Source organism: Typopeltis vanoorti, chromosome 21, assembly GCF_054136105.1.
Source record: "Typopeltis vanoorti isolate ZY-2024b chromosome 21, IOZ_Tvanoo_1.0, whole genome shotgun sequence".
Lineage (NCBI taxonomy): Eukaryota > Metazoa > Arthropoda > Arachnida > Uropygi > Thelyphonidae > Typopeltis > Typopeltis vanoorti.
Window position 1 is genome coordinate 347,513 of NC_143569.1, and position 966,036 is coordinate 1,313,548.

The 966,036-nt window shown below is 35.6% G+C and overlaps 1 protein-coding gene across 6 annotated transcripts; it reads left to right on the plus strand.

Annotated features, from left to right (window-relative positions):
- The first annotated feature begins 223,378 nt into the window (after positions 1-223,378).
- On the plus strand, positions 223,379-924,248 carry LOC150094596 (uncharacterized). Of its 6 annotated transcripts, XM_090411625.1 has the most exons (25): positions 223,380-223,567; positions 331,402-331,451; positions 380,930-381,077; positions 424,594-424,701; positions 434,818-434,987; positions 454,358-454,452; positions 483,450-483,539; positions 522,369-522,456; positions 568,461-568,667; positions 575,565-575,694; positions 584,589-584,701; positions 609,946-610,093; positions 634,161-635,244; positions 665,398-665,490; positions 702,988-703,203; positions 723,154-723,825; positions 747,837-748,400; positions 770,721-770,930; positions 790,180-790,608; positions 809,263-809,488; positions 842,813-843,056; positions 843,171-843,276; positions 876,832-876,955; positions 906,180-906,286; positions 921,297-924,248. In XM_090411625.1, exons 4-25 carry the CDS (start codon positions 424,634-424,636, stop codon positions 921,369-921,371), a joined length of 5,259 nt encoding a protein of 1,752 aa, XP_090267751.1. In that variant the 5' UTR covers positions 223,380-223,567; positions 331,402-331,451; positions 380,930-381,077; positions 424,594-424,633; the 3' UTR covers positions 921,372-924,248. The 6 variants fall into 6 exon arrangements, with proteins under 6 accessions (XP_090267755.1, XP_090267754.1, XP_090267751.1 ...); XM_090411624.1 differs by lacking the exon at positions 380,930-381,077; XM_090411626.1 differs by lacking the exons at positions 223,380-223,567; positions 331,402-331,451 and adding an exon at positions 361,168-361,224.
- Positions 924,249-966,036: the final 41,788 nt, after the last annotated feature.

The following is a 966,036-nucleotide window of genomic DNA, read 5'->3' on the forward strand; positions in this document are numbered from 1 at the left end:
AGATGTGAACTGTCAATTCTGTTTTTCTATACGGTGGTTTTTCCCTTTCCTTCTTCATCATTATGATTAATCAAATTCCCTCCAGAAAAGAAACAAGGCTTTCTCCTTGCTGTGAAGGAGGAGTGGAGTAGTTTGCTTCAAGCACTTCTAAATCACTTGGTGGCAAGCATGGTACGACGTTGTGAGAGCTGCATCGCAGTTCGGGGTAGATATATTCCATACTGAAATGTCTCTCCTCATACTTTTCAAGAACTATACATTAATTCCTTAACTACGTTATTAGAAAATTTGTAACTTTTTGCCTATAACATATTGCAATTTAATTTGTCCAACCTTTTTAACACAATTTAATCAAACCAGTATTCGGTTTGATTGCGTATGCAATGGTTTGTCACCTATATCTCAGAGGTAATTTCTGATCGACACCAAACTTGACAGATTTGTTCGGACTCTCTCGGGACAGAAAGAAGTGGAAAGAGTTCATTCGGCCTCATCATCATCCACATACTGTAGATGCTGGAAGAGAGAAGAAGAGAATTTCTGATCTAAGAGTGGCGGGGGGGGGTCAAATTCAGCGGAAAGCTACACTGTTGATTGTTCACCAGTATTTTCTGGTCCACAATAGGGAATGCTTTGGTTAAATCTAACAATATAGATTAAATATAGTTCACTTTACGAAGAAATGTTTTTTATTTTATAATAATCTGATCATGATTTTATTTTATTTTATTTATTTTAAAATCCGTATTGATTTGAGGAGATGATATTGCATTTCTGTTGTATTTTGTTCTGGATTAATTTTGTAATCTGGCGTGCATTATTCCTTCTAGAGTTTTTACGATGTCAAGTTATTTTGCAATGGAGATGTAGTTTTGTAGATCATTTCTTTTATCTGTTTGTAGAAATGTCTAATTACTCCTGTTCTTATTTTGAAGTAACCATACTCGTATCTAATATTCTCTTGATTAGTTTCAAAAGTACTGGATATAATTTGCCAAAGTTTGTTACATGGGTGTTGTCTGCTCCTTGGTAGGAGTAGATAACATCCATGTAACATCTTCATTCGAGCTGCAGACAATTTGCTTCCGATTGTGGCGAGTGATTTTATATTACGCATCTCCAGGAGATTTCTTTTGCGTAGTATGATGTTGTTTACAAAGTTATTGTTGGTGAATTCTGCTAGAAGTTTGGGTTCCATGTTCCAGTCGAAATTTTCTGTGACAGGTGTCTTGCAGGGATGCTTAAATTTCTGTTAATACGCTCGCTGCCACTCATTTATATAATATCCACAGGTTGTTAAGAATGCTAGAATGACGCTGTCGCCGCATTCCTTACTTATCCTCATGATTCGACCGCCCACGCCAGAATTAGTAGGTAGCATAGGTACATGAACTTTACAACGTTTAAAAGCGTTTAAGATTCGACACGAATACACTAATAACACACACGAATACCGATTTGACGCTTTAAAGCGTCATTGATACTGAATTTGTTAAGCAAGTCGTTGAGTGTCAACCAAATTTGTTTCACGCTGCTGCCTGCTTAGAATTTCTGGACGTACTGGAGTAGTTTCGCTTAGAGGGAGCATACTTTAGTTATTAGCTGGTTTCTTGACAATATATGTGTCTGTAATCTTCGCGTAAGGTGTTTTTAAAAACATATTCCACATATTCTTCTTGACGATGATGCTGTTTGGTATATCATTATTTATTGGTTAATATCGGTTTGCTTTTTTTCAGACATTTTCTTGACATTTTTGTATATCTGTTAAAACTTTAAATAATCCGTTAATTATCATCCAAACTGGGTAGACTTCACCGGTCTGCGTTTTAATGAATCACCTGCGATGTTCTTGACAATGATGGGTCGGGTTCATTTTATAGGTCCCGTTGCTTGTGTTAAATGGATCAAATGGCACTGGTGCTTTGGAGAGCGAGAGGGACGAGTTAATTATCCGCAATTTGGTTTGTTTTTACTCATCATCTGTATGGGTAGCAAGCGTTCATATGATTATATGTGATTATATTATTATATTTTTATTGTATACTTGATTTTCAGAGTGAGTTCCTTAGTATATCCCATCTTGTTGGAGAGCTCATTGAAAAGTTAATATTATACTGTCATATTGTATCAAGGTCGGATTATATCATTATTTGCAGCTGCAGAGGAGATAAAGTCCAACGTATTGATATTAAAATCTCCAATTGGAATAAAGTACCCTACTTTGTACGTGGTGATGCCGTTTATCCGTGTTTTTAGTTTAAAATTATGTCGGTTTGTGTCACAAGGAGTTCAAAGTTTTATTTTTATTCATCTTTTAGGAGTGATTTCCAACATTAGTGTTTCGGAGTGTTCGAAGATGGTCAGGATTTCAATGACATTCAATCGTTCCTTTTCGAAGACCATAATACCGCCCCCTCTTTTGTGTCGCCCACATCGGGTATAACATAGAAGATTGTTCAACACTGGTTTCTATAAATTATGAAACAAAGAGAAAATTCACGAGAACTTTAAAAGTGTATGATGAATTATTATGCAATTAGATGAAAAACAGTATGCTATGAGAAGTGAAAGAAACACCCACAACACTTGTAAATAAATAGCTTACTTCGGTAACAAATGGGTACATGATGAAAATAGTCAAAATGATATTGTCAATAAGGAATGTGGTCACCCATCACACTAATACGGCGCTCACAACGATGTTTCAAAATGTTTATTATTGTGTCCAGGAGCTCAGATTTCGAAACATTTTGGAGTATAGTTACATTCTTTATGCTCCACTCAGAATTTCAGTCAAATGAATTAAAATCAGTAAAATTAAAAATTAGGTTGTTGCGTTGGGGGGAAAGTGAAAGAATGATTTTTCCTTCGACATCATGGCATCGTACGAATTGTTTCCATAAATCTTACTACTGTATATGGAATTTACTTACTTCGTCGTCGTGGTCGTCGTCTGAGCAATTCAGGTATAGGCTTTTTATGTCTTGTTCTGCTCTGCAGATGAAGACATAAAATCTTGGACGTCCGGGGTCCCTTCTTCCTGTAGGTTTATATTTATATGCTAATTTGGGATCCTATTGTTATTCATCCTTTCTATGTATTGTAGCCAATTTTATTGATATTCTTCTATATCTTGTATGATGATTTTTGTACCTAATCGTTCTCTTATTTCTGTGTTTTTCTTTTCACCTAATCTAGTGAGTCCAAGGAGAGGTCTTAGAAACTTCATCTGTGCTGCTTCTAGTCTTTGTTTGAGAATCCAAGTTTCACTTACAAATTTGAGAGATGGTTTAGCGGTCATGTTATGTAATCTTAATAGCGATTCTTTAGTCATTTGTTTTCTAAAATTTCTTTTAATCATGCCATTCATTCTATTGTAAATTTGTAGTCTTGTTTCCAATTCTAAATCAGTGTTGTATTGCGAGATTATATTTCCTAAGTATTTGAATTCTGTAACTTGTTCCATTATTTTATTGTTAAGCATAATTTTGACTTTTGGAATGGTGTTTCCACACATTGCCATAGCTTTCATTTTTGTTTCAGAGATTTTCGTTTTAAATTTTTTTGCTATTTCATTTAGATTAGGTTAATTGCAATTTGGAGTTTATCTTCTGAATTTGAAATTAGTATTTGATCATCTGCGTAAAGTATTGTACTTATCTGTATATTATTTGTTAGCTTAACTCCATCTTTGGCAGTTGTTTTCCATTCTTTTAGGATTATGCGTTATATAAATGTTGAATAGGATTGGGAATAAGCCACAACCTTGTCTTACTCCTTTATTTATAGTTATAGGTTCTGTTAATGTTCCATCTGTAAATGTGATGCTGCAATTTTTGTTTCTCTGTATAGACTTTTTATTGCATTAATTAATTGAGGGGGTATTTTATCATCTTGTAATATTTTCCAGAGTAGATTTCTGTTCAAGTTATCATACGCCTTTTCGTAGTCAATAAACAAGAAAAGTGAGCAGATTAAAATCTTTATTTTTTTTATGATCTGTTGCATTGTGAAAGAGGCATCGTCCCCTCTTCTAAAACCACACTGTTCTTCTTCTAAATAATTTTCTGTATATTTAATTAGTCTGTTCTTTAAAATTTTTGCATATAGTTTAGATGCTGTTATTAAGAGAGTAATGCCCCTGTACTTTCCACATTTGTCCTTGGGACCTTTCTGTGAATGTTTGTGTTTATTACTGCTGCAGTTTCCCATTCTTTTGGGATATTTTGATAGTTCCAGATATTATTGAAGAGTTTAAGTAGATTTTCTTTAAAGCTGTTGTCTGCACATTTAAAGAGCCCAACGCATATTCCATCCAGGCCCAGGCTTTTTCTATTTCTTGAGTTTTTAAATTCTTTTTCTAATTCTTCCATTGCTATTTCTTCTGTACTTTCCTGTGTATTGATATCTTCAATTTTGTGAGTTTTGTCATTGTTTTGTATTTCTTGTTTTTCATTCCACAATGTTTTGTAGTGTTATATCCAATTCGCTTTGGAAATCAGCTTATTTCTTAATTGGTCATTTTCTGCTGTTTGTAGTTGCTTGAAAATTTTAAAACCTATGCTTTGTGGTCCAGTGATATCCTTCTCTAATGATTTCATATATTTACTCCAATCTTCTCTGCGTATACTTCTGGAAAGCTTTCTGACTCCAGCCCGTAGTTTCTTATATTCTATATTATCAGCAGTGTTTTCACTCTGCAGATAGATTTTAAAACCCCAGTTTTTCCTTTCGGTTAATTCCTTTAAGTCATCATTCCAAGTTCTGAGCCATTTTTTGTTTTTCCTCGATTTATATCCTAAACTTTCTTCTGCTGCTTTTAGTATGGTTTCCTTTATATTTTTCCAGTGAGTTTCAATATTGTTTGTGGTTGGTTTTATTTTATCTCTTATTCTGCTTTTACATAAGTTTCTGATACCTATTCAACCGATTTCGTCTAGTTATTTGTTGTTGATTGTTTTGCCTAGTTCGTCTAGAAAGTAATATTTCAAAGAGTGAACTTAATGGTGAGAAGTAAATGGAAAGATCCAATTAAGAATCAGATAGTTTGTTGATCTTTATTTTAATTGCTGAAAATATAAATTCTTTCTTCAATGATCATTGCACTAATTCTTACAAATCATATCTTTCAAGAAGTACCTGTTAATTACAATATACCTTCTGCTTCCTTATGAATTATGTATGAGTTATGTATAATTGTACAAACTTATATGTATATTTATATACGTCTTATTTTTTAATATCATTTATACATACACACACACCACACATGACAAAATGCAAAACCAATAGAACACCAGTGCCTTGTGTGAGCAGTTAAGAGCAGTTTTCTTAAGAAGAAAAAGTAACCTGTCGATATGTTTAATGCACAGCTGTAAGTTGAAAGTTCTTGGAGGTATGAGTTTCCTCATGCCTGTTTCCTCATATGAGTTTCCTCTGTTGAGTGGATCGACTATCCGCACAACGGAGATGGAGTTAAAGAGAAGGATGAAAAGCTGCTATTCAAATTTGAAGTTAAGCTGTGCGTGTGTGTGTGGGGGGGGGGTAAGATTTTCTCTTGGATGGAGTGGTGAGATTCTCCTTCCCAATTCTACATTATTGAATTTTTGTAAGAATTAAATTGCTTTCAAAACAAAAAGGAACATTTTATCTAGAAGAGCAATAGAGAGAACTAAGGCTCGAAGAAAATAAACTGAAGTAAATGCAATTTTTTAAAAATGTGTTTCCGTATTTTTTTCTATATTGTTTAATTAAACTGCTCGCAAGAGTTTGTTGAGTGATAGATGCTCTTCCCTTTCGCTGCTAGAGGTTAGTTATTACCACGAATAACTTTTTTTTTTCAGTGACATACATTTGCACACTCCGTAAAGTATGTCCAAAGAAGTAGCTTACTCTTCTCTTTAGAACTAGTCCTGCAGAGAATTTGTCTCAAAAGGTGATTTAATATAGCTAATTAAAATTCTGTTTACTTTCGTTATTTCCTTAAGTCATTTAAATCGCTTAAAGTGAAAGTGCTAATAGATCTTCCTTTAGGGATTAGTGAAAAGTCATTTAGGTAAGTGTGTCTCTCAAGGGACAGCAATTAACTTATTATTACTCTTGGATGAACATTAAACAACACAGTTAATATTTGCTACTTTTAATAGCATTTCAGGATAGGTAAACAACTTCTTTTGTTAATTCATCTTTGAGTAATCCGCAAAGTAAAATAATACATAGCAGCGCAACTCACTGTCATCACAAACTCCATTCCGATTAATTCAGTTTGTGACTCTTCTTTGTCACAATACTTGTCACTGCTTGGAATGAGTCAACGCACACCACCATGATGCCAATTTTAATAAGATGTAGGCCCTCCTTTCGCTGCAATGAATGCAACAATCCTAAGGAGCATAGTTTCCATAAGCGTAAGATAGCGATCACTGGAAATTTTGATTTCCATTGATCGCATGTCCGATTACACATGTAGGCGTGTAATGAGATCCTAGATTGTCGTGGGGCGAATGTCCCTAAACTTCACCCGACGCTCCACTTCAACCCACAGATGTTCAATAGGTTGAGAGGAGGGCTCTTTAGAAGCCAGTCAAGTGTGGTGACGTTCACATTCACAAACCATATTCACAAACCACGCAGTTTCAGCAGCAGCCTTATGACACGGTGCATTGTCCTGCTGAAGGAGACATCCCATAGAAACGGCACAAAGCAGGAAGCATTGTATTGTCCAGAATATTCCGATACCTCTTGGAGTTCAATGTTCATGTCACCACAAACAGAAGTCAGAGTCCAACCGAGATAAAACAGGACCATACCATCACAACACCACCGCCGAATTTCATAGCTGCGTTATGCATTCTGGTAAGAGACGTTCACTGTGAATCCAACACACCTTCACTCATTCATCTGCTCTTCAGAGGGTGTAGCGTATTTCGTCGCTCAATAACACAGCGTTTAAAAGCTTCAATCACACTGTACACGCTCTTTGCACCACTGAAGACGACATTGCATGTTGATTCGAGTAATATGGAGTTTGCATATTGCAGTGCTACTGTAGAGACTCGTTGTGAGGATAGATTCGTGTCACAGGCGAAGTCCGGAACTCCGCATTTAACGTGTCGGACGATGAATGAGAATTTTTCATATAAATATTTTTTATATTTAAAAAACAAAATCAGCTAATTCCTTTTTGTGAGTAGGCGAGGTCATTTTAGCCCTATCTAACTTTTGGAGACTGAGTGGACAGTTGAGTCTTCACTTTTAGCCAATCAAAGATAGGCTAAAAGGCTATCACTAATTAATCGGTACGCAATGAAGAAGGCGGTTAATGAGTGCCGCCATCTCGTGGTTTCTAACCCTAACACAATATTTTTAATGCCTGAAAATAGTGTGGTTTCGACGGCTGATTTTCTTGAGTTTTTATATTTTATATATAAAAATTTTATATATTTTCTTTCGTAGAACCTTCGGTCATATTCGATCAGTGTGGTGCAGGCACCCACTGCGGGTAGCACTTGCAGATGACTCCCTACGCATCTATCTCCGTATGGTATCACTAATTATTGATCTAAGATGGCCCAATTTTCCAACAATTTGCCAAACAGATAGGACTCGGACATGGCATCCTATCACAACGCCTCTTTCAAACTCTGTCATTTCCCTTCTCGAACGCGAACAGAGTTGAACTGACTTGTGAGCATCATATCCCTCCAATTTATATCAAACAAACGCATATGACTTGTTACCTGACACGACGCTCCTTGCCCATTGGGGGGTGTCCATTGACTTCTTTCCAAGCAGCGTACTTTCGTGGTTAAACATATATCAGGATATTCATCAAGAATAATCGTTGTTTTGATTTTTTTTTCACTTGATTCGATAGAATTCACTTGATTTATTTAACTTGATAATTATTTCACTTGATTAACCCTTTGGAAAAACGGGAATTTTTGATATCGGTGTTCATGGCCCACTGTGAGGAACTATATTTCCGTGAGTGCAATTCAAAATATTCAGGGCAATCTCATGATGTATACTCGTACTTTAAATTTAATAAAGTCGTCCCAATTTAGTGATCCTGTAGAATAGTTGTTAAGATGTCCAGCATTTGTTTTTTTTTTTTTGGCTTTACATATCTGATTTCGAATCTCGTCCTGAAAAACAAGGGCGTTTCATAAAAAACTGAGTTATTTGAACACACGGACTTAGCACTTGATATTAGCTGATTATTAGAATTAATATTAATATGTCTTAGTTGCTCGTGTAATTATAACCTACTTAACCCTGTTGAGTTGGGCATCTCCACACCAATGCATCATCAAATTCAGCAGGTAACACGTCTGTTCAAAATTAAATTAGTCATTAGTTCGGTGCATAATTTTCAGTAATCAGTTAAATTGTGATTATTTAGATGTAAAGCATTATTTATACTTATAACCAATCTCTGCCATATTCTATGTACAATCGTACAGTGTTAGTTGTGCTATTAATATATCTCTCACCTTTTTGAGGTATAGCCTGTTTGTAGGAATAGAAGATATGTTTCAAATAGAGAAATACTAATTAGATCTACAGACTACGTGCTTTCATTTCCGGCGAAATACAACCAGCTTGCTTATCAGAGGCCCGAAGTGGACAGCATCCATGTTTGGCCTTATGAGCAAGGGCTACGGTTTCTATTTCTCTCTCTCATCTCCCATTCGGTGATGGTGACACCCTTCCAAGATCCAAAATTAAGTGTGGGAACTAACTCCTTCTCTCATTCAATGACCTAACAGTAAAACGGTTCTGCAGGTCGGGCAATATTTATATATTGCCCGACGTACGAAATTAAATGGTAATATCGGAACAAGAAGCTTCCCAACTGACGGTGTCAGATCATGCCTCGAAGTATTCCCATTACGTATTATGTAGTATTCGGGGGAGGGGGGATCGAGACTATACGTAAACTGGGATTCGTTTTTGTGGCCGATATGTTTGAGAGTGTCTTTCACTTCGCGCGCGCGCGCGCGCGCGCGTGTGTGTGTGTGTGTGATCGCGCTGTGTATAATCATGCAAAAAAATTTCTAATAATCATATGTATGTAATTTATCTGAGACATTATCATATTATTATTATTATTATTATCCATTATTCAAAAATTCCGTGTAATCTTCATTGTTAATATTAGATGAACACGTGTCGTAAATTTATATGCAAAAAAGTATTATTATCAAAATTTTAATTGAAATGCAATGTAGAAAATAAATCACACATATGCAGTACTCACTGCTGAATTTTGTAAAAATTACAAGCTCGAATGTCATTAAAGATGATTATTGAAATTGTGTAAAAAAGATTTCAGAGATCAATGTAATTTTTATAATCTTTAAATTTTGTAATTTCTCTAATTTATAATGTAATTATTACATATATGCAAACAAAATAAAGTGTTAAAAAATTCTTATTATTCTTATTATTATTATCATTATTACAACGCCAGAAGGCGCTGTGTAGGCAGACAGATGCACGTATGCTGTTATCGCTGCTCCCGTTTTTATAGGTTTAAAGTGGCTTAAACTCATGTTTTTAATTTGAAAGTGCTACTACTTAATTCTTCTAGTTACGCTGAAGACAGAGACGTTTAAATCATCAAAATCGGCTAAGTAATATCCGAATTTCCAGTGCTGAAAGTCATAAAGTGAACTGCTGTCACCAGCCAAAAAGGACGTCGCCATTTTAAAAGGCGCACTACAATCGCTAACGGGAAGAAAGTCTAAAGGTCACCGAGACAGTGAAGGTCAAGCACAATGAGCTGTAACAAGTGCAATAACCATTAAGCGACAAAGGGGACCAGCCGCATTGTTCTGGATGTGGCAAAATACAACATTTCGAATGTTCAGGGATCTCAGAAAGCACGTGGAAAGCAAAAGGAGCAGTGAAGTGGACCGAATGGCGGTGTCTTCAATGCCGTGAGAAAATGAAGAATAAAGACATCAAAGAAAAGCAACGACGCACACCAAGGTAAGCCGCTTCCTGATCCTAAATTACAGATAACATTGATTCATTTAAACTCATGGTTAAAGACTTGCTAAATATACACATGGAACAAATCAACAAAATATTTGAGGAGTATGAACGTTACATACAGTTCAAATACGTGACCTCTGAAGAAATGTTAGGAACAGTGCGAGAAATAAAGACAAAATTAACGGTAGCGATAGAAACGCAAGAAACACTCAAACGCGAAAATGAAGAACTAAGGAAAGAGGTAAACAAACTCAAGTGTCAAATGGAGCACATGCTACATAAAGGAAAGATAAAAAGAACTTCAAATTGAGGGAATAACAAAAGAAAAGTAGAAGATTTAAGCAACATAATGCAACTTATCGGCAGCAAAATTGGCATTCAAGTCGCAACCACAGACATTGTCTCTGTTAACCGAGGTCCACAAAAAAAAGAGAGACCGCTACCAATCTACGCTAGTTTTACCAGCAGAGGTCTGAGAAACTCTCAAGAAAACAAGGCCGACAACATCGATTCTAACTGACAAGAAACTCCCAACTCCAATCTATATAACTGAACACTGGATTCCATACTTTAAAAATCATTTATACCAAGTTAGGAGGACAAAAACAGAGAAAAACTACAAGTTTCTGTGGACTAAGGATTCACAGATATTTATGAATAAGAATGAAAACACTGGAGTTTATATAATTGAAGGAGAATCCGACCTACACAGTCTACCAATATAAAACACTAACTCTTCACATCTATAAGAACAAAATTAGAAATCACTTAAAAACTATATAATGGAGATCTCAAATATAAGCGAACATATTTAGTCAGACAATATAAACTTCAAGGTCTTTCTTTGGCTCCTTGAAGAAATTGTCAGACAACATTTCCACCAATGCCGACTTCACTATCGTGCACACAAATATAAGAAGTATAAAAAACACTGGCTTACATTGATAACACTGCTCAACTACACCATGACAAAGATAGATGCGCTAATATTGTTCGAAGTTGCAATAAACGACACAGAAATCAACGCATGCAACATTAGTAATTACCAAACCTACAACTTATGTAGACCAAACAAAAGGGAAGGAGGCATCGTGGCATTTATCAAAGAAAAATACAATGTGAGTGAAAAACAAACTCATTTCGAGCATGCGGAAACACTAATTTTGGAAATCACAAATAGCCAAAAATGTAGTATCAAATACACAATAAACATAATATACAGACCCCCAGGTAATAATCCACTCTGCTTTCTTCATGAGTTAGAAGCAGGGCTAAGCGATATCGAACCGCGTACAACACATAGGCTCATTCTATTAGGAGACATTAATATAAATACTCTTGACCAGGTTATGCTATACTGACTTAGTATATCAAGGTACAGTGGTTGAAAAAGCCAGTATGGCATAAACCCTATCATTAACTCACCAACAAGAGAGGAAATATTCCACAATTCATTAACGCAATCATGCATTGATCATATCAACATACGGGCTCCAATCCATACATATACATCATCAGTAATTAACGTCAAAAGAGCCGATTACTAATTTGTCTCAACTTCGTTTTATTACGTTACGTACCCCCCCCCCCGCCTCTCACCACCACAAAAGTCGACGAAACTAGATCATATTAAAGAGCATTGTCAATAACCATGTAAAAAATACAGACTGCCATTGCCTACTTAAAAAAAAATGAACCTGTAACATTATATGAAAATTTTCAACTAAAGTTCACAGAAATATACAAAAAAGCAACAAAGCCTACACAAACAAGGCGACAAACAGACAACAATCCATGGATAAATGATGATATACTAAATAGTATTACTGTAAAAGAAAATCTATGGAAAAAAATAAAAAATCACCCAGTAACACACATTTACAAACCTTATACAAAAACAAATGAAATCAACTAACAACAGAAATTCGTACGACAAAAAGACACTACTACTTCCCAAAATTATTGAATATAAGGGCAACACGAAGCAAACATGGGCTACACTCAACGAATTAGTAACGAGAAAAAAGAAAACTTCAGCACAAGATTTTATTGCAAAAAGCTTCAGGCAGGACACAAAGCAAGAGGAACTAGCAGACTAATTCAACCGTGCCTTCACAAACAATATCAAACAACTCAAAAAAGACAATTTAAAACGATCAACAAAAACCTGCCGACACAAAGTCAACAACAAACTATATATTTTCCCCCCGTAACAAAACAGGAATTGAAAGAACCACTCTTTCAATTAAGACACTTATAACACACCTTATAACATACTATGAACAAATAAATCCAATACTTTTGAGACTCGTGAACATAATATTCGAGACTAGCATTATTCCACAACAACTAAAAACTGCAATAATTACGCCAATTTGCAAGCATGGTAAAAGAAACGACACTCAGAACCACAGATCAGTAGCTACCCTACCAGTCATTCCAAAAATTCTAGAAAAAATAACACACACCAGACTACAGAACTATTTACATAAGTATAACATCATCTCACAAAACCAATATGGCTTTCAGAAAACAAAAAGTGCCATCACTTTATTAGAAGACATCGCCAACGCAATAAACAAAGCTCTTGGCAAAAACAAGTACTCGCCAAACTATACTCAATAGATATAAGAAGAACACTGCATGCCTGATTCAGGAACAACCTCACAAACAGAACACAAGTAACAAAAATAGGTACATGTCACAGCAGGGGTATACAAATAAAACACGGTGTCCTTAAAGGCGCCATATTATCACCCAATGTATTCAACATGTACATTAACGATGTTCATATCATGGCCATAAGAAGTCATATATTTCAGTACGCAGACGACTCCGCACTACTAGCAATCCACACAGATATCAACACGGCACTCTCCAAAGCACAACAAGACCATAATGAAATCACAACATACTTCTACCAAAACGCAATTGTAATGAACGGCACCAAAACACAGATGTTGATAATACACAACCCAAGAATCATACGCCCTGCATCACTATCGATACATTGTCACACATACCACTGCATTAACAACAAAAATACCTGCCAATGTCCGAAATCAAACCTGCAACACATGCGAAATTCCTTGGTCTCTATACAGATTCCCACCTTAAATGGACAAAACATATAAAATACCTACATATCAAACTCCGGATCATCGCAGCAAAACTCTTCCAAGAAAAAGACATTATTCCATCCAACATAAAAAAAAAACTCCTATGTCACGCTATCTGCGAATCCCTACTCAGATACAAACACATCAAACAGCCACCTAACAAAATTAGAAATATTACATAGGAAAATTGCGTCAACAGCGATTTGGACACTTCATACAAACCAATATCCGACCAGCACATGGCCACACACAGAATCCTGAGCATTAAAAACCTGAAACACTACATAACGTTAATAAAGAATTATTTCAACATCACCTATCGAAACAACAGAGACACATTTCGTATAACACGACCTACAACAACTCATCCCTTCAACAACTCATAGTTCTTTTGTGAGATCACATCAGATACCCACGCAACTCAACAACCCACCAAGAAATTTAAAACACATAGATAACTACAGAACATTAAAACAAGTACTCTCGAAAATATACCAACAAAGTTAAGAAACCATTGACACTAATATACACATCACAAAACACCAGTATCCAATGCCTTCATCCCATCCATAAACAGTAACAACAACATAAATAGTGAAGGCTAATCCCACTCTTTCATTAAAAGCTAACCCAAGCTTCGAAGTAGGTTGGATTAATGCGCTTCATTCATCTACATTTAATCCTCATAATCAAGACTGCAGATTATGTAACAAAACAGTCAGTAAGGGTAAAATAATAATGAAGATACTGTTATTAACACTGTTATTAATATTCATTGCCAATCACGCGATATCACGTGATTGGTACGGAACGGCCGATCACGAGTTATCGCGTAGACGTCGCTAACTAAATAAAAAAAATTTGGCCACCACACGAAATTCCAATTTTCAGCTTGGCAATGAACGTGTTAAAAGAAATTATTATTATTATTATTATTATTATTATTATTATTATTATTATTATTATTATTATAGAATCTTCGCTTTATATGTACCAGAATTTCAGAATCAACCTGACAAAGTAAATCCAAAGCAAGAGAGGAAAGAAGGTGTCTATACTGCAGAGAGAACAAAGAAACGCTGCAACCCACGGCGTAACTGATTATATTTCAGGCAGAATCAGACAATGAACTGAACAGACAAACATTTCAATTCCGTAAATTTATTACTAGAAAATGGTTTAGAGAATATAAAACATAACTTAGTAGATCTAGTCCAAGAACTCTTTGATAAACAGAACGAACAAATAACAAAAATGATTAACGAATATCAGGATTTTGTTAAATATAATAATTCAACAGTCGAAGAATTTTTGCAAACGGTAAAATACATTAAAATCATCATTAACGTACAATCAGCATTGACAGGCAACACAATTTGATGAAAGAGACATCCGAACTCCGTCAACAACTTAATTCCCTAAAACTAAAATACGAACTTTTAAATCAGCAACAACAACATTAAGAAGATCTTGTCATAAACAATCTTCCTAACACTGCACCTACAGAAAATCTCAGAAATGTAGTTTTTAAAGGTAGTCCTCGCAATTGACATCCCCCTACAGCATTACGACATTCAATAAATCGAATTCCCAGGAAGAACAAAACACAAGGATTGCCAGGACCGGCACCAGTCATAGTTCGTCTAACAAGCAAGTTCACAAGAGACAATCTCATAAAAGCCAGCAGACTGAAAAAACCGGCTGCCAAGGGCTTAAACTCATCGCAAGAGAATACACCAATCTTTCTATCTGAGTATTTAACATCATTCAATCAGGATCTGCTGAACCAAGCAAGAAAAGCAAACCCAGAAAAAATTATCAATTTTTCTGGATCAGAGACAGCAAGATATTCTTGAGGAAGTCACAAACTTCAAAATCGATACAAATCAAAAGCTCGGAAGACATAAATATGCTGCCAGAGTGAAACAAAAGACTCCTAATTAGTTCAAAAAGAAGACCGCAACACGACCAAAATGAATGTGAAAAATCAGACAGATTTGATACAACCAGAAAATATCAGCAGCAATACGTTTGATTCACTTAATGCATGGAAACAACACAGTAAAAACCTTGTATAACACAGTAAAAACGAGAAGACTCTCCTCTCCATCTTGTATATTAACATCAGAAGCATCTGAAAACGTTGGTTAATGTTAGAGACTTATCTGAAGAATTACAAGGGAGTTTTACATATATTTGTCCTAACAGAAGTATTATCAGTTATTAAACGAAGCGACTGCTTTCAAAATTCCAAGCTTCCAACATTATAGATAATGCCGCCAAACAAAAATAGGGGCTGGAATATTAATATTTATCGAACATAAATTAATAGTAAAAGAAACTGTTTATCAGTTTCATGCTGAAACCTTTCGCATCGAAATCATAAATACAACCAATTGGCAGCATCCCATATTATTAAATGCTATTTACCACCAAACTTAATAATATATAATAAAATGATATTACCACCATAAAATAATAATATACACTACATATATACATCACAAAACATAACAAAATTTTTGCTCGAACTCAACTGCTGGCTTTCGTGCCAAGAATTATGGTCCACCGAATACCTAATGATAATCGGCGACGTAAATATAAATATTGCAAACGAAAACCAGAACAACACTGCACAATACCTAGACACGCTATCCTTGTATAACCCAATACCAACAATAACATCATGTACTAGATAAGAAATATTCGGAAATACTATCATTGCTTCCTGCCTAGATCTTATAAACATCCGAGCACCAACAGTTACACTGCATCAGTCATAAAGTGCAAAGAAGCAGACCATGACTTCACTGCTCTAAACCTGTACAGTAAGAAAATATCCAATATCCATGCAATGCTCCACATATGAAAAGCAACAAAAAAACAAACAATAATAGACGACGAAATGTTCAACCAGGAAATTTTAAAAAAAAATCGACTGCGAACACATGACATCACCAGATTCAACAGATATCTTATACAATAACATTAAACTCGAACTGAAGGAAATATATAGAAAGACTGCAAAGAAAGTCAGAATTCGTTAAAAACAAGTTAAAATTTTTGGATAATACAAAACGCAGTTCTAGATATACACAAAGAGGATATTCAATGGAAACAAGTGAAGCGATATGCAAATAATATAGCTTAAAAACCGAATAGAAGATACCAAGGAATCGCTTTACAACGCAAGGAAGAAATGCAAAAAAAAAAAACCTCTGCACAAAGCAACATCAAACATACCTGGCATCTCATGAAGGAGGTGTTAGATGGTGCTCCCAATACCAACTCATCTGAAACCATAAAACAACGTTTCATGAAAGACGCAAAATCTATTCAACAACTAGCAAATGAGTTTAACCAATACTTTTCAGACTCCATCCAAGAACTGAACAGAAATATATCTCCAATCACAAAACATGATCCCCCACTTGGACCCCAATCAAAACAGACATTATGGTTCCTAACCATAAAATAAGTAGAACTTCTCTCTATAATACATCAAATCAAACCAAACAAAGGCTCTAAAATAAACCACCTACAAAATAAACTCGGATCAATAATTGGCGAAGTCTACAGGTTAAAAGACATAGTTCCCACACGCCTAAAATCACTAATATACAAAGCGCTATGCCAAAATTTACTAAGACACGCTATAACAACGTATGCTTTCTGTGCACCCTACATAATAAATAAATTAATGTCATTACAGTACAAAATGATAAAACCGATCTTTTGGGAATAAAGAGACAATACCGGCTTTATATACACAGCAATATCAGAATACATAACACTGACAGCAAAACACTTATGTCACTATGCAGCTATACTAAAAGATTATTTCGATGACAACTACAGGACATCCAGAAATACAAAGAGTATAACAAGACCAAAGACAACTAATTATATCACATATACGAGGGTGGTTTGAAACGTTCTCGGCTTAACGATAAAAATACGAATTTATAATTTCCAAATTATTTTTATTTTTCGACATAATCTTGCTTAAGACTAATACATTTATTCCAGCGATGCTCCAGCGCCATTATCCCGTCCCTGTAGTGGTTCTCAGTAAGATTTGCAAAATACCCCTCTAGAGATGCAATCACCTCTTGATTCGTAGAAAAACGCTGACCACTGAGGAAGAGTTTCAGTTTTGGGAAGAAATAGAAGTCAGAGGGAGCCAAATGTGGGGAATAAGGTGAATGTTCCAACAATTCTTAGTGCAGATCCCTTAATTTTCCCTTTGCCTAAACACCTTTGTGGGCAGGTGCATTGTCCTGATGAAAGATGATTTTTTTTTCTTCTGGAAACTGAGATTTTTCTCACGAATTTTTTCGTCTAGTCTGGTTAAAAGATCGGAATAATATTTCCGGTTATTGTAGCTCAGTGGATACGGCATTTGCACCCCACGGCGCTTGACCGAATGAAGGGAGATTTGCTTTCCAATCTACTCGGAGACTCAAGGAAATTTTCTAAGCCTTTTTTCGACCGGTTCCCGAGTTAGTCGATCTGTGGCACGGGAAAGCGGGTTTTTTCTCCAGGAAATTCAGGTTTTCGTCCCGTAAACTCAAGAAAATCGACCGTAGAACCCACACTATTTTCAGACATTAAAAAATTATTGTGTTAGGATAAGGGACCACGAGATGGCGCCACTTGTTGAGCCGTCTCTCTCTCTCTCCACTGAGTGCCGTAACTAGTGATAGCCTTAATCAGTGATAACTATCTCTGATTGGCTACCAGTGGAGATTGAACTGCCCATGCGGTCTCCAAAAGTTAGATAGGGCTAAATGGCCTCGCCTACTTCCTATAAGAAAACAAAAAGGCGTTAGCTGATTTTGAATTTTTTGATTTGGTTATTGTTTTACATTTTTCAAGATAATTAATAAGCTAAATGCCTTTAGCATCCCAAAACACCGATGCCATGATCTTTCTTGCTGATAGAACCGACCTTGTCTTCTTGGGAACTGAACAACAGACTTCTGTCTACTGTTTTAACTGCTGTTTGGATTCTGGTGTGTAATGGTGAATCCAAGTCTCATCAATTTTAATAAATCGATGCACAAAATCAGTTTTATTCTTGTTAAAATGCTCCAAGCACTGTTCAGAGATTTTCATGCGAGTGCCTTTTTGATCCGCTGTGATAAAACTTTATCATTTGCAATTCTTCATGTAAAATATATCCTACACGTTCTTTTGAAATGCCTATAGTCTCAGCAGTTTCATGCACTTTGATTCGCTTGTCATCCAATACCATATCGTGTACTTGATCAATGTTTTCTGGTGTTGTTATAATTTTGGACATCATTCATATGGATCATCTTTAAGGTGGTATGGCCAAGTTTAAACTCGCCAACCCGTTTCTTAATCGTCGAAAACGAAGGAGAAGAGTGCCCATAAACTTTTATGAACTTCGATTGAATTTCGTTTGGCGTTAAACCTTCTTTTACAAAGAATTTTATACCTAGACTATACTCAATTTTATCCATTTCAAGGGATACAGACAACACTTTTTCTTCAGACAGCTGTATAAAACAAACTACTTGATAGAATGACTTGCAATTTCACATGGATGCTCATGACATTACATACGGATTAAAACATCTTGCCGATACTGTTGACCTCTATGGTCGAGGCCGAGAAATTTTCAGACCACCCTCTTAAATATAATAATCACTACGGAAAGGCCACACGAAACTTCTACATCCCAGACAAAAAAAAAAAAAATCAGCTAACGTCTTTTTATTCTCGTATACGGGAGTAGGCGAGGCCATTTAGCCCTATCTAACTTTTGGAGACTGAGTGGGCAGTTCAATCTCCACTGGTACCAATCGGAGATAGATGGCCCAATGCTATCACTAATTAAGCGGTACACAGTGAAGAGAGACGGCTCAAATGTGCCGCCATCTCGTGGTCCCTAACCTTAACACAATATATTTAATGTCTGAAAATAATGTGGGTTCTACGGTCGATTTTCTTGAGTTTACGGGACGAAAACCCGAGTTTCCGGGAGGAAAAACCCGCTTGCCTGTGCCAGAGATCGACTAGCTCGGGAACCGGTCGAAAAATGGCTTAGAAAAATTTCCTCTAGTCGGCGACTAGATTTGAACCACCACATCCTTTCTTCGTGCGGTCAAGCGCTGTAGAGTGCAAACGTCACTTCTACTGAGCTACACAGGCTCTACATCCCAGACATGCTAAATAAATTAGCAATTGAATACAGGAAACTTACAAACTATAATAGCCTGAAAAGAGCCCTAAGGACATACTATGAACACGAAACACGCACCCTACACACCATACAAACGTAATGAAACACGATATATTAGTTCAGGATTTTCAGTTCAGCAACGCATCAGGACATTCCAAATTATCGCTTGTGTGTGTGTGTGTGTGTGTGTGTGTGTGTGTGTGTGTGTGTGTGTGTGTGTGTGTGTGTGTGTGTGTGTGTGTGTGTGTGTGTGTGTGTGTGTGTGTGTGTGTGTGTGTGTGTGTGTGTGTGTGTGTGTGTGTGTGTGTGTGTGTGTGTGTGTGTGTGTGTGTGTGTGTGTGTGTGTGTGTGTGTGTGTGTGTGTGTGTGTGTGTGTGTGTGTGTGTGTGTGTGTGTGTGTGTGTGTGTGTGTGTGAATTTTTCAATATGGCTGTATGGATATCAGACCTATCAAAGATCAGCCTACTTCCCAACACTGCAATCAAACCAATAAATAATTACTAACTGATATCATCCTCAGATAAACTTAATAAGCAAGTTTCGAAGATGAAAGCTGAGAAATTTCATCTCAACCATGATCAACAAAAAAGGAAAAAAATCCTTATATTACATTTAAGTGCTGTAGTTAAAGCGCTTAAGTACATTAAATCAAAATTGTAAATATATATAACTCATTGTTATTTTCTAAATATTGTAAATAAATCAATGTTATTCAACCTCAACTATAAATTACCAACTACATTAACTATTATTGATACATTACACAGAAAAAAAAGGAAAAACATATACTGATTACACACATTGAATATATATGTTTAAAAAATATATGTAATCAATGTATGTAAGGTTTATATGTATGGTATGTATCAAATGTAATCAAATGCATGTATGTATGTAATGTAATTGTATGTAATGTATGTAATGTAATCATATGTAATTTAGATATGTAATCACCATATGTAATCATAATTTTAATTAAAAAATATTGTATGTATGTGGTGATTTATCTGAGGCAATAGAATATTAAAAAAAATCAAAAAAAAAAAAACAGAAACTCTGAACTCAAGTCAAGTTTGAATCTGAAAATACTTCAGGCACAAACTTGACTTACCTGCTTGTTTGCTTACTCGAAAAATAGGATTAAAACCAAGTTTATAAAATTGCTTGGTATCTTTAACGTATAGTATACCCAAGGTAAAACTATCTACAGCTTTCTCTCATCTTGAGATTTTTATTTAATAAGGTCAAAGCACCTTGTGGCAACTTGTAATCAAATTTATAAGTTCTGCATTACTTCAACTTTGGCATCTCAGGGTCTGGCTCCCAGTGATGAGATCTCAATAAAGGTCGAAACCATTCTGGATAGTGGCCCTTCCCTTAATGCATAGTATCATACACGTCTTTGCATTATTGGAGAAGATGTGCTTTGCATTATTGGAGATACTAAGGAAAGTGATCAGAGCTTACTCCATGTTTATCACGAGTTGGATCACACCTGGAAATACTTCAGGCGCAAACTTGACTTACCTGTTTGTTTTCTTACTTGGGAAATAGGATTAAAACCAAGTTTATAAAATTGTTTGATATCTTTAACGTATTGTACACCCAAGGTAAAAAAACTTGCTATATATATACTAAAACTATAAATAATAATTCAAACTCATGTGAACTCTCTAATCAATTAAGTTGCAGAATTATTTGAAAAAAACACACTGCATAATTTACCGAAAATTTCAACCAATATGAAGAATTTATTAAATTTAATAAGCGTTCTATAGACGATGTATTACAGACTGTTAGGGAAATTAAAAACAGCATTAAACAGCTAAAGGAAAGACAGCATAATTTAATTAAAGAGAGAACGGAACTACTGCAGGAAATGAATTATTTTAAACAACATTACGAACTCCTAAATGATCTCATAGATGGAACATTTAAAAGAAAATGCAAGACAACTAAGCCAGAAAATTGGCGCTCCCATAAAATCAAAAGATATCCAGTCAGTACATCGATTACCTCAAAAAAAAAAAAAAGGAACAGTGAAGGGTTTTCCCGACCTTCTCCCATCTTGGGACGATTCACTAACAGCTCAACAAACAACCTTATAAAGCTAGCAATGTTAAAAAAGCAATAGTCAAGGATCTGAATGAAACTCACGATAGTAACCCAATATACTTGTCTAAATGCTAAACATCATATTATCAGAACTACTTTTACAATACAAGGGAAAGTAAACACAGAAATAAAATACTAGTTTATATGGATAAAAGACAGCAAAATATTAAATACAAAGACATAAAATGCAAATCCAATCCAAATAAAATCGGTAGAAGATCTCAACAAGCTGTCACATTAAAAGGAACACTGATGAGTCATAAAGAAAGGAACAACTTAACCTACATGGACGCAGACCAAGCACATGTAATCACCCTGGAACATGACAGTTGTCCTATTCTGAACTCGATAACAGGGTGTAAACAAGTGACTGTCCCATAAAAGGACTCTGTATTCTTCATATCAACATCAGGAGAATTCAAAAATAGTAGCCGTCCCTGCAAGCTTATCTGAAGGAAGATATAGACGACATAGATATTTTAATACTAACAGAGATATCCACAACAAAGAGAGGCAACAATCTGCCGAATGCCAAACTTTCAAAAATACAAACACGTGACTACCCCAGACAAACTAAACGAGGCGGTCCTATAATAATATTTAGCAAACATAAATTAGAAATAACAGAAGTAAACTATAAATTAGAATTTGCAGAAAACATATGCATCGAAGTTAAAACTATTAAACAAGAGAACTCCTTGATATTAAACACAATATACAGACCAATTTAAGCACCACAGAATTTCTAGCTGAATTAACCAGATGGCTTTCTGCCATGGAAAAACGCGCCTCAGAATACCTGATAATAATAGATGACATGAATATAAACACACTGGGAACATAAATAACAACACAGCACAATACCTATTCCTCTTATCAGATTACAATATAATCCCATCTATACTGTCATATACATGAGAAGAGATAGTCGAAAACACAATCAGTATATCCTTTATTGACCACATAAATATACAGGCTCCTTCAAACAGCTATGCAGCTGCCGTCATAACGTACAGACAGACCATTATGTCACATCATTACAGTTACATACTGAACAAGAACTCTTAATTAAAACTCAATGAGACTATAAAACAGTATAATAGCATCCTAAACGAAACTATAGTAAACGACAAAATCAGAAAAACAGACTGGGTGCAGATAGCATCTTTACACTGTTCTGATGGTGTATATGCTAATCTTGAATTTACATTTAATGAACTATATAACAAAGCATTAACAAAAGTAAATTTATGCTGCCAAACTAGAACTAGACGGAATCCATGTATAACAGACAATATGTTAATAGACATATAAGGAAAAGATACCCTGTGGAAATAACTTAAGAGGTCACCTAACAATACCGTTTTACAAGCTGAATACGAAAGAAAACGAAATCTTATAACAACACTGATTAGAACTGCAAAAGAAACTATTATAGAAACAAATTAGCAACAGCTTCGAACAACATAAAGGAAACCTGGCACCTGATCAATGAAATGCTGAACAACACTCACAAAACCACTGCCTCAGAAATAATAAAACACAGATTTGCATGCGAGCCTAAATCCCTCAAACAATTGGCAAACAACTTTAATCAGCATTTCGCGAACTATGTTAAAAAACTGCAGGAAATATTCTCCTCTCATATAAAGAAATATTCTCCACTAGGAGACTATTTCTAGGACTAGGAGAATACTCAATGTGGTTCCCTACAGTAACAAAAGAAGAACACTCACTTGAAATTCATCAAATTAACCCTAACAGAGGACCAGGAATAGAAGGAATCTGAACAAAAGATTCAACTAACCCATGTCCAGTTATACCAAAGTTAAATAAAATCTTCGAAACAGGGCACATAACCGAAACACTAAAGACTGTATTAATCACTCCCATACATAAAAATGGAAAAGAAACATAAGTAATTAGACCCAACCGCACACTGTCTGAAATCAACCAAATCATGGAGTACCTCGTATATCTCAAACTTCCCACACACACTGAAAAAACCCAAATCATCTTAAAAACTCAATATGGTTTTCAAAAAAAAAAAAAAAATTAATTAACAGCAACACTCCTGGAAGATTTCAGAGACGTAAGAAACGCTGCTAAACATAGAATAGTATTGTTCGTTTTATTACACTAACAAAAGCGTTGACAAACTACCACACAAAACCTAATTAAACACACCAACATAAGAGAGTGGTCTCAAACGTCCTCTACGATAGATGCCAACACTATCGACAAGATTTTTTTCTACGTTGGTATATTTGTCATAAGCACCCGTGTGAATTTGCAAGTCATTCTATCAAGTAGTTTGTTTTATACAGCTGTCTAAAGCAAAAGTGTTGTATGTATCCCTTGAATTGGAAAAAATTGCGTATCGTGCGGTTAAAAATTCTTTGTAAAAGGTTTAGCGCAAAAAAATTCAATCGAAGCTCATAAAAGTTTGTGGACATTCTTCTGCTTCATTTACGACAGTTAAGCCTTGAAGATGATCCACGTGAAGGAGGCCAAAAAGTGTAGCAACACCAGAAATCATTGGTCAAGTGCACGATATATTATTGGATGACCAGCGAGTCAAAGTGCCAGAAATTGCTGAGACTATAGGCATTTCAAAAGAACGTGTAGCATATATTTTTCATGAAGAATTGCATATGAAAAAGCTTTGCCCAAGATGGGTCCGAGTTTGCTCACAGCAGATCATAAAACGCACTTGCATGAAAATCTCTGAACAGTGTTTGGAGAGTTTTAACAAGAATAAAACTGATTTTGGACGTCCATTTATTACTACGGATGTGAGTTGAATTCACCATTACACACCAGAATCCAGAGGCCGGTTGTTCAGCTCCAAAGAAAACAAAGTTGGTTCCATCAGCAGGAAAGGTCATGGCTTCGGTGTTTCGGGATGCTAAAGGCATTTTTTTATTAATTATCTTGAGGAGGGTAAAACAATAACCGGGGAATATTATTCCTATCATTTATCCAGACTAGACGTAAAACATTCGTGAAAAAAGACCCGGTTTGCAGAAGAAAAAAAGTCATATTTTATCAGGACAATGCACTTTCCCACAAAACACCTTGTCCCTTGACCCTATTCCCCAGATTTGGCTCCCCCCTGACTTTTATCTCTTCTCGAAACTAAAACCCTTCCTCGCTGGTCAGCGTTTTTCTTCGAATCAAGAGATGCTTGCAGCTCTAGAGTGGTATTTTGCAAATCTTACTGAGAACCACTACAGCGACAGGATAATTGCGCTGGACCATCGCTTAAACAAATGTATTAGACTTAAGGGAGATTATGTTGAAAAATAAAAAATTATTTTGAAATTATAAATTCTTTTTTTCATTGGTAAAGTATATATATATACTTTAATGTTGCTTTAGAGATGGCTTTTCCCTCTATGTTCTCGAAGAAAATGTTGGCCGACAGGGTGTGCCCATAGCTAGTCCTCTTTTCTGTTTATAAATATTCTCTTCAAACATAAAATACCATGAATTAAAACATTAAAACATAGAATATGGCTCCGCTATGTGGACGATATATTCCTTATTTGGCAGCATGGTGCAGAGAATCTTTCTTAATCATTTAAACAACTTCCGCTAAGACATAAAATTTACCGTCGAGATTGAAGAATATGGTTCCCTTTCATTTCTTGACATTAAAAACTTACTAAGATGTCTGATTTTTTTAAAAAACTCAATCTTCAGGAAATCAACTCACACAAATAGATACCTACATGCATCCTCACATCACTATCCTGCACAAAAGTCAGGTATCATTTCCACATTGGCTCGCCGTGCACGCTCAGCTTTGTCCAATCAAGAACTAAAAAATGAACTAAAATATCTAGAAAGGCCTTTATTAAATAATGGATACTCTTCCAAAAACATTAAGAGGCAACTATACCAGCGCCCTCGAAACAACACAGAGATTCCTAGCAACCACAGCGGTTATATTTCTTTACCGTACATCAGCTCGCTCTCCCGGAAACTAGGAAGAATTTTGAAAAATTTAATAGTAAAACTTGTTTTTTAACACTTCCAAAACTAAGGTCAGTTCTAAGCCACTCAAAACAAGCTCATAACCAATTTCATTTCCCTGGTGTATATAAAATAATATGTGATTGCGGGTGGCCATACTATGGCCAGACTGAGAAGTCAATCGTCCTGTGGCTAGAGGAGAATGAGAGAGACATTTCATACAATACAATCAGAGCACGCGGACTCTCAAGTCACATCTTATTCTCAGTGAACACAAACTATGAAGGCCGCCAACACGAAATAGATTGGAATGCAACATCAAACTTTTATATTTGTCACGATGAAGTGGAACGTCGCATAGTGGAATTCAAAGAAATCATCTTAGACTCTTCTCACATCAACAGCAACCTCAGTTATAGTCTACCTGACTCGCATAGTTCTGCCATTAGATACTGGCGTACGCGTGAACTAACTCGCTCGCATATGAACAACAATAGAACTACAGCACAGACTATAACGACAATTCAAACTTAACTTCAGTTTACAAGTCTATTATTATAATGGCAGTGTTTTTAGGGTTTTTTCATTTGCTTTTCATGAAACATGTTGTGAGCCTCATTAAATTAACTTGTCTGTTTTCTCGGTTTCAGTTAGTCAAGAAAAAAAACACAAACATATCTACTCACCGAGGAAATATAACTGATGATCATCATATTTCTCATGACAAGGATACATCCCAACTTACAAAGCTTATCAGAAAACCACCAGAAGCTTTGGACTGTTCATCAACAGGCTTGTCTTTTTAAAACGCTGTAAGTCCTTTTCAATCATTCCAAAATTCCTAGAATTCAAGGAATTCATCACAACGGATAGAGTGCGTAGAATTTATAAAAAATCAAAGTTAAAACTTTTATCAGAACGAATCAGTGACACGAAAAGAAACTTAGCATATCTGTTTAGGAAAAAAACTCACTTTGGAAACCGTTTAGCAGTATCTTTAGACCCCGTATCGTGATGCAGCATAAAAGAGATAAGAACGCGCCGGGCTTCAAGAACTCAGGACATCAATAAATATAAGCTAATTAGAAAATTTAATTCGCATAGATTAACACAAGAACGATTCGCACCTAATAAACATCATAAAGACCTTAAACAATTAGTAAAACCCTTGGTCCTGAAGAAGGGCATATTCTCTCAAAAGGTCTTAATTTTGTTTCTTCACCAAAATCCATCCCTAGAGAATTACTTCTTACGAAGATAGAAAAAAGCTAGCTCACTGTTTCCTACAGCAGACGCAAATTTACTTTGTATCGAGGCAATATTTGCGATTAACAATCGCAAAACCCCCAATCGACAACATTTCTCCTGGACTACCTATCAAAAATGCAAGGGCAATACTAAACAAAACAGTTCATCGCGAAAAAATCCTGCCATTATTAGAATCAGATACCTATTCTGAACTAGATAGAGACCCAACGAGAGAGAGATACATAATTGAACAAACAATCTCCTTAAGACGACAACGGAATTTCCAAGAAACACACGTCTTTCTCTTCGGTCTTTACATCCACTTATTCCAAGATTATACGACCTTACAAAGGTACACAAAGCAAATTGTCCGCTCAGGCCAGTAGTGGATAGTATCGATTCACACACATAAAAATTATCAAAATATTTAGTATCCTCCTTAAAAGGGTCTAGTAGGAAAATCTTCCTCTTACATTAAAAATTCAACGGACTTCGTTTCTAAAATTAAAGATATAAAGCTCAAGAATTCTGATATTATGGCGAGCTTTGATGTTTTAGCACTTTTTACAAACGTTCCACCGCAAGATGCGCTCAACATTTTAAAACACAAGATCTCTAAAAAGTTTTTTGTTCTTCTTTCACACTGTGCAAATTCGGGATATTTTAAGTTTGAAGAGAAAATTTATAAACAGAATAAAGGACTAGCTATAAGCAGTCCCCTGTCTCCAACACTGGCCAACATTTACTTCGAGGAAAAGGCCATCTCTAAAGCAACATTAAAACCTAGAACATGGCTCCACTATGTGGACGATATATAAATACAGAATTTACAAATAATCTCCAAAGAAAACATAAATGGCAAAATGTGAAAAAATTATCGATATGCGGTGAAGCGCTAGGGGTTAGCAACTACTGTGTCAGGAAATGAAGGAACACAAGAATGACAGAGGAGATTTGAAACAATTGCAGAAATTATAGAACATAAATTAAATAATTTTTTTGAACAAATTACAGAAACTGCTCAAAAGAGCGACCGCCAACATTGATGCCGGCTTCACACCTTCGACGTAGTGATTGGCATACTCTGGCGAAAACACAAAGCATTTCTCGTACAGCGGTAGCGGCAATAGAAATCCTGCCAAAAGGTCCTCATTGGAATCGATGGGGCTATCGTAGATCAGGCTTTTCATATGGCCCCACAGGAAAAAGTCCAGACATGAGAGATCGGGCGATCGTGGCGGCCAAGCGATGGTACCACCCCGACCAACCCATCGTCCTGGAAATGTTGCATCCATGGCGTTCTGCACATCCACGCTGAAATGTGATGGAGCTCCGTCGTGTTGGAACCACATACGTGTTTGAATGTTTGCAGGAACTGGGTTCAGTAATTCTGGCATGACCTCTTGTACAAATACGAGGTACGTTCTCCCATTCAGTCGTGCTGGCAGAAGGTATGGGACAATCAAATGGTCATGTAGGATTCCAGCCCAAACATTTATGGAGAAACGCCACTGGTACGAATATGGACATGTGGCGTGCTGATTTCTGCTCACCCACACATGATAATATGGGTGCTCGCGTGCTACATTCGGGACGATCTGCAACCTACGTAGATTTCCTCTGTAACACGTGGCGTCCTCACACTCCTTGGACGCCCTGTATCCTGCATGCCGCTGACAAAGGAGCCCATTTCGCACAGATACAAGTGCAATCGCTGAAGGTTTTACGAACAGGCACGCGTGTGGTCGGAAAGCACTCTTTGAGCTTCCTTCGCCTTCCCGTCCGCAGTTCCGTAAATGAAATGCATCTCAGCCTTCTCCTGATTTGTGAAAGAATCTATCTTTTTTTTTGCACTCCGCGGTAGAAAAAACGACGACTGCAAAAACCAGTGCTTATAAGTGATCACTGGAAAGCGCCCTCTAGCGCTTCACCGCTTGAGTTCGGACCATGCATTGTATGACTAAAATTGCTTGTTTCGGTGTGTTCTCTCATCCCTTAAAGTTTGGCCCAAGAATTCTGAATCACCCTGTATAAAAGCATTCCTTTATTATTATTACTATTGAACTGTGAGTTGTATTACTGCACTGTGTATTGAATGGAATGCACATTCATGCCCATCCATATGTGAATACGATGGATAAAAATTTAATTAGTTTGAAAAAAATGTATTTACATTTATAAAGAATTAAGTACTCTGCTTTTGTTCTGAATATTTGTACTTTATAGAAAATTTGTCTCATTGTACTTACTTAATCCTCTTCTTCAACCTTTTTTATGGTGTCGAGGTTTTTCCAACTGTTCCAACGGTTTCCAACAGCAACCGTAACTCGAGGATAACGTGGTTATCACTGTGCCTCTCGGTGTGTCCTTTCTCTCTAGATGCGGATGTTCATTCAGGGATGGTTTGCCTGTTCTGGGTACGCCAACGAAAAGTCGAGTTTCCGAGTGAAAAAAAATTCCTACATCTGTATGAGACCGAGTAACTCACCTTTCGTCGAAAGAGGGAAGATAAAGGTTCCTCACGTCATTGAAGGGATCGATCCCAGTTCTTTCCACCCACAGGGTTTCGTCTATATCGACTGAGCTACGGAAACTCTGTCTCATTCTATATATATGTAAATACGCTATATGATAATAAACCTTGTCATTGTCAAAAATAATTGTTGCTGTTGTTGTTGTTGTTGTTGGAATCAAAGTTGGAATAGCTATATAAACTACCTACACACCAAGCTTAGGATAATAGCAAGCAAACTACACCGATTAAAAGACATTGTCCCGACACACATAAAAATACTAATCTGTAAAGAATTATATGAAACATTTTAAGATATGCAATCACATCATATGCATTCTGCGCAGACTACAGACTAAACAGGCTACAATGGTTGCAAGATAAAATTGTAAAACTGATATTCTGGGAATAACCCACTCTTATGCAGGAAGCACGGACAAAGCACAAAATATTTAAGGTGAAACACTTATGCCACTACACAGTCATGTTAAAACATTACTACAGCCCAACATATAGAGTAACCAGAACAACATATCAAATAACAAGACCACAGTCAACAAACTACATTACATATAAGTACAACAATCACTACGGCAAAGCCATCCGAAACGTCTACGTGCCTGACATGATAAACAAACTGCCGTTCGACGACAGAAACCTAGGAACATACAGAGAGCTGAAACAGGCGCTATATAAATATTATAGCGAGAATGAAAATTAGAGAAATTTCTATTTCTCTCTCTCTCTCTCTTTCTCTCTCTCTCTCTCTCTCTCTCTCTCTCTCTCTCTCTCACACACACACACACACACAACCTATGACAAACCCCTCTCAAAAAACACCACTACAAGGACACAGACAAACATATATAAAAGACAAACAGTATATATATATATATATATAAATATGTAGAAAGTATTTTTACCTTGGGTATAATTATGTTAAAGATACCAAGCAATTTTAAACCTGGTTTTACTCCATTTTTCCCAAGCAAGCAAACAGACAAAAATGTCAAGTTTGCGCCTGCAAGTGATGCAAGACTAGCTGATCCTACAGGTAGTGCAAGACCAAGGCAACTCGTGGTAGAGGTGGAACAAGCTCCGATCACTAATCTTAATATTTACCCTTAATGCCAAAACACATCTCCAAGAAGGGGATGTATGATGTTTTGCATTGAAGGCAAGGGGCCACTACCCATTGTGGCCCCTTGCCTTCATATATATATATATATATATATATATATATATATATATATATATATATATATATATATATATATATATATATATATATATATATATATATATATATATATACATCATCATCATCATCGTCATCACTGTCATTGGTCATTAGCTTCATTGCTATCGAACAGACGCTCAGTTTTCTCTATAACTACTGGAATTGAACTAAATGAAATGTTAATTTATGATTAACATTTCTATTTATATTTCTGTATCAATTTTCATATTTACATTTATATTTTTATATATACATATATTAACACTATACAGTATAATTCACATAAGATCAGTATTTATGTTAGATTACAAGGAATGGAAGGTGATTTTATTTGCAAATTTAATTAATTCTGTTTTGACACTGGCCACTTGTCTCCGGAAGTGATAACGTGTGGTATTAACGGCATCCGGATGGAGTCCAATAGCTGACAGTAGTAAAGTATGTGGTCAACAGTCTGCTGAAGATGTGGACTGCAGATGCATGATGGTGATTCTAGGATATGGAATGGTGTGTTTTTTCAGCAGGAGTCTGCTTTATGATGCTTGGCAAGATTTCTTTTGTTGATCGTTTTTTTGATGTTTTCTATTCTTCCCACATGTCTAAGCTTTTCTCTTCTGCAAGTGGCTTTATAGCAGATTTCGAGAACTTTTGGTAACTTGTTTCTAGCCGTTCATTTCTAGTTGCTTCTTTAGCCAACTGATCCGCTCTCTCGTTTCTTGCTATTCCAGTATGCACGTTCACCCAGCAGAACTTGATTTTCCATCCCTCTAGAGTGGGATGGGAAAGTTTCGAACCAGATTTCTTGTCTGTTCTATTAATGCAATGTGGTTAGTCTGGTTTTTTATACCATCTATAGTGCTTCTACTGGCACTGTAAATTGTTGCTGTCTTTTAATGAGAGGTGTTAAGTTCTAATTCCTGGAGATACGTAAGTGACGGAAATATAGCAAGTTGTTCTGCTTGATTGTTGGAACAGAGAGGATGCAGCCTAGAGCAGCGTCGTTGTATGATGGACTATCTGTTGTATGCAGTGAAAGAACAACCAACGTTCCCTTCGGTTTTGCTTCCGTCAGTGTTTATTTGGAATTCGTCACTTTCAGAGCTTTCTTTCTCATTAATATTTGTTTTCTTTGCTGTGTAAGGCCACTTACTGTAGTTAAGCGGACGTTCGTAGCAAAGAAAACAAAGATTACAAAGAAACAAAGAAACAAAGAAAACAAAGAAAACAAAGAAAACAGATAATTCTTGTATTTTCAGGCAGATCGGTGTTAGAGCTGCACTCAAGCTGCCTCGAAAGATATTGTTTCTGTATCATTTAATTATCCGTATGGCTATAAGACGTTCAACTATTTAGTTTTTGTCTGTTTATCTTTGATTTTAGTGTATGTTTCCAGGCAGGTGCAGCATAAGATATGGTAGGATAGCTCCGGTATAGCTTGTTTTCAGCGCTCGTTGGCCTAATCCCTACTTTATCCTTGCCGACTTAGCTAGGAGGTTTACTATTGTTATTATTATTATTACAGGCGTCTCCAGGGAGTCCTTAGACTCATCGAGGGAGTCCCTAAACATCGTGTCCACACAACTATACGACATTCTCACAGTATCTATCATACCTTGCCTTGAACTCACTCACCGTCATAGCACCTACAACAGACTCTGGCAGCTTATTCCACTCATTTACCACTCTAAAAGTAAAGAACCCAGTTCTAACACCCCTGCTAACCACACTCTTGCCCAGCTTCCATAGGTGTCCCCTAGTTCTCCCACCGCCAGTCCTGATCTCAAAAATATCCTCTAAATTAATCCTATAGAAACCCTTTAGCAATTTGAATGTCTCAATCATATCTCCCCTTTTCCGCTTATCAACTAATTTCTGCAACCCACAAATCTTCAACCTGTTCTCATATGGTTCATTCCATAGACCCGCTATCATCAAAGTCACTCGCCTCTGGATCCTCTCCACCTCCTCCCCATCAAGAAGGAACCTAGGTGACCAAATCTGGGCACAGTAGTCGAGATGAGGTCTTATCAAGGCTCGGTACAGAGGTACAATAACTTGCTTGTCTCTGCTCGTCAAGGTATTTTTGAACAACCAAGTGAGTTGATGAGCTGATTTAGCTACTTTTGCAATGTGCCCCCTAAACTTCATCGCCCTATCCACTATTTGTAAGCTTATTTCGGTAATATATGAGATGTGCTTAGTGAAGGTAAAGTTTTCGTGCATTGTGACTCCTAGGTATTTTAGCTCACTGGCTACCTCGAGAACTTCTACGTTTAGGAAGACTGTTACAGGTTGTTTTGATTTTTTGCGTGAGATGTGTAGGACTTTAGATTTGGTGCTATTGAAGGTAACTTTTTTCTCGCGTGCCCACTCTGCAATTTTAAAGAGTTCTTCGTTGGCCGTTACTTCTAACTGTAAGCCGTCGCCTCCCCGAATCATTATCAACGCATCATTGGCGAAGGCTATGATTTTGGTTTCAGTAGAGAAAGGAAGTCTTAAGAGCGAGTCATACTGGATGTTCCAGAAACCTGGCCATAGCATAAAACTTGCGGGCAGCCTTGTCTGACTTCCTTCGCTACAGTTGTGGTTTTTAATGTCATAGTTGCTCTTCTGTCTGAAAAATAATTTTTTGTAAGGTAGAGTAAGTTTTTAGGGCATTTTAAATCTATTAATTGATTGATTATGGCTGGCCACCACGCAGCATCGAAGGCTTCTTGTACATTGAGTGAGATCAGTAGTACGTTTTTTTTGCTTTATACTATCTATTGCGTCTACTGTGCTGGAGCGAGGTCTGAATGCATATTGATTGCTGCTTAATAGGTTTCTTGAGTAGACATATTGCATTATTCGATTTATTAGAGGTTTTTCTATTTCCTTTCCAGCAACATTTCTGAGGCTGATTGTTCTGTATTTGTTAATTTCGTCGGATGTTTCTTTTCCTGGATTGATTATGGGTATAATTTTTGGGTGTTTCCATATTGAAGGAAATCTTTATCTTTTTAGGCATTTGTTGTAAACTGTTGTTTTGAATTCGTGGTCAAAACAAAAAACCTAGCCACCTACAGGTGGCTAGGTTTTTGTCTAAGCTGTTGTTCGCTTTTCAAATTAAAGTGATGTTCTGAGATTAAGCATGATAATTCTCTTTTTATTGCTTTTATAAATTTCTCTAGGTTGGTTTTATTGGTGAAGTATTCGATGTTAATGCCATGGTTTGTGTTGTCTATTCCGTTTAAATTTTTGTTACTGACGATGAAACTTATTATGCGATGATCAGAACAGCTTTCCTCTTCTTCGTATTTCCATTCAGAAATCCGTGGTAAAATAGCGCTCTTTACCATTGTTAGACCGATGAAGCTGCTTCCTCTGGTATTTTCGAATGATGGAGTGTTACAATAGTCGTTTAGTATGTGCAGGGAATTTGATGCTATGAACGCTTCCAAATTTTTCCCTGTATTGTTTGTGTTTTCGATAAACCATAATACCGAATGGGCGTTGCTATCTATTCCAAGTATTAGGCCGTGGTTGGTGGTAAAAATCCCGATGTTGTTCATTTTTTCTAAGTCGTGTTTTATGTCTGTGTGATAGTCGAGATACATACTCGCAGCAAAAGTTTTAATTCCTCTGTACATGATTTCAATAAGTACCGAGTCCTCGTTGCTGTGCTGAGTAATAAACATTGCCTCGCCTTCAGAGTTTACCATGAGTATTGCAGTTCTCTTTTTTTCTGATCCTTTGGAAAATATTTATAATTACTTGGAAAGCTGCATATTTTGTTGGTAGTGTTGTAGGGTTCTTGTATTAATGCTAGTCCTATATTTTTTCTATTTATGAGTTCTGTTAAGTTATTTACAGCCTTTATGGAGCGTTGAAGCTTTATTTGAAGGCATGCCAGGGATGTAGTAGTGCTGTTTTGCTAGCTCGTGTGTGTGTGTGTGTGTGTGTGTGTGTGTGAAATTAATTTATTGAGAAATTTATGCAATATGCAACTTTACTTCCTTGAAATTCAGAAAATGAATTATATTATTTTCAATTGCTTCATAATAAACATCTACATACATAGAAAATTTAAAATAATGGAAATATTAAGAATATTACGTAAGGTCAAACCTTTAAAGCAATTCTAAGATGACAGTTAATTTCGACGGAAAATGTCTTGCTTGTTCAGATTTCGCCGTTCTTATCTTTTAGTAAATATTTCTTGTCTGTACAATTGGTCTTTCCAGATTCCCAATAGAGTGTGTGTGTGCAGCATCTACTAATAATTGTCTGGACACCCCTGTTATTTGAAGTTATGGAACATTCCAGGTTTGTTAATAACATAATACCGGGTTGCAGAAAGCAGTATTTCATCTTAGCAGTAGAGCCTCCATAGCTCAGTTGGTATAGACGAAACCCTTTGGTCGGAAAGACCTGCGTTCTATTCTCGTCAGTGCCGTGAGGAAACTTTATCTGTCTCTTTCGACGAAAGGTGAGTTAGCCGGTCTCATATTCAGGAAATTCAGGAAACTCGGGGTTTTCGTCCCGCAGAGCAGGCAAACTGGCCGAGTGATCACACACAAATACTAAAGAGACAGCCATGGGCCTGATTCGCCAGATATATATACCGGTTCCGAGCCTGGATAAAAATGGGGAGGATAAATATTGTACCATACTTCGCAGTAAAAGGGATCTCACGGCCGTTGTATCATCATACGCTAAAAAGGAATAAAAATCGTAGCAGTTGAATACAGGCGGTAAGGAAACGACGTGAATTCAGTGACTTCGAGAGAGATATCATTGTGGGCTGCCACAGTGGTAGCATGTCCATACGTGTCATTGCCGCCCACATGGACCATCCAGCATGAACAGTTTGCGATGTGATCAACAAATGGACACGTTCTAGTATCACTAGTGCAGGAGAACACCAAGGACGGTCGCCGAAAATGAATGACTGGGACAGGAATGTGTCAAAATATGTAGCCAAAAACAGGCCACAATCGGCACAGACCATCCATGATGAATTGCAGAGTGCCAGTAACACCATAGCAAACATTAACACTGTATGAAAAGAACTCCATTTATTGGGAACTCCATTTACTTCATAATCGTTTACTGGGTTTTCACGGAAGAGCAGCGGCATACAAGCCGAAGATCACAACAACGAATAAGGCGGCTCGTCTTCTTCTCAGCTTTCAAGGATGCCCTCTTGTCCATTCCCTAAGCTAAATAAGATAAAAATTCCATCAATTTAAATCCTGTATGACTCATTCAGAAGTATATAAGTCCCACTCATATTATGCCTATTTTTCCTGTTTGCTAGTATCTGTAGCCTACAAATTCGCAATCTATCTTCATAATCCGTAATCCACAATCTTGATATCATTATTACCACTCTCCTATGCATATCTCCAATGAATCAGAATCATAACGGAAACCAAAAGAATAGACCTGCGCACAATAGTCCAAGTGATGTCTTATCAAGACATTGTAAAGAGTAGCAAAATGACATTCTTATCTTTACATGTGAAAGTTCGCTTCGGCAGTGAGTTGTTTTTGCAATCTTTCCTGAACTTCAGCTTTCTCTCTAATAACACTCCAGGATCTCTAGCCTGATTAGTTTCTTCTAGCATAATCCCACCAATATAATATTATATTTGATATCAAAGCACATTAAAATGACTTTACTTTTACTAACATTGAACTTATATCAGTTTGCCTTTGCCCACAAGTATAGGTTATTCAAATCATTCTGCATGAACTACATATGTGCTGCATCCCTGATTATTCTACGTATATTTTCATCATCACCACCAATAGTTGTATGTCGCCAATTAAATCCTTCCCAATGTCATTAATATACAGACTGAATAACAATGGACCAAGAACTTTTCCTTGTAGTACACGATTGATTACTTTACATTTTGCAGACTCAGATCGCTCGTATCCAACTTTTGATATCTCTCAGTCAGCCATCCTCTTTTCCACGCTAATATTTTCTAATACAAACCGATATTCTCCAATTTATGCAACAGTCTTCCATGCTGTATTCTGCAAAGCCTTAGCAAAATCCAAAAGTATTGCAATGTATACATTCCCCTTTATGTAAAACGATGGTAACATTATAAAGAATGTAAGCAAATTGCTAAAACATTACCTTCCCTTAGTAAACTCATGCTGTTCATCGAAGAGAAGAGATTCTCTGTCAACCCATTTCTGAATGCGATTCCTAACTAACTTTCCCAAAATCTTTTCCGCCATTCCTGAGATAGTGATTGGCAGATAGCTAGATATATCGGCCGCACCAGCCTTCTGCAATAGTTTAAGGAACAGTCTGGTCAAAGGAGTTCAACTGAATACTCTTTTAGCTCCCGTGCTGTATCCCATCAATTGCGATTGCTGAATTCTTATTCACTTTCTACAACAGCTGTAATACGTCCTCGTCATATATCTGAATTTCTACATCCACTGAAGAGGTAGCAGTGAGCTCAAATATTGCATAGTCTAGGTTGATAGCTTTTAGGAAAATGAGTATTGATTAGTTGAACAAACTCTTCTGCATCTGTCATCACCCTCACAATACCTGCATACAATGGAGTTATTCTTTCGTATTAATTATTTTTTATAAGCCGCATATTTACAGAATTCTTTGCTGCTATATTTACCTTGCAAAGTCAATTTATTTTTATATTCAGAGTTAGCTTTCCGTAAACAGTTGTGACTTGTGTCTCTTCTGGCCTGCTGCTTATAAATTTCATAACGGACATCACACACGGTATTCTTTCCACGTCATCCATTTCTTACGAATCTCTTGCTTAATAAGATTGCACATCCGTTTGATTCCTACTCTATTTCTTCGAACTCTCGGGACACATTCTGATATTGCATCATGTAAGTATTTTGCAAATGTTTCCCATGCACTATCGATATTCTTCCCATCCAGCAACCAATCCTATTCCAGTGAACTCAGTATTCTCCTCAGTTGGTCATAATTTTCTGCTTTGTAGTTCATCATGTAACCTTTTCTGACTGGAACATTTATTAACTTAGTCACTCCCTAAGAGAGTACCGCATGATCACCGTTATAACCAGAGGTAGAGTAGTTACGTCTTTAACAGAAACGCCCTCTGACACTATAATGAAATCTAACACTCATTTACCTCGAGTTCCTTCTATCACTTGCTCCTAAGTTGCCTCGCAACAGCTCAATAAATTCAATTTGATTCTTCCGGTGAGATTTTACTGCTACATAATCAATATTTGAATAATTAAAGCCTCCCCCCATTATGATTACTGATTACTCTTTTTCGCGCCCATCGTCTTTATTTGGTGACGTATTTCTTCATCACTAGCAACCGAGCCATCAGGTCTGTAGCAACATCCCACTATGTAATTGATCTTATTAGATTCCACCTCACATCAGATGGCTTCAAATCACAGCCACATAAAATACTGTTAGTAGTAGTACTACAATCATAGGTGCCAACTCTAATTGGATTCAAGTCATCTGATATCATTAGCAGCACGACCCTCCTCTCCTATCATTCCTAAAAATAGTGTACCATTTACACACGATACAAGTTAGTATATCTGTTTCTGATATCGAGGTCTCACTAATGCGTACCATCTGAGGTCCCAGCATATTGAGCAAGGCAACAAATTGTACCTTTTTGTTTCTGATACTCCTAACATTCATGTCTAGACATAATGAGCTACCTTTCAAGCTCATTATGTCTAGACTTGACATTTTGACATTTTTTATTCATAAGGACTTTTTTTACGTTTTCTGACTTGTTGTTCTTCGGTTTCGAAATATATAGGTATTTGTAGAAGATTAGAAAGTTCTTAGCGGTTAATTTTGTTTATTAGAATCTATTCTTTCGGTATTCTTCCATTATTTGAATTGCATTTTCGTAAATTTTTTTTTTCAGCAATTTAATATCGGTTCTTATATATTGTAATGGTCTGCTCGTTGGATTTATTACACTTGATTATATAGTATTCATTTTAGAAAATTATGGACTTTACAACCGTGTTATAAATAACTCTTTTAATATCCCGACGTTTCGATCTTCATATTAAGATCATCATCTGGAGCCTATCCAAATATACAGGACAAGCTGAGTTACATTACATGCAGTAAGCTACAGAAACAATGAATTGATCACAAGTTATTCTACTGGCATGACCTCTAGCGGAAAAAAAAAAGAAAAAAGAAAAAAAAAATATAAACTTTATTAAAAGTTTATTATAAGTTTATTAAAAGAGTTATTTATAACACGGTTGTAAAGTCCATAATTTTCTAAAATGAATGCTGATCACCGTGTAACACTAAAAGAAAGGATGGTTGTATAGTACTACACTATACTACTGCAAACAAATTACAATTTCAGTTATATTTTTCTAGTGAATACGCATCAATCCTGGTTAGTGAACCATCTGCTCCATTTAAATCTTTATTGTCTTTAAAATAAACGAATGCATTATATAATTCACTCAACTGATATCCAGTTGGTCATACTGCTTCGATCAGTTATTCTCACAGTGTGTCCGAAATCTTTTCAGTGTCAATTTTTTTTTTTTTTTTGGGGGGGGGAGGGTTATATAGGTCATCTATCCGTTTATGCAACAAAAATTATATAACTGCTGGATTTCACTCAAAAATAAAACTGGTTCTAAACTACTCTTAGCTGAATGATTTACGAGTAAATGTAATAAATGAAAGGAACATAAAATGCAGGGGGATTTAAATTTAGTAGATGTCTTTGAAATCCATTATTTTTGCTTTGCATAGTAGATCGGAATGCTCATAGCTCCGAGCTTGCACATCATCTAAATTTATATTGAAATTGTGCAGCTCTATAACAATAACAATTTCCTATTGTCACACAATGAATAAACTTTCCCACATGAGTGTCACTATGTAGAAAACATCACGTCAATTTCCCACAACGTTGGGAAAACATTCTCTAGAGCAACAGCGCGAAAGGTTCGTATTTTTCAGTTTATTTAATTTCTGCATGTTAGATTCAGAAATACAATATTGTAAATAATATTTCAGTCAAATAAAATTGTTAAATGAACAACTAATGGTGTCCGTGATGTGTTATGCAAATTAAGAAAATCACCTCTATGTTTTGAAGTCACAGTGAATTCACACACAATTTATTTATTTATTTATTTTGCTCAGTTATTCTGCTTAGAATTATAATAAAGAATTATAATAAATTATAATACTGAATATGTTATATATTCAGTTGAAATAAGAATAAATAATTATTTACTTGTGTTTGAAAAATACCTAATATAATAAATGAGTTATATATATATATATATATATATATATATATATATCACTACTATGAAATTAATCCCGGGAACGAAATAAAGCCGCAAACTTTAAAGTGAAATACAGAGAAACAACCAATCAGATTGAAAAAAAAAAATATATATATATATATATATATATATATGTCAAAAGCCCGCATCGAGTGCTGTGAATTTCAGGTTGCAAAACCAAAATTTGAGAAATATTGTTCTATCCGAAATACAAATTTCTTCAGGAAATAAAGTTAAGTCTTCATTATAAAGAAATTTATAATGCAAGTCATTTTCGTATTTTAACTGAACCTTACTTCTGATAGTATACTTTTCATGTTAAATCCTCTGCTACAAATTCCAAACAAGATACTTATCTGAGAGAACAATAGTCAATTCTGTCTAACGGAAATGAGTCAAACAAGGCACCTGATACCTTTCATTCTTTGCATTTGCGCATACTTGATGGTAAACTGTTGGCTCTCCTGTAAAATCATAGTTAAACTTGTTTGCGAAGTTGTGTTAATTTCACCCTGTGGTTAAATTAGATTTTCAAATGTGGTGTGCTGTTTTGTGTATCCCGAAAAGTTAAAAAAAAAAAAAACATGAGCGAATCCAAAACCATTTGGAATTTTTCTTTCTTCAAGAAAATAGCAAGAGAGGGAGACAAATCTTCTGAAATATTTCTAGTTAATTATAGGTTGTTATTTTGATTGTGAATATATTTGTATATAATATTTCAGTCGAGCAAATGTGTATTTGCAAACTTAAATGAACAATTAAGGTATCGTTCATGTGTTCTCCATATTTAGGAATATTTATTCTGCTTAGAATTTCTAACTGAGATGTCAACAAATTTTCAGATATCACTAGTGTTATTGATGTTCAATTCTTTTGGATAAGGGGTCAAATTTATTTCCTAAAGAAATTTGTATTTCTGATGGAATTATTGTAAGATATGCAATGACAAAATAACCATGTAACCAGAAAGAATTACCTGAAAGATTTAAAAACAGAATAAAAAAACAATTAAAATATAAGCGTTAATTTTACTACAGTAATAATTTCCACCTTCAGAAATTAATAAACTTTCGCAGATGTGTATGGCATATGCAAGTGTTGGGAAACATCCATTAGCGTGGGAAATCACACCTTTGAACAAGATCGCTAATGTTACAATAAGAGTAAGGAACAAAACTAGAATGGTTTTTTCACTTTATTTAATTTATGTATGTTAGATTCATAAATACAATATTGTAAATAATATTTCAGTCAAATAAAATGTGTAAACTTAAATGAACAATTTAGGGTGTCATTGATGTGTTATGCAATTTAAGTAAGACCACATATATTATATTATTTTTTTTTCTTTTTAAGTCACAGTGAATTCACATGCAATTTATTTATTTATTTTGCTCAGTTATTTTGGTTAGAATATGTATTAAACTAAATTTTAAAAGTAAAATAGAGAAAAACAACCAATCACTTTGAAAAAAAAAAAAATATATATATATATATATATATATATATAACCATATCAAAAGTCTGCATCGAGAGATGCGAATTTTCGGGAGGGAGAATATTAGTCATGAAAAGACAGGTTAAGTTTTACGCTCACCTAAACATATGAGACTATAGTGATATTAATTATCACTATAGTCTAAAGTTTTAAATGTTTGGAAGTTCGTAATGTTTGGAACTTTGCAACATAGAAATGAACAAAGTATACTACAGAGCTAATATTCATTTGAAATAATAAGAAATAAGTATTTATTTCTTCAGGCAAAAGAATTTTCTAAAAAGAAATCGCTAACGGTGAATTCCAAACCCAAACACCGTAAGTCACACATACCCACGACAAAAAGGAGTTTCCATTGAAATCTATGATGTCACTTTGGACAGAACCATGGGGAAAAAACATAGCCATGAGCCACAGTGCGAATGAAATTAACGAACGAACAGAAACCTAAAGGAACATTGTCAACTACATTTTCAGGTTACAGTAATTTCGTTCTTTCAGCCCTTGTGTTTGTGTGTATTGTGCTGTGAATATATGGTTATAATTCAATTATTTTGGAATATCTATTTGCATTCAGAAGTTCGTAGTTCCAAGAAGAGTCATTCTGGAGAGAAAGTAAGTTAATCTAAGTTATCATTAGAATTTTTTCTAGACCACATACAAACGTTTTTGTAAACCATTTAAATCTCCGTTTATTTTTTTTAAAAATGTCATTTGGTTTTTCATTCAAAAAAGAACTAATTTTTATCTCTAAAGGCTGATGCCATCTCCTGACTCTAAACTAAAATTTCCAATAGCCAAAACCTTCTGTAATAAAGATAACATTAATTAGAAAAGTAATGAACTTTAAGTTCTTAAAAGTTTACATAAATCAAAATATTCGGATGAGTTATGTATATGGGAAAAATAGTGTGTGTAGTTGAGGGGATGAGGGGACACCTGTGACAGCCAGTAATTAATTATTTTAGAAATGTGAACATGAAACAAAAAAAAATTGTGTGTGTGTTTGAGGACAACTATGATAGCCTGTAATTAATTATTCAGAAAAGGTATAAATGCTGCCGCCATCTCTTCACTCTAAACTAAAAAGTCCCATACTCAACAACAGGAATGAAATTCTACAAACCTATATTGGAAAATTCGTGCTGTCACCTATAGACAAATATTTCCCAACACTTCCACAATCGAACCAAAGATCCCAACACGTGACCACAGAATTACATACTCTAACCAACACTCAAACCAAACACAAAACGTGACGATAATAATGGATGGGTGTCACCCTGGGAAATTCCAAGGATTACATACTCGATCTTATCTCTAACCATCACCCACAATGCCATACGAGAACAAAACCACACATATGTGTCAGTGATGTCACTGATACATATGTTCCCCAGAAAAATTACAAACATTCTAAACTCATGACGTCACGTATTCTTATCTCTAATATCAACCACAATTCCATACGCGAACCAAAACACAAGACGTGTTGTCAATAACACATTTTCCCACAGGGAAATTCAAAAAATTCCACACTCAGTTCCACACACAATAACGTTAATGATCTTATCATCCAATGACGTCACGATTCCTTATCTTATCTTGATCTTGATCTGGTTATTAGTGCCCCATACACAGATTCGAGACCCTTCGACACTTCTGCGCATGACAACAGGAGGAAAATCCATTCCGATAATAGGGTAATCAGTTTGTATTGTGGGATAAGCTGTTTATTATTACACGTCGGAAAATTAACTTCTCTTTTATGATCATTGTAGTTAACTATGTTGCTTGTATAACAGTAGGGAAATTTTACCTGTAAAGCACGTGATTTTGAGTGTTGGAGACCAATTCGTATACCCTTCATTTCTTTCTCCCCTTCAGCATGAATCGACTATTCCTGGCAAGACGCCAAGCAGAGATCTACAAACTGTGGGCGAACTATACTACTGTAATCGATATAGTATGGCAGGTCAGGTTGCAAGTAGGCTCCAGTCAAGAACATGTACGCTGATATCTGGACAAACTGGAAAGACATATGGGACTAGAACGCCTGTATCCCGAACGCCTGTATTCTGCGTCATCCATAGCTCATATTGCAGCACACGTCCGCGCGGTTAGCCTAGTGACAATGCGCTTCGCAACCATATGCCTGGGGAAGGGGTGTCCTAGGTTCGATTCCAATCGACGACACGAGGAGCTTAAGGATCTTCTTCAGCCATAGCCAAGTTAGCCGATCTTGGGCGTGTACAGCAGTGTTTTTTTCACCAGTTTATCTGGCGGTTTTCATCCCACAAGCAGACAAACCGGTCTTGTAAACACACGTGGATTACAGTCAGGAACACTGACCCAGCCATAGGTCTGATTCGTCAGCTATGCCGGTTCCAGAGAAGGGATAAAATTTGGGGGGGACTGAGATGGTGCCGTACCTCCCCGTAAAGGGAACTCACGGCAGTATATCATCATACGATTATTATTATTATTATTATTATTATTATTATTATTATTAAAGGGCGCTTTAGCAGCAAGCAGTCGCAAGCACGCTATTTCGATGCTCCCATATTTTAAGTTGCAAAGTAGATCTTTTCTTGTGAATTAAAATTTAAAGTACATCAGTGAACTCCGTTCTTCAAGACGAACATATAGATGTAAAAACTGTAAGTATCTGTTAAGTAATAAGTAAAATATAAGTATTCAAAGTTCGAAGTATACGTTGGTCAACTACGCGAGAAGAGAACAAAGGAGGACGCCATATTAGAAAATACAGCAAGATCGTCAAACAAGAAATATGAAGTGCTACAAATGCCAAGAAGACCTAACGGGGGAAGAAAACCACGTAACATGTAGGAACTGCCAAAGAAACATGCATTTTTTATGTTCAGCATTGTCCGAGACTACTTGGCAGCGAAAATCAAACAAGAATCGTGAACAAAGGAACGAGGCCTTCGACCGCAGGCGGAAAACAGCCAACGCAGAAAACAACCGCAGGCAGTAAACAGCTGTCAACTACAGAGGGAATTAAAAACAAAGAAAACAACAACGGAAACAAAGGTGAGCCATCTTTAAATGCATTACTTGAAAACAGATTACAAAACCTAAAAGACTGTTTAATCGATTTTGTTGGAGAACTATTTAAAAAACATACCGCACAAATTACAGAAAAATTTAACCAATACGAGGCATTTATTAAATTTAATAATAACTTGATAGAAGATATATTACAGACCGTTAGAGAAATTAAAAACTGCGTCAAAGAGCTAACTGAAAGACAGCATAATTTAATTAAAGAGACAACGGACCTACGGCAAGAACAAAACTCTCTAAAGCAACAGTATGAGCTCTCAAACCAACAGCAGCACAAAAATGACCTCTTCATAAATGGTCTCCCAGAAATAGCTACGGAACCTCTAAGAGACACTGTAATACAACTAAGCCAAAAAATCGGCTCTCCCATTGAATCAAGAGACATCTAGTCAGTGCATCGATTACCACAAAAAAGGAAATGAGAAAATAATACCCATCCTTCTCCCGTCGTAGTGCGACTCACCAACAGCCTAACAAAAACTACACTTATAAAAGCTAGCAGGATTAAAAATCCAGTAGTAAAGGATCTGAAAGGAGACCACGAAAATACCCCAATATACTTGTCTGAATACCTTACTCCACACTATCAGAAAATATTCTTCCAAGCAAGGAAAGTAACAACAGAAAACAATTACCAGTTTATATGGATAAGAGACAGCAAAATATTCCTTAGAAAGACACAAGACTCAAAATCAATCGAAATAAAATCCGTAGATGACCTCAACAGGCTGTCACATTGAAAGGAATATTGACAACTCGTAAAGAAGGACCAGCACCCCAACCAACATGAATGCACACCATCAAGCAGACGTAATCACCCCAGAACATGATAATTGCCACATTCTGAAATCAATATCAGAATGGAAACAACTGACAATCCCCAAAAAAGGACTATCTATTCTCCACATCAACATCAGAAGCATTTAAAAATACTGGCTGACCCTGCAAGCTTATCTGAAGGAAGATATAGACGAAATAGACATTTTAATACTGACTGAAGTATCTACAACAAACGAAGAGGCATCCTCCTACCAAATGCCACACTTCCAACAACACAAACACTGCAGACAAACAAAACGAGGCGATGGTATAATAATATTTACCAAACATAAACTAGAAGTAACAGAAATAAACTATAAATTAGAACACGCAGAAAACATATGCATCGAAATTAAAAACATCAAACAAGAAAACTCCCTGATATTAAACGCAATATACAGACCACCCAACTTAAGCACCACAAAATTCCTAGAAGAACTAAACAGATGGCTTTCAGCCACGAAAGTAGGCACCTCAAAATACTTGATAATAATAGGAGACATTAATATAAACATTAGGAACATAAATAACAACACAGAACAATACCAAGACCTATTATCGGCATATAACATAACCCCATCCATACAGTCGTATACACGAGAAGAGATAGTCGGAAACGCAACAACCTCAACCTGCATTGATCATATAAATATAAGGGCCCCTCCAAACAGTCACACAGCAGCCGTCATAACATGCAAACTAGCAGACCATTTTTTCACCGCATTGTAGTTACACACTGAACCAGAACCCATAAAAATCACTGAGACTACAAAACAGTATCATAGCATTGTAAACGAAGCAATAGTGAACGATGAAATCAGAAAAACAGACTGGATGCAGATAGCATCTTTAGACTCTGCTGAAGCTGTATATAATAATCTTAAACTTGCATTTAACAAAATATACAACAAAGCATTAACAAAAATAAAAATACGCCCCCAAACGAAACAAAATCCATGGATAACAGACAACATACTAACACAAATACAAAGAAAAGATGCCCTATGGAAACAACTTAAGAAGTCACCGAACAATATCGCTTTAAAAGCTGAATACAAAAGAAAACGGAATCTCCTAACAACCCAGATTCGAATGGCAAAAATAAACTATTACAGCAACAAATTAACAACAGCACAGAATGACATAAAGGAAACCTGGCACCTGATTAATGAAATACTGGACAATATACACAGAACCAGTGCCACAGAAACAATAAAACACAGCTTTGCCTGCGACCCCAAATCCCTCAAACAGTGGCAAACAACTTTAATCAGCACTTCTTGAACTCTGTCCAAAAGCTACAAGAAACAACCTTTCCTCACACATACGAACATTCTCCACTAGGTCCACGAGCAACCCAGTCGATGTGGTTCCCCACAGTAACAAAAGAAGAACTATCACTGGCAATTCAACAAATTAATCCTAACAAAGGACCGGGGATAGACGGAATCAGACCAAAAGACATCAAGAAACACTCAACCGACCTACTTCCAGTTATACAAAAACTGTTAAATAAAATCTTCGAAACGGGACACATACCTGAAACACTGAAGACTGCATTAATCACACCCATACACAAACAGGGAAAAAGAAATATAATAAGTAATTACAGACCTATCGCCACGCTGCATGTAATCAACCAAATCATGGAGCGCATTGTACATCAGAAACTCTCCACATACGTTGAAAAATTTCAAATCATACCCAAAACACAATATGGCTTTCAAAAAAATAAAGGAACAGCAACACTCCTGGAAGATTTCACAGATCTAATAAACGCTGCATTGGATAAAAACAGAATAACATTAGTGGTATTCATTGACCTAACAAAAGCATTTGACACACTAACACATAAAACCTTGTTAACGAAACTTACCCATATCGGAATTGAAGGTCGCCTACTCCAGTGGTTTAAAGCATACACGAAAAACAGAAAGCACATCACACGTATAGGATCAGCACACAGCAAAGAGGTACATGTAACCTGTGGAGTACCGCAAGGAGCTGTCGTATCTCCCATTCTATTTAACATATACACACACGACATAAGCCAACTCCCCCTAAAAAGTAAAATCTTTCAGTATGCAGACGACACTGCCATAGTATCCATTCACAACACTGCAAAAATCGCTTACGAAAATATGCAACACGACATCAATCAGATCACTAACTGGTTAAATGAAAACGGCATATATATAAACCCTGGAAAAACAGAGCTAATGATATTCAAAAACCCCCAAACCGTGCCTATAGAAACTAAATATCTCACTATCAAACATTCATCCTCCTATACACAAAGTGCAGAACCTAAAATCACAACCATCACACAGGTGAAAACAACACGCTACCTTGGACTTCACTTCGATGCAGATCAAAGTTGGAATAGCCATACAAACTACCTACATACCAAGCTTAGGATAATAGCAAGCAAACTATACAGGTTAAAAGACATTGCCCCAACCCACATAAAAATACTAATCTATAAAGCATTATGTGAAAACATTTTAAGATATGCAATCACATCATACGCATTCTGCGCAGACTACAGACTTAACAGGCTACAATGGTTGCAAGATAAAATGATAAAACTGATATTCTGGGAACAACCCACTCTTATGCAGGAAGCATGGACAAAACACAAAATATTTAAGGTGAAACACTTACGCCACTACACAGTCATGTTAAAACACTACTACAGCCCAACATATAGAGTAACCAGAACAACATATCAAATAACAAGACCACAGTCAACAAACTACATAACATATAAGTACAACAATCAAACGGCAAAGCCATCCGAAACTTCTACGTACCTGACATGATAAACAAACTGCCGTTCGACAACAGAAACCTAGGAACATACAGAGAGCTGAAACAGGCACTGTATAAATATTATAGCGAGAATGAAAATTAGAGCAATTCCTGTTTCTCTCTCCCCCACCACACATACACACACACACACAAACCTACGACAACCCCCCCCCCTCAAAAAATTATCACTACAAGAACACAAAGAAACAAACACACCATGTCTAAATCCAACCCTATTTGCACAAAAAAAAAAAAAGAAAGTTAAACTGTAATAGCAGTCGAAGTCTTTCAAGCACATACCAACAAACAGTAAAATCAACACCTGGCTTGTGACCACTGTAGGAACACAACCATGAAACCATCACCATCTGTCATCTATTATCTTCCTCAGATAAGCTCTGCTAAGCTTCGAGGAAGAAAATTACTAACTTGCAAGTATCTGTTATACACACTTGTAATGCGTTATAAATATTATATACATATAATTACTACAGCAACTATGTATGCAATTCATCTGAGACATAAAAAAAAAAAAAAAAAAATTCTGTATAATCCTTACTGTAAATACTGTAAATATTATTATTGTATGTAACTTATACTGAGACAATAAAATGGAAAAAAAAATTATTATTTTTATTATTATTGTAGCACACAGATATTTCATAAAAAATGGACAAGATACAAATGTGCTAATGTACTCGTTTCAAATGAGAGTCGTTTTAGTCTTTTCTCTGATTCCAGACGATATTTGATCTGACTTGAAAGTGGTACTGCTTACCTTGCGAGAATATTCTTGAAAGGAATAGATACAGCAGTGCTGGGGTCAAGGTGTGGGGGTGGCATTATACTTAATAGACACACCAAACTACAAGTGCCCAGAAAAGGGACTGTGATTTGTGAACGATATTGAAACTAAAATTTTTAATGTCCTGTTCGTTTGTTCCGTGGTGCTGTGTGCGAAGAATTCAATTTTATGGATGACAATGCGACACCACTTGATACCGGAGCAGGGGAGATATTTCTAGAGACCGAGGTTATTAATCGAATCGAGTGGCCAGCACGTCTTCCTATTGCTTCTCAAGCGTGTACTATGTGGTTGAGATCTGAGGTGCTGAAAATTCGCCTCTGGAAAACAAACAAGGCCTTATCCTTCTTCTGAAGGAGGAGTGGGCTAGCTTTCCTCAAGAATTCGTAAATCATTTGTTGTGAGAGCTGCATCGCTGTTCGGGATGGACATATTCCATACTGCAATGTCTCCCCGCATACGCTTCGGCAAGCGAATCTCTTATCATTTTTGTGAAACTGAAGTGCTTGAAAAATTATCATTTAACAACAGACTCTAAACCAAACTATCTTTGCTCCTTATCTTTTATTAGTAAATACCTGTTCCTCTCTAAGGAAAATTGCAACAATCGTTTTCAGTTGCCCACGAATAAAAACCCCATTAATGTGACATAAACAACAGGGGGAAAATAGATTATTTAATCTTTATCGTTTATGGTAACTTCATTCACGAAACGAACGTTGATTAATATCACGTTTCATACAAAGAAAACATTGGAAAATTTTATAGCACAATTCGGTCCCAAGTAACGGCACTGTATTTTGATATTTGATAAGACAAATTCGACTTCATATAAAAATGATTTTTGCGTTCGTTATAATTGCTATAAAGACATTTCATTTAATATTTTTTAAAATTTTTATGGCATTTATACAACGTTTCGTTTTACTAACCAAAGATTGAAAATCTACAATGCATTACTATCAAAAATTAGTGCCGCAAATGAGATAAGAATCAATTTACGTGTTCAAGTTACTTCATATATTTGTTTAATCCTTACTCGATTAACTAAAGTTCAAGTAAGGGTCAAGAAATCCTGCTCTAAAGAATAACCATGGGAATTTTTCAAACCATTTCTAGCTTCTAACAAGTAGTTATAGTTGTTTGACAATAAAATCGTATTGTATTCTCAATTATGTAAACGATGAATATATTCCATATAATCATCGTTTTCCATATAGTAATCCATATATACGAACCAGTATAGTATTTCATATATTCGAACCCATATAGTTTTCCATATATTCGAACCCATATAGTATTCCATATATTTGAACCCATATAGTATTCCATATATTCGAACCCATATAATATTCCATATATTCGAACCCATATAGTATTCAATATATTTGAACCCATATAGTATTCCATATATTCGAACCCATATGGTATTCCATATATTCGAAACCATATAGTTTTCCAAATATTTGAACACATATAATATTACATATATTCCAAGCCTTATAGTATTCCATATATTCGAACCCATATAGTTTTCCATATATTCGAACCAATATAGTTTTCTATATATTCGAACCAATATAGCATTCCATATATTCGAACCCATATAGTTTTCCATATATTCGAACCAGTATAATATTCCAAAAAATCAAACCCATATAGTTTACCATATATTCGAATGCATATAGTTTTCCATATATTCGAACCCATATAGTATTCCATATATTCGAATCCATATAGTTTTCCATATATTGGAATCCATATAGTATTCCATACATTCGAATCCATAGAGTTTTACATATAATATTACATATATTCGAACCCATTTAGTTTTCCATATAGTATTCCATATATTCGAACCCATATAGTTTTCCATATATTCGAACCCATATAGTATTCAATATATTCGAACCGATATGGTTACATATATTCAAACCCATATAATATTCCATATATTTGAACCCGTATAGTTTTTGATATAGTATTCCATATATCCGAACCCATATAGTTTTCCATATATTCGAATCTATATAGTATTCCATATATTCGAACCCATATAGTATTCCATATAATCAAACCCATATAGTTTTCCATATATTCGAACCCATATAGTTTTCCTTGTATTCGAACCCATATAGCATTCCATATATTCGAACCCATATAGTTTTCCCTATATTCGAACACATATAGTATTCCATATATTCGAATCCATATAGTTTTCCATATATTGGAATTCATATAGTATTCCATATATTCGAATCCATAGAGATTTACTTATAATATTCCATATATTCTAACCCATATAGATTTTGATAGAGTATTCCATATATTCCAACCCATATAGTTTTCCATATATTCGAACCCATATAGTTTTCCATATATTCGAACCCATATAGCATTCCATATATTCGAACCCATATAGTTTTCCATATATTCGAACCCATATAGCATTCCATATATTCGAACCCATATAGTTTACCCTATATTCGAACTCTTATAGTTTTCTATATAATCGAACCAGTATAATATTCCAAAAAATCGAACCCATATAGTTCACCTTATATTCCAACGCATATAGTTTTCCATATATTCGAACCCATATAGTATTCCATATATTAGAACCCATATAGCATTCCATATATTCGAACCCATATAGTATTCCACATAAACGAACCCATATAGTTTTCCATATATTCGAACCCATATAGTATTCCATATATTCGAACCCATATAGTTTCCCTATATTCGTACTCATATAGTTTTAAATATATTCGAACCAGTATAATATTCCAAAAAATCGAACCCATATAGTTTTCCATATATTCGAACCCATATAGTATTCCATATATTTGAACCCATAGAGTTTTCCATATATTCCAACCCATATAGCATTCCATATATTCGAAACCATATAGTTTTCCCTATATTCGAACTCATATAGTTTTCTATATATTCGAACCAGTATAATATTCCAAAAAATCGAACTCATATAGTTTTCTATATATTCGAACCAGTATAATATTCCAAAAAATCGAACCCATATAGTTTACCATATATTCGAACGCATATAGTTTTCCATATATTCGAACCCATATAGCATTCCATATATTCTAACCCATATAGATTCCCTATATTCAAACTCATATAGTTTTCAATATATTCGAACCAGTATAATATTCCAAAAAATCGAACCCATATAGTTTTCCATATATTCGAACCCATATAGTATTCCATATATTCCAACCCATATAGCATCATATATTCGAAACCATATAGTATTCCATATATTCGAACTCATATAGTTTTCTATATATTCGAACCAGTATAATATTCCAAAAAATCGAACTCATATAGTTTTCTATATATTCGAACCAGTATAATATTCCAAAAAATCGAACCCATATAGTTTACCATATATTCGAACGCATATAGTTTTCCATATATTCGAACCCATCTAGTATTCCATATATTCGAATCCATATAGTTTTCCATATATTCGAACCCATATAGTATTCCATATATTCGAACCCATATAGTATTCCATATATTTGAAACCATATAGTATTCCATATATTCGAACCCATATAGCATTCTATATAATCGAACCCATATAGTTTTCCATATATTCGAACCCATATAGTATTCCATATAATCGAACCCATATAGCATTCCATATATTCGAACCCATATAGTTTACCCTATATTCGAACTCTTATAGTTTTCTATATAATCGAACCAGTATAAAATTCCAAAAAATCGAACCCATATAGTTCACCTTATATTCGAACGCACATAGTTTTCCATATATTCGAACCCATATAGTATTCCATATAATAGAACCCATATAGCATTCCATATATTCGAACCCATATAGTATTCCATATATTCGAACCCATATACTATTCCATATAATCGAACCTATATACTTTTCCATATATTCGAACCCATATAGCATTCTATATATTCGAAACCATATATTATTCCATATATTTGAACCCATATAGTTTTCCATATATTCGAACCCATATAGCATTCCATATATCCAAAACCCTATTGTTTTCCATATATTCGAACCCATATAGCATTCCATATATTTGAACCCATATAGTTTGCCCTATATTCGAACTCATATAGTTTTCTATATATTCGAACCCATATAGTATTCCATATATTCGAACCCATATAGTTTTCCATATATTCCAACCCATATAGCATTCCATATATACGAAACCATATAGTTTTCCCTATATTCGAACTCATAGTTTTCTATATATTCGAACCAGTATAATATTCCAAAAAATCGAACCCATATAGTTTACCATATATTCGAATGCATATAGTTTTCCATATATTCGAACCCATCTAGTATTCCATACAATCGAACCCATATAGTTTTCCATATATTCGACCCATATAGCATTCCATATATTCGAACCCATATAGTTTTCCATATATTCGAACCCATCTAGTATTCCATATTATCGAACCCATATAGTTTTCCATATATTCGAACCCATATAGCATTCCATATATTCGAACCCATATAGTTTTCCCTATATTCGAACTCATATAGTTTTCTATATATTCGAACCAGTATAATATTCCAAAAAATCGAACTCATATAGTTTTATATATATTCGGAACCATATAGTATTTCATATTTTCGAACCCATATACCATTCCATATATTCGAACCAATATAGTTTTCCATATATTCGAACCCATATAGCATTCCATATATTCGAACCATATAGTTTCCCTATATTCGAACTCATATTGTTTTCTATATATTCGAGTACCAGTATAATATTCCAAAAAATCGAACTCATATAGTTTTCTATATATTCGAAACCATATAGTATTTCATATTTTCGAACCCATATGGCATTCCATATATTCGAACCCATATAGTTTTCCATATATTCGAACCCATATCGCATTCCTTATATTCGAACCCATATAATTTTCCCTATATTCGAACTCATATAGTTTTCTATATATTCGAACCAGTATAATATTCCAAAAAATCGAACCCATATAGTTTTCCATATATTCGAACCCATATAGTATTCCATATATTCGAACCCATATAGTTTTCCATATATTCGAACCCATATAGCCTTCCATATATTCGAACCATATAGTTTCCCTATATTCGAACTCATATAGTTTTCTATATATTCGAACCAGTATAATATTCCAAAAAATCGAACTCATATAGTTTTCTATATATTCGAAACCATATAGTATTTCATATTTTCGAACCCATATAGCATTCCATATATTCGAACCCATATAGTTTTCCATATATTCGAACTCATATAGTTTTCTATATATTCGAACCAGTATAATATTCCAAAAAATCGAACTCATATAGTTTTCTATATATTCGAAACCATATAGTATTTCATATTTTCGAACCCATATAGCATTCCATATATTCGAACCCATGTAGTTTTCCATATATTCGAACCCATATAGCATTCCATATATTCGAACCATATAGTTTCCCTATATTCGAACTCATATTGTTTTCTATATATTCGAACCAGTATAATATTCCAAAAAATCTTACTCATATAGTTTTCCATATATTCGAAATCATATAGTATTTCATATTTTCGAACCCATATAGCATTCCATATATTCGAACCCATATAGTTTTCCATATATTCGAACCCGTATAGTTTTCCATATATTCGAACCATATAGCATTCCATATATTCGAAACATATAGATTCCCTATATTCGAACTCATATAGTTTTCTCTATATTCGAACCAGTATAATATTCCAAAAAATCGAACTCATATAGTTTTCTCTATATTCGAACCAGTATAATATTCCAAAAAATCGAACTCATATAGTATTCTATATATTCGAACCAGTATAATATTCCAAAATTCAAACCGATATAATTTACCATATATTCGAACGCATATAGTTTTCCATATATTCGAAACCATATAGTATTCTGTATATTCGAATCCATATAGTTTTCCATATATTCGAACCCATATAGTATTACATATATTCGAATCCATATAGTTTTTCATATATTCGAACCAATATAGCATTCCATATATTCGAACCCATATAGTTTTCCATATATTCGAACCCATATAGCATTCCATATATTCAAACGAATATAGTTTTCCCTATATTCGAACTCATATAGTTTTCTATATATTCGAACCAGTATAATATTCCAAAAAATCAATCCGATATAGTTTACCATATATTCGAACGCATATAGTTTTCCACATATTCGTATCCATATAGTATTTCATATATTCGAATCCATATGGTTTTCCATATATTGGAATCCATATAGTATTCCATATATTCGAATCTATAGAGTTTTACATATAATATTCCGTATATTCGAACCCATATAGTTTTCCATATAGTATTCCATATATTCGAACCCATATAGTTTTCCATATATTCGAACCCATATAGTTTTCCATATATTCGAACCCATATAATATTCCATATATTCGAACCCATATAGTATTCAATATATTCGAACCCATATTGTTTTCCATATATTCAAACCCATATAATATTCCATATATTTGAACCCATATAATATTCCATATATTTGAACCCGTATAGTTCGAATAGTATTCCATCTATTCGAACCCATATTTTATTCCATATATTCGAACCCTTATAGTTTTCCATGTATTCGAACCCGTATAGTATTCCATATATTCGAACCCATATAGTATTCCATATATTCGAACCTATATAGTATTCCATATATTCGAACCCTATAGTATTACATATATTCTAACAAATATAGTTTTCCATATATTCCAACTCATTGATAATTTTCTATATATTCGAACCCGTATAGTATTCCATATATTCGATTCCATATAGTTTTCCATATATTCGAACCCATATAACATTCCATATATTTGAACCCATATACTTTTCCATATATTCCAACCCACATAGCATTCCATATATTCGAACCCATATAGTTTTCCCTATATTCGAACTCATATAGTTTTCTATATATTCGAACCAGTATAATATTCCAAAAAATCGAACTTATATAGTTTTCTATATATTCGAACTTATATAGTTTTCTATATATTCGAACCAGTATAATATTCCAAAAAATTTAACTCATATAATTTTCTATATATTCGAACCCATATAATATTCCATATATTCGAACCCATATAGCATTCCATATATTCGAACCCATATAGTTTTCCCTATATTCGAACTCATATAGTTTTCTATATATTCGAACCAGTATAATATTCCAAAAAATCGAACCCATATAGTTTACCACTTATTCGAACTCATATAGTTTTCCAAATATTCGAACCCATATAGTATTCCATATATTCGAATCCATATAGTCTTCATATATTCAAACCCATATAGTATTCCATATATTCGAATCCATATAGTTTTCCATATAATATTCCATATATTCGAACCCATATAGTTTTCCATATAGTATTCCATATATTCGAACCCATATAGTTTTAAATATTCCATATTCCATATATGCGAACCCATATAGTTTTCCATATATTCGAAACCGTATAGCATTTCATATATTCGAACCCATATAGTTTTCCATATATTCGAACCCATATAGTATTCGATATATTGGAACGCATATAGTTTTCCATATAGTATTCCATATATTCGAACCCGCAGACCTTTGGTTGGGTAGCTACAGCAATATTTACACAGCTAACCCGTTGATAATTTCAAAAACATAAAAGATAAACTATGAAACATAAAGCATAAAAAATAAAAGAGTTTTTTTTGTCTTTCAAAGATTGAAGGGGTAATTTAAAGAAAATAAATTATCTGTTTTAGAAAGAATAATTCGATCAAGCTGATGGTTGATAAATAGTAAGCGATCGCTAATGAAACAAACTTGTATCATTTCCCAATATATTGAAATCTACAATTGTCTGTTCACGACAATTGTAATGACAAATCTATAAGGAGCAGAATGGTAATTGCGAAATCTGAATTCTATCTACGGAATTCTATGTTAAAGGAAGGCTCCTGTCAAAGAACGTTCGAGCAATTTAAATAACAAAATGAATGAATATCTGAAAGATGGAATATCTCAAAGGCAAGTAGCTAGATTACTATAATGTGCTCAAAGTACTGTATCTGACATTTATAAAAACTATCGTTCAATTAATAGTGTATAAAGCATGCCTCCAAATTGATGTTCACGTGACACCTCATGCGGACAACACAGAAAACTGGCATAACTTGCGAAGACCATTCGACATCCAAACAAGTTAATTCTCCATGGTCGACCGTACAGTAGAAAATGAGATGAAATCTCTAGGATTTCACTTTTGCAAAGCAAAAACTAAATCTTTTTTGATAAAGCAACACAAAAAAAGCGAATTTCCAATGTATAAAATTCATGTAAATTGGGAATTTGATGACTGGAAAAAAAATCATTTTTGGTGACGAATTTCGAATTTGCCTTGGAACCGGTGATAATAATGGCATCTTTGTATGGAGAAGAGTTGGTGAAAAGTTCTTCGATGAGAGCATTATCCCAAGGTTGAATTTTCAACCGCATTTACCCTTGGGGTTTTGTATGACATCAGAAGATGTTAAAAAACTATGTATCGTGTTACTCACAGTCAACTCTGAAGTCTACGAAGAAACTTTAGGCCATTTTTTGGTTCCTAGTATCGAAAAATGGTTCCGGGATTCCAATGACTTCATTTTTCAAGATGATAATGCATCTTATCACAGAAGCAGAAGAATTAAGAATAACTGCGAACCAATGGAAATATTCCAATTAAAACTATGATTTGGCCTTCTATTAGCCTCTACCTTAATCCGATTGAAAATGTTTGGAATATTTTAAACGAAAAATTGATAACAAAAGGCCCACAATTGTCGTCGAATTACGTCAAGCAATCACGGAAAGCTGGAGTGAAATTCTGCCAACTGACTGTCAAGACATAAAGGACTGAAGACATAAAGGACTGGTGTTGAATGCGGTTACAGAAACTGCAGCACTCTGCACTGGACAAAGGAAGGTGGAAGAAGATAGTGAAGGAGACATCGGACACCGACGGGCAGTATAACCATGGTTCATATTGATAATGGAGAATTTCTGGTAAAAGGTAACTATAAAATATTTTTGGAAATAAATTTTATTTCTTTGTTAATCGTATTTATATTCCTAACTAAACAAATTCATGTATTGGGGAAAAATAAATCCTATTATTATTATTATTATTGTTGTTGTTGTTGTTGTTGTTGTTGTTGTTGTTGTACCGGACAACTCCAAGGAGTCGACAGACTCATCGAGGGAGGCCATAACATCATGTCAAGAACAACTATTCGACATTGACACAGTATCTATCATACCTTGCCTTGAACTCATTCACGGTCGTAGCACCCACAACAGACTCTGGAAGCTTATTCCACTCATTCACCACTCTCCAAGTAAAAAACCTAGCTCTAACACCCTTGTCAGCCACGCTCTTGCCCACTTCCATGCATGGCCCCTAGTCCTCCCACCACCAGTCATATTTTCAAAAATATCTTCTGGATCAATCTTGTAGAAACCCTTCAGTAATTTGAATGTCTCAATCATATCACCCCTCCTTCGCCTATCGTCCAATCTCTGCAACCCACAAATCTTCAACCTATTCTCATAAGGTTCATTCCACAGACCTTCTATCATTTGGTCACTCGTCTCTGGATCCTCTCCACTTCCTCCCCATCACGAAGAAACCCTGGTGCCCATAACTGGGCACAGTAGTCCAGATGGGGTCTTATCAAGGCTCGATACAGAAGAACAACAACTTGTTTGTCACTGCATGTTAAAGTATTTTTCAGAAGCCAAGTGATTTGATGAGCTGATTTAGTCACTTTTGCAATTTGCCCCCTAAACTTCAATTCCCTATCCACCAACACTCCCAAATCCCTGGCCTCATCAATCTCCTAGAGTACGGTTCCACCGATGCGATATACTGCTGCTATTCTTTTCATCCCAAAGTGCGTAACCTTACACTTTGCCACATTAAACTGACATCCATTTCCCGTAGCCTAGTCCTCCAAACTATCCAAATCATCCTGTAACATTTTGACATCCTGTGCATTCACAATTGCTCTACCCAACTTTGCATCATCAGCAAACAAATGAACACTTCCTCTGAAATCCTTTCCTATATCATTGATGAACAAATTGAAAAGCAGTGGTCCAAGAACAGAGCCCTGTGGTACACCACTAGTCACATGCCGTCTTTTAGACTCCACTCCTGCATAAACCACTCTCTGGTATCTCTTCTTCAACCACCCTCCTATCCATCTTACCAACTCTATATCTATCCCCATCTGCTCCAGTTTACTGATTATGGTTCCATGTGGTATCCTGTAAAAGGCCTTGGCAAGGTCCAGTAGTATCACTGTAAACCCATTACCCCAATCCAGTTCAGCCGTCACTGTGTTATAGAACGTGAGCAAGTTACTGAGGCATGATCTACCCTTCACGAAACCATGTTGTCCCCCATACAATATCCCATTTTCATATATTCAATCCTGTATTCTTTTCTTGACTAATTTCTCTAAGACCTTGACAATGATTCCTGATATGCTAATCGGTCGGTAATTTACAACAGCAGTCTTGGAACCACCTTTATGCAGTGGAACTATTTTCCCCTCTTTCCACCCCCTCGGGACTAACCCAGACCCGAGACTCAAATTAAACAAAATGGTCAAGGTTAACTGACCATTCTTTAGCTGCTTCTCGTACGGCACGAGCTGGTATACCATCCAATCCCACGGATGTATTGACATTGAGGTTATGCAATAGACTACTCACCTCCACTTCATTCACCACAATTTCCGTATAATCTATTGGTTTATTCGTTTCTGCAATGTCACCACCTGGATGATATATACTTGCAAAGTGCTCACTCAGTAACCCAACTATATCAACTGATTCAGTTACCTCCCTACCATCGGCATTCTTTAAAATCATTCTGCCATGTACATTTTTCCTTTTACTTGGAAAAATATCTAAAAAACTGTTTAATATTCTCTTTTGCCTACATGGCCAATGTTCTTTCTTAATCCTTTTTTGTTTTTCTTACCACACTCGTTACCCTTCTGGCTTGCGCTTTATACCGTTCATGTGCCTGCCGGTCACCTTTCTCCTTAAATTCCACCAATAGTTGTTTCTTTTTTTGCAGCTCAAGCTTAATGGTGTTATTCATCCATTTAACTCCTACTTGATTTATTATTCGGACTCTCGGTATACAGTCAGCCATTGCTTCATGCAAACACTTCTTAACTGCCTCCCATGCACTATCAACTTCTAGACCTTGCAGTTGTACATACCATTGCACTGAACTAATCAAACTCCTAAGCTTGTCATACTTTCCAGCCCGATTATTCCACATGTACCCTGTCTTAATTGAAAATTCCACACCTTTATCCGCCTCCCAAGTCAAGACCCTATGATCACTCTCACCAATTGGTGGCAATATGGTCATATTTGTTACAGCCAAATCCTCAGATGTAATTACTAGGTCAAGCACTCTCTGACCTAGTATTTTCCATTACATGCTGTGGCAGATAGTTATCCCTTAATAACCGCATAAAATCCAATTTCTTCCTCCCGTGTGTCCTCTCCTCACTCCAATCAATGCGACCATAGTTGAAATCTCCCATAATAATTACCCTCCTTCCACTCATTTCTTCTATTTGCTTGTGCATACTGTCACCACCATCTTTTCCATCACCTGGTTTATAGAAGCACTCAATTGTATATTTAGTTCTGCTAGCCACAATCTCACACCAAATGGCCTCAAATGTGCTCTTTTCTCTATCCTGCAATTCAACTTCTATTCTCCTTGGCTGTAGCTCATCAGCTATCATCAACAATACTCCTCCCCCCATTTTATTCTCTCTGTCATTCCTGAACACACTATGCCCATCACATTCAATCCCACTAGCTATATCATCTACAGTCAGCCATGATTCACTAATACCAATAACCTATGGTCTGGAAGTGCCAACCATGGCCCAAAACTCTTCCTTCTTGTTCCTAATATTCCTAGCATTAGTGTACATGAATTTAAGACCCCCATTAGCCCTAACCCTACCTTGATGCCTTTTATTAACTATCCCACTCTGATTTGTTGTTGTTATTCGCTCGGGCATATTATATTCATTCATACATTCAACTGCCTCCCTAAGGACTGTATATCTACCCCCCCCCTTAATAAATCTAGTTTCCCTGAATTTGCACATCCACTACATGCAGCAACACTTTCTCAAGTCTCCTTACACCGTAACCATTTAAATGCAAGCCATCCATCTTATATAGATCCTTACGCCCATCGAACTCACTCCACACATCCACAAATTCCACACCACTCGTCATACATAACCCACGCATAAAGTCATTCGCAATTATGGTCCTCCTTTTAAATATTTCACTGTCATACCGTGGCAAAAGACTAATCATTCTAACTCTCTCACTCTTTTCTTTTGCTACCTCAAACAATTCATTCAGGTCTTCTATCATTTCCATTTTATCTCCTTTCAAATCATTCGTACCTGCCACAACCATCATTTCTTTCACCCTTTCCTTTTGCTCTCTAATAGACTCAGTTACCTCCTTTATGGTCGCACCAGGTTGGTACGATTTTGTCAAATCCTCTACTAACACACCTCGTACTAACGAGTCTCCATACAGCACTCTATCCTTCATTTTGTTCATGTTCACACTCATACGCGTATTTTTCCTGTCATACTTTTTATTATTGGCTGGTTCATTCAGTCGACCTTCGCTCATACGCTCTAGCTGCTGTTTTGCCCTTTGTATCGCACCATTCAACAACCGATCTCACTCACTGCATCTCTCTCATCTTTTTTATTCTCTGTAAAACCATTAATACTATCATTCACACTTTCTACATTCACTCTCTCACAATTCTCTGGTACAACCTCTCCGATTCTTGTCTATTTTCCTATTTATGTCCCTATTTTTATGTCCCTATTCCTAGAAAATGTCCCTATTTTCTTCATTCTGAAGTTTGACAAAAATATCACACTCACGATCCGAAATACACTTCAATTCCTCATTCTCCCTATATTTTCTACACACATTCACTCCTTTATTATCATCTAACCACACTCTGACCGCACTCCGCAAAGTGTACATTTCGCAGATAGTACACTGAATCATCTCCTTTACATTACCGTTCTTGAAAGAAGATGGCGAACCATCATTATTGGCCGCCATTTTCCTTCGTACTGAAGCCATACTAGTAACGTATTTTATCAAATTATAAATTATAAACACCAAAAACACACAAACAGACGCACTAACAAAGCAAGGCAAACAAAACTACGCAATATTAAAGTAAATTTATCAACGATAACTGAAAATAACGCTTATCTTATCAGGAGCTTTCACGAACACTACACACTACGAATCCCTCTAGCGGCGACTTCAATATATTATTATTATTATTATTATTATTATTATTATTATTATTATTATTATTATTATTATTATTATTATTATTAAGAGAGACCTCCAGTGAGTCAGAGACTCATCGAGGGAGGCCACATACTACACACACTAGCTATCATACTTATTCTTGAATTCATTCCCACTGCTTGCACTCACAAGATCCAATAGCAATCCATTCCAATCACGCACCACCCTCTGAGAGAAAATTCTAGCCCTAATACCCTTCTTGGTGGCCTTCATTCTTAGCTTCCAAGGATGCCCTCTTGTTCTTTCCCGATCCTCCATAAATTGAAAAATCCCATCGATTAAAATCCTGTATGACCCTTTCAGCAGTTTGTAAGTCTCAATCATATCACCCCTCTTTCTCCTGTTTGCTTGTGTCTGCAGTCTACAAATTCTCAATCTGTCTTCATAATCAGTATTCCACAATCCTGATATCAATTTTAACACACTCTCCTTTGTACTCTCTTAAATATATCAGAATCACAACGGAAACAGGAGACCAGTAAAGAGGCAAAGTAGCATTCTTATGTGTGTGTGTGTGTGTGTGTGTGTGTGTGTGTGTGTGTGTGTGTGTGTGTGTGTGTGTGTGTGTGTGTGTATTCTTGATCTTCTACTCGGTTGAAATGATACATTTTAAAGAATAAATTTTAAATGACTTTAAACCGAGAAAAAATATTATATTTTAATGATAATGATGCAACTAGTTTCAGACTTTTACAGCCTTCTTCAGGTGTCCACTAAAGGTAGAACACAGTAATAAAAAATAGAAGTTAAAAAAAAATGAGAATTACAGGCAAAAATGCAAAAATTACAGGCATGAAACATTTTTATGCAACCAACAATAGCACGTTAGATAGAATGATTTGAAACATACAACGTTTTTTGTGTCAGTTATGTATTGCATTTTTGCCTGTAATTCTCAGTTTTTTAACTTCAATTTTTTATTACTGTGTTCTACCATTAGTGGACACCTGAAGAAGGCTGTAAAAGGCTGAAACTAGTTGCATCATTATCATTAAAAAATAATATTTTTTCTCGGTTTAAAGTCATTTAAAATTTATCCTTTAAAATATATATATATATGCCAGTGTTGTAGTCGTTGATCGGATACTTTTTTTTCAGGATTGTATTCATGAATCTGAGAATTACTAAATAACTTACTAATAAATAAATTACAATAACTGAAGGCAATGAAAAATCGCTTTTTATAATTTTGATGTTCTTTGATGCGTTTCCTGAACAGTTGGATGCGATTGTTGGGAAAAACAGTGTGTTTTTCCAAAGAACGCGCTTCAGCTGTTTATGTCTGTTAGTTGAGTAGATTGAGAGCTTACATTCCATTCAGCAGTGAAGAGTTACCCAAGCCATTCTAACAGCTGCTTCGAATTCGACTATTGGTAGCGGATATTTGTGAATGCGAATGCCTTTTTGAGGTAGATGAGTTTCATCGTCCACTGTGACACCACCAAATTGCAAACCGAAAGCTTAATTATCTGAGAGAAAGAATGGCTTTTCTCACAGGAAAATTAGGATATTCATCCCTCAATACACCAACAACGAACACTCGCAACTGAAAGACATCTGTCTCCTGGTACTGATATTTCGATAAACTGAACACCATTGTCTTCACTTTTTTTTCAACCGATGTTATATCGGATGTATTACATTCCAAGATTTTGCTAGTCTGGATTTTGAAATCCCAGAGTATTTTAGCTTTTTCACTCTCAATCACTTTCTGGTGAACTTTATGCTTCCAATAGTCTTTAGATACTTTAAACTCGTACTTTTTACATAAATGCCAGTGGATTTTCTTAGCTACATTATCATGCCTTTTACGATACTCAGATCGTGCGGTTTTGCTGCACTCACTTATAACATGGTTTATCGTTTCTTCCTCTTCTTTGCACAATCTACATTTACTGTCTTCTCGAATTTTTTGTATTTTTGAATTCATAACGTTTGTTTTAATGGCCTGTTCTTGTGCTGCAAAAATTACCGATTCCGTTTCTTTCTTTAGTGCTCCATTTCTCAATCATTGCCAGGTGAAGTTGCTGTCAGCGCTGTCCTCTATGCTGTGATGGTATTTTCCATAAAATGCTTTATTTTTCCATCTTTCAGTTCTCACTTTTATTTGGTTGGTTTTGTATTCCAATTTTGTCTCCATGGGTTTAAATAAACCCTCTTTCCTTACCTCAATTAGAAAATTTTCCGTTGTTTGCTGCAGGTAATCATTGAAATTTCTTTTTTCTTCTTCAATAACTTGCTTCACTTGTAATAATCCTCTACCTCCTTTTTTGCGTGATAGATATAGCCTATTAATGTCACTGAGAAGATTGAGGGCATGGTACATTGTCGTTAATTTTCGAGTTTTTCGGTCTAAATCCTCCACCTCTATCTGGGTCAATTCAACAATGCCTGCTGAATATCTCAGAACAGGTATGGCCTAGGTGATAACTGATTTTATCAAATTTCCAGCATAAAGCATTGACTTAAAGAGTTTCCTTAGTCGCATCATGTATTCTGCTTGAGTTTTTTCTTTGATCATATTGAGCAGAATTTCTGATGCATCTAAAATTCGCAATTTGTTGCTATCTTCGAATTTTATTGCCTAGATTTTTTCACCATTGAGCAGCTCGATTTCGTTCAGATCTTCAAACTTTCCTGTTGTTATTCCAGCAATTGCGCACCTAAAATCGATTGATATATCTTGGGTTTTGAGGAGATGACCGGTGCAGTTTGTTTAAAAAAAAGGGGGTTAAAATATTATATATTATAAAATATTATATTCGATATAGAATATAATATTAAATTATATTCTCTAAGAAAATAATAAAATAGTAATGATGAATAAAGAGTCTTAAAAAACAATCCTATAAATCTTTTTGAAGCATACTCATCTGTTGTTATATTTAGATGAGCAGCGGATGCAAGTCGTATTCGACTTCTGAAGGATGCCAGTGGTCGGCAGACCACAGTTAGAAAGCACTAAAGGAAATTGAAATTGGGTTGAGTTATTTTGAATCAAGGTCGAAGCAACTGGCCTAAAATCACTGCGTGTAATTTCCTGTTTTCCTATTCGGTTCGCTTGTTTTTCGCAAGAAAAACCCAACTTTCTGGGAAGAAAATATCTTCCATCCTCGTATGATGGAAGGTAGCCTGTCTCGCTGCGCGGCTTAATAAGGGCGCTCGTTCAGCCATATTGCGGTATGCACCATCGCAACGCTAACAATTCCTGTTAGCGTAGTAAGTACGGAAAGAAATTCTTCCAAGATTAAACTGATTAAAAATTATTTGCGAACAGCAATGACTCAAGAAAGATTGGTCGGTCTAGCAACTATATCGATAGCGGACATAGCTTATAATTTAAATTTAGAAGAGCTTATAAACAGTTTCATTATGTGATATCCTTGTAGAGCAACATTTAATTAATATTATTATGTAATCGTTTTGCATTAATGTTTCTCTTGTAAATAATAAAAACAAAATAGTAATGGGAAATTTTCTTATATTTTTGTGTTATAATCCATCAGGGGTGATATTTAATTGTTTGCCTCAGGGCGCGATTTAATCTGGCGACTTCTCTGGACACCTCTCAGGAGTACAAGTAATTGAGGAAGGGCCGTTGCTCTACAACTCACCGTCTCCACCACTTCATCCACCAACTACGCAGAATGCCATGCACTGTACTTATTTTTGTCTGTATGCGGGATGAAAAACTCGAGTTTCCATGATAAAAACTCTGCAGCCAAGGTATGAGATGGACCTAACTCAGCTTTAGTTGAAAAAGCTCATATAAAGTTCCTCTATCACGACTAGAATCGAACTCAGATCATTTCCTATCGAAAAGCGCAATTCCGCCATGTGTGTATGCGTATATTCAAGAATGTGTATGTGCATAATACCTAGAAGAGAATGGTCCGTTTTTACTAATGCGAAGTTATATCATAAAACCCGTTTACTCACTGATAATTTTGTTTATACTTCTGCTTCTTTGACAATCAAAAATTAATAGTTTGTTTTTAGAGAAATGAAATTTCTAATAAAAACATTCGAGATTCATTGGTGTGCTTGTTTTAGAAATTTGCTAACAGTTAGGATTCTATGACAACTAATTTAACTCATAACAGTGTTCTCGGACCTTTCTTGTCAACAACAGCATCTGGATGGAAATTCAGACATTCACATAATAAATGGCGTTTAAGTAGTACATGTAAATGAGGGAAAGAAAAGTGAAACGTCATTGCTAATAAATAAATAACACCTGTAATGTAATGGCAGAAAAATCATGAGTTTGCTGATAAAAGATTTCAAAAAGTATATTTTCCCTCAAGTTGTGCCAATATTAATTACAGTTTATTTATATTAAATTTAAACTTTTACAAGAAAACATTGTGCATTCTATCAAACAGTTAAATTTTAAAAGCTGAATATCTGAATTGTTTTTACTCATTCCATGTTTTGAAATGTGTGCTTCTATCATTTTCAGTCAAGCGACTAATTATATATTATGTGTTTGGCGCACTAGATTTACTCTGTCACCACTACCTCCCACGGTTCTCCCCGTACAAACAATGTAGGCATCCTGTACTTGTAATTCATATCTGAACTACAACCGTTCTTGAAGGTAATAAACAATGTGCGCTGCCGTTTGCTTTTACAGACCGCAAAGTGGGGGATATAATGTTTATTCTCATTATTTCTGGGCCGTAGTGTTATTCTCTTTGCTTCTAAGTTCTTAGCGGAACACTTCTGCTACGTAAACTGAACGTAGGTATTCGAATCACTTATCTGTTCGCAGTTTTTGCTTTTTTGAAATTCAGTTTTTTTTTTTTTAAATTCCTTATTAGGTTACTTTTAAGTCAAATTAATTCTTGTTCTTCTTCGTATCATGGATTTTGGGCCAATTCGTCTTTTCCGGGCCCACCCATGCCACCGCTTTCTTTGTCTTCTCATTCTTCTCTCTCTCTCTCTCTCTCTCTCTCTCTCTCTCTCTCTCTCTCTCTCTCTCTCTCTCTCTCTTTTCATTTATTTTATATCCGTATAGTATTTTTGGCAGTCTACTATTGTCCATTCGATTTATATGTTCTAATAATTTTTGTTTATATTTACTTATATAGAACTTAATTGATTTTATATTCAGAGACTGAAAAAGTTCTTCATTCATATGGTCTCACTTGGTATATCTAGCTCTTTTCCTGAGAAATTTCATTGGCGTTCTTTGAATCCGTTTTTCATTCTTCTTTTATATGGTCAGTGTTTCACTTCCATGTAATAAACTTGACTTAGATAGAACATGATATACTCTGATTCTGGTGTGTTTTTATCTCAAGGATGGCTTATAAAATATATTAATGAATATGCCATTTACTTTAACGAAATGTCTATTTTTTTATCTTCATTCGCATCCCAGGTATCTGCAAGTATTCACGTGCTCTAATATTTTCTTATCTATCACTATTTTAGTTCTTATTATTATTTATTTCCTTTGAAAGCCATTATTTTTGTCTTTACTTGGATATTCCCATATTATACTGTTCTGAAATTTCATTTAATGAACATACTGAAAACTCTGTAGATCATCTTCTGATATAGCTAATACAATTTGATTCTTTGAAGTTATTAGTCTCTATATACAAGTAGCTCAGACGTGAATATATTTCATGCGCAAAACTTTGTGTTGCTTACTTGGAAAAATGATTAAAACCAAGTATAAAACATCTTTAACGCATTACTTCAACCTTGCTATCTCTCCCGGGTCTGGCTCCCACTGATGTACTTTTGTGCAGAAGTGGTCCCTTTCCTTGAGATATGAGAGGCTGTGCTTGGGGTAGGTTTTTGCCTGTCTCTGTCTGGTGGCGGGGTGAGCCTGTCACTGAGTGGAACAACACTGAATTGGACTATCCTTCGGTCACTAGTAGGGAGTGGTCTGGGGGATCGCTTAATTTTTAGAGCGGTCTTTACTTAAATACACCTCAATAAACCAGCTGGTAGCTTGAGGAATATGAGGAATAGCCCCGGAATATGAGCTGTTCTGCTTGGTGGTAGGGTGAGCCTGTCACTGAGCAGAGGCACCGCCCAGTTAAATCATCCTTCAGGTCGCTTAAACAGGGAAACCGGTCCGAGTAGTGACCCTTTCCATCATGCACGCCCGAAAGGGGATGTGCTTTGCATTATGGGATACATACTAAGCAGGGGCGCGCCAGCCATATGTGCATTGTGTGCGACGCACACAGGCACCAGGATAGTAAAAGTTCCAAAGATTTCGTATGATATTTTAAATAAAGTGAATTTTTTCAGCAAAATACTGCAGTCTTCATCTATGAATCTCCAACTTGCTTTAGATGCATTGAATGATCTAAATCAATTTTTAAATGATCATAGGTCTGATGAAACTTTCAAAGAAATTCAAGAGCCAATGCTAGTCTTGAAATTCACGCTTGCTCTTGTTATCGTTCAGGGAGTGAGAGGCGTGATTGAAGTCTAATTAGCAGAGTAATGAATTACTGACCATTTAAAACTATATATTTAGAAATTTATGTACATTTAATCATACAAATAAAACATTTATTTTACAAATGATATTCTATCTTTTTCAATTTAGCTACTTGAATGCAAATTCTACCCTACGGTTCTTCTTTATGAACTGGTCAATAACATCGTCATAAAAAGTTAGTTGTAACTTAATTTTCTCAAGCAACACGCATACTTGTAAAGTCTGGCTGAGGCTCACTAGCTAGAGCTACTTTGACTGCATGTGGCCTTGTGTTTAAGACGACGTGAAGGGAGCGGAAATGGTTATGCGCGAGCATGAAATCACAGTACTGCAGCGAGGACCCGGAAGCTCCTACAACCGAGCAAGCCAAGGTAGCTTTGACTAGACGAGCAAGCATCGGCCTTCGATACACAACTCAATTATTATTGCCCGGAAAGCTTAAGACGCCTTCTGTCTACGAAAATAAAAGCCAAAATGGAATGCTTATAAATGCATGCATTTATTAACAAATAAATATTACTTCTCTCTCAATTAATGAGCTTGCATAACAAGCATGGAGAATTCGCCACTGAAGAAATTGTGAAAAGCTAAAATTAATTGCAGCAAAATTTGACGCAGAATCTGTATTTTTGTAGTAGTAACACCACTAAGGCGATGTAAAAAGACAACACAATTTGATTACGAACATGAAAATGAAAATATAGTACATCCTGAAATTTCATTTAAAGTAATTTTTTTTCTCTGTATAATAGATCAAATATTACAATCATTGAAGGAAATATTTACTTTATTAAAAGAACATAAGAATTCCTTTCAGCTTTTGTATTTGTTAAGTACTTCACGAAATAAAGAATATTTATTATCTTGTTGTAAAAAGTTACGACAAAAATTAACACATGAGTATCATTCAGACATTCACACAGATAATTTATGCGAAGACATTTTACACTGTCAACCATTTATTTCCAATTTTAAAAACGATATATATCAGATAATCCAGTATATTTACTGAATTATCTAATAATTCAGTAAATATACTGAATTTCTCTTCGGATTCTTTTGTCATTACCGGTATCTGTAGCATCTGCGGAATAGTCCTTTCTGAACTTAAAATTATTAAAAACTACTTGCGCTCTACATTGGTACAAGACAGACTTTCAAATCTTGCCATTATATCAGAAGAGTCAGATATTTTGGATCAACTTGATATACATGATATTATTCGAGAATTTTCATTAATGAAAACTAGAAAAGTTCAATTCACTAAGTGATTTTTCTTTCTGTTCAGATATTTATTTAACTATTTCTTGACCCAATAATGTTTAATATGTTCCTACTTTATATACTTGTAAGTTACTATTATTTATTTATATTATTATTTATTTACTTTATTTTTTTTTTCAAAATTATTTTTGTTGTTTCTGTACCCTTCTTGTATGTTTATTGTTTATATATATTTTGTTTTTGTAATTTCTGCTTTTTGTTCAATAAACTTATAATTAATATATTTCGTTTTAACTGACTGATACGTCAGTTAAAACGAAAATAAAGTGATTTTTTATTCGGGAGAGGGGTATAGGGGCGCCAACTAAAGTTTTGCACACAGGCGCCTGACACTACTGGCGCGCCCCTGATACTAAGGCGAGTGATATGCAGTCATTAGCCTCTCTATACCAGTAGCTCAGACGTGAATATATTTCACGCTCAAAACTTTGTTTTGCTTACATGGGAAAAAACCAAGTATAGGGCATTGCTGCTCGCGATCCTTAAGCTATACGTGTCCCCTAGGCAGTAGCGCACTCAGGATTTAATCTTGGGGGTCGAGCGCTCAGGATTTAGGGGCCGAGTTGAGTAGACGTTTTGCGAATACACATCGCATACGACCTATAACTGAGCATCTGCAGTGATCGCTAATTCGTAAGTAGTACACAACATAAATAAAAAAAAATGAATTTTAATTAGGAAAAGATTTTTGGAAATTTTTCTAGTGTTTTTTCCTTTTCTTTGGGGGATGCCCGAGCCCCTTGCCCCCCCCCCCCCTGGGTGCGCCACTGCCCCTAGGTGGTGCTAAATGAGCAACAGCAATAGGCAGCCAGTCCATCCGAAGGATCTCCTGACCAAATTCATGATGTCTACCGAATATATAAACCAAATATAAAATTTCTTGGTGTCTTTAACGCATAATAAATCAATGGTAAAAAAAAAAATTCTATATATGTATATTAAAAAGCTGAGGTGATAGGATACATTCATGTCGTACTCCTCTTGACATGTCCTTTTATTCTGGTATTTGTTCTAATTTGACTGCTATTCTATTTCCTGTGTATATTTCGTGAATAAGCTGTAAGAGCTTTTTAATATATTTAGATTGGCAAAATCTTAAATAGGTTTCTCTATTAATTTTCTCAAAGGGTTTTCAATAATCAATGAAGGCCGCGTCTGTATTTCGTTTAGAAATTTTCTCTTCGCTTTTCAATTAAGGTTTTTAGAGCGAAAATTGAGTCTGTGCAAGATATGTCTTCCGGAATCCATTCTGTTATTCTGGTAGTTTGATCTCCACAATACTGGTTAGCTTCATTTTTAATATTCCAGCATATAGCAGAATAATTCTACCATAATTATAGCAGTCAGCTTTGCTTCTCTTTTTTTTTTTTTTTAATAAACGGAATAACCAGTGTTTTTCTCTAAGACTTTGGAGTTTTGTAGTTGCAAACAAACTAAGGTACACATTGTATATAACGCATCACATTAAATGCATAGTATCTCATAATTTTTACAGACTATCTAATGCACCGGTATATATAAGAATTTGATGCAGAATTTGCTGGGAATGATAAGTATAAAAATATCCTTGACAAATAACATCTACACAACACAATACTAAAGAAATCTGTATTTTTAATATTAATGCAGTTAATAACCTAATTTAATCTTTCTCGGCGTCCAGCATATAAAAATATACCTTTATAGCATACTGATCTTCTTACATTGAAATAAACATTGGATTAGCTTTGTTGGGCCAGCACCGTACCCTCAGGCAACGTTATCCACTATTCCAGATACCTGAGGCACAAAAAAGTATTCTGCAGTGACATTTCACATTCCCAGCATCAAGAATATTTCTGAGCTCTTACAGCAGAGCTCAGAAATAAAAATCGAGAGATCCTTTAAAAGAGAGGATTAAGATTATTTCATGAATCAATAAATGACGCTCAAACATTGCTTACTTTTATTTAGATAAGTACTAATAGAGTTCAGAGTAGTTTCCTAATTGTCCATTTAAATATATACATCAGTGGCATCGAGTTCCCACTTAGGTTGGGTGTGCTATCGTGTGGCTTATGCAAACCGCGCTACAAAATTTCCACCATTTTAACAGCATTATTGAATTTTTATCAATATATCGATGTATGAAAGTTTTAAGAGTGCATAGCGCTCATCTTAATTAATTACATATTAATTGTAGAATAACTTTAATTACTTTAACTTTTCAATTAACTGTAGCCAAATCTGCGTGGAGTGGGGGTCAATGTGTTTGTTTGAAGATATATTATGAGTTATGTTATATTATATTATGTTATCTTATTTATAATATAAGTAATATAAACTAGATAATACAATATCTGGTTAGTGTATATTTCGCTTCGTTATCTAAGAATTTTCTTTTGTTTATTGAGACTCAATATACATTTTACGCAATAATAGGATACATAATGTCCGATCATTATAGGAATTATCCGCACTTTCTGGAATGTTACCATGCATTATTTTATTTTTTATTTATAGTGTCAGTGGCTGTTCTGTGTTTTCAATAATGGAAGACAGCTCAGACATGTTAGTATTTTGTTGTAGATCAATAACTTCTTATAATACACAGAAATATTCATTTTTATTCTGGAATATATAAATTTTTACTACTTCTGTTTTGTCCGAAGACTACAATGAAAATGTCCATATACCATTAGAGAAACTTTCCAACTTCAACAGATGTTATAGTGCACAAGCCAGAAAAACGGTGGCTTTGTTTAACACTAAATACAGTAAAAAGACATTTGTGTACTATATCTAGGAACAATTAGTGTAATTAGATACAACTCGAACGACACACTTAATTCTCCCCAGAATATCCTGCATGCACACAAACAGAACACGTTTATTGTAGCAATAAACATAGCTAGGCATTTGCCCTAACATTCGCTTTCAATTTTCAGTTGTAGCTGAAAATTGTGTAACAGCTGTATATAATAATCATTGGATATAGAAAGCGCTCAATTTATGAAAAGCAAACATGTAACTTGAAATCAGTTTGAATTGCATTTCAGATATTCGATGTCATCCAGATACTTAAATGCTAATTTTAGATATAAAATTTTCCCTAAAATAGTTGCAACTAATATACCAAAAAATTTGTGAAAATGCGACCGCTCGACAGCGGAAGCCGCATACATCCGCTAAAAGCTAGTACCCGCCAGCGAAAAAAGGAACGGCAGACACCCAGGTGCGAACGTGACGTGTTAATATAATTTTAAACACGGAAAGCATACACAAAGGGTTTAAATTTCGTGATGAGATCAGATTATCATTGGCAAATACTAGAGTGAGACAAGGATAATTAAAAATTTTTAATAAGATTTTTAAATACAGCCATATAATATTCACAGAAATCGGAAAAAGTAATCACTTGGGGAAATTATTATTTTTCCGGATTGAAAATAATAATTTCTGCCAAGAAGGGCTGAAAGAATTCGTTTTACTTATTTATACACAAGTTCGAATCTCCTGTTTTTCTTAGGAATTGTGTTTAGCGCTTCATCATAAAATGAAGTTTTTTACTTCAGTTCCAACATCCAATGCATTTTTCAATAGCGATTAAGCTTAGACCGCACAGCCTTTCCTGTGTTTGTGTTCCTCTATAACACATATGTATTCTCTTCATCAATGGCGGGACCAGGGGGGGGCCTTTCCCCCCCAAAGAAAAAGGAAAAAAACACCAGAAAATCTTCCAAAAATCTTTTCCTAATTAAAATTCATTTTGTAAAAATGTATGCTGTATCGTGTCTTCTATTTCTATACTACTTATGAATTAGTGATCATTGCAGATGCTTAGTCATAGGTCGTATGCGATGCGTAGTGTGTATTCTCAATCGTCTACTCAACTCACTCCCCTCCCCAAGATTAAATCCTGAGTGCGCTACTGTGTGAATATATGTAAATATAAAAAGAAAAAAAAATATGAGAATTTCTTTATTGTTTAACACAAAATATCAAGATTCAGATTTTTTCCAATACATTGAATTTTTTTTTTTTTTTAAATGAAATATTTTGCAGCAAATACGTTTAAATCTTTCGAAATTTGGTATAGGTCATCTGTGACAGATTCATGAGGTTTGTTAAGCTGTATTCCCAGCGACGTTGGAACACTTTGGCAATGGGGAAGTTGCCAAGGGCTCCAGTGACATGCTGTGTTACCAAGTGTGTTACATTGCAACTGTCTAACTATATATATTACGAGTAGTTAGGAATTTGTCTGGAGAGATAAAAGTCTAGCTACGCTGCCGAGTATTCCACACACTCAGATAATCTAATATCGCAACTACTGGAATGATTCATTTCGAATGAATGATAATCTCAGCTGTGCAGTGTAATATTATTAATGGTTGAAGAAAATGGGAGGTCCGGATGGTGGTTAACAATTTGCTAAATTCAACTATGAAACGCAGTCGTTTTAATACAGTATCATAGGTTTCAGAAGTTAACTCTGCTATACATAGAAGCAGTGGTGAGCTATGGAAATTTTAACAAAGGGCTTGCATCGTCGAGCAAAAAAAAAGCCTTATTTCACACAAAAACTTATTAATACAGCTTGTGTACAAATTCCAATCAATAAAGTATGAGAGGACAATCAACCTCTGAAGGCTACCATTTTTAAACAAATATTTCATGATCTAAACATTGTTAATTTATCTCACATAAGAAAAACATTATTTAACTATCAAAATATAATAAGAATGAAATCTTTTATAATCTTTTATTAAACATTTGACTGGCTACTGGTTTACCATACGATTGGCTACTAGAAGAGAGAAGGGTAAAGATAGCGCATGCGCTTATTTTATTATCAAACATGGGCGCATTCGTTATAGAGGAGTTGAAAAATAATTCCAAATAATCTATACACTGCCGAATAGACTAATTTTTGTTAGGTTACCGTATGAGTTTGTCGCTTAATATATTTCAAAAAAAATTTTTTTGAAAAAATAAAAAAGTAAACAAGAAAAACAAGGGGCTCGCAAATTTGAGAAAAATTTAACAAAGGGCTCGCGCGAGCCCCTTATCGCTCACCACTGCATAGAAGTGATCGGTTATAATCAATGTTTATTACCGGTCACTTCTATACATAGAAGTGACCGGTAATAAACATTGATTATACAGACAGAGCTTACGAGAATACAATCTTCGGCACTGATCGAAGTTACCTTAGCTTCCTCTACTCAAAAGAACACCTAAAATAACTTGAGAGCTTATGGGGATTGAATTTTCGTAAACTCTCAGGTCAAATTTAGGAAACTTTCATAGTTTCTACAAATATTCGTTTTGAACTCATGTTGTATCTTTAATATCCATTATTTCTATGTAATTTATTACACCATTTCTTGACTTGACATTTTTCATTTACCTTTTAAAATGGCGCCATAATTCTAATTTTTTCATTTTTTTTTATCCCAACGTATGATAGATCATATGGATTCATTCAAGTGCAAACAATCCGGAGCAATCCCCGACCATTTCAGCTGCACGAAAAAAAAAAAAAAAGAAAAGAAAAGAAAAACTATTTTCCTATAGTGATTACTGTGAATATAACTTGCGTGTTGCTCCTTATTAATGTAGTGCATTCATCGGCATGCTTTTAAAGCAGTATGCCCTAAAAATCAGCAATTTTTGAAGAGTTATTTTATTGATCTGTTGCAATATACAGGGATTATAAAAAATTAAGATATTTCAGAAAGGAAGTGCATCGGTACCATAGCATGATCATTGGAGCCTTTGAAAAATTCGTAGCTATGAGCCTTATTTCAGTGTCCCATTTTCAATAAAATATCGTGCTAGTGGCACCCTTCTGACACCAGCCCAACCATTGCATTCCTACCTCTGCATAACGATATATCTCTTAGCCTTAATGGGAAAACGTTTCTACTATAACAGTCGAAATTTCTCATGGTAGTACGTGTGATATAACAGAAGTTAACTAAATAATTTTGTTACGAAGGATGAACATTGATTTATTTGCCAAGCAACTTTCGTTTACAGTAGCTTGACTTTAGTTACTGTTAAATTAGAACTTTGTTTGAAAAAAGAAATCGCAAACAACACTTAAGTCAGCATGGTGAATACATTGCAGCGAAATGAATAACCAGTGTGAAGGAAGTTTGGTTTTACAATTTGAAGTGCCATGGTGTTTTTATAAAAGTGGAATGCTCAAAACAACATTTGCTTATACCAGAGCTTCCTAAACTGTGGGCCGGGCCACCTTGGGGGCAGTAAAATAATGAAAACAAATTTAAAATGTTTTAAGACTAAGTAGTTCTTTTTTTATTTTAAAAGAAACGTATTCAATTTTTATTATTTCTTTTTTGTTATTTTTTATATTTTAATGGAAAAAATTAAACATTGGTGTTGGTTCACAAATTTTGCTTCCTGCCTATTTCGGCACTTAAGGAATATTATTATTATTATTATTATTATTATTATTATTATTATTATTATTATTATTATAACGGTGTCTCCGTGGAGTCAAAAGACTCATCTCGGGAAACCCCACATTGACACACTAACCATTATTTACACAATACTTATTATACTTCTCCTTAAATTCATTCACAGATGAAGCATTCACAACCACCTCTGGCAACGCATTCCATCCCTTCAGAACTCCCCCCCCCCCTCAAGTAAAAAATCTAGTCCTGACACACTCTTACATAATCTCCAGGAATGGCCCCTCGTTCTCTCCCTTCCTGTACTGGTCTTAAAAATGTCATCAGTATCAATCCTGTAAAAGCCCTTTAATAATTTATATGCCTCTATCATATCTCCTCTCCTACGTCTATCAGCTAGTTTTTGGAGCCTACAGATCTTCAATTTATCCTCATAGGGAACATCCCACAGACCTGCAACAATCTTTGTAACTTACCTCTGAATCCTCTCCACCATTTCTTCATCACCAAGAAATCTCCTTAAATTCATTCACAGATGAAGCATTCACAACCACCTCTGGCAACGCATTCCATCAATTCAGAACTCCCCCTCAAGTAAAAAATCTAGTCCTGACACACTCTTACATAATCTCCAGGAATGGCCCCTCGTTCTCTCCCTTCCTGTACTGGTCTTAAAAATGTCATCAGTATCAATCCTGTAAAAGCCCTTTAATAATTTATATGCTTCTAACATATCTCCTCTCCTATGTCTATCAGCTAGTTTTTGGAGCCTACAGATCTTCAATCTATCCTCGTAGGGAACATCCCACAGACCTGCAACAATCTTTGTAACTTACCTCTGAATCCTCTCCACCATTTCTTCATCACCAAGAAATCCAGGTGAACAGATCTGTGCACAAATGCGGTGTTATTAATGTCTTATAAAATGGAACAATAATTTCCATATTAGTGTGTTCTTCAAAAACCATGTAATTTGATGTGATGTTTTGGCAATCTTTGCAATATGCCCTTTAAACATAAGTTCTCTGTCCACAATAACTCCCAAGTCCCTTGCCTTCTCAACTTCTTGCAGTTCAGTTGCGTTAATATAGTAAACAGCATGTGATCTCATCCTCTTGCAGTGCATTACCTTACACTTAGCCACGTTAAACTGACAGCCATTTACCATAGTCCATACCGTCAGCCTATTTAAGTCATCCTGCAAGATATCTAAATCATCTGAATTGACTATCGCTCTTCCTAATTTTGCATCATCAGCAAACAAGTGGATATTTCCTTTCAAAGTATTCCCAATATCATTGATGTACTACAAATTAAACAATAGAGGACCAAGCACTGAGCCTTGAGGTACACCATTACTCACTTGCCTTCTCCTCCGTAAACCACTCTTTGATATCTACCCATCAGCCATCCTCTAATCCAAATCACCAGCTTCGAATCCATACCCATTTGATCTAATTTATGCAACAGAGTTCCTTGTGGAATCACTGAGTAAGGATTTCCTTTATCCAACTCTACTGTTACTTTATTATAGAAAGTAAGCAAGTTACTGAGGCAAGACCTACCTTTCACAAAACCATGTTGCCCTTTATAAAGTATCATAGTGCTGTCCAGTGATGGATTCTAATTTTTACCAATTTCTCTAAAATCTTAACCACCACTCGAGATGTATTGATTGGTCTATAATTTGCAACCTCAGTCTTGGAGCCTCCCTTGGGCAGTGGAACTATTTTCCCCTCTTTCCACTCTATTGGTACTTTACCAGAACTGAGATTTAAAATAAACAGCCTGGTTAGAGGAGGTGCTAATTCTCTTGCGCATTCTCGTAACACATGGGCCGATATGCCATCTAACCCAATGGCAGTGTTAGCATTAAGGTTCTGTAATATGTTAAGCACCTCTATTTCGTCTATCTCTAGACTCTCATCAATCAATAACACATTTGACACTGCCCTATCACAACCAAGATGGTACACTTTAGCAAACTGATTACTAAGCAACTCAACTATTTGATTTGCTTCTGTAATTTCCCTACCAACACTTTTTAAAGTAATCTTTCCATGGCTATTCTTCCTTTTACTTGCCACATAGCGAAAGAACTCCTTAGCGTGTCTTTTGGATTCATCAGCTAGCTTCCTCTCATATACAGGTTATATGAGAGGAGGCCTGTACCTTGTACTGCTCATGGGAACGCTCATCACCTTTTCTTTGTACTTCCTCCACAACCTTTTCTTTATCTTCAACTCCTTCTTAATAATATTATTCATCCATCTTCCTCTTACTCGATTTCTCCTTCTGACTCTGGGAATACAATCTTAAAGAGCTTTCTTTAAATACTCCTTGACAATCTCACGCACGATCAACATCTCCCCTTCAAATTCTCATGCCATAGCACTGCTGAAAGCTGATTTCTCAGCTTGTCATAATTACCAGCCTTGTAATTCCACGTATACCCCTTCTTAACAGAATATTCAGCACATCTTACAATCTCCCAGGTTAAGACCACATGATCGCTTTCCCCAAGTGGAGACAGTGTAACTAAATTACTTATTGATATGCTCTCCGATTTATGACCAGATCTAACACTCTAGAATCTCTTGTCCCTTCCATGACATGCTGTCTGAGGTAGCTATCTCTTAACAACTGTATAAACTCCATTTCCTTCGTTCCTTGTGACCATTCCTTCTTTCACACTATGTCCCCAAAGTTAAAATCCCCCATAATAATTACTCGACCTTCACTCATCTTGCTAATTTGCCAACACATACTATCTACATTCTTCCTTATATACCCCTTTGATTATAGCAACAGCCGATTACATAGTTCGCCTTGTTGATCTCTATCTCACACCAAACAGCATCGAATGAACTGACCTCTACATACCTGTCACCTTGAGGCACTTCTACCTTTTCTTTTTTTTTTTTTTTTGGATTTAACGCTTCGTCTATCATTAGTAAAACTCCTCCCCCCCCCATTCTGTCATCTCTGCCCTGCCTGAAAATACTGTACCCCTTACATTCAATCCCTATAACTATATCATTCTTAGTTAACCAAGTCTCACTAATTCCTATAATTTTTGGTCAAGTTGTACTAAGTAATGACAAAAATTCTTCGCACTTATTCCGAATATTTCGAGCATTAGTATACATGTGCTTATTCATATAAGTTTCATTTCAAAGGTATTTGAAATGAAACTTAGCATGAGTTGCATAAGAAGCAAAAAAAAAGCTTACAAACGCAAAATCTTGAATATAAATACAATAAATATTATAATAATATATATCTGCATTATTACGATGTTTTGATGGGGTGCGTGAAATATTTTAATTCTTCCAAAGGGGTCCTTTACATCCATAAGTTTGGGAAGCACTGGCTTATACCGAGAGCAGGGGTGGGGAAGAAAGAAAAAAGAAGACCGTGTAATTGCTTGATGTGATAGCCAGAAAAAAGAAAACATCACAGAAATAAAGTGAACAGGAAGTTAGATAGCTCAAACGTAACAACTGCCGATACTCCTGTGATTCATTTACCATAATTTATCATTTTAGTTACATTTAAAATTATCGTGAATTTTTATTTTTTTTAATTTAAATTTTTTAAAAATTTAATTGAAGCCTTTGGCTCTTCATATAATTAGTATTCCTCCCCCCTCTAACTCTTTAGAAGAGCAGAGTTGACACTATCATCTGCTTACTACAATATATACAGAGTATATATGTTAATTCTAATCATTTTGAACTTCATTGCCTTTTAAAATTTGAAATGCATTTAAATTTTTTTTTTAATTTTCTGAAAGAGTACAACAATTATTATTTATTATTTTATATTTTTTGAATGGGAGGGGATTTAGAATTTTCCATTTGATTGAAAGGATGTAAGTTATGTACAGTTCAAGAAAACAACGTCTTTCCATTAGAAGCAGACTAAATGCAGCAAGTCAAACTACCGTTTTTTATTTATAGTTTGTTCTGATAAATATTTCTCTCTGCTTTGGGAATCTTCTAACAGATAAATTCTTTTGTTTGTTTGTGAGAAAGGCATTATGGCGAAAATATTATTTATTACTTTTTATTTATTATTTTTATGTTTTTTTAAACTGATGTAACCAAAAAGCTTTAGTGATTATGTTTTAATTTAACGATAACGCTAGAAGCATTTATAGGCCCCGAGATTAGTGACTTGGGGCCAATAATCCTTCAAGTTATTATTATCATTACAGTAATGCCAGTCTTATGACGTTTCGCTTTATAAAGATCCGATTACGACGCTTTTCAATTATAACCAGGGTTCATTTATACGATGAGGGGAGGGGGATTCTGATGAACATCCACAAGAAAAATCAATTAATTATTTGGTTTCTTAGATATCCTAAAAGAAAAAGAACAAATTATCACAATTTGATGAAACATGCGGTTAGAGGATTTTAAAATATGTTCTTTCTTGTGGTTATATCGGTTTCTTTAATTTAATATCATTTTTGTTCTAGGTGATTATCAAAATGTTCCATCCTCCCCACCATATGCAGCAGTAGCTCATACGACGGTGTTTTAGCAACGAGCGGCTCCTGTGAAACAATCGCTGCGCGCTTCCGTGGCTGTTCCTTTTCAACATTCATTGCTTGTTACCAGTAGCGCACTCAGGATTTAATCTTGGGGGGGGGGGGGGAGAATTGAGGAGGCGATTTGAGAATACACACTATGCATCGCATATGACCGATGACTTAGCATCTTTCCTTTTTCTTTGGGGGACAGGCTTCTGAGTGCGGCACTGCTTGTTACATCTCTTTGGGTTTGGGTGTTTCGTTGGCTGTGAATTGTAAACTGTTTATACTAATTATTTTCTTGTCACAGCTTTGATAAAATTTCAAGTATGGTTGTTATTGCTTCCAGTGAAAAGAAGTCGCGTTACATTGCCTACTAAGAATAAAATAATTAAATTTGCTGAGAATGGTGTATCGTAGTGAGGTCATAGGCTAAACTTATTTGGCACTACTGTTGTCAGATTTGTTAAAAACAAATGTAAAGTTCTTAGTCGAGTGGGAAAAAAGCCACTCGACAAGTATTACAGTAAACGTGACAATCTTTTTAACTAAATGAGAAAACCTTTAATGATGCAGATTGGAATGTAAACAGGTCAACGTGTTCCTTTTAGCCATGCGATTCAGAATTAAGATTTATGTTTCCGAAAGTTATTCTAAATATCTCTTTTGCGTAACTGACGTAAACAAATGCTTTATTCACGTCATTTACGCACATATATGACTACCTAAAACGTTATTTAGCCATTCCATACATTCTGATAAAAAAAAAAAAAAGGCAGTGATTCACTATTCGATGAAATTCACTATACGGAAGTGGTCTGGAACCTAACGTGTCGTGCGACAGGATATGCATGTATTGTTATTCTTATTATTATTAGACCTCCCCGGAGTCAACGACTCATATCGGGAGACCCTCCATTACACACACACAGCTCATCATATTGTGGCTTGAATGCATCACTGTCTTCACACCCACTACACTTCAAGGCAACACATTCCAACCACCCTCAAACTCACCACGTAAAAAAAACAGTCCTTACTCATTTACTCACGATCTTTTTATACAACGTTCAGGGATGGCCTCTTGTTCTTCCCCGACTCCACCCATTCTATGAAAAATATGATACTCATTATTCCGATAATTATCCCTTAATTACTTAAATATCTCTATGACGTGTCCCCCCCCCCGTCCACTAGACTCTACAATGTCCCTCAATCTGTCTTCATGCTCCACATTCCAGAGACCAGAAACCACCATTAGTCAATCGTCTTTGAATCTTTTACAACATATCTTCATCCATTTGAAAATCAAGTAAAAAATCTTGGCATAGTAATCCGCATGAGGTCTGAATAAAACTTTATAGAATGGAGTCAATACATCTTTACCCCTATATATCAGTATTCTTGGCATCAGTGCCAGAATGCGCTGGGCAATCCTTACAATATTAGCGAAATATCTTCGACATTTCAGATCCTTATCCACTAACATCACCGATGTTGGTGGATAAGGATTTGAAATATTGCATTTCCTCTACGTTCTCTAAGATATCTCCCCACCATTCTATATTCTGCTTCTCATTTGTGCCTCTCATACTTTTAAATCTTGAGAGGGTGTGCGGAATATTTCTGATAACCAGCGTGAAGGAATTGAGGTAGAACCTAGTAACTTATACGTTATTCTACATATTCCTCACGAACTGTTATACATTTGTTACAACGATGCAGCCATTTCGAATCCTCTGTTAAAAAAGCTTTCCCTTTTTTGCACAAACCAGTCCTCAGCTGCAGATATGAATTCATATTTGTAAATTTTGTTCCTCTCAAGTTTTTTTTTTTTTTTTTTTTTTTTTTTTGAGAATTAGAAATAGTCAGATGGATCCGACTCTACCGAAGGTGCAAAACGTGCATTTTCACGGGGCGTCAAATTTTGGGGGCGCAAAACTGGCCTGTGTTATATCGGTGTCTCAAGATACCCAACTATCAATTGTTGGTTATACTGGAAACACAGTCCCCTAAATTTTCACAGAATGTTTGGTTCATCTCAGTTGCAGACTTTTCTTGCAGAACGAAAATCCTGATGGCCCGAACCTCTGTGTCTTCGAATTTCTTCAAAACCACTAACATGTTTTCTTACATATCCTAAATGAAAAACAATAATTATTACGATTTCAGGAAACATAAGTGTTAAAGGGTTTTAAGATATGGTCTTCCTTGTGGTTTATATCGGATACTTTAACATCATTTTTATCAGAACTTTTCAGTCCCCCCTCGTACAGCTTGTACTTTCAACTGGTCCTTTCACCATACCACTAGTGACTTCCTCTTCTGAGGTATCACAAAGACACATGTTGATATATCAACAAGTCCTTCATGCTGATTGATATCGAGTTTACTGAATTCCTCATGTATACCTCCAACTCACTTACCATCAGTGTTCCTCCTCCCTCCCCACTGACCTCAAGTTCTGTAGGATGTTATTTTCACGAGGATGAAATACCTTTATGAAATATTCATTTAACATCTCAACTATATCAGCCTCAGTGGATATTATTCACTGCAACCAGCATACCCCGCAAAAAAATGGCTTTACGAACGAAGTCGGATAAATAGTAGTTTACCATATATAAGTGACCTGAAAGATACTGTATATCCCTCTCAAAACCAAAAAAAAAATTGAACATACATCTTCACCCCGCATACCTTATAATTCGTTTTTCGGTGAACTGTATTTTCTATGAATTGTTGTTTTTCGATCAATTGCATTTCGATGAATTGTGTTTTCGATTAACTGCTGATCGGTGAATTGCTTTTTCAGGGAATTGCCTTTCGAGGAATTGCTTTTTCGATTAACTGTTGTTCGATGAACTGATTTTCGATGAATTGTTTATTCGGTGAATTGCTTTTTCGATAAATTGTCGTTCGATGAATTGCATTCGATGAATTGTCTTTCGGTTAACTGTTTTTCGGTGAAATCTCCGGATACCCCACCTTGCACGTGGGAAAATGCCTCGGACGTGGGGTTGACCTTCTGCAAGGCAAATATAATAATAATAGTATTACTATTATAATAGTAATATAATAGTATTACTAATAGCAAATAGTAAATATATAATAGTAAATAGTATAATAATAGTAAATATGATAGTAATACGTCAATTATATATTTGTAAATATTCTGTATATGTAAAGGGGATAATAAACTTTGTCAAAAAAAAAATATATATATATATAATATTCTATACGAAACCGAAAATTTAATATCTGAATAGTTTTCATGTAAATAGCCATAAAGTCGTAAGTGCGAGCCTACACAGCTCAGTCGGGTTCCACAAAGTCTTTGGTTGAAATAATTAGGTGCAAATCCCGTCTAAATGAGAAGAATCTTTTTCGGGACTTTCAGTTGAAGATGAGTTAGTCAGTCACATACGAAGGCACCCAAAATTATATACTTAGACATATAAGCACCTTATTCTAATATCATTCTTACGAAAACCAAGGATACTCAGTTCTTGAGCCTTTAGGGTATGTATGTATCGCATATTTTAGGGGTTAGATGTTAAGAATGTAAGGAGTTATTTAAACTAAACATATTTGGTCGTTTATAATTAAAATACAATTTTATTTAATGCTGACCATAAAAACAAACTTACATTATAGCCTACCAGTTTCGCCAGCAGACTGTCTGGCTTTTGGCTTTTTTCAAGGCGTTTATGAAAAGACATAAAAACTAGTAAATGCAAATTGAAAGGAACATAAAAAACGTTGTAAACCAACTAGTAGCTAAGGTTACACGTTCGCGTGACAGAGAGGACATTGTTCTTATTGATTATCACGCATGCGTGTTTGTTGTAAACGTGTAATGTGATTACTGGCTAGCTGTAGTTCAGCTTGATTAAGAGAGAGGATAAGATTTTTCCACGAACTGTTTAGAATTGCACTCTGATTTCTGTTGAGGTTCCCGCCGGTTATTGACACTATTGTGGCTTCCTTGAATAAACGATGTCTGTAGTGCCAGAAAGTTTATATCAGAAGAGGAGGATACTCAGACTGAACTCTTTAATCATATTCCATTGGTTTTCAATATTATTCTGACTATTTATGTTTTCTGGAATGTTATGATCAGTTGCCTCTTGGTATCCTGTCTTTACTTCTTTACTCTTTAATTTTTCAAGGTTCCATCTTATTGGTTTGTATCTTCGGATTTGTTTCCTATGTTTCAGTTCTGTTTTCATTAAGACAAGGTTATGGTCACTACTAATGTCGGCACCTGGCTGTGTTTGCAATTTTTTATTTAATTTCTGTATCTTTCCTTGACCAATATATAATCTATTTGATATCTATTTGAATCCCCAGGCGCTTTCCAGGTGTATCTTCTTCCTTTTGGAACTTGAAATGGTGTATTTGCTATAACTAACTATTTTTGTGTACAAAATTCTATTAATTGCTTACCTCTTTCATTCCTACGTCCAAAACCAAATCTTCCTGAAACATTATCATTGCTCTCTTCTCCCACTATACCATTCCAATCTCCCATTATTATTGTATTGTCTCTGTCTTTAAATCTGCTCCAGATTTCTTCTATTTGTTCAAATGTCTTCTATTTCTTCATCCCTATGTTGTGATTTTGGCATGTAGACCATTATAATATTGAGGTTTACTGGTTCATTTCGAATGCTTATCGCCATGATTCTGTCACTATAGTTAATTATTGTAGTGATTAATTTTCCAACGTTTTTATGAAGCATTATTGCAACACCTTACTCGCCCTTCTTTTGTCCTGAATATATTATCCGAAATTCTATACTCCAGAAATCACCCTGTCCCTCCCATCTCGTCTCACTAATGCCCAGAATGTATATTTTAAGTCTTTCCATTTCTTTTTTCGCATTTTCTATTTTACCTGGTTCTAGCAGTGTTCTTGCATTCCATGTTCCAATATTCAGCTTATTTCGTGTCTTCATTTTTGAATAAGTGCCAGGATTTCGTTGGCTGTTGACCTGAGAAGCCCGGTTACTTCTCCTGCAGGGCATGACTCCTTCAGTGAAGGCTCCATCGCCAATCTTGATTTCATTTTTAACTTTCATTGCTACTTTTACTTGGGAATGTAATGTGGTGGTGTCCCCTTGCCTTTCACATCGCAGTATTGTAACATGTATGCTACAGGAGGTTGATACAAGTAGCGCTGCTGCCCATTACTATAACTATTAGTGGTTAGTTGAAAGAGGGGGAAACACCCCTAGCCCTCGAGTGCTCTAATATCTTCAGGAAGAATGGAGGACCTCCTCCTGAGGTTAGTAAGCAAGAAAAGAGACAGACAGAAAGTTTTAAGTAAAGAATCCTCATTAGGAAGAATGTTAGTATGAGGGCAGAAGCAGGAAGTGGAAGAGTTAGAGAAAAGTATGACCAAAAGCTTTGAAATAGATCATACTTAGCTCTGGGACCCTGGGTTAGCCAAGCCCGTGCCTGCAAGTTGCAAGCCCCAATGGGATATATAACCCGTGTGGTTAGTGTACAGAAATGATGCGCTAAGCCGGAAGAGATACTTCTGTTGTGGTTTACATCACCAACATGTTCTTTTTGTCTGATTTCTCAACTCCGTGAAGTTTGTCCTATGTAGGCAAGACCACAGGAGCAGGGAATATAATATACTCCTGGATATTTGTAGAAAGGTACGTTATCTTTTGGGGATCTTAAAACTTGTCTGATGCTGGTGGTTGGTTTGAAGACCACTCTGATGTTGTAGGCTCTTAGTATTCTTGCTATTTAATAAGACATTGACTTGATGAAAGGGATCACTACAGTAGAAATGTGCTGGGAGTGTGATTCTTCTTGTCTGGTGTTGTCACTGTATAGATATTTTTTATGATTTTTGAGGATATCAGTTTTGTGATAATGTGTTGGCTATTAGTGAGAGTTCAGTCTGAGTATCCTCCTCTTCTGATATAAACTTTCTGGCCCTATATTTCAACATGTGGATAATGCTCAGTTTGTGTGTCTTGTGATGGTTTGAAGTATAATGAAGATATCTTCCAGCATTTGTGGGCTTTCTGTAAATAGATAATTTGACACCGTTTGATTGTTTCTTTATCAAAATGTCTAAAAAATGCAGTTGGTTGTTGTTTTCCACTTCCAGAGTGAATTTTATTTTGTTATGTATTGAGTTGATTTTATCCACAAACGATTTTAGGTTTTCTAGGCTGTCTTGCCATATAATGAAGATATCGTCAACATATTTCCACCATGTAGATGGTCTGGGGGAGATTGTGGAGAGAATTTCTTTTTCAAGTTTTTTCCATGAAACGGTCTGCACAAGATGGCGATAGTGGTCTTCCCATTGCTAGGCCTTCTAATTATTGGTATATGGTGTTGTTAACCTTGAAGAAATTAGATTGAAGGCAGTGTCTAAACATCTGTGCAATGTCTAGAGGAAAAAGATCATCTTGGATGATGTTTATTACCTCTTCTACTGGTACATTGGTAAAAAGGGACACAACATCTAGATTGGCTAGCATGTCTGTTGGTGCAATCTTAATGACTTGGTGTTTATTTACAAAATCTTGACTATTCTTGATATAGGATTTTGTTGATCTTATTTTATAATTTAATAAGTTTGCAAGATTCTTTGCCAAAATGTAGGTTGGTGATAATCTTCCATCAACGATTGGACTGAGAGGTATATCCTGTTTATGTATTTTAGGTGTCCCATATAGTCTTGGAGTGATAGGATGTGGGGAGTTTAGTGTTCTCTTCACTTCTTCTGGCCAAAAGTTGCAATTTCTGATTAGTCGGTTTCTTTCATTATGATTTTTTATTGTGGGGTCTCTGTCTAGGATCTTATAAGTGGAGTTGTCTGAAAGTAAAACGTTTAACTTATCATAATAATCTTTAGAGTTAAGGATAACTGTAGAATTTCCCTTATAAGCCTTTGTAATAATGATATCTTTGTTTTTCTTCAAGTTGCGAATTGCCTTTCTATCATAAGGAGACGTGTTGAGAACAGGTTGTTTGGCTTTGGCTAGGATTATCGTACTTTTGAATCTAATAGTGTTGGCTACGTTTTGCGATAGTGGATATAGGCCTCTTTTCAATTCCACACATGAAATCGATTTTAGGAATGTGTTTCGGCGTAATCGAAAAGTTTAAACCTTTTTTCAGAATGTCAGATTCATTTTTTGTGAGACTATGACGTCACAAATTAAAAATCAGTTTGTCGTCCGGGAGGTTGTTTTGTGTCTGATATTTTTTCTTGCAAAGTTCATTGAATTTTCAAATTTGTCCTGATAAAGTTTGAAAGTATTTTCATAACTGCGTTGTATCATTTGATCTAATTGATTCCATATGGTATATTCTAAATTGTTAGAAATTTCATCAAAGAACTTACGGCAATTAATATCACTTTTATTTAGTTCGTATTTCGTGTGTTGAATCCTTTCTCTTACAAGCGCCAATGAAGTGCGTAGATACAATTTTTTATCTGATATAGAGTTGATATGACCTCTGACTATGAGGAACTTTGGAATGATGGAGAATTCTGCAACGTTTAAGGAACGTTAGGTGGTTCAAACGTTTGGCCTTTCTGCATTTTTCTCTTTCCTTACACCGAACTTTGTGCTTCATTGAACTGTTTAAACTAAACATATTTGGTCGTTTATAATTAAAATACAATTTTATTTAATGCTGACTATAAAAAGAAACTTATATTATAGCCTACCAGTTTCCCCAACAGAATGTCTGACTTTTTCAAGGCGTTTATGAAAAGACATGAAAACTAGTAAATGCAAATTGAAAGGAACATAAAAAACGTTGTAAACCAACTAGTAGCTAAGTGATAATGAATAAGAACAATAAGTCCTCTCTGTTAGCGTGACAGAGAGGACTTATTGTTCTTATTCATTATCACGCATGCGTGTTTTTTTGTAAACGTGTAATGTGATTACTGGCTAGCTGTAGTTCAGCTTGATTAAGAGAGAGGATAAGGTTTTTCCACGAACTGTTTAGAATTACACCCTGATTTCTGTTGAGGTTTCCGCCGGTCATTGACACTATTGTGGCTTCCTTGAATAAACGATGTCTGTAGTCGTCATCGAGATATGGCATGGAGCTGTTTTGCCACTCTATCGTGTGGTTAGACGTACAGAAATGATGCGCTAAGCCGAAAGAGATACTTCTGCTGTGGTTTACATCACCAACATGTTCTTTTTGTCTGATTTCTAAACTCCGTGAAGTTTGTCCTATGTAAGCAAGACCACAGGAGCAGGGAATGTAATATACTCCTGGATAATTGCAGAAAGGTACTTTATCTTTTGGAGATCCTGAAACTTGTCTGATGCTGGTGGTTGGTTTGAAGACCACTCTGATCTTGTAGGCTCTTAGTATTCTTGCTATTTGATAAGAAACTGACTCGATGAAAGTGATCACTACAGTAGAAATGTGCTGGGAGTGTGATTCTTCTTGTCTGGGGTTGACACTGTATAGATATTTTTTATGATATTTTGAGGATATCCATTTTGTGATAATGTGTTGGCTATTAGTGAGAGTTCAGTTTGAGTATCCTCCTCTTCTGATATAAACTTTCTGGCACTACAGAAATCGTTTATTCAAGGAAGCCACAATAGTGTCAATAACCGGCGGAAACCTCAACAGAAATCAGGGTGTAATTCTAAACAGCTCGTGGAAAAAACCTTATCCTCTCTCTCTTAATCAAGCTGAACTATAGCTAGCCAGTAATCACATTACACGTTTACAACAAACACGCATGCGTGATAATGAATAAGAATAATAAGTCCTCTTTGTTACGCGAACGTGTAACAGAGAGGACTTAGCTGCTAGTTGGTTTACAACGTTTTTTATGTTCCTTTCAATTGGCATTTACAAGTTTTTATGTGTTTTCATAACTGCCTTTTTCAAGGCATTTATGAAAACACATAAAAACTTGTAAATGGCGAAACTGGTAGGCTATAATGTAAGTTTGTTTTTATGGTCAGCATTAAATAAAATTGTATTTTAATGCAAAGAATTGCAAATGTCTGTTTTCACGAACGATTACTATTGACTGTAAAACCATGCGGAAGGAACATAACACTCTGCAACAGGAAGAGAGTGGGATGAATCCTAATTGCCTTCTGAAGGGAGTCGATAATTTTTGAAAAGACCAGAAGTGTGATCCTACGAATATCAACTACAACAACCATAAATTCTTATATCCAAATCATTCTGCAGTTGGGTTCTGATAGTGTTGTTAATTTGAATGCTAATAAATTCACCCTCTGTTATTCTTACATACATACATACATATATCTTCAGGGCCCACTCTTCCTAATTGGGCTGTGGGGAAAACAGCTGCAAGAGGAACTTCCAATGGTCACGATCCTCTGCCACCAAGCTCAGGTGTTATGGTGGGATTCCCAAACGTGTCCACCCAAGGTTTTGGATATAATCTATCCAGCGAGTCCTTGGCCTTCCACGTGGCCTCCCACCCTCTGGCTTGGCAAAGAGGGCCTGCTGAGGGAGCCCCTCTTGTGGCATTCTGACCAGGTGCCCGTACCAACGTAACTGTGATCTCTCAACACAGAGAAGCAGCGGTTGAGTATTGAGGGTTGAGGGTTTCCCGAATTGCAGAGCTTCTGACTTTGTCGAGTTTTGTCAGCCCTGCAACTCCTCGAAGGAACCTCATTTCAGCCGCTTGGATTCGTGTCCGCATTCTTTCGGTCATTACCCAACTCTCATGACCATAGGTGAGGATGGGGACATAGACTGTAATGAAGACAGCCAGCTTTGCCTTCTGGCTTAACTCCCGCTTCAATACTACCGAACGGCCAAGCTCCTGCAATATTGAGCTTGCTAAGCCAATTCGAGTATCTAGCTCTACGTCCCATTTTTCATCATTCGTGAATATGGACCCAAGGTATTTAAACTTCTCCACCTGTCTCATTGGGTCTCCACTTACATTTAGAGTGCAATGGGATGGTTGTCTTGAGACCACAAATGTTTCAGTTTTGGCCATACTGATCTTCATTCCGGCGTCTGCACAAGCAGCTACAAACCTATCCAAGGTCCGCTGGATAGGTTTGTGGAAGAGCTAAGCAGAACTAGGTCATCTGCAAAAAGCAGACGTCCAATGCTACATTTTCCAATTATGACACACTCACTGCCTCGGCTGTGCCTATCAATCCAGTCCATAAATATTATGAAAAAGAGGGGTGACAGAACACACCCTTGGCGGAGTCCAACGGAGACTGTGAAAGGTTCAGACTTTGTGCTGTTCACCCTGACACAAAACTCTTGGCATTCATACAGGGACTTGATGACAGCTAATAGTTGACCATCCACTCCATACTCCTGTACTACTTGCCAAAGCTTATCCCGAGGAACCCGGTCATATGCCTTCTCCAAGTCCACAAAACATGTGTAGACATTCTTGGCATATTCCCAAGATTTCTCAAAGACTTGCCTTAAAGTGAAGATTTGGTCAGTTGTGCTTCTACCAGGACGAAAGCCACATTGTTCTTCCTGGAACTTTGACTCAACTATGCTCCTGCATCGTCTTTCCAAGCACTTAGCATACACTTTCCCAGGCAGGCTGTGCAGAGAGATGCCACGATAGTTACTGCAATCCTTCTGGTCTCCCTTCTTAAAGACTGGTATTATTATGCCTGTCTGCTATTACTTTGGTGCTCGCCCAGATATCCAAGCAGCCTGACACACTCGAGTCAGCCAGAGAACACCGTCTCGATTTAAGGCTTTTAGCATTTCGGGCCGAATTTCATCATCACCAGCAGCCTTGCCCGATTTTAGCGATTTTGTTGCTAAATGGACCTCTTCTGCTGTGAGACTAGTCATTGCCCCGATCTGCACCTCTTGGATGTCCACAACTGCTGGGCCACCCGGGTTAAGAACTCTCAAAGTATTCCCTCCATCTGTGGAGGATATCCTTCTCGGTTGTTAAAAGTGCACCATCAGAGGCCTTAATTGCCCTTGCTGTGCACGATTTCCTCACTCGAAGGCGGCGGATGGTCTGCCAGAATACTTTGTTTGCATTTGCATAAGATGAGTCTAATCTTTCTCCAAAGGATTCCCAAGCCTTCTGCTTTGCTGTCTTTACTGCCTTAGCAGCAGCTTTTCGTGCCTCAGCATACCGCAAACGCATCTCAGGTGACCTGACTCTAAGCCATATTAGGTAGGACTCCTTTTTTGCCCGGACAGTTTTTCGGACTTCTTGGTTCCACCAAGGTGTCCTTTTCTCACTGCCCGTTGCCATGCCGAGCCGCTTTCTGCTACACCGAGAGAGAGTGCAGAGGCAGTGACAGCTGTTCTGAACAGCTTCCATTCCTCCTCAACATCTGCAGTATGCTTGGGAATCTCTTTGAACCTGGAAGAAATGTCATCTGCAAAATTCTTCCTCACAGCCTCATTTTCCAATGTCTCCCATTTCACGCGGTAGTTGCTTAGGCCTACCAGCGTTGATGGTAGCATCTGGTTTCTGAAGCCATAGAGTGCACACAACAAGGTGGTGGTGAGTTGGCAATTCTTCCCCTCTTCTCACACGAATGTCCAACACTGAGGAGAATAGGTCTGCTGAGACTTTAAAGAAGTCAATCAGACACCTTTGTTCTAGTGTATCCCTGTACCAGGTATACTTATGGACTTCTCGGTGCTGGAAGAAGGTATCCATTATGGACAAGCTGTTAGTACAGCAGAAGTCCAATAATTTCAACCCATTCGCGTTAAGGTCAGGGGCACCGTTCCTCCCAACCACACCCCTCCATGTCTGGTCATCTGTTCCAACATGTGCATTGAAGTCACCCATTAGCAGGACTGATTCCATGTCTGCCACCCTGTCAAAAGCAGCATCCACTTCCTCTAGGAAGGCAGAGTATTCTGACTCCAAATTAGGTTATTCTTTGCAAAAGTAAATTACAGATTTTTTTAGCCTTGCTTTTCACAAGATCTAAATTTCTGGTTGAGATCATTTTTTACGATTAAAGAATATCCTAACCTCGAAGCTACATACATATTACAAGTATCGCTTTCTTGAAGATCTAAATATACAAGATTTTCACTTTCGCTCAAGGCATTCTCTCAGAGGATAATAACTTTATGCAAATCAAAAATATATAAACCATTGAATACCGTTCTCACATTTTGGGCGGGGCCTTGAGGTGCCTTATAATACACGACTCAGTAAAAGAAGAAAACAATTTGATTGATTGATCACCAATTCGCTCTACTCTGTTTCATACAGACGTTCATTTTCTGTTGTCTGTATTTTCTACATATATTTCCATCTACAGTATACTGTTAATGAAAATTAGCATCGATAATTCCTTCACTCTCTTCTATCTCTGTTTAAACAACGACTGTAGAACGATGTACCTCCGTAATTTCAATAAAAGGGGTGATGCTCGTTTAGAAACGAATAAGGATATGTGTTTCGCAAACTAGTGAGAGTAGAGTTATCTCTCAAAGGCAACTTTATTTTATATCATGAACATAGAAAAGGAGAACGAAATGCAAATAAGACCGAATGCCGAATTGTTACCTAAGAAAGAACTAAGGAATTAAGCAAGTGTGTCCTTTAGATTTAATCTTATTTAATATATTTAGTTTAAATAATAGTAAATGGAATAAAAATAGTCAAATATTTATTAAATTTTCCTCTAATTCGAGTTTAAAAACATTGGATTTCTCAGATGACTCGGAAATAATAATTGATTATAAAGATATATTTCAGAAAGGTGTTTTAAACCTAAAAATAACAGATGCAGATTTAAAATGAAACTGTTGAACATCCAGATCCGACTTCAATCTGTTAAACATTCAATCGGTTTACTTATTTAAGAATCTTGACTTCGTAATGAAGACAAAACGATACAAATATGACCAGGATCAAACAAACAAGATTAAATTATTATTATTATTATTATTATTATTATTATTATTATTATTATTATTATTATTACGTGACATCTCCAGAGAGTCTAGGGACTCATCGCGGGAGGATACCCTACTTCGCTAAATGCATTTTACCCTTTCCACTGATACTTAATTCTCCTTCTAGAACACTACTATCAACTCTATCTATCTCCCATCATCATAACCACCAACAGTATTTTTTGTCTGTAATTTAAGTGTACTCTGAAGGTCGATTTGTCTGTACGCGGGATGAAAAACCTGAGTTTCATGGAGGGAAAAACCTTGCTACCTCCGTATGAGATCGGCTAACTCACCTTCAATTGAAAAAGCCCATATATGAATTCCCCTCGTCACGACGAGAACGCAGGTCTTTTCCAATCGAAGGATGCAATGTTCAACTGTTCCGCGATTGCGCTACGGAGGCACATATGAACTTATAATACATTTTCCAACGTTATGAAAGTGAAATCTGGACAATACAACAAAAAAAGTAAGCAAACATTAATTGCAGCTAAAATAAAATTTATAAGAAAATATGAAATTTATTCTGTTGATCCTAAAATGAAGAAATAATTAAAAAAAATTAAAGGAAAAAAAAGAAAAGAAATCGGTTTTTTATTAAGATTTACGGTGGAAGCAACTCGAGAAATTGGGTGTAAAACATAAAAAAAATGCGAAATGTATGATATCACATAAATAGACTTCAATATATTCGACTGAAAGATAAGACAAGATCACTTTTGAATGATAGCTTTCATTCTGGACCTACCTAAAACCTTAATTTAAGATGATGCGAATGATTTTATGTTCTAGGAATTTGAAAAAAAAACTAATGTTATTCTGTAATTTGAGCATACTCCACACACCAGTTGAAGGCGTACAGATATTCCTCAGTGATTCATTTAGCGAACTGAAGTCAATCGAACAAAATTATATTTTAAAGTTGTATTTATCCTTGCTTACTCGTTTCTATCTTGAAAGCTGTTGAGTTTTAAAAATTCTCTCTTTTGAAGGACAAAGTTATTTTCAAATGTTTCCCACGTGTCATTCTCGTAAGCTTGTTCTGAAGAAAATGTTTTCTGTATTCCTACTAAGAAAACATTAAAGTAAGTGTTGCGCTCATATAGCTTCATTCTGTTACTATCCTTGCGTGATTGCTGTTGTAAACAGCGATCCTCTTTCTCTGTTGCTATGGTAACAGAGATGTCATAGCAGTTTTCGAAGGCTTCCAAGATTCCGCTTTTTTTTTTTTTTTCTTTCTTTTTACTTTCAGGTTTCTTTGCTTTTTCTTTATTTATTACCCATTTCTTCTTTCATTATAAAGGAAGTATTTAATGTAGGGAAATAGATGAGTTTCTAGTCACGTTATGCTATAACCCCCTTCTTGTAAGAACCTACTTTAAACCCTTTCTTACACACGCACGCACGCACACACACACACACACACACACACACACACACACACACACACACACACACACACACACACACACACACACACTGGTGTCGAGACTATCAGGTGAAAAGACGAGCAGTCAGAAAACTCCTGAGAGATCTTGTAATTTTGGTGATTTATCAAGTATTTTCTTAGATTTAATTGTGTATTTTTGGTATATTATTGTACTACAGCATTTTATAACATAATTGTGGAAATGTTATTAGTTTTTACTACTCTTAATAATGGCACCGAAAATGCGTAGCAACAAAGCATTGTCTGAAGTTCAAGTTATTATTACTGAGGACAGCGTTTGTTCTCAATAACAAAAGAACTGCTGCAGTGTTGATGATAATTTATCTGTGGATAAGTTAACATTAGAAATATCTCGATTAAAAGAAATTATTAGAAAATCGATCAGAGAATTGGAAAAGGTGGAAAAATGTTTGACTGAACTTACGATAAGAAAAAGGATCGGAGCAAGAACAGGCAGGAAACTATTGAACTTCGTAATCATAATATTAATAACAACAAGGTAAGTCAGTTAAAATCTAAAAAACAGAGGTGATATGGTATGATGACTCGATCTTAAAATTTATGCTTTCCGGGGGAATCACCACTTATAGTTTCTCGGGAGCAAAAAGTAAAATATGACAAATGTAATTGAAAACCAAAAACGAAATGTAAAAGAGATGCTGGTAGTGACAAATACAGTATGAGAGAATATATGAAAGGTCTGTTTGAAGAAGCGAGAAAGAAATGTGAGAGAGTAAAAATTGTAGGTTTGCTTCCCAGATACGACAGTAATCAGTTAAGAAGGAGAGCGATGATAGAAAATGCTATCACGCGCAGGCAGCGTACAAGAAATGGATGCCATCGGTAGCTGAAAAGTAGTGTCTTGAAATGGAAAAAAGATGCTAACTTTTTAGAGGAAGCAATTAATGGATATGTTTGTGAAGAAAAGACTAAAGATAAATGTCAAATTGTGTGTATGTGTGTATATGAAAGAGAGAGAGAGAGAGAGAGATGGTCCTGTTCGTCCCCATCAAGAGAAGGGGATTATTGGAGTATTATTGTGTATTATTGAGAGTAAAAGCAGATAAATTGAAAAAAGGAAGACTGTATTCTGATATCAGTAAAACTATGTTATACTCACATTGAACAGCATGCAACTCGGTTTAAGGCACTAGTTGTAGAAAATCTTGAAGGTTGGATGTTTTTAGATGTGTGGCGTGTATTTGAGGACAGAAAAACCTTGTATAAGAAGGATGGACTGCACTTAAATTCATTTGGCATCAAGAGCCTGGAGAAATCGCTTCTTGGCATGACGAGCTAATGCAGAAAGTCAGAGAATCTAGATCATCAAGGGAGAAATGGGAAAGATGTGTGTAAAAGTTCAGCGATGGTATGCAAACGTAATAAAAATATGAATGTCTTTGAACATGATTGTGTATTTGGCGAAGGGGTGGAAAAATATGCTTTGGGTTCGAATCTTTTAAGTATCTCTAGGAAAGGAAAAGAGAAAATTCTAGAACAAGACCAAATAGATTGCATATCTAATTATAAGAATAGGCTACGTGGTAATTTATTATGACAATACACAAATGCCAGGAGCATCAGAAACAAAGAGGTTGAGTTCGTTGTTTTATTGAATAATTTTATGACCCATGGTTGTTGGCATTAGTGAAACCTGGCTATCAGAATCGGATATGGTAAGTGGGATCGAGTGTAATGGGTATACTATTTTTAAGAATGACAGAAGAGACAGGAGAGAAGGAGAAGTACTACTAATGATATCAGATGGCATAAGTACAGTTAGGGTAGAAACACAAGAAAACAACTATGTAACAATGTCCCATTTAGCGGTGAGTTTGAGTCTATCTGGTGTGAAGTGGAGGTTAACAGAATGAAATATATGGTGCGGTGTTGCTGCAGACATGGCCGCTCAGTTGCAGGGGACGAAGAAATGCATCGCCAATTTAGCCTCATACCAAACGAATGATAATTATGGGTGACTTTAATTTTCCAGACATTGTTGAATTGTTGCAAGATAACTTTCTCAAGCAGCATGTGAAAGAAGGAACTCGAGGTCAAAGGTATTGGATTTGCTCATAGCGTGAGAAGGGGTCTCTGTTTAGAATATGGCTATGTTACCAACAATTGCTGACAGTGATGATGCTGTGCTTTATTGGGAAGTATCTAACTGTACTGATGCTCAGATTAAAACAGGTTACATGCTGAACTACGAAGCTCGAAATTATGATCAGCTGAGGAGAATACTATCTTTGATCCCATGGTATCAGATACTGAATGGAAAAATTGTCAGCAATGCAAGGAAATCTTTGAAAAGTTGCTTAAATGAGTCTATATCTGAATGTATCCCAAATATTCGAAGAATAAATAAGTTGGGAGTTAAATGGATGTGCAACCTCATTAGGAAAGAGTTCCCCAAGAAGAAGATGATGTGGCAAGAACATCGTCAGAATTAGAGTGATAGGAGATATGAAATATATGCAGCTAAGACTAGAAAAGTAAAAACTAAATAGGTGCATGAAAAGAAATTGGCATGCAAGCTAAAGGCAATCGAAAAGAATTTTATCGCTATGCTTCAAACAAATGAAAGAAATAATGTTAAAGAATAACTTTATTGAATGCAGATGGTACTCGAGTGAAGGATGCTAATGATATTGTTGAGTTAATGAGTGCTCACTTGGCTAAGATATATCAACGAGGTGTAAGTAACATGTGCACAGTGCTACTACTACATTGGATGAAGAGTTAGAGATGAATGAAAATGAGGCTGAGGAGCTGTTATAACCTGGATAAGAATTTGTCCATAGGAACAGATGGAATTTTGCTAAAGGAATGTTCAGCCGAATTGGCTGGGCCTTTCACACGTTAGTATAACGTGTGAAATGGAATGGAAGGAATGTATGATAGTTCCATTATACAAGGATGGTGCAAAAAATGATGTGGTAAACTACCGATCTATCATTATCTTTAGTGTGGTAGTGAAGAACTTAGAGAAGTTGATAAGAACTCGCATAGAGAAATGGGTAGAGGAAATTATTCAGACCATATTCTGCAAGGAACATCATGGGTTTGCTAAAGGTGGTGTTTTAGCAATTTGCTCATATTTTATAACAATGTTACGGGTGAGTTGGATAAAGGGAATGGATACACTATGATAATGTTGGATTTCTCTAAGGCATCTGACAGGATACCACAAGAAAGGCTCATTTATAAACTGAGAATATAGGATTGGAATATAAATGCTTGACTTGAATCAGGGAATGATTGACAGATACATATCAAAAAGTGGTATACAGTAGATGTGAATCTTCCAGATTTAAGGTGACCAGTGGTGTACTGCAGGATTCAGTCCTTGGACGATTATTGTTCAATCTATACATTAATGACATCAATCAGGGTCTAACAGCAAATGTGAAATTGTTTGCGATAATGCAAAGATAGGCAGGGCAATCAGGAATGCTACTGATATTTAGCACTTAAAAAAATATTTAAATAGGCTGGAAATTTGGGCAAACTAAAATGCTATCAGTTTAATATTAGCAAGTATAAAGTTATTCAGATGATATGATTAAGAGTTCCACGGGCATATTATATTAGCGGGGGTATAGTATAAGAAACTAAGGAGGTAAGGGATCTTTGGGTATTGGTTGATAGGAATTTGAAATTCAAAGGTCACATAATAAAAGTTGAGAATACAACTATTAGGATAATTGCGATGTTGAAGGAAACTTTGTCATGTAAGGATAAGGAAGTCATTTTGCCTCTTTATAAAGCTTTGATAAGAACACATCTGGATTATTGGTCAGATTTGGTCTCCTGGTTCCAATAGGATAAAAATGCTGTGAAAAGGGTACAAAGAAGAGTTACAAAGATTATATCCGATTATAGGATTTAGATTATGAGGACAGATTGCTAGTATGCAGATTCCTGACTCTGTGAACAGGAGAAAGACGGGTGATATGATCGAGGTCTATAAACTTTTGAATGGGTGTTATAGCATTTCAAGTGATGAAATTTTTCGTTATATGGAAGGCGTGGAGAGAACACGGGGGCATCCATAGAAGTTAAGGTTGTGCACAGTCAAGAAAAGTGTAAGAGCTAGGTTTATCTCCCAGAAAGCAGTGAGTGAGTGGAATGATTTACTTTTAGGGACAGTGAGTGCATCTATTGTGAATGAACTTAAGAGAAGGTATGACAGCTGCTTTGGGTGATTTATAGCCTCCCTCCTTGACTCCCTGGAGGTAATAATAATAATAATAATAATTTAACATTTTATTATTTCTCAGATAAATTACATATATTACATGAACACAATTGTGCATGACAGATACTTGCATGTACATAATGTTTTTTAAATAATAATAATAATTATAATTCTTAATATTAACAATGATGATTATTACAGATGTTTTTTGCATTTTTACACTCTAAATATACAATAACAATGGATATAATTACTCTATATAATAATGTATTACTTTTATAATAATTTTTGTTTCTATTATCATTATACAGAGTATTTACATATTGAGACATGTTACATTTTCTGCTCTGTACAAATTCTGTACGCAGTGTTTAAAGTACCTTATTTCTTTTTAATATTTTTTCTTTAAATATAAAAATACCTATATTTTTTTTCATATCAGTATCATCATTTATTATTATACACAGTATTGTCATATACATTACAATAATTTGCAGTCTATGATTATGAGAATAGGATGAATGAGGTGGGCTATTCTCCCCCTACTTCGAAGCTAGGGTTAGATTTTATGAAGGGAGTAGGATTAGCCTTCACTATTTATGTTGCTTGGTACTGTATATAGAGGATTGCAAGCGTTGGATGCTCATGATTTGTCATGTGTACATAAGGTTTAATGCTATATTAACTGTATTGGTATATTTTCCAGAGTTCGTGTTTTAATGTTCTGTAGTTGTCTATGTGTTTTAAATTTCTTGTTAGGTTGTTAGCGTGGATATCTGATGTGATCTCACAAAAGAACTGTATGAGTTGTTGAAGGGTCTAGGGATGCAAAGAGTTATTGTGGGTCGTGTCATGCGATATGTGTCTCTGTTTTTTTTTACGATAGACAATGTTGAACTAATTTCTTAGTAACATTAGGCACTGTTTCAGATTTTTAATACTCAGGATTCTGTTTCGCCATAAGTGTTTCGGATATTACCTATTGTGTATAAGGTCTCCAAATCTCTGTTGACACGATTTTCTTGTGTAATATTTCTAATTTTGTTAGGGGCTGTTTGATGTGTTTGCGTAGACCATTATAACCGTATCTGAGTAGGGATTCGCAGATACCGTGTTATGGGATTTTTTTCATGTTAGATGGAATAATGTCTTTTACTTGGAAGAGTTTTGCTGCGATGATCCGAAGTTTGGTGTGTAGGTATTCTATATGTTTTGTCCATTTAAGATGGCAATCTACGTAAAGACCAAGGTCTTTTGAATGTGCTACGGGTTTGATTTCGGGACATTGGCAGGTATTTTTGTTGTTAATGCAACGGTACGTGTGACAGTGTAACGATAGTGGTGCGGGGCGCGAATTCTCGGATTATGTATTATTAACATCTGTGTCTTGGTGACGTTAATTATAATTAGTTTTGGTAGAAGTATGTTGTGATTTCATTTAGGTCTTGTTGCGCTTTGGGGAGAGCCGTGTTGATGTCTGTGTGAATCTCTAGTAGCGGGTGACATCTGCGTAGTGAAATATTTGACTTCGTGTTTGCAGATTATGAACATCGTTAACGTACAGGATGGCCCATGAAAAACTTTCCCTCTTTGGATGCATCTGTAACTAAAACCAATAAACGAAATGAGACGAAATTTTATATTGAAACTTTTGAGGGCATGGGGAGATGATTTCCGCAAAAAAAAAAGATTTAGTACCAAAAACTAGCCGATAGGGGAAATTTTGGCGCTGACGGGGCCGAAAACAAGCGGTTAATTACATTAATGGGACGGAATTAGTTGTGTTCTCCTACCAAGATCTTGGCTGACTAGCTATCCGTCATGCTTGTAAGTGAACACAGTTGAGCCTGGGATGGATTTCCGTGGTGGGCTGGCAACCTACGACACGGTCAAAAACCCTGATGGAACTGATATAGATGGCAGTGCCAATATTTCGGTGAAGTCCGGAGGGCAATACCCAGGAAGTCTTAGTATCATGCCTCCGTGTGGAATTCCCCCCTGGGAAACATGGTGTCGTAATGATCCATGGCAAAGTTGATACTAAGCAAAGAGCTGGCAGAAAGCTATAAAGTGCATCTCCCAAGACGTTATGTGGCCAGCGTGGGAGATGTTAGGACTGCAATAATATCTGCTGTTTCATCATTGGCGGAAGAATTCATATATCAACGGCCATGTGAAACAACTGGCAGGCGGAAGATTCTGAATACAGATCAATGGCTGACAGAGTGAGCCTAGTTAGCTGGCTATTGCAGACGTGGAGGAGATCAGGACCTCACCACGTTACTATCCTCTATTCTATAGTCGGCCATGAAGAAACGGAAATATTTTACAAGTATGCTTTGGAAGTTGGAACCCCTGCAACGTCCCAAGCTGTAAATAGTTACAGGGAAGAAGACATTGAAACTGTGATTAAAACGAGAGCTGCAAGTGCATTCTATGATGATGTCAACTTAAATCCGAAAGGAAGGTTGGCATCTGATATTCCTCGTTTGAAAACAAGAAACAGAGTCTTGAAAATTGGAACTTGAACGTGAGAACATTATTCTCACGTTCACGAGTGACGCGGCTGCCGCTCACACCGTCGATAAAATGGAATAATAACATTTCGACGGTGTAAGCGACAGCCGCGTCATTCGTTCCAGCTGGATATGTGGCGCATTACAATGATAATAATAATAATAATAATTAAACTAAAACAACAACTTGCGGGAGTCACAGAAATTAATGTAGATTGAACTTACAGGAAATAATGTTTTATTCATCAGAATCAGAGTTCCCTGGACCACATATACGATTTTCAATGTGCTGACATTTCTTGTGTACAACGCTGAGGCAAGATAGGATGCATATTGAGCACAATTCGTCAGTCATTCGAATAACTGCCTGAACATTCCCAATCCCTTTTTAAGTGGAATTAGTGACGCCGCTGTCACGTACGCACAATAAAATTTGCATAATCCTTTTTTACCTGCGTTTACTGACAAAATATTTGAGTGCTTTCTGCTCCGCCAGCACCAAAATTTCCCTTACCAGCGAATTTTTGTTTTCTCGGAATTCATCCCCCCATGTCTTCGAAAGTCTCAATATAAAATGTGGTCTCATTCCGTGTATTAGTTTTAGCTACAGATACCTCCAAAGAGGGAAAGTTAATTTATGGCCATCCTGTATATCTTGAATAGAGTAAGTGATAATATGGTGCCTTGTAGGAGACTTTGTTTTAATTGTATACCCTGGCTGTAACTAGAGCCTATTTTTGTTGCTTGTGTTCTGTTTAAGAGATATTTCATGAACCAGGTATGCAGTGTTCCACTTATCCCGATTGAGTTTAGTTTAGTCAGTAGTATGTTATTTTCAAGTGTATCAAAAAGTTTGGTTAACTCAATCAGTATAAGCACGGCGTACTTGTTTTTATCAAGGACTTTGTTTATGGCATCCGCGATGTTTTCTAATAAAGTGATGGTGCTTTTTTTATTTTCTGAAAGCCGTATGGGGAGATGGTTTTGTGAGATAATATTGTACTTCAGTAAATAGTTCTGTAGTCTATTGTTTATTATTTTGTCTAGAATTTTTGAAATGACGGGTAAGTAAGCTATTGGTCTGTAGTTCTGTGTATCATTTGTTTTACCATGTTTGTAAATTGGTGTAATTATCGCAGTTTTTATTTGTTGTAGAATAATGCCAGTGTCGAAAATCATGTTCGCGAGTCTCAAAAGTATTGGATTTATTTGTTCAAACCTGGTTAAAAGGTCTATGAGTCTTATTTTGTCTATTCCTGGAGTCGTCTTTGGTTCTAGCTGTCAAAGTGCTTCCTTCAGTTCCTGTTTTGTTACAGGTGGGAAGCACATAGTTTGCCGTTCACTTGGTGTTGGTAATTTTTTGTTTATCTTTGGTAGGTTATCTTTTTTGAGTTGTGTGATATTGTTTGCGAATGAGTGGTTGAATGAATCTGCTAGTTCTGCATAGTTTATATTCTGCCGAAGTTTTTTGCAATAAAATCTTGTGCTGAAGTTTTCTTTTTCAAGTTTGTAATTCGTTAAGGGTAGCCCATGTTTGCTTCATACTGTGATTTTATTCTGTAAATTATTGGAAGTAGTAGTAGTGTCTTTTTACCATACTAATATTTGTTGTTAGTTGTTAGTACATTGTAGACAGCACCATTCGGTCCGTATGCTTTCTGAGATCCCAGAGCATTGGTAATGTCTTCGTCCACATCCAGAGCAATGCTCTCCTTTCCCTTCGTCGCTTAATGGCTATTGCACTTGTTACAGCTCATTGTGCTTGACCTTTGATGTCTCAGTGACTTTTGGATTTTTTTTCCCTTTAACAACTGTAGTGCGACTTTTAAAATGGTGACGTCCTTTGCTGGTTGGTGACAGCAATTCACTTCTGACTTTCAGCACGCAAATTTGGATATTACTTAGCCGATTTCGATAAATTAAACGTCCCTGTTTTCGGTGTAACAACTAGAATTAAATAGCACCACTTTCAAATTAAAAATGTGAGTTGAAACCACTTTAGCCTCGTGCATCCGTTTGCCTCTACACAGTGTCCTCTGTACGGTTTTTTTTCTCAATTAAATTACATACATTATATGAAGACAATTATGCATAACAAATACTTTCTCGTACATAAAGTTTTTTTTTTTTTTAAATAATAACAATAACTGTTTACAACACATATTATTATAATATTCATTACGATGATTATTACAGATGTTTCTTTGCAATTTCACACTCTATATATACAATATCAATGGATATAATCACTCTATATTGCATATTTTTGTTACAGTTATTACATACATTTCATTACATATGATACATTACATACATTACTTACATATGATACTTACATTACATACTTTGGTTTACATGTGATACATCTTGGATGAGAACAAATTTCTCTGCTTTCATCCTCGGAGCTTATATGCAAGCTTATCTGAGGATGACACCAGTTAGTTATTATTTTTTGTTTTTTCTTTTTGCTGTGTTGGGAAGCTACGAAATCTATGATTGAGAAATTCGCGCGCGCGCACTCACTCGCTCACTCACTCACTCACTCACTCACTCACTCACACACACACACACACACACACACACACACACAATAACTAGGAATGTATTAATGCGTCGCTGAGCTAGAAGCCTGAACGAATACATTGTGTTTCATTAAGTTTGTATAGTATTTTGAGTGCGTGTTTCTTGTTCATACTACTTCCTTAGAGCTCTTTTCAGTTCTATTGTAGTTTGTAAGGTTTCTGTATTCAAAAAGAAATTTGTTTATCATGTCTGGGATGTAGAAGTTTCGCGTGGCCTTTCCGAAGTGATTATTGTATTTATATGTGATTTAATTAGAAGTCTGAGATCTTGTTATACGGTATGTATTTCTGGCTGTCCTGTAGTTGGTATCGAAATAAAGTTTTAGCAAAGCTGCATAGTGACATAAATGTTTTGCTGTCAGTATTTTGTATTCTGATATTGCAATGTATATAAGGTCGTTATTTTCTCTTTGTTCCCAAAAGATAAGTTTTGTCATTTTGTACTGTAGCTACATTAATCCATTTAATTTGTAGGGTGCATAGAAAACATACGTTGTTATAGCGTATCTTGGTATACTTTGGCATAGTGATTTGTATATTAGTGTTTTTAGGCGTATGGGAACTATGTCTTTTAACCTGTGGAGTTTGCAACTTACTTATTGTTTGGAGTTTGTTGTGTGGATGGTTTATCTGGCTATTCCAATTCATATCTGCATCGAAGTAAATTCCAAGGTATCGTATTGTTCCAACCTGTGTGAATGTAGTGGTTTTGCTGTTCTGTGAGTTTTTTATGTTGGAAAGTGGATGTTGGATGGTTATATATTTGTTATCAACTGGTCGAGTCAGTGGATTTCTGAATATCATTAATTTTGTCTTTTCTGAGTTTAGGTGTATGGAGTTTTTCGTGAGCCAGTCTATGATCAGATTTATGTCATGTTGCATGTTTGTTTGGGTTATGCTTGCGTTATTATGGATGGATATTATTGCCGTATCATCTGCGTATTGGAATATCTTACCTTTGAGTGGTAGCTGATTAATATCGTGCGTGTAAATGTTGAATAGAGTTGGGGAGAGTACATCTCCCTGTGGCACTCCACAGGTTACTGGTAGCTCTCTGCTTCGGTTTGACTCGATACGTGTGATATGTTTTCTATTTTGAAGGTAGTTTGTAAACCACCTGGGCAGAGGCCCGTCTATTCCAACATGCCTCAGCTTTTCTAACAAGGTTTGATGTGTAAGTGTATCGAATGCTTTAGTTAGATCAATAAAGACTACCATGGCAATTTTGCTTTTGTCTAAGGCGGTATTAATTACATCTGTAAAGTCTTCCAAGAGAGATGTTGTGCCCTTATTTTTCTGAAAACCATGTTGTGTTTTGGGGATAAATGGAAAGATCTCAGTGTATGCTGTGAGTTTTTTTAGTATGATCCGCTCCATAATTTGATTGATAATTGGTAATGTTGCTATGGGTCTGTAATTGCTGATTAAATTTCTTTTTCCATGTTTGTATATGGGTGTGATTATGACGGTCTTTAGCATACTTGGTATCTGTCCTGTTTTAAATATTTTATTTATTAATTTTAATAGGATAGAACTTAAAATAGTTGCATGTTGCTTGATATCCTTAGGTCTGGGCCTTTCTTTGGTTTGATTTGATGTATTGGGAGAGAAGTTCTGCTTCTTTTATGGTTGTGAACCATAATGTCTGTTATGATTGTGGTCCAAGTGGAAGGTCTCGTTTTGTGATTGGGGGAATATTTCTGTGCAGTTCTTGGATGGAGTCTGCAAAGTATTGGTTCAAGTCATTTGCTAGTTGTTGGATAGGTTTTGCGTCTTTCATGAAGCTGTGTTTTATGGTTTCGGAGTCGGTGGTGTTGGGAACAAAATCTAGCATCTCATTGATCAGATACCAGGTTTGTTTCATGTAGTTTTGTGCAGAGGTTAGTTTGTCTCTGTATTAGCTTCTTTTTGCATTTCTGATTTGTGTTGTAAGGCGATTCCTTTTTATCTTATATTCAGTTTTTAAAGCTGTGTTATTTGGATATCGCTTTAATTCTTTCCATAAAGCATCCTTTCTGTGTATTTCTAGGAGTAAGTTTTGTGTTATCGAAGGATTTTGTGTTGTTTTTAAACGAATTCTGACTTTCTCTGTAACTTTCTTATATATTTCCTCCAGTGTGAGTTTAATGTTGTTGTATAAGATATCTGCTGAATCTGATACCAGGTGTTCCCAGTCTGTTTTTCTTATATCGTGGTTGACTATTTCTTTCTATTAGTGTTTTCTGTAGCTATTATTATTATTATTATACAATAATAATAATAATAATAATAATAATAATAATAATAATAATAATAATAATTTATTTTTTTTATTTTTTTTATATTTTTTCATTGTTCTTTCAAATATTTACATATGTACAATGATCATGTATTCAGTATATTATTTTACAAGGTTCAGCACTTTGTGCTACATATAATGAGATTTATATAGTAATGATGTAACAGTTTTTTTTTAATAACAATCATAATAATAATTTACAATTATATTGTTCAGAGTTACATAAATTGTATAATATTACATGTTGTAGTTTACTATTTTTTTTTTTCAAGTTTGAAAAGGTGTGATTATACAACAGTATTTACACATATGGAATCTAAATATTATATTTCCTTATTCTCACAAACACACAGTGTAAACTCATGATTTACATTTAAAAGATTTTTTTTATTACATTGCATACATTTTTTACAGTTATTATATACATTACATACATTTGATTACATATGATACATTACTTACATTTGTTTAAATGTGATACTTACATTACGTACATTTGTTTACATATATTACATACATTACATACTTTGGTTTTCATGTGATACGTACATTACATGCATTTGGTTACATATGATACATCTTGTATGAGAACTATTTTCTTTTCTTTCATCCTCGAAGCTTATATGTAAGATTATCTGAGGATGACACCAGTTGGTTATTATGTATTGTTTGTTTTTTTTTTTTGCTGTGTTGGGAAGCTACAAATTCTATGATTGAGAAATTCGCGCTGCGCGCGCACGCACGCGCACGCACACACACACACACACACACACACACACACACACACACACACACACACACACACACACACACACACACACACACACACACACACACACACACACACACACACACACACAATATAACACTTGGAATGTGTTGATGCATCGCTGAACTGGAAGCCTGATCGAATATATTGCGTTTCATTAAGTTGTATGGTATTTTGGGTGCGTGTTTTAAGGTTTCTGTATTCAAAAGGTAATTTGTTTATCATGTCTGGGATGTAGAAGTTTCGCGTGGTCTTTCCGTAGTGATTATTGTATTTATATGTGATATAATTAGTAGTCTGAGATCTTGTTATACGGTATGTATTTCTAACTGTCCTGTAGTTGGCATCGAAATAATGTTTTACCAAAGCTGCATAGTGATATAAATGTATAATAATAATAATTTTTTTTTTTAAACATTTTATTATGTCTCAGTTCTCAGTATAAATTACATACAACAATAATATTTACAATATTTACAATAAGGTTTATACAGAATTTTTGAATTTAGAATATAATAATAATAATAATAATAATAATAATAATAATTTTTTTTTTATAAACGACTTATTTGTTTTTACAATGAAAACGATAAGGTTTACTATCACACAGAGTATCTGCACACACACAATGAAAAACATATTCTCTTTTCTGTACAGTACGAAAATTCGATATACAAAATGCAGAGTACATTTTATAAATATGAATATACATTTTTTTAAACTAGCTAAATATGGATTGGCACCAATGTGCACACAATTCACGATACAATGCAGTAATGCAGCATACACACACAGTTCAATAATAATAATAATAATTTTTTTTTTTACATTTTATTATGTCTCAGTATAAGTTACGTACAATAATAATATTTACAGTATTTACAATAAGGATTATACAGAATTTTTTTTTTTTATGTCTCAGATGAATTGCATACATAGTTGCTGTAGTAATTATATGTATATAATATTTATAACGCATTACAAGTGTGTATAGCAGATACTTGCAAGTTAGTAATTTTCTTCCTCGAAGCTTAGCAGAGCTTATCTGAGGAAGATAATAGATGACAGAGGGTGGTGGTTTCATGTTTGTGTTCCTATACTGGTCACAAGCCAGGTGTTGATTTTACTGTTTGTTGGTACGTGCTTGAAAGACTTCGACTGGTATTACAGTTTAATAATAATAATAATAATAATAATAATATTTTTAACACAGTTTATTATCTTTCAAAGAAATTACATGAGTGTAGGGTACGTTTTGTTACATGTTATTAAAATTATTATCATTAGAAGAATGTAATATTACAATTAATGTTAAAATAAATAGCAATCCTAACAAAACATTTTACTGTTACAGTTTTACATTAAAACAGTTAAACAGCTGTTTTTGCATTTTGTCATTTTCATTTTAAATTTACAATTCATTTTTATTCACAATCCACATTAACAATTTCTTTTTTATTAACATACAATAGGTAATGCCATATGCATTCATTTTACGTTTCACAATAACTATTAAAATAAAAAAATCGACAGCAAAAATGAACAGTGAGACTGTTTTTTACAATTTTACAACTTTACAATTCTGTATTAACCATGTGTATAATTTGGTACACGACTGCGGTGACCATACGTCCTTTATTTAAGAGGACAGTCCTTTATTTCACTGCTCTGTCCTTTAGATTTATTTATTTTTTTAAATGGCCATTTTATCCTTTATTTTGTGAATTCAAATAGTAAATTGAATATTGAGGCAAGCACATGGTGCATAGAAACATGAAACTGTCATTCTACTGACACTCTCTAGCTACATGGCATATATAGTTGCATACTCCTACCACAGCTTCTACACTACACACACTGTGTATGTAGTGTAGAAGCTGTTGTTGGAGTAAGTGGATGTAAATATGTATCTTTTAAAGACATTTAAAAAATTGTTGAATAATGTCTTCCTGGATCTAATGTCCCCTCACCCCTGAACGAGTATTTTCATTAGTGAACAATTTCTGAGCAGGTTAGTGGCTGTTGTATACAGTTTGATGAAAAACATTTATTAAAAAAAAGTTCATTCTTGTGAAAAGTATCGAAATTAAATTTTTTCTAAGTAAATAATATGATTGTTTAAAATCCTTACGTATATGCTTATATTTTATAATAAATGTCATAAAGCTTTTTAGTTTTAGTGAAACAATAAACTTAACCTGCTTTTTTATTATGAAACAATTTCTGATTTGTCCTTTATTTTCTCCAAAACATATGGTTACTATAATCACTTTACTTTCACTTATCATTACCTCTCAGAGAATGACATATATTTTATAATATTTAAGCAACAGTGCTATTATTTCTTACGTTATACTTTTCACTTTTGATATCTTTATAATGCATAATGTAGAATTCATGTAACAGAATAGTAACGATCACAGTAATCGGTTACAAATAGAATTTACAGTTACACAAGGTAGATAATATATATATACAGGGTGTTCGGGATAAATTTGACATATTTATAATTAATTATATTTTTCCGTAAGTTACATGTATTAACACACACTTCTCTTCATTTAAAAGTTTGGACCCTTCTTCATTCATATACAAGATGTCAGAAAGGATGGATAGCTGGAACCCACCTGAATCATGGAAGAGAATAACTCGTATTGTGTTAGGGTTAGGGACCACGAGATGGCGGCACTTACTAGCCGTCTTCACTGCGTATCAATTAATTAGTAATAGTCTTAGGCCAGCTATCTCTGATTGGCTACCAGTGCAGATTGAACTGCCCACTGAGTCTCCAAAAGTTAAATAGGGTGAACCCCTTGCGTACCCCTTATGCGAAAACAAAAAGGCGTTAGCTGATGGGGTTTTTTTTTTTTTTTTGAATATTTCTTCATCTATTGGAGAGTTTATGATAGGATGGTTTATGTTGTACTGGCTTTTAATATCCAGGTGTTAGTGGTTGAAGAAGCAAGATCAAAAGTATTTATGTTAATTTCTTCTATTAGGATGAGGCTATATTCTTAATATTCTATATTCTATATGTTCAATGTCACTTAGCAATGATTCTAATTCATGTAGAAAGCTGAGTAGATTATTATCTGTGTCTGTATATTATGTTTATTGTGTATTTGATGCTATGTTTGTCACTATTTGTGACTTTCAAAATTAATGTTTCCTCATGTTTGAAACGAGTTTGTTTTTTGGTCACACTGTATTTGTCTTTGATAAATGTAACGATGCCACCTCCTCTTTTGTTTGGTCTACATAAGTTGTAGGTCTTGTAATATCAATGTTGTATGCATAATTTTCTGTGTCGTTTATGGCAACTTCTCAGTATTAGTACATCTATGTTTGTTAAAGTGTAGTTGAGGAGTGTTATCAATGTAAGCCAGTGTTTCTTTATACTTCTTATTTTTGTGTGTGGCAGTGAAGTCGGTATTGGTGGAAATGTTGTCTGTCCATTTCTCCAAAGAGTCAAAGACTTTGAAGTTTATGTTGTCTGACTGGATATGTTCGCTTAGATTTGAGATCCCCATGATATGGTTTTTAAAGTAATTTTAAATCGATATAAATAAATCAAGTGGATATTAAATCCAGCATCATTTCAACGCCGAATGTAGAAACTATGAAAGTTTTGTACGAAATTTGACTAGAGAGCTTACGGGAATACACGCGCCGACATTTACGAGTCGCCATAGCATGGACCTTTTAGAAAATATGATCACTTTGCTCAAGCATCCATATACAGGTAACCCTCGTATAATGAGGATGTTAGGTTCCATAGAAATGCCGCGTTATATAAATCTCGTTATGCGAGATTTATATAATCACATACAAAGGGTAGGGCTATGTTCCGAAATCGTTTTTTTTTTTTTTATTATATAAACAACAATGACATATCCAACAAAAAAATATTTTTATTTAATTTAGGTAATTCATGTAAGTTAAGGAAACTAACTATGAAATAAATACATAGTATAAAATTATGAAAATTACAAATTGCAATAAAGCTTCATTGCACATAATGCATAAATGTTTTAGGCAAAATAAAGTGCATATTTTAATATTTCATAGCACGAGGATTTGAGGATCGGTTAATAAACTGGTTTTGTCATGTAATCACCCGATGCATTACTACAAAAGAGTAGAGTAATTCTATCTTTGGAAACTTTGAATCCAGGAGCTGATCTTTCATTTTTTGGAAATATAGGTGCGTTTTGGCATATTTTTCCAATATAACCCGGATTCATCCGCATTGAACACCAGGTCTGCATTATAAATGTTTATAAACTTTAAGAGTTTTTTGTTTAATAAGATTTCCATCCAAAGGAATTTTCTTTTGAGTGCATCTTCTTTCCAAATCATTAGAGATTTCTTCATTTTTCTCTTAGAAAATTGCGTACAGGAGCAACGAGCTTTGCACTTACCGCAATAAACACTTTGTCGGATTTCATGTTCATTTCGTTTGATTGTTTGAATTGTTGATTCATTTAAATTCAAAGTCCTTACTACAACTGGTTTTTCTCCATTTTTCAACCGATCCATGATTTTAATTTTTTTTCTTCGAGAGAAATTTTCTTCGAGACGAATTTTCTTTGCAATATTCATTTTTTCCCTTTCAATGCAATTTGTGGCCATTACTATAAAAATAATTTTTTTACATAAAAAAGCATTACATATTCATTATGTATGTAACTCACCAGAAAATAAAGTGCTCAGCTTGAGATCACACACTTATGATTTTTAATGCGCTTTCCTGACAGACAACGAAGACAATTTTCAACAATGAACGCTTTATACAGTATACAATTGACGTACATGCGTGCTAAAGGGTGTTTCCCTTAATATAAATTTGTTACTAACTACCTGCGCGATAAGGGCAGACACAAATTTAACGAAGATAAAATTAAATTTTTAAGTCGCGTGGTGAAAAATATATGAAAAGATAAAGGGTTACTACAATTTCTGGACTGTTTTTTTGTCAAAACACAGTCCAAATATTTTGTTGAACAAGGGTTACTACAATTTCTAGACCGCGTTATATCGAAACCGCGTTGTATAAGTACTACTGCATTATACGAGGGTTACCTGTATTCGCCTTTTATTGGTCCATTTTGATAAGATTTCACTGACGTTTAAGTCTTTGGTATGGCATTGATAAGGTTTCAATAAAAGGTGAAAATAGACACTTGGGCAAATCGATCATGTCTTCTATAGGGTTGTTGCTATGGTGACTCTTAAATGCCCGAGTGTATTCCCGTAAGCTCTCTGGTGAAATTTAGTACGAAACTTTCATAGTTTCTATATTCGGCTTCGAAATAATGCTGGATTTAATGTCCACTTGATTTTTTTATATAATTTTGCATCAACTGAACTGAAGCCTTTTGGCTCTTTATTTTAGTAAGTAATTTTAAATTTTTTTTCTAAAGGATGTGGAGAGTCATGTATTATATTGGTAGGCTGTGTAGGTCAGATTCTCTTGTAATTATATAAATTAGAGTGTTTTCGTTCTGTCTCATAAATATCTGTGAATCCTTAGTCTCCAAGAACTTGCAGTTTTTCTCTGTTTTAGTTTTCCTTGCTTGGTATAAAAGATTTTTAAAGTATGGAGTCCAGTGTTCAGACATATAAATTGGTGTTGGGAGTTTCTTGTCAGTTAGGATCGATGTTGTCGGCATTGTTTTCTTGCTTGCTACAAGAATCCGGTCTCTCAGACTTCTGCTGGTAAAACGAGCAATGATTGGTTGTGGTCTTTCCTTGGTTTTTTGTGGCCCTCGGTTAATAGAGAGACGATGTTTGTGCCTCTGACTGGAATGCCAATTTTGTTTCCAATGTTGTTCCAATTTTCTTAAGAAACGTAGTGAAACTATGTTTCTTAAGTCATATGTCTTTTCCTTTGGTATTCCCTCTATTTGAAGTTATTTTTTTCGTTCTTTTTGTAGTTTGTGTTCGATTTGGCATTTCAGGGTGTTTACCTCTTTCCGTAATTCTTTTCATTTTTGCGTTTGAAGTTTTCTTGTGCTTCTAACGCTACCGTTAATTTTGTCTTTATGTGTCGCACAGTTCCTAACATTTCTCTAATTGTCTCGTTATTGTACTGTAGGTAATGTTCATACTCCTCGAAATTTTTTGTTAATTGTTCCATGTATGTATTTAGCAAGGCTTTCGTCATAAGTTTGAATGAATCTAAGTTATCTGTAATCTTAGTATCAGGAAAGTACTTATCTTGGTGTGCATTGTTGCTTTTTCTTGGTGTCTGTTCTTTGTTCTTCATTTTCTCACAGCATGGTGAACAATGCCATTCGGTTTGTTTCGTAGACCAACTTTGCTTTCCACGTGGTTTCCAAAATCCTGAAGTACTCGTAATGTAGGTTTCTATCGTATCCAGAACAATGTGGAAAAATTTGTATCATATCTAGAAAATGATATATACAAAATAAGACCCAATGCGTACAAAATACTAAAACACATGAATGCAGATATAAAAGAAACTGCAAATATAAACTGTGAAATAGATGTAAAAGAATTCTTGGATTACTTTACAGATCTTTGGACAGATAATACTGACATCAGTACACCAGATAATTACACCAGAAACTTACAAAATATCTTAAATGATATGATAATAATGAAAGAATTAAAGGAATAAATAAAATAAAATAAAATTAAAATTAAAATTAAAATTAAACTTTTTATTTTCATTTCTAAAATAAAAAATGATAAATCAGCAGGAGAAGACGGGATAAACTCCGAACTGTATAAATTTGCTGGAAAAAAATTTCATCAAAGATTACTAAAATTTTTAAATCAAATATATACAAGTGGACAAATACCAATAGAATAGAATACAAGCATAGTAATACCTATATTTAAAAAATGAGATAAAACGAAACTTACTACCCAGAGGTATTAGTTTATTGAATACATGCTACAAAATATATAGCAGAATACGTAATGAAATACTAAAAATATACAGTGAAAAAATATTATTAGAATGTCAAAATGGATTTAGAAAAGGACGCTCTACAATGGATACAGCTTTCTGTTTAAAACTACTTATAGAAAAAAGAAGAGAAGTTAATTTGGAAACTCATCTTTTGTTTATAGATTACGAAAAAGCATTTGACAAAGTAAAAAGATATATACTGTTTGATATATTACAAAGAATAAATATACCTAATATTTTACTACATGCAATATTGAATATATATGTATAAAGATAATGAAATAAAAATAAAATTACATGAAACGTTTGTCTGAAAAACAATCTGTAAACTAAGGAGTAAGACAGGGATGCCCTCTGCCTCCAACACTTTTCAATATTTACAGTACATTAATGAAATATTAATACAGTGGAACACCATAAACAATCAAGGTATAGAAATTTCCCGGAATAACAAAATAAATAAGCTATTATTTGTAGATGATCAGGTAATAATATCAGATAAGGAAGACAATTTACAAAGAGCAATATATAATTTAAACATTATAGTAGAACAGCTTGGAATGAAAATTTCCATACATAAAACTAAAACAATGGCATTTTGTGGACAAATTCCAGTTAGAAGCAAAATAGTTATTAATAATAAAATAATAGAACAGGAAAATACTTTCAGTTATTTTGGATGTGAAATATCATATGCAGGAGAAAAAGACATAAAATTAAAAACATCAAAATTTTTACAGATATAGGCCTGATAAATAGAACACTCAACCCAAATATAGTACAAAGAGAAACGCGCTTGAAAATATACAATACTTTAGCAGTGTCCACATTATTATATGGCAGTGAAATTTGGGCAATAAACAAACAAGATCAACAAAGAATAAAAACAAGTGAAATGTGATTTATGAGAAGAACTGCAAAATACACATTATTAGATCAAAAAAGGAACGAAGACATTTTAAAATAACTAAAAACAAAATCAATAGAAGAAAAACTAAACAATTATAAACCAAAATGGATTGAACATGTAAATCGAATGGCCAACCCCCGACATCCTAAACAATTACTAATTGTCGGGTGTTGGCTACTAATTGTTTAGGATGTCGGGTGTTGGCCATTGTGGTTATGATGGTGGTTTCCGAGATCCTGGAGCACTCGTAATGTAGCTTTCTATCGCCTCCAGAGCAATATGGCCCGTTTTCTTCGTCACTTAACGACTTGATACACTTGTTACAGAATAATTTGATTAGTAACCTTCGATGTCGATGACCTTTGGACTCTTTTACCTTGAGCAACTGTAGCGTATTTGTTAAAATGGCAACATCCTTTGTTCTTTGTTCGTTAGTGATCACAATTCTCTTTGTCTAAGACTTTCAGCATAGAAATTTTGGATTCTACTTAGCCGATTTCGATTAATTATATTTTCATATCTATTTTCAGAAAGTCAAGTACAATTCCTTTTGTGACACTTTTAAATTAAAAACTTTAATTAAAACCACTTTAAAACTATAAAAACTGGAACAGCGATATCTGCGTGCTTGCAAAGAGTTCTCATGAGATTCAGCTGTGTAATTATGCGCTGTGAGTAATAATAATCTTGGATCTTGGATGAGATGTAATTTCTCAACCTTCATCCTCGAAGCTTATTTCTTATGGTTATCTGAGGATGACACCAGTTAGTTATTATGTATTGGTTTGTTTGCTCTGTTAGGAAGTAGACTGGTGTTTAATAGCTTTGATTTCTACTGCAGCTGTTGATAATAATAATTTTTTATTGATTTCCAAAATATTTACACATATAAAATAAGCATCTTGAGTGACATTCCAACTTATAGTTTTTACAAAATTCAGCACTCAGTTCTGCATTTAAGTTTAATTTTAGATGTTGGATTTAAATAAAAATTTAAATGATATATTTTTATTGCTAAATTATGTATTTACAACACATGTTCTTCTATTATTCACAATGAATATTATACTGAATTTTTTGTATAATGAATAACTAATCTCATAATAGTAATAATAATAATATTATTAATAATTTTTTGACAATGACAGGGTTTATTATCATACATTGTTATTATCATATCACACACACACACACACACACACACACACACACACACACACACACACACACACACACATATATATATGTGTGTGTGTGTGAGAGAGAGAGAGAGAGAGAGAGAGAGAGAGAGAGAGAGAGAGAGAGAGAGAGAGAGAGGGGAGAAAGAGTAATTTCCCTCTCATTTTCAGTCTCGCTATACTATCTATACAGCGCCTTTTAAGCTCTCTGTATGTCCCTAAGTTTCTGTCGTCGAATGGCAGTTTGTTTATCATGTTAAGTATGAAGAAGTTTCAGGCGACTTTACCGTATGGATTATTATACTTGTATGTTATGTGGTTAGTTCACTGTGGTCTTGTTACCTCATACGTTGGTCTGGTTACTCTGTAGTTTGGACTGAAGAAATGTTTTAGAATATCTGTGTAGTGGCATATGTGTTTCACCTTAAATATTTTGTGTTCTGTCCTTGCTGCCCGTATTAGTGTAAGCTGTTCACTTTGTTCCCAGAATTTATTATTATTTTATTACTATTATATTACTATTATTTTATCATTGCTCCAAGTGTCTTGGAGCAATGTCTTTTAATCGATATAGTTTGATTGGTATTATTCTAGTTTCTTGTGTACGTAGTTTGTGTGGTTATTCCAACTTCGATCAGCATCGAAGTGAAGTACGATATAACATCTTGTTTACGCCTCTATGATGGTTGTCGTTTTAGGATCAGCGCTTTGTGCAGAGGAGGTTGTATATCGGATATTGAGATACTTTATTTTTTTACTTTATTGAGATATATATATATATATATATATATATATATATGACATTTTCAGTTAGCCAGTTATTCATTTGATTGATGTCGTATTGCATATTTGCAATACGACATCAATGTCATCTATTTTAATGTCATCTCAAAATGAAATCATAACCCTCATGTTCTCCAATAGTGAAAACGCCTGAATAATTATTAAAGATTGATAATGTCGTGATGCCAGAAATGTATTTCGCTTGATGGCTCTTGACATAATGCCTTTGTGAAAGAATCCAAAAAATTGTAGGTCATTTGAATTTTTTTTTTTTTTTTTTGTTTAACTTGACTTATTTTTGTTATTAGATTTATTATAATAAATTAAATTATAAAAATAACCGATTATTTGGTGTTTATCTATTTGAAAAAGTCTACAGCCATTATAGAGCTTTCTAGTAAGAAAGCTCGATGATAACTTTCATATTAAATAGTAACCATAATTTGGTCAGGAAATGCGTAATTTGTTTAAATTAATTTCGTTCTTGATTCAGATAGATAGCTAATATAAAAACATTTTAAGCATTAATGTACGCGTTGTACTCATTCATTTCAACCTCCTACTGAGCTTTCTTTCCGATTGAATCTCTGTACTTGCCTTTAGTCTTCTCAGTAGCAACAGAAGGCGGAAACATGAAAAAAATCTAGAAGCAGTTCTTAGGTGTCCTGTTCCGCGTCCCTGAGCGGGAGGAGTAATATGCGTACTCGTACCCTGGGGTAAAAATCGTGATGGAATAGCAGCTGTTATGAACTGCCGATTGGCTGCTCGACTGGTTTGGGAAGGTAGCTGGAAGCATCAGACAGTTTTGTAGGACTAAACCAACATCCGAGGTATGTCAGTAGGGCTGCTGTTTTACAGGGGTGAAGGGTTGGAGAGGGAGGGAAAGAAAAGACGCTACTTTAGGTACCACTTCACTTCAGTCATTTGGTTTCCTACTCTGCCCAATCCGAAGGTCGGGAAGCGAACTTGACCGCTACTAGAAACTTCCGCATTCCGGACACATCTTGTCAAGATTAGGTTTGAGTCATCGATTCGTTGAAATGCTGAGATTTATATATATATATATATATATATATACAGGGTGTTCGGGATAAATTTGACATATTTATAATTAATTATATTTTTCCGTAAGTTACATGTATTAACACACACTTCTCTTCATTTAAAAGTTTGGACCCTTCTTCATTCATATACAAGATGTCAGAAAGGATGGATAGCTGGAACCCACCTGAATCATGGAAGAGAATAACTTGTATCATGATGATTCGTGCCCGCCATCAAAATAAGGATATTACGACTGCTGCCCAATGCTCCCTGAATACAGTAAAAACAATCAGGCATGAACTAGAGACTTGCAATGGTGACTACGAGGATGTAGCAAGAAGAAAGATCCCTAGCAGACGATCTGATTGCGTTCGTACAGCAGAATTCCTCGCAAATCTGCAGGAACAGGTGTTGAAGAACCCTGGCATTGGAATTCGGGCTTTGTTCGTGGAGTTGCAAACTGTAGTCAAGCCCTGGATAACAAGGGTAGCCAATGGTAGGCCGTATGTATGGCAGCAGGATTCGGCCCCTTGCCACACCTCTGGGAAAAGTCAAAAATGGTTGTCTGAAAATTTCTACGACTTCACCAGTCCAAATGTTTGGCCTCCAAACTCCCCAGACCTTAACCCCATGGATTATTTTGTATGGGGCGCAGTTGAAAAAGACACCAATCGCACTTCCAGTAATACAAAAGCCCAGTTAATGGATAAAATTAAAACAGTTTTTGCGGCCCTTCCCAGGGAGACTGTAGCATCAGCTTGTTCGAGGTTCCGAAGCAGAATTGAAGCTGTGATCGATGCTAATGGTGGTTATTTTGAGTAAATCTTGTTGATAGTATTGTAATTAACTCTGCCTGTAATGTTTTTTTGTCAATTCATTAAATTTAATAGATACAAAGAAGATTTTCGTTTTCCTTACGAAACTGTCAAATTTATCCCGAACACCCTGTATATATTTGTTATAATTCTCGGGATTTTAGTCAGTTTATATTAAAAATGAACATATATCCCAACCCTAGTTAATAGTAGTAGTCATACATTATATATATATCCAAAGAAAGATAGTAATTTAGTTCATATTATATTTTTTTTTCCTTTATATATATATATATATATATATATATCTTCAGAAAATTAATGAAAGATCAATGGTGGTTAATGATCACCTGGAGCGTGAGATTAATTTCTTATGAAACCTCAGAGCAAACCTATTTTTTTTGTTGCTCCCGTTCACGAAAGGTTATTTGCAAACCTATAGTATATTTTGTATAACATGGATGGTATAAAGACCCTTTTTCTATTTTTTAAAATTAATTTTTTGTATAGTCCGAAAACCTTGCTCTAGAGATCACATAATGAACTTTTTCAGGACCTAAGCGGGGAGATGGTGTCACACCGGACAACGAAATTCATGTCTCACCTGAAGACAACCACAAACATCCAATTCCAACCGGAGCCTGTTGGCGAGAGAGCTAGTACGCTAACCGCCCGTTAGCGTACTAGCTCTTTGGCATTTTTTGGCAAAACATCTGATGAATTCTTGTTATAAAATTGCAACCTCCATATTATTTTATATTACTTAACATCAAGTTAAGTAATATAATGTCACAATTTAATGTAATAATGACTTGTGTTTTACTTAAGCAGCAGATGTGTCATCTGTTCTCTAGTCGAGGATATAAGGTGCAGCTTTTTTCCTGCCTCTTCTTTCACACACACACACACACACACACACACACACACACACACACACACACACACACACACACACACACACACACACACACACACACACACACACACACACACACACACACACACACACACACACACACACACACACACACACACACAGAGAGAGAGAGAGAGAGAGAGAGAGGGAGAATTATCATCATAATATCATTGAAAGATTAAGCACAAAGCAGACTTCCTGTAATCTTTTCTTTCTTGAGCTCCTACATAGCAGATGACCGAAGCAATTCGCCGCATAACATCGTGCGTTGTTGTGAAGACTTTGCAACTTCTTGGAAACCTTGGTTTTACTCCCTTCTAGACATGAAATCCTGACCATTATAAATAGCTGTTATATTGTTTTTTTTTTTTTTTTTTTCAACTGAAAGTAAAATAGACGATCTCATACAAACATTGTGTTTCGACCGATTCCTGGTATTTCACCAGAAAGACATCAAAAGTATCATGAGTAACTTAGATACCGTGAAGACTTTTGTTCTAAAAACTTTTTTATTAACACTAACAGACACCCTATATATCACCTCTATAATCTTTCGCACTCACCGGCATCTAACTTTCAGCAAGGAAATAAGTCAATATTCTGTCTATTCAAAAAAAAAAAAAAATTAAAAGGAGAGAGGAAATGAACTAAGGTCCTATGACAATTTGATACTGCTAATTTTCTCTCTTGTCCTTGTCCTTCACCACGTATCATGCTGAATATTTTCCTTTCTTCAGATTTCTACATCAATACTGGATTACTCAAGGACTCTGTTATTACACCCACACTCTTTCTCCTATTGATAAATAACCTTATCTCACTATTCTAAAATCCCATCCATAATTCTACTGATAATACGCTAGTCTGCTCTTCTTTTTTCATTTAACATAAAGTGCTCAGTTATGGTTCTGCATTATCCCAGACGATCTTCCATAATCAATGCCCAAAACTCTGGTACCATCATAATTTAGTAGGGTAAGTAAAGGCAATCTTGTTCATTTCCATGTTCAATTTTAATTCGGTGCTACTTTCAATTAGTAGAATCCTGTCTTATTTATGCAAGAAATATCCCATGTCCTCTCCCCTCAAATTTGATAACTCAGATCACACAAAAGACCTAATCTCTATTCTTGAACTTACTGACATCTCTAACCTCTCTCTAGACATAAGCAAACGACACCTTCAAAAAAAGGTGTCGTTTCCGCTCTAAAAATTCTTGTGTAGCAGAGGCTGTTCCCTTCAAACTGATGAACATCTCTCACAGATTCCTTACAGCACCCACCTTTCTCAGACTTTCTGTTTTAGTCTTATGACTTTTATATGATCTTTTATGACTGCTGTACGATTTTATAAGTTCCTTGGTATTTTGCTCGTTATTAAGAAGTTTTTAATCAGGTAATGTTATACTAGCACAGTATATCAAGACGGTCTAGTAAATGAGGAAGTTAGATATAGGGAATTTCTATTGCGATAATTTCTATTAATAGAATTCTGTCTTATTTACTCAAGAAAGATCCCACGTCACCGTTATTCACCTTTTGGTAACTATATATTGTGTTAATAATATGTTTAAAACTTTGTTTAGTGCTAGCATTGATTATAATAATAATAGTAACAATAATAATAATAATAGTAAGTGCAGTATATTAGATATATATTTCTTATTTTGTTTGCATCTTTCGAAGCCTATGTATGGCTTATGTGAAGATGAATAAGTATATAATCAAGTCACGTTTTCTTTCGTTTTTTTTTGTTGTTTTTGTTTTTGTTTTCTACTTTAAGGTTATGAAGTTCGATTCATCATGCTGTACGGAAGCTATGTAAGAGGTCAATGTAGCAGGTCTGGTACATAGAAATGACAGGATACTTTTCCATATGCATTAGTATAATCAATTGTAAGGTTATATGTTGAGGTCATATTTGATATGGAAATCTTATTGTTGTTTGGTATTTTCTGGAAAAGTAATGTCGTAGCGTGAATAATGTAATGTCTAAGATTTATTACAGGCAGAAGTCGCTTCTTTCTGTAAATATAGTACATTTAATATTTCCTTTCTGAAGATGTTCTAGGTGTCACTAGAGTACGTAATTAGACTACTAATAGTTTTAAACTAGATACCCTTTAGTTTATATGTTTAATGCTAATATTTATTTGTTATCATGTCGTACACGTTCTGGTATATAAGGTATTGTCGTTATTACCTTACAAATACATTTACTAATCAGATAGTAATCAGAATTGTGTAATACATTTATTACACAATTCTGATTATATTTATTTTATTTTTAATATACGTAATTATAGTAATTATAGTAAGTGCAGTATATTAGCCGTATATTTCTTATTTCTCTTAAATCTCTCGTAGCCTGTGTATGCCTTACGAGGGGGGAGGGGCGGGGACTGGAAAGTTCTGATAGTTACCTAGAACAAAAATTAATTTATTTTTTGTCTTCTTATATATCCTCACATAAAAAGAACGAATTATTACAATTCGATGAAACATAAGAGTTAACGGGTTATATAAGGGGTTCTTGTGGTTATATCAGTTCTTTTAATAGCATTTATATTCTAGATGTTTATCAGATTTTTTCAGATCCCCTCGTATGTGAAAATGAATAAGTATTAATTAGGATAAATTACTTTTGTTTTAATGTAAGGCATTGTTATTGCTGCGTGTTGAGTATAGGGACACCGCAAGTCACTCTTTAGGGCAGTATACAAGTTCGGTTCTTCATACCCTATAGACAGCCTGTCTTGTAATGCGTTTAGTTTTTCAATTAAGTATTGCAGTGCAGAACCAGATATGGTTCTGCACCACATAACTGGAACTGGATAACTGGAACCATATCTGGTTCTGGAACCAGATATGCTTCCAGACATGAGATATGGCATACCTTGCTATGTCATATCTCAGTATAGACTCACCTAGGGATTTATAGATGATTTCCCTAGTATTTAATAAGTTACTAAGCACAATCTTTTTGACATACTCTTTTTTCTTTGTTAGTTTAGGTGGAATTTATGCTTTCTTCCTCGAAACTACTGCAGAGCTTATCTCAGGAAGATAATAGATGGCAGTAATTTTGTGATTTTGTTTCAATTTTGTTTCGCGAGCCAGGTGTAGATTTAATTGTTTATATGCATGTGCTTGGGAATTTATTTAAGAAGAGATATATATATGTAAGATAGATATATACACATATAAACATCTAAAATAAACATCTAGAATATATATATATATATATATATATATATATATATTAGGATATTAGGATAACCAAGCAATTTTATATGCTTGGTTATTTTAGCTCCTAATCCCAAGTATGCAAACAATTAAGTTTGCGCCTGAAACAAAGTTCAAGTCTAAAGATGGTACAACACCAGGGCAACTCATTGTAAAGGTGGTTAAAGCTTTGATCACTATTCTTAGTATTTTCCCATAATGTAAAGCACATCTCACTAGAAGATGTAATGCATTATGGGTGGGGTCACTACCCAGACCGGTTTACATTATGGGAAAATACTAAGAATAGTGATCAAAGCTTTAACCACCTTTACAATGAGTTGCCCTGGTGTTGTACCATCTTTAGACTTGAACTTTGTTTCAGGTGCAAACTTAATTGTTTGCATACTTGAGAAATATACCCAAGTTAAAAATTTATTCCCATATATATATATATATATATATATATATATATATATATATATATGTATGTATGTATGTATATATATATATATGTATGTATATATATATGTATATATATATATATATATATATATATATATATATATATATATATATATATATACATATATTTATATATATACTGTATATATTACATATATCTTCTTAAATAAGTCCCCAAGCATATACATATAAACAGTTAAATCTACACCTGGCTCACGACGTTTATTGAAATAAAATCAGTTGAAATAATATATATATATATATATATATATATATTTAAAAAATAGATTTAATGACTTAAACCCAAATAACTAATAAAGTTTTAATGAGAATAATACAACTAGTTTCGGCTTATAACAGCCTTCATCAGGTATTCATTAAAGGAAGAGAATAGTAATAAACATTAAAGAATCTAAAAAACTGTGAATTACAGTTAAAAATTGCAACACATAATTGAAACAAAAAGCGTTGTATTTTTTAAGTTGTTCTAATTGGCGCGCTATTGTTTATTTCGTGTGTGCGTGCAGGTTCTCGTGAACGCCAATATTGATAACTGCAGTATGGCTATCCAGGATGTTATAACTTAAATTGCTGTTTACGTGTTCGGGATTCAGGATGATTTCCCTGGATTCTACAATTTTTCTTTCGAACTCATCACCACAGCGAAAGATATTTTCTGATCTATCCCAGCAAACGAAGTGACTTTGGAGATCATCATTAGGATTGTTTGAAAAAAAGAACATGACTGCACGTGATCTTTTATAGGAGATGTCTTTCTTATGCTCCTCTATACGTTGTTCAATATATTTGTTGGTTTGTTCCAAATAAGGGATATTGCAATCGCACCATAATTTATATACACCTGGATATTTTAGGTTGTGATGAATAGGTTTTGAATGGCTGATAAGAGAACGGATTTTTGGAAGTGTGGTGAATGTCCTGATGTTGTACTTTTTAACGCCCTTAGCCAGTTTGTTAGAGACTGTGCTAATGTTTGGGATGGAGATGCTACCTTTAAAATTATTATTAGTTTCTGTGGTGTACTGCCTAGGAGGATCCAGAAGAAATTTCTTAATCGTTTTTTGGGAGTACACACATTTTGTTTAAGGATAAGAGAGAGGTGATTTATTTCTTTTTGGAGTTCATCTGGTTCATTCAAAAGAGAGCGTGGTCTGTGTCCTAAGGTAGATATAGTTCCAAGCTTCTGTGGTGGGAAATGATGAGAATGATTATGTAGATATCTATTGGTATGAGTAGGTTTCCTGTATATAGAGATTTTTAATCTTTCAGAACATTGTGTAATCATTACATCCAGGAATGGTAAGGAGTTATTTTGTTCTAGATCAGCAGCAAATTTTATATTAGGATGTGGTTTGTTAAGATGATGAAGAAAATCGATGAGAGATGTGCGTCCGTGACTCCATATAATGAAAATATCATCAACATAACGTTTCCAAAGTTTTGATTTAAATGAGAAGGAAGATATAGCTTTCGTTTCAAAATCTTCTAGGAAAATGTTAGCTAGAACTGGGGACAATGGGTTGCCCATTACTAGGCCTTGTTTTTGTTGGTAAATGGAGTCTCGATATCTAAAGTAACCAGAATGAATGCAATGTTTTAATAAAGCAAACATTTTTTTGGATAATTTTTCCTTTATTAATGTAAGGACCTTGTCTGTAGGAATGTTAGTAAATAAAGAGACAATGTCAAAACTTGCTATAATGTAATTTATATTAATGGAAATATCTTTGATATGAGAAACAAAATCTGTGATGTTTTTGATGAATGATGAAGATTTATTGGAGAAGCATTTGAGGTGCTTTGCTAGATATTTTGAAAGATTGTAAGTAGGTGAATCAATTTCTTCCACGATTGGGCGAAGAGGGGTGTTTTTCTTATGTATCTTAGGAACTCCATAAATGCGTGGTATAAGAGGATGTAGAGAGCGTAAAGAAAGGCGAACATTATGAGGAAGTTCACTCGTAGTCTTTAACAAGTTTGTACGGTTTTGTAATTCTCTTGTAGGATCTTCCTGAAGAATTGAATAAGTCATATTGTCTTCAAGTAATTGAAGCATTTTGCTGTGATAATCTTCAGAGTTGAGGACGACCGTGGAATTGCCTTTATATGCAGGTAAAATAACAATGTTATTATTCTTTTTAAGTTTTTTAGGGCTTGTCTTTCAGCAGGAGAAATATGATCTGTTGGAGGTTTAGCATTATTGATAATGAAAATCGATTCAATACGGAGAAGTTTCGCTAAATGATTAGGAATGAGCGAACTTGCTTTTTCTATTTTTGTAAGAAGAGATTCTTTAGGGATAAATTTTGGTGAAGGAATGAAATTGAGACCTTTGCTTAGAATATCTTTTTCCACATCTTTTAGAGAGGGCTACACGGTCAGAGAGCTCCCGAAAGCTAAGTATAATATTGAGTGAAAATTAGAATATAGGTTTAAATCATAACGTAATATTGTCCACACGGACTAACACTGATTGTGCACTGTTTAAATTTTTTGAAAAAAGGGTGTAGGGTTGGATTTGGATGAGGCATGTTTGTGTGCTTGTAAATGGTTTGTTTGAGAGGCAGCTTGTTATAGGTTTGTGTGTGTGTAGGTGGAAAAGAGAGAGAGAGAGAGAGAGAGAAATTTCCCTCCAATTTTCAGTCTGGCTATGATATTTATATAACGGCTGTTTCAGCTCTCTGTAGGTCCCTAAGTTTCTGTCATCGAATGATAGTTTGTTTATCATGTCAGGTATGTAGAAACTTAGGGTGGCTCTCCATTGTGATTGTTAAACTAATGTTATGTAGTTTGTTGAGTGTGGTCTTATTGTTTGAATGTTGTTCTGGTTACTCTGTAGATTGGACTGAAGCAATGTTTTAGCATAACTTTGTAGTGGAATAAGTGTTTCACCTTAAATATTTTGTGTTTGTCCTTTCTTCCCATATAACTGTGGGCTGTTCTCTTTGTCCCCAGAATATCGGTTATGCCGTTTTATTTTGGAACGATTAAAATCTGATAAGTTTGTAGTCTGCGCAGAATGCATATGATGTAATCTTAAAATGTTTTCGCACAATGCTTTACATATTGGTATTTTATGCTTGTCGGAGCAATGTCTTTTCATCGATATAGTTTGCTTGATATTATCCTGAGTTTGTTGTGTAGGCAATTTGTATGGTGATTCCAACTTTGATCAGCGATCAAGTGAAGTACGAGATAGCGTGTTGTTTTCACCTGTGTGATGGTTGTGTTTTTAGGATCAGCACTTTGTGTGTATATGAGGGTGAACGTCGGATAATGAGATATTTAATTTCTATGAGTATGTCATGGGGTTTTGAATGTCAATAGCTTTGTTTTTTTCAGTGTTTATATATATGCCGTTTTCAGTTCGCCAGTCAGTGATTTGATTGATGTCATATTGCATAATTGTGTTAGCGATATTTGCATTGTTAAAGGATAGTCCAGCCGTGTCGGCTGCGTATTGGAAGGTTTTCCTTTTACGGATGCCTGTTGGAAGATTTCCAGAAGTGGTTCAATGCATACATACTCCGATATGTGTTAGTTTGTTCAACAAGATTGTGTGTGTTACTGCGTCAAACGCTATTGTTAGGTCTATAAAACCTATTAACACTATTCTGTTTTTATCTAACGACGGTTTGTAAGGCATGAAATATTCCAGCAGGTTTGCTGTTCGTTTATTTTTTTTTGAAAACCATATTGTTTTGGGGATGATTTGGAATTTTTCAATGTAAGAGGAGTGTTTGTGATACACAATGTATCACAAACTATATGGCGATGGGTCTGTAATTACTTATATGTTTCTTTTTCCATGTTTATATATAGGAATGATTAATGCAGCCTTTATTGTTTCAGGTATGTGCTCCGTTGTTTCGAAGATTTTATTTAACAGTTTTATTATAACTGGACAGGTTAGTTTTTTTTTGGTCTGATTCCGTCTATCCTGATCCTTTGTTGGGGTTAATTTGATGAAATGCAAGTGACAGTTTTTTTCTCACTGTGGGGAACACATTGATGCTGTTGCTGGGAGTCCTAGTCGAGAATTTTTTTTTTTTTTTTGTGTGGGGGGAGAGAATATTTCCTGCAGTTTTTGGAGAGAGGCAGTGTTATTATTAGTTTCTGTGCAGTTGTTTTGTGTATATTGTCCAGAATTTCATTAATCAGCTGCCAGGTTTCCTTATGTCGTTCTGAGCTGTTGTTAATTTGTTTCTATAATAGTTTCTTTTTGCAGTTCTATTCTGTTTTGTTAAGAGATTCTCTTTTCTTTTGTATTCAGCTTGTAAAACAGTATTGTGAGGTGACCTCTTAAGTTGTTTAAATAGAGCATCTTTTCTTTATATGTCTATTAAAATGTTATCTGTCATCCATGGATTCCGTATGGTTTTGGCTCATATTTTTATTTTTGTTAATGATTTGTTATATATTTTATTAAATGTAAGTTTAAGATTAGTATATACATCATCAGCAAAGTCTAAAGATACTATCTGCATCCAGTCTGTTTTTCTGATTTCGTCATTTACTATAGTTTCGTTCATGATGCTATTATAGTATTTTATAGTCTCAGTGAGTTTTAAGGCTTTTGGTTCACTATGAAACTATAGTGCGGTGACATAATGGTCTGCCAGTTTGTATGTTACGACGGCTGCTGTATACCTCTTTGGAGGGGCCCGTATATTTATGTGGTTAATAGAGGATGAGGTGATTGTATTTTCGACTATCTCTTCTCATGTATACAATTGCATGGATGGAATTATGTTATATGCTGATTAAAGGTCTAAGTATTGTACTGTGTCGTTATGTTCATAATGTTTATATTCATGTCTTCTAATATTATCAGGTATTCTGAGACGCCTTCTTCAGTGGCAGAAAGTCATCTCTTTAATTCATCTAGAAATTGTGTGGTGCTTAAATTGGGTGGTTTGCATAATGCGTTTAATATCAAGGAGTTCTCTTATTTGATATTTTTAATTTTGATGCATATATTTTCTGCAAATTCTAATTTATAGTTTATTTGTATTAGTTCAATTTATGTTTGCTAAATATTATTGTAGCACCGCCTCGTTTAGTTTGTCTCCTTTATTTATGTTTTTGAAAGTTTCACTTTTGGTAGATGCTTACCGGTTCTTTTGTTGTGAATATTTCTGCTAGTATTAAAATGTCTACGTTGTCTATATCTTCCTTCAGATAAGCTTGCAGGGTCAGTCAGCAATTTGAATGGTCAAGATATTAATATGAAGAAATAGATAGTCCTATTTTGCGGTCGAGTTTAGAACGTGACAAATGTCATATTCGGTTAAGGGATTGTAACGTTAAAGTTAATTGTACTGATTCGAAAATGAACATTAATTGATTTAACTGTGCTAATCCCATTTACATCGAAGCTAGGGTTTGCGTTTATGAATAGAGTGGGATTGGCATACACCAATTATATTGTTTGTTTGTTTGCTTGCTTTTTGGATGGAATGTAGACGTTGAAGACTGGTGATTTATGAAATGCATATAGGTGAGAATGCTATATTAACTGTGCTGGTATAGCTTGCAAAGTTCATGTTTTACTGTTCTGTAATTCTCTATGTGTTTTATTTGTGGTAGGTTGTTGAGTAGTGAGCACGTGGATATCTGGACAAGCTGTGGCACGACGTCTGGGAATGCTTGGCCTATATTCCGAAGGCCTATATTCTATATCCCTTTACCCACAGCTTATAGCAGGAATTGTTTCCAATGCTCCTGTATTCTTGAAAATTTAACAACACACCAATGGGCTAATGTACTCTTTACAAATGAGAGTCGTCGTAGACTTTATTCCATTCTAGGTGACACTTGATCTGGCTTGAAAATGGCACAGCACATTGAGAGAATGTTCTTGAATAGGATGGACAGAGAGCAGCTGGGGGTTATAGTATGGGGAGATATTATGCTTAATGGAGGAATAGTGCTACAAGTACTGCATAAAAGGACTATGAGTGGGGAACGATATTGCAACGAAGTTCGTCAACGTCACGTTCGATTGTTTCGTGGTGTTGTAGGAGAAGAATTCATTTTTATTGATGGCATTGCCGCACCACATCGTACACGAGCAGTGGAGATACTTCTGGAGACCGAGGATATTATGGCCAGCGCGCTCCCCAAATCTTGTGTCCATAGAACACATTTGCGTCGCAATAGGGAGAGGCATTGCTGCTCGAAATTCCTCTCTAGAAAACGAACAAGGTCTTCTCCTTGCTATGAAGGAGAAGTGGGTCAGTTTGCCGAACTCCTGACTCACGGTGCCAAGCATGACACCACGTTGTGAGAGATGCATCGCAGTTTAGAGTGGGCATATTCCATACTAAAATGTCTCTCAGCATAGTTTTCTGTAAGCAGTGTACATTAATTCCTTAACAATGCTTAGGAAATGTGTAACTTTTGCCAAGAAGGTTTTGCAATTTTATAAGATATACACATTTTATTGTAATATAATTTATTGCAAGCATGGTAATCAATTAATGTCCACGTTTAGCAGTAGTCATGAAATTTATTTTCGTGTACAGGTAAAATTGTCTCCTTTTTATGGGATAAGATTAATAACAGATGTTGTCATATTGGGTGGGAAGCCATGGCTATTAACTTCGACGTATATTTTGTAGTGGTTATATCCAAGTTGTTCCCAGAAGGACTATTAACATTCGGTGGTGAGCCCGCCTGTGCCAGGAAATTTATCTTTTGTTAAAGAGGTGCAGGCAGTTATCATATCGGTACCGTGATGGAGAGTTCACTCTTATGCCGCATTGCTGGTAGGAATCGTTCCACATCAGAAAGAATTATATCAGTGGCATCCATGGATGTTGGGTATATTCGTACTGTAGTGCAGCAAGGCACATAAGATGATTTCTTCTATCTTCTATTATGCTTCCACTATCTGTTATTATAGCAGAAATAGTGGTGCATTCTTGTTGGCGTTTTTCCTGTAAAAGAAATACTCTGTGAGTGCATCTGCAAAGTTAATGTGGCTGCGTTGTTCTCTTATTAGCTTCTTATTAGTATTAACTCTTACAGAGTGCTCTAGATGTGAGCGTATGGTAACTTCTAGGGATTGGTATTCCTCAGAGTTCGGATGATGTAATTGCTATTACTGTTGCAGATTATTCAGAACTATATTTTTATTCAAATTCCTCTGGTGATCATAATTTTCAGTAAATACCCTGACTTTAGCCTTAAAGAATGACCACCAGTCAGAAATTGGTTAGGAAATAGGAATGACTCGGATGAGAATTGCAATAGACTTGTTGGAGGTTTTGAGATAATCTGTGTCCTGTAGTAGGCTGTTATATAAGATCTGATATGCTCCTCCTTTGTGTGTTCAGTGTGTCCAAGGATGCAGATGATCAGAAAGAGAGAATCATGGTCAGATGAATGAGATGAATGACATGTGACACTTCTTATGAATGGTATTGTGTGCATGAATGCATAGTGTTTATCGAGCCATCACTGGTATAGGGCTCTGTTAGCTTTGTTACCTTTGGCCCACCAGAAGAACATTTTTCATATAGGTACAGGTGTCTGAAGATATCATTCAGCTCGTTTTCATTGCTTACATCCTGGAGAAGCCGAGTATGTGAGAGTCGATGTTCCTGGCATCGATGTCTGTCCATTGCCACTTCCAGAGTACAGTTGAAATTCCCTTCCAGTATGAGATGGTCCTCATTGACTTTGATGATCTGGTTTTGTACGAATCTTCACTGCAAGCTGTTCTTTTTCTGGTATGCATACATTAATTATATGTATTTTCTGTCCAGTCTGAGTTGATGATTACATATAATGCCACTCAGGAAAAGTATCGATTATTCCTAATTTTAGGGTGCTTTTTTATGAATTTGAATGATTCCATCTCCTGACCCATGAAGTTGTATGGAAGGACAGTGGTCCATGGTATATGACTAGTTTTTCCAGTGCTGATCTGAAGCTTTACTGGTGGAATGGAGGTGAGTTTCCTGTAGCCTAACTCTTTCTGGCCGGTGGGCTAGGATATTCTGCAGGACAAGCCTGTTTCGCAGTGGTGTGGCATATCCTGTACCATTTAGTGAGAGAAGGTTTACTGAGGTGCTCATTATTTTATGGTTTATTTTGTTTGATGGAGTAATCCTCATTTACTTTTGAGACAGTTACTCTGTCGCTGGAATTCAAGCCGGTAGATCATGTAATATATTCTTTTCCTGAGATTGAGTGATGAAGATGAGCTGGGTAATAAGGCCACTGATATCAGCGGTGTAGTCGTATGCTCTCAGCAGTTTTTGTGAAGAGCCTCGAACTTTCTTAAGAAAGCTCTGAAGCTACTCATTTGTAATGGGCCTTCAATGAGAGGAAGACCTACATTTTCAGTTTCATCTTCATCATCTGAGGACTCAAGAAGGGCGATCACTTCATCCCCCCTACAGATTGTTGAGAGGATTTCGCAATGCTTAGAGGCAAAGATTCTCTGTTGTAACTGCGCTGGTTCATCTTTGGCTGTTTTTCTGCTTTTGTTTCTTCTTCCTCTTCGTTGTTTTTTACGTGAGTTTGTTACACACTTGTCTGTTTCCTATTTCCTTTTCTCTAGGATGGCTTTTGGACGATATTTGTGTGTGTGTGTGTGTGTGTGTGTGTGTGTGTGTGTGTGTGTGTGTGTGTGTGTGTGTGTGTGTGTGTGTGTGTGTGTGTGTGTGTGTGTGTGTGTGTGTGCGTGCGTGCGTGCGTGCGTGCGTGCGTGCGTGCGTGCGTGCGTGAGGGAGGGAGGGAGTGCGGGCGGGCGTGCTTGTGTGTGTGTATGTGTGCCCATTGCAGAATCCAGAATGCAGATGAAATACCCTGCCAGTATGAGGTTGCTCTCATTAACTCTGTGAAGTAATTTTAAACGAACTCCAGTACCTACGCTGCAAGCTTCTCATACAGTGGTATATATATATATATATATATATATATATATATATATATATATATACCCTTCATAATGCGTACCACATTTCATCCATCTCGTGCAGACCAGGATTCCATCATTCTAAGCATCTGCATCTCTGGTCACATTGGACACAAATGAGCATTCTGGATGTTTAATAACAGATAACTATAGGAGAGAGAATATATCAAACCTGCGAAAACTATATCACTACTTTCGTCAGAAACATACCTACTTCCTAACCAGTTTCTGATTGGTAGAGATTCTTTAAGACTAAAGTCAGGGTGTCTACTCAGAGGCATAGTAACCATTTGGTTTTTCTTATCACAGAACAGGCAAACCGGCCCCGAGAACACACACAGATTACAGTCACGAATATTGCCTTTAGGGGATGCAGCAGAGGAGTGATGAACCGGCTACATTAATTCGTCGTAAGCCATTCATTGGGCGGGGGGGGGGGTCAGCCAGTCCTCTGAGACGGATGAGAAGGACAAGATAGTAACCAGAGGAATCTCAAACTCAATAGACATTCAGTCTTAAATAATCTACAACAACAACAGCAATTACATCGTCCAGACTATTAGGAATACTAGTCCCTGGAAGCTACAATACGTTCACATCTAGAGCACTTTGCACGAAGAACTCTAATAAGAGCACGACACAGGCGCATTAGCATTTCACAGACTCATCTACAAAACATTACTTTTCACTCGAAAAACGCCAAACGTAGTGTACCACCATTTCTGCTATTACAACAAATAGTGGAAGCATTATAGTAAATCATGAAAGAATCTTATGTTCCTTGCAATAGTGTATATTCTAATACCAAGCTGACCCAACATCCATCGATACCACTGATATAATTTTCTCTGACGTGAAAAAGCTCTCACCCGCGATGCAGCTTAAGATAGGGCTTGCCATTACGCTACACGATTTGACAACTGCATGCCCTTCTTTACCAAAAGATAAATATCCTCACATAGACGGGATCAACTCTGGATATTACTAGTCTTTCTGGGAACAGCTTGAACCTATCCTCTACAGAATATATCAAAGCAATACCAATGACTACCCACCTAATATGACATCATCTTTATTTAAGCTTATCCTAAAGAAAGCAGACTCTACAAAATTAGAAAACTCGCGACCCATCTCCATTATAAACACCGACTGCAAAATAATATCAAAAGCCATTGCCAACAAACTTAAACCTGCGTTGAACGAAACAATAGATAACCACCAGAGCTATTCTATCCCAGACGGTCCATCCACGAATACCTACACCGCATAAGGGATCTGATAAGCATAGCTAAAAGCAACAATGAAACCATGAGTTTTGTAACACTAGGCCAAAACAAGCTTTTGACTAGCAATCCCAAACTATTCAGTTGGATAGTTTGGGATGTTTAATGGCAGTTTAATTGAAAGCCTTAGATCTGACTCAGGCATCATTCAAGCTGTTAAGATTTTATATGCTAAAACACATTTTTGCTTGAAAATAAACAACTGGTTCTCCATATCTATACCACACAGTTGCAATATTAAACAAGACTGTCCACTTTCCGGTCCTCTTTACACAATTCACACGAAGCCCTTTATTCGCAGACTAAACATGTCGCTTCTGGCATCCTCTCCTAAACTCTTTTACCAAGCAATAACCTGACAGCACATGCTTATGATGTTACAAACAAGGGTTTCTATAACATACAAACATCATACCAACAATATCAGTAGCCTTAAGAGCCAATCTAAATGCACATAAAACCACAGGAGTGTGGTATGAAAAATTGAAAAACCTAAGCGACACCCTTATGTCTCTCACTGCTCTGCAGAGGGGAAACGAATTCTAGGGAGTTGGCCAGGAAACAGGTCCTCTAACGTGGATAACAACTGGGAAACACTTATTAAACGTTTCATGCAAGTTTTAGGAAAGTGGGTAACAATAAGAGTCTCAGCCGCCACAAGAGGGAGAGCAATTATTGTTAATAGCTACCAGTGTAATTTCGCATATACTAAAGATTCTCACTTCGCTAGTGTAATTTAACAAAACAAATACACTCAAACATCTTCATATCGGAATCACACATGGTTCGATGCTTATTCCCTTTTCTTAATGTCTCACACCCAGATACATTGTTAAAGTACATTTATATGGTTCCGACAACTCTTGAAATGTGAGTTATATTTTTCGGTGGAACATACTGCGCTTCTGCGTTTAGGTACTTTTCTAGTGGGGTATTTTCGATTGCGAAAATTACTATTCCGTTGTCTCGGGAAACGCGATTGGTTAGTTGTAGGTTTGTACGCGCCGTAGTATTAATTCGCGCGGAGGTATTAGATACAATGTTGGCATAAGAGAGATATTTTGTTTTTATTTAACTTCATAAAATATACATTGGAAGATAGGTAACAAAAGCGACCATTTGCAGATTATAAGAATATAAATTACAAAGTAAAAAAAATGGGTTTTTCCTTTCGGTCATACAACAGAAAGGAGACAAAAGATACATAAGTGGCAAAGAGAATTTATCTTTTTAGTGTTTCTGTAAGTATGCTGACTCTGTTGATCCTGTCAGTGTGTGATGAAGTTCTGTATTTTTCCACTGCTGTAGAGCATCTCTGTAGAAATGAGGTAATTTAGGAGGTGATGGCACAGAACTGGCCATTCGGAGAATTGTGGAAAGTGTAAGTCCCCTGGTGGATGATTTCATGATGTAATCGAAAGTGGTTACATAAGTATGATTGGACTGAAGTGCCTTTAGGAGAAAAATTATCCTGAATGATCTAATCTTGTTTTCAAGGGAAATCAGGCCTTGACCTCCCTTATTCAGCGGCTTACAGAGTTCAGAGTATGTTGTCCAGTTTATCGTTCCAGAGGAAACGTGTGATTGTTTTTGTGTGAAACGTTTTTGTAAATCATTATTTGTGTGAAACTTTTGAATATGATGGAGAAAGTCTTCAGGGGTGTGAGTACTTTGAGGGTATGCCATAGCACACTCGCAGCCATCTGGTTGATTATTAGTACTCTTCCTCTAAGTGAAGACATTGAACGAATGCTGTTCCATTTTCCTAGTGTCTGTTTAAATCGGTTGTCAGCTCTGTCCAGTTCAGTGTATTATATATTCTGGTCTTGTCAAGGTGTACACCTAAGTATAATTGTCGTTCATTTGACCAGGTATATTCAATCGGAGAATCAGTTTTAGCCTTCCATCTGCCTCACCATAAGCCAGTGGTTTTCGCTGAGTTTAATTTGGCCCTGAGGCTTGTGCATATAATGTGTGTGCTTCATCGGTTATTGTCACTTCTTTGTCATTTCGGATTATTACGGTGACGTCATCGGCATGTGCTGATAGGCTTATTTTTAGATGTGGTTCTGTTATGGTGGTTAGTTTGGAGATCATGTACTCTTGTATTCAATTCGTGTGTCGTGTACTCTTGCTGCTGTTAACCTCTGCTCTGCTCTTTTTAAATTTTAGTTGTTTCGAGTGTAGGTCCTGAAGTCGAGATATTAGTTCCGAGATTCTTATGGTGTATTTAAGGCTATAGTTAATTTGTAGGGGAGCGTCGGATGGCGTATAAAAGATGACAGCTGTTTCATGGTTAGGGGACCCTCAGTGTGGGGAAGTTCCTCTTCTAAGTCGTAATGAGGGAGTACAGTTTCCTAATCGTCTGGGAACTCTGTTCTCCTTGGCTGGCTGCAGGTGATGACAGACTATTTTGAGTAGTTTCTTCTATGGAATGAGGTTCTGAATTAGTGGGACGCTGATTTGGTGATTCTAGTTGTTGTATCAGGGGATTGCTTATAATTAATTCATCCTGGTAGTCCTGTTAGGAGGGTCCATGTTTTCATGCTTTTTTTTTATTGTTGCTTGCTGAGACTTTGTTATCAGAGCTTTGGATCTCATTACTTGGCAGACGTTCAAGAGCGACGTGAACCTTGTCTTTTCCAGTTGGGGATTTTCTTGGTTCTGAAATTCGTGATGGAGAGAGGATTTTTGGTTTACTTTTTCCTATGCTTTTATTTTCTTCATGTACGATGTTATTCTGTCCAACTGGTTTGCTATTCTGGGCTGGAACATTTTTTGATGAATCGTATCTTTGGAAATATAGGGGCAGTGTTTCCTAATGTGACCCTCCTCATGACAGAAGTGCGGTGATGAGAAAGAAGTAGAAAGTGTAGGTGATTCCATTTATTTCCGTGTTGATTAATTTTGGTAGGTTGTGTAGTGCGTTATTGTTTGGAAAGTGCATTAATGCCTGTCTTCAAAAGCTTTTGACATGGAAGAATTCGGACTTCTTCATGGCTGCTGACAATGTGCGTATTTTTCCTGTGACAGAACTGTATCTTGATAAAATGGATCTGATGAGCAAATGAGGAATTTAAGGGGAACGTTTGATACTGTTACTTTTGTCGGGGCCAGTGCTGTGTGGGCTGCTTCGAAGTGATAATCGCCGATATCGACGCCTTTTGCAGTTCCGTTTGTGCCCGTTAGATGTGGCTGAAATACACCTGCACACTGGCAGCATGTGCAGGTGTATTTCCGTCAGTTGTATAACTGACGATTTCGAGCATCAGTGATATTTTTTGTGGCCAATTTTAGCGATCGCCGTCAGATACTCTTCTAGTGGGATGTTCTCTTTGGTGGAGAAAATAAAAATTCCATTTTCTTGGGAAATGACGTTGGTGACAGTGGTAGTTATTTTTGCGTTAATTGGTCTACTGCTAGCTGATGTGGCATTCGTGTGTTAGATCAGTGTTTTGGGGAACGATAGGATATTTCCATTAGATACAATATTAGCATAAGATTTTGAATTGACTGACCTGTTTTCTCTGTCTATAGCTTCTTCCTTCTGGGTCTGAAGTCGTGGCGAAGGATTACCTGCCATGACAACTGCACATTCCTGTACCGCTGCTGACTCAGCAAAGTAATGGCATAAGAGAGAGAGAGATTTTTATTTTATTTTTTATTTATTTATTTATTTATTTTATTGTGAACATAACAATCTTATGTACAGGATTAACCGGTTTTTGGTTCTCTGCAGTCAGGCAGAGAGGTTACATGCTCGTACTCTTGTTGAGGTATGTTACATCGAAGTCACTTATAAGGCGAATTACATTTTTTTTTTTTTTTAGATTAAAGCCATTAAGAGTTATTTTAACATGACACTGTATAAGAACATAAATGTGGAAGAACATAGGAGTTACTATAGCACAATATTATCTATTTACATGAGAGTGCCAGCTGATTAATTTTCGCACTGTTAAGCACAACAATCCTTCTTCCCCTTTCTTTCTTTCTTTGGGGGGGGGGGATGGTGTTACTCTATGCTGAAAAGTGGATTATAATGCAGTCGCCCTGCTCGGCCAGGAGTTGATTCCGTGGATTCCAGTCTTGCTGGAAAAGATCTAAGGTGTTGTTTTGCCTATGGTGGTGATGCTCGTGTAGGATCCGACTTCTCACCTTTTGTTTGAAGGCTGCAAGGAGTTGGTCAGTTGCCTCTCTGTGTGAAGTTGGTGTGCTGTCTGGTCTTGTATGTCTGAGGTAGAAGTTGTACATTACCGCTTTCGCTGTGATGAAGAGGTAATTGCAGAATGAATGGTTATTTGACTCCGCATGGACGAGATTGAAATATTCCTCTTCAGTATGAAGACTACCACAGGTGAGAGCTGCCGTTTCCCGAGACAAACTGATTAATTGGGTGTTGACTGGACATTCCAAGTAGATATGCCGGACTGTTCCTAATTGGTAGCAGAACAGGCAGTTATCTGAGACGTTTGAGTTAAATTTTCGTAATATAATAGGAGTGGGTAATACATTGTGCCACATTCTCCACTGCGTCATCTGCGTCAGGTTTGGCGCCTAAATTTCTGATTCACCGATAACTCCCATGAGTTATCGGTTTTTATCAGAAAAATAGGCGCCAGATCTTCTGAGTTGAGAGGGCTAAGCCCCACTTCCGTTATGCTATCAGGCATAGCGGCTTGAAAAGCGGCCTTTAAGTGTCTATCTGCTCAGACTCATTCCCATATTCCAGGTTTTCGAGCGATTCTGGAAAGCGACAGGTGAGGCTTGGAGAAAGAATGTCACCCAAGATCCTCACGCTCCATGGAGGAAAGAAAACTCTTTCTGAGTGATCGGGCTTCTTACCATCGTGTTATAGAAGATGAGTTCCATGAGGATTTCAGGTAGGGATGCTGTCTTCACTGTGTGCTGGAGGTTTAGCTTCTTCCATCGTCGAAGAGCATCTTTGTAGAAGTTTGTTAAATTTAATGGCACTTGAGCTGTTGTCATTCTTAAGGTTGTAGAGAGAGAGAGAGACCTCTAGTGGCAGAAGTGAAAATATATATTCAGTGGTGCATTTGTGTGATATTTCTTGTTGTAGAGCATTAAGGAGAAATCGAGCGGGAACGTTGTTATCCTGTTGTCAATGGAGGTCAAATTTTGTCCTCCATCTTTGAGAGAAGTACTTAGCTTGGAGTAGGAAAGCCAGTTTGTTTTGTTCCATATGAATCGATAGATGGTTGACTTTATTTGTTTGATGAATTGCACTGGTGGCGTAAGAATCTTTAGTGTATGCCAAAGGATACTGGTGGCTATTTGGTTAACGATTATTGTTCTCCCTCTTGTGGAGGCAGAGGCTCGTATTGCTGCCCACTTTCCTAGTACTTGCTTGAAACGTTTGTTTAGTGTTTCCCAGTTCTTATCCACTTAAGAGGGCGTGTTTCCTAGGTAAATCCCCAGGTATTTGTTTCCCTCTGCGGACCAGGTACCAGACATTGGGGAATCGGTTCGGTTTTTCCATTTGCCACACCACAGTCCTGTGGTTTTATGTGTGTTTAGTTTCGCTCCTGAGGCTGCCTGATATTGTTGGTATGCCATTTGTATGTTATGGAAGTCCTCTTCTTTGCGGGCTATGATTGTAACATCATCAGCATATGCTGTCAGGGTTATGGTTTGGTAGGGAAGTTTAGGGCGGCATGCCCTAAGCAGCATGCTGAGTCTACACGAAAAGGGTTTAATGGCAATTGTGTAAAGAGGACCGGTGAGTGGACAGCCTTGTTTAATACCTCTGCTGTATGGTGCAGTTATGGTAAGCCTGTTGTTTATTTTCATGCAAAACTGTGCCTTGGCATACAACATCTTAATAGAGTGAATGATGCCTGAGCCAAGCCAAATGCTTTCAAGTAGTTGAAGAGGTAAAGGTGTTCAACGCGGTCGAAAGCTTTTTCTTGGTCTAGTGTTACAAGACCCATTGTTTCACTGTTGTTGTTCGATATGCTTATGAGATCTCTTATGAGGTGTAAGCTTTCGTGGATAGATCTTCCAGGGATGGAATAGCTCTGATGCCAATTTATTATTTAGCTCAGAGGGGGTTTAAGTTTTTTAGCAATGGCTTTTGATATAATTTTGCAGTCGGTGTTCGTGATAGAGATGGATCTCCAGTTTCCTAGTTTCATCACGTTTCCTTTCTTTGGAATGAGTTTAATAACTGATGTTGTCATATTGAGTGGAAAGCCATTGGTATTCGCGTCGACAAAAACTCTGTAGAGAATAGGTCCAAGCTGTTCCCAGAAGGACTGGTAAAATTCAGTGGTGAGTCTGTCTATGCCAGGAGATTTATCTTTAGGTTATGGTGTTTAGGTTATGGAGGTGCAGGCAGTTTTCAGATCGTGTAACGTGATGGGGAGTTCTGTGTTACTCCTTGTTGTTGGTGAGAGTCTTTTCACATCGGAGAGAATTATATTCCTGGCCTCCATAGATATTGAGTTGGCTTGGTACAAATTTTTGTAGTACTGCAAGGCATATAAGAGGATTTCGTCATGATTTTCTATGATGTTTCCACTATCTGTTTTAATAGCAGATATAGTGGTGCAGTCTTGTTGGCGTTTTTCTAGTGAGAATAAATACTTTGTGGGGGCATCTGCGAAGTATAAGTAACACATGATACATTTTCTTTTTTAAAAAAATACTCGAAACGTTAGATTTTGATAAATATCCATGACTGTTTTTGTTACTGCTGTAATGAAGTTTTTGTTTGTTTCATCAGGTGCCGATTATGTAACGCCGTCGAAGCTTGAGTTGAGCTTATCTGAGGGAGATATTAGATGGCAGTGGTTTTGTTCAAAAGCCAAGGAAGAACACTATTTCTGAAGATTATTACCGCAAATTCAGAAAAATCACCTTGTGGAAATTTGTTTAACTGACGATTTCGAGCAGAAATCGGTGACCCATCAAATTTAAATTTTCGAATTGCTCTAAATGTAATATGTAATTTGTAATATGCATATATTAAATGTTATTGAATTATTATATTTTATATCATGATATTCATTTTATATAGTAATATTATGATATTATTTCATTATATATAGTAATATTCAATATTACTATTGAATCGTGAGGTATTTTTAACAATATGCTTGATGTATATTGTTACATCGTAAGATTCTTATCTTAATATGAATTGATACAATCATTACTTCAAATTTTGCTCATTTTAAATAAAGTTTATAAAAGGCTAAGAACCTTTTTAAAGACTTCGTATCACTTGCCTTGGTATGTATCCCATAATGCAAAGCATACCCCCTTTCGAACGTGTATAATGGGAAGGGCCACTACCCAGACGGTTTCGACCTTTAGTGAGGTCTCTTCAGTGGGAGCCAGACAAGTGAGAGATACCAAGGTTGAAGTAATGCAGAATTCATAGATACCTCATATACATGTACAAGTAGCTCAGACGCGAATATATTTCACGCGAAAAATTTTGTTTTGCTTACTTGTGGAAAGGATTTAATCCAAATATATAAAATTTCTTGGTATCTTTAACATATACACACTTTATAGCATATCAGTGGCATGAAGTGCAGATAAAGATTGAGAGAGAAGAAATCTATTGGCATTTTTCTTATATAGACAGATAGATAGATTACATAGATTTATTTTAAAGATAACAATCTTATGTACAGGATTAACTGGTTTTAGTTCTCTGCAGTCAGGCAGAGTGGTTACATGCTCTTTGATTGTTGAGATAAATTACATAAGAATAACAGTTGTTATGAGATGCTATTGCATTCTTCATACCAATAATAGTTATTATTACATGATACTACAACTTACACGAAAATAATAAGACAATATTACAAGCGAAGATTTTTTTCCTCTGGGTCTTATAAAAACCTAGCAAAGAGACATGATCAAATATTTCTTTGAGTTGAATATCTGATTGCAACTCTATACATTCCATTTGAATATTCGAAGGTAATATATTTATGTGGGCTGAAAATGGAGTCGCAAATATAGAAAAAAATGATAATTTCTTCTGAAGAGTGAGAAAATGAAAATCGTCAGTATTTCACCTCGATTTGATAAAAATGAATCAAGGACTATGATGGCGAACGATTCGATGCGTAGACTGTGTAGAAGGAATGGATGTTAGTTTTTGGATGGGTGGAGTGACTTTGAGGAAAGATTCGATTTATATAAAAGGGGCGGTCTACACCTGAATGTGTTTGGTATCAGGAGTTTAGTATCAGAAAAAGAAACACTAATAACTGGTATGAGACCTAACACAAAGTCGGAGAAACTAAATTATTAATGGAGCAATGGTGAGAATGTGAGTGTGTTTCTCAACCTACGGCTGTAATAGATATCAGGCCTATCAAACATCAGCCTTCTTCCCAACACACCAATCAAACCAATAAATAATAACTAACCGGTGTTATACTCAGATAAGCTTAATAAAAAAACCCTGAAAAATTATATCTCAACTAAGATCAACAAAAAAGGAAAAAATCTCCATATATTACATTTAAGTGCTGTAGTTATAGCGCTTAAAAACATTAAATCAAAAATTGTAAATATATGTAAACTCATTGTTATTGTTATAAATGCTGTATAACAAGCAATGTTATTCAACCGCAACTATAAATGATCAACTACAGTAACTATTATTAATACATTATACAGGGGGAGGAAAGGAAAATTTGTACGAATTTCATTGTAACAAAAAAAAAAAGCAGAACTATATCTGTTGTGAATATATAATCACAATATGTAATCATAATTTTAATAATAAAAAAGATTGAATTAAAAAATATGTAATAAATATACGTATCGTATGTAATCAAATGTATTTATGTATGTATATATGTATCATATGTAATCACAATATATAATCATATTTTTAATAATAATATTATTATTATTATTATTATTATTATTATTATTATTATTATTATTATTATTATTATTATTATTATTATTATTATTATAAAAAATAAGAAAATAATGAAAAAAAATTATTATTATTATTATTATTATTCGCTGTTCACAAGATCGTGTTTAGCCAACGTATCGAAATGTATAAAATTATTTGCCAAAACTTGAGTTTCATTGCAAACGTTGTTATGGTTTGAAACAAAGCACAGATAAGTTGATTTTCACCTTGAATTCGCATGTTTAACTCATTTAAATGAGTTGTTGAATCCACCAAAAATGCTAAATCTGCGAGCCATTCTTTATCTTCAAGTTCTGGTACAAATTTTCATTTTGATACCATAAATGATTTGATTTCATCTCTCAAATCATAAAATATCTTCCGCATTTTATCCACTTAGCCACCTTATTTCATTAAAGTAAATGATGTCCCTATAATCAGCATCGATACTCTTAAAGAACTCATGGAATTGACAATGATTCAGTCCCTTGGACCTTATGAAATTCACAACTTTGATGACGATTTGCATGACATTATTCGTTTTTAAGGTTTTCGCGCATAAATTTTCTTGTTGTACGATGCAGTGATATTCACCAAATATGACCTGCCGGCGGCAATTGCGTCATCTTCTATTAACTTTATAAGTCCAGCTTTTTTACCAATGATCCCCTGGCCGCCATCATTAGCTATTCCAGATATGTGGGCAAAGGTTAATGGAAATGGCTTCAATGTAATTTTTACTGCTTCATACGAATCAAGAGATTTAGTTGTGTCTTTTAATGGCACCGAAGAAGCATTTCTTTAGTAACATTATATTCGTTATCAATACCTCTAATAAAAATGGCAAGTTGAGCCATATCTGTAGCATTGGTACTTTCACCAAGAGCCAAAACATAAAATTTGAAATTGGCAGTTTTACTCTTCAAATCTCTTTCGATACATTTCCCTATTTCTTCAATTCTTTATCTTCAAGTTTTTTTATCCGCCTAGCTATAGTTTCGTGAGACAAAATGATTTTAGAAAAATCAGCCTTTTTATCAGGACAAATTATATCTGCGACGCTTTCCATACATTGTTTAATAAACTCACCATCAGTGAATGGTTTTGATTTTTTTGTAATCACACTTTCTACCACATAAATAGCTTTTATAATAGAGTCTGTTTGAGTTGTAGCTTCCTTGAAAATAAATTTGTTGAGATGACAGACTTTCTTTTAGTTCTTCTATTTTGTCTTTACGAAACATTCCTTGATATACAGAGAATTTGGCAGCATGCTTTTGTGTATAATGTCTTTTCAAATTATAATCTTTGAAAACTGACACAGTTTCCAAACAAATCAAGTATAGTGCCTTGTTATTGTTTTTTTTATTATGTATTTATTTATTATTTTTTCTTTCTTTCTTTTTTTTTTTTTTTTTTTGAGACGACCTTGAATGCATGCTTGGGTAAAAAGAATTAATAATTAAATAACCATTTATTTTTATAGTATTAGGGATGTTATAAATGTAATTATAAGCAAAAAATCATGAGCAAAAAACTATTTAATAAATTTTTGTACTATACCACAGCTGCTAAAAATTATTTTAACTTATTAAATTATTTCATGAAATAACACAAGAAGCTCAAATTTAATAATTAAAAACGAACACCTATATATATAGTTTTACTGACAAAATTGCCCTTCTTCATAGAAACACGCACGTGCAAGTAAAAGTAAGTTGTAATATCACTATCGGTAATCTCTGCGTCTTACTAGCCAAGTCGCACAAGCGCATGTAACGTCTGATACACGCCGGTTTCGATTTCACTGACTGTGTGTGTGTGTGTGTGTGTGTGTGTGTGTGTGTGTGTCGGTGGCGCAGGAGGAGACGTTAGCATTGCACTGCACCGTTTCCTACACGTCGTTCTGTTGTCACCCACGCTGTCCGCGCTCGAGCACCGCGCAATAGTCATGGATATATTGCTAAAAATCACATAATAATGTTAAAATTTAACATAATCACATAATAATGTTAAAATTTAACATAATCACATAATAATGTTAAAGCTTATTAGCTCTTTATATTTAAGTTAAAATTTAAGATCTTATTGGGCCGCATTACTAACAGTCCATGGCTGCGGGTTAGACACCCCTGGTCTAGGGTGTTGTTCTGCCTGTGGTGATGATGCTCATGTAGGATACGACTTTTCACCTTTTGTTCGAAGGTTGCAAGAAGATTGTCAGCAGCCGTTTGCTGTGAAAATGTTCTGCTGTTTGTCCCCGTGTGTCGAAGATAGAAACTTTATATTATTGTTTTTGAAGTGATGAATAGGTAGAAGCACATCGAATGGGATTTTGACTCTGCATGGACAAGATTAAGATACTCATCTTCTATGTGAAGGAAAACCGCAGGTTAAGGCTGCAGTTTCCCGAGAGGAACGGATTAAATGGATGTTGATGGGGCATTTTAAGTAGACATGCCCGACTGTTCCTGTTCGCTAACAGAAGAGACAGATAACTGAAATATCAGGGTTGAATTTCCATGATATAGTTGCAGTAGGTAGTGCATTGTGCCACATTCTCCACTGAATATATGGGCCGGGTTTGGTGGCTCTTGTGCGATATGGTAGGTCCCAGTGAAATGGTGTTTGGCAGGATGATGCAGGATTTTCCAATGAAGTGCTTTGTTGGAATGTTGTAATAGAGTGCTGTAGATTTTGTTTATATTGCAGGGTGTAAGTTTCTGCCAGGAATTGTTCGTTTTTATAAGAAAGAGAGGCACTGAATCTTCTGCGTCAGGAGGACCGAGCCCCTCTTCCGTTAGGCAATCAGGCATAGCAGCTTGAAAAGCAAATTCCACAGTGTGTATCTACTCCGCCTGATTTCTATTCCACGTTTGTGAGTGATTTTAGAAAGTGCCAGGTAAGGCTTGGAGAAAGAATGTTACCCAAAACCCTCTGCCTCGCCAGCTCCATGGGAGAAAGAAAATTTCTCCCTGGGTGATGGGGTTCTTTACCATTGTGTTGTGGAATATGGTTTCCATGAGAATTTCAGCAAGGGATGCTGTCTTCATTGTGTGCTGGAGGTTTATCTTCTTCCAACTTTGTTAGGCTCACCGGCAAGTTCGCTCTTGTCATTCTTAAGGTTGTGGATAAAGCGATCTCTAGTGGCAGAACCGAGAATGTATTCCATGTTTGTGTGCCATTTGCTGTTGTAGGGTATTAAGTAAAAAGCGAGGACGGATCGTTGTTATACTGTGGTCAATGGCAGTCAAGTTTTGTCCTCCTTCTTTAAGATGTGTACTTGGCTTGGGGTAGGAAAGACTGTTTTGTTCCACATGAATCGATAGATGGTTGACTGCTGTATCTGTTTGATAATTTGCACTGGTGGTGTGAGAATCTTTAGTGAATGCCAAAGGGCAATGGTGGCTATTTGGTTAACAGTTATTGCTCTCTCTCTCTCTCTCTCTCTCTCTCTCTCTCTCTCTCTCTCTCTCTCTCTCTCTCTCTCTCTCTCTCTCTCTCTCTCTCTCTCTCTCTTGTAGAGTTTGAGGCACGTATTGCTGCCTATGGGTAAATTCCCAGGTATTTGTTTCTCTATGCGGACGAGTGACCAGACATTGGGAAATAGGTTTGTTTCTGCATTGGCGCATTTCAGTCGTGTGGTTTAGTGTGCTTTTAGCTCCTGAGGCTGCTTGGTATTTTTGGCATGCTGCTTGTATGTAAAAATATCCTGTTCTTTGAGGGCTATAACTGATAGAATGATGCCTGAGCCAAAGCCGACGTATTGCAAGACCCATTGTTTCAGTGTTGTGTTTAGGTATGCTTTTCAGATTCCTTATGTAGTGTAGGTTTTCGTGGATAGATCGTCTAGGGATAGGATAGCTCTGGTGCCTATCTATTATTTCGTTCAGCGCGGTTTTAATGTCTTTATTGGCAATGACTTTTGATATTATTTTACAGTCGGTGTTTATAATGCCGAAGGGTCGCTAGTTTCCTAATTTTGTAGCGTCTCCTTTCTTTGGGATAAGATTAATAACAGTTGTTTTCATATTGGGACATATATTCTGTAGAGCAGTGTTTCTCAAACTTCAGATATCCGCGTACCCCTTCTTAAATTTTCATTATTACCAAGTACCGACTAATTAATTATTTAAAAAATAAATTCATTCATTAATGAAAAATAAATAAAAAATTAATTAGTTAAAATTAATAAATTAATATAAAATATGAATTAAAATTAAATATCTATTTTATTTGAATTTATATGTTCATGTAAACAAAAAATATGATTTATTTTTAACTTTTGGTTCTCTAGAGATGTCAGAAGACACACTTTTATCAATTTCATTTGATCCAGATGCAATATCAACGTTTTCTTGTTGCTTACAGCTACTTGTATTTGCTATATTGCTCTCTTTTGGGGGTTTTATAAATCCATGATTTCTTGTTCTACTTTTACGCCATATCAAGATTCGTCGGTTATTTAGTGCAGACTGAACCTGGACTCGTCACTAAAACGTACACGAGCCCAATCCTCATTCGTCCAATTGTGGTGTTTCTGTGCCCAAATTATTGGGGCTCTTTTGTGATTTCCAGTAAGTGAAATGCAAACCATTGGTCATCGAGCATATAAACCTATGGCATGAAGATTACTTCGTACTGTCTGTGTTGATACCAGCCTCTGAGGCAAGTTCGTTTCGAAGTTGTGTTGCGTTAAATGTTCGATTTCTTCTGACAAGTAATGACAAAAACTGATCGTCTCTTGGAGTTTTTGTAGATGAGCGACCATGACCTTGTCTTCGGCAAACATTTCCCGTCTCCAGAAAGCGATTACCAAGTCTCGAAATTAAGCTTTGAGATACACGACACGCTTGAGCGAAAATTTGCTGAGTTTGTCCAGCTTCTAATCAACCAATGGTTCCAAGCCATGAATTCCGCTATATCTGCCATTTTTAACAAAATAATGGGTGGTAGGTGACAAAAGTATACAATTGAAGCGATAATTATGCACTGTAGAAATGAGCGCAAGAAGCCACGCTTTTATACCCACTAATACGGCTAAGGCACGTTTCGCCAAGGTATTAACATTATGTTCTATTATTTTTATAACTTTATAATTTACAAGAAAACCAAAACATCCCTAATTGTTTTGAACAATATACAGTATATATATATATATATATATATATATATTCATCTATAAAATTGAAAGCATTGTATATTTTAAAACATATGCATTCATATTTCATGCTCTCTTAACAATAACAGTGCGAATATTTTTTTTGTGTGTTTATATTTGATTTTAGGACAATTGCATTCAATACGGAAAAGGAATTTAAATTACTTCATTTTTTTTTTTTTTTCATCTATACCGAGAGTAAATTTTTCGCATTTTTCTCTCATTCGAAGGAAAAGAGATCTCACACAAGGAAAGTTATTCATCAAAGATTGAAATAAATGTCCGACCATTGGCATTACTGCTTAGCATTAGACAATAGTTAGCTGCCTTTGGCTGCTAGACAGCTAGCAACCTTTGCATGCCTGATCGCCGATTGATGATGTCTCTGGTTCCCAACAAAACTCTTTGAGTTCCAAATCTTTCTAACCAAATGGCTTCGAGGGAACCAATTGCGCTACAAGGCTCTGTGTAATCATTACGATATGTAAATTTTGATCATGATATATTTTCTTCAGTGTTTTATATCTCTTAAAGAGGAGATGGCGGTGGCTGTTGTATGGAATCTCAGTATAACTTTAAAGAGAAAGTAATAAATATTGAAATTGATTAAACTGAAAATACAATGATATCAACACAGAATTATAGAGAGAGAGAGAGAGAGAGTTAATGAGCATCATCCAAAATGCTCATTAACATATCTAACAGTAATTGTTTCATTGAACTATTATGACAAACAAATGACTGATTGGCTTATATATGCAAAAAGACCTCCCGTCATACCTCATTACTCACTGTATTCCTCATCAAATAGTAGAATCCATTTAAATATCTAATCCTGCAACTTCTACTTCACACCATACATTTTCAAATCTATTAGTCCACCCTCATTTAACCCTGAGTAGGCACAACGCGTCTATCTTTTATAATTATCGCAACACCTCGATTTCAACCTTGTGAAATATTTTCAGCTTCTTTTCTACCATCAGTCACATTTCATTAATATCAAGCTCATGAAATAATTCCTTTTGTTTCTAATGCTCGTATCATCCGTGTATAATAAAAGCAGCAGCTGCCAGTATTCCTACTTACCACACGCTGTTATTCTCCACATTTTCCACTCTGTGGCTGAAACCGTATATCAACCTGTCACCAGTCATAGCCTCTACATTAAGTCATCTCTGCAGTCTCCAGCTCTGCATCTTTTGACTCAATGTATTCACTGTGTCTTCTGACTTAATGTAGTCACTTGTTCACAGAACAACAATGTTTTTTTGCATATATTTCTCTCTTCTACCATTAAGTGCATTCAAGACATCCAAATTCCAAATTCCAAAGTAAATCCAGATATCGTCTCTCTCTCTCTCTCTCTCTCTCTCTGTCTGTCTAATATTGCTACGAAATCTGGATTCACTCTACCTCTGGTCATTATTCCTACTCATTATCTCACACTCCTTCTGATCTATCTGCATTGCCAGTGTATAAGAGAAACTTTGATTCCCCTAGATGAGAACTCCTCTATCATTCTGTTCTGTATAGTCGAATCACTTATTTTCTATACATTATACTTCTCACAGCTTTACTCATTCCTCCGACAGCGGATTTCCATACTCTTTACTTTCTCTGATCTTATCACTTTGTTGCTATTAGCATTTCTCTCCTACTATTCTGCTCTTCACACTTTCTGCTCTCTCTCTCTCTCTCTCTCTCTATCTATCTATCTATCTATCTGATATCTCTCTTACCCTGTTCACTTTCTCAGCTATCCAATTTCAATACAAAGAATTTCTTTTCCAAGTCCAATTTCACTTTGTAATGTCAGAAACTCGTTTTAATGAAATCAGAAATTAATGATATCAGAAACTTGACATCATTAATTTCTTCAGAACTTTCAGTTTCACCTTCTGTTTATGTTTACCCTACATTCATCCCAACCGACACTCGTATTCATCTTCATTCTGCACCAACTCCTCAACAGGCTTACATCACACACACACACACACACACACACACACACACACACACACACACACACACACACACACACACACACACACACACACACACACACACACACACACACACACACACACACACACACACACACACACACACACACAAATATCTTTCTTCATTAATTATCATGTTTTTTTAATGCTAGAAGCAAACAGGAAATAGATAGAATATTCAGTATAATTTCTGAATTCCATGTTCTTGAGTACAAAACTAAGTGTTCTCTAAACGGTGTTTAGCGCACATGATTCACTTAAGAGTCTCTAAACTTAGGCTCATTGGAAAGGAAGAAACCAATTACGATTATCTGATAACATACTTTCATTTCTAATTTAAAGGGATGATTATTTATTGAGTATTATTTTCCACTTAGCAATTGGTGCAATTACTTTAGCAAATCTAGTTTTCACTTATGATTATTATCTGTACCAAAATTCTAAGAAATGAACCAAAAAAGAAAGAAAGAAAGATAGATAGAAAGAAAGAAAAATCAGATAAATCAGTAAGGTACTATCTTCTTATAGGGGAGAGAGAATGGGGCAGCAGATTATAAACTTAAGGTGAGGTGTAATGTTTATCCAAAATTGGTGGAGGGTTCATTGAAGTAAATTTAAATAAAATTTCAACTGATCAAAAGCTTTCATTAAAAATTGTTAAAATTTGACGCTGTATGAGCTACTGACAACTGTCCTGTTACAAAGAATATACCGCTGCAGATGTTTTGTTGTACTGTACATTGTCAGCATTTTTTTTAAAACTAAATAATCATTGTTAAAATACATGATACACCGCTTTGCAATGAAACACAAATATGATCAGTTGATATATCTATCTTCAGATGTGTTCAATTACTTTATACGTAGGAAAGTATCCTCACAAATTTATGACATCAATGAAATATAAATTAAACAGAGGTAAATGCAATTCGATGGCTGAACAATGTGCTTGTTTTACAGTCGGGTTCATATAATTCGTGGCTATGAATGCCTCATTTGCGTATATTAAAGCACGTGTGCTTTTCATGATGCCGTTCGTAAGCGTCAACTTACGAACGGCATCATGAAATCAGCTGGCATCCGGCTGTTTTTTTTTTTTAATGTTCAGTAACTCTCAGAGGATTTTTTCTAATTTTATTCTGTTTTGCATTTTTATTTATTTTTTACATAGTCCGAATTCTTAATTTTTTGCATACAAGTTTTTAAAGCTATTTCAGATCTCTCTCTCTCTCTCTCTCTCTCTCTCTCTATCTCTCACACACACACACACACACACACACATACACACACACGCACACACACACGCTGGCGGATAAGCTAACCACTCCGGATAGCACTTCTGTATCATAGATGGAATCATTATTTCCCTGAGATTTATATTACCACTCAGATCTAATAATTTCATTATTCCTATAATTTTATGAAAAGGAAATGAAATTTCTTTTTTCATACGATATCAATTTTGGTTAGAATTGTAGAAAATTTCCTGCTTATTTTCCAATTTTAATTCATAATGAGAAGCAGGAAAAGAGGAAAAATATATGAGAAGTTGTTAAACTTATTTTAATAAATTTGTACAATATGGAGAAAGTTTCACTTATCTAATTAATGCAATATTATGCGTAATATTTTCAGGATTTTTTCAATTTTATCATAACGTGGAAGTGGGCTGTCGGTAAAGATTTTTATCTCCATTCAAATGTAGAGAAGCGATATGTAACAGCTATTTGCTGTGAAGTATGCTATCAAAAGATTATGAAACAGGAGAAAGAAAATTCTTCCTTGTTTCCGGTTCAATACATGGAAGTTGAACAAATCTACCCATGCAGTATTTTTGTGACATGAAATAACTTAGATATTTAATTAATGGTTACGCATTACACTGATTCTGCTGACATTCCTCTGCAGTGTTCTTCTGTGGAGAAATGTGAATACATCCTTCAAGAAATAAGTCCAGTCTGTCGGCTAACGACAATCGCATAAAAATTGAACAGCAAAGATGTTCCGTTCTCGTCTCCTTGGCAACTTCTACGTAATGAAGTAACAAGCTGTTTGTTTTCTGCCTCTTTGGGTTTATATATTTACAGATGAGCCTATCCCTTTTGCATCCCACACAGTTTAATGAGCTCGTTTGTTTTCAGCATTTCTCCACATAACGTTGCATGAGGTTCCTGCATAGCAACAACGTAGTACGCAAACAAGCGTGCAAAACGATGTTTACCCACATTCATGTATATTTTAAAGTTTTTGACGGAGTAAAAATGGATGCTTCAAAGATAGATAGATAGAGAGAGAGAGAGAGAGAGAGAGAGAAACAGACAGACAGAAAGCCAGACAGAGAAGAGAAACATCCTGAGACATTTTGACCATAACGAAAAGTATGTAATTTCTTTACATGTTAACACTGGATTTTTATTAATATTTGAGTGGTCATATACAATTTTTAGAAATTAAAAATGTTAAAATAAATGTTGCGAATATTAATGTTTTGAAATAATATTCAAATAATCAAATATTCGTTAATAACAGTTCAAACTCGAAATATTCATGTGTGCACTCTTTGAGCTACGAAATAAAGCCATTTCAGTTTTAATTAATCACACTAAAATTACTTACGTTTTGGAAACCAGTTCTGTTGTACTTGGTACCGAGCGAGATTTACCATTCTACTTATAAAGATGTTTTCTACTCTAATAAATGAATATATTTCTTAGTATGACACTGCTATGAGTGTGTTATGTCTTGAAAGAGATGGGAAACTGTACTCACTAGAATGAATAACTTTTACTGACATTTTTATAAGCAATACGAGTATACTAATGTGATTGAGTGCTTAATACGTTGCTTTGCGCTATACAGCTCTTAAAGCTTGTTTTTGTGATCATTTTTAATAATACTCATACAAAATTACCTCCGTATATTCTTCGACTATAATTAATTTGGGTCTTACTCTGAAATATTGGCATTGTAGCCAATAGTGCGGGGTAGACCCAAAATTCCATAGAATTTGAAATAACTAGATTTCCTTACGGAAACAGGTGTATGAGCACTTGAAAGTGCAAAATCCATCCTAGAAACATTTTTGTCTTTTAAGGGCGTGTGTTCTCTGGATCGTTTTTGTTAACTGAGATAAAATTCAAGTTTCTAACAGAAAATGCATATATTTTACTGGTAATCAGCAACATTTATTCCATTTAAAGTTTCTACTTGCTAGCCATCTTCCTTCTTACAGTGGGCGTAGCTTACCTTCTTAAAACGGCGTTTGTTTGTACTATATCTCACTCTAAATATGACTTAAGGTTCATACAGCTGTATACCTTAAGTCATATTTAAATATGCAAATGGCAACTAACTTTTTCTTAGCATTTCAGAAGTAATGAAAATGATCATAATCTGAAACTTTCACAAATTAACTATCGAGTAGAAGAAATCAGTCTTCTATGATACTAGTCCTCAGCCTGCTATAAGTTCATTATAATTATAATTAGATGTTGAGTAGGTTACCGTACATTAGTAATGTACGATAATTTTTCAGTTCATTTGTACCTATTTTTTTTTTCGATGTGATTCTCATTAAAAGATATTGTGCCACAGGATGCCAGGAGTGCTCCTGCAGCCATCATCAGTAACTACTAAATAAATTTATTTATTCTTCTTCCCGCGTTATTCGTTATTCTTCTTCCCACATACCTTGTTATGTGGGAAGAAGAACAATGGAATAATACTTTCTGTATTTCAACCAGAATATGTATTTTAAAAAAAAAAAGTATTTTCTTCCAAAATTCTGAATTTGTTATTTCAAGCACACATTAAAACAGGAATTGTTTTATATACTGTGTGTGTATGTATCTGTGTGTGACGTAAACATTCATTTATATATCAAATATACATATTAATTCTCCATTTACTGTTTTTGATTTAAAGCACAGATTTATAAACTAAATTTGAATGAAAAATAATATTTTACAGTTGTAAATTTCGTGTTGTATTTTCTGCTACCAGAAGATGGTTACGATACCAACCTAAGTGATGCATTTCTATAGAAGCAAGACGAATTTACTACATTATTAAAGAAGAAAAAAAAGGGGGGGGATGATAAATTGCTACAGTGATTGCCATGATTTAACTAGTTCGCTGGATAGTAACGTTTTTGTTAATATGATTTTATCAAGTCATATTTAAAACTGCAAAAGAGTAACCCACTTTTTCTTAATATACGATATAATGCAGTCAAATAGAATTTAAGGTGTTATTCGCGAATATCTATTGAATCCATGACAGACGAGAAAAACTGAGAAATACTGTTCCAGATTAAAATAAACTACCGTGTTATTAAGTCACTCGGTTTGCTATTGAGTTTGGTTCGCATAGCTACGCTTACGACGTCACACTCATCTTATCAGTGAGCTAAAAATAAATGCGCATGGCAGAGGTATCAAAGGTATGCACTGTTTGTTTTCCTACTCAACTTCAATAACTTCTTGAGTATTTTTCATTTCTTCGCCACCATCGGAATTTCTTCTGGCCTAAAATAGCTACGTAAGAAGAAATTTGTAGGTTCGACTTTTTTCCAGTATAACGTGGCTGAAATGTATGTGATGTGATCACGAGTTTTAGTATGTGCCTTTGGAGAGAGAGCTGTCCTATTTCCTATTTTCCTCTTGGCCACAAACAGTGAATCATAGGAAATATCTTCAGGGGTGTAATGTCCATAGTTTTGTGACTTTTCATTTCCGTTTCGAATTTAATGCTCTGTACAAATCAATTTTATGGAATTCCATTAGTTGATTTATTGCATCTTGATTTTCAGTTCGGTGTATTTATGAAATGCATACTAAAATAAGGGGAAAATCGTTTGTGCATACCAATGAGAATTACAAATTCCTGAATATGTAAATATTAAATTCCAGAAACTTAATCTTTTTTAGAATAATTTCGTCTGTCCAGAACATGAGTTTGTCCAGTAATCTAAATTTTTGAATCATTTTATTAGGTAAAAATAATCGAAGTGGGTCGATATAATAGAATATGGTATGAAATTATGTTAAGTATGAGTAAATAAACTATCTGCATTACATAAATCAACGACTAAAGAAAATTTATTAAAAAAAGTAAATAAGATCGTAATAGCATTCTGTTTTATTTATTTTGTTTTTATTCTTGTCTTGGATGAAGATTTATTAAAATCCGCTATTTGTAATCCTTGCAAAAATTAATTGGACATGAATTTTCGTTTCAATCTCTGACGTATGCTAATTTGACAATATCATAAAATGTAATAAAATCATATGACTCTGGTAGAATTAAATATAACTGATGTTTAACATCTACGCCAAAATGTGTTCAAATAATTAATTTTAAACATTCTGAGCACTTTGTATTTAGGCTATCAAATAAAATTTATCAAACCATCTCCTTTTGCTTTAACCATTTGAGTGGCAAAATAAAGCGAAACAAAAGTTAAATATTTATTTTCTATAAATAAACCAAAACAGTGCCTGGTTGATCCATGTCACTGTAAATGAATATTATTAAAAAAAAAAAAAGTCCGAACCTTATTTTTATATGTCAGGTATCATTTCTTTACTAGGTAAGTACAGTAGTTAAACATAAAAATTGATGGAAATTGACGAAGCTAGGCATCTGGGAGTTATGGTTGATATGGAACTGAAGTTCAGAGGTCATATTTCAAAATTTGCAAAACAGTTCAGAAGATCTCTTGGATACTCCAAAATACACTGACTAATAGAGACAGAAAAGTCGTTATTCCTCTTTTTAAGACTGTTATATCTGGACTATTGTGTTTAGCATTGATCACCTGGGTTTCTTGGAGATGTAAAGGTGGTTGAGGATTCAAAGGCGAGTATCCAAGATGGTGTGGGGCCTGTGGAATGTTTCGTATGAGAATTTGTGTATTCCAAAAATTGGCAGATAGAAGGAAGAGAGGTGACATGATAGAAGCATTCAAGCTGCTAAAAACATTTTATAGAATGGAGTTAGAATAATTTATTCAGTATATATCAGGTGATGACAGAACAAGAGGGCATCAGTTTCAGTTAGCAAGAATGTGAGATTCAGGTTTTTTTCTACAAGGATGATGTGAATGAGTTTCCCGACATGGCTGTCCGTTCTCGGTGGATCAGTTTAAGGAGAGGTATTATGGGTGCTGTGTTAATAATGGTTAGGTTCTTATTGCCATGGTGAATTTGGTTACATTGTGGGAGGCATGATAGGTATACTGTGAACGATGTTTCTGGGCCTCCCACGATGAGTCATATAATTATAATGATAATTATAAGAATTAAATAAATTTTCCATTACTCAGTCATTTCCCATCCACATACTCCCGAGACAATATTTATTCTTCCCTTTTCAACAACTATTATCCCATTTTATATCTAAGTTGCAAGGTTTTCATGATGCCAAGTAGCAGATCGATCACAGAATACACTCACATAACAGGCATAGCATTTTGGACTCAATGGCCTTAGTAGTGGCTTGTTCCGTTATTCTTACCACTATCCGTTTCTTTACCAGTGTCTCTCTAGTTGTCATTATTGATGTGAAATGTCCATAATTCAACGATGCTCAAATTTATTCCTCCTTTCAATCACCAAATTGTTTATTATCATTTTATTAGTAATATTGCATTCACTGATCCCTATATAACTTAACAAAGCCTCTCTAATTTTCACCCCAACAACAACTCTCATTTCTCTAACATCTCACATTCAGTCATTCTCTAATCAACAACCTAGTGTTTGCTAACAAATAATTTCTGCTATCCTCAAACTGAACAACATTTTGCCCTATATACATGTGTGTGTGTGTGTGTGTGTGTGTGTGTGTGTGTGTGTGTGTGTGTGTGTGTGTGTGTGTGTGTGTGTGTGTGTGTGTGTGTGTGTGTGTGTGTGTGTGTGTGTGCATCCCAGCATATGAATGAATTTTTGATCCAGTAGTGAAACATCAGACCTATCAAACATCTGCTTACTTCCAGCACACCAATCAAACTAATAACTAACCGGTGTCATCCTCAGATAATCTTTCTAGAAAGCTTCGAAGATGTTACATCTCAACCGGGATCAACACAAGAAAAAAAAGAAAGAAAGAAAGAAATCCATTCATTACATTTAAATGCTGTAGTTACAGCGCTACCGGGTCTGGACAATTCATCGGTGGAAAATTGATCGCCGACAATTCATCGCCGAGAAAATTCATCACGGAGGCTATTTATCGCGAGGAAAATTCATCGTGTAGACTATTCTCTCCGGAAAAATAATCGTGGGTGAACATAATCGTACGAAAATTCTCGCTGATATATGTGGGAAAAAATATATATATTTTAAAAATATTTTTTAAAAAATTTAAGAAATATTTAAAAAATGTAGAAATATTTTATATATTATTTAATATTTCGATTATATTTAGCTTTTTGAAAATTTTATTCGGTATAAAGTTATTCATCGCGGATATATTTAAAAAAAAAAAAGAAATATTTTCCATATCAGAAATAATTTTTTTTTAAATATTTTTTAAAAATTAAGAAATATTTTTAAAATAATTAAAAAAATATTTTTAAAAATTTAAGAAATATTTTAGAAATAGCCTGCCTGGTTGGGCGAGTGGAATAGCGTATCCGCTCTCCAGCCAAAAAGGCTGTGGGTTCGAATCCCGCCGTGGGCATGGATGTTTGTGATTGTCTGTGGAAATACCAGTAGTGGTCGGCAGTAGATGGCTTCCCAACAGCGATATAGTCGGCAAATTCTTAATATATGCTATAACGAAAGTCAATATCCAAACCTTTCTTTGAGGATCTGATCTTTAGATTACATATAGGATATATTTAGATTATATGTATATTGTATCTAGATTACATTTAGTTATAATATACCTAAAGCTGGTTGCGCTGAACGTAAACAAACAATCGATACATAATTGAGATTTCGGTTTTTAAAATTAAAGCAGTTTTAGTTGCTTTAGCTTATTACTGAATAAAATCTTGCATTCTATTAATCTATAAGGAAATCACAAAGTGAAAATCAGATGCCATTCAAATACTTCGAGTGAAAACACACTCGAAGTATTTGAATGACACTCTCAAAATATGGACAACTAGAACGGTTCTAGTTTATATTTGTAATATGAATGCAGTCAACGGACAGTTATGTGTATTTTGGAAATTTTGGAATTATTAATCTAATTTCCAAAAAAAATATCAAACTTTCCGCTTAATTATAAGAACTGTATTGTAGATGGTTTGTTATTCTAACTATATCGTTGTCTTTGATGTCACTTGCAAATTACAACAACGGTTTGTCGAACTGAACAACTCGCCATTGAGATTTGTGCGAGAGCCTTTTTTTTATAGGTAGATCATTGCTACTGAGAATAAAGTGAACACAGAGAAAGTTTAGTGAGGACAAGGATGCTGCAAGGCAAAGGGGAGTGGGGTATCACTTTTAATTTAATGATGTTGTGGCTACATAAGGAAATATCTTACACCAAGCAGACGAAAGAGTTATGTTTGTAACAATAATCATGAAAGCTGATTATCAGCAGCACTAATCAATCAATAACAGCAGTTGCACACAACTTATTGAAAGGCTGTAGTTTATAAGGCATATTTCTTCGCAAAATTAAATATAACGAAAACAGATTTTTAATTAAATGAAAATTCAGAAATATTTTTTATTTAACATTTGAAATAAAAAGTAAATAAACAATATAAAATAAATACGGAAACTTGGAAAACTTTTTTTTTACCTCTCTTCATCCTACAACATAAGAAACATTTTGAGCAAGATAGCCTGCAAAAATGGCCAAGGATTCAAGAAAAGGAGAGAAATTATGACTTTTCTATTCCTAATATTAAATTAAATTAAATTTAATTTAAATTAAAACTGAAGTGTTTCGAATGAGGGCAGTGTATCAAAGGGCAGTTTATTTTAAAAGCAAATTAATAGAATTATTCAAAAATATTAAATTTTTCTTCTTTTTAAGTGGTAAATGAATTTCATATCCCGGTGTGTGACCACCGCCTCACTGTGGAACAAAAAGTGCTCCTGCTTTGCAGAAATGGCAAATCAAATTAGTTCTGCTTTTAAAGCTTCTGCGTTGTTTTTTCAATATTAGTAAAACTATTCCAGCTGATGTGTCACATTCTGTCTCTCTCCCCCCCCCCCCCCTCTCTCTCTCTCTCTCTCTCTCTCTCTCTCTCTTTGAGTAAAATTCGCATACGAGACATGAAGTAAGAGGTGAAACCGCTGGTAAAAAGCTGTTGAAGAATTCTTCTGGTGTTCTGGATAAATAACAGGATCTGAATAAATTCAATTTTCATAAGTTGTACTGGTATAATTAATCATCTACTGTATATAGCGCTTTGTCTCGCTGTTTTTGTAGATGCTGTGGATCTTCAAGGATCCACCTTCGGTCTTCCTGCACAAGAGAAAGTTTTCAGCTGTTTACCTTTCAGTAAAAATAAAATTTCTTAAGAAATATCTGTTTAAATATTGAGGATTACAATACCTTTAACTTAGATGTCAGTTCATTCTCTTATCTCCATTTATTTGCTTGTTTTGCAGCGAACCTGTTTATTAAGATGTTATCAGTTAGCATGACTCAATTGTAGATTATCACTTCCATTGCCAGACCAAAAAAAAAAGCTCCTTCAATATAATAGAGACAATATTTCGAACGTCTCAGCTGTTTTTTTAAAGGAGTCCATGAAGAAATTTTGTATAACGGACATCCGTCATAAATTTTTAAAATATCTGCAAATTTTTAATCAAAAGAACGATACCTAATCTTAGTGAGTGATTAAAAGTAATTTCAAGTAGTTTAATTACCGATATCTATTTTATTTTTTATTAAAGGCGGTATATCATCTTTAATATATGTCGCCATATTAATTGTAAGATGTTGTAAAATATCTACAAGTCCCTCATCCTGTATTATAAGGGGTACCGGAAAGTAATCAATTATTTTTAATAGGTCATTTTCAGCTGATTGTTTCTTCTTAAATAACACATAAATTATTAAATTTGATTTTTATTTAAATATTAGCATTACTTTTATATTTAAAAAATCTATTCTTTTTAATTTTAGATTATTTTTTTTAATATGACGGACTTTAAAGTTGAAGAGCACCATTTACGTCATTGTATGCTGTTTTTGTTTCACCAAGGAAAGAATGCTATCGAGGATATCAAAATCATTTTCTCAACTTTTGGAGACGTATTGAAGGTTAACAAATCTCAGCGATGGTTTAGGAGATTTGCAGAAAAAAATTTTGATCTCTCTGATCTGAAAGACCTCTTACTCTAGATGACGATGCTCTTAAGACTCTCGTTGAATCAGATCCAAAATAAACCATACAAGAATTAGCAGAGAAACTTAATTCATCATGGTCAACTGCCCAAGAGCACTTATATAAGAGTGGCAAGGTTCTTAAACAGGGTGTATGGGTACCGCACGAACTGTCAGAAAACAATAAAGCACAGAGACGGGCGATTTGCTATTAATTGTTGACCAGATAACAAAATGACCCCTTTTTGGAACGAGTCGTAACTGGAGACGAAAAATGGGTGAAGAATAATAAACGCAAAAAACAGTGGCTTTCTCCAAATCAAACTCCAATTCCAACACCTAAAGATGGACTTCATCCACAAAAGTTCTGTTGTGCGTTTGTGGAATATTCATGGAATTATTCATTACGAACTCATGGAACAAGGTAAGACTATCACAGCAGCGATCTACTGTGAACAATTAGAGCGACTACATCAAGCACTGTTAATCAAACGTCCTGCACTTGTCAATCGAAAAGGGGTAATTTCGCAGCAAGATAATGCAAAACCACATTCTGCAAGAATGACTCAAGAAAAAATTAGGCTGTTAGGATGGGAACTTCTACCACATCTTCCATATTTGCCAGATATTGTCCCTAGTGACTATCACTTATTCAGGTCCTTAGAACACAGCATAAGAAATAAAACCTTCCGTTCGCAAGATGATGTCCAAAGGAGTTTGATATCATTTTTTGGCTCCAAAGAAAAAACGTTTTTCAAAAAAGAATTCTAAACTTAGTAGATTGTTGGAATAAGGTTATAATTAACGATGGCGATTATAGAATTGAATAATGTTAATTTGTTCTTTAATAAAATTCATATTAAAAATGTAGTTCAAAAAATTGATTACTTTCCGGTCCCCCTTATATATCATTAGGAAAATGATCATTTCGAAAAATGATTCGAAATAATTGTTTAGCCAGTTACTGCGCTTTGATCTGATATTTTAAGTATTTTGTTTCAACAAATGGAATGGGATGAAACGGAACAGGAAAAAATATCCTTTCCAGTTCAATACCTTCCTGTTCTAATATATATTGTGTGTTCAGTTTATTAGCCATAATTCGAAGCTGCTGCTGAGACTCAGACTATGCTGATGATGAATGCACAAGGAAACGCAAATGTTGATGGTTAATCATTTAGAACATAGATGGCCAACAGCAGGCCCGCGGGCCTGCTGGTGGCTGTCTATGTTCTAAATGATTAACAATCAACATGCGGCCCCTAACGTGATTTTGTGCTACCCGAGGCAGACTAAAAACTATATTAAATTATATGTATTATCAATTCAGCTATTAGTTTGGACCGCATATTTTCTGATTGATATACTAGTTATATTCATTATTTCTGATGACGGAAACAATTTATATTCTCAACACGGAATCAAAATTGCTTTAAAAAGATTACTGAATTTATAAAATTTACTGCTTCTCTGTGCGAGTTGAAGTAGTGGGAGTGGTAGATTTCTATGCGCTCCAGAGTAACGCATTATTGATAGTCACTTGCTCTGTTCTGGTTACAGTGATCAGTTTCACAGTTAACAGTGTTATTGTTGCAGTTTGCGTCCCCTGGTCAGTTACTTCAACCTTTGTGTACTATGAGTAAGAAACTTAACGAGGCGTTTTGGTAACGAACCGGCTTGGAATAAGGATTCGAGAAGAAAATTATCGAAAACAAAAAAAAGCAGAAATGAACCTGTTGGAATATAGCTACCTGGAATGTAAGTATCCACCACAAAATCATAGAACTGGACCAAGTATTAGAAGAAAGAAATATAAAAATAGCAGTAATTACAGAATCTAAAAAAAGCAGAGAGGAACAGACGAAACTGATAATTACATCTATATATACAGTGGGGTAAAAGCAGAAGAGAGAGCTAAATCTGGTGTAATGATCTTTCTACATAAATCTCTTAGAAACAATATAATCCATTACACCTTTTGGAGCGATAGAATAATAGAAATGAGACTTAAAATGAACAGTGGCTATATGAGAGTAATTGGAACTTACGCACCTGAAGAAGGAAAAGAGGAGGACTCAGAAAACTTTTACACCCAACTGCAGAACATATTAAACAAGATCGATTCTAATGATCACATTTTAGTAATAGGAGACTTAAACGCAAGAATTGGCAATAAACCATGTAAACCAAACATAGGACCTATCCGAGAACTTAACTCGAATAGAAATGGAAATAGATTAAGAGATTTTACTATAAGCAATAACCGTAAAATAATGAACACCTTCTTCAAACATAAAGACACAAGAAGCATTATTGATGACATAATCAACAATATCAAAATGTCAAAAATTATAATAGATACAAGAGTATACAGAGGATCAAATCATATCGTTGCCTTTTAATCGGAAAAACGAAATGGGAACCAAGATAGAAAACAACAAAAAAGTAAAAGGAAAATAGAAATTTTGAATCTTTCAAAGTTAGACTTTTGGATGACAATAGCATTAAAGACTTGAACCAAAAATTAATAAAGAACTGGATGACAAGTATAAAACAAAATCAGAACACAGAAGAAGAATAGTCCAACCTAAAAACCTAAAGCTGCAAAAGAAAGTTTAGAAAGAAAGAAAAAGTGGAAAAGAAAAGGAGGCCTTAGTGACTGGATGATAAAATTAAATGCATTATTGAGGAAATGAAGAAAAAAAGCATATAAAAACTGGCTCAACCTAAAAACAATAGAATCAAAAATCGAATACAACAGAAAAAAAAATAATAGCAAAAGTAGCATGCAGGAGAATAAACCGAAGCAGATGGAACAATTTTGTAACAAAATTAGAGAGAGACTGTACACTCAAAAGACCTAATACATATAAAATCCTCAAAGATCTAAGCAATGAAATTAGAGAAAAAGCAGGTATTAATTACCTGCTTTTTCTCTAATTTCATTGCTTAAAATTAATACCATTAAAATAAAAACATGGCAAAATTACTACCAAGATCTGTGATATGATGAAAACATTCAATACAGCAAACTACCCTTTGTAAACATCTCTGATAACTTGAAAAACAACACTCTAGAAGAATTAACCCAAAGAAAAATAGGAAAGGCTCCAAGAGGAGACAATATAAACTTGGAACTTATCAAATATGCAGGACTTGAATTCTCACTCAGGTTACTTAACTTTTATGATATGATCTGGAAAGAAGGAAAATTTCAACAAGATTGGACCAAAGCAATAGTTATCCCCATTTATAAAAAAGGACACAAATCTGATTGTAACAATTATCGTGGAATCAGCTTACTTAGTAATAAAGTAAGCTGATTATGCAAAAATCTTAGCATATAAACTTAAACGTATAGTAGATCCAAAATTAATAGAAGAACAAAATGGATTCAGAAACGGCAGGTCCTCTTGCATAGATTCTGCATTTACATTAAAATTATTAATTGAAAAACACAGCGAAATAAATATAGAAACACACATAGCTTTTATATTCATCAAAGCATTTGAGGAAATTATCATAGAAAAACTATGGGAAATCCTAGAAGAATATGATATACCAAACCAACACTTTAGAGCCTTATAATATACAGGGTGTTCTTGAATTTATGGCCCAAACGTAAGGGGATGGTAGTACACACCGAAACCAGCAATATTCGTCATAGAATATACGACCGTAAACGCAGGGAAGAGTCGGAAATGAAGGACAGACACAGGTTTCCAGAGTGACATTTATTGGAGATCATTACAACAAATGCTCAAAATCCGCCCACCAACGTTGATACACGCAGCACAACGGTGGAATAGTGATTGGCGTACCTTCTCGTAAACACCGTGCTTGTCAGGCACATCGCCGGCTGATACGGACAGTCGGGCATCTGCGCCCCCTACCGGCACCGGGCTGCATTTGCAGCCGCATATTCTATGACGAATATTGCTGGTTTCAGTGTGTACTCCCATCCCCTCACGTTTGGGCCATGAATTCAAGGACACCCTGTATATCAAGATAATAAAATATCTGTGAATTTTATTATCTTGATAATTCAACATCAAGCTGGAAACCAATAAATAGAGGAGTACGTCAGGGTTGCCCTCTCTCACCGGTTTCATTTAATATGTACATAGATAAAATTATAAAAAAATGGAAGATAACTAATGAAGGAGGATTCAAGATAAACCGTAACACCAGATTAGCTACTCTTCTTTTTGCTGATGACCAAATAATCCTTGGAAACAATGAAGATGAACTACAAAAATCGTTATACAGTTTAAATAATCTGATTAAAACATATTTTATGGAAATATCAACAGACAAAACAAAAGTCATGGCCTTCAAAGGTGCTAATCTAATAAGAAGCAAAATAGTAATAAACAACAAAATAATAGAGCAAGTAAATACATTCAAATATTTAGGTTACACAATGTCATATGAAAATGAAGCTGATATAGAACCAAATATATCAAGCTTTTTTAAAAGCATTATAAAAAAAAATTTTAAACCCAATTATGTACAAAAACACACAAATAAGAATCTACAATACAATAGTTAAACCAACCTTACTTTATGGTAGTGAGATATGGACAATAAAAAAAGCAGATGAAAGAAGAATTGAATCATCCGAAATGAAATTTCTGCCAGAACTGAAGGAGTCACAATAATGGACAAAATGAAAAGCAACGAAATCAGAAAAAAATTTGGAATTCCAACCTCCCTAAATGAAACAGTTATTTGCTCTAGAGAAAAATGGAAAGAACACATACTGAGAATGAATAGAAACAGAATACCTAAACAAATTTTAAATTACCACCCAAAAGGTACTCGATGCAGAGGAAAAACCCTTAAAAAGATGGAATTGAGTCCGAAACTGGCCACTTCTTGGCCTATAAGCCGGAAAGAAAGAAGAAGAAGAAGAGTGAGAACCGTGAAAATCTGTGCAGAAACAGGTCATTTCAGGAGAAATGGGAAAATGAATTTCTGTTTATAAACAATAACGACAACAAACCACAGTGCCTTGTGTGTTTGCAAATATTGTCTGTGCACAAGGAACATAATCGCAAATGCCGATACATACAGCATCATGCCGCTAAATACCAAGAATACGTTGGACAAGTACGTACTAAAATTGTACGTACTTTGAAGAAAAAGGTTAGTGCTCGGACATTTTTACTAAACCAACATCAATACAAAAAAGCTCACTCTTGGCATCGTTTGTTGTAAGCGCAGAGATACCAAAAGCAGAAAAAATCATTATCTGATTTTTTTGCTTTTGATTTATTTTGAATTATCTGATTTATTTGTGAATTTGTAAAACACTGTTCTGTGAAAATGGCACGTGTATTTGGGGAAGATAAAATTTCCAGTGAGTTTGAAAGCGTCCCACTATCAAAACAAACTGTAACAAAAAGAGTCGAGGAAATAGGTTCTCACATATGAAATAAATTAAAAAGTGTTATTACAGATTCAGCTTACTTCTCATTGGCTCTGGATGAATCAACTGACATAAAAGATACAGCTCAACTTCTAATTTTCATTCGAACTGTTTCCAAAGACTGTTATTAATGAAGAGCTATTAGCATTAGGGTTATTGCATAACACAGCCAAAGATCAAGACATTTATGATGCAGTTATGAAGGTTGTAAATGGTAGTAGTGACATCAACAATCTCACAGCTATTGCGACAGATGGCGCCAAATCAATGCGTGGTACTCAAACAGGCATAGTTGGCTTATTAAGAAAGGCTGGAATCAATTGCCCTGTATTACACTGCATTATACATCAGGAGGCTTCGTGTGGTAAAATTCTGGAGACAGAGGATATTATGAAAACTGTAGTGAAGTGTGTGAATCTAATTAAGGGAGAAAATCGGGCCTTGACACACCGCAAGTTTCTTTCCTTTCTAACAGAAATGGAGGAAGAATTTGACGATTTAGTATTGTATACAGAAGTACGTTGACTAAGCAGAGGGAACTGTTTGAAACGGTTTTTTGCTTTGAGAAAAGAAATAAAACCGTTTTTTAGAGGAACACGAGAAGACAAACAAATAACTAATAAATAAATCACAAAACTATGTGATCCTCATTTTAACAGCTTACTTGCCTTTCTAACAGACATCACACATCACATGAATAAACTCAACGTGACGTTACAGGGACGTAACCAAACAATCTCAGATTTAGTTGGACACCTAGATGGGTTCATAAGTCGACTGAAGACTTTTAAATTCACCCTAGTCAGAGGAAACTTGGTATATTTCCCTTCCTGCAGGGTGTTGATGGAGGAGAACCATGACATTGACTTCAAGTTTTCCGTGCCAATGTTAGACCAACTTTTGGAGCAATTCAGTAAGCGATTTTCTAACTTCAGTTTCATGAGGTCACAACTGACATTATTTAAGAACCCAATGAAATGTGACATTTCAAAGAAGCATGACACTATTCAATTGGAGTTGTGTGACCTTCAAAGTGACCTCTTTTTCCAGTCAAGGGTGGAGATAGGCATTGACTTTTGGAAACCGGTACCAAGGGAAAAATATTCCTGCATTGAGTGATTTCAGCTTGAGAATTGTATCTATGTTTGGATGCACATTCATATGTGAATGCACTTTCTCAACTATGAGGGTGGTTAAATCGTCACAAAGAAGCCGACTGACTGATGACCAACTTCAGGATTTGTTACGAATATCGTCATCATCGTTGAAAATTGACTTTGATGAACTTGTTGCCGCATATGAACGCCCACAGTATTCTCATTAAGTTGTGTTTATATTGTTCTCCCATTAGTAAAATGATTTAATAAATATAGTAATTCAATACATATAACTATTGCCTTGAAAAAATGCAGAGTTTATTTTTATTTAAGTTCTGTCTAAAAGTGTGCTGCCCTTGACGCTACCACTCACCATATATTGGCCCTCATATAGAATGAAGTTGGCCACGGCTGATTTAGAAGTTTAGCATTGAACTATTTTCATTTTGTACTCTGCGAAATGCAAATTACGCAGTATTATCCGAGAAAGCATTTGGTATTTTATTATTTATCTTCTGGAGATATTCCTGAATGAACACCATATATGTTTGCTGTCATTTTTACTGCATGAATAATATTGTCCTAAGACTCTGTGAAACAAAATGTAATGTTAAAAACTGCTTTAGTTGTTTATATTTACAATTTGGTATCTAGCATTTAAATAACTTATAAAAACAATTTAAGGCAATGCTTCCTGTTCGAACCACTTCACTTTCTTTTATTGAACGTTAATATGAGATATTGTATTAATACTTAACAGGATTTAACTAAACTCTTATAAAGATAGGAAATAATAATAATAATAATAATAATAATAATAATAATAATAATAATAATAATAATAATAATAATAAACTAAGCGCTGGATTACAATTAATAAGACACTACATAATAATTATGTACAAATATATGAAACATTTAACAATTATCTGTACAATGTATGCTATAATCAGAGCTTCACCAATGTATTTTGGAAATTAAATAAACTATAATTGTTAAGAAATTAAAAAATGAATTTTGTCGTTTCGATTTTTTTATGCCAGGGTAATTCTAGAAAACAATGAAATCTGTAAATAATTTAAATGTCAAAGTTGTTCCTCAACCAACACTTCTACACTAACTCACTACATATGAATGAGAATGCAGTAAATGAAGACAAAACATTCGCTGATGAATTGATTGATTGATGATTTTTCATAGCCAGAGAAATCTGTCAAGCAATATTAGAAATGCATTAATCAAATGGCTCAAAGAATTGATAACCTCCATGTATTGTCACTTGTGGTACAGATACCACAGATATCTGTATCTGTATTTCTCACTTCTGCTAATGAAACGTGAAGCTTTAGAACTAGCCTAAAAACTATTATGTGTCCAATAAGGTAGATATCAATCTATAAAGAAATATGAAATGCGCATAGCAAACTGCAATTTTTTCTTTCAGTATCCTTTTAATTATTCCACGGAATTTCTGAAATTTATTCATTTTTTTCACCTAAGGCTTTGCCTTATAGATGCAACCTAAATAATAAAATGTTATCTGTTCCATTATTTTATTTTCTGTGACTATTTTTTAATTTAATATGATCTCGACATTTAAATGTCATTCCACATAGAGCATCGCAGTGCATTGATAACGGTTCTTCTGGTTAACTGGATACCTTGTTTTATTGTTATTTTTCATACGTTTATCATTTCATCAATAGGTATATACTGTATATATGACCGACAAAATCAGTTTAGGAATAAGCTAACGAAGAATTTAAAGATTTCTCAAAAGAAAACAAATCATAGCATATTGGGTGCAAAAAAACGTCTTAGAAGATAAAATATAGAACGACTAACGCCTTTTAATTTAGTTTAAAAATTTAATTTAATTGAATTTGGAAACAGTTTGCCTCCAAATTTAATTCATGTATCTTTTCAATAATTTTTTTGAAAACATAAATATCATCTCTAAGTTATCTTACGTTTCAAACCTTTGTTCTTTTGAGAGCAGAGTGCAATATTTCAAAGCATTTTATTTAAATTTTACTGTATATTTTGCAACCTGTATTTCATAAGCTTATTCCTCTAAAATTTCGGCAGTCATATCTGTCTTCATTCTCAAATATAGATATAACCTTAGCTTTTAAGCAATATAATGGAGCTTCACATTTCCGCCAACAGTTATTTATTGACGTTAAGAATCTCTCTCTCTCAGATTCTCCATCAAACTTCCAAAACTCTGTATTTATTTATGTGTTCGGTGGATACCTGCTAGAGTTGCAGAGTACAAGAGATTTGTAGGAGCAATCATATCAACTGCGAAAAAATATATCCCTAGAGGTTACATACCAAGAAAATGAACATACCAAGAAAGTTAAGAAAGAACTTAGAGCTTTAAAAATAAATGCCCTGCTTTCTCACAATATGCCTCAATCTTCGGACGATTAACTGAACAGACAAAAAATACAGGTGAGTCTTTAATTTGAATTGCATAAATTTATTACTAGAAAAAGGTTTAGAGAATATAAAAGCCAGCTTAGTAGATCTTGTCCAAGAACCTTTGTTAAACAGAACAAACAAATAACAAAAAATGAGAGAATATGAAGAGTTTGTTAAATATAATAATTCAACAGTCGAAGAAGTCTTACAAACGATAAAAGACATTAAAATCAGCATTAATGTACACTAACTGACGAGCAACACAAATTGATGAAAGATATACCCGGACTTCGTCAAGAACGTAATTCCCTAAAACTACAATACGAACTTCTGAATCAACAACAACATAAAGTAGATCTTGTCATAAACGGTCTTCCTGGAACTGCATCCACAGAAAATCTCAGAGACGTAGTTTTAAAGTTAGGCCATGCAATTGACATCCCCCTACAGTATAATGATATTCAGACCATAAATCGGATTCCCAGGAAGAACAAAAAAAACAAGTTTTTTTTGCAACGACCCACACCAGTCATAGTTGTCTGACAAGCAAGTCCACAACAGGCAATCTCACAAACGCCAGCACTCTGAAAAAAACAGTTGCCAAGGACTTAAACGCATCGTTAGACAATACACCAATCTTTCTATCTGAGTATTTAACATCATTCAATCAGAATCTGTTGTACCAAGCAAGAAAAGCAAAAAAATTAAAAAATATATCAATTTTGTTTTGTGAATCAAAGACGGCAAGATATTCTTGAGAAAGTCAAAAACTTCAAAGTCGATACAAATAAAAAGATCGTAAGACATAGATAGACTGCCAGAGTGAAACAAAAGACTCCTAATTAGTTCAGAAAGAAGAGCACAACACAACAAATATGAATGTGAACCATCAGATAGATGTAATTACACCAGAATACATCAGTAATTGTACTTTTGACCCGCTTGATGCATGGAAAAAACACACAGTACAAGCGAGAGGACTTCCTTGTGCTTGCTTGTGCTTGGTTATTCTTACAGGCTTATCTGAGGAATTACACCGGTGTTATTGATATATTGGTCTTAACAGAAGTATCCATTACTAATGACGAAGCGACTGCTTTCCAAATTCCAGGCTTCCAACAACATAGATCATGCTGCCAAACAAAAAGAGGGGGTGGAATGTTAACATTTATCGAACATAAATTAAGAGTAAAAGAAATTATCTATCAGTTTGAGCATGAAACCCTTTGCATCGAAATCATTAATACCACCAATAGACAGCATCCCATAATACTAAATGCTATTTACAGGCCACCAAACTTAAACATGATAAAATTCTTGCACGAACTCAATTGCTGGCTTTCACACCAAGAAATATGCTCAACCGAATACCTAATGATAATCGGCGACTTAAACATAAATAATCCAAACGAAAACCAGAACAACACTGTACAATACCTAGACACGCTATCCATGTATAACCTAATACCAACAATAACATCATGTACTAGGAAAAATTCTAGAATATTTCCGAAATATTCGGAAATACTATCACTGCTTCCCATCTAGATCATATAAACATTCGAGCACCGCCAAACAGTTACACTGCATTAGTCATAAAGTGCAACGTAGCAGATCATTACTTGACGGCTCTAAACCTGCACACTAAGACAATATTCATGCAATGTCCCACAGAAGAAAAGCAACACAAAACAATAATAGTTTTGTGTTGCTATTATATATAAACCGACTGGAAGCACATGGCATCAGATTCAGCAGATATCTTATACAACAACATTAAACGCACACTGGAGGAAATATATAAGAAAGCTGCAAAGAAAGTCAGAATTCGTTCAAGAACAACACAAAATTCTTGGATAACAGAAAACTTAATCCTAGAAATACACAGAAAGGACGCTTTATGGAAAGAATTAAAGCGATATCCAAATAACACAGCTTTAAAAACTGAATATAAGATAAAACGAATTCGCTTTACAACACAAATAAGAAATGCAAAAAGAAATTACTACAGAGACAAATTAACCTGTGCACAAAATAACATGAAACAAAACTAGCATCTGATGAACGACATGCTAGATTGTGCTCCCAACAGCACCGCCTCTGAAACCATAAGACAGAGCTTCATGAAAGACGCAAAACCTATCCAACAACTAACAAATGACTAACTAATACTTTGCAACCCCTATCCAAGAACTGCACAGAAATATTTCCCCAATCACAAAACGTGATCCTCCACTTGGACCACAATGAAAACAGACATTATGGTTCCCAACCATAATGTCTGTTTTGATTAAAACATAAAAAAAAGAAGCAGAGGTTCTCTCTGAACGACATCAAATCAAACCAAACAAACGCCCAGGAATTGATGGTATAAGACTTAAGATATCAAGCAATATGCAACTAGTTTAGGCCCTATAGTAGTAAAATTAATAAATAAAATATTTAAAACAGGACAGATACCAAATATGCTAAAGACCGCCATAATCACACCCACATACAAACATGGAAAAAGAAATTTAATCAGCAATTACAGACCCATAGCAACACTACCAATTATCAATCAAATTATGGAGCGGAACATACTGAAGAAACTCACAGCATATACAGAGAACTTTCATATTATCCCCAAAACACAATACGTTTTCAGAAAAAAAAGGGCACAACATCTTTCTTGGAAGACTTTACAGATGCAATTAATACCGCCTTAGACAAAAGCAAAATTGTCATGGTAGTCTTTACTGATCTAACTAAAGCATTTGATACACTCACACATCAAGCCTTATTAGAAAAGCTGAGGCATGTTGGAATAGACGGGCCTCTGCACAGGTGGTTTACAAACTACCTTCAAAATAGAAAGCATATCACACGTATCGGGTCAAACCGAAGTAGACAGCTACCAGTAACCTGTGGAGTTCCACAGGGAGCTGTACTCTCCCCAACACTATTCAACATTTATACGCACGATATTAATCAGCTACGTCTCACAGGTAAGATCTTCCATACGCAGACGATAGTTATAATATTCATTCATAATAACGCAAGCATAGCCCAAACAAATATGCAACATGACTCACCAAAAACTCCATACACCTAAACTCAGATAAAACAAAATTAATGGTATTCAGAAATCCACTGACTCGACCAGTATATAAGAATTATATAACCATTCAACATCCACTCTCCAACACAAAAAACACACAGAACAGTAAAACCACTACAATCACTCAGATTGAAACAATACGATACCTTGGAATTTACTTCGATGCAGTTATGAACTGGAATAGTCACATAAGTCATCTACACAACAAACACCGATCAATAACTAGCAACCTCTACAGGTTAAAAGACATAGTTCCCACACGCCTAAAAACACTAATATACAAAGCACTATGACAAATTATACTAAGATACGCTATAAGAACATGTGCCTTCTGTGCACCCTAAAAACTAAATAGTTTAATGTCATTACAATACAAAATGATAAAACTGATATTTTGGGAACAAAGAGACAATATCGACTTTATATACACTGCAATGTCAGAACACAAATCACTGAGAGCAAAACACTTATGTCACTATGCATCTTTGCTAAAACATTATTTCGATGCCAAATACAGGCAGTCAGAAATACATACTGTATAACAACTAATCAGACAACAGTCAGACAAGTAATTATATCATATATAAATACAATAATCACTATGGAAAGGACATGCAATACTTCTACATCCGAGACATGATAAACAAATTACCTTTTAATACAGAAACCTTACAAACTATAATAGCCTGAAAAGAGCTCTAAGGACATACTATGAACAAGAAACGCCATCCTACATACCATAAAAACTTAATGAAAAGCAATATATTCGTTCAGTCTTCCAGTTCAGCGATCATCAAGTCATTCCAAATAATCTCTGTGTGTGTGCTTGCGTGCGTGCGTGCGTGGCGCGATTTTCTCATTAAATGGCTGCAGTGGAAATCAAACCTATTAAACATCAGTCTACTTCCCAACACAGCAAACAAACCAATAAATAATAACTAACTGGTGTCATCCACAGATAAGCTTAATAAATAAACTTCGAGGATGAAAACTAAGAAATTAAATCTCATCTAAGATCAATAAAAAAAGAAAAGAAAATCCAAATCCATATATCATTCAAATTTAAGTGCTGTAATTACAGCACTTAAATATACTAAAAACCAAAATAGTAAATACAGGAGGTCCTCGTGTTACGTCGGAGATCCGTTCCTACAGACCGATGTAAGGCGATTTTCGATGCAAGTCAGAATTACCATAGCCTAAGTTACTTACCTAACCTAAAACACTCTAAAGTCTCCTTTTCGTGAAGTAACATGGGGCTAATTGGGATACAGTGTTGATGCTGGTTTTCCAGCCAAAGAACAAGAAGCCTTTCCATCCCAATCATGAACCTCCTGGTTTTTTTCGTAATTACAGTCGATTTCATGAGCGCCAATCCTTTCACGTGTTCAAGGATGCGAACTTCATCCTTGATAATAGTCCCGACTGTGGTATGACTTAAGTTCAATGGGCAGCCGATGTTTTTTTTGCGTTTCTCCCTTTTTTCCCTTTTAATAATGTCTAATTTCACTTCTAATGTAATGGCTTTTCTTTTCTTCGACACACTGCCATCGTCTGCCTTACGTTTGGGAGCCATGTTGAAGGGTAAAAAGTCACAAAAAAAACCAGACACAAAAGTGAGAGAACAGATGTAAACAAAGCACGCGGTACCCAAAGAGTGTATGCTGGGATCCAAGCGATGCCACCTCTCCCAAACAAACGCCGAGTAACAGCTTATTCTTCCTCCGTGCTCACAAACATGTTCGCCCGGGGGTTTGAATTTTACGCGGTGCTGCTTCAAGTCGAAATTTATTTTTTAAATTATGGGATTACCGCCATAAAGTCGAAACGACGGATGTCGAGGACCCCTATATATATCACTCATTGTTAAATGAATAAATGCTGTATTATTATTATTAATACATTATACAAGAGAAAAAGAAAGAAAAGAAAGAAAAAAAACTGTACGAATTTCATTGTTCCAAAAAAAAAAGGAAGAAACGGAATTAACCCTGTTGTAAATATGTAATCACAATATGTAATCATAATTTTAATAATATAAAAGGATTGAATTTTTTTTAAGAGAAATATGTAATCAAATATGTATCATATGTAATCAAATGTATGTAATCAAATATATTACATACATTTGATTACATATGTTATGTTATGTTACATGCATTTGATTGCATATTGTCATATGCAATCAAAAATGCATGTTATGTATGTATCATATGTAATGAAATGTAATTACTATCTCGCTAATCCGAACTAATAAAAACCGTGCGCGTTCGGATTAGCGAAAAGTTCGGATTATCGAATTTTCTCCCAAGAGACAACAATAACTAGACAAAACTAAACTAGCGTTTAAGACAAAATAATCAGATTTTAATGGTGCATCAATTTAATTCTGTAAATAAATGAAGTAACTGATAGAAAAAAGCTATTGTACTGTAATGTAAAACAAAAAAATAATACAGTACACCAGTTTATTTTAGTAAAAAATTCAATTTGCACGTACCTGTACTATATTGAGGATTCTAATTTAATAAAATTGCACAGTTCAGTACATAACTTAATTTGTGTAAAAAATATCGCTTTTCTCTTCGAGTTCTTCATCGTCATCATCGTCTTCTAATTCATTCTTGAGCGTCATATTTATAATTTCAGCTTCTGATTTGATTTCGAATTCACTTTCGGTTCTATCTGTAATTCATTCCGCAACATCTGTTTGTGAAATTTCATCATCTGGATTTATATTTTTAACCAAATTAAGCATGTTTTGAATTTCCTCTTTTTGTGTATATTTGTGATTCATGCCTACAATACAGTACGTACTGTACAGTATAAAAAAGCAAACGTGAACACACAATACATCAAAATAAACCTCCAGTATAACCGTACAATCGATAGTATGAAACAAAATTATTGTACTGTAGTAATAATATTTAATAATTATTAAATAAAAATAATAGTACACAAAATAATAATACGTAATAAATAAAACTTTTTTTCTTTCACATCGCAGTTCGGATTACTGGAGGGTTCGGAGTAAAGAGGTTCGGATTAGCGAGATAACACTCTAATGTATGCATCATATGTAATCAAATGCGTGTAATGTATGTATCATATATAAACAAATGTATGTAATATATGTATCATATATAAACAAATGTATGTAATGTATGTATCATATGTAAGAAAAAAAATTTATTATAAAAAAATTATTATTATTATAAAAAAGTATTATTATTATCATTATTATTGAGACAGTCCCTCCCTCGATGAGTCTCTGACTCCAGGGAGTAAGATACTCATCGAGGGAGGCCATTTACCACACGCACCAGCTATCATACTTATCCTAGAATTCATTCACAATGCTTGCACTCGCAACATCCAATGGCAATCCATTCCAATCATGCACCACCCTTTCTTGATTAACTTGATGGACCTTTCAGGATTTCTACACGATTGCAGGTCACAAAGATGCCTGCAACGATCTCGATTTTGAGCCTCTCTCTCTTCCATGTTATACCCATAGATTTCACTAGTGGATCTTCCCGTATTGTAGGGGTCTTCCTGGTTTTCTCTTTATTCTTGGTTGCTAATTGAGTATTCTATATGTCCATCTGTTATCGCTGAGTCTGACTATGTGGCCTGCCCATTACATCTTGCTTTCGTATACTACAGTTATCACATCTTTTATGCCTGATCTCTTTCTTAGTTCTATGTTTCTAACATGTTCCATTTTGCTGATGTTACAAATCCTGCGTTTTATTGCACGCTGAGTTATTCTGAGAGTCTCTTCTCCTTTTTTTTCATTGTTCCATGTTTCTGATCCTTATCTGAGTGATGGAAGAATGTCACTATTAAATAGTTTTGCCTTCGTAGAGATGTCAAGATTTGGATGAGTAAGTGTTTCTTTTAATCTGTTGAATGATAGCCATGCAGCTTTCTTTCTTTTTACTAGTTCTTCAGATAAATCCTTATTCACTTTTATTGTTTGTCCTAAGTAATTGTAGGAGTTAACTTGTTCTATAGGGATGTTATTAATACATAGGCAACTGTTACTGTGTAGATGTTTTTAGTCCATTTTGTTTTTTTCTAGATTCTTTTCTAATAGCCTATATTACTGCTGTTTGTGTATATTTTTTACCCATTTCTTCTAAGTCATTGGGGTTGTGGGGCATCAGTACTACATCATCGGCAAACATAAGGATTTGTAGTTTTTCACCAGCTATGCTTATTCCTCCGTTTAGGTCTGTTCCTTTTTTTTTTTCACAATGTATTCTAAAGTGCAGGTAAAATTTGTGGAGATCACATCGCTTAGGCGGATCCCCCCTCTCTTTATATTTATATTTATAGGTTGATCAAATAGGGTTGTTTGTGTGGTCTGATTTTTGTTAATTTCTTTTATCATGTAAATAGAGTCCACATTTATTTTCAGTAAGGCACTGATGACTGCATTGTCTTCTATGGTGCCAAATGCTTTTTTAAAATCAATAAAGAGGAAACATAGAAGGATTCGGTATTCTCTGCATTTTTCTGTTAGTTGTGAAATGACCTGGATATGATCTATTGTGGAGAAGCCTCTTTTGAATCCTGTCTGCTCTCTACTGGAGTTGTCTTCGAGAGTGTTTTGGATTCTGTTCAGTATTACTCTGTTCATGATTTTATATATGTGAGAGAGTAGACAGATTGGATAGTTTTTTTTTTGTCTTCCAAGTTCCCTTTTTGAATACAAGTATGGTTTTTGAGGCCTTCTATTACTCTGGAATCTTTCTTTCTTTGAAGCACCACATGAATCTGGCAGCCAAGGCTTTGAAAATAATTGGTCCACATTGTTGGATTTCTTCAGTCTTAACTTGATCAAGTCCTGAGGCTTTACCTTTATTCATTTTCTTGAGGGCACGTTCTATTTCTTCTGGAAGTGCACCTGATATATTGCTTAGTTTTGGAATGATAGATTCTGAGACCTGGCACTTAGTTGCATAAAGATCATTATAAAAATTCTGCACAATTTCTTCCATCCTTTTTTATTAATATGTTTCTCTCCATTTCGATCCTGTAAAGCATATGGAATTGACTGTTTAAAATTAAAGTCTTTCTCTATTTTTGTATTCTAGCTTAATCCCACCAATATAATTCTCTATTTTTTTCAGGCTAGTTTTTGCCTGAGCTGCTTCTCTTAGTTTAGGTATCCTGAAAGCTTTGTAGTCTCCTGGAATTATTTTCCATAGTAACTTACAGATAATTCTAGAAAATGTTCTTCAGATTTCTTTAGTTCTTTTCTCTTTTTCAGTAGTTCTATAGTTTGAGGTGAGAGTCGTTCTCTTTTGTTCGGTTTCACATGAAAATTTCTGATTTTTCTTGCACTCGTTGAATTTATTAATAAAGTCAATATAGTCATCATTTATGTAACAGTTCTTAATAGTCCATTCGGTCTTTTCTATGTACTTCCTGAACTTGTGGTAGTCTATTTGTTTAGGTTGTCTTTTGTGGTTTGATGTTGCCCTGATATGTTGTTCTTTTTTGTGGTCTATCCTCTGAGGAGTCTGCGGTCAGAATCTATATTGAAGTATGTTTCGCCTATTGTACCAACATTTTGTACCAGTCCTTTACAGTCTGTTAAAATATAGTCAGTTTAATATTTTATGTTTACATTCGCTGATTGCCAAGTCTCTCTCCTCTTCTATTTCTTTCTCCCAGGCCATTTCGCTCTATAAACTTTTCGTTTTTTTTCCGCGTCCTATTTTGGCATTGAAGTCTCCACCAATGAATGTGTAAGTTGACTTGTAATTTAATGCCTGTTCAGGATTCATGTAAAAATTTTCTATTTCTTGATTATCAGCTACAGATGTTGGAGCGTCGCAGGATATTAATTTTATTGTTATATTGTTCTCTATTCCAATTAGGAGGACACCTATTCTTTCAGATATGATGTTACAAGAAAGGATCGACTTGGTGAGCTTAGATTTAACAATGAAGCCCACTCCACCGTGGCTGTCATTGCTTGAGGATGGTCCAAGGATTATCTTTGAGCCATAATACCATCTTGCTATCAGTTCTTTCAATCTTTTTGTTTCATTCACTAGCAGATATCTAAGTTGATATCGGTTAGTTCTTTTTTCTGATTAATAGATCCATTCTGTAGTCACTTGCCAAAGTTCGAGTAGTGAGGTATTGCGGGTACCGATTGCCATTTTCAAAGATCTAAGAGGCGGCCTGCCTTCATCTGGGAGATTCCTAGCATCCCTCGCCTCACTCGGTGCTTTACCGCCGCTGTAGAAAGGTGGGTGTGGGCTGCGCAGGACTCGGGGCTGTTTCTGTTGTTGGGGTTGTGGCATCTTTAGTGTAGTCACATACACACTTCTCCTGACTAGGGTTCTGAATTGTTCGCCAGAGCTCTGTTAATGGTGTTGGGTTCAGGTCCCATAATGGTAAGGATTCCCCACACCCCCATGATACAACACGAGGAGATAGAGTTGGACTTTGCACCACCCATTCTATGAGAGAAAAATCTAGCCCTCACCCTCTTCTTAGCGGCATTCATTCTTAGAAAGGCCCTCTTGTTCTTTCCCCGCCCTCAATAAATTGAAAAATTCCATCAATTGAAATCCTGTATCACCCTTTCAGAAGTTTGTAAGTCTCAATTATATCACCCTCTTTCTGCTGTTTGCTGGTGTCTGCAGTTTACGAATTCTCAATCTGTCTTCATAATCAGTGTTCTACAATCCTGATATCAATTTTAACTCTCTCTCTCTCTCTCTCTCTCTCTCTCTCTCTCTCTCTCTCTCTCTCTCTCTCTCTCTCTCTCTCTCTCTCTCTTCAGTATATAACGATCACAACGGAAACCAGAAGACCAGACCTGCGCACAATAGTCCAAGTGAGGTCTTATCAAGGCCTTGTAAAGAGGCAAAATGACATCCTTATCTTTACATGGGAACATTCGTTTCAGCATTGCAATTATCTTTTGAGTTGTATTAGCAATCTTTGCTACATGGCCCCTGAACTTCAACTTCCTATCTACTAGCACTCCAAGATCCCTAAACTAATCAGTTTCTTCTAGCATAATCCCACCAATATAATACAACAATGGATATCTAATCACGCCGAAGTGAATGACTTTACATTTAAAGATATTAAACTGACATCCATTTTCCCATGCCCACAGTTCCAGCCTATTGAAACCATTCTGCAAGTACAGCATATTAGCAGCATTCCTGATTACCCTACTTATCTATGCATCATCAGAAAATAGCTGTATGTCGCTTGTCAAATCCTTCCGAATATCATTAATGTATAGATTGAATAACGGTGGACCAAGCACTGATGCTTGTCGTACACCACTGGTTGCCTTAAATCTTGCAGACTCACATTCTCATATACCACTTTTTCATATCTGTCAGTCAGTCAGTCATCCTCTTATTCATGCTAATATTCTCTAATCCCAATCTATATTATTCTTCAATTTATGCAAGAGTTTACGATGCTGTATTCCGTGAGAAACCTAAGCAAAGTCCAAAAGTATCATGGTATATGCATTCCCCTCGACTAGTTCAATGGTAACATGTTATAAAATGTGAGCAAGTTGCTAACGGATGATCTTCCCTTGGTAAGCTAATGTTGATCATTGCAAAGTAGAGATTCATTGTCAACACATTTCTGAATGTGCGCCTTAACCATTTTTTTTCAAAATCTTCACCACCACCACCACCACTGATAAGATACTAATTGATCAATAGTTGGATAGATTGGTCTTTGCACCACCCTTATGCAATGGAATTACCGTGAATTCTGTTCCATTCCTGCCGAATTTTCCCTGTTCTGAGACTCATATTAAACAGCCTGGTAAAAGTAATAGCCAGTTCAGCTGAACACTCTTTTAGCACACACGTGCTGATATCGAATCAGTCGCTATTGCCGAATTCTTATTCAGTTTGTGCAACATCTCTAACACCTCGTTCTCATACACCTGAATTTCTTCATTCAGTGAAGAGGTAGCAGTGAGCTCAATGTCGCGTCCACCAGACTGATAGCTTTTAACAAAATCGGCACTCCTTAGTTGAGCATCCTCTTCTAAATGCAGCTGGGGTGAGGGTTACATCACCCCCATCTGCATTTAGAAGAGTTATTCTTTCATATTCGTTCTTTCCTTTACTTGCAATATATCGATAGAATTCTTGTAGGTTGTCTTTAGCTTGCAGAATCAGTTTCCTTTCATACTTAGACTTCGCTTTCCGTACAACAGTTGTAACTATTCTAGCCTGCTACATGTAATTTTCATAATACACATCATCCTTATGCACACCCTATTCCTTCTTCATCATCCTCTTCCTTAATAAGATTACACATCTATTTAACTACTTTTCTATTTATTCTTCAAACTCTTGGGACACATTCTGATATCGCATCATTAAAGTATTGATTAAATGCTTCCTATGCACTGTCGATATTCTTCCCATCCATCAACCGATCCCATTCCACTGAACTCAGTATATTCCTCAGTTGTTTATAATTTCTTTGTAGTTAAACATGTAACCTTTTCTGAATGTAACATTCATAAACTTAGTTACTTCCGAAGTGAGTATTATTTTACTGAGTTTTAACCTCCACTAGTTTCGCGATGCACAGCAGTACATTTCATGAGGAGAATGATTTAAAAAAAAAGGAGCCACATGCGATATTATGGTGGTTAGCGACGCAATGAGAAAAGTGTTACAGATATAGATGCATCTGAGTTTTTATGAAAGATTACGAAACCTGCTGTAGGATCATCGTTTGCTTCTTGTTACAATCATTTCGTTTTATAACATTTCCGATGACTTTGAATTCTCTGTAGAAGAAATTATAGTCACCGAAGTATGTCTTTTTCTTTGCTATGTACGTGCATACATAGTCAATGAAGTACAATAAATACCGTAGCAACGTACCTTTTTGTACGCTGCCAATAGTATTTGATCATTTCTATTTGCACTGATGGTTCTGATTTTTTTTTTCTGATATCCTCCTTGATATGTACTGACGCGTATCTCTCCAGACCGATTTGTTTGTACACAGCACATAACATGAAAAAATGATTTGCATTTTCTCGTTTTTTTAAATGGTGATTAAGTGCACTGCTTGGAAAGAAGTAAACGGACACTCCATGGATAAGATGCATTGAACAAAAATCTGCTCAAAAACATAAACGTTACATGTTAAAGCTGCTGCAGTTACAACAGCAGCTTTAACATGAACATGACTTGGACATCACCACCACACTTAACTGGTATCCACAGGGCCCTAATCTTAACCGTATATTAAACATCTGTGGAATGAACTGGAGCGTCGGGTAAGGTCAAAGCGCGTACACTTCACAACAGTCCAGGACCTCATTACATGCCTACAGGAAGAATGAATTCCCATCGATCGGTATCGTACGATTGTTAAAAGCAGGGCCGGCGGAAGTGGGCATGCAGACGTCGCTACGATGGGGGCACCGCAACCAGGGAACGGTTCATAAGTTAATTTTTAAGAAACAAAATTTTTATCATAAAAACAAAAAAAATTCTTAGAATGATCAATATTAAAATAAATGAGGCCGGATACACCGAATAAAAATTTTAAAAAAAATTGTATATTGCCGCCTCTTTGATCAGCCTGCTGTTTACAATTTTGCAGCGAGAGCAGGCTAAACTTGCCTGCAGTATGTGTGTGTCTACTGCAGTCAATGTAAAGTGAAACGGTGAACAGTTTTTATGCGCAGAACCGAATTTTTGTACAAAACATTTGTTGCTAGTTAACCAGTCATATGGTACGCATCTCAGTAGGCTACTGACAGTAGCGCAGTGCGGACTATTATTTCGTCTCTGTGTCGTGTTGTGTAATAATTTCTTGTGGGAATAAAATAGAAATGGAATCAAAAATTTAAAAAAAGTTATCCGGTGCAAAAAATCATAAGAGTCACGCTGCAAAAGAAGCAGATATTAAGAAACATACTGGGGTTCTTAATAAATTTGCTAAAATATTAAAATATTCTGATGCAGATTGTAACCAACTCGATACATCAGAAATCAGAGTTGAAGAACCGTGCACATCATCCAGTTTGCATGAAAGTACTATTGCACTATTGAACAAGATAATTGAACATGATTTAAGTGAAAAATAGTTAGGATTTAGTCAACTACAACAAGATTTAGTTGTAGTTGACCACGAAACTAACACATTGTTAGTCTGTGAATTTAGAAGATCCAGGTGAACGGGGAAATATTGATGAAAAATTACGAGTTGTTTTAATTGAAATGGGACCTGTTCAAAATAAAAATATAATATATCCCATAGATACATATCGTCGTAAATTTGGCGACACGTATTATAATAGAAAAATGGAAAACGGGAGCTCGTGCCAAGAACATGGCTCATTTATTCCGAAACTTTAAATTCTGTTTTTTGCTTTTGTTGCAAACTTGTCGCACCTACTGAATCAACTGAATCACCCACTGAGTCTTATAGAAGGTTATAACGATTGGAGAAATGTAAGTACAACTTTACATAGACATGAGACTTGTTTAACTCACTTGAAAAATTTCTTAAAATGGAAGGAACTTGATAAAAATTTTAAAAAACAAAACTACTATTGATTTCCAGACTCAAAGCATGTATGAAATGGCTTGATTGAAATTATAAAATTCATTGGTAGCCGAAATTTAGCTTTTTGCGGATCATCTGATAAATTATATGAAAGAAATAATAGCAAGTTTTTAAAATTAGTCGAACTATTTGGGAAGTTTGATCCCGTTATGGAAATTCATGTTGAAAGGGCCCTACAACGAAACAATAGAGTACACTATTTGAGTAAAGACAGTCAAAATGAAATATTGGAAACTTTAAGTAACGCAATCAGGGATACAATTTTATGATCAATTCTAAAATCTAAATATTTTTCCATAATTTTAGACTGCACACCTGATGCAAGTAAAACAGAACAAATGACCATTATTATTCGCTTTGTTTCCTGTGACAATGGAATTGTCAAGATCAGGGAAAACGTTTTAGGTTTTGCAGATATATCAGATTCCACAGGACGTGGTTTATGTGCAACAATAATGGAACAACTGGAAAAATGGAACATTCCCATTGAAGACATGTGAGGTCAAGGTTTTGAACAATGGGCAAATATGGGCTCCAAAATTTGCTTTTTAACAAAAATCCTCTAGCTTTTTATGTGCCATGTGCTGCTCATACTCTAAATTTAATCATTAACGATGCAGCCAAAGTGAATGCAGATGCAATTAGTTTCTTTGCAATTATTCAAGAAATATACAATTCTTTTCATTCTCTTACAAACGTTGGGCAATCCTTTTAAAGTTCGTAAAAAAAATTAACATTGAAACATCCATCAGAAACGCAATGGGATAGTAAAATTAATGCAATCCGCCCTCTACGATATCAGTTAGGAGAAATTTATGATGCACTTTTTAAAATTTTAAATAATGAAAATTTTAATAAAGAAACTCAGCATGAAGCACAAGCATTATGTGCTAAAATAAAGGACTACAAATTTATTTGCTCTCTTATAACTTGGTATGATTTACTTAACAGAATAAATCCTGTGAGTAAAATGCTTCAAGACAAAAATATGAACATTATACTTGCTTTAGAATCTATCGAAAATTTTAAAATATTCTTACAAGAGTATCGATCAGATACAAATTTTAAAGAAGTTCTAAAAACGGCAAAATAACTGAGTAAAGAGGTGAATGGAGAAACAAGAATTTAAAACTGGTATGGAAGTTCGACGACGAAAGAGGACACGACAATTTGACTACGAGCATCATGACGAAACGCCACAATCGCCAGAAGATAAATTTAGAGTGAATGTGTTTTATACACTTCTAGACGTTGCAATGTGTTCGTTAATAGAACGTTTTGAACAACTAAAAGATATGATAATTTCAATTTCATGTATAGATTGCTACAAATTAATAACGAAGATTTACGAAAAATTTGTGACGATTTAGAGATTCTCTCGAAGGACTGCGACAATAAAAACGTAAATGCAATAGAACTATATGACAAGTTATGTGCTTTCCGGGATATTTTTCGGATGGATAATTTAAATATTCAAAAGCCCTTTCGATATTCTTAATTTTATTGTGTCCAATAATTTATCTTTCCCTAACTTTTCAATTGCTTTAAGAATACTATTAACCTTAACTGTTAGTGTAGCGAGCGGTGAACGTTCCTTTTCCAAGTTGAAATTGATTAAAACCTACTTAAGAAAAAGTATGTCACAAAAAAGGTTTGTTAGTTTGGCGTTAATAGCTATTGAAAATGATATATGTGCGGAATTAGACGTTAAGACCATTATTTCTAATTTTGTGAATATGAAATCAAAAACCTTAAAATTTTAATTAAAAAAATTTCAAGTATATTTATGTAATTTAATTTATTTTCTGTTATTCTGTAAAGATATTACTTTTCGAATACCTATATTAAATGTTCTAATTATTTCTGAATTCTTTTATTATTTTCTCATCTATCTTGAGTTTCTCTTAATTTCCTAAAACATAGCTCCACTTACAAAAATTATTATAAATTACTAAGAATTTAGTAACTTGTAAAATGCAAGAATTTTTTAAACTTTAGTTCAAATAAATTTTAACTTTAATTAAAATTCATTTTAATTTTGTTAGCGATTCGGGTCGGTGAGAAGGCTATAATCCCTGTTGTGAAGTGGCTTTATCAAAATTTGCTTTAACTTTTGAGAATTTTTTGAATATACGGGTTTTTAACGATTATTCTGTTTAGTCAACACTCCCTGTTCGTTACATTTAGCGAACCAACGTGTGGCTGTTCTGTCAAAATTTATTTAAGAAATTTCAAATAATTTAAATTTTTATTATCGTAAAAGAACCACACACTCCCGGATCGTTACAGGGGCGCTTAGATAGAAATTGCATGCGGGCGTCAAAGACCCTAGCGCCGGCTCTGGTTAAAAGTATGCCCCGTAGGATTGCTGGAGTCATTGCAGCGAAATTTTCTGTTTGTTCTTCACACTATGGTATCCAATGACTTCTTTCCAAGGCGATGTACTTTTTGGAAGACGAAAGAGACTTAATATATGTTAATATATTGTTGAAGTAATATATTTAATATGTCGTCAATTAAAATTGTGGTTTAACATTATAAACCAAGGGATCGCATCATTTTCTTTATATATGACGAGGATGTTTGCTTCAGGTGCAAATATTTCATATTCATACCCTTTACTGAACATTAACTCACGGCGAGTTCGAATCTTGCTTCTGAGATTTCTGTGGACGCGGAATGAAGAAGGTTTAAGTCCGATATAAAAAATAATTGTTAACCAGTTATTTTTTTAGTCTGAATCTCTACCAGTTTCCCGTACATTATACAGTAGTGTACTTCATAAGAAGAGTGAAATAAAAAATATATATATATACAATGGCTAAGTTAAATAACAACCAAATTAATAGTAAAATCAACGTAGCATATTTGAAAAGAATAACAATGGTAGGAAATAAGCACTATTCACTTTGTATTATGTCGGCTCAGAGTGTCCGAGATCTGAATACGCTAGGATTGTGATGAAAGTTAAGCAAACCTGATGTAGAATGATATCTTATTTCTGTTATTACGATGATTTAATTTTTTAAACATTTCTGTCGACGTAGGCCATTTTTATACACTACCATAGTACCTGCTGATTTGTGTTTATGTTTTTTGTGTTCGGATATGTATATCTATATGTCCTGAACTCTTCTGTTTGTCCTACACAGTAAAACGTGATCTTCACGTGAAATGTGTTCTTGTTTTTGTTTTCTTAAAGTGGCGAATAGGGAGAATTTGGAATCGAAGGAGACTTTAGATCTTCTTTAGCGGGAAGAAAGCAAATTTTATTCTTTTTTAGTCCACTATCTTCTTTAATATATTGTCCATGACATCAGAGAACCTTATAAAAGAGATAAAAATAACAAATGTATAGAAGAGTGGTATCGTTCCCTTACATTTGGTCTGCTAATATCAAATACGAGGAATAAAAGTTGCTGTCTTCCCATATCTCAACTCTCCTTTGATTTCCGAAACCTCCCTATTCCCTCCCCCCCCCAAAAAAAAAACAAGATCATTTGGATTTTTTTTTTCTTTTCTTTTTAAGTAAAAAATGGAGAGGTTTTTATTGGATGGGGGGGGGTTATATTGTATACAAGATTCTTTTTTCATGTGGAATTTGCTATATGAGACAAACAGGCCGGTCAAGGGTGTAACGCATTTTAAAACACATCAAGACCATGAAGGGAATGGGGAGAAAGAAAACATAAACCAGGACTAGGAGTATAGATACAAAACATCGGTCTCTACAGCAACGTATAAAAGAGGATTGGCCTACATTGACTACAATTTCTTTATCAGGGATTCGCAGAGTTATCAGAAATGTTTAAGAAAGATCCATCTCAAATTATAAAAATCAAGTGGATATTAGATCCAGCATTATATCAAAGCCGAATGTAGAAACTATGGAAGTTTTTTGATTTTTGCATCGCCGACTGAAGCCTTTTGGCTCTTTATTTTAGTAAATACTTTTACGCACCGACTGAGAGTTCGCTTACGAAAAATACAAGTCTCCGACGTTTCACATTCCTTATTATTAAAAGAGAGGTTTTGCTCTCTTATGGTTTCTGCCTGGTCTCTGAAGAGAACCAACCAGTTCGAAACAGCTCGCAGGCCAGTGAAACCTTATCAAAAAAATGGACCAAATTAGAAATCGAATATATGAACGCCTGGGCAGCGTTCATGTTTTCTAATGTAGTCCGCGCTAGGGCCAGGCGACTCGTAAGTGCCGGTGGGTGTATTCCCGTAAGCTCTCTGGTCAACTTTCGAAACTTCCATCGTTTCTACATTCGGCTTTGAAATAATGCCGGATCTAATATCTACTTGATTTTTATAATTTTTGCACCACCGAACTGAAGCCTTTTGGCTCTTTATTTTAGTAAAAAGATCCATCTCAATATAATGAGAAACAATGAATGATTCTACAATCCTTTATCACGTTGAAGTCATAATAAACTTAAATGGCGCAGCTGACTACTGTCAGTCTTTTTTCAAATATTCTATGTTATTGTTGCCATTGATTTCTTTGTTACTTAATTCAGGCATTGTATTTTTTTTATTTCACTTTAATTAAAATAATTCGTCAACAAACGACAATAATTTGCTGTCGCGTAAAATTTATACTAGACTTGAACAGATGAAAAACTAATTTTGATGAAAATTATCGATAGGAAGTTAGTAATAATGCAAACGTTTCATGTAGTGCAATCTTAGTATCCTCTATTATGATGAATTATTTTACTTATTTTTACTTTATTTGTTTATGTTATTTGTGTTCGAATTTATTTGTTTGTTCGTTATTTCTTTATTCATGGAATGCACATCTTCGTATATTAGATTTAAAGCTGATTACAACCACTCTAGATCATGATTCCAATCGTGTTTTTACTTATGGGCAGCACGGAGCAGAATGAAGCGCTAATAGATGTGATGTGCCACCCTGGGAACATTTTTGTTTACTGTCTAACAACTTTCCTAATACCTTTCCAGAAAAGAGAGAAAATAGATGCATTTGTAAATATGCATACGAATGAATGAATGAATGAATGAATTCGATGGGAATTCATTCTTCCTGTAGGCATGTAATGAGGTCCTGGACTGTTGTGAAGTGTACGCGCCTTGACCTTACCCGACGCTCCAGTTCATTCCACAGATGTTTAATACAGTTAAGATTAGGGCCCTGTGGATACCAGATAAGTGTGGTGGTGATGTCCAAGTCATGTTCATGTTAAAGCTGCTGTTGTAACTGCAGCAGCTTTAACATGTAACGTCTATGTTTTTGTGCAGATTTTTGTTCAATGCATCTTATCCATGGAGTGTCCGTTTACTTCTTTCCAAGCAGTGCACTTAATCACCATTTAAAAAAACGAGAAAATGCAAATCATTTTTTCATGTTATGTGCTGTGTACAAACAAATCGGTCTGGAGAGATGCGCGTCAGAACATATCAAGGAGGATATTAGAAAAAAAAAATCAGAACCTATGACAATATAGGTCTTGACACCTCTGTGGGCAAACTGTGGCTCCCAAAGGTACACTATGCGGCTCCCAAGACAATATTGGTTTTCATTGCCATTTTTCCCAAACTTTTGTATTAATACTCTATAGTAGTATAGTATGTAACAATATTAGAATATTTTATTTTGTAAATGCTTTAAAGATAAGCAAAAAACAGTTATTTGGAAACTTTAATGTTTTAGCTTTTAAATGGTACCGGTCAAAAGTTTTAACATGGATTTTATTATCGTATTTGGTTGGTAAAAAGTGTTTCGACATTTGATGGAGAAATGAGACATTGTGTGTCGCTCCCGCCAAAATTAGTTCCAAAAGTGACTACTATGATCGCTGCATTACTAACCGCCTCCGTTGCCTGGACTCTGCGTTATTACTCTTCTTGCAGTACAAAGTTACGCGCTTGTGGTGGTAGCGGAACATAATTAGTGCAGTGCAGTGTAGATAAGTACTTTTCTGATTAATAAATACTTAAGATTGATTTTAATGAACTTTATAAAACCCTTGTTTAAAATGACTGAGCAACAGAAGTGTATACAACGGAAATACGAACGAGAAAAGAGTGTTTAACCAACAATGAGAGGACGATTTTGCTTTTACTGTTAAGGGTGAAAAAGCTCTGCTGCTCTTGAACATTCGAAAATCTATGAAAACTATTATATGTGGCTCGCATTAGCGAAGAACTTGCCCTCCCCTACAATATACAGTGCAGTGTGTGAAGAAGTGGTAGGAGAGAAGTAAGGTATCAGTTAATGTGTATCTGGAAAAGCTCAGGATTGTAATCATTGAAATGAGGCATATTGGATGAAGGAGAATGATAAAAAGTTGGTTCGATAAGTTTAGACTTGAACTTTATATGGATGCTAACTAGAAGGCAGCTGTTTGTGTTCGTAGCTGACTAGAGAAAAATGGGAGAATGGTAGTGACCAGTTCAGTAGAACAGAGTTAGTGGAAATACTTATAGAAAAGACATAATGTAACAACAGAGCGTTTATGGGAATGGCAACTGGAGAGAGGCAGTGAGAGGGAAGTTATCTTATTAAACAAATAGCACTCTTCCGAATACAATCAAGCATTCGAAACGAGGTTTTAGATGCGCCATCCCAAATGTGAGAACAAGATTCAAAGGTCTAGAGGAAATGAGTTGACCAAAATACCAATTTTTGGAGGCTGAAGAGGTTTGGTTTATTTGCGTCAGGATTATGAATGTCAACAAAGAAGAGAAAACTAATCTTTGTTGTCAAGTAAATATTATAAAAGTGAGGAGGAGCGATTGTTGGTCTTTCTTCGAGTAGATAAGATATCATTGCATGCATTAAAATTCACTACATTACTCTCATCCCTGGTGATAATGGAAAGATGATCGGCGGCATTGGTTAAAGAAGATTCTAAAAAATTAATCACCTGAAAACTCTAAGATTCTGTAAATGAAGAAGATGAACGGAAAATGTGTCACCTTTAAAGCTCTGATTAGGACTGAATGTCAGAGAGAGAGAGAGAGAGAGAGAGAATCATTGATCTATAGAAGGAAGAGCATACATGAAAGCACTGAGCCCTAAGGCACTCCATCCTTGGCTCAAACGTTTTATGAAATTAAACAATTTACCCTGGCCTGCAGTGGACAACCGCAGAAGAAGCTGGCTAACCACTAACAAAGGACAGGAAGTATATCATAATTTTATGTTATTCTTCCTATTAAGGCATCAATGCAAACTCGACCACATGCCTTGGAAATAGCAAGAGCGACCACTTGATTTTCTCCAAAAATGTACATGGCTTGTGTCCAGAGGTGAGTAAGGTGAACTAATATGACTGTAGTGGAATGGGAATAGAGGAATCCATATTGTGGATCACTAAATAATGGGTGAGCCTCCAAGGGGTGAAGAAGTTAGCTGTTGATAATCCTTCCCATTATTTTTGAGAGTGCTGAAATCAAACAATAGGGTGATTGTTTAATGGTTGACTTTCATCTCCCTTACTGGATAATCGCTCACTTTCGAGCTCTTCAGTAGATGCCAGATGAGCATCACATCTTTTAATTTACAAGCGTTTAGTTCTACTGGAGAAATACTACCAGGAGTAGAAGACTTGTTAGTATCAAGGCTACTGTCGCTTGTGGAATACTAAAAGGAGATGTGATTTGATCATCTAAAGAGGTTCGGTGAAAAGACTCAGCCAAGAGGCTTACCCTTATCTTGGACAGGTTACAATTGTTCCATCAGGACATAGGAAAGAGGTGGAAACATGAAAGAGCAGAAGTTGTGTCCCACACAGCCTTGGCGACGAATTAAAAGGCTCCACTGTTATTTGCCCAGGAGTCAATCTTAGTGCATTTAGCCCATAACACGTCTACTTTAGATCTGGATAATATTTTTGCAATTGTTACTTGCTGTAGTAAGTTGAGAGGCTGAAGTTGTTGCCTTGAACAGTTGGACGTATGCTGAATTTTTGGCTTGGACTATTTCAACACAATTATTGGAGAACCAGCACTTGATCAAGGGTCAGGGGGTTTTGAGTGGAGTGGGAAATAAAGGCACTGATGGCACAGAGAAAGAGAGAGGGGGGGGGGGAATTTATTAAATTTCAATTTCGTTTTAATTTTTAATTTTCCATATCATTTTCCACCTTTAATAAAAAAAATACAATTTACGTTATTATTGAACAAATTAAATAACGACAATTGGATTATTAATTTATTCACCTGTATCATCAGCGCGTATCTGAGAGTAAACTTCAGTTGGAAATGGTTTTGTGTACTCTACCTAGTTAAACTGAATTCATTAAATGAAAGAAACTGAATTTGAGGAATGCATGCATGCCTTGTATCTCAGATATGTGATCCGACGTCTATGTAATAATCGTAAACAACTTCTCGAATTTTGTTCTTGAACTCTTCTAGTGAAATTATTTTTGAGACTCTCATTCTCATCTCATTTTGATGCTCTCATTAGATAACACGCGAGGAAAAATATAATATGGCCATGAAATTGGTTCTTTTCTATTTAACTGCCCATTCGAAAATGATAAATGATATCAAACTTGGAAAGAACGCGATATGTCAAAAAAAAAAGTGCTGATTGTTATTTCTCTCCGGAGAAAACAGGCTTAGCACTTTTTTCTCCTTGAGTACATTGCACAATACATTCGCTGTCGAGAATTCTACCTGTTACATGACTACGAATATTTCTGTGATTCAGCAAATCTTCATTTAATTTTCGGTATGGAGACCACATGTTTAGAAATCTGTGGTTTCATAACCGGAAATTAAATGAAAATTCTGCCTGTTTGTATTCACTGAAATACGAAAATCTGGTTAGACAAAAAAATACTCTGTTGAGAAAATTATTCTTTTCTTTCTTTTTTTCATACATAACTGTAGCAATTCAAAACAGACTGGAGTTATACTTCATTCTTTTTGGAAGTACATTTTGGACATTGTACTGTCAAACTTGCGCAGATCCATAAAAAATGACTCACAAACGTGCTCGACGATTTCTTGAAATGATTGGCTGTGAGAAACGTGAGTCCTGTAGACGTGGGTCCCAGGTTCTTAATTTCTTTCAAGAGATTATAGCACTGTTTTGTAAACTTATGATCAGATAGATATGTCTGAAAGATGTGCCTTAATTCTCTTTCTCATATCACCGACTTGGACTTTCCATACCATAAAACATTTTCTTTCTTTCATTGTTGTCATTTTGACCACTAATTACAGTGGAATGTGAACAATTGAGTCGGGCTTAATAACTTTAACAGTTCGGCATGAAAAACATGTGCATTTAAAATACTGACATTTTTGTGGAAGCCCTTGTATTTCAAAGTCAATTAATGTGAATTTAGAGTAAGGATTAAAAATCAAATCAAATAAATAAATCTATAATATCTCACTATCCTCGATTTTACTAAACGAAGCTAGCCTAATCGCCACCGAGCAACATAATGCTCAGTGACTATTATTCTGCCCATAATCCTCAACTTTGGTAGTCACAGTAAAAAAAAAAAAAAGAAGAATTTTATTATTGCAAATATTTCTGTCAGTAACTAACGGGTCATTATCAGTATATCAGCATAATCACAAGAACTAAGAACATAATCAACTAGAACAAAGCTTTATTCTAAATTCATCTTGTTATCATGCTGATACACCAATGATGGCCCGTTAGTTTCTGGATGACATATTTGCTATAATAAAATTATTATTCTTTATTCTTGTGAATACGTGTGCCTAATAATCATCTACGGAAAATAACTACGTTAGTAGTAGGGTAGCCACTAATAACCAGATCAAGATCAAGATAAGATAAGGAATCGTGACGTGATTGGTTGTTCATCTGATGACGTCATTGTGTGTGTGTGTGGCTCATGGGTTTGGAATGTTTGGAATGTTTCCCTGGGGGTATATGTGATGGTTTCAGTTCTTATATTTTGGTTCACGTATGGAATTATGGGTGATGGTAGAGATAGGGACTCATGTTGTGATTGGTGGGACACTTTTAACCAGATCAAGATAAGATAAGGAATCGTGACGTGAATGTTTGTTGTTATCAGATGAAGATAAGTGACATCATTTGTTAGTTGTAAATAAGTGACGTTATTGTTTTGAATGGAAAGGAAGACATATTAGTGGATAAGGAATCGTGTCGTGATTGGTGGGACACATTTAACCAGACCGAGATCAAGATAAGATAAGATAAGGAACCGTGACATGGATGTGTGTTATTATAGAGTTTGAAATGTTTGGACTTTCTCTGGGGTCCCCCATTCTGTCAGGGTCATCACGTGGTGTGTTGGGTTCGCGTAGAGTATTGTGGGTGATATTTAGAGATAAGAATCGTGATGTTATGTGTTTGGAACTTTCTGGGGAACATATGTCGCTCTGTAATATCACATGGTGTTTTGGTTTGCCTATGGTATTGTGGGCGATGTTTTTGAGATAAGATATCTTAGAATTTTCCCACGGTGACAAACACATCCATCATTCTTGTCAAGTTTTGTCTTTGGTTGTATATTGATGGCTATACTAATTTTCCAATTCATTTTGGGGTATTTCTTTTCTGTTAAAGAGTGGGAATTCTTAGAGTAGATTCGTGATGGCGGCAGTGATTAGGCTTTTCTGAATAATTTAATTCTATGCTGGTGTCACTCAAACACACACTCTTTTTTTTTACATAGCTCATACATATTTTATTCTATATCCATATTCTAAAGACTATGGGAATTCTTAGAGTATAGTAGAGTCTAGTGGCGCCAGCGTTTAGGCTTTTCTGAATAATTTAATAATATGCTGGTGTTGTGTCCCTATTTACGATTATTAAACTTTCCTTTTCTCCTTTCAAGAGAATCTCTATATTTTCTTTAATCAAAACTTGACTATGCACGAGATATAACAAAATTCAAATATTTAACCTTTTTCTCCCTTTAGTGTCCCTAATATTTATATTATACTGCACCTTTCAGGACATTTAGTTTAAGATATATAAATCGAAAACAAGGACCAAAATACAAAAATATGTCTGAGCGTGAAACGATTAAGCAATCATGACCCTCTATCTCGTAACTTAACACATTAATTTCCCACATGATTAGGTTCATACGTTATTCAAGTGGTGCATTAGGCAGCAATTTCAGACAACTGTATTATTAGTGAACAAAAGTTTATTCAAAATCTCAAACATGGTACAACTCAATTTCTATTATATAAAACACAATTCAATACTAAGAATAAAAATTACAAAATTACGCAAGCAAAATACAAGTATTGGGCAAAATCCTATATGGGAATTCGCGATCATGCCATCATAACAGACTTTATACATATAAATATACACATATAATCCTGGAACAAATTAACACTTTACTTAACCTTATACTACTCAGAATGCTCTATATTGCTGTAATACCATGGACATTAATGTTTATTTTCAGTTTACCTTATCTGACTTACAAAACAAAACAATATAGGTTAAACTATCCTTTCGCTATACCCATACATGCATTTGACCTTCAAGACGCTCTCATATGAGATACCATGCACATACATAAATCTCTAGCACATGAATGCTTATCAAATAATATAAACTAGTTTACTCTCATTCTACTCTGATTTTGTACTAAAGTCCTAGTATATCTTCTACTGTCCAGTAATTAACAATGATTGCAACTACATGCAATTTCAATTGATACAAGATTTTATAGTACCGTTCTAGGACGAACCCTGGTTTTCACGATCTATACCTTTCGTGCTTGAATAAAGGACACACACAGGATCTTCTATTCTATCATTATGGAACTCATCACGTTGGTACGGATTTCTGTATGGATTTTCTTTCCCTCGATACGAGTACTGGATGATGAGATATTTAGACAATTCCTTCCTTCTTGTAACTATACGGCGTTCCTCGCCTCTTGCAATAGGAATACCGTATCGAATTCCCGCACACTTTGTTTCCTTGTTGCTTCAGACGGAGATAACTCCTATGCCATCACTCAGGAAAACCCGTGTTACCTATACGAATATTTCGTGAAGAAACTGTGAGGGAAAAAAAAGCCTTGTGGGAGGATTCCTAACCCTTTTACCTGCCTGGCCCCTATCAGAACCTTCTTCAATTTCTTTCCCCCCCCTACTGGAGTCGATCTCACTCACCAATTAAAGTCGTGATTTTCTGCCCAAAACATGCTACGGTTCCTTACACGTGACTCTCACATGACGACGTCTCACTTCGGGAGTTGACCTTGAGCAAACGTCATTTGTTTTAAGCTAGCCTCTATACTAAATTAATCTCCTTTTTAGGTTTTACTTGAATATTTTAATTTCCTTTTTTAAGTGTTAAACTAACCTCTCACATAGAAATTCTTATCGCTAATCTTCTTTGTCTTACTTAACTTATTTTTTCCATATCCTTTTTTCTTTTTTGTAATAAGAATCCCTTTTTTATTCTTTAGTTAAACAAGCAATTTCTGCTATAATTAATTTTCTTGGATGCAAGCATATTTTCTGTCTTTAAATATCTTGTATTAGCTACTTACATAGGATTTTATATTTTTATTTTCTTGTTACACCATGATAACTGAAATTTTTAATTCTTGGTTATCAGGGTGTAACACTGGTGTCCCTCAAACACACACTTTCTTTTCCATAGCTCATACATATTATATTCTATATTCATATTCTAAAGATTATAGGAATTCTTTCTAGAAATTCTAATGATAATTTAAATTACTTACAGTCGTTCCAGAATGGCTCTTCTAAGTGCGAATATTCCAAAAAAGATATTCCAAAATAGTTGAATTTTATATCCACAGCACAACACAAACGCTCACACAGAACAATATTTCTGTAAATAACCAGAAAATATAGTTGACTACATCGTTTAGATTTCCACCCGTTTGGTTCCGTTCGTTTTCTTCAAGATGACTCATTAATTTTCGGTTTTACTTTTCGACCTCTATCACACTATGGAACTGTTTGTATTTATCGCATCCTGTAATATATGAGTTGCAGTATTGTTCAAAAAGTATAATTTTCCCACAGTTGGATGTTTCTGAAACACTTACATATGACTAAGTGATTAGCATTCACATGATTGTGATGACACATATCCTAAAATTATTCATTCCTGATTAAGGATTTTATACACTTATTGTTTTCAAGTAGATGGTAGTTTGTTTGTTTACATTTTGTGTACCTAGGAAACTGGAATTTATTTCAAATGAATATTAGCTCTGTAATATATATATAATTTGTTAATTTCTATATTACCTTTTATTTGACTGTAATATTATTAACAAAATGTATTTACTGAATCTAACATATGGAAATTAAATAAAGTGAAAAATACAGTATTTTTTTTCTTATTCTTCTACTTTAACATTTGCTCTGATGTTCATAGTGTATGATTTGCCACTGGTGCTTACATGTAATTCATGTGATTTTTCTCCATGTGACATTTTAAAATAAGTTGAACTATGGTTTTTACATAATTCAAATAAATAAAACTCATTTCCGTTAGTACCAATTGACTGTTGTCCTCTCAGGCCAACATTTATTTCACAGTAGGGATATATATATATATATATATATATATATATATATATATATATATATATGTTAAAGATACCAAGCAATTTTAAACCTGGTTTTACTCCATTTCCCAAAATTGCTTGGTATCTTTAACATATTTATACCCAAGGTAAAAATATACTTTCTACATATATATATATATATATATATATTTTAACACAATTATTATATTAGATATTCTTTCCAATACAAATAAATAATTATTTATTCTTATTTCAAATGAAAATTAGCCCAGAAAGAAAGAAAGAAAGAAAGAAAATAAAAACAGTTATGGTCATACTTAAATTTGTATAACACATAAACGACACCCAATTTGTTCATTTAAATTTACACATTTTATTTGAATGAAATATTATTAACAAATTGTATTTACTGAATCTAACATACAGAAATTAAATAAAGTGAAAAAGACATAACTAGATAAAAATAATTCCTTTTCAAGGAACACCTATGAAATTGTTCATAAAAATTTTGTAAATGAATTTTGACAATGAACATTACCTACAAAGAATTTTAATCAATAAGATATTTGATGCATAATACTACAAATAACAAAGTAACATAAATCTTCTTTAATAAGTCAGTTTAATAAAAATTAGTATTTTCGGCGTTCACTGAATATATGTTTTTTCTTCTGAAACTACATCTAATACAAGTTATAGATGTATACTCTGGGGGAACCCCTACAAGTTTTGCGTATACAACATTTGATGAAAAAGACTGATGGCAATTGTCTCTTACAAAGCTGTTCTGGATTTTTGAATTGTTGATGATTTTTTACATTGGAATGAATACACACACACACACACACACACACACACACACACACACACACACACACACACACACACACACACACACACACACACACATATATATAACATTATATATATAAAAAATATATTCCATGGGTCAATGTGTGTGTGTGTGTGTGTGTGTGTGTGTGTGTGTGTGTGTGTGTGTGTGTGTGTGTGTGTGTGTGTGTGTGTGTGTGTGTGTGTGTGTGTGTGTGTGTGTGTGTGTGTTTTGAAAATAAGGAGTTGAGGATTTTCTGGGGGGGGAGGGAAATGAAAACAGAATTATTTCACTCATGATATGGAAGTCAATTTTGTTGAATGAAATCTTGGTACAACATTAGCTTTTTTGTGTATAGTTTTGCATTTGCGTAATTTATTGTATTATATTATATTTTGCTGTATTTTATGTTTTTGTTGCTTTTTTGTGGAAGATATTTTTATATTAGTGACCCTAGTATTTGTTTAAATAATGGTTTTTCTCTCGCTGTTGTGGTCATTGATACAAGAACCATCTTATTTCATTTGTTTTCAAATAACGAGTAAGGTCTAGATGTAATTTACTTTTGAAACGTAACTAAAATGACCTGCGTAAATTTGCAGTTTTCTCTGGCAATGTAATAAATCTCCAAGAAGCATCAATCAAAGTTTACCATTCTGTGAATTCCATTCACTATTCATTCACATCGGTAAATGTTTGACTCGACGAAATGCTCTTATCCAAAGGCTAAAAGCAATTTCTGCTTTCATTCCCCAGTGGTAATTTAGCTTCTCTTTGACTTATGACCTTTAAAGGAAGTGAAAAGTATCGCGTAGCACCATATTGAGGAACCGCTGTGATAGTGTTGTTTCCGGTTATTCGACGACCTTCAACCTTCGAATTCGCTGAAATTTTCACGTAGAGCTCAGCGTTCAAATGACATGAGGTTCCACCACAGAGATTATAGAAGTTATGCAAGGAAGCCAAACGAGTGAGATAATGAAAGTCATAACAATAAAAGTAGAAAACTGATCCGCTCACATGATAGGTCGTTTAATGACCTTGTGACCAGAGAAAAGTGGGAACATCGATACATACATTTGACGGCATATTTATTCCGGTCTCGTGCTACCTTTTGGACATCAGATAGGATCACAATCACGTGGATGTCCTTTGTACTTTAGGATAGATTACATTTCAATCTCATGCACTTCAGACTGCCCAAGGTTTTCACAACAGGTGTTTATCGAGAGTCGTGTAGATTCAGCAGCAGAAAAGTAACCCAGAACAGAAGCTTGTTCTCTAATGATGAGCGATAAACGAAAATAAAAGAATTTACGTAATATCAAAAAATTCACACCTAAATATGTCCAAGTTGATATGTTTCAAGGGGATTTAAATTACGATAAACCTTAAAACTCTGAACACTACAATTCGGTGTGAAAATACAGCGCAATCTACTCTTTCATAAATTACTGAATTTCTGTATTTCTTATCCCCTCCTTAATTCTGATAGAAAAAGTATGTAATAGGTACTATTTTTATTTTAAAAATCCGTGGGTCAAAAGTTAGAGCGCAGTTTATGAAACGTCAATCCATTTTTAGCTTATGAATTGCACATCATTTTGTTTTTCCCGCTTTTGCAGTACAATTTTTCCTGCTTTCATTCGAATTCTTAGGAATGACAAATATACGAGTTTAAGAAGTTCGAATCAAACCTTCCTATCAAAACACATTTTTAGAGAAATTGTTCCTAAAACATTTCTCATCTAAATATTGTGAATTATTTTGTTTCTATGTAAGATTTTAGCGTATTTCTTTGCTGCCTGGATGAAACATTGGATAAATTCGGGATGCTTTGAATTAACAATACCAAACATCAATAAGAGTGACATAGCGAGCAATATACTTCCAATTCTGACCAATATTTATATTCACACAAGCTAAGATTATAGACAAGAAATACTGATTTTTTTTTAATATGAAGCTAAGCCAACAGTAATCCCTTTAGGATTTAGATAAAACTGGAACATTGACCGTTTTCTCAATGTAAACGTATCGAAATTAGAAAGATGAAATCTTTGTTGTTAGAAAAGCACATAAAGAGATATCTTTATTCTGACTTACAGCACCATAACCTTCAGAAGACATAATTTCAATTATTGAAGGATAGTACGGGGGGATGGCACTTTGAATCAGATCAAGATCAGGATAAGATAAGGATTAGTGACATCATGAGTATGGAATGCTTGGAATTTCTCTGGGGACGCATCTCTCTGTGACGTCTTTAGAGATAAGATAAGGATCATATCTCTCTGTCACCTCACGTTGCATCTTTGGGTTTGAGTATGGAATTCTGGGTAATTTTTTGCGTATCGAATTGTGAGTGGTGGTTAGAGATAAGCTAGAGTATGGAATCCTTGGTGACACATCCGTGAATGACGTCATGTTGGATCTTTGGTTCGAGTATCGAATTCTGGGTGATGTTTAGAGTATGGAATGTATGGAATTTCTGTGGGGGGCATCCGTCATTTACGTCATGTTGTGTCTTTGGTTCGAGTGTAAAATTGTGGGTAATGGTCAGAGCGTGGAATTCTGGGTGATGGTTAGAGTATGGAATTCTGACAAGACTGAGACCTTGATAAGATAAGAATTAAATAAATGACATGATGTTGTGTCTTTGGTTCGAGTGTAGAATTGTGGATAATGGCCAGAGCATGGAATTCTGGGATGTAAAAGTATTTGTCAGGGACGTGAGTTGACCTTTTTGTATGCATGTGGCATTATGGATAAGGATTTGGGATTGGAATTCTGGGAGGACATTTGGTCAAATGTTGGGATCTTTGGCTCGATTGTGGAACTATGGGAAAATATTTATCAATAGATAGCAGTAGACCTTTTCTAAAATAATTAACTACTGGATATGAGTAGTGTCCCCCCACCCTTAAACACAAACACACACAAAAACACACATTTTTTCTACTTTCACGTCTTTCCTGTCAATAGATAGCACACCACTAGATATCATTGGTGTCCTCTCACCCACAAACACACACACACACACACACACTTTTTTGTTTTCTTTCACGTTTTTCTTGTCAATAGATAGCAGCAGACATTTTCTAAAATAATTAAAGACTGGATATCAGTGATATCCCCTGCACCCCTTCTCAAATACACACACACACACTTTTTTTTTTTCTTTCATGTTCACGTTTTCTAAAATAATTAATTACTGGAATCTCAGGTTTACTGCTTCTATGTCATGTCTAAGATCTTAAAAACTTCATTACTTTTATAATTAAATGTTAACTTTGTTAGAAATTCTAAGCAGAATATATTCTTAAATATGGAGAACACATCAGCGACACCTAAATTTGTTCATTTAAGTTTACAAATACACATTTATTTGACAAAAATATTATTTACAAGCATATTCACAATGAAAAATTCAAACGTGTAATTACCTTCAAATATTTCACAGGATTTGTCTCTTGTTATTTTCCTGAAGTGGAAAGGAGACGAATTGCAGTAAATAAACTGAAAATGGACACGTTTCTCGTTCCTTATAGGTTTCTGTCCAATTTCACGTCATTAAATTGAAGTGGAAAGGAGACGTTATTGTCATGTGTGTGTGTGTGTGTGTGTGTGTGTGTGTGTGTGTGTGTGTGTGTGTGTGTGTGTGTGTGTGTGTGTGTGTGTGTGTGTGTGTGTGTGTGTGTGTGTGTGTGTTGCGTGCGTGCGTGCGTGCGCGTGCACACATGGGTTCTGTGAGTGTTTTATTATTATTTTTTTTTTTTTAGTGGTTGCTTATGGGTAATGGTTTCAGTATGGAATTCTGGGTGATGTTTCGAGTATGGAATGTTTGGAATATCCATGGGGAGACCATCCATCTTTGACATCATGTTGTGTCCTTGGTTTGAGTGTGGAATTCTGGGTAATGGTTTGCGTATGGCATTGTTGGTGATGATTAGATATAAGATAATCATAAGTGATGTTATTGAGCTGATGATGGTTAGAGTATGGAATCCTTGGAATTTCCCTGGGGACCCATCCATCACTGACATCACGTTGTGTCTTTAGTTCGAGTGTGGAATTGTGGGTAAAGGTTCGAGTATGGAATTCTGGGTGATGGTTAGAGTATAGAATTCTGACAAGATAAGAATTAGACAAGTGACGTCACGTTGTGTCTTTGGTTCGAGTGTGGAATTCTGGGTGATGGTTAGAGTATGGAATTCTGGGGAATGGTTAGAGTCAGTGGCGTATCTACAACTTTTGCCACCTGGGGCAGTCCCTGAGTTTGCCACCCTTCTCAATATACACCAAAAATACAACAAAAAAGTCAAAAAGACATATATCATTTCTGACAATCTGAGACTTAGTCAGCATCACCAGTGGTCAGACTGGTTGACGTGTTCTCCCCAGCTCCCTAATCGCCGTAAACTCTCAAACGCACAGCAATATGATAGATTTGTTTAAATCTAGACTCTAGACCAGGGGTGGGCGTCTCTTTAAAGGGTGCATGCCAAAATCGCAAAACCTTTGATGCAAAATTTTCTCAAATGCCAACCGAAATTTTGGGGAACATATTATTATTTGGTATCTTTTACGTATTGGGAAGACCTTTTCAAATAATCAAAAATCACACTAGAATGGTAAAATCAAAGAATATTGTAAGAGTGATTATTGTAAGTCATGTGACATTGAAAATGTAAAAATTAGTGACGGAATTTTTACTTAAAAGTCCTATCCTGTTATCAAAGGGTGCCTGTTTGAGTCGATTTTATAAACTCTTTGATTCAGTGCTACAGTTTTTAGAAAACAAGGGTGATTCTTTATAAGCCAACTTGATTAATTTCAAAAGTGACAGCTTATTTGACCGACTTGTGCATGAATATTTTTATTTGTATTTAAGTGTAATTCTAGCTGCCATATGAAGCCGCACAATTTAACCACGCTACCCTCCAAGACGTCTACGTCAAGGTTATCATGGATGCAAAGTACATATTAAAATTGTAATACTATTGATATTACATGGAAATATACGATGGATACTAAGCTTATGAGGATGCGTATTTGATGCATAATGGCGAGTTACTTGGTTAAAGACACAATTTTTAACATCAGCAAGAGTAAACAATAACACTGATTTCTTTTTATATAAAGAGCAATCAGATATAAGTTTTTTCAAGTTTTTCAAATATATTACAGTGCAGAATCTCATAATCGTTTTACTTGACTAAAGCACAATAAAATAAAATTAAATTAAAGATATAATTTTTTACCTGTTAATCCCTTACGAGTAATACATAAAAATTTCAGACAAAATAAATATTGAATATTTATATTCAATATTTAGCATCAATGATGCTAAATATTGAATTGAAGCCTCACTCATGCTAAATATTATTTAGCATCAATTAGGCTTCTGCTGCTGCTGCATCACTAATGAAAGATAATTTATATCAGGTTTATATTTTGTAATCTGTAGAGGTATACATGCGCTAAAAGTTTCATCTGTAAGGCTACTCCTGTTACGAGACTTAACAAGGTTCATTAGTGAGAACAATGATTCACAAGAATATGTAGATTCAAAAATAGATAATAATGCTGTTGCAAGGGTTTTTAAACATACAAAAGTTTCGGGAATAGCATTCCAAGTCCTTAATACAACTTTTTCCGCACTTTTATCTCTTACTCCCGTCTCTAGTCGCTCCTTTTCAATATTTTCCAAGTCAACTCTGAGTTCAACAAATTTCTGCCTCCAAATTGAACTACTTTCAAAATCAATCAATTGCATTTCAAAATCATCTATATTTATCCACGAAAACATCTGCAAGTTTATTTGAAGATGTTTTCGTGTCCTGTAGTTTGAGGTTCAAGTCATTTAAATGTTCGTAAAAATCTGCAAAAAACATCAGTTTACAAACCCATACGATGTCATACATTTCTTTATACACATTTGTTGATTAGTCAAAAAGAGATTTATCTCATCCAGGCATTCAACAAATAGTTTCTGAACAAGACCTCGACTAAGCCAACGAACATTGTTGTACATTATTACTCCTTTGTACACCGAATCCACCTCATTCAATAGATTCTGAAATTGTCTTTTATTCGAAGCACGAATATGCAGAAATATAATTAACAACCTTGGTTACTGTTTGAATCACTTCGTGAAGTGCCTTTAGACCAGAGTTTGCACATTAATTCTCCTCATGTAGGATGCAATGAAAACCTATCAGTGGATGACCAACATATTTTGCAAATAGATTTACAAATACTGCTTCCTTACCAATATTGCTGGGTGCACCATCTGTTGTGATGGATACCATATTTGAAATATCAGTTTGTCGAATAGATAATTCGTTCATAACTGCTTTACATATTTCAACCGCGCTGATACGCTCAGGTAGTGTTACAAGGTTAATCCTCTCTTCGCATACTTCCTACAAAACCGAGCAACGATTGCCAGCCTAGCTGATGATGCGCTCATCAATTCAAATAGAAAAGAACTTACACGAAGCCAAATCTTTTGTTAATTGTTCTACTGTATTCCTTTCCAACTTAAGTATTCTATCCTTAATTGTTTTTCTATTCACAGACAATTATTTAATGCACTGAATAATTTTTACCTTTTCTGAAAGAATGTCAAAAGGAAAGGAGCACATTCTAGCCATACTTTAATATACTCCCAATCACTGAGTGGTTTTCCATGTTGGGCAATAACTTTTGAAACCTCAAAACTAGCAGCAACTAAGTTGAAACTAGGCTTACCAAAAATAAATTTCATCAACGTATCGGACTGTTTTTTTGTCTTGCTCAGTTCACGAGAAATTAATTCTCTTTGTTCTTGCTCACTTTTATTACTTAATTTTTTATGAACACTTTCAAAATGTCTCTTTACAGAAGAAGTCATACAAACAACTGATTCGGAACATAAAATGCATAATGCTTTATTATCTTTCTCAATCACGCCAAATTTTTCAGTCCAGTATTCTTTAAATTGTCTAACGCCCTTTTCATTTGAATGTCTATGTTTCTTTGCTGGTGGTTGTGAAATTCTGCTCAATGTGGACAGAGACATATATTCACTGACAAAAATTATAACTTGGACTCGGAAAATCTCATCGTAATCGCTCTCTGCATATACTGACCAAGTTTAAGCAAACCAAAAATTACTACAATTATAAGCCCACCTACACACATGCAAATGAAAGAGAAGAGTACGCATGCAATCTAATCACGTGCAGATAGCACTTCGTAATCCTGAATATTGATAATACATACTTTAAAAATAACTTAATGTATTTACTCGAATATAACTCGTCCTCTCGTATAACCCCACCCCTGATTTTACTGTACAAAAAAAGAAATGGAAAAGTTTCGCGTATCCCTCGCACAGAAAAAAAAAAAAAGTTTAAACACGTTTCAGGACGATAGTAACTCGCTTCCCATGGTAAACCACACGCTTTCCCCAGTAGCCAATAGTGACTGCAGACACAAGTAAAAACAGGTCGTTTTATTGTTTCACTGAATAGGTACAGAGACATTTGCAGTCTGTGTAATATATTTCTCAACAAATAGCGCAATTAGCGACAACTGGGATAAAAATGGCACTAACTAATGAATCACATGTCCCCTTCCCACAGAAACTATGCTATTTAGACTCAAGCAAAACCATATGTTGCACCGGCAAACACGGTATCTAACTAAAAACTAGATGTGTGGGAATCTGTCCCCCCCAGCTCAAGTGCAAGGCAGTAATAAATATAAATGGGAAGTGTTAAAATTCGTAAACGTGTTAAAACTAAGAAATATATAATGAATATTTTTATGGCAGTTTCAGATATTGAATTTGGTTGAAGAGAATTAGCATTTCAATTAAAAAATTGTCGGCTTACTTTTATGTTTGACTCACACGATCTTTTGTTAATACCGCACCAATCATATGCACTTCTTCATAGCTGCTCTATCTTTACTCGCCTAGTACCATAGCTGTCTGTTCATTAGTCATTCGCGAAGGATTGTTCATTAAGTATCTCAAGTCTTGTAAATTACTGGTAATTTTTGCTTGAAATAATGGGAAAGAAGATGACACTATTCAGGTAGAATGCACACAAGGAAACTGCTCGCTAGGCAGGAAATAACAATAGCAATCGTGGTGCGAGATATATGCGGGGTTTTTAGGGAAAAAAAACTGAAAACTTTAGTTTCCGACATTTCCCACATATATTCCTCACCACATGATTTTTAGCAATAATTTTTCGGGAAAAAGTGCGAGTTATATACGAGAAAATACGGTGTTAACGGCAATGTAAAGGAAATTTGCTTTTATATCTAATAAGTTAAACATATTAATTGACAATAAATACTTCCAATCTATATTTTAATGACGCACAATTTAATAAAATCCAAATCCACATATATACACACTTCAGAAAACGGATACGTTCTTTACGAAACACGAAAAGATATATCAAATGGTGGTAAAGGAGTCACGCCACGTCTGGCTGCCTGAAGAATGGCAACAACTGAACTGAACGAAACTTGCACATCAGTATATCGCGGAGATATATTGATGGCTTGGAAATAGGATCTTTGTTTCTTATTTTCTTATTACTTATTATTACTAAAACAGTTGGTAGGGTTTGCTTCTTTATTGCATTTTTATTTAGTATCGCTGTACTTAATAAAATTGTATTATATTAATGTAAAATATACAAGTCAGCGAAGATGTTTGAAATGTAATTATTTATTTAATTATTTTTTAAGGTGAGCCCTGGGTTGAGTGCTGGAAAAAAGTCGTTGGCGTGCCACGTTTGGCATGATATATCAATTCATAATTTTATCCCTTAATACAATTCTTGCATTAACAACCAAATAGGAGTAAGAGTAAAAGGAGTGGGGATGGAATGTCACTGTCGTCCCTGTCTGTTCTTATCAAATGTAGATATAAAATATCACACACACTAAAATTATCAAATCGTACTGCCATGTGTTATCACTAATGTCAAATTAATGCAGCGAATGAAAGGAAAAAAAGTGGGGAAAACTGATATCTAGTAATGAATTATTTTGCTTTTAAAATGAAAACACTAATCATCTCCTTCAAATAAGTGAATTCGATTGTGAATTGCTCAGAGAGTTAAAACTTACTGATGCCAAAGAAAAATATGGCAGGTCTAAAGTATAAACTTTGGAAGTTGTAACAAAGAAATTAAGTTGAAAATTATAGTACCAGACCTAATGTTCAGTTGAAATAATAATAAATAATTATTTGTAAAAATTTTTTTCGGAAAAAATATGTAACATAATAACTGAGTTTAAAAACAAAAAATCACTGCTGTGAAATTAATGCTGGGAATGGGAAAAAATACCCATAATGACACACTCGAACAAAATAAACTCATCTCACTTGTCAAAATTCCATACCCTAACTATCACCCAGAATTCCATACTCGTACCTGTACCCACAATTCCACACTTGGACCAAAGACACAATGTGATGTCAGTGACGGATGTATCCCCAGCGAAATTCCAAGGATCCCATACTCTAACCATCATCAGCTCAATGACATCACTTATCCTTATCTTATCTCTAACCATCACCCACAATGCCATATGCAATCCATTGCCCAGAATTCCACACTCAAAACAAAGACACGACATGATGTAAATGATGGATGGTCCCCCCCCCCCCACGGAAATTCCAAACATTCCATACTCTAAACATTACCCAGAATTCTGTACTATAACCATTACCCATAAGCTACCACTGAAAACAAACAAAAACAAAACACTCACACAACTCATGCACACACACACACAGGAAGTCACACATACCCACGACAATAATGTCCCCTTTCCACTTCCACTCAATGACGTCACATTGGACAGAAACCTATAAGGAACAAGAATCATGTGCATTTTCAGTTTATTTACTGCAATTCATTCTTACAGGCTGCAGATCGTCTTGTGTGTTGTACTGTAAAAATGTTGTACTGTACTGTTTTGTGTACCCCATAAAGTAAAAAAAAAAAATGAGCGAACCCAAAACCCTTTGAAAATTTTCTTTTCTTCAGGAAAATAGCAAGAGACAAATCTTGTGAAATATTTGTAGGTAATTACATGTTTGAATTTTTCATTGAAAATATGCTTGTAAATAATATTTCAGTCAAACCAATGTGTATTTGTAAACTTAAATGAACAAATTTAGGTGTCACTGATGTGTTCTCCATATTTAAGAATATTTATTCTGCTTAGAATTTCTAATAAAGTTAACATTTAATTATAAAAGTAATGAAGTTTTTAAGATCGTAAATATGACATAGAAGCAGTAAACCTGAGATTCCAGTAATTAATTATTTTAGAAAATGTGATCATGAAAGAAAAAATGTGCATGCATGTATATGAGGGAGATACCACTGATGTCCGGTAGTTAATTATTTTAGAAAATGTCTACTGCTATCTATTGACAAGAAAAACGTGAAAGAAAGAAAAAATTTGTGTGTTTGTGTGTTTGGGGGGGGGGGGCACCGCTGATATCCAGAAGTTAATTATTTTAGAAAATGTCTACTGCTATCAGTTGATAAATATTTTCCCATATTGAAAAAGAGAGCCAAAAGGCTTCACTTTGTCAATGCAAAATTATTCAAATTAAGTGGATATTGAATCCAACATTGTTTCATATCCGAATATATAGAAACTACAAGAGTTTCATGCCGAATATAGAGACTATACAAGTTTTGGCGGATACAAGCGTAAGCCAACCTTTCATGACGAACAACTCGTAGTAAAGGTGGAGCAAGTTCCGATCATTGTCCTTAGTATTTTCCCATAATGTAAAACACATCTCTTGGAGATGGCATGATGTTATACATTATGGGGGGAGGTCACCACCCAGACCGGTTTCGACCTTTTTTGAGGTTTCGTCAGTGGGAGCTAGACCAAGAATACTCAGGATGAAGTGATACAGAACTTGTACTTTAAGAGTTGCTAAAAAAGGTGTCACATTACAAAAGGTACCAAAAATTACTGAAAAAAGAGCCAAAAGGCTTCACTTTGGCAATGCAAAAATATTCAAATTAAGTGGATATTGAATCCAACATTATTTCATAGCCGAATATATAGAAACCACAAGAGTTTCATGCCAAATATAGATACTATAAAAGTTTCGGCGGATTCAAGCGTACGTCAACCTTTCATGATGGGCAACTCTTATCTTATCTTGATCTTGATCTGTTTCAAAGTGCCACCCATACTACCGAGTATGGACCACCTTATTGATGAGGAGAATTAGGCAAAGAGCTCAAATTCTTTACTAATACATTTCTAGAAATCATCGTAGCAACGGAAAATGTTGTTAGACTTGTGTCATAAAACTATATGGCTAAGGTTTTCTTCATTAGAATTGGCTGAGAACAGAACATGACTAGACAGAGCACTAGCTCGCATCCTCCCGTAATTGACGTCTTTCTTATGTTCTTTAATGCGTAACTCAATCGATTTCTCTGTTTGGCCAAAGTATGGTATATCACAGTTGCACCAAATCTGGTAAACACCGGGATATAATAACATTTCCCGTTGCTACGATGAATTAGAAAGGAAAATAATAGAATCAAAAGAAATCATTCTCAACCCCCTACATCTTAACAACAACCTGAGTTACAACCTTTCAGAGTGTCCATTGTGCTACGATCCAATACTGGCGTTCACGAGATGCCACGCGCCCAACAATGAAGCCAACAAGAGAACAGTTTTGAATGTACAGTCAAAATCTCACATCAATTTGAAGAAGAAAAAAAAAAATATATATATATATATATATATATATATATATATATATATATATATATATATATATGTTAAGGATAATGTAATAAATCCGATTATTATTAATAGTTACCAGCTATTATTAATACAAACCAAACCTTATTATATGATTATATTGTTGTCCGGTTAAAAACAAATTACTTAGTTTTGCAGGAAAGACCTCTGTGGCACTTGGAATTACAAAGGATTCCTGACTTTTTTACATTTGCAGCGATTTGAGTTACAATAGACTGTACAATTGCAATATTGGAAACCTCTTTTATTATTATTATTATTATTATTATTATTATTATTATTATTATTATTATTATTATATCAAATACACAATAAACACAATATACAGACCCCCAGATAATAATCCACTCAGTTTTCTTCAAGAGTTAGAAACATGGCTAAGCGGCATCGAACCGCGTACAACACACAGGCCATCCTAATAGGAGACATTAACATAAATACTCTTGACCACGCTTCTTCAACCACTAACATATCTTGATATATTAAGTCAGTACAACATAAACCCCACCATTAACTCCCCAACAAGAGAAGAAATACTCAATAACTCACTAACACAATCATGCATTGATCATATTAACATACGGGCTCCCATCCATACATATACATCATCAGTAATTAACGTAAAAATTGCCGATCACTACTTTGTCTCAACTTCGTTTTATTACGTTTCCTACCTCCCTCCCACCACCACAAAAGTCTACAAAACTCGATCATACTAAAGAGCATGTCGATAACCAAGTAAAAAATACAGACTGGAATTCCCTACTTAAAATAAACGATCCTGTAACATTATACGAAAATTTTCAACTAAAGTTCACAGAAATATACAAAAAAGCAACAAAACCTACACAAACGAGGCGACAAACAGACAACAATCCATGGATAAATGACGACATACTAAATACTATTACTGAAAAAGAAAATCTATGGAAAAAACTTAAAAAGTCACCCAGTAACACACATTTACAAACCTTATACAAAAACACAAGAAATAAACTAACAACAAAAATTCGTAGGGCAAAAAGACGCTACTACTTCCAAAAATTCATGGAATATAACGACAGCATTAAGCAAACATGGGCTACACTCAACGAATTAGTAACCCGAAAAAAGAAAACTTCAGCACAAGATTTTATAGCAAAAAGCTTCGGTCAGGACACAAACCAAGAGGAACTAGCAGACTCATTCAACCATGCTTTCACAAACAACATCACAGAATTCAAAAAAGACAAACTACCAACGATCAACAAAAAACTACCGACACAAAGTCAACAACAAACGATGTATTTTCCACCCATAACAAAAGAGGAACTGAAAGAAGCACTCCTAAAACTAAAACCAAAGACCACTCCAGGAATAGACAAAAGAAGACTCACAGACCTTATAACACACTTTGAGCAAATAAATCCAATACTTTTGAAACTCGTGAACATAATATTCGACAACAACTAAAAACTGCAGTAATTACGCCAATATACAAACATGGCAAAAGAAACGATACTCAGAACTACAGACCAATAGCTACACTACCAGTCATCTCAAAAATCCTAGAAAAAATAACACACACCAGACTACAGAACTATTTAGAGAAGCACAACATCATCTCACAAAACCAATACCACTTTCAGAAAACAAAAAGCACCATTACTTTATTAGAAGACATCGCCAACACAATAAACAAAGCTCTCGACAAAAACAAATACGCCGTCCTTATACTGCTGGACCTCACCAAAGCATTTGACACACTTGAACATGACATACCACTCACCAAACTATACTCAATAGGTATAAGAGGAACACTGCATACATGGTTCAAAAACTACCTCTCAAACAGAACACAAGTAACAAAAATAGGTACATGTCACAGTCAGAGTATACAAGTAAAACACGGTGTACCTCAAGGTGCCATATTATCACCCACTCTATTCAACATATACATTAACGATGTTCATAACATATCCATAAGAAGTCAAATATTTCAATACGCAGATGACACTGCACTACTAGCAATCCACACAGACATTAACGCAGCTCTCTGCAAAGCACAACAAGACCTAAACGAAATCACAGCATACTTCCACCAAAATGTAATTCTAATTAACGGAACCAAAACACAGATGCTGATAATACACAACCCAAGAATCATACGCCCCACATCACTATCGATACATTGTCACACATACCGCTGCATTAACAACAAAAATACCTGCCAATGTTCCGAAATCAAACCTGTAACACACGCAAAATACCTCGGTCTGTATATTGATTCCCACCTTAAATGGACGAAACATATAGAATACCTACACACCAAACTCCGGATCATCGCAACAAAACTCTTCCAAGTTAAAGATATTATTCCACCCAACATAAAAAAACTCCTATATCACGGTATCTGCTAATCCCTACTCAGATACTGTACAACAGTCTATGCAAATACAACAAACAGCCACCTAACAAAATTAGAAACACTACACAGGAAAATCGTGTCAACAGTGATCTGGACACCTTACACGCAACAACCAATATCCGACAAGCACATGGCGATACACAGAATTCTGAGCATTAAAAACCTGAAACACTACATGACATTAAAAGGAATTACTTCAACATCACCTATCGAAACAACAGAGACACATATCGTATAACACGACCTACAACAACTCTCTACATCCTCACACCCTTCAACAACTCATACGGTTCTTTTGTGAGATCACATCAGATACGCACGCAACTCAACAACCTACTAAGAAAGTTAAAACACGTAGATAACTACAGAACATTAAAAAACGAACTCTTGAAAATATACCAACAGAGTTAAGAAACCATTAACACTAATATACACATCACAAATCATTAGCATCCAATGCCTACATCCCATACATAAACAGTGGCAACAACACAAATAGTGAAGGCTAAATCCCATCCCACTCCCTTCATAAAAGCTAACCGAAGCTTCGAAGTAGGTGGGATTCACTTGCCTCACTCATCTACAAGTAATCCTTATAAGCAAATGCAGAAATTTGTATGTGTAATCATTCTTTCTCAAACTTAAAAAAATAAAATAAAATAAAAATAAAATAAAAAAATTAAAAAAAACTATACAAAAAATTCTCTATAATCTTCATTGTTAATATTAGAAGAACATGTGTTGTAAATACATAATATAAAGGCGAAAAAGTATTATTAAAAAATTTTTAATTGAAATCGAATGTAGGAATTGCAGCAATTAGTGCTGAACTCTGTAAAATTATACGATGCAATGTCACACAAGATGTTTATTGTATGTATAAATATTTTAGCAATCAATAAAATATATTTTTAAAAAATTATTATTATTATTATTATTATTATTATTATTATTATTATTATTATTATTATTATTATTATTATTATTATTATTATTATTATTATATGTTAACATTAGTAATTAATATTAATATGTTGTAAATACATAATATAGAGGCAAAAAAGTATTATTAAAAATTTTACTTGAAATCCAATGTAGAAAATGCAGCACTTAATGCTGAATTCTGTAAAATTATAAGGTGCAATGTCACACAAGATGTTTATTGTATGTATAAATATTTTAGCAATCAATAAAAATAAAAAAAAATATTATCATTAAAAATATTATTATTATTATTATTATTATCACGGACAACTCCAAGGAGTCCTTAGACTCATCGAGGGAGGCCCTAAACATCACTTCAAGAACAACTATTCAACTTCCACACAGTATCTCTCATATTTGAACTCATTTACAGCCTTGAACTCATTTACAGTCATGGCACCCACAACAAACTCTAGCAATTTATTCCACTCATTCACCACTCTCCAAGTAAAAACCTAGTTCTAACACCTTTGATAACCACACTCTTGCCCAGTTCCCATGGATGGCCCCTAGTCCCACTGCAAAATATCCTCTGAATTAATCTTATAGAAACCCTTCAGTAATTTGAATGTCTCAATCATATCAGACCCTGTTCCGTCTATCAACCAATTTCTGCAACCCACAAATCTTCAACCTGTTCTCATAAGGTTCATGCCATAGACCTGCTATCATCTTGATCACTCGCCTCTGGATCCTCTCTACCTCCTCCTCATCAACAATAAATCCTGGGGCCCAGATCTGAGCACAGAAGTCAAGATGGGGTCTTATAAGGCTCGATACAGAGGAACAATAACTTGCTTGTCTCTGCTCGTCAAGATATTCTTCAGTAACTAAGTGATTTGATGAGCTGATTTAGCCACTTTTGCAATGTGCTCCCCCCCCCCCAAACTTCAATTCCCTATCCACCAACACTTCCAAATCCCTGGCCTCGTCAATCTCCTGGAGTACAATTCCACAAATGTGGTATATTCTTTTCGTTTTTATTTCGTAAACTAATCTTTTCACCTCAATAACCTTACACTTTGCCACATTAAATTGACATTAATTCTCCTTATCCCAGTCCTCCATTCTATCCAAATCATCCTGCAAACTTTTGACATCATGTGCATTCACTATTGCTCTACCCAACTTTGCATCATCAGCAAACAAATGAACAGTTCCTCTGAGATCCTTTCCGATATCGTTAATGAACAAATTAAATCGTAGTGGTCCAAGAACAGAACCATGTGGCACGCCACTAGTCACAGGCCGTCTTTTGGACTCTACTCCTGAAAAAACTACTCTCTGATATCTCTCCATCAACCACCCTCCTATCCATCTCACCAACCTTATATCCATCCCCATATGCTGCAGTTTACTGATTAGAATTCTATGTGGTATCCTGTCAAAGGCCTTAGCAAGGTCCAGTAGAATCACTGCAAATCCATTACCCTTATCCAGTTCAGCTATCACTGTGTTATAAAACGTGAGCAAGTTACTGAGGCATGATCTACCCTTCACAAAACCATGCTGTCCCCCATACAGTATCCCGTTATCATCTATCCATTTCTGTATTTTTCTCTTGACTACTTTCTCCAAAACCTTGAAAACGACTCCTGATATGCTGATCGGTCGGTAATTTGCAACAACAGATTACAGACCGATCAGCACTGCATAAAGGAGGTAGGTTCCAACAACAACTTGGAACCTCCTTTATGCAGTAGTACTATTTTTCCCTCTTTCCTCCCCCTCGGGACTAACCCAGACCCGAGACTCAAATTAAACAAAATGGTCAAGAGCACTGACAATTCTTTTTCCGCTTCACGTAAGACCCGATATACCGATGACTGGTAAACCATCCGATCCCACAGATGTATTCACATTAAATTATTAAACCTTGACTAAATTAGAATTCTTTCAGGCACATTCTCTTAGACTTATCTCAATATCAGGAGCTTCATTAACTGAAATAAATGTTTCCTTACAAACGGTAAATTCTTTCCTCGGTTTATAAATATGGTTTAAAATACCATATTTTGTACCTATTTATATAGGTTTTCATTCTCAATAGAAATTATAACAGCTATAATATTTCGGTTATCGGTCTTAGCCGTATCTGCGTTTGGAATTCTTATCCGAACATTTTTTCCTACATTTGCAATTGGAAATTTAGTCATTGAAAGTCATAACATTTTTTCAGCTTGCTTTTTAAGTGACTGCTTAGCAGATTTTTTCTAGATTCTGTGATTTCATTGAGTGAAAAAGAAGTACTTTTCTTACTTTTGTCATTATTTTCTAATTCAACATTGGTTCTATATATTTTATTTTTTTTTGTCGATCGTTCCTGTTTCAGAAAGTTGTTTTCCTTCGATTTGACTAACACTCTTATTTCTGTTTTTATTTGGATCTCCAACAGATAAGTTTTCACTCGTCTCATCTACTTCCACTTCCACATTGCCACCGTTCTCTGTCCTAATACCGCTTTCGCTCTCTGAGATTATCTTCTGAATTCAACATGCTTATTAGTTTGATCTTTTAATATCATCTCAAGATCTTCTTCACTCGTGATCAGGGCCGGCCATCTCGGGGAAGCGATGGATGCAATGCACCCGATCAAGTGGGCACAGTCGGTACACATTTGCGGAAACGTATTTTTTTATTTTTTTTACTTCTTGTAATTTTTGCTTATAACTAAAGGGATTTCATCGACAGGATTTTAGGGCCCCGGTAATAATAATATCTCTGTTGTTCTCTATTATATTAGGGTTTTTGCTTAACCCTTTTGATGCGTTTATGCAGTGTATAAAAATTAACAAACACGATTTCATGTTTACCCTAAAATGCCTGATTCATCATTAGTTTTTTTCTGATCTGTTACACATTTATATCATTTGGCTCGTTATCGAAACCGTTGAAAAAATATTTATTATATTCTTTATATATGGTTAGTCTAGAGCAGGGGTGGACAACCCTTAACGTGCCTGCCAAACGCGGCACGCCAAGGACTTTTTTTCCGGCACGCAACCCAGGTCTCATCTTAAAAAATAATTAAATAAAAAAATACATTTCAAACATCTTCGCTGACACATATTTTAGCTTAATATAATACAATTTTATTAAGTACAGCTATACCAAATAAAAATGCAATAATTAATTAAACTCTACCCACTGTTTCATAATAGTAAGTAATAAGAAAATTAGAAAGTTAGAAATTAGAAATAAGAAAATAAATGATCCTGGTTTGTGGCCAAATATTATAACTGATAAATTTAGATTATTTTGTGTTAAAACGGGACCTAAACAACGTCATCAAAACGCATTCGTTAAGAATGTTGAAGGTAGATCATTTTCTACATCGTACTATTTAAAAAAAAATGCCAAATGGTGAAACTCGGCTTCGCAGCTGGTTAGTTTACTCAGAAGCTCAAGACTCAGTATTTTGCTTTTGTTGTGTATTATTTTCCAAAAGAAGAGGAAAAGATCAATCAACACGATTTACATATGGTTTTAATAAATGGAGCAAACTGCCATCTGTAATTCGATATCATGAGTTTTCTGTTGGTGACTTTAATTCTTTTATTGCTTGGCAAGCATTATTAAAAAGGCTTAATTTATGTTCGACTGTTGACAGAAAAAATCAAATTAATATAAATAAAGAAACGGGACGTCTAAAATTACTATTCCAAAGAATTGTAGATGTAATTCTATTTTTAGCAAGTAATAATCTATCATTTCGAGATCCCATGAAAAAATAGGAATGCCGAATAATGGAAATTTTTTAAGTTTAATAGAATTATTAAGTAAATATGATCCTGTGCTAATGGATCATGTAAACAGAATTAAAAATATGAAAAAAATAATTGTTCATCATTTGGCGCATAGATTTCAAGAGGAAATTATTGCTGCGTTAGGTAATGAAGTCCTTAATAAAATTAAAGACGATATAAAAGCAGCCATATATTACAGTATCCAAATGGATTGTACTCCTGATATTTCTTCAATAATTTCTCAAACTTCAATAATTATTAGATATGTAAATTTTGTAGACAAAAAATTAATTATAAATGAGTCATTTATAGGATTTATTGAAGTAACTGATGTGACTGGTGAAGGACTAGCAAATTCGCTTTTAAAAAGAATAGGTGAGCTTGATTTAGATATTATGAATTGTAGAGGGCAAGAATACGATAACGGTAGCAATATGAAGGGAACATATAAAGGCGTACAATCTAGAATAATTAGTTTAAACCCTCATGCAATTTATGTACCTTGCTTATCACATACTTTTAATTTGATAATTTGTGATGCTGCTTCCAGTAGTATATATTGTAAAAAAAATTTTCGAAATATTGCAACGTTTATACTGCGTATTTTCTGCATCTACAAAAAGGTGGGAAATTATACAAAAGTAAATATTATACAGATGTAAATATTAACCATTATGTGATACTCGATGGGAAACCAAAACAGACGCAGTCAAAGCAGTGTATACACAGTTTGAACAAACTTATAATGCCTTAGAAGAATTTATTGGTGCAATTAACGATAACACAGCAGTATCCGAAGCTAAAAGTCTACTAGATTCATTACAAGAAATGCCATTTATTTTAAGCTTATCGGTATGGTTTACAATATTGTCAAAACTTAATAGTATCAACAAACTATTTCAAGCAAAAACAATTGTTCTTGACTCTACTTTTAATTTAGTGAATAAAATTAAAAATGAAATCCAAAACTTAAGATCAAATGATAATAAAATGATAGCACGAAACTTGAATATTTCCGAAAACTCCCCTGAAAAATTATTTTCGAACTAGCAGAAGATGAAGTTTTACTAAACCCTGGCCAGAGGAATTTAGATGTCACTTTTTCAATTTCTTGTGATTGACACTGTTATTGTACAAATAGATGAGAGATTTAAAAATATACCCAATGTTATTTCTTCTTTTTAATTAATCACTGATATAAAAACATTAGAAAAAAATGAACTAGAAAACCGCTCAAGGGATTTTGTAAAATATTATAGTAAAGATGTAAATGAAGACTTAATCCAGGAAGTTGATTTGTTACGAGAATTGATCTTGGACCAAAAAAAAATGTAAATACCGCGCAAGACATATTGCAATATATATTAAATAATAGTTATAATGAACTATTTCCAAATGTGCTAACTGTATTGAAAATTTTCTTTACGTTACCAGTTACTATAGCAAGTGCAGAGCGTTCTTTTAGCAAATTAAAATTGATAAAGAATTATCTTCGGTCAAGTATGTGCGAAGAACGCTTAAATGCACTTGCTATATTAAGCATCGAAAAGGAAATTGCCAAAAATTGTAATTTTTCGGAAATGATTAATGACATAGCAAAAAAAAAAAAAAAAAAAAAAAATCGCATATTTAAATAAATTAATTTTTTTATCACTTTAAACAATAATTAATTGTCAATAGTTTTTGTGCGCTAGTTGGTGAGCCAGATTACTTTTGTTTGTGTTAAATATTTATTTATTTTAATACTTTTGTTTTGTGTTCAGTAAACTTATGTTAATCTGTTATATTTCGAATGTTTTTTTTGTTTTTTTTTTTTCCTGTGCCAAAATCATTTGCAGGTAAGAGGTTTTGCAATACGTTTATTTCGAATCGTTTAATTTTTACCTTTGAAAAATATTTTAGGGCCCCAAAAGATTTCTTGCACTCGGGTCCCGTTATATAGAAGGTCGGCCCCGCTCGTGATTTCTAACAAGGTATCGACTGGTAAGGTTTTCAAACCTACCTTAACTTTCAGCCAAACATAGCTTCACAGGGACTGCGATCTATTCCAGAGTGATGGGCTCTTTTTTCATAAATTGAATAATTTTTTTCCCTTCCGACCATTTTCTTGTTTTATTTGTTTCAAGCCATGTGGATAACATTTTTTCAATGTCTTGGTATTATTACATTTACCATCGATAGTTGGGAAGTATTAATAATTACCGGTTCATGTGATTAATTCTCGTAAATTATTTACTTTAACCTCGTTATTTGGTTTGTATTAATAATAGCCGGTAATTATTAATAAAAACCGATTAATTACTTGGACCGTAACACACACACAGAGAGAGAGAGAGAGAGAGAGAATATCAAGAATTAAAATAACATAACAGAATTAAATTCAAGAAATGAATTTCATTACTCTTGTTGAGGAATGGCTCCATTAGGCGCCCCTAACTTTCACCTCTGCGCTTAATGCTCATATGATAACCACCGCGAGGAAGAATATTGTATATTGAATAAGATAGGGATTGGGGAAAGGGGGGGCCCTTTCTTTACAGCACGAGGGACAAAGGAGTAAGAAGGAAACGAGTTGAATCAGTTACTACATGGGAACGGGGGGGGGGGGTGATGAGGTTGTGAAGTAAGATATTTTCTCCCCTATCCTAGTTACCTTATTGTAGAGACTGTTTGCCGTCAGGTTCGACGACAGGTGGACACTCTCTCACGACTGGACTGTTACCCTGAAACACCCAACCTCCTTCGTAACTTTCGCATCCTGCTTAACCGTACAGACAGCTAACTGCTAGCGAACCCCTGCGTCCCTCACAGACCTGCTAAAAGACACAGGAAGCCTACGCTCTGTAACGTCACATCAGGTTCTGGCACTCTGCCAAACACTGTCTTGCCACCCCTGGAGGGTAGGAAAGAAATGTGGGACAAGGTACGTCCCGTTTAGCCTTCACTGAGGGTGTTTGTATATATGTAAGCAGCTGTTGTGTCGCTGTGAGGTGTGCACTATGACGTCACTCTTCATACGAAGAAGGCAATGGATGCATATGACATGACTGCAGCAAATGAAGGTCCATAGTGCTTTCTTTCTTAAGTTAAAATGCAATCTACGTATTGTTCACATAAATGATTTATTGAACTATGCTCTTGATAAATTTTCATTTTTATTTAATATTTTTTTATACCGCAACCAGTTCAACGTTGCAAGTTGTTTCGTCCTACAAGAACCTGAACATAGCATAGACCTACTCCGACGGTTATAGAAACTTATGTCGCAAACGTGTTTACTGCATAATTAACTGTTTAAGATATCACAGAGTTAACCGTGTTTACTTCCATATACCGATATATTTTATTTATTTATTTACGTAGGAAATTCTTTTATTGCGCGATGGGTTACTTTTGTGACCGTCAGTTAAGTCTACAAATATTTTTAAAAATCCCTTTAACGTGTTATCCAGCCTTTGGCTGTAGTTATTTAGAGAATAATTTATGATCCACCAGTAGCGTATCGAATTATATAATAAATGAGAAATATGCGAAAAGTGAAGAAAATAAATATTTTCGTTAATTTTAATTACGTATAATTAAACTGAACGCGAAACTACAACTACAGTATGTCAACTACTCACAAACAAGTCTTCTCTTCATTTAATATAAGCAAATATGAAATTAATATTCGATGGAGAAAATGTTTCACCTGCCAAGCAACTTCGCCGTATAAATTCAGTTTATGGTAGGATAAGGCAGTTTATTCTGTCTCTCACAGCCTTCTGTTTCTATTAATTTTCTGGTTCTCGGGAAGGTTTATCTGTTTGCTTAGCCTGAAATAAACTCTTTGTTTCCGGGAAGGACAAAGTCTTTCACCTACCTATGACAGCGGTTAACTCACCTTTTGCTGATGAAATCCATATGAAAGTGGCTGTAATCTGTAACGGATTCGAAGCTTGGTTCTTTCCGAATAAACACCACGGTACAGTGGGGTACTGTTCCAATGAATCATTATTTCAATAATTTATTAGAGAGGAGGGACCAATAATTTAACTGTAAGTTCTGCTTCGATAATGTCTCTAAAGAAATTCTGTGTATATATATACAAATACAAGCATCAATTATTGCTTGATTAACAAAACTTGATTAACAAAACGTTTCCTAACAAAACTTAAGGCGTTATCCCTTTCATCAACTTGTGTAAGATTATATATGCCTTAACAACAGTTGGAATTTCACATGGCATGGAATCTGGATTCAACCCTCCACACACACACACACACTACCCGGAAAGTTAATGAACTGAGTTCAGTGAATGAATCAGCTACTGAATTGTGGATGCAGAGAAAGAGAGAGAAAGAATGTGGCCAAGGATTTATGAGTCTACATACAAACATTTTGATGAAAGCATCCACACAGTTACTTTAAACCAATGGTTCTTAAACTTTTTTTTTTTTTTTGTCTGCGGAATTCTACATAAAAATGTTTTAGAGGAAAAATAGTGCGAGTTCCATGGAATAAAAAAAAAAAAAATTTAATAAAATAAAATAAATAAAACTTTTTTTCTCAGAGAACCCCTATGAACATTTTCATAAAAACAACTATCGGAAATTATGACAATGACCGGTTACATATTTAATTTAAAATATTTAAAACACTTCAGTTGTTTTAAAAATAAATCTACCTTAGGCTGTTAACTCATATCGGTAAATAAATTTAAAAATAATTACAGTAATATTATTACTTTTATTGTGCCAGAATAAAAAAAAAAAAAAAAGTGAGTCGCGCCTTCTAGCAACGATAACTTCGCACACGCTAGATAGTTCTCCCCATTAACTTTTTTTTTTTTTTTTTTAGAAACTACATCTAATATAAGTTACAAATGTTTGCATACTATGTGGAACCCTGGAGTTCCGCGAGACACAGTTCAAGAAACACTGCTTTAGGCTTTTGTTGACTGCACTCGGGCGCCAGGCGTTAAATTTTGCTTTCACAACGGACTGTTTTTTTTTTTTAATGTCTTCATTCATGTTGTAGCAAATAGAATATATGCGATTATAGTTATTATTATCATGTAAAACTTTTATACGGATTCAGAATCCTAAACTAATAAATGTCTCAACCTTTTCGGTGCATTTTTATATAATATCAAGATACTATGGAAAGGATACTGGAAAATTGCTCAAAAACTTGTTTCCATTAAGCGATTTTAAAATTTTAAATTATTGCTTTTAGCAAAGAATTTTAATACCAAATTATTAGAAGTCTTTATTAAAGTGAATTTTATATTTATATGTGAAATATTGAATTTAAACAGAACTGAAATGTGTTGACAAATTTTAGTGCAGAAAATAATTATATATATATATATATTACTTTCGTTTTTCAAGCGTAGAAGCTTAGTCTTAGAGGTAACCAATAATCGAGTTTAAAGCGAAAATACAGAATTGTTACAGCTTATAATAGGCCTGCCTAGCCAGCCGGCCTGGTTGGTTAGCGTATCCGCTGTCCAGCCGAAAGGCTGCGGGTTCGAATCTCGCTGTGGGCACGGATGTTTGTGGAAGTGGTGGTGGCCGGCGGTAGATGGTGCTGGTGCAGTTGCGGTTAGTTGGTGGATTGTATAGTGGAGACACAGCTGTAGAGCAGGTGCCCCCCCCCCCCTCGATGAGTCTTTGGACTCCCTGGAGGTGTCAAATAATAATAGTAATAATAATCAGGTTGGGCGAAATGAAGTTACAGAAATTATTTAACAATTTATTAATTTTAGCATACAATTTTTAGTGCCTCAAAGAAGAAAAAAAGTATTGTCTTTCTTCTAAACTTCTATTGCCTATTTCGGAAATTTGAAAAATCGTAATAATTAAAACCACTTATATGTGCATAACAACCTCTTATTACCTACTCCTCCAATGTACTCAAATTTTCTAGTGGCGAAATATATCAATGAAGTAATCAGTGTTTCTCCCATATTTGCTTCTTGTAGGAAATACTTTTAAAATATATCTATTGGCAGAAAAAATAAAATAACTTCAAATAGCAAGAACGACAGGAACGTAAATGACACAGAAAAAACGTAATTTTACCATGCTTTTATGAAGTGGGAAGTAAGATTTACGTTGGACATCATTTATTACTGTTAAAATCACTCAAAAGTAATTATGTTTAATTCATATCCATATGAACTCACGGTTTCTCGTTCTTAAAGAGCCGGATGGGTTATCATGTATTCAGTTCAGAATTTTACATCCAGAACACTTTTATTTTTAAATTCCTCAAGACAAAGCGAAGTTAGTTTTCCATGTTTTTTGCTATCCCGAAGTCATTACATGCAACAGGTTCTAGCGCGGTGTGTAAAATCCCGTTTAATGAAATCGTCATTTCTCTGCACCTATGCTGTCACGTGAGAACTCAGGATACCTTCAGTGGGGTTACTGCAGTAGATGACGTTTTGACGACCGACATGTGCCAGTTCTCTTCGCGGGCTTGCGGCAACGTGAATTTCATCCGCGTGAAAGATAGCACAAGCCGAGCAGCAACAGAGCGAGGGCAACACGCCAGCTTACTTCAAGGTCGGTTGCCAAGGTGATTGACCATGTTGTCAAGGTTAGTGGGGAGCTACGCAGCTTCGTACTACTCCATATGAAGCAATGTTTGGAAGCTGTTCCCGTGCCGATTGGTCGACTTCTGTCGCGAGCTTTATAGCGGTTCGTATTCGTGCGTGCGTGTTTGTGTCAACCCGGTGAAGTTCTTTTCTTAAACCACGAAACTAGATGATTGTCGTCTCTTGCATGGTGCGAAAGAAGATCTGGTAATTATGTTGTTGACGTCGTTTGCACGTTTCAGTTTTCGATGGACTTCAAAGTGGTATTGTAAACATCATTAAGGATACCATATTAGGAGGACAAAATATCGTCTCTGAACAGGCACCCGACATTTTGCGGTAAGAAGGCTCTGTTAATTATGTATATAGTTATTTCAAAATTATTCCACTACTACGTAAAGTATAAGCAAGAACATACTTATATAGAGAACGGTTTTGTTGAATAGGTCGATACAAGTTGACTGGTAAACGATAATTATTTTCTTAATCTACTTTTCTGTAGTATAGTCCGCATGAAATCTGCGAAAGTCAACTGCAGCTATGTTTTAATATACAGAAAAATAGCATCTTTCAGATCGCCAGTTTTTTTATTATTCCAACACACGTGAGTCGGAGTGTGTATGTGTTGACCTACAAGACCGAAATTTCAAGTTTGAGCTACTATGCTTTAAATCTAAATTCCTGACTTAGCTTATGCGATTCGAAAGCGTCAAAAATTCTGATGAGTCCGAATTCTAGCAAATAGTAATGTACTAATAAAAAAGTAATCTGTGGTACTTATTAGATCCATGACTTGACAAGAATCCTAGGTTTTCTTAACCATAGCAAGAACATCACTTGTATTCGCCTGCTTTGCGAAAACCCCAGGTTCCGGGAATAAAACCCTTCTTCCTACGTATGAGACTGGCAACTGATATGATCTGATGAAAGTTCTTCGCGTCTTCGACGGGATTTGAACCCTTGTCTTTCCGACCAAAGGATGTCATCGAACGAAACGACTGAGCCACAACGATTCTCGATGTAACGTAACTTGGTGTGGTTCAAAAGTTGTTGTTATTCATAAACAAAATGTGCGAATGGTGAGATTTTATGAGTTACTTATGCGTTTTTTATTTATTATTGCTATTTTTTTTAATTGTTGTTTTGTTGGGTTGACTGAACTGGTCAAATACAGATTAACTTAGTTGGTTCTGTATCTACTACTAATATCTTTAATGTCTGAAGAGGAATTAGGGAGTTAAGTTGCCAATTTAGTTTCATAATCAGCTGTATTTATGAGAAGCGTTTCAAGCCATTTATAAGTTGGTAAAATGGCTTTCTTTTTAAGCTGTGATAGTACTTTATTTTGCAATAATAGCATTTGGCAGCAATGTATACCCGAGATCATTTGCATTATTTCTTTACTTCTGTCTGGTTATGAGTGTCATATAATCCTGCACTCTGATAATATGGAGGTGCACCATCTTGTTGAAAAAACACCTGTGCATCTCTAAACATGTTTCTGATATTTGGTGCAGCATAATCTCTCAATATTTCGTGATAATTTTCACCATTAACAGGACCATTGAATCCATAAGGTTTCAATGGTCCTGTATTAAATAATTAAATAATTACCTCATTGTGAAAAAAAATTGTCTATCTCTTAGCTTTAAAAGGTGATGAAGAAAATTCAAACTGTGAATGTTGTTCGTGAGATATAAAATTTTAAAGTGTTTGTACATAATTTAGAAAACCCCTTTGTGTGTGTGTGTGTGTGTGCGTGCGTGTGTGTGTATGTGTGTGTGTGTGTGTGTGTGTGTGTGTGTGTGTGTGTGTGTGTGTGTGTGTGTGTGTGTGTGTGTGTGTGTGTGTGTGTGTGTGTGTGTGTGTGTGTGTGATTTTTTTTCGATTTCGGATTCTTTTTTGTAACACAACACACAGGGAGAGGGGTGCGGGAGGTACCGGCCTATTTACTGCACCAAGAAATAGAATGTGTTGTTTGATTTTCAAAACAGTTAGGAATGATAAGGTTATCCCTTGTTAATCTATTAAGATTAATCATGTTTACAAATTCTTCATGACACAACTAAAATTTAAAAAAAAAAAATGGGTTAATCGTAACAGATAAAAAAAAAAAAACACCTAATGAAATCTAACGAAGAAGATAGTAGCTTTTCATGGCTACCATAAATTAATCATTCCACTATGACCCTCAATAGATGGAATACAATCAGTAGATGGAAAAAGTAAGTCTCGGACTTACTTTTTTGCCAAAACACTTAAACCCACCTCAATAGAATCGTATGACACATACTAAATGATATATCAAATATTTCACATTTACACCAGAAGCCTTCGCAATAAAGTATATCTATCTATTAGATACTCTAATTATTCTAGATACTTTCCTTATTTAACAATGTGATAGTAGTTGAACTTTTCTTTCACATTGAAAAACTATTTATTCCTAGACATTTTCAGTCAAAGAATTACAGTAGCTACAATATAGCTTAGCAATGGACATTCCCCTGTCTCCACCGGGGAATGTCCAGATTTTCATTGTGCAGATATCCAATCTGCACAATGAAAGAAAAAACTTTGTCTTAATACAGCTTAAAGATTTGCTGGAAACTGTAGAAAACACAGTCAGTCGCTAGGAAAGATCATGAACCGTGAACTAAATAATTTTCTCCGCTTCCTCAACACTATGATGAAACCATATTATTTACAATGGAAATTGGACATTTAAAAAATAAAAAATATCGATTTTTAGATGTTTTGATTAACAAAAACCCAAAAGGTCGTATATGCCTTTAGGCATATACGACCTATGCCTTTATATGCCTATAATAAACCTACCTATATAGATTTTGCATCTTCATGCTAAAACTCTATACTATCTACATAAAACTTGCATAATTAATACTCTAAAACCAATAATTTTGAATCTTAAGAGGTGACATTAAAATGAAGAAACAGCTAGATCAATTATTCTTTAATGGTTATCCTAAGAAAGCAATTTATAAACTGATGTATATAGAAAGGTCTAACACGTTCAAGCACAGGTGTTCGGGAAATTTTTCGGGGAAAAAAAAACAACTCTCACATGACTCAAAATTAAGAAAACAAAAATACAAATCAGTCTTAAAGCAAGATACTTTAAGACTGATTTCATTTGATTAATATATATTCTAAAGATTGATTTAACTTTAGAATCTATTCTAAAGTTAAATCAATGCAATTTAATCAAAATCAACAATTAATAATAAAACAACATAATTCTATATACATTATGCTTTATAATTCTTTGTTTTAGAAGTCTGGTCTTGTGCTTTTTTTGCTTACGATTAGATTCATAGTATCCACAGTCAAAGAATTACAGTATGCATTAAACACAATTTGTTATAGACAGTCTTTAGTTATCACATCAGAGTATTGTGGCCATATATTATACACAACTAAATCATATTATAAAATGATATTATCAAAACTATATAGAAAACTAAATCATATTATATATATAGATGTGCTTTGCATTAAGGGTAAATATTAAGATTAGTGATCAGAGCTTATTCTACTTTTACCATGAGTTGCCTTGGTCTTGCACTACGTGCAGGGTCAGCTAGACTTGCAACACTTGCAGGCGCAAACTTAACTTGTTTGTCTGTTTGCTTACTTGGGAAATTGGAGTAAAACCAAGTTTAAAATAGCTTGGTAACTTTAACATTTATTATACCCAAGGTAAAATACTTTCTATATTTATATCTCCTCCTGAGATTTTTATTTAATAATTAAAACACCTTATGGTAACTTGTTCTGCTAAAATACTTATAAGCTCTGTATTACTAAAATCTTGGTATTTCTAGCCTGGCTCCCACTGATGAGACCTCAATAAAGGTCGAAACCGGTCTGGGTAGTGGCCCCCTTGCCTTTAATGCAAAGCATCATATATCTCCTCCAGGAGATGTGCTTTGCATTAAGGGTAAATATTAAGATTAGTGATCAGAGCTTATTCTATTTTTACCATGAGTTGCCTTGGTCTTGCATTACGTGCAGGGTCAGCTAGACTTGCAACACTTGCAGGCACAAACTTGACTTGTTTGTCTGTTTGCTTACTTTAATCAGTACCTGTTTTTCCTCTTCTGACAAGTGATCATTGAAATCAGTAAAATGCAAAGAGTAGACGAGTTTTGCTATTTTTATAAAGCCTTTTCAACCCTACTAGCTAAAGAAAGAGCGAAACTGATGATCTTGATATTTTTAACAAAATTAATATTAATAATCGTTTGGTGTGCATAAATATTAACGACATTGGTACCATATATTCAAATTAACAAATGCTCTTCTCCTCATATACAATCTGGTAAGTTGAACAGTTATGCTATTCGCTATTCAATGAAACGACTCCTGCTCGGGGCTCTTAAGGGGACTTTAACCTAAATACTTCTCTCCGTCATGAAGTAGTAGTTGAGCGTGGGCTGAAAATCGTGATATTTTCCTCGAACTGCTTTATAACTGTCACTTGTGAACACTCAAGAATGAAGTAGAAAAGGAAAAATTCGAAAAAGACTAGAAAATCTAAATAGAAAAGTAGAGATCAAAATTAATATATGCTGTCGAATTTTAGTAATCTAATTAGAATTACATATATATATATATATATATATATATATATTAAAATTCTTGAATGATATTTCATTTGAGAACAGACTTCATCAGGTGTAAGCGAAAAAGGATATAAAAAATATCAGAGAGAACCATACAAGTAATGGATTTCTACACAGCAGAACGTATAAAACAACGTATAAAATAACTTTTAAATGGAAGAAAAAACTCGGGTTGTAGCAACATTGCCATGCGTGAGTGTAAGGTCTCGTGATTTCCTCCAATATTGAATAGCAGAGCTGTGAAAGTCTGGCTAACTATAGCTCAGGTTGCTATTGATATGGACGGAATCGAGAACGATTTCCTTAGATTCTAGAATCCGTCTCTCTAATTCGTCATAACATCTGTGATCGTTGTTAGTTAAATCCCAGCGTATTTGATGTTGGAGGCTTCTTCATTAGAGTCTGCCGAAAATAACACGTGGCTGGACAAGGCGCTGGCCCGAGTTCTGTTGTAGGAAATGTCTCTTTGATGCTCTACTAGACGGAGTCGATGGATTTTTCCGTTTGACCGTAGTATGGTTTAGAGCAGTCGCAGAGAACTCCGTAGACACCAGGATTTGGGGATTATTATGTCTATCCTTTGGACGGCTTAAGATTGAGCAGAGTTTGTGTAAAGTAGTGAAAAAAAGTTTGATATTGTATTTCCTTAAAATTTTTGCTAAAACTGGGGATAGAGAACTTATGGAAGGTAAGGAAATGCAGGCTTTGGAATTAGTTGTATCCTAATTGTGTTGTTGATGTTGACGGTTAAACAGTATTCTATTTATAGTACTCCTAGAGTATCCATTGTTTTTGAATGTGTGTATTATAAAGAGAAAGCCAGACTTCTGAAGTGAATGAAAGTAACATCTTTCTTAATTCAAGATGGGTAGATTGGAAGGATACCTATGCGTAATAAAGATGTGCACATACATACATTACATAAATTATATACAGCATACATTATAATGTGCAACATATTTTTCCGGCATGAAGAAAACTGTCCCGCAGTTGAAATTCGCGAATAATGTCGTTAGCAAGAACAGGTGACAGAACTATTCACAACACAGCAAATTTCAGACAATTGTTGACAAATCTATTCATCAGTTCATCTGGTATCTTGGATGGTCGAAAAATGCTTCCACCACAAAAGTGGCGGAACTTTAGCATATTAGACCAGCTATATTAAAATTAAAAGTATTTTATAGAAAACCTTTCGAAAATATTTAAAAATAAATATCTCAATTCATGAAACGAACAAATACCAAAGAAATAAATGTTTTGTTTAAATCTCTCTCTCTCTCTCTCTCTCTCTCTCTCTCTCTCTCTCTCTCTCTCTCTCTCTCTCTCTCTCTCTCTCTCTTTCATGTCCTGTTTTCTCTTTTTAATGCTCTTGGGTGCTTGCTTTTCTTTGTGATGATAATACCACTCTTTTATTAACATCTCGGAGGACTCTGTTCCTGAATTATAATATTAAATTAAGGGGATAAAAATCCCTTATTATTTTACAGCCAGTATCCGAAACTCTGAGATCGAAAACTACGATCTACGAGTTTCATGCCGAAGAACTATCGGCGAATCCAAGCGTAAGTGACCACTTGGTCAGTACAACACCTAGGCAACTTGAAGCAAAGGTGGAGCAAGCTCCCTCACTATCCTTGATATTTTCTCATAATATGAAAACACAGCTCCTAGGAGATGCAATACTGCTTTACATTATGAGGAGTGGTTAGTACCCTTATTTTTCACTTTTTTCACTTAAACTTTGATATCATCCAGGTCTACCTACTCACTGATGAGACCTCAAAAAAGGTTGAAACCGGTCTGGGTAGTGATGAGCTGTGTTTTCACATTATGAGAAAATATCAAGGATAGTGAGGGAACTTGCTCCACCTTTGCTTCGAGTTGCCTTGGTGTTGTACTAACCAAGTGGCCACTTACGCTTGGATTCGCCGATAGTTCTTCGGCATGAAGCACGTAGATCGTAGTTTTCGATCTTAGAGTTTCGCATACTGGATATAAAATAATAAGGGATTTTTATACCCTTCATTTAACTAACTTCGCCAGAAAATATAGCCGTTTGGCTTTTCATCTTAATTATGAATTATAATATGTTAAAAAATATAAGAAACGAGTAAGTATTTGTGTTTGCATTGTTAGAAGTAGAAAGCAAACACACACAGATTGTTGGCCAAATGATTAGCATACCCGCAATCCGATGAACAGGCAACAGGTTCTAAATTCCACAGTGAGCATGACTGTGTGATTGTCTTTAGGCGGGAGATGTATTTCTTCGCCGGTGGAAGACCAGTGCTCTGCTTTATTGAAACCTGACGCGGTTGAGAAAGTTCCATGCTTGGTCTCTACAGCAGGGTTTCTGGACTATGTAAAAAATAGCTTAAAATACTTCATCTCTCATCTTTCTTTTACCCTCTTTTACCTTGCGGTATCGAAGGTTTATTAATCATCGGACCTCAAACCGTTCACAGTGGTCAGCCCTACGCCCAGGTGTACCCTATGTCCATAGTGTTGAGTTCTCAAGGCCGGTTTGCCTGCTTGGTGGGATGAAAAACCCCAGGATAAACTGGGGGGAAACCATGCTGTCCACGCCCAAGACCGGCTAACTTGGCTATGGTTGAGGAGGATCCTTCAGCTCCTCACGTCACCGAGGGAATCGAACCTAGGACACTCCTTCCCTAGGCATACGCGAGGACGCTTAAAATATAAAAGCTATATATAAGAAATAGAAAAATCCTTAGCCCAACCATGATACCAAATGTACTATAGATTTGTAAATAACTTTCCACAGGTGAGAGCAATATAATATATATATATATATATATATATATATATATATATATATATATATATATATATATATATATATATATATATGTATGTATGTATGTATGAAAATTAAAAAAGTTTGAATGATATATATGCGAATCTTCATTACGCATAGGTATCCTTCCGATCTGTTCATCTTGAATTAAGAAAAATGTTACTTCCATTCACTTCTCAAGTCTGGTTTTCTCTTTACATACCTGGAGGCGTTATAAATGTGCACATTTATAATCGCCAAAAATGAATTTTTTTTTCCCTGAGTACTTAACTGAAACAGTTCTTCCGGTAAAGTTTTTCCAGTTTCTGAAACTGCGTCAGATATTTATTTAAGGACTAAAGGATTGTGCGCTCGAATAAATATCGCTGAAAAATTCAACCTGAAAGTCTGAAGGCAAGTTAATCAATTTTAATATGGAAGTGTTTCTTTCTCCGAAAACTGAACAAAGTAGACAGAGAATCAACGCATTACTCACCAATGAGTGCATTTGATGATGTTGAGAAGACAAGCATTGTACAGTATAAAGAAAAGTCCGTGTTTTTTATTTATGTTTTAATTTTATTTTTATTTATGCGATAATTATCATAAATTATTTCAGTATTCAGAACACATTACTCAAGCATTGAAATTGTTGAGCAACATTAATAAAAGGGAGTTATGTTGGCTGTTATCTTCAGGATTACATACTCGATAAATAGTTATATTACTATTGTAATATTTTGAATGTATTAGAAAATACTCTTCATCGAACGTTTAGAAATGAACAAAAAAAAATCACGTTTTGACTATTTCCACGTGTCAGCTAGGCATTTCCTCTTTCCATCTTCTGCTTTTTTTTCTTTTATTATTATTATTATTATTATATTCTTCCTATGGCAGTAATGAATTTCAGACTACCAAACATCAGCCTACTTCCAGCACAGCAATCAAACCAATAATAATAACTAACCGGTGACATCCTCAGATAAGCTTACTAAAAGGCTTCGAGGATGTAAGTCAAGACATTGCATCTCAACCAAGATCAACACAAAGAAGAAAAAAGAAAGAAAAAGAAAAAAAATCCATTTATTACATTTAAGTGATGTAGTACAGCACTTAAATACATTAAAGCAAAAATTGTAAATATATGTAATTTATTGTTATAGTATAAATACTATAAATTGTAATCTTATTCAACCGGAAAAATTTCTATGAAATTTTGCTATTAAAAAAAGTTTTGTAAATACATAATAATATATAATAGTCATAATAATCTATTATTATTATCTGTATGATAATAATAGAAAAAATTATTATATAGAAAAATAATACCTAATGTTATAGTGTAAAAATGCATAACAAATCTGTAATAATCATCATTATCAATATTATAATAATATATGTTGCAAACAATTTTTTTTTTTTCACAACTGTGTTCATGTAATGTATCATAAATTGTCGTAAAAAAAAATAAAAATAAAAAATAAAAATAAATTATTATTATTATTATTATTATTATTATTATTATTATTATTTAAAAATCAGTATGTACGTGCAGGTAGCTGTTATGCACAACTGTGTTCATGTAATGTATCATAAATATTATATACAAATAAAAAGTTTCGGATTATTAAAAAAAAAACATTATTCCTAAATGTGGTTAGAATACTTCCTCCTTTATGCTTATCCATGGATCGACACTACACCATGCAGGTATTCGAAACCAAATCTGATGGAACAAGTTGGTTAATCCTTATTTCCCAAGTGTCGTATGTCTGTGTATTGCATCTGCTCTTCAGGCCAGTATGCCCGTTTTTTTATGGATGAAAAACCCTCCACCTCCGTATTATGACTGATATCTGGAATTAGCAATGCCAATTTCTCTAGGCCATCGGTTCCCAACCGGTGGTACTCGTACCCCCGGGAGTACGTGCTGGGCGGTCAGGGGTTCACGAAAAATAATCACTGATGGTGGAAAAACAAGTAAAAAAAAAATCAGCTTTTTATTCCCGTATAGGGAGTAGGCTAGGCGTTTTAGCCCTAACTAACTTTTGGAGACTGAGTGGGCAATTCATTTTCCACTGGTAGCTAATCAGAGATAGCTGGCCGAAGGCTATATTACTAATTAAGCAGCCTGCAGTGAGGATACGGCACAACAACAAAAAGTGCCGCCATATCACGGTCCCTAACGCTAACACAATATTAACAAGTATAGTAAACAAAATGAAAAACGTTAGTTATTATTGTGTCAGTGCTGACACGCGTGTCATAGGTTCGCCATCACTGATATAACCCGTCGCCAAGTACTTCTCAACACGTGTCCGCAGCTACGAGTCTACGAGTACACCCACACCGGGAGATAGTAAAAAGGCGCATGCCTCAGGTACTACACAGAAGAAAAGGAAATACTGTGAAGATATATTAAATATGGGTTTTCATTTGTATGGGATGATGACTGTTCTAACCCTTTGTGTGTTGTGTGTGGGGAAGTATTATCCAGCATTAATTCCTCTATACTCATGCGACATTTAGAAACTAAATATCCTATGTATAAAAACAAAGAAATACATTATTTTCAGCGCTTAGAAAAGCGTCCAAATGTAACTTCATACATGACGTCAGGAAAGAAACATAATGAGAATGCAGTTGAGGCTTCTTACCGTATTGCTTATCGCATAGCTAAATGTGGTAAAAACCACACTATAGCTGAAGATTTAATTTCTCCTTGTATTAAGGATGCCGTTTTTTGTATGTTTGGGGAAGAACATATCCGCAAAATCGACACTATTTCTTTTTCAAACAATACAATTTCTCGAAGAATTTAGGATATCTCTGACGATGTTAACGCTACAGTAGTAGATAGAACCGAAAAGAAAAAAAAAAGTAAATTCGTTTCCATCCAGCTTGATGAAAGCGTAGATGTTGCTGATTTATCTATTTTGCTCGTCATCGTGAAGTACTTGACAGAAAATGAAATTGAGGAAACCTGTTGCTTTGTTACCCATTGACAGAGCATACCACAAGGTTATTTCATTGAAAAGAACATTAGTTGGTCGAATTATCGTGGTGTATGCACTGACGGAGCCAAGTCTATGTCAGGTTGTTTTATAGGCCTACGCGGCCGAGTTAAAGAAGTAGCTCCCCATGTACCATGGAGTCACTGCTGCATTCATAGACAAGCTCTTGCATCCAAGCCTCTTCCTAGTGAACTGAAAGACGTTCTTTATGAGGGTGTAAAAATTGTAAATTTTATTAAGTCACAACCACGAAACTCCAGATTGTTTAAAGCGCTGAAATTGAGGAAAAATTAACAGCATTCACAGAACATTACTTTTGCATACGGATGTAAGGTGGTTATCTCGTGGTAAAATACTTACACGGCTGTGTTGAACTTAGACATGAAGTCCAGGTTTTTTTGAAGACCATCGTTTCGTCTTGCTCCATAGTTTCATGACAGTGATTGGCTTCAAAGTCTTGTATATTTATCAGATATTTTTCTAGAAATATACGAACTTCAAAACAGCTCAATCACTATATTCAAAGAAACCGACAAAACTGAGTCAATGATTTAAAAAAATGGACTTTTGAAAAGCGTGTATTGCACGAATGAAAAGCGTGTCATTCTCAGATAAGGTCTGCACAACCTTATCTGAGAATGACTTGCACCTATCCCAAAACGTGAAAGAGAATATTTTATGTCATTTGGAAGGTCTCAAAGTGTCCTTCATAAGTACTTCCCTCAAAGTGGAAAAGAAAACAATTGGATTGCAGATCCTTACAATGAAGAATTTTTCAAAGAAACTAAACTATCAATCAATGAAAAAGAGAAGTTAATCGAACTTTCAACCGATTCTTTAAATTCTGATTTTAAAAGAAAGCATCTTCTAGCCTTCTGGGTAGATGTCAGTAAGGAATACGAACAGCTCAGTGAGAAGACATCAAATACCTCTTGCCATTTACTAATACAGAACTAGTGGAAAGAGCTTTTTCTTCTTACACCTTCATAAAAAATAAGTACCGAAACAAGTTTAATGCAAGTTTGGATTTAAGACTGTATCTTGCATCTTTTGAGCCTGATTTCAAGAAACTAAGTGCATCAAAGCAAGCTCGACGATCTCACCAACAATGTTTCAATCGGCTAGTGATCTATATACCAATTATTATTGACCTTTCAGATAACACAAATAAATATTATTAATAATAATAAATCAAAACTTTGTTAAATACTTGATAATCATTATCAATGTTTAACATGAAGCTATACTTATTTCTGTGTTACGAATATTGTAAAATTATATCTGTGGTTTGTATCTTTAGTGTAGTAATTTTCCTTTCCCAACTCATTACCTCATTTCCACTATTTTACATTAAGATAGGCACTGAACAAAAGTGTCAGTATTTAAAAACAGCTATTTTAAAAACAAGGGGTACAATTTATAGAAATGGGTTTAAAAGGGGTACATAAGTGGATTTAATTTTTCATTTAGCGTATGGCTCACACATGAAAAGGTACATTACATTAATCCTTAATATATATGGACATAGTAATAGACATATGTACAATAAGAAGACATGATACAGTCATAAAAGAAACACTCAAGAATAGGCTACAACTGAATGTCTAGGTTGATTATCCAGTCGACTGCACTTGGTGTAGCATGGATGAAGTCTGACAGGTTTCCACTGTATGCACGTAGGACACATTCTACTATAATATGATTAATTGTCTGGCGGGGTGATCCACAGTCGCACCTGGGTGAGGCAATCATGCCCCATTTGTAAAGGAAGTCTGCACATCTGCCATGATTGGTGCGGATTCGGTTAAGGGCAGAGCAAGTATTCCGCGGTAGGTCAAAACCCGAAGGTATCCGTGTTGGGTCCACTAATTCATGGAAGATCCCTGTTGAAGTGTTACACCAGGACTCTTTCCACTTCTCCTTCATGCGGAAGCTTGTCTTTGCAAGATTTTTTGCTGTTAAGATTGGAGGGTGCCTTGACTTTAGCCTATTTATTTCTAGGGGTGGGATGTCTTCATGGATTGGAAGATTTTGGATTTCCATGATTTTACTGCATTCATGTAGAAGAAAGTTGGATCTGCGGAGGTGTGGAGGTGGGATGTTGCTTAACACTGGGAGCCAGTAGGTTGGGGTTGATTTTACAGTTCCAGAAATAAGGCGCATAGTGGTGTTAAGCTGGGCATCAACCAAATACACATGAGCACTGTTCAGCGATACGGGTGAGCAGTATTCAGCTGTAGAGTAAACGAGGCCAAGAGCAGTGCAGCGAAGCGTTGTTGCTGAGGCACCCCAAGTTGTTCCACGTAGTTTTTGCAGTATATTGTTTCTTGTTTTTAGCTTGGATGCTGTGTTAATGAGATGTGGTTTAAAAGATAGTGTTCTATCTAGAGTGACACCCAGATATTTCGGGAATCTGTTGTAGTGTAGCAGTTTGTGGTTGAAGTAGACCATGAGTTCTTTGTTAGCCTCGTTATTGTTCAGGTGGAAGCATGAAACTTGTGTTTTGTTAGGATTCGAGCGCAATCTCTATTTGCTAAAGTATTCATCTAGGACTGCAAGGTCGTTTGTTAGTATATCTTCCATTGTAGTAAAATTGGTGTGTCTGGTGGCTAGAGCAATGTCATCAGCATAGCAAAACTTCTTAGAGGCTGTATGAGGCATATCTGCGATGTATAAGTTAAAAAGGAGGGGAGCCAGAACTGACCCTTGTGGTAATCCATTATCCACTGTTCTTTGTTTGCTTTTGTTCTCGTCCATACGCACTTGGAACAGGTGGTTGCTTAGCATGTTATCCATTAGTTTTGCATGGGACTGCACGGAGCAACTTGCACACTGCGCCATGCCTCCAGAACTGTGTCATAAGCTGCGGTAAGATCTACAAAAGCTACAGCTGTTTTCCGGCATTGTTGGTAGCCTGCCTCTATATGTGTGGTGAGTGACAGAACCTGATCACAGCAGCTTCGTTTATGTCTGAATCCGGCCTGTTCCACTGGGACTTGTTCTATTATCTTAGGGGCAATTCTATTAAGGATGAGCCTTTCTAGGAGCTCATAACAGGTGCTAAGCAGGGCAATTGTTCGGTAGTTTTCTGGTTTGTTGTTTGGTTTTTCCTGGTTTTAAGATAGGGATAATTTTTGTCCTCTTAAACTGTTTTGGAAGTCTATCAGTCTGGAGGTTGTCAGAGAAAAAGCAAGCCAACCACTGTCGAGCTTTTTGGCCTGTCTTCAGCAGGAAATAATCAGGATGAATTCCATCGAAACCTGGAGCCTTTCCTGGTTTCATATCCATTAGAGCAGTGTTAATATCTTCAAGAGTAAAGGGCCGTGAGTATAGAGGGTCTGATGGTCTGTTATTTTTCAAATATGTAAGTTCTCTTTTTATTTGAAAAGTGTGTTGTTTGTCCTTGCTGGTATATCTTGACGTGTTGACAATATGTGATGCATATTGGTTAGGAAAAATAGCCGATTGTTCCCGGACAGTTAGGGTGCTACTACCTAAAAAAATCGAGAAGTGGAAATGGATTCTTCTGTCGGTTGGTGTCAAGGCTGTGAATGAGTTCATCTGCAATGTTAGGATCGCCACACTCTAGATATTCTACATAAGTGGAAAAAGGTTGGGAACCACTGCTCTAGGCCTACCCTCTTGCGGTACTAAATGTGTTAAAAGTGTATAGCCTTTCGTGGGTAGAATTCATTTTAAAAGCATATGACTTTATATCATGCTTTCATAGCCTCTTGGATATTAATTCATTTGCCTCGCGATTTATCCTTAAATCCATCATTGTCCTGAACAAATGTGTTGATAATCTATTCTAATGGTAACTGCAAACTATCCATTAGGACAATAAAGAAAGGAAAAACATTCTCGATGCAAAAAATAGTACTGTTCTATAATGCCAATGCACACATACCAGCTACTAAATTAGAAAACCTTTATGCAGATGAATGTAAACATCACTTACGCAGTATATATTGCAAAATTGTTGGTCACATGAGTCACCACGTGTTCTATTTAACAATGCTTCTGTCAGACGCTGAAGAACTTCATTGCAATATCGTTCACAGGTAGTAGTCCCTTTTTCCAGCACTTGTATTCGGTGGGTCACTAAGCATAATGCATCCTAACACCATTACCTCAGATCAACGTTTCTATTCCTTTCAAGAACATTCTCGCGATGGTAAGCAGTACCACTTTCATGGAATATGTGTCGTCTAGAATCGGGTGAAAGACTAAAACGACCCTCATCTGGAAAGAATACATTGTATTCTTTATATTATATTATATAAGCCCATCGGTGTGTTGTCCAATTTTTATGAATACAGCACCACTGAAAACGTGCTCTACGATGAGCTGTGGATAAAGTAATGCAGACTACAGGCCTTCGGGCATATAGGCATACTTGTTGTCGACGCTGCCACAGTTTGTCGATATCCGCGTATATGTTCTTGAATGGAGCCGACTTGCAAGCTGACCTTCTGTGGTGCGTCGATTACTCTTTACTCTTATAACCAAAACTCTGTCTTCATGCTCCATAGTAGAGTGAGGGCGATCTCTTATCAGACGTGTGGAACACATTCCATTGTTCAAAACGCTGCTCCGATTTCGAATACAACACTGTGAGATTCCAAATTCTCCGAGGTAATTCTCCAGTATTTCTGCGGCCCTTTTCAAGCTTTCCAATAATTCTTCGGCGTGCGAAATCATCTAGATGATGTCTTTAAGGCATTACATGGAATCCAAGTTTGCACCTTTATTCTTTCAAGATAAGAGCTTCCCTCAAACACAATTCGATGAGGGCAGCTCTAATATCTATATTATCTTTTCTGCCTATATATGTAATATCTTTTTATCTTTATTCTAATTCGCTGTACCAGCTTTCTCTCTCGTAACCTATCTCATTTACTCTACTGTGTACTATGTTTATCTACCCTTCGCACTACGAGTCTTATGTCTAAGATACTAGAAAATTTATTTAATTTAGACTGCGCCACTAATATCATTTAATTAGCATAAAACTCAATAATATGGCCGGCAGATTTCTCTCTCTCTCTAACACAAATTCCTTCAATAAAACTTTACACAAACAGTCGTGTTCTATTCTTTTACTTAACTTTACGCTTCGGCTATCTCACTTAGTTTCCCGCTCACAAGTCCATTTGTTTAGGAACTGTGCAGTTGTAAAAATAAACAATTTGGCAGCACTCCTTTAACAAAAAATTCAAAACACATTTTATTTACATTACTATGGAATATACATGAATTAGACAATAGGGAAATTGCTTCTCTATCCATCTATAAAAATTCTTTAGCACAGATTAGAACCTTTTAATTCAACATTAATTAATCTCTTTAACTCAAAAACCTATTAATTCTCAGCTTACAAATTCATCTTATTAAACTCCTAGTTTACTTGCAAAGAGTTATTTTTACAAATTTGATATCAATTTTCAACATGCCAATCGATTCTCTTAAGGCCACTTCTTATCACCATTAAACAAAAATCTTAAACGTCCTTCTATAACAACTATAAGAGGGAATATACAAATGCATGTAATTTACAAAGGCTCTGTATCGCACATTCAGTCAAAAGTCTTTCACTAAAAGTTCTATGGCAATTCTTTCATCTCAGATCTCGAGCTTCCTTCAAGAAATTTGGCTTCAGTAGTATCTCATTGGAAAAATAGCGGGCTGTAAACAGCGACCTGTGGTACTCATACAGCTCATACATACACAACTCATGCATAAAGAACAAAATGTTGTTCTCCCAGGGCGAAAAGAAAAACTTCCGAGCGAAGCTGCTGCGGGTAATTTACATGGCTTTTTCTCCTCTGCTTTGGCTTGCCGAAAATGGTTGCCTGGATGACTGCAGTCTCAAGTAGCTTGAACTCCTGCCTCTAAGAAACTGTAATTGCCGCAACTGTCAACCGGGATCCCTCTCTGGCCTAGAAGCTTTTCTCCAGCAATTGAAACTTCTCCTTTCGGCAACTCGAAGCTCTCTCTCTAGAATGGAACCGGGAAGCCCCTCTCTGGCAACTGCTGGAAGCGGGGAGCTCCATCTGTGGATGGCCTCTGGAAACCCTCTCTCTGGCCTAGAAGTTGTCTCTCTCTAGCGACATCTCGAATCGGGAAGCTCCCTATGCTTGGCTCTCTCCCTTTTTATTATGCCTTCTCTGAGATCTTGCATGAAGTTTATAACCCCCAAAGAACTTAGCATGACTCTTTCATCTTCTTTCAAGTTCGGTCCGCTTTCTGTTTTCCTCCGCTTTCTTTTGATTATAAGTTGCCGGCCATCAGAATGTTGTTTGAACCTTTCTGACTGACTTCGGAGGTGTTTACGCGCAGAGCTTGTAAGTGTTTCTCATACACAAAAAAATCATAAACGACCTTTCTTATGCCGTCATGTAGAGCTATTACATAAAGTTCCGGCAGCAAAACATTGCCTTGTTTTTTAACACTCTGAAATATTCTTATTAAAGGAGTATATACAGTTAACTTTCAAAGGGTTGTTTACAAAAATATCTAGTACAAAATATACAGAGACAAACAAGTTATTTTTACAACATTCTCATGGGACTTGACCTCTGTAAAAAATCGATGTAAAGCGCTTTCGTATTTTTAAGCTAAATCGAGATTTTACACAGCCTTTTGCCTTTTACCCTATTGAGTGCTACCTGATCCCTTTGCCCGGGATTCAAAAACTTGAACTTGTACCCATTTTATACTCGAAATCGTCAATTATACAAATTACCCCAAGCTGATTTGTCTGAATTTGCGGTTGTAATCTTCAGAAATATTGTTCGTCCTTAAGTTTTGGACACCAGTCTATTTATATTAAATCAAATTGGAAATAAAACTTGGAGTTCATAAATGCTTATGAAATTGAAGTATTCGTTTCAATCCTCAGTCGCGCCTCGTCATCTATCTTAAGTTAAGAACATTGTACTAGAGTCAAATTTGAGAGTTTTGTTAAACAATTTAACGTGCATATTTTTCTCAGTAATTTGCCATAACTATCTACGTTGCAACCTTTGTAACTGGATTTCCAGCTTTCTCTCCATTCTTTCATTGCGTCTGTGGGTGGCTTCCTCTCTTCGAGCCTCTCCACCTCTGCTGGAGTGCTTAGGGCGCTGTTCTATCGTTATATCCACTAATATTCCTATTTACAGATTTGCTGATGACAGTACGCTTTTATCCCAACATTCGGAAACCCTGCAATACCCAAACACGCAAAGCTTCAAGATCATCTTCAACTAGTTCCTAAACATTGATTTTCATACCATCCTTCAAGTGTAAAGATAACTTGGTAACGATGATGGCCAGAGGAGATAGAAAAAATTGATAGATAGATAATCTCTGTGTCACTGACTCACTTGAACTGTATCGCACAGACACACCGTTTCAGCCAGTGTCTTTTCTACGAGTATTTCCATGCACTTGACTCTATTCAATTGGTATCCATGATTTCTCCAGTTCCCGCTGGTCGCGTTAAAACACAAGAATCTCTAGTCCAATGTTCCCTTTCATTAAAACTACGGACTTCCTCCTTCTTTTCTTCCTCTTTTATTCCACCTACTTCTGTACTCTGGAATGGTTTCGATCATGAAGTGTCCCCCAAACAACTACAACTTACAACCCTTCAAGAAAATATGTCGATAAGTTTGTAGTATTGGTATTTTTCTTATCTGCACCATACATGGGAAATGATGTTATATAGGACATTACACTTCTTGTTTATGGGTTTGATACATAACAAAGCGAAAAGCTCCTATTTCATTATGAGATACACATACGTCATCGAATTAGAAACATTATTTAATAACGCGTTGAACATCTTTTAGTCCAAATTACAGCACATATGCAGTTTTACATATGTCTCATCTACGTCTACAACATACCAGACATTCACACACTCCTTTAATTGGCTCACATTTGACGGAAGAGGACTTTGCTCCCGATCTGTTTTTCTAACATGTTTTTCATACATTCTCAATGGAGTTCAGATCCGGGGTTTGTGGTGCCAGAAAGATGGTGGAAGTCGCTGTCATGCTCGCTGAACAACTGCTGAACAATTCTTGAGCGATGGAGAGTATCATTGTCATCCATGAAACAACGGTCATCTGCTGGAAAATAAGTTAACATTGCAGGATGGACTTGATCGGCAACAATGTTCAGATGTTCCTTGGAGGACACCCGACTTTCCAGCAATATCGGTGGGCCCGTTTTGTACCAACAGAACATGTCCCACACCATGACAGCACCTCCATACCCTTGAGCTGTTTGCAAGGCAAGCTAGGTCCATTGCTTCATGCTCCCAGCAAACATACAGACTATCATTGGTACAGAATAAGGTTAACTCGTCGAACGACATGACTTTTTTTTCCACTGTCAGGTCACGATGTTTCTGCGCCACTGTAGATGAACTTTCCAGTTCTTCGCAGAAATCAATGGTTTCCTTATGGACATGCGGCTGTCAGGACTAATCCTCTTCAATTCTCTATGCACAGTTCGCTGAAAAGGGTCGGGAACAGATGCTTGACTAAATGCTGTGATCAATTGTGATCTGTTTTTCCGTACAGACCTTTACAGACGACGGCAATCTCGTTCCTGACTGACTCTCTTAGGACCAGGGTTGCGCCTCTTAGATACGCAAATGGGTTATTTTTCCACTGATTAAACACCCAGGATATCTCACCTTTTTAGAAACCAGTCAGTTCTGCTGTTTTCAAAATCGTGGTTCCAGCCAAACGAGCACTCACAATAAGTCCTTTTTCGAACTCCGTAGGATCCTTTGTTTTTCCCATTGTGAAAAACACAATTTCCAATTACTGACATTCTTAAATAGTTGCCTAGAACATTTGGTGAGGCAGTTGACCACGTATTTGCATATACGGTCCGTAAGTGACCTTTACATATATTCTGCATAAAAGCTTCTAATTCAGTGGCCGGTATGTGTATGCATGTTTAAACAGGAGGAGGAGGATGCAGAGCAGTTTTATAATTTGAAGTAAATTATAAAGATGTTTTATTTTATTAGCTATATATTATATTATCCACTGCTGCCATAAAAAAAATAATAATAATTACTGCTGTTGGAATTAGAAACGAAGACCCAGAAAGATGAATGGTAAAATGTTCTTGGTTAAATTTAACTCCACTTCACCATCTTTTACGACTACTTGTATAACGTATTCGCGACTGCGGAGAGAGGCCACTTCTTCCCTTCGGTTCGAAAAGACTTTAGTTCGAACTCCCATCTTGAAAGTGAGGAACGATATAAGAATTTTACATCCAACGGTAAATTACTCGATTTCATATGGAGGTGATAGGGTTTTTCCTCGAGGAAGCTGCTTTTTTTTCTTTCTTTCTTTCTCCTTCTAAATAGGCAAACCAGCCAGAAAAACACACTTATTTAAGGGACGTGTTCTCAGGACTTCAGATTTTTCCGACTGTAGTTCCAACTACTATCGCTTTTCATAATGCTTCCGTGTGAAATGTGTTCAAAATTTTCACAATATTTCCTCCGCAATTAAAAACGGTAATCCAATGCTTCCTAGAGGAAGTTGCAAGTTTATTGGTTACGCAAATCTTTGATGGCATCATAAACAGTTACACTGGTTTATTTAATTTAGTTTCTATGTTTTTATTATCATTCCGTATTTGGATAATCGACACTAATCTATCGTAAACAGACTGTTATAAACTTATGTTTTACCCTTCCTATTTCCTATTAAAAGTAATCATTACTGTATTTCGAATCTCTGTAGCAACTTTGGACGTTCTCATTGATTGATTTTGTTCTTAGTAATATGAAGAATTAATTGATATTGTGCTGTGTGTGAGTGGTCTATGCTTGCTTTTGACTAAATGCGCAATTTTTTTTTATCATACTTTTCTTAATTGATTGCTTGATACTGAATTGAAGGCAAGTTATTGTTCAAGTGCTGGCGCAGTAGAGTCGCAATTAATTGAAACGGTGCGCGAAGAATGTAGAGAAATGAACGTGAAGAAAACAGATAAACGAAAATATCAGTTAACGCAAATATACTGCATTGGATAGTGCATAATGAAAACATATACTTTCCTGTGTTTGCATATGAAGTCTATTAAACCAAACAAATGCATATGAAACTAAAAAAAATCGTCATGAACTAACCATTTTGAAACTCAAAAGATTAGATGAAATGGTTTGGTGGGAATCATTTTGGGTGAATTTTTGGATTTTTCACTTCGAATAAAATTAAATATCATATAATATTCCGTTAATTTAAAAGATCTGACTACTGTTGGTAAAAAAAAAAGGTATTCACAATGTCATCTCCATTTAGAAGTTAAATTACTGAATAGAGATGAGAGAAAATACAGCATATATAAGAAAAGAGGAGAAAAGACAGACAGACAGACAGACAGACAGAGAGAGAGAGAGAGAGAGATGATGCAAAAAATTAATGAAACTTTTTACTTAATTTGGTAAAATAATTTGTACATAATCAGTATGGAACTGTGTATAAAACTCCCAACATACTTCGCTTTTTCATTTACTTTATTTGATCCATTTTTATTCAGTAAGTTATAAATGTATTAGTAATTAATCAACACGAAAACCCATACGAAAACGTTTGATCATTTCTACATTCGTCTGCAACATAATAATCAGTTGCATAATGATGTGGTGATATGAGTGTGACAACATAATTACCATGTCCAAAAACAAAAAAAAAGTCATATCCAAAATACATGCTTGCAAACACACACACACACACGCACACACACACACACACACACACACACACACACACACACACACACACACACACACACACACACACACATTCTGGAGTATACGAATGTGTCTACGTTTCTGAAGGTTCAAGGCTGGCAACTCTTATCATTTATTCTTGATAACCGGTTGCCCTCATATGCAGCCAATTGCTGCCCATTAATCTTTAAACTGGGGTAGCGTCTACCCTAGTTCTAAGCTGATGCAGTGGATGAGCTGACTGAGGTTCGCCTTCCTTAATCTAATCATAGACATCACTTCCGCCTTCAGTTTGTAACAGCAGCGATGGGCTATGTCTATGCATCAACTCCTTCATGCAAACACAACAAATAATTTTAGTCATAAATAAAAGAAAAAAGTATGATTATATTAAATGCGATAAGCCATTAATACATTTAATTTATTGTATGCTCACATTTTTAAGTTTGTATTTAATGTCTTATATTCATATTTCAAAATCAGCCTGATTGCGAATAAATAAAACAAATTTGATACATCATTAGCTCCTTAAGCAGGAACCATAAATGTCAAAGAGATTTCCATCAAACCCAAGGGATTCAGAAGCTTCAATTTAAAATGAGTTGGGCCTTCTATAGGTCCAACTGCTAGCCATAGGTCCAAAAAAGTTTTCATTGAGTTTTTCCACATACAGAATTGGAAAATCATTATATTTCTCTGAGTAATACATATCCATATCCATTAATATTAAGAGGCCGAGTGGTATTTATTTCTCACACTACCCCTGCGTATGTAGTATGGATATTTGGCTTTAAAACACTATGCTTATCAGAATGCCTTTTCTTAAATGCATTTCTGTTATTTTTAACAGAATCTAAAGTAATACGGATACCTTACGTCAATAAAAGAATTACTATTTACTGCTATCACATTTATCGCCCTATGTTGTTTCACAGACATCTCCAATATGAATTGAATTGGACAGAATCGCGAACATATAATAGAAACGAAATCAGTAATGCGAATTAATGTGTGAGGCAGAGAACATTTTCAGTCGGTTGCAATAAAGCACTTTAGATTTGAATGAATCTAGAACTCAGAACCTTTTCAGGACTTTTCAGTTGAAGTGAGTAAGCTGGTTTGGAGCTTACTCACTTCAACTGATAGACAGAATTTTAATTCCGGAAACTCTGGTTTTTCACTCTATGACACACTGGCCAGACGAATACGAGGAGGGTCTGAAAAGCTCAGATAAACACCTTCAACAAAAATTATATTAAATTTGTATTTATAATATGTATTCGTATTTGTATTTGTAATAATTTGTTCTTTTTCTCTCTTGTGATTACATCAGCTGCTTTAATATCATTTTTGTTCTAGGCGTTTATGAGAACTTTCCAGACTCCCCTCCCTCGTAAAAGCAGTCTTCGCATGAAATGTATTTTTGTATGTAAAAATATATTCAGGTATAATACAGCCACCTTATCCTAAAAATGTCATGCCAAATCGAACAATACCATACGTGGTAAGTCGGAAACTAACGACCTATAATTACTGGGGATTTATTATTATTATTATTATTATTATTATTATTATTATTATTATTATTATTATTATTATTATTATTATTATTCACATAACTGATGCACAGTCAAAACATTTAAACAACAATTTTACTGGTGATACAGAACAATTCAGATTCCACCCAAGAATCTACGAATAGTCCGTTAGGTAGCGTCGTAAAATATGGACTGTTCCAAGTAATGCTGTTTTTTGCAGGTCATATGGGATCACTTCATTGATGTTTAATTGCTGTAATAGTTGGATAGCTTCTTTGAAGTTGCACCAAGCGCACTGATAACTTTTGGGATGATTTTGGTGTGTTTAAACCACAGCCGCCCAACTTCGATTGCCAGATCTCTATATTTAGTACTTTGTACCAAACCTGTCGATGTTCGATAATTGTGATGTCAGGTCTGTTGTGTTCCAAATCCCGATCAGTTTGTATTCTAAAGTCCCAGAGAATTTTTGCTGTTTCGTTTTCCAATACTGTCTCTATTTTATGCCACCAGTTATCAGAAGTAGGAAAGCCATATTTTTTGCATACATGCCAATGAATTATTTAGCCCACTTGATCATGGCGGTATTTATAGCCAGTTTGAGCCATCTTGCTGTAGGCACTGATTAGATGTTCTACAGTCTCATCTTTCTGATCGCATAATCTGCATTTGCTCTTATTATTGATGTTCAAAATTTTTGCTTTGATTGCATTAGTTTAATGTCTGTTCTTGAGCTGCTAGAATTAATCCTGTTTCTTTTTTTTTTTAATATATCCATATTGTAGCCATTGCCACGTCAATTCTGCCCTCAGTATCTCGAAGGAATTGGCCATGTAAGGGTTTATTTTTCCAGCGCACATATCTGTTCTTTTGTCGTTCCTTTTTGTAATTGGATTTCTTTCCTGTTGCTTTTAGAAAGCGTCCTTGTGTAATTGCGTGAAGCATTGGCTCAGAGCGTTGTTGTTGTTGTTGTTGTTGTACAAGCGTTTTAAAACAATTAATGTGTAAGCTAGCGTTATATTGCCTTACACTAATGGAAGTCAGCAATGGATTAGTAGTAAAGACAAGATGAGTTAAAGTGACATTTTTCATTAATCGAACCTGTTAAAATTAGGGTGATGTAATGATGCCTCACAGCTATTTTTAAAGCTTTTCCTTTATAAATCTGCTTCTATGTAAGGTGGTCTTCTTCAAAAGGAAGAAAACATAGTTTCCTTGTTATTTTTATACTGTTTCTTCGCGATAACAGAGGAGGATCCTCCAAATGGACCACAATATGATAGACCACAAAAGCATGGAATCTGGTACACATCTAGAAAGTCCAAGAGGAGAAGATTTTCTTTATGGACAAAATACAAGTGGAAACTTTGAGAAGAGGACGAAATTGATATTTGAATAAGTGGCGTGAGAATTTGCGATACTCGTATGTTGACTTAATCCTTTGACGGTAACAGATGCAAATACAATTAATTTATTTTCGAGACGAAGAAATTGGATTCCTGTAACTGTTGATTCATGGTTTCAATAAAGTCATATTTTGACATCGTTGATGGCTGGAAAATTCCCGAAGTGAACAGTTTTCGGCGTTGGACTGCGTTAATCTTTTGACATGTGTATGGGGCTTTAATATAGATCCTGTCCAAATCGCGAAGTTTTTATTAACATATTAAATTCAACATATAACGGATTAGTATTCTTTTTGGATGTTTCATGGAAAGAAAATTTGTTGCTCGTTGAATTGTGAAGAACGAATTCTCATTTCTATGGTGTTATCCCCTACATCAGTCATTATCATAGTCCTCATTAACTTTACACAACATTACGCAATGTTCTGTCTTGCAAGCACCTTCCAGTCATCGCCAACTGATAGCAATGTTTACTAGTAAGTCTCATAGTATGCTGTTTACTAGTAAGTCTCAAAGTATGCTGTTTACTAGTAAGTCTCAGAGTCGATCTCACGCTACAAGAGGTTACAGTGTTTAAGAAGAAGAAACAAAAGGTTGATCTCCTTTTGCAATATGCAAAGAGCTATTAAAATATTTTCAATTTACTTTTAATTTTTTAAAAATTAAATTTTCAATTTAATTTTTAATTCATCACAGATGTTTCAGCATCCGTGATGAATTTAAAAAAAATCCTTCAATAGTAAATTATTTTGCTATTTGGTTTTGTTTCAGTTCGATAAAAGGAAATTTGTGTGTGTGTGTGTGTGTGTGTGTGTGTGTGTGTGTGTGTGTGTGTGTGTGTGTGTGTGTGTGTGTGTGTGTGTGTGTGTGTGTGTGTGTGTGTGTGTGTGTGTGTGTGTGTGTGTGTGTGTGTGTGTGTGTGTGTGTGTGTGAGAGAGAGAGAGAGAGAGACTTCTGACTTGGGTTGTGTACCATCTTGAGATTTCTTCTTCGGTTACATGAACATGGAATACAGGATTCCCCTATTTTCATATGAGATTTCTATGAACCCTTCATTCATAATTTAACGATAATTTGTATTATTTATTTATTCCTCTGTTGATTCGTATCATACTTGCATGGATGTCAGAAAAGACAGGAAGTGAGGAATTGTTCATTCAGTAACGTAGATGCTTTTTGTAAGGAACTGGCTAAAATTCCGTTTAGAACAAAAAAGAACCTTTATATGGACTTGATAACTACACTAAGCAGGTTTCATATGATGTGTGAAACTGTTAACTCACTTGCAGTGGAAGTGATATTCTCTCTGTGTTTCTTCTCGCAAAAGGACAAACAGTCCAGAAGAACACATGTATTTTATATAATGTACCAGACTCTGCTTTAGTTGTTCAGCTATAATTCAAAATGGCATCTTCATAAGAGGGGTTTTAGCGCATGATTACCAACTTGCATGGCTTGCAAAATAGCTCCATTTTATTTGTAATGTCTATCATTTGCATGTGTTTCGTTCATTTTGCCTGTTTTGCAAGAAGAAGCCTTTGTCACACACACGCGCGCGCGCGCGCGTATACCCAAACCACTCAAACACAGCTATAATCATTTGTATAATCATAAGGACTTGACAACTATAATGAGCAAGCAGGTATCATATGGTAGTGTGAACATTGCTAAATTAACAATCTGGTGTAATCAAAATCTATGTTATTATTGTTGTTTCAATAAAATTTAAATTCAATAATTAAAATTAGACTTCAAACAAAACGTGGTTTCGCATTAGCAAACAGAAGGATGTTGATTCATTTTGTATATAAATGACAAGGCTGATGATAATGATTATTGATGTTTTTGATACGTTATCTTTCACATTTATTATTTTTATATGTTACTTTTGAAAACAGTTCCTTGATATTGGCGCAGTAATAATAATAGAACTTTACCTTAGTTTGTTTAATAGTTGTTAAAATGATCCAGCCTAAAGGCAAATTAATTTCTAAAAATGGAACAATATATATCACAACGTCAGTGTTTGTTGTTACACTGGTACTGTGATAAGCGTTTTCAATAAAAACAATGGTTGTATAAACTGAGAAAGAAACTCGTTACAGTGTTTAGTATTGAAAGAAAACATGCCATTCGTACTGGCTGTCACTGTACGCATCTTTCTTGATCTGCCGAATATAATTTACTTTATCTCCCAATAATTGTCCGAACACCCCGATTATTTGAAGTTACGAAACATTCCCGGTTTGTTAATAACATAAAAACAGGTGTGCAGATAGTATGAAGCAGTATTTCATCGTAGCAGTTGAATACAGATGGTATATCAACACGACATGAACTCACTGACTTCGAGATGGGATCTCACATTGGTGTGTCCATACGTGCCATTGCCGCCCAACTGGAGCATCCAAAAATCAACGTTTGACGATGTGATCAGCAAATGGAGATGTTCTGGCATCACCAGTGGTGGACAACACCTCAAACGGCCACCGAAAATGAATGACAGGAACACGATGGTGTTAAAACGGATGGAACGCAAAAACCGGCTACAAAAATCGGTTTTTGCGTGCTATGACTCATCACGGATGGTCTGTACAAAAAGAACTCCAGTTACTGGATTTCCACGGAAATGCAGTGGCACACAAGCCGAACATCACAACAATAAACAAAGCATCTTGTCTGGACCGGTGCAAAGAGCGTGTGAACTGGATAACTGACCACTGAAAAACAGTACTCTGCAGCGATGAACCAAGGTTTAATTGTTTCCAATCTGATGGCAGGGTCTAGGTGAACACAGCCTAGTGAACGCTTGTTACTACAATGTATTGAACTCACAGTAAAGTTTGGTGGTGGAGGAGTAGTGGTGTAGAGTACATTCAGCTCGTTTGGAGTAGAAGCCCTGGTCATTGTCCTTAGTTCCCTGAAGGAGCAGCTACCTTGATATTCTGAATAATCAAATGCTGCTTACATTGTGGAGTTTTTATGGAACGGACCCGTGTTACTATCAATACGACAATGCCATGTCACAAAGTTGCAGCTATTATGGAATGGTATGAAGAGATTGGGTGCTAATGTACTGCCCTTGCCTGAGCAGAGATTTGACCTCAACCCCATCGAACACCCGTGGAACGAACTGGAGCGGTGATGGTCCAGAGCAGCACGTCCTCGATCTATCCCTGAACTCAGTGCTCCCTGAACTCCCTGAACTCAGTGCCTCCATTTCTCCACTAAAGTGGAGAAATGGAGGCAGATTCCAATTGCCTGGTTGCACATTGGTGGAAAGCTCTCTTCAAAGAGTGCTGAAAGTGATCAAAGCCAAAGGTGGATGTACCCGATATTAGGGTTAACTTGCTGGTATTAATTGTAAATTGCTCAAGTTTCCGGACTGTTGTTGGTAGAGAGTGTATTTCCTATATCATATCGTTTGAGGAGCTTGAGGATCTTCCTCAGCCATAGCCAAGTTAGTCGGTCTTGGGCGTGGACAGCAGAGTTTTTTCCACCAGTTTATCTGGGGTTTGTCATCCCGCAAGCAGGCAACCCGGCCCCGTGAACACACAGATATACAGCCAAGAATACTTACAGGCATAGGGGTGACCATCCTATCCTCGTACTTCGGTTACGAAATCCAAGCATCCTTGGAAGGTTGTGGGCTTTAAAGACCTGTTAAAGCCATTGGGATAGGATAACGAATGATGAGCATAAAGAAACAGTTATCAGCTTTTCAAAACGGAATGGCACTTGGATATCATTTTGGGAAAAGGTCCGCAGCAATTAATCATTTTCAAATTAATAGTTCGTAACGCCTTAGCCTCGGATACTACTGAGAGGCCCAAAATATTAAATGAAGAGCCAACTCTACTTGACAAAGCTTATTAAATAGAGAATCTGTGCTTGGAGATGAGAGTAGCCACATGTTGTTATTGTTTATTTTGGATTACCGCGGAAGCAACTAAGGCTATGAACCCAGTGTATTGTGTCTGTAAAATGCGTTTGTTTTTCTGTCTGGTTTGCGGGATGAGAATGCCAAGTTTCCAGGAAGAATAGCAGGGATATTCTCCCTATGAGACTGGCTAACTTCGCTTTCGGATGAAAACCCTTATAAAATGGTTTTCACCTGAAAACGTTTCGTATCCTGGAGAAGGAGATTCGAACCAGTGTTTCCAACCAAAAGTTGCAACTGATTGAGCTACGAATGCTCATAGGCATAAGCATAATCACTAATATTAGTAGTGTTTCTACGATAGAGAGAACTTTATATCGCATTTTTGGCAAAAGCGCTCATGCTCAAAGTCTTGTTAACAACAGTGAATAATCTTTGGTTTGGAAAAGGAATACAAAACTTCGACTGTAAAGAAAGAAATTCCCCCCCCACACACACACACACAAATTATAACATCAGGTCTTAGTGCAATGCCTAAACTATTAGCTGTCAACATATACTTACCACTTCACTGTGACATATATATATATATATATATCCTTGCCATACAGTGACAACCACTGTAGAATTATGACGAATTCTGATTATTTTATGTGTTCTAACTTGCGTGTTTGGCTGAAGACCAGGAAGCACGCCAATAAATTAATACAAGGATTTATATTGAAGCGTGTAGAATCTAATGACATTTCTGAAGATTCCTAGATTTTTATTTCTCATAATACTAGGGTGAGAGTTCTGATTCATGCGATAAAACGGTGTTTCTCTCGCGAGGAGTTTTGCGGATCAAGAAGAGTACATGTGATGACAGAGCTATGACCTCACTGCTCTGATATTTTATATCTCTAGATTGCTTTCCAATGCGATGTTCAATAGATTTCTCAGTTTGCAATAGTATGGTATCTCTATCTCGCATTCCCATCTCATTTCCTAAAACTCCTGAATATTTAAGAGTTGTTTAGAGTCTTATGGATCGAAGTGGTCTCATCTTGATGAAAGGAGTAAATACTAAGTTAAGGGGATAATAAATCCCTCATTATTTTAAAGCCGAATAAGAAACTCAAAGATCGAAATCTATGAGTTTCATGCCGAAGAACTTCCGGCGAGTCCAAGCGTAAGTCAACACCTGGTAGTACAACACTAGGGCAACTAGGAGCAAAGGTGGAGCAAGATCGGATCACTATCCTTAATATTTTCTCATAATGTAAAATTCAGCTCCTAGGAGATGTATTACTGTTTTACATTATGAGGAAGGTCACTACCCAGACCGGTTTCAACCTTTATTGAGGTCTCATCAGTGAGTAGGTAGACCTGGAATACCAAAGTTTAAGTGAACCGAACTTACATACTTTACTAAAGTATGTAAGTTCGTAAGTTCGTTTATAAAGTATGTAAGTATTTCTTAAAATTCTAAGGAATTTTACGAAAATAGAGCTATTATAGGGAAAAGTAATAAAACTTCAAAAGTCTTCAGAAAGTATGCTCATTGTAAGCATTTTGTAAAAGTGTGTTTTTCATTAACCTGGAGATCTTTGGACAATTTTTCCTCTTTTTCATCATCATCATCAAAGAAGACTAGCTCTTGCCTCCAGTGTTGAAATAATGCCCAATTTTTGATATTTTTAATGAAGAAACAGGATTCAGATTCTGTCAGTATGGGTTCAATTTCTAAATATAAAGACTTTTAATCAAATAGAGTCTTTAGTTAGATTTACATCCAAAAACGGAGCGAACCATTGGACACGAATTCATAGGTAAATTTTATGTTAGGATGTTGGATGCTGAGATAGCCAATGAAAGCAAAAAGTGATAGTTGTTCGTGGCTCCAGATTAAGAAAATATCGTCTGCATATTTATTCCATATTTTAGGTTTGAGATAGTATCGTTTCAGGACCTTTCTGAAATGTTTCCATATAAAGATTTTAACAGAAGAAATCGGACTGCTCTTGAGTAATCCTGAGTTTTCTTTATATACTTACATATATGTAATCATTGTATTAAATACGGCAAGAAGATAAGATTCAGTGTTTGAAACTATAATTTACCCCTGATTTTCTGGGGTAAATTATCTTGTAATACTAGGAATATAGCCAGCCAAGGGAATGGGTCCGAGGCTACATTGTGATTCGTCTGTGAATTTAGCGCTCTTGTAAAATCAGTGATTTTTTTATCTGTTTTATTGTATTTTTCCCTTAGAAAATTAGTATTTTATAGTATATTAGTCTAGATTTTCGTGTTTTTAGTGGATTGTAACATATTTTTGATAAGATATTGCAGTATCAAATAAAGTTTACATTCGCTCCGAAAAAGCACAAGATATGTAACGCTAAGAAGAGCAGAGAAGTCGAGGCTAAGAAAGCGTGTCCCGCTAAGGAGGATAACCAGGAAGTTATGGAAAATGAACTAATCTCCAAAATAGCGAAGTTAAAGCAGATTATTAGAGAGACAACGCGGGAAAATAGAGAAAGTCGAGCGACGCTTGAATGAACATAGCGAGTAAAAGAAAATTTAGCAGCAAATCAAGAAACAACAAAGCATGGAATCAGGTAAGTTAGAAAGGAACGAAAATCAGCTAAGGAACTTCAGTATAGAAAGGAGGATATTACATGGAAACTCACTTAATGCGAATTCGATATGCGCGATTGAGTGAAATGTTACTATTTCCCGCTTCAAGTGAGTGATTAATCAGTTAACGCGATTTTTTACATTATGCGAAATTTTTTGTCCCCAATTCTGCAGTGCACAGAAAAGCTGGAAGTCATTAAGAGACATGAAAGTGGCATTAATAATACAATGATTGCGCGAGACCTGGGATACAGCGAGTCTACATTTGGACTGTATTAAATAAGAGCAAAGAATACAAAGAACAAGGAAAAGTTGCTCCTGCTTCTTTAAGCATGCAGATCACCCGAAAAAGAAGCGCCATTTAATTTTCGAGATGGAGCGTCTTCTATCTGGATTGAGGATTATAAACAAAAAAGAACACTCTAAGTACATGGAATATTCAGGCAAAAGCTCTCAATATTTTTATCTCATTGAAAGAAACCAAATTTCAAGAGGAATATGAAAGCTTTACTGTGAGTTTAGCATGGTTTGAACCGTTTTCAAAATCGAGCTGAACTGCATAACGTAAGAATAATTGGGGAATCTGCTAGTTCTGATAAGGACTCTGTGTCCAAGTTTCCTGAAGAATTGTAAAGATAATTCAAGAAGGGTGATTATGACGATCTGCAAATATTCGACGTCGACGAAACTGGTCTCTTTTGGAAGCGTATGCCAACATAAACTTTTCTAGCTAAAATTGAAGCATCTCAACCAGGATACAAAGTAACTAAAGATCGTCTTACGCTTTTATTAGGATGCAATGCAAAAGGCGACTTTACACTCAAACCTATGTTAGTTTATCGTACGCGTTATCCAATATGTAACATTATTGAAGAAATCAGCAGAATTGGAACAAAAAACTTGGATTTAATGAACTTGATAATGAAGATGTGAGAAACTTGCTCGATTCCCATTCAGAACAGTTAAGCGAAAATGTTCTCCTTCAACAAGAAGAACAGCGTGCATATGAAGAATAATATAAGGAGCGCGAACAAGAAGAGAATGTTACGACTAAGAAGCTAACTGCAAAAGAACTTGAGCTACTTTTCAATCACATTGAGCATGCTAAGGAAAATGTGTTTGGTGCTGATCCTGATATGGAACGAAGCTTCGAAGTCTGCCGAAATCTTGATAAAGCGATCCCCAGTTACCTCAAATTGCATGACAAGATGAAAAAGTTGATTACTATCTTTACTTTTTTTTTTTTTGTAAAAAAGTAGCTTGGTCAAATGTTTAGACATTAAATAAAAATTTAGGCAATTGATTTTATTAACTTTGATTATTTTATCCTCTAAAATAGCTCATGCTGCAGTTTTTTTCAAATTTACGCTAACTGATGGATGAATTATAATTATTCCTATTGTTTATTGTATTCACTTAACGCGATTTCGCTTAGCACGCATTTATTGATGGATTGATTAATCGCGTTAAGTGAATTTTCCTGTATTTCGTATAGTGAGTCTTGCATAAACATGTTATTGATGCGCGAGTTATATCTTCATGTTTTCCCGGAGCAAAAATGAAAAACATTGCACATGCAATTCCAAAACAGAAAAGAAAATTTAACGAAATCATAGTTGTATGATACCAACAACTTAGCAAGCGATAAGTCAAGTAAGAGAGAAGATATGAAAAGATTGTTTGGAAGAAGCGAGAGTGAAGAGTGAGAAAGTAAAAATCATAAGTGTGTCACCTCGCTATGATAAAAATGAATTAAAATGAAGGGCTATGATAGCAAAAATGATTCGATGCCTAGGCTGTGTAGAAGGAATGGATGCGAGATTTTTGGATGTGTGGAGTGGGTTTCGAGGATGATTGGATTTGTATAAGAGGAACGGGTATAAGAGGATTTGTATAAGATTAAATGCGCTTTGTATCAAGATTCCTGAAAAACTAATAACTGGTATCAGACCTAACAAAGAGAGCCAGGGAAACTAAATTATAATGTGAGGAATGATGAGAACATAATTGTAAGAGCGATACTGTTATGTAACAGAGTCAATGACGATTGACATATAATCATCGAAATAATTACGAGAAGAGAACGATTTCAACTTTGGGTTAGGCCAGTTCGGACCCATCAAAATATATCTACACATACTAATCTACCAATAACTGTCCAGACACTTTAGCAATTTACAATTAATACCAGCAGACGAACCGTAATATCCGGTATGCCCACTTTCGACTTTGATCACCTCCTGCACCCTTTGAAGGAGGCTTTGCACCAATATGCGTAGACAAGTGGAATTTGTCTCCATTCCTCATCAAAGCAGCACTGAGTTCAGTAACAGATCGAAGACGTGCTGCTCTAGACCTCAGCAGCCACGATAATTTTTCCCACAAGTGTTCGATGGGGTGAGGTCAGAACTCTGGTAATGCCAAGGCAGTGGTTTAACACCCATCTCTTCATACCATTCCATAACAACTGCAGCTTTGTGGCATGGCATTGTCATCATGATAGTAACACGAGTCCGTTCCGCTACGAATGTGACAGTCCACGATGACTCTCTCGAAGCCATTCAATGGTATGGCAATACGAACTGAACCGAGTTCAGTTCGTATTGCCATACCATCTGTATTACACTGCTATGATGAAATACTGCTTCTTGCTATCTGTGCATTAGTTTTCTTTTTTTTTTTTTTGTTATTATGAAATCTGGAATGTTCCATAACTTCAAATAACAGGAGTGTCTGGACAATTATTGGTAGATAGTGTATAAGGCATTAGAGAAAAAAAGAAATCTGCAGTTGTCCAACTGTGATATGCAGACTACTAGGTCTGCACACGAATACTAGGAGTATTAGAAACAACGGGGTAGACGTTGTTGCCTTGCACAATAAGTTGGGACCTCAGATTGTAGACTTTAGTTTGATTTGTGTATCAGAATCAGACACAGCAATTTGTATCGATTGTAAAGGGTACACTGTTTTTAGGAATAATAGAGAGGATAGAACATGAAGGGAGATGCTGCTAATAAAATCGGATGACTTCAAACCTGTTAGCGTTGAGACCTCCGATTGTAACACTAGTAACAGTATTTCAAGTGGCTATTTCTCATCCTGAGATTTTTATTTAATAAGGTCAAAGTACCTTATGATAACTTGTTTTGGTAAAATATTTATGAGCTCTGTATTACTTAAACCTTGGTATTTCTAAGCCTGGCTCCCACTGATGATACCTCAATAAAGGTTGAAACCGGTCTGGGTAGTGGCCCCTTGCCTTTAATGCATAGCATCTATACATCTCCTCAAGGAGATGTGCTTTGCATTAAGGGTAAATACTAAGAATAGTGATCAGATCTTATTCCACCTTTAAGAGGAGTTGCCTAAGACCTGCACTACTTGCAGGCGCAAACTTGACTTACTTGTCTGTTTGCTTACTTGGGAAATGGATTAAAAGCAAGTATATATTTACATTCATATAAAATAGCTTGGTATCTTTAACGTAAAAAAACTTTCTACATATATATATATATATATATATATTCTGGTGTTATTGCATCTGTCTTGATGCTTCACATTCATTTTTATTGTGGTCTTCTTTTTGACCTAATTAGGGGACTTTTTTTTTAACTGTGGCAGCCTTTCTATGTCTTCTGAGCTTTTAATTTGTATCGGCTTCGAAGTTTGTGACTTTTTAAAGAATATCTTGTCATCTCTGATCCACGAAAATTGGTGATTTTTTTCTGTTTTTTCTTTTCTTGCTTGGTACACCAGATTCTGTTTGAATGGTGTTAAATATTCGGATAGGAAGACTGGTGTGTTGTCTTGCAGGTCGTGGCAAGCCTTGTATTTTGCTCTTCCCAGGAATCCGATTTACTATCTGAATGTCGTTAAGCTGTAGGGGGATATCAATTGCATGGTTTAATTTTAAAACTACGTCTCTGAGGTTTTCTGTAGGTGCAGTTTCTGGAAGACCATTTGTGACAAGATCTTTATGTTGTTGCTGATTTAAAAGTTCGTATTGTAGTTTTGGATGTCTCTTTATTTGTTTGATTATTTGTTTGTCAGATTATTTGTTTGTCAAAGAGTTCTTGTAGAAAATCTACTAATCTGGCTTTTATAGTCTCTAGACCGTTTTCTATTAGTATATTTAAAGAGTTGAAATTATAGGACTCACCTGCATTTTTTTTCTCTGTTCAGTTCGTCGTCTGATTTTGCCTCCGGTATAATCGGCTGTGTCGTAGGTGGGTGCCTTAGGTGCGTTTCTTTGTTCCTCCTCCAAAGTACACAATTCTATTCCTCGCGTGTTGCATTGGATTTACATTGCCAGGTTGTTTCTGAAAAGCCGGCAATTTTAAGTGTAGAATCCTACTGCATTTCGTGCAGGTTATTTGATTTCCGTCGGACGATAAATCCTCCAGGCATTTGATACACTTCATGACTCACGTTTCTACCCTTGAGCAATTGTGGCGTGATTCTAAAGATGGCGACGTCCTTTGTTCTTCGCTCGTTGTTGACTGTGGTCCTCTCTGTCCACTTTTCAACACTTCAAAATTTGTTTTTTTCTGAACCGATTTCGGTGAATTTTATATCACTGTCTTCGGCGTGACAAGTAGAGTTACTTGGGAACACTTTCACATTAAAAATAGGAGTTGGAACCACTTTAAAACTATAAAAAACGGGATCAGCGATATCACCGTACGCCCATCCGTATGTATACACAGCGCCCTCTATCAATAATAATAATAATAATAATAATAATAATAATAATAATTTCAGCCACGTTTTATTATCTTTCAAAGAAATTACATGAGTGTAGGGTACATTTTGTTACATGCTCTTAAAATTATCATTAGGACAATGTAATAGTATAATTAATGTTAAAATTAGTAGTAATCCTAACAAAAACAACTTATAGTTACAGTGTTACATTAAAACAGTTAAAAGCTATTTTTGCGTTTTGTCATTTACATTTTAATTTTACAATTTATTTTTATGCACAATTCACATTACAATTACTTTTTGTTAACATGTAATAGATAATGTTAAATGCAATCATTTCACTTTTCACAATAATAATTTTAAAAAAAACGACAGCAACAATGAACCCTTACAGCTTTACAACTTTTCATTTTTCATTTGACAAAGTCAAATAAATAAAAAAAAAAAAGGGGAAATACGGCTATTTACATTTAGGCTATTCACATATTACATTTTCGATTTAGTACAGAATGTTATATAATAATAATAACAATAACAATAATTATAATTATTATTATCATCCTTATTATTATCGGTTAAGGTATTGTGACTTGGAAGTTAATTGTAGTGATTGGCTAATGAGGATTATTTGATTAAGCCGTGGTAATCCCGCCTACTAAAAGTGAACCGAAGCTACGGTTCGCTTTTATGAATAATAATAATAATATACAAAGTGATCAAAATCAAAGTATCAATGTTTAAAGCTTTGTGGAACGCCAATGCTGCGACTCTTTGCAAGAATACAATGTGCGTCATGCGGAAGCGATATCTGAGAAGAAAAAAAAAGTTATTCCAGAATTCACCACTAGAGGGTGTTTAAATACCAAGTGCATGGTATTTCCATATCACTCAACTCGTCAGGTGCCATAAGTGTTTATAGAGATGGACACAGTATTTTCCCTTCATTCTGATTGTTGATATCGTCCACAGTGATAACACTGACCTTGCTCATGAAGCTGCATTACCCAAACAATGTACTACCCAACAACAACATTGCTGCACTCCGCGAATTTTGTCACCTGAACACATGTTGACGAGGTCCACTATCTCCATGTGTTCTAGCGGACGTCGCAGACCAGTGATTTCACAACAAGTAAATGAAGTTGCATGATGGATTCCCTCCACATATCGGTCAATCCGCACAGTAGGTTCTTCGAGAACATTTCCTGACACTAAAGTGATCAACTGTGCGTTTCTCACTGAATGGCCTCCTCGTCCATCTGATATGACCTCCTGTGACTTCTGGCTCTGAGGATTTCTCAAAAACAGAGTTTATCGGGATCATCCCTCATACTGCAGTATGTTCACAACATCAATCATTCCCGACCAGCTGCGTTCTGCCGTTCAACAATTGTGTAAAGGATGCAGTTTGTGGCATACCGCGAATAGTAGCAGATTGAACAGTACAGCCCTTGAATGATTAATGGAAGTAAATAAAAATGTGTTATTTATGCTTGTGTCGCTTTTCTCCTTCTTAAACATGCAGAAAAATTACTGCATCTGTGCATCATACGGTGCTCCGGTGGTGAATTTTTGAACTACTTTTTTTTCTCAAATGTCGCAAAAACGTATTCCTGCAAAGTTTTGCACCATTTGGATCAATGGGTGGCGCTCCACAAGGCCTTAAACAGAGAAACTTTAATTTTGATCACCCTGTATATATAATGACTGAAAAAGTACACCTTTAGACAACAACTGGTCTCAAACGTCAAATGCACTCTAGACAATTTACGTAACACCAACAAGGGCTTCATAATGTCGAGTAAGTACAATTAATTCAGCAACTGAAAACACCTAGGATTTCACGAATTCAGATCATCAAAAGTCGGTTTAAAGAAATTTAATGTGGAATTATTGTCTGCTAACAGTACCATTAATTATTGAACGGAGAAAATAATAATAATATTTTTAGCGTGATTATGTTAATAGTGGAATATTTCACACACACACACACACACACACACACACACACACACACACACACACACACACACACACACACACACACACACACACACACACACATAAAAAAAAAGATCAGTATCAGGAACACGTCTTCTACTACTAATTATTATTGAATATTTATACAATGAATTACTGAATAATTCAATAATTATTGAACATTTAAATTACATTCTAAATTTAAATGTTTTAATAAAAAATAATACTTCATGGTTTGCAATAATATGGGCTGCTGGATTAGAAATCTTTATGTAGATGTCTGTAAACGTTACTTATGCAGCTGTGCAAAATACTTGGTCACTTGCATCACTATGTTTTCTTGGTAACTGTTTAAGAATGCTGCAGGTTAGTAATCGTTCAATAGTGTTGATCACAATGGAAAAAACAAAGCATCCTTCAGATTTCGATATAGGACCTATTGGGGGTTCTCTTATCTTATATTTCACGATTCTGAAAACAGAAGAGTTGATTGGCTTCTCAAAAGGTGAGATATAACGGGTGTTTAATCAGTGGAAAAATAACCCAACTGCTGTCTAAGAGGCGTAAATGTGGTATTAAGACAGTCCGTCATAATGGAGATCATCATTCTCTGAGAAGGCCTGTACGAACAGAATTCCCTTGTGCAGCAATTGACCGAAGCTGAATGAAGGCTGTTCCCCCCCCCCCCTCACACACACACACACCTGTATCTCTGCGAACTATGCGCAGGGAATTGGTATTGGTAGTCACTAAAGGAGGTCCAACACGGTATTAAATAAAAGTTTCTAATTCCGTGGCCAGTATGTGTATTTTGAAGACATTTACCAAGTAGCTGAAATCGAAACTTTTTCTTTCTCCTCTTCTTCTTCTTATTATTTTGTGTATTTTCGAAGACTTTGATTAACTCTGGATAGTCGAGTACTTACATTCTTGATACAATCTTAGTACGCACGATCGAATTCCCTCAGTATGCATTGGCCGCTTGACCTCAAAAAATACACAAAGCACGTTTTTAAAAAATGCTACATTTAAATAATAGAACTTAAAAAGAACTTGAAACCTCAACTAATTATTTCATTTACATATTATTAAGTCAGGTCGAATTAACAGCTATCCGTGAAAATTCAGTGATGTTTCGTATGCGATCCTCATGATGCAGTTGGCAGTTACCAAGTTAATCTCCATAGCTTAGTCAGTTTCGACGATACCCTTTAGTTGGAAATACCTGGGTTCGAATCGCGTCTAGAACCTTGGGGATTTTCATATGAAAGTGAGCTAGCCGGCCTCATACGGTTGTGGAAGGGTTTTTGTCCCGGAAAATTGGGTGTTTCATCTTGGAAAACAGGTGAATCGGACAGAAGAGTACACGCAATATACAAACATAAGAAAGTATGGATTTAACCACTCTGTTCTATCGGATTTCGTTTCAAAACTTTGCTTTTCGAAAAAAAAAAAAAAACGATTTTGTTTAAAACAAAGATAAATACTTTGATAGAATAGACTATGAACAGAAACAAACTGCCAACCTATTTGGCCGAATGATTAGTATGACCGTTCTTTAACCAACAAGCTCGAAGTCCGAATCATTTTATTGCCATGGATGTCTGTGAATGTCTTCAGGTTGGTGATGAATTTCATCGCCCGATCTTTTTATTGAAGGCTTTAAGTGCTTGAATAAGTTCCATGTTTTGTCATTAGAACAGGTTTTTAGTATTATATAAAAACAATTAAAATATTTTAAAATACTATTAGCCCAACTTGCAGTAGATTAGTATTATATTTACAACCTTTTTTTAGGTGGGAGTCTTATATAAAACATAGCCGATTTCTGCTTCCACTGAACACTTTTAAACAAAATTATTGTTTTATTATTATTTAATAATTAAACTAAATAATGTAAGAAGTGTATCAGATGCACAAAGTATACCAGTTGATATTATTTGTACCAAGCGTAATATTATACTCAGTAAACCAAGCGTGCTTAGCACACACACCTTACTTTAACTAAATTGCAGTACTTCCTTTTGCTGATGCTAGGTCATTCCTTAATCTCTCTCTTCTTAAACAATTATTAATTACTTTTCTATTTTTAATTTTGGGAAATTTTCTATTAATTTAAAACACTGAATTTGAAACGTTGAAAATGACAGTTTACCAAGATGCAGGGAATGTTTTTAAGTAAGAAGTGGAACAATAAAACTGCCACATTTTGAGGGAGAAAAAAACAAAACATATCTCCAGTACTTTATTCAGATTTTAAACACAAATGTGATGATTTCTGCACATTTCCGTTATTATTTAAATTATTTCTCAGCTAATGCCAGCTAATGCTGCATTTCTTATTACAGATGATTGTAAACTCTCTCTCTCTCTCTCTCTCTCTCTCTCTCTCTCTCTCTCTCTCTCTCTCTCTCTCTCTCTCTCTCTCTCTCTCTCTCTCTCTCTCTCTCTCACAAACACACACACAGAGAAAGAGAGAGAGAGAGAGAGAGAGAGAGAGAGAGAGAATCAGAAGTACGAAATGTGGAATAAAAATGATATAACATTAATAATAAAGAATGAATCAGACATCAGGCATGTCAACAGGAACTTCGTCTTCCTGTTATCTAGAGCACTGACCAAAACAAACTGCTAGTAATCTCTGATTCTATCCTTAAACGGTCACTGAAGTCATCTTGTCTTCTCAGCGTATTGTGAATTATTTCTGCTGTTATTATATTGCCAAGACCACATTTATTTTGCTAATAACAAATAGTCAAGAAATATGGGAAAGAAATATGAATCAAGAAATATAAAGGGAACTACAATAATATGTCTATATAAACTTCTTTTCAAGAAAAAAAAATATATACGATAAGGTACAAAGAAAAAACTGTTCTAAACACCACATCTGTATACAGGGCCGTCTAAACAAGTATGAGCACCCTGGGCTAAAAAAAATTGGCGCCTTAATCACATTGGTTTGAGCAATAATTCAATAATACATATAATTAATTAAATAACTTTCATTGCAAAAAAAAATATTTTAAAATATATCGACATTGCACAGTTTTATTTAATTCAACAATATTTATAATATAATAAAGGTAGTTTATTTGTATTTATAAAAATACAGTACACACAATAGAAGAAAGTTAGTCGGCTCTTAAGCGCTCTTGATTCAATGGCGTCCATGGGCTATAACCCAATTAGCTCAATGGATAAGGAGGCTCTGTCTGTATAGCGCAAATGGTACCTCATACAGACTAACATATAACTGATCCATGAGATTTGAGTTATAAGAAGATAATGTGATGCTAAATCGGGTATAAGCGTCTCTCTACAATTATTTATAATCTACAGTATCTGGACTGCATCATTATAGGACGTGCTATTAAATCCGATATTCAAATACAATATGTTAAGCTTATTTCTTTACTTTACGCAGATGACACAATGTTCTTTAATAAACTGCAGTAACTCTTCGAGTACCTCTTTAACCATATTACATCTGGTATAACAATCACAAGATTAGCAGGAAACAATGTGCCTAAGTTAATAATAAATTATTTCGACACAATTTTCGTTGAAGATTGTAAAATAAATATGGGATATACAATGGAGTAAGTGTGGCTGATATGGCGGAATCTAAATTTAAATAATCTTTTTCTAAATTAACACAAGGTGAAATACATCTTTTCACAACTAAATTAATTTTCCTTAATTGTAAGACTCACTGGAGTATATATGTCAGGCCCGGCTGGTGGCGTGTGCGAAGTGTACAATATACACAGGCGCCCGCAGAAGAAAAGGAGCCTAAAAGATGTCAAAAAATATGAGATAAGAGTTTAAACGAACAACGAATGGTGCAGAATGGTACATATAATTATGAATGTACGTCGTCTTCCGTTCGGGCCCCTTCAGATCTTCCCGGAAACGACAAATAAATTCTGAAATTGTATCCTGGACCCGATTATATCACTGTAATTTTTGATTAAAATTTACGAAAATATACCTAATATAGTTCTTATTTATTTTTTTTTTGATATATCATAAATCAACTTATGATTAATTGTTGAGTTCCGTGTAAAAAAAAAAATGTATAAACAGGACTAATCCGTAGGTAACATTATACTGTAAAGCGGTTTTCATTTTTTTTTTTCATTTCCTGTTCGTTTTATTCACACTTTATTCGAAAAAAAACTTTTTTGGAACATTAATCGCACACACAAGAAAAATACTAGGCTTAAAACACCTCACGTATAAATGGTAGGCTAAGTACTTAATAAGTAGGAGATTCTGAAATTAAGAACTGAGTAATAATTAGTAGTATTAAAAACTGGGTAATAATTAATAGCATTATCAAGAACTGAATAATAATTATTAGTATTGGTGTTATTACGTATTTCTATAACTTCAGAGGCCAATTATATTCTTGATAATAAAAACAATATTAGTCACAGCAGTTTTTAAATTTGTCTTTTTGTCAGCATTTATTCCACTTTTTCATATATATGAGTTTACCTTTTTAACGAGATATCTACCCATTTAGTTAAGTTTCAAAAAGTCAGAAAGCAGTTGTAAATGGTTGAGCAATGTGACGCAAGTAGTTGTCTGAGAAGACAAAGGTTCCCACCATTCTCCTTTTCATTTCACTCTGATTGGCTCAATTTCCCAGAGGACTTTATGAAATATAAACACAACTGTATCCCATATTTGATTGATTAAACAATGGGACTGTGTGCAAAGCCTAAATTTCTCTATGCACCGTTAAAAAAAAAGAAAGTTAGTTAAATTCAAATATCGATTTCGATCAATTTAATTTCACTTTCGTTTTACTATAGTTAGGCCGAATTTTTCTGAAGACCGGAAGTAATGTCAGAAACAGAAAGTTCCGAATTTTGTAGAAGAAAATAGTTGAGTGATGAGATCTATTGGCGTACGCCTTCAATTTTCTACAATTCGGCTAAATTGTAGTTTTATGCTCTCCTCTTACATAGATAAACTACCTAAGAAAAAACTGAATTCTTTATTTGACTCAAATCAGTTGAAGATGTAGAGGTGTCTGCGAAAGAGCTAGAGATGAAAACTAACAATAAAACTGACCCTTCCTTGCAATACACAATAAATTTAGAAAATTTATGTGTCAGTATGATTTTATCGAATAAAAACAGGGAATCGATAATATTTCATTTAAAACAGGAACAAGTCGAATTCTGGTTTTAATTATTCATGTAATAAGAGTAGTCAGAGATATATTATTATTATTATTATTATTATTATTATTATTATTATTATTATTATTATTATTATTATTATTATTATTATTCCGGGCAACTCCAAGGAGTCTACAGACTCATCGAGGAAGGCCCTAGCATTATGTCAAGAACAACTATTCGACATTCACACAGTATCTATCATACCTCGCCTTGAACTCATTCACGGTCGTAGCACCCACAACAGACTCTGGCAGCTTATTCCACTCATTCACCACTCTCCAAGTAAAAAACCTAGCTCTAACACCTCTGCTAACCACATTCTTGCCCAGCTTCCATGTATGGCTCCTAGTCCTCCCACCACCAGTCCTATTCTCAAAAATATCTTCTTGATTAATCTTATATAAACCCTTCAGTAATTTGAATGTCTCGATTCATATCACCCCTTTCCCGCCTATCGACCAATTTTTGTAACCCACAAATCTTCAACCTGTTATCCTAAGGTTCATTCCACAGACCTGCTATCATCTTGGTCACTCGTCTCTGGATCCTCTCCACCACCTCCCCATCAAGAAGAAACCCTGGCGCCATATCTGGGCACAGTAGTCTATATGGGGTCTTATCAAAGCTCGATACAGAGGAACAATAACTTGTTTGTCTCTGCTTGTTAAAAGTATTTTTCAGAAGCCAAGTGATTTGATGAGCTGATTTAGCCGCTTTTGCAATGTGTCCCCTAAACTTCAATTCCCTATCCACCAACACTCCCAAATCCCTGGCCTCATCAATCTCCTGGAGTACAGTTCCACCAATGTGATATACTGCTGCTATTCTTTTCACCCCAAAATGCATCACCTTACACTTTGCCACATTAAATTGACATCCATTTTCCCTAGCCCAGTCCTCCAAACTATCCAAATCATCCTGTAAAATTTTGACATCCTGTGCACTCACAATTGCTCTACTCAACTTTGCATCATCAACAAACAAGTGAACACTTCCTCTCAGATCCTTTCCTATATCATTGATGAACAAATTGAAAAGTAGTGGTCCAAGAACAGAGCCCTGCGGCACTCCACTAGTCACAAGCCGACTTTTGGACTCAACTCCTGAATAAACTACTCTCTGGTATCTCTCCATCAACCACCCTCCTATCCATCTCACCAACCCTATATCCATCCCATCTGCTCCAGTTTACTGATTAGAGTTCAATATGGTATCCTGTCAAAGGCCTTTGCAAGGTCCAGTAGAATCACTGTAAACCCATTACCCCTATCCAGTTCAGCCGTCACTGTGTTATAAAACGTGAGCAAGTTACTGAGGCATGATCTACCCTTCACAAAATCATGTTGTCCCCCATACAATATCCCATTTTCATCTATCCAATCCTGTATTCTTTTCTTGACTAATTTCTCCAAGACCTTGACAACGATTCCTGATATGCTAATCGGTCGGTAATTTACAACAGCAGTCTTGGAACCTCCTTTATGCAGTGGAACTATTTTCCCCTCTTTCCACCCCCTCGGGACTAACTAACCTAGACCCGAGGCTCAAATTAAACAAAATGGTCAAGAGCACTGACAATTCTTTAGCCGCTTCACGTACGACACGAGCTAGTATACCATCCAATCCCACAGATGTATTAACATTGAGGTTATGCAATAGACTACTCACCTCCACTTCATTCACCACAATTCCCGTATAATCTATTGGTTCATTCATTTCTGCAATGTCACCACCTGGATGATATATTCTTGCAAAGTGCTCACTCATTAACTCAACTATATCAACTGACTCAGTTACCTCCCTACCATCGGCATTCTTTAAAATCATTCTGCCATATACATTTTTCCTTTTACTTGCAACATATCGAAAAAACTGTTTAGGATTCTCTTTAGCCTGCATTGCCAAGGTTCTTTCGTAATCCTTTTTTGCTTTTCTTACCACACTCGTTACCCTTCTGGCCTGCGCTTTATACCGTTCATGTGCCTGCCGGTCACCTTTCTCCTTAAATTCCCTTCATAGTTGTTTCTTTTTTTGCAGCTCAAGCTTAATGGTGTTATTCATCCATTTAACTCCTACTTGATTTATTATTCGGACTCTAGGTATACAGTCAGCCATTGCTTCATGCAAACACTTCTTAACTGCCTCCCATGCACTATCAACTTCTAGACCTTGCAGTTGTACATACCATGGCACAGAACTAATCAAACTCCTAAGCTTGTCATACTTACCAGCCCGATAATTCCACATGTACCCTGTCTTAATTGTAAATTCCACACCTTTGGCCACCTCCTAAGTCAAGACCCTATGATCACTCCCGCCAATCGGTGGCAATGTGGTCATATTTGTTACAGCCAAATCCTCAGATGCAATTACTAGGTCAAACACTCTCTGACCCCCTAGTATTTTCCATTACATGCTGTCGCAGATAGTTATCCCTTAATAATCGCATAAAATCCAATTCCTTCCTCCCGTGTGTCCTCTCCTCACTCCAATCAATGCGACCATAGTTGAAATCTCCCATAATAATTACCCTTCTTCCACTCATTTCTTCTATTTGGTTGTGCATACTATCTCCACCATCTTTTCCATCACCTGGTCTATAGCAGCGCCCAATTGTATATCATGTTCTGCTAGCCACAATCTCACACCAAATGGCCTCAAATGTGCTCTTTTCTCTATCCAGCAATTCAACGTTTATTCTCCTTGACTGCAGCTCATCAGCTATCATCAATAATACCCCCCCCCATTTTATTCTTCCTGTCATTCCTGAACACACTATACCCATCACATTCAATCCCACTAGCTATATCATCTACAGTCAGCCCTGATTCACTAATGCCAATAAACTGTGGTCTGGAAGTGCCAATCATGGCCAAAAATTCTTCCTTCTTGTTCCTAATACTCCTAGCATTAGTGTACATGAATTTCAGACCCCTCCCCCATTAGCCACATCCCTACCTTGATGTCTTATACTAACTATCCCATTCTGATTTGTTGTCCTTATTCGCTCGGGCATATTATACTCATTCATACACTCAACTGCCTCCCTAAGGTCTGCATATCTACTCCCCCCCCCCTTAATAAATCTAGTTTCCCTAATTCTGCACATCCACTTCATTAAACAACACTTTTTCAACTCTCCTTACACTGAATCCATTCAAATTCAAGCCATCCATCTTATATAGATCCTTTCGCCCATCGAACTCGCTCCACACATCCACAAATTCCACACCACTCGTCATACATAACCCACGCATACAGTCATTTGCAATTATGTCCCTTCTTTTAAACACTTCACTGTCATACCGCGGTAAAAGACTAATCATCCTAACTCTCTCACTCTTTTCTTTTGCTACCTCAAACAATTCATTCAGGTCATCTATCATTTATTTTATCTCCTTTGAAATCATTCGTAACTGCCACAACAATCATTTCTTTCACCCTTTCCTTTTGCTCTCTAATAGACTCAGTTACACCCCTGATGGTCGCACCGTCACTTCCACAGATCTTCTACATTATCCGTCACTTCTACATAGTATATACTATGTAGAAGTGACGGATAAATCACCGCAGAAAATCTTATTATATAAAAATTAAATAAGTTTCGTTTGAGATGGATACAAATCCGTTTCCATGGCAACGCAACGTTCATCTTACCTAAGCAGTCAGCGTACTTGTTTCATGGTAATAGGTGGGGTTGGTAATTCAGTGGTAAGGCGTAAGCTATTACTTTAAAAGGTTCTATTTTAGGATGCAACTTGTAGCACTTATTTTCTTAAACTGCATTGAAATGAAGAGTGAAATGAGCGATATATCTTCACTCTGTGTACAGATATATACTACTCATTTCGCTCATTTTATTCTTTATTATTCTCTATTTTGCTATAAAAGGATGGTTTTCATGTTACAGAAAACACAAAAGCGAGCGCTAGCGCGTGCATACACAAACATGGGTTCTCTATTTAGGTAATTTCTGTTTATCTGTTTAAATATATATATGTATGTAAATTAGTTTTTTTTTTACCTTGAGTAATGTATTAGGGTTACTAAGTAATTTTATAAACTTAGTTATTTTACTCCTAATCCCGAGTAAGCAAACAGTTAAGTTTGCGCTTGAACGTAGTTCAAGTCTAAAAGTGGTGCAACTCATAGTAAAGGTGGGAAATTTTCTGAATATATATATTTTTTTTTTTTTTTCATTTTTTTCAAAATTATAATATCAATTTCATCATTAAGACTACTGATGATGATAATGGATTCACTACATGTTGAAGAACAAAAACCTCCTTTGAGTATCCATGAGTACGAAGTTATAGTTGTCGCTGACTAAAAGAGCAAAATTGCATTATGAATAGACCTTTTCTTTCTGAGTAGTCAAAGCTATAAAATAAAATAAAAAGATAACTCAACGCTAATTATCTTTGCATTATCATCATTGGCATGCTATCTGTCTCAAAAATGGCTACTGCATTTTTCTCTCTAATAGACAACGATGAAATCTTAAATGCATGAGTTGCTATTGTGACTTATCTTCTGGCAAAACCAGTAGGCCTCTTTAATAGCTTCAGGTGAGAAGACAAGAACGAATGGTTTTGAATCATTAACAGTCTTAACACAGAACTCTAGAGTCATAAAAGCTTCCAAAATAACGGTTAATTACTAGTCTTCTCAAATATCTGCCTTCGGGAATAAAGAGCCGTCCGTGACATAAGGATAACTCCTGTAAAGAAACTAGTGTGGTTAACAGCATATTTCTAGTGAATTTTTCTTTAGAATCTTACCTCGTTTATTCTTCTCGACGAAATCCTAACAATTATTGCGTAGTCAAGTATCAGATAACTAACTGCATTTAAGATACCCAACCAGAAGAGTTCGCAGGTTTTCATGTGAAAAGTGAATTCAGCACTAAACCATTGAATGCAATTAGGCTTACCAGACTTGTTTGCTATTATATATATATATATATATATATATATAATAGCAAAGAGAGAGAGAAAAAGTTTTTTACCTTGGATTTCTTATACGTTAAAGATACCAAGAAATTGTATACTTGGTTTTAATCCTTTTCCCAAGGAAGAAACAATGTTTTGCGCATGAAATATATTCACGTCTGAGCTACTTGTGTATAGAGGCTAATGACTTCACATCCCTTGCCTTAGTATATGTGTCCCATATGTATCCCATAATGCAAAGCAACCCTCCCTTTCGGACGTGTATATTGCAATGCATAATGGGAAGGGACACTACCCAGACCGGTTTCGATCTTTATTGAGGTCTCATCAGTGGGATCCAAACCTTGGTATCTCTCCAGGGTTTGGATCCCATATATCTCATATATAAGTAGACAAAAGGTGTCATATATATCTCATATATAAGTAGACCTTGTTAAAAAAAAACCTTGTTAAAACCAAGTATAAACCCAAGGTAAAAAACTTTCTACATCTTTCCCTCCTCCAGAGATTTTTATTAACACTGATGGGACCTCAATACAGGTCGAAACTAGTCTCGGTAGTGTCCCTTTCTATTATGCATTGCATTATACACGTTCGAAAGGAGGTATGCTTTGCATTATGGGATAAATACTAAGGCAAGGGATGTGAAATCATTAGCCTCTATATACAAGTAGCTCAGACTTGAATATATTTCATGTACAAAACATTGCTTTGCTTCCGTGGAAAAAGGATTATATATATATATAATCCGGTGCTAAGCATGGTACGACGTTGTGAGAGCTGCTTCACACTTCGGGGTGGACATGTTCCATACTGAAATTTTTCTTTGCATAGTTTTCTGTAAGCACCGTACATTAAATCCTTAACTCCGTCCTTAGGAAATTTGTAACTTTTGCCACAAATGTATCGCAATTTATAACATATATTTTGTGTAAATAATTTATTAGCATGCTTGCAATAAATGCATGTCCACATTTGACTGCATTCAAAATGTAAAAATGTAGTTCGTCCTTTGCTTTTGGACACAATTGTATATGGAGTTAAATCATGTATAACTTATGAAGCCTTAAATTTCTAAATTCGAGCCATCAAAATATTGGAGTAAACAATTAATTAATAAAATTAATTCGTTCTTCGTAAACCTGAATTCATACTTCATAAACCTGAATTTGTATTTCATAAATATAAACCACATATCATCATAATTATATGGAATAGGATTTTTAATTTCTCGGACCCTCTTGGAAATTTTAATATATAATTAAAATGTCCGCGAAATATTTCAACCTAGTTGTGGTCAAAATTGCGTTTTAATTACATTTCTAATACTGAGTGAGACCAGTTTTAGCCTGAATGACAGCAACTACCCTTTGGGGTATACTTTCAACCAATTTCTGATACATTGTAAGAGGAATATTCTTCTATTTCTCGCACGAAGATACTTCAATTGCGGTGCTGATGACGACCGCTGTAGTCTGGAGCGAATTTGCGGCGTTCTAATTCATCCCAAAGATGTTCGATACAGTTGTGACCTGGACTCTGAACTGGCCAGGCCAACACTTCAATGTTCTTTTGTGGAAACCATTCTCACACACACACACAGTGCAGTATGGCATGGAGCATTGTCGTGCTGAAACATTCAAGGATCAATGCTGAATACTTTTACAGAGTCGGAAGCATGCTGTTATTGCAGATGTCCAGGTAGCTATCAGATGTGATGTTTTGGCTATGTGAAAACACCCTCATCATTACAGAACCTCCACCAAACTTGGCAGTTGGAATGATGCAGTCCTGCAAAACCGTTCTCAGGTAATCTCCAGATCCAGCGACGACCATACGAGTGAAACATTTGAAAGCGTCATTCGTCGCTGCACAAAATGATTTTTAAATCATCTACGGTCGCACAGTCAGAGACAGCAGTCCAAACGGCGTTTGGCATTGAGGGAAGGTGATGTATGGCTTGTTCGCAGCAGCTCCGCCATGATAACCTAAAGCATGTAGCTCTTTGCGAATAATTCTAGTACTGACAGAATGACATTTTCCTGCATCATTTTCCCGGTCGACTGCGAAGTCGGCCATTGAAGGCGTGCGAGATGCTGTTACATACAGAGACAGAGCTCGTCGATCGGTTGCATTCCAGGGCATTTCCTGCTGTGATAGCACTGTGAACGTTGCATCTACGAATGGCATAAGCAACGGTAGATTTGGGTATACACTGAGATGGATATCAATGACACGAACAGAAAGACTTCTGATGTGACACCCCAACTACATCCCACGTTGGAAGTCTGTCCGTTCAGCTGAACATGGCATCTTGACATTGAGTACAGTACAAAACATGCGGCACATTCCACCTTTTATTACCGTACTTACGCAGACACTCCCTAAATATATAGTAGTATCCGAAATTTGCAATGCACGTAAGGTGTCCACATACTTTTGTCAACATAATGTGTGTGTGCCTGTATGGTATATATATATATATATATATATATATATATATATATATATATATACCATATATATATATATATATATGGTATATTTATATACCATAATTATATATATATATATAATTCTGCTGCCATATACTCAGCTAGGTCGTGCTTGGAGGGGTTGAAAGAGTAATAGCAAGGCCACGATGACAGGAGACTGCTTGCTCTCTGTATGATTGTCGTGTCCAAAGGTCCATCTTCTCTTACTGCTATGAAAACAAATCTCTCTCAAGAAAACTAACTCAAGAAATAAGCCAATAGACAAACACACCAGGATGCCTAAAAGAAAAGATCATTTTCACATCCATGTTACTAGCGTTCATGACATAAAATCCAACAAACAACGATATCCCTCATCACGTGCAGACTTCCAGAACCAGGTCTTATACTTTTGACAGAAACCCAAATTGCAGGTATTAACTATGGCGCCCACCTTCAATGTCCAAATTAAACACTTCATGATTCGGTTCGCCACTAAGATGTCCCGATGAATCAGGAAGTGTATACTTTCGACATGACAGCTGAGATCTGACACTGCCTCTGCCAGAGAATCCATAATAATTTCTTTTTTTCTTTTTTTTTTTGACCTATTCTTGCTCAGAGTTTCCCTGTCCCATTCAGTAACATTCATCTGCTATATTTACTGCTCTCCAAATTCCGAAAACCATTTCAACCTCATATTCACGAAGCCCAACCTTCTACAATCCAGTTATTATCTAAATCGTGATGTCATCTTTCTAGGTGATCTTAATGTCCACAACCAACCGGCTCCCTTTTCCAACATTGCTGACCACGATGAAAGTGCTGCGAAAATTATCAATATAAGCAACGACCCAACGCAAATCATACATTTAGTCATCAGAATTCTTGCTAACCTCAAAAATTTGCAGAACAGATATACCATGATGATAGAACATGGCATCCTATCACAACACCTCTTTTAATTCTGTTAGTTCCCTTCTCGCAGCCATTTACCTGGAGACAGGTGCACTAACTTGGAGCATCATATTCCTCTAAATTATACCGACTACAAACATGTGACTCGTTATGTGGCACGATGCACCTTATCCATGGGATGTCAGTTGACTTCTTTCCAAGCATTGTACTTAACCACCATTCAGAAAACCAGAGGATACAAATCATTTGTTTATGTTAGGTGCGTGTACAAACATTCGGTCTAGAGAGAAACGCGTGTCAGAACACATTAAGGAAGATATTTAGAAAATAATCAGCACCACCAGTGCAATACAAGGATCAAATACTATGTCAGCGTACAAAAATGTACGCTGCCATAGCATTTTATCATACTACATTGACTATGTATGTACGTACATACATAGCAAAGAAGTTCATGGCACCACAAACATAGGTCCGAGGCCAAACCAGGCAAAACAGACCATACCTTCATAGTGCCACTTCCTAATTTCATAGTTGGGTTTACGCACTCTTACCAGAGTGCGTAACCCCAACCTTTCATAAAGAGCAATGCACTAAATATATGCTTTTATAAATCTTGTTCATGGTTCCAAAGTACATTGGAGGAGAACAAATATCTTATCATTTTAACGCTTCCTTTTATATCTTATGTCTCTTTCATTCCTACTGTCCTGAGTTAACACACCTCCTAAATATTTAAAACTTGAAACTTTAAGTATTATTTCACTGTTCAGCTAGATCTTAGCAAAGACTGCTGGGTTTCTACTGGTGACTAGAACTTTGGTTTGAATAGTATTTATAGTCATAGTAATTAAAAAAAAAAAATTCTCTCTATAACCTCCAACACATTTCGAAGTTTTTTTCTGAATCGGCATTACTACAATGTCATCTGGAAATTTTATCCGGGATACGCTATGGTCATTGATGAGTATATTGGACACTATTTCTATTTTTATTTCATTCATAGATACAGATGAAAAGAAAGCACAGACGATATAATTTTGCTATTCTTATTACCCAACAGCTAAAACTTCTTAACTCCAGTACGTGAGCGCGCGCACACATACACAAACAAATGCACTGTCTAGTTTTAGCATTGTATCATGGCAGCTTCCTCCACATTGAATATTTCTGTAGTATACGTACCCTTATTTTCATCGACAATATACGTAAGCAGTAAATGCCGTCAGGAGACTGAACACGCCGAGCTTTGTGCCTATTTAGGTCAAGGCCAGTAATAGTTCCAGGAATATTAGAAGTCTCAGTTTTTCTCACAGTTCGCTGAGATGGGATGTGGGGATCGAGAATTTCACACTTTACTTCACACAGGTGACTGTTATTCCTTTATTCAAGAATCGCTTCTTCTACGTCAAAATCTGCTGCCCTTAAAAAAGAAAAAAATTTAAGTACTGCCACTGCGTGCATTCGCAAGGTATATTTTGGTGAAATGCCCATGTTGCTTATTGAATAACAGTTGCAACAAATGTCATGTTTTAATCTGCTGTGCTTCGTCTCTCTAAGAACTTTATTTCTAGAATCGGACCATATAATTCGCATATGTGGGTGAAATGAAATAAAAATAAGAGATGGTTTTTTCTTACGCTTATTTCAATTAAAGTAAAATAATTCACAAGCAATTAAGTTTTTTTTTTTTTTTTTAAAAAAAAAAGTCTGTCAAATAAAGACACCAAAAACAACGCAGTTCTGCTTGACTGACATAATATAGGCAATTACTGGGAACCTGATATATTTAGGAGTATAATAATAATAATAATAATAATAATAATAATAATAATAATAATAATAATAATAATACTTTTTAATTGAATTCAAAAATATTTACATATGTACAATAATCATCTTGAGTGATATTTCAACATGTTATTTTACAAAGTACTAAGTGCTACAGATTATCGTTCATATTCCACATTAGATTTCTATAACAAAAACAAAAACAATTTCATAATTTTTTATTAAAATTATGATTATATATTATGCGTTTACAACATGTATTGTTCTGGTTCTTAAAATGAAATTCATACAATTTTTTCACTTTTTATTTTGTATAATGTATTAATAATAGTTATTGTAATTTACAGTTGCGGTTGAATAAGATTACATTTTAACAGTATTTATACAATAACAATAAATTATATATATTTACAATATTTGCTTTAATGTATTTATGCGTTGTAACTACATCACTTAAATGTAATAAATGTATTGTTTTTCTTTGTGTTGATCTCTGTTTAGATGTCTCAGCTTGCATCATCGAAGCTTTTATTAATCTTATCTGAGGATGGCACCGGTTAGTTATTGTTTATTGGTTTGATTGCTGTGTTGGAAGTAGGCTGACGTTTGATAGATCTGATATTCACTACATTCTCTGTATATGTTGCAAGTTTCCTTAATACAATCCGCTTCATAATTTCATTGATAATTGGTAGTGTTGTTATGGGTCTATAATTATTCATTTAATATAATTTAATAAAATTATTCATTAAATTTCTTTTTCCATGTTTGTATATGAGTGTGATTATGGCAGTCATACTTGTTATTTGTCTGGTTTTAAATATTTTATTTATTCATTTTAGTAGGATCGGGCCAAGGCTAGTTGCATCTTGCTTGATATCCTTAGGTCTTATACCATCAATTCTTGGGCCTTTGTTTGGTTTGATTTGATGTATTGCAGAGAGAAGTTCTGATTCTTTTATGCTTGGGAACCATAATGTCTGTTTTGATTGTGGTTCGTGTGGAGGATCACGTTTTGTGATTGAATTCGTAATTTGTTTCTCTGTAGTTCTCAGATGGAATCTACAAAGTATTGGTTAAAGTCATTTATTGGTTGTTGGATAGATTTGGCGTCTTTCATTAAGCTGTGTTTTATGGTTTCAGAGGATGGTGATATTGGTGGTATTGGGCGCACTATCTAGCATCTCGTTGATCAGATGCCAGGTTTGTTTCATGTTATTAATTGAGGAGGTTAATTTGTCTTTGTATTAGGTTTTTTTTTTTTTTTTGCATTTATTATTTGCGTTGTAAAGCGATTCTTTGTGATCTTATATTCGGTTTTTAAAGCTACGTTATTTGGATATCGCTTTAATTGTTTCCATAGGATGTCCTTTCTGTGTGTATCTAGGATTCTGATTTGTGCTATCCAAGGATTTTGGCTTGTTTTTGAAAGAATCCTGACTTTCTTTGCAGCTTATTTATATATTTCCGGTATGAAGTTAATGTTATTGTTGTGGTATAGGTATCTATTCAATCTCGTGACGCCAGTTTCAAGTCGACTTTTCTGATTTCGTGGTTGACTATTTCTTCGTCTATTAATAAACTATACTGGATTTTGTGTGATTACTCTTCATATCAGAAGTCCCATGAAGATTGAGACTTGCAAATTTCTGAAAGGGTCATACAGGATTTCAGTTGATGGAGTTTTTCAATTTTTCAATATATTTCCGTCACAAGGGCAATGATCATATCTATAATCACCGCTTTATGATATGGTGTAGATCAAAATTTCCTTTCTACACTTTGTCGCTTCATTTCCTGCCTTTATTGTCCTCCAGCCAATTCTGATAATTACTCTGACATCTTTCGTTATTTATCTCTGAATCGTGATTTGCTACAATTCAAATGTCCAAACAGTGAGATCATCCTCATCGATCACTCTACAACGCTCACAACTCAAAACTGGCTTCCCTTCTCTAATTCCACCGATTAACTTGGAAGGGATGTGTTGTATTTGCCGTTAGTAATGCTTTAACACAAACTATTCATCCGTATACCAGGATACAGGATAATCCTCACCAACTTCCCAATTCCCTGGATTGTTGCTTAACCAGCTCTTCCTCAAGTCTGTTGTAGATGTAAGCTCTCATCTTTGTGTCATACAATTCTCATAATGCTTTATTTTCTAATCTATGCTTTATTTTTCGTAGAATGTTTTTTACCAAGACATTCTCAGTCGTATACTTTAGCACAACAACGTTACCAAAAGGGATGGCCTCCGAGATTTTGTGTCCTCTCCATTGTCCGAATAAAGCTTCCACTCTCCTAATCCAAACAATACTCTCACGGCTAACTGAAATTATCCTTACTGGAATTTCGGATCTTCGTTTACCTAAAATACCCGATTACTGTCATAGCTTTGGTATTCTACTATTCAACAAGTTTTCTTTGCCAAAGCATACAAAGTAAAAAATTCGGCATATCTCATTCAAATGTCAACAAATCTAACTACTTTGAAAGGGTTAGATGTAAATAGCTTGCTTCCTTTGCAAACCTCATTCGAGCCGCTTGTTTCCTCTCCAAGGTTTTCTGTTGTTGTTATTGCTGCTGCTGCTGTTGTTGCAGTTCAGCTTTTTCCGCACTTTTATCTCTCTCATACAAATGTTACTATTGGAACACTATCCGAAAATTGGGCTTCCCATAAGCATCATTCATTACTTTTAGCTCTTGTGCAGAAACTAAAAGAAAATCACTCACACGCACAATATACCAAGGAATGCGTAACGCACGCTTACTCTGATTTTTCGGCAGAAAGATGAAAAAATCCTTAATACTTTTGATACTAAGAACTTTCCTAGTTCATCTGATATCTTTCCCTCCATATGTGCTAGAATTTGTTTTTCCAGAATTATCATCTGTACAACTTGACATACTTTGTCTTTGCATTTATCTAACAGCATTAGAAGCACACCGGTATTCAGTACATTTAGAAATACGGGGGTGTGCGATAAATCACTTTAGAAGGTAAGACCATTGGTCTCCCCCTTTGTTTTCGTGAAAACAAAGCAGAGGGTATCAACAGCCAGCTGCTTTTCAACTTGGAGGTCCGTCAGTTCATCTGTGGGTACCAAACGTTTCCTCCAGAGTAGTCCATCTTAAAAACACTTTTCTCCCGGATGTTGAGGCACCACTCCCATAGATTGTTAGAAGTAATTTATGAGTATAATCTTCTAGAATACTTTCCAAGCATTCAATAACATTTTTCGTTCCATGCCAGTTATGATGCTGCATTAGCACTTAAAGAGCTAATTAGACTACCTCCTTTCAATAAATAAATAATAAATAGGCGTATGTAGAAGAAAATATAACGTCACTGTTGATTTTGGGTTTCAGGTAAATTTGTACTGGTTGTCCGGTTTCTTAGTTTGTCTTTTTCTTTTTTCCATCTGCTAATGATCCCTGCTTAATAAACTACATGAGTATGAACTTCAAAAAGTATAATAAATTTTTATAATAAATTGGACACGATTAAAATTGCCGTTCTTTTGATAGAGCGTAATACACTCTCTGTCCAAAAAGAAACCGAACTTTTCGAAAATAGAAGAAACTAGTGGCGCCACCTGTTATATCTTTTTGTTGTCGAAAGCGGCAAACTTCATTAGTGTTGTATCAACTGTTTAGGACATTTGTTTCATTAGAAGCCTAGTTATAGTCCAAGAAGAGTGATATTGTGTTTTGACGAACGGTCGATCGTCACGATATTCATGCCGTACGCGACGAATTCTCGCTATCAATCGCTTCAAAACTTCGAGATAAAATTCATCATTGACCTAGGCGGAACGAATTCTCGACTTCTCCAAACGACTTTTTTGCGGATGCCCCTTTTTTGCGGATGAAAGACCACCAGTCTCCACTCAGCACTTTGGCCCTTTGTTTCGAGCTCATACTCAAAACACCACGTTTCGTCAGCAGTAACGATCGTTTCAAGGAAGTTTGAGCCCTTAAGAGCGGCTATTTGCAGCTATTTGCTACAAATATCCAAGTAGTAGTCATCTTACTGCGTGCAATAGGTATTGAAGGTCTCCTTGCTGCATGCAATAAAACTGCTTTTTAGCTTGTTTTGAAGTGTTTGCGAAAAAGAGCTAGCTGTCGGCTTGTGAACGTCATTCATTTCTTGAAAAAAAAAGTACTTTAAAAGATAGTTTCATTCCTTTTTTTTAATTAGATTCAATTTTGAGTTAGATTTTAGATTGAATTATGGTTTTGTTGATAAGTTCATCATTTCTTTAATTTGATGGCGGTTCTCATCCTCATCCGAAGCAGGTGGTTTATTCAATATCATAATATTTTGTGTCGATGGTGAACAGATATTGAAATGCTGAGCGAGTAAAGCACTGGTATTAGGGAAGATTTCGAATTTTGGGGAATAATATGAAATGTTCATTTTTCATAGAAAATTAGAAAATCCTGATACATTAGCGAAACAGAAGTAACAATATGAAGTAAGAACATCAGCTATATGAATTTTTGGGTGCATCCAAATCGCTGATACCCCCAAAAATTCATATAGCTGATGTCAATCGCTTCAAAATTCATATAGCTGATCAATTTGTGTCGATGGTGAACAGATATTGAAATGCTGAGCGAGTAAAGCACTGGTATTAGGGAAGATTTCAAATTTTGGGGAATAATATGAAATGTTCATTTTTCATAGAAAATTAGAAAATCCTGATACATTAGCGAAACAGAAGTAACAATATGAAGTAAGAACATCAGCTATATGAATTTTTGGGTGCATCCAAATCGCTGATATCCCCAAAACCATCGACCAGTGCTTTCCCTGAAGTCATTAATCAAATAAAAGTAGATAGATTGTATTCGCTAAGAGTAATCCATAACAGATGACTTTTCTTTAAGAAAAGTAGGTTTTATGTTGCTATATAAACATGGAAACAAGATATACATGATATCAAAGTGCTCATCATTTGCACTAAGCTAATAACTTTATACATCGTTAATCGCTATATAAATTATCGCACTATATATCGCTGCAGCGATAACCCAGAACTTATCCATGCCATATTTTCTTAAATATTTTAATTTATTTGATGATGTGTATTATCTACTGGAGTTTTCTCCTTCCTAATTTGTGTTCTCAAACTGACTCAATCAGAAAGATTTTCCATGGTACTTTTTCAAGTCTCTTCAGATGCTTGATAAGAAGGTCTTACATCAAACAATAGAAATAATTCTCACTAACAGTAGAAACAGAAGCGCCTTCGTAGCTCAGTCGGATGAATGATAGCATTACGTCTTTTCATTCGTAATAAAAGAGATTTTTTTTAAAGCGAAATCAAATTTATCTGGTCTTCTATAAAGATGGTAGGGGATATGATTCTAGCGGATATATATCGTTTCTGTTCATCCTACAAACAGCAACAAACCATCCTGAGTACATGCACTTGTCTAACATAGGTACGTATGATCTTACTGCAAGTGCAGGATGGTGGTTAGGAATAAGGAACAGGAGACATAAATCAGTGTTGGAATTACCTAGGGAGGATGTCAGTTAGGAAATATCGAGATATGGGAATAAATTAGGAACTTAACTTAGAGACTGTAAGAAGGACTAGAGTAGAAACATGCCTAGTTAGAGATCAAAGGAATCAGATCCAGACCCAAATTCTGCTACTCCAGAATTAGCATTTCTCCAGCACACAAACCAGCCAATATTAAAACTAAGTTATATCTCTTTGAAAAATCAAACCGATGACGATTTTGAACACCATGCTTTTAAATTCTGGAGTAATCTGCGCTATACGTTTGAGTAGTTCTAATAGCCTAGAGATAATGTATTTGTTGAGATTTCTAGTTCGTATTCTTGAAATTTGGATAATCGAATACGCTTTAAATGCTATAGATTACTTAGATTCTCTAATGAAAATACAATTCTACTTTGCTCAAAAATCTTTTGCCTCGAACTATGATTGTTAAAAAAAATGCATTTAAATTTAACATTCTATTAGTCAATGTCAGCAGACAGGAATTGTTTGTAAGCGGTGTTACAATAGCTCGTTTATATTTTATCAATAAAACTATATTTATTATGTGGGTCTCTTCGAGGTGTGTAGATGTTGAAATATCAATAACTTTCGCTTTATTAATGACAACGTTCTTCTGGGCACAAACTCCCATGTGCTAGTTATTAACTATATGTATCAATGTCAAATAGGCATTAAGAAATTGCTGTGTACGAATCAAATGTAGGGATAATGTAAGGCAAAAGTAAGGCATACATGCACACCTAATAGAAGAAAGATTACTTTGTGATATTAGAAAACTCTAGGTACTAAACGTTATTTATTTATTTTCTTCGTTTAGTGAGAAACCTAATTGGTTTGCTTATTGAAGGTGTGAGATAGATAAGCATTTTTAAAACATAGAGCAGAGTTTCCTGCTTTTTCTTTCCATCTTTTCAACATTGTGATTTAAATGAGCTGATATAATCATAGAATAATATCATCTAGATCATTGGTTCCCAAAATTCACACCTCAGTGAAAACTTAGTAGCCGTTTAATAAAAATAACGGCTAGTAAGTTTTTGGGACACAAATACTAAGTACTGTAGTTTGAACTATCCTCAATGACATGAACTGTTAGGTATTATTCTTTTGGCCTAGAGGCTCTGTGAAAAAATTAATGATACACCAGTGGCGAATTCTCCATGCTTGCTATGTTTACTGCGCAAGCTCATTAATTGAAAAAGAAGTAATATTTATTTGTTAATAAATGCATGCATTTATAAGCATTCCATTTAGGCTTTTATTTTTGTAGACAGAAGAGGTCTTAAGCTTGTGCGGCAATAATTGAGCTTTGCGTTGTGTATCGAAGGCCGATGCTTGCTCGTCTAGTCAAAGCTACCTTGGCTTGCTCGGTTGTAGGAGCTTCCGTGTCCTCGCTGCGGCACTGTGATTTCATGCGCGCGCATAACTATTTCCGCTCCCTTCACATCGTCTTAAACACAAGGTCGTACGCAGTCAAAGTAGCTCTAGCCAGTGAGTTTCAGCCAGCCTTTACAAGTGTGCGTGTTGCTTGGGAAAATTAAGTTACAACCAACTTTTTATGACGATGTTATTGACCAGTTCATAAAGAAGAACCGTAGGATAGAATTTGTATTCAAGTAGTTAAATTGAAAAAGATAGAATATCATTTGTAAAACAAATATTGTATTTGTATAATTAAATGTACATAAATTTCTAAATACAGGTAACCCTCGTTTAACGCGGATGTTAGGGTCCACAAAAATGCCGCGTTATATAAATCGCGTTATGCGAGACTCAGATCACATAGAAAAAGTAGGGTTAGGTTCCGAAATCGTTTTTTTTTTTTTTAAGATTATATAAACAATGACATATTCAACAAAAAATATTTTTATTTAATTCAGGTAATTCATGTAAGTTAAGGAAACAAATAAACTATGAAAGAAATACATAGTATAAAATTATAAAAAAAAATTAAATTGTACGTAAACTTCATTGCACATAATACATAAATGTTTTAGGCAAAATAAAATAAAGTGTATATTTTAATCGTCATCACTCTCTTCAAAACTAACATTTCGTAGATGTCTTTGTTTACGATTGGCCGGACGACGTCATCACGTGAAATCTCTTGGACATCATTTGTATAATTCTCATTGCATACTTCGGTTGGCTTAGTTATCAAAAAGTCAGTAATAAGATCTTGCTTACCACTATGTTGCAATTTTTTATTAAGTTCATAATACGGAGCTAAACAAATATTCAATTGTCTCGTGAATTTTCCGGAGCGCTCCATTGAGAGATCATTATCCATAAAATAACTTTCTTGCCAAGTTCAATCCTTCTGCTAATTTCTTTAAACTGAATTCTTTAACGGATTCATCACAATCAAAATTTTCGGCAGAACTTTCTCCGCCATTTGGTTCGACGTCATCTATTAATTGTACCAGTTCCTCCTGGTTTAAATCTATCAATTAATTCACTAATTTCGTTTTCAACCATATCGCAAAAGTGCTCTAAATGGCCATTACTATAAAAATATTTTTTTTACATAAAAAAACATTACATATCGTATGTAACTCATCAAAAAATAAAGTACTCAGCTTGAGATTAACACACTTATGATTTTTAATGTGCTTTCTTGGTAGAAAGCGAAGATAATTTTCAACAAAAAATACTTTATGCGGTAAACAATTGAGGTACATGCCGTGCTAAGGGGTATTTCCCCTAATATAAATCATCATTTATAACTGTACTTATAACTATATAACTTATAACTTATAACTTATAATTATATACTTATAACTACATGCGCGATACGGACAGACGCTAATTTAATGAAGATAAAATTTGTTTTTTAAGTCGTGCGTTGAATAATATATGAAAAGATAAAGGGTTACTACAGTCTGTAGACCGTCTTATATCGAAACCGCGTTGTATAAGTAGTTATATGAGGGTTACCTGTATATAGTTTTAAATGGTCAGTAATTCATTATTCCGCTAATCAGACTTCAATCACACCTCTCACTCCCTGAATGATAACAAAAGCAAGCGTGAATTTCAAGACCAGCATTCGCCCCTGTGATACACTCAGGGCGCCGTGAACAGAAAAGTTTGGAAACGTCTGTTCTAGATTTTAAACGGGACTAAAACTAGTGTCTCATCAGGTGCAAACTCTATTTTGTCACACTTCCAACTATCAGGAATGGAAATGAGAGATTAAGAGAAGTGTGTGGGAAACACTGTGCTGAATTGAAGGAATGTCAATATTTTCTCAGTGTAGCAGAAAAAACAAAAACTTACGAGAGTTTTACGACTTCACACAGAAGCTGTACATAATTTCACATTAAAGAATCCCTTTCTACTCTCATTAATCATCTCCTCACATTAAGCAAGAAGAGTACATTCTTCTGAGACACTTGTTCTTGAAAAGAAATGAATTTAAGTTTCGTTAAGTAATCGGGAAACTTTTTAGACTAGTTAACGACGATAAGTTCCTTCACAAATTTCCATTTCTGCTGACTGTCTAACTGCTTGCGATCACATTCAATTGAAAGACGAAGGTATATGAATTTCTTTTTGCCCTTAGTTTAATCTCAAAGATAAATTATTCAAATACAAATGCATCTCAAATATCGGCTTCGTCAGTCAGACCAGCATTCATTTACACATACACATATACTAGTCTTATTTATTTTTTTTTTTTTGTCTGTTAAATACGCATAATATATTCTAACAATTCAAGTCAGCGACTTCCATTCTCTCTCTCTCTCTCTCTCTCTCTCTCTCTCTCTCTTATCGCAGTTTCTTCGAGACTAGAAATCGGCTTACTATGTAATGCCAGTTCTTTTTGCTAAATTTTTCTGTCATTATTTTAATGGTCACAGTACTAATATTACTATGTTTTCTCCCATGTAATTTCCTTACAATAATAAATAATAGCAAGGAAATTTTTTTGTCATTATAGTTTCTTTGAAGTTTCTTCAATTGCTGTTATCCAGTGTAGCTACACACACACACACACACACACACACATGCACTCGCGCGCGCGCGCACGTTTAACAACTTACAACAAACAGTCAAATACAGTTTTTCCTATGATTATTATTACTAAAATGAATATACTCGTTTTATTGAAATAACAGTATTGCAAACGATAATTGCTTTCAAAATTATATTCTAATGAAACTTTACACAACCAATCAGAATTCTATATTGCTTTTAACCATAAACAAAAAATATCTACAATGAAATATCATGCCGGCTGTGGAATCGCTTTGTTTAAACAAAGCGCCGATGTTTTCTTCACGAAATTCAAACTCAACTTAATTGAAATGAAGATAGGCGCCATCAACAGGAGAATTATCAAGAAAAGAAGTCGAAATGGCAAGAGAACCACAACAGTACATTTGGAAATTCGTGTGACTTAGACGATGAAAAAGACTAAAACAGGTTAAATGATTTTAAATAAATACAGAATGCTATTTTCGAGCAGTAGTGATGAGGAAAACGTAAGAGTATACCTGTCATTCAATACTAAATCTGAAGGTAAACTTCTTAATTTGCAGGCAATTTCAAATAGTTTTTGCGCGCAAATTTCAAAATGGAGAAATTAGACAATGAATTTTTTTTTCTATGGTCCTACTGAAGGCTTCACGAAGAATTGCAGAAATTTCTTTGAATCGTTACAGAATGCAGCTGACATAAAGAAAACAAAAATGCAAGTCCTTGTTTAAGATTAAATAACGAGGTAAGAAATGAATCCCAAGCATACAGGAATGTTTTAAGAAAATTTGGAAAAATGAGCAAAGTTAACAATAACGGTAAGTGCTGGCTGGACTTCTGTTCAGGACATGACTAGTAATCATTAATTTGCGCACCATATTTCAAAATAAAGTGCACAAAACTCTTATTATTGAGAATTATATATGCATATTAGTTCAGGATATAAAGAGTGTGCAGTGAATTTGAAATATGCAGTGAAATAAAAAATAAGAAGAATATCATATAGAAAAGACAAGCATGTAAGAAAGTTTAAAAACAAATTAATGTTAGCTTATGAAGTGAATTGCACATGTTCGGTTCATGTTTTCAAGACTTAGAAAAGGTAGCATATCCAAAGTTCTATCAAGTAAGGCAGGCTGAGTGAATCCAGAAAAAAATATAAGAATATAAGAGAAGTAAGAAAGGTTTAAAACAAAACATAAAGTGAGGATGTTGGTAATGTATTTTTCAATCTATTGAAAAAGCTTCGAAAATAGTAGACCAAAGAGTATTGTAAAAGTAACCTAAATGTCTAAAGCAATTTCTTTGAAAAATTATTAAATTAGATAAGCAGTGACAGAACTGTAGTCTGAAATAATTAAGAGGAATGCAATCAGGAGTACATATATATCAATGTGTGAGGTAGAAAAACACCTAAACTGCGGAAAGGTAGCCGGAGTAGATAATATCAGTGCCAAAATGCTCAAATATGGAGGGATGAATGTTTTACTTTGGCTACATTGCAGAATTCAGAAGGTCGAATTCCAAATAACTGAAAGGGAGCTGTTATGGTTCCCAACTGTAAACAGGGAGATAAGACTGAGGTGAGAATTACAGATAAATTCTACTGAGAGTGTTTAAGTAAGATTTATGCAAGAATATCTGAGAAGTAGCTAAGAAAAACTGAAGTAAAACTTGAGGAACAAAATGATGTGTTCAATCCAAATAGGGATTGACTGACTGATGCAGTTAGAATTGTTCTAGAAGTCATAAATATATGATCTAGCAAGTTTGGAGTTTATTTATTCGTATGGGGTTCCCCCGATCCTCCACTGTCCCTTGGGACTGGTTGAGCTCTCCTAGTGAGGGATTAAGCATGCATTTTATGATTGTAGATCCATGTGTGTTCATGGGCCGGTTTGCCTATTCTGAGTGACGAAAAACCCGAGTTTCTGGGTGAAAAAACCTCTACCTCCGTATGAGACCAGCTAACTCACCTTTAGTCGAAAGAGACCAGATTCCTCACGTCATGGACGGGAATCTAACCCAGTTCTTTCGACCAAAGGGCTTCGTCTATACCGACCGAGTTACAGAGGCTCTAAGATTGAAGTGCTAACAAGAGACGGACTAATTTTTAGGAAAATTATTAATAAAAGGTAGTAATAATATAAACTTAATCGTATAGTTCTGTTATAGTGTTCTGCACACTTCTTGAGGATAAATATAAGGAATTTGATTATAATGATTGCATATGGAGAAAAGATTGTTCTAGAATAGCGATACCAATGACAATGATGATATAAAAAGAGGAGAACTAAAAAAAGGAAAATGTTATTTAACAAAAACACTCCTCGCAACTAATTTATTTATTTTTAAAAAAAATGTACCTCTTACATCAATTTACTTTAGAGTATGATGAACTGCTCACTACAGAGCAACATATATCGGATGGAATATCCTTGTCTATTCATGGATTCATTTAACTCGATGCTTTTTCTTGCATTAATTAAATTTTTTCCTTAAGATCTTATGTTAACGAAACTTTTCTTTCATCTAGCAGCTGCTTTGAACTGTTTGATTTCTCTCAGAGACCAGGCAGAAAGCTTAATAGGACAAAATCTCCTCAAAACTGCAACCATTCAGAAAGTTTTATTTAAGATCTTACAGCTGTAGGTCAGTGAAACTTTAACGAAGCACACTAATAGAGAAGGAATATATGGGCTTCTGGTCAAAGTCCACCTTATTTTAAATAATGCAATATCTAGACAACTCCAGCTTTGAAGGTTATGGTCTCATAAACTGTTTGTTGCCTATGAAAATTTATATTTTCAATATATCCTGCTAAAATTAATGGATATTTAAGTCTTGTTTGAACAATATTGCTTAGCTAATTGAAGTATTAGACTCTTTTGGCAGTGCATAGTCATTCCCCTCTACTTCTGAGTGCTTTCCTTCAAAGACTTAATAAGTGCATGCTCGAAGGGCATATTTATCTTGGAGGACCCGAAAATTATTTTTGGTTCTCTTGATAGCTTACGAGAAAACTCTCAAACTCCCTGTTCTAGAGAGAGAGAGAGAGAGAGAGAGAGAAAGTAGTACTGATTCCTTTCTCTAGAATTAGTATAATTTGTCCAGAATGTTGGAAGTTCAATATTTTGAAATGTAAAAGATTAGCAAACTTTTCACCTGTCATAACCGATTTAAAAAAAAAAAAATTGCGAACTATCGAGATCAGTTGAGAAAAATGTAATATCTTGGAAACTACCTATATAAAAGGACTGCAACCGGAAATTAAATGTCAGTGTACAGTGTTTGTCTTTTCCACCATTCCACGAAACAATCGGTCATAGAAAAAAATACGTAGTCATCGCTACTTTTAATGAAGTAGAAGTCACCTCATATGGAAACAGGTTGACTTGAAATTAGTACAGTTAACTGTTGCTTAAAAATGAAAGAGTAAACGAACAAGAAAATATGTTTTTAGTTACTGATGAAAGTAAATTTTAGCACGTGCTGACTTACTTAGCCTCTGTTTTCTGACATATAATTTTTTCCTTCGGATTACGCTAAATTTCCGGTAGATTCGTTAACTGGTAGATCATTTTCATCATCTAGTGGCACACTATCGTTATGTTTATTGAAAGGCTGAAATATCTTGAGGTGCCACGTTTGTTGTCCAGAGCAGAATTTTAATATTTAACTCACGTTTCCCGGATTCACCCTCAGTGCTATTGTCTCTCAGGTTTACAAACCTTTGTGCGTGGAAATGTCATAAAAATATCATATAAGTCCAGTAAATAATATTTTTTCCATGTGAAGATATCTAATTTAAGGATAAGACATTTATGGAAATTAAGTAATAAAAAAATCCACAACTAGAGTCTGCATAAATTCATTGGCTAAGGCTTCTGGAACTCGAACCTACAGTATGCAAGCTGCAGAGCCATGATAATCTCCAATCAGCCAATTAAACTGATGGTAGGAATGCTTCAGGTAATGAGATGTTGCTGCCTTAAAAGGCCGCGGCCGTTCATTCTTTCTCAATATATTGTATTTAGACGCTGTCGCACGTGCAAGGAACCTGGCACACTTCGCTACACCTCCGATTATTTCTTGAACTCTCTTCTTTTGGATACACTCTTGTAGTCTGACCATCCTTCTCGCATATTATAAATACCAGGGGCTCAAAGCATAGTGACAAAGCTTTTATTGTCTACGTAGTTTGTTACCAGGACTGATTGTACGTGGCAGTTTCAGGATACATTATCAATATGCAAATAATATAACAGAATCAGAATCTGCAGTGAAAACGAGAAAAAGAACATGAGAAAGTGTGCTAATGTCATACAACATTTTGTTTATAACGTCAATGGGCTATTGGATAAGGGGCGCAAAACGGTTCATGATAGTCGCTGCTATCTTAGCGTAACATTCAGAAGTCACTCAATCCCATAGAGAAAAAAAAAGTGTCGAAACTAGTATAGTATCCTCATTCCACCCATTTCTCATTAGTCAATTTAATGCAGATTGCCATTTGTCTGCTGCATTCCGTTAGGAGTAAGTATTTTATGTCTCTAGAACTGCGTGTTCAAGGGACCAGTTTACGCGTTCCGAGGGACGAAAAACTTTATCTCCGTATGAGACGCTTTACTCACCATTTGATTGAAAATAATTGATGAAAATTCCTAATATTACAGACGGGATTCGAATCCACGTCTAACCACTCAAAGGGCTCATCTATACCAACTAAGCTATGGAGATCCTGGTGTCCTCATTAACAAAGTTTAAATAGACAAATACGTTACCCAAATATTCGTAAGGCTTGAGGCTATTTGGGAGGGTTGATTTCAGGTTTTCCTAAATAATCAAACTTCAAGGTGTCCTTATTTGGAAAACCTTGCATTTAAATTCTTTCATAGAAGTTGGAACAATGTTATCCTGTTCAACAAAGATTGAGATTACTGGGCTAAGACGAAAAGACTTCTTTTCTGAAAAAGATATAGAAGTTGGAGAGTATTAACAACAGCACCATTGGTAAACCGTTTACACTGGAGTTCGTGGGAAATGTTTTGTGTATTCGTTAATTCCTGCTAAGCATCCATGTATAATAAGATACTTCATCATAATCATCATCATCATCGTCATTCTTTCAGGAATTTAGGTCCAATGGTCTGTCAATCCATCATTCCATCATCGTCATTCTTTCAGGAATTTAGGTCCAATGGTCTGTCAATCCATCATTCCATCAATCAATCCATCATTCCCCTTGGTCGTCGCTGACCTTTACGTCCTTCAACTGGATGGATCGGAGAATCTTTTGGGTGGTCTTGAACTGTCTGTTCTTACAATATGTTCACTCCATTTCTTTCATATTCATATACTTTGTCTAATACTGAGTCTGATTTTAGTTCTTTATATATTTCTGTTTTTTTTTTTTTTTTTTTTTTTTTTTTTGTCCCGGAGTAGCCTGCTGTCCTTCGTAGGTATTTCATTTCTTCAGTTTCAATTCTTTCTTCTGCAGTTTTTAGGTCTTTCCAAAACTTTATGAACTCCTATTCTTGTATGCTTTTGAACTTGGTTTGGTGTGAAAATATTAATGATCATCCCGGTTATCTTGCATTTGAAGTTTCGAAATTTTGATACCAATGTCAGCTTCATTTGTATATGATACAGCACATCCAAGGTATTTAAATCAGTAAATTTATTCTAAAATTTTATTTTCAATTATGATTTTACTTCTAACTGGAGATGGTCCTTTAAAAGCCATAATTTTGTTTCCTCTGTTGATATTTGCATTCCAAATTCTTTAGCAATTATGTTTAAGGAGTTTATTGATCTCTGGAGTTCATCTTCACTTCTTGCTATAAGACATACGACAAATAAATAAATAAACTATTATTGATTTTCGCGCGTGATGTGTATATACTTTTACAAAACTTATCTCTACTAGGATAGAAACCTAGCATGATATTTTAAGTTAATGAATTAAATAGCTGCCTAATAACAGAAGGCTCGAATCATTTCTAACGAGGAGGTGATACCGGTCGCTAACACAAAAGATGACCAGTAGCTCAATTTCATACATTAAAATAACAACAAAATGGACAAAAATATAGAGGGAAAAAAAAAAAATATAGATATATATATATATATATATATATAATTTTCTCTCGGTAATAGTCATTAAACCTTTTTTATATATTCCAACCGAGTAAAAATGAATTTTGAAAAAAAAAAAAATATATATATATATATATAATGGAATTAATTAGCTTTATTAAAAGATGCCCAAGTATAACATAATATAACAATAACCAACCATTTGGGGAACTCTACGTGACGATTACGGAAAACCGGCTCCTTTAGTAAGAATCAAGTATTATTATTATTATTATTCCTGACACCTCTAAGGAGTCCGAAGACTCATCGCGGGAGGACACCTACAACTGTCTCAACCACTACATTGAACCTCTATTACGAATCATCTCCATCAACGCCATCTGCCGCCCTCCTCCACCACTACCACAACTAGTATTTTTTGTCTGTAAATTGCGTGTGTTCTGAAGGGCCGATTTGTCTGTATTCGGGATATAAAACCCGAGTTACCGGGAGAAAAAAAACCTGCTACCCCCGTATGAGATCGGCTAACTCACCTTCGATTGAAAATCGTCCAGATAAAGATTCCCCCCGTCGCGAAGAGAATTGAACTTAGGCCTAGTAAAATCGAAGAGTGCAATGTACCGTCGTTCTTCCAATTGCGCTGTGGAGGCGCTTAGTATGACGGATGCGGTTCATATAGTATTCAAATATGCTTTGTTATTTAATGAAATTTACATTTTCAATATCTCAGTATGCTTGCTATATAAACCTTTACAACCAATTTTTATAAATTGAAATTTCTTTCATTTTTATGTTTATATGTTTCATTAATATGTTTACTGCTGGCGCGAGTTGCACGTTATAGAGAATAAAAGAAAACACTGCATGCACTCGTCAATTGGAAAAGACCCCAGTTCGATTCTCGTCGTGACACGAGGAAACTTTCTGGGCTTTTTCAGCTGAAAGTGAATTAGCGATCTCATATGGAATTAGCAGTTTTTGTTCTCCAGAAAGTCGAGTTTTTCATCCAGCATAGGGAAATCAGCCTGAAAATTAGCATAATTTACAGAGGAAAAAAAATTTAAGGAATCGGTAAACAATGAAATTACCTATTTTGCCGAAAGTAGACAGCGACTATTCTCTTTAAGCAAAGAAAAATTTCGATTATAAGGAAATAGCGGGACATAAAGCTGCTTTAAAACTGCTTACGAAAACTGAGAAAGAGCCCTTGAAAATCTGTATTCAAAATTTTATCTCATGAAAAATTGACAACAGTTAAGATATGGTCAAAGACCATCTGTCTTTTCATGATTTTGAATCATAGATTAACCTACAAGAATTAAAGCTTGCATTAATGTCTTAAATCATATTAATGAGAAAATTAGAAAAAAATTGCTTATGTCAAACAGTAAAATTTCATTGATGAATTGACCACTTTGAGAAGCCAAACAACTTTGATTGCGTACATTCTCACTTGTATATTGGAGAGTGGGATGAGCTCAACCATAAATTTGTTTTTGGACTTGATCGAACACGAAAGTATTATTGTTACAAAAGTTATATCGATTCTTTGTTCGACTGTCTGCAATTCGTGCGATATGACGGAATACTACTTAAAATTTCATTAACTTTATGTTACTTGATTATGCAGCCTTAATGATGGGTAGCAAAAGTACAGTTACCGAACTAATGAAGAAAAAAATCGCCTCATTAATGGTATTGATGGTATTGTATGGTATGATATGGTATATTATTAATGGTATGATATTGACGATAGAGTGAAATCAATTGCAGAGATATCGATAGATTTAAAGCATGTAGTGATAAATTTTATATCATGTATAGTGAGTCGCCACAAAATCCTAGAGAACTGAAAGTGTGCACAAATTAGTCTGTTATTAAATTATTAAAAATGATGAAAATTTTAAGCATATGATGGTTAGCATCGAGTTTTCGATCTGTTTCGACTGTTTGGAATAACGATGACGCGTTAGTTAATCATTTTTAAGAAGCAAATAATGATTCAAATTGAGACCAAACAAAAGAAGCATATATGAAGGACTACGAAAAATATATGAAAGCATACATGAAAAAATTACAACTACAAATTTTATATTAGATTTAAGTTTAATTGACGATGCTCATTAAATTCTTAAATTATTATAAACACGTCAAAACTTGAGTTTCGATATAGATTTGTACAAGACGAATAAGTAATAGAGATTATTTTACAACGTTTCATGAAAAAAGACAAATGGTTCAGAGACAGCATTAAAAAAGATGTTCCCAAAGCTGCCGAAAATCTACAATTTCAAGAGATTCATTTCACCTGGATGATTAAAGAAATTATTCTTCAATCGATCCAAAACTTTCTACAGAAGTTACACTCAACAAAAAGCACCTACTTGATAGTAAAAATGCTGAGTTAGCAGCCTCTACTCGAGCACTCGGTAACAGTGAAGTCAGAATATTATCAGTTACACTTCATTTAAATGAAAGAGATACTACTTGTGGATTTCATAAATACCTAATTGAAAACATGGTTTAAGAAAGATTAAAGATTTAATGAACTCTTTTGATGACGGTATCAATTTCAACAAGTGAATGTGAATTCTTCTCTATTACACACATCACGTGTACATTCAGCAATGTACACATTACGGATTAAGGAATGAAATCGGCATATTGTGACTGAGGAGAATTTAATAAAACTTTGGAATTAAAAAAAATAACCTATATATTTTACTTATTTTTCTTATACTTCTAAAAAAAATTTATGCTGAATAAACTGTGTTATTGTATGTTATATACCTCATTCGTTATTCTTATTTCAAAAACGTCATCACACAATGAACTAACAATATTAGTCTTTTTTTTTCTTATCTCATATCATTTTTTGGTCTCATATCTTTAATTTTTAATTTACGAAATTAAAAATATAATTTGATTTACCAATTTTAATTTAGAAAATTAAAAATTTTATTCAATTTATAAAATTAAATCACAAACTTAAGTTTTTTTTAAAAATATATTTTCTTTTTTAATGCAGAAAATAAACTCGGACTATTATAAGCACTGCTTACCACAACTGCGTTACAAAACACACATATCAGTGGAATATGACTTTTTACTCCTACTACTAGGATTCTAAAGATAATATTCGCAACATACAGTAAAGATGGTCTGGGTGATATTCCGCATTGGATTCATTTTGCTCCTTTAGTTTAAATATAAAAATATACAGTATAAACAAGTTTTTATGTTGTTGAGAGCCCTACGGTAATCATCTGTTTTTGGCTACGGTTCATTTATGATTATACCACGAATCGTGATTGAAATTATATCAGTGAAATAAAAGCATCCGTCTCAATTACTAATACAAAATAGCGATATCAAAGACCTCCCTTGGAAGTCTAAATTTAAATTAGACATCTAGCAGATGTTTAATTTAAATTAAAGATAAATAAAATAAATGTTTCGAACGATTTGTCTTTAATTTCAACCTTGAAATTAAGGATAAATCGTTTGAAAAATAATAATAAAATTGCAGATGTGAAAGAGCAATGAATACAACCTGCGATATAAAGTACGATGTGAAGTAATGAATAAAAACCAAGATATAGAAGAAAATAATATTTAAAACTCAAGAGAATGAGTTAAGAATAAGAATAAGCTAAGATATGAAAGTACATAAAAGAATTAAAAAGTTGAAAAAGAATACATTATGGGAAAGTAATAAAATGAAATCAAGTATGCTCAATTTTGACCCAAAAGTCAACGACTAGTATTAAATTAATCATTTTATCAATCTTACGGGGTGAAAGCATTTCGGATTCAGCCGTCCTCAGAAAATGTGAGAGAAAAAAATGTTCGAAAGAAAGAAGCGCTCCCTATATAGTTTTTATTTTTGGATCACTTGGAGTAAAATCTACGAACATAACCTCAACCCTCCCACATAGTATTTCATTTTACTGCCGTTATATTGATGATGTCTTGTGTATTGGGGAAAACCAGTATTTTAGCCATTCTAACTCCCTGGCAATAACTTTACTAGTAGATTAAGCTTTACCATTGAACACGAGCAATTTATAAGCGCGTATAAATACAACCCTGTTCCTTAATATTTAAACAGGGAGAAAAACCTCTTGAAATAGATTTTTCTAAATCGATTATAACCTGATCAATTCATTAATTAATCATTTCAATCCATTAGCTAACATAAGAAATGCCAACTTTCAAAACAAAATAAATAGATTTTGTAATAAAATCTTAAAATTCGTATATATACAAAACCTCTATGAAGCTTTGAAATATATATTCAAATATACAGATTGTAAGGTAATTTTTAATAGACACCTTAAATTACTAATCAAGAAATATCCCAACATTACAATGTTGGTTTATTGCAATTCAATTTACAATGATCCTACTATCATATGTTAAGATTCGCATCTATATGAGTACTTTCATGACTGCCGAATTCCAGTTCCAGAAAATCTCTACTAAATTACAATAAATAGTAATCCCAAATTGGCGCTCATGTTATTGAAGACAACCATGTTCCACAAAATAAGAAGGTCAGTAATCCTTGACTTTCAAAACAATGAAACTAAACGATGAATATCTGAATCGGTAATTATCAAAACAAATCATAACACCATTAACGTTCATTGCCTTACATCATTTCAGATGTCTGGCAGCCCCATTACATAAAAATGAATCAAAACTCAGAACTAACGAGAATACTCCATGCCTATTGATGAAAACTACACATAGGGAGCGCTTCTTTCTTTCTAACTTTTTTTTCTTTTTTTTCTCACATTTCTGAGAAGGACACCTTAAATTTAATATCGTGATTACTTTCATACTGGTCCAATTCTTGTCCAAAATTTGCGTACACGTTCTTTTCTTTTATTACTTTCCCTTAATTCATTCTTTTTAACTTTCTAATTCTCCGTTCGTACTTTCCTTACTTTCATATAAAGGATTTTATACATTCCTTTATGTGTTGAATTGTATTCCTTATCTTCGGTTATTCAGTTTTTATTTTATTTTATTTTTAAGCACCTTGAGATCTTATTCTTTACAAAAACCATGGATTTTATCTATTATTTCTATAATTTTCTTTTTAAGTATTACTTTATATCCCCTGTCTTTCTCCTTATTTTTCTTACCAGCGTAGTTCGCAGAGTACCCGCTATCCAACTTAAAGTTGCGGATTGGAATCCCACCGAGAACATGAACGTTTGTGATTGTCATTAGGTGGGAGATAAATTTTATTACCCGGTGCCAGGCCACTCTCCCCCTCCTGTTTTTGGAGGCGTAAATCATATCAACCCCTTTTTCTCCTGTTTGCTAGTGTCTGCGGTCTACAAATTCTCAATCTGTCTTCATAATCAGTATTCCACAATCCTGATATCATTTTTAACACTCTCTTTTGCACTCACTCCACTGAATCACCATGGAAACTAAAAGACTACTCCTGCACGGAAAAGTCCAAGTGAGGTCTCAAGCCCTTGTAAAGAGGCAAAATCACTTCCTTATCTTTACATTTCAAGGTTCGTCTCAGCATTGCAATTATTCTCTGAGTTATATTTACAATTTTTGCTATATGACCCTTGAAATTCGACTTCATGTCTACTAGAACTCCACGATCCAAGCCTAATACTTCGAGCATAATCTCACCAATGTAATACTAGATTGGACATCTAATCACACCATAGTGCATGTCCTTTACTTATATGACCTTACATTTATTAACATTGAAATGATAACCATTTTCACATGCCTACCATTCCAGCCTATTGAAATTATTCTGGAAGTACTGCACATCAGCAGCACTCCTGATTACCTTGTCTATCTTTGCGTCATCAGTAAATGGCTGTATGTCTGTCAAATTCTTCCCAATGTCATTAATATAGATATAGAATAACAGTAAATCAAGGTCTGATCCTTGTGATACACCACTGGTTACTTTAAATTTTGCAGACTCGCATCCCAAATGTAACAATTTTTGATATCTATCACTAAGCCATCCTCTTATCCATGCTAATATTTTATAATCCAAATCCATATTCTGTCAAAAGCCTTAGCAAAATCCAAAAGCATCATATCATCAGCAAAATATCATATCATAATCACGCTATATATATATATATATTTATATATATGCATGGAGGTTCATCTACTCGGTTGTTAAACATATTTTTAAAAAGAATTGAATGACAAAAACCGAGAAAAAAGGAAAAAGGTTTAATAGTATCACACGACTAGTTTCGGATTTTTTACAGCCTTCTTAGGCTATATCTATCACGCAAAATAGGAGGTAGAGGATTATTACAAATGAAGCAAGTTATTGAAGAAGAAAAACGAAATTTGAATGATTACCTGCAGCAAAAAACGGAAAAATTTCAAATTGAGGTAAGGAAAGAGGGTTTATTTAAACCCATGGAGACAAAATTAGAATACAAAACCAACCAAGTAAAAGTGAGAACTGAAAGGTGGAAAAATAAGGCATTACATGGAAAATACCTTCACAGCATAGAGATCAACGCTGACAGCAACTTGATCTGGCAATGGTTGAGAAATGGAGCACTAAAGAAAGAAACAGAATCGGTAATTTTTGCAGCACAAGAACAGGCCATTAAAACCAACGTTATGAAGGCAAAAATACAAAAAAATTCAAGAAGACGGTAAATGTAGATTGTGCAAAGAAAAGGAAGAAACGGTAGACCACATTAGAAGTGGATGCAGCAAAATCGCACAAATTGAGTACCGTAAAAGGCATGATAACGTAGCTAAGACAATCCACTAGCATTTATGTAAAAAGTATGGGTTTGAAGTATCTAAAGACTATTGGAAGCATAAAGTTCACCAGAAAGTGGTTGAGAATGAAAAAGCTAAAATACCCTGGAATTTAAAAATCCAGACTGACAAAAGCTTGGAATGTAATACACCCGTATTAATAATAATACACCCGGTTGAAAAAAATGAAAACAAGGGTGTTAAGTTTATCAAAATATCAGTACCAGGAGATAGTCGGATTGACAGCAAAGAAAATGAAAAAATTACAAAATATCGATTTGCAAATCGAAGTTGAACGAATCTGGCAAAAAGAAAACGAAAGTTGTTCCCATAATAGGTGCTTTAGGCGCCATTCCTAAAGCATTGAAAAAACATCTAGAAGCACTCGAGTTAGATGGATTAAAAATTGGGCAGCCGAAAAGGCCGCTTTGTTCGGCACAGCTTTTATTTTCAGAAAGTATTTCCACAACTCATAGGCCCTTGGGTAGGACTCGAATTAGTGGAATATAACCAGCCTTTTCTTAAGACTGAGGAAGCAAATCAGGCTTTGATGAATATTATATATATATATTAACACCTAAAGTTTGGAAACGTTATGTGGATGACATTTTTCTCATTTGGAGCCATGGACATGATTCCCTAGTGGATTTCCTGAAACATCATAATAGTCGACATCCAAGTATAAAGTTCATAGCAGAGCTTGAAACTGATAGTTCCCTGCCTTTCCTAGATGTGAAACTGACCCGGTCTTCTCATAAACTTAAAATTTCGATGTACAGAAAGCCTACACATACCATCAGATATCTTCATAGTCAGTCCCATCACTTCCCTCCCCAAAAACTTGGAATAATTTCTACCTTGGGACATAGAGCTCGCTCTCTTCTTGATGACCCAAATGAACTTCAAAAAGAAATCAACTATCTCAAAACTACTTTCGTACTTAAAGGATATTCTAAAAGAATTATTGAAAAATTCCTTCTTAATCCTCTTAGTCATCACACAGAAGAAATAAATACATTTAAAGGCAATATATCTATTCCTTACATAAGTTCAGTTTCACAAAAATTAGCCAAGGTTCTAAAAAAATACAATATCAGAACTTTGTTCACTCCACTTCCAAAAATCCCCTCCCAAAACCATGTCTATATATATGAACCAAAACCATATATATATATATATATATATATATATATATATATATATATATATATATATATATATATATATATATATATATATAGCAGAAAACGGGACATTCATTAGATCATCAACACTTTCCCATATTTCCTATTCTAATTAATATGGGCAAAAAAGTTAGAAATTTATAGAAAAGTATGTATACAGTAAAGACTTGTCTATATTTTATATGTAATATAAAAACTTGCCGACCACGTCAGCTCACAGTTCAAGCAGGCAAAATAGATGAAACTCAGAAAACAAAAACAGCAACTCATGACAAATGACAACGTTCAATTGGATTAGTTGACACAACACAACCAACCACAGCTATTGATTTCTAGGAGCTATTTAGCGGAAATCGACAAACTTCCAGCACGAAAAAAGTGTTTTATACCAAGCTACTACAACATTTAAAATGTTACGTTCTTTTTAGAAAAAGGAAGTGTTGAGTTCTATTGTTGTTGTTATTATGTTATTTGAAATTAGAGTTGGAGCATTTAAGGCTATGAAGCCAGTTGTTAAGTGCGTGTGTTCTTCTCTTCCTCTGACCGGTTTGCCTGTTTTGTTGGATTAAAAAAAACTGAGTTTCGAGGAGGAAACGCCTATTATAAGAATTCATTCTTGCGCATAAAGAATCATACAAAACCTAAAAACGTACAGCAAAAAGAAATAAGCTGGAGATGTGCAAGATTTAGCAATGACTTACCACAAAACATCGTCAAGTTAATTTGTAAATAGTCGTGAATGTGTACAAAAGACATGCGCAAATCACATGAGTTTAGATGGAAGTGAAAGAAAATGAAATATAGGGAGTGAGTAGTAACATTCAAAGGGAGCTCAAATTCGACATGAATAATTATTCATATTCTAGGCGCAACTCCTGTAAAGTTCTGATTGAAGAGTCTATAAGGTTCGAAGAATTACCGAGAACAGTATATGAAGTTATAACAGAAAACAGAACAGAGAACAGAGTTGATATCACTACCTTCCATAACTTCCTTGTGACGGAAAGTAGTGATACCAACTCCGCTGTGAGTAAATGAAAAGGAGCTCTCAGAGAAAATAAAAAATTCTTTACTTTCCCTGATTACATTAATCATAGTTTAATAGGTTATCTGAAATACTATATTCCAATGAAGTTCCAATTGAAATTGAAACAACATTTGGATACCATTGAATTAACTTTGACACGAACGTAATTTAATATTTCATCCATGAGTGTTTGGTTGGCGGAGTCAGGTAAGATAATGTATCCTAGTGTTAAACAAGAAAAGATATGACAGACTGTTAAAAACGTAAAGAACATAAAATAATATTTAAAATAATTAATAATAACTTAGGATTCACATAGCAAAGTGTGATATTGTAATTAATAATTACATTTACTGATTCTGTGTGTTGTATCATAATCTCATATGTTGTAGATAAGGACTTTAAGTGAAAACTTAATGTGCGATTTAATGCTATCGGTAAGATATTTTGAATTGAGTTTAATTCCTAATGTATTCTAATCCTGCTACAATTAAGTATAAACTTTCTAAATGTTAGATGAAAAATGTATTATAAATATTAATTTATTTCCTTTATTGCTAGTTAAGTTGTTTCCAACATATATTGTGAATATTGTTTTGTTTTATTAAATTGTTATTGTTCTTGTATACTTGTGTCAGTTCTGCAATTTGAAAAAGTCACCTCACTATTTGCTACTAAATAAAAGAAAATCGGTTATTAATAATCAGGAGAGGCATCTGTTTCCATACCACACAGTGCACATTAAGTTTACGACTCCCCCCCCCCCCCCAGTGGTTAGACCTGCTACCATCCTATCTGCTAAGAGCAATAAGAGGTTTAAGAATTAAGATCATTAACAGCAATCTTGATTTGCTAAGATGTTACCAAAAAACATTCCTGATGTTTGGCTCTTAAAACATAATAAATTCTTGCAGTTCTATCAGATGTTTTAGCGGTGGATCACAAATATCTTGTTTCACCAGCACCAAAGATGCAAGATGGTACTGGGATCCATTTTCTCCATGAAGATACATTTGCTGTAATTTTCCTTTAACCACTCTTAGATTACATGTGCTATCTTTACGTTGTTGAAAGTGTTAATCTAATGCACCGTAAATGGTAAAAATGGATAAGTATATTTGTTCGGAAATGATGTTCGAAAACATCATTCATTACTGCTTCTTCACATGCTGCAACCAAACATGTTATATCCACAGCTTCGTGTTGCCATACAAATATTCCGAGAACATGATTATAATATGCGGCATTATTAACAAGATCGAGAATTCAACACTCTCTACGACTTTTCTCCATTCCACTTGATTTGATTGGGTAGGAGTGGTATCATCAATGACTCTTTTCTACAGTATGCCATTCTGGAGCATATCTGACGCAGTCTGCCGTTAGGTGAGCAACAAATGGCTAAATAAATGACAAAACTCCAGCAGAGTTCCTAGTTGTGCTGTTATCACTTGTAGAATATCTATTATACTTACGATCCTGTCAGTCCTTCGTCTGCCTCTCAATATCGATCAGGTGTTTTCAGAGAATCCGAAAATTGACTTCAAGTTGTTTTCTTTTCATCACACGATTCTTGGTATATGTGAAATATTTGGCATGCGCATTTTGTCGTGGCATTGTTTTTGAGGTCTTCATACCGCTCTGCATGGAGCCTCGGTTGGTCACGTGACATCGGTAAGAATTTCCAGTGAAACTAGAAAACTAGTGATGTCTACTATATACTACAGTGAAACACGAAACGTGGTTTTCATTCTGTATCGCGCTTTTGAATTGCATTTGTCCAAAGATAACATTTCCTGTAATTAATCGAAATGTGATAGCGATTAGATTTCTGTTTTTTATTAGATTTCTCTTTTATGGGCTGACTTACCACTCTAGCCTTTCTGACATACCATCGATAGCTTTCTCAGCATCCAAAAATTTTAGTGTTCTCTTCCATTTAAGACATTACTTATTGCCTGTACCCATCCTAATATATCATAATATGTATAAATCGCAAACCAGCTAAACCTTCACATAATGTTTTTACATTTGAGATGATGCACCAAACCTTCTGCAAGAATGCTTGAAGCTATGCAGAAGAGGATGGGTCCACTTAAGAGATGAAAATCTCTCTCACAGATTTCCTCTAATCATTTTCTCATTAAGCCGAGTTTGTGAATAATGACTTTTCTACATTGTGTAGGGTAAATTTAGGCAAATTTAACTTCTCATCTTATTTCATTCCATCTATCATTATTCTTTGAAGGAACCTTCCCTACACCGTTTTCCTGAAGATCTCATGCTGTACAAAGAATACATTAACAGATTCCTTCTTTCCCCCCGATCATTTTCCATGTACTTGTTATTGTCGCTGTTGCTGTTGTTTAATTACGGCAGAAGAACGATGGTTAATAAGACAGTGACGAATGTCTTCTAATTCGGTTGCCTGTTTTTCAGGGCGAAAAACCCCAGATTCTTGGTTAGAGGAAAGATCCAATTTTATCCATACGAGACCGACTAACTCACTCATTTGAAGAATTTGAACCCAGGTCTTTCAGAAAGTACGGCATATCAATGATGACTGAGCTACCGAGGCCACACATACTGCTCGACAGAATTAACGAAACAATCAGTAAATTCAATGAAGCGGGACAAAATTTGTTATGTTAGTGGTATACAAGAGAAAATGACGAAATGAAGATACAGCGAGAAAAGTCGGATAGGTATAAGGGACATTATATAGGAATTACTAAAAAGATCACTCTACAAAACTCGGCAAAATATGATCGAAAATATGGTCATATATGATCAATACGGCATATGATCTCCAGTAATGGCTAAGCAGGCCTGACAGGGGTGGACCATGGTCTATATAAGGACGTCTATGAGATTCTGTGGTAATAAATCCTTTTCTTTCACCAGAACACGTTGGCTATCGGCATGAATCCGACACTGAAGGGCATCCCACAACACGTTAAATTGGATTTAAGTCTATTGATCGTGTTGGCCACAGTAATCGTTGGATACTTAAGTTTCATGATATTCCTCCACCGCTTGAGCTCTGTGGGCAATGACACTGTCATATATGAAAAAGAAAATCTGGGCGAACCGCACCACCCTTAAAGAGTCGCCGATAGGATTCGAGTATCTGTTCTAGGTACTTCTTGACGGTTACGGTGTTCCGTTTAAAAAATAACATAAAAGAAAAGAAAAGAAAAAATGACAACTACGAGTTCTACATGTGGAATATTCCAAGAAACGTGTTTACATGAATGATAAGAAATTCAGTTTTCCACATTTAAATATAATACTGCAGATATATTTCCTTTCCTGAAGTTCCGTAACAGCATATTTGCCCTTAGGAGAATCTTAAATTAGCAAGCGGTTTAACTTCAGTCACTCGGAACTTATGCTCACCTTCTTGTATTACTTGTCTAACTCCCTGTGTTCTTGTCTGGATCTTATCAGGTTCACCAGCTGCATATGGCCCCAAGTTCGTCACCAATACCTTACAGCAGTGCTAAGTGGAAGGTCTGTCCTTACCCTTGACCGCGAATCAAGTTTGGTTAAGGCACTGTTGCTGGGCGGAGCTCACGCTGCTACTTATTACCGGATCCGGAAGTCTGCGTTTTTGTCTGTTTTTATATTGCTGAGTGACCTACTAAAGTCTCAACAGCAGCTGAAGAGAAAATGTCTCTCTCCCTCTTTCCCCTTTGCAGGTCACGGTGACTGATAGCTTCAAATATCGGTCACTGGGGAGTAGCAGAACGTGTAGTGCATTAGCGGTAGGAGCCGACAGAGAGGAAATGAAAGTTACGAGAAAATGGAGGTATAACAACTAAGGAAATGCTAAGCAGAAACCTGCAGATAAAAAAAATAATAAAATAATAAAATAGAATAAAAAAAGCTGTGAAAAAGAGTGTAAACAAGGTTATAAATGAAATGAATTCTTGAAGTGATGCAGTACGGGGAAAATAATTTGTAATAAACGGAAGGTGAAAATCGCAGTATGAAAACAGTAACACAACTGCTCTTTTTCTCACCACGATCAAAGCAATAAAGCAAGTATTCCTTATTTATTTAACTTGCACCCTTATGGGGCGCTTGTTCTTAATTAGTAACAATATATATGCAGTTTATATATATATATATATGCAGTTTATATATATATATATATATATATATATATATATATATATATATATATATATATATATATATATATATATATATATATATATCAGGAATGGGAAAATGAAAATAAGTAAGTAAATTCCTCTTCCAGTTCAAGTTTAAGAATTTTAGAAATACCGATTTCGGTTTTGATATTTCAGTTTTTTTTATATTTTTCAATTCAATTTTTTGAATCAATTTTAGTTTCAATTCGTGTTTCAGTTCCAAGTCCACTTTTTCAGATTTATATATATATATATATATATAAAGAGAGAGAGAGAGAGAGAGAGAGAGAGAGAGAGAGAGAGAGAGAGAGAGAGAGAGAGAGAGAGAGACCTCAAACTTTTATGCCGAAAAGCAGCATTACATTCTACTCTTTGATGATTGATCCCATGAAAATCAGTGACCAAATCTTACAGAGGAAGAAGAAATGATATTCGGCTAGTGTTGTAAATATAGGTTTATTTCTCTATTTCGGTTTAAATCGTATTTTTATCGATATAAATTTGCATTCGAGTTTTTTATTTTTTTTTTCATTATTTAAGTTCGAGAAAAATATCGATTTTATCAATTAATCGATTCAGTTTTCCATCTTCAATGCACACACACACACACACACACACACACACACACACACACACACACACACACACACACACACACACACACACACACACACACACACACACACACACACACACACTTTTGTTCATCAATTTGCTTCTGCGATACACAAGCAAATTGATAAACAATAAAATATTCATAATTTCTTTCATATTTCTTGAAGTATCCATATTTTATGATTCCTACCGAAACTTGGCGAACGGTCGTATACCATTATAACTCTCTCAGAAATTTCAGTATTTTTAGCATAACGATCACTTTTGAAACAATTAATGAAGAAGATTTAAATATAGCTATTTCATTCTTCTTTATTAATGGTTTTCTGCCCTCTGCTATAGTCTTGTAAAAACTCATTATTCAAAATCACAATAGGGTATGTTTGTCGTGAAACATCAATCTCTTGCTAAAGTGAAAAATTTTACAGATGGAATAATAGAGCTGAGTATCTTTTTCGTTGACCTCATTTTTGTTCATAAAATTTAAAATAGGTCAAATGAAAATTGGCTTTCGAGTCGTTAACGTATCCATTCTCCAATCAGCAAACTGCGAGCATGGATGTTTGCGATTGTCGGTGGGAGATGAATTTCATTGCCGGCTGAGAGACCACCGTCTTGCTTATTGCAGGCCTGAAGTATCTCGTAAAAGTTTCCATGTCTGGTCTAGAGCAGGGCTTCTGGACTAGATAAAAAATGAATAAAAATACAAAAAATATATATAATAATTTTAAAAATAGAAAAAAATCCTTACCCATGGTAAAAATGGTATACGTTTAGAAACTTTTGTGTATGTGGTAGTAACATAAAAATAAAAACATGAATATTGTAAACAAATTAAGAACATTTTCGTTATCTTTCGCAATTTTCCTTATCTTCGTGAAATTTTCTACCTTCCGAGCAGTAAAATTTTATTTTATCCTTGAGAATGTTTGTTTCTTCCCTTCAATCTTGATACAGTCAGTTTTAAAATTTAATCCTCAGTATCATATGAGATAATAAATGTTTCTATTTACACATAGTTTGCAATTCGAATTTTCTGTATAATATTCAATATTTCAGCCATCCAACGAATTATATCAATAAAAATTTAGTTTTTAATATTCATTACCACCATCATCATGCGTATCAAGGATTTAGGCCTAGCGTGGCCTGTTCCCTTAGAAGCCATCGCTGAATCGTTTAAGAGGACGTCCTGGTTTTCTTTTTCCTAATGGCTTGTACTTTAAGGCTTGTTTTGGTAATATCTCTGTTTTCATTCTTTGAACGTGTTCCATCCATTTATGTTTATATTTTTTAATTTTTTCTATTACTGATAATTTCTTCCTTTCTTTTGTGATCAAATAGGGTATACTTTGCAGTTTTTCTCAAAAACTTCATTTCTGCTGTTATTAATCTTTGTTTGTCTTTTAATTTTTAATATTGAATTTAGCAATGCATGTTTTTATTTTTTTTTGTTTTGTTTATTTGTTTGTTTGTTTGTTTCTTTTTAACTTGTTATTGTTTACAATGACTGGCCTCACGTTTAGAGTATTTCGAAGAAAATAATATTTTTGGAGATGATACGAGTTCAAAAGAGGTTAAAAGTGACTAAATCACTTCAAAATGCATGACTGAAAAGTATGATTATTTTGATATATAGCCTTTAAGATAATTGATGTCGATTAAATATAAAATTTTCTCTGATTTTTAATAATGTTTCAAAATGCAATAACTTTGAATTTCTGAATTAAAACTAAACTGAAGAAAATTGAATCGTTACAGTTTATGACGATTTCGGCCTTTTTTTTTTTTTTTTTTTAATAAAAAATTTTCAGTGATTGATTACATCCCATTTTCTTGGATATCCCAATATATTTCGTTGACTATTATAACACAATATTTTATTAGTTAAATGTTAACTTCTTTCACGACGAAAGTTGTCATTTGCACTAATTCATTAGATCGCTGTTCTTATCGATCCTTCATTAGTAATTCAGTTTTTCGTTGCTTATTTAAGCTTTTCAACTGAAACAAAGTCAGCCAGTCTCACACGGAAGTAACAAGATATTTCTTTTGGAAACTCGATTTTTTTTCTCCAACAAAACACTCTAAACAGCCAGAGAACAGCCGCAGTTAAGCGACAAAAATAACACTTCCGAAATAAATATAGAGAGTATAGTGTAGAATGGTCACTTAAGGTAGATTAAACTAGTTGGGAACAGTGGTTGTGTGAGTAGCCTCTCATAATGAAACACAGGACTTTATGGATGTGCCATGCAATCATATTAATCATAACATGCGCTTATACTGTGAAAATGGAATTTCATTCAATAGCAGCGCTAGGCTACCCGAAGAAAGACCACTATAGGTTCGATTGGAAACTAGTCGATTCTAATTCAACTATTGAAACCTTTTTAAGACCATTCTTTTGCCGGCTTCAGAGTTAATCTATGTTTGGTATATGCAAGAAGAGATTTTTCTCACGGAAACTCGGTAGAAATTGCCATATCTCAAAATAATAAATAAATAAATAAAATCGATAATAGAACTAACACTATTACAGACAATAACAGGGATAGTAGGAGTTTGGGCTACAAGATAGAGGAGGTTCTTTATCGTCTCTCTCTCTCTCTCTCTCTCTCTCTCTCTCTCTCTAGGCCTTGTTCACTGATAGCTTGAGCTCACTAGTCTCCTCACGTCAGCCTTAACCATACGATTAAGACTGCCTACCTACCTATCTTCAAAAAGTTTTCAGCGCTCAAGCAGACCCCCCCCCACTCCATATCAGAAATAAATTGTGTTAGATCATTTCTTATTTTATTTCTTTATAATTAGAATAACATTAAGGCTTCCACAACACAAAACAGGGCTGAGTTTGATCCTCGTCATGACGAGCGGAATCTTTATATGGTATTCTTGGGTTGACTGTGGCTTAGATGGGTTTTCTGGAGAAAAATTTCGGTTAGTCATATGGCAAATCGGTCAGAAAATACACTCAGTTAACAGATAAAATTATTATTAGTGGGTAGATTAATGGATGGTGATGCAGTGTATAAGTGGTGTAGACGGCTGTGTAGCACGGAATACCCTCCGTCGTGAACTCCCTCGTGTTATGTAATAATAATTATTATTATTGTTTAAAAATTAATTAGATATGCACTAGTGTAAGCATGTAAACTGTCTACCAATAATTGTCCGGACGCTTTAGTAATTTATAATTGATACCGCCAGAAGAATCCTAATATCGGGTATGTCCACCTTTGGCTTTGATCACCTCCTGCTACCTTGGAGGGAGGCTTTCACCAATGTGCAACAGACATAGGGTGGAATTTGTGTCCATTCCTCCATCATAGCAGCACTCATTTCAGCGACAGATCGAGACGTGCTGCTCTGGACGACCTCAATCGCCGCTCGAATTCGTCCCACAGGTGTTTAAATGGGGTTGAGGTCAAGACTCTGCTCAGGCCAGGACAGTCTTTAACACCCATTTCTTCATATCATTCCATAACGGCTGCAGCTTTGTGATATGGGACATTGTCCTGGCCTGAGGAGAGTCCTGACCTCAACTCCATTGAACACCTGTGGGACGAGTAGTAACACGAGTACGTGCCATAAAAAACTTTACAGTATAGGCAGCACCTGATTATCCAGAATATCAAGGCAATATCATAGAACCATGGGCAAAGACCAGTGGTCCCACTCCAAACCAGCTGAATGCACCCCACAACATTACTCATTCACCACCAAACTTTATTGTGGGTACAGTACACTGTGGTAACAACCATTCACTAGACTGCTTCCACACCCTGTCATCAGACTGGAAACAGGCGAACCTTGAATCAGAGTACCGTTTTCCATTGGTCAATTGTATAATTCACACACTCTTTGTATCAGGTCAGACGAGCTGCCCTGTTCGTTGTTTTGATATTTGGCTTGTGTGCCACTGCTCTTCCGTGGAAACGCAGTAAATGGAGTTCTTTTCGTAGAGTATCAGTACTCACCATGATGTTACTGGCGCTCTGGAACTCATCACAAATGGTCTGTGCCGAGCTTTTGCGTGCTACCCGTTTTAACACCCGCCTGTCCCTGTCAGTCATTTTCGGCGGCCGTCCTGAATGTTTTCCTACACTAGTCATGCAGAACGTCTCCCTCTGTTGATCACATCGCCAACTATTGATTTTGGATGTTCCAGTTGAGCGGCAATTGTTTTTATGTTGTTAAGAAACCTGGAATGTTTCATAATTTCAAATATCAGGGGTAGCCAGACAATTATTGGTATATAGTGTATTTATCGATTTCTACATTTTTCACTTTTATAATACTAACTTTTCAAATGTTGGCCATATCGCAGTGTGTTACATTTCTAATGTGTTTTGTTGGTCGTTTGCCTATTCACAGAGCTAATAGGGAAGAAAAACGAGATTAAATGAGAGAAAAATGAGAGAAAAAAAAAGAACGAGAAACGTGATTCTATACAAATCTGCGAATTTTCACAGTATTTTTTTATATTTTTTTCCATCACCAACCTTTTACTGAGCATATACTGAGCTGATTAGTTTATCTTTCCATCTATGTTTTGACTGCAGATTTTATTTGGCTGATTTGAAGATTATATTGCCATAACATCATTCAAATGTGTATTTAGGCTTAACTTCTAAATTTAAATTCTAAATCTTGTAAATCGAAATGACACAATTCATCATCGAGTTGAAGTTTTTATATTTTACGGAGCCAATGCTTAACATTCATTGTCTGCTTTTATTATTGTATCTCAATATAAGAAATTTCTAGGCAAATAGGCACGATTATTGCTAACGATGACTTCTACATATTCACAGCAACATTGTAATAAAATAAAAAAAAAAATCTGTGAATTGATATGATTTTTATAATTTTCAGATGTTTTACATTTCGTAATACATATTAGCTCTTCTCTTCAATTGTTGATTATATTACAGTGTAAAAAGGATATCCGACTGTATTTTGCTGATCGCTTGCATATTGCGCACAGTCCCTTTGGGAGAAATATTGGTATAGCCAGTTACGAAACTGCACTTGCAGGAGTAAAAAAGAAAAAAGAAAGAGAACTTTTGAATTTTTGGAGGGAAAACTGCAAAAAGTCAGTTAAGAAAAATTCATTTTAGATTTTTTGCAACCAATGCTTAATTCTAATTTCATGAATTTTTTTTATTTTTAAAATTAATAAATTAGCAAATTAAATATATACATATAGCGTTTTTTTTTTCTTTTTTGAGAAAACTGATATCATCATCAGTAGTAGTATGGTAGGCGCTTTTGACAAAATGCTTCCGGTGGGCGTGGCTTCCTGACGTCATTGTGTGCATGGTTTCATGGATCTGGAATGTTTGGAATTTCCCTGTGGGCATATGTGTCACTGGCTTCAGCTCTTGTGCTTTGGTTCGCATATGGCATTATGGGTGATGGTTGAGATAAGGATTCGTGTTGTTATTGGTGGTGCAATTCTGACAAGATGAAGATCAAGATAAGATAAGGAAACGTGACGTGATTGGTTGATGACGTCATTGTGTGCGTGGCTTCTTGGGTGTGGAATGTTTGGAATTTCCCTGTGGGCATATGTGACACTGGCTTCAGTTCTTGTGTTTTGGTTCACATATGGGATTATGGGTGATGGTAGAGATAAGGATTCGTGTTGTAATAGGTGGTGCAATTCTGACAAGATGAAGATCAAGATAAGATAAGGAATGGTGACGTGTGTGTGTGTTGTTATGAGATGTAGATAAGTGACGTCATTTGTTATTTGTAAATAAGTGACATTGTTGTTTTGAATGGAAAGGATGATATTAGTGGATAAGAAATCGTGTCGTGATTGGTGGGACACTTTAAACAAGATCAAGATCAAGATAAGATAAGGAATCGTGATGTGAATGTTTGTTATGAGATGTAGATAAGTGACGTCATTTGTTAGTTGTAAATAAGTGACGTTATTGTTTTGAATGGAAAGGGAAATATATTAGTGTATAAGTAATCGTGTTGTCATTGGTGGACACTTCTGACAAGATCAAGTTCAAGATAAGATAAGGAATCGTGACGTGAATGTTTGTTGTTATTGAGTTTGGAATGTTTGGAATTTCGCTGGGCCCCTTCTGTCAGTAACATCACGTGATGTTTTTGGTTCGTTTTTTGCCTTGTGGGTGATATTTAGAGATAAGAATCGTGACGTTTTGTGTTTGGAAATTCACAGTTTCGAGCTTTTCTGAATAATTTAATTATATGCTATGTCACTCAAACATACAGTTTTTTTTTCACTTCTTCTATAGATGGTTGTACTAATTTTCCAATACATTTTGGGGTATTTCTTTACTATTAAAGGGTGGGAATTCTTAGAGAAAGTCGTGATGGCTGCCGTGTTTCGAGTTTTCTGAATAATTTATTATACTGGTGTCCCTTAAAACACACACACACACACACACACACACACACACACACACACACACACACACACACACACACACACACACACACACACACACACAAGACATGAAAAGTTGCTAATGTGTCCATGTTGATACTCTAATATACTCTGTGATTATTCTTATGAAAACAAAAAAAAAAACCCGTTCAGTTTTAGAATTACGTTTACTAAAAACATACGACCAATGATTATTGTATTACAATTATCAATTGTTATGTTTAAGTTAAAAATTCACTTACATTTCTTTCCAGAATGAGAACATCTTAGTACTACCTAGGTTTTCTGAATATTCCAAATTGTTGATTAACATATATTCACAGAACACAAACACAAGTCTGAAAAGACATTTCACTTTTTCATTATAGGTTACTGTGGCTAACATATATTCACACCACAAAACACACAAAACATAGGAGTTGAAAGATATTTCTGTAAATAACCAGAAAAGCTAGTGGACTACTTAATTTACTTTAGTATCCGATTGGTTCTCTGTATTAAATCTTTCCCACTTTCCCAACCTTGGTGGGAAAGTCTATGCGCTGTTTTGTTTAGTGTAAGTGTTATTTCCGGTTTCGAATTCCGACTGCTGTTAGAGTATGGAATTCTGACAAGTGAAATTATTATTATTTTTTTTTTTTCAAACTGATTGGTTATTTTCTGTATTTTACTTTTAAAGGTCATATTCTAACAGAATAACTGAGCAGGATTAATAAATATATAAAGTATATGTGAATTTATTTTCCAACACTGAATATTTCTCATTAAGTCTTATCTTAAACTTGCCCAAGCTTGGTGGGAAAGTCTATGCGCCGTTTTGTTTAGGGTAAGTGTTATTTCCGGTTTTGAATTCCGATTGCTATTAGAGTGTGGAATTCAGACAAGTGAAATTTTTATTATTATTTTTTTTTTTTCAAATTGATCGGTTATTTTCTGTATTTTACTTTTAAAGGTCATATTCTAACAGAATAACTGAGCAAAATTAATTCTGAATATTCTAAATTGTTGATTATTAACATATATTCACAGAACACAATTATAAGTCTGAAAATTGCAGTTCACTTTTTCATTATAGGTTACTGCGGCTAACATATATTCACACCACAAAACACACAAAACATAGGAGTTGAAAGATATTTCTGTAAATAAACAGAAAAGCTAGTGGACTACTTAATTTACTTTAGTATCCGATTGGTTCTCTGTATTAAATCTTTCCCACTGTTGCCCAACCTTGGTGGGAAAGTCTATGCAGCGTTTTGTTTAGAGCAAGTGTTATTCCTGGTTTCGAATTCCGATTGCTGTTAGAGTATGGAATTCTGACAAGTGAAATTATTATTTTTTTTTTTTTCAAATTGATTAGTTATTTTCTGTATTTTACTTTTAAAGGTCATATTCTAACAGAATAACTGAGCAAAATTAAAAAATATATATAAAGTGTATGTGAATTTATTTTCCAACACTGTATATTTCTCATTAAGTCTTATCTTAAATATATCTCACTTATCCGCTCGCTGTTTGTTGTACGTAGGTGAGAAATCATGTGTTTTGGTTCGAACTCTTGGTTTCCGTTGGGAAATTACCAATATAACTATTAATTTTACCTTCGATTCCTTGTGCTTTTAACCTATTTCTGTAAGTGGAATTTATTTATTTTATTTATTTTTTTCTTTAGCATTAGTAAATTTTAAGTAACTGATATGAGACAAACAAGGTATTGAACTCTCTGCAGCGTTTTTCTACAGCAATCTTTTTAAGAGTTTTGTAACATGTTGTTGGTTTTAAATATCTAATTAAAAAAAACTCTCTGGTTACTTTGTGGCATGAAATTTCACAAGGAAAAAAAAAAGAAAAAAAAGTTATTCTCCTTCTTAAAGTTGTATATAACACATCAACGACACTCAAGTGTTCATTTAAATTTACACATTTTATTTGAATAATATATTTTTTACAAATTGTATTAACTGAATCTAACAATACAGAAAATAAATAAATAAACTGAAAAATACATCAAAGGTTCTTCCCAGACCTGTGGAATTGCCATCATATGGTTTTTGACAATGTGCTCTCATCTGAAAGTTAATTTTTCGTTTGGCGTTCGTTGGGAATTTATTACTGTAGTAAAATTAAGGGTTGTGTATTTATTTCTTTGAAACCAATACATATACTTCTGAGAATTATTAAAAGCACAGAATCTTTCGTTATGTTTCCAAAAGCATTTAAAAGAACACATTATGTTTTCACGTTTTGGGCATCCAATTTCATTTAAATCAAGAACAGGCCTCCCTATTAACTTCGTTAATGTTTTTGATTTTTCTCTTCCTTTGGCAAGTAATATATGATATTTGCATGTTGATTCTATCATCCAATCTCTTAGTTTGTCCAAAGCTAGTGAACCAATTTCCCACTTCAGCTGATGGTTATATTTTATTAACCAAGAATTCTGTTTTTTAACTCTTTCAGGTAATTCTTTCCAACTGCAAGGTGATTTTGTCACTGCATATCTTACACTAATTCCATCAGAAATACAAATTTCTTTAGGAAATAAATTTGAACTCTTATTCAAAAAAATTGTACATCAGTTATCCCAATGATAACTGAAAATTCGTATTTTTCACCCACTGTCGATTTTTCATAATCGTTTTCCTTCATTCTTCTTCTTCGATTACTTCATATGGCACCACAAATAAATAGTTATTTATTATTATTTCACTGATTATTAGCTCTGATCGTATACTTTATGGTAACTTTCGTTTACCAAATTCTAAACAATTAGAACTTTTCACAAAAAACTTTCAAAGAATTTGTGGCTCACCCATTATTTTTGCATTACCAAACACAAATCACAAAACAGCAGCTGCAGTGGATGAACGATTACCTTAAGTCCAAAGTCACTCGACTTTATGGTATTTTCTTATAGTACTGTTTACACTTACCAACCCCTACCCTGACCGTTCCTTCAAAAATGAACCTTTTGCACAGATGACTCAACGACATGTTTTCACATTGTGTTGGATATACTGTTGGTGTGTTTTTATCTTACTTTGTGTAGGGAAAGGTAAAATTTGTATATTTGTTATCTGTAGAGTACAAACATTTTCTCTATGCCAAACTTTAAAGAAGAGTTAAAGTCACATTTTGTTGGTTTAATTAGGTGCTTCTCTCTTTCTCTCTCTCTCTCTCTGTAAAATAACCAAATTCTAACAGTTCGGATTTTCGATTATGGGAACGATTTGTTTTCAGATAACTCAAATAATGTCAATAGCTAGCATTAGACAATTTCTAAAATAATCAATACATGGATATTCGTTTTCAACACTTTTTTTTCCTGTCATGGCATTAATTTCACAGTTGTGATTTTTTTAAAATAATTAAACAGAATTGCATTAAGATATAAAGTTGTGGATTTAAATATCAAGATCTAATCAGAATAACTGAGTAAAAATTCACAGTGGAAAAACACAACAACAAAAACACACATCTTTGTTCATTTAAGTTTACAAATGCACATTTTATTTTGCTGAAATACTATTTACAAGTATATTCACTGAAAAAAATTCGAAACATGTAATTACCTAAAAATATTTCACAATATTTAGTTTAGACTCTTAACATTTTCCAAAGAGTTCAATGAATATTTCTAGAAGTTGAAAGAGAAAAGTAATTAAGGAATTCATAGTTAATATTTTTCTTTATTTAACTCTCCTCTACTGATATATACGCAGTCCAGTGAAAATATTATCACGACCAAGGTAATTTAATAATCGTCCTATCACTTCCCCAGGTGGCACTTCTATCTCAATGACAGCCACACTTCATGAAATGAGAGCTGTGTGTGTGTGTGTGTGTGTGTGTGTGTGTGTGTGTGTGTGTGTGTGTGTGTGTGTGTGTGTGTGTGTGTGTGTGTGTGTGTGTGTGTGTGTGTGTGTGTGTGTGTGTGTGTGTGTGTGTATGTGTGTGTGTGTGCGTGTGTGTGTGTGTGTGTGTGACGTAATGCACATTCCAGACGAGATCTGAGGGACTCGCACCAGGCTTTGAAAGGTGAAAGAGTAGTTGAAATCGGGTTAATATTCTCCAAAGTTAAAGGATACAGGAGAGAACGGCAGTCGCTGAGTCAATCGTAGGCACCTACTCTTCATCAATACCCGTAGTAAACGCTTGTTGTCTCACCTTGTGCGAATCCATCGACAACAACAACAAACAAATGAAAACAAAATGCTAATGAACGTCTGAACTATAGAATTTAATGAAAGAATAAATGGCACCGTTTCGCAGACCAGGGTGCAAAGCATTTTCCTTTGAACAGGTCCCCGAAGGAGGCAGGATACCTATGTTTAACTTAATCATTGATGACTAAATTTTGAAAGTTTTTTTTCTGTTGGATAGATTATAAATTAAAGATGCCAAGAAATTATATTCTTGGTTTAATTCTTTATACAAGTGAAAGTAAACAAAGTTTGCGCGTGAAGATTCACGACTGTGTTACTTGTATATAGAGGGTAATGATTTCACATTAATTGCCTTAGTATCCTATAATGTAAAGCACATATCCATTCGGAAATGTACAATGCTATACATTATGGGAAGGGCCACTATTTAGACTGATTTCTCACTTTGTTCAGGTCTCGTCAGTGGAAGCCAGACCCAGAAAAGATACCACGGTTGAAGTAAAAATTAAATTAAGAATACAATTTCTTGGAAGTTAAAATACTTTCAACAATTTTCTATAATCCATAGCATTATAATAATAAGGCCGTACACCTTTTCACAATTTGTATGTTAGAAATATATGATATCTGCGTTATCTGGGTTTGACTGGAAACAGCACACACACACACACATGCATGCATGGGTGATTTTCTTGTACGTTGCCAAAGCATTCCACAAAATATGGCACAACGGGCTTAATTTCCATTAGGAATGGTCAAACTTACCAAATCGTACCTCAACTATTTCAAACTATAGGGAAATTAGATCGTCTGAACGCAACATTACTGCAGCGTTCCCCATGGGTCACAGCTATCTCCTCTGCTCTTTGCTATCTATGTGGCTGACATCCCACGCACTGTTGCCACCACAATGGCTCTAAACGCAGATGATACTGAACAAGTGTTTACGAAAATAGCTTAAAACGTTTATTTTCGATTATCTGTAAAAGAAATATTTTCGAATAGCATTTAACGCACCATGAAGCCTATATCACTGAGATTAAAGCTTTCATAGGCGAAAAGACTGCAAAATTCTTTGCAAATGCTGCTACAGTTCGCCCACAGTTTGTAGATTTCTGCTTGGCATCTTGTCAAGAATAGTTGATTCATGCTGAAGGGGAGAAAGAAATGAAGGACGTACGAATTGGTCGCCAACTAGCGAAATCACGTGCTTTATAGGTAAAATTTTCCAACTGTTATACAAGCAACATAGTTAACTATAATGATCGTAAAAGAGAAGTTAATTTTCCGAAGTGTAATAATAAACAACTCATTCCACAATACAGACTGATTACCCTATTATCGGAATGGATTCTCCTCCTGTTGACATGGGTAGAAGTGTCGAAGGGTCTCGAATCTGTGGGCGTACTATATCCGCCATTACCCACTAATCAACCAAGGGTTAGACTACAGTGAGCATGATCCTGTAAAATACAAAAGTCCTAAAACCATACTGTACAGGTAAGTTTTTAAAATCCACAGCCAGAAATCCGAAATGGGTGAGTCAAAGGCCAAATAATATTCCGAACCTGGTTTATCTCGGGACACATATCCGAAAACCGTACAAAACACGTTTTTTAAGTATGTATATTATTTCTGGGAAACTCCCACGTTTTTTAAGGGCAAAGAGAAAAAACTCAGTCGTAGTCAATAGCTCTTAATGGGCGAGCCAAGTGCTCAATAATATTATTCCTTAACGCAGAAATTATTATTATTATTATTATTACGTCACACCTCCAGGGTGTCCAAAGACTCATCGAGGGAGGGCACCTACTCCAACTCTATCTCCACCAACTACAACCAACTGCAACTACTGTCATCATCTACACCAACGCCATCTACCGCCCACCATCACCACTAGTATTTTCACAGCCAATTACTAACATTCATGCCCACGGCGGTATTCGAACCACAGCCTTTTAGCTAGAGAGCGGATACGCTATCCACTCGACCAACCAGGCCGGCAAATTTTGTTACAAATTCCAAAAAGGGATAAAGGATCACATGTCCAATCAATCCATTGTGTCAGAACAGTTACCAGCCAGCCTTAGTATCTGAAGTTTATTGCGAATTCGTTATCTGGTCGGGACTTACTATTTTGACTTAAGTTGATACTTGATTCGAGATTAGGTGAGAGAGCGTCTCTGGTTATTCACATATTCACATCACATTGTGGTGTGAGTCTCTCTTGGATTAGTTTTTGGATTTTGGATCGTGATTCAACATTCTATTGACTCTCCAGCCTTCGGATATAGGTAAGTATCCTTTTTTGCTTTTCTCCCCTTTAATTATTTCCGCCAGAGCGGGAGCGAATGAAGGATCTGAACTGGAGCCGTAGAGTATGAACAGCAAGTCAGCCACAAAAAAAAAAAAAAGGCGCAAGGACACAGATAATGAAAACACGGAAATGTCCATCGATTCAGCGACCACCAAAAGGGAAATAATCCCCTCCCGTCATACTGCGAGAGAAGGTACAGTGGACCATACAACCTCAGCTCTGAAATTCTGTAACATATTCAGCAGGCTAAAAACACCAATGGCATCCGCATTCAACTAGACACCGACTACCGCGCAATCACCAAATTCGTTGATGAAAAAAGAGTCCCATACCACACCGTCGCCTTAAAAAGCAAAAAATAAAAAATAAATAAATAAATAAACTGAATATGGTGCTGTGTGGTTTCACTGAATCAGTAATAATCGTTGGTTACAACCTAGCAAATTAAGTGCTCTCAGTAAAGACCATCGCGAGATCTTAGACCTCACTACTGTCTGCGACCTGGTTATCAAGCGAAAATCTCTGTGCAGAAGGGTATTCAATGGGCAGTTCCACCGCTGCTAAAATTTTGACCATTTGGAGAGCTGTTTTAAAGCCAAGTTTCGTTGCGCCATGTTCGGGGAAATCAGGGAACGACTAAATTACACCTACTAACTACAAAGGATGCAAAGAATACCCGATTTCAAAGACACTGGGAAAACCAACTCAGGCCTAACTTGACAACAAGACAAAAGGGAAAAAAAAAAATACCGCACATCCAACCACAAAAAATTGGAAGACGCAACAAACTCTGCGTGGCCACAATCCTCATATGCGGAGATGGTGCAGTCTAAAAAAGCAACAAAACAGGAACCTCAGCAACCCAATGGGCCCGATAAAACTGCCGAAGTCCAAAGCCATTCTGGCAGTCATTATTACTGGACATTACAAATCCAGTCAAGAAGCAACAAATTTGTGAGACAAATGCAGACAATTCTCACGCTAATCAATGATGGTTAATGAACATAGAAGACCTTATTCCATTGAAATTGTTTTCTGGATTCAGGCCTAGGATACAAAATACATGAGCTTTAAGAATTCATGATGCCGACCTAATCCTGCTAAACGAAACTTATCTTTGCTCAGTCGACAATCCAAAGCTCAGAAGCTACGTTTTATATCGCAACGACAAGCCCAACGCCTACGGATGTAGAACGGGCATATTTATCAAATGCAACATTGAGCACAGTGAAATGTTGCGTTTGATAAATATGCAACAGTGAGCACAACATTGAACACAGAGAAATCAAGAAACCCTCAGTCACTAACATTTTGATCATTGGTGTTGAAATCCAGACAGCCAATGTTGGTAACCTGTAAATCTGCTGTATGTACAACTAAACTAACAAACGGTACTTGAAATCGACTAAGCGGAGATGATAAACCTCAACAGAGCAGTGCAAGTAGCAGGCGTCTTAAGCGACAAACAGACCCAGCATGGAACAGCAGGACCACTAATTGGGAGGTTAAATGCTCAACGATTTCGCTACCACAAGGAATGTCGTAGTTTTTGTACTACTAGATCACACAGATTATAGCACGGCAGACGCCCCGACATTGTAGGCATCGCCATATTCCGAAACGTCGCTTACCAATGCAGGCTGAATTGACGAAGTCGATCTCAGTTCAGACCACAATTCAAACCACAGTGCTACTTCGCTTAGGCCTGAAACTGGAAAATACTGTGACTAGCTATCAACAATCTACTGGGGAAAGCTACCTAACACACTGCTCAAGTTCATAGGACCAGTCCCAAATATAAAATCTAAAGAGATGATTAATACTTCAATAAACAACCTGGAAGAACAGTTAAATAGCATTCCAAGCTGTTTCCTCTACAGTACCACGCTCAAACATCGGCCGCATCCGAGAGGAAATCACGAATCTCATCGTGATTCGTGATTTACAGGGCTCTGGTCCCTGAAAACCGATAAACCCTCAACGTAGCCACCCGACACGCACTGAGGGTCCATCGGAACAAGCAGTGGAAAACAAACACTGCTGTCTCTAAACATCCACTGTACAACAAATCGTGAGAGTCGTGAAACACAATCCAATGAGCTTTCTCTCCTACCTAGGAAAACTTGCCGAATGGCTGATACTCACAAGACTGCAAAACATCGCGACCGAAAATAATCTCATACCTTATGAGCACTTAGTCTTCCGCGAGAGTCGCTCTCCATTGTACAACCAATCAATCGAGTTGTGGAGCACATCAGTGTGAGATACAACTGAAAATAGAACACCAGTGCCGTCTGTCTTGAAGTTGAAAAGACATTCGACAAGGTCTGGCATAGAGGGATACATATAAACTAATCGACGTCAACCTCCCGTTAGGCCTGATCTGCCTTATTGATTCCTATCTTGAGGATCAGAAGCTTCGTGTGAAACTGCAGACAGATCATCCGAACACAGGATTACAGCAATAGTTCCTCAGGGCTCCATACCGAAATATCTCCATACATCTTTATTCTTCGATATCTATATGGCCGACATCCCCTACATGGGCACCACAACAGTGGCTCTATACGCAGACGATACCGCAATACTGACCAGATCCCTAAGGTCGAGATTGGTAACAGAAAAGCTGCAGACCTCTCTCAGAATTACAGCAGTGGTTTATAAGATGGCGCATCTACGCAGAAAAGAGTATCCTTTTCACAAGCAAACTGACACACCCCCGAAGGCAAGGTCATCATGTTTGATACCTCCTTTCCTTGGCAGCCCATCGCCAAATACTTATGGATACAATTAAACAAAGGACTTCGCTTTGCATCCCATGTAGATTACGCCTGCTCAAAAGCAAACAAAGCAGTAGGACTACCTTGCCACTGATCCGTCGGCTCGGCACGGAAGTCATACTGCTCTTAAACAAAACGATGATCAGAAGTGCACCCGCATGAAGTTCAGCGCTCCATGGTTCATGAGGAATGCACAGCTTTAAGGCGAAGCTCATATCCCAAACATCGCAACCTTTCCGTGCGAAATGGCCGCAAACTTTTATTGCGAATGTAGCAATCCACTCTAACCCATTAATCTGCCAGGCAGTGTACTACGACGAATATGTCTTCAAGACAAACGCCCCAAAACTATACTGCGCAGGTAAGTGCGAAATACACTGCTAATCAGCCCACAATGGGCGAGTCAAATACTCACTAAATAAACCTAATTTGCAATTTCCTTATCTTTCAGAAAAAGATTAAAGGATAAATAACCAAAAGTAGAGTCCATCTCGTCAGAAGCGATAACTGTAACCTTGATATCTCTTCTGGCTTTGGCTCACACTGATAGTAGCTTCTTTCCAGGAGATAGAGAGATTCTGCTCGGTGGCGAGTTTCTGCCTGCCACCAGTGTCAGGCAGAAACTCGTCACCGCTAAGCTTCCTGTCCTGCAGCGATTCACATCAGGTATTCAGTAATGAGTTTAGTAGTGATCCTTTAAGGTTGCTCAGTGAGATTTACGCCTGCTCAAAAGTGATGTTGTAGATCACTCATGATTTCTGAACAGGTATCTTCGCATTTTAACATACCTCAAAATTTGGCTAGTTTGTGTAGACCACCCACATTATACAATATTCACCATGGAAGTAAAATTATGCTTATTTTTACTATGAGAGGATTATAAATGATTAAATCCTTTTAGTTTACTATGGTCTTATGGTCAATTGCAGTGTTCACTAGAGAATAGCCTCAGGTAGAGAAACCCTACTGAAGGAGGTTAACTCAGATAAGGCTAATCATCTGCGTATCAGTCATCTTTGCGCATTAGTTTCAATTGGGCTTTTGGATGGTCAGCTGCATCAGACTGGTGAGAAAGGAAAAACGATAGCCTTTGAGTACATGATGATATAAAAGGGCTGAGAACTTTTTCGCTAACTCATCCTATCCATGTGTCTTTTTTCCCTCCTAATACTATGAGGTTCGCTTACACTTATTGACTACTCTAGTCCTATGATGAACACCTTTTTCGCCTTAAAATGTTTTAACTGTATGCAACTCGGACATATCACCAATCAATATTTCAAACCCTGTCGGAAATGCTAAAGTTCTGAATATCACATTACTACCTGTTCTTTTAAAACTTTCTCCGAAAGCGTAGAGGCACTGGTAGAGCCAATTAGATCAGTAACAGTGTATATATATATATATCGCAGAGGCATCAAGGAAAGTTCCCATATCTTCCGCTTTAGTCTACTAAAGATTGGCCTTTCAAACAAACTATACTTGGTAAAATCACAGAAAAATACGCTACAAAATCAGCCAGAAATTATTCCAAAACTGCAGGAGCCACTTTCCTAGTCAAATAAATGATGGAACAACATTAGTTAAAATTAACAGTAATGAATATAGTATAACAACTGAACAGATACAACACCAAATACAAACAAATGAATTGGTCAAGGAGAAACCGGAAAAGAAACAAAAAAAACAGTAAGCCCTGTGAAAGAACTTAAAATGCAAAAAAGATCATCAAAAAGAAAATATGAATTAATAAAAAACTTGAGGATAAACAAAAATAAAAATTAAAAGATCAACTAAAAAAAGGAACAAAATCAAAAAGGAGAAGAAATGATGAAAAATGTAAAGATGAAGGTGATTGTGGAGCGTCAAATGAAGAGTCCTCAGACTCAAAGGAGCAGTGCCGTCTCTATGGTATATGGCGCCCCCTATGCCAGTTTGTGGCGCCACTAGGTCAATTTTATCAACGCATTGTAAGACAAGACAGGCATCATAAAATTCTTTATTGTTAAAAGCAGTTTATAGTTATTGCCAAAAAAATGAGTATAGAGCATTTGGGGGGAGGCACTGCTCGTGCCACCAACGCTTCGATTCTCTGGTCCTCTTTAATACTATTACTTTTTTTTTTACGATGTTGGCGCCCCAAAGCCATTCGCCCCCCTACACCGGTGCCTCTTGTGCCTAAGCCTAGAGCCTGCCCTGCAAAAGAGTGTATGCACTATGAGGAACCATCTCATGCTAATAAAGGAAAAGCTACAGTAAGTTTTCATGGAAGTTTTCTCAGGACGTTTATCATTTATATGAAAAGAAATAACTAGCTTCCAAATCAAGAATGGTAGCAATGAAATTGAAATAATGGTAAGTGTCTATAAAAACTAGAAAAGAATTTACAGTAAGCAGGCTACACGATTGCTCCTTCGCAGAGTGAAGACTTCATCAGGTTCCTGCCAAATCTAGAAGTTAAAGACTTACCAGTAACACTTCACTTATTCTTGTCCTTCCCCACTCCCCGGGTCATTCTGTATATCCAAAGGGATCCAGAAGGGAAAATCTTGACAACAGACTGAAAATACTGTGGATGTGCAATAAGGCTTATAAATATTCACGCTCCATCGAACAGAACAATCAGACGAAAATTCTTCCAGAAATTTCAGCCAAATTATACGGTGCCCACTATATCATAGCAGCTGGAGATTGGAATTGTATTGAAAATCCCACATTAGACAAAATAGGAAAACACTCCAGAAACGGAAAAGTGGGATATGTCTTGCCAATTCTCAACTATCAGACATATGGAAAATTCGCAATTCTAATCTCTAGGCTTACACGTACGAGTACATGATCACTGAATTGATACCGGGGTACCCGTCTTGATTGAATTTATATCTCTTTTTCCTTAAAATAGGGTAATTCAGATAAAACATCTTGATATCAACATATCAGATCATAATCTAGTTCTACTTAAATACCGCTGCATCAAACAAGTAGAGATCAGTTCCAGATCATGGAGACTTCCACCAAATTTCCTATTGGTCTTTTCAACCAAACTCCAGACACTCTGTTCAAACTGGAATAATGTTACTTTTGAACTGGGATACGTGGTTAAAATTCAAACAAGCAGTAAAACAGAATATGTTTAAATGGGGAAAGGGGCGAGCTTTTCTCAAAAGAAAAAGGTTAAAGACACCTTTTTAAAGAGAGAAACTGGTTCATAGCAAACTAAAGCAGTGGTATAGAATGCAGCAACATCATTAGAAATATCAATATAGAGATGGAATTGGAAAGACAGAAACAAGTGGAAGAAAGAAATTTTAACATAAGAATACAGCATCACTTAGCAGATAACCTTTCAACTGTATTTTTCAATAGACAGTTCACCCAGTTCCGCAAAGAAAAGACTATTACCCAAATCAGCCTGGATGGTGAAGATATATCCACCATTCAAGATATCCTTGACTCCTTTCAAAAACATTATAAAAATTTCTTTGAAAAAGTACTGTAGGTAATTATAACTATTTGAACATTAATGGCTTTCTGTCCATATCCAACTCGACAGATCCATTATAGCATTTGAAGTTATCACAACTTATAAAGAATGCCAGACAAGGAAATTCCTATGACCTCATGGTCTAGGAATATAACTTCACCACTAGGCCTGTGATTTTATTTTTACCATTCTAGTTATACTGTTTAATTATTTTCGCTCTACAGGTCACACGACAAGTGAATTTGTAGCAAGCCATATTCCAAAACATAATAGAGATCATATCTTAATTAACAACTGGAAGCCTAATTCTCTATCTAATACTGACTACAAGATATTTTTTCCGCATTATCACTAACATGCTCAAAGTAGGAATGAGATAGATGATTAAAAGCACACAGGTGTATGGAGTTCCAGACCAACCAGTAGAATTTCATCTGTTTCTGCTATGCGATTTACTCCTCCTAGTTTATATGAAAAATCTACCAGCGCAGTGCTATCTGTAGACCTTATTCAACATTAGATAATGTCCGGCATCCTTTTCTGTTCAACATTCTCCAGCAATGTGGGCAAAAGGCTACTATCTCTTATTAAAGGGGACCTATGTCAATTGATCAACCTGCCTCCTAGTTAATGGGTTTATATCAGATCCAGTCAAAATTCAAACAGAAGTCAAGCAAGGTTGTCCTCTTAATCCAGTGCATTTTGCATTGGTTCTTGAACCGTTCTTGAATGAAATCGGCAATATACGTGCTGTGTGGAAAATAACAGTTCTCTCAACAATGAAGGAAAATAGATATTAGAATATTCCGAGGATGTAGTATGTACTTCTTTGAGGGATAATCATTCCAGATACATCTTTATTTTGGTACTTTAATTCAATGGATGCTGATGTTGACAGGACAAAATTAAAAGTGTTTGGAAAGTGGGATCTCAGAAGCATTCCCTTTGGACTAATCCCTAAGAGAGAACCTCTTACTATATTTGGAATTCCCCTCTCCACCTACTCAAAGTTCTTTGGCAACTAATATACAAAAACATTGAAACCTTAGAGACTGGAAAATTGGGCCACTTTCCTTTTCTTCTAAAGCTATAGTATTTAAAACCATAATTTTCCCTTCTTAGTTGTACATAATAAATGTTACGGATATTAGAGGAAAAGCAATTATATAGTAAACCTTTGCAATATTTTTGGTCAAGCAAGTACCAAGAAGTTGAAAAAGAATGCCTTCAACTATCAAAGATCTATGGAGGCTTCCAGTGTTAAAATTCTACTATTTATGCAATACCGCTTCAAAAATCCATAAAATGTGGCAGACTAATCACATGTGCAGACTTTCTCCAATACTACCAGTAGTTTCATCCACCCCCGTTTGGAGTAAATAATTATAAAGATTGGAAAGCTGAGATTGTTCCTGAATACTATAACATTCTGTGCTCTAAGATTGCTTCAAAGTTCTGGCATTGACATCTTTTCCAGTAATAAAATTTATACCAAGCAAAACTTGGTATAAAGAAATCTTAAACCTGTTTTGCCACGAACTTCCACCGTTGGGTATTGACAATAATACTTTGTTTCATGACTTACTCTAACAGGCAGGATCTTGTTTGGAGAATTTCATAGTGACCTCCAAAATTGCATAGTATCAAATGGAGATACTTTAACATAGAAGATCAAGTCTAGCGGATTGGAAACAGTAGAACATGAATTCTACAGCTGCCCTCTTGCCCTGAGTATTGGAACAGATTATGTAATATGTTAAGCATTTCATTGTTTACAACAGAACACATTCTTTTTTTTTTCTTTTCTTTTCTTTTTTTTTTTTTTTTTGAAGTAACCCCAGCAATGGAAAGATATTTTTGATTTTTACAATTAATAAATTAAAATGCCATTTATAGAAAGTTAGGCAAAACATGGATTTTAAATTTAGCGATATAACATATAAATGCTTTACAACATTGTATTATTGTTCAGTCAGAATATTTTTGTATTTAGAAAGAAGCATTCTAGAAGATACCAAATTTTTGGCTACGCGGTGTAGAACACCCACGTTATGCAATAAAAACAAAGGGGAGATGAAATTCTGTATATTTTTACTATGAGAGGTTTTTAAAATGATTCGATCCCCAGCAATTGACCATAAGCCCACAGTTTACTGTGGAGTTATGGTCATTTGCTGGGGATGACTGGAGAGCAGTTCTTAGGCAGAGAAGGCCAACTCAAAGAGGTTAACTTAGATAATGCTAACCACCTGATATCAGTCACCTTTGAGTTTTTGTTTATATTAATCTTTTGGTTGTTCAGCTGCAATGAGACTGGTGAAAAAGAAAAAAAAAAACGATAGCCTTTCAGTACATAATGATATAAAACAGCTGAGGCCTCTTTTTCTATCTCTAATACTATCAATCTCTCTTTTTAGTCTCACGATATTATCAGGCTCTCTTGCATCCTATACTAACTGCGCTAGACCTGTGATGGACACCCTTTCCGTAATGCATAGCATTACTCACATCCGAGAGGGGAGGGTGTGCTTTGCATTATGGAATATTAAGGCAATTGATGGGAAGTCATTTGCCTCTGTATACAAGTAGTCTAGTCGTGAAGATACTTCACGCACAAACTTTGTTTGCTTCGATAAGGGATGTATTAAACCAAGAATATAATCTTGTTATCGTTAATTTATTGTTGACAAGGTTTGCAGTTTGTCGTATTTGGACCAGTACGGATTTGAAAAAAATAAAAAATAAAAAATTCGAATGAATCTTGTTTCCAGCTGTCATTTGTACCGTAGAATTAGTAGAATGTATAATGAAAACCTGGGAAGAAGAATCACTTCAATATCATAGTCCAGCAGAAAAAGGAAGGGGACGCAGAGTTATGGTATGGAGAATGTTTTTCTGCAAATTCTTCGGGAGCCCTGATTCCCATATCCCATACTCTGAATGGTAATTCAACAAAGATTTGCAACAGTCACTTGACAAGGTTTCAACAGAAAGAAAACATTTAGTTAAGATAAAAAGCCAAATGGCTAGTTTTCTGGCACCTTAATACAGAAAATAAGGGGATAAACATCCTTTGTTGTTTTATAGCCAGTAAGCGAAACTAAAGATCGATAACTACGATCTATAAGTTTCATGCCGAAAAACTATCGGCGAAGGCAATTCGAAGTAAAGGTGGAGCAAGCTCCCTCACTATTCTTGATATTTTCTCATAATGTAAAACACAGCTCCTAGGAGATGTAATACTGTCATTACATTATGAGGAGAGGTCACTACCCAGACCGGTTTCAACCTTTTTTGAGGTCTCAGTGAGTAGGTAGACCTGGAAGATATCAAAGCTTAGTGAAAAGAACTTCCATACCTTCACTATACGAATACCATAAAGGTGTAATTATATTTTAGTTAAGATAAAAAGCCAAATGGCTAGTTTTCTGGCACCTTAATATAGAAAATAAGGAGATAAACATTCTTTTTCGGCATGAAACTTATAGATCGTAGTTATCGATCTTTAGTTTCGCTTACTGGCTATAAAACAACAAAGGATGTTTATCCCCTTATTTTCTAGAAAGAAAACATCAAAAAGGCTACAATTTTCCAAAACAACAACAACAAAAAAAATATATATATATCTATACAGTATATATATATATATATATATATATACATACAGTATATGTATGTAGAAAGTATTTTACCTTGGGTATAATAAATGTTAAAGATACCAAGCTTAAGCAAACTGACTTGGGAAATGGAGTAAATTTTTGTATTTAGAAAGAAGCATTCTAGAAGATACCAAATTTTTGGCTACGAGGTGTAGAACACCCACGTTATGCAATAAAAACGAAGGGCAGATGAAATTCTGTATATTTTTACTATGAGAGGTTTTTAAAATGATTCGATCCCCAGCAATTGACCATGTTAGACAAACTATATGTTAGATATATAGATATATGTTAGACAAACAAGTCAAGTTTGCGCCTGCAAGTGTTGCAAGTCTAGCTGACCCTACAGGTAGTGCAAGACCAAGGCAACTCATAGTAAAAGTAGGATAAGTTCTGATCACTAATCTTAATATTTACCTTTAATTCCAAAACACATCTCCTAGAGGAGATGTATGATGTTTTGTATTAAAGGCAAGGGAGGCCACTACCCAGACCGGTTTCGACCTTTATTGAGGTCTCATCAGTGGGAGCCAGGCTAGAAATACCAAGATTATAGTAATACAGAGCTTATAAGTATTTTACCAGAACAAATTACCATAAGGTGTTTTAACCTTATTAAATAAAAATCTCAGGAGGAGATATAGATGTAGAAAGTAGTTTACCTTGGGTATAATAAATGTTAAAGATACCAAGCTATTTTAAACCTGGTTTTACTCCATTTCCCAAGTATTCTACTTTTACCATGAGTTGCCTTGGTCTTGCACTACCTGTAGGATCAGCTAGACTTGCAACACTTGCAGGCGTAAACTTGACTTGTTTGTCTGTTTGCTTACTTGGGAAATGGAGTAAAACCAGATTTAAAATAGATTGGTATCTTTAACATTTATTATACCCAAGGTAAAATACTTTCTATTTATATCTCCTCCTGAGATTTTTATTTAATAAGGTTAAAACACCTTATGGTAACTTGTTCTGGTAAAATATTTATAAGCTCTGTATTACTAAAATCTTGGTATTTCTAGCCTAGCTCCCACTGATGAGACCTCAATAAAGGTCGATACCGGTCTGGGTTTCAAACTCAAACTTCTAACATCCATGTGTGCTATGATGAGCTCGAAAGAAAGATTGTCGAATCTAGAGAAATTTCTCTAGATTCTTCTCATATCAACAACAGCCTAAGTTTCAATCTCTCTGACTCACACGTTGCCTCTGTTCAATATTGGCGCACTCGCGACAGCGCGTAGTATATGTTTGTTTGGAAATCAAGCTCGCATTTTGTTTTCAAACACGCTACTGTCGTTTTGTACTTGTTCTGTTATTACAATTTTAAGTCTCTGTAATTCTTTATATATTTCTTTGATTGTGATACCTGAAGATGTTGATCTATTCAACGAAATTTATCTTTTTAAATATACCATGTCATCTTTTTATCTCTCGGTAACAGTCATTAAAGTGGTTTGAATATATAAACACACATGCGGTTAGCTTAATGGCTGTGCGATTCTCAACCACATGCGTGGGGAAGGAGTGTCCAGGTTCGAGTCCCGTCAGTGACGTGAGGTGCTCAAGGATCTTCCTCAGCCATAGCCAAGTTAGCCGGTCTTGGGCACGGGCAGTACTGCTTTTTCATCCCGCAAGCAGATAAACCGGCCCCGTGAACACACACGGACTATAGTCATGAATACCTCCAATAGGAAGGATGCAGCAGAGGAGTGGCGTGCCTGCTGCGTTATTTCGCAGTGACCCAACCCGTTTGAATCAGATGGAAGGGATATATATATATATATATATTAGGGGTTACCAAGTCATTTTATGAGCTTGGTTATTTAACTCCTAATCCCAAGTATGCAAACAATTAAGTTTGCGCCTGAAACATAGTTCAAGTCTAAATATGGTACAACACCAGGGCAACTCATTGTAAAAGTGGTTAAAGCTCTGATCACTATTCTTAGTATTTTCCCATAATGTAAAGCACATCTCACTTAAAGATGTATATTGCAATACATTATGGGTGGGGGTCACTACCCAGACTGGTTTCAACCTTTTTTGTGGTCTCCTCAGGTATCAACTTTACCTATAGAAGTTGCAACAAGGTGTTTTTATTTTTAATAAGAATCTCTGGGGGAGATTATAGATGTAATTAATTACATCTATATCTATATTTATCATCTATATCTCTCACCAATGTAATTAAAAATTAATTACACACACACACACACACACACACACACACACACATATATATAGTAGTGTTGTAGTGCTAAAATAATGTTTGTTTACAGAAGAAAAAAGTTGACTGAAAATGTTGGAGTTCTTCGCCAAGAAATCGAATCGTGTAGCCCACCCATCCTGAAAATAACTAAGGAAACTACAAGTGTTCTGATTTTTCTATAAGAGAAGTGTTCACCACATGCTTCCCTTGATGAATCAATCATGTTTTCTTCAGTTTGCCACTGAATGTACAAGGTTTGATCCTTGTATTTGAAGACAAGAATCAAGTCGTTATTTTATTTTCTTGAATGTTTGTAGTATACAGTTCACTTCTTATAGTTGTTGGACTCTGATTATTTTTTAAAACTTTCTACGCACTTTTCTTTTAAATATGATGTTCAGTTTTATCCTGCTCAAGACAAAATGTTGATCACTTCTTATTTTAAATACCCATATATACTTATGTGTGAAGATATCGCTATCAACAACAATAACAGACTCGATGAGACTTTTCTTATTTCTTGTATCTTCTCTGTTTGTGAAATTTTGCACAACGTTACTAGCACAAGGTAACGACTAGTCCATGTTATGAACAGAAATCTAGTAGGTACTTATCGTATTATCAGTTTTTCTGCTCTCTCCTAATTTTCCCAAATCATTTCTGTATTTCTAGTATCCATTTCCCACTCTGCTGTTTAGAGCTCAAGAATGACCAACTTTTCATTTTTCTTTGTGTCAGCTGCCTTCTCTAATTACTGGTAAAATTCCTTCATTTCTAAGTTTCTTTCCTATCAGTAGTTTCTTTTCGTTTAGTTTTTATTGCATTTAAGTTTCTATCTTAACTTTTTCACTCTTTTGAATTTGTTCCTGTAATAATGTTCTCCCCCCCCCCTCTCTCTCTCTCTCTCTCTCTCTCTCTCTCTCTCTCACACACACACACACACACACACACACACACACACAGCCTAAAATTCTTTTTAAAAAAATAATTTTAGCTGTTGAAAAGATTATAATCTAAATTTTTTTCTAATGCTCCAATTTATAAACAGGGTTGCCTGCTGAGAAGATACTGATGCCTCTGTCGGTGGACTGTGCTTCTGTAAGTTAATTTCATCTAATTTTATACTATTTTTTTTAAGTAGAAACGTGGAGGTGTGAATAATAGCATTCATTATTTCTGATTCAGCGATCGTGCGATAGAACAAATGTCTAATGTGTTCAGTCCCTTTAACTTCCTCGTGTTTTGTGTTTGTGCGAGGATTCGGGAAGACAAAATATCTTTATGTACTATCTACCATTCCTGCACTAATGCAACCGTTTTTATCTATGAATAACTTCGGTTAGTGACTTGGTAGTTGGTTAATAGACAAGAAAGACAATAAGAAGCCATATTCTTCTATAATTATTCCCTATTCAAGTAGCATTGCGTTCTCATTCTGCAAGGTTCGATATTTGTTCTAAATGGATCACTTTTATCATAACATTTTCGAAAAGTTAAATTTTCGGTGAATTGTTTTTTCTATGAATTACATTTTCGACAAATTGTCGTTCGATGAATTGTCTTTCGATTAATTGCCTTTTCGATGAATCCGCCGGATACCGATGTTTAGGTACATAGAACGTGTTTTATTGATACATTTCTTGGTTTTCCTTTCGGTCTGACAAGAGCAATTCTGCTATTTATAGGTTTAAAATTCGTCACATATCTTTTGGCAGTTTTATGAATAAAAAAAAACGAACTCATTCTCCTCCTAGTTGTGTTCCTAAATAAAGCAAAATGTTTTCCTCATTTGTAACAAATTGACCTGCCTGTGGCCAGCTGCTCTCACAAACCAATGATGGCGTAAGAATTCATATTGTAGTAGCTTGAGTTAACCACTTTTCTGAAGTGTTCTGATATTCCAAGTACCAACCATAAAATTTCTCCTGAGGAATTGAAAATGAGGACTTCGCCACCCAGAAGGTGGCGAAGTCCGCATTTCTCCGACCAACGACCGAGCCAGCATAGAATGCCGTAAGACTGTCTCCATACTACGATATGGGTAGATATAGACAGGTGGCGCCCATCATCTCCTCTCCTGTCTTTAGCCTATTTGGCAAGGCAAATACTTAGGAGAGAAGACAGACGCCCACTTCATTAGAGATGAAAGAAAATAACAAAATAGGAAAGATTCACTCTCAGCCCTCGAATACTCTAAATAGCATGGGGGGGGGGGGAGGAAGGATACATGAAGTAAGGCATGATCCAGCATCAGGTATCTTACGTTCGCCACATCGCCAGAGCGAGCCCTTGACTGCATACGCCAAGACTGCTTGTTTTTTTCAGCCGGAGTCTACTTGGCAAGAATTCTTTTGTTGTTGTTCCGTTTTATGATGTTTTCTATTCCCCTGCCAGTATTTTTATAGCAGATTTCGAGTACTTTTGGTAACTTGTTTCTAGCCGCTTCTTTAGCCAACTGATCCGCTCTCGTTTCCTGTTATCCCAGTATGCGCGTTCACCCAACAGAACTTGATTTCCCCTCCCTCTACAGTGAGATTCCAAATCAGATTTCTTGTCTGTTCTATTAATGCTATTTGGTTGTTCTGATTTTTTATGCCGTCTATAGTGTTTTTACTATCACTGTAAATTGTTGTCGTCCTTTGATGAGAGGTGTTGAGTTCTAATTCTCGGAGATATGTAAGTGAATGAACTATGGCAAGTTGTTCTGCTTGGTTGTGGAACATAGAGAATGCAGTCTGGGGCAGCGTTCTTGTATAAAGCCTGTTATATGCAATGAAAGAAGCAGACGTTCCCTCCGGTTTTGCTTTCGTCAGTGTATATATGGAATTCGTCACTTTCTGAGCTTTCCTTTTCCTTAATGTATGTTCTCTTTGCTGGGCGGGGCCACCATTTTCGTTATATCTTCCTGAAGTGACTTCATGCGTAAGAGAGAAGAGAATTTGTGTATTTTCAGGCAGATCGGTGTTAGAGCTGCAATAACGCATGCTGCCTCGAAAGATATTGTCCTGTATCCTTTAATTAAACGTATGGCTATAAGGAGTTGAACTCTGTTTAGCTTTTGTCAGTTTTTCTTTGATTTTAGTGAATTTTCCATCATAAGATATTAATAGCAGTACAGCTCCGGTATATATTGTTTTCAGCGCTCGTTGGCCTAATCCCTACTTAATCCTTATCGACTTTGCTAGAGGGTTTACAATTTGTAAGCTTTTTTCGGCAACATATGATATGCGCTTGGTGATGATAAATTTGTTATCTATTTTACTCCTAGGTATTTTAGCTTACTGGCTACCTCGAGAACTTCCCCATTTAGGAAAACCGTTACAGGTTGTTTTGATTTTTTACGTGAGATACGGAGCACTCTAGACTTGATGTTATTGAAGGTAACTTTCTTCTCGCGTGCTCACTCTACAATTTTAAAGGGTTCTTCGTTGGCTGTTACTTCTAACTGTAAGCCTTCACGTCCCCGAATCATTATCATCGGCGAAAGCTATGACTTTTGTTTCCGTAGTGAAAGGAAGTCTTAAAAGCGAGTCGTACTGGATGTTCCAGAAGCCTGGTCCACAGCAGGAGCCTTGCGGGCCGCCTCTTTTGAATTCTTTCGTTACAACTGTGGTTTTTAATGTCATGGTTACTCTTCTGTCTGAAAAATAATTTTTTGTAACATAGAGTACATTTTTTGTACATTTTAATTCTCTTAAGTGATTGATTATGGCTGGCCAACACGCAGCATCGAAGGCTCCTTGTACTTCGCGTGAGATCAGTAGTACGTCTTTTTTTTGCTGTAGACCAACTATTTTCAACCCGTGTGCCGCGAGGGGTCTTCAGGTGTGCCGCGAGATTTATGAAAACAAATTACCGTATAAGACGCACCGGTGTATAGAACACCCCCATTTTTTGTACACATTTTTCAGGAAAAAAAAAAAACTTTATCACTGATTATTATAATGAATTTACAGTATTTCAAATATAAAGTAACAAGTAGGTCTACTTTCAATAAATACCTAATCTAACTAGGAAAGAGTACCCATCTTTTAATCGTCAAAACCCAGAAATTCATCTCCAGAGCTAAATGAAGAGATACTTGAAACCTCTTCTAAATCAGAATCTGAGTCCTCATACAACAAATTGTCCTCTGTACCATCCAGTGCATTACTAATTCCAGACTTCTTAAATGATTTAACCACTGTCTCAGTTTTCACAGCATCCCATGAAGCTTTGGAATGGTGTGAAACTCACAAACAAACTTGCGAAACGCTAGGCCTCTTCCTTCTTCCTGATGGCGTGACCACAAAATCTGAAGACTGCATACAGCTGTTCCACTTCTCCTTCATAAATCCCTTAAATGGTTTATTAATACAGACATCTAAAGGTTGAAGCTGACTAGTTAGACCTCCTGGAATTACAGCTAATTGAGTTTTTTCAATTCCTTGAGTTTATTTGTAACATCGTCTGTTCTGTGAGAACGAAACTGATCCCATATTAGCATGGCAGGCTTCTTCAACAGTCCACCAAGGCGCCTAGACCAAATTTTATCTATCCATAACTTCATTTCTCCTCCATCCATCCAGCCTTTTGCGTGAACATGTACAAACACTCCTTTAAGCAGTTTTTCTTTGGGTAGAGTCTTCCTTTTAAAAATCAATAGTGGCAGCACAGCAGGATAAAACAACCGTGTAGTTAACTTAAACCGCTTACTGGCTGAAAAACAATAAGGGATTTTTATCCTCTTAACTTATATCAACCTCGCCAGAAAAAAATAGCCGTTTTGGCTTTTCATCTTAGTTATACTATGTTATAATATAATATAGTGACACACCTTTCGGTCAATCGTATAGCAAAAGTATGTAAGTTTTCTTCACTTAAACTCTGATATTCTAGGTCTAGCTACTCACTGATGAGACCTCAAAAAAGGTTGAAACCGGTCTGGGTAGTGACCTCTCCTCATAATGTAAAACAGTACTACATCTCTTAAGAGCTGTGTGTTTTACATTATGAGAAAATATCAAGAACAGTGAGGGATCTTGCTCCACCTTTGCAACGAGTTGCGGTGGTGTGGCACTACCAAGTGGTCACTTACGCTTGGATACGCTGACAGTTCGTCGGCATGAAACGTTACAGATCGTAGTTTTCGATCTTAGTTTCGCTTACTGGCTGAAAAACAATAAGGGATTTTTATCCTCTTAACTTAAACCGTGTAGTGAGTTTTTTCGTGCTCCGAAGTTTTAATAGTAACACTTTTAGTGCCCTTTGAATCTACAGTTTTGTTTGAGGGCACATCAAAAGTCAGCGGAACCTCGTCCATGTTTCCTATTTGCGCAAGTTCAAAATTTTCTCGTTTCCTTGCGTTAATGACGAATCGATGAAATTCAATCATTTTTTCTTCATATTCAGCTGGAATCTTTTGTGATATTTTTGTTTTAGTCCGCATACATAGCTGGTTTCTCTTCATGAATATTGAACACCATGATGTTGATCCAGTAAAGTTGGTGATCCCTCTGTTAGTGGCCATCGCTTTCGCTTGATGAATAATCATTTTTGTAGACACTGAAAGTCCCGCTTTTCTGCGGTCTAAAATCCAAGAATTCAGTTCTGCCTCAAGTTCTGGCCATTTTGCACTTCCACTTCATAGGTTATGTTTACTGTGAGTTGCTTTTTTTAATCCTCTTCCTGATTCTGCCAAGTTCTTATCTCTTTCTCAGTTGGGGGTGTTCCGAAATGCCTCTCTGCCGCCCTGTTTCCGTGTTCTTTAGCATACGCAATCACACGTAGCTTGTATGCAATATTGTAACAATGCCGACGTTTTTAGCCATAATTTGCCAAGAAATTTAGAGAAAATTTAACAGCAGAAATTTATCACCGTTCACAACTGCGATGACAGCGCATGCGCATCCACTGAACTCTACATCAGTGTTTCTCAAAGTGTGGTACGCGTACCCCCTGGGGTACGTGAAAGGTGTTCAGGGGGGTCAGTGGCAATTTTCGGCTATGCATCATTTACGCAAGAATAAAATTCAATGTATCCGTGAAGATCGAGATCGTAAAACGTTATTTTACCGACCGTGCAATATGTTTCTCAACAAACAGTGCAATTAGAGACAACTGGGATAAAAACGGCACTAACTAATAAATCGCATGTCTCCCTCCCACAGAAAATGCTGTATGACTCAAGCAAAACCTTATGTTGCAGGTGCAACATATGGTTTTGTTTGAGTGAACGTGTCAAAACGAAGAAATATATAGTGAATGTGTTTCAGATATTATATAAGGAATTCGGTTGAAGAGATTAGCATCTCAACTCAACTGTCGGCTTGTCTTTGTCATTTAGTAGCACGATCTTTTGTTAATACCGCATTAATCATATGAACGCGGATGTCTGAAGTTGGAGAAACACTGCTCTACGTAACTGGAATGCTCTCTCACACACACACACAGCGCAAGGAAGCAATAAAGAAATCGTGTAACTCGGAACAGAGAAGATTTCCGGAAATGAAAATAATAAAAAACTGAGTATCGGTGTATAAGACGCACCCTGTTTTTCAGACATATTGTCAAAGAAAAAAAAGTGCGTCTTATACGCCGGCAAATACGGGTAATTGAAAGACATAATGTCGTAATTTGCACATTTATTTATTAGTGTCTGGTCTTCCCTCTTCTTGTGTGTGTAAATCAATTAAAATATGCCTAATTTTGCCAGATCATCAAAAAAATTAAAAGAATATATTTTTAGTGTGCCGCAGAATTTTAATAATTAGTCTAGGTGTGCTGTGTTATGAAAAATATTGAAAATCACTGCTGTAGACTGTCTTCTGCGAACTCTTTAACATCTGTAATTGTGTCTACTGTGTTATAAATCTATTGAGGTATAAATGCATATTGATTGCTACTTAACAGGTTTCTTGAGTAGACATAGTGCATTATTCGGTTTATTAGAAGCTTTTCTAGCACCTTACCAGCAACGTTTATGAGACTGATTGGCCTGAATTGCTCATTTAGTCAAATGTTTCTTTTCCTAGTTTAAAAAGCTCTAAATTTATGGGTATAATTTTAGAGCATTTCCGTTCTAAAGGAAAGCGCCTTCTTTTTAAGCATTCGTTGTAAATGCTTACAGCGAATATTTACTAAAATATTTACTAAAATAAAGAGCCAAAAGGCTTCAGTTCGGTGATGCAAAAAAAATAACAGAGAGCTCACGGGAATGCACTTGCCGGCATTTACGAATTGCCCTAGCTGGACCTTATAGGAGACATGATCGCTATATCCACAGCGAGTGTATTCCCATAAGCTCTCTGGTCAAATTTCATACGAAATTTTATAGTTTCTCTATTTGGCTTATAAATTAAGTGGATTTAATATCCACTTGATTTTTGTAATTTTTGCATCGCCGAACTAAAGCCTTTTGGCTCCTTGTTTTAGTAAATACTTTTACGCACCGACCGAGAGTTCGCTTAGGAAAAATAAACCTCTCCGACGTGTCATGTTCCTTAGTATTGAAAGAGAGTTTTTCCTCTCTTAAGGTTTTTTCCCAGTGAGGGGGGGGCGGCTTAAGATTTCGGGGGGAGGCTAAGATTTCGGGGGGGTTGCCTTGAGAGAGCAATTTGAGTCTAGTGGAAAGTGTTTCCGGCGTGGCCCGTGTGGAGTTTTGTAGGTGGATGCTTTTCCCTGGAATATGAGCGGTTCTGTTCAGTGAAGTTGGACGATTGTTCGGTCACTCATATGGAGTGGTCCGGGGGATCGCCTAATTTTAGAGAGGGCTTTATTTAAGTATCTGCCTGGTCTCTGAAGAAGCTAAGCTGTTCTATGCTAATCCCATTTAAGTGATGTTCTGTGATTAGGCGTGCGCGCGCGCGCGTGTGTGTGTGTGTGTGACCCACATACTCAATGTAATCAATATGAAAGTGTCCTTAATTTTTATTCAATCCCTAATTTAATACAAAATTTGCATTAAAAATCAGAGTAAATCTTTTGTCTTTTTAGCTAATAAATAAAACCGATTTTTTTTTTTCGTTTCCGAGAAATGATGAAAACTTGCCATTGCATATACACTCTACCGAAATAAATATCGGGACAAGATATTATTTAGAGAAATCGAAATTGAACTCTCTCTATAAGTAATATTGAAACAGCCTTTCCGTTGGTTCTAATACCATTTTCTATCCTCCCAGGTATACTCTCTACCAATTTCTGATAATAAGACGGGTTCATGAAATCGTTTTGAACTATTCATTCTTCAAAATTATATACCCTGGTTCGAATTCATGTATCCTTGTTTGAGGTATAAAATTGCCCTGATTCTCACTTGATATTTCATTCCTTCCTATTTGGTTGGAATTCGGACCCTTCAGGCCACACAAGTTTGCTTAATAATCCTGCCTACAACTGATATAAATATGAAAGTAATCTTTTATCATTGTCATGGCTTGGTCAGTGATATAGCATCCATCACGCAGGATACCTGTTCGGGGGAAAGGAGACCCTCAAATGATGGTGCCTCTCTTTTTTTCTTCATTTTTTTTCGCATGTTTTCTTGCCGAAAGTCTTGTCGTCGTGTTTGGCATGCGGCTCAGTGTCTACACATCCTGATAAAAAAAGATGTGTGCACACAGAGACAAAGGTGATCCTCATTACCAAGACCAACTATTCAGCTTGGTTACAAATGTTCTTGGTACACAGTGTCTCCTTTTCAATGGTCTATAGGACAAGAGCTTCATGCTTGGTCTGAACATAACATACCATCGAGAGTAGTTCTGGCACTCCAATTCAGAATTCATTTATTGCTGCAGATAGTAAGCGTCCTTATGTAGCCTTATAGTGTCTGAGCACTGAATTAATCTTCCTTTGCGTATACCGGCATCTCCAAATTTATCAGACGAGCTAATAAGGCCACAACCATAGTTGAAAACATTATATACTATCAAAAGACACAAAAAAGTAAGAAATAGAAACAGAAAATATCAGAGATATCTGCCAATATGCCATAATTTCTTTCAAATTATTCAACAGGTGAGTGGAAAATTAGTTAAAGAACTCCATTCTGGTGATATTTAGGTTAAAAAAAACGAAAACACTATTAAGTCAACTACTTTGGTGCCTCATCTATTTGGAAAATATCAATTAGGATGGTAATTAAAAAATACCACCTTACGTGTGATAGGCCTAAACTTCTAATATCCGTAAAAGCAGGATATAATTTTAAACTGCTGTCTAAGGCTATACATTTTAGATCTCGAAAATATGGTCATTTTCACATTGCTATTCATGACTGACGTTCATGTCTGTCTGCCAGCAGTAAATAGCCTGAAACTTAAAACCCGTTAATTCAGATTTTAGTTTCATTTTAGTTTAAAAAAAAAAAGCATCATCTACGATGAATACCCTCCAGTCTGATCTCGAGCACGTGAAACGTGAAGACTTACAACAAGAATAACAACAAAACCTCTAGTAAAAAATCATCTTACGCATCGAAAGATGGCTTTCCATTGCATAACAGCAAAACAGACAGACCCAAATTCGGATAACTGTCCAACCTCTTCACAACTTCGGTGTTCCTGAATGCTATGGTATTGTTTGCTTTTTTTTTTTTTTTCATTAGAACGTATCATTTCTGCTAATTGTTATGGCCAGGAAAAAAATGATTAATCAAAATAATAAATAAATAAATAGTACTGAAAGAAAAAAAGCGCCTTGCCACATCCAGTTTCCAAACACCTCCTAAGGGGGAAAATACATACGCGTACGCATATTTTTCTGAGGAGGAAGATGTGGATACTGGATGTACACACCACACTTCCCCAAAAAGGAAAACTGGAAGGTTGGCTAAAGCAAGATTTCATAAAATGAATATCGGAATTACAGCAACTGATATAACCACAAGAAAGAACATAAAACCATATCCTAAAACCATTTAACCTCCCACTTTCATCAAATTGTAATAATTTGTAATTTTTCTTTTAGCATATATAAGAAGACATGTCAGAAGTTTTGAAAAAATTCGAGAATTACGAGAACTTCCTTTTCAGCACACAGGATAGCAATATCACGATATTCTATTTTTCAATTTATTCCACTTAAAGAATTGTTTCCTGGCTTCACGTGATTCCTAAAATTAAATACAATATACTAATGTTTCATGAAGCATTTGGTATATTGTGTGCTTCGACGTGTAAACATTGCATTCGCGATAATAACCCCGGTGAGCTATCACTAATACGGACACCTTTGAGTCCTTTATACAGACGTAACATGGTGCAGCAAGTTCTTTACGTTTCAGTGGTTTTAAACCATCCAGAAAGCGAGGCAGGGTGTGCACTGAGGCAATAGCACCCAGACATCAGTGATTGTGTCAACCAATCCAATTAAACGTTGTCATTTTTCACGAGTTTCTGTTTTTGTTTTCTGAGTTTCATCTGTTTCGCGTGCGTGAAGTGTGAACTGACTTGTTTAGGACACCTATATAGACAAGTTTTTAATATATAATTTTCTATAAACAATTTATAACGCTTTAGCCAATATTTACAATGGGAAACAGTGTTGACGATCTACACTGTTTCCCGTTTTCTGTCAGAACTCACGCAGATTTTATGATTAAGTCGAAGGAGCTTGGAACTTGTGTATAAATAAGAAAAACGAATTATTTCAGCCTTTCTTTAGTTCAATCAGGAAAATTAATTTCCCAAGTGATTGCTTTTTTGGCTTTCTGTGCGTATTATATGGCTGTATTTAAAAATTGTATCAAAATTCAAATTATTCGTGTCTCATTCTAATATTCGTAAATGATAATCTAATCTCACCAAGAAGCGTGAACCTATTGTGCTTCTCACATAAGCGGAGGCATGAAGCATAGCAACTGTTCATCTGATATTTATGCTTTCCACATTTAAACTTATATTAATTCATAACGTATTCAAAGTCATCGTATACCATTAATTGCAATGGACTAATTACTATGCACTCTTAAAAGTTTGTTATATCAATAAAACTGCAATCATACCGTCAAACTGGCGTGAATTTTATAACGTGAGTTGCATAAGCCACACGACAACACACCCAACCTAAATGGCCACCAATCCACTGATATATATATATATATATATATAATTTATTTATTTAACTTGATAAAATATACATTAGAAAATAGGTAACAAAAGGACTATTTACATATTATAAGACAGTATATATATATTACAGTGAAAGAAAGATTTTCCTTTCAGATATACAATCTTCTTCTTCTACTACGCGTTATTCCCGCTTCCCATGCAGGGTCCGCGTGTTACTTTAGATGCGACTTCTTGTTAGTACTACTCCCAACCGACCCGTCGCCTGGTCTGCCGCTGGGGGGGGGGGGGATATATTTTTGACTGTAGAGGCGTATGTTCATAGGGCCGGTTTGCCTGTTTGCGGGATGAAAAACGCCAGATAAACTGGCGGAAAAAACCCTACTGACCACGCCCAAGACCGGCTAACTTGGCTATGCCTGAGGAAGATCCTCAAATTCCTCATGTCTACAACGGGAATCGAACCTGGGACACTTCTTCCCCAGGCATATGGTTGCGAAGCGCAAAGCCACTAGGCTAACCGCGCGGTTCTTTCGGATATACAATAGAAAATGCAATAAATGAGTCAACATTACATTTCAGTTTCACTCTTAGTTAACGTTCAGATGAAGTGTATTGTCGTCGGCAATCCAGAACAGGGTACCAGTTGGATTCTACTCCTCTAGCTTGTTTTGTATTTTCCGACATGAGGGTTTGTGCCGATTCGGCGATGGATGAATGCTGGTTATTTCTTGTGTGTTTTAGGTAGAAGCTGTGTCTGTTCTCTTCTGTATGGGCTAAATTCCAGTAGTCTTCTTGGCTATGTGAGTAGTTACAGGTGCTAGAGGCAGTATTCAGGACATAGGTGATCATCGCTTTGTTTGCAGGACACAGATCTGTTTCTTTGAGCTGAAATTTGTAGAGCTTAGAAGGAGTTGGCAAGATGTTATGCCATAGTCTCCACTGTATGTCGGAATTTGGTTTGGCACACTTCGATTTATATGGAAGATCCCGCTGAAAACTGAGTGGCATGTGCAGCCTTGTAGATGAGAGAGTTAAGGGTGAATCTACGAAGGACGAAGTTGGAGGTGCTGACATGAGGAAGTGGTATATTTTCTTGTAGTTTGAGGAAAGAATTGGAAGTGAGGCTTCAGATGATACAAGATGAAATATCGGCTCCGAGCAGTTTCTAGAAGGAATACGGACTCCCTGAGGTGTAGCGATATCTGGATAGGTTTTTATAATAGCAGCTTACATCTGTTAATATTACTGTAAATTTGGGTTCTTCATTGGTAGGCTTGTGAATGTTTTCCACTTTAGGGTCTGCATCAGGAGGTCCCTATGATTCTTATTCCTGCCCAGTTCCATGTAGGGAAAAGAAAGGGCTGGTCAGTTGGATGACCATTTAAACAATCGATGAATCTCTTAGAAATGTGTAACCGACTATAGATTCAAAATGAAGAATTATGTTATGTAATATATAATATTTTGAAATCACGCTATATTAAGATAACTTTATTCAATAATTGTGAAACTTGCAGTTCATGGAGAATGGATTACCCATCTTCTACTTAATTTTTGAGGCGAGGCGAGTTACAATGTTGAACAATTAGTGGTAAAAGGGTGTGGAAAGGATTAAAAATCTCGAATAATAGAATAATAAAAGATTAGCTTATTTTGATTTTTTCAATATTATTATTATTATTATTATTATTATTATTATTATTATTCACAGTCAAAACAAGATATCATTTAAACAACAATTTTACTGGTGATATAGAACAATTCAGATTCCACCCAAGAATCTAAGAAAACTCTGATATGTAGCGTCGTAAAATATGGACTGATCCAAGTAATGCTAGTTTTCTTTGTAGATCATATGGGGTCACTTCGTTTACCACATTTACTTCAGTTCATTTACTACAATAAAACATCGTTGATGTTTAATTGTAGTAAATAGTTGGATAGCTTATTAGAAATTGCACCAAGTGCACTGATAACATTGGGATGACTTTGGTGTGTACCATAGCCGGCCAACTTCGATTGCCAGATCTCGATATTTAATCATTTTTTCCCATTTTTTTTTGCTCTTAATGTTATGCTAACACAGTGTTAGCAACTAACACTGTGTGCTGCGATATCAATAATTCAAACCTGACTGTTTCCTTTATACTGATGGTTGTGATGATTTTTAATCACAGCATTTGCGTCTAAGTGGAGTTATTTGAGCTTAGATTTATGTAAAGCTTTTAATGGTGGTAATATTATAGGGTCATTTATTGAGTTCATATGTTCCAATATCCCTGACTTCATTTACACTGTACTTCTGTGAAAACATTCTGAAGTGTGTCGTCAGCTTGATGCTTACTGAGTTGAATTGTAAACTTTGATATAGCTGAGTTGCTGTTACTGGAGTTGTTGGTTTATTACGTAACTCTTGCAGCTCAAGTTCAGTAAATATTTTGTTACGGAAAATTAAATTATTTTCGTCCATAAGTCTTTGTTCTGTTATTGCAGATTGTGGGAATTTTTGTTTCCAAATTAAATGCATACGCTTTCTAAAACCCCGTTTTTCTAATTTGATCTGTAAAAACATTTCATAACTTCTCTGTTTTCTTCTACGGTATATTTGGTTTCTTCCAGTCTCTTTTCATCTTCCTGCCTTGATCGCCCAGGAAGGAGAGCGGGGTCGTATAGCCCCCCCCTTGTCCCCTGATGCCCAGGATCCCCAACATCTGATGCAGTCCTTAATGATCCTGGCGTCGATTGATCCAGTATAGATTTCTTCTTACATTTCATCTTTACAATGGGGATGGAACACTGTTAATCTGACTCCTCAGTTGAGACCTGTCTGACAAGGGTGTCCCTGCTGGCAGCTATGCTACCGCCAGAAGAGCTCTCAACATCAGGAAAGAGCAAGTCCCACCGCCGCGACAGGACGTGTTCCTTAGGGGATTATTATTATTATTATTATTATTATTATTATTATTATTATTATTATTATTATTATTATTATACTCCATTAATGATATTCAGAAATCCACTGACTCCACCTGTTTATAACAAATATATAACCATCCAACATCCACTTTCCAACATAAAAAACACACAGAACAGCAAAACCACTACAATCACTCAGGTTGAAACAATACGACACCTTGGAATTTACTTCGATGCAGATATGAACTGGAATAGCCACATAAACCATCTACACAACAAACTCTGAACAATAACTAGCAAACTCTACAGGTTAAAATACATAGTTCCCACATGCCTAAAAACACTAATATACAAAGCACTATGCCAAAATATACTAAGATACTCTATAACAACATATGCTTTCTGTGCACCCTATAAACTAAATAGATTAATGTCGCTACAGTACAAAATGATAAAACTGATCTTTTGGGAACAAAGAGACAATAACGACTTTATATACACTACAATGTCAGAACACAAAATACTGACAGCAAAACATTTATGTCACTATGCAGCTTTGCTAAAACATTATTTCGATGCCAACTACAGGACAGTCAGAAATACATACCATATAACAAGACCTCAGACAACTAATTATATCACATATAAATACAATAATCACTACGGAAAGGCCACGCGAAACTTCTACATCCCAGTCATGATAAACAAATTACCTTTTGAATACAGAAATCTTACAACCTACAATAGCCTGAAAAGAGCTCAAAGGATATTCTATGAACAAGAAACACGCACCCAGAATACCATACAAACGCAATGAAACACAATATATTCGTTCAGGCTTCCAGTTCAGCGACGCATCAAGACATTCCAAGTTGTTGTTGTGTGTGTGTGTGTGTGTGTGTGTGTGTGTGTGTGTGTGTGTGTGTGTGTGTGTGTGTGTGTGTGTGTGTGTGTGTGTGTGTGTGTGTGTGTGTGTGTGTGTGTGTGTGTGTGTGTGTGTGTGTGTGTGTGTGTGTGTGTGTGTGTGTGTGTGTGTGCATGCGCGTGTGAATTTCTCAATCAACGGCTGCAGTGGAAATCAAGCCAATTAAACATAGATTTGATTTCATAGCTTCCCAACACAGCAAATAAATCAATAAATAATAACTGGTGTCATCCTCAGATAAGTTCACAAATAAGCTTCGAGAATGAAAGCTGAGAAAATACATCTCATCTCATCCAAGATAAAAAAATAAATAAATAAATGTATCATGTGTAATTAAATGCATGTAATGTACGTATCACATGTAAACAAATGTATGTAATGTTGTATCATATGTAATGATAAATATGTAATGTATGTATCATATGCTATAATTTATTATAATTATTATTGCGAAAAAATTATTATTATTATTATCAGAATACATGAATGTATCAAACGTAAAGAAATGTATGTAATGTTGTATCATACGAAAACAAATGTAAGTAATGTTGTTTCATATAATCAAAACTATGTAATGTATGTAAAAAAAAATTATTATTATTATCTGAAACTGCCAGGGAGGCAAGTACCATCGAGGGAGGCTGTAAATAACCAAACTAGCTATCATACCTTCCCGTAAATTCATTCACACTTCCCTTAAATTAATTCACTCACTACTCCTGAAGGCAAACTATTCCACCCACTTACTGCTCTCTGGGAGGAAAAAACCTAGCTCTTATCCATTTCTTGACTGTGAACAAACTTAACTTCCATGGATGCCCCCGTGTTCTCTCCCCACCTTCCATATAACGAAAAATTTCATCAGATGATATCCTATAACACCCATTCAAAAGTTTATAGCCTCTATCATATTACCCATTTTTCGCCTGCTAACCAGAGTCTGCAATCCACATACTCGCAATTTGTCCTCCTAATCTAAATCCCATAAGCCAGATATAATCTTTATAACTCTTTTTTGCACTCTTTCCACAGCTTCTTTATCCCCTTGGAACCCGGGAGACCAAATCTATGCATAATAATCCAGGTATGGTCTTATCAAAGCCTTATAAAGAGGCAAAATGACTTCCTTATCCTTACATGTCAAGGTTCGCTTCAACGTTGCAATTATCCTCTGAGTTGTATTTGCAAATTTTGATATGTGACCTTTGAACTTCAAATTCCTATCTACCAATACGCCAAGATCCCTATCCTCCTCAGTTTCTTGTAACCTATCCACACTAATCTAATATGTCGCTGGAACTCTAATCACCCCAAAATGATGTAGCTATCTCCTGATGATTTTCTGTTACTGGAGTTGTTGGTTTATTATATAACTCTTGCAACTCGAGTTCAGTAAATATTTTGTTACGGAAAATGAAATTCTTTTGGTCCATAAGTCTTTGTTCTGTTATTGCAGATTCTGAGAATTTTTTTTTCCAAATTAAATGCATACGCTTTCTGAAACCTCGTTTTTGGGGTGTTGATCTGTAAAAACATTTTCATAACTTCTCTGTTTTCTTCTACAGTCCATTATTTTACGTTTGGTTTCTTCCAGTCGCTTTTCAGCTTCTGCCCTGATTGCCCAGCAAGGAGAGCTGTGTCCTGTAGCCCACTTGTCGCCTGATGCCCAGGATCCCCAACATCTGACGCAGTCCTTGATGACCCGGGCGGCGACTGATTCGGTATAGATCTCTTCTTCCTTTTCACCATTAAGATGGGGGAGAGGGAATAGAACACTGTTAGTCTGGCTCCTCAGATGAGACCTGTCTGACAAGGATGGCCCTGCTGGCAGCTATGAAACCGCCAGAATAGCTCTCAACATCACTGAAGCATGCAAGCCCCACCGCCAAGGCCGTATTCCTTCGCGGAGTTATTATTATTATTATTATTATTATTATTATTATTATTATTATTATTATTATTATTATCATTATCATTATTATTATTATTATTATTATTATTATTATTATTATTATTATTATTATTATTATTATTATTATTATTATTATTATTATTATTATTATTATTATTATTATTATTATTATTATTATATTTGGTAAAACATAATAATTTAGCAGTTATAGAAGTGTTGCAAACGGTAAAAGACATTAAAATGAGCTTTAACGCACTAAATGACAGGCAACACAATTTGATGAAAGAGACATCAAGAACTTCATTCTCTAAAACTACAATGCGAACGTTTAAATCAGCAACAACATAAAGAAGATCTTGTCATAAACGGTCTTCCTGAAACTGCACCTACAGAAAACCTCAGAGACGTGATTTTAAAATTAGGCCATGTAATTGATATCCCCCTACAGCTTAACGACATTCAGACCGTAAATCGGATTCCTAGGAAGAGCAAAAACCAAGGCTTGCCACGAACCGCACCAGTCATAATTCGTCTTAAGAGCAAGTCCACAAGAGACAATCTCATAAAAGCCAGCAGGCAGAAAAAAACCAGTTGCCAAGGACTTGAACGCACAGCAAGACAATACACCGATCTTCCTATCCGAATATTTAACACCTTTCAACCAGAATCTGTTGTACAAAGCAAGAAAAGCAAAAATGGAAAAAAATTACCAATTTTTGTGGACCAGAGATGCCAAGATATTCTTAAGGAAGTCACAAACTTCAAAGCCGATACAAATTAAAAGCACAGAAGACAGAAAGGCTGCCACTGTGAAAAAAAAAAGCCTCCTAATTAGTTCAAAAAGAAGCCCACAATAAAAAAAGAACGTGAACCGTCAAGACAGATGCAATAACACAGGATATATCGGCAATTTCACTTTGATCCGACCTTTCAGATCATTCATTTGACCTCCCAAAGATCTGCCTACTTCCAACACAGCAACCAAATCAATAAGAAATATATGTATAAAACCAGTATCACCCTCAGATAAGCTAATTACAAAGCTTCGAGGGTGCAGTTGAGTTACATCCCAGTAGTAGTATTTATCTAACATTATTTTACTTAACATTCTGTAATGAATACTAGTAGTAAACAGAAAATGTGATAGTAATACTTCAGTTATATATTTAAATTTAAAATTATATATTTAATTTACATTTAAAAAAATATATTATTATGTAAACTGCAACATAAGTAATATTGTTTAACTTGAGAGTTATTAAGTGTAAATATTACTATGATTATTATTAATGGTAATAATACACGCTTTTTACTCTTGTGTCAATGAGAAATTCTGCAAATGATAATGATATTACGAGTGATTATAATTTTTACTGAACCATTTTGGAGGAAAAAGTTGCATTGTTGCCTAAATTTTAGTATATTCATGTAATTATTTGAGAGATAATAAACTATTATTATTAAAAAAAAAAAAATAAAAAATACAAAAAAGCAACAAAGCCTACAAAAACTAGACGACAAGCAGACAACAATCCATGGATAAATGACACATACTAAATAGTATTACTGTAAAAGAAAGTCTATGGAAAAATCTCAAAAAGGCAACCAATAGCACACATTTACAAACGTTATACAAAAACACAAGAAATCAACTAATAACAAAAATTCGTAGGGGAAAAAGACACTACTACTTCCAAAAATTCATGGAATATAACGACAACACGAAGCAAACATGGGCTACACTCGACGAATTAGTAACTCGAAAAAACAAAACTTCAGCACAAGATTTTATTGCAAAAAAGCTTCGGTCAGACACAAACCAAGAGGAACCAACAAACTCAATCAATCATGCCTTCACAAACAATATCACACAACGCAAAAAAGACAAACCACCAACGGTCAACAAAAAACTACCGACACAAAGTCAACAAAACTATGTATTTTCCACCCGTAACAAAACAGGAACTGAAAGAATCACTCTTCCAACTAAAACCAAAGACCATTCCCGGAATAGAAAAAATAAGACTCACAGACCTTATAACACACTTTGAACAAATAAATCCAATACTTTTGAGACTCGAGAACATAATATTCGACACTGGCATTATTCCACAACAACTAAAAACTGCAATTTACAAAAATGGTAAAAGAAACGATACACAAAACTACAGACCAATAGCTATCCTACAGTCATTTCAAAAATTCTAGAAAATAACACACACCAGACTACAGAACTATTTGCAGAAGTACAACATCATCTCACAAAACCAATACGCCTTTCAGAAAACAAAAAGCACCATCACTTTATTAGAAGACATCGCCGACACAATAAACAAAGTTCTCGACAAAAACAGGTATGCCGTCTTTATACTGATTGACTTAACCAAAGCATTTGGTACACTTGAACATGACATACTACTCACCAAACTATACTCAATAGGTATAAGAGGAACACTGCATACATGGTTCAAGAACTACCTTTCAAACAGAACAAAAGTAACAAAAATAGGTACAAGTCACAGCCGGGGAATACAAATTAAACACGGTGTTCCTCAAGGTGTCATATTATCACCCACTCTATTCAATATATACATTGACTATGTTCATAACCTGGTCATAATAAGTCAAATATTTCAGTACGCAGATGACACCGCACCACTAGCAATCCACACAGACATCAACACGGCTCTCTCCAAAATACAAGAAGACCTAAATGAAATCACAACCTATTTCTACCAAAACATAATTGTGATCAACGCCATCAAAACACAGATGTTGATAATACACAACCCAAGAATCACACTTCCTGCACCACTATCGATTCACTGTCGCACATACCGCTGTATTAACAACAAAAATACCTGCCAATGTCCCGACATCAAACCTGTAACACATGCAAAATACCTTGGTCTCTACATAGATTGCAACCATAAGAGGTTGTGAATGGGTGGAATGCTTTGCCAGAGTGAATGCTTCAACTGTGAATGAATTTAAGGAGAGGTATGACAGGTATTGTGTAAATAATGGTCAGTGTGTCAATGTTGGTTTCCGTGATGAGTCTTTTGACTCCATGGAGACACCTTTAAAATAATAATAATAATAATAATAATAATAATAATAATAATGTATGGGATGTAGGCATTGGATGCTGGTTATTTGTGATGTGCATATTAGTGTTAATGGTATATTAACTTTCTTAGTATATTTTCCAGAGTTCGTGTTTTAATGTTCTGTAGCTATCTATGTGTTTTAAATTTCTGTGTTTATGATTTGTAACTCTGTTGTTTCGATAGGTGATGTTGAAACAATTTCTTGTACCTACACACCAAACTCTGGATCATCGCAGCAAAACTCTTCCAAGTTAAAGACATTATTCCACCCAACATAAAAAAAACTCCTATATCACTATATCTGCGAATCCCTACTCAGATACTGTACAACAGTTTATGCAAACACATCAAACAGCTACCTAACAAAATTAGAAACATTACATAGGAAAATTGTATCGACAGTGATTTGGACATCTTACACGCAACAACCAATATCCGACCAGCATATGGCGACACACAGAATCCTGAGCATTAAAAACCTGAAACACTACATAACATTAACAAGGAATTGCTTCAACATCACCTATCGAAACAACAGAGATACAAATCGTATAACACGACCTTCAACAACCCTCTACATCCCTACACCCTTCAACAACTCATACGGTTCTTTTGTGAGATCACACCAGATATCCACACAACTCAACAACTACCAAGAAATTTAAAACACATAGATAGCTACAGAACATTAAAACACGAACTCTGGAAAATATACTAAGAAAGTTAATATACCATTAACACTAATATGCACATCACAAATAACCAGCATCCAATGCCTTCATACCATACATTATTATTATTATTATTATTATTATTTTAAAGGTGTCTCCATGGAGTCAAAAGACTCATCACGGAAACCCAACATTGACACACTACCCATTATTTACACAATACCTGTCATATCTCTCCTTAAATTCATTCACAGTTGAAGCATTCACAAATACCTCTGGCAAAGCATTCCCCATTCACAACCCTCCAAGTATAAAATCTAGTCCTAATACCCTTGTTAACCACACTCTTACACAATCTCCAGGGATGGCTCCTCGTTCTCTCACTTCCTGCACTGGTCTTAAAAATATCATCAGTATCAATCCTGTAAAATCCCTTTAACAATTTAAATACCTCTATCATATCTCCTATCCTACGTCTATCAGCTAGTTTTTGGGGCCCACAGATCATCAATCTATCCGTATAGGGATAGACTGATCTGAATCCCACATACCTGCAACAATCTTTTTAACCCGCCTCTGAATCCTCTCCACCACTTCCGCATCACCAAGAAATCCTGGCGAGCAGATCTGTGCACAATAGTCTAAATGCGGACTTATTAATGCCTTATAGAATGGAACAATAACCTCCCTATCCCTGCTTGTTAGTGTGTTCCTCAACAATTTGATGTGATGTTTTGGCAATATTTGCATTATATGCCCTTTAAACGTAAGGTCTCTGTCCACAATAACTCCCAAGTCTCTTTTCTCATCAACTTCTTGCAGTTCAGTTCCGTTAATATAGTAAACAGCATGCGATGTCATCCTCCAAAAGTGCATCACCTTACACTTAGCCACGTGGAACTGACAGTCATTTACCTTAGTCCATACCGTCAGCCTATTTAAGTCATCCTGTAAGATATTTACATCATCAGCAAACAAGTCGATATTTCCATTCAAGGTATTTCCAATATCACTGATGTACAAATTAAACAATAGAGGACCAAGCACTGAGCCCTGAGGTACACCACTAGGCACTTGCCTTTTCCTGGACTCAGCTACTCTGTAAACCACTCTTTGATATCTGTCCACCAGCTATCCTTTAATCCAAATCACCATCTTCGGATCCATACCCATTTGCTCTAATTTATGTAACAGAGTTCCATGTGGAATCCTGTCAAAAGCCTTTGCTAAGTCAAGCAGTATCACTGAGTAAGGATTTCCTTTATCCAACTCCACTGTTACTTTATTATAGAAAGTAAGCAAATTACTTAGGCAAGACCTACCCTTCATAAAACCATGTTGCCCCTTATAAAGTATCATATTGCTGTCCACCAAGTCCTGAATTCTAATTTTTACCAATTTCTCCAAAATCTTAACTACCACTCCAGGTATATTGATTGGTCTATAATTTGCAACCTCAGTCTTAGAGCCACCCTTGTGCAATGGAACTACATAATCAGTAACAACAACATAAAGTAACAACAGTAACAATAACAACAACATTGTTACATAAACAGTAACAACAACATAAAGAGTGAAGGCCAATCCCATTCTCTTCATAAAAGCTAACCCAAGCTTCGAAGCAGGTTGGATTAAATTGCCTCACCCATCTGCACGTAATCCTTACAATCAAAGAATGCAGATTATGTAACAAACATTCAGTAAAATGTATAACAATAATAAAGACACTGATATTAAAAAAAATATATTATTATTATTATTATTATTATTATTATTATTATTATTATTATTATTATTATTATTATTATTATTATTATTATTATTATTATTATTATTATTATTATTATTATTATATTGCTTATATGCATTATGCTTATGTCACTTAATAATCGTTTTATGATTATATTAAGAAACTTAAGTGACTTTTCTTGTGACTCCTACCCAGAAGAGCTTGCAACCTATAATACCTTGGATCAGTGAGTTGACTAAGAATTTTGAAATTTATTTTTTAAAATAAACCCTGAACATTGCTATTCAGGATAAACGTGGAACTCTTTCAGGCCATCTGGGACCATGGTTTGACACCAAGTAATGAATTTCTTCTCCAACCTAAAAATATTCACATCTATGCCAAAGCGTGAGGTAAACCTGTAGTCTGTTGGTTATCCAGTAGGTACAGTTCACTGGGCCAGTAACAGTATACAGAAATGGCATAATCCTAAACAAAAATAGTTTTTTTCTATTTTATTTATTTTATGTAAAACTAATTTTACATAAAAATTTATAATTTATTGCAGACATCATGTGAGTGTGAGAATATCATCTGATCAAATTCCTGACCATGTGAAATCAAGAAGCGTACAGGATAGTATAATAATATGAACATAACAACTTGACATTTTTGCTAATTTCCTATTGTATTTTCATCCAAATTAATCCGCTAACTATCAGGACTTTAGTATTATCCAATCCCATATTTCGCTTCCATTTTTCTTCGAAGAAGCAATTATATTACCTCAATTGCTTTAGTATTCCAATTAAACTACAGGTTCACTCCTGAACGGTTCCCCACAACAAACGTGCTATCTCACTGAATTAATACAGGCCCAAAGGCACATGAATCATACACAACAACTCGCAAATTCGTAGCACAATTGCTGATTTAGAGTGGATGTATATGAATAACTCAGAAATGTTCACTCTAATCAAAAATTTCTAGTCAGTAACATCGCATTCTACAAGAAATTTATTTTTCAATGGTCTCTGCCCTCTCTCTCTCTCTCTCTCTCTCTCTCTCTCTTCCTCCCATAATTGCCAGAAAAGGTTGGTAGAACCTCTGCTACTAATGGCTCATGCAACAAGTTAAACAAGTTTGAGCGTGTTTAGTAGTTGGAAGGGGACAATCGTTCGATGCTATTGGCACACTCTCCCTCGATGAGTCTTTGGACTCCCTGGAGGTGTCAAATATTAATAATAATAATAATAAAATTAATAATAATTAAACAAATTATTAATGCAAACATTTATTTGGCTAATGCAGTATTTTACGTAACGAATTGTAAGGGGAATCATCCATATCATTCCCGATGATTATGGGAATCCATATGATTCCCATATTCCCTCCAGATGAGGGAATATGGGAATCGCCCATATTTCCTCATCTTTGAGGGAATACGGGCGACTTTATTGTCGATAGGATTGAAACAGCCTTCCTGTATCCCCCCCTCCCATCGCCAGTAGTGTTACCTAGTGGTACATTGCTGGTGCTTAAGACAAAAGAAGCCCCAGAGATGAATCACAGGTAACATGAAGCTAATGTCTCAAACAAGGCGTCCAAGGGTACTAAGCCTCCTGGACCACTTACAGCAACTATGATGAATACAAAACTTAAAACTTTCCATGTCGATCGTCGCCCGGATAACAAAGATAGTGTTGCTTGTTTGGGTGGAGGGCAAACATCGAAAAATAAGTTAGAATCCCCTGAACAACACTCTCTCTCTCTCAAGATATGTTCCATAAACGTAGCACTATCTAAATCCAAAGCCGAAGTCATCCGCAAAATAGCCAAAGACAAAGCAGTTGACACCTTGGCTCTCCAGGAAACCCATGTGCCTGACACAGCCCTCAATAGACTTAAGATCCCATCCCTAATTCTCGTGTCTTATAACTGCCATCCTAAGCATGGCCTGGGAACCTACAACCGGCCTGGCCTCAAGGGCATAACCTAATGTGTACCTGATGCAGAATACTCCATAGATATTAAAGTTCAAAATACCACAATCTGCAATGTCTACAAACCACCATCGCAATCCAGGCCTGATTAGATGGACTGGCCACCAACTCCTCCTATCTATGTTGGTGACTTCAACTCTCATGACACCATGTGGAGCTGTTCCTCTAACAACCAGGATGGTAATAATCTAGTTAACTGGATTGATACATATAACCTGTATTTGATTTACAATACCGAGAAGGAAGGCATTTTCCATTCAGCCGGATGAAACAGAACCTACACCCCAGATCTGTACATAGTCTCTAAAGACTCTGAAAACCACCCTCTTGCAACAATCAGAACCATCCTCAACAGATTCCCTAATAGTCAGCATTGCCCTGCACTAATGGATACAGGCACATCAGCAGAACACCAATCGCTAGATGGAACCTTCGCAAATCCAACTTGAATGCATTTCAGAAACAAATCGAGCAAACCATTAGAGCAATTCCACCCACTCCTAATTGCTATCCAAGATTTGTTAAACTAATCAAAACTGCAGTTAAAGCCTATATTCCTAGAGGCTATATTCCTCTGTATTCCTATATTCCTATATTCCTCAGTTTCTCAAAGTCCATGCTGGAGTAGAGAAACTGAGGAACTTTTAGCCAAATATGAAGTGACTGAAGACCCAACTGTTGCTAAGGAGCTCATAGCAACGCTGGCTAAAAACAGAAAGGAAAGATGGATCTCAACCATTCATGAACTCGATTTCACCACATCACTTCTGAGAAAATTAGGAGCAGAACCAACAACACACAAAACAACAGAGATAACTCCTGATCAAATGGCTAATAATTTATTGAAAATCTCCAAGATACGTCAAAGCTCTATCAGCAAAATTACTGTGCAATCCTCCATCAGACAAATCCTGAAGATGGGGCCCAAACTTCCTGAACTTGTATATCCAGTATCTCGGGAACAGGTACAGGTAGCCTTAAAATTCATCAAGAATGGCATGACTGCAGGAGTGGATGGTGTCCTCCCTGATTTTCTAAAACATCTCGGTGAACAAGGCCAAACATGGCTGGCTGCTCTTTCTCAGAAATTATAATGATGGAAAATTACCAAATCTGTGGTTGGAAGCAAAAATAATTGTCGTGCCCAAACCAGGGAAAGATCCAAATGATGTGAAAGATCTCCTTGCTTTGCTCCACCTTTAAGCTCTTTGAAAGAATTCTCCTTAAAAGAATTTCACCACTCATCGAAAGAGCACTCCCAATTGAACAAGCTGGCTTCAGGCCGGGAAGAAGCTGCTGTGACCAGATTCTGGCCCTGACAACACAGATTAAAGCAGGCTTCCAGAAAAAAATTAAATCTGGAGCCACTTTCATTGACCTAAATCAGCTTATGACACAGTCTGGATCAGGGGCCACCTCATAAAGCTAGAAAATATTATTAGGTTCAAAAAACTTTCCAGATTTTTGAACCCATGCTCTCCAACAGAAAGATCTGGGTCCATATTGGCAGAAAAAAAGAGCAGGTCCAGATTCCTTCACTATGGCCTTCCACAGAGTTCTGTGTTATCCCCTTTACTTTTTAAGATCTATGTGTATGACTTACCACATACCAGCTCAAGCAAGTATATGTACGCTGATGACCTAGCGATCCTACATCAATCTACCCCCCCCCTTTGCCAACCTGGAATCAAACTTGAACACAGACCTGAACATCCTGGAAGAGTACTTCAAGCAGTGGTACTTGAAGCAAAGTCCAACAAAAACTGTGTCTGCAGTATTTCACATGCAGACACCTGAACAATGCATAGGCGAATCGACACCTCAACCTTTCTTTCTCTGGGAAAATGGTAGAACACGAGCCTTACCCAAAATACCTTGGAGTGAGCCTGTACAGAAGCCTAACCTATAAAAGGCACATCACCAACATGTTCAACAAAATTAAAACGAGAAACAATATCATTTCAAGGCTTGCTGGAACAACCTGGGGTTGTGGTGCAGAAGTCCTAAGGTCTTCTGCACTAGCCCTCACATTTTCTGCAGCAGAATACTGTGCCCCTTTCTGGGAAAGAAGTACACACATGCTAACATTATAGACACCCAGATAAACTCCCATGCACAAAATTAGTGGGACAGTGAGAAGCACCCCTCTCTCCTCGCTGCCTGTCCTATCTAACATTGCTTCACCAAACATACGGAGAAGACAAGCCTCGATTAAAGAATTTAATAAAGCAAAGGGTAACCCACTCTTACCCTTGAACCAGACGCTCATAAATCTACATAGTCTTCGCCTAACATCTAAAAAGCCTTTCTGGTCCATGGATGAACTCTCTTCAGCTGCCCTGCCATCAACACCTGACATATGGAGAGAATACTGGTCCAACAATCTCCCAACAAACGGCTTCCTGGTAGAAGATTCCTGTGCTCTGTAGCCTGGCTTTGCTCTTCCTAGGAGGATTTGGTCATCAATCAACAGGATCAGAACTAACTAGGGCAGATGTGGCTACCTACTACAAAATGGGGGCTGTTAGACCACCCTTATTGTGATTGTTCTCCCGTGGCTCAGACGATTACTCATATTGTGAAAGACTGCCCACGGCTCCAATTTCACGGTGGTAGACTACAGGATATCCACAAAGTGACGGATGCGGCCTTGGATTGATTTTCCAGACTGGACATTGACCTGCAGCTGTTCTGTATTCCTTTTGCCATAAGAATAAATAAATAAATAAATTGCCAGAATGTTGCCGTTGGTTATAAAATCGTTTCTAAAATTCTTCACAGATAAGTGATCGCTGAACTTCTCTACTTCTTCATGATTTTCCTCTTCCAAGAAGATTGCTATTTCGTCTTCTCTTAATTCGTAAACACGTTGTAAACTTTTTCCCCGTGATAACAATCTAGTCTCGCAGTAAAATATTAACGCTGAATGTTCTGCTCCAGCCATGTCACTTGATTTTAAGGGTCTCATTTTTATATTCCCCGCGATTATAATTGTTGCACAATGCTTAGACTAGGACTCATTTCCTTTGCAGCAAGAGCTTCTCTGTGAGTCATGCAATGTGTCAAAATACATTGTGGGGAATTTTTCTCGCGCAAGGGCTTGTAAACTTTTAAACCTTCCGGACAAAACTCGAGTACCATCAGTGCAAATTCCAACACAATTTTTCCACTGTATTATGTTTGCCTTACATATAAAATCGTCCAATATTTTGAATAATTAAGGTGCTGTGACTCTTCTTTCTATTGTTTTACAGAATAATAACTTTCAACTTCTGATAATCCATCGCAAAATCGCACATGAGCAATTAAATGGCAATCCTAGTTGCTATTTGTTGCCTAGTCAAGCTGAATTGAGAATGATTGGTCACAAAGATTCGACAAACGTTGCTGCATATCTTCACACATATCACCAATTCGCTGAGCAAAAGTACCATTTGATAGAGGTATGCACTGCACTGTATTTGTTCAGTAAAACTTTCTCCAAGCATAGTTTTCACAATATCGATAGCAGCTGGCAGAATTAGGTCTTCTCAAATAGTGTGGGGATGTATGCACCTATTTATTTTATATGCAAGTTTGTAGGAAGCTAGTAAAGCTTCTTCATTTATAAACAAAGGTTTTTTATTGCTAGATTTTTACTTTTCAAAACATGTCAGTTTGGCAGCAAAGACCTCTCGAGGTCTCTGGCAGCAAACATACTCCTCATGAAGTGTTTTTAAATGTCTTTTAAGTTTATTCGGTTTAATGCTATCAGCCGCCAAAATTTTCGAACGAATAACACACAGTGGTCTTTCTTCATTATTTACCTCAGTCTTTGTAAAACTGAAATCTAAATATTTTCCTGCATACTTTCTTGATTTTACTTTCAGAGTGAGCCTGGTTGGTCGAGTGGTTAGCGAATCCGCTCTCCAGCCAAAAAGCTGGAGAGCGAATCCCGCGTGGGCATGGCTGTTTGTGATTGTTTGTGAAAATACTAGTAGTGGCGATGGGCAGTAGATGGCGTTGGTGTAGATGATGGTAGTTGCTGGTTGGTGAATTGGGTAGTGGAGATAGCTGTAGAGTTTGTGACCTCCATCGATGAGTCTTAGGACTCCGTGGAGATGTCATGTAACAATAATAATAATTATAATTATAATAGGGGTCCGACAGGGATGTCCCCTCTCAGCAACTCTTTTTAATAAGTAATTAAATGAAATAATAATAAAATGGAATAAAAATTTACATCAAGGAATTAAACCTTCTCCTACAGTAAACTTAAACAATCTCCTCTTTGCCGACGACCAAATAATAATTACAAATTCTGAAGATAAACTACAGAAAGCTATTTTAGATCTAAATGAGATATCCAAAGATTATGGTATGATAATATCAACAGAAAAATCAAAAACTATGGCCTTTAAAGGACAAGATCCAGCAAGAACTAAAATAGTAATAGATAACAAGATCTTAGAACAGGTGAATTCATTTACCTACCTAGGATATACGATCACATATGAAAATGAAAAAGATACAAACGTAAAAATTGCAAAATATTTTAAAATAATAGGTGTAATTAACTCTATATTTAAACCAAACCTAGTTCAAAAACAAACCAGACTAAAAGTATACAATACATTAGCCCTACCAGTCTTAATGTATGGAAGCGAAATCTGGACAATTAAACAAAAAGACAAACAAAGATTAACAACAGCAGAAATGAAGTTTATGAGAAAAACTGCAAAGTATACCCTGTTTGATCACAAAAGAAATGAAGAAATTATGAAATAATTAAACTAAGAACCAGTAATAGAAAAAATTAAAAAATATAAACATAAATGGATGGAACACGTTCAAAGAATGAAAACAGAAATATTACCAAAACAAGCCATTAGGAAAAAGAATACCAGGACGTCCTCTTAAACGATTCAACGATGACTTCTGAGGTCAGAACAGCCCATGCTAGGCCTAAATCCTTGATATGCATGATGATGATGATAATTATAATAATATTCTGTGAACTTGAATTTGTTGACATCGACGCTTCACATTCGTCAAATGGCCCTGCTTGCGTCCAATTAAAAATTTAGCCATTTTTCTCCAAAAGATTATTTTTATACCTTGTATCACAGTCATTGCGAATAGGAGTAAAATAACTTCCGACCATCGACTTCTCAATGTTGGTCACTGTGGCAGTGTTACTGCCGTCCTGCCATTTCAAGCCTTATTTATATTCGTAGATATACTTCCAGGACATTCGAGACTTTCCGTGATGAAATTGGAAAGTTTCCTAAAGGCTGATACAATTCAACGGTCTGTGCAGTGATGCCAAATCTATATAATTTTCGAAAGATTTGATGATGTATTTAAATTTCTATGAATATTTAAACATTTTAATTAATTCCCAGTTTTTTTTTTTTGATAACTTTCATGGGTTTTGTCAGTGTCTCAACACAAGAATTGCAAGGGGGGGGGGGCGCTACAAAAACTAATTGGTGCACACATGAGTCTCCATAGCTCAGTTAGTATATACGAAACCCTTTGGTCAGAAATACCTGGGTTCGATTCCCGTCAATGACGTAAGGAACCTTTATCTGGTCTCTTTTGACTAAAGGTGAGTTAGCCGGTCTCATACGGATGTGGGGGGGGTTAACCCAGAAACTCGGATTTTTCGTCTCCAGAAATGTCTGACCGGCCCCCGTGAACACATGCTTCTGCAGACATAGGACACCTTCAGGAATAAGGAGTAACCAATCTATTCGGTAGGATTTCGGTTCCGAATACGTACACGGTAAAATGTGTAGGTATACGCTAGAGCGTAAATTAGGATAGGATAAGAGAGGATAGGGGCACACATGAAAGAAGGTTGAGAAACACTGACTTAAAGCTTTAAGAGACCATCTCAGCTGAAGATGAATTTTCTGGTCTCATACGGCTGTGGAAGGGTTTCATCCTTGGAAGCGTGCTTGTTTATTATTATTATCATCATCATCACACAGACCAAATGGCCGAAGAATACATGTATTTAGCATACATAGTATAACCTATCATAAGTAGATAGGACCGACCTTCCTATCATATAACATTAATTTGGTTTTCAGAAAGCCAAGTTATTTCGCGGTGACAGGCAATCGAGCTAATAAGTCAAATGGTAAATAATTTCATGCATATTTATTTTTAAAAATTGTAAAACAAAAAAACAAAAAAACAAAAAAAAAAAGAAAACTGTTTCTGAAGTACATTCAAATGCATATTTTGAATTAATTGATGAAAAGTATTGATTTTATTGCAACAACACTTTTAACTAACTTTTCTGCACCACTATTTTATTGGAATCCTTAATTCTTATTTCTTTTTTTTTATTATTATTTTCGTCTCTACATCATTTGGACAAATTTGCGCAAATCTTTACATGCTGTTTATCGCTTGTAATGACAGTAATTCGGAAGTTCAACGTGCTTACGATCGCTTAGTTGTGTCTGGATAATACACTAGTGTACCTCCATCTTGAGTCTGCCTTTACGAGTGCGTAATGGGTGGGTTGTGGATTTCGTTATTTGCCTCGTTACCGACAGGTACTATTTTAGATTTCAGTATTATTGTTGCTTAAATGAACTTTCCTAACAAGAGTGGAATCTATTTTAAGGCATTTGAATCTTTGATTTTTAGCAAAAAGTGTTTAAAAATCGTCAAACCGGGCTATTGAGTAATAAGTTGAACGCCAGTGTGAGGTTCGGGCCGCACGCTGTGTACGTGTATACTTCGAGGCCGGACCAATGGGAAAATGCCATTACCGCGGTCCCAAACATGACGTCGCCATGTTCCTTGGACTACAAGTTGCTGTAATTTAGCATTACTTTTACATTATCCAAATTGTTCGCGTCGATATTATTTTACAGTTTGTTAGTCAAGTAGTAGAAGTATATGTATACATATATACACATACATTTATTTATTTATATTCGCAACCTAAAATCAGTTGACGATGAAATCACTAGGTACATTTTTAAAGCGCAGCCGGATAGTTAAATTGCTTTCAGCCTCCGGTGTTTCAAGTTCTGCAATTATAACGTAGGATTCTCTTAAAGAAATACTATCGACATGATTTTTCATGTAATTGCAAGTCCATCATATTATGCGGGTGCTTATCAGCTCAACATACGATAAATAAATTATATCAGGATTAGTGTTGAACTTTTGGGACATATGTATGCTAATATCAAAACGATATAGTGCTACCAAGAAAATTGTAGCTAGCAATTTTGTGTATAATTTCACAAAATACATTGTGATATTGTCGTTCGGCCTTCACAGAATATGGGTGGCGTGTTTAGCTACCCACACATTTTATTAACGCTTAGCTTTCTTGCCTATTCGGTTCATGCTAAATTATACAGTTCATATATTCTGTATATTTCATGCCGAGTTATCCCTTCCCTCGCCAACATTTAATCATCTGGTTTTTTAGGTTGTATAGTTGCACGAAAGCAGCATGGGACAGATGAATGTACACAGTTTGGGAATTAATGTACAGTAGTTCTAAATGTTTTTCAAATTGAAAGTGCTGGTTAAAAAAAAAAAAAAAAAAAACGTCGTTTGTTTTTCCTTCCCCTCCATTTGTTATGCTTGTTTCTTTCGTATTTAGTGAATATTTTTATTTTATTTTTTAAATTAAGTCATTATTAAGGTACCTCATAAGGTATTATGAGGGATATGCAAATGAAACCAAAGCATCAATTTAAGAACTATACCTAGATCATCAGATAAAGGAGCCTTCCTTCTGGCAAGGGCAGTAACGTTGTGTGTGTGTGCGTGTGTATATATATATATCAGTGCATTTTAATTTACTATTAGTGATATTGTATTAACATAAGAATCGTACATCGATTTCAGAGGAAGTTCTTTATTGGGGGGGGGGGGAAGGAGTGACTGTTTATCCTTAAGTTAAATTACAATTTATCCAAATTAGAACCCTTTGCAATTTACAAGCTGAAAAGCGAACAAGTTTATCTGAATTTTTTTGCAGTTGCCTTTGGTTAACTTCTGTTTCACTTTGTGCTTGCATTTGTTAGCTGAGTAAATGGCTTATCCTTTAATTTTCTGTGCTGGAGTGTCTTAAGCACCTTTCTTTTTCCTCTTCTCTGTATGATGTGACAGTTGATTCATTTGTAAACACTATACTCCTTTCAGAACCAGTGTAACATATAAATAAATATTTACAATAACTTTTTTTTTAAATTCTGATTTCCACATTTTATTTTATTTTATTTTTCCATATGGGGAAAAAATAAATCTGTCATTCATTTCCCAATAAAGCTTGATCTCTGTTTTGCATGAAAAGAATCCACAGTGCCAAATTCCTTTTTTTGAATTTTAAATTATTATTGTGAATAAGCAGGTTTAGTCTTGCTATAATGAGAACTTCATGTTTCTCTAGGTGTAACAATACTACGTTGTTCCCATCTCAAAACATCAGACCTTTCTCTCTTACTCCAGAAATTGCTTTTCATTTAAACATCTGCTTAACCTTGCAAATCTAATACCTCAAGTCTGCTATAGTATGCTACTGCTGCAGATAAGCTGTTGAAACATTAAAAAGATCTGTCATTTGAGGGATAGCAGTTAGATCAATTAATAATTCCTCTCTCTTACCAACTGTCCTTTATTTGTATGCAAGATGTTCTTGTGTTTCTACTTTTGATTCCTGTATAAACATTCATTCCATACTTGCAGCTATACTTGCTCGTCTCTCAAATCTTGTTAAAATTCAAGCAGCATCAGTTTTCAGTTCAGGTTATTACCAGAGACCACCAGAAAGTTGGGGACTTACATATATACATACACATATATATATTATAATTCATATTTACTCGGTGAAAATGATATGAAAATTAAAAAGTTTGAATGACTAAACACCGAGAATAGTAAAGAATGGGATTTAATAGGAACACTACTAGTTTCGTTGATAAAACAACTTCTTCAGGTGTTAAACTACAAAGAATTATATACACAAAAAACTACAGAAACATTACATAATAACGACAACAGATCTATTATAAACTGTAGTATACACCTTAAACTGGATTACGTGCTATAGTTCCAGCTGTATGTAACTGCATGTGAGAGATATCGCGAGAGTGCCAGTACTGGATAGCAGAAATGTGCGTATCAGATAAATTGTAGCTGAGGCTATAATAAGCGAGCTAGCGCTCTCTCCAGCCATGTCCTTTTCTCAATAAACTCCAACAAAGGCTGACAACATCTTATAGACTGGTCTCAAACTTCAAACATAAGTGTTATAATGAACTTGAGAGACGTATTCTTGAATCCAAAGAAATTTCATTCGATTCAACCCACCTGAATAATAGCTTCAGCTACAATTTATCTGATATACACATTTCTGCTATCCAGTACTGGTGCTCTCGCGATATTTCTCACATGCAGTTACATACAGCTGGAACTATAGCACATAATCCAGTTTAAACTGTACTACAGTTTATAATAGATCTGTTGTCGTTATTATGTAATGTTTCTGTAGTTTTTTGTGTATATAATTTTTTGTAGTTGGACACCTGAAGAAGTTGTTTTATCAACGAAACTAGTAGTGTTCTTATTAAATCCCACACACACACACACACACACACATATATATATATGCCCCCGCACATGAGAGGTCCACAACCTGTAATATGTCAGGTGCATGGACTGTGAGGGAAGCCACATCGCCCATACCAGCCTATATAATTCTTGCAAGCTTCTTGTCTCATGAAAAACGTTCTCAACACTTTTCCAAGCACATTTGAAGATGTGACATTTGACTTCATTTGGAAGACCTGGGTTTGAATCTTGCGTATGATTCACGTGAGGTACTCTTTCCTTCTCAATAACTTGCTGATAACCTTCCTCACATTCTTCTGTGATTTTGTGAGAACAAAATCATTTGTTCCCACAACTAGTAGCTCTAGTTTGTTTACTTTTCATATATAAACATCAGTCACTCCTGTGGAAGACAGACCTTGTGAGACCTCTCATTACTTTAATAATGGAGTTAGTTAATCTCACATGGAATAGCTTGATTTTCATCCAGGTAAACAGGCTGGAGATTAGATGCACTTAACAGACATAATATGCTGGCCTCATTGCTTCAATTACTTTGTTCATAATTTCAACTGCCTCCACTTGATAGATTTTTCAAGAACCTACAATCTGTAAGCATTAGAAACCAATAGCTTTTCTGGATGATCCCTCTCCTGTGAAATTGCTGTGTTATTGATTTGGAGAATTTGCAAATGGGAATGCAATGCAAGAAAAAAAATCTTGTAAACTTGCCAACAAAGTAAAGTAGAAATTTGGGAAGTTTTGATATGCTAGCAATTGAACTATGAAATGGAAAAGTTAGTCTGCTAACAAACTCATTTCAGAAGACCAAATTTTCATTTATATCTTGTTTGAAAAAAAAAAATCAAAATATAAATATATCAGAAATAAGGGTGCCAAGTTTGTGTCATTGAAATCAGGATGGGTTATTGGTATAAGCAATACACTAGTAACTGAAGTTAGTATGCAGATAGGACTGGAATAATATAGTTGTGCTGGAAAATAGGAAGGAAACAATGCAGTTTGGAGGGTGGGAGAAGGGCATAGCACTGTTAAGTGAGAGCAGAGATATTTATATTATTCAGGATGAAAGTGGAAAATGAGAATACATATATGATTGCTTTAAGGCTGAGAATGTAAAGTGAGCATGAAATGTTTAGATGAATTAGTCAGAGTAAAATGAGGGGATATTAATTTTTGGATTACCTTTTAGAAATGTAATTATGAGAACAAGATAAGTTATGGAAGAAGAGAGAATTTCTAGATATCTGATTGATAACTACCTTAGTCATCATGTGATGTAAGCAAGAAGATGTTTTTGTGTGTCTATGAGGTTATCATCAGATTTGGTGATAACCTCATAGAATTGTGAATTGGTCATAAACTTTAATAATTAATATTGAAATGCGTGAGGTACTGCTGTTGAGGCAGAGCAAAATACGGCTTTGGTGAAGAGGTAATATATGGATATATAAGGGACGGGCAATTATAGAATGGGCTGTCAATTACCTGTATCAATACTATGAAAAAGATAGATTTATAAGAGGACATACAACCAAGAGTCAGATAAAGAAAGATGGTAGGAGTGAAATTAGGAACTAGTGTGACAGTGTTTTGGAAGAGATCTAAGATGACAGGTGCATGAAAGATATAAAATTCAGGCTAGTAAATTGACAAGTATGCTTAGGAAAGAAAAAACACTTATACAGTGTTTTTTCATTTGACGTTTTCCTACAGTTTTGACACTGTAGGAAAATGTCAAAACTACCTAAGGAAATCAAAAGATTGCAGAAGGGTGACACTAGTGGAAGTGTGGTGATGGCAGAGTGACCATGTCATAGGATGTGGTGGATTGATTCAATAAGGACACTCATATAAATGATGCTATACTCTACTTCTACTACTACTACTTGTGTTTCAAGAAGTAGTAAAAGTGAGTGTATAGTTATTGAGGTATTGAGTACATTAGATTAATGAGGCTATGGGATTGGATGAATTGGGTTTTTGGGAATGTCCAGAAGAGCTCATTGTGCCCTATTAAACTTAGATGTTTAATCTGTCTTGTAATGGGGAGAATTAAAAAATAATGGAAAATATAACAAAATAGGTCCTTTGTATGAAAATGAGAGACATGCTTTCAATGATTGAACCATTTGTACATGTGCAGTTGTTATGATTAACAGTAATGGAGAAATATGTTAATAATGGAGTACAGGTTTTTGTTGGCATTCTGTATAATTGATAGCACAGTTGGAAAGGCTCAGTCTTGCTTTGTTAGTACTCTGTTTGCATTTTATGAGAAAGTTAAGAATATTCTTGATAAGAGAAATTCCACTTGTATACATTAATATTTTTGAAATTTATATAGACATCTAACAATTGCTGCATGAGTTGGTCTATAAGGGGTTAGGGGAGATAGAGATCGATTGTAGATTAGTCACGGTTAGGACGTTGGTTGGTTTATTGAGTTTGTCGCTGAAAAAGAGAGTAATCAGTGGCATGCCACAGGATTCTGTGCTTGGCCACTATTGTTCAGTTTATTTGGTAATAACATGAATTTACAAGAGGAAAATCAGTTGTTTGCTTTTGATGCAAAATAAGAAAGTATAACAATTAATATTGATACAAAGTATATTCAGAATGATTGAAATAATTTTTAACTTCAATAGATGTATGAGATTGTTATTACAATATTAATAAACTTTTGATAAGAACACTAATTGATCAAACCACACATGGACTTTAACTGCAGATTTGATCAGAAAGTCAGTTTTTTTTTATTTTATTATTATTAGTCACCTTCATGGAGTCCAAAGACTCATCGAGGGAGGGTATCTACTCTACAACTCTGCTTCCAGCACTCACAATCCACCAACTGACCACAACTACACCAACGCCATCTGCTGACCACCACCACTAATATTTCCACAGACAGTCACCAACATCCATGCCCATGGCGGGATTCGAACCCGCAGCTTCTTGACTGGAGAGCGGACACGCTAACCACTCGGCCATCCACTAATCCAATATCCAAACCTATATGTTGCAACATAAAACCAACTTGTCATTTTGGCACCCTGTCAAATGCCTTTGCAAAATCTAAAATGACTATGTATTATTCTGGTAAAAGGACCAGATTACTAACACATCCATGCTGGCCTGCATAAATAATATTGCCCCCATCTTTCCTATTCTGTATTTGAGTTTATACCAGTTTCTTCAAAATCTTAACAACTACAAACTGAAGAAATACAAACTGACCTACAGTTAGATACTTCCATTCTATCACCTTTATGTGTTGGAACTATCTTACCCTCCTTCCACTCTCTATAGCTTCCCCCATTACAAAATTCTCATTAAACAATCAGGATAAAACAAGTGGTGAAATTCTATTTTGACCCCCCCCCTCTGTCGTAATTGCATTTAGTGTATTCAATATTTGGAATACATCCACTTCTTACATTTCACCACTCCTTAACCCTATAGGAATAAAGCTTGTCTACCAGGATGGAACAGTCTAATAAAGTGATCTTTAAATAGCTTAACCACGTCATCTGCATTGGTCATCTGAGACTCTTCTCCATCTAGCAAGGTAATCTGTCCACAATCATTTTTACCCTCCCACTTGCCACATAGCAAAAAAAAAAAAAAAAAAAAAAAAGAAAAGAAAAGAAAAAGAGGATTTTCCTTGTGCAGTGCTAATCTCTTGAATTTTAATTTTCCCTTCTTTACTATACTAGTTACATTCTCAGTCTGAGCCTTATATTTCTCATGGAATTTTCCACCTCTCTTTATATGCCTTCCATAATCTCTTTTTCATCTGCATTCCCTCTGTAGTTTCTCTAGTTATCCATTTGACTGCAAATCACTTTTATCTTTTTAATTTGGGTATACATTCTGCCATTGTTCAAAATTATTTTTCTTAAATATCTCCCATACTACTGACCTCTCTTCCTTAATGTACTTTCATCCATTGTACTGCTACAAGCTGGTTTCAAAGTCTATGTTAGTTTCGTGCTTTATAATTCGACATACATTCCTTCTGTTTTGATATTTCCACGTCTTCTATTCATCCTCCAAGACAGGACTACATGTTCATTCTCACCAGCCGGAGCTAGCATGACATCTGGTGCTTTGACCAAATCCAAACTTGTAGATCCTCGTGTTCCCACCACCACCACATGTTGCCTAAGGCAGTTGTCCCTCAAGAAATCCAAAAATTCATTTCTTCTTCTTCCTAACATGGAATTTAGGCCAAGTGGCCTGTTCCGGCCTCATGCCATCTCTTTCTTGGTCTTCCAATTCTTCTTTTTCCACTTATTTTGTATCTGTATAATATTTTTGGTAGTCTGCTGTTGTCCATTCGATTTAAATATTCTAGTCATTTTTGTTTATACTGTCTTATATAGTAATTAATTGGTTTTATTTTCAGGGATTGTTAGATTTCTTCATTTGTTTTGTGGTCCTACTTGGTATATCCAGCTGTTTTTCTGAGAAACTTCATTTCTGCTGTTTGAATTCATTTTTCATCTTTCCTTTTTATGACCCATGTTTCACTTCCGTATAGTAGAGTTGGTTTTGACAAGACATTATATGGTCTAATTCTAGTGTGTTTTTGTACTAGGGATGGTTTAACTATATTATTTATTATGCCATTTACTTTGACAAAATTTGATAATTTAGTGTTTATGCCTTTTTCTTCTTCATATGATAGATCACATTCCAAGTATCTGAAAGTGTTTACTTGTTCTAGTATTTTATTATCTATCACTATTTTACTTCTTATTGGGTTTTCTCCTTTGAATGCCATTATTTTTGTTTTTTTTCTTTAGATATTGTCATTATATTGTTTTGAGATATCATTTAATGATTTTAATGATCTTTGTGAATAATCTTCTGATGTAGCTAATACTATTTGATCATCTGCAAATAGTAGTGAATCTGTCTTCATTTGCAGGGTCATTTGTATACCAAATGGGTTATACTGTTTCCAGATTGTTATAATTTTATTTATATATATATTGAAAAGTAGAGGTGAGAGGGGTACATCCTTGTTGTACTCCTCTTGATATATCTTTCCATTCTGAGATGTGTTTTAATTTAACTGCTATTTTATTTTCTGTATATATTTCTTGAATGGATTGTAAAAGTTGGTTTGGTATGTTTAAATCAGTTAATATTTTAAACAATTTTTGTCTACTAATTTTGTCAAAAGCTTTCTCATAATCAATAAATGCCATGTGTGTTTCTTTTTGAAATTCTCTTTTCTATTAATAATTTTAAAGTAAAAATTGGATCTATGTAGGATCGGCCTTTTCAGAAACCATTTTGTTCTTCTAGTAGTTTGTCCTCTTATTTTCATTTCATAAAAATTCATTTCCTTTAGTACTGAATGCTGTCTCATCTTTTCAGTTTATATTTGCTGTAGTTGAAGAGCTATGCTACGATCTGCACTGATTTGTTTATTAGGGTTCCTTTAGTATCTGCTGGCAGTGATATCACAAAGATTCAAGGATTGCACAGAAAAGTCAGAAGAGCCATCAGGCAGGATAATGAAAAGTTTTATTCTACTAAATGTGAGGAGATAGAGTTCCAGATGAGGAAACATAATTATAAAAAGATGTTCCATTTAGTTAATGACCTTAAATAGATTTAAACCCAAATTCAATGTCATCAAAGACAGGAATGGCGTAGTACTAACAGTAGTACTAAAGAAGAACTGGAAATCAAAATCAGATGGGAATAATACTGTGAGGAACTGTACAAAGAGGATGAAGAAAATTTGGAGGAGCCCTCTCACCAGGAAAATTTCAATTTAGAACCTCCTCCACTCAGGCATTATGTTGAAAGAACAGTTAAACAGCTTAATATCAATATGGCCCCTGGTGCAGATGCAATCCCAGCAGATTAATTAAGGCTACAGAGGATGGAGCAATAAGAGTGTTTCATAGATTGCTTACAGAGATAGGATCATGGCCTAGAAACTGGAAGAAGTCTGTTTTCATACCACTACATAAGAAGGGAGATATGAAGGATTGCAAGAACTATTAGTTTAATATCTCATGCAAACAAGATTTTATTAAAGATCATTCTAAATAGGATGGCCAAAGTTGAGGCAGAGATGCATGAGGAACAAGTAGGTTTTAGGAAAGGTAAGGATACCAGAGATCAGATCCTTTGCCTTAGACACATCATAGAAAAGTATGAAGTATTTAGACTCACTATGATAATGTGTTTCAAAGACTATTCTAAAGGTTTTAATTGTGTTCAGCCATGTGAAACTGTTGGAAATAATGAAAAATATGGATTTTCCTCAGCACACTATAAGGCTAATAGCTAACTTGTACATTAAGCAAGAGGCTATGGTAAGAACAAATGTTGAATTAACTGATTGCCTTCAGGTTGAAAAGGGAGTTATACAATGATGTCTACTTCCTCCTCCTCATTTGTGTAGTATCTATGCTGAGGACATGATGCATGTAGTATTGGATTAACTAGACAGGAATTAGGATGGGTGGTAGATTGATGAGTAATCTGAGGTATGCTGATAATACAGTACTCCTCTGTAATGACAAAGAAGAACTAGGACAAATTCTTGACAGTTAACAAGATCAGTAAGAACAGAGGACTTTAGCTTGATCCTAGCAAGACAGAGATTTCAAAGGAAATACAGACAGGGAAGCTCCTGAGAAACAAGTGTATCTTAATGGAGAAAGAACTGAGGAAGTCTGCAAGTTCAAGTACCTAGGATCCATTATTAATGTGAAGAATTGCTGTTCAGAAGACATTAGAAGAAGATTAGGAATGTCTCGAACAACAGTCGGAGACGTGTCTAAAATCTGGAAGGATGGATCTATCTCATCAGGAGCAAAGTTGAGGATTTTGGATGCAGCTGTTTTTCTAACAGCAACTTATGGTGAGACTTGAAACCTAAAAGTCTGATAGGAAAAGGATAGCTGCATTTGAGATGTGGTGTTACAGAAGGCTGTTGAGTGAAATGAATGAAAGCTAGAAAGGATCGATAGAACTTTTAGGCTAGTTATGGATATTGACAGAAGAAAGTTGAAATACTTTAGACACATTGATAAGGTGGAAGGACTTCTCAGAACAGTAATAGATTGTAAAGTTCTTGGAAAAAGAGGAAGGGGAAAATCGTCAGTGAGATAGATGGATGGATGGTGTCTCTGGTGCAACTGACCTCCAGAAAAGCAAACAACAGGACCATGTGGCGAGGACTGGTGTGTGGCACATCACAGAGCATCTGAGTGACCATACAGCATCTGCTGATGTCCAATGAACAGATGGATGGCAGTGATCTGTTAATGCATTTCAGAACTAAGTTAAAAATTTTTGTAGCTATACTATCTCCTTGTTTTAATCCTTGAGTTATTTGATAGGGATCTCTTAAATCATTTTGTATTTTAGCCTGTGCTTCTGAATTTTCCATTGTTAATCTTGTCTGGTATTCCAAAGTGTATCATAATCACATATAAATTTTTCTCTATTAATGCTATAATATGCTTTTCGGAAATCATCCAAAATCTGGTTAATTTTTCTAATAAATAATTGTTTAATTTGTACACTATCTACCAATAATTGTCCAGACACCTCTGTTAATCAATTATGGAGCATTCCAGTTTTCCTACTATCTGGGAAACCTGGAATAGCAGGAGCATTCTTACTATCTGTACACCAGTGTTTAATACATAAGAACTAGTGTACAGATAGTAGGAGCAGTATTTTATCATAGCAGTTGAATACAGGTGGTATGCAACAAAATGTGAACTCATTAACTTTGAGAGAGGTGTCATCGTGGGCTGTCACATTCGTGGCATGTCCATACATGCCATCACTGCTCAGCGGAGCATCACAATCAATGGTTGGCAATATGATCAACAAATGGCGATGTTCTGGCATTACTAGTGTAGGAAAACACTCAAACTGGCTACAATCAGCACAGACCATTTGTGATGAGTTCCAGAGTGCCAGTAAAACAGACCCTGTGATAAGTTCCAGTAATGCCATGGTGAGCACTAATACTGTACAAAAAGAGCTCCATTATTCATAGAAAATCAGTGGCACACAATCCAAACATCACAACAATGAACAAGGCATCTCGTCTGACCCGGTACAAATAGCATGAGAACTATACAATTGACCAATGGAAAATGGTACTCTGGAGCAATGAATCAAGATTCACCTGTTTCCAGTTTGGTTGCAGGATGTGGAAGCAGCCTGTTGAATTCTTGTTACCACAGTGTGTTGTACTCACAGTAAAGTGGATTGCATTCAGCTGGTTTGGAGTGGGACCACTGGTCGTTCCCCATGGCTCCATGAAGGCAGCTCAGTACCTTGATATTCTGAATAATCAGTTGCTGCCTACACTGTAGAGTTTTTATGGAACGGACCCGTGTTACTATCAAGACGACAATGCCCCATGCCACAAGCTGCAGCCATTATGGAATGATATGAAGAGTGGCCTACACAGAGTCCTGACCTCAACCCCATCGAACATCTGTGAGATGAATTCGAGCAGTGATTGTGTTCCAGAGCAGCACATCCTCTGGCACTGAACTCAGTGCTGCTTTGATAGAGGAATGGAGAAAAATTCCACCTGATGTCTGCTGCACATTGGTGAAAAGCCTCCCTCAAAGGGTACAGGAGGTGATCAAAGCCGAAGGCAGACATACCCAGTATTAGGGTTCACATAGTGTTATAATTGATACCACCATGTGGTATTAGGGTTCACATGGTGGTATCAATTATAAGTTGTTAAAGTGTCCGGACAATTATTGGTAGATAGCGTATGTTATGCGATCGGTTGTAGAGTTTCCTTTCGTGAAATCTGCTTGGTAGACACTAGTAATTTTCTGCATATATAGGTTTAATCTGTTCTTTAAAATAGAAATAAATACTTTGTATGTAAACCTTTTTGTTATTCTTTTTATGTATTGGGCAGATCAGCATCTTTCTCCATTCTTTTTGTATTTGTTCTTTCTTTCTTCCGTATGGTTAAAATTCATATATTTTGTCTTATAATTTTTCCTCTGGCTTTTCTTTCTCCTAATGCTGTCAGGCTATCCTGTACTCCTATACTAACTACTCTGGATAGTGGCCCTTCCCATAATTCATAGCATTATACATGTCTACAAGGAAACATGCATTGTATTATGGGATACCATAATACAATGCATGTATTATGGTATCCATATGGTAGCCCAGTCATGAAGTGACTTCATGCACAAACTTTGTTTGTTTACACTTGGATAAAGGATGGAATGAAGAATATAATTTCTTGACAATTTTAATTTTTACATTATGCTTAATCGATGCACCGAGCTATAAGTGCTGGAAAAAGGGGACTATGACTGGTGAACAATATTGCAACAGAGCTCTTCAATTTGATTGTTCCGTGGTACTGTAGCATACAATTCATTTTTATGGATGACATTGTCACACCACATCATACATGATCAGTGGAGATACTTCTAGACACCGAGAATATTAATCAATTCGAGTGGCCAGCACTCGCCCCAGATCTCAACTCCATAGAATACGTTTGGGATACGTTAGGATTGCTGCTCAAAATTCCTCTCCAGAAAACAAGTCTATATCCATTCTCTGAAGGAGGAGTGTGCCAGTTTGCCTTAAGTATTCCTGAATTATGTACTTAGTGCTAAGCATGGCACAACATTGTGAGAGCTGCATCACAGTTTGGGGTGACACATTCGATACTGAAATGTCACCACATAGTTTTCTATAAGCACTATACATTAATTCCTTAACTGCGGCCTTAGGAAATTTGTAACTTTTGCCAAAAGTGTGTTGCAATTTAATTTGTATGAAATTTATAACACATTTTTTATCCCTTTAACATTTTTTGTGTAATATAATTTATTAGTATGCTGGCAAGAAATTTATATCCACACATTTGGCTGTTGTGATGAAAATATTTTCATATTCAGGTAAAAATGTAGTTTGTCCCTAGCTTTTGGACACAAGTGTACTACTTTGTAATGAGTGTTTAAAGGCAACTAATCTTTTATGTATATAGTGAACTATTTGTTTGATGCTTATGGCAGCTCTTTACTGCACAGATTGTGTAATTTATGAACTGTATAGGGTGCTGTTGTTTAAGAAATATTTTAGATATTTTATTTCTATTTAGAGCCATAATAATCGTTATTCCAGGCATTTATGATTTGAATTAAAATGACAATTTTTTTAATATTTTAAGGATGATAAGGGGTAAATTGAATATAATATCTGATATTTTTGGTTTCTGGTGGATTTTAGTTCTAACATGTCGGTTTGTTTTGGTAAGAGTTAAATTTAGAAAATTTAAACAGATCTTTCTTGTCTGTATACAATGTTGAAAAAAAAATTAATCTGATTGTAACAATTTATCTAATAATTGTGATAGTCATAGTTTTTTCCAATACACTGGACATCATCTATGTATCTTTCATAAAGTGTGATATCTGTTGGAAGAGTTAGTATGTTCTCTTGAAAAAGCAAGAAGAATTTCAAAGATTAGAGGAGCAGACCAAAGAATCAGAATTTCCTGCTGAATTGTTAAATATGGTGTCTATACATTTGGAGTATTCCCTACCCCAAAGTTCTCAAGAAATGTTTGATCCATTAACAGCAGTATAGTTTAATGTCCACTCACTGCTCATCAGATCACCACAGTCTTTCATACTGACATTCATGCTGCTTGCATTTTGTATATATGAATATAACATGCATGTCTTCCAATCTGATGTTCATTTGTTTCTCCTCAACTTTGTCCTTCCATATCACCATGTAATTAGTTGAACTGTGTGCGGGATTAACATTAAAAAGGGTGTGGGAGCAAATAGACTGAATGTTCTGCATTGGTTTGCTTGCAAACACATTTTATCTGATCCGGAACAAATTTACCCAGAAACTTAAGATTAAACTAGAATTCAAATAAATGTTTTGATCTTTGTGATATGTCACTGGCATATCACAAAGTGGTAAAAAAAAAACTGGCAGTTGTAAGGCATACTGTATGCATTATAACTGCACATAAAATAGCAGAATAGGTATGTGTAATGGTTAAAATACATGTTGAGACAGAAAAAAAAAATAATTTAAAAGGGTTTGTGATGTGAAAAGATGAAACTAATGCATCAAATAACATGCCATTCTCTGTATTTCAGTGTCTAAAATATTAAATCTATGAAATCAGTTTTATTCTTCTCTGTGTACATTTGTTGTGCTTGATGTCAATGGCATTTATCTTTCAATTGCAATAGTTTGATGCAGGAATCATTGTCTTTAGTTCAGTGCAATGCTTGGTCACTTCTCTTCAGGCACCTGACACAGTGGTCCTAATTTTTTCTGCTATTTTACAAAGAAACTTGTGGATAATTCTGAAAAGCAAAGAGCAACAACCAAACCTTGCATACTAATATTTGGATAGCATATGTGCTGCAGACTGCTGGAAAAAAAACTTCAGAATGACCTGATTGGTGCTATAGATGGAATCAGAGACTATAAAGGTGGTATGAAAGCTAAATGTGTCGATAATTATTTTGAAAAAAGTATTAAATGAAGTCCTGTGGAAATCATGAGTATGTAATTGAATGCTAGAGGTGAAAATTCCATTAGAAACCTTAAAAAAGCAAATTTAATAATTTTATTAAATTTTACGATAAAACTGAATGTAGGAATTTCATTTCCAAATATTCCAGAAAATATTTTAGAGTAAAGCTAAGAAAAATCATTTAAGAGAAAATTGAAATGAACTGGCTCTAGGCTAAATGCAGGTTGCCGACACCATATTTTTTAATATGGTGTCAGTTAAGTCAAGAAATCATGGGAATATGATAATGCTCTTTAAGTTTTGTTGATAAGGTGCCAAGAGAAATGCTATTCAAAATACTAAATCCATGTAGATAGAGCTTTGTACAGAGCAGGGTCCAGCTTATAAGTCAACAGAATTGAAAGAATTGCAGAAGATGGTTAGGTGTAAGCCATAGTTATATGCTGTTTCTGCCATTATTTATAATATATATGGACCATGTTATTAATTACACTGATATTACCTGAAATCCAGGAAAAGACATTAGATTTGATATCAGATTATGCATATTGATTTACTCTCTGCTGATGATATGTTCATTAAACATGCTCCAAGTTCAAGAGTTTTTAACCAAATTAAATAATGTCATAGATGTACTTTATAATGACAAAAACTATGAAAATAGGTAGGATGAGAGAAAATGTCAACTGCAATTTTATCACATTTGTAGAATAAGTTATTACACATCTGAGCTATTTAGGTTCAAATTTCATTCTGGTTGTGAAAATTGACAATACATATTGCCAATGAACTATACAAATTGATAATAGAATAAGTAATTACAGCTGGTTAGGGTTGGAAGCCAGTTGATTGCATTTATGCATAACAAGAAATCAGCCAGACTACTAAGCAGTGTACAAGGTAGTATTCAAATTGTTTTTAACATGCGATCTACAGTTAGTCAAAAGACTTATTGTGGAAAGATGTGGTTATTTCAGTGTTCATCAAACTATGCCTCAGCTGCTACTCTCAAAGCGAAAAAAGAAAAACAGTTCTCGCTAATGTAAATTAAAGATACCAAAAAATTATATACTTGGTTTAATTCTTTATCCAAGTGTAAGCAAACAAAGTTTGCACCTGAAGTATTTTCAGGACTGGGGCAACTTGTATATAGAAGCTATATTAATTTTTCATTATCTTTAATTTGTTGGCCCAGTGGTTGTGGATATCCAAGAGGTGCAGATCGGGGCGATGACTAATCTCACAGCAGAAAAGGTATATTTAGCAATTTTATTGCTAAAATTGGGCAAGGCTGCTGGTGATGATGAAATTTGGCCTGAAATACTAAAAGCCTTAAATCGAGATGGTGTTCTCTGGCTGACTTGAGTGTGTCAGGCTGCTTGGATATCTGGACGAGCACCAAAGCAATGGCAGACAGGCATAATAATACCAGTCTTCAAGAAGGGAGACCAGAGGGATTGCAGCAACTATTGTGGCATCTCACTTCTCAGCCTGTCTGGGAAAGTGTATTTTAGGTGCATGTGGTATTCCTTCCATATCATCCTTTTCTTACGAATCTCTTGCTTAATAATATTATACATCCATTTGACTCCTACCCTGTTTATTCTTTGAACTCTCGGGACACATTCAAATATAGCATCATTTAAGTATTGTTTAAATGCTTCCCATCACTGTCGATATTCTTCCTATCCATCAACCAATCTCATTTCACTGAACTCAGTATACTCCTCGATTGGTAATAATTTGCTGCTTTGTAGTTCAGCATGTAACTTTTTCTGAATGGAACATTCATAAATTTAGTCACTTCCCGAGTGAGTACCGCACGTTCGCTGTCACCAACTGGAGACAGAATAATTACATCTTTAACTGAAATGCCCTCTCACAATCTAATCAAATCTAACACTCTTTGACCGTGAGTTCCTTCTGTCACATGCTGCTTGAGAAAGTTGTTCTGCAACAGCTCAATAAATGCATTTTCATTTTATCATGAGATTCTGCTGCTATCCAATGAATATTTGGATAATTAAAGTGTCCTGTTATGATTCTTTTTTCGTGCTCATCTTGTCTATTTGGTGATGCATTTCTTCATCACTAGCAACTGATCCATCAGGTCTGTAACAACAGCCCACTGTGTAATTTGATCTTATTGGATTCAAGTTATCCAATATCATTAGCAGCATGTCCCCCCCCCCTCTCTCTCTCACTCTCTCTCTTATCTTCTCTATCCTTCCTAAAAATGGTATACCCTTTATACTCGATATCAATCAGTATGTCTGATTCTGATAGCCAGGTCTCACTAGTGCTTGCAACCTGAGGTCCCAACATATTGACTAAGGCAACAAACTATCTCTGGTTCCGATACTGCTATCATTCATGTACAGACATAATAATCTACCTGCGTATTATTTTTCCATGAAGGATTAAACTTCTTCTTTTCTTTCAGTATTCTTTTAAAATTTGTTTTAATTGCGGACAGCTGAATTCTATTATCAGAGTGGCATCCAACTAACTTCAAACTCACTACATTTCATGTGGTGAGTTTGAAGCCATCTGGTGTGAGGTGGAATCCAACAAGATCAATTACATAGTGGGGTGTTGTTACAGACCTGATGGATCAATTGCTAGTGATGAAGAAATGCATCACCAATTTCTCTGTATTTTTTTTTGTTGTTGCAGTGTAAAGTGAAAATCTGCTTTCACACAAATATGTGATACTGAACAGTAACAAACAACAAATTGCCTTTTTGAATCAATTTGGATATTTTATTAAGTCACAACTCGTTTAATGAAACTTCATTAAATTTAATTTTTATTTGACTGTTTGATGTTAGGTCGATGAGATTTTTATGTTCTGAAGTAGAGTTCCTCTGGTTTTTCTTTCATACTGAAAGGACTGAAACCCAATAGTTACAGGCTATAGGAAAGTATTCATTTAATGCCGCATTTGTTGATTTGAGATGACAAATAATTTCTTTTCAAATTTCCTCATCAATTTCACAGTTCGATTCCTCTTAAAAGTCTAAAAGTTGGAAATGGATTCATATTATTTTTTTTTTATAGCCATAGTCCTGTATTGTAACTTTCGTAAATGAAATTAATTTATCTTTTGTTTTGAAAATAATTACATTATTTCTTTGAAGGGAGAGAGAAAGATCATTCAATTTTTTTAAACTTTATTTAAATAAATATTTCATACATATTTTAAACTATTAATTAGAACTCAAAAACTAATTTTGTGGAACCACAAATTTTACTCGGAACCCTAGTACAGCTTACAATATGAGGTCTAGGACCTCAGTATAAGAGCAGCACGCAGACTACAGTCATCAAACATACAGGCTATCTTTGTGAAGCCTTCTGTGCACAGTGGAAACATCTACCAGTGTTCCTGTAGCTGATGCAAGGTCAGATCATAGCTGATTTTGGGTAGCACTCCTGTTTCGGCAAGCAGATAATCATAGATATCGTTCACCTAACAATTTAAGCTTGAAGCCTTTCTTCATTGTATCTCTGGGATGCTGTTTGGAATTGGTTCCACATGAAACCATCTGACTGCCTTCGCCTAACTTTGGCAGCGAAAGGAACCCTCTGGCCTCTACTCTTACTGTGACTGGCCACCTGACTTCATCAGTTAAATGATGGGTTTTGCAGTGATATCCAACAACTACCCAAATAGTATTGTGTAAGCTAGTTGGAATTAGGCACACGTTGTTTACTGAATTTATTGTTGAGATGTAGTTTCTTTACGTAGAACAGAATTTCCAGACTCTGTAGATATATTAAGAATCATATGCCACAAATCTTCATTAAGGATATTAGATAGGCCTGATTCCAAAGTAGAAATTTCAAGGATGATATGAGAAAGTTCTGTCTTGGAGTGTCATAATCGATTTAATATGAGACATGACTTGCCTTGGGATAAAGTTTTAAGCAGCACATCAAATTTAAGATTTCTTTAAGTAGGAATAATATTAGTGTTACTGAATTTTTTAAAAAAAGTTGTAAATATAGCCTGTTTGTCTTCTAGCTCTTCTTAATCCTATGAATGATTTTAATAACTTTTTCAAGAGATAACTGTGTGTTGTTCAATATCAACCCTACATTACCTTCAAGAAATGCAACAAATCAAATCTAGCAGAACGATTACTAATACTAGCCATTAAAATGAGTCAATCCAAATTACTACATATTACATATGTAGTAATTTGGATTGACACCAAATTACTACATAAATATGAGTGAGACACTCATATTTATGGAAACATATTTAAAGAACGTTCCAAATTGCATCAGCCCAAATCTTGACCTTCATGGACTTTCACCAGAAATCTGGAAAATTATTAAGAACTATACTGTTTAATTCTATAAATTTTTTGACATGCACACACTTCATTTGATCCTAATAGGAGAAGAGAGATTCCATTCTCCATATACCTTCATTGTTATTTAATTTTTTAAAAAATTTCCAACTATATTACACACTAGATGATCCACGATATATGTATTGAAATATTTATAGTTAATATATATTAATTAAATAATTTTTTCATCTGTGTACATGTAATTTTAGAATAATGTTAAGACTTAAATGCTTGATGGAATTCATGTTGGAGAGTGTTAGTGTGTGTGTGTGGGGGGGGGGGGCACACCTGCTCTATCATACCCAGCATCAGCATGCTTCTTAGGATGTATATCAAATGTTGAACGATGACATCTAGTTTTCTTTCCTTATGTTCATTTATCTTTTGTTATTATAATCTGTTTAAATAGTTTTATACATTAATAATTCATCACAATTTGTTTGTAAATGTGATGCTTTGCCACCTCTCTCTCCTGGAAAGAGTCCGACAATGTCCCCTCCATTTCCAGTATTTTACTGAAATTCTTTTATGACTTCTCCATTCGGAATGTTGCGAATGATCTCTTTATTGCTGGTCGTATTGTATGTTTTGTCATTCACTGAAAAAGAAATGAGAGCGGTTGTACCATTTGTGTTCTTCTATGAGTGTCTCCAGTATTAAAAAAAAAAAAAAAAGAAAGAAAAAAGTTTGAACAGTCGTTGCTTTAAAATATTAAAGTTTTGTTTTAACTTTCCTTTTTTATTTTTTCAGATGTTTGGGATAATTCTTCACTATGGCTCCAAGTTTTCATCAGTCTTTTGAAGAAAGTATCCAGATTGTGAAGTGTCATGACAAATTTGAAAATACTGCTGAAGTAATTCATACACTGAAATCATTATGGCTGCAATTCTCCAACAAGGTAAAATATTTTGAAGCTGTTTAAAGAAGTCCAATGAAAATATTGCAGGTATGCCATGAGCTAGAAAACTAGATCAGTGTGAAGTGATTAACGGTGACCATATTATTGGAATTCTTTCACAAAAATGTTCTTGCCAAGTATTTAAGAAAGATTTTCAAAGGAATCATCCAAATGTAACCTTGTTGTAACTTGCAAGGCAGTAAAATCTCTTGGAGTAGTGATCTAGCTCAGAGTTGATGCATGACTTATTAAAAAAAAAAAAAAAAAATCACTTGAGTTTATAGAATGCTATCATTCAAAATTCTTTGTTTGACAGAGTTGTTTGTATTGATAGGATGATTAAATGGACAAATAAATCAGCAGCTTGTTTATTCTCCAGAGAATCACTGTGGAATATGTTGAATATTTCATGCATTCTACAGACAAGAATTTGGTGTAAATAGTCATGTCTCTCTCCCTCCTTTGCCATTACTAAAAACAAAAAAAAATGGTAAGGGGGAGGGCTTTGGAAAGAAATGAATTGACCTTGTAGAGAATCTGGAACCTATCAGGAGACAAAAAAGTACTTCAACCCAATTGAGACTTTTAGTCAACAGGGTAGCGGTGGTCTTACACTGGTTGCTCTAACTTAACTTCATATACCAGCTAAAGCTATATTGACATCTGTGATGAAGTAAAATTTGAATTCACAATCTGTTAGTTGAAGAGCAAAGATGCTATCCACTTAGCCAAATCAGGTTGACACATTTGTGCTAATCTTGTCAAGCTTTTAGAGATGATTATGTTGGCAACTTTGCTGATGCATAAACCATAAGATGTAGTCATGTTGAAATTGAATGACAAATTGGACAATCACTGAAAAATTTACATTTAATAAACAGTGATAAATATAACTAAAATATTATTATTGCATTCATGATGATGATAATGTGATACTAATATATATTTCATTCAAAATGTAGTTTAAAGAAGAAACTTGCATAAGAGCATTAAATTTTATTTTTGAAAGTACTATGATGTACATATGCCTTAAAACACTTAATATTCTTCTTGAGCTAACTAAGAAAGATTGCGTGTCTTGTGGCACCTAATTAGGCTGAAGCTTGAAATGCTAATGAAACTGATGTTCATATTATCACCTTCTGGGTTGTGTATGCTGAACTTTGAAGTTTGTTTGGTCTGCTGCACTTTTTGAAGGAACCTGTGCAGCAAGAATCATGGTATGTATATGTCCCCCCCTCAGAGGAAAGGCCAAGCCTCTATGGTGTTAATGCCTCCATAGCATAGATGGGGAGGACATTGCATTTGCCCTCCATTTAAAAAGACTTGACTTGAGTATAACTTGAGTCATTCTATAAGACAAGTAACCTTTATAAGAGTTTTCATCTGAAGGTGAATTAGATCCCATACTGAGGTGGAGATTTTTCATACTACAAAACAGCAAGCTGGTGGCATGACTCACAACACAATTAGACATAATAAACTGGTCCCATATTCCAAACAGTCTAGTCCTGTGTGTAGTAATAGATCCTACTACTTAGTAGATGAGTTTTGTTGCTGAAGTAACACAAATCCACTTTGCTATATAGCGTGCTTATACTGTCATTTTGTTTTGGTTTAAGCCACTAATACAGAATACAATATAATTGGCTAAATCCCAAATTGCCAGCCCATCTTCATTCATTCAGTATTCACATAGTTTCTTACTAATGGGGAAGTGCACTACAGGTGGGTGATGATTGAGCATTAGGTGAAGCTCTTGTTGATTCTCAGCATTCTTAAAAGAAAGCTGTGTAGAGTTCTTTTCCCAGTTATCTAGTTCTGATCAACAAATTGTACATTAATCACTTAATTTTCCAGATTCACTTAGGAAATATACATGATGGTTTCAGTTTCAACCTTAGTAATGCCCCATTTCTATATATATATATATCTGTCATTTCCAGTAGTGTATAACTGTTCCTCAAAACCATATAATCAAAATTCAGATATTAGTTTTTTGATCACTACTCATCTCATTTTTCCAAATTAGGCTTTTTCATTTTATCTTAGAAGTGGGATTTGTGCATAAGTTTCATCTGTCATTCCTTGCTATTTAAATTGTAGTGCTGTAACCTGTGTCCTGGTGCAGTATGACCTTTATTGTCTTTCTACCATAAAAATCAAATCAAAATCAAACTGGCAATCAGCTGTCAAAAAACCTCCAAGAAATCCAAAAATAGAAAGCAAAAAGAAAATTTGATTTTTATCATTTTGTGTTTTTCCCTTTAGAAAATCAGTGTTTTATGGTATATTAGTGTAGATTTTCATGTTTTTAGAGTATTTAGTATAATGGTATTTATCATCATCAAATTCCTGACATATATGAAAATTTTACATCATTACCAACTTCCTACCTACAATTTTCCTCCAAATCAATCTATTACCTGTCAAGGCTTCAGCATTGTCAGATCTTATATTTCTATCTTCTAAGGCACTTTTTACCATATCAATCCACCTATATCTTGGTCTTCCTCTGGATCTTTTTTTTTGCCAACTGGCAGAAAACGCTTGTTTTGCTAATCTTTCCTCGCCCATTCTGTTTAAGTGACCACCTGAGATTAGCTCTGGTAATGCATTCCGGGATGTTGACAATGCCAAGTTCTTTCCTAATATCCTTGTTTTTAATGTGATATTGCCACTGATGCCATCTTTTCATGCCCCTAATCTTTCTCTTGACTCATATCTGCAATCTCTAGTCTTTGGTCAAGTGTTTTATTTCTAACCCAGCTCTCAGATCCATAAGTTAAAATTGGTTTGAACAAACACTGTCTTGTATACAGCTAATTTAGTGTTTTGACTAATTTCTCTCTTATTCCATATAAATTTATTCAGTTGACTTCCTACCATACCAGATTCTGTTGTCTATTTCCATATTTAATTTACCATCTTCACTAAAAATCGTGCCTAAGTAGCTGGAATGTTTTACTTGTTCTATAGGTTCTCCATTTACCATGCAGTTGATATTTTCAATGCTTCTGCCTATTTTCATTGTCTGTCTTTTTAATGCTGACCTTCATACCATATCTAATACAGCAGTTATTCAGTTTAGTCAGGGAATGTTCCAGACTTGTAGGGGATTTATTTAGAAGTATAACATCGTCCACATAAAGCAGAGAACTGAGATTAACATCTCCAATTTTGATATCAGGTTTAATACCACTTTCCTTCATAATGTGATCCATATAGATATTGACATCCTTGTCTGACACCAGATCATATGTACATCCTTGTCTGACACCAGATTTAACATTAAACCCCCTTCCTGTACTTCCTTCAATTCTAACTGCTGACTTACAACTCACATAAAGACTAATTATTGCTTGATATAATATCCCATTAACACCATATAACTGTAGCGTTTTGAATAACCTCTCTCTCTTGGCACCTTGTCATTATGCCTTTTCTAGATCTAAAAAACATAAATACAGATTCTTGTTATATTCCCATGATTTCTCAACTATCTGTCATAAAGTGAAAATCTGATCCTGACAGCCTCTATTTGGCCTGAATCCAGCTTGTTCTTCACCAAGCTTCTCTTCCCCAATCCTTGTCAACCGTTTCTCAAGTATACTTGTTTCTTACCAGGAACACTCAGTAATGAAATACTTCTGTAATTCTCACATTCAGTTTTATTTCCCTTTTAATATATGGGTACTATGAGAGCTCTACTTCAATCATCTGGAATTCGTCCCTCTGTCCAGGCCTTCTGAACCATGCAGTGCAGTCACTGTAAGACTCTTATACCTCCATGCTTGAGCATTTCTGGTCAAACATCGTCTACTCCAGCTGCCTTTCCACATTTCAGGCTTTTGATGGCTTTTTCCATGTATTCCTGACTGCAAACCTGGTCAGTGTTTTTACCACTGTGCTGTTATCACTGCTTGTTTCAGTTAGCAATTTTTCAAAGTAATTACTCCATGCTTCAAGGATATCTTTTTCTCCTGTTTTCATGTCCCTTTATCATCTCTAATTCCTTTTACAGCACTCTTTCCTCCATTATTCTAGTATTTAGTCAACGTATTTTTATTAGGATATTTCAAAATTAAGTACAGTTTAAAATGCACAAGAATGTTGAGGAGGATATTGAAAATGATTTAACCTCTAATATTGCAAAGATAAAGCAGATTATTAGTCAGATGGTGCAGGAATTACAAAAAGTCAAGCAGCATATGAAAGAACAGGAAGAAAATTAAGCAGCAAAATAAGAAACAAGGTACAGAATTCAGAAAGTTAGTGAGTAATGAAAATCAAGGAAGTAACTTTAATTGTAAAAAAAAAAAAAAAAAGATATTTGGTATTGTGGTATATACCATACCATAAAATATCATAAAACATACTATTGATGAGCAGGTTATAATTTCAAGTTTTCTTGGAGCAACAATTAAAAATATAGCACATGTATTTGGAAAACAGAAAAGCAAAGCAAAAGAGATCGTAATTCTAGTAAGTATGAACAACTTCACTAGTGATGAGCCCAGTATGAGAGAGAGAGAATATGAAAGGGTTTTTGGAAGTATCGAGAGAAGAGTGAGAAAGTGAAAATTGTATATTACGTAGATATGATAGAAATGAATTAAGAAGTAAAGGCTATGATGGCAAACAATTTGATGCATAGGCTGTGTAGAAGGAATGGATGTGAGTTTTTAGATGTGTGGAGAATCTGTGTGTAAATGTTATGTAATGCATTAATGATAGGAATGGGCATTATCATGAAAATTATTATAGAAATGGAACAATTTTGTATTCATCTGGTTTGGACCTATCAAACTTGTGCAAAGATGTCAGCATAAATAAAACAGTTGATAGTTGCCCAACTATGTTACACAGACTGCAGACAAGAGTATACAAAAAAAAGCATGCAGTAACTTATGTATGTACACAAATGCTAGGAGTAATAGAAACAATTGGGTAGAGTTTGTTGACCTGGTCAGTAGATTGGGATCTCAGTGAAACCTGACTATCAGGCATAGACATACTAACTGGTATCGAATGTAAAGAGTATAGAGGATGGAATAGGAGATGCGGGCATGCTGCCGATGATACTGGATGACTTGAATTCAGTTAGCATTGAGACCTGTGACTCAATACTAGTACTAGTAACATATAATATAATATAATACTAGTAACAGTTTTTCATGTGACAGTTAGTTTGAAGCCATCTGGTGAAGTAGAGTCTAACAAGATCAAATACATAGTGGGATGTTGTTACAGACCTAGTGGATTGGTTGCTAGTGATGAAGAAATGCATTGCCAAATAAAGACGATGGGTACAAAAATGCTTAATCATAATAGGGGGGACTTTAATTATCTAAACATTGATTGGGTAGCAGTTAAATCTCCTAAGAAGAATGAAACTGAATTTATTGAGCTTCTTCAAGCAGCCTATGACAGAAGGAAGTCAGAGAGTGTTCAATTTGATTATAGTGTCAGAAGAGATTTCAGTTAAAGACTTGACTATTCTGCCTCTGGGTCTTGGCAGTGATCAAGCAGTACTCATTTGGAAGTGGCTAAGTTTATGAATGTTTCATTCGGAAAAGGTTACATACTGAACTACAAAGCAGGAAATTATGACCAACTGAGGAGTCTGCTGGATTCTGTGTGAGAGTATTGGTTGTTGGATGGAAAGAATATCAACAGTGCATAGGAATAATTTAAAAAATACCTTAAATGATGCAATATTACAATGTGTTCCTAGAGCTCGATGAATAAGATAGAAATGGAATAGATGTATAATCTTATTAACCGAGAGATTCAAAAGAAAAGGATGATGATGTATGTGGATGGAATACTGTGTGCATAAGTAAGATGGCAATTATGAAAATTATAAAGACCAGGCCAGAAGAGTCACAACAGTTGTATGGAAAGTGCAAAAAGAAACTTGCAGTGCAAGCTAAAGACAACCCTAAAGAATTTTATCGTTATGCTGCAACTAAAGAAATAATGAGTATGAAAGAATAACTACTGAATGCAGATGATGCGAGGGATGCAGAAGAGATTGTTCAACTAATGAGTGCCCATTCTGCTGCACACACAACTCTGTGTATGAAGTGGCATTAGAGCTGTTGCACAAACTGAATTAAGAATTCAGCAGTAGGAACTGACAAGATATCAACACCGATGCTAAAAGTGTGTTCAGCTGAACTGGCTTTCCCTTTGACCATGCTACATAATTTGAGTCTGAGAACAGGAAGGATTCTGCAGGAGCAGAAAGAATCTATAGTAATCCCATTACACAAGGCTGGTGCAAAGACTGATATATCCAACTATTAATCTATATCTGGACTGGTGGTGATGATTTTGGAGTTGATAAGGATGCACATTCAGAAATGGGTTGATAGAGAATCTCTACTTTTCAATGAGTTTACTAAGTTAAGCAACTTGCTCATATCTAATCACAATGTTACCATTGAGTTAGATGAGGGGAATGGATTTACCTTGATATTTTTGGATTTTGCTAAGACTTTTTGACAGAATACAGAATGGATGACTGTTGCATAAATTTAAGAATATGGGATTGGATTATAAAATATTAGTATTGATAGCCGACTAACATCAAAAAGTTGTATGTAGGGAATGTGAGTCTGCAGGATTTAAGGTAACCAGTGGTGTGTCATAAGGATCATTTCTTGGTCCATCGTTATTGAATCTGTACATTAATGACATTAGGAAGGATTTGACAGGTGACATACAGCTGTATGCTGATGATGAAAGATAGGTAGGGTAAACAGGAATGCAGCTGATATGTAGTACTTACAGAATGATTTGAATAGGATCGAATTGTGGGCATATTAAAATCGCTGTCAGTTCAGTGTTAGTAAATATAAAGTCATCCACTTTCATTGTGATTAAATATCCAGTGTCATATTATATTGGTGGGATTATGCTAGAAGAAACTGATTAGGCTAAGGATCTAGGAGTTTTAGTAGATAGGAATTTGAAGTTCAAGGGCCATATATCAAAGACTGCAAATACAACTCAGAGGTTAATTGCAATGGAGAAACAAACTCTGATGTGTAAAGATAAGGAAGTCATTGTGCCTCTTTACAAGACCTCACTTGAACTATTTTGCACTGTCTGGTCTTCTGGTTTATGTGGTGATTCTGATACAGTTGCCAAAAGTGCAAAGGAGAGTGTTAAAAATTTGATCAGGATTGTGGAATAATGATTATAAAGACAGATTGAGAATTTCTAGACTGGAGACACTAGTAAACAAGAGAAAGAGGGGTGATATGATTGAGACTTGGAAACTTCTGGAAGGGTCATACTGGATTTCAGTAGTTGGAATTTTTCACTTTATTGAGAGTGGGGAAAAGACGAGAGTTAAAGATGAATGGTGTCAAGAAGTGGGTGGGAGCTAGATTTTTCTTTCATAGAGTGGTGCGTGATTGGAATGGATTGCCATTGGAAGTTGTGTGTGCAAGTAGTGTGAATGAATTCAAAATAAGTATGGCAGCTGGTGTTGGTAGTATGTGGCCTCTCTCAATTAGTTCCTGACTCCCTGAAGGTCTCTTAATAATAATTCACTCAGCTTCTGGTTTTCTGCTTTTTCACCAGAAAACCAGAAGAATTCTATAGTGCAGACAAGTCCTCATGCTATAATGAACTCCCCCACTCCCAGTTGTACTCCAGAATTAATGCCTATTCTGTATTGTTTGTAAAATCTTATATACTCATCTAGTCCCATTCCTACAGCATGGAAACAGTCTTACATTCATCTCATTTCAAAAAAAAAAAAAACGGAGATAAAATTCAGCCTTCAACCTATTATTCTATCATCTTTACCATCTGGAGATTGACCAGAAAATCAGTGACTACAAGTATAGATTCTGCCACTCTTTCTCTATCTTTGAATACCATGGAATAGATTGCTGAAATTCTGGTCCTTGATATTTGCAGTGTTTGAATGTCTGGCATTGAAGCCTATTTACCAAACTGTCATATGGTCTGGTTTGCTAATTTTTTTGCTGGTTGTTCACTATGTGCAATGGTGGACTTCCACATATCACCACCAATACTGTAGTGAATACTCTGGAGTGTCATACATTCATCCACAGGATTTCTTTTATAAATAAATTACTTTCTTTTACTGACTTCAGATCTTATCCATAAACTTGCTGATGATAATGCACTCCATTCCTCTTCATATGATGAATGTTGTATGGCTTAAACTTTGAGTGTGAGGGAAACTTAGTGAAATTCGTTGCTACTAAAATGCTGTTGTGTCTTATGCAAGAAAGATCACATCATTTCTCTCTATCTTTGAAAACACAGATCTCACAGGTATTTTTTTTTTTTTTTTTTTCGTATCACTACTTTGAAGCTGTATGGTTACTACCTGTGCAAATTCATCCAGCCATATTGTTGTCACATTTGATATGAAATACCAAAACCGTGATTAATGATTGGATTCACTCTCTCATAGATGTACTCTCTCACCTTATGCATTTCCCCTGAGCATTGTTTTCATTATATTGCTGAATGGGAAACCTTTCCCCCTTCAAAAAAAAAAAAAAAAATATCTTTCTTGCATTTTCCTCCAAGCTCTTGAAAACATATTCATCTTCATTTGATCACTGGCTTCTAGTCTTCATCATCCTTTCACAGACTATCTTTAAGCCTACCAAACCAAATTCTTGCCATCCTCTTTCATTCCATTCTGCCACTATCCTTCGTGGCTGTTTTCTTGACACTTTTTCTCAAGACATACAGTCTTCAACTGTTAAAGAAATGGATTGGTTTTCCTTCTTTGCACACATACAATATTCATTCATGTATTATTGGTGTGAGACAGATGTTTCACATTTAGACACAGTAATGTTGTTTCATATAAACTTCATACATGCCATTATAGGACAGTTTCTTGCAATCTCTGTCATGACATATATTCTGTATTTGGTTGGTATTTTTGTGCTGCATGAAAAACCAAAGTTTGCAGAAGAAAAACAATGTTATTTCTTATTGAATTTTAATATGCTTGGAAACCAATAAAATTCATCAACTTGTTTATATATGTTATAATTCATTAGAGTTTAATATATGACCTTTTATTTGCCCAACTTTTTTAGGATAGTATTTATTCTAGGTGAAGTGTGGTCTTCTACAGAAATTCCAACAATATCTGGTTGTTCAGTATTCATCTCTCTTAAAATATTCTCTATTGACTAGTCACTTGATGATGAGCTGTTAGCTGCTAGTTCATGATCCACTGATCACTTGGGAGATAAATGGATTTCATTATGAGCTGAATAACTGATGGCATGTATCGACTACTGTGTATAATATCATGAGGTATATACATTCTGTGTATGTTTTACTGCAATAACTAGCATTTTCACCACTAAATATGGGAATTAAACACATAACAGGACTACTGCTACTTGTTTCATAGTGATTTCTTTTGTAATTCCTTAAGAAGTCTTCATAAATTTGAACAAAGTCAAGTTGACATTTTTATATGAATTTTGTTTTAGAGATTTAACTGGTCTCTCCTTAGAAAATAGGAATGTAAACTGCAGTGTTAGCAGTCATAATGTAAACTTCTCAGTTTTTCGATGGATGTATATTAATGTTAAACATCTTAGCTGTCATTTTTTGTGCATAATTCCTATATAACTGGTGTAAATTGCTCTGAAGATGCTTGAGAGATTGCAGTAAGATCTGAAATAGAGCATAAGATATTAAATATTAATGTAAAGTGATGATCGACACATACACTTGTGAACATGTACCTCTTGAAATTTCACTTTTATGCATTGAGTCCTTTGTTTACCTTATTTGCTTGGTGAGCAAATAAAGATTCTCCCCCTTCCTCTGTTTTTTCTTTTAAGAAGAAAAGAAGGCTGTTTTTCATAGTTATCTTAATATATTGGTAACATTCACCAAAGCTGAGACAGATTTTTTGTCTGTTATCTTTGCAGAATACTTCGTGTACTTGGAGAACTATTTTCTAACTTTTGTTAGAAGCTTAATTGAGAAAGAGCATTCTTCAAAAAGGATTACGTTTAGTGTAAGAAAATCAGCAAAGGTGTAAATGTTCATTTCATGTGTGCAAAAAATGTTACAGCATTTTATATAATGCCTACATGGTCAAAGGATTTTTATCCTGCCAAACTACATTTAGTGGTGCTTCCATCATAAAGAACCCCGATCAGACTAGGGACAGTTTTATTTTTATTATTAAGAGACCTCCAGGAACTCGCAGAGAGAGATCGCATGTCACATGCACCAGCTGTCATACCTTTTCTTGAATTCATTTACACTACCTGCACTCACTACTCACACAGATAATCCATTCCGGTCACACATCACTCTATGAGAGAAAAATCTAGCTCTCACCCCTTGCTGCATTTATTCTCAACTTCCATGGCTATTCTCTCTCCATCATTTATAAAATGAAAGCATTCATTTATTAGTATCATGTATGACTCTTTCAAAAGTTTGTAAGTCTCAATCAATATCACCCCTCTTTTTCCTGTTTGCACAAGTTCTCAATCTCTCTTAATAATCTGTATTCCATACTCCTGATACCATGACTCTCCTTGGCTCTCTCCACTGTTTTAACATCACTATGGAGACCAGACTTACACACAATAGTCTGAGGTCATATCAAGGCCTTGTAAAAAGGTAAAATGACCTCCTTATCATTACATTGTCAGTATTTTTCAGCTTGGCAATTGTTCTCTGAGTTGCATTTGCAATCTTTGTTATATTGGCCCTTGGACTTCAACTCCCTATCTACTAAAACTCTCAGTTCCCTAGCCTGATCAGTTTCTTCTAACATAATCCCACCAATATAATATGACATTGGATGTCTCATTACACCAAAGTGCATAATTTTACATTTATTGACATTGAACTCAGTCATTTTCACATCCCCATAATTCCAGCTTATTCAGATCATTCTATCTGCTGATGATGCAACCTATCATTGCATCATCAGCAGATAGCTATATATCACCTGTCAAATCCTTCCCATTGTCATTAATGTAAAGACTGAGTAACAAGACCAAGGACTGAACCCTCTGGTGCAACACTGGTCACCTTAAATTTTGCAGGTCACATCCACCCCCCCCTTTTTTTTTTTTTATATATATATATATATATATTTATCTGACCAACACCCAAGAGGTCACAAGACTTATAGCAGATCAGTGCCATTTGTGGATAAGAAGAAAAGAGAAATCTGTTCACATTTTCTTTGAAACTGACCTGGCATCACTCTTTTCCTCGAACTCCTGCATAGACGACCAAGGGGAATCGCCTCCTACCATACCAGAATCCAAGCAACTATAATCCTACTGTATGTAGTTTTTTTACAAGATGAAATCAGATAACTACTAAATAACTTGGATATTCAAAACCCTTCTAGCCTCAATGGCATCTTTCCAATTGTTCACAAGCATTTTGTCTCCAGAGTTAACACCCTGCATTATCACTACAGTTCTATTATACATATCTGGTACTTATCACAATGCATGGAAACAATCATATCAATTCTATTCCAAGAAAAGATAGAAATTTACTGACCAAATGCCATCATTTGGTCCTCTCCAGAAGAATGGAGAAAGCCAATAGCCAACTCCTCCACTACTTAGAGGCTCACCAATTAATCAGCAACCACCAGTACTGATTCTGCCAATTGAGATCCACAGTTCATCCACCACTGGACACATGCCATGGAAAGGTTTGGAGAAACTTGTGCTGTCACCCTTGACATTTCCAAAGCTTTTGACCAAGTGTGGCATCATGGCCTGCTTAACAAATTGCCACCACACTTTGGTCTCCCTATCACCCTCTGTAATTGGTTAGCCAGCTTTCTCTCATTCTCTTCGAGTTATGGTAGATGGCCCTCTCTTCAAGTGTTACCCTCAATGCTGGAATGCCTCAAGGGTCTGTTCTCTTACCTACTCTTTTTCTCCTGTTTAAATGTCATACTCACAATTCATCATCATCATCATCATCACGAATCATGGGCTCACTGCCCGTTGATGTCTGATGCCTGTTTCACTATCTTCTTCCACCTTTCTTTGTCCAGTGCACAGTGTCGCAGTTTTTGTACACCCATTCCACACCAGTCTTTTATATTGTCTATCCATTCTCTGTATGGTCTACCTCTTCTGTTTAAACCATCCAAAATAACAAACATAAATGTCTTTATCTTCCGGTCCTCACTCATTCTACAAATGTGTCCAAATAATTGCAGCTTCCGTTTTATAATCTTCTGCATTAGATTCTGTTTTGGTTGTATCTTCTGATAGAGCTCTTCATTGGTGATTTTCTGTACCCATCCTATTCTTAGAATCTTCCTGTAACAAGTTCTTTCAAATGACAAAATTCTTTTTCTTGATTCCTTATTTATTACCCACGTTTCAGATCCGTACAGTATACCGCTGAAGATGCATGTTTCCAATACTCTTAGTTTTGTTTGCAGACTGATCACTTTACTTTTCCAGATGTTATCCATGGCCTTCAGATTTGTTCTTCCCTTTGCAATCCTGATCTTTGTTTCTTTTTTACAGTCCAAGTCATATGCCAGTTTACTTCCCAAATATGTGAATTGTTCTACATTTTCTATATCAGTTCCATCCACTTGTATCTTTTGTTTCATGTTCTTCTCTCCAAATACCATTGTCTTTGTTTTTTTCAAAGTTCATAACAAGTCCCAATCTCTTCCCTTCCTCATTTAACAGTTTCAGTGTTTTTTGTAGTTCTCTTTCGTCTTCTTCAATAATAACAATGTCATCTGCAAATCTCAGATTGTTAATTCTCATTCCGTGTACAGATATTCCTTTGGCATCTTCTTTCATTTTGTCCATTGCTCTTTCTAAATGTGCGATGAAAATGCTTGGTGATATTGGGTCTCCCTGTCTAGTACCTCTGCTTGTTTTAAACCATTTCCCCAAATCATCACCTATTCTTACTGCTGCAACTGCATTCTGGTAAACATCTTTTAATATAGCTATTAGTTTTTTATCAATTCCATAGGATTCCAGAACTGCTAATGTCACTTTCTGGTCAATACTGTCAAATGCTTTCTGAAAATCAACAAAGCAAGTATATATGTTTTTGTTTTTTCTCCTAGCTTTCTCTGCTATTAACCTCATTGTCAAAATCTGTTGAATTGTAGTTCTATCCTTCCTAAATCCTGCTTGCTCGTCTGCAAGGTATGCTTCCAATTGTGTTCTCAATCTTTCTGTCAATATGATCATCATCACTTTACCAAGGTGTCTTATCAAGGCAATTGTTCTATAATTTTTACATTCTAGCTTATTTCCTTTCTTGTATAATATTACTAATATTGCTTTCACCCACTCCTCTGGCATTTTCCCTTCTTTCCATACCATATTGCATAGTTGGTGCATTTCTATAACCATACTTTCACCACCATATTTAATAATTTCTCCAGTAATGTTATCGTTACCAGGACTCTTGTTGTGTTTTAGCCGTCTTATTGCTTTTTCTACCTCTCCTCCTAAAATGTCCATATCATGCTCATTACCTGGTGGTGATATCTGCTTCAGTTCTTCAGTGAGTTTCCCAATGCTATCTGAATCTAGTTTTTCTTCATATAACTCACTACAGTATCTTGTCCATCGCTGTACTATTTTTTCTTTATTCATCAATACTTTGCCCTTTTCATCTTTAATTGTGGTCTGTTTTGGTTGCCACTTTCTATTAATGGTTCTGATCATTTTGTATACCTCCCATGTTTTATGCTCTCCATAGTACTGTTCTATATTGTTGCATTGGGCTTCTAACCATTTCATTTTATCCATTCTGACTGCTTTTTTCACCTCATTACACTTCTATATTGCTCTTCTATTTGTTCTGATGTATCCCTTCTTATCTTCAACATTCTTTTCTTCTGTACTAACTTCAGTGTTTCTTGTGTAATCCATTTCTTCTTGATCTTCTCTTCTTCTGGTACTGTTTCTTCAACTGCATCTTCTGTCGCCTTCATTACTCTTTTCACTCTTAAATTCGAGTTTTTTTCTTTCTCCACACTTTTAAGTTTTTTTTGCTAACACTGTTCTGTACCTTCTTCTTATTTCTGCTTCACTTATTCGTGCTGTATCTCTTCTATTCTGATGTTGGGGTTTACATTTCGTTTTCAATTTCATCTTGATGTTTGCAATCACTAAACTATGGTCCGAGTCTATATCTGCTCCTTGAAAAGTTCGACATTGCTGTACTGATGTTATCCATCTTCTTTTAATCATAATCATATCGCTCATGTTTTTGGTTTTCCCATCATTTGATCCACGTCCATTTTCTACACTCCTTTTGTTGGAATCTTGTATTACAGATCATCATCTCATGGTCCACGGCAAATTCTAAAAATTTTTCACCTCGTTCATTTCTTTCTCCACAACCATATTTTCCAATGACTTTTTCCCAACCATCATTATCTATTCCAACTTTGGCATTCCAATCTCCTTCAATAATTAGCACATCTTGCTTTGGTATTGTTTCTATTGTCTCTGTCAGATCTTTGCAGAATAAGTCAATATCCTCATCTGTGCTGTCAGATGTGGGTGCATATATCTGGACTATTGATATGTTGAATGGCTTTGCCTGAAATCTTGCTACTATGATTCGTTCATTTACTGGTTTGTAGCCTAACATTGCCTCTCGAGCTGTTTTGCTGAGAAGGAAGCCAACTCCTGCTTCGTGCATGGTGTCATGTCCTGACCATATTACTTCGCATCCATTGATCTCTCCAGATGATGTCCATCTCATCTCTGCCAATCCTAGTATATCCCACCGATATCTCTTCATTTCCTCACGAAGTAGTTCTAATTTTCCTGACATCCAGAGTGTCCGCACATTCCACGTTCCTACTGATAACAGTTCTGTTAGTTTTCAGTTTCTGTTTCCTTTCAGTATCCCACTTTTCGATCCAACCCCGATCGCTCGATTGGTATCGCAGGCCTTGTTTATCCAGGCGACGCCCGAGCCAGCATGTTGTAGCTGTTGGTTGTATAGGCATCAGATAACAATTGTGTTTTTTCTTTACGGTCAGAGCATCGACACTCATCTGACCGACCCTCCTCCTTTATCCAGGCTTGGGACTGGCATGAGACCCCTAAGGATCCCATGGCGGAGTTATACTCACAATTGCCATTACTTTAATCATTCATCCTATCCACATCTTTGCAGAAAATAGTACTGTCTACTCATTTGACAAACCATGGCAGTACTCTGACATCCCAGGCTACATGATCCATCTACAACCAGTGCCTTAAACATTGATCTACTTACTTTCCTTCAATTGAGCAAAGACAATTTTGTCATGTTCGTTGCTGCCAAAACAGTCTTGCCTTTTCTCTTGCAAAAGAGATCTTAGCTCACTTACTGTTACTTTCAGTAATACACAAATCACCAGACGAGATCAGATCTCTCTGCTTGGACTAATGTTTACCTTCAGTCTCTCCTGACATAAACACATCACGTCAATAGCCTCCTGGGCATTCTTTCATGCAAGAGACTATTTTACATGAAACCAACTCTTAACTATATACAAATCCCAAATCTGCCCTTTGCTTAGAATGTTTGGAGTGGTATGTCTAAGACTTCCCTTAAAATTTTTGATGCTGTCCAAAAGCAAGCAATTAGGCTCATTGATGATCCCTGTCTTACAGATTCACTTCAGCCTCTATCTCACAGATGCAGTGTTTTAGCACTGTTTCTGTTCTACAGGTACTTCCATAGTCACTGCTCCAGTGAATTGGCAACTATCATTCCTCCACTTTCTGTTGCACCTGTTAATATGAGAGCAGCAGCTGCCCAGCATCCCTTTACTGTACAGCTGCAAACACACTGAACCTGCTTCTCCACATTCTCTTTGAACAGCCTTCGTGAATTATTGCCAAACAACTTACAACCTGCAGCTCTTCAAAGAAACATCAATAAACATTTATCTCAGTCCTCATCTATATCCCACACATGACACTGATGTGTTTATCGGTCTTCCGATCTCTCATGTAGGGATTCAGTATTTAAAAAAAAGAGAGAGAGAGAGAGCTCGTTTGACATTCTTTGGGGAAGGCAGAGTGGAGAAAGCTGTTCCAAAGAAGAGAAATAGATGGAATAATATTATATAAAGAGAAGGCAGTGAAGTTGGTTAGTTTTAAGATGGAATGTAAAAGGGTATTGGTTATCAGTAGCTCTTGTTCTAATGATTTTGGAGGAATAATAGTGGCCAATTCAGCAGAGCATTGTCCATGAAAGTATCTCTAGAAGAGGCGCAAAGCAGAAAATGAACATCTGTGAGAGGATATGTGAAAGAGAGAGAGATCATTATTTAACTGGATTTCCTTCTTCAAAATCCTCTCTAGGATTTTTTTGTTTAACCACCCCAAATATGAGAGCCATATTCTGTGTTTTTGCCGGATTTGGGATTTGTATAGAGTTAGCAGCTGTGAAGGTGTGAAGTAGTTCAAAAAAGTATACCAGATACTTTGTAGTATCTTTGTAGTGTTTGTAGAACCTATAGCAGAAATGTGTTTGCGCCAAGAAAGGTTTTACATATAGGTCAGTCCAAGAAGAGAATATGATCATGTTTGGTTATCTAGGTATTATTGAAGGTAAGGGAGAGGTATACGAGCTCTTTCTTGCAAGAGATTAGACAGGCCTGAGTTTTGGGGCATTGAAGGTTGTCCTTGTTCAATTGGGTTTTAGCTGGGAGACCAGAGTTCAGGCCATTGGTCATGGTGGACCTTGAGGATTATCATACTTGAGCACTACAAGGTTTGTCAAATGAAAAGGAGAAATGGAGTATGCTGTCATCAGCAAAGCTACGGATAGGGCTTGCAAGTCTGTGAGAGCAAGGCATTTATATACAAGAGGAACAGAGTTGGCGAGAGAACAGAATCCTGGGGTACTCCTACATTTTTGGGAAATCTGAGGAGAGGAAACTGTCTGCCATTATTCATAGTGAGTGGCTAGTGAGAAAGTTAGCAATCCAATTGCATAGTGTGGATGGCAGTTTGCTACAGACCCCCTGCCCCCCCCCCCCTCATGTCAATCTCAATCAAATGTCTTTGAAATGTTTAGGGCAACCACATGAGTTTCTCCGCATTTTATCATGGCCTGAATGCAGAGGTGTAGCTCTGCTACTGTAAATTGTGATGGTGGAATCCGTACTGCTGGTCACTGATTAGTTAGTTGGTCTCTGGGTAGTACAAGAATTGGTTGTTGATGACCTCCCCCCCCCTTAAATTTAGAATTAACATAAGTGAGAGCAGTTGTATGGTACTTCGTTGGTTGACTTTAATCACCTTTCTTTTGGATGGGTTGGATGTGGGCATGTTCCATATTGGGTAGATGCTAGTTGAATAGGATAGATTGAAGAGCAATACAAGATAAATGTTGGTTCAGGGACACAAGATTTTAATGCAATAGGTGGGATACCATCAGGACCAGATGTTTTCTCTGTGTTTATGTAATTGAGGATGCTTCAGATTTCTTTCTAGTAGAAGTTTATGAATGATGTGGAGGAAACTTTGCCAAGGTCATTAATGCAGGAATTGAAAGAGAAGACTAATACCAGTAAGTCATGGCCTTGCCTTTGCAAGGCATGGCCTGTAGTCACCTCACCTAAGTGAGGTGACTACAATACCATTCGGATATGAGAGCAGTGGAAACTTGGGTGTGCGAAAGTTGTGGCCTTGCAAGGGACCAGAAGGCATGACTACCTTCAGGTGTGCAGCATTTGGCCTTTTCAAAGTCTGATTTGAATTTGATGATTCTTTTGAAACTGTTGTGAGCTGTTAATATAGGTGGAGTGAGCAGCTGGAATTTTGGTCTTGAGCCATTTGTGGTGTGCAGAGATTTTTCACTCTACAGTGTTAGCACACTTTTTTTGAAAACCAAGGCTTGAGTGGTGGCTGTGAATTTGAAGTGGAATAATGGATGAATGCCTTCATTCCTGTGAAGATGATTTCTGTTATTTAGTCTAAGCAGGTCTGTGGATCAGGAGAGCTGAAGCAATATTTAGATCATGGAAGGAAGAATAGAAGTCACATAGGTCATCCTATTTGGCGCTCAGTGGTAAAAGACATGGACAGAACTGATAGTGAAGGTTGTTCTGCGGCAAAATAGACTTGTATGAGTTTGTGATTGGAGTTACCAAGAGAAGAACTGACATCCGCATACTTGGAAGTGGAGTTTGTTAGGAAGAGAACAAGTGTTTTGAAGATTGGAAGGGGGTTGTCAGGTATCCTGGTAGGGAGATTGATAATCTGTGATAGGATGCTGCTAATGCAGTCATATACTACTTTTTGATATGTCAGTCAGTCAGCCATCTTATTCATGATAAAACATAAGCCAGTTCCATATTTTCCAGTTTATGTAATAGTCTTCCATGCTGTTTCCTGTCAAAAGCATTAGCAAAATCCAAAAGTATCATGGTGTATCCATTCCTTTGTCTAACTCATTTGAGACGTTATAAAATGTAAGCAAGTTACTCAAACATGACCTTCCCTTAGTAAACCCATGTTGTTCATGGCAAAGTATACATTTCTTGATCCATCCATTTCCATATGTCAGCTCTTATCAGATTTTCCAGAATCTTCACTACCATTCCAGAAATACTGATAGGCCGATAGTTTACACCTTTGTGCAGTGAAATTATCATACATTCTTTACATTCCTATGAAATCTTCCTTCTTCTGAGATTAATATAGTCTGTTCAAAGGAACAGCCAGTTCAGCTGAACACTTGTAGTATCTGTGCTGATATCCTATCAGTCCTTATTGCTGTTTACTGATAAATGGAACAAAAATCCTTTAAAAAATTTACCAGTAATTCGATGTTTTCTTGGTAAATCCAAAACATTTTTAATGTATATTGTAATAATATTTTTGTTGACTAATTTTCTAAAATACGGTTCCTTGTTGGTCTAAATTGCTGTAACGTGAATGAGTCTTGTGGCTGTGTATCCACATTCTTGTGTTAGCAGTCCATTGCTTTGCATTTAATTTAACTTTGTGGTACTCATAACTCACAGAGTTAACAGATTCATGCCAAGCTGTGACTCATATGAATTGCATATCAGGAGTAACTTTACCATATAGTATAGCATGTCCCTTCTGCATCGGGCAGGCACATTTAAAAAAAAAAAAAAAAAAAAAAAAAAAAAAAATGTAGCAAGTTAGTTGCAATTCTTGTTTTTATAAGTAGTTTTAGAAAAATCCCAGATGTGACATTTTCTCAAGCCAGAAAAGGACAGAAAACTATATTTGCTCTCTTGAAAACTGCATTATATAAAATTTGTTTCTACATTTATTGAAGTGTGTATGAATAAATAAATTTCTCTTATTAATTACTTTGAAATAGGTTGTTAGGACATAATACTTAATTTAGTGCTGCAGTAAAATTGTTTTGCTTGCATTAGTGGGGGATGTTTTTCTGGTCATTTTCATTTCACCACAATGCTATCAATATATACAGGCGCTTTTTATTTTGAGTTAGTTGAAATATACCAACCAAATACAGTTGACCTTTCAACAACATGGATTTGAACTGCATGGGCCCACTTATTTGTGGATATTATTCAATAGTTATATTGCAAAGGAGAATTGTGACAATTTTTAAAAAAAAATCGCAAACGAACCCACATATCTTAGGAATAGCAAAAAAAATTAAGAAACAGTTAGGTATGTTATGAATGCATAAAATATATGCATTCATAACATCATCATCATCATCATCAAATTCCTGCCATGTACCCTCAAGGGGTGTACAGGATATGACAGTACTACATGAAAAAATTACATCATTACTAACTTCCTATCTACAATTTTCCTCCAAATCAGTCTGTTACTTGTCAAGACTCCAACATTATCAGATCTTATATTTCTATCGTCTAAGGCACTTTGTACCGTATCAATCCACCTATATCTTGGTCTTCCTCTGGGTCGTTTTCCTGCCAACCTGGAAGAGAACACTTGTTTTGCTAATCTTTCCTCTCCCATTCTATTTAAGTGACCATACCATCTGAGATTAGCTCTGCTAACGCATTCCTGGATGCTGACAATGTCAAGTTCTTTCCTAATATCCTCATTTTTAATATGATATTACCATTGATGCCATCTGTTCACGCCTCTAATCTTTCTCAGGACTCTCATATCTGCGGTCTCTAGTCTTTGGTCAAGTGTTTTACTTCTGACCCAGCTCTCAGATCCATAAGTTAAAATTGGTTTGAACACAGTCTTGTATACAGCTAATTTAGTGTTCCGACTAATTTCTTTCTTATTCCATATGAATTTATTCAATTGACTTCCCACGATACCAGCTTTGCTGATTCTGTTGTCTATTTCTATATTTAGTTTACCATCTTCAGTAAAAATTGTGCCTAAGTAGCTGAAATGTTTTACTTGTTCCACAGGTTCTCCATTCACAACACAGTTGACATTTTCAATGATTCTGCCTATTTTCATTGTCTTTGTCTTTTTATTGCTGACCTTTATACCATATCTATTACAACAGCTATTCAATTTAGTCAGAGAATCTTGCAGACTTGTAGCGGATTTATTTAGAAGTATAACATCATCCGCATAAAGCAAAGAGCTGACATTAACATCTCCAATTTTGATATCAGGTTTAATACCACATTCCTTCATAATGTGATCCATATAGATAATGAATAACAGAGGGGATAATGTACATCCTTGTCTCACACCAGATTTAATATTAAACCATCTTCCTGTACTTCTTTCAATTCTAACTGCTGACTCACAACTCAAATAAAGACTAAGTATTGCTTGATATAATGCCCCATTGACACCATATAACTGCAGCGTATTGAATAGCTTCTCTCTTGGCACCTTGTCATATGCCTTTTCCAAATCGACAAAACTTAAATACAGATCTTTGTTATATTCCCATGCTTTCTCGACTATTTGTCGTAAAGTGAAGATCTGATCGTGACAGCCTCTATTTGGCCTGAATCCAGCTTGTTCTTCACCAAGCTTTTCTTCCACAATTCTTCTCAACCGTTTCTCAAGTATACTTGCATAGATCTTGCCAGGAACACTCAGTAGGGAAATACCTCTGTAATTCTCACATTCAGTTTTATTTCCCTTTTTATATATGGGTACTATGAGAGCTCTACTCCAATCATCGGGAATTCGTCCCTCTGTCCAGGCTTTCTGAACTATGCAGTGCAGCCACTGTAAGACTCTTATACCACCATACTTCAGCATTTCTGGTCGAATATCATCTACTCCTGCTGCCTTTCCACATTTCAAGCCTTTGATGGCTTTTTCTACTTCAAGTATGGATATGTATTCCTGACTGCATGCCTGGTCAGTGTTTTTTATCACTGTGCTGTCATCACTGCTTGTTTCATTTAGCAGTTTTTCAAAGTAATTACTCCATACTTCAAGGATATCTTTTTCTCCTGTTTTCATTTCACCTTTATCATCTCTAATTCCTTTTACAGCACTCTTTCCTCCATTCCTAAGCTTCTTCAACAACCTCCAGAATATTTTGCCACCTTCTTGATATTTATTTTCTATATTCTTGCCAAAGTCCTCCCATGACTTTTGTTTAGCTAGTTTTACACACTGTTTAGCTTTCTTACATTTGTCTCTGTATTCTGTAAGAGTAAAAGCTGACTTATTTGCCAGGAACTTTTGATATGCTTTCTTCTTTTCCTTCACTGCCTCTTTAACTTCCTGTGTCCACCAGGGAGTTCTGATTTTTTTATCTTTGCACACAACCTCACCACATGCCTCTCTGGCAGAATCAATCAATGTTTTCTTCAGAGTTTGCCACTGAATCTCCAAGGTTTGATTCCTGTTCTCAAACTCTTTCATTTTCTTTTCAATAATATTTCTGTATTTTAGTCTACAGTTTACATCTGAGAGCTGCTCAACTTTTATTTGCTTTAAAACTTTCTTACATGTTATTCTTTTCAATATGAAATTCAATTTTATCCTGCTCAAGACTAAATAGTGATCACTTCCAATTTCAAATCCTCTGTACACTCTGGTGTCTTGCACCAGGGAGAAAACATCACTATCAACAATAACATAGTCAATGAGACTTTTCTTATTCCTAGCCTCTTCTCTCCATGTGAATTTGTGCACATTTTTATGTTGGAACATGGTGTTAGTAATAACCAGTCCATGTCCTGAGCAGAAATCCAACAGATATTTGCCATTATTATTAGCTTTGCTCTTTTCTCCAAATTTTCCCAAAATATTTTTGTATGTCTCACAATCATTTCCTACTCTACTATTTAGATCTCCAACAAGGACCAACTTTTCCTTTTTCATTGTGTCAGTTGCTTTTTCTAAACCCTCAAAAAATTCCTCCACTTCTACCTTAGTAGAACCTTCTGTGGGACCATAGGCACAAATAAGTCTCATTGTCCAGTTCCCCATTCTCATATTTGCCCACATTACTCTACTTGAGACTGACTGCCATTCAAGAAGATTAGCCTCGTATTTTGTGTTGAATACTATGGCTACTCCTTCTTTTCCTTGATTGTTATTGCCTGAATATAACATTTTGTATTTATTGCTCAGAAAGATCTCACCAGTTTTGGTCTTTTTTTGTTTCAGTCACCCCTATTATGTCGATCTGGTACTTGTCTAATTCCTCAGCTAGCTCCATTTCTTTGCCATTCAGGCTTCTTACGTTGATAGTACCGATCTTTAACTTTGGTGATGTCGAGTTGGGGTTTGTTTTCAGATTTGTTCCAGTAGCTGACTTTTCGCTGTTCGCCCTGGTTCCCTGGCGAAAACAACGGGGGCCTTGTTTAACCGGGCGAAGCCCCAGCCGGCATGAAATTTTGTCATGTTGTACCATCATTTTTTTTTATTTTTTTTTTTTTTATTTTGGTTTAACCAATAAGAATACAATTTGGTCGGCTAAATCCCAAATTGCCAGCCCATCCTCGTTCGTTCAGTATCAAAGTAGATACCCAACAGGGTGCACCACGAGAAGTGAATATTAGACATTAGGTCAGAAGCCCTGGTCGGTTCTCCGCATTCCTTTAAAGGCTATGTGGAGGTCTCCTCTCAGTTATACAGCTTTGACCCTTAAGCACCCCGCATTCATAACATATATGTAGATACTAGTCTATTTTATCATTTACCTACCATAAAGTATACACAAATCTATTATAAAAAGTTAAAATTTATCAAAACTTACACTACTGACTACTGAGTATTATAATTTAATATTCAGTAGCGTATTAAATTGTAACTGCATTTAACTGTTATTAACTAATTAGTTAAATATATATATATTAATTGGCATAAAATAAAAATTTTATAACAATTCATTCATTAGTGTATAGTAGTCTATCGTGAAGCAGTCATGTTGATTACACTAGGCAACGATATTGATACTTCTTCATTATCGATGCATGAATTGTTATACCTGTAAATAAATATGAATTTCTTTTTCACATTATCTTTTCATTTTTGATGTCTAGTGTTGGTAATATGTATAACATCTACAGTATTTTGTATCATATAAGACAATATTGATGTAGGTACTGACATACAGACAGTTCATCTTGTAAATAGACAATGTAAACTTATGGTATCTATAAATACAGTACAGTAGTGTAAATATATTTTTTCTTCTATATGCTCTTCTTAATGCTTTCTTTCTTGACATTATAACAAGATACATAATCTCTATTTAAGCTGTAAGTAAGCAGTTAGAATTGAAGGAGGTACAGGAAGGTGATTTCAGGTGTGCGACAAGAGTGCACATTATCTATATAGATCACATTATGAAGGAAAGTAGTATTAAATCCGATATCAAAATTGGTAATGTTAATCTTATCTCTTTGCTTTATGCAGATGATGTTATACTTCTAAATCCAGTATAAGTCTGCAAGATTCCCTGACTAAATTGAATAACTATTGCAATAAACTTGGTATGAAAATCAGGAATAAAGACAATGGAAATAGACAGAAACTTCATGACTGGGATTATAGAGGCTAATGACTTCATGTGAATTGCCCTAATATTCCATCTGAATGATGAACCTCTAGAATAAGTAAAACATTTCAGCTATTTACGCACTTTTAGTGAAGATGGTAAATTAAATATGGAAATAAGTTTAGTTTAATCCTTTATCCAAGTGTGAGCAAACAAAGTTTGCGCCTGAAAGTATCTTCAGGACTGGGGTAAGGTAGTACAACCTTACCCCAGTCCTGAAGATACTTTCAGGCGCAAACTTTGTTTGCTCACATTGGATAAAGGATTAAACTAAACTTATTATAGTCTAACCAAGTGAAAAATAAACTCTCAATAAATATGGAAATAGACAACAGAATTTGTAAGATATGGTAGGAAGTCAGCTGAATAATTTTATATGGAAAAAAGAAATAAATTTGTCAAAACATTAAATTAGCTGAATACAAGATAGTGCTGAAACCAGTTTTAACCTATGAATCTGAGAGCTGGGTGAGAAATAAAATACTTGATCAAAGACTGGAGACCTCTGATATGAAAGTTCTGAGAAAGATTAGTGGAGTGAACAGATGTCATCAATCGCAGTATCATATTAAAAATGAGGATATTAGGAAAGAACTTGCCATTGTTAGAATTCAGGAATGTGTTAGTAGAACTAATCTCAGGTGATGGTCACTTAATCAGAATGGGAAAGGAAGGTTTAGCAAAACAAGTGTATTTTTGCTAAACTTGTCAAAAACCAGGAAAAAGACCAAGATGTATGATAGATGTATGGATTGATACAGTAAAGAGTGCCTTAAAAGATAGAAATATAGTCTTTGTTTTCTATGTTCCTTTTAATTAAAAGGACACAATTTTAAAAAAAAAAGTTTTTTAAAAAAAAAAGTTACAATTAATATTACTAGTTTTTCTTTAGAATTTTTTGTCATGTTTTATGTTTCAATAAAATTGGAATAATTCTTTCCATATATATATATATATATATATATTGAAAATCTAAGAGGTTAGCAGTAAATTATTGGTGAACTGGTATTTATAAAAAACTTTACTGAATTACCGTTAATTGAAAAAGTTGGTAGATATTGCAATCCAAAGATCAGAACAGAACTGGATTATTGTGCCTAGATCTAGTTGCTGTGAGTTGAAGGGAATAAAGTAATTAAAGAGCATACAGAAGCAGATAACAAAAACTACATGTCAATGTCTGTTATTGAGGATAGACTGAGGGCATGCAAACTTCAGTGTTTGGCAGATAGAATAGAATTGATGCAATTGGGATGTTTAAGCTGTTGAGAGGTATTTACTGAATTGAATATGGAGAGCTTTTTCATATGGTAGAGCAATGGGAAAGGGACAAGGAACTGGTAAGTAGGAGAAGTTGCTTTTCTGGCCTGTTATTGGCTCGTGGAATGCATTGTCTGATAAGGTATTAAAAGTTCAAATGGAGAAAGTGTTTTTAAGGAGTGATACAATAGACTTATCTGAGATGGGTTTTTCCACTGTGGGTCTTGTGATGACTATGGAGGTCTCTTGAATAATGATGTTTTTTTTTTAATCTAAGTATCAATCTCTAGCAAAACATCCTTTAAGGGGAAAGGGATGGGAGAAGAGCCAAGTTGGTAATGGAATAATTTTTTAAAACATTGCAGAGGAGTGCAAATTATTCCTACTTGTTAGATTAGGAAATATTTCATTCTAATTGAGTATCACCATATATATTTAGTGCCAGCAGATTTCTTTTAATCATTCATATTCACAAAGTCAAAAATCATTCCACTGTTACTAATCAGTGTGTTTGGACTGTAGTTGCTGTACTGTCAAGAATGTTGTTTTATGTTTGTAAGTTTACTTCTTGATAAATAAGATGGATCCAGCTGGGTAGCTGGGGTGGGGATCTGTCCGCCCCAGATGGCACTTTTCACATGAAACAATTTTATTTTTCTACAATTCTTTTATTTATATTAACTTAGTAATTTTTTTTTTTACTTAATAATTAGTTTTTAACAACAATACAACTAAAATAAACATAAACATAGTGTTTTAATTTATTTCCCTATACATCATTTTGACTTCTTTTTTTTTTTTTTGTAATATTTTGGTGTGTATTGAGAGGGACAGCGAACTCAGGAACCACCCTGGGTGACAAAAGCTCTAGCTACGCCACTGGATGGATCATATACTCGCTTTGCTCTTGATGCCATGAAAATAGCACAGTGTGCTACATTAATGCAAAATAAAAAATATATATATTTTAGGAGACAACATACTTTGGTGAGCTTTTATTACAAGATCAATCTGCTTCCCACTGCACTTTTAGAGATTCATTTCAATAACAAATTAAACAAGATTTTTTATATGTCCACACCTGCCTAAAAAAAAAAAAGGATCCATTCATTATAATAGTAGTGATTCTAGACTGTTTGGTCTCTCCTGAAGTGCATAAAGAAAATGTACTGATCAGACTGACAGTGTATTCTCTAGACATTTCCTGCATATAGTCTAGCCTAAACGTCTGTTCATACTGCTATTTGTCATTAGTAATTCTCCTCCTCCATAAAAAAAAAAAAATATTTTAAAAACATGATCTTGAATATTGTTTTATTGCCTGCCTCTTAATTATCATCATCATCAAATTCCTGCCATGTACCTTCAAGGGGTGTACAGGATATGACAGTACTACATGAAAAAATTACATCATTACTAACTTCCTATTTACAATTTTCCTCCAAATCAGTCTGTTACTTGTCAAGACTCCAACATTATCAGATCTTATATTTCTATCGTCTAAGGCACTTTGTACCGTATCAATCCACCTATATCTTGGTCTTCCTCTGGGTCGTTTTCCTGCCAACCTGGCAGAGAACACTTGTTTTGCTAATCTTTCCTCTCCCATTCTATTTAAGTGAACATACCACCTGAGATTAGCTCTGCTAATGCATTCCTGAATGCTGACAATGTGAAGTTCTTTCCTAATATCCTCATTTTTAATATGATATTACCATTGATGCCATCTGTTCACACCTCTAATCTTTCTCAGGACTCTCATATCTGCAGTCTCTAGTCTTTGGTCAAGTGTTTTACTTCTGACCCAGCTCTCAGATCCATAAGTTAAAACTGGTTTGAACACTGTCTTGTATACAGCTAATTTAGTGTTCCAACTAATTTCTCTCTTATTCCATTTCTCTCTTATTGAATTTATTCATTTGACTTCCCACCATACCAGCTTTGCTGATTCTGTTATCTATTTCTATACTTAATTTACCATCTTCAGTAAAAATTGTGCCTAAGTAGCTGAAATGTTTTACTTGTTCCACAGGTTCTCCATTCACAACACAGTTGACATTTTCAATGATTCTGCCTATTTTCATTGTCTTTGTATTTTTATTGCTGACCTTCATACCATATCTATTACAACAGCTATTCAATTTAGTCAGAGAATCTTGCAGACTTGTAGCGGATTTATTTAGAAGTATAACATCGTCTGCATAAAGCAAAGAGCTGTCATTAACATCTCCAATTTTGATATCAGGTTTAATACCACTTTCCTTCATAATGTGATCCATATAGATATTGAATAACAGAGGGGATAATGTACATCCTCTACTCACACCAGATTTAACATTAAACCATCTTCCTGTACTTCCTTCAATTCTAACTGCTGACTTACAACTCAAATAAAGACTAAGTATTGCTTGATATAATGCCCCATTGACACCATATAACTGCAGCGTATTGAATAGCTTCTCTCTTGCCACTTTGTCATATGCCTTTTCCAAATCGACAAAACTTAAATACAGATGTTTGTTATATTCCCATGCTTTCTCGACTATTTGTCGTAAAGTGAAGATCTGATCCTGACAGCCTCTATTTGGTCTGAATCTAGCTTGTTCTTCACCAAGCTTTTCTTCTACAATTCTTCTCAACCGTTTCTCAAGTATATTTGCATAGATCTTGCCAGGAACACTCAGTAGGGAAATACCTCTGTAATTCTCACATTCAGTTTTATTTCCCTTTTTATATATGGGTACTATGAGAGCCCTACTCCAATCATCGGGAATTCGTTCCTTTGTCCAGGATTTCTGAACTATGCAGTGCAGCCACTGTAAGACTTTTATACCACCATACTTGAGCATTTCTGGTCGAATATCATCTACTCCTGCTGCCTTTCCACATTTCAAGCCTTTGATGGCTTTTTCTACTTCAAGTATGGATATGTATTCCTGACTGCATGCCTGGTCAGTGTTTTTTTATCACTGTGCTGTCATCACTGCTTGTTTCACTTAGCAGTTTTTCAAAGTAATTACTCCATACTTCAAGGATATCTTTTTCTTCTGTTTTCATGTCACCTTTATCATCTCTAACTCCTTTTACAGCACTCTTTCCTCCATTCCTAAGCTTCTTCAACAACCTCCAGAATATTTTGCCACCTTCTTGATATTTATTTTCTATATTCTTGCCAAAGTCCTCCCATGACTTTTGTTTAGCTAGTTTTACACACTGTTTAGCTTTCTTACATTTGTCTCTGTATTCTGTAAGAGTAAAAGCTGACTTATTTGCCAGGAACTTTTGATATGCTTTCTTCTTTTCCTTCACTGCCTCTTTAACTTCCTGTGTCCACCAGGGAGTTCTGATTTTTTTATCCTTGCACACAACCTCACTACATGCCTCTCTGGCAGAATCAATCAATGTCTTCTTCAGAGTTTGCCACTGAATCTCCAAGGTTTGATTCCTGTTCTCAAACTCTTTCATTTTCTTTTCAATAATCTTTCTGTATTTTAGTCTACAGTTCACATCTGAGAGCTGCTCAACTTTTATTCGCTTGAAAACTTTTTTACATGTTATTCTTTTCAATATGAAATTCAATTTTATCCTGATCAAGACTAAATAGTGATCCCTTCCAATTTCAAATTCTCTGTACACTCTGTTGTCCTGCACCAGGGAGAAAAAATCACTATCAACAATAACATAGTCAATGAGACTTTTCTTATTCCTAGCCTCTTCTCTCCATGTGAATTTGTGCACATTTTTATGTTGGAACATGGTGTTAGTAATAACCAGTCCATGTCCTGAGCAGAAATCCAACAGATATTTGCCATTATTATTAGCTTTGCTCTTTCCTCCAAATTTTCCCAAAATATTTTTGTATGTCTCACAATCATTTCCTACTTTGCTATTTAGATCCTCAACAACGACCAACTTTTCCTTTTTCGTTGTGTTAGTTGCTTTTTCTACAGCGTCAAAAAACTCCTCCACTTCTACCTTAGTAGAACCTTCTGTGGGACCATAGGCACAAATAAGTCTCATTGTCCAGTTCCCCATTTTCATATTTGCCCACATTACTCTACTTGAGACTGACTGCCATTCAAGAAGATTAGCCTCGTATTTTGGCCTCTTAATTAGCTTAGTTTAATAATGTAAAATGGTTAATAATGTAATTTCATATAGTACCACTCTATATACCTCAAGAGTACATATTAGCAGTTTAATGATTTGAGGATGATGTTTCTCCTGAAATTCTTTGATTTGCCATTAACCTTATTTTTCATGTCAAAAAAATTAAATAAAGATATGACTAGTTTTCCATTCTCTCTACCTTAGGCCAAATGTTACATGAGGAATTTTAAATGGCACCTTGACCTTCATTTCCCATCCATCCATCCATCCATGCGGTTCTGTTAGTAATGTTGATGAAATTTTTGCAGTTGTTCAGAACTCTCCCTTCTTAGATTTACATTTTTCTTCAAGAAATCAGTTCAGCCCATAACAGAATAAAATTCACCCTGGAATTAGATTAGAATCTAGTAATTCAGGGTACATAATAAATCCGCATTGCTCTGAAATGAGCAGAGCTCAACAAATTATTCCAATTCTACAGTCCTGTGAAAATGGCTTATCATTTATATCTGTCCCTACAATGTCTCAATTGGAATGCCTGGAAAAAGAAATGGATATGTCAGAAAGGAAGCAGAGAGCTGGATTGAGGACAAAGAATAGAAATATTAGGACTCTTGAGAATGTTCTTGTTGCATCAACTAAACTAATGTGTTAGGTGGGGGGGTGGAACTGACAGGAAGTAGAGATAATTTAAGCATAGTAGCAAGAGAGAGCAATAAAAGGATGCTGTGAAAGTGAGAAAGAAAGGAAAAGCATGATATGGAGAAGGAATGAGTGCGAGAGTAATACTAGAGGATATGGGAAAAGAGTGAAGAATGCTAGTTTGAGTAGTAAAGAAGCCATAGTGAGTGTAGTATATGGTGATTCCATGATTCAGGGTGTGCAGAGTAACAGGTTCAAAGATTGTTTTCCTGGTGGAACAATGGAGAGAGTGACTTTAGCAATGATGAGAGTACAGAATGTGGAGGAGGTTGTAGTAATGGTTGGTACTAATGATTTGAGGGGCAGTGTTAATTGGGTGGCAAAGAATTTGAGAGGAATGATAGAGACTGTGCTGCAGAGGGGAGAAATATTGCTTATGGTAGCTAATGAGATGCACCCTCTAAAGATAGAGAGCTAGGAGGGATGAACAGGAAATGTTCAGACAAATTGGCTTGGTGGGTGATTTAAATTATGAAAATATAGATTAGACAGAGGAAGTAGCTTGTGGTATTAAGGAAACTCACTTTTTGGAATTCTTGAGAGACAAATGTCTTAAACAGCATGTGTTGGAGAGACTGTGAGGATCAAGAGTTTTGGATTTGATGGTGACTGAAATGTCATATTTACCTCTGCTTGATAAAGTGACCACCATGTAGTATTGATCTGGGGAGTGCACAGGCATGTGAAAGACTTAAAGGAAATGATGTGGAATTATAAGGCAAGTGATTTAAATAGTCTTAGGGGGCAGTTCTGTGGATGGAGGAATTAGAGTAATGTAAGTGGATGTAAAGATGTTAGTGGTGCATGGAATGTTAAGGATCATTGGTTAACAACAGTAACAAAGTATACAATGCGTGAAAAAAATTAAAAAATTGGGGTGAAATGGATGATTGCTGAGATTAAGAAAGAATTGCAGATAAAGAGGTTATTGAAAAAGTATAGAATGAGAGGAATATAAAGTTCAAGCAAGAAAGGTGACTAGTATAGTCAGGAAGGGAAAATTGGAATATGAGAGTAGGCTTGCATTCAAGGGACAGCCCTAAGGAATGTTTGTAAATGACTGGTCTTGCTAGATGGAAAAGGTGGTCTGTTTCAAGAGAATGGAGATGGTTTGACAGATATAAGTGAAGTGGATGTGTTTACAATAATAAGTACTCTGGATGTCACGAGTCTGTAGGACTGGATTGAAATTTTGCCACGAGTCTAAGGGAGTGCACTAAAGAACTAATAGCTCCTTGACTTGGCTGTTTAATGAAAGCCTTGCAACTAGAAAAGTCCCTGGGGAGTGGAAGCATTCTGTGCATTGAGGCTTAAGTGCTGCGAGGACATCATGTTGGAGGCATAATGGATTGTTTACAGTACTCAGAAAAGATTAAAACAGAATTTAATACTTCCTATATTCCTTCTCAGTCACTGAAACATCTTCAAGGATTACAAAAAAACTGATGTAACATATGCACAAATACCACACGATACTAAGCCAACCACATGGGTGACTCTAAAGTCCTATCTAGGTGGCACGTCCTCTATGGGAAGTTGTAGGTGGCCTGGAATGTAAGGTGGGATCTCTGATGATTAGTGTTTCCCAAATCTTAGGAAGCTTAATGCAACCATATTTATTTAGATTTGGTTGATTTCTGAGAGCTGCTGCAGATTCTAAAAATAGTCTCTCTGTTTTGAATTTACTGTGGTGGAACATGGTGGTTTTTTCAAGAGATCCTATGGGTTGTATCCAAGACATGGTCAGCCAGGCCTGACTGACCATAGTAGTGGTTGCAGATGTATTACTTGTGTTCCTCTAGACCAGGGGTCGGCAAACTGCGGATCACAAGCCACATGCGGCTCTTTTGGTACGTACATGTGGCTCTGAAGTAAAATTGAAAATGAAAATAAAACTATAATTTATAAAATTTTTAAAGGATTTTATTCACATAATGGTGATTTCATTTGTTTTATGGGTCTCGCAAAACTTCGTGGCACTAAGAAGCATGATGTTAGGGAGGGGAAAGCGAGCATGGATGGGCAGACTCAATGATTTTCAATAATTGGAATAGTCTTCCGAACTCATATCATGAGTTGAAAAAATTTGCATTTGATGTTCTCAGTATCTTCGGGTCTGCATATTTATGTGAGCAATTGTTTTCTAACATGAATTTCATTAAACGTAAATTGAGGAGTCAAATTACTGATGCCAACTTGGAATCGTGCCTTAAATTAAAAATGACTAGTTTCACACCGGACATACAGAAACTTTCTAAGTAAATGCAAGCTCGTTGCTCACACTGATTAAAACCAATGAGAGCAATTTTTTTGCGTGATTTTTTCTTCATTTTCTTCAAAGATATAATTAATATTATAACTTGTTATATATTACTATAAGTTTACTATAATATTACTTTAAATTGTCCTTATTTGTAAAAATATATTTATGGTTCTCGAATAATTTTTAAATTGTTGTGAGGGACAGGTTTGGCTCTTCCATCTCAAAAGTTTGCCGACCCTATGCTCTAGATGGATGGTTGCTGATCTGCCTGTCTGTCCAGAGTACGCCAGCTTAGAAGAACAGGGTACTTCATAAACTCCAGGCATTGAGAGAGAGGGAGCTGATCTTTTGTAGAACGGCTAAGGGTAGCAAGTTTGCTGTGGGGCTTAAATGCTGTGCATAGGTTGTACTTTTTTAAAATCTTAGCAATTTTTTCCAATGTGCCATGGATGTAGGGTATGGTGATAGCATTTCTAAACTCTTTCTGAAGAGATGGCAGGGGAATGGTGGTGGAACTGATTATTTTTTTAATACCATGATCGCTATAGCCATTGGAGAGGAAGGTGTTGTGTATGTGGTCGAGCTCAGTTGCAAGGGCAGTTCCACTGGAACAAAGATTGTGGGCTCTCTTGGTTAGAGTTTTATTAATGCCATATTGTTGAGCGTGGTGGTGGGAGAGTTTGTGAATGTATCTGCCTGTGTGCATAGGTTTTCTATATACAGTGAAGGAAAGTGTACCATTAGGAAGGCATGTAACTAAGGTGTCTAGGAAGGGTAAACTGTTGTTCTTTTCCTTTTCCATTGTAAACTGGATTCTTGGATGTAGGCTGTTGAGGTGACTCAGGAAGGAGTCTAAAAGGAGTTTAGAAATGCCATCACCATACCCTACATCCGTGGCACATCGGAAAAAATAACCAAGATTTTAAAAAAAAAATACCAGCATTTAAGCCCCACCACAAACTTTCTACCCTTATCTGTTCTACAAAAGATCATCTCCCTCTTCTCTCAGTGCATGGAGTTTATGAAATACCCTGTTCCTGTAAGCTGGTGTACTTTGGACAGACGGGCGGATCAGTAACCATCCACCTAGAGGAACACAAGTCATACATCTGCAACCACGACTATGGTCAGTTAGGTCTGACTGACCATGTCTTGGATACAACCCACAGGATCTCTTTGAAAAAAAACCACCATGCTCCACCACAGTAAATTAAAAAAAAAAGAGAGACTATTTTTAGAATCTGCAGCAGCTCTCAGAAATCAACTAAATCTAAATAAATATGGTTGCATTAAGGTTCCTAAGATTTGGGAAACATTAATCATCAGAGATCTCATCTACAACCACCCATAGAGTGCTCTCCACCTAGTTAGGACTTTAGCATCACCCATGTGGTTGGCTTAGTATTTGTGTATATGTTATATTAGTTTTTTTGTAATTCCTGAAGATGTCTATACGAAATATAGGAAGTATTAAATTCTAGTTTAATCCTTTCTGAGTGCTGTATACAATCCATTAAGCCTCCAACATGATGAGTGGAAGGAAGGTAAGATAGTGCCACTGCATAAAGGTGATGGGAAAATGGCGACATCAAATTATAGACCAGTTTGTGTTACTTCTGTGGTTGTTAAGGTATTAGAAAAATTGGTAAGAGCTGATATACAAACTGGGCAAGTGAAAATAATATATGTGAAGGTTAGCACAGATTTGTTAAGTGATGCTCTTGTTTTAATAATCTCATTAACTTTTATGATAAAGCAACAGGAGTGGTTGATGAGGGAAATGCATACACTGTAATTTTTGTAGATTTTGCTAAGGCATTTGATTGGGTACCACATGATAAACTGATATTTAAGCTGCAACATATGGGTTTGGATATTACGTTGGTGGAGTGGATTGGCAATTGGTTGTCTGATTGATAGATATCAAAAGGTTTTGTATGTAGTGGCAATATCGTGGAAAAGGTCACTAGTGGAGTTCAATGATATTGGCACTAAAATCAAGGGGATATTCAGTTGTTTGCAGATGACTTGAATAATCTGGAAATGTGGGTGGATAAATAGGGATGCTAGTTTAATGTTGCTAAATGTAAGGTTTTGAATTTTGGGAACAGCAGGTGGGATACTACATACTCTGTATGTGGAAGTATGCTGGAAGAAGTTGAAGCACGGCATTTTGGGGTTATGGTAGATCGAAATTTGAAATTTAAGGGGCATGTTGCAAAGGTTATTGTGACAATTCAGAGGATTGCTGCAGTATTAAGACAAACATTAATCAGCAGAGATAAAATGGTAGTGATTCCACTGTATAAAGCCCTCATCAGGCCCAAGTCTGGACTATTATGTCTAAATCTGGACACCAGGATTCAGAGGGGGATGAAGATACTTTGGAGAGGGTGCAGAGGCAGTTGACAAAAATGATTTCAGGACTTTGTAATGGTAGCTATAAGGATAGATTGAAGTTATGTAATCTGCAGAGTTTAGCTTTATAGAGATTATATTTAAAAAAAAAAGTAAATAAATAAATAAAAATTGCATTTCGCTATCTAACTGTTGCACACCATTGGTTTATAGCAATAATAAATTTTCACTCAGTTGTGTGTGGAAACTTCTGAAATGATTTTTTTAGGTAATTTAGAAAAACAGAATCCATATACCACTATACAGCACTGAATTATGCTTGAGGCAAAAAAAAGTGATTTTCTTTAGCATAATTTTGTGTACATATGAAGAAATAGTATTGCCATCCACAATTTTCTTAAGAAATATGCTTTGCTTACAGGTGTTGCATCATTTGGGTATTATATTTAATCAGTTTCAAGGCTCCAGACTGTGCAGGTGTACATGGATTACATCATAACTTGCCATGTGTATGTGTCTCATCACTTTTTAGTGAGATAGCATTTTTCATAAATTTTTTCTATCCAATTCGGAGCAGTGGACAGAAAATGGCTGAGAAGAAGAAGAATTAATGTTAAGCATTTAAACTGATTTTGTGGAGTGCATTTTAGTGTAGTTGTTGCTTATTTCATAAATGGCAAACTGTAATTTTACGAGCTGTCTGACTTTGTACAATGCCTCATAATTGCATGAACTGTGCAAACTCATTTTGTTGCTTGGTTGGACTGATTAATGAAGCAGTGACTTCAAAGTCACTGCTTCATGAATTCCAGAGCAGGGTTTTCAGATTGTGTTTAAAGTAAATAATTAAATAAAAAAAAAAAAGGTTAAAACTTAGTCCACCCACAGTGCTTATGTATTACTTATTGTGGTTAGGATCTATATATAACTAGGATAGTTGAGCCGAAGACCACTTTTATGAGGTTAAAAATTGGTCTGTTTGAGAGGTCACTGTAAGAGGAGAGTAAAAGCATTTCATTCTCCTCTTTTTAAAAATTTCTTTTGCCATTGTTCCACATTCAACTCAATTTAATTGAAAAGTTGCTTTAAGATTTCAAATGAGATTGATGGTTTCATATATTTAAAGGATAAGTTCATAAAATATATGCTGAAAAACTTGAAGGCACTTCAATTTGCCAAAAATTTCTATACTTACGAAGGTCTACCTTTTCATCTTAATATTGTAAAGGAAAGCTTTCAGAATTTACTGCCATTTACACACAGAGTTAGGATCACTGTTCTGCAATTGAACAGGCTCTTGTATTCTTGTGCTTGTTTATTATGTTACATTTTTTTAGTTATTTTGTAGAGATACAGATAAAGTACGTTCCCATGCATTTTTAATTTTAACGTGTAGTTATTGCTAAAGTTCTGAGTGCTTAATTTATCTAACTGGTCTTAACTGATATTCTCTTGTCACAACATATGCCATATATTGTTATTTCAGGATAGCAGCCATTGTAGAATTCATTGCAATCCTAATACCTCGTTCTTTCAATAACGCCTTTAATTGTAATGTTTAGATGACACTACCACTTTTCACTCAGAAGAGGTCTTAGCAATAAAACATGAGCATTCAAAAATAAGCTGTATGGTTTATTTGTGAATGTTGCAAATAAACAATTCAGCTTATGATTTTGATATTATTAAAGAAATTTTTGAGGCATTTGAAAAAAACTGTTTATTCTCATAGTTAACTTAATTCAATCTCTCTTACAAAATAATTGGTTTATATCATTTATAAATTGTTTAAAGTTCTAGCTACAGTGTTAAGATAAGTAATTAATAAAATGAAAGTAGCGATTTAAAGGCATTTAAAAATATTGAATTTTTTACGATCATTGTTGAGACATTTGAAATAACATCAATGCTAAAATGTTTGGCTCAATGGATAATTTCTTCACTTTCTACCTGTGACAGAGTTTTTTGTATTGCACTTGATTTTTATCATCTGCAGTGAGACCACCTTGCTTATAACTGGAAGTGTCTTGACAATAGTACCCTGTTTGATTTCTGTCTGATCATCTGACACATATTCATGATAATGCTTAACAGTATAACCAACATGTAAACGTGTGGACAGACTTATGTGTTCGTCGAACATGTTATTTATTATTTTGACGGTATAATAGAACACAGAAACTAAGTAAATAATTAATTTATTAACTTAATGCTGATATCACATCCAGGAGTCTACCAAGTACCCTGCTCATGCAATCAAGCCTACTACGGTCAAACAGGAAGAACTGTGAACATCTGCATCAGCGAACATAAAAGATACGTCCGGAATTATCATTATGGGAAGTCGGGCCTAGCAGACCATGCTCTGGATACCCCTGCACACAGGATCAACTGGAAAAACACAAAAGTACTACACAGAAACTCGTATAAATCAGAGAGATTGTTCTTAGAGACGACAGAAGCCCTAAAACACACTCCAAATCTCAACAAATATGGCTGTATTAACTTGCCGAAGATCTTGGAGACAGTCATATTAAGAAAAAACTAGTACTTTTCTATGACTCTAGTAATATATGATAGCTTTTTTTTTCAGATAGAGGGCGCCAAAATCAGGACTCTAGTCTTTGTGTTGTTACTACAATTTTGTTTAAGTACACCATGTTGTTTTAGTCTCGCGTATTGTGACAAACAGTGTTTTTGTGCTCTGAAGATGCTGGTTATAACACCAGCAAAATATCAGCATTAAGTTAATAAATTAATTATTTACTTAGTTTCTGTGTTCTATTATACCGTCAAAATAATAAACAACAAGTATAACCAACAAATTGCAAGAAGAAGAAAAAATAAGTTTATTAACCTCACTAATATTTTGTTGGTTTTCTGCCCATGAAAAGGAATAATGAATGACACTAAGCCTTTATTTACCGTCAGACCTATAATTCACCTAGGATACTAATGCATAATAGAATTATAACCTTTCATTGACAGGATTATCATTCTTGGAAAAGAAATATATATACATACACCAATGACGAGTGCCCATTTCTGTTGAGTGTGCTGTGTGTGGCTATGCAACCTGTGCTACAAAATTTGTATTAATTTGACCATGGGACTGCATTTTTATCTATGTATTCAAGTTTTAAGAGTGCATAGCACATTACCTCTCATCTTAATTGGTCCAGTGCAATTAATTGTAAAATAACTTTGAATAATTTAATTTATCAATTAATGTTTAATTATAACAAAATCTGCATAGAGTGAGGGACATATAAGATATATAAGTTATAATATGAATATATATGAGGGACATATAAGTTATAAGATATATTAGAAAACAATAATGAAAGAGAATGCTATATTTGGTTGGTATGCTGGTCTAGTTTGCCGAGTAGTTAGAGTATCCACGCTCCAGCCAAAAGGCTGCTGGTTTGAGTCCCACCGTGGGCAGGGTTGCTCGTGATTGTCTATGAAAATACTAGTGGTGGTGGTTGGCAGTAGATGATGAAGGTAGTTGCAGTTCATTGCAGTTGGTGGGTTGGGTGGTAGAGATGGTGAGCCGTGGAGTAGGTGCCCTCCCTCAATGAGTCTTTGGACTCCCTGGAGGTGTCACGTAATAATAATAATAATATTTGAATTACTCAAAGGTGTGAATATAATAGTAAATTTGGAAGAGGAGGATGCAGTTTACCTCCTTAGACTACAATCATGCAATCTGCAAAAGCTCTGACAGAAAACAGGATATTCAGTAGATTGTCAACACTGTTTGCCATTGAAAATATTGGCTGAAAAGCTATAAATTATTTATAGAAAATTATATTATAATTTATATTAATTATATATTTAATTTTATATAAAACTTGTCTATATCAGTGTCCTAAATGCATCAGTTCACACACACACCAAACAGATGAAACTCGGAAAAAAAAAAAAAGAACAATCATGACAATGATTGGTTGACACAATAACCAACTAACCTGATTTATTTGTGCTATTGTCTCAGCACGCACCCTGTCTTGCCTTTTGAGTGGTTTAAAATGACTGGAATGCTAAGAATTTGACCATCTGTACATCTATTCAAAGGCTTCCATATTTGTGACCATACATCTGGGCTATTAATGCAAATGTGATGCAACGTTTATGCATTGAAAAGTGTCCTCTTTGTGAAGCATTAGTATGTTGTGTTTAATTTTAGGAATCGCATGAAGCCAGGAAACAATTAGTGGAGTGTTTAACGGAATATATGCAAAAATATAATATCAATGATATTGCTATTCTGCAGGTGTGTGTCACACACCACAAATACCCTGATATATCATTTCTTGAAATTCAGTTGATGCAAAGAACATGGTATGTAGCCATGAATGGATGGATAGCTGTCAGATTACTTTCACTGGGCAAGTGATTGCATGATGAGGCCACCTAATCATAGACATCATCAGTAAAGAAGTATAATAATATAACGTGAACTATAATCAGTAAAAAAAAAAAAAATAATAATAATATAGTGAATCAAAAAGCATCACCCAGCAGTGTACATCATGCTATCACTGATCTTTGTGATACTATTGAAATTATAGTGTTTGAAATTTGTGTGGAAATGAGAATTTGAAGGTCTTGTTAGGCATGTTTCATTGAGTGTAACAGTGCATCTGGATTAAAACAACTGCTGAAATAATTAAAAAAAAAAAAAAAAAAAAGAAAAAGAAAAGAAAAAGAAAAGTGAATAAGGCAACTTAGTCCAAGGATTCCTCATGGAATGCTATGTGCTGTGCTGTATAACACTACATAATCCATCATCTACTCTGTACAATATGAATATAAGCTGAAGAGTAGTAATGAATTGTGATGGTAAATGAAGATGGAAATGTACTGAAAGTAGTGCTAATTGAAAGATTAGCTGAGGAAGGAAGATATTGAAAACCAGAGCATTGTTTGAAACTAAATGATCTCTAAAAGGGGGGGTGGGGAAACGAGAATATTAAGAATGGATACATAGGATGTTTCAGATTAAAGTAACCTTCACAGCAGTCTGTAGAGAGAGAGCCAGTAGACAAATTGCCCTCAAACTTGGTAAGCATACTAACCAGATCACAGAGAAGAGATTTTAACAATAAAAAAGTTCAAAAATGACTGACAGGATAAATATGGTGCTGTGAGTGAGAAAAGATTTTGTGAATTTTGCATACCACATGAGCCATAAGGTAGTATAAATGAAGGAGTGAGACTGACTCTAGTCATTCAACTTGCGTGATGGATTTCACTTTGCCTAAACGTGCCTTGCTTGTAAAATGACCTAAAGATTGCAAAAAAAAAAAAAAAAAAGATAAAATGTTTCAAATGAATAAAGATGTTTATTCTGTTTATTCCATATTTATACTGTCAGTCATTTTTGAACTTTTTTATTGTTAAAATCTCTTCTCTATGATCTGGTTAGTATGCTTACCAAGTTTGAGGACAATTTGTGTACTGGCTCTCTCTCTCTCTCTACAGACTGCTGTGAGGGTTACTTTAATGGCTATTCATAATCAAATGAGAATGCTGTAGGTTCATGTGTGTGTGTGTGTGTGTGTGTATATATATATATATATATATATATATATATATATAGTGCACATGCCATAGCAAGACAGATTTACTATATACAACAGTATGGAGAACTTTGCGTAATGCATTGCAGTGCAACCAACATAAACTCAACCACAGCTGAGAGTTGCAAAGGGAGATGCCAGCATCTGAGAAATGTTTGTGTTGATATTTCTGGCGTGTGTGTGTCAAGGGGTGGGGGGATTGGCCTTGGAACATCCTATGGAGTGATGAAGCGAATTTTCATGTTTGCGAAACATTAAATACTTAATACTGCTGATCCATATTATAGAGAATCCCAGTGCATTACATTAAGTTCCCTTACATTTGCTAAAGGTTTGTTAGCCAAGTTTGTTAGTGGGCTGTTTTTCTCTGAAGATATCCATCAAACCTAACCTGTGACCTTTATCGGATATGTTGAGCAGTTTTGTCATCCCACAACTGCTGCAAAAAGGATGTCTGACCACAACAGCACTGGTACAAGATGGAACACTTCCTCACGTAGGATGTGAAGTTAAAAAATTTTTGCATCAACATTTCACAGAGGATAGAGTAATCTAGGTGGAAGAGGAATTTCATTGCCCTGCTGTGAGACCACTGTAAAGTGGCTTGAAAAAGTTCCATGTTTGGTTTCTAGAGCAGGGTTTCCAGACTTATATAACAATAAATTAAAAATTAAAAAAAAATATAAAAATTGATAAAAATGGCAAAAAAAAAAAAAAAAATCCTTAGCCCATCCATAGTACAAATGTACTATTGGTTTATAATAACCTTTTATGGGTAAGAACCACATAAAAAATCATTTTTTATGGAATGGCCACCACATTCACCAGACTAACCTGTGTGATTTGGGGATTATTACCCCAGAAGCATGGCATATTGGGGCAAAATTCTTCACCTGACAGATTTGAAAGACAAAATCGTACATTATGTGCGAAACCTTTTGACAGGTTATTTGGATTGCACTGTAGATAGGACTGTATGATGCATCTGTTGGTTTTACACAAAGGCCAACACATTGAATATCACCTCCATAAATCATCTGAATCTCCTTGCAGCTATGTGTGATATGTGTTTTGTATCACATTATATTTTATGAAATGAGCAAAACATCATCAAATAACTTTGTTTGTCATTAACTGTGAATCATTTCACATTCACATACCATCCAGTTTACATTAATATAATTTTCTCCTTCTCACAGTGCCTATTGGTCATTTTCAAGCTAACTTTTTTTTTGAAATTTTTTTCAAAAAAAAAGTTAGTTTTTTTTAATTTTATTTTATTTTTTTTTCAAAATTTCTAACTCATGATCTGGCTAGGGCAAGTTTCAGGGTATTTTGCCTGCTGGTTCTTTCTGCAGATTGCTCTGAATAGGGACACTTTAACTTGAGACACTGTATAAGAAATGTGAGTGCTGAAGCTTATAAAAATGTAATATGCAAGATCAGACCCCATATATTATGTATTGAAACTAAAGATGCAAAAACCAAGTTGTACTTTGGGATTTTTGATTAGTTTTCTTTAAGGTGGCTCATTTTGCATTTTGTATACACTTTTTCCAGCATTGGTCAAAGTCTGAAGTAGGGGGAGTGAAGTAGCACAGGTCTGCTGGCTGTTGTTCTAGTTTTCTCATTTGCTCACTTTTTTAGAGCAGCTCCCTTCATTACTGATTACGTTTGATTGTATGATGCTCATCTTCTGAAATGGTAGAAGCATTCAGACCACTATATTGTTAATTGTACCTTCACAAAGTATCGTTTGCACTAATTCAGGCCAATCAGTTGTTTTCATCACCAATTTGTTTATAATATATATATATATATATATATATCATCAGCTGTTGTCGATCCACTGTTGGATGAAGGCCTTTCCAAGATTACTCCAAAACTGGAAAAGGAGAGTCCATGGCTTTCCTTTTCCATGTCACTCCTGCAAATCTGATGATATCATCAATCCACCATGATTTAGGTCGGCATCGTGGTCGTTTTTCCTCTTGTAGAATCCAATCCAGTACTTCTTTTGTCCATCGCTGATCTTGTCTTCGAGCAATATGCCCAGCCCATTGCCACTTCAGATGTTTCATTCTTCCTATGATTTCAGAGACTTTGGTTTGATTTCTTAACCATGTATTCCTTTTGTGATCCAATCTTGTGATACCAAGCATATTTCTTTCCATACTGAATTGTGTTGTTCTTAATTTTTGAATTTCCTTTGCATTCAGTGTCCATGTTTCACAGCCGTATGTCAGTATAGGAAGAATATACTGTTAAAAACTTTTCTCTTCAGGCATAATGGTAGTTGGCTTTTTAATGTTGAATGTAATTTTCCAAATGCTTTTCACCCAAGCATCATGCCCTTTTAATTTCATCCATGATATTTTGTTCCATTGATATCTGTTGTCCTAGGTATATGTAATGATCTACTTGTTTAATTTCCTCATTATTAAATTTTATTATTTCTGGTTGGACATAGCTATTGAATATAACTTGGGTCTTCTTTAGGTTTATCTTTAGGTCTACTGTTCTGCTAGCAATTTGGAGCTCATGGATACGAGTCTGTAATTCATGTGCAGTTGAAGTAAAGATAACTATATCATCTGCAAAGTGTAAATGGCTTGAATATCTTCCATTTATCTTCAGACCTTTCCTTTCCCAATCAAGAAGTTTAAATATTTCATCTAGGCACACTGTGAATAATTTTGGAGATATTGTGTCATCCTGTCTTATTCCTCTCTGTATTCCCACAGTAGAGATGTTTCCATTGAAATGAATTGCTGTTGTGGCATTGGTGTATGCTGATTTCATGGTTCTGATGTAGGGCTCCTCCACTTTTTGGTTTTGTAATGCTTTAAGTATTGCACAAGTTTTAAGTGAATCAAAGGCTTTCTCATTGTTAACAAAACCAAGACACAGTGGTAATTGATATTCATTACACCATTCAATAATTTGGTGTACAACTTGAATATGATCGATTGTACTAAAGCCCCTTCGAAAGCCTGCCTGTTCTTTTGGTTGTTCTAGGTCCAGAGTCACACATTGTAAAAGGTTTTGGATGATAATAATTATATATATATTTATATATATAATTTCAGTTGGCTGGTCTTATGACTTGCTTGCTCTTGCTTTTCATTCTTCATTTCCTTTGTTTTCTTGTACAGCATTAAACTCTTGAAAGAAACTATGGGTTCTTCCTCACTGTAATATTAATTATAATATATATTGGTTTCAGGCTCAGCCCATGTGACCCTAACGTCGAGGTGTGGGTTAAGATGAGTGTAGTCTCTAATGTAACCAGCAAAAAGCGGAAGAAATCTGAATCAAAACCACAGTCACAAGTGTAAGTATTTTAATAATTTCATTTATCACATAAAAACGGATATTATGTGCATGTTAAAAGAGAAATTGTAGGATAATGTGCTTAAAATTATTTTCTTTTAAAAACTTAAATGAGTTATCTTAACTACCTATTACTTATTGCCTGTGATCTTATTTCATAATTTTCTTTTGATTTGCTGTTGCATCTGAATGTTAAATGTTTCTCTTTGTCTTTATGTAGCTGCTATTCATCTTTGCTTCTTTTATTTGTCATGGATGTCTTCTCTTTTGACTCCATCCTTGAACATACCTTTTCATATTACTTTCTTTTTAATCTATTACATCTTTATTATTTTTGAGTTTTCAGATATATAAGGTTCACATTTTCAAAAAGTAACTATGAATTAAACATTAATAACAAAAATGATAACACAGTAAATATTCTTGATGCTTATAATCAAATATTTTGGAGTTATTAAAAATTCGCAGTGGATAAGAATGTGCTGCTGTATGAGGGTCAAGGTGGCTTTGTGAAAGGTGGGGGAGAGAGGTTGTCATGCCTTACTAAATTTTTATAATACAGCGACAACTAAGTTGGACAAAGTGAAGGAATATTTGTTAGCAGCAATAGTAAGCTGTATTCCATGAGTGAAGAAGTGGACACAATTTGGTGTAAAGTGGATGACAAATATCAAACAGGAACTGCAGGTGAAAAAGAGATATAAGGAGAGGGATGGAAAGCAGATGCATGAAGAATATAATACTCAGGCCAGTAGAACAACTGATATGGTGAGGAAGGCAAAACTGGAATCTGAGAAGCGATTGGCACTAAGATCCAAAGAAAATCCTAGGGAATTTTTTAGCTATGTGGCCAGTAGGAGGAGAAATGATTGTGGAAGAATGACATTGTGGGATAAAAATGAGAATAGAGTGACTGATGCAGAGTGTAGATAGTAGGGGTGTGAGGACTAGATTTTTTGCTTGGAGAGTAGTGAATGAATGGAATGGATTGCCAGAGACAGTTGTAAGTGCTTTGTCTGTTAATGGATTTAAGGAGAGGTATGATAGATAATTTGAGTCTCAAGCAATGAGACAGACTCCATGGAGGTGTCTGTACAACAATAATAATAATAAATCACTCAGTAATTCCATGCTAGAAAAAAAATTGCATGCTTTGTTCTGATAGCATTGCATACTAACAGAACAAAGCTTCACAAATGAATTATTTATATATATATATATATATATATATAATGGGGGCTACACCCCCCTGGCACCTATAGCGCCCAACCCCCCATGTTCCGGACTGGTAGGCTGGTTCTCCTTGAATTTTGAAGACTTGACACTCAGGATAGCCCTGAGTTTCAAAATGTTTCAAAAAACGTGACATAAAAAGCCGTATCATTTTATATATATAGGGTGGGTAGATATATAGATAGTCATCCCTCGAAGTTACGCAGTAGGTGGGACCAATAAAAAGCTCGTAAGTCGAATTCGTGTAACTCAGGGTATAATTTTGCATGTAATTTATATATACAAACATATTAGTTAATTGGGACCAAAGGTTTACAAAAACCTATATTTTTTAAGAAATATAATCATAATTCCATGAGGAAGGCAAAACTGGAATCTGAGAAGAGATTGGTTTTAGTAGTTTTTCGTACATAAAAAAAAAAAGTCATTTCGATGTCAATGGTTTCATAAAATCTAATAGATTCGTCTGACGACATAATGTCTTTTTCTTGTCACACAAAATTTCTTCATAGCAAGCTAATGATTTTTTTATTCCTTACCTTGTGGCTACAATTCGTTCGTCGTTAGAATCTATGTCCTCCAAAATCTGTAAACCTTTCTTTTATGATTGTTCTTACTGTGGATTCCTGTAGATCGAACTTCTTTACTAGCTCACAAATTTTCATTCCGCCTTCAAAATCCTTAATGTTGAGTTTTGTTTCCAAAGTCAATGTTTTTCTTTTCTTGCTAGCTGTAGAAGAATCAGACTTGCTTCTTTTGGACGACATTATTATTTTTAATGATAAAATTTTTATCAAGAACATAACATTAAACAATCGCAAGGTTTGTTGACTATAAAAATCATGTATGAATGGAGAGCACGCAGGACACACTCAGTGCTTGTTCACAACATGTGCAAAACTGATGAATGCGGCCGGCGCTAGAAAGATACGACTAGTGGTGAAGCGGAATGGGAATACATACATATAAGAAACCACATAACTCCAGATTCGCGTAAGTCGGGGTATGACTGTATATATATATATATTTTTTTTTTTCACACACTTGCTTAGGATAATAACCTTCCCTAAAATTTATGCATGGATAAACTATCATTCTAATTCATATTTGATTGTAATAAGGCCTTGGGACTCTCCTCGAAATAGGTACTTCTTGCTTAAAATGGCTTAATTGTGAATAACTTTCGAAAGATCCTATACTTAAGTGTTGACACCATGCTTATCTACAACATGTCAGATTCACCATAAAGAATTTGGCTTTTGATGTCCAGTCTTCTTGCTGGAACAGCCAGTTTGCCAAAGGTATTACAGGTGAAGATGACAAGTACACAGGACTTTATGTACACCAGGTAAGGAAAGGGCAGTAGCTTGTACTTGGTGGTGGTTTGCAAGAAGCCAGAAATTTATTAGAGCTGAAAAGTAGAGGAAAGGCCAAATTTCTTCAATATCCAGGAGACGTGCTCTGAAATTCCAAAAATAGGAACTGAACTTGTCTCATTATAGAGGCATCACTGGAAGCAGGCCCTGTAATTAACAATTTATTAAATTCTATAGGAAATATAATCATTTAGTTTCATTCAAGTTTTGACTACAATGTGTTCCTGCTCTAAAGAATATCAGAGGACCAAATGAGAGATGTTATGCTTACTAGTATTTTTACAACACCATGTTGCTAGGAAATATGATTTATGTGACAGTGAATATCAGGATATCAGTTTCTCATAATAAATTGATGCACAAGTGAAGAATTTTACAAGTAAGATAATCACAGAGTGATCATCCTTCAAAAGATTATCTTTTACGGGAAGTCTTGAGGAGTCAACGTATAGGGGGTTGAGGCAGTGCTGCAGACATTGTCATTTGTCAGGAATAATTTCAAGATGGGAGCTGTTAACTGTTTTGCTTGATTTGCATGACACTTGAAGTTACACACACCAACATGTTCGATGTTATTTAACCAGGTTTCAGAAAGAGCTGTAAGACAGTGAAGAGAAAGAACAGATAAATGTTATGTCCTTGACAAACTCAGGTAAGGTGTCTTGTATGATTCTCAATAGATTACTTTCTAACCTTTCAGACTTGTTTTGGAGAAGCACCATCTGTTGTGCATTTCTCATTCCATAGCGAAAGATTTTGTCATCATTAGGAGAAATGATGTAGAGTCCATAATGTGACGTAACGATTGTTTGCAATTCTTTTCATATTCTTAGACAACTGAATCGAAAGTTCTTCCTTGAGATTTCTGCTATCATTCGTTCAACATAAGGTTCATTCGGTCACTTGGTCACTCGTCTCCAGAGGCGAGTGACCAAGATGATGGCAGGTCTGTGGAATGAACCTTATGAGAATAGGTTGAAGATTTATGGGTTACAGATATTGGTTGATAGGCAGAAGAGGGGTGATATGATTGAGACATACAAATTACTGAAGGGTTTCTATAAGATTAATCCAGAAGATATTTTTGAAAATAGTACTGGTGGTGGGAGGACTAGGGGCCATGCATGGAAGCTGGGCAAGAATGTGGTTGACAAGGGTGTTAGAGCTAGGTTTTTTACTTGGAGAGTGGTGAATGAGTGGAATAAGCTGCCAGAGTCTGTTGTGGGTGCTATGACTGTGAATGAGTTCAAGGCAAGGTATGATAGATACTGTGTGAATGTCGAATAGTTGTTCTTGACATGATGTTAGGGCCTCCCTCGATGAGTCTGTCGACTCCTTGGAGTTGCCCGGAATAATAATAATAATTTATGGATGGTTATACACCCTGTATCCAAAAAGAAACTGAACTTTTGATAGTAAATAAAACACAGGCCAATTATAATTATTCAAATAATTTATTTCAAGTCCCTCAGCTTCGATACAGCGTTTGGCACAATCATTTAATTTGTTAAATGAGTTGTTTTATATCGGTTTTTGGGATACTGTTGAGGGTCGTGGTTATTGCTGCTTGAACATTTTCAATTGTGTCGTATCACTTTCCTTTCATCAGCAAATCAAGTCGGGGGAAGAGAAGGAAGTCGTAGGATGCTAAATCAGGTGAATACGGCTAGTGATCCAACACACAAACTTGGTTTCTGTTCAAAAACTGTCTCACAGTGTTCGAACGATGAGATGGTGCATTATCGTGCAAAAGTGACCAGCTTCCTGCATTCACGATATTCATGCCGTACACGATGAATTCTCACTATCAATAGCGTCAAAACTTCGAGATAAAACTCACCATTGACCATTTGGCCAGGCGGAACGAATTCTTTGTGGATAATGCCCTTGGAAACAAATCAGCATTGTTGACTTCTCCAAGCGACTTTTTTTCGGATGCCCCTCTTCCAGTGGTGTCCACTCAGCACTCTGGTACTTTGTTTCGGGCTCATACTCAAAGCACCACGTTTCGTCACCAGTAACGATCGTTTCAAGGAAGTTTGAGTCCTTACAAGCGGTTTTAATGAGGTACTTGCAGTGTTCAATTCAATATATTTTTTGGTCATCGGTCAATTTGTGGGGAACAAATCGTGAATTCAATTTACGAAGGCCCAAACCCTCGGTCAAAATGTTGTGCACAGTTGATTTTGGAATCTCCAATTCATCCTCAATCAATCTCGCGGACTATTTTGGGTCATCTTTGATGAAATCTCGCATTTTTTGGATGTTAACTTCGCTCAGTCCAGTTTTTGGATTGCCTGGCTTTTCATCTTCAAGCATCTCATGACCACTTTGAAATCGCTTAAACCACTTGTAAGCTTTTTGTACAGGATAAGCATTCATCATTGTATGCTTTTTGAAGCATTTGATGCGTTTCAGTAAAGCGTTTTCCATGTTTAACACGAGTCAATCGCAGCTCTCTGTTTGAAATTCATTTTCCAACCGTTTGTCAAAACACACTGTCACTCTCGGCTTCTAATGAAATAAATGTCATAAACAGTTGATACATGCTGCTTTCGCAACAAAAAGATACAATAGGTTGCCACTAGTTCCTTCTATTTTCAAAAAGTTCGGTTTCCTTTTAGACAGAGGGTGTAATGCATGTCAGAATGAAGGAAAGTGATTCATTTAGCTAATAGTTTTATGGTTATTCAAAAACTTACTGGTTGTGCAGCATATCAACAGAATAAGTGTATCACCAGTTGTCCAATGTCATGTAATCAGACATACTGAACACCTCCTTTCATGGATAGAGAGCCAACTCTTGGATCATTTGGAAATTTGATCTAGTCATTTAATGTTGATTGTGCTTGCCATTTGACCCAAAGCTTCATTCACCAGTCCATCAGAAAAATCTGTATTCATGGTGTTGAGATATGGTTTGCCAGCAACAAGGGAATTTGTAGGGTAGGCTGCCATTATCTACATGCATTTTATGTAGCTTCGTGAGCTTCTTGCTCTGTGTCTGTGCAAACAACAAACTGATTGAAATCAACTTGACATCTGACAAGTTGAACACTAAGTTGTTATAACAATTTATTAACAGAATGATTGCCAAGAAATGCTGTTATACATTGGAGCCAAGTTGATCAGTATCTTCTTTAATCGTAAAACATGATTCAGTCAATTCTCTCTCCAAATTTTTAACTTTAAGCCATTACCAATGTTGGTTAATGTGGTGGAGAAAGCAACAATAGACTGATGCATCACTTCATTAAGCCCATGCTGCAAACCAGCTAATAATACACTGCCTAATCTGTTTGATTAGGCAGTGTGTTATAGATGGGAGTAGCTCATACTAGAAAATGCATATCCTTACCACTAGAGATTATAATTGACACGGTCTGTTATTCGTTTTAACCATGCATTAATTTGTGATAAGAGCTCAGCACTTATAATACTGACTTTGCCAATAATAAGCATTTGAACATATCTAAAAAAAAAGTAGGAGTGGATTCCTCAGAAAGTTTCAAACATTTTGGAGAGAAATATGTCATGTCAGATGTGGAATTCAAACTACCAGTGCTTTCGGGTAGCTGATTTAGCTTAGGCAAAGCAATATTTTTCATAATTATTGCATGTTCTTAACATTACTGTTGACATTCTTCAGCTGATTTTGCAACGTTCTTCAGTTTCAAGTCATTTAAGCAAGTCTTTATTTATGAGCTCTTTGCCATTGCAATATAAAATATTTTATTTAATTAATTTATTTACTTTTGTTTACACTGTCAAAGTTTTATGTTTTTCTGACCAGAATGACAAAAGAAAATTGCTATATTTTGAATTTTTCAAATCAGTCTAGTAGTATTTTTAAGTTGTTACAAAATGAGATAACCCCAGCTAGTCACTATGTAAAATAATGTCTATTGCGTTATTGTAATCTGTATGGCTATTTGCACCTTTGTAAACTCTGTGTCTATTGTGCCTTCGAAGTTCTATCGTATACTTTGTAATACTTATTTAATCACTTTATCTTTACTTTACTTTTATATTTAATTTATTATTTTCTTCTATACTTCGATTTACTTCTATATCTCTATTCTTCATTAACCTTATTTTATCCATCTTTTAACTTTATCTAATCCCTTCAAGTACTCTATTAACTTTTGTATCCTTGCTCTACCTTTAGTATTCTTTACCTATACCGGAGATCACTAGAAATTTATTTTTCATATGATGACTGCTCCACCAGTGGTCTCCTTGTGGTATAAGAAATATCAATACTTCCAGTAAAGTTCGCTTTCTATCTTAATGCCCTTCTTAATAATATTTTACAGTCATGGCTAACACTTAACTTCAATTCGTAGCTATTTGTAAACTCCCCGCTCACAGGATCGTGTTTAGTTGGAAACAGTGCATTGCATAAAAGATCAGGTGGCACTCTTTGTAAATAAAACAAACATGTTTATTTATACTGAAACAATCATACAATTTACACATTAATGAATTACTACTTTTTCTACTCCTCTAAGTTTAACACTTTAGAGGAAAACTTCCTTTAGAACATTTACGTAAGAATGCAACATAATACAAATCATTAAACAACTTAAAGAGAAAACTATCAGCCCCTTTACAATTTAGGAATTATCATGCCTTGTTGGCTATAAATTCCAGGTTTCATTATATATAAACTTCTCTTTATGCAAACTATTTCCACACTATATGTATTAACTCTATAAGCTTATCTGTCCTTCTAAAACAGTCTCTCATAACATAGATAAAATTACACTGAAAATGAATTCACGTGATTACCTTTTCTCTATAGTTCACTATAGTGCACTTATTCACATTTCCTTTACAAATTCCCTGGCTTCTTTTCTGTATCAGGTTTTGGGCTTTCACTTGGAGATTTCACCGACATTTCGTTGATGAGTGGCTGGCGGAACCTAGAGCACAATTTCCCCAGGATTATAGACTTGGGCGAAGGTCTGATGGTCGAGGCCTCATGCAGGTTGTTCCATTGGCAATGCATTAGGTCTAGCTCCGCTGCTCCCACGGTAATTAATCGGCTCCTGGGACTGTCCGTCTCAGCATCATCTGAACGGGACAAAAGTCATGGATCGACGATGCTCACTCCTCTTTTCTTCCTTTTTCTTCTCCTGGTGTCGATTTCAATCTCTTTTTCCATGATGCCTTATATTCGGTTTTCTTGGGACTCTGGACGAAGGTTTGAGAACCCCGAACTTTCCCACGCAAACTCTTGACCTTCTTTTAAACACGGCCTTCTAGCTCTCCCTGAAGTGCACATTTAATCTCCTTAACAGAACGGCATAGCCATGTTAGATGTATGCCGCCCCTTTTAACACTGACCTTGAAGGCAGTATTGGACTGGCAGATTTCTTTTATATTTTATACTAAATAAATTTACAATATATTTTCGATTTCTAAAGCATTGAACTTAACATATTCATACATCTTCTATTTACACAATTTATCATGCTAATTCCTCTGGGTTTTTTGTATTATTTACATGGAAAATTACAATTTTACTTTTGTGAATTTTGGATGTGACCCCTATAAAAGTCGATGCAATAAAAATGGAGAAATTTACGCTGCATTGAATTTTACAACTACATGCTGTGAAACGGTACCAGGTGGAGACTGGTGTATACTTTTGCAGCAAGTTTACTCTAAAAATTAGGAGGCACTCATAAAGATGTTTCACATCAAAAATTATGAGCTAAAAGAATGTAATGCAAGCAATTTATTGCAGCCCACGAAATGTACATTATTAAATAGGAGTATGCTAAGGATTAGATAAACTGGAAACTCTTCTCTAAAGAGCAAACAATGAGTTCTTTTGCTCGGCTACTTCATTCGATAACTGAGTAGATCTCTTGTTTATGAAATCTGTCTGATAAAGATTTTCAGAAGCATTGAATGGCACAGTAGAATTCAAAATCACACCTGTTGGTCAGAGAGTGGGAAGACTTCACTCAGCCAAGTAGACTGGATAATATGATAAAAATCTTTTATTTTTCACTTGGTTGGAATATAATAAATTTAGTTTAATCCTTTATCCAAGTGTGAGCAAACAAAGTTTGCGCCTGAAAGTATCTTCAGGACTGGGGTAAGGTAGTGCAACACCAGGACAACTCATTGCAAAGGTGGAGCAAGCTACCAACACTCCTATCTCAGTATCTCCTATAATGCAAAACACATCTCCTTGCAGATATGTCTAATGTTATGCATTAAGGGAAGGGCCACTACCCAGACTAGTTTCGACCTTTATTGAGGTCTCTTCAGTGGGAGCCAGGCCCAAGTGGAGATACCAGCCAGAAGCATTAATAAATTTTACTAATGTAATGCAAATCCAGAAGCATTAGTAAATTTTACTAACTTCTGGCTGGTATCTCCACTTGGGCCTGGCTCCCACTGAAGAGACCTCAATAAAGGGCGAAAAAACTAGTCTGGGTAGTGGCCCTTCCCTTAATGCATAACATTAGACATATCCGCAAGGAGATGTGTTTTGCATTATGGGAGATACTGAGATAGGAGTGTTAGTAGCTTTCGCCACCTTTGCAAGGAGTCGTCCTGGTGTTGCACTACCTTACCCCAGTCCTGAAGATACTTTCAGGCGCAAACTTTGTTTGCTCACACTTAGATAAAGGATTAAACTAAATTTATTATGATAAAAATCAAATGAAACTATGAAAAAGAATTACTGTATTGGAGTCTTAAACAAAAACTCATTTTTGCATTTAAGGAGTTACTTAATATTTTGGATTCCACAGATCAGTTGTTTGTTTCAATACATCTAATGAAATATCTGAGAAATGAGATTTTCTCAGATATTTCACATAAATTATTAACATTATTTGCAGTTATCTTGTTCATTCAAATTTGAGAAACACTACTACTGTGTTCATTTGGAAAGCATTAGAGTATCAGTTGAATGCAAAAAATATAAGAACTGACCTTACTTTTCAGGAAAGAAAGAAAGAAAAGTATCTGTATTCATGTATCAATTTAGTGGTAAGTCTGTCTTATAGAAAAGCATTTGTAATCGCTTCCAAAGGCTAATAGTATCGTGTTTTGTGAAAAACTGATGTCCATATGATATCTGCGGGATATTTTGTGTAGTATTAAAAACAGAGGCACAAGAAGTTGACTAGTAGGCTAATACAATTTCTCTTACCATGGGCAAGGAATATGCTACATTGTAAACTTCTGATGTTTAGTGTGTGTGTGTGTGTGTGTGTGTGTGTGTGTGTGTAATTATGAAGTAAAGAGCTTTTGTAATAAATTTTTTGCAAACTCATAAATGTTTGAACCTTACTTAAAAGAAAAAGCTAGTGCTAGTATGAGGGCCAGCTATTGGAAAACACCGTTTAAAAGCCTTATCTGTCACTGATATCATTATAATATAATATTAATATATGAGACTTATCAGTATATTGTATTTACTGATTTAATTTTTTCAGAATATTAAAGAAGATGAAAGAAATTAAACAATTCTTAATTTTCAGAAACAAGTGCCTTAATGAGAAACGCCGTCGTGAACAAGAAAATATTTATATTGAAGAACTAGCAGAATTGATCTCTGCTAGCACCTCTGACATGAGTTCCCTTTCTGTCAAACCAGACAAGTGTGCCATACTACAAGAGACTGTCAATCAGATACGACGAATTAAACAAGGTGAATGTATATAAAATTTACACAAATTTATATCAAAAAAGCACTAGCTTGTATTAAGTTTTATATCTTTAAATGTATCTGAGTATTTTAAATTGATTGATTAGTGAGAGAGTGGAAGGAAATGATAAAGGTGCGATGAAAACTGAAGATAAAGATATTCTAGATGTCTGGAGTCATTACTTTTGAAAGAGTGGAAGTGGTGAATTTCAGTGCTGGAAGTCTTTAGAATCAGTTGTCATTATGTTTGAGTGTTTGTGTGATTAACTGTAAGAATAGTGAGTTAATTTTCTGATTTTTAAAGTTTAATATTTGTTTTTTTATACACTGTATTGTGTATATGGTGCCGATGCAATTTAACATGCATGATTACTTCACTGCAGCATGTGCGAAATGTATGGCTCTTCACAGAACAAAAGATTTTTGGAAGGAGAATGTGTTTGTCGAAAGTATTTCATGAGCAAATGCCAGAAGTGTAAAGAGAGTAAGAAAAGTTGAAAGACAAAATGCATTATGATGAGATTGGTGTCATTAGTGTTGCAAGCTGCTGTATGAATGGCACAGTGGAAAATAAAGAGGGAATGACCAGAAGTTAATGGAAAAGATAGCACACTCACGTGGAGTTCTTCACAGTACAAATGTGAGATTTAGCAAGTGGAGAAATGCCTGTTGGGTCACATGACACAGATGTGAAAGAAAGAGGAGAGAAAGCAGAGCACGAAAAAGCAAAAGTATGAAAATAAGGATCAGATTTTGCATGGTGATTAATTGATACAAGAAGTCCTTGAAGTGAGTGTGACAAAATCATGTTTCCGTGGAGCTAAGATAAAGGATGTCAGTTATGCTGTAAGGATGCAGAGTTAAGGTGAAAGATGTTTATTTTGGCTAGTACAAATGATTTAGCAGATGACAAATGTAGCATGTGAGAAGACATTAAAGAATTGCTAGTGCATGCAAAAAAAGAACAGTGAGAAATTGGAAGTTGTGAGTCTGTTGACCACAGTATGGTAGAGACAAGCTGAGGTGGAGAGCTATGATCGCAAATGAGTCAGTGCACAGATTGTGCAGGAAGAATGGTCTGGAGTTTGTGGACTAGTGGAGTGAATTTGATAGAAGTAAGGAAGGATTTATATAAGGTAGATGGAGATGGCTTGCATCTAAATGGGTTTGGTGTCAGAAGTCTCGAGAAAGTGTTCAGTGATAGTTCAGAAGTACAATGTCGTGGAACTAGAATGTTTGGGGGATGTGAATGTGGGTTCAGGCACCCTAGAGGTTAGCTAGTGGAAAAGTGATCACGTGATGTAAAATGTATCACCCAGGATAACTTTAGTGGGCTAATTAACACAAGGTATAATGAGGGCTGTGGGATGAGGGGAGGGGGCTATTGCAGTTTATGTATACTAATGCCAGAGGTACTCAAAATAAGGTTGAGAAGTTTTTGACATTGGTTAGCACAACTTCGACAAAAGTTATAGGCATTAGTGAGACTGGTTGACCAAGGATGATATGGTCATAAGCATAGAATGCAAGGGGTATAGTGTCTTCAGAGAGTACAGAAGGGACAGGATATAGGTAGGGAGAAAGTTTTTCTAATGATTACAAAGATATTAAAAAAAAAAAAACAGAGTAGAAGTACAACATGGTTACAAGGATTTAGAAGGAAAGAGGACAGACATGTATTTGCAAATTAGCATGATGAGTACGGGTCGAGTAATTATTATGGGGGGGATTTCAACTATGGAGACAGATTTAGAGGAGGAATGGTCACAAGCAGGAAGGAAAAGGAATTTATACAGCTGCTGAGAGATAATTACCTGAGGCCGCATGTAATGGCAGGGACACAAGGTTCAAGAGCTTCTATTCTGATCATTACATCTGAGAACTTAACACTAACCAATCTAGCTACACTGCTCATCTAGGCTTGACCAGACATTTAGAATTTTCTATTAAGAAGGGATATATGTGGAATTACAAAGCACATGATTATGACAAGCTGAGAGTAAGGTTTCAGCACAGCCATGCTATAAGAATTTGGATGGGAGAGAAGTTGCTGGTTCATGGGAGGTGGTCAAAGGGGTGTTTGAAGAAAGCAGTATCAGAATGTGTATCCAAAGTCAGAAGGATAAATCAGGTAGGATTTAGAAGGATGAATAGATTCATTGAGCAGGAGATGCAGACAAAAACAACAATTGTGGAGGGATTATAAAGTAAAAGGCGATCGGCACATGCTCATGAGCAGTACAAGGCATAGTCAAGAAGGGTGAGCTGTATGGTAAGGAAGGCTAAAGCTAATTATGAGAGTAATCTAGCTGATGAGGCCAAGAATTCCTAAAGGGTTCTTTCATTACGTGGCAAGTCAAAGGAGGAATAACTGTGGAAAGATGATTTTAAAAAGTGCTGATGGTGGGGAGATAACAGAAGCAAACCAAACAGTTGATTTACTGAGTAAGTACTATCTAGGTGGCAGTGTTGCAGTGACAGATAGGAGAGTAGAAGTTGAAGAAATGGAGATGCTTAAAATATTGCAGAACTTCAATATAAACACAGCCATGGTATCATATCAGTCCCTATATTACAAGAATGTGCTAGGGAATTATCAGATCCTCTGACCAAGCTGTTTAATTTAAGTCTCAGTACTGGGGAGGTGCCAGTGGAGTGGAAAGAGGGAAAAAATAGTCTGATTGCATAAAGGAGGCTCTGAGCCAGTAGCAGCAAATTATAGGCCAGTCAGCATTTCAGGAGCAGTGGTTAAGGTATTGGAGGAATTGATGAAAGAGAATTCAGATCCGATGAATAGCAGTATGATACTCTATAAGGCAGCGCTTCCCAAACTATGGGTCACGCTTGGGGTCATGAAATAATGAAAACAAATTTAAAATGTATTTAAGACTAAGTGTGCTATGTCAAATGTATGTAAGATGATAAAAATGTAATATTTGCATATGATTTTTGCAATATTCGCTGTGTATATTTTGAATTGAATATAAATACAATAAATATTACTGAAAAAGAGAGCCAAAAGGCTTCACTTCGGCAATGCAAATTTATTCAAATTAAGTCAATATTGAATCCATCATTATTTCATAGCCGAATATAGAAACTACAAGAGTTTCATGCCAAATATAGAGACTATAAAAGTTTCGGCGGATACAAGCTTATGCCAACCTTTCATGACAGGACAACTCATAGAAAATATTAAGGACAACTCATTTACTATGAGTTGTCCTTAATATTTTCCCATAATGTTAAACATCTCCTAGGAGATGTATGATGTTATACGTTATACAGTGAGTAGTGACCTTCCCCCATAATGTATAACATCATTGCCTCAGTAATTTGCTTGTTTTTTATAATCAAGTGAAAATGGAGTTGGATGGCCACTCAGTGTTTACTAAAATAAAGATCCAAAAGGCTTCAGTTCGGTGATGCAAAATTATATAAATCAAGTGGATATTAAATCCAGCATTATTTCAAAGCTGAATGTAGAAACTATGAATGTTTAGTACAAAATTTGACCAGAGAGCTTACAGGAATACACTCGCCGGCATTTGCCAGTTGCCCTAACCTAACATGCCCAAGCATCCATGTATTCAACATCCATTGGTCCATTTTGCTCTCCCCAGGCAGAAACCTGGGGAGAGCAAAAACTCTGGTTCCGTACTAAGGAACTCGAAGTATCGGAGAGGTGTATTTTTTGTAAGCGAACTCTCAGTTGGTGCATAAAGTATTTATTAAAATAAAGAGCCAAAAGGCTGCAGTTCGGCAATGCAAAATTATATAAATCAAGTGCATATTAAATCCAGCATTATTCCAAAGCCGAATGTAGAAACTGATATTGCTAGACTTTGCAGAAGCATTTGACAAGATTTCACATAAAACTCTGTTGCATAAATAAATTGAAGCAAATGGGGATGGATATGAATCTAGTGATTTGAATTAGAGGGTGTCTGTTGGACAAATATCAATGAGTTTTGTGGAAGAGTTGAGGGTATCCAGGAGAAGGCAGGTGAGCAGTGGTTTATTATCGGGCAGTAGTAAATGAAGGTGATGCAGAGATCCTGCAGGAAGACATAAACAAGGGGTCACCAGACTAGCAGTATAGGCAAAGGTAAATGGCTGCCAGTTTAATGAAGCCAAATGTAAGGTGGTGCATGTTGGACTGAGATCAGAGAAACTGATGAGGCCAGGCCCTCTAAACTTAAAGTCCTACAGGGAGTTGATGTTTAGAAGGTGTATTGCGAAGGTAACCAAAACAGCACATCAAATTATGTGGAACATGTTAACAAGCAGAAATAGCGATGTTATTATTCCCCTAATATGGATATGGCTTCAACACCTCCACATCTGGGCTACTGCACACTGATCTGGATTCCATGTGGATGATGATGTAGAGTGATCTGAAGCGAGTGACAAAGATGTGGAATGCTCCCTATTAGAATAGATAGATGTAGGCTTCAAAAATTAGCTTATAGGCAATAGAAAGCAAACAGTAGATAGAAGCAATTAAGTTTTTAAAGGAGTTTTATAGGATTGACACTGAAGACTTTTCAATACATGGTAAGAAGGGAAAGAACAAGGGGTCACCAGTGGAAGTTGTAAGAGTGTGGTTAGCATGGGTGTTAGGACGAGTTTCTATTTTGTTTGATGGGTGGTGAATGGGTTGCCAGATGCAGTTGTCGGTGCTTCATCAGTGAATGAGGTTAAGGATATGTATGATGGCTAGGGTGTGAATAATGGATCTCCCTCGATGAGTCTTGTGACTGCATGGAGAAACCTCATCATTCATCAAATTGCCGATATGTATCCTCAGAGGACGTACAGGATAATTATAATAGTACCACATGAAAAAGTTACACCATTACTAACTTCTATTCAACAATTTTCCTCCAAATTAATCTGTGATATGTCAAGATTCCAATGTTATCTTATATTTCTGTCTTTTAAGGCATTTTTTACTGTATCAATCTATCTACATCTTCGTCTTCCTGTGGGTCTTTTCCTGCCAACCTGAAAAGAACACTTTTTGCTAATCTTTCCTCTCCCATTCCATTGAAGTGATTATCCTCCCAACCGGCTGGTGTGGATGAAATAGTCAGCTCTCCCTAGCTTTTTTCATGGATCAAAACTTCGTCAGCATTCGGCCTTTTATCATGCCATTACCTTCCTCTGCCATTAATCTCGTTATGGCTATTCTATTGCCATTACTAGATTAACTGTTGCTGTGAGTTACCTTTGTGTCCCCCCCTGTCTTTACGTCTATTGTGTTGCTTAGAATTTCATTTACTGTCCTAAGTTATTTGACCTTTCTTGCCTCTAAAATGATTTATTGTGTCCCTTCCCAAAAATTGAAACGAATTTCACATATGCGAAAAAAATTAATCCTGAAATGACCACTGATCAGCTTTTGCAATGAATCTATATAGTGATAGTAAATTTGGTGTATTTTATTCTACAAATCAATACACCGGAAGAGTTGCACTGATTGTTCTTTCACTTTACATATAATAATTGAATAATTTTTTTTTCGAATTTCAGAATTTCCAAATGTTTGCTTTGAAAATGTTATGTCAGATATTTATATTTTTAAATAATATTTATTGAAATAAATATGTCCTTTTGCTTTCGTTTCTAGCCGAATAGCATTATATGGATCATCACATTTCAGTTTTAGAAACGATTTTTTGTTATTCATAAAGACAAAATAAAAATAAAAAATGTTAAAATGCTAAATTTCATTACTCGGTTTCTGATTGTGTCTTTGTGATATCAAAAATTTATATCCAGTGATATTTTAGCAGTGATTCTTTGCCTTCGTCTTTTATTTATTTATTTATCTGTATGATGCATATTACAATAATATGCAGTGCATATCCTCATAGATATGTTGAAAATATAATGTGAAAAATATCATATACGGAATGATTCAAAATTTTTGCCCATTTTGAAGATTTTCTAATGCTCCCCCCCCCCTCCTTATCCTCTCCTGGAACTCAATTGCATAACTACTCTAAATTTCTATACAGGTTTGAAAGCTTTTCTAGATAGCATTCAAAATCAGTTACTTCATTTTACCATTTTGACAAATGATATACGGCAATCAGATTGTACCGTGAAGCTTCTAATTCTGTTCTATTTATTTGCAATCTAAAACCAGCTGTTCTACTGTCCACTGAAATTATGTGAAATTTTAGAAATAATATGCTATATTTTCACCATGCAAAATTGTTTATATCCATACCACACAAAAGAAAGTTCAGTAGTATTATTTTTGTTTGTTTTTCTTTAAAAAAATCTAAATATTACTTCTGCTGCTGCTGGAAGCTATTTCTGAAATAATCTACGTCTTATAAATACTTGGTAATATCCTCTTAGCTGGAGGAAAAGTTGAAGGCTTATTACTCTCAGTGCTATTGAGAAGAAAGGGGAGAACACTAAAGTGCCTCAGGCTGTAGTGCAGAATATGTCAAGAATGTCTTGTTTCCTTTTCGATTGTTGATTACCTATATCCTAACAGAAATATTGACATGCTTATACATTCATGTATAAGCATGTTAATCGTTTACATGCTTATACATTATTTATGCCAAAATAATTGCTTAATTTATAATGATCAGTTTCACTTTTATTATCAAAAATTAAAAATTAAATCATACAATTATCTTAAAAAAAGAGTTTGAATTATTTTCAAAGAAAAGGTGCATATGTGTTTCATAATCTTCTTTTTTTTGGGGGGGGGGGGTATAGACCTAATCAATCTGCAGATATTTCAGATAATTTATTTTATAAATTGTTTGCAAGACAGCTGTTACAAACGTAAATCACTTGGGGAACATACCCATTCATTTTAGTGTAAAATAGTAGCAAAGGTTCAGTTACTTTAGATATGTAATCTAGAAGAAAATGTTATGTCTGCTGAGATTAGAATCTTACGTGAATAATTTTTCTGACATGATTTCTCTATTCGTTATAATGTAACCAATTTCCAGATTTTTTCCTCCTGCAGACTCCATGTTATATGCAGTGATTTCTTCTTTGTACTACAAGAAAAAAAATCAGATAACAGAAGAAAAATATGTAGTATTTTCTTTTCCACTGGCTAAATTTACAATGTTCTTTCTTTGTGTTTTGAAGAGAGAGTGCAAATGACCTTTTTCTTACTATTTTTATCATTATAACATCTCATATAATTATAAGAGTGATATTTTACCGTTTTTCTCCCACATGAGAAACAGAAATAAGGTAGTAATAATATTGTTGATTATGTCAAACTTCATTGTAGCAGAAATTTTTATTACAAAACTTTTTAATATATATATATCTCCAAAACAAGAAATTTGAAACCCATATCACATCAATGTTGACTGTTGGCAAGGTGAAAATGTTCCCATTATTATTTATATATTTCATTTATTAACTAGGGGGCTATGCCCAACCCCCCGTGTTCCGGTCTGGTTGGCCAGTTCTCCTTCAATTGTGATAACTCAAAAGGGCGTTCCGCCCCTGAATTCTGATGACTCGAATTTTGAAGACTCGACACTCAGGGTAGCCCCTGAGTTTCAAAACGTTTTGAAAAACATGACATAAAAAAAAGGCTTATCATTTTATATATATATATAGGGTAGATTTTATTTCATTATTTTTTATTGTTTTGGTGAAATACTTTACCTGGAATACTCTTTTCAGTTCCAAAGGAACTGGAAAGACTATTCCAGTTCCTCTTATATTTTATTCCTTCCAAAATATCATTCTGTGTCATAAAAAGAACTTCAAAATTAGCCTTCAAGATGAAAAGGAAACAGTACATTCAGGTATCCCTCTATCAATATTTGTAGTCCTTAAAAGGACTGTTTTGATGGCCTTGAAAACAAACATTTTTTATTTCATACTGTTCAATTTAAAATTCTTGAACAGTGTGGAACACCTTGAAGCAAGGGTAAACACACAAAGCAGTTTTACACTCAGCACACCAGATTTTTGTTTCCTTTCTGATATTTTTTTTATTGCATACATAACATTTGCCCGGCAGGATTTCCTGTTTTTCTGCTTGCTGAAGAAGGCGCATGTGTATGCAGCAATGCTTTCGCAATTTCTATTCTGTATTCTAGATATGTTATGGTAGACAAACATTTTTTCTTGTGCAGGAGGAAACTGTTCCAAATAACAAAATCCAATACATGTCCAAACACTTTTTTGTAATATTTTTTATGCTGTTTCCTCATTACAGAGTAGAATGATAGCTGCTGATCGCACCTGTCAACTCCACCCATAGTGTCGTTGTATGCACACACAGCAATGGGTTTTTCTTTCTTCAAACCATGCTTCTCCACGGATTCCGTTGATGGATTGTGCAGGGAAGACAGCAGAAAAACATCTTTTTTGTCTTTCCAACGTAGTGCAAAGACTTTCCCTCGCTGATAAGCTCGGATTTCCCCCTTCGATAGCTTTCCTGAAGCCAGATCTGGAGGCATATCTCGCCTTTTTGCATTTACAAAACTATAACTATCTGTACGATGCTGTAAAAGCAAATCAGCGAGTTCAGGACACATATAGTAATTATCCATTGTAATGCAGTAACCTTTCCCCAGTAAAGGGTCTAGTGACTGCATTACTGCACGCATCGACAAGGGGAGATCCGAATATTTATCATGCTCGATTACAGTTTGCTTTCCCATATAAGGTTTGAAATCCCAAAGATATCCACTTTCCGATTCGCAAAGCATAAAAAAATTTTACTCCATACTTCGCTTTCTTTTTGGGAATATACTGCTTACATTTCAGTCTACCTTTGAATGGCATAAGGCTTTCATCGATACTCAAGTCTCTCTCAGGAATGTAGAGTGATCTATATTTCTGACGGATTTTCATCAGAAAATCATAAATTTTGTTGAGTACTGGGCAAGGATGTGTTGCCTGATCGTATTCCTCATTATTCTGAAAATGCAAATACTTCATGATGAGACTGAATTGTTTTTCAGTCATCACATCACGAAACATTGCCGTGTTCAGAATCCAGTCTGTAGACCAATACATTTCGAGAGCGGGTTTTTTCACGATACCTTGCACAATCAAGAGTGCTATAAATGTAAGGAGCACTATTGGGCTCCAAAGTTTACTCCGAGAATGCAGACTGTACTCAACTTGCTGATGTTGTTGGTAAGCATAAAGGTTAGTCTGTTCCACTATGAAGGAAAGAATATAATCGTCTAAAAATAGACGGAAAGAGCTTAAAATATTACTGGAGTCAAAGTCTTCAGTAATTCCTGGCTTACCTATGAAGGGAAACCGTGGACAAGCTGGTGTACGTTCAGTGGCAATCACCTATTTTCTGCACGAAGACATATCTAAAGTACAGGCAGAATCACTATCTTCAGAGCTAGAAAGATTTCTCTCCTCATCGGTAGAACAACAGCTGTTCGAAAGGCGAAGGCTCCAACTTTTCTGCATCCCACGAAGTTTTCTTTTCTTACCATGAGTGTCACTGCTACTGCTTGCCATCTTGTAAATGAATTGTGTCTTGAATATACTTACTAATTATTCTTTTCTGCCCAGTAATTCCTTTCTGCCCAGCTCAAAGCTAATGGAGATTACTAACCCCCACTGAGAAACAGAACAATAGAACATGCAGCACACTAAAGAGCCTCATGCAATATCTGAATATTTTACAGGCAGAAATTTCTTGTTTGGTTTTCCTCTTTCTTTATTCTGATATTGCATTTGAAGGATGACAGTGATTTTAAATATTAATTTCGCCTATATCCGAATATCACATAATTTCCTGATTTATAATAATCAGGAAATAATATGTATATTTTCTGATTTATAATTTGCTAATTTATAATAATCACCACATAGTTTCAGTATCGAAAAATTAAAGTTATTTGGAACAATTACTAGAGAAAAATAACGAATTAAATAAAAACTGTACCTATGCTTCATAACAGTTTTCGGGTGTGGGATAGTAATGCAATGGGGGGGGGGTTAAACTATCAGAGGTGAAATAAAGTTCAATTCTATTATGAAAGGAAATGAAATTTCACATTTGATATACATATTTTGAATGATAAAAATAAGCAATTCAGATATTTTATTCTCCAATTTTTAAAGTATCACTTACTTTAAAAATTGGAGAATAAAATATCTGAATTATGCAGAAAATATAAATTTAAATCATAACTGTTAATTTCATTTTTAATGACCAATTATACAAGGAAACCGAGAAAGTGAAAGTAAAAAGAACAGTAGATTACTATACAACATGAAGAAAAAATTTAGTAATACGATTAAAGAATTTCATGTTATTCTCTATAAAGCAAAGTTGCTCAAGTGTGTCCTAAAGGAAATCTGTGAAGTATTATTCGATTTCGATGGTTTTATACAAAAATAAAAGTAATATAAACTGGAACGTTGGCAGCCGGTTTTCTTTTTTTTAAAAGAATATTTCAAATAATTATTGTAATTAATTTCTTCAAGAACAAAGAAAAATCTTTTCTCTAGTAAGCGATTAGAAAAAATTAGTGCAAAAAAATAAAAAATTAAATTGTTTCTCTAAGGTAAGGCAATTAAGTGAAGAAATTATATAAGATCTTTATTTTGTCCAGACATTAAAATTGTATTGTACAATAAAAAGAGAAAACAAAAATATAAATAATTTCTCTGTTTTTAGTCTATCCTATATAACTAAAATCCAGTTACCCAGCATAGAACAAGGAAGTGCGTTTCTTGTTATAGGCAACTGCAGCTACGAATGCGAGATAATCCGATTAACCGTTCTCTTCAGCGTGAGGGTTTATCACACTTTCTAATGGACATGACAGTCAAATTGCACTTCTTATCCAGGTTCTTTCAACAGGTGGGCTGAAACATATCCAGATTTAGTTGGACGTTTATAGACGTCCTAGCCATTTGGGAGGTTATACCACCTGACATTAGCTCTGCTAACACATTCCTGGATGCTAACAATGTCAAGTTCTTTGCTAATATCCTCGTTTTTAATATAATATTGCCATTGATGTCTTCTGTTCCTGCCCCTAATCTTTCTCAGGACTCTAATATCTGCGGTCTTTGGTCAAGTGTTTTACTTCTGCCCCAGCTCTCAGATCAATAAGTTAAAATTGGTTTGAATACTGTCTTGTATACAGCTAATTTAGTGTTTTGACTAATTTCTCCCATATAAATTTATTCAGTTGACTTCCTACCATACTAGCTTTGTTGATTCTGTTGTCTATTTTCATTTTTAATTTAACATCTTCACTAAAAATCGTGCCTAAGTAGCTGAAACGTTTTACTTGTTCTATAGGTTCTCCATTTACAATGCAGCTGATATTTTCAATGCTTCTGCCTATTTTCATTATCTTTGTCTTGTTATTGCTGACCTTCATACCATATCTATCACAACAGTTATTCAATTTAATCGGGGAATCTTGCAGACTTGTAACGTATTTATTTAAAAGTATAATATTATCCCCATAAAGCAAGGAGCTGACATTAGCATCTCCAATTTTGATATCAGATTTAATACTACTTTCCTCCATAATGTAATCCATATAGATAATAACAGAGGTGATAATGTACATCCTTGTCTGACACCAGATTTAACATTAAATCATCTCTCTGTACTTCCTTCAATTCTAACTGCTGACTTACAACTCAAATAAAGACTAAGTATTGCTTGATATAATGATCCATTGACACCATAGAACTGTAGTGTTTTGAATAGCTTCTCTTTTGACACCTTGTCATATGCCTTTTCCAGCTCTACAAAACTTAAATCCAGGTCTTTGTTATATTCCCACAATTTCTCAACTATTTGTCATAAATTAAAAATCTGATCCTGACAGCCTCTATTTGGCCTGAATCCAGCTTATTCTTCACCAAGCTTCTCTTCCACAATCCTTCTCAACCGTTGCTCACATTCAGTTTTATTTCCCTTTTTAGCACCTGTTATAAGCTCCTGGAAAGGCTCATCCTCAACAGTATTGCCCCTAAGATAATAGAACAAGATCCAGTGGAACAGGCCGGATTCAGACATAAACGAGGCTGCTGTGATCAGGTTCTGTCACTCACCACACATATAGAGGCAGGCTACCAACAATGCCTGAAAACAGCTGTAACTTTTGTAGATCTTACCACAGCTTATGATACAGTCTGGAAGCATGGCACAGTCTGCAAGTTGCTCCATGCAGTCCCATGCAGAACAAAAGCAAAATGAATCGATAACATGCTAAGCAACTGTCTGTTCCAAGTGTGTATGGATGAGAACAAAAGTAAACAAAGAACACTGGATAATGGATTACCACAAGGGTCAGGTCACTCCTGGCTCCCCTAACTTATACATTGCAGATTTGCCTAATACAGCCTCCAAGAAGTTTTGCTACACTGATGGCATTGCTCTAGCCACCAGACATATCATTTTTACTACAATGGAAGATACACTAACAAATGTCCTTGTAGTCCTAGATGAATACTTCAGCAAATGGGGTGTTACACCCAAATCCTAGCAAAACAAGTTTCATGCTTCCAACTGAACAATAACCAGGCTAACAAAGAATTCATGGTCTACTTCAAACTGCTGGGCTACAACAGAATCTTGAAATATCAGGGCATCACTCTGGATAGAACTGTCTTTTAAACCACATTTCATTAACACAGCATCCAAGCTAAAAACAAGAAGCAATATACTGCAAAAACTATGTGGAACTACTTCAGGTGCCTTAGCAACAACGCTTCGCTGCACTGCTCTTGTCCTTGTTTACTCTGCAGCTAAATACTGCTCAGCTGTATGGCTGAACAGCACCCATGTGTATTTGGTTGATGCTCAGCTTAACAGCACTATGTGCCTTATTTCCGGAACTATAAAATCAACCCCAATAAGCAACATCCCACCTCCACACATCTGCAAATGCAATTTTCTTCTACATGAATGCAGCAAAATCATGGAAATCCAAAATCTTCCAATCCATGAAGACATCCATCCCACCCCTGGAAATAAACAGGCTAAAGTCAAGGCAACCTGCAATCTTAACAGCACAAAATCTTGTAGAGACAAATTTCAACATGAAGGAGAAGTGGAAAGAGTCCTGGTGTAACACTTCAACAGGGATCTTCCATGAATTAGCGGACCCAACACAGATGGCTTCGGGTTTTGACCTACCTCGGAAAACTTGGTCTACCCTTAACCGAATCCACACCAATCATGGCAGGCCACCTTTACAAATGGGACATGGTTGCCTCACCCAGGTGTGATTGTGGATCACCCTTCTAGACAATTAATCATATTACAGCAGAATGTGCCCAGCGTGCATACAGTGGAAACCTGTCAGACTTCATCCATGCTACACCAAGTGCAGTTGACTGGATAATCAACCTATACATACACTTGTAGCCTATTCTTGAGTGTCTCTTTTATGACTGTATTATGTCTTATTATTGTACATATGTCTATTACTAAGTCCATATATATGAATTAATGTAATGTAACTTTCATGTGTGAGCAATATGCTAAATAAATAAATTCCTTTTTATATATGGGAGCTCTACTCCAATCATCTGGAATTTGTCCCTCTGTCCAGGCCTTCTGAACTATGCAGTGCAGCCATGTACCCTCAAGGGTTGTATGGGATATGATAGTACTATATGAAAAATTACATCATTACTAACTTCCTATCTATCTACCTATCTTTAGTCTATATCATACTTGAGCATTTCTGGTCGAATATCATCTACTCCTGCTGCCTCTCCACATTTCAGACACACATTTAATTCCTGACTGCACAGAGTGTTTTTCACCACTGTGCTATCACTGCTTGTTTCATTTAGCAATTTTTTGTAGTAATTACTCCATACTTCAAGGATATCTTTTTCTCCAGTTTTCATGTCACCTTTATGATCTCTAATTTCTTTTACAGCACTCTCCTCCATTTCTGATCGTTTTCAACAGCCTCCAGAATATATTGCCACCTTCTTGATATTTATATTCTATGTTCTTACAATTGTAATACAATTGTATTCTCTAAGAGCACAAACTGACTTATTTTCCAGGAACTTTTGATATGCTTTCTTCTTTTCCTTCACTGCCTCTTTAACTTCCTGTGTCCACCAGGGAGTTCTGATTTTTCTGTCCTTGCAGACAACCTCACCACATGCCTCTCTGGCTGAATCAATCAGTATTTTCTTCAGGGCTTGCCAATGAATCTCCAAGGTTTGGTTCCTCTTCCCAAACTCTTTCATTTTTTCTTCAAAAATATTTTTGTATTTCAGTCTACAGTCATATCTGACAGCTGCTTAACTTTAATCACTTTAAAGCTTTCTTATATGTTCTTCTTTTCAATATGAAATTCAATTTTATCCTGCTCATGATTAAATGGTGATCACTTCCAATTTCAAATCCTTTGTGCACTCTAGTGTCCTGTACATCACTATCAACAATAATATAGTCAATGAGACTTTTCTTATTCCTTGCCTCTCCATGTGAATTTGTGCACATTTTTATGTTGGAACATGGTGTTAGTAATAACCAGTCCATGTCCTGAGCAGAAATCCAACAAGTATTTGCCATTATTATTAGCTTTGCTCTTTTCTCCAAATTTTCCCAAAATATTTTTGTCTGTCTGACAATCATTTCCTACTCTGCTATTTAGATCTCCAACAAGTACCAATTTTTCATTATGTCAGTTGCTTTCTCTAAGGCCTCAAAAAATTCCTCCAATTCTCCCTTAAAGAGAACCTTCTGTGGGACCATAGGCACAAATAAGTCTCATTGTCCAGTTCCCCATTCTTATGTCATATGAATCCCCACATCACTCTACTTAAGACTGCCTGCCATTCAAGAAGATTAGCCTCGTATTTAGTGTTGAATACTATGGCTACTCCTTCTTTTCCTTGATTGTCATTGTCTGAATATAGCATTTTGTATTTATTGTTCAGAAAGATCTCACTAGTTTTTGTCTTTTTTGTTTCAGTCACCCCTGTTATGTCGATCTGGTACTTATCCAATGCCTCAGCTACCTCCATTTCTTTGCCATTCAGGCTTCTTATGTTGCTAGTACCGATCTTGAATTCTGGTGATGTTGAGTTGGGGTGTGTTTTAGGATTTGTTCCAGTAGCTGACTTTTAGCTGTTCGCCCTGTTCCGTGGAGAAAACAACAGGGGCCTTGTTTAACTGGGTGATGCCTCAGCCAGCATTAAATTCTGCCGTGTTGTACTCATTTTATATTTTGGTTGACGACAATACAGTTGAGGTTTTCAATGTTTCTGCCTATTTTCATTGTCTTTGTCTGGAGATATCTGTATAATATATGGAGGTATAATATACTGACACCTGTATAATAATTATTGGTGTTTTATTTATATATATATATATATATATATATATATATATATATATACACATACATATACGGGGGGGGGGTCTATGCCCCCCCAGTATATACACAGTTCACCGATACTAAAAGAAGAAATATTATGAACTATAAAGCAAATGAAGATAGAAAAGGCCCCAGACCAAGATGACATTCATTTGGGCTACCTTCTTATGATGTGGCCTGTTTCTACTAAAGAGGCTCTGGCAATAGCAAGTATTTACACTGCAAAGGGACATCTTTCTAGCTGGAGTACATGCCAACTACTCATAGGTGGCAGATTTGACTTTCATTGTCTGGTGAAATAACACCACCTTGCTTAATGGGGGCCTGAAGTGGTTACTGCATGTTTGGTTCCTACAGCAAGGAGTCTATGTTCTCTTCCCCAATGCTCAGTATGCATCGTTAGCGATACTCTTTGAAGGCATGCCAAACATACTGCAGGGATCCAGCACCCCTCCCCCATCTTCGAGGGTACAGCAGTTCTGCAGGTTGGCTGCTAGTTAATGTACAGAATCAAAATGGATAGTAATGGTCTTTTAAGTCTTCCTGATCATGACCTGGCAGTGTAGTTGGCACATAATCTTGCTGTCAACTACCAGGTCATGCTTGGAGAGGAGGTTATAATGGTATGCAGGGGAACTGCTAGGCCTCACTGTGGTTTGGAGACTGAAGGCTCTCTGTACAGGCAACATGTTTAAAATGATGTGCACCATTTTCAGTCATGTAAACCTGATACTCTGTTTCTGATTTAATCTCAAATTTCTAATAAACCAATCACAGCTCATCTTAACTGTTCAAATTAGATGTATGACTCCTGACATAATGGAGATGCTTGTGATTTTTTTTTTTTTTTTTTTTTTTTTTTTTTTTTTTTTTTTTTTTTGTTCTGATGTTCCTTGCCAAAGGATACAAAAAAGTGAGATTCTAGGTTATAACCTAGAATCTCACCTTTTTTGACCTCCTATGGTTTAAAATTTCTTCACATTTTGTTGCATTCATCTGCTATCCCTACTGTCCCAATTCTGAAAATCATTCTGATATTTTTGACTTGCTATCCTCAAAGCTCAATTTCATTTAGTCAGAATTTTGAAACAATGAAGTCATCCTTCTTGGTGATTTCGATACCCACAATTCTAACAGGCTCCCTTTTTCAAATTTCATTGACCAATCTGGAAGAGAGTCAAGAGGTTTTTGCTGTAAGCAATGACTTAACAATTTCCCTACCAAAATTTCCGACAATACTCTTCACTCATCCAACACTTTGAATCTCTTTTTAATTAACTTTCTTTCTAGGTATTCTGTTCAAGTGACTGCTCCCCTTGTTAATTAAGATCATAATCTCATCCAAATGTCATCTCTGGTGGAACATCCTTCAGCTATTTCCAACCTTGCATGCTCTGGAAGTACAACAATACCAAGTGGGAGGACCTGTGTGACTTTTACTACTCCTTTCCATGGTCAGACTACTGTTTTAATTTTTCACATCAAGACATGTTGTGATTTTGTTATAGAATAGAATAATCCATATTGGAATGGAAACTTTCATTTCTCACTCTGTTCAAATTTCCCAACCCATATATCTAAACCATGGTTCTCCATGAAGCATGCTAGGGCTGTCCAAGAAAAAGAAACAGCCCTTCAGAAGTGACTTGAGACCAAAACACCAACTTTTTTTCACAGTCTACGCAGTTGCTCAGAACACTTATAAAACCACCACTAAAAGGGCACACCCTGGGACCGTACCTTGACTGGCATGCAAAACTAATGAGGATATCAGCATTTTTTGCTGTAGTGAAGGAAAGTGCCTCCTCCTTGTTGCACTTAAAGACTGGAATGGCAGAGTTAACAGATTACCAAACTTTAATTTCACAATGGTAACGAAGACATGACAGCAAACTATGTGACATAGTCCAGGCACACTCTTAGAGATGTGGCCAGTCAATGTGGAAGAGACAGGAATCCCACCACGTAACCTTCCATAGTAAACCATGAAACAGAGAACCATGTCAGATTTTAGTAATAGAGACAAGGTTGGACCCTCTGCAACTTTTATCTCTTGGAAACATTACAGGGAAGAAGAGAAAGAAACTGGGCAATGTAAGTCAGATATTATGAAAATAGCATATGAAGATACCTTAAACCCTCCAGGGAAATTATCTCCTGATCCTTCACATCTGAAAACCAAGAATCTTCTCTTAAGGCTTGCAATTTGGAATGTAAGGACCTTATATGAAGCTGGGAAGTTGGATAATATTATACAAGAACTCGAAGCAATGAAATTGACATTGCTGGTATCAGTGAAGTCAAATGGACTAATAGTTGGAAAAATAAACAGAAGCATTCAATTATATACTCATGTGGAGACAGTTATAGGAATGGAATAGATAGCATTTGTACTAAAAAATAAGATTTCCCAATACTTAGATTTTGGCCCATAAGTGACAGAGCAATTGCATTAAAAATTGCAGCTCAACCTTTTAATTTTTTTATCATCTAAAAATATACACCTACTTCTGATTATCCAGATGAAGATGTAGAGCATTTCTATGAAGACGTTCAAAATGCACTTAACAATACAAAATCTGATGACATAACTATTGTTATGGGAGATCTAAATGCTAAAGTAGGCCCAGAAAAGATCTCTTCTTGCATGGGAAACCAAGGACTGGGATGTAGAAATCCAAGAGAAGAAAGATTAATATAGTTCTGTGAAGAAAACGATCTGGTAATAACAAATACTTTATTTAGCCAACCTCCTAGAAGACTTTACATATGGAAAAGTCCCGGAGAGAGCTATAGGAACCTATATAATGATTTAAAAAAAAAAAAAAGATTCTGGAATGACATCTTACAAGCCAAAATATACCCAGGGGCTGATATTGGATCAGACCACAGCCCTGTGATCATTAAAGCAGCAATGAAATTAAAGAAAACAATGAAACCTATAAACATAGAAAAATATGATCTTTGCTCCCTTAAAAATCAAAAAATACAAGATAAATTTTTAAAGGAACTGGCACAATCCACTGCTGTTGACATTCATGATTCCACCAACTATTCTTACCATAAAGATGAGATTGAGAATAGATGGCAGAAATTTAAATAGGGCATAAAAAAGGCAGTAAAGATATGTGTATACTCCAGATGATGACCTTAATGTGAAGGTCGAAATGTCAAGTGATTATTTTGGTTTATATTAAACTGAAGTTTTACTATAATGCAGTAGTTTTCATAATTTTTAATAATGAATCTGCATTGTGTTGGTTTCTGTTAACAGAAAGACATGTCTACTGTGTCTAGAAAGGCTTGCAGTTTTTTTTTTTAATAGTATTTTAATATGTTGGTTGTTTGCACACTAAAATGAATTGAATCAGATGTGTTTTACGATGGTGCCAAATAGCTCACATATTATCTACAAACAAAGCACTCAACACTGCACACTCAGATTTGAGTGATGTGTTAGTGCATGTATAGAAATTTGCTTGGGGAAGAGGTCGGCAGTCTAATCTAGTTAGGTATTTGTATATTTTAGTTTCCATATAAAATAACCCTCATATCTGAATAATTCAAATTTGGCTGGGTGGAAATGTGACTTTTATGTGACTACAGCTCTTTCATTTTATGAATGTGACATGCCATTGCTCTCCCATATAGTACCAATTTCTGATATTGAATAAAAATATTTATTATTCTTTTTTTTTTTTTTTTTTTTTTTTACCTTGAAAGCAATTGTTAAAGCTGTAACTTTAAAAGCTAAGCTTTCTGTGAATGTTTAGTATGATTATTATAAAAATGGAATACAAATTGAAATAGTCTTGCATCAGTTTAAAACAAGCTAATATCTTCAATGACTTCCTAATGTTATATTGAACAGAATCTTCTCAAGGTGATGAATTACAGCAAAGTGAGGTTTTAGTATGATTATTATAAAAATAGAATACAAATTGAAATAGTCTTGCATCAGTTTAAAACAAGCTAATATCTTCAATAACTTCCTAATGTTATATTGAACAGAATCTTCTCAAGGTGATGAATTACAGCAAAGTGAGGTTTCTTCCAGCAAACCATCCATTATAGCTAATGATATCTTAGGACCACTTTTGCTTGAGGTATGTATACTTCACTGCAGAATGTTTATTTATAAATATAGTTGATATACTGAAGATTGAGATTACTCTGCTGTCAAAGAGGATTTGCTGCAGCTGTTATATATTAGCAGTTTCTTTTCTTTTAGAGTTACACAGTGGCCAGCATTCATTTTAAAAATTTATGGAATTTACAACCGTGTTAAAAAACACCGTTGTAAATTCCATAAATTTTTAAAATGAATACTAGCAGTTTCCGTTGCAGGTATATATTGCTACATATACCTGCAATGATATTGCATATGATAGAATGGGAGGGGAGAAACTTATTCTGAGATTGCCATACTGGATATATTCATGTGAACATTGCCCAATATTCCTATGTAATTTTGTTCATGTTTTAATGTGCATATTTCCTATTGTATTACAATATAAAAATGGATGAAGTTTATGCATAAGCAATTACAGTAGATGCTATAACAAACCCCTAGGAGCCAGAGATATAGTTTGTTATAGTGCAAGGGAAACATTGCTGACATATAGGTGATGTGAATGTTGGTGTCTGAATTGGAGTGACCCAATAATGATGCATAGTTGGCATAAATTGGTACTGTTTTCTTAGACCTGTAAATTAAAGTAATATTACACAATATACAAATTTCTTTAATTCAGAGTTTAAGTAAAAGCTATGAAAGTTGTTTGATTAACAGATAATTTTTTGTTTGAAAGATTATCCATAAGGTAAAAAATTCTCAATTTTTGATGAGTTTCTGATTGTCATGGTACAATGTGCACATATTTAGTTCATTATGAAGATTTTGGGTAACTGACATTAATTTAAGCTAATGTTGAAATTGAAATGTTATTTCTGAATTTTTGTTTTTATAATTTCATACACTCCCTAGTTCTTTCTTATGTCTTCCCTTATTGTTTACATTTAATTCTTTTTCATGTTTTCATTTGTGTATGTTGATCCTACCAATCCTTTGTTTTCTGATCAGTCTAAGATTTCCCATCATTTCCTTTGTTTTCTACACTTCTTTTGTTCTATTTCCCACTATTTTCTTTTATTTCAGCCATTTACTTTATATCCCACAGTTTCCTATCCTCTCTTTCCTGTGATTTCTTTCGTTCTGTTTCCCGTGATTTCCTTTCTTTTATTTCCAACTCATGATTTTTCAATATGTTCTGTCATCAGTGTATGATTTTCCACCATTTCCTTGTTTATTGATTTTGAATTCCCTAGCAAACCTAGGGAATTCAGTTCACTATTGTGAAGGCTTTGAGCTTTTACTGTTTGTAACAGTGAACTTAAATTAGCATTGTTTCTGTGAGACTTAGGCCAGGACTTTTGTATATTCTTTATAGTGGCATATTCCTATTTTATGCTTTTGTATATTCGTATATCATGTGGCTAAAGTAGTTTTCACTAAGTTCAGTAACAAGTTTATTTAGATAGTAGTATATTTATTAGGGTTAGTAAATATTTTTCTTAGCATGGGCAGCAATCAAAACTAAAAAAGAAGCTATTTAATTTTAAAGATTTAGAATTTAGATAAGAAGGGTGTGACTGCATGTGTTAAGTCAAAGATATGATAAGACTACATGTGGCAAGGCAAATATAAATGGCTTGTTATCAAAATACATGAAAAAAAAAAAAAGATTCTTAACACTGAGCTACTCAGCAGAGAAGAGAAAAGTGAGAATATAAATGCTACACATCCAGCATTTCAAAATACCCTGCTGACAGTAACTAAGAAGATTAAAAGTTTTTTAGGACAAAAAGCTTTGATCTCTCTCTCTCCTGTACAATAAAATTGAGTGATGCTCTAAAAGTCATGCAGCCAAGCAGTTCTGCATGATTTTTTCAGATGGCAGAGATATTTTCCAATTTTAAATTTGGAAAATTGTAATAGCTAATTTGAAAGTGTTTCACTTGGTCATACTGAATTAAAGATACCAAGAAATTATATATTTGATTTAATCCATTATCTAAGTGTAAGCAAACAAAGTTTGCACCTGAAGTATCTTTCAGGACTGGTGCAACTCGTGGCAAAGGTAGTATGACATCACATCACTTGCTTTAGAAGGACTGGGGCAACTCAGAAGGTAGGTCACAGAAACATAGCATCATCCACATGTTGAGAAATCGAGCTAGAAAATTTATCTCTGATGAGGAAGAAGTTCAAGCAGAACTGTCTCAAATAGCTACAACACTATCACAAAATGGTTATCCTCGAAACATCAACAAATTTCTATACAAAGATAACCAACAACAAAGAACAGTCTCCCAGCAAATTTCAACAGCAGTCGTCCCCTTTATAGGTTCAACTTCCACAAAAATTGCAAGATTGTTAAAGACCCATAACATCAGGGTTATATTTAAACCAACAAATAGCTTAAGACAGTTTCTAAGATCTTCGAAAGACAGTGTTCCATTTTTTAAATATCCAGGTGTGTATAATATTCCTTGCACGTGTGGTCTTTTCTACATTGGACAGACTTCGAGAACCCTGGAAATAAGACAGAAAGAATGTGTCGGCAATGTTAATCACAACAGAATGATCACCTCCGGATTGGCACATCACTTTTCAACTTCGAACCACACTATAGACTGGAATAACAGTTCCATGCCCTATGTAGACGAGGATTACAGACATAGAGTATTTAAAGAAGCAGTTGTACTACGTACAGGAAGTAACCTAAACAGAAATCAGGGTGCCATACTGAACGATACTTGGAAAAATTTAATTAATTCCCTCAGTTCAACAGAGCTACAGTACGCGAATAATCATATTACGCGTTTGCATGTCACGCGAACATGTTACCTTAGCTACCTAACAGGTACTAACGGTTCTTTGTATTCTTAAACCTTTTTTGCATTTACCATTTTTTGTGCTGTGCAAGCCTTGAGAAAGCTAGTCAGTTACTAGCGAAACCGGTAGGCAATTTGTACGAACAGAAGTACGTTTTAAATATATGGTCAATTAAAATAAGTCTTATATTTTGTAACATTTTATGACCAAAAACATGTACAATTTAAATGCATATTATAATTCAATCATTATTCATTCACGAACTAAACTTCTCTATGTTGAAGATTTGAGCAGGGCAGGTAGTAATACCAGTGATATTACTAGTGACAGTAATAGTAATATAATAATATATACTATATTATACATACAATAAACACTGTAACTATAAAATAAACAATCTAAAAACTCACGTGTCTTTATTGCTTGTCCTATTATAATTACGTAATAGTAAAATAGAGGGGGGTCGATAAAAAGTAAAGAAACTCGTGAAGTGGTTGACGGTCAAAGAAGTTTGGCGACCCCTGGTATAGACAAAGCTCTTTGGTTGGAAAGACCTGGATTCAATTCCTGTTTATGACATGAGGAAATTTTATCTAGTCTCTTTCGACTAAATGTGATTAGTTGGTCTCATATGGAGATAGACTGTTTCTCCACCTGGAAACTAAGGTTTTTCATCCCTGTGAACACACACAGATCAACAGTCTTAAAAAAAAAAACAAAAAACGTGTATACTCAATTCCTCATTAGGAGGGCTCAACATGCCCTCCCAAAGGGACAAAGGTCAGGGGAAAGCAGGGAATTCCATATGAATATTATTATTAAGGAAAATTTTAAGCTAAGAATTGAAATAGGAGAAAATGGGAAGATAAGCTGTTCTTTAATGACTGAAAACTTTCCATACCCATTTCTTGAAAAGGAGATGTTATAAAAAAAATCAGTTAAAAAATTTTAAAGTTATAAACGCTATCAGTGACTGCCAAGTTACTTGTTTGTTATTGCTTATATATGAAACTCAACTTCGGTAAAAAAGAAAGTTTTTTAAAAATAATATTGAGCCGTGCTCCACATTGTTTTGCAATTTTTCCAGTGAAATCTTTGTGATTAGATTCGAATGCACTTTTAAAACATTCTCATACACATTTCACAAAGATACTGAACACTAGCCTCAATTCTTAACCATCTTATGTGATTATAATTAAACAATACATTATACTTGCATAACACACTAATTTAGTAACACTACTTGTGTTGATTGCATTTAGAGTTCTTCAAATTGTCAATTCTACATCATCCATAGACTTAATTACAGTTCTGCTGATGAGCACCTCTTGATGAACAATACAATGTAAGTGATACAATACTCTGTGATACAACTTAGTATACCATTTCTTTCACTCTTGATTATGTTTCCACAATCAGAGGTTATACGTTGGCTATTCATAACTGTATTATTTTAAGAAATTACAACATAGACTAATAATAACTATAATAAATTTAATTAATACCTCCAATATTTTGGCAAAGTCAAATTGGCATCATCAGTGAACATGCGTCGGTGGTCTGAAAAATTCTCGCCCTCGACCATAAATGGTAACACTATTGGCAATTTTTTTTCCCCTAAGTTGGTAGTCTGTCATAAGCACCCATGTGAAAACACAAGTCATTCTATCAAGTAGTTTGTTTTATACGGCTGTCGGAAGCAAGTGTTGTTTGTATCCCTTGAAGTGGATAAAATTGAGTATCGTGCTGTTATAAAATTCTTTGTAAAAGAAGATTTAACTCCAAAAGAAATTTATTTGAAGTTCATAAAAGTTTATGGGCACTCTTCTCCTTCGTTTTCAACAATTGAGAAATGGGCTGCCAAGTTTAAACGTGGCCATACCAGCTTTGAAGATGATCCACATGAAGGACATCCAAAAAGTGTAACAACACCAGAAATCATTGATCAGTGCACGATATGGTATTGGATGACCGGTGAATCGAAGTGCTTGAAATTGCTGAGACTATAGGCATTTCAAAAGAACATGTAAGATATATTTTGCATGAAGAATTGCAAATGAAAAAGCTTTGTGCAAGATAGGTGCCGCACTTGCTCACAGTAGATCAAAAACGCACTCGCATGGAAATATGAGTGCATTTTAACAATTTATTACTATGGATGAGACCTGATTCACCAGTATGCACCAGAATCCAAACAGCAGTCAAAACAGTGGACAGAAGCCAGTTGTTCACCACCAAAGAAGACTGGGCGATGGCATCGGTGTTTTGGGATGCTGAAGGCATTTTGTTTATTAATTATCTTGAAAAGGGTAAAACAATAACCAGGGAATATTATTCTGATCTTTTATCCAGACTAGATGAAAAAGTGAGAAAAGACCCGGTTTGCAGAAGAAAAAAAATCATCTTTCATCAGGATAATGCATCTACCCACAAAGGTGTTTTGGCAATAGGAAAATTAAGGGATCTGCACTATGAATTATTGTTTGAACATCCACCCTATTCTTCATATTTGGCTCCCTCTGACTTCTATCTCTTCCCAAAACTAAAAATCTTCTTCATTGGTCAGTGTTTATCTTTGAATCAAGAGGTGATTGCAGCTGTAGAGGAGTATTTTTGCAGATCCTACTGAGAACCACTACAGGATAATGGTGGCGGAGCATCGCTGGAATAAATGTATTAGTCTTAAGGGAGATTATGTTGAAAAATAAAAATTTTGAAATTATAAATTTGTTTTTTCATTGTTAGGCTGAGAACTTTTCAGACCATCCACGTAATACAGTATAATATGTGCATGCAAGCACTGCACTGAGTAATGAGGTTGAAACCTAGCAACTGAAAGTAAACCTAAAGTACTAAATAGTGCCTCTTAGTGAGCAATTGGTGTCCTTAACTGTTGAACTAAAGTGTGAAGGATGAGAGCTTCCCAGGTTCTGGACAGTTTCATGCAAATAAATTTGTTGAGGTTTGGGTAGTTTAAGACACAAGCAGATTCAAGAAATAGTTTTTGTATTTATATTTGCTGCAGAAGAGTGGCCTTCTTCCAGCGTATCCTATGCTGGAAGAAGCATAGTCAACAAGTCCTGAGTGGCTGTAGCAGTTGAAACGGATATAGTCCTTTATGTTCCTCAATTCTGATGTTGGCTGTCCTGCCTGTTTGGCCATAGTAGAAGTCTTGTGTTCAAGCCATGAATGTTGTCCTTTGGACAATTTTTTTTAGAGATCTCTTAATGCTTTAGTAGCCAAAGAATTTCAAAAATTAAAAAGTTTGATCTTTGAAAAAAAAAAAAAAAAAATTCTTAATCAAGCATCAAATAAACACTATAATAAACTTATCTTCTTTCACTCTTGAACCTAAAGCAAATAATGCACTTGCCCTTGGCCATAATTATTCAGTGGTACCTAATAAAAAAAAAGAAAAAAAGAAATTTTGATTCAGATTGAACATGAAATTCTTATTCTTACCCATGTTGCTAACTTCAGACTGGACGCTGCTGATGCATTGACACAAGCAAAACCACCAAATAAGAACCTCTTCCTTTCTTTTAGGCTTGCACGGTGATCCGAATGCATTTTTGGAAATTATGGAGACAACTACCGTGTTTGAATAAAAACTTTAGTTTACTATTACTAAAATTTTACAATTCGACGTTTCGACCTTTATGTTAAGGTCATCTTCTGGAGCGTACAAATATACACAGGGAACAAGCTATACTACAATCATACTGGTTCGTTAAAGACACTGACTAACCGCTACCACAATTGTTGGCCTGACCTCTGGTGGAAAAAAATATATATATATATATATTCCTTATGGAAGAAAAATTCCTTCAAATTCCTTATGGAAGAACCTCTTCCATAAGGAATTTGAAGCACTATTGGAAATGAAGAACAATAGGATAGTAATTATTCTAGTAGTAAGACTTATACGTTGGTTAGACATAACTGGTAATTAATTTACGGAATTAACAACGCATATAAAGTATATTAATTAAAGATAACTTTAATGAATCACTTCTATATTTCGGCAATGTCACATTGCCATCTTCAGGAACATAAAGATATGGTATGTGCACTAAGGAACTAACAGCAAATGAGGAAGAAAGTAAGAAACTAATTTTGTTCCTAAAGTCCTAATGGTGCCCTCTTGCGGGCTAATTTGGTAGTCTTGGCAGTTGGGCTGAAGTTCCCATAATGAAAGTCTCCCAAATTTTGGGAGACTTTAAGAAAGTCAGAAACTAATTTTGTTCCTAAAGTCCTAATGGTGCCCTCTTTTCATGCACTTTGGGTGCATGAAACTGCCCCAAATTTGGGAGACTTTCATTATGAGAACTTCAGCCCAACTGCCAAGACTACCAAATTAGCCCGCAAGAGGGCACCATTAGGACTTTAGGAACAAAATTAGTTTCTTACTTTCTTCCTCATTTGCTTTGTTAGTTCCTTAGTGCACATACCATATCTTTATGTTCCTGAAGATGGCAATGTGACATTGCCGAAATATAGAAGTGATTCATTAAAGTTATCTTTAATTAATATACTTTATATGCGTTGTTAATTCCGTAAATTAATTACCAGTTAGGATAGTAATTACTAAATTTGATATAGGGAATGCCACATGTGTTTTAATATGTAAAGTGATTACACATTATAATCTGCATCTTTACTTAAAGATCACACAATGAACAAATCACAGTCTCCTTAAAAAAGTCACCTCCTGGACTGTTGAAACTGCGAATAAGCTTAAAACCATACAATTCCAGACCCACAACCCATATATATGGATTACCTAAAATCCAGAAACAGAATGTGGGTTTACACCCTATAGATGCCATTGCAATTTAGCCAAAGTGCTCTCACAATATACTGGCACCACTCCTTCATACATAAACACTCCAAAAGACTCGTATTATAGTCAGTTTTAATGTCTTCTCTCTTCACCACTGTTCCACTTAAAAACATCTGAACTTAAGATCATCAAATTCCTGATATGTACCCTCATTTTTCATGCAGTTCTATCATACAGGATATGATAGAACTGCATGAAAAACTTACACCATTACTAACTTCATATATACATTTTTCTCCAAATCAATTTGTTACCTGTCAAAACTTTGACATTATCAGATCTTATATTTCTATCTTCTAAGACACTTTTTTACTGTATCAATCACCTATATCTTCGTCTTCCTCTAGATCTTTTTTTTCCCGTCAACCTGGCAAAGAACACTTTTTTTTGCTAATCTTTCCTCTCCTATTCAGTTTATGACCATACCACCTGATATTAGCTCTGCTAACACATTCCCGGATGCTAACAATATTTAGTTCTTTCCTATCCTCATTTTTAATATGATATTGCCACTGATGCCATCTGTTCACCCCTCTAATCTTTCTCAGGACTCTCATAATCTGTTGTCTCTAGTCTTTGGTCAAGTGTTTTATTTCTAACCCTGCTCTCAGATCCATAAGTTAAAATTGGTTTCAACACTGTCTTGTATACAGCTAATTTAGTGTATTGACTAATTTCTCTCTTATTCCATATAAATTTATTCAGTTGATTTCCTACCATACCAACTTTATTGATTCTGTTGTCTATTTCCATATTTAATTTACCATCTTCATTAAAATTGTGTTTAAGTAGCTGACATGTTTTACTTGTTCTATAGGTTCTCCATTTACCATGCAGTTGATATTTTAATGCTTCTGCCTATTTTCATTGTCTTTGTCTTGTTATTGCTAACCTTCCTACCAAATCTATTACAAGAGTTATTCAATTTAGTCAGGGAATCTTGCAGACTTGTAGATTTGTTTAGAAGTATAACATCATCTGCATAGAGTAAAGAGCTGAGATTAACATGTCCAATTTTTATATCAGGTTTTAATTCTGTATCAATCCACCTATATCTTGGTCTTTCATTCATAATGTGATCCATATAGATAATGATTAACAAAGGGAATAATGTAGATTCTTGTCTGACACCAGATTTAACCTCAAACTATCTTTCCATATTTCAGTTCTACTACTTACAATCAAAAAGTATTGCTTGATATAATGCCCGATTGACACCAGATAACTGTAACATTTTGAATAGTTTTTCTCTTGGCACATAGTCATATGCCTTTTCCAGGTCTACAGAACTTAAATGCAGATCTTTGTTATATTCCCATGCTTTCTGAACTATTTGTTGTAAAGTGAAAATATGATCCTGACAGCCTCTATTTGGCCTGAATCCAGCTTGTCCACTAAGCTTCCCTTCCACAATCCTTCACAACCGTTTCTCAAGTACACTTGAGTAAATCTTACCAGGAACACTCAGTAGGGAAATACCTCTCTAATTCTCACATTCAGTTTTATTTCCATATTTTATTTTATATATGGGTACTATGAGAGCTCTACTCCAATCATCTGGAATTCGTCCCTCTGTCCAGACCTTCTGAACTATGCAGTGCAGCGACTGTAAGACTTTTATACTTCCATACTTCAGCATTTTGATCAGCTAAATCCCAAATTGCCAGCCCATCCTCTTTCATTCAGTATCCACGAAGATACCTAACGGGGTGCACCATGAGAAGGTGAGGATTGGACATTAGGTCAGAAGCTCTGTGGTTGGTTCTCCACATTCATTTAAAGGCGATATGGAGGTTTCCTCTTAGTTATACAGCTTAAGCACTCTTGAACAGGGCCAAGTTATTTAATCTGAATTTCCTCCCAATATCTTGGCCCTGCTCAAGTTCACCATTAACTCGGGCTATTTCGTTCGGCTAAAAAAATTAGCCAATGGCTACAATTGGCTATTGTAGCCAAAAAATATTAAAAATCGCAAAAATACCATCCCCTCTTCAGCAAAGAGACCACACCATTCCAAATATATTGCCATTCTGTATATTCCAAGTCACATCTGAAAAACTAACTGAAATCTTAAAAAATAATACAAAAACATAATTTTAAAAAACACCTTACAACTACTTACAGATCATATAAAGAAAAATTGGTATCCTTTATCTGCTCCACCAAAACCAGCCACGTAACTGCACCTGCCAGGTGATTACCTGTTTGGCCAACTGGTAAGCATACCCACTCTCCAACCAATACATTGTGGGTTTAAATCCTTCTATGGGCATGGATGTTTGTGATGCCTTCTGGTGCGAGACCACTGCTCCACTTATTGCAGGCCCGAAGCAGCTTGAAAAAAAACTTCCATTTTTGACTAAGCACAGTTTCTGGAGAATGTATATAAAAAAAAATGTACAAAAAATGCATAAAATTGATATAGTTAGGGGGGGAAAAATCCTAGAAATGTACTACAGGTTTGCATATAACTTATCACGGGTGGGAGCAACATAAAAAATACCAGATCCCTTGCATTTGAAACTATTCTATGGCCAAACATATAGGACAGCCAACATCATAATTGTTGAAAATAAGGACTATTTCTACCACTACTCTACTCAGGTCTTGCTGACCATGCTTTGGATACCTGCCGCAGGGTATGCTAGAAGGCTACTCCAATCTATTGCAGCAAATGTAAATATGAAAGACCTTTTCCTCGAATCTGTTTAAGAAATTACCCAAACCTCAGCACATTTGGATGCATGAATCTGCTTCAAATTTGGGAAGAGCTCTCATCTTCCATATTTCAGCTCAACAGCTAAGAGCACTCATTTTAGCTTACTATTGAATTGAAAAACTATTTAGGCTTACTTGCAGTTGCTATGCTTCAGCCTCATTATGCAGTGTAGTGTCTGCATTCATATATATCATATTGTATAATATGGAAATATGATTTCTCCATTACTTCCACCTTAGTGTCACGACCTCTGGGTAGTGACCCTATCCTTAATGCATAGCATTATACATGTCTGCAAGGAGATGTGCTTTGCATTATGAGATACTAAGGCAAGTGATGAGAAGTTATATCACTTTTGCCATGAGTTGCCCCAGTCCTGAAAATACTTCAGGTGCAAACTTCGTTTGCTTACACTTGGATAGAGGATTGAACCAAATATATAATTGGTGTCATATTGTGTTATGGTCCCTGATAATGCCAATTTGACTTGCTGAAGTTTTGGAAATATTAAATTTATTGTAGTTAATAATTGTAGTCAGTGTGTAATTTCCTTATAAAACTACAGTTACCATCAGCAGTTACATCACATAAATTATTTGTGAAAATGTTAAGTTTTTTTTAAAAAATTTTAAAGTGTGATTATAATAACTTGAAACAAATTTATTTTTATCAGTGTCAAAATATCTTCACACATACTTGGATTTGACTTGTTTTATGTTATGCCATTACTTTCATCAAAGGATAAACTTAAATAGAATTCTCATTTATTGATTCACTTACTTCTTTGCCTATAAACATATCTAATTCCTTATCTACCATTCCTTCGGTATGGTAGATGCATTCACAGTCACACCACCTCTCCCTGCCAATAGAATAGGATTATTAAAACTCTGCACAACAGGACTAAATTGGTTCATATAACAGTGCTCTCTCCACTGAACTTGACCATATTCACAAACCCCCATGTAGCCAGTGGCTACAATTCCCACCATATCCAAAAAATATTTAAAATACAAATATTCATTGTTGAACGAATCATATTGAATCATTACCCAGAACCATCTTTTGAAATATTTCGTTTTCTGGCTCTACAGCCAAAACTACGAATTTCAAAAATTCACCTTCCGTATTTTCTTGAGAGGAAAGTCATTTGTTTCTTTTGAGAACCATATCCTTTTTAAAATTTTCAACAAGTTTTTGGTGTAAATTTTGAGTTGGCCAATTTTTTTTAACTTCTGCTTTATGAATCAAGCTGATTTAATTAGATGAATAGCCATTTTACCACTTGCACAAATGGCCGAGGCTACATCTTTTTTCGTTTTCATCTAATATAATTAAATACATTGTAAAATCTTTCTCTCTTATTTTATTCTTATTATTTTACTCTATATTTAGTGTATATTCTCTTATCTTTACCTCTTGATTATTCTTAATTATACTAAAACTTTATCTTCAGTCTTAATTTCAATATCTCTCTTGGCTGATCTATGCTTACAAGAATGATGCTAGTGGTTTGTGGGACAAAGGAATTACTAATGGCGGATACCTATTCCTTGGTCTCACACTGGTTCTAATTCCTTTTTCAGATTCAGGGAAAATTTATTTTTCACTGTGCCACCCCCGAATCCTAGATTAACAGATAGTGTAGAATCGAGGAACCAGAACACAGTTTAGCATACAATCTTACGTTGCTAAGAGTTACGTTTGCAGTCGTAGCCTCTCTATAAATTAATCTCCCGCTATGGTCCGTAATTTATGAGCAAGTGCAACAGAGAAGAAAATCAGGCAAGTCATCAGTTAAACAAAAGAAACAAAACATTTAATTCAATTGAAACATTATACATTCTATGAATTCACTCTTAATAAGTAATCTGCAATTGCTAATGACTAAGCATTAATTACTTAGATTCTTTATATCTATCTTAGCAAAACTCTGGAGCGCAACTCCACACAAGAGCAAGAGTAAAAACTCCACCTAAAGAACCAGAAGCACAAGAGAGTTTTCTAGGCACTGCACGACTTTTTAAATTGCACGCGACACGTTCACTCCACATCATCGATTACTCCTCCCATTTTCTCAGCGTCACGTCACGTCACCCAGTACTGCGCGCAACACGCGGAAATCTTAGCCTACTCTTCTGCACGTATGAGTGGGGGGGGGGGGCTTATTTGCTTACGAAAAGGTGCACCTGTACTCTATGATGCACGTATTTTGATTCCGGCCATTTCTATTTAATTGGATTATCTCTTTCACCCAGCAATTTATAAGTACTTACACTTAAGCAGTTTAGAATTCTCAATACTTTATAATATCACATATTAAATGAAGGATTCTCAGCTTAGTAATATTTTAGTGAAATTTACAAGAGTCTAGTATATTCTGGTACATCAATAATTGATTCAAATTTGCAAGCCCATGTTAAATCTGAAGGAAACGTAAATTAATTTAATTTTTGATTAATTCAGAACTTAACATGTCTTCACACTCTTGATGAAAAGTGCTTTTTTTTTTTCTTGAAAATTTCAGCTTAGTTTCACTTTCATTACTTGTGCAAGCTGCAGTTTATAAAATTTTATCCTCTCTTTTCTTACTGAAAAATTTTCTTATATTTGTACTGAAGTTATTAATAAGGAATGGGAAATATATAAATTAAATAAATAGTATCACTAGGCAAACAATTTACATTAGTAGTTACAATAATTTTCCCATGAAATACAATTCTTTCATATTTCCACTGCAACTTATAACCTGAATATAGATTCTTTCATATTTTTAATATTTGTTTTTACTGACAGCTAAATTGGCTTCTGACCCATTACATCCAACTTTCATTTTTAGAGTTTAATAGTGACATATCTTGCAGCATAAAACCATGTGTTGGCACCCTCTGCACCGTAGTAAAAGAATATCCCACAAATATCAGCAAATCTCTGTCAGTATTTAAAATAAATCTAGTTTATTTATAAAAATGCCAGTACTCTGGATTAATAATCATGTCTCATACTGTTGTATCTCCCATTTTTAATAGTCCATATGATATTTTATTGTATATAAATTTTTTTAATGTTGATATTTAATAGACAAAAAATATTTGTCTGGTGGCTACACTTGCAAACCACTACTGTAGAGTAATGTTTAAAATTACTTTGGGAGCTTCCTTGAATAACAACATATCAAATGAAATAGCAAGGAGAAAAAGAGCTGCTTGGATTGCCTTCAACAAAATAAAATTACCGATCACCAACCAAAACATAGATATAGAAATAAGAGCCCACCTTTTTCAATAGTCACATCCTACCAACATTAACTTATGGCAGTTAAACATGGAACACAACTTTAAAAGAAGAACCAAGCTTAATAACAACTCAGCGTGCAATAGAAAGAAGAATGTGCAATATAAATAAAATAGACCACGTAAGACACACAGAAATCAGGAAGAAGTCTGTATTCAGAGCTAATAAAAGCAGTCTACAACAGCAAAAATGGATGGGCAGGACATCGCGCCAGAATGAGAGACAACAGATGGACAGTCAGAGAAACAAATTGGTATCCAAGAGATACCAAAAGGAAACCTGGAAGACCACCCTTAAGGGTGGAAGACCCAATGATTAAGAAAATGGAGAAGAAAGGCCCAAGACAGGAATAGCTGGACTCATTACGACCTGCAGTCATGGAGAAATCTTGACTGAAATCACAGGTCCATCAAGGTAAGGAGCTTCCTCTATTATTATCAGTCATATCACTGGAAGACGAAAAAGTCTTCCATTCCTGATGGAATATCATCAGTTGTGCTCTGAAGTAATATCTGCTGTTCTTTATCATCTATACAGCGTATTCTACTTAGCTGGCATCATCCATACTACAACTTGGAAGCAAGCCCACATACAGCCAATTCGAAAAAAAGAGAAAAAAAACGGGATGTGTCTACCATTTAACTATCAACGTATTGTGCTCACATTAGGGTTGTCCAAAGTAGTGGAGAACTGTCGACTAATCAGTGACAAGCAGTACAGATTTTGCTAATCAAGGTCCACAGCATATCTCCTGGCCTCCACCACCTCTGGACACATGTCATGCAAACCTTTGGATAAACTTGTGCTGTTGCAGTTGTCTTTTCCAAGGGAATTGACTCGGGCTTCTCTGTAATTTGCCATCTTATGGTCTTCTTCCTCCTATTGTGATTAGATCACCAGCTTCTCTCTGGTTGTTTATTACATGGTGGAAGTGTAGTGGTGTTCTCTCTTCAGATGTTCTTCTGTGCTTTGTTATTACAGCAACAGCATTATGACATGAGTCGTTGTCAAGAACGTTCAGTACCTCCCTGAGTTCACTGCTTATGATATCACAAACAGTGATCGAAGTCCTAACCAGGAAAAACAGAACTATATCATCATGCTGCCATAATAAATTTAGTTTAATTTAAGGTGGTAAGGTGTTGTACCACCTTACCCCAGTCCTGAAGATACTTTCAGACGCAAACTTTGTTTGCTCACACTTGGATAAAGGATTAAACTAAATTTATTATAGTCTAACCAAGTGAAAAATAAACTTTCAACATCTTTCTCTAAATCCAGAGTAATTTAATAAAAAGGTTGCACATCGTTTGGCAACTCCTATAGGTAGAGATGATCTTGCTAATGCTTCTCCCTGGTATCTCCACTTGGCCATGGCTCCCACTGAAGAGACCTCAATAAAAGTCGAAACTAGTCTGGGTAGTGGTCCTACCCTTAACATACAAAGACGTCTGTGACACGTCTTTTGTTTATTGCACCAAAATTGATTTTGAATTTTGGTTTCACATATAAATACAACCGAATATAGACATTAGACAATCTTGTGCCTATTTCCTTTCAGCCGAGAAAAGTTGCCAACGGCGCGTATTGGCTATTTCATTTGCACAAATTAATTATTTTTCAAATAATGATGAATTTGATCCAGCAAATCACCCTCATCCAAAAAATTGGCACAAAAATGACTGCATTCTGATTTTTAATTGGTACGTTAAGGGGTTAATGCATAACATTATACATATCCGCAAGGAGTTGAAAGTTTATTTTTCACTTGGTTAGAGTATAATAAAATTAGTTTAATCCTTTATCCAAGTGTGAGCAAACAAAGTTTGCGCCTGAAAGTATCTTCAGGACTGTGGTAAGGTGGTACAACATCAGGGCAACTCATTGCAAAGGTGGAGCAAGCTACCAACACTCCTATCTCAGTATCTCCCATAATGCAAAACACATCTCCTTGCGGATATGTGTAATGTTATACATTAAGGGAAGGGCCACAACCCAGACTAGTTTTGACCTTTATTGAGGTCTCTTCAGTGGCAGCCAGGCCCAAGTGGAGATACCAGGCAGAAGCATTAACAGGTCATCTCTACCTATAGCAGTTGCCAAATGGTGTGCCACCCTTTTTTAATAAATTACTCTGGATTTAGAGAGACCTTACCACCTTACCCCAGTCCTGAAGATACTTTCAGGCACAAACTTTGTTTGCTCACACTTGGATAAAGGATTAAACTAAATTTATTATACTCTAACCAAGTGAAAAATAAACTTCCAACATCTTTCTCTAAATCCAGAGTAATTTATTAAAAAAGGGTGGCACACCATTTGGCAACTCCTATAGGTAGAGATGACATGCTAATGCTTCTGCCTGGTATCTCCACTTGGCCGTGGCTCTCACTGAAGAGACCTCAATAAAGGTCGAAACTAGTCTGGGTAGTCGTCCTTCCCTTAACATACAAAGACGTCTGTGACACGTCTTTTGTTTATTGCACCAAAATTGATTTTGAATTTTGGTTTCACATATAAATACAACCGAATATAGACACTAGACAATCTTGTGCCTATTTCCTTTCAGCCAAGAAAAGTTGCCAATGGCGCGTATTGGCTATTTCGTTTGCGTTTGCACAAATTAATTATTTTTCAAATAATGATGAATTTGATCCAGCAAAACACCCTCATCCAAAAAATTGGCAGAAAAATGACTGCTTTCTGATTTTTAATTGGTATGTTATTATACATATCCGCAAGGAGTTGAAAGTTTATTTTTCACTTGGTTAGAGTATAATAAAATTAGTTTAATCCTTTATCCAAGTGTGAGCAAACAAAGTTTGCGCCTGAAAGTATCTTCAGGACTGGGGTAAGGTGGTACAACATCAGGGCAACGCATTGCAAAGGTGGAGCAAGCTACCAACGCTCGTATCTCAGTATCTCCTATAATGCAAAACACGTCTCCTTGCGGATATGTCTAATGTTATGCATTAAGGGAAGGGCCACTACCCAGACTAGTTTCGACCTTTATTGAGGTCTCTTCAGTGTTGGTAGCTTGCTCCACCTTTGCAACGAGTTGCCCTGGTGTTGTACCACCTTACCCCAGTCCTGAAGATAATTTCAGGCACAAACTTTGTTTGCTCACACTTGGATAAAAGATTAAACTAATTTTATTATACTCTAACCAAGTGAAAAATAAACTTTCAACATCTTTCTCTAAATCCAGAGTAATTTATTAAAAAAGTGCGGCACACCATTTGGCAACTCCTATAGGTAGAGATGACCTGTTAATGCTTCTGCCTGGTATCTCCACTTGTCTCCACTTGGGCCTGGCTCCCACTGAAGAGACCTCAATAAAGGTGGAAACTAGTCTGGGTAGTGGCCCTTCCCTTAATGCATAACATTAGACATATCTGCAAGGAGATGTGTTTTGCATTATAGGAGATACTGAGATAGGAGTGTTGGTAGCTTGCTCCACCTTTGCAATGAGTTGACCTGGTGTTGTACCACCTTACCTCAGTCCTGAAGATACTTTCAGGCGCAAACTTTGTTTGCTCACACTTGGATAAAGGATTAAACTAATTTTATTATCCGCAACGAGCTGTGTTTTGCATTATGGGAGATACTGAGATAGGAGTGATATTAGCTTGCTCCACCTTTGCAACGAGTTGCCCGGTATTGTACCACCTTACCCCAGTCCTGAAGATACTTTCAGGCGCAAACTTTATTTGCTCACACTTGGATAAAGGATTAAACTAAATTTATTATAGTCTAACCAAGTGAAAAATATACTTTCACCGTCATGCTGCCACCTGAATTTCATACTTGTTTGGTTAGGCACTCTGCTAAGAGATGTTCACCAGGCATCCGTCACACTCACACCCATCCATCTGGTCAGCAGAGGGTATACTCTGATCCTTCGCTTCATAACACAGGCATTCCAAACTTCCACATCCCACTTACACACTCTTTATGCTACTGAAGAGTATGCTGCATGTTGGTTTGTGTAATGTGGATTTGCATATTACAGTCCTACCATGGAAACCCATGTTGTGAGCTTTGGTTCTTAAATTTTTGGGGTAGATTCGTGTTCCAGTTAATGCCCAGAACTTAACATTCAGTGTGTGTCACTCAACAAATTGTGATTTTTCCATATTATCATTCATAAGCACTCTGGGCCACTGTGGATAGCACTTGCAGTTAACTTCCTGCACTTCTGTCTCAGTATGGTATCGCTGATTGTTTACCTGGGATAGCCCAATATATCTGCCGAACAGAGAGGACTGTGACACATGGGCATCCACAGAGTGGGAGAGCTAATAGGGCACTTTTCCCATTTGCTCCACCTCTGGATAATTGGTTGATTTTTAATAAAATATGCCAGTCAATTTTTTATAGATGAAATTGTGCTAAAAACTGTATTAATTCTGAATATTCTTTTTTTTTTTCCCACAAGAATTAAAGATCATTAAAATTGATGTAAAATGAAAATAATGTGTTTATAGTGTTATTTTTTATTCTAAAAAAATATTTTCTTGTGTTTCCCCTCTTTCAGAATGGATATAAGGAATTATTTTTCTTCCCTAAAAAAATGCAAAAAGACATAAAATAGAAATTGAGCAGGAAAAATGTATACTTTTGGATACACAAGTTGATCTTATTCCTGGAACATCAATTCAAAATGACTCTGTGGAGTCAATTTCATCAAATAATTTATTAGAATATGATACTGGTTCTTATGTTGGAGTTTTCCTATAACACCAACTTTAAAATTTGAAATCCTTGCTAATATTTATGTTCCCAACAAGGACTATGATTTCAAAAAATATTATTTTCGCAGTTTAGATTTGTTTGATTAGAGCAGGAGTCTCCAGACTACTGTCCGCGGGTCAGATGCAGCCCACGATATGATTTTATCCGGCCCACCAATTGGACTAATTTTTCAATAAGAATCCGCAAAAAAAAAAAAAAAAAATCACGGGGTGTTGATTGATTTCAAATGCATTAATTAAAATTGTGTTCAAAATATATTCCCGAATAGCAAAAAGTAAACGTAATCCAAGTTACGGTCTTTCTGACTGTAAAAGGTCGGTTAAAATGGACTAACGAAGAAAAAAAATTTGAATTTTACAAAATTTTACAAGCAAATTTGAAGAAATTTGCTTGTAAATTTATCTCTATTTTTGTGACAACATATATTTGCGAACAAACTTTTTCCTGAATGAAATATATCAAGTCAAAATACAGGGCAAATTTATCTGATGAACATTTGAAATCACTACTTGTAATTAGCACTTCAAAATTTGAACCTGAGTTTAATAAGATTTTAAAAACACAAACACAGTTACATCATTCACATTAATGGTTTTATTATAATTTGTGATAAAAATATGAGAATTTGCTGATAATGTTCGTTGTTATTAATATACAATAATTTAATCTCACATACTCTGTGATCAGCTTTTATCTGCTTTCAATAAAACTCATAGATTTAGTTCATCATCATCAAATTCCTGCCATGTACCCTCAAGGGGTGTACAGGATATGATAGTACTACATGAAAAAAAAATTACATCATTACTAACTTCCTATCTACAATTTTCCTCGAAATCAGTCTGTTACTTGTCAACACTCCAACATTATCAGATCTTATATTTCTATCGTCTAAAGCACTTTGTACCGTATCAATCCACCTATATCTTGGTCTTCCTCTGGGTCGTTTTGCTGCCAACCTGGCAGAGAACACTTGTTTTGCTAATCTTTCCTCGCCCATTCTGTTTAAGTGACCATACCACCTGAGATTAGCTCTGCTAACGCATTCCTGGATGCTGACAATGTCAAGTTCTTTCCTGATATCCTCATTTTTAATATGACATTGCCATTGATGTCATCGGTTCATACCTCCAATCTTTCTCAGGACTCTCATATCTGCGGTCTCTAGTCTTTGGTCAAGTGTTTTACTTCTGACCCAGCTCTCAGATCCATAAGTTAAAACTGGTTTGAACACTGTCTTGTATACAGCTAATTTAGTGTTCCAACTAATTTCTCTCTTATTCCATTTCTCTCTTATTGAATTTATTCATTTGACTTCCCACCATACCAGCTTTGCTGATTCTGTTGTCTATTTCTATACTTAATTTACCATCTTCAGTAAAAATTGTGCCTAAGTAGCTGAAATGTTTTACTTGTTCCACAGGTTCTCCATTCACAACACAGTTGACATTTTCAATGATTCTGCCTATTTTCATTGTCTTTGTATTTTTATTGCTGACCTTCATACCATATCTATTACAACAGCTATTCAATTTAGTCAGAGAATCTTGCAGACTTGTAGCGGATTTATTTAGAAGTATAACATCGTCTGCATAAAGCAAAGAGCTGTCATTAACATCTCCAATTTTGATATCAGGTTTAATACCACTTTCCTTCATAATGTGATCCATATAGATATTGAATAACAGAGGGGATAATGTACATCCTTGACTCACACCAGATTTAACATTAAACCATCTTCCTGTACTTCCTTCAATTCTAACTGCTGACTTACAACTCAAATAAAGACTAAGTATTGCTTGATATAAATATAATGCCCCATTGACACCATATAACTGCAGCGTATTGAATAGCTTCTCTCTTGGCACCTTGTCATATGCCTTTTCCAGATCGACAAAACTTAAATACAAATCTTTGTTATATTCCCATGTTATATTCTCGACTATTTGTCGTAAAGTGAAGATCTGATCCTGACAGCCTCTATTTTGCCTGAATCCAGCTTGTTCTTCACTAAGCCTTTCCTCCACAATTCTTCTCAACCGCTTCTCAAGTATACTTGCATAGATCTTGCCAGGAACACTCAGTAGGGAAATACCTCTGTAATTCTCACATTCAGTTTTATTTCCCTTTTTATATATGGGTACTATGAGAGCTCTACTCCAATCATCGGGAATTCGTCCCTCTGTCCAGGCTTTCTGAACTATGCAGTGCAGCCACTGTAAGACTCGCATACTACCATACTTCAGCATTTCTGGTCGAATATCATCTACTCCTGCTGCCTTTCCACATTTTAAGCTTTTCATGGCTTTTTCTATTTCAAGTATGGATATGTATTCCTGACTGCATGCCTGGTCAGTGTTTTTTACCACTGTGCTGTCATCACTGCTTGTTTCATTTAGCAGTTTTTCAAAGTAATTACTCTATACTTCAAGGATATCTTTTTCTCCCATTTTCATGTCACCTTTATCATCTCTAATTCCTTTTATAGCACTCTTTCCTCCATTCTTAAGCTTCTTTAACAACCTCCAGAATATTTTGCCACCTTCTTGATATTTATTTTCTATATTCTTGCCAAAGTCCTCCCATGACTTTTGTTTAGTTAGTTTTACACAGTGTTTAGCTTTCTTACATTTGTCTCTGTATTCTCTAAGAGCACAAGCTGACTTATATGACAGGAACTTTTGGTATGCTTTCTTCTTTTCCTTCACTGCCTCTTTAACTTCCTATGTCCACCAGGGAGTTCTGATTTTTTTATCCTTACAGACAACCTCACCACATGCCTCTCTGGCAAAATCAATGTTTTCTTCAGAGTTTGGCACTGAATCTCCAAGGTTTGATTCATGTTCTCAAACTCTTTCATTTTTTCTTCAATAATCTTTGTGTATTTTAGTCTACAGCTCACATCTGAGAGCTGCTCAACTTTTATTCGCTTTAAAACTTTCTTACATGTTATTCTTTTCAATATGAAATTCAGTTTTATCCTGCTCAAGACTAAATAGTGATCACTTCCAATTTCAAATCCTCTGTACACTCTGGTGTCCTGCACCAGGGAGAAAACATCACTATCAACAATAACATAGTCAATGAGACTTTTCTTATTCCTAGCCTCTTCTCTCCATGTGAATTTGTGCACATTTTTATGTTGGAACATGGTGTTAGTAATAACCAGTCCATGTCCTGAGCAGAAATCCAACAGATATTTGCCATTATTATTAGCTTTGCTCTTTTCTCCAAATTTTCCCAAAATATTTTTGTATGTCTCACAATCATTTCCTACTCTGCTATTTAGATCCCCAACAAGGACCAACTTTTCATTTTTCATTGTGTCAGTTGCTTTTTCTAAACCCTCAAAAAATTCCTCCACTTCTATCTTAGTAGAACCTTCTGTGGGACCATAGGCACAAATAAGTCTCATTGTCCAGTTCCTCATTCTCATATTTGCCCACATTACTCTACTTGAGACTGACTGCCATTCAAGAAGATTAGCCTCATATTTTGTGTTGAATACTATGGCTACTCCTTCTTTTCCTTGATTGTCATTGCCTGAATATAACATTTTGTATTTATTGCTCAGAAAGATCTCACCAGTTTTGGTCTTTTTTGTTTCAGTCACCCCTATTATGTCGATCTGGTACTTATCTAATTCCTCAGCTAGCTCCATTTCTTTGCCATTCAGGCTTCTTACGTTGATAGTACCGATCTTTAACTCTGGTGATGTTGAGTTGGGGTTTATTTTCAGATTTGTTCCAGTAGCTGACTTTTCGCTGTATGCTCTGGTTCCCTGGCGAAAACAACGGGGGCCTTGTTTAACCGGGCAACGCCCCAGCTGACATGAAATTTTGTCATGTTGTACCATCATTCAATATTTTGGTTTAACCAATAAGAATACAATTTGGTCGGCTAAATCCCAAATTGCCAGCCCATCATCGTTCGTTCAGTATCCAAGTAGATACCCAACAGGGTGCACCACGAGAAGGTGAGGATTGGACATTAGGTCAGAAGCCCTGGTCGGTTCTCCGCATTCCTTTAAAGGCTATGTGGAGGTCTCCTCTCAGTTATACAGCTTTGACCCTTAAGCACATAGATTTAGTTCTAGAGTTGTTGTTTTTTTAATACGGTCCGCTTAACAGTGCTGAAGTACCCAATGTGGCCCTCATGGCAAAAAGTTTGGAGACCACTGGGTTAGAGGAATACTCACCATGGTTGTGTTATTCAAAACTACAAAAAGGTGCATTTTGCAAAGCATTTTGTTTGTACCAAAAGTACATTCGAGCTGACAAGACGCATTTATAAAATATAAAAATTTTAACCAAACCCCCAGAAATCACATGTCATCTCAATGGCACAAAGCTGCTGCTATTGATGCACAGAATTTTATAACATTCCACAAACATTCAGAAAAAGATATAATTTGTCAATTTGATAAATCAATACAAAAAACTATAGTCCAATAGAATTAAATTAGGTTCTGTTTTTTATCAGCCATTGTATTTTGTTCCTTGTCGTTATGAGGGGGGGAGTGATTCTGGAAATTTACATGATTATTTCAATTTCAGATCGAAGCGGGAGACTTAATTTTAAAAGTTCATTTGATGAAAGTTCCTACAAATACCCAGTACACTTCTTGCAGAAGTGTACCGGGTATTGTATCTGCTGCAAATAAATCCATTTGATTTTCAATCTTAGCTGACGAAACCACATCTCTTGCTGGGATAGAGTAGGTTTGTTGATGAAAATATAAGGGAAAAGTTTATATTTAAACAGTTATATTTTTAATATAATTGTAGTACTTCATTATATTTAAACAATGAAGTATTTTGTTTAAACATAATATCAAAATATTCTGCTATTCTTGAACCAATAACACGAACATTACAAGTATTAGTTCTGTTTTAAATAAATGTACTGAATATAGTTTGGACATGTCCAATTAATTTGTTCAAGGATACGATGGCCATGCAAGTATAGCAGGAAAGGAAGCTGGTGTTCAAGCCCAGATAAAAAAATGTATATCCAAAAGCCACTTACGTACATTATGCTTCTCACAGATTAAACCTAGTTGTGAATGACTTTAAGTCATTAACCTGGTACAATGTTTTTCTACAAGAAGTTCACCATACAATAAGAAATATAAAATCTATAGTAAAATTTTTTCGAGAAAGTCCAAAACGAAGAGCCACTATGCCAACAGTTCCTTTACTTTCAGAAATTAGATGGGCTTTTAAATATCAAAGTATATCGGTTTTTTCAAAGAATTTTCAACTCATTTTTAATAAATTAGAAGAATTGTCTATGAACTGGACAGGATCAACACATCAAGAAGCGCATCGCTTATTAACATGTAGTACTTCATTGTTTATTATTTGTTTAAATATAGTATCAAAATATTCTGCTATTCTTGAACCAATAACCCGAACATTACAAGCCATAGATATAGATTTACTAGCCGCTCACTCACCAACCTATTGAGGATTTACTTCAAATATTTGCATTTCATAGGGAAAAATTTGAAGAGATTTATAAACTTTCACTAGATATGGCTGAAAAATTAACAACAGAAATAAAAATACCTAGACAATGTTCCATACAGAAATATAGATGCAATTATCCTGGAATCACACCTGAAGACTATTATCGGCAATCAAAATTCTTTAATTTCATCCTTAAAATCAAGATTTTCCTCTGATAATGAAATAGCATTTTCAGTATTTCATTTTCATCCCAAGAATATTAGATCAGCTACCAAACTAAACAGAATTGGAAATTTTGAGCATTTGTTATATGCTAGGAGATTTTCCTTTGTCGTCTCTATAGAAGTTTGAGGAGAACTATGATGATCTCAGGAGGTGAGACTTGTTTTGCTAATGTTGCAGGTGAGTAGTTATGATATAGAATTAGTGCTGTTTGCATTCTGTGTTCAAAAGGGTTTGAACATAGATCGTTTCAGCAGAAGAACAAATTGTCATATGCTCATAGTTGCATTATGGAGGCACTATATTTGCAACTTAAATGAAGCTTTGAAATCCAGAGACACCTTTTGGGTACTTGTATATGAAAATATGACTGATGCATTACTTCAGCCTTAGTATCTGGCTTCCACTGATGAGACCTCAATAAAAGTTGAAATCAGTATGGGTAATGAACCTTCCCATAATGCATAGCACTATATATGTCTGCAAGGATATGTGCTCTGCATTATGGTACACTAAGGCAAGTGATGTGAAGTCATTAGCTTCTGTATATGAGATGCCCCAGTCCTGAAAATACTTCAGGTGCAAACTTTGTTTGCTTACACTCGGATTAAGGATTAAACCAAGTATATAATTTCTTGGTATCTTTAATTCGTTGAAATAAGTGTTCCAGTACTTTGCATGGGAAGAATTCTATCTTCTGCCATTGATTCGAATGTAACGCATTAGCTGTGTTTTCAAATTATTAAGCATTAATCCTTGGTAATGGTGGAAGTAATGGAAAAGATTGGAAAGACAGAAGGCAAACTGCCATTGTGAGAGACATATATGGTACAACAGAACCAGGTATCATTGGATGAGGAGTAAGACAAAGCTGTTCTCTGTCACCAATTTTGTTTAACATGTATTCCAAAGCAATGTTAAAAGAAGTACTGGAGAATTCGGGAGAAGGAATAAAGATAGGAGGTAGACAGATATTTGCAATAAGATATGCAGATTACAAGGCATTACAGGACTACAACATCTGTTGAACAGATTACTGGAATCCTATATTAATTATGGAATGAAAATTAACATCAGAAAAACAAAGGTAATGAAAATAGCAAGGAAAGATAAAAATATGGATATCAGAATAAATGGGGAAAAATTGAATCAAGTAAAGACATTTAAATATCTAGGAAGTGTTATTAGCAATGATGGAAGATGTAAAAGTGACATAAAAGCAAGAATAGCGATGGGAAGAGATGCCTTTAATAGAAAATGGAATTTATTCAGAAGTAAAATGGATAGAAACCTAAAGAAAGACTAATACAATGTTATGTGTGGAGTGTTTGCTCTCTACAGCTGAAACTTCGACATTGAAGAAAGAAGAAATTAAGATTTTGGAAAGCATTGAGATGTGAATTTGGAGAAGGATGGAAAAAATCAAATGGACAGATAAAATAACTAATGAAGATGTTCTTAAAAAGAGTAGAAGAAGAAAGAAGTCTGTTAAGGAGGATAAAAAGAAGCAAGGGAAACTGGATCGGACATATTCTAAGTGGGAATGGAATCATCAGAGATGCCATCGAAAGAAAAATAGATGGAAAAAGACCCAGAGGAAGAGTAAGGAAAACAATGCTAGATGAAATGCTGAATGGCGACGGGTACACAACCTTGAAAAAGAAGGCTCAGAACAGAAGAACCTGCTCAATTGCAGAATACTCAAGAAGAAGAATCCTTGGTAATCATTTAGAACTGTTCAGCACTCTTTTTCCTCCACATTTGCATTTGGGATCCCAGTAATTTGAAACAAGGAGAATTCAATAGAACCAATGAGCATGGATGACTTGGAGGAGAGGGATTCTTACCTAAACTTTGTCCTCCGTGGTGCAGTGAGTCCCGGTCCCTCAATAACAAATACACAGTCCCTCAGAGTCAGCTGGAGGGGGTTGGTAAAGTAGATGGTCACTTCGAATGGTTGACTCACACGAAGGGAGGGTGGAACCTGAAAGATAAGAAAAGAAAGAGAAAGATTAGCAACTTGTTAATATAAAAGAAGGTGGACCTAGCTATTCCAGAGACACGAATGGTGATTGATCATTGCTTGAATTTCAACAGGTTGGTTAGTGATCATTCTGATTGCTTTATGTTTAAAGAAAGTTAAGAATTTTTAGAACTTAGTCTTCCCAGAACTTTTAAAAACTTTTGTAATTTAAGTAATTATTCAGGTGGGAAGTGGGTGTCCATCTTTGTGGAGGTAATAAATGTAATATGTTCATGCTGCTTTCGTAGTATTTCCTAGACACATGCACACACAGTTTGATGTTACACTGAACATAACATGCACCTGTAGGATTATCGTTTTACAGAAATAGTATTGACAATTCTTTGATATGTCAAGACACTTTTAATACTCTTAGTTATTTCTTTCCCATTGTTATGAAACAGATGACCCGTAATGATTTTGATTTCAAACAGCAGAAAGTTATTATTTGTAGTGTACTTAAACAGCTGTTCAAAAAACTAAGAGCAGTGTTGGAATGCTTACTTTCCAAAACTGAGAAAAAAAATGCTCTCATTTTCTTTCAATTTGGGTTTCAGGGCTGTCTTTGAAGTCTTTCTATTAAAAAAAAAAAAAAGTGTGTGTGTATATACACACACACTTTTTTATATATATATATATATATATATATATATATTTCTTTCCACTACACAGAAGTTTGTGTAAACTAGCCACATGTCGTTTCTGTGTGTTGGCAACAGTAATGGGAAAAATAGGAACCTGAGATTTTAGAAAGTCAGACAGCAGACTATGTGACTGGTAGATAAAGCACAGTGTGTTTGATTTGTTTCTGATTGATAACTTTCAGTTCTGATTTCTGTTGGTTTGTTTATATAAGGATCCATAAGATGTTGGAGATGGAACAGACTGTTTGTTTAGAAAAGTTATTTGAAAGATAGTATCAGAATATAAACTGTTATGAGAGTTAATTTATAGTTTTGATTCTTTATAAATATTAACATTTAGCTTTTGCAAGTGGAGGGAAATTATAAAAATACCTGTTAATTACCAATCTCCTAAAAATCAGGCTTAAATAATTGTATTGAATATTGCTATGTGATATTTATTTATATAAATTTGTATTAAAAAAAGTATAAGACTAACTCCAGCATGGAAATGTGAACACACAGTAAAACAAGATCCCTACCATCAAATTACTATAATTCATATGGTTATATAACTAATTATTATATTTCTTATATGAGGGTGGTCTGAAAAGTTCTTGACCTCCACCGTAGATGGCAACACTGTCGGCAAGATTTTTTTTTATAAGTTCGTACATCAGTCATAAGCATCCTTGTGAAATTGCAAGTAATTCTCTCAAGTAGTTTGTTTTATACAGCTTTCTGAAGGAAAAGTGTTGTCTGAAGGAAAATTGAGTATCGTGCGGTTATAAAATTCTTTGTAAAGAAATTCATTCGAATTTCGCCAAAAGAAATTCATTCGAAGTTCATAAAAATTTATGGGCACTCTTCCCTTCGTTTCGACAATTAAGAAATGGGCTGCCAAGTTAAAATGTGGCAGTACCAGCCTTGAAGATGATCCACATAAAGGTCATCCAAAAAGTGTAACAACACCAGAAATCATTGATCAAGTGCACCACGATATGGTATTGAATGACTGGCAAGTCAACGCGCGTGAAATTGCCAAGACTATAGCCATTTCAAAAGAACGTGTAGGATATATTTTCATGAAGAATTGCATATGAAAAAGCTTTGCGCAAGATGGGTGGCGTACTTGCTCACAGCAGATCAAAAAGCACTTGCATGAAAATCTCTGAACAGTGCTTGGAGCATTTTAACAAGAATAAAACTGATTTTGTGCATCGATTTATTACTAAGGATGAGACTTGAATTCACCATTACACACCGGAATCCAAACAGTAGTCAAAACAGTGGACAGAAGCCAGTTGTTCAGTGACAAAGAAGACGGTTCTATCAGCAGGAAAGGTCATGGCATCGGTGTTTTGGGATGCTAAAGGCATTTTGTTTATTAATTATCTTGAAAAGGTTAAAACAATAACTGGGGAATATTATTCCGATCTTTCAACCAGACTAGACGAAAACATTCATGAGAAAAATCCAGTTTGCAGAAGCAAAAAATCATCTTTAATCAGGACAATGCACCTGCCCACAAAGGTGTTTTGGCAATGGGAAAATTAAGGGATCTGAACTATGAATTGTTGGAACATCCACCCTATTCCCCAGATTTTGCTCCATCTTACTTCTATCTCTTCCCAAAACTCTTGGTCAGCGTTTTTCTTCGAATCAAGAGGTGATTTCAGCTTTATAAGGATATTTTGCAGATCTTACTGAGAACCACTACAGGGACGGGATAATGGTGCTGGAGCATCACTGGAATAAATGTATTAGTCTTAAGGGAGATTGTGTTGAAAAATAAAAATAATTTTGAAATTATAAATTTAATTTTTCATTGTTAGGCCAAGAACTTTTCAGAGACCATCCTCGTATATTTATTTAAATGAATTTAAAGAAAATGTTTTTTGATATATCTTTTACCCTAAAAATTAGACCAGATTTTTTCTCTTCCTCTGTAGGTTAATAAGAGATTATGTTGATTTGCCAGTTAAAATGCTATTTGACTGATAATTAGTTCCCTTTAATCTTAAACTGAATTATTCAGATTGAAAAAAAAAAATTAACTAAGTACCACATATGATTTGTACTGATATAATTTGAAATGTTAACAGCTATATAAAAACTATAACACTTATTTATATGTGCGTGTTTTATCATTCATTGATTCCATGACCTTTGAGATATCCAGTATTTATATATTTCTACTGTCAAGGTTTTAATATCAAGTGAAGTATCCCTTTTAAATTCACACTTTCTTGCAGGCATTGGATGGATTTTTGTTTATGGTAAATACCGATGGAAAAATAGAATTTGTTTCTGAAAACATCACATCTTTTCTTAAGTACCTCCAGGTAAGTCTATTTAGACTTGACCTATTTTTACCTTTTTTGTCTGTTTTAATGTAATATTTTCTTTGAAGGATTTCGGTTTTTCTGATAAGTGGAATATTGTATATGCTTATATATTGTTTTATCCCTAAAATTCACTTTGCACTCTTCAAGAAACTACTTGTTTCCTGGAAATGAAGATGTGGTGGAGAGGATTCAAAGGTGAGTGACTAAGATGATAACAGATCTGTGTAGCTTCCTGTGAGAATAGAGAGAAGGTGCGTGTTGGTTTTTTGGAGTTTATGGAGAGACTGAAAAAGTGACTGTTATCAACATATAAATCCTACATAGATAGCTAAGTAAGAAAATAGACAGCAGAATATGTAGAATTCTGAAAAAAAAAATTAGTAGAGCAAATGGATGGCAGAACCAGTGGCAGAATCATTAAAAATGAAGAGATTAGAAATGAGCTTAACATTGTTAGCATTCAGTAATGTGTTAGCAGAGCTAATCTCAAATGGCATGGTGAAACAGAATGACACAGGAAAGGTAAAGTAAAGACAGAACAAGTGTTGGATAATAAAAGGGAAAGACCCTGAAATGCAATTGGAAATGTCTTTTCCTCCTTGTTTAGCAACTATTCCACCAGAAACTCTTAGGTCAAGTAGATCTAATCTTTCCATTTAATTCTATCCTTCCAAATCTTTCCTCCCATGAACCCTACTGAAATATAAGATTTGACAATATTGGATTCCTGACACATAAGACTAATTTGGAGGAAAATTGATAAGAAATTAGTAATAATGTAATATTTTCATGTAATACTATCATAATATCCTGTATGTTCCATAAGAGTACATAACAGGAATTTGATTTAAAAATCTTGCATATAAATCAAAATTCTACAAAAGAATTTTTACATCTGCTTCATCAACATTTGTGACATAAACACCAACTTTAATTATACTTATCAACACCTACAGATATCAAGACCCGTTTTTGACTAAATCCCAAATTACATTCTTTATGGTTCCTTCATCAGGATGCCAAGAATGGAATGTCCTTTTTTGAGCTTCTCTGCCTAAAGTTACTTTACTCCATTAAGTATAATTCAAATGGAATTGCACATAATTCATTATGTATTATTCAAATAGACTTAAAGAAAATGTTTTTTGAAATATTTTTTGCCTTAAAAATTAGACCAGATTTCTTTTCTTCCCCAGTAGGTTAATAAGAGATTATGTTGATCTGCCAGTTAAAATGCTATTTGACAGATAATTAGTTTCCTATAATCTTAAACTGAATTATTCAAATTGGGGGGAAAAAAATTAATTAACTAAGTTATCCCTAATTCTGAAAGTCGCTGACATTCTTGAAACTTCACGGTCAATTTTTCCATTTCTTCTCATAAGTCTGGAAGAGAAGCCATTGCCCACCTACCGATCAGATCCTCTCAAGTAACTCAGGTCATAATCTTATAAGCTGCCATCTCCCATGAAAATTCCATTCCCTCAGCCATTTTCAACCTTGTGTCCATTGGTATTTTGTTTGCTTTCTGATCAGTCTACTTTCCCACTCTCCAGGTTCTGAATACATACTCTGAATGAGTTACAGAAATTATCCAATTGCAATGAATGTTTTTATTTCTGCCCCCACCTCTCCAATTCAGAATTCTTACTCGATATTCATATCATGGTTTTCCAATAAAAACCTACACTGCAATGTGTGACAAATGCCAACCAGCCACCAACTTTGAAACAGCTAAATACTTGCCTCTTGCTCAAATGTCAGTTGTGTTTCTGTTCCCTTGCAAGAGGCATTGCATGTATCTTCTGTCTTACCATCCTCCCTCCCCTCTCTATCTCTCACCTAGATTGGCACTACTATAATAACAGCATCTAAAGGCACATCACTTCCATATTAGGACCAGTGTATCATGTACAAATGTCTCCTATATATCCTTTACCAAGAAAGAAATTAGAAAAACTGTCTGATCCTTAATGGTTAATCCCACAGTTATACTTAACAGTTGTTCTCTAACGCTATCAGTTGTTCAGTTGTTCTATATCATCTCTACAGCGTATTGTACTCAGCTGACATCTATCCTAAAACATGAAAGCAAACTTATATTTAGCCCATTCAAAAAAAAAATAAATAAATAAAAATAAAAAAATCCGAGATCATATTTTCAATCTCTTGAATTCATTGCTTTCTAAAATGATGAAGATAGTCATCTACTAGCCACTCAGTTACTACCAGTATGGATTCTGTCACACAGAAAAGCTTATCTTCTCTGCATCACCCATTTCAGGACATGTGCACAGGTTTCTGCACATCTTTCTATGGCACATGTCCTGAAATGTGCCATAGAAAGATGTGCAGAAACCTGTGCTTTCACTTGACATTTCGAAAACATTTGATAGGATATGTCATCAAGGACTGGTGAGCAAATTGTCATCTTTATACCCTCTGTTCAAAAAAGAAACGAACTTTTCGTAGAAAATAAAACATAGGCCAATTATAATTCTTCAAATCATTTATTTCAATCAATATACTCTCCCTCAGCTTCAATACAGCGTTTGGCACGGTCAATTAATTCGTTAAATGAGTTTTTTATATCGGTTTTTGGGATACTGTTGAGAGCCGTGGTTACTGCCGCTTGAACGTTTTCAATGGTGTCGTATTGCTTTCCTTTCATCGGAAAATGAAGTGGGGGGGGGAAAGAAAGAAGTTGCAGGGTGCTAAATCACATGAATATGGCAAGTGATTCAACGCACAAACTTAGTTTTTGCTCAAAAAGTGTCTCACAGTGTTCGAACAATGAGATAGTGCATTATTGTGCAAAAGTGATCAGCTGCCTGCATCACAATATTCATGCCGTACACGATGAATTTTTGCTATCAATCGCTTCAAACTTCAAGATAAAACTCACCATTGACTGTTTGGCCAGGCAAAACAAATTCTTTGTGGATAATGCCCTTGGAATAGTAGAAACAAATCGGCATTGTCTTTACTTTTTACTTCTCCAAGCGACTTTTTTTCGGATGCCCCTCTTCTGGTGGTCTTCACTCAGCACTGGCACTTTGTTTTGGGCTCATACTCAAAACACCGTGTTTCGTCTCTAGTAACGATCGTTTCAAGGAAGTTTGAGTCCTTACGAGCAGTTTTAATGAGGTCCTTGCAGTGTTCAATTCGATACATTTTTTGGTCGTCGGTCAACTTGTGGGGAACAAATCTTGAATTCAGTTTACAAAGGCCCAAACTCTCGGTCAAAATGTTGTGCACAGTTGATTTTGGAATCCCCAATTAATCTTCAGTCAATCTCACAGACGATTTCGGGTTTTCTTTGATGAAAGCAAGCAATTGTTGGATGTTAACTTCACTCAGTCCAGTTTTTGGATGGCTTGGCTTTTCGTCGTACTCAAGCGTCTCACAACCACTTTGAAATCAGTTAAAGCTACTCGTAAACTTGAGTACGGGATAAGCATTCATCACCGTATTCTTTTTGAAGCATTTGATGCATTTCAGTAAAACTTTTACCAAGTTTAACACAAAAGTCGATCGCAGCTCTCTGTTTGAAACTCATTTTCCGACAGTTTGTCAAAACACACTGTCACTCTTGGCACTATAACTCAGCTTCTAATGAAACAAATGTCATAAACAGTTGACATAACACTAATGAAGGTTGCCGCTTTCGACAACAAAAAGATACAACAGGTGGCACCACTAGTTTCTTCTATTTTCGAAAAGTTCAGTTCCGGTTGTTGAAACATCGTGAAGCACTAATATACACAGAGGGTGTATATTAGTGCTTCATGATGCTTCAACAACCGGAACAACATTAATTATTTATTATTATACTCTACAACTCTCCATCTCCACCACTCACGTCACCAAATCTTCATCATCAACACTATCTACCACCAACCACTACTACTAATATTTTCACAGACAATCACAAACATCCATGCCCGAGTTTAAATTGGGACATGGGGACTAGTGTCCTCTGAAGGTGCACTTTCTCCATACAGGATAAGTGCATAGCCACTTCTCTTGTCTTTTATTGTATGTAGTGATGGACTGTTTTTTCACCTTAAGATTTCTCTAGTAATGCTTGCATTCTTGAGGGCTTTGTTATATCACCTATCCTTTTCCTGATATACATAAATTTAGGAAAAGAGTGTAGGTAAGTACCTTCCAGTGTGTAAGTACCACTGACTTCAATCTCTATTCATAGTTTTGCTGATGATAAAACATTCTTCCTCTTACTCATAGACAAACTTTGTACTGCTTATATATCATGTTTTAAGATTTTTGCAACCAGTGCTAAAAACTGATCTCCAATCATTCCTAAAGGGGCAATTCACCCTCACTGTTATCAAACTTGCAAAAAAAAAAAGTTCATTATCCATTACTTCTGATAACATTCATCAATATGACCTTTGTCTTCTTGGACCATACTCTAGCCTTTTCTTGGCATGAAAAAACTTACATTCTTTTTCACTTGAGCTGTTACTTTTCACCTATTCAGCTGCTCATTCTGCATCCCCCACACACACACATACGCAAATGCCCACCTACTTATGCACAGCATCAATTTGCTATAGGTCGGAAATCTCACATACGTGGAATAATATGCATATTTATAAAAGCAGGTTATATGATTGATATACAAGAAATTTTTGAATACATAACTATAAGGGAGAGAATAATGTGAGGACAAGAATATTTGCTTTGAGAGTGGTGTATGAGTGGAGTAAGTTGCAGAAAGTGGTAAGTGCTTTGTCAGTGAATGAGCTTGAGAAGATATATAATATTGATTCTGTGATTATGGTTAGTCTGAGCCTTATGAGTTGAATCTTCAGAATGCTCATTAGAATCTGAGGTTGTAAAAATAATTAAAATAAATAAATTCAACAATAATAGTTTTGCCAGTATTCTGAATTTTCAAAGTTCTGTTCCCTTCCTCTTGATATACAAGGTCTTTTATCATGTTGGATGACCATTTGTCATCTTTCAGAAACAAAAAATTTCATATGGAATTTTTTGTTTCTGAAAGATTTACTTTTGATCTTTTAACTGAATTGGTATTATTTATTACCTGTTAAAAAATTTATATTAGTGATAAAACTTTATTTATAGACCGATTAAAAGGAAATATTTGCAACATTTAGACTGACATGACACTTTGAGTTCGAATTCAATTACTCTGAAATCATTGCCATGAGTATGTGAATGAATTTCAGTACATGCATTCATATTGCTGAGCCTAATTTATATTAAGGAAAAACACTACTTTCAGGATAATTTGAGGACTGCATAGAAATTTCACCTCCTCAAGATATACCAAAATTAGACTTTCATAAAACCACCAGCCAAGTTATTTTTCTGTATAGTGCACAAACTTGGAGCATTACTGCTTGAAAAAGTTAGGGCAATTAACAGTTTTTCTGGATATACATGATAAACTTTCTGATGTCATTGACAGTCCTTCCTTTCCCCTCTCCCATTTGATTGACATCATCAGATTCCTGACATAGACCCTCAATGGGATGTGCAGATTATTATGATACCACTACATGAAAAAGTTGCACCATTACTAACTTGCTGTCAACAGTTTTCCTCCAAATTAACCTATTATATGTCAACAGTCCAATATTATCAGATCTTATATTTCTGTCTTTTAAGGCACTTTTTACTACATTAATCCACTTAGATCTTGGTCTTCCACTGCATCCTCATAAAGAGCATTTGTTTTGCTAATCTTTCCTCTTCCATTCTGTGTAAGTTGCCATGCCACCTAAAATAAACTCTTCTAACATTCCTGAATGTTAAAAATGTCAAGTTCTTTCCTAAAGTCCTCATACTGCCACTAATGCCTTCTGTTCAATCCATCTAATCTTTCTCAAGATTTCATATCCGTTGCCTCCAGTCTTTGATCAAGAGTTTTATTTCTAATCCACCTTTTAATTTCATAAGTTAAAATTGGTTTAAGCACTGTCTTGTATGTACCTAGTTTAGTGTTTTGACTAATTTCTCTTATTCCATATAAATTTATTCATTTGACTTCCTACCATACCCGTTTTACTAATTCTCCTGTCTATTTCCATATTTAAGTTGCCCTCTTCACTAAAAATTGTCTCTAAATAGTCAAAATGTTATATTTGTTATAGATTCTACATTCAGGATACAGTTGATGTTTTCAATTTTTTTTGTCTATTTTCATTGTCTTTATTTTTTTTTAGTGCTGATTTTCATTCATGGTGGTAAAATTACTGGAAAAATTGGTCAAAAAGAGAATTCAAGAATGAGTGAATAAAGATATGATACTGTATGAGGGACAACATGGCTTTGTGAAGCGTAGGGCATTCTATAATACTTTATTAACTTTTTATAACAGAGTAACAGCCAGGTTGGATAAAAGAAATGACTACATGATTATTCTGCTGGATTTCACAAAGGCATTTGACAGAATACTGAATGGAACTCTCTTGTGCAAATTAGAGCAAATGGGGATGGATATGATTCTGGTTATGTGAAAAAGAGAGTGGCTGCAGGACGGATATCAAAAAGTGGTATGTGCAAGGGTAGAATTAAGGTGAAAATAAGTAACTAGTGGTGTGTAACTTGGTTCGGTGCTGGGACCACTGCTTTTTGATTTGTACATAAAATCATATAGGAAATAACCTGAAAGGAAATATTCAGTTGTTTGCTGGTGATGCAAAATTAGGTAGAGTAATAGTTAATCAAGATGATGTGGAGAGATATTGCAGGATGATTTAAATAGGCTGTCAGTATGGGCAAAAGAAAATGGGTGTCGATTTAATATGGAGAAATGTAAAGTTTTAGATTTTGCGATAAATAGATTACAAGCTGTGTATCACATTGATGGAAGTTTATTTTTCACTTGGTTAGAGTATAATAAAATTAGTTTAATCCTTTATCCAAGTGTGAGCAAACAAAGTTTGCGCCTGAAAGTATCTTCAGGACTGGGGTAAGGTGGTACAACACCAGGACACTCCTTGCAAAGGTGGAACAAGCTACCAACACTCCTATCTCAGTATCTCCCATAATGCAAAACACATCTCCTTGCAGATATGTCTGATGTTATGCATTAAGGGAAGGGCCACAACCCAGACTAGTTTCGACCTTTATTGAGGTCTCTTCAGTGGCAGCCAGGCCCAAGTGGAGATACCAGGCAGAAGCATTAGCAGGTCATCTCTACCTATAGCAGTTGCCAAATGGTGTGCCACCCTTTTTTAATAAATTACTCTGGATTTAGAGAGACCTTACCACCTTACCCCAGTCCTGAAGATACTTTCAGGCGCAAACTTTGTTTGCTCACACTTGGATAAAGGATTAAACTAAATTTATTATACTCTAACCAAGTGAAAAATAAACTTCCAACATCTTTCTCTAAATCCAGAGTAATTTATTAAAAAAGGGTGACACACCATTTGGCAACTCCTATAGGTAGAGATGACATGCTAATGCTTCTGCCTGGTATCTCCACTTGGTCCTGGCTCCCACTGAAGAGACCTCAATAAAGGTCAAAACTAGTCTGGGTTGTGGCCCTTCCCTTAATGCATAACATTAGACATATCCGCAAAGAGATGTGTTTTGCATTATGGGAGATACTGAGATAGGAGTGTTGGTAGCTTGCTCCATCTTTGCAAGGAGTGCCCTGGTGTTGTACCACCTTTTCCCAGTCCTGAAGATATTTTCAGGTGCAAACTTTGTTTGCTCACACTTGGATAAAGGATTAAACTAAATTTATTACACATTGATGGAACTGCACTCCAGGAAATAGATGAAGCTAGGTTTAGGGATGGTGGCAGAAAGAGTTCAAGTTTAGAAGACATATTGCTAAGATTGCCCATAAGATTACTTGGCTATTGAAGAACACATTAACAAGTAGAGATAAGGAAGTTTTATTCCTCTTTATAAGGTCTTGATATGTCCATACCTGGATTACTCTGCTGAGATCTGGTCACCAGGGTTTTTTTGGGAGAAGATTCAGAGGCAGGTGACCAAGAAGGTGAGTGGAATTTTCTCTATGAGGATAGATTGAGTTGGGATGTGTTTCAGTATTTGTTCCAATAGCTGACTTTGTGCTATAGTTCGCCCACCGATTAGAGATCCTTCGACACTTCTGCGCATGGCAGAAAAAGGAGAATCCATTCCAATAATAGGATAATCAATCTGTCTTCTGGAGTTTGTTTATTATTACAGGTCGGGAAATTTAGCTTTTCTTTTACGAACATTGCTGTTTTTAAAGTGTAACTATTTTGCTTGTATAACAGTTGGAAAAATGTACGTAGAGTATTAACAAAATTAAAAAAGGTATAGCATAAAACAAAAATTTAACTAAGTTTATTTTTAAGAAAGTTTTCTATAAAATAAAAATAATTATACAGAAAAACAGAAATATTTTCAAATGAACTTAGATATTCTAAACTTACAGTTGAGAGAACTGAGACAGTTTAATGTCCTAAACTGATTAATTATTTATGACTTCTTGTGACTCTTTTAACAAACCCCCAAAAAAAAAAAATGTTGGAAAAAAATACCATTATCGAATCCTTTTAATCTTCAGAGTCATCTGAATCGGTGTCTGAATCGCCATCACTTTCACTTAAACTGATCACAAAGGTTTGCATAATTCTTTGATAATTCCTTCTCTGTCCCAATACATATTTTCCAATGAGGTGACACGAGAGCAATATTTTCCCCAGTTGTGAACTGTAATACTTTCAATCGCCTGTTCTGGAAGCTTAAAAAGTTTCCACATGTCAATATCCCCAGTTACATTGTGATAGCGAATGAAACTTTTCACTTCTTCCCAAACATACTCAATAGCATTAATATCGCAACGATATAGTGGTAGCCTCAAAGCTACAAATCCATGCTCTTTGAGCATCGTGTCGAATTTAAATAGTTTAGTTGTGGGCGAGTTTCTTTTGACCAAATTAAGCAATTCAATTTTTCGCATATCTGGGGAAGGAGAAATGTTATTTGCAGAGAGTCAATCCATAAGAACTTGCTTCTTATTAGACCAATTTGGAACTTTGTTTAATTGAATAGAGTGATATGAAGCGTTATCAATTATAACAACAGCATTTTTAGGAGGTTTTGGAATCAGTTTTTCTTCTGCCCACTTTTTGAAGATCGTAGAATTCATTTGCCCATGCTAATCTCCAGTAGTTGAATTGGCTTTGTATAGTAAGTTTGAATTCAGTAAAAAAAAAACATTTCTCCACCCGCACACAAAATTATTATGCGCAGCGAGGCATTTCTGATTTGTAGCACTCTGCATCCTTCTTTAGACTGCCAACATTTTCCATAAGTTAAGTTACTGTTAATCCAAATTTCATCTAGATACACAATCGGTCTTTTCTCCTCCCTGAATCGTCTTATCTCTCAAATACTGCTTTCTAGACAAAACAATGTCACTTCACTCCATGATAAGTTTCCTTTTATTCTGGGACTTTTTAAAACAAAATCCGATTTCATGAAGTATTTTCCTTAAAGTTTCTTTTCCAAGGAAAATTAATTTTTCTTTAAGCAGAGGAATCAATTTCGGAACAGTTGGCACTCTTAAAATTTGGAAAATTGGCCCACGTAAAATTCGTGAATATTTCTTCTTATAATGTCTACATCAAGATCATTCAAAGCTACAGTTTCGAATGATTTTGATCAGTTTTGGTTTTCTTTCTCTGGCACTTTTTTTTTTTAGGAGATTTAAATTTTGGCTTACGTTCCCCTTTTGATTCCCTACGAATTCTTGTAACAGTTGACCCCGATACACCTGCAATTGTACTTGCACGTTTTATGACTTGGGAAAGGGGAACAAGGAGACGGCCTTCTGACTATTCTTTTTCACAGAATGTCAGCATATTATTCAATGTTCTTTTGCAAGAGCTACTGAAACATTTAACAACAGAACTTGATCATACAAATTAATAATAAAAAAAATAAAGGCGTTAGCTGATTTTTTTTTAAGAATAACATGCAAGAAAGTTTTAAAGCGAATAAAAAGTTGAGCAGCTCTCAGATGCGAACTGTAGACTAAAATACACAAAGATTATTGAAGAAAAAATGAAAGAATTTGAGAACAGGAATCAAATCTTGGAGATTCAGTGGCAAACTCTGAAGAAAACATTGATTGATTCTGCCAGAGAGGCATGTGGTGAGGTTCTCTGCAAGGATAAAAAAATCAGAACTCCATGGTGGACACAGGAAGTTAAAGAGGCAGTGAAGGAAAAGAAGAAAGCATATCAAAAGTTCCTGGCAAATAAGTCAGCTTGTGCTGTTAGAGAATATAGAGACAAATGCAAGAATGCTAAACACTGTGTAAAACTAGCTAAACAAAAGTGATGGGAGGACTTTGGCAAGAATATAGAAAATAAATATCAAGAAGGTGGCAAAATATTCTGGAGATTGTTGAAGAAGCTTAGGAATGGAGGAAAGAGTGCTTTAAAAGGAGTTAGAGATGATAAAGGTGACATGAAAATGCGAGAAAAAGATATCCTTGAGGTATGGAGTAATTACTTTGAAAAACTGCTAAGTGAAACAAGCAGTGATGACAGCACAGTGGTAAAAAATACTGACCAGGCATGCAGTCACGAATACATATCCATACTTGAAGTAGAAAAAGCCATCAAAGGCTTGAAATGTGGAAAGGCAGCAGGAGTAGATGATATTCGACCAGAAATGCTGAAGTATGGTGGTATAAGAGTCTTACAGTGGCTGCACTGCATAATTCAGAAAGCCTGGACAGAGGGACGAATTCCCGATGATTGGAGTAGAGCTCTCATAGTACCCATATATAAAAAGGGAAATAAAACCGAATGTGAGAATTACAGAGGTATTTCCCTACTGAGTGTTCCTGGCAAGATCTATGCATGTATACTTGAGAAACGGTTGAGAAGAATTGTGGAAGAAAAGCTTGGTGAAGAACAAGTTGGATTCAGGCCAAATAGAGGCTGTCAGGATCAGATCTTCACTTTACGACAAATAGTCGAGAAAGCATGGGAATATAACAAAGATCTGTATTTAAGTTTTGTCGATTTGGAAAAGGCATATGATAAGGTGCCAAGAGAGAAGCTATTCAATACGCTGCAGTTATATGGTGTCAATGGGGCATTATATTTATATCAAGCAATACTTAGTCTTTATTTGAGTTGTGAGTCAGCAGTTAGAATTGAAGGAAGTACAGGAAGATGGTTTAATGTTAAATCTGGTGTGAGACAAGGATGTACATTATCCCCTCTGTTATTCATTATCTATATGGATCACATTATGAAGGAAAGTGGTATTAAACATGTTATCAAAATTGGAGATGTTAATGTCAGCTCTTTGCTTTATGCGGATGATGTTATACGTCTAAATAAATCCGCTACAAGTCTGCAAGATTCTCTGACTAAATTGAATAGCTGTTGTAATAGATATGGTATGAAGGTCAGCAATAAAAAGACAAAGACAATAGGCAGAATCATTGAAAATGTTAACTGTGTTGTGAATGGAGAACCCATGGAACAAGTAAAGCATTTCAGCAACTTAGGCACGATTTTTACTGAAGATATTAAATTAAATATAGAAATAGACAACAGAATCAGCAAAGTATGGTGGGAAGTCAATTGAATAAATTCATATGGAATAAGAGAGAAATTAGTCGAAAAACTAAATTAGCTGTATACAAGACAGTGTTCAAACCAGTTTTAACTTATGGATCTGAGAGCTGGGTCAGAAGTAAAACACTTGACCAAAGACTAGAGACCGCAGATATGAGAGTCCTGAGAAAGATTATAGGCATGAACAGATGGCATCAATGGCAATATCATATTAAGAACAAGGATATTAGGAAAGAACTTGACATTGTCAGCATTCAGGAATGTGTTAGCAGAGCTAATCTCAGTGGTATGGTCACTTAAACAGAATGGGCGAGGAAAGATTAGCAAAACAAGTGTTCTCTGCCAGGTTGGCAGCAAAACGACCCAGAGGAAGACCAAGATATAGGCGATTGATACTGTACAAAGTGCCTTAGACAATAGAAATATAAGATCTGATAATGTTGGAGTCTTAACAAGTAGCAGACTGATTTGGAGGAAAATTATAGATAGGAAGTTAGTAATGATGTAATTTTATTCATGTAGTACTATCATATCCTGTACACCCCTTGAGGGTGCATGGCAGGAATTTGATGATGATGGTGAAGTTTACTAATGTCTCTTTGTCAAATGTTAGAAGCAACAGTTGGAATTTTTCAAAACCTTTTGTTGACTTATGCTAATAGTTGTTATTTGGATGAAAAGATATCAAGAACATTGTTTTACTATTCTTGTTATACAATAACAAGAATCCATACTTGTTCTTGTTGATTAAATGCTGAATTTTTGCATAGGAAAGACCAAGAGAGAGAGAGAGAGAACCTGATCCTCCAGATTGGGGGTTGAGCATGAAGCTAGTAACCTCTTATTGTAAAAAAAAAAATTAACTCAGAGGTGTCCAAAGGAAAACAAGATATTTACTGGAAACAACAGCAGCAAGAGAAAGGGCAAGCAATTTAAATAACAGATATATGACAAATTTGAAAGATGTTATCTAACAATAATAGTAATATATGCTTCAGACGTGGGAAAATAGAACTGGAGAAATTACATGGCCATCAAAACATTGCTTATAAATCAATGAAACATTTGAATAAATCAGAAAAAGATCTAGTAGAAATTTCAGGAATCTCAAAGGTAGAATAGATATAGCATTACAAACAGCTATGGTACAATCCATCCATTAGTAAAGAAGAAATATAGAATGAAAATGTAAATAATACAGGAATAGATTTATTGGAGATAGTGGAAGCAGCTTTATCAACAACAAAAAATAGAAAAGCTTCAGGAACAAGTGGAATTACCTCAGAGTTGGATTAAATACAGTGACACTCCTAAAATAAGATTTCTGAATCTGTTAAATAATTTTTGGATTACATTACATATACCCTAGAAATGAAAAATGGTTAAAATGATATCTGTTTTTAAGAAGTAGGATAGAAGTTTGTGATAATCATAGAGGTATTGGTTTATTAAATATAGTATACAAATTATATAGGAAAATTTTAAGTAAAAGGATTGCCACTATTGTTGATTAGTTATTAGAGGAACAGGCTGGATTTAGGAAGGGTTAAAGTTGTATTAATGATATATTTGCACTAAAACTAATCTTAGAAAAAAAAGACAATTTAATTTTCAGAGACTCATCTAGCATTTATAGATTAAGAAAAAGCCTTTTACCGAGTTATTATACAAAAATTATGGAATATAATAGAAAACCAGGTTATCCAAAACAGTCCTTAAATACAATTCCCTTTCCTTCACTTTTCAACCGTCCCTTAGGATGGGTAGAATCCCCTAATGAGGGATTTGCACTGAATTAATACAGGCAGCTTTTCACTCCTCTGCTGCTGCATCCCTTAAGGGCAATATTCATGACTTCCGTGTATTCAGTGGGCCAGTTTACCTGTTCTGAGGGATGAAAAACCTGAGTTTCTGGGTGAGAAACCCTCTACCTCCCTATGATACCGGCTAACTCACCGGTTCACCATTATTATAATAATAATAATAATGAGACCAGATAAAGGTTCCTTATGTCATGGACAGGAATCAAGTCTTGTTGACAAAAGAGCTTCGTCTATATCAGGGGTGGGAAACCTTTTTAGTATCAAGGGTGAAAATTGCTAATTTAATAACTTCTGCGGGCGACTAGAAAATTTTTTTCGCATGCAGTATTGTGGGTACTGCATGAGAAAAATAAAGTCAAAAGTCAATATGTTTTGACACGCGAGAAAATGTCGGCGGTAATTGGGAAGCAACCAATCAGAGAAAGTCTGAACTTTTCCTGCGAGAAATGCTCCTGATTTCTTTTTATTTTAATGGCTGGTCTCGATTTAATGGTTGCCAGACATATCACAATCATATTTTATGTAATATAGTTATTTTTGATTTTGTATATTTAAATTTAAATTATTATAAAATTTTATTTACATATACATATGAGTACATTAGCAAAGGGGTGAATTGAAATAAACTTGCGGGCGAGGGGTTCCCCACCTATACTGACCGAGCTACAGAGGCTCTCATTAAATGCAATTTTCTCACCTGCGTCACACCTTCCTGACCAATGGCTATAATCCCCATAAGGTAGATAAAAGACTAAATGCTTCCCCAAAATCTCCCCCCCCCCCCCACTATGTACTACAGAAGACTACAACAAAACTATCACCATCCCAAACATTAAAGGCACATCTGAAAAGATATCTAGGGTGCTTAACAAACATGCTTAACAAACACCAACTATGCACTGTATTTAAACCTTATGTGAAATTTGCAACTCTCATCTGTTCACCTAAGGATAGATTCTCTCCTTTATCGTATCCAGGAGTCTGAAGTGCCCTGTTCATGTTATCGAGCCTACTATGGACAGACAGGAAGAACTGTGGACATCTGCCTCGGTGAATACAAAATATATCCGGCACTTTCGCAATGGCAAGTTGGTTCTGGTAGACCATCTTTTGGATACTCCTGCACACTGAATCAATTGGAAAGAAACAAAAGTACTACACAGAAGCTTTTACAAGTCAGAGAAGTTGTTCCTGGAATCAACAGAAGCCCTGAAACATACTCCAGACCTCAACAAGTATGACCATATAAATCTACCAGAGATTTGGGAGACAGTCATCCTAAGACCAAATTAATTTTTTTTAACTTAGATGGCACATAATTAGGACTTTAGTCTTTGTGTTGCACGCTACAATTATTCATACTAGTCCCACTGTTACACCGGATTGCAGTTGCTTCGCTACTGTAACAGACTTTGTTTGTATGCTCTGAAGATGCCTGTATATAATACCAGCGATATATTAACATTTAAGTTAATAGTCATTTTCTTATCAATCTGTGTTCACATCTATACCATTAAAATCCAATCAACATGTTTTTATGACTCACATACAAGATGTAAGCATATAGTGCAGCGTTTCTGAAACTATGTTCCATGGAACATTGGTGTTCTGCAGGAAGTGAATAAGTGTTCCATGAAAAATTATCAAAATTAATATTAGCCTGAAATGGTTTTAAATGCCGCGGCAAGTTCATACATGTTTGAAAATCAGGCACTCCTCACTTTGCATGTGGATTGTGCTATTAAAGCAAGTGCACGCTGGCCTTGACTCAACAGCCATGGTTGTTGACACCTCCAAGTGCGAGTGAAGTATGAATGTATCTATTCTAGGAAATGTGCGGTCACAAGCAAAGCCGATGCGATACAGCCTTCTGTGGCGATAGCGTGTGCTTAGTTTTACATTGAATACGGGACCAATGATTCTTGACTCTAACCAAGGTGTTCCGTTAAGATTTCAGGATTTGTGAAGTGTTCCGTCATAAGAAAAGTTTGAGAAACCCTGGTATAGTGCATTAGTACCATGATCTGCAAAAGAATTTTTTCTTTTATTGATTTTTTAGTCATTGGTCTACAGATGGAAAACTTTTTGCTAGCCATTTCAGACTCCAATAAGCAGTTCCAATCTCATACTGGGTGATGATATTCATCTTCTAATTGCAATGATAATGTATAATATGATTATATAAGAATCCTTTGCAAAATGCATCTCCTTTTTCATGATGATCATTTCCATACTTGTTTTGGAATATGTTGATAATGTACTACTAAATAAAATCAATTTACCCATAAGTGATTGAAAGAAACCTGTCATATGTTTAATATTGTGTGGGTGGTCCAACAGTTAGATAATCCATATTCCTAGCCTCAAAGACAAGATGTGGAACTTTCTTAGGCCATGTCAGAACTTCAATTCTAGACATTCAGTACTGGGGAATTGGGGGGGGGGGTGTCATTTAAAGACACAAACATCTGTGCTGCAGTGGGATTGCAACATAACCTGCAAGATGGAGGTCAGAGATGTTATTCGTTAGGTCAACATTCATTATAATTTGTAAAAACTGTCATTTGGAGCAAAATAACTCCATTTATAATTAGAATCATCATACAAATACTTCAATCCATACACACAACTCTTCTCAGAAGTATACACAAAAACAGAAATGAATCCATTATTGAACTACAGTTAAACTATATTGACCCATAATAATATGCCATGTCTTGGAGAAGGTCTGAAATTACATCAAAATGATTAAGAAAGTACATGCATAACTTCCATCATCATCATCAAATTCCTGACATGTACCCTCAAGGGGTAGACAGAATATTATGATAGTCCTACATGAGTAATTTATATCATTACTAACTTCTTATCAACAATTTTCCTCCAAATCAATCTGTTATCTGTCAAGATGCTAACCAGATCTTATATTTTTGTCTTCTAAGCCAATTTTTTACTGTATCAATTCAACGCCGGCCTGGTTAGCCGAGTCGTTAACGTATCCAATCTCCAGCCAAAAGTCAATGGGTTGGAATCAGTCGTGGGCATGGATGTTTGTGATTGTCTGTGAAAATATTAGTGGTGGTGTTGGGCAGTAGGCAGCATTGGTGTAGATGATGTGGTTCACTCTAGTTGGTGGATTGAGTGGCGGAGAGTTGAAGAGTAGGCATCCTCCCTCGATTAGTCTTTGGACTCCCTGGAGGTCTCAGATGATAATAATATCTTGGTCTTCCTCTGAGTCTTTTTCCTGCCATCCTGGCAAAGAACACTTGTTTTGCTAATCTTTTCTCTCCCATTCTGTTTAAGTGACCATATCACCTGAGATTAGCTTTGATAACACATTCCTGGATGCTAACAATGTCAAGTTCTTTCCTAATATCCTCATTTTTAATATGATATTGCTGATGCCATCTGTTCACATCCCTAATCTTTCTCACGGCTTTCATATCTATGGTCTCTATTCTTTGGTCAAGTGTTTTATTTCTAACCCAGTTCTCAGATCTATAAGTTAAAATTGGTTCGAACACTGTCTTGTATACTAATTTAATGTTTTGACTAATTCCTCTCTTATTCCATATATTTATTCATTTGGCTTCCTACCATGCTGGCTTTGTTGATTCTGTCATCTATTTCTATATTTAATTTACCATTTTCACTAAAAATTGTGCCTAAATAGCTGAAATGTTTTACTTGTTCTATAGTCTCTCTATTCACGATGCAATTGATATATTCAATGCTGCTGCCTATAATTTAGTCAGGGAATCTTTCAGATTGTGCTGGATTTATTTAAAAGTATAACATCTGCATAAAGTAAACAGCTGAGATTAACGCATCCAATTTTGATATTAGGTTTAGTACCACTTTCCTTCATAATGTATATCCTTGTCTGATGCCAGATTTAATATCACACCATCTTCCTATACTTCCTTCAATTCTAACTGTTGACTTACAACTCCAAGACTAAGTATTGCGTGATATAATGCCGAATTGACACCAGATAACTGTTAGCATTTTGAATAGCTTTTTTTTTTGGCACCTTGTCATATGCCTTTTCTAGATATACAAAACTTAAATACAGATCTTTGTTATATTCCCACCATTTCTCAACTATTTGTCGTAAAGTAAAAATCTGATCGTGACAGCCTCTACTTGGCCTGAATCCTGCATGTTCTTCACTAAGCTTCCCTTCCACAATCCTTTTGAACTGTTTCATATGTATACTTGCATAAATCTTACCAGAACACTTGGTAGGGAAATACTTCTATAATTCTCATATTCAGTTTTTATTTTCCTTTATATGGGTACTATGAGCACTCTACTCTAATCATTTGGAATTTGTCCATCTGTCCAGGACTTCTGAACTGTGCTATACAGTCACTGCATGACTATTAAACCTCCATAATTGAGCATTTCTGATCGAATATCATCTACTCCTGCTGCCTTTCCACATTTTAGGCTTTTGATGGCTTTTTGTACTTTAAATATGGAAATGTATTCTTGATTACATGCTGGTTGAGTGGTTTTTTTTTTTTTTTTTTTTTGCCACTGTGCTGTCTGCTTGTGTCTACAGTCTACAGTTCATTTAGCAATTTTTCGAAGTATTTGCTTCATTTACATCAAGGAATCTTTTTCTCCAGTTTTCATATCACCTTTATCATCTCTAATTCATTTTACATCACTCTTTCCTCCATTTCTGAGCTTCTTCAACAAACTCCAGAATATTCTACCACCTTCTTGATATTTATTTTCTATGTTCTTGCCAAAGTCTTCCCATGACTCTGGTTTAGCTAGTTTTTACACAGTGTTTAGCTTTCTTATATTTGTCTCTGTATTCTCTAAGAGCACAAGCGGACTTATTTGCCAGGAACTTTTGATATGCTTTCTTCTTTTCCTTCACTACCTCTTTAACTTCCAGTATCCACCATGGAGTTCTGATTTTTCTATCCTTGCAGACAAGCTCACCACATGCTTCTCTGGTTAAATCAATGTTTTCTTCAGGGCTTGCCACTGAACCTCCAAGGTTTGGTTCCTGTTCTCACTCTTTCATTTTTTCTTAAATAATGTTTATGTATTTTAGTCTACAGTTCACATCTGAGAGCTGCTCTACTTTTATTTTCTTTAAAACTTTATTACATGTTCTTCTTTTCAATATGAAATTCAGTTTTATCCTCTCTGTACACCCTGGTGTCCTGCACCAGGGAGAAAACATCACTATCAAAAATAACATTGTCGATGAGACTTTTCTTATTTGTTGCCTCTTTTATCCTTGTGAATTTGTGCATATTTCTCTAAAGCCTCAAAAAATTCCTTCATTTCCATCTTAGTAGAACGTTCTGTGGGACCATAGGCACAAATAAATCACATTGTCCGGTTCTCCATTCTGATATTTGCCCACATTACTTGATATTGCTTGCCATTCAAGAAGATTAGCCTCATATTTTGTGTTGAATACTATAGTTACTCCTTCTTTTCCCTGATTGTTATTGCCTGAATATAACATTTTGTATTTATTGCTTAGAAAGATCTCATCAGTTTTTGTCTTTTTTTGTTTCTGTCATCTCTGTTATATCGATCTGGTATTTATCCAATTCCTCATCCAGCTTCATTTCTTTGCCATTCAGGCTTCTTATATGTTGATAGTACCAATCTTGAACTCTGGTGATGTTGAGTTGAGAGTGAGTTTCAGGATTTGTTCCATTGACTGAGTTTTTTTTTTTGTTTGTTTGTTTGTCCTGGTTCCCTGACGAAAACAATGGGGGCCTTGTTTAACCGGGCAATGTGCCCAACTAGCATGAGATTCTGTCATGTTGTACCATCATTTTGTGGTTTGAGCCAATCAGAATACGGTTTGGTTGACTAAATCCCAAATTGGCAGCACATCATCGTTCATTCAATATCCAGGTAGATACCTAACAGGGTGCACCACGAGAGGGTGAGGATTTGACGTCAGAAGTTCTGCTCGGTTCTCCGCATTCCTTTAAAGGCTGTATGGAGGACTCCTCTCAGTTATATAGCTTTGACCCTTATGAACCCCCCCCCCCATTCATATCTTAGGAGACTGAAATGTTAAGATATGGTAATGAAAAAAGTTAATATTTACTCTTATATTGTATGTTTTCTGTATATAAGTAGCAGTTGCTGAAAACTCATTGAAGTCTAGACATATTTGTTCATCTGTCTGTGTAGGTTCTTTAATGTACCAAATATATGTCATCCAAAATTTTGGAAATTTGAAACTGCCATTTCTTTTCAGATTGGCCCAGTTGGTTGAGGACCTCACAAGCGTATTTAAATTTCCTTCCATGTGTTTTGGTAAAGTTTAATTGAGTCTATTCATTCCCATAGAATGTTTCTAGTGCTTGATTGGAAGGATCCATTTAGCTGTGGTGAATAAACTTCATATGGCATTTTTTTTTATTTTACGATTATTATTATTATTATTATTTTTATGTTAATTGTCCACCCAGTTTCACCTATGCATGACAAGTTACACATGAATATACTGTGGTAAAGTAGTTGACATGAAAACTGAAATCTGGAGTAATTATTTTGAATTACTATTAAACAAAACAAGTGAGAGACCACTCGTAGAAAATTTTTCAAGAAGATTATAAACAAGAATACATATCAAAACTTGAGGTAGAAAAAGCCATCAGAAAAATGTGGAAAGACAGGTAGATGATATTTGACCAGAAATGCTCAAGTCTGGAACTATAAAGGTTTTACATTGAGTGCACTGCATTATTCAGAAGGTCAATTTCCAGGTGATTGGAATAAAGCTCTCATAGTTCCAAACTTAAAAACAGAGAATAAAGCTGAATTTGAGAATTACAGAAGAATTTCTTTACTAAGTGTTCCAGATAAGATTTATCCAAGCATACTTAAAAAGAGGATGAGAAAAATTAAAAAGAGGAATCGAAACTTGGAGTAAAACAAGCCTGGATCAGGCAAAATTGAGGTCGTTAAAATCAATTTTTGCTTTCAAACAAATAGTTGAGAAATCTTGAGAATATAACAAAGATCTGTACTTAACTTTTGTAAATCTGGAAATGGCATACAACAAGGTGTCCAAGAAAAGCTTTTCAATTTTCACTGCAATTATATAAATAAAATGGAACATTATGAAGAGCAATACATATTATCTATTTAACACGTTTATGTCGGGTCAATAACTATCTCATCACCTTCTGGCAGGGCAAGTGAAAACATTCCTACAACGATTTCATGTTTGCATATCAAGAGATGCACCACATATAATAGGTTCTTCAATTGTAAACAAATCTGTGGAGCAGGTGGAGATCTTTGAACTAATCGTGTAAGTTGCTGGGTTGAGTAAATAATGTGATCCTATAAACTGTAAACTCTCTTTCCTATTCCTGATAAGGAGTAGGAAAGAGATTTCTTCACAAACTATAAATAACTTACCAAGAAATAATAAATAGCAGTTAAATATTTGGTAGCTCAGTAAATAACTATAGGGAGGTGCTAATCCAGTGAACTAAATGTTGGTCAGGTGTGGCATGAATACATGCCACACCTGACCGAGTAGGTTGATGGAGCAGGAAATCATCTTGCAATTTGTTGTGTGTGTTATGTGTATTTGTTTCTGTTTTATTTATATTTCATTTGGTTTTCTAAGAATATTCTTTTATTCACTGGTGATCAGTATAAGATTTTTATATAATAACTTAGATATATATACATAAATAATTTCCAGTCATCATTGGAATTATCCACCCTTTCATAAATTCCTTTGTTCATTACATTTTATTTTTTTATTTTTTGTGAGCAGCTCTTTTGTCTTATCAATAATAGATATCTCACATATTCCAGTATTTTGTTGCAGCCCACTTCTATAATACATAGAAGGTTTCATTGTTATTCAGGAATAGATGAATTTTTACTTACTATATTTGCTATTTCTGAAGACTGGAATGAAAATGTTCCTATAGCTTGAAATACGTTTCATCCTTGACAGGCACTGCTGAAGCAAGAAAAACAAGTCATTTTATTGTATCATTAAATACTGTACCGAGAACTTTACAGTCTATGTACTGTATTTAGCAACAATTATTGCAATAAGAGAACTAGAATCACACCTCATAATGAAAAGCACATGCTCTTCCACATATATTGCTTGCATGCAAGCAAAGCAGATTTGTTGCAAAATACAGGGTGTTCGGGATAAATTTGACAGTTTCGTAAGGAAAAAGAAAATCTTCTTTGTATCTATTAAATTTAATGAATTGACAAAAAAACATTACAGGCAGAGTTAATTACAATACTATCAACAAGATTTACTCAAAATAACCACCATTAGCATCGATCACAGCTTCAATTCTGCTTCGGAACCTCGAACAAGCTGATGCTACAGTCTCCCTGGGAAGGGCCGCAAAAACTGTTATAATTTTATCCATTAACTGGGCTTTTGTATTACTGGAAGTGCGATTGGTGTCTTTTTCAACTGCGCCCCATACAAAATAATCCATGGGGTTAAGGTCTGGGGAGTTTGGAGGCCAAACATTTGGACTGGTGAAGTCGCAGAAATTTTCAGACAACCATTTTTGACTTTTCCCAGAGATGTGGCAAGGGGCCGAATCCTGCTGCCATACATACGGCTTACCATTGGCTACCCTTGTTATCCAGGGCTTGACTACAGTTAGCAACTCCACGAACAAAGCCCGAATTCCAATGCCAGGGTTCTTCAACACCTGTTCCTGCAGATTTGCGAGGAATTCTGCTGTACGAACGCAATCAGATCGTCTGCTAGGGATCTTTCTTCTTGCTACATCCTCGTAGTCACCATTGCAAGTCTCTAGTTCATGCCTGATTGTTTTTACTGTATTCAGGGAGCATTGGGCAGCAGTCGTAATATCCTTATTTTGATGGCGGGCACGAATCATCATGATACAAGTTATTCTCTTCCATGATTCAGGTGGGTTCCAGCTATCCATCCTTTCTGACATCTTGTATATGAATGAAGAAGGGTCCAAACTTTTAAATGAAGAGAAGTGTGTGTTAATACATGTAACTTACGGAAAAATATAATTAATTATAAATATGTCAAATTTATCCCGAACACCCTGTACTTGGTAACAGTTGTATTTATTATTATTAACATACTTCCAGGAAGTCAAGAGACTCGTTGTGGGAGGTCCCACTCTCACATGCACAGCTCATCATACCTTGACTTAAATGCATTCACTGTCTCAGCACTCACCACACTTCTCAGGCAATGCATTTTAGTCACTCACCACTCTCCATACAAAAAAATCTACTCCTCACACATGCCTTATAGAGATTACTCTTTATCCCAGTCTCCAGATATTCTATGAAAATCTCATCCACATTAATCTGGTAGTTATCCCTCACCAACTTATACATCTCAATCATGTCTTTCTTCTTTCTAGCCACTGGGCTATGTAATTTGCATTCTTTCAATCTATCTTCATATTCAACATTCCATAGACCAGAAACTTAGTCAATTGACTCTGAACACTCTTCAACAACTCATCATCCTTTTGAAAACCAGGCAAAAAATCTGTGCACAGTAATCCATATGTAGCCTGATCAAAGCTTTGTACAGTAGAATCATAACATCCTTACTTCTACACATCATTGTTCCCTGCATCATTCCCATAATCTGCTGTGTTGTCCTCACAATTTTAGTCAGATCTTCACAAAATTTCAAGTCCATATCCACCATCACCCCTAGATCCCTCATCCCCTCCACCAGTCTTATACATCACATTCCATCTTAGCTTCCCAGATTTTTAAACCTTACACTTTGCTATATTAAACTGACATCCCCCCCCCACACACACACCGATTCAGGCAGTCTATTTAGGTCCTCTTGAAAAGCTACGACATCTGCTCTGCTCTACTTCTCATAAATGTCCCTAGCTTTGCATCATTGAAACGGACTCCTTAGGCACACTACTAGTGACATCCCTTTTCTGGGATATCACTTCCTCCCATACACAACCTGCTGATGCCTATCAGATAGCCAATCTCCAATCCAATGCCTACTATTCTACCCCATCTGTTCCAATTTAACTACTAGTTTGTCATTTGGCAATATATCAAAATCCTTTGCAAAATCTAAATATATTATCTATATGCTTTTCCCTTGTCCAATGTGTATTCGTCATTGTCATAATAAGCAGATTATAATGCAGCCATTAGGTGCAGAAGGAATATGATTTATGTAAAACAAATAAGGATGTATATGCATACACACAACTTGAAATCAGTTTGAATTGTCTTTGAGAATTTTGATATAATTAACAGTTCATAAATGCTAATTTTGCAAATAAAATTCTGCCAAAAAAAAGTGGCAACTTACATGCCATAATTATTTTGTGAAAATGCAACTGCCCTGACATGGAAGCATCATACATATAGTAAAACTACTTCTTACAGGCAGTGTCAGCACGTGCAGACATTAGCCAGCGTGAACATGTTAATTTGTAAATCGGCAGTTAGAATTGAAAGAAATGCAGAAATTATGGTTTGATGTGAAATCGTGGAAGACAAAGATACATTTATGTATGTATGAAGCATACATACATACATAAATCTGTCTCATTTATCAGCTATATGGATTTCATTATTAATGAATGTTGCATTAAAGCTGATATTAGAATCAGAGATATGAAACTTAGCGCTTTGCTTTATGCAGGTGATGTTGTACTCCTAAACACATCCAGTGCAGGTCTGTAGGATTCTCTAACTGAATTACAGCTATAACAAAATTGGCATAGAAATGATCAAAAAATGCAACTCAAACTATGAAAATAGGCAAGAACGTAGAAAACTTCAGTTGCATTCCCAATGAACAACTTATACAGCAAGGTAAAATATTTCAGCTGTTTATCCATGGTTTTTAGTGAAGATGACAGATTAAATTTGCCATCTTCACATAAGCAAAGCATGTATGATGGCGAGCCAGTTGAATAAATTTATACGGAATCAGAGAGAGATTAGGCAAAACACTAAACTAGCCAGTATAAGACTGTCACTTGACTGTCTAGTACACAAGACAGTCTCGACAAAACTTGTTGAGGATTGGATAATTTTGGAAGCTGAGGATTCTGGAAATATCATTACTCCCCCCCAAAGTAATTACATTTTTCTTTTTTTCAGCATAAGCACTGTTTCATTCTTTCTTTTATCCATAAACTGCCTGAAATTTGGGAAGCACTCATCCTCCGAACTTCAGTCTAACAGCCAAGAACCACCTGTTTTCCCACAGGAGGTATTATCTAGAACTTCAGGCTCAATTTTAGTTGCCGTGCTTCAGTGTCATTAATCCATTGTTAGTGCCACATATATTATGTTAGGCTGTGTTCCCTAATGCCATCATTAGGGAACACAGTATATTTTATTTCTGATATATTTTGACTTTGCCAAAATATATCAGAAATATTAATTAAATTTATTATAATTAAGAATCAGTCTATGTTGTAATTTTTTATACCAAATACAGTGGTGAATGTGATTTGGATGAACATTTGACCATTTTGTAGTTGGCATTGTCTATGCTGTTGGCTAATAAAGTGTATGTTCACCAGACTTGCATACTTCGTTAATGTTAGGTTCAGCATCTATAAGTTATTTGAGCATTTTTGAGCATTTCTAAATAATGAATCATTGCATAAAGTTCTTGGCATAGAAATGATCATTATTCATGTTTGTATACATGCTGTTCATCTTAGGAAGGTCAACGTTACTAAGTTCTGAAAGAAATTCAAGTAATTTGCAAACATTTAGTATTTATTTCATCTAAACTAAGGTCTCTTCTAATTACAGTTATATCTTCAATAACATTGTCCATTGCTTGGAGAACCCTGCTTTATTCAGAGAAACTTGAACTTTGTCTTCATAACTTTATTCCCAAATCCCTCCCTGTTTGTGTTTTATCACTAGATTCAACTTTTTTTGTTACTTCAATTCCCCCCCCCCCCCCCAAAGTAATTACCTTTTTCCTCTTTTCAGCATAAGCAGTATTTATTTCATTCTTTCTTTTATCCATAATCAAAGAGGAATATTAAGTTTTTAATTTAAAAAAATATATACACACAACAACGTCAGGAGACAAGCAACTAGAACCATATTCATCTGTTGGCAGAACAGACTGAGATGGATTCAGTTGTGCATATATCCATTGTCATTGATTTTGAAGACCATCATTTTGTTTCTTTTAATCCTTTAATGTCTCTGTAAAGAGAATTTTACTCTGAGTGTTAAGCATTAGACAAAAGTTCATTCTGATTGGTGCAGTGACTGACTTTTAACTGTATTTCTTTTAGAATTTGGAAAATTATTGACTTGAGTACCAAATAAATAATATATACATTTAATGAAACTAAATCATATAAGCTTAAATAAATTTATATAAATAACTACAAAATTAATTGGATCTAAGGCCTTCTAAAATAAGTCTACAATTTAGATATCTCCTTGTCTTAAAAGAGTACAATCATTCACTCTCTGACTCTCTCTATAACTGGTTTAACATATACTTAACCATATCTACCAGACTATACACTGTTTAAACATTAACAAAATGTTCATCCAAGTTGGTTTTCTTGTTAGGCCCTTTCCTGAAAACATAGAACTACTCTTCACTTCCATGAGATCTGTTTTTTAAAATTCAATCATTCCTCCTGTTTCACTGGAGTATAAATATTCTTGCATCTTGCAGTTAAATTTGATTTATGACGAGCTGATGCAGAAGCTCGACTTCTTGCTTAACTATTTTTCGAACCTCATTCATGTCTGTTATACTTTCAGTCAAGCGACTGATGTTGACTGATCCTACTTTGTCCCCTTCACTCTTACCTTGGTCCTTAGTTTCTCCTTACATGCGAGGCTCCCTTTCGGTCTTAGTTCATTAACGGAATAATTTGCATCCTTTATCATGTTGATATAGCTGGTAGCAGATGCAGGACAAATGTCTCTGAGCATTTGCTCTTTCTCTTTCACGGCAATGTAGCATTCCTCGGTATTAGTGATCTTTTTCTTGTAGGCTGTTTCCCTCAATTCTTGTTTAACTCCTAGCCTGAACTGATGGAACACCGCCCAGTCTAGGTGAGGCTTATCCTCATTCAAGATGCTTAGACTGTTGGCAAAGGTCAGCAATCGATTGTAAAATTCCGTCACGCTTTCTTTATCTTTTTGAGTACTTCTCTACAATTTCCACAAATTTTGCCCTAAACTTCTCAATCTCAAAAACTGGGAAATTAGCACTTCTTTAAATTTAGAATATTCCAGAGTTTCCTTCAAGATAGGAGAAGAATATAGGAAGTTCTGTGCCTTCCCTGTAAGCTTGCTACGTAGTAAGATGAGGAGCTGAAAATCAGTCCACCTTCATTAACTCTTTGACGTAGCTAAAGAAAGCTAAAACGTTGTCAGTCTCCTCCCGAGAAGATTGCGGGAAGACTTGCTGTGGATTAATGGTCCAAAAGAATTCATCATCGTCCATTCCAGAACTTGATGGTTGAGCCATACCTGTATATTAGTTTACACTATAAATTTACCCTTTCTCACAAAATTTGCTTCCAAAATTCTTAATAGCTTAACTGCCTGATCTTAGCTCAAAACCTACTCACTTTGATTCACCACACTCTTTGATTAAATGAGTAAATCAAATCCTTTCGGCTGCGGCGTTGTAAGTTATGTTTATTTTGTTAATTTAAAATTTTTGATTATATTTACTTATATCAGATCTTACTAAATCTTCAATTATTCTACTGGCTGCACCAATGTAAAAATGCATTAATTTTGATGTATACCTTTACCTATCTACCTTACTTACTCATTTGTCTCTCTTAAGTCTCATTAATTCCTTACTCATACAAATCTTATTATTTCTCTATCTGCTGGCCCACTATGAACATATTGAATGATGCTGCACCGCACTGTTAATAAAGACACTGCTTCAGGCTAGAGCCAATCCCTTTGTTATAATTCTGGTATTAACCCCATTTCTAATTTTGGAAAAATTTATTTGTTAATGCTGCGCCATCCAAAATTATTAGACTAGAGAAGCTTCGTCGTCTGGGAGAAAACACTCAGAATGGCACAATATTCAATATTCATACAATTACTATTCCAAATTTCACCAAAACTTATGTGTCTCAATTTTACTGCAGTCGTGGCTATCACCAAAATTTTGATTTGCACAGGTTCTACTTTATGAGTGGGGCATTGAGAACATAGATCAGGCAAGTTATTAGGTTGACAAGATGACAAGAAAGGATTTATTCATAAAAAAATTACGGTACAATTACTGACAATTACTTAACTAAACTAATTCAATCATGCAGGTGTAACCTGGGCATTCTTAATCTTCCTCAACATGAATCAATATCTAATACTAAACACATTATGAATTTCTTCTAATTACTTAACATTCTTAGGTAATCATTTACCAAATCTTGATCTCAGGAACTAACTGACTATAACAAAACTATATATTCAATCACAACACTTTGCAAGTCCTCATACACAGAGCTATAACATTCAATATGTGGATCACATGCTAAAGTCCTATTACACTTCGAAAGTCCAATAAACTTACCAGTTCCTATCTTTGTTACAATCTAACATTCCTATATATACAAAGGATTTAAAAAGTTCTTACATTACTGGGGCATTAGGATCACTCTGGCTTTCTCTTTCAATCATCTGTTATATTCTTACGGCTCGATGTTTCTTCCTCCGGTTTACTGTTTTCTGAAAGGACTGGCTAGCGAATACGTTCACGATTCACTTCCTTTGATGTAGGCGAAGCTGGTCTGTGGGGATCGGTCCATGTGGTTCTGCATGTCATCTCGGTCTATGCTGATTGTACCGCTGTGCCGTGGCCTATGCTCACACTCGATCTCTGTCTGACCACATAGCTGCCTATGGACATCGTCATTCTTGACCGCACTCGAACTTCCTTCTCCAGGAACGACAGGAACAAGAAGGGAAAAGAGCCTCGAGTTGGCGTTGCCAAGCTCTATATATTCACTGCTGTGATATTCTCCGTACTGCGTCATTGTTTTTACCTGCCACCTAATTCTTCTGCACTCCATGCCGTCGCTCCTCCTTGTGTGTCCACGGGAAGCTCCCGTGCGCCTTTTCGACTTTGCATATGTGACTGCCTCCGGACATGTTTTTTAATCCACTTATCTCTCCTCTGTAACTTTGATCTAAACTTTGGCATACTAACATTTTATTTTCCTTATTTTCAACCTCTATTCTATTCTTAAAGACACTATATTATATAAGGAAATTTTTTTTCATGAATTTTATCGTTATTTTTCAATCAGTTTCAACCTTACTAAGTATTTCTCTGAGACTTGTGATACTTGTTAAATCTGAATGAAATGTAGTACAATAAATTTCTCCTTCATTCAAGATTTAACACTTTGAATGATCAATTGTTTGTATTCCACCTTGCAAAAACTGTTCCTATCAAGCCACTGATGATAGTTTGTTAATTTCAGACTAAGATATTTGGCACATATTAAAATATTCTTGTGCTAACATGGGGGTGCTAAAGGGTCAAAGCTGTATAACTGAGAGGAGACCTCCACATAGCCTTTAAAGGAATGCGGAGAACCGACCAGGGCTTCTGACCTAATGTCCAATCCTCACCTTCTCGTGGTGCACCCTGTTGGGTATCTACTTTGATACTGAACGAACGAGGATTGGCTGGCAATTTGGGATTTAGCCGACCAAATTGTATTCTTATTGGTTAAACCAAAATAAAAAATGATGGTACAACATGACAAAATTTCATGCCGGCTGGGGCGTCGCCCGGTTAAACGAGGCCCCCGTTGTTTTCGCCAGGGAACCAGGGCGAACAGCGAAAAGTCAGCCACTGGAACAAATCTGAAAACAAACCCCAACTCAACATCACCAGAGTTAAAGATCAGTACTATCAACGTAAGAAGCCTGAATGGCAAAGAAATGGAGCTAGCTGAGGAATTAGATAAGTACCAGATCGACATAATAGGGGTGACTGAAACAAAAAAGACCAAAACTGGTGAGATCTTTCTGAGCAATAAATACAAAATGTTATATTCAGGCAATAACAATCAAGGAAAAGAAGGAGTAGCCATAGTATTCAACACAAAATACGAGGCTAATCTTCTTGAATGGCAGTCAGTCTCAAGTAGAGTAATGTGGGCAAATATGAGAATGGGGAACTGGACAATGAGACTTATTTGTGCCTATGGTCCCACAGAAGGTTCTACTAAGGTAGAAGTGGAGGAATTTTTTGAGGCTTTAGAAAAAGCAACTAACACAATGAAAAAGGAAAAGTTGGTCCTTGTTGGGGATCTAAATAGTAGAGTAGGAAATGATTGTGAGACATACAAAAATATTTTGGGAAAATTTGGAGAAAAGAGCAAAGCTAATAATAATGGCAAATATCTGTTGGATTTCTGCTCAGGACATGGACTGGTTATTACTAACACCATGTTCCAACATAAAAATGTGCACAAATTCACATGGAGAGAAGAGGCTAGGAATAAGAAAAGTCTCATTGACTATGTTATTGTTGATAGTGATGTTTTCTCCCTGGTGCAGGACACCAGAGTGTACAGAGGATTTGAAATTGGAAGTGATCACTATTTAGTCTTGAGCAGGATAAAATTGAATTTCATATTGAAAAGAATAACATGTAAGAAAGTTTTAAAGCGAATAAAAGTTGAGCAGCTCTCAGATGTGAGCTGTAGACTAAAATACACAAAGATTATTGAAGAAAAAATGAAAGAGTTTGAGAACATGAATCAAACCTTGGAGATTCAGTGCCAAACTCTGAAGAAAACATTGATTTTGCCAGAGAGGCATGTGGTGAGGTTGTCTGTAAGGATAAAAAAATCAGAACTCCCTGGTGGACACAGGAAGTTAAAGAGGCAGTGAAGGAAAAGAAGAAAGCATATCAAAAGTTCCTGGCAAATAGGTCAGCTTTTACTCTTACAGAATACAGAGACAAATGTAAGAAAGCTAAACACTGTGTAAAACTAGCTAAACAAAAGTCATGGGAGGACTTTGGCAAGAATATAGAAAATAAATATCAAGAAGGTGGCAAAATATTCTGGAGGTTGTTGAAGAAGCTTAAGAATGGAGGAAAGGGTGCTATAAAAGGAATTAGAGATGATAAAGGTGACATGAAAACGGGAGAAAAAGATATCGTTGAAGTATGGAGTAATTACTTTGAAAAACTGCTAAATGAAACAAGCAGTGATGACAGCACAGTGGTAAAAAACACTGACCAGGCATGCAGTCAGGAATACATATCCATACTTGAAGTAGAAAAAGCTATCCAAGGCTTGAAATGTGGAAAGGCAGCAGGAGTAGATGATATTCGACCAGAAATGCTGAAGTATGGTGGTATAAGAGTCTTACAGTGGCTGCACTGCATAGTTCAGAATGCCTGGACAGAGGGACGAATTCCCGATGATTGGAGTAGAGCTCTCATAGTACCCATATATAAAAAGGGAAATAAAACTGAATGTGAGAATTACAGAGGTATTTCCCTACTGAGTGTTCCTGGCAAGATCTATGCAAGTATACTTGAGAAGCGGTTGAGAAGAATTGTGGAGGAAAGGCTTGGTGAAGAACAAGCTGGATTCAGGCCAAATAGAGGCTGTCATGATCAGATCTTCACTTTACGACAAATAGTCGAGAAAGCATGGGAATATAACAAAGATCTGTATTTAAGTTTTGTCGATTTGGAAAAGGCATATGACAAGGTGCCAAGAGAGAAGCTATTCAATATGCTGCAGTTATATGGTATCAATGGGGCATTATATCAAGCAATACTTAGTCTTTATTTGAGTTGTGAGTCAGCAGTTAGAATTGAAGGAAGTACAGGAAGATGGTTTAATGTTAAATCTGGTGTGAGACAAGGATGTACATTATCCCCTCTGTTATTCATTATCTATATGGATCACATAATGAAGGAATGTGGTATTAAACCTGATATCAAAATTGGAGATGTTAATGTCAGCTCTTTGCTTTATGCGGATGATGTTATACTTCTAAATAAATCCGCTACAAGTCTGCAAGATTCTCTGACTAAATTGAATAGCTGTTGTAATAGATATGGTATGAAGGTCAGCAATAAAAAGACAAAGACAATGAAAATAGGCAGAATCATTGAAAATGTCAACTGTGTTGTGAATGGAGAACCTGTGGAACAAGTAAAACATTTCAGCTACTTAGGCACAATTTTTACTGAAGATGGTAAACTAAATATAGAAATAGACAACAGAATCAGCAAAGCTGGTATCGTGGGAAGTCAATTGAATAAATTCATATGGAATAAGAAAGAAATTAGTCGGAACACTAAATTAGCTGTATACAAGACTGTGTTCAAACCAATTTTAACTTATGGATCTGAGAGCTGGGTCAGAAGTAAAACACTTGACCAAAGACTAGAGACTGCAGATATGAGAGTCCTGAGAAAGATTAGAGGCATGAACAGATGGCATCAATGGCAATATCATATTAAAAATGAGGATATTAGGAAAGAACTTGACATTGTCAACATCCAGGAATGCGTTAGCAGAGCTAATCTCAGATGGTATGGTCACTTAAATAGAATGGGAGAGGAAAGATTAGCAAAACAAGTGTTCTCTGCCAGGTTGGCAGGAAAACGACCCAGAGGAAGACCAAGATATAGGTGGATTGATACGGTACAAAGTGCCTTAGACGATAGAAATATAAGATCTGATAATGTTGGAGTCTTGACAAGTAACAGACTGATTTGGAGGAAAATTGTAGATAGGAAGTTAGTAATGATGTAATTTTTTCATGTAGTACTGTCATATCCTGTACACCCCTTGAGGGTACATGGCAGGAATTTGATGATGATGATGATGATGATGATTGTGCTAACATGTTGATAAATCTTAATTTCATGTCACAAGTGTCTGTCAAGAATATCTTCTTTTATTTTCTGAACACTTGTTGACAGTTCCAACATTTCCAGTTTAAAGATTCACAGTGCACAATCTTCTATTAATATTCTCCTGACTATCACATAAAACATAAAAACTTTCTAAGAACAAGTTCTTTGGTTGCCGTTCTCAAATTTTCATTCTCTCTCTCTACTTGTATTTCCTCCATTCCCTGAATATCAAATGCTCTGTCAGCTGTCAATCACCCCTCAAACTCCTCGGAGAGCATGCACACTCAAGGTAAATAGTGTGCATGCTCTCCGAGTAGTTACATATAATGGATGACACGTTGTGTCATTAGCGACAAAGAGAATGTATTTACAAAACATAAAAGATATCTCAACACTTAACAATTTTAAATTACAATAAAAAAAAAAGATTGAAAGTAACACAACTATCAGAATCTAGTGAGTTCGTCAAAATTTCAAATGCTTTACATTTCATTTTGACAGTAATTAAATTTCAGCAATGACATCTGAATTGATTATTGTTGAGAAGACTTTTCCTTTGTCATATTTAAGGCTGTCTAAACCTCTTTGATTTCCTCCAAATTTTTTGTCACTGTCAAGTTCTTCATGGTATTTATTCTTTAATTATGTTTAACATTTTGTATATGTCTTGGATTAATTTATAATCACTTCCCAAAGACCAACAATTTTCCTCCCTCACAAATGCCAGGCATCTACCATACTCAGAAAGTTCATTTAACTTCCATGTGCAACTTTTATTATTTGCAGTACTTTCTTTTATTTTTTTACATACTAAAATATTGTATTTCATGTTATTATTATTATTTTTTGTCTTACATGCTACTATTAGTATAAACCTCTGTGGAGTCAGGAGATTAATTGCAAGTGTCTCACTCAACAACACATTTATCATATTAAATCTTAAACTCATTTACTCTTAACATTCACAACAATAAATGAGTATTTACGCTTAGATGCTGGTTTACACTCATAATACAATTTAATGGAATAAATACAGCACAAAAGAGAAATCATTATCATCATCATCATCATCCTCATCCTCCTAAGACTCCATTGAGCCATGGACATATCTGGGCAGTCCCTTTTGTCATACACACAGCTCATCATACCATGCCTTAAACACATTGAAATTCTCTGCCGACACCATGCTCTCAGAGGCAGTGAATTCCAATCTTTCACAACTCTCCATGCAAAAAAAATAAAATAATATAAATAAATAAATCTGTTTCTCATTCCCTTGTTCACACCCTCTTTATATAGCTTCCAGGTATGATCTCTTGTTCTCTCCCCATCTCCCACCATTTTACGAAAAACCTCTTAACCATTAATCTTGCAACACTCCTTACCAACTTGTACATTTCTATCATATCACTACTCTTCCTCCTATCCTCTAGACTCTGCAAATTGCATCTCCTCAATCTTCCTTCATATTCAACATTCCAGAGATCAGAACTATTTTAGCCAGTTGCCTCTAGACCCTTTCCAACATCTCTTCATCCTTTTGAAAACCGGGCTACTAAATATTGCACAGTAGCCCTAATCAAGGCCTTATACAATAGAACCAGAATCTCCTTACTTCTACTAGTCAGTGTCCTCCACATCAATATCAGAAATCATTGTGTTGTCCTTACAATTTTGGTAATATGTCCTTTAAATTTTAGATCATTATCCACCATAATCCCAAGATCTCTTATTTCATCCTACTCCTACAATATATCCCCACCAAGTGTAAATTCTGCATCCCATCTTTTTTCCAAATTTTAGAACCTTAAATTTTGCAACTTTGAACTGATATCCCCTCTCCTGTGCCCAGTCGCCTAGTCTATTCAAGTCTTCTTGTAAGGGCACAACATCTACTCCTCATAGTTCGTCCCAACTTTGCATCATCTGCAAATAACTGAATTTTCCCATTCAAATCTTTCCCAGTATCATTAATCAGGTTAAACAGCAATTGCCATAAAATAAACCCCTGGGGAACAACAACACCAGTGATCTTCCAGGATACTGCTTCTCCATACACAAGTTGTGTATAGGGAAACAGTAGACATACATCCACAGCTTGTTGATAGCTATCCAATAGTTAATCTCCAATCCAATGCACTAGTCTAATCTCCAACCCGATATTCTCTAGTTTTGACTATCAACTTATTATGCAGTAATCTAGCAAAAGAAATTGCAAAGCCTATGTATACTGCTGTGTATCTATCTCCCACATCCAATGCTGCTGTCACCTTATTGTATTAAGTGAGTAGGTTACTAAAAACATGACCTCCCTTTAGCAAATCCATGCTATTCATCAAAGAAAATACCACTGTTGTCAATCCAATTCTGGATCCTGATTCTCACTAGCTTCTCCAACACATTAACCACAACTGACACACAGATTGGCCTATAATTTGATTATTGAGTTCTATCTTACCTCCCTTATGAAGTGGTACAATCTTGCCTACCTCCCACTCCTTTGGAACTTGACCCAGTATAAGGCTTATTAAACAAATATGTCAAAGCAGATGTCAACTCCCTGGGACTTTCCTTCAAAATATATGATCTATCAAGTCCCAAAGCCTTATTAACATATAATGTTTGCTGAATTCCCCATATACCCCTTGCTCACTTACAGTCAGTCTCTCCTCATCATCATCATTGACTGCTCTCAGACTCTCCATGATGTCACATTTACAAGAATGAAAGACCTATATTAACTGCTTATTAAATATCTCAACTATATCCTCTGCAAGACCCTTCGACACCTCTGTGCATGTCAAAAGAAGGAGAATCCATTTCGATAATAGGGTAATAAATCCGTATTGTGGGATGAGTTGTTTGTTATTACACGTCGGAAAATTAACTTCTTTTTTATGGTCATTGTAGTTTTTAAAGTTGTAACTATTTGGCTTATATAACCGTTGGAAAATTTTTCGTATAAGGCATGTGATTTCGTGTGTTGGTGACCAATTCGTACATAGCCTTATTTCTTGCTCCTCTTCAACATGAATTGACTCTTCTTGGCAGTCTGCCAACAATGGCTCTCGCTTCTGTGGTCAGATAATATCAAAAGAACACCCTGGGATTTTTTTTAAGCTTCATTAGCTAATTGCCCCTCATACTTCACTTTTGCTAAGGGCTAAGTAAAGGCTCTTTACCTGTTCTTTGTAATCCTCATGGAATTGATTATTACTACCCATCTTGTGTTGCCCTCATAATGCCTTTTTCCTCTGTATCGCATGCTTAATCTCTTCATTCATTCATTATTACCTACTTTATTTAACCTTCTGACCCTTGGAATACATTTAGACATTGCTTCTACTGATAGTTCTAAAACATCACATCAACCAAGCAGCATTGATCTTTTCACCCAACTCCTCATTCCATACCTGCAAGTTGTCTCCCGAGCTTTTTCATAATCACTAATCATCTTGTAGTTTCACATATACCCTTTCCTCAGAGAAGTCCTCATATGGTTTGCAGCCACCCAGGTAATTACATCATAGTCACTCCCACCAACTGGAGGGAGATTTGACACCTCTTTTATAATAACATCCTCGATGAAATGATAATATTCAAGATCCTCTGCTGCATACTGCCTGAGGTAGTTGTTCCTCATAAACTGTAGAAACTCATTTTCTTTACTTCCGGTTGCTATATTGTCATCCGGATCTATATTTCTGTAATTAAAATCACCCTTTTCCCATATGCTTGGCTAATTTACTTATACATTTCTTAGTCACTACCCTCCACATTACCAGGTCTCTTTCAACATCTAAGGTAGTATTTCATTTTGTTTACCTGTATCTCACACCATACTGCCTCAAAACCACTGCCACTATTTATTGTATGGGTATAACTCTTTTTCTATCATCAATTGAATTCAATACATCATACCCTTCCATCTCTCTTCTTGTTAGGTCATCCCCATCCAACCATGTCTCACTTATTCCAAATTTTTTGAAGGAATAAATCCAAATGATGCAACCATTTCATTTCCCTTGTTTCTTATACTTCTTGCATTTCTATACAAACATAGCAGTTCTTTCCTGGATCTATAACAAGTCTCATGGATACCAATTATTAGCAATGAAAAAGCAGATTTATAATTTCGAAATTATTTTTATTTTTCAACATAATCTCCTTTAACACTAATACATTTATTGCAGTGATGCTCCAGCGCATTTATCACATCCCTGTAGTAGTTCTCAGTAATATCTGCAAAATACCCCTCTACAGCTGCAATCACCTCTTGATTCTAAGAAAAACACTGACCAGCAAGGAAGAGTTTTAGTTTTTGGAAGAGATAGAAGTCAGAGGGAGCCAAATCTTGGGAATAGGGTGGATGTTCCAACAATTTATAGTTCAGATCCTTTAATTTTCCCATTGCTAAAACACCTTTGTGGGCTGGCGCATTGTCCTGATGAAAGATGATTTTTTCCTTCTGCAAATCAGGTCTTTTCTCATGAATTTTTTGATCTAGTCTGGTTAAAAGATCGGAATTATATTCCCCCGTTATTGTTTTATCCTTTTCAAGATAATTAATAAACAAAATGACTTTAGCATCCCAAAACACTGATGTCGTGACTTTTCCTGCTGATGGAACCGACTTTGTCTCCTTTGGTGCTGAACAATGGCTTATGTCCACTGTTTTGACTGCTGTTTGGATTCTGGTGTGTAATGGTGAATCCAAGTTTCATCCATAGTAATAAATCGATGCACAAAATCAGTTTTATTCTTGTTAAAATGCTCCAAGCACTCTTCAGAAATTTTCATGCGAGTATGTTTTTAATCTGCTGTGAGCAAGTTGCGGCACCCATCTTGCACAAAGATTTTTCATTTGCAAATCTTCATGCAAAATATATCCTACACGTTCTTTTGAAATGCCTATAGTCTCATCCAGTACCATATCGTGGACTTGATCAATGATTTCTGGTGTTGTTATACTTTTTGGACATCCTTCACATGGATCATCTTCAAGGCTGTTATGGCCACGTTTAAACTCGGGAGCCCATTTCTTAATTGTTGAAAATGAAGGAAAAGGTGCCCATAAACTTTTTTAAACTTAGAATGAATTTCTTTTGCCATTAAACCTTCTTTTACAAAGAATTTTATAACCGCACGATACTCAATTTTATCCATTTCAAGGGATACAGACAAGACGTTTGCTTCAGACAGCTGTATAAAAAAACTATTTGATAGAATGACTTGCAATTTCACATGGATGCTTATGACAGATGTACCAATTTAGAAAAAAAAAATCTTGCCGATAGTGTTGCCATCTATGGTTGAGGCCGAGAACTTCTCAGACCACCCTCATACTTTCCTCGAACCATTTCTTTTCTCATTTATTCCAGAACCTTCTTCAAATCCAACTGTTTTTGCTAGATCCCGAGTCATCTCCTTTATTTATTGTCTGCACAAGCATACAGGTCGTGTTGGAGCAACAACAATTCTCATGTTGTGTTTTCCCTTGTCCACTCTGAGCTACTCATTTCCCAGTTTTTTTTGCACACTTGTTCTCTCATTTTGTATACTCTTGCTACCTACTTCTTCATTTATCATGACTGCTTCAGTATTATTTTATTGCACTCATTATTCTCCCTTCAAGCAGCAATATCCAAATGACTCGTACTGAAACCACTCTAATGCAGTCCATCACTTTTATACAGTTCAATTCCTCCTTCAAACTCATTCCAAACTGTGCACCCTTTCTCTTCACACATTTCTGCTAACATATCATTCATAATTCTTGCTTGTCACCTCATCTCATTTGCTGTCGTACCTGGGCAACAAACTATCTTTCCTATCACACTATTATCTTTTATCCTTCTCAACAACCTCCTTTGCATTCTCCTTGATCCCAGTGAAATCATTCTTACCAACTCCTTTACTCGCTTATTCCTCATATTCAATGCTTCAATCACTCTATTAATTTTATCTCCTGGAAAAAAACCTTATGCATCTTCTCATTTACCACTCCTCTAATACAGTGGCATTCACTGATCTTTCATTGCCTATTTGATGTTGACATAATTTGTTTTCTTCTTCGCTCTTCCTTACATATCTACAATTCACCTCATTTCACTCTTCATCTGTTGCCACATCTTCAGCAACTCAGCTTTCAAATCTTGCATCCTTTTTTGTTGTCATTCACTCTGACTATTTTATTGCCAGCCTTACACGCTTGTTCTGCTCGCTACCTTATCATTAATTGCACTTTGTATCGTCATCATTTTAATTTGCCAAAGAGGTGGGAGGCAGTCATTCAGACTGACTTCTCCAAATTAGTATTATCATTTTCTGACCCTCAATCATCAAAATAGAATTCTGAATTACATTCGACAGAAAATGAAATGCAGCATTGTTTCACAAATTACAGGTTTTGTATATAGTTAATATATGAACAGTTTATTTACTTTGCTATGTTTACTGTCTTTTCTTATTTTTGATTTTATTGTAGGATGATTTACTTGACAAAAGTATATATAATTTTATTCATGGTGGAGATCATGCTCGCTTTAGCAGTAACCTTTTGCCTATATCAGTAGGTAAGGAGAATTTCTGATTTTTATAAATTTGATCCTTTATTTTTGCTGTCTGCATAACTTATGTAAACTTTCCAAATTTAATGTTCAAAATAACATGTGATTAACTATAAATTAAAGATGCCAGGAAATTATATTCTTAGTTTAATTCTTTATCCAAGTGTAAGCAAGCAAAATTTTCACATAAAGTAACTGCATGACTGGGCAACTCATAATATAGAGGCTAATGACTTCATATCACTTGAGTAATAGGGTGTGACACCTTTTGGCTACTTGTATATGGAAATATGACTTCTGCGTTACTTCAACCTTGGTATCACTTCTGGGTCTGGCTTCCACTGAAGAGACCTCAATAAAGGTTGAAAGCGGTCTGGGTATTGACCCTTCTAATAATGCATAGCATTATTCATCTCCATAAGGCTTAGCTTTATGGGAGACTAAGGCAAGTGATGCGAAGTCATTAGCCTCTATATATGAGTTGCCTGGCCGTGAAGTTACTTCACATGCAAACATTGTTTGATTACACTTGGAAAAAGGAGTAAAGCAAGAATATAATTTCTTGGCATCTTTAATTTATATGATTAACTATAAAATAAAATTATTTGTTTGAAGCAGTCAACATTTCATTAGTTAATTAATTCCAAAACGTAGAAAGGTATTTCAAGATATTGAATACAAATATGCAGTCCGTTATATAAATTACAGTCATACCCCGACTTACGCGAATCCGGAGTTACGTGGTTTCTTACATGTACATATTCTCGTCCCGCCTCACACCTCACCACTAGTCGTATCTTTCAGGCACCGGCCACGTTCGCCTGTGTCTCACATGCTGTGAACAAGCACTGACGTGTTTCGTGCGGTCTCCATTCATACACAATTTTTATAGTCTACAAACCTTGCAATTGTTTAATGTTATGTTCTTGATAAAAATTTTATCACATAAAAAATAATAATGTCATCCAAAAGAAGTAAGTCTGATTCTTCTACTAGCAAGAAAAGAAAAACATTGACTTTGGAAACAAAACTGAACATTATTAAGGATTTTGAAGGCGGAATGAAAATTTGTGAGCTAGCAAAGAATTTAGATCTACAGGAATCCACGGTAAGAACAATCATGAAAGAAAGGTTTCCAGATTTTGGAGGACATAGATTCTAACGAGGAATGAATTGTAGCCACAAGGCAAGGAATAAAAAAAAAATCATTAGCTTGCTGGGAAGAAATTTTGCGTGACAAGCAAAAGATATTATGCTGCCAGACGAATCTATTAGATTTTATGAAACCATCGACATCGAAATAACTTTCTTTTTTTTATGTATGAAAAACTACAATTATGATTATATTTCTTAAAAAATATTGGTATTTTTGTAAACCTTTTGTTCCAATTGTATGTTTGTATATATAAATTACATGCAATATTATACCCTGAGTTATGCGAATTCGACTTACGTACCTTTTGTTGGTCCCACCTACCGCATAACTTCGGGGTTTTACTGTATTTAATAATTTAAATATTATTTAAATTATAATTACTTGCTTTTTCATTGCTGTTGTAACCTTAAAGAAAGCTGAGGTAGTTGGAAAATAAATGGAGGCATGGTTTGAACAATCCAGAACCTTTTGTTTTACTCAAGATAGACCGCAACACAAATTCAGTATGCCAGAGTTCATGCCTGTTGTCAAATATATTTGAATCTTTCATTTATTTTTCTTGTTACATCACATTTATAAAAAAGTTCATCACCATCATTATCAAATTCCTGATATGTATCCTCAGTTATGATAGGGATGCTTAAGGGTCAAAGCCATATAACTGGGAGGAGACCTACATAGCCTTTTAAAGAATGCAGAGAACCGACTGAGGCTTCTGACCTGATGTCCAATCCTCACCTTCTAGTGATGCATCCTGTTAGATATCAACCTGGATACTGAATAAACGAGGATGGACTAGCAATTTGGGATTTAGCAGACCAAATTATATTCTTATTGGGTTAAACCATAATGTAAAATGATGGTATAATGTTAAAAAAAAAAAAAAGAAGTTAGGTGCTGTAAATAAGGCACAGACTGATTTATGATAAGTACAGTAATTATTGTTTATCCAACCACATTGAATAGGCAGTTTGTTGTTCGGATAATTGATGTACATTCATATAGTACGGTAGCATTAACTGACATGTAGAGGTCAGTTAATTGAAGTGGTCATTGTTTTGAAGGTCAGAAAAAATGGTAAATTACTATATGTTGTGCAGTGGTGATGACAACTATTGTGTGTAAAGACTACATTTCCTTTCTTTACTGTTTGTGTAAAATCAAGATAAAAAGTGAGCTAATTATTGCTGCACATTTTGTGAAGTTAAACTGACTTTTGAATTGCTGATGTATTTATTAATTTTCTATGAATAAACACTCGACACACTGTAGCTGGTAAGTAAACATTGTATTTTTTTTTGTTTAAATGCAGTATTGTCGGCATAGCACCAATGCATCGAACAATGGCTGCAAAGACACACTGCATTTAAAATATGCAACGTATTTTAAATTTGCAGGATTTTTTATTCTGTGCAGTGTGTGTGTGTGTATGAAATGTATTCATGAAGAAAATTAAAGGATATGTGGAAGGAAATTGAAACTGGGGAGAGAGTGTATTAAGTGTTTCAAAAGTGTCTGTCTGTTATTTGACAAGAAAAGCAGCAAATGTTAGTAGACTAGACAGTACCGATAGGATAGGAAATGATGTTATTACTCTCAAACATCAGCTGTGGAAATAGAGAGGAATGAAATGGACATTAATAAAGAAATAGTGTGTGCCTTCATAGGACAAAGCACAAAATTGAAAAATTGCAGAAGTGGCAAGAGATTAGCAGGGCTGCAATTATATTAGCCACTCCATCTGAATGGGAAAAGGTAAGTCGATGGAAATGGTTGCCTTGGTTGCTACAAATGATTTGAGAGGAAAGAAGTTTTCTATGACGGAGGATGTAAAGGAGTTGTTAGACGAGGCAAAACTGAATAACGAGAAGATGAAGACTGTAAGTCTCCTACCATGCTATGATATAGAGGCAAACTGAGGAGGAGGATTCTACATATAGTCATTGAGTCTATATGTAGAATTTGCAGAAGGAATTATGTAGGATTTGTGGATCTGTGGTTTGTTTTTGACAGAAAGAAGGATTTGTACAATGCTGATGGACTGCATCTAAATAATTTTAGGTGTTAGGTGTCTAGAGAGAGTTATGTTCACTGAGCATGCTGAAGTGCAAATTCAGGAAAACTTAAGCAATTAGGCAAGCACAGAATCTAGTATCTCGTGCAAAATTATTGAATAGGATAGTTAATTCAGCAAAAGGTGAGGAGCCAAAAGGTATGCTGCAGTTTCTATATACTAATGCCAAAAGTATCAGGAACAAGAGGGAGAGTTTTTGGCATTGGTTAGTGCAACCTCGAGGTGGGAGAGTATTGGAACTGGTCAGAAGAGCTATCCACAACCAAAGTAACCACATTGCCTCCAATTGGTGAAAGTGACCATGCAGTCTTGACTTGGGAGATTGTACAACTTGAGGAATATTCTGTCAATAAGGGGGGGGGGGGGTATATGTGGAACTACAAGCTTAGGAAGAAGCTTAAATCTGTGCCATGGCATAAAACATTGCAGGATAAGGATATAGTAAGAGTATATAGAAACATTGCCCCAGTCCTGAAAATACTTCTGGTGCAAACTTCATTTGCTTACATTTGGATAAAGGATTAAAGAAATGTATATTTGGTAGCATATCCAAGTGAAAAAACTTCCATCAACTATCTCTAATCAAGAGAATTTTAATGATAAGGTGTTGACACCTTTTGGCAACTGGTATATCGTGATATGACTTCTGCATTACTTCCACCTTAGTATCACCACCTCTGGGCCTGGTTCCCACTGACGAGCCTCAATAAAGGTCGAAACCGGTCTGGGCAGTGACCCTTTCCTTAATACATAGCATTATACATGTCTGCAAGGAGATGTGTTTTACATTATGGGATACTAAGGCAAGTGATCAGAACTTATACTACCTTTATCACGAGTTTCCCCAGTCCTGAAAATACTTCAGGTGCAAACTTCGTTTGCTTACACTAGGATAAAGGATTAAACTAAATATATAACTGGTAGCATAGCCAAGTGAAAAAACTTCCATCAGCAGGGTAAAGATGTTAGTAGTGTATGGGAGTTAAGTTAAAGGGTATATAGAAGAAGCAATATTAAATTTGATACCTATCGTAACAAGGATTAAACAGGTGGGAGTTAGATGAGTGAGTAAATATTATTAAGCATGAGCTGCAGAAGAGGAAAATTCAGTAGAGGGTATATAAAGAGTAAGGTGACCAGCAAACTCATGAAGAGTACAAGGCTCAGGTAATGAAGGCAAAATCAGATTATGAGAAGAATCTAGCCAGGCAGGCCAGAGGAAATTCCAAAGAGTTCTTTCGTTATGTGGCAAGTAAGAGGAAGAATTGCTGTGGAAGATTAACCTTAATAAGTGATGATGGTCAGGAGGAGAGAGTTTCAGATAACATAGTTCAGTTACTGAGTGACCACTTTGCAAGGGAATATCATCCTAGTGAGGTTACTGCTTTAACACATGTAACAGACACCAATGTGAGAAGAGAGGTGAATGAATTGGAGTAGGATATTGTAGAAACTCAATGTGAATATTGCTGTGGGATTAGATGGGATATCTCATCTAATCCCACAGCAATATTCTGGCTAGGGTTTTGTGAGATTGTGCAAAGGAACTAGCAATGCCTCTTTAATTTAATTCTCAGCTCTGGTAGAGTTCCATGGGAGTGGAAAGAGGGCAAAATAATTCTCTTGCATAAGAGAGGTTCTAAGACTGCATTATAGACCAATCAGTATCTAAGGTGCGGTGATAAAAGTACTGGAAAAATTGGTCAAAAAGAGAATTCAAAATGAATGGATAAAAATATGATACTGTATGAGGGAGAACATGGTTTTGTGAAGGGTTGGCCATGCCTTAGTAATTTACTATCTTTTTATAATAGAGTAACAGCAGAGTGGATAAAGGAAATGACTACATGATGATTTTGCTAGATTTTGCAAATTAGAACACATGGAGATGGATATGACACTGGTTAAGTGGATAAGAGGGTGGCTGCTGGATAGATATCAAAAAGTGGTATGTGCAGTGACACAATCAAGGCAAAAATAGGTGACTCGTGGTGTGCCACAAGGTCCAGTGCTGAGACCTTTGCTGTTTAATTTTGTATATAAATGATATAGGAATAACCAGAAAGGAAATATTCAGTTGTTTGCTGATGATGATGTGAAATTAGGTAGAGTAATAGTTAATCAAGATGATGTGGAGAGCTTGCAGGATGATTTAAGTAGGCTATTAATATGGGCAAAAGATAATCGGTGCAGTTTAATGTCGAGAAATGTTAAGTTATGAATTTTGGGATAAATAGATTATAAGCTGTGTACCACATCGATGGAACTGTACTCCAGGAAATAGATGAAGTTAGAGACTTAGTGGTAGCGGTAAACAGAGCTAAAGTTTAGAAGACATGTTGCTAAGGTTGCCCATAAGATTACTTGGCTATTGAAGAACACATTAATAAGAAGAAATGAGGAAGTTTTATTATTTATAAGGTTTTGATATGTCTATGCCTGGATTACTGTGCTCAAATCCAGTTTCTTGGGGGTGGGGGGGGGGTGAAGAAGATTTAGAGGCAAGTGAGCAAAATTTTGAATGGCCTGTGGAATTTTCCAATGAGGACAGATTTAGGGTGTATATGGATTGTAGAAGTTGGTTGAAAAGAGAAAAAGATCAGATATGATAGAAACATTTAAGTTGCTTTAAGGGTTTTATAGGATTGATGCTGGGGAAATGTTTTTCAGCACTTGGCTAGAGGGACCAGAACAAGAGATCATACCTGGAAGTTGAATAAAGGTGTGGTTATTAGAGGCTGTGAGACTAGATAGTTTGCTTGGAGAGTTGTGAATGGGTGAAATGAGTTGCCAGAGTCATTTGTGAGTGCTTTGTTAATAGGTTCAAGGAGAGGTATTGTATATCGTGTGTATAGATTGGGTCTCCTGCGATGTCTTCGGACTCTATTTAGGTGGCCATATTATAATAATAATAAAATATCATGTTAAAACTTAGAATCTTCCTTAAGAGCAGTGCTTCATCACTGTATGATATCACCATGGATCTAAATCTTCTTTTTCTGATTTAACAGAAGAAATTAAGTGATCTCACATTTAGCAGCAGAACGTGTTAGCTTCATCTGAGTTGTCAACAAATTTCATCTGGTACATCAGAAGGAATTAAACAATCTTGTGATAGATGTAAATTGTTTGGATTTCATTGAACAAAATTTTAGTTTTGTATTTTGAGCGAGTGACAAAGATTGGAATTCTTTACTTGCTGTGATGAATAGCCTATTTAAAGAATTGAAGTGTGTAAACACTTCTTTGTGGACCAGAATAAATATAGTATTAAATATATATATATTTAATACTATATTTTAGTATTAAATATTTAAATATAATACTAATAAAATTTGTACTAATTTGTAATAAATTTATAAAATAAAATAAATTTGTACTAATAAAAATTTAGTACAAAATACAAAACTAAAAAATTTTAGTTTTGTATTTTGAGAGAGTGACTTCTTTACTTGCTGTGATGAATAGCCTATTTAAAGAATTGAAGTGTGTAAACACTTCTTTGTGGACTCTTCCAGAATAAATATAGTTTGGTTGCATAATTCTTGTACATGTAAGTATAAAGGACACTTTTGAAATCTAAGTTGATGGAATCAGTGAGGTTCGAGAACTATAGGAGCATTTGTGGCAATTTAAAAGTAACTGCATTACTTTTGAGTATGCAAGGAAATGTACAAAACTTTGTCAAAAAAATATGGCCTTCCCAGAAAAAAAAAGATTTTTTCACCAAGAAGAAAGGACATAAAATGCAAGTGCCTCATTTACTCCATTGAGGAACTTTGGTTTTATATCATTACTTCTGTCACCGTTTTAATGTTAAACTTGGTCTCATGAATAACCCGATCTGTTAAAGCATTGAACAAAATTTGATCTACAAGTGACAAACATAATGAACCATCCTTTGGAATATCATAATAATAGAGTAATGATACTGGAGGAAATGGAATGTTGGTATAATAGATAACTACTGCTCATTTCTTCAGAGAGAGAGAGAGAGAGAGAGAGAGAGTAAAATTGCTTACAAGAAGAAACAATAGTGTTAACTGTTTAAATTTATGTATATTTTTAACAATTCTTATTTTCTTCCTTAAATATGGTAAAATATTTGATTCAACAGACAACTCTTACTATTAACACACACCATCATAACAAGCTCACTCACTATAACAAATTATTGAAAAGCCTTGTCCAAATCCCCTTAGGCATAATTCACAATGGGAACTATCCACAAAAGTGAACTATTCCTGAAGTCCTTACAAGTTTTGTGTAGCGAGTCCACTGTGTGGTATATATGCACACACACTCACATCTTTGGATTTAACGCATTTTCTTTACCCCTTCAGTATGTGTGTATGTCCGAAAATGCATGCACACTTTAATGGTTAATAACTGTTTATTTTCTTAAATTGAATTTAATAATTTTGCGATTAAGAGTTAATGTCAACAATAAAGATTAGATATAAAACCACTGCATGTTTTGTTTAAATGAGGCCTTATCTCAAGTGTTCAAAATCTCCATTCTCATCAACACATTGCTGACATCAGTGAAAAACTAGTCTGCAAACATCAGTCAGTGTATTTCTTGAAATTCTTTGACAGTTCACTTTGATTTCTTGCCTTAACTTTATAAGTGTTGTTGGTTTCATAGCACAAACTTTATCTTTGAGTTAACCCTTATAAGTAATAATTGAGTGGTGTTATATTAGGTGTACTCACAGGGTGCTCAGCACTGCCTCTTCATCCTATCCATCTGTTTGGAAATGTTCAAGATAAATCTTGACATCATAATGTAATGGGGAAGTATCCCATCTTATTAAAAATAAAAATCCTTCTCATTCTTAAATAACTGAAAAATTTATGGTGCAGTTTATATCTGAAGCATGTTGAGATACAAGGGGCCAGTAACTGTTTGAGCAAAAAAAAGAATGGTACAGTCAAATCCTAGGATAATAATTCACACCACGGAACTTGGCAAATTTACATGCCTTTCTGTAGTGATGTGAATTCAGCTTGAATGTTTCATTACTCTAAACGATCTTGTTGACAAAGAGTGGGTCCTCTGTTAATTTTAACAAAAACTACTCATAAAATTCAACCCTATGAACAGTATCATCTTCGTTCAGGACATGCACTCATCTTGGAATATAGCTTTTGAATTTTGCATGCTTTAAAGTGCAATGAACACTTGATTTTGTAATTCCTGTTTCATGAGCAGCTTGTTAGACAGATTTTCTAGGAATTGTTGCAGCATCTCTTTTGATTTCCCAAGGCTCATAGATGTTATGCCTTTCAGATCATTGCTTATATACATTTCAGTATCTAATTTATCACTTTTTCTCTATTCCTTGCTTTTCTAAAAAGTTCATTATAAGTTCTGCATCTTGAAATGTTCTTTATTGATTTCAGCCAGGTGATTCTTCGTCTCCCAGGTCTCTTTTTTTTTCAGTTGTAAAAATATTTATTAGGATGTTAGGTAGTCTGTCTGCATCCATGCGTGCAGTGTGGCTGAACCATCTCAGTTGTTGTTTTCTAACTTTTTCTAATATTGTCTTATATGATAATTCTTGTCTAACTGTGCTATTTGTTTTCTTTTTATCCAACTTGTTTTATTTATTTTTCTTAAGCATTTCAAATACCAACAGTTTTTTTCTCCTCTCTTTTCTTAATTGTCCATACTTCTGCTCCATAGATAACTGTTGGTATAATTATTGATTCATATAATTTTATTTTAGCTTATTTAGATATCTTGTTTGTTTTCCAGATTTTCTGTAATTTTCCCATGGTGGTCCATCCTTTTCGTATTCTGTGTCTGATTGTTTCGAGTGCTTCTATTCCTTCTGTTAATTTTGATCCAAGATGTATGAAGTTATCTACTTGTTCTTTATTTAGGGTAACTGAGGTGTTATTTTTGTTCCTCTCTATTTTCATCACTTTTGTCCTTTGTATATTTATTACCATGTCATATGTTTTACAGGTTTTGTTTAGTTTGTTTATCAGTCTTTGTAGTTCATTTGGAGTTCTTGCAATAAGAACAATATCATCTGCATATTTGATATTATTTATATTTAAATCTTTGATATTGATTTTTTGCACATTATTCTATTCTATTCTTTTCATTGTTTTTTTTTTACAAGTATCTTGGTCTCTCTTTTTTCTTCTAATTGTGGTTAGGATTTCTTGGATTATCCACTGATTGTTTATTTTGGATTTGTTACTTAGGATATCTTTTGCAATTGATAACACTTTCTTTTCCTTCGTCCCAGTATTTTTCACTGGGAGATGGAGGGTTTTAATCTTAGACCTATCTGTTCTAAAAATTGACTTCTGATTGAACTCTCATGAATTACTAATCTTTTCCATTGTTTGTTTATGATGATATAATCTATACAGTTCTTTATATTACCATCTAGGGATGTCCATGTATATTTATTATTAGGATGTTGATAAAACTGTGTTTGCAATCATTAGGTCATTTGCTTTACAGAAGTGTAGTAATTGTTCTCCTCTGTTGTTAAGCTCTCCATATCCAAATTGTCTCTTTCCATTGTTTGTTTATGATGATATAATCTATACAGTTCTTTATATTGCCATCTGGGGATGTCCATGTATATTTATTATTTGGATGTTGATAAAACCGTGTTTGCAATCATTAAGTCATTTGCTTTACAGAAGTGTAGTAATTGTTCTCCTCTGTCATTAAGCTCCCCATATCCAAATTGTCTCATTACATCTTTTTTTGTATGCTACGAACTGTCCTATTTTAGTGTTAACATCTCTCATCACTATTATGAGTTCTGTTTTTTGATCTGTCTATTTCCTGTTGTAGTTCCTCATAGAAATTTTCTATTTCTTCCTCTTGATGGTTACTATCTGGTGCATATATTTGGATTATTTTAATTAATTATTTGAAATTTGGCTGTGATTATTCTGGGAGACACTGGTTTATTTCAATTACTGAGTGTATAAGTTTCTTCTCAATTAATAATGGAACTCCTTCTCTATGTATGTCATCTTTTCTTCCTGAGAAGTATAGTCTTCTTTCTGGTAAATCTATAAATCCTTCTCTGTACCAACATGTCTCAGATAGACCTAAAATATTCCATTTCAGTCTTTTTAAATTTTCCTTATTAATTGCAATTTTCCAGGTCGGTATAATGATCTTATGTTGAGGATGGCTGCATGCTGCACATCTTTGCTGACCACATCGCTGATTTCTCACCTGCTCTATGTGGTTTCGACTAGGCATGTTATTTGTGTTGGAGGTTCTTTTTGAAATTCTTTTCTCCACCGTTCTAAGGGCAGTTTTCACCATAAAAAGAAAGAAATTACAGAGTTATGGACTGATTAAGTGTATATACTTTATTCGCAACACCCTCTATTCCTATTTATTTCATTGTTTTATATTTTTTTGACTAATTGAAATTTTCCCCCCATAATCATTAAACAATCATTTAAGGTTATGTTTTCATACTTGCTTGAAACAAGAAAATAAGTTGTATTTTTAACTTCTATGCCTCAAATAGGCTTCACTTATATTGATCATAGTTATTATGAAATCTTTGACTACTTTATTAATACATGATAATGAAGAAGTTATTATCAATAAAGAAGAAATTGTTGGCAAAATTTCTTGAACACAGATGAGCATAAATTTTTGTAGTTATCTTTAATTTTCATTGATTTATTATCTCAGTAATAAAGAATTTTATCTTCTCTGAATCAAAATTATTCTTCCAAGAAAAACAGTGTGAAATAGATGATATCTAATTCAAATACAAAGGAATAAAAGTTTTACATTGGCTACACTGCATAATTCAGAAGGCCTAGTCATAGAGTCAAAATAAAGATGAATTGAGTACCTCCCGTAGTACACATCTTTGGAAAAGGAAATAAAACTGAATGCAAGAATTACAAAGGAATTTCCCTACCGAGTGTTCCTGGTAAGAATTTATGCATTTATCAAGCTGGATTCTTGATAAATACAGGTTGTCAGCATCAGATTTTCACTTTAAGACAAACAAATAGATGGGAATGTAACAAGGATCTGTATTGAAGTTACATACTCATAGACAGGCTTATACGTTGGTTATGCATTATTAAATCACTTAAGGAATTGAACAACGTAGATACGAATATAAATTAAATTACACTTTAATAAATATTTCCGATATTTCGGCAACATCACGTTGTCATCTTCAAAAGGAACTTACAGAAAAAAAAAACACTCGTGCACGTAGGCACTACAACACAGTAACTGAGAATGAAGAGATGAAGCTATTGTTCTCCTAAAAGTCCTGATGGTGCCCTCTAGCCGGATAAGTAGGTGTTCTTGGCCGTTGGGCTTGAAGGTCTGCTGATGTAAGCCTCCCAAATTTGGGGCAGTCACATACAACCAAATTTGTTGAAGTTTGGAGAGTTTCTTAGGGCTGAGGCTGATTCCATAAATATTCATTCGAATTTGTATTTGCTACAGTGTATTACTGTAGCTTTCTTCCACCGTATTCTGTGGCGTGTATCCAGAGCATGGTCTGCAAGACCAGAATGGCTGTACTTGCGAAAACGGATGTAGTTCTTGTGTTCAGAAATTCTAAGATTCGCTGTCCTGCCTGTTTGCCCAAAGTAAGACAGTTTACAGCTGCAAGGGACCTGATATACACCAGATAGGTCTAGGGGAAGTGGTTGGTCTTTAGTGGAGCAGATAAGGGATGCCAATTAAAAAAAACATTACCTGACCTCCTGTTACAGGCCATACAGAAAATTGGCATCCCTCATCCGCTCCACTAAAGACCAACCACTTCCCCTAGACCTAACTGAGAGGAGATCTCCACATAGCCTTTAAAGGAGTGCAGAGAACCGACCAGGGCCTAATGTCTAATCCTCACCTTCTCGTGGTGCCCCCTGTTGGGTATCTACCTGGATACTGAACAAACGAGCATGGGCTGGCAATTTGGGATTTAGCCGACCAAATTGTATTCTTATTGGCTTAAACCAATATACAAAATGATGGTACAACATGACAAAATTTCATGCTGCCTGGGCCTTTGCCTGGTTAAACAAAGCCCCCGTTGTTTTCGCCAGGGAACCAGGGAGAACAGCGAAAAGTCAGCTACTGGAACAAATCTGAAAGCACACCTCAACTCAACATCACCAGAGTTAAAGATCGGTACTATCAACATAAGAAGCCTGGATGGCAAAGAAATGGAGCTAGCTGAGGAATTAGATAAGTACCAAATCGACATAATAGGGGTGACTAAAACAAAAAAGACCAAAACTGGTGAGATCTTTCTGAGCAATAAATGCATAATATTATATTCAGGCAATGACAATCAAGGAAAAGAAGGGGAAGCCATAGTATTCAACACTAAATACTAGGCTCATCTTCTTGAATGGCAGGCAGTCTCAAGTAGAGTGATGCAGGCAAATATCAGAATGGGGAACTGGACAATGAGACTTATTTGTGCCTATGGTCCCACAGAAGGCTCTACTAAAGTAGATGTGGAGGAATTTTTTGAGGCTCTGGAGAAAGCTACTGCACAATGAAAAATGAAAAGTTGGTCCTTGTTGGGGATCTAAATAGCAAAATAGGAAGTGATTGTCAGACATACAAAAATATTTTGGGAAAATTTGGAGAAAAGAACAAAGCTAATAATAATGGCAAATACCTGTTGGATTTCTGCTCAGGACATGGACTGGGTATTACTAACACCATATTCCAACATAAAAATCGGCACAAATTCACGTGGAGAGAAGAGGCAAGGAATAAGAAAAGTCTCATTGTCTATGTTATTGTTGATAGTGATGTTTTCTCCTTGGTGCAGGACACCACAGTGTACAGAGGATTTGAAATATCAAGCAATCACTATTTAGTCTTGAGCAGGATAAAATTGAATTTCATATTGAAAAGAATGACGTAAGAAAGTTTTAAAGCAATTAAAAGTTGCGCAGCTCTCAGATGTGAACCATAGACTAAAATAGACAAAGATTATTGAAGAAAAAATGAAAGAGTTTGAGGAAAAGAACCTAAACTTGAAGAAAACTCTGATTGATTCAGCCAGAGAGGCATGTGGTGAGGTTGTCTGCAAGGATAGAAAAATCAGAACTCCATGGTGGACACAGGAAGGAAAAGAGACAATGAAGGAAAAGAAGAAAGCATATCAAAAGTTCCTGGCAAATAAGTCAGCTTGTGCTCTTAGAGAATACAGAGACAAATGTTAGAAAGCTAAATGCTGTGTAAAATTAGCTAAACAAAAGTCATGGGAGGACTTTGGCAAGAACATAGAAAATAAATATCAAGAAGGTGGTAGGATATTCTGGAGGTTGTAGAAGAAGCTTAGAAATGGAGGAAAGAGTGCTGTGAAAGGAGTTAGAAATGATAAAGGTGATATGAAAACGGGAGAAAAAGATATTCTTGAAGTATGGAGTAATTACTTCGAAAAATTGCTAAATGAAACACGCAGTGATAGCACAGTGGTAAAAAAAAAACTCAACAGGCATACAGTAAGGAATACATATCCATACTTGAAGTAGAAAAGCTTGAAATGTGGAAATGATGCAGGAGTAGATGATATTCGACCAGAAATGCTGAAGTATGGTGGTATAAGAGTCTTAGAGTGGCTGCATTGCATAGTTCAGAAGGCCTGGACAGAGGGACGAATTCCTGATGATTGGAGTAGAGATCTCATAGTACCCATATATAAAAAGGGAAATAAAACTGAATGTGAGAATTACAGAGGTATTTCCCTACTGAGTGTTCCTGGCAAGATATATGCCAGTATACTTGAGAAACGTTTGAGAAGAATTGTGGAAGAACAAGCTGGATTCAGGCCAAATAGAGGCTGTCAGGATCAGATCTTCACTTTACGACCAATCGTTGAGAAAGCATGGGAATATAACAAAGATCTGTATTTAAGTTTTGTCGATCTGGAAAAGGCATATGACAAGGTATCAAGAGAGAAGCTATTATACACTGCAGTTATATGGTGTCAATGGGGCATTATATCAAGCAATACTTAGTCTTTATTTGAGTTGTAAGTCAGCAGTTAGAATTGAAGGAAGTACAGAGAGATGGTTTAATGTTAAATCTGGTGTCAGACGAGGATGTACATTATCCCCTCTGTTATTCATTATCTATATGGATCGCATTATGAAGGAAAGTGGTATTAAACATGATATCAGAATTGGAGATGTTAATGTCAGCTCTTTGCTTTATGAGGATGATGTTATACTTCTAAATAAATCCGCTACAAGTTTGCAAGATTCCCTGACTAAAATGAATAATTATTGTGTAATAGATATACTATGATGGTCAGCAATACAAAGACAATGAAAATAGGTAGAATCGTTGAAAATGTCAACTGTGTTCTGAACGGAGAACCTGTGGAACAAGTAAAACATTTCAGCTACTTAGGCACAATTTTTAGTGAAGATGGTAAATTAAATATGGAAATAGACAACAGAATCAACAAAGCTGCTATGGTAGGAAGTCAATTGAATAAATTCATATGGAATAAGAGAGAAATTAGTCGGAACACTAAATTAGCTATATACAAACCAGTTTTAACTTGTGGATCAGAGAGCTGGGTCAGAAGTAAAATACTTGACCAAAGACTAGAGACCGCAGATTTGAAATACTAGATGAAATAAAGCAAACAACAGAGAGACAATTATCGCCATGCATGTGAAGAAGTAAAATCCAGTTAAACATGAAAGCAGTTTTCCATAAAAAATGAATATATTGTGAAGTAAAAAAAATAACATAAACCTACACCATTAAAAATAAGAGGCAAACAAACTGTTGAAGATATAAAAATAAAAAAATCTGAAATGTCGGCTGACCTTCATGTAAATTTTTGCAAAAGCTATCTCTGAAAATAATAGGAAACGGTTTGTTTAATGAGGAGATCCCACATCTATTAAGGATAGAAATAGATGATACATTCAAATAGATAAAACAGGAGTAAAGGTGATAATGATAAGAGTCCTGGAACCATGGAAGAGAAACAACAAAGCACTGTTCATCAAATTCCTGATAAGTACCCTCAGGGGTTTAAGGATTATTATGATAGTAGTGTGATTTTGCCACCTTCTTGATATTTATTTTTCTATGTTGTTACCAAAGTCTATCCATGACTTTTGTTTAGCTGGTTTAACACAGTGCTTTGCTTTCTTACAATTTTCTCTGTATTCTCTAAGAACACCATCTGACTTACTTGCCAGTAACTTTTGCTATGCTTTCTTCTTTTCTTGACTGCTTCTTTACTTCCTGAGTCCACCATGGAGTTCGGGTTTTTCTATCTTTACAGACTTCCTCACCACATGCCTCTTTGGCTGAATCAATGTTTTCTTCAGGATTTGCCATTGAAAACAAGAACTAAACCTTGGGGTTAGGTTCTTGTTTTCAGTTTTTTTTCATTTGTTCTTCGATGATGTTTGTGTATTTGAGTTTACAGTTCACTTCTGAAAGCTGCGTAACAACCTTGATCATCATCATACGTATCAAGGATTTAGGCCTAGTATGGCCTGTTCCGGCCTTAGAAGTCATCGTTGAATCGTTTAAGAGGACGTCCTGGTTTTCTTTTTCCTAATGGCTTGTACTTTAAGGCTTGTTTTGGTAATCTTTCTGTTTTCATTCTTTGAACATGTTCCATCCATCTATGTTTATATTTTTTAATTTTTTCCAGACAGAAAAAATTTTTTCAAATTTTTTCTGTCTGGTTCTTGGTTTAATTCTTTTGTGATCAAATAGGGTATACTTTGCAGTTTTTCTCATAAACTTCATTTCTGCTGTTGTTAATCTTTGTTTGTCTTTTTGTTTTATTGTCCAGATTTCACTTCCATACATTAAGACCGGTAGGGCTAAAGTATTGTATACTTTTAGCCTGGTTTTCTTTTGAACTAGGTTTGGTTTAAACATAGAGTTAATTACTCCTGTTATTTTTAAATATTTTGCAATTTTTATGTTTATATCTTTTTCATTTTCATAAGCGATCATACATCCTAGGTAGTTAAATGAATTCACCTGTTCTAAGATCTTGTTATCTAATACTATTTTAGTTCTTGCTGGATCTTGTCCTTTAAAGGCCATAGTTTTTGATTTTTCCGTTGATATTATCATACCATAATCTTTGGATATCTCATTTAGATTTAAAATAGCTTTCTGTAAGTTATCTTCAGAATTTATAATTATTATTTGGTCGTCTGCAAAGAGGAGAGTGTTTAAGTTAACTGTAGGTGAAAGTTTAATTCCTTGATGTAAATTTTTACTCCATTTTATTATTATTTAATTTAAGTAGATATTAAGAAGAGTTGCTGAGAGGGGACATCCCTGTCGGACCCCTTGGTTTATCTGTCTTGTATATGATAGCTCATGATTTAATCTTATTTGTATTTGATTATTTTCATATATACCTGTGACAGCTTTTAGGATATTATTTGGTATTTGTCTTTCTTTTAATATGTTAAATAATATGTTTCTTTTAACTTTGTCAAATGCTTTTTCAAAGTCAATAAATGCAATATGTGTTTCTAAATTATATTCTCTTCTTTTCTCTATTATTAATTTTAGGCAGAAGGCTGGGTCTATACATGATCGTCCTTTTCTAAAACCATTTTGTACCTCTAGAATAAAGTTTTCGGAATATTTCATTAGTTTGTTATTTAAAATTCTGCTGTATATTTTGTAACATGAATTTAGTATACTGATACCTCTATAGTTTTTAGGGTCATCTCTATTACCTTTCTTAAAGATAGGAATCACAATTGCTTTTTTCCATTCTATTGGGGGGGATACCAGTTGAGTAAATTTTATTTTAAAATAATAAGCGTCTTCCTTTGAATCTTGTTCCTGCGTATTTATATAGTTCTGAACCTAGCTTATCTTCTCCAGGTGATTTTCCGTTTCTTGTTTCTTTCAGGCTGATTTCTAATTCTTCTTCAGTTATTTCCTTTTCATTTTCGTTAATTGTTTGCCAGTTGTCTTTTTTAAAATATTTGTCTGTCCACAGTTCTGTGTAGTAATTTAGAAATTCTTCTAATTTCAATTCAGTGTTTAATTTTATGTTTTCTTTGGTATCTGCATTTAGGTGTTTCAAAATCTTATATACATTGGGTCTTATTTTATATAAATCATGTTCTAAATTAGAAACAAATTTATTCCATGATTCTCTGTCTTTTTCTGACTTCTCTTTTACCTATGGCTCTTATTCTTTTATATTCTATTTCATCTTCTAATCTTTTACTGCTTAACCATTTGTGATAGGCTTCTTTTTTCTTTTTGATTATTTCTTTGATTGTATCATCCCAGATCTTCAGTTTTTTTCTTTTATTGAATTTTTTGGTCTTTCCTAAGCTTTCATTTGCTGCTGCATTTAGTATCGTTTTTATATTAAGCCATTCTATTTCTATTTCTTCATTTTGTTTTATTTTATCTAGATACTGGTTAATTCTTTGTTCGTATAGCCATTGTACATTTGTGTCATTCAATAGTCTAGTTTTATAAACAAATGTTTCGATTTTTCTTTCTGTTCTTGTTACTTGTATCCATTTAGGTGGTAATCTTAATTTTATTTTAACAAGGAAGTGGTCACTGCTTATTTCATATCCTCTGTGAACTCTAACATCTAGTGAAAATTTTGATGTCTTTTCATTTAATATGAAGTAATCTAATATTGATTTCCATCCTCTTGCTGCCCAAGTATATTTATGTGTCTTTATGTTTATAGAAGGAATTCATTATTTTTAGGTTATTATAAACTACAAAGTCAATCAATTTTTTACCATTTCTGTTTAGAGTGTGTTCTCCATGTATTCCTATATTATTATTAATTTTCGTGTTTCCAATTCTTGCATTTAAGTCTCCTGCTAAAATTATGTAATCATTTTTATTTATTTTATTATATATGTTTTGTAGCTGATTATAAAAATCAATATTATCCTGTTCTCTTCTTTCTTCTGGGGCATATAAACCAATTATTGTTAAATAGCCTCTATCTATTTTTATTCTAGCTTCTATTATTCTTTCCTTCCATAATTTATAATGTTTTAACTGTTTTGAAAGGGAGTTATGAATCCAAATCATGACTCCTGCTTGTGCTCTTTGGTCTTTGTCGACTCCACTGTATATCACATTAAAATTTTCATTTCTCATAGTTCCTTTTAATTTCTTTTTTGTTTCAGTGATTACTGCTATTTTAAAATTTCTTTCATTTAATAACTGGTCTAATCCTATTTCTTTATATGCTATTTCTCTTACATTCCAGTTTGCTATGTGTATTATATTTTGTCGTTTCCATTTTCGTTTTCCTTTTTCCATTCCAGGGTCGTTTCCCATAGATTCAATCCGATTATCTTTTTCTGTCAGCTTACAAGTATTGTTATGTTCTCCATGTCAGGGGACTAGCCTGACGATGGAATAGTTCAGTGGTAGGGCTGAACTATTCCTACCTTAAGGCTTCTGAACTCGCCTTCTTCCGAATTTAAACCCATAGGAGGAATATTGAGATGAAATATAGTAAGGTTTATAGAGAGGACATAGTTGTAAGGCCAGAAATGAAAAGACCCCATGGCCCTCGAGTACTATAATAGCACCAGGGTCATAAAGTAAGAAGAGTTGGCTGATAAGGCCTTATAGGAAAGATTAAAGTAAGTGGGTCTTCCTCAAAGTAGAAGAAGGAGAGGATAGATCCAGCTAGGGGTCCATGGGAGTGCTGCTTCCCTTACAATCAAGATGATTGCCCCTTATGGCAATAACAACCTTGATTTCTTTTAAAATTTTCTTACACACTCATCTTTTCAATATGAAATTTTATCCTGCTCAGTACTAAATGGTGATCACTTCCAATTTCAAATCCTTTGTATGCTCTTGTGTCCTGAACCATAGTTAATGAGATGTTTCCTATTTCTTGTTCTTCTTTCTATATGAATTTGTGTATGTTTTTATGTTAGAACATGGTGTTATTAATAACTAACCCTTGTCCTGAACAGAAATCCAGCAGACATTTATTATTATTATTCTTTGTACTTTTCTTTAAATTTTCCCAAAACATTTCTATATTTCTGATACTCATTTCCTACGCTCCTCTTTACATCTCCAACAGGGACCAACTTTTCATTTTTATTGAGCCAGCTGCTTTCTCTAATGCCTCAAAAAATTCTTCCTTGTTAGAACCTTCTGTGGGACCATAAGCACAAATGAGTCTCATTGTCCAATTTCCCATTCTGATATTTGCCTGCATCACTGTACTTGATATTGCCTGCCATTCAAAATTATTATCCTCATATTTAGTGTTGATTACTATGGCTGCTCCCTCATTTCCCTGATTGTTATTGCCTGAATATAACATTTTGTATTTGTTGCTTAGAAAGTCTTGCCTATTATGTCGATCTGGGACATATCCAATTCTTCTTATGTGTTGATAGTACCAATCTTGAACTTGGTTGATGTTGAGTTGAGACGTTCTGGGATTTGTTTCAGTAGCTAACTTTTTGCCCTGGTTCCCTGATGAAAACAATGGTGGCCTTGTTTAACCGGCAACGCCCTACCTGGCATGAAATTCTGTCATTTCGTAGCCAACCAAAGTGTATCCTTATTGTCATTTATGCCAATAAGGATACACTTTGGTTGGCTAAATCTCATATGCCAGTCCATCCTCGTTCGTTCAGTATCCTTATACATACCTAACAGGGCGCACCACGAGAAGGTGAGGATTCAACAACAGATCAGAAGCCCCAATTTATTATAGTCTAAAGTGAAAAATAAACTTTCAACATAATTTAGAATATGTTAACTCGAGTTTCATTTAGTATTGAGTCATAATTGAGTGTATGAATTTTGTATTCTGTTTAGATATTCCAATAAACATGCCATATTTACCTAAACCTGAGTCATGATTGATTACAATTCCAAACTACCACTTATAAAAATAGAACCTATTTTCGCGGGAAGAAATTAGAGTATATAATTATAGATTTAGGTTACGACTGCAATAATCTGAATCTGTATGGCAGTGTTAAAGTAAGATATTGTGTAAGAAAACCTCAGAATCTAGTATTGTCTCCCTGAACAAGGATCCTTTTCTGCTATAGGATACTGGCTAGTACAGCAAAATATAAATTCGCCAGTATCCGAAGAGGAAACAATCCTAGATATAAGCATATTAGGCCCGATATCTGACGAAGTAAAATAGCGATAGAAAGATAGAACAGGAAGAGATAAATCAGAAAATATAGAGAAAGTAACGACATAACAATAGAACAGCCGGTAGGATTTTAATTGAATAAGGTTTTGAATAAGAAAGGATTTAATCAAGTAAACAAACTCTTTAAGTATAAAAACATAAATATAAAAATTTAACAGTTGATTCGAAAACTTTAAAAAATTGTTTACTTTACATAATCTTAAAATCCAGGGAGAGTCAGCATCAGCAGACATTGAAGCTGTCCGGAAATACCCAGCAGAACTTTTAAAAGTCATTGAAGAAGATGGTTATAGTGCAGACTAGGTGTTCAATGCAGATGAATCCTGATTATATTGGAAAAAAATGCCAAAACACACCTATATTTCAATAAATGAAAGATCAGCTCCTGGATTCAAAGTTTCCAAAGATAGAATTACTCTACTGTTTTGTAGTAATGTATCAGATGATTACGTGACAAAACCAATGTTTATTAGCCGATCTGCAAATCCTCGTGTGATGAAAGGGCTCGAAAAGTCCACCCTACCTGTTCATTGGCGGGCAAACAAAAAGGCATGGGTCACAGCTAGCATGTTTGAAAATTGGTTTTTCAAGTGTTTTGTACCTGATGTAGAAAGTTATACAAAACAAAAAAATTACTCTACTGTTTTGTAGTAATGTATCAGATGATTACGTGACAAAACCAATGTTTATTAGCCGATCTGCAAATCCTCGTGTGATGAAAGGGCTCGAAAAGTCCACCCTACCTGTTCATTGGCGGGCGAACAAAAAGGCATGGGTCACAGCTAGCATGTTTGAAAATTGGTTTTTCAAGTGTTTTGTACCTGATGTAGAAAGTTATACAAAACAAAAAAAAAGAAGAATATCGACTTCAAAATTCTACTAATTTTTGATAATGCAACCAGGCCACCCAACAAATTTAAGCCATCCAAATATTAAAATAACTTTTTTCCTGCCTAATACTACTTCACTTATTCAACCACTCGACCAAGAAATAATATCAACATTTAAGTCATTATATTCGTCGAACAGAAATCTAATCCAAACATGCACTGTCTCAATCGTGGAAAGAGTTTTCAATATTGAATTGTGTGAAAATTATTTCTCTGTCCATTAAGGAATTACAACCCTCTAGGCTGAATGCTTACTGGAAAAAAATATGGCATGAAGCTATTCTGGAACAAAATTTTGTACCTCCGGTGGATGCTGAGCTAAGTCGTATAATAAACATCGCACATATTTTTGGTGGAGAGGGCTTTTGTGATATGGTTGAAAACGAAATTAGTGAATGAATTGATGGGGAAACAGATTTAAATGATGAGGAACTGGTATAATTAATAGATGACGTTGAACCAAATGGTGGGGAAAGTTCTGCCGAAGATTCTGATTGCGATGAATCCGTTAAAGAATTGAGTTTAAAGAAATTAGCAGAAGGAATTAGACTGGGCAAGAAAGTTGGGAAGTTATTTTACAGATAATGATCCCTCAATGGAGCGATCTGGAAAATTCACGAGAAAATTGAATATTTGTTTGGCTCCATATTATGAACTTAATAAAAAAAATTGCAGCATAGTGGTAAGCAAGGTTTTATTACTGAATTCTTGATAATTAAACGAGCCGAAGTATGCAACGAGAATTATACAAATAATGTCCAAGAAATTTCAAGTGTTGATGACGTCCGGCCACTTAAATAAAGAACATCTACGAAATGTTATTTCTGAAGACGGTAATGACGATTAAAATATGTGCTTTATTTTGTTGTCTCTAAGACATTTATGCATTATGTGCAATGAAGTTGATGTACAATTTGTAATTTTTATAATTTTATACTATGTATTTGTCTCATAGTTTGTTTTCTTAACTTACATGAATTACCTGAATTAAAAAAAAATATTGTTTTTGTTGGATATGTCATTGTTGTTCATATAATTTAAAAAAAAAAAAAAGATTTCGGAAGATCCTGCTTTTTTTGTGATCTAAGTCTCGCATAATGCGATTTATATAACATGGCATTTCTATGGAACCTAACATCCGCATTATACGAGGGTTACCTGTGTGTGTGGGGGGAAGAATAATTCTAATATACCTTTGTATGATGTTGCTGGTTGTCTTCTTATTCAGCGGCATCCGGCACATGGCGATATACATTTATCTGCTGTTGAAGTATGACTTAAAGGAAGGGGGGGAGTTGGAAATGTGGGGAGAGAGAGAGAGATGTGGGAGACCTGGTTTTTTTTAAGGGTGGGCAGAGAATTCTTTGGGAGGGATGTGAAAGAAATTTTTGGGGAAGGAGAAGGATATGATAGGATAAGATTAGGGGCGGGAGTAACGGGGTGTGAGCCATTTCAACAGTGCATCATCTTCGGAGCTCGTAGGGGAAGTGAAGGCATGTTGATATGGTGTTTTTGTCTTTGATGTACTGTGTTGTTTTCTATTGGTCGGAGTCATGACCTAATTTTTATGTTTTGGAGCTTCTAACTCTGAGTTTATATAGGGGCGGTGGATGTTTATCGAGTTTGTCACATTTTTTCCGATATTCTAAGCATTGTTTCATTTACCTGTATGTCTATTATTATGGCTTTGTCGATTTGTGGGGTATGCTTCTGTTCAAGTACATGGACTGCTATTTCTGTTTTTCATGTATTTTGTATTCTGTTTTTCTTTTGGTTGTTGCATTTTTTATTGTTAAAATGTTCTGGAATTGGTATGTTTCAGTCACGGAAGTGTTGTCGTAGTCTTGCCCATAAAAAATCAGATCGTAGAACTTGTGTAGGTGACATTGGCAAGGAAATTGTAAACTACATTGTGGTGTTCTAGTATTTCTTGGTTCTCCAATGATAGAATATCTATCATAGATATTCTATGCATTGGAGAACCAACATGTATTACCACTTTACAAGCATCCCTTAACGATTTCAGCACCAGACTAAAATTCACTATAGAAAGAGAACATGTAAAATCCATAAATTTCCTAAACCTGACATTAATTAGAACAAACAACAAAACAGCCACAAAAATATTCCACAAACCCACACATATCAGAAACTACCTCCACTTTAACTGATACCATCCTTATTCTATTAAAAAAATCAGTTATCCTAGCACAATTTATAAATTCTTACAAGTTTGACTATGCATAATTATCTCAACACAGAAATAAAGAAATTAACACAGATTTTTAAAAACCGAAATTACCCAACACAGCTAATAAATTACGCCAACAAAATTGCAAAAACTCGTCAAAACAATCCAAGAACCAAAACAAACTTCCAACACAAAAAAATCATCAAACTGCCATACATCCAGAATACATACAAAGTCCACAAATTCATTTTCAAATACATCGACTATAAGATGGTGTTACCACGAACCAAAAATTGGCAACACTTCTAAAACCTACAAAATCTCACACACACAAAGAAATACTAAAACACCACAATGTAGTTTTACAATTTCCTTGCCAACAAGACTATGATGTCACCTACACAGTTTCTACGATCTGTTCTTTATGGGTAAGACTACAAGAACACTTCCATACTGCAACATACCAGTTCCAGAACATTTTAACAATAAAAAAGACAAAAACCAAAAGAGAAAACAAAATACAGAGAAAAAAAAAAAAAAAAAACAGAAATAGCAGTCCACACCCTTGAACAGAAGCATACCATACAAATTGACAAAGCCATAATAATAGACATACGGGAAAATTAAGTAATGCGTAGAGTATAGAAAAAAATGTAACAAGAACTCAATAAACCTCCACCACACCTACATAATCTCAGAGAGTTAGAAGCTCCAAAAAATTAGGTCACACAACTCCGACCAATAGAAAACAACACAGATACGCCAAAGACAAAAATACCACACTGGCATGACATAGCTTCCACTTCCCCCACGAGTTCCGAGATGCATTGTTGAAATGGCTCACACCCCTGATTTTATCCCATCATATCCCTCTCCTTCCCCAAAAAATTCTTTCACCTCCCTCTCAAAGAATTCTCTGCCCACCCTTAAAAAACTCGGGTCTCCCACATTTCCACCCCCCCCCCTTCCTTTAAGTCATACTTCAACAACAGATAAATGTATATTGCCATGCGCCAGATTCCATTGAATAAGACAACCAGCAACATCATACAAAGGTATGTCCAATTATTCTTTCTATATATTCTTTATATATCTGTCTTTCTGGCATTACTGATGTTTTAACATCAGTAATGCCCTAAAAACTGAGTAAAGAGCCAATAACATAAAAAAAGGGGTACTCCTAAACAAAAATAGACAAAAATAATCTTTACCTTCAGTTTCATGTTACCTTTATTATCTGATACCTTTTACAGTACTTTTCCATTTCTAAGTTGTTTTTCAATAGTGTCTAGAATATCTTGCTATCCCTTCTGATGTTTATTTTCTATGTTGCTTCACTTTCTTTTCTATGCTCTTGGAGCACACAACTTACTTGCCAAGAACTTTTGATGCACTTTTTTCTTTTCTTTCTTGATTAACTTCCTGAGTCTGCTAAGGAGTTTTTTTTTGCTTGCAAACCTCATCACATGTTCGCTGGTTGAATCAATCGACATTTTCATCAGGGTCTACCACTAAATCCTAAAGGTTTGATTCTTGTTTTCAAACTTTCTCAACTTCGATTTTTTTTTTTTTTTTTTTTTTAAAAAAGACTTCCTTACACCCTTTTCTGTTCAATATGTTATTCGATTTTATCCTGCACATTTCCTGAACCAGCAGTAAAATATCACTAAGTTACATTATTCATTATATTTCGAAATTCTCTTACTTTGAGTTAAAATAGAAATATACAATATAATCACTAGACATGTTGCTCTATATGCAGTAGAAACCTGAATAATTCTAATTAATCCTGAAGTTCAGCTACTCTTTTAACTGTTGCTCATAAGTTGCTTTTATTCTGCTTGGCATCTTTCTTATAACTTTCATATGTGACATTCTTCCTAATTTCCAATCATTAAGAACTTCTTCTTAGGTTAAAATGTGCTGGAATAAATAGTGCTTTGCTGATTAGGAGTAGCTATGATATTCCACACTAAATATGAGGAAAATTTTCTTGAATAGGGACCTTAAGGATCAAAGCTGTACAGCTGGGAAGAGATTTCCATGTAGTCTTTTAAGGAATGCAGAGTATCTTCAGGACTGGGGTAAGGTAGTACAACACCAGGCAACTCATTGCAAAGGTGGAGCAAACACACAACACTCCTATCTGAGTATCTTCCATAATGCAAAACACATCTCTTTGCGGATATGTATAATGTTATGCATTAAGGGGAGGGCCACTACCCAGACTAGTTTAGACTTTTATTGAGGTCTCTTCAGTGGGAGCCAGGCCCTAGTGGAGATACCGGGCAGAAGCATTAGCAAGGGCATCTCTATTCCAGTCCTGAAGATACTTTCAGGCACAAGCTTTGTTTGCTCACACTTGGATAAAGGATTAAACTAAATTTATTATAGTCTAACCAAGTGAAAAATAAACTTTCAACATCTTCCTCTAAATCCAGAGTAATTTAATATAATAAAAAGGTGGCACACCGTTTGGCAACTCCTATAGGTAGAGATGACCTTACTAATGCTTCTGCCTGGTATCTCCACTCGGGCCTGGCTCCCACTGAAGAGACCTCAATAAAGGTCGAAACTAGTCTGGGTAGTGGCCCTTCCCTTAATGCATAACATTATGCATATCTGCAAAGAGATGTGTTTTGCATTATGGGAGATACTGAGATAGGAGTGTTGTGAGTTTGCTGCACCTTTGCAACGAGTTGCTCGGTGTTGTACCACCTCACCTTGCCCCAGTCCTGAAGATACTTTCAGGCGCAAACTTTGTTTGCTCACACTTGGATAAAGGATTAACCTAAATTTATTATATTCTAAATTAATTAAAGGTCATAAAGCATGCGAAACACAATAACTGCATATTGGGACAGATAGCAAATGATATGAAGTTAAACTAAAATTCCTTTCTATAATGCTATTCATAAGATAATATAAACAAACATTCTAATGTTACTCAGTTACTAAAATCCGCAATTCTGATCTCATCAAGTTAATCCTATCACATACGGTTACTAAAGATCTTTACCAAACAATTCTTCTTACTCTCTCAAAGGAGGTTAACTTTCTAATTAAAGACTGTCCACAGAGTTCTTTAGAATACTGTTCTTAATTTCACATTTGCAAACAATCTTCTCTCTTCTAATGAATTTTATACACAAAATAGAGTAATTTCATCTTACCGAACTTTTTCCGCATCTTTCAGTACCACGTGTATGTCTGGTTACTTCTTGTCTATTGGCTGTCCATACGCCAACGTAGTAGTTATGCTATCTTGATTATTTCTGCTGAAAACGGACTTAAATCTTTGCGTTTCAGGAACAACTCGATGGGACTTCTCAGCAATGGCTTGATTCTGCTAGGACTGGAAATTTTTACCTTCAGCTCTGCGTAGAATCCTTCTCCATTTTCAAGAAAGCCTGCTGTCCGACAATTTATCTTAGCACAGACGCTTCATTTCCCCCCCCCCCCCTATGCGAACTCCCACTAACTTCCGAGCCACCAAACAGGAAAACGATACAACAAGAGAGATTTTTGATACGCCGCTCGTCCCCTTTGCACACGACCTTTATCTTTTCACCCCTTGCTTTTACCCCAACGCTGTTATGCTCTTGTATTCCCAGAATTCGCGTTAATATACATTCTGCTTTAGCAATTGCTGCCAGCATTACGCTGTGCACGTGTAGTTTTATACCTTCCAAGAAGTATTATTTAGTAACTATTTGATGACTCACAATTAATTTTACACAGCTTAAGTAGGCCTAAATTAAGTCAGATTATCCCTCTTATAAAACATACGCTAATAAAATCTTAATATGAACACAATAGATTAAATATATCGTACATGAAATAAGGAATGCAAATTTTATACATAAAGTGAAGAAGTTTCACTATTAATTTCAGCTGATTTACAGGTATTTCTCTTTTTTTGTAAGTTTAATATGTTGGATTCTGAATGAAAGATTTCTTTGCAAGATTCCTTCATTCAGGATCTAACACAACCCTTACTGAGGACAAAATCCATGCTGAGAGCTTTCTTCTGAAGAAACTTGATCAAGTTCTTTTAAATGTTTATAAACTTTGAGAGCTTTTTGCTTAATAACATGTCTATCCACAGGAATTTTCTTTTGAGTGCAATCTTCTATCCAAATCATTAGAGATTTCTCCATTTTTCCGATTTCCGAATATTGCGTACACGAGCAACGCGCTTTGCACTTACCTTGACCCAGTAATAACACTTTCTCGGATTTTATGTTCATTTTGTTTGATTGTTCGAATTGTTGATTCATTTAAATTCAGAGTCTTTTCAACAACAACTGGTTTTTCTCCAATTTTCAACCAATCCAAGATTTTAATTTTTTTCTTTGAGAGAAATGAATTTTCTTTTCAATGTTGGTTTTTTCCCTTTCGTTGCAGTTTTAGTGGCCATTACAATAAAAAAAACTTTTACATTAAAAAAAAAAGCATTACATATGTATGTAACTCACCAGAAAATGTATCCTTATGCCAGGATAAACTGGGTGTGACAGTAAACTCAAAAAAGAGAAAGCTGATCTTGAAAGGAAACTGGAACATTATCAAAAGTAAGAGGGGTGTTAGGTAGGATCTTTCTTGCTAATAATAGTGGAGGCTTCAGTTTTTTTGGCATTGAAATTTACTTAATTATCTTGATCCAGTTTGAGGATTTGAGGAGAATAGTGTTTGTCATTGGTCACAGAAGATCTCAAGGATTCTATCATTAGAGTACTACTGGATTTCTCAAATGAGGAAGGTGTAGGCTGGATGAAGGTTTGCTTCCATGCTGTTGGGTAGATACAGGATGGGTGTTAGTTCTGGAGCACAAGTTTTGAACACAGTAGGAAGAATACCATCTGGTCCAGGAGTCGTATTAGTATCAAGACTAAGCAGGGTTTTCCTGATGACCTTTTGGACTATGAATGGAATTTGAAGTCAGAGAGAGAGAGAAAAGGTCATTGATGTAAAGAGCATAAGCGAGAACTTAGCATCCTGGGGCACTCCAGCATTGATGGAGAAATCTTATGAGAGATGCCATCTACAATGATATGCAATGAATGAACAGTGAGGAAGCTTGCAATCCAGTCACAGGAGGGAGGCCATGTGATGGTAGCTTGTTCAGGAAGCCTCAGTGCCAGACACGATTGAATGCCTTTAAAATATCAACAGCAATCACATGGGTTTCTCCAAATCTTTCCAGGGCCTGTGTCCAAAGGTGGGTGAGATTAACTAGGAGGTCACCTGTAGAACGAGAATTGCAGAAGCCGTATTGGTGATCGCTAATTAACTGTTGAGTCTCCAGCTGGTTGTTGATAACTTTCTCCATCGTTTTTGAAATTACTGAGGTGAGAGTTACGGATCGATAGATGGCTGACTTTTGTTTCCATTTTTGGGTTCAGGCTGGATGAAGGTTTATTCTGGAACACAAGTTTTTGAGCACAATTGGAGGAATACCATGATCGCTAATTAACTGTTGAGTCTCCAGCTGGTTGTTGATAACTTTCTCCATCGTTTTTGAAATTACTGAGGTGAGAGTTACGGATCGATAGATGGCTGACTTTTGTTTCCATTTTTGGGTTCAGGCTGGATGAATGTTAATTCTGGAACACAAGTTTTTGAGCACAATTGGAGGAATACCATCTAGACCTGGAGCCACATTAGTATCAAGATTAATTGGGGTTTTCCTGATCTCCTTTTGGTGAAAGTTTAGAGGATGTGGCATATTTCGACAAGATAGAGAAGATCAACATGATTGTGGACTGTTACTCATGATAAATGATGCATTGTGCAGAAATTGATCTCATGATAATAGATGAATTTCTACTCTGATTTTGGTGAGGTGATTTTCCTTGAACAATCTGGCTTGAGTTGGAGGAAAATTTTTAGTTTTATGACTGCTTTATATGATAATAGTGAGGCTTGAGGAAGCTGGCAGCTTGCTGAGGTGAGCACACACATGAATATGACAAAGGTGTGTCCTGTCTTCTATTTGATCTTGTAGCTGATTTTGTGATGAATAAGACTCTGCAAGTGAAGGATTGGGGAGTAAAGTGTTTTAAGAATCTCAGGATATCTGATTTGAATTATTTTGATGATTTGGTTTGGCCTTATTCACAAATAATAGAGAAATGAATTCCTTTATTGCTGCAAAGGAAAGACTATCCTGGTTCAGCCATGTTCTCAGAGTGCATGACATTCATTTGGTCAATTTTATGTTGAGTGATCCAGGTGTTAGAAAAAAATGTAGTCTCCAAATTAAGATACATTGACAGTATCAAATAAGATCTAAACAAATTGGTTATTTATTGGCATGAAAAAACAGTGTTCACTCAGGACACACCCATGTGGAGTAGGAAAAATATTCGTGACTGGACCTTCATGAGTGTTGGTTTCTTGAGGGACTTGATATTGCATATGTATATAAACTGCAAGTCAGCAATTAGAACTGAAGGAGGTATAGGTTTTATTTTATGCAGATGATATTAAACTTTTAAATAAATCCAGTGCAAGTCTGCAGGATTCCCTGACTAAATTGAATAACTGTTATAATAAATTTGGTATGACAATCAGAAGTGAGGGGTGTATACTATATTGCAGTGGAGTTGTGGGGAATAATAATGACTATATATCAATACTGACGGTGCACTGATTTTTCTGTATACAAATGCCAGTTGCAGAGTTTGTGGCATTGATTGACTTAGTCTCTCTGTTGATATCAATGAAACTCGGTGGGCTGAGAAGTATACTCTGACAGGGATAGAAATTCAAGGATGTGGCATATTTTGACAAGAATAAGAAGGTAAACATGATTGTGGGCTGTTACTCATGATAAAAGATGAATTGTGCAGAAATTGATCTCATGATAATAGATGAATTTCAGGGTCGAAAATCAGAGCAGAAATGACACTAATGGCTTTGAAAATATATGGTGTGAAATGGATGTTTATAGGACAAGATTTTTAGTGGGATTTTGCTGTATACCAGGAAATATAGTTGGTGATAAGCAGGAATTGTTTAGGCAAATTAGTTTCACAAGTGCTAAGCGAGTGATCATTATGGGGGATTTCAACTGTAGCACTATAAACTGGGCAGAGGAAGCAGCATGCATACTAAGGGAACTGAATTATTGGACTATTTGAGGAACAGTTGTCTTTGACAGCATGTGGTGGAAGGAACATGAGGATCAAGAGTTTTAGACTTGATCATAGCATCAGAGTATTTGTGTCTGAGATATCATTTCTCCATCTAGTAACAGTGACCATGTAATCCTGACTTAGAGGATCAGTAGGCATATAGAAGTATCAAGACAAAAAAGGAATTTATGTGGAATTTATAAGGCAGGTGACTATCATAGACTAAGAAACCATCTTGGAGAAGTACAGTGGATGAAAGAATTTGAAGGAAGAGAGGTCAGTAGTGCATAGGAGATACTTAAGAAAATTGCAAAATGTATGCCTCGTGTTAAGAAGATAAAGCGATTTGAAGTCAAATGGATGACTAGATAAATTACACAGGAATGGCAGATATAAAGAGATTATGGAAATCATATAAAGAAAGGTGAACAGTTGCATGAGGACTATAAGGCTCAGGCTAGAAGATGACTAGTATAGTAAGGAGAGAAAAATTAGAATTCAAGAGGAGACTAGTGTTGCAATTCAAGGAGAATCCCAATGATTTTTGACAGATTACGTTGCTGGATGGAAATCGGACTCAGGTGACCAAGGCAGATGCTATATTTGAGCTATTTAATGATAATTGTATTACAGTGTTCCATCCTGGTAAAGCAGGCTTTATTCCTAAAGTGATAAGGAGTGGTAAAACAGAAGTGAATGTAGAGGTTGTATACTGAGTACACTATATGTCATTAAGGCAGGGACACTAGATGGAATTTCACCATGTATTTTAAGGGAATGTGTTGTGGTACCATTAATCTGGCTGTTTAATGAAAGTCTTGCAACAGGCAAGTGCTTTAAGAGGAGAAGGAGTGTAAGACAGTGTCATTTACGTAGGGATGGTAGTAGTGGAATGAAGGTATCAAACTGTAGGCCAGTTTTATATATCTTCTGTGGTTGTAAAGATCAAGGTGAGGGCATACACTGTCAATTTTTTTGATTTTGCAAAGGCATTTGATTGTGGATTAGACTGGTCTCATGATAATCTGATTATCTACTATCCCTGAATGGATAGTAGATAATCAGAGTTATATATGGTACAGGAGTAGTATCATGGAGTAGGAAAGTTGCAAGTGGAGTTACACAAAGTTCACTACTGGGACCATTACAGTTCAGTCTTTGTCAGTGATGTCACTGGACTACAAGAAGATATATACAGTCATTTGCAAATGATATGAAGCTTGGGAGGTTTATTAGCAATAGTGTTCATGTTTTGGCTCCTCAGGAGGATTGGAATTAGCTAGGAAAGTAAAGAATGGGGATATCAGTTTACTGCAACTAAATGTAAACTGATACGGTGGATAGGTTTAAGTAATGGTACAGTAGATGCGTTGTGTAGCATTGACTGCCAGTGATGAGTATTATGACTCCATAGAGGTCAAAAAATAATGTTTTTCTACTTCCATTATATTTATCTTTTATATTCTTGTCATAGTCTTTCTGTGACTTTGTTTAGCTACTTTTACTTTCACTAAACTCAAGTTTAGTGCAAACTCTTTTCTGTATTCTTTTGGGATACCTACCAACTTACTTGCTAACATTCATTATGCTGTTTTCTTTTCCAGGACTTTCTCTTTAACTTTTTTGAGTCTATCATGCATTAAGTGCAGTGTTTTCTATCCTTCCAGGTAACTTGACCACCTAACTTCCCTGGTTGAATCAGTCTGCTACTGAGTCTCCAAAGTTTTCAGACTTTCATTTTTTTTCCCTTGAATAATATATGCATATTTGAGTGCAGTTTACATCTGAAAGTTGCTTGGTTTTGATTCATTTTCAAAACTTTTATATGTTATTCTCCCCACTATAGTATTCATTTTTATCCTGCTCAAAACTCAGTTGAAATTACCTTCTATTTCAAATTCATTGTATACTCTTCTGTTTTGAAACAGTGTAACACTACCATGTTGGAGCATGGTATTGATAGTGACTATTCCATTTCTTGAATAGAAATCCACCAGAATTCTCAAAATAATAAAAAATAAAAATAAAAAAATAAAAAAAAAGCTTTTTTTTTCTGAATTTTCCAGAAGTATAATATTAATAACAACAAGGTTAAGTTAGTTAAAATCTAAGAAAAAAGAAATATGGTATGGTGACTCAATCTTAAAATTTGCACTTGCCAAGGTAGTCACCACTTCTAGTTTCCCGGGGGTGAAAATTAAAAATATGACAAATGTAATTGAAAAGTAAAAGAGATGGTAGTTCTTGTAGGTAATAATAATTTATGTAGTGACAAATATAGTATGAGAGAAGACATGAAAGGTCTGTTGGAAGAAGCAAGAAAGAAATGTGAGAGAGTAAAAATTGTGGGATTGCTTCCAAGATATGACTGTACTGTACTTGATCATTTGTCATTATCTTTTAAAATATATGATATTGTTGAGTGAGAAAGGCCTAAGGTACATGCTATAGCAGCAACACCTTTTTCTCATACTGTTGTATTATTTTCACTTTCATTCCTAAATCAATTTGTCCTTTTCTTATCTTTTCCACACCACTAGAATTACTTTTACTCTTGCTGGCCATTTTCACAAAGAAATACAGTATGCCACTAAGAAAATCACAAATGAAAAAATGTTATTTTACAGCAGATGGAGCAGTTTTCATTAGATACCAAACATTAGGAGTTGAATAATATACAATAGGATTAACATGTTCACTACAACCAGGGACAAATTGTCTCTTGCTAGAGTGGACATGTCATAAATCATGGCAATGCTTTTGTTAAAACTAAAACTTTGTAGCTCATCGTCATTTATTCATGTATGAACAGGGAAATTAGTCAACCATTGCCAAGAACAGAGAAAGGTGAAAAGAACAGGAGGAGTCCTTCATCCAGCAGTGGAGAGATGATGGCTGATAAGAAGAAGAATAGGGAAATATATACAGAAATATTCATATAGCAAACTTATGGAGATAAGGAAGAAAGTGAGCCGAGTTGCTCTGTTTTGGCAAATGTTAGATGGGTTATGAGACTCGTCAAACACCATATTGCACAAATGCAAGAGAGAGAGAGAGACAAAGTACCATGCTATTGTTAAGTTTAAGGGAGATGGTAAATCCTGTGTTATTCCAAAACCGGGTACGAAACTCGGATCGAAATCCTAGAGTTTCATGCCGAAAAAAAAAAAAGAAAATGCATTTTACATTATGAAAGAATATTAAGGACAGTGACGGATCTTGCTCCACCTTTGCTCCGAGTTGCCCTGGTGTTGTACCCTGGTGTTTGGCTTGTTATAGTAGTAATAACAATATAAAAGTAAACAAGTTTAGCAATTCATTAGTAGAGGTACAGGGTGTTCGGGATAAATTTGACAGTTTCGTAAGGAAAAAGAAAATCTTCTTTGTATCTATTAAATTTAATGAATTGACAAAAAAACATTACAGGCAGAGTTAATTACAATACTATCAACAAGATTTACTCAAAATAACCACCATTAGCATCGATCACAGCTTCAATTCTGCTTCGGAACCTCGAACAAGCTGATGCTACAGTCTCCCTGGGAAGGGCCGCAAAAACTGTTTTAATTTTATCCATTAACTGGGCTTTTGTATTACTGGAAGTGCGATTGGTGTCTTTTTCAACTGCGCCCCATACGTAATAATCAATGGGGTTAAGGTCTGGGGAGTTTGGAGGCCAAACATTTGGACTGGTGAAGTCGTAGAAATTTTCAGACAACCATTTTTGACTTTTCCCAGAGGTGTGGCAAGGGGCCGAATCCTGCTGCCATACATACGGCCTACCATTGGCTACCCTTGTTATCCAGGGCTTGACTACAGTTAGCAACTCCACGAACAAAGCCCGAATTCCAATGCCAGGGTTCTTCAACACCTGTTCCTGCAGATTTGCGAGGAATTCTGCTGTACGAACGCAATCAGATCGTCTGCTAGGGATCTTTCTTCTTGCTACATCCTCGTAGTCACCATTGCAAGTCTCTAGTTCATGCCTGATTGTTTTTACTGTATTCAGGGAGCATTGGGCAGCAGTCGTAATATCCTTATTTTGATGGCGGGCACGAATCATCATGATACAAGTTATTCTCTTCCATGATTCAGGTGGGTTCCAGCTATCCATCCTTTCTGACATCTTGTATATGAATGAAGAAGGGTCCAAACTTTTAAATGAAGAGAAGTGTGTGTTAATACATGTAACTTACGGAAAAATATAATTAATTATAAATATGTCAAATTTATCCCGAACACCCTGTATATGTAAGTTCGGTTCACTTAAAACCTTGATATTCCAGGTCTATCTACTCACTGATGAGACCTCAAAAAGGGTTGAAACCGGTCTGGGTAGTGACCTCTTCTCATAATGTAAAACAGTAATACATCTTCTAGGAGCTGCGTTTTACATTATGAGAGAATATTAAGGACAGTGATGGTGCTTACTCCACCTTTGCTCTGAGTTGCCCTGGTGTTGTACTACCCAAGTGATTACTTACACTTGGGCTCGCCGATAGTTTTTTTGGCATGAAACTCTAGGATTTTGATCTGAGTTTCATACTCGGCTGTAGAATAATACGGGATTTACCATCTCCCTTAAACTTATGTCGCTGGTAAAATAGCCTTTTGGCTTGTTATACCATGTTATTGTATTAGCACTAAATACAGTTCATAGACAATATACTGTATGTATTTATATATATAAAAAAGAGTAATTAGAATATTTAATATAATTAGAAACAACTGGTAATCTTCACTTTTTTCTCCCTTTTATCCTTCAAAGTTTACAGTATTTTGTTTGTTTTCTCCTCTGTATGAAAGCCTATTAGGAAAAAAATGAACCACTATAAATTTCTGCTGTATTTGTATATTTTCCTGAATATACACATACAGCATCTTCAGGTTTCTGTTTTGATCATGAAACTAGAGGAAAGGGTTGCCATTTACTTTTTATCATCATAACGCTTTACTTGAAAACAGGAAATTGACACACTGACCAAAACTAAGTTTTTCATATCTACACTAAAGTGGAACCTCGGTTGTCGAACATAATTCGTTCCTAAAGGCTGTTCAAAAACCTATTTGTTTGAAAACTGAAGCCATTTTCCGTTAGAATTATTGTAAAATGGATTAATCTGTTCCCTAACCCCAAATGATTGCTTCTTTAAACCTTTACAACAGTACTTCATGCATAAAATCTTACACAAAAAGAATAAACACAATTAATAGATAAAATATAGAACAAACATTTAACTTTAGTTTACCTGTATGGAGGAGAGTTGATGGCATAAGTGGAAGGTGGTGAGGAAGGGGAGTCCCCTTCCATAAAAACATCAGGTAACTGTCCTTCTGGGCTTCTTTCTCTTTTCTGTCTCTTGGCACTACTCGACTCTGCTTGAGATACACTGGGCCTCCATCTCACTAAAAACCTGTTCAATGAGATATATTTTTGCCTGCGTTTTAAAATGTTTCTAACGTGAGACATGACATTGTCATTGAAAAAGGTTTACGATTTGTTTTGCTACAGCTTTGTCAGGGTGATATCTTTCCACAAAACTTTGCACCTCACCCCATTTTGCACATGTTTTGTTGATCAAAGAACTAGGAACATTCTCCCTTCCTTCCTTTGTCTAAGACATTTCCTCCACCACCATCTTTTGCTACTCCTTCTGAAGGTGTTCCATTTTTTTGTGGTGGTCTCATTGCTGTGATCCACCACATCAGCATTGTCAACTTCCAAGCCCACGCTTTTGCCCAGAGACACAATATCATCCACAACATATTCATCCTCAATGTCTCTGCTTGGTACACAGTCTGGCCACAATTTCCTCTAGGCCGAGTTCACGGTCCTGTAAGTCATTTGCACCCAGGCTTTGTCAAAGATACTTAAGCAATGGAGGATGTTGAAGTGATTTTTCCAGAATTGTCAGAGGTGGTCACTTCAAAACACCTTTGAAACAGTGCTTTGGTGTAGAGTTGACCTGCTGGTCCATGGCGTGGATTAGAGGAGTTGTGTTAGTGGGCAGGAACTTCACTGTGATAAAAATCAAACTCCTCCACCAACTCGTCCTCCAAGCCTGGAGGGTGAGAAGGAGCATTGTCCATCACAAGAAGGCATTTTATTGGCAAAGTTTTTTTTTGAAGTGTGAGAAAATTACATCTATTTTCTCACACTTGGAGCAAAGGCTTCATGGATCCACTCAATAAAAAATTACCTTGTTACCCAAACCTTACTATTAGCCCTCCATAAAACTGACAGTTTATTTTTCATGTTATTTTTCTTAAACACCTTCAGATTTTCAGAGTGGTACATGTTATATTTATTTGTATTTATATTTTATTCACTTTCTTTACTTTTTATATCTACCTTCAATTCTTTATTTTAATTCTCTATCTATATTCAATATCTCATCCTTGTGTTAATCGATTTACCTTATTTCTGCCTTAAACTGATTACCCTGATAATCCTATCTTAACACAAGCTATGGTGCCCAACTACGAAGGCTATCTATCTACTTGGGTGACTACTTAGAGTAACCACGTGTATTGAACTCTCAGACAAAGGGCCTATTTCCTTGTTGGAGACAAGTCCCTTGTAATTACTGTCTGGAGTTGTTTCCCTGTCAGTTACTGGCAAATTTATTTGTTCTGCTGCTCCAGTCAGTATCCTTAGGTTAGGAGGAATCTTTAACCAGGGAACTTCTCTCGGTAATTATACATATCTATGCTTATCCTTATAGTAATTATACATACCTACACCTAAATATCTAACTAGTTATACTCAATGATGTTTGCAATCGTGGCCTATAAATATTCAGTTATTCTCCGCATTACTTTCCGAATTTATGAGCGATGAGTTGAATTCAGGCACAGGCTAATTTCAGGTTAAAACATAAAGAACATTTATTAAGATCACTAAATTGTACATAATTACATTCATTCTCACTATTAGATTAATGGCATACTCAGGTGAGGAGCTATCATTGATATTTAGAACTTAATTGGAAATTTAACACAGGCTCCTTTTAAGATTCTACTCATTTGATTGCACACAATACATATATCAAAACTCTAATCTTCTCAATTTATCCTATCAAGCTATGTTAAAGACTACAAATCATAATTATCACACTCTACCTAATTCACAATCTGAGACAAAAATACCTATAGAGCTAGACCTTTGGAGTTAATGCTAATCACCTAAAGTTCCTCACTAGAATGTTCATTCACACTTAATACTTAACTGCAATTCACACTTATTTTACAGCATGCTTCTCTTCTAACATAAGGGAGAATAAAACATTACTTTACCAAGATAGTCCACTTTTTGCATAGTACTGGGTTCTCCTCCCTTGAAAACTTAGTTTGGAACATCGTCGAATTACCTTTATGCACGTGGTCATACATCGTGTATGTCTCGTCTGCCCCTTTCAGCATGGCTGGTGATCTGTCCACGTTGGTCTGGTTCTGTTTCCGGTGATCCTATTCCACATCGCGGTCACAAATACGGGAACTACAGCTGCCGATATAGAACATCTACGGTCTATCCTTGATCCATCACGAGGCGAGATAGAACCACTTGTCCGAGAAGAGCAGGTCAAAAAAACGGTGACGACTCGAGCAAGGGCAAAACTGCCACGATCAAAAAGCTTCTGAAAAGTGTGTAACCCTTTTTATTTCGCACCTTTATTGCCCTCTTTTTTCTTACAAATCTTCGCTTGACACTCACCTTCTTTTCCCGCTAGTCCATCCGGGTCACCGCATTTCCTTAGGTCAGCGTCTTCTGCTAATTCGAGCATGAGCTGTTTTCCGATAATTTACATTGCCGCAAGCGTAACGCTCACCCAAGCACCTTGAACTTTAGATTACATACGTTTCACACAGAACATATTATAGCCGTTAACTAAAACATAATTCTTCACCCAGAATAATTGCCATTTTGATTCACGCTTTGTATCATTATATAAATTATTCATTCTATATACTCCTTTCACGATTGGTTTCTATACTAAAGCTCAAGTATCTCTTAATAGTTTTCCAATTGTTGTTGAATCCTGAATAAAGCAAATTAAAAAATAAAATTTTCCATTCAAGATTCAACAGTACACAATCAATGTTTGACCTTGAAGTCCCCACTTGCATTTCCACATAGTAAAAGAGTCGGCTTGTGTCCTGGCAATGCATTTTCCTCCTGAGTGATGTAGGTCCTCCTTGGCAATTTTTTCCAAAATTAGCCAGCTTTATCACAGTTGAACACTTGTTGGGGAAGAAAACCCTCAGCCTTTACATAGTCACTAAATTCTTGCACATATTTCTCATTAGTTTCTTGGTTCGAACTCGCAGCCTCCCCATGCCTAACCACACTGTGTATGTCACTTCTCCTCTTAAATTTCTCGAACCACCCTCTGCTAGCTTTGAACACATCAGTATCATCACTCATATCAGGATTTTTCTTTAACAGATTATCATGTGATCACCTCGCTTTTTCACAAATTATAGCCTCAGAAATAATCACCAGCTAACTGTTTTTCGTTTATCCAAATCAGCAACAATTTTTCCACTTCTTCAATCATCTGTGATCTTTGTTTAGTAATAACTTTCACTCCTTTTGCAACATCAGCTCCCTTGATCGCCTCTTTATTTTTGAGTATTGTACAGATCGTTGATTTCACCATACCGAACTGCATAGTAAGATCCGAGACACGAACCCCATTTTTGTGTTTGGTTAAGATTTCTTTTTTTTTCACCTCTATCGTGGGTCTAACAACTTTTCTTTTCGCTTTACTGCTATCACTATCCTTCTTCAACCTCATAGTGGCTTATTTAATACTAATTTATTTTAAAAAAATAAAAAACACAAAGAAAATAAAGAAAAGCACTGCAAATTCACACTGAGTGGAGGCTGCGACATAACTGACTCTCTCCTGCCATACATGTCAGCCCGCAGAGCACGTGGTTTGCCAGATTGCCTGTCCTTGAACCGAGATTCTGTTTGGGAATTGATTTGTTTGAGATGAGAATCGTTCGACAACCGAGGTTCCACTGTGCTAGTAAACAATTTCAAACTTAGAGGTTAACATTTTGAATTATAATGATGAATTTCTAAAATTACTGTATCTAATTTTTAACAAAAATCTTTACATTCATTTGTTTCAAAAGGCACTTGTACATAGTGATATAAATTTGCAAATCATTTTTGCAGATGAAAATGCAACAAATGCAAATTTGTCACATTTTCTTTCTCATAGTATAATTACATTAACAAAAGTAACCAATAATTTTGAAGATAATTGAATTTTAGAAAATTTTAATTAAATAAACTACAATCTGTAACATGTATAGATGAACTACATTTTCCTTCTCTGCTGTTTAGATCTCCAACAAGGACCAGATTTTCCTTTTATTTTGGCTTTCCTCTTCAGTGATGCACATAATTCATCCATTTGGATTCCTTTGACAACTTTCTATGAGATTAGGCACAAATAACGTGTGCTCTCCAATCCCCTATTTTGAAATTTGTGTTTTCATCACTACTTGAAAGTGCATTTCCATTTAAAAAGTTTATATTTGTGTTTAGTGTTTGAAGGGTATAGGTACTCCTTCCTTATCCTTATCACTGTTGCCCAGATAATATTATTATTGTAATAATTGTTTTTGTTTTGTATTTAGTCACTTAAACATTAAAACTTGAGCTTTTTCTTAGTTTTATTTACTGACCAGATATTTGTAAATGATATGCACGAATTGTCAACAAGTTTCACCAGCTATTCTGTCTGGCTTCTTCAGGACAAGTATAACGATACACGCTAACGTTTACTAGTAAAAAAGAAGAATGGAATAATACAGTCAAATAAATTAAAACTAATGCATAACATCATAAGCATGGAACGTGGTGTCTCTCTCATCGTTTATTGAGTGTGTTATATAGTTTTTAGCAAAATAAAATTCTGGTAAGCTGAATGAACTTATTGACTTGTTGACAATTCGTGCATATCATTTACAAATATCTGGTCAATGAATAAAATCAAGAAAAAGCTCAAGTTTTAATGTAATAATTATTATAAATCAACCATTCTCTACATCATTCTGGAACAAAGTTAAATGTCATTTTTGATTGTTAATAACCCATATAATCACAAAAAAGAAATGCATTCATTCAGCTAGTTTCTCAGACAACAATTTGTTGTGTTTTTCTGGAATATATATTTTAAAGGTGTTGACAAATAAAAAAAATTGGTCATAAATGCTAATAAAATGTAATTTAATGTTTAAAAAGCAATAATAAACATTGGATTGCCCATATCTTGTGTATACTTCATTACTGATTTGGGAAAGATATTGTTTTTCATAACCTAACTCTGAAATTAAGATGTCTTATGAAGGAGGCCATAATTTCAGTGTTTGTTATGACAAAAATATGTCTTCCAAATCGCTAACAAAGAATGCACATTGTTTATAATTGCTTTTTATTATACGTAGCACAGTGTTATTGGTTTTTAACATTATATCTATTAATCACACCGTTACTAGAATTAACATTGCTAATAGTCATAACAACCAAACAAAACCTGCACATATTAAACATAATTTTATTTAAATTCAATTGAAATATTTAAAAATATATATATAAATAAATGAAGAGTAAATCACTTCAAGAATTACAAAGTTTTTTTGTATTGCAGGTTCCTTTTTATCACATGAAAAAATTTGAAATCAACTAATCAAATACAATGTATTTTTTCTTGAATGGTTAAATCTTCCATGAGTTGGTGTTACAACAACACGTTTAGAGAGCCTAAGTACAAATGAATATAAGATTTGCATTTAATGTAATAGCTGAATACATTATGAATGTATTTATAGGTCATAGAATTGCTTGTTTGTGTGTGTGCATATTTACATTTTGAACAAATAAGTCTTAAATTATTCAATGACATGAATCTGTTCAGTTAAATCACATGTATCGTAATGTAAGCAGTACAGATTTAACTGAACAGATTCATGTCATTGACTAATTTGACTTATTTGTTCAAAATTAACACATACACACAGAGATGAACAAAACGGCAAATTATATTCTATTCAAATTTCTATGACCTTCTATAAATGCATTCACAATGTATTCAGCTATTACATTAAATGCAAACCTTATATTAACTTTTTTTAATACATTCTGTGTTAAAGCAAACTTTATGTGAATCCTGCCCAAGAAACTCAAAGACAATCAGAATTAGTACTGTGAATAACAAGCCAAGGGTTAGAATTTGGAAATTTACTCCACAGATGAAATGAGGTACTTTTTCAAGCCACTTCAAGTTTCCAATAAGCACAATTTGGGTCTCATCTCACACTGGCTAATGAAATTCATGCCTGCAATTGAAACTACAGCTTGTTGGCTAGACATAGTATATACTAACCACTCAGTCAACTGTGCAAGTAAATTAATTGCAATAAAATTACTTAATTCTCAACTGTTAATTGGGAAATGTATATTAAGAATTTCTATAAATCGCTCATTAATAGCAATGTATAAAAATATTCATAATTTAAAACTATGGCTTTCACAATTGTTTCTCTATTCTAATATATTATTAGTTTTGGTTTCGTAACACGCATGATCGGCATTTACAACATATCCATTATTGAAAGTAGCTAGTAACACCTTTTTATTCCCATATAGGGAGTAGGCGAGGCCGTTTTAGCTCTGTCTAACTTTTGAAGACTGGGTGGGCAGTTCAATCCCCACTGGTAGCCAATCAAAGATAGCTGGCCCAAGGCTATCTATCACTAATTAAGCAGCCCACAGTGAAGATATGGCTCAACAAGTGCCACCATCTCGTGGTCCCTAACACAATATTTTTATTGTCTGAAATAGTGTGGGTTCTAGGGTCGATTTTCTTGAGTTTACACGCCGAAAAACCCGATTTTCCGGGAGGAAAAAACTACTTGCCCGTGCCAGAAATCAACTAACTTGGGAACCGCTCAAAAAAAGGCTTAGTAAAAGTTCCTCTAGTCGGCAACTAGACTTGAACTTGAAGTCTATCTTCGGGTGGTTTAGTGGTGCAGCGAAAACACCACTTCCACTGAGCTACACAGTCGCATTATTGGTAATATTATTATTAAAATGAATGTAAAGCATTTTTTATTTGATATACTTACTATATTCTGATAATTGTAATAATTTCAGTTTTCTTTATTGTAATTCATATTTGTTAAGTGTTGAGATATCTTTTATTCTTTGTGAAGACACATTCTCTTGATGCTAACGAAGACAATGTGTCAGCCATTACTATGTAACTTTTCACTTGCCATTTAAATGGAGTGTGCATGCTCACCGAGGAGATTGATGGGTGATTGACAACTGACAGAGTGGGAGAGAGAGCATTCGGTATTCAAGTAACAAGGAAAATGAGTTGAGAGGGTGGGGGGGAATTTGAGAATGGCAACCAGAGAATTTTGTTCTTAGGAAGATTTTAAGAAAACACGGCAGTTGGGAAAATATTAATAGATTCTGAAAAAGAATCGTAGCACTGTGAATCTTTAAACTGGAAGAGTTGAAACTGTCGAGTGTTTAGTAAATAAAAGAAGATATTTGGAGTTGACATTTTAATTCAATGTTTGAGGAAACGCTAAATGAAAAGTTTCGTCTTCTATGCCAGATCTATTCTTTATTCTACTGGAAAAAAACAATGAAATTGGTAAAATCTGAAACTGTAAAGTGGCTTAACATGAAGAACTCTACTTAGATATGTTGTTTATGAAGTAGTAGAAGAAACTTCTTTCTCTAATACAAAAATTTATTAATTTGTGCATCAAATTGAACTGCGAGAGGTAAAAATATTTATACTCCAGTGAAACAGGAGGAATGATTGAACAAATTGTATGCTAAATAAGGAATTTAAGAAAAAGGATCCTATGGAAGTGAAGAAGTAGGTCTATGTTTACAGGAAAGGGTCTGACTCTGATGAACATTTTGTTGTATAAACAAGGTGTTTGTTTAGTCTGGTAGACATGATTAAGTATATGTTAAACAAACCAGTTATAGAAAGAATCAGAAAGTGAATGATTGTATTCTTTTAAGATAAGGAAATATCTAAAGTGTAGACTTATTTTAGAAGGCCTTGGATCCAGTTATTTATGTAATTTTATGTAATATGTATATTATGTTTTAGCTTCATTAAATGTATGTAATTTTTTATTTGGTACTCAAATCAATTCTAATTCTTATTCAAATCAGATTCTGAAATAGAGTTAAAAGTCATTGCACCAGTTGAAATAAACTCGTATGTAATTAACTTACACTCTGTGTAAAACAATCTCTTTACAGAGATATAATATAAATGGTGCAGCTGACAGATTTATTAACGTACTGAACAGCTGAGCTGATGTCATGATGATAATGAATGAATAATAAAAAATAAATGCATTTTTCTGAAAAATTTAAGTTTGAATTATTTGGTATGTGATGACCATTTTTAAATACTTTTCAACTGCAGTTGAGTTAACTGATCTCAGATGGAGATCGAAAATTCCCCTTCAAAAATTGAGTTTTTTCATCCTTTAAAATAGAAAAAAAAATTGCCAGAGAATACTTACAATTGGTAGACAATGCAGATAGGATTACTCATAATGTTTAATAGAATAAATCTTCTTTGGCATTACAGCCTCATGTAGGGCCTTGGCCTCCCATTTCTGGGTTTCACAACTCACTATGAGGTGGGGTCCTTAACCCCACGCTCAACCATGTGTAATTATCTGTGAAGCATTGTGTTCCTAAGACCGGTTTGCCTGCTTTGCGGGAGGAAAAACTCCAGATAAACGGGGGAGATAAACCCTGCAGTCCATGCCCAAGACTGGCTAACTTGGCTATGTCTGAGAAAGATCCTTAGCTCCTCACGTCAGCGACGAGAATTGAACGCAGAACACTCCTTTTCCAGGCGTATGGTTGTGGAGCACATAACCACTCTGCAAACTGCACGGACACATTAGAATTAATACAACATCAATAAATAAACGTGCTTAATTGATTCTGTATTTCTTCTGTCACTGAGACATCAATCAGGTCTAGCTGACGATGCCTTGGTATGGTCGATTGGAAGAAAACTACTATACTTCACCACTACAAATACAAATTTGAAACACTTGTTAGAATCAGCAGCAGATTTTCAAAAAAAAAAAAAACCTAATCTTAATAAATATGGATGTATTAAACTTCCCAAGATTTGGGAAACTTTAATTCTTAGGCCTCTGCCCAACAACATCCAGAGAGAGTGCTCCTCATAGGAACTTGAAGCTTCCAGTCTAATCTTATCCATTTATTTTTTTTGTGCAATTTTCACATTGTTTCCCTGATAGTGTCTCAGTGACTGAGATGAAATATAGGATTGATTAAACATGTATTATTTATTTTTGCTTTATTTTTTCCTTTAAACCCTATGAGTTCAAACCAGTACATCTAAATAGTTGATTGCAGATAGGATTAACCTGCCCCATTAAAGCTAGGTTTTGTGAAGAATTTTTTATTTTATTTTATTTATTTTTATTTTTTTATTAGAAAATCAGATATATACATTATTTCTGAACTCAGTAATGTAAAATGTGCATTTTACAGAAAACTAGAAATTAAACTGAGCTATATTAAACTTGTTAAGGACTTCCATTTCCGTCAATTCTTATCATGGATATCTGCTGGATTCCATATTGAATCCATGTTTATATTTGGTGTGTTTATTTCTTTAAATGGATACATAAGTGCTATCCATTCTTTGTGTTTAAAAATCAGATGTCTTAGCTAATCAAAAATTGCAACACTTTTTTATATATTCAAAGTTTATTTGAAATAATCCTCTTTTTTCTTATTTCTTGAATCATTCTTTTATGAGAGTAGTGTTGAATTTTCAGTAATCTTGTTGCTGTTATTATTAGACAGTATTTTGCCACAGTCATTGTTGATGTAGTATAATGATTGTTAAATAGTGTTTTCCATTCCAAAATTAGGTGCAGTATACAAGTTATACTAAAAACTAGAAACAACAATTGTATTTCCAGTTTTTATGAAATTGATAGTTTGAAGTGCATATGCTAGACTTTAATTAGTAATAATAATAGTAATTTAATTAGTAATAGTTAGATACTTTTTATTTACATTGTTAATATTTTTGAAGTGACTGAAGAAAATTTCTGTTTAAGCTGCACAAGGTAGTGGTGATATATCACAGGCATGCTCTATCTTGAAATTGACAAATGCAAGCCTTCTAAAATAATTTTGGAGCTATACCATTACAAATTTAAATATGAAATTTTTGTAAATGCATAGAATCTCTCATTTTTATATTTTACAATTTGGATTTTGTAGTACAAAAATGTGTTCTTGTTTTTAGGTAATGGGCTTAACTGGTCAAGTGAACCTAATAGTGGAGTTAGCAAGAACCGTTCTTTTAATTGCCGATTCCTTATCAAGTCTCTTGGTAATCAAGAGGAGACAATGGATGAAAAACAAACCAGAGCATCTCAGTATGAAAACATGCAAATCTCAGCTGTGTTGTTTCCTTTTCCTGGAGAAAAGACAGAAAATTCTGATGATAGTGGTAATGCAAAATATGTTAGGAATTCTAACAATAGAAATCTTACCTTATGTATAATCTCATTGTAACTTTTGATGAAAACAAGAATTTGTTGCAAGTATTATGTATTCATTAAATTACCATTAACATGCATAACCAATATCAAGCAGTTCAGTCATATTACATTTCTACATTAAAGTGGCAGCAAACTGATTGATTGAATGAAGACCATGCTTGCTACTTACAATGTAAAATCAAATGTCAGAAAAATCCTCTTATATAGTAATTTCCATTAAATACCAAGGATGCAGAAGTTTTTATGGTGATTCCATACGTGAGAAGTTCACTGTACTTTGGATAGACAAAAAATCTTGTTAACATTGGATATGAAGACCTGTAAATTACCCTTTAGGAATGCATTCAATGCATTGAATGCATTCGGAGTTAAACAGTGAAAAAGTGTTGAAACTATAGAACTATTAGTTTAGTATCTCATGCAAGCAAAATTTTATTGAAGATCGTGCTAAATAGGATTGAGGCCAAAGTTGAGGCAGAGATGCCTGAGGAACAAGCAGGTTTTAGGAAAGGCAAAAGCACCAGAGATCAGATCCTTTGCCTTAGACAAATCATAGAAAAATGTAAAGAATTTAGACTTCTCTGGTAATGTGTTTCTTAGACTACTCTAAAGCTTTTGACTGTGTTCAGCATGTGCAACTGTGGGAAGTAATGAAAAGAATGGGTTTTCCTCAACACACTATCTGGAGCAAGAAGCCACAGTAAGAACAGGTGTTGGATTGACTGATTGGCTTCAGGTTGGAAAAGGAGTGAGGCAAGGATGTTTACTTTCTCCTCACTTGTTTAGTATACAGGGTGTTCGGGATAAATTTGACATATTTATAATTAATTATATTTTTCCGTAAGTTACATGTATTAACACACACTTCTCTTCATTTAAAAGTTTGGACCCTTCTTCATTCATATACAAGATGTCAGAAAGGATGGATAGCTGGAACCCACCTGAATCATGGAAGAGAATAACTTGTATCATGATGATTCGTGCCCGCCATCAAAATAAGGATATTACGACTGCTGCCCAATGCTCCCTGAATACAGTAAAAACAATCAGGCATGAACTAGAGACTTGCAATGGTGACTACGAGGATGTAGCAAGAAGAAAGATCCCTAGCAGACGATCTGATTGCGTTCGTACAGCAGAATTCCTCGCAAATCTGCAGGAACAGGTGTTGAAGAACCCTGGCATTGGAATTCGGGCTTTGTTCGTGGAGTTGCTAACTGTAGTCAAGCCCTGGATAACAAGGGTAGCCAATGGTAGGCCGTATGTATGGCAGCAGGATTCGGCCCCTTGCCACACCTCTGGGAAAAGTCAAAAATGGTTGTCTGAAAATTTCTACGACTTCACCAGTCCAAATGTTTGGCCTCCAAACTCCCCAGACCTTAACCCCATGGATTATTTTGTATGGGGCGCAGTTGAAAAAGACACCAATCGCACTTCCAGTAATACAAAAGCCCAGTTAATGGATAAAATTAAAACAGTTTTTGCGGCCCTTCCCAGGGAGACTGTAGCATCAGCTTGTTCGAGGTTCCGAAGCAGAATTGAAGCTGTGATCGATGCTAATGGTGGTTATTTTGAGTAAATCTTGTTGATAGTATTGTAATTAACTCTGCCTGTAATGTTTTTTTGTCAATTCATTAAATTTAATAGATACAAAGAAGATTTTCTTTTTCCTTACGAAACTGTCAAATTTATCCCGAACACCCTGTATATACAGAGGATATCATGCATGAAGCATTGGATAAGCTCAAGACAGGAATTAAGATATTAGGTAGATTGATCAGTAATCTGAGGTATGCGGATGACATAGTACTCCTTTGTAATGACATGGAAGAACTAGGACAAATTCTTGACATAATTAATAAGATCAGTAATAACAGAGGACTTCAACTAAATCCTAGCAAGGCAAAGATTATGGTTCTCAAAGGAAATGCAAACAGGGAAGCTCTTCAGAAACAAGTTTACCTTAATGGAAAAAGAATTGAGGAAGTCAGCAAGTTGGAGTACCTGGGATCCATTATTAATGTGAAGAATTGCTGTTCAGAAGAATATTAGGAATGGCTAAAACAGCAGTCAGAGACTTGTCTAAAATCTGGAAGGATGGATCTATCTCCATGGGAACAAAGTTGAGGATTTTGGATGCAGTTGTTTTTCCAACAGCAACTTATGGATGTGAGACTTGGAACCTAATGAAGTCAGATAAGAAAAGGATGTCTGATTTTGAGATGTGGTGCTACAGAAGGCTGTTGAGGATATCATATACTGAAAGGCATACAAATGAATGGTGTTAGAAAAGATCAGTAGACCTTGAAGGCTCCTTAAGGATATTGACAAAAGAAAGTTAAAATATTTTGGACACATTAAAAGGATGGAAGGAGTACTTCTCAGAACAGTAATAGAAGGTAAAGTTCCTGGAAAAAGAGGAAAGGGTAGACCATCAATGAGATGGATGGTGTGTGTGTGTGTTGATCAACTAATATTCAGAGAGTTGAAGTCTTCATAAAAGCAAACAACAGGACTACATGGCAAGACCTGGCGTGGCACATCACTGAGCATCGGAGTGACCATACGACATCTGTGGATGTCCAGTGAACACATAGATAGCTCCTACACATTTTCACCGATTTCTATGTCAGTGGAAAATTATTAATGCCAATTCTAATGAACAGTGACCATGGAAATATTGGCAGAAAATGCATGCATCAAAAATCAGCGTCTGTGTTGAGAGTGGAAATGAGTGGATTGTGAGATGACAGAACATTATTCAACCTGATTATTCTCTTCTGCATTGTGTCAAGGATTTTTAGAGTTGCCATCCTACTATGAGGTAGTTGGATGGATTTGTGATTTGTATAATAGTAACATAAGTGCTAGTATAATAGAACTTTTGTGATATTTTTCAAAACTGGGGATACACACATAGGTCAATGCAACATTTATCACTTGCATGAGCTCTCCCCCCATACACAAAAAAAATGGGGAAAAAATTTTACCCAAGTTTTGATTCATTCAATCCTTGATTTGTCTTTGCAAAATAATTGTATTTTTTAAATAAAGTATTAAATAGCATTTTCACTATGTAAAATTTTGGAGTATTACACTGAGTTAAATTCATGTTGTGAACTGTAAAATAAGCTTAGGACAATACTATATTACAATTGTGTACTTACTTGAGTGGTAAAGCTATTGGAAGAATAAGATGTTTATTTGAACAACTAAATGAATGCATTGATTTGATTAAAATTTATTTATTGGAAATAACTAATTTAATTTAAATATTTTCATGATATGAAAAACTTTTGTGATGAAAAATTTACTTGTTTTTACACACACTTCAAGTAAAGTGCCATGGCTATTAACTTGTAATGGTGGCTTTTTTTTCCCCCACTTCTTGACACATACACAAAAAAAAAAAAAAAAAGTGTGACACATAGGGTAGCATGCATGGAGTGAAAAGAACACTATAATACTGTTGTGAGAGAAACATGAGGGGATTTTTGGAACTTGATGTGGGGTATTTTAAGAAGTCTTTCATAGGAAAAAAAAAACATTTAGCAGTTATCAGTTGTTACATTATGATGATGACAATAGCTGTTGGAGGAAGGAAGAATATAATGCAGACCATTTTACTTGTGGGTGTGCATTCATGCTTCCCTCTATTTTTACTATTATTGGTATGGTGCATCTGCTGGCAGATTTCTTTTGTTGTGTGCACCAGCACAAATATTTTCCTGTAGGCAAAGAAGTGCTTGAGTTGAACTGAATTTTATTCTTAATAGTCATCACCACATGCCTGCAACATTCAAATATGTTTAAAAGTTGTTTTGGAAGAGAACTTTTAATACAAAAGTGCTGTCAAGAATACTTGATAACCTGATCTTAAGGAAACGGTTAACATTTGATAGGATACCTTAATTCTCCATTCACTGCCTCTACAAATGTGTTTAGTTTAGTTTTCTCAGTGATGTACTTAAGTTTTATTCCAGCAGTGTGACACGTGAATTCCATTGAAACTTTGTTGCTGATAAAATACACAATGATCAGAAAATTTTTTGCCTTCCTTGCATTTCCATTAAGAAATTTGAGATAAAATATCATTTGCTGTTGTGAAACCACTATTCCCACTCTCCTGCTATTGTCAAAGGACTAGTGTTTATTAGTGTCATCATTTACCATATCATACGAATAAATTTTCTATCTATCTCTCGTCTCTCTTACTAACCTCAGGAGGAGGTCCCTATTTTCCCTGGAGCTATTAGAGTGTATTCGAGGGTTAGGGATGTTTCCTTCTCTTCCAACTAACCACTAACATACCTAATGGTGGGCAGCAGTGCTACTAGTAGTAATAACCTCTTGTAGTATACATGCTATAAGAGGTGGAGATCCAGAGGACTGACTTGGCTCCAACGTGATAACCTTGGTCTATGACGAACTTTTATCTCTCTGGCCAGGATGCTGCGGTAGAGAAGGCAATGGGAAACCATTCTACTATTATCCCATGATACCCTTCATGATGATGCAGACTTATAACAGAGGGCAGCCACCAGCTCAGTACACCAAAGTGGTACCTCTAAGCATGGAGGTGAAAGGAATGTGCAACAAAGACCAAATTTGACTAGGCTGAGGAACAGTGATTGTCAACAAGACTGATGACGATCCCAGCCACAAAACCACCAATCAGATCATCATAAAATAACTCTCATAATGACCTTCAAGATAGGAACATGGAACATCAGAGGACTCCTGCAACCTGGGAAACTAGACATAATACAGAATGAAATGGAAGACAATAAGATACTAATCTTAGGGGTGGCTGAAACTCACTGGAAATAACGTGGTCATTTTGCAACACATAAGAGAACCAAGGTGTTTTTCTCTGGTCCAGACCATAACAGTGAAACGGGAGTTGTTATCATTGTTAATAAAAACATAAGTAAAGCAACAGAAGGATACAACCCAGTCAGTGACAGAATCATAACAGTAAGATTAAACACCAACCCAATTTCAACAACACTGATACAAGTTTATACACCCACATCAAATGCAGAAGATGAAGTGAGGAATTCTACAAAGACCTAAATGAAACTATGGATACAATACCAAAAAAGGATATTCGAAAAGCTCTAGGAGACTTCAATGCTAAGGTAGGATTCAATGCACATGATGATGATCACTTAAATGGAATCATTGGAAAATACAGACTGGGAATTGGAAATGAACGAGGAGAAAAATTATTGGAGTTCTGCATTGAAAGCTCTAGGAGACTTCAATGCTAAGGTAGGATTCAATGCACATGATGATGATCACTTAAATGGAATCATTGGAAAATACAGACTGGGAATTGGAAATGAACGAGGAGAAAAATTATTGGAGTTCTGCATTGAAAGGGAATTAGCAATCACTAACACTATGTACAAACAGCACAAGAGGAGACTATACACATGGGGTAGCACCTGGGAATTGATGTAAGAATCAAATTGTCTACATTTTTTAAAATTGACAGAAGATGGAGGACACTAATCAATAACACTAAAACACTGCCAAGTGCAGACTGTGGATCAGATCATCAATTATTAATCTCTAATTTAAAGATCCATATGAAAGCAAACAAGAATAACAGCAACAAAAAGATATGACTTTTCACAAATGGACAACAAATTTGTGATGGACATTGAATCAGAGCTCAAGAAACAAAAAAGCACACCTCAGGAACAAAGCATTGAATCGACATGCCTAAAACAAACCATTGCAAAATCTGCAGCCAAAAACATCCCAATAAAAATGAATGGTAGTCTATGGATTACAAAAGAAACCCTAGAACTAATTGAAAAAAGGAAACAAATTAAAACAGATCAGCAAAGCCCAGATTACCTGAACCTGAATAAAGCTATTAAGAAATCTTGTCAAAAAGATAAAAATAGCTATATCTAAAACATCTGTAAAGAAACAGAAAGATACTCCAACTCTAATCAAACAACAGATTTATTCATGAAGGTTAAGAGTATAACCAAAAAATTCAAACCAAAACTTAATATATTGCAGAGGAAAATGACAAGATCTTAAATGACACTAATGACATAGCCAGAAGATGGAAAGAGTATTGCACCGAGCTTTACAAGGATCCAGCTAATTCAACAAGAAGACGAAGGAGCTATGGAAACAGAAGCAGAGATCCTCAAAAGTGAAATAAAACAAGCAATCAAAAAATTAAGGAAAAACAAATCCCAGGTCCTGATTCAATACCAGCTGAAAAACCTTGGAGAGAATGCAGTCAACTGGATACATGATTTATGCAACAAAATCTGGACGACTGGAAGATGGCCAAATGACTGGACTAGTTACACCATTATCCAAATCTACAAAAAAAAAAAAAAAAAAAAGGAAAAAAAAGTCAATCACAACAACCGTTGAAACTACCACACCATTGCCCTTATCTCACATACCAGTAAGATTTTACTACACATTATTAAGGAGAGATTTTTTTTGTCATTTTTGTACATTTTACAAATTTTTACAAGATAAGTATTCTACATAACCTGGTAGACTGTTAGTAAAAACTACTTTTTGTTTACCACAAGAACTGTGGATATTAACACTGTGTTAAGGCAGAGACGTTTGTATAGACCTGCTTTTGACAAACCTGTAAAATTTTTTAAGTGCATATAACTTGTATTTTAAAAAAAACAAAAAATTAAGAATAATTTTAAAAAAATTGATAAATATTGTAAATAATAAATATACTATACTGAAGAAAAACAGGCTCTTTGTTCTTGTTTTTAAAAATTTTGTTCCGTGTAAAGTACTTTTTACCATAAACATAAACAGTAGATGAAAATTATTTATTACAGATACACAGAATCATTTAGTGTGTGTTGCTAGACGTATTCCATCCAATGAAAAAAATCCAACATCACTGGGCTTGGAACAATTTACCACTCGGTTAGATGTTCTGGGGAAAATTATAGGTATAGACACAAGGCAAGTAAAATTTAATTTCATTAATTTTACAAATATTCAAATTAACTTATAGCATTTTCATGTAACAGTTACACTAGCTCATTAATACTTTTCTGTTTAGCTAGTAAATCTTGGTCTGGAATCTCTATTTACTAATAACACAAGTCAGCAGTTTTGTAACTTCGACTTTAAACTAATTTTCATTGAATGTGACATGCTCATTGCATGTTAAAACTTTTGCATTCTGCAGTTTAGAAGAAACGATTTTTCATAAATTCTTTTAAAAACAATAATCCTTGCTTGGTAATTATTGACAGAACAAGTTGGTTAGTAGAACATTAGTAGAAGCATTGAGGAGATGGAGAAGGAAGAAGAAAGGTGAATGTGCAATAAAACAGGCATGTGCATGTTAGGTGTCAGAGAGTGTGTGATAAACAGGTTGCTTTTTGTTCCCATTGCATTTGTGAGATGGGAAGGATACAGTTCAGCTGTATGGATTCATTAACTGTGTATGCTGTACATATGCGCACGAATGTTGGTTTATGGTTTATTGGCTCAATACCAGCAAAAATCATACTGCTCCATACCAAGGCTACTGCAATATATAAACATTCAATGAAAAACAAGTAAGTAATATGCATGTACAAAAACCAACAAATGCAGTATATACAAGGTAGGTTCCAAAAATTTCCTATAGGCCTGACATACAAACTTTGCTAATTTTAAAACATAACAGATAGCGCCATATGTGGGGAGATTAGTGCACCAGCTTCAATTCTCTACCTGCATCATTCATTTGGAGGCACTTGTTTGACTAACATGTGTCAGACTAAGTGGCTGGAATGTTAAAAATTAAGTACCACCCCATGAGAAAGTTTTTCACCAAAGAAGGGCTTTCTACCAGTGCTATCAAACAGCGATTAGGTGGTGTTTATGGGGAAAAGCTTCTCCTTTATATTCCATCATGAAGGAATGGGCTAAACAGTTTTGCCTAGGAAGAGAGAGAGAGCATTGAAGATGATCCTTGTGATGGTCAGCCTGAGGAAGAGACATTTTCCTCAGTCAGCCTGTGACTGAGGAAAATGTCTCTCTTGTTAAGGAGGAACTGCTCAGTGACAGACGGCTGAAGCTCAAAGAAATCTCAGCAAGGTTGGGGCTTTCTATAACAACTGTCTTTCGCATCATTCACGAGAAGCTTCACATGACAAAAGTCAGTGCAAGGTGGATGCCCCAACATCTCTCTTCAATTCAGAAGAGGCATCATGTGACCTGTTTCTGCAAGTTTTTAGAGCTTTGCCAAGGAAATCAGAAAAGTGCTGGAATCTATTGTCACTTGGGTGAAACCATGGTCATTTATATTATGATCCTCTTTCCAAAAGGCAATCCATGCATTGGCACAAACCAGGCAAAGCACTGCCGAGAAAAGCCAAGGTTACTCAGTCCACCAAGAAGATCATGGCAAAAATCTTTTGTGATTGCCAGGAATTCTCTTGATTGACTTCAAGGAAGGGAATACCGCCGTGATCTGCACAAACTGCGTAATGCCATAAAGGAGAAGAGACAAGGAATGCTGAATCATGGTGTTTGCCTTCTTCATGACAATGTTCCAGTCCATACTGCTGCTGTTGTTGTTGTGAAGGCTGCAGTGAAGGTGGTTTCCATGAGATTGAAAACCCACCCTATAGCTCAGATCTAGCACCCAGTGACTACTAACTCTTCTTGAAACTGAAGACCTTCAAGGAAGAAAATTTGCAGATGACAGTGAGGTGAACAATAGTTTTAGGCCATTTTGCAGACAAAAGTGCAAACTATTTTTTCAAGGGCATAGAAATGTTAATTCAAAGATGTGAGAAGTATGTTGAAGTAAAGGGAGATTATGTTGAAAAGTGACACGGTTGTTTTCTTTCTATCACCTCTAAAAAGTAGGCCAGAAACTTGTGGAACCATCCTCATACATATAAATAAAATTACAGCAGTACATAAATAGTCAAAGAGAAATTGGTAAACAATATGCATGCACAAAAATTAAGTTTAACACTGCAATATCTACATATTAACAACTGTGTCACTTTTTAGTCAAATGTGTTTGTACAAATTAACTCTTTGTAGAAGGTGAAAAACATCATACGGTCCATCACTCTGAGTCTGATAACATCTGCCTTAGTGTATATGACTTGGCTAGATAGGTAAATATTTCATTCCTTTCTCGTGTATTGCATTTTTCACACATCAGCCCTCAGTAAATAAGAATGTGTAAGATGATTGTGACCTATGCAGAGCCTAGCAAGAACAACTTCCTCTCTTCTCTTTTTACATTGACTAGATTGTCAATTCTTAATGTCATATAATTTGTTTGTCAATGCTTCCTGAAATTATGACCACCATTGAGCAATTAGCTTTGATCTTATAAACTGTCTGTAGTCTGTATATGATACTGTCAAACAGTACATGGAGGAAGTATAAGCTTTTATAGCAGCTGCAGTCTTATTTCCCTTAATTCCACTGTTGCTGTAAATCCAACAAAACTGAACATCAAAATTAAGGGTTTCATTTTGTACAACAGGTGTAACACCTCATACAGCACTGGACGTGGACTATACATAGGAAATATCCTGTAAAGAATTCAATGAGTCTGTATGAATTGCACACTTTTGGTAGTAGTTTTCTTTTATATGCACAAGTGCAAGCTGAATGGCATGCAACTCTGCTGTATAATTACTGCAGTCAGGTGGAATCTGGTTGGAGATAGTAATATCAGGAAACAGCAGCACAGCCAATGCAGGTGCCAGTTCTTGCACCATCAGTATAGATGGGCAAGAAGTGATAGTGGGTATGCATTAAATAATTGTTGGTAGACAGATGATGGAGTATGAGACTTCTGTAGTTGACAAAATGAGAGGTTGCAGGGTGGAGTGCAAACCCTCCATGGAAGGGTGCTGTTATGTTTGGTGTAGGCAATGTCAACATTCATACTACCAGCTTGCATAGTCTCTTTAACATGCATACTGAAAGGACGTATGGTAATCTGACGTGTGATATTGAGCCTTCCAACACAGAGAAAAGAGTCCACGTAGGATGATCTGGAAAATACTTTATCTTTAGGGCATAATTAAGGGATAACTGTTTCCATCTAAATGATGGAGTCGGTTCATTTGCTTCAACATAAAGACTTTGAGCCGGTGATGTGCAAAAGGTACCAGTAGCCATCTCTATATCCTGATGATGGATGGGATCCAACCATTGCAGATTATTCTGCCTTGCACAGCAATAGATTAGAGACCCATAATCCAGCTTTGAATGTATAAACACACGATAAAGACGAAACAATGAAGAACGATTTGCATCCCATTAAGCAGAGGATAGAGTGCAAAGGAGATTCAATGCTCTCTTGCACTTTTCTCCTAGTGCACGAATGTGTGCACGAAATGCAAGTTTTCTGTCAAAGATGAGTCCTAAGAACTTGGCTTCTGTAGCTACTGGGATGACAGTTCGTCCCATTCTTAATTCAGGATCTGGGTGAAAAGTGAATTTTCAACAGAGATGTACACAAACACTTTTTTCAGTTGAAAACCTGAACCCATTACTAAGATTCCATAGAGAAACATGATCAGTTGCTTGCGGAAGTTGTCTTTCATTTACCCACATGTTACGAGAGTGACAGTAAATTGTGAAGTTATCAACATACAGAGCATTGTCTGCAGTGGAAGGAAGCCATTCAGCGATTAAGTTGACTTTAATAGCAAAAAGTGTTAGACTTAAGGCAGAGCCTTGAGGAGATATAGCTGAGATAGTGCACTTCCTGCTCTGACTTGGAAAGTTCACCCAGACAGAAAGTGTTTAATAAATACAGGAAGGGGTCCTCTTAGACCTAGGTTATAAAGGTCTTTTAATATGCCATATCTCCAAGCTATATCATTAGCTTTTTCATGTCAGGCTCTACCACACTGGGGTGAGACAGTAAAATGGCTGTTTATAATTCCTCCTTAAAAAATGGCTAATCATGTACATTGGCAGAAAAATTTGGTCTCATTCTCTTGCTGCATTCTCAGTATTAAAAATTCAAGAGGATATAGAGCTATTGCTGAGCTTCTGGCAAAATTTTCTCCCGAAGTGTCTACCCTAGCTTTGGGATCAGCAATAACACTTCCATTATGGTCTCATGTCGACAAACAGCATATTCTTTATCTACCTTTCATTTTCTGAATTTTATTCTATATTTTTGCACTAGTCATTTGATTAATTGATGAGGTAAATTGAATCCATGATTGTTTTTGACTCTGACGTCTCATATGATGTGCTTTGGCCCGAGCATGCTTAAAAGCTATTAAGTTTAATGTGGTGGAGTATTTACAAAATATACCCCATGCTCTGTGTTGATCTTTTTTGATTGTCTGGCATTCTGGGTTCCACCATGGCTTTGGATAGAGTGGAAATCAAGATGATGTTCTTGAAATCGAAAGTGTTGCTGCCTAGACAATGCAGTCTATTATATACTTACTGCTTCGTTGATATGTGTTTAATTTTGCAAGATGGGAAAAAGTGTTCCTGTCAACCTGGTCCATTTTGCGTATGGGCATCTGTGTAGGGGAACGTGGTTCTTTTGAATATGTCGAGCAAAGAACAGGAAATAGATGTTCTATTCGACGTTTCATGTGAGTAGTAGAAGAATGGAGGGGGAGCAGAATGAGATCATCTGCAGAATATGAATATGAATGGAAGAAAGTATTATGTTATTCCAAAGGAGAGATCATTATTGTCAAGGATTACTTCAGTCATTCGACCTTGTCTATTTATGTTGGCACTACACCACAGAGTTATTATTACCATTAAAGTCACCCATCAGAAGTATGGGTTCAGGCAGTTGCAAGATAAGGTTATCAAGATCGATTTCATTTAACTCGGCACTCGGTTGTAAATAAATTGAACATACTGTAATAAGAAATCCCACAAAAAGGTGAATCTTTACTGCTATCAATTCTGCAACAAAATCTTGATATCTGGCAAAACCCATGACAGTTCCATTGTAAAAATTTTCCTATTGTTTTGGCTTTATAGACTTGACTGGATTCAGTGCATCATCCACCTCAAAAAATAGGCATCTTCAAATCTTTGCTCAATACAGCATCTGTTATCTGCTCTAATTCCCAAGCTTTCCAACAAGAATTGCCTTCAGAAGGACTTCACCTCAGGTAAGTTTAAACGCATTCTGGACATGTACATAACTATCCCGAAGAATTCTGAAACTAATGCAAGTCCGTATCCCATGCATCAGAGACATCTCAGAGAGGGTGGAAAAGATCCTTAAAAGATAAAAATTGAGTTCCTGCATTCTCCCATATCAACAAAATCTCCTCTTGGTTACCATCTATGAAAGATAAACAGCCCCCCCCCTCTCTTCCTCCGTGTTTACCAGGTTTCTGTGTGAGTACCTCTGCTAATACTTTGGACAAACAGGGTGTTCTGTCAAAAAAAAAAAAAAAAGTACAAGAATACCAGTGTTATATCAACAACAATAAACCTGAAAAATATGATCTTGTTCAGCATGGAGTGGACACTGACCACAATATCCATTTGGGCCAAAATGTTGGTCCAATACTCACCTTTTACATCAGTGCAGGTTTAGGTTTGAGTGATTATTTAAAGAGAGTGCTGAAGCACTTCTAACTGCCCAAACTTAAATCGAGTTTCTATCCATTGCCAAGTGGATGGGAGAGTCTTGTTCTCATGAATGGTAAACAGTAGTGCATCCCCCCCTCTCCTTTTTTTTAATATAATGCTATGCCATTCGTTAATTATCTAAATTTTGTTTATTATTATTTATATTTTGCATCACTTAATTTAATTTTGGCTTTAATTGTAATCTTATTCTATTTTATAACCACCTCCAAGGTGGCACTCCAGCATGTGGCTCAGCTCTGTAAAGTAGAATTAACATTCTTTATTCATGTGATTATGCTGATACATTGATGGTGGCCATTTATTTTCTGTTTGAAATATTTGCAATGATTATTTATTTTGCTATTATGCCATTATTTATTTTGGTGAATATGTCTGCATAACAAAATGTCTTGATAAATTTCACTGAAATTAAATTCAATTGTTGAACTTGGAAACCTGTCATCTTCATGAGATATCACCATTACAAAACATTGCTGAAGTCTGGCCATAATTTATAACATGAACTTGCATACTGTTTCAATAGCAGTATAAAATTTATTAACACACACACACACACACATATATATATATATATATATAATTTTTTTTTGTCATTTATTCTTTGTGGAGACAGGTGAGTTTAATTATAATGGTAAATTAATTTCATGAAAATTTTAAAAGAAGAATTTATTATATTTTGGTAAACTGAAGGAAGGGGAAGAAATGTAATACATACATTATCTAATATATACAAAATGAAATAAATAAAATGCAGTATATCTGAATGAAAATCATCATATACTCCATATTGTTGTTTTTTGCTAATTTTCCTCAGCACTTTCATATCTGTGATCTTAGTCTTCCATCAGTTTTATTTCAAACCTGATTGTCAAAGTTAAAACTCGTTTGAGCCTTGTTTTGTGTTCATTTATTGCTAACCTCCCTTTTTCATTTAAATTTATTCAGTTGCTTCTGCACGATACAAGTTTTTCTTATTCTCTTGTCTGTTTCCATATTTAATTAGCCATCTTCACTAAAAATTATGCCTAAATAGCCAAAATATTTTAGTTCTATAGGTTGTTAGTTTTCTATCTTTCTGCCCCCCCCCCCATAATTTTTTGGAAGAAGTGAACGGGGGGGGGGGGGGTATTGCTATCTTACACCTGATTTTTTATCAGGATCTTTCTGTACTTCCCTCACATCACAGTACTGTCTTAAAACTTAAAATAGACCATTTATCCCATATAATTGTAGTGTTTTGATTTTTTTTTTTTCCTCCCTCTTTTAGCACTTTATTCTATGCTTTTCTAGATCTACAATACTAAAGTGCAGGTTCTTGTTACATGATTCCATGATTTCTCAACTATTTGTTGTAAAATGAAAATCTGATCAAGGCTAACCCTGTTTGACATGAGCCCATCTTGTTCTTCACCAAGTTTCTCTTTCACAGTTTTTCTTAGCTTCTTCTCAAGTATGTTTGCATAAATGTTAACTGGACATTATACTCATTATAGAGAGTTTTCTGCTATTCTCACATTATATTTACATTTTTATAGATGAAAACTATGAGAGCACTTGTTAAATCATTCAGAATTCTTCTGACCAGGCTTTCAAATTATGCAGTATAACTATCATGGAACTTTGGAGCATTTCTGGTGGATTGTCATCTACTCCAGCTGGCTTTTCACATTTCAGGCTTCTCCACTGAGTTGAATATTGCCAATTTTGATTGAGACCTGAAGCTACTTTTCATCATATTTTTCTTCTTCATTCCACATAGATGATGAATAAATAACACCCAAAATAATGTGCAGCCTTGTCTCACCTGATTTAACATCAAACTTCCTGTACCTCCATTTCTAACTGCTGACATACAACTGAAATGCAGAGTGTGTATTGCTCCATGTATAATGTTCCATTCTCACCATGCAATTGTAGCATTTTGAACATCTTTTATCCTGGCATGTTGTCATATGCCTATTCCAGATATACAAAATTTAAATACAGATCCATGTTATATTCCTATAATTTCTCAACTGTTTATCTTTTTAAACTGAAAATTTGATCCAGAGAACCTCTCTTTTGCCTGAAATCAGCTTGTTCTCCAAGTCTCTCTTCCATTATTTTTATTAGTCTCTAAAGTATGCTTTCATAAATCTTAGCTGGAATACTAAGTAGAGGAATTTTGTAATTTCTCATTTCAAGTTTTATTTGCTTTTTTCTACATGGGTACTCTGAAAACTCTATACCCAATCCTTCTGTAATGCAACCACTGTAAAACTTATTTCTCCACATATTAACATTTCTTGTTTAATATCATCACAAACAGATTGTTTGTGTTTATACATCAGTGCTATCTAGGCTTTGTTTTCTTGCATCAAAACAAAGTTCCTTTCAGAAGTAATATTTTCCATTCACCAGCCCACTTCATTTTTCTCTTTGTTAGATTGACTTTCACTTCTAGTTTAACCTGAAACAAATACATCATGTCCATATCCTTTTCACCCTTCAAGCTTGGTGTTCTTTTTTGTTCTAAACAGTAGTTTTCTTCTCCTCAACTAACCCAAAATCCTCATAGTGCTTGATTGCATCCAGAGGAGAGCTATCTCTCACTAACTCGATCCATTTGCTTTCCCACCGATGCCCTGTTTCTGTTATGTCTTTTCTATAGGTATTTCCATGGGTTCTACTCCACTGAACTGTCCACCACCATTCCTCTGGTAATTAACATCCATATATGGTGAAGCTCTAGACTTATCAAAGAAACTCCTCATTCTCTTCCTTCATTCTGTTTTCCTCTGTTCTTTAGATTTCTCCCACACCATTTTCCACAATGATACACCTGAGCTCTTCAAGAAGTATATTAGCATTTCTTTTTCTCTTTAATAGATGATCCATCCCTCACTAACTCCATCTGTTTGCTTTCTGATAGATGCCTTGTTTCTGTTATGTCTTTTCTATAGATATAGATATTTCCTCTAACCGATCACTTGTCCACATGCAATACTGTCATTAAAAGTTTCATGCCTCTCTTGTGTGGGAGTTGATAAAAAAAAAATCAGGACAGAGAACACACAATTTAAAAACATAACAGAATATGTATAGAATTCATGGCTCTATAACAGTATTAAATAGGTAGAGCTGAGATAGGCCATCGAGCTTATCAAATTGTTAAGGTAAGATATGATTTTTAAATTGCATTAATTGTTAATAATTTTGTTATCTGTAAAATAATTCTTTTACTATTCCATTTACAGTGGTGTGTCTTCAGCATATAGTCAGTACCTTAATAAAGATCTTGTGGGGTGCATTATTCAGGAATTGTGTCATCCTAGTGATCTCAACAAGCTCAATCAACACTTAAAAGAAAGTAAGTAACAATTCCTGGAAGATCAATTTGAAATTTTTACTTCACACTGAAAGCAAAATATATTAAGAGAATTGCTATAATGAGTATGTTTAAATTTTGGAGATGTATAGGTAATTATATTTCAACTTGCATTAATCAGATGTGAACCATTTTGAATAAGGCTGGCACATCTAAGGAAAAGAATAGGCATGAATACAAATAGTTTGTTACAGATAAATAAATATCCCATTTACAGTTGTGGTATGGGTAGTGAAATAAATTATCCTGATGGGGAATGAATTACATGTCTTTCTGTAAACTCTATAAAATGGGGGAGGGACTGTGAATAAATCCTTCTGCACAACCGCTGCACTTTTATTGTAGCAAGAAATACGATAAAATAACCTAAAAACCTGTTTTGAAATAATGGATATAGAAATTTTTTTCCTAAGAATTTCTGAATACCTTACATCTGTTCTTTAACCCACAAAAATAAAAAGACTTCAGTTTTTCAGAGTTTATTACCAAGAAACGACTGTTTAATCCTAAAATATTATTTTTGGAATTCATCTGAGGTAAACAGATAAAATAAAGAATTGTTAAGCTTTATGTAAAGTCTGCATCTTAAACCTTACAATGTATTTCAGGCTGAAATACATGAGAAATTTTATATTATATGATTTTGACTTTTTTCTTATGTAAATGATAAGAAAAAAAGGTACCTGAAAGGAACAATGATCGTGGTTTTCTGTATAATGTTTGATTTATTTTTGTTGACTGAACTAGAATAAAATAAGAATGGAATCTATCCATTATGTAAACCCAGAACATTATGTATTCAGCACAAGGGGGTTAAATAATTGTAGGTTCAAAGAATTGATAATTAGAATTTCAAACTCACAAAGCACGGTTTTATTAAAATTATAGTTGTAGAAAGCATAAATTGAAAATATAATTTACAATGGTTTATTTCATATGATAGTATCGTACTACCATATGACAGTACAGCTCAAAGTTTCTAGAGATGGAAAGGAGGCCTACTGATTGTAAAGATTGCCGAAGTTCTTGCTTGATATTCATGTATACTTCCCCTTAGTACAGAAACCAGCCGATTTATGTAATACATAATATTTTTAAGAACAAATATCATATATCCACACATGGCAGGGGGGTCTGGAAAGTTCTGATAAACACCTAGAACAAAAATGATATTAAAGCAACTGATAACCACAAGAAAGAACATATGAGGATATAAGAACATAAGTTACCTTCATAACTTTGCTATTAGTATGTTATTTCTTGTGGTTATATCAGTTGCTTTAATATCATTTTGTTCTGGGTGTTTATTTATCAGAACTTTCCAGACCCCCCCCCACACACACACATACATGCACACGCTTGATCAAAATTGAAGTACCGTATATATTATCGTATATAATGCGAAAAATTTATGGTCTAAAGTTAGGGGTTCGCATTATATGCAGATATTAAAAAATATAACATCTTATTAGACTTGCACACACAATATATACTACCTAATGCCCACTCGCATTCGGCGACCAAGCGCGCGCATCGTATCTGCGCATAAAGCCAGTAATGTAACTAGTGCTAGTATCCCCCCCCCCCCTGGCAGGATATTAGCACATTTATATCGGTTTAACCACAGTTCATTTTAAATATTATTCATTAAACAAACCTAGCCTGAAAATAAGCCAACAGAAATGTAAACGTTCATCTTTTGAAGCAGGATTTAAATTGCGTGTTGTGCAGATTTCAGAAAAACATAATAACAGTGTTGCTATGAGAGAATTTGGTGTAGCAGAGAGTAATATTAGACTTTGGCATAAACAAAAAGACAGTCTTGAAAAAATCCCCAAAACGAAACGTGCCCGTCATGGGGATGTAGGATCCTTTCCAGAGCTCGAAGAAGAGCTAAATGAATGGATTTTGATGCAACGACAAGATGAAATTATAGTAACAAGAAATGCAATTCGTTTTCGGGCTCTACAACTCAAGAATGGTAAATTCAAGGACACACCAGATATTTCATCTTTTCTTGCTTTGCCTGGGTGGTGCAACAGATTTATGGAACGCAAAGCATTAACATTACGACACCAAACAAAAATTGTGCAGAAGTTACCAAAGCAGCTTGAAGAAAAAGTGCAGTCCTTCCATAAATTTATCATAAAATTACGGAGTGTCACGGATATGAACTTTCCCAAATTGGCAATATGGATGAGATGCCCATGTACTTTGATATGCCTGGGAATCGAACAGTAAACTCAGTTGGTGAAAAGAGTGTCCTCATAAAAACAGCCAGACATGAAAAAAACGCATTTTACCGTTGTTCTAGCATGCATGGCAGGCAGAACCAAATTAAAGCCAACAGTGATATTTAAAAGGAAGACAATTCCGAAGCATGTGAAATTTTCACCAGGTGTCTTTGTTCACACCAATCAGAAAGGTTGGATGAATGAAGGTGTACAATTGTGGCTGGATCAAGTATGGAACATACGTTCAGGCAGCCTGTTACGTCAACAAAGCATGCTAGTCTGGGATATGTTTCCGGCGCATTTAACGGAGGCAAGCAAAGAGAAAGCACGTGAGCTACGTACAGACCTAGCAGTCATACTGGGTTGTCTAACTTCTGTTTTGCAGCTGCTTGATGTCAGCTTGATTAAGCCGTTTAAAGAACACTTACGTGAAAAATGGAGAGAATGGATGTATGTCATCTGGTTTAGTGAAAATGACAAAGGATGGGAATTTTCAGAAGCCTGAGATCACGCTAGTCACCAGCTGGGTTAAAGAGGCTTGGGATTCGATACCATCTGAAATGATTCAACGTTCATTTCTTAAATGTGGAATAAGTAATTCAATGGATGGATCCGAAGATTACGTCATATACGAAAGCGAGGATGACACACAATAAAATGGAGAGCATGATGACGACAACTGCTATACTGATGACGCAATGCCTACAGATGAATTTATAAATGAAATGTTTGATAACTCAAAAGATAAAGAAGAATTTAAGGATTTTGTCATTTTGTTTTAAAATAAATATTTCTTTCGTTAATTCATATTGTTTTATTTATGTTAGGGAACAAGAATAACAGATCGCATTATACGTGGAGATGGCATTTTAAGGCTATTTTCAAACAAAATTTCTAGTTCGCATTATACACGAAAATATACGGTATCTTTGGTTAAGGCCATAAAGTCTTAAAAATGGATACTTTAAAAAATCATGCAGAACTAATATCTAGGTGGGGGGGGAGTAGTTCCAAAAATCAACACCAGGGTCCATTGTAATTACCAGATATGTGGAATTTGCATATCACAGAACTCAGCAGGTGTCAGGAGGGTTTAAAATGATGGAAACAGGATTTTTCCCTTCATTACGTCTCCTCCACACATTTGTTGATCCATACATATTGTTCTTTGAGAACATTTCACAGAAGCAAGAGGGGTCAGAATGGGTGAACGGCAGCCATGCATTCCCCAATGCATGGCTGCCTCGTTCACTGAATCTGACCCCCCCCCCCCTCCCCAGTAAATTCTGGCTTTGGGGATATCTCAGACAGGGTTTATCAAGATCATACTGATAACTTGCCATCACTGAAAGACAGTATAATGCAGCATGTGCATATCGATCCTAATCGGCTGCATTCTGCCATTGAACACACTTGCAAAGGATGCAGTTTGTGGCATACGAGGAAAGGTAGCACTTTGAACAGTATACAGCCCCTGAATGAATAATGGAAGGGAATAAAAATGATATGCTTTTGTTTTTTTTTTTCTTCTTCTTACACACACAGAAAGATTACTATATCTACATTTATACATCATACAGCATCCCCTGATGGTGAATTTTGAACTATTTTTTTCCTTAGATATTGCTTCTGCATGATGCAGAATATATTCTAGCAAAGTTTCACAGTATTTTGGATCAATTGGTATAGCACCACAAGGCCCTAAACAAGAATACTTCAATTTTGATCACTCTGTGTGTATGTGCGTGCACGTATACGAGGCATCTTCAAAAAAAAAAGACCGAACTTATTAAATAGTGCACCAACCTGCACAAAGGATGCTCTGCAGCTACTGAGCACACTGAGTAGTAGGTTTGACCCGTTCTTCTATGAACATTAGTCATCGAGTTACATTGCTAAAGTGAGCACATGCACAAGATTCAGATTCAGTTCGTCAGATTAGTGACTTTGTCACTAATCTGACGAACTGAATCTGAATTTTTTCTCAAAAATTCTGTTGATTTTGTTTTGAGTGTCGAAGACCAAAATATTCAAAAAAGAGGAAATTATGGCTAGTTTTGATGTTGTTTTCCTCTTCACAAATGTTCCTACAGAATAAGTTCTTACTCTCTTTAAAAATAAATTATCGAAACTAATGTCTTTATTAACCCATTGTGTTAATTCTGGTTATTTCCAGTTTAAAGACACTATTTACTAACAGAACTTTGGTTGATCTATGGACAATCCTTTATCTCCCATACTGGCAGATTTATATTTAGAATCTTTTGAGGAAAAAGCTCTCTTTTTATTCTCTTTGAAACGTAGGTTGTGGAAAAGATATATAGATGGATCTTCCTAATCTGGAGTTATGGACTTGATCCTGTAAAGAACTTTCTAGACCATCTCAGCAGTTAACATCCAAAAATCCAATTGACTGCACAATTAGAGATTGATGGTTCTCTCCTTTTCCTAGATGTCAAGCTCACACCACTAGAAATCTTCATGCACAGTCCCATCAATAACCACCTCGAAAACTTGGCGTAATCTCTGCGCTAGGCAAACATGCTCACTCCCTCTGTGAAAATGAAGATATCAACAAAGGACTTTAAATCTGTTCTTTCAATTATTTGTTTGTTCAAAACAAACAGATAATAAGCTACAATTCAATCCACCTCCTCTCCATATTGAAGATAGAAATAATGAAAAGGGCTACATATCCCTACCATATATCAGTTCTGTTTCGCCTAAATTAGCCAAAGTTCTCAAAAATATGATATCCGGACTTCTTTCACTCCTCTGTTTAAACTCCGTTCCTTGCTCAGTATGCCCAAACAAAAACATAACTTGAAATATCCTGGCATTTACCATATTTTTTTTCTTCTTCTTACACACACAGAAAGATTACTATATCTACATTTATACATCATACAGCATCCCCTGAATTACATTTATACATCATACAGCATCCCCTGTTGCAACTGCAACATACCTTATTTTGGCAAGACTGAAAATTACATCTAGAAGAACATAAAAGAGACATCACATGTGCAGAACTAAAGCAAGCTTTCTGTCAAACTACATCCTGAATTATGCTGACGCTCAAGATGAAGACTTTGTCATTCATCCAGTCATGTGGGATGAATTGGAAAATATCTTTCGATGCTGTGATGAACTGGAAAGAAGAATTGTAGAATCTAAAGAATTCATCCTAAATCCAGTACATCCCAACTCTAACCTCAGCTATAATCTCTCATACTGTCGTTGCTCTACTATCCAACTTTGCCATTCACGAGACCTTGAATACAAGCACACTCCCAACAATGAAGAGATACACGCCTTCAAATGTTAATGTTTTAATGTTTAGATTTTTTTCTCTTGCAATGGTTGTTGGTATTTCCCTTCATATTATGTACCCAAAGAAGGCTTCTAAGAAGATGAAACTAGTTGTGTAGTTCACTTAAATTAAAACGTCGTTTCTATTTTTTTTATCTCTTACAAAAATATGTCTGTCAGTCAAGTTACATATAAACAAACTCAAAATAAGAAACTATTAGTTTTGAGGTGTTTTCTATATTATGGAGACAGTTCACAAATATAAGTTAAAATTTTTTTCAGTAGAATTTTGATGCAGAAAAGACTTGTTTACATGGTCAAGCAAGTTACCACCAGACTTGGCATACACTCGAATTACAGCTCTGCATGGACGTGTTAATACACATAAAATTGAAGACAAAGATGTTGTACATGGCTGGAATAATTACTTTGAATGATTGCTCAATGAAGGAAATGAAGGATGGTAGACAACATGCCACAATACTAGAAACAGTCCCAGAGCAAGACCAAGGGCAAGGTGGACTGATTTAGTCAGAAGTGCTATAGAAGAATGAAATATGCTAAATACGACAGTATTGGAATGCTGGCAAGTAATAGACACAAATGTGTAGCAGGGCTGATCTCAAGTAATATGTCATTAAACTTAATGGAAAAAAGGAGAAGTAGGAAATATTAAAGATCCAACATTATTTCAGCAGCTCTCGTGTGTCTTGAATAGTGCAAGCTAATGTAATTCCAATGCCGAAGATTGTATTAGTAGGTTGTGCTTGTACTGCAGTTGGCATGGATGAAAAACATGCAAAGTTTTGTACAGGATGACACTAACCATATTTTTTGAAGGAAATTAAAACACAGACTAATGTTAATTACAATCTATTCAATATTTCCTGTATTTCAGCAAAGTCAAATTGTCATCATTATGGAATACATGAGAATACAGTATATGAACTTGCAGGCAATACACTGGGTAAATGAAACTAAAGCATGAAAACCAAAAGTAAACCTTAATTCCTAAATTGTTCCCCTAGCGGGAGGAAATGTGTGTTCTTGGCTGTTATATATAATATAATCCCTGATAATATACATCCTTGTCTGACACCAGATTTAACATTAAACCATCTTCCTGTGCTTCCTTCAATTTTAACTGCTGACTTACAACTCAAATAAAGACTAAGTATTGCTGTTTTGAATATTTTTTCTCTTGGCACCTTGTCATATGTCTTTTCCAGATCTACAAAACTTAAATACAGATCTTTGTTATATTCCTACGATTTCTCAACTATTCGTCGTAAAGTGAAAATCTGATCCTGGCAGCCTCTATTTGGCCTAAATCTAGCTTGTTCTTTACCAAGCTTCTGTCTTCTACAATCCTTCGCAACCGTTTCTCAAGTATACTGGCATAAATCTTACCAGGAACACAGTAAAGAAATACCTCTGTAATTCTCACATTCAGTTTTATTTCCCTTTTTATATATGGGTACTATGAGGGTTCTACTCCAATCATCTGGAATTCGACCCTCTGTCCAGGCCTTCTGAACTATGCAGGGCAGCCACTGTAAGACCTATACATCCATACTTGAGCATTTCTGGTCGAATATCATCTACTCCAGCTGCCTTTCCACATTTCAGGCTTTTGATGACTTTTTCTACTTCAAGTATGGATATACAGGTATCCCTTGCTTAACGCGGTTTTTCTTAATGCGGAATTTGATTAACACGGCGAAATTAATTGCTTGATATACGCGACAAGAGTTTTGATTAACACGCCTTTATCCCTGCGGAGCTCACAGCTGATCTGACAGATACATGCAAAATGTTACTATAAATATTCTTACACAATCAGTGTATAGCTTGGAGGTCATAAGTAGCTGTGCATTCATATGTTACAAGTGATATTCCGCACTGTTTTTTGCTGTCAGTTTGGTTTAACACATGTTATGTAAAGGTTTGTGATATTTGACAGTAAATTGTATCTGAGGGTTACCGTGACTTCCGATGTCAATATAGTATGATTTAGTTGTTTTTTTTTTTATTCTGTGTTCAATAATTTCTAGATTGTAACTGAAAATAAATAAACCATCACGTATTACTGAAATAGAGAGCCGAAGGCTTATTTATCATACATCTCCTCTAGGAGATGTGCTTTACATTATGGTAAATACTAAGGAAAGTGATCTGGAGCTTACTCCACCTTTACTACGAGTTGCCCATAAGGTTGCTTATGCTTTCATACAGCGAAACTTTTAGTTTCTATATATTCGGCACGAAACTCTTGTATTTTCTATATTTGACTATGAAATAATGTTGGATTCAATATCCACTTAATTTGTAGCATCATGGTATTGTATTTGCAGTGTTTTTTCTTTATGCTTTATTGCTTGTTTGCCGAGGTCTGGAGAGTCATTTCACTTGTTATCGTAGAATTTATGCCGATAAGAAAAAAACTAAAACTATTCAAACGACTCTTTATAACTTCTTTTAATTAAAAAATTGCAGTAAATAATGTAGATACAAGTATTTATGAAACATTTACTTTACATTCATTTTTTGTCTTTTCTAAAAGAGTACCCTATAAAATGAATTATTAATACAGTAATCGATTTTGGACAAATTGTAATTTTTACCATTGATTATTAGATTTGAATAAAGCAATTTTGATATATGCGGTAATATCGAGGGATACCAGTATACAGTGGCGTGTTTAGGTATTTTCTGCCCCTAGGCCTGCAGAAAGTTCACCCCCCCCCCCATATTTAATGAACATGTTGATTTACATGCATAACCTATTTATATCGTAAATTCATAATATAAATATAATTACAAAAATGAGAGCCCAGAAATTTCTGCCCCTCAAAATTTGCCGTTCTAGGCCCGGGCCTATACCTAAATACACCACTGCCTATATATAGTCTTCCCATGCCAACCTGGTTGACCAAGTGGTTAACGTATCAACTCTCCATCCAAAAGTGTGGAGTGGGCAGTGGATGGCGTTGGTGTAGATCACTGGTTCTTAACCGGTATTTCCCAGAATACTTGTGTTCTGCGAAGTGGTTACAAGTGTTCCGCCAGCAAAGGATGTTACATGACACAGTCCTGAGTATAATTGGATACTCTGAATAAAAATATCGACGGAATTATTTCCATCATAACAGAACAGTTAACAATATTGGAAGAAAGGAATTTCAAGTTACTTTCCTTCCTTCTTTCAAGTACCCCAAGTACACACAGTTCTGACTGGATACGAAATCCGTTTCGCACAGTTAATACATTGAGTTGTGAATTTTCGTTGCATGAAGAAGAGTATGATCCTTGTCAACGGATCATACTCCAAAAATGAAATTCTCTGAAATAACCCTTGAGGAATTTTGGATTTTTGTCCAAGCCGAATACCCAACTCTCTCCACAAGAGCACTGAAAATTTTGTTACAGTTTTCAACATATTTGTGTAAGCTCGGTTGCTCAATATTAACCATTATAAAAACTACAAAGCATGAAAGACTTACTAATATAGACAAAGAGATGAGGGTAGCTATATCACATATTAGACCTGATATTGCTGAAATCTGCAAAAGCCGACAAGCTTAAGTATCGCTTTAAATTAGTTCCATTTTTATAAAAGGCAACTCCATGCATATTATTGTTACTTTTCTGAACCTAAAGCTTTTGGTGTTCCTCAAATTTTTCTTATAATCAAAGGTGTTTCTAGACTTTGAAAAGATTAAGAACCACTGGTGTAGATGATGATGATAGCTATGGTTCACTGTAGTTAGTGAATTGACTGGTGGAGACAGAGAGTTGTAGAGGAGGTGCCCTCTCTCGATGAGTCTTTGGACTCCTTGGAGGTGTCATGTAATAATAATATGTATTCCTGATTGCATGCCTGGTCAGTCTTTTTTACCACTGTGCTGTCACTGATTGTTTCATTTATCAATTTTTTTTTTAAGTAATTACTCCATACTTCAAGGATATCTTTTTCTCCAGTTTTTAATATCACCTCTATCATCTCTAATTCTTTTTACAACACTCTTCCTCCTTTCTGCACTTCTTCAACAACCTCCAGAATATCTTGCCATCTTCTTGATATTTATTTTCTATGTTTTCTATATTCTTACCAAAGTCTTCCTATGACTTTTGTTTAGCGAGTTTTACACAGTGTTTGGCTTTCTTACATTCGTCTCTGTATTCTCTAAGACAGTGTTTCTCGAACTTCAGATATCCGCGTACCCCTTATTAAATTTTCATTATTACCAAGTACCCCTAATTAATTAATTAAAAAAATAAATGCATTAATTAATTAAAATTAAATAAATTAATTTAAAATATTAATTAAAATTAAATATCTATTTTATTTGAATTTATATGTTCATGTAAACAAAAAATATGATTTAGTTTAAAATTTTGGTTCTCTAGAAATGTTAGACGGCACACTCTTATCAATTTCATTTGATCCAGATGCAATATCAACGTTTTCTTGTTACTTACAGCTACTTGTATTTGCTATATTGCTCTCTTTTGGGAGTTTTATAAATCCGATCTTTAACCAATGATCCATACGTAAAGAATTTGAAAGCTAAAAAGAAATACTGTATTTACTCGAATATAACTCTAACTTTTTTCCCAAAATTAAAGCTAAAAAATCGTGTTGCGAGATATGTGCGGGAATTTTTGGAAACTAAAGTTTTCAGAAAAAAACTGAAAATGGTGCGACTTACGAAGAAGCTGCTACTCGCTATCGCTACTTTTGCCATTGAGAAGAGTTTCTTTGTGTGCATCGGCAAAGTCATCTACCCAAATAGTGTCATCTTCTTTCCCATTATTTCAAGCAAAAATTACCAGTAATTTACAAGACTTGAGATACGTAGAGCAGCAAAGAACTGCATAAGATTGGTGCGGTATTAACAAAAGATCGCTCAAACCAAAGACAAATTAGCATTTCAACAGGTGAGTTAAAATACTAATTCCCTTCATCCGAATTCCATAATATCTGAAACACGTTCGCCATATATTTCTTAGTTTTAGCACGTTAACAACGGGGGTGGTGTCAAGCAAAACCATATGTTCCGCCGGCAGCATATGGTTTTGCTTGGTATATACAGTAGTTTTTGTTGGAGAGGGGATGTGATTCATTAGTTAGTGCCGTTTTATCCTGTTTGTCTCTAATTGCACTATTTGTTGAAAAATATGACTCCTTTAATTATGCATAGCTGAAAATTGCCACGTGCCCCCTAACAACCTTTTGCATACCCCCCCCCCCACTGGGTATGCGTACCACACTTTGAGAAACACTGCTCTAAGAGCACAAGCTGACTTATTTGCCGGGAACTTTTGGTATGCTTTCTTCTTTTCCTTCATTGCCTCTTTAACTTCCACCATGGAGTTCTGAGTTTCCTATCCTTGCAGACAACCTCACCACATGCCTCTCTGGCTGAATCAATCAGAGTTTTCTTCAGAGCTTGACACTGAATCTCCAAGTGTTGAATACTATGGCTATTCCTTCTTTTCCTTGATTGTTATTGCCTGAGTATTTATTTCTCAGAAAGATCTCACCAGTTTTTGTCTTTTTTTTTGTTTCAGTCACTCCTATTATGTCAATCTAATATTATCCAATTCCTCAGCTAGCTCCATATGTTTGCCATTCAGGCTTCTTATGTCGATAGTACCAATCTTGAACGTTGGTGATATTGAGTATGTTTTATGGTATGTTTTAGGATTTGTTCCAGCAGCTGACTTTTCTCTGTTCCTTGTTCCCTGGCAAAAACAGTGGGGGGGGGGGGGGGGCTTGTTTAACCGGGCAATGCCCCAGCCAGCATTTCTGTCATGTTGTACCGTCATTTTGTCTTGTAGTTTAAGTCAATAATAATAATACAGTTTAGTTGGCTAAATCCCAAGTTGCCAGCCCATCCTCGTTCATTCAGTATCCAGGAAGATACCTAACAGAGTGCACCAGGAAAAAGTGAGGATAGGACATTAGGTCAGAAGCTCTGGTCGGTTCTCTGCATTCTTTAAAGGCTCTGTGGTCTCCTCTCACTTGTACAGCTTTGACCCTAAAGTTGAAGACTCATTATGTGAGTATTTAAAAACAACCCAGCTCTCTATACAACTTGATGAATCTACTTTACCAGGAAATGAAGCCTTACTTTTAGTATGTACAATATATAAAAGAAGAAAAAATTCTCCAAGAATTATTTGCTAACTGACACTAAAGGAGAATCGATATTTCATGCATTGGAAGATTTTTTTATAAAGAAGGAGGAATCCCTCTGAATAATATCTTGTCAGTTGCTACCAATGGTGCTCCAGTGATAGTAGGGCGCTTTCTTGGTTTTATTGCATATTTCAAAGAGGCAGTGCTAAATGTGTGCACTGTGATTCATCGTCAACATTTAGTTGCCAAATACCTGAGTGATTGCCTACACAGGTCTTTACATTATGTAATTACTGCAGTCAACAAAATCAGAAGTCATTTATTGATGACAGATTGTTTGGACAACTTTGTATTGAAATGATGAAGAATTCAGTCGCTTGCTGCTCCATACATAAGTTCATTGGCTATCAAACTCTTTGACTTAGTGCTACAGTTGTTTAGAAAAAAGATGATTCTTTATAAGCCAACTTGATTAATTTAAAAAGTGACATTGCTTATTTGACTGACTTGTTTAACAAATTTAATAAAAATTTGTTAAACAAGTTAAGACAGGGTACATGTGGAATTATCGGGCTGGAAAGTATGACAAGCTTAGGAGTTTGATTGGTTCAGTGCCATGGCATGTACAACTGCAAGGACTAGAAGTTGATAGTGCATGGGAGGTAGTTAAGAAGTGCTTGCATGAAGCAATGGCTGACTGTATACCTAGAGTCCGAATAATAAATCAAGTAGGGGTTAAATGGATGAATAACACCATTAAGCTTGAGTTGCAAAAAAAAGAAACAACTATGGAGGGGATTTAAGGAGAAGGGTGACCGGCAGGCACATGAACGGTATAAAGCACAGGCCAGAAGGGTGACGAGTGTGGTAAGAAAAGCAAAAAAGGATTACGAAAGAACATTGGCCATGCAGGCTAAAGAGAATCCTAAACAGTTTTTTAGATATGTAGCAAGTAAAAGGAAAAATGTACATGGCAGATTGATTTTAAAGAATGCCGATGGTAGGGAGGTAACTGAATCAGTTGAGATAGTTGAGTTACTGAGTGAGCACTTTGCAAAAGTATATCATCCAGGTGGTGACATTGCAGAAACGAATAAACCAGTAGATTATACGGGAATTGTGGTTAATGAAGTGGAGGTGAGTAGTCTATTGCATAACCTCAATGTCAATACATCCGTGGGATTGGATGGTATACCAGCTCGTGTTGTACGAGAAGCAGCTAAAGAATTGTCAGTACCCTTGACCATTTTGTTTAATTTGAGTCTCGGGTCTGGGTTAGTCCCGAGTAGGTGGAAAGAGGGGAAAATAGTTCCACTGCATAAAGGTGGTTCCAAGACTGCTGTAGTAAATTACCGACCGATTAGCATATCAGGAATCATTGTCAAGGTCTTAGAGAAGATTGGATAGAATACAAGATTGGATAGAAGAAAATGGGATACTGTATCGAGGACAGCATGGTTTTGTGAAGGGTAGGTCATGCCTCAGTAACTTGCTCACGTATTATAACACAGTGACGGCTGAACTGGATAAGGGTAATGGGTTTACGGTGATTCTACTGGACCTTGCCAAGGCCTTTGACAGGATTCCACATGGAATTCTAATCAGTAAATTGCAGCATATGGGAATGGACATAGGGTTGGTGAGATGGATAGGAGGGTGGTTGACGGAGAGATATCAGAGAGTGGTTTACTCGGGAGTAGAGTCCACAAGACGGCCTGTGACTAGTGGTGTGCCACAAGGATCTGTTCTTGGACCACTGCTGTTTAATTTGTTCATAAATGATATAGGAAATGATCTGAGAGGAACAGTTCATTTGTTTGCGGATGATGCGAAGTTGGGTAGGGCAATAGTGAATGCAGATGACGTCAAAATTTTGCAGGATGATTTGGATAGATTGGAGGTCTGGGCTAAGGAGAATGGATGTCAGTTTAATGTGGCAAAATGTAAGGTTATGCATTTTGGGGTGAAAAGATTGGCGGCAGTTTACTGCATTGGTGGAACCGTGCTCCATGAAATTGATGAGGCACGAGATTTAGGAGTGTTGGTAGATAAGGAATTGAAATTTAGGGGACACATTGCAAAAGTGACCAAAACAGCTCATCAAATCACTTGGTTGCTGAAGAATACGATGACAAGCAGAGACAAGCAGGTTATTGTTCCTCTGTATCGAGCCTTGATAAGACCCCATCTAGACTACTGTGCTCAGATTTGGTCACCTAGGTTTCTTCTTGATGGGGAGGAGGTGGAGAGGATCCAGAGGCGAGTGACCAAGATGATAGCAGGTCTGTGGAATGAACCGTATGAGAACAGGTTGAGGATTTGTGGGTTGCAAAAATTGGTTGATAGGCGGAGGAGGGGAGATATGATTGAGACATTCAAATTACTGAAGGGTTTCTATAAAATTAATTCAGAAGATATTTTTGAGTACAGGGCTTTTTGTGGGAGGACTAGGGGACATCCATGGAAACTGGGCAAAAGTGTGGTTAGTAAAGGTGTTAGAGCTGGGTTCTTTACTTTTAGAGTAGTGAATGAGTGGAATGCGCTCCCTGAGTCTGTGGTGGATGCTGTGACAGTGAATGAGTTTAAGGCGAGGTATGATAGATACTGTATGAATGTCAACTAGTTGTGATGAATATGATTTGGGGCCTCCCTCGATGAGTCCAATGACTCCCTGGAGTTGCCCGTAATAATAGTAGTAATAGTAGTAAGTTTAATTTAATAAAAACAAAAGCTGTTATTTCTGTGCTTGCAAAATTTGTCCTGTGCAAACGAAACCTAGGACGAGGAGACATCAACAGTGAGAAAAAAGTGATGAAGACATGCTCAGCTATTGTCAGTTTGGAGGCTCTCCATTGTGATTTCAGCCAACGATTTAAAGATATTTTTGAAATGAAAATACCCGATTGGGTTTGGACATGTTTTCAAGTACAAACACAGAAGAATCTTTACAATTACAAGAACTGATAGAAGTAACAACAAATGGGGAATTGAAATTAAAATTCAAAAACATTACCAACAGTTCTGGTTGCAAAATCAGGTACCCATTGTGGGCTGTAGTAAAAAACTTTTAATTGCATTTCCATCATCGATTTAAGAATACTGTTGACAAATATAGAGCCAAATATCAATAAATTGGTAGCAGCACACTAGGCTCATCCTTCTTGTTAGGATTGTTTTTAATATTACTGATCGTTATTCAGAGGCGTAGCTAGGGAGGAGAGGAGGGGGCAGTCCGCCCCGAGCGGCACTATGAACTTTTGCAGTTAATTCTAAAATACAGTCTAGAGAACTCATTTCCAAATATTGTAATACTGCTTCGAATTTTCTTCACAATTGCTGTAAGTGTTGCTAGTTGTGAGATGAGTTTTTCTAAATAAAATTGATTAAGAATTACCTACATTACTATGAAATTGACTTCGCCAATATCATCAACGATTTTGCTAACAGAAAAGCAAGAAAAATAGCATTTTAGAATGTTGAAATTAAAGTTTTACTTCAAATATAAACATAGTGTTTTAATTTATTTCCCTATACGTCGTTTTAACTTTTTGTAGTATTTTTGGTGTATTGAGAGGGGCGGCAAAAGCTCTAGCTACACCGCTGTCGTTATTTACTATTTCATTTGTTTTGCTAATGATTGATTTTTGCTTGAAATAATGCTAATTAGTATTTCGATACCGTCTTTTCTTTCTACAGACTCTTGGGTTCCACTTCTGTGATAAACTGAATTCTGAAATGATTGAAATTCATCGTTAAGCATATCTGTTTATGATGTTTCCTGACAGCGAAAACTTCTTCCACTTAGATTATTCATATTGATAGGTTGTGAATGAGAAGGATACGTGTTCCGAATTGTTGTATGAAATAGTAGTAAGTGTAAGTAAAACAGGAGATCCCCTATGACTACCAGTCCCCTCTCATCAGTAGTAGTATTGTATGGGTACTCTTTTTTTTTTCTATTTTACAAAACACCACCTTATTGTAAACACATCTCATTAAAAATTCCAACTTCATATGCAAAGTTTTGGACTTAGCTTCAGATTGATTAAGTAATTTGGATGTAGTTAGTCTTACCTTTTACTTATCTAACATGCATGAATTATTTGAGGCTTAAACTTTTCTCCAGAAATTCTAAGATTATTTGAATTCCTGGCAGAATTCAGGGTACACAGTGTGCCCATTAAGTAATGAGATTGATTTTTTATAGTACCGCCCTTTGAATAAAAGTGAACATGTTTATAGGTTTGACTGCTACAGTGTGTGTTGTAATTGCAGCAGTTTTCATGTGGCAACCATTGAAGTAAGAGTGTGTGAGTGGAGTATGTCAGAAGTTGCATCATGGAGCAAAGAGCTGTGATAAAAATTTTACTGTAAATTAGGAAAAACTGCTACAAAAGTGTACCAAGATATATAAAAAAAACGTTTATGGTGATGACTGTCTGAGCCATGCACGTTCTGCTGGTTTACGTTTAAAGAGGAGCGAGTGTCCCTGGAAACAGAAAATTGAAAATGCAGTGAAAACTAGGGAAATTGTTACCCACTAGACTACTCGCTGTACAAGCTGTACAGCGAGTAGCCTAGTGTTGACAAGGAAATGTCCAGATTAATCTTAGAAAGGGATTTGCACAGGAGGAAGATTTGTCCGAGGTTTTTGCCAAACACATTGACACACAAAGTGAGCACCAGATTCATGTTGTCAAAATTTCATCCATGCAGTTCAAGATTGTGATGTGTTGCGAAGAATTGTCACTGATTTTGAAAGTTGATGTTCTCATTTTGATTTGGAAAGAAATGCCAGACCATGGAATAGCGTGGAATGTCTTCTCCCCGACAGAAGAAAGTCATCATCATCATCATCGAATTCCTGCCATGTACCCTCAAGGGGTGTACAGGATATGACAGTACTACATGAAAAAATTACATCATTACTAACTTCCTATCTACAATTTTCCTCCAAATCAGTCTGTTACTTGTCAAGACTCCAACATTATCAGATCTTATATTTCTATCGTCTAAGGCACTTTGTACCGTATCAATCCACCTATATCTTGGTCTTCCTCTGGGTCGTTTTCCTGCCAACCTGGCAGAGAACACTTGTTTTGCTAATCTTTCCTCTCCCATTCTATTTAAGTGACCATACCATCTGAGATTGGCTCTGCTAACGCATTCCTGGATGCTGACAATGTCAAGTTCTTTCCTAATATCCTCATTTTTAATATGATATTGCCATTGATGCCATCTGTTCACACCTCTAATCTTTCTCAGGACTCTCATATCTGCAGTCTCTAGTCTTTGGTCAAGTGTTTTACTTCTGACCCAGCTCTCAGATCCATAAGTTAAAATTGGTTTGAACACAGTCTTGTATACAGCTAATTTAGTGTTCCGACTAATTTCTTTCTTATTCCATATGAATTTATTCAATTGACTTCCCACGATACCAGCTTTGCTGATTCTGTTGTCTATTTCTATATTTAGTTTACCATCTTCAGTAAAAATTGTGCCTAAGTAGCTGAAATGTTTTACTTGTTCCACAGGTTCTCCATTCACAAAACAGTTGACATTTTCAATGATTCTGCCTATTTTCATTGTCTTTGTCTTTTTATTGCTGACCTTCATACCATATCTATTACAACAGCTATTCAATTTAGTCAGAGAATCTTGTAGACTTGTAGCGGATTTATTTAGAAGTATAACATCATCCGCATAAAGCAAAGAGCTGACATTAACATCTCCAATTTTGATATCAGGTTTAATACCACATTCCTTCATAATGTGATCCATATAGATAATGAATAACAGAGGGGATAATGTACATCCTTGTCTCACACCAGATTTAACATTAAACCATCTTCCTGTACTTCCTTCAATTCTAACTGCTGACTCACAACTCAAATAAAGACTAAGTATTGCTTGATATAATGCCCCATTGACACCATATAACTGCAGCGTATTGAATAGCTTCTCTCTTGGCACCTTGTCATATGCCTTTTCCAAATCTACAAAACTTAAATACAAATCTTTGTTATATTCCCATGCTTTCTCGACTATTTGTCGTAAAGTGAAGATCTGATCCTGACAGCCTCTATTTGGTCTGAATCCAGCTTGTTCTTCACCAAGCTTTTCTTCCACAATTCTTCTCAACCGTTTCTCAAGTATACTTGCATAGATCTTGCCAGGAACACTCAGTAGGGAAATACCTCTGTAATTCTCACATTCAGTTTTATTTCCCTTTTTATATATGGGTACTATGAGAGCTCTACTCCAATCGTCGGGAATTCGACCCTCTGTCCAGGCTTTCTGAACTATGCAGTGCAGCCACTGTAAGACTCTTATACCACCATACTTCAGCATTTCTGGTCGAATATCATCTACTCCTGCTGCCTTTCCACATTTCAAGCCTTTGATGGCTTTTTCTACTTCGAGTATGGATATGTATTCCTGACTGCATGCCTGGTCAGTGTTTTTTATCACTGTGCTGTCATCACTGCTTGTTTCATTTAGCAGTTTTTCAAAGTAATTACTCCATACTTCAAGGATATCTTTTTCTCCTGTTTTCATTTCACCTTTATCATCTCTAATTCCTTTTACAGCACTCTTTCCTCCATTCCTAAGCTTCTTCAACAACCTCCAGAATATTTTGCCACCTTCTTGATATTTATTTTCTATATTCTTTCCAAAGTCCTCCCATGACTTTTGTTTAGCTAGTTTTACACACTGTTTAGCTTTCTTACATTTGACTCTGTATTCTGTAAGAGTAAAAGCTGACTTATTTGCCAGGAACTTTTGATATGCTTTCTTCTTTTCTTTCACTGCCTCTTTAACTTCCTGTGTCCACCAGGGAGTTCTGATTTTTTTATCTTTGCACACAACCTCACCACATGCCTCTCTGGCAGAATCAATCAATGTTTCCTTCAGAGTTTGCCACTGAATCTCCAAGGTTTGATTCCTGTTCTCAAACTCTTTCATTTTCTTTTCAATAATATTTCTGTATTTTAGTCTACAGTTTACATCTGAGAGCTGCTCAACTTTTATTCGCTTTAAAACTTTCTTACATGTTATTCTTTTCAATATGAAATTCAATTTTATCCTGCTCAAGACTAAACAGTGATCACTTCCAATTTCAAATCCTCTGTACACTCTGGTGTCCTGCACCAGGGAGAAAACATCACTATCAACAATAACATAGTCAATGAGACTTTTCTTATTCCTAGCCTCTTCTCTCCATGTGAATTTGTGCACATTTTTATGTTGGAACATGGTGTTAGTAATAACCAGTCCATGTCCTGAGCAGAAATCCAACAGATATTTGCCATTATTATTAGCTTTGCTCTTTTCTCCAAATTTTCCCAAAATATTTTTGTATGTCTCACAATCATTTCCTACTCTACTATTTAGATCCCCAACAAGGACCAACTTTTCCTTTTTCATTGTGTCAGTTGCTTTTTCTAAAGCCTCAAAAAATTCCACCACTTCTACCTTAGTAGAACCTTCTGTGGGACCATAGGCACAAATAAGTCTCATTGTCCAGTTCCCCATTCTCATATTTGCCCACATTACTCTACTTGAGACTGACTGCCATTCAAGAAGATTAGCCTCGTATTTTGTGTTGAATACTATGGCTACTCCTTCTTTTCCTTGATTGTTATTGCCTGAATATAACATTTTGTATTTATTGCTCAGAAAGATCTCACCAGTTTTGGTCTTTTTTGTTTCAGTCACCCCTATTATGTCGATCTGGTACTTATCTAATTCCTCAGCTAGCTCCATTTCTTTGCCATTCAGGCTTCTTACGTTGATAGTACCGATCTTTAACTCTGGTGATGTTGAGTTGGGGTTTGTTTTCAGATTTGTTCCAGTAGCTGACTTTTCGCTGTTCGCCCTGGTTCCCTGGCGAAAACAACGGGGGCCTTGTTTAACCGGGCGACGCCCCAGCCGGCATGAAATTTTGTCATGTTGTACCATCATTTTTTATTTTGGTTTAACCAATAAGAATACAATTTGGTCGGCTAAATCCCAAATTGCCAGCCCATCCTCGTTCGTTCAGTATCAAAGTAGATACCCAACAGGGTGCACCACGAGAAGGTGAGGATTGGACATTAGGTCAGAAGCCCTGGTCGGTTCTACGCATTCCTTTAAAGGCTATGTGGAGGTCTCCTCTCAGTTATACAGCTTTGACCCTTAAAGAAAGTCAGGTTGCAAAAATCACGCTTTTTTACATAATAAACAAATTGTTGATATCCTCACCTGTAATTCCTTCAATTTCTGTTGAAACATAAAAAACAGCTCTGCCATCTTTTTACAGTCCAATGCAATCTAAACATTCACCTATTTCTTCCCTCTTATTCTTTCATTCTACCTACCTGTGATCCCTGGTTAACAAAATATCTCCCAACAACTACAAACTCTACTTCTTCAAAAAAAGGAAATATATATATATATATTTATATATATCAGTGGCGTTGCATGCCCATTTCGGTTGGGTGTGCTGTTGTGTGGGTTATGCAACCCGCTCCACAAATTTCATGTCAATTTGACTATGTGCATGGGCATCCACAGAAAAATTTCCATCTGGGTGGGGGGAGCAAAGCTTGGAGACAAATAATTACATCAATAAATGTCTTTTAGCAATTTTTTTTTGTATAATTATTATTTGGCAATGTAAATTATAAATATATTATTTTCATTTTACATCGATTTTAATGATCTTTAATTCTTGTAAAAAAAGATATTCAGAATTAATACAGTTTTTAGCACAATTTCATATATAAAAAAAATTGACTGGCATATGTTATTAAAAATCAACTAATGAATTAGTTGATTTTTTTTTTATTATTAGGCAATTTTTTTTTTATTATTATTTTATTAAAAATCAACTAATTAATTAGTGCTTAGTGTAGCTCAGTGGATGTGGCGTTTGCACACCACGGCGCTTAACTGCACGTAGGAAGATTTCTTGGTTTCAAATCTAGTCGGGGACTAGAAGAAATATTTCTAAGTCTTTTTTCGACCGGTTCCCAAGTTAGTCGATCTCTGGCACTCGAAACCAAGAAGTCTTCCTTCGTGCAGTTAAGTGCCGTGGTGTGCAAATGCCACATTCACTGAGCTACACTAAGCACTAATTAATTAGTTGATTTTTAATAAAATAAGCCAGTCAATTTTTTTAATATATGAAATTGTGCTAAAAATAGTATTAATTCCGAATACTTTTTTTCCTTCCCGAAACTCAGGTTTTTCGTCCTGTAAACTCAAGAAAATTGACTGTAAAACCCACATTATTTCAGACATTAAATACAAGTGTTAGGGACCACGAGATGGTGGCACTTGTTGAGCGTCTCTCTTCACTGCGTGCCTGTTAATTAGTGATAGCCTTGAGCCAGCTATCTCTGATTGGGTACCAGTGGAGATTGAACTGCCCACTCAGTCTCCAAAAGTTAGAGGCCTCGCCTACTCCCTATATAAGGGAATAAAAGGTGTTAGCTGATTTTTGAACTAATTAATTCCAAAATCCTAAATTGAATTATTTCAGTTTAAAAGCAAAAAAAATCATAAAACTAACAAGTAAAATAATACTAAATTACATACCTTTTCAAAATGCATTTTTCTGTTTAAATTTGTTTCACTATAAATTTACAATTCACACTTCACTCAGTGACTCACTAGACACAAAAGGCAAACTAACTGGTCGCTGTTCACAGCAGTAATGAACATTTTTTTTCACAAATAAGAAAAAGATGAACCAAAATTAGGAACACTTGCTTTATTGCTGCAATAAAACACGTGTTCTGTGGCTACCCTGCCTTGGGCTGAAACAGGCCAACTCATAATAAAATTTTAAGACAGAAAAAGCGTCCCATGGTCGAGGGTATAAGGTTACATATCTCAATCACTTTTACAATTATAATCTGTGTAATTTTTTACTCGATCCTGGTATGAGTGCCTCCCCTCCCCCTCCCCCCTCTTTGCAGACGCACATGACCATATAATTGCATTTTTATCGATGTATGAAAGTTTTGAGAGCGCATCAGCACTCATCTTAATTGGTCCAGTGCAATTAATTACAGGATAATTTTGAATACTTCTGCAGTGGAGGAACAATCTGTTTGTTTTAGAATTTATTAGAAAACAACAATGAAGGAGAATTATATATTTGGTTGGTATATTTGAAATACTCAAAGATGAGAATATGTGACCATCATTTATAAGACATGAGATTAGGAAATGAAAGGAAAGAATAAGTGTGAGTAGAAATACTTTATTTTTACTAAGTAATTTAAGGAAATTACAACGTCACTAGGATATATATAGAAATAAATTTTAATATGCTTCAATATTTCGGCAACGTCACGTTGCCATTTTCAAGAAACTTAAGAACAAGACACGTGCACGCAGGCACAACAAACAGTAAATGAGGAAGAAGCAGGAAGTTATTATTTCTCCTAATGTCCTGATTGTGCCCACCCTAGCAGGCAATGTTGGTATTCTTGGGCAGTTGGGTGGCTGAAGGTCTTCTGATGTAGGTTTCCCAAATTTGAGGCAGTCTCATGCAGCCAAATTTGTTGAGGTTCGGATTGTTTCTTAGGGCTGCAGCTGATTCCATGAAAAGCCTTTCATACTTGTATTTACTACGGTGTACTATCGTGGCTTTCTTCCACCGTATTCTATGGCAGGTATCCAGTGCATGGCCCGCAAGACCAGAGTGGCTGTACTGGTGAAACCGGATGTAACCATGGAACCTGGCTGTCCTGCCTGTTTGGCCAAAGTAGGACAGCTTACAGCTGCAAGGGACCTGGTATACACCGGGTAGGTCTGGGGGGGGGTCTTTAGTAGAGCGGATAAGGGATGCCAATTTTTTATATGGTCTGTAACAAGAAGTTAAATTATTTTTTTTAGGATTTTTGTAATTTTTTCCAAGGTGCCTCGGATATAGGGTATGGTGATGGATTTAGAGTAATCCTTGTTGCAAGGGGGGGGGGTTTACTTGTTTCAATATATTTTGGTTTTGGGGGGGGGGGTAGCCATTGGTTGAGAATGTGGTTTAGTTCTGTGGTTAGGGCATTGTCATTTGAACAGATAAGTTTAGCCCTGTTGTGTAGTGTCTTAATGACGCCATATTGTTGCGAGGAGGGGTGGTGGGATTGTTGGTGAATGTATCTGCCTGTATGGGTGGGTTTTTTATAGACTGAGAAAACCAAGGTTCCATCAGGCTAGTGGGTGACTAGTGTGTCTAAGAACGGAAGGCAGTTGTTTTTTTCCTCTTCCAGGGTGAATTTGATTCTGGGGTGTTGGTTGTTTATATGTGTTAAGGAAGGAGAAGAGTGCATCAGAGCCATGTGGTCGAATAGCGAACACATCATCAACATAGCGAAGCCAAATGGTTGGTTTTTGTGGGGCTGAGTTTAAGGCTTTCTCTTCAAAAGTCTCCATATAAAAGTTGGCCAAGGGTGGGGAGAGTGGAGAACCCATGGCTGTCCCCTCTATTTGTTTGTAGAATTTTCCTTGCCAAACAAAATAGTCTGAGTTCATTGTGAACTGAAAAGGGGCTGTGATATCGGGAGGAAATTTAGCTTGGATTAGCTCTAAGGATTCTTTGAGTGGGACATTTATGAATAAGGAGGAGACATCAAAGCTGACCATTATGTCAGTGTGTTTGAGTGTAAGGTTTTCTATGCTGGCTTTGAAGTGGGCTGAGTGTTTTTTATGTGTGAAGGTATGTTGCCAGTATAGTGTGAGAGAGCTTTGGCCAAATGTTTAGCTAGTTTGTATGTGGGGGAATCAATGCCATCCACTATGGGACGTAATGGCACATTTTCCTTATGTATTTTTGGGAGTCCATAAATACGGGCGGGTAACGGTTTTAATTTGTCAGTGATTTCCACAGGCCAAGAAGTGACCTTCTTAAGGAACCTGTGGAGTTTTCTAATTTGTGAGTTGGTGGGATTGTACTCGATAGGAAGGTAAGTATCTAACAATAAAGCTTTCAGCTTACCTGTGTAATCCTTTTGGTTAAGCTATACTGCGGCGTTCCCTTTATCAGCTTTGGTGATTATTATTTTCTTGTTTTTCTTTAATTCCAGTAGAGATTTAATTTCCTTGCTGGGCATTGGCTTTTGGTGGTTTAGCTTTGGTCAGAGCACAAGCTACATCCAGTCTAATATCGTTGCTGACGTGGTTTGGAAGGTTTCGTATCCCACGTTCAATTCTTATCATAATATCTTCAGCGGGTATTCTTCTGGGCACAATGGCAAAGTTGTGGCCATGTGCGAGGGCGTCGAGTGCTTCTGGTTTTACACTAATTGACGAAAGGTTGACTACCGTTTCGGTAGGAAGTTGTGGTTTCGAGATCGAGTTCTTTTATAAATTTTCAAATTTTTTGATGTGTCAATCTCAAACTTACAAGGAGACAGAGAGTATTGCAGGAATCAATATGGTTTGATGGAGCAGGAAATCATCTCGTAAAATTTGTTGCTCATGTTATGTGTATTTCTCTGGTTTGTGTATATTTCGCTCAGTTTTTCAAGAATTTTCTTTTCTTTACTGAGACTCAGTGTACATAACATCTAATCGTTATCGGAATTATCCACACTTTCAGGAATCCTACATTCATTAGTTTCTAGTATCAGCGGTTCATCTGTCTTATCAATCTCACTTATGCTGGTATTTTTTTGTAGATCAATAATGTCTTATAATACACAGAATGTTCATTTTCATTCAGGAATAGATATTTTTTACTGTCTGTTGTTTCCAAAGACTAGAATAAAAATGTTTATACTGTTACAAAATTTTGCAACCTCAACAGGTGCTATACTGCACAAGCCAGAGAAACATTTAGGTTTTTTCTCCTAACATCCACTTTGAAATTTTCAGTTCCAGCAACCATGTAACAGCTGTTTGTAATACAGCCATCAGATACAGAAAGCGCTCGACTCATAACAAGTGACAACTTTCATTTGGATTGGTTGACACAATAACCAATTACAGCTGCTGGGTGAGCTCAAAATGTTAGCTCACCTAGCCATGCCTTCTGAGCAGTTTAAAAATACTAGAACACTAACAATTTGATTCACTGCATCCTCTTTACATCTTTTCAAAGGGCTCAAAGGTGTATGCATTTTGAAAGCACACCCGGACTATTAACGCAAATGTGATGCATTGTTTACGCATCGAAAAGTGCCTTCTTGATGAGGATAATTTTAGGAATCATGCAAAGTCTGCAAACAATTAGGGGAATCTCTAACTGGAATAAATACAAAAATATAATGTCAGTGATACTGATATTTCGTGGATGAGCACTGTGCACCTAGGACACCCTAGGTGCACAAAGAAAATTTTCGTCCCTGATATATATATATATATATATATATATATTGATATATATATATATATATATCAGTATATGCCCCTAACCCAGTAGTTAAGTATATTAAATCCTTTTTTATATATATATATATATATATACACACACACACACACACACACGTGTGTGTAAAATATTTTTTAGTGTTTTTATAATATATGTATTATTCTTATTCCTCTAGCACTACAAACTGGTAGTAATACAAGTGGCATCTATAGGTTACAAGTTGCACAAGATAAATTTGTTCATGTGCATACTAAAAGTAAACATTTTAATTGTAATCAAGCTAATGAACAAGAATTTATCATGGCTACCCACTCAATAATTAGGTAAGAAACAATGATTATACCATTAAAATGTGGTTAAATTTTGCTGAAGTTTTCTATAAAAATAATTTTATGCAGTTCTGAAAACAGCATATTTTGAAATATTCTGAATGATATACACTTTGAAATTTTCTTCATCTTCTTTCATCTCATTTAATTCCTTATGTTCCATCATATATTGAATAAAAATTCATTATTTTAACCTATTATCAGATAGTCATCTACAGATTCAAAGTTGTTAATTTTTCATCATTTATTAATAAAATTTTGATAGACACTTGAAAGAATTAACTCTCACTAAACTGAATCCATAGACTACAGGAATAATTTATACTAGTAGAAGGTTTGCTGTAGTGGAATTTCTTTGCAATAATATCATTGTTGCAGTTTGGCTGTTCACATTTACTTAAAGGAACAATGATTATAGAAGGATAACTTTAATGTGTACTGATAGTAGTAAGGTGACAAACAGACAAAATAGTTGTTACTAAGTGACCACTCTGCAAGGGACAGTGATCCAAGCAAAGATATTGTTCTAACAGATCACAGAAAGTGATGTGAGAATAGAGGTTGATGAATTGGAAGTACTTAGGATATTGCACAATCTCAATGCAAATATGGCTGTGGAATTAGTTTGGAGAATCAGTATGCATGTTATGTGCAAAGGCATTACCTCGGAACTAGGCTATTTAACTTAGTCTCAGCTCTATTGAAGTTCCAAGGGAGTGGAAGACAGACAAAATAATTGTGACAAAATCTTCAAGACTGCAGCAGCATATCGGCATCTTTGGAGTGGTGGTAAAACTGTTTTTTGTTTGGGGGAGACAGCATAGATTCGTCCAGGGTAGGTCACTCCTTATAATAATTTACTAACTTTTTATGATAGTGATGGCTTAGTTATTTAAAGAGAAAGGCTAACAGGCAAAAAAAGTTGAGCAGCTCTCAGATGTAAACTGTAGACTAAAATACAGAAATATTATTGAAAAGAAAATGAAAGAGTTTGAGAACAGGAATCAAACCTTGGAGATTCAGTGGCAAACTCTGAAGGAAACATTGATTGATTCTGCCAGAGAGGCATGTGGTGAGGTTGTGTGCAAAGATAAAAAAATCAGAACTCCCTGGTGGACACAGGAAGTTAAAGAGGCAGTGAGGGAAAAGAAGAAAGCATATCAAAAGTTCCTGGCAAATAAGTCAGCTTTTACTCTTACAGAATACAGAGACAAATGTAAGAAAGCTAAACAGTGTGTAAAACTAGCTAAACAAAAGTCATGGGAGGACTTTGGCAAGAATATAGAAAATAAATATCAAGAAGGTGGCAAAATATTCTGGAGGTTGTTGAAGAAGCTTAGGAATGGAGGAAAGAGTGCTGTAAAAGGAATTAGAGATGATAAAGGTGAAATGAAAACAGGAGAAAACGATATCCTTGAAGTATGGAGTAATTACTTTGAAAAACTGCTAAATGAAACAAGCAGTGATGACAGCACAGTGATAAAAAACACTGACCAGACATGCAGTCAGGAATACATATCCATACTTGAAGTAGAAAAAGCCATCAAAGGCTTGAAATGTGGAAAGGCAGCAGGAGTAGATGATATTCGACCAGAAATGCTGAAGTATGGTGGTATAAGAGTCTTACAGTGGCTGCACTGCATAGTTCAGAAAGCCTGGACAGAGGGACGAATTCCCGATGATTGGAGTAGAGCTCTCTTACAGTGGCTGCACTGCATAGTTCAGAAAGCCTGGACAGAGGGACGAATTCCCGATGATTGGAGTAGAGCTCTCATAGTACCCATATATAAAAAGGGAAATAAAACTGCATGTGAGAATTACAGAGGTATTTCCCTACTGAGTGTTCCTGGCAAGATCTATGCAAGTATACTTGAGAAACGGTTGAGAAGAATTGTGGAAGAAAAGCTTGGTGAAGAACAAGCTGGATTCAGGCTAAATAGAGGCTGTCAGGATCAGATCTTCACTTTACGACAAATAGTCGAGAAAGCATGGGAATATAACAAAGATCTGTATTTAAGTTTTGTCGATTTGGAAAAGGCATATGATAAGGTGCCAAGAGAGAAGCTATTAAATACGCTGCAGTTATATGGTGTCAATGGGGCATTATATTTATATCAAGCAATACTTAGTCTTTATTTGAGTTGTGAGTCAGCAGTTAGAATTGAAGGAAGTACAGGAAGATGGTTTAATGTTAAATCTGGTGTGAGACAAGGATGTACATTATCTCCTCTGTTATTCATTATCTATATGGATCACATTATGAAGGAATGTGGTATTAAACCTGATATCAAAATTGGAGATGTTAATGTCAGCTCTTTGCTTTATGCAGATGATGTTATACTTCTAAATAAATCCGCTACAAGTCTGCAAGATTCTCTGACTAAATTGAATAGCTGTTGTAATAGATATGGTATGAAGGTCAGCAATAAAAAGACAAAGACAATGAAAATAGGCAGAATCATTGAAAATGTCAACTGTGTTGTGAATGGAGAACCTGTGGAACAAGTAAAACATTTCAGCTACTTAGGCACAATTTTTACTGAAGATGGTAAACTAAATATAGAAATAGACAACAGAATCAGCAAAGCTGGTATTGTGGGAAGTCAATTGAATAAATTCATATGGAATAAGAAAGAAATTAGTCGGAACACTAAATTAGCTGTATACAAGACTGTGTTCAAACCAATTTTAACTTATGGATCTGAGAGCTGGGTCAGAAGTAAAACACTTGACCAAAGACTAGAGACCGCAGATATGAGAGTCCTGAGAAAGATTAGAGGCGTGAACAGATGGCATCAATGGCAATATCATATTAAAAATGAGGATATTAGGAAAGAACTTGACATTGTCAGCATCCAGGAATGCGTTAGCAGAGCTAATCTCAGATGGTATGGTCACTTAAATAGAATGGGAGAGGAAAGATTAGCAAAACAAGTGTTCTCTGCCAGATTGGCAGGAAAACGACCCAGAGGAAGACCAAGATATATTTGGATTGATACGGTACAAAGTGCCTTAGACGATAGAAATATAAGATCTGATAATGTTGGAGTCTTGACAAGTAACAGACTGATTTGGAGGAAAATTGTAGATAGGAAGTTAGTAATGATGTAATTTTTTCATGTAGTACTGTCATATCCTGTACACCCCTTGAGGGTACATGGCAGGAATTTGATGATGATGATGATGGCTAACACGGTGATACTGCTGGATTTTGCAAAGGTGTTTGACAAGATACCACATGGAACTTTATTATACTAATTGGAACAAATGGAGATGGATTTGAAATGGTGATATGGATACAAGGATGATGGGCATATACCAAAGAATAATATGTGGGGGGGGGGGGGATTAGAATCCAGGAGAAAGCAGGTGACTAGCGTTGTGACGCAAGGCTCTGTGCTTGGACCGTTACTGTTTAATTTGTACATATAGGAAATGATTTGAAGGGAAATATTCAGTTTGCTAATGATGCCAAATTGTATAGTGTAAAAGTTAATCCGTATGATGTAGAGAGCTTGCAAGATGATTTAAGTTGGCTGACAATCTGAACAAAGGAATTGATACCAGTTTAATCTGAAAAAAAGTAAAGTAAATGCGTTCTGAGATGAAAAGATCACAAGCTGTGCACCACATCGATGGCACTGTAGTCCAGGAAATTGATGAAGCTAGGTATTTGGTGGTGGTGATAGATAGAGAGTTGAAGTTTCGGAGGACTGCTAAGATAGTCAAGGTAGCTGTAGAATTACTTGGTTATTGAAAAACACACTAAGAAACAGAAATAAAGAAATTATCCTTCTTCTTTTTATAAGACTTGTGGTCACATCTAGATTAGTATTTTTTTTTATGTTGCTCTCACCCACAAAAGGTTATTTTGTAAACCTCTAGTACATTTTGTATCGTGGGTGAGCTAAGGATTTTTTTTTCTTCTGTTTATGTATGTATAAGATACCAAGAAATTTTATATACTTGGTTTTAATCCTTTCCCCAAGTAAGCAAAATAAAGTTTTGCCCCTCCCCCCCCCCAAAAAAAAAAATAAAATAAAATAAAATAAAATAAAAGATTAAATCCTGAGTGCCCACTGACTTTGTCTGTCAACAATTTCAAGGAGAAGTGTTGAAAGATGTGTGGATAGTTTGGGTCTACCACAATTAGTCTTCGGACTCATGGAGGTGTGTGTGATTACTAATATAGTAATAATTTTCCTCCAAATTAATTTATTTCTTGGCATTTCAAGATTGCAGATCTTTAGTTTGCTTCTTCTAGGACACTAATATCTGCATTATTATACATAGGTCTTTCTGGTATAAGATACGGACTGTAATCCTTTCCTTTCTTTTGCAAGTTACCATACCATCTTATAACTAATTATAATATCAAAAAATTCTTTCTTTTTTGAACTGTGAGGTTAAAAATTTAAGTTTGCAGGAGAAAAATACCCTACTAGGCCATGCAAATTATTGGCATATTCAGGGACTGGCCAAAGAAAGACCAAGAAAAAGTTCCTCTAGTTAGCAACCAGAATTAACCTATGGAAGTAAATGCTATTCCCAAAGGACTGCACAGACTATACTACTATTTCCTCAAATTTCATCATTTAAATGTCCTACAAAAACCCTATCCTTTATTTATCCTACGTTGGTTTTGGCAGAGGGTAACATAAATGGCATGAATTTATTCAATAATTAGCAAGGATTAAATTAATAACTTGCTTCAGAACTTTAGCATCGTACATGTGACTTTAAGGATTAAGTTTGTATTTTAGAGTAACATGTCCTACGACTTCTCATATATTGTTTAATGTATAAGAAGGTTAATTTTATCATGATTAGTTTGGTTTATAGGCTTATTGGTTAGTTAAGATGAACATCATTCATTATAACTAACCAGTTACAATAGTTTTTATTTTTTTATGTTAGCTGTACCACATTACATTATTATTGTAATCAAGTGTATACAGGATATTAGTTTTATTAGTAGAGTCAGTTGACAGATTTCTTAGAGATTGATCTGTAATTTGTGAGGCCTTCATTATGGTCGACTGTCAAGGAGAATCCATCCTTGAGAGGTTGACTAATCTATAGTACCATGGATGGACAATAAGGAACTTATTTACATTTGACTTGAAAAGTTGTGGGCCATATTCCTTAGGAAACACAAGGTGAGGACCTCCAGAGGGCAGCAATTGAAGGGATATACAAATAGTAGAAATTTGTTTTGTTGGTTTGGAGTTGAACTGTGAGAGGGTGTTGGTTATCTGCTGCACAAGGGTAGGGGAATTATTGCTGCCAGTTCTGATGAATAGCAGTCATAGAAGCAAGAAGCATTTATAGAAGATACAGGCTAGAGAGATTGAACAGTTTGCAAAAGTGAGTGAAGTGTATGCTAGTGAGAAGGGGGTCGTCAGTCAATCTGACTGCTCTTTTCTGTATAGCATCCAGTATTTTCAGGGAGTTTTAAGGGCACCACCCCAGATATGAGAGCAGTAGTCAATATCAGGCAGATTTTGAATTTGCATTGCTAGCGTTGAAGTTGATAATGTTCTCCAAACTCCACTGAGGAATGTTTTGAAGATCAGAATTTCAGATAGTAGAAAGGATAGAGTTAGGGAGGTTGTGGTGATTTGTGCTTTGCAGGGTTTGCCAAATGAAAAGGAGTCATACAATGTGTTGTCATCAGCAAAACTATGTACCAGATTAGTAGTCAACTGGAGTAGATAGTTTATGTATGGAAGGAAGAGGGTGAATGAGCAGGACTCTGGCATTAGTTGTATAGAAGTTAAGGAGCCATCCACCATCACTTGAGGTGAGCATCTGGCCAGAAAGCTGGCTACCCAATTGCAGGAGTCAGGGTTCAGACCAAATGATGCGAGTTTTTTAATAGATATTAACATTATTATTATAACGGTGTCTCCATTAAGTCAGAAGACTCGTCGCGGGAGATCCTACATTGACACGCTCACCATTGTTCACACAATACTTATCATACTTCTCCTTTAACTCATTCACAGAAGAACTCGTAACCACCTCTGGCAATGCATTCCACACATTCACCTCCCTCTGTGACATGTGCCAAACTCACTCAAAAGCACAAATCAGATGCAAGAAAATTATCGCCATATCGAAAACTGATTTTGAGAGAGAAACCAGCATACATCAGTAGACCTGTTGATTGAGAGTGATGGAATCCAAATTGTCAGTCATTTATTACATGTGAGAGCCTTCATGGTAGCAAGGAGTTGGTTGTTGATGGTTCTTTCTGTAAATTTAGAAAAAATTGAGGTTAAAGAAAAATTGGACAGTAGTTGGAAGGTAAAGATTTGTCATCCTTGGGAATAGGTTGTATATGGACTAGTTTACATACTGCAGGATAGATATCAGTGGAATAGGATGTAAATGAACGGCATAAAATAGGAGTCAACTCTGGGGCACAAACCTTTAGAACAACTGATACCATCAGGACTGGAGATTTTTTAATATCCAGTTTGAGCAAAATTTTTCTCATCTCTTTCAGGGAAAAATGTCAAATGTGGCATTTGGTGTGGGGGGGGGGGAGGTCATTTACCATGATCAGTTATGCAAAAATTGCAGAATTAGAAAACCAGGAGGTTGGCCTTTTTTTTTTTGTGGGTGTTGATGCAATAGTGCTGTCTGGGTGTAAGAGTGGTGGGAGTATTGTTGAGCAAAAACTACAGCCAGTGACTTTGGCTAGAGCCCAGAAGGCATGGCTGCCGGTAGGGTGCAAGGTTCCTGCTTTCAGTTCTCTCAAAATCAGTTTTCAATGTGGTGATAATTTTCTTGCAGCTGTTTTATGCTTTGGTGTAGGCTGTATAGGAGGATGGAGTTTTGGATGTAAGTCAGTTGCAGTATGCCTGACTTCTTTTGTACAGCCTTGGCATGCCTGCAGGAGAACCACAGCTTAGGTAAGGGACAAGAATTTAGGCTGGAGCAGGGAATAATGTTTCCATGCCAATGAGAATTATTTTGGTGATATTATCTCCACATAAGTTTAGCTCTGGTGGCTAGAACGGTAATCTGATGAAGGAAATGAGGTGTGGAAGTTGCAAAGATAGTCTCACGTGGCTTTCTGGTAACGCCAACAATGCATGGATATGGGTGGTTTTATGTGTGTTGCTCCACAAGGGAAGAGATCTGTGCTATCATCCCAGAACCTTCTTCAAATCCAAATGTTTTCCCTGGATCCAAGATCAAGCCTTTCTTGCACTGTATTCCCCTGTCCACAGTCTTTCCATTTGCCTTGCACACCTATACTCTCATTTTCTAGACTAATGCTACCCTATTCTTCATTCTTAAGCACCACTTCAATCTCTACTTCCTTCTGCTCTCCCATACCACTTCTTACTTGCTCAGATTCATTCTCTGATAGATTGTCAAAAATTTACACGAGAGAGAAATGAAATTTTAACTTATCTAACCAAGCCATATACACTCAGAAAATTTCATGATGTTTTTAATTTTTTTAGAAAGAATTAATTTGTACAAACACATTTGACTATAAATTTGTTTATATGTAAATACTGTTTTGCTTAACTTTTATACATACATATTAGTCATTAGGTTAAATCTGACCAATTATGTATTACCATAGGCCTTGATCTTATATATTGTATCACCCTGCTGTAATTTTGTTAATATGTAAATAGCATAATGCTAAACTTAAATTTTATGCATATATCTTCTTCTGACAGCTTTTCCCACTTAAGTAGGATCGCTGTTTCTGGTGAGTAAGTTGGTAACTTTCACCGTTCCCCTTACATAGTCATTTCTCAGATGATCCTTTCTGGTCACATCACACATCCACTTAAGCATTCTCATCTCCGCTGCCTCCATCCTGCTGATGTTATTTTTTCTCAGGGCCACAGTTTCCAAAGGCTACGTCATAGCTGGTCTCACTACTGTCCTGTAAATTTTGCCTTTTAGATTTCTGGTCACACTGCACATCCACCTAAGCATTCTTATCTCCGCTACCTCCATCCTGCTGATGTAATTTTTCCTCAGGGCCACAGTTTCCAAAGCATGCGTAATTGCTGGTCTCACTACTGTCCTGTAAATTTTGCGTTTTAGAATGATCGGCACCCTCTTATCACATAGCACTCCAGCCATCTCTCTCCAGTTCCTCTATCCTGCTTGTATCCTGCATCCCACTTCCTTCTCAGCCTCACCATTGTCTTTCATTGTTGAACCTAAGTATCTAAAGTGATGACATTTCCTTCCAGCTCCTGGCTGCTATACACTTTGCAACACATATACTCGGTCTTATTTCTGCTCAGTCTCATACCTCTCTCTTTCAGTACTTTTCTCCATCTTTCCAGTTTAATTCCCACTTCTTCTCTTGAATCTGCACATAGCACGATGTCATCTGCATACAACATTGTCCAAGGTGCGTCTTCTCTCACTTCCTCCGTCACCACCTCCATCACAATATTAAACAGGAACGGACTTAATGCTGACCCTTGATGCAAGCCAACTGTCACTGGAAAACTTTTGTCTCTCCCAGGCAGATTCGAACTATTGTCTTGACATTTCTGTACATCTCATGCACCAACCTGACATATTTCTCTGGTACTTTCTTCTCCCTCAGACACCTCCAGACTTCTTGCCTTGACACTCTATCGTATGCTTTCTCCAGATCAATAAATGCCAGATGTAGCTCCCGTTGTTTCTCTCGAAACATTTCCATCATCTGCCGTAACCCAAAGATAGCATCTGTTGTTGATCTACCAGGCCTGAAGCCAAATTGTTCCTTTGCAATCTCCACCTCCTTCCTCAATCTTCCATCAAGAACCCTTTCTAGGATTTTCATTGTGTGGGATATCAACTTTATTCCTCTGTAATTTTTACAGTCTTGTGCATCCCCTTTACCCTTGTAAATGGGGACAAGAGTACTCTCCCTCCATTCCTCGGGTATATTTTCCTGTTGGCAAACTTTCATGAACAGGTCCCACAGCAAGTCAATTCTCTCTTCCCCCAGTGCCTTCCATGCTCCCACTGGAATCCTGTCTGGGCCCACCGATTTTCCATTCTTCATCCTCTTCATGGCCTCCGTCACTTCCACTCTACTGATGTTCTGCACCATCCCCTCAGAAGGCTGCCAATCTTCTCTGTGAGTCCTTGCATTTTCCTCATTCAAAAGTCCCTCAAAGTATATTCTCCAGCTGTTTCTTATGTCCACATCCCACCATAATATTCTTCCTTCAGCATCTTTGATCTGCCTCACATGTACGATGTCCTCTGAAGCCTTATTTCTACATTTTGCCAATCGATAAATCTTTCTCTGACTCTTTAAGTATTAGTATAATAACGTTTGTTGTAATCTTACTATATGTAGATACTGCTTTCCTTGACTTGTTTTGTATATACATATGTTAACCTCTACTGCTGAAACCTCTGCAGTAATTTTGTTTAATCTAAATACTGCATCGCTTAACATAAAGTTTGTGTATGCATCTTATTTACTATTTCATTTTTCGAATAATCATGTAGTGCTGTGTAATTCTCTTTATATGTATTACAGTTTGCTAAATTTAATTTTCATCCATGCATATTATATAATAATCCCTTTTTGCCTATTTTTGTACTGCTATAAAAGCATCTATTATAATTTTACATATATGTAGATACTGCATTCCTTGGCTTAGTGTTTCGTATTTTGTCTATTAACTTATATTGTTAACTATTTTTGCACTGCTGTGATAACCTCTGACCCTATGTGTTGCTGTGCCCTCTGCAGCAGTTCTGTTTATCTGTAGATGCTGCTTTGTGGAACTAGATTCTTGTAAGGACATATTGTTTACAATGTTCTATAAATGCTAATGTTGTAACCTTTAGTATGGCACAGTATAACCTTTGTAGTTTTTGTGCCAAATAAACTATAAACAAAGAAACAAATCATTCTCTGAATAAGGGATCATATTCCCTTATTCAGCACTCTCTCCAAATGACTTGCACCAGAACCATTCAAATACAGTCCACTATTATATAGTTCGATTCATCCTTCACTCATTCCACATGTTAACAAACTGCACTCCTCTCACATTTCTGCTAACGTATCATTCACAATCTTTGCTCTCCACTTCATCTCATCACTGTCATATCTGGGCAACATACTGACTGCCTTTTCTATCACAATATTATCTTTATTCTCAACAATCTCCAGATATCCAGTCATATGTTTTCCTTGTTCCCAGTTAAGTCATTTGTCCCTATTACCTCTACCAACTCTTTTGCTTGCTTACTCCTCACATCCAGTGCCTCAATCACTCTATCCATTTTACCTCCAGGAAAACAAACCTCGTGCATCTTCTTATTTGCCATACCTCTAATAATCGAATCCCCATGCATCATTCACAATCTTTCTTTACCTCTTTCATACTGACATCATTCGTTTTAGTCTTCTTCACACACATATCTACAATTCTCTTCATTTCACTCCACAGAATGATATAATCACGTAATCGCAAGAAAGATATTTATCTAACCAAATATTTCGGTCTGGAATTAGCAGACCATTGTCAGTGGTATTACAAGAACAGTTTAAAAAATACAAGCTAGAATACTAACAATAGATCGTTAAAATTAGAACACGCCGCGTGATGTTATATCACTAAGTATGAAACGGAATATTTTGAAGTAGAAACATGATTAAATTTGCTATTAAAAAAAAATAAAAATGAATGAGTAATCTTGATTAGACTTTCCCAGATTTTTGATATAGATATACAGTCATTACAATTCAGGTTGGGGCGATGGAGCAAGGCCTCCACGCTTTCCTTGAACAAACGTTCGAACCCATAACGGGATCTATGTTATAGGTTCGAACGTTTGTTCAAGGAAATCATGGAGACCTTGCTCCATCGCCCCAACCTGAATCGTAATGACTGTATATCTATATCAAAAATCTGGGAAAGTCTAATCAAGATTACTCATTAATTTTTTTTTTTTTTTAATAGCAAATTCAATCATGTTTCTACTTCAAAATATTCCATTTCATACTTAGTGATATAACATCACGCGGCGTGTTCTAATTTTAACGATCTATTGTTAGTATTCTAGCTTGTATATTTTAAACTGTTCTTGTAATACCACTGACGATGGTCTGCTATTTCCAGACCGAAATATTTGGTTAAGTAAATATCTTTCTTGTGATTACATGATTATATCATTCAGTCTTATGTCGCAAGTATCCTTGAAACAACAAATTTCACTCCACATCCGTTTCAACTCTTGCCTCATCTTCGCCACCTCAGCTTTCAAATCTTTTTTTAATATCATTCACTCTATTTTATCGCCAGTCACACATGCTTGTTTGCCATCAATGTCACTCACCACCTTACTGTTTAAGCATTCATATTGCTTTTGCCATTTTTACTACCATCAGTTCTTTCATTTAGCAGATTGCTCATTCACTTTTTCAAAACTTTTTTTTACCAAAATTTCTTTTATTGACATAATCCAGCCAATACATATAGCACATCTCACAGTTCATGAAACAACTAAAATCGAAATTAAACTAGTAAAGACAAAGCCATCACCTTTTTTACTTGAGAAAAGAACCTTGCAGGTTTATCAAGCTGGAAGATGGCTTCTTCTACTTCTAACTATTGATGTGTTTTTATCAGTGTTTATCATATTCTGTGGTTAGTAATGTTGATTTGACTTCCAGTATAGAGACCACATGTTTATTAACAAGAATTGTTTATTGAAATAACAATAAAACTAAAATTAAATTATCCAAATGAATTTGATCATAAATGAAAACTATATGAAAATATGGCACAGTATGACCTTTTCAGTTTGTTTGTTGTTTTTTTCTTATACAAGGAATTTTTGTTTTTTACTGAAAAGTTATTGGCCTAATCAAAATTATTTTTATTTTTCAACATGATCTCCCTCGAGACTAATACATTTATTCCAGCACCATTATCCCATTACTGTAGTGGTTCTCAATAAGATCTGCAAAATACCTCTCTACAGCTGCAATCACCTCTTGATTCGAAGAAAAACACTGACCAGCGAGGAAGAGTTTTAATTTTGGGAAGAGATAGAAGGCAGAGGAAGCAGGATCTGGGGAATAGGGTTGATGTTCTAACAATTCTTAGTGCAGATCCTTTAATTTCCCCATTGCCAAACACCTTTGTGGGCAAGTGCATTGTCCTGATGAAAGATTATTTTTTTCTTCTGCAAATCTTTCGCCAGTCTTTTCTCACAATTTTTTTTGTCTAGTCTGGTTAAAAGATCAGAATAATATTCCCCAGTTATTGTTTTACCCTTTTCAAGATAATAAACAAACTGCCTTTAGAATCCCAAAACACCTATGCCATGATCTTTCCTGCTGAACAACCAGTTTCTTTCCACTGTTTTGACTGCTGTTTGGATTCTGGTGTGTAATGGTGAATCCAAGTCTCATCCATAGTAATAAATCGATGCACAAAATCAGTTTTATTCTTGTTAAAATGCTCCAAGCACTGTTCAGAGATTTTCATGTAAGTGCACTTGATCTGCTGTGAGCAAATCAAATCTTACACGAAGCTTTTTCATCTGCAATTCCTTATGCAAAATATATCCTACACATTCTTTTGAAATGCCTATCTTCTTCTTCCTTGGTACTACATCCCCATGTAGGACCTTGGCCTCCCATTTTTGGTTTTCATAACTCACTACGAGGTGGGGTTGTTACCCCCCCCCCCCCCACGCTTAATTATGTGTAATTGTCTGTGAAGCGTTGTGTTCTTAAGACCGGTTTGCCTGCTTTGCAAGAGGAAAACCCCAGCCCAAGACCTGCTAACTTGGCTCTGTCTGAGAATGATCCTTAGCGCCTAATGTCAGTGAAGAGAATCGAACGCAGGACACTCCTTTCCCAGGCATATGGTTGCGGAGCACATAACCACTCGGTTAACCGTGCATCCCCTTTGAAATGCCTATAGTCTCAGCAATTTCATGCACTTTGACTCGTCGGTCATCCAATACCATACCATATCGTTTACTTGATCAATGATTTCTGGTGTTGTTACACTTTTCAAGATAATTAATAAACAAAATGCCTTTAGCATCTCAAAACACCAATGCCGTGACCTTTCCTGCTGATGGAACCGACTTTGTCTTCTTTGGCCCTGAACAACCGGCTTCTGTCCACTGCTTTGACTGCTGTTTGGATTCTGGTGTGAGGATTAGTTGTACCTTGGCCAGTTTGGTACAACCCCAAGTTCTGTGTATACAAGCTGCAATATCTCACTTAACTCTATATTTTGCAAGTATTCCATACTAACTTGTATTTTTTTTTTATGTAAGCTGTCATCTGTCTATTCTTCAAACCTCAAAGATCATATTCCCTTATTCTGTACTTCATATGTGCAATTCCATAGGCTAATCATTTCCTTATAACCAGTGGTGAGCTATGGAAATTTTAACAAAGGGCTTGCATCGTCGAGCAAAAAAAAGGCCCAACTTAGCCCTTATAAGACTTAAATTGCGACTTTGTAGAGCTTCTGACAGATATGATAATTCCTGTAGGATATCAATCATTAACACATTCGCTGCCATGCTACTTCGGCATAGTCTGTTCCCATACGCCAAGCAATTTCACTTCTTCAAGGTCAGTACGGTAATCTCATTGCCGGCAGTAAGCGTCATACAAGTATACTCATAGTTGGCTTGTGCCGAGCATATACTATCTATGAGAATACACAGTTTTGATGCTAGCTCCACAAGCCAAGCATTTTCACTTCTTCAAGGTCAGTACAGTAATCTCGTTGCCGGCGGTAAGCGTCATACGAGTATACTCGTAGTAGGCAGCAAACGTGTTAATGCTAGATCTTTTAAAAATTCCAAATTGAGAAGTCTGTTTAAAAAGCCCTTATATTTATCGTTCAGTGCAAAATGCTTGCATAAAGCTGGGTAATTTCTCCACAAAGCAAGAGCCGTTCGTAAACTGCAAGCTGCCCATCGTGGTCCAAACACACGGCTGATCTTTAAAATTTCGATACCAAGGTCTTTTGCAATCGTATTTAATTCTCGTTGATTTGTTTGGTGATTGATGATCAAAAGCATATAATTTATCCTTTCAAAATGATTTATTTCTTTAATGTTTTTTATTGAATCGTCTAATGCTAAGTGTAAACAATGAGCGCAATACCAAATCACAATGTTGGGAAATTTTTGTAGAAGTTTGATTGCAACACCTGATTTGTTTCCTAACATTACACTAGCTCAATCAGAACAAAATGCAATGAAATAATTTTTTATATAGTGATCAGAAAATCCATATGAATTTAAAGTAGCAATTATAGTGGCATTTATACATACCACGGTGTTATTTTCTAGTTCTACAAGATTATTAAACAAGAAGAACAAATTTGATAAAAAAAATTAACAAAGGGCTCGTACGAGCCCCTTATAGCTCACCACTGCTTATAACCTAAGCGACCACATTTGTACACAGTAGTCCAAGTTTGTTGTTTTCAAAGCCTTGTAAATTGAGAGAATTTTTCTTGCCATGAAGTGACTTAATTCAATGTCCATTTTAACCTCCAATTCTCTAGCTTCATTGACTACTTGCATGAAATTCCTGTTAATATGATTATCTGCCTTAATATTAATATGTTAATCTGCCTGCAGTATCCTTTCCTGTAGGATTCTGTTATCAGATATGTCTCTAACCACTTGGCATCATCAGCAAATAACGATATCTCCCTTTTATCCATTCCCAATAAGTGTAATTATGATCATCATCAAATTCCTGCCATGTATCCTCAAAAGGTTTACAGGATATGATAGTACTACATGAAAAATTTACATCATTACCAACTTCCTATCTACAATTTTCCTCCAAATCAGTCTGTTACTTGTCAAGACTCCAACATTATCATATCTTATATTTCTATTGTCTAAGGCACTTACAAAGACAATGAAAATAGGCAGAATTGTTGAAAATGTCAACTGTGCTGTGAATGGGAAACCTGTGGAACAAGTAAAGCATTTCACCTACTTAGGCACGATTTTTAGTGAAGATGGTAAATTAAATATGGAAATAGACAATAGAATCAACAAAGCTGGTATGGTAGGAAGTCAATTGAATAAATTCATATGGAATAAGAGAGAAATTAGTCGGAACACTAAATTAGCTGTATACAAGACAAGTATTCAAACCAGTTTTAACTTATGGATCTGAGAGCTAAGTCAGAAGTAAAACACTTGACCAAAGACTAGAGACCGCAGATATGAGAGTCCTGAGAAAGATTGGAGGTATGAACCGATGACATCAATGGCTATATCATATTAAAAACAAGGATATTAGGAAAGAACTTGACATTGTCAGCATCCAGGAATGCATTAGCAGAGCTAATCTCAGGTGGTATGGTCACTTAAACAGAATGTGCAAGGAAAGATTAGCAAAACAAGTGTTCTCTGCCAGGTTCTGGGTCGTTTTCCTGCCAACCTAGCAGAGAACACTTGTTTTGCTAATCTTTCTTCGCACATACCTGCACTAGTTTTTGGTCAAGTGTTTTACTTCTGACCCAGCTCTCAGATCCATAAGTTAAAACTGGTTTGAACACTGTCTTGTATACAGCTAATTTAGTGTTCTGACTAATTTCTCTCTTATTCCATATGAATTTATTCAATTGACTTCCTACCATACCAGCTTTGTTGATTCTGTTGTCTATTTCCATATTTAATTTACCATCTTCACTAAAAATTGTGCCTAAGTAGCTGAAATGCTCCACAGGTTCTCCGTTCACAAAGCATTTGACATTTTCAACAATTCTGCCTATTTTCATTGTTTTTGTCTTTTTATTGCTGATTTTCATACCATATCTATCACAACAGTTATTCAATTTAGTCAGGTAATCTTGCAGACTTGTAGTCGATTTATTTAGAAGTATAACATCGTCTGCATAAAGCAAAAAGCTGACGTTAACATCTCCAATTTTGATATCATGTTTAATACCATTTTCCTTCATAATGTGATCCATGTAGATAATGAATAACAGAGGGAATAATGTACATCATTGTCTCACTCCAGATTTAACATTACACCATCTTCCTATACTTCCTTCAATTCTAACTGCTGACTTACAACTCAAATACAGACTAAGTATTGCTTGATATAATGTCCCATCGACACCATATAACTGTAGCGTATCGAATAGCTTGGCACCTTGTCATATGCCTTTTCCAGATCGACAAAACTTAAATACAGATCTTTGTTATATTCCCATGATTTGTATACTATTTGTCGTAAAGTGAAGATCTGATCCTGCCAGCCTCTATTTGGCGCCTGAATCCAGCTTGTTCTTCACTGAGCTTTTCTTTCACAATTCTACTCAACCATTTCTCAAGTATATTTGCGTAAATCTTACCAGGAACACGCAGTAGGGAAATACCTCTGTAATTCTCACTAGTGTAGTTAATATATGTTAAATAACACTAACCCAAATACAGAATCTTGTACACCACTGGTCATCTTCATTATCTTAGATTCAGTATCTTCATACATTACTTTCTGAGAGACCTGTCAATCAGCCAGGCTCTTATCCAAGTCGCATGTATTTTGCATTCCCTTCCCTTAAAGTTTATATAATACGCTGTATGTAAAATTTTGTCAGATGCCTTGGCACTATCCAGAGTTATTGTGGTCTTCCCTATTGACACTATCATAAAACATCGATAAAATGCTAAAGCAAGACTAGTACTTTCTGGTCATGATTTTTTATCCTCTTTAAAATCTTGATTGCATCAAAGATACCGATTGGTCTATAATTTGTTACCATCAGTCCCAAATGCACCCTTGTGTATTGGAATTATCTTGCTTTCCATAAACTCATTAGGAATCATGTACATGTCGAGACTCAAACATGCAGGTCAGGCACACTCATGCACAATCCTTCAGCACCTATGCCAACATTTCATCCAGTCCAGACCATGGCAGTCACTCATCTTGACTGCTTGTTGGATCAACAACAATTTTTTTTTATGCTGCTCTTGTATTATTCATTAATTTTTAATTCCCATATGATTTATTCTCCTAACTATGAGGACGTAGTGAGATATTGCTTCCTTTAAACATCCTTTAACTATCTCCCTTCTCTGCAGATCCCCCTACCATTGAATTGCTCATGTAAGGGTTTTGCTCCAAGATGTCCTCTCATTTTATTGAAATCACCTCCTTTCAATTCCATGTGTGGTCTCTTCTTGTTTCCTTTAACTATCTCCATTCTCTGCTGATTCCCCTACCATGCAGTTGCTCATGTACAAGACAGCCTCTCAGTTTATTGAAATCACCTCCTTTCAATTCCACGTATGTTTCTTCTTGGTTAGAGCTCAGCCATGCAGTGTTCGCATATCAATTGCCACCAGTTGGCTTTGTTTATAGACAGATTCTCAAACAATGTGACCAAATCCAATGTCTTGTACTGCAAGTCCCCTCCATCATGTTGCCTACTTATCCTTGATTAATTCTATAAATTCCTCCTTCCCCCCTCAACTTGGATGCTTTCTTTTCCCACTAGTATGTATCCCCATAGCTGAAATTGCCCCCCAGTGGTAGTTTGCTTTATATCCATAAGATTTATCTCTATGCACTTCGCATTCCTCATATAATATGCTGCCTCAGTGCCCAATTATTTTATGTAACTTCCACTCCTCGAAAGTTGCAGACCCATAGTACATTAACACTATGAGTTGGCTAAGGATATTTTTTCTGTTTTTATTAATTTTGTATAATATTCTGTGTTTTTTTTTTATTATTATTATTTTATTTTTATTTTTTACATAAACCAGAAATGCTGTAAGAGACCAAACATGGAACTTTCTTAAGCCACTTAAGCAGGGTAGTGTTCTCACCCCTGATGATCAGATTCATTTCTCACTAAAGACGATCACTAACATCCATGTCCACAGTGTGCTTCGAACACACCGCCTGTTGGTTGGTAAGCAGATACACTAACTATTCATTCAACTCTGGCAGTTGTGTATTTTGTTTTCTTCAGATTTCTACTCGTGTTGGATTTTAGTCTTTTGTAGTCAGTAGCAAAAAAACTCTGCCACCCTTCTTATCTTGTCTATCCTCCCTGAATACACTGATTCCATCACATTCTGTTTCTGTAAGGTTATTGTTTAGATTTTAGGCTGCATACATACTTATACTTGAATGACTAGAAGAAATTTTACTTACTAACGGAATTAACTCGCGTAAATCATTCTTTATTCGTAGAATTTTCGCCTGAGTATCACAGACATCATCAGTACAGGTACAAAGGCTAATTAAACAATAACTGTTATATTCACGAAGCACCACCTAAGTAGCTAAGGTTAAATTTCCTAAATTTATTTTTTTTAAAAAAAAAATAAAGTTTTTTTTTTAAATATATATAAAGACAAAAACTTAATTTCTAAAATAGAATATGCAGAACTATGCAAAACAGTAAGAAAAAAGATGAGAAATGAAATAGATCTTATAACACTAAAAAAATTAAGGAAACAATCGAAAACAATAAAAATATGAAAATACTAAGAAAAATATTTATCAGTTGGCAGAAGTCAAATAACTGCAATAAAAGATAAGAATGGAACTACCATAAGGAACCAAGAACAAATCCTATGCAGGCTAGAAGAATTTTATAAAGAACTATAGTGATCCTTCAACAGATAAATCAAATATAAATAACTCCTCTCCATCCCATATGGAATTCATTCCCCCATTCACTTCAGATGAAATAAAACAAGCATTAAAGCAAATGGAAAATGTCCTGGCGAAGTCCTAATTCATATAGAATTAATTAAATGGGGAGGAAACAGTATAATTCATCATGTCACAAACTAACTAAATTTATGCCTAGAAGAGGGGAAGATACCGAAAAATTGGAAAAATGCTACTCTGATACTGTTATTTAAAAAAGGGGACAAAAAGAAGTAAAGAACTATAGACCAATTAGTATTCTTTCTAATCTGTACAAAATTCTCACAAAGGTAATAACAAACAAGTTAACACCTCTTCTAAACTCAAATCAACCAGTAGAACAAGCAGGATTCAGTAAAGGCTTCAACACAGCTGATCATATTCATGCAGTAAAACAAATAATAGAAAAAGGAGAAGAAAACCAATTTCCTCTCTGTTTAGCCTTCATTGATTATGAAAAAGCATTTGATTCCATCAAAGCTAACAATAATCAATGTATTCCAGAATCAGGAAGTTCCTGGAGAATATATGGACCTCCTCCTCCAGGCAATATACCTCACTGCAACAGCAACAATCCAACTTCACACGAGTAGCAATAAAATATCAATTGAAAAAGGTGTCCGACAAGGAGACTCTCTATCACAGCAGTCCTTCAAGAAATATTTAATAATATAAACTGGACAAACTTTGGTATAAAAATTAATAACAGAAACTTAACACATCTAAGATATGCAGATAATATCATAATTTTTGCAAACATTCCAGAAGACCTTAATATAATGATAGAAGATCTATATCATGAAAGCAGAAAAGTCGGTCTAAAGATAAACAAGAAAAAACTAAAATCATGTTTAATCATTTAGTCACCAAAAAACATAATAATAGAAAACAATTTTTTGGAAAGAATCTCTTCATATACATACTTAGGTCATCTCATTGACCTAAACTGTGGACTCCAAAAGGAAATAAATAAGAGAGTTCAACTTTCCTGGAGTGCATTCAGAAAATTGAAAAAAACATCTTTCAAAACGATGATGTCCTACTCTGTTTAAAAAGCAAGACATTTAACCAGTGTATACTTCCAGTCATCTCATATGGTTGCGAAACTTGGTCGCTAACAAGAGCACTGGCAAATAAATTAACACCTCAAAGAAAAATGGAGAGGTTGATGCTAGGCATCACATTAAAAGATAAGAAGCGAAACACCTGGATAAGAAGCTAGACTCGCATCACTAACATCATTCTTCACCACAAGCGACTAAAATGGAAATGTGTCGGACATTTATCCAGAAGAGAAGATGAGCGGTGGACCACCATACCTACGAACTAGATTCCTAAAGAAGGGAAACGAAGCAGAGGACATCCTAAAAGAAGGTGGAATGATGAACTGTTAGAGTTTATTGGGGGAAAGTTGGTCAGCCATTGCTAAGAACAGAGAAAGGTGGAAAGAACTGGAGGAGGCTTTCGTCCAGCAGTGGACAGAAAATAGCTGAAAAGAAGAAGAAGATATATATGTGTATATAATTACAAGTTAGGAAAGATTTGCTGATTTATAGAGTACTCTATAAATCAGCAAATCTTTCCTAATTTGTAATTGTATACACATATATATGTGTTTATATATATATATATTTATTTATTATTTTATTTTATTTATTATTTTTTTTTTTTAATATAAATTTGCAAAATTCAACTTTAGCTACTTAGGTGGCGCTTTGTGAATATAACAGTTATTGTTTAATTAGCCTTTGTACCTGTACTGATGTTGCCTGTGATACTCAGGCGAAAATTCTACGAATAAAGAATAATTTACGTGAGTTAATTCGGTTATTATAATAGTAAGTACTCACGGTATTTCCTTACTGATACTAGAAGAAATTAATGTGATCAAAAGTAAGTTTTCTTTATCACCAATGTTTGAATAGATGCTTTTATGTCACTAATGCACTTTTTAAATCATTTCTTGTCATATATGGACCATAGCCAAAAAACTAAGTTATAACTATCATATTACTGACACAGTGCCTACTCTCCTGAAAGCTACATTGAATAAAGCCTGCTTAGCTATTTTTATATTTAACTTGTCATTTAAAAATTACCAAACTCAACAATAGCAATGACAATATAATTAACAGTATGTTGTCTGATTACATACTAATCATATCCACATATTCTTTGATATTATTTAGCTTGTCCTCCATCCATAACATTTATCTAATTTATTTTAAAAAATATCTGAAATGTGTGAACATGGAAATATCATGAAAATGCATGGAATGACTTTCATGATATAACCATAAAATCATCTCCACTAACTTATGATTCATAGTAGACCATTTAACATATTTTTCCTTCATTTGGAAATACTTGTTCAAATCTCACCCAGAAAGTGAAAAACATCTTCAAGGGCTTTTCAGATAATAGTGAGTTAGATCTACTCTCGTACAGAGGTAGTAGAATTTTTCCTTCCATGAACTAGATGTTTTGTTTTTCATTTTGCAGAACAGGAAAAACTGGCCACAGTAAACACATTCCATTGATAGATATAAAACAGGGGTGTCATTTTCATTAGTTGCTTTGGCCAATAATTCCAGTCATTCCACATCCTTTTAAGTTGAACAAATTATAGCTAACTAGACAGATATAACTATCATGATACAGTCCCTCCGAATTTATTATTATATAATTATCTCTAGAGTACAAAAAGTCATCATGAGAGACCCATGCTAACCATTACTGACACAGTGCCTACTCTCCTGAAAGTTGTTCACCAGCAGAGCACTCATATCACTTCTAGCAGCTCTGTTCCACTTGTTTTTATCACTCTCCAAACAAATAAAAATCTATTCTTGCTGTTTTGCTAAATGCACACTTGCACAGCTTCCAAGGTGATTCCCCCCCCCCCCTCGGAGTTGTGTAAGAATATGTCCTCCATTAAAAATTTAGGTGGCCAAAATTGAGAGCTACAATATGATATGGGTTGTGGGTATAAAGGGTTTTCTTTCTACAAGTAAAACTTCCCTTTGTTGAACCAGCAATTTTTGACCTTTGCTGAGAACTTAAATTAATTATTGAGCAAAATACTCAAAGATTTATATTTAATAACTAATTGACCTTCGAGCATTTCCATTCACCTTTTATGCAACTAATATCATTTCCCAAATTGCCTATGCTTACACTTGCACTTTAAATTTTAATCTCCCATTTTGCTGCCGTTTTTCTGAATTAATCATCCTGATCATCATCATCATCAAATTCCTGCCATGTACCCTCAAGGGGTGTACAGGATATGACAGTACTACATGAAAAAATTACATCATTACTAACTTCCTATCTACAATTTTCCTCCAAATCAGTCTGTTACTTGTCAAGACTCCAACATTATCAGATCTTATATTTCTATCCTCTAAGGCACTTTGTACCGTATCAATCCACCTATATCTTGGTCTTCCTCTGGGTCGTTTTCCTGGCAACCTGGCAGAGAACACTTGTTTTGCTAATCTTTCCTCTCCCATTCTATTTAAATGACCATACCACCTGAGATTAGCTCTGCTAACGCATTCCTGGATGCTGACAATGTCAAGTTCTTTCCTAATATCCTCATTTTTAATATGATATTGCCATTGATGCCATCTGTTCACGCCTCTAATCTTTCTCAGGACTCTCATATCTGCGGTCTCTAGTCTTTGGTCAAGTGTTTTACTTCTGACCCAGCTCTCAGATCCATAAGTTAAAACTGGTTTGAACACAGTCTTGTATACAGCTAATTTAGTGTTACGACTAATTTCTCTCTTATTCCATATGAATTTATTCAATTGACTTCCCACCATACCAGCTTTGCTGATTCTGTTGTCTATTTCTATATTTAATTTACCATCTTCAGTAAAAATCGTGCCTAAGTAGCTGAAATGTTTTACTTGTTCCACAGGTTCTCCATTCACAACACAGTTGACATTTTCAATGATTCTGCCTATTTTCATTGTCTTTGTCTTTTTATTGCTGACCTTCATACCATATCTATTACAACAGCTATTCAATTTAGTCAGAGAATCTTGCAGACTTGTAGCAGATTTATTTAGAAGTATAACATCATCCGCATAAAGCAAAGAGCTGACATTAACATCTCCAATTTTGATATCAGGTTTAATACCACTTTCCTTCATAATGTGATCCATATAGATAATGAATAACAGAGGGGATAATGTACATCCTTGTCTCACACCAGATTTAACATTAAACCATCTTCCTCTACTTCCTTCAATTCTAACTGCTGACTCACAACTCAAATAAAGACTAAGTATTGCTTGATATAATGCCCCATTGACACCATATAACTGCAGCCTATTGAATAGCTTCTCTCTTGGCACCTTGTCATATGCCTTTTCCAAATCTACAAAACTTAAATACAGATCTTTGTTATATTCCCATGCTTTCTCGACTATTTGTCGTAAAGTGAAGATCTGATCCTGACAGCCTCTATTTGGCCTGAATCCAGCTTGTTCTTCACCAAGCTTTTCTTCCACAATTCTTCTCAACCGTTTCTCAAGTATACTTGCATAGATCTTGCCAGGAACACTCAGTAGGGAAATACCTCTGTAATTCTCACATTCAGTTTTATTTCCCTTTTTATATATGGGTACTACGAGAGCTCTACTCCAATCATTGGGAATTCGTCCCTCTGTCCAGGCTTTCTGAACTATGCAGTGCAGCCACTGTAAGACTTTCATACCACCATACTTCAGCATTTCTGGTCGAATATCATCTACTCCTGCTGCCTTTCCACATTTCAAGCCTTTGATGGCTTTTTCTACTTCGAGTATGGATATGTATTCCTGACTGCATGCCTGGTCAGTGTTTTTTATCACTGTGCTGTCATTACTGCTTGTTTCATTTACCAGTTTTTCAAAGTATTTACTCCATACTTCAGGGATATCTTTTTCTCCTATTTTCATGTCACCTTTATCATCTCTAACTCCTTTTACAGCACTCTTTCCTCCATTCCTAAGCTTCTTCAACAACCTCCAGAATATTTTCCCACCTTCTTGATATTTATTTTCTATATTCTTGCCAAAGTCCTCCCATGACTTTTGTTTAGCTAGTTTAACTTGAAAAGTCTTCTATACTGTTTACTTCTCTACCTGTTTTTGCATTATCAGAGAAGAGAGATTATGGACATCTGTGTGCTGAAGCATGATACTAGTGATGACTAGTCCGTGCTCCAGAGCAGAAATCCAAAGCTATTTACATTTTTGTTAGCTCTTATGTCTATGTGATTGGTTGAACTTTCAAATTGTAAGTTACTGATAATTTTATTGTGTTTAAAATAAATAAATAAAAAAGCCTTTATAGTTGCTTAATTGATTTGTTTAGGGATAGTGATGGGCTTCTTCCAAGTGAAAATAATAGTAGCCTAAATAACCAGAGGAACAATCCTTCACCTGCTACTTCTTTGAGTGCCTCAGTTAGTAGTGGACTTACTGTGGTGAGTATCAGTAATAGCATGAATGGAGGAATTACTGCATCAAATATTAATCATTTGACTGGATCTTCTTCTCTGAATACCTATCCTGACCTTAGTCCGTCTAGTAATGAGTTTGGATTGAATAACCTAATGCTAGATGTGCTCCAGTCAACTTGGGATCTTGATGCTACTGGTGCTACTGCTGCTGCTACAACTCGGGAAAGTGAAAGTATGTCCTCCAGTCTATGTCCCATAACTACCAGTCCTACCCCTGCCACAAACTGTACCTCAGGGAACAGTAGGGGGCCAGTGCAGGGATCTCAACATCCAACAACCAACAGTGCCTTCAGCACCGATCGCATGGCAAATAAAAACTCTCCATCTACCCAGTCACCTGCAGCTCCAGGAAGAGCAACTCCTTTTACAAATGCCTTTGCCTTCAGTCCAGTACAGGCTCAGCCTTCCAGTGGGAAAAGTTCACCTACCAGTGCCTCTTCAACAATGAAAAAAGGGGAGGAATTAATAAGTGGTGCAGAGCTCTCAGTTCTCAGTCCTAGTAGTAATATTTCTGGTCTGATGTCAGACAGTCGGCCTAGTAGTCGGACTGCCCAAAAGTTTCATAATTTGCTCACTCAAGGATTAGAAGAAGCAGACTCTTCAGCATCTAAAGGTTCATTAAGTGATGGAAATACAACTCCAAATAGTATATCAGACTGTGAAAGTAACTGTGTGTCAAGAATAAATCATTCTAATTCTGTGGATAATTTAAACAGTTCAACAGGAAATGAAAATGTTATTCTTAGAAAACTTCTTAATCAGGAAGATGAAGAACTTGCAGACTTGGCCAATAAAACTCGTAGACTTAGTGATGCAAAACTTACTTCAATACCACTTCTTGATATCTGTAAAAGTGAAAGCACTATGGATAGTCAGAAGAAAGCTTCAAGTGTAGGCAGTAGTAATAATAGTGGTAGTAACAACATGCTTAGAAAGGTAAGCAAAATTATTCTTAAATTATCATAAATGCTTTGCAATATTCCTACATGACTTTCACTCTTAGTGGTATTGTGTCCTTTCACGCAAATATTAATTTTTATGTTTGAGAATACAGTAGAAGACCATAATGAAAAGTTCTGGAAAATAAGAAAAATGTCTTAAAAGATTTTCTCCTTTTATCAAACAGCAAGTGCAATCAGCATTTTCTGAACTGCAATTCATGTTGCTCCTAATCTATCTAATCTATAAGGAAGTTAAGATTTCTTTTTCTAAGAATCTTTCCACAATAATCAAATACCTTATACAAACTACAAAATAATATAAACTTTTTGATTCTGATTTCTTATCCCATTTAAAATTACAACATAAATGAAAATTAGTTTTGAGTTCTTAATAAAAACCTGAATTCTTGGATTTATCTACATTTGCTTGTGTGAAATGTGGTTGCAGTTTAGAAAAAATTCTTAAACACTGCTGAAATATGTTTACCAGTTAACTTTCTGTTGAAGAATTGTGAGGATGCAAAATAGAATTTATTGACTGATTATAAAATCTTGCAGAAAGCCTGAACTCCAAATTGCAAGAAGCCAAAATCTGTTCATTTTTAATGTTAATATAACTAATTCAGGTTTAGAAGATGTATTTCATTTAGTATTTGGAGTTATGTTCAAGCAGTTAAGGTAATGAGGCATAAAAAACCAGACATAATAATATTATGTCTGTTTCTTGTATGTAGTATGTATGTTCTTCTGGCTCATTTGTTTTCAGGACGAAAAATCCAAGTGTCTTAGTCTGTTTAGTATGGTGCAGTATTGAAATATGTGGGGAGAATTTTCCAATTATTAATCCTTTTTCTATTAAATTAAACATTATGATTAAAAATTCTTATCTGAAACTTCAGAGCATGAGTAGCAACTGAAATGAATTTTTACATTTGACATTTAATATTATAAGATTGTAAAATAATAGTCCTCATGAAACCAATTTCATCTAAATATTCAAGTACTGACAACTTAAAATTTATAGTATATCAATATATTACAGTATTACATAATCAAGCAATATAATGTCTGACATGTCGATTTCTTTTAAGAGTTCAAAAAATCTTTTTAAAACGATGCCACAACTAAGCCATCTAATCTCCGTATTATATAGCAAACTGCTGTATTGTGAATCCAATTCATCCAACAGTGCATTGAATTGTCGATGATTCAAGGCATGAGAGTGTGTCCAGTTTACTGATTTAATTACTACACTCATGACATGTTCCATCTTTAGTTTTTTAGCACAAAGTGACTCCTAGTGTATTATGCAATGAAACAATTTAAGTTTGTTCTTGCACAACATTTCCTTTTTCATTTGAAGTTTTGTAACAAGTCCGACGTTAACACCAACCATAGCAGGAGCCTCATGTGTAGTCACACTTATTAATTTTGACCAGTCCACATGAGCATTTTCAAGACTTTTCTCAATACACAAATATAAGTCATTTTCTGTCATTGTGTCTGGTACTATCGAAGAACTATTGGATATAGTTCTTCGGTCACATTCATATCATCATCAACGCCACAAATAAATATTGCTAACTGGGAAGTATTAATAATGTCTGTACATTCATCAGCTGGAAAACGCTACAAAACTCTTTATTTTTTCATGCAATATATCTTGGAAGTTCTCTGCTATATCTTCAACACGCTCTGCAACTGTATTTCCTGTTAGGCTTATACTTTGAAATGCTTGCTTTTTTCTGAGCATATGATTTTGAAGTAACTACATTTAACAGCAGCATCACTTGTTGTGATAACATTCGAAAATATCCTCTGTTGAAACCAGTTCATTTTTTAAATCTTTAAGTTTGTTATCGTGCATCTTTTCTGTATATTTATCACAGTTCTTATGATTTGTTTCATAATGACGTTTTAGGTTATATTCTTTCACCACGGCGACACTTTGTCTACATATCAAACATATTGGAATATTTTTTACTTCCACAAAGAAATATGCTTTCTCCCATTTTTTTTTGAAAAGTTCTGCCTTCTTGATCTATTTTTCTTAACTTTAAATTCAGACATTGTTATGGGCAAAAAAAAAATAAGTTATTGAGGTAACTTTTTTATTAACACACTATCATATTACAATGGTAACCTGTAACTTATTGACATTGTATCACGTGGCTTAAAATGGCTGTGTGACAGGTAACTTCCATTCAGTGTTGCCAACATTTGATGATAGAAACATGGTACAAAGAATTATAGTAATAAGTCTTACTTTTGTTTAAAGCTGTCATAAAACGTATAAAAGTTTGATTTTTTTTTTCTGTTTTAAACCCTGCAGGATGTTAGAAACATCGATTTTTAGAAAAGAAATTAAGGTCGCGGACTGGATATGAAGCCTTCGCGGGCCATATCAGGCTGCCAGTTTGCGACTCCTGATTTTTTTTTTTTTTTTGACTAATCAAAAAAAAAGGATTCCTTTTGACTATTTGTATATAGATGATATATGACGTCTGCATTACTTCAACCTTGGTATCTCTTCTGGGTCTGGCTCCCAATGTCTGAAAGGATGTGTGTGCTTTGCATTATAAGATATTAAGGCAATAGGTATGAAGTCATTAGCCTCTGTATACAGTAGCCCAGTCGTGAAGATACTTCACATGAAACATCGTTTGTATACACTTGGAGAAAGGATTAAACCAAGCAAAAAGATTTCAGCACTCATAATCACTACTCGACTCACACTCATTGTACTAATTTGCTGATGCATGTCTTCTACATCATGCCTGGCACCCCAGCCTATAGCAGCAGCAATTTTATATTTTGTCCTGTTGTTCTCAATATCACACCAAATTGACTTAAAAGAACTGCCATTTGCATGACCAACTCCTACTCTTGATGGCTGCAACTCATCTGATATCATCAGCAACCCTCTGTTCTATCTACTCTGTCCTCTCTAAAAATACTAAATCCATCATATTCTATCCCTGTAACTACATCAACTGCTGTTGGCAAAGTCTCATTAATGCCTATAACTTTTGGCGAGGTTGCACTAATCAATGATGCTAAAAACTCCATCTTGTTCCTGATACTTCTGCCATAGTATGTAGAAACTGCAGCATTCCTGTGGGCTCCCTACCACCTTTACTTCCTGAAGGTGGAAGTAAATTGACTACCGTATTCAATATTCAGAGATTAAATTCTGCACTTCTTGGTCATTGTCAGTCTTTTGCTTCATGGGTACCTTCACACACACACACACACACACTCGTCTGCATCTAACATAATTTCTTTAGTTTTCTTAACTTTGCACTTCCATACTCTCTCTAGACACTGAATCTGTTTAAGTGCAGTTTCAGCATTGTATAACCTGCATATTGCATTAGCTATTATCACCCTCCCCTCCTCGGTTTGCCTCTATCATAATGTGCCAGCAAACTCACAAACTTCACCTTGCTCTTCTTTTTTCACTTTTTCTAATAACTCATTGACATCCTTCCTCATACAATACTTCTCGCCTCTCAGGTCATTAGTTGTCCAAAACAATCAATTCTTGCACCTTCCCTTTCTGCATTCTAACTACATTACTATTATTTTCTCGCTAGAAAAACAAGTTTTTATCACACTTTCTGTGTACTTCCTTTATTATCGAATCACTGTAAATAATTATCTGCTATTGCTCTTTCCCCTCATTTATTTTAAAATTTTCAATTTGACTTTGCTTTTTCTGTTCTCATTTCGATTAATCTCTTGTTTCTGCAGCCTTTCAGTCTTGCACTTTGTCCTGTGAAGACTCATGCAAACAAACTGTGCTTTATTCGGGTCTTCTACATTCTCTTGAACTTCCGCCACTGCAACTTTCACGTACAGTTGCTACTACTTTCATTCACCTCATTTAGACTCTCTTTCACATTTCTTTTGCCATCGTTTAAGCCTGTAACTCCATTCACTCTAATGTTTTCAGTTTTTTCACTACGTTATTCTCTCACTTCTAACAAGTCGCGTTTCTGGCTCATAAAACATCTATGATACTTTCTTTCCACTCACATTCACATACCACAATCTATTTTCTCTTGGCAACAGATACATAAGACACAAACTCATTTCACAAAATGTCCCATGTCAAAATCTCCTGCACTAAGACGTACTGGCCACCATTGTTTTCATTCGCATCAATACTATGATTAATGCAGTATAAATATATAAAAAATACACAAACAAACTCATGCAGTCATACACAAGAATATCGGTAATTATCAAAATATCATTAAATCAATATTGAAACAATGACATAACTACAAGTGATAGAATAGATCCTAGTGCCGAACCCTGTGATACTCTGTATTTCATTATTTTTCTTGCACTGTTGAAGGTCTTATAGCTGATATATATACAGGGTGATCAAAATTAAAGTATCTCTGTTTAAAACTTTGTGGAGTGCCATCCAGTGATTAAAATGCTATGAAACTTTGCAGAAATACAGTGTGTATCATGCTGAAGCAACATATGAGAAGGGAAAAAAAAAAAGGTAGTTCCAAAATTTACCACCAGTAGTGTTGTATAGTGTACCGAATGTAGATGTAGTAATTTTTTTGCATATGTAAGGAGAAAAGTGACACAAGAATAAATAATATATTTTTATTCACTTCAATTAATCATTCACAGGCTGTACTGTTCAATGGCAGAATGCAGTTGGTCAGGACTGATGTTGTGTACATGCTGTGTTATGCTGCCCTTCAGTGCTGGCAAGTTATTAGGATGATCCCTGTAAGCCCTGTCTTTGAGAAATCCCCAGAGCTAGAAGTCAGAGTGGGTCAGATCAAGTGAATGAGGTAGCCATGCAGCAGGAAATGTACAGCTGATCACTCTGGCTTCTGTGAAATGTTCTCGGCAAACCTCCTGTGCAGATTGGCCGATGTGTGCAAAAATGACTGAATCCATGCACAGTTGATGCTGTAGCTCTGGCACAACAAAAGTGTTTATCATATTTCAATACCTCTCAGCAATAACTGAGCGTGTCACATTACCCGACTGGCGATTGTCCTCAAAGAAGATCAGAAGGTCAAATGATAAACGAAGCTGTAAACCTGTACTAGACAGTAATTTTGGGTGAATACAAAGAAATTTGTTGGATTGCATGCCCATGCCTGCCAGTTGTTGGTATTCATAGCTCCATTCAGGTGAAATTGAGCCGCATCTCCCCACAAAAATCATCCACAGCCACGCAGTGTCCAACTCCACTCAAGCAAGGAATGTTAAAGAGAATGTCACTCGACTTTCAAAGTGCTATGGGTGCATCTCCTTATCTTGAATGGATAGAAATGCAGAATCTTCTGTGGAATGTTTCAGACGTTGTTTAATGCACATTCATGTGCCTTGATACTGTACATGCACTGCAGGAACCAGTACTGTTATTCATAACAGCATTGGTTCCTGCTCCGCAACCTCAGTAACAACTTCATTCACTTGTTGTGAACTAATTGGTTTACATTCTCTGGCAGGTCTAACTCACAACGATTCCGGTTCTTAAAAATGACTAATCATTCGTTGCAGAGCACATGGAGATAGTAGACCTTGTCGACGTTTGTTCTGGTGACAAAAATTGCAGAATGCAGCAATAGTATTGAAATTGTTTAAGTGGTACAGCTTCACAAGCAAAGCACATTGGGGTAAGGTTAGTGCCATCATTATGGACGGTGTTACCAACCAGATTGAAGGGGAAAATCCCATGTCCATCATTTTAAACCCTCCTAGCACCTGCCAAGTTGCACGATATGCAAATTCCTTGCCTTTTGTGTTTACAATTCCCCTGGTGGTGAATTTTTGGAACTACTTTTTTATTTATTTTTTTCTTAGATGTCCCTTCCTGATCATGCACAATGTATTTCTGCAATGTTTTGCAGCATTTGGAGCACTGGGTGGCACTCCACAAGGCCTTAAACAGAGATACTTTAATTTTGATCACCCTACATGTATGTCACATAGCTATTTCTGTTATTTAAATAAGATTTGAATCAATCATTTGTAAATCCTTTAATGCCATAAACATTCCTCTATTTGCCTCACTACAAATTGTTTTACGAAATTTCAATTGTGCTCTTTCCGTGTAAAGTTCAAATCTGAACCTGTATTAATTAGGCATGTAGTAGGATGGAATTTAGGTTTTATTATTAGCTATTAGGAAAAAGAAAACCAGGACTATTAGAATTATGGTAGAAGTTGACTGATAAGGCCTTATATAAAAGATTAAAATGAGTGGATCTTCCTCAAATTAGAGAAAGAAGAGGGAATATATAAAGAAGAGTTGACTGATAAGGCCTTATATAAAAGATTAAAATGAGTAGATCTTCCTCAAATTAGAGAAAGAAGAGGGAATATATAAAGAAGAGTTGACTGATAAGGCCTTATATAAAAGATTAAAATGAGTGGATCTTCCTCAAATTAGAGAAAGAAGAGGATAGATCCAGCTTGATTGTAAGGGATATGGGAGTGCCACTTCCCATATCCCTTACAATCAAGATGATTGTCTCTTATGGCCCTTTTGGTCCACGAGTTCTTATTCAATATATTTGGACCACCCCACCATATATATATACACACACACACACACACACACACACACATGGTGGGCTCTTGCCACCCAGGGGATGCGCTCTCTAGAGGTTACAATGTTCCCCGAAAGATTTTAATATATTAAAAGAAAGACAAATACCAAATAATATTTTAAAAGCTATTATAAGTATATATGAAAATAATCAAATACAAATAACATTAAATCATGAGCATCATATATGAGAGAAATAAACCAAGGAGTCCAACAGGGATGTCCCCTTTCAGCAACTCTTTTTATTATTTATCTAAATGAAATAAAAAATTTCCATCAACGTATTAAATTTTCTCTTACTGTGAACTTAAACACTCTCCTTTTTGCTGATGACCAAATAATAATTACAAATTCTGAAGATAACTTACAGAAAGGTATTTTTAATTTAAATGAGATAGCCAAAGATTATGGAATGATAATATCAACAGAAAAATCAAAAATGATGGCCTTTAAAGGACAAGATCCAGTGAGAACTAAAATAGTAATAGATAACAAGATTTTAGAACAGGTGAATTCATTTAACTACCTAGGATGTGTGATTACATATGAAAATGAAAAACATATAAACCTAAAAATTGCAAAATATTTAAAAATAACAGGTGTAATTAACTCTATATTTAAACCACACCTAGTACAAAATCAAATCAGACTAAAAGTATACAATACATATGCCTCACCAGTCCTATTGTATGAAAGTGAAATCTGGACAGTAAAACAAAAAGACAAGCAAAGATGAGAAAAACTGCAAAGTATATTCTATTTGATCACAAAAGAAACAAAGAAATTATGAAAGAATTAAACCAGGAATCAGTAATAGAAAAAATTAAAAAATATAAACACAAATGGATGGAACACATTGAAAGGATGAAAACAGAAAGCTTATAAAAAAACAAGCCATAAATTACAAATCATTAGTCAGCTATTTTGGACATATTCTGAGATATAACTGCCTACAAAGGACACTTATTGAAGGAACTGTTGAGGGAAAGAGGAAGACAAAGACTGGAGTGGATGAAAAATATAGAAGACTGGACCTATCTCTCATATGAGGAATGCAGCAGAGAGATGCAGAATAGGACATGGTGGAGACACATGGTAGTCAATCCTGGAGGGAGAAGACACCTGACAGGACAGGAGGAAAAAGAAAATCAGGACAACAAAATTCATTGATGACTTCTAAGGCCAGAACAGGCCACTCTAGGCCTAAATCTTTGATAGGCATGATGATGATTAAGATTTCAATAACCTGAGAGAAGATAAAACTGATATTGGGATGTCATTTCTAATTTAATTTTTATCTCCTCCTTTAGATAACAGAAGAACTAAAGCATCCTTTAAGTGTTCTATATATTCCCTACATTCAAAAGATTTATAATATGTGTAAAGAACTTTAACTTATGTTTAGTTATAATACAGTAAAATCCCTTTTTCACACTTTCCAGGGGACTGATGGAAAAAAGTGTAAATAGCAGGAAATGTAAAAAAAAAACTAAAGATGACTTACTGCTAGTATGTGACTCTACATACTAGATTACAAAATTTAATAACTGAAAATAAATGAATTTACAATTACTTACATTTATCTATTTTAAAAAATCTTTAATTGTTGATTGTTTTTGCTTTTTCTACACTCTTATAAGTTCCACCTGCCTCTCCACAGTGCATAAAGCATTAAATGCCCCATCGTCTCCTGATGCACTTACAATCATCATCATCACGAACCATGGGCTCACTGCCCACTGATGCCTGTTTCACTATCTTCCACCTTTCTTTGTCCAGTGCACAGTGTCGCAGTTTTTGTACACCCATTCCACACCAGTCTTTTATATCATCTATCCATTCTTTGTATAGTCTACCTCTTCTGTTTAAACCATCCAAAATACCAAACATAAATGTCTTTATCTTCTGGTCCTTCCTGTAACAAGTTCTTTCAAATGCCAAAATTATTTTTCTTGATTCCTTATTTATTACCCACGCTTCAGATCCGTACAGTACACCGCTGAAGATGCATGTTTCCAATACTCTTAGTTTTGTTTGCAGACTGATCACTTTACTTTTCCAGATGATATCCATGGCCTTCAGATTTGTTCTTCCCTTTGCAATCCTGATCTTTATTTCTTTTTTACTGAGTCATATGTCAGTTTACTTCCCAAATATGTGAATTGTTCTACATTTTCTATATTAGTTCCATCCACTTGTATCTTTTGTTTCATGTTCTTCTCACCAAATACCATTGTCTTTGTTTTTTCAAAGTTCATAACAAGCCCCAATCTCTTCCCTTCCTCATTTAACAGTTTCAGTTTTTTTGTAGTTCTCTTTCATTTTCTTCAATAATAACAATGTCATCTGCAAATCTCAGATTGTTAATTCTCATTCCATGTACAGATATTCCTTTGGCATCTTCTATCATTTTATCCATTGCTCTTTCTAAATGTGCGATGAAAATGCCTGGTGATATTGGGTCTCCCTTTCTAGTACCTCCTGTTTGTTTTAAACTATTTCCCCAAATCATCACCTATTCTAACTGCTGCAACTGCATTCTGATAAACATCTTTTAATATAGCTATTAGTTTTTTATCAATTCCATAGGATTCCAGAACTGCTAATGTCACTTTCTGGTCAATACTGTCAAATGCTTTCTGAAAATCAACAAAGCAAGTATATATGTTTTTGTTTTTTCTCCTAGCTTTCTCTGCTATTAACCTCATTGTCAAAATCTGTTGAATTGTAGTTCTATCCTTCCTAAATCCTGCTTGCTCGTCTGCAAGGTATGCTTCCAATTGTGTTCTCAATCTTTCTGTCAATATGATCATCATCACTTTACCAAGGTGACTTATCAAGGCAATTGTTCTATAATTTTTACATTCTAGCTTATTTCCTTTCTTGTATAATGTTACTAATATTGATTTCACCCACTCCTCTGGCATTTTCCCTTCTTTCCATACCATATTACATAGTTGGTGCATTTCTGTAACCATACTTTCACCACCATATTTAATAATTTCTCCAGTAATGTTATCGTTACTAGGACTCTTGTTGTGTTTTAGCCATCCTATTGCTTTTTCTACCTCTCTTCTTAAAATGTCCATATCATACTCATTACCTGGTGGTGATATCTGCTTCAATTCTTCAGTCAGTTTTCCAATGCTATCTGAATCTAGTTTTTTTTTCATATAACTCACTACAGTATCTTGTCCACCGCTGTACAATTTTTTCTTTATTCATCAATACTTTGCCTTTTTCATCTTTAATTGTGGTCTGTTTTGGTTGCCACTTTCTATTAATGGTTCTGATCATTTTGTATACCTTCCTTTTTTTATGCTCTCCATAGTACTGTTCTATATTATTGTAATGTTCTATATTACTGTTCTATATGTGGGTGCTATGACAGTGAGCGAGTTCAAGGCAAGGTATGATAGATACTGTGAGAATGTCGAATAGTTCTGTGGACATGTTTAGGGCCTCCCTCGATGAGTCTAAGAACTCCCTGGAGTAGCCCGAAATAATAATAATAATAATAATAATATTGTTGCATTGGACTTCTGACCGTTTCATCTTATCCATTCTGACTGCTTTTTTCACCTCATTACACTTTCTTCTATATTGCTCTTCTATTTGTTCTGATGTATCCCTTCTTATCTTCAACATTTTTCTCCTGTACCAACTTTAGTGTTTCTTGTGTAATCCATTTCTTCTTGATCTTCTCTTCTTCTGCTACTCTTTCTTCAACTGCATCTTCTATTGCCTTCATTACTCTTTTCACTCTTAAATTCGAGTTTTTTTCTTTCGCCATTTAGAAATGTCATGTAGTAATGTAATGTCTTTAGACATTACATTACCTCCTGAAAATTCAGATTTATCATTCGACAAGACAGATGAACTGGCCAGAAAATAAACACAATTTATAGAACCAGCATGTTGTGAAGATAGGAATATCCATTCTATCATAGTGTAAATCAGGTTTCTGTATAGCCAAGTAACCAAGTTACTTTGCTGCTAAGAATAATACCTAAGGTGAAGATAACATTTTGGTGTGAAGCTTATAAATACATTAGACTACCAATACCTTCAGGGTGTGAAATGTTCATCTGCTCATTCATGAAGAGTGAGAATTTTTAGTTGAAGAATTAAAAAAACAAACAGGAGTTTTACTTTAATCGTCAGTTTCATTTATGTAATTCCAATTTTGTTTCATATTTTATGTTATAAATAGTTTTTTTACCTTAATTACTGCAGCTGTTGGGAAATGTTTGTCATTACAAATGCCTGTCATGGTAGTTATCACTGATTTTGGCAAATATGACCATTGAGAAGATAGCATATGAATCCCTTATTTGATTTTCAGAGATCGCTCAGTCATACCACGAGGTAACCAGTTAACTGGGACAGGACAACCTAAAATAGCTAAACAGTGGACAAAAGTACTTATTTCTTACTTAGTGAATGGAATATGCGGAATTTGACTGTTCACGGTGGATATTAAAACTTGAAAAATATTTATTATTATAATATTATTATAATATAATATTATATTATTATTATAATATTAATTGAAAAGTATTTATTTTTCCCAAAATGTTTCTTTATATTGATTACACCATAAATATTTTTAGATTGTTTTCATGAGTTGTCTCCATATCGTATGTTCATCCAGTAATGTTTTGGATCCAATCAAAATTCAGAAGCACACTAACGTAATTATGCGTGTAGACCTCGGGACTTTTTTTGATTGGGAGTTTTTATGATAATGAATGTTTACAATGTGTGGTTATCTTTATTTAATTGCCTTAAAATCATACTTTTCCATAAAAGTAATTTAAGACATACAAGTGTTAGAAGAAAAAGCAGTGGAAAATAGTATCATTAATAAAAATAATAATAATAAATGGACTTGTATCACTTAGAAAATGCATGAAAAGAATGATAAACACTAATATATAAGTGGTTAACATTTGCTTAAGCATTGGTTGCTATACAGGGTGAAACAGCTTATAAATTACCATATCTGAGATTAAACATATAACTGTTATATAATAAACAACTGGTATAAAAGTATACCCACACTGACATCTGACTAGTGAGATATTTGCATGACTAGTGAGCCAGCACAAAGTGTCCAAGCCTGGTATATGTTGGTCTTCATTTGGAACTTTTTTCTTGTCATTTTTGCTTGAAACACTGATTTCCTCATCTTCTACTACTATTTTAATTAACAGTACAACCTTAGATAAGGTCTTTTCATACATTTTTGAAATGTATAAAAATTATACTTTTATGGAAATATTGAAATAAGGTTATTTTCTAATGCAGTAATACCTTGTCTTAAGGCACTTTTCTTAACAGCGATCCACTCATACACTGGTTTTATGATGCTGCCATGAAACAAATGTGCAGTATTCATGAACTCAGTTTATTTACAATATTGTTGCTCTCTACATGTCTCTCTCTCTGTTTTGGTGTTTCACTAATCCTTCTTGATCTTCCTATGGCTATTTTTCCTGCCATCCTGACAGCAAACATCTCCATTGCTAGCTGTTTCTCTCCCATTCTATTTAAAAGAAGAAATTAAAATTTTAGAAAGCTTTGAGATTTGAATTTGGAGAAGGATGGAAAAAATAAAATGGACAGATAAAATAAATAATGAAGAGGTCTTAAAAAGAGTAGAGGAAGAAAGGAATCAGTTAAAAAAAGGATAAAAAGAAGAAAGGGAAATTGGATTGGACATATCCTGTGAGGAAATGGAATAATCAGATGCCATTGAAGGAAAAATAGAAGGAAAAAGTCCTAGAGGAAGAGTGAGGAAAACAGTGCTAGCCTTAAAGATAAGGCTCAGAACAGAAGAAAGTGGAAGGAAAGTTTTTGTTACTAAAAGAAGAACCTGCTTACTTGCAGAATACTTAAGAAGACCATCATCAAGTTCCTTTGATATCTTCATTTTTAGTGATTCTGCCACTGATACCATCTGTTCACATTTCTGATTTTTCCTAGAACTCTAATCTGATTCTAGTCTGTATTTTATTGTTTTAATTCTAACCGAACTTTCACATTGGGCGTCTTGTATTAGTTTAAGAGTTTTAGATTTCTAGTGTGCTATATAAATTTATTCTACTTGCTGTTTATTTCCATATTTAATTTACCGTCTTCACACTTAAAATTGTGTGTAAATTGCTGAAATGTTCAGAATACATTTTTTATATAACTAAAGAGTCTTAAAGACTGGTAGTTTCTTTGGCATATAGCATCATCTGTCTAAAGAGCCAGGTTTTCTCTGATTTTGATAATACATTTATTTCCCCTTTTTCTTTATAATGTTGATCCATATATGGATCAACATTATAAAGATTATATAGATTATGTATATCTTATGTAGATTATGTGATGAATCATCTTTCTGTACCTCCTATGATTCTTGACTGCTGATTAAAGTATACACTATATATTGCAATGTGTATGGTCCTATTCATAACATATATATCTTTGTTTTGAAGAGCTTTTCTTCTGATATCTTCTCATATGCCTTTATCCACATCTACAAAACTTCAATACAGTTCCTTTTTACATTTCCATGTTTGAAGTTTGAGAAAAACTACTTGGAACTAGAATTAAAGTGAATAATTTATTAACTAAATTAAATATTTACGTGTCATTGTTTCATTAGCCAAACTAGCATTACCAGATGCACTTTATAAAAAGACCTACACTCCGCAAAGACTACGAATCAAATGAAGAGAACAAGGAGTGTCACATGCATGGAGGGTGATAATGGAACTTTCTGCAGTGGTCTTCTGTGATTACTGCTTCTGTGGGAGAATAGGGTGGTACAACAAAATTTCTGTAGGGTTACTACACCATGAGTACTGTTACAGTTCTCCTGGTTCTGTAGAACATGCGCCACTCCCAGGAACAGTCTCCTTGATTTGAAATGGGATCTGTTTAGTAGCCTGACTTTCTTCAACATGAGGAAATATCTTCTTCTAAGGCATGTTGTCATAGCCTACTTTTAGGTTGTCTATATCGAATACATGTGTTCTTTTTTTCTTACAAGCGTAGTCCATCTTCTCTATCCAAAATAATGGATTGCACATTAGCAGCGGATACTGTAGACACTTGGGAAGGACAGAGGAGACTTTGTCCAGAGGTTTATGGACTTTTCTAAGTTTTGAGTTGTTTTTTTAAGGAATTTAGCAATAATTTTCCTGTTGTAACCCGAATTTTTCTTCTTCAAACTAAAAGTGATTTGGGGGTAGACAAACGGCAAAGACGACATCTATACATACCTCAACCTTATTTGGGCTTCAGTGGAGGGGGAGCTGAATTTAGTGCCCAAGTTTCAAGATTCCATGTATAAGTTATCACATGGGGGGGGGTGAGGAATCCATTGCTACAATGCAATTTGTTTAAAGAACAGGAAGGAGGGGGAAATATTTTGGAAAAGAGCTATAGTTTATCACCTACAGGAATATTAGTGAAAAGAGATGGCACATAGCTCACTAAGCATTCATTCTCATCCAATTAAAAGTTTCCTATGGCGGTTAAATTTTTTTAATGTATGAAAGTATCTTCCAATGTGCTCCTTGATCTGGCATGCCAAATGTTTAGCAAGTTTATAGGTGGAACAATTTATGCATCTGTGATTGTGCACAACAGAGCTCCATGTTTGTGAATCTTAGGTATCATATATAGCCTTGGCGTTTGGGAGGGAAATTTTTTTTTTAAATTTGGACAAAGTGTCCATTGGTAATATTATTTTAAGAGGCTTATGATTTGATTTTTTTTTTATCAGGATTGTTAGGTCCTTCACTCATGATATATAAATTGCATATCTGATAATAATGCTAACATCAATACTAATGATGTTCTTGTCATTTTCCCACAGGCTGTTTCTAACTTTTTTTTTACATTTCCTATAATATCCACCCCAAATCGTTTATCCTGTTCAACTTTTTGTTGAAGAAAAAAAAGAGGGACTCTGTCCTTCTTTGGATACCTTAATTACAAGACAATTGGATGGGTTCCTCAAGTATTCAGTTTGTTGTTAGCACATGCATGCACACACACACACAAGCAGATACATACATGCTACTTCACATAACCACCATGCCAGAAAACTTGGAATTTTCAAAGCTTTAGCCATCAAGGCAGAGTGAATTCTATTTATGATGTGCACTACAATGAGAATAACAGGCTCTGCTTACATCATTCAAAAACAGTTACAACAGGAAACTCCTAGCTAAATTCCTTACAAAGAACAACTTCCCCCATCTCCAGCTATACATACACCATATCCTTACTGTACATTAAAGGTACAACAGATAAACAGTGTTTGCTTTTATAAAACAACACACGCAAAAAAAAAAAAAAAAAAAAAAAAATCTGTAAACCTCTAGACAAAATCTCCTCCTTCCTGAGACAAATTAGGGACCACCAGAATACTCTCTCCTTTAAGTGTCTATTATTCCCTTGCTAAGCGTGATCCATTATTATGGACAGATGGAATGGACATCCTCTCGGTCTTAAAATAATGGATCCGTGGTAAGATAAAAAGAACATAAGTGTTTGGTATGAACAAACTAAAAGCAGGCTATGCACTATGCCTTAGAGGAAAACGTTTCATGATATGGAAGAAAGCTAGACTACTATACACGGATCCCATTACAAATTACAGTGACTGTTCCTGAAGTGGCCTATGTTCTTCCAGAACAGGTGAACTGCAACTGAACTTATATAAATTTTGCACCGTCCTATTTCCTCCCCCAAGCAGAAATCACTAAAGAGCATTGACGAGAGCTCTACTATCACCCTCCATGCAAGTGACTGTCATTGTTCTCAATGTCATTTCATTAATTGTCGAGTGTGTGTGGTATTAAAGTACCTCTTAGAATGCTAGTCTGAGCTAGAAACTTCAGCATGTAAATATTTAATTTAGTCAGTAAATTATTTATTTTCTTTCCAGTTCCAGTCAGTTTTGCTTCCCCAGAAACTTCAATGTGGATTTGATCCTTGTTATATTCCCATGATTAATCAACCATGAATCTTAAAAATGTAATAGATATTATTTCTGGAAAATATTTTTATTCAATATTTAGGACATTATTGGTATTTTAAAGAAATATATACATGAAAAATATAAGGAAAGAATAATTTTAGACATACCTCTGTAGGATGTTCTTGATTGTCTTCTTTTGGAGCAGCTTCAGGTATATAGCAATGAACATTTATATACCACTGCTGAAATATGACAGAGAGGAAGAGGGTGGAAATGTGGAGATAGAAAAATTTGGGAGAATTTGGATAAAACAGTTATATAAATTTAAACCCTTTGATAAGAACATTTGATAACATTTAGGAGTGGTAACAACAGTTCACAAATTGAGTACATTTTGACTAGAAGAAAACATCTTAAGGTTGTGACAAATTGTAAAGTAATTCCAACAGATCAAGTGGTGCAGCAACACTGACTGCTGTGCACAGACTTTAAAATAAGATTGATGATAAGAACCTCTGGAAGCCATGGGATGAAGACAATTAAGTGGTTTCGCTTAAAAGAAGAGAGTGTGAGGAATCGTTTTAGGGAGAGGGTGTTAGAAAGGATTTTGGATGGATTGGAAAGTGTACAGGATTAGTGGAAACATAATTCAAAAGTAATCCTGAGCTGTGCAATCGAGGTGCTTGGTGAGACATCTGGTAAGATTAGAGAGCAGAAGGAGGGTTGGTGGTGGTGGAATAATAATGTACAAGTGGCAGTGACAGCTAAGAGGAAAGCAAAGCAGAAGTGGGATGAGTCAAGAGTAGAAGAGGACAGAGAGGTGTACAGAGAGAGAGAAAGCAAGAGGCCAAGAGAGTTGTGGCACAGGCGAAGGCCATGGCATATCAAGATCTGTATGATCAATTAGAAACAAAGGAAGGACAGAGAAAAATTTACCAACTAGTGAAATGTAGAAATAGAGCAGCAAAGGACATCTTGCATGTGAGGTAGGTCAAAGATGCCAAAGGAAGAGTATTATGGAGGAATGTGGACATAAGAAACGGATGGAGAATATACTTTGAGGGACTTTTGAATGAGGAAAATGCAAAGACTCACAGAGAAGATTGGCAGCCTTTTGAGGGGATGGTGCAGAACATCAGTAGAGTGGAAGTGACGGAGGCCATGAAGAGGATGAAGAATGGAAAATCGGTGGGCCCAGACAGGATTCCAGTGGGAGCATGGAAGGCACTGGGGGAAGAGAGAATTGACTTGCTGTGGGACCTGTTCATGAAAGTTTGCCAACAGGAAAATATACCGAGGAATGGAGGGAGAGTACTCTTGTCCCCATTTACAAGGGTAAAGGGGATGCACAAGACTGTAAAAATTACAGAGGAATAAAGTTGATGTCCCACACAATGAAAATCCTAGAAAGGGTTCTTGATGGAAGATTGAGGAAGGAGGTGGAGATTGCAAAGGAACAATTTGGCTTCAGGCCTGGTAGATCAACAACAGATGCTATCTTTGGGTTACAGCAGATGATGGAAATGTTTCGAGAGAAACAACGGGAGCTACATCTGGCATTTATTGATCTGGAGAAAGCATACGATAGAGTTCCAAGGCAAGAAGTCTGGAGGTGTCTGAGGGAGAAGAAGGTTCCAGAGAAATATGTCAGGTTGGTGCAGGAGATGTACAGAAATGTGAAGACAAGTGTTCGGACCTGTCTAGGACAGACAGAAAGTTTTCAAGTAGCAGTTGGCTTGCATCAAGGGTCAGCATTAAGTCCGTTTCTGTTTAATATTGTGATGGAGGTGGTGACATAGGAGGTGAGAGGATGTGCCTTGGACAATGTTGTATGCAGATTCAAGAGAAGAAGCGGGAACTAAACTGGAAAGATGGAGAAAAGTACTGGAAGAGAGAGGTATGAGACTGAGCAGAAGTAAGACAGAGTATATGTGTTGCACAGTGGGCGGCGGCCAGGAGACATCTGGAGCTAGAAGGAAATGTCATCAGGAAGGTGAGGGACTTTAGATACTTAGGTTCAACAGTGGAAGTAGATGGAGGAGATGAGAATGAAGTGGGATGCAGGATATAAGCAGGTTGGAGGAACTGGAGTGTTATGTGATAAGAGGGTGCCGATCAATCTGAAAGGCAAAATTTGAGGCCAGCTATGATGTATGCTATAGAAACTGTGGCCCTGAGGAAAAATAACATCAGCAGGATGGAAGTAGCAGAGATGAGAATGCTTAGGTGGATGTGCGGTGTGACCAGAAAGGATCGTCTGAGAAATGACTGTGAGGGGAACAGTGAAAGTTACAAACTTAGTAGCGAAGATACTGGAGGCAAGGTTGAGATGTTTGGTCATGTGATGAGGAGGGAGGACGAATATGTGGGAAGAAGGGTCATGCAGATGGATGTGCAAGGAAGGAGAAAGCGTGGGTGGCCAAAGAAGAGATGGAGGGAGCTGGTAGAAGAGGACTTGAGGATGAAGAACTTGGATGTGGTGACAGCCCAAGCCAGGAGGATGTGGAGGAGACTCATCATCAACAGTGACCCCCACTTAAGTGGGAGAAGCTGAAGAAGAAGATATAATTTTAAAACCTGGGTTTCATGGATAGACTGTGAATTCTTTGGGAAGAAGGTTCCTTTAGGGCTTTTCGAGGAAAGGAGAAAAAGTTTTTATTTCCCCTAAAAATACTCGTTCACCTTCTTTACAAAGAATTTACAGCCCACCCTTGAAACCCAGGTTTTAAATTCACATAACTTTGTTTTATCTGAAATTTTCCATCTGTCTATCCTCACATTTTTAACCCCCCCCCCCCTCACTCATACTTCAGCAGCAATGTATAATGTTTGATGCTGCTCCAAGGAAGACAACCAAGAACATCCCACAAAGATATGTCCAAAATTATTCTTTCCTTATGTTCTTCATGTATCTATGTCTTTAAAATACCAATAATGCCCTAAGAAAATAAATAAAAAGCCAATGACATCATAAAAAGAGGTACGCCTAAAGAAAAATTAAAATAGCCATAAAAATTAATTAAAAATGTAATTCTGATATAATTTTGGCATTGTTTTTTATTATACCCGTTTTTATAAATGAGTATCGTGAGAGCACTAACTAATCAGGGATTTAAACTTCTGACCAAGCTTCTTCTTCTTCTGCAGCTTCTCCCACTTAAGTGGGGTCACTGTTTGTTATGAGTCTCCTCCACACCTTCCTGTCTTGGGCTGTCACCACATCCAAGTTCTTCATCTTCAAGTCCTCTTCTACCAGCTCCCTCCATCTCTTCTTTGGCCGCCCACGCTTCCGCCTTCCTTGCACATCCATCTGCATGACCCTTCTTCCCACATATTCGTCCTCCCTCCTCATCACATGACCAAACCATCCCAACCTTGCCTCCTGTATTTTCGCTCCTAAGTTCGTAACTTTCACTGTTCCCCTGACATAGTCATTTCTCAGATGATCCTTTCTGGTCACACCACACATCCACCTAAGCATTCTTATCTCTGCTACTTCCATCCTGCTGATGTTATTTTTCCTCAGGGCCACAGTTTCTATAGCATATGTCATAGCTGGCCTCACTACTGTCCTATAAATTTTGCCTTTCAGATTGATCGGCACCCTCTTATCACATAACACTCCAGCCATCTCCCTCCAGTTCCTCCAACCTGCTTGTATCCTGCATCCCACTTCCTTCTCACCTCCTCCATCTTCTTCCACTGTCGAACCTAAGTATCTAAAGTCTCTCACCTTCCTGATGACATTTCCTTCCAGCTCCAGGTCTGTCTCCTGGCCACCGCCCACTGCGCAACACATATACTCTGTCTTACTTCTGCTCAGTCTCATACCTCTCTCTTCCAGTACTTTTCTCCATCTTTCCAGTTTAGTTTCCGCTTCTTCTCTTGTATCTACACACAGCAAGATGTCATCTGCATACAACATTGTCCAAGGTGCATCTTCTCTCACCTCCTCTGTTACCACCTCCATCACAATATTAAACAGAAACGGACTTAATGCTGACCCTTGATGCAAGCCAACTGTTACTTGAAAACTTTCTGTCTGTCCCAAACAGGTCCGAACACTTGTCTTCACATTTCTGTACATTTCCTGCACCAACCTGACATATTTCTCCGGCACCTTCTTCTCCCTCAGACACCTCCAGACTTCTTGCCTTGGCACTCTATCGTATGCTTTCTCCAGATCAATAAATACCAGATGTAGCTCCCTTTGTTTCTCTCGATATTTTTCCATCATCTGTCATAACCCAAAGATAGCATCTGTTGTTGATCTACCAGGCATGAAGCCAAATTGTTCCTTTGCAATCTCCACCTCCTCCCTCAATCTACCATCAAGAACCCTTTCTAGGATCTTCATTGTGTGGGACATCAACTTTATTCCTCTGTAATTTTTACAGTCTTGTGCATCCCCTTTACCCTTGTAGATGGGAACAAGAGTACTCTCCCTCCATTCCTCGGGTATATTTTCCTGTTGGCAAACTTTCATGAACAGGTCCCACAGCAGGTCAATTCCCTCTTCCCCCAGTGCCTTCCATGCCTCCACTGGAATTCTGTCTGGGCCCACCGATTTTCCATTCCTCATCCTCTTCATGGCCTCCGTCACTTCCATTCTACTGATGTTCTGCACCATCCCCTCAGAAGGCTGCCCATCTCCTCTGTGAGTCCTTGCATTTTCCTCATTCAGAAGTCCCTCAAAGTATATTTTCCATCTGTTTCTTATGTCCACATCCCTCCATAATACTCTTCCTTCAGCATCTTTGATCTGCCTCACATGTAAGATGTCCTTAGCTGCTTTATTTCTACATTTCGCTAGTTGGTAAATTTTTCTCTGTCCTTCCTTTGTTTCTAATTGATCATACAGATCTTGATATGCCATGGCCTTTGCCTGTGCCACAACTCTCTTGGCTTCTTGCTTTCTCTCTTTGTACACCTCTCTGTCCTCTTCCACTCTTGACTCATCCCACTTCTGCTTTGCCTTCCTCTTCGCTGTCACTGCCACTTGTACATTATTATTCCACCACCAACCCTCCTCTGCTCTGTAATCTTTCCAGATGTCTCACCAAGCACCTCGATTGCACAGCTCAGGATTACTTTTGAATTATGTTTCCACCAATCTTGTACACTTTCCAGTCCATCCGAAATCCTCTCTAACACTCTCTCCCTAAAACGATTCCTCACACTCTCTTCTTTTAAGCGAAACCACTTTATGTACTATATGCATATAGTACATAAAATTGTAATAGTTTCATGATTATGAGCAAGCATATCTGGTAAGATATTTTTTTCTCTTACTCTGGTATTGAAATGCGTTGACTACATTTTTCCTGGGTGTTTTCTATCACTATTCAATTTCTTTTTTTTTTTTTTTCTTTTTTTAAGATAATTCCTTATGACATTCTCATATATATTAATATATATACACACATAAATACACTGCTTGTAAAGAAGTTGACTGACACCATAGTATGAGGAACAAACAACCATACCTACCTTAATAAGATGCATGACTTCCTTTTGCTGCGATTACTGCAACAGTTCAACAGGCATACTTTCCACAAGCATATGATAGCTATCGGTGGGAATTTTGGACCATTCTTCCTGTAGGCATGTGATGAGGTCTGGGACTGCTGTGAGATAGACATCCCTTGACCTTACTCAATGCTCCAGTTCATTCCACGGATGCTCAACAGGCTTGAGATGAGGGCTATGTGGAGGCCAGTCAAGTGTACTGACATTCATGTCTGCAAACGATGTAGTTACAGCAGCAGCCTTGTGACACAGTGCATTGTCTTGCTGAAAGAGACAGCGGTCTGTTTCAATGTTTCAACGCCATAAAGTAGGAAGCACACTGCCTGGTCTAAACTAGGAAAAACAGAACCATGCCATCACATTGCCACTTCTGAACTTCATAGTTGGGGTTACACACTTTGGTAAGAGACTTTCACTGGGCATCTTCCACACTTATATTCGTTGTCTGCTCTGTAGATGGTGTAGTATGATTCAGCGCTCCATAATACACCTTTCCAAGCTTCCACATCCCATCGTATGCTTGTTTCACCACTGAACACAATGCTGCATATTGGTTCAGATAATGTGGGACTTGCATATTGCAGTTGAGTTCATGAAAATCCATATTGTGAGACTAAGTTCTGAATGCTTTTGTGCAGAATCATATTCCAGTTGATGCCCAGAACTATGCATTCAATGTGTCGGCTGGTAAATGGTGGTTTTTACATATTATCCTTCTTAGCAACCTACTGTCATGTTCAGTAAGGGTGGTGGGTCATCCACTACAGGTAGAACTTGCAGTTGGCTCCTGGTATGGCCGAATTTTTTAACAGTTTGCCGAACAGTTAGATCCGCAGCATGGCATCCTATCACAATGCCTCTTTCAAACTCTCTCAATCCCCTTCTCTCAGCCATTTCACCTTCACCTGGACACACTTGCACTGACTCGGAAGCTTCAATTTATACGAGCTACAAATGTGACTTGTTTGTGACACAATGCATCTTGCCTGTGGGGATGTCTGTTGACGTCTTTCTAAGCAGTATGTGTATATATTTGTATATATACATGCTCCGTGGGACTTATTGCGTGTGCACGCGTGCATATTTCAGTGGCATTGTATACCCATTTCAGTTGGGTGTGCAGTTGTGTTTATGCGACCTGCACTACTTTGACCATATGATTGCATTTTTATCAATGCATGAAAGTTTTAAGGGAGCATAGCGCATCACTGCTCATCTTAATTGGTCTGCAATTAATTGTAGGTTAACTTTAAATGCATTAATTTATAAATTATTTGTAACCAAATCTGCACAGAGTGGGAGACAGTGTGTTTGTTTTAAGATACTGTATATTAGAAAACAGTAATGAAGGAGAATGCTCTATTTGGTTGGTATATTTGAATTACTCCAAGGTGTAAAATTTGAGAAGAGGACGAGGCTTACCTCCTTCAACTTCAATGCTGTTTCCCTTGTAAAAATGGCAAAAAGTTTTAAATTTATCGAAAATTATATATTAAAAATTAAAAAAAAAAAAAAATAATCTTGCCTGCCACGTCAGTTTACACTGCACGCGTGCAAAACAGATGAAATACTGAAAGCAACAACAGCAACTGATGAGAAATGACAACGTTCAATTGGATTGGTTGACACAATAACCAATCACAGCCTCTAAGTGTATTTTCTCAGAGCTCACCCTTCCTTGCCTTCTGTATGGTTTAAAACTGCTAGACAATGGTATATATATATTATGAATGCACACCTGGCTGTTAACACAAATGGGATGCAATGTTTCATCATATCAAATCTTTCCATGCTGCCTACTGGCACATAAGGCTGCAATGCTAGATTTCCATCTGCTCTTGCTTCTGCCCAACTTGACCATCTTGCCTCCTTCATTTCGGATTCCATCATTCTTCTCCAAGTTAATTTTGAGTGACCTCTAGAGCATCTCCTTTCTGGAGCCCAACTCATTGCTACTTGGGGAAATTCTGTTTATCCCCATGCATAGAACATGCCCAGTCCATTGCCATCTTCTTAGGCGAATCTCTTCATCTATTGCAGTGATTCTCAAACTTTTTGAAGTCGGGGCACATTTAAAATCCTACAAATAATTGTAGGTGCACTATATACAAATTTCTGAGAAATATGTTATAATAATTAAGTCAAATATTACAGAAAAAAAATAATGCGATAAAAAAAAATAAAATGAAACATTAAGTTTGTTCATTTTTGTGTTTATGAGAAACATGAGCCTGATGTGTCCTAATGATTGCTTCAATATTTGGGCATATATTTGAAAGACAAACTCTCATTTCCTCGTCAATACATTGAAGAGTTCCTCTCTTTTTATACTTAATTGTGGTAAGGGTAGAAAATCCTAATTCACATAAATATGATGTTGAAAATCGTAGTAAAATGTTCAAAACCTTTTTTAGATATTGACACATATTCTCTTCTTTTATAGAAATCCAAAAGGCTTCAGGAGACAATTCTTTATGTTTAATCATCAATCCATGATCATTGGATATAGCTGCCAGTTCTTCTTCTTTTGTTAATGTTAAACAAAATCACTTGAAGTTTCCATAAATGGGTTTCTAATCCAATCGTATTATTTAGTGTTAAGTGATGAAAAATAAGAACTCAATTTTTCTTCTAAACTTGTTAAATGTTCAACTATTATTGGAAGTGTTTCATTTATGCAAGTGTTACTTACCAATGGAAACATTTCCAAATTACCTTCAACAGCTTTTCTTTTCCAAATCTGTAGTTTTCTCTGAAACGCTTTCATTTTGTCAGTGGATGTGAAAATATTTTCTTCTTTCCCTTGCATGCTATTATTCAAAATATTGAGCTGCTGAAATATATCGGCCAAATACTGTAACCTGGCAATCCAAAATTCTCACCGAAGGATGTTACAAAAACGTAATTGTTTCATCTCTTCAAAAAACGCAAGAAGTTCTTGTCGTAGCTTCGTGTACACGGGTAAGTACTTTCCCCCTTGACAGCCACCTCACCTCAATGTGTAAAAGCAGCCGTCTGTGTTGTGAATCCATATCGATTCAAAGCTTTTCGAATAAACGCGATTTGACAGGTCTTGTTTTAATAAAGTTTACCATCTGAACAACTTGATCTAAAACTCTTAATTTTTCTCCTAATGTTTTTGCCAATGTTATTTAATGACCTGAAACAATTTTGTGCTCTAGCAATTCTTTGTAAAATGTCTTCTTCTTTGTTTATTACTGATCCAAGGTATGTAAAAGTATCATCTTCAATTGTCTCATTTTTTAACTTAATTTCTTTATTTGATTTTTCATTTATTTGCATCATCTTGGTTCTCTTCTTGTTTATATGAAGAACCCACAGTTTCTGCACAGCGAGCAAAGTCATTAGTTTTAGCCATAAGTCATTTTAACTTGGAGGAGGAGCACTATGTCATCAGCAAAATCAAGGTCTTCCAGTGTGGATGTAAAGTCCCAATGTATTCCTCTCTTTTGATGATTGAGTTTTTCATAATCCAATCAAATGAAATTATAAATAATATAATTAAAAATTAGAAATTATAAAAACACTTGAAAAGAAGGTGGAGGTGATTCGAAGAATGGAAGATGAGCAGATATGTGCTAATGTCTGTAGAAGTATGAACTTACCTCCATCAACTGTTACTACAATTATGAAAAATGCAGATAGAATAAAACAGTCTGCCCATCAATCTAGCAAACATGTAAATACAAAACATGTAAGTTATAGCTTCATGAAAAAAATGGAAAAATTATTATCATTATGGGTGGATGACTTGAATCAGAAAAACATTCCTCTGGCGCAGGCTGTTATAACTGAGAAAGCAAAAACAATTTTTGAGGATCTTAAAAAGTTACTTAAAAAGTACAAAGTTATGTTCCACATTACTTTGTACCTCCCATTAAAATTGGGTTTGTTTTATTGGGACCTGGTATACACCAGGCAGGTCTAAGGAGAGTGGTTGGTCTTTGGTAGAGCGGATAAGGGATGCCAACTTTTCATATGGTCTATAACACGAAGTCAGATCATATTTTTTGAGGATATTGGTTATTTTTTCAGAGGTGCCTGGATGTAGGGTATGGTGATAGATTTAGTGTAATCTTTTTTGTGGAGGGAGGGTTGTGGTTTACTGGTTTTAGTGGTTTTCTATAAACAGAGAAAACCAAAGATCCATCAGACTGGCAAGTGATTAGAGTGTCTAGGAAGGGGAGGGTGTTGTTTTCCTCTTTTTCTAAGCTGAACTGGACTCTGGGGTGTTGGTTGTTTAAGTGTGTTAGGAAGGAGTGGAATGTATCTGAGCCATGTGGCCAATTAGCGAACACATCATCCACGTACTGAAGCGAAATAGTGGGTTTTTGTGGGGCAGATTTAAGGCTTTCTCTTCAAAGGTCTCCATAAAGAAGTTGGCCATGGGGTGGGGAAAGTGGTGAACCCATGGATGTCCCCTCTATTTGTTTGTAGAATTTTCCTTGCCAAACGAAATAGCCTGAGTTCATTGTGAACTGAAATAGTGCTGAGATATCAGGAGGAAACTTGGCTTGGATGTCTAGGGTTTCCTTGAATGGGACATTGGTGAATATGGAGGAAATGTCAATACTGACCATTATGTCAGTGTGTTGGAGTGAGAGGTTTGCTATACTGACTTTGAAGTGGGCTGAGTCTTTTATGTGTGATGGTGTGTTGTCAGTATAATGTGTGTGAGCGCTTTGGCTAAATGTTTGGCTAATTTGTATGTGGGGGAATCAATGCCATCGACAATGGGACCTAATGGCACATTTTGTTTATGTAATTTTGGAAGTCCATAAAATCGGGGGAGTAGTCTAGAGTTATAAGGTTTTAGTTTGTTAGTGACTTCCATGGGCCAAGAGGGTGACCTTCTTAAGGAGTCTGTGGAGAGTTCTAATCTGAGAGCTGATAGGATTATATTCAATAGGGAGGTAGGTGGTACGATCTAATACTAAAGCCTTAAGCTTAGTATTACTCCCCCTCCACAATAAAGATTACACTAAATCTATCACCATCCCCTACATCTGGGCACCTCTGAGAAAATTACCAATATCCTCAAAAAATATGACCTGACTTTGTGTTATAGACCATATGAAAAGTTGGCATCCCTTATCTGCTCTACCAAAGACCAACCACTCCCCTTAGACCTGCCAGGTCCCTACCAGGTCCCTTAAGCTTACCTGTGTAATCCTTTTGGTTGAGAACCACAGTGGCGTTTCCCTTATCCGCTTTGGTGATTACTTTTTTTTTTTTTTTTTTTCCCCTTCATTTCTAGTAGAGCTGCATATTTGTCTTTGGAATAGTTGGTTTTTGGAGGTTTTGCTTTGGTGAGAACACCGGCTACATCCAGTCTGACATTCTTGGCAATATGGTTAGGAAGGCTGCGAATCCCATGTTCTATTTGGATCACGATTTGCTCGGCATGTATTCTTTTAGGAGCTAGGGCGAAATTGTGGCCACGTGAAAGTGCAGTGAGTGCTTCTGGCTTTAAAACTGTGGAAGAGCCGTTGACAACCGGTTGAGTGGTGGCTGTGGTAAGGGAGTAGAATTCTTTATCAAGTTCTCGTATTTTTTTAAATTCTTTTGTTGTCGAAGCACATGAGATGTCATAAAGAATTGTCCAAAGATCATGGCCGAGATGAAAGCTCTTCTTCTAGCACCCGTAAGGTTTTGTTTTCGTCAGCAAGGAGAACGCGCGTCACAGTGATTTGTTCTCTTAATAAGGCGAAACTAGTGCGTTTATAAATATGGAGAGCTTTCTGTGAAGCAAAATGGTGCTTCAATTTAACACAATTTGGGATTACCTTGTTATCCCGGCAGCATTTTAGGAAGGTCAGACGATTTAGTTGTCTCGATATCTTTAACCTTGATTTGCCGTATTGGCAGGCTTTCGTGCAATGAAATCTCCGTGGATTATCATAATTCTTGTAGCAAGGCTTATACGTTGGTCATACATAACTGGTAATCAGCTTAAGGAATTAACAACGCATATAACGGATATTAATTAAAGCAAACTTTAATGAGATCTAGACCTCATCCAAGCCAAGTTTCCTCCCGATATCTCAGCCCTATTGCAGTTCACAATGAACTCAGGCTATTTCGTTTGGCAAGGAAAATTCTACAAACAAATAGAGGGGACATCCATGGGTTCACCACTTTTCCCAACTTTGGCCAACTTCTTTATGGAGACCTTTGAAATGAAAGCCTTAAACTCTGCCCCACAAAAACCCACTATTTGGCTTCAGTACGTGGATGATGTGTACGCTGTTTGGCCACATGGCTCAGATACACTCTACTCCTTCCTAACACACTTAAACAACCAACACCCCAGAGTCCAGTTCACCTTAGAAAAAGAGGAAAACAACACCCTCCCCTTCCTAGACACTGTAATCACTCGCCAGTCTGATGGATCTTTGGTTTTCTCTTTATAGAAAACCAAAGGATCGTCATCAGGATCTCAGATGACGATGCCTTAGCCACTGAACTACTAAACCATATCCACAACATTTTCTTAGACAATGGATACAACCCCCCAAAAATCAAAAAAAATACTAAAACCAGTAAACGATAACTCCCCCTCCACAATAAAGATTACACTAAATCTATCACCATCCCCTACATCTGGGCACCTCTGAGAAAATTACCAATATCCTCAAAAAATATGACCTGACTTTGTGTTATAGACCATATGAAAAGTTGGCATCCCTTATCTGCTCTACCAAAGACCAACCACTCCCCTTAGACCTGCCTGGTGTATACCAGGTCCCTTGCAGCTGTAAACTGTCCTACTTTGGCCAAACAGGCAGGACAGCGAATATCAGGATTTCAGAACACAAAGACTACATCCGTTTCACCAGTACAGCCACTCTGGGTTGGCAGACCATGCCTTAGATACCTGCCATAGAATTCGTTGGAAGAAAACTAAAATAATAAACTGCAGCAAGTTCAAGTATGAAAGATTATTCATGGAATCATCAGCAGCTCTAAAAACGTTCCAAACTTCAACAAATTTGGGTGCATGAAACTACCCCGAATTTGGGAAGCCTACATTATGAGAACTTCAGCCCAACGGCCAAGACAACCCAATTAGCCTGCTAGGGGGCACCATTAGGACTTTAGGAACAATTTTAGTTTCTAGCCTTCTTCCTCATTTGATTTTGTTAGTGCCTGCTTGCACATACCATATTTGTATGTTCCTGAAGATGGCAACATTTCGTTTCTGAAATATTGAAGGTATTCATTAAAGTTTGCTTTAATTAATATCCATTATATGCGTTGTTAATTCCTTAAGCTAATTACCAGTTATGTATGACCAACATGTAAGCCTTGCTACAAGTCTACTAATATGATCAGCCCATCTCCGTTTACACTTCATAATATCTTCTATTCTAATCATCTCTAATTCTAGTATTTCTTATTCTGTCTCATTTTATTATGTAGAGCATTCTTCTCTCTAAGGCTCTTTGGGCCATACATAATCTGCCTTCCTGTTTTTTAGTTGTTGCTCATGTCTCAGTTCCATAGGTAAATACTGGAATAATACATATATTAAATATATTAAAGAGCTTTCTTTTGGGGCCGGCCTTATCTCCTTACAGATAATCTTTATACAACCAAAATGCTTTGTTTCCTTGTGTGATTCTTCTCATTATTTCTTTATCTTGTTTTTCCCTAAAACTAATTAATTATTATCATTGTTATTACGGGCTACTCCATGGAGTCCTCACTCATCAAGGGGAGACCCTAAACATCATGCAAGCACTATCCAGTATTTGCACAGTATTTATCATACTTTGCTTTGAACTCATTCACAGGCATGGCACCCACAACAGACTCTGCCAATCTATTCCACTCATTCACCATTTTCCAAGCAAAAAATCTAGTACTAACACCCTCTTCCTCAGTTCCCTAGTTGGCTTTGAAAAAGTTCCATGTTTTGTCTCTAGAGCAGGGTTATCAAAACTGATAAAAAATAAATAAATGTGTGTGTGGGGGGGGTAATCTTTAGCCCATCTTGGTTACAAATGCACTGCAGGTGTACTAATAACCTTTTGTGGGTGTGAACCACATGAAAAAAAAAATTACATACTCAGATGAACATGGATGATGGAGAGGATTTTCCTATATTCATCCAAGTGAATGAATATTGGAATCCATTATCTATACTATGGCCATTCTTGGGTGGTAGATCACACAAATGAATTGATCCAACAGAAGAAACCATCCTATTATGCAGAAACGAATACAAATGTAAAAGAGTATTCCTGGAATCCACTGCAGCAGTACGTTTTCTAAATTGGAATAAATATGGTTGCTTCACCTTACCTAAAATCTGGAAAGTGATCTTCTTTGAGTCCTTCCACAGAAAACAAGCAAGATCCTATCTCCATGTTCAACCGGCTAGCACTTCAGGATTCTGCCTTTTTCATTGCTCTTGTTTGACTTCCCTCTGTTATGCCTATGTGCACATGTAGCATGGATGTCTTTGTCCATGAAGATGCTTTAGTAACCAAGGTAAAGTATTCGTCTAATAATTTATTAATTAAATAAAGTTAATATTATCCATAGTAAATTATTATCCTTGTGTTATTCAGAGAAGAATCATGCTTTCTCCTCTTAACAACACATGAGTTAAAATTGGTGTCTAATCCATGTGAGATTGCTAAAAAGAGTCAGAATAAGAAATGTTAACAATTGTATATTCTATTTTCATTCTTTCCATTTGTCTCTCCTAACCTCAAAATAGTAGATTCGTGGTTATAGTTGAATTTGTCAGCTGCAAGTTCTTATTGTGGTGAGAGCTAATTTGATGGAATAAAGTTTTTTTTTTTTTTTTTTCACATCATCATTATAATGAATCTACATTGGTCTCGGATGTATTGAGTATCTTCTGTACTTTCCCATTTCTGTGTACATTTTGTTATTTTTTTATGTTATAATTTATTTTAATAATGTAAATATATCTTTCTCAAAATCAAACATTGATATAGCAAGCACTTTTGGTTTAATTTCTTATAATTCAATTTCCATTTCAGTTATTGAATAATGATGATGATAATGAAAGAAATTTTGGAAAACCTCAAGATCTTCTTATTCAGCACCTTCTAAAACCAGATTCTCCTAATAAGGTGCGTTATTTTTATTTTTTGTAAACATTAGGGATATTTTAATTTGTATAGTTGTACAAGTAAAGCCACACGTTGTTTATGTGAAACCTCCATGTGAAATGTCATTAGAAACACCTACTTGATCGTTATTTCTAAACCATTATTATTCATGACACCTCCAAGGCATCCGAAGACTCATCGCGGGAGGACACCCACTATACAACTGTCTCCACCACTACTACCAATCAACGCCATCTACCACCCACCACCACAACTAGTATTTTTTATTACACCTCCAAGGAGTCTGAAGACTCATCGCGGGAGGACACCCACTATACAACTGTCTCCACCACTACTACCAATCAACGCCATCTACCACCCACCACCACAATTAGTATTTTTTGTCTGTAAATTGTGTGTGTTCTGAACGGCCAATTTGTCTGTATGGTTGTAAACCATGTTTACAACCACACAAAACCCTGCTTTGTCTCTAATGAAGCCTAAATCTATACATTCCCTGAGATGTAACTTTTATGTTATTATACTTTAGATTGGTTTTTGTGCCAAATCAAGTATATATATATATATGAATGTCTAGTGATTACGATTCTTTTTTGATTATACCATGTTTCATTATCTACAAAAACATGAAAAAGAAACAAAGGCAGTCACTCATTTTTAGTTAATCCTCATACTTAAGGAATATATATATATATATATATATACTAGGAGGGTGCGCCCTACGGCACCCAATCCCCCGTGTTCCAGACTGGTAGGCCGGTTCTGCTCGAACTTTAAAGACTCGAAAGGGAGTTCCTTCCTACGGCATCCCCCAAGTTTCAGACTGGTGGGCCGGTTCTCCTTCAATACTGCGTCCAACCCCCCGAGTTCTGGACTGGTAGGTCGGTTCTCCTTCAATTCTGAAGACCCCAATTTTTGAAAACTCGAAAGGGGCTCCCCCTCCTATGAATGCCCCCCCACCCCGAGTTAGGGATTGGTAGCCTGGTTCTTGAATTCTGATGACTCGAATTTTGAAGACTTGATGCTCAGGGTTTCAAAATGTGACATAAAAAGGCTTATCATTTTATTTAAGTTAAGGGATATTACATCACATATTGTTCCATTGCCGAATATAGAAAATATATAAAGTTCGGCGAGTCCAAGCGTAAGCAAATACCTGGATAGTGTTACAACTGACCCAGTGTTGCACTCTCTAAAGCAGTGCTTCCCAAGCCCCCTTTGCAAAAATTAAAATATTTCACAGCCCCCCCCCCCCTCGAAAAAAAATCGTAATAGAGAGATATATATGATTATAATATTTTTTGTATTTATATTCAATACAAAACATACACAGCGAATATCGCAAAAATGAAATGAATATATTACATTTTTTGCCTCTTACCGTTTGGTTCTGAAGACGATGCGGGCCGTTCTGATAAAATATGAAATACTGTCCTTTTTTTTTTTTTTTTTTTTTTTGAGTCTGTTTCTGCTTCTGATTGTTTGCGGGAATTTTTTTTTATTTTTTATCAGCCACTTATCCATCTCGGGGTTAAATTTTTTAACGTAGAATAGATCAAATAATATCACCACTTACTGATACTGGCACACCACAGACTGATAACATGAAATTAGTGAATATTACCTAAATAAGGGAATCCCAGGACCAGGAACATTTTTCTCTTTTGTGACTTTTCTCCCTTTACAGTAATTAAGCCTAACTCGAAACAAACAGCAAAGGCAGGTTATTAAAACGTGCCTATGATTGGTGTGGTATTAACAAAAGATCGTGCAACCGAAAGATAAAAGCATAGCTGACAATTGAGTTGAAATGCTAACTCTCTTCAACCGAATTTCATATGTGAAACTGCCATAACATTCATTATATATATATATATTACTTATGCATTTTTGGAAATTATGGAGACAACTACCGTGTTTGAATAAAAACTTTAGTTTAATATTACTAAAATTTTATCAATTCGACGTTTCAACTTTTATGTCAAGGTCATCTTCTGGAGCGTACAAATATACACAAGAAACAAGCTATACTACAATCATACTGGTTCGTTAAAGACACTGACTAACCGCTACCACAATTGTTGGCCTGACCTCTGGTGGAAAAAAAAAAAAAAATTATACATCAACACTAGAGTCCTATTATTTGTGTTGTCTACTATATACATATATTAACATCATTCCAGCCAGTTGGAGTGGAATGGTTTCTAATACTAGCAGATTGGCTAGAGTCCTGACTTATGTTGAATCTTTCATATTAGGTTGGCTGAATGTGTGCCATCCAGATCCTTGGAATTTTCATACCATCTTTATTGTTGATATTTGGGTGGTTTATCAGGATTTCGCAGGATTCTTTAAATTTTCTTTCGTACCATGTTTTTGTGCGGTGTAAGGAGCAGGTGCTTTTCCAGTTGATTTGGTGTAAGGTGTTAAGTGCATGGTCTCAGAGGCCTGCTTCACCATAATGGTTATATTTAATGTGTCTAATGTGTTCTTTCTTGCGTATAGGGATTGTCCGTCCTGTTTCACCAATGTACAGTAAGTTACAGGTGCAGCGGATGCAATAGACTCCAGGATGTGCTAATGGGAGGAGAGGATCCTTAGAGGAGCTGAATATGCTTTTAAGTTTAGTGGGTGGTTTAAAGGTGGCATTGAGGTTATAATGTTGCAGGATTCTGTTGATTTTTTCTGATAACCCTTTAATGTATGGGATGGCTATGGTTTTACTGTAATCTAGATTCATTTTTGTTGTGGTTTTATAGAGTATTTTATTGACAGTATTTTTGTTATAGCCATTGTTTATGAATGTGTCACTAATGATTTTTAGTTCTTATTTCAGGGCTTGCTGGTTAGAGCAAATAGTTGTGGCTCTGTTTTTAAGGGTGTTTATGACTCCATATTTTTGTACTGGGTGGTGGTATGAATTCGCATGTATGTATTGGCCCGTGTGTGTCGGTTTTCGGTAGACCATGAAGGATAGACTGCCTGAAGGAAGACATGTAACTAGTGTGTCTAGGAACGGGAGCGAATTTTGGTTTTCGATTTCGATGGTAAATTGTATGCGTTCGTGTTGTTTGTTTAGGTGGCTGAGGAATGTATTTAGCGTTTCTCGCCCGTGCGGCCAGATCGCGAACATGTCGTCAACGTATCTGAGCCAGATTGTCGGTCGAAGTGTGGCGGAATCAAGAGCCCTTTGCTCAAAGGTTTCCATGTAGAAGTTCGCGATTGGGGAGGGGGGGGGGGGATAATGGTGAGCCCATGGCTGTACCTTCCTTTTGTAGGTAGAATTTGTTTTGCCACACGAAGTAACCGGACTTTAGTACATGGGCAAAGAGGGCTGTAATGTCGGGTGGAAATTTGTTCTGTAGTAGGAGAATTGTGTCGTTGATGGGGACATTAGTGAAAAGGGCAGAAACGTCAAAACTGACTAATAAGTCGTCTTTGTCGAGTGTTATGTTTTTGATTTTGTTTATAAAGTGTTGTGTGTTTTTTATGTAGGAGGGGGAATGACCTACCAACTCCTTGAGTGTTGCCGCTAATTTCTTGGCTAGGTGGTAATTGGGACTGTCTATTCCTTCCACTATTGGTTGAAGGGGCACATTTTGTTTGTGTATTTTCGGAACCCCATATATTCTGGGGGAGGACGGGCATAGTGGGGTTTGAGTTTTTTAACTGTGTCTGGTGGCCTCCTCAGCCACCTAAACAAACAACACGAACGCATACAATTTACCATCGAAATTGAAAACCAAAATTCGCTCCCGTTCCTAGACACACTAGTTACACGTCTTCCTTCAGGCAGTCTATCCTTCACGGTCTACCGAAAACCGACACACATGGGCCAATACATACATGCGAATTCATACCACCACCCAGCACAAAAATGTGGAGTCATAAACACCCTTAAAAACAGAGCCACAACTATTTGCTCTAACCAGCAAGCCCTGAAATAAGAATAAAAATCATTAGTGACACATTCATAAACAATGGCTATAACAAAAATACTGTCAATAAAATACTCTATAAAACCACAACAAAAACGAATCTAGATTACAGTAAAACCATAGCCATCCCATACATTAAAGGGTTATCAGAAAAAATCAACAGAATCCTACAACATTATAACCTGAATGCCACCTTTAAACCATCCACTAAACTTAAAAGCATATTCAGCTCCTCTAAGGATCCTCTCCTCCCATTAGCACATCCTGGAGTCTATTGCATCCGCTGCACCTGTAACTTACTGTACATTGGTGAAACAGGACGGACAATCCCTATACGCAAGAAAGAACACATTAGACACATTAAATATAACCATTATGGTGAAGCAGGCCTCTGAGACCATGCACTTAACACCTTACACCAAATCAACTGGAAAAGCACCTGCTCCTTACACCGCACAAAAACATGGTACGAAAGAAAATTTAAAGAATCCTGCGAAATCCTGATAAACCACCCAAATATCAACAATAAAGATGGTACGAAAATTCCAAGGATCTGGATGGCACACAATTCAGCCAACCTAATATGAAAGATTCAACATAAGTCAGGACTCTAGCCAATCTGCTAGTATTAGAAACCATTCCACTCCAACTGGCTGGAATGATGTTAATATATGTATATAGTAGACAACACAAATAATAGGACTCTAGTGTTGATGTATAATTTTTTTTTTTTTTCCCCACCAGAGGTCAGGTCAACAATTGTGGTAGCGGTTAGTCAGTGTCTTTAACGAACCAGTATGATTGTAGTATAGCTTGTTTCTTGTGTATATTTGTACACTCCAGAAGATGACCTTGACATAAAGGTCGAAACGTCGAATTGTAAAATTTTAGTAATATTAAACTAAAGTTTTTATTCAAACACGGTAGTTGTCTCCATAATTTCCAAAAATCCATTCGGATCACCGTGCAAGCCTAAAAGAAAGGATATATATTACTTAGTTTTAACACTTTTACGAATTTTAACATGTTCGGTTGAATTTTATTGCTGCCTTGGGAAATCGAACTCTCACACACATCTAATTAATAACAATAGTCTTTAGTTAGATACTGTATTTGCCCATGCAACATATGATGTGATTGGTTAATTAGTGTTTTTATCCCAGTTGTCTCTAATTGCACTATTTGTTGAGAAATATATTACACAGACTCCTCATACCTTATTCACTGACATAATAAAAGTACTTGTTTTTATTGCCTCTGCGGGAGGGCGTGTTGTTTACCACTGCAAGCGAGTTACTATCTCCCCCACATGAACTTGTTTAAGCTTTTTTTTTTCATGTGTGAAGTATATGCGAAACTTTTATTGGTAACAGAAAACTAGCTTGGATGACAGTGATAATATAAAACGAGTTTTGATATGTATATAAAGTCAGTATCAACAGTCCCTGATTACGAATACCTGATGAAAGGGACAGGAAGATTTGGAGCTTCCCTGGAGAGCATTCGATGTAAATACAGTTAACCACTGCTTTGAAATTAAACATATGAATAAGCAATATTTACTAATATTCATTAAGTGCCGAAATACGCTGTAAGCAAAGTTTGTAAACCAACACCAATGTGTGAATTTTTCCATTAAAATATAAAAAATAGCAGAAAAGAAATAATAAAAATTAAGTACGTTTGTTTTAAAATAAAAAAATCTACTTAGTCTTAAAACATTTTAAATTTGTTTTCATTATTTCACGGCCCCCCTCAACAAAACCGTATGGCCCCCAAGGGGGCCGCGGCTCACAGTTTTTTTTGAAGCGCTGCTCTAAAGGGTCAGTTGTAACACTATCCAGGTATTTGCTTACTCTTGGACTCGCCGAACTTTATATATTTACTATATTCAGCATGAAACTCTTTGAGTTTCTTATTCGGCTATGAAACAATATGGGATGTAATATCCCTTAACTTAAATTAGTTATATGTCGCCGAATTGAAACCTTTGGCTCTTCGTATAATTAATAATTTATTAGGACACCTTCTTGGCAATTCTCATAGTAGGGTATATGTAAGTTCTGTTTGCTACAAACTTGGTATTTCTAAGTCTACCTACTCACTGATGAGACCTCAATAAAGGTTGAAACCGGTCTGGGAGTGACCTTCTCTCACTCATAATGTAGAACAGTAATACAGCTCCTGGGAGCTGGGTTTCACATTATGGGGAAATATCAAGAATAGTGATCGGAGCTTGCTCCACCCTTACCATGAGTTGCCTCAGTGTTGCACTCCCTAAAGGGTCAGTTGTAACACTATCCAGGTATTTGCTTATGCTTGGACTCGCCAAACTTTATATATTTACTATATTCGGCATGAAACTCTTTGAGTTCCTTTTTCAGCTATGAAACAATATGGGATGTAATATCCCTTAACTTAAATAAGTTATGTCGCCAAATTGAAGCCTTTGGATCTTTGTATAATTAATTATCATTTTATATATATAGGGTAGATATAAACACATTGTTATGTTATTTTCCCTTGTTAATTTAATGATCTTACTACTCTCTCATACAGTTATTTCTCTTCTGGTTTCTGTGATATTTTGTCATTCAAAACCTTTTATTCAGCTATCACTCTCTTCTCCTTAAACAAGCTATGATTTTGGGCCGTTCCTACGTTTAGTCACGTGTATTTCATTCATTCATTAGAGGCATTGTCTTAGTTTGGGACAAAGCCCTCAATTTTACCTTCTGAGAGTTTCCCTGGTAAATATTGGCGAATTTCTATTATGCTGCGGCAGCCAATACAGAGGATAGATGAAACTTATCCAAGGTGACTCTCTCAGGGCATCCATTACACAGTAATGGGTGTTCTAACACCCTTAACTCTTTCTACTCACTAATTCAATTCACCTATCTCACTTGGCTTTTGCATGCAGTCGTGGCCCATAAATTCTAACTATAATCCTGTGTCCCTCCCACTAGATTCTGTAATCTTTTTATGACTGGCAATTCGAATTCATATGACAGGCAGATTTCAGGCAAATGAAATAAGACATATTTATTGAGGTCTAAGAATTATACATGAGAAATATATCAAACACATGGTTAACTTAATCACTTTCCTAGTAAAATTCAGATATCATTACTAACACAATAGGACATGAATAATAACTTGCTCCATGGAGTTACCCATTAAATGTACAAATTACTAGATTAAAATCATTAGATTTTCAATCACTCTCGAGTCACTGATCATATCTCACAATATATTACAGTTAATTCACATACAGATCCCTTCCTGGGAGACTTTCTTCAAAATAGGGACAAGTCACTGCCAAATGTGGTAATCTCTAAAGTTCTCTATCAAATGTCCACACATAAATTACATGTAGAGTCCATACATATCTCTAACTGGAAATAAGACAAACATTCTGCATTACCATTCCATGGGAATGACTTTCTGTTCTATCAGCAGCCTTGTCTAGACATCAAGGCACTTTTGTAGGCTATTGTTCTCGGGGTCACTTACAATGACTGCACGGCCTAGTCTCCCCAAGTCAATGCAATGTGTTGCTCTGGTACCGCTGGCATTCATCTGTATTATCGGTCACTCAATATTGCTTAGCTACTCTGCTATGAAGAGTTAGCTAGCCTTAACGTGCAAGCTACGGTAGACAACTCGTGACGTCTACAGCCGATCGGGAATCACCCCGGTGGTAGAGGGAGAGCCAACGTCCAAGAGCACAGGAAACAGGAACCAAAAGACCTCGAGGGAGGGGGGGGGGCAAAACCCTTTTATACCACCTCCTTTGGTGCCCTCTCTCGCTACGTTTTTACCACACGGCACTCATCTATTGCGTGTAACGTTTTTCCGAGAATGCGTTCGAGCTTAGCTTTCCATATAAATTCTTCTTTCCTTAGGCCATAAGTTATACTGGACGACTAAAACGTGACCTTTGGACCTCAGTCTACATTCAACTTACTCTCGTATACTACATAGAATAGGATATTCTAATTTAACTATAATTTTACATAAATTCCCCTTTTGACTCTGTGCAAAATAGGTTAAGTTTCATATTTCTAAATTAAACATTTCTTTAGTTCTGCTTTAAAGTTTTAATATACATTTTTATTTCCTAGCCAAAGTACAAGTTTCTCTGCCTACAATTTAAGAATTGTTAGATCCTGAATGAATTAATCTTTTATTCAAATTTTGATCATTCAGGACACAACATACATGTAACCTTCGTATAATGTGGTACTTATACAATGCGGTTTTGTTATAACACTGTCTACTAACTGTAGTAACACTTTATCTTTTCATATATGTTTCACCGCTCGACTTAAAAATCAAATTCTATCTTCGTTAAATATTTGTCTACCGTATCGCGCATGTAGTTATAAGCATTGAATTTATATTAGTGGAAATTCTCTTTAGCATGCATGCACATTTTTGTAGAGTCAGTTGTTTACTGTATAAAGTGTTTATTATTGTGCATGTAGTTATAAGTAGAGAATTTATTGTTACATTTTTGTCGTCAGGTCTGGGCCATTGTTATATCTTTTATCTTTATCCCTTTATATTATTCTTTGTGTGATTTACTTTCTTATATATACTTTGACTATTATCTGCTATCTTTAACTTCATGTATCCCTAAGTCGTCTATCTTACTTGAATATGTGATCTTATCGCTTATCTAGCCAATTTTTCAATTTTTGGCCCCCAGAAATACCTGGTCCCTGATCACTGTAAGTTATTCTTATTCACGCAAGCAAATTTATTTACTGTGACAGCCTGGGCCTTAAGGGTAGAGTTTAACTCAGCCTAAGGATAGTTATAGGGTATCAGGTGCTACTAATATCATTTACTATAATTCAGAAGCTTAAGGTTTTCTAGTTTATTTGCAGTCGTGTCCCTTTTCTCTCTTAATTGGGATATCCCCACGCACATATATGATCATAGGTTCGAAATTTTTATGAAGGGTCAGTCAGCATGGTCAGAAATGCAGGCATGAAAGGTATCAAACAATTTTAATGAATTCATTATTTAATATAATACAGGAACAAAACAATTATTAATACTAAGTTAAACTCTTATTTTCCTCTCCCTCTCTCGTTCTTAAAATAAACATTGATTTCTAAATCTTTACAATTCAATTTTCTCAACTTATTTGACATATTTAGTTTACAACTCATTAGGCCAGCTAGGCATTTATCACATTAGTATTTTCCCTCGAGTGGATCACGACAAAATATCTAATAAACTAATAGTTTTTAAAGTTCAGTCCACAGGTATAGAGTTATTCACATAAATTTCAATTCTTCATACTTCCTATTATCGCATATTTGAAACACATTCTTTTCCGTACTGTTAGTCAATTTCTCTAAAAGAGTCTAGAACATATGAAAGTACTTATCTAAACTGTTTCGGTTTCTCTCCGTCCGTCCTTTGTGAAGATTCTGGCTATCTTGATTTTACCGCTACATGGGATTCACGTGCTCTTCCTGAATTGGGCACTGTTTCTTTGCTATGAATTTACGTCAACGCTTCTTTTCATTGATGGCCTACGTTCGATCTTGCCGTGCTCTGTGGCGGTGCCATGCTGGAACTTCTCGAAGGTCAGCTCTTAAAAATAAGAACTGAACCACGATGAACACTTGTAGCATACGGTGAGAATACAGGAAACAAAGAAAACAGGGGGGGTCACTCCGTGTTGTGGGTTTTATACGCTCCCCAAGAGCGCCACCTTTCCGAGTTTGATTTTTCTTATTGTCCTGCCGATTGGTCCCCGACTGGGTGACCTCACCAATCCTCATATGGGGATTTCTAATTCCAGGAATACATGCATCATGATATTTTCTCAGATGTAACACCTGCGGGCGCTTACACTCCTTGTAGCATTAGGGCAACCTTTGCCCTATCTTGCCAAATAATTTACATTCTTTTACGTGTAGAAGGGGGTGCTTAAGGGTCAAAGCTGTATAACTGAGAGAAGACCTCCACATAGCCTTTAAAGGAATGCGGAGAACCGACCAGGGCTTCTGACCTAATGTCCAATCCTCACCTTCTCGTGGTGCACCACGTTGGGTATCTACTTGGATACTGAACGAACGAGGATGGGCTGGCAATTTGGGATTTAGCCGACCAAATTGTATTCTTAATGGTTAAACCAAAATAATAAAAAAAAATGATGGTACAACATGACAGAATTTCATTCCGGCTGGGGCGTCGCCCGGTTAAACAAGTCCCCCATTGTTTTCGCCTGGGAACCAGGGCGAACAGCGAAAAGTCAGCTACTGGAACTAATCTGAAAACAAACCCCAACTCAACATCACCAGAGTTAAAGATCGGTACTATCAACGTAAGAAGCCTGAATGGCAAAGAAATGGAGCTAGCTGAGGAATTAGATAAGTACCAGATCGACATAATAGGGGTGACTAAAACAAAAAAGACCAAAACTGATGAGATCTTTCTGAGCAATAAATACAAAATGTTATATTCAGGCAATGACAATCAAGGAAAAGAAGGAGTAGCCATAGTATTCAAAACAAAATATGAGGCTAATCTTCTTGAATGGCAGTCGGTCTCAAGTAGAGTAATGTGGCAAATATAAGAATGGGGAACTGGACAATGAAACTTATTTGTGCCTTGTGCCTATGGTCCCACAGAAGGTTCTACTGAGGTAGAAGTGGAGGAATTTTTTGAGGCTTTAGAAAAAGCAACTGACACAATAAAAAATGAAAAGTTGGTCCTTGTTGGGGATCTAAATAGCAGAGTAGGAAATGATTGTGAGACATACAAAAATATTTTGGGAAAATTTGGAGAAAAGAGCAAAGCTAATAATAACGGCAAATATCTGTTGGATTTCTGCTCAGGACATGGACTGGTTATTACTAACACCATGTTCCAACATAAAAATGTACACAAATTCACATGGAGAGAAGAGACTAGGAATAAGAAAAGTCTCATTGACTATGTTATTGTTGATAGTGATGTTTTCTCCCTGGTGCAGGACACCAGAGTGTACAGAGGATTTGAAATTGGAATTGATCACTATTTAGTCTTGAGCAGGATAAAATTGAATTTCATATTGAAAAGAATAACATGTAAGAAAGTTTTAAAGCGAATAAAAGTTGAGCAGCTCTTAGATGTGAACTGTAGACTAAAATACACAAAGATTATTGAAGAAAAAATGAAAGAGTTTGAGAACAGGAATCAAACTTTGGAGATTCAGTGGCAAACTCTGAAGAAATCATTGTTTGATTCTGCCAGAGAGGCATGTGTTGAGGTTGTCTGTAAGGATTAAAAAAAATCAGAACTCCCTGGTGGACACAGGAAGTTAAAGAGGCAGTGAAGGAAAAGAAGAAAGCATATCAAAAATTCCTGTGAAATAAGTCAGCTTGTGCTCTTAGAGAATATAGAGACAAATGCAAGTATGCTAAACACTGTGTGAAACTAGCTAAACAAAAGTCATGGGAGGACTTTGGCAAGAATATAGAAAATAAATATCAAGAAGGTTGCAAAATATTCTGGAGGTTATTGAAGAAGCTTAAGAATGGAGGAAAGAGTGCTGTAAAAGGAATTAGAGACGATAAAGGTGACATGAAAATGGGAGAAAAAGATATCCTTGAAGTATGGATTAATTACTTTGAAAAACTGCTAAATGCAACAAGCAGTGATGACAGCACAGTGGTAAAAAACACTGACTAGGCATGCAGTCAGGAATACATATCCACACTTGAAGTAGAAAAAGCCATCAAAGGCTTGAAATGTGGAAAGGCAGCAGGAGTAGATGATATTCGACCAGAAATGCTGAAGTATTGTGGTACAAGAGTCTTGCAGTGGCTTCACTGCATAGTTCAGAAAGCCTGGACAGAGGGACAAATTCCCGATGATTGGAGTAGAGTTCTCATAGTACCCATATATAAAAAGGGAAATAAAACTGCATGTGAGAATTACAGAGGTATTTCCCTACTGAGTGTTCCTGGCAAGATCTATGCAAGTATACTTGAGAAACGGTTGAGAAGAATTGTGGAAGAAAAGCTTGGTGAAGAACAAGCTTGATTCAGGCCAAATAGAGGCTGTCAGGATCAGATCTTCACTTTACGACAAATAGTCGAGAAAGCATGGGAATATAACAAAGATCTGTATTTAAGTTTTGTCGATTTGGAAAAGGCATATGACAAGGTGCCAAGAGAGAAGCTATTCAATACGCTGCAGTTATATGGTGTCAATGGGGCATTATATCAAGCAATACTTAGTCTTTATTTGAGTTGTGAGTCAGCAGTTAGAATTGAAGGAAGTACAGGAAGATGGTTTAATGTTAAATCTGGTGTGAGACAAGGACGTACATTATCCCCTCTGTTATTCATTATCTATATGGATCACATTATGAAGGAAAGTGGTATTAAACATAATATCAAAATTGGAGATGTTAATGTCAGCTCTTTGCTTTATTTATGCAGACGATGTTATACTTCTAAATAAATCTGCTACAAGTCTGCAAGATTCTCTGACTAAATTGAATAGCTGTTGTAATAGATATGGTATGAAGGTCAGCAATAAAAAAATAAAGACAATGAAAATAGGCAAAATCATTGAAAATGTCAACTGTGTTGTGAATGGAGAACCTGTGGAACAAGTAAAACATTTCAGCTATTTAGGCACGATTTTTACTGAAGATGGTAAATTAAATATAGAAATAGACAACAGAATCAGCAAAGCTGGTATGGTGGGAAGTCAATTGAATAAATTCATATGGAATAAGAGAGAAATTAATCGGAACACTAAATTAGCTGTATACAAGACAGTGTTCAAACCAGTTTTAACTTATGGATCTGAGAGCTGGGTCCGAAGTAAAACACTTGACCAAAGACTAGAGACTGCAGATATGAGAGTCCTGAGAAAGATTATAGGCGTGAACAGATGGCATGAATGGCAATATCATATTAAAAACGAGGATATTAGAAAGAACTTGACATTGTCAGCATTCAGGAATGCGTTAGCAGAGCTAATCTCAGGTGGTATGGTCACTTAAACAGAATGGGCGAGGAAAGATTAGCAAAACAAGTGTTCTCTGCCAGGTTGGCAGCAAAACGACCCAGAGGAAGACCAAGATATAGGTGGATTGATACGGTACAAAGTGCTTTAGACGATAGAAATATAAGATCTGATAATGTTGAGTCTTGACTAGTAACAGACTGATTTGGAGGAAAATTGTAGATAGGAAATTAATAATGATGTAATTTTTTTCATGTAGTACTATCATATCCTGCACACCCCTTGAGGGTACATGGCAGGAATTTGATGATGATGATGATTAAATGTAGAATATCACTCATAATTTCTCTTACAATTGCCCCTTTTTGTTGACTTGCAGTTACATTTGATATACAGATACATTAACTTCAATTCAAACTGTTCAAAATTTAATTTACAAGATGTTATTTCCTATAAAACATAGTCACACTGGGCTAAATGATATGTATGCTTATTTAATTTATGTTTACTGTTAGACTCTGGAAGGGTAACCTCATTTACAGTGAGGTAGCCCATTTCAGATTTAACAAAGGCCCGAGAAAATTTTCATTCTCAGCCCCCCCCCCCCCTTTTGTTATGACTCTTCCATTATGTCTAGGTCTCAGTTAGTATCTGAGGGGAGGGTCTTGGATCCTCTCTCCGTAATTTGCCCATTACCCCCTTTTTTTTCTGATTCCCATGGTGGGTGTCTCCCCCTGAGATTTTTGTCTAACCCTTCTCTATCTCTGGCATGTCTGGGAAGGTATTCCTCAGATATATTCTGTCCTTCCTCTTCGTTGTTCTCCTTTCCCACAAGTGAGTGATTTCTGGACCTGGTTGTACTCTTGTTTTTTCAGAGTTCTTTTCCCCCTTCTTGCCTTCTCCGTCTACCCCAGACGTTTTCCAGAGAATCGCCCAAACAGACTATCCTATCCGATCTACTTTTATACAACTTCATCCGATCTGAGTCGACAATCAAAGTTTTTCCTGTATTTCTTGTTTCCCTAATCTTGTAGGTGACCGGTGACAATTTTTCTATTATCTCATAGGGTCCATCAGCACCCTTTCCAAACTTACCTCCTCTCTTCCTTGCTGAATTCTGTTCCAATAGAACCAGATTTAGATCCTTGTATTTTCTCAATCTGTTTGCATATGTCCTGGCACGTTGAGAGCATATGTTGCTGGATTGAGCTACTAGTTCGTGTGCTAACCTGTTCTCTTGAATAAGATTGTTCAGATATTGGTCAATGTCTGAAAATCCTGTATTTGCTGTGGAGCGTCTGAAATCGCTGGGGAAAAGGGACTCAAAACCATATAGCACAACGGCAGGGGTCTCCCTGGTGGCAGTGTGGAGGGCTGTCCTGCAGGCAAAAAGGGTGTGCGCGAGGTGAGAGTCCCACTCTGAAACCTGTCCCTCTGTCAGCTTAGATAGGGTAAGTTTCGGAGTGCGGTTCATCCTCTCACACATCCCATTCCCCTGGGGATGATATGGGGTGGTAAATAGCTTCTTTATCCCCAGCAATTGACAGTGTTGTAACATCACTTCGGCGGTGAAATTTGTGCCTTGATCCGACAGGAGTGTCTGTGGTGTTCCATATCTCGAAATTATCAATTTGAACAGCTTATTCGCTACAGTGATTGCCGTCTGATCCTTCATGGCTGTGGCTTCAGGGAATCTGGAAAACATGTCAATTATGACAAGTATTTATCTATTTCCCCTTCAAGGTAGTGGGGAGTGGTCCTACTATGTCCATAGCCACAACCTGAAAGGGGCGTGAGGGGAGTGGGAAAGGTTGGAGAGGCGCTCTACCAGTGATGGGTGATTTTTGTTGACATAGATGACATGATGATATGTATGCCTCAACATCAACCCTCATCCCCCTCCATAGGTATCTGTCCGTCACCCTCTTCCAGGTTCTATGTATGCCTTGATGGCCAGCTAGGTCCGTGTCATGAAAGGTGTACAATACCCAAGGGATCATGACACTCGGAACAAGAATCTTTTCCCTCCACTTTCCGTGATGCCTTGTTTAGACAACAGAAGGCCATCCTTGTCGATGAATATGGAGTCATAGAACCTTTGACTGTGCGATAGATCCTGTCCTTCTGATAGCCTTCTGTGCACCCCCCCTCCCAAATTGTATCTGTCCTTTGGACACCAATGATTTGCTGCTTTCCCCAGACTTGTAGCTGGGAGGGGAGATCCCCCCTTTTTCTTTTCTTTTATTACCACTACAGGGTTCATCTCCTCCGTATCTATACAGCTGTTCCCTTCAGGGTTCGGGTCTAGCGACCTGGTAAATAGTCATCTACTATGTTTTCTTTGCCAGGAATATAACTGACCTCCATGTTGTATTCCTGCATCTCTAGGAACCAACGCACGATCCTCTGATTTTTATCCTTCATTGAGGAGACGAAGGATAAGGGTTTGTGATCCGATCTGAGGATAATGCGTTGTCCCAGCAATAAGTATCTGAACTTCCTAAGGCTGCACACAATTGCCAGGGCCTCGCTCTCTATATAACGGAGTACTGTTCAGACGATGACAAACTTCTACTCATAAAGGCAATCGGCCCAAAACTTTCTCCCTCAGTCTGTTCTAAAACAGCAGCGATGGTGTTGCTTGAAGCATCGGCAGCAAGAAAGAATGTCTGTCCCATCTTGGGATGAGTGAGAACTGGTGCTGAAACTAGAGCGTTATTCAAAACTCTGTGAGCTCTCTGCTGCCCTTCCTCCCATATGAATTTTACCCCCTTTTTCGTAAGCTTCACTATGGGGTCCATTAACTCAGAGCACTGTGGAATAAATTTCCTATAGAAATTCACCATTCCCAGATATCTCCTGATTTGTCTAACTGTGGAGGGAGGTTTTGCCTCCAAGACAGCACTCACTATGTGTCCAAGGTACTCAACTTCCTTTAAAAAGAATTTACATTTGGAGCACTTGAGTGACAGGCGCTTCGCTCAGTCTATGTAGACCTCTCAGTAGAATCTCCTTTTGTTTGGCTACTGTGGACAAGTAGATCAGCAGGTCGTCCTGGAAGCACAGGACTCCCTTGTCCAATACATCAGCTAGCAGAGTGTTCATGAGGCGCTAAAAACTCATGACTGAGTTCCTTGCTCCTTCGGGAAGACGGCACAGTTGGTATTTTTGCCATTTAGTGGTGAAGGCAAAATACTGTCTGTCCCGCTTCCTAAGGGGAATTTGGTACTAGCCTGAGTTTAAATCGAGCTTAGAGAACACCTTTGCTCCTTCCAGGCCGACCAGCAACTCCTCTATCGTACACATAGGGAAATCAATAGGTATGGTGATCTGATTAATCTCCCTAAGGTCTAGCACAAACCTCAGATTACCATTAGATTTTTCGACAAGGATAAACGGGCTGTTCCAACGAGAGTTTGATTTCTCAATAATTCCTGCCCTTTCATATTCTGCTAAGTGATTATCCAATTTATCCTGGTGTTTCAGAGGAATCTTGTACTGCCTTGTATATATTGGAGTTTCTGAAGTGACCTGTACGGAATGCTCCACCACATTTGTGCAGCAGAGGGAAGTGATTCCTTCTCTGAACACCCTGGGGAAACTTTTGTAGCTGGTGTGGAAGAATTCTCTAATTTCTTCCTTGACCAGTTTAGAGTGATGCAGTTCAATGGCATCGTGTGTGAGCCTTTCCTTCCATTCATCATGATTATTACTTAGACTGCCTACTTCAACCTTCATGATTTCACTCACATTGTTTCCCTCCTTGGGGCCGTGACCGGTTCGGAAGGTTCTCCCACAAAGAGAGAGGGATTGGTTTCCGTATTCGCATGCAAAACTGTTCTTTTTCAAAAAATCCAGGCACAGAACAACCTGATTGCTTAGGTCCACCATCTCAGGTAGAACTAGTAGTTCGTGAGTGAGATCTATGGGGAAACAAGGTATAGATATTCGCAACTTTACCTTCATTCTGGAGCACAATTCTATCCTGGCTATGCCTATTAGAGTGTGAGGGTTTTCAAGCTCTATGAGATTCTCAGGACTAAGAGGATCAACTTTTTTAAACATTGAGTGAGGAACAACCGAAACTTGCGCACCTGTGTCTAACAGAATTTCACATGGTGTTCCCTCTATGAGTCCTCCGACCATGGTCAGGTTTCCTTCATTCTATGCCTGTGGTGGGGTGACGCTCAGCATCCTAAGTGTATCACATTTATTATCTAACTTTGTGAACGGATCCACTTCTCCCTTGGAATTTCCTTCCCCTGATTCTCTTGTTATTATTTTCCTCATCTCATGGGCCTGATCTAACTCTTCCAAAACCCTCTCCCTTTCTTTAACCGTTTAATCACACTCATCTAGGCCCTTTGCCTTCCTTATGCAAGTACTCTCTTATAGTCTGAGTACGAGCCCCCGATCGGAATTGTTGAAGTGTCAACCATTCAACATGGGCTTCCTACTCGGGTGATGTCTTTAATTCGCAAGTAATTGACAATATCCTGTTAAGGAAGTTAGTTACTCCCTCCCCTTTCTCCTGCAAGCACTTGTATAAATTTTTTAGAGTTTGATTAGTCCTTCCCCTTTTTGAATATTTGAGGGAGAGTATTTCTCTGAACTCCTCATAGTTTAGGGTCCTTCCCAGAATAGGCTGTGATTGGAAGAAGTTCTTTGCTTTCCCTATCAGGGTGCTGCGAAGCAACTCTAGAAGTTGGAATTTGTTCCATCTACCCACCCTCCTAAGCTCCTCAGCATATTTGAAAAATATCCCTATATCATCAGAATCTTCTCCAGTGTACTGAGGGAGAATCTGATGAGGTCCCACCATTTTAAGGAATTCTAAATTACTTGGTTCTGTACTGGTTGGTAGCGACATACTTATCCTTTTGCTTACAATATTTTTCAAAATTTCAAACTTTCCCTTCCAAAATTAAATTCTTTCTTTTCTTCTCATGTGACTGACGCTACTTTACTGCATTTAATTAATTTATTCCCTTTTTATTGGATCAGATACATCCTGTCGACTGCACCATTGTTACATTTCTACCCTTGCTCATTGTTATATCTTTTATCTTTATCCCTTTATATTATTCTTTTTGCATGATTTACTTTCTAATATATACTTTGGCTTCTATCTGCTATCCTTAACTTCATGTATCCCTAAGTCGTCTATCTTACTTGAATATGTGATCTTATCGCTTGTCTAGAAATTTCTCAATTTTGGGCCCCAGATATACCTGTTCCCTGATCACTATAAGCTAACCGTATTCACTCAGGCAAATTTATTTACTGCGCCAGCCTGGGCCTTAAGGGCACCTGTTACCCTATTACCATAGGTTACCCTATAACCATCCTTAGGCTGAGTTTAACTCAGCCTAAGGATGATTATAGGGTAACAGGTGCTACTAATATCATTTACTATAATTCAGAAGCTTTAGGTTTTCTAGTTTATTTGCAGTCGTGCCCCTTTTCTCTCTTATTTGGGATATTCCTGAGCTTGTGATCATATATGTGTGTGGGGATATCCCAAATAAGAGAGAAAGGGGGCACGACTGCAAATAAACTAGAACACCTAAGGCTTCTGAATTATAGTAAATGATATTAGTAGCACCTGATACCCTATAACTATCCTTAGGCTGAGTTAAACTCTACCCTTAAAGCCCAGGCTGGCGCAGTAAATAAATTTGCCTGAATGAATACGGTTAGCTTATAGTGATCAGGGAACATGTATTTCTGGGGGCCCAAAATTGCGAAATTTGCTAGACAAGCGATAAGATCACATACTCGAGTAAGATAGACGACTTAGGGATACATGAAGTTAAGGATAACAGATGGAAGGCAAAGTATATATTAGAAAGTAAATCATGCAGAGAATTATAATAAGGGATAAAGATAAAAGATATAACAATGAGCAAGGGTAGAAACGTAACAATGGCGCAGACCTAAAGACACAAAATATACCATTATATTAGTGGAAATACCCTTTGGCATGCATGCACGTCAGTTGTTTAGCATATAAAGTGTTTATTATTGAAATTTGTCTTTGCAAACGAAGAGTTTTCTGCAAGGAAAGCCCATTAAAAATCAAAAGTGTCTTAATCTCAAGCTGAGCACTTTATTTTCTAGTGAGTTACATAATTAATATGTAATGCTTTTTTTTATGTAAAAAATCATTTTTATAGTAAGGCCACTAAAACTCTAAAAGGGGGAAAAACCAACATTGAAAAGAAAATTCATTTCTCTCAAAGAAAAAATTAAAATCTTGGATCGGTTGGAAAATAAAGAAAAACCAGGAGTTGTTGCAAGGATTTTGAATTTTAATGAATCAACAATTTGAACAGTCAAACAAAATGAACATAAAATCCAAGAAAGTTATTGCTGGATCAACAGTAAGTGCGAAGTTCGTTGCTCGTGAACACGATATTCTAATGGAGACATCTTTAATAAGTTTAGTTTAATCCTTTATCCAAGTGTGAGCAAACAAAGTTTGCACCTGAAAGTATCTTCAGGACTGGGGGTAAGGTAGTGCAACACCAGGCAACTCGTTGCAAAGGTGGAGAAAGATCTCATCACTCCTATCTCAGTATCTCCCATAATGCAAAGCACATCTCCTTGCAGATATGTCTAATGCTATGCATTAAGGCAAGGGCCACTACCCATACTGGTTTCGACCTTTATTGAGGTCTCGTCAGTGGGAGCCAGGCCCAGTAGTGGAGATACAAAGGCAGAAGCAATGAGAGGTCATCCTAACCTATAGGAGTTGCCAAAGGGTGTGCAACCTTATTATTAAATTACTCCGGATTCAGAGAAAGATGTTGAGAGTTTATTTTATATAGGTTAGGATGACCTCTCATTGCTTCTGCCTTTGTATCTCCACTACTGGGCCTGGCTCCCACTGACGAGACCTCAATAAAGGTCGAAACTGGTATGGGTAGTGGCCCTTGCCTTAATGCATAGCATTACACATATCCGCAAGGAGATGTGCTTTGCATTATGGGAGATACTGAGATAGAAGTGATGAGAGCTTTCTCCACCTTTGCAACGAGTTGCCTGGTGTTGCACTACCTTACCCCAGTCCTGAAGATACTTTCAGGTGCAAACTTTGTTTGCTCACACTTGGATAAAGGATTTAACTAAATTTATGATAGTCTAACCAGGTGAAAAATAAACTCTCAGAGACATCTTTAATGATTTGGATAGAAGAATGCACTCAAAAGAAAGTTCCTTTGGAAGGAAATCTTATTAAACAAAAAGCTCTCAAAGTTTATAAACATTTAAAAGAACTTGATCAAGATTCTTCAGAAGAAAGTTCTCAGCATGGATTTTGTTCCAGTAAGGGTTGGTTTGAAAACTTTAAAAAGCAGTTTTCTTTGCATAATCTTAAAATCCAGGGAGAATCAGCATCAGCTGCCCAGAAATATCCAAGAGAACTTTTAAAAATCATTTAAGAAGGTGGGTATAGTGCAGAACAGGTGTTCATTGGAGATGAATCCAGGTTATATTGGGAAAAAATGCCAAAACGCACCTATATTTTGAAAAATTAAAGATCAGCTCCTGGATTCAAAGTTTCCAAAGACAGAATTACTTTACTGTTTTGTAGTAATACATCAGGTGATTACATGACATAACCAATGTTTATTAACCAATCCTCAAATCCTTGTGCAGTGTAAGGGCCCGACAAGTCCACCTTACCTATTTATTGGCGGGCCAACAAAAAAAGGCATGGGTTACAGCTAGCATGTTTGAAAATTGGTTTTTCAAGTGTTTTGTACCCGATGTAGAAAGTTACACAAAGAAAAAAAATATCGACTTCAAAATTCTACTAATTTTAGATAATGTACAAGGCCACCCAACAAATTTAAGTTATCCATATATTAAAATAACTTTTTGCTGGCTAATATTACTTCACTTATTCAACCACTCGACCAAGGAATAATATCAACATTTAAGTCATGTTAAATTCATCGAACATTCCAATTCATTTTGGAAAAAATGGAATCTAATCCAAACATGACACTGTCTCAAGCTTGGAAAGAATTTTCAATATTGAATTGTGTGAAAATTATTTCTCTGTCCATCAAGGAATTACAACCCTCTACACTGAATGCTTGCTGGAAAAAAATATGGCCTGAAGCCATTCTGGAACAAAATTTCTTACCTCCAGTGGATGACGAGCTAAGTCATATAATAAACGTCTCACACATTTTTGGTGGAGAGGGCTTTTGCGATATGGTGGAAAATGAAATTAATGAATTAATTGATGGGGAAACAGATTTAAATGAAAAGGAACTGTACAATTTAGAAATGACGTCGAACTAAATGGGGGGGGGGGGAGTTCTGCTGAACTTTCAGTTTAAAGAAATTAGCAGAAGGATTGGATTTGGCAAGAAATATAGGAAGTTTTTTTACGGATAATGATCCCTCAATGGAGCGCTCCGGAAAATTCATAAAACAATTGGAGATTTGTTTAGCTCTATATTCCGAACTTAATAAAAAAAATGCAGTATAGTGGGAAGCAAGGTCTTATTATTGACTTCTTGATAACTAAACCAGCTGAAGTATGCAATGAGAATTATACAAATGATGTCCAAGAGATTTCAAGTGATGAAGATGTCTGGCCACTCATAAATAATGAACATCTACGAAATGTTATTTTTTAAGAAAGTGATGACGATTAAAATATGCACTTTATCTTATTTTGCCTAAAAATTTATGCATTATGTGCAATGAAGTTTATGCACAATTTGTAATTTTTATAATTTTATACTATGTATTTGTTACCTGAATTAAATAAAAAAATATTTTTGTTGGATATGTCATTGCTGTTTATACATACATACATACATCTTCAAGGCCCACTCTTCCTAATTGGGTTGTGGGGGCAACAGCTGCAAGAGGAACTTCCAATGGTCACGATCCTCTGCCACCAAGCTCAGGTGTTCTGGTGGGATTCCCAAACGTATCCATCCAAGGTTTTGGATATAATCTATCCAGCGAGTCCTTGGCCTTCCATGTGCCTCCCACCCTCTGGCTTGGCAAAGAGGGCCTGCTGAGGGAGCCTCTCTTGTGGCATTCTGACCAGGTGCCCGTACCAACGTAACTGTGATCTCTCAACATAGAGAAGCAGCGGTTGAGTATTGAAGGATTCCTGAATTGCAGAGCTTCTGACTCTGTCGAGTTTTGTCATCCCCGCAACCCCTCGAAGGAACCTCATTTCAGCCGCTTGGATTCGTGTCCGCATTCTTTCGGTCATTACCCAACTCTCATGACCATAGGTGCGGATGGGGACATGGACTATATTGAAGACAGCCAGCTTTGCCTTCTGGCTTAACTCCCGCTTCATTACTACCGAACGCCCAAGCTCCTGCAATATTGAGCTTGCTAAGCCAATTCGAGTATCTAGCTCTACGTCCCATTTTCCATCATTCATGAATATGGACCCAAGGTATTTGAACTTCTCCACCTGTCTCATTGGGACTCCACTTACATTTAGAGTGCACTGGGATGGTTGTCTTGAGATCACAAATGTTTCAGTTTTGGCCACACTGATCTTCATTCCGGCGTCTGCACAAACAGCTACAAACCTATCCAGGGTCCGCTGGAGATCATCTGTGGAAGAGCTAAGCAGAACTAGGTCATCTGCAAAAAGCAGACGTCTAATGCTACATTTTCCAATTCTGACACACTCACTGCCTCGGCTGTGTCTATCAATCCAGTCCATAAATATTATGAAAAGGAGGGGTAACAGAACACACCCTTGGCAGAGGCCAACGGAAACTGTGAAAGGTTCAGACTTCGTGCTGTTTACCCTGATACAAAACTCTGGGCATTCATACTGGGACTTGATGGCAGCTAATAGTTGACCATCCACTCCATATTCCTGTACTACTTGCCAAAGCTTTTTTAAATAACGAAACCTGTGGTGCGTTCATAATTAGAAGAAACACACATATAAACCACAGTGAAAATTATTTAATTGTAAATATTTCATCCTAAGTATCTTAGGACATCATCAATACAGTATTTAAACAAAAATTAGGAATAACATACAGTTAGGGCGCATGATTACAATAGAATCTCATGAAAACGTGCTAAAGTAGTACAAAAAAAAAAAAAAAACGTTATTTAACACAGTTTTGTATGATAATTTCCCATACTTAAGGAATAGTAAGAACGTCGTTGCGGTTTAGGTTTGGTCTGTGTAGTAGGGCTTCAGAACTTTCTTTGTATAAACGTTCATGTTTAAATAAAGATCTATGTAAAAGTTTAGCCTTTTCCCAGTGGATCCTATGGTTTGGATTTTCAATTCCGTGTTGAGAGAGGCCAGATTTCTGCGGTTTAAGAAGACGAATGTGGTCTTGATGTTCCGAGATGCGTTTCTGAACAGACCTACCTGTCTGTCCAAAGTAAGATAATTTGCATGAGCATGGAATCTCATAAACACCAGGTAATATCAAGGGTGAGGATTTGTCCTTAGGAGAAATTCTGAAGAATCTTTAAACCAGGAATTAGAAGTTATGAAAAATTCAGCCATCCTAAATGGATATAATCCCAAAGCAACTCAAAAAATCATCAGTCACTTCTGCATACATCAAACCAGACAGGAAGAAGTGCATAGGATTCCCATACCTTACGTTAAAGGCATCTCAGAACGTCTTTCTAAAATTATGAAGAAATACAATTTTGCCACTAATTACAAACCTATCGACCAAATTTACAACTTTTTACCTTCTCCTAAGGACAAATTCTCACCCTTGATATTACCTGGTGTTTATGAGATTCCATGCTCATGCAAATTATCTTACTTTGGACAGACGGGTAGGTCTGTTCAGAAACGCATCTCGGAACATCAAGACCACATTCGTCTTCTTAAACCGCAGAAATCTGGCCTATCTCAACACGGAATTGAAAATCCAAACCATAGGATCCATTGGGAAAAGGCTAAACTTTTACATAGATCTTTATTTAAACATGAACGTTTATACAAAGAAAGTTCTGAAGCCCTACTACACAGACCAAACCTAAACCACAACGACGTTCTTACTATTCCTAAAGTATGGGAAATTATCATACAAAACTGTGTTAAATAATTAACTTTTTTTTTTTTTTTTTTTTTTTTTTGTATACTACTTTAGCACGTTATGCACGTTTTCATGAGATTCTATTCTAATCATGCGCCCTAACTGTATGTTATTCCTAATTTTTGTTTAAATACTGTACTGATGATGTCCTAAGATACTTAGGATGAAATATTTACAATTAAATCATTTTCACTGTGGTTTATACGTGTGTTTCTTCTAATTATTGCCAAAGCTTATCCCGAGGAACCCGGTCATATGCCTTCTCCAAGTCCACAAAACATGTGTAGACATTCTTGGCATATTCCCAAGATTTCTCAAAGACTTGCCTTAAAGTGAAGATTTGATCAGTTGTGCTTCTACCAGGACGAAAGCCACATTGTTCTTCCTGGAACTTTGACTCAACTATGCTCCTGCACCGTCTTTCCAAGCACTTAGCATACACTTTCCCAGGCAGGCTGAGCAGAGAGATGCCACGATAGTTACTGCAATCCTTCTGGTCTCCCTTCTTAAAGACTGGTATTATTATGCCTGTCTGCCATTGCTTTGGTGCTCGCCCAGATATCCAAGCAGCCTGACACACTCGAGTCAGCCATAGAACACCGTCTCGATTTAAGGCTTTTAGCATTTCGGGCCGAATTTCATCATCGCCAGCAGCCTTGCCCGATTTTAGTGATTTTATTGCTAAATGGACCTCTTCTGCTGTGAGACTAGTCATTGCCCCAATCTGCGCCTCTTGGATGTCCACAACTGCTGGGCCACCCGGGTTAAGAAGGCTCGCAAAGTATTCCCTCCATTTGTGGAGGATATCCTTCTCGGTTGTTAAAAATGCACCATCAGAGGCCTTAATTGCCCTTGCTGTGCACGATTTCCTCCCTCGGAGGTGGCGGATGGTCTGCCAGAATATTTTGTTTGCATTTGCATAGGATGAGTCTAATCTTTCTCCAAAGGATTCCCAAGCCTTCTGCTTTACTGTCTTTACTGCCTTAGCAGCAGCTTTTCGTGCCTCACCATACCACAAATGCATCTCAGGTGACCTGACTCTAAGCCATGTTAGTAGGACTCCTCTTTTGCCCGGACAGTTTTTCGGACTTCTTGATTCCACCAAGGTATCCTTTTCTCACTGCCCGTTGCCACGCCGAGCCGCTTTCTGCCACACCATGAGAGTGCAGAGGCAGTGACAGCTGTTCTGAACAGCTTCCATTCCTCCTCAACATCTGCAGTATGCTTGGGAATCTCTTTGAACCTGGAGGAAATGTCATCTGCAAAATTCTTCCTCAGAGCCTCATTTTCCAAAACATTTCACGCGGTATAGCTGCTTAGGCCTACCAGCTTTGATGGTAGCATCTGGTTTCTGAAGCCATAGAGTGCACACAACAAGGTGGAGGTCAGTTGACAATTCTGCCTCTCTTCTCACATGAATGTCCAACACTAAGGAAAATAGGTCTGCTGAGACTATAAAGAAGTCAATCAGAGACCTTTGTTCTAGTGTATCCCTGTACCAGGTTTATATAATTGCTGTTTATATAATTCAAAAATAAATAAATAACGATTTCGGAACATAACCCTACTTTTTCTACATGATCTGAGTCTCGCATAACGCGCCATTTTTATGGAACCTAACATCCGCGCTATATGAAAGTTACCTGTTATATATATGAGTATTTAGTGATTCTTTATGATTCTTTTTTGATTGTACTGTTACATCTTTATAATTTTTCATCTCTGTAAAGAGATTGTTTTCCACTGAGTGTTTAGTATACACAAGTGTTCAATTCTGATTGGTGCAATGACTTTTAATTCCATTCATTTTAGAATCTAAAAATTCACTGACTCAAGACCAATAAAAAATATATATAGATTTAATGAAACTAAAATATTATATACATTTTGAATAAAATTATAAATAACTACAAAATTAATTGGATCTAAGGCCTTCAAAATAAGCATCTACACTTTTGAGATTTTCTTATCCTAAAAAAAAATTTAATCATTCATTCTCTGACTCATTCTATTACTGGTTTGTTTAACATATACTTAATTATGTATACCAGACTAAACACTTTGTTTTCACAACAAATTTCTACAAACAAGTGTTCATTACAGTCAGATACTTTGTTGGGTCTTTTCTGAAAACATGGAACTACTTCTTCACTTCCGTGAGATCCCTTTTTTAAATTCATTTTTTTTAGCATACACCTGCTCCAGTCATCCTCTCTGCCTCACTGGAGTACAATATTCTTACATCTCAATTTAATATGACATAAAATTACCAATACTATACCAGAGAAAATCAGTTTTCTCTTGCTTGTTGTGACAGGCAAGAGAAAACTGTAGAGATCTTTATGTTAAACCACTTTGCAGTTTCTGATTTCATTAAATTCGTTCACATTTTCAAAATACAATCACAATTAGATCTCATGTCCTTAAGACAGAAGATGGAACTTTTCATTCAGCGTTTCCTGGAACATTGAATTTGAACATCAACTCCAATATCTTATTTTATTTACTAAACACTTGTTGGCAGTCTCGACTCTTCCTGGTTATAGATTTACAGTTCCAGGTTAAAGATTCTGAAAAGGAAACGTGCTATGTTTCCTTTTCAGAATCTTCTATTAATATTCTCCTGACTGTCACATTTTCTTAAGAACTTACTAAGAACAAAATTCTCTGCTTGCCATTCTCAAATTTCCATTCTCTCTCTCTCTCTCTTTACTTATTTATTTTCTTACCCTGATACCAAACGCTCTTTCTGTAAGCTGCCAATCACCCATCAGTCCCTCAATGAACATGCGCACTTCATGTAAATGGAAATGGGAAGTTGGATTGTAATGGCTGACACATGGTTATCATTAGCAAAAACAGAGAATGTGTTTACAAAACATAAAAGATATCTCAGCACTTAACAAATATGATTACCATAACGAAGACTGAAATTATTACAACTATCAGAAGATAGTAATATAGTACATCAAATCTCAAATGCTTTACATTTCATTTTAACAATAATAATATAAATGAGTACATCGCAAGTTCCGATCATACGTGTTACCAAACCAAAACTAATAATATATTAGAATAGAGAAACAATTGCAAGTTAATAAAATTTTGCTTTGAGAATACACATTCAAATTACCAATCAATTCTTTAAACTTGCAATTATTTTATATACTGATGCTGAATATTGCTGTTTACTTAGTGAATAGTTTTTTTTTATATATATATATATATATATTTCCCTTCAGAGTTTCTTCTCATCAAGGATTAGGCATTTGTCTGTTCTAGCTGCACTGGTCTTTCCATCTTGTAGCTAGTGTTCCTTTCTCTGTCCTTCCCTTTGGTATATATTTATCCATCTCTTTTAGTAGCCAATATCTTTCCATCTAAATAAATGCTCTTTTCATTTCTCTCTATATTCCTTGATCTTTTCATTTACGTTTAATACTCAGCTCTCTTTTAATGTCTTCGTTTTTTATATGGTCCAGTTTTGTGCATCGTTTAATATAATAGAATGATGTATATTATTTCTGGGAAAACTCCCATGTTACTCCTCTTTATAAACTATTATAATTACAGCTATTTTGCCTGCTTCAGTTTAGGAGTACCCCTGTTTAAATGTCAATGGCTATTTACTCATGGATTCTTAGGGCATTATGAGTGTAGATGTACTAAAAAGTATATGTAGCCTAAGGAATAGAAAATTGCACATACCTTTTTCTGGGTGTTGTGGCTTTTCCTCAGTCTGCGATGTCGAAAACTGCAGTGTGTGTGTGTGGGGGGGGGTAGGCAGTTTGGTAGAATAAGTTAGAAAAACCCGGGTTTTTTTCGTAATATATAGAAACATATACTTTTATATAGGGTGGGGAATAAGTGAAAGGGTTAATTTTTTTAAAATAGGGAGGGGGAAGGGGAATTTTACACCTCCTGTCCTCTCCCTGAGGCTAGTTCTCATGGTCGAATCCCTCCATCAACACAGCGTAGGCGCCAGTACTATGCCTCCCAAACCCCTCGTTCGCTCTACTCCCCCTCCCCTTTCTCCCCACCACACGCACTTAATAGTTCTATAATAATCGCCGTTCTCTGACCGCTGTCTATTATGGCTTATTCAGCGAACAGTAGCCAAACAAGAACGCTCTTGGGAGGCATTGATGCGATAGGACGATCACGACAAAAAAAAAAGAAGAAAAAATCATTTATCATCGCTTGAATGCTCTCCTACACAACAGGTGTGTGATTATAGCATTATTCTACCAAACTGCCTACCCCCCCCCCCCCCCCCCCCCCCCCCCACACACACACTCTGCAGTTTTCGACATCGCAGACTGAGGAAAAGCCACAACACCCAGAAAAAGGTATGTGCAATTTTCTATTCCTTAGGCTACATATACTTTTTAGTACATCTACACTCATAATGCCCTAAGAATCCATGAGTAAATAGCCATTGACATTTAAACAGGGGTACTCCTAAACTGAAGCAGGCAAAATAGCTGTAATCATAATAATAGAATGAGTTTTTTTACCTTTTTATTCAGTGCCCTTTTAACTTTTCACAGTTTTTTGAAATTTCTTATTTTATCTATATTTTTAGTCATTTCCTCTATAAACGTATGTTTTAGATATGTTATGAAGCCAAAATAAGTAAACTGTGTCACCTGTTCTGTTATTTTGTTTTCTTTTGCAAAATTTTTAAATTGTATTGTCGGCTTATTTTGTTTAATTCATAAACTGATTTTTGAAAGGTCATCTATGTGCATTGATAACAGTTCTGGTTAATTGGATACCTCATTTTATTGTCGTTTTCCATATTTTAATAATTTGATCACTGTTTATTGAATAGAGTGGAAGATAAATCGCATTCCTGTTTTAAACCTTGATTAATTTCAATCTCTTCTGTTAATTTATTATCTACTTATAACTGTATATATATATTCTTATAAACATTGTATAGCTTGTAACGAATGCAATGGATATCCTTATTTTTCTCTATGTGTTTTATCAAAAGCTTTCTCATAATCTATAAAGGCCATATGTCTCCAAATTAAATTTTCATCTTTTTTCAATAATTTGTTTTAAAGCATAAATATTGTCTATATGTGATCTTCCATGTCTGAAACCATTTTATTCTTCTGAGAGTACACTATACTTTTATTCAAAATTTTACTGTATGTTTTGTAACCTGTATTTAATAAACTTATTCCTCTGTAATTTCCACAATCATTTCTATCTCCTTTTTTTTTATTATAGATATAACCTTAGTTTTTGACCGATCTAATGGAACCTCACATTCTTCTGACAATTATATATTAACTTCTAGAATCTTTGGTGTATATTTCCAGAAGTCTGCATTTAGGCCATCTGATCCAGTTGATTTTCTACTTTTTTTTCTTTATTGCTTCTTTTAGTTCTTCCAATCTAATTTTCTATTAATAAATTTCGGTCATATAAATTCTTATAATTTTCTATCCATTATTTATTATTATTATTACACCCTCCGTGGAGTCGGCAGACTCATCATGGGAGGTTCATTCAACTAACAACATTTTTATCATACTGAATCTCAAAATCCTTAACACTCATTGCATTAACAACATATTCCAATAATGCATTCCATTCACTCACAATTCTCCATGTAAAAAAATCTTCTCCTCACACCCTTCTTTGCCACACTCTTACATAATTTCCCAAGGTGGCCTCTGGTTCTTCCCCCTCTTGCCTTGTATTCTTTTTATAATCCCCTCTCTAACTCAAACATCTCTTTCATATCACCTTTTTTACCTCCTATCCACCAAACTCAGCAATCTACAATCCTTCACTCTCTTGCTAACATTCCAGGGTCCTGATATTGTCTCAGTCACTCGTCTATGGACCCTCTCCAATGTTTCTGCATCACAATGAAATCCAGGTGACTAAATCTGAGCATAATAGTCCAAGTGTAGTTGTGCTACCTTCTTATCCCATGTAGGGATAAGAAGGTAGCACAACTACCTTCTTATCCCTACATGTTAGCGTACTTCTTATCATAGTGGCACTGTGATGTGCAATCTTTGCAACACTTGCAATATGACCTCTAAATTTCAATCTGTCAATCAACACTCCCAAATCTTGAATCTCATCCACTTCCTGCAGTACAGTGCCATCGGTATACTACACAGCCTTATATTTCTTCACTCCAAAATGCAGCACCTTGCACTTATTTATATTAAAACATGGAGCTAATTTCTGATTAGTGATGGTATAGCCAATTATAGATCCACTATCGTTCCATGTGTGTGTGTGTGTGTGTGTGTGTAAAGGCCTCGCCTACTCCCTATAAGGAAATAAAAGGTGTTAGCTGATTTATTATTTATATATATTTTTATTTTTGGGGGAAAAAGTGTTAGTTATTTTAAAATTATCAAAAATACAGAAGTCGAATATTTCTTGATCCAGTATTATTCATCCAAATTTCTTCATATTTGCCTAAAACATTTGGAATTGGATTATTTCTAATTCTAGCATTAATCTCCTACCATTAATATACAGTCATACCCTGACTTATGCGAATCCGGAGTTACGTGGTTTCTTATATGTACGTATTCCCGTCCCGCTTCACGCCTCACCACTAGTTGTATCTTTCTGGCGCCAGCCACATTCGCCAGTGTCACACATGCTGTGAACAAGCAATGATGTGTTTCGCGCGGTCTCCATTCATACATGATTTTTATGTTCATATTATGAACATAACATTAAACAACGTTCCGATTGTTTAACATTATGTTCTTAATAAAATTTTTATCACATAAAAAATAATAATGTCGTCCAAAGGAAGCAAGTCCGATTCTTCTACAGCTAGCAAGAAAAGAAAAACATTGACTTTGGAAACAAAACTCAACATTATTAAGGATTTTGAAGGCGGAATGAATATTTGTAAGCTGGCAAAGAAGTTCGATCTACAGGAATCCACAGTAAGAACAATCATAAAAGAAAGGTTTACAGATTTTGGAGGACGTAGATTCTAAAGAGGAACGAACTATAGCCACAAGGCAAGGAATAAAAAAGTCATTAGCTTGCTATGAAGAAATTTTGCTTGGCAAGAAAAAGACATTATGCATAAGACGAATCTAGTAAATTCTATGAAACCATTGACATCGAAATAAAACTTTCTTTTCTTCGTGTACAAAAAACTACAATTATGATTATATTTCTTAAAAAATATAGGTGTTTTGGTAAACCTTTGGTCCCAATTAACTAATATTTTGTATGTTTGTATACATAAATTACAAGCAAAATTATACCCCGAGTTACGCGAATTCGACTTACGTGCTTTTTGTTGGTCCCACCTACTGCATAACTTCGGGATATGACTTTTTTATTACATTTATTTAACCTTTTTTGTATTTCTTCATAAAACTGTTTAGAATCTTCTTTTCTATCTCAGATAAAAGCTTTTGATACTAGCTTATGCTTTATAAGTATCTTGAAGTGGGGTGATCATTTGAAGTAATTTTGAAAGCACAATTGATTTGCAAAAACGAGATAAGCCTCCCTGTAATCTTGATTTCTTGAAAATAAACTCTGAAAACAGAAATGTTTTCATTCTTGGTTAAAATACAGAAGGAATAGATGTCAGGTCATTGAAAATTCTTAGAAAATACTTTAAAAACCTTATCCTTATTTTGAAATATGTTTTTAGGGTATTTTACTATATTTCTGCTGCAGTAAAATTTTTACTTTGTTTTGCATACGTGTGTGTGGTGGTGGTGAATAGGTTTCCTATATGTACGTATATACAAATGAGGAAGAAAGCAAGAAACTAATATTGTTCCTAAAGTCCTAATGGTGCCCTCTTGCGGGCTAATTTGGTAGTCTTGGCAGTTGGGCTGAAGTTCTCATAATGTAAGTCTCCCAAATTTGGGGTAGTTTCATGCACCCAAATTTGTTGAGGTTAGGAACGTTTTTTAGAGCTGCTGAAGATTCTTTGAATAATCTTTCGTATTTAAACTTGCTGCGATGAATTATTTTTGTTTTCTTCCAACGAATTTTATGGTGGGTATCTAAAGCATGGTCTGCCAGCTCGGAGCGGCTGTACTGGTGAAACCGGATGTAGTCTTGGTGTTCTGAAATCCTGATATTTGTTGTTCTACCTGTTTGGCCAAAGTAGGACAATTTGCAGCTGCAAACCAACCTATCAAAAACAAATATGCAGCCCTACAAGAATTGAAAAACAACAAAAAAATAGTAATCACCAAGGCAGATAAGGGAAACGCCACTGTGGTGCTCAGTCAAAAAGACTACAAAGGTAAGCTAACTGCTTTAGTACTAGACCGTATGACTTACCTCCCCATTGAATATAATCCGACCAGCTCTCAGATTAGAACTCTCCACAGACTCCTTAAGACGGTCACTTCTTGGCCTGTGGAAGTCACCAACAAACTAAAACCTTATAACTCTGGACCCCCCCGATTATATGGACTCCCAAAAATACATAAACAAAATGTGCCATTGCGTCCCATAGTGGATGGCATTGATTCCCCCACATATAAATTAGCCAAACGTTTAGCCAAAACGCTCACACACTACACTGGCAACACACCATCACACATAAAAAACTCAGCCCACTTTAAAGCCAGTATAGAAAACCTCGCACTCCAACACACTGACATAATGGTCAGTTTTGACGTCTCCTCCCTATTCACTAATGTTCCACTCAGAGAAACCCTAGAGCTCATCCAAGCCAAGTTTCCTCCCGATATCTCAGCCCTATTTCAGTTCACAATGAACTCAGGCTATTTCGTTTGGCAAGGAAAGTTCTACAAACAGATAGAGGGGACAGCCATGGGTTCACCGCTTTCCCCACCCTTGGCCAATTTCTTTATGGAGACATTTGAATAGAAAGCCTTAAACTCTGCCCCACAAAAACCCACTATTTGGCTTCGTTATGTGGATGATATGTTTGCTATTTGGCCACATGGCTCAGACACCCTCCATTCCTTCCTAACACACTTAAACAACCAACACCCCACAGTCCAGTTCACCTTAGAAGAACAACAACCTCCCCTTCCTAGACACTTTAATCATCTGCCAGCTTGATGGATCTTTGGTTTTCTCTGTTCACGGAAAACCCACCCATACTGGCAGATACATTCACCAGCAGTCCCACCACCTGCCCTCACAACAATATGGGGTTATAAAAGCACTATATAACATGGCAAAATTAATCTGCTCAGATGACAAGGCCCTAACTACTGAACTAAACCACATCCTCAACACTTTCTTAGCCAATGGCTATAACCCCAAAAAAATCCAAAAAATACTAAAACCAGTAAACCACATCCCCCCCTCTCCACAATAAAGATTACACCAAGTCTATCACCATCCCCTACATCCAGGGCACCTCTGAGAAAATAACCAATATCCTCAAAAAATATGACTTTACTTCCTGTTACAGACCATATAAAAAGTTGGCATCCCTTATCCGCTCTACCAAAGACCAATCACTTCCCCTAGATCTACCTGGTGTATACCAGGTCCCTTGCAGCTGCAAATTGTCCTACGTTGGCCAAACAGGCAAAACAACAAATACCAGGATTTCAGAACACCAAGACTACATCCGGTTTCACCAGTACAGCCACTCCGGGCTGGCAGACCATGTCTTAGATATCCACCATGAAATTCGTTTGAAGAAAACAAAAATAATTCATCGCAGCAAGTTTAAATACGAAAGATTATTCAAAGAATCTTCAGCAGCTCTAAAAAACGTTCCTAACCTCAACAAATTTGGGTGCATGAAAGTACCCCAAATTTGGGAGACTTACATTATGAGAACTTCAGCCCAACTGCCAAGACTACCAAATTAGCCCACAAGAGGGCATCATTAGGACTTTAGGAACAATATTAGTTTCTTGCTTTCTTCCTCATTTGCTTTGTGTTAGTGCCTGCATGCACATACCATATCTTTATGTTCCTGAAATATAGAAGTTATTCATTAAAGTTACCTTTAATTAATATACTTTATATGCCTTGTTAATTCCGTAAACTAATTACCAGTTATGTCTGACCAACGTAAAAGCCTTGCTGCTATTAGATAAACCAATCATACACAAGTAGTTCATATCTTTTTAATGCAAATTGTAAAATAATTTATACCTCTTAGAATTTTAAACATGCCAACCAGTTATAGAAATTCTCTTAATTATCGGTTTTTTATATATCTTGAAAGTAAAAAAAATCTTTAGTTACTCTGCTAAGCACAACAATTTGTAGTATTCCCATCAATTTGCAAACTTGATGGGCATACTACAAATACAAGAAGTCCAAGACAACTTGTCATGTCCTTCCCCATGGGCAAGTTTGCAACAATGCAATCTGTATGGTGCCATCATGAACACGTTAAACAACAGTTTAATGCTTTCGTTTGTGTCTGTCATAGAGTGACAGACACTGTGACATACTTTAGGGGATAATAGTATAACTTGTAGCACACACACAAACAATCAACACATACTAAAGTAAAACTTAGTTGAGCTAAAGTCAAGAATCCTAGCTAGTAAGGTTTCCCCCTCTGTGGTATTAGTAGGAAGCATAGGTTGCAACTCAGAATATCTAAGAATTACCATATTTTTCCATGTATAAGGCGAACCTTACTTTTTCGAATCCAAAATTAAGAAATCAATATTTTAAATATTTCTATTGTCTGATCATACACTCAGTGGGAGGAGGTCCAAACTGTCTCTATGAAGCTTTATTTTCATGTTCTTTTGCATAATTGATGGCTTTTAACTTCAATTTTGAAAAATATGACAATCGTTTTTTATTTTCGACATTTTTATGTGCTAGTGCTCGAAATATTGTTAATGCATTAACTTATCCCACCAGCGAGTTGCAGACGTACGAATGCTTTCAGAGTTCTGATTGGTCTATTCAGAATCAGCCATTAATGACGTCAATCAACATAGTTAACAAAGGCAAGTGATTGGTGAAAACTTGTTTGCGGAGGCAAGGTACCGGCAGTTTCGCCACGGCAACCACTGATCTCTCAACCAGTTACCACCCTTGTACAAGACGATCCCCAATTTTTGGTCTAAAAATTTTAGGAAAAAGTATCATCTTATACATGGAAAAATATGGTACTTCTCATATTTTGTGATGTTTCACACATCCATATCTAAATTAGATTTTTAAGGCGACCTGAGATTCTAGAAAAATCATATCACGTTCGAATTTGCTGTGGTTGAAGCATTCTAGTTTTTTACCATTTCATTCTTTGTGTATGGTGTCCAAGGCATTGTCTTCAAGACCTGTGTTGAAGAAGACAATGACATAGACTTGGATGAACACAATATATGATTACTTATATATTTTGTGTTCATCCAAGTCTATGTCAGCTGATATCGAAGTCTGTCCTTTGTAGACTAACTTGCTGGAATAGTTAACTCTATACACACCACTGCTAGAAAATAAAACTGAGACAGGAAAGACTCCTTAGAGGAATGGATAAGATCAGCTAGTTTTCAAATAGTGCTGTGGAGTTAGTGGAGTCATTGTCTTTTTTTAAATTTTGGCTATTTTTTCTAATGTACCCTTAACATACAAACTGGCCCTGTGAACACACCCATCTAAAGATATAAGACGCTCCTAGAAAAAGGATTAACCAACCTATTCCATAGGATTTTCAACAAAAGAAACTACTTTAAATACAAGTAATAATGATTTCTCTTACTATAATCTGTGTAGAGAGGGGCCAGGATTAGGAAAAGGATTAAATACAGTCATACCCTGAAGTTACGCAGTAGGTGGGACCGAAAAAAACGCATATAACTAAAATTTGCATAACTGGGGGTATAATTTTGCATGTAATTTATATATACAAACATACAAAATATTAGTTAATTGGGACCAAAAGTTTACAAAAACACCTATATTTTTTAAGAAATATGATCATAATTGTAATTTTTCGTACATAAAAAAAAGAAAGTTATTTCGATGTCAATGATTTCATAAAATCTAATAGATTCGTTTGACGATTAATATCTTTTTCTTGTCGTGCAAAATTTCTTCTTAGCAAGCTAATGATTTTTTTATTCCTTACCTTGTGGTTACAATTTGTTCCTCGTTAGAATCGATGTCCTCCAAAATCTGTAAACCTTTCTTTTATGATTGTTCTTACTGTGGATTCCTGTAGATCGAACTTCTTTGCTAGCTCACAAATTTTCATTCCGCCTTCAAAATCCTTAATAATGTTGAGTTTTGTTTCCAAAGTCAATGTTGTTCTTTTCTTGCTAGCTGTAGAAGAATCGGACTTGCTTCCTTTGGAAGACATTATTTTTTATGTGATAAAAATTTTATTCAGAACATAAAGTTAAACAATCGGAAAGTTTGTAGACTATAAAAATCGTATATGAATGGAGACCACCCGAAACATGTTATTGTCATTGTCTTTTTTTAAATTTTGGCTATTTTTTCTAATGTACCCTTAACATACAAACTGGCCCTGTGAACACACACATCTAAAGATATAAGACGCTCCTAGAATAAGGATTAACCAACCTATTCCATAGGATTTTCATCAAAATAAACTAAAAATCGTATATGAATGGAGACCACCCGAAACATGTCATTGTCATTGTCTTTTTTTAAATTTTGGCTATTTTTTCTAATGTACCCTTAACATACAAACTGGCCCTGTGAACACACACATCTAAAGATATAAGACGCTCCTAGAATAAGGATTAACCAACCTATTCCATAGGATTTTCATCAAAATAAACTACTTTAAATACAAGTAATAATGATTTCTCTTACTGTAATCTGTGTGCTTGTTCACAGCATGTGCGACACTGACGAATGCGGCCGGCACCAGAAAGATACGACTAGTGGTGAAGCAGGACGGGAATATGTACATATAAGAAACCGTGTAAGTCGAGGTATGACTGTACTTTGTTCATTTTCTTTGAACCTTTAGCCATTGGATAGGAAGGTGTGACCTATATGGTTACATTTAGCTGGGAAAGATGTCTCATGATGGCTCTATTAGTAAGAATTTTAATAATGCAATACAGTCTGCATGGGTGGGGGATGGTGAGAAAGTTTGTGAATATATCTCCTGGTGTGATAGACAGCTCACAAAATAAAGGTAGTGAGGATAAGAATTTTTTACTTTTAGAAGAATAATCCAGAAATCATGAGAACATAAAAATTATCTGTTTGTAAGATCTGTACATTCAAGCAATTGACAAGTGATACAGTACCAAGAGAATTCTTTAAAATATCACATGCATAATAGTTGTGAATGAGCAATTACATGAAGTAGCATATAGCCTAAATTTTAGTGCTGAGTTAGCACCTTAGAAATTTATGGATATAGATACAGGAGATGATTGCTATAAAATCAGGTAATGCACACAAGTTGTCTTTTAGTATTCATTCTTGATTAGTTTCTGAATTATATTAATGAATGACTTCTTTGAAATAAATTTACATTTTTAATTGAGATTTGTTTTACATATTGTTTTGGTTTACAGGGTGAAAACAGTGTGGTTACTGATATGGAGAATAATCATAGTCAAAAAAACAGCGAAACTCTTTTAAAGCAGCTAACAATGGAAGGAGACCATTCAACCACTTCGTCAACACTCTCATGTCTTATTGAAAATTCATCAGCAAAACGGAAATCTCCTGAAGAACGGTTATCTGGCGAATTGGTACCAAAGAGGCCTAATCTGATGTCATCACAGAGGGTATAATTTTTTAACAAATTCTGTTATGTAATATTGCAATATTTGGTTCAGAGATTTTCAGCACAATTAAAGTACTGTTTATTTTTTTGCCAAAACAGATAGTTTGAGAAACTAACACCAATAAAATTACCTTATAATCTTTCATGATCAGAATGTCCATCGCAAAGTGATTCTAAGTGGATAGTACTGTGTTGTACAATATATTCACATTGTATTAAATGAAATTTTTCATTGAGTAGAAAAATTACATGTGTATTAAGACTGGTTTAAGCTCATAATTAAGTTTAATGGAAAGAAAACAGCACAAAGAAATAATGAACACAGGTTTATTAGTTCCAGTATTTTGTCTCTGCCATACACCATCTGGGGTACAATATAAAAATCATTATAACACACATAAACATGCAGTAAATGATTTTTATCCAATCTTAGAAAGTGTAACATAATTTTTATTTAGATTAGATTGGATTTTCAAATCTGCTGCTGATTCCAGGGGGGGGAGTCAAGTTTATATTTGTGGTGGTGAAGATTAGTAATTTTTTTCCCATTTGATTCTATACAAGGTATCTAAGGCACAGTCAGGTGGACTATACTGAATAGAGCCAATAGTGACAGATGTATTGTCACTACAGCTCCAGTTAGTATAGTCTAGAGCTGTAGTGATATTGTGTTCTTCAGATCTCCCAGTTTGTCCATAATATGACAAGTTGCAAGAACCTAGAACTGAAAGTGGAAGGTGTTGATCCTTAAGAGAGTGTATAAAGACAGCCAGCTTCATATGAAGTTTACAAGCAATGCAGAGATTAATCTCTTTAAAGTTCTGACTATTTTTTTCAGGCGGCACCTCAAATATAGAGAATGGTAATGAAATTATTATAATGTAAATGTTCAATGTGATGTTGAGGTGTTGGGAAAAAACTTGTGTTGTTATCTTTTTTGCTTTGTAGTCATTAGATAGGGAAGTATTCCATCTGGAAGTCTAGTTGGAACAGAAGTTGGAGGCTCTGTTAACAAGGGTTTCAATTACTGATACCATTTTTTTGTAACAGGGGATAGTAGAGTTTGTATATGTATCTACCTACTGATTTCCAGAAATAAACTTATGAGGCTTTCTTTAAAATGTCACATCTTGTTTCCCTGGTTTTGTTTAAAAAAAAAAAAAAAAATGTAGTCCCCTATCTACCCCTCCTGATATATTATTACCTAAAATTAAAAAAAAACAACAAAAAAACTCTTTCTGCCTTGTAGCTGATTGACTCCCCTTCCCCTTTTTTAACTGGTTGAATCTTTTGCCCCCCCCCCTCATTACTGGAATTACTTCATCTTATATAAAAAGTTCAACCCACTTCAAATTTTTAATTAAAACTTTAGTTTTAAATAATAACAATATCATGGTTGGTTTGACATCTCTTCTTTATTCACCAGTAACTCCCTTTCTGACACTTTGCTTAAATCCCCCCCCCCTTACCCTAATCTCATTGATCTCTTCATTTTGCCATGAGTTTTCTTCTCTCTCTGGATCAGAGGTAGTTGTAGAAAGTTTTTTTTTTCACTTGATTTCACAAAGAATGTCAATATAAACGGCTCTCCTGAGGATCATCTTCTTTCCCCACTATGTTCCAGGTGTGTATAAGGTTTGCTGACTGGTAGATCCAACTTGATGGCCACAAGTGATACCTCTTCTGCCGTGTTAGTTGGGTCTAGCTGACCATGGCTTTGGATACCTTGCACAATATGAAATGGAAAAAATTGCTGGACTTCATGGTTGGGTGTATGCTTGTGCTCACAATCTCGTGTATGCCAATATTGGATAGCAGCACAATGACAGTCAGACAGGTTATAACTTAGGTTGCTGTTGAGATGTATAGGATTAAGGATGATTTCTTTGGATTCTACTGTCTTTCTTTCTAGTTCATTGTAACACCGGAAAATATTATTAGACTTGTCTGATAGAATGGGTGTGGTTCTCTTCATTAGAATTTGCGGAAAACAGAACATGGCTCGCGTTCTCCCGTAACTTTTGTTCTTCGATGCGTAACTCACTGGATTTCTCTGTCTGGCCAAAGTATGGTTTATCAGTTAGAAATTAATGGATCTCTTCCTTTTTTGTATGTTAAACTGACTCGTTCAGCGGAGAAATTGAAGATTTCGATTTACAGAAAACCTACCCACACGAACAGATATCTCCATGCTCAGTCTCACCATTATCCCCACAAAAGTTTGGAATATTTCTACACTTTGACACTGGGCTCGCTTCCTTCTTTATAAAGAACTTAACAAAGGACTCAATTTCCTCTGCACTACCTTTCAACTGAACTATTCCCAGAAAACTATTAACAAATTCTTTAATTATGTTTAATCCGCTCCCTCACCATAATGAAGATACACCAAGTGTTGAAGGTAACGTTTCTCTACCTTACATCAGCTCTGTCTCTCCCAAATTGGTCAGGGTTCTTAGGAAATACAATATATGGACTTTATTCACACCTTTACCGAAACTCCATTCTTTACTGAGCCAACCTAAACCTAGGCATAACAACCTCAAGTATCCTGACGTCTACCAGATTTGGTGCAACTGTGATAAAACCATACTTTGGCCAGACAGAGAAATCCATTGAGTTACACATCGAAGAACATCAGAGGGACATAAGTTACGGGAGAACACGAGCCAGTACTCTGTCAGGCTATGTTCTGTTTTCTGCAAATTGTAATGAAGCAACTCACACCCATTCTATGGGACAAGTCTACTAATATTTTCTGGTGTTACGATGAACTGGAAAGAAAGATAGCAGAATCTAAAGAAATTGTCCTTAATCCTATACATCTCAACAGCAACCTAAGTTATAATCTGTCTGACTATCATTGTGTTGCTATCCAATTTTGGCATATACGAGATTGTAAGCACACTCGTATGCCCAACAATGAAGTCAGAGAGAGAATGTTTTTAAATACACAAATGTCAACACATTAACGTTGAAATGTATACACTAACTTTCTTTTGCTGTTTAGAGTTATTTCCTTTACAGTTCTTGTTGGTTATTTCTTTTATTTTTTCTCCTGAAGAAGTCTGTTAAAGACAAAACTAGTCGTGCCATTACAATTTGTTTTTACTTCTTATCTCGGTTTCCCAGTCATATAATCCTGAAAAACATATATATACATGTGTGTGTGTGTGTGTGTGTGTGTGTGTGTGTGTGTGTGTGTGTGTGTGTGTGTGTAAAAAGAGGTAAGGATAATAGAAACAAAATGAGCTGTCAGTTTCTCTTAAGTAATTGGATTATCCTTATCCAGCTGTGACTGCAGAAAAATTTCCTATCTGTATCGGGGGGGGGGGGTACCTGTATGTGGTGAAGCTGATCGTTTCTTATTGGCATTTTTCATATTTTGTCTTATTTTCCAGGCTACCATCACTTGAGATCCAACACCCTGCCACCTTGTTTGCTGTACTGGGTAACATCCAGACATCCAGAAAGGAGGATTTGATAGTCTGGCACTATCAAATGTTCTGTCCTTTTGTCAAGATGAGTTGTCCAGGATATCCTAGCTAGGACCAATTGGCTTAGTAGGTTTGCCTGTAAAAGACAGTGTTGTTGTTGCAGTCCATTGGTCTACAGAAAAGGTCTATGCCTGCTTGATGTCTAAGTTATCCCTGTTGATTCTCTTCTGAGTGGAGTCATCACTTGTCAGGTAATGAACATCCATGTGTGGCTCCATGATGGGTGGGGGCTCTGCCTCTGTATTCTCTGTTCTTATGAGAATGAATCTTTAATTCCCAAGTTTATCAGGGAAGTGAACAAAGCTCAATCCCATTATAGAAACCATTTGCACATCAACCAAAAACAGGAAAAATAAAAAGCAAAAAAACATCATGATATACAAAGTCCTTCAAAAAAATGTATACACACTTTACCATATGTCATCTATGGAGTTTTTTTGAAGTTGATTCGAATTACGGTAGTAATGTGTAGTATGATCTCTCAAAAGATGTCGTTACTCACATGAATACTAGCATTAACACGTGACCAGTAGGACAGTCAAACAAAATGGCCGAGGCACAATTGTCATTCGAGGAACACAAGACTGTTTAAAGTGGTATTTCAAATTTGAGAATATTGTTGAAGTTCAGTGACAATGGAGGCGTGAGTTTGCAGCACAACCTCCAACACGCCTGATAGTTGCACGTATTCGTGATAAGTTTGAGATCCATGGTACTTTGTGTGATGTGCACAAGGGAAGATCCTAGAGGCCTCACACAGCAACAAGTCCTGCTTCCTTAGCTGTGGTGTTGAAACAGTTTACATGCTTGCCACAGAAATCTACCATACAGTGTGCACGTGAGACAGGAGTTGGCAGTACAAGCATACGGTGCATTCTTAAAGCAGCTAAATCAGTTTCTCTTCCAATAAGATGGTGCACCACACTACCACTGAGACATGAGCGCTTACCTCGATGAGAATTTGCAGGGACAATGGATAGGACAAAGAGGTTTAGTCCCCCCCACACACACACATTCTCCTGATTTAATACCTGTGGACTTCTGCCAATGGGGGGGTCTAAAGGATGTAGTGTATCATAGAAAACTCGCTATACTGGTGGCTCTTTGGAAAGAAATTGAAACGGCATGCACAACAATCCCACTGGACGCTAATGGTAACCACTTTGAGCACCTCGTGTAATTGGAGAAGTCAAAGGTAACTTGTATTCATCTTTTGATGCCTGTATAAATTTTTTATACAGGTTTTTCTTTTGCTTAAGTGTGTATAGATTTTTTTGACGGGTATATATACACACCATCTTTTCTGAATGTATAGTCGAAAGTGAACACCTTATCAAATGTCATCCTTCTTTATCCACGATTTAGAAGGGCTCGCAGCATCTCTAAAATTTGTGAAAAATGTGTAAAAAAACTCTGTTTAGGAGACTTTTTATGTAGGTTCCCACCAAAAGGTTTATTTGTAAACCTATAATACATTCATACCATGGGTGAGCTAAAATTGTTTTTCTTTTTTATATATATATTACAAAACCCAGAAACCCTGCTCTAGAGACCAAATGTGGAACTTTTTCAAGCCACTTCAGACCTCCAATAAGTAGGACAGTGATCTCACACCAAGATGAAATGCATCTTCCACCTAAAGACATGGATATTACAAATATCCATGTCCACGGTGGGATTCAAACCCGCAGCCTGTTAGTTGTTGTTGTTGTTGTTGTCTTGTCCTTTGAAGAGTCTTAGATGTTTCCGTGCGCTCCTCGTACTGCTTTGGCTATGTCTGTGATTTTGTTTGTATAGAGCTGTTGTTCAGGATTAGGATCTATTTCTTGCAAGGCTGCTGTAATTGCTGGACAGGTAAAGATGTGAGTGGGTGTCAGTTCCGTATTGGGGCAGTTGTTGCAGTTTCTATATGTTCTCGTATCATCTGTATTGATCTTCATTCCTCTATAATGTCCTGTTCGTAGTCTTGCTATCGTAGTGGAGGTCCTTCTGTCAGCATTGATCTCGGGAATTTGATGTTGTATCACTGATTTCAATGGAATTAGTTTAGCTTTTGCTAGTGCATTGGCATCAGCAAGAGTTATCATATGAGTTTCTTGGTTGAGTTCTCTGGCCTCTTTTGCTAATTTATCAGCTGCTTCGTTGTGATCAATGCCTACATGAGCAGGAATCCATTGTAGAATGCAACTTTTACCTAAACACTTTAGATGATTTAAGAGTTTATGGATGTCTTGTGTGAGCTTGGTATTGCCATTTTTGATTGCCTCCATAGCTGATCTTGAGTCACTGTAAATTATAATTCCTTCAGATTGTTGAGATGATGATAGATTTAAGTAGGCTTCTAGTGCTTTAATTATTGCGTAGAGTTCGCTGGTAAAATTGGAAGCGATTCTCCCAGATCCAACTTTTATTGAAAGTTTTTCACCTTTCGGGAGTAGAAGGAGAACACCAGCGCCTCCATTAATCATATTGGTGTCTGATTCAAACCCGCAGCCTGTTAGTTGGAGAGCATATATGCTAACCACTCGACCAACCATTACAGTTGAAACATCCCAAAAAATCAGAGTAACTCTTTCCTGCACCATCAATTGGGTGAATATCAGTAATGGTAACTTGGTACACTGTAGAGTAATATCAGAGTGAGACCTATTTGATGTTCTCGAAAATGAGATATGCTCTGAATTTAAAGATCATGGGGTGAATCATTAGTAGAATTTTCATATCTAGTGATGATATATTAGTTTTGATCAGGAATAACATCCTTGCATTTAAAACCATGAAACCTCCAATATTAGGGAAACCAAGCTCTATAATCTCTGGTCTCACAAACCCCTGTTTTAAATTTCAGAAATATGATCATGATCAAACCACCTGTGTGCTGCCATGCCATTTGAGTTGATGTAGATAAAGAGCATATGAATAAAGACTGTAAGTGCAATTGGGTGTTCTGCACCCAAATGTACTAATTTCGAAGGGAGTGTATCCAGTCTTATTCCTGAGCATGTTGAAGGTGGAAGAAATTGTTTGCCAGGAACTTTTGATATGCTTTCTTCTTTTTTCTCACTGCCTCTTTAACTTCCTGTTACCACCATGGAGTTCTGATTTTTTTTAACCTTGCAGACAACCTCACCACATGCCTCTCTGGCTGAATCAATTGGTGTTTTCTTCGGGGCTTGCTACTGAATCTCCAAGGTTTGGTTCTTGTTCTCAAACTCTTTCATTTTTTCTTGAATAATATTCCTGTATTTTAGTCTACAGTTTACATCTGAGAGCTGCTCAACTTTTATTCACTTTAAAACTTTCTTACATATTATTCCTTTCAATATTAAATTCAGTTTTGTCTTGCTCGAGACTAAATGTTGATCACTTCGAATTTCAAATCCTTTGTACCCTCTAGTGTCCTGTACCAGTGAGAAAAACATTACTATCAACAATAACATAATCAATGAGACTTTTCTTATTCCTTGCCTCTTCTCTCCATGCACATTTTTATGTTGGAACATTGTGTTAGTAACAGGTATTTGCCATTATTATTAGCTTTGCTAATAATAATGGCAAATTTGGAAAAATTTCTCCAAATTTTTCCAAAATATTTCTGTATGTCTGACAATCATTTCCCACTCTGCTATTTAGATCCCCAACAAGGACCAACTTTTCTTTTTTCATTGTGTCAGTTGCTTCCTCTAAAGCCTCAAATACTTCCTTAATTTCTTCCTTGGTAGAACTTCTATGGGACCATAAACACAAATAAGTCTCATTGTCCAGTTCTCCATTCTAATATTTGCCCACTCTCTACTCACTGTACTTGATATTGCCTGCCATTCAAGAAGATTAACCTCATATTTATTATTGTTTAATACTATAGCTACTCCTTCTTTTCTCTGATTGTTATTGCCAATATAACCTTTTGTATCTATTACTTAGAAAGATCTCACCAGTTTTTATCATTTTTGTTTCAGTCATCCATATTATGTTGATCTGGTACCTATTCAGTTCTTCTACTAGTTCCATTTCTTTGCCATTCAGGCTTCTTATCTCGATAGTACCAGTCTTGAATTCTGGTGATGTTGAGTTGGGATATGTTTCAGGATTTTTTCCAGTAGCTGACATTTTGCCGTTCGTCCTGATTCTCTGGCAAAAACAACAGGGGCCTTGTTTAACCAAGCGACGTCCCAGCCAGTATAAAATTCTGTCATGCTGTATCATCATTTTATTTATGATTTAAGCCAATAAGAATACACTTTGGTCAGCCAAATCCCAAATTGCCAGCCCATTCTCATTCGTTCAGTATCCAGGTAGTTACCCAACATGGGTGCACCACGAGATGGTGAAGATTAGGCGTTAGGTAAGAAGCCTTGGTCGGTTCTCTGCATTCCTTTAAAGGCATTGTGGAGGTCTCCTCGCAGTTATATAGCTTTGACCCTTAAGCACCATGTGTAATTATATATATATATATATATATATATCAGAAATACAATTGCTATAATCCATTTCCCAAATTTTAGGCATTGATAATCTGTAAGTGAGGTTAAGCTTTGTGCAGTGCAGTGGGGAAGGATGTTGGTACTTGCTTTAAAAAGACATTCAAATTTGTGGGCATACTGTAATTTAGCATCACTTGAGAGAATCCTGTGACTAGTTTATGTAATTGCATGTTCGAAATGCATGTAGTGAGAGATCAGTCTGTTTGACTAGATAAATTAAGTTAGAATTACCTGTACTTGAAGAGACTCCTGGTAATTCTCTCTCATCCTTAGTAGATGACAAAAAAAAGCTGATTTGCTTAAATGTGGTTAAAGATGAAATTTCCTAATAATACAAGAAATATGTTCAGAAATACCTCTGATATAAAGGATGAAGATTCTGTTGGAATCATCTCTTTTGGAGGGAGGTAGAAGAAAAATGGCTGATTATTCATTCTCACAATAGTTTTTGGGTTGTAGCCACTGAGAGAGGCAGTTCGATAAACCATTTTCGAAGCATTTCTTTCTGAAGTGCTTCATATGAAGAACAGAGAGAATGAGCTCTTAATAGTAATTTAATAGTACCATATTTCTGTGAGCCATGTTGCTCAGATGTGTGATGAATATACTGACCAGAAAAGGGCTATTTACAGTAGATTGAAGTGGATAAGAAACATGCATTTCTCTCTTTAGAAGGATGTCAAGAAAGTATATAGTTTTATGCAATTCTATCTGCAGGGTAAATTTGATTTTGTGATGAAGGCTGTTATTTTTTGTAGAAATGCATTCAATTTCAGATGTCAAAAATGTCATCCATGTAGCAAAGCCAAATAGAAACTTTTGGATCAAAAGTAGAGGCTCTCTCTCTTTCAAATGCTCTGAGTAAATGTCTGTCAGAGATGGAGAAATCAGGGAGCCCATCCTAGTACCATCTATTTGTCTGTATAGCTTTCCATTCCACCTAAAGTGTTTGGAGTTGAGGATGACGGTTTAAGATACTTAAACCAAAATATTTGTGTAATTTAGTACAGTTGATTAAATATCTTTTCACTGTGTTTGACATTGAAGTAACTTATATAACATAAAATAGACTGCCTTATGCACTTTTGGAGTGTATAAATAACTTATTGAATCCCTAGACGTCATTGCATGAGTGCTATTTAACATGTTGCCACCACCTCAGCTTGCCTGCATGCCATGTTAGGAAAGCATTCTACCCCTCTGTCTGCCAGAAGCTCTTCGAACACAGCAGAATTCACTGATTTTCTGACAATCTATATCTACATAGACACTTCAAAATCAGTCTTCAGTAGGATCTGATGTCTTCCCAGACAGCATATCTAATTGAATTCCATTGTGTGTTCATAGGATAGCAGTATGCTGCTTAACCAGGGAATTAACTACTTAACTGTGAAAGTACTTCGGGTGCAAACTTTGTTTGCTTACACTTGGAAAAAGAATTAAACCAAGTATATAATTTCTTGGTATCTTTAATTTATAACCAGGGAATAATGATTATGAGACAAGGTAGTTTACCATTGCCTTCCTTGCCCTACAGTAAAGTATTTTATTACTAGATGTGTGTTCACAGGACTGGTTTGCCTGTTTTGAGGGATGAAAAACCAGAGTTTCTGGGAAAAAAAACACCCTCTACCTCCGTATGAGACCAGCTAATTCATCTTTAGTCAAAGAACCTGGCAAGGGTTCCTTGCATCATGGACAGGAATCGAACCCAGGTCTTTCCAACCCAAAGGGCTTTGTCTATACCGACTAAGATATGGAGGTTCTTGAATTCTGTTAGAATGGAAAGTTATGCTGCTAAGCTACATACCATGGAGCTGCTGCTGCTTCTCTATTCCATCATCTGTGTGGATGATGATGATGAGGCTGAATGAACTCTTTCCACTTCAGTCTGTCCCTGGAGAGTCTGAACAATTCTGTCCAGTTTAGTGGCTTTAGTTGGTAATCTTTCTGTTTCCATTGCAGTCTTCTTTCTTGAATTTTGTCTATTCTTGTTATTTCTTGTTTTAGTTGTTTTCTTATGTCTTCATTTCTTAATTTATCAAGCAGAGATACTCCAAGTAATCTTCTTAGCCAACCCATTTCAGTCAATTTTTTCTCTTTAGCTTTTTTGAAATTCTGTCATTCACTTCCATAGAGAAGTATAGGGAGAAATATTGTCTCATAGATTCTTATTTTTGTTACTTGTTTGATGTCACTTGACTTCCATATTTTATTTAGTCTTCCAAAAGTTTAGAATGCTTTGCTAATTCGTTTGTTTATATCTTTTGTAATTTCACTGTTGTACTCAGTTACTCTTCCAAAGTAGGTGAAGTTTCTACCTGCTCTAGATTCTTACTGTCAATTTCAGTTTTCAGATTGGTGTTTCTTTTTCCTATTTGCATAATTTTTGTTTAGTCTATATTTGGGTAATCCAAATTTTATACATTCTTCCTTTATTTAATGCAAAATTCATTGTAGATCTCCCATGTTTGCAAGTAATGAAATGTTATCTGCAAATTTCATCATCATCATCAAATTCCTGCCATGTACCCTCAAGGAGTGTACAGGATATGACAGTACTACATGAAAAAAATTACATCATTACTAACTTCCTATCTACAATTTTCCTCCAAATCAGTCTGTTACTTGTCAAGACTCCAACATTATCAGATCTTATATTTCTATCGTCTAAGGCACTTTGTACCGTATCAATCCACGTATATCTTGGTCTTCCTCTGGGTCGTTTTCCTGCCAACCTTGCAGAGAACACTTGTTTTGCTAATCTTTCCTCTCCCATTCTATTTAAGTGACCATACCATCTGAGATTAGCTCTGCTAACACATTCCTGGATGCTGACAATGTCAAGTTCTTTCCTAATATCCTCGTTTTTAATATGATATTGCCATTGATGCCATCTGTTCACGCCTCTAATCTTTCTCAGGACTCTCATATCTGCAGTCTCTAGACTTTGGTCAAGTGTTTTACTTCTGACCCAGCTCTCAGATCCATAAGTTAAAACTGGTTTGAACACTGTCTTGTATACAGCTAATTTAGTGTTACGACTAATTTCTCTCTTATTCCATATGAATTTATTCAATTGATTTCCCACCATACCAGCTTTGCTGATTCTGTTGTCTATTTCTATATTTAGTTTACCATCTTCAGTAAAAATTGTGCCTAAGTAGCTGAAATGTTTTACTTGTTCCACAGGTTCTCCATTCACAACACAGTTGACATTTTCAATGATTCTGCCTATTTTCATTGTCTTTGTCTTTTTATTGCTGACCTTCATACCATATCTATTACAACAGCTATTCAATTTAGTCAGAGAATCTTGAAGACTTGTAGCGGATTTATTTAGAAGTATAACATCATCTGCATAAAGCAAAGAGCTGACATTAACATCTCCAATTTTGATATCAGGTTTAATACCACATTCCTTCATAATGTGATCCATATAGATAATGAATAACAGAGGGGATAATGTACATCCTTGTCTCACACCAGATTTAACATTAAACCATCTTCCTGTACTTCCTTCAATTCTAACTGCTGACTCACAACTCAAATAAAGACTAAGTATTGCTTGATATAATGCCCCATTGACACCATATAACTGCAGCCTATTGAATAGCTTCTCTCTTGGCACCTTGTCATATGCCTTTTCCAAATCTACAAAACTTAAATACAGATCTTTGTTATATTCCCATGCTTTCTCGACTATTTGTCGTAAAGTGAAGATCTGATCCTGACAGCCTCTATTTGGCCTGAATCCAGCTTGTTCTTCACCAAGCTTTTCTTCCACAATTCTTCTCAACCGTTTCTCAAGTATACTTGCATAGATCTTGCCAGGAACACTCAGTAGGGAAATACCTCTGTAATTCTCACATTAAGTTTTATTTCCCTTTTTATATATGGGTACTATGAGAGCTCTACTCCAATCATCGGGAATTCGTCCCTCTATCCAGGCTTTCTGAACTATGCAGTGCAGCCACTGTAAGACTCTTATACCACCATACTTCAGCATTTCTGGTCGAATATCATCTACTCCTGCTGCCTTTCCACATTTCAAGCCTTTGATGGCTTTTTCTACTTCAAGTATGGATATGTATTCCTGACTGCATGCCTGGTCAGTGTTTTTTATCACTGTGCTGTCATCACTGCTTGTTTCATTTAGCAGTTTTTCAAAGTAATTACTCCATACTTCAAGGATATCTTTTTCTCCTGTTTTCATGTCACCTTTATCATCTCTAACTCCTTTTACAGCACTCTTTCCTCCATTCCTAAGCTTCTTCAACAACCTCCAGAATATTTTGCCACCTTCTTGATATTTATTTTCTATATTCTTGCCAAAGTCCTCCCATGACTTTTGTTTAGCTAGTTTTACACACTGTTTAGCTTTCTTACATTTGTCTCTGTATTCTGTAAGAGTAAAAGCTGACTTATTTGCCATGAACTTTTGATATGCTTTCTTCTTTTCCTTCACTGCCTCTTTAACTTCCTGTGTCCACCAGAGAGTTCTGATTTTTTTATCCTTGCACACAACCTCACCACATGCCTCTCTGGCAGAATCAATCAATGTTTCCTTCAGAGTTTGCCACTGAATCTCCAAGGTTTGATTCCTGTTCTCAAACTCTTTCATTTTCTTTTCAATAATATTTCTGTATTTTAGTCTACAGTTCACATCTGAGAGCTGCTCAACTTTTATTCACTTTAAAACTTTCTTACATGTTATTCTTTTCAATATGAAATTCAATTTTATCCTGCTCAAGACTAAATAGTGATCACTTCCAATTTCAAATCCTCTGTACACTCTGGTGTCCTGCACCAGGGAGAAAACATCACTATCAACAATAACATAGTCAATGAGACTTTTCTTATCCCTAGCCTCTTCTCTCCATGTGAATTTGTGCACATTTTTATGTTGGAACATGGTGTTAGTAATAACCAGTCCATGTCCTGAGCAGAAATCCAACAGATATTTGCCATTATTATTAGCTTTGCTCTTTTCTCCAAATTTTCCCAAAATATTTTTGTATGTCTCACAATCATTTCCTACTCTACTATTTAGATCCCCAACAAGGACCAACTTTTCCTTTTTCATTGTGTCAGTTGCTTTTTCTAAAGCCTCAAAAAATTCCTCCACTTCTACCTTAGTAGAACCTTCTGTGGGACCATAGGCACAAATAAGTCTCATTGTCCAGTTCCCCATTCTCATATTTGCCCACATTACTCTACTTGAGACTGACTGCCATTCAAGAAGATTAGCCTCGTATTTTGTGTTGAATACTATGGCTACTCCTTCTTTTCCTTGATTGTCATTGCCTGAATATAACATTTTGTATTTATTGCTCAGAAAGATCTCACCAGTTTTGGTCTTTTTTGTTTCAGTCACCCCTGTTATGTCGATCTGATACTTATCTAATTCCTCAGCTAGCTCCATTTCTTTGCCATTCAGGCTTCTTATGTTGATAGTACCGATCTTTAACTCTGGTGATGTTGAGTTGGGGTTTGTTTTCAGATTTGTTCCAGTAGCTGACTTTTCGCTGTTCGCCCTGGTTCCCTGGCGAAAACAACGGGGGCCTTGTTTAACCGGGCGACGCCCCAGCCGGCATGAAATTTTGTCATGTTGTACCATCATTTTTTATTTTGGTTTAACCAATAAGAATACAATTTGGTCGGCTAAATCCCAAATTGCCAGCCCATCCTCGTTCGTTCAGTATCAAAGTAGATACCCAACAGGGTGCACCACGAGAAGGTGAGGATTGGACATTAGGTCAGAAGCCCTGGTCGGTTCTCCGCATTCCTTTAAAGGCTATGTGGAGGTCTCCTCTCAGTTATACAGCTTTGACCCTTAAGCACCCCTTAAATGTTATATTTTTCTCATATATTTTGATTTCAGAGTCCTCTTTGTTTAAGGCCTTACTTGTTGCTGCTTTCAGTATAAGATTGAAGAGGTCCAATGACAGATTGCATCCCTGTCTTACTCCACTCTCTGTGTGGAACCACTTGGTTAAGGTGTCCTCCACTCATACTGCACTTTCAGATTTCTCGTATTGATTCTTTATTATATTTATAGTTTTGTTGGGAATTCCAAATTCTTTCATAGTTTCCCATAGTTCTCTTGTACAGATTGAATCAAATGCCCATACAAAAATCTACTGCTTATCTGACCACACTGGAAAGACAATTTGTCATTCCGATAACCATAGAGCTTGCACTACACTTATAAAGATGAAATACTATCAAAATGTGCATTGTCAGATTTTATTTTTATACATCAAGCATATTTATCTTATTTACATAAACAGTAATCTTCTGTTTAACTGACCTTCAACACAGCAACCCATCAAATAACCAACCCCAAACCCTTGCATGTAAACTGCCTTCTAGTACAGCACCATGTAATTTACTTCAGTTATCAGAATGGCAAATTGTCTACCCAATGTGGTCAGAAAAGCAGTAGATTTTTGTATATAGTTACCTGTTAGTGCTCTCTACCTTTGACGTGCCACATTAGAGCTTTAGATGTAGATATGCTGTAAAGAGAAGGGGGGGGGAGCAATGATGATGGGCAGAACTATTTCACAAGTGTATATGCAGCTTGAGGGAAAGAGATCAGTAAAGATATCTCCTTTCATAGCAAACAGATGTTTATCATGTTAATAAACCCACTTATCATTTTCAGTGAATGACTCAGATTGGAAATATTTCCTTCTGAGTATGGAAGTATGTAGGAGTTATTTCAGTTAAGGTGGCTGGAGAATTATAGACTAGATTTTCATTTTCATTCTTTTAACTTATTCTAAACAAAACTGCTAATATTACTTCTGTAGGACGATACAGCATTTTTGTCAAAATTAATTGTACCTCACATTTCTAATGTATAAGAATCGCAGCTTCTTTTTATACCTTTTGATCTTATACCCCCCCCCCCCACACACACACCTCTCCTCCTCCCTAACAATTAGAAGAAAAGCATGATTTAAAAAAAAATAAACAGTTATTCTATTTACTAATTTGGGAGCGGTCTATTTACTATTCAAACTACTGATATTTTTAATTAAGAGTTTATTTTTAAACTGTGCAATAGAATTAACAACTACCCTCACTTTGGGGACATCTAACTATAATATATAATAATAATATATAAATAATAATATTTATATTATTTTTTATTTTCTGTGTAAAACAGTAGTAAGATTAACGTTTGTTAATTCAAAAATGCAATGCAAAATCAAAACTAGCAGTAAATGTTTTTATTTTCAAATATGCAGTATTTTCTTCTTCATGCAGCATGATCTTTTCATGGCAGCCTTTGCCTTTATCCAAGACAGAGAGAGGAGGATTATTTTTCACTATTTTTGCAACAGCTGAACATTGAAAGTAATTTAAATTATACATATTTGATCATAAAGTACTTAAAAATGAGACTTTTTGTGGTTATGAGACCATTGGTACTTTATTAATATAATTCTGCCTACTAGTTTCGCTAGCGACTGTCTAGCTTTGTCAATGCTAAACGGTATACAGAAAAAAATATGGGAGAATACAGAAACATTGCTAACTGTTAGGCAGTTAAGTTTGAAACTATGCATGCATGTGTTGAGAAGCTTCAGTCAGTATCATGGATACGTGTTGTATGCACATGTGTTACATGATTTTTCGCATATTGTAGTTCCGTTAAACTGAGTGAGTTAAGTTTTTCCATATAACTTTCAGTATGGCACCTTGATTTCTGTTGAGGTTGTTACTGGTTCTTAATACCACTGCCACTTCCTTGAAAATTCTGTAACCATAATCATCATCCAAATACGGCATAGAGCTATTTTCCCAGTCAGTTGTATGGTTGGAAGTTGCAAAGTGATGTGCTAAGCCTGAGGAGACCTGTCCTCTTGTGATTGACATCCCCAACATGCTCCTTCTGTCTGATTTCCAGGCTTCTTGAAGTTTGCACAATATATGAAAGGCCGCATGTACATGGAATTCTATAAACACCTGGATATTTGAAAAATGGTACACTGTCTTTAAGATATCTTGTCTGATGGTAGTGGTAGGCTTAAATACCACTCTGATGTTATGAGATTTTAACATTCTCGCTAATCTTGAAGAGACTGAATCTACATAAGGGATGACTACTGTTGAAGCGTACTGGGTGACTGTTCCTTGTTGTTGGAGGTTGTCTTTATACAGGAACTTGTTGATGATGTTTGTAGGAAAACCATTCTGCAATAGTGTTATAGCAATTTGAGAAAGTTCTGTCTGTAGCTCCTCTTCTTTGTCTGAAATAAACTTTTTGGCTCTGTTCCGTAACGTGAATGATGCTATGTTTTTGTGATCTATGATGGTTGGAAGAATAATGTAAATAACTTCCAGTATCTGTAGGTTTTCTGTATATAGAAAGTTTAAAATTATTCTCCTGCCTTTTGACCAATATGTCTAGGAATGGGAGTGTCCAAGTGTAAGCAAACAAAGTTTGCGCCTGAAAATATCTTCAGGACTGAGATTGCTTACACTTGGATAAAGGATTAAACTAAATTTATTATAGTCTAACCAAGTGCAAAATAAACTTCCAACATCTTTCTCTAAATCCAGAGTAATTTAATAATAAGCTGGTACACTAGTTGGCAACACGTATAGGTAAATATGACCTCTCCTTTGCTTCTGCCTTAGTATCACCACTCTGGGTCTGCCTCCCACTGACAAGACCTCAATAAAGGTCGAAACCGGTCTGGGTAGTGCCCTTTCCCTTAATACATAACAGTATACGTGTCTGCAAGGAGATGTGCTTTGCATTATGAGAGATACTGAGACAAGAAGTGATGAGTGCTTGGTCCACCTTTGCTACGAGTTGCCAAGGGATGTGCCACCTTACCTCAGTCCTAAAGATATCTTCAGGCGCAAACTTTGTTTGCTTACACTTGGATAAAGGATTAAACTAAATTTATTATATTCTAAAAAAAAAGCATTTAATAAGATTCATGTTGCTTTCCTGCAATTTGATGTTACCCTCATTTAATTTGGTGAAAATATCCAAAAGATATGCGCTGTCAACCTTTTCTTTTTTTTTAGAACATTACACATGTCCCCATCACGTGAATTAAGAAATTCCAAAACAGTATCATAGAGATCATTAAAGTGTCACAGATAGTTTCTGTTTGAGAGCCATCTAAGTTCAGTTCAGTGTGACGCAAAAGATATTCAAATTTTTCTTCATTTTCATGGCAAAGTTCTTGAAAAATACAGGTATTCAATGAATGGGCTTTTATTTTATTCGTTTCTTTAATAACATCATCCAAAGTCTAATGTGGTCTACCTCTAATATGTGTTGTCTGTGAATAATGTAGTGAATCGTAAAGATATTTGGAACAGCTTCTTTTAAATGTGCCACTGTGACGACCAATCATACCTGGTGTTCCATCAGTTGCATACGTAATAATATTTGTGAGAGGAATGTTTTTAGCATTAAAAAAAAAAAATCTTTAACAACATTAAGAACTGTAGAACCTTGTGTCAATTTTCAGTTGTTCAGGAAATAGAAACTCTTCGATAATTTCTTCATTAGTATTTGTATAATGCACATAGGCCATTAACAAAGCTTTGTTGTCACGTAAAGTTGTCTCATCGAGTTGCAAAGAAACTTCTATAGTTTTTAAATCATCACAAGGTTTTTTGTTTTAATTTTTTTTTTTTTTCCAATGTCCTTTGCTATTTCGTGAATTCTAGTTGATACTGAACTATTGCTGAGAGGAATTGGCGACATCATATTACTTTTACCTGGGCCAATCATCATAGCCAATAGTATGTGGCTTTCCACATTTGGCAATTAATTTTGAAAGTTGTAATATACAACTCCCTTCTCTTGTTGGGTACTTTGTTTTGCAACCAACCTTTAAGTCCAGGATGATTTTTAAATTTAATCTTTAATTCACAAAAGTACTCCACATCCTTTTTTTTGCTTTATTTGGATGCTTTGTTTTTAAATGCTCAATTATTCTTGAAGGCTTCATTCCTTTGTTTGAGGAAGTTTTTTCACATATTAAGTACATTGATAACTTCTCATTATTTATAGATAGAATAACTCCATATTTTAAATATTCACTTGAATATTGACAACGCTTTCTTTTTTTTTCACTAATTTTAATGGGCCATAGTGCTACACAGTATCAACGAAGTGAGCCATATGATAACACTGACTGAATATTAGTAAACTACAAACAACCAGGCTTGCGAGATGGGCGTTTGGAAAAGTAGCAGATAAAGCTTATAAATGTAGTGGATTTTGCTAAAAATAGCCCATATTAATTATTTTCAGTGTAGAAAATTGAGACCAAAAAGTAGCCCAATGACTTAACCTTCAATGTAAAAATTCTAAAAACTAAGTAGCGAATAAATTTGAACAGTATTGCCAAATATACAATATTCTGAACATTGTTGCCAAACATTCAATACAAATAGGGATGCTAGATTAAGTATGGAATTTTTTGCTTTTATTATATTAGTGGTATTATAACGCTTACTGCCCAGATTAAGAACCACTGGTTTACATCATAGCATGATGAACATGAATTTGTGAAAGTGCATCTCATTTAATTCAGGGGTAAGTCAGAATCCAGTCCATTCACCAAGGTTTTTGGAAACTCCCAAACAACAGCAAATTTCTCGTGGGAAGGTCCATGTGGAAGCACCAGGATATTTAGTTCTGAGACAACAGGACATAACACTGTACTGAAAGTTATGTGAAAAGTAGAGCAAAACTTCACGCAAGATCTGCTATACTCAAACTCAAGTCAGTGACTCCAAAGTTGAATTGATCTTTGTTCTCCACCACAAAATCCATTAGTCATTTAATATCTTTTGAAGAATATCCACACCTGCTAAATTTGGTTAACAGAACAGTCTGACATGTAGTATGTGAATTTTTCCTATACATACCAGAAGTTACTGTGTAGTGTAACTCATGACTACATTCATTAATGGCATGTTCATTTTTAGTGAATATTCATCTCATAGCATTGCAACCTGCTCATACTCGCCATAATCATTCCAGAGCTCAAACAGTGGAGCACTTTCTTTTGACATAATTCTGTAAGAGAACTGCCATTGTGTCATTTTGCTACTGACAACATAAACCTTCACTCTTCTGTAATGTAGCATTGCTTTGGGCTTGTCTCCATATAAATTTGGCTATTATGTTACCTGAAGACTTCTAGTACCGTGGGTATTTTGATTTTTATAGAACTGAAGGACATTTCTGAAAACCACCACATCTCCATGTGTTGTTTTATTTTTTTTTTTATTTTAACAATCTCATTCATGATAAGTTGTAACCCTATAACACATTAGTACTGTGCATAGGCTAGAAGGTTAGATAATTCAGGAACCCTAATCTAGTACCCAAACATTGATTTTCATCAATGTTTGGGTACCAGATTCCAGGTGATGAAAAAAGATTTTGGGTTCGATTCCCGTCCATGACGTGAGGAACCTTTATCTGATCTCTTTCGAAAAAGGGTGAGTTAGCCGGTTTTATCCGGATATCTTCCTCGCATTTTCACCCCCCCCCCCCCCCAGAACAGGCAAACCGACTTCGTGAATACACGAGAATTACAGTCAGGAATACTTAAGACCCAGCCATAGGCCTGATTCATCAGCTATATGCCAGTCCCGAGCCCAGATAAAAAATGGAGGGTTGAGATAGTGCCATACTTCCCCATAAAAGGGGCCTCATAGCTGTTGTATCACATATACTAAATAAATAAATATTGGGTATTACTAAATTTTATTGCATTATCTCCAGTAGTTGGTGCTCCATACAGCTCTGAGTGCATGAAATTTAGCAATACCTCAGTAAAATACTGAGATATTGCTAAATTTGAATTTGACATAAAATTTGAATTAAATGCTGCACTACTTGTGCTAGATTTTAACAGATACTACTTCTGAATTTTATTTTCATACTTATTGAAATTAAATCTTATTTTACAGGCTCATTTAGCTGGCCAAAACCCAATGTTAGCTTCAATGTTGGCTCAGGCACCCCGGACTCCTCCTTCAGTGCCAACTAGTATAGCCAGTTCCATTATCACCCAGCTACCTCAGGAAAGGCTACCCAAGAATTTAGAGAGGAAATTAGTTCACACACCATATACAAAAGCCAACAGCAACACAAGCAGCGCCACTGTTACTACTGCTAGTGCTCACACAGTACAGCCTCAGCCTTCCATCAGCTTGACAGCATCTATACAGCAGGATGTTGTTAACTCCGATTCTCGTGGTCGCATGACACTAGCCCAGCCATCTACAGTTACTGCCATCAGTTCAGCTCCTGGTGTACCACAACGCTATCCTCATCCACAGCCACCTCAAGGTTTCCTCAGTAAAATTTTAACAAGTACAGATAGTAGTCAGTTACCACGATCATTTTCCACTACTGCACCCACACAACCTTCTGTTAGTTTCCATCCATCACAGGCTGTATCTACAAGCAGCTATGAACGTTTTTCTCAGTCATCACAGCCGCAGTCTGTTCAGAATTCCAGTATATCATCAGTTGGCTTAAGAAGCATGTTAGGAGAAGGAATAAATAATTCATTGCTTACCACACCTCATCAGTCCACTGCTGAACCCATACTTTCAGAGTCAGAAATACTAGATCAGGTGAAATAACTGATTTTTCCAAACTTCAAAAGCCTTTGAAATAAATAGTTAGTTAGTAAATTCGCTGTAACCATGATCGTTATAACCGAGTAGAACTCGGTTATAACGATCATGGTTACAGCGAATTCACGTTTATAATGAATAATTTTGGAGGTATATTTGAATTACATTTGATTTAATGCATGTATTTCATGTTTATTACGAATTTTTTTCACGGGAATAACAAACGAATAATACACGTTAGTCATTCCTTTACTGACATTTCGTACGTACACATTTTCTGGTTGTGGGGAAAATGTCGGGAGTCAAACGGAAAATTTTATCGGTTTCCGAAAAAGTAGAAATTATAACTGAGGTGGAAAGTGGTCAATCAAATCTGACAGTAGCAAAGAAGTATGGTTTGTCCCCATCTACAATATCAACAATTTGGAAGAATCGTGAGTTGACTCTGAAAGCTTTTGAAAACAATTTATCGAAGTATAAAAAACTTAAAAAGTGTAATAAAAGTGACGTTGACGAGGCACTTCTTTTGTGGTTTAAAGTGCAAAGAACCACTGGCTTACTTATTAGCAGACCAATTTTGAAAGTTCAAGCCGAAAAATTTGCTGTTCAACTTGGTTATAGCGATTTTAAATGCAACAATGGGTGGATTTGATCGCTTTAAGAACAGAAACAATATTGTCTACGCAAAAGTAAGTGGCAAGGAGTTCTCCATTGACAAAAACGTTGTTTCTGACTGGATCAAGAATGTATGGCCGGACATCAAACGAAGGTATGGATACAACAACATTTATAATGCAGATGAAGCAGGGGTTTTTTATAATTTAACACCCGATAAAAATTTTTAAATTTAAAAATGAAAAGTGCATTGGCGGAAAACTTATCAAAAATAGACTCACAGTTTTAGTTTGTGCGAACATGACCGGTAGTGATAAAAGAAATCTTCTTGTAATTGGAAAATCGGCAAAGCCTAGATGCTTTAAAAACATAAACTTCCCGTTGATTATACAGTGAATAAGAAGGCCTGGATGACATCTTCAAATTTTCTAAAGTGAAATTCGCAAGTGGGATAAAAATCTTCGCAGTGAAAACCGGAAAATTTTGTTATTGATAGACAACTGTCCTGTCCATCCTGTAGTGGCTAATTTAATAAACATAAAACTTGTTTTTTTGCCACCGAATGTGACATCTGTCTTGCAACCACTTGATCAAGGCGTAATTAGATGTTTCAAACCCCATTTTCGTCGTCTGTTAGGCTTGGAACTGATAGAACGCAGAGAAAAATCTGCGGAAAATGCTAATGCTTACGACTCGAAGATCAGTGTACTTCACGCAATATGTTTAATGAGTGTTGCTTGGAATTTGGTGTCATCATCTATGATACAAAACTGTTTTAAGAAAGCAGTCTTGCGGAATACGAGTGCGAATCTGAAGAAGATAAGGATAACTTGCTGTTATCAGCGTGGTTAAAAGCACGAAACTTTAGAACAATTTTGAAACGTGCGCAGAGATTGATAATTTTATAGACGTTGATAATGGCGTTGCAACTTCGGGTATACCAACAGACGCTGACATCTTAAAACAAATCTCTCATATGCCAGAAGAAGAAGATAGTAGTAGTGACTCTGAGGAAGAAAATAGCAATGATGAGAAAATCGTTACCTGGTGTGAAGCAGAAAGTGCTTTACATATTTTAACAAGATTTATGGAATCGCAATCTGTAAGTTCAGACGACACATTCAAGCATCTTAGTGGTATAAGGAACAATTTCAAACATATGAAATATGCATCTTGTGCAAAGCAAAGCACACTTGATGATTTTTTATGTAAAAATGCGAAGTTTTAAAAATAAATTTTTGTTCTTTATATGTATGTATGCACATATGTATTTATGTTACCCAATATGCTGAGAAAAATCTGAAAATATTTTTAATTTGCTCAAATTATGACCTTCTTGGATATAACGAATAACGGTTATTACAAACAAATATATGCAGTCCCGTGGAATTTGTTATAACCGAGTTCTACTGTATATTGATAATTAAGAATTTTTTTTAAAGTGCTTAATATGCTACAACAGCAAGAAATACTTATTGATTTTGAAGATAGAATAGAAGTGAAATGCATTTGGCTTTTCAATTTGATTTCATGTAGATTTTGAAAGTTCTATAACTGCAGTTGGGTCCATAAAATGAAAAGATTTAACTTTGGAGGCTGTTGCTGTTTACATTTTATTTATTAAGCCTTTCAGTCAATTTTCACACTTTTTCAGATTAACTGGAAACATTCCAAAAAATTTTATTATCAAATTATAGGCCTCATGTCATTTTTCTCCACTTTTGCACTCTACAAGTCTGCTGTTTAATGCTTGTTCTGTTTAATTTTCTACATTTGTGAAAATTTAACATTTTTCAAAATTATTTTACAAAAATTGAGACATCAGTTTCGTTACTTTACCCTACTTTAATTTTTATCTTGTCTTATAGCTTGCTAAAGTAATGATGAAAGTTATTAGCAGAACTTTAAAGCTACCTTGAAAGGAGGTTAATATTTTATGTACCTATGGCAGAATGCCATACGTAAAGTAGTTCAATTAGAAGTAGTTATTCTTTATAATTTGCAGATATTTCATTAGTGGGATTTGGCATATGCTTTTAAGTAAATGCTTGTGTTATTCCAGTTTTGTAATGGTACTTCACAGTATAAAGAACACCAAGAGAGGAAAAAATAAATTAATTTATTTCCCTGGTTTACTACCCAGTAACTTTAAAACACAAATTATAACTGTGACAAGCACACAAACACTATGCTAAATCATTAGTGTAGTGTTTAAAAATTAAATATAGAAATTTTCACATAGAAACAATTCAGTTTGAAATGGGCACAGAACTAATGTCTTAACATACCACCCCTCTATGAACTGGATAACCGTAAAATTAATTTGGAGAAGTTAGGCTATTTGGTCTCAGAATGACAGTCTCCCAGACATCTGACAAATTAATGCAACCATACTTGTCAATGTTGTGCTCTGAAAATGCTGAGTAGAAATCCAGCTAAATGTTTGTAAGTTCAATAAATTAGTTTATTATTTTTTTCCTCTCTTGGTGTTTATACCATGAAGCATTGTTATGAATAATGAACAGCACCCCTTCCAATACATTTATTCCAATTTCATTTAATGGGTTAGTGTTTTGTCTGACTATTCTCTTTATATATTATGGCATGTTGACATTTTCGGTTTTCATTGGCTGGAAAGTGTTATATCTTTAAAAAAATAATTTATAATCAGATTCTTAGTGTAGGGAGCATGTACTGTGGACCTCATTTTTGCATATATACACTGCTTGGAAAAACATCAACAGGCAACCTAATGGGCAAGGTGCGTCGTACCATGTAACAAGCCACACGTTTGTAGCTGGTATAAATTGGAGCAATGTGTGCTTCCAAGTCAGTACATCTATGTCTGGGTGAAATGGCTGCAAGAAGGAAAATGACAAAGTATGAAAGAGGTATTGTGATAGGATGCCATATTGCAAGCCTATCTCTTCACAAAATTGAACCATTCCAGGTCAACAATCAGTGATACATACCATACTGAGATGGAAGTGCAGGGAGTAAACTGCAAGTTTTACACACTAACCGAATGACCGTAGGATGGCCAGCTAACATGTTGAATGCAGAATTCATCGACTAGAATATGAATCTGCACAAAGACATTCAGAACCAAGGCCACAATGTCGGTTTCCACGGTACAAAGAACAGCACAATACCACATGGAAGCTTGGAAAGCTGTGTTAAGGAACAATGGATCGTACTACATCCTCTTTTGAGCAGATGGAGGGGTGTAACAGCTGCCCAGTGAAATTCTCTTACCAGAGTATGTGACCCCAATTACATATTCTTTGTGTAGGGAGGATGTACTGTGGACCTCATTTTCACATTTATATACACTGCTTGGAAACAAGTCACCCTGATGGGCAAGGTGCATCGTACCATGTAACAAGTCACACATTTGTAGCTGGTATAAATTGGAGCAGTATGATGCTTCCAAGTCAGTACATCTATGTCCAGGTGAAGTGGCTGTGAGAAGGAAAATGATGGCGAAATATGAAAGAGGTGTTGTGATAGGATGTCATGTTGCAAGCCTATCTCTTCACTACTTGTTGACAAGTTGGACCATCCCAGGTCAACAAGCAGTGATACCATACTGAGATGGAAGTGCAGGGAGTAAACTGCAAGTTTTACACACTCACAGAACATGACCCGCCAACACATTGAATGCAGAATTCATCGACTAGAACACGAATCTGCACAAAAACATTCAGAACCAAGGCCACAACATGGGTTTCCATGGTTGCAACCCAAACCAACATGCATTGTTGTCTTCAGTGGTGCAAAGAGCGCACACAGTGCCACATGGAAGCTTGGAAAGCTGTGTTATGGAGCAATGGATCATACTACACCCTCTATCGAGCAGATAGATGGTGAACCCAGTGAAATTCTCTTACCAGAGTATGTAACCCCAACTATGAAATGCGGTATGATGATATAGTCCTGTTTTTTCTGGTTTGGCCTCTGACTTCTGTTTATGGTGCCATGACCATTGAACTCCAAGATGTATCTGAACATTCTGGACATTGCAATGCTTCCTACTTTGTGGCATTTCTAGGCAACTGACCATTGTCTGTTACAGCGAGAATATGCACTGTGTCATAAGACTGCTACTATAACTGCATCGTTTGTAGACATGAATGTCAGCACACTTGACTGTCCTCCACAGAGCCCTGATCTCAAGCCTATTGAGCATCTGTGGAATGAACTGGAGCATTGGGTGAAGTCAAGGGATGTCTACCTCACAAGAGTCCAGGTCCTCGTTATATGCCTACAGGAAGAATGGTCCAAAATTCCCATTGATAGCTATCATACACTAGTGAAATATAGCTCATAGGATTGCTGCAGTCATCTCAGTACAAGGAAGTCCTACAACTTATTAAGGTGCCATGGCTGGTTCCTCACTATGGTGTCTGTTGATTTCTTTTCAAGCATTGTACGTATCTTATCTGTAGCTTCCTCAACATTCAGAAAACTTTTTCAGTTGTTTTATTTTTGAACAGTATGTGAATCTTTTTCTCGTTGGAATATATCAGATTAAAGTTAACTTTATTCAATCATTTTGATAAATTTTTCAGACTATAATCGTATCAGGAATTATTACTTCGGTTTCATTTGAAGCATTTCATTCATAATAGTCTGCATAATTTATCAAAATACGTGCTCATCGCCAAGTAATGTTAAAGGAAAAGTTAACTTTATTCTGGACAATGCAGTTCTTCCTACTTTGTGGTATTTCTATGCTGTCGTTTTTTCTTTCAGCAAGATAGTGCACCGTGTCATAAGACTGCTTGCTGCTATAACTACATCATTTGGAGCCATGAATGTCACCAAACTCATACATCAAGAAATAATGTTAATAAAGTGTGTACACCTAAGTAGACCTGGTGTATAAAGAATAGTAATAGTTAGCTAATTTAGGATCACTTTTGGTAAATAAGAGATGCCTTGTGTATTAATTAACTAAGATTTTAAAAAGGTACACACATGCTGGTGTATAGCATGTAAGATCATTGTAGGATCATTCGTTCATTGTAGGATGTTATTTATTTTGTGAACACCATGCATCATATAATCAAAAAAAAATATATATATATATATATATATGATAAATTGTTGAATAAAGTGCCTAGAAGGCTTCAGTTTTATTAATGTAATAAAACTTGCATTAAAGGATAGTAAAAGTCCATTATTCTTGCTTAACCAAATGGACACATCTACCGGTAATTGTCCAGACACCCTTGTTATTTGAAGTTTTGGAACAAAAACCAATGTGCAGATAGTAGGAAGCAGTATTTCATCATAGTAGTTGAATTCAGCTGGTAATATGGTAACATGACATGAACTCAGCGACATCAAGAGAATTGTCACTCAACTGGATCATCCAAATTAAACAGTTGGTGATGTGATGAACAAATGTAAACGTTCTGGCATTACTAGTAGACCAAGAGTGGCTGTCAAAAATAACTGACAGGGATAGGAGAGTGTTAAAATGGGTGACAGCAAAAACTGACCATAATTGCACAGACCATCCATGGTGAGTTCCAGAATGCCACTAATACCATTTACTGGGTTTCCACAGAAGAGCAACGGCTCGTCTGGCCTGGCACAAAGAGCATGTTAACTATACAATTGATTAATGGAAAACAGTACTCTGGAGCGATGAATCAAGATTCACCTGTTTCCAGTTTGATTGCAGGATGTGGGTGTGGAGGCAGGCTGGTGAATGCTTGTTACCACAGTGTGTTGTTACCACAGTTAAGTTTGTTGGTGGAGGAGTATTGGTGTGGGGGGCATTCAGGTGGTGTGGAGTGGGACAATTGGTGATTTGTGGTTCCATGAAGGTAGCTCAGTACCTTAATATTCTGAATAATCAAGTGCTGCCTACACTGTGGAGTTTTTATGGAAACGACCTGTGTTACTATCAAGATGACATCCCAATGCCACAAAGCTGTTAATGGATTGGTATGAAGAGATATGTGTTAAACGACTGCCCTGGTCTGCACAGCGTCCTGACCTCATCTCCGTCAAACACCTGTAGGACAAATTGGAGCAGCGGTTGAGGTCCAGAGCAGCACATCCTCGATCTGTCGCTGAACTTAGTGCTGCTTTCATGGAGGAATGCAGACAAATTCCACCTGATGTCTGCCACACATTGATGAAAAACCTCCCTCAAAGGCTGCAGGAGGTGATCAAAGACAAAGGTGGACATATCCAATATTAGGGTTCACCTGCTAGTACCATCTTCCTGTATTTCCTTCAAATTCTAACTGCTGACTGACAACTTAAATATAGACTGTGTTGCTGTGCATAATTCCATTCACTCCATATAATTGTCGTGTTCTGAAAAGCTTTTCTCTGGGCACCTTATTGTATTCTTTTTTCAGATCTACTAAACTTAAGTACAGATCATTGTCATGTTCCCACGATTTCGCAACTGTTTGTCTTAAACAGTGGCTTGAAATCGTTGGCATGCTGCAACTTTCGAAATATACATACACACTGTAAGTACAGTATATACGTGTTTGGATAAAATATTCATAAGCACTACGAACACCCTACTACTGGCACAAACTGCATATACAAACAATATCGATAAACACGATAAGCACTACAAACACTCTACTGCTGGCACAAACTGCATATAAACAACAGTGGAACTGCATGATGGACAGTGCCACATAGCTCACATCTCACTAGGACGTACATATGCTTCCGCACACGTAGCAATTTGACACTGTGGTAAACACAGTGCTGCTAGCGTTCTTCGCCCTCCTAAGTGCTACAAGATGGATTTTTATACAAAATAAGAGAACTGTATAGGATTGTTGATGATAAAATTAAATATTACAAGCAAATATAAATAAATTAATAAATATATTTATAAATCGAGAAAAATTGGGAGTTCTGCAGTGCCTATGCACGAGCCTCCCCTGGTCTTAAAGTGAAAATCTGATCTTGAGAACCTCTTTTGGCCTGAACCCAGATTTATTTCATTCATTTGATGAGTACATCATCAACTGAATGAAGTAAATAGCTAAGTTTTTTATTTTATTTTATTTTTTTTTTAATTTCCAATTCTAACTTCAGGATTAATGCCACTTTCTTTCATTATGCAATCCATATAGATGATAAATAAGAGTGGATATAATGTGCATCCTTATCGTATGCCTTTTCGTGATCTAGAAAAGTTAAGTATAGATCCTTGTCATATTCCCACAATTTCTGAACTATTTGTCTTAAAGTGAAAATCTGATTTTGATAACCTCTGTTTGGCCTGAACCCATCTTGTTCTTCAAGTTTCTCTTCCACAATCTTTCTCAACCTCTTTTCAAGTATGCTTGCATAAATCTTAATTGGAATATTTAATACAGAAATTCCTCTGTAATTCACACATTCAGTTTTATTCCCTTTTTTATAGATGGGTACTATGAGAGCTCTACTCCAATCATTGAGAATTCTATCTTCTGACCACACTATTTGAATCATGCAATATAGCCACTGCAAAACTTTTATACTTCCATTCTTAAGCATTTCTGGTCGAATATCATCTACTCTAGCGGCTTTTTCACATATCAGGTTTTCAGTGACGTTTTTCTACTTCAAGTATATTCATATGTACTCTTTGCATCCCTCTTGAAAATTTTCTAGTACAATTCTGTCACTGCTTGGTTTATTTAACAGTTTTTCAAAGTACAGTGGAACCTCGGTTGTTGAACGCCTCGAACTATTTGGTTCAAGAACATATTTTCTGAACCAAAAATGCCCTGGTTTCCAAACAGAATTTCAGTTCCCAAACAGGCAAGCGACAACCATGTGCTCCTCGTGCTGAGCTGTAAGGTGGGAAAGCGTCGGCTATGTGGCAGCCTTCATTCAGTGCAGACACCTGCTCGAATTTGCAGTGAGTTTTCTTGATTTTCTTTATTTTGTTGTTTTTTTTTCCATAAATTATTATTTATTAAGCCACCATGGGGTCGCAGAAGAATAGTGATAGTAGCAAAGCTAAAAGAAAAGTTGTTAAAACCACGATAGTGATGAAAAATGATATCGTATCCAAACATGAAAATGGCATTCATGTCTCGAATCTTGCTATGCAGTTCGGTATGGCGAAATCAACTATATGTACAATACTCAAAAATAAAGAGGCGATCAAGAGAGCTGATCTTGCAAGAGTAGTGGAAGTTCTTACTAAACAAAGATTGCAGATGATTGAAAAAGTGGAAAAATTGTTGCTGATTTGGATAAACGAGAAACAGTTAGCTGGTGATAGTGTTTCTGAGGCTATAATTTGTGAAAAAGCGAGGCGATTACATGATGACCTGTTAAAGAATAACCCTGGTACGAGTGCTGATACCGATGTGTTCAAAGCTAGTAAAGGGTGGTTCGAGAAATTTAAGAGGAGAAGCAGCATACATAATGTGGTTAGGCATGGGGAGGCTTCGAGTTTGAACTGAGAAGCTGCTGAGAAATATGTGCAAGAATTTAGTGACTATGTAAAGGCTGATGATTTTCTTACCCAACAAGTGTTCAACTGTAATGAAACCGGCCTATTTTGGAAAAAATTGCCAAAGAGGACCTACATCACTCAGGAGCAAAAAGCATTGCCAGGACACAAGCCAGTGAAGGACAGGCTGACTCTTTTGCTATGTGGAAGTGCAAGTGGGGACTTCAAGGTCAAGCCATTGCTTGTGTACCACTCTGAGAATCCGACGGTGTTTAAGAAAAATAACATGATGAAAAGTAAATTGCCTGTTATGTGGAGGGCTAATAGTAGGGCTTGGGTAACCAGGTAATTGTTTATTGAGTAAATCCATGAAGTCTTTGCCCCAAGTGTGAGAAAATACCTTCAAGAAAAAAAATTGCCAATTAGATGCCTTCTTCTGATGGACAATACTCCTGCTCACCTTCCAGGCTTGGAGGACGAGTTAGTGGAGGAGTCTGATTTTATCACAGCGAAGCTCCTGCCCCTAACACAACTTCTCTAATTCAGCCCGTGGACCAGCAGGTCATTTCGAACTTTAAGAAACTCTACACCAAAGCACTGTTTCAAAGGTGTTTTGAAGTGACCTCTGACACAGAATTAACACTCAGGAAATTCTGGAAAAATCACTTCAACATCCTCCATTGCTTAAGTATCCTTGATAAAGCATGGGCGCAAGTGACTTACAGGACGATGAACTCGGCCTGGAGGAAATTGTAGCCACATTGTGTAGCAGACAGAGATATTGAGGCTGTGCATGTTGCTCTTGTCGATGATATTGTGTCTCTGGGCAAAAGTATGGGCTTGGAAGTTGACAATGCTGATGTGGAGGATCACAGGAATGAGCTCACCACGGAAGAACTGGAACACCTTCAGAAGGAGCAGCAAAAGATGGAGGTGGTGGAGGAAATGTCTTCAGACACAGAAGAAGGGATTGAGGATGTTCCTAGTTCTTTGATCAAAGAAATGTGTGCGAAATGGGGTGAGGTGCAAAATTTTGTGGCAAGATATCACCCTCACAAAGGTGATATAAAAAGTAGCAAAACTGTAGCAAACCACATCATAAACCATTTCAATGACAGTGCCATGTCTCACTTCAGAAACATTTTAAAATGCAGGCAAAAACAAATGTCATTGGACAAGTTTTTAGTGAGACAGAGGCCCAGTTTGTCTCGAGCAGAATTGAGTGGTGTCAAGAGACAGAAAAGAGAAAGAGAAAAAAAAACCCAGAAGGACAGTAAACTGATGATTTTATAGAAGGGGATTCCCCTTACTCACCTCCTTCCAATTATGCCATCAACTCTCCTCTGTATGTATAGTTAAAGTGAAGTTAAATGTTCATTTTTATTTTATCTGTTTATTGTGTTTATTCTTTTTATGTAAGATTTTATGCATTTTCATTATGTTTATACGATCCTATGCATGACGTACTGTTGTAAAGGTTTAAATAAACAATCATCTGGGGTTCAGGAACGGATTAATCCATTTTGCATTAATTCTTATGGGAAAATGGTTTCTGTTTTCGAACAATTTGGTTTCTGAACAGCCTTCGGGAACGAATTAAGTTCGACAACCAAGGTTCCACTGTAATTACTCTAGACATCTGGGATATCCTTATGTTCAGCTTTCATGTCACTTTTATCATCTTTGATTCCTTTTACAGTAATATTTTCTCCATTTCTAAGCTTCTTCAATAGCCTCCATTTTGTCACCTTCCTGATATTTGTTTTCTATATTCTTACCAGTCTTCCAATGACTTTTGTTTAGCCACTTTTACATATAGCTTAGCTCTCTTACATTTTTCTCTATATTCTTCTAGGGCATCTGCTGACTTATTTACTGTGAACTTTTTGATGCATTCTTCTTTTCCAGGACTGCTTCTTTAACTTCTTGTGTCCACCATGATGTTCCTATTTTTCTATTATTATTATTATTATTATTATTAAGTGACAACTTCAGGGAGTCCAAGGACTCATCTCTAGAGGACACTCTACTCTACTTTGCTAAATACATCTCACCCTCTTCACTACTGCTTAATCCTACTATGACACTACAACCATCAACAGCATCTATCCCCCATCATCACCAACCACAGTATTTTTTTTTCTTTAAATTGCACGTGTTCTGAAGGTTGATTTTTCTATACGCAGGGTGAAAAACCCAAGTTTCCTGGGAGAAAAATCTCTGCTACCTCTATATGAGATCAGCTAACTCACCTTCAATTCAAAAAAAATTCAAAAAAAAACATATAAGGATTCCCTTCCTCGTGACAAGAATTGAACCCAGGTATTTTCCAGCCGATGGGCGCAACATTCTGCTGTTCTTCCAGTTGTGCTACAGAGGCACCATCTATTTTCTAGCCTTTCAAACAACTTCACCACATACCTCCCTAGCTGAATCAATCAGTGTCTTCTTCAGAGTTTGCCACTATGACTACTTTTAAAATAGTATGGTGTTCTTTAGGCAAAATGAATTTTTGTCTGATATAGAATAAACATTGCTGCACTGTGATAGTGGTAGTTCTCTCTTTGTGAAAGAGAACTACTACTATCTCTCTCTCTCTCGCATCTCAGGTAGACTGATATGATATGCAGGGTACCTAATATCACCTGGTGACAGATTAGCAGCAGTGGTCATTGCAGCCTGGATTCCACTATTTCTGGAGCATTCACCAAACTTCAACTGATTTTTCATTGACAGTTGAATGCAGGTTATTGCTCCATGCTTTTGATTAGTTTGCTGATGTTGTTGCTGTGCCTTGAAAGAAACATTCTTCCACATACCACATGATACTTTTCTTTCCATAGGGAAAATATATGAACACCAAACCAAGACTTTTAGCTTATCCTTCAACTCAAAGAATCTCCAGCTTGATGTGTGTAAGTTGGAGATTTTTGCTCTACAGGAAGTGCGATGGATATGAAAATCAGAAGGTTAACCACTTCATTCATATGCTCAAGATGTGAAGACGGCAAACATCAGCTGGATGTATTTAGGAGTGTTACTTAATTGACATGCCAATAATGCTCTTATTGGATATAGCTGAGTTAATGAACAACTTCTAATTTTAAATGGGATCAAAGCTCTGATTGTAGTTAGCTGCTGTGCTCCTGTTGAGGATTCAGAAGATGGAGAAAGGGAGTCTGTGTTTTTGAAAAACTATCCTCAAGAAATACTTAACAGTTTTTGAGAAAGCTTTTATAACAATTATTTTTGGCAAATTTAAATTCCTCATTTGACACTGATTCCACTTACTGAGTAGGAGTAATTAGACAATTTATCATTGGTAATTTCCATAATAATGGTGAGAAGCTCTACAGTTATGCTAGCTAAATGGAGAATTACCAACTGTTTCAAGTATAAAGATACTTGCAAATACTCTCAGGCCTCAACAGATACCCAATAGTATTCACAAGAATGTGACTGCCCTAATTAATTGTAAATGGACTAGTTCTGTGCTAAATATGTTCTGACCATTACCAACTTCTTAAGAATAATATTACAAATGAAGCTTAGAAAATGCCTACCACTCATTATTAACACTGAAGCAATGTGCTATGCCACTGGTGCCAGTATTAACAAGATGAGTTGCTCAGATGCTGTGAAAGGACTAGCCTACAAAATCATGGCATATAAAGTTTTTGGGATGGTTTCAAGTAAGCCAGAAACTAGTCAATTTGTTTTAGGTATCAAGAGAAACAAAAACAGAAATATTACAGCAATTGATAATGTGTTTAATTGAGAAACAAGAGAATGCAGAAAGAGTTTAAGTAGCATCCATATGAAGAGAGCAGAGTAAAGGTATACAGAAATGAATAAGTAAAACACACAGTTGAAAATAGTTACAAACTTCTAGTTAACAGCATGGCAAAGAATACAGATAGAGAGAATAATCACAGGATTATATTAATAAGTTATGTATGAAGAAAGAGAGAGAGAGAAATCACAAACTCATTAAAAGATAAAAATAAGAACACAGAAAGAATACCATGTTAGCAGAGTGGGTAGGGCATTTTGGATAAGCTTTTAAACAGTATTCAGTCTTCTGACCCAGTCGTCATTAGTGAACAGACTGGTTCCTCTTCTCAGTTTGATATCTGTTTTATTACACCATCTGAATTTAAATTGACAATGTGAGGGAGAGTGTAATAACTTGGCTTAAGATGCTAAACATTTTCTATGAAGATAGCAGTGTTCTCAAGAGACTTCACCAAATGTATAATAGTAAAAAAAAAAGTGTGTGAGAGAGAGAATTATACAGGAATTAACATATTGTCTATACCAAGTATGATCCTCTGTATTTATTATACTCAACAAGATAGAGGACATGGTTAACAAGCAACTTAGAGATGCCAAAGGTGGTTCTGAAGAAGCTGCATAGACAACTTCAGGCAGATCCCTTAAAAATGCTGAGAATTTTGGAAACTTATTACATGCTCTGCTGACTTCAAAAAGGCTTTCTATTTGGTTAACAGGTAATATTTATGGAAGATTGACAGACTTATTACCATCATCACTGCTTCATATGATAACATCAAAGCTTCTTTTAAAGCTTATCATGAATGATTAAAAAACAATTCAAATAAAACTAGTGTGTATCTTGTTTCTGTTTAGTTTTGTAATTGATTTTATGATGACCAGGACTTTGTAAAGGTAGAACTGAGTTAAATTTCTCTGAGAACCTTGAGCATGTATGATGATCTGGATTATGCTGGTGAATTGACCTTATTCACAAATAATGTAGAAGAGATGAACTTGTTTATTGCTGCAGTTGATAACACTGGAAATCAGCTAGTCTAGTTGACAGGCTTAGGTGTTGGACATTATTCATGACTTATTTTAATGGTATTACAACACCAAACAAAATACTAAACTATAAATGATTTTTATTAACTAGCTTATATTTCGTTGGATTTCAAACCATCATCCTCGGCACAAAACAATATGTTGAAAGTTTATTTTTCACTCGGTTAGACTATAATAAATTTAGTTTAATCCTTTATCCAAGTGTGAGCAAACAAAGTTTGTGCCTGAAAGTATCTTCAGGACTGGGGTAAAGTAGTACAACACCAGGCAACTCGTTGCAAAGGTGGAGCAAGCTAACATCACTCCTGTCTCAGTATCTCCCATAATGCAAAACACATCTCCTTGCAGATATGTATAATGTTATGCATTAAGGGAAGGGCCTAGTTTCGACCTTTATTGAGATCTTTTCAGTGGGAGCCAGGACCAACTGGAGATACCAGGCAGATGCATTAGCAAGATCATCTCTATCTATAGGAGTTGCCAAACGGTGTGCCACCTTTTTATTAAATTACTCTGGATTTAGAGAAAGATGTTGAAAGTTTATTTTTCACTTGGTTAGACTATAATAAATTTAGTTTAATCTTTTATCCAAGTGTGAGCAAACAAAGTTTGCGCCTGAAAATATCTTCAGGACTGAGGTAAGGTAGTACAACACCAGGCAACTCGTTGCAAAGGGGGAGCAAGCTAACAACATGCTGTTAGCTTGCTCCCCCTTTGCAATGAGTTGCCTGGTGTTATACTAACTTATCCCAGTCCCGAAGATATTTTCAGGCGCAAACTTTGTTTGCTCGCACTTGGATAAAGGGTTCAACTTAATTTATTAAAACAATATGTTACAGTTTACACCCAGCAAGTGAAATGATTTAAATTGTAATGGACAAAAGATCTCAAGTCCTAATGTGGCACCCTGTAAAGTTATATAAAAGAAGCTATTGCAGTTAAGTAGAAGCAGATCTCAAGATGAATTTTGCCAAATTTTAGCTGATTAATACAACCATACTTTTTAAGGCTAGTTGAATGCTTCATAGCCATTGCCAACTATAAAAATAGTCTCTCTGACCTGTAACAACTTCTATATGATACATTAGTTTTTTTCCATCTAATCCTGAATAATGGCATGTCATAAGTATGGTTTGCCAGTCCTGACTTGCCATAATAATGGTAGCAGATATTTCTTATGTTGTCCAAGGTGGATCTTAACTAATCTTCCTGTCTTCAGGCTAAGTCACTGGAACTTCATACACTCCAGGATGTGCTAAAGGGTGGAGTTACTCATATGAATCATATTGCTGTTATTATTGGTAACCCGGCATCATTTGAAGAAGTCATCTTCATGGAGGATGATATTGTATGCAAAGTGTCACAATTCAGCAGGGTGAAACTAAAATTGGCTAGACAACTGAACAGGTTAGCCTTCCTGAAGTGAAACCAGAATGATTTCTTGATTTTCCTGCTTTTCTCACAGTTATGGAAAAGTTCCATTTGGCTAAGGCACATTTGTAAATACAATGTGGGACAAATGGAACACCTATCTTCTTCTATTGCATGTCTTATGAACTGGTAGCTCACTAGCATTTCCTTCCATTCTTCTCTTCTGTTTGCTTTCCTCTTTATTTCGTAGTATACTACAAAATAAAGCGGAACACCTATAGTTTATAGTATAGGCAGTCCAACTTATAAACTTGCTCCATTTCAAATCACATCCTTAAAAGTTCATTCATAAATGTTAGTTTTGATACCACTTTCTTATTTACTAATGTACCACTAACAGACAGTCCAGATATAATAAATTCTAACTTATCCCCAATACCTTTGAATTATTCACATTTACTCTGTCTTCAAGTTAATTTACTTGCAAGGAAAAATCTACAATCAGATTAATCAGCAAGTCTCCTCTCCACTTAAGGCAAACTTTTACCAGAAGCACTGTTAGAACAAGTACTTAACACAGCTGCTTTCAGACCCTTAGTGTGGTTATGCCTCGTTAATGATGTATTTGGTACCATGGGCAAGACACTTTAGATTCTTTTTAACATACCTTAACAGCTAGCACCCCAAAGTTCACTTCATATTAGAAAAAGAATCAAGCAATTGCTTTTGCCTTTTCTTGATACATTAGTCACTTGCCTTTCAGATAGTTCACTATCTTTTTCCATTTATAGAAAGCTGATTCACATAAACAATCATATCATCATCCAGTCCAGCAGTATGGAATTCTGAAAACATAGAGCCAGGGCTATTTGTTCTAATGATGTGGCTCTTTCCTCAGAAAACTTGATATCTTCACAATACTTTCTTGGCCGATGGCCATAGTCCCCACAAAGATAAAATACTACATGCCCCCCCCCCCCTTCCCAGACACACACACACACACACACACACACAAGGAAAAAACACCATTATTCCTATTTCATATATCCAAGGTACATTTGAAAAGATAGCCAAGTTCTAATAAAATATAACTTTCATACCACATATCCAATTAAAAACTTTAAACTCCTCTCCTAGGGTCAAACTCCATTCTCTAGCACATACTGGAGTATATGAACCCTCCCATCACTGTAACTTGTCTGATTATGGAAAAACAGGAAGAACAAGAAGCTATGAAGAATGTAAGAAATACATTTGCTACCGTTATTTTGGCAAGTCAGGACTGGCAGACCATGCTTTGGAGATCTCTTCACACAGGATTAGGTGGAAGTAAACTAGTGTGTTATATAGAAGTTGTTTCGGCCAGAGAGACTGTTTTTAAAGATGTCAATGGCTATGAAGCATTCAACTAACCTTAAAAAGTATGGCTACATGTCTGCCAAAAATTTGGGAGTTGTCATAAGATCTACTCCTACATAATTATAATAACTTTTATATAACATTAGTGGGTGCCAATTTAGGACTTTAGATCTTTTGTCTGTTACAATTATCATGAATTGCTTCACTTACTTATTTTTGCATGTAAATTGTAACATGTTATTTTGCTCTGAGGATGCTGGTACCAAAATGTAAGCCATTTAATAAACATACTTTTAAAATTTAGTATTTTGTTTGGTATTGTAATATTGCTAAAATAAGTTATGGAAGTCAACTTAATTTGATGTTATCAATATCGAGGAAGCAAAAGTAATGAAAACATTTTTTATAGAATAGCTGGAGATGGGGGAGAACAAACAAGAGGCCATTCCCAGAAGCTGTATGAAGGAGGGTGAAGAGTGGGCTTTTTGCCTGGAGAGTGGCAGTGATTGGAATGCATTGCCTGAAAATGTCGTGAGTGCAGAGTCTGTTAATGCATTTAAGTCAATGTCTGACGAGCTGTGTGTGTGTGTGTGTGTGTGTGTGTGTGTGTGTGTGTGTGTGTGTGTGTGTGTGTGTGTAAGAGAGAGAGAGAGAGAACAGGACTTCATACAATGAGTCTCTTGTCTTGGAGGTCTGATGATGATGATAATCTGTGAGCAATTGCATCCTTGAAAATGAGTGCCTCAAGCCTTTCAAAATCTGAAGAACATCCTTATGCTCACCAGACTATCAAAAAAGATCACAGTGCTTATAGATTAAATAAGTTTATCACTTGAGGAGGTTGCTTAAGTGTCAGAGCTATATAACTGGGAGAAGATCTCTGCATAGCCTATTAAGGAATATGGGAAAACCACCATCTGGGCTTTTAACTCGCTTTCCAATCTGACCTATAGCTTATTGGACAGCTGAAGTAGCTTGAAACAGTTCCATGTTTGCTCTTTAGATAAGGGTTTCCAGATTCTGTAAAAATTAAAAGAAATAAAATACAAAAAAATGTATAGATATCAAATTGATTTTAAATTTTTTTTTTTTTTTTTAAATCCTTATCCCACCCATGGTATGAATGTAGGTTTATAGAAGGCTTTTCCATGTGTCAGCTGCCTTCTCTAAAAACTCAAAAATTCCTCTGCTTCTTACTTAGAATGTTCTGTGTGACTATCTTCTTCTTCTTCTCTTCCGTCTAAGACGGGTTGAATCTTCTCTTGAGCAGGATCTTCCAGTTTTCTCTATTCCTTGCTGTTCGAAAAAGTTCCTTATATGTTCTGCATCCCAAGATGTTCTTTATTAATTTCAGCCAGGTAATTCTTGGTCTTCCAGGTCTTCTTTTTTCAGTTGGAAAAGTATTGATTAGGACATTAGGAAGTCTGTCTGCATCCATGCGTACAGTGTGTCCAAACCATCTCAGTTGTTGTTTTCTAATTTTTTCTATTATTGTCTTTTTATACAATAGTTCTTGTCTGACTGTGATGTTTGTTTTCTTTTCTATCCAACTTGTTCTATTTATTTTTCTTAAGCATTTCATTTCAAATTTTTTCCAGTTTTTTCTCCTCTCTTTTTTTTAACTGTCCATGCTTCTGCTCCATAGATGACTGTTGGTATAATTATTGCTTCATATAATTTGATTTTGGCTTGTTTAGATATCTTGTTTGTTTTCCAGATTTTCTGTAATTTTTCCATGGTGGTCCATCCTATCGCTATTCTGTGTTTGATTGTTTTGAGTTCATTTATTGTTTCTGTTAGTTTTGATCCAAGGTATATGAAGTTGTCTACTTGTTCTAATTGTTCTCTGGTTAGGGTGGCTGAGATGGTAGTTCTGTTCCTCCCTATTTTCATCACTTTTGTCTATGTGACTATAGGCATAAATAAATCTCATTCCAATTTCCCATTTTGATGTTTTCTAATGCTGCCTTTCTTTCCTTAATCATCTTGATATGTTTTCTGAATAACATTCAGCTATTCAGGAATTCTTCTTCTTAACCTCTTGTCCACAGATGACACTGATGTGTAGTAAGATTTACAAACTTTTGCATGTGGAGTTGGCTTAAGAAAAAGAAAGAAATATAAATATACATCTTTAATCCTCCTACCAGCCGAGGAGGATGAAATAGACAGACCACCCCATACTTTTTCATGTATCAAAACTTCATCGGCATACTACTTTTTATCAAGTATTTACCCACTGTTAATCCCTTAACGGCGATTTTAAAGCCATTAGCTCTGGTGGAGGACTTTTGTGACTTGTCTTGACATATGCTGAGTTACTTGAAATTTCCTTTACTGTTAGGTTATTTGATCGTTTTTTTTTTGTTGTTGTTGTTGTTGTTGTTTTTTTCTCCACAATTTATTTTAAATTTAGTTTAATCCTTTATCCAAGTGTGAGCAAACAAAGTTTGCGCCTGAAAGTATCTTCAGGACTGGGGTAAGGTGGTACAACACCAGGGCAACTCGTTGCAAAGGTGGAGCAAGCTACCAACACAGAAGAGACCTCAATAAAGGTCGAAACTAGTCTGGGTAGTGGCCCTTCCCTTAATGCATAACATTAGACATATCCGCAAGGAGATGTGTTTTGCATTATAGGAGATACCGAGATAGGAGTGTTGGTAACTTGCTCCACCTTTTCAATAAGTTGCCCTGATGTTGTACCACCTTACCCCAGTCCTGAAGATACTTCCAGGTGCAAACTTTGTTTGCTCACACTTGGATAAAGGATTAAACTGATTTTATTATACTCTAACCAAGTGAAAAATAAACTTTCAACATCTTTCTCTTAATCCAGAGTAATTTATTAAAAAAGGGTGGCACACCATTTGGCAACTCCTATAGGTAGAGATGACCTGCTAATGCTTCTGCCTGGTATCTCAACTTGGGCCTGGCTCCCACTGAAGAGACCTCAATAAAAGTCGAAACTAGTCTGGGTAGTGGCCCTTCCCTTAATGCATAACATTAGACATATCCGCAAGGAGATGTGTTTTGCATTATAGGAGATACTGAGACAGGAGTGTTGGTATCTTGCTCCACCTTTGCAACGAGTTGCCCTGATGTTGTACCACCTTACCCCAGTCCTGAAGATACTTTCAGGCGCAAACTTTGTTTGCTCACACTTGGATAAAGGAATAAACTAAATTTATTATACTCTAACCAAGTGAAAAATAAACTTTCAACATCTTTCTCTAAATCCAGAGTAATTTATTAAAAAAGGGTGGCACACCATTTGGCAACTCCTATAGGTAGAGATGACCTGCTAATGCTTCTGCCTGGTATCTCAACTTGGGCCTGGCTCCCACTGAAGAGACCTCAATAAAGGTCGAAACTAGTCTGGGTAGTGGCCCTTCCCTTAATGCATAGCATTAGACATATCTGCAAGGAGATGTGTTTTGCATTATAGGACTGAGACAGGAGTGTTGGTAGCTTGCTCCACCTTTGCAACGAGTTTCGCTGGTGTTGTACCACCTTACCCCAGTCCTGAAGATACTTTCAGGCGCAAACTTTGTTTGCTCACACTTGGATAAAGGATTAAACTAAATTTATTATACTCTAACCAAGTGAAAAATAAACTTTCCAAAAATACATCTGCCAAAATAAATAATGAATCATGAAATGACCACAGATCAACCTTTGCAATGAATATATTTTAGTAATAGTAAATTTCCTTCACTTTACTGACAATTTTTTGTGAAATTTCAAATCTTTGTTTCGTTTAAAATATTTTGTCAAATATTTATATTTTTAAATAACATTTAGTGAAATAAATATGATATTTTGCTTTCTTTCTTTCTTTGCAAAATTCCTTTATATGGATCGTCGCATTTCAATTTTAGGAACGATTTTTTATTTTATTTTATTTATTTATTTTATTTTATTTTTTTTTTGATGAACAACAAATGATTATAAACGTCGTTACTCGGTTTCTGATTTTTTTAGTATCAAAAATTTATATCCAATGGTATTTTATCAGAGACACCTCATCTTCTTTTGTTTAAAATTGCAAATTTTTTTTGTAAGAGGCACATTATTATAATATCCAGTGATTAAGCACTGGATATTATGCTCGATTTTAAGATTTTTTACTGCACCCCCCCTTCCTCCCTCCCTCCCTCTCTCTCTCTCTCCCTCCCCCCCTCCCGGAACTCAGTTACATAACTACTTTAAATTTCTACTGGTTTGAAAGCTTTCAGATAGTATTCAAATTCTCTTATTTCAGTTTACCATTTTGAGAAAAAAATAAAGCAATGATATTGTTGTATATTCGAAGCTTCTAAAAAATTCTGTACTCTTTCTTAGCATCTGAAATCAACTGTTCAGCGGTCTGCTGAAATTATATTAAGATTTAGAAATACTATTCTATATTTTCATTATGTAAAACTGTTTATGCATACTACACAAAAGAAAGTTTAGTTGTATTATTTTTGTTTCTTTAAAAAAAAAATCCAAATATTACTACTTCTACTGCTGCTGGTTGTTATTTCTGAAATACGTCTTAGAAATACTCGACAATAATCCTGTTAGCTGGAGGAAAAGCTGAAGTCTTCGATTACTGTTACTGCTTTTGAGGAACACAAAGAGAAAGTTTCCAAGAGGTTACACTAAATTGCCTCAAGCAAGAGTGTCTTGTTTCATTTTCAGTTGTTCAGACTTCCTAACACAGAAAAACTGACATTTCCTTTAGAGGCTGATGCCATATTTATGTCAAAAATGATTTCTTTATTTAGAGTAATCAGTTTCAGTTTTATTATCGAAAAATTCTAAATTATTTGATACACTTATCTTGAAAAAAAGGATTTGAATTTTTTAAGAGAAAAGGCACAATTTTTACGTAATCATTTATTTTTTGAGTTGGAGGGAGGGAAGGGCTAGAGACCTATTCAATCTGCAGGCAAATGTTACAAACATAAATCACTTCGGGAACATGCTCATGCAGTTTAGTGTAAAATAGTAGCAAAAGTTTAACTACAATAGGGTTGCATATCTAAACTAGAAGAAAATGAAAAAATGTCATTATGTCTGCTGATGTTAGAACTGTTACATAAATTTTTTCTGACATGAATTCTCTATCAACTATAATGTAATCAATTTACAGATTTTTGCACTCTTGTATTGACAAAAGATATATGTGCAATAATTTCTTCTTTCTAGTGCAAGAAAAAACCAGATAATAACAGAAAAAAATTCTGTACTATTTTCTTTTTCATTGGATGAATTTACAATATTCTTTCTTTGTGTTTTGAAATGAAAATGCAAATGATTATTTTCTTACCATTTTAACCAATAAAAACTCTGCTATAATTATATGAGTGACATTTTACAGTTTTCCTCCCACAGGAGAAAAGCAGTAAGGCAATAATATTGTTCAATCTGTCGAACTTTATTATAGCGCAAATTTCTATTATCAAACTTTGCTGTTTTCTAATTTAAAAAAAAAATATTATTTGTGCTACTTTGGAAATTTTTAATCTGTAGCACACACTGCTATGAAAATTTAATAGACAAAATTTTGCCAAACTGTATTCTTATTTACAGAAATCAGTCTTATAATAGGCATATTTGAAAAACAGTTGCATTAGGCGAGATTGTGGTACACAAATGTATTTCACAGATGAATTGTGTATACTTTCTGATATTCCTTTCTGCCTAATAATAAACTGTAAGCTAAAGGAGATCACTGACCCCCCACTGGGAACCAGATCAAAAGAATATGCCCAGCAGGCAGCACACTAAAGTGCCTCTTGCAATAACTGAATATTTTACAGGCAGAAATTCCTTGTGTTGTTTTTCCATCTTTCTGACTGATTAGGAGATATTCGAAACATATTATTCTGATATTGCATTTGTAGGATGACAGTGTTTTTAATATTAATTTCTTCTATTACCCAATATCACATAACTTTCTGATTTATAATAATCAGGAAATAATATGTTTACTTTCTGATTTATAACTTGTTAATTTATAATAATCAAAACCTAGTTTCTGTGCCGAAAAATTAAACGTTATGTGGAAAAATTACTATGGGAAAATAAGGAATTAAATAAAAACTGTACCAATGTTTCAGAACAGGTTTTGGGTGTGTGGTAATGTTGCAGCAGGAGGGGGGTGTAAAACTATGAAAGTTGGAATAAAGTTCATTTCTATTGTAAAAATATGAAATTTCACGTTTGATGCATGCACATATACATATTTTGTATCAGAGAATATACACAAAAGTATCGCTTACTTTAAAATTGGAGCAAAATATATAAACTACCAGAAAATATATTCATATCAATTTAAATAATAACCGTTTATTTCATTTTGTAAAGACCAATTATACAGGGAAACCAACAAGTTGAAAGTGCGAAGAACAGTAGATTACGATACGTTGAAAAAAACTTAGTGATATGATTAAAGAATTGCATATTATTCTCTATAAAACAAAGTCGTCGAAGAATAATTCACAGATTTCCTTCAGGAAATCTGAAATATTCTTCGAAATATGATTTTGAATAAAGATAATATAATCTAGAAAGTTGGCAGCCATTTTTTATTTTTATTTTTTTTTAATAATATTTCAAATAATTATCACGAATTAATTTCTTCAAAAACAAAGAATGTTCTGTCGAGTAAACGATTAGACAAAATTAGCACAAAAACATTATGATGTTATAGAGAACTGAGACTCAGCTTCGCGAGATAATTCTGAAGGATTATCACACCTTCTAAAGGACAGAACAGCCAAATTGCACTTCTTATCCATGTTCTTTCAACAGGTGTATTGAATCGTAACCAGATTTAGATGGATGTATATATACATCCTAGCCAGAGGGTTAAAGGAAAAAAATTCAAAAAGCTTGTTTTGGGATTGAAAATAATAGCTGTGCTGACCATGTTGTTGCCATGGAAATATCGCATCCATCCCAAAGAAAACTTTTCTAGATACTTAAAATATAAAGAGCCAACAGGCTTCGTGTGTTTTTACATTATTGTAAATACCAAAGAATAGTGATCAGAACTTTCCCCACCTTTGCAACAAGTGCCCGTGTTTGTGCTATGTTCTAGGACTACTTGCATTCAGCTCACGCTAGTATACGCCGATACTTTATAGTTTTTTATACTATATTCGGCATGAAACTCTCTGATTCCAATCTTTGAGTTTCTTATTCGGTTTTAAAACAATGTGGGATCTAATATCCCCTTAATTTAATTAACTTTTCTAGATAATTTGTGTTATGTCAAAGTATATCATCAGTGATTTCTAGCTAAAGTTTATCTTCTCTTCAGCTGATATTTGTTTCCATATCTACTTTCTATTAGTATAAATTTTATTTATTTTTTCTGCCTTCTTAATTATAGGTATGGAGCATGCAGCAGGAAATGAATATTGAGCCAACTGTTTCTGATAGCAGTACTATTATTAAACTGTTAGATGAAGTTTTGGACCCTCCGGTTGCATCTGTAGCATCACGACGAACTGTAGCAACTGTGCAGGATCTAAATGAAAAAATGGCCATTAGTGCTATTCAGCAGCAGCTTATGAAACTGGAAGGTGGACCTGTTCCTAATAGTTCCACAATTCCTTCTAATCCTGGTACTATAAGTATTCATAATGTAGTTGTAGCTGCTCCTGGACAACCATCATCTGTGAGCTCACCAGCTTTAACAACTCCACAGTTATCACCTAACTCCATTGGTAGTTATAGTACAGCATCGTTTCCTTCTGGATCACAACCACCATCATATAATAGCACAATGAGCATGGTTCAGCGTCCCTGTGTGCCAACAGCTATACCTGGAAATAATGTAATGTCGAATAACCCAACCATGTTATCAATGGCTGGGTTACAACGTACAAGTTTGCCACAGTATAGTACATCTGTTGTGGGCACACCTGGTTTGCCAACTAATGCTATTCCACAGGTAATTATGATTAGGTTTTAAAAATTTGAAATCAGTAATTTTTTCGCATGTTAATTGTTACGGATTTCCTAAAACTTGGTTTCCATATCTCAGGTAGCTTTATGATAAATCACAATTACATAAAAATCAAAAGCCAATAATACCTAAGCATATGAACTTGAGACCTACATTGCAAATGCAAACTATTCAACAATCCAAACAAAAATGTTATGGTAATCACCAGAACTTCATGGAAGGTACATTAGAAATTTCATTTGTCACTGTGGTTTTTTTTTTTTATTTATTTATACTTTTTTTACAATCAAAACGAGCCCTATATACTCTTTGAGTTTATAGGGCTTGTTTATAGGCTTTTACAGACATCAATATCCAAGGTGGATATTGATGTCTGTAAAAGCTGGCATTTTATTATTAGTGTCATTTTTTTTTTTTTTTCCCCATTAAGGTATTTCACAAAATGGATAAGCATTTTAATAGATTTTTGCTCTTCTGCCACTACTTTCTTGAGGGATTTTATAGAAATCTGACACTTGAAACCTATACAAAACTTTGTTGAGCCATGTTGCTTTTGGTCTCATTTGACTATATGCAGAGGCACATAGAGGAAAAAAATGAGTTTGTGTTGTATAGTGCTCTGGCTGTGTGTAATGTAATAAAAATTGGGATTTAAGATATACACAAGACTGTGAATTTTAATTTTGGTGTCAATTTGTTTCATTTTATTGCAAAACAAATAAAATTTTTTATTATTAAGTTCATACTGGCTGGATGAAATTTGGTATTCATCTGTAAAACTTGTATTATTTCAGACAATGTTATGAGTGTTAGGATTTAGGATCACAAGCTTTTGACAGTTATCTGCTGTACTTGCACCCTGCTTTTACAAATCTTGGTGGTTATGAGTTCAGCTGTCATTGATGGCTACCTACCAATTTTCCAGAGATTCATTAGGACTTATTCCCTTAGGGAAATAAAAAACAGTATTCATTATCTTTTAATATAGTAGTTGATAATGCATGGCTCAATATGAATAATGCCTAAAATAAATGCATCGAATATTTTCTGTAACATTACAGTCTAATATGTTTCACATCTAAATCTAAAATGTTCAAAATTGCAATAGGTATTTTTACCGACAAATTTAAAAAATAAAAAAGAAAAGGCAGAGGTGTGTGTGTGTGTAGTATATATTGCATGAATTGACAGTGAACATTTTTTTTATCAGAAGGTAATATTAAATAGAATGTTCATAAAATTTTTCATACTGTGTGTATGTGATTACAAAGGGATTCTACTGTTTTTGTTCAGAAATGAAATATATTTTTAAGAAAGCAACCAATCTTGCTGAAACCTAACCTTGAGGATTTCATCATCAAATTCCTGCCATGTACCCTCAAGGTGTACAGAATATGATAGTACTACATGAAAAATTTACATCATTACTAATTCCTATCTATAATTTTACACTTTTCAGGGGACTGATTGAAAAAAAGTGTAAATTAACTGAAAATAAATGAATTTACAATTACTTACATTTATCTATTTAAAAAAAATCTTTAATTGTTGATTTTTTGACATAGCACCAGATTGCTTTGCATTGAGCTCAATGCTTGACCTGTTTTTGACTATCGTGTTCAAAGTGGACACGGAGAGTCCAAGATCTTTTGCTAAATGCGCACGTGTTCTGGCATGCCAATCTACACGTCGCAGAATTGCCATCTTTTCTTCTACCGAAATTCATTTTCTGTCTTTTTTTTCCATGTTACTAACATGGATAATCCACCATGACAGCTTAAAAGCAACTTTCACACGCTAAATTACATAGCAGAAATTCTGCAATATCAATTCATACTGTGATTGAAAAATCATGGTATCTCTCATCACTACATTACTGCTTCAAGCGTGCAGGTCACCATGATGGCAGAAACGAAACTACCGAAATCAATGCTATCTGGAAACAGAAATGCACAGATTTCCACAGAAGGTTCGAAAATCAGTATTGCCGCCAGAGAAAAAATGCAAATCACGGAGAAATAATGTCCACATCACGTTGTTAATGGCAGGAAAATAATATATCGCAAGAATAGGCCTTAAGACGAGACCAACGAAAATCATGTAAATGGTAGGAAAACGTAAAAACGGGGTTTTACTGTATATTTAAATTTTTATTATAATGTAAACTTTTAAGTAATAAAACATTTGATTATAATGTAAACTTTGTATGTATTCATTTAACAAACGAATTCAAAAAATTTGCTTGAAAAAATAGATGGTGCCTGTTGCCCTATCGGTATTGTAGAATGTGCTCTAGGAAACAAAAAGGTTGGGAACCCCTGGACTGAGCTGTTTAATTTAAGTCTCAGCTCTGGTAGAGTTCCAAGGGAGTGGAAAGAGGACAAAATTATTCCTTTGCCTAAGGGAGGTTCTAAGATTACAATAGCAAATTATAGACCAATCAGTATCTCAGGCACGGTGGGAAAAGTATTAGAAAAATTGGTAAAAAAGAGAATTCAAGAATCGGTAGATAAAAATATGATACTGTATGAGGTCAACATGGCTTTGTGAAGGGTCGGTCATGCCTTAGTAATTTACTAACTTTTTATAATAGAGTATCAGCTAAGTTGAATAAAGGAAATGGTTACACGATGATTTTGCAAAGGCATTTGACAGAATACCACATGAAACACTGGTTAAGTGGACTAGAGGATGGCTGCTGGACAGATATCAAAAACCGATATATGCAGGGGCAGAATCAAGGCGAAAGCAGATGACATGGTGTGCTACAAGGTTTAGTGCTGGGACCATTGCTGTTTAATTTGTACATAAATGATATAGAAAATAACCTGAAAGGAAATATTCAGTTGTTTGTTGATGATGCAAAATTATGCAGAGTAATAGTTAATCAAGGAGATGTGGAGAGCTTGCAGGACAATTTAAATAGGCTGTCAGTATGAGCAAAAAATAATGGGTGTCAGTTTAATGTCAAGAAATGTAAAGTTATGCACTTTGGGATAAATAGATTACAAGCTGTTTATTACACTGATGGCACTGTACTCTAGGAAATAGATGAAGCTGGAGATTTAGAGGTGGCGGTAGACAGAGAGTTAAAGTTTAGAGGACATATTGCTAAGGTAGCACATAAGATTACTTGGCTAGTGAAGAACACATTAACAAGTAGAGATAAGGAAGTTGTAATTCCTCTTTATAAGGCCTTGATACTCCCACATCTGGATTACTGTGCTCATGTCTGGTTATGTTATGTCCCCAATTTGCATATATATTGATTGTATACCTCAAAGGGATCACTTATGTGTGGCACGTGATTTCTCTGGTTCACAAAGGAATAGCCCGAGGGTCGAGCCAAAACCTATGTAGATGATTCTTCCTAACTAACCTCTCATTAAGCCTAAGAATATTTATTTTTTACTGCGCCACTTAGAACCCTTAGATTAATTGAAATATTAATCAAGAGGTTGGTAGAGAGCTTCACCAAAGTATCACAAATAATTGCAATCGTGACCGAAAATATACACTGAATGAGTTCCCCGCTTAGATCCGTATTATTTCACAGGTAGTGCATTAAATTCCACACAGACACAGGATTTAGTTAAAGAACAGCAAACATTTATTTTAACATAAGACATACAATACAATTTACACAAAGAAAGTTTTAATCTACTAAGGGTTAAGAATTAAATTAAGTCTAACAGTATTAAATCACTCAAATGAAATTCACACTAAGTTTCAGTTAACCTTATATATCTCTCTTAAGTATTTAACACTATAAATCTTAATTAAACAATCCCTAATTTTATATCCTCATTCTAGACATAATCTCATTAATCCTCTTATCTAATACACATTTCATCAGATTATTCATATTCCACATACTTGTTTCCTTTGTCCTAAAGTCCTCATAACAATTGTCTATCGGTTCTTTGTTACAATAATTCCATGTGAGATTAAGCTCTTAATTCATACACGTGCTATGGGAAAATCATACACTCTTAGTCGCAAAGGATCATACAGGCGCCCTAAGTTATTCCATACAAAATATCCTTTATACACCACTAAATTTAGAATTAACAATTCTTTTCTTTAAGCATTCACTCCTAAGATCAAATTTCTATTATAATATACTTGGACAAGTTTAACAATTTTCAACCACACAGTGCCTATTCATTTAATACTTCCTCTAAATCAAATTAATCACTTTGCTATAGTCCTTATTTTTAACTATTCTTAGAGGTTCTTTGCTGATTAATTCTTTTACAATGCTTAGATTCTGCTTTCACAAACAAATCAGAGAACAAAATTTTACTTATCTATATGCTTTGTTTTCTTTCCCTCCGATCGACGATACGCCAACGCGACCTTCTTTATGGATCTCTAATTTCTTAGCACTCCAGGTACGAACATTTTCAGGCATTTCATGCTGTATAGCCTGCTACTATTTGGTGGACGTTTGGAATCAGGATCTTCACTGTTAACCGTTCCTTCTGCATGCTAGCGATGGAATCGGCACGACCACAAAGTAAAAACCCTGGGACATCCATGAGAACCTCAGGAACACAGGACCAAGACCAAAAGACGTCAAGTGTGTGTGTGGGGGGGGGGGGGGGTCCAACCCTTTTATACCACTCTCCTATCGGCCGTTCACCCGAGGCGTGAACATGCTTGTGACTTCACAGCATCCTATTCTCCCGCTACTTGCTCACTTTCCACCAGCACGGGACAGCATGGGGTAATGTTTGCTTCCCCCCCCCCCCCTTCTTCTCTTGGAGTATACGTAAGCATAGAATTTTCTTGATTGTTTTCTTTATGTTGTTTTATAAATAATAAAACAATTTGACCAGATTTAAGCATTACTATCAATACAACGTTAGCATATCTGCTTAAATATTCTTTCCTTTTCTTAAAGTAAACAAGTTTTTCCCTTTACACTGGTACATAACACTTCCTTTAAATATTTTACAATTTCTTTCTTTCTTTTTCTTGTTAATACACTTGATATTAAAGTACACATTACTATTACCCAGATAACAAATATTTTCAGTAAGCACTGTATATAGTTTATACTCTGTTATACAATGATAAGTAGAATCATGACATTCTAAGCTTATCAGGGTATAACAGTTTCTTGTGGATGTGGAAGCAGTGGAGAGGATTCTGAGGCGAGTAACCAAGATGCTGAGTGGCCTGTGGAATGTGCCCTATAAGGATAGTATTGAAGGTGTGTGTAGATTGCAGAAGTTAGTTGATAGGAGAAAAAGAGGGGATATGATAGAAACATTTAAGTTGATTAAAGGATTTTATAGGATAGATGCAGGGGAAATGTTCCAGCATTTGGCTAGAGGGACCAGAACAAGTGGTCATCCCTGGAAGTTGAGTAAAGGTATGGTCATTAGGGGTGTGAGGACTAGTTTTTTGCTTGGAGAGTGGCGAATGGGTTGCCAGAGTCAGTTGTGAGTGCTTTTTCTGTTAATGGGTTCAAGGAATATGATAGGGTTTGATTGGGTTTCCTACAATGAGTCTTCGGGCTCCATGGAGTTGCCTGTATAATGATAATAATATATTGACAAAATATAGAATTCCCCTTAATGACTGGTTTGTAATATATCCTGAAAAAATACACTCATATTCCTCCACCCCTCTTTCTCTCTGCATAGTTTCTTTTTATTTAAAGTACACACACACACCGCAATTTGTGACATGTCCCACCCTAAGGTCAACTGCAGCATGAGATGATTTTTCCCTGCCTGTGGTACCTCTTTTCATCAATGAATGTAGTCATTATTTTAGTCATATTCATAATCTGTCTGAGCTCCATATAGACTCAGGCAGATTTTATCAGATTCATCATCTCCATTTTTAAATTTCCACAGAGCACTAATATTTATCATCTTGCATTAATTACGTACATATTGTATATATTAGTTTTATTTATTCAACTTGACTTTTTTTTTTTTTTTAAGTTTTTATCAATTTTTCTGTAATTGATTTTATACCCTTTTTTGCATTTGTTTTATACGCTGATATTATACCTGTTTATGCTCTTCTACGTATTTATTATCTTAAGTACTGCTGAGGCATGTACTAGCATAATATGAATTTAGCTATATGCCATTAAACCAACCAAACTTTCTGGCATGAAATGAATATGTTAATTACAGTGTGTTGAGCATCTCCAGTAAGGCACCACTATCCAAGCTTAATGTTTGAATGTGGGGGAGAAAAAACAGGAGGTCTGAAATTATAATTACCATGTGTCATCTCCAGAGTAGGGTTTAGTCTCCAGTTGGCAGTATATTCCCTGTTTGTTGAAACAGGCCATTAATCACTACATACATAGCTCATGGCAAAAAATATGAAGTTAAAAGTCTTAATATGTTATAATAAGAAAAAAACATATATATCATTATAAATTCAGATCTAAGTTCGTAATCCAGGTCACAGCTTCAGGAGACGCTTGTAAAAAGTCATTCCAGTCATTCTGATAAGCACAGAAGATGCATTCTTTTACAACATGTTGCATAGTCTGTCGTGGAGCACCACAATCACATTCTGGAGATGATTGTCTGTTCCATTTATCGAGAGTATCTCTACATAGGCCATGGTTTGTCCGAATCCTATTTAGTATTGTCCAGGTTTTGCCAGTTAGATCCGATCCAATAATGAGTTGATCACCTTTAAAGATGTTATGCAAATATTCTTTTGTATTTCCCTTCCATGTTCTCTCCCACTTTGATAAAGGATTAAAATTAGTTCTTCTTGCTCGTAGTGATGGATGGCGAGATTTCAATCTATTGACATTAAGAGTTGGGAGATCCTGATAGGTAGGTTTGGATTACTAGCAATTCTTTTCAGCCATTTTCTGTCCACTGCTGGATGAAGACCTCTTCCAGTTCTTTCCACCTTTCTCTGTTCTTGGCAATGGTTGACCAATTTTCCCAACAAAATTTGACAATTCATCACCCCACCTTCTTTTAGGACGTCCTCGGCCTCTTTTCCCTTCTTTTGGAATCCAGTTCATTAGTATGGTGGTCCAACAATCATCTTCTCTTCTGGATGTCTGGCCCATTTCCATTTTTGTCGCTTATGGTGAAGAATGATGTCAGTGATGTGAGTCTGGCTTCTTATCTTTTAATATGATGCCTAGCATCAACCTCTCCGTTTTTCTTTGAGTTGTTGTTACTTTATTTGCCAGTTAGCGACCAAGTTTCATAACCATATGAGATGACTGGAAGTATATGCTGGTTAAATGTCTTCCCTTTTAAACAAAGTGGGACATCATTGTTTGAAAAATGCTTTTCAATTTTCTGAATGCACTTCAAGCAAGTTGAACTCTCCTATTTATTTCCTTTTGGAGTCGACAGTTTAGATCAATGAGATGACCTAAGTTTGTATATGAAGAGACTCTTTCCAAGAAATTGTTTTCTATTATTATGTTTTTTAGTGTTACAAAATGATTAAATGTCGTTTTAGTTTTTTTTTCTGTTTATTTTTAGACCGACTTTTCTGCTTTCATGATATAGGTCTTCTGGAGAGTTTGCAAAAATTATATCATCTGCATATCTTAAGTGTGTTAAGTTTCTGTTATTAATTTTTATACGAAGTTTATATTATTAATCCAGTCCAGTTTATATTATTAAATATCTCTTGAAGGACTGCTGTAAAGATTTTGGGTGATAGTCTCCTTGTCAGACACCTTTTTCAATTGATATTTTATTGCTACTTGTTGTGTGAAGATGGATTGTTGCAGTGTGGTATATGCCTGGAGGAGGTCCATATATTCTCCAGGAACTCCCTGATTCTGGAGTGCTTTGATTATTGCATTAGTTTCGATGGAATCAAATGCTTTTTTATAATCAGTGAAGACTAAACAGAGGCAATTGGTTTTCTTCTACTTTTTCTATTATTTGTTTTACTGCATGAATATGATCAGCTGTGTTGAAGCCTTTACTGAATCCTGCTTGTTCTACTGGTTGATTTGAGTCTAGAAGAGGTGTTAACTTGTTTGTTATTACCTTTGTGAGAATTTTGTACAGATTAGAGAGAATACTAATTGGTCTATAGTGCTTTACTTTTTCTTTGTCCCCTTTTTTAAATAACAGTATCAGAGTAGCATTTTTCCGGTTTTCTGGTATCGTCCCCTCTTCTAGGCATATATTTAGTAAGTTTGTGACATGGTGAATTATATTGTTTCCTCCCCATTTAATTAATTCTATGTGAAATTAAGTCTTCACCAGGACATTTTTTATTTGTTTTAATGCTTGTTTTATTTCATCTGAAGTGAATGGGGGAATGAATTCTATATGCGATGGAGAACAGTTATTTATATTTGATTTATCTATTGAAGGATCACTATAGAGTTCTTTATAAAATTCTTTTAGCCTGCTTAGGATTTGTTCTTGGTTCCTTATTGTAGTTATTCTTATCTTTTATTGCAGTTATTTGACATTTGCCAGCTGATAAATGTTTTCTTAGTATTTTTGTTCTTTTCAATTGTTTCTTTTATTTTTTTTAATGTTATAAGATCTTATTTCATTTCTCATCTTTTTCCTTATTATTTTGCTTAATTCTGCATATTCTATTTTAGAAATTAAGTTTTTGCCTTGTTTCATATTTCGTCTTTTTTAGTAGTTGTAAGGTTTCCTCTAAATCTTCATGGTCTTTTTGTCGTTTGTTGCTTTTGAATTCATTGGCTGCTGAGATTACTACTTCTGTTATGTTTTTGCTTATTTTATTTGTCTTCTTCTTCAATTATATTTATTAAGTCTAGTTTTTGATTGAGTTTTTCTTTGTAATCCTTCTTGTTTTTGATAGGTTTTAAGTCAAAACTTCTTGATTTTTTGTTGTTTAGCCATTTTATTCTTTCCAATTTGGGGTTTATTTTAATTTTGTCTCTCACCATTCAGTAGTCACTTCCTGTTTTTACTTGATTTAGTACTGAGGTATCTTGAACTATTTCTTTATTATTACACAGTATACGATCTATTACATTTTTTATTTCTCCGTTTGGACTTCTCCATGTCCATTTTCTTTTGAGGGCTTTCTTAAAAAAAATGCATTCATAATATAAAGCTTGTTACTGATAGAGAATTCTCTAAGAGCCATTCCTGAGTTGCTGCTTGTACCATATATGTATTATCCTATACTGTCTATTTGGTAAATGGGATGACCTACTTTGGTGTTAAAATCGCTCATTGCTACAGTAATGTTTTGATTACTATTTCTTTTTTTGCCTAGAGACTGCAGTGAGTCATAAAATGCTTCTATCTCTTCATCAGTGTGGGATGAGGTGGGAGCATATATTTGGATGATCCTGATTTTAAGTTTGGAGTTTATTTTAAGTGTAATTTCTATTATTCTTTTATCTGTATAAAATTCTTCTATAAGGTGTGTAATTGTTTTCTTAATTAGAAATCCAACTCCATATTGTCCTTTAGTTTTCCCATAATAGTATAAGTAGTCTCCATTTTTTAGTTTTATTAAATATTCATCCTGCCTGTGAACTTAAACCTATGATGTCCCATTTAATGTTTTAGTTCTGCTGTAAGATGGTAAGGTCTTCCTCTTTTTTAAGTGTTCGACAATTAAATGTTCCTATGTAGAGGAAAAGAGGATTATCTCCCTTTTCCTCTTTATAGGAAAAGGGAGATAAAAACAGATCCCTGTGGCAATCCATTATTTAACTTCCTTTTACTGCTAGTTTTATTACTTATAGGCACTATAAATCTTCTATCTGTTAGCATATGGTTAATGATATGAACTATTGTTTTACACGGGATAATTTTATATGATTTATATAGAAGGCCTTGTCTCCAGACAGTGTCGAAGGCTGCTGATATTTTTAAACATTTTTGAAAACCAGCTTCTCTGTGAATTACTAAAGAGAGAACCTGGTCACAACACCCACGATTTGGTCTGAAGCCAGATTGTTCTTTTGGGACATATTTAAAAAAAAAAAAAGTGGGTCTTATTTTATTATAAATAAGTCTTTCAAAGATTTTATAACAACAACTGAGGAGAGTAATAGGTCGGTAACTTTCTGGTTTATGATTAGGCTTACCATGATTTAAAATTGAAAGTATTTTTGCTTTTTTTAAACGTAGTGGGAAGTTTACCAGTTGTAAGAATGTCAGTATAGAACTTAGTTAACCATAATCTTACATTTCTTCATATTAATCAAAAATTCTGGATGAATGTTATCAAAACCAGGAGCCTTACCAGGCTTTAAGGCTGCTTCAACTTCTTGCTGTGTAAAAGGGCATGCAAAATTTGAAGTTATAGGTGAAGACTGCTAAATTCTTTTAATTTTCTCTTAATATATCTTGTATGCTTTTATTGTTTGGGGTACGTGATGTATTAACAATATGTATAGTTAGTTAATCTGGGGTTATTCTTGGTTGTTCTTTATTCAATGGAGCACTACCACCTAGTTTCCTAAGAAGGCTCCAAGCTTTACAGCTGGAATGAATAAAGTCTATACCTTCAACTGTATTTACCCATTTTTTTCTTCAGAATATATCCAAGTTTTCTAGATGTTCGTCTGCTGTTTTTGGGTCATTGTTTATCTGATATTCATTATAAAGTAATTCACGTTATTCGCTCTAACCATGTATATAATTCTGACTAATACCTCTAGGAATACTTTTCTTGGCAGCAAGCAGGACTACACCTATAAATCGATGAAAATTACTACTTATTGGAGATATCCGGCGAATACATTTGACAAGTTCATTTGCTTATTTATTCCAATCAGCCTTTTTAAATTTCCAGCATGGCTTTGATCTTACAAGTGGAATAGAAATACTAATACCAGTCTATGTTGACTGTGAGGAAAGTCAATTAAGACCCTTCTCAAATTTTGCATAGGGTGATCTGAATTATTTTTGCTTACAAGGTATAAATCAGGATTATAGTCTCTTTTCGAGACTGCAGATCTAAAAGTGCCTTTGTCTTTGGCGTCAAAGACTGTGAAGGCAGAACTAAAAGTGCCTTTGTCTTTGGCGTCAAAGACTGTGAAGGCAGAACTAAAAGTGCCTTTGTCTTTGGCGTCAAAGACTGTGAAGATTATTTATTTCGATGCAGTCGACAAGTTTTTCACCACATTCGTTGTTTCGAGCATAATTCCACTGTTCATGGTGACTATTAAAGTCCCCAATATAAATTGCGGGATGTTCAGCAATAGGAATAATTTTTTCCGGCCAAGGTGATCCAGGTGGCTTATAAATATTCATTTATAAGTCATCTCTACCTATAGGAGTTGCCAAACAGTGTGCCACCTTTTTATTAAATTAATCTGGATTTAGAGAAAGATGTTGAAAGTTTATTTTTCACTTGATTAGACTATAATAAATTTAGTTTAATCCTTTATCCAAGTGTGAGCAAACAAAGTTTGCACCTGAAAGTGTCTTTAGGACTGGGGTAAGGTGGTACAACACAGGGCAACTTGTTGCAAAGGTGGAGCAAGCTAACATCACTCCTATCTCAGTATCTCCCATAATGCAAAACATCTCCTTGTGGATATGTATAATGTTATGCATTAAGGGAAGGGCCACTACCCAGACTAGTTTCGACCTTTATTGAGTGCTCTTCAGTGGGAGCTAGGCCCAACTGGAGATACCAGGCAGAAGCATTAGCAAGGTCATCTCTACCTATAGGAGTTGCCAAACAGTGTGCCACCTTTTTATTGAATTACTCTGGATTTAGAGAAGGATGTTGAAAGTTTATTTTTCACTTGGTTAGACTATAATAAATTTAGTTTAATCCTTTATCCAAGTGTGAGCAAACAAAGTTTGCGCCTGAAAGTATCTTCAGAACTGGGGTAAGGTGGTGGAACACTGGGCAACTCGTTGCAAAGGTGGAGCAAGCTAACATCACTCCTATCTCAGTGTCTCCCATAATTCAACATCTTTCTCTAAATCCAGAGTAATTCAATAATAAGGTGGTACACCTGTTGGCAACTCCTATAGGTAAATATGACCTCTCCTATTGCTTCTGCCTTTGTATCTTCACGTTTGGATCTGCCTCCCACTGGCGAGACCTCAATAGAGGTTGAAACCAATCTGGGTAGTGACCCTTCCCTTAATGCATAACATTATACATATCTGCAAGGAGATGTGTTTTGCATTATGGGAGATACTGAGATAGGAGTAATGTTAGCTTGCTCCACCTTTGCAACGAGTTGTCTGGTGTTGTACCACCTTACCTCAGTCCTGAAAATACTTTCAGGTGCAAACTTTGTTTGCTCACACTTGGATAAAGGATTAAACTAAATTTATTACCCCCATTATTCACTAAAAAAAACACTAATGGATGATGGTACACCTTGAATTTCAGAACAGTCTATTCATATCATGCTTCACTTATTTCTACCCAAGTAAAAAAAAAAAGTGAACGACACTTTTTTTTTTTTAATATTGATCCCATACACAGGAGGTTGAGAGACCTATAAGCACATCAATGCTATGTTTGGGTGCAGATGAGGACTGAGATAAAAGTTTATTAATGTGTTTTGAGGAGCTGCAGGTTGTAGTTGTTTGGGAATGCTTCATGAGGAGGACTGTTCCAGAAAAGCAGGTTCGTTGTGTTTGCTCATATAATCCAGGCAAGATCTGGTCTGGTGATTTGTGTATTACTGAGGATATGGATAGGTGAATTGAGGAGTCGTTTGCAAGAGAAAAAGGTAAGACTGTGTTTTGGTTGTCCTTTCTCTATTGAAGAATAGTATGAAGATCAATGTTTAATGCACTAGTTGTGAATGATCTTGTAGCCTAGGATGTCAATACTGCATGGTTTGTCATCTGAGTAGGAACGGTAGAGAGTGCTATCATCTGCAGAGCTGTGAATAGGATTAGTGGTCATTGTGAGTAGGTCATTTATGGACAGAAGAAAGAAAGTAGGTGATAGAACAAAGTCTTGAGACATTCCAGCATTGGTGTTGCAGCTCAAAGAAAGGGAGCCATCTACCATGACTCAGTGAACAACCGAAAAGAAAGCTGGCTACCCAGTTACAGAGAGTGGCAGGGAGACCCAAGGATGGCAATTGTTTAGTAGGCCTTGATGTCACACATGGCCAATAGTTTTGGAAGTGTCAAGGACAAAGCACAAGTTTCTCCAAACCTTTTCATGGTACATGTCCCGTGATGAGTGATGTAACCTAAGAGGTCAGCTGTCGATCTCCAATAGTGCAATCTGAACTGATGGTCACCAATTAATTAGTGGGCCTCTGAGTAGTGGAGGAGTTGGCTATTGATGATTCTCCATTATTTTTTGAAAGGACTGCAGTGATAGCAATTGGTCGGTGGTTTGACGGTTGACTTCTGTTGCCTTTTTTTGGAATAGGATGGTTATGAGATTGCTTCCCTGAATTGGGAGAGGTACCAGATATGTATAATCAATTGCAGAGATGTAGTTTAGTGTAGGTGTTAGCTCTGGAGCTCGGTGTTTGAATGTTTGAGAGTAATTGGAGAGAAGAGATGCTATTAGGACCAGAAGACTTTTAGTGTCTACGTTATTTAGTAGTTTTATAGTAATGTCAGCAAGCCAACTTCTGAAAACACACACACACACGTGTATGTATACATACATCATAAAACACTTGTGAAATAAATTTGAAACTAGTCTAATACAGTTGTACTGTACACACCCACAAAAGTATTAACCTATGAAGAACTAAAATGTTGCTAGGATTTTTGCACTCTTCTCTGCTCAGATTACAATTGGATTGATTACGATTTTGTCACTTTGTTCTACATGAAAGATTAGAATATGAAATATATGGTCTCATTGAGTCCTGCAAGAATATCCAAATGTTCTTGCAAGTTCCAGTATAAAGACGATATAATTTTAAGATGAAACTTTATTAGTTTTTATTTCTCTACAGGTTTGATATGCTTTCTGTACACTTCTTTGGGAGAGTTTCTTGAATACTAGAGTGATGTGGGCAGATATCAGAATGGGGAACTGGACAATGAGACTAATTTGTGCCTATGGTCCCTCAGAAGGTTCTACTAAGGTAGAAGTGGAGGAATTTTTTGAGGCTTTGCAGAAAGCAATTGACACAATGAAACATAAAAAGTTGGTCATTGTTGGGGATCTAAATAGCAGCGTAGGAATTATTGTTGCATTGCATAGGTGTGCAAAGCATTTATGGTCATATGCATACTGCATTTCAGTTTGCTGTCATAGTAGGATGACATGACCTTTGTTGATAGAATGATGGGCTAATTTGGATTTGTGTTTTCTCTTTTCCAGATCTTTAGTGTTTCTGACCTGTGAATCCAGACTGTTCTGTTTGTCCTACATAGCATCTCTTCACAAAGAATGCATTTTATAGACAGCTGATTTTTACAGTGTGTGTGATATATTGTTTAGCAGAATGAAAAATCTTGCATAATGGAATGAAAGTTACTTTTATAAAAATAAAATAAATAAATCAGCTTATGCCTTATATTCCCTTATAGGGAGTAGATGAGGCCCGTATACCCTATCTAGCTTTTGGAGACTTAGTAGGCAGTTCATTCTCCACCGGTATCCAATCAGAGATAGCTGACCCGTGTCTATCACTAATTATAGGCAGCCACCAATGAAGATGCTGGTAAACAACTGCTGCCATCTCTTGGTACCTCACCCTAAAAGGATATGTTACTGTCTGAAATAATGTGGGTACTACGGTTGATTTCCTTGAGTTTACAGGACTAAAAACCCAAGTTTCCGGGAGAAAAAACCAGCTTGCCCGTGCCAGAGATCAACTAACTCGGGAACCGGTCGAAAATAGGCTTAGAAAACGTTCCTCCAGTCGACGACTAGACTTGAACCCTAAGTCTAATTTCCAGTGGAGGTGGGCGCAATCACCACTTCCACTGAGCTACACAGGCCTGTAGTTACTGATATATCATGTTGTTAGAGTATTTCAAAAGTTTCATTCGTTACATTTGAATAAATAAGGATCACTGTACCTTTGTATTCAAGACTGTCATGTTGGGGCAGGGGATTGTAAGATCATCTTGTTGATCATGTACCTATATCAATTTTAAACCAGAATATGGCTGAGATGTTTAAGTTATTGATTTCTCTTCTTCTTTGTTGTTAGATATGTATATTTTCTCTCTCTCTCTGCTTTTTAATTATTCACATTTTTTGCACATGGCAGGATTTTCTGGTGTGAATAGGCTATCTCTGTATTAAATTACTGAGTTTGTTCTCTTTGGATACATCTAGGAGTATTTCTTCCAGATATTGTAGATGCTAAAATAATGGAAAAAACTCACGTAGAAAGATTATTTAATAGTATAATTTTCGCCTGTGTGTCAGAGGCATCTTCAGCTCAAAATTAAACACTAACTGACAATTCCAATTATAATTTTCACCTGTGACACACAGGCGAAAATTATACTGTTAAATAATCTTTCTACATGAGTTTTTTCCATTATTTATTTTGTATCGATATGTCTACTCACGGTTTACCTCTTTTAAAACTTATTGTAGATGCTGTTGTTTTCAAGTTCAAGAATGAAATTATGATCGGATGTAGGTCATTCAGATTGTTTGTGAATTCTTTTAGTTTTTTCATGAACCTGGCCGGTTGACGAACACATCAACCATGTAATTTCACCAAATTTTGGGTGTTAAAATAGTTCTATGGATTCCCCCTCCCCCCAAAGGATTCCATAATTAAATTAGTTAAAAGTAGAGACAGGACAATGGCTTACCTATATAATATAATTCAATGCACAGAAAGCCTACTCACACCAGAAGACACCTCCATGCCTCATCTCACCACCACCTTTTGCACAAAATAGGAATAATTAAATATAAGAGAGAGAGAACATATAACATCTCTAGCAAACAGAAAAAGAGAACTTGAATACCCTGGTCACATTTGGGCTCAAAATGAATATTGATACATTATGATCAACAAGACCTTACAAAACAATACCCAAGCAAGAATACAAAGGTGTAGTAACCCTTCCTTTTGTCCAGCATGTAATGGACAAAATTTCTAAAATACTTCAACATAGCATAAAAGTAGCTTTCATCCTGCTGTGCAATATCTGATGATTTTTATCCCCCTAAAGCATCAAATCTGCCTGTTAAAAATACTAGGGGTATTTAACACGTTCACTGCCACGCTTCTCAGGCATAGTTTGTTCCCGCACGCCAAGCTCTTTCACGTCTTCATGGTCACTACGAGTAATATCATAGCCGGCTTATCAGACAGAATTTTGTTTCATACGCCAACTACGAGTAATCTCATGTTCACCCCATCTTCAAGGTCACTACGAGTAATCTCGTAGCCGGCTTATCTGACAGAATTTTGTTTCATAAGCCAACTACGAGTAATCTCGTATCACTTCCACCTATATATTTATTACATACACTGACGAAGGTGTTTATTGTGTCTAGTCTAGTTTTAGTTTCTAGTCTCTAAGACCCTTCATTTTTGCCATGGCCAGTAAAAGAAAACTTACTGATATAGAAGTAGAAGCTTATGCTAATATGAGTGATGATGAATTTCATGAAATATTTGGTTCCGATTCCGAAAACGATCCTACAGACGATTCTAGCGTTGACTCAGATGATGAAGAAACTTTTGAAGATGAAGTTAACATCCAGCCAAATACATCACCATCTACTTATTGGGAAAATTCAGAAGAAGAGCCCCCACAATTTGATTTTGTTGAAACTGCAGGTTTTAAAATTGACACTGGAAATTTCAGTATCAAAAGGTTAGTTGAACTTTTCTGAAGATTTTCTCACAAGTTTAGTAGAACAAACCAATTTATATGCTTTACAAAATATTGAGCTAAGCCGTGCACAGATCAAAAAAAAGTCAAAGAATTTCAAGCTGGAAAGCAACAGACATACCTGAAATGAAATTATTTCTTGGACTTTTACTTCATATGGGTCCTTGTAATTTACCGTCTCTTGAGCATTATTGGAGTACAAATCAACTTTACTATTTGCCATTTTGGAGCTCTAAAATGAGCCGAAATCAATTTCAAATTTTATTGCGTCATTTGCATTTCGCAGATAATTCCCAAGCAGCCAATGATAAATTGCACAAATTAAGACCAGTCCTAGATCGTTTTAATAGTGTAATGCGAAATAGCTACACACCGGACAGAAACTTATGTATTGATGAGTCGATGGTGTTGTGGTGGGGTAGACTGGCGTTTTAACAATACATAAAAAAAAAAAAAAAAACATAAATATAGCGTGAAATTCTATGAATTATGCGAATCAAATGAATTGGTGATAAAAATAAAAATTTATACAGGAAAATCTGAATCCTCTTTAATGAAAATGGGTAACGCATATGATATTGTATTCCACTTAATGGAAGAATATTTAGACAGTGGTTATGTATTGCATATGGACAACTTTTATAATTCTGTAGCTCTGACGGAATTGCTTACCGACAGAAAAACGTACATGTATGGAACGCTGAGAAATAATAGGAAAAACAATCCACTAGATGTTATTCAGAAGAAACTAAAGAAAGGGGAATTTGTCTGGCAAAGAAGAGGTCCTGTTGCAGTCAGCAAATGGATGGATAAGAGGGAGGTTCTTTCCATTTCAAATATGTACAAATTTGAAATGATTGAAGCGCAAAATTGGAATGGTAAATTCCAGTTAAAACCAAATATCGTTAGGGATTATAATTTGGGTATGTCAGGCACCGATCTTTCTAATCAAATGCTTACTATTCCACCTTACGAAAGACAATTTAGATGGCCAAAGAAATTGGCAATACGCATTTTTGAGGTATACATTCAAAATGCATTAAAATTTAGAGATCAATTTATCTCAGTTTTTGTTGGAATGGATGAGCTTACAGCATCAGAGAATATCAGGAGGAATCGGGATTTTCATTATTTGGAAATTTTACCACCAACAGAAAAAAAGAATCGCCCGACAAAGCCATGCCGTGTGTGTGTACACGAAACAAACGACGACGCAAAACACGTTATTATTGTCCTGTTTGCCAGGAAAAACCACTATTATGCATGGAAAATTGTTTTAAAATGTGCCATTCGTAATTTTAATAAATTATTTTTTTATTTTATTGATTGGTTTTTATTTTTATTGATTTCATTAGTTTTAAATTGATTTACAAATTACGTGTTATACTACGGATTAACTCCCACTTGGCATAGGAGGTTGGTAATCGACATAAGAGTATATTTGTAGTTAGCTTCTGAGGCACATATATAATATACTATATTTTAATTGAAATTATTTCCCTTCTACCAAGTCCCCAGACGTGCTCTCCGCTTTATTCAGAATCCAAGGGTTCAAATTAAGGTAATTATACTAAGGGTTAACTTGTGTTTGGCATATGAGGTCGGTAAATCGACATACGAGTATACTCGTAGTTGGCTTGTGAAGCTCATATACGAACTTTTAATTGATATGATTGCAAGAATGTGCAGAAAAAGAGGTCTGGAGTTTGTTGATGTTTGGAGTGTGTTTGAAGGAAAAAGGCAGTTGTATGCTAGAGATGGACTGCATCTTAACATGGAAGGACATAAGCGATTGAAGAAGTTATTGTTTTCTGAACAGGTTGAAGTTATTGGGCAGGGAAACTAATATTGAAAAGGTTGAGTGTAAGAGAGAGAAACTTTAGCACTGATTGTGTATTTATTGATCCTTATAGGCTGAATAAATTGCAGAAGAGAGGGGATAAAAATCGGCATAGGACTACGGTAGTTAATGACTTATATATCAGTTCTAAAGCCGGTACAAGATCTAGAGGGAATCTGCAATTTTTGTATACCAATGCTAGAAGCATTCGAAATAAGAGAGAAGAATTTTTGGCATTAGTCAGTGAAATCTCACCAAAAGTTGTAGGCATTAGTGAAACTTGGCTGTCAGCAGAAGATGTGGTCACTGGAATTGAATGTGATGGGTACACTATTTTCAGGGAGGATAGAGAAGATAGAACAGGGGGAGGAGTACTGTTGATGATAGCTGATGTGTTGCAGCCAAAGAAAGTAGTATATCATGATGATAGACATGTGAATAAGAGTTCATTTGAGGCAGTCTGGTGCGAAATAGCGACCAACGCAACCAAATATACAGTTGGATGCTGCTATAGGCCAGGGAGTACGGGGGGAGATATTGAATTCATGCATCAGCAACTTAGTGCAATGAGTGAAGGCTTGGTGATTATTATGGGGGATTTTAATTACGGTGATATCAATTGGAAGGAGGAAATATCACGTAGCAAAAAGGAAATGGAATTCATACATCTTCTACGAGATAATTACTTGAAACAGCACGTAACTGAAGGGACACGTGGTGTGAGAGTGTTGGACCTGGTTATTGGTTCAGAGGTTATATGCATAAGTAAGGTGTCCTCGTTACCTCCAGTTGGTGAAAGCGATCATGTGGTATTGACTTGGGAGGTTGCAAAATCTGTGGATTTTTCTATTAAGAAGGGGTATGTACGGAACTACAGGTTAGGCAATTATAACAAGCTTCGGAGTGAGCTTGCAGCCATCCCATGGCAGAACATATTGCAAGGGAAAGATGTTAGCAGTGCTTGGGATAAAATCAGCGGGTATCTGAGGAAAGCAATATCAGATTGTGTCCCCATGGTTAGGAGGTCAAACAAGGCAGGCATTAGATGGATGAGCAGTAGTATCAAGCTTGAACTGCAAAAAAAGAAAATGTTATGGAGAATTTACAAGGAGAAAGGCGATCAGGACACCCATGAGCAGTACAAGGCTCAAGCTAGGAAAGTTACCAGCATAGTAAGAAAAGCTAAATCAGATTATGAGAAGACCTTAGCCAAAGAGATCAAGGGTAATCCCAAAGAGTTCTTCCGCTATGTGGCAAGTAAGAGGAAGAATGACTTCGGAAAGATAACCTTAGTGGGTGCTGATGGTATTGAGGTGACAAAATCAGATGTAATAGTCGAGTTACTGAGTGATCACTTTTCAAAAGTCTATCACCCAAGTGAGGATATCTCTATACCTACAGGAATACCTAATGTGAGAATTGAAGCTAAAGAATCAGAGGTATTAAATATATTGCAAAACTTAAATGCAAACACTGCGGTAGGCTTAGATGGAATATCAGCTCGGGTGTTGCGTGAATGTGCAAATGAATTGTCAACCCCTCTCACCTGGATATTTAACTTAAGTTTGAACTCTGGTATGGTCCCTAGGGAGTGGAAGTTAGGCAAAGTGGTTCCTTTGCATAAGGGTGGCTCTAAAACTGCGGTATTGAATTACAGACCAATCACCATCTCAGGAGTAGTGGTAAAAGTATTGGAAAAGTTGGTTAAAGACAAAATTCAACAATGGGTGGATCAGGATATGATACTCTATAGAGGCCAACATGGTTTTGTTAAAGGTAGATCCTGCCTTAGCAATCTATTAACTATTCATAATAGAATAACATCTGAGTTGGACAAAGGAACTGGCTACACAGTGGTACTTCTGGATTTTGCTAAGGCTTTTGACAGGATACCCCATAGAACACTGTTACGCAAATTGGAGCAGATGGGAATGGATATTAAATTGGTGATATGGGTAGGAGAATGGCTCAGGGAGAGATACCATAAGGTGGTGTATGGAGGAGCCGAGTCCAGAATGAGGCAGGTGACCAGTGGTGTGCCTCAGGGCTCTGTGCTTGGGCCAATGTTGTTTAATTTGTATATAAATGATATAGGAAACGGCTTAAAGGGAGATATTCAGTTGTTTGCTGATGATGCAAAGTTGTGTAGTGCAATAAAAAATCAAGCTGATGTTGAAAGTTTGCAGGAGGATTTAAATAAGCTGATAAAATGGGCAAAAGAAAATGGATGTCAGTTCAATGTGGAAAAGTGTAAAGTCATGCATTTTGGGATTAAAAGATTACCAGCTGTGTACTACATCGATGGAAAGGTACTCCAAGAGATTGATGAGGCTAGGGACTTAGGGGTATTGGTAGATAGGGAGATGAAGTTCAGAGGACACATTGCTAAGGTGTCCAAGATTGCACATAGGATTACTTGGTTGTTGAGGAACACACTGACATCCAGAGATAAAGAGGTTATTATTCCCCTTTATAAAGCATTGATACTTCCACATTTGGATTACTGTGCTCAGGTCTGGTCACCTGGATTCCTTGGAGATGAGGAGGCTGTGGAGAGGGTTCAGAGAAGAGTGACCAAGTTGGTGAGTGATATAAAAAATGCTCCCTACATTGATAGATTGAGAGCTTGTGGATTGCAGAGATTGGTTGATAGGCGAAGAAGAGGGGATATGATAGAAACATTCAAATTACTAAAAGGTTTTTATAGGATTGATGCAGGGGAAATGTTTCAGCTGTGTGAAAGTGATGGAAGAACAAGAGGTCATCTCTGGAAATTAAAGAAGAGTGTGGTTAACAAAGGTGTCAGAACAAGGTTTTTTGCCTGGAGGGTGGTGAATGAGTGGAATTCATTGCCTGACTTAGTTGTGAGCTCTTCGTCTGTAAATGAATTCAAGAAGAGATATGACAGATATTGTTTTGCTAGTTTGGGTCTCCCGCGATGAGTCTACTGACTCCATGGAGATACCCGTAATAATAATAATAATAATAATAATAAAAAAAAAACTACGAATATACTCGTAGTTGGCAGCGAACGTGTTAATATCCACTTTTTATGAAGCATATTTTATGTATGACAAAATATGATCTGGAGAGATTTGCATATCAAAAACATTAAAGACAAGAAGCGAAAACACAAATCTAGATTAGCCTTTCATATACTACCAACGATGGTCATCCCATACATGGCAGGAAACAAATACTATGAGTGGCCCATAACTGCTTTATGAAAAAATTCAAAGAAGTTTCAGAAATTCTATCCGCACTTACCCAGTGAAGTAAGAACTGAGAAGGCATCAACTTTCATCAAGTATCCTCACACGCTTGGATACGATGCACGTTATGTTTTGAAATCTGATAACACCAGCTAGTACATATGCCATTGCACGTCCATTGTTAAAACAGTTTTCTACTGTTGATTCTATTCCAGCTTTCATAAAGCAAAGGTTTCTTGTTGTTTAACTGATATTCCAAAGAAGTATACTTTTTTGTTTGATACTAGTAGGGAAATGAAAACTAATAAAATTTAATCTTAAAATTATATGGTCATTATACTGAAACTCAGAAGCCCAACAGGGATTCAAACATATAATTGAATATAATATATTGAATAGAGTATATTAGAGTAAAATAATGTTTTTGTTTTTTTATATTGTTGTGAACATTAAAAATAGTATATTTGTCAAAATCTGAAAATAAGACAGGATGTGTGTGTGTGTTTATTTACAGCAAATGCGGAAAACATTAATAGAACGCCGTCAAAAACAATCACTACAGCACCATCAGAAACGGCTTTTGGCCCAGCAGCAACAACAGCAGCTCACCATGCAAACTCAACAACCTCTAACAGACACTCTAAGTACAGTAGGGGCTACTCCATTCCCAGAAAATATGAGTGAACTTTTAAATAATACCATTGCACCAAATGTTACACTTCAGGTAAGAAAACCATTACATTAATGACAGCTGTAAATAGCTTTGTAGATGTATGTGTCATCTACCACATAATATAATCAAATTTTGGGTTTATAACAGTTGTTCTCTATAGCTTTTAGATCCACTACATAATTGTTATAGTTTATTAAATAAAACATTGTGGTTTGGAATATTATTAATTAAATAATTTTTAATCGTTTATGAAAACAAATCTGTTAAGTGAAAATTCATAGTCCTTACCGAAAACTGCAAGTAAAAAATTTACTCGTATGTTACTATAGAAAAGCCATAGAACATGCCATAAACGTTAAAGATTTAATAATAGCTGACTTTTCGCTGTTCGCCCTGATTCCCTGGTGAAACATGGGGTCCTTGTTTAACCGGGCGACGCACCAGCTGGCATGAAATTTTGTCATGTTGTACCATCATTTTTATTTTGGGGTGCTTAAGGGTCACTATCCTTGTGAGCAACCATACTTCTTTCCAGCAAGTCCCACTTAATACAGACATGGAAGTAGTTGCCATCTAACTCTCATTCTGATATCTCATAACAGTATGCACAGATATTTTTGCACTTGAGAATTCATTTGGCATCAGAAGCCTGGAGAAATTACTTCTTGGTATGAGACTTAATGCAGAGAGTCAGGGAAACTAGATCATCAAGGGAGGAATGGGAAAAATGTGTGTGAAAGTCCAGACATGGGACGTGATAAAGATATAAATGCCTTTTGTATGTGGCAAAGGAGTGGAAAAATATGCTTTGGGTTCAGACCTTTTAAGTATGTCTGGGGAGGGAAAAGAGATCTAGAACAAGACCAAATACATTGTATATTTAATTATAAGAATAGGCTAGGTCGTAATTTATTATGTCTATACACAAATGCCAGGAGCATTAGAAACATAGGGGTTGAGTTTGTTGCTTTATTGAATATAATGTGGCCTAAGATTGTTGGAATTAGTAAAACCTGGCTATCAGATATGGTAAGTGGGATCAATATATGTTACGAGTGTAATGGATGTACTATTTTTAGGAATGACAGAAGAGATAGGAGAGGAGGAGTGCTACTAATGATATCAGATGACTTAAGTCCAGTTAAGGTAGAAATACAAGAAAATAATGATGGTAACAATATCCCATGTAGCGATGAATTTGACAGAATGAAATATATGGTGAGGTGTTGCTACAAACCTGGTGGCTCAGTTGTAGGGGGCAAAGAAATGCATCGCCAATTTAGCCTTATGGGTACCAAGCGAATGATCATTATAGGTGACTTTAATTTTCCAAACATTGATTGGGTAGAAGAGAAATCTCATGATCAGAAAGAAGAGGAATTTATTGAATTATTGTGAGATAACTTTCTCAGGCAGCATGTGAAAGAAGGAACTCGGGGTTAAAGAATGTTGGATTTGCTCATAGCATCAGAAGGGATCTCTGTCAAGAATATGGCTATTTTACCACCAATTGGTAACAGTGATCATGCTGTACTTTCTTGGGAAGTATCTACTTGTATTCAAGCTCCGATTAAATCAGGCTACATGCTGAATTACAAAGTTAAAAATTATGATCAACTTAGAAGAATACTATCTTTGGTCCCATGGTATCAGTTACTGAATGGAAAAAATGTCAGCAATGCATGGGAATCTGAAAAAGTGCTTGAATGAGGCGGTATCTGAACGTATCTCTAGTGTTAGAAGAATAAATAGGTTGGGAATGAAATGGATGTGCAGCCTTATTAAGCTAGAGATCCACAAGAAGAGGATGATGTGGAATGAATATTGTGAGAGGAGTTATGAAAATACAAAGCTCAGGCCAGAAAAGTAACGAGTATTGTGAGGAAAACTAAAACGGAGTATGAAAAGAAGTCGGCCATGCAAGCTAAAGGCAATCCAAAAGAATTTTATCGTTATGCCACAAGCAAAAGAAAGAATCAACGTGGAATAACTTCATTGAATGCAGATGGTACGTCAGAAACTAAGGATATTGTTCAGTTAATTAGTGCTCACTTGCTAAGATATAACAACCAGGTGTATGTAACATGGTGCTACTGCTACGTTGGATGAAGAGTTGGAGGTTCATGAAAATGAGGTTGAAGAACTCTTGCATAACCTGGATAAGAATTTGTCAATAGGGACAGATGGAATATCTGCCCGTTTGTTAAAGGAATGTTCAGCCGAATTGGCTAGGCCTTTCACACATTTGTATAACTTGATTCTCAGCTCAGAAATGATACCACAGGAATGGAAGGAATGTATGATAGTTCCATTGCACAAGGGTGGTGCAAAAACTGATGTATCTAACTACTGACCTATTAGTATCTCTGTTGTGGTAGTGAAGATTTTAGAGAAGTTGGTAAGAACTCGCATACAGAAATGGGTAGGCAAGCATTCTATACTCTACAGGGAACAGCATGGGTTTACTAAAGGAAGGTCATGTTTTAGCAATTTGCTCATATTTTATAACAATGTTACAGCCAAGTTGGATAAAGGGAATGGATACGCTATGATAATGTTGAATGTTTCTAAGGCATTTGATAGGATACCACACGATAGGCTGTTGTGTAAACTGTAAACATCGAGGGAGTCCTTGACTCCCTGCAGGTCTCAGATAATAATAATAATAATCTTAATGACATCACATTTCAGTTACCATCTCCTTTACTTTTAATGGGGGGATTTAAATGGACACAGCATTCTGTGGGGGAGTACCTGAACTAATATCAGTTGTAGAAGTGTATTCTTGACAAAAGAAGAGTTGTGGAATGTGTTCTTGACAGAAACAACAACCTCTACCTCTTAAACACAGGAAACAACACCTTCCACAGGACCTGCACTTAAATCACTGCAACTGATTAACTGTTTACTTACTTTTCTGCATGAGCAGTGATGTACTACATCACGAATATCACAGTAGAAAATCAACCTAGCTGACTGGCTCACTTTCTCCTCCTTAGAAAAATTCAGTTGTGCAAAGTTCAGCTTTTCTCCTATCACTGATACATTAAATCATGTGACAGAGTGCATTACATAAGCTTCTGCAACTGCAGTTCCCAAAACATCTAGTTGGTTTCCACATTTCTCTGCACTATGGTTGAAGGCAGGTTGCCTAACTATGGAAGCACAGAAGAAAGCTTGAAGTATCATCTTTCGCAGATATCCCAGAACAACAAACCTCGTTTACTTACACACGAACATGCATCTATCATCAAAGCCAAAAAGAAGCCTGGATCATATACATACCTTCCATAACAAGAGCAGCCAACAGTAAAGAAGCCTGAAAGAAAATCTCGAAAATAAAGTATAATAATGGAACACTGACCATTATCCCCACTAAGTTCCCAGCCCAAACATGCAAAGCAGAATACACAACAAATTCTATTTTCTTTGAGCATTACTGAAGAATACAACATGCCATTCATCAAAGAAGAAAGGAAAGCTGATTTGATTAAACATCTGTCACCAACTGCCAAGCATCAACTACTGTACCTGTTCAACAGAAAACTTTTTTCGAGATACCTCACAAAAGACAATTGTTGTTGTTGTTTCCTGTGCTATGGAGGGATTTAAAATCCTCAATAAATCATTGGCCAATTGTTCTGACTATCTCTTGTGCTAGATTCTATAAGAAAAAATTGTCAACTCTTTATTATTTATTGTTTTCTGGAGATAAACAAGATTTTTTCCAGAACACAATCTGGCTTCTGTAAATATCATTCAATAACTAATCATCTAGTCTGGCTGGAAGCATCCATTCGAGATGCCTTCTTAAAACATAAGCATGTAGTATTGATTTTCTTCATCAAATTTCTAACATGTACCCTCAGGAGCATACAGGATATTATGATAGTGCTACATGAAGAAGTTACATCATCACTAACTTCTTATCAACAATTTTCCTCCAAATCAATCTGTTATGTGTCAAGACTTCAACATTATTAGAATTTATATTTTCTGTCTTCTAAGGCACTTTTTACTGTATCAATCCACCTATATCTTGGTCTTCCTCTGGGTCTTTTTCCTGGCCAAGAACACTTGCTTTGCTAATCTTTCCTCTCCCAAATGATTCAAATGATTATATACTACCTGTGATTAGCTCTAATTATATAAATTGGGTTTTATCCTTTATCCAAGTGTTAGCAAACAAAGTTTGCACCTAAAGTACTTTCAGGACTGGGGCAACTTGCGGTAAAGGTGGTATGTTCTCATCACTTGCCTTAGTATTGTGATTAGTAATCAGCTCTGTTAACATGTTCCTGGATGCTAACAATCTCAAGTTCTTTCCTAATATCCTTGTTTTTAATATGATATTGCCATTGACTCCATCTGTTTTCATACCCCTAATCTTTCACATCTGTAGTCTCTAGTCTTTGGTCAAGTGTTTTATTTCTAACCCAGCTATCAGATCCATAAGTTAAACACTAAATTAAAGCTAATTTAGTGTTTTGACTAATTTCTCTCTTATTCCATATAAATTTATTCAGTTGGCTTCCTACCATACTGGCTTTGTTGATTCTGTTGTCTATTTCCATATTTAATTTACCATCTTCCCTAAAAAAAAAGTGTGCACAAGTAGTTGAAATGTTTTACTTGTTCTATAGGTTCTCCATTCACTGCAGTCGATATTTTCAATGTTTCTGCCTATTTACTTTGTCTTTGTCTTGTTATTGCTGGTCTTCATATCTATTACAACAGTTATTCAATTTAGTCAGGGAATCTTTCAGACTTGTACTGGATTTATTTAAATGTATAACATCATCTGCATAAATTAAAGAGCTGAGATTAACATCTCCAGTTTTGATATCAGATTTAATACCAATTTCTTTCATAATGTGATTCATATAGATAATGAATAATAGAGTAGGTAATGTACCTCCTTGTCTGACACCAAATTTAACATCAAACCATCTTTCCATACTTCAATTCTAACTTCTTTACTTACAACTCAAATAAAGATTAAGTATTGCTTGATATAATGCATCACTGACACCATATAACTGTAGCATTTTGAATAGCTTTTCTCTTGACACCTTGTCATATGCCTTTTCCAGGTCTACAAAACTTAAATATAGATCTTTGTTTTATTCCCACAATTTCTCAACTATTTCTCGTAAAGTCAAAATCTGATCCTGACAGCCTCTATTTGTCCTTATTCTGGGTTGGTCTTCTCCAAGCTTCAATTTCACAATCCTTCTCAACCATTTCTCAAGTATACTTGCTTAAATCTTACCAGGAGCACTCAGTAGGGAAATTCCTCTGTAATTATCTCATTCAGTGTTATTTCGCTTTTTATATATTGGTACTATGAGAGTTCTACTCCAATCATTTGGAATTTGTCCCTCTGTCCAGGCCTTCTGAACTATGCATTTCTGGTCAGATATCATCTACTCCCATTGCCATTCTACATTTCTACCTTTTGATGGCTTTTTCTACTTCAAGTATGGATATGGACAAGTATAGATTTTATTACTCTTACAAATGGTGTCAAAAACTCGTCATAACAAGGCAGCGTCTAAATCTCAGGTTGTTGATAATGAAGAGAGTGTTTGTTCTGATGAACAAAAAGTACTGGTGCAGTGATAACTTATCTGAGGATAAGTTGACATTAGAAATATCTCGATTAAAAAAAATTATTAGAAAATCAACCAGGGAATTGGAAAAAGTGGAAAAATATTTGACTAAACTTAGGATAAGAAAAAGGATCAGAACAAGAACAGGAAGGAAAGTACTGAACTTTGGTAATCAAAATATTATTGACAACAAGGTAAGCCAGTTAAAATATAAGAAAAAAGAGGTGATATGGTATGGTAACTCAATTTTAAAATTTGCGCTTGCCAAGGGAGTCACCACTGGTCACGAAAATTAAAATATCATCATCATCATCATCAAATTCCTGCCATGTACCCTCAAGGGGTGTACAGGATATGACAGTACTACATGAAAAAATTACATCATTACTAACTTCCTATCTACAATTTTCCTCCAAATCAGTCTGTTACTTGTCAAGACTCCAACATTATCAGATCTTATATTTCTATCGTCTAAGGCACTTTGTACCGTATCAATCCACCTATATCTTGGTCTTCCTCTGGGTCGTTTTCCTGCCAACCTGGCAGAGAACACTTGTTTTGCTAATCTTTCTTCTCCCATTCTATTTAAGTGACCATACCATCTGAGATTAGCTCTGCTAACGCATTCCTGGATGCTGACAATGTCAAGTTCTTTCCTAATATCCTCATTTTTAATATGATATTGCCATTGATGCCATCTGTTCACGCCTCTAATCTTTCTCAGGACTCTCATATCTGCAGTCTCTAGTCTTTGGTCAAGTGTTTTACTTCTGACCCAGCTCTCGGATCCATAAGTTAAAATTGGTTTGAACACAGTCTTGTATACAGCTAATTTAGTGTTCCGACTAATTTCTTTCTTATTCCATATGAATTTATTCAATTGACTTCCCACCATACCAGCTTTGCTGATTCTGTTGTCTATTTCTATATTTAGTTTACCATCTTCAGTAAAAATTGTGCCTGAGTAGCTGAAATGTTTTACTTGTTCCACAGGTTCTCCATTCACAACACAGTTGACATTTTCAATGATTCTGCCTATTTTCATTGTCTTTGTCTTTTTATTGCTGACCTTCATACCATATCTATTACAACAGCTATTCAATTTAGTCAGAGAATCTTGCAGACTTGTAGTGGATTTATTTAGAAGTATAACATCATCCGCATAAAGCAAAGAGCTGACATTAACATCTCCAATTTTGATATCAGGTTTAATACCACATTCCTTCATAATGTGATCCATATAGATAATGAATAACAGAGGGGGATAATGTACATCCTTGTCTCACACCAGATTTAACATTAAACCATCTTCCTGTACTTCCTTCAATTCTAACTGCTGACTCACAACTCAAATAAAGACTAAGTATTGCTTGATATAATGCCCCATTGACACCATATAACTGCAGCCTATTGAATAGCTTCTCTCTTGGCACCTTGTCATATGCCTTTTCCAAATCGACAAAACTTAAATACAGATCTTTGTTATATTCCCATGCTTTCTCGACTATTTGTCGTAAAGTGAAGATCTGATCCTGACAGCCTCTATTTGGCCTGAATCCAAATTAAAATATGACAAATGTAATTCAAAACCAAAGAAGAAAAGTAAAATAAATGGTAGTTCTGGTAGGTACTAATAATTTAAGTAGTGACAAATATAGTATGAGAGAAGATTGAAAGTTCTGTTGAGTGAGAAAGAAATGTGAGAGAGTAAAAATTGTAGGATTACTACCCTAAGAAGGAGGGCGATGATAGTCTGTATAGAAGATATGAATGCAAGTTTTTAGATGTATGGGGTGTGTTGATGACAGAAAAGATTTGTATAGGAATGATGGACTGCACTTGAATTCATTTGGCATCAGAAGCCTGGAGAAATTACTTCTTGATATGAGACCTAATGCAGAGAGTCAGGAAAACTAGATCATCAAGGGAGGAATGGGAATAATGTATTTCAAAGTTCAGGTATGGTATGCAAACGTGATAAAAAAAAAAAAAATGAACATCTTCAAACATCGTTATGTATGTGGCAAAGAGGGTGGGAAAATCTGCTTTGGGTTCGAACCTTTTAAGTATGTCTGGGGAGGAAAAAGAGAAAATTCTAGAACAAGACCAAATAGATTCCATATTTAATTATAAGAATAGGCTAGGTAGCAATTTATTATGTTTATATACAAACACTAGGAGCATTAGAAAAAAAGGGGTTGAGTTCGTTGCTTTATTGAATATGATGTGGCCTAAGATAGTTGCCATTAGTAAAACCTGGCTATCGGATCAGCTATGGTAAGTGCGATCAAGTGTAATGAGTATACTGCTTTTAAGAATGACCGAAGAGATAGGAGAGGAGGAAGAGTGTTACTAATGATATCAGATGAATTAAGTCCAGGGTCGAAGAAGTGTATCACCAGTTTAGCCTTATGGGTACCAAACAAATAATCATTATGGATGACTTTAATTTTCCAAACATTGATTGGGTAGAAGAGAAATCTCATGATAAGAAAGAAGAGGAATTTATTGAATTGTTGCGAGACAACTTTATCAAGCAGCATGATAGAAGGAATTTGAGGTTAGAGACCGTTGGGTTTGCTCATAGCATGAGAAGGGGTCTCTGTCAAGAATATGGCTATTTTACTACCGATTGGTGACAGTGATAATGCTGAACTTTCTTGGGAAGTATCTAATTGTATTGATGCTCTGATTTAAATAGGTTACATGCTGAACTACAAAGCTGGAAATAATGATCTACTTAGGATAATACTGTCTTTGGTCCCATGGTATCAGTTACTGAATGGAAAAAATGTCAGCAATAAATGAGAATCTTCGAAAAAGTGCTTAAATGAGCCTACATCTGAATATATCCCAATTGTTCGAAGAATAAATAGGTTGGGAGTGAAATGGATGTGCAACCTTATTAAACAAGAGATTCACAAGAAGATGATGATGTGGAAAGAATATTGTTGTTACGTCGTTGATTTTTTCTTATAGACTATACTTCTGTTATTCCCTTTTATGCCAAATAAGAATGAGATCTCTAATCTATCTCTCTGGAATCGTTTCCTTTTCAAACTCTGACAAAATTTGTTTAAGCTGCACCAGTCAGAGTTCTAGGACAGAAGAATTCTTGCCTCAGAGAAACCTCCCAGAGTTCTAGAGCTACCTAATCTTGTTAAAAGTTTAAAGTGTCTGTAGAAATCTTAGCTTGCAGTCATGGCCTTATTACTCTAAAATTCTCTTATCTTCTCCTTATGCATAGGTTAAAATTTTTATGAGTGACAAAATTAGTCTCATGCTCAGGCTTACATAGCAAAACATGTTTATTAAGAATCTAATGCGTTTACAAATAGGTTTAAACATATCAAAAGCATATCACATTATCATTACTAAATCAGTTGACAAACAATGAAAGAACACTCTAATTAATGAACATACAACTCATATCCTTAGGTTAAATAAATAAATACACACTTAGCATAAAATACAAGTTCATAATTCCTAACTTCAATTGCCAACATAGGCCCCTCCATATTAATTAGGTCTCTCACAAAATCTTAAATCTTCAGACTACCAGTCCAATGGAACTAACAAATCACTAAGCACATTAATTACTCAAAAGTTCTCTAAATAATTATCTATTTTCCTTTTCAACTAAATTCTTGTTCACTCTTTTCTTCTAAAGCTAATTGTTAATTGAATAAGAAATTTCTATACGTTACCACGGCCGCTTGAGGTTGCCGTGTCCCTCTCATCGGTCCTTCATCCTTAGATACCTTTCTGCTTCAGCAAGTCGCGTTGCTTGTCACGTATAGCCATTTTCTGCACCCTGCTGGGCAAACGCCCATCCCACTGGTCACTGTCGTTAGCCTGACCGCTTTCCAGAGGGATCCTTCCGCTTTCTCATCCCGGTAAAAACCTTTACCGATGGCCCGAATTGACGGACACCATCATCTCGCTTACAGCTCGTCCGATACTAGTTAGTCAGCAATGAGGAAAGGCTTGCTATCGGTTATCGTAGAGCTTCCTTCCACTGTTCAGCATCGTAGCTCCGAACGAGAACGGGAACAGAAAAAACGGGGGCTGAAACCCGCATTTATTTTCCTTCGTCGCACCCTCTTTTGGTTACAGAAATTTCTCATGCTGCCTTACTATTCGCCCTCACGTTATCACGTCACAATTCTTCTCCTTGAAGAGTGCTCTTTTTGTAGAACATGAGTTTGATTTGCTTTCCACGAATGCTTTCGCCTCAGGCGTAGGTAACTCGCACGTGACCTTTGTTAGCATTTTGACTTACATTTTTCATAGAGTATATTTTAATCACTAATGCTTTTAAACAACAAAATTTCTATTTAGACAGATGAATTTCTCCTCCTTATTACTTCCTTTAAGGTAAAATCAAATATGTTTTCTATTACAATTAGTTTTCTTTACTAATAGTACAAGTATTTCTTTGGTTATTATTGTATTCTTGTTAAATCTTGAATGAATGATCCTTTTGATGAAAAGGTTCTCATTCAAGATCTAACATCGTGACATGCAAACCTTGACATGTGCAACTTAGCAGTAGCACAGTGCTACTGCTATGTTGGATGAAGATCCAGAAAAGTAATGAGTGTTGTGAAAAAAGCTAAATCGGAGTATGAAAAGTAATTGGCTATGCAAGCTAAAGACAATCCAAAAGAATTTTATTGTTATGCCGCAAGCAAAAGAAAGAATGAATGTGAAAGAATAACTTTATTGAATGCAGATGGTACTCGAATGTCAGAAGCTAATGAGATTGTTCAGTTAATAAGTGCTCACTTTGCTAAGATACATCAGCCAGGTGTATGTAACATGGCGTACAGTGCTACTGCTAAGTTGGATGAAGAGTTAGCGGTTCATGAAGAGCTGTTGCATAACCTGGATAAGAATTAGTCTGAAGGGACAGATGTAATATCAGCCTTTTTTACTAAAGGAATGTTGAGCTGAATTGGCTATTCCTTTCACATGTTTGTATAACTTGAGTCTCAGCTCAGGAATGGAAGGACTGTATGATAGTTCCATTTTACAATGGTGGTGCAAAAAATATTTCTTAAACCCCATCTATCAGTATCTCTGGTGTGGTAGTGAAGATTTTAAAGAAATTAGTAAGAACTCACATACAGAAATGAGTAGACAAGCATGCTATACTCTGCAAGGAACAGAATGGGTTTACTAAAGGAAGGTCGTGTTTTAGCAATTTGCTCATATTTTATAACAATTTTACGGCCGAGTTGGATAAAGGAAATGGATTCTTCTAAGGCATTTGATAGGATACCACATGAAAGGCTGTTGCATAAACTGGAAATATGGGATTGGAATATAAACTCTTGACTTGGATAAAAGGATGGTTGACAGATAATATCAAAAAGTGGTGTACATCAGGATTCAGGACTTGGGCCATTATTGTTCAGTCTATACATTAATGACAGCAGATGTGCAATTGTGCTGATAATGTGAAGATAGGCAGGACAATCAGGGATGCTACTGATATTCAGCAATTACAAAATGATTTGATTAATAGACTGGAAATTTGGGCAAATGAAAATGGCTCTCAGTTTAGTATTAGTAAGTGTAAAGTTATGCACTTTGGGTAATTAGAGTTCCAGTGACATATTATATTTGTGGGGTTGTGTACAAGAAACTGAAGAGGTGAGGGATCTTGCCATATTGGTGGATAGAAATTTAATGTTCCAAGATCACTTAAAAAAAAGTTGCAAATATAACTCCAAGGATAATTGCGATGTTCAAGCAAACCTTGACATGTAAGAATAAGGAAGTAATTTTGCCTCTTTATGAAGCTTTGATAAGACCACATTTGGATTATTGTGTGCAGATTTGGTCTCTCTGTTTCCAAGGGGATAAAGAAGATGTGGAAAGGGTGCAAAGAAGAGTTACAAAGATTATATCTGGATTATGGGATTTAGATTATGAGGACAGATTGTGAGTATCCAGATTGCAGACTCTGGTTAACAGGAGAAAGAGGGCTGATATGATAGAGGTCTATAAATTTTTGAATGCGCATTATAGAATATCATCTGATGAAATTTTTCGTTATATAGAAGGTGGGTTGAGAACACGGGGGATATCCATGGAAGTTAAGTTTGATCATGGTCAAAAAAGAGGTAAGTGCTAGGTTTTTTTCCTCATGGAGTAGTGAGTGAATCGAATAGTTTGACTTTAGGGATAGTGAGTTCATCTAGTGTGAATGAATTAAAGGGAAGATATGAAAGCTGCTTTAGGTGATTTATAGCCTCCCCTCAGTGGGTCCTTGACTCCCTAGAGGTCTCAGATAATGATGTATTCCTGATTGCATGTTGTTGAGTGTTTTTTTTACAGCTCTTCTTTCTAAGTTCCGCATATGTCACAATCGTCTTACATGTTCATATTTAATGAGGGCTTATGCTCCAACTGTGAGAACAGCTCAACATGCATCTACCCATTCATTATGTTCTGGTGGGGTGCCAACACTTTTCTAAAGAAAGGGATGAATTTTTTACTAATCTATCCAAGCCGTATACCCTCAAGTAGATATTAGACCCAGATAAATTGTATGTAGTTTTTAAATTTTTAAAAATAATTTATTCAGACACATTTGATTATACGAGGTTGGTCTGAAAAGTTCTTGGCCTTTAAAGCTGCTTTAGGTGAAAATAATGAAACAATGAAAAAAGAATTTATAATTTCAAAATTATTTTTATTTTTCAACATAATCTCCCTTATGACTAATACATTTATCCCAGCAATGCTCTAGTGCCATTATCCCATCCCTGTAGTGGTTCTCAGTAAGATCTGCAAAATACATCTCTACAGCCGCAATCACCTCTTGTTTCAAGGAACAATGCTGACCAGCAAGGAAGAGTTTTAGTTGTGGGAAGAAATAAAATCAGAGGAAGCCAAATCTGGGGAATGGGGTGGTAGTTCCAACAATTCATAGTACACATCTCTTAATTTTTCCATTGCCAAAACACCTTTGTGGGTAGGTGCATTGTCCTGATGAAAGATGATTTTATTTTCTTCTGCAAACCTTTTGCCGGTCTTTTCTCAAGAATTTTTTCATCTAGTCTGGTTAAAAGATCAGAATAATGTTCCCCTGTTATTGTTTTACCCTTTTCAAGATAATTAATAAACAAAATGCTTTTAGTATCCCAAAACACCGATACCATGACCTATCCTTCTGATGGAACTGACTTTGGCGCTGAACAACTGGCTTCTGTCCACTGTTTTGACCTGTTTGGATTTTGGTGTGTAATGGCAAATCCAAGTCTCATCCATAGTAATAAATCGACGCACAAAATCAGTTTTATTCTTGTTAAAATGCTCCAAGCACTGTTCAGAGATTTTCATGTAAGTGCGTTTTTGATCTGCTGTGATTAAGCACGGCTCCCATGTTGCACAAACCTTTTTCATTTGCAATTCTTCGTGTAAAATATATCCTACACGTTCTTTTAAAATGCCTATAGTCTCAGCAATTTCATGCACTTTGACTCGCCAGTCATCCATTACCATATCGTGCACTTGATCAATGAATTCTGGTGTTCTTACACTTTTTTGGACGTCCTTCACTTTGGACATCTTCAAGGCTGGTACTGCCACGTTTTAACTCGGCAGCCCATTTCTTAATTGTCAAAAATGAAGGAGAAGAATGCCTATAAACCTTTATGAACTTCCAATGAATTTCTTTTGATGTTAAACCTTCTTTTACAAAGAATTTTATCCATTTCAAGGGATATAGACAAGACTTTTGCTTCAGACTGCTGTATAAAACAAACTACTTGATAGAATGACTTGCAATTTCACATAAATGCTTATGACAGCTGTACCAACTTAGGGGAAAGAAAATCTTGCTGATAGTGATGCCGTCTATGGTCGAGGCCAAGAACTTGTCAGACCATCCTCGTATATTTTTGTAGATACTGGTTTGATTAACTTAATTAAAAAAAAATTGCATTTTATACATTACATGTACCGATTTATCCCTTTATTACCTTGTGCGTGGTTTGGTACAGTATGACCATAACTGTCCTTGTGCCATTAAACCAGCCAACCCAAAGCCTGGTCACCTGTTTTTGCCTCAATACTGCCCCTCCATATACCACTGTTAGACATCTGCCAGCAGCCACTCTCCCCTCTTTTTCACATAACCAGTGTCTTATCCTTCCCCATTTGTTCTAATTTGTGTAACAGAGATCCATATGATATTCTGTCAAATGGCTTTGCAGAATCATCGTGTAGCTATTTCTTTTATCCAACTCATCCGTTATTCTTTTATAAAAAGTTAGGAAATTAATAAGGTATGATCGATCCTTCTCAAAGCCACTTTGCCTCTCATACAGTATCATATCTTTATCTAACCATTCTTGAATTTTCATTTTGACCAATTTTTCCAGTATTTTTACCAGCACTCCAGATACTGTAATTTGCTACTGCAGTAGCTAATTACAGACTGAATGGTCTGTAATTAGCTGCTGCAGCATTAGCGCTTCCCTTATGAAAGTGAATTATTTTGCCATCTCTCCACTCCCTTGGAAGAGGAACGGAGCTCAGACATAAAGAGTTAGAGGCATTTCCCTTGAACGTTCTTGCAAAACCCAGTTTTCTTCAATTCATCAATTAACCCTTTTGGCCTTCAACATCTTCCTGTGGCTTATATAACTCTGAGCAAAAACTTGTCCATCTCTCTCTCTCTTCTATTTATTCTGTGTTACTCAAAAGTTCACCATTTTCATCTTTTGTGGTTATCTGTTTTGGGCTCATTTCTTGTTGATGCTTCTTATCATCTTGTGTTAAGTGAGAGATGAATTTCATCACATGGTGTGAAACCACTTCCCCACTTATACAGCATAGTTTCATGCTAGTAATCTTGTGCATATAAAAGAAAAATGCTACCAAACGTGTGATTTTTACAGACTCGTGTTTTCTACAGACCATCCACATGAAATTTTATAACTGTTGTACAAAAATGAAGACTCTTAATTTTGATATTTTGTTATATTGGATTCCCAGCCACATTGGAATTAAAGAAAATGAGATTGCAGATGCATCTGCTAGATCAGCTCATAGTTTTTAACATAGAAACAGAAGGGAGAAAATTGTTCTTGCTAGACTCGTCTTAGGTCACAGTCATCTTACACATTCTTATTTACTGAGGGCTGATGATCCACCTGTGTGTGTGAAAAATGCATCATGTATCTCACTATTTTTCGTATTCTGAGATCTTCCATTCATCGTATGTTAATCTTATTATGCGTATCATATGCTAATCGACTGTGTTCATTATATATGAGTGAGTTCAGTCATTATTTTACAACTTTCTGTAAGCTACTTGAGTCCTGAAATCTCTACTAGATTATAATATTTATATTTTTATTAGAATTTTTACATTAATTTTTATCTTCATGCCAGATTGCCTGAGGCAGTCTGACATGAGGATATAATAATTATAATACTTTATAATTTATAAATTATATTTAATACTTTATAATTTAGGATATTGCAACTTTGTCTTGTATTTCAAGGTGTAGTTTCCTAAACCTTTGGTTTTCCTCTTTGCTTTATTCATTTGTCTATTTTTACACACACACCACCTCATATTTTACACTGTCATTTCACACCTGATTTGTAATCCTTTTTCCAGTTCATTTTTTTTTCCTGATATTTTAAATGTGTGAAGTACTCTTATTACTTTAGAGTGATGCATTTAAGAATTCTGTATTACGCGTAGCTGTATAACAAAGCTGCATCACTTTACATGTTTTTGTTGGACGTTGTGGAAGGACACTAAACAGAACATGTGTTAGATTGTTGCATCCTCTTACAATCTTCATTAAAACAAATCTATTAACTCTACGGTGATGTGATTTGCAAAATAAGTTGGAAGAATAGTTCATTTATATAGACTAAACTCAAAGTGTGTTTTATTTGATAGCCATGTGGCATTCAGCAAAGTTATATAAATCCCTGTACCACAATACTGCACGGTTAGAATTTATTATTTTATGAAGGAAACAATGAACTTGCTCTTCTATACATTTATTTCTCATGCCTTCTGGAGGAGAAATAAGAAAGAAAACTATATTTACCCCGGTGCGAATATTCCAGGTATGCTGTGCTCATCCACGAAATATCACTATCACTGATATTATATTTTTTTATTCTCGGTAAAGACTCCCCTAATTGTTTGAAGATTTCACGTGATTCCTAAAATTAAACACAACATACTAATTATTCATTGCCCTCTTCATGAGGGCAATGAAGCATTAGTGCTTCATAAAGAGGGCACTTTTTGATGCTTAAACATTTCATCATATTCGCTTTAATAGCCCAGGTGTGCTTTCAAAATACATACTTTGAGCCCTCGGAAAAGATGTAAAGAGTGTGCAGCGGGTCAAATTCTTAGCATTCTAGTGTTTTCAAACTGCTCAGAAGGCGAGGCTGGGTGAGCTCAGAGACAATAGCACCTAGCTGCTGTGATTGGTTATTATGTCAACCAATTCAATTGAACGTTATCATTTGTCATAAGTTGCTGTTTTTGTTTTCTGAGTATCATCTGTTTTGCATGCATGAAGTGTTATCTGACATGATTTTTATATATAATATAGACAAGTTTTTAATATATAATTTTCAATAAATTTATAACTTTTTTGCCCATACAGAGTCCGTCAAAAAAAATGCATACACTAACAGATGTCATCTAAGGACTTTTTTCGAAGTTGGATCGAATTATGGTAGCAATGTGTAGTATGATGTTCTCTCAAAAGATGTTGTTACTCACATGAATACTAGCATCAACATGTGACCGGTAGGACGTTCAAAAAAAATGGCCAAAGCACAATTGTCATTCATGGAACACAAGACCATTTTAAAGTGGTATTTCAAATTTGAGAATGTTGTTGTTGAAGTTCAACGACAATGGAGGTGTGAGTTTGCAACACAACCCCCAACATGCCTGACAATTGCATGAATTCATGATAAGTTTGAGACCCATGGTACCATGTGTGATGTGCACAAGGGAAGATCCTAGAGGCCTCAGACAGCAGCAAGTCCTGCTTCCTCAGCTATGGTGTTGAAACAGTTTACATGCTTGCTACAGAATTCTACCACACAATGTGCATGTGAGACAGGAATTAGCAGTACAAGCACACGGTGCATTCTTAAAGCAGCTAAATCAATTTCTCTTCCAATAAGATGGTGCACCACCACACTACCACCAAGACATGAGAGTTTGCAGGGACAATGGATAGGAAGAAGAGGTGCAGTTGAGTCGCCCCAACATGTTCTCCTGATTTAACACTCTTGGACTTCTACCTATGGGGAACTCTAAAGGATGTAGTGTATCATAGAAAACCAGCTACACTGGTGGCCTTTCAGAAAGAAATTGAAACGGCAAGCGCAGCAATCCACTTTGGCCAACATTGCCCGAGCAGTAGGTTGCCGTAATAATAAATGTCTGAACGCTAATGGTAACCACTTTGAGCACCTCATGTAATTGTAGAAATCAAAGATAACTTGTATTCATCCCTTGATATCTGTATAAATTTAGTATTAAATTTTTATATTTTTCTTTTGGAAAACGATATTGAGACATTTTTATTCTACTCTTTGGAAACAACAGACAGTAAAGATTTATCTAAAAATTTATCTTCATGAATAAAAATAAATACTTTGTGTATTATATGACGTTGTTGATCTACAACAAAAATACCAGCATATGTGAGATTGATAAGACAGAAGAGCCGCTGATACTAAAAAAAAACTAATGAATGCAGGATTCCCGAAAGTGTGGATAATTCAGATAATGATCGGATATTATGTATATATTCTGTTTTGCATAAAATGTATATACTGAGCCTCAGTAAACAAAAGAAAATTCTTAGAAAACGGAGCGAAATATACACAAACCAGAGAAATATACATAACATGTGTGCAATAAATTTTACAAGATGATTTGCTGCTCCATCAAACTATGTTTATTTCTGCCATACCCGTCTATATCCGTCTCCTCGTAAGTTTTTTTTTATGTAAGTCTCCTCGTAAGTTTTTAATTATGCCATCATAAATTCACTTATCCTTGTCTAGACTTTATAGGATCGTGCTGTTCGTTCTATCCAACAATGTTAGGACATACATATCACAAATGTTAATTATTAATAATTAATTTGCCATTAATGAAAGTATTCCTACTCGCACTTATTCTTTCCTTTCATTTCCCATTCTCACATCTTATAAATGTTGGTTCACATATTTTCACCTTGGAGTATTTCAAATATACCAACCAAATATAGCATTCTCCGTCATCATTGTTGTTTTCTTATAAATTCTAAAACAAACAGATTGTTCCCCCACTCTGCAAATTGGTTACAATTAATTGATAAATGAAAGTATTCAAAGTTATCCTGCAATTAATTGCATTGGACCAATTAAGATGAGCGCTGATGCCCTATTGCACTCAAAACTTTCACACATCAATAAAAAGGCAATCATATGGTCAAATCGACATGAATTTTGTAGCACGAGTCGCGTAACCCACATGAGAGTACACCCAACCAAAACGGGCATGCAACACCACTGTTATTTACATAAACAGTATTTTACACAGTATGTAAAATAAATGCAATTGTAACTATATTTCTGGAGATAAGATAGACAAAGTAATGATTGTAATGGTTGCCTTTAGTTTTCACATTTTTGTAGATAACCTTTGGTGGTATAACCATACATTTTAAAAATATTATTTTAAAAATCAAATGTAACATATAAGAAACATTATTTTTTGGGGTATTTTCTGTACCATGCATACAGTTCACAAATATTAGTTTTACATGAAAATTCTACTGAAATACTTGGAAATGGCATGTCATATATATTGAAGAATGTGAAAAAATGTGCTTACCCATAGCAGAAGTGATATATGACAAAGTCAAACAAAATACCTCCAGATATCCAATGCATGCAAAACATAGCTTGCCATGAAAGTGTTAATATTACACAGGCTACTCTGAATCTTTTGCTTCTTTAAATTATGATAATTATCTCAGAGCAAATTGACCCTGTTTGGCTCTTACCCTAATCAGTTTTATTAAATAATTTTTATTAAAGACGTGTAATTTCTATGAGGATGTCTGTTATACGAGGATGCTTGGTAAAAATGAAAGCTTTGCTTTTCTGTTCAAAGATTACAAAAGGAGCAACATATGAACCATAAGTTCAGAGATAATATAAAGTAGTAGTATCCTTATGCAGATAACTTTCAGTTACTTCACTTATCTTTCAATAGTTGTTTTGGCTAATTCACAGTATCATCATATGAATATAAAGTATTTTGTCTTCCATGATCTCTACATATTTTATTTCATACTCTCCAGTTTGCACTCACTTTACACTGCATTTTCTGATAAACATTGTAACCTATTTGGCTGCATCTCATCATTCTTAGTCTCTTTGTTCCCCACCCTGTCCCAGTCTTCCATAATTATTGATTTAGATCATTTGTGCTAGTGGTCATTCACCCACTATTGCATCTTGACAGTTATATTTAGTAGTTAACTGAGTAATAAGTTCATGTCACACAGACTAAGTTTTTGAAACCTGACATTGTGCATTTTTAATTGTGGATGCATGCATGTGTGGGTTTGGGAATTTTTATTAGATTTTTTTTTCCCATTACTTTTACATAAATTTAGCGTTCTACAAGTCTCCCAGAACAACTTTCTCCCCGCTACAACACAAATATAGTGGGACAGCTTCCAAGTCCTGTCAGTCAACCCCCTACTAGTTCTCAGCTTTCTCCCAGTCATCGAGTTGGACAGCAACCTCCTTATTCACCGCTTTCTCAACAGCCATATCCCAGTCCTACTCCTCCACCCAGTAGTTACCAGCAAAGTCAACATCGTCTTTCTCCTCACTCCTTGCCATCTTATCCACAAGGAGGTCCTAGTCACTCTCCTTCACCAGCACCCTCAGGGATTGCAGGAGGTTCGAGATCACCACATCTACAACTCTCACCTCAACAAGGATCTATTCCTCCTCAGTGGAATCAGAGGGCACCTCAAAGTCCTATTCAAGGAAATCTGCAGCAACAAAATCCTATGCTCAATGCCCAGCTTTCACAGGTGATAGAAATAAATCTTTTATTTTTCTATTAATTGTTACTGTTCAGAATGAGTTGTTTTGTTAGCAGTAGATGAGTTTATTTTCTCCAGTTGTAATTGAGAGAGAGAAATTTCTGATCACAGCATTATTTCTAAATGAATTTTCCCTGTACCTGTACATTGGCGCATGCAAAAATCACTTAATACTTATATTTTTAAAAGCAGTTGTAAATTTTGCACTGAATGTGAATTCAGTGCTATATAAATAAATTTTTCTTTTTGAAAAGTTTATTTCCTAAACACAATAGATTATTTAACTTGTAGTACGAGGTGTGAACAGTTTAATTCCCGGAATGCACCTGTCGAAAACCTATGTTCTAACTATACATTAGTGACTACTGTTGCCTTTGAAGTAGTCCCCTTGTGCATTTATACACTGGCCATCTTATCTCTTTAGACAGTGTTCCCATTTTTGGAAACATGCCTGGAACTCTTTTTCCGGAATACTCTCGAGTTCCTTTATAACATTATGCTGGATATCAACGATGTCAGAAAATCTTCGTCCTTTTAGCGCAGTCTTTAATTTTGGAAATAGCCAGAAATCAAAGGGAACTAAGTCAGATGAAAAAGCATGATGACCTAATTCAGTAATTGATTTTTTGGCCAGAAATTCTCTCTCACAATGAGTGCACTGTGGCTTGACGCATTGTCATGATGGATGATCTGCTTGTCAGGCCACAATTCAGGTATTTTTCTCTGAACAGAATCTCAAATTTTTCACCATCTCTAAATAGCATTGTGGTTGATCATTTGTCCCCGTTGAATGAATTCATAGTGGACAGTCCTCCTTGTGATTAAAGAAACACACCAGCATGGTCTTGAACTGCAAATGTGGCATGCGTGCTTTTTTCATTCGTGGCAAACTGGATTTTTCATTGCTTCAACTATATTCAGCATAATGTGGGATTTAATATCCCCTTAATTTAAATAAAGTTACACCGCCGAAGTGAAGCCTATTTAAGTAATTTATGGGTGCACCTTTTTGACAACTCTTATAGCAAAGTATATAAGTTCTCTTCGCTATAACTTCAGTATTATATTATCTGGTCTACCTACTCACTGATGAGACCTCAATAAAGGTCGAAACTGGTCTGGGTAGTGACCTTCCACCATAATGTATAACATCATACATCTCCTAGGAGATGTGTTTTACATTATGGGAAATACTAAGAATAGTGATCGGAACTTTACCCACCTTTGTTATGAGTTGCCCTAGTGTTGAACTACATGCTTTAGCTTATGCTTCAATCTGCCAAAACTTTTATAGTTTACTATATTCGGCATGAAACTTTGAGTTTCTTATTTGGCTTTGAAATAATGCGGGATTTAATATCCCCTTAATTTAAATAATTAAGCAATTTATTATGTTTATGTACAAATGCTAGGAACATTAGAAAAAAAAAGGATGAGTTCGTTGCTTTATTGAATATGATGTGGCCTAAGATTAGTGAAACCTGGCTACCAAAATCAGATATGGTAAGTGGGATCAAGTCTAATGGGTATACAATTTTTAGGAATGACAGAAGAGATAGGAGAGGAGGAGGAGTGCTACTAATGAATACCAGATGACTTAAGTCCAGTTAAGATAGAAACACAAGAAAACAGTGATGGTAACACTGTAGCGGTGAGTTTGAGTCTATCTGGTGTGAAGTGGGGTTTAACAGAATGAAATATATGATGTAGTGTTGCTACAGACCTGGCAGCTCAGTTGCAGAGGACAAAGAAATGTATCACCAATTTAGCCTTATGGGTACCAAGCAAATGGTCATTATGGATGACTTTAGTTTTCCAAACATTGATTGGGTAGAAGAGAATTCTCATGCTACAAAAGAAGAGGAATTTATTGAATTGTTGCAAGACAACTTTCTCAAGCAGCATGTGAAAGAAGGAACTCAAGGTCAAAGTGTTGGGTTTGCTCATAGCATCAGAAGGGGGGGGGGGTCTGTCAAGAATATGGCTATTTTACCACCAATCGGTTGACAGTGATCATGCTGTACTTCCTTGGGAAGTATCTACTTGTATTGATGCTCCGATTAAAACAGGTCACATTCTGAACTACAAAGCTGGAAATTATTATTGACTTTGGAGAATACTATCGTTGGTCTCTCATGGTATCAGTTATTGAATGAGAAAAATCAGCAATGCATGGGAATCTTTGAAAAAGTGCTTGAATGAGGTGGTATCTCAATGTTATCCCTAGTGTTCGAAGAATAAATAGGCTGGGAGTGAAATGGATGTGCAACCTTATTAAGCAAGAGAATAAGAATGAGAGGAGTTTTGAAATATTATTATTATTATTCGTGACACCTCCAGGAAGTCCGTAGACTCATCACGGGAGGACACCTATTGTACAACTTTCGGTCTCCATCCACTACACATTACTAATATATAAAGCTCAGGCCAGAAAAGTAACGAGTATTGTGAGGAAAACTAAAATGGAGTATGAAAAGAAATTGGCCATGCAAGCTAAAGGCAATCCAAAGGAATTGTATTGTTATGCCACAAGCAAAAGAAAGAATCAATGTGGAAGAATAACTTTATTCAATGCAGATTGTACTCGAGTGTCACAAACTAAGGAGGTTGTTCATTTATTGAGTGATCAATTTGCCAAGATATATCAACGAGGCAAATGTAGCATGGTTCACAGTGCTACTGCTACGTAGGATGAAGAGTTAGAGGTTCATGAAAATGAGGTTAAAGAGCTGTTGCTTAACCTGGATAAGAATTTGTCAGTGGCAACAGATGGTATATCAGCCTGTTTGCTAAAGTAATGTTCGGCCAAATTGGCTAAGCCTTTAACACATTTGTATAACTTGAGTCTCAACTTGGGAATGATACCACAGGAATGGAAGGAATGTATGATAGTTCCATTGCACAAGGGTGGTGCAAAAACTGATGTATCTAACTACTGACCTATTAGTATCTCTGTTGTGGTAGTGAAGATTTTAGAGAAGTTGGTAAGAACTCGCATACAGAAATGGGTAGGCAAGCATTCTATACTCTACAGGGAACAGCATGGGTTTACTAAAGGAAGGTCATGTTTTAGCAATTTGCTCATATTTTATAACAATGTTACAGCCAAGTTGGATAAAGGGAATGGATACATTATGGTAATGTTGGATTTTTCTAAGGCATTTGATAGGATACTACATGAAAGCTGTTGCATAAACTGGAGAATATGGGATTGGAATATAATATCTTGACTTGGATCAGAGGATAGTTGACAGACAGATATCAAAAAGTGGTATACAGTTGGTGTGATTCTGCCACATTTAAAGTTAATAGTGGTATACGCCAGGGTTCAGTCCTTGTGCCATTATTGTTCAATCCATACATTAATGACATCAAGGCAGGGTCTAACATCAGATGTGCAATTGTTTGCAGATGATGCAAAGATAGGCAGGGCAATCGGGGATGCTACTGATATTCAGCAATTACAAAATGATTTGAATAGACTGGAAATTTGGGCAAATGAAAATGGCTGTCAGTTTAAAGTTATGCACTTTAGCATGATTAGAGTTCCAGCAGCATATTATATTAACAAGGTTATTCTACAAGAAAATGAAGAAGCAAGGGATCTTGGTGGATAAGAATTTAAAATTCAAAGGTCACATAGCAAAAGTTGTAAATATAATTCAGAGGATAATTGCGATGTTGATGCAAACCTTGACATGTAAGGATAAGGAAGTCATTTTGCCTCTGTATAAGGCTTTGATAAGACCACACCTGGATTATTGTGCTCAGATTTGCTCTCCTGGGTTCCAAGGGAGGGCAAATCTGCTCTCCCTTGAGAAGCTGTGGAAAGGGTGCAAAGAAGAGTTAGAAAGATTATATATCCAGAATTTGGGATTTAGATTATGAGGACAGATTGTATGTGGATTGCAGACTCTTGTTAACAGGAGAAAGAGGGTTGATATGATAGAGGTCTATAAATTTTTGAATAGGTGTTATAGGATTTCAGCTGGTGTAATGTTTCGTTATATGGAAGGTGGGGAGAAAACACGAGGACATCCATGCAAGTTAAGTTTGTTCATAGTCAAGAAAGAAGTAAGAGCTAGGTTTTTCTCCCAGAGAGCAGTGAGTTAGTGGAATAATTTTCCCTTAGGGTGGTGAGCGCATCTAGTGTGAATGAATTTAAGGGAATGTGTGATAGCTGGTTTAGGTGATTTATAGCCTACCTTAAGGAGTCCTTGACTCTCTGGAGATCTCAGATAATAATAATAATCAAAGAGAGAATGGAGTGAACTGGTGAGAGATAGTCATTAATTAAATAAGTTGTTCTCTTCTATATCAAGAATTTTTAGAGATGTCATTCCAGATAAGAAAATGGTATTCATTATTTAACAGATTTGCAGGTTAATTGATCAGCTCTTAAAATATTAGTCATAACAATACTCGGAGCACAAGAAGAATGCTGACAGGGTGATGTATGTTATTCCAGGAAGCAACATCTTTCATCTTCACCAAAGGTTTGGGTGTTATCAGAAGGTAAGAGTGGCAAAAAAAGCCAGTGTTATGATTCGATGCCTTTTGAGATTAACAGAAAAATTGTCATTGATTAACAGATTAGCATTGAGATTTAGAAATATTTCTAAAAGGAAATAAGGCTATCTGCTAGAGAGAAATCTGGTAAAAGTTGGGAAAATCAAGGCAGTTGAGGGCCTGATCAATCTTTGTATCAAACACAACAGAGAATCATCTAACTTGAGTTAGATGATTCTCTGTCTCTTTTTCCAGGAAAATTGCAAGGAAGAAGAGACAGAAGCCATCTGAGACATCTTTATATGAAGGACATCACTGAACAGGTAAAAGGGACATCCATTTTTGTTAAGAAATGCACATGGTAGGAAGAAGTGGAGAACTATGGCTGCCAACACCCTTGATCAGAGATGGTATCTAATTGGATGGATAAAAATAGTATAAACAATCTTTTAAATATTTTATTATGACATTAAATATTAATGTCATAATAATGTAGTTATTTCTGTTTGTTCATAAATGTTCATCATTCTGTTGCCATACTAAAAGTTAGCCATGGTTGCTGGAAAATTATTTCAGTAATTATGTATATTAAGTATCAGAATAAAAAGTTGAAAATGGTTGCAATTGAATGCTACAGTTATAATTAAATCATTTTCTTTTGTAATCATTCTCTTATATACAATTTTCTTTTTAGTTATATTTGTTATGTGAAGACACAAATAGCAGTAATTTAATTTACAAAATGAATCTGGGTAACACTTACCTGTATATTTCGAAAATAATGCTTGGCCAAATATTCATTCAATAGTGTAGTTCACCTCATTGTATTTTGAAACTGAAATACCATTACATACTTTGGTATATGCATGATGTTTCTTTTAGCATTTACTTTTATTGCTAGATTTGGCTGTTTTTATCTCATAGAATTGTAAACTTCAGACTCTAATGTTTTAGTGAAACTGTGTGATATATTGAGGACTAAAAACTTGGCGTGGTCTATATATCATTCCAAGAGAAATATTTTGGGGGGGAGATGAAGCTGCATAACTTTGGATTTTGATGAAAACAAGTTTTTTTACCCTATCCTTTAGATCAGGGTTTCTCAAACTGTGTTGCGATAAAGGTGAATAGGTGTTCCGCGAGAAGTTCTGGAATTTGTCATTTTAGTTTTCTAAGCATTTTTCATGAATAAATATTTTATAGTAAAAATATTCTGAGGAGAATAATATTCGTGAATATTGAACAGCTCAGACCCAGAACACCTAATAACATCTGTGTATCATTAATTTTCGCACATCGAAACCTTTCAACATTTGGGAAAGGGAATGTCGCTGTTTATGGCAGGTCATAAAAATTGCCTGCAAGTCCATTACAACAATTGGTGTCATATTCTCTGTTCTCAAAACTGAAGGAAATGATGTAGCAAATGTCAGTGACCAAGCAGCATATTTTTAAACATGGAAATATTCATGAATTATCGTTAATTTTCCCACATTGAAATCTTTCAACAATCGGAAGAGAGAATACCGCCGTTTATGACCGATCATAAAAATTGCCTGCAAGCCGATTACAACAATGGGCGGCGTGTTCTCAAAACCGAACGAAATAACATCTGCGTTTCAAATGTCATTGACCAATCAGCAAGGAAGTATAAAGAAAATTTTTCCACTGAAATTGAAGATCAAGGTAGTCTGTATCCAGTTCTCAAATCTATTACTACTGAATACTTTCTTCGCAAGTTCATATTGCAGTGTATAAGTGCTTGTCTGAAACTGGAGTGCCGTGATTTTTTAAAAGTAATAGGAATACTATTACTATAATAATAGAAATTTGTGATCTTTGTAAACTTCATAAGAGAATTTACTTGATCACAATTTAACAAGTAGAAACCTAAATAAGAAAATCGTGTGTGCATCTAAGTATAAAATGAAATAAATATATTGAAAGGAATAATTGTTAACTTGTATAAGAACATTGATTGTATAATATTAGAAAAATGAGATAATTAATTTACAGTATTTAGTAATAAGAATTTTGCATGTAAAAGGCTTACTTGTTATACACTTGAAACAAGAGATTGTAAGTCATGCTAATTCCAAAAAAAAATAGGTGAGCTGATAGCGTTTGATAAAGCTGACTCATAGGGTTACCTAGAACCAAAGTAAAGTCCAAGGTCATGGTTCCCGATTTAGAAAATGCCGTGGCTCAGTCGCGTGCACATGGCCCACCAAAGAAGGAAGGTTCAGCAGGGAGACGCCACACTAACAGGTTACGATAAACGTATGCTAATGTCGGGGGCGGGGAAAATGTTTAATTGCAGGAGGTGCAGGTAGGGTCATAATATAAAAGAGTTAGGACCCCCCCCATGAGGTCTTTGGCCAGTTTTTGTTTGGAGGTTACCTTTGAAGTTTCCTGAGTGACAGTCAGGAGTTCCCTCCGTCCACTGCAACAAGGAAAACTAGTAAGTGGGATGTGGAATTTCGGTCCCGTTTTCCTACCATCGAGAACAAAGGATGCCACATGGTCGGGAAGAAAGGTATTTACCTCATGCTAAGCCAGCCGTGGTCTAAAGGAAGGAGACTATCCGTGGAAATTGTGGATATCCTCATGGCGAATCTGATGACTGCAGAACAGTAGATAGATCATGTTTCCTTAGAAGAAGCCTGATATGCTGCACCCGAGAAGGCCCTCGTGATCTGAAGTACCCCAGATATGACCCACTACAGAAGGAATGTTTCTTCAGGAATCGCAGACAAGTAGCGTCTAGTAGAAGAGCTTCATCAAATGGTATTATGAAAGATTTTATGTTAATTCTGTTAATTTAATGTGGCTGTAATTGTGGTTCGTATTGCTAAGCAATTTGTAGGACTTGAATGAGAGTTGAACTAGGACTTCATCATCATCATCATCAAATTCCTGCCATGTACCCTCAAGGGGTGTACAGGATATGACAGTACTACATGAAAAAATTACATCATTACTAACTTCCTATCTACAATTTTCCTCCAAACCAGTCTGTTACTTGTCAAGACTCCAACATTATCAGATCTTATATTTCTATCGTCTAAGGCACTTTGTACCGTATCAATCCACCTATATCTTGGTCTTCCTCTGGGTCGTTTTCCTGCCAACCTGGCAGAGAACACTTGTTTTGCTAATCTTTCCTCTCCCATTCTATTTAAGTGACCATACCATCTGAGATTAGCTCTGCTAACGCATTCCTGGATGCTGACAATGTCAAGTTCTTTCCTAATATCCTCATTTTTAATATGATATTACCATTGATGCCATCTGTTCACGCCTCTAATCTTTCTCAGGACTCTCATATCTGCGGTCTCTAGTCTTTGGTCAAGTGTTTTACTTCTGACCCAGCTCTCAGATCCATAAGTTAAAACTCACTTTAGCTCACTTAATAGTATAGAGAAGGAGGAAATCCAGTTGTGTCCAATTGGGTTATTATATCATATTATTGTGCCTTAAACGGTTGAAGGATTTAAGACAACTTAATCATTGACGGGAAAGCCGCTTTATTTTGTGTGTGTAGAGTGCTTTGTGGAGGCATAACAGTTTATCCCACGTGCTAGTCTGAAATCTTCATTTTTGTATTTTGCTAGACTTATTAATATGGTATTATTTTAGTATTGAATTGGAGCTTTTAGAATTTAATGTTTTGTATTGTATTTATGAGTTTAATTAACTTTTGCTTATCAAATATTCGGTTGTCTGAGATTGCCATTCAATGCACCGCTTGTTATAACGTACGAACCTAGGCGTGGGGGGGGAGAAATAGTTAAGTTACGAAATCAAGGTTACGACTGCATGATTAATTCACTTCTAGACTTATTTAGGAATTTGCTTCTTTTAAAGTTCTTTATAACCTAAATGTCCTAAATGGCGCAGCTTTAAAAAATAAATGTCTTAGAATACTAAGAGGAGCAAGAGCTTAGATTTCTAGTACTGAAGTGACGATACACAGAGAAAAGGGATAAGATATATAAAGGAAAGGAAAGTATAAGGGAAATATATAATTAAACAAGAATGGGAGGACACAACATAAATGGCACAGCCGGTAGGATGTGGTTTAGCTAATTAAACTTAGGGTATAGGCTATTCACAGCAAGTTGGTTTTGGATGCGGATCAGACAACTGAAGGGCAAAAGTTAAAATTTGTGTATTGTTAAAAAATTTTGTATATTTTACTGTAAACTGGATGCAAGTATGACAGATCCCTCTAGTAGTTTAGGCATGAATGATAGTGAATTTTTTTGGTACGTTAACCCCCAGCAAGTGTTTTAGTTTTTTCTGCTACATAGAAGAGCTTAGAAAGGTTGGAGGATGGACTGACTTTCAGTTGTTAGTCTTGCTCCGTAGTAAACTGGTGGGGAAGACGAAAACCTTCCTTTACTCCTCTCCCATCCTCAAAGAGACCCTAGATTACTCTCACTTTAAGACAGTCCTGATTTCTCAGTTCTCCAAACTGGAAAGTTTAGGACCATATTTGTGGAAACTCCAAAGGTACACACAGAAGGATAGGGAGAGTGTAGCAGAATTTCACAACAGATTACTAACGGTGGCAAGTACCTTGAGTGTCCAAGGTGAAGAAAAGTCTCACCTGGACTGGGCCATTTTCCAGCAGTTCAGACAGGGAGTCAAAGCACAATTAAAAGACACTGCATTTAACAAAAGGTTGACCAATCTATGTGACTGCTACAATGCTGTCAAAGAGTGTGAACAAAGAACGTTTTAGGATACTAAGAGGAGCAAGGGCTTAGATTTTTAGTACGGAAGCGACGATACTCGGAGAAAAGGGATAAGATATATAATGGAAAGTAAATTATAAAGGAAATATATAATTAAACAAGAATGGGACACAATACAGAGTTAAAATCTAATATGAATAAGAGACAAGGCACTTTGTTTAATTTTGGTATTAAGAAATCTCTTATTGAAGGTGTTTGTGACAGATAGTGAGTCATCCACCTCAAGCCTAAGCCTACAAAGATCTCCAAGATGTACAAAAGGAGGGAAAAACTACCAGCACGCAGGAGAAAATGTCTGCATTCACTTGTAAGTACTTATAATAATATTATAAATATATTTGGTGATCAGAATGGGATATGCCAATGAAAATCAGCACAAATTAATTTAATGATGTGTGCCTGAAGAAACTACGACATGCTACAAGATTTCATTAGTCCATAGATAATTAATTTAAATGTAATGTAGATTTGTCAGCATGCCACACCGTATATATAAGTGTACTAATACCCTTTATAATTATGACATAATTAATTATTAATACTTATGTTAATATATGAACTTTAAAAAATTTTGGAAAGGTATTTACGAGTAAATTTGTTGGGACCGGGCCCTCGGGGGGGAAAAAATCAGCTAACACCTTTTTATTCCCGTATATAGGGAGTAGGCGAGGCGGCTTTTAAAAAAAGAATTCTTCTTACTCTTTTAACTAATTTTATAATTAATATCTGGTTTATTTCGAACTGTTTAATTTTTGTTACTGAGCATTTTATCAAATCATTCTTATTACAATTGCTTTTACATTATTTGATATGGTTTAGTACTTTTACAAGTATTGTTACAATTCATATTTACTTTTGCATGTTACAGTCTTTTTTTACTATTTTGCATTATTCATTTACTTTTATATTATTCGACATTTCTTATTTATAATCTTATTGTTTTTCATACTAAAGTTACCTTTACAACACAATTCTATTTGTTTTTATTATAGCTCTGACAAATATTGGAATTTGAATATTATTGAAAAAATATCCATGGATTCTTGTTTAAAGACAGGAACTTTAACACAAGGAGGAGCAAGTACTTCTGCTGACACATCTACTAGTATGATTGGAGAAGATATGGAATTGCAAACTGTGGTTTCTTCAAGAGCTAATATTATAGAACAAGAGTCATCTAAGAACAGACCTAAACGGAAGTACCATGAAAGTTATTTAAATTATGGATTTACGTATATTGGCAATACACATGCTCCTGATGCAATGTGTGTTTTATGTAATAAAATACTAGTAAACAGTTCTTTGGCTCCAGCTAAACTTCGTAGGCACTTAGAAATGAAACACACTGATTACAAAGGAAAAGATATACATTTTTTTAAGAGACGTGACTCGCTAGAAAAATCTAAACTTCAAATGGCTACAACTGAAAATGCAGCAACAGAGGCATTTCACGTGAGTCATCGCATTGCACTTCATGGTGAAGCTCATACAATTGGTGAGACACTCATTAAGCCTTGTGTGAAAGACATTGTATCATGCATGTTAAACGAGCAGGTTACTAAAAAAATAGATGCAGTACAATTATCAAATGATACTGTTTCACGCCACATCAAAGATCTTTCTGCTGACATAGAAAAAGAGCTAATTCGTCAATGTAGACTTTACAGTGAATATTCATTGCAAATGGATGAATCTACAGATGTCGCAGAACTCACTGTATTACTAGTGTTTGTTCGTTACATATTTGATAAAAGTATTGAAGAAGATTTCTCATGTGCGAATATCTACAAGAAAAAACTACTGGAGAAGATATATTCAACTGTATTAATAATTGTATTACAAAACAGGAAATCGGTTGGGAGAAGTGTATTTGATATTTGTACAGATGACGCTCAAGCAATGGTAGGAAAGATGAAGGGAGTTGTAACACGCATCCTGTAAGTAGCTACGAGAGCCACCAAAAGTCATTGTGTTTTGCATAGACAAGCACTAGTAACAAAAAGAATTCCTAGAGATTTAAAAACTATTTTGGATGAAGCTGTAAAAATGATCAACTATGTAAAATCTCGACCACTTCAATCCAGATTATTTAAAATTTTGTGCAATGAAATGGGTAGTGCACATAATGCACTTTTATTACATACTGAAGTGAGATGGCTATCCAGAGGAAAAGCATTATTGAGGCTTTTTGAACTTCGTAGCGGGTTAATGGTCTTCTTGATGTCACATAATTTGTGACAAAATTTTATTGAATTATTAATAAATTCTTCATGGTTGATGAGTCTTGCATATCTGGCAGATATTTTTACAAAGTGCAATGAAATTAACTTGTCATTAGAAGGAAAGAATATTACATCTTTTGATAGGAAGTTGTAATTCTGGATTTCTACAGTTGAACAGAATAATTTTGATTGTTTTCCCACCTTGCATGAATTTTTGACTGAAATAAATTCTAAAGTAAATGAAGTATCTAACATAATTTTAGAACACTTGCATGACGTGCAATCAACCCTTTTGCAATATTTTCCAAAATCCAGTGAGCACAATTCCTGTATTCTGAATCCATTTACAGCGACAGCTAAGCCAGCACGCTTCAGTGCAAGTGACTATGAAAATCTAATTGACTTAATTAGTGACTCTGATTTAAAACAAAAATACAAGGAACTGTCAATAAATGATTTCTGGACAAATTTAACAGAAAAGTACCCCAGCTTGTCAAAACTAGCTATTCTCGTTTTACTTCCTTTTACAATGACATATTTATGTGAGGCAGGATTTTCATATCATGCTGCAACCAAATCAAAGTCCAGGAACAGACTCAACGCTACACCAAATATGAGAATTCAACTTTCTAATATTGTGCATGATATCAAAAGAATTTGTAATTCAAAGTCCCAAAAAATCGGAGTCATTAAGAACTTAATTTGCAATATACGTGTTTTACTATTTTTGTGTTTTGTTTTTACTAATTAACATTTGACAATAAATGATTGTTTTTTCTTAACACTTAGATTTAATCATTTATTTTATTTATATTTACCTACCCTACAAAACCAGCACACAGGAGAAAAAGTCTGCATTCACTCGTAAGTACTTATAATGATATTATACATTTTTGGTATCAGAATGGGATATGTCAATGAAAATCAGCACAAATTAATTTAATGGTGGTTTAATTAATAATTAATTATTAATCATTAATAATTATCAATTATTGATTAACAATAAAATAAGCTAAATTGCCAATTAATTATTAATTAATACATTACAAAATAACCAAGGTGTTCCCTGAACATTTCAGAATTAGTGAAGTGTTCCATCGTAGAAAAAGTTTGAGAAACCCTGCTTTAGATCATAGGTGGCCAACAGCGGTCTGCATGCAGCCTGTAACGTGATTTTGTGCGGCCCGCGGCAGGATAAAAACTATATTAAATTATATGTATTATCAATTTAGCTATTAGTTTCGAGCACAGATTTTCTGATTGATATACTAGTTATATTCATTATTTCTGATGACTGAAACAATTTATATGGGGGGAGGGCACACGTGACCGGGGAACACCACAGAGACCAAAACGTAGAGGGAACTAAGAGAGAGAGAGAGCCTCCAGCCCCGTGAGTTCGTTTTTAAACTCTTCTATAGCGTCCTCTTCCGTACTCCAAGCTTGTCTATGACGCTTTCCAATTGGCTGTTACCTCCTCGCTGAACGAGGATCGCTCTCTTCGGGGAATGCGAAATTCGAGCGCCTTCCACAAATGCCTACTCATTGTTCGTTACGTCATCTTTGGTGGTCACACAGCAACCTTTGTACTTTCGTTCGCATGACAATATGTGATTTTATACGTGGCATAGTTTAATATTGGTGCTTTTGAAAGTTTAAGATTTCCATCTATTTTAGACAATACTTTAAACATAGTACAATCTAATGCTTATTTCCTTCTTCAATTTCATTTTAATTTAGGATTCAGTTTCTTCCTTTATATTTTAATTCCCTTCTTAAACAAAGTTAACATCTGCATTTTGAATTATGTCTGTTTTGGCAAGAATACAAGTGTGCTTTTGCTTGATATGGTTGTTCTTGATAAATCTTGAATGGAGCAGTTCTATTCTTGATAGAACCATCATTCAAGATCTAACAACAGAAACCTGTGGGAATGATAGATGATGCAGTACAACTAAATATCTAATGATAGACCAGTGAAAATTACCATTTAGCTACTAAAAACTATATTTATGTAAGGTGGTGTGGTTTTTTTTGAACATGAGTGTACTTATTATGTAATTATTACCTTATGTACTGCTATGATCTCTATTGCACAATATGACCTTAGTTGCCCTTGCATCACTAAACCAAAACTCCCCAGTTCTAAACATTATTCTGAACTCTTTCATTTCTTATCCTTAAAGGCTAACTTTTTGTAATCCACCTAACCTAATAGTGAAAAATACATAACACACAGTGTTTTGTATTTTTTTTTTAATTTCCTTTCAGTTTTTCTGTGTATGATCAAATGAACCTAGCAGTATTCCTATTATTTAATCAATCATTTATTAGGCCAAAACTAGCATATTTTTCAAGTTACATCACCTCAGCAGTTTAATACCATGTGATAAATTTCAAAGTATGGCTGGTCCTTTATCATGCTCCTTTCACATATATCTGGAGTCAGTCAGTTTTTTTGCACAGCGCATCTTCTTGGAGCTCCTTTTCTCCCCATCACAAGCAGGCACATTAAGTGGGAAAGTGTCAGACAGTTAAATACAGTGAACCAGAGAATGCAGATCTTCTTCCACCTTTGGGTCACTTCCTTGGTTTGCTGCATTTTTCATTCAGCATGTGAATTACCTGTAGCCTGAAGTCAAGATTTTTCAGTTTTAACTAGAAATAAATTGTTGCATTTATTCCATAAATGTTAAGAAAATGAAACAAAAGTTTTACACACAACTACTTTAATTTTCTCATAGTTTCTGAGAAATTCATTTGCACACCACTTACCTTCAAGTCCCTCTTGTCAGATGTCATCTCCTTCCAGGAGGTGGTTGACTACCATGAACTTCCACCGTGTACGGCTTGGTGCTTCTCTTTTGCATTTTTCATAGGACAAAAAGGTCCAGTCCTTAATATTTCTCATCCAATCTATTCTTTGTCTTCCTCTTCTTTTTCCTTGTATCATTCCTTCTAGAAGTGTTTTGTAGGGATTCATGCCTTAATATGTGACCAAGGGAGGTAGTTTTCCCTTTTCTTAATGGTTTTCAACAGAATCCTATCTTCTCCAATCATCTCTAATATTTCTAAATTAGTTTTTTTTGGCAGTCCATGATACTCTAAGAATTCTGAGGATCCACATCTCAAAGGCTTTTAGTATATTTTCACAATATTTTGATATTGTCCAGGTTTCTGCTCCATATAGCAGTGTTGACCATACGTAGCATTTAGACAGCCTAATTCTTGTTTTTGTGTGACTTTCCCTTGAGGTCAGAATGTTTTTCATTCTAATGAAGGTTGATCTAGCAGTTTCTGTTCTTCTTAATATTTCCTTATCACACTTTCCATTCTCTGTAATTAGTTGACCAAAATATATATAACTCTCTACTCGATCTAAAGTATTTCCTCTGATCTTAATATTTATATTGGGTATTTTCCCTTTTTCTCTTGATACTGGCATGATTTTGGTTTTTTATTAAAGTTGAAATTAAGTCCATAATTTTCACTTAGCTTCAGCATCTCTTCTAGTAGGTTTTGAAGATCTTTTGTATTTTCAGCTAGCAGTACTGTATCATCTGCATATCTTAAGTAGTTTATATTCCTGCCTCCTATGCTGACTCCTTTAAATTCTTCTAATTGCTAGAAGATATTTTCAGTATAGAGGTTAAACAATATAGGAGAAAGAACACAGCCTTGTCTGACACCCTTCTTTACTGGGAATTCCTCACGATTTCTGCTGATATTTTTATTGAGGCAGTTTGCTCCCAATATAGATTTATCAGTAATCTGGTATCTTTACTATCTACTCCTAAATTTCTGATGCATTTGATTAGTTGTTCATGTATATTGTCAAAGGCCTTTGTGTAGTCCATAAAACATAAGCAGACTTCTTTCTGCTTCTCCAGATATCTTTCTATAATAGTTCTAATGTTGAAGAGTCCTTCTCTAGTTCCTTTATTTTCATGGAAACCAGATTGTGTTTCATTAATTTCCATTTTAATTTTATGTTATTTCTTTCTAGGATGATATATAACATAACTTTTGCTATCTGACTGATCAGACTGGTTGTTCTGTATTCTTCACATTTGATTGTCTTCGATTTTTTAGGTATTGGTAGGAACGTTGAGTGCTTAAAATCTTTTGGCAGGTGTCTAGTTTCGTATATTTTGTTACATATGTCAGTCAGTGATCTTATAGCCTTATCATCCAAAGCCTTTAAATATTCTGCCATAATTCCATCCATTCCTGGAGCTTTTCCTGGTTTCAATTTCCTAATGGCATTTGTTATTTCCCAGGTAAGAACAGTAGACCCCTCCAAATCTTCTTGCATTGGCTTATCTATTCTTTCATGATTGTAGAGTTTCTTTGAATACTCTACCCATCTAACCCTTATTTTGTCTTTCTCCATTAGGATGTTTCCACTGATATCTTCAATACAATGAGAACCTACCCTTTTGCAAAATTTGTTAGTTAGCCCCCTAACTTTTTCATGAAGTTCTCTGGTTTTGTGCTTTTTGTTCAGAAGTTCAGTTTCCTTGCATTTGTTGTTGAACCATAGTTCTTTTGCAATCCTACATTCTTTCGTGATCTCCTTGTTTAAGTTCTTGTATTCAGGACAATTTTTGTGTTTCTTTCTTTCCTCCATCATTTTCAATATCTTGTCATTCATCCAGGGTTTACTCATTTTCTTCTCAAATTTGGGAATTGTTTGTTTTACCACCTTTTTTTTATGCCCTCTTTAAATTTCTTCCATCTGTCCTCAATCTCATCTTGGTAAGGATACTTGGTGGGATCAGGAACATTAACAGCAGTGGATTGTGCCAGTTCCTTTAAAAATTTATCTTGTATTTCTAATTTTAAGGGGGCCAAGATCATATTTTTCTATGTTTAGAGCTTTTATTGTTTTCTTTAATTTTATTGCAGCTTTAATGACCACAGGGTTGTGGTCTGATCCAATATCAGCCCCTGGGTATGTTTTCACTTGTAATATGTTATTCCGGAATCTTTTTTTTTAATCATTATATAGTCAATATGGTTCCTACAGCTGTCTCAGCTGTCTCTGGGACTTTTCCATGTGTAAAGTCTTCTAGGAGGGTGGCTAAATAAAATATTTGCTATTACCAGTTTGATTTCTTCACAGAACTGTATAATCTCTCCTCTCGGATTTCTGTGTCCCACGCCCTGGTTTCCCATGCAGGAAGAGATCTTTTCTGAGCCTACTTTAGCATTTAGATTTCTCATAACAATAGTTATGTCATCTGATTTAGCGTTGTTTAGTGCATTTTGAATGTCTTCATAGAAACATTCTACATCTTCATTTGGGTAATCAGAAGTAGGTGCATATATTTGGACAATAAAAATATTAAAAGATTGAGCTGCAATTTTTAATGCAATTATCCTGTCACTTATGGGCCAAAATCCAAGTAAGATTGCACAATCTTATTTTTTAATACAAATGCTACTCCATTCCTATAAATGGCTCTTTCTGTTTATTTTTCCACTATTAGTTCATTTGACTTAACTGACACCAGCAATGTCAATTTTCATTGCTTCAAATTCTTGTATAAGGTTATCTAACGTCCCAGCTTCATATAAGGTCCTTGCATTCCAAGTTGCAAACCTTAAGAGAAGATTCTTGGTTTTCAGACGTGAAGGATCAGGAGATACCCTCCCTGGAAGGTGTAAGGTATCTTCGTCATATGATATTTTCATAGTATCCATCTTATGTTCCCGAGTTTCTTTCTCGTCTTCCCTGTAATGTTTCCAAGAGATAAAAGTTGCAGAGGGTCCAACCTTGTCTCTGTTGCTTAAATCCGACATGGTTCTCTGTTTCATGGTTTACTATGGAAGGTTATGTGGTGAGGTTCCTGTCTCTTCCATGGTGACTGGCCACATCGCTGTTTTGTCTTGGAGTGTGCCCAGACTATATCACATAGTTTGCTGTCATGCCTTCATTACCATTGTCAAATTGAATTTTGGTCGTCTGCTAACTCAGTCTTCAAGTGCCTCCTCCTTGTTGCAAAACTAATGAGGGTATCAGCATTTTATGCTGATACCCTCATTAGTTTTGCATGCCAGTCAAGGTACAGTCCCAGAGTGTGACTGCTGGTGCACTCTACCAGCTACTTGGAGCCATAAGTTAGAGTTGCATGAGCAGTGGGTATCTTCATTCTCCGGCGTTGATCAAGTATTTTATTTCTAACCTAGATCCATAAGTCAGAATTAGTTGGAACAGTCTTATGTACAGTTAGTTTAATGTTTTGACTAATTTATTTACTTCTTATTCCATATAAATTTATTGACTCCCTCCATTTTCCAGTTTTGCTAATTCTGTTGTCTATTTCCTTTTTTTTTTTGTCTTATTCACTAAAAACATTCAGCTGTTCACTGATAGTTACAAACTGAAATGTTTCACTTGTTCTGCAGGTATTCAGGATGCATCTGATGTTTATAGCCTTCTTGGCTATTTTTATAGGCTTAGCTTTTTTATTCCTGATTTTTGTACCCTACAGTAGTTGTTCAATTTAGTTGGAAGATCCTTTGCCTTTATTTGCCATAGGCTTTTCAGCCTCTCATGTTTGGGAGTGATATTGACACATTACTCAGTACAGTAATGTCTAAATATAGGAATACAGGCCCAGGTTACGAACGAGATACGTTCTTGAGAACATCTTTAAGTTGGATTTGTATAACTCGGTTCCCTGATGAACAGCGCATATGCCAAAACAATAATAATATCCCTCTACTGTAGTAATAAGTTACAGAAACTACTGTGCTCTTTCTTTTAATTCAAACAAACAGAACATAAAAACAAATTCATACAAGACATTTATATGGGAAGAGCTTCTTTAATAATACGGCAAAGTGTGGGTTTGTTTACATGCACGAAAGAAACTAGTTCCTGAATTATTAATTTAATTATTAATTATCTTTATGGGGAGCCTGTTCGTAAGTCTGGTCATCCGTAACCTGGGGACTGCCTGTAATTGGTTTTAATTTCAATATGTTGCTCTTTGTATCTCTGAATCCTGAAGTATTGTTGGCTATGGCTTTAGTACATGTGATTATCATATTAATATTTAATTATTTTTATGAAAATTCTGAATTAGATGGTGGCAGATATATTATGTGTGTGAAATTGTTAAATATATTAAATTATTAACTAGGGTACTTATAATGGTCAGCCAAGGTTCCCAAATCAACAAAGACAGATTACTGTGAGGTCGATGCCCAGTCCTGGTTCTATAACAGGCTCTCGAAATTCCCCATTTTCTGGTCAGCCAGAGGGAGCCTTTTCTCCTCTGTCACCTGTTAATGTTTATCAGGGTCAGCAGCCTCCACAACAACAGCAGCAGCAACAACAGAGGATACAAAGAACTATGTCAGTTCCAGGTAATTGCATAGTATTTCAGAATTGATTCAGAATAAGTTATTTTCAAGTATTAGGTATCACATAATTATTGCTATCCAACTAATTGGTATCCTCTATCCTCCATTGCCATATTTTAATAATATGTGTTGCTCAGTCTCTGCAATGCAGTGATATCTGCTTATAATTTGTGTTACATAAAGATATATACTAAAATTTAAAGTTTACATTAATTATGCAGTTGTGTATGTGATAAATATGGACAAGACAGAGTTCATATTTAAATTATGATACATTTACAAATAAATTTAAAAATATGAAATGCTCTCTGACAGTGGCACCATCTTGTAGAGTTAAACAAAAAGCAATGTGCTGTGCACTATATTTATTTTTAAAAGAATAAATGTCCCCAATCTCTAAGTGCAGAATTCTTTGTTTTTGATTTGTACCAAGTGAATTTGTATGAAATATGCTGGTCCTTCTGACCATTATCATTTATATAAATCTTCAACAGAGTGTTTTTGCCTCTCCATCAGTTGCAAGTTGGCCGGGGGGGGGGGGGGGGATACCTTATACCAGTTTAAATTAAGATAAGTTGAAGTTATATGTACTTTTTTTTACTCCATGTTGTTGGTTGTAAATGAGCAGTATGTAGTAAAAAGTGTTGTTGCTATTTTTTTTTATTATAGTTTAATTTATTATTATTACAAAGCACTACAGTAATATATATGGTGAAACTGTGAAAGAGCATCTCTTATCTGCTTGGCAATCTTCCACATGACTTAAAACATGTGAACAGTTATCGAACACTGAAACAAGAACTATGGAAGTGGTACCAGCCCAAATAGCACATTGCATCCATAGAACCAAAAGGATAAAATGATCAGTTATCTAAATTAAAAAGAAAACTCCACATGCTCATATACATAGAAACAGAAACTGTGTGAACTGTAATCTGATCATCTAGTCCTATTAGAGGCATCCATTAGATCAGATTTCTTGATATGGAAAAAAGCATATGATGCTGCTTGGAGATTTGGAATACTGAAAGATGTACATAATTTTTGTCTTAGAGGAAAAGTTGCTGTCATTTATCAAGAACTTCTTATCTAACCAAATCTTCCAAGTTCATGTGGAAACTTTCTCCCAACTGCATAACCAACAGGAGGGTGTCTCACAAGGCTCAGTTTTAAGTGTCACACTTTTTGCAATCAAGGTTAACTCAATAATGGAACAACTTCCTCCAAAAGTAAGTAATATTCTCTCTGTGAATGATTTTGCCATCTTCTGTCATCCATGTAATAGGGATTATAGAAAGTGAGCTGCAGCACGACATTTACCATCTCACAAAATTGATTCTTGCAAATGGATTCAGATTTTCACAGCACAGACAGTTTGTGTGCACATTTGCCACAGACATGGTTTTCATCCTGATCCAGAACTCTGACTAAGACAACCACTAATAATGGTTGCACCAAAAGCCAAGTTCTTGGGACTCGTATTTGACAGCAAACTCAGTTTCCTCCCTCACGTCAGTTACAAGATAAGTGTCATAAAGCAATGAACATTCTGTACCCCTCTCTTCAACCCTTTTGGAGTGCTGACAGATATTCTTTGCTTCATTTGTTGAGGGCATTGATAAGATCTTGATAATGGATCCCTATTCACCAACATTTTGAACATCATCAATTCTTAGTGTGTATTATGAAGCAAACAGACCACTTTTGTCAAATCGACAACAAAAATAAAATCCTTCTCAGACCACCCCATGTGGCCACTATTTTTCATCCACAATGGGAGAATCTTTGCAACTTGACAGACTGCCATAAAACCTAAAACCCTTTGGTTTGCAGATAAAATCTCTCTTACAAGCTCTAGAGATTGTGGAAAATATAGCCCAGATGCCACCAAACACACTTTCACTGTGGCAATCATAGTACACGCCAGTATGTATGTATGATCGATTACTTTTGTTTTAGCAGACTACTGAAATTTTCTGCACCAATGCCACTAGAGTGTAACAACTTTATAACTGAGCTGTATGCAATAGAGCTATATCAGATTGTACTGCTACAAAAGCTGCATGATATATCCAGTCTCAGAAAGCTCTCTTCAGCAGTAAGAAGTCTAGAGCTACAGAAACATTCAGTGTTCTCTGGAATTCCACACCTAATAGATTCCAAGCCATGTTGGGATTACGGGAAACGAGGCTGCAGATACAAATTAAACATGCAAAAGAATTATATTCTTTGTTTCATCCTTTATCCTAGTGTAAGCAAAGAAAGTTTGCATGTGAAGTCACGACTGGGCTAATTGTATATAGAGGATAATGACTTCACATCGGTTGCCTTAGTATCCCATAATGCAATGAATGTATCCTTGCAGACATGTATAATGCTATGAATTATGGGAAGGGCCACTATCCAGACTGGTTTTGACCTTATTGAGGTGAAAAAGTAAAGGGGTGCTGATTATAGGCCTAGAGTAGTTAGTATAGGGGTGCAAGAGAGCCTGATAGTATTAGGAGAAAGAAAAGGCCTCAGCTCTTTTTATATCATCATATAGCTAAAAACTATCAGTTTTCCTTTTTTTACCAATCTCATATAGATGAGCGACCAAAAGAGTAATTGAAACTAAAGTGCAAAGATGACTGATACCCATGTGGTTAGCCTTATGAGTTTAACTGCCTTGAGTTGGCCTTCTCTGCCTAGGATTGCTCTCCAGTCATCGCTGCAATTGACTATATGACCACTTTGAATTAAGAGGATGAAACCATTTAAAAAACCTCTGATAGCAATAATTGGCCGAATTTTATCTCCCCCGGTGAATATTACTTAATATGGGTGTTCTACACCACCTAGCCAAAAATTTGATATCTCCTAGATTGCTTCTTTCTAAATACAAAAATCATCTGACTGAACAATAAAATTTCCACAGTACAATATTATAAAGCATTTGGATGTCATATTGCTGTCTTTAAATCCATGTTTCTTTCTTAATTTCCATAAATGGTTTATGGAAATTTAATTCATTAATTATAAAAATGAAATGAATTATAAAAATAAAAAAAAAATTCTCTTCCCATTGCTGACAGATGGTGGGTACTGCAAAAAAAAATAGCATGTTCAGTTATAAGGAGTGGAATGGCCAACACATAACTTAACCAAATACACAGGGCAAGAAGGCAGCTGTAGAACATGTTCCACAGTTTCCAATCAGTAATAACAGATGTTGCAGATTGGATCTCTGATGTTAAAGTATGTCCATTTGACATTTGATAGTATTGACTTGGAAGGTGACCATATGCAATTCTTCAAGTAAGATCCCTCCTGTTAGGATATCCTTGGAACTTCAATAGGTTGTGAAGCAAAGTGTTATTGTCAGTACCCAACTGTGGAAGTTCGCAGCAAAAGAGATTAAAGATTTCTTTATACCAAATTTTACTTTTTTTTTTTTAAAGAAAAGAATGTCAATGCCAGAGTCTTGTATCAGTCTTAGAGTTAAGCACAGAATTGTGTAGTTGAGGAATAATCTCGGCTTTTGGACCTTTATAATCATTTAAACAGGGGAAGATGAAAACCCAGGTAGTACAGGAGAAAATATTGCTGAAATATCAGTGTTTAAGACTGGAAGCCCAAATCCTCCATGCTTCTTCAATAGTTGAAGAAATTCCTTTTTAACTTCTTGATATCAGCTGGACCAAAAGAATTGCTTAGTCTTACTATGTAATTGCCTTTCTTCAGCTTCTGTGGTGTCCATAATATTTATTATGTACAACTGAGCAGGGAAGATTATGGTTTTCAGTACTATGGCTTTAGAAGTAATGGAAAGTGGCCCTATTTTCTAAGTTTTCAATGTTCTTGGATATAAATTCTTGAACTGGTAATATTGGGTGAGTGGAGAAGGGAATTCCAAGTATAATTAGGGATTCTCTCTTAGGGGTTAGTCCAAAAGGAATGCCTCCAAGATCCCACTTTCCAAAAACTTTGAATTTTGTCTTGTCTGCATTAGCAGTTAATCCATTGAACTTGCTGAATTTTTCTAAAATACCAAAAAAGATATATATGAAATCATTATCCTTCAAAGTGCCCACTACATCATTAGCATTTGCTAATACCTTATTTTCCTTCATAGTTGAAGGAACTGTTATTCCTCACACAGCATGCTTATTGTAAGAAAGGTTCAAGAACCAATGAAAAGAGAAATGAACTAAAAGGACAACCTTACTTGACTCCTTTTCTGAATTTTTGCTGGGTCTGTCAGGAACCCATTAACTAGGAGGCAGGTGGTTGAATTGGCATTCCTTTGATAACAGATATTAGTTTTTTACCTACACCAATTTGCTGGAGGATGTGGAATAGAAAGGGATACCGGACATTATCGAATGCTTGAGTAAGGTCTACTGATAGCACTGCCATTGACTGCTTTTTTGTATTAACTAATGCAGAAAAATATCTTGTAGTCAGTATTAGATAGAGAAATATGGCTCCAACTGCTGATTAAGGTATGATCTCTATTAGGTTTTGAAATGAGGACGATGTGGCTTGCTACAAATTCACTTGGTATGTGTCCTGATGACAGAAAAGAATTAAATACTATAACTAGAATGGGAACAATAAAATCCCTAGCATTGCAGTGAAGTTCTATCCTAGACCATCAAGTCCTGGGGATTTTCTTGTCTGGCATTCTTTATAAGCTTTGATAACTTCAGATGGGTCTGTCACGCCCATCTTAGATATGAACAGGAAAGCTGTTAATATTCCAGAAGTTATAATTTCTCACAGTACTATTGTCTTCCAACAGATTTTTGTAGTGTTTTTGAAAGGAGTCAAGGATGTCTTGGTGGTGGACATGTATTCACCACCAGATTTCAGTAATAGTTCTTTTGCAGAATTGAGTGAATTGTCTATTGAAGAATGCAACTGAAGGACTATCTGCAAAGTGCTTGTATTCTTATAAAATTTCTTACTTCTACTCGTTTCTGCCTTTCCTCTTCTGTCCGTGTTGATGTTTCAAATTATGTTGGTTTACTACAAACCGACTTCTCTCTTTATTATTATTATTATCTGAGCCCTCCAAGTAATCAAGAACTCAACGAGGAATCACCCAAATCAGCTATCATACCTTTGCTTAAATTCATTCATACTAGATGCACTCACTACCCGAAGAGCAATTTATTCCACTCACTCACTACTCTCTGGGAGAAGAACCTATCGCTTATCCCTTTCTCGACTGTGAACAAACTTAACTTACATGAATGCCCCACCCCCCCCTTGTTCTCCCAACCTTCCATATAATAAAAATTTTCATCAGTTGATATCCTATAACACCCTTTTAAAGGTTTATAGACCTCTATAATATCACACCTTTTTCTCCTGTTGACCAGAGTCTGCAGTCTACATTCTCGCAATCTCATAATCTAAATCCTATAATCCGGATATAACCTTTGTAACTCTTCTTTTCATCCTTTCCAGAGCTTTATCCCTTTTGTAACTCGGAACACCAAATCTGCGCACAGTAATCCAGGTGTGGTCTTATCAAAGCCTTATAAAGAGGCAAAATGATTTCCTTATCCTTACATGTCAAGGTTCACTTCAACATCGCAATTATCCTCTGAAATGTATTTGCAACTTTTGCTATATGACCTTTGAACTTTTAATTCCTATCCACCAATATGCCAAGATCCCTTGGTTCTTGTTTCTTGTAGCATAAACTCACTAATATAATATGCCGCTGGAACTCTAATCACGCCAAAGTGCATAACTTTGGCGTGATTAGAGTTCACGCCATCAAAGACTAACCTCTAGTCTTTGATCAAGTGCTTTATTTCTAACCCAACTCTCAGATCGATATCTTAAAACTGGTTTAAACACTGTCTTGTATACTGCTAGTTTGGTGTTTTGAGTAACTTCTTTTTTTCCATATTTATTCAGCTATCTATCCACCATACCAGCTTTGCTTATTGTTTTGTTGTATATTTTCAGATTTAACTTGCCATCTTCACTAAAAACTGTTCCAAATAGCTGAAATATTTACTGGTTCTATAGGATCTCCATTCAGAATACAGTTGAAGTTTTCTATGCTCCTTTCATAGTTTTGGTCTTTTTATTGCTGATTTTCATGTCATATTTGGTAGAGCTGTTATTCAATAAGATAACTAAACTGGGTTTTATTGATCAGAATTTGATACAACTAGTAACTGACTAGTTTTGCCATGTTAACTATTGGGTTTATCTGGGTTTTTGATGAACATAAAAATAGAAACTTAATTATTCTCCAAATATTAACCAGTGATGGATATCCTAAAAAAAAATAAAAAGAAAAGAATACTACTCTGTAATCCCTCTCCACAGCAAATCCAGGACAATCATTACAGGGCTTCAATTTCCATTCCTTTTGTTGGCATACTTTCACAAAAAATTGCCAATCTCCTAAGGTCTCATGACATTAGAGTAGCCTTCAAACTGATTAGAACAGTACAGAATATGTTACGTTAACCTACAGACTATAATGCTTTCAACAAACGCCATGGAGTTTACATCCCATGTTCTTGTGGCCTTAATTACATAGGACAAACTTCAAGAAGTCTGGAAATAAGACAAAAGAAGCACATTGGAAACGTCAACAACAACAAAGAGGACAGTTCAGGATTGGCATTCCATTTTTCCAACACTCACCACAACATTGAATGGGACAGAAATTCTATGCCATACATAGAAGATGACTACAGCTAATGCAACGTAAAAGAAGCTACAGTGGCAATTCGCTCACAAGGTACTCTGAATAGAAACCAAAGGATGATCCTATGTGACATTTAGAAATCACTTATAAGATCTCTCAACACATCAGAGTTTAATTTCACAGCAAACTATAGGGAGCACCTGCTGAACAATGACTGACCATGTGCCGGCATCCACACTCCATGTATTTATATTGTGTAATGGTTCCTATGCATTCTGTATTTATTCATAAACAAAGCTTGTTGTTTTAAGTTTATATTTGTATGTTCATCAAAAAGGCAGATGAACGTGGGGAAACTAGTTGGTTACTAGTTGTATCAAATTCCGAACAATAAAAGTCAGTTATCTTATTAAATTAATTTTGTGTTCGAAAATAACATACTGATCAGAGCTGTTATTCAATTTAGTTAGAGAATCTTGGAGACTAGCCCCAGATGTGTTTAGGAGTGCAATACCATCTGCATAAAACACAGAGCAAAGTTTAATCCTTTATCCAAGTGTGAGCAAACAAACTTTGCGCCTGAAAATATCTTTTGGCAACTTCTATAGGTAAAGATGACCTCACCATTGCTTCTGCCTGGTATCTCCACTTCTGGGCCTAGCTCCCACTGAAGAGACCTCAATAAAGGTGGAAACTAGTCTTGGTAGTGGCCCTTCCCTTTAATACATAACATTATACATATCCGCAAGGAGATGTGTTTCACACTAGTTAGACTCAAACTCACTGCTACATGGAACTTTGCTACGATCATTGATTTTTGTGTGTGTGTGTGTGTTTCTACCCTAACTGAACATAAGTCATCTGACATCATTAGTAGCACTTCTCCTCCTCTCGTATCTCTTCTGTCATTCTTAAAAATAGTATACCCCATTAAACTCGATCCCACTTACCATATCTGATTCTTGTAGCCAGATTTCACATGCCAACTATCTTAGGCCATGTCGTATTCAATAAAGCAAAGAACTGAACCCTTTTGTTTCTAATGCTCCTGGCATTTGTATATAGACATAATAAATTACCACCTAGCTTATTCTTATAATTAGATATGCAATCTGTTTGGTCTTTTCTAGAATTTTCTCATTTCCCTCCCCAGGCATAATTAAAAGGTCCGAACCCAAGCATATTTTTCCACCCCTTTGCCACATACATGACCATGTTCGAAGACTTTCATATCTATATCATATTTGCATACCACAGCTGAACTTTCATACACATACATTTTCTCATTCCTCCCTTGATCTAGTTTCCCTCACTCTCTGCATTTAGTCTCATATTAAGAAGTCATTTCTCCAGGATTCTGATGCCAAATGAATTCAAGTGCAGGCCATCCTTTCTTATACAAGTCTTTTCTTCCATCAAACACACCCCACACATCTAAAAACTTGCATCCATATTTTCTACAGAGCCTGCACGTGAAATCATTTGCTATCATCGCCCTCCTTCTTAACTCAGTACTATCATATCTGGGTAGTAATCCTACAATTTTTACTCTCTCACATTTCTTTCTCACTTCTTCCAACTGTCATATCTTCCCTTATACTATATTTGTCACTCCTTAAATTATTAGTACTTACCAGAATTACCATCTCTGATACTTTTCTTTTTTGATTTTCAATTACATTTGTCATATTTTTAATTTTCGCTCCCAGGAAACTTGAAGTGGTGACTCCTTCAGCAAGTGGAAATTTTAAAATTGAGTGACCATACCATATCACCTATTTTTTCTTAGATTTTAACTGACTTACCTTGTTGTTAATAATATTTTGATTACCAAGTTCAGTACTTACCTGTCTGTTCTTGTTCTGAACCTTTTTCTCTTATCCTGTCTAAGTTTAGTCAAATGTTTTCCACCTTTTCCAATTCCTTGCTTGATTTTCTTATAATTTCTTTTAATCAAGATATTTGTAATGTCAACTTATCCTCAGATAACTTATCATCATCACTGCAGCAGTACTTTTGTTCATCAGGATAAACGCTCTCCTCGGTAGCAAGAACTTGAGCTTTAAGCACTCCTTTGTTACGACGTTTTCGGCACCATTTTTAAGAGTAGTAAAAACTAATAATATTTCTTCAGTTATGTTATAAAATGCTGTAGTACAATAATTACACTAAAAAACTACAATAATATTCTAAAAATATGCAATTAAATCTAAGAAAACACTTAAATCAATGAAAATCACAAATCTTTCAGAAGCTTTCTAACAGCACATCTTTTCACCTGATAGCCCTCGGCACCAATCAGCTTTTTTCTTTTGAGGAAAGCCTGTTTCTTTCCCCATTCAATCATATTCTGTTTTACTGCTTGTTTGAATTTTAACCAAGGTAACATTATTCCAGTTTGAACAGTGGCTCTCGAATTTGGTTGAAAATATCAACGGATAATTTGGAAGTTTCCATGGTCCAGAACTGATCTCCACTTATTCCATACAGTGGAATTCATCTAGGACTGGATTATAGTCTGACATGTTATCTGAAATATCTCAATTTGTTTTATCTAAATTATCATATTTATAACGGAAGAAGAGATATAAATTTCATCAAGACTGGAGATTTGGATTGTGAATCCTCCATACTTTTTCTAGTTGAGCATCGTTGAGACATGTTTTTAAATGTGTATATCCCTCTTTTCCACTCCTGGGGTATCCTCCTGTTTTGTCTAATATGGGATTTTCAATACAATTCCAGTCTCCAGTTCCAATCTCCAGCTGCTATGATATAGTGGGCACCGTATAAATACAGCTCCAATTCCTGGAAGAATTTTTGTCTACTGTAACTGTTCCGTTGGATGGTGCATAAACATTTATGAACCTTATTACATATACACATTATTTCCACAGTCTGTTGTCAGAATTCTGCCTTCTGCATCCCTCTGGCTATTACAGAATGACCCAAGGCTGGGGAGGGGGGACAAGAATAAGAACTCCTACTCCATCCCTGTTAAATCTTCCAAAGTTCCAATAAGAAAGAAGTGGATATCAATCTGTTAAAATTCTTATATCTTTATATCTGCAGAAGTATGTTTCTTGGAGAAACAAAAACCTGATTGCAGGCATAGACTTCTGTGGCTAATTGGTTCATAAGATATATTTCGGTGATTACACCACATTTTTTTTTATTATTCAGTTATATAAAACATTGAAATAATAGTTCCCAACAAGTTTCATAAATAGTATAACTTAAAGTTTATGCAAGAGAATTAATAAATACAATTCATAACCATCTGGCTATTCATAAAACTCAAATAACAGGATGCACATATGAAACGTTATTGACTTTGAACAATACTGGACGATGTCACGTGTTCTTGTTCTCGTTCATACAGTCCGAGCTCAGATTGAGGTAGATTTTTTATTAGAGCTGACCACACTTGATGAAGAATTAAACCTTGATTTTTATTGCATTGGGTTGGGTTTTTTAGCATATTAGCAGCTTCTTTAAATTTTCTTATATAACTGTTGTTTTCTATGTATGACATCGTCGTTTTTTGCCAGAGTACATCGTGTCCAGTGGAAGTGGTATGGAAAGCAAGACCCGTTTTTTGTTCTCTTTTGTATTGTACGTCTTTTTTGGTGTTCAGCCATGCGTATTTCTCCAGATCTTCCTGTCTGTCCTACGTAGCAAATCCCGCAAGAGCGATGGATTTTGTAGACTCCTGGTTTTTTAAAAACCTGATATTGTGACATAGCATAATTTTCGATATATTTTCTTTTAACTTGCCTGGAATCCTTGTACATTTAATGAGGCAATGCAGAAAGGAGATGCTATGATTAGTGAAGTGTCACTGGTAAGTCTTTAACTCCTATATTTTGGATGAACTTGTTGAGATCTTCGATCTGTGAAGGAGTAGTTGTGTAACCTGCTTCTTGTGAACTGTTTTCAATTTTTTACAGTTACTTTTCGTTATTTCAGTTTCATGCCTAGCGTTCTTGATTTGGAAGCTAGTTATTTTCTTTTCATGGTGATAATCATACTAAGAAAACTTTGAATCAGTAAACTTTATTTTTTTCTCTAATTGTATTGCCTTCCCTTTATTATCATAAGATGGTTCTTCATAGTCCATAAACTCTTCTGCGCCTGAAGAGAGTTCATTTGACAATCCACATTCTTCTTTACATTTTTTGTTACTATGTTTATCTTTTAGATGTAGTTCTGTTTGATTAACACATCTTTTATTTATTTATTTTTTTTGTTTATCCTCGATTTTTTTTTATTAATTCATCTTCCTTTTTTGATCTTGTCTGCATATTAAGTTCTTTTAGTTATCTTACTTGCTTTTCTGTTTCTCCTTGTAGAATAGTCTCATGTGTTTGCATTTCGTCTTGTATCTATTCATTTGTTATACTAGGTTCATTATTGGTAATTTCAACTAATGTTGTTCCATCCATATTTGACTGGGAAAGTGGCTTCTGCAGTTCTGGAATTTTGGGGCTAATTTCTGGCTGATTTGGTCATTCACTTTTTATGATTTTACCAAGTGTAGTTTGTTTAAAAGCGACGTCCAATTCATCCAATTCAGTCTTTACTAGACTGAATTGGATGATCTGGGAACTCTTCTTTATGCCTCTCTGATATATATGGTGTTCTTATTGGTTCTGATAGTGCTCTCACTCTTTCAGCGAAAGTTCTGAAAGGATGTGTTAACACGGTGTTCAGAACTTTCGCATTTCTGACAAGGTTTGAGACACTAATTAGTGATATGCCCAATCTCCATGCAGTTGAAACATTTAGATTTGGGGCAGTTGCCACCCAAGTGATCATATGAACTCCAATGCAAGCACTACCTCTATACTCCGGGATAGTTTGCCATAACTCAGGTTGTACCGATGTTGGACAAAATTTGGCTTGAGCATCTTCATATTGTGGAGTAGGTGTCTTCTCCATTGCGAATGTAACATCACCAAAAAAACAGTTTGGATCTTCATCTAATAAACCCTTTCGTATGTTACTAATTTTACCATATTTTGAGAATGTCTGTATAAGAATTTGATTACTGTTCTCTATATATTCCATTGGAAATTTTTAGATTTTTACTGTTTTAACCTGGCTACCCACCATTACAGGAATAGCTGTGCTGTCTTTGAAAGTAAAACCCTGTAGTAGTTTGAACTTTAACTACAATTAAATATTTTCCTCTGCTATACTGGGTGAAAGAATGCATCTTACTAGCACCAACTATCTCTTTTTAAAACCTCAGTCATCCAGCTCACTTCTTCATATCCTGGAATTTGAATTCCTAGAGTTTGCATCCTTTGAGGAATTGGTACCATTATCTCAGGTGGGGAAAAAGACTAAAACCTCAGTGTTTGATTGTAAGAAAAAAAAAAAGAAGAAAAAAAACACAACTTTTAGTTGTAAAACTGAGAATTATATAATCCAGTGATGTAGAAATAATTCTACACCACCAGCAAATGTTTTGTTTAAGCTACTATAAAATGGCAGTCGTGATAACACCAAAAGTAATCCCATAAAGGAGATATTAACTGTACTACTAGCAGTCTTAATATTTACTTTAAAAAAACCACTGCTAGTGGGTGCAAAACTACCACTAGCACCATTAAAATAAAATCAAAGTGTAAAACAAACAAAAGAAAACCAAATCTTGCCGGAATCCGAGCTGTCATCAGTGGGAGCCAGATCAACCTTTATTGAGGTATGTTTAAGTGTGGTAATACCTCTCCAAAAATTTGTGCAGTCCCTCAAATTACCCAATAATGAGAGACCAGAAGTATCGTTAACTCAGTGGTAGTTCCACTCAGTAACAGGTCCACCCACCACTGAGCAGAGCCACTCATATCTCAGGGAAAACAACCGCTTCAGCACAAAAGCACATCAATGTGAGCCAGACCCAGAAGTGATACTAAGATTGAAGTAATGCAGAAGTCATATTTCCACATACAAGTAGCCAAAAGAAAATTATTATATTCTTGGTTTCATCCTTTATCCAAGTGTAAGCAAACAAAGTTTGCATGTGTAGTCACTGAAACTTGGTCAGTTTGTTTCTCAAACATCCACCATCTGTCTGTACTATTCACAGATTATCAGACAAAAACTTCTCTCCCAGTGGCAGTTAACTTGGAACAGAGAGATTAATAACAAGCTATACCAAATTTAGTTTGAAATTTAATTATGGCAGTCTAGCCTGTGCAAAGTTCAAACAGAGGAAGTACTTTCTCAGCTCTGCAGCATGTGGCATAGTCACCCTATGAACTCCTGCCTGTTGAGTGGTGATGACATGCCTATGTGTGAGTATTGCGACTCTGGACTATCCATCTTGTCTTGTCAGATGTCATCTCCTTCCAGGAGGTTAACTACCATGAGCTTCCACCATGTACGGTTTTATGCTTCTCTTTTGCATCCTTCATAGGACAAAAAGGTCCAGTCCTTAATATTGCTCATCCAACCTATTCTTTGTCTTTCTCTTCTTTTTCTTTGTATCATTCCTTCTAGAAGTGTTTTTTTGTTGGAATTCATGCTGTGACCAAGGTAGTTTTCCCTTTTCTTAATGGTTTTCAACAGAGTCTTATCTTCTCCAATCATCTCTAATATTTCTAAATTAGTTTTTTGACAGTCCATGGGATTCTAAGAATTCTTCTGAGGATCCACATCTCAAATGCTTTTAGTATATTTTCACAATATTTTGATATTGTTCAGGTTTCTGCTCCATATAGCAGTGTTGACCATACATAGTATTTGGACAGCTTAATTCTTGTTTTTCTGTGAATTTCCCTTGAGGTCAGAATGTTTTTCATTCTAATGAAGGTTGAACTAGCAGTTTCTATTCTTCTTAATATTTCCTTATCGCACTTTCCATTCTCTGTAATTAGTTGACCCAAAATATAGATATATATAGAAAGTTTTTTTTTTTTTTTTTTTTTTTTTTTTTTTTAAACTTGGGAATATTATGTATTCAAGATAACAAGTAATTTTATATAAACTTGGTTTTTTAATCCGGTTTCCCAAGTGAGCAAACAGACAAGTAAGTCAAATTTGCACCTGCACTTAGTGCAAGTGTGAGGCAACTCATGGTAAAGGTGGATTAAGCTCTGATCACTTTCCTTAGTATTTTTCCCTTAATGTAAAGCACATCACCTTGCAGAGATGTATGATGCTATGTATTAAAGGCAATGGTCACTACCCATACCTGTTTCAACCTTTATTGAGGTCTCGTCAGTGGGAGCCAGCCCTGACAATGCTAAGTTTGAAGTAATGCAGAGCTTATATGAATTTTACCTAAACAAGTTGCCACAAGATGCTTTGACCTTATTAAATAAAATATCAGGATGACAGATAGATGTAGAAAGTTTTTTTAACTTGGGTATATTATATATTCAAGATACCAAGTAATTTTATATAAACTTCGTTTTTTAATTCTATTTCCCAAGTGAGCAAACAGACAAGTAAGTCAAGTTTGCACCTGCACATAGTGTAAGTCTGAGGCAACTCGTAGTAGTGCCATTCTAGGCAACTTGTTTAGGTAAAATTCATATAAGATCTGCATTACTTCAACCTTAGCATTGTCAGGTCTGGCTCCCACTGACGAGACCTCAATAAAGATCGAAACTGGTATGGGTAGTGACCATTGCCTTTAATGCATAGCATCATAAATCTCCTCAAGGGGATGTGCTTTACATTAAGGGGAAAAATACTAAGGAAAGTGATCAGAGCTTAATCCACCTTAACCAAGAGTTGCCTCAGACTTGCACTACGTGCAGGTGCAAACTTGACTTACTTGTCTGTTTGCTCACTTGGGAAATAGGATTTAAAAACCAAGTTTATATAAAATTACTTGGTATCTTGAATGCCAAATATATATAACTCTCTACTTGATCTAAAGTACCGTATATTATCGTGCATAATGCAAACTAGAAATTTTGTTTGAAAACTAGCCCTAAAATGCCATGTCCACGTATAATGAGATCTGTTAATCTTGTTCCATAACATTATAAATAATACAATACGAATTAATAAAAGAAATATTTATTTTAAAACAAAATGTCAAAATCCTTTATGCATTTTTGAAAATTATGGAGACAACTACCGTGTTTGAATAAAAACTTTAGTTTAATATAACTAAAATCTACATTTGACGTTTCGACCTTTATGTCAAGGTCATCTTCTGGAGCATACAACTATACACAGAAAACAAGCTACACTACAATGAAACTGGTTTGTTAAAGACACTGACCAACCGCTACAACAATTGTTGGCCTGGCCTCTAGTGGGGAAAAAAAAATTATACATCAACGCTAGAGTCCTGTTATTAGTGTTATCTGTTGGTTGTAGAAATACATTGGGCACAACAAGTATCTATCTATATACATATATTAACATCATGTACATTCCAGCCGATTGGTATGGAATGGTTTCTAATACTAGCTGAAGATTGGCTAGAGTCCTGACTTATGCTGGATCTTATATATTAGGTAGGCTGAATGTGTGTGCCATCCAGATCCTTGGAATTTTCATGCCATCTTTGTTGTTGATATATGGGTGGTTTATCAGGATTTCGCAGGCTTCCTTAAATTTCCTTTCGTAAAAGGTTTGTGTGCAGTGTAAAGAGCAGGTGCTTTTCCTGTTGATTTGGTGTAAGGTGTTGAGTGCGTGGTCTGAGAGGCCTGCTTCACCATAACGGTTATATTTAATGTGTCTAATGTTCTTTCTTGCATATAGGGATTGTCCATCCTGTTTCACCAATGTACAGTAAGTTACAGGTGCAGCGGATGCAATACTCCAGGATGTACTAATGGGAGGAGAGGATCCTTAGAGGAGTTGAATATGGTTTTAAGTTTAGTGGGTGGTTTAAAGGTGGCATTGAGGTTATAATGTTGTAGGATTTTGTTGATTTTTTCCGATAATGTCTAGGATGGATATGGTTTTACTGTAATCTAGATTCGTTTTTGTTGTTGTTTTAAGGAGTTTTATTAATAGTATTTTTGTTGTAGCCATTATTTATGAATGTGTCGCTGATGATTTTTAGTTCTTGTTTCAGGGCTTGCTGGTTAGAGCAAATTGTCGTAGCTCTGTTTTTAAGGGTGTTAATGACTCCATATTTTTGTGATGGGTGGTGGTATGAATTAGCATGTATGTATTGGCCAGTGTGTGTTGGTTTTCGGTAGACCATGAAGGATAGACTGCCTGAAGGAAGACGTGTGACTAGTGTGTCTAGGAACGGGAGCGAATTTTGATTTTCGATTTTGATGGTAAATTGTATGCGTTTGTGTTGTTTGTTCAGGTGGCTAAGGAATGTGTTTAGCGTTTGTCGCCCGTGTGGCCAGATCGCGAACACATCGTCAACGTATCTAAGCCAGACTGTGGGCCTTAGCGTGGCGCGGAATCAAGAGCCCTTTGCTGAAAGGATTACATGTAGAAGTTAGCAATGGGGGGGGGGGATAGTGGTTAGCCCATGGCTGTACCTTCTTTTTGTAGGTAAAATTTGTTTTGCCACACGATGTAACCGGACTGTAGTACGTGGGCAAAGAGGGTCATAATGTTGGGCGAAAATTTGTTCTGTAGTAGGAGAATTGTGTCATTGATGGAGACATTAGTGAAAAGGGCAGAAACGTCGAAACTGACTAATAAGTCGTCTTTGTCGAGTGTTATGTTTTTAATTCTGTTTATAAAGTGTATGCTTTTTATGTAGGAGGGGGGGGAATGACCTACCAACTCCTTGAGTGTTGCCGCTAATTTCTTGGCTAAGTGGTAATTGGGACTGTCTATTCCTTCCACGATTGGTCGAAGGGGCACATTTTGTTTGCGTATTTTCGGGACCTAATATATTGTGGGGGGGGGGGCAGGCGTAATGGGTTTGAGTTTTTTAACCGTGTCTGGTGGCCAAGAAGTGACGGACTTGGGTAGTTTCTCTGTTTTATCCTTTGTAACCGTGTAAGCTTAAAAGAAAGGAAGAAAGGAATCAAAATCCTTTAAATTCTTCTTCATCTTTTGAGTCATCAAACATTTCATTTATAAATTCATCTGTAGGGATTGCTTCATCAGTGTAGCAGTTGTCGCCATCGTCTTCATGCTCTCCATTTTGTTGCGCATCATCCTCGCTTTCGTATATGATGTGATCTTCGGATCCATCCATTGAATTACTTATTCCACATTTAAGAAATGAGCATTGATCATTTCAGATGGTATCGAATCCCATCCTTCTTTAACCCAGCTGGTGACTAGGGTGATCTCAGGCTTCTGAAAATTCCTACCCTTTATCATCTTCACTGAATGAGGTAACATCCATTCTCTCCATTTTTCACATAAGTGATCTTTAAACGGCTTATTCAAGCTGACATCAAGCGGCTACAAAACTGAAGTTAGACCACCCAGTATGGCTGCTAGGTCTGTACGTGGCTCACGTGCTTTCTCTTTGCTTGCCTCTGTTAAATGTGTCCGGAACATATCCCAGACTAGCATGCTTTGTTGACGTAAAAAGCTACCTGGACGTATGTTCCATACTTGATCCAGCCACAATTGTACACCTGGTGGAAATTTCATATGCTTCGAAATTTTCTTCCTTTTAAATATCACTGTCGGCTTTAATTTGGTTCCGTCTGCCATGCATGCTAGAACAACTGTAAAATGAGTTTTTTCATGTCCCGGTGTTTTTATGAAGACACCCTTTTCACCAACTGAGTTTACTGTTTGATTCCCAGGCATATCAAAGTACATGGGCGTCTCATCCATATTGCCAATTTGGGAAAGTTCATATCCGTGACACTTCCATAATTTTATGATAAATTTATAGAAGGACTGCACTTTTTCTTCAAGCTGCTTTGGTAACTTCTGCGCAATTTTTGTTCGGTGTCGTAATGTTAATGCTTTGCGTTCCATAAATCTGTCGCACCGCCCAGGGAAAGCAAGAAAAGATTAAATACCTGGTGTGTCCTTGAATTTACCATTCTTAAGTTGTAGAGCTCGAAAACGAATTGCATTTCTTGTCACTATAATGTCATCTTGTCATTGCGTCAAAATCCATTCATTTAGCTCTTCTTCGAGTTCTGGAAAGGATGCTGCATCTTCATGACGGGCACGTTTCGTTTTGGGGATTTTTTCAAGACTGTCTTTTTGCTTATGCCAAAGTCTAATATTACTCTCTGCTACACCAAATTCTCTCATAGCAACACTGTTATTATGTTCTTCTGCAAACTGCACGACACGCAATTTAAATCCTGCTTCAAAAGATGAACGTTTACGTTTCTGTTGGCTCATTTTCAGGCTAGGTTTGTTTAACGAATAATATTTAAAATGAAGTGTGACAAGATGTAATGGAAAATACTAGGGGTCAGAGAATGCTTGACCTAGTAATTGCATCTAAGAATTTGGCTGTGACGAATATGACCACGTTGCCACCAATTGGTGAGAGTGATGATAGGGTCTTGACTTGGGAGGTGGCTAAAGGTGTGGAATTTACAATTAAGACTGGGTATATGTGGAATTATCGGGCTGATAAGTATGACAAGCTTAGGAATTTGATTGGTTCAGTGCCATGGCATGTAAAACTGCAAGGGCTAGATGTTGGTAGTGCATGGGAGGCAGTTAGGAAGTGTTTGCATGAGGCAATGGCTGACTGTATACCTAGAGTCCGAATAATAAATCAAGTAGGGGTTGAATGGATGAATAATACCATTAAGCTTGAGCTGCAAAAAAAGAAACAACTATGAAGGGAATTTAAGGAGAAAGGTGACCAGCAGGCACATGAACAGTATAAAGTACAGGCAAGAAGGGTAAGAAGTGTGGTAAGAAAAGCAAAAACAGATTATGAAAGAACATTAGTCATGCAGGCTAAAGAGAATCCCAAACAGTTTTTTCGATATGTTGCAAGTAAAAGAAAAAATGTAGTATATGGCATAATGATTTTAAAGAATACTGATGATAGGGACATAACCAAATCAGTTGATATAGTTGAATTACTGAGCGAGCACTTTGCAAGAATATATCATCCAGGTGGTGACATTGCAGAAATGAATGAACCAATAGATTATATGGGAATTGTGGTGAATGAAGTGGAGGTGAGTAGTCTATTGCAAAACCTCAATGTCAATACATCTGTGGGATTGGGTGGTATACCAGCTCGTGTCGTGCGTGAAGCGGCTAAAGAATTGTCAGTACCCTTTACCATTTTGTTTAATTTTGAGTCTCGGGTCTGGGTTAGTTCCTAGGGGGTGGAAAGAGGGGAAAATAGTTCCACTGCATAAAGGAGGTTCCATGACTGCTGTTGTAAATTACCGACTGATTAGCATATCAGGAATCATTGTCAAGGTCTTAGAGAAATTAGTCAAGAGAAGAATACAGGATTGGATAGATGAAAATTGGATACTGTATGGGGGACAACATGGTTTTGTGAAGGGTAGATCATGCCTCAGTAACTTGCTCATGTTTTATAACACAGTGACGGCTGAACTGGATAAGGGTAATGGGTTTACAGCGATTCTACTAGACCTAGCTAAGGCCTTTGACAGGATATCACATGGAATTCTAATCAGTAAACTGCAGCATATGAGAATGGATTTAGGGTTGGTGAGATGGATAGGAGGGTGGTTGATGGAGAGATATCAAAGAGTGGTTTATTCAGGAGTAGAGACCAAAAGACGACTTGTGACTAGTGGTGTGCCACAGGGTTCTGTTCTTGGACCACTACTTTTCAATTTGTTCATTAACGATATAGGAAAGGATCTGAGAGGAGGTGTTCACTTGTTTGCTGATGATGCAAAGTTGGATAGAGCAATAGTGAGTGCACAGGATGTCAAAATTTTGCAAGATGATTTGGATAGTTTGGGAGTACTGGGCTAAGGAAAATCGATGTCAATTTAATGTGGCAAAGTGTAAGGTTATGCATTTTTGGGTGAAAAGATTAGGCAGTATATCACATTGGTGGAACCGTACTTCAAGAGATTCATGAGGCCAAGGATTTGGGAGTGTTGGTGGATAGGGAGTTGAAGTTTAGGGGGCACATCGCAAAAGTGGCTAAATCAGCTCATCAAATCACTTGGTTGCTGAAAAATACTTTAACAAGCAGAGACAAACAAGTTATTGTTCCTCTGTATTGAGCCTTGATAAGACCCCATCTAGACTACTGTGCCCAGATATGGGCGCCAGGGTTTCTTCTTGATGGGGAGGAGGTGGAGAGGATCCAGAGACGAGTGACCAAGATGATAGCAGGTCTATGAAGTGAACCTTATGAGAACAGGTTGAAGATTTGTGGGTTGCAAAAATTGGTTGATGGGCGGAAAAGGGGTGATATGATTGAGACATTCAAATTACTGAAGGGTTTCTATAAGATTAATCCAGAAGATATTTTTGAGAATATGACTGATGGTGGGAGGACTAGGAGCCATCCATAGAAACTGGGCAAGAGTGTGGTTAGCAAGGGTGTTAGAGCTAGGTTTTTTACTTGGAGCGTGGTGAATGAGTGGAATTAGCTGCCAGAGTCTGTTGTGGGTGCTATGACTGTGAATGAGTTCAAGGCAAGGTATGATAGATACTGTGTGAATGTCAAATAGTTGTTCTTTACATGATGTTAGGGCCTCCCTCGATGAGTCTATCGACTCCTTGGAGTTGCCCAAGATGATGATAATAACTGTGATTAAACCGATATACCTAACTGTGCTCTATCGTTCGGCGACCGAACGCGCATCGTATCTGCACGTAAAGCCAGTAATGTAAGTAGCTTTATGTGCAGATACAATGCGCGCTTGGTCACTGAATGCGAGTGGGTCAAGTAGATTTGGTTGAATAGGCATTAGGTAGTATATATTGTGTGTGCAAGTCTAATAAGATGTTATATTTTGTAGGATCCATATATAATGTGAACCCCTAACTTTAAGTAGTATTTTTTACCATAAATTTTTCGCATTATATGCAATAATATACGGTATTTCCTCTGATCTTAATATTTATGTCGGTTATTTTCCCTTTTTCTCTTGTTACCGGTATGGTTTTGGTTTTTTTTTTTTTTTTAAGTTGAAATTAAGTCCATAATTTTCACTTAACTTCAGCATCTCTTCTAATAGGTTTTGAAGATCTTTTGTATTTTCAGCTAGCAGTAATGTATCATCTGCATATCTTAAGTTGTTTATATTGCTGACTCCTTTAAATTCTTCTAATTGCTGGAAGATATTTTCAGTATAGAGGTTAAACAATATAGGAGAAAGAACACAGCCTTGTCTGACACCCTTCTTTACTGGGAATTCCTCACGATTTCTGCTGATATTTTTATTGAGGCAGTTTGCTCCCAATATAGATTTATCAGTAATCTGGTATCTTTACTATCTACTCCTAAATTTCTGATGCATTTGATTAGTTGTTCATGTATATTGTCAAAGGCCTTTGTGTAGTCCATAAAACATAAGTAGACTTCTTTTTGCTTCTCCAGATATCTTTCTATAATAATTCTATTGTTGAAGAGTCCTTCTCTAGTTTCTTTATTTTCCTGGAAACCAGATTGTGATTCATTAATTTCCATTTTGATTATATGTTTATTTCTTTCTAAGATGATATATAACATAACTTTTGCTATCTGACTGAAAAGACTGATTGTTCTGTACTCTTCACATTTGATTGTCTTCGATTTTTTAGGTATTGGTCTATCCATCACTCATATTTTAATCAGCTGACCTCGTTTCATCAACAAGCAAGGTCATTATTTTAGCCACTTCTATAAAATGTCTGAGCCTTATACACTCGGGCAGATTTTATCAGACTCATCCTCGTTTTTAAATTTTTACAGAGTATTAACCTTTGCTATCTCTTATAAATTATATACTTATTAGTTTGACTTATTGTAAATATGCTTTTAAAAACCTTTTTATGTACATGTTATGAATTTTAACTTTTTTATATGTTTTTATGATTTTGTGCCATTTTACTTATTACTAAGTGTACTTTTAAGAAATGTTTCATTTATGATTATTGCTGTTATTTTTATATATTTATATATATATAGTTTTTAGATCTATATATGTTGTTTATTTATTACATGTGTTCTTGCACAGCATGGCTATAAATCTCCTTGCACTATTAAAACCAAAAAAACAAACAAATGAACAAGTAAAATCCTATTCTATTCATTAAACTTTAACTAGCCTCAAAAACAGTGGGATTAAAATGCTACACTAAGCATAAACCATGGTACTGCATTTAGCATTTGGGTCATCACTACCTTAATCAATATTGTCTGTAAACATCATCCTTGTACTTATATAATCAATGAAAGTAATTTTTTTTAATTTTTATAATAAGTTTCTCTTGGTTACTTAGTCTTTTTTTGTGTATATCTTATTATTAAAATAAACAAGTGAATGATAAATTAAATACATTAATGTTAATTGTTTTTTGTATTTATTGTAGCACATTTGTTACAATAAATTAAATTTTTTGATCACATATGCTGTTCATTCCTGATTAAGCATGCTCAGATCTTTATCACCAAACAAGAAAAAAGATTATGCTAAAAATAAACATCACATAACTGCCCTATTTGGAGCATTATGTAGTTTTCCAAAGATATCAAGTTACTTGGCCATGACAGTCCATTCAGTCTAATTAATAAGCGAAGACGAGATGGGAATTATAAAATAAACTACATAAATTCTACTTTTAGAAAATGTATTGTGGACACTTCCTTTCTTTTTTTTCCCTTAAGGTAGAAATGATTCTTTTACAGTACGTTTCAAAATTTTAGTCGTATCATGAGTAGGGGGGATTAATTCTTCAAGAACATCTGACTTGTGTAACTGTTTATTAAAAATAAAAATTGCACATCATTAATTAATTCATTTCAGGTTTACATCTTCAACAAGAAACAGCTTTTTCTTTATCAGTGTCCCCACCTCCTATGAGTCAAAAATGCCCTTTAATTCTCATCCAAGGAGAGCCAACAAAGTAAAACTGGTTCATCTGGAAGATCTGTACAGCACAATAGAAAATGAATATATACCGAAATGCTTTTGAAAAATTTGCAAAAAGGGACAAAATTAATAATAATGCAAAATTACCTGCTGAATTTCTGCTCATAACATAAATTGTTCATTAAGTACACCCATCTTTCAGCATGTGACAAGGATGTACATTATCCCCTCTGTTATTCATTATCTATATGGATCACATTATGAAGGAAAGTGGTATTAAACCTGATATCAAAATTGGAGATGTTAATGTCAGCTCTTTGCTTTATGCGGATGATGTTATACTTCTAAATAAATCTGCTACAAGTCTGCAAGATTCTCTGACTAAATTGAATAGCTGTTGTAATAGATATGGTATGAAGGTCAGCAATAAAAAGACAAAGACAATGAAAATAGGCAGAATCATTGAAAATGTCAACTGTGTTGTGAATGGAGAACCTGTGGAACAAGTAAAACATTTCAGCTACTTAGGCACAATTTTTACTGAAGATGGTAAATTAAATATAGAAATAGACAACAGAATCAGCAAAGCTGGTATGATGGGAAGTCAATTAAATAAATTCATATGGAATAAGAGAGAAATTAGTTGGAACACTAAATTAGCTGTATACAAGACAGTATTCAAACCAGTTTTAACTTATGGATCTGAGAGCTGGGTCAGAAGTAAAACACTTGACCAAAGACTAGAGACCGCAGATATGAGAGTCCTGAGAAAGATTAGGGGCGTGGACAGATGGCATCAATGGCAATATCATATTAAAAATGAGGATATTAGGAAAGAACTTCACGTTGTCAGCATCCAGGAATGCATTAGCAGAGCTAATCTCAGGTGGTATGGTCACTTAAATAGAATGGGAGAGGAAAGATTAGCAAAACAAGTGTTCTCTGCCAGGTTGGCAGGAAAACGACCCAGAGGAAGACCAAGATATAGGTGGATTGATACAGTACAAAGTGCCTTAGACGATAGAAATATAAGATCTGATAATGTTGGAGTCTTGACAAGTAACAGACTGATTTGGAGGAAAATTGTAGATAGGAAGTTAGTAATGATGTAATTTTTTCATGTAGTACTGTCATATCCTGTACACCCCTTGAGGGTACATAGCAGGAATTTGATGATGATGATGATGATCTTTCAGCATAAAAATGTGCATACCTCATTTCATTTCTTGATCAAACACCTAAAACAGAAGCCAACTAATTGTGATGTTTTCGGATTGGTCCAGTATGTAAGAATGTACAAAGGATTGAAAGTGGCAATCACTTAGTTTTGAGCAGAATAAAATATCCCATTGACCAGTGATCAACTATTCCACAGTGATATTCAAATCCAAAGCAGAAACCAGTTGGCTAACCAAGCTAGTAATTAACGTGTGGTTTTATTTTATTACTAATGTACATTAATTCTTAATTTGAAGGTATGGCAGTAAATAGTTATACATCCCCTCCCTTTGTGTGTGTTAAAATTCCATCTGTGAAAGAAATGCAAATACAGTATGTTGCAAAAAAAAAAAAAAAGTAGTACTGAATGACTACAATGATATGTTATGAAGTAAACAGTTTATTAACAAAGAAATAAATATATATGAAAAGCTCAGGAAACAGCTGCGGCAGTAACTTGGAATGAGGAACTAGGTGGAAAAGATATCAATGCTGCTTGGGTCCTACTCAAGAACTATTTGGTGGAGGCAATATCAGAAAGTATTCCAAAAGACATGTAGGTAAATAGAACAGGTGTGAAATGGATGAATCAACATGTAAGATATGCAATCTGGAAGAAGCACAAGATGAGTGGTTATAAAAATCACTTGCCTGAGAAGTACGGTATGACACAAAAAAACAGTACTAAATAACTACAATGCTATATGTTTACGCGTGATTATATATACTCGCAATGGGCATCTTTGTCTTTCAAGACAGGGTTTTGTAGCGCATTCAAAGGTTCTCTGACATCTTGGAGAACAAGGGTTGGGACATCTGCTGGACATATCGTGTAATTTTATTCCTTAGTTCATCAAGGTTTGGAGGTGGGTCATGATGAAATACATTCTTTCAACATACCTCAAACGAAGTCATCAAGTAATGTGAGATCAGGAGAACGTAAAGGGTAAGGGAATTCTGTGAACCTCAAAATGAACCTCCCAGGGAAGTGTTCTGATAAACAGGCCCTAGAACTGTAATGTTCATAATTGCTAATATATAGCTCATTATATTGATTATAACATTACTTTTTTTTTTTTTTTCTGTGTGTTTCTGCTCTTACTTATTTATTTTCATGGTTGCTTGAGCTTGCTCAAAGGCCCTAAGGCAATGGTGTACAACCTTTTTTACTACGCAAGCTACTTTTCTATAAAAAGTTATTCGCCGATCTACCCTCTTATATATAAGTTATTCGCCGATCTACTCTCTTATATATATCACGTTCCCCCAACCTGATATCTGATTATGCACAAATAAACAACTGGAAAAAAAATACACAACTAAAAACTTCATTTGTATATTTAAAAATTTATTTATCACTTTTAATTATTCTAATGCAACAAATATTTTAATACAACAAAAAAACAAATATATTGGAATAAAATATTTATTTCTCTATTTTGGAAAACCAAAGTTAGAAAAAACAACAGATTGATTACAAGCTCACAAGTTACAGGAAATGCTGGTTGATTTAAAAAAAAAAAAAAAAAGGTGATGTGAAACTTAAATATAAAGTGCCAACAGGCTTCATTTCGGCGATCCCTTAATTTAGTTAATGTGAAATTTGGCAATTTTTGGACCTCGCAATATTTTCATATGAAGAAGTGGCCATTCGCAGACAATCATCCAAATGATCATTTGTAATTTGGTTTCTTAATTGATTTTTTATGACGGTCATATTTAAAAAAGCGGATTCTGACAAGTATGTCGATCCGAAACACGACAGAATTTTTTGTGCAGTATCAGTTAATATTGGGAATTTTTCATGTGCATACTTCCAAATGACTTCATTGTTTATTGATTTTAAATGTAAACTATTCTGAATGTTTATTATCTCAAGTTCTACTTCAGCTTGGTTTATATCAAACAGCCCACTAATTTTATTGTGGGCTGTTTGATATTTCTTGGAAATTTCTGTGATGTTCAAGTTTTCTTGAAATGGGTTATTGATAAAAGATGCAATCATTTCAGTTTTATTAAAATCTTTAAATCTTGAGTTTATTTCTTCCTCAACTAATTCTATTTCATGAATAAATTCTTTTAAATCATGGCGAAGCATTTCTTGATTTTGTTCAAAAAATTTTAATAAATATGGGAGATGTCTAAATTCGTGGTCATTTATGTTTTTCTTTAATGAAAGTAAGTATTGTTGGAAAGTTTTTATTGAACTTAACATGTCAATTAAATTTTTATCTCTACTTTGTAACTCTAAATTTAAAATGCTTAATTTCGTACAGAAATCTACTAAAAATAAGTGTAACAGCCATCTTTTATAACTCAATTGTGGATAAATATCCCCTTTTTCATCAAGAAAAATTTTTATATCGTTTATTAACACAAGGAATTTTTGGAAAGACCTGTAATTTAAATAACCGCCATTGCAGGGCTTTTCCTCGAACAGAATTTACAATTTTAAATGTAATATCCAAAACATCTTTTGTGTTTAATCTTTTACTACAGAGTACTTGTTGGTGAATAATACAGTAGTATGTTAAAAAATCTTGATATTTGTCATCGTTTTTACATAATGAAATGAAGCATGATTTATTACAGGATCACCATCAGTAGTAATAGACACAAGTTTAAAAAGCAGAAGTTTGTGTTGTTTCACAAATTTATCAAATACCAAAATAATGTCTTCTCCCCTAGTCCTTCCCAATAATGGTATAATTTTCAAAAGTTCTTCTTTACTTGAATAATCTTGAAATACCATTAACTGAGCAATATCAGTGAAGTCATTTGATTCATCAAATTGTAATGAAAATGCAACACACTGGTGAATGTCTGACATTAACCTGGTCTGGAAACTTTTCTCCGGCAATTGTAACTCCTCATTTCGGCAATTTGAAACCTTGTTTGCTGCCTAGAAGTAGTCTCTCTCTAGCTAAATTTCGAACCGAGAAGCTCCTTTCTGAAGCGGGAAACTCCTCTCTCAAGCAACGTGGATCCAGGGCAGTCTCAGGACAGTGGGAAACAACCTGGACCGGGCGGCCTCCTCTCTGACAGTGATTCTGGAACCGAGACCCCTTCTGCTTACTTCAGTCCCTTTTTATTAGGCTCTTCTGAGACCTCGCATGAAGTTTGGCAACCCCCAAAGAATCGGTATGAGTCTTTCATCTTAAGTTTCAAGTTTGGCACGCCTTTTGTTCTCCTCTGCTTCCTTTTGATTATAAGTTGCCGGCCATCGGAAAGTTGTTTGAACTCTTTCTGACTGACTTCGGAGAGGTTTACGCTTAGAGCCTGCAAGCCTTTCTCATACATACAAGTTTCAATAACAATCTTTCTAATGCTGCCATGTACAGCTTCGGCGACAAAAACATTGCCTTTATTTTTAACACTCTAACATATTCTTATTAAAGCAGTATATACAGTTAGCTTCAAAAGAGTTATTTACAAAAACATCTAATACAAACTATACTGAGACAAACAAAGCTTATTTTTTTACAATATTCACATGGGACTTAACCTAAGTAAAAAATCAATGTAATGTGCTTTGGAATATTTAACATTTAAGCTATAATTGAGTTTTTACACTTTGCTTATAATCGCATTCACTCGACTCGCTGTTTGACTTCTACTGATCAAAATTAATTCATTTACCCGGACTTATAACAAAATTACTGATTTGACAATTTTAACGAAAAATAAATAAGCAATAGCAGTACACTTAAAGCGAATTAAAAATAATACAAAATAATGATAAATAAAGTATTATGTTTTCAGTTTTAATTAAATTTGTAAGGAGGAATACACAAGAGATCGACCAAAAATCTCTCCATGATCGACAGGGTTGAACACGCCTGCCCTAAGGTATAGTTTCACACGTGCTAGTATCGTAGACTTAGCCTCTGGCTGGGAACAAATTCTTAATCTACTTTGCTATAATTCAAATGTATTAATCCTTAAACAGTTATTTTTGTTAACGACTGCACCATTAAGGATCATGTAAAAGAATTTTTTATCTTTCCTTTACATACACAAGAATAATTTTGCTAAGCACGTATAATAACCTTTAATTCAATTTTATCTCAAGCAACTCCGAATTACTCAGTCGTGGCTGTTACTTTACTTAGGTCACACAGGTTCGATTTGTTTTATGAGATAGTACATTGGCTAACAAAGATCAGGCAAGCTATTAACAAAACCAAACATGTTTATTCTAAGACAATAAATATACAAGAAAAATAGGACATATGACATGTCTGATTCTCCACACATTCATTAAACGATTCACTTATAGCATTAGACAAAGAAATTATTCACACTTCAACTTATTGAACACTGTAGATGGATATTTTCACACATAACCTTACTTTCATTACAAACAATAAAAAGCAAAATTATACTATACACATTCTAAGCATTATATGACAAGCACTGTTCAAGATTACAATATTCTATATTACATATTCAAACTGACTTTCAGCTTTCTGATCTCTTCAACACATTATGCCATTAGTTAAATAGAATTAACATCTATCGTCTGCACACACAATCTAGGCTATTAACATAAAGCAATCTACTCACAAGCTCATTATATCATTTACAGTTCTGAATCCAAAAGGGTTAAAGGTGAATTCCACTGTCTACTTTCTTTTTCTTGCATGACAGCTGTGATCAGACACTATCTGGCTCTTGTTGTCTTACAGATTCCTTCCTTGTAACGTTAACGCATTTTTTGTCAATGTTAGGAACTTCCTCAGCAACTACAAATCAGCATGCATGTGGATCGGTACATTCATCGAAGAATTTCATGGAAGGATATCTTGTAATATTGCCAGCGAACTCCCCATGATATCCAGAACTACTGCCCATGAGGCTGTGACTCCTCGAAAAGCTTGCCACAGGAACAAAAATAAGAGAGAGAGATCCCTTTCATCTCTCAATCTTCGGCGTTTATATCATTGGCCGTCCCTCAAAAAAAAATTCCCTGATTTACTGGAAGCACCCTTATCACCCACACTTCGTTAGGTTTTGGTGGCAAAACTCATAATCTGGTTACCTTTGAGACTGTTGTTGTTGACCTTCAGTTTACTAGCCTAATCTTGTCTGAGCTTTTTAGTTACAATTGCTTGTGGTTCTACATTATATTACAAAATTTATTACATTAAACACGTTACAGCATTTCTAATTATATGTATTTTAATGGCCCATGTAAAATCAATATATTTGAAAAATATTTTTAATTTTCACCACAAGAGATTTTACAGAACCACTTTAGATGTGTGACATGTTGTTCTGTCCTGTTGGAATACCTGTGCACGAAATGGAATTTTTTGCTCAACACATCCTATGCAAATCCTGGGTGAACAGAACCAGCACTTCTCGATCTAGTGTTTGCTATTCAAGGGCATGGTTTCTCCACCCTCTTCATTGAAACAGGGCCCAATTATGCCATGGCTGGAAACGGCACGCAATTCAGTGACCTTCTCACCATAAAGAGGTTTCTCTTGGACAAATTCAGGTCTCAAGAAACCTGTAGGTTTTGTCTGTTTGCATGACTGCTTAGATGGAAATGCACTTCATCCCAGAATCAGACGTTTTGAAGGAAGACAGATCTTCATAGACATTGGCCAGCATGTGTGCACAATATTCTTGCCATGCAGTGTAATCCAGATTCATTGCTGTTTAACCACTGACCTGCCTGAATGATGTATGAAAAGGCACCCAGCTCCTTAAGGATTCTGTGTAGTAACAACCTTGTTACTTAGAAACAACCGAATGCCCTTTGCATTACAGCAGAACACTCCTAGTATGTCAGAACCTCTCAATGATGACACTGTTGCTTGGGGCATGCTTACAGAAATGATGAACAAACATTCATTTTCGAAATTATGGATTTTACAACCATGCTATAACAATCTTTTTATTATCCCGGCGTTTCGATCTTCATATCATTCAATGATGAAGGTCTAAAAATCCCATATATATGGAAGGCCCACAGAACCACAGACTCTTCCTCTCTAAGAACAACTATAAACAGTACTGTAGTAAATCCAGGATCCTAAATCAAAAATAACAATTGTAATACTAAAAATAGGATATCACTGTTACTGAAAGAAAACTATAAGAAAAAATGTTCATTCATGTTATCTTAAATTAAATCTAGCTTGATGTAATTTATAATTTTTTTTTTTTTTTTCACTAGAGGTCATGCCAGTAGAATAACATGTGATCAAATCATTGTTTTTCTAGCTTACGGTTTGTAATGTAACTCGACTTGTCTTGTATATTTGTGTATGCTCCAGATGATGATCTTGATATGAAGAACGAAACGTCAGGATAATAAAAAGAGTTAGTTATAACATGGTTGTAAAATCCATGATTTATAAAATGAATGCTGATCACTGTGTAACACTAAAAGAAACGACGAACAAACATGTTGTAGGCTTTGGACCATTTGTTCTACCAACTCCATATGAACAAAAATAATTCTCAACAATGAAATGTGTTTTTCCAATATCGACACCATGATACAGCTAAATGCCTTTGACTGTACACGTGCTCTTGTATTATTCTGCATACAGTTGAATGGCATATCTCATAGCATGAGTACTTAAATGTGTCGAAGTTCAGTGCTTTTTTTTTTTTGCATACCATATATCATCCATTAGTACAGTGAATAGTATAAATGTCTAGAAACCGAGTATCAGAAATTTTCAAGACATTTTTATCTGTAGATATATTCACACTATGCTCATCGTAACAAAATATGATTCTAATTATATGTGTAATATTTTCACAGATTTCTAATACTCTACATCAGCGTTTCTCAACATTTCTAAGCTCAAGGACCAGTAAAATGCCTAAACCAATTCTATGGACTACTAATTTATGTAATTTTTTTAAAACCCCTCTGTGTGGAGATTACCAGCATTTGGGAAAAACTGTGCCATTTATAACAACATAATAAATCTAAAAGCGTGTTTTGAATACACATGGAAACATAATTAAATTGGAAGTAAATGATTAAAAGTGTATCATCATTGAATGAAGTTTTAATTTTTATTAAACAAATAAATAATATGATATGATTATGTTAGTACTTACTTTTAATGAGATGATTGAGCTTCTTGGCCCTTGCAGAGTTTCTGGATATCTGGCTCAATGTTGGTCAATTCAGTCGAAGATCGGCACACATAAAGACGATTTCTATGTTTTGTTTTTATTTGAAGGAGCAACGAAAATTCTTTCCTTTTTTCTTGTAGAAAACTGCATAATGCTTTTCAATGCTTCTTCAGATAATTTGGGAAATTCAGTTATCACTGAATGAAGGCGAGATCCAGAATCAAGCTAAACCAAGATCATGGAATTGCATTTTAAGCCCACTGTCACTTGAAAGCTCAATTAACTGTTTTTTGTTTTTGATAACAAAAGCTCGTTCCTGTGACTGTGAGCCTGAAATGGATCACGAACCCACAGAAATTTCTTATAAAAGTTATTCGGAAAGTATGTTTCATAATTCCATTACAGAGTTTGAGGTGGCCACAAACCCTTTCCAGAAACTCAGAATCAACAAAAATATCGTTTTCCACTAAAAAGGATATTCCAATGTTGGAAAAGGTGCAAATTGCCTGTCTTTTACATAACTAATCCATAACACCATTTTTTTCTCAAATGGCTTTATTTTTTCGTATGCATCAAGAACAGTTGAGGTATTTCCTTGAAGGGAGAGATTTATTTCATTTAATTTCGAAAAAAATATCTGAAAGATAGAATAGTGTTGATAACCATGCTTCGTCAACAAGGAGTGGTGCAAAATCAGAATTTCGTTCATTTACAAACAATAAAACTTTATGCCTTAATTGAAATAGCCTTGTTAGTACTTTGCCCCTGAAAGCCAGCAAATTTCAGAATGAAGCAAAAGTTGTATGTATATTCACTGCCTATTTCATCACAGTACTGAAAATAACCTATTATTTAATGGTCGAGCCTTAATAAAATTAACTAGCTTCACAGCGTTGTATAGTATACAGTTAAATTCTGGAGCTACTTTTTTACCATAGAAACAACCTCACTATGCCTGCCTGTAAGGGCGTGAGCTCCATCTGAACCCATACATCCCCCCCCCCCCCCATGTATTATGTAATTATTGACAGTGTGAAATATTTCTTCTCCAGTTGTTCAGGATGACAAAGTTCTACAGAACAGAATATCGTCATGAATGTTGTTATCATGTGTATATCTACATAGCATATTAACTGTGCATCATGTCACATCAGTAGTCTCATTTATTTGTAATGCATAATAAAGGCTCTTCTTAACTCTTTCAGTTAACTGAGATTCTACATCAACCATATCATTAATTCTGCGATCGACAGTGTCATTTGAAAGAGGAATCAAATCAACTACTTTTAGTAACTTGTTGCCAAACATAGTTTTTACCACATCTTTTATAGCTGGAAATAGTAAATTTTCCCTGGTAGAATAAGGTTTCCCTGTTTTCGCTATGCACAAACTTAAGAGATAAAATGCTTCCAGTGCCTTGCTATTAATCGAACCCATGGCCGAAACTATATCTTTCCCATGATTTAATGTCTCTAAGCATCACTGAAAAAATTCAATTGGCTTATTTTTCACATCACAATGTTTAGTTTCTAAATGTCATCAGAGTTTCGCAGGTTTCATACACTCATTCGACAACACTTCATAACACAATTGAGATTTCTGTTCACTTTCATCTCCACACCAAGTAAACCCGAATTTCAAATATGAACTGTTATATTTCCTATTGTATTTTTTCTTTGAACTGCTTGTTTCTTCTACTTGAATAGTATCAAATTTACTCACCATTATAACACATGTATCACAATTATGGTTAGCAACACCTGTTTCATGTGCTTTTCTTTTCAAAGTCCTAATTCTAAGCCGCTTTTTCATTATTAAAAAATGTTTCCGAAAAATATATAAATACTGGGATTAACTCACTACCTACTTTGTCCAAGTATTACTTATCACTTCTGAAGCCATGGTTGAAGGAGGAAAACCTTCAATAATAAAAATTAATAAACAAGCAATTGGTTGAAATGTGATAACACATTTACTTCAAATCTGACAAAATAGCAAGGGAAGGCGGAAGCAATAAAACCATATTGTTCACTTCACCCTTCTTTTATTACTCATCATTCTGATGCTACAATAATTTGTAGAGGCAGAATGTTCATTCCATGAACATTCTGCCACTATTTGTTGGGGTTTTTTAAGAATCCAGTTTATTTCAATAATGTTTACTTACTTATTCAATTTTAATTTGTTTTGATTGGAGAATTAAAATATATATTTATTTAATTAATTTAAGTCTGCTGGCAGCCCACCTGTCCTATCTTCGCGGACCACAGGACCATATGTAGATACAACAACGAAAGTCATATGGCATGTACATTTCTTTGTGCAAAGGTTTTGTTATTAGAATTCATTGGCACGATTCTGCCATGGTGGAGTATAGTTAAATTATATCTTGACATTTAGTATCTAATTTAGTTTTTTTTTTTCCTTGCACTTAAATAGGACGAGTCAATTCACCACGCACACCGCAGGGAGGATTCATGGGAGAGCCTCTGTTATCTCCTCCGCCTCAGCCCTCTCCAGGCTTTAGTCAATCCCTTCCTGCAACACCTGCAACAAACTTTCCCTCAGGAAGTGGCCTTCCGACAGGAAACCCTAGTACCAATTACAGTCTTGCTCAGGACAGTTCTCATTTTTCCTTTGACCAACAGAGCTTGCAAGTTTTTGCTTCTTCTGCTAGTGACAGGTATTTTATTTTTAAAAAATTCGCTTTTTTTTCTATTGAAGTAAACGTTGATTGTTATTCTATTAAAATCAAGTTTTGTGAGCTTTTAACATTGTTGAAATGCTTTTTATGCAGGGTGAGAGTTGGAAATGGTGGAGTGGCTGCTGTATCTTCTGAATATGTACGCCAGGAACTAAGGGCCATAGTAGGAGCTAGAACACAACAGCATCAAACTGTGCAGGTACTTTGCTTTAACCATTTGCTAAGAGTAATCTTAATCAAATATGGAATAGTCTTATACATATACCTTGTAAGTTAATGAAAAATTTTTTTTTTACTTAAATAATTCTGAGTGTAACCTTTTTTTTTGCCTTTAATGGTTTGTGATTATGTTTAATGACACATTGAGGAAGGGTGTGATTAAAATAAATTCTTTTAAATACAGGGCTAGGTAATATAGAAGAAAAAGAAACTGAAATGAAAGTTATAACAGAGATAGAGGAGGTTCTTTATAAAGTAGAGAGAACCTAAATTTTATCACTTGCAATAAAACAGATGCAATATAATAAAAGACACAATATATTTCTTAGTATTTATCTCCAAGTTTTAACTCTGAAATTTCCTGATAAAGTTATGTTGATGAAAATTATGGGATACAATGACTATTCATTCATTCCATGGCAAATTCACATAAGCATTACTTTAATATTCTGTGCCTTTAAATAACCCCTTTTATTAGTTTGGTGTGGGGAGGGGGGGGGGTTCACAGTTTTGCTGCTGTTATTCTTTGCTACTGTTTTCCTAATCATTGTGAAATTAGGAAAGATTACTTACATGCTTTGAATTCATTGACACATGTTAAGAATATAATGAAAATATTTACATGACTTACTAAAACTTATTTCTTGCAGAATTTTTGGTCTTGTCTTGCAGCACTTTAGTAGTGCAAATAATTCATTACAAAGTAAAGAAAAATGGACTACTTCAGTGTATATGCATAAATTCACCAAGTACATCTGTATTTGGATTTTTGTTTATATGGATAATTTAACATTGAAAGGAAATGGTAACAGCTTGGAGTACTATGTCAGGTGCAAATATACCAAGAGGAAACAATTGTGAGAGATGTCATGTATATTATTGCTAGCTTCCTATTGACAATTATTTTTCAGATTAATCTACTATTGCCAAATCTCTAGTATTATTATATCTTGCATTTGGTTTTTCCAAAGCCTTACTAATTGTATACATCCACCTAAATCTTGATCTTTCCAACACCATATACTTATTTTACTAATGTTCCCATTTTGTTTAAGTGATCTTAGTACTTCAGTTTAGTTCTGTTCATGTATTGAATGCTAAAAAAAGTTTCTTACTAATCATTAATGGCTGAATCATATTAAAATATTGTTTTGCTATCAATGCATCTGTTCACTTCTCTACTTTTCTTCAGAACTCTGATATCTGTGATTTGATTTGTAGTCTTCAATTTACTATTTTATTTCTCTTCCACATTCCAGGTTCATAAGGTAAAATTCATTTGAGCATTATTATTACTTTTTCAGGCATTTCCATGGAGTCAATCATAAGAGCCTTATACTCATTCACTGACAGAGTACTCATAATGGTCTCTGACAATCCATTCTAACCATTCTCCACTTTCCAAGCAAAAAATCTAATCCTCACAGGATAGGTTTAAACTCTGACTAGTTGATAAATGGAAAAGAGGAAATATGATAGAAAGGAAAGAATTTTTTTCCAATGCATAGCAAGAAGGGCAACAGTTAACGATCATCCTTTCATACTCATGCAATTTTTAAGGAAAAGGTCTTTATCTATCATATACCTTTATCATATCTTCTGTTTCCAATCTATTCCCTTCAGGACCAGCTTTTCTCTCTTACCTCTGGATCCTCTCTGCCACTTCCTCATCCCCCAAGGAATCTGGATGACCAGATCTGTACACAGTAGTCCAGACTTACAAAGAGGGGATAATGACTTCCTTCTTGTCAGTGTTCTTCAAAATACAGGTAATATGATCAGCTATTTTGGCCACTTTTGTAATGTTCAACTCTAAATTCATCTCCTTGGTTACACTCACCCCAAAATTCCTAGCTTCATTGATTTTCTAGTTTATTTCCATCAATACAGTACTTAGCTTGTGATCTCATCATCCTTAAGTGCATTATCCTTACACTTTGCCACGTTAACTGTCAACCATTGTCCTTTGTTCATACTGCCAGTCCGTTTATATCATCCTGCAGAATCTCAATATTATTCTCCTAATTGTTGCTCTACCCAATTTTGCATCTTCATCAGCAGCAAACAATTGGGTATTTCTCCTTAAAATAATTCATATATCATTGATATACAAATTAAACTGCAACAGTCCAACTACAGAGCCCTGCAGTACACCACTAGTTGTTGCATACCTTCTCGATTTTGCCATATGCTATTTGATCTCTGTCCATCAGCTCCTTTTATCCAAATCACCAGCTTAAAATCCATTCCTGTTGTCTCTGATTTATATAATAGACTTTGTGTGATATCCTGTTGGATGCCTTTGCAAAATCAGCCATCCAGGATCATTTGGCTAGTGGGCTTGACTATAAGGAGTAGTCTTCTCTGTTTCATCTAGGGACAAGCCTCAAAACATGCTACTTCAAGTTTACCACTCACCAAGGAGCCATAAACAGAAATCCATTACTACTACTCAGCGAGTAATGTGCCCTCAAAAGGTGCAATGCTGAATAATGAATTCATTTGGAATACATTCTTAATCTTCACAATCACAACAATCCTTCATTCTTAAACTTCACAATGACCTCACAAGGCTTTGCTCCAAGTCACATCTGCATGATTTGATAACAAAAGGAAGAAACAGAAAATGTCTGAACATATAAACATACTGTTTGTTTGTTATACATATGTGAGTATGATAATAAATGACTGATTTCCTTGTATTCAGTCATCTATTTTACTTTCCGAAAAGCGAACCAGATTCTTTTCCTATGTAAATGATATTACTGATCTCAGGCTCAAGTATTAACTCAATTCAAAGAAAACTTAATCATTATCTATTATAGGTGAAGTCAGTGATTATTCCAAGTACAATACCTTGCATAGTATGGTTAATAGGTGCCGAAAAATTTATATGCTATGCAAAACCACACTGTTTAAATCATTATTATGTGTTATAATATAATGCACTCCAAACAGAAAATTACAGAGGTGGTGAGAAAAAATAATTACACATCATTTATTTATGCAAGCTCACCAGAAATACCAATTAATGTGCATAGAACAATTTAAAAGGATTAAAATAAAACAAAAAATATATTTATTTTTGATAAAAATGCAGATGTTGCTGTCTGGGCAATATAATCTGTTACATACTTACTTCATTGCACCATTGATAGGAGTTTGACTGGTTTCTTCAGCATTGACTTTTGTAAGGCAGGAAAAAATAAATAAATTCCAGTCAGCCTGGCAAATTTTCCTGGTGGGCATCCATGTACAACAGGGCTGTCCAAATCACTGCCTGCAGGCCACATGCGCCTCGTGGTGCGATTTTGTGCAGCCCACATGTGGGTTTTGATTTTCATGAGCAAAAAAAATAAAATAATTTATAATAAATTTAGTTTAATTCTTTATGCAAGTATAGGCAAACAAAGTTTGCACCTTAAGTAGTTCAGGACTGAGGCAACTCGTAGCAAAGGTGGACCAAGCTCTCACTATCTCCCATAATGCAAAGCACATCTCCTTGTGGACATGTATAATGCTATGCATTAAGGAAAGAGTCACTACCCAGACCGGTTTTGACCTTTATTGAGGTCTCGTTAGTGGGAGCTAGAGCCAGAAGTGGTGATACTAAGGCAGAAGCAATGGAGAGGTCATATTTACTTATACGAGTTGCCAAAAGGTACCACCTTATTATTAATTGACCAATTAATTAACCAAGTGAAAAATAAACTTCCAGCATCTTTCTTTAAATCCAAAGTAAATTAATAATAAGGTGGTACACCTTTTGGCAACTTGTATAAGTAAATATGACCTCTCCATTGCTTCTGCCTTAGTATCACCACTTCTGGTGATACTAAGGCAGAAGCAATTAATGCATAGCATTATACATATCTGCAAGGAGGTGTGCTTTGCATTATGGGAGATAGTGAGACAAGGAGTGATTAGAGCTTAGTTCACCTTTGCTACGAGTTGCCTCAGTCCTGATCTACTTCAGGTGCAAACTTTGTTTGCCTGCACTTGGGTAAAGGATTAAACGAAATTTATTATAGTCTAACCAAGTGGAAAAGAAACTTCCAACAAAATAACAATTTGAATCGAATGCATCTTCATCATCATCATCATCATCAAATTCCTGTTATGTACCCTCAAGGGGTGTACAGGATATGATAGTACTACATGAAAAAATTACATCATTATTAATTTCCTATCTACAATTTTCCTCCAAATCAGTCTGTTACTTGTCAAGACTCAAACATTATCAGATCTTATATTTCTATTGTCTAAAGCACTTTGTACAGTATCAATCCACCTATATCTTGGTCTTCCTCTAGGTCGTTTTGCTGCCAACCTGGCAGAAAACACTTGTTTTGCTAATCTTTCCTCGCCCATTCTGTTTAAGTGACCATACCACCTGAGATTAGCTCTGCTAACACATTCCTGGATGCTGACAATTTTAAGTTCTTTCCTAATATCCTCGTTTTTAATATGATATTGCCATTGATGCCATCTGTTCACGCCTATAATCTTTCTCAGGACTCTCATATCTGTTGTCTCTAGTCTTTGGTCAAGTGTTTTACTTCTGACCCAGCTCTCAGATCCATAAGTTAAAACTGGTTTGAACACTGTCTTGTACACAGCTAATTTAGTGTTCCGACTAATTTCTCTCTTATTCCATATGAATTTATTTAATTGACTTCCCATCATACCAGCTTTGCTGATTCTGTTGTCTATTTCTATATTTAATTTACCATCTTCAGTAAAGATCGTGCCTAAATAGCTGAAATGTTTTACTTGTTCCACAGGTTCTCCATTCACAACACAGTTGACATTTTCAATGACTCTGCCTATTTTCATTGTCTTTGTCTTTTTATTGCTGACCTTCATACCATATCTATTACAACAGCTATTCAATTTAGTCAGAGAATCTTGGAGACTTGTAGCAGATTTATTTAGAAGTATAACATCATCTGCATAAAGCAAAGAGCTGACATTAACATCTCCAATTTTGATTTCATGTTTAATACCAATTTCCTTCATAATGTGATCCATGTAGATAATGAATAACAGAGGAGATAATGTACATCCTTGTCTCATACCAGATTTAACATTAAACCATCTCCCTGTACTTCCTTCAATTCTAACTGCTGACTTACAACTCAAATACAGACTAAGTATTGCTTGATATAATGCCCAATTGACACCATATAACTGTAGCATATTGAATAGCTTCTCTCTTGGCACCTTGTCATATGCCTTTTCCAAATCGACAAAACTTAAATACAGATCTTTGTTATATTCCCATGATTTCTCCACTATTTGTCATAAAGTGAAGATATGATCCTGACAGCCTCTATTTGGCCTGAATCCAGCTTGTTCTTCACCAAGCTTTTCTTCCACAATTCTTCTCAACCGTTTCTCAAGTATACTTGCATAGATCTTGCCAGGAACACTCAGTAGGGAAATACCTCTGTAATTCTCACATGCAGTTTTATTTCCCTTTTTATATATAGGTACTATGAGAGCTCTACTCCAGTCATCGGGAATTCGTCCCTCTGCCCAGGCTTTCTGAACTATGCAGTGCAGCCACTGTAAGACTCTTATACCACCATACTTCAGCATTTCTGGTCGAATATCATCTACTCCTGCTGCCTTTCCACATTTCAAGCCTTTGATGGCTTTTTCTACTTCAAGTATGGATATGTATTCCTGACTGCATGCCTGGTCAGTGTTTTTTATCACAGTGCTGTCATCACTGCTTGTTTCATTTAGCAGTTTTTCAAAGTAATTACTCCATACTTCAAGGATATCTTTTTCTCCCGTTTTCATGTCACCTTTATCATCTCTAATTCCTTTTATAGCACTCTTTCCTTCATTCTTCAGCTTCTTCAACAACCTCCAGAATATTTTGCCACCTTCTTGATATTTATTTTCTATATTCTTGCCAAAGTCCTCCCATGACTTTTGTTTAGCTAGTTTTACACAGTGTTTAGCATTCTTGCATTTGTCTCTATATTCTCTAAGAGCACAAGCTGACTTATTTGACAGGAACTTTTGGTATGCTTTCTTCTTTTCCTTCCTCTTTAACTTCCTGTGTCCACCAGGGAGTTCTGATTTTTTTTATCCTTACAGATAACCTCACCACATGCCTCTCTGGCAGAATCAATCAATGTTTTCTTCAGAGTTTGCCACTGAATCTCCAAGGTTTGATTCCTGTTCTCAAACTCTTTCATTTTTTCTTCAATAATCTTTGTGTATTTTAGCCTACAGCTCACATCTGAGAGCTGCTCAACTTTTATTCGCTTTAAAACTTTCTTACATGTTCTTCTTTTCAATATGAAATTCAATTTTATCCTGCTCAAGACTAAATAGTGATCACTTCCAATTTCAAATCCTCTGTACACTCTGGTGTCCTGCACCAGGGAGAAAACATCACTATCAACAATAACATAGTCAATGAGACTTTTCTTATTCCTAGCCTCTTCTCTCCATGTGACCTAGCCTCTTCTCTCCACTAATCGATAATCTCGATGCCGATAATTTTATTTAGTGTTTTTATATCAATATATACCCATGTGTTTTTCAAATATTAGATGTGTCAAAGAAGCGTTCTTACACTGTTTTGTTCCAACGCACATGCTCTGGGTGCTCACAGGAAATATAAGTGTGTGAATATGATTTGAGACAGTTGCAATATAAGATTATCAAGTTCAATCTCATTTAACTCACAACCCAGTGGTGAAGATATGGAATATACTGTAGTAAGAAATCTCACAGATAGTCAAATCACTACTTCTTCCAGAGTAATATTAAATTGGACATAATGGAAAGGAGTAAGTGCCCACTAGTATAGGTTTACTACCATAAGCAGGACCATCTCCAACTCTGTCCTTACAAACAACAGTGAAATGTTGTAAGATCGGGTCCTCACTAGGTTTTAAATATGTTTCCTGCAGACAACAGAAGGATTTATGTTTCTGCAGCAGAACCTTGATATCATCAAAGTTCCACTGTGAAAATTTTCCTATTGTTGACTTTGTAGACTTCTCCAATTACCAAGATATAACAAGCTTATAATTATCTATTTATTTTGGGAAGATTATGGAAGAAAATTTGTTTAATACATCTAATGTGTCAGAATCTTTTGGTTAGATACAGAAGTATCAATTTTTTTCTTTGTGAGTGTCTAGCAGTTTATCATTATGATGTCCTTGCCATAAGTTTCTTGAAAAATGGGTTCTCGTCGAATGGATCATTTTTGGATTTGTTTGAGAATACAGACCTGGACATTTTCATATGACTGATGCACTCTGCAGAGAAGCAGTCATGATCACAAAGTTCAGGTGTTGTGAAATTGTCAGATCGTTTAATAGACATGCAGATTTCAGGACAGGTGGGGTTGGTAGTGTTGATGGTGACGGATAGCTTCCTGAAATTATATATTTTGTTTTGTTTTAATCTTTCATATTTTTCATCCTTCTACTTCTAACAGGTGATACATTTAGCTTTCTTAGCAGAGCAAAATTTATTATCATGCTCTTTACTACCACATCATATGCAGGTGGTAGAGCCATGACAGGCAGTTTTAGCATGCCCATATTTCTGACATTTAAACCGTCTCAGTAAATTGGGGTTATACATTTTAACAGAATGGTTGAAATATCCTGCTTTAACAGATGATGGAGATCAAAGTGTATCAACAGTAAGGATGATGTTCCTCCTTGGAACCAGGTAACCATCCCTGTGTATCAGAATGTGCCTCATACTTATCACTCCTTGACCTTTAATCTCTGAACATATCTCCACATCTGGAACATCAAGGTGATCTCATTCTACAGTGGTATCACTCCTGCAGAAGAGTTTAGTGTTTTATGAAGTGTTACCATAATTGATATTCTATCCATTAAGGCTGCTTTAAGTAGTTTTCCTGAGTGTTGCTGATATGATGTTTCAGTAGATCCTGCCAGTCCTTCTAAACCGTGTTCAATAAAGAAGAGTAAAATTTTCACTATTGGCTGTTCACCTGTTGCACGGGTGATGAGAAAAACTGCTACATTCATACTGGTGTCACATCTTTTGTTTCTTATTGCTGTTATTAGATGATGTATCAACAGTATCAGTACTTCGTTGGGATCCTGTTAGGACTCCTGAAAAATTTGAGGATGAAAGAATCATACCACCACAGAGCCATATGTGGACGCCTACTTGCACAGCATTCCAAATTTTTCAAGATGTCCATGGGTTGCACTTCATGGCAAACACTGAGGCAGGGTATTGGATCACAGTGGGGATGGTAGTAGTGGTCTAAAAGACAGTAAAAAACACACAGGAGAAGTAGGGCGAAGAATACGGGAAGAAAAGCAGAGAGCGAGAAAAGGAAGAATGAAAAGAGCCATCACTAAAAGGTCCTTTCACCCCAAACAGCTGCCCAAATTGAGGAGGATCCAGAAGAGGAGATGTATACTTTCTAAATTAAATGGAAAGCACAACATACATAAAAATGAGCCTTCAACTTCTTGGAAAGCAATCTGCAAAATAAAGGTATAGATATATTCTTACAGTGGAACTGATGTGGATTCCGTCAAAATATTGAATAAATCAGTCTTTTTCAGAAACCTCAACCTGTCTGTTTACATGCAGGAACCATATTTATAGCCCAACAAGGACCCCCCCCCCCCCAGGATATTGTCCCAGAGGGGGAAAGCCCCCCCCCTTTCCGATTTGGAGAAAAGCAAAATGTGTCATCTTGGGATGTTTTGCTATTTTTCATGAGGACAGAACTTGGGATGAGGCAGCTCAAGTGCAGAAGTTGTCTTTGTATGCATCCAAATTTCATTCTAGGCTATTCCATTTTAAAGACATTCTAGATGCTTTTGCCATTTGCCTCTCATTGAGATTCTTTATTACAGTTTGTTCTATGGACTTACCACAGCGTTCCAAATTAACTTCTACTGATGTTTAGTAACCTTATATTGCATCTGTCTATTCTTCCATACTTTAATAAACACAAATTTTGAGGTATAGTTTTAACCCAAACATTAGAGGCTATCTTGATAACAAACTTCTACTTTTCAGAACACTGCTTCAGTACCTTCTTTCATATGCTTCCCTTGCCATCATCACAGGAACAGTATTCTTCATGGATTCAAGGGTGGAAAATTAACTAAGCTGGCAAAACACATTTTCACAGCTTACAAAATTTAATCCTGAAATCTAAACTCCCATCATTGAATTATTGATGGGAGTTTGGAAATTGGGGAGAAAAACTTAGTCAATGCATAGTACTAATATGCTGTAAGGACAACTTTTCAAGAGTGGGAATCATAAGAAAAGGAATTCCTAAAACATATCTAAATTTCCTTTCAATCCATAACTACAGTATAATCCACATATCAAGCAATGAAAAAAACAGCTCAACAGTGTAGCATGGGATATATTTCCTAAATTCCCTACTACATTTGACTTTGTACCTCTTAAATATGCTTGGGACAAAGCACGTTACGTTTAGATGTCAGAGTCAGAAGCAATCTTGAATGCTATTTACATCATCTGATACTCAAAAAAATACAAATGATATAGAATAAAATCTGGGAAATAAAAGGTAGTTAAAGCATGCCATTTTTCAATAGTGGAACATAATAGATGTGTAGCATATGATTGCAGGACAATTTCTGGTACTCTTGAAAAGTTTTATTGCACTCAAAAGATGAGAAGAGAAACAGTGGCTGAATTTCTCTTCAAAAGGGCTAGAGCCATACAGTTAGCCATTTGATAAGAAGAAACTGAAAAGAGTGTTTGTGTGGAAGTGAGAAAGCGAGCACTATTAGTCTCCCACGCTAATGCTGCAGAACCATACAGTATCCATTATGAGATGAAAAAATTTTCCTCTTCTGTCATCATCTTCAGAGTCTCCAATAAGTCATTTGGTATAGACGAGTCATTTGGTTTGAATCCCATCTGCAAATGCAAGGAGCCTTTATCGTCTTTTCAATCAAGTAGTGAGTTAGCTGGTCTCATGCAGAAGTAGAGGATTTTTTCTCCCAGAAACTTGAGTTTTTCATCCCTCAGAACAAGCAAACTGGCCCTATGAGCATGCAACTCTGCAGACATAAAATACTTATCCCTTAGTGGGATGCAGCAGAGGAATTGAAAGCTGGCTAAATTAAATTGCGTAAAGCCCCTAATCAGGGGAGCTAAACCCATCTTGGATAAGTGATAAATGGATGGATGTGGATGTCTTCCACAAATTTATAACATGTACTTACTGGGAGAGCAGTTAGTTTCCTGATTCATATCAAAAAACAGATGTCTTTGCAATTATCATCCTAATGCTCAGATTAGTATCTCTATAAGAACTTAGAAAAAAGTTTATTGAGAGAGGCAGGCCTTGTTTCCAATGCTCACAACAATTTTGTAGGCAGTAATCAATGTTAGATTAATTGGTCCATTTAGATCATTATTAAGCTTAATGGAAAGAAATTAGCACAAAGAAATAATTAAACACAGTTGTAATAGTTCCACTGTTTCTTTTCTGTCATAGAAACATCTTCTGGGATGATGATGAACAGCCTATTTTTCTTCCCACTGCAGGGTGAAGGCTTCTCCCATTGCTAGAGATTTTGGGTCTACTACTCCCATGCTGACCCAGTCCATACTGAGAGAGTGTGTCTATACTTGGGTGTAAGACAATCACAAACATCCTAGCGTACGCGGGATTCGAACCCGTAGCCTCTTGGCTGGAGAGCAGATACACTAACCACTGCCAACCAGGCCGGCTGGTTAGCATATTATCTCTTCTGGGAATATGGAAATTGTAATAACACATTGAAGTTGCGATAACACACACAGAACTAAGTGGAAGAAGTTAGGCTAGATCAAGTTTTTTTTTTTTTTAAATCTGCTGCAGTGAAGTATAGCATATTTTTTGCATCTGACTGTACGTGATCAGCTAGACTTGACTTTCTTGTGATCTTCAAGACAGATGTTGGCAGATCTCTCAGTTTGTCCATATTATGACAAGTTGCAAGAACAAAAAATCTTTAGAATAGCAGCAGATAAGACAATCTGCTTTATGTGAAGTTTGAAAATGTTTGAAGTCTGGTTATTTTTTTGAAATACCTCAGATATAGGAAATAGTGACATTACTATAATCTAAATGTCAAGCAGGATGTGAGGTGATGGAAAGAATAACTGTTTTATTAATCCTTTTTGGCAGTATAGCCATTGGAGAAGAAGGTATGGCAAATAAATGAGGATTCATCTATGAGAGAAGCCTGGTTGGAACAAAAGTTAGAAGATGTTAATATGCTTTATGTGATACCATCTCGTTGGAAGTGGGAGTAATGGAAGAGTGTGTATGTATGTATGAATGCATCTACTTATGTGGGTAGGTTTTCTGTGAACCGAGAAAGAAAGGATGCTATTGGGGTGATGTGTAATGTCTAGAGTGTAATGTCCTGTTTGTTGTGAACTGGATTCTGGGGCATAGACTGGGTTGGGGGGGGGTGATGTATCTGAGCCATGTGATCAAATACATCCCCCCCCCCAACCCCAGTCTATGCCCCAGAATCCAGTTCACAACAAACAGGAGTCTGTCTTTTCTAGACATTAATTACACATCACCCCAATAGCATCCTTTCTTTCTCGGTTCACAGAAAACCTACCCACATAAGTAGATGCATTCATACATACATACACAAACTTTCCCATTACTCTCACTTCCAACGAGATGGTATCACATAAAGCATATTAACATCTTCTAACCTTTGTTCCAACCAGGCTTCTCCAATGGCTATACTGCTGTACCAAGAGCATGTGTTTCAAAATGATCCATGAAATCAGCTAGAGGATAGGAAAGCCCATAGCTTTCCTATGGGCTTTCCTATAGAAAGCCCATAGCTTCAGCTAACCATGCCTTCGATACCCAGGTATCGAAACATTCTGTGCAAACGCAGAATCAAATAGGAAAAGACTACTATGCTTCACCAAAGCATATACAAATATGAAATATTTTTTCTTAGAATCGGCTTCAATAAACTTCCCAGAATATGGGAAACATTAATTCTTTAGACCTTCTGCCCAACAGCCAAGGCTAGCCAAATCATATTACATTCATAATAAAGGCTGTGATATCTGTAATACTCAAGGCATCAACTTGATGCCAATATCTTCACTCCATGAAAAACTTAAATGCTTTCATATGTGCTTGTGCCAGCATGAGACATTTGCTGTCAGAAACAAAAGAAGTCATCATAGGTTCAGTTTGCATCTTCTATTTCCAGATCAACAAAACCAATGAAATTGTTGCAAACTGTTCCAAAAGAAATTGTAACTTCCAAAATGAGGGTTTGCCAAAACATCAGCAACATTCTTTTATGCTGCAGAATTCCTGGTACTAAAATGCAAAACTGAAAAATATGAAATTCTGTTCACTTTGAACGGTCTGGGAGATTACAGTAGATCATTCAAGAAAGAACTGAATGCAGCTTTACTTCGATATCAGCCAACTACTGTAGTTCCAGATAACATCCATTATGAGATTGTGAAACATCTGGCACTCTCTTCCATGAATCATCTGCTCAGTTTTTCAATAGAATTTTCTTTGAGAATGAATTTCCAGAACTCTGGCAAAAAGTAATTATTATTGCCGTATATCTAATTGAAGTTAAGTCCTTATGGGATCAATCCTCTCTGCCCTTTCTTTAAGAGGAGGAAGTACCACAAGATTGTGTTAACCTTCATAGCAAATAGCATGGCAGTTATCTCAAAAGTAGAACATCTAACTGTAATACCCAGTGTTGTATTCTTTTACCACACTTACCATCTTTTGTCATTCTTGTAACAATGAGTCATAATGAGCAGTTGCAGCAAGCTATTGACTATCTTCCAAACTAGACACTTCACATGGGGTCAGATTTTCACCAAAGAAAACTACTGCACTCATTTTTTCTGGAGATGTGTCTTTCCTGACCCAGAGCTAATACTAGCTTCTTGGAACTCATATTCAACCAAAAACATATGAGAGATACTACTGTCAGTTGGTACCTCTCATATGTCTGTTCAAAGATAAGTGTTGAGGAAAGATATACTTTCTTTGAATCCTAATGTCCATCTCTTGGAGTGCTGACAGATGTTCTTTTCCCCACTTATGTCGAGCACGTATCAGATCAAGAGTCAATTACAGGTCATATCTACTCTGCAAGAGATGGTACAATTCGATGGTTGAATGCAATCCACTATCACAGTTGCAACTAGGGTATTTCAAACATCTCTTGTTCCTAGCTTTATGTCAAAGCAAATGAACTACCTTAGTTTGTCAATAGCTGTCCTTACTATATACAACAAAAACAAACTATCTGCTATTTATTTCTGTATTTTATGATAAAGCTATAAAGCTTTACTACAAACTCTAGACTTCAAGGTATCCAATAATGCAGGGATACCACTAAATGAACTACCACCATGGCATAATTCCCTTTCACTCTTCCTTCAGTCTGCTAGCATTTCTTTCAAACACACAGAGCAGAATACTTTGGTTTTGCACCTGTCTATTTAGATAGTTCAAAATCAATCTGCAGTGGGGTCTTCAGCTACCATTCAATACAGTATATCTTAGCATATCCCACTGGAATGTACCAAATACTTCTTAGCTGCATGTAATAGTGCTCACTTTAATCAGCATAAAATTGAAATGGCACCAAACATGAATTATTTATACTGATTCAATAAGCTCTCTTCTAGTCAGGTTTACCAACATCTGTTGCTCTCTCTCTCTCTCATATCCAGCATTTGTTGTATCAGATAAGGAAGCTCCATCTGAACAGTTACCTGTGTTGGATCCTTCGCCACATTGGGATCGAGGGAAACATGGCTGCAGATATTCAGCTAGTTTAGTTCATTCCCTAAGATACTGTCATATGTCTGTCCCTACACAGATTATAAGGCAGAAATTACTATTGCAGTTGCAAACATCATGGAATAGAGAGAATTACAACAAACAGATTAGGTCTGAAATTAATCTTTCACGGTATAGTCTGCACAGGGTTTGCAGACAGATGTTTTCTTATCTCCACATAAGTCATAGTCAACCTTACTCTTTATTTCCAGATGATGATTTGCCTTTTAATTAATTGCTCTCATTTCATCAATGTGAATAGTCATTATTTTAGCACTTTAAACCCAATGCACTCGGGAAGATTTTATATGATTCCTCTGATGCTCAGTGCTTTTAAATGTATATGAAAGACTAATCTTTATAATTATACATAGATTTATGTACATTATTTTTCAAGAGAAATCATTTTTATTTATTAATTTTACATTATTCTGGACTTGTATTTTCTTATGTAACTGTTGCTCTTAAGAGCATCCATAGCTCAGTCAGCTTCAGCAATGCCCATTTATTGGAAAGAACTGGAATTGAATTCCATCTAGGATGCAAAGAACTTTTTATCAGGGCTTTTCATCAAAAAATGGATTAACCATTCTCATTTGGGAGTAGCAAAAACTTGAGTTTCCTTCAGGAAACTCAAGTTTTTCATCCTGCAAACTGGCTAGAAGAATACGATGTTGACATTCATAATATGCTATGCAGATAGGATTAACTGCCCTGCTAGAGCATTGATTAAGTTTTAAGGAACCTAAGTTGTGACAGACAGATACTATTGTTATTTAAAAAAAAAAAAACAGATTAACCATTCAGCTAGCCTGTCTTTAGAGTCTTATTATCAGCTGCATTCATGCTCTGATCTCTTAAAGTTGCAAAATTTGTCTCATCCTTATTGCATTCTTTATTCAGTGCTTGTATTTGACAATCTAGGTCATTTATTGAGATTTCAGTTCATTCTTATGAGAATCAAGTATATTTCTCTAAAAAGTATTGAACTAATGGTCAGTTTTATAATCAGGGGTACAACAAGGATGCACATTATCTCCACTCTTATTCATCATTTATATTATTATTATCTGAGACCTCCAGGGAGTCAAGGACTCATTGAGGGAGGCTCTAAATCAAAGCCAGCTGTCATACGTTCATTTAAATTCATTCACACTAGATGCACTCACTACTCCTAAAGGCAAGCTATTCCATTCACTGGCTGCTCTGTGAGAAAAAACCTAGCTCTTACCCCCTTCTTGACTGTGAACAAACTTAACTTCCATGGATGTTCCCGTGTTCTCTCCCCCACCTTCCATATAATGAAAAATTTCATCAGATGATATCCTATAACACCATTTAAAAATTTATAGACCTCTATCATATCACCCCTCTTTCTCCTGTTAACCAGAGTCTGCAATCCTCATATTCGCAATGTATCCTCATAATCTAAATCCAATAATCTGGATATAATCTTTGTAACTCTTGTTTGCATCCTTTCCACATCTTCTTTATCCCCTTGGAAACAGAGAGACCAAATCTGCACACAATAATCCAAATGTGGTCTTATCAAAGCTTCATAAAGAGGCAAAATTACTTCCTTATTCTTACATGTCAAGGTTTGCTTGAACATCACAATTATCCTTGGAGTTATATTTGCACCTTTTTTTTAAGTGATCTTGGAACATTAAATTTCTATTCACCAATATGGCACGATCCCTTGCCTCCTCAGTTTCTTGTAACACAACCCTGCCAATATAATAAGCTGCTGGAACTCTAACTCTAATCATGCCAAAGTGCATAACTTTACGCTTACTAACATTAAAGCAACAGCAATTTTCGTTTGCCCAAATTTCCAGCCTGTTCAAATCATTTTGTAATGACTGAATATCAGTAACATCACTGATTGCTCTGCCTATCTTTGCATGATCAACAAAGAATTGTACATCTGATGTTAGACCTTGCCTGATGTCATTAATGTATAGATTGAACAATAATGGCTCAAGGACTGAACCCTGAGGTACACAACTGTTCACCTTAAATCTGGCAAATTCACTCCCACTGTATACCACTATTTGATATGTCTGTCACCCATCTTCTGATCCAAGTCAAGAGTTTATATTCCACTCCCATAGTCTCCAGTTTATGCAACAGCCTTTTGTGTCATATCCTATCAAATGCCTTAGAAAAATCCAACATTATCCATTCCCTTTATCCAACTCAGCTGTAACATTGTTATAAAATATAAGCAAATTGCTAAAACATGACCTTCCTTTATTAAACCTATGCTGTTTCTTGCAGAGTATATGCATTCAATAAAGTTATTCTTTCATATTCATTCTTTTTTTTTTGCTTGCAGCATAATGATAAAATTACTAATTATATGAAGAGCCAAAGGCTTCAATTCGGTGACGTGAAATTATTTAAGTTAAGGGATATATTACATCCCATATTGTTTCATAGCCAAATAAGAGAGCTTGCCTCAGTGTTGCACTACCAAATGGGTTATGTGTTGCACTATCCAGGTATTTGCTTACGCTTGGACTCGCCGAACTTTATATATTTACTATATTCAGCATGAAACTCTTTGAGTTTCTTATTCGACTATGAAACAATATGGGATGTAATATCCCTTAACTTAAATAATTTCACGTCGCCGAATTGAAGCCTTTGGCTCTTCATATAATTAGGACACCTTCTTGGCAATTCTTATAGCAAGCTATGTAAGTTCTCTTTGCTGCAAACTTGGTATTAACTAGGTCTACCTACTCACTGATGAGACCTCAATAAAGGTTGAAACCTGTCTGGGTAGTGACCTTCTCTCATAATGTAGAACAATAATACAGCTCCTAGGAGCTGGGTTTCACATTATGAGTAAATACCAAGAACTGCGATCGGAGCTTGCTCCACCCTTGCCATGAGTTGCCTCAGTGTTGCACTACCAAATGGGTTTTGTGTTACACTATCCAGGTATTTGCTTACGCTTGGACTCTCCGAACTCTATATAGTTTCTATATTCGGCTATGAAACAATATGGGATGTAATATCCCTTAACTTAAATGATAAAATTGTTTTGGATTGCCTTTAGCTTGCATGGCCAATTTCTTTTCATTCTCCAATTTAGCTTTCTGCACAATATTAATTACTTTTCTGGCCCAAGCTTTATATATTTCATAACTCCTCTCACTGTTATTCTCATGATATTCTTTCGATATCATCTTCTTCTTGTGGATTTCTTGCTTATTAAAGTTGCACATCCAGTTCATTCCCAACCTATTTATTCTTCAAACACGAGGAGATACTGCCTCATTTAAGCACTTTTTCAAAGATTCCCATGCATTGCTAACATTTTTCCCATTCAGTAACTGATACCATGGGATCAAAGATAGTACATCCTCTGTCCAAAAAAGAAACCGAACTTTTCGAAAATAGAAGAAACTAGTGGCGCCACCTGTTATATCTTTTTTGTTGTCAAAAGCAGCAACCTTCATTAGTGTTGTGTCAACTGTTTATTACTTTTGTTTCATTAGAAGCCGAGAGTGACTGTGTTTTGACGAATGGTCGGAAAATGAGTTTCAAACAGAGAGCTGCAATTTAATTTTGTGTTAAACTTGGTAAAAGTTTTACAGAAACACATCAAATGCTTCAAAAAGCATACGATGATTAATGTTTATCCCGTACTCAAGTTTACGAGTGGTTTAAGCGATTTCAAAGTGGTTGTGAGACGCTTGAGGACGACGAAAAGCCGGGCCATCCGAAAACTGGACTGAGCGAAGTTAACATCCAAAAAATGCGTGATTTCATCAAAGAAAACTAGAAATCATCCATGAGATTGATTTGAAGATAAATTGGGGATTCCAAAATCAACTGTGCACAACATTTTGACCGAGAATTTGCGATTTGTTCCTTCCCCAGTTGACCGACGACCAAAAAAATTATCGAATTGAACACTGCAAGGACCTCATTAAAACCGCTTGTGGTGACTCAAACTTCCTTGAAACGATCGTTACTGGTGACGAAACGTGGTATTTTGAGTATGAGCCCGAAACAAAGTGCCAGAGTGTTGAATGGCGACAACCAGAAGAGGGGCATCCAGAAAAAAAAAGTCGCTTGGAGAGGTCAAAAGAAAAGGCAATGCTGATTTGTTTCTACGATTCCAAGGGCATTATCCACAAAGAATTTGTTCCACCTGGCCAAACGGTCAATGGCGAGTTTTATCTCAAAGTTTTGAAGCGATTGATAGCGAGAATTCGTCACTTACGTCATTAATATCGTGATGCAGGCAGTTGGTCACTTTTGCACGATAATGGACCATCTCATCGTTCGAACATTGTGAGACAGTTTTTGAGCAAAAACCAAGTTTGTGTGTTGGATCACTCGCTGTATTCACCTGATTTAGCACCCTGTGACTTCTTTCTCTTTCCCCGACTTCATTTGCCGATGAAAGGAAACCGATACGACACCATTGAAAACGTTCAAGCGGCAGTAACCATGACCATTCACAATACCCCAAAAACCAATATAAAAAAACTCATTTAACAAATTAATTAACCATGCCAAACTCTGTATTGAAGCTGAGGGAGAGTATATTGATTGAAATAAATGATTTTAATAATTATAATTGGCCTGTGTTTTATTTTCTATCAAAAGTTCGTTTCTTTTTGGACAGAGGGTGTATTCTCCTGAGTTGATCATAATTTCCAGCTTTGTAGTTCAACATGTAATCGGAGCATTAATATAAGTAGATACCTCCCAAGAAAGCACAGCACAATCACTGTCACCAATTGGAGGTAAAGCCATATACTTCACAGATTCCCCCTTCTAATGCTATGAGCAAATCCAACACTCCTTGACCTCAAGTTCTTTTTCTGACATGCTGCTTGAGAAAGTTGTCTCACAATAATTCAATAAAATTTTCTTCTTTCTTACCATGAGATATGGATCACGTTATGAAAGAAAGTGGCATTAGACCTGATATTGGAATTGGAGATAAAATAACTTAGCTCTGTTGAAAGTTTATTTTTCACTTGGTTAGACTATAATAAATTTAGTGTAATCCTTTATGTAAGTGTGAGCAAACAAAGTTTGAGCCTGAAAATATCTTCAGGATTGGGGTAATGTAGTACAACACCAGGCAACTCGTAGCAAAGGTGGACCAAGCTAACATCACTCCTATCTCAGTATTTCCCATAATGCAAAACACATCTCCTTGCGGATATGTATAATGTTATGTATTAAAGGGAAGGGCCACTACCAAGACTAGTTTCCACCTTTATTGAGGTCGCTTCAGTGGGAGCTAGGCCCAGAAGTGGAGATACCAGGCAGAAGCAATGATGAGGTCATCTTTACCTATAGAAGTTGCCAAAAGATATTTTCAGGCGCAAAGTTTGTTTGCTCACACTTGGATAAAGGATTAAACTTTGCTCTGTGTTTTATGCAGATGGTATTGCACTCCTAAACACATCTGGGGCAAGTCTCCAAGATTCTCTAACTAAATTGAATAACAGCTCTGATCAGTATGTTATTTTCAAACACAAAATTAATTTAATAAGATAACTGACTTTTATTGTTCGGAATTTGATACAACTAGTAACCAACTAGTTTCCCCACGTTCATCTGCCTTTTTGATGAACATACAAATATAAACTTAAAACAACAAGCTTTGTTTATGAATAAATACATAACTGAATAAATACAGAATGCATAGGAACCATTACACAATATAAATACATGGAGTGTGGATGCCGGCACATGGTCAGTCATTGTTCAGCAGGTGCTCCCTATAGTTTGCCGTGAAATTAAACTCTGATGTGTTGAGAGATCTTATAAGTGATTTCTAAATGTCACATAGGATCATCCTTTGGTTTCTATTCAGAGTACCTTGTGAGCGAATTGCCACTGTAGCTTCTTTTACGTTGCATTAGCTGTAGTCATCTTCTATGTATGGCATAGAATTTCTGTCCCATTCAATGTTGTGGTGAGTGTTGGAAAAATGGAATGCCAATCCTGAACTGTCCTCTTTGTTGTTGTTGACGTTTCCAATGTGCTTCTTTTGTCTTATTTCCAGACTTCTTGAAGTTTGTCCTATGTAATTAAGGCCACAAGAACATGGGATGTAAACTCCATGGCGTTTGTTGAAAGCATTATAGTCTGTAGGTTAACGTAACATATTCTGTACTGTTCTAATCAGTTTGAAGGCTACTCTAATGTCATGAGACCTTAGGAGATTGGCAATTTTTTGTGAAAGTATGCCAACAAAAGGAATGGAAATTGAAGCCCTGTAATGATTGTCCTGGATTTGCTGTGGAGAGGGATTAGAGAGTAGTATTCTTTTCTTTTTATTTTTTTTTAGGATATCCATCACTGGTTAATATTTGGAGAATAATTAAGTTTCTATTTTTATGTTCATCAAAAACCCAGATAAACCCACTAGTTAACATGGCAAAACTAGTCAGTTACTAGTTGTATCAAATTCTGATCAATAAAACCCAGTTTAGTTATCTTATTGAATAACAGCTCTACCAAATATGACATGAAAATCAGCAATAAAAAGACCAAAACTATGAAAGGAGCATAAAAAACTTCAACTGTATTCTGAATGGAGATCCTATAGAACCAGTAAATATTTCAGCTATTTGGAACAGTTTTTAGTGAAGATGGCAAGTTAAATCTGAAAATATACAACAAAACAATAAGCAAAGCTGGTATGGTGGATAGATAGCTGAATAAATATGGAAAAAAAAGAAGTTACTCAAAACACCAAACTAGCAGTATACAAGACAGTGTTTAAACCAGTTTTAAGATATCGATCTGAGAGTTGGGTTAGAAATAAAGCACTTGATCAAAGACTAGAGACCACATATATGAGGGTTGTGAAAAAAATTAGGGGAGTGATCTGATTTCATCAATGGCAGAATCATATCAAAAATGAAGATATTAGAAAAGAACTTGACATTATTAGCATTCAAGAATGTATTAGCAGAGCTTATCTAGGTATGACCACTTAAATAGAATGAGTGAGAAAAGATTAGCAAAACAGGTGTTTGATGCCAAAATGGCAGGAAAGAGATCCAGATGAAGACCAAGGTCTAGATGGATTGATTCAGTCAGAAGTGCCTTAGAAGCATCAAATATTAGATATGACAATATTGCAGTTCTCACAAGTAATACACTGACTTGGAGGAAACTTGTCAATAGGATGTAAACTTAATCATGTAGTGGTGCCGTAGTAACCTGAACATCCCTTGGGGGTACATTCAGGAAATTGATGATGCCCTTGTTTATTCACAAAAACCTTGGCTAATACTCTATGCTTGTTATCCCAGGCATGTTCTCTCTGTTTTTAAGAATTTTGACTTCATCATTAACTCTGGTTCTTGGGTTCAAATGCTGTCTAGGATGCAAAGAACCTTTCATCGGGCTCAACTATGAGAGCGAGTTCAGTGAACCTTCTGTCTTTTAGCCATGTATTATTTAGAATGTCTTGGATATATTTATTTATCGAAATCATCCTCTATTGTCATTTTGGATCTGCTGTTTTGGTGATGATAGTCAGGAACACAGAAAGCATCAACTTTATTCTGAATGATAAATCTACAAAACAAGTAAAATATTTTAACAATTTGGCGCAGTTTTAGTGAAGGTAGAAAAGTTAAATATTGAAATAGACATCAGAATAAGTGATGCTGGAATGATAGGGTCATCTGAATCAGTTTATTTGAATAAGATAGAAATTAGCAAATGTTAAACTAGCCCATGATTAGGTTTAATGAAATGAATACAATACTAAGAAATAATTAAATACAGATTTAATTATTCCATTGTTTGACTCTTACTAAGATATCTTCTGGGATACCACATAAAAATTAATAACACAAAAACACAGAAAGCAGTAAGTGAAAAAAGACTAGAAATCTCAAGTCCTGTGAGGAACGTTCTCTGTGAATGCTGTTGTTGAGTGGAAGGTCTTAGAAATAATGTTTTCCAGATATTGGGAAGTTTAACACAGCCATATTTATATAGATTTGGTTGGTTTTTTAAATCAACTGATTCTAAAAACAAAAAAAGTCTTACAAGTTTGTATTTGTTTTGGTGAAGCATAGTAGTCTTTTTTCCATTTGATTCTGTGCAAAATATCCAAGACATGGTCAACTGACTAAAGCTGTGGTGGCAGATGTATTTTTAGTTTCCCAGATATTGGGAAATTGCCTTGTGTTCTTCAAGGCAGATATCCAGTTTGTTCATAATATAACAAGTTGCGACTCTGTACACCCTTGGAACAGGGGGAAGGGAGTTAATCTTGAGGAGAGTGGATAAGGGCAACCAATTTCCGATGAGGTTTGAGAATAGTGCAGTGATTATGTTACTTTAAAGTTATGTCTATTTTTTCACACCCGAGATATAGAGAATAGCAATGACATTACTATAATCTGAATGTTGAGAGAGATATAAAGTGATCGGAGGAGTAACTGTTTTGTTGTGAATCGTTTTGGCAATGTATCAATTGGAGAGGAAGGTATGGTAAATAAAAGAGTGTTGATTTGTGAGGGAAGCCTGGTTTGAACAAAGGCTGGAGGCTCTGTTGATAAGGGTTTTATCATGCCATATTGTTGGGGGGGGGGGATCATGGGAAAGATTGTATATGCATCTACGAGTGTGGTTAGGTTTTCTGTAAACTCAGAAAGAAAGAAAGAGTACTTCTGGAATGATCTGTGATTAAAATGTCTAGGAAAGACAGACTATTGTTATTTTCTTTTTGTATAGTGAACTGGATTCTGGAGTACTGACTTTTGAGGTGAAAAAGGAGTCAAATGTTGAGCCATGTGACCAAATGGTGAACACACCAGTGTACCTCAGCAAGATAAAAGGTTTGAGAATGGCAGTATCAAGAGTATGTTTTTAAAAATTCTCCTTATGTAGAAATTGGCTAGAGGAGGGAAAGGAGTTCTCATGGCTGTACCATCTACCTGTTTATATTTATTTGTGTTTATACTGTATGTTTATTCACTTGTTGGGTGAGGGGGTTCTTTTCTGACACAAAAAAGCCCCTCACCTGACCCACTATTATGGACAGACTGGGATATCTGCCAACTTCCACTGTCATAATCATAGTCAGTGGGAGTCTGGTCGACCATGTTTTGGATGCCTTACACTGAACCGAATGGAAAATTCTTCACCACATCAAATACTAACATAAACAAATTTTTTTAGAATCAGCAGCATATTTATAAAACCAGCCAGATCTAAATATGGTTCTGTGTTAAACTTTTCTGAGCAATAAATACAAAATGTTATATTCAGGCAATGACAATCAAAGAAAAGGAGGAGTAGCCATAGTATTCAACACTAAATATGAGGCTAATCTTCTTGATTGGCAGGCAGTCTCAAGTAGAGTGATGTGAACATATATTAGAACGGGGAACTGGACAATGAGACTTATTTGTGCCTATGGTCCCACAGAAGGTTCTACTAAGGTAGAAGTGGAGGAATTTTTTGAGGCTTTAGAGAAAGCAACTGACACAGTGAAAAAAGGAAAAGTTGGTCCTTGTTGGGGGATCTAAATAGCAGAGTAGGAAATGATTGTCAGACATACAAAAAATATATTGGGAAAATTTGGAGAAAAGAGCAAAGCTAATAATAAAGGCAAATACCTGTTGGATTTCTGCCCAGGACATGGACTGGGTATTACTAACACAATGTTCCAACATAAAAATGTGCACAAATTCACATGGAGAGAAGAGGCAAGGAATAAGCAAAGTCTTATTGACTATGTTATTGTTGATAGTGATGTTTTCTCCCTGGTGCAGGACACCAGAGTATATAGAGGATTTGAAATCAGAAGTGATCACCATTTAGTCCTGAGCAGGATAAAATTGAATTTCTTATTGAAAAGAAGAACATGTAAGAAAGTTTTAAAGGGAATAAAAGTTGAGCAGCTCTCACATGTGAACTGTAGACTAAAATACACAAACATTTTTGAAGAAAAAATGAAAGAGTTTGAGAACAGGAAGCAAACCTTAGAGATTCAATGGCAAGCCCTGAAGAAAACATTCATTGATTCAGCGAGACAGGCATGTGGTGAGGTTGTCTGCTAGGTTAGAAAAATCAGAACTCCATGGTGGACACATGAAGTTAAAGATGCAGTGAAAGAAAAGAAGAAAGCATATCAAAAGTTCTTGTCAAATAAGTCAGCTTGTGCTCTTAGAGAATACAGAGACAGATGTAAGAAAGCTAAACACTAGCTTTGCTAAACAAAGGTCATGGGAAGACTTTGGTAAGAACATAGAAAATAAATATCAAGAAGGTGGCAAGATATTCTGGAGGTTGTTGAAGAAGCTCAGAAATGGAGGAAACAGGGCTGTAAAAGGAATTAGAGATGATAAAGTTGACATGAAAACAGGAGAAAAAGATAGCCTTGAAATATGGAGTAATTACTTCCAAAAATTGCTAAATGAAACAAGCAGTGATGTCAGCACAGTGGTAAAAAACAATGACCAGGCACTCAGTCAGGAATACATATCTAGACTTGTAGAAAAAATGACTAAGTAGGAAAAGCCATCAAAATCCTGAAATGTGGATAGGCAGCAGGAGTAGATGGTGTCTGACCAGAAATGCTTAAGTGTGGAGGTATAAAAGTCTTACAGTGGCTGCACTGCATAGTTCAGAAATCCTGGACAGAGGGACGAATTCCAGATGATTGGAGTAGAGCTCTCATAGTACCCATATATAAAAAGGGAAATAAAACAATGTGAGAATTACAGAGGTTTTTCTCTACTGAGTGTTCCTGGTAAGATTTATGCAAGTATACTTGAGAAACGGTTGAGAAGAATTATGGAAGAGAAGCTTGGAAGAACAAGCTGGATTCAGGCCAAATTAGAGACTAACAGGATCAGAATTTCACTTTACAACAGATAGTTGAGAAATCATGGGAATATAACAAAGATCTGTATTTATGTTTTGTAGATCTGGAAAAGGCATATGACAAGGTGCCAAGAGAGAAGCTATTTGAAACGCTGCAATTTATGGTGTCAGTGGGGCATTATATCGAGCAATACTTTGTCTTTATTTGAGTTGTAAGTCAGCAGTTAGAATTGTAGGAAGTACAGGAAGGTGGTTTGATGTTAAATCTGATGTCAGACAAGGGTGTACATCATGGCCCCCACAAGGGTAGGGCTGAAAGGGCTCTAGCCTGGGGGCCCAGAATTAGGGGGAGGGGCGTCTTGTTGGGTTGGCCAGTTAAGTGAGACTGACAAAAAGAAACTTTATAAAATAAGAATGAATATGTGCTGAGAGGGACTACTAGATTTTGCAATCATTTCCAACCCATTATCCATCTTTTCAGACTTATGGTTACACTTCTAAACTTCCCATTTGAAAGAATTTACTTTAGTTTTTGTTTTTCATTTGCCCATCTCGCTTTCTATGCACGCCTTCGTTTCACTGCTGATGCTGCCCCGATGTTACCAGCACACTACCCTACTGGTGCGTATGCTACGGGTGTTGAGAGAATTTTATTTTATTCATAAAAGAGAAAGCTTTATTTGATAGTTTTAGTTGGCTAAGTTGATTTCAAGAAAGTGAAAATTTTCTACAGAATTCTTTATTTGAGAAGAAATTGTCTTATTTGAATTAAACTTTTGCTAGTTAGTAAGTAAAAGAAAATATAAAGCTTTTTTAGTTATGATTTTTTTTTCCAGATCATACAAATTTGAGATATTAAAAATACTCAAATAAATTGCTCTCAAGCAAGCAAAGACATTCTAGTTAAAATAAATAAAATCCCAATGTCTGATTCAAAGTACAAACATAAGTCCGGAGCTCAGAAGAGGAAACTTAAATCCGAGAGAGAGAGAGATAATGATAAATTTAGTTTAATCCTTTATCCTAGTAAGAGCAAATAAAGTTTGCGCCTGAAAATATCTTCAGGACTGAATATAGTGTTGTACTATCTTACCTGGGTAAGTAGTACAACACCAGGCAACTCGTTGCAAAGGTGCAGCAAGCTACCAACACTCCTATCCGAGTATCTCCCATAATGCAAAACACATCTCCTTGTGGATATGTATACTGTTATGCATTAAGGGATTGGCCACTACCCAGAGTTGGAGATACCAGGCAAAAGCAGTAGCAAGGTCATCTTTACCTATCATCCATCCAGAAGAGAAGATGAGCCATGGACCACCACCATACTAACAAACTGGATTCCAAAAGAAGGGAAACGAGGTCCAGGATGTCCTAAAAGAAGGTGGAGTGGTGAACTGTCAAATTTTGTTGTGGAAAATTGGTCAACCATTGCCAAGAACAGAGAAAGGTGGAAAGAACTGGAGGAGGAGGCCTTGGACAGAAAATGGCCAAAAAGAAGACGACCACTTTGAATCCCAGAATGGAAAGTGAACCAGACAACAATGATAGATTGAAGTAAATAAATTGTCATACATTGCCTTCATAGATTTGGAAAAGGTGTTCAGTAAGATACAATGGAATGCACTTTATCAAGTACTGAAAGAAATTGCATTTGATTGGAGAGAGTTAAAGATTACTGAAGAAATTGTATGCCATCTAGAAAATAAAAAATTAAATTATCAGAAAAGGAAGCAACTGCAGAAAGAAAGCAAATTCTAGCTTTATTTCTGTAGCTGCTTTTGCTTTATATTTTCCTTTATAGCGGGGGGGGGGGGGGGTAATAATAATAAATATAAATAACTGTTAATTTTAAGGAAAGAACAACGTATATTATTATATTAACTAAATAACTTTAATTAATACTTCCAATATTTCGGTAATGTTACATTACCATCTTCAGGGAACATAAAAATTAATGAAATGTGCACGCAGGCACTAACACTGAGCAAAAATGGCTGAAGAAAACAACTGAAGTCAGTCTTAGAGTCCTAAAGGGTGCCACCTAGTGGGCCAAATTGGGTATTGATCTTGGCTTTGGGCTGATGTTCTAAGAATGCAAGCCTCCCATATTTGGGATAGTCTCATGCATCCAAATTTATTTTTACCTCTTCTGGTGAAAAATAATGAATGATGAAAAATTACAGAATGCCATAGATAAAACAAACAAAACTGACTATTTACTACTAGCAGGGGATTTAAATGCCAGAATAGGAAACAAAAATAGATAAATTTTGCAAAGATATATGTAATCAAAATGGTCACAGACTGCGAGATTTTGTAATTTATAATAATATAAGAATAATGAATTCAGTGTTAAAACACAAGGAAATACATAAATATACTTGGTCAGCCAGAGGATGCAAATCGGTAATTGACTACGTTATTGCAAATTTTAAATTAGCAGAGTTACTTTTAGATGTAAGAGCATATCGAGGCTTTGAATTAAACTGTGATCATTATATGGTATCAGCAAAAATTTTATTTAAACCAAAGTGGCTAAAAATACATAAAATTGAAAATTCTTATCAACTGAGTTACAAAATTTCTTCATTACAGGATCCCCATGTTAGACAACAATATCAAAATTGCACAAACTTAAAAACAGAAACCACACTTGAATCAAGTGACATAGAAGAGGAATGGAAAAATTTGAAACAAATTCTCAAAAGCAGCAACAGAAAGCATAGGAATAAAGCACAAATGGATTAGAAAAAGAGGACTACAAGACTGGAACAAAAAAATAGAAAATATAATAAAAAGAAAAGAACAAGTTACCAGAAATGGCTAAATTCCAAAACAATAGAAGCAGAAATAGAGTATAAAAGAAACAGCAATTGCAAAACGAGAAGTAAGGAAAACAGAGAGAGAGAGATGGAACAATTTCGTAACAGAACTAGAAAAGGATATATTTAAGCCACAATCCCAAACCTATAAATAATAAAATACATGAATAAAGAAATAAAAGAAAAGATAAAAATACAGACAATAGATTTAGAAAAATGGGTGACCTATTGCCAAAATCTCTGGACAGATGAGAACAATGAAATAAAATTTTATTAAATAAAGATTAAACTAACAGAAAATATCCCAATGTTAGAATTGAAAAATACAATAAACAAGATGAAAAATAGGAAAACACCAGGAGAAGACAATATAAATATAGATCTATACAAAATTCCAGGTGAAAGATTTAATGAAAGACTTCTGAAATTTTTTAATATGGTTTGGATGTCTGGGGAAAAAACACTATCCCAATCTATAAAAAAGGAAATAAAGACAATTGCAATAACTATAGGGCAGTGGTGTTCAACCTTTTTTACTACACACGCTACTTTTCTATAAAAAGTTATTCGGCGATCTACTTTCTTATATAGATCACGTTCCCCCAATCTGATATCTCATTACGCACAAATAAACAACTAAAAAAAATTACAAAAACTTTATTTGTGTATTTAAAAATTTATTTATCACTTTTAATTATTTTAATACAACAAAAAAAAAAACAAATATATTGGAATAAAATATTTATTTCTCTATTTTGGAAAACCAAAGTTAGAAAAAACAACAGATTGATTACAAACTCACAAGTTACAGGAAATGCTGGTTGATTAAAAAAAAAAAAAAAAAATGTTGATGTAAAATGGCATTATTTGGACCTCGCAATATTTTCATAGTCAAGTTGATATGAAGAAGTGGCCAATCGCAGACAATCATCCAAATGATCATTTGTAATTTGGTTTCTTAATTGATTTTTTATGACGGTGATATTTGAAAAAGCAGATTCTGACAAGTATGTCGATCCGAAACACGACAGAATTTTTCGCACTATATCAGTTAATATTGGGAATTTTTCATATGCATACTTCTAAATGACTTCATTGTTTATTGATTTTAAATGTAAACTATTCTGAATGTTTATTATATCAAGTTCTACTTCAGCTTGGTTTATATGAAACAGCCCACTAATTTTATTTGAAATTTTCTGATGTTCAAGTTTTCTTGAAATGGATTATTGATAAAAGATGCAATCATTTCAGTTTTATTAAAATCTTTAAATCTTGAATTTATTTCTTCCTCAAATAATTGTATTTCACAAATAAATTCTTTTAAATCATGGCGAAGCATTTCTTGATTTTGTTCAAAAAATTTTAATAAATATGGGAGATGTCTAGATTTGCAGTCATTTATATTTTTCTTTAATAAAAGTAAGTATTGTTGGAAAGTTTTTATTGAACTTAACATGACAATTAAATTTTTATCTCTACCTTGTAATTCTAAGTTTAAATTGCTTAATTTCATACAGAAATTTACTAAAAATGATAAGTGTAACAACCATCTTTTATCACTCAAATATGGATAAATATCACCTTTTTCATCAAGAAAATGTTTTATATCCTTAATTAATACAAGAAATCTTTCTAAAAATTGACTTCTGCTGAGCCAGCGAACATTATTGTACAACAAAAGTTCCTTATCATCATTTGCCTGTAATTTAAATAACCGGCGTTGCAGGGCTTTTCCTCGAACAGAATTTACAATTTTAAATGTAATATCCAAAACATCTTTTGTGTTTAATCTTTTACTACAGAGTACTTGTTGGTGAATAATACGGTAGTACGTTAAAAAATCTTGATATTTGTCATCGTTTTTACATAATGAAATGAAGCCTGATTTATTACAGGAGCACCATCAGTAGTAATAGACACAAGATTAAATAGCAGAAGTTTGTGTTGTTTCACAAATTCATCAAATACCGAAAAAATGTCTTCTCCCCTAGTCCTTCCCAATAATGGTATAATTTTCAAAAGTTCTTCTTTACTTGAATAATCTTGAAATACCATTAACTGAGCAATATCAGTGAAGTCGTTTGATTCATCAAATTGTAATGAAAATGCAACACACTGGTGAATGTCTGACATTAACCTGGCCTGGAAACTTTTCTCCGGCAATTGTAACTCCTCCTTTCGGCAATTTGAAACTTTGTCTGCGGACTAGAAGTAGTCTCTCTCTAGCGGCGTCTCGAACCAAGAAATCCCTTTCTGGAAGCGGGAAATTCATCTCTCAAGCAACGTGGATCTGGGCAGTCTCTCTAACGGCGACTCTGGACCGGGCGGCCACCTCTCTGACAGTGATTCTGGAACCGACACCCCTTCTGCTTGCTTCAGTCCCTTTTTATTAGGCTCTTCTGAGACCTCGCATGAAGTTTGGCAACCCCCAAAGAATCAGTATGAGTCTTTCATCTTAAGTTTCAAGTTAGGCACGTTTTTTGTTTTCCTCTGCTTTCTTTTGATTGTAAGTTGCCGGCCATCGGAAAGTTGTTTGAACTCTTTCTGACTGACTTCGGAGATGTTTACACTTAGAGCCTGCAAGCCTTTCTCGTGCATGCAAGTTTCAATAACAATCTTTCTAATGCTGCCATGTATAGCTGCGACAAAAATTGCCTTTGTTTTTAACACTCTAACATATTCTTATTAAAGCAGTGTATACAGTTAGCTTCAAAAGAGTTATTTACAAAAACGTCTAATACAAACTATACCGAGACAAACAAAGTTTATTTTTTTACAGTATTCACATGAGACTTAACCTAAGTAAAAAATCGATGTAACGTGCTTTGGAATATTTAACATTTAAGCTACAATCGAGTTTTTACACTTTGCTTATAATCGTATTCACTCGACTCGCTGTTTGACTTCTACTGATCAAAATTAATTCATTTACCCGGACTTATAAGAAAATTACTGATTTGACAATTTTAACGAAAAATAAATAAGCAATAGCAATACACTTAAAGCGAATTAAAAATAATACAAAATGATAAATAAAATATTATGTTTTCAGTTTTAATTAAATTTGTAAGGAGGAATACACAAGAGATCGACCAAAAATCGCCCTGCGATCGATGGATTGAACACCCCTGCTACATGGGAATTAGTCTGCTAAATACAGGATATAAAATATATGCAGGAATATTAAAAGAGAAGCTAAACAGAGGACAAACTACTAGAAGAACAATGGTTTCCGAAAAGGCCAATCCTGCATTGATCCAATTTTTACTCTAAAATTATTAATAGAAAAGAGAAAAGAATTTCAAAAAGAAACACATGTGGCCAGTAGACAAAATTAGAACATTAGAAAAGTTAAATTAGAACACATCTCAGAATGGAACGATATATGAAGAGGAGTACTACAAGGATGTACCCTCTCACCTCTGCTTTTCAGTATATATATATATATATATAAATAAAATTATAACAATCTGGAAACCGTATAACTCATTTGATATACAAATAATCCCACAAATGAAGATAGATGCACTACTATTTGCAGATGGTCAAAGTGTATTACCTATATATCAAAAGATCATTAAATGATATCTCAAAACAATATAATATGACAATATCTAAAAAAAACAAAAATAATGGCATTCAATAAGAAGTAAATAGTGATAATCAAATATTAGAACAAGTAAATACTTTCAAGTACTTGGAATGTGATTTATCATATGAAGAAGATAAAGACACACTAAAATATCAAGCTTTGTCAAAATGGCGTAATAAATAATATATTTAAGCCAGCCATAGTACAAAAACACACTAGAATGAGACTATATAATGTCTTGTCAAAACTATACAGAAACGAAACATGGATCATAAAAAGGAAAGTGGGAAAGGAAGAATTGAAAGACCAAGAAAGAGATGGCATGAGAACGGAACAGGCCACCCTGCCTAAAATCCATGTTAGGAAGAAGACAATGATAGCTGTATTAGCTGAGAATGAGCAGGGCTTAAGATGGCAACAAAATAAGATAGGCAAAATAGTGATTATTATTTAATTAATTATAATTCAAAGTGGTGAATGCTAAATGCTTAATGATTCAGAGAGAATGAATAAATAAGATGAATTAAAATAAACTAAAGGAGGAAGCTTAAGGCAAACAATATTTCTGGTGGTTTAAATAGAACAATATAAAAATTATATCTAAATATTGTAACAAGGACAAGTATAAAAAGACCAGTTTTTAACTTGTTTCCAAGAAGAGCCGAAGCTGTTAAGGTCAAATTGTTAAATAAACACTTGTAAAGAAATGGAAATGGTTAAGAAAAATTGTAGAAAAAGCAAAATTCAATAACATCAGAAATTAAAAATATACAAAAAAAAGTGTCTTACAAGTAGTAAATGAATAAATTGCAAACATAAAAAAAAAAGGAATGGCAAAAGCACATTGACAGAATGCAAAAATGATAGAATAATTAGACAAATAGAAAAAGTACTAGAACAGTGGAAAGCTGGATTGCAATAAACATTAAATAAATTAAAGATGCCAAGAAATTGCATTTTTGGTTTCATCCTTTATCCAAGTGTAAGCAAACAAAGTTTGTTCATGAAATCACTTTCTGAACTGTGCTACTTGTATATAGACTAATGACTTCGCATCAGCTACCTTAGTATCCCATAATGCAACATATATATCCTTGCAGACATGTATAATGCTATGCAATATGGGAAGGGCCACTTCCCAAACCAATTTCGATGTTTATTGAGGTCTCGTTAGTGGGAGTCAGATCCAGAATTGATGTGAAATTGTCATGAAGTGACTTCACATGTGAACTTTGTTTGCTTACACTTGGATAAAAAATAAAACCAAGAATGTAATTTCTTGGCATCTTTAATTCATAGTATAGCCAAGTGAAAAAACTTTCAACATGCAATAAACAATCTTTCAACAAGTCTAAGATAGAAGATGAAGAAAAATGGTGATTAGAGATAAAAACATTGAACAATTGAAATTATTTAGTAATCTTGATGGAACTATTCAAGAAGATGAATGATATAAGTTGGAAATAAAATTACTCAGAGAAAAGAAATATTAAAGAAAACAAGATCATTTACTGAAAGTAGGATAAGTAAATATATATGAAACATCTGTTTAGAGTATATTCTTATGTGATTGTGAGATGTGGACTGTTATGGCAAAAGACTGGAAAAGAATTGAAGCACTTGAAATGCACTGTTGGGTAGTATTATTAAGAGTGAAATGGCATAAAAGAAAGAAAACGGAAACAGTTTGATGTGAAAAAACTTTCACAAAACCCACTTTTGGATATGACGTAACTTAAGAAAAATAGAAGAAGACATCACAAAATTGACCTTATTAGATGATATGGCTGATTAACTGGAAGTTATAAGCTAATGAAGAGAAAGCTGGAAATAGGGAGACTTGAAAGGAACTCACCTTAGTGATGGAATATCCCTTAGAATGATGATTTACATTATACCATAATAATTCGATGCTTATTTTTCTGGAACTTCTGTGTACTATTTTTTTTGCATCCTGATTTCATTCCTTTCTCAGGCACATTTTACCGACAACAACTGACCAGAATATATTTTAATTTTAGACAATCCTCATTAGCTTAATAGTTAAACAGAAGAATAAAATCGGTAATTATGGATAGTTGTTTATTTTTGCAATGTCATAACAGAATATTAGACAACTATTGTAGTAGTTTTATTCTTCACCAGATGTTGAAATAACCATTTAGCAAACAAGGATTGTCTAAAATCAGAACATATTTTGGTCAGTTATTGTAGCTAATTGTTGAGAGAGAGGGGAATGAAATCAGTGACTGGTAGAATAGCACAAAGAGTTATTGAAAAAATAATGATGCACCATATTCATTCATTAACTTAATCTTGGCTTTCAAAATAAAACAGATCCTTAAATATAATAGGTAGTTATGTGTATTATACACAGCATATTCATTTTTTTTTTTTTTGTAGAACCAACAGCAAGTCATTCATCAGTTATCTCTTGGAACACCTTCCCCTCCTGCGCCTTCAGGTAGTCAGTCTCTTAGTCGAGCAGACCTGGAAGTTTTTGGACTTCCTCTTGAAATAGGAACTGGTAAATGTCTTTAGTATAGTACATCCCTGTCAATGAATTAGCTGTTGTTTTGTACAAGCTTATTTGTTGTGTATTAGTAATAATGGTATTTTTAAAAAGGAGATGACAATGTAAATAATTTATTAGTTCCTGTATTTCTCCAAAGTCACATTGCATTTTTAGGTGATAATACACAAGTAAAGAGATATACAGACTATAGCACTATGAGTAAAGTGAACCTCTTCCAGCTATTCGAATGAGTTTCTCAGATATGTAGCAATTTTCATCATCAAATTCCTGCCATGTATCCTCAAGGGGTGTACAGGATATGATAGTACTACATGAAAAATTTACACCATTATAGTTCACCCACAGTTTGTAGATCTCTGCTTGGCATCTTGCCAAGAATAGTCGATTCGTGCTGAAGAGGAGAAAGAAATGAAGGACGTACGTATTGGTCACAACACGCGAAATCACGTGCTTTATAGGTAAAATTTTCCAAGTGTTATACAAGCAACATAGTTAACTACAATGATCACAAAAGAGAAGTTAATTTTCCGACATGTAATAATAAACACCTCGTCCCACAATACGGACTTATTACCCTATTATCAGAATGGATTCTTCTGTTGACGTGCAGAAATGTCAAAGGGTCTCGAATCTGTGTGCATACTATACTAACTTCCTATCTACAATTTTCCTCCAAATCAGTCTGTTACTTGTCAAGACTCCAACATTATCAGATCTTATATTTCTATCGTCGAAGGCACATTGTTCCGTATCAATCCACCAATATCTTGGTCTTCCTCTGGGTCGTTTTCCTGCTAACCTGGCAGAGAACACTTATTTTGCTAATCTTTCCTTGCCCATTCTGTTTAAGTGACTGTACCATCTGAGATTAGCTCTGCTAATGCATTCTTGGATGCTGACAATATCAAGTTCTTTCCTAATATCCTCGTTTTTAATATGATATTACCATTGATGCCATCTGTTCATGCCTCTGATCTTTCTCAGGACTCTCATATCTGCAGTCTCTAGTCTTTGGTCAAGTGTTTTACTTCTGACCCAGCTCTCAGATCCATAAGTTAAAATTGGCTTGAACACTGTCTTGTATACAGCTAATTTAGTGTTTTGGCTAATTTCACTCTTATTCCATATAAATGTATTCATCTGACTTCCTACCATACTAGCTTTGTTGATTCTGTTGTGTCTTTTCCATATTTAATTTACCATCTTCACTAAAAATCGTGCCTAAGTAGCTGAAATGTTTTACTTGTTCCACAGGTTATCCGTTCACAGCGCAGTTGACATTTTCAACGATTCTATTTTCTTTGTCTATGTCTTTTTATTGCTGACCTTCATACCATATCTATTACAACAGTTATTCAATTTAATCAGGGAATCTTGCAGACTTGTAGCAGATTTAGAAGTATAACATCGTCCGCATAAAGCAAAGAGCTGACATTAACATCTCCAATTTTGATTTCATGTTTAATACCAATTTCCTTCATAATGTGATCCATGTAGATAATGAATAACAGAGGAGATAATGTACATCCTTGTCTCATACCAGATTTAACATTAAACCATCTCCCTGTACTTCCTTCAATTCTAACTGCTGACTTACAACTCAAATACAGACTAAGTATTGCTTGATATAATGCCCAATTGACACCATATAACTGTAGCATATTGAATAGCTTCTCTCTTGGCACCTTGTCATATGCCTTTTCCAAATCGACAAAACTTAAATACAGATCTTTGTTATATTCCCATGATTTCTCCACTATTTGTCATAAAGTGAAGATATGATCCTGACAGCCTCTATTTGGCCTGAATCCAGCTTGTTCTTCACCAAGCTTTTCTTCCACAATTCTTCTCAACCAGTTTCTCAAGTATACTGGCATAAATCTTACCAGGAACTCAGTAGGGAAATTCCTCTGTAATTCTCACATTCAGTTTTATTTTCCTTTTTATATATGGGTACTGTGAGAGCTTTACTCCAATCATTGGGAATTTGCCCTCTGTCCAGGATTTCTGAACCACGCAGTACAGCCACTGTAAGACTTTTATACCACCATACTTCAGCATTTCTTATCGAATATCATCTACTCCTGCTGCCTTTCCACATTTCAAGTATTAGGTGGCTTTTTCTACTTCAAGTATGGATATGTATTCCTGACTATGCCTGTTGAGTGTTTTTTACCATTGCTTGTTTCATTTAGCAATTTTTCGAAGTAATTACTCCATACTTCAAGGATATCTTTTTCTCCGGTTTTCATGTCACCTTTATCATCTCTATCTCCTTTTACAGCACTCTTTCCTCCATTTCTAAGCTGCTTCAACAATCTCCAGAATATTTTGCCACCTTCTTGATATTTATTTTCTATGTTCTTGCCAAAGTCCTCCCATGACTTTTGTTTAGCTAGTTTTACAAAGTGTTTAGCTTTCTTACATTTGTCTCTGTATTCTCTAAGAACACAAGCTGATTTATTTGCGAGGAACTTTTGATGTGCTTTCTTCTTTATCTTCACCGCCTCTTTAACTTCCTGTGTCCACCATGGAGTTCTGATTTTTCTAATCTTGCAGACAATCTCACACATGCCTCTCTGGCTGAATTAATGAGTGTTTTCTTCAAGGCTTGCCACTGAATCTCCAAGATTTGGTTCCTGTTCTCAAACTCTTTCATTTTTTAATTCAATAATCTTTGTGTGTTTTATTCTACAGTTCACATCTGAGAGCTGCTCAACTTTTATTCGCTTTAAAACTTTCTTACATGTCATTCTTTTCAATATAAAATTCAATTTTATGCTGCTGAGGACTAAATGGTGATCACTTCTGATTTCAAATCCTCTGTACACTCTGGTGTCCTGCACCAGGGAGGAAACATCACTATCAACAATAACATAGTCAATGAGACTTTTCTTATTCCTTGCCTCTTCTCTCCATGTGAATTTGTGCACATGTCGATCTGGTACTTATCTAATTCCTCAGCTAGCTCCATTTCTTTGCCATTCAGGCTTCTTATGTTGATAGTACCAATCTTTAACTCTTCTGATGTTGAGTTGGGGTGTGTTTTCAGATTTGTTCCAGTAGCTGACTTTTCGCTGTTCGCCCTGATTCCCTGGCAAAAACAACGGGGCCTTGTTTAACTGGGCTATGCCCCAGCTGGCATGAAATTTTGTCATGTTGTACCATCATTTTATATTTTGGTTTAAGCCAATAAGAATACAATTGCCAGCCCATCCTCATTCATTCAGTATCCAGGTAGATACCCAACAGGGTGCATCACGAGAAGGTGAGGATTGGACATTAGGTCAGAAGCCCTAGTCTTTTCTCCGCATTCCTTTAAAGGCTATGTGGAGCACCCCATGTAGCAATTTTATGCTTCTTTTTCTGATTCTTTTTAGTCTCCTATCTTCTAGACTACCATCACCGAGACCAAACATCCTGCTGCTTTGTTCATCAAGTGGTGCAGCCCATGGATTTCTAGATAGGGGATTCATGGTCTTTCACTACTTTAGCCCTGCTTCAAGCAAGATGGGTGGTCCTGGATAGCCCAACCAAGGTCATTCAGTTAGTGGGGCTTGACTGCAATGTGAAGTTATATTTCACTTAATTTTCTTATCTATGTTTGGATACGAGATTCAAGGCTTACAGGTTTGTTTTTAAATGATAGCAGTACACAAGGTAAGATAATCACAGACATAAATGCCCACAGCGGGATTTGAACCTGCAACCTTTTGGTTGGAGATCAGGTAGGCTAACCACTCGGTCAACCAGGCTGGCAATGATAAGAGATTGGGCAATCTATAGTATGTTAGTACCATGGGTGGACAAGAATGAACTTGTTCACATTTAGTTTTAAGAGCTGTGGACTTTGCTTGAGAAACACTTAAGATGGGAGACTGTTCTAGAGGGCAGCAATAGATGGGGAAAAGGAAGAGGATAAATTGGTTATGTGAATTTAGAAGCTCTAGCTAGGGTGAACAATGTTGCACATCAAATTTTGGCTTGGTTGGCTGAGTGGTTAGCATATCTGCTGTCATAGGTTCAAATCCCACCTTGGACTTGGATGTTTGTAATTGTCTTTAGGTGGGAGATGAATTTCATCGCCCAGTGTTGAGACCACTACCCTGCTTATTGGAGGCCTGAAGTAGCTTGAAAATGTTCCATGTTTGGAGCAGAGTTTCTGGACCATGTTAAAAGAAATTTTTAAAAAATGCAAAAAGATAAAATTAATTAAAAATAGAAAATAAAACACCTTAGCCTACTCATGATACTAATGTACTATATACTTACAGCCTTTCAGCATTGAGAATTACATAAATAATAAGCTATTACCGTGTAATTCATATAGACCAACATGCAAGCTTTCTTTCTGCATGCTACGTAAACATTCTATCCATTCTTTTGTCTACCTGCAGCTCTTTCAGACTCATAGAAAGGAATACTCTGATTTGGACATGTGCTTCTGTTAGATCCCAAGCCATGATGGGAATAAGAGAAAAGGGGCTGCAAATACTGCAGTCAAGGCAGCTCGTTGCTCAGCTCAGGTTAGGTCATTGACATCTTACACACTCATGCCTTCTTATCAAAGGGTAATGACATGCCTGTGTGAGAGTTTTGTGTTTCCAAACTAAACCATTGTTCACATTTTAATCGATTGTCCTCATTTCATGAATGAATGCAGTCACTATTTTAGTCATATCCATAATCCTATACTCAGACAGATTTTATCACATTTGTCAAGTTTTTTTTTTTTTTAAGTTTTACAGAAAATCACTATTCATCGCTGTATATATAATGTGTACACATTATATATACAGTGATGAATAATGTGTACATATTATATTTCTAGTTATTACATATAGGCTTTTCTGGTTGGTTTTATTCATTCATTCATTTCTATACCTGTTATGTGCTGTTCCTTTATTTATTTATTAAGTAATTATTACCTTGTGTTTCTGCTATTAACATTATTAGCACAGAATGACCTTAGCTGTTCTTGCACCACTAAACCTTTACCCAAATATCTGTCAAAGGTAATTTGGCAATGCATTTCATCCTCCCCAAAAGCTGAAGTGCAGATCAACACCTTACCATATATTTCATTATTAGCCTCAACTTCATTCCTCAAAGTCACTGCTATATTGAACATTATTACTGTTATTGCATTCATGAGTTTTTACCCTTACTCTGCTCAAATCATCAAATATTATTCATAGTATTTCTCTCCCCCCCCCCTCCTCTTCTATCCTTAAAAATACTATACTATTTACAGTCTATTCCATTTGCCACTTCTGACTTTGAGAGCCAGGTGCCTATAATCTTAGGCCAAAATGTATTCACCAGTGAAACAAACTCAACCTGTTTGGTTTTATGAAGCAACCCACGTAGCAAGTAGTTTTCACTTTCCAAATCTAATAAAAACATGCTTTGGCTTAATCACATTGAAATCTGGAAGATTTAATGAAGTATCTATGAAATATAGCCCATGGCTCTGTCATTTTTAAGCACTGGATTTGATCATGACTTTGGATATTGTTGAAATCAAGATGATGTTTTTAGAATTGCAGTTATTGGTTCCTGGGCAATATAGCTATTGTTATTTTATTCTTTGTTTTCAGTTCTTTTAAATTCATAGTTTGCTTAATTTTTTTTTTTTTTTTTTTTTTGCTATGTTTTATTCACGTTTTTTGGCTATCTGATAAGTAATTCTATGCAAAGTTAATGTTTCTTTCTGTTCAACTTCTAATTATATATATCATCTCAACTCAGATCAAGTTCTGTTCCAAGTAGCAAATTATCTTTTCTTAAATAAATCTCATTTAATTAGATCTCTTTTATCATAGTTTGATAAAAGGGCTTTGCCAAAAAGTTTAATATTAAATATTAGAGACATTATGAATTCAGATAACCTTCAATATTAATAGATTGTTTCTTTGGACTTTTTATTCCCTCTTTAATGAACAGCTGTTGCTCATTTGTAGAAAAGTTTAACTTCTTTTTCTGTTATCATTGAGATTCTAGCAATTGCTTTGAGTTATTAATTACACATCCATTATTTCCAGGGTAGAGGAATGGTGTAGTCCGTACCTGCCCTTCATTTTCTGGATTTTATCTATAACATCTTTTGCTCTGGTTGTATGATTATGAATTGTTTTTGACTCAGATGTCTAATAAAAACATGCTTTGGCTTAATCACATTGAAATCTGGAAATTTTAATGAAGTACCTGTTAAGTATAGCCCATGCCTCTGTCTTTTTTAAGCACTGGACTTCACCATGACTTTAAATATTGTTGAAATCAAGATGATGTTTTTAGAATATTGCAGTTACTGGTTCCTGGACAATACAGCTATTAGGTAAATAAATCACTGCTTCAGTGATAGGTGTTCATCTGACCACATTGGAACACATTTTCTCATCCTACAAAATTCAGGCAGACTGAATAATTTTTTGCATATGGGAATCTTTGCAAGAGTGCATGGAGGATTGGACATTAGGTCAGAAGCTACGGTCGGTTCTTCACATTCCTTTGAAGGCTATGTAGAGGTCTCCTCTCAGTTATATAGCTTTGACCCTTAAGCACAGGAAAATGGTAACTTCCATAAATATTCTCTTCAACACCGCTGACATCAGCAATGTAAGAATAGCAAAACGGACATAGATATGGAGCACTTTGGCTGTGACTGATTTTTTTTTTGGCTGTGACTGATTTTTTTTTTTTTTTTTTTTATATATAATGCAGTCTGGTATCAGCTGCTTCTTCATCGTTTTAGAAAGGCTAGCCAATTAGTTAACATAGAAACATGAATTTTCATCTTACTGTAGTGGCTACATTGCTTGTTATGTTGTGCCTCCATAAATTATTCACTAGGAATGCTGACAACCGTGTAACCTTAAAAGAAAGAATTGTCATAATCCATGGAGATTTGACCCACAAGCAATGCAGGCACTATGGTAAAATGAAAATTCATGTTTCTGTGTTAATTAGTCGGCTAGACTTTCTAAAGTGATGTAGAGACAGCAACTTGATACCAAACTGCATTAAAATAAAAAACAAGTTTACTTCAGCCAAAGTGCTCCGTATCATCTATGCCCATTTGGAAAAAAGCTTTGTTAAGAGAACAGATCCAGGAGGCTCACAAAAATGTAGCAGTTACTCAAGCCAGTGTTGTTCTACAAAAATCAGAGCTATCAAGCTACTTAAATCCCAATATTTGGGATATTCTAGAGAGGATTACAGATAACTCGGCGAAGCACATGACTTAAGAACAAAGAAAAATTAGTAGCCAAGTTTCAAGCACTAAAACATAATGAAAGCAAACAGACAATCTGGATGGCATATCCAGTGAAAGAGCCAATTACAAACCAATGATACAAGGAGTAGATAATCATCTATGAGCAAAGTTAGGAGCAACCAACCACCAATGGACCACAGCCAAGTGATCAACAAATTGAGCTACAACCTTAACTCCTCAGAACTCTTGCTTCTGAAAAAAAGGCTTGAACTATTCTATTGTGCCAAGGTCAGTTAACAAATTAGATTTAGTCTATCACATTGAAAAAGGTCTAAAATCCGTCCCCTCCATTTTAGCCAACAAAATTGAAACATCATATATATTAAACGCTAATAAACAACTAAGTTGCAACCTAACCAAAATTGAAAAATTGGCACTTAAATCCCTAAAAAAATAACTTAGATTTCGTGATTACAAAAGCAGATAAAGGTAATGCTACCATTGTCCTTGAACAGAAATCATACCTGGATAAAATGAACCTATTGGTATCTGACCACAACACATACCAAATGGTGAATTACAACCCTACAAATGCATCAAAAAGAAAACAACAGAATTAATTCAATTGGTGATCACATGGCTAGAGGAAACAACCAAAAACTTATACCATATTATGCCTGTGCTCCTGGAATTTACGGCCTGCCAAAAATACACCAAACAAATACCACTACGACCGATAGCTGAAGGAATCAACAGCCCTAATTATCATTTAGCCAAGAAATTAGTGGCCACACTCAAGAAGTTGGTAGGTCATTTCCCCCCCACCCCTACATAAAAAATTACACGACAATGATTTATGAGTCAGCTTTGACATAACTGCCCCTTTCACTAATGTCCCTATCACTGATACTATATTTCTCTTACAAAACATATTCTGCCCAATATCATAGCCCTCTTTGCCTACATACTCTGCTCCATGTGGCAAAATAATTTTTACCTACAAAAAGAAGGTACGCGCCCCCCCCCCCCCCCCAGCTAACTTTTGAATGGAAAACGTCGAGCAACGAGCTCTAGGTTCATCCAGCCTAAAACCCAAAGTCTGGCTCAGATATGTTGATGATATTTTTGCCATTTGGCCTCAAGGCCCAGAAATATTAAATACATCCCTAAGCCACCCGAACAAACAACACAAACATGCAATTCTCACAAATATCCAATTCACCAGCGAAATCGAAAATGACAACTCTCTTCCTTTTCTAAACACACTCATCACACATCTTCCCTCAGGCTGCCTCTCCTTCACTGTCTACAGCAAACCTACACATACAGGCAATACATATATAAATATTCATACCACTACCTAACTACAAAAACTAGGAGTCATCAGCACCCTCAAACACAGAGCCCTAATAATTTGCTACATTGAACAAGCTCTGAACCAAAAAGTTGAAATCATTAGCCAAACATTTGTTAAAAAATGGCTACAAAAAAAAAAACACTTCACCAGATCCTTCATAAAAATGCCATTGCCTACATTGTGGGCTTTACAGAAAAAATAGAATACTACTTAAATACAACATGAAGACAACCTTCAAACCCCTGGCAAAATTGAGAAATTTACTTAGCTCCTCCAGAGATCCTCTTCCATACCTTGCCCACCCAGGGGGTGTACAAAATTCGATGTACCTGTAACCTACCTTACATTGGGATGGTGTGTCCTGTTTTCCCCATGTAAGGTAGGTTACAGGTACAGAAGAGATGAACACAAATGCCACATTAAATACCTCCACTATGGTAAAACAGGCCTATCAGACCACGCATTCCAAACATGCCACAGAATTGACTGGAAAGGCACCAAGTCCCTACACTGCACTAAAACCTGGTTTGAAAGAAAACTCAAAGAAGTTTGTGAAATGCTAAAATATCATCCAAATCTGAACAAAAATGATGGATTAATTATTCCAAGAATGTGGAGGACATATCTTCATCCCATATGATAACCAGAACAGAAGAAAATCTAAATACGAAAGGACTATTAGAAATTGTTTAATGTAGTTCTGTTGTTGTTTTTTTCTTCTTTTTTTCACCAGAGGTCAGGCTAGGATAAATAATTAACATACATTTAGATTCATTTTACTTTTGTATAGTGCAGAGGCATGTTGCTTGTATATTGTACATATGTATGTTTCCTAATAATTACCTCAATACAGAGGTCGAAAAGTCTATTGTTTTTTGCTTAATGTTAAGTAAAGTAATTATTCTAACACATGTTGTGTCTCCATAAATTCTTCACTATGAATACTGACCACCATGTAACCTTAAAAGAAAGAAGTGTTCAGAAGTTGAATGCCAGAGTTACCCCAGTTGCTATATCAGCACTGCATTAAGTTTAGTCCCATCTTTGGATCTTGGGTGGGGTAGGAGACTTAGTGTGACACTATTGTCTCTTGTAGCCAAGCCCACTTGGTGATTGATCCTGTCCAGAAAAAAGAAAAAAAATTTATCCAGAAATACCTGTTTTGTTGAAGTACAAGGCCGATGTGATGGAAGACTACCAGGACACCCCCCCCCCTTTCTGGCAGGGCATTGAATTCTAGTTAATGGTGGTGTGGAAGATGGGATTGTATGTGGAAGAAATGCCTCAGAGATATAAAACAAAGAATATGGGAAGAAAGGTATAGAAAAAGATCGGGAATTAAATGGCTTTTATCATTGGGAGGACCTATACACCATGGATAGGTGTCCAACGGAGAGATCAGAAGGATGAAGGCAGTATTCCAATTAGGGGAATGAGGTTCAGAAATTGCAAAGATCATTCCATCTGACATCTTGTATTAATGTCACACAGCACGTGGGAGTGGCTGCATGCATATTGCTCCTTGGAGGAAGAGATCAGTACTACGTGTTTGTCTGGATTACATAAAGGAAAAATCAGTGTGCTCAAAAGGGCCATCAATAAGGAGGCTAACCACCCTGGCCTGCCTCCTTATTGATGCATTCCATTGCATTCCACTTACAAGTGCAGTCATTATTTACCAGATAGTGGACATTCACATGGAGCTCTGTAGTTGGGTGGTTAGATCTGGTACTGTGTAATCCCCCCATCTTCATCCTTTTTTTTATCAAAGACTTTTGATAGCCCTGAACCCAGTTCATATATGATTTGCAGATCAACTGACAGCATAAACAAAAAAAGCAACAAAACATTAGGGACACCTGCAAATATTCTATTATTCATTCACAAAGTGGATGTCCAATTGGGAAATTATGACTTATCTTTATCCTCAAGGGTTTAGAAATGCTTGCGGGATCTCAAAATCTATTTTTAAAAAAAAAAAAAACATTTACAGAAGACATTCTTGTGGAAACATCTTGTCAAACCATTCTGAGCAACTCCTTCCAGCAAAATCATTCAGGAGAATACCAATCACATTAAGCCCTTGCAAAACTTTAAACTTAAGGAATAATATCAGAGTGTGACCCCCCCTCATGAAATTTACTCTTAGTGAGGGAATACCGTGAGTAGACATATAAATACAAAATTAATGACGGAAAATCTCACGTAAAAAGATTTTTTTTAATAGTATAATTTTCGCCTGTGTGTCACAGGCATCTTCAATACATGTTAAGCTGAAATTAAACAATAACTGACAATTCCAAAAAAGCGCCACCTAAGTAGCTAGTGTAAGATAATTAAAAAGATCAATAAAATTTCCTAACAAAAAACAAAACAAAACTATATATATGCAATGAAAAGTAAGGAAAGATTAGCTGATTTGTAAAGTACTGTTTCCCATAAAGGGGATAGATGTAAACCATCAGATCCGTTTAGGTTAGGAGAGAGGAGTAAAGTTTCACATGTTTCTTTATAAAGCCGTTCTATGAGGAACTGACTTTTGTGAAGGACTCCTGAACAGTCTGGACTTCTGCAAGTCCAGACTGTTCAGGTTTAAGGTACTGAATATAAGACTGGTGTTCTTCTAGTTGAATAGAGGCAGATCTTCCTGTTTGTCCGAAATAAGATAATCCACAAGAGCAAGGAATCTGGTAGACACCTGAATAATTAAGATGTGGAAGCTTGTCCTTAGGAGAAGTAAGAAAGGCGGATATTTTTCTTACCAGTTGAAAGGCAACAAAAATATTCAGTGGTTGTAAAACTTTTGCTACACGTTCACTAATGCCGTGTACATAAGGGATAGGAATGTATGTTATTTCTTCTGTATTTGAAAAGGAAGACACATTAAAAGTACTCAAAGCTCTTTTGATGAAAGAATTCTTATATCCCTATTAGATAGAAAGGAAGAAGTAATATATTGCAGTTCTTTCTGCAAGAGATCGTCTGAAGAACAAAAGGAGTTGGCCTGATGAAGCATTGTTTTAGTAGTTCCTGCCTTTTGACTAGGATGCCGATGAGATTCAGCATGGATATAATGGCCAGTATGAGTCTTCTTTCGATAGACTGAGAAATGTAGGTTACCATATGGTTGGCGAAGAATTAGAAGATCTGAAAAGGCTAACTGCTTATTTGATTCTATTTCAAGGGTAAACTGGATTCTTGAATGAAGTGCGTTGAACTTAGTGAGAAACTGTTGAAGTTCATCAGAAGAGCCATTCCAAATAGCAAAAATGTCATCGACATATCTGAACCAATGAGTAGGTCTGGGAAAAATGTTGTCAAAGATATGTTTTTCGAAATGTTCCATGAAGAAGTTGGAGATAGCAGGAGAAAGAGGATTGCCCATTGCTGTTCCTTCAATTTGTTGATACAACTTATTTTTAAGGGAAAAGTACCCAGAATATATTACAAAATCAAATATTTTTACAATGTCTGAAGGAACGTGTGAAACTTTACTCCATTCTCCTAACTTAAACAGATCTGATGGTTTACGTCTATCCCCCTTTATGGGAGATAGTACTTTACAAACTAACTATCTTTCCTGACTTTTTATTGTGTGTATATATATATATATATATATATATATATATATAGTTTTTTTTTTTTTAGGTAATTTTATTGACCTTTTTAGTTATCTTACACTAGCTACTTAGGTGGTGCTTTTTGGAATTGTCCGTTATTGTTTAATTTCAGCTTAACATGTACTGAAGATGCCTATGACACACAGGCGAAAATTATACTATTAAAAAAATCTTTTTACGTGAGATTTTCCGTCATTAATTTTGTATTTATATGAAATTTACTCCAAACTTGTATCTAGTTCCTGCCAAAGAAAATCATCTTTACATCCAAGAATGAAAGCAGGGATTTTCCATTTTAGGTTCTCTATTCTTATCCCTTTACACTACTTTTTATGTCAAATATAATGCCTTGCTCTGACTTGCCTATCATTAGCTCCACCATCTGTGCTTGATATATCAATAAAACAGCCTGAGAATAAAGGCTGTTAATGCAAAATATCCAGATGTGTTAATTGCAAGGAAAGACATCCAACCCACTCCTGAGTATGTCAAAAGATTGTGACTCAGGAGGAGAGGAGGCAAGCATAACACAGTAATAACATCTAGTGGAAAATGCTCTTTTGCTGAGAAGGTAATGGTAAAAAACATACATCTAAGGGAACATTTACACTTCTTAGTTCCACCTTCTCACAATTATATCATCCTTGAATGGTGGGATTTATTGCAGTTCTATAGATCAAATTAGAGAAGGAAATAAATATAACCTTACTTTTGAAAATATGCCAAAATTGATTCTGCTAGTTCAAAAAATGGATTGTGCAACCAAAGAAAAAGCATGTCTCTAGATCTACTAATAACTTGAATGGAGTAAAATTCACACCTTGTATGTTTTTCCTTTGCAAGAAGAGATGGATTCTCACCATCCATAGGTTCCCTAAAAAAGAAAAATCCAGGACTTATAAAAAAAATTTTAAAAAATCTCACAAAATCGGAAGTGAGATGGAACTAACAAATTCCTACAATAGAAATGTCATCTATTCAGTGAAAAGATGAAGGATATCAAGTCCTCTTATAGAGACGTGTGTGTTTCTGTCAAAATCCTCCTATTCATGGAGGATTTGCCAATTGCCAGAAATGTTTTGGGTGGTGGCCAGTTCAGTGGAGCAGTGCTCATGAAAATACCCATAAAAAAAGATGTAATGCAGAAACAGAGTGCAAGTGAATGCAGGGAGATTGTGGAGTGGGGCAGGGATCATTTATGAATCGCTGGCATCTGGAAAGCATGAAGTTCTTATTAGGATTTTTGGTGCACTACCACAAATGTAAAAATGGAATTCCAAGGTTGAGTGGATTTTGTAGCATTAACAGTTGCATAAGTAAGAAGTAATGTTTGAACAAAAGATAGCAAATTTCTGTAGAGGCTGAAAAGATTATGTTGTTCCAAGAAAGGCTGAATGTGAAATCAACTCAAGAAGAGAAAACTAATCTTAACTAGATTTGTATTTTGTCAAAAGTAAGTGGAACTAAAGACAGGTCTTTCTTCTGAAGGAAATAATATAGAATTACATTTTGATTGAAGAAACAGTGAAGAAATTGGTGTTTAAGACATTCTTTAAGTTTTTGGAAGATCTTCAAGTTTAAATCACTTGAACATTACAGGTATGTAAAACAAAATGTATCATTGTCAGCAAAACTATTGAAAGGATTTGAGATTAGTAAGAGTTAATGAAAATCTGGAGTGCTGGGGTATCAGGGCATTGGTCCCTCCACTTGAGGCACCTGTTCATGGTAGTGGAGAGGATTCCCAGCGATGGTACTTTCTCCTCCCCTTTTTCTTTCTTTCTTGTTCCATGCTTTTCTTCCCCTATTCTTCACTATGCTTCTCCTGCATCCTTATTACTATCCTCATTTCCAGACCACTGTCACTGGGATAGTATGCTCCACCACCGTGTTTTTCATATGATGCAACCACTGACATCTAGAAAGGAGCACCCTGGTAGTCTCGCATTACTTTGGTTTCTACTTCAGCAATCCTGGATGGTCGAGCAAGGATTAACAGTATTGTAGTTAGTCTCCAGGGACAGGGCCCAAGACTTGGTGTGGTGCCAGTAGACCATCCAGAGTAGCCCTGGAATTTCACTCCTGAGCACAGTCATTGCCTGCCAGTGAGTGGGCATCTGTGTTTGGGTAGGAATCTCTGATGCTGAAACAAGTTCCTCCTAAGAATGAATAATTTTTTATCTTCTTGTTTATCAGATTCCTCAGCAATCCCCAACCATATTCAGAAAACTAGAATAATAAAAAAAACATTATCAGAAGCAACAACAAATACAACACTTTTCTTAATACTACATTCAACAGGAGAAAGTTCGCTTCAGAAACTATCATCCTTCTTCACTAGAACAGTGGTTCCCAAACTTTTTCGGGCCACCACCCTCTCGGATCCATAAACTCATCGTCAGTGCCCCCGTGACTTACCTGAACCCACCCTACATTCAGAAAAGCGATTCACACAACCCACAGTAATAACATTTTAAAAACAAATATTGATTTATAATTTAAATTTATTTTAAATCCAAAAAAAAAAAATTTAACTTTAATAGTAACTTTACATTAAAATCTAATAAAACATTGTATTATAAAGCTATCCAATAGCAGCTATTGACTTGAATGTTTCGAAAATCCTTAATGTGATGGATTTCATGAAGACATAGTTTTCCTATGTCTGGTTTGATATAACTTAGCAGTAGTCTTAAATCTCCACGTTGAGTTATCTGGAGTCTTATTCAAGTGGATATTGAATCCAACATTATTTCAAAGCCGAAGAGAGAAACTACAAGAGTGTCAGTGAAACTACAAAAGTTTCATACCGAATATAGAAACTATAAAAGTTTCGGCGGATCCAAGCTTAAGGAAACCTTTCATGACAGGAGCAACTCGTAGTAAAAGTGGAGTAATACTGATCACTATCCTTAGTATTTCCCATAATGTAAAAGACATCTCCTAGTGATCATGCATAACATCATACATGTCCAGTAGTAAAAGTGGAGTAATACTGATCACTATCCTTACTATTTCCCATAATTTTCCATAAAAAACTTGCCCTTGGATCCGCCAAAACTTTTATAGTTTCTATATTCGGCATGAAACTCTTGTAGTTTCTCTATTTGGCTTTGAAATCTCTTTGCAGAAAGAGCAGAGATCTCTTTCTACAACCAAAATTTAAGAAATCTTCATAAGATTTCTTAAATTTTGGCATCAGCTCAAAGTCATTCTGCAGCTCAATTAGTTCTTTCTCCATGGCTCCCACTACCTCAGTATCAGAAAATGGATTTATTATCTAATCTAGAACTTCCAACGAAAGTAAATCCTTGATCTACTTGCCTTGTCAGGGTGCACCTTCTTCAAATGTTCAATTATTCTGGAAGGCTTCATTGCCTGATTTAAGAAGACTCTTTCATAAATTGGCACAATGGCAGCTGCTGGTTTGTTGGTCCTGGTATGCATCCATATTTTAGGTATTCAAAGCTATACTGCCTACATTTCTTCTTTGACATATCTGCATCTGCCATTTCTATTCTGGAACATGCAGAAGTAAGCGTACATACATATTTGAAAGCAGTTTTTATAAATAATAATCTTTATCTTTATATCCTCACAATATAATAGAACCTATAATTTGCCAAGCTGTGACACAACACTTACATAGCTAAACGCTTAACATTTTTGTTCAGTAAATGAGAATATGGAAAAATTGGAAATGGAATATGGAAAACATTATAACACATCTAACACACTCAATACTATTAAGGTAAAAAAGGACCACTTCAAAAACTACCAACAAAAAACTCGAAAAATGTCTTGGAAAACAACAAAAAATGTCTTGAAAACAACAATAATAATAATAAACAGTCGCAATTAATTATTGCACATTTGCAGCACACCTTCATCCCCCCCCCCTGCTTGCCTCTTAGCACCCCCTTAAGTAATCAAACTGCCCACCCCAGGGGGCAGTACTGCCCACTTTGGGAACCACTGATCTAGAAGGATTTGGAATGGTTGGCAGGATATCCAAAATTTGTGGGAAAAAACTCCCTTCAGGTAATATTCTTCTTGAAGCAGCAGTAGCGATACAATTATAAAAATTACTTCCTTCAACATCTATTGGAGGAACGCCAATTATGTTTATAAAACTTTAAACCATTCTATACGTGTAATATCGGATTGGGACCTCCTCGATGTTCCCAGTGAGGAAATGTGTTCAAAACTGAAGGACTGAGAAGTGACAGCCAAAGTAGAATCCCCATATATAGGGATAGACACTTGGTGGGAACCAGGAGCCCATCCCTGCAGGAAATATATCTAAAGTCCTATGTCAGTCTGGCATTATGAAACATAACTATCATTTGTAAGGACAGGGGATGGGCATGCCCACAGAGGAGTTGCCATCCTAGTAGGTACTTGCACGAAAGGAGTGTCACTTAATACAAGCAGCAGCAGCAGTTGCTATCTGACTCTCTCAGTCAGATAGCAACTGCTATCTGACACTTCTAACTGCATACTACATCTACCTTGCTCCTAATACAGATATCAATCAGGTTGCTCTTGATGTCATATTGCAGTTACCATTCCTCTTACTTTTAATGGGAAATTTAAACGCAACAGTCTGTGGTGAGATAGTGTCCAAACATACATCTGAGAAAAAGCTGTGGGTCATATGCTCGACAACAGTCTCTCCCTCTTGAACACAAGAAGTAACATATACTTCCACATGTCTATCTGAACATCCACTGTCATTGATTTAACTGTCTACCCACCCTCCCTCTTCCAATCATTCAAATGGGAAACCAAAGACAACTTATTTGGGTGTGATCATTTCCAATGATATCCACCTTTTTACATGGGCAACCCTGTTCTATATTACAGATATCATGATAGAAAATTGAACAAGCCGACTAGCCTAACCTTCTTTACTTCAGCATAATTTGATTCTGTGACTGTCAGTTAATCTCCAATCGGTGATGCATGAACCATGTGACAGAGGATATTACACAAGGTACAGTGACTGCATTTCCTAAAACATTTGGTCAGTTTCCATATTTCCCTGCTATAAAATGCTCATTCCATAGTGGAATGATCATTTCATAGCAACCAAGAAAATTCATGGACTGGATGACCTTCTACAGATATCCCACAACAAGCTTAATTATTATTATCCTAAGACTTCCATGGAGTTAATCCAGGAGGTTCCTGTCATACATACAGCTCATCATATCATGCCTTAAACACATTCAAATTCTCTGCAGACACCACACTCTCAGGTAATGCATTCCATTTATTCACAATTCTCCATGCAAAAAACATGCTTCTCATTCCCTTGCTCATATCCTCCTTATACAGCTCCCAGGAATGGCCTCTTGTTTTCTTCCCATCCCCCACCATTATATGAAAACATTTCACCATTAATGCTATAACAGCCCTTTACAAACTTGTTCACCTCTATCATATCACCCCCCCCCCTTCCTCGTAGACTCTGTAAATTGCATCTTCCAAACCATCCTTCATATTCAACATTCCAGAAATCAGAAACTACATTAGGCAGTCACTCTGGACCCTTTTCAACATCTCTTCATCCTTTTGAAAGCTGGGTAACCAAATCTATGCACAGTAGTCTATATGTGGGCTAATCAAGGTCTTATACAGTGGAACCAGAATCTCCTTACTTTTACAGGTCGGTGTCCTCTGCATCATTGCCAGAATTCGTTGCGTTTTCCTCACAATTTTGGTAATATGTACTCTAAATTTTAGATCCTTATCCACCATCACCCCATGATCTGTTATTTCCTCCACCTCCAACAGTATATCCCCACCAAGCATACATTCTACATCCCATCTTTATTATCCAAATTTTGCAACATTGAACTATAATCCCCACTTGTAAGGCCTCAGCATCTGCTCCTACTCCTCATAGTTTGTCCCAACTTATCATCTGCAAACAAACTGAATATCCCTAGTATCATTAACATACAGTTTAAACAGCATTGACCCTAAAACAGACCCCTGGGGAACAACACTAGTGACTTTCCTCTTCCAGGATACTGCTTCCCCATACACACATACTTGATACCTATCAGATAGCCAGTCTCGAATCCAATGCACTAGTCTAATATCCAACCCCCATCTGCTCTGGTTTGACTATCAACTAATGTGGTAAGCCTTTTCAAAACCAAGTATATTACTGTGTATCCATCTTCCTTGTCCAATGAATCTTTCACCTTATTGTAATAAGTAAGCAGATGACTTAAAACATGACCTACCTTTAGTAAATCCATGCTATCCATCAAAGATAATACCACTGTTGTCAATCCAATTGTGGATCCTGGTTTTCACCAGCCTCTCCAACACCACTTTAACTACAACACCTGACACACAGATTTAAATCTAAATAAACCAAACCCTTAATTTGATGCTTGAGTTCTGTCACCTCCCTTATGAAATAGCACAATCTTGCCTTCGTCCCACTCCTTTGAAACTTGACCCAGTGTAAAACTCATATTAAACAAATATGTCAGGGCAAATGTCAACTCCTTGGCACATTCTTTCAAAATACATGGTAATATATCATCAAATCCAACATCCATATTAATATCATGTTTTCTCAGTTCATATACCTCTTGCTTACTTGCATACTTGTGAATACTTACATTCTTGTGAATTGTGACATCATGGATGTCACAATTCACAAGAGCCTCTGTAGCTCAGTCAGTTACATCAAGCCATAAAAATTTCAACTGGAGTGTTTTGAACCTGACCGAACCTTAGTCTGTATGTTGAGGTAGATGAACCACCCTTGTTACTTTGCTGTTTCTGCTATATGAAACATAAAGCAGAAACAGTTGTTTGTCAACAACTGTTTCTGCTGTATGCTACTAAACTAAAATCCTTCTGCTAGACTGTGGGAGAATTGGTACAACACTTGTCACACTGCTATATTACCCTTAGAAAGACGTGGGTTCAAATCCTGTCTATGACACTAGGGAACCTTTATCAGGGCTTTTCAACCGAAGGTGAGTTAGCTAGTCTCATATGAAGGTAGCGGGGTTTTTCTCCTGGAAAGTCAGGTGTTTCATCCCACAAAGGAGGCAAACTGTCCATAAGAACACATGCAATTAACATACATAATACACTAGCCTCATAGCCTGAGTTGCTTCAGTCATAAATCTAAATAAATCAAATCAGACATTCACAAGGATGAAAGACCATTATGAACTGCTCCTCTTGACTATATCCTCCAAGGCAGTTGTCCTTATGCTTTTTATTAGCTAACTGCTACTCGTCCTTCCCTTCAGCTACCCTTACCAAGTGAGTCACTCTCCTTGCCTTTCATTTGTACTCCTCATGTAATTGATTATTACCACTCATCTTATATTGCCTTCATAATGCTATCTTTCTCTGTATTACATTCTTAATCTCTTCATTCATCAATTTCACATATACTTTATTTAAGTGCTTTCAAACATATTCGAGCCTGAGCTCAACACATCCCTTGTCAAAGCCAGAAAAAAATCTTGGATCCAATATACATCTTCTATAACAAGAGCAAAGAAGTATGGGATAATATCCTGAAAATGAAAGTCATATATACAATCCACAAATGCACCATCCTTGAACATAAGGGATACATAAATAGCTGACCCAACAGCTGTTGTCAGCACTCAAGGAGATTTTTGATAAAACATCAGTAAAAACTTCTTATTCGTCAGAATTTCTTGCCCATATTGCAAAGCAGAAAAACAGACAATTATGTTCTCTTTGAATGGCACAGAAAATTACAACAGGCCACTTACCAACCAGAAATGAAAGCTGCTTTGCTTAAATGTCACTCAGCTGCTGCTGTTGGACCGGGTAACATTCATTTTGGCATGGTCAAACATCTGTTGCCATCAGTCACGGATCAACTGCTGCACCTTTTCAACAGAATTTTCTGTGAGAACAAGTTTCCAGATGCAAACATGTACTTAATAACTGATCATCTAGTTTTGACTGGAAGCATCTGCTAGAAATACCGGCATAAGCAATTAGTATCACTTTTCTTTGATAAAAAAAAGCAAGCACATGGCATTGCTTGAGATTTGGAATATTGAAAGACCTACACAATTTGGTCTCAGAGGGAACTTCTCTCTCTTATTAAGAACATTTTATCCAACCAAATTTTTGAAGTCTAAGTGGGAACAGCACTCTCTCTCAACTATAGACACAAGAGAAAAGGAAGGAATCCCACAATGACTAGTTCTAAGTGTCACTTTTTTGCAATCAAGGTCAACTCTATAACCAAACAACTTACTCCAGCTGGAAATGATAAAAGATGATTTTACCATCTTTTATCATTTGTGTAACATAAGGGTCATATAGAAAGATAGAAGGATTTCGAGGAAAAAGCCAACTCTAAAACAACATTAAAACCTAGAACATGGCTCCGCTATGCGAACGATATATTCCTTATTTGGGAGCCAGATGACAATTCGTCCTATAATCACCTATGCCTCTCCGGCCTGGAGCCACACCTCTAATGCTAACATCATCAAAATACAGCGAGTGCAGAACAAGTGCCTGAGAATGATTTTGAACGCCCCGTGGTATGTTAGAAACATTCAACTCCACAGAGACACAAATATTCCCTATATTTTCTCTTTTCTACAATCCTTAGCCACCAAGTTTTTCCTAAAGACGTCCACACATCCCAACGATTTGGTTCAACAAGCTACAGCATACGATCCAACGGACATATTCAAATATAGAAGACCAAAAGCTATATTGGCCTCCTTTAGTGGTGCATAATCTCCATGCCCATCCAGGGCGAGCAATCTGCTCATTAATTTTACCTTCACTGCAACCACAACAGATAGCGGGGAATATGAAAAGCATCTTGCTTCACCCCTAAAGACATAAATGTCAATTGTCACTTAGTATCACCACCTCTGGGTAGTGGCCCTTCCCTTAATGCATAGCATTATTGCACAAGAAGATGTGCTTTGCATTATGGGAGGTACAAAGGCAAGTGATGAGAACTTATACCACCTTTACCACGAATTGCCCCAATTCTGAAAATACTTAAGGTGCAAACTTTGTTTGCTTACACTTGGATAAAGGGTTAAACCAAATATATAATTGGTAGTATAGCCAAGTGAAAAACCTTCCATCAATTAACTAAAATAAAATAAATTTAATTAATACTTCCGATATTTCATGAAGTCAAATTGCCATCATCAGGGAATGAAAAAACATAAAATACACATGCGCAACACTAAATAATGAAGATGAAGCATGTCAACTGTTTTGACATGGTTTTGATGAAATTGGACATCCTTTTTTAATCCAACAGAAAAGGATGCCCAATTTCGTCCATTAGAGCAGGCCTAAAGTCCTAAATAGTGAAAAAAATTGGGCATCCTTTTTCTGTTGGATTGAAGTGCAGGGGATGAGAGCTTTCCAAAGTTGGGGCACTTTCATGCAACCAAATTTGTTGAGGTTAGGATAGTTTCATAAGGCAGAAACACATTCAAGGAAAAGTCTTTTGTATTTACCTAGTCTTGTCATAAATACTGTTACAACTTCTGCACATCCTAGCAGTGCCACAGATTTGCACAAGCCAGGTTTTGTTTGGCTGTGCACAGCAAACATTCACTTGTTTACAGTGGCGGCTTGTGGCTTGAAATCATGGGGGTGCTGCAACTTTCAAAATACACATACATACTGTAAGTACAGTGTATACATGTTTGGATAAAATATCAAAATTATGGTAAAAATTAAAAAAAAAATTAAACATGAAAAATTATTGTTTATTATCAATAAAATTATACATTGGTATAATTCAGTGTATTTATAAAATAAAATATATTCTTCTTGTTTTGGATAAATTCAAACTTCCATCAATTAATTATTTCATGAAAAAATATATTGTTTATTATCGATAAAATTATACAGTTTAGTATAATTCAAAATTACGTAAAAATAAAATTATCATAACCCCAATAATGTTCTAAAATAAAAACTACAACACATGTTGTCTTTAATTGTAATGTCCAAATATTTAAAGAGACATAGTAAACACTACTACTAGCGCAAACTGCATATAAACAACAGTTGAACTGCGTGATGGACAGTGCCGCATTATGCTAATAGCTCGCATCTTACTATGACGTGCATGTGCTTGCACATGTAGCAATATGGCACTGTAGTAAACAGTGCTGCTAGCATCCTTCGCCCTCCTAAGTGCTACAAGATGGATTTTTATTATTTTTTTATACAAAATAAGAGAATTGTATAGGATTGTTGATGATAAAATTAAATATTACAAGCAAATATAAATAAATTAATGTATAAAATATAAATATATTTATGTATCGAGAAAAATTGGTGGTGCTGCAGTTCCACAGTGCCTATGCACGAGCTGCCCCTGCTTGTTTATTAATAGAGAGAGAGAGTTGTCTAGCTGTACTAACGCTTCACAAGGTTGGAATGCAGTCACCTGTTATTTTCAACATGCTAATAACTCAGTATCAGTAGGATGTTTGTGTATCAGACTATTAACTGTTATAACAATACAGCCAATGGCTACCCCCACAAAAAAATCCAAAAAATATTGAAACCAATAAACCACATCCCACCTTTCACAACAAGGATTACTCTAAATCCATCACCATTCCCTATATCCGAGGTACCTCCAGAAAAAATTAAAAAAATCCTAAAAAAACATGACTTAACTTCTTGTTACAGACCTTATAAAAAAATTGGCATCCCTTATCCGCTCCACTAAAGACCAACCCCCTCCCCGACCTACTTGGTGTATACCAAGTTCCTTGCAGCTGTAAGCTGTCCTACTTTGGCCAAGCAGACAGGACAGCTAATATCCGAATTTCAGAACACAAGGACTACGTCCGGTTTCACCATTACAGCCACTCTGGTCTTGCAGACCATGTGCTGGATAACCGCCATAGAATACGGTGGAAGAAAGCCACGATAATACTGTAGTAAATTCAAATACGAAAGGCTATTCATGGAATCAGCCTCAGCCCTAAGAAATTATCCAAAGCCTCAATAAATTTGGTTGCATGAGACCGTCCCAAATTTGGGAAACCTACATCAGAAGACTTTCAGCCCGATCGGCCAAGAATACCAACATTGCCCACTAGGGGGCACCCTCGGGACTTTTAGAAGAAAGAATATCTTCCTGCTTCGTTCCTCATTTACTGTGTATTGTGCTTGCATGTGTCTTGTTTTTAAGTTCCTGTGATAATGGCAACATGACATTGCCGAAATATTGGAAGTGTGTTAAAATTTATTTTAATGTATATTCTATTTTACGTTGTAATTTCCTTAAGCTATTTAGTAAGAAAGTATAACAGATATTAAGCCTATCTCATCCAGAATAATAGGAATTAGACTAAAAGCCAAAGAAAAAGGACTACACATAAAGGTTTTCCTGATTTATGCACCGGACGCAAGTCACGGTGAAGAAGACATTGAACTATTCTACAACAGTCTCCAAAAAGAAATAGATAATACAAATTCCGGAGACATCTTACTCATAATTGGAGATTTCATTGCTAAGATCAGAACTTTCAGAGAAGAGCTAAAAGATGTAATGGGGAAATTTGGAATTGGAACCGAAAATGAAACGGAAGAAACTATGCTCAATTTCTGCAAAGAAAACAATCTTGTCATCTCAAACACAATGTTTTACCATAGACCTAGTTTTAAATACACCTGAACCTCACCAGATAGAGAAATATGAAATTTTATAGATTATATCCTAATTAGAAGTAAATGGAAAACCTCAATCAAAAACGTAAGAACGCTCAAAAGCCTAGATCTGGATACTAACCATGAACTCCTCTCTGCAACAGTGTGGATGAAATTCAAAGTGAACTATAAAAGAAATAGAATTGATAAACTCCACATGGAAAAGTTATAAAAAAAAAAACATATAAGATTAGACTACATTAGGAAAATTGAAGAAATAAATAGTACTCGAACACATGAAACCGATAACCTTTGGAAAACAGGAAAAGAAATATGAATTAACTCACCAAGGGAAACTTTGGGAATTTATAAGAGACCCAATAATAAATGGATAGCATCTGAAATATTAGAAAAATCTGAAGAAAAAAGAAAACAAAAATAAACTGACATACCTCAGAAGAAATACAAACAACTCAAAAATGATATTGATAAACTCTGCAAACAGGCTAAAGAAAACTAGCTAAACAAAAAAAAGCAAAAAAAAATGCAATGAGGCATATAAACACAATTAAAGAAATTACAAAAAAAATTTTCACCACTACCACTAACAATGATCAACCATCAGGGCGAGGAAACAGGAAATCCAAATGCGATAAAGGCAATATGGATGGAAACCTTGAATAATGAAAGCAATAACTACCTAATAACAAAGCCTCATACTAACTCAAGCCATGACACCTTAATGATCCTTCCATCAGAAGTGGAGAATGCTCTGAAGCACATAAAATCTGACAAAGCAACAGGGACCAAATTCCATCAGAACTCTGGAAAGAAGGGAAGCAAACAACTTTAAAATTCCTTACCACACTTTTCAACAAAATCATTAAATTAGGAGAAATACCAGAAGATTGGAGAACAGGAATTATCATACCAATTTACAAGATAAGAAAAATTGTAAAACCTACTGACCAATCACATTACTCAGCCATGCTTACAAAATATTTACAAGAGTCTTACAGAACAGAATAAAGAGCACCTAGATCATTCTTAGTGAAGAACAGGCAGGCTTCAGAAAGAATCACACCACATTGGATCAGATCTTCATAATACAAAGACTAGTAGAATTATACTGGAAGCATAACAAAAATATCTATTACTGTTTTATAGATTTTAAACAAGCATTCGACTCAATAAACGGAGTTAAGAATATTAAAACAGAAACAAATCGATGATGATATCCTAAACTTAGAAAAATATTAGTCTAACAGAAGCAATAATTAAATTCAATAGTATATAAAAACAGGTAAAATAAACGTCAGAAAAGGAGTAAACCAAGGATGTCCCATTTCCCTATACATTTTTAACATCTACCTAAAGCAGCATTTCTCAACCTTTCTAAAGGTTGAGAAATGCTGGACCAGTAAAATGCCTAAAACATTTCTACAGACCACAAAGTCATGTAATTTTTTAAAAAAACCTATATGAGTATTACCAATATTTGGGAAAAACTGTGCCATTTATAACATAATAAATCTAAAAGCATGTTTTGAATACATATGGAACCATAATTAAATTGGAAGTTAACGATTAAAAATGTATCATAATAGAACATTTTAATTTTTATTAAACAAATAAACAGTATGATATAGTTATGTTACTGCTTACTTTTAATGAGATGGTTGAGCTTCTCAGCCCTTGCAGAGTTGCTGGATATCTGGCTCAATATTGGTCAACTTCAGTTGAAGATCAGCACACACACTAAGACGATTTCTGTATTTTATTATTATTTGAAGGAGCAATGAAAATCCTTTCTCACAAAGATAGGTTGTAGAAAACTGCATGACGATTTTCAATGCTGCTTCAGATAATTCAGAAAATTCTCTTCTCACTGAAGGCGAGATCCGGATTCGAGCTAAACCAAGATCACGGAATTGCATTTTAAGCCCACTGTCACTTGAAAGCTCAGTTAACTGTGCTTTTTTCAATTACGAAAGCTCGTTCTCATGAGTGTAAGCCTGAAATGGATTGCGAACCCACAGAAATTTCTTATAAAAGTTATTCGGAAAATATGTTTCCAAAGTCTGTTTCAGAGTTTTGAGATGGTCACAAATCCTTTCCAGAAACTCAGAATGAAAAAAAATATCATTTTCCACTAAAAAGGATTCCAATATTGGAAAAGGTGCAAATTGCCTATCTTTTAAATAACTAATCCATAACACCAGTTTTTTTTTTTTTTTTTTCCCTCTCCAAATGCCTTTATTTTGTCGTAGGCATCAAGAACAGTTAAAGAATTTCCCTGAAGGGAGAGATTTAGTTCATTTAATTTCAAAAAAATGTCTCAAAGATAGGGCAGTGTTGATAACCATGCTTTGTCAACAAAGAGTGATGCAAAATCAGAATGATATTCATTTACAAACAATAAAACTTCATGCCTTAATTGAAATAGCCTTGTTAGTACTTTTGCCCTTGGAAAACCAACTTCAGAATGAAGCAGAAGTTTTATATATTCAGTGCCCATTTCATCACGGAGTACTGAAAATAACCTGTTAACGGTCGAGCCTTAATAAAATTAACTAACTTTACAGCATTGTATAGCACAGTTTTTAAATCGGGTACCATTCCTTTGGAGACTAACGCTTCGCTATGTATGAAACAATGTACCCAATTCATATCCATAGTCACTTTCTTGATCTAAGGGGTTGTATATAAGATACAACCCCACTATGCCTGCCTTTAAGAGAGCAAGCTCCATCTGAACAGAAGCGCATACATATTTCCAACTGGATCCCTTTGTGTATTATGTAATTATTGAGAGTGTGAAATATTTCTTCTCCAGTTGTTTGGAATGACTAAGTTCTACAAAACTGAATATTGTCATGAATGTTGTTAACATGCACATATCTTACATAGCATATTAACTGTGCATTATTTGTAACATCAGTAGTCGTGTCTATTTGTAACGTATAATAAGGGCTCTTCTTACTCTTCGGTTAACTGAGATACTACGTCACCTGCCATATCATTTATTCTGCTACCAACAGTGTCATGAAAGAGGAATCAAATCAACATCTTTTATAGCTGAAAGTAGTAAATTTCCCCGATAGAATGAGGTTCCCTGTTTTTGCTATGCGCAAACTTAAAAGATAGGATGCTTCCAGTGCCTTGCTATTAATGGAACCCATAGCCGAAACTATATCTTTCCCATGATTTAATGTTCCTAAGAGTCGCTGAAAAAATTCTATTGGCTTATTTTTCACATCACAATTTTTAGTTTCTGAATGTCGTCGGAGTTTTGCAGGTTTCATGCACTCATTTGACAACTAAACACATTGGGATTTCTGTTCACTTTTATCGCCATACCAAGTAACCCTGAAATCCAAATATGAACTGTTATATTTCCTACTGTATTTTTTCTTTGAACTGTGTGTTTCTTCTACTTTAATAGTATCAGATTTACTTGCTGTTACAAAAGGTGTATCATAATTGGGATTAGCATCACCTGTTTCGTTTGCTTTGCTTTTCAGTCTTAGTTCTAAGCCACTTTTCCATTATTAAAAAAACGTTTCCGAAAAATATATAAATACTGGGGTTAACTCACAACACCCTTTGTCCAAGTATCACTTAGCACTTCTGAAGATACACTTAGACTTGGTTGAAGGAGGAAAATCTTCAATAATAAAAAAAATATAAATAACAAAGCAATTGGTTGAAATGTAGATAATTACTTCAAATCTGACAAAACAGCAAAGGAAGGCAGAAGCAATAAAACCATATTGTTGTTCACTTCACCCCTCTTTTATTACTCTTCATTCTGCCGCTACAAATTATTGTAGCTGCAGAATGTTCATGGAATGAACATTTTACCATTATTGGTATACGTTTTTAAGTGTCCATTTTATTTCACTAATTTTTACTTATTCAATTTTAATTTGTTTTGTGTGGATAATTAAAAAATATATATTTATTTATTTAATTTAAGTCTGCCTGCAGACCACCTGTCCCATCGTCGTGGACCACAGGTTGAGAAACACTGACCTAAAGGATATGGTTAAACAAGCCTTGGAAGGAGAAAAAGGGGTCAACTTAAATTGTTATAACCTTAATAACATAAAATACATAGATGACATTGTAATGATAGCAGACACAAATGAAAAAATGGTGAACCTAATAACCAAACTAAACAATATCGCTAAAGAATACAGCATGACCATAAATACAGACAAAACAAAAATCTTGATAATTGGAAAAAAGAAGAAAAACTAAACTTCTCCTTGAATGGATCAACAATTTTACAGGTAAAACAATTCAACTATTTAGGAACAGTAATTACAGAACACCTAGATACCATGACCACTATTAAACATAGAATAGCAACTGCATGGTCATCATTTAATATGCTATAAAATCTCCAAACCTCTAAAAATAAAATTATATAATGCAATTATGATACCCACTGTACTATATGCTTCAGAAACATGGGCACTGAAGAAGACAGTGACATGAAAACTGGAGGCTTTCGAGATGAAATGGCTTTGAAAAATAAAATTTAAAAAAATGGACAGAAAAGAAAACATGAAACTGTAAGTATACAGACTCATTAATCGAAAAGATCAAAAGAAGACAACTTCAGTGGTACAGATGTGTTGAGAGAATGCCATCAAAAAGACTACCCAACCTTGCTCTGTATGCAAGAATAAAAGAAAAAAGGAAGACCAGGAACTAAATGGATAACAACAATAAAGGTCAACTCTGGATTACAAACATATAAGCAGCTCACCAGCCATGCAAGAAACAGAGACTCCTGGAAGTTGTTGTGGAAACATGGAAGACTCAACCCATCCCCGATGGAAGAGGACAGTAAGTAAGGAAGGCAACTTATTCTTGAGATAGTTGCATTACTGAAAATCAGAATTCGAAAGTAATATGTCAAAAAAATACTGATCTTCAGAGTTTGGCGAATGATAGAAATAAATTTAACATAATCAGGCACCGAAGCTTTGAGGATGTCAACAACTTCTGAATGACAGACATAGCTAGTGTTTTAATATTTCCTAAGAAGGCATCATTGTCTTGTTCATGATTAGGATGAACCACGTGCCACGGAACTCACTTGATGATATATAAGTAATAAACATGTTTTATGGTAATAAAGACTGTTTGCTTAAGTAGTAAGTGCTAAAAAAACATACAAAATATTTCAACCATTCTTTATAAAACTTGCAAGAAGCATCACTCAGAGCAATTTTCCAGAACTTTTATAATGAGTTTAAAATTATAATTTTATTTTTGAGTATTCCAAAGTTGCTTTTTTTATAATGTGCTTGTGTAACTCTTTTGTAGGAGATGGTCAACCGGGTTCACCATCATTATATTCTCAGTCATTATTAAGTATTGCTGGTCCACAGGACAACCGTCCACCTTCCCATTCCTGTCTAACAAGCCCACGAGTAAGCATACTTATATACATATTGCATATTTTATCTTAATATTTTGTTCCTGTCTACACAACATACAAGGTTGTGCTGAAAATGTGATAATTACCGTTATAGGAATTGAGGTTGAACTGTTTAACTTACACATTATTCTGCATATTCCCATGAAGTGTTACACACTTGTTACTGCATCATTTGCAATCCTCTGAGAAAAAGTCTTTCCTTTGTTGCAGAAACCAGTCCTGCAGATATAAGTTCATCATCTGTGGTAAATTTTGGTAAGTGTTTCTTTAAATTTGGAAATAGGAAATAGTCAGATGGGACTAGGTCTGGCAAATATTTCATGAGTAGTGTGAGCAGGTGCATTGTCCTGCAAAAGCAGTATGCCTCTGCTCAGTCTCCTGTGACATTTTTTCCTTCAGTACTTCTTTCAGAGCTGTTGAGTAAACTGCTGCTGTAACAGTTTCACCTTTTTTTGAGATACTTGGTAAGGATTCCACCATCCATATCCCAAAACCAGTAGCAAAAACCTTCTCTGCTTCCCTTTTGAGTTTGGAACGTCTTTGGCTATGGAGAACCTTTGTGTCTGTACTTCATTGACTGTTGTGGTCTCTGGATCATAGTGATGAAGCCATGTTTCATCAACAGTCACAATTCTAGCCCAAAAATTTGCACCTGATTTCTCAAAATTGACCCATAATCCCTTGAGATGACAGCACGTTCTCTTAATAAATAGTTATTTTCTTATCAATCTGTGTTCGCTTCAATACCGTTTAAATCCAATTCAACATGTGTGACGAACACATAAGCCTATCCACGCGTTTCTCTTTTGGTTGGTATTCAAACATTTGGGGACCCACTTTACTGAGAGCTGCATGTACAGATGGTGGTGGATAAGGATCCCAACTCATTCCCTGGATATCCTTGGAGTCTTTGCAATGTTTTTTGGCTGGTATTCATCTGTTACCAAGGATCATGGCATATTTGCACCTGATAAAACCACTGCATTTTCAGATGTGTTTGCTGTGGAAGGTCTTCCTGACCTTTTCGTCTGTTTTCTCAGGATGCCCAGTTTTAAACTTGGCCACCCATCTGAAAACTCTTGGATATGCTGGGGTACAGTCCCCCTAAAGTCTCACACAAAGTTTGGTGAATCACAGTTGTAGACTTTTCTTGCAGCATGAAAAACTCGATGACGGCTTGCACCTCCGTGTCTTTGAATTTCTTCAAAGCCTCTGACTTGTCTTCTTATCTATCCTAAAAGAAAAAGAACATATTATTAGAATTTGATGAAACAATGGGATTAAATGGTTTTATTATATATTCTTTCTTCTGGTTATATCAGTTGCTTTAACATCATTTTTGTTCTAGGTGTTCAGAACTCCCCTCCCCTCAAATATATATATACACACACACAGCAATCCCTCAATTAACGCGCCCCTGATTAGTGTGTTTTCGATTAGTACATCATTTTTTTTTCCATACCCAAATTCGATTATTGCACCTATATACATCTTAAAAATAAATGTTACAGATTTTAAAAATTTTTGATCTGTACATTTTTTATGCTAACTATTTAAAAAAAAATCACTCGCCAGGATGAAATAAATTATATCTGGACTGGGGGGAAGCCCCCCCCCCCCAGTCCAGATATAATTTTTGTAACTCTTCTTTGCACCCTTTCCACAGCTTCTTTATTCCCTTGGAACCCTGGAGACCAAATCTGCGCACAATAATCCAGGTGTGGTCTTATCAAAGCCTTATAAAGAGGCAAAATGACTTCCTTATCCTTATATGTCAAGGTTTGCTTCAACGTCGCAATTATCCTCTGAGTTGTATTTGCAACTTTTGCTATGTGACCTTTGAACTTTAAATTCCTATCCACCAATACATCAAGATCCCTTGCCTCTTCAGTTTCTTGTAGCATAACTCCACTAATATAATATGCTGCTGGAACTATAATCACACCAAAGTTCATAACTTTACACTTACTAACATTAAATTGACAGCCATTTTCGTTTGTCCAAATTTCCAGTCTATTCAAATCATTTTGTAATTGCTGAATATCAGTAGCATCCCTGATTGCCCTGCCTATCTTCGCATCATTGGCAAACAATTTGCACATCTGATGTTGGATCCTTCCTGTTGTCATTAATGTATAGTAAACAATAATGGTCCAAGGACTGAACCCTGAGGTACACCACTGATCACCTTAAATCTGGCAGATTCACACCTACTGTATACCACTTTGATATCTGTCTGTCAGCCATCCCCTGATCCAAGTCAAGAGTTTATATTCCAATCCCACATTCTTCAGTTTATGCAAGAACCTTTTGTGTGGTATCCTATCAGATGCCTTAGAAAAATCTGATATTATCATGGTGTATTCATTCCCTTTATCCAACTCATCCGTAACATTGTTATAAAATATGAGCAAATTGCTAAATCATGACCTTCCTTTAGGCAAAATAAGCTTGAGTATCTTAAAATTTTCCTTTCCAACTAAAAAATAAAGAGTTGAGGCAGTGACAGAAAAGAAGTGTGATGTCTGGTGGATATAGGGTTTCAAGTATATCTATTGATTCTTCCATAGAGATGGTAAATAAAGAAACTACATCTAAATTAGCTAATATATCTGATGGGGAAATTTGAATTTCCCCATCAGATATATTAGCTAATTTTAACTTTATCTCTTCAAGTTTTTCAATTAGGAGTTTGTATGTCTGATATGAGACTTGAGGAGATTACATAAGTGTGTTTAGAGAGAAAGATTGTTGGAAATCTTCTGCCATTAACTGTTGGATGTTGAGGGATATGTCTTATGAACTTTAGGCATGTCATATAATCTTTGAATGTTGATTGGGTATCTGGATTTTAGTTGTTTTTTAAAGTCTTCTGTAAATTCAAAAGTACTGGAGATCATATCATTGGTTTTTATGTGATGAACAAGTGGGAATACGGTCCATTTCTGAATACACGGTAGAGTCCAATAGTCTGCACTATTTAAAATGACAGTTGAATTCCCTTTGCTCTAAGCATAATTACTTCATCATTGTTACATAAACTTCTCAAATGATCTTTCTCTAAAACTGTGAAATTATATTTTGGCAGGTGACTGTTTAATAAAACTGAAGCACTAAGTAATGTAATGGATAATGCCTCTTCATGAAATTACAGGAATTTAGTAGCTTTTTCAACACTGGTCATAATGTCCACTTTTAGAATGTGCCTTGCAGTAATAGCATAATTAGTCTTCTTTTAGAACTGAAGCTTCCATATTAGTAAGATTTTAGTTTGAAAAATTTAATACAAATTTATTAGAATTGAGAAAGGTTCCATTTTTGTGAACTGTATTGTAGAGATGCTTGAATTTTTCTATTATTTGCAGTCTTTGTCTATTCTCAAGACCTTCTTCAAATGCATGCTCTGCTCTATGGCATCCCATATATATTTATGTGGATATTGAATTCGTTTGATTACAATATAGATTATATGCTTTTTGTTCAGTTGAGAATAAGTCTGATCTAGTGTTTTTGTATTTCAGCTAACAAAAGAGCAGAACTCTCACTTCTTTATATCCTCTGCACTTTTGCAGGATATATATTTCTATTATTCCTAAAAGTTTAAATGCAAGAAAGTATCATTTTCCAGCAGACTTAATTTTTTGAAAATTTGCAGAGATAACTATAATCTATGCAGTTTGTGCCAAAATATGATAATCCACACTGACCAAAATTTTATACACTCCAGGCTGTGCTAAATGCAGAAGCTTATGTTTAGCTGAGCTAAAGTAGATATCTTGTTGAATGGATAGGATACTTGTAGGCCAACAGATCTAAGTAGGTTGGCTATATCCTCTGAGACCCCTTTAACATAGGGAATGATGACACAACACACAATTCAGCCGGGGCCCGGCCCTGGAACTTTTTTTATGCACCAGACCCGGAACATTTTTCTTTTTGTGACTTTTCTCCCTTTATGGTAATTATGCCTACATTATTGTGTTATTATTCAATGATTGTTTACAGTTTAGAATGTGTATATAAAGTCGATATCAACAGTTGCCTGATTACAACTGTGTGATGAAAGGGATGGGGAGGTTTGGAGCTTCCTGTAGTACGTTATCTTGCAGCGATTGACAAGCAAACATTATTGCAGCATAGTGTAGTGGATTTTGACAGACTCGTAGCAATATTTTGTCTTTTCTGGTTGGCAACGGTCAGTAACCAACAATAGAACAGCAGATTGGCAGTTGTTTATCAGAGCTCGTGATTGTGAGAAGCAGAAAGAAAATTGTGTAATATTTACGTGTTTATGTAGGTCTACTACCGTAATTAATCGAATATAACTCGCACTTTTTTTCCCAAAATTAAGGCTAAAAATCATATTAATTAATTTTATATTAATTAAATGTTTGCTCTATGGGATATCGCACAATAAAACTGTTTATAAGCTCTTCTAAATTTAAATTATAAGCTATAGTTGCTAGACCAACTAATTTTTCTTGGGTCATTGCTGTTCACAAATAATTTTTAATCAGTTTAAGCTTGGAAAAACTTCTTTCTACACTTGCTACACTAAAAGGAATTGTTAATAATATCCTTAGAGCGGTGGTTAGGTTGGGATAAATTTCTACAAGATTTTGGTTATATATATGATAAAATTTGGTGAGGACCACTTTTCTCTTGTATTATTTTTGAGAGAATTTTTAATTCTTCAAATAAATCTATTGCATCTACATCAGATGTAAAATATTTGTTGCCCTAACACAGCACCTACTGCAATATGACTGAACAAGCGCCCTTAATTAAGTGGCACCATGAGGCTGCCTCTATGCTACACCCTGTCAACGGCACTGCCAGTAATTTACAAGACTTGAGATATGTAACGAACAATCATTTACGAATGACTAGTGAGAAGTGAAAACAGGGTGCGAAACAGGCAGCAGTGGCAGGTTATTGAGATGTGCATATGATTGGTGTGGTATTAACAAAAGATTGTGTGACCGAAAGATAAAAGCAAGCCGACAATTGAGTTGAAATGCTCTCTTCAACCGAATTCCATAATATGTGAAACTGCCATAACTACATTCACTATATATATATTTCTTAGTTTTAACATGTTTGGTTGAATTTTATTGCTTCTTTGCGGCGTGCGGACTCACACACATCTAACTAATAACAATAGTTTTTTTGTTAGATACTGTGTTTGCCGGTGCAATATATGGTTTTGCTTGAGTCTATACAGCATAGTTTCTATATGAGGGGACATGTGATACATTAATTAGTGTTGTTTTTATCCCAGTTGTCTCTAATTGCACTATTTTTTGAGAAATATATTATATAGACTGCTTGTACCTTATTCGCTGACATAATAAAAGTACTTGTTTTTCTTGCCTCTGCAGTATAGTGGTTATTGGGGAGAGTGTGTTGTTTACCATGGGGAGAAAGTTACTATTGCCCCGACGTGAACGTGTTTAAGCTTTTTTTTTTTTCATGTGCAAAGTATATGCGAAACTTTTTAATTTATTTTTTCGAAAAGTAAAATCGAGGGATAAGTATAAGTACATTAGTACCTTCTTTAAATGGAAAAATAGCTCGGATGGCAGTGATAATACAAAACGGGTTTGTAATCACAATTGTGTGGAGTTTCTGAAGAGAAAGAGATCTGTAACAAATCTGCAGAAACACAGAATTCCCATCAGTTTCAATGCGATAATATTAATACGTTCAACAAAGGAAAGATTTGCCGACTTGCTAGATGCTTGACTAGTGGATCACATTCAAAGGTTAAATATAATTGATTATTTTGTAAGGACGGTGGTTTGGGATGTATAACATGTGCAGAGGTACACACCTTTGGTGCAAGTTCTTCATATCAGGGTATTCTGGCATCAGAGTGGATAAATGGATTAATACGTATTAAAGGGGAAGGGTCTAAATAAACTCCACCAGAATAAATAAATTAATAAAATTTTAAAAAATGTTGAGATAATCTAGCAATAGCCTCACATTTATGATCCTTACTTTAAGGGCCCTGGAGTTTATTTGTTTAGAATTTAACCACTGACAACACACCACCTCTTTATTACTATTTCAATGAGAGGCAGGCAACAAGGAAACTCTATAATTATCATCTTGTTGACATATGATTTGTTAAAGCTATTAGTAAGGAAGGTGGACTTGATGTGATTTACTTCGTGTGAGAGTATGCTCAATGTACAAAGTCTTAATGGCTTCAGATTTTAGACAATTATGATGGTGTGAAAGAGGATGAATGTAGGTCCAGTATGAGTTTTCTTTCTAAATACTGAGAATTGAAGACTGCCATCTGATTGATGAAGTAAATGGAGATCTAGATCATCTTGTTTAATTTGAAAGTCATACTTGAAGATACCCTTGATGGTAAAGGCAAAAATTTTATACTAATAAAAATATATCTTCTTCCTCTGCGCGTTTTTCCCGCTTCCATTTCAGGGTCAGCGTGTTACGTAGATACGACGTTTGTTAGTACAAACCCCAGCTGGCTTGCCGCTGGGGGGGGGGGTATTTTTTGACTGTAGCAGCATGTGTTCATGGGGCCGGTTTGCCTGTTTATGGGATGAAAAACCCCAGATAAACGGGGGGAAACCCTGCTGTCCACGCCCAAGACCGGCTGACTTGGCTATTGTTGAGGAAGATCCTTAAGCTCCTCACGCCGTCGACAGGAATCAAGCCTAGGACACTCCTTCCCAGGCATATGGTGCACGCGGTTAGCCTAGTGGCTAACCGCACGGACTCACTAATACATAAGTTAAATCTGTTTTATGTTATTATTAATTATCATGTCTTGCTTTCCTATACATCAAATTATTAAAGATAGAGATATTCTAGATAAATTAAAGATGCCAAGAAATTATAATTTTGGTTTAATCCTTTATCCAAATGTAAGCAAACAGAGTTTGCGCCTGAAGTGTTTTCAGGACTGGGCAGCTCGTGTACAGAGGCTAATGACTTCGCATCACTTGCCTTAGTATAAATAAAAGATATTCTAGATGTTTGGAGTAATTGCTTTGAAAGATTGTTAAATGAAACGAGAAGTGAAAAAATGTTAGTAAAAATATTTGAGAGAATGTACATATCAATACATGAGGCAGAAAAAGTCATCAGAAACCTGAAAACTATGGCAAAGCAGCTGGAGTAGAAGACACTACACCAGAAATGTTCAAACACAGAGTTATAAAAGTTTTACAGTATAATTGCATTGTAAAAACCTCTGATAGTTCTCCATAAAAGAAACAAAACTGAATGTGATAATTACAGAGAAAATTCCCTAAATGTTTCAAGTAAGATTTACACAAGCATACTTGAGAATAGGCTGGAAATATAAAATATAACAGTGATCATCTGTATTTGAGTCTATTAGAAAACTTATGGAAAAGTTGCATGACAAGGTACTAAGAGAAAAACTCAAAATTCTACAATTATATGCTGCAAATGGAGCATTATATAGACTAATAAATAGTCAGCATTTAGAGTTAAATTGAAGGAAATACAAGGAAGATGGTTTGATGTTAAATCTTAGAACAAGGGTGCAGTTTGTCTCCTTTTACTTATCATCTATAAAGTACAAATCAAATGAAAAATGATGTTACTTCTAAGCATCCCAAAGATGGAAGAATGAAAAAAACAGAGATACAAAAGATAAACAGAACATCTCATTTCAGAATGCAAAGAAGAAACTACCAACAATAACACTTAATGTCTATCCCAACTGATAATTTCTTCTTACTTGTACATTATTGTGAGTGCTTCTCTTTGGAATACATTAATCTCCAGATCTGTTAGTCTCACACCAGAAGCAACCCAAAACGATTCGCTTATTAAGAAAATCGTGGCATGAGCATCACCAAACATAAAACTACCAGTCTCCTCCACAAAAAAATTAAGTTATAAAATAAAAATAAGTAAATAAATGCTTCAGATAAGTCTACAAAGCAAAAGAAATCTGGACATTTTTACAGCAGATTCCACCAAAATATCAATGATATCAAAATCCCTACGTAGAAACAAGCCTGTTTTTTTTCCCCCCTACAAGAGACATATTTAAATTCTAGCAAATATCCCACCTAAGGTATTTCACTGTGATTGTGGTGGTCATAAAGACAACTAAAGGCTGCCTACTCATTTGAGCAGTTGCTGTCCTTGTGGGCAACTATATCCCTAGACAATGTTATATCAATTTTCTCTGCCCATGCATATTATGAACTTTTAATTGTATACACGATACAGTTGGGGGAGACCAGATTGTATCATGCATACTTGATAATAATAACTTCTCTCTCTTCCTAATAATAGACACAATATTTGGGTGTTAAAAAGAACATATATGGGAGCAGTGATTTCCCTGTGTTTTGCAATATATTCTTGCAGGAGCCATGTTTTTCTTCACAGATGCCCATATGTAAAACAGAACAGACTGACTGGGAATATGTTTGCTCTTCTTGCTGAGTTTAATTCTGAGGTAAGCCAAACACCATCATTGAAGTAGGTGTGTAACAGATTGTATTTCCCAGGCAACAACACCTGCATTTCCAAAACTGCCATCTAGATTTCCATTCTCTCTAAAACCATAGTGGAATCCTGATTACCTAGCAGCCAAAAACAGATCAAGACGGAGCATGGGGTATATTTCAGTGATACCCTACCTCGTTAAATCTCATAGGTTTGGAACATGCTTGTGTGAAAGCACATTACATGTCAGTATTAAACATGTAATGTTTAATACTGATTTAATATATATCATCTGTCAGTCATGCAAAAGTTGTATGAGATAAAATCCCAAGAATTAAATACAGATGTAGAACAGTACTATTTGTTTGCTCTGGAACATATTGGATGATAGTTACTGAACCCATCGCAGTTGCAGACACTACATGAAAAAATTTTGCTAGAATCTCAGCAACAGCTTCATATCCTCCTCAATTTTTGATATCAGAAATACAAGAGAAACAGCTGCTTAACATTTCTGCAGATGGAGCTATATGCCATTTTGTTAAGCAAGTGCTGAGCATTTTTCTCTCTACTGCCAGTGCTTTTTGGCTTGATAACATCCATTACAAGATGATGAAACATTGCCCAATATCTTCCATTCTTGTATTATATAACAGAAAACTTGAGGAACAGTTTCGTGATTCTTGGCATAAGGCAATTGTCATTGACTTTCCATATCCGGGAAAAGAACCAGAACTTGCAGTTACTATTGCCCATATTGTACCACTCTGACCCAGCTGTCTTTTTGTAAGATCTTGGAGAAAATAGTTAATGTGGTATTTAGGAAGTAATGATCTCTTCGTCTGTGTTGTGACTCTCAAACATGGATGTCACAACATAGACTCCCGTGTTTGATCATTGGTGAACCACTTGGTCTATTTAGAAACATCCATCAGAGATGCACATCTGGTTTCAGTTTCCTTGGATATAGAAAATAGTTTCTGTCACATCCTGTATGCAGTGCCATCGACAGGGTGTAGCATAGAGGCAGCCTACCTCACGACGTGGCTTAATAAGGGCACTTATTCAGCCATATTGCTGTAGGCGTCGTTACTGCGCTAACAATTTCTGTTAGCATAGCAAGTGCAGAAAGAAGTTTTTCCAAGCTTAAACTGATTAAAAATTATTTGCAAACAGCGGTGACCCAAGAAAGATTTGTTGGTCCAGCAACTATATCGATAGAGGTGGGCATAGCTTATAATTTAAATTTAGGAGAGGTTTATAAACAGTTTTATTGTGCTATATCCCTGTAGAACAAACATTTAATTAATATTATTATGTAATTGTTTTGCATTAATGTTTCTCTTGTAATAAAAACAAAATACCAATTGTTTAATTGTTTGCCTCAGGGTGCTATCTAATCTGGCAATGGCACCCTGCTGGTTTGTTAAAAGAAATCTGTAACCTAGGTCTAAGTGGGTATCTTCCTGTTTTTATTAAAAACTTTCTCACTAGCCTAATCTTCCAAGTCCAAGTTGGAAACCCATTATCCCAGCCATATTGCCAAGAAGAGTATTTACTAAGACTCTGTCTTAGTAAATACTCTTCTTGGCAACATGGCTGTTGTCACCAAACAACTTCATCCCACAGTAGGCAGTGCTGTGTGTGTCGATGAATGCAAATTCTCTGTTAACATAAAGGCTAGTGAAAGGCAACTTCAACATGAAATTGATTGTATATGTTCATGGACGCTTAGTAGTGGGTTCAGATTTTTATCAGGAAAACACTGTCTGTGATGACATTTGCCAAGAACCCACTTTTCAGCCATACCCAGCGTTAAAAATGGAATATATTATTATTCCAGTAGCAACAAAAGCCAAGTTCCTAGGGCTATTTTTAAAAGGAAGCTTATATTCCTTGCAGACATTTGTCAACTAAGAGACCCTTACACTATATCTTCTGCAGAATGGGGTGCAGATGTTCCTTGCTTCACCTTTATCATATACTAGTACACTCAGTGCTTATAGGTCCCCCACTCTACACTTTCCTCGTTGAGAGTATCCTGTATGATTGGATCCTGTCCATCATTAAGGTGTACAGATAGGTACTGGATCATTTCACACATTGAAATGATCCAGTATTCACACATGCAGCTCGCACTTGTACACAATACAAGAAAACTATTATCAAAAGTGCATGATTTTTACAGACTCGTTTAGTTCTTTAGAGACTACATCCTCTGTACAATCCATATCTAGTGCTTTGTGATGTTTTGCAATTATGTATCAAATTGGGGACCCTTAATTTAGATGTTTGATTGTGTTGGGTAGAATTGAGGGAAACGAGACTGCAGAGGGAGCTACTAAGTCAGCTTGTAATTTCTCCATTTATCATTTGTCTGTCTCCTATACAGAGAGTTAATAAGAACAAAATTAATCATTGGCAGTGTAAATGGAAAAGAGGAATGTAACTTGCTAGTCATCTTACATATTCTTTGTTGAGGGCTAATGACTTACTTATGCCCAAATAAGTCATTAGCAATGAACAATGTAACACTCTTCTTACATATGCCTTGTTCTAATATAGTGCCAACACTTCATTCGAGAGAGAGAAAAAAAAATGCTGTTTTTAGTCATCTAGCTGAGCCATATCACTCAGGCATATTTTATCACACTCAGATAAACTTACATGATGTTTTTAACTTTTAAAAAGAATTAATTTACACAATTTTCACCATAAATGCAATTTATATGTAGAGATCGCATTGCTCAGTTTTTAAAAATTTGTATTCTTTTATATGGCATATTGTTTAATTATTTAGCTAATTTTTATTACTTTTTGTACTGTGAGTATTGTCATGGCTTAAGCTGACCTTTGTTGTCATTGTCCCAGTAAACCATCTTTGCTTGATTGTGCTCTTTTCATTGGATCAAGGGAAATGAGGCTGCAGATATTGCAGCTAGTTCAGTTCCTTAAGATACCATCAGTTTTTCTGTCTGTTATACTATCTGCGTAGTGTACAGAGAAATAAATTGAAAGAGTACACATATAATAGAGATATGAATAACAGGTTATATCATATAAAGACTAATTAAAGATTAAAGCCTATGGTGACCTACAATTCAGGGTTCACAAAGAGAAAGTTGTTTTACTCTGCTTGGTCATATTTATCTTTCCTGCACATTCCTTTCTATTAAGGGATGACAATATGCCTGTGTGTGATTAGTGTTCTACAGCTTTAACCATTCATTGCATTTTATTAGATTGTCTTAACCTCCCTACTAGCCGAGGTGAATGAAATAGTCAGATCAAATGGCACTTCTTATCCATGTTATTCTACGGGTGTAACAGAATCGTATCCAGATTTAGCTGGAAGTCTATAGACATCATGACTAGTTGGAGGGTTAATATTTCTGAATGCACTCGTAGTTTTCATGCATCTGCTGATCCTTTTGCTTGAATGTAAATGCTTTCATGTAAAAGGGCCTGAGCCCTTTTACATTCAATCATTTTCAGACTCATCAGTTGTATTTCTTGTTTTTTAAATGTTAGCATTCTAATTTTCATCTTTACATATAGAAATATTTTAAACTCGTATCATATAAATTTTATTCTTTATACCCTTTAGAATTTCATATATCTAAACATACAAAAGCTTCAATCTGTGTACAGCATATTTATACGTTTGCCACTGTAATTTTACCATGGACATGGTTCTTACTTGACATCAGTGCTTCTGGCTAATAAACACTTAATGAAAATAAAATCTCGAGACATCTTTTAGAAATACTGAGTTACTTGCTCTGTTAACTTTTCATGGATCCAAATGAGCTATCCCATACAGTGATGACATTTAGCTCCTGATCCCACTCAACTTGTATGCCATTGAGTAGCTGCTTATAAATAAACAAATACACTCGGGTCTCTTTTTATGCATATCTTTTTTTTTTATGTGGTTTTGAAGTTATGCGGTGCATATTTCATGCAAATTCAGCGTTTCCCCGTTGTACATAATAAACTGCATGTTGCAGCACATTCTGGCGTAACGGGTAAGCAGTAAGTGTTCGTGACAGTTTAATTTTGCATGTGAGTGTTTGTCTTTTCATTATCGTAAGTCTAAATTTTGCTAATTTTTATTTTAAAGATTTAATTTAGCCCAATGGAGGGGGAAAAAAAGCACCAAAGAAAAGCAATTTCTTTGGAAATGAAAGCAATTTTAGATCGCTTAGCAAAAGGAGAGGAATCTAGGGAGATTGTTAAACATTTTAATTTAGGCAAATCTACTATAAGTAGTTATTTAATTAATCAAAAAGCTCTTCGGTTTTATGAACAGATGAAGGCAATTGGAGCCATCTACTTCCGCTTCCCAGGCTGCTCAGGTTTTTAAAAAGAAATGCACCTCTAAACATGAAGTTGCAGCAACAGATAAAGAAGCATCTAAAAATTTTTTAAAGAGAAGTTAGCCAAAATTAATCTATTGTCCCGATCAAGTGTTTAACGCTGATGAAACAGGATTGTTTTGGAAGAAAATGTCTAGTCGAACTTGCATTGCAAAGTCTGAGAAAAAAGCAAGTGGGTTTAAAGCAAGCAAAGATCGAGTAACGTTGCTACTTTGTAGCAATGTGCATCAAGAGATGAATGTTGAAAACCCCTCCTAGTAAATCTATCTCTAAGACCACGTGCTCTAAAAGGCATAGATCTAAAACAGCTGCCGGTACATTGGATGACTAATACCAGAGGCCTGGGTAACAATTGTTGTATTTACTGAATGGTTGAATAATTGCTTTGTACCAGAAGTGGAAACATATATGAAGCAAAAAGCTCTCGATTTTAAAGTTTTATTAATTGTTGATAGTGCACCAAGTCATCTGCATTTAGAACATCCAAATGTGCAGGTAGTGTTTTTTTCCACCCATACAACAAGCATTATTCATCCACTAGATCAAGGCATAATTGCTGCTTTCAAAAAATATTACGTTAAGCACACTTTTCAATTTATATTGGATAAACTAGGAAATGAATCATTAACAGTAACTGATGTTTGGAAAATAAATTCTATTTTGTACTGTTTAAATTATGTTGCATCTACTATCGCTGAAATAAGACCACAAACTTTAAGTGCCTGCTAGAAAGCAGCTTGGCCTGGATGTGTTGCAAACAGTGCAACCATTCAAACATCCACATTATCAGCTGAAATCATTACTTTGGCACATGAAATTGGTGGAGAATGTTTTCATACGTTTAGCCAGAATGATGTAGACAAATGCTTGTGGATAATGCCTTAAGTGACGATAATGTTATTGGATATCTATTAACTTTAGATATTGTTGAATATCCAAAAAACGATAATGAAGTGGAATAAAAACCCGTCCCCCTCACTGCAAATATAATTCGAGAAGGTCTTGAACTGTGCGATAAATGGGAAAATCATTTTCTTGTTAATAGCACAAATTCTGAACGAGCCTTTAAATTCCAACGTGAAGCTCAAGAACTGTATGTCTGGATATCACGAGCTGTATAAAAAATTAGTAATATCATCACAAAGTTTAATCACTGATTACATTGTCAGAAGAAAAAAATCGGCACAGAACTAGGATGAAGCTAATTCTGTTTGTGAATAATCATTGCCTTTACCATACAGATCTCATGCGCTAACTATCTCTTCTGGTGATGAAAGTGATTTTGCACAAGTTCACAAATATTGTCTAATAGCGACGATAATTCCTGATGAAAAAAAAGCTTTAAAACAAACTTAGGCATTCTTATTTTCCTGAATTTTTATAAACTTTTTATGCGATTTTAGCTTTATTTTAATTCATTGCTTCTGTTTTATGTGGTTTTAGAACATTATGGAACATATCCCTCATTTTTCAATGTAAGTTAGGTCTTTTTTGTGCGATTTTTTATATGCGGTTTTCTGTGGAACATATCTCCTGCATAAAAAGACCCGATTGTACATTGATTTATCATTCTTGATTCTGTGGTTTCATGCATCTTGATTAGATCATGGTGGACCCAGAAACTGTCACTAATTGTTGAAAATTACTTGTATTTGTGAATTACCCATGCTTTTACTCTTATATACAAATAATTAGAAATCACTTTGCAGCTGAAGAGTTGGGTTTTAAAATAAAAAATAAAAAATAAAATCTTGATAGCACTGGAGAGCTAAAACACTTGTGGGGTATAATAATGATATATTAATATTTGAAATTCTGGAACATAAGTTCCATACTATATTAATTTAATTTTCATTGAGAAAATTTGCTAGCATGCATGACATAACAGGCATATGTCCCCCCCCCCCCCCCCAAAAAAAAAAAAGCAAGAGAACTTAGTAAAAGGTAATGAAATGTTATTTTACAATATCATTTTTCCATATTTTATATTATAGTGGGCTTGACTTATTTTGATGGATCCAATCTGCTATAAACAAGGTTGATTTTAAACGACTTTCATTTTTAGTTTTGATCTAACAACTGTTTTTATCACATGATGTTTACATACTTATTTTGTCAGTTTCGAACTTTATTTTTATTGTTCTTAATTCACAGGTGGAAGAATCTAAACCCAGCGATCAGAAGAAGAGTTTACTTCAACAGTTACTTTCGGAACCTACCAGTACATAAACTTTGCTTATATATATATATATATATATATATATATAGATTTGGTGTAACTGTGATGTGCTATTACTATAAGCCTGATTGACTCTCAGGAATGAATATTTTACAGCAGACCTTTGACTACTGGACACAACTGTGGTCATCTATCTCATCTGAAATGCTCATTGCTGAATCATCCACAAGTAATGGAGGGAATATAGTGATTGTTTATTGGAAATGAAGTGTTCTGCCGATTTTGCTCATGTGTTTATATGTTGTGTGAACAGAGTGCACAAAGACTACTGAGAAAGTCACTTGTAAAATTTTTATGGGAAACTGCTATACAACTTTAAAGACTGTTCTGATATGCAGCATCTTCCCAATTGAACTGTGTCCTTATGTATAGGAAGCTTGTTTTCATCTGTATTTTGACAGTTAGTGATTATTTCTGTTCTGGAAGTGGAAGGGACATGCCAGTTTTTTTTTTTTTTTTGGTCATTGTTTTCTTTCCATTTCTCAGCACAACAAATCAAAATTGGCTTCTTCCAACGTGTAAACTGGCACATCCTCAAATTATATACAAAATTTATAAAAACTCAAGTGTTAAGTACAAATGTCTCAGAGTCATCTAGTGTCTGTGGAATTCCTATCTCTGGCATCTTCATAGAACAGACAGCTTCCTGCTGTTGGATGTTGTGTACAGATGTTATTTCTAGTGTTAAAATATAGCATCCGCTAAAGAAATATAATGTCAGATAAAATGCAGCTCTTTGCTGTATATTGTGGCATCTGCTGTAATTTGATAACTTGTTTTGTGTATATTTTTGTGACTACATCTAGAGTATTAGCATATATTTGCCATAAAACACTAACTATGTACAGAAGAGAAATATATTCTGAATCTAAGTGAATTTCTTGTTTTTATAAGGGCATCACTCCCTTGCATAGTGAATTTTAACTTCACCATGAAATTTGTTTCCATTTATTGATTTTTGCCTTGGTGAAGGAAGGGCAAGTGCAAACTCTTGTAAAAAAAAAAAAAAAAAAAAAAAAAAAAAAAGGAAAAAAAAAAGATAAAGAAGTGTACTTTATTAATGTTAATTCACCGAGGAAAATTGTATTGAAACTGTTATTTGCACATTGCTGAGAAGTTACACCAGTAGTGATGTGGTGGAAATCACTACCGATGTAATGCTGTCTTGTGTGATAGTAGAGAGGGGAAAATTCGTGTATATGGCGTGTTCATTATATATATATATATAAGATTTTCATGTGTTTAATTGCAAATTCTAAAATTATGGGATGGGAAATGCTAAAATATCTCTTTGACATTTAATAAGCACAGATTATGCAGTACTACCTCAAACCTGCATTACTCATTACGAGTGTGCTCCTCAGAGCAGATAAGTGACATATACTCCAGTGTTTCTGGCTTAACTATAATGTGATGTTATATTCTGTTTCTCACCTTTTTATTTTATTGGAATCACATCTCATTCTGTTACAGTCATGGTACACCAGACAGACTTTTGACAAAGTGCAAATGTTTTCTTGTTATGGCACTTGCAGCTAACATCCTTACTTCTAACCTGCACTGCATTGTTGCATGCCAAGTTTTATGATGCTCATTCTTAGATTATATAAAAGATGCTCATTGTGCTGTCTGGCATCATAAGCAGAGTGCATGTGCATTAGTTTCTTAGCACATAAATGATATCTGTGCCTTGCATGCATCTGCATATTATGAAATTTGTGAATTAAGCAGTAAGAAAACATAGCTTTTATTTCTATAAACAGAATTGGGGAGAGGGAGTTAAAAATGAAAAATAACTTATACATACTGCACATGGAGTGATGTAAACACTCAACCGTGCAACCACTTTTCAGATGTTTTCTTTTGTGGGGAAGGAGGTTTCAGGTAAGTCTAATGAAGCTCTTAAGCAATCCAAAAAGTCATAAGCATGCCGTCCTCCCCACCACACACACACATGTACGTATGTATGCTATATGTATTCTGTTCCTACATTTAGCTAAATAGAAGTAAATTAGAAACGTTGAACTGCCCATAACAGTGTGCTAAGAAACTGGTGAATTGCAAATGCAAACTTGAAGTCTATAAAAACACATGGTGGCAGGCAAAAAAAAAAAAAAGCAGATACTGTGAATTTTCATAGGTGCTCTTTTTCAGTCCATTAAATGATTAGCTCAAAAATACAACAGTACTGTTGTATTTGCTCCAGCCCTCCATGTTTGGAAAAATCTTAGGGCCTTATACTCTCATCAGTCATATGTTTGTTAATCTTGGAATGGAAAGGTAATATTTTTGTATCTCTCTCTCTCGTCAAGAGGCACCCAGAGGAGGAGTACTGTTATCTGTAATCACACCCATAATTTCCACACACACAGCATTTCTTCTAAATATGTATAGATAATGTACAGTAATGAGGTGTATTGTGTTACAAATTACTAGACGCAGTTCATCTCGATACAAAGGCATATGGAACAAGTTATTAATTATCTGTCTCTTTGCTGTATACCAATAGACGAGGCATTAGAGCCTAAATTATTACAAAGGTTGTATATTGTGAATTAACAATTCTCCCTTCCCTTTTTTCGCCCCTGTGGAAACTTACAGAGAAATGTAAATGACACCATAATGCAAAGCGAATAAAATACGTGTACTCCTAAATTCTCTTACCTTACATTACCTCCCTTTAGGTGACCGTAGGCTAGAAGAATCTAGGAGATGTTGGATGAGTTTCAGAGTCAAAAGTTATTGTTACTTGTAACCATATGATTACAATGTAAAATTGAACTGCCTAAGTTCCTGTGTGTTCATTTAACCTTGTAAACAAACAACAGTTTATTGTGAAGTTAAATAAACCTTGGGTTTATGAAGAACATTGATATTAGATTCTGTTTACACACCACTGCAGTATTTCTTTCACATAAAAAAATTTGATTTTGGAAATAGTTTTAACTTTTAGGTGCTTCATTTTATTCATAGTATAAAACATAATGTTTAAAGTTAAAAAACTTAATCAAGTAAAACTATTACATTATGTATTTGTTTTTTTTTTTACATCTGTCTGGCTTAAATAGATCTTATTAGATACTAAGAAGAGAGCATCTAATAATGTAATTTCTGTTTCAGTACTAAGTATTCATTACTATTACTATCCCATAACGCAACTCATAAAGGGAGAATCTGCTGTTTTATTCATTAAGAGTCAGTATGACTTCTGCATTACCTTGATATCATTTCTGGGTCTGGCGTTCCCTTGATGAGACCTCAATATGGCACCTTCCCTTTGCATGTGACTTCACATACAAACTTTGCTTACACTTGCATAAAGGATGAAACCAAGAATATAATTTCTTGGCATCTTTAATTTATAGTATAACCAAGTGAAAAAAAACTTTCATCTATCTCTATCCAGAGTATTTTAGTAATAAGGTGTGACACCTTTTGACTACTTGTATATAGAAATATGACTTCTGCATTACTTCAACCTTGGTATCATTTCTGAGTCTGGCACCCACTGATGATACCTCAATAAAGTTCAAAACCAGTCTGGATAGTGGCCCTTCCCATAATGCATAGGCATTATACATGTTTGTAAGGATATGTACGTTGCATTATGGGATACTAAGGCAATTCATGCGAAGTCATTAGCCTCTATATACAAGTAGCCCAGTCGTGAAGTGACTTCATGTACAAACTTTGTTTGTTTAAACTTGGATAGAGGATAAAACCAAGAACATAATTTCTTGGCATCTTTAATTTATAGAAATAGAAATTCTGTGACAAAGTGAATGGATGCAGCAGAGAAAATGAAATGTCAATCAATTAACTGAATTATCCTTTTCTAGATATAATCAGGAATTTTGAGATAGTGTTATGGTGCACCACCCCAACAATGAAATGGTTTGGGATTAGTATAGACTACTCACATGTAAAGTGTCTTGAGCAGGAAAGATATGAGGTAAAAGTTGGTTCAGATGAAACATCTGAACCCATTTCACGTGGGAGAGATTATTGGACTTTTCTATGTTGGTAACATTGAATTTGAGAATGTTGCCTTCAATCCCTCTGGAGATCAGTGTTTAAGGTATTGAAAGGTCTTATAGATTGTAAAATATTTTACAAATGAACGAGATTTTATGAAATGAAGAATGGAAGATACTGTCATCAACAGAACTATGGGTAGAATTTGAAGCCATCATGTAATCACTGAAGTGTATGAAGAACATGGACCCTAGGATACCCAAACATTTGTGGGGGAAATCAAAAAAGAAGCAGTTAAAAAGGAAAACTGGTCACCCAGTTATAGTGGGTGGTTGGCAGACAATAAATTGGTGGTTTACAAAGTAGTTCTACTTCTCTGTTTACGATCTTATCAAATGCCCTGAAATGTCAAGAACAAATGTTTCAGTTTCTTGTGTTAAGATTGACAAGACAAACTGTTCTATATCATGTCTTCAAAGATGGATAATGTTGGCTGAGATCTGCCAAAACCTGTCTGTGTTGAACCATTCTTCATTGTCAAGGTGACCTTGTACTAATTTCTTTTTTCTCCCATACACTTTTCACCCCATGTTCTTTATTATTATTCAGGCCTCCACAGAGTCAAAAGACTCATCGTGGGAGGTCCTTCCTAAGAACATAAAGTCTGTCAAGACTCGTCGAGCGGAGGTCCCCCTAAGAAACACAAAGTCTATCATACCACTCCTTAAACTCATTGATCGCTCTCGCCACTCCATCAGGCAATGCATTCCACGGTTCAACCACCCTCCACGCAAAGAAACCTTGTCACCGTCTTGCTCACAGTTTCCTTTTGTAACTTCCAGGGATGGTCTCTTGTCATCACTCCTTCCTGCTATTCAACCAAGCGAAAGAACTCCCCAGTGTCAACCCTGTAACCACCTCTCAACAGTTTAAAAGTCTCAATCATATCACCTCTCCTTCTCCACCAAACTCTGCAGTCCACATTCCCTCAGCCGATCCTCATAACTATCCTTGTACAGTCCTGAAACCATCTTTTGTATCCTTTCCACAGTTAATTTATCCCCTTCAAATCCTGGGAACCAAATCTGAGAACAATAGTCCAAGTGTGATCAGAGACTTATACAACGGAATGATAACCATCTTATCTCTGCAGGTCAGTGTCCTCATAATTGCAGCAATCCTCTGTGTTACCTTCACCACCTTTGCAATATGTCCCCTAAACTTCAGGTTTCTATCAATCATCAATCCCAGATCTCTTGTCTCCCCTACTTCCTCCAGTATAACTCCTCCCATAGAGTATGCAGCATCCCATCGATGTTTCCCAAACCTCAAGACCTTACATTTTGCTGCATTAAACTGACACCCCATTCATTTGCCCATCTATCTAGCTTATTCAAATCCTCTTGCAGGGCTACTACATCTGCACTATTACTAATAATCCTTCCCAGCTTCGCATCATCCGCAAACAACTGAATATCCCCTTGCAATCCACTGGCAATGTCATTGATATGAAGGTTAAACAATATAGGTCCTAGTACTGAGCTCTGTGGGACCTCACTCGTAACCCTCTGCCTCCTTGAAACTGCTCCACCATACACAACTCTGATACCTATCAGACAGCCACTCCTGAATCCAGTTGACCAATGTGACATCCAGATCCATGTGCTGCAACTTAAATATCAGCTTATCATGTGGCACCCTGTCAAATGCCTTTGCTAAGTCTAAGAAAATTGCACTATATGCCTTTCCCTCATCTGATGTTCTTGTAACTTTAATATAAAAGGCTAGCATATTGCTAAAACAAGAGTGCCCTTTCACAAATCCATGTTAACTCTCACAGATAACATTACCCTCATCTGCCCAATGCTGTATACGGTCCCACACTACTTTCTCCAAGATCTTAACAACTACTGATGACACACAGACTGGCCTATAATTAGACACTTCCAGTCTGTTACCTCCCTTATGCAATGGCACTATCTTACCTTCCTTCCATTCCCTGGGCAGCTTTGCCGAAGCCAGACTTTCATTGAAAACCAGGTTAAAGGCACTGGCAGCTCCCTAGCACATTCTCTCAAAACTCGTGGTGAAATACCATCCAGTCCCAATGCTTTACTGACATCCAGAGTACTCAGTATCTGAAACATACTCTCCTCCTGTACTTCTAAGCCTCGAACCAGCCCTATCCCTCTAACTTTAAAACTGACTCCTCTAGGATGAAATACTCTAATAAAGTGTTCATTGAGCAATTCCTCTGCATCAGTAACTATTCCCATTTTTATCCCACAATATTTTTCCACAGTCATTTCTCCTCCTACTGGCCACATATCTAAAAAAATTCCCTAGGATTTTCTTTGGATCTTAGGACCAATCTCCTCTCATATTACAGTTTCGCTTTCCTTACCACACTAGTCACTCTTCTGGCCTGTGTCTTATATTCTTCATGCATCCTCTCTTCACCTGTCTCCTTACATCTCTTCCATAGCCTCTTTGTCGCATGCAATTCCTGTTTAATATTGTTTGTCATCCACTTTACTCCAAATTGTGTCCTCTTCACTTGTGGTATGCAACTTACCATTGCTGCTAACAAATATTCTTTCACAATTTCCCACGCACTAATATCCCGGCCTTCCAATTCCTCCCTCCATGAAACTTCCCGAAGTTGATGTCTAAGACTGTTATAATCACCTCCGTTATAATTCCACATAACTTTCCGTCTCTTTGATACTCCTGCATGTCTATTCATTTTCCAAGTCAAAACCATATGGTCACTCTCTCCAACTGGTGGGAGAGATGTCAACTCAGTTATTATCAACTCTTCTGATGCTGTAACCAAATCCAAAACTCTTGAACCTCTTGTTCTCTCTGTTACATGTTGCCTAAGACATTTGTCCCTCAAGAATTCTAGAAATTCCATTTCCCTATTGCTACATGCATCTTCCTCTCTCCAATTTATACTACTGTAGTTAAAATCCCCCATAACAATCATTCTTCTTGCACTTGCCACGCTGAACTGTCTCAACATCTCCTGGTCCCCATCCTCTGTGCTCCTGGGTCTCTAGCAACATCCCACTAAATATCCTGTCTTGCCTACCTCTACCTCACACACCATATGCTCTCAAAATCATTTGTCTCACTTCCTTCCAAAACCACTCTTAGAGGACATAGGTCATCACTTATCATAAGCAGTACCTCACCACCATGCCTTCCCCTCCTATCCTGACGAAAAATGCTATACCCAGCTACTTCTATTCCTGTTATTATATATCCCCCTTCTGTCAACCATGTCTCAGTGATCCCAATAATTTTTGGCCAGGCTGATGCTATCTGCGCCACCAATTCCTCTCCTTTATTTCGGCTACTCCTGGCATTAGTATAAAGCATATAAATGCCACTGTTTCTATACCCAACATTATCCCTTCTAGCCTCCACTGGGCTCATTGTTACCTGACGTCTCCCTTCTCCCAAGTATCCATTCCCACAAGCCGCCACCCCTGCTATCATCCTCCTTGGGACACACTGACTCGTTCAGAACAGCAATCTCTCCAGATGCCTACATCCTTCCTCATTCAGATGTAAGTGGTCTCTCACATACAATTTCTCTCTTTCCTCAAATGCACTCCAAGCATCCGCATATACCAGTCCTCTCTTGTCACACATTCTCGCTATTATACCATTCAATATCACCGCTCTTCTGCTCAGCTCATCATTATCATATCATACCTGGGCAACACGCACACTATTTTTCCTCTCTGTCTTCTTCCGTACAGCCTCGAGCAAAAATCTCATATCTCTTGCTGCCCGACTTACATTACCACTCAAGTCATTTGTTCCTACCATCACAATCATCTCATCCACCCTTTCACCTCTCTTAATATTGTTCTTCCTAGCGAACACTCCTCACGCATCCTATCTTGAATACCACGGATCATTGAGTTGCCATACATTATACCTCTTACCATTCTCTCTTTCCTATTGTTTCCATTTTCTCCTCTTCTTTCATTCCCATAAGTCTCTTATTCCTTCTCCTCTACTGCTATTTTCTCTTCTAGCATTCCCATACCTCTCTCCCCTACTGTTTCCATTATCCCCTCTTCTAGCACTCCTGTACATCTCTCTCATTCCCTCTCTCCTACTGTTTCCATTTTCTCCACTTCTAGCACTTCCATATCCCTCTCTCATTCCGTCTCTCCTATTGTTTCCATCCTCTGTCTTCTAGCATTCCCTCTCTTCTGCTGTTTCCATTCTCTCCTCTTCTAGCACCCACATACCTCTCACTCATTCCCTCTCTTCTGCTGTTTCCTTTCTCTCCTCTTCTAACACTCCCAAAATTCTCTCTCTCCCATACTCTGATTCGGCTTGCATTTATCTCTTCCATTCTCCTAATCTTATCTTTCATACTTCTGCTCTCATTCACAAGACATTCCACCTCCTCTTTCAGCTCATCTATCTCCCTCTGCAGGTCAGTCACTCTTAATCTAAATTCACTCCCAAACAAAACCATCTCCTAAACTTTCGCAGTCACTCACGCCTTCCACACTATCAACTATTATTTTCTCATTCATATTCCCTCTATTTCTCCTGAATCATTTTTGCTTTAATTATTGCTAGGTCACCATTGCTGGGATCAAGTGTCCCTCACGAGTGCATACACTGCTTGAGCAAGAAAGTGCTCCTTGATGTTCCTGGCTATTCTCCTTCCCCATAATCCAAGCTCAAGGCTTGCTGTAGTGCTAGTATAGCATTCAGGATAACCCAGGTGTTCCACTTATGAACACATTTATTGGTTACCAGATAGCAGATGGGAATTTGGTGCCAAACTTAAAAATCCCTTTGAGCCTGAATCTTTCAAGCCAAAATTTAAAGACCAGACAAATCAGTTACCGAAACTGTAGATTGGGCAATATTTTGATGATACACACTACGTCTCCTGGTCATGTCAACCCATCTTCAAAATTTGGCTTGTTTCAATCAAAGAGATCTGGTGACTTCAGCATGCATTCCTACTGTAAAAGGATGACATCCTTTTACAGCAGTGTAACACCATCACCCTGTTTATTGTGGTGGCTATTGCCATGTTTTGTTCCAAGGACAGGGATTCTGATTTCTCCTCTCTCTCTCCATGTTCAACATGCCATGTGAATGATATCCCTTAAAGGCATGCCAAACATACTCTGGATATCCATTATCTCTCCCATCTTTGAACATACAGTAAAGAAGTTCTGTAAGCTTGCCTCCAAATTGTATGGGAACAAACCAGACCAGCTGACACACAAATCCACTGCCATCTATTCTGATAGATGTTGCCTGTAGGGAGGCTGTGTAGTGGTGTGCAAGGGGACACTATCATAGCCATGCTGTGCCATAAAGACTGGATGCGCCCTGTGTCGGAAACATGTCTAAAAATCTATCCCCTCTCATGCTCTCTTCACCTTGTTAACATGGGCGTAAGCCCCCCCCCCCCCATTTCGAGTCATCAGAGTTCAATGAGAACCGGCCTACCAGTCCGGAACGCGGGTTGGGGGCGTCAGGGAGAGGAGCCTCCCTAGTGTGTGTGTGTGTGTGTATAAAAGGAAATTAAATGACTCCATACCGAGAATGACAAGTTCAATGTTAAGATAAGATACAACTAGTTTCGTTAATACATCAACTTCTTCAGGTATCACAGGCAAAGAATTAAATAAAAAATAACAGACATGATAAAATACATTAACAGGTCTAATATAAACACAAGTAAATTTACATTTAAAAGAGAGGAATGCGTGCTTGAGTTCCAACTGACGTTGACTACGTGTGAGTGCGCCAGTATTGGATGGTGGCAACTTGTGCGTCAGAGATATAGCTGAGGCTATTGTTAATATGAGATGAATCAAGCGATATTTCTCTAGATTCAATTATTTTTCTTTCAAGCTCATCCGAGTTGATAGAGAAGAGAACGTGGCTAGAGAGAGCGCTGCCTCTGGTTCTGTTGTAGGAAATGTCTCTTTTGTGTTCTTCCATGTGTAAAAGGATGGATTTAGCTGTCTGGCCTGCCACAATCACACAGAATATTGTAGACTCCTGGATACTGAGTAGGGAGATGTTTCATTTTAGGTCTACTAAGTTTGGAACGAAGTTTAAGAAACGTAGTGAAGCAAGTTCTACTTGCTTCACTACGTTATCTCCCTACTCAGTATCCAGGAGTCTACAAGATTTTGTGTGATTGTGGCAGACCATACTACGGCCAGACAGCTAAATCCATCCTTTTATGCATGGAAGAACACAAAAGAGACGTTTCCTACAACAGAACCAGAGCCAGTGCTCTCTCTCTAGCCACGTTCTCTTCTCTATCAACTCCGAAGAGGGCCGCCAACACCTCGTAGACTGGCCACTAACTTTTAATATCCATGTGTGCTATGATGAACTTGAAAGAAAAATAATTGAATCTAGAGAAAGATCGCTTGATTCATCTCATATTAACAATAGCCTTAGGTATAATATCTCTGACGCGCACGTTGCCACTATCCAATACTGGCGCACTCACGCCAGCTCTCGCACGTAGTCAACTTCAGTTGAAACTCAAGCACGTATTCCTCTCTTTTAAATGTAAATGTATTTGCGTGTTTTATACTAGATCTGTTAATGTATTTTATCATGTCTCTGTTATTTTTTATTTAATTCTTTGCCTGTAATATCTGAAGTTGATGTATTCAACGAAACTAGTTGTATCTTAACATTAAACTTGTCATTCTCGGTATAGAGTCATTTAATTTCCTTTTTATATACAGTTCTGCCGAGTAAATAATGAATATTAATATATATATATATATATACAGGGTGTTCGGGATAAATTTGACATATTTATAATTAATTATATTTTTCCGTAAGTTACATGTATTAACACACACTTCTCTTCATTTAAAAGTTTGGACCCTTCTTCATTCATATACAAGATGTCAGAAAGGATGGATAGCTGGAACCCACCTGAATCATGGAAGAGAATAACTTGTATCATGATGATTCGTGCCCGCCATCAAAATAAGGATATTACGACTGCTGCCCAATGCTCCCTGAATACAGTAAAAACAATCAGGCATGAACTAGAGACTTGCAATGGTGACTACGAGGATGTAGCAAGAAGAAAGATCCCTAGCAGACGATCTGATTGCGTTCGTACAGCAGAATTCCTCGCAAATCTGCAGGAACAGGTGTTGAAGAACCCTGGCATTGGAATTCGGGCTTTGTTCGTGGAGTTGCTAACTGTAGTCAAGCCCTGGATAACAAGGGTAGCCAATGGTAGGCCGTATGTATGGCAGCAGGATTCGGCCCCTTGCCACACCTCTGGGAAAAGTCAAAAATGGTTGTCTGAAAATTTCTACGACTTCACCAGTCCAAATGTTTGGCCTCCAAACTCCCCAGACCTTAACCCCATGGATTATTTTGTATGGGGCGCAGTTGAAAAAGACACCAATCGCACTTCCAGTAATACAAAAGCCCAGTTAATGGATAAAATTAAAACAGTTTTTGCGGCCCTTCCCAGGGAGACTGTAGCATCAGCTTGTTCGAGGTTCCGAAGCAGAATTGAAGCTGTGATCGATGCTAATGGTGGTTATTTTGAGTAAATCTTGTTGATAGTATTGTAATTAACTCTGCCTGTAATGTTTTTTTGTCAATTCATTAAATTTAATAGATACAAAGAAGATTTTCTTTTTCCTTACGAAACTGTCAAATTTATCCCGAACACCCTGTATACATACAGCAAATCCCCTGTCCACCAAAAAAAAAAAGGTTTACCATTAAATGTCCAAACAACTCTGTTATTTGAAGTTATGGAAAATGCTAGGTTTGTTAATAAATAAAATCTGGTGTACAGATAATATGAAGCACTATTTCATCGTAGTGGTTGAAAACAAGTATGTCAACATGGCATGGATTTTGAGAGAGGTGTCATGTCCATAGTTGCCGTTGCCCCTCAACTAGAGCATCCAGAATCAAGGGTTGGTGATGTGATCAAGAAATTGAGACGTTCTGGCATCACTAGTGCAGGAAAACATCCAGGGCAGCCGCCGAAAATGATTAACGGGGACAGGAGGGTGATAAAACGGATGGTATATTCCAAAACAGTAAGCGTTTGGCACAGACTATCCCTGGTGAGTTCCAGAGCACCAGTAACACCATAGTGAGTACTAATACTGTATGAAAAGAACTCCATTCATTGGGTTTCCATGGAAGAGCAGCGATACACAAGCAGAACATCACAACGTTCTTGCCTGGGGCAAAGAGCATGTGATCTAGACAATTGACCAGTGGAAAAGGGTACTCTAGAGTAGGGTTTCCCAAACTACGATGGAACACTTCACAAATCCTGAAATGTTCATAGAGCACCTTGCTTATTTTGTAATGTATCAATTAATAATTAATTGGTAATTTAGCTTATTATTATTATTATAAAAACCTCCATGGAGTCAAAGACTCATCGTGAGAGGTCCACTGTTATACACAGTTTATCATACTGTGCCTTAAATATATTCACTGTCTCTGCACACACCACACTCTCGGGCAAAGCATTCCAATCACTCACCACTCTCCATGCAAAAAACCTTCTCCTCATTCCCTTGCTCACACCCTCCTTATATACAGCTTCCAGGAATGACCTCTTGTTCTCCTGCTATCCTCACTCATTCTGTGTAAAACCTCCCCGATGTTAATCTGGTAATAACCACTTAACAGCTTATATGTCTCAATCATATCCCCCCTCCTCCTTCTATCCACCAATTTCTGCAAATTGCATTTTGTCAATCTGACTTCATACTCTACATTCCAGAGACCAGAAACCACCTTAGTCAATCGCCTCTGAACTTTTTCCAACGCAATTTCATCTTTTTGAAAACCAGGTGACCAGATCTGTGCACAGTAATCCATATGTGGCCTGATCAAAGCCTTATATAAAGGAAACCATAACATCCTTACTTCTACAAGTCAATGTCCTCCACATCATTCCCATTATCCGCTGTGTTGTCTTCACTATTTTAGTAACATGTCCCCGAAATTTTAGGTCCTTGTCTACAATCACTCCCAGATCTCTCATTTCCTCTACCTCTTCCAAGATATTCACACCGATTGTGTAGTTTACATCCCATCTCTGCTTCCCAAATTTCAGAACCTTACACTTTGAAACATTCAATTAACATCCCCACTTATTTACCCATTCGGACAGTGTATTCAAGTCCTCTTGCAAAGCTACAGCATCCACACTACTCCTGATAGCTCTGCCCAACATTGCATCATCTGCAAACAACTGCACATCACCATTCAGACCTCTCCAGATATCATTTACATACAAATTAAACAACAATGGACCCAAAACAGACCCTTGAGGTACACCACTAGTAACTTTCCTCTTCTGGGATATCGCTCCTCCATAGACAACTCGCTGATACCTATCAGACAACCAATCTCCAATCCACTGTTCATCCCATCCGTTCCAATTTAATTACCAGCTTGTCATGTGGCAATTTATCAAACGCCTTTGCAAAATCTAAATATACCACTGTATATGCAATACCCTTATCCAACGCATTCGTCACTTTATTATAAAAAGTAAGCAGGTTGCTAAAGCACGATTTTCCTTTAGTAAATCTATGCTGGCCGCCAAAGAGTATTTTTCTGTTGTCAACCCAATTCTGAACTTTATTCCTAACTAACTTCTCTAATACCTTGACCACAACTCCAGATACACAGACTGGTCTATAATTCAAACCCTTACTCTTATCACCTCCCTTATGAATTGGAACAATTTTACGCTCTTTCCACTCTTTTGGAACTTGACCCAGTGAGAGACTCATGTTGAAAAGATATACAAAAAGCTGTTGTTAACTCTCTGGCACATTCCCTCAAGACATGTGAAATAGCATCAAGTCCCACAGCCTTATTTACATCAAGTCTATTCGATTCCTCATATACCTCCTGTTCACTTACTAACAGTCCCTCCTCCTTTCCCACTGCTTTCAAGTTCTGCATGATGCCACATTCACAAGAATGAAATACCTTTAGAAATTGCTCACTAAATATCTCAACTATATCCTCCGCAGCGATTATCATTCCTCCGTTTTCACCAATCAATACCATCCTACCATAATCATTCTTTCTTCTACTGGCGACATATCGAAAAAACTACTTAGGATTTTTTTTGGCCGCTTTAGCTAACTACTGCTCATGCTGCATTTTTGCTACCCTTATCAAGCTAGTCACCTTCTTTGCCTGCTCTTTGTACTTCTCATGCAACTGGTTGTTATATATACTCATTCTGTGTTTCTTCCATAATACCTTCTTCTTCCAGATTGCATACCTTATCTCTTGATTCATCCATTTTACACCCACTCTGTTTACCCTCTTGACTCTTGGAATACACTCTGATATTGCCTCCACCAAATAGTTCTTGAGTATGGCTCAAGCAGCATTGATATCCTTTCCATCCAGTTCCTCTTTCCAATTTATTATCGCAAGCTATTTCCTGAGCTTTTCGTAATTACCAGTTTTATAATTCCACATATATTCCTTTCTAACAGACGTCCTCGAATGACTGGTCACCCTGCACGTGGTCACTCTCACCAACTGGTGGAAGATTTGACACCTCATTTATAATAACATTATCTGATGAGATGATCAAATCCAATACTCTTGATCCTCGTGTACCCTCCGTTACGTGCTGCCTAAGGTAATTATCTTTCAAAAACTCCAAAAATTAATTTTCTTTACTCCTAGATGCAGTCTCTTGCTTCCAGTCTATATTACCATAATTAAAGTCGCTCATTATGATAACTCGTTTCTTGCTAGCTAGGCCAATTTGCCTATACATTTCCTTCTCATTACCCTCCATATTACCAGGTCTATAGCAACACCCAACTAAATATTTCATCCTGTTTACTCCTACCTCACACCATACGGCCTCAAAACCATGACCACTATTTGCACCTTGCAATTCCACCTTAGATGGCCAGAACTCATCTGCTACCATTAACAGTACTCCTTATTTTAACAGTATTCCTCCTACTTATTTTATTGTTAATTTATAATCGATAATTAATTATAAATTATTAATTAATTAAACATCAATTAAATCATCATTAAATTAATTTGTGCTGATTTTCATTGACATATCCCATTCTGATCACCAAAAATTTATAATATAAGTACAAGTGAATGCAGACTTTCTCGAGTGTGCTGGTTTTGTAGGGTAGGTAGATATAAATAAAATAAATGAGTAAATCTAAGCATTAAGAAAAAAACGATCATTTATTGTCAAATGTTAATTAGTAAAAACAAAACACATAAATATAGTAAAACACGTATATTGCAAATTAAGTTCTTAATGACTCCGATGTTTTGGGCTCTTTGAATTACAAATTCTTTTGATATCAGGCACAATATTAGAAAGTTGAATTCTCATATTTGGTGTAGCGTGGATTCTGTTCCTGGACTTTGATATGGTTGCAGCATAATATGAAAATCCTGTCTCACATAAATATGTTCTTGTAAAAGGAAGTAAAACAAGAATAGCTAGTTTTGACACGCTGGGGTACTCTTCTGTCAAATTTGTCCAGAAATCATTTATTGCAGTTCCTTGTATTTTTGTTTCAAATCAGAGTCACTAATTAAGTCAGATTTTCATAGTCACCTGCGCTGAATCCTGCTGAGTTAGCTGTCACTGTAAATGGATTCAGAACCCAGGAATTGTCCTCACTGGATTTTGGAAAATATTGCAAAAGGGTTGATTGCAAGTCATGCAAGTGTTCTAAAATTACGTTGGATACTTCTTACTTTGGAATTTATTTCAGTCAAAAATTCATGCAAGGTGAGAAAACAATCAAAATTATTCTGTTCAACTGTAGAAATCCAAAATTGCAACTTCCTGTCAAAAGATGCAATTTTATCTCGTATTAAAAATTGTAATATTCTTTCCTTATAATAAGTTAATTTCATTGCACTTTGTAAAAATATCTGCCAGATATGCAAGACTTATCAACCATGAAGAATTTCTTAATAATTCAATAAACTTGTCACAAATTATGTGACATCAAGAAGACCATTAACTCACTACGAAGTTCAAAAAGCCTCAATAATGCTTTTCTTCTGGATGGCCATCTCACTTCAGTGTGTAATAAAAGTGCGTTGTGTGCACTACCCATTTGATCGCACAAAATTTTAAATAATCTGGATTGAAGTGGTCGAGATTTTACATAGTTGATCATTTCTACGGCTTCATCCAAAATAGTTTTTAAATATGTTGGAATTCTTTTTGTTACTAGTGCTTGTCTATGCAAAACACAGTGACTTTTGGTGACTCTTGTAGCTACTTGCAGGATACGTGTTACAACTCCCTTCATCTTTCCTACCATTGCTTGAGCACCATCTGTACAAATATCAATACACTTCTCACAACCATTTCCTGTTTTATAATATAACATAATTATTAATACAGTTGAATATATCTTCTCCGGTACTCTTTTCTTGTAGATATTCGCACATGAGTAAATTTTCAATACTTTTATCAAATATGTAACGAACAAACACTAGTAATACAGCGAGTCCTGCAACCTCTGTAGATTCATCCATTTGCAATTAATATTCCCTGCAAAGTCTAAATCGATGAATTAGCTCTTTTTCTATATCAGCAGAAAGATCTTTGATGCCGCGTGAAACAGTATCATTTGATAATTGTACTGCATCTATTTTTTTAGCAACCAGCTCGTTTAACATGCATGATTCAATGTCTTTCACACAAGGCTTAATGAGCGTCTCACCAATTGTATGAGCTTCACCATGAAGTGCAATGCTATAACTCACGCGAAAAGTCACCTCTGTTGCATTTTCAATTGGAGCCATTTGAAGTTTAGATTTTTCTAGCGAGTCACGTCGTCTCTTAAAAAAAAAATTATATATTTTCCTTTGTAATCAGTGTGTTTCATTTCGAAGTGCCTACGAAGTTTAGCTGGAGCCAAAGAACTGTTTACTAGTATTTTATTACATAAAACATACATTGAATCAGGAACATGTGCATTGCTAATACACGTAAATCCATAATTTAAATAACTTTCATGGTACTTCCGTTTTGGTCTGTTCTTAGATGACTCTTGTTCTTTAATATTAGCTTTTGAAGAAACCACAGTTTGCAATTCCATATCTTCTCCAATCATACAAGTAGATGTGTCAGCAGAAGTATTTACTCCTTGTGTTAAAGTTCCTGTCTTTAAACAAGAATCCATGAGTATTTTTTCAATAATATTCAAATTCCAATATTTGTCAGAGCTATAATAAAGACAAATAGAATTGTGTTGTAAAGGTAACTTTAGTATGAAGAACAATAAGATTATAAATAAATGTCGAATAATATAAAAGTAAATGAATAATACAAAATAGTAAAAAAAGACTGCAACACACAAAAGTAAATATGAATTGTAACAATACTTGTAAGAAAAGTACTAAACCGCATCAAATAATGTAAAAGCAATTGTAATAAGAATGATTTGATAAAATGTTCAGTAACAAAAATTAAACAGTTCGAAATAAATCAGATATTAATTATAAAATTAGTTAAGAGTGAGAAGAATTCTTTTTTTTTAAAAGCCTACTCCCTATATACGGGAATAAAAAGGCGTTAGCTGATTTTTTTTTTCTCGAGGGCCTGGTCCCAACAAATTTACTCGTAAATACCTTTCCAAAATTTTTTAAAGTTCATACATTAACATAAGTATTAATAATTAATTATGGCATAATCATAAAAATTATTAGTACACTTATGTATACGGTGTGGCATGTTGACAAATATAAATTACATTTAAATTAGTTATCAATAACTGGACTAATGAAATCTTGTAGCATGTCGTTTCTTCAGGAAAACATTAAATTAATTTGTGCTGATTTTCATTGACATATCCCATTCTGATCATCAAATATATTTATAATATAAGTACTTACGAGTGAATGCAGACTTTTTCTCCTGTGTGCTGGTAGTTTTCCCCTCCTTTTGTACATCCTGGAGATCACTTTGTAGGCTAGTGGTGGATGACTCACTATCTGTTCCGTCACAAACACCTTCAATAAGAGATTTCTTAATGTAGTTTCCCCACCGTTTGTAGATCTCTCCTTGACATTTTGCCAAGAATAGTCGATTCATGCTGAAGGGGAGAAAGAAATGAAGGATGTACGAATTGATCGCCAACATGCGAAACCATGTGCTTTCTTGTCTGTCGCTGTACTAGTACCAGCACTAGCTTGATTTTTGTTGTCGCTTTTTTGCATTATTTTTTATTATTAATTTGTATGATTGATCCAGTACAGTCAACAAGTTATGTTGTTAAACGTTTCAGTAGCTCTTGCAAAAGAATGTTGAATAATGTGCTGACATTCTACGAAAAAAGAATCGTCTCCTTGTTCCCCTTTCTCAAGTCATAAAACGTGCAATTGCGGGCGTATTGGGGTCGACTGTTAAAAGAATTCGTAAGGAATCAAAAGGTGAAGGTAAGCCAAAATCTAAATCTCCTAAAAAAAAAAAGCGCAAGAGTAAAGAAAACCATCGAAACCGTAGCCTTGGATGATTTTGATGTAGACGTTATAAGAACTATTCACGAATTTTACGTGGGCGAGAAAAGAGTGCCAACTGTTCCGAAATTGATTCCTGTGCTTAAAGAAAAATTTAATTTTCCTTGGAAAAGAGAAACTTTAAGGAAAATACTTCATGAAATCGGATTTTGTTTTAAAAAGTCCCAGAATAAAAGGAAACTTATCATGGAGCGAAGTGACATTGTTTTATCTAGAACACAGTATTTGAGAGCAATAAGTCGTTTCAAGGAGGAGAAAAGATCGATTGTGTATCTAGATGAAACTTGGATTGATAGTAATTTAACTTATGGAAAATGTTGGCAGTCTTAAGAAGAATCTGGAGTGCTACAAACCGGAAATGCCTCGCAGCGCATAATAATTTTGTGTGCGGGTGGAGAAATGGGTTTTTTACCGAATTCACACTTACTATACAAAGCCAATTACCATAAGTAAATGAATTCTACGATCTTCGAAAAGTGGGCAGAAGAAAAACTGATTCCAAACTTTCCTAAAAATGCTGTTGTTATAATTGATAACGCTTCATATCACTTTATTCGATTAAACAAAGTTCCAATTTGGTCTAATAAGAAGCAAGTTCTTATGGATTGGCTCTCTGCAAATAACATTTCTCACTCCCCAGACATGCGAAAAATTGAATTGCTTAATTTGGTCAAAAGAAACTCGCCCACAACTAAACTATTTAAATTCGGCACGATGCTCAAAGAGCATGAATTTCTAACTTTGAGACTACCACCATATCATTGCGATATTAATGCTATTGATGTTTGAGCAGAAGTGAAACGTTTCATTAGCCATCGCAACGTAACTGGGGATATTGCATGTCGAAAAACTTTTTAAGCTCTCAGAACAGGCGATTGAAAGTATTACAGTTCCAAACTGGGGAAAATATTGCTTTCATGTCACCTCATTGGAAAATATGTATTGGGACAGAGACGGAATTATCGAAGAATTATGCGAACCTTTGGCGATCAGTTTAAGTGAAAGTGATGGCGATTCAGACACCGATTCAGATAACTATAAGATTAAAAGGATTTGATAATGGTATTTTTTTCCAACTTTTTTTGTATGGGTTTGTTAAAAGAGCCACAACAAGTCATAAATAATTAATCGGTTTAGGACATTAAAGTGTCTGTTCCCTCAACTGTAAGTTTAGAATATCTAAGTTCATTTGAAAAAATTTCTGTTTTTCTGTATAATTATTTTTATTTTATAGAAAACTTGCTTAAAAATAAATTTCGTTAAATTTTTGTTTTATGCTATACCTTTTTTAATTTTGTTAATACTCTACGTACATTTTTCCAACTGTTATACAAGCAAAATAGTTACACTTTAAAAACTACAATGTTCGTAAAAGAAAAGCTAAATTTTCCGACCTGTAATAATAAACAAACACACCCCAGAAGACAGATTGATTACCCTGTTAATAATTGGTGGATTTTTATATAGATAGAGTATTCATAGATATTATATCTTAATATCATTCCTACCATAGATAATGATCTCTGTTTCTAACAATTATTTTTTTTTAATTCCGAGTGCACCTATATGTTATTATATGCACAAGGGTTCACTCCAATTGGTGCAATGATCTTAACTCTTTCTTTCAGAATCCAAATAATCACTGACTCAAGACCAAAATACAAAATAAACACATTTAATATAACAAAAACAATATATATATATACACTTCAAACAAATATTACATAACTAACTACAAATTAATTGGATCCAGGCCTTTTAAAAATAAACTTACACTTAAGACTAAACTAAACACTTTGTTTGCACAATCACAAAATGTTCATAGCCAGTTTCTTTCTCTGTCAAGGCCCTTTTCAATAGATATATGACTCTATTCTTCATTTTTACAGGATCCTTTCTCATCACTTATGTAACACACATTAATTCTTCCTGAATTAATTCTTTCTCTTTTCTTCAGTAGAAATAATAGTCAGATCTGGCGTCCTTAATACAGATGAAACTTCCTAATCAGAGTTTTCTCGAAAATTCCTTTAGAACGTAAATAGCAAATTCTTCTTTTATTCACTAAATGCTTATTGACAGTCTTACTCTTCCAATTAAAAAAACTTACAGTTCTACGATTCCCTTTTCGGAATCTACTATAAATCTTTCAATCAGTGTTTCCTCCAATATTCCTTTTAAAACGCTTTATAGCAATATTTCCCTTTTATTTATCCACATACTTATTCCACATTAAAACTTAATAGTTCCACGATTCCTTCAAGTTCCTCCGAACCTAAATATCTGCCGGTCTGTGTTCTAAAATCCTTCCGAACGCTATCTTGTTTACAGCCGTTGCTCAGATACCGGACGCTTTCTTGTCAGCTGTCAATCACTCATCAAACTTCTCCGCAAGCATGCGCACTCCATGGCAAGCGAGAAACTAAGTACTATATAATGGCTGACATGTACGAAGTACTGTATAATGGCTGAAACTAAGTACTGAATAATGGTTGTCTCCGTTAGCGACAAGAGAATGTCCTCATAAAACACAAAACTTAATATTTCAAACCATAATAAATTTGTTTAAAGTAACACAACTATTCAAATCTGGGAAGTAGTACATTAAATTTTTAACTACTTTACATATCACTTTTAGCAAAACAATTTCCATAACGAGCACATCGCAAGTGCCGACAATGCGTGTTATGAAAACAAAACTAATAAACATACTAGCATAAACAATACGTAAAAATATTCAGAATTTTAATTATGATTATTTTTACAACCCTATTATCGGAAAATGGATTCTCCTTTTTCTGACATGCGCAAAAGTGTCGAGGGACCTCTGATCGTGGGCGAACTATACCAAAATTAAACAATGTGCCTTGTCTCTTATTCATATTAGATTTTAACTCGGTATTCCTATTACTTTTAAAAAAATCACGGCACTCCGGTTTCAGAACAAGCACTTACACACTGCAATACGACTTGCGAAGAAAGTATTCAGTACTAATATATTTGAGAATGGGATCCAGACAACCTTGATCTTCAATTTCAGTGAGAAAATTTTCTTTATACTTCCTTGCTGATTGGTCACTGACATTTGAAACGCAGATGTTATTTCGTTCAGTTTTGAGAACACTCCGCCCATTGTTGTAATCGGCTTACAGGCAATTTTTATGATCGGTCATAAACGGCGGTATTCTCTCTTCCGATTGTTGAAAGATTTCAATGTGGGAAAATTAACGATAATTCATGAATATTTCCATATTTAAAAATATGCTGCTTGGTCAATGACATTTGCTACACAGATGTGATTTCCTTCAGTTTTGAGAATAGGATATGACACCAATTGTTGTAATGGGCTTGCAAGCAATTTTTATGACCCGTCATAAACAGCGGCATTCCCATTCCCAAATGTTGAAAGGTTTCGATGTGTGAAAATTAACAATACGCAGATGTTATTAGGTGTTCTGGGTCTGAGTTTTTCGACATATTCACGAATATTATTCTCCGCAGAATATTTTAACTATAAAATATTTATTCATGAAAAATGCTTAGAAAACTAAAATGACAAATTCCAGAACTTCTCGCGGAACACCTATTCACCCTCCGCGGAACACTTGTGTTCCGCGAACACAGTTTGAGAAACCCTGCTCTAGAGTAATGAATCAAGGTTCACCTGTTTCCAGTCTGATGGTAGGGTGTGAAGGCAGCCTAGTGTATGCTTGTTACAACAGTGTGTATTGAAAGTTTTCAACGTATGTGGAGAGTTTCTGATGTACAATGCGCTCCATGATTTGGTTGATTGCAGACAGCGTGGCAATGGGTCTGTAATTACTTATAATGTTTCTTTTTCCCTGTTTGTGTATGGGTGTGATTAATGCAGTCTTCAGTGTTTCAGGTATGTGTCCCGTTTTGAAGATTTTATTTAACAGTTTTTGTATAACTGGAAGTAGGTCAGTTGAGTGTTTCTTGATGTCTTTTGGTCTGATTCCGTCTATCCCCGGTCCTTTGTTAGGGTTTATTTGTTGAATTGCCAGTGATAGTTCTTTTGTTACTGTGGGGAACCACATCGACTGGATTGCTCGTGGACGTAGTGGAGAATATTCGTTTGTGTGGGGACGGGTTGTTTCTTGTAGTTTTTGGACAGAGTTCACGAAGTGCTGATTAAAGTTGTTTGCCAGCTGTTTGAGGGATTTGGGGTCGCAAGTTGTGTTTTATTGTTTCCTTTATGGGTTTCCAGGTTTTCTTTATGTCGTTCTGGGCTGTTGTTAATTTGTTGCTGTAGTAGTTTCTTTTTGCCGTTCTAATCTGTGTTGTTAGGAGATTCGGTTTTCTTTTGTATTCAGCTTGTAAAGCGATATTGTTTGGTGACTTCTTAAGTTGTTTTCATGGGGCATCTTTTCTTTGTATGTCTGTTAATATGTTGTCTGTTATCCATGGATTTTGTTTCGTTTGAGGGCGTATTTTTATTTTTGTTAATGTTTTGTTATATATTTTGTTAAATGCAAGTTTAAGATTATTAAGTACAGCTTGAGCAGAGTCTAAAGATGCTATCTGCATCCAGTCTGTTTTTCTGATTTCATCGTTTACTATTGTTTCGTTTAGAATGCTATAATACTGTTTTGTAGTCTCAGTGATTTTTATGGGTTCTGGTTCAGTGTGTAACTGCAATGCTGTGAAATAATGGTCTGCTAGTTTGCATGTTATGACGGCTGCTGTGTGGCTGTTTGGAGGGGCCCGTATATTTATACGATGAGGCTGTTGATTTTTGCAGTCGTATATTAATGCAGGATGAGGCTGTTGTATTTCCGACTATCTCTTCTCGTGTATACGACTGTATGGATGGGGTTATGTTATATGCTGATAAGAGGTCTGGGTATTGTTCTGTGTTGTTATTTATGTTCCTAGTGTTTATATTCGTGTCTCCTATTATTATTATCAAGTATTTTGAGGCACCTACTTCCGTAGCTGAATGCCATCTGTTTAGTTCATCTAGAAATTTTGTGGTGCTTAAGTTGGGTGGTCTGTATATTGCGTTTAATATCAAGGAGTTTTTTTGTTTGATGTTTTTAATTTCGATGCATATGTTTTCTGCGTATCGAATTTATAGTTTTTTTCTGTTACTTCTAGTTTATGTTTGGTAAGTATTGTTATTCCCCCTCCTCGTTTTGTTTGTTTGCAGTGTTTGTGTTGTTGGAAGTGTGGAATTTGGTAGATGGATGTCTCTTCGTTTGTCGTAGATACTTCAGTCAGTATTAAAATGTCTATGTTGTCTATATCTTCCTTCAGATAACCTTGCAGGGTCAGCCAGTATTTTTGAATGCTTCTGATGTTGATGTGGAGAATAGATAATCTTTTTTTGGGATGGTCACTTGTTTCCATTCTGTTATTGATTTCAGAATGTGGCAATATCATGTTCCGGGGTGATTACGTCTTCTTGATGGTCTGTATTCATGTAAGTTGGTGTGCAGTTCCTTCTTTACGAGTTCTCAATATTCGTTTCAATGTGGCTGCCTGTTGAGGTCTTCTACGGATTTTATTTCGATTAGTTTTGCGTCTTGTGTCTTTCTAAGGAATATCCATATAAACTAGTATTTTTTTTCTCTTTTTACTTTCCTTGTTTGGTAGAATAGTTTCTGATAATATGGCGTTAAGTATTCGGACAAGTACATTGGGGTATTGTCGTGGTCTCCTTTCAGATCCTTGTCTACTGGATTTTAATCCTGCTAGCTTTTATAAGTGTAATTTTTGTTGGGCTGTTGGTGAGTCACACCACGACCGGGGGAGGACGGGAATTATTTTCTCTTTTCCTTTTTTGTGGTATCCGATGTACTGACTGGATATCTCTTGATTCAATGGGAGCGCTAATTTTTTGGCTTAGTTGTATTATGCTGTATTTTAGGTGTTCCGTAGCAATTTCCGGAAAACCACCTATCAGGAGATCATTATACTGCTGTTGGTTTAAGAGTTCGTACTGTTGCTTTAATGAGTTTAGTTCTTGTCGTAGTTCCGTTGTCTCTTTTATTAGATTATGCTGTCTTTCTGTTAACTCTTTAACACAGTTTTTAATTTCTCTAACAGTCTGTAATACATCTTCTACTGAGTTATTATTAAATTTAATAAATTCCTCATATTGGTTGAATTTTTCGGTAATCTGTATGGTATGTTTCTGAAATAGTTCTCAAACAAAATCGATTAAATCTTTTAGGTTTTGTAATCTATTTTCAAGTCATGCATTTAAAATTGGCTCACCTGGGTTTCCGTTGTTATTTTCTTTGTTTTTCATTCCCTCTGCTGTTGCTAGCTGTTTACTGCCTGAGGTTGTTTTCTTCGTTGTCTGTTTCCCGCCTAATTTTGCGGTTGCAGGCGACATTCCTTTGTTGTTTCTATAATATGGGTATCTCCACTCATCACCCTTTCTGTTTGATTTTCGCTGCCAAGTTGCCTCGGACAATCCCGAACATAGAAAATGCATAAGAAACTATAACACATTTTAGGAATGTTAGTCAAGTGAGTAATATTTATTATCCTACTACTTTCACCGATTTTTGCTATCGGCATCTTCAGGAATACAGGGATACAAGTTCTAATTCATACAAAATTAGTACAGTGCGAGACAATGCGCTTGTCTCGGGAACATGATTTATTTGTTACGAGACATAATGTAATTGAAAGTTTATTTCTTTGATGTTTAGTGATCTAATTAAAGTTCCGGTAGGATTAGACCCTGATTCTTATTTAGGTTTCCTGTTCAATGGGCGACCATAGCAGCCTCCTTGAAGGTTCTGGAATGGTAGTTCTCTTCTATATAGGGCATATGATTCTTATCCCACTCAATAAGATGGTTGGTAGAGGCAAAGTGGGAAGAAAGGCCTGAGTTTTTCTTGTCTGTTGTTTCTAACATAGCCTATGTGCTCCTTCTGTCTCGTTTCGAAGCTTCTAGAGGTCTGACCAATGTAATTAACACCATAGGAACAAGGTATATTATATACTCAAGAGTACTTGTGAAAGAATAAGGGTCTTTTGGTGATCTTAAAAATTTCCGAATAGTATTGACCGGCTTGAATGCTACTCTAATATTATGTGGTTTTAGAAGGATAGGCAATTTTTTGGAAATGCTGCTGACAAATGGAATAGTTATAGTACCTATGTATTGGGTGTCATCAAGTTGTCTTTGTGGTATATCCGAAAAGAGAATCTTGTTGCAGAGTCTTTTAGGATAACCATTTAAGGATAGCTCTCTGGATATTGTAGTTAATTATTCTTGTAAGTCATCTTGGTCTGTGGTGTACTGTATAGCTCTTTCCTTAAGCATATGGATAATGCTAAGTTTCTGGGATATATGATGTGACGAGTTGAAATGGAGGCAACGTCCAGTATTCGAATGTTTTCTATACACAGACAGGTTGATACCGTTATTGGTTTCTTTCTTTATTAGGATGTCTAGGAATGGAATTCATCTTTTTCAATTCCTAATATGAATTTGATGGTATGGTGGAAACTATTGATTTGGTTGAGATAATCCATTAGTTCTTCTTTCTTATGATTCTAAATGATAAAGATGTCATCTCCATATCTGTACCAAGTTTTAGGTTTTGGGGTAATTTGAGATAAGATTTTATCTTGTAGGTCTTCCATGAATAAGTCAGCACAAGAAGGAGCACATAGGCTATGTTAGAAACAACAGACAAGATATCTCAGGCCTTTCTTCCCACTTTGCCTCTACCAACCATCTCATTGAGTGGGATAAGAATCATATGCCCTATATAGAAGAGAACCACCATTCCAGAACCTTCAAGGAGGCTGTTATGGTCGCCCGTTCAACAGGAAACCTTAATAAGAATCAGGATTTAATCCTACCGAAATTTGGAAAACTTTAATTAGATCACTAAACATCAAAGAAATGAACTTTCACGCCAATTATATTATGTCTCGTAACAAATAAATCATGTTCCCGAGACACGCGCCTTGTCTCGCACTGTACTAATTTTGTATGAATTAGAGCTGTCAGTTAAAACCTAGTCTGTTACCTTCATATCGCTTACCAATTGTATCCCTGAAGATGCCGATAGCAAAAATCGGTGAAACTAGTAGGATAATAAATATTACTCACTTGATTAACATTCCCAAAATGTGTTATAGTTTCTTATACAAGTAGTCAAGAAAAAAAATCACACTATAGAAAATGCATGTTTCTCTGGCAGTTCCTGCATGTTATGTGGTTTTCTTCCCCCGTTAAGTCTTCATGGCATTTGTAGCACTTCATATTTCTTGTTTGACGATCTTGTTGTAATTTCTAATATGGCGACTTCCTTTGTTCTTTCTCGCGTAGTTGACCAACGTATACTTCGAACTTTGAATACTTATAATTAACTTATTACTTAACAGATACTTATAGTTTTACATCAATATGTTTGTCTTGAAGAATGAAATTCACTGATACACTTTAAATTTTAATTCACAAGAAAAAGCTACCTTTGCAACTTACTCTCTCATAAAATATGAGAGCATCGAAATAGCGTGCTTGTTACCGCTTGCTGCTAAAGCGCCCTTTTCTATAATCGATAATCAATCTCTTCTAAATCAATAATAATCGAAAAAAATAATAATCAGCTTTTATTCCCATATAGGGAGTATGTGAGTCCTTATCAGCCCTATCTAACTTTTTGAGACGGAGGACAGTTCAATCTCTGCCAGTAGCTAATCAGGGAAACTTGGACCAAGGCTATCAGTAATTACACATGCGATCCAATAAAGAGAGTTGGCTGCGAAGTGCACCAGATGTGGTGCACTGCGCAGCCGAGTGTGAGTTCTGTTCTGTCGATTTTACAGCACGCCTGTGCCAGAGATATACTATCTCGGGAACCAGTAGAAAAATAATTAGTAAAAGTTCCTCTAGTCAGCGACTAGCATAGAACTTAAAAGGCTCTTTCTTCGGTCGGTTTAGTACTGAGATGGCACATTACTACACGTATGATTGTAATAATAATTTTTAACAGTTTAAAGCAGTTTATTATCTTTCAAAAAAGTACATGAGCGTAGGGTACATTTTATTATTAAATACAGACTGTTATTAAAAGTATTATGATTAGGACAATGTAATACTATCATTAATGTTAAAATTAATAGTAATCCTAGCAAAAACAATTTACAGTTGCAGTTTTACATTAAAACAGTTAAATAGCAAATTTTGCATTTTGTTATGTACATTTTAATTTTATAGTTCATTTTTATTTACGATTCACATTAACAAGTAATTTTTTTATTAACGTGCATTAGATAATGCTATATGCATTCATTTCACTTTTCAGAATAATTAAAATAAAAATATCGACACAACAATGAAGAATGAAACTGCAATTTTACAACTTTACAATTCTGTACTAACCATGTGTACAATCATCACTTTACTTTCACTTGTCATCATTGTAATAGAATAATAACGATTACAGTAGTTGCTTGTAAGTATAGTTCACAGTTATACACGTTATTTGATATGATTACATGCTGCATTTTACATTTTATTATATTATTATTATTATTATTATTATTATTATTATTTAACGGTGTCTCCATGGAGTCAAAAGACTCATCGCGGGAGACCCGACATTGACACACTAACCATTATTTACACAATACCTGTCATACCTCTCCTTAAATTCATTCACAGTTAAAGCATTCACAACCAGTTCTGGCAAAGCATTCCACCCATTCACAACCCTCCAAGTAAAAAATCTAGTCCTAACACCCCTGCTAACCACACTCTTACACAATCTCCAGGGATGGCCCCTCGTTCTCTCACATCCTGCATTGGTCTTAAGAATATCATCAGTATCAATCCTGTAAAATCCCTTTAACAATTTAAATACCTCTATCATATCTCCTCTCCTACGTCTATCAGCTAGTTTTTGGAGCCCACAGATCATCAATCTATCCTCATAGGGAACATCCCACAGACCTGCAACAATCTTTGTAACCCGCCTCTGAATCCTCTCTACCACTTCCGCATCACCAAGAAATCCTGGCGACCAGATCTGTGCACAATAGTCCAAATGCGGCCTTATTAATGCCTTATAGAGTGGAATAATAACTTCCCTATCCCTGCTAGTTAGTGTGTTCCTCAACAACCATGTAATTTGATGTGATGTTTTGGCAATCTTAGCAATATGCCCTTTAAACTTAAGTTCTCTATCCACAATAACTCCCAAGTCTCTTGTCTCATCAACTTCCTGCAGTTCAGTTCCGTTAATATAGTAAATATATTAAATATATTATATATATATATATATATATATATATATATATATATATGACAGAATGATCATTGACTCGGTTAACATACATAGTTTTATTAAGAATTATATATATATATATATATATATATATATATATGACAGAATGATCATTGACTCGGTTAACATACATAGTTTTATTAAGAATTATATATATATATATGTTTCCTTTTTTTATTCGACAAAGTGTTATCTTTATTATATGACTATTTACATTTAGACTATTCACATATTATATTTTCGGTTTTGTACAGAATGTTATATAATAATAACAATAATAATTATTATTATTATCATCCTTATTATTAGTAAGGTAATGTGATTTTGAAGTTAATTGTAGTGATTGGCTAATGAGGATTATTTGATTAAGCCATGCTAATCCCACCTACTTCGAAGCTAGGGTTAGCTTCAAAGTAGGTGGCATTCGAGTGGGATTAGCATCTACTATTTATGTTTGGTATTTTTATGGGTGGAAAGCAGGCGTTGTATTAGATGCTTGTGGTTTGTGAAGTGACAAATAGGTGTGCGTGCTATATTAATTGTGCTGGTACTTCGACAGTTCGTGGTTTAACGTTCTGTAATTGTCTATGTGTTTAAAATTTTGTGCTAGGTTGTTGAGTAGCGTGAGTATGAGATGTGATCTCACTGCAGAACCATATTAGTGGTTGGAGGATGTTGGGGTGTAAAGAGTTGTGATGGGTCGTGTTATTCGATACGTGTCTCTGTTGTTACGATAGGTTTTGCTGAAGTAATTCCTTGGTAATATTAAGTAATGTTTCAGATTTTTTATGCTCAGGATTTTGTGCATCGCCATATAAGATTCGGTTATTGGCTGTTGTATGTGAGGCTTCTAAATCACTGTTGAAATAATTTTCTGATGTAATGTTTCGATTTTCGCCAGATGGCTGTTTGATGTGTTAGTGTAAATTGTTCTGCTGTACCAGGGTACTGATTCGCAGAGAGTATTGGATAGGAATTTCCTTACGTTATATGGAATGATGTCTTTTACTTGGAAAAGTTTTCCTGCACTGAGTTTAGTATGTAGGTATTCTATATAATTTGTCCATTTGTAGTGGCAATCTATGTAAAGGGCAAGGCATTTTGCCTGTGTTACAGGTGTGATTTCAGGACAATTGCAGCTAGTTTTGTTGTTAATGCAATGGTATGTGTGAACAGTGCAGCGATAGTAGTGAGGAGCGTATGATTCTCGGATTATATATAATTAGCATCTGCGTTTTGGTGCTATTCCTTATAATTGAGTTTTGGTAGACGTAAGTTGTGATTTCATTTAGGTCTTGTTGTGCTTTGGAAAGAACAGTGATGTCTTCGTTGACTGCTATAGCGTGGTGTTGGCAGCGTATTGATATTATTATTATTATTTGACACCTCCAGGGAGTCCAAAGACTCATAGAGGGAGGGTACCTGATCTACAATTCTGTTTCCGCCTCTCAATCCACCAACATACACTAATGCAATCTACCGCCGCCCACCACCACTAGTATTTCCAAGGACAATCACAAACATCCATGCCCACGGCGTGATTCGAACCCGCAGCCTTTTGACTGGAGAGCGGATGAGCTAACCATAAATTTTACTTTGTGGTCAAGTTGTGAATGTCGTTAATGTGTATGTTGAACAGATAGGTGATAATATGGCGCCTTGTGGGACACCGTGTTTTATCTCTATATCCCGGATGTAATGTGTGCCTATTTTTTCACTTTTGTTCTGTCTGAGAGGTAGTTCTGAACCAAGTACACAGTGTTCCACTTATTCTGACTGATTGCAGTTTGATCAGCAATATATCATGTTCAAGTGCATTAAAAGCTTTTGTTAAGTCAATAAGGATAATGACAGCCAACTTGTTTTTTATCGAATGCTATGTTGATGGCGTTGGCAATATCTTCTAATAAGCTGATGACGCTTTTTGTTTTCTGGAAGCCGTATTGGTTTTGTGATGTAATGTTGTACTTTTGTAAATAGTTCTGTAGTCTACTGTGTGTTATTTTTTCAATCATTTTGGAGATAACTGGTAGGTTAGTTATTGGTCTGTAGTTCTCTGTGTCATTTCTTTTGCCACATTTGTAAATTGTCGTGGTTATCGTAGTTTATTGTTGTGAAATATTATGTTCACAAGTCTCAGAATTATAGAATTTATTTGTTCAAAGTGTCTTTAAAGATCTGTGAGTCTTATTTTGTATATTCATGGAGTAGTCTGTTTTTAGTCGTTAGAGCACTTCCTTCAGTTCCTGTTTTCTTACTGGTGGAAAATGTATGGTTTGCTGTTAACCTTGTACTGGTAATTTTTTGTTGATCATTGGTAGATTACCTTTTTTGAGTTGTGTGATATTGTTTGTGAAGGAGTAGTTGAATAGGTCTGCTAGTTTTATCGCAAAAAGCTATGGTCAGGATATGAACCAAAACTTTTTGCGATAAAATCTTCTGTGAAGGTTTCTTTTTTCTAGTTAAGAATTCATTAAGTTTATTCCATGTTTTCATTATGTTCCATAAATATTTGATAGTAGTAGTAGTAGTAGTGTCTTTTTGCCCTACGAATTTTTGTGGTTCATTTCTTGTGTTTTATATAATTTTTGTAGCTGAGTGTTACTGGGTGATTTTTAGTCTTTTCCATAGATTTGCCTTTACAGTAATACTATTTATAATATCGCTATTTATCCATGGATTATTGTCGGATTGTTGCCTTGTTTGTGTAGGTTTTGTGCTTTTTTTTTATATTTATGTGAATATTAGTTGGAAGTTCTCAAATAAAGTTACAGGGCCATTTATTTTAAGTAAGCAATTCCAGTCTGTACTTTTACAAGTTTGCCTGATTGAGGTCTTGGGAGTGACCTAATGAAACGAAGTTGAGACCTAATGAAACGAAGTTGAGACAAAGCAGTGACTGGCAATTTTGATGTCAATTACTGATGATGTATAGGTATGGATGGGAGCCCGTATGTTGGTATGGTCAATGCATGATTGTGTTAGTGAAATGTTGAATATTTCTTCTCTCATTGGGGAGTTTATGGTAGAGTTTATGTTTTACTGGCTTAGTATATCAAGGTATGTGTTAGTGGTTGAGGAAGCATGGTCCAAAGTATTTATATTAATGTCTCCTATTAGGATGAGCAGATGTGCTGTATGGGGTTCAATGCTGCTTAGCCATGATTTTAATTCATGTATAAAGCTGAGTGGGTTTTATCTGTGGGTCTGTATATTATGTTTATTATGTATTTGATGCTATATTTGTCGCTATTTGTGATTTCCAAAATTAGTGTTTTCGCATGTTCGGAACGGATTTGTTTTTCGGTCACACTGTATGAGTATTTTCTTTGATAAATGCCACGATGCCACTTCCTCTTTTGTTTGGTATATATAAGTTGTAGGTCTGGTAATTATCAATGTTGTATGCATAAGTTTCTGTGTAGTTTATGGCAACTCTGGGCAGTATTAATACATCTATATTTGTCAATGTGTAGTTGAACAGTGTTATCAATGTAAGCCAGTGTTTCTTTATACTTCTTATGTTTGTGTGTACGATAGTGAAGTCGGTATTGGTGGAAATGTTGTCTATCCATTTCTTCAAAGTGTCAAAGACTTTGAAGTTACATTTTCTAACAGGATATGTTCGCCTAGATTTGAGATCTCGTGATATGGTTTTTAAAATAATTTTAAATCCTGTTCTTAAGGATGTGGAGAGATAATGTATTATATTGGTAGGCTGGGTAAGCCGGTTTCTCTTGCAATTACATAATTTCGAGTGTTTTCATTCTGTCTCATAAATATCTGTGACTCCTTAGTCCACAGGAACTTATAGTTTTTGTCTTCCCTGCTTGGTATAAAAGATTTTTAAAGTAACGAGTCCAGTGTTCAGTTATGTAGATTGGTATTGGGAGTTTCTTGTCAGTTAGGTTCGATGTTGTCGGCCTTGTTTTCTTGCATGCTGCAAGAATTCGGTCTCTCAGACTTCTGCTGGTAAAACGTGCAACGAATGGTGATGGTCTCTCTCTTTGTTTTTGTGGGCCTCGGTTAATAAACGCAATGTCTGTGGTTGTGACCGGAATGCCAATTTTGGTGCCGATCAGTTGCACTATGTTGCTTAAATCTGCTGTCTTTTCTTTTGATATTCCTTCTATTTGAAGTTTTTTTTTTTGTTCTTTTTGTAGTATGTGCTCGATTTTGAACATGAGGGTGTTTACCTCTTTCGGCAAATCTTCATTTTCGCGCTTGAAGATTTCTTGCTCTTCTATCGCTACCGTTCATTTCATTTCGTCTTTGTGTCTCTCACAGTTCCAAACATTTCTTCAAGCATCTCATTATGGTACTGTGGGTAATTTTCATGCTCATAGAATTTTTTTTTTGTTCATTTGTTCCATGTGTGTTTGTATTTAGCAAGTCTTTATTTATGAGTTTGAACCAATGTAAATTATCTGTGATAGTGTCAGGGAGGGACTTACCTTGGTGTGCATCGTTGCTTTTTTGTTTGGTGTCTGTTATTTTTTCTTCATTTTCTCTCAGCATTGTGGACAGCCCTATGCGGTACGTTTCATAGACTCCTTTGCTTTCCAAGTGGTTTCAAAGATCCCAGAGCACTGGTAGTGTAGTCTTCAATCACAACCATGGCAATGTGGCCCATCCCCTTCATCACTTAACAGTTTGGTACACTTCTTACAGGACATTTTGATTAGTGACCTTCGACGTCTCAATGACCTTTGGACTTTCTTCCCCTGAAGAATTGTAGCGTGTCTGTTAAAATGGCAACGTATCTGAGAGGAACAGTTCATTTGTTTGCGGATGATGCGAAGTTGGGTAGGGCAATAGTGAATGCAGATGACGTCAAAATTTTGCAGGATGATTTGGATAGATTGGAGGTCTGGGCTAAGGAGAATGGATGTCAGTTTAATGTGGCAAAATGTAAGGTTATGCATTTTGGGGTGAAAAGATTGGCGGCAGTTTACTGCATTGGTGGAACCGTGCTCCAGGAAATTGATGAGGCACGAGATTTAGGAGTGTTGGTAGATAAGGAATTGAAATTTAGGGGACACATTGCAAAAGTGACCAAAACAGCTCATCAAATCACTTGGTTGCTGAAGAATACGATGACAAGCAGAGACAAGCAGGTTATTGTTCCTCTGTATCGAGCCTTGATAAGACCCCATCTAGACTACTGTGCTCAGATTTGGTCACCTAGGTTTCTTCTTGATGGGGAGGAGGTGGAGAGGATCCAGAGGCGAGTGACCAAGATGATAGCAGGTCTGTGGAATGAACCGTATGAGAACAGGTTGAGGATTTGTGGGTTGCAAAAATTGGTTGATAGGCGGAGGAGGGGAGATATGATTGAGACATTCAAATTACTGAAGGGTTTCTATAAAATTAATTCAGAAGATATTTTTGAGAACAGGGCTGGTTGTGGGAGGACTAGGGGACATCCATGGAAACTGGGCAAAAGTGTGGTTAGTAAAGGTGTTAGAGCTGGGTTCTTTACTTTTAGAGTAGTGAATGAGTGGAATGCGCTCCCTGAGTCTGTGGTGGATGCTGTGACAGTGAATGAGTTTAAGGCGAGGTATGATAGATACTGTATGAATGTCAAATAGTTGTGATGAATATGATTTGGGCCTCCCTCGATGAGTCCAATGACTCCCTGGAGTTGCCCGTAATAATAATAATAATAATAATAATAATAATAATAATAATAATAATAATAATAATAACGTCCTTTGTCTTCACTCGTTCGTGATCATAGTCCTCTTTTTCTAAGACTTTCAGCATACAAAATTTGGATTCTACTTAGCTGATTTTGATGAATTATACATCTCTCTCTTCAGTGTGACACATACACTTGCACCACTTTTAAATTAAAAACCAGAATTAAAACCACTTTAAAACTATAAAAACAGGAGTAGCAATATCAGTGTGCATGTGCTCATATACTTCCACAACGCCCTCTCTCTATAATAATAATAGAATGGAAGTTGGGAAGTCAAGGCTAATTTTCTCTAATTAAGTTTTAGTTTTTGAAGACCTGTGATCAGCTAGCATCTACCTGTAGCCATTCTCAGAATAGCTGCCACACTCTCCTTCCATTATTGTATCTCAGGAGGAGAGTATGGCACTCAACTATCGCCATCTCCTAGTCGCTGTCCCTAACGCTATATAAACACTATTGGCTAACGTTTTTCATTCCTCTGTAGGGAGTATGTCATGCCTTCAGCTCTGTCTCAGCTTTGGAGGTTGGATGAGAGTAACTCAATCTCCATTGGTTGCCAATGAAAGACAGTTGGACCAAGACTATCACTGATTATAAACGGCATTCGATGAAGAGACCTCAGATATATGATTGTTTGAAATAGTGTGATTTTTAAGGTTGATTTTCTTGAGTTTAAGACATTCTTCACTTCTGAGTGTGGGATACCTGACTACCTCCAGAACCTTTTGCAGAAAGGCTTAGTAAAACTTTCCTCTAGTCGGAGACTAGAATCGAAATTAGAACATATTTTTACGAGTTGCCTAGGAATATGGATTTCTACAGAGGTACTAAACAAATATCTGCCCTGTTGAATTTCGATCTAACACACATCAATTATTAATAATCTCTTGCATTTAGGAAAAAGAATGGAAATTGAAAGTAAAATACAAAATATCGTTATTATTATAGAAATGGTCAGTGCAAACTAGAACAATGAAAAAGTATAGTCCATATGGCAAAAAAACGAAAAATTCCTTAAAGAATTTTAAGAATGTACATGGTCGAATGGCGCAAACAATTTAATTATTTGTTCAGATTTGTCGCAAATTTGATATCTGGGCATACATTTCTCATTCTGAGAGTTAAGGACAAGGTACAAATCCAATAGCAGGCCAACAGACTGTAAACATGCTGTTTACTGCAATTATAACGAAATTCATATACTATTACTTATCCAATAATCATATTATCGTACCAAACAAACATCAGTTAAAAAAAGATGGAGGAACAAAAGACCAGCATAAAATGATCCTAACTTATCGTTGCATGGATTGATACACAAGATGTACAAGAAAGCATTAGATTCTCTCCTACATTCATGAATCTGAAATCATTAGAGATATTCCGAGTTAGTAAAAACATGTGTTCATTTTCTGCTGCTGCTATGAAAGAATAGCAAACGACTTTAATAATCAATACTGAAAAAGTCTGAGATGCTAGCATTAGATATGAATTTTGTAAGGTGGTCGTTATTTACATGTTTATGGTAGGGTTATCACCATTTCGTTGACAACTGTGACTATTTCATTCAAGAAAACACAATGTGCATATCAAATTCCGTAAAAAAATATTAAAAATTCCCATCTCCTGTATATTGTGGCTTGGCATTATATGGAATATCTGTACAACAGACTCATTATTAAACCCTGCTCCAAAATTCAGTCAGGAGATAAAATGGAATTTGGTTGGCCTAAATTTGGAGATTTACGTCTCCTCAGTCACCCAATGGGATCAGAAGGCCTTGCCTAACCCCTATGAAGGATAAAAACATCTTATTTTGTTTTTCAAAAATGCCTCCATAGTCCTGTAGAAAAGGCGTTTGCATCGATAATGCAAAGACGCCAGACGAAAGACGTTCCAAGGTCGATTCTAATTCCAGACTAGCACACCTTTTTTAAAAGCTTTCTTCGACCGGTTCTGAAGGCAGGCGATCGCTGACATGGGAGGGCGTGTGTTTTTCTTCCATAAACTGGAGTTTTTCGTCCATAAACTCAAGGAAATGAACCTTTGCACACACACACACTTTAATACAATAATATATTGTGTTAGAGATAGGCACCACAAGGTGCCACTTGTCTACCGCTCTTCACCTGATGCCATTTGAAATTAGCGATGGTTTGGCCAGCTATCTCTGATTGGCTATGGTGGAGATTTACTGCCTCTCAATCTCCAAAAATTTAGATAGGGCCATTTTTATCAATCTGGTTAGCATATCCATTCTCTAGCAGCCGGGCTGAGGACCCAACTCCCTCAATGAGCATGGATGTTTGTGATTGAAAGTCTTTAGGTGGCAGATGAATTTCATTGCTCAGTGTAAGATAATTGCATGCTTATGAGTGGACTGATGTGGCTTGAAAAGTTTCATGTTTGGCCTCTAGTGTACTTTGTCTGAACCAGGTAAAAAAATAAAACAGTATAGATAAAAATTAAATAAAAATAAGAAAAAACATTAGCCCATATACATTATTACTATCTGCAAGATTTACAAATCCTTTGATTGGTGGAAGCCACATTAAAAAAAAAAGCTAGAATAAAAGATTTAATTTCTTTCTTCATATTTATGCATACTCTACTTGCAAAACTACAAGTATAATACATACTTGCATTTTTGATCTACTTATGAAATAAAAAAATTCCTGAAAGCTATTAAACCAACATGGCATTTTTGCTTAAAAATGCATGATTGAAATGCAATCAAATAAAAAATTGAGAACATTAGTAATAACAACAAATGCATGTTATATGATCAAAAAAAACTGTAGAACATCTTTTAAGTGCTGCAGCAACATTGCACAACTGTAACTGATATTTGTGATATAATATGACTGACAGCAGAATGAAATCCAGATCGTATTGGAAAACATAATAGGAAAAAAATTCTCTAAGGTTTAATCCATACTGGCAGGCTATTTGATCACAATAGACCTGTCATAACAATAATTGAATATCGACGAGTGGATTATCAAAAAAGTCATAATATCCAGTAGCATTAAATGGAAAGAACTTCAAAAGTATTATAAAATGTCGAAAATTGGCAATAAAGATTGGTCAATTGTGGCTTAAACAGATCAAGGTGGTCCAAATCAGGATTGTTGCATTTGTTGCAGTTAAAACTATTTATTAAAATTTGAGCATCCACGACTTTTGATTAATTCATAAGTCGATTAACACATATGAATAATTCCAAAAAAAAAAGGAGTGAGAAACGCCTTACTCAGAACAGTCCTAATTCTCTGAAGGTACCCGATCGATGATTCTTAGATTCTAGGGCAGGACATGAATTGGACTGTATCATTAATCAAGCTGCTTTGATTCTTATTTGTTGCTTTGGCCCGTTTCTATACTGGGAAGAAGAACAAGAATAGGTACCTACATAGCCCTGTAATTTGGGAATGCCCATTAGAGGGCTAGATCGCCAGTAGGCACATCATTGTTTGTTTGATTTAATTTCACGAGTTAGTCGGTGTTTAGTTCGGTAAGTAGGTTTCTTTTTTTACATCTCCTTAGCCAGGAAGTTCAGCATTAATAGAGTTCCTAGGAGTAATCGACCATTGAACTCACACTAATACAGACAACACTATGAGTGTTATAGGATTTAGAATCATTGAACCATGCAGTTGCCTGCTGTATGCTCCTCACAAAGCTTATAAAGTCAATGATAAATTTGCTGAGCTTCTGTTCAGAATTAAAGGTGAAGAAATCTGCCTTCCTATTTCCAATTTAGACTTATTAGTTTGGACTTTGGAAAATTCAGGAATCTGAGTATTTAGCGCTGTGGAAGTGGCGTTTGCATCCACAGTGCTAAGCTACTTGAAGAAAGCTGTTCTCGATTTGAATTGAATATCTGACTAGAGGAAACTTTTCTAACTCTTCTTCCATTGGTTCCAGAGTTAGTCGATCTCGAGCATGGGCAAGAAAGTTTTTCTCCCTGAAACTCGGGTTTTTGTTCATGTAAACCAGGAAAAATTGACCGTAAATTTCAATATTTCCCATAATAATATACAGAATGCGATCTAGTGCCACTTTTCTGCTGTCTTCACCAGATGTCATTTAAAATCTGTGACTGGTTAAAGGTGAACTCTGACTACCCTTCAAGCTCAATAGTTAGATAAAACTAAACAGATTCGTATAATCTCTATAGGGGAATAAAATGCATTAGCGGCTATTTCCACGAATTTTCTGACACTACTATCGTTATTCTATCACAGAGCATAATCGGGTTCAGATATCCAGACATGTTATTTCTTATTTTTCTGAATATTGTTTCTCTAAGAATCGTTTCTGCTTAGTTTTCTGTAATAAGATAAAGGTAGTACTCTATAACTCAACAAACTTGGTACAGGAGTTCTGCAGAACAACGAAATTAAACAAAGAATTATTTTTGTAAGAGTGGATTCCAGTGAAAATTTATGTGTGCATGCTGGCATTGTTTCGCTTGGGTTGCATCGCTTTCGAATTAGATAAGAGTGGTCTAATAGGCTACAAATAATGATTATAAGCTGATACTGAGGCGGATGCTCAGAATGAAAAGGTATATACTGAGCATAACTTTTACGAATTCCAATATTTTTCTTTATTTTAATGTTGTGACAGCATCCATTAAAGGTTTATCTACAGTATTCATTTCTTGTTTTGTAGACGGGTCATCAATTGGATCTGAAGGTATTGCATATACAGACAAAGACACTCTATCTACAGAAAGTAATGTCTGTGAGGTATTCTTTTATTAGCTCATCTGTGTGTCCTTTGCTAAATAGCACTATAATCATACTAACCTGAGTTTTACAGGGACAGTGTTTTGGATGCATTGATTGAAGGAAGACTACAGTTTAGTCCGATGTCAGAAAGTGGTTAGGAGTTTGCAATTCGTGTGAAATCTTCTCTGAATAGGATGTAAGAGTGACAAATATTCTTTAAGTGATATATCTCTGTACAGAATAAGTCTTTTTTTTTATCTCAAAATTATTTGTTGAACGTGGCCGAAAGAGTAATCCGGTAGTAGGGGTTAACGATAATTTAAAACAAAAAAAATAAGAATAGACCATAGATTATTATAAAGCAGAACAATCGTTGGTTTTTTTTTTAATATTAATAAAATTTTAAGTAGAATATATCGAGTGCAGAGCCTGTGTAGGTCACCGAACTTTTCACTAGAGGAACTTTTCTAAACCTTTTTTCTACCGGTTCCCGAGTTAGTCGATCTCTGGCACGGTCAAGCGAGTTTTTTCTCCAGGAAACTCCGATTTTTCATCCCGTAAACTCACTAAAATCGACTAGAATCCACACTATTTCAGACATTAAAAATATTGTGTTAGGGTCAGATGCCGCTATCTCATGAATTTGTTGAGCTGTCTCTTCACTGCAGGCTTCTTAAATTAGTGATAGCCTTGGCTGGCTATCTCTTATTGGCTACCAGTGGAGACTGAACTGCCGACGCAGTCTCCAAAAGTTAGACATGACTAAAATAGCCTCGCGTGCTCTACATACGGGAATGAATGGCGTTAGCTGAATTTTTTATAAACAGTCTCATAAACAAACAGCAGCTTTTCTCATTAATAATGGATCCAAGGTACTCGACTTGCTGACTTCAATTATTTATCCATTAAGGTACACTTGTTTCTCAGGAGCTTCTCTGTCTGTATTTCCTCTGAGAACCATAATCTTTGTCTTGCTAAGATAGAGCTGAAATCCTCTGTATTACTGATCTCATTAACTTTGTTAAGAATTTGTCCTAGTTCTTCCTTTTCATTATAGAGGAGTACTGTTTCTTCAGCATATCTCAGATTACTGATCAATCTACCACTAATTCCTCTTTAACTCATCCAATGCTATACAAGATGTCTGCAGCATAGATACTAAGCAAGTGAGAAGAAAGCAGACATCCTTGCCTAATTCCCTTTCCAACCCGAAGCTAATCAGTTATTCCAACACTTGTTCTTACTGTGGCGTCTTGCTCTCTCTACAAGTTAGCTATCAGCCTGATAGTGAATTGAGAAAACCCATTCTTTCCATTACTTCCACAGTATTACATGCTGAACAGTCAAAAGATTTATAGTGGTCTAAGAAGCACATTTTCATAAAGTGTCCAAGTTCTTTATACTTTTCTATGATCTGTCTAAGGCAAAGGATCTGATCTGTAGTACCTTTACCATTCCTAAAACTTGCTGGTTCCTCGGGCATCTCTACCTCAAATTTAGCCTCAATCCTCTTCCTCCTTATGTAGTGGTATTAAAACCAACTTCTTTCAGACTGCAGGCCATGATCCTGTCTCTCATATCCTTGTAATCAATCTATGCAACACTTATCCCACCATCCCCTGTGGCCTTAATTAACTCTGCTGGGATTCCATCTGCATCTGGATCCGTATTGCTATTAAGCAGTTTAATTGCTCTTTCAGCCTCATGCTTAAGTAGAGGAGGTTCCAAATCAAAATTTTCCTGGTGAGAGAGTGTCCCTCCAACTTTCTTTCTCCTGTTTCTCTGTTGTACTGTTCTTCACATTATTCTTTCCATCGTTTTTTATTTCTAGTTCTTCTGTTAGTACATTTCCATTCCTCTCTTTGATGACATTCGATTTGGGCTTAAACTTGTGGTCTAGGTCACGAACTAAACGAACGTGTCTCCTCTTCTGGAACTCTATCTCTTCACATTTATTAATATAAAAGTTTTCTTTCTTCTGCCTAATGGATTTTCAGACTTCTCTATGTAATCTCGTATATTTTTCAGTCCCTGTGTCTCTGTTTTTCCCAACCATCTTCTTTCTATTAGATTCCATGTTGAATCTGATATCCATTAGTCTCTTGGTCTTCTTTTTTGGGCTGAGATACATCCTGGCTGTATCCTGTATTATAATGTTGACTTCTTCTCAAAGAATTTCTGGTCAGTTCTCTTCGATAGTCTTCAAAAAATCATCCAAAAACAGTTAATGTTTCTTCTATAAACCCAATAGGAATTACTCGAACTTCCAGTCTAGTGGGATATGTCTGACTTTTGGAGTCAATCTTTCTTTGGCTCTTACTAGCTGATGGTATGTGCCACAATCTGCTCCAGGAGAGGTACGCAAATCAGAGATGCTTGTCTTCCACGTTAGAGATCCAGGATGTAATCAATGTAGTGCCCTGACCTGTCAATGTTAGATGTCCAATTATATGTGATTCGTTCATATTTACGAATTTAGGGACACAAAACACACGTATTGAAATGAGTATTTTACTTATTATTAATAAAATAACACTTGACGTTTCGACCCTTGTATCGAGATCATCATCACAAAAATACATGTGTATAAGAAGACAAGCTACATGCTGTTGCTGTCTACAAAAGTAAATAATACGCTGTTAATTTATCTTTTACTTAGCCTGACCTCTAGTGGTAAAAATAAAAACAATAAACCCTGCTCAAGTCCTCCCATATACTAAGATTTTCTTCAGAACTTGTACAGTTCAGGTTACTATACTAAGATTTTCTTCTGGACTTGTACCGTTCAGGTTGCTGTCTACAAAAGCTACATGCTGTTGCTGTCTACAAAAGTAAATAATACGCTGTTAATTTATCTTTTACTTAGCCTGACCTCTAGTGGTAAAAATAAAAACAATAAACCCTGCTCAAGTCCTCCCATATACTAAGATTTTCTTCTGGACTTGTACCGTTCAGGTTGCTGTCTACAAAAGCTACATGCTGTTGCTGTCTACAAAAGTAAATAATACGCTGCTAATTTATCTTTTACTTAGCCTGACCTCTAGTGGTAAAAATAAAAACAATAAACCCTGCTCAAGTCCTCCCATATACTAAGATTTTCTTCAGGACTTGTACAGTTCAGGTTGCTATACTAAGATTTTCTTCTGGACTTGTACCGTTCAGGTTGCTATTAAATGTTTAAAATAAAATTTTAAAAAATGAAAAAAAAAACTTCACTGAGTCTTCTTATATTGAAATTTTTCTTGGGCTTGTTCTGGTTGCTATAATGGTTGTAAATGGGTCCTCAACATTCTTGGAATGGTTAGACCGTCGCTTTTGTTCAGATTACGATTGTGTTTGAGCATTTCACATGCTTCTTTAAATTTCCTCTCGAACCAGGTTTTGGTGCGGTGTAGGGACTTGGTACCTTTCCAATCAATTCTGTGGCATGTCTGGAATGCGTGGTCTGAAAGGCCGGTTTTTCCAAAATGGAGATATTTAATATGTCGTTTTTGTTTGTCCTTCCAGTGTGTATAATTGTCCAGAGAGAGGACATCCTTGCTTGATCCTCTATGTATAGTAAGTTACATGTGCACTGTATTTTGTAAACCCCTGGGTGTGTGCTAGGTGTGGAAGAGGATCTTTGGAAGAACTGAGTAGGTATGTTAATTTTGTCTGGGGTTTAAATGTGGTTTTGATGTTGTATTTGTGTAGTGTTCTGTCTATTTTTTTCTGAAATGCCCCTAACATAAGGAATGGCAATGGCATTCTTGAAATCTTTTTTGTTTTTAGTGGTGTCTCTGTGGAGGATCTTGTGAATAGTTTTTTTTTACTGTATCCATTTTTTATAAATGTCTGGTTGACGATCTCGTATTCCTGGTTTAGAGCTTGCTCATTCGAACAAATAGTTTAAGCTCTGTGTTTAAGGGTGCTTATGACACCTAGTTTTTGTGTTGGGTGGTGGTAGGAATCATTGGTGGCCCGTGAAGTTTTAAGTGGCGGTGCTGCCTATACAAAATAATTAAAAAAAAATTCTTTATATTAAAAAATAAATAAATTAATTAATTAATTTGTATTTTATTTATTAATAAATTGGTTACTGATTAGGAAAAAATGAATTTTTTAATAATTATTTTAAATAAGCAGCACCCCCACTTAAAACTTCACAGGCTGCCACTGGTAGGAATTTTTGTGTATGTACTGGCCTGTGTGTGTGTGTGTGGGTGGGTTTGCGGTAGACTGACAGCCTGAGGGAAGACGTGCGACAAGTGTGTCTAGGAAAGGAAGAGGGTTGGTTTTTTTTCTATTTCATTGATGAATTGGATACGTTTGTGTTGTAAAACACAAACATGTTTTGTATCGGTTTTTTTACCACTAGAGGTCAGGCTGAGTAAAAGATCAATTAACAGCGTATTATTTACCTTTGTAGAGAGCAAGAGCATGTAGCTTGTCTTCTTATACACATGTATTTTTCTGATGGTAACCTCAATACAAGGGTCGAAACGTCAAGTGTTATTTTATTAATAATAATTAAAATAATCATTTCAACAAGTGTGTTTTGTGTCCCTAAATTGGTAAATATGAATGCTGATCACCGAGTAACCTTAAAAGAAAGGGTGATTCGTGCGTGTTTCTGGAAGCAAGTGTTCGTAATACCTAATCTGTTAGCATGGGCAAATTCCAACAGTCCTTCACCATGGCTGTTTCATTCACCCTGACTAAAGATGCCACACTCAAGCCTAATTCTCTTTCCTACTTTGTATTAAAGTTCTTTAAGATGTAAAATACATTTCTCCTTGGTAAGTAGTCCAAAATAATTTGAAAGTTTTCATAGAATTTCCACATTCTCTTCATCAGACCTATCTGTGTCGGGGTGCATAAATTACCATGATTGACACATTGGCAGGATGAGCATGAACTTAATACAAAGCCTCCTGTCATTAACAGGATTATAACGAATATGGGTCCTTGTCTGAACTGTCTTCAGTATTATAGATATTTCTTAATGTTTTGAGTCACCTCCTGAATAAACAACTAGCTTATCATCGTCTTTTGTACCTTCTCCATCCATCTGGTCTCTGTAATTCCCAGGATGTCAAATTTATACCTCTCCATTTCGGTACAGACAATATCAAGAATACCCACTTGTAGACCCCGAACATTCCATGTGCCTATGTATAATTCCCCTATATCTTCTGTATTTCTCATTCACAATATCACTAACTTTTGTTGGAGACTGTAGCATGCTTATCGAACAGAACCCTCTCCCTAAGCCCTGAATACGCACTGATTATTCTGCGCACCAACCGATGCAGCATGGAATATAATATAAGGCAGCACAACCATGTTAGCATATTGGAGTTAAGTCACTGCAAAAAAAAGTGGTATGGTTGCAGAGTCC

Bases quoted from the DNA above. Each gene is read 5' to 3' on its own strand.
- LOC150094596 (XM_090411625.1), top strand. From the start codon at position 424,634: ATGAGTGTAGTCTCTAATGTAACCAGCAAAAAGCGGAAGAAATCTGAA. The intron at 584,702-609,945 runs GTAAGTAACAAT...TTATTCCTCTAG, and splicing joins CAATCAACACTTAAAAGAAA to CACTACAAACTGGTAGTAAT. The intron at 665,491-702,987 runs GTGCGTTATTTT...TTTGGTTTACAG, and splicing joins AACCAGATTCTCCTAATAAG to GGTGAAAACAGTGTGGTTAC.